The 1,153,433-nt window shown below is 32.7% G+C and overlaps 3 protein-coding genes, 1 non-coding gene and 1 pseudogene across 8 annotated transcripts; 3 read left to right on the top strand and 2 right to left on the bottom strand.

Moving 5' to 3' along the window:
- Window positions 1-43,357: 43,357 nt before the first annotated feature.
- Window positions 43,358-860,086, bottom strand: LOC118192447 (cell adhesion molecule Dscam1-like). Of its 4 annotated transcripts, XM_085823331.1 has the most exons (25): window positions 859,883-860,086; window positions 676,466-676,792; window positions 560,902-561,063; window positions 498,928-499,077; window positions 489,284-489,577; window positions 479,020-479,289; window positions 453,140-453,547; window positions 424,609-424,770; window positions 420,173-420,457; window positions 419,479-419,598; window positions 396,977-397,150; window positions 369,701-369,848; window positions 337,841-337,989; window positions 332,261-332,392; window positions 330,549-330,713; window positions 328,459-328,529; window positions 326,137-326,371; window positions 309,710-309,808; window positions 295,297-295,482; window positions 293,972-294,265; window positions 219,434-219,592; window positions 190,582-190,856; window positions 190,273-190,357; window positions 139,039-139,216; window positions 43,358-43,620 (listed from the first exon to the last, which is right to left on the bottom strand). In XM_085823331.1, the coding sequence occupies exons 1-25, from the start codon at window positions 859,956-859,958 to the stop codon at window positions 43,473-43,475; spliced, it is 4,752 nt and encodes a 1,583-aa protein (XP_085679457.1). In that variant the 5' UTR covers window positions 859,959-860,086; the 3' UTR covers window positions 43,358-43,472. The 4 variants fall into 4 exon arrangements, with proteins under 4 accessions (XP_085679457.1, XP_085679459.1, XP_085679458.1 ...); XM_085823333.1 differs by lacking the exon at window positions 453,140-453,547; XM_085823332.1 differs by lacking the exon at window positions 43,358-43,620 and having other exon boundaries at window positions 139,081-139,216; window positions 190,610-190,856.
- TRNAT-UGU (transfer RNA threonine (anticodon UGU)) lies at window positions 537,456-537,529 on the top strand. The gene has a single exon. It is a non-coding gene; the product is annotated as a tRNA-Thr (tRNA).
- A 179,330-nt stretch (window positions 860,087-1,039,416) lies between the features above and the next one.
- Window positions 1,039,417-1,043,154, top strand: LOC118202734 (uncharacterized; annotated as a pseudogene). Its single transcript, XR_015042954.1, has 8 exons — window positions 1,039,417-1,039,632; window positions 1,039,734-1,039,781; window positions 1,039,878-1,039,958; window positions 1,040,058-1,040,114; window positions 1,040,204-1,040,910; window positions 1,042,043-1,042,348; window positions 1,042,443-1,042,792; window positions 1,042,880-1,043,154. The product of XR_015042954.1 is annotated as an uncharacterized LOC118202734 (transcript).
- Window positions 1,043,155-1,043,617: 463 nt separating this feature from the next.
- On the top strand, window positions 1,043,618-1,045,933 carry LOC118202735 (uncharacterized). Its single transcript, XM_085823335.1, has 7 exons — window positions 1,043,618-1,043,749; window positions 1,043,857-1,044,183; window positions 1,044,288-1,044,584; window positions 1,044,677-1,044,921; window positions 1,045,001-1,045,088; window positions 1,045,193-1,045,388; window positions 1,045,487-1,045,933. Exons 2-7 carry the CDS (start codon window positions 1,043,926-1,043,928, stop codon window positions 1,045,774-1,045,776), a joined length of 1,374 nt encoding a protein of 457 aa, XP_085679461.1. The 5' UTR covers window positions 1,043,618-1,043,749; window positions 1,043,857-1,043,925; the 3' UTR covers window positions 1,045,777-1,045,933.
- Window positions 1,045,934-1,052,594: 6,661 nt separating this feature from the next.
- LOC146995325 (uncharacterized) lies at window positions 1,052,595-1,053,968 on the bottom strand. Its single transcript, XM_085824516.1, has 3 exons — window positions 1,053,896-1,053,968; window positions 1,053,585-1,053,728; window positions 1,052,595-1,053,489 (listed from the first exon to the last, which is right to left on the bottom strand). The coding sequence occupies exons 1-3, from the start codon at window positions 1,053,920-1,053,922 to the stop codon at window positions 1,052,962-1,052,964; spliced, it is 699 nt and encodes a 232-aa protein (XP_085680642.1). The 5' UTR covers window positions 1,053,923-1,053,968; the 3' UTR covers window positions 1,052,595-1,052,961.
- Between the last annotated feature and the right edge of the window lie 99,465 nt (window positions 1,053,969-1,153,433).

Genomic DNA, 1,153,433 nt, shown 5'->3' on the forward strand with positions numbered 1-1,153,433 from the left:
TTTCTTAAATAGTGCTGTCATGTATACTGTTTGTTAGGTTATTATTTCCTTTTAGATATGAATATGGGAAGGTTTGTTTTTTGGTTATTAGAATTAGGTATATTTTCGTATGAAATATTTTTTATCACATTTATTAACTACTTTAAACAGTTCTTTCATATGCATATCTTGGAGATATAGAAGTTAATGGTTATATTTTTTACTGTGAAACGCGAATAAATTCATACTTGACTTCAGGTAAAATATTCATTAGGTTATCTTAACCGCTACCTAATTTATCATGACAGGGGCAATTTTCAATATCTCGAAGATTTAACAGAAATAAATGTGTCAATGCTGTTATCAGAAACACTCTTTTTTTAATCCACGTATATATCTTTACTTTTATTCATGTCTTTTTTAGTTTTATTTACATAAAACCTACTATTAATGTTATATAATTACAATAATCACTTTCACAGTTACTCTCACTTAGGGATAAAAATGATTGAATCTTAAATAACCGTAACTTAGAAATTAAGTTATTTAAAAAGTATAGTTTAAAGTACTGAAAATAATTAAGACTATCATTAATTATGCATATTTAGTCTAAAGAGAAAAAAATGTATTATCTTCTGGTTTTCAGGAAATGAAACTTTAGAAAAATACAAGGAATACAAAATTTTAAAAAAGATAAAAAATAAATTAATTATTAAGCTTATTTTTCTGCATAAATCAATATGCAACACAAGGACATAATAACGACATTTTCAAAAGTGTGCCAAAAAGGTGGAATTTTGCGAACATTTAGGCGTCATTAAGACGTCGTGATACGATGCTATCACAACCAAAATATCACCTGTAAAGACGCAATAACGACGTCTAAGCGACAAAAGACCTCATCTGCAAAGGCGTAAAAGACGTCTTTGCAACGGTTGTAAAACAGTGGAGTTTCGTGGACATCTGAGCGTCTTAAAGAAGACATATTACAACGTTTTTGTAACCTGACTCGCGACCAGTTTGCAACGTCGTTGCGACGTTGCCGTGCCAGTTGGGTATATATAAATTATTTAAACATATAACTATGAGCATTAGTTTCATAATCTTTCCAGGAGTTAACTTTAAAAATTGAAGGCTCTTTCTTATTAATGAATAAAATAACATAATTTATGGATTATTTAAGACAGCGATACGGGAGTTGTTCAGAAAGATGGCACTTCGAAACTTAAGTATGGTTTTATTATAATGCCTTAAAAATACGTGCATTATAAGAAACATTTCTTATGAAACTGTTACTAATACATATACTAATGAGCAGAGTTTTAAGTGTTAGCTGGTCTATGGGATAATTAGCTCTTCCATTGATCACTTAGGTTTCTTATGTTTATCAGAGGTTAATTTAGTTCATTATGAGCTAAAACCTATTATTTCAAAAACAAAAATCATTTTAAGCAAAATGTAGCAAACTTGGAGCTTCGATTTTAACGTCGAGAATAATTACTGCATATTCGACAGCGGAAATGATTTCTTTGCTCCATCATAAAATTTCTTTGCTCCCGATTACATTATAAGTACATTGTAGCGTGCTTCGTCCCATCAGTGATATTTTTAGCTTCTGATATTTTTTACCGTTATACAGCGTGCCTTATTCTCATTATGCTCATTCTAATCCTCTGGTGAAGTTGCCTTCCTCTGTAGGCATCATGGACGAAAGATAATTCCAACCGGGAAGAATCCATTATATGAACATGCAGAGATTTATCTCACTTGCATCAAGAACCCAGCAGCAGCCAAGCGGATTAAATCACTAAATACTAGAAGATTGATTCACGAACGATTCAAACTTCAACGAACAATTTGCTGCACTGGCACTTTCGTTGTTTTTCTCATGTAAAATGCGAATAGATCCAGTTATCCTTAGATCTTTCTCCAAGAAAGTATCTCGCCTATCAGGCAGATAACCAAGTTTTGCCATTGACTAGTCCCACCCTGTACTTTTGTTTCAACTGTTAATGAATTAAACAATTGATTCTCTCTAATTCAGTATAACTGCTTTTATAATAACCCAGAAAAGTATTAAAAGAGGTTATAATCATGAACTGTAAGATGTTACTCCAGGGTTCAATACCATTTTATACCAAAGGGCACATTCTAGAATATCAGTGGGACGGCTGGCACAGTTATTCTTTCAAAGCAAATTTATAGGATCACATGCATAATAATATGCATAATATACATAAATATTATTTAAAAAATGTTATTTCTGTTATGAAAATTTTTGATTAAATTCTCATATAAAATAAATAATTACTAAATAGCACAAGCACAATTTTACAAATTCTCTGTTGGTATAAATTTTACATTTTGTTGGTATAAATTTTCTTCATAAAAATTTAATTCTTCAAGCCAGTGTGATATTTGGAATTGTATTTCATAGGCCATTACTTCATAACAGTGAAGGTTATAAGGTATTTTCTCCCTCCCTTCTGCATGCCTTCGTCGTGTAACGGTTAACACATTCGGCTCGTATTTGAGAAGTCCAGGTTCGAGTGATGCCGAGAGCATTGCTCTTTGTTCATGTCGTCTGCTTCAAAATAACCTAATGACTCTAGAAGGTTATTGATGTGTTTATAGTTAAATATTAAATTTTAAGATTTATTCATTTACTTATGATTTTCTGATTTGGGGATACTTATGAGTTTACGAAATGTTTTGTTGAAAACAGTGATAATTGACATTTTTTCATTTTTAACAAATAACCGAGTCAAAACGACAAATTGGCCAGGATGCAGGGAGCAAACCTTGAAATTGGGACAATCCCGAGAAAACCAGAGCGTCTGATAAGCTACTTTAATTTGATAAACACATAATTAAGCCTAATTCAGAAGTCAAACAACAAAAATCAGCGTTATACCTACAAAATTTTCACAGGACTAGTTTCGATGGTTTTACCGAACCATCATCTTCAGCTGCCAAACCGCAAATGAACAAGATAGGAAATAATGATTAGATAAGATAAGAAAGCCTGGACAAGAATAAGCAAGTGGCGCCATCTGTTGGCGAAACCAGAACTAAAACATAATTTCTCTAAAAGCCGATGGCAAATTTGGATTGGAATTAGGATCGTTAACTAGAACAGAAAGATTTTTATGAATGTGAAATGCCTCTAGAAAATCCAGTTCTCCAATGGAAGATGGTTTTTGAATAATTTTGGCAGCAGAAAAATTGAAAGTGTGATTTTCGGACCAACAATGTTGAGCAACAGAAGACCTCTGTGTTTCCTTTTTTCTAACATATGCCCCATGTTCTTTGACGCGAAATTTTAAGGCTCTCTTAGTTTGGCCAATGTAAATTAAACCACACTGGCAAGGAATCCTATAAATACCCCAGGAATTCATATCCGGAATGGGGTCCTTGAGTATAGAAGTTGGAATTTTATTGATGGGAGAAAAAACAACCCGAAAGTTAAATTTCTGCAAAATATGTACAACTTTATAGCTAATTGATGGAAAGAAGGGAATGACAACAGAATTTTTATAATCTCCTAAAATAAGAGTGTGGCTTTTAGTGTGTTGAGATGAGAATTTTTTAACTGCTTGATTAATAATGTTGGGTGAAAAGCCCCTGTCAATAGCTATTGCTTTTAAATAATTTAGTTCTTCATCAAGGGCTAGTTTGGAGGAGCAAACTTGAAGAGCACGGAAAACATAGGAATAAAATGAAGCTAACTTTTGTTTAGTCGGATGACATGATTTAAAGTGTGGTGGAAGGCAAACCGATGAAGGTTTACGGTAAACTGTAGTACTGAAGTTGGATGTGTTACGTGTGACCAGAATGTCGAGAAACGGAAGAGAATTGCAAGTCTCAAGTTCAAAAGTGAACTGAATAGCAGGATCAATACAATTCATTGTTGAAAGAACTTTATTTAAATCATCTTTATTACCTTCAAACAGGGTAAAAGTATCGTCTACGTAGCGGAACCATGTCGGGAAGTTTAAAGTTTCAAACAATTTTGATTCATAATAATGCATGTAGATATCAGCCAGGATGGGACTGAGGGGACTTCCCATGGCTAATCCCTCAGTTTGCTTGTAATATTTATTTTGGAAAACAAAATGTGTTTGTTTCAAACAGAGTTGAGTGAGAGAAATTAGCTCATCAATTTCGATGCAAGAGAAATGAAATTCGCGAAGTCTGGTTTCTAGACATCTTAATGCACCCTCCACTGGGACATTGGTGAATAAGGATTTTACATCAAAAGAAACCATGAGTAAATTACTAGGAGAAATGTTATTAACCTTTTTTACAAACTCTGTTGAATTTTTTATGGTGTAAATGTTATTGTCTAATAGAGTGGAAAATCTAGAAACTAAATATTTAGCTAAAGGATACGAGGCAGTACCTAAATTTGATACAATAGGGCGGAAAGGAATACCACTTTTATGAATTTTGGGAAGAGCATATAATCTGGCACAATTCGCAACAGATGGGATAAGCGAATGTTTTAAGTTGCTTGAAATGATTTGCGAAGATTTGATCGCAGTTTTTATTTTGGATAAGTCCGAAGGTGAAGGATCTTTAGGGATCGGATTATATGGTCCTTCGTTTAAGAGTTTAGTGACACCATCGATGTAAGTGTTCTTATCCATGACGACTATCTGGCCACCTTTGTCGGCCTTTGAAATGATAACATCCGGGTTAGAATGAATTTCGCGCATTGTAGCTCTTTCTCTGGCAGTTAGATTTGGTTTCAAAGGTTTATTATTGAATTTCACATTATGAGCGATAAGATGCCTAATCATTTCTTTCTGTGAAACTGAAATGTGAAAATTTTGTAGGTATAACGCTGATTTTTGTTGTTTGACTTCTGAATTAGTATTTATTCGGCGTGTTATTGTGTCTTAATTACATAATTAAGCCCTTGACTTCACAAATCGATTAGTTCCATAAAATGTTTTTTTAAGTTCCTTTTTGTAATATAAATTCAAGTAAATATTGCAGAATGCATAAATACAGATGCAGCTTTTATCTAAAGGTGGTATATAAAATTAATATAATCTTTTTATAAGAATGCAATATTATTGATGATGTTTTCAAAAGTCCTCTTTTCACGCAAAGAACTGGTAAATGATTGTAAATAAAAAAAATAAAAAAAAAAAGTCTGAAATGTTTCAGATTTTAAATTACGTCCAAAGAGGCGTTTTTTTAACTTTTTGTGGGTTACCTTTATTTATTAAATATCATGTTCTTTGCACTTAAACCATAAAATATAGTTAAAATAATTTTAAAATGAGCCTATCTTTAGAATTTCCGATACACAGTTTGACACGCTGGCGATAAAAAGCTTCCTTCCCCCCCCCATAGAGTGTTGCCATTGCTCGCTTTTAAATTGTTGAGTTTGTTACTCAAAAACTCGTTAAAGTTCCACAAAATATGACACTGATAATAAAACGAATTCCAGATTTCAAATTTGGGATTTCAGATGCCCATATTTGCAGTAGGATTACGTCATTCAAAATTGGATGGCTCTAGATACCGTTGTTTTATAACAATGAGAAAAATATACATACATTTATGCAGATTTTTCATTATTTAATTTCTTCAAATATAATGAAGGACTTTAACATTTTGTGGCAACAGTTTGAAAAGTGAACCGACATTTATAGGAGCCCGACGCAAAAAGCCAAAACGAAAGTAATAGTTCTTCGGGACTCAAATCCCTTTGGACTAAATATAAAATTAATACGATTGAATAGTCAAAAATAAAGCCAACAATTTTATATGACTGCGGGAGTTAATCGACTTTGCAAGTGAAAAAATTAACAAAGTTAGATTCAGGTTTCAAATTTTTACATCTTTTATTGGCAAAATTTAGTTATTACATATTTTTATTACAGATTTTTCATAAAAGTGAGTATTATCAGTTATGTTTTAATATATTATTCGTTTTCAGTGTGGTCCTCAGTGAACCTTACGTTCATATTATTTGATAGATGTTGGTAGATGATAGATAGATTCTTTGAGAGATAGATAAATATATAGAGATATAGATAGATATGGTGTTTAAAATTTAAAAAAAGCTGTCTACAGAGCTGCCTAAAACCGGAACCGTTCGTCAGAAAAGTGTAGAACTTTGTGCAGAGGTTAATAAAAATACAGGAAAGACATCTAGCAAAAAACAAAATTTTTACAACATATCGCCATCACTCATTACAAAAATGCTGTGAAACATCCATAGTTCACAAGAAAGTGTTTCCACTGCTACGCAGCGGCAGGTATGAAAGCTCAGAACATTCGCAGGGAATATATTTCTTATGTGGTGCCACTCGCAATATCTTGAAATTTGTAATATTGCATTTCGTTAGAGAAATTCTTTTATAAAATTGAAGATTCCGCACAAACTATTGTGAACTAACGGAGTTTCATTCTCCACTAAACGGCGATAATTATAGATAATTTAGTTTTCTACTTAATGTCTTTCCGATACTTTTATTGCCTCATACACAAAGTTTAAAAGTATTGTGATGAACCTTTCGGGATGTAGAAAGCTCTGAATAAATGAAATTTACTTATGGCTATCCTATACATAATTGATGATCTTTCGCAATCATTTAAAGCACTAAAATAACTAAAAGTATAGTTTTAAAACCACGTATTTATTTTCTGTTGCTGAATAATAATTTGGAATTAACTTTGTAGAGATGTTAGGTCATTTTTAGGAAGCAAGAGACTTGAAAAATTAGCAACGCCTTCGCCAGGAATCTAACCGCAGACCTCTGGAATAAGCGCCCGGCGTGCAGACCACCACAGCACGAAGGCATGCCAAGAAGGCGGGAGAAATACCTTATATACTCCCTCTTTTAAAGGACGATCCAGTCCCCAAATCCTGGGTGTGAAGAATCATTATCCACCACCCTTTTAGTTCGGGTGCTTATTTTTAGGAAGCAGGAGACTTGAAAAATTAGCAACGCTTCGCCGGAAATCAAACCGCGGACCTCTGTAATACGTACCCAGGGTGCAGACCACCACACCACGAAGGCATGCCAAGAAGGCGTTAGAAATACCTTATAACCTACTATATTTTTGCTCTATGCGAGCATTAGCTGAGTTCACATGAATCCACTTTAAAAACGTGCTATTCTTTAATTTATGACTTGAGTTATTTGCATTTATTTCTTTGAATGCGTTGCATATAATATTTTTCTTTTTGATATTTTAATACATTCTTTTGCTGTGATGTGAGTGAGTGAATACAAATGTTCGTCATTGGTTCTTGCGTAAATGTTCACTCAAATGCTAATTGAAGCCTCCATTAGGCTAATTGAAGCCTCGACAAACCATGACCCGTTAGTCACCCAATTTACAATTTCAGTTGACCCACCTAATTCCTAAAATAAAGTATAAAAAAAAACCTATAAAATACAAATATGAAACAAACACTTGAAGACTGAGCAGAAAAATTGACTGAGAAAGCATAGTAACAATAACATTTGTACTACGTTACAGTAATGAACATGCATTTTAGTTTTAAAATATAAAAACTGTATCTTAATTTCAAGGAACATACCTCATTTGATCCGTAATTCATAATTAAAAGGAAATTGGCTTTTGCATTTTGTCCGCATTCATTTCAATTTACAAATGAAAGCAAATATTTTCACGTATAAAATTTATTTTAAGTAAGAACAGGAGCAGCTTAACTACCGAAAATCACGTGATTGTATTCGTGTTAAAAATACTACAGTCTGGCTTAAGTCAAGAGACTATCAAGAGTATACGACGTATAGCTAGACTTATAGTCTGGCTTATAACACACTGATGTTAGAAGTTTGTAATCAGGAGAATCATTGACATCGAAGAGAAAAATTTTGTTCATTCAGTCATGTTGAATTTCATAATAATTTTAATTTCTATATTTAAATTTTAAAGCTCATTGTAATTATTTTATCAATATTTTTTTTTTTATTATTCACCAAAAAGACTGTTTTAAAATGAAAACACTCACCCGAAATATCATAATATACACGTTTTGGTTGATTTTGACCCGCAGGCCGAAACGACTGCCTACGCCTTCGCTAACTTAATGTTGGCCTGGTATACACACAGAGGTACTCTCCAACAGCAACGTCAATCACACGCGATCGAAATTACTTCTCAATAATTTTACCTGGAGCTTTATTACACGCCAAATGGCCTGCTGAATTATCATTTCGACACTTTATCGGTGATTTAACAGCTATCTAAACTGATGTAGAAAGAGCTCAACAAAAGCACTTTTTCTAAAATTAATGTTATTACTCTACGTTTCTGGATCTATTGTTTTCGGTATATGAATATTTATTTTTTAGATTTTATGTGTATATGAGCATTTGAACATTTTAACATGTATACCTTTCCTTCATATATTTTGTATACATATACTCTGCTTGCGAAACATATAAAAAAGAAACTCTTGTATCTGCTTTTATTCAATAAATTTCTACCTTGAAAACTTCAAGTTGTTTATTTAGTAGAAGTCTTATTGATCTTCGTATCGAAGACGATGCTCGGAGTTCTTCCATAAATCATTGTGCAGTTTTTACGATGTTCCTAGTTCAGGTTGTTTACAGGTTTAATAAATCAATGGCTGGCGTAGCACTTCATTTATCTTCCATCACGACTTTACTGTCTCAGAAAAGAGAGCTGCTAAACTTTTACTAGAGAATGTATCGCAGCTAGTGCCATCTATGGGCGTAATTTGTAGCTATTTCACGAACGTTGTTTCTCCATTATATCACTTTCTGTTATTAATCTTGAGAAACTTTTCTCGTGGAAATTCACCTTTTAAGAAAGAAACTTAACTCTAATAGATTTTGTTTTAAAGTACTCTGTATAGGACTTTAAACATTCCATTTTAGAAGGCTACAAACTTCTGCAATGAGACATGTTGTTTATTGCGTGTCTGGTGAAAGACTAATGGGTGATTGTTAGGTATATTGAAGACTTAAGGAGAATATTTGTACGCTCATAAACAACATAGCTTTATGAGTGTACAAAAATGTTTACTTCCCTAATTGATTATTTCCAATATATTTAAATTCGCAATTACGTTTCAATTGAGAGTAGATACTTTCGGAATTACAGAATAACCATAAAGGTTTCAATCTACACATGGTAATAATGATTTAAAGATATAGCATATTATTTCCAAGTGTCTCAGAAATTATTATTTGTAGCAAACGTATGTAAAATATTAACATTATAGTTTCCGTTGACAGATTACATAATTACATTTATGTTTTCAAATTGCCACAAACATATATATAAATACCGCTTTAAGTGGACCAGCAAATACGAGACTGCAAACGTCTCGTGGTTAAGGACTATGGTTGCTGGTCGTCATAATGACCCACAACGTTTACGGAAAACAACAACATTATACAGATCTGAAATTAAAAGGACGTTAAGTACTCTCATCTGTGGAGACGTTTTATTAGTATGTTCTCAAGGAATGGTTGATAAAACAAATTATTGTTACAAGCAAGCATCAACTGTATACGATAGTTCATTTTAAATTTGCAGTGAATTTGAATTAAATTAGCAGTACCATTTAGATTAGCAGTACCATTAGATCAAAAAAATTTACATATGCTCTTAGAATTTAAGTGATATTGTAAATTAATTCGCAGAAAAAATTAATTTAACTTTTTATTTTTGCAATTAAAATTTCTTAATTAAATTTTTAATTTATATTAGCTTTATGCGAATAGAGAATATTTGTTAAATATACACATATATAAATCAAAAGACTAGTTTTTAAAAAATTGAAAGAAAAAAGATTTTGTTATGCAGGAAAATATTTGAAATAAAGGAAAAAAAAAAAAAAAGAAAAGAAGCTACTATTAAATAATGAAATCAAAGTAAAATAAGTAAAAAATAAGTAAGAAATAAGATAGCCAAGTACAATAAAGAAAATAAAGTTAAATAAATAAAAAGTGACATACTATTAAATTTTGAAACGAAGGATAAAGCGCATTGGATTAGTAAAATTAAACTGGAAAAGCTTAAAATCTTCTTTAGAAAACTTTAAAACATTAAAAATTCAAATTAATTATTCAAATTTTAATGTTTCATATCAGCTTATCAAGGGGGAATAACTTAAAATATCAAAACCCGAACAATTACGGATTACAGAAAAAAAAATGTTTCGTTCTGTTGAATGTTTGAGCTTAAAATTGAAAATTATAAAAATAAAGCTAAAACTGAAACTCAAAATCCTATAGAAAAATATTTATCCTCTTAGTTATAATTTTAGTAAGTTATATTATAAGTAATAAAGTTAAATATTTATCCACAGCGCGACTTCAATTCTCAAAAACTTAAAATAAAATACAAAAGAAATTACAAAGTCATAAAATATTTTATAACAATTAAAAACAACAAATACTGTAAAAAATTAAAATCCTAGCTAAAACTCACGTCACTATACATTAAAAATACAAAGCCAATTAAATAGTAACAAAGTTTTTATGTAACATAGTTTGCCATTTTGGTTAAAAGTTCTTTAAAAACATTATTTTAGTTGCAAAATGTAGTATAAACCTTAGTTCGACACTGTTTAGGAATAAAACTTTGGTAAATTTACCAAAAAGTTTAAAATTAATTCAAAGAGAAATGCAATTTTCATGAAAAAAAATTATGTAAAATTCAGAACTCGTTCGAAATATGGCGCAGCTGTTTTAACTCTCAAATTCGAAGCGGGGGGGCCTAAGCAGCAAGGTTACCATTTCTGTTTTTTAATAGTTTCATTAGTAATTTCATTTAAGTGAAATCCCGCGAAAGGTACAGAAAAGCGTCCTTGACTTGCTCTTCTAAAAATCAAACTATGTCGAAAACTTGGTGTAGGCAAGAAACTAGGAAACAGAAAAACATTGATGAAAACTTATTTGCAAGACAAAAATTTAAAACAAAAATTCATGATATTATGAACAGCATATAATTTTAGTTTTACGTTATTTTATCCAATTATGAATAAAAAAATAGAAAAGAAACTGTATATATTACACTTCGGAAATAATATTTCTGATGTAGTGTGGCTTGAAATAACGGTTAACCAAAACTTTTCTTACTATTTCTGATGCAGTGAGATCAATCAAACACATAAAACAATGCATTTTTCTAGCAAGGAAAGATTTTACAACATATAAGAGTTTATTAATCTTCTTATGAAGAATAACATTTTTGAGTAATCTTATTGATAGTCTTTTGATTTTCAAATTTTAATTTTGCAATTACATTTCGAACTGAAAGTAGTTTCAGGCACATTTAGATTAATAAATATAAATGCTATTATTGTGAATAACACCTGAAACACAGTTTTAATAAATTAATAAACATTTCTGCTAAGTGATTACTTGTGGTATGGTAAGGTTGTAAGGATCCTAAGTTTTACTAACGTTTATTTTATTTTAAAACTGTACTATCACTTCTTATTTTCTACTTCCAGCCAGAATTAAATGCTTTAACTTGCTTATGCAGATTGTCCTGCCTAACGCCCAAGTATTTAAGTTGTGGCTTTTTGCCAAGAGAGAGGGAGAGAGAAGGAGTTTTAGGAAGCAAGCAGCTTGCCACTGCAGTTTTACGAGTTTTGACTCGATTGCTGGTTGCCTTTAAGGCCAGAGGTTTAGCCCTCTTGATATTTGCAAACGTATTGTAGTTTCAGCAGCTCGGCGTACTACATAAGTACCTTTTGAATAAAGGCCAGTCTTAGTGCTAGCCATTTGTATACTAATTCAAAGTTAGCTTTTAGTTAGAGTTTTAGTTAGTAGTTTTATATTCTTACGTTCAGACCACAAATGGTTGGTTTCTGTATTCAGAAGTTCGGAAGTGCCTGTAAAGTATTGAAAATAAAGGGTTCCGTATACCCTTCCTGCTTGTGTCGTCTTTTATACACAAATATTGAACATAGCTTGAGTAAGGTCCCTGTTCTTATTCAGGGCATTCCATGTTTCCAAAGCAAATCAAGAGAAACACAAGTCCTGACAAGGTTTATGACCTAAAGTTTGCCCTCAATATTTTATAGAAATAATGACAGGAAGTCTAACCTATGAAGCCTAATAATCTGCATAAAAAATCCAAAAATGAAAAGTTCATAAAAGTTCTTAAGTTTAGTAAATATTTGGTGTGTTATATTCATTAGTAAATAATGCTTATCAAAAGGTGTAACATAAAAATGTAATGCTTAACTTCAATGTTATCTTAATTAACGAAATATATTTGAAATATTAGAATGAATAAAACAAGACTAATTAAATTATTCATAACAATGTGCATAACAACGCTAAAAGTGCAGTATTTTCTGCAAATAACTCCAAAAATTATCATATGTTATAGTATTGATTTCATTAAAAATATTACTAAATAACAGCAAATAATTTAGGTTAATACTATTTATATGTTGATTTCATTAAGAAAATACAACAAAAATCGAATTTCCATCATTTTGTGCCCATTTTAAAGATTAAATTAAATTATAAGACAAAGACCGAAAGCTTTCAAATTTTATATTACTCCCGAAGGGGCGTTTTATAGCGTTTGTGGGCTATCTTATTAAATATCATGTTCTTCGCCTTTAAACCATAAAATTCAATTCAACAGTAATATCACAAAATATTTAAAAGAGCATATCTTTAGAATTTCTGATGTACGGTCTCGCAAGCTGGAGATAATTTTTTTTTATTTTCTTACAGCTTTGCCTTTGCTCGTTTTGAAATCGTTGAGTTTGTTAATCAAAAATTCCTTAATGTTTTAGAAAATCTGAAATAGACATTAAAACAAATTCCAAATTCCAAATTCGGGGTTCCAGATGCCCATATTTGAATGGGGGACTACGTTATTCAAAATTTGTTGTCTCTCAGTACCGAGAAACATACATACATTCATGCAAATTCTTCTTTATTTAATTTCTTTAAATAAAATACAGAGATCTGATATTTGGTGGCAACAATCTGATGGGTGAACGGATGCAAAATGCCAAAACGAATTTAATAGCTTTTCTGGGCAAATAGCTCTTTTGGGCTAAAAGTCTGAAATGTTTCAGATTTTAACAGTGGCATAAAAGCGATTGTCAAAGTACTTTACGCTTTAGGCTGAGCTCGCAGTCTACCAGTCGACAATTGCACTCAGTTCGGATAATTTTTTTTTGTTTTATTAGCTTTATTAATAACTATCGTTTTCTTTGCGCTTACGTCACAGGCATTTCAACAGCAAAATCACAATTTTTTTAAAAGCAGCACAGGAGCTTATATTCAGAATTCGCAATGAAGTGCTAAGTGTTGGAATATATTTTTACATTTTTGCAGTCTTTTCTTAGTTTATCATTTCAACGTTCAGTTTTCTTAGAGTGATGGCTTGCAAGACATATTTTTTCCTTTTTATTATTAACGCTCTGTGTGTAAATTTTATTTATATATTCTTCTTCGTTACGTCACATAAAATTCAATTCAATATCAAAATCACAAAATACTTAAAATCAGCGCATCTTTTGAATTTCTCATTGACAGATTCGTGCGCTTCCGTTAAAACTGTTTTATTCTATACAGTGTTGCCAATGCTCGATTTGAAGTCATTGAATTCTCTAATCAGAAATTCATTAAAAGTTTGCAAAATATAAAATAAATAATGAAAATAATTCTTTGAAAATACTCAATATTTTTAATTATGAATTAAAAAGATTTTTGTTATTTAAATCAATCCGATTCAAACATAAAAAACGAATATTCTTAAGAACTGCATCTGTTTCTTTCAAATGGCTTAGTTTGTTGCTAATAGCCATTTTGGGGCTAATAAAACCAAAACGTTTCGTTCTATCCAACTTAACAATTATTGATAGAAATAAATTATACTCAATCGATATAATTTTTTAATGGACAACTGTTTTATCATTATTCAAAAGTGTGAGATCTAATGTTTAGGAAACTATTTCCTAGAATTTGCTACAAAATTATTTGAGGTAGTGTTTCATAAATTTGAAAACGTTGAAAGAGAGCAGAAACTAGTAGTGTGGTATTAAAGAAATTTATGAAAGTGATTTTCATAAAAAGATAAATGAGAAAAACGAAACAAGAAGTAGAGTATAAAATTTAGCACGAAGTAAGCAAAAACATTAAAAATTATCATGGACAGTTCCGTTATGTTCAGCGTACTACTTGACAAAACAAATATCATGTATGCTACATGACACTTACACCAGCTTTCAATTATTTCAGTTAGTTTAGACAACTTTATGTTGCATTTCAAAGAACATCTCACACGTTATAAATTATTTCTCCCGCCTTCTTAGCATGTTTTCGTACTGTAGCGGTCAGCACGCTCGACGCGTATTCGAGAGGTCCGGCGAGGACATTGCTCATTTTTCACCTTTCCTGCTTTGAAAAAATACCTAATGTCTCTACAACGTTTCCTCAATTTTTTTTTTTTTTTTTATTTTGAATTTTATCATGTTTCGAATTATTTTGAATTCTATCATGTTTCGAATTATTTTGAATTATGGGGTGTTTTGAATTATTTTGAATTTTGTCATGATTTCAATTATTTCGAATTCAGTCATGTTTCGAATTATTTTGAATTTTATCATATTTCTGAATTACTTTGAGTTCTGTAATATTTTGAGTTTTGTCATGTTTTATTGCGTAAAAAAAACAAATAAGTCTTTTGAAGCAACAATTTAGGCAGTTTTTCTACTTAATTCGCTTTTTCAGTACTCAAAAAAACGTTACAAATGCAATACTGCATGTATGATAGATGATTTTATTTGTAGTTGAAGTTATGTTTCATGACCTTTGTGACATGATGCATTCTGAAATTAAAACATTAATTTTTGAAATAAATAATTTATTCTAGGAAAAGTATTTATTACAGTTTGAAGATTAATTAAACACTTTAAAAAACACATTTATATTTTTTGATGTATTTGAAGTTTTCCGTAATATACTAATTATCATTAATCAATAAAAAGTCACAAAAATGACGTTACTCTAAACGTTACATGTGGAATTTAAGGAAACTGAACCATAGTACACAACACATAGTAGGGTATGAAATTATGTCAAATGAAATTACCAAATAATTATGGTGTTATAGAAATTAGCATATGTATAAAATGAACAAATCGGATGTGTCCGATTTCGATGTGATCGGAAAGTACGATAGTTTGACGTAATAATTCATAAACATAAAAATGAAACAAAATTATCAAGTCAAGTCTAAAATCTTGATAAAGGAAAAATTCGAATTTTATTATATAGTAAACTATCCAATATCAGAAAAAATTCCAAAACTTTAGGAAAAAAAAAGATTAAACCTTTTTTTTTTTTTTATTCTTAGATTGGTAACAATTTACATAATTCTTAATTTATCACTTATATTAGTAAAATAAATACATCAAAATTGCGTTGTCATTAAAAATTTACAGTATTAATTTTATTTCACCATGCCTGGTATTTCTAAGCAACTCTTTCATATTAACTTCAACTACGATGTTTTGAAATTTTATTGCGGTTTGCTACCGCCATCCACAGCAGTTATTATCTATTACCCGAAACTTTCTGCGTATATCATGAAAATCCATCTGCACTGTGTTCGACATACGTGGAATCACCGCATCTGTGAAACGCCGCAATTCATATTATAATGATTAGCTGTGGGAGCTTTCCCAAGAGCACTCACCAACCTGTACCTTTAAACATAATTTGAGATTCTACATTCACATCAACCGTAATGAGTGAGTTCTTGTTACAGGCATGTGATTAACCTATTGCTTTAATTTAGCTGAAGTTCAGCGAAACGCAAAATTCCCTGAAATTTCACATTTTAGTGGCTTCGGGGTTGAATAAAAGGGAATTATTGCCCTAGAGCTTAGCAGGAAACAAGCAACATTAAATGTATACAGACATACGTACTTATATAATGAAATAATTTAGTACTATAGTACTATAATATACATTATTTCGCTAGAGGTTCACACGGATTAAAAATAGTAATAATAATAATAATAATAATAATAATAATAATAAAAACATTGTTCTTTTCACTATTTTGTTCTGCATATGCAACTTGTTATTTTTGTCAGATTTTAAAAACGCAGCAGCAGAATTAAGCTAATTAGGCTTAAAACAGAATTAAGCTAATTAGGCTTAAAACATTTGTTGATGGATAATGTTCCTCCATACGTAATCTAAAAAATATTTTTATACTACGTAAAGCATGATGCATTTGGTTAGCAATATTTTACTTACTTATTTTTTCCCAAAATATCGGATTTCTTTCCTCATCGAAAAGCTACTTGGGAATTAAGGCCAAACTTCTTAGTCATGCAACTGTGGCACTGATGTGTTGTTGTCGTTGTGACTTATCTCACTTGTCTGACAACACAGAAGAAGCCCACAAAATTCATCGTGGTAAGGAGTGGAAGATTGCGCCTGTCGTTGGCAAGAGCAATGAGCACCCTACAGAGTCAGAATCACATAGAACTATGCCGGTTGAGTTTCATGTTTTTGATGTTTACAGATCTGAAATCGATGTACGACTAAATACTTTCAATAAACCTCAGAAGTAGAAATAATAAATACTTTGTTTGTTTGCGGGTCCTCGTTTTCGTCATTTATGGGTGCACCACAACGGGTGTTACGTAAGGAAAAAAAATTTAAAATATTTTGAATATATTTAATTTCAAACTTACTGTTGAATAACTGTGAACAACTGAACAACTGGTGCCGGGAAAACAATATTAAAATAAAATTCACACAGTATATGAATCTAGAGGCTTGTGATTGATGCTAAACTAAATCACATAAGTTAATATCATTCTAAAATAAATTGTATTACGTCAAAGGCCAAACAAATCACATCAATGGAATACTAGCTAACAACTAATCACATCTATGCTCAAAACTAATAGCATCAATAATAGGTCAATATAGTATTTACTCTTCAATGAGAAAATATTCTCCCTTGCACTTTGATATAAAATCAAAAATGATTATTTTTCAATAAAACGCGAAAAATGCTATTAATTATCAAATTCTACAAATAACTATCTTTCGTAAAATCATGCTATCACCTCGACTTTCCTGATCACGTAAATCTGTACATTAATTTCTAAATTCTAGAGATAGCCACCAAACTCTTTTCATTTAAATACAAGTACTACATAACACCTCCAAACTTCAGGGAAGGATTAACCATACAAGTAACAATTCTGTCACATACAGTGTCATATAGTAACAGTTCAAAGAAAGTAATAAATCCGATCGTATAATTCAAATACACATAAATAAGTAATACCACTTGTACACCACGGCTACAAACCAAGTTCGAATTTTAAAAAAAATTGAAGGTTTATTTCAACGTAAAGCGGGAAACGCGAAGTGAGAGGGGATAAAATTATGTTTGCAGTGAAACTACTGAAACCATATTCGCAAAGGAAGAGAAAGGTAATACGCAGAGCAGCTAAATCTTACATTGGAACTTTAAATTTAACTTCGTATAGGTAGTACACTTTCGTGAACTAATTTATCACCATGGGATATGTTGCATAAAATAACCTCCCTTCTCTATTATGATAAGGTAAAAGTACTCTGCCCCCCCCCGAAAAAAAAACATTGGGCAGTTCGATATCTCCCGTTCTACTGGACCGATTGATGGAATTTTCATTCCTTGAAAGCGCGACTTTTTGTTGTTTTATTGCCCACATTACCTGGAACAATAGTTGTCAGAGCCTACTCCGAAGAGAGGTTGGACTTCTTTTTTCCACCTCCAGTTTTGAGGCAGAGCATTCCGGGAAGATCCAGAAGTCTCTCACTCCACTTCCCTTCCACCAATTCACACAAGAGGACAAAAGTGCGACTTAGGATATATATTAGATTTGTATATAGCATTGTTCTAATATAGGTATTCTGAAACAAAATCAAACTTTCTTCTGAAATGTCATCATGCCAATGTTTTTCCATATTTCGATTCTTCGACTCAACTTATGCCTAAGCATTAAATTTTGTAAAATTTGGTGAGAAATTTAAAATTTTATCTGTCAGTGTTTTTCAGTTTGCTCCAAGAATAACTTACTTGGTGAACTTGTTAATTAATAGAAACCTATTTTCTTTTCCTTTGTTCATTGTACAAGAGTGGAAAAAAGGTCATCGTTCAAATTTTCAGATAATTTTAACAAAGTGCGTAAAGCACATTTCGAGTTACTATCACTTATAACAAACATGCCAAATTTCAAAACGCATCAATAAGTAAATTCACGCATATCTTAGAAAGTTTTGAATAAAAAAACTCTAATGTTTTGCACATGTGCCCAGAAATACATCTACTTTAAAACGATGTTAAAATTTTTATAGGTTATAATACAAAAGTATTTTCGAAAAATTTATATAAAATGTTTGGAAGTACAAATTAAAAAAATAAATCATAAAAAATGTGCGAATTATATTTGGATTAAGCTTCGTATTCTAGAACAAGGAATCAAGTAATAAAAAAACAGACATTAATAAAAGTATATTTGGCAAATTCAATAAACACTGAAGTGCTGAAATTTTGAGAGTTAATTTGTTTAAGAACTACTCTAACCATTTTTTTTAAAACTTGGCAGTTTGGCATAATTTGAGTCGTAGAATCGAAATATGGAAAAGAATTGGCATGCCATTTCGGAAAACACTTTAGAGTTGTTTCCTTTGCTTAAACATATCTTTTTACATTTATATTTTATCCATATTCTTAAGGTGGAAACGCTGTATACCAGAAATATTCTCTCTGATTCGCTTCAAATGAAGCTTTAACTATGTTAATACATATTTATTGGCTGGGAGATAATTTAATTTTTACAGTAAATAAAAGATGTATGATGACCTCATATCTGTAAATATTTTAAAAAGGAGTTATTATAGAGACACTATCTGGTGAGTCTGGTGAGTAAGATTCTGGTATAAAAGAAAAACAGCAGAGTGTGTTTGGTGTGCGCAAAAGTAATGAAATCAAATATCAAATGTTATCTTTCTGGTCGATACTGACTTTCTGGTCTGTGACATTTATCACCTATCCTATATGCTATTTAATGTGGTTAATTAATTTTCCTGAAACCATATGATATTAGATTATGAGGAAATGCATTAGGACGATCATGCGTTATAGATATAATTACAATGGCCAAGTAACTGGAGCTTACAAAGTGCTAAATATTTTTTTTTCATTAATAAAGGGCTCTCTGAGCAGGCATCTTCTTCTGTTATGAGCAGCTTTTTGTTTTACTCTTTTACGTATACGTTTCTAGTCTTAATCTTATTTACGTCAACTTACAAAGTGCTTACAAGAGCTTACAAAGTGCTAAATATTTTTTTCATTAATAAAGGGATCTCTGAGCAGGCATCTTCTTCTGTTATGAGCAGCTTTTTGTTTTACTCTTTTACGTATAAGTTTCTAGTCTTAATCTTATTTACGTCAACTTCTGTTGAGTGGTTTTGGATTTCAGCTCACAAATGAAATAAGACCTTAGATCAATATTTCCGATCTTCACCTGACGGCAAAATATGATGTAGCAAAGGGACCTATTGCAAAACAACGTTAGCTCGGCTGTCAGTCACGAAATGAAGCTAACTGGGTCAATGATTAGGATCATGTTACTTCGAACAAAATGAGATGTTCAGTGGCCAAAATGCAGTTCCAGTTGCAGACAGGAATGGATTAATTTTTGCTTCGACCAACTGCAGTATAATAATAATTATACAGTTTATGAAAACTGATTCATTAGTACTTGGGTTTTCATGTTTGCAGAATGTATTTTCATTATTTTCTCTATTTACCATCAATATGCCCATAAAAGGGTTATTAAAGGGAGATATATTTCCATGGCAAATTAATTAAATATTATTTTTAATTAAATCATGCTCTCCTTTGTTCATTTCCGTTTGACGTATATCTCTGTGACATACACACGCATGATATTTCAAATGAATTTTATCATAGAGCGTACTGGTTGTGAGGTTGAGTGGTAAAATGTTAGTGGAAGTTATCGGTTTCCTCATACACGCTTTGTTTCCCAACGTAGGAAATGAAGTGATAATGTCGACCTTCTTTTCATTACTAAAGTGATTCATTTATTTTTCCTAATCACCGTGCATGAACCTTGAACGTTGAATTTATTCAATATCACATTCAACGCGACTTGTCCGGCTGAGTGAAAATCAGGTCATTATTAACATACAATTTACCGGTTTGGCAAGAAAGTAATTTCGGTTTAGTTAGCGTAAACTAAAGCTTCATTTCTTCCATACAAAAAGTGAAGTGAATTTTAATACGTTGCAGAGAGGTTATGTTTCTTTGAAGCAGGAAACACGACGAATGAGCAATGCAACTCAAACCTGGGCCTCTCGAATACGCGTCAAGTGTGCTACTGTTACACCAGAAACGCGGGAGGAAAAACCTTATATACTCCCCTTTCTAAAGAGCAACTTGGGATCAGGTAAACATTCGTTTTATCTTGGGGTTGAAGAATTATCATCTACCAGCTTTTTCCATTCGAGCGCCATTGTAGAGAATTTAGGAAGTTTTGGAAGCAGGAAGCGTGAAAAATTGGCAAAGCCCTCTTCGGGCTTCGACCCTGTACCTCTTAAGTACATGCCGAGTGTGCTACCTTTACAGCACGAAGGCATGCTGCAAGGAGGGAGAATATACCTTGTAATGATATCTCCCGTGGAGATATGGCAAAATGGCAAATGCCATATCTCCATGCCTTGTTGTAAGGCCTTTCAATGTCAGAGAACTAGTACTGAACAGAGAATGGAAACTAAATTGTTTCTTTTCAGAAAAGTTTTACGGATAGAGGTTTCTAAAAGTAACATATTGTCATCAGGTATCCTACCTCTACGGAAACCAGACCCATATGGTGACATATCGTTATTCTATTCTAGGTAATAGACTAGACGGCTGCTTATAATTTTTTCAAATAGCTTGCAAAGACAACTGGTAAGACAATGGGCCGATAGTTAGAGGGATTCTTCGGGTCTTTCCCTGGCTTAGCTATGGGAATGACTACAGTGTTCTTCCATGCAATGGTAAAACTATGCTCCTTCCACACTCTATTTTAAAGAATGAGGAGGGCAGTCAATGATATACTGGGCAGATGTTGTAGAAGAATATACTTGGAGGAGAATATACATTAGGTATTTTTTGGAAGTAGGAAAGATGAAAATTATGCAACGCCGTCTCCGGGAATCGAACCACGGCTCTCTGTAATACGCGCCCATCGTGCTGGCCACTACACTACGAAGGCATGCTAAGAATTCGGGAGAAATACCTTGTATACTACCCTTTTAAAAGGCGACTGTGGTGTAAGGGACCCAATAACAAAATTTTGGGTATAGAGAATCATCATCCACCACCACGTTTTAGTTCGGTCGCCACTGCAGCGACATTTAGTTATTTCGAAGCAGGAGAGATGAAAAATGAGCAACGCCCTCGCCGGGAATCGAACCACAGACCTCTGGAATACGCGCTCAGCGTGCTGACCACCACACTACGAAGGCATGCTAAGAAGGCGAGAGAAATACCTTATAACCTTATAACGATAAACATTTTCCATTCTGTCCGACCATCTGTTGCCATCTTTCTCGTAACTTTCAAATTCCGCTCTCATACAACTTCTGGTTATTATCAGCAAAACGCTCAACAAAGTGCGATTTGAAGGCTTCATTTTAGCTGAAGTTTTTGCCATTTAAGAAGTTTTGTAAACTTCGAAATGAAGAATAATCCTATGGTACAAGTCAGTGCTATACGGGGATACGGAAACTTTGCAACCAAGCTCCTAGAATTCCGTCAGTGTTGCTAAAGATGCGTTAAGCCTCGTACTGTCGTGGTGAACACAATTCCTTAGCGGTTTGCCAATTCTAAACTTTCTTCTTTCTTTGCTTCTTTCAAGTTCATATTCTGTTGGCAGTAAACATCTGAACTGATCGTTTGGTTGCTTGGAAGCAGCTCGAAGTACACTACATCCTTGTAATTGCGCCAAATTGACAACATGATCTTTTTTGGTGCAATTTAGTTTCCGATACGATTTGTGTTGTTTAAGCATTGCTTAGACCATGAGCCTTTTCCGTTAATGTTATTGTAGATCATCCTTTTTCCACCACGAATGATAATTATTTTCAAGAAAGGATTGATTGCTTTACGTTTCAAATGCATATTGCAGGTATTGATTCGTTGTGTTCAGTGAATTTCTTTCAGTTCATGCAGAATCGAAATATCGAGCTTCTTAACGAATTCAAAAGAGCTTGTTTGAATTTGATTTGTTACATGTGATATATTTAAGCTGTTAGTAATGTCTCTCACAGTTATATGACAATTCAATTCAATTGTGGCTTTAAATGTTTCATTAAATTTGAAAATGCTGGACAGAACATTGGTCACCTTCAAATGAAAAATTTCCAGAATGAAATTTTTTAAACCAGCTCTGCCACATGCTCACTGCAGAGCAATCAACGTCATTAAACTACACTTATCTCTTTATCGGTTTTGGTGGCAACCTAAATGTGTCATAGGTATATTATGATGAAATAACATTGGAGAGACAACTGCTCACGCCTCATCTGGAGTTATGGTTCTGAACTGGGAATTTAAAGAATGCCCCAAGACATATCCGAAAAGCCTAATGGTGAACAGGATGTAGTTTTATTAAAACAGAAGACCGTACGGATCCATTGACACCTGAAAAGTAGTCCGATCTAGAGCGGAGAAGTGCTTGGTAGATAAAGAGCACAGAGTCAGGCTCCGCGCCCCAGGAGGTGTTAACCAGGACTTGTAAAATATTTTTAATCTTCAAAGACTTCTTCCTCAAATATTTCCCATGTGGAAAGAAGGTCACCTTTCGATCGAAAATCACCCCTAAAAATTTAATTTAGATACAACTGGAATCAATGACTCTTGAAGGTAAAGCTCAAGATGTACACTTCGCTTTTTTGCAGTTAACTACATGCAAACAGTCTTCTGTTTTGAGAACACAAAACATTTCCTATTTGCCCATTCTTGAATCCTGTATAGAGCGATCTGCAATTGCCTCTCCAAACATCTCACATCTGCGCCTTGACAACTGATCTGAAGGTGATTAACGTAAAATGATCCCGAAACCGTAGGAGGAAGTTCCTTTAAAACAGTTTATTTTAGAGTGAATAAGATAACACTTAAAGCACAACCTTGAGGTACACCCTCCTCTTGCCGAAAGCTTTCTGACAACACATAGACAAACCTCACTTGAAAAGATATTGTCTTCAGAAAATTCTAGATGAAAATCGGTAGTTTGCCGCGCAACCAGTAGCGTGAAGATCTCACAAAATGCCATATCTCCATGCCTTGTTGTAAGGCCTTTCAATGTCAGAGAACTAGTACTGAACAGAGAATGGAAACTAAATTGTTTCTGTTCAGAAAAGTTTTACGGATAGAGGTTTCTAAAAGTAACATATTGTCATCAGGTATCCTACCTCTACGGAAACCAGATTCATATGGTGACATATCGTTATTCTATTCTAGGTAATAGACTAGACGGCTGTTTATAATTTTTTCAAATAGCTTGCAAAGACAACTGGTAAGACAATGGGCCGATAGTTAGAGGGATTCTTCGGGTCTTTCCCTGGCTTAGCTATGGGAATGACTACAGTGTTCTTCCATGCAATGGTAAAACTATGCTCCTTCCACACTCTATTTTAAAGAGTGAGGAGGGCAGTCAATGATATACTGGGCAGATGTTTTTATAGCTAACACTATCTGGTTTCCGGGTAGACCTACGTGTTTGAAATAAAGATGTCTTCCAGCTCAAGCATGTTAAAATCAGCAGTATAATGCTGAGAGCTGAAAGAGCTGAAAGTAATGGGAATTTTCTCAGAGCATAGCTTGTAAGGAAACTCTTCTGATGGATAACTGCTGCTACTACAGAATTAAGGAAAAGTCTCTTTACAATATCGTTCGTGGTGCTAAAAACTCGGTCATCTCTTTCCAGAAAGGAAATGGCGTGGTCTTTTGCGAACTCTCTCCTATACTCCTTTACTTGGCGTAGAGGAAGTAATTGAAGACACATAGGAAATCCATGAATCCCTCTGGCTCTGACGTTTTACTCTTTACATGGCATTGGTTCCTTTGAAGGCGATGAAATTTGATAAAGTGGAGCACTTACGGAAACGTCCCCATGCTTTTGTTTGTTCTTTTAAAGCATTTTCTCATTCATGGTTCCAACATGGTTAGAGCAGGTATGGGGAAACGTTTTCGGCTGCGGGCCAAAAATATAAAAAAATGGCAGGCCAAGATAAACTTTTCGAAAATTTTAAAAACAATATACAAGTATTACAATTTCAATATGTTAGTGAGATGAATGAAATTGCGATTTCATTTTTAAAAGTTCCTTATATTGAGGTTCGAAGTGAGATGTATTGATTCTAAGGAACGAGGCTAAATGCTCATCTCTCAATCTACTTCTGAAATAATTCTTTCTAAGGTTCATAGTTGAAAGCACTTTAGCACTGATTTTCTGACCGTAGGATATTAAATTTGTGAAATTTACTTTCCATAACGATTTGTAAAACTCTAACTTTGGCAAATTTAGAAACAACTGATTCTATTTGAATGTAAATCAGAGTTCGAACTCAAAATGCAGTTTTTTCAAACCATCTTCATAATTCTTAAGATTCACATATAATACTTCGAAATATATCATATCCCGTTGTAGTTCCCTTTAAAGAACTCATGCACGCCAGTTTCTCGGTAATTTCAAAGATGTCATCAACATCTCTTTTATAAATAACACTAATTGAGTATTATCATTTATATCAGTGCTTTCATTCATAGCTATGGAGCAAAATTTAACCTGGCCAATCTTTCAGTCTAATTGTGATGTCAAATTTTTACCGATGTATTCGATTCTAGAAGTCACCGTTTTTCGAAATTAACTTACAGTTTCAAAATTATTTTTCTTGTCTGGACATAAAACATCACAAACTTGGAGCATACATTGTTTAACGAACTTCCCATGACTGAGAGCTTAATTTTTGTTAAAAATATTGTATGCTACAAATAACTTGCATGTGTAGCTGCTTCTTAGATACTGTTTACCTTCTTGAAAAAATTTTGTCTGCCTGGTAATTTTTTACAAAGACTTTCTGCATTTTGTTTTCTTTCACATTCGACATTGCTTCGTAATTGGAATTCTTATGATTAGATGTGAAATGACGGGAAATCTTTTACAACTGTACAAAATATTTCCAGGTCCATTTATCATTAAATTACGCACTTTGAATCAACGTTTTTAGTACCCATTTCGGGGTTGAAATATTTTACGAATAGCCCAAACATGCACTAGCTAGGCTATACTTTTAATTAATATTACCACTATTCACAATGATGCTATATGTCCGCAAACTTTCCCTACGCAATCAATAATATTAGAAATTGCGAAAAAAGAAAAAGCCACTGGCTGGATCTTAAAATGCGCAGTCTGCCATATGTGAGGTCTAATATACCTATATTGGATTCCCATATCTCTGTTCCCCGAGAAAGAAATAACGCTTTTTATCGCCAAACTGCAGCTATAACTAACAAAGGACTTCCCCTTTTAACACTTTACCAATTGAAAGCTGTCTGTGCTTGCTATTTCCGTTGATTTATATTTTGTAGAACAAAAATAGAGCAAGTAAAAAGATCATCAGTCCTTTGAAAAAATATTAAAAAAAAGTAGAAAAGGAGATGTATATATAATATAGGGATATATATTTCATTTAATTTTCCTCGGACCGGCAAATTAAAATTCTATCCACAGGTCGGATAGAACCTTCCGCCTGGCCGTAGTTTACCCATCCTTGGTTTAGAGCATTTATCACGAATTACCGAGTTTCGAGGTATACAGATTGCAGCTGCCAGCATGATAGTGTCTCCGACGGCATTCATTGCTTCGTCGATATGCACATTGCTGATCATTTCCTCATTAATCTCTTCTAGGGCTGGAAAGAGATCCCAACTGCTCTATCAAAAATAAAATGTACAGGTCTTTCAACAGCATGATTTGAAGTTCCTCGAAAAGAGATAAAGACCGAAAAAATGGTCGCTGCCAAAGAGGTCATTTCCAACATTAAATAAACAAAGCGGCAGCAGTGATGGCGAACAAATGGTAAGGTGGATTATGCGAAAAGTCAAACTATTCCTATTTGCCCACTCCATTGTATTGTAAGTTGATGGAAGTAAGTATCCTGACTATCTTTCAATAAGCATAACGAGTGATCTTCAATTACTTTCTCAATCTGACTTCCTCGAGAGTTCAGACCTTTTTCCCCCAGAGAGGACTATGGCAATTAAAGTCTTCCAGCAAGATGAAAGGTTCAGGCAACTGCTCTATAAGATCATTCAAATATGTCTGATCAATGTGATCATTAGATGGTAAGCATATAAGGTATTTCTCCTGTCTTCTTGGCATGCCTTCGTGGTGTGGTAGTCTGCATGCTGGGCGCATATTCCAGAGGTCCGCAGTTCGATTTCTGGAGAAGTCGTTGCTAATTTTTCATCTTGCCTGCTTCCAGAAATAGCTAATGTGTCTACACTGGCGCTCGAACTAAAAGGGTGGTGGATGATGATTCTCCCCACCCGGGATTTGGCGACTGGGTCCCCTGAAAACCTCACTCGAACTTTAAAAGGGGAAGTGTATAAAGTTTTTCTCCTGCATTCTTGGTATGCCTTCGTGGTGTAATGGACTGCATACTGGACGCGTATTCCAGAGGTTCGAGGTTCGATTCCCGGCAAAGGCGCTGCTAATTTTTCATTTTGGCTGCTTCCAAAAATACCTAAAGTCTCTACAAGAACACACAACAAACTGACACCACATTATGAAAACTTATTTGCAAAGCTACAACTTAGATGCATGTCGTTAAATGAAAGACATTAAATGTAAGATTGAATGAAACGAGGAGGCCTACCCCTCCAGAAATTCGCTTGCAGATGTTGTTATCTTTGCTTGCGAAAGAATACCTCCGAAGCTTTGCACGCTGCTCTTGCTTCAGCATTTTTTTCTTAAACAGCCTAATGAACAGGATGATAAACGTAGAGCATGTGGTTTACGTTATCAAGATTTTGGTGGAACTCACGACAATTTCAAGAGATTAAGGTGGCCATTATGCATGATGTTTATTCTTTCTGTGTTACTGTTTGGTTTTGCGTGGAAGAAGGATGTCTAGGAATTTCTAATCCGTCTTCCACTTCCCTATTGTCTAAGTCTATTGACTCTGAAATTAGGTCATCTCTTGAGCTTATGCCTTTATTCTTGGTTAGTTTTGGGGTTGTAGTTTTTTTGTTTGTTTTGAACTAGTTTTGGTTTTTTGTATTGTATGTATTGGCTTTTTTTTTCGTTGCTTTCATTATTTTCTGCAGGCTGTTGAGTGATTGATGGTTGAACTTTAGGTATACTGAGAGATGTTTGAGTAGCAATGACATTACAGGAGCAGCAAAAGATTTATTTAATCGTGGTTGGGAATTTTGAACTGGGGCTTGAGCATAAGATACGTACCTTTAGTTGCCAGAACTGCTTTTTCAGATTTCCACTTTAGCATGAGTGAAAAAATGGTGGAAAAAATGATGGGTTGAAAAATGATGCAGCAGTGGTGCAGTTTTAACTGTTGTGACTAGCATTCGAGCAATGAGCACACGCCAGGTTGGCATGACAGGAAATCTTCGAATGGCCGAAATGCTGGCACTGAAAACATCGTATAGGGTTAAGAATATAGGGTTTTACGGGACAGTTAAGATACCCAGTCTTAGTATTCTTTGGCAGATCAGGCGAATTGAAGGCGAGTATCACTTGTTTAGTGTTAATGGACTGGCCTTTCTTTCGCATCTTAATCCGCCTAGCACTACAGATATTTTGATCTGCAAGCTCAGAAATGAACTCTTCTGAAACAAACAGAAGGTCATTTTCCGAGATCACACTACTACAGAAATTAAAGTGTTTTGGGAGCTGACACAATTTTAGATACTTGTCCAAGTTTGGTTTGTCGTAAAAGGGAAGCTCATTGTGTGACCGAAACAGCATCAATAAGCAGATCTTCAGAACAGGAACACTTTTTGTTCCTTGGTATACCTACGCAGGAATGGATATATTTACGTACTAGGAAAGGTTACATCTTTTGCAGTTCACCGAAGGAACTCGAGAACAGGTAAATGCGGATAATCAGTAGCTCCTTTGGCACTTGCGTCGGTACGTATTTTCTTACTAGCAGATTTATCAATAATCTCAATACTTCGGTTAATTCCATTTGACTCAGATGTTTTGATGATAAACATAAAAGCCACGAGTGAAAGATAAAAGATTCGGGTTCGACCGCCCGACCCCGGAGCCCAATAAGGAACACATAATCATATTTTAGGGCTAGCCTAAAACAGGATTCTGTACAGGATCTTAGTAAGAAGGATTAAGAAGACCTATATGCAAATTGAACCCCCACATTCGTATTTGCCGAAAGCAGGTGCTGACGAGAGCTTATACCCATACCACTGACACAAGGACTAGTGACCAGTAGATTGACACCTGTGTGGACGACAAGGTGCATCCCGTTCAGCTGATGCAGAGTGTTGGGGTAGTACCTCGTGCCTCAACTACCAGAACCCTCTTTTCCAGCGACACAGGTCTCCACGCATGGCAAGCAAGTGGACAGTTTTCTCGCCACTCGAAAACTAAAGACAAGGGCTGTTCCATTTTCTCATGGCGAGCCCCAACCTCCGAAGAGGAAAACCACAAGGGAGAAGGTACAGAAAAAAGTTTCTGCTCAGAAGCGAAGAGACGGAAGAGAGGATAAATCACTGGGGCTCCAGGATCGTGACTCCCGTCTCACCAAGTAGATGATCCTCTGAAGGGATTGGCACACCCGTACTCGTAAGTGAGCGCTTGAGGGGTAATAAAATAAAAAGAGGAAAAGAGAATAAAAAAATAAGACTTTGATTCATACTATTACGGAATAAGCAGTATTCCGCACTACAGGAAATTAACAGGAGAAAGAAGAAAAGAAAGAAGATCTGCAAGGGTATGTATCAAGTAAAACTGCATTACAATTAAGTAAACCGCAGTCCATATACAAAGTCCATAAACATCTGACTGCAAAACTAGCAGTCGTCTAAAAAGCTAATTTCAAATATACAGTGAACCTAAAAGCAGAGCATATTTTAGTCAGAAGAAGAACTGGAGACAAAAGCCTCTTCCGAGCTCAAAACAGCATGCATCATGCATTGCTGAGTGAAAACGAAAAATAGTAAAAAAAACTCGTGGTACGTCTTGGTTCAAATTTGTGCGGAGGTAAGGGAAGAACTATAAATCAAGCTGAAAAATTTGTATGAAAATTTGAGACAATTTCAACGCTGCAAGACATTTTTTAAGTTTAAAAAAAATGAAAATTGCTCTTTCGATCATTCGAAGAATACCATAATATTCATCAGTATCTGTAAATGTTTAGAGGAATGGCTTTTGGAATTATTTTGTCAAATGAATCTTACCTGTGATGTAACACTTGATGCACAAGCTTTGGAAACGGACTTATAATTACAATCATTTTAAGACCTTGCCATTTTTGCCTCTTTGATAATTTTATCTATGATAATTTACTATCATCAAAATAAATTACTATTATAATGCTAAAATGCTATTATAATATATATCATCAAATATAACTCTGTTGTAATTATATGCAAAATAAATTCCTAAATCAAAATAAAAGGCATAAATCTATGCTATTTTATTATCAGCAATTTAAATTATCATCAAAAATGCGTTCCTTTAAATCTTAACTTGCTTTTAATTTTTTTTAAAAATTTTTTTATCTAAAAGCAATTCTTTAAGTCTTTATTTAAGAATTAATGAAAATGATTAGCATAATGATAGGCGTCTGACGATCAAGCAATATTTTACAAATTTTAGTAAACCAGATAATTTATATTTCTCATAAAAATGAAATAGCATTTTTGCCTTGAACAGACACTGCATTGGCAGCCACAGGCTGTCCTTTTACTCTCAAAAAAGACAGTTACCCCTAATCACAGCATTTATCATCACAATAAAGATGCACCCAAAACAAACATTCAGTACTCTGCCGATATTTTAAACTTCGTAAAAATGAGATATTGCTACATGTCAGTAATTATTTTTTAATTAAAAATACCAGAATACTGTAGTTTCCTACATAGTATTTTCACTTGCAGTTCCTATTCTGTTTCATTTTATCAGGGTGTACGTATATTAAATTCTATTTTTAGCAAAGAAAAAATTTATTAGCTCCTTTTTTAAAACGAAGCAAAATCAAGAAGGATAAAATGTCTCAGAGGATATTTTAATTAAAAACACCCCATTAAGAAATATCAGAAGTTTTCACATTTAGAAAAGCGCTTCGTTTTCTAAAGTACATTTTAGAGATAAAAATCCTAGGTGATTTAAAGTGTGAAGTAAAATTTTCGGAACTTAATCTCTTTTTCGTTAAATTAATTATTAAGAAACGCTGTTTTCTCCTTCGTATTCTTAAATTTTGCAAGTAATTAATTCCTCCGAAAGAATTTATGATTAATTTTCATTGGATTATAAAAATATGCATTTTTTAAACTTGAATAGCAGTAAACTATCTAGCAAATAATATTAACATCAGAATACTTTATCAGAAGAAATTTAAAAAATCAGTCTTTATAATAATGATTTATGATTTCAGGTAGATCAAAAGATAAAGCTTGTTCAAAGTTAACATAATGATAATAGAGCACGTTTCTAAAACATCAAGATGCAAATAATCATTCTAAGATTCTTAGATAATTTAAACGTAAATCCGATATTTAATATTTGGTGTTTTATGAATACGAAATCAAAGACTACTAAAGTTTATAGTAGCACTCTGACTTTCAGTGAATTCTAACCCAGAATTTAATGGCCGGTAATATTTAAAAACTACAATTAAAGATTATTTAAGTCTGCAACGGCACCCTAAACATCGATGATGTTCTAAATAAAAAAATCAAAAATTAATAATTGGTATTTTATGAACAAGAATTTAAAGCCTCTTTAGAATAGTATTTTATAAACAAGAATTTAAAGCCTCTTTAGAAATTTAGTCGTTGTGCATTTTGTCTAGAACGGCGCCTGATAGCTTAGCAAATCTAAAACCAGAAATCAATCTATTTTATTAATACAAAATCAGACATAGTAAAAGTTTAGCAGTTTTGTGGCATTCGAGAATTTAAATCAGAAATCAACGGATAGCATTTTATGAATAGAAAATCGATGTCTTATTAAAATATAAAGATTTTAAATCAGAAACTGGTGTTTAACGAGTACACAATGAAAGATCGTTAAGTCTACATGAGCATCACAATGCGATTAAAAATTGAGCTGCAAGTTGCTACGCTCATATGTAAAATTAAGATAATTTGAACATTTAGTTCAATTTCTGAAAACGTAATGGATAGATTTTAATAAAATTTGTTATGGATATGCATTAATAATAAAGAAAAAGATATACATGAAAATGCTTCTAATATGGGATGTGGTCCTCTCGCAGTCAGACAGGTCCGGTAATGTGACGCCATGCTGAACAGGAGGCAGATGAGGAGTTGCTGTCTGCAACAAGGCAGTTTTTACTTTGAGGTAGTTCTCCGAGAGGAATGGCGAGATGAAATTGCTCTCCTAAGAGCGTCCCAGGTATGCGAATAGGATTAAGGTCAGGAGATCTTGCTGACCAGTCCATGCGGCGAATATCCTGACTTTCCAGTAATCGTCGACCAGCTCAGCGCTTCGTGAATGAGCGTTGTTGACCATTAAAAAAGAACCCAAGATTAACTGCGCTTCTAAAAATTTGAACATAGGCCTCTAGGATGTTTCTGCATTTCACAGCGGTCAGAGAACCTCTGTAAAAATCATACAGGGGTATGCGGTCGTCCAACATCATGACTCCCAAACGTTCCAAACGGCAATGGACATTTTCTTTGATGAGGGAGGGATACCGTAGTGCTCCAGGCACTCTTGAGATAAGGATACACTGAAAATCAGTGTCCAGGCTGAGTATTGACATATCTGTAAAACGTACTGCACTTCACTGAAGTTTGATCCAAGATGCATGTTGTCTAGACCATGTTAAATGTACTTTTTTATGTGCTGCAGTAAGCGGAATGCAAGCAGCGGATTTTCTGGCATATAGCCCTATCTCATAAAGCCTTCGTGAAACTAGAATTACAATGGCAGACATACTGCTCACGTGAAAACTGTGAAACTGTAGTAGTCCTTTGTCGACGAGGAGAAGGTGCCAAATAAAGATCTTCATTCGTCGTTGTGCATCTTGGTCTATCTTGTCCAGGTTTTCTCGATATAATACCAAAGTATTGAAACTGTTTCCAGAAATTGTAGACGAGGCTGGGTGTCACGCGGAGCTCTGAAGTCACCTTGTAATTAATTCTACTGTTATAATACATGAAGAAACTTTAATAACTTCAGTTTATTCTTTTGATGTTAAAAAGAACAGTTTTCGAGGCATATTTTAAACTGATTTGCAAAATATGCCAGAAGTTTAAAAAAGACATCTTTTGATCAGACAGAGATTCAACATCAGGAATACACCAGTTTTGGATATTCTGAAAAAGACCTGTCCAACAACTCATACATCAATGTAACTAATTGTCTGGTTACTACAAAAAGTGGGTCCACAATCTTCATTAACTCACCCCCTCCGAAAAAAAAAAAAAAAAGAGATGCTATGTTTTCACTGAATCCGAAACTCGCAAAACTTTAATCTCTTGAGTCAGTGAATGGTTAAACCAAGTATCTGATTTACTATTTGAATCAATACTCCAGATCAAGTGTTGCGTATTTTTCTTCGAAAAGCATCGAGTGAATTTTTTAAAATCAGCGTCAATGTTAGTAGAGGCTTCGAAATAATAGGAAAACAAGACAAAATCAAATTTGAAATTGAAATATCAACAACAATCATGTTATGATAAACAATTTCTATCTTGAGGCAGTGAATATAGAACATGAACTAATAATAAGAGTACCCCGTGAGAATAGCCTACGACTAAACAGTTCCGACAAAATAGTAGCTCAAGAGTAAATAGCTTAAGATTAATTAGCCTCAAACTAAATGACCCCGACAAGATAATCTCGACAAAATAGCCCCGAGGTAATAGCTAAGTCTATAAGGTATTTCTCCCACCTTCTTCGCGTGCCTTAGTGGTGTAATGGTTTGCACACTGGCCCGGTATTCGAGAGGACAGTAGTTCGATTTCCGGCGAAGTCGGTTGCTAATTTTTCATCTCTTCTTCTTCCAAAAACTATCAGATGTCTTTACAGTGGCGCCCGAAGTAAAAGTGTCTTGGATGATGATTTCTCCCCATCCTAACATTTGGCGATTGGGTTCCCTAAAAATCCCAGTCGCCCTTTAAAAGGGGGAGTATATAAGATATTTCTCCCACCTTCTTGGCGTGTCTTCGTGATGTAGTGGTTTGCACACTGGGCCGGTATTCCAGAGGTCTTTGGTTCAATTCCCGGCGAAGTCAATTGCTTCCAAAAATTACCTAATGTCTCTACAAGTCTAGTTATTTAATTACATAAAAATTAATTATATTAAAATATATTAGTATATTAATTTAGAAGTCAAACAACAAAAATCAGCGTTTTATTTTCAAATTTCACAGGACTAGTTTCAATGGTTTTACTGAAACATCATCGTCAGCTGCAAAAGCGGAAATGCTGTTTTTTTTTTTTTCAATTTGCGCTTTTGCAGCTTAGGATGATGGTTCGGTGAAACCATTGAAATTAGTCCTGTGAAATTTGAAAATATAACGCTGATTTTTGTTGTTTGACTTCTAAATTAATATTTGTTCGGCGTGTTATCGTATCTTAATTACGTTAGTATATATTAGTAAAAAATAAATTTTGGCAATTCAAAATATTTATTAAAAAGGATATTTTATATATTTATTAAAAAGCATATTTTTATATGGACATATTAATAGAAAATTCTAAATGCGATTTGGTTACTCTTAACAAGCCTTAATGTTTCTGTTCCTTACCACATTCCTTACAAAAATTATATTCTAAGGTTATTTGGAATACTAAGAAGAAAATCCATATGTTCCACAAAACAAAAAACCTGAATGCAGATAAATAATTAAAACAAGAGCCAGAAATGCAGCGCATTTACAGCTGCGACTCAGCATCATCTTTCCTCAGAAGACACCTTTATATTCCATTTTCTCACGGGTTACGCTTTTGGTAAAAAAGCTTTCGCTCTGCTTGAGAATGAAATCTTTAATGCTTTCGATAATGAAATCTTATTGATATTTTTGCTCCGGATAAAATAGAAAGCTTTAGTAACCATTCTTAGAATCTTGTTTCAAGAGGTTGAATCTTAATTTACATTCTTAGAATCTTGTTTCAAGAGGTGGAATCTTAATTTAAATTATTATGAGTGATGGACTTCCAAGCCAGAGAGGCGTAGGAACAGGTAGGATGGATGAAAGCTTTGCGGATATAGATATTTCTTGAAAGGAAGGACGGAAATACTGTTGAGGAGAGGTTTGAGGAAGTGTAAAACACTGAGGAGTTATTAAGGACTTTAGTTGGCTGTTAATGAGTTTGTTATTAATGATGATGACCAGCTATTTTGCTTTACTAACTATTAGAAGAGCTGTCTCCAATGTACATCCCATTTTAAAACATGAAGAGCCACATTCCAGATAATGCGATAAAACAGGGGGCATCCGCAACGAGAACAATATAAAAATTTCCACATTTTCCAACATTCAGGTCAACCTTTTTTAAATGGATATGCCAAACAAGCTGAAAACAAAGCAACCCTTTTCGTCCTCTTTCCAACCTTGCAGAAACAGGAAGTAGATAAAACCGCCCAAGTGGGTGTGCTTGCGTGAAACGGCGTTAAAAATTTATTTAATACACTTTTGAAAGCCAGAAAATTTCTAGCTGTTTCTAATGAAAATATATACATATTAGTAAATAATTTCTTAATTAATTAATTTATGTTGATAAATATAAATTCACTAAAAAGGCAAACTTTTATTGTACACTGTTTTCTCTGTTCCCCGATTTAGGCTAAAATTGAAATAAAAATGTCTGACTTTTAAAAAATAAAGGAAACTAAGCTTAAGAAACTTAATTATTAACACTCCTAAATAAAGCTTACGTAGTAAATTAAACTCTGCAGCGGAATTTGGAATATGATTTTAATGAATTAAATTAATTTGACTGCAACAAAGCCATCGGAAAGAAATGTCACCAGAGCAGAGGTTTCTGAAGAAATGTACTTTCTCGAGAAACAGCCATTTGCTAAAGATGATGAATCAAATGCTCACTCCACATAAACAACTCCTGTAACAACCTCTGCAACTACTGAAACTACTGAAGGAAACTAATGAAAATGTAGATCTGTAGAGACCACTGAAGAAGAGGAGAAATGGGAAAAGCAGAAGTCCGCTGAAATAGACGACAACAATGCTGGAAATGCCAAGATGAAATGGGGCAAAAGAAACTGCAGAAGAGGAGAGAAAGAGATGCAAAAGCAGATTCAGAAGATCCACGAAGGAAATGATAAGATTTTTATAGTGAACACTAATTACGATAATTCTGTATTTAGTCTTCTTCCGGCTTGACAAATTTCTCTTAATCTGACCAATTGACTAGTGTTTAGAATACGTAGATAAAAATATGAATTATTTTCAAGAAGGAAGAATACTTGAAAAGGAAATGTGTTAAAGAAGACTGCCGAATGAAGACGATGTTTAAGAAGACGCATTTATCAAGCCGTATTCAGACGTTAATGAAACCATGTTTACAAAGATTGGTCAGATAGACAGCTAAAGACGAATGAATACTAAAATAATATTCTTAAGAAAATAAGATGGCAACTGAAGATAGCTGAGTGAATAATCTAAAACTATGGTTTCCCACAATGCAAACTAAAATTGTATTTTTCTCCTGTTTTTCATATTCCCCGATGATGACGATCCCTTTTTAAGCATCCAGGGATACTTGTTATCAGGATGGGAGAGGATATAGGATGGTATCTTCGGCGACACTTAGGCGGCGCCTCGAACATTTGAAACTATTCGGAAAAGAAAAGACGAAGCCGGTGACAGACGATAACTCCTGAGTAAGACGGTGTATAAGAATGAGAAGACGACGAACATTAACCCATTAGCCGCTGGTGTTGCGTTGACGCAACGGTCAAAATAAATGCATATATAAATATAACTACCTAAGATATTTTATACCAGCAGATAATTTTGTGTAGGGAATATTATGAAGATTATTTCTGTAAAAAATATTTGCCTTCAACAATCATTTTGTTTATAATAATTAATTTCATACTTTAAGCAAAATTTAAGCACAGTTTTCGACCGGGTATTTTTGCTGAAAATATTTAACGAAAGAATCGCCGTCTTTATGAGTGATCTATTTTTAGTCAAGGTCATCGTTTATCAGAATATTACATCAGTCAGATGTTTATATTTGTGTTAGGAAGAAAGGGAAAACAGGTGTTGCGTTGACGCAACGTCAGCAGGAAACGGGTAGTCAATCTTTTTTTTCACTCAGAATTTCGATGTTCTGGTTCGTGTCCTGGTTGTTTAAAAATGTCTAGAAAGAGGTATCTTACATTAGAAGAAGCCCTTCAAAGATTTTTTGATGAAGAAACAGATGATGATAATGTTAATAATGCTTAGAATGAAACTGATGTTGTTGTTGTTCCCACACAAATTGCAGAGGCTATTGAAGAAGAAGAAAGGAATGGCATTGTTTTAAATAATGATAATGATACTTTACCAAATGATACTGCTGGGGAAATTGAAATTCACGTAAGAAGTAAGTTTCAACCTTCGAAAAGCAGTTATAGTCATACTAAAAAGTTTAAAAAGCAGAAGACTGAAATCTTGAATTGGATAAAAAATTAACTGTTAGTTATGTCTCAGGAAGAACATGAAGAAAGAGATAGAAGAGAAATTATAAAATTCAAAACACAAGGTAAAAGGAAGAACATGAAGAAAGAGATAGAAGAGAAATTATAAAATTCAAAACACAAGGTAAAAGGAAGAACATGAAGAAAGAGATAGAAGAGAAATTATAAAATTCAAAACACAAGGTAAAACTAGTGCACAGATTTCCGATTTTCTTTTTTGGTTTAGACATTTACTCTCTTCTCGTTGAACAAACAAATATGTACGCTCAGAAAAAAAAAATAAAATAAATAAATAAATAAATAATAAAAAAAAGAAGCCCAGAATTTATTGCATCTGAAACCTATATGAGAGGATTTATTGGAATATTATTGCTTAATACATCAAAAAATGTATTGTTCTTTTGATAAGGACATTTCTGTTCCTGTTGTACGAGAATTGATATCACGTTTGCAGTACAGGAATATGAAGCAGAATTTGCATTTGGCAATAGTCAAAATGACAATACTGATAAATTATATGAGGTGAGACCGTATCTAAACTTACTAATTATCACCACTTTTTACTACTGGAAATATAGTCTCTTTTAGATTTCAGACGCGATAATGCATTCTTTTGCAAACTCCTATTGAGAGTGTAGAATTAGCCAGAAATAGATCAGCAACAGGAAGACCTAGTAAATTCAGCATTCAAAAACCATCGCATGGAGATAGTAGACATTTAATCCTAAAGTCCGTTGATAACAAATTACTTTGTTGCAAAGAGTACCATAGCCAGACTGTCTATAGATGCAAAGTAGGTAATGTACTTGTAGCTTTACATCATGATCGTAATCAAGCTTTTCATGCTTGAATCTTTCAAATGAAATAATCTGTATTTGTAAAAGAAATACAATGTATATTTTAATATTAAATTAATTACGAGTAAAGTGATTTGTAGATTTATAAAACGTTATACAGCTAAAAAGTAATTCTGCGCTCCACTCAAAAGAAACATCACACGAGTACAACCCTACTCACTAAACATCCGTAGACGTTGCGCGAACGCAACACTCGCGTTTTCCACAGGTAAGAGCATTTTTTTTTTATTTTCAATGTAAATTTATGTTATAAAAGCTTAATTTATTAATTGCTATTATTTTCATGAGAAAAGAAACATTCCTTGTAGTTTTGCGGTTAATGAGTTAATTTAATACTTATCATCTTGTTTCTCGAGTTTATAACTTTTAAGACATTCGTTATACATTTAAGTCAAACACTTAATTTGGTTTAAAGTGTGTTTACATCACCTTCTGGAAATTACCGACAGTTAAGCCTTACCTGGTAAGAGAATTCTATGAAGAGGGATTCTGTCCACTGTCTCTCCATCTCTCTATCATACGCAGACACATATACAGATATATGTATATAAAGTAATAAGGATACAGTTTTAAATATCTGCAGTTGTAAAAATTTCGGTATTTCCTGTTGACAATTTAATCAAAGCTCATAGTACCAGACACTTCTAAACTATCATAAAGTGTTACATTTAATCTATAATATACTTAATTAATGTGCATTGCTCAAAACAGTTGAATCATATTATAAATTTAGTTATAAATTGCGAATGAGGAAATATTTGGTGACTGAATATAATGTATAGGTGATGCATGGTGCGAGAAAATAAAAAGATGCAACGAAAGAGGAATTAATATTTTTCTCTTTACGATGTATGTCGGCAAACGAAAAATGCACATTTTGTCTGTATTATACACACGAACAAAAAAAACTAGTATTGCTTCAGCTACAGCGGATTGGGTTTGACACGCCACTAAACGATTGATGACCCTCAAGGCTACCGGTTCAACAAACTCATCCTGCTGAAATGTCACATTCAGTGCTACAAAATATTCAACACGTCGCAATGATTTTTGGCTCCTTCCACAGAAGGAATGCTGCAGGTTGCGTTTCTTTCCTCATGTAAAACCAGCAGTTTCCGATGTCACAGACAAAATTTTCATATGCCAAACCTTATCAACTTTATAATTTTAATTCTTAACCTCTTCTAACACAAGGTACCCCATATTTGTTTTGAGTAGAGTGTAATAATGTTAACATAAACTTAATGTTTTCGGTGTTGGAATGACTAAATGTATATAGAGTTATCGTTCTTATGTTAAATTTTCTATCTGCATTCTCATTTATACATTATTAAATGCATGAAACTAGTCATTAAGACTCAATATCGAAGATTAGCAATTTTATAAAAAAAACTGAATTAAAGATTGTGACCAAATTAAGATTTCAAAATTTGAAGTAGTATAAATTTTTAAGCTTAATTTTGAAAATATATGATAATATATATGTTATATTATTATAATTTATTGGAGTTAGGTTTTAAATTTCTCTAGTTGTTGATTGTGAAAGCAGGAGCGTTTAACGTTCTTGATATAAAAGATTCAGTTCGTAATAAACAAATTCTAGGGCATTCAAATATATAATATGAACTGTGAGATTTCTTGTGGCGATGCTTCTTGGGGTAATATAAGTTGCTCTCACAAGCGCAACATGTGACGATTAGTAGGTTCTCAATGCATTTAGACGGGATATGATTAGCGGAACATCCAGAGCAATTTTATATGCTTCAAGAAATATTAGAGGAAAAATCTAATAGTTCAACCTTTAAATAATGTGTTAAATGGGAGTTGTCATACATTTAAAATTATTCTAGTTTCTAACATATACAAGTACATTTCCGTCTCTTAGTTGTGAAAATGCAGCGCTTTTGAAATGCACTATTCTCGATTCGGTCTACATCTTTTAATATTTTTCTCTTGAATTTACCACTATTAGTTTCGATATATGCACAATCTCCGCACGCGTGTGCGTGCGACAGAAACTTTTCTTCCCTACTATTTGGAATGAAAGGAAAACGAAATCGATTCTGTTTTTTGCTTTCTGATATGTGGAACAAATCCTCCCTGTAATTTCACTTCAAAAACCAATCCTTTCAAGCATCGCTGCTCATTTATATTTCAATCAACTCTGAGAACATTTTTTATTGTAATGAGATGTATGCACGAAATCATTACACGACACGAAACAAGAGTAAATCCGCGACCTCAGACTGAAACAGCTAGAGTTGTGAGAACATCCCCATTTTCCGATGATACATCCTTAACCTTGTTGGATGGGGTAAGCCCCTAGAGGGCTTGTCAAACTCGTAACTCAAGATCATCAATCAGACAGCGTCTTCTTTTCTTTCTCTATTTCATTCGAGTTCTTTTCCTTCTTGACATTTGTTCGCTTAGTATTTCCTTTCCTATACAAGTGTTAGATAATAGATGCTCTCCATGAATAGAGATTATATTCTTTTTGCTGTTATTGTTTGAACCACATGGAATGGCAGTTTATATTAAGTAATCGCACATTTTTGTATGCAGCGGCATCGATTAATAGGATTCAGGTCATTACTTTACCCACAAAGCAGATATTAATATATGATATAGTAAAAGCTGTTAATTGAATTAAAAGTACTCCTAATTTTAATTTCTACGGATAGATAAAATAAATCCTGACAGATTTAATCTTAGGATGTAATTAAATAAAATTTTATTTTTCATCTTTTTTAAATCAGCTTGAATACGTAATTTTAGTAGCTGTATGGAGTAATGCACACGGAAACATCATATGATGTATTTCGAAATTTTACATTACTAAGTGTCTCTTGAAAATCTGACCGTATACCCGTGTTTAAGAAATGACTCAAACAGAGAAAGGACTTCATTATGTGATCCCTTTGGCCACGTAGCACATTTTAGGAGAAATATGCGAAATTAATATTTTAATTCTGACACTCTATGTGTAACGTGTACACGAGTCAGCTTCCCTTAAAAAGTCCTCCACGAAGGCATCCCTCCCCTTAGATAACTTTAGTGTGCTTTGCCGTAATTAAATAAACCAAACCAAACCATTCTGACACTCTGCGAAGAAAGTTCTGGTTGATAAGATAAAATTATGTCTGTGGCGCTGAAGAAATCTTCAGATGAATATTTGTGGTGTAAGTCTGTTGGCCGTTTAAGGGCAGAGTTTCAAATATTAAGATCATAAAGTGCTTCGAACGTTTTGAATAGAATGTAATACATTACCCAAATGTAATATATTACCCAAAAGCATGTAGAGATATTAGGATTTTTGGAAGCCGGAGAGATGAAAATTAGTAATCGCCTTCGCCGGAAATCGTACCACGCACCTCTGAAATACCAGATCAGTGTGCTGACCACTACACCACGAAGCCACGCTAGGAAGGCGGCAGAAATACCTTAAAAATATTTAAAGATAGTTTGGAAGACATTAACAAATGAAGAAATAGTTAATAAGATTGTATCTATTGCTCAAAAATGGTGTTCAGGAGGAAAGAAACTGAAGAAAGGCGAGAAATAGGACAACAGAGAAATTTCTTTTGACGATCAATATTTTCTAGAATGAGATCGTAATGAGAAGCTGCCACTAGAAAAGACAAATTGCACCAACGAAATTTATGTTTAAGCGATTACTTGAGTTCAAGGCTTAGTGCAAGAAATCCTTTGATTCCTGATATTTTAGTTCCACGTACACAAAACACCTTTGTAGAGATTGCACCAAAAAGTTTATGTTTAAACGATATCTTGAGTGCAAGGCTTAGTGCAAGAAATCCTTTGATTCCTGATATTTTAGTTCCAAGTACACAAAACACCTTTGTAGAGATTGCACCAAAAAGTTTATGTTTAAACGATTACTTGAGTTCAAGGCTTAGTGCAAGATATCCTTTGATTCCTGATATTTTAGTTCCACGTACACAAAACACCTTTGTAGAGATTGCACCAAAAAAGTTTGGATTTCACCAAAAAAGAGATTGCACCAAAAACGTTTATGTTTAAACGATATCTTGAGTGCAAGAAATCTTTTGATTCCTGATATTTTAGTACCACGTACACAAAACACCTTTGTAGAGATTATTTAAAGGAGTTTTAAAAGGTGTTGTGTAGCTTTTAACCGTAGCTCGCGATTCAATTGAATCTGATGCGAACCAAGAAATGTAATTCATCTTGTTACTATGAGGGAATAATAACATTTCAGCCCCAAAACGTGTGTGACATGGATTAGCCTCACGTTTAGTAAATGCATATCTTATCTATGTTCATAGAAAAAGCATATTAAACGCTAAGCGATGTCTTGATGAATACTCGGAATTCTACGTACGTCACTTTAATGTCACAGCTCTTCCAGAAACCTTTATTTATGGAAAGCAAACCTTTTGACTGAAAAACGACAGACATCTGAGCTGAAGTAATAAGGGTATTGCAAAATGTCAGCCTTAAATAGAAAGCTTAAGAACTTGAAAGAAAACTAAGTGAAGGAGCAGAACTTAATGATATTTTAATCAATATTTTAATATTTTGTAAGCAATAACTTCATGACATCTGCTACAAACGGGATAACATATCCCGTAAAATTAAAGAAATAGTAATTTAAGATTCTTGCTTGCGGGGGCATCATCCTTTCCTCGCATTTTCCAGCGTTGTGTGATTAGATTTATATTTAAAATTAAATGAATTGATTTTAAAATTCCATATTGAAGAGCTGTTTGCCAACTACACAATTTTGATTTAGTTTCATCAAATGTTTGAAAAAGTGCTTAAATTGGATTAATGGCTACTTATTAGTAGAATTTGAAATAACGTTGCCCTTTACGTGTGTGACATGGATTAGCCTCACGTTTAGTAAATGCATATCTTATCTATGTTCATAGAAAAAGCATATTAAACGCTAAGCGATGTCTTGATGAATACTCGGAATTCTACGTACGTCACTTTAATGTCACAGCTCTTCCAGAAACCTTTATTTATGGAAAGCAAACCTTTTGACTGAAAAACGACAGACATCTGAGCTGAAGTAATAAGGGTATTGCAAAATGTCAGCCTTAAATAGAAAGCTTAAGAACTTGAAAGAAAACTAAGTGAAGGAGCAGAACTTAATGATATTTTAATCAATATTTTAATATTTTGTAAGCAATAACTTCATGACATCTGCTACAAACGGGATAACATATCCCGTAAAATTAAAGAAATAGTAATTTAAGATTCTTGCTTGCGGGGGCATCATCCTTTCCTCGCATTTTCCAGCGTTGTGTGATTAGATTTATATTTAAAATTAAATGAATTGATTTTAAAATTCCATATTGAAGAGCTGTTTGCCAACTACACAATTTTGATTTAGTTTCATCAAATGTTTGAAAAAGTGCTTAAATTGGATTAATGGCTACTTATTAGTAGAATTTGAAGTAACGTTGCCCTTTACGTAATTTAATATTTGTTTCAATGCATCTCCATTCAGTTTTGAAATATCTGATAATCAACAAAAACAAATGAAGACAACAGTTCAAAAAATAATTAGACTTTTATTAATGAATCCAGATAATTAACTGTGCAGATGATACTTGAGCTCTTTTTTTGGGGTCCCTTGTAGTTAGGAACCGGTCTGTCGGATCGAATGTCAAACAGGTCGTTCCTCCATCGCCAAACGGAGGTGCATGTCGCATTCTGCTTCAGAAAACTCGAAAGAATCTCCAGGACTTGGAGATGTCTCGGCATCGCTGATGTAATATACTGTCTCTTCAGTCTCACTTTGCATTTCACTCCGCCTGCAGAAAGAAAAAATAAATTATCGGTAATCAGCCTGCATCAGACAGGACGCTCCCGTTTTCTACATACTGTTACGATATGGATATGAAAAACAGTAGCTGCTACGAATGCAGGGAAATGTGCGATACATGCCATTATATTTACAAGTGTCTATTAACGAAAGAAGATTGCACCAAACGCCTTTCTGCAGATAGTAATTTTAGTAGCAAACAGGGTAGTAAAAGTTAATACAAATTGTGTCGAAAATGTTGGTTTAGAAATGTGTCGTCTCTGACATCAAGAATATCCCACAATTAAAAGTATATTCATCCTACTTAATTAAATATCCCATATTAAAAATACTGCTATTGTACTCGTAGTGTCGGTATCCTTGCATGTAACAGCAACTTTGCGGTGATCAGCATTTTCTCATTAGTCTCAACAGACCCAACAGGAACTTTCTCCGAAATCCCCAGCATGCACATTCTTTCCATGTTCTGGTCCTTCTTTCAGAGTTCCTCACTTTACGTAGTCAGTTCATAAAGTACATAGTACTCTAAGCTCCAGATATAGTTTTAGCCCAAAAGGTTTATTAGTCTTGAAAGGGCCTCTTGCTGCAGTTCTTTAAAAATGTCCGATTCACTTTTCCAATTCTTACCACCGAATATTATCGAACTGCATTATATATAAAGAAATTAAATAATGAAGAATCTACATGGATGTATGCATGTTTCTCGCATTGTAAAAAATAACGGTGCCTAGAGTCACAAAAATTTGAATAATACAGTCATCTACACGAAGAAGGGCACCTGGAAGCCCTTATTTGGAGTTTATTTTATTACCTATTTCATATTTTGTAAAACGTTAACGAATTTTTGAATAAAATCTCAACAATTCCAAAGCAAACAGTGGCAACTTTGCAGAGGATAAATCATTTATATCTCCAGGGCGTAAGACTGTCTATCAGAAACCCTAAAGATATACCGTTTTTAAATATTTTGAACCCAAATGTTCAGAAACCATTTGGGCTAACCGTGGTGTTAGTCCAAATGTATTGAAAATGTGCATATGTCTGTAAATGAAAATAACATCCGTTTGGGCGTAATATAAAATTTGAAACCTTTCAGATTTCCTTTAAAAAAAAAAGAAATTCCATCGATGGGACCCAACAGGCTGAAGAGCACCTAACGCAGTGGACCATCTGTTTTGCGGATGGAAAAAAGGAAAAGAAACCCAATGTTAAAAAATGTTCTTATATGTAAAACACAATGTGTATGAACATGATTGGTGTTATCCTCGTATATTGCTCATTGCTTGACAAATACTGCATTTGCTAGACCATTTCTCCCTCTCACGCAATTCCTCCCCCCTCCACTAGAGTTTTCAGCATATGATTTTGAAACTTCTTATTCACGGTAAAATTGTAAAATGTAGGTCTAAATAGGAAATTATTTTATGTAAGTTGAAAAATATATTATTGAAATGGTTAAGCTCTTTAAAGTACGTAGTATAATAATCGCCTTTATATACTTTTAGTTATAAGTGCTTATCGTTTAAGCTATCTCTTTATAAATATTAATATGTTCGACCTAAAACTCCCCACCCCCAAGATTTCAAGCTATACAATTAGTAGACAAAGAGGGTGCAATGTGTCAATAAATACGATTGTATACTAATGGGATTTAATTTATTTACGCTACTTAGATATATCAGTATCTGATCAGCTGTTTCCCATTCCATGAAAGCAAATATTACAAGATGCATTTAAATTTAGCATACTTTTGCAGCAGAGTGCGTCAAACGTGACACCGGATTACTCAAAATTCCGTGTAACACGACGATCTGGTTTTTTAAAAAGCTAAAAAATTTCTTTTGTCAAGATCTGAGACAGAATGTGGTTGTTTCCTAATAGCTAGTGTGAAATAATTTGTGACATCGCCTATACGAGTCAAACAGCATAAAGCATTTTATTTACTGTGTTATTGTATAAACAGTGCGTATTTAAACGTACAAACGTGCACACGTTTTTCCAGTCTTTCAAAGATTTATTATGGTACTCTAATATTGAATTTTTTGTCTATTTCACATTGCAACCCACTTTCTAGGAACATGTATAAAGAATTTGGTAAAGAGCTTCGTTAATTCCGTGGAAATTCCAGTCTATTCCATTCTTTCTCTCAGCAATAAAGTGCCTGAAGAAAGTCAAGTAACCGCTATCGGTTAGTATTCACATTTCTTTCTTCTGCTAGCTGTTCGCTGTCTTGTTTCAATGTTTACTGCTGTACCGTATTGCAACCTGAACTTTCGATTCATTCCGAGTAAAATGCTCTTTATATTCAGGCTTACAATTATTGTATTGTCTGTGTAAGTGAAAACGCCGAAAGAGAAGGAATGAAAAACAATAAACATGACAATGCAAATGAAATTGGAGATTCGGCAAAAGAGAAAGTATTTATAGGTTTGCCATGGATTTAGGTTCTGGTCTAAATTGTGAATTGTAAATAGCCGATTATTTATTTGTATAAAACTCGGCATTTACCGTAATTCATCACCTTCTAAGTCCGCATTAAGTCCAGCGTTTCGGGACTCTACTGTACTTCATTTTCTATTTCCTTCATTTATCGATCTTTTCCTTTATTTTACCTGTTTTCGCATGTAATGAAAAATATATTTAATATTTTCTTACTGCGAGATATCACTTTAAATTGCATTATGTATTATTATAAATCATGTTACCAGAATACAGTTTGGATTCTACGATTAATAAGGTGTAGATCCCAGGCTTTGATAATTTTGAGTATTTTATTATGACCAAATAAATAAAAATGTTTCTTAGTTCATAATATATTTTACAAATTGCTAATAAAATCATCATTTACACAATTTTACCAATACCAAAGCGAGTAATAAATATCAAAGAACTTATTCCCTGCCAGGTACATAAAAATTTATTGGTGTAGTGCAAACAAAATGAGGTGATTATCATAATTTTGCCAAAAATATTTGCTAGTGCTCAGAAGAAAATTTTAGTACCGAATTTGGTGAAATATATTTTAATGAAAACTGTTCTTCATTTGTATAATTCTGACTTAAATATTATGAAAAAACTATATATTAAATGAATGCTTTTTCAACGAATTTAACCTTCTTCAAATGAAATTCTTCAGGCTTACCATTTCTATCTTTTGTCTTTGTTCGCTGAAAGCTAAGACTTGGAAATAATATAAAAAGAGTCAGAGTTATTATGAGTGTTTTGTATTATTACAGTCTAATGTGAGCTTAAATTTCTCCAAAATGTGTCCAGTTATTTTTCTTTTTAGTTTATTGGACATTGAATTTATATACGTATATGTTTTTGTATACTTTAATTTCATTTTTGGAATTCCTCTGCGTAAAGGACGCGTTTAGCATTTTCGGATGAAGTGTTATAAATAAATAATTTATAATGATTCATCAAGGAATTTTGAATGAACAAAAACGCAGTGATTTTTCTTGAGGGAAGGAGTTCAACCTGATCTGCCTCCTACTGATAACATTAAATCAGATTTTAATTGCATTTTCCTTCCTATATCTCTTTTGCAATTTTGTATTTCACATCTGTAGTTGACAGTATTCTTCTTGTTTGGGGAGAATTGGTTGAGATTTCTAATATATTTATAGGGAGTTTGGGGTTTTACTAGTTTGAATTTCATTTCTTTAATGTCTTTGTGAAACGTGAACTTGATTCTGAATTTCTTACTTTCTCTCTCTCTCTCTATTTATATATTACACCGTGCCCACAAATGTCCTTTACCGGGCATTTATTTTAGCAGCCGTTGATCGTAGACATATACTTCCACTTACAGAAAGATTTTAAATTACGCAATGAATCATATTTTGGCATTACTAAATTCAAAGATTTAAGTTTTGTATATATTACTAAATGTAACTTTTTATACGTTGCCCCAGTTCAAGGAAGATTTTGTACTTGTTAAAAAAGTGTTTCAATTTTGACTCCGTAAGATAAAATCTGCCAGAAATATGTAACTTCAAAATTTGCGAAATCGTAGACATATACTTCCACTTATAGAAATCTTGCGAAATCTGATGTTTTTTCTAAATTGCCCTGGGAGGTATAATAACCAAATTACAATGATTTGAGGTTGATTTACCCCCTTAAATGTCATTCATTGATATCATATTACTAGTATTCGTAATTTATAATTTTGTTACATTACTGAAAGAATTTTTACCCAAGTAGTTCCTAAGGTTTCGATATCTAAAAATTGCGATACTGTTATTCTCATAAAGTTTTATTTCTTTAGATTCATAAAAGAGGAAAAAATATAAAAATTATCCAGTTACAAATATTTTTCACTTTTAAATAATTCAAATTGGACAAAATTCAAATAAATAATTATATGAATCTTGTGTCTCTATTTGACTTTATTTTCTTATATGTTTTCTGTTACAGTTGTTTCAGGGAGAGATTAAGAGTAGAGTAAGTTTTAGGGACAGAACTGAACAATAAAATCTGACAGAAATAAGAGTCAAATAATGAATTTGTTTCGTACCTGTTTTAAAATAAACGCATTGTGTTATGAGACGGCTACCGTGCCAACATTGAAGCCTGCCATTGTTTTCTAAAATGCTAATTCCGAAAGATTCTGTGAATAAGATCTCCATTTTGAATATACCTTTTCTTCAAGCGGCTAAAGTGTGTGTCGTCGATAGTTTATTGTTGCCACTCGGAAAAATGAGCGTGGAAATTAACGTTTCCGCAGTTTTTAATAAATATCTCGGCCGATTAAAGTCGTAAGAAGATGAGAACGGTATCGATGGATTCGGAGAAGTTTTTGGAATTCGAGGATAAGCGTCTCGAAATTCAATTCGGTGCCGTTCCGTAGATATTCGAGAAAAAAGAATTTGACACGTAGCCAAATCCTTCTAAGAGGGAAAACCCAAGAAAGAAAGTTGAGAATGTAGGGAAAACGTAGGGGAATATTAGTTTTTAATTAATATATCGGCTAATAAAAGTCCCAAGAAGACGCGAATGGTCAAAAAGGCGTGCCACGGACCTGTGGAATCCAACGGTGTGCTTCGCTAAGCATGAGAGCCAGCCGTTTCGGAGGAGATGATGTTACTTCACCCCATATGCATATATATGCGGCTTAAGTGTCTGTTTGTCTTCGATAGTTTATTGGTTGCTTGTGTAGTTGTACTAGCCAATGGGGTGAAGTTGCCACGGCAAAGGGTTGCCGTTTCAGTTGAGACGTATACAATTTCCCGTAAAACTTGCCTTTGTTATGAACATCCATAGGTCTCAGGGCCAAACGCTTAAGCGTGTTGGCGTTTTTTACCTGAGCCTGCATTTGTACACGGTCAACTTTATGTTGCCTATTCAAGAGTTCGTGAAAGAACGGACGTAAAATTAAAAATAATGGATGGTTCTCTGCAAGGCGAGCTTAAAAATGATGGCAAGATCTACACAAGAAATGCTGTGTACAAAGAGATCTTTGACATGTGAATTAACATTTCATTATTTAAATCACCTTCATTGATTGAGCTAGCAGTGGCTCTTAAGAAATGTACTGCCAGTGGTTTCCTTCATTGCACTCTACTTTAAGCAATTAAGCAAGTAGAAGGGAAATCCTCGTGGCGCAGTATGCATCCTCGCCTCCTGCCCTGGGTAATTCAGTTTAAATTAGCAGACAATTTTGCACAAATCATTTTAATTACAACTTATAATATCTAAAACAGCGGTCATTTCGTATGACAGCCGGACGTTCTAGTACACATATATGTGTGTATATTGATTAACAGTTTTCATAATAATCTGTATAGACATGCTCAGCACTTAATGCGTTACTATCAGAAACGTTTTTTTTTCTAAAGTTATATTTATGTTTAGGATTTCGGTTTAAGGCTTCGCTGTTTAGTTTGCTCTCGAATTTGATGCCCGAATTTAATATCTAACATTACGATCAATTTTTGTCATATGGCAACCAACGCTTTTGCGTCTCGTTTTTTATAAACTGCACAATAGACTTCTGTATAAACGGACCGATGGAAATTATGAAAAGTTAGATTATCATGTTTTATAAAACAACGAAATCTTGGAAATTTAGAAGTGCAAAACCAGGAATATTTGTTTTAGTTTGAACATTTTAAAACAGGAGTATATGTCTGCAACTAGTGGTTGCGAAAATAAAATTTGGATAATGATTTCTGTAGACAAGTATGTATATATATATCACTACCGCATGGCGGAGAGTAAACTGTGGGAAGAAGCAGGCTATTGAAAGGTGAATTGGAATCAGATAACAATGCAGGGTTGAGAGCTATGTCAGCGAGAAAAGAGCCCTATTTTTTCTTCAAAATATAATAATCCTGATATAAGAGAGTTTCCAGCTAGTGTTTGACTTTTGGGTCACAAGCTGCAACACTACCCTCAGATATACACCGCATAAAATTACGGGCGTTTTGAAATATTCCTTGCATCTATCAAATGGCTATGTCACCTGCGCAAATGTGCGCAACAAGATCCTTCTAACAGTCCACGGGTATATCTTACACCAGAACTTTCATGTAACATCAGAAAAGAACATCCAGGGAGAATAAATCCAAAGATCATGAAGTCAAATCGGCGAATGAAGCTCCGCCACATATTTCTGCAGACAGTACTGAGCAAAATTAAGTCTTAGGGTGCCATCATCAGTCTGCCAGTAGCTGGATACGTTGTACATTATATGAATGTTCAAGTTCAAGATTCTCCAATTGTTTGGGGAAGGTCGAAGTGAGTATTGATTGCTCGTGTACTTGAAACGTGGAATATCTTCTGCCCAATGAAGCATCATTTCTTAAATTTCCCATTTTTCACCATTCATAACAAAATTTTGAAGAATCATTATTACATAATCTTTGATGAAGATTTGCAGACTGATTATGTAATATGATTTGCAAACAGATAGATGCAGATTTGCAAACTGATTTTGATTCGAAATATGAATTATCAAATAGCGTCCCAAAAGCGTTGACTGCTGTTTCATCAATAAGAAAATAAAGAAAAGAACATGTTTTCAGAGGGAAAAAGATGCAAATATTAAGTTTTGCTACAAAGTAAAGCATGTTTAATACACATCTTAACATGAATAATATCAAAACACACGCATTTAAGTCAGAGATTCATAAAAATACTTATCTCTACATTTGAGAACATAAAATAGTACAATTAAATAAATAAGTAAAATATTAAATTCATTTTTTCAAATTATCAGTTAAATAATGAGAAAATACATTTATTCTTGTCTGCCATTTTTATAAAATCAAAGAACAATTCCCAAATTTAATTCTGGGCTTGCTTTGGCGTAAAGAAAGGATATTGTTTCGGAGGAATATGAAGATTATTTATAAAAATGAAAATGCAGTAAGTGAAAGGTAGCAATTATCCTAATGAAATGCAAACGAAAAATAATGTTTATGCGTTATCTGTCTCCAGATGACAATTTCTTACTAGGAAGATAAATGTTTTACTTATTGCCCTGCATAAGAAAACGCATTTCTCCCTAGCACATTAACAAAAACAGTAGGAAACAATTACCACCAAATTTTAATCAAAGGTCCTGAAAGGCAGACCTTAAACCATTACCAATCCTCTCACTGAATTGCTGTCTACTGTTGTATTAAAAGAAGAGAAAATACTTAATTATGTTGGATCGCGGCACATGTGAAAGAACTTTGTTATAGATCTTGTTGATTTAATTAGAGCATTATGCAAAAAACATGCCTAAGAACCACAGGATTAATTAAATAAATTCCCAAGCGAATTTCCATTTGTGTTTTTCCACATCTAATCGTTCTCATGAACATAATACCGCATTTGCTTGCAAGCAAATAAACATTTAGGAGATGATATAAAGAAAATAATCCAATTTCATGAGATATACGGTTATTTATGTACTTCATTAAAATAATAGCAAGATGCACTTCATTTTTATTATTTTAATTTATCTCATATGCTACGTTATTTTTATTTTGGATTCAGCATATTTGCTAAGCTATCTACTTTTCGCTTTTCTTTCAAAAGTGCCACATGCTGCGAAAAACAGTTTAAGAAATCATCAAGAAAGAAGAACATAAAAATATATATTTCGATGTTCTAAACTAAAGCTGGGTTTGTTGCTAATAAAAAGATTCTAATCTGCATATTCATTTTCTTATCAGTTTAAAATAACTTTAAATAATAGGTAAACTTCTTTAAATAATAATTAAAAATTTGGAGTATGTTGTATATTTATTTAGATGAAACAAAACTGTTAATGGCACATAATGGCTTATTACAAGAGAAATAAAAGTACACTGCGAAGAAAAAAGGGAGGAACAGTTATAAATCTTCCATTCTACTGCGCCGATTGACGAAATTCAAATTGCTTTTCTCATGTCTCGAAAGCGCAACTTAGGGATATATTTTAGAGTTATATATGGCATTGATCTAACATAGGTATTTTAACACAAAATCAGACTTTTTCTGAAATAACATAGCCATTTCTTTTCCATATTTCGTTTCTACTACTCAAAGTACGCCAGACTGCCAAGTTTTGTAAAACCTGCACGAGTAGTTTTTGAGAAATTGAGCTCTCAAAATTTTAGCTCCTCAGAGACAATTGAAATTGATATATATTTATTACTATCTCTTTTTAATTATTAATTTGCCATTGTGAAACTTAATAAATATCAAAAATTTTTTATGATTTATTTTTAAAATTTATATTTTAAGTAATTTTTATAAATGTTTCGAAAAAACATTTTGAAATATAACCTATAAAATTTTACTATTATCTTAATGTAGCTGTATTTCTAAGAATACCTGCAAAAACATTAGAGTTTTTTATTCAAAATTCCTAAGACATGCGTGAATTTACATATTGGAGCATTCTGAAATTTGGCATATTTATTATAAGAAATAATAATGCCAAATGTGCTTTAGTTTTGTTAAAATTATTTGAAAGTATGATCGATGAATTTTTTTCCGCTCCTGTACAATGAGAGAAAGGAAAAGGAATGTAGGTTGTTATAGATTAAAAAGTTCTCCCGGTGAATTATTCTTGGCACAAACTGAAAAAAAAAAAAAAAAAAAAAAAAAAAAAAAAAAACCTAGATAAATTTCTGAATTTCTCCGTAAATTTCACACCAAATTTTACAAAATTTAATATTTGGGTATAATTTGACTCATTGAATCGAAATATGGAAAACATGAAATATGCGATTTGAGTTTCGTCAATCGCCCCAGTAGAACGGGAGATATAGAACTGTCTCATTTTTTTCCGCAGGGTACCTTTTGTATTCGAAGCATAAAAAATTTTGAATTTTGAAGCCATTTATAAGATAAAATTTCTGGCAAACTTACAGATTTATATTTATGAAAAGAAATTGTAAATTCAGCTGTAATAAATGTGTTCAAGAAACTTACAATAAACGCATTACTTATTAATCACAAAGTACGAAGTTGATTGAAAACTATACATATTACGTTAACAGTTGAATATTAAATGACACAGCTGGCGAAAAACTTACAGCACATTTTAACGTCAACTGTATCATAGATCTATTATGGACTTTAAATTCCTTGACATTTTAATATTGCATTTTTTATTTTTAATTGCAGTATCATATAACACATTTATTTCTATCTATTTCCTTCTGTCATTTAGGACATTTCTGTTTCTGCATAAGGAACGTGACTTTGTACTATAAGCTAACGAATAGTAAATTTGTTTTCTTATTAATTTTAAGGGAGTCACAAATTATTTTAAACCAGGTTATGGGGTTAGGTTAAATTCAAAATAATTTAAACTACACTAACTTCAAGAATAAAAGACGAATTTTCACTCTAGTTCCTATAGTCTCAGATTACTGAACTGGCATGCTAGCAGAATAAAAGAAACATTTTTTTTTTTTTTTTTTTTTTTTACTTTGACTCGAAGTACAGAAACAAACTTAACACAAATTTACTTCCACTTCTTGCTAAAATAAGAAATATCAACATACGTTCATATTATGTACAACTCACAAGTTAATTAGTGTCCTAACACATGGATCGGCAAATTTTATGAACTTAGTGAACGGAGAGAGTAATTCACCACCTTGGGAGAAATTGTTCATGTTGTGGTGAATTTACTTAATTTACTTAAGAGTTAATTTATGTTTAAGCAACATTTCTTATCGGTCTTGCTTTCAACTCACTTTCTTGCGAGAATGCAAAATGTCTAGCGCTTGTGTATTCAAATGAGATAGAAAAAAGTTAGTATTTAGGAGAAGGTAATGGAAGATGAAATAAGAGCGTGTTCTGCCTGCCTGAAGCCCACGTTGCTATCATTGAATTTTTCAGCGATTAGATTTCTGTGGCGTTGAGATTTCTTATCATTAGGCTTTTTTACGCCAACCCGTGAAATCAGAGGCTGGTTACCAGATATTTATCCTGTGAAGCCGTTGTGCTATCGTAACTTCATTTGATTTTAAGTTATTCATTTGATTTTAAGCTTTTGATTTAAGTCAAAAGTGTTGGCTTTGTAAGCATGAGCTGGTGCCGTCTGTAAACTTTATTTGAGAATTTTACATTTATTTGAGAATTTTTTTACTTTATTTGAGAGTTTTGAGAGTACCAGTTTTCGTAGTACTTCAAGACTTAAGAGATTAGTCTCTAAAGCACGTAGGAGTCACCTCTAGATCCGCTGGCAACTCTAGATTCGTAAGCCAGTCCTTAATATCTTAATCTAGGTCCTTTTCCTATATAAAATACCACTTACTTACGTATTTTAGTTACGCAGATGAAACAGTAAGAATACAGAGCAAATTTTAATACTGTTACGGATTTCGTATTTAAATAGCTAATGTTAGTTGAATTGTAAATTAAATTGTTTTATTCCCGTGCAGTGCAGCGCATGACGAATATTAAAGGAAAGCTAAGCCGGAAAATTAAAAATACAAGAGCACGTGCATTTAACATTTAATAAATAAATATCTCTTTTTGATTTGAAAAAAGGGCTAGAAAATTCTAGCGCATTTAGAAAGCTTATATAAGCGGCATGAAAACCTCTCAGTTCGTTATTGTAGTTAGTTAGTTTGTTGTTGCTTTAAGAGTTTGTTTAGAAAACTGCTCTTGTTGATTGTAGCGAATTCGCGGATTAGATTTCTTTAGCTGTTTTGAATTAAGTTCTGTTGAACGTTTGAGTAGTTAAAAGATAACTACTGTGAGATACTGTAATACTGTACGAATATCGGAGAAAATTGAAGTACTGTTTTTCATTTATTTGTGATAATAATAAATATTACTAATTTTTCATCGGACTGGGCATTCAACTCCCAACGAACCCGTACGCAAGTAACAATATAAACAAAAGTATTTTAATTATACGGTATAATATTACTATGCATTTAAATCAGGACCTTTTTCTTGAGTTGCACTTATGGGTATAGCAGTTAGCAATTTCATTTTAATATAAATCATTGATATGATTTTTAAACGGTTATATAAAGCTTTACTAAACACACAGTTGCTAAATGACACATTTACCATGCTATAAATTTTTTATAAATATTGAAAGCAGGTTAGCAATTTAGTACTTTAAAATTATGAATAATGCAAATTCTACTGAGCGTTATAATAATAATTTTGAAACAAAAAGAAAAGACAACTTTCTTTGGAAATACTTAAAATCAGATATTGTGAATGAAATAATAAGCACAGAAAAATGAAGATAATGAATTAGTATATTAGTTCAATAAAAATTAAAAATTACGGAAACTCAAGTTAAAATTTTATGTATATAGGTATATCTCGCTTAGTAGTATGAATTGGTGATTCTAAAGTACCCTACTAACTGAAACCTCACTGAATGGAACATCATTTCTGCAGGAAAATCAAAAATGCATTCCTATTAAATTTTGTTAAAACAACACTGATGCGATGATCAATTCAAGATCCATCCTCTTTAAACATCAAAATCGCAACTGCTGGAGTTTTAAAGGCTGTTCTTATGAAACATTTTAATGAGGATCAAGTAACGTCATCTCATTTAAAAGCGTTTTGAAATTAGAATCCCTAGGTATCCATAATGACGCCTAAGAGTGTCCACAGCTGATGTATAAGCTCTTCAAAGATACCAATCAAGTTTAATCTTTAAAGAAGGCCGTTATGAAGTGCAACCTCCTTTGAAACATAAATATGTTAATCTTGAAGATAATTACAATAATTCTAGGGAAAGAGTTGTTTCGTAGGATCGAAGATTTTATAAAATCCATCCTTGGATGCGAACTATAAATCTGTGATAGAAGCGTACTGTAAACTAGGGATCGTAGATTCAGTAACTTAACAAAATGATGCAGGTCAGAATCCGGGATATTTTACCGCATCTCTCTGTAATTCGAAAGGATAGGAATATAAAGCGAGTAAGGATTCTTTTCATGCCTCTTTGCATCCTCCACATGCTCCATCTCTACACGAATAACTGCATCCTGGAGCAAATTTAAACCCAGATCTCTTAAATTTTACACTTTAATTTCGAATCAAGCAAATCATATTTATTGATGATTTTGACAATAGTTTATTCAAATTAGTCTAAAGACTGGTGCTCCGAATGAAGAAGCAACTTTCAGAAGATCCAAAGAAGTAGACTACATAATCTGAGCAGCAAGAATGAAACTTTGAAATAAAGATAATAATCCTGCAGAACGTGAAAACACGAAGGCTGATTCTCAATTTGAAATAAATACATGAGATAATACACATGTTTCATCAAAAGTGTTGAGAATGTTATGGGATACTCGAAAAAACTTATTTAAATTTTATGTAAAAGTTCTATTAAACTGTGTTTTGAATTCTGATTATACTAAACGTAAAATAATAAGAACTGCGGGAAGAATATTTGACCCAGTGGGTTTTATTTATCCTTTTATTATCAGGTTGAAACTAATCTTCAAGGAATTGTGGGAATGAGGAATACATTATGATGAAGAATTATAAAGGAAATTGGAAAATTGGAAGAGCTCGTAAACCACAATAGAACTTCTAAGGGAGTTTTCAGTTACAAGAAAATACTTTCCGATGAATGTGGTGATGATTGGAGATACACTGCGGTTAAAAATATTTTTCGTGGACGATTTCCTTTTTTCGTGTCTAGAATTTACGGTGCAGTAGAGTATCTCAGATTTTAAGAAGGGAAAAACATCAGCGTTAGTTTTGTGATGTCTAAAACCGGGGTTTCGCTTCTGAAAAACTGACACTACCAAGATTAGAATAAATGTGTGCAGGAACTGAAACCAGAATTGCTGATTACCAAAAAGATATATTCAGAGTAAGAAATAAATTTCTTTTGGTCGGACTCTTGTATTACATTGCTCTGGAAAAACGAACGACGAGAGATTATAAACCATTTGTTCTCAACAGAGTAATAAAATGAAGAACTAGACAGATCCTCAAAGCTAGAATCATTGCAAGAGGATGGACAGCCTAGCAAATATACTCACGGGAAAAGGAAAAGTTTTCAAAATTAATAAAAGATGTTAAGTAACGGCAACGATCCTCCATGGCTAATGAAAGCAGACTGTTTATGGACTCCAATCAATGTGAGAAGCTAATTCAGTAGACGTGAAAATTGATAATAAATCTACGTCCATAACGCTGAGAGGTTTAAAATACCTATTTAAACCGATGGCGCATATAGAATAAAACATTTATTAGCAGTTTTGGTATTACAGATTACAGATCATGACTTCAGCATCTTACCTAGTTGCTCATATAAAAATTACCATATATAGAAGGAGTAGAAGTCGTTCTTCTTTCTTAAGTAAGGTTTGATTAATATAATTTACTTAAACCAGCATTTATACAGTTCTCAATATTAGGAATAAGTCAAAATAAATGTACCGCTTTTATTTTGAGAATAAATGTAAAAGTTATCTATGCTAAGGAATATAAATTGATTTTAAGTTTGCTAATATGATCTTTGGTAATTTATTTCATAGAACGGAGAAAATTCTTTTTCAGAACGAACGTAGAGCATTATATTCGTATATCATTATACAAGCAGTAATTAAAATTTCTCTTCTTTTCTTCTCTGTTGAATAATTTAAATTAAAATTCGCTACTTTTAGTAATTAAATCGAAACTTGGTTTCCAAACTGCTGAAACTGTACATTAAGAGAAGGATTAGAATAGCAGTGCTATGCATCGCGAAATTCCCTTAATTCTGAATTACGTTGTTGCCGAGTACAATTTGAGCGTATTTAGAAGAAAATAAAAAGATAAGTAAAATAGCAAATTGAGAACCTAATTAGAGACACTCTAGTAATAAAACAATGAGATGAAATGACTGGGGTTTAATGAAATTTACAGTTCGAGAGAAACTGTTTATGTGAGTAGCATAAATTGGGATGATATGGCAAATAGAAAAGCTTTTATTACGGAGAGTTTTGATTAATTACAGGGAGCTAATTAAGTTCATGCTATTAAGTAAGATCATAGAAGAAGAATATTTAAAACTTAATCCTAATAATTATGCTATCTAAGGTGCAGAAAAGTCAAAAATTCAGATAGAGAATGTAGCTTAGGTATAGAGGATTAATCTACCAATAGAATTACTAATATACAAACTGTCATGAAACGGAATTTTGCATAATGTCTGTTATCTTGCCTTATAAAAGCACAAAAATAATATAATGCACAAGAGCTTGAATTGTAATAATGTAATAAAATGGAAGTAATACAAAAAAGAATAGTGTTGCTTTCGGTAATAATATTTATAGTCATGCAGTATGAGCGTGAAAGAACCTTTTCGAAACCAAAATTTCTCAGTTAGTAAAGGAAACTAAATTTTAGTTTTGATCAATACATTCAACGAAAACCTCTCCCGATATATTCAATGGTTTAAGTTCTCGGATTTCTTGCCCTGTCAAAATATTAGGCTGCTGGTAAGGTAATGTAAGATTGGCCTCTACAACGTCCAATGGAAAGTAAAATATTTGTGCATAAATTGAATTATTATTATAATATACATTATGTTTTTATGAATTCAGCTTCTCATCTTTCAAGCAACTTTCTAGCACTCTTTTTTAAAGAATGCGTTTGCTACGTGGGCAAAATATTAATTATTATCTTATCGTATTCCTGTTTAATGTTAACAAAGTACGTGCTGCACTACTAGCAAGAAACGCTGCAGTCAACCAAGCAAGGCTGCAATCTGGTCAACAAGAAATGTTTCAGTGACTTATATAAGTAAAATACTGAAGGAAACAAATCTGAATTTTGAAGTTGATGAGTAAGTATTTCTCATTATTAAACATTTGTCGAGTCATTTTTGAAGTAGGAGGTTCAGCATTAAACTACTGATGAATCATACCAGGTTTGTAATTAATGCTGGTTCTTTGGTAGTTTAAAATGAATTCAAACTATCTAAGAAAGCAATAGATGTTTGCATTAATATTCTGAATATTTTATAACAGTTCAATATAAACCAAGCCTTTCATACCTCACCGCATACAAAACAACATCTGCTTTTAATGCAAGCATTGTTTATCTATGAAACATGGTGTCTTTTTTTTTAAGCTTAGTCTTTGCCTTTTCCAAGTAGCTTTAGACCAGGAATCTTCTCTTTTATTCCGGCCACAAACACCTTGAAAATGCTACACTCATTTCTTGTGAGCAGAGATATCCAAACATGGAGGTAAGAAAAGAAGGACGGGACAGTTCGGCACTAAGAGTGAAGCACTGCTCCGAAGCTTCGGTCTCCAGATGGGGTGTTTTTTGTTTACATTCAGAAGGTCTCTTGAAAGCGCTTCGATAGTATTTCGACACACGACAGTTCCATACAAATAAAAAACGGGACATTTCCGCATAAAAGAAACGTTCGTTGTGTGATATATAATAGCTATTTGTATAGTTTAGTGACATTTACGCAAAAATCACATCTTGGTTATTTTTCGATAACTAATGACAGCGATTTTGATTATGAATTTGTTTTATAAAATCCTAAACTGTTGAACTACAAAAACACAGATTTTAGCAAAATTGTTATGCTTAAAGAACCAAAAATACCTTACGGTACCTTCGAAATTGTATTAGACGTATATATATATAACTTAAAAATAATCACTTTGGGTTTTCACTTTTTACTTATTTGAATTAATTATAAACCACACATTTATGTAAAATTATGTGCAGTTTTACACAAATGTGTGGAACAGAAGACGGATACATTTGCGAATTCGGCGGAAATACCATATGCGGTTAGGATTATGTGATCATGTGAACGTGCCACATCATCAAGACAGCTTACTAAGAATCGAAATAGGGTAATCGACGGAGGTAAAAATATTTGTGTTTCCTGCTAAAGGAGGTTCGATCATAAATGGTCCTCTTATTAATTCCAGACTGTTAAATTTTTCCCACGCATTTTTTTTCCTCGGAAATTCAAGGTTCATGCTCACTTCTTAATGTACGCAGGTCTCATTACAATATTGCTCTCAGCATCGTAATTAAAAAGTGGTGAAATTTTCGATTTAGTTGTATACCAAACTTATCTTACTTCATGGTCAGTGATTGTTATTCATGATTAATATTGTAATGAAACAAATAAAGTTCTGTCTCTCTTTTTTTAAATTTTATTTAGCAACATATTTAATGTTGACTAAATGTAATACAAAATTATGAATAAAAAATCTTTGTTATTTAATACATGTACTTGAGCGGTGGTGCGCTATTTTTGAAAGTTTCAAGACATGAAAAAGTGTTATTAATCGTATATCAATATACTTATTATTTATACTTATTATTATCAATATACTTATCAATATACTTATTATTACTATTATTATTACCTTCTGGATTACCTCATAGTATGAAAATTTCGGGTAAGTGAATTTAAATCAAATAGTTGTTTTAACTGTTTTAAAAAAGGAAGCTATTATGCAGAGTAAGGCAATCAAGACTGCTATCTGAAGACAATGCAGTTAGTGTTTAAATGTGAATTGAATAGTTATTGTTTATGTGAAAGTTACTGTGAAGAAATCTAATTATTAAATGCATTTTTTATATATAATGATTATAAATATTATATAAATATATAATAACCTTAACATTGAATTGCGAACATAAATTGAAATCATGTTAACGAATACGTTATAAAACTATTTAACCAATTGTTCATACTGGAAAGCAATCTGTTATAAGGTATTGTAAAGCAATTTCTATGAGATGCGTACTTAAATAAATCATAAAGAAGAGTTTTAGGATATGTATTATTTAACTTAAGGGTAATAAAATCTGATAAGTTTAATTAAAATAATTATTCCCATAAATTTTATTTTAACTCAGTTGCAAGTTTTAAATAATATTTAAAAAAATCCTTTTTTATTCCCTTTCAGAAATATTCAGAGAAAGTCAAGTACTATTGACATATTTAACTATCAAAAACAAAGGTGCTCTAGTTTAAAATGAACCAAATGGAGCATTAATTACAAACTGACTTCAATGTTTTCATTAAAAAGATTCTTAAGAAGTTAAAACTTCATGTCATATTTGAGAAAGTATTTTAGGAAGAAGCTCTATAAATAGAAAAGAAATAATGCATAATTTTAATTATAATAAACTTTGATCTTAAATCTTGTAATCCTTAAGCGAATAATATCGATTTACCTTAAAATTGTTCTAGTGTAATTAACGAAAACTTGTGAAAATATTTTATTTCAAGTAAACCATTCTGAGCAAATTGTTTTGTGAAAAGTATAGCATTTCATTCCCTTCAGAATGAAGTGTTGTTTAAAAATATTCTTTTTATAAACTTAGGATTCTGAAATATTATAGAAAAAGAAAAAATATACATTTATAGCGTATGCAATGTATATTTACGGCGTAATTACAAAATATTTACATCCAATCTTGTCAAAACCCATTGGTCTTAATGGTAAATAACTCAATGTTTTTGTCACCACGAAGGAATCGCCAGTGCTTCAAAGCAGGTTTTTGTATGGGCGAAACCGGTTAAGGTCTTTCCATGTTACTTCCTACCTCCATGAATCCAAATCAATATTTCTTGTTGATGGTCAGCAACGAAACCAGCAGTATGACAAAACACTTCTATTCACTTCAACTGTTTGTCGCTGCATTGTACAATGGAGTAATTAGGTTATTTCGAAGCAGGAGATGTGGAAATTGCGCAATGCTCTTGCCGGGACTCGAGCGTAGTCGTCTAAAATGCGCGCCAAGCGTGCTACCGTTACACCACGAAGGCATGCTTGGAGGAGATAGAAAATACCATATAATAAAAATCTCTAAAAAATTTCGATTGCCGGATCCTTTAAATATACTTCTATATACCTGAATTTTGGCAAGCCAAAAATGCTGCCTTAGTTTCCAATCAACCTAATGGAAAGCACAGCCACTAAATGGAAGAAGCTTCTTACATAAGTGGTTCTTAGGCGCATAGCTACATTTTGAAAAACTTAACCTTTTTTTGGATAATTAAATATATAAATCTAAAAAAATTGGGCATTAATTTATGATGAAAAAATAATCAACAATTTCATTTACTTCTACATACTGAATTTCGGCAAGCCAAAAATGCTGCGTTAGTTTCTAATCAACCTAATGGAATGCACAGCCACCAGAAGGAAGAAGCTTCTTACATAAGTGGCTCTCAGGTGAACAGCTATGTTTGAATAATTGAATCATTTTTTTTTTCAATAAATAAATCTATAAATCTAAATGGGGCATTTATTTATGATGAAACAGTACAAAATAAATGTTTCTTCTACAATTTGGATTTGGCATATTGAGCGGCTTATATTAGCAATAAAATTTTGTTGTATACAACTTATATTATTTAGTTATTGAAGGACTCACGTTTTAACCGCTAGGCATATTGTAATTACGTCACACAAAATTACTTCAGATGTTAAATTGAAATTTTCATACCACTATTAGGCGAAATATTTTGTCATTAGCATATAGTTTTGCTTTTCCCTACCATATTTGACTGATTAAAATATAAATGATACACTCATCCATAAATTAAATTTTAGCCTGATGTTTTCAAGTTGAAGTGTTTATCTATAAAGGTGGACATGGATAAATATAATAATAAATCTATAAAGGTGGACAAGGTGGACATGGATATTATCGATATTAAGCATAACTGTTAAAGATTTAAGCATATACATAAATTCAGCCATATTTTTTCGTTCTCTATATAGAGAGGAAATACATATTATAGCTAACGTAACAATAGCACTCGTTTTTCATACACAAATAACTGCAAATTCAGGGGGGGACGACAATACGCTATATTAGAAATTCTGTACCTTTTGATCAATAAAAATGTATAAGGTTATTTTCTTCCTCCTTCCAGCATGCTTTCGTGTCGTAAAGATAGCACATTCTGCACGTATTCGAGAGGTCCAGGTTCAAGTCCTGGCGAAGGCACTGCACATTTTTCACATCTCCTGTTTCAAAATAAACTAATATCTCTATTAAGGTTTGAAATTATTGGTGCATTGACAATGATATTCAAAGACTATTGATTTCATATAAATTTCGAATTCTTCGGGAAAGAAAAATATTTACTCTGTATGTAATCTATAGATATTTGGTTTATAAGGAATTCATAGAATTTAAATTAGGGATCGACAGTTGCAAAATTAGGTCGATATTTCGTAGCGTTTTCTGATAATATATGCATTTATCTTTAATCTTTATATAACAGCTGTTTCTGTAGCACAGATTTCGATATTTTTAAATATTCACTGTACACTAAGTTCGACAGAAATCTCGTCAAATAATCATTACCGAAGAGCATGTAATTTCAGAACGGCAGCTGTAATTTACAACTACACTTCTTTAGTTTGAAGATGTACATGTCTACTTCTAAATTTTTAAAGCGAATTTTCTTGTGAGGTATTTGGGCTCTCATTACACAACGCACATTGAATCAGCATTCATTAATGAGATTTCAGCAATATGAGAGAGCGTTGATGAGTGTTGAAGCGGCTAAAATAATGGCATATATAATCGGAATCAAATTCCTGTAAACAGCTGTTTGCATGAACGTTTTCATAAGTTTTCCTTAATTTAACTGAAATATAAACCTGTTTCCTTCAAAAAGTCACCCTGTTAAGCAAATAGTTCTTGTAACCTGTACTATGTTCATGTAAATAAACGAGCCATGACTCAAAACACGGTATAAAGCGTATGTAACCAGGAAAAAATGACTTAAATCTAAAATTTATTTTGTACTTTAGTACGCATATTGTCTTTCTTGTTTAATCGGCTATGGAGAAACAATGTGAGGGCTGTTTGGCAAATGGATGCCTTCATAAAGGAATATCTATGGGAACTGGCTCATTTATATGGTAAAAATAGAACAAAAACCTATATGCAGTTATGTCGGAAATACGGATCCGGATTATCATGCTTGACGGTTATAATTGACTCCGCAAACAATGGAAACTTTTAAATTTTTAATGTGACACTTTAAGTAAATTTTATCAAAATACATAACAGATATTAGAGATTTTTATGACATTTTTCTACGTTTTCTTACCGTAAACGTCTGTATTATTGATCTGTCAATAAACGTCTGTATTATGTATCTTTGATTTTAAGAAATGTAAAATTCGTGGACATATTTCCTCCTGACTACTTTATCTGACCTTTGTCATGATTATTGCTTTTCCCTCGTATAGTAAATTTCTAATTTAAATATGATCTCAATTGATGATTTTTTAAAGATGCAAAAGAGAGAGAGAGAGAAAAAAACACTAAATTATCTAATGTATAAAGGAAGGAACTTTTAATCTCTGCTTCGGCTGTTGTGATAGTGATATAATCGATAGATAGAGAGAAAAGATAGATAGATAGAAATTTCTACACAGAAAATGTCTATACCAAAAACACCAATATGTTCTCAACATAAATTAAAATTTATAATATGTTTTAAATTTAAAATTTATAATATATTTTCAAATTTTCAAATGTGAAAATTTGAAAATATAAGGCTGATTTTTGTTGTTTGAATTCTAAATTAATATTTGTCCGGCCTGTTACTGTTACTTTATCTTAATTAAAGAAGATGTGTCTAATTTTTTTGCACAATCAGAATGCTTAATCTTTCACTCATCATCATATTACGTGAAAGGTTAAGCATTGACTAAAATAATGACCTCTGGTGTAATTATGCATATAGGTTTATCAGGTTCAATGTTCCTTCTAACCTTCTTCGGGAACATACAAGGACCTGACTCGGAACAGAGAGCTTACTAAAGCTATGTTCACTAATTGTGGTAAGTAGACAGGATACAGACGAAGGGTATACAAAACCCTTTATTTTTCTCTATATACAATAACTTCCGTACTTCGGAATACACTGACCCTCCACTCGGGGTCTAACGTAAAAAAGTATAAAAATAAAACTAAACTCTAATTTAACTTTAGAATAATACACGTGGAAGATTGGCCTTATAATAACAGGAAGCGTATGTAGCACAGAGACGGTGAACACTACAATACGTTTAATTTATCAAGAGGATTAAAACCTCTGGCCTGGAAGGCGAACAGCAACTGCGTAACTTCTAAGGTAAGCGGCCTGCGTTGACTTACTACTTCCTCTCTATCTTGCTTGGCAAAAAGCCACAACTTAAGTACTTGGCGTTCGCCAGACAAACTTTGCATAAAATCCTTCACGCTTATAATTCTGGCCGGAAGTAGAAAATAAGAAGTGATAGTAAAGATTTAAAATAAAATAAACGTTAGTAAAACTTAAGAACAGGTTTAATGATAAGTATTTATCATTATTGTAAAGTAATGCTTTGACTGAAAATTTTGAGAGAAATCAAAGTGAAAAGAACTCAAAACTAAATATTAAGAACAAATGTGCTTTCACTTAGATGAGAAAAAAGCAAGAAAAATTTACGACATGAAGGTTTTCTTTTAAATGCTGGCGTATTTTTAAAAGAACTCATTTACATTCGAATACTTTGGACACTTTAAATTTTAAAGAAGAAAGTTCTAATTTTTCATTTCAAATTTTTAAAGCGTTAAATCTTTTAATGACAAATAGCTATAGATCTCCTAAAATTATGAACTGCATGCGTATATCATTATTCGAATCAATATTAAATGGTTGACTGGCAGTATACAGATTAAGAAATGCAGAAAAGGATCCTAGCTCAAGACCACCAGTCAGTTGTCTTTAAAGAATTTTTTTTCCGATAAAGAAAGTAGGAATTACATTATGAGTCTACTTCTCTCGCCTTCTAAGCGTGCCTTCGTGGTGTAGTGGTTCTGTACCCTGGGCCGGTGTTCCAGAGATCCGTGATTCGATTCCCGGCGAAGGCATTTGCTAATTTTTCAATTCCCCTGCTTAAAAAAATACGTAATGTCTCTACAACATTACGAAAGCGGAGATAATATGCTGAATACTTCACGCATGTGCAGTAAACACTTTTCTTAATCATTTATGTAAAAGGTTCCTTACTCTTAATTTCAGTTCCGCACTAAATAAACACTTCCATGTTCAAGAAACGCAATCATTTACTAGATTAAATCTATATGATCACGAACTTGCTGGCTCCATAGCTGTCTTTCTGTTTAGAATATATCTCAAACCGAAACGCTGTACCAAAACCCATCGGCGATTTTACAACTACTGAATAACTTATACATCTGACACCAACATGGAAATAATTTTTTTTAGCGAAAAGGGATGTTAGCCCAGGAGTGCTATTAGTTTCAAAACGACATTTTGCATCGGTTAAATTCAAATGTCCATTTCACGTTTCATATTGTTATGGATTTGGTATTTAAATAGCTAATGTTATTTGAATTATAAATTAAATTGTTTTATTCCCCGTGCAGTGCAGCGCGTGACGAATATTAAAGGAAAGCTAAGCCGAAAAATTAAAAATACAATAGCACGTGCATCTAACAATAAATAAATAAATATATCTTTTTGCTTCCGAGAAAATGCCACAAATTTCTCGCGCGCGATTTAAAATCATATAAAAAGGAGGAAAACCTCTCAATTCGATTATTAGTTAGTTTGCTTACAAAACTGCTCTTGTTGACTGTAGCGAATTCGCGGATTAGATTTCTGATTGACTGTAGCGAATTTGCGGATTAGCTGTTTTGAATTAAGTTCTCTTGAACGTTTGAGTAGTTAAAAAATACCTACTGTGAGATATTTTAATACTGCACGAATATCTGAGAAAATTTAAGCATTTTTGTTGATGATTTGGTTTTTTGTTGATTTAAGCATTTTTGATTTTAATAATGAATTTTGTTCAATTTCCATCGGACTTGTGCATTCATTTCATAACGAACCCGTACGCACGCAACAATATTGTTGCCACTAAATATTATCTGCCTATATTAAATTTAAACAAATTCAATAATGAAGAATCTGCATGAATGTATGTATATTTCTAGCATTATGGTAAAACAACGGTACCTATAGCCGTCCAGTTTTGAATAACCTAGCGTTCCACCTGAGTATGGTCACTTGGAAGACCCAATACGGAATTTGTTTTATTGGCCTACTTCATAGTTTGTAAAACTTACACGATTTTTTGATTGAAATACTCAACGATTTCAAAGCCAGTAATGGCAACACTGTACGAAAAAAAAAATTATCTGCAACGTGCAAGACTGTCTATCGTAAAATTCTAAAGATATGTTGTTTCTGAATACTTTTAGACCAAAGGGACTAACTGCTTTTGAACCGTTTAGGTGTGTGTAAGTAAAAAGAGTAACGCCCCTTTAGGCGTAATTTAAAATCTGAAAATTCTCAGAAATTGTTTTCTTGTATTTTATTTTTGTTTTTTCATCACCAAGTTATTTATCAGGTCACGGCAGCAGCGATATTTAACGCATTAACTTTTAATATTAAGAATAAAATACTACACAGAATGGTAATGTTCTGTCTATTTTACTTGTTACCCCTCCTGCCAAAAAACACTATAAATGATATTCGTAGGTGAAAGGCTTACATTTATTGCTGTTGGACTTAAGAATAGCTGTTTTGTTTTTCATATAAGCCTTCAATACATGTGGGAATTCATTTATTCGGAACACAAGCGTTAAAAGTATGCAGAAAATAATCGTAATTATAATGAATATCTAAAGTAATATAATTCCGGCTTAACATCTCCAGCGCGCTATAGAGACATGTCAAATTCAGACGGAACAGCCTGCCTTCCATCGCTTATCTTCTAATGCATCAGCAATGGTGTATAGCACAAGCTAGCTAAGCATTAAAATATGCTAAAACGAGACAATGCTCGAAATTTCTAGAAATCATTCTTAAAATATCGCTACGGAAAGAAATCCAAAGAGATCTCTAAAATCAAAAAACTTTTGATTGAAAGAAACTTTAATGGGAATTCTCGACACGTGAATCTCAGGACATGAAAAATGGAAGTTTTTCAAGTAACTTAAACAATTTTTTATCGTAAAATATTTAATAAAGCAAATAAATATGTACTAAGTGTTAATTATAAATTTTGGTTGGCAACATAAATGTTTCATTGTTTCGTAAACAACTGTTTCATCTTACTTAGACGGGCCACCAGCGGCCGAGCGGTAAAGACGCTGAACACTGGTAGTTCGGTCCGAGGTTCGAATCCCGCAAACGGGCTTGCTGCATGGGCGTTTTCGTGGTTTTCCCCATGCGTAACGTGTATAAGAGCCAGTTTCCTTAGAAAGTCGTCCACGAAGGCATCCCTCCCTTTAGGCAAATAGCCCTCATGTGCTTTGCCATAATTAAATAATCCTATCTTATTAGATTTAGACCTATGATCTAAAACGTCATCTTACTGTATTTACATCTATGTTCTAAAACCCGGAAAATTTCGAAATCCAGAATAGCTATAGCTAAGTCCCGTCAGATCCGTATCTTGGATTTTGTACTTGCATAACATTCTATTAGTGTATTATCGGGTTTATTCTTTTGTAATTTTACAGATAAATTATAACAGAAGGTGAAAGGTTTTATCTACTGTGAAAAATCGCATTTAAAGCTTGTTTTATAATAATAATAATTCTAAAAGCGTTCAATTTACGCCCAAAGGGGACTTCTTTTAGCGTTTTGTGTGTTACCATTATTTATTAAATATCATGTTCTACGCACTTAAACTATAAAATTGAATTCGACAACAATATCACAAAATAATTTAAAAAGAGCATATCTGGAAATAAAAATGTTTTGTTTTTAAAAATGTCAGTGTTGCCATTGCTCGCTTTGAAATCGGGAAGTTTTTTTAATCAAAAATTCATTAAGGGTTTGCAAAATATGAAATAGAACACATTCCAAATTTTGGTTTCCAGGTGCCCATATTGTGTGGAGACTTCCGTTATTCAAAATTTGATGGCTGTAGGCTCATTGTTCTTCACAGTGCGGGAAACATATATACATTGATGCAGATTCTTCATTATATAATTTCTTTAAATATAATGTAGGGCTCTAATATTGGGTGGCAATAATTTGAAAAGTGAAGCGCCGTTTATAGTGAACCAACTCAAAATGTCCAAACAAAATTAATTGCCTTCTGGGCAACTTCCCATTTGGGGTAGTAATAATAATAATAATCTTGTAAAAAATTAAACTGAAAAATGATTAAAACGATTCAGTTTATTTAAGATTGTTAAAAAATTATAACTTTTATGTCTAATATTTATGTCTCATGATTCAGATTCATTTACTTATGTACATATTTATGTTCTTTTCAATTTCGATTTGAAGTAGCGGCAAAAAGTAATTAATATTACATTTAGAACTGAATTTTTTATTGTATTTAAATAATTTAAAGCTTTTCCGTGCATTCATAATATGTAACAATTGCAGTCTAGTACAGTGTATTTAGCTTATGAATAACTTAACTTTACGAAAACAACTTGATTATTTTCATTATTTTATTAGGCGTTCCAACTTCAATGTTTCATTTCTTATATATATTTATTAATAATACATTAGATCTAACAATATAAAAACTGTTCAGTATTTTCCGCAATTGACTTAAATCGTTACTAGTTACGTACAAAGGTGCCCTTTGTGAATAACTTAGGATTTGGATAATTTTTTACATATTTAATTTATCTCTTTAACATGAACGAAAATTTGACTGTAGTGTATAAAAGTTTCATGGAGCATTTAATCCTCCCGCTCTCAAAATCCAATCTGTACATCCGGGACACCCAAGGTTCTGCAAAAAGTAATGAAAAAACGTCATATGCAATAAACCCTATCATCAATCATATTCAACACAAAAGATAGCTACCATGATAAAATTATAAAAACTGCATATCTATCATTTTTGATTAATTGATGAGTATCGGGAATTATTTGAAAACTTCCTGTCTCAGAATTAAAACGAATAGTATAATAAATTTCTAAAGTATGGATACGAACTGATGATTTTTAAAGCATAGAAGAGTGAGAGGAAAAAAAAAAGCACTAATCGCTCTTTAGATGAAATGAATGTATTTTGTCTTTGCTAAAATCGTAAAGAGTAGATATTTAAAAAATTTTAGATGTTTTAATGATGCTAATTATAATTATAGGAAATCGTAATTTGAAAATTTAAGAGCAGAAAAAAGGAATACGTCAGTTTAATGCAAAACATCATTGTAATAACGTATCAGTTTATTAGCCCAAAGGGCGTTCACTTTTCAAATTTCTGCCGCCAAATATTAGAGCCCTACATTAAAGAAATTAAATAATGAAGAATCTACATGAATGTATGTATGTTTCTCTCATTATGAAACCATAACGGTACCGTTCTGAATAACGTAGTCCTCCCTTGAAATATGGGCATCTGAAAGCCCAAATTTTGAATTTGTTTTCTTACCTATTTCATATTTTGTAAGGCATTAAATAATTTTTCACAAACTCAACGATTTCAAAGCGAGCAACAGCAACACTGTACGAAAACAACATTTTTATCTCCAGCGCGCGAGGCTGTGTATCGGAAATTCTAAAGATACGCTCTTTTGAAATTATTTTGTGATATTTCTGTTGAATTGAGTTTTGTGGTTTAAGTTCGAAGAACATGATATTTAATAAATAAAGGTTACACATCGAACGTTATAAAAACGCCCCTTTGGGCGTAATATAAAATTTGAAAGCATTCGATTTGTTTCGTTGTTTTCCCCCTTTGTATATTCGCATTACAACATTTTAATAAATTCATATTTTATTATCTTTGTATATTCGTATGAACTTCGTTGCATAACCGCATCATTACATATTGTATGCAGGAGAATATTTTATAAAACGATGCGTACGTTACTGGGAATGTATGAAACGCCAGCATTCTACAGAACACTTAGCCCTTTTATAGAATGACTCACATTTTTAGCGAAAGTATGAAATGTGAGAATTAGTTTATGCTTTACCTAGGAATTGTATGTAACACGTAAGCATTTTATAGAATGATAAATGCGATTTTGGCAAAGTATTTAAAAGACGCTCATCCCTAAAAACGACAAATGCAATTTTGAAAAAATAATCAAAGATTACCATTTAAAAAATTTTATTTTAAATACATAAAAAACTAAAAAAAATAGTGACATTATCTTCGTATACCATAACAAATGTATATTGCCTACCTGATTCCAAATTAAAAGTCTACCTGACAAAGGGAATTAAATTCAGAAAAATCATAGGTTTCACAAAATAATGCCCCTTTTAATATATTTTTGTTTTTTCTAGCAGGGCTCACAAAGGTGGATGTACAGTTTATAGCATTCCGTGATATTTGGTTTAAATTTTCTTCAACATTATGTCACGTCTTCCGTGCCAAACAGCCAAACAAATTTCATGAAGTACGTGAAATAAGTGACGCCTTTTTTAATGGATAAATGAGTTTACTTTTGTTTCCCACAGACATCATATCATAGCAATTCAGCAACCAATCAACACGATTCCTTCTTAGCAGTCATTTTAGCTTTTTTATATCATTTATTAACTTCTGGTTAGTAGTTTCGGTTATTCGAAAAGAATCGTAGATGTATTTAGTACTTTGCCGATTTGTCATTTGGCATTCTATAAAATGCCTAGGCAAAGTATTTAATCGTTTATATAATACAATATTATAATAAAATATGTTTAATCGTTTCATACATTAACCGGCCAGTTTTTGGAATGTCGGGTATTACTTTGCCAGTAAAATATACAATGACTGCATCTGAAGAATTATTATAACCTATCAGAAATATCTTTCTTAAACATACAAATTTGAATAGAAAGTTATTCTATGGAGAAAGATAACATTATACGAAATTTAATAAAGGATGTTCAATATTTGATAAATGAGAAATTTTCGAATTGGGCTCCAATGATATTAAACTCCGATGAAGAATCAAAAAATGAAATTTTGTTTCATGGGTTGTACTTCATAGATGCAGGTTGCAAAATGCAATTATATTTTCATTTGGTAGGATTTGTAATAGAAAAAATATTTCTGCTTTCCAATCATAAAAGTAGATTAAAAACGAAGAATAAAATGTAGCTAAATTTCCTTTCACTTGAGTAGTCTGGGGTTACAATCCGAGAAATAATCTGCCACAATTTATATTTTTATAAATATTAATATGTGGAAGATTTGAAAAGGTGTATGATACATAATCTATACTACAAATTATATTCAAATATGGGTTACTAAAGAAAAAAGAAAAAGGAAAGAAATGGAATGATAAATCTATATGAAGAAAAAGAATTCTCTTTCTAAGTACATACATTAGTAAAATATTCTTTCCCCTCGATTAGAAAGTACATTCATCATAAATTAAACGTTTCGTCCGAATCAGCTGTGTCTGAGCTTTATATTAATAAAGGATTAAAGGGAACTAAACTTTGGTTTATAATTTTCAGCGGTTTCTTTCTACTGCAGTGTTCCATCTACCTTACATTTTCAAGTTAGTTTTGTCAAATTTTGCAAGTTATTTCTCAGTTACCACCTAAAACTAATTCCAATTACAAATCTAAAACATCTGAAATATTTTTATATTTTTCAACACTATTACAAAATTGTGACCAACATTCATCAATTTTATTTGATGCGCTACGAAAACTTCTAATATTAAAAAGCTATAACTTCGTTTATGTATTCATATATGTATATAAAGAAAGAAATTTAGAACCTATTTCTCATAAAGACCAAACATTGAAATTCAAATAAACAAACTTTAAAAAATCCTATAAATGTAGAATTAGAAACATGAAGACTTCCTTTTCTAATATTTGTCCTTTACTTTCTTTTATTGCTAAACTTTGTATTTTTCTAAGATGAAATTTGCAATAAAAAGAAAATTCCTAAATTCATCATTAGAAAAACACTAGACACCTTACAAATAAGTTTTTATATTAAATAGCTGGAATTTTATAGATTAATTTTAAAGTTTTCGCTTTTTTCCTGCTTTTCATTATTATGTTTCTTCATTTTAATTGCAATTCTGTTTTTAAATTAAATTAAGGTTTTATTTTAGAAGTGTTTGATATTTTACAATTAAGAATAATTCTTTGTCTTTTGTTCAGTTGGCATTTCAAAGGGTCAGTATGTTTTTGCTTGAAATTCAAAATTCTTTACTTTGAAGCATTAAATTCAAAATTCTTTACTTTAAAGCATTAAATTCACCTTTTGGGGAGATGGCTTTCTCAACTGCGGTTTTCCAGTTTCGCCAAAGAGGCCAAACTGGCAAGCCTAGAGGTCTCAGATACTAACGGTTATTTTCATTGTTTCGAATTGGTGTGGTTCTCACAAAGTTATGGGCAAAAATATCTTGTTCCTGCATTGTTGATTATTTTTAATGTTAAGGATTTTTTATCACTGAAAGTACTTGGATTTTCTTACGCATTATAGGTAAGTTTTCAATTTCAAGAAGAGTTCATTTTAAATAATAAAATCATCATTAACGATTTTACTTTGCATTTTTTCCGTTTTATCATGCTTTGAGGAGGACCAGAGTTTTCAGGTGAACTGTTATGACTGAAAAATAGTATATTGGAAAGGTTCATCACCTTATTCTGGACTCAGAAAAGCAAGGCGTTTCTTATGGAAGAGGAATTGTAATTGAGTTCAATGTACCCTCCTGAAAACATTATATCGAAGTTAATTGGATTCCTCTTCTTTACTGTTATTTTTTATTTTATTTATTTATTTTTGTTTTTTCTTGTGATTGTTTATTTTATTTTATTTTATTTTAACATTTACAGAATTCTAACTCTACAGGATTTTTTTTAATTTATTTATTTTTGGTCTTTGTGAAAAACTGGTTTTAAATTTCTTCCTTTATGTATGTATGTACTGATGAATTTTCAGCTGCATAAATATATATACGAGTATATATATATATATAGAGAGAGAGAGTATATATATGTATGTGTGTATTTATATTTATATAAAGCAGTACATAGACCAAATCAATAATTTATTCACGCGTATCATATGTTCAGATCATGAAATATATGGTATCTAGACTATAAAAAGAAGCTTTACTTTTCTAGGAAGACGATGCAAAATCATGAGATATCTCTTAAAATGAAATTCTGAAACGTCAGCCATGCCCATGAGAGAAATTAAACCTAAAACGTTTAACATTTAGATGAGTGTGCTTACCACCGTACCGCGGAGAAAATCTTTATCCTTACATCGCAATACTACACTTAACTAACGTACGAGGCGAATTGTTAATTTATGATGCATACAATAAAACTGTACAATTACGTTTTTTTAAATAATGTGGAATGTGAAACAGCTGGAAAATCGATTCTTACTATTAGATACAACTCTAATGATAAACCTATAGTTCAAAACTGAAGCAGTATGGAAACATGGTCGTTAAATTAGTGACCTTAACTTGATAGCGTGAAAGCATTGTGGATTTGGATTAAATGATAATTTGAGATGATTGAGCAATGGAAATTTGAGATTTACCGTCTTTCAAAGATGAAATTTTAAACATTTTTATAACAAGGGAAGAGAATTCTCCCATTTTACTGAGCAAATAAACGTTAAATTTTTCATTGACAGATTTCAGTTGCAGTGCAAGAATTACCTCGCTTATTTTGCCATAATTCTTGAAGAACTGAGTTCCAAATATTGGAGCGAGAAGCTAATTGAAATGTCAAAGAACATCACAGAAGTTTTAAATGTTTTGTCACTAAAAACAAAGGAGAACAAATCTGATATCCCAGCTTGATAACTGAAGTTGTTGAAAGCTATTTTAGTTGTTAAATTATAAGAGTGAAGAAAAAAATTTTTCTTCTTCAGCAATGGATATTTTCTGGTATGCGATTCTGCAAAGATTGGCACTGACAAAGATATTTTTCTTCAAAAACCTAAATAGTTAACGTCAATAATCAAAGGAAGTAAAAGTGATATAAAGGAAGACTCTAGATTTAGATTCTTAAAAAGCACATTATCTAACAGAAATAGAAACTCCTAGATTTGAGCAGTCGATCATAAATGTATCAAATTCGATCATAAATACACATATAAGTTCAAAAACCATCCCACACACTCAAAGATTAAATGATCGTAAGGAAGTGCAAAATGGCGAAATAAATAACACCGTTGCTGTAGTTTATCACAAAATGAAATTTTTAGTGTAATTCGTTAGAACTGTAGTAATTGTTTATATAGCTTTTCTTTATTTGCTGTATTTGTCAAGAAATACAGTTATTAATGCTAATCAGTTGTTGCCTGATTAGGTTTACGTATAAAATTTTAGATTTCATAACTGATGAAGGGGAAAGAAAGGTTACAAAATTCATCCCACAAAATCGTTAAAAAAGTAAAAAGAAGAAATGCTTTTAACAGCTTTAGCAGACAAAATAATAAACCTCAAAATCAAATTAGATTTGGAAATATTAATACCGATGAAGAAAAACTGGCGTTATTTTTTGGAAAAGGTATTTAACATTTTATTCTTATAAAATTTCAGCAAGATATTTAAGCGAAATTGATTAAAACGTTGGAGTAATCCTTAAGATAATCAGAAAAGAAATAGGATTCTTCATATATTTTCCCTAACCGACGTATTTAAATAATTCAAATGTCACAAACAGAACATGCGAAATTACGAATACAAAAATAGCTCGGAATTTAAATATGTCTCTCGTTAATGAGTTTTTTCTTTCATCTATTCTTGGTTATAATGGCGATATTCATGGTTGGCACAGCTGGAGAACAGTATTTAAAAACATCCCTTTATTAAAAAGACTTTATTCCTATATATTCAAAACTTTCATTCATGTAATATAAAAAAAAACATATTAAAAGAGATAGCTGAGATATTCCTCAGAAATAATTTTCCCTTCAAAATAAGAACCAGAAATTATGCAAAATCAGTCAGTAAATAAACGATAGAACTTAGTAAATACGAAGTATTAAAGTATGCGTCATTCATGAAGTTTAATCTAGGGTATTGGTTGGATGTTTTACTACAGAAAAATTGTACATGAAATATGTAATTCAGATAAAAGACTGGGGTTACTCTGTACTATTTAAAACTAACAATGATCGATTTTATCAAATTGTGCAAATTTTAAATCAATATTAGGCGAATAAATATAGAAGACTAATATCATCACTGCATTTTTAAAAGATGCCTATTACCTGACCAAACAGGAGCTGTTTAATGTAGTGTTTTACATCATATTAACGAAACACTATTCTAAAGGCAGAATAGCAGGCCTTCATACGGGTCATTATGCATTAAGAATTTTCCGATCTCAATATTATTCGACAACACTCATATCCAGATTTCTTCCTCTGTCATTACTTTCTTTACCTAAAGCAAAAACTGACAGTCTCAGCTGATTTTGTTTTCCTGACACTGAAGAAATCCAATTAAATATAAGTATCTGCTTTTATAGTGATACAAAATGTAGACTAGTACAAATCTTAATTTTTATTATCTGATCATGCCAATGCTTATATTAACGCTCGAGGACCATATTCGAGTAATATACATCAGTTTTAGTTCTGAGGACTTCACAACATCGGAAATAAATACAAATTTATAAAAGCAGTCTAATAAAGTAGGGTCGAGTTTCAAAGTAACTGCACTTAACGAAATCGTATTGTTCATTTGTGCGTATTTTTATTTTTAACCCCTTTATTTGTTTAGTATTAAACTGAAGAAGGTTATTTTCCTGCAGTATTTTATCAAAGGACACTCTGAAGGATAGGTATCAAAATGGTCAATGTATGCTTTTAAAAATAAAAGTTTACTAAAAGTAACAATGTGATGTATCCTGTAAATGTAAAGTTTAAAGCTCAGTTTGCTGCATTCACTAACTTGCGTCTAAAATGTAAAACATTGAATATATGTAAAAATATTTCAAGTAATTTATATCATTGTTATTTACTTTTAGTGCTTGAATAAATTAGTTATAATATCTTATGTGTACACCACATGACTTCCTTGCACGAAATATTAAACTACACGCTGTTTTCCTGCGTTTCACTTAAACATATTGAATTAACAGTTAACGTATTTTGAATTAAATGTACTTTGTGGATAGTGCATAAACCACAATAGAATAAATGCTTTCTTTAAAGTTCACCATATTTATTTACCATAGCGACAATTCGGCGCTAGATTCATCTTAACAGCATTACATCTCATTCGTTTTATAACTTAGAGTGCACAAAAATTATATCATCTGAAGAATTACCGCAATACTATAATAAATCTAAAACTGTATACAAAAGAAATGAACCAAATAAAAACGAAACAGTTTTTCGCAGACGATTCAGCGCCGCTTACTTAATGCGCATGCGCTAATAATTAATTCCGTTCTCACTTCGCGGCAAGGCAAAAATACATCAAAATTCAAAATATTTTCATTAAAATTTGAAAGATAAAAAAAAAAAAAAAAAAAACATAAAACATCAAGTACAGTTAAAACAATTAAAACACAATTTTTACAATTAAAATTAAAATTACATTTTAAACACAAAAACAAGCTAATAACTTAAATGATAATTCCAGAATGAATTAAGCATAATTTAATTCGCAATAATAAAAGAAGACCTTATTTTATTGTTGCGAAGCTTAGTGTTTTTAGATTGTCAACAAATCCAAAATTCTGCTAAGTTTCAAATGTAAACACACATGGCGGCCATGGTATTTAAAAATTAGGCTTAGCCGCACTTAAAAAAAACTCTTAAATTGTTGATAATTTCGCAATTATTGCTTGAATGTTAACTAAAGGCATAAAAATCTTAGTCAGAACAACATAATTCAATCATTTTTAAACCACAAAATGCACAATTTACAAATATATAAGAATACAGAAATTGAGATCACTGAGCCGAGTGATAGAATAGATATATATATATAAATATATTTATACACTTTTGGTGCGGTCGATTGCAACCGAAATGCGACATGCACATTTGCATGTTATAGCAGTCCTATATACAAAATTTCAACGTTCTGAGGCTACTCTTTTTTGAGTTATACGTACGTACGTATCTCGCATAACTCAGAAATGTTTCGTGGCGTCTGTGCGTACGTTCGTAAGTACGCCACGAAAAATTCCTTCAGAATTCATTTTAAATCAGTTTTATAATTTTTTTTTTTTTTGTGGGGGAAAGAATCCTTTAGTCTGTCCTGACGTACGTATATCACGCAAAAACATCGTTAAATTGCATTTGATAGCGGTCAAAATGGACATTTTCGTTGAAATATGATGCCTGATGTTTTTCGATATTACAATACTTCCTTTTTTACTTCGTACAAGGAAGTAAAAATGATAGAAATAGTTTTTCTGTAAACAGTCCTAAAGGGATTAAACAAACCTTAAAAAACGATGTACCCTTTGAAAGGTACCTTCGATTAGTTGTGGAGGGATGACGTGTTGATATGTCTTCAAAACATAAATTTCTGGAAGATTCTGCATGTCCTGATTTAATTAATTAAATAATTGCCAGTCATAAGCCATAACGAGCGAAGTTTATATTCAAAGCGAGATAATACTCTATTTCACAATGACGACAATTATGAGATAGTCTCTTTTAATGATGACTTCTCGTTAGTGGACAGAAGAAACGTCCGCAACTCTTACTAGAGCGGAGAAAATCAGTCCTTTTTTAGGATTTCTAATTGGGACATTAAAAACTGATCATTTCACACGCTAAAACAAAACGCATGAACGAACCCTTTGTATCGATCTAAAATGCAAGAACATACAAGTAGTCAGGCATCTTAGATATCTGTGAGTTATCGTAGATGGTAAGTGTTCATGGATTCCCGGCATAAGGTAAACTATAATTTACCTTATGCCGAGAATAATATATATACTCTACATGTAATTGGACAGTATCGTCGCGGATTTTGAAAGTAAGATAGGTCACAGTAATGGAGCGTATTGCACTCCAATGAATCATTCGATGAGAGGTATAAACATAACCACAAAATGAGGAAGTTACTAGACCATCAATTAATAATTTGCTCTTTAATTTTTATTACTCAGAATTAAAGACCATTCCTTCTATAGGTCTGCCAGAAATATCGAACATGCTAACAACCTCTTGTATCCGTTGTACTTGCAGGAGTTCCATAACGACATCTAAGAGTACATTACGATAGTACTATAGTCTGCGTATAAAAGTAAAGGAAGAGGTGACAGTCTCATTTGCTTGAATGGTGCCAAATTTAACAAAATGTCATCTGTAGCCCTCTAACCTCACTGGAGACTACAGCTTCCTATACTGAAGGATCTAAAGAGGAAGAGTAGTGACCACTATATTATGAATGGTGATACAATGTCCATGTCCTAGGCAAGGAGTCTCAAAAACAGGAATTCAATCTTTCAGTCTGAAATTTTAGCCTCAACGTCGCGTTGTATTTCTCATCAATTAATTTCCGCTACTGCACCATTTGCACAGACCTTTTTCTAGTTTGTAAGACGAGCCACAGAAGCAGAAATATGCTCATAAGAAAGATACAAAAGCAGTTCATTGTCATGGAATTTAGCTTCTGCCTAAACTCCAGTGGGTTCCAGCTCATACAGTAATCACTGGAAATGAAAACCCAGGTACGAAAACCAGATGCCTAAAAAAGCAGCAACCGAGCGTCATGCAAAAGCACTAGATGGTCTACTTCCAGGCTTGGACCTATTCATACTGATTGAAGAACTGGTAAAGCAGTGGAACTGTCTTAGGATACGGAAACAATAGAAAACTGGTATATAAATTTCCTCCCTAAAATTGGGCAGTAACTAATCTATTTCGTACTCCTAGGCTTTTTGTATTTAACATAGTATCAAACCAGTCATAACTGATTTATGAAGTACTTGCAGCTGCTCAGGGTTCGTTACAATGACTATTGTAGTTTGTGGAATAATCGAAAATTCATACCACTATCTCTCGAGTTACTCGGAAAGTTGCGGATGCAAATGTAACAGCATGGGCATACCACACATTTAAATATACTCTTGATTTCAATTACATGCAAGAATTTATAAGCATAGCTAGTTCTGTTTAAAGTATTCTGAATGAAATGACTCCGCGCAAACAATCATTTTAGTTAATCATTTATACCAACCTCATATTCTTTCCCACAGGGTTAATTTGTTTTAAACATATCCATTTCATAAGTATTTAATCATTTACTGTGTAATACCCATGTGGAAAAATCCCCCAAATGGTTTATGTATTGCCGTTAGAGGGCGCTTCGCTTCTAAAAAAGAATGTTAGTTTTTAGTTTGTGACGTAGTTAGTTAGCAGTGAACTTTCGATGCAATCCAGGTTGCTTTGTAAATAAAATGATTATTTTTGTAGATTGTTGAAGTATTTGACTTCATTTAGAATTAGATCAACCTTTCGCAATATGGCGCATCGGTGCCGGGAACCTTTGGCCAATTTAGAAGTTTGTGTTTTTTAATTTTGGATATCATTTTATGCGAAGACAGCCAAGGTAAGCCTGTATTTTCTATTTTTATATAATATGGAAGATCTTATTGCTAAACTGAAATCGAAACGAAAGGTATTGAGGACCGGAGTGTCCAAGATATTAAAGAAAATTGAAACCGAACTGAATAAAGATGATAGTAGTATAAATGTAAATGTATCAGAAGAAATTTTAGACCAGTTAAACGAAAAATCAAAATCCTTGAGCAATTTAGACGCTGAAATAGAACGAGAATTAAAAGTCGAAGAAGACGAATTTGAACTTGAAATCTCATCCGCTTCGGAATATGAAGAGAAAATTCAAGTGTGGCAGTTTAGAGGAAAGAAAAAGTTGAAAGAGTTGAATAAGTTGGAAAATTCGGACAATGCAAATAGAGACATTTCTAATGAAACCGTTACAGAATCCCAAAACGAAAGTAACAAATTCACTCGTCTTCCAAAATTAACGATCTCTAAATTTTATGGTGATTCTTCGGACTGGTTAGAATTCATAGGTCAGTTCGAAAATGCGATTGATAAAAATCCGAATTTATCAAAAATAGAAAAATTAATTTACTTAAAAAGCTTTCTTGGTGGCTCAGCCGCCAAAGCTATTTCTGGTTTCGCTCTCATCGAAAATAATTACGAAGCTGCTCTTGAACTGTTACGTTCCAGATTTGGTCAAAAGAACATCTTAATTAATTCGCATTTAGGACAACTCTTAAGTACTTCACCTGTTAGAAATCCTAATGATATAAACGGATTAAGAAAACTTCTAGATCACGCCGAAGTACAGATAAGAAATCTTGAAGCATTAAAAATAGACTCTGATACCTACGGAAATTTCTTAACGCCTTTAATTTTGAAATTAATTCCTAATGAATTCGTTCTTGATTATAGCCGAAAAATTAAAGACGAAAATTGGGATTTAAAAGGTTTGTTAACCTTTTTGAGGAACAGTAGAGAACGCGCGGCTTCTGTTAATTATAATTCTAGAGAAAAATATTCGCGATTGGAAAAGCATTTGCCCTTCAAACATAAGCATTCTCCAGCCATAACGAGCAAGCCGTTACAGTTGAGTTATTAGCGGCGTCATCCGAATCGCAGTGTCTGTTCTGCGGGAACACAAATCATAAATCTGCGGATTGCGAAATTTTAAGTGTAGAAAAGAAAAAAAGAGATCTTAAAACGTGAATCGCGGTTTTTTTTTATGTTTGAGTCGGTTTCACCGGATTCAAAATTGTAAACAAAAAATAAACTGTGCCTTCTGCTTTAATAAACACATCGAAAGCCATTTGTTATTCATTCCATCAGAAAAAAGATAATGAAAAACCTGAAAAGAAAACGTCGGATTCGAGCGTTATTTCCGCTGTTTCGTCATATAATTCCGATGAAAATAGATCTAATAAAATATTATTACAAACGGCTTCTGCATTGATCCGAAATAATGATAAATCTGAAAATGCCAGAATTCTTTTTGATAATAGCTCAATGAGATCTTTCATAACTAAAGATGTATCTACTAAAATGGAACTTCCGGTTTTTAGAAAAGAATCACTTTCTGTTTATTCCTTTGGTGATAAAACTGCGTTAGAAAAAAACCTTTAATGTTGTTAGAGCAAAACTAGAAAATGTAAACGATCCTAATCTTAATATATATATTGAGCTTCTTGAAACCGAAAATATATCCAATACTGTTATCTCTCCTCCAGATTTGAACTTTGCTAAGAAAAATAAAATTTTACAAAATTTACAATTAGCAGATTGTTGTAGAAAAAGTGACAAAATTGATATTCTCATAGGGGTAGATTTCTACTATTCTATAATTACTGGTAAAATTAAAAGAATTTCAAGAAATGTAGTAGCCACAGAATCTTTATTTGGGTGGTGTTTGCAGGGTAAAGTAAATAATGATCATAGTGAATTATTAACTATGAAAGTAATTGTAAATGAAAACTTGATATCAGATCAGTTACAACAGTTTTGGAAGCTAGAAAACTTGGGTTTGGAAAGTGATACTGAAAACGACAAAACTGTTGATTTAGAAATTATGAAATCTTTCGAATCTGATATCAGGTATAAGAACTGCAGATACCAAGTAAAATTACCTTGGAAACCGAATTCAAAACATTTAATGGAAGATAATAGGGATATAGCACTTGAAAGATTTAAGAAATTTAGTAACAAATTTAAAATTGATAACTCTTTGTTTGTTCAATACACAGAGGTTTTAAAGGATTACGAGTTAAAACATATTAGTATTGAACCAGTTCAAGAAGACAATCAAAATGATAAAACCCTATTTTATTTACCTCATAGAGCAGTCATTAGAAATGATAGAGCAACAAGCAAACTAAGAACAGTTTATGATGCTTCAGCCCATAAACCTAGAGCAACAATCAAACTAAGAATAGTTTATGATGCTTCAGCCCATAAACCAAAAACACTCTCTCTAAATGACTGTTTATACACTGGTCCGAACCTATATCCTGATATTTTTGATTTATTGATCACATTTAGACAAAATTCGATAGCCTTTACAGCGGACATTACACAAGCATTCTTACAGATAGAGTTAAATGAAGAAGACAGGGACGTTACACGATTCTTTTGGAAAGGTGATCCTAATGATAACAATGAGAGTTTGAAAACCTTTAGATTTACAAGAGTTTTGTTTGGAGTAAAATCTAGTCCCTTTCTCCTAGCTGCTACTATTAAGCATCACCTTAAAAAATATTCAGAAATATATCCTGAAACAGTAGAACTCTTAAACAACTACATGTATGTTGATGACATTATTGGTGGTCACCAAAATTTAGAACAAGCCCTGAAAACAAGTTTAGAAATTGTGAACATTTTTAATGAAGCTAGCATGTCACTACATAAGTGGCATACTAATTCCAAAGAACTCAAAGATATTTGGCATCGCAAAGAATTTTCGATGCAAGAATCTCCTGAATTTGTCCCGATCAAAGTGTTAGGAATTAACTGGGATACGGATAATGATAATTTTTATTTTGACACTCAGCACTTGACAAATTTCATTTCCTCGTCAATCAACTCAAAACGTTTTCTATTGCAAACCGCAGGCCGCATTTTTGATCCCGTCGGATTTTATGGCCCTTTCACTATAAGAATAAAGTGTCTGATTCAGGAAATCTGGTGCCAAAATTGATTGGGACGATGAATTGCCACCTGATCGTAGTTATAAATGGAAAGCCTGGTACGAAGAAATTGAAGAACTGAACCACCTCAGAATTCCCCGCTACTATTTAGAAGGAATATTAGATGCAGATGTGAAACAAATAGAACTCCATAGCTTTCCTGATGCTAGTTTGAAAGCTTATGGATGCGTGGTATATCTGAGAATAGTTTTGAACAATGGAACTTTTCAAACAGTTTTGTTGCTTCCAAGAGTAGAGTTGCACCTCTGAAATCCCTTACACTTCCTAGATTGGAGCTTTTGGGTGCGCTTTTATCCGCTAGATTGAGTGATAAAATAGCAAAATCTTTAAAATACGAAGTAATCCCCTTCCACTAGACTGATTCTCAAATAACGTATTTTTGGATTCAGGGATCTCCCGAAAAATTTAAATCTTTCATCAAAAACAGAGTTTATGAAATTCAGAAACTAACTGAAAGCAATAATTGGCATTATTGCCGTGGGAAAGATAACCCCTCCGACCTCATATCACGAGGAACTACTGTTGCTAATTTAAGAAATTGTTCACTTTGGTGGTTTGGACCAGAATGGTTGCAAAACAAACATATAGACTGGCCACTTCAACCGAAGTTTGACGTGGGAAACGATAAGCAACTAGAACTCTGTAGTAAGATATCTGTCTATGACGTTGTTGTGAAAAGAGATGATCAACTATTGGTTATAACAAAATTCAGTAATGTGCTGAAATATCTCAGAATTATGGCATGGGTTAGACGTTTCGTTGCTAAGACAAGAAAACTGCCTGCTAATAGTGGAGCATTAAGTGCTTTTGAAATTCAGGACACTGAATTTTGTTGTGTTCGTAAATCCCAGATGGATTTCTTCACACCTGAAATTAAGGCTCTTCAATCTAACAAGTCAATTTCTCCAAGCTCTGATATATTCAGCTTGGCACCGTTTCTTGATGAAAATAAAATTCTTCGAATTAAGGGAAGATTAGAAGAAACCGAATATACAGTTGACGAGAAGCATCCAGTCCTTCTACCTAAAGATTCCAAATTTACTGAATTAATTGTAAAAAGGGAACATAATAACGTTCTGCATGCGGGAGTTGGAGCAACTTTAGCCAAACTAAGACAGAAATTTTGGATTCCTAAAGGCCGTCAGTTGGTAAAGAAAGTCTTAGGGAACTGTTTAATTTGTCGGAAATACGCAGTAAAACCAGCGAAACAAATGACAGCTCAGTTACCAAAAAATCGAATTGTTGAAACTCCACCTTTTTATGCTACAGGCGTGGATTTCACAGGTCCAGTTTACATCAGGTCTGGAAACGACATTCAGAAATCATACATCGTATTGTTTACGTGCGCTGTTACACGAGCGTTACGTCTAGAACTCATTTCCAATATGTCTGCAAACAAATTCATTTTGGCTCTCAGATGTTTCATTTCGAGAAAAGGAAACTGTCGCACCTTTTATTCAGATAACGCGAAAACTTTCAAATATGCTGCCAAAGATTTACAGTATTTTTACAGCATAATTAAAGGTACATACTTTCAAACTTTTCTAGCAAATGAAGGCTTGACTTGGAAATTTATCGTCGAGCTTGCTCCATGGTGGGGAGCTTTTTATGAACGCCTTATGAAAACCATAAAGGAATCGTTGAAGACGATATTAACAGAGCTCAACTGAATTTTGAAGAATTTATGACTGTGTTGACAGAGGTCGAAAATATTGTGAATAGACGTCTTTTGACCTACGTTTACAACGATTTACATGAACCTGAACCGTTTGCACCAGCTGATTTTCTATTGATCGGACATAAGGATGAATATCCATACAACTTTGTTGAGATCCTGAATAACTCTCCAACAAGAAAGAGTCTAATAAAACGAAAAGAATATCAGACAACACTTATAAAACAGTTCTGGAAAAAATGGAAAAATCAGTATCTTCTTGAATTAAGAAATGCTCACTTCTTCGGTACACCAGAAGCCAGGAAAAATCTTAAAATTGGTGATATAGTTTTACTTGAAGGAACAACTAAATCTAAGTTCCTCTGGGATTTAGGTCGAGTAATTCAAGTCTTCAAAGGACGTGATGGTCTTGTACGATCATGTGTGGTAAAAACTAAAAAAGGGGACCTTAAGAGACCTGTGCAATTGATATACCCCCTTGAACTATCAGACTGAAAAATGAACTAATTTGTAACCTTTTAATTTTACTTCTTATATTTCATATTCACTAACATTAATTTTAGATAATTAGTTTAGTTGTTACTAATAATTTACTATTTGTAATTTGAATTAATATTTACGTATTGAGTAACATTTGAATTGATGCAGTTAACTATATTTGTTTATTTTATAGAATTTCCTTTTGCAGTTTATATTTACATCAGTTGAATGTATTTGATATGTAAGTTGCTTTCTTATATTTTATTATTTGTATGCTGAAATAGTGATAATTTGTGCAAAAATTATCAGGTGGGGAGTGTGGAAAAATCCCCCAAATGATTTATGTATCGCCGTTAGAGGGCGCTTCGCTTCTAAAAAAGAATGTTAGTTTTTAGTTTGAGACGTAGTTAGTTAGCAGTGAACTTTCGATGCAATCCAGGTTGCTTTGTAAATAAAATGATTATTTTTGTAGATTGTTGAAGTATTTGACTTCATTTAGAATTAGATCAACCTTTCGCAATAACCCATAAGCTAATTCTACAGTAGTTTTGTTCTGCATTAATTAATGTGACTGTCTTTGCAATTCATGTTTTAAATGGTTTATTTATTTCTATATTTGTTTGCTATCTTATTAGCATAATGTCATTTATTGTACATAATCTGTAAATTTTCTATTACTGCGTTTTTTACTTTTCCATTTTTGTCATCTTTTTCTGTTGTGCAATCGAATTTTGTTACATACACTCATTCCTGAATTCACCCCTTATTATAATTCAGTTAAGTTCTTATTTAATTCCCTATGCGTATCTTTGTAAATATTGTGTCTTCGCTGTGTATTATTTTACCAAGTTTATAATAAATTCAGTGCCTCTTTTATTAACTGTATTTCTCAGCTTTGAAACTGCATCTTGTTTAATTGCTAACATCATACCCAACCTCGCCGCAATATTTTTATGTAACAGTATGCTGTACGTTCACATTAATTCATTTTATATAATTGATTGATTGATTTATCTTTTATATTATTTACATTGTCATTTATCCATGTATTTATTTGTAATCATTACTTTGCGTTATTTACTGACTTCCTTTGTTTCAAAATCATATCCTGTTTATTATAGATAATATGACTCCACCAATTACTGGAAATATGACTGACTTATTACTGGGAATATAACTGACTGCGACTTCACCAGTGTGTATTTAAGTAATTGCATTGCTGTTGATGCACATTAATTCCTTTTGCCAACGACCGAGCAGAGTCGTTGATGCCAGTAATTCGCTTTTATATCAATTGTAAAATTAATTGTTGGAAATTAACTGTCTGAAATTTCTCACAATCTTATTCAGTCACCTATTCTACCTCCGACAGTACTGGGCAAGGTCTCTGTTCTATGCCCTAGTGGATCAGCTGCCCTTCAAAAAAATAGAAGAAAAAGTACCCTTTGAGAGAGAGCATATTTTCCCTCTGGAATGGTAAGTTCAGCTTTGGAGTATAATAATGGTAAGAATAAGATTCAAAGAAGAAAGAAGAGGAAATGGGAACACCTTAAGGAAGAAGGTATATTGCTCTTAATATGGTTAGGTCCCCGCATTTGGCATGTGAAACCTCTCGAATTCTCCTTGGAGCAAATAAACATAAATCTTGGATGCTGACTAAGTGTATATTACATCATTCTCCCGGAAAAAAATGTGTTGTGGTCTTCACGCCATCTCTACACACTTCCAGGTTTATGAGAGCTAAGAAAAATTAAAAAAAAAAAAAACTATAGCGTTTTCATCCTTAAAGATGCAATCCAATGAATGCACATGTTCATTCAAGAATTTATATAATGAATGAACATGATCATTCAAGAAGTTATATAACCACAGCTAATTTCTTCTTTTCAAACGTTTAACGACGCCATCTCCTGTGGTTTCTACCCTTTACTTCACATTTTCTTTTACAAGTTTTAAATCTTTATGAAGCGAATGAAAGAGAGAGGAGCAGATTATATGTTCACGGAAGAAGGTAAGCTTATAAAAGAAAAGTTCAGTTTGAAATTACGTACCCGAATTCAGGAATCTTAATTTTCTGAACAGAGTGTTTTATCATAGAACTATAATATTTGTTGGTATTAATATCAGCCTTTATGGGACTGTACAGAGCTGTTCCGTCGCTTATACTAATACAAGCCTTTGAATATGTTTTTCATGAAGAAAGGACTATTTATACAGAAATTAAATCTATTTTCATCAGTTTCAGCACTTTTTCAAAAAGACTGTCAGTTCATGATTGCATGATAAATTTTTGTGGATATAAACAAGGAATAGTTGTGATAAGATTAAATCTTCGTTATAGCGAGAAATTTCTAGGTCATAATGAAATTAAAGGTCTAAAATTCTATTATGATCTTAATAACTTTAATTATACATATTTTTTACGTTACGCGTGTAGAGGATTTTCTCAAATAGGTACCAAATTTCCTAAAACGGATATCACAAAAACGATTCGTAAAGAAAAATGCATTCTGTGGAATAAAATTAAAATTTTTCCCAATAATGGCCCTGCACAATTCAGTATTGTGAATATTATTGATATTCAATAAATTTAAATAGCAGCATTCTCGAAATATTAACTATTGACAAAAATCCCATGTCACTGACAAATACTGATATTAGAAGCCACATCTTCAGTGTGCCTACTGCAATGGCTATGGATGTATTAACAATTCATAATTCAGTATTCTTACTGCTGAGGGCACTGTCTCAGATTTTGCCGTACCCATGAAATTTGTTATAAATAATTAAAACAATTCCTGTTTCAGTTTTATTAATACATAAAAATATGCATTATAAATTATTGTTTAGATATTACTGAGAAATCTGTGATATCCAGTAAAGCATAGCCTACATATATGCGCATATATTATTTGTCAACATTTATAATGAATAGATGAAATGTTGGTAAATATAAACAGTAGCAGAGATTCATGTGCATACGTTTTTAATACTGCAAATAAGATTGGAAAATAGTTAAATATTAAAGATATTTGAGCTAAAATTGTTGAGCTGAATTTAAGTCTGAAAATAAATCGAAAAATTCGCTTTGAGTTAAACGTAATTTTTAAAGGACACATGCACACGAAACGTAAACGTTTGCTTATTTTCTGGTGTTGCAGATACTTATTTATTATTTCAAAGCATAAGAATAATATCTAAAAAAGAAAAAAGTCTTATTTTGCGAATACTGGAAAATAAGTTAGTAGACGTCAGGTACGCTTAAATTTATTAGCCCCGCTGAAAAGAGGAAACATTAACAAAACGAAAATAGCACTTTGGAAGAGTTTGTTTAATGATTTAGCACTCATCAAAGAAATCCTACATACTCTTACGTTATTTTCTTTCTTCCTCCACGTTCGTACGTTTAAGCGGTTCGTGAGGATTTGGACTGAATAACGACGACACTTGATGAACTATCGAAACACACTTTATTGGCCAATATTATTCAAGACAGCTCCAAAATCACGTTTACAGTAGTCGATATCACGTTTACACAGTCGTGAAGATCTGCTATAAACACGCTAAAACTCAGCGACACAGCCTGCACACGATCAGGCAATAACGGTAAAGACAGCTTCCCTGCAAAGCACCAGAGTACAACTCCCGACTCTGCTAGGTCATTCTCAGATCTCCACGTACTCTCGAGACTCTCCACGCTACAATTTGCGACGCATTTGACGATACCCTAGAGTACGGCTCCTGACTCTTCAGTTCAGTCGTTCCCGGAGCTCAACACACCCTCTCGACGATGCATTAACCGCGATAAACTAAGAGACTCTTTCGGTTCACTCGACAACCAACACGTCACTCGCTGACTGATTATTAAGTCGATGGACTCCGCACGGACTAACTAACTCGATAATAATGTACCAGCAGGGTTTATGTAGCTTTTGACTTGTGTTCGAGAACATTCTGGGCTAAACCGGTAAGAATTCGTTCCAGAACTTTCTCCATCCGTCCATGTAACATCGCCAATTTTGGAGCCAAATTTCGCCAAATGGGCGATTTCTAGCCAAATGTGACAACCTTTGCCCTGCCTTCCCTTGCCATTTTATGGCAACCGTAAACCTATTTTACAGGGAATAAATCGAAAAACTCGCGCCAGGACATTTCGTAACAATACTAACACAAATTTGTCATAATGAAAAATCATCGAAACAAATAGTCATTTCTAGGGAAAGGAACAAATGTATAGCTCCTGATTGCAAGAAAAAAAATAGATCACCAGCTTATAATGGATAAAAGATAAAAGTCAGTAAAACAATTTAATGTTCATTGTTTATTTTCGAACAATTTAAGTTTCATTTGAGAATTCAGGGGTGAACATAAAGCCCAAACTGATAGACAGCAAAAGCAATTATATTATAGAAACAAAATTTAAAAGAGTATTTTTAAGTCTTTAAATTTTAATATTAATAAACATAAATTCCAATCGGATATGGTATTTTTATGATTAGAAATTATATAAAAAATAATATATATAAATATATATTATTTTTATGATTAGAAATTATATAAAAATATATATTATATTTATAATATTATATATATTTTTATGATTAGAAATATATAATATATAATATATTATATATATTATTACACTTAAGCGCAAAAAATAGCATTTACAATAAAGAAAGGAATACTAAATGAAACAAAAGAATAGATTGGAAGTTTATACTGAATATTAAATAATACTGAATAATAATATTAATTATATTGATTAGTAATAATCTTATCAATAGTTACAAACTGTTACAAGAAATTGATCATCTAAAACCTGAAATAGATTCCCTTAGATGACTTGTGTATGTAAGTTAGTAATTTTAATCATTTAAAAGTCATTAGCTCCATGTTTGAAAAAAGGAAGAAAAGTGAGGAGAAAGAAGAAAATGGAGAGGAGGAAGAAAAGAATCCCAGATTCTAATATAAACAATTATTACAGTACCTATAATTATGAATACATCTCCTAGAGCTAATTTCCGAAATTAATATTTATCATAACAGTAATGTATTACAAAATAAAATAAAATCTGGAATCTTTTAGATTTTAAATTACGCACAAAGAATGGTTCTTTAATGATTTTTGTGTTACTTTTATTTTCTTAAATATCATGTTCTTCACACTTAAACCATAAAATTCAATGCAACAGCAATATTACAAAATATTAAAAAAGAAAACATCTTTAGAATTTTCTATACACAGTCTTCTGCGCTGAAGATAAAAATGTTTGGTGTTGCCATCGCACGCTTTGAAACCATTGAGTTTGTGAATAAAAAATTCTTTTAAGTTTTACAAAATATGAAATAGATAATAAAACAAACACCAAATTCCAAATTTGGGCTTCCAGGTGCCCATATTCGAGTTGACGACTACGTTCTTCAAAATTTGATGTTTCTAGGTCCCGTTGTTTTTTCACACTGCGAGAAACAAGCATACATTCATGCAGATTCTTCATTATTTAATTTCTTTAAATATAATGTAGGGCTCTAATATTTAGTGGCAACAATTTGAAAAGTGATACGCCGTTTTGAAATGGACAATGTAAATTGCCAAAATGAAATTAATAACCCTTTTACGCGAATTTCTCATTGGGGATAATAATTTGTGGAATTAATTAACTGAAAAATATTTGCAATTTTTTTCAGCTTTGTAGATATAATTGCTCAGTGTAACTCATGACTAAATGTTAAAAACATCAAAATGGTTTTTTAACGTCAGAGTAAATTAACTAGCTAATGCATTTAATTTTTCAACCCATCAGAATGTAAATGGCGTTGCATAGAAAGTCGACCTGATAGGCTAATGGATCTAATGACTGTGTAATGGATCCGAAAACAGTCCTTGAAGGAAAATAAAACAGTATCTTTTCCTTCAGTCTAACGCTCTCCCAACTGCTTTTCTGTTTTTAATTATATTTAATATTATGATTAATTCAGAACTCATTTAATGTATTCCACAATTTGTAATGTATTTGGTCATCTTTACATCTGTACCTGATTTTATAGCACATCCTTAATATAACTGTATGCCTAATATGTATGATAATAGTGAAAAGTGTTCCCTTAGTCTCAGCAGTCCCCACCCACCATGCACCATCTTTCCATGTTCTGGTCCTTACTTCAATGTTCCTCGTTTCATGGCCAATACTCGGTGGACACAGTACTAAGTTCTTTGTTTATGTTTATTCATGTATTTATTTTTATCCATCAGGGATCCAACAGGCTGAAAAGCACCTAACCCAGTGGGTCAGCTGTTCCGTCGATGGTGAAAAGAAAAAAAAGTACCTTTTCCTAATTTCACATAATTCCAAAGCCGGAAACAGTTTTCAATTTTATAGTTTAATTTGTTTGATTCAAAGATATCTAAGACAGTGCCCTGAATGCGTCCAATATAATTTCGAGTGTTATAAAGCTTAAAGAACAAGACAGATTTATATTTAAAATCCTCTCCTTTCAAAATTCATTAGTAAGTTGTATTTACAGCAATAATAGACCAATAAGTACAGCTGTTTACAATTTAACATGATTTTTTTCTGAGTTTATATATATTATTATGAATCTTCCATAGTTACAAATGTAAAACTGTTTTTATTTAGTGCGTATTTGTATAGACTCGCAGGTAGAAACAAACAAGCAACCTTTTTTCCAAAATTAAAAACGAATGCCCTGCTAGATTAATTTCCACTAGTTGTAAAAGAGCTGTAATATTGCATAAAATTTTTCTAAAATAACCATGAGATGGCGTAAAATAAATGTAGAAAAATTTTAAATTGTACAAAAGTACAGAAACAACTGAATGTAAATGCAAACATACTTGAAAAGTCTACATTTTAAAAATATTGCAGATTCGCGGTAATTTCTCTATTTGGTAATATGAAAAAAATTATATCAATGGATTAATTTCTGAGAGTTTAAAAGAACTGTAATATTGCATCAAACTTCGACAATATAACCATACGAATAGAAAAATAAATGCAGACTAAATTTAAAATTCTAGAAAAACACATTTGAAAACATATTGCAAACATATCTGAAAAGGCTACTTTTCAATAGTATAAATTCTCAGTATTTTCCTTTTTGTGGTGCGAAAAATATTTGTCGATAGATTAATTTCTTAAAAGGGTTGTAATATTGCATCAGACTTTTAAAATAATCATGAGACTGGAAAAATACAAGTTTAAAAGGCCTATAATATTGCATCAAAATTTGCTAAAATAACTATGAGATTAGAAAAGCAAATATAGACAAAATTTAAAATTCCTGAAAAGTACAGGAAAAACTGAATATAAATGCAAACTCATTTGAAAATTCTACATTTCACAAATAAAATAGGTTCACACTATTTTCTTGTTTTTTTTTCGTATTACGAAACCAAATATAAATTGATTATTTTATGATAGTTTAAAAGAACTGTAATGTCGCACAAACGTTGATAAAAGAGTAATGACATTGGAAAAATAAATATAGAAAAAAAAATAAGCGTTAGAAAAATAACAGGGAAAAACGAATGTTAATGTAAACACATTTTAAAGGTTTACATTTTGCAAATAGCAAAGATTCTCAACAGTTTCGCTTTTTTGACATTTTGTAGTTGATTTGAGCCTTACGAATTTAAAATATTCCCATTTAATATTCTATTGAAATATAGCTTCCGAATTTCCAATTAAAGACTTTTTGTTTTACTTCTTTCGCTAGATACTGCTGCGCTTAAAATTTAAACTATTATTTTCTGATGATATATAAAATATTTTATAGGAGGATATTGAAAATACGTAATCAGGAGAGTTTGACTTCAGTGCATCTAAATTTCATACTTAAGTAGCTATTTTCTAAGTTATATATCTTTTGAATACAAAACATCAATATTTATAATTTTTGCAATTAGCTGTTCCAATAAATTAGCTTAAATGTCACAAATTTATCCGAATAAAATTAGCAACTTGCAAAATTCAAAATTTTGAAGCAAGAATAACATGAAAAAATTAAAAACTGGGTTTCAAATGGCCGGATATTTGCAGTTTAATGCACTAATCAGAAATGGACAATAGCCATATATGTATACATTACATATATATATATATATATATATATATGTATATGTATATATTACATATATATATATATATATATATATATATATATATATATATATATATTGTAAATATTCTGGAAAAAGACACGATCGGAGTGTCAAGTGAATTGTGGCCACCAATGTGAATTTAAATAAATAGGGCATTTAATCCGGCTGGACTGTTTCTTCTTCAGAATGGATGGGCGCTCTAAGCATCAAATATATACGCCATCAGTTTTTCTACGTATCGACATCGCAGTGTTCTTAAATCAGTGCTTCTAAATGTAAAGTCAAATAAGTGTCTAGAAATTATTAGTTATCATTGCTGTGGGAGGTAGAGCAGATCATAAGGATTAAGAATTGCATATGATCTCATGGCCAGAAACTCACTATACGCCGCTAAGGGGTGCTGTGCAGGAGAATGTTAGTGAAAAGTGAGGATTGAATCATTCGAGCGGTAGTATAATCATACGAAGAGCAGGGAACGCTATACGAACCGGGAGCTTGCAGATATGCACTTAGTGCATGGAAAAGCTGAGGGTAATGGATGTTCGTAGCCATTTGAGCAGATTATTTCCGCATCGATGGATTGGGATTGGTGGATAGTTTAATGGCCTCCACGCTCACCGGATTTATCGAACCTTGATTTCTTTTTGTGGAAATCCATCAAAAGTGTTGTGTATCACGATCCTGTGTCTGAAAGGGATATCGTGGCAAGACTTGCCTACGCAGCTGCTGCAATCAAATAAATTCCCTGTGTGTTTGAACATGTCCAGCAATAAATGGTCGGTCGGTGTCCGGCATTTTTGGCGTCTGAGTCTGATGGTGCAAACTTCGAGCATCTGTTGTAACATTAAGTTGTCTTACACCATTTGTATTTATGTCCGATAAATGTTTCAAATTAATCTTTCTTTTTTCTTTTAACAAATCTTCTACCTTTGCTACCACTTACCCTGACATTTCGGGCATGGGTTCCTATGCAAATCGTAATCCTTACGATGTGCCCTACCTCCCCCAGAAGCTTGTCGCAACATTTACGGGACACACTGTACACCTATATACAGAGCATTTCAGCAATTCGGTTACAAACTTAATCACCTAGTAATGCATGCTCGATCAGCAATTGCCATCAAATAAAGAATTAAATTTTACGACAGCAAAATTACGACGACCGTAATGTAGACTTTATATCTCCGATGCACGGAAGATCGGATGCTTTGGAATATACCTGCGGTGTACTGGACTTACCCAGCAGCTTCCACGATACGTGCAAAATGTTCCTGAGCCCAATTAACTCGGTCTTGTACACCAGTGTCTTAACGTACTCACAAAGAATGTAGTCAGTGCAAGTGAGGTGTAGCGATCTTGCTGCTCAATGCACCGGACCACTCCTGTCAATCCAATGTTAAGAATACAATGCATTCAGTTGGAGAAGCCCATCAAGGTTATTAATGTATGCAAACATTTAACTTTACCAACATTTTAACTGCACTGAGCCTATTAAACATGTTTTCTCATCCCTTTCGTTTCCATTCTTTCTTGTGTTTTGTATCGTTACCACAGCGTCAGGAAAGCGTTTCCGTCCATGCACTGCTTTGCAATTTTCTATCGTCTAGGTGTACTCTAATTTTCCTAAAAGTTTCCAACCGAATTGCTGAAACTCTCTCTATATATCTATATCTATATCTATATCTATATCTATATATATATATATATATGTGTGTGTGCATTACAAGTGGCAGAACGTAGTCTCTCTCTCTAAATATATATCATCCATCTTGGCTGCGTTCTGCCTCATGGAATACATTCATCTATCGGAAATTAACATTTACTGATTTTAACAACTATTGGCGTTGGATTTTATAAATGCAGAAATGAGGAACTCTTCTCTAATTCTTAATAAAATTCTTTCCTTCTAAGTATATACATATATAATCAGTTATAAAAGAAGGAATTTGGAGATACCAGCCATCTAATAATACATATAATGAAGAAAGCTGAAAATCGGTATTCATAATATGATCATCTACGTTACTTACAAATCCGTTTTCCCGTTTAATAATCTATAGGAGCAGTGTAAATTATTTAAGAGGGTTTAATTGAAGTAAATGGTATTAAAGCGTCTACTGTGTTTAACTGCATATGAATTTAAAGCAAGTGATAATATATTTTGTTAATGACCAACTTTTGTCATACGAAATTTTCATAAAATCCATGAAAAATATAAAATTTTAAAAATTCATTTTAAATGCAATGACCAGTTAAACACACTTTTCAAATGCAAACATAACCATGACTCGAGAAGTTTTGACTTAACAGTCTGTAACTCTATAAAGCATCTACAGCTATAAAAAACTTGTATAACCTTAAACTTTCTATACTAATTACACATAAAATATTTTCATTACATGAAGGTTATAAGTTTATTCATGTATATGTTTATTACTGAAGATACGATACTAGTAAAACTATATAAACCTTTATTTTTCCTGAGTTTCGTAAAAAAAAGAAAGATTTTTTTTAAAGTTTTAATACTCAGGATAACATTTACAAAATAAAACATTTACAAAATGCGCACCGAACTATTTTCAATAAACCTTATGAGAATATATTTTTGGATAAACTATTTTGACCGAATCATAAAAAGGGGGGAAGAATAAAAGAAACGTAAGTTTCAGTTTCTGCATCTGTCTTTCCAAATATTTTTTAGGAAAGTAAAGGAAAGTGAAAAGCAAGGAAAAAAGAGTATGTAAGGTTATAGAGCCGTTACAGGAAAGGAAAAAATATTATTAGGTTTGCCAAGGATAAGTATAAAAAATCGATTTTTTCGAACCCTACTTACATGGTCTGGAAATACGAAAATTGAAATGGTGAATAGATCAAAACGAAGAAGAGGATGAAGAAAAATTTGTGGAATATAGCATTTTTGAGGCAATTTGGGTAGCAATACAGTACTTATAAAAAAATGAATCACAGCTTAGGAAACAAAGAGAAGGAAGCGCGTGATTGAAGCTGCGATAAAAATATAAGAACTGAGCTTGCTGGACAAAATTCAATTACAGATAGCAGGTCATTCAACGTTTTTTGGTTAAGTAAAATAATTGGCTTTTTTGGCAGCTAACCAATTGGTAGCAACTAAAAAAAAAACTGAATGTCGGTTATTTCTGAAAATAGTACTTTTACTTTCTTATTTTATATTACGCCCAAAAGGACTTTTTTACGTTTATTGCGTTACCTTATTTATTAAATATCATGATCTTCGCACTTAAAATACATTAAAACTCAGTTCAACAGCAATATCACAAAATATTTAAAAAGAGCATACCTTTAGAATTTCAGATACCCAGTTTGGAAATAAAAATGTCTTTTTCCACACAATGTTGCCATTGCTCGCTGTGAAATCGTTGAGTTTGTAATTAAAATTTCGTTAAAGGTTTACAGAATTTTAAATAGATAATAAAATAAATCTGAAATTCCAAAATTAGGACGTCCAAGTACCCAGATTTGGTTGGATAGTAACATTATTCAAAATTTGATGGCTATAGGTACCGCTGCTTCTTCACAATGCGAAAAACATTCATGCAGATTCTTTATTACTTACTTTCTTTACATATAATGCAAGGCGATAATATTTGGTGGGAACCTTTTCAAAAGGGAATCGAGGCAAAATACTCTTGCGGATGTTTCTTCTGGCCACTAATTAAAAGAGACTATCTCATAATTGTCGTTATTGTCAAATAGTCAGAGTATTATTTTGCTTTAAATATAAACTTCGCCCGTTATGGCTTATGACTGTCGATTGTTTAATTAACTATATCAGGACATGCAGAATCTTCCAGCAATTTATGTTTTGAAGATATATCAACACGTGATCCCTCCACAACTAATCGAAGGTACTTTTCAAAGGGTACATCGTTTTCTAAGGTTTGTTTAATCCCTTTAGGACTGTTTAGAGAAAAACTATTTCTATCCTTTTTACTTCCTTGAAGTAAAAAAGGAAGTATTGTAATCTCGAAAAACTTCAGGCATCATATTTCAAATAAAAGTCCATTTTGGCCGCTATTGAATGCAATTTAACGATGTTTTTGCGTGACATGCGTACGTAAGGACAGACTAAAGGAGTCGTTTCCCCCCAAAAAATTATAAAACTGATTTAAAATGAATTCTGAAAGGAATTTTGCCACGAAACATTTCTGAGTTATGGGAGATACGTACGTACGTATAACTCAAAAAAGTCTAGCCTCAGAACGTTGAAATTTTGTATATAGCACTGCTATAGCATGTAAATGTGAACGTCGCATTTTGGTTACAATCGGTCGCACCAAAAGTGTATAAATATATTTATATATATATACATCTATTCTGTCACTCAGCTCAGTGATCTCAGTTTCTTTATTCTTATATGTTTGTAAATTGTGCATTTTCTAAATTGCTCTCTCTTTCACTCTTTCATAAAGATTTAAAACTTGTAAGTAAAGGAAAATGTGAAGTAAAGGGTGTTTGTCATGCCTTATACGCCCATTATTACAGGGCATACAGTAAATGACCCCGTATTCAGTATTCCGCAGTTTACGTACCCTCAGCTCAGAGAGTCAGATGAAGAAAGGCTCAAAGCCACAGTAGAAACCACAGGAGATAGCGTCGCTAAACGTTTGAAAAGAAGAAATTAGCTGTGGTTATATAACTTCTTGAATGATCATGTTCATTCATTATATAACTTTTTGAATGATAATGTGCATTCATTGGATTGCATCTTTAAGGATGTAAACGTAATAGTTTTTTTTTTTTTTTTTTTTTTTTAAATTTTTTTCTTAGCTCTCATAAACCTGGAAGTGTCTAGGGATGGCGTGAAGTCCACAACACTTTTTGTCCGGGAGAATGATGTAATATACATTTAGTCAGCATCCAAGAATTCGACATTAATATGGACCTAACCATATTAAGAACAATATACCTTCTTCCTTAAGGTGTTCCCATTTCCTCTTCTTTCTCCTTTGAATCTTATTCTTACCATTATTATACTCCAAAGCTGAACATACCATTCCAGAGGAAAAATATGCTCTCTCTCAAAGGATATTTTTTCTTCTTTTTTTTAAGGGCAGCTGATCCACTAGGACATAGAACAGATACCTTCCCGAGTACTTCCAGAGGTAGAATAGGTGACTGAATAAGATTGTGAGAAATTTCAGACAGTTAATTTCCTTCTTGGTCTAATGGTTAGCACACTCGGCGCGTATTCCAGAATACAAAGTTCGAGTTCCGGGGAGGGCATTGCACATTTCTCATATCTCCTGCTTCAAAATAACCTGATGTCTCTACAAACTTTTAATAACTAGATATAAATTACCCTAGATATGAAGCACACTTAATAACTATACATGACGTACATAAGTGTTATTTCACTGTCTTTCATTAAAGTGTTCCTATCGAGGTTTTATACTTATTAACTTTGAAAATAAACTTTACAATACCAGAAATATCAAAGCATGAAGTAAATCAAAGTAAATCAATGTTTGTTTGCTTCTTATCGTAGTTTACTACACTTAAGAGTGCACAAACTATACTGCAGACATGCAGGTTTTGTATTCTAAAGAGGCACCTAACAGTGTTTCCTTTACTAATACAGTGTAAGTAAAGGGAATTAAAACTATATTCTCTAGCTTTTACCTAATTCATAATTTTTAAGCAAATTCTAATTTCTAGATGGAACTGAATATTCTACAAATCGAAGGGATTTATAGCGTATCAAAATGAAAATACTAATTATTAATTATTTAAATAATAATTATTGCTAATTATAGAAAATATTTATTGTTAATTATTACGATTAATGAAAATATTAATGGTTTATTATTGTAATTAACAAAAATAATAATTATTAAATATCATAATTAATGAAAATATTAAATTTTAATTATTACAATTAATGAAAATATTAATTGTCAATTAAAAGTAAAGAACATATTACAACTATGCAATTTAATTATATCAGATTAAAATTTTGGCATTTAAACAAATTAAATTTAAACAAACAAATAATTTGTTGTCTATTGGGTGTAAAAGTTAAATGAATAAAGATAATTTTAACCCATATTTTAAATACTCAGTATATTATACTCAAACCTACAAACTCGTACTGAATATATTATGTTTATTTTATTTAGGAATTAATTGGGAAAAGAAATGCTTTTTAAAAGAAAGTTACGAACACTGAATATGCAAAATATATCGTGACTTGTTTTAAATTAAAATTAAAAATAAAAATGTGATTTATACTTTGAATTTTATCAGAAATATCATGTCTAAATGAACTTAATTTTTTTAATAATTACGCTAAAAATACAGAATTTAAATAAAAATGAATAAAAAATACTTATTTCTCAAAGTATGAAATGGGATTCAGATAAAAGTGGAGTATTACTGCAAATACTAAAGAGCAAATTAATTGGAGCCAAGCAATGTTTTGATAATTTATGTACATATCTACACATGCAGAGATAATAATAAAATTAATAGGAAATATGCCCTTCTTTAATAAAAATTACCTCTAGAATGCGCTTAGGCATTAACTATCTTAGTCTTGTGCATGCAGTTTTTACTTTTTTTACTTTTACGTGAGACATATTTTTAATACGGTCTCTAATCATATGCTCTTCTGTTACACAATCCATTTTGCTAAGATGCTGTTTGAGAACGTGCCGCAACTTTTCAATTGGATTTCAATCGGATCTAGAAATCCGAAGTTTAGTCTAGTATAATAATTTTATTTTCCAACACGAATCTTCTGATGGATTTAAAATTGTGGCATCGAGCCAAGACATCGTCAAATGTCCCTCAAAAGTTTTCAAAAAAGGCACAATTGCACATTTTAAAATTTCTTTATATTTCGATGAATTCATCGTTCCTTCATAGGAACCAGATTTCCAGTAACATTTGCGGTGAAATAACCCCAAAACATTTGCTTTTGAGGGTATTTTACGGTTGGTTGGACATTTCGAGGTCTTATTGATTCACCCTTGCTTCGTCTAACAACGTTCTGTGTGTAGCCATAAACAAATAAATGAGTCTTCTTGCCGAAAACGATCTTTTGACAGCCATTTGTTGTCCAAGATTTGCATTTTTTGGCACACAATAATTGTTTGTGCTTCATTTGGCACGCAAAAAGTTCTTTCTTAACCCGCGAAGACGCGGGCTACTTTTAGCTACGGGAGGGTGCGCGTCGGGCTCCGTAGGACCGAAGCGTTTTTCTTAAAAAAACAAAAATAAAATTGCTTGTGTTAATTGAAAAAAAAAAAAAAACATTTAAGTAATAAAAACAGAGAGTATAAAATTTAAAAATATATTTTTAATTTATTAAGTCTAATAAAATTGTATTTTAAAACAATATTAAGACTGAAATTATTTATCACTAACAACAAAAATTAAACTGATTTCTTTTTGAGCGCAAATGAAATTTAGTACTAATTTATGCAATATTAATTTTTTACAGCAATAATTTCAAAATAAAACTTACATTTCACATTTTTTTGCAAATAATCGTGCTGTGTTTACCAGAATCATTTTTCTCGCACATAGCGCAGCAAATTTGTGATTTTCGGTCCGTTACGCTAAGACTGCAAACATTTTTGCAATTTTCAACGAAATTTTCAAAGGCATATCTTATCGCAGCAAGTTTCTTTATTTTCCTTCTAGAAGAGCGATCTCTTATGTAATCAAATCTCAAACATCTCATTAGAAATGAAAAGAAAAAAAAAATTGTTAGACATTGTTCGATGAAAAATGTCAAGCACTGTTCCGTCAGTCACCCAAAGGTCGAGAACATTTACGTGAGAAGCCTTGTGGAGTCGTTCAAAATAAAGAAGACCGAGATAAATGCTATGATTTCTGTAATATTAGTGGATCGAGCATCTCTCTATCTTCCAAATTTGACGGCAATGAATTCGATATACATGTTTGCACAATCTACTAGAATTTTTACTATTATTTTATCCATAAGCAGTTGCCAAGAATTCATAGTGGACGACACAAACATTTCAAGTCTCTGTTCATTTTTATTACATTTTGTCACATTATATTTGCCAAGATAACAATTCGCTGACAGACACAAAATTACTTAATTCATTACTACATTCATCGCTTGAGTCTAATAGCTCTTCAGAACTCGACTGGTGATCACTAAACTGTTCTTCACCAACTATTTCTTTGTCCTATTCATTAATTGTATCTTCATCAATCGACACTTCGGCTAATAGTTTCTGCAGTCCTTTCATTTCATCGTCATAATTCAAATAGCAAGACCTTTTTACAACTGCCTGATCTCTATGCGAGCGCGGGCCTCGGGCCTGGGAAGCCCGGTTACTCAATTTCTGAGAAACGATGAAGGGTTAATTTCCCGAAATGCTTGTGAATGATACGTACATGACCTTAAACGCAGCTACTGAGAAGGTCGAAAAATTTCACCAAAGGGAGAAATTTTTGTATTACGTTTTTGTAGCGACCGGGCCATTCTCGTGGGTTCATTGGACTTATCGCCTTCCAATCAGAAGTAATAGTGTACATCATTTGAAGGGCGAATATTAATACTAATAGATAAAAGAGCTCTTATAAGGACTTTGCTAGTTTTTTATTAGACTAATAATACTATTCACAATAGGACGCACTCAGAGCTTAGAATTTTCCCTTCCCATCGTCATTTGATTTTTCTTTCTGGAGAAAATGATCCAGTTTCACTGTGTCTCCTCGCTCGAATTTCTAGAAAACTCTCGAATTTCCAGCACCATCCACGAGAGCGATATTTCTTACAGTGTGATTGCTATCGCAAGAATCCCTGCTCAATTTCTAGGCCTTATTTTTAAAGTATATAGAAGTAACTTCCTCTTCCCACAGAAAAAAAATAACACTTGAAAATAGTGCAGTAATTTACATTTACTATCTAAGTAGTTGAAATCCGGCATCCAAACTACAGTAAGGCAGACAAAATTGCTTTGAGGGACTTGCTGCTTCCAGCTAGCAACCAACTTAAAATTCCTTGAAAACTTCACTTTGTCACAGTTAAGTTGCACACTATAGTACTATAGTATGTTTATCACATAGTGCTATATTATTGTTTAGTTTTATAGTTTTAGAGACGATTAGGATTTGCACAGAAAGAAACTTGAGATACCAACTTTCACCACCGGTGTTAGAGCCGCATACTTGTAGAGACATAAGGTTATTTTTGAAACAGAAAGATGTGAAAATGAGCAACGCCCTCGCCGGGAATCGAACCACGGACTTCTGGATACGCTCCCAGCGTGAAAACCACTACACTACGAAGGCATGCTAAGAAGGCGGAAGAAATACCTTATATACTATCCAAATCATCAGCTTGATGTGATACCCACTTACATTATGGGAACTGGCAGAAGAAAAATGATAACCCTATATATTCTTCCTAACTTTAAGTGTGATTGGTGTGAGACACAAGATGTAGACGCTAAATTCGATATTGTGATGAGTGAAAGTCCACTAGATTTTAAAGTGGGTTTCACTATATAGATGATTAGGTTTCTTGAAGCAGGTATCTTGAAAAATCAAGGAGATTCTCTGCAGGATTCGAAACATGCAGTTTATGTTTGCAAGTTGAGCATACTTACCAGTTATATCTCGAGAGTAGGGAAGGAGAAGCGCGATAATTTCTTACCATCTAATCAGAGACATAATGAAATTTCTCAAAGTTATTCTTGCATTACTTTTATAAAATAATTAATATATTTAAAACTTTTTGCTAATAAAAGAAAATTCTCAGGATTACAGTTTTCTTCTTTTCTATACATATTCTTCAAAATCATACAATATGATACATTGTGAAGATTCCCTTCGATAATACGCAGAAAGAAATGAGAAATGTTATGCTACAAAAGTATATCTTAAGGGGGCAATAAACATAATACAGGTTTATACTTTTTCTGAGAATAGTATAAAATCAAAATAAAGGCACGCTCTGTAGGAAAACAGCGGATATGTAACTTTCACTAAATTATTTTCTTGATACTCCTTTACCCACAAGAGAGCGGTTATGTGATGGTTCCATTTCCATAAAAATTCATGAATTTTTTTAAGGTATTGTTCTACACACAAGTCTATAAACTGAATCGTATTCAAAATAATGCATCTGATTAGATTCAGGCACAGATACAACTTTGTTTGGAATTGCAAAATATGTTTACATTTACATATTTCATCTTTTAGGATTTACCAAACTGAGAGGGAAACTGTAAACCACTTTTCCAATATCCAATTTTAGAACTTAGAAAGAACATAAATTTAATTTTTTAAGTAGACCTTAAAATAATTATGTTGTTATAGAGAATGCGTTTAAACTATTAATGTATAAAGATTTTCTACTGTATACTTCTAAGTTACAGTTGAATGGGAAGAATCTCCGTCTTGGAGTTTAACAATAAAGCCGACACTCGGGCTTCAACTTAAGAAACTAAGAAATAAATTAAACTAATCTTAACTAAAGAGATAAAGCTGAAGCTATCAAGATTCTAATGGAATTGGCCCCTTAAAGCTAATTGATTGCGAAGTTATTAAGGGCCTAAAGTACGCCGAGCGTAATAATAGCTTAAGAGAGAGTAGCCTAAAAAGGCGGACGTGTGCTAGCCAGAATCTCTGGTTCTCTCTGACTAAGACAGTAGAACCTTTACTACCTATGTACTATGGTACTAAACTAATGAGTGGACTGTATAGCAAAAGAACTAATTAATTTATTGACAGTAATTAACTACATTCAGATCTAATACATGCTCTGGCATGTTCCTTAGCCGAATCCAGATGGCCAAGTGAGCGTTTCTCCCCATATCAATAGGTGCGCTGTATTCAACCTCTTTTCCTCGATTTGCATCCAAAAGTGATTCTAAAACTATGTTCTGCCCGGAAGTGATAAATTGAAATTAAGAAGCGATGGGAAAAGAATTTTAACTCAAAATTTAACTGTTAATAAAATTAACATAATCCTTACATATATTTAAATTATTTTTTTATATATGGTTATAGTTAACTATGAAGAAAGGATAAAAATTTGTATATATATATTGGATGTAACCTAGCGACTTCGAAAAATATGAACTAATGTATTTAAAATGCCCATCTGAATTTCAAATAAATTATTAAATAAAGCAGAATAATATTGTTTATTAAATTTATGCAAAAGTATTTTTCAATTTGTTCAAAATTTACTAATGATGTACAAACATAAACGACTGAACGTTCTTAACATTTAATTGCACAACTGAAGCTCTAATGAAATAAATAAAATAGGAATTAATAATCTATTGCATAAAACTTTCCTTCTTTGAAATAGAGAATTAAATAACGGAGAATATTTTTAAAATGACTTTATATAACTTAATAGTATGTTTCGTAAGTAGCATCATAACAATATTAGAACATATAATTATAATAGTCATAACTCAGTAACGCGAGTAAAAGTCTAGTAGGTCAAGTTAATACCATTTACCTCCTTTAACCTTAATAACAGTTCAAAACTTGTCCAAGTTAATTACATGACTTTCTTCCATAGAAACATACCGTACAGATATAATATCTTTTCGATAGATCGATGGTAGGGAAAGAGGTGTTGAGGGCTGACGAGCCTGTCTACCAGGAGTGCTCTCCTTCAAAATCGGGACCGAACTGAGCAGTCATACTGTCAGCTGTATGGTGCCAACGACAAGCACAATCTTGATTCCTTGCTACGAAGAATTCCATGGACTTGCTCTTACTCAGACGAAGTAGATTAGACTACTGTTTGTGCTGCTATCAACATAAACAGATATAATCTTTACATTTATAATCAGATTCCATATTGGCCATCCAAAATGCAACTTATGAAGCAGCATTAAATAGGCTTGAAATCTGCACCATACTTAGATTTTGGTACAAGGTGACAATTATTGAATTAGATAAAATAAAACGTATATTATTTAAAAAACTACTGAGTGCACAAACTTTAATCAACGTGCAAACGTCACTACAGATATTCGGATTTAGGTTATGACATGTCCAATATGCCTGCCATCTTCGGCTATGACATGACGCAGACGAATAACAAAATTCTGCATGATCAACTGAAGTGTCGAAACATGGATGCTGTCGATGACCTCCTGAATAGCAGTTTTCAGCTCAGAAATGGATTTGGGAGGGGGGTTATTTCGGAACACATTGTCTTTAATACAGCCGCACAAACATGAGTCACACGTGTTCAGATCCGGAGAATATGACGGCCAAGCTAGTTCCATTTTAGTGGCTTCTGAGTACTCCGGAGCCAGAATGAGGTCCGCAGAGTGCTCCTCCACGACGTCAAACACTTTCTTGGTCCGAAAAGGTCGAGCTCCATTTTGCATGGCCCCCATCTTTATGAAATCAGGGCATTTTGGATTGTGGTGATGAAATCATTTTGCAAAACTTTTCACGTATCGTTCAGTAGGCATCGTGCCAATAACGCACCGATTATTCCGTGACTGGACATTGCAGACCACACAGTCACCGTTGAGGGTGGAAGGACTTCTCGATCGCGAAATGCGGATTCTCAGTCCTCCAAATGTGCCAATTTTGCTTACTGACGAACCCATTCAAGTGAAACTGGAATTCGTCGCTAAACCAAACCATATTCACAACAAATTCCTATTCGTCAATTCTGTCGACAGTAGTGTTGGCGAAACATAACCGATATTCCATGGGCATGGGACTTAATGGCTGATGGGTTTGAATTTTGTATGGGAAGAGATGCAGTTATTCAACAACAATTTTCCGCAGGGTCTCCCAGTTGATTCCCACCTCGTCTGATGCATTTCTCTGGTTGGTTTCAACACAGCTCGTGTCTTCTCGATGTTTTCAGACATTTTCTCACTTGTTTGTCAACTGACATTGCCAACATAGTAATCACAGCCACTATTAGTTCTCTCAGACTTGCTAATCAAATTCTTGATTGTTAGCACACTTCGAATGATTGTCTTCAGCTTGTACTCGGTCGCAAACTTTCTTTGAGCTGCAGTCGGGCTGTAATTGCTCGCATAATAGGCCTTCACAAGCCCTAAACCGTGACATTTTCACTTAAAAATTGCCGACAGTAACAAATTGCATGTTCATGTGCACATACTAGTTCCCATCACGCCCTGCGGCCGACCATGAAGTTTGAACTTCATCACACAAACCCTTCGGAAGTTATGACTGTTTTATTTCATATAGTTCAGTAATTGTAACCATGTAGAACATGAAAAGTGCAGCGAGTTCGTTATCATATATACCAGTAAAGTTGCCTAGAAACAGCATAAAAATTAAGACCTATTATCTAACTGTAGGCTATTTTAAGCAACTAATTGTGTATTTTGCCTCTGTTCCTCTGCATCAAAAATTTTTTTAATAAGGTTTGGAGGTTGAAAAAATTACAATCATTCGGGCAAGTCTATAAGTTAAACAGACGATGCTCATAATTAATGCGGGCTACCCTTCTCAGAATTGCATGGTTATGCTAATATGTTTATGCCACATTTGTGTAAATGCGGAATCAGAGAGTACAGGAAGGACGGGAACGATAGTAGCAATCTCGTCTTACCGGACAAGAGTAAAGGATCTGTTTATTGCAATAATGTATTACACAAAAATATTAGAGCCTTTTCCACGATAAACGTTTGCTGGTACCTAATCAAAATGTTCGTTAAAAAGAAGTATAATTTTGGAAACTTTAGTACATCTTCATGAACATAAGCGTTGGTGAGAGTCCTAATTTTTATTTTCTGTGGTGAGAATTTAGCTTTTCGCATGTTGCGTTTATCTACGTATACTCATAAAACACATTTCTTTTGATTAACAAACAAACAAACAAAAAAAAAAAAAAATAAGGAAACCTGAAATGGTATTTAAGAAACTGAGCTCAAATATATTTGTGAAATTATATTAAGAGATTTAATTATATATTTTGTTTATGAAATATCCTTTATGCATTTAACCGTAATAAAGAAAGTTACATATTAACAAACTGTATTTTTATTCTCTTTTTTTTTTATTATCAAACGTGGTTTCAAAACTTTTTTTCTCCTGCGCATTTTTCATATGAAAGATTCAATAATCTTGGGATTGGGATTCTACACAATTTACTCTTGCTCATCTCTATTTAAAACATAAGCAGTAAGAAAATATTTTTCGAAATAAGCCATAAACATCGATGCACAAGTCATTAAATATTTCCTGTGTAGTTTACATTTTAATCGTCATGTTTCTTAAGTCTTCTCAGGCAGCTCTAGTCTTTTTTTCTTTAAGACTGCAAAACATACTAGGGTCATTTGATTTTAAAAAGATAACTTCGAAGAGGATTTTTGATTGGCAATTATTATGTATTTCTTTTACACACAAAAAAAAAATAAAAATAAATAAATAAATAAAATAAAATACCCCTATGCAACCAAAATGTTCATTTTCGTCTTCTCAGAAATGAAACATTAAGGTGCTTATCTTTTCGGCTATTTGAAATCTTGCTAGTTAGCGGTGGATTATATTTTTTATCTTTACTTGAAGTTGAAGTGGAATATGAAAGTTTTCAGTTTTGGAACAATACGTAAAAGATTCATTAAGCATTGTAAAGGTACTTTTTAACAGACTCGTGCATCAAAAGCGGTTGTAAAGTCTCGATATTTAGAAGTTCATTGCAGACTTTAGGCGGCACGACGTTATGAGTCACGTTATCAGAGGATCCTCTTAGTAATAAGGTTTAGTTTAATGCAGTCTGATTAAGCAATATACCACTAGTTTAAACACTACATGATTAAAGTAGTAGCATGATAAAAGTAGTAGTATGATAAAAGTAAAACAACAGTGTAGTATCAAGCATACTATCTTCAAGCAGCCAAAAGGTGAACAAAACCAAAATTCCTTATATATCCTAAAAGTGAATAAAGCAGTAATGAATTAAAGAAAATTATCAAAGACAGCACCACTGCATGATATAGAAGCAAACGCGTACACAGGGAATCCTATACGGAATGGCGGTTTAGCAACAGAATGCAACACAAAAGAGGACTTTAAAATTGTCAATCAGGACAAGGCATCCCAAGAAACGTCTTCCAAAATGCGCAATTTATGAAGTTCCATTAATATCGCTGCTGTCCGACATAGAAAATACCTTAGCATCAGAGTGTAATATATGGGAAACAGAATATAAATTTTCATTCGTTCTAAAAGAAAAGCAAGTTGGGTGGATCATAGCATGACATCCAAACGCATTCTTAACTCCAGTCCAGAAAACTCTGGTCGAGAAATGTTTATTGTGTGGCAGCCAGATGAAACTACAGTGGACTACAGCGTCATACGACGTTATCGGTGCCAACAACTGGGACATTTTCAAGGAGAGTTCAGCAACAAATAATATTGCTCATATTGTACTGATTCCCACATCATACATAAATGCCAAGTGCAGTGTTCCTGCTGTATCGACTGCTCAAGAATAGTTTACAATACAATCCTCTAAATTGCTACATTTCATTGAGCCTTCTCAACTACTTATGCAACAAATAGAAGATATGTCGAACGAATACAAAGAATCATAAAGTACTCTTAGTAATCCTCAGTATTTCCCAAATGATTCATATTCAGGACCATACTAGAAACTCAGAAAACTGAACTCAGAAAAAGGTCTTCAAATTAACCTTCAATATGCCTCTATTCCTACTTACTACCTGCTCTCGACTCAAGAAAAGAGTAAATTCGGTTCCAATTTTGACAAAAGCACCATACTGCAAAGTTCATATAAGTGATACACTAAACAATTGGAATGTAGTTCAAGTCCAGACAGCATTACACAGAATCAATGCACAAGTAGAGATAATCTGGGCAACCAACAAATGGAAACTTAACAATAGTATTTACACACAGAGATTTGGTTGCAATACATAGAGGCCATGATCAACAAGAACACTGAAGTTATAATATCCTCAGCATATGTATCTCAAATGAAGAAATAATATAAATAACAGAAAATACGTTGATTTCAGTCCTCACTGCCCATCATATTCTTCCTAGGAATTTTACTGAAGGAATGTTATCTGAGGCTATCCATAAGGTAGAAACTACTAGCTCGAACCAGTTTGGCTTTCGCCCAAGATCATCTATACGGAGGACATTTATGCTTTCAAAGATACTGTTACACAAGACAAAGATAAACTTCACTCCTCAGTTCTCTGCTTAGACCTGCAAAATGCATTCGATTCGCTATGGTAACCTTGTGTTCGATAAGCATTCCGAGAAGTCAACTACTCATCCAACTTGTTCCACCTAATTAACGATTATCTCAAAATTAGAGCTTACTTCCTTCATCAAAATAACACCTTTATTAAAAGGCAACAAAAAATTGAATTCCCTCAAGGCTCATGCATTCTGCAATAGTAATAGTAATAGTAAAAAACTCTAAATATCTTCAGCAACCTTTGCAAAAAATAAAAATTAATCATTTCGGAAGAAAATTCTCAAGCAATTATATTCCAGAAATGTGGAGATCGATCACTCTGTATCCCAATATTTACGTTAAACGGTAAAAATATCAAATTTCGTAATCAAATTAAATTTAGTTTGTAATAATTGACAACAAGTTTTCATGGGTTTCCAATCTTAATTAGCTTATTAAAAAATTATCTCATCGCCACAAGATTCCGTAGAATTTAGGGCTTATACTGAGTTTAAAACTAGCAGTAAAAAACTGTGTAGCAGCGTAATAGAACGAAAAATATCACATTTGTAGCATAAGTTTAGCCGATTCATATCACAGGAAAAAGAAACGACCTTTTATTCTCAGTGTATCAATAACGTATAGAGCTTTAAGTGGCTACTATGTAGAGCTATTTCTACCTTCGCATTGCAAACTGACACAGGAATAATACCTCTGCATATCAAAGCAGAAGTCGAAGTTGCTTAAGCCCAAGTTCTACAACTTAATAGTCCCATTAGTGGCTTTGGCAACAGATTCAGCCCCGCCAACTACAAGTCCAAAAATTTTTATCAAGATTGCCACTCATCTCAAAAAGAATTACAGCAGCACATCACCAGCAAAACATATAGGCTGTACAGAAGAAACACGTAGAAGGAAATATTGGCTTTAAAATACATTTGAAACATGTAACAGATACCTAGTGAGTGAAAACGGTATATTCCAAGAATATTTAACAGTAATACAGAACTTACCAGAATATGCAAATAGAACCAACTTCAACAAATTGCATATCGAATCATACTGCCAGTCAGCATTACACGCTGTTAGAAACGCACAACACAGTTGCCCGATAGCGAGCAAAATTTAACAATTATTAAGATGTGAGTAATAGCACATTATTATTTCATGTATCAAATGATACGAAGGAAATGATGGAAACGAACTGGTAGATAAGCTTACGAAAGAAACTGCACTAGACACAGCAACAATAAACAATGGCACAACTTATCTAGACCAAGAATTCATATCATTTCCAATCTGCAACAAACAACAATGGCAGCATGGCAACAGAATGGAATATCATACATACAAAAGGGAAGGACGACTTCCATTAGATCTCCAAATTGTGATACAGCTACTCCACACTTAAACTGGATTTTGATCATGGTCCATTCCCTACTTGTACTCTAGAAACATTTCATCAACAGATACCTATATCTGCGATAAATCCAAATTATCGTTTCAAATGGCCAAAAGCAAAAAGGTACAGCCTTTCTTATGAAAAAAAAATTAAAATAATGAGCTTGATAGCAAATATAGGCATAGATTTATGTCATTCCTGATGGACAATTTTTTCTTCAGAAGAAAACCTCTATGTCGTCGTCAACTTTTCCACTTTCAGGTCTTTTGTCCGCATAAAACGCACATTAAGTCATTAGCTTTCAATTACAAGATCTCTTATAAGCTATATTCCATACAAGTTTCGCATCCTTATAAATGAAAAAAGTCCCACGTGTACTATGAATTCGGACTAGAAATCTGTATCAAACGTTAGCTCTGGAGAAATACTTAACCTTGAAAATAAACGGCTAACTTACAGAAAGCTACAGTCGAAAGGGCCGCATCTGTTGATCCCACGTTGCTATCAGATGTGTTAAATTTTCGCTGTATTTCTATGTTGCGTCATCTCTATTAGAAATGTAAACTAAGTAATTTTAAGTACGAAGTGATAATGTTAAGTTAATTAGGGAGTATTGCCAAGTTAAACGGGAAGCGCTATATCTGTTTCTACCCGCCGCAGCTGTGAACATGAAAGCTGATTCATTCAATGAATAGTAATGTAAATAGGCAAGCTAGATTAAAAGCCAGGTTCTTACTCTTTAATTTAATTTCTGCTTTGTTATTAATTGGACTTTCTTGTACACTTTCAGGCCCGGATAAGTCATTAAGTTTTGTTACTTTTTATTTTTTGTGCCTAAAAGCCGAAGTATAAATTAACGTTTATGTTTTCCTTATTTTTGTTAAAATTATTTTGTGCTATTGGATTCTAAGTTATAGACGGAGCGAAAGTTTGTATGGCAGTTTAAGAATACTATGCTTAGATTATCATACTTGATGGGATGTACGCGAGTTTTGTAATATTATTTATAACTGTAAACAATCTTCTCAACTAAAAAACGCTTCAATAGTAAAACATTCTCGGGGTTAGCAACGAACAACTTGTTAAGTTACAATAATTAGGTTACATCAATTAATTATGATTAATTGAACAACAAGTATGTTTTAAATAATAACTTTGCAAAAGGTAGTAAAGCATTACAGTAAATTCATCAGTTCGAGAATATTTTGCAAAACTCATATTTAACAATGAAAACAATATTGGTTTTTCACCCTTTTTACTGTTTCAGAAATACAATTTTTTCCACCAAAGTAAACTAAGATTTATATTAATATGCTCAATCATTTAATACATTATTTGCTACGCATTTATATGTCTCTAGTTTCTGAACTTTACCCTTGTCCTTTAAGTTAAAATTCAAGATATTAATACTTTTTATAGCTATAAAACTGACGTAAACTAGACTGATGAGAACAGAGTTAACTTTCGCATGTTATCAAACTGCTTTTTCTGAATAAATGATGTGCTGGAAAAGTCTTCAAGCTGAAAACTGCGTTATGAATAAATACATCATCTCTTAAGCGAAACATTACCGTTTTTCATCGACCACAGTCTTGCTGGATAATCCCATTTTCCACATGTGCGTCCACAGTACTCTCCTCGTCATAAATGACTTGTATCCGATCTACTGAATAACATGCTTTAAATCGGCCAAAATTTGCATGATGTCGAAGTTGCAACGTCGGCCTGCATTAATGTGTTCACCGGTGGTAGGAAAGCATCGAATCGATAATCCATCAGGAAAGGGGGCATCAAGCGACGTTTTAATAAACTATAAAATTCACTCCTTTGCCAGCCACAAATCTGAAATCGATATTATTCAACACGAAGTAACATTTCGTGAGCGCTCGTACGGTCGCATATCTAAAGTTGTGCAGAGCGCGGAATATTCTCTTTCACAGCCACCCTTCTTTATCCACCCCCACTTAAATTCAGAGAGGAACTTTCATTGTTCCAGCTGCTAGAAAGAAAATGTTGCGTGTTTTGGAGGAATTTGTGGAAATAAATGACCAAGTTTTGATGATAGTTTATGTAATAAACTAGATAAGCACTCTCAATCAACTCGCATACCTGGCTAGATGATAAGTAATCTAAACAGAAATGTTCCATTAATGTGAAATACGTAACGTAAGTATGTAGTTATCAATACAGTTTTGTTGTTGGATCGCACGGATGTCAAAATACATTATCGAAAACTGCTAATTGGTGCCGATTTAATACCCTTCGTACATATTAAGAATCAATGAAGCTGTTGATCAGAAGTCTACACGAAACAAACAACCTGCTTTAGAAAAAGGTGGTACTAACAGTTATTAGAAATATTAAAACTCATACTCTAGATCAAAACCCGACTGGTAAAGATTCAGCAGGAAATGGAAATAAAAACAGAAGCTTTAATATTTTTACTGGCATAAATTTGAAAATTTTAATAATAAAAATAGGAACGAAAACGAATAAAAGGAGTAACGCTTTAACTGAAGTATTAAAAAATAAATATAGAACACAACGACGAATTTTGCAGGATTGATTATAATTAAATATCCATGTCGACGAGTTTTTAACTTTCATTTTCAAACCATTAGAAGGAAAAATATCAAATATCAATAATAAATCTTTGCAACTCAATTTGTTTTCATATTTATACAAATGTTTACACCATTTAATACACCAGTTTAGAAATCAAATTATAAATGTAATTAACAATATTACTAAACAGACTTTAGGAAATCTATTAAATAATACTGAAGATATCTTCGCAAAGAATTTAAGGCGTTAAAAAGCATTCCTCATACCTTCTACGTTTTATTTTATTAAAATGTTTCAAAATGCCGAGCAGATCTTGAAATATTTTACTTCGTCCTTCGAAAGATTCGGCAAAGGAAATCGTAAAATAGTAGAATATGTTTACATAAGCGAAGATGACAAATTACTATCACATCGTTCTTTAAAATAAATCAATAAATAGCTTATCACACATGCAGTGTTTGGTGATAAAATAACCGTTTAGAAAAACCTGCCAGCTGTATTTATGTTTACGAAAAGACGTGCATCTTTTTTATGTATTTGAATTTCAAAAAATGTAGCTTATATATATTTAACTTTTACATACGATTCAAATCTTTTGTTTTATGAATGCTCGGACTTGCCAAGGAACTGTTTTGAAAATCCATATTAGTGTTTCTTATTTCAAGAAACTAAATACTTGATATATTTTTAATACAGTATCACCGTAGTCAATGTGCTATGCATTTTCTCCTTTTGTCAAGATCTGGTTATGTACAGCAAGGCTGAAAATGCAAGTATAAGCAGAAGCGCAAACACAAAGAAATTTCCAATTTTAAACTTTGAAAGAGCACGTAATATAAGCTCTCGCCATGCACGTTGACATTGTCTGTTACATAAACACTCTGTTGCACCTCCGACTGGAAAGGAAAAACTGAAGGTTGCATATTTTTCAGCTAGTCAAGCAAAATTATAGACACATTTATTCTCTGAAGTTCGTGTGCAATACAAATTTTCTTTACAGCTGTCATCAGCGAATACTTGCTTCGCATCATGCCGAAAGGTTTAAAAATTTCCACCAAAGCAGTGACGTTTTAAGTTACTTTACATTAATCTAACAATGATTATGATTTAAACTTTACCATAACTTCCCCTTTTAGCTAGTTCTTACCAGAACCCACATTTAATGGAACACGACGCTATTAAGGTGCCAGAAAAGTTTCCAGTTCGCACAAGTAGAACAATTTGTGTAATCTCCGACTATGCTTTTGAATTGAAATTTCAACTTTCTTATTTTAAACATCCGAAAGTAGTGGAGATTGTTGTACGCACAAATTACAGCTTTCTGTTCCTTTCAAGTTTAAATAAAAAGCTTTATTAAAACTTCTCAAGATATAATTTGTCATATTTCAGACTAAGAGGTAATTCACTTCTCAGTCTTTGAGTATCTGAAGGTTATTTCAATTATTATTGCACAAACGGATCCTATTTATTTTTAAGTATATCAAGCCTGAAAGAAATGAGGTTTCCTAACTATGAATCACAGTATAACCAATAGAAGCATCAGTACTTCTTTCAGTCAGAAAACTCACTCACTTTTAGTTAGGTGACACTTTAGGAGATTGATTAATACTTTAACAAACACAAATCTTTGATTAAAGCAATTTCTGTGATAGTATACTACAAACTGTAAAGAATTAAGTATGAACAAAAAGAAAATACAATACAAATTGAAAAGAATGAAATACAATACAAAATTGTTATGGATGAAATATAATAATATGCGAAACTGAAATTTTGATAAAAGGGAAAATACTTTGGGAACAAATGCAGATTTATGACAGTACTAGAAATTGTGAAATACTCTAACTTATACACATGTTATAATGCGATTTCATGCTCTTGTCCACTGCTGTACCGTTACTGTCTTCACAGCACTGGGGTCTTTAAACGGAAAATATTGCCATGCATGCGATAGCTCTTCCTTACTTATGTATCATATTTAAATCAAGTTTTTAGGCAATTTATTCGCTCTATACTTTCGAGTTCAAAAAATTTATCAATCATGTTTAGGAGTTCTAAAATACCTGATACAGTTAGCAGTCCTTTCGTAATTGTTAAATGGTTTACAAATGGATAGCATTTTAAAGTATTCATACACTTAACAATAGTTGATACATTTAACAATTATTTCATAACAAATAGAAAAAAGAGTCCCATTAGTAATCGAGCAGTTAAATATCGCTGGATTCTAGTAGTTCAGTTCAGGTTTGAACTTAAGCAAATGAACTAACCGCATGTTTGACTATGGTATATTTTTTCTCTTAAAAACGTAAATATGAGCTAGTTTTCTTAAAAGTCATCTGCAAAAGCATTTCTCCCATTGGTAAAACAACCCTTCTGTGCTTAGCCGTTCTTAAATAACCAGACGCAAATCAATCTTAAAAGGTAACAAAATAAATAAAAAAAATTACGTATTCATTATATTCTCCCATTTGAAAAATAAGGTATTAAGTAATGACCATTCTTTATTTTATGTCTTCTCTAAAAGACATTCCTGTAGAAACTAATCGGAATTTTATCTGTGGAGGAGTAAATGGGGAGAAAAGGGTAAGTCCTGCATAGTATTGGATAGTATAGAGAATTCACTCACAGTTGTTTCTTAGTAGCAGATAACACTGTTTTTTCGAGCGGCTATAAAAAGACTCAAATGCAGTTAAGGCAAAAATGTTTTACTTGCTTTTTGTGCCTGATGAGTCAACAATTTGCTGTCAGAAGGTGTAACACGTGGGAAAAATGGTCAGTAAAACAGCTGGTCCATGATTCACTGGCCATGGATATTTGCTTTGGAACAGATTCTAGAGACTACAAGTGGCACTGCGTTTAACATTCCCCTTCTTTCTATTTCATTTTGTGAGAAAATGTCTAGCGTACGATAGCAGTCATATTAATAAAATAGCTGAATAATTTCTTTGCGATGCAATTAGAAATAACGTTGAAACAAATTTCCAAGATTCGCGAATACTTCTGTAATAGAAACATATTTAATAAATTCAATATCTATTCTATTCCTGTAGAATAACAATACTTATATTCAGTTTATTTTAGTTAATATTTGTCATCTGTGCTTTTGCTTTAGTTCCGTTCAGACCGAAAATAATTCGCTTTTTAACATGCAATAATTCGCTTTTTAACATGCAGATTGCAGTTTACATAATCTCAATATCTACATCTGAGTGAATTTTATCTGCACTAAAATCAAGAATTGACAATAAGGCAATAATAATGATTTTTTTTCTTTTATCACTCGTTAGCAGGTAAAATCAGAAAAGCTTTATTTCATATTGGCAACACGGTCAAAAGTTAAATTTTGAACAGTTACTAATATGCCATATTTTGTAAAACATTTTTTTTTTTTTTATCAGCAAGTGACATTTTCTTGCAAAACGAAATCCTATTTATGTAATTTTAAATACTTTTCGTCACTCATCTGTACATATTTTTCAAATCTAATAAAAATCTCATTTCTAAAAGAATTTTATTTCTTATCACCAAATTTTACACACCTGTTTACCCGTATTACACACATTTTATTTTTTCTTCAACAATCTTTCTTAAAACTCACTAAACTGCAAAAGCTATCAGTTAAATAGATATATACAAATAAAGCAATATATGATACTGAAAGTTTTAATACTTAGTAAACAATATATTACAATACAGTAATAAATAAATAATTACTGAAATGCGGTTCTACGTAAGATTGCAAGAAATTTAATTTTAAGAAAAAAATATAAATATAACACTTTGCATTCTATAGTTTAACGTACAAACGACAAACTTTATTAAAGCTGTCTACATTTACAATCTAATGAAAAATACGATTCGTTAGCCAAGGTGATTTTTCTGAAAAATAATAGTTTTAATTCCTAAAATTAAAATTTTAGATGAAACTTACTTATTTTGCAACTGAAATTAACATATGTTTTTATTAACAGATTGATTCTACTGCGAATTTTAGTTACAATTAGCAACCACTCAAACAATTAAAAATTTAAATAAATAAATTTCCATTTTGTGCTGAAATATAATCAGTGATTATTACATATTCTTTAACAATTCATTAGAAATTCCAAAAGAAAGGAACAGGTTCAGTTCTTTTTCTCAATGCAAAAGAGGTTATGAATAAAACTTCACATATAGGATATATATATATATATATATTTTTCCAATGACAGATTGTGAACAATTACAAATGTAACCCGGTCCATTAATCTCTACAAAGCTGGATATTGTGGTCTCTTTATTATGGAGGCACCTAATAAGTGGGCCATATCGCCTTTCCGGTGAAGGGATGGACAGTTACAACATTGCCTTCTTCGGGATTCGAACCTAGGCCCTTCGGCATCGCAGTCAGCTTGCCTGACCACCATTCCGACTGAGCGGTTATATATATATATATATATATATATATAATGTAAATGAAAACATCGTGATAATAGATTTTCTGGACTGCGTCATTTATAGATAAAACAATCTTGCATGGCTTGCATAACGCCAAGGACATAGCTAACTCGGAACTTGAACTAAAGATTTCGAGAACTAAAACCTTTCTAATCTAAATCCAAACCTTCTTTTCATTAGGCTCCATTTTTGTGCAAACACGTTTTTAACTTCAGCTCTTCTGCACTCACTATACAACTTCGCTCCGTTTGCTTTGCTGTGCCGCTAACTATGCCATTATCTAAAATGTAATACTTTATATAAAACTGCGGGGTGTGTATTGCACCCCTGATCATTTGTGGTAAAAGATATATTTTGATAATTAGATCATATCAACCAATAAAAGTTATGTTCAATTCGGCCACGTCTGTTAACAAGTTTCTCCTTCGACTGTAATCTTTCTAACTAAGCAGTAAAATCTCTCCAGGATATAACGCAAAGAACCGACACCAATATATAAGATATGTAAACATGAAATATACTTTATCTTTCAACAATTCATTTTGTGGAAAATCCCATGTATGGAAAACAATAAGTAAATAAAAATAACTTCAATCAGGCCTTTTAAAGACGATTAAAATTGCGCAGAAATTTCCAAACATAGAAATAACGTACATCGATCTCTATCAAAAATGCAGTAGAAAATATTTCGCGAAGAAAAGATACACGTATTTGAAACGTGATTGAAGACGTTTTTCCAGAGAAATGTTTTCTCTGCTTGAAATTCTGAAGTGTATTATTAACGTCCGTGGACCAACAAGATAATTCAAGCACCTACGTGTGGACTGGAACAAATATGTCTGGCGTTCAAAAGCACTTGAGCGGCTATGTATAGTCACAGTGTGGGAGTGTATGTAGGGAAACACATCCGTTTTGAGAAAAAAAAATCAGAAAAAGCGAAAAACGGAGAAAAGAATTGATTTCAGTTTGTCGGTAAGCACCGGAACGATGTCTTTCCTAAACATAAACCTCTGCATTTTTTATTTTCCTCAGGGGATTGTGTAAAAATCTGCTTACCGTTACATATGCTGTACTCCATTGATCACATAGTTCTTAAATATAAAAAATAAAAATAATTCATTATTTTTATTTATTATTAGTATATTTAGAATATTCAAGTATAATAACACATTTTTTTTTAAATTTTGCATATGACATTTGTTACAAATAATTTATTCCTCACATGTAGTACATAACGTTTAATTCAACAATTATGTAATTTCAGAAAAGTAACGGATGTAATTGCTGAGAACTTCGGCAGCATTCTAATCATTCATAACTTTTCCCTCTTAGCTAAGAATGCTAAAAGCTCTTTTGTGCAATGAGAAAAGCGCATGAATGACTATGTAGTGTAAAAAGCTGAAACACTGAAGTTTGTTTTGTTACATTTTGCTATAGCTATGCATTTATGTAATGAATGGGATGAATGTAACAAATGTTAAAGAGTGTGATTTTGAATTTACTTTTTTTGAAATACTTTGAATTTATATTTTGAATAAAGTAAGCCTATCTCTCTCTATCTATCTATCCTTCCCTCTCTCTCTCTATATATATACTCTGTATATATGCTCTCTATATATCCATCTCTCTCTCTCTCTCTGTAAATATATATGTCATAATAAAAGCAAAGGAAAAGACGGAACACTGCAGATGCGTGATTAGATCCATATTGAAGAAGATTTTGATTGCGTAGTAAGCTAGTAACGCTAACTTGGTAAAATCTAAAGATCTTGGCAGTCGAGGCAGTTTTAATTCCATTTTTATTTGCAACTAATATTTGTCGCCACAATCACTTGGCACTCTAGTCGTGCCTTTCCACAGAAGATTTACATTTTTGATAGTGTTAAGATAGAAAGCAAGCCAGCGAAATTATATCTTAGCACAGTACAGAGCAGAAGCTGAAGTGCGTAGTTATGAAGGATGGAAGCACGCGAAGAGAAAAGTTTTGGTTTACAATTATTACGTCATCAGAGCTGCGCGGGCCATAGAGTGATCTAGAAATGACGCGATGCAGAGAAGTTATTACGATTTTAGAATAAAGAGGAAGAATTAATGTTTTACCGTTAGTTTAAACTATAATTTTGATTCATATATTTTTTATCTTATATATATATATGAAGATTGATTTAATTAATTGAAACTCATTAAAATCAAAATAAATTTTCTAATACTTGCGCAATAGCTGCAAAGAAAGGTAATAATAATTTATTTACTAAAGTAATATTGATTATATTATCTCCTAAAATAAAGTTAGTAGAATGAAGTAACCCAGAAGAAGTGAAATTTAATCCAAGTTTGGCTTTAATTCATATTGCCAGTTTGGCATCATACTTCTTACTTGAGTAACAGACGAAACACCTTCGCATTTATCAATTATTGTTAACTGAACGGGGGTTGGTTTATTCTCCTTGAAAGGTCAACCAATTTCCGATCAATGATGATAATTACTTGGTTTATTAATTTTCATTTTAAATGTTTCCATTTCTTCTTCATGATTTAAATTCAAGTTCATTTAAAAATATTATTTTAGGGATTAAATTTCAATGCTTCTGAGTTACTTCATTCAGATACGTTCTACTAAACGTATTTTAGAATATAACATAATAAGTATATAGCAAATAAATTATATATGTATTATATATTGAGAGAGAGGGACAGAGAAAGATAACCTCTTTATTTATTTAATTTGGGGACGTTCCCTCTCTGTTAAAAATAGCTCTATAAATCTAAACTGCGTCATTCAAATTAATCATGCGATCCTATGTAACGCTTAATGCAGATACTTCTTGACCAATGACTAAGTTGTAAACCAAGACTTTTAACTCGGAACTGAAACGTTTTGACTCGGAATTGTAACACTTCTTCCTCTGAATCGCTATGTGCTTTTCGCTTACGCTTTCCTCCTGGCAAAACGCTCCTCATCCACGCTCCTGCTTAATTGCCTGGGATGACATCGAACTTTAAAACCCGTGTACATGGAAATTATTGCATTCAACTATGATGGAAACATATCTTATCTACTAGAAAAATGATCTGATGTAAGTTATCCGGGAATAAAATTATATTTCGACACGGCCTATATCAGGAAGTTTTTGGATTATGCATACATCCTTCTAACTACGCAATCAAGTTTTCTTCAATTTGTGATGCAGAGAACCACTGCCAATGCGTTACAACTTACTTCTACCAACTCATCTCATTATAATAATAACGCAGTCTTATCACAAAAATGCAGCAGTTTTATTACATATATATATACTTCTGCACATTCTACGTTTCACATTGGATTTCATAGGGGATAATATCCTTTAATTTTCTCCATTATTGTATGTATCTATATTCATTGGCACGTATGTTTTCATTTCTGATTATTGTCTCTTTCATTGTTGCAGCTTACAGTTATATCATTCTTTCAGTCACTGCTACGATATTAACAAGTTTTTGGATTATTAGCCTAACCGCAAAGAAATAATAGTTATATATGCATATATATATATATATATATATAGCTATACACTGTATATATGTATTTGTACACATATAGGGAAAGAGACAAAGATTTGGGGAAATATTCACACGATGTTGTAGCTATTAAGTAAGTATTCAGCTTATAAGTAAAAGGATGATGAAGACTAAGTGGTGCTACAGTTCCAGACATTAGCCAAAATGTGTAAATCATTACATACCCAAACAAAAGAAGAATTAAGAAAAGAACCTGAAGTAATGCAAAATAAAATAATAACATTCCAATATCAAACTGCGAATAAAACGCTCCAAATACTTATTAAATGAACAAGCATTAAATAATTTTCACCCATACAGTTCAATCTGTGAAAACAGTCGAACAATATCATGTAAATGGGAAAGGGAAGAATGTATAAAATGTGTAAAATGGCATCAGTATGAAACTTTCTTACATCGATTTTACCTCTCAAGATATTAATAATAACAACATCTCAGATCGAGGCCGTCTATCAAAAATAGCGATGTATTTAGACGAGTAAAATTCATTAATATTATGTTTTAAAATAGTGATTACGAGTGTCATTTATTACGTGTCATACGTAGTTCCTCATAACTAGCTATAAATCAAATAATTACCTCCTTAAATTAAACAGTTTCCTTAGATTCTGAAGTATTAAATCAGTACTTTCATTTATTTATTACATATATTCTACAAGTTACTCGCAAAATGTTTACAGGAAAAACATTATGAATTATGTGTACTCTAAAATATTAAATCCATCTAATTAAATTATTTCTTCCAACTAGAAAATGCTTTCATGGAGGCGATATTAAAAGTAAGCTATGTGAAAGGATTAAAACAAAATTTTTTAATTCAAATTAAAATAAAAAATTAAAAAAAAAAAAAAAAAAAAAAAAGAACTTTTTTTTCCCTATATGAAGTGTCATCTTGTATGAAGGAATAAAAAAATCTATGTGCCTTTTGAGACGAAAATGTATATATAAAGAAGTAGCAAGTAAGGCTTAATTGTTTTTCAGCAAAATAAAGAATTAAAACGAATTGAATATTGCGAAATATTACAGAATGTATTTTGATGAACAGATGAATCAAGAATTTTTGTTAGGAATAAGAAACCTAAATTATGTAACAGGCTTTTAAATGAGTATTTCCTTCGCTATTGATTTTTTATTCCTCCATTCACCAAATATCATAATATTCATATTTTCGTGTGTTACATTATTTCATGAATAATTTTTTCATTCGGAGTTATTGTAGCAAGAGTTGTTACATTTCCTCAAGTTTTAGTGAATAGAATTTTTTTTTAAACACAGATTTTTGCTGTTCTTTATTATTTAGTTCGAGGGATTTTTGTGTATTGTTATTATGTGGCATGGATATATTCAGTTCAGTAGTATGTCAATAATTTCAGAGGTATACTATGCCATTCGTTTTATTAGAAGTATAATGTTTCTCAGTATGAGTCCGAATAAGAGTATCAGTAATTAAAGTAATGGGATGAGTCTTAATCTACCTTGTTTAAGACTGATCATGTACTTAGAAGAGTTTAAAAAGTTTTTTTTTTTTTTTTTTTTTTTTTTTTACTTCTTAGCGTTAAAATCAATACGAAGCACGAAAGAAAGAACGAAAAGCACGAAAAGCAATTTTCTTCAAAGAAACGATATAAGGTTTTTAACAATGTTATTCAAAAATTTTGAAACTGAAACCTCATAAGGTGAGAAAATTAAATTGAATTTGCACATTTCTGCAGTTAAAAAAATGCTGTCTGTAACATTTAAAAAAAAGATATTTGATATTCCTAACAAAGGCTTATCTAATAAATTTTGGTAAATCATTAATAAGACATTTGTTTAAAATTCGTGTTATAAATTCACACATTTTATACTAATTACAATCCTTGCTTAAATTATTTCTAGATTTTTTAAATAATTATAAACATCTATCTTAATTTCATAATGATAGAATTGATATGTTCCTGTATCACGAGGGATAAGTTTTTGTTTCATTTTATACTATTGTACATATTTCCTCCTGTTGTTACGATGGTAGGTAAACAGGCTACCATAGCCCTTCATCCGGGTTCGAGTTATCGACAAGATATAGATATAGAAATATATCGGCGTGCCCTACTATGCGTGACCCTAAGTGGTCCGCACTACAGGTCCCCCCACTCCTCAGAACTTGGCGCAGAGGTTCAACCTCCGATCTGGCCCTTGGAGAGAGAGGCACACCGCCTGGGACCAATTTCCCAGACGGCACTGGTCATTAATTTGCTACCTAGCTCGGGCTGCCCGACGCGGCGGGACATTACCCAGCGTACCCGAGGACGCTACCACCCCCCGGGCTACTAGAACCACACAGCGCTAGGACATGCAGACCTCCGGGCCAACCAATAAGTGAACTTTCTCGGGTCTCCAGAACCACAAGATTTATACATTTTATACCCCCGTGGCCGAGACTGTCTAGGAACAGATCCTTAGCCAGTAGCTTCGCAGATTTCTCTACGTTAACCTCCGGGAGAGAGGCATAGATACAGTGTCTTTGGAGCATGTGAAAACTTAAAACATTGTCAAGATGAAAGTTTTTTGAGAAGTTTATTTAGAAAACGAGAGGTAGAAGACCTCGAATCAATCTCCCAGGTTCTCTGTCAAAATTTTGACATAGATTTTCCTTTTTTTTTGCTGGAGTAATTGTTTCTTTCTCTGTGGTACACACTGAGCAATGGTTTCAACGATGAGGCAGCTAAATAAGTGAAGAATCTGGATATTTCTGACTGATTATTAAATAGGAACGTAGTATCCGGCCATTGGAGAAAGGGTAGGATTGAAAAATAGTACTATACTCACAAATCTTAAATTCTTCCACATAGAATTTAATTGTAGCTTTTTTTTATCACTGTACTAATTGAAAATCTTTTCTACTATTTCCTACAGCTTAAAATGCTAAATATTACTCATTAGTTTATTTTTTCAAGCAAGAACACATTTTGCAGGAAATAATAAACTAACTGACAGAAAGCAACATTAGTAGGGTGCATGGATATATTCAGTTTGTATCAAAGAATTGTATCTTGTTTTCTTATCAGTTTGAGTTTGAATAAAATTGTATCAGTTTCTGAAATGATCAGTCTCATTTTCAGTTTTTGATCTATTTGTTTTCGGCTGAAGAAGATGGAACTGTGTCTGATCGTCATCGAAATCAATATCTGTGTCAAACTAAGTTTGTTTTCCCCCAATGTTATGTTTAGCATTTATTTCAATTTAATAACTTAACTGGTTTTTAATTTAATGATTAAATTTAACAAGTTCTTCTTTGAACTTATTAATTCAACTGGAAAAATTCTGCGTCAGAAAAAGAGGCTGGGATGGATTGAGTTAAATTTCAGGAGCAAAAAATCCAGATATATTCGACTAAATCTGCTTATTGCTAAACCTCAGCTCACAAAGCAGCAATCTGAAAATACCTAAATAGTTCAGTAGTTACTTAAGCTAATGGCTGGGAAAAATAATATTTATTTCTAATGTTAATTTTAACCTTTTTGGAATTTATTAATAACACGTTATAGGGAGAAAAACGAAACATAATATGGTTAAAACAGAATAATGGAAATTAAAATAAAAGCTGACAACAAATTTGTGAATAAGATAGACTTATTTTCTCCTTAAAGATTTTGACATGTTTTGTGTTTTACTTTCTCTATAGTTAGAATTGAGACTCGTCTCTTGCGAGGTAGATTATTAAAAAGCGAAGATAGCAATCAAAAAATGTCCAACTACTAAGCAAAAAGTGAAGAACAGATAAAAAATATAGAAGTTCATTTAATTAATATTACTTACATTGCAGAAGAAAGAAAGATAAATTGGTATACTGGTGCTCAAGTATTTTATTATTTAAAGCAATAGTACATTTGGATCAAAATGGATAAGCAGTAATTAACATAAACAAAACAAGGGAAAAGTAGAAAGGGGTAAATTATACCTAAAATATACCTTAAATTTGTAAAAGTTAACTAAAATAACCCATATGAAAGATAACCTTCAAATAGGTGCTTTTACTAGCGATAATTTTTTGTTGTAAAATGTCTTAAATATAAAAATCTCAGGACGGTTACTATTCTGGAAACTTCAAAGGACAACGAATAACATTGATTACTACAAAAGTAGTTATAACCGTTTTATAAAATGTGGTGAAATGTAGATCTTACGCAAGAGGTATTAGATCGAAAGACCACATACTGAAAAAGAACGCAACCCCAGAATGCGGTATCCAGGCAACCATTGTTTAAAAGGACTGAGAAAGGGTTCGCTAAATAAAAGAGTAACGAGGTTTATTATTGAAGAAAACAGGATGTACTCTGGCATCAAGTATGAGGCAGTCGGCTAGCTAAGGGTTTAGCGTGTCGATTGTTGAACTACGCCATTGGATTTTGGTCTGTCTCAGCTTAACTGTTTTGTATCACAAGGCGCCAAAATCTGTTCACTCAAACATCTAAAACGCTTATATATGCGTATTTTTTTGGAATGAGTTTCTTCCCTTATGACCAGTAGAATGCTACAACATTAACAATAACCTACTCAAGTAAAGCGAAAACGTCTTGCTTGGGAGCTTCATGCTCTTTCACTATTGTGTGCTGCTTTCCCTTAGGACAGGATTGCAACTTCGAACATCAATAGCTAAACATTGACGCTACACAAAGGAGAAGGAAGATGCACTCAAATAATAGAACTACTTTTAGTCCCTTCAAAAGAATGATTGAAAAAGCAATAAGCCATGCACTAACGTGATGGGGGAAGCACCAGGTAGAAAATAATTCAAGCGTTTGTGTAACCTGCCGAAATTTGAATGGTTGGGCGTTTTGGGCAATTTCATTGCGAAAGAGTTAATGAAGAACATTCCGGGTAGGGATCCGAAGGCCTTTGAAATCTTCTCTTATCAACAAACTCCCCTTCTTAGTTTTGGTATGTAACGATTGCTTCGATGATGGGTGCAACGTTTTAACTAGCTAACAGGATTTGATGTCTGCTGAATTAAGCATCAGGTATGCATGTTTACTTATTATCTTCCAGTTATAAATACTTCTCAGGCAATCAGACTACAGTAAAATCAAAGCTGTTAACAGTGCACAAAAACGTGCAGTAAGAAAACAAAACAGCAGGCTCTGGCAGAAAGTCGATGGATGTCCCACAGAGTCTGCAGTTTGTTTTCCTATCTACTGCCTTTTATGATTAATTAACGTTTTTCTGTTTGAATTTTTTAAAAGAAGCTCCCTTTAAGTTTAAAGTAAGTAGCAATAAATAATTCGTTTCAGTTCAAAAGTATGAAATGCAAATTTTAAAGAATTCTCAAAAATATCGAATTTTTTATATTATGCTTGGAAATTATTGAGTGAAGCAAAATCGATAAGCTGCATATATCCACGATATTTCATTAAAGCAAATAGCATTCCCGTGATCTTATTATCAGGTAACAAAAAATTACTCTCATTGAATGAAATATTATTTGATTACACAAAACAAAAGCAGCGCATTTCATTTAATTCATAAATTTATACAAACTTAATTACAGTTATTCAGATTGATTAACAATTAAGCCACGCCAGCGAGCAATATTTAATTAAGATAGCGATTTCATTAGAAGCAATCCGATGCAAGCAGAAAAATATCACAGACAGATAACACACAGAAGAAAAATACAGATATTGGTGATGTTAATCGCAGAAAAAAGGTATGGGAAGTTCGCTTCCTTTAATTGGTGGGAACCGAAGCTTCCAATTCTGAAGCTGACAGTTACAAAGCAAAAAAGAGTTTCCTTTCGAATATGATAATTCAATGATGTAAATAATAAATGTTTCAAGCTCGTGACAGAGATAATTCAATTTTAATTGTTTCGAAGAGGAAGTGGAATGATTCACTTTGGCTCTTTTGGTCTGTTATTGGGTCGAACTAATTATGTGTTGTGGGTCGATTTTAAATCTTTATTGGCATTATCATGCTGCAGCGAAGCTATTTATCGCAAGATTTTAAAAGTATGATTTATGAGCTCCGATATGAACGCATGATTAATGGATCTGAAACGCTCGGAAAGATGTAAACTACATTAACAGCCTTTATTAAAGTTTACGTGCACTTACATTAATACGCTCTCTGTGGAGAAGAACGAAAAGCATCTATTTGTATTAATGGTTTAGAATATGAGACTCACTTCAATTAATAGGAAACTCAGTTTTTATATTGTAAAGAAGGTGAAGAACCTGAGAAGTCGTGTTTTTTCCAAAAATATGTAATTTCACATTCAGATTGAGGTGATTAATATCAAGAAAGAATCTTTAAAGGAGTTTATAAGTTTGTAGACGTTACAATCAAAGCCAAAATATCTTGCTGTAATTGTCGCAAAAATGAGTTAAAACTGGATAGTACTGCATTAGATGCTAAGAATTTTAAGAACCTTTTACTAAGTTCAAAAATTAAACAGATAAATATCACCATTGAACAGAACAATGAACGCTTTTTTTCCGCTCAAGACGTTAATAATTTTTTTTAATAATTCCAGAGTTAATGGAAATTCTGTTGTTTAGAAATACGTATATTTTAGGATGCTATTATTTGTGAACTAATCTGTCTTATTTTCTTCAGTGCAATGCAATTAGGAATATATGCAGTCAGAAATGTACAATATCATTCATCACCTTAACAAAATGAATACATAATGATAGCGTATCACAGTTATAAAGCAGTAATAAAGGGGTGAGATGATAAAAACAGCAACAGTATAATGCGCAAAAATTCATAAATATATTTGCTTTATTTGAATTTAATAAATGTTTAGAAACGATAAAATTTGTTAATGTATTGCGACAGAAGTGGAGGTAAACATCTTATGAATTGCTTCGCATAGGAAAAATAGACGAGAAACACTATTTTGTACTTAGTAGTGCTAACATACGAAGCTCTGAGGCTAAATCTGTTTCATGAAGTGTTATACAAAACTTCCAGCACAATAACGTAATGGAATATAAAACGTATAATAATAATATAAAACGTAATGGAAGGAATTAGAAGATAGAGGAGAAGAGTATATGAAAGAAAATTAATAACTTTAATTTAGCACTAGTCCACTCGTATTAAAATGAGGCAATGCCTCTTTTTAATTTGGCTAAGTAATAAAGGGACACAAGACTGTCCTAAAAGTAGCCTTTCTTTAAAACATTGTTTATAATAACGTTATGGACTTTGTCTTTCAAAATCAATCTGTTTCATGCTCGCTTATATGACTGTCCTGCAATGCGGTAGCTTTTATAAAGCACAGATTAAAATTTAATCAAAAAGTCAATCTATAAATATCGCTATTACTAAATGCGCAGACCTTTTCCCCACTTCTCTTATTGCTGCCGACATGCATCGGTTGCTTCAAGCTGTACAGAATTCTGCGGTGCATATCCTGCCCATAATGATGATATGTGAACGTATTTCTGATTATCAAGGCTTGCTTTATTACAAAACAGAACTATATTGAATCTACGGCCACGTTTGAAAGTTGTTCTCTTTCGCTATGCTATCTTATATGCATGCGTAGCTATCTAAGGACGCGAATGTAGTGCCCGACGTGTTTGTGCGCATGCACAAGCGCTCGTATATGACGCCGGAGTGAAGCAGGCAGTTGTGTGTTCCGTCCAATTGATGCGACAGTGCGTGTGGCGACATCTTGACTTCACATTGTAAAACGCGAAGACTCTGGCCCAACGAAATGTTACCAGAGTTAAACCGGCCGATATTTATTGCCGGATGGTGGCCCTGCATGGTGCAGATTATGTATCCAAAAGGTCAGAGAGAAAGTGAAGTGGCAGCTTTCGTGAAAGCTTGGAGTTTTTGAGTGAAGACCCGAGACTAGGCCACGTAAAAACGGTTATCACGGCTGAACGTATCGACAAAATGAATGATTTGGTGAGAACTGACATCTTAAAGGGAAGCGCTTCAAGACGGACGACGAGCTGAAGGACACAGTGGATGACTGTCTTCTGTCATAGCTACAGGAATTCTGGGAAGAGAGAGAATACTTCGCTTGTGACATAGTTGGATAGTTGTGCTCAAGCTTTTGGTGATTACTTGGGAATAAAGATTGCAGTATATCTAGAGTGTCTTTCGTACATTTTCACTTGAACACCCCTAATATATATCTGTAATGAAAAATATAACTAAAAAAATATTAAATTTAATTAGATCTGTTAACTCCTCTTTCTGATTAACTCTTTTTAATTTGATAACTTCCTCCTAACTTAAAAATAGTAACATATTTATAAAAAAATCACTCTAAATTTAATATTATTGGGACTGATCCTTTTTGCGTAATTCTTAAGAAGGCACTAAAACACTTCAACTAATGTTAAAATTTGCGAATTAAGGTCTGGCAATAAAGAATATATATGTTGTTGCTACCTCTTTTGCTTCAAGTACATAGGACGTTGAAAACATAAATTGTAATAAATAAAAATGTTGAAAAGAATCAAGCAATACAGAATGGACGTGTATTGCATCTGCTTTTGTTTGCATCGAACACAAATGGTCTCTTACATGAAGGAAAGAAAGGGAAAGTAATATGTAAGTAGTCTAGATTAAGCTGTAGCAAAGGAAATGAATTTATCAAATGTCTGAGGTAATCAGTGCTGATCAGAAATACAGTTGTGATGTGTTGTAACTTATCTCACCTGTCTGACAGTGACATCCGAACAACCCCACAAAATACATCGTGGCAAGGAGAGCAACATTGATCTTGTCATTGTCAAGAGCCTTGAGCACAATACAGATGAGAGTACGACTTCGCTCAACTCCGCTCCAATTTTGATGAATTACTAATTATAGGCTTAATTACGCCTGATAGCTTTTTATTAAATCAGATACAACGAAATTCTATTCTTCAACTAAAAATGTTACAAAATATTAGTTCGATATGGTTTCCACGGTTGGGTCACCGGCCCATTCATAGTAACGCAAGGCTGTCTCATTGAATGCGACTAGTAGTTGGTGTTTAATAAGTTCATGAATTCGGCTATAACAAATTAAACAACCATTGTTAATGCAGCAAAAAAACGTTGATGGGGAGTCAGAATTTTCTGTACTGACAATGTTTACTTGACCATTTTTTATGTAATTTTTCTCAAAATCTCCTGCAGATACACGTTTGAAATTTTTTGTGTAATTAAAGTCAGCCTATCTGATTATACTACAATGAGCTTTTGAAACATTTTGAGTTTTAGAAAACTTTAGCACTTTTCTCACAAAAAAAGTTGTGAATTCTTTTGTTCTTATTTTGTCATAAAAAGCTCATTTTGGTAAATATTAGAAAACATAATAAATAAGTCATAAAAAATTTACATACCTGTGAGCTGTAGTTCCTGAAAAAAGGTACAACGAGTATAAAAAATTCACATTTCGAGAGAGAGAAAGACATTTTTATGTAAAAATCCTCATTTATTATTACATTCGATGATAAATTAAAACTAGATTTTTTATAGCTCTTCTGTTCTTAGAGATTAAGTGTGATATTTTTAGAAAGTTTTTTATTGTAGAGAATTCGAAAATGCAAAAATCCCAAGTCACCATAGTTATGTATTGATTGTTTATTAATTTCAAGCTTTAAGTTGTTTCCTTCTTAATTCAGTTTGGTCAGTAATTATATAATAATAATTACTGATCAAACTGATAAGTTATTAATTTGTTTGTAAACTAATAAGTTATTAATTTGTTTTTAGTTTGGTAATGGTTGTAAGTTTTAAACTGTAACTTTTGTTAAACTTAAATTTAAGTTTTGAATTTTAAAAGTTTTTCATTTTTTTGAAGTGAAGTTGGTTAACTTTAATTGAGTTTAGGAACTTAAAATTTTACTTTAGGTTTTGTACTTGTTTGTTTCTGACCCTTAAGATTATTTATCTTTTAACGTTATTATTTTTTTTTAAGTTTTGTTGCTGCAATTTTGGTGTATTAATTTTAACTTTAAGGTACCTTAACCTTTAACCCCTCTTTCTATTAAAGGTTTCTTGAATTTCTATTTTCTAACTGGTGGTTAGGTCAATCTTGAAATTGTTAGGTTGAAGAAACTCAATCTTGAAAATGATTACTCATCCCTGTTTCTTCCGAAGAAACAATTTTATTATATGTGTATTTAATTGAACTTAGTTGTCAAATAATAGTTACAGTACGAAATTTTGTGTAATTGTGATAAAAACAAAATCATATTTTCTGACTGGTGGTAAGGTCCATTAATTTTAGAAGAAACTCAATCTTGAAAATGATTTCTCATCCGTATTTCGTCTGAAGAAACAATTTTATTACGTGTATATTAAATTGAACTTAAATTGTCAAATAATGGTTTAATTTCTCAGTACTAAATTTTTTAATTGTGATGAAAACTCTATTTTACTAGTTCAGTAAATTTCCCGACCAAAAATTGTCCGCTTGGAATTCTGGTTCTCAGAATTTCCTTTTCGTCTGCTGCGCCCCGAATTCATTTACCAAACACCATATGTGCGGATTAGCATATTCTACACCCCTTTGCTCAGGAATCTCCAGCAGAGAAATATTCTGCTGGAGATTACCTACCGGAGTGAAAATTTTGGCGGTTAGGTTTTTCATCTGTCAGATCAGGACCCCGAAGCGAGGGTAGTGTTTTATATCATGCTTTTTGTGAAGGGGTACTTAACCCCTCGCAGTAGCCTTGGAGGATTTTAGAACAGGGAAGGCAGCTAACTTCTTGTAGCCGGAAAAGACTTTCCCCTGAAGAAAATCACCGTTTATTTACTCTTTTTGGTCTGCCGTACTTGGCGATCCCATTATCAACGTCCTTCGCCAAAAGTGACATTTCCCGCCAAGTAGATAAGTAGTTGCTGCGTAGTTGAGGCAAAGAATATGTATTGTTAAGGAAAGCTTCGCAGGAGCAGGAATGCCTCTCTTCGAACGAAAAGGGAAACAGCTGCGCATGCGTAAAATATCTGTCGCCAAAAAGCGCCAAAGCTCGAAGCTGATGTCGAAGTTCGAACAGGTTCGACAGTCACGTTTATCAAAAGTTTAAAGTTGTGTGACTCCATTTTTTCCCTCCATATTAACGGATATAAAATCAGACATCAAAATGCGATATTGATAGTGCAAGTTAAACAGCCAGTGAAAGTGAAACTTCACCTAATTTTCTTATTCATCTTAATCTGTGTTCCTCAATTTCCTGTACACCGGGGTCTTGCAACAAACTGACCACATGTCCAGGACATATGCTCATGCACACCGGAGCCCACCGTCAAGAAAGCAGATATAAGGGCACTGTAAACCTTGGTCCACTAGGGCTGTTACGCCACTGAGTTTGGTTTTTTTTTTTTTTTTTTTAATTTCCTGTACACGTGACGGAGGGGGAAAATCTCGGCCAGGTCCAGTACATCACAGAGGGGGAAATTCTCGTCGACAGGAAATTCGCCAAGGGATCGAAAATCCCTTGGCGAATTTTCCCTCTTCTATCTAGCGGCGTAGAAGACAAACTAGTTTACATTACGTCTATGGAGTCCTTCCTTCTTTGCATAGACGTTCTTTGGTTGGGGGAGGAGAGAGCAGAGTTTTGAGGCCATTTAGAGTCAGAAAAACTTACCACACCGAGTAAATTCCTGAGAGGTGAGATGGCATGGACGTCCAGAGCTAGAAGATAGCGGAGGAGCTCCAGCCGGTGAAAATAAATTTCTGATTCTAATTACTGCGTATATTTTGAAATAAAAATGGCCTGCGGTATTGAGAAGAGTGGGGACCTGTCGGCAGAAAGGAGGAGAGCCTGGCCTCCGAAACACTTGCCTGGGACCAATTTTATCTTATGCTTTCTTTTCTTCTTATAGATATACTATTTCCTGACGAGTTTAAATTGCACCCTGTTACCTGGTAGCTCCTGCCCTGATTGCAAACCAATATCCAGATATTCAAATTTTGTATGAGGGGCCCCCATCCGTGAATTGTGAAATTTTATATAAAGATATGCTTTGCTATTTTTTTTTGTTGTTTCTCCAGATATGTTCGATGACCAGCCATCAATTTAACTTGTATTCTTAAACATGTCACTAACAATAAACGTTAGATATTTTTCCTTACTTATGCTCGTTTGTTTTAATTTTAAATCAATTTAAGACACTGTACCTTTCTAACTTATTAACTGGGTTTAGATTGCTTTCTCACAACGCAAATAATTATGATGGAATTACTCTTTATTTGTATACACCTTGATCTATGCATATTTGTTCACTCATGTTGCCAAATAGCCAATGTTCAAAATTTGTTACATTACTTGGGCACATATTTCTTACATATTACACTATCATGAAACACTCCCTGAACAAAGTTATAATGTATATTGTACTAAATACACTAATTGTTCTTGAATATTATGTACACAGTGATGTTGACATATTGCACAAATATTAAATGAATATTATTAAATACTTAATATAGAACACCAATTTTTTGAAGTACTTTGGGTTCCAACACCCTTTAACACGTTTTAAATATTATCAGTAACAATTAAAACGCTATTAAGATCTCACTGATATCCCTATTTTGCTTACATTGATAAATTATGAAATAAGTACAGAAATCTTACATTCTTGTAAAGTAACCTTGTTTGAGCTTGAATCAACTCACAGTCAAGAGTCAAGATAGCGGTTTTCAAGCTTCGTGTAGCAAACTAGTAAACACACAGCGCTGTATGTCAATAACTGCAAACTAATTGAGGAAGCTCAACGAAGGAACGAGCGCATCGATAACAACCTTACCCTACACTTTTTAAAAATGTAATAAAGTTTGCTTTCATTACTAACGTTATTCTGCATAAAACTTCTGATTTTCAATCGTCTAAAAATACATATAACATTTTGAATGTTTCATAATTTCGGAATATGTTGAATTTTTAATGCAAAAATGAATGATAAATAAATTATTTAAAAATTTCTAATACCAAAAGATAATAGGCATTATTTTAAAGCACAATAATGTAAATTTTGGTACAAGTAGATTTCGATAGGAAAGAATAATTCTAAACTTTATTTTTCTGTATGATTACAAGCCTAGTTCCTCCAATTTTACAGTTATTAAAGACTATAAGAAAGTCTCTTTCATTACTAAAGTTATTTTGTATAAAACTTGTGATCTTCAAATGTCCAAAATAACATTCGAATGTTTCATAATTTCTGAATATACTGACTTTCTGATGCAGAAATTAAAGATACATAAATGATTCAGAAATTGATAATAACAATAGATAATAGACATTCATTGAAAAAATAGACGTTCTTTTAAAGCCCAATAATGTAAATTATGTCACAACTAGTAAGTTGTTGGCAGGAAAGTGTAACTGTAAATTAATTTTTTCTGTGTAAATTACACGCCTAATTCCCCCCCAGTATTACAATAATTAAAGACTAAAAAATTTGCTTTCATTACCTATGTTATTCTCTGTCAGATTTCTGATTTTTAATCGTATAAAAGTGCATATAACATTCTAAATCTTTCATAATTTCTGAATAACCTGATTTTCTGATACAAAAAATAATGATACATAATTACAAAAATTAATGATTTAAAAATTGCTAATAACAGGAGATAATAGACATTGATTGATAAACAGATATTATTTGAAAGCACAATAATGTAAATTATGGCACAAGTAGATTTCGATAGGAAAGTGTAATTCAGATGAATGTTTTGGGAGTACATTTTGCATTGAACTTAGATATTAAATATGCAAAAACGACAGTGATCATTGTATTTCAATTTCTTTATAAACATTACTTACAGCATTTGCTAAACTACTATTCGCAATCTGTAACAACAGTTAAAGGGATATATTTATGTACGTTAAAATGTCGAAGAACTTAGAGAACTAAGTAGTGAATTCAAGTATGTACGACAAGGTCTCGAAAGGGTTGAAACACTCTTTTATCTACTCAAAGAAATAATAACTGATGGCCCCTTCTTGGGCTTACAGGAAAGCCTGCACTCGGGCTTTTAAAACATGATAATAAACTAATATAATGCTAAGCAAATTTAGCCGAAGCTAGACACAAATACTTAACGTAGTTGGCCCTTAATCTAATTTAGTCGGTGATTATCCACAGGCACGTACAATACGGCCGAGCGTAGTAGATTCAAGAACGAAGTAGCCAGAAGACACAAAGGCATCCCTAAGGACTCCTAAGCACTCTCTCTCGCAGTAATTTGAACTTAATGTCCAGGTCTAATGTCGGACTTAATATTCCTCATCATGCTTAAAAACTCCTTCTAACTCATGCATAAAATGAAATACTAAAAACTCATTTTTGTAGAGAACTGTAGATAGAAAACGAGAATGGACAGTAAAGCATGTTTAAACTTAAAATAACTGTTAGAGAATTAAAGTTACTTCTACAAAGTAAGAGAGGAAAAATTTTAATAAAACAATAAATTTTTTGGAAAATTTTTTAAATAGTGTTAGACAAAGTTTACTTTTACTGGCTTGATCAAACATTTTATGCATGGAATTAAACTTTTAGGAGTGTGGACTATTTATTACACATCTCGTAAACAGTTACTTGCTTTCTAAATATTATATTTGTTCGAGCTTCCGAATATGCAATTTTTAGACAGTCCCGAATTTTCCATTCGATTCTAAGACCCAAACATCTACTTTTTGTTGGACGTCGAAACATCAAAGCATGCTATGTGCTTTTACAAAAGATATGCTATGTACTCTAGTCTATGACCGAAGATAACAGTCACGTGCTTGCACGAATGATTGAGCTGTTTTATTCTCTAGGAATTTGCAGTGTTTGGAGGCGGCTCTTTTCAGGGCCTTTATGAGGACAGTCCAGTTGTGGACATATGTCAAAATAATGTCACGATGGGCTTTCTATTGCTGTTAGCCTCTTTTGCCACTTGAAGTTAGAGCTGGGAGAAAAGGGGGAATTTTTCTTTTTTCCTATGTGCTAAGGAAAGTGTGTTTTTGAAAAGTTAGATGTTCTATCGATTTCGCATTTGGGATTCCACTAGAAAGGAAGCAGTTAAGTACTCAGGATATGTCTCGCTTTGAAAATGTTCTTTTTATTGACAGCCCCTATGCTGTATTAAGCCTTATACAGCTCACTGTGTTACGCCTTTTAAGATAATACAGTAAAAAACATCATTTATAAAGCTGATATTGTTTATTTATCTAAACAACTCTTTTGACGGTTTAGAAATCTACTTAAAATTTGTATTTTGCATGCACATTTTAATCTATTTTAATTGGATTTATCAGATTTTTAAGATAATTCACAACGATATTGTTATTGTTAGTTTATATTTAATTTAAAATTTTTTTATTGTTAATTTTTGAAATTAAAATTTTTAGTTAAAAAAACAACTTTTGAATTGGCATCAAATTTTGGATACGTATAGAAAGTATACAGTTTTAAACTTCTCAGCGCCTGCAAGGACTTCCTGAAACTTGAAAACAAGATGAGTGAAAAACAAAAACAAAAGTTAGACAACAATTATGAAAAATAAAAAGTTGTGAATTTGAAATTTTGGACACTATAATATTAATAAATAAACAAAATGCTGATACTCGTCCTAAATTAATGGTTACCGATATTCCTAAAATTTGTACTGATTTTAAGCGTATTAAAAATTATTTTGGCTTAACAAAATTCTTTTTCCGTAACCTATAAGTTGGCATTGCTTTGTTTGTATTACTAATTATAATTTATGTAATTAAAAGAACTTTTTTATTTCTTTCAAAAGGTTCAAACAAACGAATACACTTTTGTTAAAAATTAAGAATTTGGTGTTTCTGTACGTTTTGCCACCTTATGACGTTAAATGCTACTTCTTTAATTATTTTTTTTTTTCTGCTTGGATGAAGGGGGGTCTTTTTTCATTCTGGATTTAGAAAATATTTTCTTTTTGAAAGCGTTGGTGTAGAATGTTCTTTCTGGAATGAATTTTCCTTTTCCTTTTTGGACTTAAAATATTGTGAAATATGAGTCTGTTTTTGTTTTAAGTACTTCAATAAACAAATTTATGAAAACTCTTGGTGAAGGAAAACTGTGGCTCTGACAGAGAGTTATAATTTTTCTTGATATTTCCACTTTTTGCATTATTGTAATTCCATTTTTTTACTTATTTTTATTTCGTTTTTTGCCTTCTAAACATGCAAATGCTGCAGCATAATTTTTTTCTGACACGTTACGTACTCTCTCTCTGTATATATGTAATGATATTTTTAAATCAATTGATTAACTTAAATTCTAATAATATTGCTTAATAATGTGTTGGCGATCCTCTACCTAAATTGCATTCCTGTTCCTAAATTTTGCGAAATCCTTTCTTTAGTATAAAATATATTAACCTGTTGGCGCCCGCCAAATCGCCAAACTCATAAATCTGTCATATTACATAAGTCCTTAAGAACACTCCTGATGAGAAGATAGCGTCACCTCGTGATTTCAATTAATATCGCTGATTGGATGAGCCTCGTGACGCACACATATGTATAAATAGGCCTTCTGCTCAAGGTACAAAAAGAACGCTTGTGAGATGGATGCTAAAATAAACCTAGCACTTTATATTCCAAAATTTGTCTCATTCCTGTTGCCCCGGCTGCACAAAACAAATAATGTATGAGAAATTACATTTTATATATATACATACTATGTATAAAAGGAGGAACACACACATACATATCTATATCTATCTATCTATCTATCTATATATATATATAATTATTATATATATATTATAACAATCTCTAACATTAACATACGTGCTATATATAGAGAGAGGAATGAATATATACATATATATTATAACAATCTCGTAGAGAATTAGAATGCATGCATTCGTTAAAGTTCTCATTTTTAGAATACATTTAAATAATTCAAAATGAGAAGAATATGTTTCATTACCTTATAACATTTCTTCTAATTCTCCTCGACCGATGGCGATGTTTGTTCGACCTGCTGGAATTCGTCCTTCTGGAGGGTTTCGTGTAAAGATAGGACTGGACTTTCGCTTCGGCAATTTCCCGAATAAGGGCTAAGTCATGGGTCTGCAAAGTTCCATCTGGTGGAAGCTCTACAACAGCTGTAAAAATTAATAAACTGATAGCATACATTCAATTGAAACTAAAAGAATTATGTTCTCAATAGGTATCTTAACTTGTTTGCTATTGTATTATGATGGTAAATCTAGGAATCTATTACAAAAATTAAAATTGATCTGTTTAAACTCAACACTTCAAATATAATAAGCTGTTTAATTTTATTTTTTCATATGCTTAATGCATATATATTCACCTATATACAAATATCATTTCGTCTTATAAGGTATTTTCTCCCTCCTTTCAGCAAACCTTCGGAGCATATTCGAGAGGTCGAGGTTCGAGTCCCGGCGAAGGCACTGCATGCACATTTTGCTTCCTATCAAAAAAAAAAAAAAAAAAAAAAGGGAAAAGAATGTTTCTAGAATGACGCCCGAAATAGGTGGCGGATGATAATTCGTCTCTACCAGGATTTGGAGAGTGAACCCTCTAATCCTCAGTCGCCCTTAAAAGGGTTCCTCCCACCTTTAGACCTGACTTCGTCGTGCGCTCAAGCGCCTGTTTTAGAGAAATCAATGTTGGAGTCCCCGTGAGGGCATTACAAATTTTTCAAGTCTCTTGCTTCAAAATAACCTAATGACTCTACAGTCGCTCATCAGATATTTAAAAGTAGGAATACAATTTGAAAGTAACAGGACGTAAAGTTTTATAACTGGTTAGATTTTGTCTTATTTCTCGCGTATGATAAATTTCAGACAAAATTTCGTCATGAGAAAGTGAAGAAGTTACTCATGTTTATTAAGTATATACGGGATGTATTAAAGATATAATGTCACATGTTTGGGCTGAAATATATTTAAAACAACACTTACCTTGTAATACTTGAAATAAATTTTACAGACAGTTTGAAGTAATATTTAAGAGTCCAGAAATATATATTGGTGACTGAGGCAGAAGCAACTAAAAATTTTAGTAATACTTTTTGAAATTACTAATTTATTCTTTGCATGGTATATTTCTAGTGACATTATTTTAATACTTTATTATTATTTTTTATCATTTATTTATATTGACAGCAATCGTCTAGAACGCACATTGTCCATAAATCTAACAGCAATGAAATGTGGAACTTTGATAAACATTTCGAAATCTAATTTTGAGCATACTTACTTAATTCACATATTTATGTACCTCTCAAAATTGATTCTCAAAAATAATTCACTATGAATTTTCCTTAAATTTTAAAATTAAGAAATAACTTTAAATTTTTCTAAATAAATTTTTAATTTTTGTATGTACAATTATGTTTTCCTGATAAATGTTTATATTTTATAAAGTTCGTCAGAACACATTTTTTTAAATCATAAAATATAACAGCATTTATATGAGGCTATTAGTCCTATAAGCTGCCTCTCGGGAAAATAAATCAAAGGACTAATTAAAATATTTGATGAGAAAACGAATCAGTATCACTTTAAAAGTTTATCAGAAGTAGTTCTGGTTTTTAAAATTCATTACGATCAGGAACTCAGGTTGAGAAAAGATATTAAAAATATACACATGCAAGACTTTGCAATAAAATATTTGCTAGAGATTATTCGAATATTTAAATGCAAGACTTTTACTCTTTTCTCTGCTAATTTTCACGATATTGTGAGAAACATAAAAATGTACTTATATTGTACTTATATATATACAACTGAACTAGAATAATAAAGTTAATGCACCTCAAGTCATTGCGGTGAGGAGTATAACTTTTAATCAAAAGTGACAGTTAAACTGCTTCAATGCAAATTCATTGAAATCTAATCAATGACTAGTTTTGATTTACATAACAGTTTTAATCTCATTTTCAATTATAGATATGCCATTATTCTAAAAATTATATTAGAAACAGTTTGCATAAGTGTTAACGTAAACTCAAGAAGAAAAGAAATCACGAACGTTTAGCAAAATCTCAAAATCATTTTCTGAAAATTTATCCCGAAAAGCACTTTTTTAAAAAAACAACTCATTTCGAAATAACTACTACTTGAAAATCACCAGTTATTTATAATTTCAGCCTTTACTGTAATTTCTACTTTCAATTTCTTCTCCAGAATGCAAGTCAGTTAGATAGTATTTAAACTGATGTTTTAGGATTGTAAAACAGAGCGTGTTTCTATCGAACACTTTACGTTACTTAGTTCCACCAGTTCTGATAAGTTTGTAATTATTCGGCTTTGCGTCAGGGCTGCCGAATTGAGAATTATTACACCGGTTAAAATTTTGGGAGAGCTTTTATGGTTAAATTTTTAATTGTGTGATCTTTTGACTACTAGTCTATGCTTTAATTTGAATTGACCTTTATTTTAGTTATTTCTTCACAAGTGGCGTATGATGTTGTAAGAACAAGAAGTGAATTTCAGTTGAAAATTTGTTTTTAGATAAAAGGGTTACTTCAAGAATTCTCACAAAGTACTTCATAAATAAAACATTTGCATAAAAGGGTTACTTCAAAACCCCAAAAATTGGTAGTTAGTTTCAGACACAAAGATAGTTCTCTACGTGTCTGTTACGGTTTGAATTAGTTTATGCTCTCAAAGCAAGCAAACTCTACAGCTCCACATAGTGAATGAAAACCATACGTATTATGATATAAGATTTTTAAAAATACTTTTTGGAATAAAAATCTATAGTCATCTGAATGGTAAGTCAGAATATTTTATTCATATAATATTATTTTCGGACCTCATAAAGATTATTTCCTTTAATGTCATAGCATCATAAATATTACGCCATGCAAATCACTTTAACTATTTTACAACATCAAAAACGCAATATCGCTCAATATGATGCGAACAATCAAGTAGCAAATATACCAATTCAGTATATTAATTAACAAAAACAAAATGTTTAAATTTAAAAGGACTAGTAGTAAAATTGTTCTGCTAGTACACAAATACAATTAACTAATATAATTTAAATATTTTGTATGGATTGAGGTATTATAAGGTGTTTTCTCTCTCCTTTCCGCATGCCTTCGTGGTGTAATTACAAGCATACTCGACGCGTAGTCCAGCGTTCAAGTATCGACGACGGCACTGCATATTTTTCACGTCCCCTACTTGAAAATAAGTAAATGACTCTCCAGTACAATAAAAAAATTAGTTTTATTGAAATATGGCAAAGGTATCTAAGGGCAGGAAATTCTCTCGTATACACGTTACACATGATGAAAATCACGAAAGTTCCCATACAGCTAGCCTGCTGGCATAGAATAGAGCCTAGATTGAACTACCAATGTTCAGCGACTTTACCGCTTGGCTACTGGTGGACCTTGTATACTAGAAGTCAAGATTATTCGCATTATACAAGAAAAGACTTAATTTTAACTCAAACTATAACTTTCAATAAACACTAAAAGAAGATTATTGTATTACATCCTCCATAGAAACTGCAACCGGAATGTAAGAACTAACTACCTTCTCAAACTAGGCATCAGATTGCAGAAGGAAGTATTTATTTCGACTATATAAATATTCTGTGCTTGTGCTTTACTTTAACGTAACGACATATTATATGGTTTGGAACCATCTCGATTCTTTGACAGGTAAAGGTTTCTACATGGCTTCTCCACTGATGGTTATTGTCGGCAAAACTCGAAAGGTATTGTTTCGGAAGTTTATGGACCATGCAACAGCAGCAATATTTCTATCCAGTTCAAAAGTATTTATGGCGTTCATAAAAGAGTACTTTGTGAGTATATTTCAGATAAAGTTTCTTTCTCGTAATGTATGACATTTTATATTTTTACTTTCCAAGCACAAGAAAATATTATTAAAAGCATAGTTTTTAAATAAATAAAGGAATTGATTTTTGTTGCTTGTGTTTTCTATGCTTAGTACTGTAGAACGTACTGAAGTTCCATAATTATATATTCTAACACTTCTTATGTTGGTTTTCGTGGCATTCTTTTAATAAATTATTGCGTTTAGGTAACATATTTTTCTTTTGTAATTCTACATCGCTATTTTTAATTAAGAAGAATTACTACGTATGAGTTGTCATACACAGTTTTGGGACAGAAAGGATATATAATAATCATAATGGATAATGAAAATTGTGTGCAAAATGGATTTTGAAATTTATTTGCATAGTTAGAATTATAAAAGCTCAGCTTGAAATTTATGCCTATTATTAAGTGAATCGAGAATTGCAACATTTGTCGCCATTTGTAGCTATACCGAAAAATGCATTTAACGTGCAGCCCAGAAGGGAAAATAGATAGCAACTCTGACTGTCGTATAGAATGGCCCAGGTTCGAATCTCGGAGAAAACAAGGATGTTTGCAAATGTATATATTATACAAAGAAGCTCTATAAGTTAGGGAAAGCGGGGCGGGAGACCCTCACATCAGCTCACCGAGATGCGCTGTCCCAAACATGGGGGGGGGGGTGGGGGACTGAGAATAATGTCGAACTGTCACCTGTATGGTTCTCAAGACTCTGGTCAATGACAGACGCATTCTTGTAGACCTTGATAAGTCATGTTCTAATTACATCAGACAAGTGGTAGTAACAGCAACAGAAAACATGGCATGTTTACGTGCCTCTTCTTCATTGTTCACAGCTTTTAAAGGTATAGTTCATATTGAGAGCTTAAATCAATTCAGCGTCGTTCACATTGAGAAACACCATATTTTATATACACTACACTACGTCAAAAAACATTATACTTATGTGCCCTAGATTTATCGCCATTTAAGCTTCAATTTAAAATTTTCAGACCTTACATCAGGCAAAAACCCCTTCACATCGAAGTGCAAACAATCACTTTGTCCTTAATTTGCAACATAACCATCGCAGATCCCCAACTGGATTCAGCAAAAATCCTTCTTCACAAAGAGACTCACTGAACATAACGTTACGTCAACCATATTCTTAAAAGTGTTGTCCGCGTTCGCATATTTGGGACAACAAAATCGCAGAGTTTATTAGTTTCTTCTTTTGTTCCGGAGAGAGAATTGCGAAGAGAACAGTTTAGAGTCGACTCGGAACGCGGATCATCCAATGCTTGATGTGTTGCCAGTCAATCAGGAGCATATGCACGAGGAAATGCAGTAATTCTGTATATTCTTTCTCATTTAAACGGCGATTGGGAGGAGATGAGACCCAGCGGACATAATTCATATGGTGCCGAATTATCAATTATCACTAGTTAAGACGAGAATTATGTAGCTATTTATAATATTTTGCAGGGTGGATCCTGAGAAATCATCAAAGCATGTATAGATATTCGAGCTACGGGTCTAGTCAAACGTGCTACCAGATGTACCATTAGATGGCGCCTAAAGAGAATGCGATAATTCCTTACAAACTCCTTATAAGAACGTTTTCATTCGAATTACCAGGGAAGTATTTTCCCCCTTTCGCAAAAAGTGTCAAATTAGTATTAATGCAGCCAATCAGCTTACGATTTGAAAATCTCATCTTTGCATTTTACAAGACGTAGTTACTACTTTCACATTTGTTGTCCGTCGTAGTTGGCGGGTTTATTTTATCATGAATGGAAAACTACACAGTAATAGTAGTTCGTTCCAAATCATTTTTATTCGTAACAATAGGCTAATAATAAATGTATAATAAAAAATACTATAGGAACGATTTTTGCACAAGAGAAAGTTTAGAATGTGCATCAAGCTAAAATTTCGTTTTACATTTGTAACATTAAATTTAAGGAAATGCAACATGTTTTTTAAACCATCTATAGGTTAACCATCTATCTTTCACCTAACCATCTATAAGGTGGTCAGGTTTTGTTTAAATGTTAAAAAATAGCCAGTTTTCTTATTCTACCTAGCTGAGACAAAGATGAATAAATATAAAAATATTTTTTATACTTTCGAGACATCTATATATTTTAATTGCAACTGAAACAATTCTTTTCATCTGCTTTCTAGCTTCTTTTGCGAAGAGGGAATAAAAATAAAATTTCAGCAATTGTGATACAACGTAAAATTGTGGTTTATTAAAAAGGTATTATTAAAACTTCTTTTGCAATTTTTAAAGTTTGCAAGCAAAGTAAGAATATATAGCATATCATTTATATTCTTCCTGTTCTTCTTTTAGAGAATAAAATGCATTTCTGGATTTAAGAAAGTTTTGCGTTTCCAAATGAACTGAGCATATATATATTCAAATATGCATTTATTTAATAATATTTTGCTTACATAAATTCTGTACAGAAATATTCAATATGGGAAAACAGTAACTTTTTTTACGAAATTCTAAAATTTTATATTTGATTCTTACTGTTAAAGACAGGAAAATAAAAGATTTCGTCTCGTCATCAGCAATATTATGCTAGTTGGTATATAACATATATATTCGAAAACACAAATAAAAAATTAAATTCCATAAAAGTTATGAATTTTTGTGAATATTAAATAAATTTTTTATGATTCAATATAAATTTTCATTTTGTCCAAATAGTACTTTATGGAAGATAATGAGAAAACGCAAACTGCATTTGATGAATTTATGTAAATGGAATAGCATAATAAGGGGTTCTTATTTCTAGCAAATTGCACCTTGAGATGCACGTAAAATAATAGGACTAAATTTATTATTTCTAAAATAATTCAGCTTTGTTTTCTTATAAAAACAGCATAAAATTTCAATTTGAATGTGTAATTCAAATGTGCTTCTATAAACTATTGGAAATTGTATCTATATAATTTATATAATTGCAAGTGTACAGTAAAAAGTATTAACTTCTTATTTCTAGTAAATCAACACAGACACAACTAGCAACATGAATTTAATGTAAAATCATAGAAGCAAATGCGTTACTTTTGAAGATAACTTCAGCACTGTATTCATCTTAACAATGTAAACTTTAGTGAAACTGAAAACACATAGTTCAAAATTAATTTCTTATAATAGTTTAGATCACTGGACAATTAACAGTGTTTTTCAAGGCATACAGGTAAAAATTGAAGAAGAGGCATCAGTCGAGAAGAATATATTGTGCACTGAAAATTACAGTTGTAATGACATAAGATAATATATACCACAATTATAATGAAATATTTCGGACATTTCAAGAACTAAGATGTAACACAGAATTTCACGCAGGAGAGATCATTCACAGATTGAAGAAATATGAAGAAATATGCAGTTTCCTGTATTGTTGTTATTAGATGAATATCGAAACCCATCTAAATCCCTACTGACCATCTGAAAGTGAAGTCATTGTGTAATACAAACCTGGATTTTCATTTTGTTCAGTCCACCAAGGGATTATTTGAATGAGAAGAGCACTTGAGAAATAACCGAGAAAAAAATTATCGCAAATTTAAGAGCCCCTGTTTCTTTGTTCAATTGATCCGAAGAAACGACGATGCTGATAATACGAATACAAACAGCTTTAATCTATTGAATGTCTAAGTCATAGGTTTTAAATAACAGTTCGGGATAATTTTCTGGAAGTATGGACAAAATTGCATGTTCCATTAGCATTATTACCTTAAATGGCTATCCTAAATCAAATTCTGTACTCAGATATCTTATCACCTCAATGCGATTGGAAGCTGAGCGTCCCTTACCTTTTGGGTGTACCAGTTCCTTAATCTCTCAGGCAAACAACTACAGTCTACCAACAAAATATATTTTAAATACAGTGATCGTCATTTAGTGGCATTTCCTACGTAGGTCCTCTACCAAACAACACTATTCAATGAATCAAAATAAAACTCTAGACACTCGATTGCCTATATTTGGCATGATAGTTATGTAAATAAGGAAACTCGACTTCTCTCGGGTATTATGAGAACTAACGAATTTTGAAATTCTATGTAGCAACATGCAGTTCTTTTACTTGTAATGTGATCAGAACTATGAAAAACTATATGCTGTTATAACTAAGTGCATTACAAAACACAACAGCATATACGGGAAATAAAAGGGAGTGGGAACAATGGCACAAAGCAGAAGGGAAACAACAGGAAAGCATATTTTTGGCCTTAAATAACAAATGATTTATGCAGTTGATTGTTAAAGACATCGATATATTATACGCGACAGAAGATAAGCATAGTTGAGTCATGTAACACGATACAGGAAATTTCAGAACAACTCACTTTTCCAAGTCAGAAGTTTCTCCGGTACACCATTTACACCATAAGTTTTATTTAGTTTTTATTTATAGCCAAAAATTCCTTGGTGAGGAGTACCATGATCATGGTTTTCTCCGATTCATAAAAGTAACGGGAGATAATTTTGTCACAAAGAATACATCTAGTATACATTTTATATTACATGCAGTGTGAATATTATCTTCATTTACACTACGTCAGCATTTTACAGCTGGAGCTCTGGAACTGACAAAAGTCGTGATAACTGCTGCATAGGAAGCATTCATAACAATATTGTTGCGTGCGTATGGGTTCGTAATAGATTGAATGCACAAATCCAATAATAGGTTAATAAAATTAATTTTTTGTCAAAAGAATAATTTCAGAATTCTGGAATTTTCCACAGAAATATTCGTACAAGTGTTCACAGTATAACCAATAGTTACAGTTCAAACTACTAAGAACGTTAAGCACAACGCAGTGCAAAGCGCATCTAAAGAAAAAGGTAACTCTGATTTTTCTGAATTCAAGAGGAACTTCAACTCGCAACAACAATAACTAAGCAAATGAGAGCAGATGCTATCTCTCTCTTTGGCTTTAAATACTTTTCAACCGGCCGCCGAGATATTTCTAATACTTTCTGCTTCTCGAAATTCCAGTAAAGAAATACGAGGGTGGAATTACGGTTACAGCTAACACGTTAGACAATTACCAACTCGTATTCGGTTACGATGATACATTGTTACTTATTACGGTGATACATTGTCCGGGCCAAAATTTCGCTAAATGGCGATTTCTCGCCAAAACCGTAGTCAATTTGGCGTTATCTTGCCAAATTACCGAGATACCTAATTACTCGATGTTAAATGCACTTGCCACTGTATTCCCACTTTTTCGGTAACTCTTTCTTTTAAAATTTGTCTCGCGCTACATTCCACAGAAAAATACAACTATTTTACTTATAATTCTACTAAAATTACCTACCTAAGCACAAAATTCGTAACAATATATTTACACACATTTTACAGAATCATGCATTAAAGATACATGTTAAGAACGAATTTGCTTGCAATTCCGCCCCAAATAGCTGCTTTGACATTCATCGGCAGAGCGAAATAAAGAAAAGGTACCACATCATAATGATTTCGTTTCTGCCAATGCATATAAAACTTTCACTTCTGGGACCATGCTCAAATATTTCACTGCTATGATTGATATAAATTACGTGATTTGCACAAAATTACGGAATATAAATTACGTGCTTTGCGTGTAATCTACGTGTAATTACGTACTTTGCGTGCAAGACTTTAGAATCGGCATTTTTTGGGATTCATGTGTTCTTTCAATGCCATTTTGTTTAATATATCGATCACATTGTAAGGCGAAAAAGGTGCGTGTTCTAATGAAATTTTCAGAAATTATTTGCTTTAACCGATATTATTTGTTTTTATTGAACGCATAGTTTCAGAGCATAAACTCATGCTTCAGTGCTTGAGCGCATTGTTTCAGTGCTTAAATATCCAGTTTTATTCCGATTCGTTGAAATACAGACTGGTAGAAATTGATATATACAAGTTTGCATTTTGCGAAACGTAATATTTTCTATAAGCATACAAAGTTCATAAACATAAAAATTTCCAAAAGTGTCCACAATTTTGGCCACCACTGTACTTCTGAAAAATATTATTAAGGCTTTTGACGATTTGTACAAGTTCCATACGTTAATAATTGTGTTTTCCTTAAATATACGCTTAATTCTCTGCATCATACCTTAACCGGCTAAATAATCTCATTACTTTAAGCTACACACAGTAGCCAATGAATTAGAAGCCCAAGATCAATATTTTATTGGACCACCTTTTGCACAGATAACTGCTCTGATTCGTTTGGGCATGCTTCTGGACTGCAGTTACCCAGAGAATGCAGTTACCATGCATTGGCTATGTAGCAGTTTAGACCTAGTAACCTAGGCGTAAGAAGAGAGTGCTCGGATGGGTCTTTACACCATATTCTCACCCATTTTCTATGGGGTTAGGATCAGAGCAATACAGTGGCCAAGGAAGGTGTTAAAAGTTGACTGATTTTCAGCAAACCAATTTTGAACACTTCTGGCACGATGTACAGTTGCAAGTGTGAAGTCACCATCAGGGTAAAATTTCAACACTGTAGGGTGCACTTGATCTGCCAATATATCTAAGTATCTCGTGGCTGTTTGTTTACTCTCGAGCAACACCAAGACGCCACTTCCATGCCAGCAGAACATGCCCCCATATCATGATACTCCCACCAGACCCTTGCATGCGAGTACGGCAAGATAGACTTATGGCTTCATGGGTCTCTTGCTAAATTCGACGTCTTCCATCAGCGCTAAATAAGGTGTAGCGTGACTCATCCGACCATATTACTCGTTTCCAATCCTCAGATGTCCAGTGTCTCCTTTCCCGACAAAAAAGCAAACGAATTCTTTCATGTCGGGTAGAAATGAGTAGTTTTCTCACAAGCATCCGACTATGCATTCCTATGTTCTGTAATTCTCTGGGCATGGTTTGAGCTGAAATCTGTTGCGAAGAGCCTTAGTTGACGACCTGTGCCAGTTGAAGCACAGTAGAGTCCCTATTCTGCCTTAGAATTCGTCGGAGACGGCACCGATCACTCTCTTGGAAAACTGTGCTAGGACATCTGCGCAGTAACTTCCGTTCCGGGTTTTAAAAAGCTTCATGTAGCATTCTAAGTCTTTTATCTGTTATATACGTGGGTGACTGTCTCGCTGTGGCTAACTATGATAAGAAGATAAGCTATTCTAGTGCTTACATCATACCTGAATTATGAGTCGCATATGCATCTTTTAATTTTGATTAAATCATTTCATCATCATCAAATCTACATTTTTAAGATCTATGTGCACCTGAAAAGAAAATGTATCGAAAAAATGACTATAAACGAAATCAGTCCACTCTTTCCACGCAACAACTAACTCGTATTTTTTTTTTTTTTTTCCCTCCAAACCAGGAAAGAAAACTTTTCAAGCTTCATGTATGCGTATGACGTCATGATTTAATTTTAATGTAACACAACAACTTTTTCTCAAGTTTAATAAAAGAATTAAAATGGCGGTAGATTATCGTGCCAGTTATCCTAATCAGAAACAAAAACGATTGACAACAGCAGCTATTTATTTAAAATGCTGACATTAACGAAACATTTTCGACATATAATGAAGTCACATGCAGTCGCGTGCTCTATTGAACGTCATAATATTATGTTATTTAATAATAATATATTTAATGTTTTTCATATTTTTTTTTTAAACTTACAAACAATTTATTAACAAACTGCACGATCTCAAAGCAAGCAGTGGCAACAATTTTTCCCCCCAGTCTCCAGCGTACGATACTGTTGCCACTTAACAAATTATTATAAAAAATAGAGTTTCCAGCTGATTAAAGTCGTATAAAGATAAGAATAGCTGAAATGGCTTCCCACGAATTTTTTTAATCTCGTGAAAACTCTCTTGAAACTCAACCCTCCGCTGTTCAGGACGAGATGATACTATACAGACAGATGTGTACAGATTTGAATAGTATAGATTATCGAAGCAAAGTTTTTTACATGCTGCCCAGTCGATATAGTGGTTAGTGAACCTGACTTCCGTAGCGATGGGCCCGGTTTCGAATCCTGGAAAAGGCATGGTTGTAACTGCTCGTCTCATCACAGGAAGCAACGGTGGTCACCTATTAGGTGCTTCCATAATGACATAAGCATCACTTCCGTTTCCTTTTATTAGCCCAAGGCTAATAGCTATTGAATGAAGCGCCAGGCCATTGAAAAAAAGCTTTTTCCTACGGGACCTTGTAGTAATCACGTGAGGGGACAGACCTCACTATCTTCGAGTGAGTAGTTGCTTGCTCGTCGCCATCTATTTGCGGCAATAGGAGTGCAGCACCGCAAGACTTTCGCATGCCCTTTGAAGATGGTAATGATATTGGGATTCAATCATGAGTCTGTTTAATACGATCGAATTCTCTACCACTAGCGTAAAAGAGATTCCGTAAGTTGAGCTCAAGAATTCCATTAACCTGTGTCCTACACAATCGTGGCATTGCTTTTTTAACTTCCGCCAGTGCATTATTCGGTAGGAGACCTGGTATAACTGCACATAAAGTGACATCTAATATTAAAAATTCAGTATAAAATATATTAATGCAAATGCGTATTTCATTAAAGAAAATGCTTTAGAATAATGTAATATGTTTCCCGATTAATAAAATAAATTAAAATAACGTTACAAATTTCATTATCTCTAATATTTATTGAATATTTTTTGTGAGTGTTGATTTAAAAAAATTCTACAGCTAAAAAAAGGCTATTTGGAAATTGCAATATGCTTACATTATGCAAGTATTTGTGTTTATTCGTTAGAGAACTGAGAAACGTAATTTTTCAGCAAAGAATTCGATTTCCTATAGAAGAATGTGATGAATGGCTCAGCACATATTCCACTTATTTGCATCCTTATACATTTTAGTCAATTTTGAATTCCAGGGACATAAATTATTCGTGTACACTAACTCAACTTATCCAATATTTATAAGGGAAAAAAATTTCACAGCATGAATATCGATCAAATGTGTCAGTGAGAATTCTTTCCAATATTACCCAGACAAGCTAATTGTCGTCTGAGGTGATTTTTTTTTTCTTTAACATTTCACTTTTTATCGCAGGAAATAAACTAAAGCGAATTACAATACTCCAATCTCCGTGGCGGTTTCCTGGCAAGATTGCTGGTAATGAGAGTACTTCGTGAAACTGTTATACTCAGAGGAAAAAAAAAAAAAATATTCATTTAAGCACCTTCATAATTTTATGTAAAGTGGAGTAATTACAATATAAATTAATTCTTTTTTTTTAGTTGAATATATTAATTCAACAAGGAAAAAAAATTTGAAGCATTAAGTTGTAGAAAAGAAGACATAATTCGTTCCATTTGAAAGTAATAGTAGAAAATATACAATAGTGGAAAAGTACACATTGATAAAATTATTTCAAACTATTATTACGAATTTTGGACATAAATAGACGATTTTAATGCAGTTATACGTAGAATTGTTGTATTGTTCTGAGTAATGTAAAGCGAAACAAATTTTAAACGAAATCTATGCCCTAAAAGTAAGAATACAGGGAAAAGTGCATTTAACATTGAGTAAATGTTAATTTGGCAAGATATCGCCAAGCTGAAAACGGTTTTGTGACTTATTTTGTTGCCAACTTTGGCGCGAAATTACCAAAAGTCGCCATATTTGGCGACATTTTGGTCCAGTCCCTGCATTACCGTAATATGCTTTGAAATTGAATAAACATTATGCCATCTGTAGCCGTCATTCAACCCTCATATTGCTTTCCCGTAATTTCGAGAAATAGAAAGGACTAGAAATATCTCGGCGGACGGTTGGAAACTATTTAAGGCCGAAGAGCCAGTTGTCTGCTGTCAGTTGCTCAGTTACTGTTGTTGCGAGCGTTAGTTCCGCGTGAATTAATGATCCGAATTAGCTTTCTCTTTAGATGTTTTTAGATTTTGCATTCCGTTGTGCTTAACGTTCTTACTAGTTTGAAGTGTAACTACTGATTATACTATGCGATACTGTGAACACTTGTACGAATATTTATCTGGAAAAGACCAGAGTTCTGAATTATTCCTTTGGATAAAAATATATTTTATTAACTTATTATCGGACTTGTGCATTTAATCTATTATGAACCCGTATGCACGCAACAGAGTATATATTAATAGAATATATCATTATTTTAATATATACTAATCATCCTCATATCATTACAATTGACTAATTTATTAAGCGTCCTATCAGCGGAAATAAATTCTATGTTCCAAAATAAGAAAATCTATTATTATAAAAATACTAATTTATGTATTCTTGGAAAAAAATTGGATTTTTGTAAGCTGTTTCTAAGCAACTGCGTAGGTGTTAGTTTAGAAACATTTTTCGTTTTTATGTTAATTAATGTAACGAACTGTTTTCAATAGTCTTAACGGAATTCAATTGCTTTTCATTTTAAAGCATAAAGCATTTCAAAACATAAAGTCACATTTCTTAATTAATTCTTTTTGAAATATACTTAGCATATAAACATATTCCTGCTTAAAAATAATAGGTTCCATGAAAATTTTCTAACAGTATCTGAAAGAAAATACTCCAATCCCTAAATTAAAAGTAAGTTTATCTGTAAATATTCAAAAGATCATTTTTACTAAATAAGATACAACGTAGAATGTAATGGTGCAAAACTGTGTGCTCTGAGACATGTGAAAATGTTGATATTTTACCACCTGCAATACATAGATTACTTCCAGAACTTTCTGCCGATCAGAAATGTCTGCTCAAAAGATCAGAAGATGGAGCTAAATGTAAAACACATTATGCTCGTTATTATAAGGTATTTTCTCCCTCCTTTCTGCTGCCTTCGTGGTGTAACGATAACACACTCGACGCGTTTTCAAGAGGTCGAGATTCGAGCTCCGGTGAGGACATTGTTCAGTTTTCATGTTTTCTGCTTCAAAAATACCTAATGACTCAACAGCGGCGCCCGAACTAAATGGTGGTGAATGACGATTTTTCACGACCATGATTTGCGATTGAGTCCTCTCATCCGCAATCGCCTTTTAAAAGGTTATAAAGTTATTCCTCCCTCCTTTCTGCATGCCTTCAAGGTGAAACGGTAGCACACTCCGCGAGTATGCTAGCGGTCCAAAATCGAGCCCCGACAAGGGCATTGGTCATTTCTCCTGTATCCTGTTTCAAAAAAAGCCTAGTGGCTCTACAAAGTTATCTTGAAAACGAAAATCTAAAATTTACATTTCTTGAACTTCGAATTTCTTTGAGTACTTATTTAGGTTATATATTAAATAAATTAACTTTCAGAAATGATATTATTGATTTCATATTTAGTCAAATGCCTAAATCGTATTTAATTTAGATAACTATAAAGAACTTTTCACAGTCAATATCGTCATCGTATTCTTATAGGACTTCAACAGTATTTAAGCAGATATAAATATTCTGAAGTTAAAATTTCCGACTTAAAAATTAAAATTAAAAAAAAAAAAAAAGTATTAAATTGGAACAGTTTTTTTTTTAAATTTTGTAGAAGGATATTTCACAATATAAAGATAACACAGAGTATTTGGAATATAGCAAATGAGATGAAAGTTCTCCTATGAATCGCCATGTTATAGCTGAACGATAAAAAGCATATCGAACCTCTATGAATTGAGTTTCGGATGATGGTTCATCCATTTTGGCTTCAGAATTGGTTTCGGGAAACTGGCGATAAAACTAGAAGGCTAGTACGGAATCTTCTTTATGTGATGATAAGAAATATAAAAGATCACCAAAATGATGATTGTTGCTAACAAAATGGAATACTTTTTGTCGTAAATCGACGATAAAACTTGAAATTCTGGGCACGCTTTTGATATTTTTCAAACTAAGATAAAGTATTGTAAACATAAGAAACATAAATCGTAAAATAAAATTCTTCAGTGTAATCAATTTGTGGTATCAAATTTCTAAAATTAGCATCAGAAACATTTAAACGCAATATGGAAAGTTAAAATTATAACTGATCAAAATATGGTAGCATTTAAGTGTTTGTAAGAGTGTACAAATCGATAATAAAGGTTTTTTTAATAAACTTTTGCTAATAAAATAGAGCTAGTTGAAATACAGATTTTGAGTTTACGCGTCAGCGGACAGAAAAAATGAACTATTTTATTACGTGAAAGATAGATTCTAAATGCTGAGCGCTGTTGTAAATTCGAAACTACCAATTTTTAACAAACACACAAGCGTTAACAAAGCGTATTTTTAAATTTTTGATAAACAACAGACTAGTAAATTTCAATTATTACATTGTTTCAAAACCTAAATATACCTATTTTCATGTTAAAAAGCATATATGTTAATTATGTATTCACATGTACATATTAGAGGCTCTGTATTTCTTAAAAATTGCTTGGTCATTCTACTTCTCAACGCGCGAAAATGTGTATCGGAAATTCTAAACATAGACTCATTTTAAAATTATTTTGCGACATTGCTATTGAACTGAATTTTTAGTTTAGGTGCAAAGAACATGATATTTAATAAATAAAGGTAACACACAAAACGTTAAAAAAAAACGCCCCTTTGAACGTAATTTAAAATCTGAAAACTTTCAGACTTTTTTTGTTTAGTATTTTGGTATTTAAAAAATTTGTTCATGCATTTAATTTTATATTTTTGTTAGTAGCGTATGCTCAGATGTTTTTTAATAATTATGAAATGAGTAATTTATTCAGTATAGTGAAGTTAAAATGTTTTTTTCTAGTCATGAAGTAAAAATATTGCTATTCATTATTATTCTTTTAAATTTTGAGTATGTAACGCCGCTTTTAAGAAAGTATCAATTTTAAGTTTTATGGTACTAGAAATTTATATGTAAATATTTACTCTGAATAAATTCAATCACGTATTTGAAAAAATTTCAAACATATCAATTAAGGATGGTCTATAAAGTTTCATTTATAGTCATAATTCTCACTTAATATTACTGTGCTGAATTATTTCGAAAGTATGACATTCAACAAAAAATTAAATAAACTTGAATATTGGTATAGAAATTAATATAAAAATAGTGTTTTTGAGCATATAAAAATATGATAAATTTATGAGAATTATATTTTATGCTATTGAATATTATTATAAGGAACATAAAAATATTAAATCATTTAAGGAACTGAATATTTATAGTGACATTCATTATGGAGTATGTATCTTGGAAGCGAAATCAGTAAAAATCATGATTTAAATTTCAGCTAATGAATTATTGACGCTTAAAGTTTATTAGGGTAAATTATTAGGATGAACTTATATATTAGGAGAAAAATCTGCTACCTTGATAATCAAGGCAGCAGTTTTTTCCCCTTTGCCATCTTCTATTCTGTTCTCCGGAAATTACTGTACTCGTTCTACTTCAAGCGCTCTTCTGTGGGATAGAAATTTCTGTTAACGGCAATTGCACAGCATTAACTTTTCATGCTAGTCTCAGCATGCAAGGGATGTTGGATTTAGTTGATAATATTTCAGCCCTTGATTAGATAAATTAACTTGTTGCAACCGTTTGCGAAGTTGACACCTTGCCAGCCAAACATGCGCATTTGAGTATTTGCCATCGAAATCTGAGCTCGAATTAACACTCGAACGCCAAATTTTCGGTTTTATCCGTTTTGTGTACTCTCTTGTGAGTTTTTCACTAAAGTGATATTTTAACTTTTGGTCTCGTTCATTCACTGTTGTAACTTCAGGTTGGAATTCTAATATTCCTCTTTTCTGCCTGTCAGAGTGGAATGCGAACCTATGTTCCATGGTCATTAATTGCTCATCTGGATGAGTACAATCACCCCTCTTATTTTGTAAAAACAATTTAGAATCACCCTGTATATATATGTATGTTATATATATATATATATGCATGTATATGTATATATATATATATAGATGTAAAATATAAAAAGTACTATGGCTTTGCTCTATGCGAACAAACAACCTCTAATTAACTTTTAACCTCTAATTAACTGCAATTTGAGGATCTTCCCCCTAGACCAAAACTTTCGAGAAAATTCGAGCATATTACGTAACCGCTTCCATAAATGAAGATTCCGCGCCATTTTGCGTCAGAGACTGCTTTTCTCCTCTGCTGCCGCTCTTTCCATCTGCCTCCTTTTGTTCGAATACTATCACACAGTGAATTTAAAGTTAATTTTATTTCGTAAAGAATAATTATCTGCCTTTTGAATTGAATAAAGATATGTAGCCATAAATTTAAATCCTTCTGTGTCGTCATTGAATGCCGCCTTACACTCAGCCACAATGTCCAGAATTCTCATGTGACCAGATTGCCAAGCTTCACTCAAGTGCCCGAATGCCAAAATTTAGATTGAAAGTGTTAATGTCTTATTGTATTATATTACTATTTATATGGAATTGTTTTCTTAAGGCATCATAATGTCTGTATTGAATTTTTTAGTCCAAAGGAGCTTTGTCCCTGAAGCAGTATTATTTTCGTTTTGCGATTTTGCATTGAATCCTATAAATATCTGTTTCACTTTTCAAACTGTTGCCACCAAATGTTTAAGTCCTGCATTATACACTCTTAGACCAAAAAACGACGCACTATGAAGGAGTTATCTGAATGGGACGAAAATCGGTAGAAGTGATGTACATGTACACAAAAACTGATGACTACAGTTTAACCCATCAACGAGCCCGCCTCTCGGAACGAAATGCTTCGAAAACGGTCGCGTTGTCAGACAACAAACCCCTCCAAAAAAAATCGCTTTCGTTTTCTGAAATCTCTCTAAGATGGCCCAGCCTAAGGCAGTATGTTTGCTTCCCCTTAGTGTGATGGATAAGCCATAAAATTGCCTCCCCGCTATTGAATGCCAAGAAGAAGTTGTTCCGTTTAGTTTCGTCTCCCTCCTCTTTCTTTGTACTAGTAGCCTGTAGACTTGTTTCTTTTAACATGTGACTGCCGAATTTTCCGAAATCTTTTTAGAATTTTAGCTTCCAAGCTTGTGAACATTCAATTATTCGACATGTTTTATTGGGCAGTATTTTAAGAAAGATCATTATTTATTTTGTTACACAATTTTTTTACTATTTACTTATCTATTTTATTTAGTTTTAGTAAACCAATTTATTTTGGGAAATTAAATTTTAATCCATTTTTTTACCGACTCAGTTTTCATCACATTATAAGTCCATACATATTTACGATGAGAGTACAATATTTATCAGAAATTTTTGGAAAATTTCGCATATGCATTTATATTTTAGCGTTGAATTTTTTCCACAAGTTGTTCGTTTACTGTCGAGCTCATCTTCGTCTTTTCAGCGTGGAATTGGCAAGCATAATCTTCCTAATATTTTTCGGGATTTTATAGCAATTTCTAGAATTTTGGCGGTTTTCTACAAATATTTTGGTAAGTTTAGCTATAATACAGTTGCTACTAATGTAGAATTTAAAGCCAAAAATGTATTCCTTCGTTGATTTGAGAGATCGCATTTCGAATTTAAACGGAAGTTTAAATGAATTTGAAACAATCTTACCACAGACTAGAAAGAATTATTTCTCTGTGTTGGATGGATTTTTCTCACTTTTCTGCATTTGATACATTAAATGCATAAAGAAGACACTCACAAATAGAATTTAAATAAATTTATTTAAATAAATTTCTATTTTCATTTAAAATTTGTCATTATTAGCACCTCCCGCAGTTTTATGCAATCATAGGATTTTCCGAATTCTATTAGGTCGTTAACATAATTTCAAGGCCTAATAGAAAAGTGATAATATGGAAAGACTATGTCTTGAGTACCAATAGCCAAGTATTTGTAATTAAATAAAATAATATTGAATACCAGCCGCTTTTTTATTTATTTTTAGTCATATAACAAAAGATAAACAAGAATACTATTACATCTAAGAATTATTTAGTAAATTATTTTGCTAATGTTTTATGAATGAGGAAACACGGTAAAAATGTTTTAATGATTGAATTCACCTTTAAAAATCAAACAAACCCCAAAATTCCTTTTTCCCATAACTTCGTAAAATGTTTTGATTAAATATGATTTGAATGAGTTTTCCAATTCTGTTTTGAGTGATATAAATATTATTAAATTAGGATATAAATATTAGGATATAAATTATTATTAGTAATAATTTTTGTATTATAACTTAGCAGAATATCGTTTATCGTTAAAAATTATATCTAAAAGAATTAAATTTTGAAAAAGAATAAAAAATATAATTAACTTTTCCATTTTCTCCTCTATGCATCTATTTATATAAAAAAGGAATCTGGCTAGGGAATTTACGACTTGTATATGAACTAAAAATTGGTATCTTGACAAAACTTGTCAGAGCATAAAAAGCTTACATTCTGTGATATTAGTGTATTAATCCTACTTCTGTATCCGTAAATGCAGTTTATAATTACCAGATAAGTATCATAATGGATTTTATTAAAACGACGAAAACTGAATGCATGATCCTAGCATTATCAAAGTACGGCTTTTTATCCCGTTAAGAATTGCTTGGTTTGTAACCAACACGAGTTTTATTTTTGAAATGTTATTCCAAATAAAACAGGAAGCGTTAAACTATATGCATTTTAAACAGTTTTACTTTTTTTTGGAAGGGAACCTGACCTCCGCAGGCTAACTGACACTAAGGTTTCGAAAGACTATTTCTAGTCAATAGAGTTTTTTCATTCTAGAAATACTCATTATCTAGAGCTATCTTTTTTTCTAGCCATTATAAACTACAGATATAGTGGGAAAAAATTCTCATTTTACATAATTTTCGGATAATTAAATTTTACGTTAAATAATTTTAGATTTTGATTAACGCAATCGATGAATATGGCAGAATAATAGTTTGTTGTAAACAATGTAAATTTCAACGTTTTTTAAGTAAAGTTTTCAAGTAAACCAAACCAAAGATTATTAAATTAGTCTTATAATGTTTACTGTTTGGTTTTCAGTGTTCTGAATTTGCATTTTAAAAAACATAATTTAAATAATCATTCTTTACGCTAGTCGCTTTTAAAATGTTTACCTATGTAAACACTTACTAATGTTTAATGTAGCAACTTTGTATGTACTTAACGAAAGACTTAGAGGAATTTATAAAGAAAACTAGTTCACATGGAAAAAATCACGAAATCTTCCCTACAGCCAACGTATTGACCAGAAACCAAAACCAGGTCAAAATACTTATGATCATCTCTTTTATCCACATAGCCATTGGTAAACTTTTCAAGCTTATACTTGTTCTTATTGCAGTTATAAACAGAAATGTGAACACTCAGATACTGCCGCTTGTTAAAGTTAGTACAGTCTGCGGCTGATTCTGTATCTGCCGAGGCGTTTTCGAAAAAAACTTGAAAGATAATAAATTATGTTACCTGCTGAGTCATCGAAATATTATATATTTGTTTATTGAAACTGAAAATTTTATAATTTTCTATAAAACTGCAATGGAATTATTGCATTGAGTAATCTTCAGTGTGATGTAATTAGTGTCCTAAATATAAAAGTATGCAAAAATCAAATTGGAAATTACAGCAAATCAGTCCCTAGAAATATGCTATGCCTGTATTAATCTAGTAGCAATCAATTATTCATGAACATTATAGTATGCATGCCATATAACAATTTGTCAGCAGTACAGGAAACAATTTCGATATGCGTGCCTTTTCTTTTAACATAGTTTTTCTCTCGTTACTTTTAAGATAAACATATAACTTGAAATAGTTTTTCTTCCTCCAGCTTTCACTTATTTATTTCTTAAAATATCTCCACTAAAATCAGAGTGATATTATTAACGATTTTTCTTTATTATATAAATATAAAATTTATCCTTTATTATATAAATAATTGAAATTCTTAAATTTGACATTCTAATAAATATTTTATAGTAACTCTCTGAAAAATTTAACTTCTTTTAAAATGTATGAAAATGAATTAAATCGTGTATTTTTTCCAGTCTTAATGATAATAGAATTTTAGAATCATCAGTTATATATCCGTATTGATTATGAGAAATTATCTCATTCTTCTTTGAGCTGGAAATTGCTCAATGGAGCTTCTTCCAGCTAGAATTTGAACTCGGGGTGTAAGTGATAGTAGATCGGACTATCAGTCGGAATGCCTGTGGTTCGTATTCCGCTGATAGGATAACGGATTTTTCGTGTTTTTTTTTTTTTTTCTCATAAAAACGCTATGTCTCTTCAATGGCACCCCAACGAAAACATGTAAGACGATAATTCGTTAACACATGAATTATTCCGACAGTGCCTCGTGCTTCTTCTCTCTCGCCCTTTAAATGAAAACAAATAATAAGGAATTATGCCATTCTCACTATCTTGTTATAAATGGAAGTCCTTCCAGCTAGAATTTGGAAGACCTCCTTATTAGAAGCACAAAGAGGGCACTGCTGAATTTTCGGATTTCTTGCTTCGAAAAAATCCAATGTATCTGCATGGTATCTTTCTATTTGTGCAGCATTCGAAATTATTCCGCTTTCGCATATTTTTCAAATTTACTTTTTCTTGTATCGTTATTCCATTTGTCGTATATTGATAGGTGAAACAATGCAGATTTCTGTCTATTTTCTTAAGTTTTCGTATCGGCAGGAAAATATACTGTCACACTTAAAATTGGTTTTAATGCTGAAAATGATTTGATTGTTTGGTTCTATTTTTCCTTTTTCTTCCTTTAAAGATTTATTTTTCTTCCATATACTTATTTATTTATTACATTTTAATCTAATAGTCTCCCAAAAACTAAAGCGATAAAAAAGTTCTTTGATTCCAAGATAAAAGAAACTTTCATTATGCTTTGAATTTCTTCAGCAATCTTTCACCAGTAGGATTTATTTTCTTCTTTCACCTACTGATACTATGTGATTCTATATATGTAATATATCTGATTATGTATGTGTGTGAGTGTGTCTAAAGGTTTAATTGATATATATATATGTCATCAATGATATATATATATATATATATATATATATATATATATATAATCAATGATATATATATATATATGCATTCATATTTTAGCATATGTATATATTATAATGCATATATATATATATTGCATTTTATAATTTCATTACACAAAAATTTTATACCTTAGGGAGTATATCTTTTATAGTAGATTTTGGGAATGCTTGAATTTTGAGTGAAAAGGAAAGTCAAGATTTCTACTACTTTACCCCGTTCAGTGCTCTCTCTTTTACTGAGGAATTAACATCATAGGAGGGCTGTTTTTGCCCAAATGTTCGGCCTTTGTGAGAACGGTTAGGGAAAACCGGAAAAGCAAGAAATAATTTTTCATTCATGAATTTACATCTTCAAGAAGCATTGACTCTCAGTGAGTAAAAGACAAACATCTGGAAAGATGTATTTATGCATAAAATGGTTTTCGATTCCAAATAACATTAATTTAGAGAAATTTTTGTGGATGCAATATATAATATTGAGATAAAAGTATAAAAGTAAGTAAAAGAGGGCGATGTAGGGTGATTTCATTGTTCGACTGTTCGATACACTATTCGACTATGTTAGAGAAAAGCCTCAAACATAGTACTGTCGGCCCTGTGTTTAGATTTGCTAAATTTACTAAAGCACACGATATCTATCTACCAAGATAAAGGTATTCTACTTCCGACGAGCTTTCTAAGAAACACTTACACGCATTTAGTTTACATGTTGAGAAAAATCATAAAAATTCCATGCAGTTGATCTATTTCGTCGCTGAAAGTAGAAGCCAAGAAGAATCGATAGTGTTCTCTGGCTTCAGGCACCTAGATTTCTCACTTTGAATTTGGAACTAGAAATATAATTACAAATGTCTCTACTAAGGAAGACCAAAATTCATTATTTTTTCACACATGTAAAATCTGGATAAATACGTTTTCTCGTTTATAAATTACAGAAGATTTTTCAATAATTCCTGATATTTTAAAGGAAACTTTTGATGTATTTGTTTCCTGTAACAGGTGTAAATAATCATTCATTAAAGCCACACTAATTTTAACGATCTGAAAATTAACAAATGAGTTGAACTCTTTCATAATTATAATAAAAAACTTAATTTGGGTTTAAGATTACCTCAGAAGTGATTTTTTTTTTATTTCTTAATTTAGATGCCTTACAATCCAACAGTTATTTCCCCTATTCAACTACGGCCATATTAGTGGCCGGTAAATACTGGTAGTTCGATTTACACCCTGACGAACGAATACTATGGCTGAATGGTATTTTTCCATGTTTTTCCCTATATATAACATGAATATGAGACTTTTCTCGTTAAAAAGTCCTCTACGAAGGCATCTCTTTCCTTAAAAGCAGATAATCCTCGTGTGTTTTGCTGTATTCAAGTAATCCTTACCTTCAAACTACGGCACCTGTCACACTAAATCAAGATTAAAGGTTTCTAAACAAGATTTTTAATCGGCCTGCGGTGGCCAAGCGCTAAAACCGCTGAGTACTGGTAATCCTACATAAGTTCAAATCCTGGTGAACACGCTTGTTCGGTGAAAGTTTTCTACGTTCAATGTGAAGGAAATCTAGTTTTCCTTAGAAAGTCCTCCCTGATAGTTTCCGTCCTCTTGCGCAGATGCCAATTCCATTAAATTTTCTGCATTAAACACAATTGTAATTCTTTCTTTTTAAAGAAATCTCAGGGGAAATAATTGTAAACATCAGATTCAGTGCGATTATGAATTATTATTTTAAAGTAGTTAAAATTTTGAGTGGGAAAAGCATTTTTAATACGCTCATAAACAACCCCTCCTCTAAACTGGCATCAAACTGTGTCGATTTCTAAAACAATCTATATAAATACGTTTCCAAAAAATTCTGCTAAAATATTAAAAGTTGTATTTGGAGAGCATTTATTAGTTAGATTTGTGACTACCTACTGAACTTTTGGTTTTCGTAACCTATAAGGTATTTTCTCCCGCCTTCTTAGCATACCTTCGTGGTGTAATGGTCAGCACGCACGGCGTGTATTCGAGAGGTTGGTGGTTCGAGTGCCGGCGAAGGCATTGCTCCTATTTCACATGTCCTGCTTCGAAATAACCTAATGTTTCTATAGTGGCACCCAAACCAAAAAAAGGTGGTGGATGATGATTCTCCGCCGCAAGGATTTGGCGATTCGGTCCCCTAATCCCCAGTCGCCCTTTAAAAGGAGGAGTATATACGGTATTTTCTCCCGCCCTTTTAGCATGCATTCGTGGTCTCAGTACGCTCGGCGCGCATTCGAGAAGTCCGTGGTTCGCGTCCCGGGTAAGGCATTGCTCATTTTTCATGTCTCTTGCTGTTAAAAAAAAATGTAATGTCTCTAAAAACCTTCCATTCATCAGAATAGTAATAAAGTCATGAAGCATAGGGGGTAAGGGGGAAAAAGGAATTTTAAAGAAAAGATTATTTTTACAAAATGACTCAAAATTTCTTGAGACAGTATAAGTAGTTATATAACTCAAATAATTAAATATTTGACCTCTTAATTTTACCAGTATTTCTGTATAGAAATAAAACATCATTAAATATCTTTAATGAGTATCATAGATAGTGGAGCACATCGAGTGAGCTTCACAATATTTTCAAAAGCAGCCACTTTGACAAATGAACAGAACTGTCGGGAATCGCTTATGAATGTCACTTACACGTTTCATAATGCCAAGAATGTTATAAAAATAACGGTTATGCTATATCAACAACTTACCGATCTTTCCAAAGTGCTTAAAAATAGAGCTGTTCCAAAAATTGTATTCAGTTCATTCACGGTGTTTAATCAAAAGCTCGTCGTCGATTTTTGAACTGCTTATCGATAAGCTATTGAATTCAGATTTTGTACAATTACGTTAACGGATGATAATAATTCGATTTAGAGTTTTTAAAATTTAATGTCGAAGAAATTTTTTGCGCATATTTCCATTTATGAATAAACTAAAAATTTTAAATTTTTAAGTTTGCATCATTTTACAGAGCGTAAAATAGCTTTTGAAATAAAATTTGCATGAAATTTGTAACTTAATTTCTGATTTGGGGGCGAATTTTGTTTTAAATTTATATATGTTTTCGATTATTTGAGGTAAAAGGATACTTGGAAGTAAAAGACTGAACCAAAAGTAATAATAATAATAATAATAATTTATCGCATAGATTAATGGTAATAAGAGATTACTTAATAGTTTCTTTGCTAAATTCCTGTACAGTTTTATAAGAAGAATCATAGGCTTTTAAATTACGAAATCAAATAATTGAATCGCATTGTCAGACGTATAATATTTATAAATTTATCAAGACAGCTTCACGTTTTTATTATTCGTGATATAAATTTGTAGAAGAATTTTTTAAAGAGAATTATTTAATCTCGTATTCCCATTAAATTACACGATACATTATTTTTAAAACAAAGGGCGTTAGCCGAGAAGGTCTATTAACTTCATTTTTTCATTTTCCGTTGTAAACTATGTCAGTTCACTTTTCATATTGTTGCTACCACATATTACAGCCCTGTATTATATTTAAAGAAATTAAATAATGGTTTTGGTTTATTAGATTACGGCAGAGCACTCGAGGGCTATCTGCTTTGAAATTAAATAATGAATAATCTGCATAAATATATGTATGTTTCTCGCATTGTGATAAAACAACGGCACCTAGACCCATCCAATTTTGAATAACGTACATTTCCACCCGAATATGGGCATCTCGAAGCCGAGATTTGGAATTTGTTTTATTATATGTTTCCTATTTCGTAAAACTTCAATCAATTTTTTATTAAGAAACTCAACGATTTTAAAGCGAGCAAAGACAACACTGTATGAAAATAATAATATAAAAAATTATCTTCAACGGGCGAGACTGTGTATCGGAAATTCTAAAGATATGCTCATTTAAAATTTATTTTGCGGTATTGATGTTTAACTGAAGTTTTATGGTTTAAGTGCGAAGAACATGATATTTAAAAATAAAGGTAACCCACAAACCGTTAAAAAAACGCCCTTTGGGCGTAATGTAAAATCTGAAATATTTGCATTCTCAGATTTTTATGTTTGTATTTATTACTTTTATTTTTCTCGTTTTAATTCATTAATGCTCTTATAGGTAAACGTTCATTTTGTAAAAAAATCTATTTTTTATTCAATAACTGCTCTAAAACGGAAATTCTTAAATCCCTTTATATATGCATCCACTTTGTAACTGGTAATAAATTTGTTTCTTTAGAGTCAGTGTAAGGCCTTTATCCCAAAACATCAAGGAGATTTCTCCCCACGCTAATGCCAGCCATTACCCATTGTCGTCAGGATTGCATGGACCCTTGTCCCCTTAGGCATTGGGGGTTGGAAGACAAACAAAAATACGGGCTAGTCCTTTTTGGCGTGTTTTTTCGATAATACAAAAACACGGGACTGTCCGTTTTCGAGGGTACATTTAAACTAACAATAATCCGTAACGAACCGTTAAGAGACCTGCATAAAAGAACGAGAAAATCCGGGTGAAACCGTTAATGGGTTAAGAAAAACTAAGACGATTTATTGAAGTGATAGAGTTTCACAAAGTGAAACATTCAGTAACGCGTTTGTCCACCTCTGGCCTTTATGCAAGCCGTTATTCGGCTTGGCACCGATTGATAGAGGTTGAGGATGTTCTCCTGAGGGATATCCTGCCAAATTCTGTCCAACTGGCACGTTAGATCGTCAACATCCCTAGCTAGTTGGAGGGCCCTGCCCATAATGCTCCAAACGTGCTCAATAAGCATCCGGCGACCTTGCTCTCCAAGGTAATGCTCGACAAGCACTAAGGCGAGCAGTAGAAACATCTGCAGTGTGGGGGCGGGCATTATCTTGCTGAAATATAAGCTTAGGGTGACGTGACATGAATGACAACACAACTGGCCTTAGAACTTCGTCGACGTACCGCAGTGCTGTAAGGTTGCGACGGATGACAATCAAAGGGGTCGTACTATGAAATGATGGCACCCCAGATTATCACTCCTGGTTGTCGGCCTGTCTGCTGGAAGACAGTCAGGTTGGTATCACACCGCTGCTGGGACGTCTCCAGACTTACCTACGCTGGTCATCGGGGCTCAGTTAAAAGCGAGTTTCGTCACTGAAGTCTATTCTACTCCAGCCAGTCATTCCAGTGCGCATGAGCTCGACACCACTGCAAACTGGCTTGGCGGTGTACAGAGGTCAATGGTAGTCGGCGCGATGGGCGCCGTGACCTTAGCCCCCTTTCTGTGAGCCGTCTATGAATGGTCCTTGCGGTCACTGAAGCACTAATTGCACGTACAATCGATGATAATGATGCATCAGGGGCTGTGAGTGCCGCTCTGACGATTGCTCGGTCTTCACGTTCTGTTGTTTCTCTAGGCCTATCGCTTCCTTTTTGATGCTGTGTGTGTCCATTGTTCACCCATTTTTGCCAACATCGTCTAATAGTGGCATCGCTCCTGCTCAAATGTCGAGCTATTCGCAGATAAGACCAACCGGCTTCTTTGAACTCAACTGCACGACCTCTCTCACATCCTGACATCTGCCCATATTGTTCGCGCACCTGTATGCGAGGCATAGTTACTGTCTACCAGAGTACACGGAATGAAATTCGTGAAGAATTTATAACCTGAAATCGTAATTTTTCCTCTTTAATATCCTGCCAATTGCTCAAATGAGATGCGCTGTAGCGACAACTGTTTATTCATTGGCAGCCAAAATGTAAGATTTTACATTTTCCGTCGAAACTATGCATATCAATTTGTGTCCAGTTTGCTTTATATCTTCTCGGTGCTTCGTGGTGCGTGGCCTTTTTTTTTTTTTTTTGATCTAAGAGTGGTTGTTGAGTGGTGTTTTGGTTAAATTGTAGTTAGCTCGCCAAAAGGTTACCAGGAGCTGTGGCTCCAAGAAAAAGTTCAACACAGTTAAAAAAAAAATAACATTGAAGGGGGAAAAATTAGGCTACTCACGAAATGAAATGTAAATTATAAAACACGGTAAAATACAATCGTTGGATAGAAGTTAAAGGCAAAAATACAGTAAAATACCAATCGATGTGACAAGTTAAAACATATAAAAAACCAATCGATGGAACAAGTTAAAACAAATAAAACAAATAAAAACATATAAAATTATAAAGTGGGAAATATTAAATTAGCTCAATTCGAGGTCCAACCTGGCTTTTCAAGGGAAATTTCTGGTTAAACGTTGAATCAAGCTAACTCCATTACGCTTTCGCCGAAACAGACAACTGAAACCTTTGCGTTACGAAATTTTTTAATTAATTATATAAATTGTCCTAAAAAAAAATTTACTCTCAATTTTCTGTTTCAATTTCCCGACGCGTCCGCACAAAATGACACATTAAGGTGTAAAAAATGTAAATGCAACTCCGATGTACAGCAATAATAAAAATAACAATAAATAGCGGTCTGCTATTAGTCAAAATATACAATAACGTAAGGGCTGGACCTGCAAGCTTAAAGAATTAAACCTTCATAAATTTTAGAAATCTGAAATTAATTTAAATGAAATCTAACTGTGTGGGTCTTGCTAAGACCAACAAAAAATTTTATGTAAAGAAACATAAAAAACAGACCTGTGGCTATGCAGTCTTCTCTATCGTGAAGCATAAACTGAAAGGGGTTGTAATTGCCCTCTGTGTTTTTCAAGTCTCTCCTACTCGTCGTGTGACGTAAGAAGGGGGAAACGAAGTCACTGGGCAACTGCCAATGTGATAAGACTGTCCGTTGGCCGGAACCCGCCCCTAAAACTAAAGGGGGGGGTCGATAGACTGGGAAAGACGTGGATAAAGTTCAAAATAGCGTCAGTCAAGTTGTTTTACGAATAAGAACTGCTTCAAAAAGTAAAAATGGCTAATTCAGCTAAAACTACTTAACATGGCCACAAAAGTAAGAGTAAAATGGAAAAAACAGTCATTTGTTACTAAAAGTCGTAATTCTTCAAGCTAGAGGGCGATCAAGCTTCAATGAAAAACGAAAAGGCCCGTTTGTCAATAACAGGAGTAGAATTGGCCATCAAAGTGATTTAAAACTATTTAAACAATAGTATTAAAAGTATTGTGCCAAAATTTTTTTGGAGGAAAGAAAACGTAGTGACAAGAATTATCTGTACATTTTTTACATTAGATTCTCAGAATCAGCCATCCACTTTATACCGTCCCATTGGGCTTTAAGTATAAAATATCACTATCTAACTCAAAAAATCTAAAAATTGGTAAGGCTAATGCCAGCTTTTTTTAAGGTATTTTTAATTATTTTTTGAGGAATTAGGTAATTTTTCAAAATTGTCACAAAGTATTTCTTCTTGAAGGTGTTTTGTTGTATTGCAGATTCTTTTTATTCTAAGTAGCTGTGAATAGATTGTGTTTAGGATGACTCTTTTGGATATATATATGAAATGTAATTTCTCATACATTATTTGTTTTGTGCAGCCGGGGCAACAGGAATGAGACAAATTTTGGAATATAAAGTGGTAGGTTTATTTTTGCATCCATCTCACAAGCGTTCCCTTCGTACCTTGAGCAGAAGCCCTACTTATACATATGTGTACGTCACGAGGCTCCTCCAATCAGCGATATTAATTGAAATCACGAGGTGACGCTATCTTCTCATCAGGAGTGTTCTTAAGTACTTTATGTAATATGACAGATTTATGAGTTTGGCGATTTGGCGGGCGCCAACAGGTTAATATATTTTATACTAAAGAAAGGATTTCGCCAAAATTTAGGAACAGGGATGCAATTTAGGTAGAGAATCGCCAATACATTATTAAGCAATATTATTAGAATTTAATTTAATCAATGGATTTAAAAATATCATTACAGATTATCCCCCCATCTGAAAAGGCTTGCAGTCGCGGCCGTCGACCCAAGACAGTCCAGATAGTGAGAGCAGAAAATTTAGTTATTAGGAAATTAAGTGAGTAGGAAAACTGATTGGATTTACCTCAAGGCACACAAAATGTTTACATAAAATATGACATAAAATATTTGAATATAATTAATACAGTATATAAAATATAATAAATGATTAATGAAATTATAATATAGTAACTAAGTGCAGAACAAATAAAGCACTAATAACATACTGCTGGTTAGCTACGCGGCAATAGGAAATATAGGAAATAACTGAATTTGTAAGTTTATATCTTAGGGCATGCCATTCACAGTTTGTGTATGAGTCCGTACAATCATTAGAGTTGTCATTCAGGCTCATCTTCAGTCTTTTACTGGTCTTTGGAGATCTCCGGATCATTTAATTAGCGCTAGAATTATGGATCAGCATTGTCACTGAAAACATCTGAGTTTTTATGTCACGATACTAGAGCTCTTATACTCTTGTTGAAAATACACATTTTGCTAGGTTTTTAACATATTTTGTCACTCTATTTTTCTCTTAATAATGATAACAAAACAAAATTTAACTTCCAACATCCATACCAGTTTTTTGTACACGATGCTGCAGAAACATAAAAGGAAATTCAGAAGTTTCAACAACTGAAATTTAACTTTTTCAACTGTTGTTACAATTTATAACACAAACATAGGAAAACATGAGCTCAAGGAAATGTGAGGGTATAGTACTCTACTTGTAGTATAGCCTCAATTGAGTGTTTCCCACACGGAAAGTGCATTGAACCTGAAACTCAAGTTTGAAGGAGCCCAGTAAAAGAAAAGGGCAGACAAAACTTTCAGACACTGAGATATAAATCAACTATTAAGGGGGACAATAGGATGAAAACTAAAAGAAGGGTTATGGATAGTTTATTGATTTATAAATTTTGATTTATTCATGATGTAATTTAAAGTTCTCGGGTGGATAATAGAACCTTAATTTTGACGCACGTACAATCTCAGTTGGTTTCTTCGTGTGAAAATTTTCCCTGTCGATTTCATAATTAACTTCAGATAATTTATTCATAATCTGATAAGGGCCTGAATAGGGTGAAGTCAATTTTCTAGTATTTGGGTATTCAAATTCCTCGTAAAGGACAAAATCTCCAGGCTGAAATTTAGATTCTACAAATCTGATGTCATATCTAGTTTTATTCTTTCGGTGGTATTCGATAGTTCTTTTCTTTGCTAAAGCCCTTGCTTCATTTAAGGAAGGGTATTTATTTTGATCAATTGGAGATTCAAAAGGGAGGTTACCAAATAGTAAGTATGCTGGGGTGAACTTAGTTACCGTATGAGCGGAGTTGTTATATTCGATAACAACTTGCTCTAGCACTTTAGTCCATGGTACGTTTTTAGAAGAAGAATTTACTTTACATTTTAGTCGACTTACTATTGATTGATTTACTCTTTCTACTTTACCGTTTGTCTGGGGATGGTGAGATGAAGTTAAAAGTTGTTTAACATTATGCTTTTTAAGAAATTTTTTGAATCTAGAGGAAGTGAAGGCTGCATTCCTGTCACTCAGAATTTTTTCGGGGACCTGTATTTGAAATATTTGTTTTAGACAATTGGCATAGGTTTCTGAAGTTACACTTTTAGAGGGAGAAGCCCAGACATATCTTGTTGCATGGTCAATAACTATATGTAAATATTTTTTGTAGAATTATAATAATTAAATCCTCCCACAGTGTCAATAGAGAGACATTCGAAAGGTTTGTCGGTTGGGGGTACGTCTTGCATAAGACCAATTTTTTTCTGTTTTTTCTTTTTACTAAGTTGACAAGTATGACAATGTTTAACAAAATTTCCGATATCTTCGCTAATATGGGGCCAATAATATTGAGGGGTGATTAAGTTAAGCATAATTTGAACTCCCGGGTGACCAAAATTTTCATGGGTTTTATTCAACAATTTTAATCTTAAAGATTTAGGTACTACAATTTTATAAAAATTCTTTTTCTTAATTACCATCATATCATTTATCTCTTGGTAATTTTTTCCGCAGACATTATCAGTTTTTTGTTGTTGGATTATTTCATTTCTATCAAGTAAATGTACATAATGTTGGAGGTGCTGTGAAACAGGATGTCTAGAAAGCATGTCAGCTTCAATATTGGTAGAGCCCTTCTGATACTTTACTTCATAATTGAACATACTTAGTTTGAGTGACCAACGAAAGAGTCTACCTTTTAAATTTTTAACATTTTTGAGCCAAACGAGGGCCGCATGGTCCGTATGTATAACAAATTTTTGTCCATGCAGATAGTAATAGAATTTGTCTAGGGCATCTACTATGGCCAAACATTCTAACTCAGTAATCGTATAATTTTTCTCATAATTTCTTAAAGTTCGGGAATGATATGATACAGGGTGAAGGACATCATTTTCATCTGGTTGTTTCAAAACGGCTCCAACAGCAGTTTGAGAAGCGTCAACAAAAATATGACATGGCCTACTGGAATCATACAATTGTAAAACAGGTTTGGAAATCAGTATTCTTTTCATTTCGTCGAAAGCTTTTTGACATTGGTCATCCCATTCCCACTTGACATCTTTTTTCAAGAGTCTGTTTAATGGAGCTCTAATAGTTGCATAATTCGGAATGAATCTATGATACACATTCACACTTCCCAAAACTCTTTGTAACTCTTTGGTGTTACTGGGGTTTTTAAGTTTCTTAATAACTTCTATATTATGGTTATCGGGAATTATTCTACCATTTTTTATTTCATAGCCAAGAAATGTGATCTGATCTCGGGCGAACACACATTTGTTTCGATTCAATTTAATATGCTCCTCTTTAAACACCTCAAATAAAATTTTTAAATGTTCTAAATGGTCCTTCTCAGAGGAAGAGTAAACGATTATATCATCAAAGTAACTGCAAGCGAAATTAATTTTATTTTTTGTTAATATTCGTCTAATTGTTCTGTTAAAAATTGCAGGAGCATTTTTGAAACCAAAAGGGAGTCTTAACCATTCGAATAATCCAAAATTCGTGCAAAAAGCTAATTTCTCAGTATCTGCAGGGTGAATCGGGATATGCCAGAAACCAGATCTCAAATCAATTGTAGAAAATACTTTTGCTTTACTTAATTTGTCTAACAAAGTGTCAATGCGAGGAAGAGGGTTTGCATCTGTTTTAGCCAGGGAATTCAATTTTCGATAATCTATACACAATCTAGTTTTTTTTCCTTCCTCACGTTTAAGTACTAAAGTCACGGGGGACGAATATGGGCTACAACTTTCTTTAATTATACCTGCTTGTAATAATTGATCAATTTGGGTATTAATTTCCTCTTCTTCCATAGGGGATGTTCTATAAGGTCTTAATGATACAGGTAAATCAGAATTTAAATTAATTCGTTGAGGTTCAATATTAATTTTTCCTACATCATACTTATTTTTAGAAAACACAGATGAATAATCATTTAACAATATTTCCAAGTTATACTCTTTGTTATCGACAGTATTAGAAACAGCATTTTTCACATAAATGTTAGACTGAGAAACTAATTCCTTTGGATTTGTAGTCCGAAATTTACAGTTTGGAAAATTTCTTACATCATCATCATTATTATTAACACATGGATAAACATTTGTTGTACCACCTTGAAGTTGGAGGTGTAGAGATATGGGTCGGCTGTCAAAATGGCAGTCATCATTAAGTACAATAGCTCTCTGTTTAATTTTTAAATTAGTACAATCAATACTCAACTCAAATAATTTGCATTCATAAAGTCCTAAAATTACATAATTCAAATTATTATCAAGAACAAACAAGGTAATTTGTTTACTAATCCGTCCAATTTTCATTTGTATACAACATATTTTGTTGAAGATTATTTTTCCTTTAGTTTGGGTTACTGAAAATGATCTAACTCTTTGTACTTTTAGACGTAATTGTCTAGCTGTTTTGGAAGAAATTATTGATATGGTGGCACCACTGTCTACAACACACTCTAGACGTTTCTTATTGGGCAAATATCCCGACACCTTTAATAGTCAACTACTGTGAGGGGTTTCTGGGGTTGATTCTATTGCAAGGGGCGTAACATTAGGTGTATCAGATCTCTCCCTTCTGAAAGGACAAACCTGAAACCAGTGAAAAGCATTTGGGACTCCGTTCCGGGTGCAAAGTCTACAGGGACTAGGTAGCAATGGCAATCTATTTTGAGAATTATAATTATGATGGCTTGTAAATCCTGGACCACTGAACCGATTATAAAAATTACTTGGTCTCTGAAAACGTTGGAAATTGTTGGGTCTAGGAGAATCTTGTCTCACAGTAGCTGAAATTCTACTTCTATTAAATCGATTGTAATCTTGGGGACTGTTCTCAATCGGAGTAACAAATCTGGGAGGTGCACTTTTGATTTGTTGATTTTCTCTAATCTTAATAAGCTTATGGACATGAGTAAGCCAAGAGATGGGGTCAGAGGGTGTGTTGATCGTCATTAAGGATTTTAATTCTGTAGGAAGGCCATCCGTCAGACCCTCCAAGATCATTTCATGAGTTAGATTTAATTTTTTACCAATATCTAATTTTTTGCGAAAATATTGCGTTATGTCCTCTTTATGATTGTACTTGTAATTGGCAAAATCACCAAACGTAGTTAAAATGGGGTCGAAAAAATTTTCCTTTAAAATTTGGACTAATTCCACATATTTAGTAATTTTATGGCAGTTTTTGACATATACGCTAAGTGCATTACCTTTTAGATATCGAGCTACATTATTAAGCTTCCACGTTTCATCTTTATCTAAATGAGTTTTGTTAAAGTACACAAGCCATGAATTTATATCCATATCATTCTGCGCGTCAAAGGGAATTATACTTGTTTCAGGTTCAGCGCTAGCTGCCCTTAATGAATCATCAGGATCAGAGATGTTTTCATTAGCCATTATTCTTTTAATAATACTTTCATAAATAAAACCATTATTCTTTTAATAATACATTCATAAATAAAACTAATAATACATTCATAAATAAAACTAACTCAAAAATAATACTCTTTAAATTTTCCCAAAACGATATTAAAACCAAAATACATCCTTTAAATACCAAAAATACCAAATTTAAAATACATTTATACCAAAATAATACTTTTTAAAATTTTCAAAATAAAAATACTATTATTAAATCAGCAATTATAATTCAATAGTAATAATATCATTTGCATCACCAATCTTTTTACTAATTGCTTCTGTTTGACTTATTGTGACGAGAATACGAGTGATGAAATCGACACGAAAATACACATTTTTGTGCACTCTTGTTTAGATTTTCGCAAAACACGATCAATCACCACACAAGCACAAAGCTCTCGAGAGCAACACAGAACGGCGTAGACGTAGGGAAAGATTTCCATCCTCAAAAGTAGGTCAACGGTAAGAGCACATTTGATGAACGACGAACTTACGATGGAAACACAGATCACACATCACAGGGGGCAGAAGGATGCTTCTCTGGACGTAAAATAATCTGCAGAATACCAGAATACAGGTAACAAAAGGATGATTCTCTTGAAGCAAGAACGCCTAGCGAAAAATGTAGAAACATAGAAGTCGCACAGCGGCAAATTCATCTAAAGTGCGTAACATTTTATCCGTATAATCCTTGGGGTATTTTCTTTTTTAGATAATCCCTTTGAAGGTGGTATCCTACCGGCTTTCTGAAATGTAATTTCTCATACATTATTTGTTTTGTGCAGCCGGGGCAACAGGAATGAGACAAATTTTGGAATATAAAGTGGTAGGTTTATTTTAGCATCCATCTCACAAGCGTTCTCTTCGTACCTTGAGCAGAAGCCCTACTTATACATATGTGTACGTCACGAGGCTCCTCCAATCAGCGATATTAATTGAAATCACGAGGTGACGCTATCTTTTCATCAGGAGTGTTCTTAAGTACTTTATGTAATATGACAGATTTATGAGTTTGGCGATTTGGCGGGCGCCAACAGGTTAATATATTTTATACTAAAGAAAGGATTTCGCCAAAATTTAGGAACAGGGATGCAATTTAGGTAAAGAATCGCCAACACATTATTAAGAAATATTATTAGAATTTAATTTAATTAATGGATTTAAAAATATCATTACATATATATATAACTTAATTACTTTTAAAAGGAACATGAAAACTCCTATGAAGGAAAAAAAATTAATTTAATTTAGAATATATAAATGAAAATTATCTCGCATGAAATGTGAAGTGAAATTTAGATAGCAAACTTGTACTAATGTGGAAATTATTAATTGGAATTTGTAAGTAGTTAACCTAGAAATGCTTATTAAAATGCAAAATTATAGAATAAATCAAAAGAATTACTTCTGATTCCCCAGGAAGATCCCGACCTACGACTTATCAAAAGGAATTAGAATTTCTCCGTATAAATCATCAACAATTCATGAGAAGCACGTTTCATCATTTCCCATATCTGAACAAAATCCCTATTCCAATTTAAATATCTACATAGTTTTTTAAATTTGGTAAGTATTAACTATACTTTTCATTTGTCATGTGGGATTCATCAATATGATAACAACTGGATTATTCACATTTTTTTTAGTTCCTTTCGGTAATAATACTCAACTACATCTGAGTGGTGAAAGTCGTTAAATGATAAGCAACTATACTTTTTATTTCATTCCTCAGCCAATAAATATTTAATTTAATAAATAATTAAATACGAAAAATAAATGAAAGTACGTTTCTTGCATGTTACTATTGAACCTTTTTTTTTTCTTTTTTAATAAAATAATAAATTATTCCGTTCGTAAAATCCAACAGAATACATTTCTTGGGAAATTATTAAATTAAATGTTAATAATTAATTTTAAGATATGAATTTCATGAGTACCTGATTTATGCTATATATTCAGGTATTAGAAATTCTTAAAAATACTTTTCTAACTTAAATTTCGTCTCAAGGCATAAATAATTCAACTCATACGAAATAAATAATTTTATTTCACATTATGTGTAGGTTATCATTTATGTATTCAGCGAAGGATTTGAACTTCGATTTATTTCTAAAAATAGAAAGAATGAAACACATCTGCTTAAATAATTAAATGCAATCTTGAAAAAAATATGCGAATTAATTAAATTGAAAACGTTACAGGAGAATTATATTGAAATCATCAGTTTAATCTTTTATTTATAATTTAGGAAATTTCCCCTTAGCACCAATGTACATTTTAATTATGCTTCGATATTTTCCGCTTTTCTTTTTAAGTAAGATGGGTTGTCTGTAACAACGTAATTTTCCAGAAACAATGGTTTTAAATTTACTTAACTAATTATTTAGTACCATTTTTCATACTGTCAATTAAAATTAATTTCATGCAGATATTTGAAAGGCTGTATTTTTATTCTGCTTGTAATACTTAACACAAAAATCTGACAAAAATTAAGGGATATTTCTTGACACAATATAATATGTTATATAGCTTACATATTTATGTTTTAGTTTTGATAAATGTGCTAAATTAAAATAAAATCTGAAAGCTTTCAGATTTTATAAAAGGGGCGTTTTTCTAACGTTTTGTGTGTTACCTTTATTTATTAAATCTCAATTCAACAACAATAATGCAAAATAATTTATTTATAAAGAGCTTATCTTTAGCATTTCCAATACAGAATCTCGCGCGCTGGAGATAAAAATGTTTATTTTTTTTATACAGTGCTGCCACTACTCGCTTTGAAATCGTTCAGTTTCTTAATCAAATACTTGTAAATGCTTCACAAAATATCGAATCCTTACTGATATTATAAATGCGAATGTGAGTTTGTTTGCGTGTTGGTTTGTTTGTTACGCTTTCACGCCTTAATTACTTAACCGATCATCATGAAATTTTCAAGAAATGTTTTTGATATATTAGAAAAGGTTATAGGCTATAAAATGACTTCGTACTACATTAATTAGCCGAGATATTAATTAAAAACTATTTTTCTCCTACATTTTTGACTTACTTTGTTGGGTTTTACCCTATTAAAGGGATTTGGCTACGCGCCAATTTATATATTCACACATGTCTATAGAACAGCGGTTAGTTGAGTTTCGAGACACATATCCGCTGATTCCAAAAATTCGTCGGAATTCATCGATACTATTCTCATTTTCATACGACTTTTATCAGCTGAGATATTAATTAAAAACTCTGAAAACGCTAATTTAAATGCGACTCAATAGCGACATTAGGGATTTTTCCTTAGGTCTTCCCGTGTGGGTCCAATAAATTGATGATAAAAATTATAACTTTTGATCTAATTATCCAAATATCCCGAAATTTAGAAACTTGTATCGCTCTCTGAATGCTAGGAACAATTGGGGGTGTAAGTGTTTTTGTGGCTTAATTATTCCCACCTTAATCACAGATGAAACAATACTCCGATTTCTACTGTTAACTCTTTGTTGACAGCCTGCGATTCGAAAGCGACGGAGGGGGGAGCTGGTATCCGGTCGACCGTTGGGTTGACGGGGAAAGTTCACGGATTTACACGTCGAAAATCATTTTAAAATTAGCAATTTCTAATTAACTTACCGACATGAACCTGTCATCAACATTTCGAATTTTCTAATATATTTAATGTTTCGTGATATTTCTTTCGTGATTTTTTAAAGATCTATTCATTCATGTTATATATTTTTGTTATTGTTGCTTGCAAAATTGCATTTACATTTTACTGTATGAGATAAAAATTTTGTTTTATCATTTTAAGGCGTTCGAATGTTCTTTATTTTGAAAATTTAAGTGAAGTGTATTTTTAAAATTCACGCGGAGTTGAAATGTTGAAATGATGTTTTTAAACGAAATAATAGAAAATGGATGTTGCATTTAATACGAAACAAAAATAAGCTCCTATAAAATGATAACAGTATTTCAATTATTCTTTTACAGTTGATCGATTTATAACAGTTCTACACTTTATGTGCCACCATTTCTGGCCTCATATTGCCCTATTTTCAATTAGAATAATATTTTATGTTGATTTGTTATCTCTGACTGCAGATATTTTGTCTTCTTGTTACTTTGGTGAGAATATCGTCGTTTGTTTTTGATGAACTTGTAATTTCTTGACCATTTAAATTTTTTCGAAAAAGTAACAAAACAAACCTATATTTTCAAAATGGAAAAATAGTTAGGATTGACTGAGTAAAAAGTGATGATTCATACGTGCAGGATCTAGGACAATCTACTAGCATTAAGAATACTGAAAAGAGAAAAAAATTGTACATAGAAAATGTAATGAAAGCTATTTTTCATTTCAGTTTGCTTGGAGTGGAGACAAAATGGACTCTCAACCTCAATGTGTTGTTTGTGGTAAACTATTATCCAATCAAAGTATGAAACCTTCATCTCTTAAAAGACATCTAAGCATACCAATTTAAAGGATAAATCTTTAAAATATTTTAAAAGGAAATTATCGGAGTTCAAAAATACTAGACAAGTAATGAAATCCTTTGTTACTTCAATTAAAAAAGCTTTGGAAGCTAGTTACCTAGTAAGCCTAAGAATTTTAAAGTATAGGCAGGGTCACAATATTGGAGAAACCCTTGTACCAGCACACCTAAAGATATCGCTTTAAAATCTTTCAACGGAAAATCAGCTAATTAACTTAATAACATTCCGTTATCAAATTAGATAGTAATTTGACGAATTCTTGAAATGGCAAGTTTAATAAAAGGAAAACTTATTCAAAAAACAAAACACAGTGAGTATCTAGCATTGCAGTTGGATGAAAGTACTGATAGAACGAACTTTTCAATTATTAGTTTACGTAATTTCCAAAGATGGTAAACGAATTGCCAAAAAGTATTTATTTTGTGAATCTCTTCATGATAGAGACCCCGCAAATGAAATTTCGAAGTAATTCACAATTTTGGGCCCCAGAATGATATTCATTGCAATAAATGCATTGGTGTATGCAATGACGGAATTTGGGGTTTTAATAGGAAAATATTCCGTTGTTGTTACTTAGATAAAGAAAGTCGCACCTGAAACTAAATTTACTCACTGCTCCATTTATCGTGAAGCTATAGTAGCCAAATTAATACCCGAAAAGTGAAAATCGTTTTGAATGAAGTTGTCAAAATAGTTAATTTTATGAAAAGTCGAGCTTGAAATTCAAGATTACTTACGATTTTATGCCAAGAGATGGGCAATGAACATGAAACGCTTTTGTTATATTCTCAAGTAAGGTGGTTATCCAAAAGGAAAGATTGAAATCATCATTTTTATCTTCGACAAGAAAATCCAATTTTCCTCTGTGGTTTAAAATTGGAATTGCAAAAATATTTATTTAGTATGGCGCGTTTGGCATATTTAGCTAATATGTTTGGGAAGTTAAACGAATTAAATTTAGGATTACAAGGTTAAATGTTAATTTGTTTACCATTAGAGCCAAAACAAATGCAATGATAAAAAATATCCAGCTAATAATCGAAGTATTGGATGAAACTATTTAAAGCTTTTTACTACTTTTACAAAATTTTATAACCGAAAATAATTTGAAAATAAAAGAAGAATTAACATCCGACATTAAATATCATTTTTCCATTTATTTTTATCGTGAAAGAAGAGAACAGTTGATAGAAGCTATAACTCAAGATTTCAAAAATAACACACGTATTAACTTTTGGCTGAACTTAAAAAAAGAATTCAAAGGCATTTCAAATAAAGTTATTTAAATTTCCATCCCTTTCTGCAAAAATTATTTGTGTGAACAAGGAATTTTCTTCCATATTATATGTGAAAAATAAATACAGAATATGATTTAGGGTTAAAAATAAGTGGAATAAGACAAGACATAAAGCTTTATCTTAAAACAAAAATTCACACTTAAGTTTAGAACTAAAATATTATAACTGAAATTTTTATAATTAAAATGGTAACCAATTTTTAATTAATATTTTGTATGTGTGCTTATTAAATACAAATAGCCAATAGTTTGTGCAAATGGCAAATATATATTGTTTTTAATATTTCTATTCAGAAATTGAAAAATCATCATTGTAAAATGTAGTAGTGTTCTAATGTTTTTCAATTTTTGTTTAGATGGTACGCGTTAGTCAAAAGATTGAAAATCGCTGCTATAGAGACAATTTTGTGGAACGCATCCTATTTCAGAACAACCTGCGCCAAGTATTTCTTCTTCTGATTCGAATCTATAATGAGTGTGAAATTTGAATTTATTAGATGTAATGATACAAACATTGAGAATCATAGGACATATGTTGGAGATATGAGAAATTCAAAATGGAACAAATTTTTGGTACTTCTGGCTGGTGCTCCTATTACCCAATGTAGCGCATCTTTTTGATACATTAAGAGCTACATTACCGGAGCTAATCAAGTCTAAATTTCGAGAAAAGCAAACGACTTGGTCTAAACGGCGTCACTAAGTTAACAAGGTGTTATTTAAAAAGAGTGTTAGAATATAATGATGAATCATAGTAATACATATAAAATAGCTATTATTCAAATTATGCAAACTCTTAACCTTTTGAAACCGGGTCTTTGGTAGCAGTAAAACCTACCAAAGGACGGGGAATCTTGAACTGAATGCTTTCCCCCCTTTAAGAAATCACCTCCTATTTGCAACAAAGATTCTTGTGTGTAGTTTAATGGATTCTCATAGGGGTGCATCTATGTCGCAAAAGGAAGACCTTTGAAAGAGATATGTGGTTAAAACCCTAGAAAAGTAAAATTTGACATTTCACCCCACTTTTCAGCCTCGAAAATGGGGGAAAAAGACATGCCTACTGAAGTGGACAACCCCGTCTTTTCAAAGAGAGGACTCTATGGAAACTGTAATAGCCATCCCGTTTTCAAAAGGTTAACAATTTTCATAAATTCATTCAATTCTGTTAGGCCTATCAAGAATTTCACAAGAATATTATTCACTGTCATTTAGTTTTGTTAAAGTTCTGACATCTGTACACCGATTCAGTCGTTTCAGAAGTTCAAACCTTTGGTAAAGCATAATCCACAATAGACAGGTTGTTGCCGAATTTGACTGACAACTTCAGAGGGATGATAGTAGGCATCAAGAGACTGAAAAATTGCCCAAGACATGTGGTCGTCGCAAACCATTTTTACTGGAAAAAATCGCAAGATTGCTAATGAAGGATATGATTGTCGAAAGCAACAAAAGAGACCAATAATAAATAGAAAAGTATTTACTTGACGTCAAACAGGATTGAAGTTCATCACAGTTCAACGTCAAGAAGTAGATGATGAGACAATTTTTATGAAATAATTAAAATTGCAGCCGCCTAGATTATTGCATAACCAACATGGAGAAGGGTTGACGAACGCATTCAGTAGTACTCTGTGTTCTGGCTATGTCTGCTGAAGCGACGAAGTGATGTCAGATCCTCTAGATGTCTGAAAAACAACCGATTTCAGGTGGTCCCAGAACAAATCCAAAGAATTTAGGTCCCAGAAACAGGGAGGCTAAACAGCAAGTCCGCTGCTTCCAATCCACCTCCCAGAGTATGTAGCATCGTGGTAATGCACCGCAATCGCAAAATGTGCCATTGCACTAACATCCATTAACCACACGTTCTGGCACCATTAGGCGGTGTATCCTGCTTCAAATTCGGGAGGACGTGCTGTAGGAAATAAAGCTAATATGCGCCATTAAAGGCGTTCGAGCAGAAGGTACGATGCCAACACATGCGTATTGTACGAGTTCGCCATGCCTTCTCTTGTAAAGCAGGCTTCATCTAAGAGCAAAACAAAGGTCGAAAACTGTGAATCATTCTATATCCCTTAAGCATCCAGCGTACGAAGTCTACCCGAAGGGGGAGGAGGTGAGCGGTATCGCATTGTAATTGTGCCTTCTGCATGTAGGAGGAGTACATGTTTTCTGCACATAAGAACATTCCACACCATTTTGTGCTAAATATCCAAGTCATCTGCTACTGATCAAGTACTGTTCTACGAGGAAACAGCAAACCGTTTCAATACTGAACTTTCTTTTGTTTCAGATGTGCGTATACGCGTTCTTGATCAGGATTACGAATGTTATATTTACGACTGTTATCGAGCGATGTTCGTGAATGTATATGGTGCGGACAACGCCTTCTAGGATATTGCTTATGGCACATCCTTTGTGCTAGGTGTCCATTGCCACCTGAGCAGTCGTAAATCAGATGTTTACGCGCATATTCCCAGTTCTTGCAATCTGACATGTTTTTCCAAATGACGTTTAATGCCCTTGTATACTGTAAATCCCCACTAATGAAAACTACTTGCTCGCTGGTTTTATTTCAAACACACGCATGGGCAATTTGAATCCGAGAAGGTTTCATCTTCTCGAACGCATTTTATTTTTCCCATACGCATTGGAGATTTGCATACATATTTCTCGACCGCAGTGCTCCTAATTCTCGTATTTGTTTGGCCACTCTCTTCTCAATGTCTATTTTTCAAATTTCCATCGCGGTCATGGCAATTCTTTATCCTCTTCATGCCTACATTCACCCTTCTAAATTTGGCGGTCGAATTTGGCAACATCCTAGAAACTCTTCACTGATGACCATACCTTCATATATTCAATTGCAAAACACAGTTTTGCGGACACACACGTGGTGGCATAATGAATTGTTCTAAGAATATGTGCAGTTGTTTATACTTAAAAATAAATAGTTGTTAATAAATTTTAATACATAGCTGTAAATTATTATCTGTATATTCTAAAGTATCAGATATCTACAACCTTTTATATTATGTAGCCTGTAAACCTTAGATATTTGAATGAAAATTCAGTCAGCTGAATAGAAAAATTTCACCATCCTACATTTTGCAAAACATGGATATGAGGGTGAAATTCTTTCACATCGTGAAGAATTCCTGATGACTATAACATTGGGTCTGTTTGGATTTTGGTAGGGAAGAAGTTGAAAAATATTTTTGTCCTCTTTCATCCCAGACTGAACCGCTTTGCAAGGGAAATGGCTAAAATGCCTTCAGTTATTAAACAACTATCGCACTGAAAGCTTCCAAGAAGAATCAATGCCATCAAGAAGACAGCCAAGATCATGTTATATCTTATATAATCTGCTTATAGATAAAGTATAATTATCCATTAAGCAGAGTTTTCAGTTTTTTATCCATTCACTGAAACCTGATTCTAAAATTCTGAACTTGCATTTTATTAATCATGCAAATCTTCTAATAAGGAATGGGGAAAAATTATTCATTTTATAAAACCTATTCAAGAATTCATTTTCGTTACCATACAAAATTATTTTGCATTACAACTGTGTATGCTATATGTAAAAAATGTGAGAATTATTCTTTTAATTCCCATGAATACTAAATATTCAAAAAACGCTTTTCTGTGATTTATGCAAAGATGAAAATTGATTAGAGTTTCACCATTTTTTAGCAATAAAAATTGCAAGCGTAATATTTCCTTAGAGCAGTAACTGAATGAACGTATCCACAAACTGAATATTTCCAACATAGATTATCAACAAAATAAATATAAAGTCTGTAATTTATCGTTAATTTAAAAGCAAACATGGACGGCGTTCATTCATTTTCATTCTTTATTTTGTTATGTTTGTTAATATTAAGCTTCATTATAGCAGAAAATATATCAAACGAAGGCTTACTTTTCCAGCACGAATTTATTTCCATGTTTTAAATGAATTTCATTCAGTTTTAATACTTTTTTTATTTTTACAACTAACTAGAAAAAACAATGTCCAGAGTATTTAATTTAATACTATATAAGTAACATCTAGAGCTTCAGGAAAAATGTCACTTTTAAGACTATAAGGATAAATAAAATAACACCAGAAATGATACAAGCAATTAACGAGTTTAGAAACAAAATGTAAACTTCCAAAGAAGTAAATGGTAATCAAAGAATATTGGCAAATAACAAAATAACTACATAGCATAAAATACCTTCACGTGTATAGCAAGTAGCTAAGATTACTTTCACAAAAAAACCAGACGTTTTCGTCTGATTGATTTCTTTCCTTCATGCCGATTGGGATTTCTTTTCTTTTTTCTCTACGTATACAGTCTTTCAAACCAATCACGAATAGCATAGACATATTTCTTCATTAACTTCCAAGATCAGTAACGATATCTTCTGTCTAAGAACAACAGTCAACAAAACTTTTCTTTAGTTGACTAATGTTGTATCTTGCATCATTTTCTGTATTTCGGAAAAGTGTGTTTTCTTAAAAGTTTATTATTGTGTAAATGACAAGTATGGGCTCACTATAGATTATCACTGTTATATTGCGCTGCAGTAATTGCCTGAATTCTAGAACAATTTATTTGGCTTAACAATATTGTTTACTTCCATGCCTCTTGAATTAATTTACAAGTTTTCGTTGCTCTGCATTGGCAACACGCTTTGGATTTGTCGTCTATAGAATTCGGTCACTAGAATGAAGCTAACCTGTAATTATTCTAATACAGTAGTACCTTGATATATGAGTGCCCTAATGTAAGAGTGTCTTGAGATACGAGCCGCCGAGTGAGCGATATTTTGCTTTGAGATAAGAGCAAATTTTGAGATACGAGGAAACGCACACTACATCCCTGCACATGACCGCAACATACGCGCGCATGTTGGTGTCGTGTGCAGCGTCTAACAGTTTCTCCCACCTCAGACTAGACCTCAGTCTGTTTTGCTTGTTTCCCTTGTTTTCGAAGTATTTCTGATAAGTTCGGTTTGCGTTTTTTGCTTTCACGTTTATTTTTATAAATATGGGTCCGAAGAAGAAGATAATGTCTATTGAATTAAAGCGCGAAATCATGGAAAAACATGAGCAAGGGGTGCGAGTAAATGACTTGGCGAGGATGTACGGCCGTAGAATATCAATGATATGCACTGAGCTTAAACAGAAGGAGTTGATAAAGTGTATAACTCCAGCTAAGGGCTTTACAATAATTTCTAAGCTCCGGACCTCTCTCCATGAAAAGACGGAGAAACTACTGATGGTGTGGGTGACAGAGAAGCAGCTTCAAGGAGGAATCTTAACACAAAGCATCATATGTGAGAAGGCACGAGCGATTTACAGCAATTTGCTGAATCAGACCAAACACACTTCCACAAACGGGGAATCGGAAGACTCTTTTAAAGCTAGTCGGGTCTGGTTTGACAAATTGAGAAAAAACGGCATTCACTCCGTCGTCAGGCATGGTGAGGCAGCAAGTTGGGATGTGAAAACAGCTCAGGTTTACATCAAAACGTTTTCGGAGCTGATAGAAGCCAAAGGATACATCTCCCAGCAAGTCTTCAACTGTGATGAGACAGGGCTTTTCTGGAAAAGGATGCCGAATAGGACTTACGTAACGGCAGAAGAGAAGACGATGCCAGACCACAAACCCATGAAAGATAGATTAACTCTAGCACTTTGCGCCAATGCGAGTGGCGACTGCAAAATCAAGCCTCTGCTAGATTTTACTGGAAAATCCCAGAGCCTTTAAGTCACATAAGATTTTAAAAAGAAAAATTGCCAGTTATGTGGAGGGCAAATCCGAAGGCGTGGGTCACCAAAAAATTCTTTGTGGAGTGGATAAACCTGGTGTTTGGCCTTTCTGTTAAAAATATCTACAGGAAAACAACCTACCCATGCAGGCCCTTCTCGTCCTCGACAATTGCCCTGCTCACCTACCAAACCTCGAAGATGCTTTACTCGAAGAGTTCAAGTTTCTAATGGTTCTCTACCTACCATCCAACACCACTCTTATCCTGCAACCCATGGATCAGCAGGTGATTTCTAATTTTAAGAAGTACACCAAGCACATTTTTCGGCCCTGCTTTTGAGGTGACAGAGTACACAAACCTTAACCTTCGAGAGTTCTGGAAGGACTACTTTAACATCGTGATATGCCTAAGAATTATTGATCAGGTCTGGCTGGGTGTTACAACGAGGACCTTAACCTCTCCATAGAAAAAGCTGTGGCCTGAGGCTGTAGCTGAAAGGGCCTTCGAAGGATTGGAACCCGAAGTGTCAGTGGTAGGAGGAGATTGTTTCGATGGAAAAATCCATGTGTCTGAAGGGGAATGAGAGAGATGTAAACGAACTCGTCAAGGAGCATTCTGACAACCGAGGAGTTGCACGATCTACATTCGCAGCACCATACGGTGGTTCAAAGAAAAAATAGTTTTGAAGAGGGGCCAGAGATGGAGGAGGTTATCTCTGCAAGAGATATAAAGGAGACCTTGGGAATGTGGGAGAAAGTTGTAGTTCTTTGATAAAAATCACCCCGAAAATTTTGCAACTGGTCGTGCATCGGACACTTCACTTTTTCTTTTAATTATGTTTCCATAGAATATGTATTTGTTATTTATAAATAAATTTTTCTTCTTGTAAATACATTTTTTTATTCAAAAACACTTAACAAAAACAACTAAGGTGGTGTTTTGGGAGCTGGAAGGGATAAATGGCATTTCAATTAATTTCAATGGGCGAAATTGCTTTGAGATACGAGCAATTTGACACACGAACAAGGTTACGGAACGAATTAAACTCGTATGTTGATGTACCACTGTACTTATTTTAAAACTTAACTATGTGATTGGATTATTACTGGATGTTTACGTATAGATACTTTATTATTAGGTGTTTAGAATTTGCTTTGCATTAACTGAGAGAAGTTAAATTTATTAAAGTTATTTCAAAGCTAAACTACTCTTTCGATTTCGGCTCCATTTGAATATAGGAGCGTAAACAAATGTACTTAAAATATCTTTGAGTACGATTTTGCTTTCTGTTCCTCGTTTACTATTTATTTATTTTTTAACTTAAAGAAGTTTTTCCTCTATTTTTCTCTATTCTTAACTTGACGTAACACAGTTAAGAGAAGATTTTGTTGTTTGTGAAACGGTTGAACGTAAAGCTTATTTTTATCCCCCATTGCTTGTCTTAAACATCACATTCTTATAAATCATCACCAACAGGAATTGAAATGAAGAAGTTTGACATCTAAATTTATAAGAATGTGTCCCAATTTTGAAATCTCAATTTTTCTCAAAAGAATAGACATATTTAAACAGAAATATAATAACCGCTAATATTCCATAAACAAAAACAAACCGAATAAACAAAGAAGGCTCTGGAAGTGTGATGATCGAGTGAAGAGGTTAAAAATAAGAAAGCCTTTTAAGGGAAAAGTGCTCGTATTCCCCTTACACAGGACAGAATATGTAGCTACTATGTCACAGGGATTTGGGCTCTTTATAAAGCCACCGAAGTTTAGCAACTTTATTCTTCAACCGCTGGTTGTCATCGTTTTTTAAACATTTAAATTTCATTCAGTTTCCTAATTGTATTTGAGCCCACCAGCGGCCGAGCGGTAAAGTCGTTGAACACTGGTAGTTCGGTCCGAGGTTCGAATCCCGCGAACGGGCTGGTTGCATGGGTGTTTTCGTGGTTTTCCCCATGTCTAACGTGTATACGAGCCAGTTTCCCTTAGAAAGTCCTCCACGAAGGCATCCCTCCCCTTAGGCAGATAGCCCTAGTGTGCTTTGCCATAATTAAATACACCACACTATACACCTAATTATATTTGTTGTAAAGCACATTATTGTTTTTATCTTTTATTTATTTAATTTAACTATAATTATTTAATTAACTATAATTGAATTCATAGATAGCGTATTTATTATTTCGTAAAGCGTGTACGATTTTTATCACGCTAAAATGATCAAAGTATGAGACAAGTCTTTCTGATAAGATGGTTTTCAGAATTTCTTATATGTTAGACTACTTTTCCGGAAATTAAATTCTATTCAGTTCTATTTAATTTTTCATTGTAAGTTACGGTATATATATGTATACTATGCACGTAGGTTACTATGAAAAATATGTAACTTCCGCTTTTCATCTCTAATTTATTATTTTATCTTATCATTGAGGAATCGATTTGATTGGCGACTTTCCAGATTTTCAAAACTGCATTTTGAAAATTTAGAATGTGGCCAAATAAAACTGTATGGTCAAATCTCGTTATTTTGTACACAAGTTTAATTGCGCATGTATAGTATATAAGCAGCCATATATTTTACTGTTATATTTTTTCCTAGATGAGAAGATTCATATATTTTTTATCCAGAAAACTTACAAGTTCAAGGTTGGAAGACATTTCTTGTCATTTCATTTAGTTTTAATGGTTGGATATTTAGCTGATTCTACATATCATGTGATTGCTTTCATATTAATTAACAATTAATTGTCTAGTGTTAGTTTATCTAAGAAGGAAAAACTACCTGTAACATTTGTTACAGGCATGGGTGTTAAACTCCTGCATTGCCATGTAAGGTAACAGAACGGAATTATCGTCCAGTATTCTTCAGAAGATTTTTAAGGAATTATACAACAATTAGGGAAAGAAACTCATTAATGAAGGGATATTAATAAGATTCATGTGGCGTTTAACAAGTAAAAACAGTAAACGCATTTAAATGAGGAATCTATAGTCTTCTTAGAGTTAATTAAACTGTCTTATCTGCAATTTGCCTACGTGGTAAATCATTATGAACTTTACTCTTTGTGTCAATAAAATGAAATTATCATGCACTTTCATTATGCGGAATGGTTACATTCAAAACGCTGTTGAATCAAATATTAATCAATTTTTGTTGTAATTTTTGTTGTAACATTAATTTTGGATTCTCTTGTAAGTAAAACATCTAATATTTGAGAAAGTGTTTCATAAAACTTCGTACTGTGAACATATTATGCTGGGTTTGCTATTTTTTATTTTCACACTTATGCATATGCACTACAGTATGAGAAGTTACTATTTTTATAAAGAAATTATTTTAATTAGCAGAATATCTGTTTGAAATTAACCACACATTGCATTATCTCATATAGATGATAAGACAATTTAAAAACGTATAAGTTTAAATATATTAACATCAACCTGATTTCCAACTCACAGCTATTCAAACAAGCTTCTGTAAAGTAACATATGATTCCATATACTGAATGACTAAATTCATTGCCCATAAATAAACTAATGAAGAGTCAAAATGTATTGCCATTGGATGGAATATTTTTTCCACTCACATTTAATTTTCAGTTTCAGTCTTAATGTAATATTCCTTTCTAGGTGCAAAACACGAGAACGAAACATCGTACCGAAAATAATCTAATCTTTCACTGAATAAAAGTGTTAAACGCTTTACATGGACAGACTTTTTATTTTATTTTATTCATTTATTGTGTCTTAACGTGTTTTTACATGTTAACACAGAGGCATTTTGTTTCTATTTTGCAATGAATAGTTGAGTAGATTTAGAAGCTGGTAGAACAGGTTATAGCTTTTAATCAATAAAGCGAAGTAACTGAACATTCATCTCAATGAAAAATAGTAAATTACTAAATTTCCTACGTAATTCGAAATGTTTTAATTATAAAAATTAATTTAGATCTTACCTGGATTTAGGTATAGATGCCTTCCTATCTGGTATCCAATTTCTCTTCCTTCCTGTCTGCCGTCCGCTTCGTCGACGATGATATTCTGCAATGAGACAAGGAACGTGTTCCGCCAAACTGGATGATCAAATTTCAAAAATATAAATATAAACACACACTAATATCCTTCTTATAATGTTGTTGTTTTTAAAAATGTTAAATTCTGGTGGTCCCATGTGTTTATTATGTTTGTTTTAATTTGTTTTTAAGGAGATGTAGGTTATAGAAACTGTGTAGTGTCACCAGACCCTGGGCTTAGATTCGGGTCACCTGTCTGTGCATGAAGGGAACGTCATACGTGTGCTCCCGCTCTTCCGGTCTCCATGTGTGCGTCGTCCCATGGTGATGCTGCTGTTGCTGATGGTGGGCTGCCTCCGGATCTCCGTCTGCTGAGTACATGGAAATGCGAGATGTGGCGTAAGGAGCAGGGAAGTACAGCTGTTCTCTGCTATGCGATAATCTCGTATCGCCTCTTCCGGCTTTCTCCCACACAGTCATAGGTACGGTATCCACAGGCTTCGAGACTTCCCGCTCCTGTTGAGTTTCTAAAAAGGAAACAAGATTCCTCTTTCAGCAACATCAACAATAGCAATATTTTTCTAGTAACAAAACATATTAAGTAAACGTCGTGGGTTATAGTCTATAGAACAGAAAACAAGAAATTAAATGTAATAAAATTTTCTTCATACTTGTTCAAAATTTGTGGCATGCCCGAAATTGAAATTTAAATTACATATAATTTTGATGAGTTGGGTAGATCCAGAAAGCGTGTCGCAGAATCATTCAATCTATTAGAAGCTGAGGCGAGAAAATTAGGTTTAACCATAAATGAAGATAAAACAAAATTTTCAAAATTGGCCCACAAATCAACTAATCCGTTGCCACTGACTGCGAACGACTACACTTTTGAAAACGTGGCACAATTCAAATGTATTGGAACTATTGTCACTAATAATAATGATTTATATATGGAATTTAAGAACAGGCTCCTCATTGCAAATAGATAGTACCATGGTCTTAAAAAATCAGTTCAAATTTCGACTTATCTGCCGTAATACTAAAATTATTATATATAAAAACGTGTTACGTCCCATCACACTATATGGCTGCGAGCGTTCGGCAAATAAAAGTAAATTACTGATATTTGAACGTAGAATATTAAGAAAACTATTTGGGGCTGTTTGTGAATATGGTGTTTGGAGATTATGTATAATCATGAAATCTACCAAAAATTTAGAGCAGCTTGATACTGTCAAGGTCATAAAAAGCCAAAGGATTCGATGCTTGGGTCATTTATATACAGAAGTGAAGGCATAAATCTAGTAAAACAACCCACATTTACCAAACCTACGGGGAGCTAGAAAGCAAGGAAGGCCACAAATTTGGTGGTTTGACGCTGTTGAGGAGGATATTAATACCATACATAGGGGAGACTAGGATGAATATTACATCAATAAGCCCAGATGGGGTAGACTGATTGAGACAGCCTTGGCCAGCAGTAAGCTGCAGTGCCTTAAAAGAACAACAAGTTTTTATAAGTTAAAAAATAAAATAATAATAATAATAATAATAATAATAATAATAATAAATCTGAAAGGTTTCAGATTTGAAATTACGTCCAAAGGAGCGTTTTTTTAACACTTTGTGTCTTACCTTTATTTATAACTAGCTGTACCCGCCCGGCGTTGCCCGTGCATTTAGAAAATGCAGATTAGTGAATAGCGCAGGAATAGTAGTGTAGGACATGTAGACTGTCTCTCTCTCTTCCCCCCCCCCACAAGCTACAAAAAAGAAATGAATTGTAATTAATCGATTTAATGTATCGTCAAAACAGCAAACTAACGCTAGAATAAAGAAATCAATTGTTACAATCGAACGTTATTTGAAAACAAATAATAATATCAGTGAGTCAAAAAAACCGTCATTAATCAATTATAAATAATTTTTTTAAAATTTTTCTAATTCAAAAATCGAAAATCGGGCTTCGAGGTCTGGTGGCCAGCCCCTTTGTGCTTCCGTATAAAAAATTCCAGGTCCCTGCGTGCGATAGATTTGGCTGGAGAGCTCGGTCAGACAGACAGACAGACACATTACACTTGCTTTTATTATTATAAAGATATATGCTGCTCTTCGCACTTAAACCATAAAATTCAGTTCAAGAGAAATATCGCAAAATAATTTTAAATTGAATATATCTTTAGAATTTCCGATACACAGTCCCACGCGATGGAGATAAACATGATTTTCCTGTACAACGTTGCCATTGCTCGCTTTGAAATCCTTGAGTTTGTTAATCAAAAATTCGTCAAAGGTTTAAAAAATATGAAATCGGTAATAAGTCAAATTCCAAATTTCAAATTTGGGCTTCCAAAGGCGCATATTCGCAGCAGGTTGGGCGATAGCATATGGTGGCAACAGTCTGAAAAGTGAAACGGGCATTCAGAGTGATTCGATGCAAAATCGCAAAACGGAAACAATAGTCCCTCAGGGACAATACCCCTTTGAACTAAAAACAATAATTGGTTGGTAAGCTTTGCCTGGGAAGATATTGAAACAACTCGGTATGTCATTCGATTGTTTATCAGTGATAATAAATTTCCGATTTTCTGCAACAGAGTTCCTAGTAGGTCTATTAAATACTGCTGAGGAAAAATTTATTTTAATTATTAGGTTTAAATGTATAATAAGACGTAATATCTGAAAAGCCTACGACATGATAGAAAATCATTCGATATTACGCTAATGTTAGTTATTCTTCCAGGCCCACCAGCAGCCGAGCGGCAAAGTTGCTAAACACTAGTAATTCGGCCAGGGGCCTGGATCCCGGCAAATGGACTGACTGCACTGACGTTTTCGTGGAGTTCCCATGCGTTATGTATGTACGAGCCAGTTTCGCTTAGAAAGTCTTCCCCGAAGGTATCTTCCCATTAGGCAGATTTCCTACGAGTGCTTTGCCATAATCAAATAAAACACACCATAATTATTATTTTTTTTTCTTTTCTTCTCTTTTTCAGCCATTATATCCGTAGAATATTTATGAATTTCGTTATTTATTAGAAGTATAATTAATAATATGATGTCATGTAAAATTAAATTCGGAATTGCTATTTCCATTAACAGATAAAATTTAATTTTTTAACAAAAATTTGAGAGTCAAAGAAAATAAGTCCTTATGTCAAAAGAAAACAAAACCAAACAAAAACAACCTCCCCCCCCCGAAAAAAAACAGAAACTCTATAGCTTAAATTTTTGCTAAACTTGCATTATTAATTTCTATGAAATTCTCTAATAAATAAGATAATTCAATAGCAAATAGTTTTAATAAAATAAATTGGATTATCTTTGATAAAAATGATACCTAAGCAAAGAAACCTTCTCTTACAAGCTCGACTGTAAAAGACTAAATGTTCTAAACCAGTCATTAATGCTCCTAGATTAAAAATTTAATTAAAACTAAGTCTTAATTAACGGCAACTGAAGAACCGAGAATACGTTGCCGGGTATTAAACTTTCTTCCTAAAGCGCATATGATTATACACATAATTTGAAAGACCATAAGTTGACTAAATTTTTGCAAGTTACTAAATGTATGACTGTCTTAATATCTTAAAATTCATAAAAGGTAATAACAGTGTTGCGTGCGTACGGGTTCGTAATAGATTGAATGCACGCAGGTTCGATGATAGGTTAATAAAATTTATTTAATAAAAAGAGACACTTCAAAATTCTGGAATTTACCACAGAAATTCTCTACAAGTGTTTGCAGAATTACAGAATACGATCAGTAGTTACATTTTAAACTACTAAGAACGTTACACACAACAGAATGCAAATCGCTTTTAAAGAGCGCATTTAAAACTAACCCGGATATCTCAGTTATTGCGGAACTAACAGCTCGCAACAACAATAACTAAACAACTGACAGCAGATCTGTCTCTTCCTTTCTTACATAGTTTTGAAGCTGTCGCCGAGATATTTCTAGTACTTAGATTCTCGAAATTACGGAAAAGCAATATGAGGGTCGAATCACGGTTACAGCTAACATAGTGGACAATTACATTTATTTAATTTCAATACATATTACGGTGATATAGGAACCGAACCAAAATGTCGCCAAACTTGCCGACATAATAAATCGCCAAAACCGTTGTCAGCGATATCTCGCCAAATTACCGAGATACACATTTACTCAATGTTGAATAATGTTAAATGCCTTTGCCCCCGTATTCGCACTTTTCCGACATAGCTTCTCTTTAGATTTTTTTACGTTACAAAAGAATTACAATAATTTTACTTATAGTTTAATAATTTTACTTATAGTTTAATAATAATTACTAATAGTTTTACTATCTAAGTACAAAATTCGTAACTATAGCTAAAACGTAACCAAATTTCATAGCTAATATTAATGTAACGTATGTAAAAGTAAACCTCATAATTTTCATTCTATATTTCGCTAATTGCTTATCATATAGTAGTTTATTATTATTGGTACATTAATTAGGGCAAAGCACTCGAGGGAGACTGGCTCGTACATATTTTGCACATGGGGAAAACCACGGAAAAGTACATGCAGCCAGCCCCGAACTGAACATTCAGCGATTTTACTGCTCGGGTCGTTATCATATAATGCGGTTTTACTAATGTCAAAGCACGTATAAGCACATTATATGTAATAATCCAAGCACATTATATGTAAGGTAGAAAATGAAAATCAAAATGGTTTGAGTTCCTTAGTTTGAAATCCTACAAACTTCATGAAAATTATTTGTGGGCATATTTTCATCCTTGTAGCTGATTCATTTTCAGACTGCTATAACGCTGTTAAATATAATACATTATTGCTAAGCAAATGCATCTATCAAAAATCTATCTCAAATAATGTTAACTCAGAATTAATGATGTTCCTTTTCCGGTCAGTCCTTGCGAATATCTCACTTAATGTAATTTTTACTGTATCTGACGAATAATCTAAGTTATGATATTAATATATTCATTTAATTAACGGCTTTTCACGTCTTAATTAAATTTGCTGATCAAAGATGGATTCTCATTCAAGGTATTTCCTGCCTCTTGACATTTCCATTTTGCGTGATAATAGGATGAGTTCTGCGTCCCAAGAAATGCGTTATATTACAAATACATTATAGTTATCGTAGTAAAGTGTTGTGACAGAATACTTGTATCATAATAACTTCGAGAGATATCAGGTTTGCGATGAAATTGCTTCTAGAAGCCTTGACGAATCCTTGCAAGAAGCAGAATCAGGAAGAATCTTCTTAAGGCGTAAACACACATCCGGCTTCCTAACGGTTGCAATGACAAATACTACGTTTATTTTATAATATGCATACCAATGCAGTTCGTTACAATAGCAATTTAAACTAAGAATTTTTCCCACAGATCTATATTATATTTATTTAAAATATGACTGTATTTCTCTAAAATAAAAAAATCCAATGCCGACAAACATGGCTTCTTTGTATGGCCTATTAAATTATGCACATTGTTTTGCTCCATTTAATTTTATTTCCTAGAATTGCTTTAGAGATATATTTCTCATTCAATTAATACCGTTCGCACTTCGCGGCAAAGCTAAAGTATATAAAAAAAAAGTATTTGTAAAGTACAGAAAACGAAAAACACCAAGTAATATTATAACCGTTGAAAATAACATTTTTTACAAATAAAATTAGAATTTCTGCGCAAAAACAAGCAATCATGGCAAAGGGAAAGAAGGCAGACTTTTCGGTGCACAAAACTGAACGTTTACGTTTGTTCCCACTTGGCAAAAAGACGTTGAAGGTACAGAAACTGACTTAATTCACTATACTGAGATTCACATGTAAACAAATGGCAGTTCGTTAGGCTTAACTAGCCACTTAAATTTTTATATTGTTGATAAATCTGTTACTATTGCATTCAGATTAACTAAAGGAATAGAAATTTTAACCGGATCGTAAAAACCGCATAATTCTAGCAGTTTAAAAAAAAAAAAGGCACAATTTACCAACATATAAGTATGAAAAAAAACTGAGCTCACTGAAGCTGTAGAGAGAGTGGAAATATATATACGATTGTTGCAGACGATTGCAAGAAAAAAAAGGCGGTGCACAAATGTTTCAGCAGTCCCTTCTACAAAATTTCAACGCTCTACGGCTATTTATTCTTGACTTATGCGAGATACATACGTACGTAGGTACGTACAGATGTCGAGGAAGAAATCTCTTCTGAATCAACCTTAATTCTATTTTACAGTACTTTTTGGCAGAAACTGTCCTTTATTTTGTCCGTATGTACAGATGTTACCCAAAAAGCATTCTTGAAATGGTTTCGAGAGTAGTTGAAATGGATATGTTCGTTCTAATATGAAGCACGAAATTTTTCGAAGCACTGTTTGAAGCATGATATATGCTTATAAGAAACAATAATTGCTTACAAATGTGAAGTTCTTATATATATTTTATTTCATCATACAGTTTTATACATTTTTTATTTCACAGACTCATAAGTCATTTATACTGTTTTGTATAATATGTAACTTTTTCTTTTCGAGCTAGGCGGCTAGATCATATGCCAACATAAATCTATGAACAGGAGTTTTAGATAAAATTACTTTACTCAAAACGTAATTTCATCTACTTTACTCGAAACATAGTTTCATGAATAACGCATGAGATTTGTAATTTGCTATCATGCGATAAACAATATGTAAACCTTGTAAATGTGTTTCATAACATGTTACTTACATCAAGTGCTAATCTAATTCGATTCATTAGAAAATTCACAGAATTGCTGATTAATTGATTTCAAAACAAATATTTAGTGCCGTAGAATTAGAAATCTTTAAAGAATTTTTCATGTTTCAAAAATTATAATCACGTGTTTATGATAATTATAGTCCTGAAATTGTTTGGAATTATAAGCTGTGGTATTTATAATATTGCTGTAATGTTTGGAATGTAAATGTTTAAGATTGAGAAATAATTTCTTAAAGTGTTATAATGTCTTAGCTTTTGATACTAAAGCATGTGAGACCTTTTAAATGTTTTAACAAACAGTAAGTTATACTGATTGTACTTGTACTGGAAAATCATTCATTTTAATTTCTCGATTTTTTTTTTTTTTTTAAGTCTAAAGGGGCTGAAGGACTATTATTTTCGTTTTGAGATTTTGCGTTGAAAACTTTAAAAGGCTGTATCACTTTTCAAATCGTTGCCACCAAATACTATCGCCCTGTATTATATTTGTAGAAATTAAATAATGAAGAATATGCATAAATGTATACATGTTTCTCGCATTGTGATAAAACAACGGTACCTAGAGCCATCCAATTTTGAAAGACTTAATCCTACTGCCAATAAGGGCATCTGAAAGCCAAAAATTTAAGTTTGGTTTGGTTTATTAGATTACTGCAAAGCACTCGAGGGCTATCTGCCTTAAGGGAGGGATGCCTTCAGGGAGGACGTTTTAAGGGAAACTGGCTCGTATACATGTTACACATGGGGAAAAACACGAAAACACCCATGCAGCCAACCCGCTCGCAAGATTGGAACCTCAGACCAAACTTACAGTGTTCAGCGACGTTACCGCTTGGTCGCTGGTGGGCGATTTGAAATTTGGAATTTGTTTCATTATCAGTTTCGCATTTTGTAAGATTTTAACGAATTTTTGATAAACAAACTTAATGATTTAAAAGCGAGCGATTGCAACACTCTACGGGAAAAAAAAAAATATCTCCAGCGCGCGGAACTGCGCATCGGAATTCTAACGATATGCTCATTTTAAAATTATTTTGCGACATTGCTGTTCAGCTGAATTTTAAGCTTTCACTGCAAAGAACATGATATTAATTAAATAAAGGTAACACACAAAATGTTATAAAAACGCCTCTTTGGGCGTAATTTAAAATCTGAAACTCTTCAGATTTTTAGTTTTTTAGGGTATGTATGTTCATTTTTTGTATTAACATGGCTTTCTTAAACGCAAATAGAGATTATCTGTGGTTGCTGCTTATGCTCACTTGACTGCCGTAGCCAACCCAAGCCCACGTGATTCCTCGAGGTAAGGAGCGCTAGATTGCGTTTGTAGTCGGCAACAGCCTTTAGCACCTAACAGATGATAGTGTGATTTGGCTCACTTCCGCCCCAAAATTTGATAGAGATCATCCCGGGGGAGGACGGGTCAAGCATTTTACACCCCTCTTCCCTTCCACCAAACCACACGAGAGGACGTTCGGCTCGCTGCATATTTAAAGTGCGACCATGCCTCAACTACACTATACATTTACAAACATCTGTGCCTTCTCCGGGTCTCGAACCCTGGCCCTTCGGTACTGCAGTTAGCGACGCTAACCACTATACCGGTTATATTTAAGTAATATGAGTTTTATAAAATAAATTTAAATCACCACAGATTAACATCACCCATCCAAAAAAATATATACTTGTAAAGAAAATTATGAAGTAGGGGAGCGTATGTTTCTTAGCGAAGAAATTTATATTTTTACGGCATCATTACTTGATTAAAATGATATATATTATGAAACTTACTTAAATTATAATCTGAGAATTTTTCCTCTCAAATATTTTATAATAATCCCCTCAAATTTCATATATACCTTTTCTGTTTACTTAACGCTAAATTTTATTCATATCCTTAACAAAATGAATCAATGGAATATTTCAATTTGAGTCATTCTGTCTGAAGTTGCATATAAAATAACCTGAAGTTTCCTATCAGTTATTTATTTGAAGGATTTTATTTGAGAATTTGCACAGGACTGTACCTTTTCAACCAAAAATTTCCCAATTTTTTCTGTTTTGTAGATTTATTTCAATTGTGAATAATATCTAAAGCAAAGAGAGAGAGAGAGAGAGAGAGAGAGTGATGGCTTTTTAATTACATATACTTATTTTTACTTTTCAAGGCTATTAAAGCATATATAAATAAATAGCTTCATAGATATATAACCCCCACAAATTTAAGTAAGGAAAGTGCACTGCTATTAAAAGCTTCGAATTGATCTTAGAACCTCTGTAACATCAGCAATGCATTTACGTTATACTTGGCAATAGAGCCGTGCCTTTTTCGTGTCCTGCTGAAGAAGAACAAACAGCAAATGAATCAAATAAACACTACCAATTAGTCGTGTATTTCTTGCACATATAACTTTTATGCATACTGCTTCTTAAAGAAAATGTAGATTCCTTGCTGAAATCAGATTTATTCATACTACATAAAAGCGTTAGACGAAAGTCAAGAGCTTTCTTTGAAAGGAAACTTTGATTAAGAATCTTTGAAACTAAACATTGGCTAACTTATTGTTTTTAAATGTTTCAAGGTGAATACTAAATTAAATTATGGTTTGCATTAGCAAACTGAATGCACATTTCAATGATAAAATTTTGAATAGATTCACTGGTATGGCTGATTAGAATTTATTAATTTCGATTCGCAGTAAGACCTGCAGACACCCACCTCCCTACAGAATTCTAGACAAGATGATTAATGAAGTGTTAATAATTTTATTTAATTTTTTTCGTTTTCTTTGAATTCTTTTGAATGTTGTATAAATGTTGCAATCTAAATAAAATAAAAATAGTGAATTTCTTGGTTATCTTTCTGAAGAACATTTTTAGCGAATATTTATTGTGTACATTAACACAATACCATTTTTTAATTTCTTTAATGAATGCTTTGAAACAAACTTCTTAAAATGAAAGAAAAAAATCACGAATAAAATATAATGAATATTTATTTAACTTCAAATGTTTGAATATCTAACTGTTATGAGTATTGCTTAATATTAAATAAAAATTGAAAGGATTCAGTTTTAATAAAAGTTATGATAAAACTTTTTGTTTGTTGATAAGTAGTAACATTGAACAAATTATTATATGTGATTAATAAATTATCTGACACAAGTTGGATTTAAAACGTTTTTTTTAATATATATAAAGTATGTAATATATATAAAAGATATGATAAATTTTAAGTTTAATTTTCTGTCAACATTTTAAACCATAACTCTGAGAGTAACAGTGTTTACAGTTATAAATGTTGTTTAGCAGTGATATAAACATTTCATTTAAAATAATAGTTATTATTATTAATTTGAAAATAGTGCACGTGTAAATTTAATGCGAATAAAATCGAAAGAAGAACGCCAGAAAATTCAGCTTCATAGGTTTCTATCCCCCTGACGCCGCGTTTAATTATGGATTACCTTGCCAAAAGAGCGAAACGAAGATTTAAATCTTTAGCTACAAAATTGGATTTAGAAGTAAATGATACCAGGCCAGTGATAGACCTAAATATCGTATCGTCAAATCTGACACTTATGTTAAAACCTTTAGCAAGAATCTTATAGAAACTCTAATCGAACTAGAGAAAAAAAATTAAGTGAAAACAGAGATCTATAAAAACGCTAAAGAAAAGAACAATACATGCCATTAGAGCTCGTTAAAAGTTAAGTAATCCAGCCGCTGCCAGGTTTAATTTTAACGTGATTCTAGATAAAATTAAACATGGCAGCTGCTGGCCCAAATTCTGATTACAGTGCCTTTGAATCAAATGCAGCTAAGACAATAAATATTCAATTCCTAATGCCTTAGTTTACAGAAACTTCAGACATTAAAGATTGCGTCAAACTTTGAGAGACAATCTGGAAAAGCTGATGTAAAAGAAACAGATTACGTCACTCACCTCCTACTCCTTCTGTTTATAGATATTTCACGAATTATTTTACTGGCCAATTAGAAGATTATTCTTTCGTAAAGAAGATTCTGCTCCAGAAATTCAAATTAAGTACTGATTCATTTTGAATCAAACTTTCCATATACCAGAGACAGCCTGGGACCTTCTGGAAAGACCTTGCTTACAAATTAAGTAATTATCTGGAAGACTGACTGCATAGCCTCAGTATCACAAATTGAATTCCTCAAAGAATTGGTACTTATAAGAAGACTCAGTAATGATGTTAAGTAACATTTTGCTGACTCTTGGGGGGAAAAAACGAATTGATCTGAATCAGTGCAGAAATTGGATGATTACGGAGATTTACGTGTTGAAAATATGAATTATAAAAAACAGCTCCCTTTAAGGCGGAACTCTTCTTTCAAATCGACTAATCTATCCCAAAACCAAGGTTAAAAAATCGAAGAAATTATGTACAGAGAACAAGTAAATACTTCATGGTGAGCAGCAAAGCCACGAAAACCGGTCACTATAATCATATTAACAGCAATAGGTAAACAACTGAATTGAGATGTTTTCTTCCCGCTTTTTTAACTTTTTTAATCAGCAGCAGACTATTCTGTTATATTCTCGATTTTTCCGAAAAGCAAAAGCATACAATTACGAGATATCTATTGATTAATTTCGCGTGCTCCTGTATTTTAATTTTTTCTGTGTAGCTTTCTCTTCAAATACGTCTCGTGCTGCATTGCACGGTAACATAAAACAATTTTAAGTAATTATATTTCAACATAGCTGATTCAATACAAAAACCGTATCAATATATTAATTTGCTTTTGATTTCCTGGATAGCTTCAAGATTTAAGGAAGCATATTCCAGTTTAACCTTTTTTTTAAAACTTAATTGTTTTGTTATCTGAGTTTATGCTTTATTTTCTTCCCTCCTTTTCGTAAAATTTACGAATCATTGGTTTGATGGTATATTTGATTTCTAAGATATTCTATAACTTTGGTTAAAAGTCATATCAACAGAAAGTGTTAGAGGATTAGTGTTAGAAATAAAATAATTATAAAATAATTGTAAGTTTTAAATGGTAAGCGTCTGAGTCAAGTCATCAGTGACATCTTCATCTCATTGCATTTTGCCCAGAAATGCCTTATCTGTTTTCGGTTGCCTCAAAAGGGGGTTCGAAAAAGGGGGGTTGCTATTCTTAAGTTCACATGCCATCAAAAGGAGCGTCTCGGGATTTTGGAACCCTGAAATGAGGCTAAAAATCTGTATACATTTACCCTGGAGAACTGTCTGAAAAGGGAGCGACATTTGGAGAATCCAGCTGAAACCCATGTAAAGAGGAACCTGTGATAGAGGCTAGAAAGTGGTTGCATCAGAACATCCAGCCAAGATGGTACGTGATTGCCTAGGGGATTGACCTCCACCAGTGTCATTGCTTCAAAACGGATATTTTCTGCCAAACTTGGTAGACCCTTGATAGAAAGTTGGAGTCAGCTCAAACGGATTTCCAAGGTGAATGGCGACATTTTGGAGTTTTCGTGAGGGCGTGATATACTGTGACTCGCCAGAAGAGAAATATTTCCTTGTAAAGTACTGATGAGAGGAAGAATTTGAGGAAGGATCCTCGTCGAGAAAATTGGTAGCCGTTGCCCGTTAAGAAGAATCGTGGCGGACACAAAGAAATCCCTAAGGAAACGAGTCCTTCCACCCCACTCTCTTAAATCCCTAGCGAGGTGAAAAAAGACTGAAATTCTTTTCAATTTTTTTCCACATGCCTTTAAATTGAATTTGCTTCCATTTTTATCAGTCTTCTTCCTGAAATGCAATGAAGTGAACGAAGGTGACATACTGGTATATGTTTCTAATTCGGTTAGTTCCTGATTTCTCGCCAGGACTTCAACCATGTTAGAGGGGAAGGCTTTAACAGAACTGTCTGTATGCAACCGAACTATTTTATCGAACGTCATCTAGTGGCAACGAGAACGATTTACAGGAATCGACCTCCAGCAGCGATGCAGATAGGTTCTAGAATTTTATGTCTCCGTGACTCGAATGTTAATTCTAAATGGAAGGTGTTCCGTCTGTTTTGATGGATGTTTTCTTTGTAACTTTTCCTGTGCTCTGTTAATGAATACTTGTAGAGCTAGCCGAAGTTTGCGTTTACAGAAGAACAATTACAAAATATATTTTCTCGCATATATAACTGGGCATACTTTATGTAATTTCTAATGATTATGTACATTTGAAATATCTGTATTGTATTACTAAATTGTAAAATAATTATATGAATTTGGGTAGAGGATGCATTAGATTCATGAGAAAACGTAATACAGAAAAAATAATTTTTCAACACTAGGTGAAATTGAAATTAAAATTGTCATACTCAGCTTTAGATATGTTATAAACACCTACGACGTTTTCGCAAAAGCTCTGTTTATTTCAATGGAGCTTTTGAAAAAACGGGGATTCATTTCGAACCATTTAAGGGGTCACACGACCCTTGAATGAGTCGAAAGATGAATTTTTTTACCTTTTTTCAATCTTGTGCAACTTTTTTAATTCTTATCAAAAATACTCAATATTTTGTTCATTATTAATTTAATGTCTATTCTTTAATTAGATGTACTTGAAATTTGAAAATTATAATAAAAATTGTAAAAACAAATGTTAAATTATAAGACATTTTTCACATCTAATTAATCTGTACGCACACTGCGCGCACATGTACAAGAAATGTTTTGTACCAAAATGTTTAATTTTTCTTTTTTTATGCAGAAGAATGTTTGAGAATATAACTGAACTAAAAATATTACACAATTCATGCATTTTTAATTTTTTTATGATATATATATTAAATATAATTTTTTGCTATATTTTGATTTTTACATACCTTATAAAATTGAAACATTTCATTAAAATACCAAAATTTTAGTTTAATTAATTTAGTGTAACATGATAATACTATGGTACAAATTTCAGAAAGATATATTAAAAAGTTTTTGAAATATCATGCGCGACACATTAAAAAAATACGTTTTGAGATAAAGACCTATAAAGTTTGCATCGCTATAAAAATGAGTAACATTGTGACTTAATGAGTCTTAACTCGTACTATTTGGTACCTAATTTGTATTTTATGCTTTTTTTTTGTTTTTTGAATAAAATTAATGACAGAATATATATTTATAATAAGGAAACTGCATCTGAAAAACAATTAACAATGCATTGTTTAATGAAAGTGATGACACAGTCAGCCGTTATCAAGGATACATTATTGCAGATAAAGATATATTTTTCATATACATGAAAGAAAATGCAATGTGTAAACTGTGTTATAAACCTATAAATATTTCTGAGAATAAAAATATATTAATAATCAGTTTCTTTAACAAGATGTTTAAATTTTTGTCGACACACATAACTTATCACAAAATACTATTACTATTCATAATATTTATATACACAAATTAAAAACCTCCAGGTTCATACAGTATTCCTTCTTGATCAATTTGCTGATGTTCTAAACTTGTTTTGGATCTTTTCCTTGCTTTTCGTGCTTCTATAGTGTTTTGCATTGCTCTCTTCTTAGCAGTATTTACACGTTTCATATCACTGCGAAGTTGAGATTTTATTGCATTTATACCTGGATGGATACCCATTTGCCTCATGACAGATAGCCTACCCTTTTTGCCCATGTTAAATAAAATTGCTGCTTCATATACAGCAATTTCTGCAATTCGTTTCCCAGATCCAGAAGTTTTCGGACACATCTGCCATATGAGGGAATTAAAAGATTCATTCGGATTCTGAGTGAAGCTACCAAGGCATCGTTTCAAAAGATCTGGACTTGATAAAGCTTTAAAAACAGGTTTTATAACATCCATGACTGAAGATGGCAAAGTCACTTTATGATGAAATTTACCCACTGAGCCATTTGAAACTGCTTGTTGATATTTACACCATGAGTCTGCACCAGCAGGACAAAATGTATGTAACGGTTCAGCATCAGTTGATCTCGTATGAAAATAAACTGCCCAAATACCCTTACGCATTTCATCAACTGACAAAGCATTTGAGCGAATTGCATTTCCATAATACTGAGTCAGCCTATTTATCATGGTGTCTGTCAGTCGTCCTTTGCCTGATAAAGGTTTACCGTCCTCCAGCTTTTTACATCTATAGTCTTGTTTTAGCTTTCTCAGTCGAGTTCCCATTCTTTTTTGTATGTGACCAACACATTCAAGTTTTGAAACAGTTTCATCATCATATGGTTTGCTGTCACGTATAGCAGGGAATGTTCTAGAATCACCATCACCAATATAATTAATATATTTGAGACCTCTTTCAGCTTCTGATCTGTGAAAAATTTTTATCATACCATCGACTTCCATTTTTCCTGAAGAACCGATATGATTTTTCTGACAATTTGGCAAATGATTCATTTGCCACTCTTCGAAAGCTTTCCCAGATTTTTTTGCTTTCCATAGATCACATCCTTTACAAGTGGACGAGAGAACTTCAACATCTAAAACCTTCCCTGTTTCAGCACCTATTACAGAACATACTCCAATATGTGAAGTATGTCCTCTCGTTTTCCATGTTCCATCACCACTTACGGTGACAGAATTTGATGCAGTTTTGCATGCTTCTTCTTCTGCAGCAATTTTCATACTTTGAATGGCGACATTTTTTGAAGCTGCATTTATATGTTTGCAGATTTTGTCATAAGCATTCTGTGTCACAGGTTTACCCAGATCCATTACACCACAAAATGTTTCCAGAGGTTCCAGACCTTGACCAATGCATCGCATAGCATAAACAATTCGTCTGTTTAATTCAGGAACATTTTTGTGTTCACCAATCAACTTTGAATTATTGAATTCTGTTTTAAAACTACACTTTTCACATTTCACAGTAATTGTTGAAAATAATCCAAAGGGTTTTCTCTCAGAAATATTGACAGAATTACAGCACAATTTGCACATTACATTCTCTTTCAAAAATGTAAACAATATGTCTTTATCCATAATTATATAGCCACGAAAACGATTCATAATGTCAGTATCACTTTCATTAAATAATGCATTGTTAAGCTTTTTCTCGGATGCACTTTCTACATGTTCAATTTGAGTATTATGGTCATCACCTGATAAAACCAAGCTTTTATCAGAAAGTTCAGATCTGATATTCGTGTAGCGGTTGCCGTGGAAGCGACGTTTTTTAGCTCGCTTCCCAGAAGCTCTTTTATTATTTGCCATCACAAATATAATATATAAATATACTTATTATTGCAGCAAAAAGACTAACGCATCAGAAATTCAATATACACCAAATAAATGCTGCAAACGTCAATACAACTTTGCAGAATCAAACAACGTAGTAATAGCTTACGGAAACACGATGTAAACATTCAGAATAAGTATTAAGTTGAGTAGAATCATTGCTACTGATTGCTGACGAAATAAAAATAAGACTTGTAGGCTAGAATGTAGCAACACTCAGTTATATAACGGCTATGACAGCTGTGAGCAAATGACGTGTCCCTTTAAATGTTTATTTACATACGCGATGAAGGATTCTCGTGTCAGTGACCTTTACGTTTTTAATGATATCTCCTAAACTACACGGAATATTTTAACACGGTTTTTTTTAAAGTGCGCAGAAATGTTCAAACTAAAATATGTATGTTTTTCAAAAAATCGATATTTTTGAAGATTTAAAGGTCGTGAGACCCCTTAAGGGATACGAGGAATATTTTTCTTTCCACATGCAGTTATACTTTAAATGATAAAGTGAGACCTTTCATCCTTTTCCATTTCATGTAAGGATCTATTAAAAGTAGCTCATAGTGTACTAAATTTTTAAAGTTAGTTCGTTTACAGCTGTAACAAGTTTTTTTTTTTTTTTCTGTCTAATGCTTATTATCGGGTGACATCTAAGAGAATACCTTGAACAAAAATTGGTAGTCGTGATAGCCTTTATGTTTATAGTGTAGAGACCCATCTAATTTCGTATGTGGATGTATATCTATATACATTTATGTAAAATTTGAAAAGCAACAAAGGAGAAACAAATCACTGTATAATGTTGCATATAATTCGCTGCATTTTCCTCGCCTATTAAAGACGAAGAAAATACGGTGAATATATACGATGCCAAACTGCGAAATTTGTTCCTTAAGTACTATGAAGCTATCTATTGTAAATTATATATTTTCATAAACATCATTATAAAGTACATATCACAAAGCATATATTAGAGTATTAATCCTGAAAGTGCATGCTAAGTAATCAGATACAACTACATAATTGAAACTAAAACAGAAGCAGAATAACACTGGTAATTCTAATAGTTTATTTTTTATTTCAAGATACTATTCTTTAAGCTGCTCCTTGAAAATGATCACAACAAATATCTCTTTGCTTTTATTTTGCTTTAACTATGGAAGAATTCTCTCTGAATAATTCTTTTTAAATTAATCTACTAATGTTTACATTCGCTTCCGTGATTAATATCATATTATGTGCTTTATGATATATGCTTTCTAATGTATGATTCATAGAAATATTTATATTAGAAATTACATATATATATATATATAATACTAACTATATAATCACGTTTCATTAGCAGGTCACCCAGATTTTAAGTCACACTGATCGTAAAGTCATATGTATCTGGTTCCAAAGAATTTCCCTCAAATGTATATTAGTGATTAAATCTTTTGTGATGTTGATTTCGGCTGTCAAGTCATATTCGAACTCAAGGTTTTATTAAAAAAAATATTTTACCAGAAGGAAAACAGATTTCTTATCTATATTTTTCTTTTTCTGAATTTAAATATAACACTATCTTATTTCGAAATCTATCCAATCAATAAGTATCTGCCAATGATGTAGACAAATACAGATGAACTTCTAAGTTCCCAACCTCAGTATAAGTGTTTCCGAAATTCTATGCAGTTAGAACTGGAAGCTCATTGTTCATGCAGTGAAGCACGCATTACGCTTAAGCAATGATTGTTTATTGTTTCAGGAATCTGTTCTAGTGTGGTTAGTACGAGAGTTCTTTGTTTCTAAAAGAATGGTCTTGAAATCTTGTGCAAAAGTTCTTTCAGATAAATCTTGTGGAGGAAGAAGATGAGTATTATTCGTTCCTTCATGAGAAATGTGGTAAAAACGTATTAATGGATATTTAATTAATTGAAGAAGAAGCAAATCGTGGAACATTCAAATTAGTATTCGCCAAAATGGACAAACTCCCAAGAATTTATTTGAACAATATTTTAGCTTCAAAAGATTAGAGTTTAACCATTGGTTGTGGGTAACATCCATAGATACGATAAAAACGTTTCGGTAGGCCGAACTTCCATTCAGTTTAAACTGAGCTTTTGAAATTTCTCAGTATTGATAAAAAGAGAAATACTGTCTTAACGGAAATCGATTTAAAGCAAAAGGCATTTGAAATAGCAAAAGCATTTTGTAACTAAATATTTGATGACAGAATTAGTGTATATTGGTTTGTCTTCGCATAACTGCGTCGGAGCAAGTGCATTCCTGGTAATTATAAATCTTTGTATACTAAAAATTTTTGGCTTAATTTTTACTCTAAGATTTTTCTTTCAAAATGCTTCATAAAGTCAGAAATCCGTAGATTAAGATATAAACTAGTTTCTGCCTGGCAACCAACAACAGATATACCGTTATCAACCTTTTTCTTCCTTCCTTCAGAAATCTGAAAAACATTTCATAAATGTCAACTTGGTTGTATTCTTTTAAATTATGCAAATCTAATGTATATGCATCGTCCAGTCAAAGAGTTTAATACCTTTCGAGTTATTGTTTTCATTAAGTTAGTTGATTTAAATTATCAGTTGTTATTTTCAAAGCGCAGGTTTTATGAGAGAAAGTATTTACAAAAATTATTGCAAAATTTACAAAAAAAAAAAAAAAAAAAAAAAAAATAAAAAAAAAAAAAAAAATAAAAAAAATTCTTATACAGTGCAAATTTCTTGTAAGATTTATATAAAATGTGTTACAAACATTTATTTTTAAACATTAAGTAATAAATACAATTACATTAAATCATGGTTAGTTATTTGATAAATTAGATATATCACGTGCGATTAAGGTGTGTTGGAAGCCAAAAACCTTCAAAAATGAATAATTTGGGATTTTTATATTTTCAAATTCTCTACACTTTTAGCTTTCTAAAAACACGGTGGCTTATTTATTATGTTCCCTAATATTTTCCTAATATTCCTCTATATAATATATTGAAATGATCTTTTTTGTGATAAACTAAGAAAAATTTTTTTTTAAAAATTTGTATGAGAAAAGTGCTCAATTTTACTCTGCCTAAAAAAATATTCTGTGAATTACTCTAAAATTCAAAATTTTTCAAAGCTCATTTCAGTTCAAAGCATCATCTACATCTTGAGAAAAAGTACATGGAAAAGGGCCATAGAGGTTTTCAACACCCCTTAATCAATTAATTAATAAATGCATGCAATTAAACAATTAGATATATTTCTTTGATCCTTAAAATTTGTATTGATATTTGAAAACATATTTGAAAATATATTTGAAAGCTTCTTAAGTAGAAATGTATTTTAAATTCACATATTATGAGATTTAATCAATTCTTTAAACTTTACATTTAGATAATTATAAGATTTTTAGGAAAAATTATAATTTATGTTGACAGGTGTTGGTAATTAGAAAATGTAGTAGAAAGTTTGAGTAAATAGAATTTAATTACAAAATTTTGCAGAAGAAAAAGGGATATTCTATTACAGATTCTATAAAATTAAAAGAAAATATTTTTTAAAAACACAAAGAAGCAAACATATATTATTATTTCATATATATGCATAAATATATTTTCATACATTCTAGCTTACACAATTTTACAATACGTAAGCTTGAGGTAACACATATAAATGAATAAATTCTTTGTATTATGGACAGAAAAAGATTGTCTCATTTTTTTTAACAAATACGCCTGATATTTCCTTATTATGAGATCATAAGCTCTATCATATGAATTACTATAAATTGTCCACATTGCAACACAGGTAAACCCATTAAATCATCAGCAACGACGCTAAGCACTGCAGTAGTTGTGAATTCTGTTTAATATTACTTAGGGGGAGGCCCCTTATGTCACACGGTAACGATTTTTTGCTCGTAGATGCGGATTTAAATTCTATTTTCTTGTGAACGTAAGAATTCGTAACGTGTGAAATGACCTGTCAGTTGTTGTCGCACTTGCTGTTTGTGGGAAAGAATAAGACTTAATTATCCATACATTTTTTGTGCGAATTGCGAAAGAGCTTTTCCTTTTTTTTTCAGATGGGAGCTGTAATTCAAGAAATGACTAGGAGGAAGAAGAAAATTGGACTACATTTTTTTTTCCATTTTAGATTGATTGCTCGCAAAAGTGCGAAACTTAATGAGACTGATTTATATGAAAATGCGCAATTTAAGCTTTGTGCATTAAGGCAGATTAATCAATTTTCATTTGAGTATATGCAACATAACAAAAGAACATTTTGCTAACGAAACACATGTTTTTTGATGTCAGAGTTGATTTATGCAAAAATTAATTAATGTTTTCAGGCTCACAGATAACGATTAATTAATTATCATGGTGATGCTTCCTCGAAAAAGATTATTAACAGCATAAAAGACAAAACTCCAATCATTACAAAATCTTCTACACAGCCTTACAAGATATTTAAGGAAAGTATTTCAAACCAGGATAATGTGTTCTTAGAATTAATTGAGTATGTATTAATATTTACTTTAATAAATTTCATCAACCGAAACTGAATCACATAAATGCCCCTTAAATTAAGGACACTGATTATTAATCTCCCATTTCAAGTAAACGGTTAGATGGTAATGTGTTGTGTAGATTCTCTCTTAACAAATTTCGTAATATGTGTTTTATGAATTTGTCAAATGTGAAAAAGTGTGCTTTTTATCGAATGTATTTAATGTATACTTCTTTTGAGTATTATGAAAAATTTATACAGTCTGCAAAATCTCAGACATCGTTTCTTATGACAAAATTGGGAAAATGCTTTGTGTAATAATTATGTAATTTAGTAATACAGTAATGTGTCTTTATGTCAGTGAGGAGGTTCACAGATGGAGAATATTTTTATTGTGTTTTTAAATAATACATTAATGTATCATTATCTCAGTGAAGAGGGTCACAGATCGATAAAATTTTTTTTTGTATTTTTTAGTAATACCCTAATGTGTCATTATGTCAGTGAGAAGCTTCACAGAGGCACAAACACTCCTGCAACCGTTTGCTACGATTTTATACAATTAGAAGGCAAAAGGAAACATTATACCTGGAAAATTATCTTAAAGAACAGAATAATGTTTTTCAAATTGAAGCATTAGCTCTTACGAAAGCCATCCAACATATAAATAAAATAGCATCAGGAAATACAGTTATCTACACCGATGGTCTTATTCGCTAAATTGAATCTTGTGATTCAATCCCCTTACCCTTAATTTCAAATATCTAACATCTTTTACAACATAATAATCAAGTCTATATGCAAGTTATAAAGCCCATGCAGATCTTATAGGTAATGAATCAGCAGACACACTTACTAATGAAGCAAACAGTAATTATGAAGAAGAAGAGGTAAATATCCCAGGAACTTACTCCTACCTAAGAAGAATTCTTCATGAAAACACAGTTGGCCCTCATGTGTTCTATTCTGTAATGTTTCAGAGATACATTTAAGTGTAATGTGCCGAAGAGTTTAAAGTGCCCAAGAGTTTAAAAGTGACCAAGAGTTTAAAAATTAGCCTTACACTAATAAAGCAGTTTTTAGTTCTTTGATGTTACAGAAAAAGGGTACATACAATCAGAGGCAGCATACTTATTCATGTCAAAACATTTTGCTGAGACGCAATGGAGTAGTCAATCCATGACAGTAGTATCTTCATTCTTCTGCTACTAACTCATCACATTAGGTTTATATAGATGGACAGTATCCTCCACAAGAATAAATATAAGGCCATTTGATGAGCGACCACTTTGAGCCATCTCAATTCTTCCTGTAAACATATTCATTTCAGTGCGATAGCTCAGAATAAATCCAACCCATATCATTACATTGACAGCATTGAAAAATGTTATGTGCGGGCCTTAAAATTAGTCCATACTTTTCCCTCACTCCAGGTTCTCACACGTGTTATTTGGCACTCCAGAGCAAGTTTGGATACATCCGCGAACACTGTATTCCATCACTCAGTTGTAGGCAGATAGCCCTCGAGGCTTTGCCATAATCACACACACACATCACTCAGTTGATTCGCAATTCGCAAGTTGATGAATCCTCTCAACTGTACTCCTCTCGCTTTCACTTTTGATACACAGTATACTTGTAGTTCTTTCACATGTATGCCTTCGCCACACAACTGTATCGGATATTTGAGCCATCCAATGTTGTAGTAAACATTCGTAGTGCTGAAGCAATCGCTTGTCGATTGAATACAGTTAAATAAATCCATATACTTATCATCTGAGGGTAACTTTTGGAAGACCAGAAACTGTTTTCCAGACAATTGGATCACTAGCTCAGTATTAGTTCTAAATGTTACAAATTACACAATGGTCATTAAATAATGCCATACTCAATAGATTTTTTTAATTATCTCGTCATCTTCGAGCTACACGTGGCTTTATATACTTTAATTATAATCAGAATCGTCTTTTAAAAATTTTCTATCAATAATCATTTTGTTCAAAGGCTTCAGATTAGCAACGTTTAACATCTTTGCCTAATTTTCATATTTTTGTAGAATGAATCCTTGGTAGTTGTGATATTAGCGTAATCTCCTTTACGGCTACAATGTGAATAAATTTGAGGCTCGCATTTCAAAGACTTGGCATCGCGTGATTTATCTTTTGGCAAGCAGAGTATGACGAAAACATTATAAAAGTACATTTTTAAATGTGATGAATAAGTGGCTAGTAACTTCTCTTAAACATAACCTACATTTTTAGATATAGTATTTCAATTTTATGTGATTTCCAAATAGTGCATAAATTTACGATGGGATAAATTCTTAAAAGTAAAATTACCTGGGCCTCGTAGATCATGGCATGTAACATAACAGCAAAAAACTAATAAATGGTGTTGAATTTAAATGTGTGTCTAAGTGAATAGCTTTCTAATAGCAGATGAAAACATTATGGTCGTTAGAAGCTGCAGAGAAACAATCGATGATGGAGTAAACTTATTTTTTGCATAAATAATACACTGACATCTATTTTCAATGTTTTAGAGAGTCAGCAAAGCATTTCCAGTCATTGAATGTAGAATTTCTGGCAAGTACCGGTGCAATTCTAGGACAATATACAAACAAGATATATTTCTATGTATATTCCTAATGAACGCTTATGGAAATAAAGAATTCATTTAAGATTTTTATTTTTGTTTTTCATCCGAAGCGGAGGTAAGCTACTTCTCACATGTTCCTTCCTCTACCATGTATTTTAATCAATATCGTCATTGAACACCGGGGGTATTGTTAAAGTTAAATAGATTAATTGTATAAGCATTTTCAAAGTGAAGTTTACTAACGTAACGTTTAATGAGTTCTTAATCATCTAGAAAAAAATCCCAAGTATTCATTTCATTCTCCTCTTACCTATAAAATCTAATATGTATAGTGAGCGTAATGTAATTTCACATTCTAGATATTATGTGTTGTATTATTCTTAAGTGATATTAATAAATGGTGGAAAATGCATTTAAAATTTTCTACTGCTTTTCGTATTTAAAGTGTCTTTTTTATCGCTATATATATATATCATCTCAATTTTAGTCACTGTTACCTTTGTGGTAATTTTTAATTCAAACTCATACATATAAACTTATTTTTAAGAAGTATAAAGAGATTTATACTTTTCCTTTTACTTACCGTATTTGCTGGCGTATAAGACGCAATTTGGTTTTGAAAATAGATCCAAATAACGGGATGCGTCTTATACGTCGATACTGCGTCTTATACGTCGGAAGAGGAGGAAGAGGCAAGCACTAAGAATAGTTTCGCAAATTTATGAATGGGTCAAAGCTTCATGAGATGCTGTGAAAATACAGACAGTGAAGTGAAATGAAATGTTGTGAAAATAGAGACATTTAAGAAGTGTGGCATTAGTAATGCTGTGGATGGTACAGAGGGCAATTTGCTCTATGAGGACTTAGATGCTGATTTAGAAGAGGTTTCAAGTGACTCTTCATTTAGCTCTGGAGATGAGTGTCTGGGTTTTCACGAAGAAGATTAAAAGGCATTCTTTCCCAGATAGAATGGGTATTCGCAGAAATTATTACTTTGCATTTGTATTACTTTTATATCTCAAAAACTGTGACTTCATTATAATGATCAATAATAAAGTCTTATCCTTCAAAAATGTGTATAAAAAAGAAGTGTGTCTTGTAGGCCGGTGCGTCTTATACGCCGGCAAATATGGTACTTCAAAAGTACAAATATGTCCCTTTTACTTAAATTAATTTTTTAATTGCAACCTAATTCTTTTAGTCAGAAAACATTTGTCTTAAATAATTAAATGAGAGCTCTATCTGGGAACAGAGCTGCAACATAAATTTTACGATTTACGTTCATGCCTATCTGAATAGATTTAATTAAATATATTTCAAACAGAATTTACATGCAAGATGTTTCGTATTTTTGTCTTTATTTCAGGTACAAAAAACCTTACACATCGCATCTTAGAAAGTCAGAAAAACTAAAAATAATAAGACTAAAGAATAAAACCAAAAATCAAAATTACAAAAAACGTGTTCCGAAGTATTTTAGCCCACTTCTCTCTCTCTCTCTCAGAAAAAAAACAGATTCTTCAATATTATAAAAATTCTTCAGAAAACTCTTTCAAAACAGATTTATGGAATTCAGAATCATTCTCTCTGAAAGAGATAAGTATTTTATTAAAAGCCTTGTAATTACACTAAGAAGGGGTTTAAAAGATTAAGGAGTCACAGAGTTTTTCGCATAAGATGAAAAAAAAAGAAAGAATAAATATGAAGGTTAAAGTTAAAACAACGATAGAAATTAAAATCTAAATTTATGAATAAAACGTCGAAATGAAATCAAATATCCGTTTTTTCTAATATACGAATCATAACATTAATTTATTGCACATAATTCTACGCTGGGAAAATAAAAAACTATTAAGTAGAATGTATTAATTTAATTAAAAATTATCAAGTTCTATAGCAGACTTCATGATTTATATTATTTCACAATTAGAAAAACAAAAGTAAGAAAATAATTATTATTTAAAGTGCTATAAATATTACTAGATAAGCACTTCGCTCTTTGTCTCTCTCTTTCTCTCTATATATATACATTTTATGTTTAAGCAGAACAACTGAATAGATTAAAGTATGAACTGTAGACAAAATAAACAATGCTATAAAACTAAAGCATCATTTTACTTACTTAGGGTATAAAAGCATAAAATTTCTTTTCTTTGGGCATAAAATTCAAGCATTATTATTTCACGCGTAAAATATGCTTGTAAACTCTGCACAAAAAGAAAATGGAACATTTTTACATCTCCCGTTTCACGTGGAAGATTGACAAAATTTAATTTGAGTTTTTCGTGTCTCGGAAGCTCGACTTACGATATACATTAGATTTATATATAACATTGCTCTAACACAGGTATTGTGACACAAAATAAGACTTTTTCTGAAAGCATATATGGATTTTGTTTTATCTTTCGATTGTATGACTCAAACAATGCCAAAATATTAAATTTTGTGAAATTTAGTGAGAAAATTAACGTGAAATTTAAATATCTATCTTGGCGCACTTTTTTCATTTCAGCTAAGAATAGTTCAATTAACGAAGTTCTTAATTTTTATTAACTTATTTTTCTTTCGCTTTTATTGTGAAAGAGAGGAAAAAGGTGCATAATTCATTCAAAATGTATGTAAACCACGTCTTTATTATCGCTTATAACAAATATACCAACTTTCAAAACACGCCTTTACATAAATTCACGTATGTCCTGACAAATTTTGAATAAAATCTCTAAATTTTTGTACGTATACCTAGAAATGCAAAGACTTTAAGGTGATGCTAAAAATGTTACAGGCTATAATCCAAAAATCTTTTGGAAAAATTTATAAAAAAATTCTCAAAAAACACAAATTATAAAACTAAATCATAAAAATTCTGAAACTTTTATTTGGACTGATCGTGAATTTTAAAATATAAAAGAATTTGAATTTTTAATATAAAATTATTTAATTTGAAATGTGAAATTTGAATCGGATTTTGAAATTTGATAAGATTACACAAAGTTAAAAAATATTAATAAATATATACCAAATTTAATTAACAGTGATGATTGAAATTTTTGAGACCTAAGTTTTTAGAAACTACCCAGGCGATTTAAAGGAAACTTTGAATTTTGGGGTAATCGGAGGCATACGATCGTAATACGAAAAGAAATAGGTATGCCATCTAAGGAAATGTCCGATTTTGTGTGAAAATAAGTATGTTTGAATAAACCTGTATATAAATTTTATACAGGGTGAATTAGTACAGCGGCGACAAGCTGTCAAGTGAGCTATAGTACACCTAGACTATAGGAAATCACATAGGAATGCATGGTAGGAAACACATTTCTAGCACATTAGTGACGACACAAATGTCAAGACAGAAAGGAGACGAACGGGGTGAGAAAACATTATTCGGAGTATAGTTAAAAAAAAAACATAAAGACACAACGATCATCATCAAAAACGGTGTTGAAGGGACCATGCGTTATGTATTTTCCATTTGATGTTCCTTTCGTGATGCAGACCTTCCATGCGCCAGAGAAGTGAGGCCTGCATCACGGTCCGAGGTCATAATTTCGATAACCTTCTTTAATGACGATCGTTGTTTGTTTTTCTTCTTATTTGTAGGTTCTGCTGTACTAAACGTAACATTGTCTGTGTCCTTCCTTTTTTGTTTTTTCCGACCATGCATTGCTATGTGATTTCCCATTGTTTAGATGTATTCTATGTCTCCTGAAAGTTTGTCACCACTGTACTGATACACCCAGTATATATATATATATATATATATATTTGTGCAGAGGGGACAATGCTGAAACTTCTTATTATAAGGTTAGTTATTATAACAAATGCAAAACATTTTATTTATTGGCTTTAACTATATTTTCATGCATACATACACATTTAAAGCATCAAAAAATGTTACATTAAACCCTCAATGATAATTAACGTACATGATGGGAAACAATTTGAAAATTAAATTCCCTTGCAGCAAGTAATAGATAGAGCCTCATCGTTAAGAAGCAATGATTTCAATATTAAATTACGCGATTATATTAGTAATAAATAAATTAAGATACTGGGATTTGACCTTTCAATGACTCACTCATACTTAATACTGAATATTGAGTACCACATCCTTAAATGTAAATTATTCCACATTAATAAGAAAATAAAATAATAAAGCGTCTTTAAACATATTATTTCACACTTTCAGATAAATATTTTTCTACTAGAAAATACAATTATTATATTATTTTAAAGCCAACGCATTCTAGAGAATCTCGTTCTAAATGAAGTTTTTACTAATTCATCTCTATATGATAAGGTTGCGTTTAAAACTCTACATCAGATTATATCTAATTATTATTTAAGTTGTTATTCTAGTACTCGACAGGTTACAGCTCGATATTTTCGAGTTCAACAACGTGACCGAGTGACTTTAGTGCTTCTAGATACGTGATCTGACAAGTTAAGCTAATACTTTTCTTTTAAAGTTTTCTTTAGTTGGGATTATATTATATTTAATACCATTTTACCCTTTTAAATATTCCAACAGGATTCATGCTGGTATTTCGAAACATTCTTTATATCATACTGCAAAGAATTTATACTTTATATATATTCATAATCCAAAAAACTTCATCAAACACTATTTTGAATGTGTTCAGTCTCAAAACAGAAGTCAGAAAGCAGATATTAAGAACTTTAGCAACTAGCTAAGAGTGGCAGAAGTATCTCTATGATAGCTTTCGTATTCATAATTTTTGCAGAAGGTATTCCTTTTATTGTGGTGCTCCAAACTAAATTTCAAGTAGAATGTATGAACTTGATTAAAAGATCTTAAATTATGCGGTACATGATTTATATTATTTCACAATTTAAAAAGCAAATGTAATAAAATAATAATTATTTATTTATAATATTATTATAATTATATATATAGATATGTTTTACGTTTATGCACAAAAACTGAAGAGCTTGAAGTATGAACTGTAGTCAAAGTTATCATCAAAGCTGTAAAGGTCACACGTCATTTTGCTTTCTTAGGAAGTAAATGTAATGCAAACACTGCACAAAAAGAAAATGGGACAGTTCGTCACTTCATTGGGCAGATTGACGAAATTTATATTGCGTTTATCATGCCTCGAAAGCGCGACTTAGTATATGTGAAATTTACATAGAGCAACTGATCTATCATAGGTACTTTTACACAAAATAGGACTTTTTCTGAAATCATATACAAATTTTTTGCATATTTCAATTCTACGACTCAAGTTATGCCTAAATATTAAATTTCATAAAATTTGGTGAGAAACGTAATGCGAGATTTAAAAAAAAATATCTTGGCGCACTTTTTTCAGTTTGCGCCAAGAATAATTCACTTGGAGAAATTCGTAATTTTTGGCAACCTGTTTCTCTTTTGCTTTTGAAAGAGCGAAAAAATTCGCATCGCTCACTGTGACGAAGCGGTACAAAAACTGAACGAGTTTGAGATCAATAGCAGTATGTGGCAAACTGTTGATTCACTTTAAAATTTGCTTTATTTTTCAATCTTTTCTTCTTTTTTCGCAGAAAGCTTCTTTAAGAACAAGTTTTGTTATTCATATAGAGTGATGAATGCATTCAAATCATAAAACAAATAACCGGTGTTGAGTGTAGTTTTAGTTAGAAAAGATTAACTGTAACCGATGGAGAACTTGAAGTACTTCCCTTAACATTTGTTATTATTTTATGATTCGCATTTGATTATACAGCTATAGATATAGTTCAGCTATAATTATAAATTCGTTATGATAATGAAATTAAAACAGTGTATTTATAGTTAAATTTTGTTATATTATTACTTATGATTACATTTTTCGATTTTCATTATCAGATTGTCATTTGTGAAAGATGGTTGTGTTAGAGAACCTGAATAAACTATTTGGATATATTTTTTAAATTACCTAAATTTAAATTACCTTAAATTACCTACAGGTATTCAGAAATAAATACATTTGCAGGAGAGTAGTTAATAATTACCATATATCATTTAGAAATAAAAATTAAGCGTTTCTTACCTTCCGTTGGGGTTTGACGACGCCGAATTAGAACAACACAAGCTACTGTAACAATCAGTACTAATACCACTGTCGTGCAGGCTATGGGTATAATAATCTTAAGTTGCTGGAAGAGCTCTCTTTCACTGTCCATTATTGAAGTTAATGGAGGGACGGTAGCTAGAAATTCAGAAGAAAATAAAAAAATATTTTAAAAGAATTCTTATATTTTAAGCTTAGAATTATTACAGTAAAATTATATTATGCTCTTATATTAATTATTATTATCATAGATCTCTACTCTTTAAAAAATCTAAACAACCGTGAATACCTAAACGACTTTGTATACCAATTTTTGTCTCATTAATAAAGGTATATTGCACTATTCAATAAGTAAATCAATTTAATGTGCTTTATAAGCACATGCAAACAAAGAAACGCAGTTTTCAATAAAAACAATTCTGATAAGGGTGAGAACAAATGAAGCTACCAAATACATTAAACCTGATCGTAAATCGATAATTTGGAAATACTGTTTTATTATAAGTAGGAATTTTAAGAATTAATAAATATATTTGAATATATATTAATTAATTGTATTTTAATTTTATTCAGAACTTTTATCTCACTGTCATACTTTACATCGAATTCAAAAATGTTCTAACAGATTGCAACACTTTTTTAAACATTTGTTTTCAATATTATTTCTATTTAATCGTTTTATTGAAACTGCAATGCTGAAATAGCATTATTATTATTTCAGACATTATCAAGCTATATTTCGACTCTTTCTCAATTTAAACATGAGTGGACGCACATATTCTCTAATTATAATTTTAATAAGTCAGATCAAAAGTAGCTTGTCATAAAATACCTACTTTCTCGAATTAATAAATTGTAAAGTGTAGTTCTGAGCTGTAATTTAAAATGAATACCGCTTTAATGTACTTCACTTTCAGCAAATATTAAGTTGGAAGATATAGAGAATCATTTTAAATCCATATTACATGTTAAGTTATTGAAAAATCGAAGGGAATGAACGTACGTTTTCATAATGAATTTGTATTTGAAAAATGACATGTTGATGGATTATTTTAGCATTGGTGAGGTAGATACAGACAGATTATGGATTTCATATTTGAAATAAAATTTCAATACTAAATTTGAATCCTTTGATAAATATTTGGAGAATTACAGAGCAATGATTCACTGGAAATTACAATGAAATTCGAATGGAAAAAAATAAAAAAATAATAAACGTAAAATATTTCAATGTAACTTCTTGGAATTCTAAAATGCATTCTAAAAGTCATTTCTAATTTAAACAGGGCAAGAAAATCATTGAGAAAAGTAGCTCAAAATTTTACTGAAGAGTAATATTTTAAATAATATTAACATAAAACTGCAGTTATAAAAATAGGACTGTTTTCCTTAGCTTCTTAACTATTATGCTACATGAATTTATGTTTATGAAAGTACTTAAAGCTTGCAAATCAAATTGTTTTTAAAGATCTTAAAAGTTCAAAGCATTAAATCATTTTACGCTTTCAAGGAAATGATGCATAATTTTCCCATTCCATTTTTTGTAAGCAAGTATAAACATAAAAATATAAGAAATGGAGTAATATACTCATATAATAATTCATGTTTGTTTCAGATATTAATATTAAAATAAATTACTCTTTTAACTTGGAGATAAGTATACTAAATGTTTCCCATGCTTTATAAATGTTTGTTCATACTGTAATAACATAAATCTGCGTTTTTTCGTATAGTTCCTGCAAGAATATATATTTCCTTTATTCAGTAAAATCGCATGGCGAATCTTACTGTAAGTGTTATTACTGTTATGACATTTATTAAATAATTTAAAACATTTTAATCTGCAGTATAAATAGTAGGGTTTAGGACATTTACGCCGTCGGGACATTTCGCCGTCGGGATATTTCGCGGTCGGGATATTTCGCGGTCGGGATATTTCGCCGTCAGGATGTTTCGCCGTCAAGACATATTTTCTTTACATGACTGACTGTATTATATCTTTCAGTGTTACGTTCGTATTAAATTTATTTAGTTTAATAATTTTGTTTACCTTTTCTATACTTCGTAAAAGTTGTGTGTAAAAAATGTGGAAATTATCGACGACCGATGTTGACTTAGCGAATACCTAGCCATGGACCTTATTAAGAGATAGACTAACTCAGTGGGCGGCGCGCGTGTCACCAACATGTCGGCAAGAAAGAGTAGGGACGAGCTGGTTTACTTTAACACTGAAACCTATGGCATTTGTATCACATAACTCTTTTTACTTATTAAACGTGATACATTGTATAGTGATGAGATTATGAAAGCCACAGTTTTTTCCAAATAGGATTTAATATATCTCATTAAAGCACTTTTTACTGCATTTCGCGCATTTACTTCACGCGTAATTCTTGTACAAACATCTTCACTTTGGTAAAACGGTAAAAACTCATTAAACGGTATAAACGGTTCATAATTTTAAGCACAAAATTTATGAATTTAATTTTGCGTAAAAATAAAGTAAAATTAAATAAGATTGATAGTACGTGATGCTTTGAAATAAATAAAAGAAAATTAAACAAGATTTGATTTTTTTTTTTTTTTTTAAATTTAATGAACATTTTCAGGCAGTGATTTTTCCAAAGTATAATAACATTACAAAACGATCCTATTTATTTGATTATATGATCATTAAGTTATTAACATTAAAGTGGATTAGTTATTTTAATAATTCATAAAATTCGGAGCATAAAATTTTCTGAGCATAATGAAGGGGAAAAAATATAAAATAAAATCTAGAATCACTCAGATTTTATATTACGTGCAAAAGGAACCTTTTTTTTTTTAAGTTTTGTGTGTTACCTATATTTATTGAATATCATGTTCTTCGCCCGTAAACCACATACATTTGAAAACAGCATATCTTTAGAATTTCCGCACTGGAGATAAAACTGTAATTTTCCGTACAGTGCTAGCTCTAAACTCGTTGAATTTTTAATGAACAATTCGTTAAAGTTTTACAAAATATGAAATAGATTAAAACAAATTCGAAATTCGGCCGGTGCCTATGTTCGGGTGGAGGATTACATTATTCAAAATTTGATGGCTCTAGATACTGTCGTTTTGTCACAGTGCAAGAAACATACATGTATTCATGTAGATTCTTCATTATTTAATTTCCTTACATATAATACAAGGCGATAATATTTGGTAACAACAATTTGCAAGGAGACAGGGACACTTATAGTAAAACAGCGCAAAATGCCGCTTCGAAACTAACAGCCTTTCTAGGCTATTGCCGCCTATAATTAAATTAACAGTAAGTAAAAAAAAATCTTATGCAGAACTAAAAATAAATTTAAAAAATAATAACTGCAAAATTAATTATAACGGTTAAATACAATTTTAATATTAGAATTAAATGTATAAACATTTTTAAGGAGTCAAAAGTGTTTATCACGATGTATTATGAAATATAATTGAAATAAAATTCCTTTATAGAAATTGTGCTATAATACTCATCATTTTAAAAAAAGCAGCAGAATTTATAATTTTAAACTAAACCTTAAAAAATTCCTTATTTTAGTACTTTTTACTTATTTACACACCAATAAAAAGCATAAAAATTGTAAGAGAAAATTGCTTGTTTGAAATTTTCTATTAGTTCAGATTTAAGATATTATTTTCTAAAAGAAGTGGTTACAAATTTCCTTACAGCATAGGAAAAGCTAAAATTATATCCATGCCTGAAACCATGTAATAGCTTTATAATTATTTGTAACGTTAATTATGCTTGATAAATATGCTAAATTTTTAAAAATCTATCTCAATTTCAAAAATAAAAATATGTAGAAATTCTAATTTGTGAAAAGAGGCGTTACAACCAGCTTTTTCTTGACAATTATACACGCTGCAATAGGAAACCAATGTTAAATTTCTGCAAGTCGTCCCTACTCCTCCGGATGGGATCAAGGTGACAGCCGGCAACGCCTCAGATGAGGGAGAAAACCCGTTGGGGGTAGTCTATTTCTTATAAGGTCCATGTACCTGGCGAGGTGACGTCATCATAGCTTAGCACAGTGAGGAGCAGTGGAGACAACGCCAGTTAGCGTCCAGACGTGGGGAGGAGCGGAGGCAAGCAGACGGCTTGTAAATCCTCCAAGAGTTGGTGGAAACAGATGGTTTCTTTCGATGTTTAAGTTCCTTGTAGCCAAGCTGATCATATTATCTAAATCTAGCTGTGGAACTGATAGTGTGTGAGAAATATTCATCATTACATGAATCCTGTGTAGACTGAGTATAACTATCACGACATGACCTGCAATATTAATTTTTACTTAACTTACCTTTTATTACTTTTATTTATTTCTTATTATCAAAATAAAACATTTAATAATGCAATAGACGTGGTCTCCGTGTGTGTTTTGAAAGTAAATACTAATTATATATAGTTGTTTAGGAGATATAAAGAAATTATACATAGTTAGTTGGAAAATTATGTCAGTATCAAAGAGATCTGGGACTAAAACTCTGATATAACAGAAGTTGTATTATCGATTTTAAAATTCTACGGGTGCAATATTTACATGAGTCGTATGTCTTCAAATGTTACTCGGCTCGTTCAAAGAAATCACTCATACAAGCAGGAAATTCACATTTTTGTGAAATGCGAATGAGAAAAGGAACTACTTTGGAGTCTTGTCAGCACATTACACTCTTAGAAATAATATGTCATGTCTAACTATGTATTTGTATAAAATTTTACACGAAAACATCTTATGCATTATTTTATATAAAATGTTTATTAAATTAAATTATTAAACTAAACATTAAACTAAATCAAATTAATATAATACGGAAAGATATAATACGGTCATTTAAAGAAAAAATATGTCTTGAGGGCGAAACGTCCTAGCGGTGAAACAGCCCAACAGCGAAACGGCCACGGCGAAAAGTCCCATTTTCTAAATAGTATAGCTAAACGTTATGCCGTTTCTAACTCTTTTTTAATAAATAAGCTGAATAATAATAATAATTTTATTACTTTTATTTTGATTTAAATTTGGATTTGATGAAAATATAAAGCATTACAACAGCTGATTTCCTGTTTATTGTCATGCTGATGTCCTGTTGTGACGGTTAACCAAAAAAAAAAAAAAAAAAAAAAAAAAAAAAAGAGAAATTATTGTTATCTCGGGTCGTGGTAGTAGACAAGCATTCAGCCACTCTGGGATTTGACCTGTCTTTACATTTGCTCCTAGATAAGTGGGGGTGTATTAGGAATAAAAGTTGAGATGAGCTGAAATAGGGCTAACTCGAGCTGGAATGTAGCTAATTTGATGGAATGGAGCTGGTTCGAGCTGGTGTGTAACTTAGAAGGTGCAGGTATAAAATAAGAGAAGTCGCATTTCTGTGGAGGCAACTAGAGACATTCAGGGATGAACTATTGACGTAAAGCCACCCAGACGGCATAGCGGTTAGGGGAGCCAACTGCGATACCAAAGGGACCGGTTCGAAACCCGGAGGAGGCAGGACTGTAATATTAACATAGGATACGAAAGTAGCCTACCTATTAATTGCCTCTATGATAAAGTGACCACCACTTCTGGCCTTAGTAGTGGCGAAGCTGAAGTCGGCTGAGGGCCGGCCATATTGGGTGGTTGGAAAGACTATTGACGTGAAAGTTACAGCTTAGGGACGGTCGAGGATATATATTATGCAAATGCAAATAAACTGATTGATAAAATATGCAGCTTGAAGATGCAGAAAGCATGAAAGCAATAAAAATAAACATATTTATAGAATATATACAAAATGGTTGTATATGCGAAGTCCTTTTGCTGCTTCGCTGGGATTTATTAAGCGTTTAACTTCATCATTGAAAAATCTGGATCAATGGATTCATACATCCATTTATCAATTCTCATGAAGCATATACCATGCCCACGAATGCCCTTATGCCATCTTTAATTTCGTAACCATTGGTAATAGATATGTACTTCCCCTTGCTTTCTGTGATGCAAATACTCATGTTTAGTTCTTTTAAAAGTAAAAACAAAAATTGTAAAAATCATAAATCAAACTTTTATACGGTCTTATGATTTCTAGAATTACGAAGTTTTTTTCTACCCCATATGCAAAAATAAAATACAAAATGTTTGATTCCCATATTACAAAAGCCTACTCAGGTATTTAATTTCAAAATTTTGGGTATTTGACGGAATTTTCGGTTGTTTTAACAGCTTCAGTTAAAAACAAAATATAATAATTTGAGAATGATGCTTTCCTTTAAATATCTTTAAATAGTTGTTTTTGTGTTTATTAGTGTATAACTTTAATTTGTAACTTTGTTACAAATTGTATGACTAAAATATTTTTACATATAATTTACAAGTTTTCAAACGTTATAAGGTATTTCTCCCGCCTTCTTAGCATGTCTTTGTGGTGTACTGGTCAGCAAGCTCGACGCGAATTCAAAAGGTCCGTGGTTCGAGTCCCGGCGAAGTGTTGCTTTTTTTTCATCTCTTCTGCCTTGAAATAACCTAATGTCTCTACAACGTTAAATACGTTATTAATTAATAGTCTCATGTCATATGAGGGGATGATAACTCTTTGGCAATGGGACATAGATTACAGAATACGTTCGTCCATTTCTTACAGATTTATTTCCGGATTACATGGGCTATTATATTTATAATTTTCTGTAGCTCGTCATGAATACTCTTCTTTTGTTGCCTTTTGTCGTCGTTTTATTGATGGGTACGTATTGTAATTTTTGCATGTCTTTTTTCAACATCTAATTTTCATAATTGCTTTCTCCTACATTAATTAAGAGTCACACACAACTGGTAAGTGGTAGATCAGCTGTGGTATATCTGCTCATATTAAATATTTGTTCTAGTTTACATTTCATGCACTAATATATAAGCAGTCAATAAATACTTTTCCTCCTGAAATGCTGTTTCACATTCATAAGCTTGTTTGCATATTGACATCATGCAAAGAATATCTGAGGTTAATTTATAATAGCTGTAAGTGACTTTGATGTCACACTATGTTGTCTCTAATAATGCTTATAATAGCAATTTTATTACTAATATGAAACTAATTTAAAACTGTGAACTGAAAATTCTACATTAACAAATAAAATTATTACATACTGGCTTAAAAACTGCCGTGCTATTTTGAAGTTGTTGAATTTTCATGCAAATCATAAGAACGCGCGTCTAGCCTAACGTAATAAAACAAACTGTACTGTCAAACTTCGCAAACCGGTAAAACTGGAACACAAACAAAGAAGATAAAGAAAACTCAAGGAAAATTTAAAACACTGGGCAGCTTCGAGGAAGATTCTCTGGCCTCGCCAGCAGTATCAACTTGACTTTTGTTGTGAATAATAACAAAAGATTTACATCAAAAATTTCTACGAATGGAGATTTTTATATACACTCATGTCCATAAATTAAGGATAATTTGGAGTCACGCGGAAAACGAACTCTAAAATAAATATATCACCTGTAAAAGCACTACACACATCTTCAAGAACCATATGCAAATTTCAGGAAGTAACCAGATGACACCGATGGTACGTCACAAAGACGAGAGTGTAAGAGAGTGATATATAAGGACTACAGACAAAGAAGTAAAATTGTTCGCAGGCGCTTTATAAGCATTTCAGCGCAATAACCGAATAGTTACGACACAAAAGACGCATTTGGATGATTTTTACGTGGTAGAATTATCGTCCGTCTGGAATGTGGGCGTACTAAACTGGAAGTATCAGACGAACTTGGAATTGCCCAGAGTGTCATCTCCAGGCTTTGGCAACGATTCCAAGATGATGATAATGTGAGTAGACGTTACAGCACAGGTCGCCCCAGAGTTACAACGCCGAATGAAGACCGGAATTTGGCAGTTACTGCCAAAAGAAACAGGCGGAGCACAGCCTCAGACCTGTTTCGTCAGCTCTCTTCAGCCACTGGTACGACAATTTCAAGGCAGACCTTGTACAGATGCTTAGGGCAGATTGGTCTATATGCTCGTAGACCTGTCAGATGCGTTCCACTTACTGCAACTCACTATCGCCTGTGGTTAGCCTGGAGTAGAGAGCATGCATTGTGGACACCGCAACAGTGGGCTTGTGTGATGTTTTCTGACGAGTCCAGGTTTAGCTTGCAGTCTAATTCTCGCCGGACGTTCATATGGAGAGCTTCAGGTACCCGTTACCACCAAGAGAACATAATTGAACGACACCGTTACGGTGATGCAGGAGTGCTCGTTTGGGTTGGAATTATTCTGGGTTCCAGAACTGACCTGCATGTTCGAATTGGAACCATTTAGCCAAATCTATCGGGACGTCATTCTGGAACGACATGTACGTTTGTTTCGGGGCGCCATGGGCGCACAATTTGTGTTTATGGATGACGACGCCCGTCTTCACCGTGCAAACATCGTAAGCGAATGCCTTCAATCCGAGGACATCACCCGTATGGACTGGCCAGCATTCTCACCGGACTTGAATCCAGTAGAGCACGTGTGGACATACTTGGCCGACGAGTTGCAGCCCGACAACCTTCTCCTACATGTCTACCGGAAGTTCGGAGAGCATTGCTTTTTGAGTGGTGTAATATCCCCCAAGATTAGATCGATAATTTGCTACTCAGCATGCCTAGGCGTTGTATGGACTGTATTGCATCGTCTGGGAGACATACAATGTATTAACAATCATACAATGTAATATTATTTTTTTGTAATTTGCTCCAGGAAGAAAAAATCGCTAATTTTTTTAATAATGTCAAACATATAGCATCGTTTTTTGGTCTTTACCTTTTGTTTAATAAATAAGCTTTACAAATAAGTCAAATTTGTTTTGCTTCTTATAAACTCATAATTGTAGTGAAACATATGAATACGTATAAAATTATAGATATTGAATGAGATGATCTAAAATTTTATCAGAAAAACATTATTCGATTCAGTTTTATCGTTTCAGTCGAAGATGAACTGGCTAGTTTTCACCTGTTTTGATTATGTTGTGATGTTGTCATTTAACAGCAGCATTTCATTAAGAAAAATAACTTCCACATGCTTTTTGCAAGTGAAAATAGCTTGTATTCATAACTTTTAACCCACATTTATAAAAGTATTCGTGGAATGCATGAGCAAACTCTAAGTAAAATATATCGAATTAATAATAAATTTTAATTATAGAGCAAAATTCAATAAGCTGAGGAGATGCTTCGTAAAAAAATCATTGCGAAACATAAGGAAGAAAGCCAACAAGCCTCCAGCTTAATGCCAAAGTGGTTGATGAGCTGTCAGGATCAAAATTCTTTTATCTTGATCACGTGCACAGACGGTATAGTGGTTATGAGAGTCTACTACTGTACTGCAGGACACGGGTTCGAGACCCTGAGAAGGCATGGATATTTGTAAATGCATAGCGTCCGTGAGGCATAAGGGCACTCTAAATATGCGGCGAGCTAAAAGCCTTTTCAAGAGGTTGGCGGTAGGGGAAGAGGGGTGGGAGACCCTCGGACCTGTTCCCCCGGGTGCTGTCCATCGAAAATAGGCGGGAGTACAGTGAAGTCGTACTGTCACCTTTACGGTGCTCAAGGTTCTTGCCAACGAAGGCGCAATCTTGCTCTTTTTGCCACTAGGAATTTCGCGGCTTTCTTCTGATATGCCAGACAAGTGAGGTAAGTCACAACAACAACACACAACAACATTTGTCACCCATATGGTTTAGAATGTTTTAATTTCACGAGATCGTGAATAATTACAGAACGTAAACTCATCTGAAATAATTCGATTAGTACAAAAATTAAATATTATTGCTATCATTCCAAAATATAATGTTATAAAATTTCAAAATTCTTTATGACACTTAAAACTGGACCAACCTCATTTGAGAAAAGATATTTTTATCACTTATTTATTTATAATGAAATCTATCAAAATAAAAAGAAACGATTTTCTATAGATTAGTTACCACGTGACCATCTTTAATGCATCATTCCTGACCAATTTTCAGTTTCAGTAAAGCTGGCTAGATACCAATTATGACAATTCGCTTTCACATTAAAAAAGTATTTTTTCTTACGAATTAGGCTTTTTCTGTAAACTCACGTCACATTAGGGTCACAAGTGCAACCTCAAGATTAATTATTTATAAATATTCAATTAGACTAGACTTTAAGTAATAAAATATTTTAATTTAATATTTATTTTAATATTTATAAATATTCAATTAGACTAGTATGCTGCTTAAAATGAGTAACTAGAATATTTAATTCTAATGTTTTAATATGTCTACTTGTAATGAACAATATATAAAACAAAATGAACATATATTTCTTTTACTTATATGTAAATTAAATATTTTGAATGCTGTTTTTCTTTTTATTGTATTTCTGTTTAAAAGCCAAAAATGGTGTCTGATAAATTTACATTATTTTAGGTATTAGATTTATTATATTTCATTACTATAGATTATTTAATTGACCTTATAATACAATGTGTGTGCAAACAATATGAAAATTCTGTTTACAGATTTGTTTCACGTAAGAAGTAACCACTTTTTATAGATCTAAAACCATTGAAAGCTCATGTGTATATTGGCTTGTTAAAATGGTGCTGAAATTTCAACAGCGAATTACCATTCCACCAAAACATTGTACAGTCCAGCATCAAAACTCAATGCATATTTTTTACCTCAAACTATATTTGCAAATTGATATTGCTGAAGGCACTGGCACTCGAAGTAATGAACCTTGCAACTTCCAGGGAGCAAAACGAAGAGACGAAGAGGAAATAGAAAGGCTCTCCAACAACAACTACGAAGCTAAAAAAAAAAAAAAAAAAAAAATTTCGGAACATGTCACAAATGTCCTGGCGAATGAAAATTTTATTTCACGCAAGTACCTCACCGCTAGAAGCGAAACTCATCATCAGAAGGAAGGGTTGCAGCGGAAGTGATAATCGAATCACTAGATTGTGTGCAGAACTCTGCGGGTAAAAACTCAACAGTATTTGAATTATTCTTGTCAAATTCGTAAAACTCGATAAAAAGGGAAAATTTATGAAACGTATTTTAAATTATTGCTATTTATTGCACCAAATATTTAAAAAAAGCATATTTAATTTTCCTTATCATATCAAATGTGACAAAAATACGCTTAGTATATCATACATTAATAAAATAAATATAGCTTTTAAAGTTTCTATAACATTGGGTTTGCTTATTTAGTTATGGCAAAGCACCCAAGGGCTATATGCTTTAGACAAGCGATATCTTTGAAGAAATCTTTCTAAGGAAAATTCACTAGTATCCACGTCGCCAAGAAACTCCCACACACACAACCCGTTCGCTGGGATTCTACCTCCGGTCGAATTATCTGTGTTTAGAGATTTTACCGTTCGCATATTGGTGGGTCGTTGCTGTGATACTGAAAGTGATATTTCTTAAACGTAAGTGAAGAACAAAATGCAAATTCTACATTTCCTTACACATTACTTGGTAAGCTGAGATGTATTAATATTAATCAAATTTTTATGTATATTATTGCGTAAATATATGATGGTTGTGTAGTTACATTTTAAGGTATTTCTCCCGGCTTCTTAGCATGCCTTCGTGGTGCGAAGGGTAGCATACTAGGCGCATTCGAAAGGTCCGTGGTTCGAGTCCCGTCCAGGGCATTCCTAATTTCTTATCTCTTCTTCAAAAAAATTCCCTAATGACTCGACAAAATTATATTTAAATGCCAGTGTTTTTAGAACTGATGATGGCTAATATAGTTCGACCGTCTCAAACGCAACCCTGGTTGGCACTCCGGCAAAACACATAGATTCGTCCAATAGGGACGGTATTACTTACTGCGACGTGAAAGGTCTTCTCTTCTCTGGAAACAGCTATGCTGGAGGGAAAGAAAATCCCCATTCTATACCGCTATTTTGAGAATAATTTGATCCTAATGGCGCATGTGTGTTTGCGCTCATGATGGGGGATGAGGCGGTCAAACTATAATAGAATTTCAATAATTGTCTATATTTTCTCATATACCAAATTAGGTTAGTCTTCCGTAATGATTTTATATAAAAATAAAGTTCATTATGAGTATTTATCTTAAGGAAAAAATAGTTAACAGTACATCATTTTTTTTATCATGAAACTATTTTGCAGTATCATAGTATAAGATGCCCATAAAAATTATTACTGAAATGTATGGATATTGCAAAACTTATGTAGTGCTTATTGCAAAACTTATTTAGGCTAATTACAGATCAACTATTTTTTTTCTATTGTATGTGTGATAGTATAAGCTGGCCTCAAAAAATAAAAATTCAGTTTAAAAAATAATAACAAAATAAAATTCTTGTAAAACTTTCATCCTAATGTAACCCCCAAAGACACATTTTTGCGAGATTTTCACATGACATCCTATTTTTACGTGATTAAAAATCATGATTTTTTTTATTTTAATAAAATAAAAATAAATCAACTCAGTTATTTCAGGTTACATGTTGAAAATTATTATTCATGAAACTCTAGGATGCGTTTACAAAGGAAAATCTATTTTCATAACAAAAGCTTGAGAGGTTAAATATTAGTAGGTTGATAATTTACCTGCCATAAGCAGTCTCTTAAGAAAATATGTATATATAACCAAAATATATTAAACATTTATGAACTAAATTATAAGTATAATATATAAAACAGAAAGTAAACAAGGAAAGATAAAACCAAATAGGATATATTGAGAAACGTTTCTGAATAAGTACCGCCGCAGAAGGAAAACTCAAGGAAAATAATTGAAACAAAAATAAAGTTATCCAAGTTTTAAAGTATAATGCATATATATATATATATATATATATATATATATATATATTCAGTTTGTAAGAAAATATTATTTTTACAGAAATTGGCATGCTTTCTATTTGATTAATAGAGAACTGAAAAATGATGGAAAAACTAAGATAGAAATAAAATACTTAAATATTACTGAAAAATTATTAAAATCAGTTTCCATAAAAATGTTCCTTTTACATGACTTTTCATACTTGCTATTGATTAATCTCGAAATGTTGAATTTAAATTTACGGGAATATGAAAAATGATAGAAAAACTGCCTTCCTTCCTTTCAAAGAAACGTTTCTTTAATATCATGCCTGACCACCTCTGATATAAATGGAAATGTCACCTCTTGATTTCACATAATTTACTAAACTCTTCATAAAATTGTCTAGTCGTAGTAGTAACGGAGGACGTGGGCACCAACCCTCTACCATTACGGTTAAGCGGTTCTGCCCACGTCCGCCCTTATCTAGTATTTTTTAATAATTCAAAAGTTCTTACATTGCCATATAGTGTGGCTGATTAACAAATAAATTCTATACAAAGCATACTTTTAACACATGGGATTTTTTACATTGCCATAAGATGGCTATTTTTAACATATTCTTTACAGAATCCAAATTTTTCATCACTTTCAAATTATACATTAATATCAAAGTTCTATCTATGTTTAACATAAACTTGAATATACAATTTTCAACATATAAAAGAGATACTAATAATCATAATGGATGAATACATAATAAATGAAACAATAATAGATATATACATAGTAAAGGTGTAAATCCTAATACTTTTAATAACACAAATTTTGATCAAAACTTATAATGGCAATAAAAATAGTAAGTGTGAAATAAATACATTTCTTAAAGTCTATAAACATATCTTTCATAACATACTTCCTAAGTTTACAGAAGTCCTAATTTATTCTTGAATATAGTACCAGAAATTAGCTGTTATATTAGGTATGTAACTGTTGTTAATGTCTTTCTTAAAAAATTTGGAAAACTATAATTAAAAAACAATTCTTAATATACTATAGTCCTTCATGAAGTGTATCTTTGTAAGTAATTCCTTATAAAATGTCTAAATTTGTCCTTAGTTAAAATACGTTTGAAACTTATTCCCTCATTCTTCTTCAAGAAGTTCTCCTTTTCTTCGTTCTTCTCTTTCCTTTAATATTCCTTTCATTTAATCTTCATTTAAATATTCCTTTCTTCTAACTTAATTTCTTTCCTCCATTTTTCATGTGTTTTCTTCCTATATATCATCCATCTTTTTACTTAATATAGCGAATAAGAAATCCATCTTTATGGATACAGTTTTGTAGAATGAATTGTACAACACTCTAAGAAATTGCACTTTCACATCCTGGATAATTCGCGATGGCTTTAATGCACTGAAATGAAACTTTAATGGCACTTTAATGGCCTAAGGCATCGCACAGATGCTCAATCGAATTCAAGTCTAATGCTGAAGCTAGGCAATCCATTTGACTCATTTCAACTGTCTCCAAGTACTTTGGTACCAGAGATGTTCAGTGCGGACGAGCAGAAGATTAGAATTTTTCGGGAGGCCGGAGAGATGAAAAATTAGCAACGCCTTAACCGGGAATCGAACTAAGGACCTCTGGAATACCGGCCAAGCGTGCAGAATCACTACAGCAGGAAGGCACTCTTGGAAAGTGGGAGAAATACCTTATACATTCATTAACAAACATTCTGAGACAACAGCCTCTCTAAACAATCTTATGCGGAGTTCCAAGACGCATTCTAAATATTTAAGTCTGATTGCAGAATCGCCATCAAAAATGTGTAGCTCGGTGCGAGTATTTTTAACGAATCTACCTCTAATCATGAAACCGATTCCGTGGAAACGAAGTCTTAAAGGAACAAAGAATGTTTTGTTGCGTTTTTCTAACTCTTCCTTCAGATAAAAAATAGTCTAACATCACAGTTTAGAAACTAAATCTGGAGTCGGAAATAAATGGTACACTGTGCCATTCCTCTTGCTTTTATTTAAAATGGGGACATCACTTACCCTTTGGGGCACGGTGTGCACGGTCTGGGTACACCTAAAAATTTCCCTCTATATACACAGAAAGATTGCAGGAAAAATGATTTATAGTTACCATAGGCTACTCTGAACCTTCTTTATTTATACTAGATGGCAACACAACACAAACCAGTCCATATATTTTAGTTATGCTTAGTTTTTTTAAAGACCCTAATTTTTCAAAGAAATTTTCCAGATTTTTTTTGGATATAAAAGCAATAAATTGCTTGAAAAGAAATTTACATGTGATTTTGTTAGCTGTATGCTTATCTCATTATTCTATATTAGTTGTAAATTTTTATCTTGAAATCTTACCTAAAATCTAACGACGAACATCAGGTGCGCCCAGAGTGGGATCATTGAAACACTAGGGCCAGACCAACAACTGTATCTTTATTTCACGGCAGGTCTCCGGTGAATTCATACACAATAGAAAGGTGGGTCAACATCTGTGTTTCATTTTGTTTAATGTGAGTTTTGATTATAAACTAAGAAATTGTTGATGATTTTCTGAAAGTCAGGGGTAATTTTAGCAGTTAGCTGTTTGATTATTCACTAGAAAAGTTGCGAGTGCTTGTTTCCTGAATTGGTTTGAGGTAGTACTGTTGTGTGAGAAATGTCTTCTAGTCAGCAAATCACAGCTTTTCCATTTATATTATTTACATCAAAATGTATTGCCTTTTATTTGCTCTATGAGAAAATATTTTTCAGAATTGATCCTGTGTTTTACCACATAAAACTTCAATTTCTTCAGATTTTGAGAATATGCATTGATCAAGATAACGCTTCAAGAAAGCTTTAAATTGACTATCATGCTTGGAAACAGCCTTCACCTTTTTTATTTCTTATTTTAATCGACAGTGACGTAGTAGTTTAATGGTAGAATATGCTTATTTTTGAATGATTCTGATCATTGTTTCCAGAATTTTATATTGCCATTTAAAACAAATATAACTAATAGCATTAAAAATCAGTATCTCAAAAGAAAAAAAAATATTACGTTACAATTAATACTATGTTCAGTAATCGAAATTGCAGTTTGCTGATGAAAACGTTCCATCGAAAACTGCTTTGGTTTAACCTAATCACAACTCAATTGCTGCTTTTAATATCACGTGGATATAATACTGGAGCTGAAATACCACTGTTATTGGCAATAAAAGTAACTAAACTGTTCTCATGTTGCAGTTAAACTACATTATTGTCAATAACATTTAGAAAGGTTTGCAATTATGGAACATTTGACAAGGATCTTGATTTGCGAAAGCACCTCTTTCATGGAAACGTCTTAAAGTCACTGTTTAGAGTTTACTTCACATGTAGAATTTATGAAAATTCTCTCCGAAAAATCTTCTATCAAATTATTAACATTTTATTTGTTTTAAACTCCATACAGTGAAGATTCTGTAGATTCTATAATATTCTGGTAAATTCGGCCATATAATATGTTTGATGCCGAACATTCGGAACAATCTCAAATCGAAAGATTAAGTCAATAAATGAATAAATAAAAATAAAATTAAAATTAAAATGTATAGGCAATTATACAGTCTTGCCTTACAAAACTTGCAAGACTTAAAAATAATTAGTTTGCATAATTTGCATTTCAAATTAAAATAAAAGAAATAGAATTATACATTCAAATTGTAAAGAAATATTTCAAATTTTCCTGATAATGTCTTTTTCCTATTTAGTTCAATTATTTTATCATTTCTTTATTGATACCGGAAAGAAACTCATACTTTTGTTGTAGGATGCTACCAGAATTATGATTTTGCTGCAAAGTAAGTATCTCGTACAAGAGATGCTTATGAAATAAATTGTTTACAATTTGTACTACAGACGCCCAACAGGTATGGTAGTTGGCGTCGCTGACTTCCATTGCCGAAGGTCCCCGGTTCTAGGGTCTAGGACTTTCTGCTGTCGACAATTCATCGTGGCCGTTTCGTCGTCGGGATGTTTCGCCGTTGGGGATGTTTCGCCGTCAAAAAATATTTTTCTTTGCATGACTGCATTATACTCGTATTAAATTTATTTAGTTTAATAATTCTCTTTAATTTTGTATACTTTTTATAAGTTTGCTTGTAATATATACAGTTATTTACAAGTTATAAAGAAATTACTCATAGTATGATTATGTCAGTGTCAAAGAGAACTGGGGCTAAACTTCTAATGTAACAGAAGTCATATTATCGATTCTAAAATTATGCGTGTGCAATACTTACATAATTCGCCAAATTTCTTGAAATTTTAATCGGTTAGTTCAGAGAAATCCTTTATATAAGCAGGAAATTCACATTTTTATGAAATTTAAATGGAAAACGGATTAACTTTGGAATCTTGTCAGCACTTAACTCTCTTAAATTTAATATGTCATGTGTAATGGTGTATTTGTATAAAACTGTACACAAAAGTATTATATATATAATTTAATATAAAACGTATATTAAATTAAATTAAATTGTTAAACTAAACAGAGTTAATCTCGGAGAAGACATGGATGTTTGTAAATGTATAGTGTCAGTGCGGCAATCTAAATATGCGGAAAGCCGAAAGTCTTCCCGTGTTGTTTGGTGGAAGGGGAGAGGGGTGGGAGACCATCGGAACCGTCCCCCTCTCCATCAAAATTGGGGGGGGGCGGAACTGAGCCAAATCGCACTGTCACCTGTTAGGTGCTCAAGGCTGTCTCCAACGATAGGCGTAATCTCGCGCTCCTTGCCACGAGGAATTTCGTGGGCTTCGGCTGACTACGTTTGGCAAGTGAGCATGAGCAACAACAACTACAGAAAGTGAAAAATAGTGTTCAGTAAGATCAAAAAATCATACTAAGTGTCGCCCAGACGGTATAGTGTTTAGAGGAGCCTACTATGGAAACGAATGGCCCGGGTTCAAATCCCGGAGGAGACATGGACGTTTGTAAATGTATAATGTCGGTGCGGCATGGTGGCACTCTAAATATGTGGAGAGCCGAAAGTTTTCTCGTGTCGATTTGTGGAAGGGGAGACCCCCGAATATCCCTCAGAGTTGGAGGTGGGAAATAGAAGTCTAATGTCTCTTCGGACTAGGCTCTGGCAAACATTGTTCCATGTGTATAGACAAGGCAACAACAATCAACTTAAGTTTTATATAAATAATAAAATTGTTTAAGCATCTTCACGCATAAGTCTAGAAAGGATGTTAATGTAAAGAAAAGTATAAATTTATTTTAACTACTACTATTGTGCTATTCACATCTCAGGAGAAAAGGAGCATAAATCTCTGAGAAGAATCAGACCTGGCCGAGCTCACCATATAATTTTTCGTGATAAATTTTCCATTAAGGAGAATTATTAAACTAAGGGAAAAAATAAATCTTTTTCAAATCAAAAGCTAGTAAGTTAAAGAGAAGAGTTTCATTTTACTTCTTTTTTATAGCCTCCCGCTCATTTGCAGTTTTCCATTTTTAACAAAAAATGAAAAAAATGAATAAAAATGAAGACGGAGTTAACTCCTTTTTATGCTTCTGTTTGTTACTAGGTTTTCCTATTTTAAATTCTTCACTGCTTTTAATTTTACCCTTCTTTTGATCTAAGGTACACACGAAGATAGGAAAAAAATTAACATTCTACACGAATTTTCTAATTATAAAGCTTTTTTTAGCAGTTTTCAACTTTCAGTTTTGTTTTGTTTATTTTTTTCTGAACTTCTAATTTATGCTTTTAAACGCGAGAGCTTAAAATGTGTTTCAAGTTTATCTAAATGTTACATCAGTATTAATTCTTAGACTGAGATTTATGTTAGTCGAGAAATCAACGTTACATAAATATGCACTTATGTTTAAAAATTATTTTGTTGATCCTATAGAATTTTCGGTGAAAAGGATAAAAAATATGAATTGTTTAACCGTCACTGAAACTGAAATGTACATATAAAATTAATAAAAACTTTAAACTGGATATTTTACATAGTTTCAGTAAATTTCCTAAATTAAATTGTAAGTCTTCTTATATTTAGTCTGTAGCGCTCTTTTATACCCCCTTTTCTTTCTTGCACCTGGTGCAACATACCGAAATAGTATGCTGTTTTAAATTCTGTGTGCATTTTCGTTTCTCATTTTATTATGAAAAGAAAGAAATAATGTCTTCGCTATTTTTTAAAATTCTTAAAGAAAACTTTCAGAATTTAAAAGAAAACAAATTTATTTTTATATCAATATCCTAGAAATTCGAAACTTTTCACATTTTGTAAGGACTTTAACTTTAATGGCATTTGTATTAGCGGTCTTCTATAGTTCAACTGTCTCAAACGCTAACTTGGTTGGCATTCTGCCAAAACACATAGACTTGTCCAGAAGGGGCGTTATCACTGGCATTACATGAAAGGTCACGTGGAAACCTCCGTAAGAAGAGAATTTATAAGCTTAAGGGAAAGAAAGTCGACATTCTTCCAACTTATTTTGAGAATAATTCAGTCTGAATGAAACATGCGTGTTTGTGCTCATGGTTGTGGATGAGGCGGTCGAACTATTATATTACGGACAGAATGTAAGATTATAGTTGTTGTTATGACTGTTATTTGTCTTGGAACGTTAGACTTTGTCTTGGGTGGTTGGTTAGTACATCTTTTAACTAAGCAAAATACTATATAGAGCTACAACTGTCCGTCCCATGGTGATATATTTATCCCAACGTTATGGAAATTCCAAGCGTATTACATTGAGTCTGAATTACGTGTATCAGTTACCGACTCCTGCTTCCGTTTATTTTGTTTCTGAACACAAGCAAAATATAATCTCTTAACCAATTTCTACAGACATTAAGTTCATTGGGAGCAGGATAGATGAAAAATGAGCGACTGCCTCACCGGGAATCGAACCACGGACCTCTAGAATACGCGACCAGCATGCTAATCAGTACACTACGAATGTAAGGTATGCTAATAAGACGAGAGAAATACCTTATAAATACTCGCTAAAAATTTAACAAGTTATATTATGCGTTGCTGTTGGAAAATTATTGGTATATTTGGTTTTGGGCTTATTTATAACCTTGATCAGTTTATATTTTTATGATTTTCTCTTACAATAAATCGAGTAATATAACAGTATGGTGTCTATTAATATTTATCTTAGTAAATAAAATGGTATAAATTAACACTTACTTTTACATTCGAACTAGAAACGTATTTTGTAGATTTTATTTAATTATAAGTTTTTTTATTAAAAATTTTGTTTTTATTTTATCAGCATTTTTCAATTACGTTTTTACTTAATCTTTGCAAGTATTTAAGAATATCTTACAAAACCGGTTGTTCATAACAATATAAAATCAAAATATATAACAATCTATTTCCTTCATTTTTTTTCCTACTTATTAAAACTACTAAGGTAGCCCTACGACAGCTAACATTTATATCAGTATTTGATCTCAGTTTGTAAAAAAATAAATATTATAAAACTGAAATTTTAAGAAAAACAAAACAGTACGTATTTTAAATTTACATTATTTTTTCCTCCATTTATTTAATTCACATTTTAAGATATTTCTTCAGATGATAGTATACTTCTTTAGATAGACTAAATATTAAAGTTCTTCTTTATTTTGTTTCCACATTTTGATGAAAAGCTTTTAAACCACCATTTAAAACTTTAATGCAATGTAAAAAACGTTTTGTGATATTTACTTCGCATAAAGTTAACGTTACCTGCTTTTTGACAATTAAAAAACTTTGCACTATAAAATATTTAAAAATAAACATTACACCACGTACTGTATATAACCTACAAATTGAGTAATTTTTACAGGTAGAAATATAATCAGTCAAGGCATATACTAAAAGAGATAATTGTCTTGGGCACATCCATCTATTTAGTCAAGATTTGCCAAAAGTTTAACATACATTTGATGCCAAAAGTATCTGGATGCAACGAAAGCCTTCCGCAAAAAAATTCTTAATAAATTTAGCATAAACTTGGTTGCTGCGAGCCCCAAAACACATCAGCCTCCTATCGGACGTCCAGCGTAGAATGGCAGATAGCACCGGCAAGATGTAGTTTAGATGTAAAAAAGAGGCGATGTCGGGGCTATATGGGGGTTGTGGCAAAAGATCCCATTCAAGTTCGTACAGAGTCCAGCCGGTGAATGCAGACACATGTTGTCTTACATTATCTTCATGAAACATTACTTTTTTCGCGAAATTTAGTTCAACGTTTTTCCTTGATAGCAGCGCCAGCATGGACTAACATCTCGCTGTACACCTTACTGTCGAGAATTTTACCTTTTCCTAGATACTCTTTGTGGATAATAACCATGGCAATCCGAAGCGTGATCTTTTTCTTAGTCAGGCCCACCAGCGGCCGAGCGGTAAAGTCGCTGAACACTGGTAGTTCGGTCCGAGGTTCGAATCCCGCGAACGGGCTGGCTGCATGGGCGTTTTCGTGGTTTTCCCCGTGTGTAACGTGTATACGAGCCAGTTTCCCTTAGAAAGTCCTCCACGAAGGCATCCCTCCTCTTAGGCAGATAGCCCTCGAGGCTTTGCCATATTCACACACACACACACACACTTTTTCCTAGTCAAATTGCGCTTTACGAAGCTGCCGGTGGGCTCTCAGGGAGCAGATAAACTCCCTCTTCAGCCTGTGTTTATGACGTAAATCCAATTTTCGTAATAAGTGATGATCTAGTCCAGAAATTCGTTCTTGCTTTGATATTCGAGTAGATTAGTGCAGGCCTGAACACGCCTGTCCTTATCTGCTTGAGTCAGCTCATGTGTCACACAGCGATTGAAATTGCACTTCAAGTTTATGGGATGCATAGCGCGACAAATGGACAAGGCACTAACGACTAACTCCTTAGCAAGCTCTAGAGTGGTTGCATAGTTATCTTCCATAAACTTTCACAGGCGGGCTTCATCAACATCAATAGGCCGGCCTGAGCGCTCTGGTTCTGGAATGTCATCGTCCTTGTTTTTGAACTTTCGGTACTAAACCTTCACAGTGTCATATGATATAATAACATTAGTACCTAAAGCTATATAAATGATTTGATGGAATTCTGTAGCTGACATTTTGCAACAGAACTGGAAGTAAATGATCATTCTGATCTGGTAACGTGAGAATTTCATTTCAGACACTTTGCACTTAAACTTCGAGCACGCACGTATGCGCAAAATTTACGACAAATTTAGTTTTGAATGCACATTTTTTGCATATCGAAGCTGAAATGTCTCAAAGTCATTTCTATTCCTCTACCCTTCCCCACATCATGGAATGTGCCAACAGGACTTCATTTGATTTTTTTTAACTGGACTTTTGTGCTACGTGGCAGCTTGTCATACAAGTTACGACACGCGCGTGGTCGTGTTTTAAAATTCTGAAAATACTTTTTTTCTCAAATATTTTGTAATTTTGTGTTATTAATTGCCGTGTGTTATTTTAATTTAAATACATTTGGCTCTGTAAATTTTATATCGGTTTTCATGGCAAAAACATATGTGAAACCAGCCGATTTTGCTCGGATTCTTCAAGAATTATCTGATGAAGAAAAGGAAGACAAGGAAATTTTTGGATGGGAGAACAATAGCGATTTCCATTCCTTATTTTCTTTTTTTTATATTTTTTAGAAATAAATAAAAACATCAAAGTTAGTTTAAAGTGCGTTTTTGTAACCAGTAAGAAATAAATTTCCTTGCAGTAAGTAATGCTACACATACTTTTTTTCCTACCAAGGTGTTTTCGTTTTTTTATTGTCTATATTTGTCTTCGATGAATATTAAAATTAGCTTCAATTTTAAAATATAATTAATAATTAATAAATTTAAAATTTTCTGTAATGAAATACATTATTGCATTTCCATCTCACTAACATAAGAACTTAAATATAAATTACTTATATTTGAATGGGATTTCTTTTGTATTTTGCACTAAAAAGATTAACATTATATTTCTTAACAAATTTATTATCAATGTTCACTCATTTCTGTCGTTTTTTGTGCCCAAAACAGTAAAATAAAGGATGTCGTAAAAAGTGCGATCCGCGCGTGCTGGTTAATGAAATTTTTCTTTAGAAATTTCGCAACACAGTGTTCTAAAGCAATTCTCTTTCTTTCAAATGCCAAAAATCGTTTGACAAAATATGATTAAACACGCCAACGCGAACTGTTGGTGCAGACAATATTTGTGGTGGCTGGAAACGTTCGTTAAAACACGAAAAATACTTCCGAATTTAGTTAAAAATCTCTTTGTGATAGTCCAAAATACTATTGAAGATACACATCCGTTAATGGATATATTTTTGGAATACATTAAAGCACATTTATATCTTTTGTTAATACATGTTTTATGTGCGAGTACGGGAATGCGCGTTTTCATTTGGAAAAGCTTGTTAAAAATGTACTTGTAAAAAGTATAAAATTAATTTACACAGTAGAGTGTCAGAAATTTGAAAGTATAGCATTAAACTCAAAATGAGCTATAAATGTTAGCTAAATAATTACACAAATTTATAAACTAATTAATTTGTGTAGATAACGCAATTCTACTTCCAATATGAGATACATTTTATTTTATTTTTATCTCAAAGACCAGAACAGCTATTAATTTCCTTTTGGCCTTTTGTGGCGTTTCACTATAAATGGAACTATCAAATTTTAAATAACATACGTCTCCACCCGACTATGGGCATCTGGGGGCCAGAATTTGTTTTATTATCTATTTCATAATTTGTAAAGCATTTATGAGTTTCTAATTAAGAAACTGAACGATTTCAGAGCGAGCATTTTCAACACTGAACGGGAAAAAAACTAAGCGCGAGACACTGTACCGGGAATTATAAAGATATGCTAGTTCTAAATTATTCTGTGATATTCCTGGCGAATAGAATTTTATGCTTTAAGTGGGAAGAACATGGTATTTAAAAAATAAAGGCAAGACACAGAACGTTACAAAAAACAAATTTGGGAGTAATATAAAACTTTCAGAATCATAAAATAAATAATAATAAATATCTGAAAACTTTCAGAAATATCAGAAATATCTGAATAAATATCTGAAAAGCCCAAAAGGGACATTAGTACCGAATGGGATGTTAGTCTCGAAACGAAATTTTGCTTTGAATCAGTATAAACCGCCTATCAATTTTCAAACTGTTGCCTCGAAATATTATCTCTTTGTATCATATTTAAAGAATTAAACAATGAAGAATCTGAAAAGATACCTAGAGCCATCAATTTATTAATAACGTAGTCCTCCAGCCAAACATGTAACACAACACCCCGAATTTTGAATTTAGAATTTGTTTTATTATTTACTTAATATTTGTAAAACTTTAATGAATTTTTGATTAGTAAACTCAGTGATTTCAAAGCTAACAGTGGCAACACTGTACGGAATAAAAATTTTTACCTCCAGCGGAAATTCTTAAGATATACTGTTTTTAATATTTTGTGATTTTGCTTTGCTTTGTGACGTTACGTAAATACCAAGAATGGGATATTTAATAAATAAAATATATGAAACGTTAATAATAAAAATACTAAAAAGTTTGGTGAAACCATCTTAGTAAAATCTGAAACAATGTTACGTTGAACTGATAAAAGACCAAAAAAAAAAAAAATATGTGTCTACTTAACACTTTATCGGGAATTCTAAAAACATACCACTTTTAAAGATTTGTACTTTTGCTGTGAATTCTATATGGTGGAAGTGCGAAGAAAATGATGATTAATAATAAAGCCAAAAATACCTGCAAAAAATTTAAATTTTTTATTCAAGATTTCCGAAGATATACGTGAATTTACATATCGGTGCGTTTTAAAATTGGCATAGTTGTTAAAAGCGATAATAACTTCAAACGTGTTTTAGGCACTTTATTCAAATTATTTGAGAGGAGAACAATGTGCCTTTTTTTCCGCTAATACACAATGTAAAAATGTAGGAAGGATGTGACTTTTTTTCTTCCGGTCTTTCGCAATTGAAGGGAAGGAAAAATGGGTTACCATATATTAAGATGCTCGCCAAGTGCAAAATCTTGGTGCAAAACTGAAAAAAAAAAAGACCACAACATAAATTTGAGAATTTTTCCGTAAATTTCCCACCGGATTTTTCAAAATTTAATATTTAGGCATAATTTGAATCGTAGAATGGGAATATGGAAAAAAAATATTATGTTATTACAGAAAAATTCCCATTTCGAATCAAAATACTATTTTAAAACAATGCTATATATAAATATAATATATACCCTTAGTCGAGCTTTTGAAACAGGAAAAACGCAATTTGAGTTTCGTCAATTGTCGCAGTAGAACGGGAGATATAGGACTATCCTCCCCCCCCCTTTTTTTTTTTTTTTCTTTTTGAGCACTGTGCATCACGTAAAAGTCTGAACATTTGAAAATCGTTTCGGATATGATTTTAAGTGGTTAAGCGGGCTACGTGCACGGGGTCTTTCCTATTGTAAATTGAATATGATCATTATTTCCTATAGAAAGTCTTCCGCTACAAGAGACCTTGGTTATCGCTTAGCCTATATGAGCGTGTTTAGGACTTCAAGCTTTAGGGGCTTTCAATATTTTTCAACAGTTAATCATTATCCTGGTATTTTACTATAAAAGAGAGAAGAGAGAGTCTTCAAAGCCGCTAGAAAAGCTCTGTGCCAGCTTAATCGGAGGCTGCAATAAATAATTATTCTAAAGCAGATATATGTAGATTTTTTTCTGGTATATTCATATATTGCCCAACAGAATTTCAGTTACAGCTTAAAAAAAGTCGTAATATAAATAAAACCTGCTCATTATGTATGACTTAATGTAATGTCTGAGTTGCGATCGTTAAAACAAATCATGTTTCAACTTAATGTTACTTCAAATTACTTATATAATTTATTAATATTTCTGGGTGTTTAAAGTAATTTTATTATATACTGCATTTAGAAACCTAAATACTCGTATTAAATGTAAAATCTACTTTGAAGATTAGTTTTATTTTCGCTTGTGTATCCCAAGGGCAATTAAACGTGTGGTAACGCCAAGACAGATTTCAGAAAATGAGAAATGGCAACAGTAAGAAAAAACTTTAAAAAAAAGATTCTAATGAAGACAGAAACTGACAAAATACATAAGGATAAACAACGTTTTGAAAGATGTTGAAGAGGACAGGCAGTGAATCATAAGTGTCAGAGGTGGCCTAGGAATTCTGTGGACGTTTTACTACTGGCTTTAAGCTTTTATATGACTGGTAGTTCTTCTTTTCATTATGTGCAAAATAAAATATGAATGCATTTTATCAACAAAGTTTCCTAATATAATACCAACATACATACCTGAAGTGTAATGTTAGTTTTAAAGGAGAAGAATAATATGTTTAAGAATCTAACATTTAGATATGTGGCATTTTGATTATAATTGTAGGAAGTAAAAACACTAGCTAAGATATGCAACCGTGATAAATTAAAATTTACCTTCGTCTCTAAAGATATTAAAAGAGATTGATTATCATAATTTGCACTCCTTATAAATGATTTCTACAAATTCTACCCATTGATTAGATTAGCATAAATTGAACTCTTAAATTAACTAAGCACATTAAAAGGCATACGTATAAATTGCTTTACTTTAAAGGTAATCAAACTCAATTGATTTGTTTTACCCCAAATTCCAATAAAAACTCGTTTCTTACAATTGTAATAGAGTTCTTGCAAATCACTAGAAGTAATTCCCACAGATTCGGCATTAAACCTTTTCTTAATGACATCACATACGTATTTTCATTTGCGGAAGGGGGGCATTTGAAAAGAAGTAATTTGACATCACGTTATAGGTAACAACCTCATCAACGAGTGTTAAGTTCGATCTTTTGAAGAGGAAAAAATTGCCTTCTGCTTGACTGGAAAGAAGCTGGAACAAAAATATTAAAAGGTTTTTGAAGTGCAATGCTATGTCGTAATGGAATATTTCTTATACTGACTTTAATTCATTTTTCTTAAGTAACGGTACTTATGGTTCTTTTTTAAATAAATGAATGCATAAAACTGATGATGTAATTTCATCCACAAGCTGTCCATATTTATTTAGGCTTAATGGCTAATTAGTAAATCAGTAAAAGTTAAAAATTACAATTTCCAATGAATTGAGAATAGTATAAAATATTTTTAACTAAAGTCGGTTTTGACAGCACAGAGAGACAGATATAGAAAAATGAACTTCATTTCACTTTGTAGGGTTCCCCTTAGTTCATTTACCAGTTATTTTAATTCTAGTATCTTTTCTGAATTCTCTTATTTTCCGCTCGCATTTGCTCGCCAGGATGCAAATTAAATAGACGAATGTCAGTGTTTAAACGTGTGAAACGAGAAAGTTAGCCAGAGCATGATTTCGCCAGTGTAGAGAACGTTTACCATTTTGTCCTCTATCTGTTAATTTTAATAGCGACTACGCATTCTGGCCGTTTAGTTAGTCTATCGCCGGTGTAAGTTGCTAAGTCAGCTTGTTAGATTAGATTAAATTGTGTAGCCTAGCACTACTTCTTACCTTTTGAATTACTAACGAGACATATATGTGCCATTAAATGTTTCAAAATTACTGCTGGGTTTTAGAAAGTACTTAGAGTCTCCTGAATGCTGGGGATTATCTTCCAATAGTTGGAAAAGCAAGAAGCCGCTGTGTTCGTTGTACACAAATGAAATAGAGAAATGAACAAATATGAGTTGCCCAATGTGTAATGTTGGGTTATGCAAAGAATGATTTAGCCTGTACCATAAGATGCAAAATCTATTTCATGTAATAAAGTTTTTCAGAAAAATAAGTGTGCTTAAAGTAAGTCGATCGCTACGTGTGGGACATTTGTATTCCAGTATTAATTACGGCTGGGACACGTTTGGAAAAAAAATCTCAAATGCTAAATTTACCTTAATTTTGACATATTTTGTTCACTTGGATAGAAATAGAAAACGACGTAATATTTTTAATTCTTAGCCAAAGGGTTAAATTATCTTAAAATTCTCACCTCAAGTAGTCGGTGCTGTTACTGAATGCAAGACCTTGTTTTCCTGTTAATGGGTTGTGCTTAATTAATAAAAGCGGCTTTGTACACCCTTTCCCTGTTGCTTTCATTTTCACACCTGTGCGAGAAGTCGCCAAGCTGAACATTGAGATCTAATCACACTGAATGATAACTAAAAAGGTCAGATTGTGCAACTGTTAAAGATTACACGAAACCTTGTTAGCAACTTTGCACTTTTCTTTATGCAGCTAAATCCCAACAAAATTAATCTAACTCTCATGAAAATGAATATATTGTGGACTGATCCAATGATAATATGGTGGCCTGATGCAACAATAATGTAGTACTCGTACCGGGTAACTCGCATTTAAAGCATGTAAATAAGGTAAATTCACATGATTCTATAATCTGAGATGAAATATTTTGTACACGGTACATTAAACACATTGCACAGTGTCCAAAATATTTAAATAATTTTAAAATGATACATCAAAAGCAGTATAAACACATTCATTAACCTCCTAGTTGAGTAACATTCAGAAACTAAGCAAATTCATCATTTGGTAATATTTAGAAAAAGTGTAAACTCATCATTCAGAAACAAAGTAACCTTATCATTCGAAACAGCTTACTTAATTTTTTTTTGTTTATTTTATTACGGCAAAGCCTCGAAGGCTATCTGACTAAGGGGAAGGATGACTACGAGGAGGGCTTTCTAACGAACAGTGGCTCGTATGCGCGTTACATATTGGGAAAAAACGCCCATGCAGCCAGCCGGTTCGCAGATTAAAACCTTAAAACGAACTACCAGTATGCAGGAACTTTACCGCTCGGCCCCTGTTGAGCCTTTAACGAAACATAAAACTAATTAATCTAGTGCAATAATAACTCACACACGAGATAATAACGTGCTATAATAACCCACACAGGTGCACCGGAAATTCTGTAAATTTCTTCACACGCTATGAATGTTTTATGTACGTGCCGTTGTTAAACATACAGCATACTTCCAAGCTGTAGTCGAAATCAGTCGACACTTTTATTAGGATTTCCCTGTTAATCTCCGTTACAGAAGAACTGAATCTTTAATGCGTTCTACCGCTGTTGTTGCCAGGGCGGCATGCTAAAATAATACCAGGCCTTAACATCTCAGTTCAGGATAAGATGTCACATGGTGCTATATCGCACAACATTTGGAATCATGCTTCAGGCATATATTGACACTTTGACCACTTTTAAACATGTGAGTAACTATTGGTCATTTTTCGGTTTTTTATTTATTTATTTATTTATTTATTTATTTTATTTTATTTTATTTTATTTATTTATTTTTTTGTATGTTACTTATTCCTGCACATGAAAGGATTTGGAAATAAGCTGTTCTGAAACTAAATTCAGATGCGTTATTTATAATAGATTGTAATGCAATCAATATTAATTGTAATGAACGCAATGAATATTTCATGTAATTGTAATGAATAAGTTAGGTATTTTTGTTTAAATTACTATTGTATTATTTAACACACCAAATAGTAATAGATCATGACTATACGTTCACTAAATTTCATTAAAATATTGCAGACTATTTGTAGAATAGTTCTTTATGTTACTGTTCTGTTGTTGGTGCTGTTATCTTGTCCATGTAATTCATGGAAGAATGGTTGTGAGAGCCTCAAGTAAATTGGACTTCTACTTTCACCCCAATTTTGAGAGACAGTACCCCGGAGGTGGATCCAAACCTCTCCAGAAGACTTTTGCTCGCCACATATTTAGAAATAGATGTAGCCCAGACATTATACATTTACAAACATCCATGCCTTCTCCAGACTTTGAAGACGAGCCGTCTGGTACGACAGTCAGACTCGCTAACCACTATACCGGCTGGGCGACTTTCTTTCGCATACATGAATTAGCCTTAATCGGGAACCCAGTGAGGACAGGCATTTGGGGCAGGGCTTCACAAGCAGGGAGAATTCCCCCTGTGGGAAATTTCATGGTTTCAAAGGAAGTATGGTTATCTTGACTCCACCTGTTTCCTGCTGCTGTGCCATTAAAAATAATCTAAATCAATATATATCGTTGCGTTTGTACGAGTTCGCGGATTCAGAGTGATTGACGGCAAACTTTTTGAAGAATCAAAACACATTTTATTTCGCCAGTATTACTCCAAAACCACGTTTACAGTCGTCGAAAAACCACTATAACATAAACACGCTGAAACATCCAGCAACACAGATTTCAAGCTATCAGGCTGTAACAGTGAAGACAGCTTCATAGCAGAGCACTACAGTACAGTTCCCGACTCTGTTCGGTCGTTCTCGGGGGTCAACGTACTCTCGAGACTCTTCAAGTTACAACTCGCTCACTCGATGATGAACTCGGTAGCCTCAGCGATACACAATTTCGATTTACCAAATCGCGATAAAATCGACGACCACTAGACGGCTACTCTGCATACAGACAAGGCTTATATTGCTTTTGGCGTGACTTTGAGAACATTCTGCGCCATACCGGTAAGAATATTCTGTATCTGTATATCAACATTTTTATCGCCAAATATCGCCAAATGGGAGATTTCGTGCCAAATTTGGCAACTCTGCCTTTTCTTGCCATTTTCTGTCAACCTTAAATCTGCCTTGCTGGGAAGATTTATTACCGCAGTTGGGCATTTCGTAACAATATGTATCTTTCGAGTTTTGGAAAGAGAGGGTGACCTTCCAGGAATAGTGAAAGGTGTGCATGGGGCAAATCAGTTTAAGAACCACTCATCTAGATGTATAAGCATAAGCTCAACTTGACATGCAGAGGGTATTTGAACCTTAAGTTAGGCAATTTAAATTGTATATATTATGCCATTACTTCTACGAGAGTGCACAGCTTCATTGAAGTTAGTGAAGAGTATTTGGAAAATCACCAATCAAATCTTTTAGAGAAAGAAGAATTTGCCCTTTGTTTAAAGTAAACAGTAAAATGCGCTATTATACCTACAGAAAGTAAAATCGTATGGCATAGCCTACTCTGAGAATTTTATGAAACTGTTTCAAACAGAGGTTTAAGTGAATCATTTTAAAATATCTGTTAAAGGTTTTCTGTCTGGGCTAAAGTGGTCGCCTGAAATAGATAAACCTAATTCAGGCGACAGTTTAATTATCATTTGTCATTTAGCTTCTAAACATAACATTTTAGGCCTACCGTTTTGTGACATCCGATATTTTGCAGTGTTCCTATTCCCATACTGAAATTTAGTGAGTACTATAAGTAAGCCCTAGACATCCAAACTATGACCTCAGCTAAGAGAGGAAACTGTGATAGTAATAAATTTAAGGGCAAATAAATTTAAGAGCATATCACCTATTCCAAGGTGAAATTCACAGCGAGATCCATCGCTTTCTCGAATTGGAGAAATAGTATACAAAACGTTTGTAACAAGAAACCATATGTCGTAAATTAAAAATAGAACAAATCGAAGTGAAAAATATTAAAACGTAAGATTACCTGATATGGAACTAAGAATACAAAGAATAAAATCTACAAGACTATGGAGAGTACAAGGAGAAATTAGTTTCCTTTATAGAAAAAATTTTAATTTGGTATTTGAATGTAGAAGTAGTAACATTTTCCTCACTACATGCTTTTTATTAAAATACGCCTGTGTCCCTATATATTAAAAATACTTAGATAGTGCAAATTTGGCAAATTTCCCTTATGTACGAGGCTATCATTTATTATTTTTGATATGCATCTCAGGAAAAACTTAATATTTTTATTATCTGTAAATCATTTAATTTTAGGGCCATCGTAATGGATATCTAATACAATTCTAATGCAAAAATTATACATTAATTCCCATGGACGCACTCAAAAGCAATTATCCTATTTTAATTGTGCATTACGGCAAAAAACCCTGTTGCAAAGGAGTATAATTTATGTACGACCCCTATGCAAATATTTGGATGAGAAAAAATTCAACCGCCGTTCGGTGCTGTAATTGAAGATGAACATATCCACGAAAAAAAAAAAAAAATAAAACATCCTAATCCTATAAAAGTGACATCAGATCATGGGACATAAGCAATGCTGTCTGTAATTTTGCAGCACGGATTTTATTTTAACGTAAAAGGAGGCCTTAAAGAGAAAAGAAACGAAAAAACTTGGAATGAATTCCATTTCAATTCCACACGACGAAGTAGGAGAAATTTTCTCCGCTCGAGATGGCATGCAATTAGCTCGACGGATTGTAATTTAGTTATCTCATTTTCGATCTCGAATTTCATTAAATTGAAATTGTTCTCGCACTTCAAAGTGAGAGAAAGTGAACTTCCCAAGTGACAAACGAATAGGTGGTTAATTACAATCCATCTCTCTATATATACCGAAATACTCATTAAACATTCTCTTATAGTTAGGAATTATGCCATTACCACTAAAGTTTTCAAGGCGAGCCCCAAACCATGATGTTTTAATCTGTGATTAAAGATAATAAGTAAGCACTGCGAAACGTGAGACGTCCAAGTTTGAGATATAATATTCTATCGCGAGATAAATTAAAAAGAAAAGATTTTTAAGTACATTTCACAGCGACATGGGAAATAATTAACTCAGCATTACAGTTCGAAACTTGACAATAATTCTTAGGACATGAAGATGTAGTCAAGACAGATTTCATTTTTAATTTCTCAAGAATAGATATTTAAATTATTTTGCACTTTATGTGATTTACTGCTGCCATTTTAAGGTGTGTTCAAGAAAAATCAACTAATACAACTTTATTAGGAGAAAAATTTCTTTTGATTTATAGCACTAATACTAGATCAGCTACTTTAATTAACTTATTAGGTTTTTACACTTGCCTTCATCATGCCTTGCTAGTGCAACGTTTAGCACACTCGGCGTGTATTCGAGAGGTCCAGGTTCGAGTCCCGGAGAGGGCACTGCTCATTTTGCATGTCTCCTGCTTCAAATAACCTAATGTCTCTGTAGTGGCGCCCGAACGAAAAGCTGGTGAATAATGATTCTTCACCATAAGGATTTGGCAACTGGGACCCCTAATTCCCAGTCGCTTTCTCTCCCATTTCAGCATGCCTTCGTGGTGTAACGGTTAGCATACTCGGCGTGTATTCTAGAGGCCCAAGCCCGAGTCCCGGAGAAGGCGTTGCTCATTTTTCATACCTCTTGCTTCAGAAAAAAATCTAATGACTCTACAAACTTAGTGTCAACAGCATTAGAAAATGAAAACAGATAGACATGAATATATTTCCCTCGGACATGTATATTTGTATTATAATTCAGGATTTTTCTTCAGGATTTTTGAAGTTCGACCTTTATATCAAAAGCATTTCTTATCAGTCTAATAATACTGACATAAATTGTACGACCATTTAAAAATTAGTTACAGATTCTCAATAAAACGAAGTTTAGAAGAAATGTTGAAGTTACTGTATAACTTCAAATAATATTCATTCTTCAGCAAAGATTATCTTACGATACTCTGTGAGGGGGAAAAATTTGAAACTTACTTTGAAGCAACACAGATGTTGCAATTCTTCTCTCTTTTTTGAGATTTCGAATAATAAAGATATAAATACACGGGATAAAACAGCAGATATCTTGCCGAACAGCGAAACTATTATATTGTTTTTATCAGTGTTTGGATGACATTGATCAATACTTATCTAGTTCTTCATAACTATTGGATGAAAAGGTATATAATCACTTTCAATATTTATTTTAAGATGCTGTACGTTTTTTTAAAGTTTTGGTATTGTTATTACTTTCAGCATTTGATTTTCGAATTTACACTGGTATGAGAAAACACAGTAAGGTTATGCATGTATGCTTATCTATAAGCATATGTTATATAATAAACAGTCGATAAAGCTTCGAACTGTAGTTGAATTATTCACATTGCAGACACATAACATTCTCCTTTTTATGTAGAAAAATTTCAGAATACACCAGAAAATGATTTGATAAAAATATATTATTAAGTTTATTATTTATAGTACAATACCATATAGTTTTATACTTGTACAGGCTTCATATTTTTGCTTCGTTCTAGCTTAAAAATGTGTAAACAGCTCTCGAGTGCACAAAAGAAAAATATAAGGAAACAAAATCTAAAAGAATGCAAGTCAGAGTTGCACCAATTTGTTAAATGGCTAATACCAGAGAACGGAGAAAGTGCGAAAGATATCAAATGTACTATTGCTTCATAGCTGATGATACAATACTACATTGACATCTATGTCTTGTGTGAACAACAGTACTTTGAGAAACAAAACCAAGGAGCCACTTCTAGAAGAAAAATATTTTGCCCCAGAAGTATTTTGCTACAGTTGTTCTATGGCAATTCAGAAGAGAATGAGCCTGCTCCAAGTGCTGTCTCACAAATTACTAATACCGTAAAAAATATGTGTCCCGTTGTTTCAGAAGAAATACTTCTGAATTAGAACAATCCCTATTCTAGGCCTATTATTACAACTATATATTTATATATTTCTTTTTCACACATGGATCCAAATCAAGACGACAGCATTAACACGTTGAAAGCAGATGATTCAAGACGATAATTTGTAAAAGACTGGTTTCATATTTATCAAATTATTTGCATTCCTTGAATACTTTACTTGTTTTGCATTCCTTGCATGCGTTCGGAATACAAGTTGCATGATCTTTCAGCTATACAAGCAAAATCTCATGATTGGAGTCATCTCTACCATTTCCTAAGACGAAAATGGTTTGGAGCACCGAAATTCGTATATGAAAATTAAATTTGTTAAATTGGATATTCAAACTAGAGATGACAAGAATTTGACATCGGTGCAAATTTGGCTGTCAAATAAAGTGCACCTATTTTGCAAATTAATAATTTCGCAATATTTGTACCCTTAGCAGTTGATAATCTAAACGCTGCTCACGTTGCATCTACAACGAAAGACACTATTATGTTTTTTGGCTTTGTGCAGACATTATTTAATTTTTCTGGTCCTCAACAACATTTTGAGACATTTTAATTAGTGCCTAAATTTATCACTTAAATTGTTTTTTTATATGAGGTGGTAATCAAAAAGCAGACCAATAAATGCACTGCATTTAAAAGTACATGAAGTAATGAAAGGCCTGCAAGCAAGGTTTTAAAACCGGAAGCACTATACAAGGCAAAAACTTTGATATTTCAAATTAATTAAAGATTTATCTGTACTCGTTATATGTGGAATAAATTTCTACATCATATTGATCTATCAGATAAAGCATCATATCGTAGCAGGAAAGATGTCAATAGATTGTGAAACCAAAAAAAAAGTTGCAGGATTACGTAGTACATTACAGGGCCTTCAAGATACAGGTTTTAAACAAAATTTCTAGAAAGTACAAAATTTGTCTGAAGAAATTTGTATGGCGAAGTATTTCTTAATAAACAAATGAGAAGGCTTAAGATAATTTAAACAGATGAAACACCAGATTTAGGAGGTAACTCGACTAAAATTAAAATTTACAGTGTTCTCGGTGCTCTTTTGTCTGAAGTAGTTTGGCGTTATCATAAAATTAAAACTATCTGTGAAGATTTTTGTTTTCTCTATGGCTCGTTTTTAAGATATTTTAGACTGCTGATCTTACTTTAAATATAGCAAAAACTAAAAAGGTACGAATTTGCATTCGAATTTGCATTTTATTTTGAAGTAATGACTCTTACAGAAAATACAGAAATTGTATTTACTCGTAATATTCTAAAGACTGTTTGTAATTTTGGTTTAATGGAGTGTAATCTATATATAAGTATCGTTCTTCGAATTGAACGTTTTCTTCTACGTCGTGAAAAAGAAATTTTAGCAAGTTGAAATTAATGAAAAATTTTTTGGGGTCAACTATCAGACAAGAGCGATTATCATATCTTTCTTTTTAACGATTTATCCAATCTTCAATAGAATATAATATCGTTAAAAACATTAATTATGTTGACGTCATTAATCTATTTGGTCAAAGCCATAAAAATGAAATTAAAGTAACTATTAAAATAATAAATGATCTTCCTTACCTATTGGCTGGAGGGAGGTAAAATGGCCTTTTAAATTATAAAATACTGAATCTGGACAGAACGTGCTGGTACGTGAGACTTAATGTAATGAGAGTAATATTTATTCATATAAACTTCATATTAAATACGATCTTATTAAACTGTGTGCTGCATAAGATGGATATGAATTGTTAATAAATATTTGGCAGAATTTTTCCTTGAATAAATACATATAAGAATAAGTTTTCTTAGAACCACTAATTAGACAACATTTTAAAAGTTTAGCATCGGAACTTATATGAAACCTCAGGAAGTACTATTTATAATAACCGAAGAAAAGGGCTTGGAAAACAATAAAAAAATTTGCTGAAGTTATACTGGAAACCCGAAACTCTAAAATTGTGAGACTCGCATAAATACTGCTTTCATCCAACAAAGACATAATTGCTGTATGTGATTAAAGTTGCATGCTCTTCGTTTTCGTTTGGAAAATGTTCCTGAAAATTTAGTACTTCTTTTAGGCTGACCAAAGATAATTAAATTTATTTATTAAAATATTAATTCTAATGTGATAATTTTATTTATTGAAATATTAATTCTAATATGATAATTGTATTTATTGAAAATTCTTTCATAGAATTTACTAATTGGCTTTATCATAAATTAATCTTATTCATATCATTAGATTTGCTACTAAAATAAAATGAAAATTTAAATTGTTAAAAACTGTGTTCATTATTCTCTAGTCGCTGAAATTGTAAAACATTTAAGATTGATTAAATTGGAAAGATAAATTTTTTTTTTAGTCCAAAGGGATTTGAATCCCGAAGGACTATTAGTTTCGTTTTGGCATTTTGCGTCGGACGGATAAATGTCGGTTCACTTTTCAAACTGTTGCCATAAAATATTAGAGTCCTGCATTATATTTGAAGAAATTAAATAATCAAAATCTGCGTAAATGTATGTATATTTCTCACATTGTCATAAAATAACGGTACATAGAGTCATCGAATTTTGAATAACGTAATCCTCCAACGAATATGAGCATGTGGAAGACCAAATTTGAAATTTGAAATTTGTTTTATGATCGATTTCCTATTTTTTAAAACTTTGACGAATTTTTGATTAACAAACTCAAGGATTTCAAAGCGAGCAATGGCAACGTTGTGCAGAAAAAAAAATTATCTCCAGCGCGTGAGTCTCTGTATCGGAAATTCTAAAGATATGCTCGTTTTAAAACTATTTTGCGATATTGCTGTTGCACTGGATCTTATGGTTTAAGTGCGAGGAACATGATATTTAATAAAGAAAGGTAACACAGAAAATGTTAAAAAACGCCCCTTTGGACGTAATTTAAAATCTGAAACATTTCAGATTTTTATTTATTTATTTATTTATTTATTTATTTTATTTTATTTTATTTTTTTTCCCTAATAGCAGAAGAATTTGCTGAGGCCACGTGGAAAATCGATTCAAGCTATTATTTTCGCTCGATGATAATACTTGCAATTCGCGTAAATGGTAATATAGCTGTGAAACTAAACGTAAAGGTCCAAACAGTTTTGAAGATCCTCATTGTCATTTTCTTTGCTCCATTTGCATTTCTATTTTATAGCATGGGTTTTAGATTGAGTGTTGGGAAAGGTTTCAGAAAGCTTTTGCGAACATGAAAAGGAGACTCATTTAAAAATGGAGACCAAGTATAGTGCTTACAACTGGATTTTAAATGTAAGGCACCTTACTTGGTGCTGATAAGAGAAAAATTTTAAAAAAACAATTGGTAATAAAAATTAAGGTACTATTTTTGATTTGGGACTGTTTTATGTCACGCGGAATGACAACAATTTTGATCAATTAAAATCCCAGTCTTGAAATGCTAATAACACCAGACTCTTATAAAGCAATAACGTATTTAAGTTTATGTGTTTATTTGTTTTCCTATACTTTGGTGATTCATAGTGGAAAATAAACTAAATATTTGCATTAAGCAGAGTAAAATTCAAAATGATATGGATAGAAATGAGGAATGATCTGCAGGACTTAGTCCAACAGAGTAATCACAAAAAGATTGTAAAGACCCCTTTATTCAATCTACTATAATTGCACAGATGAACCCTTGGGCTAACATAAAGCCAACACTTCTGGCTTAACCCAAACAGCTAAATTTGAAATTAAAATAAAATGTATTAAATCTACACAAACGGTTTACAGGATAATTTAACGCGCAGGAAGGCTCTGACTCGTAGAAGCTGGGGAAAAAAGCTTAATGGCTAGAAACATTCAACACCACAGAATCAAATCGCTAGTAATTTAAAATAACACACGTGGCTTTTCGAGCAGGCATAACACGCTCTAAAATTACCTTCTAAGATTTTAAATACTGTTTCATTATACCCTATTTAAATACACGCGCGGTAGTTTATTAACATTCTTGCAAGAAAGCTTGGTTGAATATGAGAATCAAAGAAAAGTTGCTTTAACTAAAAATGAACTGTTAGATAAATTAAATAAATCCCCACACATTAATATGAACTAAATTGATTTCTTTGCGGACTTAATTATTTTATAATTATATTATACCTTTTCTCTGGTTGCTGAATATGTTCACAAGATTATCATAAAATTATTTTGAGAAATAAAAGACTGGTAAGCAGCTAAATTCGGTACGTAAATAATTATCGAGCAATTTTGTAAATTAATTAGTGTTAAAAAACTGTTTTGAAAGTATGAGAATGTCCTATCAAAATATCATTAAATAAATAATTTGAAAAATTTAAGTAAAAAAAAATTAGCAATTCAAATGGAACTGTTAAATGCAAGTTAATCATTTCATGCGCTAAAATTCTCAAAATTATTTTCATCTGAGCAAGACTCCTTACTAATATATTTGATTACACCGAAAATTCCATGGTATTAACAATATTCGTAATTAATATGAGTCAGAGAAAGATCTGGGGATCAGGAAAAAGTTCCTAAGTTTTCTCGCTAGAAGGCTTAAAATTTTCTTTCAGAATAGCCGTCAGTGTATACTTCGAGATTTAATTAGTTTCAAAATACGCAATAATAATCTTTGTTGGCGTTACCTTAAAACTTAAAAATTCCTATCGACTGTATTAAATACATATGTTGCTGATTACTAAATGCCCAAATAATGTACCGCATAATCCATTTGAATTGAAATCACAATGGTTGTTTACTTTTAGAAATAACTCTTCAATTACCTCTGCAGCACATAAATATTTTCTTACCTTATAATTCAAATATCATCCAATCGTACTGTGACTGAAACAAAGAAGAATTTGATAGACTCCACTGTCCTCAGGCATACTATCCGAATTAGTGAAAACTTTTGTGAGAGTATTTATGCTTAATAATTAACGTGCAATCTTAATTTTATTATCGCATCCATCGGCAAACTGCATCGCCTCTTTATGAAAGGCAATTGAATGGGATGGAGCAGAGTCTTTATGTCAAAGGGAGTTCTAAATTGGATTATCGTTAACTCGCTTTATCGTTGATTTACGGATAACCGGGTTCTTTTTGGCACTAACTTAGTTAGTTGCTGGTATAATATTGAGGTACAATCTTCCTCGGGGCAGTGAATATAATGAAGTTTTGTCTCTCCCGATGCTAATATTGTTTGGGACGGAAATTTGCAATGATGTCATAGCTTAAACGAGTGCATTACCTTTCATGCGTTTCTAACGTTAGAGATAACCTACAAAGGTAGAAGGTTTGAGGATATAAAAGTCACCCCGGGGTGGTATGGTGATGAAACGAAATAATTCTGTTAAGATGAATAGTGAAATTTTAGTTCTGATTATTTGCCTATCTATTTGAGAAATAAATTCACAAATTATGAAAATTTAGAATTTAAACTTTGAAAGAAAAATACTATTGGAACTGTACTAAAACTGATCCTTTCACGATGTTTTAAATATAAATTATTATAACTATATTCGTATCGCAATTAGTAATACATATACAGTTTACGCATATGGAGGCTGTTTTTGTAAGTGCGCATCTGAACGCAATAACTTCAATGTATGAATGTATGAAGTGTTGAATCTGCATGAATCTGTAATGTAACGGTAGCACACTCGGTGAGTATTCGAGAGGTCCAGGTTCGAGTCCCGGCGTTTTAATCTCTTCTGATTCAAAAATACTTAATAAATTTACAGTGGCACCCGAACTAAAAGATGGTGGATGATTATTCTTCATCACCAGAATTTGACGATTGTATCCCCTAATATCCAGTCTCCCTTTAAAATTGGATGTATATAAGATATTTTCTTCCTCTGTTCTGTATGCCTGTGAACTTTAGTAACTAACACTTTAGGGCATACGACCAAGTTAGGCAGTTAAAGCGGAACCTGCTAAAGGCTCCCGTATCTTTCAAGGTTAACAATCTCAACCGAGTTGTTCAGTTAGTTGCTTAGCTATTGTATTGCGACTTGTAGTTCCGCGTGAAATGAGATAAATCGGATTAGCTTTCACTTTGCATTGCGTTGTATTTAAATGTTTTAGTAGTTTCAAGTATAATTACTGAATATATTGCGTGATATTGTGAGCATTTATACAAATACCTCTAAGGAAAATTTATTAGCCTTTTATCGGACTTGTGCACTGAACCTATACAAACCCGTACGCGCGCAAAAATACTTACATTCGAAACCAGAAAATAAATAACTGACTGTGTTTGCATTTTGATTTCTTTTTTACCCCAAAGCAGCGTTAGCTCAGAAAGGCTATTAGCCTCGAAACGGGATTTTGCGTTGAATCACTGTAAGAGAATAATCACGTTTCAATCTGTTGCCACCAAATACTATCACCCTGCATTATTTTAAAAGAAATTAAATAAAGGAGGATGTTTATGAATATAGGTATGTTTCTCGCATTGTGAAAAAACGACGGTACCTGCAGCCATGAAATTTTAAATAACGTAATTCTCCGCTTGGAAGCCCAAATTTTTAATTATCTATTTTTCAGATATTTTTTATTATTTATTTCATATTTTGTGAAACTTTAACGAATTTCTGCTTAACAAACTCATCGATTTCAAAGCAATCAATGGCAACACTGTGCAGGGAAAAAATTATATTTTTATCTCCAGAGCCCCTAAATGTCGGAAATTTTAAGGATATGTAGTTTTCAAATATTTTGTGATATTGCTGTTGAATTGAATTTTATGTGATTTAAGTGCGAAGAGCATGATATTTAATAAATAAAGTAATGCAAAAAAAAGTTTAAAAAAGGCCCTTCTGCGCTTAAGATTAAATCTGAAAGCTTTTAGATTTTTCATTGTTATTTTTTATTTATTTATTTTTTAATTTTATTTCTTTATTTCTTTATTATTTTTTATTTTTGGAAAATAAATTATCCATATATACAACTTGCAATTTCAAATTAGTCAATTTTATTATCTACGGAATTTTTTAAATAATTAACAAAAACACACCACCCTTAAATAAACCGTTAAAACACCAAGATAAAAAATGGATATTTTGTTTTAATTTGTTTAATATAATATAACATAATAAAATCGGTTTTTGAACATCATTAAAATTTCTTATTTCAGTCATTAGACTTCTTTTACCTGTGCCTAATGCCAGTACGTTTGCCATTACCAAATTTAGGTAAGGACTCAATTTCCATGGGAAAATACATTTTATTTCTGATTAATACCAAATTCATTGTAATAAATAAGCTGTTTTAGCTTCTCTTAATTATATCCAAAGAAATATACTTCATTGTTCATTGCTTTGTAAAAACACACATATTTTTAGAATGAAAAGCAGTCATCTTCTTAAACAGCAGAATATCTTTTAAAACTTTAAATACAATTTCTTTATAATATATTACACGTCATTGGCATGAGAGTTAACATTAAAAGGATATCAATCTTAAAATGTCTGATTTCATAATTTAACCACCTCGCCGTTCATCGCAAAACAGATTAGTCGATTCGAAAATTGTGTACAGCCATCAATAAGGGCGCACTCTCGTTGGAGTTAAGTGTGTCTTAGACCTTCAACCCCGAAAGACACTCTTCACTTCGTATTCGCCAACCCCCAAAACATAGTGGAAATGAAAACCGATGGCTTATTTTGTCACTCTGTCTGCACAATGGGATTGTATCAGGATCACGCGAAACAAAATTCATTTAAAAAAGCGTGAACTAGCAATGCTCTTGCGGCCTTGTTTCTGCTGGCATTGCAGTGGAACTACCGCTGATTTAAAGCGTACCTAAAGAGGATCATCTTTGTTAATTTCAAGACCAGAGATAAGGGAACAGAAAAGAATTTTTTTTGTTACTTGGAGACAATAATCGACATTCTTAAGTCTAACATGTAGGCTTTTTTCTAAACAGGTCGTGATAGCTGGAGAAAGGGGTAAAGAAATATTTCTAAGACGAGTTATGGACGCAAAGTGTTTATCTTTGAAGGGGAGAAGAAGCAAATATTTTAGTTTTGTAGGATGGTGACGTGGTTAATGCCCACCTGATCACGAAACACCTATGATCATTCAAACAATATGCAGTGTTTATTGTACATTCGAAATTAATTATCATTCTTTATCGTTTGGAACAAAACAATATCTTTAGTATGATAAATGTACACTTTGTGGTTCTACTGTTCACAAATAAATCATTAAAAATACGTCAGAAAATATTGATACCAAATTTAAGAAATAGATAAATTTCAAAGAAACATGTATGAATGACACGATGAAAAACAACAGGCTGGAAAATAGCATCTTTATAATCCTTTAAAATATTTAATAGAAGGTATGTTTACCTCTATCCCAGCGCAAAGGCATTTAATCTCCCCAGTTGTTTGCTTTTTGGAAATATATTATTTGCTTTCACTTCTTTTTTAAGTAAAATATTTTATTTTTTTGTTTCTTAAATCATTATTCCAGTTTTCCATCAGAGACTAAAAATTGAAACAAAATAGTTATTTTTACCCCATTTCAAATGAAAAGACAATATTTTATTAAATTTTATTTTATCCCCTGTAAATCGCTTAGTAAAGACAAACATTAAACTAGTTATTTTTCCACCTTTTATTTAAGGGGAAAAATCTTTACCATTTTCAGAAACCACATTGGTATGTTCAGCAGTTTTGGTTAGTTTTTATTTCAAACGTTCTTGGTATTTTACACAGAGCAATGGCACAACTTGTTTACACGTGCTACATAATTTAATTTTATTTTATCGACAACAGGTGCGAAGTTCTTCAATTCTACCACATACACAGATAAAATTATTGTTAGAGATAATAAAAGAAATATTATTAGAAAAAAAATAGGAAAGTTAAATCTGAAAGAATTCGGATTTGGACAACGCTCAGAAGGATTTGTTAAGATTTTTCTATGCTTCCGCTGATTATCGGCAGATTATTAATCCTCTCTTGGACTGACTCCTGATAAATCTAAAAAGCTCCTATTAAAACTGTCCTGTATTCACTCGTAATAAATCTCAAAGGACAATTTTTCTTTTCTCTTTTTAGCTTTATAAGTAAACATCGCATTCGTCGTATTTATACCGCATACAATTCAATAGCAAAATCACAAAATGTTTACAAGCAGCATAACTGTATGTTTTTAAAATCCCCTACACAGGTATACATTGTGTGTGGCGTTGGCAGACATTTTCTATTTCTTTCAATCTTTTCTGAGTTCCATATATCAACGTTCAGATTTCTTAGTAAGATGACTTTTGAAATTTTTTGTCTTTTCATTATTAATATTCCGTGTGTTTATTTTTATTTATTAAGTATCAGATTCTTTGCACTTAAGCCACGATAATTTCAATAACAGAAATACTAAATATTTAATAACATTAAATCTTTAGAATTCTCAACAAACTGCAGGGAGATTAGGTATTTTTCAAAAGCAAGAGAGATGGAAAATGAGCAATGCCTTCGCCGGTACTCGAACCACGAATCACTCGAATACATACCGAGCGTGCTGACCACTACACCACGAAGGCATTCTAAGAAGTCGGGGGAAATACCGTATTGCGATATAGTTTTATTTTCTATACAATTTCTTTACAAACTATCATCTTGCACGGCCAGCTGCCTGAAATAGTTATCATAAAATATAAAAGATGTAAATGATGATTTTAAGGACATTACTACTGTTATTTCAAAAAACTATTTAATATTTATGACTAGATAACTCCCGATTTTAATGCATTTTTATTTAAGCCAATCGTATTATTACTTAAGTTTGTTTCATAAAAATATTTAATATTTCTGATTAGATATCTCACAATTTTAAAGCTTTTAAATTTAAATCTATCATACTAAAATGTGGAAAACCTGCTTTTAAGAACTGTGTTTATTGCTTTTAGATTTAAGCTTTTGTTAGTTACTAAATGAACTTTCAGATTAAATATCTTAGGTTTTACTAAACAGCATGCTGGGGCGTGGAAAATAAAAATATTTTATTTCCGGTACTTGCAACATATTGCTTTCAAACAGCCGAGCTTGCTGATTAAAGCTGAAACATAAATACTCTATCACATTTTGTCGTATGGCAAAAGTCTAGCACGCCGGAGATAGAAATGTTTTATTTGGAACAATTTTGTCACTTCTTTATTTCAAATTGCTGTGTTCGTTAATGAACAATTTATTAAACTTGCATAAAATATGTAAGAAACGGAAAAACAAATTCCAAATTTAAAATTCAGGCTTCGAGGTGCACATGTTGGAGTAGCTGAAAACTATGGGTATAAAACATTGGGGGCTTTAGGTGTGGTCTTTTTCCACACTGAGAGGAACATATGTACCTCCTTTCTCAGTTTACGATATCAGTTTTCAAATTTTTGATTTGTCATTTTATCTTTATTTATTAGACATCACTTTCTTAGTTCGCACCTAGGCCACATAAAAATTCAACGAATAAAGTCACATTAAAATCAGCATACGTTTAGAATACACAATAGAATGTTAATTGCTGCCTTACAATTTTTTATGCGCTCACTATATTATTTTTATTTGTTATATTATGTTTTTAAAATATTTGGTGGCAACATACTTTTATTGGATTTTACACAAAAATGAAACTAAAACACAATTGAGGATTGAGGAATACATTTAATTGATTAATATCAGAGCTCCTGTTCATACTGGACTTATTGGCGATGCATTTAGCTTAATTACAAGAATACATTTGATGCTTATGCATGTAATATATTGCTCTCAAACCTACGCGTATTTTAGATACCAAATTTGACAAATTTTGGATTAGTTTACAACATATACGTTTTTAGGAAAGACTCTTCAGAGCTTCAAGTAAAGTACAGTGAGACCTCGCTTAACGCTGTTTCGTTTAGCGCTGTTTCGGTTTAGCGCTCTTTTATTTCAACCCGGGGGTTCTCCGAAATTGTGCGCAGCGCTAGGTTTCCAAATAACATATCCGAAACAGTGTAGTTGTGTTTCTTGCTTTGTGGACGCATTTTTATCATTTGAAACATTTGTTGACATTATTGTAAGTTTAAATTTGTATAATACTATAACGATTAATACAGTGACAAATATTATGATCTTTAGTTTTTATCATGGGTGATAATAAAAAACAAGAAAAGAAAGCAACCAGAAAAAGCATTTCACTGGAAACTCAAATGCAAGTGATTAGAAGATTAGATTCTGGTGAACGTCAATCTCAAATTAGTGCTGCATTGATTTTGGCAACTTCAACAATAAGGACAATTCTTAAGAATAAAGAAAAAATACTGTCATCGTCAACTGCAACTACGTCAAGCTCTGCAACTAGAATTACCCGTTCTAGAAATAACATTATAGAGGAAATGGGAAAACGACTGTCTATATGGATTGACAACGAAATCGAACGCAATATGCCATTAAGCCAATCTATCATAATGCCTTCTTGACAAAAAGGCAGAAAATTGGAAACCCAGAATAGACTGAATGATCTGACTGAGAATTTTATTTGTTTTTAAAAGTATATGCGTTTATATTGTTTTTATTTTTGTAAGAAATAAATGTTTGATTTTATTTTTATTAAAAAAACATTATTAAATTTAATGCCTAACCATTTTTTATCCGTCTTCCCCTAACCCCATTATTTACATGTTAAGATAGCCTCGCTTAGCGCTGTTTCGCATTACGCTCTACTTCGATGGAACGTATCCCCCGCGTTAAGCGGTGTCTTACTGTATCACATTTGGTTTACCGACTTTGGCCAATATTTAATATGATAAAAAAGTCTTAAATACAAGAACTGAAAAGTTTTGGATAATATTTCAATATGGAGTTTTATTAAAACCTGTTATGCGCTTTTATTAAATTTATTATGGGTTATTGTGGACGAAATCACACGCATACAAACACACAGATGGATATCATTCTAAGAATTGTAAAAACATACTGTGGGAACATCGTTCTTATTCACTGAAAACTTACTGTCGAATTTTAAGACTAAAAACATTACCTGCCTTACTTATGTATATAAGTCAGCGGGAGGTAATAAAAATCATACGGAAAATGGAAATTTCTGGAAGTTTTATAAGAGTTTAAATATAAAAGTTTAAGAGCGTATAAGAGTTATCGTGAACAATTCAACGTCACATTCGTACAGACACATAAAGAGACAGGCTCGTGCCTATTCCCTCGCATTTTTTGAGGTCGTGTACCGAAAACATTGGCTCTCTTACCTCTCCGTCTAATGAGACATCTTTTCTATAATGATAAACTGAAAGCAGTGAATTAAAAATTAATTCAGGAGAGTAACTATAATAACAAGAAATTAATGATGTGGACCAATTATATTTATTTAATGTATAAAGTAAAAAAAACCTACAAGTTAATTAGACATTAATATGAGGATAATAGACTCACGTTTTACAGAATTAACGCTTTAGCACTCTTTACGGTTGCATATTAAACGAATTCGTGCAATACTCCCTGAAACAAAAACTCAAGATTTGGATTTAATATGTTTATTAACAAAAGTGGAACTACACTTTGGGATTTAATGACAGTAACAGAGTATTTATTATATTGAACACATTTTAGCCAAACAATTTCTAATCACACTTCAAAAAATTATATCGGAATTATATTCCACAGTAGGACTTTTATTAGTACAAAGGGGCTTTGTCCCTGAAGGACTATTGGTTTCGTTTTGCGATTTTGCGTTGAATCACTATAAATATCCATTTCACTTTTCAAACTGTTGCCACCAAATGCTAGAGTCCTGCATTATATTTGAAGAAATGAAATAATGAAAAATCTGCATAAATGTATGTCTATTTCTCGCATTGTGATAAAACAGCGGTACATAGTCATGGAATTTTGAATGGCGTAATCCTCCTACGAATATGGGCATGTGGAAGACCAAATTTGAAATTTGGAATTTGTTTTATTATCGATTTCATATTTTGTAAAACTTTAACGAATTTTTGATTACAAACTTGAGGATTTCAAACCGAGCAATAGCATCACGCTAAGGGAGAGAAAAAACCTTTTTGTCTCCAGCACGCGAAACTGTATATCTAAAATTCTAAAGATATGCTCATTTTTAAAATTATTTTGCGACATTGCTATTGAACTGAATTTTATAGTTTAAGTGCAAAGAACATGATATTTAATAAATAAAGGTAGCACACAAAACGCCCCCTTGGACGTAATTTAAAATCTTTAAAATCTTTCAGATTTTTTTCTTTGTTTATTGTATGAATATTTGTTATCTGCATTTAATAATTCCTACAACATCAATTTCTTTCTATAACGTTTCCTGCAATATATTTTCCCCTTTCTATCATTTCCGTTGATCACATAGTTCAGGGATGGGAAACCTACGGCCCGCGGGCCAACTCCTGGGCGCCGGAAGTTTCTATCCGGCCCGCGGATATAATTTTTTTTTGCTGGTCCGAAGCAAATTAAAAGAAGTATATGTTTGTATATTACATATCCATCTCATTTTCTACTTTGTTTAAATATTATTTTTTCTTTCTTTTTTCCAAAGGATTGAAGATATTTTTACTCAATTTTTGTTCTACAAAATATAAATCGACGGAAATAGCAAGCAGAGACAGCTTCCAATCGATAAAGTATTAAAAGAAGCGGGAGTTCTTTGTTAGTTATAGCTGTATATTGGCGCCAATAAGCGTTATCTCTTTCTCGAGCAGACATATGGCTATCCAATATAGGTGAATTAGACCTCTTAACTTAACTTAAAATTTAATAAAACTTAATCTGTTTGCTGGGTAGCTAGCTAAGTACGACTTGTCTCATTTCCCCATGGAAAAATTCGATACCCTCAATAAATGAAGAGAAGCTTAAGAATTATGAAGATGGCTTGAAAAAACTGTATTTTGAGTTTGAACGCAGATTTAAGTGTCATTCAAACAGAACTAGCTATTTTTACCATAACTTTCAACGTAAATTGTGAAGCAGTGAGGTCATATTTGAAACTTGAATTAATTGAGTTGCAATTTAACAATCATAGCAAGCAGTTCTTTCTATATATACCTAAGTTACAGTTTTAAAAATCATTATTGAAAGTAAGTTTCCCAAATTTAATATCTCACGCCCAGAAAATCAGTGCTATGTTTGCTTCATCTTATATATGTGAACAAGTGTTTTCAACTATAAACCTTAGAAAGAATTATTTCAGAAGTAGACTGGCAGATGAGCATTTAGCCTCGTTCCATAGAATCAGTACATCTCACTTCGAACCTCAACATAAGGAACTTTTAGAAATGAAATAGCAGTTTCATTCATCTCATTAACATATTTAATTTTTAATACTTGTATATTGCTTTTAAAAAGTTTTGAAAAATTTATCTTGGTCCTCCAAATTTTTTTCTTTCGATTTTTGGTCCGCGACCGAAAACGTTTGCCCATCCCTGACGTAGTCGTTCTTGTAAACAATGCATATAGCTTGGAAAGAATGTTAAAAATTGCAATAAAACAAAACTTTTTATAATATTTTTTTTTAATTTATGTGATAGGGAAACGAATTGCTTCGTTTTTACTTCCTTGTACACGTAAAGGAAATATTGTAATCACGAAAAATTCCAGGTACCATATTTCAACGGAAATATCCATTTTGACCGTTATCGAATGTAATTTAACGATGATTTTACGTGACATTTGATAGAATAAAGGACTCTTTTTCCGGAAGCGAATTATGAAACTGATTTAAAATGGATTCAGAAGAGAATTTTTTTGAGGAACGAATGTATGTATCTCGCATAACTCGAAAGCGACTAGCCTCAGAACGTTAACATCTTGTGCGTAGAATTGCTATAGCATTAGTTGTGCACCTCCTCTTTTGGATTGCAATCGGCGGCACCAAAAGTACATATATACGTATATATATAAATTAAAAGAGAGAGAGATTGATAGATATCCACTTTGTTACTCGGCTCAGTGGGGTCAATTGTTTTTATTCTTGTATGTTCGCAAATAGTATATTTTTTAATTTAAAAATGATTGATATATGTTGTTCTTACCTTTCGGCTAAGGATTTTATGCCTTTAGTTAATTTGCATGCAATAGTTGTTGAATTATCAACAGTTTAAAAACTAAGGGCAGTTAAGGCTATTTTTTACCCATAGCAGCCAAATTTGTTTACATTTGAAACTATTAGTAGAATAGTGAATTAAGTCACTCTGCACCTCCAGTGCCATTTTGCTGAGTGGGACCAAGAACAAAATTTTAATTTTGTGCGCCGAAAAATCTGCCTTCTTGGCTGCTGGCAGAATCGCTTGATTTTGCGTAGAGACTGTAACTTTAATTGAAAAAAATTGCGTTTTTAGTTGTTTTAACTGTATTTGGTGTTTTATGTTTTTCTATATCTTTCATTTTAAAACGAAAATATTTTCTTGTGTATTTTTGTCTCGCCACGAAGTGAGATCTGAATTAATTGAATGAGAAATATATCTCTGATGAAATTCGAGGAAATCGGTTTAAATGAAAGGCCGGAAAAAGTGCGTATAATTTAACATTCCGTATAAGGAAGTCATGTGGCTCAGCTCAGTCATGTGGGCACTTGACATGTTAGACAGGTGGCATCAGCTTTTTTAGATATAAAAGTTTAAAATAAATATTGTTAATATTTAAAAATCTATGCGGTGAATTAAAGATAATTTGCATTTTTGAGTTAAAAAGCAATACAATTTCCTTTACATCAGTGTGGAATATTTCTACTACAAACACCCAATTATCAGGTATTATATTATGTGTGAACGCAAGCTTGATATTTGATTTATCCAAGAGACTGAATATAAACATATAGTACAGAAATACCTCTTTAGCTGTATTGCAAATACACATTTTACTTTCATCTCTAGTGTTAAGAACATGTAGCTGGCAAGTAATACATTTCTACGGCTGCAAGAATGTAACTATTGTGCAGCCTTTCTTACTAAATCAAAAGTATATCTTTACGTGAAAAGCAATAGAATTCCCCACTACGATATATTATCCCTGCACCATACATATGAAGCTCTCTTTTTCCACCACTCTTTCATCTCGTGTACGTTTCAGTACCTTTGATAAATAACACCAAGGAACGAACCATATATCATGCTTTGTATATCATCTATATTTCTAGAGTTAGAGCCATTATCATTACTCGTCGATCGTAACTCTAAGCCTACTGTTGAAAATTGCTGACAAAGGCTGCCGAATTAATCTCATTAGAACTGCCTGCTCGTTAATCTTATTCATTGTTGGGTGTAATCCCACAGATTATCATACATCGGAAAGCGATAAGAATTACCTTTTATTTTTCCATTTTTACTGCATTTTTACTCGTGTAAGATTCATTGCAAAACTCCGCCACGGAGCATAAAAATTAAAGTATGTCGAAAGGAGTAATTTGTGGGTGTTTCCCTAAGATGAAATGAGATCATCGCTGCATAAATTTTGGTTTTATTGTTAGGAGGTTTATTTTATTTATGGCATAAAGTAATTTGGGGTTTAGGGAAGATACCTAGGTCGTGTTTACATACTTTATGTTTGTTCTTTAAGCCTTGCTCCATGAATATTCAAAAGCTCCTTCCTGTTTTGCAATATTTTCTTTTAAGTTAGCATAAATGTTTTCACACAGATTTACCTGTAGATGTACATTAATACATTGATATGTTGTTATATATACTTGAGGTAAACAAAATTTTAGCTAGTTGTTTGAATACTTTATAGAATATAAATGCAAAAAGAAAATACAGTTATAATTCCGTATATTTTTTTTATTTCAAGGCATTTATAAAGCACTATATTCATTCATAAAAATTAAACAAATATAGCTTGTCTGCATATATTAATAAAGAAAAGCAACTTCGTAATAGCTGTAATTTTAGAAATAGGACACAATGTTTACTTTAACTACGTATCTAGTAGTCGTAGCCTATTATTATTTATGCAATTAAAATTTTAATCTAAATAAGTTAATCAATTATTTTAGAAACAATGAAAACGTGATGTAATTATATCAAATGTTTCCTGTGCTAATCATAGGTGGAAATTTAATCACAGTTTTGACTTTGGCTCTGCAAAAGCTATCCAAAAGCCTCTTCAGTCAATGATTTGGATTTCCTTGAAGTTTTCCACATTGGCAAAGGCTTATCTTTTTTAATGAATCATTTGAATTCCAATCCACCTCTTCCTAACACTTTTGGAATGCTACGAATTAACTTAGTTTTGTTTGTTTTGTTACTATTTCTGCGAACATTTTTTTAAATTTCATTACTATATCTCTGGACAGAAAGGGCTGCTTCCCTGTTCGTTTATTGTTTGAATTTTTGTATAAATACAGACCCTTTCTTTGCAGAATTTCTTTTTCTCTTGATGATGAGGAACCTGAAGCTATTTTCTTAGAAATCGATAGGGTCTTGGTTAAAATATGCTCTAAAGATATTATTTTTTTTTCCTGATTTATGTGGTTAACTTTGGCTATTTGACTTCTCTTTTTCTGAAGCTTTTAATTTTATTTCCTGATTTACATTTTGGTGATTGCTTAATCACGTTTTGGTAATTACGTAATTATATTATTCAACTTTCGCATGTGCTGAAATTTAAGAATGATTTTGTTTTACGTAATGAAGTTTACTGCGGCTTTGTTTTCTAACGGCTAAAATGTTTAACTTACTTCTTGTTTATTTTTTTACTTGAAATTACTGCTTCAAATTATAATTATGTACATTTGCAAGAATACCAAAAAGAATGGAAATGGAAATTTTGTTAAAACATTGTCATTGTCATTACCTACAGAAATCGAAGCTTAGATGTTCCAGTTCCCGGCACACGCCCTAAATAGGACTTTGTTTGTGACTGTTATAGTATAGTACAGGGTTGGCCAAACTTCATGTCAATAAGAGCCACACGTTTGAATTCAGGAATGTTCGAGAGCCGCATCTAGATTTTCTAAAAGCCACAAGTTCATATTTACATCATTATAGAAGTAGTGGAGGAGGTTTTAAATAGAAAGAAATCCCTGATAACTTTGTAAAAAGACTCTAAACTAATTAATTACTTCTTTTTGGACAATGAATATCTTTAGTTTACCATATATCATACATATATTTTATATGCACGAGCCGCACAAATTGCCTGCGAGAGCCATATCTGGCTCGCGAGCCGCACTTTGGCCACCCCTGGTATAGTAGCTTGAGGACGAATCCCTCTCGGGTTTATCGAAGTATGATGTTGGCACGATGTCCCAACTAAGACGTTTGGCAGTAAAGTCAATGGGCAGGCTCAGGATCTGATCCTCAGTCTTTCAGAATCGCTTGTTGGGTAATTTATCTAGATAGGCAGAAAAAGTACAGTTGTTGAACATAGAACGAAACATTATTCTCATTTCTGCTATTTGTTGGGCAATTCAACTTTAATGCCAGGATTCTTAGATAGTGAAAATCTATACCAGCCATCCTGTAAGTATTTAAAAGGGAAATAACCTTATTTCTGGTTAAGATGCATACTTTCACAAAGCTGAGTTTGTGCTGTTTGTCACTGTTGGTCCTTTTTCAAACCCAGGGGTGGGGGAAGATTACAATTTATCAAACACAGAGATAGCTATAGCGATAGGTGAATTTCGTTAATTTTGATTTAGCTACAATTTACGTGATGCTGTCCTGCAGTTTATACCTGCAGTAAGTACTATGTACGTGTTCCGCTATCTCAATTTCAAGCACTGCGCAGACTGGGCCCTATTGAGAAGCATCCGCTTGAGCTGGAGTCTTGTCGTCAAAGTTCTCTTCGAGAGCTAGGACGTACTATCTCTCGAAAGGAACTTCTTGAAGGAATCATGCTACCGGCCCCGGAGCTCCCAATCCCGAGATGGTATACAGAAAGAAACGCTATCACGCCAAGTGCTACATTGGACAACCGTGTCACCACTATTGGCATTAAGAGACCACAGAGGTGGAAATAAAGGAAACCTGGGGATTTGACTGGTAGTCAAGATGCTTCCCTTACTGGTGGGAGCATTTTGACGCGGGTTATGTCCGCGGTATTACGCGGGTTTTGACACATCCCTTGTAGGCCAACCACATCAAAAATAGTACAGATTTATTATATGTCTCCTCACAGGTTCATGTCTTCACCAATCTCCCCTTAGTACAGCCGTATGAAATGATCTTCCCTTGGGGTTGTGGAACTGCCAGGCTCGTGCTTTTGTTCTTTCAAAGTGCCACTTTCATAGTAAGATACTAAATCAGCAGGTGCATATAACTTTGGAATTTCATAGGGTTATGTATAGGGAATTTTCTTAATAAAAATGTCTGCTAAAATTAAAGCAAATTTTCAGTTTGCATTTAATTTTGTTGCACAAATCGAGTATAAATCAATTCTAAGTTTTCTGTTTTATGCTATTTTGTACGTACTATAAAGTTCAAGTTTTGTTTGTTCAGTTTGAACAGTCCGAAGCTCAAACAGAGAAATACGAGGAAAGGTTGCCAAGAAAGCCATTTATAAGCTATACATGAAACCTATATATTTCTGTTTATAGAAATTCGAAGTCTTTATGTTTTAAGAATAATCCTTTCTTCTTAGAGACAATATCCGTCAAGTTTTGAATAATTTTATGATTGGCTGAATTCTTAGAAATCTACTTTCAATTAATGTGACATGAGAAAGCAATGTTTATATTCAATGCATCAAAAACGGTAAAAATATTTTTGAATTATTTGTTTGCAAAATTATGCATATTATTTCATTACACTGAGATTGCTGTGTCATTAAAGTATAATCATTTATACACTTTTTTGATGGGTTTCTTAAAAGATGTATGAATTTTTATAATACAATCTATTGAAAGAAAAATTATAATTAATTTACATTTAAAAAATTATCTTTGCACTCCTTCCGCTAGCTGAAGATTCATTTTTAATTTCTTCATTTAGGATAACTATATATTAGTATTATTGAAAATTTTTTCACACATTAAATATTCTATTAACTGTAGTTTTTAAGCAAGCATCACATAGAAATTCATTTGGTGAACCCCCACTTCAATAACAAACAGGTCTAGTGCACTTTTTTTTGTACTTTTTTAATCGTGTTCATTGTTCCTTACTTGCACTGGGAAAAGAAGCCTTATCAGTAAATCTAGTTGTTTATTCCGCATAGATAGGCTCTTGTAATAAAAGGGAAAAAGAATTAAAGAAAATCTTCATTATATTAAAAAACAGCTAAAGCAATGAAAAAAATATGCTTCTGGTTAATTAAGCGCCTGTCCAAAATGCATGATTTATTATTACTTTATTTCTAAACTACTTTTCTGTCTTTTTTTTTTTTCCATTTTTCATGCAGTGTTTACTTTGCTTCTGAAAAATATTTTATCCATCTGCATTTATGGTACGAAAAGAAATTAAATCGCTTGCAGCAACAAAGGGCAGCTCTAATAAATAATGTTGTTCTTTGTGTTATGACCAAATGGCGAGCTCAGAAAAGAGGATTCTCAACGAGAGAAATCCAGACAAAGTATATTACAACAGTTCTTCACATTGAAACTAAACTAAAAGACAAAACAATTATTTTTTCTCCTACTTATCTCTCTTTACTATATTCTTCAGTGCCTGAGTACGTCTTAACATCTGCTTTTCTAGCTTAATTAGGTAAACAGAAGTAATTAATGCTCTACGTTTAAAAATGAATCAAACCGTGATGCGGCACTTCTTTTATTTCTTTAGAGTCACGTATAATACCTTAATGAAGAAAATTTATTCAAAGATGAAAGAATGAGGATAATTCTTGTACTCTCATACTGCCGTGTAACCAATCAATATTTTATCACAAATTTTATCTAATTTATTTTTTCTGTATGCTATGATTTATACATATTCCTTTGTTCACACTAGTAGGAAAATAGGACATGGTCCAACTATGGAAAATACGATTATCATGTAACACCCTGCTGAACACTTAGACTACTTCGCTACATGTTGTAGATCAAGGAAATCTTCCAAAAATTGTTTTAATTTAGATTCATTATTTTCGAATTTTTAAAACATCTTCTATATTTTTTCAATTAAGTAATATAAAGACTCACATAAGAGCATAAAAAAATCTGTTGCAAGCACTAACCCCCAGTTTGTAATTTTTTGTGAATATTTCAAGTCTTATCTGTTCATGATCCAGATATCTGTGGGAAGATGGGATTTTTAATATATTATAATGCAATGTTTGTGTTATAAGCATAAAAAAATCAGTTTCATATATTATAAAAAAGCAACACAAATTTATTTGTAAACGCAAAATGTTATGAGGAAGAAATGAATAGGGACCACCTGCTCCGATGTCGGGCTTTTCGTTATCTTACAGAAGAGTCGCGAAGGTGGGAGTCAAGAACGCTGTTTAGTAATGACTTCGGTCTTTTTATTCTTAGTTCTAGTGTTTGTAACCTCAGTTCATACGATTTTAGCTCTTTGTAACTTTTTGCCTAACCACTGGAAACGAAAACGTATATTTAAAAAATTTGCATGAGCTATGGAAGGGTTGTCAATGAGGCTTTGAAAGACAAACAATTTTAAAGTGTTCTTAAGTTACTCATAAATTTACATTTCATTTTCCTGAAAAGCATTCCTTGGCATAATGTTTTCCCTTCGGTGTTTATTCCTTGGAATATGTGTTTATTCACTAGATATTCATATATTCCTAGATATTCATATATCTAATGAATGTGTTTATTCATTAGATATGTGTGATAATATGTGTTCATTCCTTGGAATATGTTTTTTATGCAAATGATTACCAATTTAAATCGAATTTGGTTTTAGACAGTTGACAACACGAGGTTTTCATAATTTTCTTAGTATGTAATAAAAATAACTTTTCTTGGATAAGGTATATGATGAACATCATCTTTCATTTGGAAAGTTAGCTCTTACACTATTTTCCATCATTAATTAATCAACAAAATTAATATAAAACGTTAAATTTCGCTTCTTGGAATAAGTAAGATTGTTTTTAGCAGATAGTCTGCATACATGAATTTTTTTGTAAATTAGGATAATTTGTTAATTATTTTCCTTACTTATAAATTTATTTTATGTCTCACAAAAAGCATCAAGTAAAACTATGAAGAATATAATGAATGGGTGATGTTCTTTCTTCAGAGTTGGAAAATGAAGACTGGGTAATATGATTTTGAAACTTTGTAGACGTTTCTGTTATCAGTTACAAATTGCTGTCTCACCAAGTTAATATGAAGAAAATTGGCATGCTTCCAAGTGGACCAGATTTAGCTCATTAGTACTCCAACAGCTTATGTGCAGATTTCTTCAAGCAAATATTTTGTGATATGTCGGTTACGTAATTCACCTTTTAACTCTCATTTCGAACGAAAGTCAGCAATTTCACGAGCAAACTGAATATTAACTCTCAGTTTGTTGCAGTGACTGCCAATAGCTACTGATCTGTTTCCAAAAATGATGAAGTGTTTGACTTAACCTTTTATTATTAATCATTAAAGAATTTTGTGTTTATTCGTCGGTATAATTTACTTCAAATGCTGCTTTAAATTTTTGTCCACTTACATTAAATAATACTTTTTAATTCACTGGAATAAATATACATTATTCTCACATTTATATATATTGTTGCTTGGATACAGAATAGTATTAGACTGAATACAGACAGAATTGATGATAGCTTGATAAAATTTATTTTACTGAAGGTAACACTTCAGAGTTCTTAAATGTTCCAGAAAAAAAGTTGCACAACTCTTCATAGTATTACAGAGTACAATCAGTATTTTCACTTCAAACTACTAAGAACGTGAAACACAATACAATGCAAAATTCATCTAGAGCGAAGCGAACCCAGAGGTATCTCAGTACTCCAACTAACGCTGAACTAACAACTACTGAAAGCAGATGCTCTACAGTTTTCGTCCTGCCGCCGAGATATTTCTAGGACTTCCTGCTTCTCGAAATTACTAGAAGGCATATGAGGGCCGAATACAGTTAGAGTTGCATATCAAAATCAAGTACAGTTATTACAATACTTGTTACTCTACCTGTTACTGTAATATAAGGACCAGATCAAACTGCCGTAAAATGGACACTAAGTTTGGCGACTCTTGGCGTTTCCTCGCCAAATTTGGCGACAGCAATCAATTGCTAGAATCGTTGACAGCTTAACGATATCTCACCATATTAATGAAACAGCTATTAACTCAATGTTAAACAGATTTGTTTTTCTGACAGAGCAACGTTTGTCTACATTTTCATGTTAGACTACACAGAAAAATACAATTCCACATATAATTCCACCAAAATCATCTATCTAAGTACGTAATCCGTAACAATATTTTTATATTTGACAATTAAGCATAACTTCTCAAACAATGATCTCTACCCCCAGCTTCACTTTATATAAAAGTTATCATAATTGTCTGAATTAAGAAGGGCATTTTATTTTGACATATGCTAGAACAGACAGCAATTCAAAATTTAGACAAGTTATAATGAGCTGCTCTCTAGCTGTGTGAGTGTACGTGTAATGAAAAAAAAAATTAGAAGTACTTATGTAAGGGCAATGAGACCTAGAAACGCAGATATACTGATGGCGTAGCATGTAGATAGCATAGAATTTAGAACCATATTGAATAGAACTTAGAACCATATAGAACTTAGAAAATATTGAAGAGGAAAAATTCTGATTGCTTAGAATGTTAAAATATTTAATCCACAAATACTAGGAAACATTAAAGCCGAGTAAGACTAAATATTCGCTTTTATTTCAACTGACATTTGTGGCCAGAATTCACTTGGCACTATAATCCTGCCTATTTCCAGAATATTTAAGTTTTTGATACTATTGCTATAACAAGAGAGCGGAATGAAATAGTGTCCAAACGGGACGGATGTAGAAGCGAATGGGCGCAATTATCCAGTATGAGAGCTCACCAAGAAAAGGTTTTGGCTTAGGTTGCAAATGTTCCAGTTCACAAAATCTTGCGTTCAAGTTCCGAATTAGCTACGTAATTAGCGTTAATAAAGCCACGTGACATAAACTGATCTAGAAATGACGGTGTCGAGAAAATTTATTACTAAATTTATAACATAGGAATTACCCAAATTCAAAATGAGGGATTAAGAGGTTATTAGTAAATTAAATTATAAAGATGATTTACAAATTTTTGTATTAAATATACATATACATTTTCTTATATATATATATATATATATATATATATATGTAAGATAAAAATATGAAAGCAAACTTCTAATTTTTATTGACTATAATCTCTTTTTAGCCCAGAAGGACTTAGCCTAGGAGGCTATTAATTGCGTTTTGGCATTTTGCGTTGGTCCACTATAAATGTCTGTTCATTTTTCAAATTGTTGCTACCAAATATTAGAGCCATGCATTACATTTAAAGAAATCAAATAATGAAAAATCAGCATGAATGATGCATAAATCTCACGTTGCGAAACAACAACGGTACCTAGAGACATCAAATTTTCAGTAAGTTGTCCTCCACTAGAATATGGATATCTGGAAGTCCCAACTTGGAATTCGGAATTTGTTTTATTATCTATTTCATATTTTGCAAATGTTAGCGAATTTTTTATTAACCTCAAAGATTTCAAAGCGAGAAATGGCAACAATGTACCAAAAAAAAAACATTTTATCTGCAGCGAGCGAGACTGTGTGTAGGAAATTCTATAGATATGCTCATTTTAAAATTATTTTACAATATTGCGAATATTGAATTTTATGGTTTAAGTGTGAAGCACATGATACTTAATAAATAAAAGCAACACGCAAAACGTCAATAAAACGGCCCTCTGGGCGTAATATAAAATCTGAAAGTATTTAGATTTTCATTTATTTTTAAATTATTTTTATTTTTTGCGTCATCCAGATTAATCATGCAATCCTAAGTAACGGTTGTCAGGACTTGTGTTTCTCTTGATTTGCTTTCGAAACATGATGTGTCCTGAATCGGAACAGGGAGCTTACTCAAGTTTTGTTCAAGATTTGTCTGTACTAGACGACACAAGTAGGAAAGGTATACGAAACCCTTTATTTTCTATACTTTTACAAGTACTCCCGAACTTCGGGATACAGAGACCAACCACTTGTGGTCTGAACGTAAGAATATAAAACTGCTAACTAAAACTCTAAAAGCTAACTTTGAATTAGTATACAAATGCCTAGAACTAAGACTGGCCTTTATTTAAAAGGGTACGTATGTAGTACGCCGAGCTGCTGAAACTACAATACGTTTTCAAATATCAAGAGGGCTTAACCTCTGGGCCTTAAAGGCAACCAGTAACTGAGTGAAAACTCGTAGAACTGCAGCGGCAAGCGGCTTGCTTCCTAAATATCCTTCTCTCTCCCACTCTTGGCAAAAAGCCACAACTTAGGCGTTAGCAAGACAATTTGCATAAACAAGTTAAAGCGTTTAATTCTGGCGGGAAGTAGAAAACAAGAAGTGATAGTACAGTTTTAAAATAAAATAAACGTTATCAAAACTTAGAATCCTTACAACGCTTAATGCAGATTGCTTACTACAGATGATCAATGCTTGACCAATCACCAAATTGTAAACAAAACATTTTGAATTCGAACTGGCACTTTTGGCTCCCTCCGTTCTCCTCCTGAATTGCTGAGACACTTTTTGCTTAAGTTTTTCTCCTAGCCAGCCACTTTGCAGCTAGTTTCTTTGTTCAAGGAATATGTGTTGTAGGGCAAAAATGTAGGGCGCATAACACTTCCGTCTGTATGTGAGCCAAATATTGAGAATCCCAAATTGCTTTTCTCAATAATAAATTTGTCATGAATTCGTCATGTCTACCTTGCCATCATTACGCATCTACTACTCCCCCACCAAGTTCCAAATCATTCACATCATGAAATCATATATGACTGCATATATGACTGCAAGTACATTCGATTATATTTCATCATTTATCTTCAAATTGCTACAATTTTCATTTCACAATCTCCAAACTATTACACACACAGAGACAATATAGATATACACACACACATATATGTATTTGTTTATTTATATTTTTTCTGTACATCGGAATTGCCTTTCCATTTTTTACTCCTTAATGTGTCAATATATGCGGACGCGTCGGGAAATTGGAACAGAGAATTGAGACTAAAGTTTTTTGACATAGTTTATTTAATTCAGCAGATCCGAGCCGATTTGTCGCGTAAAGTTTCAATTGTCTGTTTCGGAGAAACGCGTAATGGAGTTAACTTGGTTCGAAATTCATTTTAAAAGATTTTCCTTGAAAAGCCAAAATGAACTTCAAACTGGGCTAATTAACCATTTTTCGCTTCTTAATTTTAATATCTTTTTTTTTATATTTTACCTTGATCAATTTATTAGTATTTTACTGTGTTCTCTAATCTACTTTGTTCGTTTAGTATATAGCCTACTATCTTTATTTTACCTCGTTCAATTGATTTGGTTTTTACTGTGTTAAAAATTACCTAATTTGTTTAACATATAGCTTTTTTATTAATTTAACTTGTAAATATTCAAATATTTTTTCTCCTCTTTCACACATTTCATAGCAATAGCAACCAACTATGCTTATGTTGGAGGTTTCACGGAACCACAGTTTTTGGTAAATTTTTGGCGTGCGTACTAAAATTTATCTTCTAATTTCCTTAATTTTGCAGCACAATGCGCAAAATTTTGACCAAAATTGGTCTTTTTTGTTTGTTCTTACAACCTTACTTATAATTATATATATATATGAAATATAAAACATAGGACGGCTTTGCTCTCTGCGAAACAGCAACCTTTAATTAATTTTCGGCAATTCAGGATCTTCCCCCTAGACCACTACTTTCCAGAACATTCGAGCCTATTACGTAACCGCTTCTATAAATAACGAATTGGTGCCAATTTGAGTCAGAAGCTCCTCTCTCCCTCTTGCTAATAAGATCTATGCTACTGCGCTTCTAATCTTTCTTCCCTTTGTTAGAATAGTTATGTCGTCAAAAGCCTAGATTTTATCGTATTTAGTTTGGAACACTTTTTGAACCTTTGAGTTTTATGGATGCCTGGGAAGAATGATGACAAAAATTGAGTTCGGTCGAGTACTATTGGTTAAAAAAATCATGCAATCTATTAGTCATTTAAGCCGGAGCAGAACACAAATTCTGATTTTTGATATTTGATTCAATTTGATCCAATTTATTAGAGATAATATGAAAGGAGCTAGTACTCTCTTAATACATATCTGCATTATCATTACCTCAAATTTCTTCATTAAACTCTCTGTTTTCCAGTTTGAAACGTGAAGTTGCATATATATTATTTATTGCTTTACTCTTGTTTCCTTTAATATTTTATAATTCATACAATATTTGGGATTATTTGAAAATTTGACCTCTATCGGAGCTATTTGAATATTGTAAAACTGCTTTTCGTATAATTTGGTGTAAGCGGTTAATATTGTTACGAATTTGGTATTTAAAAAGCTAATGTTAGTTCAATTATAAATTAAATGGTTTTATTTCTCGCGCAGAGCAGCGCGTGACAAATATTAAAAGAAAGCTAAGCCGGAAAAATTAAAAATACAAGAGCGCGTGCGTTAAATAAATAAATATCTCTTTTTGATTTCGAGAAAATACTGGAAAATTCTAGCGCGTGATTTTAAAATCTTATAAAAGGAGGAAAACATCTCAGTTTGTAGTAGTTGCTTAGTTTGTTGTTGTTTAGAAAACTGCTGTTGTTGATTATAGCGAATTCGCGGATTAGCGTTCTTTAGCTGTTATGAATTACGTTCTATTGTACATTTGAGTAGTTAAAAGATAACTACTGTGAGATATTGTAATACTGCATGATAATTTGAGAAAATTTAAGCATTTTTGTTGTGATAATAATAAATTTTTGTTCATTTTTCATCGGATTTGTGCATTCATTTCATAACGAACCCGTACGTACGCAACAATTTTTGGTGTCAGAAGTGGGATTTGAATACCAATAACAAGAGCGATGAAAGAGCAATTAAGGCATTTAATATCAGCCTTTGCCTCATTTAAAGAAGAAATGAAATTGGGCCAGGAATCCGTTAAGGACGAAATGAAAGCCGTTCAAGCTGGTCAAGAAGAAATGAAAAGAGTAACATCCAAGAATCCGTGTCTTCAGAAAGCATTACATCAGAGTTACTTCAGAATGCGCAATTAAACGATGAAGAGAAGAATGCTGCCGATCGCGTTATTAAAGATCTTCAAGTTGTTTTTCCCGCTCGTCTTCTGACGTGGGTCGAACTAGTTTGACACAACATAGAATAGACACCGGCGATCATCCCCCGATCAAGCAACATCCAAGGCGTCTGCCGTTTGCTAAACAGGAAGAGGTGCGAACACTGTTAAAAGATATGGAAGAAGGCGATGTCATCGAGCCTTCAACAAGTCCATGGGCATCTCCCATCGTTCTCGTCAGAAAGAAACAGGCTCAACAAGATTTCGCGTTGACTATCGCCGGTTGAATGAGGTTACGAAGAAAGACAGTTACCCTCTTCCTAGAATTGATAACATTCTAGACACTCTTTCTGGAAGCAAGTGGTTCTCAACGCTTGATTTAAAGAGTGGGTATTGGCAGGTAGAAATACACCCTCATGACCGAGAAAAGACGGCATTTACTACGGGACAAGGGCTTTGGCAATTCAAGGTGATGCCGTTTGGACTGTGTAATGCGCCGGCAACATTCGAACGCCTCATGGAGACTGTTTTGAAAGGACTTTCCTATGAAGCCTGTCTGATATACCTGGACGATATCATCATCGTCGGAAAGAGTTTTGAAAAGCATCTAGAAAATCTTAGAAAGGTGCTTCAGAAACTGAAAGAAGGCAATCTAAAGCTGAGTCCCGCTAAATGCAAATTGTTCCGAAAGGAAGTGACTTACCTGGGACATGTCATCTCTGCAGAAGGTGTGCGCACGGATCCTGAAAAGGTATCAGCGGTTAAATCCTGGAAACGTCCCGAAAATGTCCATCAGCTGAGAAGCTTCCTAGGGCTTTGCACCTACTATAGGAGATTCGTGAAGGACTTTTCTTCCATCGCAAGACCCCTTCACAAACTGACAGAGAGCAACCAAAAGTTCTTGTGGACAAAAGAATGCGACGATGCATTTAACAACTTAAAGGAGGCTTTAACATCTGCTCCAATCCTGACGTATCCTCAGCACGACCGACCATTTATTCTCGACACTGACGCGAGCAATGAAAGTGTCGGTGCTGTTTTGTCCCAAGAAATAGACGGCCAAGAACGTGTAGTGGCGTACTAGAGCAAGTGCCTGTCTAAACCGGAGAGGAATTATTGTGTCACCAGGAAAGAGTTGCTCGCCATAGTCAAAGCTGTAGAACAGTTCCATCACTATCTATACGGCAGAAAATTCCTGCTCCGCACCGATCATGCATCATTGACCTGGCTTTTAAATTTCAAGAATCCTGAGGGTCAAATTGCCAGGTGGATACAGAGACTCCAAGAATATGACATCACTATCCGTCATCGTAAGGGATCATCACACGGAAACGCCGACGCCCTGTCTAGAACACCTTGCCAAGAAAACTGTCGATATTGTTCCAGGGTGGAAGCGAAATACGAGCTGCTGACTCCGGTCGCAAGACAAATTACAACATCAACATCGGCTGATCGAGAACCGTGGAGTGATGATGAAGTCAGGAAAGACCAGCTGGAAGACTGCGACATTAAACCCATAATTGATCTAATGGAGTCGTCAAACAGAAAACCTACCTGGCAGGACATTTCTATCTGTAGTCCTACAACCAAACAATATTGGGCACTCTGGGATTCACTTCACATTCGAAACGGCGTCTTATACCGGAAATTCGAATCGGATGATGGGAAGACGTTCCGATGGCAGCTGATACTTCCAAGATCCCGCATTCCTGATGTCCTTAAAGAACTACATAACAGCCCTACGGGAGGTCACTTTGGAATAATGAAGACCTTACAGAGAGTTCGTGAGCGCTTTTACTGGAATAATGCAAAGGATGACGTGCAAAAGTGGTGCCGATCTTGCGATGCCTGTGCAGGTCGGAAAGGACCTAAGAGACGCAGCCGAGGCAAGCTGCAACGTTACAACGTAGGGGCGCCTTTTGAACGAATCGCCTTTGACATCCTGGGACCTCTGCCACGAACTGCTGATGGCAACAAATACATACTCGTTGTCATTGATTACTTCACCAAGTGGCCTGAAGCTTATCCTATTCCTGATCAAGAGGCTGTCACAGTAGCTGAGGTAATGATACAGCACTGGATTTCCAGGTTCGGAGTGCCTCTTCAGTTACATTCCGATCAGGGAAGGAATTTTACCTCGGTAGTAATCAAAGAACTATGCAAACTACTCGGCATTGACAAGACCCAAACGACGCCATTACATCCCCAGTCGGACGGCATGGTAGAGAGGTTCAATCGAACCATCCTTAATAACCTCTCATTAGTGGTTTCCAGAAACCAGCAGGACTGGGACAAGAAATTACCACTCTTTTTACTGGCTTACCGCAGTGCTGTCCACGAGACTACCGGCTATTCTCCATCACAGATGCTCTTCGGTCGTGACCTTCGTCTGCCTTGTGATTTATTGTTTGGCCGCCCTCCGGATGCTCCTTCATCGTCTGAGGAATATATTCAAGATCTCCAGGCCCGGTTTAAAGTGATGCACAACTTTGCACGAGAGCGAGTCAACTTGGCGACGGAGAAGATGAAGACCCGCTACGACACAAGAGCTACTGAACATCAGTTCCACGAAGGAGACAAGGTGTGGTTGTGGAATCCGACTCGACGGAAAGGACTTTGTCCGAAATTACAGTCACCTTGGGATGGCCCGTATACAGTCCTAAAAAGGCTGAATGACGTCGTGGTTCGGATTCGTAAGTCTTCGAACTCTAAACCTAAAGTCGTTCATTACGACAGGTTAGCTCATTACTATGGCCATAGTACGTAATGTAAATAATTGTAAATAGTATCAGACCATGGTCCTTTTTGTTTATAAATGTGTATTTAGTATCTGATTTGCATTTGGTATTTGATTTGTATTTAGTATTTGTTTTGTATTTAGTATTTGATAGCATTTGATTTGTTTAAGTTAGTTATTGCATTTATTGTTTATATTGTTTGATATTGTAATGTAATGTTTATGCCTCAGTTGCATTTATGCCAAAGTTGTAAGTTTAGCTTCCTGTCCAGGGATTGTACTGCCCGGGACGTGCAGTCCTTGGGAAGGGGGCAGTGTTACGAATTTGGTATTTAAAAAGCTAATGTTAGTTCAATTATAAATTAAATGGTTTTATTTCTCGCGCAGTGCAGCGCGTGACGAATATTAAAAGAAAGCTAAGCCGGAAAAATTAAAAATACAAGAGCGCGTGCGTTAAATAAATAAATATCTCTTTTTGATTTCGAGAAAGTACTGGAAAATTCTAGCGCGTGATTTTAAAATCTTATAAAAGGAGGAAAACATCTCAGTTTGTAGTAGTTGCTTAGTTTGTTGTTGTTTAGAAAACTGCTGTTGTTGATTATAGCGAATTCGCGGATTAGCGTTCTTTAGCTGTTATGAATTACGTTCTATTGTACATTTGAGTAGTTAAAAGATAACTACTGTGAGATATTGTAATACTGCATGATAATTTGAGAAAATTTAAGCATTTTTGTTGTGATAATAATAAATTTTTGTTCATTTTTCATCGGATTTGTGCATTCATTTCATAACGAACCCGTACGTACGCAACAATATTATTTGGGTTTACATATGCTACTGAGAATACTGTGCTCTGCAAAGAGGGAACTAGGTACAGCTAAAATAGGTGGAGAGCATCTTTTCGTTTTTGATATTTATTCATTGGCTTAATTTATATGTTATGACTGCTCATGTTATTTTCTAAAAGCAAAAACATTTAGGACCTCTGGGATGTAACCATGAAGAGTTCTCTAAGCCAGATGGAAATTCATATTTATTTAAACATACTAGATATGATAATTCCATAAAATAGTATTTTATGGAATTATCTTTATCTAAGCTTTACGCATATATTGACAAACATTAAAGCATCAGAACTCATGAAAGTAGGTCAGCACAATAAGCATAAATTGTATTAGTTTCAAAGTAAATTTATATTGGAATATTATTTATATATATAAGTAATAGGCTCTGATTCTACATATATTTCTATTGCATTCTAGTTTCAAAAGTGAGTATAAGCATCTACAGTTGTGAAAGCAGAGCAAAAGAGAAGTATGTCTGGAATTAATCCTATTGTTTATTTAAAGTTACTGAACAGTTTATGTAAAGTCTGCAGAATTAATTTTAAAGTCTTGCATAGAATTTTATTCGAGTTATTTACTAGTCTACAGAAAATCCTTTGCAAAACTGAAATAAAATGATGCACTTTGTAAATTAAGAAATATATATTGATCAAAGTTGGCTGTTTGCAAATAATTCATTCTTAATACCCTCTACCATAAATATTCATCAGAATTTAAAATACTGCTTAGTTATGTGACCAAGGATTAGCTGGATTAGAGAGAAAATAGTAGTCCTAATGATGAACGAAAGCTGATCATTTAACCAATAAATCTTACCGATATATATATATACTTTAGACCTGGGAAAGACAGAGCTAAGAACTTTGCTGTACCACTGGCTGTTCCCCAAATCCGGATTAATCCACTGTCAGCAGGCAACCATCCCCTGGTAAACTTTTAGATAATTGGCACACTAAAACTATCCAGAAGAAAACGTAATAGGAACAGTGGGGAAGATTTTATCGCTTAAGATTCTTCTAAGGGAAGCCTGAGATATATTACTGTAGATTCTACTGAACAATTTAGAGACAATTTTTAGGTTTGTGTTCAGTATTGGAGTATAATTTATATCTGTATGATATCTACATCTCGGGAATTTCCGATGCAGTCGCAAAGTTTTCGTATAACTTCTTGATTATTTTCAGATTAAACTGTAGGGTGTAGACTTTATCAAATAGTTATTTTAGTTAAATTAAGCAATGCATTTCACATTTCTACAGGGTTCCATTAAGCAAAAGAATGAATACACAAAACTTTAATTTCTTTTAATCAAATTATTATTTTTATTCAATTTTGAGGGTTTTATTTCAATGAAAGAGCAAACATTAAACGTATAATAATAGCTTCTTTCTCTGAAACCTGTTTTCCATCAAATACATTTTATAAATCCGTTTACTCAAATTTTGTGTTTGCGTTTTAAATAAGATTTAAAAAAATGCGCATTGATATCTAATACATAAATTTCGATATGAACTTCGCAAAGATATCAGTAGCTGTCGAATATACTTCTTTCTAACAAAAATGCTTTTCTCTGTATGTACAATAAATTCGAAGCACTTCGTTTCGAATGTCCTGCACAAGTACCTATCTCCGCCTAAGCATATTGACCTCTAAGAGTTTTTAATATTCAATCGGTGAATCAATTAAGCAATCGATTCCTGATTTTAGAATCACGAGAAAACTTGAAGCAAAGAAAGAAAATTAGAACTACAGATTAAGCTAAATTTTTCAGAAATTCTGAAACCAAAAAATAAATCGACAAACATTAAATTTTCGTCTTTTCATAAAAATACCATCTGGATAATTTTACAGCAGACGAATAATGCAAAAGTTCAAAAAAGTTCTTAAAATAACCAAAGTTGCAATGCAGCGTTGAATCACGCAAATTTCTAGTTCTGCGAAGAGCATGAGCAAATGTCACTATTTGAGAGAGGACGTATAATTGGACCAAAACGAAAGCAGGGTGATTAAACCGTAGATTCGCTAAAAATCTGGATCGGGACGACCCCACCATTTGACGACGTTGGAAGAAATTGATGAACCGTCGTGAAGATATAGTGTGGACAGATAGGGCTTGCGTTTAGCGAAATGAAATGTACAATAGGCAGAACACCTATTCACCTATTACCGGGCACAGGGAAAATCCGTTATATACTTCCGACATTCGACATCAAATACGGGTTTCGATTAATGTTTGGTAATAACAGGCTGATTGGCCCAATACTTTACCAATTTATGTTAACGGCTGCACGATATTTATAACTTCTGTAACACGTAATATGTGATTTTGTAGAGAACCTGCCGTTGCTTCAACTCCGGAGTGGATGGTTCCAACTGCGCACAAGATGTCAGCAGTACCTGAGGGAGGAATTCGGAGAACGAATGATCGGGTATGGTGGTTCCGAAAAGTGGCCTCCAAGTTCACCAGACCTGACTCCAATGGACTTTCTCCTGTGGGGATACCTCAAACAGCAGGTATATGCCACAGCTCCACAAACATTTCAGGACCGTCAATGACGTATTACAGATGCTTCTGCAAAAGTGTCATTTACTATGCTACAACTCTTGCAACATGAAATCCTAACAAGTGCCCAGATGTGCATTTCAACTTATGGAGAGAAGTTTGAACATCGAAAATAAAGTCAGCTTATGATAACTAGTTGCTTTTCTCTTTCTAATATCGTTTCGTCAAGTCACAGTGTAGAGCATCCATAACAAACAAATCCGTGTTTAAAACGTTCTATTCTTAACATTCATGTTCACGAGGTGTCTTTACGTACTAAATCTACGATACTCTACAACGTTATAATTTAATCCTATCTCGTATCGTTTTCGAAATAGGTGGCGCTGTAAGCTATCTCATCTAGTAGCGCATAGCCACTTTACTATACTTAAGCACCACTTTTGTGACTATAGCTGCAGTCGTTCGGTAGTTAAAAGAGTGGTATCTGACTTTCGTGGGCACCCTGTATAATTTCTATACTTAATGACTAAATGAATATATTTCCGAAAAGTTACAGCTGGCTCCTCTTCGGAAAGATGTCAGTGCCAGAGAGGCAGATTGTAACGAATCACAAAGAATATATAACATTTTCAGCTCATTTTAGGGAAACTTTGCTCTGTTCTTCTTGAGTTTTGAACTTGGATATTGTACTTTTTGAGGCTTTACAGAAACATAAGTAAAACCTAAATGATTCTGGAACCATTATGGCATAAGGATATGTAATTCATTCTCATCTGTAATCATAATATTTTGAAATTATTTTATGCTATTTTTTTTAAAGTAAATACGTTAAAAGTAAATGTCAAGTCATTACTGTAGAAGGAAATCCTCTTCTACGTTACGGAAGTAAAAACGTAAAGTATATATGCTATGATTTATATCTGTTTCCGACTCAGATATAGTTTTTAAAGAAAGCATATTTAAATTGAGAAATTTTTTAATGCTATAGAAATATACCCCAAATAGAACGAGTAATACATAAAAATGGAAATACTTTGCTTAAGAGTGCAAAACAAGATTTAAATTTGCAGTATTGAATTATTTCAAAGAAAGTTTAAAGAAATCCAATTTTAATAAAAAATTTTTATTCTGCTCCGAAAGATTTCTATAATGCTAAATAGGATTTATCAGCCAATTTGTCCGAATAAAGAATGAAACTTCCTCGTAAGAAAAAAATAGGTTTTGTAGTTTCCTTGATACAAGCGTAACATTGCTCTGCTACATGCATATCTTATTATTATTGCAGACAATTCATGTTTCTGAAGAATTTTTTCATGTATTCCACCTTTCTAAGTTTCTAAAAATAAAGTAATATGTCTGGAATTCTGCTGCGTGTATAGTCAAATATAAAGTGACATGGCTTATAATAGAGAGAGAAAGTTAAAAAAACTGGTTAACAAAAAGCTGAATATATAATCCTTAACTGTTATTAAATTGATTGTAAATATATAGCATCTTGCAGTGCATAAATTTCTACTTAGCTTAGTTTAGCCAGATACAAACACTTAATCCTTATGCCTTCTCTCATAGCTCTGCCTTTTTTTTTTATATTATTAATTTGTTTCTCTATAAATATATTTCATTCCCAACATATAAAAATTTTAACTTCTTAATTTTTTTCTACTTTAGGTAATAATTCTACATCTAATTAAATTTGGGTTTACGTTAACTCTTGTTCCAAACATATCTTGACTTAAAATGCAAAGAATTCATAAGACTAACTGCTTGAATTATCTTTTTACTCATTTTCATTACGGCCCACCAGCGGCCGAGCGGTAAAGATGCTGAACACTGGTGGTTCGGTCCGAGGTTCGAATGGGTTCGGTCCGAGGTTCTGGCTGCATGGCCGTTTTCGTGATTTCCCCATGTATAACGTGTATACGAGCCAGTTTCCTTTAGAAAGTCCTCTACGAAGGCATCCCTCCCTTTAGGGGGATAGCCCTCGTGTGCTTTGTCATTATTGGATAATCCTATCCATTCCCATTGCTTCCCCATTAATGTGATATAGATCGATATCCCGAGATGCATAATTAAAGAGAACATATAATTTACTTCCTTTTTTTCTTTTTTCTTATTTGATTATAGCAATGCACTCGAGAGCTATCTAAGGGGGATGGCTTCGTGGAGAACTTTCAAAGGAAAACTGGCTCGTATATATGTTGGGGACAAACCACAAAAACGCCATTCAGCCAGCCCGTTTGCTGGGATTCTAACTGAGAAACGAATGCATATTTTCTATTCAAAATTCTCATTTCTTCATACATAGTATGTGCTAACATTTCATAAAAGTAATTTGTTCAGAAATGAATAACGTCAGGAAAGTAAACGTACTTCTTAGTACTTGTAAGAAAACAATTTCAGATTTCAACTATTTATTTATAAAAAATCATTAAGCTTTTGCTTACGATTTACTAATCTGAACCATACAAAGTAAATTCATTTGCATCATTGCATTTTTATGAATTTCCAATAATCCGGTGGATTTAAAGTGTCTGCTCCGAACGTTTATTAAATGATAATGAAATATGAATTAATGTCAAAGTTTTAAGGAAGTAAATACTAAATTTTTATTTAGAGTTTTTCTACACTTACCTAACGAAGGTGAAACTACATTCCTGTTCAAGCGTATCTCCCGTCCCCCCCCAATGGCATGCATTAGACATTATAGACGTTGGCAACTACTGAAGCCTCTGATTGTGCTCATTTTATTATGTAGGAAACTTATAGGTGGGCCACCACCACTGATCCCTATGAAGAGCGAGACAATTTACATCCATGTCTTCTCCTGGATTCGAACTCGGCCGCTTCGGTACGGCAGTCCGAGTCACTAACCGCTTTCAGTCTGAGCGGCCCTGCTAAATTTAAGCATGAGAGAAAAACTAAATAATTTACATTTTTAATTATAGGGAATATATCATTGTTTATATCTTTATTCGGGTGGAACAGCTAAAATGTTCGTGTTTTAAGAAGATAGCACTAATATACACCGCATTCAACTATCTGAAATATCCCTACCTCATATGTAACCATTAACCGCTCGAACGTCGAAATAAATTCGATTGACTCATGTGGGATGCACCAATATTAACAGTATTTCCACTGCTAACGTTGTAATCACTTTTCGCAATCACCCATCCTCAGAAAGGAAGTTAAATTCTTTGGGGGGAAAACATGCAGTTACACAATTTTAAATTAGTTTAGTCATTATTAAAATTACTCCATAATTATCATGGATCATTGTTATGACGCTTGCCTTGCTTATATGAGAGAATCATATTGTAAAGTCAATTTATTTTACCCCATTAACCGCCAAAACTGCAAGGAATGATTGTTTTCTCGTTAAAATAATAACAAATATTAAATTAAGCATTTATAACATAAATTTACATTGAAAATAAAAAGAATGCTCTTATCTGTGGAAAAAGCGAGTGTTGCGTTCGCGCAACGTCAGCGGAATAAGACTACGGATGTTTAGTGAGTAGGATTGTACTCGTGTGATATTTCTTTTGAGTGGAGCGCAGGATTACTTTTTAGCTGTTTAACGTTTTATAAATCTACAAATCACTTTACTTGTAATTAATTTAATATTAAAATATACATTGTATTTCTTTTACAAATACAGATTATTTCATTTGAAAGATTCAAGCATGAAAAGCTTGATTACAATCATGATGTAAAGCTACATTACATACTTTGCATCTATAAACAGTCTGGCTATGATACTCTTTACAACTCTTTTTTTGATACTCTTTACAAGTCTTTTGTTATCAACGGACTTTACGACTATTGTCAGATGCAAATTCTGCTTCATATTCCTGTACTGCAAACGTGATATCAATTCTCGTACAACAGGAACATGAACAAATGTCCTTATCAAAAGACCAATATATTTTTTCTTGAGGTAAAGAAGGATATCCTGCAAGCAATAATTTTCCAATAAATCTTCTCATATAGGTTCAGATGCAATAAATTCTTATTTATTTATTTATTTATTTATTTTGCTGAGCGTATATATTTGTCTGTTCAACGAGAATAGAGTAAATGTCTCAACGAAAAAGAAAATCGAAAATCTGGGCACTAGTTTTACCTTGTGTTTTGTCTTTTATAATTTCTCTTCTATCTCTTTCTTCATGTTCTTCCTGAGACATAACTAACAATTCTTTTTTTATCCACTTCACGATTTCAGTCTTCAGCTTTTTAAACTTTTTAGTATGACTATAACTGCTTTTAGAAGGCTGAAACTTACTTCTTACGTGAATTTCAACTTCCTCAGCAGTATCATTTGGTAAAATATCATTATTTAAAACATTGCAATTCCTTTCTTCTTCGTCACTAGCCTCTGCAATTTCTGGGGGAACAACAACAGTTTCAGTTTCATTCTGGTCATTATTAACATTATCATCATCTGTTTCTTCATCACATAATCTTTGAAGGGCTTCTTCTAATGTAAGATACTTCGTTCTAGGCATTTTTAAACAACCAGAACATGAACCAGAACAAAAGGAAGGAGTGAAAAAGGAGATTGACTACCCGTTTCCTGCTGACGTTACGGCAACGCAACACCTGTTTTCCCTTCCTTCCCAACACAAATATAAACATCTGACTGATGTAATGTTCTGATAAACGGTGACCTTGACTGAAAATAGATCACTCATAAAGACGGCGATTCTTTCGTTAAATATTTTCAGCAAAAATACCCGGTCGAAAATTTTGCTTAAATTTTGCTTAAAGTATGAGATTGATTATTATAAACAAAATGATTGTTGAAGGCAAATATTTTTTTACAGAAACAATCTTCATATTATTTCCTACACAAAATCATCTGCTGGTATAAAGTATGTTAGGTAGTTATATTTATATACACATTTATTTTGACCGTTGCGTCAACGCAACACCAGCGGCTAATGGGTTAAATCACGACTAAATAAATCGGCACACTGAATTTTTTAAGAGGTTCAAAAATTATCACGACGCTAAAAATATTTAACTAACAGTATAGAACTTACACTTGTTTCCATCTAATAGAATCAAAATATTTTATTCGCTTAGTTGTTTCCGTGTTTCCTTAAAATTAAAGAATTTAATTCTTTTAAAGCTTGTATCTTGGACACATAATTCTGGATATAAACCGTAATGATTTTCTTTTGCAGTTTTTTCAAATGATTTCAGGTATTGCTGTGGTATTTTAGCTTATTTCAGCAATCATATATTGGTACTTCCTATACTTTTGTATTTGCAGTTTATTGCATTTGCAAGATTTATAAATATTTTAGTTACATTACAGCAAATGAAGTAGAAGTACTACTATAAGGGTAAACTGAAATTGCTGTGGTATTTTAGCTTATTTCAGCAATCATATATTGGTACTTCCTATACTTTTGTATTTGCAGTTTATTGCATTTTCAAGATTTATAAATATTTTAGTTACATTACAGCAAATGAAGTAGAAGTACTACTATAAGGGTAAACTGAAAATAAAATTTCTAATTATGGATAATGAAAATCCCTTTCTAATTTTAAATGTAAAATTTCGTTGTTCATAAAAAATTAAAACAATTTACAGATGAATTCCATGATAAAATCCAAAACGATAAAATGTAAAACGTTATGGGGTGTTCTTGTTTTATTCCGGGAAATTATTTTACCGTTTGTAAGCCGTATCATTAGCCAACTGCTTTAATAAACTTATTTTCATAGTATTTTCTTTAAATGATAGAGTATGCCCATCAGTTGTCTTGAAATATTAACTAATAATATGCGGTTGCATTAATGACACCTATTAGCAATTTCTGATTGATATCCAGTTGTAAATAATGGAAGTTCCCGAAGAGCTAGAGATTAATGCCTTACCTCCCGAGAGTGTCAAAGTGGCAAATTGGTACTCAGCTTCCGTCGTTCCAGCGTCATTATGGGCCGTCATCAGGAGCATGTAGTGACTGGCTGGGGTCAAGTCGGTCACCGTTACCGTTCTCTGCTCTGGAAGGACATTGGTGGACAGCAAAATCCACTCTTGTTGGTTAAGAGGCTTGTACTGAACGACAAAGAAATTGATTGAACATCCACCACTTTTCCAGCTAGTCAAATGAATGATGATAAATGTAGAATTGATGGTGAGCAAGGATTCTCTCACGGGTGCTACCGGAACTAAAATGGATAAGAATAATTGGTAAGAGAGTTAAAAGTTTTTCCTCAGACTTTTTAATAGAATAAAAAGCTATCCTTATAATATAAACCTAAAATATTATAAACAGTATCTTCTGAGATATGTATGTATATATATATATATATAAATTATATTTCATTCATATGCTAATGCATTTAAAATGCTTAATAAAAGAGCAAACAAGCATCGTAGACACAATGTTGCCGATATATTAGTAATTAAAATATTACGAAAAGGGGTTTAATAGGAAACATTTTTTTTCTGCTTAAACGTATAAATAATTGAGTTAGAAAAGAAATTTCCTTTGAAATTTAGCAAACCAGGTACTCGTTTAAATTCTCAAGGGTTGTAAGCTCAAATTTCATTATTACAGTTCTCATTAACATGAAATTCTTGCATACCCCAGCAAATAACCTTGAGGCAATTTACACTGTCCAGACTTCGAATATTAATGTTTGACAACTAAAATGTTTATCTTCGCAGTACGAAACTCAGATTAATAGAACATAGATTTCAGTCAAGCTGAGGCATTTATTGAAAGGAATAGAATATTAAGTTTCTTAAATTGTAAATGAACGTTAAGCCTGCAGTTCACAGTTCGTGGACTTTAGATTTTCAAAAAAAAATTCTTTTAGATTGGAATTTCAGTATTAATAATCTCTCGGTAAACAATTTGTGTTCTTTGTAGGGTTAACGGTATATTCATCAGAGAGGAGTATTAATCTCATTGATTTATAAAAATGAATTCTACATTATTGGACAGAAGACTGATACTTTAATTTTTACCGCTGCATGCCACCATGTCTTCTTAGTAGCATATAGCAATTACAAATTCAGGAACGACACATTTCAAAATAATTAGTTATGAATTTTAAATTTATTATCACATTACTTTATTTTAAACTTAATAACGTTTTTATTCTATCTTTCTAAATCATTCAATGTTTCAATTTAGCATAAGAAATCATTCGAAGTGATGTAAAAATATGAGTACAGTATAAAATTAATTTACCTGTTCCTTCTGTTCTTGCAGAAATTACATCACTGGGTTGACCTCTTCCAGCAACATTAAATGCCACTAAATAAAACTGATACCTCATGCCACATTGAAGACCATGAAAAACGTAACTATTCCGTTCTTCCGATAACTGTACTTCTTCCCATTCTGGAGCTTCGGATTTTTGAAACAGAATATATCCTAGAAAATATTAAAATCTTGTTGTTTGCTTAATCATATGACATTATTTACAATATGAATATTTTTCTGACACAAGAAAATAATAATTTTGCTGATTCACAAAATCAAGAACGCAATCCAAGTGCTTAGCTCATAGTATGTAATCCAAGCATATAGCTTATAGGATATTTTCTTCCGCCTTCCTGCATGGCTTCATCGTCTAACGGTAGCAAACTCGGCGCGTATTCAAGAGGTCCAGGCTCGAATCCTGGCCAGAGCATTGCTAAATTTTCATATCTCCAGCATGAAAAAAGCCTAATAATTTTACAAGCGATTTCTTTAACTGACATTCGCATAAAAATGCATCATCTAAAACAGGAGGCCATCTTATATTTCACATAAAACAATAATAATAAATAAATAAATATTGAGCATACTTAGAGAAAAATTAAATCACAATTTGAGTGTAATATTAAAATGGTTGCATGTTAATATTTTATCACATTGCTTTTCCTGATATTCTGATTTGAGATACTATTTGTATTAGAGAGATTGTACAGCTTTTTAATAAATGAACCCAAAAAAGTGTCTTTCTGAGAATATATAGCAGTTAAATATAGTAGTATAATAAATAATGATAATTTATAATTGTGGCCTACCAGTGTTTGAATATTTTAAAAAGGCTAAATACTGGTTAATGGTGGATTGCCGATGCATAGGAGTTTTCGTGAGTTTCAAATGCCTAATGCAAATATAATAAATAAAATTTCTTTTAGAAAGTTTTCTGCAAGCTCCATCTCATGAGACGAATAGTTTTCGTGTGCTGCGTTTTATTAATAGAAACGAACATTAAAAATGGAAACTACCTATTTTTCTTCATACACAATTATAATTGATGACAGATCGAGGACGTAGCCAGGGAAAAATAGATTAATAAAAATTATTCAAACTCAAAAGAAATTCAAAAGGAAACTCAAAACGTAATTCTTGCTAATAAAAAAATTTGAAAAAAAGATTCGAAAAGTACCGAAAATTAAGGGAATTTCTCTCTGATTTACATCAAAGCCGATGTTAGTGACAGAAAACGTATCCTATTTACTTTTGTTGTGTATAACCATCACATATAGAATGTTATAACATTTTGTGCAATTTCCGAAAAAGCTTTCCTCTATCATGTTCTTTGACTTTACATATAAAAATTCAGAAAAACAAAATAAATTATAGTATCAGCTTACATTCCATGCATTTTACGATAACGGATAAGCAGAAGAGGTAAATTCACGGAAGTAAACGTGAAGCATGAAATATTAACTTTCATTTTTTTTTCCATAAATAGAAACAGCGCATATTTGTTTAAAATTCGCACCTTTTTGGTATTGTAACTTGCTTATCAGAAGCATATTTACTTTGTTCATACTTCCCTATCTCTAGACATGGATGTCATTTTAAAAGCAGGAAAGCATTATTTGTTTCAATTATATTGAGAAATGGGAACTCCGTAAGACGAACGTTCTTGAAGACGGTGCATTCTTTCTAATTCACAAGGGGAAGGAGTTTATCGCATCGAAGAAAAATTACATTCCTGCTGTTCTACGAGAAGCCATTAATAGTTTCAGTGCATTGCTGTCAAACAAATAAATCTAAAGACTAACTGTTCAAAAGAAGTATCTTAACAGTCAACTACGAAACAGAAAATTCTGAGAATGCTCACAAGTTTTACTTTGAAAGAAACACTGCAAATAACAGATAATGTGGTACACTGAAAATATAATAGAACTATACGAAATATACAAAAGTTTGGTTAAAATATTGCTTTGAATTCGCTGTTCGTACTATTAACAGCAACTAAGACAGAAACCCCATCTGGTTCGGATATTGAATCCTGTTTTACCTTTCAATCAGTTTAATGTACAAAGAATTGAGTATGTGCTAATATTGAACAATCTTTTTCTGTGCACGTCTGTCTGTTTGTTTGTGGCATCGTCTCCTCCGGAACGGCGTGAAAATTAATTTCGAGAAAAGTATCGCGGATTCCAAAAATTTGTCGGAATCCATTTCGATCATTCTCATCTTCGTACGACTTTAATTTTTAAGAATTTTAAAGAATTTAAAGAATTTTAAAGAATTAAAATTTAATTTTAAAAAATAATTTATGTAAATTTAAAAATCATTTTTTCTGGGTGCTAATAGCAGTGACGATTAATATTTGGCTCGGTTTAGTTGATTAGGGCAAACCACACTAAGGCTATCTGCCTAAGGAAAAGGGTGCCTTCGTAGAAGGCTTTCTAAGGGAAACTGGCTCCTTAACACGTTACACATGGGGGAAACTACGAAAATGATGTAGCACACAATCGGTTTGCTTCGAATCGAACGCATGTTTAGACTACCAGTGCTCAGCGACTTTACTGTCGGCCGCTCATGAGCTCAATAAATGTATAATATACATATTTTTAACATTAGAAGAAAATTATAATGCATCCTGCGGGAAAAAAAAGAGGTTAGATTTATATTTCCCGTTTTACTGGACCAATTGACGAAATTCGAATTGTGTTTTTCATGTCTCCAAAGCATAACTTAGAATATTAGATTTATATATAGCATTGTTTATACATAGGTATTTTGACACAAAATCGGACTTTTTCTGAAATGGCATGCCAATATTTTTCCATATTTCGATTCTACGACTCAAATCATGTCAAAGTATTAAATTTTGTAAAATCTGGTGCCTAATTTACGGGGAAATTTAAAATTTAACTTGGCGTATTTTATTTTCAGTTTGCGCCAAGAATAATTCACTTGGCGAACTTCTTAATTTATAGGAACCTATGTTCCTCTCCTTTTTTTTCATTGCAGACGGGTGGTAAAATTGTCATCGTTCATACTTTCAAATAATTTCAACACAGTGCGTGAAGCACATTTGGCGTTATTGTCGCTTATAACAAATATGCCAAATTTCGAAATGCGCCAATATATATATCATAGAAAATATTGACTAAAAACTCTAATTTTTTGCAGATTTGCCTAGAAATACATCTACTTTAACATGATTTTAAAATTTTTATAGCTTATAATTGAAAATGTTTTCGAAAACTTTGCAAAATTTATTTAAAAATCAAATTTTAAGTGTAAATAATAAAAAAGCGCGAATTTTATTTTGAATTAACCTAAATTTCGAAATGTGAAAGGAAGAATCAAATAAGAATAATTTAAAAAAAGAAATGCTAATAAATATATACCAGATTGAATTAACATAGAGGGGCTAAAACTTTGAGAGCTAAGTTAGGTATTTTTTGAAGCAGGAAAGATGAAAAATTAGCAAACGCCTTCGCCGGGAATCGAACCACGGAGTTTTCGAATATCGGCCCAGTTTGCTGACTACTACACCGCGAAGGCACGCTAGGGAAGCGGGAGAAATACCTTATAGGTTTTTAAAAACTATTCCTGCGACTTTTACAAAACTTAGCAGTTTGGCATAATTTGAGTAGTAGAATCGAAATATGGAAACACAATTTACATATCATTTCATAAAAGTCCGATTTTGTGTCAAAATACCTATGTTAGAACAGTGTCATATATAAACCTAATACATATCCTAAGTCGCGCTTTCGAGACATGAACAACGCAATTTAAATTTCGCCAATCGGTCCAGTAGAACGGGAGATACAAGAACTGTTTTTTTTTTTTTTTTTTTTTTTGAGCAAGGTACATTATTATTCAACAAAATAATGAAAAAATATTTTTACTGTAAATCAGCAGAGCCAGCAGCGCTGAAGAATTAAATTACGTTCATGTAAAATATTATAACTATATTTAATCCCGGCATTTGAGACGTAACAGATAAGGATTATAAATAAAAAAACAAATTTAATTCGACACAACTTCCTGAAAATAAATATTGAAAAAAAAAAGAGAAAGAAAAATATAAGGTTGCTTTAGATAGTCCCGCGTATAGTACAGGCAATGCTTTTTATCCCAGGAATAACTAAGTAATCAATTTTAAAAACTTTCATAGTGATATGATTTGATGGACCATTTAATATCTCAAATGGAAATAAATTTCCAATGCAGCATGCTCAACGTTCTGAAATACCTTTAAATTCATGCTTAATGCTGTGTGAATATCTGTATATCTTTAAGAGATTGCGAATGACATGTTTCTCTTTAAACAGACTCCATTACGGTAGAAATGTTATGAAGGGAATGAATGATACATTAGTTTAAATCGAACTTCTAAACTGCGTATATAAAAAATGAGAAAGCAATTACAAAGCGAATCAGATTTCAAAAAATATTCGGTGCAATGTATGCTTTGACTAGTTCTATCAATCTCGCTCTTCCAAAATCTTCTTAAAGCGTTTAGAAGTTCAGTTTACTTCAAATGCCTCATTTTTTGTTAAGTTTCGAAAAACGGAGTAACTTCGAAATCCTTTAATAGTTTGAGCTTCTTACTTTTTTTTTTCCCTTTCCCTTCATTGAAACTTCCTTTTTACAACGTTAAAACGAAATAGGATGTGCGGAATCTTGCATATTCGCCACTTGCGTTATCCCCGCTTGCAAGGAAGCAGTAAATTGGATTTTCCCTCTCGCTTAAGTGACTTCAGTTCCAGATCTCGCATTATTTATATTTTTTCGTGTTTCTTTCCTTCTTTTTTTACTTATTTCAGCCCCGCCAAACTCAAGTTTATGTTTTCAGCCGCTAAAACAGACGGTTGTAGATGTATATAACTCTTTTCTCGGTTGTTTGAATAAATTGTTTGCGTCGTTTAACCACTAGATAAAGAACGAACTTCCCATTTAAAAAGAATGGAAAGAAACTTCGAATTAAATGGAAGAGCTGGATTTGGGTGATGTGCTATTTCTCTCTTTACCAACTCAATACCTTTAACCAAAATTCGAAAATAATGTTAAATTATTTACAGTAAAGGTCTGAACTTTTAAACACAATCCGAGAATATATAAGTTTGGAGAGCCAGAACGTAACCTAATAAAAATGTATAACTAGGATTTGAACGATCAAATTAAATGAATATGTACAATATAGGATATACGAATGTATGGCTTTACTCCCATATATATGTATATATATATATAAAATGGTTCGTGGTTTTCCCCATGTGTAACGTGTATACGAGCCAGTTTCCCTTAGAGAGTCCTCAACGAAGACATCCCTCCCTTCAGGCATATAGCCCTCGTGTGCTTTGCTGTAATTGAATAATCCAATCCAATCCATAATTTTCACTATACTAGTATCAGATTAACAAAAGAGAAGAAAATAATATTATAATTAATTTAGCAATTTTTTATAGATAAGTGCATGTAGTTACTTATCCTTCTTCTTCTAATCCTTTTTATTTACACTTTTCATGAAAAATTATCAGTAAAACTTTGTAAAAAAGTAATTTATAATTGACCTTTGCTACTTAATTATGCCAGTTTAAAATTCTATTAAGTACTCTAAGTTGCATTAATTTTATATGCTTAAGTTTCCATTTTACATTTTCCGAAAATATTTCTCAGTTAATAAAAAATATGAAAGTAAAAATTATCCTTCTTTCCATTTTGCGCTCACAAATTATTATGCGAGTGTATTTTCACAATTATTTAAAAGCACGTCTAAAAAACTCATGTCTGCGATGTTCGTCATGCGATGATTTGTCGATACTTTATTTTTTACCACGATATTTTCGAAGACGATTCTTTTATTCCGCGAAGTTTTTGAACCGCCTTATTTTCGACGATGATATTTGATACTACAATATTTTAGAATCGCAATGTTGACATTTCCATCTGCGAATTTTTGGCCGGGATGTTTGCCAACATTTAATTATGCATATGTAGCCGACACCAATTAAATTATTCACATTTTGCCAAAAAGTTAAGAACTTCGATTTGAAGTAAATAGTTAAATCAGATATACAATGAAATTTATGCAGCAATTGGAATAAATGTCAATATAGGAAAATTTAATAGAATTTTGAATTATTGATAATTAGAAAAATTAAATTAATTAAACTTAAATAGCACGCTTCATTTCTGCTCTTCTGGCGTAGCTGGGATGCTGTTTACTGTTTCTTTTCTTACCGCAATGATGCAAAGAGGCGTGATTTAGAGTGCCAATACTTGTGGCCACAAAATCAATTAAAATAAAAACGAATTTTTAAATCTAGCATATCTGCGCGCTTATTCAAGGAGGCCGATTTATCTGCCCTAGCAGATCTACATTATAACATACATATATTTGAATAATTCATAACTGTCTCTTTTAATATTTTGCTATCAGTTACCTAACCCTTTCAATCCCAGCAATAGTAACTGCTTATAATAAATCGGTACGAACCCCATCGTTTCTAAATTAGATTCATACATAACAATAATGATGTAATAACTACCATAAAGGTTTTATCCAATAATAATTTTAGAAAATAAAGCAATCACAATACAGCTAAACCAAAAGTAAATCCTTTTGAAAGGTAATTTCATCTTGGATACATTTGCACTCTTTTATATACAGTGGATGGACAAAAATATGGGAACACCTTGTGAAATGCATGTTTGAAAAGAAAGATTGATTTTAATGAAATATGTATGTGGCGCTGGCGTTTTTGACTACTGACGCCACCTATACAACTTCGTAAATGTACTAAACAGTTCAGTTGTTATCGGAGTACTGTTACGTGAGGTTGTCATTGCATTATGTCAGAGTTAACAGACTTCGAACGTGGGCAAATTGTTGGAGTACGTATGATAGGTGCTTCCGTAAGCAAGGTAGCCGAGTTGTTTAGTGTTTCAAGAGGTACTGTATCGAAGATTTATTCCGCATATTTGAAAAGCGGAAAAACATCATCTGCTAAATCACAGCGCGGACGAAAGTGTGTCCTGAGTGATCGTGACAGACGATCATTAAGGGCAATTTTGACGAAAAATAAGAAGACCATAGCTGCAGAAGTTACTGCTGAAATGAATGTTGTGTTACCGAACCCTGTGAGTACCAAAACAATTAGAAGGGAGCTTCATAAACAGGGAATTGCTGGCCGTGCTGCAATTGAAAAGCCACTCATCAGTGATGCTAATGCCCATAACAGGAAAAGGTGGTGTTTAAGTCATAAACCTGGACTATAGAGCAGTGGTAGCGAGTAATATGGTCTGACGAGTCTTCTTTCACATTGTTTCCCACTTCTGGCCGAGTTTACGTCTGGAGAACGCCATCTCAAGCCTATAATACAGACTGCTTGTTGCCAAGAGTGAAACATGGCGGGGGTTCTGTTATGGTTTGGGCAGGCATATCGGGGTTCTCTGCTAGCCCCATGATAACTGTGTCAGGGCACATGACTGCCAAGACTTATGTGAACATTTTGGCCGATCAAGTTCATCCCATGGTAGAAACTTCGTTCTCCGATGGTGATGGTGTCTTCCAAGACGACAAAGCCTCTTTTCACACAGCTCACATTGTCCAGGACTGGTTTTCTGAGAAGGAGGAGGAGTTGTCCCATCTCTCCTGGCCACCACAGTCACCAGATTTGAATATTATCGAACCTTTGTAGTCTACATTGGAACGGAAAGTGCGTTCTCGTTATCCACTGCCAACATCGTTATCTGAACTTGCCACCGTTTTGCAGGAAGAATGGTATAATATTCCCTTGGCAAACATACAGGAACTGTATTTATCCATTCCGAGAAGACTGCAAGCTGTTTTGGATGCCAACGGGTTTCCTACACCATATTATGCAAAGAAACATGTTTTTTTAAAGGTGTTTCCATACTTTTGTCCAACCCTTGTATATTCGCTTTCATTGTAGAGTCCTTCATACTGAGTAATCCATTTTATAAAATTTACGAAGGATTCACAAAAATACAACTGGCTGTTTTCTCGCGTAGATTCTTACTGTTGTTCATAACTGGTTAGTATGTAATTTGTCGATGCCTTGCCTGTCACCAACTTCGAAATATCTGCAACATTGAAATACTGAAGCATGGTTGCGTGCTTCGCTATCATAAGTATATACGTGCGATTCTGTTTGTCATTATCACATTCCCCAAAATTTAAATGCTTTTGTGCTTCATTTCCACAGGGACATGTTTCCCATTTGCAATGGCAAAACGCACAAGATTGTTCTATCGCTGTTACCGCATATATTTGATGTTCAAGCACATTGATAAATCACTTTGTCAAATCCATGGTAAACTGCAGGTGTCTAATATTAGGAGAAAACTAATAGAGGTTGTTTTAAAATCTTTCAGACATCTTTCATAAATATGAGTGAGCATTATCACATTTGTTTTTTTTTCTGTCTCAATTAAAACTTCAATTTATGAAAACAACTTTTTTGTAACGCTTTTCGCGTATGTAAAGTATTTCGATAGAAGTCAGCTTCAATTGTTATTATTATTAATTTTTTTTCTATTTTTGATTTACTCCTATTTTCCTTAAACGGACCCCATATAAAAAAAGCACAAAATTGGTGCATATTAATCATTTTATTTAACTTATATAACTCACAATGTAAAGTGTTTAAACAACATTTATATTATTTTGAAGATATAAATGCGTCATGTCATCTGTTCTACAACACTAATCTTTATCTAGACACCTTTGGAAACAGAAAGCAGTTACGTATTTCAAGACCTTAATCGAATTTTAATGAAATAAACCAAATATATAGCACCAAAAAATGACTTATTCCTTAATTAATAGCCACGACAATATATGTACCATTTTTGTATCACGTCTATTGAAGAGATGAAAAAAACGACAACACAACAACAAACAAAAATTGTTACATTTCCTCAGGACAGTTATTTATCTTGAGAAGAATTACACTAGATACATTATATTTTTTATACGACATTTAAAATATTTGTTGTTCAGAGATTTTTAATTCAATACCTACGGAGAAAAATTGGAAAACAGCAGTTTGTTCATACATACTTCCATGATATTGTTCTTTTGAAAACAGATGGACGATAATGTTTAAGATTCTTTGAGTTGCTTAAGAAGATCTTTTGAAAATATCTCTTATTCGCGGAAAGAGTTCAAATAAGTATCCATTTTAAGAACTTCCGACAGAGAACACAGAGAAGCACATCCTGAGTTAATCTTTCTCAGCTAGTGGCGACTCGCATTTTTACGATATTCTTAAAAGGTTTCTAAAAGAGTCAGTGAAGCCTCCAGGCAAGTATTTCTATTTAAGTGCGTTTAATTTCTTAAAAGCTTTTAAAATATCTCCAAGTGTATGGAATACGAAACTTCGCAAAAATATACAATTTCTCTACTGAAGTGTGCTCAAATTACTGTAATTACCATTCCTGTTATTCTAAAGAACTTCGAGGAATAATAATTAGAAGTAAAAAATTGTTGAGATTTGCAAGCTATTATTTAGGTAGTAATCGCGAATTTTTCTTTGGCAACGCACAAAATGAAAGATCGATATATTTCTTTCGATATGCGTGTGTGTAGGTATTGATAATTTATAAGACGAAAGTGTTAAAAATAAATGTTTTCACATTTTTTTTTGTACAAAGTGCAAAACTATTATTTAAAGATATTGTCGTCATTAACAATCCCTCAGCATGCATTGAAAATTTTTTGAATGGACTAAAATTCTGATCAACAATTAAATTTTGATGTTAATTTGGTAAAAATACTTAAATTTCCACTAAATTATTGAGCTAGTATATAAACTTATTTTTAAAAATATACTGTTTATTGAGTTATTTACATGCGCTGGCTGTTTGATAGAGCAACATAATATATTCAAATCATATCCTGATAAATGACAGAAGGTATCCAAATTAATCAAAATGTTTCAGGAAGAAAATAGAAGAGGAAATTTAATTTTTTGCAGCAAATATTCAGTTTTCCAAAACTAAATACTATCATTTTAGAAATTTACTTTCAAAGATGTTTACTAAAATAGTGTTTTCTTAACATTTATTTCTTAGTAATACTTTACAAAATTGTACAAATTAAAATTTCTCTAAAATTGGAAGAGAAACTGGCAAATGCAAAGTTCAAAATTAGGCAAAACGCAGCCTTAGGATGACGAATATTTTGAATAAAATAGCATCGATTTTGACCGGAGCAGACGTTTTCATTTTTTATGAGTGAGAAATGTTTGCAGAGTAGGAGGAGTGAAATTTGTTTTATATGGAAAGCAATGGAAGAAGCAAAGTGACAAGGAACGTAGAATTGAACGTATCTGTTGAAACGGCTAGCACTGAATTTGAGAAAAAGATATTAGAATTTTGAAAGGATTAGGAAAAATCGCGTTAAAATATCATTAACATAAAATTGAAGTTTTTCAAAATGGAAAGCTTCTAGGAGACCAATTCCCTCCCCAACTCAAAGAGGTTAATTGATGATTGTCGCAAATTTCAAGACAAAATTATGATTAAGTGTACAAATATGATCAAAAATTTGCTTAGTCGTCCCTTCTGAACATGCGAGTTGTATGCCTTGACGCGAAATTTTAATGTTCTTTTAGAATGGCCAACATACGTCAGATCAGATTGACAAGATATGCTGTATATTTCCCAAGAATGAAAATTTGAAAATAAATGCTCATGAATCAAATAATGATTTTTTCCGGCAAGAATTAAAGTGACCTGGAAGTTGAAATCGTCGAAGATTCGACCAATTTTGTTACTAATAGATAATGAAAGGAAAAGAAAATGATATAACAAATATGTTATCATATCATAATCATCTTATCTTCTAGGCAATAAACTGTCAAATTTGCACGTGGCAACGGTTTATTACACACTAAATATTTTCGATTTTCTTCTCAAAGAATGTCCACTTTTCGTTATCTTAATATTATGTACTCACAGGGGTTTACATAGTAATAAGCTTATTACAACTTCCAGGTGTAAACAGATATTAGCGTATGCATCAAAATATACAGCCTGCCTCATCTGAGATGCAGTATATTAGGTTAATCAGCATAATGACTTGTAATCAAATCTGGATTTAGTATCTTCTTCAGCAAACACAAAAAGGTGTACATATGTGAGATGTGTTCAATCTCTGCCAACAGATAACGTAAGAGTCAATGCTTCGCATCCTACGACCACATCCGTCAAAGACAGTATGTCACCTCCTGTGCAGTGTGAAGCAAAGCATCGGTAGCGGAAAGACTTAGGGAGGAGGCAAGATGCTCTTTTAGAAATGTGTGTCTAGATACCCTCAGTAGCCCTGTAGGTAACATTAAAACGTAGTGATACTCTATACGCTTCGAAAAGATGGTATAGAGAATGTGACTATAATCGTGTGCGGGCGAGAAATCGCCCATTTGGCGACAAAATTGGCGATATGCCATGAACGGATGGAGAACCTTCTGGAACGAATTCTTACGGTTTAAGCCAGAATATTCTGTAACACAAGCCCAAAACTATATAAACCCTGCTGGTGCGTAGAGAGTCAGTGTGTGCGAGTTAGTCAGTTAGTAGCGGAGTCGATCTCGTGGACAGCCGGGTAGCGAGTGCCGAGTGGGTCGTCGAGTGCAACGAAAGAGATTCTTACTGTATCGCGGTTAGTGCATCGACGAGAGAGTGCGTTAATCTCCGGAAAAGACTGAACCGAAGAGTCGGGAGCCGTGCTCTGCGTATCGTCGAGTGCATAGCGAGTTGTAGCGTGGAGAGTCTCGAAAGTACGTGGAGTTCCGAGAACGACCCAGCAGAGTCTGGTGCTTGGCAGCGAAGCTGTCTCGACCGTTATAGCCTGATAACCTGACGACTGTGTCGCTGATTGTTCCAGCGAATATATAGTAGAGCTTGGACGACTGTAAAACGCGACTTTGGAGCTGTCCTGATTAATATTGGCTAAATAAAATGTGTTTAGATACTTCATCAAGAAGTGTGGTCATTATTCACTCCAAATCCACACGAACGTGAAGGACTAAAATAACGTAACAACTGGTGTCAGAAAAAAACGCAACAATATATACATATATATATGCAACATTTCTAGAACGGTGCATACATATGACTAAATAACGTTGATGAGGTAACTAATGCGAACCTAAATCGAAACTCTGAAGTAAGTAATTCGGAACAAAATTTCGAGAACTGAGAACTTTATCTTGGTCAGCTAACATGTTGGATAACTACGCGCTTTAGCTTCTACTTCACCTGTCTTTAAGACCTTACTTTGCTTGCTGACGTGACGCTTAGCCTCTGCTAATTATTGTCCAGTGTTCTAAAAATATAATTTGTGTAAAACTCACTCACAATGATGATATCAAATGATAAATAGTATGTGTGCTAAGAATTATCAAGGAATAATTATCAATGAATAACATTATACGTAGAATTTATGGCTACGTCTGTCTTCGAAGGTCATCTTTATAACAACATAGTAAAATCTGTCCAAGTTATTGCAACGGAGAGCCATATCCAGTTCTTCGCAGCATTCTTCGAGCTATCCTATTAAATGTACATATACATGTGTAAATGAAAAAAATACAATTAAAAGAAATGATAAACCTAATCCAGCTATGTACTAGAATGAATGTGCAACATTACACATTCAACCTGGATCAAGTAATTATTAAAAATAAAAATTGTTTGCATAAGCATTGTGGAAAAATAAATTAAAACAACATTGCGATAATTAGTGAAAAATGGGTAAATAGTGCTGTAGAGACATTAGGTATTTTTTTGGCAGCAAGCAAGATGAAAATAAGCAAACGCCTAAAATCGAACCACGGACCTCTGGAATAACGGCCCAGCGAGCAGAATCACTACACCACGAAGGCACACCAAGAAGGTGGGAGACATACCTTATATACTCCCCCTTTTAAAGGGCGACTGGGGTTTTTAGGAGACAAAATCGCCAAACCCTGGGCGTGGAGAGTCATCATCCACAACCCTTTTAGTTCTGGCACCACTCTAGAGACATTAGGTAATTTTTTGGAAGCAGGCAAGATAAAAAATAAGTAATCGCCTTCGCCGGGAATCGAACCACGGACCTCTGGAATACCCGCCCAGCGTGCAGAACCACTACACCACGAAAGCACGCCAAGAAGGTGGGAGACATACCTTATAGTGCAAATAATAAAAGCAAAAAAAGTGCAGGCCAAAAACGTAGTTAAAATAAATAATCCAAATGTAAAGAATTTACATCACTCGGAATGTCATTGTTAATGCAAGGGTGTAAGGATTTATTTTTCCAGTTAATATTATATGCATATTTAATAATCGACACAATAGTTCTTACTCAATTTAACTAGATTATTTTAGTTAAATTGAGTAAGCTCGTTTATTATGCTCGTTTCTGTGTTTAATGTTTCATGTGTTAGGAGGTTATTTGTCGTTGCTTTTTTCTTTTACTTGGTTATTTCGATGACATGAGTTGGTTGCTGTTTTTTACAATATTGGGTTTCGGGGGACTCATGGATGAGTGGATACTTATGAACGTCTTATTCCAGCTTATAGAGGCACAAACCGATTTGACGCAAAACAGTTTGTAGTTTATGGAAGACTGAATTTAATTTTAAAATTTTTGTTACTCTCAGTTCTCAGGCTGTTTCATTTACTTTTCTCTTTAAATCAACCTTCGGACGACGGTGTGCCGAGAGATGTATACGCTTTAATTTTAAATTTTCACTACTGTTTTTGATTTGCGCTATTGTTGCTTTCATTATTTACATTATTTGCGCATTTATTCACCATTGATATCATTTTTATTTTCGGATTGCTTTTTTTGCTTGTGCACAAAATTCTTAAATTCTTTTTTTTTTTTTTTTTTTTTTTTTACAATTGCTTGATCGAGGTTGAACATGTAATAGATTTAAATGATTTGTTTTTTTTTTTTACTTTCTCTCTCTCTCTCTCTCTCTCTATATATATATATATATATACTCGTAACTTGCACATTTCGCATGCAGTCAAAACTGGAATTAAATTTTAAGATCTCGATATTCAGTAGAAATTATTTAAAGTAATTTAATACACCAAATGTTAAGAATGTAAGAAAGAATACACTGGAGATTAAGAATAATCTTTCATTACTTAAATGAACTTATGCATTTTATTCGTTAATTATACTCCATTTTATCATTAACAAATTCTGAACACTTATGCAGTCTAAACATTTGATAATTAATTTTTATTTATTTTAACATGATGATCAGAGTCATTAAGACGTCGAATACCAGAAACATTTTATTAATATACCGCCCTGTTTCACTGATCATAATACCCTAATCCTCTTATGTTTAAAAAATTAAAATTTAAAAAATACTGTACTCACCTGCTACAGGATTAGAATTTTCTTCGTTAAGTTCCCAGGCTAAATGAATTGAAGAGGCAGTAGCTGTGATTAAGCGGAGAACTGGAGCATTCGGAGGATCTGCAAATAATTACAATAATTTAATTTTTAATAGAGGGAATAAAGATTAGTCTTGTATGTATGACTGCACCAGGAATTGGATGCATATTTTAGTAAGTTAATGATTATTTATTTGTGACTTATACTAGCATAATAATAATTAACAGAGTCAACCATAGTTATTTTTACAGCATTAAATTACGCAAAATTTAAATATTACAGAAAAACCAAAATAAATTTGTGGAGTGCAAAAATTAACCTAAATATTATGTTGTAAAGGCGATCAATTACCCACACTCGTAATTAAATAATAATATTTGTAATTATGCATTTGCAGAAACACCTGATCTGAATCGTTAATCGTGTGACTGAACCAGCAATATGAATTTTAAATTTTGTAGAGTCACTAAGGTGTTTTGAAGCAGGAGGGGAGAAAAATGTGCAATACTCTCGCTGGGACTCGAAAACTGGACTTCTCGAATACACTTGCAATTACATCACGAAGGCCTGCAGAAAAGAGGGAGAAAATCATTTTATGCTTCCCCTTTTAAAGGGCGACGGGGAATGAAGAGGCCAAATCATCCAATTCTGGTGGTGACGAATTATCGTCCACCACCTTATAGTTCCGGCGCCAGTCATTATAGTTTTTGAAGCAGGAGACGAGAAAAATGTGCAGTGCTCTCTCCGGGGCTCGAACCCTGGACTTCTCGGATACGTGTCGATTACACTTCCAGTTACACCACGAATAGGGCCCACAAGCGGCCAAGCGGTAAAGTCGCTGAACACTGGTAGTTCGGTCCGAGGTTCGAATCATGAGAACGGGCTGGCTGCATGGGCGTTTTCGTGGTTTTCTCCATGTGTAACATGTATACGAGCCAGTTTCCGTTAGAAAGTCCTCCAAGAAGGCATCCCTCCCCTTAGGCAGATAGCCCTAGTGTGCTTTGCCATAATTAAATACACCACGTATATAAGCGGAAAAGTGGGAGAAAATACCTTATAACTTCTCTAATCCTCTATATTAACAATTTTCATTTACGATGTTAATTAATTTAAAGTACTTCAAAACTGAGTTTTAACAAAAACATTACGATGAAATTCGTATCACATGATAACAGATAAGTTTCAATAAGCAACATCAAAGAAAATTAAAATTAAAAAAAGCATGTTTATTAATTATTAATTACAAGAAAAGAAATAACGTAAAACTTGATATGAGTGGCATACTTAAATTAAAAAATACTATGAAAGAAGAACAATGAAAATAAGGAATGCTAAAGAAACGCTTTCACAAATTAAGAACATATTCACAGAAGTTCTATTTTAAAATCAAGATAGTGAATTATTTATTGAAACGAAAATAAGTAGATAATTATAACAGCGACAGAATAAAAAGTGACAAAGAAGATTTTTTTTTTTCGTTGCCACTTGAATATTGGAAAAGATTGAAAAAAATTTTTATCTAGTTTAGAAATCTTTGTTTCCTCATAAGAAAAGATGAAGCATTTCTAGTTACGTTTGTAGAGACATTAGGTTATTTTTTGGAAGCAGAAATGATAAAAAATTAGCAACGCCTTCGCCGGGAATCTAACCACGGAACTCTGGAATACCGGCTCAACATGCAGAACCAGTACACCACGAAGGCACGCTAGGAAGGCGAGAGAAATACCTTATACGTTTTTCCTGCTTCGTAGATTTCTTCTTAGTTTTGAAAGTATAATACAGAAATTTTACTCAAATTACAGGGACATGCTGCATTACTTTAAAAAGTACTGTTACTCTGTTTACTAATTTTAGTTTCTTTATTTCTGTTTACAAATTTAGGATATTCATATAATACACTACAGTTATGTTTCCTTACTAAAATTATATTTGTATAAATAATCATGACACTGCTTTATATAATTATGCTGTGCACTCATAAACTAAATCAAAATTTGCAGTAAAAATCATAAATGAAAAATTTTGTTTTTAATCAAACAAGCAAACTCAATTGAGTATGAATTCTATTATCAGATTTGGATATTAGTACCAAGTGAATGCGAATGTAAATTGAAAACCAAGAAGATACATGTATTAATGTATGTTTTGCACTGTCATTTAAATGAAAAATACGTTTCATTCTGAGGCTGTAAAAGTTAAAATGAATTATAATTTTCTAAAAATTTATGTAAGTTAAATAAATAAAGAAGAATGTGAATAAGAATTTTATACTTTAGAATGTTTACGTTTGTCCTCCATAAATTGTTCATTTTATGGAAAATTATTCCGATGAAGGCATAGCTGTTTGTAAATGTATAGTGTCTGTGCGGCATGGAGGCACTTTAAATATCTGGCGAACTTTAAGTCTTCTTCAGAGATTGGTTGTAGTGGAAGAAGGGTAGCCGGCCATCGAGCCTGTCTCTCAGGGGTGCTCTCATTCAAAATTGGGGGGGGGGCGAAACTGAGCAAAGTCGTACTGTCACCTATTTAGTGCGCAAGGCTCCTGCCAATGACAAGCGCATTCTTGACTTCTTGCCACGATTTTGAGGGCTTGCCTGTAATTTCAGACCAGACAGATTAATAACAACAACAACAATAAAATAAATTATTTCCATTTTCTTTAGGTATAATTTCCCCCATTCAACTTATTATGCAATGAAATTTTAAAAGGGCTTTAGAAAAGGTTTTGTTTAACGCATTATTATAGTTCAACCGTCTCAAACGCAACCCTGTCTGGCATTCTGCCAAAACACTTAGACTCGTCCAAAAGGGGCGTTATTATTTGCTGTGACGTTGAAAGGTCACGTAAAAGTCTTCCGTTCTCCGGAAAGAGATATGCTGGAGGGAAAGAAAGTCCCCATCCTTCCGCCCTATTTTGAGAATAATTCGGTCCGAATGGCGCATGCGTGTTTGCGCTCATGGTCGCGGATGAGGAAGTCGAACTATACTTAGCCTTCTGGCTTTAAGTCGTTCTTCTAAAGAATGATAATACTGGCGGCTTCCATTTATAATACCTGGCATGATTTTGTGTACTATAATCTAGAGCTTTTAGATGCACTGTGTTTTTCTGGAATTTCAGTCAAAATAGCTCGTTGCATTAATTACGAATATCGCTGTTATTCCATCGATTTTGCTCTTATCTTCCCTTTTTGTTTAGAACCTAGTCTCTTGACAACTGATTTCGCTTTGGATCTTGAGCCTACTTAGCGATAATCATCTGAATGCATATGAGAAAATGATCTGTGCTTAAAAGTGTTTAGGCTTAGAAAGTGTTCAGACCCTTTGCGATAACTTTGCAGGATACGTATATTTAATCTTAATCTCATCTACAAAGGCTGAGATCACGGTTTGAATTAAAGTAAGGTTTAATGTGGTTATCTTAAATCAGTTTTGAAATAGTCGTGTGAACAAAATATAACAGTCTGAATGAAAATATAATAAAACGAAACAAAGCTTACTTAAGCAACAATCTCAATTGACGTAAAAGGAAATTAAGGGTATGTAGTAATGACGATAGGAATTACGATCACATACGGGGTGGGGTCGGAGCTGGCTTGAAGCGCTTATTTTGAGGTGGCAGCTTATAGTGAATCGGACAATTATCCTATTTGCATAGACAATCCCCATGCGTTTTATTTAGCTGTAGAATCGACAAGAATTCCGATGTGAAGTATTAAAAAAAAAAACATTTTTTGCAAATATTAGAGATCTGCTATTTCAGTAAAGATGGACACGTTGAGTGTTTGAAAATTATGCGAAAAGAATTTCATACTGATTTTACATTTATTTCAATTTTAAAATTCGGGTATCGTAATTTTATTTATTAGGATGTAATTTTATTTATTAGGAATTTAAATATTATTGGAGTATAATATTGTTTTTGCAAAGATTTACTATAAACATATAATTTTGTATTTGTAACATACCACTTAAAAATTTTAAATTTTCTTTTTTCGAAAATGTTTTCTTTCATAAAATTTCCTGTAATCGGTATGCATGCATATAATGAATATTATATTCTGTATTATAATCATGAAATGAAAACTTTATATTTTTATTGATATTTTAATGTAATTTAAATTGTTTCCACCAAAGCGCATTAGCCAGTTTTTTAAAAAGGGATTGAAGCAAGTTCATTTTAAAGCAGAAAATTATAATTAAATACATACATCTTAAAATGAATAGATAACAAATAACACACTTTACAATACTCAAGTAATTCAACAATATTTGTAATAAATAAGAATATTTAAACCTTGAATTTTTTTTTTGGTGTTAGAGACAAACCTATTATTTAACTAAGGAATTTTAGAATATATCCCAAGGTTTATGTTCAAATCAATTTTATCTATCTTATCGAGATTTAAAACTGTTTTTCTTTTAACATTTTAAGATACCCTTGTCCTTCAAATTATTAAACAGGCAAAAATAGCCATCTATATCTATTTTGTACCTTTGTACTTTCTTTCTTGACTAGCAAAATTTTCTACAAAACATGCTTCCAAAGTACGAAATAAAATTCTGAAATCCACTGCCTGAAGCAGAAGTTCTCACAGATGAATTGTTTACAATTTAACATTTGTATCAAACAAAGTCATCTTCTGAAGTTAAGAAATTCGTGGTATCAGACAAAAAATAAGCATTATTATTGAAGGTTCAACTATAATGAGCAATGACAGTTTGTCATGAACTGCCAAGAGAGCAACAAATAATTTTTAACTTTATTGCAAGTAGTTGAAATAAGCTCCTTATATGTGAGGGTGAACATAATCATCTAATTCAGAATGTTTTCTTACGTCAGAGTAGGACGATATGCTACTGACTGTATTGAAATTCAACAAACTATAATCGTAAAATTATAGGTAAGATACCTACATTAATTTAATTTATAATCATATATTACTGTATTTACTAAATTATTAAACTGAATCTCGCATATAATTAGTAAATGCAACAACCTTCTTTTGGCTCACATTGTAACCAACACTCTATCGATATGGAGGGCGAAAAGGTGCGTAACCATCATCTTCAAGGAACATGAAATTCTGCAACGAAGGGAGCTGTATTTGTAGCAAAAGCAAGAGAGTTAAGAGAACGAGAAAGATACGCATTCTAATTAACAAAAATAGTCTCTATCCGACAGAATTTTAAAAGCTTAAGAAGAGCTAGATTGGAGTTAAAGTCATTAATTAAACAATATAACTGAAGTCATTTCCTCACATATCAATAAAATCCCTTACTTATTTCTTAGAGATTCTCTTTCTAGCTTTAATTCTTGGGGAATTTATAGCATATCTTACCAATGTCGTTTTGAGGTACATCCATATAACTAAAAGAGCGTTAAGATTTCGTACTAAAAACCACAAATTTTATTTCCGGAAAGAAAAAATAACAAATCTTCGATAGCTAATCAAAGTTGGAAATTTAATCATAGTTTTGATTCTAGGTCCACAAAATCTTCTCCCTCAAATTTTCTCCAATAAGTAATTTGCATTTTATTGAAGTTGTCACATTCACAAGGATTTATCCTGATTAGTTAATATGACTTTAATTCTGATACAGCTATTCCTAACGGTTTTAAAAGGCTATAAAGCTTTTTTTTTTTTTACGTTTCTTTACTATTTCTGCGGAAAGATGGCGCGATAATCTCCTTCAATTTACGGGTTTCCTTTATGGTATAAATACACTTCTCTTCTTTGCAGAATTTCTCCTAATTATGAGGCTTAGGAAACTTTTTGAACAAATCATCTTGTGTAGAAAGGTGTTCTGCACCTGAAGACTTTGGCTTCCGACAAAATCTTTCTTCTATTAATAAATTAGTAAGACCTGTTGAAAATGCTGCCACGGCTTTTCATAACTATCAAAATGTTCCTTTATTCATGCTGGACGTGGCGAAAGTATTCGACTGCGCCTGGCATGAGGGGCCTAATTTACAAATTGACAAACCGCAATTTTAATAGAGAAATCATACTTGTAATTACGTCCTTCCTTACAAGGTGGGACATTTACAGTTATTATAGATAAAGCACATTCCGATTTAAAATAAATCAGACCTGGCATTCCCACAGGGCTCTATTCTAGGACCTATACTCTACCTCTTCTCTTCTACTTGATAAGCTTTCCCGAACCAGTAAATTATTTGTATTTTATGGGTTGTTATGCTGCCTTTTTCCAATTATTGGCAGCTATTACGATTTAGCATTAAGAAAGAGACATATCATTTATAACTCAATTGTGCCTCCAGTTCTTATCTATATCTCACTGACTTCGTCTACGTTAACCAGAAATGATGTGATCAAACTCCCAAAAAGTGCAATATAAATATGTACACATGATTACCAACGTCCATTCCCCGTGCACAATCAAAGATTGTACGGGGATCTCGCTATTGAAACTATTGATAAGTTTCTCAACAAAATCAACAGAAATTTCTACAAAAGGGCTACCACTTGCAATCATCTCATAAATTTAACTTGTTTTAATAGGAAATCCTCCAAGAGGATAAGCATTACGTTCTTATGCTGCACATATCCTAACAGATATAAATTTACCAACGTAGACTCTACACATGTATGTCTGTATTTGTATACACTGTGTAGAGTTATCTTCCTGTCTCTATCTGAATTCATTGTTTGTATTTATTTTGAGCACTGCTATGAGATTAAATACATATTCTGATTCATTAGGACTCTAGATTTATCTTTCAAACCTAGGAGAAAATGTTACTGATACACTACAATTTCTTATGTTCAAAGAACGGTATTTCCTGGATATAAACATAAACGCAGAGAAACACATATTTAAGAATTTATAAAAAAATATTTATTTCTTCAATGCTTGGTGTGATAAGGGTTAAGGTGTTAAAACAAAATGCCAGACATTTTTTTCATAGGCCCCATTTTATTGTCCACAAAAAGTACTTTCTTGGAATTAGACATAACGGAAGTGATTTCGCGAATGAAAAAAAAAAAAAAAAATGTTTTTTAAACATATCGGAGGGAGAATTAAAGAATATTACTCTTTGTACTTATATATCACTCAAGAGCACAGAAAATAAAGGGATGAAGCCTTTTAAAACTAATAGACCCTATTAAATACAAAAGCTTACTTAAATGTGCATTAGTGAAAGCACCTTTCTGGCCAAAATACCTCTGTGAAAGACTTGTTCGCAATTTAAAATAATTTATATTTAAAATATATATATATATATATATATATTTAATTACATATATAAATGTATATGTAATTAAAAGCAGTTATAGAAATATGTTGTCTCCAGAGCATGTGTATTAGAATATACGCCAAATTTAATAAGGTTTCAGAGAATATTAATAGTCAAACATCTTGTTAATAGGAAGTTAATGATTTAAATATATTACCGAAATATTTTACAATTTAACAACTGCTTTTTTTGTTTTAGCTCTCAATTTATTAGTATTTGATTTATTTATTTTCTAATTTGAAATCAATTATTTTGAAGCTACGCTATATTTGCATTTTATTAGGGAATTTTCTTCAGTTTTTGCAGACTGCATTAATTTTCCTTATTATGCGGAAGCACAAAATCACTCATTAAAATCACATATTCTCAAGAAATTGTCATTTCCCAAGCATATATTAAGTATCTTCTCTGGAGTCCGATAGGCAGGGCCAAAATTTAAAAGAAGGCCTTAAAGCAAAACCGGCTGTGCACCACTAATCTAACTTCAAAATTAAAAATCTAGGATAAAAAATATCTGTAGAGAAATATGACAAGAAGCATATTTATTTTGAAAGCTGAAAGATAGTTGCATAGAAGTTACGAAATAATAGTTACAAAACCTACCAATGGATGGCGCTGTACGCTGTCGTCTGGCAACCTTTGGATTTTGGTACTTACGTGCTATCCCGTCGACCGTGAAAACTGTCTCTACGGAGTGCGATTTGCGACAATTATGAATAAATGTGACGTAAGACTACGCTCGTCATATCTATGGTTTTGTTTGATATAAGCTAGGTTGATTCCCGATCTTTTTAATTTTATAAACAAGTATATAAATTAACTGTTCTTCCTGTGTTTCTTCCTTGTAAAAAAAAAGATTAAAATTTTGGGCCTGTCTTCTACAGAGAGGAAAACAGTGGTGTGTTTTCAAAGTTATGAGATCCTATCATTAAAAAAAAATGTGTGTGTTTATGGACACGATATTGTCGTTGAATATGGAAAACAAAACAATAACAGATTTGAAATATTGCCAGCGAAGTTTGTGCTCAGCACGTTCTAAACAGAACTCCCAGTAAAATTGGAGTACCTAATAAAATAGCAGAAACGGACAAAAACACTTTTACATAAAACAAACACGAAGCGGAGGAAATACTCATTAATCATTAAATAAAAAGACGTCTAGATCTTTTGAATTTGGCATGAACGTTTGACGCAACTTTGACAAGATCGCCGTTCTCAAGGCGCTGTTGTAGCCAACTTTGCCTCTCGACTATGGAAGAAACTTTTCGGCAGGCGCTAAATGTCGCTACTTGGCCGGTCGACGGGATAATACGTAAGTACCTGGATTTTGAATGTAAATATGTCTAGTCTGTTTCCCAGTAGTTTCGGTGTACTGGAACTCTTCAAACCCGTCTCTGCTGCAATTCTTCAAAGCAGATCAGATTTCGTTGGATTTCGCTAAATAATTCCAGTTGCAGCATTTTCAGAAGTAAATTCAGTTTGCCTGCGATCAAAACTCCCAGCCAGATTATCTGCCACGCTGCCTGCCCGTTGGTCATTTAGCGAAGAGCCTGTGAGTGGCTTTCACATGGGGAACTTGTGAAATATTCAATCGCGTTTGGAAACTATGCCTTGTCGTAAACTGTGATGTAACCTCTGGTATTTCAGTACCAGAAACACATGTTTTCAATGAAATACCATGATTGTAACCACTTCCTTCCGTACGCTTCCTCTCACTTTTCAAGGGTGCAACGTATATGGGTATCGGTATCGGTAATACTATTTCGCCATATTGCGAATTTCGCAATGTGTCCGGCTCAACAAAAATATTGCGTGAATGTACTGAGTGTTTTAAGTTCTTAAGTTCTTATTTCAAGTTTCAAGTGCGTTTATTCGAGACTGAATTACGAAGAAGAAAATATAATATTATTATATGTTCAACATTCACCATTAATACATGGTGAATGTCGACATTTACCGGTGCAAATCAGAAATAAGAGTATTTGGAAAATATTTCGGACAAGACCAAGCGATTATGTGAAAGTTGACATTCTCCAGATTTCGATGTTTCACTGTAACATATACAAATACAGCAGAGTATGTATAGAGTTTATGCTGGAAAATTTTAGTAGTAGCTTCTTTGTAGAACTTTCTATTAATTTTGTTGAAAAACTTATCAGTAGTTTTAGTATTGATGTTTTCGTGCAATCTTTCATTGCGCACAGGTAAGTATGTGTGTGTAAACAATGCTCAGATATTTACTTTGCTCTTGTTGTAGTTTGAACAAGTCATTTTTGGTAAGCGTAGTCCAAGCTGGTGAAGCATAGGTCAAGGACGCGTCTTGTGGAATGCTAATTTGTACGCACTACATTTTTCGATTACAGCGCCATACCGTTGTCGTAACTATTATTTAGAAACTTCTGTTAACAGTCTTACAACTTTCGCAATAGATATACCGCTTGTCGTATTCCTCTACCGATCTTTGTGATTTTGAAATCAGAAACTCCTTTGCTGAACACACTGCATATGTATATATATATATATTTAAAATATAACAAAATAAGATGACTGCATTAAGAATAATTGGCGACCTTAAAATTAACTATTGTATATTTGACGCTCTCCCCCTAAACTCATGTGTGCTCCCAAATTCGATATCTCTCCATGTTATATATCATTACTTGAAAACGGCAACTAAGACTAAAATTAACTATTCGTAGCTTGTCTCTACAATTGCATCTACTTCGGTATAAATACCGCTGTCAAGTTAATTACGTCATTCCTTTCCCTAGCTTTCACCCTGAAAAGAACTCTGCGCCATTTGTGCTGTCCTGTCCAAAATGCTTACATTATCACCTATATATATATATATATATATATATATATATATGAAATGTAAAATGAAAATTCTGACTTTAATTTTCGGTAGCTTTTGATATTTATTACTTAATTTGGTTACATCTTCTTTCCGGAAATAATTATATTTTTATAATAAATTTCTCTAAACTGCGTGATTTTAGAATTAGTCTTTGTCACATAACATTAAGTTATGACTCAAGTACGTGCGTAGCGCTTCAATAAATAATAATGCTTCAATAACGCACAAATTGAAATCTGAATTATCCATTGGGAATATAGTTAACCAAAATTAAGTCATTTTTATATAACGTATCTTATTTTAATGTGCGCATTTTTCTTCAATTCTCTCTTTTAGTGTTTTGCAGCATACTGATCTCTTCCTTTCTTCAAATATATTATAAAAGTATAAGAAGTACCAATGTAACTAATTATTCAAGAAAGTCAGTTAAGCTGCATATTTTATATTTGTCATAAATATTTTATCAGAAATAAAAAGGTGTCAATGGCAATATTCTCTTTTCTAATCAGCTTTATCTTTAACATTTATGACACCATCAGATATTATTTCGTTATTTATGCACATAACTATTATAATAATAATGTTCATGTAACATACATAATATACTTTAAAAGTTTCATAAAAAGAAGAGAACTTGATAAGTATTGATAAAGATTTATTTTGAAGGAAGATTTTACCCTTACATACTAAATTTCATATATTACTTTTATTCTATTATACATCGATCTTACGGGTAAATTAAAAACTGTAACACGAAATACTTTATATATACAGGTTTGAGACTGTGATATGAAACTGACACGACACAATTATTTAAAGTTGTTTGCAAAATTAAATATGAGACCCCAACATGTGCATTAAATATTTTACATACTCTCCATTTTATTATTTATGAGTCATATACACATTTGCTCAACTCCAATTTATAAGATATGATTTTTTTATTTATTATAATTACATTATTTTAATTAAAGGTGCATAATACTAATTGACTCCTGAATTAAGCCTCATTGTAAATGGACAAAAGATTCCCCTTGTGTGTATTAAATAATATACGCTAAATATTATTCAATACACACAAGGGGAATCTTTTGTCCATTTTCGCTAATGTAGAAGCACTTTCAAATGGCTACGAAGGGTTGGCTGTCGAGCCTATCAAGCTGTCCTTCATCAAAAATGACATATCGAAAAAAAAAAAAAAAAAAAAAAAAAAATGGAGGAAAGAGGGAACGAGGTATGAGAAAGGACAGAAAGATGAGATCCTGAAAATCTGACATCAACAATATGATAAGGAATTTACAGCTAGGAGAACAGATTGGAGATGACACGCAGGAAAAGTAACCGAACAAAATATGTATCTTCTCATAAAACATCAAATGCAAATAAATTTGCTGCGCTGTAGGTTTACAATATTTCTGGCATTTGGAAATACTTAGGATAGAAATTTAAGAATTTTACATAACTACAGAACACTGGAAATAAAAGCATATAACTAATGGTATAAATAAATATTCTTATGCGTGATATCATGTTTGTTTGTACTTATTCAATATAACCTACGTACGGACAAATGCTGAGATCAAAAATGAGGACATACCGACAGTTTTTGAAAGCTTTTTACCTACTCAAGAGGTATGAGTACCGAAGTACCGTACATAAGTAAGATCTAATACACCATACTTCTGTACGTTGTATTAGAAAGTGTACTTATGCATTATTTTGGGAGCGCTTTTTAGTTGTTGAACAAAGGGATACGGGAGTCTGGACCTAAAATAACGTGAAAAGGTACCTATACTAAAATACAAACAAGATTAGAGAATTTGGGTATTTTCGTTTGCTAAATGATCTACAGAAGCAAAATTAAACATTTTGTACTAGAAATAAGACATTGTTATTTAGAATAGTATCATTCTGATCATGTAATCGAAAAAAAAAACTGCTTCTATATGACTGCGTAATTTATCTTTATTTTGTTGAATATCGCAGTTAATCTATAACAGTGTTTCTTTTTTTAGATATATAGGAGTAGTAAAGGACATTATATTTTCAAAGCCTTATAAAACTTATAAGTATAGTGTGCCTCATCATTCTTATTGCTAACAATATATTCTTTATGCTTGTAATATAATACATTCTTTTTGCTTGTAATATAATGCATAAAGAACATATTTGAAATCCCTTGAAGTCAGTTTCAGTTCATTTAGTTTCTGTATATGATACAAAATCATAAATTCATACTATCGTCTTAACCCAATGCATGACTTAATCACTTATATTAGCTACTTCTGATTGATTCAAATCGTAATGTAGTTTTCATTCTTTATGTCAAGTCTTTGAAATTACTTTAAGACTTCTCGCAGTGGTTCATAATCCTCTTAGAGTATAATATCACAGATCAACTATATGACATTAAAAATTCCAAAGCCACTTTGTAAATGAAAAAAGAGTTAAGGATTATTATTTTTAAACTTAAGTATGACCCAGTAAAATGATGAGGGTATTAAGAGAACAAAAGTGTGAGTTCGTCAAAATACTAATCAGATTACGTTAAATATTTTTAATTCGTTCTAGAATGCAGGATAATGGAAAAGTAAGTCAAGGAGTTCTAAATATGTCATCTCATGAAAAAAAGATAAGAATATCGTATCTAGAAACTCAGAAGACGATCAAGACATGCCATCAGTATATTTAAATAACGACATACTGAATCTTTACTGGATGTTTTTGTTTCAACTTGCAACTTAATGCATTTGTCGAGACTGACCAGTACTCATCGGTGATTTAGTGGCCTAGCCACCAAGAGCGTTACCTAAGCTGCACTATAGGAGCTGACATATTTTATTCCCTATAAAACGAGACATTTCCATCTACTTCTGATGCGTAAATATGGATTTCTCCAGAAAACTGATGGATTCCCGCACAGGAAACAATATACTACAAATATGTCTTACCCTACAACCAACCACAGGAGAGATCATTCGGCTTGTCAAAATTTCAAATGTCCTCATGCTTCCCGGACACTAGGCACTTACGAACATTCAAGCCTTCTCTGGCATTCGAACCAAGATCGACAGTTACAACAATCAACAGCGGTAATCTATCATGGCGCCATATACTGGATGGGAATCATAAACGAATCAGTTTACGAAAGGTAACTTTAAAAACCAATATTATTACGCTAAAACTGACTAGTTTAAACAAGTTATATGAACGTGAATTTAAAGAACATTTGAAGACATATATAAGTTTTAAGAAAGCTAAAAAATGGTGTACCAAAATAAATTATACAATAGTAATAGGATAACAAAAATGTCACGAATTGTTTTAAAGTTATGTTTCCTGGGACCGCAAAGAAAGTATTTTAAACGTAGGTTGTAAGATCCAGGATTTGCTGATAAAGTAATACTTCAACTCATGTACATAAAGTTGCTGATTTGAATGTTATACGGTTTTCTAATGATAATATTTATCTCCAAACGAGAAGATTTAAAAACTCATGTATGTAACTCATATAACTTTATGTATATTGACTTATCTATTAAAGTAATATGTTTATATTATTCTCAAAAGTTTTTATAACAGTTGTATTTCAAGATAAAAATTTTAAATCAAATGAACTAAGGTTTAATATTTAAGCTAAGGTTAAATATCTTTCTTCAGAAGATGAAATTTTGTCGTCATGAATCATTTTAAAGAGACGGATGCAGGAAAAAGGATTTTATATGGACATTTTAATGCAATAATAACTCATTCAAAAAGATACTTATGAGGTTAGTGAGACAAGATTATTGTATTATGTTAGCATATTTTCATCTTCATAGCAGTTGTATATTACATTCTCGTGCTGGAATTTGGAAGACATAATATAAGGCAAATCGAATTTTGGTTTATTAAAATTTTAATTTAAATTTTCGATGCAGTGGCAGCAAGAAGATTCTCAATAGTTTTGATTTGTGCGTTTTGGCCGGAAACCTAATTGTTTTGTTTGATATCGTAAATTTTAGGGCTTTGACTGCGACTTGAACTCAGGACCACCTAGTAGATGTTGCTGTTTTCGGGTACATATTCCATGAAAGAATGATTCTCAGAGCCATAAAGAAGTTGAGCCATCCATCCCTCTCCTCTGCCACAAGAGGACTCTTACCAGAGAGGTAGTCTTCCGAACGAATATACATCTTACACTAGAGGACTTCAGCTCACCAAGTATTTAGGGTGCTCCCATGCCGCTAAAACACTATACATTTACAAACCATGCTTTCTTCGGGATTTGAACCTGAGCCCTTCAGTACAGCAGTTATTAAACATTAAGGTAAATGGACAGTGTCCACGTCCTCCGTCACTTGTCACTTGTCGATACAACAGTCAGAGGCCCGTCTGGGCGGCAGGACCACCTAGTTGAAGGCAGATAAACTATTCTTCTGCTATGGGAAGACATTACTAGTTGACCCATGGTATATCGCTGGTATCCTCCATACTTTTACGTGTACCTGTAATAGAATGCAACAACCAGCTTTTGTATAAATTTTAACTTCGTCAATAACGTTGAACACTATTTGACCAAGATAACGTCACATATTCCCCATGTCTTATGCTTTTAGTTGCTGAAAAATTTCGTATATGTAACATAGAAGCGATTTCCCTTTTCTGGTCTTGTATAATCTACTCACGTTTTGTTACAATAGCTTTGAAAGCTATATTTCAGAGAAATTATTTTCTTTGACGCTAACAAGTATAAAAGAAGTTTAATTCCATAATTACACAATGACATTTAAGAATAAAAAATTTTCAACATTTTTTTTTAGTCCAGCCTAAATATGAGAACTCATCAAATCAGCATAGGTTTATTTCAGTATTTCATAATGCGATACTTACTAGCAAGTATTTTAATCCTTAGGCGAAGGACTATCAATATGAGACTTATAATGGATGAATAATTTATGAATTAAGATACTTCTTTCAATTTTATGGAAAATATGCGTTTCGAATTTCTATAATGTATATACTATTCAATATGGAATCTGTTATATATTGAATTTGAGATGAGCATGAGTTTAACCTAAACTAGTTGAACTGTCCTAAGATTAATTTAAATGTGGAATTATTTATACATGAGTTATTGTATGTCACGCTAGGAAATGCTTGAAAGTTTCGCAAAAGAAGGTACAGTCACAGATGTATTATCTGATCGATAAATTGAAAACTCGCCCAAAGGCAAGACAATCGGTCAGTCTCTGGTAGTAGTCGCACTGTTTGGAGAGAACGACAATGAGATAGATGCCTTCGAGACAGAGTTTCTTTTGTCCCATTATATTACGTGTATTGCATTAGGTAGATGATGAGGAACAAATTCAAAACTTTATTATCACTACTATAATTGTAACTACTTGCATTTTAGAAATATTTTTTAGGTACTTTCTACTGACAGTTCGGTAATGCGAAGCGAAATGGAGGATACGAAATCAATTCAGTTGAAAGGAAAAAATAGTACGTTAAAGTGCAATGCTACAGTGTAATTACTTGGAATAACAGTAACTCTTTTGTTGAAAAGTGTTTTGGTACAAATGACAGATGAAAGATTTTTAATAAAACGCAAACCATCTTTGGAATATGGAAACATTAAAAAAAATAAAAATCAGTGAAAGGCGGAGCAATAAAAAATCTTTATACACACATTTAATTTAAATGTGGAATCATTAAAGTTTATAAGGTATTCCTCCCGCTTGTCTAGCGTGCCTTCGTGGTGTAGTGGTTCTGCATGCTGGGCCGGTATTCCAGAAGTCCGTGGTTCGATTCCCGGCGAAGGCAATTGCTCATTATCCATCTTGTCTGCTTCTAAAAATATCCTAATGTCTCTAGAGTGGCGCCCGAACTAAAAGTGTGTTGGGTGAGGATTCTCCACACCCAGGATTTGGCGAATGGGTCCCCTAAAAACGTCAGTCGTCCCTTAAAAAGGGGAGTATATAAGGTATTTCTTCCATTTTCCCAGCGTGCCTTCGTGGTGTAGTGGTGTTGCACGCTGGGCCGGTTGTCAGAGGTCCGTGGTTCGATTCCCGGCGAAGGTGTTGCTAATTTTCAATTCTGCTACTTCCAAAAATTTACCTAATGTCTGTCAAGTTAATGTCACCTTCCTCGATCAAATTCTGGTAATTTTCATTTAAAGCACATAAATTTAGTATTTTAATAAAAACAAACATGCAAGATAATTTAATTCGCATAAATAATGTTTTATAAAATATGAACATTGCTTTACATTATGATATATAGCATACGAAACAAAATATCATACCGTACCAAACTCTAACGTTTGCACTTGCGTTTCTTCTGATGGAGGACCAGCCCCTTTACTGTTGAAAGCTTGAACAATAACTCTGTACTTGGTATTTTTGCTTAAATCAGTAATTTCACATTCTAGAAGTCCTCCATGAGACGTTTCTAGAGTTTTGTAAGCAAATTGATCCCCTAATCTGCTTTTGTATCCAACGTAGTAACCATCAATTGGTGACAGGATATCCTCCTTCGATGGAGGCTGTCAACAATAAAAGTAATAAATTTTCTTGTAATACAAAATGTACGTGAGTGGAAATATACTTGGTTTGAGAAGCAATTTCACAGCACAAGATGGTGGAAATTATATGCTTTAAATTCCTAAAATAAATGCTTGATTTTCCGCATATGCATGCAGCAATTATTAATCAAAATCAAAATATTTTGCACATTTTGTTTTAGTTTTTGAATTACTCATTAATTAACTTGCAAACAAATATTATGAAAGATATTCAAAATAGTTAATGAAATAATATTAGCTGTAAACATGTTTTATTGGATGCAAAAAATGTCAGTTTGGGAATAATTAAATAGTAAAAAAATACATTTAAAATGGAGGAAGGAATTGAGATCAGTTATTTCTCAGTCTATGTCCATTCTCTATGAAGTTCTGTTCAGAAAATGATTATACTCATTCTAAAAATGAAACGCTAAAAATCACATACGACAAATTGGAAGGAAAATTCAAAACTTGAGATCGTGTTTCAATAAAATTTAGCGGCCGTACACTAATTGGAGACTGAAATATTAAATCTATATGCAACTGAAATTGACAGATTTCTTTACGAAAGGATTTCTCATATCAGTAGAGTCATAGAAAAAGTATTGAAATGCAGACTTTTCGGAAACATTTTGATCAATTCATTTTTTTTTTCAAAAAGAAGGTCTGAGCCAATACTATGAGGCCTTCTTATAACATTCGGTATTCTAGTAAATAATGGCAGGCTTATAGTATTGGCATATGGCCAACTTGTAATATTCCTTGTATGAATTAAAATATATGAATGGTTCAATGGATTCTCAGAGATTACGTTTAATATCAGAGTTAACTGATTTGAAATACAACCTTCTTTTGAGGAAGACGAGCAAATCAGTAATGACTGTTACTGTACGTTTGTTAGTAAACACTACTACACGCCGCGGCATTGAGAGTGCCTTTGCATGTGCTATTGGGGAATGACCAGTCCATGCTGCGAAGGTTCATCTGGTGTACCCGCGGTTGCGGCATCTCGGGGTAAGCGTTCTCTGTCTGACTCTCTCTTCGCTTGCAGCAGGGCGACGAGACAGTTGCAATTACTCCTGTCCGTCAGTCGTTCCCTCCTGCATCCACCGGTTCCATATTCGCATGCGTGCCGCTTGGTTACGTCTTGCACGATGACAGATTTCTCGGAAGTATAATCCGCAATTTTTGCAGGCAATGATTCTGCCCCTGTCGAACTCAGAAATGAGGCATACTCAAACTACACTAACAAAAAGGATCTCATGAGAGATCAATTCAACGTTGTTAAACACAAATTTCTTTCCTCTCTTTATATACGTATTGTAAGGAACAATGAAGTCGCCCAATGATGTGCACGTGCTCTAAAATCATAATCATTTGCATATACCATTTCGGTATACACACGATGCAAGTTTCATGCTGTCTGAGTGCTTCCTTCATGGTTTTGTATTTTGGATGCCCAACAGTGTTTAAATTAAATTTCTAAAAATGCTCTTAGTATATGAAACGTAAGAGTATTATAAATTAAAAAGTGTTATGCATTCATGTATCACAAAAGAAAAATGCTGAACGACATTAAATTATCTCCTCTGCCCCAAATTATATCAAGCTTAAATTATGCTTTTTTTTAAAAAAAAACAAGATAGCGATAAGTTTGGTTTCTAGCACTGAAAAATCTTTACCTGCAGTTTAAAATTTAATACCTCAATCTATGAGAACCAAATGTTCTGTATTTAAATTTTTTTAGAACAAATATAAGCGTTTAGCAACTATAATTACAGGGTCTTAAACAAGATGTATTTCTTAATTATATATATTAATTTTAAAATGACAAACTGGAGTATTTTCCTTATTTATAGCATTTTTGTGGATACATATTTGCATATGTCTGTTACTATTGGGTGCTAAATTATAGGCCGCATGAAAATGCTTATAGACTATGTCTACATGCTTTCCGAAATACAAAAAGAATGATGTATTTTGGGATGGACAAATATAGCGTAAATGCTTTACTTCTCATGATTAAAAAAATAGCGTCCATAATAATATAATATTATTGTCACTCATACCTTCCATGTGACTTGTATACTTCTAGAACTGGTTGCTTTAGCTCTTACATCTTTTGGTGGTCCGTTTGGCGCTAAAGAACAAAAACAACAGGCAGTTAAATTTCTTTACAGTTGTACAATATAAAAGGATGTAGGGATTTATATTTATTTTAATAACCAATTTTGTTTAATTTGCTATTCTTTCCTATGAGCCTTAATTTCTCTAATTGTCAGTGCCAGAATATTTAAATTTTGTGGCGCGCGTGAATGAATGAAAAAAAAAACGAGTTTCAGTAGGAAAGATGAAGAATTAGGCTACAGCCACCACCTCTGCTGTTTAAGCGTTTGCTCCCAGAGTTACTGCTGGTTCGCGCGGTAATGCATTTACTTGCTGCCACTAGTTTCGATGGAGGTTTAAGAAAACGGTATCTAGCTGAGCCCTGTAGTTTAGTTCAACACCTTATACATATCTTAAATCTTTAGTTACTTTTGTTATCTGAATTACAGTTACCCCCAAGTAGAGGCATAGTTTATATTAGCGTTGAGTTGACGCATTGTAAATTTTAAAGAGTTAAGGGTACTTTTAGCCCTTCTCCTGTGCAGTTACTAGTATTCAAGTTTTCACAAGTGAATCTGAAGAACTGTACAAGGAAATGATTCGGTAAGCTGTTTTAAAGGTTTGCATGTAAAATTACAATTTTTATATTCATTAGAATGTACTACCGTATTAATGAAATAACTGTAAGCAAGCAAGAGAAGCTAAACAGCAGGATATAAAAAAGTTTTTTAATATTCAGGAATTAAAATTCTTGTTTCTTAAGAGATATTTTCTTAAGCTTTTAACGGTTGTTGCGATTGTACCGATAAATATTTTCTTTAACAAAATAAAATGATGAGGCTTCTCCTGCAAAACGATTTTTAATTTAAAATTTAGCACTGGAGATAAATACGAAAAAATACTTTTTCCGCTATGCTGTTTACATAAAGCCAAGTGATAGAGTAATTAATTAGATATCTTGGAAATGTCTTAATAGTCAGGGGGAATTTTTCAAAAATGATCCTCAGGCTATTTTCTTCTCTCAGGAACTTTTACGTAATGATGATTTGCATTCCGTGTGGTTATCTAATTTGGAATACTTTTAAACAAACAGCGATATTTTGTTATTTTTTTTTCTTAAACTGCCAACTCATAAGTAACGATAACTCAGTATTTATACTAGAAATTGGAGAATAAACAGAAATCAGTCGACATAATGCTTAAGAAAACACAGTTAAGTTAAGGAAACACTTGCCTAAGTTTCAAAGCCAGAGCAGGTAAATGAAGAAAGTTGTGCTAAAAAGCGTATTTCATTGATTCATGTACAGAAAATTGCTTCACGTGTAAACTACCTCGTTTAAAAATGATCTTAAGTTTCATCTGTGACAAATGATAATCACAATAAGAATAATAATAATCATAAAACAAAAACAACAACAATAATATTAACAACAGTAATAATAGTAATAATAACAGCAACAGTAATAATAACAACAACTGTAAAAAATAACAATAATAATGATGATGATGACGATGTTGATGATAAGGGCTATAAAAATAAAATCAGTAATGATAATGATAATAATAATAGCAACAAATATAATAACAGCAGCAATAATAATAATAATAATAATAATAATAATAATAATAATAATAATAATAATAATGACAATAAAAATAAAATAATAATGACGATGATGATAGTAATAACATCAACAACAACAACAACAACAACAACAACAACAACAATAATAATAATAATAATAATAATAATAATAATAATAATAATAATAATAATAATAATAATAATAATAACATTTAGCTAATGCTTTATTGTTTAAGATCGTTACACAGTTTAAAAATTGCTTTATTATTATGTCTGACATTTTACGAAGTAATAAAATTCCATTATACAAAAATTAAATTTTATTGTAATATGCAGTTTATTAGTATTCTGATTGCTTTACTCTGGATTTCGGATACTGCATGCAAAATAATCTAACAACTGCAACCCGTTCCTTTCGCAAAAAGTTATAGAATAAATTATAAAGATTAAATACATAAAACAACGCACCTTCACCTTCTGTTACTATTGTGATAGGCTCACTAAAATCTCCACTTCCAATTGCATTTTCGGCTTTTACACGTACATGATATGTAGTATGGGGCAGAAGTCCTTGTATTGTGTAAACGGTATCAGTAGTATCAACATTTGTGATTTTAGCCAAAGACCACGGTTCTGAAAAATAAATAAACACATAAAAAATATAAATAATTCTATAGCATTTCTTGTTTATTTAACATAAGTACTTTTAAAAGTGAACTCATTTTAGGGGCAAATATTTTTAAATGCAAGTAAGTAGTTTTTTACAGTCTATACCGAACAAGGCGCGCAACCGGGCTACCGGTTAGTTATGCTGACTGCTGTAGCGAAAAGCCTGTTTTCGAATCACGGAGAAGCCACGGATGTTTGGACATGTATAGTGCCAGTGCGGCATGGGGGCACTCTAAATATGCCGCTGGCCGAAAGTTTTTTTTGAGAGGTTGGTGGTAGGGGAAGAGGGGTGGGAGACCCTCGGACACCTTATCAATGGGTGCTTTCCATCAAAATTGGGGCGGAACAGAGGAACGTCGTACTATTACATGTATGCTGCTCAAGGTCTGGCCGGTCTGGTGCAGTCTTGCTCTCCTTGTTACGATGTATTTCGTGGCCTTGTTCTGATGTTATTGTTAGACAAATGAAACAAGTCACAACAACACGAACACTAATAAAATTTTGACGTCGTAGTAATTTAATCCACTAAGAAATTGTCAAATCTGCACTGAAACATACGGATATATCGTTTCAGTTTTTTAGCGTTCGAATGCTCAAGGCACACCTGATATATTGTACTCTGACTTCGGATCAAATCCAACAAATGGGTTGGCAGTATGAGTGCTTTCGTGTGGAAATAAGAGAAAGTTTCGCTTCGTCCTTTACGAAGGATTTCTTCATTCAGTCATATAGCCCTTTTTTGTTTTGCCATGTTTAAATAACCTAAAACATCACTTCTAAGAAGTAAAAAAGTCTTAGCAAACATGCTGTAACTATTATCGACATATACTATTCATTTTGTAATATTTTCAAAGAATGTGCTTAAGACTGGGTTTTATAATCTGACAGTAAATTATATTTTAGCTTTGTAAATGTCATTTATAACTTAATAAATGTCAATTTGTTGATCATTTTTTTAGCTTGATAGGTAACATTAATTTTAGCTCTGTAATGTCACTGTTTTGAAGACTTTCAAACGTCCCTTTAAATTAGTCAAATGCGGATATTCATGCTTATTGAAAGTAACCTTCCAAATTATTACAAAATAATTGTCTATTTTTAGTCAAATTTGTTTAATTATTATAAGATGTCTATTCATAAATATTTATATATTAAAATTGTTAAAAAATATGCTAAATATATCAAAAAATAAATCTCTCAAAATGAATGTAACCTGACTGATACAACGCAACCCACAGTGTAATAATTTACATCAATACTTCAGGAAGTATTAAGCAATTAATTGTGATCACAGATTGCAGCAGAAGAGTGAACCTAATCCACTTATTTCAGACTTTAAGGAATATGATGAGAACTTTGTTTTTGTACAAGATATTTTTTGATACTATCACGTAATTATGAATTTGTATGCTGTGATAGTTTTGCTTCTGGAAGTTTAGATACTTAAATGTATTATAGTTTATTTCCAATAAGTATCTTTATATTAATTATTAAAAAACTATAGTTCTTACCTTTTACAGTCTTATGCTCAATTATGTATTTCGTAATTAGGCTGTTGCCGCTATAAGGTGCTGCCCATGTAATAGTCAAAGAACGACTGCCTTTATTGGTAACATCAACTGTGGGTGGCCTATCCGGCGGCTCTTTGAAAAAAATAAATTGTTAATTCACTTTAAAATGATTTTAACAGTTAAAAAGTCAGATATATCAAATATATTATTTCGAAACAAAATACTATGCATTTAAAAAAATACATGCTCAAAGTCTTTTCCTGGGAAGACACTTCTGCATTTTGATAAGATACACATTGTAGTGGAATTCATAGAAACAAATGTGCTAGCTTTACAGTGATAGAGTATTAGATTAGGTTTAATATAATACGAGTAAATTCGCATTACTAGTTTCGAAGTTCTGAATGCGGCGTTTCAAAGTTTACTGAATTTAACTTTTTTTTCTTTGCCTGAAATTTTACTTTGTAATTTTTTAAATAATTGATGTATTTTTATATTATATATTACATACAAATAAAAGAATAGGATATTTAAATATCTATTTCAGCAATTATTAGACTCAGGTAATTCAGAAATATAAGTCTACACATAATAATCTGATTGATAATAATATAGGTAATATCTAATCTATAATATATATAGATAACAGCTAACCTATCTAATAATTGCTGAAATCTATAGATAGCAACATTAGTCTCAACTATTTCCCGGAGAAAATATCCGCATTTTTAAGCAGCCTCTTGGTATAGTTCAAAATTAAAAAGAAAATTACTTCGCTTTTGTAAAATACCTTCTGGAAGAGGGCATGTGCTTTCCCTACACAGGAAAGTGCTTTTCTCAAGGCGTAAAAATTTTAGAAGTTACGTCAGTAAATAAATATTCTTATCAAAGTAAATAAATTTTACTCAAAAGTAAAGGAGAGCAAATTTCTTAATGAAACGCTTTGTAATGAGCGTAACTTTTGTATTAGTGAAGGTTTTGAAAGTGTTCGTGTTAATAAATATGTAGAGTCATTAGCAGTGTTAAAGTAAGAAATACGAAAACAGAGCAATGCCCTCTGTGGCACTCGAACTTGTTCCTCTCAAATATACGGCGAGTGAGCTACCGTTACACCACGAAAGCATGCAGAAAGGAGGGAGAAAATACCTTATATACTCCCCCTTTTAAAGTGCAACTGAGGATTAGGGAACCAAATCTCCAAATCCTGCTGATGAAGAATTATCATCCCCCACCTTTCAGCTCGGGCGCCACTGTAGAGTTATTAGGTTTTTCTATACGGGAAACGTGAAAAGTGAGCAATGCTCTCGCTGGAACTCGAAACGCGTCCTCGAATACGGGCCGAGTGTTCTACCGTTACATCACGAAGGCATGCAGAAAGGAGGGTGAAAATACCTTATAAATGTTTTAAAAAAAACAGTTTATTTTATTTTTCTAACAATCAACTTACCCTGTTTTCATTAACAGAACATGAACATCTAATAATTGTCTTTTAAACTTTCCATGAATGATTTATATTAATTGTCCTATGTGTTGATTTTTAGTTCAAACATTAATTTGAAAAACCTAGAAAACATGCATTCTGTTTTCATTTCACTGCAAGCTTTTAATATGATCTATTACATCGAAATAAGAATGAAAGAAAAAATTTAAAAACTTAATTTAAGTTTTTTGAAAATATTTTATCTTCATTCATTACATAATATAACATTTCATTAAATGTTGCTACGTTACATTTGTTCAACATGGATACGGCATGTACTATATATGAAGAAGAGTGGTATAATTTTTTATTAAAAATATTATCTAGACAACGTTACAAAAACCAGGAAGCAGTATTCAAAAATTGTAAAAATGGACGTAAATTTTAAAAGGTTGGCTGTGAAAAATGGCTGCAAAACTGAAACAAATTCTACGTGACACTTCTGAAAATATATGACATGCGAAGGAAAAAGTACCTAAATGACTTACGGATATGTCAACTGAGAAACTCGGGGGAGACATGTATAAGGCGAAAGGTAGGTATATCGAAACTGTAAGGAACTTTGAAGGCCAGAGAAATAAATAACGTCTCAAGCCATATATTAAAATAGACGTCACGTAGCTTATAAATCTCTGTCCAGTCAGACATAAAAATGATAGCAAGTGTAATATAACCAGAATTTATTTGTGCTTCGTCAAATTTCGTGTTTCATAAACTAAACAATCCCTAATAAGAAAAGAATAATAAACTTTGAAACAATTATTAGCAGCAGTATTTGAAAAGGAAGCTAATTGTTATTGGTTAAGTAATATCGAATGATATATGTGTTTTAAAATAGCTTAATAGAATGAACATGCTTCAGCAAATCAAATTCCAAAATAATAATTAAATGAGTCATCAAGCTATCTTAAAATATGCATAATCACAAGCGAGTTAAAAATAAAAGAAAAAGTGCTATAAACAGCTTTCGTATATCATAAATGAGGTATGTTGTGATAAAATATTCAATAAGAATAATTTGTAATAAAGCTTCAAGTTTTTAGAAGACTAATTTTTAAAAAATATAATAGTGCGATGTACAGTGGTACCTCGATATACATCCGCTTTGAAATACTTCTAATATCTTATATGTTCTGTTCAGATGCGAAATGTTTTTTCGGTATACGACATATGTTTGAAATAGCTTTGAGTTCGATTAGTCACTATGCTTGTTCACGCTATACTTGTTTACCTTTTTCAGGTACCACGTTTACCTATGAGCATCAATACATTTGTTGTTACTACTCAATAAACAACCCGTGTTATATCTCTTAATTTTTAAATGATTTTGAGTTTTTTTCGAGGAATTGTTTGATATGCATTAAGAAAGAGTTTTAAGAAAATTAATAAGAAGAGTAAAGCAACGAAGAAAATTGTTAGGATCACCAAGAAGGTGAAAAAATATATTGTTTATGTGCTTGAAGATGATATGGGTATCCGGAACTTGGCTACAGCATAAAGGATACCGAGTACAACAACTGCGAAAAACAAAGACGTTATTAAATAGGATAACGTTACGCAGAGTGAAATCGATTGCCAAAAAAAAAAAAAAAAAAAAAAAAAAAAAAAAAAAAAAAAAAAACAATCCGTTATATTATAAGGTATTTCTTACCACCATGCCATCATGATGTATGGTGCGTAATATCTCAGCGCGTAATCGAGAGGTCCAGGTTTCGAATTCCAGGAAAGCGCACTGCACAAATTTCACTTCTCCAACTTCAAAATCCTAACGACACTTCAAGTTGCGCCCGAACTAAAAGGCTGTGGATAATAATGCGTCACCACCAGGATTTGGTGGTTGGGTCCTCTAATCTTAATTCGCCAATTAAAGAAGGGGTATACGGTAGTACACTCAGCGCGTATTCGAGAGGTTCAGGTTCGAGGCAAGGGCATTGCACATTTTTCACATCACGTGGTTCAAAATAACCGTAATGACTCTACAACAGCGTGTTGACAAATTGGCTTTGATATAGACAGCATAAATGCATTTATGTAGAGTAACATGTGCAGTGCTTCATTTATGTACAGTATGTACATTACATCTGTATTTAAGTGTTGATAACAGTATATTAAAAATAATATAATTTTTTTATAAGAACATATTAATTATTATGTAATTATGCTTCGTTTATTCCCTATTCGCCATGTTCATTTTGTCTATGTGCAGTCTGGTATAGGTCCAAGTTATCTGGAACTGATTAATGACGTATAGTTAGGTACACTGTAAACCAAAAAAGACAACACAGTTAACAAATTTTTCATTTCCAAGCCACTTCAAAATTCCAGCAAAATTAGTGAAAAATAACCAAAAGTTTTTAGTTTAGTTTGATATTTCCTTTGTACTGGTGAATTCTATATTTATTATATACCGTATTTGCCGGCGTAGTAGACGCAATTTTTTTCTTTGAAAATAAGTCTGAAAATAGGTCTTATACGCCGATACTGCGTCTTATACGTCAATACCTATTGCGTCGATACGTCGTTTGTCATTCGGTCAAAGATTCATGGGATGCTGTGAAAACAGAGACAGTGGTTAAATCATTTAAGAAGTGTGGCATTAGTAGTGCACTGGATGGTACATAGGACAATTTGCTCTATGAGGACTCAGATGCTGATTTAGAAGAGGTTTCAAGTGACTTTTCATTTAATTCTGGAGTTGAGTGTCTGAGTTTTGACGAAGAAGATTAGATGGTGTTCTTTCACAGATAGATTAGGTATTTGCTGCAAGTATTACTTTGTATTTGTATTTTTTATATTTAAAATACTGTAAATTCATTGTAATGATCAGTGATAAAGTTTTATCCTTCAAAAATGTGTCCAAAAAAGGGCGTATTATAGGCCGGTGCGTCTTATACACCGGAAAATACGGTAATTATTATTTTTATTATTGCTATATAGCGATCTTAATTCTCTTTGTAGTTATTTGATTATTTAATCGTTAAACTGGTACTATTAGCCATTTTAAAACAAAATATTTAATCCAGGTTTTATGTTATTTGCTTCTGATTCGGAAACTTCTCCCGATATAAGGCACGCGAGCCTTTACACATCTGCAGGATTAACCTTTTCGTTTACTCATAATAAGAGTTTGTAATTACTACAATTTTAATAAGATAATTAATATTTAAAATTAACGCCGGTTTTAAGATCAATTAGATTAAATTAAATATATGTGATTATTGAAAATTCTTATATATAAGAAATAACTTGAATGTTGATAATATGTCAGTGCATAAAGCACTGCCAGTCATAGCAAATTTAAGATTTCTATGTTATTGAGAATCATATCCTAAGTTTTTAATTACACAATAGACGCGTCCGTTTTTCATCATATCTGTGATTTTTCTACAACTAAAGTTAATGGAAGCGTAATCTCTGTTATTTGCTTGTTTCATTTATGGATAATGGAATAACACAGCTGCAAATAACCTATTTTTTCTTGAATTTCCGAAATGAATGGTATTTTTTTTTGTTGTTTTTTTGTATTCTAGACTAAACTAAATTCAATGGCGTAGCAGCCTTAGTGGGCCACGGCCTGAACTGCCACGAAATCTTCTTTCTTGACCTGGGCTTCAGACTGCATCAGCATATGTCATGGGCAAGTGGCCAGCGTGTCGCCGGCGAACTTGGTACTCATTTTATTTACCCATTCAAGGGATGAAATGCTGGGTCAACCTTGCCCAGCTCGGGAATTCAACCAAGCGAGCTTGGTACTCATTTTATCGACCTACTCAAGGGATGAAAGGCTGAGTCAACCTTGAGCAGCCCGGGGATTTCCCAAGCGAACTTGGTACTCATTTTATCGACCCATTCAAGCGATGAAAGACTGAGTCAACCTTACCCAGCCAGGTGATCCAGCCCGTACCTGTGGTACAGTTTGGCAACGCGCTACCCACTTCGGTACTGGGCGGTCTCTTCTGAGTTCTACAGTTTAAAAGTTATGTAAAATAGGTTTGGAATAAACTCAAGATCACCGTTATCGAACAAACACTTAACACTTCCAGTAACTCAAACTGCCCGAAAAAAATATTTTTATATTGTTATATTGATATATGTCTTACCTTGAACAACTATTTGATAGTTAGTATCGTCTCTATCGTATGCATTGTGAGCCACGCAAGTGAACAGGGACGAGTCTTTGCGATTTACGGAAGATATCTTAATGGTAGCCTCCATGCCTTCTGAGAAAATTCTCTCTTCAAAAACATATCTGCAATAAATTGAATAAATAAGATTTCTTCATGAATGAAATTGAACGCATTGAGAACTGTAAAAATAAAAATTTATTTATCATCAAAAAGCTTTTTATTATTTATCACCAACTTATGGTTTAAACATTAAAAATCGTCTCTGGTATTATAAAACAAAGAATCTTCGAAAGAGTGTCTGGTTCATCGAACTAAGTGATGATGGTCATCTTCTGTCATAACATTTGAAACACATAAAGTCCTGCATCTTATCATGCACATATTTTGCAATTTCGGATGTTTATTTTTTTTATTTTTTTAATTGAATTTGTTGGAAAAATTTCGATAGTTTTCCAATCCCAGAGATAGTATTTTGCCACTACAGTACCTTAAACGTTATACCTTCATGGAAAACTGGAATTCCTGTGTTAAAGTAACGTGTGTTTAAACTACGACTGTCTTCAAGTGTATTTTTTATGAGAAAGGTTACAAAATGTGGAAAAATTACAAATTTTATGTTTTATATTGCCAGTAAAAATAATGATAGCATATGGAACTATCCATACATATACATATATCTGTACCTCTCTCTCTATGTATATATAACTAAACCAGACTAAAATTAAAGTAAACGTAAATCTCATATTTTTTTGGGCAAAATAGAAAATATGTGTTGGTAAAAATATAAATTAATACGTATATATAGTATGTACAGTCTATGTGAACGGTAGAATTTAAATCTATAAAGCTTCTTGATTTACAAAGGCATTTTAATGGACCAGAACGCACACAAATGCGTACGGCACACAAATTATAAAATGCAAAATACTACTAGAAAATTGTTGACTTCTTACATCTAGATTTGAGTTTTAATTCTTGTTGCCAACTCTGAGTGGTATTCCTTTTGACTCCAAATATGATCAAAATATTTAGTACTCTGATTTATTACTCAGCCAATTACTTAACTTTTTGTCAATTCCTACATATAAATATATATTTTTTTTAAATTTATCAAACATATTATCTTTAATATGGTGTGCCTATATATATATATATACATATATATCCGATTCCGATATTTTCACCATTTTGCAATGCCGCACGGTTTGCAAACGCAAGCTCTTTTTGTTCCTTTTTAGCCCAAAGGGCTAAAATGAAATCTGAAAGCTTTCAGATTTCATTTTTGTTTTACCTATTAATTTTTAAAAATTTTTCTTTTATAATTTTGATTTTATTAGACTGCAATGATACAAGCATAATTAGTTTTTAATGTCTGGCAGCTACACATAATTGAGCTTCATTTTTATATATGCTAGTGTTTATAAGACTCATTCGTGAGGTTTTCTTAAATTATTAAAAAAATAACGTTTTCAATCTTTTATATACAGTTTTGAAAGTTTTCAATCTTTACATAAATTCTGCTTTCATACCATTCTGCGTTTAATTTAGTCTTATTATGAGTTTAAATTTTAATTTATTTTGATTATAGGTTTACAGGTTGCTGTTTGTTTTAATATAACAGAGTCACAGCGCACATCAGGGTTGTTCGTATCAATACGAGATTTTAGAAAATTAAAATTTGCAATTAATTGGCAGTGGTTAATTAATAAACGAGACAAACTTAAATTCGAATAACTTTGTCGGAATATGCAGCCATGGTGCTTGTTCAATATCTGGAAGATCCCAAAGTATGAAAAAACTTGTGAAACAAGTTTCCACAGTGTGTCTGGACACATTGCATGATCAACATGGAAGCTCTGGCTTCCAAAGAAATGAATCCTGGTCTGAAAATTGTTCGAATGGAACTTTTAACCACGATAAATTATATAAAAATGAGACTCCTAACATCTGGAATCTATTCTTCAGGTCGTAAAGACATGGGTTCATTCAGAGTTTCTATTTTATTACGCAGCAAGTACTTATGACGTGGAAACTTTTTGCAATGCGTTTAAGAATTAAGAGATGAAATCGCTATTTTTCAAGATAAGAAGCCGAGAAGCGACAAGAAGCCGAGAAATTTCCAAATGTGAAAGTTGAGTGACCAGAAAAATGCTCACAGGAAAAAAGCCCACAGGAAAAATGTTCACAGAATAATGCTGATAGGTAAAAATGCTCAGAGGAAAAAAGCCCACGCATAAATATGCCCACATAGAAAAAAGCTCACATGGAAAAATGCTCACTTAGAAATATCCTCACACGAAAAAAAGCTCACATAGATATATGTTCATATGGAAAAAAGCTCACTGATAAATAAAATACGTAGAAATATCCTTACATTAATCAATCAAAAATTAATCGATTTGAACATCGTACACCTACTTGAATTTTTCAAAGAAATATTATTTAAATTACCAAAATATCTATGGTGTATATAGTATATATATATATCAAAAATTGTATAACTTATGCGCAGATTTAGTTGCTATATACGATCAATAAATGGGCCGTTTTGAATTGGGAAAAAGAGAGTAGAAAGGAAGAAATGCGAAACAGAATATACAACGAAAAATTATTACAATTTTAATTGTTAAAAAATAAAATAATAGTAAGCATAAGTTACACATTTTCTAATAGAAACATTTAGAAGAATAAGCAAATAGAAATGATTATTTTATTTAAATTACGTAAAATACCTTGTTATATATAAATCATGTATATTTCACACAAACGTATAAGGTATTTCTCCCGCCTTCTTAGCATACCTTCGTGGTATGGAGGTCTGCACGCTGGACGCGTATTCCAGAGGTGCGTGGTTCGATTCTTGACGAAGGCTTTGCTCATCTTTCACATCTCCTGCTTCCAAAATACCTAACGTCTCTACAAACTTATTGAATATTAGCTTATATATGTAAATATCTAATTTTATCATCGATTTCATCATAGTTTCTTACATGATTCGCGATTACTAAATGTAAGTTTTCATATTTTTTTTTCCTTCAGTAAGCTTTGTATTTACAACAGCTAGTAATAAACGTTGACAGGCTAAATCTTTTTTCAGTCCGTCAAACAAAAACCACATACTAGGATGACTACAATTAAATAATGAATTTAGAACCTTATGAAAGCTTTCTTAATAATTTGTTGTTTTAGGAGGATTCCACACTTCGATTGGAAACTGTGGTCTTCTAGAACCTTTTTTGACTCCAAGCTTAAATAACTACTACATCTAAAAATCGTCGTGTTTGTCATTAAAGTAATATGACACATTAATATGACATACTGACATTAAAGTAATATGACAAATTATGCCATTTCAGCTGAAATTCCCCAGATTTCATTTACAGCTTAACAATGCAAATAAACCTAGTTTTAATTTATATTACTATTAAACACAAATAAGAATGAAGTAAAAATGACATTAGTCATTTAGACTTTTTGATGGAGTCGTTTACTTCTTTGTGGCATGATATTACGAAAGAGATATAACTTTTGATTTTATGTTGCCAAAAGTCCAAAACTGAATTTCAAGGGGAAAAATACAATTCATAAACTCTTACATGCTTTCATATTATATATATAATATCAAATGTTGCATGATCTTAAATTCACTTAGTTCGAAAACAAGAGGTATATATATATATATGCTTATGAATAGATGAATCTCTTTTCGCATAGGACATTTTATCTTTCGCATAGAAAATTTTATCATTATATTTTATCTATCTGATATCTATTAATATTTTGCAAGCATTTGTTAAAATATGTGAAACGGAAGTAATTAACTTTAGGATAATGGCCCCTGAAAGAGATTTTTAGGGAGATTTGTCATTAAGAAAATGCATTATTTTAATCGAATGGACTCTCACATTTTCTAGTCCAATTCACAACCTATTAAGTATCAAATATTTATCTCCTTATTAATAAGTATCACCTATTTTTATCCTAAATATTATGAACAAATGCGGTATTGGAAAGGAAAGAACTCATTGGTAAACTCTCGTCAAAATTTCCGGCTAAATTACATTGCAGTCAGTAAAATTAAACGGATGACGTTGTAAAATGAAACACGAATTACTTTCCAATTTCAATCAAATTAATTAAACGTGAATATATTTTCAAATATTTCTTTTTATATGCTTTGGTTGAAAAGCATCTTTGAAGTATGGAATGATTCTAAACGAAAAGAAAAAAAAATGGCAGCATTTTAATTAATATTGTAAAACTAATTTTTAATTAAGTTCTTCAGCTGCTATTCAAAATTTGAAAAGCGCTCTGAATTACGTTTCCTAAAATATTTCAAAGTAAATTGATCCATTAAATTCTATACCTGACACTTTCACAGATCAGAAGTATAATTGTATAGTACAGGTATGTAAACTGTAGAACTTATGATTTATTCTAATTCAGCAAATTAAAAAATATTCTGATTTCGGAAAATATACTAGAATGTAGAAAATGTAGAAAAATACTAGAATGTATACCGCCATTCTGAGCAGAATGAAAGAATTTAGCTACGAAGAAAAATTTTAGCAATAATTTTAAATATTACATAAAGATGTAAATGCATTAGCCATAGAAAATTTATGGAGTATAACAGGCTAGTAATTGACCTATGCCGCCCAATGGGATAATGGTTTATGAATCTGACTGCCGTGTAAAAGGACTCGGGTTCGAATACTTGAGAAGGCATGGATGTTTGTAAATGTATGGTTTCATTACGTCATGGGTACACTCTAACTTTGCGGAGAGCCGAAAGTCCTCTCGAGAGGTTGGTACAGGGAAAGAAGGGTGGGAGACCTTCGGACTCGTCCCCCCGGAGATCTCTTCATCAAAATTAGGGGCAGAGGAACTAAGCAAAGCCATACTATCACCTGTATGGTGCTCAAGGCTTTTGCCAACGCAATCTTGCACTTTTTGCCACGTGAATTTTGTCGGCTTGTTCTGATGTTGTTATCAGAAAAATGAGATCAGTCAAAGCAAAAGGAATATATTTGATCTATTTCGGTATATCCATTAAAAGAATCAAAATCGTAAAAACAACCTTGCATTTAGCGTAAGTATATTGAAAGACTCAATCGATTTCTAGGGCAGCTAGAGGTCCCTCCTCATCAGAAGAAAGAAATACCTAGAAAGAAGAAAAATAAAGGGGAAGGAGTCTTAGGAACGCGTGGTCCTTATCAGCACTGCACGTGGTTGTAAACGGATTTTTAATCAGAGTTGCACTGGCCGCCTACTTTTACTGAGCCAGGCTATCTGATCAAACATGTAACACAAAGAACAAGAAAAATGGCGAAGTTAAAAATAGGGAGCGAGGGACAAATGCACCTTCACGCTCAAAATCTGAAGTTCGAATAATGGAAAGCAGTTCAGTTCAGTTCAGTTATCTGATTTAGACAGCATTTAGCAGCCCACTGCTTTAACTGCCTGTCATGGTATTGCCCTAAGGCTTGGAAAAATGAGAATAAGGCGGTAACCGCTGCGCCTCTATGGGCAGAGCTAGAATAGTACATGAGTACACAATGAAATTTAAAAGTGCATCTGGGAAAACTGTTAGAGATGGCAACAAAATATGAAAATATATTAAGTTATGTAGTAAACTAGTGATGAACAATCATAATTAAATCACTAATACATTGAATTTCATAATTTAAATCAAATGGCACTTGCCAGGCTGAATTGCAATGAGTTCTACCCAGTGGGTGTGGCTTGAAACGTCGCAGGTCAGCTGCAGTTACGAGAGGAGTCAACCTCCCGTAAACTGACTTCGGCCAATGCTTCTTGAAAGTTCATACACCGGTGGAAAAAGAAACAGTACTTGCAGATAAGCACAGTCAAATAATAAATTGAAAATGAAGAATTCACACTTGAAAACACACAATACTTGTAAAGCGTTGTAAATTAAATATATACACAGTGAAATAGCAATATAACACTTGATGAACCAACAACAAAGAGGTTTTTAGTCTTGTACTCTGTAGCTGTTATTCTCAAAACGCGAAGTGGTGAATTTCTCTACATACACAATATGTACACAAAAGCAAATACCTATGAGCTAAGCCATTACCCATTTGGGTGTCGCAAAGTCAATCATAAGTAGTAGAAAACAAATTGAACATGAAAAATATAAAAAGCTACCAAAGAGCAATACCATTATCCATTAGGATGTCGCAATGTCCATCTGAGGTAGTTGAAAATACGAAGAATAATGGAAAGCTGACTGACTGACTGATAACTTATAGCCAGAATACCACTGAGATCAGTAGTTTATCTGGCTCAATCAAATTTATGCCAGATGGGTACGATAACATAGAACTATCTTCACATAATGTCCGCAGTAAGGAGGAGCAAAGACGGATAAAGAATAGGAAGACCAGCAACGCAAGAGCTCACTAGCAAGTAACCGGCCCGGTAAAGGCGTGACTAAGTGGGAGTCATAAAATGAGTGTAGAATGTGAATAAAACTAATGAATTTAAGAAATACACAGTACAATAAATGAGTAAGATACAAAATTAAGAATGCTAATAAACACATTGGGTACATTATTTACAGGTGGGCACTAGGTGGGAAAGTTCGGGTCCCTGATAAGGTGTGCCGCAAGTGGGCGTCCTCATTCAATATTTCGTAGGTAAAGATATCAAAATTTCTCATATGGTCACAGTTCAGAGCTTTCGTGAAGAATTTCCTGTTGATCTTATTCAGGTGCTCTTCTAGAGTGTCCAGTTTTAAGTCACAGTGCAGTGTAGCATTGCTCACAAAAAAGTGAGCATGGGTGATAAACCAACCACTGAAAGGATTTTTATACCCTCTGGTAGTACCAAACGCGAGGAGGTAACGCCATCTATCGGCAAAAATTACTGAATTAAGATAGTAGAATTTTAAAGGCATTAGGAAGAACTGGATTCGACTTAAAATCATTAACTAAACATGCTAAATCTTTGTGAATATGAAAAGCCTCAAGAAAATCCAATTCACCTATGGAAGAAGCCTTTTGGATAATTTTTGCAGACTCAAAGTCAAAATTATGGTTAAATGTCCAACTATGATACGCTATTGAAGACTTGTTAATTTCGCCTTTTCTGACATAAGATTCATGTTCCCTGATACGAAACTTGAACTCTCTTTTTGTTTGGCCAATATATCTTAAACCACACTGACACGATATACTATAAATTCCCCAAGAATTGAAGACAGAAACGCAATCTTTTAGAATCGAAGGGTGAATTTTATTAATAGGGGAGAAACCGACTTGAAAATTGAATTTCTGGAGAATCCGTGCAATTTTATAGCTAATAGAGTTTGAAATATTCCTTGGCTAATCTTTGACGTCATGAGGATAGAAATTACAGCAGTTTTTGCTTTTCTGATGAGATTAATTACTCATTATTTTTCCATTACCGTTTTGTGTCTTATATATTGAGTACATTAATACAGTTTGCTAGATTTCTTTAAAAAAAATCTGTGATTCACAAGTCTTTCGGCCATTTCCGCTTCTACTGCTTACTTCTTATTTGGTGCTGCAGCAGCAAACATTTTCTTTTGCATTATGGTACCGATGCTTTTTGATTTATGACTATTGACTGAATATTTGGGATTTTATGATTCGAATTAGTAATCGCTTTATTTTTATATACAGGCAGCAACTGGCTATGTACATTTGTAAATCTTACCCATATCAGACCGATAATACAGTTGCAAGTTAACCCTTCCTTTCCTTCTCTGCAATATATCCAAAATTAAGAGATTTTGTAATGGAGTAAGAGATTTTGCTTGCTTGCTGAATTGCACTTCAAGATATCTCTCCCGCCTTCCTATCATGCCTTCGTAGTGTAGTGGTCAGCACACTCGGCGCGTATTCGAGAGGTCCGTGGTTCAAGTCCCGGCGAGGGCATTGCTCACTGTTTCATCTCCCCTGCTTTAAGAAAATACCTAATGTCTCTACAACCTATTCGGGATAACTACTAACCGATATATGAGTGTTCTGCTGGAACTGTCATTGGGTATGCGAATTTCGATCATATGCATCACTAAACGAAATTTAAGCTAGCTGACATGCAATGTACTTATCAAGCTGACAACGGAAATGAAACAAGAGTGCTGAATGGAGTGGTTGGTATGCTTGGTCGAATGCAGTGCAGTATGAATTGGTAAATATCACTTTAACAAAATCTACACTTCCATTTAAAAGAAAAATAGTCTTTGAATGAAATTACAGAAAGTACACAAATAGAAAATTGAAATTTTTATTCCAATAAATATTCCTTCATTCCAAATTTTGTAATCCTTACAGAGATAGTCAGAATAAATATGTTTGGTAGAAAGTCATTAAAAAGCATTTAAGTATTAGCTGCTCTTCTAAGCAGATAATATCACGCATTTAATGGAAGACTACAGGTTACCATATATTCTTAAATATAGGATACAGATAGATATTTTTATCTATCTATCTGTATGTTCTCTGTATCTTTTTTGAGTGACTGCTCCTTCAGCCGCAGTAACGTACGTAAAATGCATGTTCGTGAGATCCACGTTCATGCAGCGATGCATACTGTTTGAAATTCGCACGAGAAATGATGATTTACGTCAGCAGAATGCTTTTACCTAAATCTCAACAGCATCCTGTACTACCTCAAAGCTCCATTTCTACACACATAAAATCTACTTATTTCATTTTTTTTTCTTTACCTTTTCTTTTTACCAGATATTTTTATCTATCTATCTGTATGTTCCTGTATCTCTCGAATATATATATACATGTTATCGTGAAAGGTCGAAGTCTAGAGAATGTCACAATTCTCCAGTGAATGTCAACATTCACATAGTCGCTTGGTGAATGACCGAAATATTATTTGCTAAACATCCTTATTTCTCACTACACCGGCAAATGTTGACATTAAGCATGCATTGATGGTGAATGTTGAAAAAAAATTATTAATTCACACTTTATTTATTAAATCATACTAGGATATACGTTAAAATAGGATAAACGTAACATCATATGTAAATAAACAGTTGGATTAAAACCTACAGTGCATTCTAAATAAGAAAAGAAAATAATACCACTAATAAGTTTACTTAATTATGTTTTTGATCGTATTTATTTCAACAACTTAAACTGTTTTGACAACTGCACAAGAATCCCTTAATTTTACAAAACATCTTTTTCTGTCTTCTCGGCTGATGATGATCAGAATGTACAAAAATATAACCAAATATTCGCTATTTCACACATGTATTTGGCATGTGTTGACATTCACCGGAAAATGTCGACATTCTCCAGTTTAACTCTTTCCCGTTAACATATAAATTTTAAATAAAAATGCAATATTTACAAATGTCATGCTGTCTAGTGATATTTAATATTTTACTGATTCTCAGCATCTGAGTATGATAATACATAGCATAATATACATTGTTTTGATTAAAATAATCTTTATACTTAAAGTTCGAACCAAATGAAGTTTTAAATATTTTTTTAAGCATAGAAGATATTCTGCCTATTTTTTGTTTCTGCCCTATTGTACATCATGCCCTATTTTATCGCTGATATACCAGTTAAATAAACAAATTAAATGTAAAAATATTTTAAAAAAATACCATTTAAAATTCTATACTAGGCTCTCAAAACGTTTTGCATCGTTAAATAAACTAGTAACACATCATATTACGAACAGATAAAATGACATCTTTACAGCTAAATAAAATTAAAACTCACTTAAAGAAAATGAGTTTCAGTCTTGGAAGTTTCCTTATTTCTTTCTGCAATTTGTTTCGAATGCAGTGCAGTATGAATTGGTAAATATCACTTTAACAAAATCTACACTTCCATTTAAAAGAAAAATAGTCTTTGAATGAAATTACAGAAAGTACACAAATAGAAAATTGAAATTTTTATTCCAATAAATATTCCTTCATTCCAAATTTTGTAATCCTTATAGAGATAGTCAGAATAAATATGTTTGGTAGAAAGTCATTAAAAAGCATTTAAGTATTAGCTGCTCTTCTAAGCAGATAATATCACGCATTTAATGGAAGACTACAGGTTACCATATATTCTTAAACTGGTATAAAAATAAACACATTAATCCAGATCTTCATCTGAAGTACATGGAATGAACTAGATATCAAGAATTTAGACATGCATTTCTGAGAACTTTAAAACCTATATCTATGGATTATGTAAAACATTAAACCATGCGAAAATTTAAAAGAGCTCTGTCGTTTAAGAAGAGGTAATCCCGAGTTCAGTTTAAAACTCAAATTGGCTTATTACAGACATATTAGCATATAACAGAGACTTTTTTGTTTATTGTTGTTGATATCAGTTGTGCGCTTTATTTGCTTATTTCTGGATTAGAGAAATTCTATGAGGTTTCAAATAATTGTTCTGAACCCAAAAATTGTGTATGGAAAATTAAGACGGATATCAGCTGAACTATTTTCTCAGAGTCAAGAATTAAAAGGAACGATAAATGGAAGTTGTTTTATTTCATAATTCCCAAAACGTTAATCCCCATTTCAGTAATGCTTTTTTAATCTAATAGATGTTTTCGATAGATATGTTATTATGTAACGATATAGCATATCCTGGTATAAAGGAGATTGAGAATTATTAAAAAAGTAAAAACAAAAATAAATAACAAAATCTGAAGTAGTATTTAGAATCTGAAGTAGTATTTAGTAGTGAAAAGTATTTAAAAACAGCATATCTTTAGAATTTCCGTTAGTTTGGTACACTAGAGGTAATTTTTTTCCCCCGTACAGTGTTGCCATTGCTCGTCATTGAGATTTTTAATCAAAAATTCGTTACAGTTCTACAGAATAGGAAACAGATTATAAAACAATTTTGAAATTCAAAAGTCGGGTTTCCAGGGGCCATGTTGGAGTTGAGGATTACGTTATTCAAAATTTGATCGCTCTAGGTACCATTATTTTTTTCACATAAATACATTCATGCATATATTCATGCAGACTCTTCATTATTTAATTTCTTTAAATGTAATGCATGCTATAATGTTTGGTGGCAAAAATTTAAAAAGTGATTCGCCATTTATACTGAAACATCATAAAACTCGGTTTTGAGACTAATACCCCTTCTGGGCTGCCGCCGATTTTGGGCATATAATTAGTAGAAAAGCTAAAGGAATGAATAACATCAACAATGTAAAATTCGTTATACATAGAGGAATAATTTTTCTTTCTATATACATATTCATATGGAGCTTTTTATTGACATATGAGCAATATTTTATTCAAGAGTATTTCAGTCTCGTTATTTTTAAAATAATAGACGAAAATGCAATATTTACAATTTTTATTTATAATAATACATTTTTCAGTACATAATTCAGTTGTTTAATAATATCATTTAACATTTTATATCTTTTTTATTATCATAAATAAAATTCCCACAGAAATGAATATATATTTTGGTTAATTGGTTTATATGCTATTGGTTATAAATGAATGTTAAAGTAAAATTAAAACTTTTGATTTCTTAAAACTATTTCTCAATAAAAAGTGCTAGAATAAAAATTTTAAATGCCATTTTAATATTTGGATGGAGCTTAGAAAATCTGTATGGATTATACAGGGTGAATCAGAAATATGAACACACGTTTGAAACTAATGCAGTTTATCACTGCACATTACGAGCGAAAATGGCGAATGGAAATAATATTATGGAAGAAAATACTCCTTGTTCAAATTTCTTTGGAAATCTAGCAAAATTCGGCGTTTGATTATAAGAATGATTACGAGGCTGTGAGACTGGTACAATGTGTTGTAATGTAACATTTCTGCCGTTAACAGGAAGAAAGTGAAGAAACCAACTGCTTAATATATGAGACATGAGACTTTCTGGAAGGACCCCTATAGCACCAATTCAGCAACGTCGGTAAATTTTAAAGAAACATTTTTTGATAACCCACAGTATAGTGAGTTTTGTTGTGTTATTGTTTATCAGTTTAATTTAGTGCCTATAAATTTCTACGATTATAAAGATATATAAAGTGACTACCGAAATGAATTTTTAGACGATGTTATTCGCAGATAGCAGCAAAATGAACAAAAAGGTTGGCCTTGCATTTGTTCTTTTTTGAAGACGAAACTGAAGTTTGTTACTTTAAACACTATATACGGAACAAATGCACAGTGTTTCAAGCAGACGTTCTATATATTTACCTTGACGTCAACATGCTCAAGGGTAATGGAACAACATCCTCAAGGTACTTTATTTGTTCTGATTATCTTTTTACTCTTCACCTTTTGAACAGTATTTAGCAGCAGAGACAATTTAGTTATCGCACCTCTTTTAATTGTCAGTTTGATCAGAAATAGAGGAATTGATATCCGTTTTGATTATGTGCGTGCTCATCATGGATTCTATGTTCCAGATGATTCTATGTGAGATGAAAAGCTGATGTTTTAGCTAATGTTGCCTTAAATTGACCCATGTATAGCATTCCAAAGAGCTATTGGAAGTCCTTTCATTAAGAAGCTGTATTAAGGAACATTCATTTAAAAAGCTCTTAGCTAAGTGAAGCTAATGAGATGTTGGTGTATTTAATAATGGCAAAGAACACAAGGGCTATCTGCCTAAGGGAAGGGATGCCTTTGTGGAGGACTTTCTAAGGAAGCTAATGAGGAATACATATCATATTTTAATACTGAGGGCACCAAAACGTTCTATTTACCATAGACTGCATTCCGAGTCTTCCTTCTCTATTAACCTTAAAATATCTTAGTTTTTATCTGGTTACGGTAAATTTGCAAGTTACCTATTTCGTTTCAATCTAAGATCACATATTTTATGTGAATGTTAAAAAGAAGCACCTCAATATGTGGAACATTTGATTTTTTTTTCATGCCCTCCTTTTTACGGCCCTAGTTTACGTTTGCAGAACGATTTGAAAATGTTCTGTGTGACTTGCCAGTGAATATACCTGTTTTCGTGAAGTCCAGGCTGCTGTTCTCTGTTTTTGTTCGTTTCACTTATGCATGTAACATTTAACGTTTCGGTTAACTTACTTTAATAAGCCCTGTGTTGTACATCTGTTATGCACGGGGAGATTGTATGTGTTCAAAATTAAACAAAAAGAGAAAAAAGGAAATTGGAAAAAAAAGGGGTCGTTGCAATAACATCCAGTAGCTATGATGTTGTCATTACAAGAAGGGATTAAACGTATAGCCCCCCTCCATATTTCTGACTAACTGATATTAGGTTATCTCACAACACCCTTGCTATATTATATTAGGTTTTCTCATAGCACACTTGCTTGCGCAATTAAGCATTAGTGATTTAAGTTCGGAGAAACCGCTATTAAACCCACGCATGCTATTTTATCACATTGTCACAAGCATCGGGTCAATTACACTCTAATTTTTACACTAGCTTCTCAGTACATCATAGGCAATTTAAACAAAACATTTATACTTGAATAAATTACTTGCATACTTTCTTAAGCATCAGTATATATTATTTGTTTTATTTAAGTCAATTTTGAAAGCGGAGAAAACTAATTATATTTGATTTATTTCATTTATATTTGATTTCGTACTACCTTTTCAACATTCATTCATTTTCTTTATTTTGAAACATGTAAGAACTTAAAATACATACCACTAACGATGTTTTTCTTGCGGGAAAGTGTTAAAATAGCATTAAAATGAATATTTTGAATCATGTTTATACTGAAAACGTTTTAGTAAAAAATGCTTAATTTTTCAGTTTTTAGGCATTCATATTCAGTTGATAGATTTATTTAATTTTTTGGTAATGGTAAAAATATGTTTTATATACTAACATAATTTTTATCACTTTTCTTTTATAAAACTATTCCGGTATGTAGTGAATGCACGGGTTTTGCTTAATGATTTATTACATTCTTCACAAACAGGGTAAGTCTTTGGATCAGATTTCTTTGGACAATCTTCATATTCAACGACGAGCTGAAAATTTTTTCAGAAGCTTCGCTGGACTCTCATCCGGAGGATGTTCCTTTACTAAGTCAACAACAAAATAATTTAGTCACGAAAATAATTAGCTTCATTCTTGAATTTAGGGATAAGTATTACACAGTGCAAAAATTTTATACCACATTTCGATGGTTTTCTCTTGATGTATTGACGAAATTGGCGAAACGCATATTCCACAAAGTGGTTTTAATTTATCATCAATAGAATAATACTCAGAAATAAAATACACTTTTTGAAAATAAGTAACCATTTTTCAAAAACGTTTCTTACTGGGGCTAATCTATCAAATTCCTTTCTCACTTGATCACTATGTATGTCATCGACTGAGTTTGTTATCAATTTCCCTGTCTGTCGAGGTATTTGTGAGATCTCACAACCTCCGTTGATTCCGTTCATACCGTGTCCTTCAGGAATTCTTTTCCTGTTGACCACACATTCATAATGTAAAATGAATTGCGGAGCGTTAACATACATAGTGGGTATAATTGATCCAGACTCACTATCCCATACAGCGAAACACTTGTTTTTAAAGTTTCTGTTCCTAGGAATTATTCTTACTAGATTAAGTAATAAGGTTCCAGAAGTCACAGGTGCAACTTTTGCGAAAGTTCTAAAATATCTACGAACAATAGGAAACATCGGATCAAAAATGCCTGGTCTGCGTGTCCACATGTTAGAGAAAGAAGTTAAGCCACTATTTAAATTAGCCTTGAATTCGGCTCCTGAGAACACACTAATTTATCATTACAGACGTCAATATCTTACTTAAATTACTAGTCCTTGAAACCTATGATACTTAGGAACTGTGCAGTAAATTATCACAGAGTTCTTGTACGTAAATGACAAGTCCAAACATGGGTTAAATTTACCCTTTACTCGATATCAAAATGATTAAATATGACCCTTTCTCGGGCTTACAGTAAGCCTCCACTTAGGCTTTTAATCCTCATTGAAAACAAGAAATTAATCTAATACTAAAACCAGCCGAAGCTGCACAGAAATAGCTAATAAAGTTGGCTCTTATTAAAGATCACGGGTGAGCACCTGCAGCCACGTAACAATAGGACTGAAGCGTAGTGAGATTAGATTTTTAGCAACAACGTATCCGAACAATAGAAACTCTACTAGGCTTTTCTAAGCTCTTCTAGTAAAGTGACCGGGACTTCAACATAAATACTGGTTTTTATCTCATTTGCATCAATTGCGATCTTGAAAACTCATTCTGGCAAGGAACCATAGGTGGGAAACAAGAAAGTAAAGGAAAGGCTTGTTTCAAAATAAAACTAACTATTATAAAATTAAAATAAATCCCTACAACACTATGCAAGCAATGATTTATTGCGTTGGAAGATTATTGGATTTAAATAGGCACGAAAAGAAAGAAAAAGATGAGAATAAATTGATAGAGAGCCGATAAAACTTCCTAATAATTGAAAGGAAATCTTTATCAATTATTTTTATCTCGCTATATGAAAAATGAATCTTCTTCACGTCAGATAAATTTTAAATCATACTTACTTTTAAGTCGTGCAATAGAAACTGCAAAGTATAAAAATGTGGAATATTACCTGTAATAAATAGCTTTTATTTGAATAAAATTGCTACGGGAGTGCTGAAATTATCGTAACAATATTGTGATGCTTCATTCTAAGTTATGCATGATATATTTGCTAGTTTTGGGCTCTAATAATACTTTTATGATGAACAAACGTTTATTTTTTGAGTCAGAAACCTGAATATGTAGAATTGGAAAACCTGAATACGTAGAATATATGTAGAATTGGATATTTATTAATATGTATAATAGAAATTCTACATAATGAAAAATAAATTTTTCAATATGTAGAATTTCTATTATACATATAATGAAATTTAAGGGAATTCATTTTCTTCAAACTTCTCTTTAGGAATTGTATCTGGGAAAGAAAGCATTGCCCTAAATCTATTGGTACAAGGTTATTACTCACTGATGTGCTTATTATATCAGATTCCGTAAGGATTCTGAATCTAATACTTATGTATCAATGTAATTTATACTGTTAATGAAAGAAAGTGGACTTCATCCTCGTTTAATCTGTACCATCCATGCAGAAATACGAAATTCTTAATAAGCTTATAACGAGGTAGAATTTCTATATGACAATGAGCTTCTACATGATTTAAGCATCTATCCTATTAAATCTGTGTTGGTCTGTCTGTTTGTTTGGGGCCTATCTCCTCCGGAACGGTGGGGAGTTGAGTTTCGAGATAGGTCCCGGATTCCAAAATTCCCCCGGATTCCAAAAATTCGTCGGAAACCCTTGAACTATTTCTCATCTTTGTATAGATTTTAATTACCCGAGATAATTAAAAATTCTGAAAAAGCTCATTTTATCCCTCATATTCCCGAGAGGCCACAGTCTCGCACGCTGAAGATAAAAATCTGCGTTATTTCGAAATGTGATGCCACTGCTCACAATCAGATCGTACAGTTTGCTAATTAAAAATTTTTTTAAGTTTTACAAAATATGAAATAAAAATGGCATTGACAAACATTAAATAGATTACTCCAATTTAAAAAAATTCGTTGGAAGCAATTTCGACAATTTTCACCTTCTTACGACTTTTATAAGAGTTGATATTAATTAAAAACTCTGAAAACCTTGGTTTTCACATTCATTTTTCCGAGTGGCAACGGTCTCGCTCGCTGGTGTTAAAAGTCTGCTTTATTTCGAAAAGTTTTGCCACTGCTCGCTTTCGAATCGTATATTTTTTTAAGTATAGTTTCTTAACATTTTGTGAGTTACCTTTATTTATTAAATATCATGTTATTCGCACTTAAACCATAAAATTCAGTTCCACAGCAATATCATGAAGTAATCAGTTCATCAATCGATTTCAGTTTGTTGTTAGCAAACGTGTTGCTTTCTGTTCATAATTAAGATGTCAATTACTATTAAACAAAATGTGTGATGCTTCAAACGAACTAGAATTATATGTGCTGCAAGAATGTTCACGAATATATATTACACTGCATTTTTTTCGTTAAAGCTGTTTCTGTTGTTTCTTTTTGTGAATCTAAGCATTGGGGGGTGGGTCTGTCTAAGCAACTGTGACGCAGATAAGCATTTCATAATTTAACGGGTGTCTTCTAGATCTACGCTTCGATGTTCTAATTTATCCCGTTTCCATCTCAGAGTAGTAGTTTCAATAAAATCCGTCCAGATAGTTCCAGTTCCGGCTACTCTCTGTATATTCTAAATTTTAAACTCTCGAGATGGCTTTCACATCCTGTCAGAACTCGAACTTTATTACCCATTAAGTGAAATTCATTTTAGACACATAAGCATTATCCAAATCATTTCTCATATTAGTCCCAAATTTCATCTCTATATCCCTGAACATTTAATTAATGAAAACACCTTTGCACAGCCAAATTAACATTAATTCATCCCAAATAAATTTTCGACTAAAATTAATGTTTTTGTAGGATACTACTAGAAGACTGTTTTGTGTTAAGGGGATTCATACACCTTAAACCCCTCATGATCTTCGAATATGTGACTATTGCAAGAATTGGGATATTTTATTTATTTTAAAAGCAATCACTTCCAACATTTTACAGCTGACTACATGATATAGCTGCTTTGGAAACTAGTAACCAGAAAGTTTGTGTTGCCACAAATATTTTTGTAATTTAACCCTTTTTGTGACGAAATATTTCGCCATGTTTCCACCTTGCGCGCATGATATTTTAAAAATGGCTAATGGTACATACTTGAAATTGGATGGAATTCTTTATATGGGCACTATTTTCTAACTGAAGCAACAATCTGATGAATATTTTAGTACTGAAAAATTTTATGGACGAAAACATTACAAATTTTTTTAATAAAATACATTTTATAAACTCAACTCAAAATAAAATAAAAATTTAACATGAAATTTTTATAATTTTAGGTTCACAGTAGTTTCCAGATGTTATAAAAGCTATATATTAAATATGGAATTAAATTATGAAGTAGAATATTTTAAACTGTGCGCGCAAGTTGGAAACATGACGAAAAATGTTGTCACAAAGCGGAATAAATTATAAAAATATTTGTGGCAACACAAACTTTCTGATTACTATTTCAGAAAGCAGCTTTATTATGTAGTCAGCTGCAAAAGGTTGGTAGTAATTGCTTTTAAAATAAATAAGTTATCCCAATTCTTGCAACAGTCACCTATTCGAACATCTTATGGGTTTTAAGGTGTATGAGTTCCCTTAAAGGTTATATATATATATGTATATGGGGTATGGAAGTAAGTATCAAAGTAAGAGTAAAGTGCTTTATATATATATATATATATATATATATATATATATATATATATTCAGTTATATGTTATTGTAAATCTGAACGCGGACTCTATACCTGTAAAATTTGCATTATCAAAAAATATATGGAAATGTATAGCATCAGAAACATCCATAGTCAAAGAGAACGTTATAGTTTGTTAACATTACTATTGACGTATAATTAGTTGGTTGTCACTATTATATGTGATCAAATGTGCATCAAAATGTTTGCACTGCTTATTCAAAAAATAATAAACAAAATAGTACGGTCTTTATATTCTCAGGTTCTTAATTAATTTCAAGTACTGTTAAACTGTTATATAAATGTTCATGGAAAATCAATATATAGTGGCATTTGCATAAGATAATGTCATGGTTTGAAATTTTATCTGTATTTCCCAAAAGAAGCTTTTTACGAAGTTAGAGTTTATTTTCCCACACCAATAGCTGCCTTCTACATTTCTCCCCATTTTACATTATAGTGTTCCTTTCAACAAGAGTATTACGAAGAATTTAAATTCAGTTGCTTGAAAATCCTTAAAGAAAATGATAAATGGCTTGGATAGATATAGCAAAAAGTAACTTATTGGTTTATGTCATATAGACGCATAAAAGAGAGATTTTTCTTGACGCTGAATATTTCACTTTAAAGGAAATATAGACTACAGCCATAGACTTCATATATTGCTTATCTGTTATAAATTTTACTACATTTATCTTAAAACATTACACCTTGTATAATTTAGATATATACCAGGGCAAGAGGCTACACTGTATTTTAAATGCCACTATGCTTAGCGTGCATTTTCCACCACTAGATAGAAATATTTATAAAGAATATGCTTTCAACTAATAATGGAACTTCATTAATTCAGGAAAGCGACGATACATTAATTATTTTCATAAAATTACGCTTCATAACTAATTTAAATAAGGGTTAGCATCTTTTAAGAGGTAAACTGCTTTTGGAAGCCTACAATCTTAACGGTATATTTTCAAAAAGTCTACTATTCAGAGTAATGAAGTGTTTTAATTTACTGAAGATTCTTCTAAATCTTTTATTTCTATATTATTTCCGTAATGCCATATTATTTGCGTAGCATAATTTCCATATTATTTCCACTCCATAATATTTACGTGCATGTGAAAAATTATTGCTAATTTTAAATAAAAAAATCTGATGAGTACATCCCATTACTTCTTTGTACGGAATATTAAATTATACTCATTTTTTCTTGAATTTCATTTAAACTTATTGGATTGAATTAAAACTACTTCGCGGACAGCACATAAACCACAATAGAATAAATGCTTTCTTTAAAATTCACTTTGTTTACCATAGCGACACTCTAGCCCTAGGTTTACTTAACAGTGTTATATTTCATTAATATTATAATTCAGAATGCACAAAATGTATATCATTTAAAGAATTATCTAATCGTTGCCACATGTTCTATTCAAATACTAAAGCTAGAATGATATATAAAAGAAATTAAGCAAACAAAACAAAAAAGAAACAGTTTTTCACAGACGATGGAGTATTTCTCATACAATTAATTCAGTTCTCACTTCGCGAGAAGGCAAAAATACATAAAACCTCAAAATATCTATATTAAAAATTACGAAGTAAATCATAAACACTTATTTCCTCGAAACAATTCCAGAAAGGATTAAGCATGATTTAATTCGCAATAACAAATGAAGGCGTTATCTTTGTTGTTGCGAAGCTAAGTTTCTCTAGATTGGCAACAAATCCACTAGTCTGCTGTTTCAAATGTAAACAGTCAATGGCCGCCATAAAAAAAAGGCTCAGCGGCACTTAAACAACTTTAAAATTGCTGATAATTCTAAAACTATTGCACACAGATTTACTAAAGGCATAAAAACCTTAACCGGAAGATAAAAACAACATAATTAAATCATTTTTAAAGCAAAAAATGTACAATTTAAAAACATATAAGAGTAAAGAAACTGAGATCACTGAGCCGGGTAACAGAGTGGATATATATATATATATAAATTTATATACGTTTGTTGCGGCCGATTGCAACCAAAATACGAGGTGCACATCTACACGTTATAGCAGTCCTATATACAAAATTTCAACGTCTGAGGCTACTCGTTTTTGAGTTATGCGAGATACGTACGTACGTACATACGTTCGTACAGACGCCACGAAAAATTCTCTTCAGAATTCATTTTAAAGCAGTTTTATAATTTTTTTGGATGAGTCTTTTATTCTGTCCTTACGTACAGATATTACGCAAAAACATCGTTAAATTTCATTCGATAGCGGTCAAAATGGATATTTTCGTTGAAATATGCTGCCTGAAACTTTTCGCGATTACAATACTTCCTTTTCTAAAAAATTTACAATACTTCCTTGTCTTCCTTTCCTAAAAAGTTTTTAGTCCCTTTTTATTTCTAAATTCGCAAATTAAGAATTCATTTTCGAATTTTTATCGACATTTGCTTTCTTGATCAACAATTAAACCAAAATAGTGAAATAATATAAATTGCAAAAAGTCAAGGAGATGATTATGTAAATGATGCAAACGGTTTTGATCTAAACTGAAGTCAGGATCTTGTATACACCATTTAATGAATACAATAATATTTGCAGTTAAAGTACTGTCTGAAGACATTTCTGACATGCATTTCCGTCTTCAGATAGAAGATATTAAATTTTAAACTGAATGTTTTATTTGTATAAAACTATATTTAGCAGATATAATGCATTGAAACTCTGATTGTTTTCAGGACATAAAAATAATCTCATCTCTTTTGTGAGACTCAATATTTATTCATAAGTTCCATTTTTACATTTTATATTATGCGTAAAGGTACCCTATTTAAGTCCCGTAAAACATGATAACAATTCACATGTATGTTGTATTTGTTACTGTACTATGGTATAAAATACATATTTTAATAATGAAGATCCTTTTTATGCGGATATTTTACAGCACAAAATAGCTGAAGTTTAGAAAGTGTTAAGTTACAAATTATCAACAAATGCTTCGGAATATAAAAACCACATTTTTCCTTGAAATGTTAGTGTAAGATATATTATTAGGTATTTCTCCTACCTTCTTCGCATGCATTCGTGGTGTGGTGGTCTGCACGCTGGGCACGTGTTCCAGAGGTCCGCAGTTCGATTCACGGCGTAGGCGGTTTCTCATTTTTCATCTTTTCTGCTTCCAAATTACCTAATGTCTCTACAGTGGCACTCGAACTGAAAAGGGTTGTGGAAGATGATACTCCTCACCCAAAATTTGTCAATTGGTTCCTCTAAAAACCCTAATTGCCCTTTAAAAGAGGGAGTATATAAGATAATTTTCCCGCTTTCTTGGCATGCCTTCATGGTGTGGTGTTCCGCACGCTTGGTGCGCATTCCTCGGTTTGATTCCCGTTGAAGGCGTTTGCTCATTTTTCATCTTGTCTGCTTCCAAAAGTCCTAATGTCCCTATAATAGCTACAAAAAACTGTTCAACACATACAAGACAGTTGCAAGTGTTGAAACACAAGCCACTAGATGATTTAACAAAAAAAGAATATTTTTCGCTGGAATGAAGAGCATTGTGGATGTTCACAAGTTCTTTTCGACTAGTGTCATTCACGTGGTTCACAAAATTCAGGTTACCCTCTTCAAGCTTAGACGCGGTGCTCTCTGTGATCGCTATTTTCATAAAAGGCTATTAGAGAAGAAAATTTAATACCTTCGTAACATGTGCTGGTGATTTTGAACATTATGCCTAAATTTGGCAGGGTGTGTTAAACTGTAGAAAATAAAGTCCCTCAAAGCAGACTATTTTATAAAATTATCTAAGTTAACCGTTATTACTTAATCATGCGTTCAACTGAAAGTGCAGTATTGCTATTTTAAAACAAATGCCAAATCAGGAGACAGTGGAACTACAGAGTAGAAATGGGAAGGGGAAATAGAGACGTATGTGCATTGAAAACAAGAGGCAAGTAAGCAAATTTAAATATCAGCGAAACAAAATGTATACAGCATATAATATCATTATATGAAGAAAAAATTATGCTAAGTAACAAAGTTTTGTACGCGAAGGTTATGCATTGCGTTAAGGAAGAATGAAGCCTCCCAAACGGGAAAATGTCTTGTGACATTTACTACCGCACCGAAGTGCCTGGGAGAATATCCCGGAAAAGGCATGGATGTAACTTGTATGTCCCTTCATAGGAGGCAACGGTAGCCCACCTGTTAGGTGCCTCCATAGTAAAATGGCCGACGCTTCAGTCCTACTTGTGGCCAACGCTTATAACGGCTAGTACCCGGCATTGGAAATAAAAAAAAGGGTGTCTTAACTATTTGTGGTATTTGGGGATTTGTGAGATATGAGTAGTACAACTGAAAAGAGGCGTTTTGTAGAATTTATTGTTTACTCGTTCAATAAATGCAATGATTCTGTGAATTTAAGGTATTTGCTTGCGTATTAATTCGAATAAAATAAGTTTTGACTATTCTTGTTAACAGTAGCTGTGCATGCTAAGGATGCACAGCAGTGGATTGGACATAGTATATTTTAAAATTTTTACTTAGAGAAAGATTTGCGACTTACCGGATTGGAGGAAGAAGTTGCTGATAATTATCTTTGCTTTTCTACAATCATGGTTTTAGTGATTACGTGCGAGTCTTTGATTAGTGATAACTTTCATGTGGTTGGCACTTCGATGCTACTGAAATTTGAGAACCAAGTATTATCAAAGGAGACGAAGTTTTTGTAGTATTTTTCCTTTTGATAAGGAGGAACTGAAATTTGGTAGCATTAGTAGACAGAAGTTCTGTACTTCCAGTGTCTAGCTCCATAAGAAATAACATATTCCTTCAAGTTATTTTGCAAGCCTAAAGGTTCTCCATAATGCTAATCTGATGCATTTTCTCGAGCTCGCAAGCAAGAATTCCATATGGAAGGAGCTATTTTTGCTTAGTGGTATTTGTATGAAAATCTCTTCTTTATAAGAGTTAAAATGCATTTTAGCAGGTTTTGTCTGAAAAAGATTATTTTGTAGAGACATTAGGTTTTTTTGACGGCAGGGGAGATGAAAAATGAGCAGTGCCCTATGGGGACCTATAGGGACCCAAACGCCAAATCCTGGTAGTGGCGAATCATCATCCACCACCTTTTGTAGTTTAGAAGCCTTTGTAGAGATAGTAGGTATTTTTTGAAAGCAAGAGACAGGAAAAAATGAGCAGTACCCTCACCGAACTCGAACCACGGACCTCTTGAATACGCTCCGAGTATGCTGATTACTACACCTAATATGTATAATTAAATGATATTTGATAAAGGAAGAAGAAAACTCAAAACATGGTCCCTCTCCCAAAACGAAGAAAACATTTGCTCGGAAGCTTCATACCGTAGAGCAGTGATGTCCACTGCTCTATGGTATGAAGACTCTGCTCTTTGGAAGTATGAAGCCCACTGCTCTTTGGTCTCTCGCGAGCACATTTCCAAAACATCAACATTTTTGTTAAACATAGTTGAAGTATTATGTGATACATCTAAAATATTAATTTCGGCAAGTGGTTCTGAGATTAATAATAACATCGGTTAAATTTACGGAAATCAGAGAAACGGAGTTCAAAATTATTTTTCAGTGCATTTATGTTTTCCGAGTATTACTCTATTTCAATTGCCTTGTGGTTATTAATATGGCTTGATAAATTCTGAAAAATGGGTGAAATGTTTTTCTTTCATCTGATTTATCCACAATAATTATAACTTTACCTGAAAAGCAGTTACAGTCCCAATCAATTGTAAAAGGGTTCTTTCTTTTCCCTGGAGATTTTCGTTCAGTTTGTTCAATTTAGCTGTTATATCCGTGAGAAAATACAGACCGGATAACCAATTATTATCGTCCAATTCTTTATAACTTTCGTTTCAAGATTCCAAAAACTGCTTTATTGGCGAAAGAAATTCTACAAACCGTTGAAGTACTTTTCCCCTGCTGAGCCATCTAAACATCGGAATGGAGTAATAAGATTCCATGTTCGCTATCTATCAAGTTCAGCAGTCAGCAATCAATTATTTTATAACGTCTTGCAAGATATATCTTATGACTGTAAATGCTTACCATATTTTAGCAATATAAATGAATGGATATTTTTATAATATTTTTTGTTCGTAGTACCTAATCGGGCTAGCGAGCACATACAAAGCGACCGGCTAGCACACTTCTGCTCGCGAGCACAAAGTTGGACACCGCTGACAATAGAGAAAGCATGCGTATAAAGACCACTCGGAATTCAAACAGGCAATTATCAAATGAATTTTGGTATATTCATCCACTCGGTCTCATGATAACATCAAGCAATTCAAAATTTAAATCATTAGCTTAGGTGGAGTAAGAATAGCGAAATAGTGATCTTGGGTAAAATTCAAATATTTCGTAAACATCAAGGTATTTCTGATACTTGTCGCGTGATTGCGCATATGCAGGAAAATTCTAGTGTACTATTATGAAATATTTTTAAATGCCATGTTAGTTTATCCCACTGTACCATTTGGGAAACATTTCTTTTTGATATATGATAATGACACGCGTCAATGAAACAAAACACTGATTAATCTCCTGAAGATTGAGGATATCCTTCGAATTATCAGCCTACACGCTTCTCAGAATCCAGACACATTCAGCGTGTTTAGGAAACCATGGGGAGAGAAACTGTACATCAAAATCCTTTCACTGAAAGTAAGAAAAACCTGATTCGCATTCTAAATAATAAATGAAACAATGTGGCCCAGAAATTCCCGAATAACATTTTGATATGTGGTACTGAGCTCGACGCACTACAATATGAGGTGGAAGTAGTCATTATTGAGAGCTCTAAACTCTTTCAACAATGCTAAGTTGTTTTCACCCATACTTTATTTATGTAGTATACGTACCGCTCTGTGTAATGTTTCCGTTAAACACTTACTAGCATTGCTTTGATTCTTCGTGATTTTATCTTCTGCTACATTTGTGGAAATAAATATTGCCTGTAACGTTTATGTCCATTTATGTACAGTTTTACTCGTTGAAGCAAAAGCGTCTTAAGTTTAGACATAGATGACATAACTCCCTAAGTTATTAAGAAAAATAATAATAATTTTGCTTAATTATTTCCATTACATTTCGTACCCTTCAGGTTTGAATCTGAATAAACATACTGGAATTTATAAAGCATTAAAATATATAAATAATAATTAGGTAGCTAAAATATTGATAAATACTTCAAAGAAATTGCGTTCATATTTAAAGTAATTTCAATTTGTATTTAAAAGCATGTGGTTGTAACGAATACTTTCCACAAAAAGTTCTAAATAAAGCCAGAAAGAAAACATGAAAGCAGTAACGAACTAGCATCTAGCTGTAAACCCTACTGTCGAGGGATTTACATTTATCGAGATATTCTTTATGGATGAAACCACAGCAATCCCACCAGATACAAACCATGATCTTTCTGTTAGTGAAACTGCGTTTCGCAACGTTATCGATGGGCTCACCGGGAGCAGAACAACCCCCTTTACGGAGTGTGTTGTTGAAGTAAATTCACCTTTCATCACATGTGACGAATCCGGTACGGAATTTTATCCTTGCGTTAATATTCTAGCAAATTAGCGTAGGCCCGAACGCGTTTGTCTGCTTGAGTCATGCGACACACAGCGATTGAACTTGTGACTTGTGCGTCACGTTTGTGCTATGCATAGTGCGAGTAATGGACATGGCACTAACGTTTAACTCTTTAGCAAGCTCTGGAGTGGTTGCATACTTATCTCCTTCCACAAGTTCTTGACGGCGGGCCTGAACAACTTATATTGGCCGGTCAGAGCACTCTGCTTCTTGAATGCAATAGTCCTTGTTTTTTGAACTTTCGGTACCAAACGTTCACAGTGTCATAGGATTCAACATTACTACCTAAAGCTGTACACATGGTTTGGTGATATTCTATAGCTGATGTTTTGACACAGAACTGGAATAAAATAATCGCTCTAATCTGGTGGTGTGATAATCTCATTTCAGACACCTTGTACTTAATTATTACTATATTTGTTTACAAATTTCACAGCACTGTGTTCTAAAACAAGTCTATTTCTACCAAACGCCAAAAATAATTTGACAAAATATGATTAAACTCGCCAACACGAACTGTTTGCGCAGATCATATTTTCAGTGGCGGGAAACTTTCGTTAAACCCCGATATAATTACTGTCAATTACTGTCAAAATTCCTGAAAATATTATAATTTTATATATTTTGTAAAATGTGAAATATAAAATTATTATTTTGTACCATAACAGCATGTTTTCCTAAAACTGTTGACTGAGATATTATTCCAGAAACGTATTAACGTTTATCAATAGTAGACACATTACCTGTTTCATTGAAACACTTCTTTAATCCAAAGAAACAATGTTAGGAAACGATGGCGAAATTTGATGTAATTTTTCTAATCTATCCAATGGGACTTTACATTTGAAACAGAAAGTATCCTAGATGCACAGTTATAAACAATGCATATTTTATGGATGTAGATGTTTATGGGTTTTCTTTTCCATTTTCATGTATGAAATATATAATTATAAATTATATCAAAAATGCGTCTTTTTAGGTTTTAAGTACAGTGTTATTTACTTAAGGTTAATTTTGTGATTTGTTGTTAGTGCAGAACACACTTTTTTATTTTTATAAAATTAGGATGATAAAATGATACATTAATATAGTGATTTATACAGCTTAAATTGTGAATTACACAAACTTATTTATTTTAATTCGTATATTTCATTATTGTCTCCTTTATCCCAAACAAAGGAAAATCAGTTTATATGCTCTTATGTGTATATTTCCATGCGTACTCAGCTTGTGTGTTTATATCGTTCTCTATGTTTCTACTCGAAATTTACAGGAATTAAAAATTGTAGGCGAAGTAGTACATTATCCAATATTTTTTTTTTTTTTTTTTTTGCATTTCAGAGAAGCTCGCAGTATGTTTATTTCCCAAAATAATCTCTATACTAAGTTGATTAAAACATTTCTGATTTTTCAGTTTGATGAATCTTGAAATAAACATTTAATTGTATTTACGAATGTGAACTCGATAATCCCTTTAATCTCATCTAGATATTTGTTAAAAGTATTTAGAAGATTTTTAAAACTTTGCTTTGTGATATCAATATATATACATTCTATCGCGCTTATTTTGTGATGTTCAGTTTTATTTCTGAGTTTTAGTCAGGAATATACAATTAAAAATTGTAGCTACATACGTAAGTTAAATAGATACGAGAATATTTTGCGCTTTAAAAATTAGCGAAAACGGAAGACAAAGGAAAAATTAGTACAGTGAAGGAAAGTTCATTATGGTATCTAAGAAATGCATTCAGGTTTATCAAAGAATCTTAACTGTTATATTTTATTATTTTTGGATAAAAGTATTATCTGCTATTTTTCATTTTACAAATTCTATCAGAAATATACCCTCGAAAAGAGCGTTGTTTTCTTGATGCTTTTGTTCAATAATTTGGAATATTGGTGAAGTCTTCTGTTTTGTTTTCAGAAACCAAAGTTGAATGTTTCCAGAAAGGCTGCTGAAGTCAGATTGCTGTATTGAGGATTGTAAGGTAACCTAATTTATATACACCTAACAGAGTATTTCCGTTTATGATTGTATTTTCTAACTTTTCGTAAATATCCAGAAGTCTAATACCATGCTAGTAGACTTCTGGATACTATTGTATTAGATATCTGAATACGACTGTATTAGACTTCTGGATAGGATTGTATCAGACTTAGGATAGATTTTTTAGCGACAGATAATTTTTATGAAAATTTTGCTATTGAAATTAGTTTTCTAATATTTGAATTAAACATGTGCCATCTTGCAATTTTCAAAATTGACCCCACTATTTTATTAGACTAATACGATTGTATTAGACGTATGCTAAATGTTTTAACGACGGATATTTTTTATAAAAAATTTGGTATTGAAATTAGTTTTCTAATTTTTGCATTAAACATGTCCATGTTCTTATTTAACTCAACACTAAACCTCACGATGTCGAAAAGACTTTACTGATATATTTTAATACATATATTCTTTACATTTAATAAAAACTTATTAGTTTTTTTAAAATTGTTTCGTCGAGCCTAATTAAAAGCACAAGAGAAATTAAATATTATTCGCAAGTTATTACTATGTATGCATCGCAGATCAAGGGTGCGAAATATCGTTTTGGTTTCAGGATAAATTTTTCTGTATCAGTGTTAAACAGAAATTACGCTATTGCAAATAGATAAGCGTATTTTCCATAATATCTATATCTGATTTTAAACGGTGCGCTAGAGTTTAAATTTTATTTATTATTTTTTTTTATATTATGCACTGTGTAAAGGTAACGAATTTTGTCTATACATAAGACAAACTTCCATGGGGAAGGATTTGCTTTAATTTTCAGGCTGTGTTTTAAATTAATTCGTTCAATATTCTGTCATAAAATGTGTCTTATTCCTTATTCTGTTCCTTGATGTGTTATTCTCGTGAAAATAACATGTCCGTACTGGACGCATGCTTTCAGCAACACGGCATGGTCAATGGCCAAGCTATGCTATTAGAATCTATGGGCGTCTGCCTGATTGCTTGTTTGTTTATGACGTCATCTTCTCCGGAAGCGTAATGGCAAACCGGACATTGAGTTGATCAATGATAACGAATTTCGCTTACTGTGCATGCTCAATGGCGACTATATATAGGTAACATTACACAAGCCGGGTAGCCATGTTAGTTTTACTGTTTACATTTGCAGTATTACGGAAATTTGCTGTGCGCTTATTGCGTGTGCTTCTGTTTCATTTCCTTTTGGTTTATTTTGTTCATAAACATTACATTTAATGTCAGTTTTTTGGCTTTAATTCAGTAATTTAAACTGGACTTATTCCTTAATTTGTTAAAGTATATACGAATAGAGAGTATGGTAAGTATCCAACTGCTGTTATTCCTCAGAATTAAAATCCATAAGCATTCAGCTAACATATATTGTAATGTTTCCTGTTTTGTAATCCTTCTTAAACGAAAATTTGCGTAGTTTACAATCGATAGTTACACTATAAATAATGAAGCAATTTTAAACCTAAAAATTCTTAAAACACCGAACTGTTTACGCCCAGATAACACAATATCAACCATACACCGTATTTAGCTTATTTTAAAATTGTGCCAAAGTTGTAATTGCTCTAAATTCTACTCTGGGCATGCGCAGTAAGCTAAATTCGTTTAACATTGTTGAACTCCATGTGCGGTTTGCCACTACGCTCTCCGGGAACGGCGAGGAGTTGAGTTTCAAGAGAGAAACCCCCAGATTCCAAAAATTCGTGAGAAAGCCATTTCTGCCATTCTCGTCTTCGTGCGACCCTAAGCAGTCTAGATACTAATTAAGAACTCTCAAAATGCAAATTTCACATTTGTTTCGAAAAGTGGCAAAAGTCTGGCTCGTTGGGGATAAAAATATTATTTATTTCGGAAAATATTGTCACTATTCTCTTTCAAATAGTGGAGTTTGTTAATAATTTAAAAAAAAAATTACAAAGTATGAAACGAAGATAGCATTGTCAAACATTAAAGATATTAAAGATTATTATTGTTGTAATTGCTCTAAATTCTAGTCTGGGCACGCGCAGTAAACTAAATTCGTTTAGATAGATATTAAAGATTATTATTGTTATATAACGTCCTATTTTGACTTTGAATAACTCACGCGATTGCATGTGACGTCACTGTATGTCAAAAATGTTCCCTTAAATTCAAGATTTTAAATAATTAACTGCTGTTGGATTTTTTTTTCAGGCTAGGAAAATTGACAAGATGTATTACTGCTACATTAAGTATTTTATTGATACTGAGAAAAAAATGGTTATAATACATTAAATTTAAATCATGACGCCATACGTATACGTACTTTGAAGTGGCAAACGTTTGCATTTCCTGGCTTTTCAGGAAATAAATTATTTAGGAATTTGTTGTTCCTTAGAAACAATGAACTAATTTTATTCATACTGAAATGTTTTTGTATATTTTTAGAGGTACATAGAACTTACTAATTTCGCTTTGGCTCCAGCCCGCTCATCTGCTAGTTATAGTATACAATTATTGTTGCAGATCCTGTTCATTCTTTGTATTTAGGATAATGTATTAAATGCTCTGAGTTCACAGAGTACAAAAATTAAAACCAAGAAAATTAAAATATAAGTATAAGATTAAAAAACGAAAAGATCATATCTTACTGACAGGAAGATACAAGTTAAAAAAGTCAAAAATATAGTTAAAAAATTAGAAAACAATTTTTACAATTAAAATTGGAGTTTCTACGCAAAAACAAGCAATCCGGCCTGCAGGCAAGAAGGCAGATGTTTCGGTACATAAAACTAAATTTTCGTTTTAGACCCACTCGGAAAAAGGACACTTTGAACGTTCAGAATGACTTAACTCACTATTCTGCTAAATTTCAAATATAAACAAATATAGCTGCTATGGTAAAAAATTATTCTCAGCCGCACTCAAACAACTTTTAAATTGTTGAAAGTTCTACAAATATTGCATGCAGATTAACTAAGGGCATAAAAGCCTTAACCGGATAACCAGAACAACACAATTCAATAATTTTTAAAGCCAAAATTGCACAATTTACCAAAATATAAGACTAAAACACTGAGCCGACTCATTGAGAATAAGTATATATATATATATATATATATATATATATATATATATATATATATATATATATATATATAATATATAAGTATATACTTTTGCAACGAAAAAGCCAGGTGCACAACTATATATTATAGCAGTCTTATGTACAACATTTCAACGTTCTGAGAGTTCTCGGTTTTGAGTTATGCGAGATACTTACGTACGTACGTACGTACGGACGCTACAAAAAAAAAAAAAAAAAAAAATCCCTTTTGCATTAATTTCAATTAGTTTCATAATTCATTTGGGGGGAAAGAGTCTTTAATTATGCCTGTCGTTATGTACAAATGTCACGCAAGAACATCCTTAAATTGTATTTGATAGCGGTCAATATAGATATTTTTATTGAAATATGGTAGCCAGAATTTATCGAGATTACAATACTTCCGTTGCTTCATGCAAGGCAGTAGAAATACAGATCTCTATGTGATAAATGCGCTACTTCGCACCTTCAAAAAGTGTTATTATGCAGTATGCTATTATAGCAATTAGTAAGCAACTATATATTATAGCAGTCTTATATACAACATTTCAACGTTCTGAGAGTTCTCGGTTTTGAGTTATGCGAGATACTTACGTACGTACGTACGGACGCTACGAAAAAAAATCCGTTTTGCATTAATTTCAATTAGTTTCATAATTCATTTGGGGGGAAAGAGTCTTTAATTATGTCTGTCGTTATGTACAAATGGCACTTAGTAAGCAATGGGTTTTAATAGTCAAGAGAACGCTTCATACCGTGGTTCAAAAGACGGATTAAAAGGGTGTCTGTCCTTACTCCAAGATATAGTTAATGGTTTCTCTCCAATTGCTTTGCATGTCAGCGTTGCACTTTGACCTCTTGTAAGAGTCAGAGCTTTGAACTTCTCTGCAAAATGGGCTCCAACTGAAAAGAGAAAAATACGCCAGTTCAAGCAACTGGAAAACTAGTCAATCATTTTAGATAAATTCTTAACATAATAAATAATGTGATAATATATTAAAATGTGGAAGCATATTCAAGTAGGTACATATTTAGATATGTTTCTAAAATTAACAAAAACTAAACACATATAGTAGAATAGCATAGAATATGGTTAAGTTAGCGCATCCGTTATTGCACTGTTAAGTTAATGTTTCATTCATTTTGCAGTGTAAACTACATATTGCTTTGTGGAATACATACCGCTAACGATATGGCCGTTACCAGGGGGAAATTGTTATTTTGCTTTGGAAAAATAAGCACATGCCAATATCACCATATGTGAAAAATAATTAACCGTTTCTCCTTGGTGCTTATAATTTTAAAATTAAGGGGCTACAGCATTTTAGTAAAATGCAAATACTAATAAAATTACACAATTAGTATTTTCTTCTGATTTTCCATTTAAAAATTCAGTCTAAGTTGCATTTTATGCATGTTATACACATATACAAAAATTAAAAAAAAAAAAAAAAAAAAAAAAAAAAAAAAAAACCTGAAATGTTTCAGATTTTAACGGTTGCGCAATACTCCTGCTAACCATTTCTTTTGTCTTTTGATTATTAACTTTGAGTTTGAGTTTTCTTAGTAAGACTACGTGTTAACTTTATTTATTAAATATCATGGACTCTGAAGTTTCGTAATATAAAATTCAATTCATCAGCAAAATCCAAAAATATTAAAAAATAGCATATCTTTAGAGTTTTCGATTGTCTTGCGCTGTGGAGTTAGAAATGCTTTTTATCGTGACATAATGCCACTGCTTGCTAAGAAATAGTCTGGTTTGTTAATCAAAAATTCATTAAAGTTTAGCAACGCATGAAATAAATAATAACAGAGTATATAACGCCACTTTATGAAAATACTAAATAAATTTATTAGACAGACCATGGATTGTATGAATTGTGATCATCTAAATCAATCCGATTCAAGAGTAAGAAATGAATATTCTTAAGAACTGCATCTATTGCTTTCAAATAATATCAGGTGTTTAATTCCCAGGACAGTTATATACCTCTATGAATGACATTGCTCTCTGAAAATAATAAATACCCAACGACCATATGTGATATGTACATATTTTTTTCGCTCCTTCTGTAACAAAAAATAAATACGTGTATTTGCAACAAACCTTTAATTCTCAATTTTAATTTAAATATTTCCTATTCTCAACGTAAAAATGGTAAGTGCTTAAAATAAATTGCCCTGAACTGCGTCATTTCGAGTTTAATTCATATTATATAACCCTTGCATAATGCTCATGATGTACATATTTCCATAACATTTCAAGCAATAACGATTCTAAATTTCGAAACCGAAACTTAATTTTAACAAGCAGGGAATAAACTGAGCTAAAACTGACTCCTTCTGAAGAAAATGTTCATCTTAGAGCACGTTGTATTTCTGCTCTGCCTTGATGCTCTGTGAACCCATCGCCGTTTCCTTTTTTTCATTAATTGCATCGTCTTGATTGTGTGAAAGCGACGAAAATGTGATCAAAAGGAGGACCCAGTAGTTAATGTATTTCTCACGAAATAATGGGTTCAGTTGTCCTCAAGGACTGCTGTTATCTCGATGTAGTAACGTTGCTGTATGTATATTTTATAAAGTATTTATCCCTCTATCTTAGTATGCCTTCGTAGTGTAATGGTCTGCACACTGGGCGTGTATTACAGAGGTCCGCGGTTCGATTTCCGGTGAGGGCGTTGCTCATTTTTCATCACTCCTGCATTAAAAATAACGTAATGTCTCTACAATGTCATTAACTTGTATCTGGTTGTCTGGAAGTCATACGAAATGTTCTTCAAACGTCCTTTCTATATATATTAAGAACAGTGAGCAGTTAATAGTTTATTACCCATTTTGTTCGATAAATGTTTGCTTTCTCAATGCACAGTACTTAGCTTTATCGTGGAAGTTGAACAAGGTGCTGACTTATGGCCTCATTTGAAGTGAATGGTATAATATGAAAGAACTTTTGAAGAGAGCGAAACATGTGAAACTCTGGGGGCACAAGTTCAGGCGATTGTCGTGCCAACACTTTTTATATAAACTACAATAAGTTTTGTCAGGTGATCAAACTTGTGTGTGGTCTTATGTTATCGGGTTGGAAGGCAGTTCCTATACGATTAAAGAGCTCTTGAATTTTCTTGAAAATGGATTCGTTGAAACTACCACAGCACACATTCGAACTGATTTGTTGGTTTTCTGGTAGGAGCTTGGAAACAATACCACAGACATGTTTGACCACCTGACAAAAATTATTGGAGTTTGGATGAAACGTATTGACACCCGTATCATATTTGCCTGATCTTATGCCCTCAGATTTTCGATTTTTTTTTCTCTCTTCAAAATTTTTCACACGATTTAACATTCAATTCAGATGGAGCCGTAAATATATAAATGTTATTATATATATGTTATTTATATAAATACATGAACTTCAAAAACATAGAATAAAAGTGTCATGACATTTTCAAACCACCTAATAAATCATCATTACACACATGGGCACACACACACACTCACACACTGTATACATATATATGTGTATAATTATCCAGTGATTGGCAGTAGCCATTACAGACGTTGGTCATTGCTAAAGCTTGAAGCGGTGGTGACGTTATTATGGAGACAGCTAACAGGTGACCGATCGTTACCGCCTGCAAAAGAAAGAAACTTTAAGTCCATGCTTTCTCCGAGATTCAAACCCGGGCGCTTTAGCAATCAGAGTGACTAACCACTTGCATGTATTAATATATATACTATACTATATATGTATATATGTATGTGTGTTTGAGTGTGTGAATACACGTGTATTTGTATATATCTGAATGTTGCAAACAGAGACTAAGGTATATATATATATGTATACTATAGAAGTATATATATATATATATATATATATATATATATATATGAGTAACCAGTAGCAACTAAATATTAACAGTAGTAACTAAACTAGATATACAAAATATTTTCATTTAAAAAATATTGCACATTTTCCCTTAACCTCAAAAGTGCTCTTTTTAATAGGAAACATTCTAACACCTTTAAAAGAAAACAGCTATTTCCTTTTCCTTCTGGATAAACCATAGAAACGAAAGCTTCTTTTTTTCTTAACAATGCTTCTGCGTTTTGTCGGCTTACGCGGGGAGCAATATCTCGTTCAACACATATGGTGGCATCCAACGGAAATCGATACAAGAATTGTATAAAAATAATTTCCTAGTTGCATGAAATGGAGCCGGGGCAGTTTGGAAAAACTTTTTACCATCGGTGGTGTGGTTATCGGATACTTTCTCAGGCTTTTACACGTTTTAACAGTAACTATAGCAAATTCTTTTACTCAAAATCGCCTGCTTCACTTACTTATTTTCTTTTGTGTTTTGCATAGGCTCAACTTCAGGAAAGAATAATGAATTACGACCTTTTTTTGTCAACTAAATTTAACCTGTTGCTTTTTGCAAAGAAATGTAAGTTCTACAAAATATTTTATTTCAGGATGTGATAATTAATACCATTTTAAACACATTATATTTATGTTAATTATTATGTTGCTAAAATTTCTTTTCTTATATAATTTTATATAATGGTTAAGGGGGTTGTATACCTTCGAACGTTTTTTTAATTTTGTACATTTACTTTGGCTTTAAGAAGATTAATGATGAAAAAAATGAAGAAGCTGAGTTATTTAATGACCATTAATTTTGCATTTTTGGAGTAAAGTAATAAAACAAGCAAAACAACAGCAATATTTACAATACATTAGAAACACTGTATTAAAAAAATATAATATATTTTCATATTTTGTAAAATGCAAATCCATCATAATGATATTCTCAAGGAGACAGACTATTATTTTAAAGCTAGGAAGTTATTCAATTTTTTTTTAAGCTAAAATGTGTAATATAACAAAGAAAAGCACATTTTCTCATTAAAATTCTTGTTTAACCCATAATAACTCTATAAAAATGCATTTGCCAATTAGTAAATATTCTGTCTCCTTACATGAAGTATTCTAAACATTTATACCAGACTGCATAAGATTTCAATCATAATTTTTAAAGATATTGTGTTTCATCTTAGCATTAAAACACGAAAAATGGAAAAAAAAAAACTCATTTAAAGAATTCAAACGCTCGATTACATACTTTTACTCAGTTTGTAAACTTAAAATTCCCTTAATTTATGTCTAATTTCTTCTTGTTTTTCAGAATGACCTTTTTTTTTTTTTTTTTTTTTTTTGGAGCTTTTAAAATTTTTCTCTGTTTTTTAAAGCCAAATCAGAGAATATCGTTTTGCATTGTCGATATGGTTAACATCAAACATTTCGTACTCGTTTGCAGTGTAGTAACCAATATCTATCTATATCCTATAAAAGGTAATGAATATTACTCACTAATAGATAAAAATACGCTTCTCAGCAATGTAAACACAGAATCAAAACACCAGCGAAAATGCGTTAGTGAATTCATAACACACAGCTTGAAAATATGCTAAAATTTTGTTTCGTTGCTATCTTAAAAATACTTTTTGGTCTTTAAAATGCAATAAAATAATGTTTTAACGCCCGAAAATAAAAGTGAACAACTTTGACACACCCACTTCGGCTTTTTAAATATTTTCCACTTGTGTACTTCCGGTATGTTTTTCGATGACAAGGTGTATCATAACTCCTGTTTAAATGAACGCAGGAACAAAATTCAAACAGTTTTGGAAACGTAAGAAATCAGACTTTCATTGAGCGCAAGGGCAAAAAAAGATATTTTTGGCAAAATATCGCTTTCTAAGGTATACAGTCCCCAAGTGCTACAGAGTTATTTAATGAGCATACATGTATGTACTGATTAATTTAATAACAATTTATTATTATCAATTTTTATATGACGACCAAAGTGACCCTTTTTAACGTTTTGTGAGTTACCTTTATGTATTAAATATGATTTTCATCGCATTTAAATCATAAAATTCAATTCAACAGAAATATCACGAAATATTTAAAAAGAGCACATGTTTAGAATTTCCGATACACAGTTTCGCGGGCCAGAGATATTTTTTCCTGTACAGGAGGACTACATTATTCAAAATTTGGTGTCCCTATGTACCGTCGATTTTTTCCAGTGCGAGAAGTATGCATACATTCATGCAGATTCTTTCTTATTTTCTTTCCATAACGCAGGGCACTAATATTTGACCACAAAATTTTGAAGAACAAAACGCCGTTTTGTTGTGAAAGGCGCAAAATTTCAAAAAGAAATTAATATATTTTAGTAAATTATCCCTTTGAAATTATATTAAATCCAATACATATTCCCAGTTAGCCCTGGGATAGGGTGATATTTATGACGATGTTAGTGATTCCAGAAGAATTACCTTGAGAAAATTGAAAGCAAGCATACTTGAGAAATGGGCTTGGGAATGGAATGGTTCAAATAAAAATAAGGGTTACTTGAAAATTTTGATCATAAAAAGAAAAATGGATCTATTTAATAATATAGATACTATTTAAGTTATCTCGGATCATGGTAGAATCCCGGCCTATTTAAAACGCTAGAATCTCTAGGGCAATGATCAATGCTTGGCTTGTGGGAAGTACGGAAATGCAGCTCATTTTATGGAAGAATATAAACTAGCCGAGAGTGTGAGGACAAGATTTGGAAAAATAAATGAACATAATGTAATTGAAAAAAGAAAATTCTTGAATAGCTCTGCAACAGAAATTGTGAAGATTGTGAATGAAACCAAACTATCATAGGAATAGCACATTACATATTTTAGTTTTTCTTTTGTTTACGAGTTTATGTGTAGGGTGAGCGAATTATGTGTCGTCTTACTATTTTTTGTTTTCTAGCCGATTATGCTTATGTTTTTTCTTATTTTGTATTGTGTGAGTGTATTTTTAACACTATAAGCGCAGAGCTTTCTCCCTACCTAGAAGGGCTAACGGCAGTCAAATTGACTGCTAAGAGAATTAAATGTATATATCAAAATGCAAATGCTTTATAATGGTTTTAAGAATATTAATTATAGTTATTTAAGAACTTCTTTAAATAACAACAGATTATTTTTATAAAAATAGATATTTTATAATAAATTTCAACTTACCCTTAATAAAACTCATATTGTAGCTTTTCACAATTATTACTTAATAAACTTTTTCAATACTGAAAGTGCATTTTCCACACACATAATATGAAAATTTTTACACACATCACTGGTTTTGTTTTGTTGTTACAATGTCCAATGTGGCACTGACATCTTTTCCTTGAGAGTCTATTGCTAGAGATGGAAATTTCCTGGGGCAATTTTGTGCTTTATCTTCTGCTCTCTTAACTTCTCTGCTGATTGAAATAGGAAGCTGTGCCTTGTAATATTTTTATCACTAAATTTATGGTAGATATCGTAGGCATTCTTTCCTGCTAAATCCAGCATAGTATGAAAGACATGCACAAGCCATCTACGTGAGGCTGCCCGAAGAGAATATTTACGCGTAATCTGATCAAGGATATCAACTCCACATTTGGTTTTGTTCTAGAACTCTACTGTTTCAGGAACTTTCTTTTTATTTTGTGAGTCTACATTTACACTTTGAATGTAAGGTACTTAATAGTAGGACATTTATATTCATTTTCCCTGATAGATCTTCAGTGTAGGTTTACCATTCTTTAGCAAAACTATTTCAAATAGCCGCGATTTGATCTTCTTACTTTATGCGGAATTTATTTTAGATGCCTTCTCACTTTGCTCACAAAACTTCTGTTTTCCATTTTAAATCGTTTAGCTAATGATAGTGAGGAACATAATTGTCCGCAGTCAAATTTCTAACCCCTGAAATCAGATAACGGCTTAGAAGACGTATTACTACATTTTCGGGATGACTTTCAGTTTCGTTTCTCGATATATCTTTTCCAAGTTATGGAAAAGCATGCACATAAACTTGGAGCATACATCGACTAGCATCCAAAATTTGATACCCAGTTTGTTTGACTTATTTTGTATATATCATATAAACTTACTTTTGCCTTTGGATGGAAATGCTCATCCACAATTAGATTTTTACCTGGCTTATGGGAAATTTCGCAGTTCTGTATAAAGTTTTTCCAAATATCTGAAAACAGTGCAAACTTATCACTTTCTAAATGCTGAATCCTAGTTGATTTCAAGTCAAACCTTAGATATTTCATAATATCTTGTTAACGATTGCAAAACATTGTTTCTCAAAAAAAAGGAGGATCTAATGTAATGTTTCACAAAAAATCATTATCCATATCATTGCAACCATGTGCTTCTCTTGCATAAATAATAGCAATAAAAGTGTGAAGCTTTTCTAAAGATATTGTCAAAATTTCTTCATTGTTCAAAACTGTTTCTGCTTCCGTGCACTTTTTAATATGGCGTAACATCGATTCACCCCCAATCAAGATCCACACATTCGGCATATTGTCTCCGAAATTTCTTTATACATACAATTTTGGACCCGGCAACTCTTAGCACATTTTGAGTTCCATATTTACCCAGCTCTAGTTTTTAAAGTAGATGTCACAGTCCACGACGAAAGGTTGGAAATAATCTGAGCGGAAGGGACGTATATCCTGTTGTAAATAATCAATGAATGAAAGGAATTCGTCTGCCAGACATTTTTCATAGAAAGAGTGCTTTCTAAGAGAGATAACAAGATAAATCTACCCAGTATTACTAGCAGTCAATATGACTGTTCGTTGCACGTTTAGGTATAACGAATAATATTTTCGTTAATTTTAATTTTATTCGATTCATATTTGGTACCGATAATTTTCAAGGTTTTTAAGGAAAATCAGAAAATTTGTAACTTCTTAAGTTAAAGCGTTTTTTAGGAATCCAAGGTGTAATCGTGAAAACAGTCAAAATGACTGCTCTGGCGCTTCTAGTGTTAAAGATACAGAATCTGCGTTAATCTGTTTAATCTGTATTTTAATCTTCTTTTGTTTTTATCTCTTAAGTGTATTTTTGTTTGTTTGCGTCGGGTGTGCTGCGTTAACCATGAGGTCGATTATTATCAGGCAGGAGGGTTTCAGCATACTCGTAAACTAAACTAAACATGTTTCACTTAGAGTAAAGGTATCAAAAAGTGCAAAAATCCACTATGGAAAACGTAAACGTATGAAACAAATTTGACCAACATTTTTAATCATCAATTAGTTGAATCATATTGAAAAAAGTGCAAACAAATATATACAGAAGTCCTTAATGTAGTATAAAAGATATAGAGTAATTATAAGTCTCGGTACATCCCCTTCAGAGGTATTGATTTAATGAGACATGGAAATGGAACAGCCTGTTTCTGAGTTGATAATGCTCCGAATTTACTAAACTTTTAATTTTCAACAAACATCCAAAACTTCAAAACAAATATACATACAAATGCAATTCCTTAAACAAATGTACGCATCAAACTAGTAAACACCAACGATGCAGGAAAAAATATTCTGATACAATTAAGTTATTCATATTATACAATTGCTCATCCTAGTAAATTAAAGTTAAATATGGAGTATAAAGCTTGTTTAAAAAATTAACAATTAAATTTTATAAAATTCGATAAATATTTTTAAAAAATCTGAAAGGTGTCAGATTTTAACGATCTTTCAAAAGTGTTTGTTAAAGTTTTCTTTGCTTTCGCTGAATACGCGGTCTACCAGTCTGCTGTTACTTTCACTCCTGATAACTCATATTTTTTTGTCTTTTTAACTTTAGTATTAAGCATCATTTTCTATGAATTTATTCAACAGCAAAATTACAATAATTCTGATAGCAGTACACAGCAGTATACATTTAGAATTCCCGATGCAAACTTAAGTGTTGCCATAGCATATTTCTATTTTTTTACAATCATTTCTCAATTTATCATATGAGTTTCATCTTTCTTACTAATATCGCTTTAAAAACATCTTTTTGTCTTTTCATTTGTGTGATTATTAATTAAATGTCACGTTCTTGGGGCTTATGCCACATAAAATTGAAGTTTTACAAAATATGAAATAGATAATAAAACAAATTTAAAATTCAAATTTCGAGCTTCCAGGTACCCATGCTCCGGTGGAGGACAACGGTTCCATTACGGACTACGAATTTGATGGCTCTAGGTACCGTTGTTTTTCTGACAAAGCGAGAAACATACATACATTAAGTCAGGTTCTTGATTACCTAATTTCTTTAAATACCTTACAGGGTGATAATAATTTGTGGCAACAATTTCAAAAGTGATAAAATGCATTTAAATGTTTCGGCTCAAAATGCTATTTCGAGACTAATACACATTTTGGGACACATCCCTATTCGACTAATAATAATTAAATTAGAAAAAATTCAGTAATGTAATTTTTGAAGTTTGGTTACAGCCGAAAATATCGCGGCAGAAATATGGCGGACGGAAACGTCGTGGAGAAAACAACGCAAGTCGAAAACGCCCTGGTACAAAACATGGCGGAAGAAAAGAAAGCAACGAGAAAAACATCGCAGCTCTGAAACATCGTGCTTGGTACGAAATATCATCGTCGAAAATAAAGCTGTTCAAAAACTTCGCAGTTTAAGAACATCGTCGTCGAAAATATAGTGGTAAAAAATAAAGCACTTATAAATCATCGCATGACGGTAACATCTCACACATGCGTTTTTCAGATTTTAAAAATTATAAATTCATATTCGCATAGAGATTTGTAAGTGGAAGAAATGTTAACGATGCTTTAGGAATAAAAGGAAACAGATATAATTTTCATAAAAAAATATCATATTAACAATCGTGAAATCTTCCTTTTTCTAAACATTTTAGCTGTATTTTTCATGAAAAATTATGAGTAAAACTTTATAAAAATGATTAATTTATAAATGACCTTTGTTAATTAATAATTTTAAATTTTGCAAATTTAAAATTATGTTAAGCACATATATATATATATACTATATGAGTATATATAAAATCATTTATGACCTTAAGGGTAAATAAAACCATAAAAATAAAAAATGGGCATAAAAGTATATGATAATATCAGTTGCAAGATAAAGGTGCAAAATAAATCCTGTTTATCCTATCTAAGGAAAAGTATAGTGAAGAAATTATAGTAAATCTATACTACAGTACAGTAATCGTACGTGAAAATGAACCGAAATAACTGAAAAGTAGTAAAATATTCCTAAAAACAGGATTTTAGGAACAGGACCTTTAGCGCAGGATTGTTGAATTTAAATTTTTTAATTCTTTAAGTTTATCCAACCAACTCCTATTTTTAATGAGTATATAGGTATATATATATATATTTAGCATTAGCTTTTAATCATTCCTCTTAATTATAATATATATATACATATATATAATTACAAAACAGTTTTTTAAGACAAAACATAAAGATTCCTATTGAATTGGGGTAGTGATTATTTAAAAGTTTTGGCTTTTACATTTATTAAATTCTTTGTTGGATTTATTAGATTAATTGAAATTTATTAACAATGAATTTCAAAAAGTTTTCATCTTTGTGAAACATTAGTTTTAAATTTTTTACTTTATGCCTTACATATATATAGAGAGAAATTTCTGAGCTAATTTAACACTCCGAATAACGATTAATTGGAGGTACAAAGGGAATTCATAAATTTCCAGGACTAATTTTTTCCAAGTTTTAAACACAGAACTTTATTCTTCAGCTGCAGGAGCGCAAATGGCGTCTTATATATAGCTTGAGTTATATAGCTTGAGTACAGGATTCTCTTCCGTCAGAGCATGGATCAGAAAATAGTGTGAAACATAGATATGTAATTCTTTTAAATTTATGTACATACAGTGATAAGTAGAATATGAATGGAGATATTAAATCTGAAGAATTATTCTTAAAAAATTACATGCTCTATGTATCATGCTTTGAAGTAAACTAATTTGACCGAGAGACAAAATGTTGAGATAGCAAAATGGCATCATAGCTCTTTCTTTTTTTCATAGTCTCAAGCATTCAGCTTTCGGTAAGGGCACTTACTTATTCATGAAAGGATGATTTCGTGGAATTATGCAAGTTTCGGTTGTGCCTGATAGACTTCAACTGCAAAATGTAGGTATTTCTCTAACGGAGTGTAATCGATAATCAAGAAATGTACGTTTTATTTTATACGTTAAATTCCCGAAAGGAATCATAGTTCATTATGGATGAAATAACCTAAAATTTGTAGATTCCTTGGAATCCAAGTTGCATCTGGCAAACAAATCACAAAAATATTTCTAACGAGATGATCTTCGTTGAGAAATATATTGGTTCTTTGATTAGGTTGCAAGACATTTTTGAAAGAACTATATTAAATTTAGCATAACGTTTAAGATTTTAAAATAATTTTTGATTGATTTCTTACTATAGCAACTTTTGTATCACAATGTTACATTACAATGTTTTCTAATAACATTCTTGTTTTCATTTTCTTGTTTCTGACCGCTTTCATTTATTTTACAAATCGGTAAAAAAAATAGCATAAGTTCACTTTCCTCAATTAAAGATATCTCAGTTTCAAGGCAGAAGGATACGTTGTAATTGCATAAAAGTGACAAGACTCGCAAATTCAAGAATATCGATCAGATCAAATATATTCTTTTAACAGCTAAACTTGAAATTCCATTTTGATTGATTTCTTTGAAACAGCTTTATTCTGAACTAAAAATATTATGAAAGAAGTCTGTAATGAAAAAACGTTAGTTCAGTTTTCTTAGTATCTAAATAATTTTATTACATCGGAATGTAACATTCATAAGTAAAATTGCAAAAGAGAGATCTTTTTTGATTAAATTTGCAATACACACACGTCACGTTTCCAACTCTCGAGCTTACTCTAGCAATTTCTTATTTTGTTAATATGTGATACTTGATATCCTCTGAGCTGATAGCTCTATGCATGATTAATAAAGCTCTAAGCAAGGAGAAATAGGATTTCAATGTTTTATTCATTTTACACAAATGTTAGCAAAACGACGGGAGATAAAACAGTAATTCGATTTTTTAAACTCGCATTCTCAGTCTTCACGGAGTTTGCATACATCGAATAGTACTTATGTTTCCTTGCAAATTCAAATAAGAATAGAGTTCCAGTAAAACAACTTCACAAATAAAAATTTAAAAATGCATGAGTCTTTGACTGAACGAATGTTGCAGTATGATATAGCTTTATGAATTTCTAAAGCGTTATACATAGAAGCCTTTTATACTTTTCAAGATATTAAAGTTTTCATTTATCTTATGAAAAATATAATATATAATTTTACAGCAAACATGTTAAAAGCTTGGTTCAAATTTTGATGCAATGTTTTTATATTTTCGTAGATTATTTCTCGTATAAGATAGGAAAAAAATCAAATCTTTATATTTCCTCGACTGACATCAGATTAATGAATTACATATGAACTTTCCTGCTAATTTATTATTTTTTCAGATCATTATTTACAGAAAAATCCCTTAAACAAAATAAAAGTAGGAAAGCATTTATAACTAAAATAAATTAATATAGGAATACGAAGCTTTACGTAAAAAAATAAAATATATTTTAAAGAAGCCATTTTGCAGCGAGTCGAAAGTTCATCAGAGGTTTGGCGGTAGGGAAAAGGGCGAGACAGTCGAGTCCATATCTTAAGATGTTCTCCTTCGAAATTGAGACGGATCTTTTTCTTTCTTGTAGGTGTAAATTCAGACGCATCTTATGTACAGCTCGAGCAACGTTCTCAGTGAGTAGACGGCTAACAGTCTTACGGTTATTGTCCTTCCTCTACGAAAGCATTAAATTGATATGGGATATTTGAAACATCAATAACATAACATATAAGTACTTTAAATTAGCAAATATTATAAAATGTATAGTTTTAAATAAATCAATAATTAGCCCATACTTATAAAGAAACAAATAACTGAAACTTTTAAATTTATGTTTTATTATATTTCACTTTTGTGAACAGATTTGTTAGCGGTCAAAATGGATTTTTTCGTTGAAATGTGAAATCCGAAATTTTTCGCGATTTTCTTAAGCGATTAAAGAATATACATAATAATGACGGAGAACTAATTTTTCGCTTTGAATATACTCATTTCAGTGATCATTTTTCTTCTCCCGCAGCTCAATCCACTGGTGAGCAAGAGGAGAAACAAAACACCTAAACAAAGATCCGGCGTTGTAACGCAAATATGATTTAGTTTCCCTTGATGAGCCTTCCACGAATCGTCTCATCGATAAAGTAAATAACCCTCGCGTGCTTTCCCATAGGCGAAATAACACACTGAAACTTACAAAATCACATCGGTCACATTTTACATTTGATGAATAAAAAGAAAGAAAATTGTTAATAGAAAACTGAGATTATAAGAATATGTATGTTATATACAACAAATAACTGAACAGTATCTCACTCTGTAGAAAGCGTATGTAGTTGACAAATAATTTATCTCTTAATCAGTGTTTTCCATCAGGATTTGTTCACAGACATAATTGTCACCATCGATACAAACTATTTAAAGAGTTTTATTATTAGATATTTATATACTGAATTATACGCATTTTAGAAAGGAAACAAACGTTAAAATTTTAATAAAACACGAGATGTATTTCGGACGGTGATAGCAAAAGGATATTCTCCCTTTCCTAAAGAGATTGGTATATTGGTGTATTGTGAATACGGCAAAGCACACTAGGGCTATCTGCCTAAGGGAAGGGATTCCTTAGTGGAGGACTTTCTAAGGGAAACTGGCTCGTATACACGTTACACATGGGGAAAACCACGAAAACGTCCATGGAGCCAGCCCGTTTGCGGGATTCGAACCTCGGAACGAACTACCAGTGTTCAATGATTTTACCGCTCGACCGCTGTTGGGCCCCCTTTTCTAAAGAGAAATATGGGAAAAGAAAAATTCATTTGAATTATATGAAAAACTAGAGATTAATTTGACGTATAATTGAAACCGAAAGCTGGTTAAATGTCGTAAATATTACAAAACGAAAGTAAAGACATACTTCTACATAAAATTTACACTATCATAGCTTAAGAAATCTATTTTTAAAGAAACGAGTAACTATTATGTAATGTTATCATTCAATTTCTTCAACCATATTGCTGCTGCAAGATTATTATCATATATTACATTTACAACAATCTCAAAAATTACTTCTTTTCTTCATGTTGTTTACTAAACTCGAAATTTTAATTAGTTTCATTAAAATGCATGAGCTGAATATCTAAATACGTACAGAGACATAATGATAGCTTGTACAGATAACAACGTCAAATATTAAAAAGTTGTCTTCCGAATCGAAATATACCTAAAGCGTATATTTCAGTAATTTAAAGTCTCAATTAAAGCATAATCATAGGGTTTACAGCGGTAGAAAAACTAAAACTGAAGTCATTAATGCTAACATTCAATCCTTTCAGGTATTCCAGGTAACTATGGTAACAGAATCAGGCATCAGTAATCAATACTACTCATTGTAATCCATAAACATTGCTCCGAGGCACGATCTTGCAGATAGTTTCAGCGAAGTAAGCGATTCCAATGCAGTATTAACATAATTAGTTTAAACCCTAGGCTATATTAGAATACACTCCCTTATTAAATAGCGGTAGTTTTGAAATCTCTTAGCTATGTTTGCATGTTATTTTTATATTCAGGAAATTTAACAAGTAGGACTAATTTCTTTTTAAACACAAACTTATGCTGCCTGACATTGACAATATGGAGTCGCTTCTCAGAACTTTTAGCTTTTTACTAGTAAACGATTCATGATTTTCTCTAATTTAATCTCCGAAAGATTAGAACTTCTACTATTATATTAACCACTTCTGAGGCTCATGTCTGTTATATCGTACTTCATGAGGTAATGAAAGCACCCTAAAATTTTCGTACATTTTGTTTACTTGATGATGAATCTTAAATTTTTAATGGAAGAAGCATTAGTAGCAGTTTTACGCATTGAATTATAAAGCTTAAAATAAAAGTTAAATAAATAAATAATTAAAGTAATGAACAAAAGCTTGCATGTATTTTCTTTACATTAAATGCTAGTTACAATATTTGTAATCATAAAATGCATAGAGAAAGCAAGAGAAATAAAATCAATGCATGCTAAAACTTACACTCAATACTACTAAGCAGTTATTACAATACCTGCTCCTGTTATAACGTATGTCAGATAATATATATAGCTGTAATCGATATTGCGAACTGATTATACTTTACTGTCAATGTAACTGAAATGCAGGAAACTCCCAGAGACAACCTACACCGGATTTCCTAATAATCAGCCCACAATGCATTAAATTAATTTATATGTTGGAAAACGTCTGGGAGATGTTGGTAATTTACAAGATCGCCGTCGATCACTAAAAGGTATAATAGACTATTTATATCCCACAATGAAATTTATTGGGTATGGTTTTGCACATCTTCCCTCTAATACTAGTAAAATAAGTAGTAAATTAAGCCCACTAGTAAGGTAGCAAAATTCCTTTGTCATTGCCTGAAAATGAAGCACACTCCTATTCAAAAGACTGGTTCAAAAGTGTATCTCTGGAAGCAAAATAAAGTCTTACCTAATAACTATTTTTGGTGCTTGAAAATTCCATACTTTATATATCGCAATAAACATCAATGTGTCGATGTATAAATACGTGTTGAGATTTACAAAACGAACCACTAATTGATCCATTCACTTTTTAATGATACGTTAACTGGCACGAAATAAACAGTGTCTCAGAAATTGACTCAAATTACACCTACGAACTCGTAGCTATCAAGTATTTTTTGAGGATATTTTCATTCCAGTTCAGAATTCTGGTAGCAACATGATTTTCTCTAATTATAAATCTAGAAGGCAACTATCAACTTGCCCAGGACATTGTTGTGATCATAAACGCAATGATAGCTGCCCCAAAAGCCTACACCCTTCAGTGGACTCCAGTGGACGTCAATATTCCTGACCATTTGCAAGCCGTTTACCTTGCCAAAGAAACCCAAAATGGTAATCAACTTTCTAACAGATTAACCCTTGCCGATGCAGATGCAATAGCCAGCCGAAGCAAGTTAAGAAAATTTATATCACCGAGCTAAACTGCAAACGAATTATTTTATCTAACATAGACTTATTTTTTCTGAGAACAAAAGTATTTACAGGAATGAAAATATCTCTTGATAGTCAGCGAAGTTATAATTGCTGCCCTCACTGACCTGGTACACAATTTTCTCCAGTACACGTCTTCGACTGTTCTGCCATACCGGCCAGGCTCTTCAAAATCGATTTTGTTCCCCCCTTTAGAGTGAAAGTCTCGTACTATTCGAGGATCGTTGACGTCGCTAGTGCTGTTTTAGATACTTTTGGCCCTATTCGACCTTCCTGGATAGCTTTTGGACAAAATAACAACAAATGGACCACTGTCTGCCCTCTTAGGATCTCACTGACAGAATTTTCAACTAGTGCCAGTATGACACTTCTCTAGCTCATAACCTAGTACTGTAATGTAAGTTATTAAGTACATTTGGAACTACAGAAACTAAATAAAATTCACCATAGTTAACTATTCACTTCTGTTATCACGATAACAGTCGAGCATATTTTCATTAAAATACAATATACAAATTTATATCGGGATTAATTGTTTTAGCAGAACTGCCTTATTCAAGGCTTTCTGCTTTTAAGAATTCATGTTAAAATATACACATACTAAGAAACTGTGTGATTAACTAAGAAACTTAACGTTTTGCGGAAAACCTCATCTTCTCCTTAATTACCAGTAGCAGGTGTAAGCGAATTTATCTAAGTGTGGAATGGCAGTGTGGGCGAATTTATCCAAGTGTTAGTATAGGGGGAATGTTTATGCCGTTATGAAAAAGAAATTATAAACTGTGCGAAAAAGACTAAAGATGTATATTAAGTTGGAAATAATTTATTTTCTTACAGTGTAGAGACATTAGGATATTTGTGGAAGCAGGAAAGATGAAAAATGAGCAAACGTCTTCGCCGGGAATCGAACCACGGACTTCTGGAATACCGGCCCAGCGTGCAGAACCACTACACCACGAAGGCTCGCAAGGAAAGTGGAAGAAATACTTTATAACAGCAATGTCATATATTTATCAATTTACATCCATAGCATATATTTATCAGTCGGCAAGGTAATATTGTTAACAGTTTATTTAGAATGTTATCCTAAAACGATAGAAGGTCCTAATAGTTGCTGGAGTTTAGTTCATTAATAAAATACATTATTTCTAGTATAAAATGGGTATTTAGTAACTTTACATAGCACTCTATTTTCAAAATCCGAATGTTTCTTAAATGACTTATAAATGACACAAGAAGCGCAAGCTGTGTGAGATAATACAGGCTCGGTGTAAGGATTGAGTCTGAAGTATGATATATTTTCTCAGATATTGTTTTTATCTTTCCAAACATTTTGTTCTTCTACGTGTACAGTGTATAGTTGAAATTAAGAATAAAAATTTTTATTTGAATAGCATATTATTAAAATTTCAGAATAATATTATCAATATTTTTTCATTGTTCATTGTATCTATTTACATTCAAATTATTCATTCTCTTATTCTTTAAATTATATTTTATAATGCTTATTTTCTCCCTCTTTCCTTCCATATCTTCGTGGTGTAACAGTTGACGCATTCGACGAGTATTCAAGAAGTCCAGGTTCGAGTTTTGGACGGAACCCAAACGGAACACTTAAGATTTAGAATTAACGTTTAAGTTGTTCTCGACGTCACTAAATGGCGTTCAGTAAAGTAGTTTGGTTACATCCAAATAGTTCTGTTGCACTTATGTTTTAAAATACGAATTAAAGTTGAATTGTCATTAACTCCTAAAGCGTATGTATTTGATTTGTTGCTACTTTCTCTGATTTCTTTGTTCTGTTTGCTAATTTCTCTGATATTGATGTAATTTTGAAGTAAATCGCAAAATATGATTTAATTTTAGATTACACAAAATCTCTATTATTTCATTTCCTCCTAATTTTATCATCGTGTGCTTAAATTTTAATTGACTAACACTTTAATTTAAATTCAACATTTAAGGGGCACTATTTTTATGACTTGTATGACAGTAACATCAGCCCAAGCCCTCGAATTTCCTTGTGGGGGCGCTAGTTTACGCCCATCATTGGCAACAGCTTTGAGCATCTTACAGGGGATGCAATTAAGCTCAGTTTCCGGGGGTAGGGTCCGAGGGTCTCCCACCCTTCTACCCTAAAACCAAACCACACGAGAGGACTTTCGGCTCGCCGCATATTTAGTGTGCCGCCATGCTGCAACGACACAACACATTTACAAACATCCCTGCCTTCTCCGGGGACCCGGGACAATCGGCACTGCAGTCAGCGAAGCTAACCCCTACACCGGTTGGGCGGTGTTTTTATAACAATTTCCAGTAACACTGTCATAAATGAATTTCTGAGAAGCTAAAATGTTCTTTGAAACTGATAATTAAGGCATCACACATGAATTTAAACGAAATTAAAACTTTTGTAATGTAAAACAATATTCCCATGCACAGAATTATATTATTTCTTCATTTCTTCATATTTAAATAAAAGAAAAAAAAAACATGTTAATAAATTCATTTGAGAATCAATGTTTCATTAACAACAAATTAATACACATATTTTTAATAAAAATAATTACACGTCAGAAAAAATAATTAGTTTACTCATCAAATTATTCACATTCACCCCCCTCCATAATATGGTTAATCAGTTCGGAATAAAGATGTCATGTTTTTGACTGCACTTTAATTACTATTTGCGGCTGAATTAATTAAAGTAGATTACTGCATAATAATTTGGTAAAAATGCCATCTTCAAGGCACGAGGGAAATAAATAATTTCAACCGTGCTATTTACATTATATTTATTTACTTCTCTGAATAATTACTGAATTTTCAACAGATTCATAAAAAATGTTTCTCCCAGTGCGATAATTAAAGAATGTTTACATTTTCCGGAATTTATAAAATGTTGGATTGCTTTAAATAAGAGGAATGATTCGGAAACAATTTCTGCTTATCAAATTTTATATTAACTTTTATTTATGCTGCTGCTAACACTTCCGTATCTTTTTTCAGGCTGAGTAAACTTAATTTATACCAATTAAATGCAATCAGAATCACAAAACAAACGCAAGATATGGTGCTAAAATTTGATATAGCCTAATCTATACCAAATAGCAGTAAATATATAGTTTAATATCAAAGGCAAATATTTATTTTAAACCTTTCTGCGTGCATGACTACAATCTCCAAACAGAAAGTCATAAAAGTTAATATCATTAACCGGAATATTTGATAAATGAACTAATAACATTCTCGTATTAACTACAGAACTAATAACATTCTCGTATTAACTACAGAAGTAATAAAATCCTTTTTGCAGCAAAATTTTTTAAACCATTTCAGTGTGTATATTTGGGTGCGTGTGTGGTACGATTGTTTAATATATATATATGTAATGATTCCAAATGTGTAGAAGGAAAAGATTGGTATTTTTAACAGGTTTCGATCTTGCGTAGATGGCCGAAAGACCGTAGTGGTTTGAAGGGTGAAAGCATGATGACACATTTAGCAAAACTGAGCTTGACGAATCACAGTCTTTATTTTTTACGTATATCAAATGATCTTTTTGCAGAGAAGATATTTCTTAATTATAGAAGAATACAATAAGTTCCATTTTTAAAGTACGACGTCATCTTAGGCAAATAAGTAGCAGCATAGAAAAGTAACTTGTTACCGGCAGGAAAGTGTAAGCGAAAGAAAAAGCTGCAACTCAGAGGAAGAAAGGAGAGAGTCGATAGTTTCAGTTCGAGTAGAGAAAGTTTTGGTTTACGATTAATTTGATTGGACAAGAAGTATCTGCATTAAAACGTTACGTAACATAGAAAAATCTCGAATTTGGGAGAATAGATGAATTTAGCCGAGGTCACTAAATCTACAATGTTAATTTTAAGGTCGCCAATTATTTTTTAAAAGAGCTATCCTACTCTTTTTATACCTGATCTTTACATATATAAGCGGCTAAAGTGTGTGTCGCCGATAGTTTATTGCTGCCACTCGGAAAAATGAGCGCGGAAATTAACGTTTCCGCAGTTTTAATTAATATCTCTGCCGATTAAAGTCGTACGAAGATGAGAACGGTATCGACGGATTTGGAGAAATTTTTGGAATCCGAGTATACGCGTCTCGAATTTCAACTCGGCGCCGTTCCGTAGATATTCGAGAAAAAAGAATTTGGCACGTAGCCAAATCCCTCTAATAGAGAAAGCCCAAGAAAGAAAGTGGAAAATGTAGGGAAAACCTAAGCGAAAATTAGTTTTTAATTAATATTTCGGCTAATTAAAGTCCCATGAAGACTCGAATGGTCAAAATGGCATGCCAAGGACCTGCGGAATCCGATGGTGTGATTAGCTAAGCCCGGGAGCCAGCCGTTTCGGAGGAGGTAATGTTACTCCACCCCATATATATATATCTATATATATATATATCTATATAGAGAGAGATAGATAGCCTGCGTGTGTGTATTATGGCAAAGCCTCGAGGGCTATCTGCCTAAGAGGAGGGATGCCTTCGTGGAGGACTTTCTAAGGGAAACTGGCTCGTGTACACGTTACACATGGGGAAAACCACGAAAACACCCATGCAGCCAGCCCGTTTGCGGGATTCGAACCTCGGACCGAACTACCAGTGTTCAGCGACTTTACCGCTCGGCCGCTGGTGGGCCCGAGAGATAGATATATATATGTATATATATATCTATATATATGCGGCTTAAGTGTTTGTCTCCGATAGTTTATTGGTTGCTTGAGTAAATCTACTAGCCCATGGGGTGAAGTTGCCACGTCACAGGGTTGCCATTTCAATTCAGACGTAGACAATTTCCTGTAAAACTTGTCTTTGTTATGACCATCCATAAGTCTCAGGGCCAAACGTTTAAGCGTGTTGGCATTTTTTTTATTTGAGTCTGCATTTGGACACGGTCAAATTTATGTTATGTTGCCTCTTCAAGAGTTCTTGAAAGAACGGACGTAAAATTAAAAAGTAATGGATGGTCCTCTGCAAGGCGAGCTTAATGATGGAAAGATCTGAACAAGAAATGTTGTGTACAAAGAGATCTTCGACAAGTGAATTAACATTTTATTATTTAAATCACATTTATTGAGCTAGCGGTGGGCTCTTAAGAAATGTACCACCAGTGGTTTCCTTCATTGCACTCTACTTTAAGCAATTAATGATATAGAAGAGGCAAACCCCGTGGGGCAGTAAGCAAAGGGGTGTCCTCGCCACCTACCCTGGGTAATTCAGTTTGAATTAGCAGACACCTTTGCACAAATCATTTTAATTACAATTTATAATATCTAGAACAGCGGTCATTTTGTATGACCGCCGGGCTTTCTATTATATATATATATATATATATACCCTATATGTTCGCGCATTTCGCACATCTTTTATTATTTATGGCACGAAAATCGAGAGGGGGAAGATTATGCGATTAATTCGATTTCCGAACAAGCCAAAGATCTTGATGGATAAACAACCGGAAACTTTCACAATATGATTTATTTAAAATGCGCCTACATTCCAATAAGAATACATAGTGGTACTGACATTACACAATCTAATAAGGTATATTCATATCGACATCCCTGTATCCTGAAACTTTCACATCTTATTGCTCTCAACTTCTTCTCCCTAGTCCTCAAATCATTTAATGGTGCTAGAACTGCTGCTTTTATCATCTGCGACACTTTGCAAGACATCGCAGTCGTCACTTCCTATTTGTACCATTCAGTTTGTTTTGCCATGGTAATGATCTTCAGAACCATAAAGACTATTAGATGCTCCGTTTCCTTGAAGCCGTTTACTATTGCTACAAATTTCGCATATGTGCAAACAATTTTAGTGAAATCCCTGTATCCTTTGCATAATGTAGCATGAGAAGAAAAGCTTTGCCGGAAAGATAAGATTTTAAGGACAAGACTCTTTAACATTGAGGTAAATGACTACCTCGCTAAACTGTAGAGATATTGCCAAGTTAGTAATGGTTTTGACGTCTAAATTATGTCGAAGTTTGGCGAGAAATCGCCAAAGGTAGTCAAACTTGGCATCCATTTGTCGACATTTTGGTGCGGATCTTGTATAACTCTAATTGGTACTGTAACTGAATAACTATAATTGATGACTACATGTAAATATAACCGTAATCCAGCCCCAGGTTTAAACTATATGCTTTATAGTTATGCTTATAGCAATTTCGAGAAATGGAAGGTACTAGGGATTTCTCGGTGACCGGGAGAAACCTATATAAGAGTTGAGAGTAGTGCATCTGCTCTCAGCAGTTGATTTGAAGTTGAGTTCAGAGTGTTGAGAGATCTCTGTGCAACCTTCTAGTGGAAGTTCTTTTAGATGTGCTTTCATTGTGCTGTGTTTAAATTTCTTAGTAGTTTGAAGTGTAACTGTTGCGTTTACTCTCTGATACTGAAAAATGCTGTAAGAGTACTTTTGTGGAAAGTTACAGAACTGTAAAGGGTTCTTTTTGTGGAAATAAATTCTATCACGCTATCATCGGTTCTGTATGCATTCATTCCGTTACGAACACCTACGTACGAAACAGATTGATGTAAAAGAATCTGAGTACCATTATCTATCTACATTCTGAAATCGAATTTTGATAAAATCTGGGTTACATCCCCTCCAGAATACAGAAATACATCCTTGTAATGTGGAGACATTAGGATATTGGAAGTACGAAAGATGAAAAATAGGCAACGCCTTCGCCGGGAATCGAATCACGGACCTCTGGAATACGCGCCCAGCGTGCAGACCACCACTCCACGAAGGCAGGCCAAGAAGGCGGGAGAAATATCTTATAGTATAACTCATCCCAGTTATTCCACTCTTCACATATTTTCTGAAATCTATTCATTACATATGCCTAGCATTCTGTATGTCCTCGAATGAACCACAAGGAGAATCAATGCTAATCCTCTGAATTGAAGCAATAGTCTTCAGAGTAGAGAGCATCTAATTCTCGAAGAACGAAAATGTCGGAAAAAAGGTAGAAAGACATCAATAGCATTTTTGTACTGATATAATTCGGTGAAGTATATTTTGAACTCAGGACTTGCTTTTCAGAACATGCTCTAAATGATGTCGTTTATTGTGATGCCTTAAACTGTTCGAAAGAGCATGCTTTTTCACAAAACATCTGAGCAACCCAAAGATGAAATTTGATTGCTTCACTGTAACAACGCGCCAAATACCAACCATTTGAAACTTTAGAATATTTTTATAGATTTTAGGTGAAAATTGACAGTCAGAATTGAGTTTTATCTTTCGTAATTGCCAAATTTGGAGCTGTGTGAGGTAATGTTTCCGTTTCTTTAAGTTAAAAGTTAAATAAAAAAAAAATTCCCTCCTTTTATTCTGGCAAAAAAAAAAAAAAAAGAAAAAAAAAAAAAAAAGGAAAAGAAAAGAAAAAGCAAAATTCTAGGCAATTTTACAAATACGGAAAGAAAATGTTTTGAAGTACAGGTAAGTAAAAATAAATTCAGGTAAGTTATAAAAGTTTGTTTCAGTTTTTCAGTTTATCTTAATTTTAATCAAACTATTGCCGCTCATATATAATAACTTTAGCTAATAAAATATTGAAAGAATTAATGAATTTATTTTTTAGATATAACAGGTCACATCCATTCAAACAGCCTCTTTATTTTATACTTCATATACTCCATTCTTCCATTTACAATAACCAAGGATGCATATTGTAAGCATTGACACTATATGTAATGCTAATTATCACTGAAAATTTCTATTTTGGTCAAAAATTGAACCCATATAATTGAAACCGTCTGCTATGACTGCCGAATATTTCCAGATATCTTTCTCCTAGATATTTCTTTCCCATTCACAAAAGACAGTCTTTTAGGAAACGGAAAAATGTTGGCTCATATTTTTCTGCACATACCTTAAACTAACTTTTAAAAGGTTTCTCAAAGTATTTTATATAAATTCAACGTATAGAAATCCCTAGGTTAAAAATTAGTTTCATTACAGATCTAAATGAATAAAAAGCGCATTACTCATTAGAAACAAGAGCCTAAAATGTAAAATTCTTCCCATGATAAAGTTGTACGGAAATGTAAATATGATCTTGATTATTTTCATTCTTATATTTGTTTTTAGGTATTTCACTTTTATGTTATTTTATTTATTTATTTACTTATTCATGGTTTCATTAATTATATATTTTTTTTATTTTTAAAATTTTTAAAATTTTTTATTTTTATTTTATTTATTTATTTATTTATTTATTTTTATTTAATTAATTAATTTATTTATTTTTATCTTTATTTGATATCAATGACATGCAGTGTTTCGTTTTTTAGATAAACAACGGCAGAAAATTAATACATTGCTTTTAAAAAATCAAGGCTAGCACTACAAATAAAATTCGTATTTTTCTTTTATATAGAAGAATATATATTTATATAAAAACTCATAAGTACAACAATGTTTTACATCATCATTTCAAAATATCTGATGTGGACATCACATGACTTCCTTTTACGCCCTCTTACATTTTGCATATTTTACGCAGCATTTCATTTAAATTTTTTCCTGAATTTCATTAGAGATATATTTCTCATTCAATCAATTCAATACTCACTTCGCAGCGAAGCAAAATACGTAAAATCTCAAACCATCTTCATTAAATATTGAAAAGTGCAGATAAACCTAAAACAGCAAATACAGCTAAAAATAGTTCAAAAAACCATTTTTAGAAATGAAATTAAATTTTCTACACAAAAAGAAGCAATTTGGCCAGCGGGCAGGAAGACAGATTTCTTGATGTATAAAATTGAAAGTTTACTTTTGGCCCATCGGCAAAAAGGTATTGGAGGTGGTGCACAAACTGACTTAATTACCTACTCTACTAAGAGTTTCAAATGTAAACTACTGGCGGGCACTTTAGGCTTAGCACTGCTTAAACAACTTTTAAATTGTTGATAAGTCTACAATTATTGCACGCAGATTAACGGAAGGCATAAGAATCACATAGTTAAATCACCTTTAAAAATGTGCAATTTACCAATATATAAGAATAAAAACACTGAGCTGGGTAAAAGAGTGGGTACACATAAATAAAACAAATACACAAATAAAAAAGTAATTATTTCAAGAATTTTCGCTCAATATGCTGCAGAAAAGTGATCAGAAAAACAAAGAAATGAATTTAGAACTAATTTTTCACAAAGACCAAAAAATTACATTCAAATACATTTCCAAAGGTACTATAAATAAAGAATTAGAGTAATGCAGAGGTAAAAAAAAATAAATAAACCATAAGAAGAAAAGCAAAAACAAAGGAAATGAAAAATAGCATCATGAAAAAAGAAGAGGATTTCAATCAAACCCAGAATAACGTCACCAAAAGGAGGTACAATGAAATTAATCGCAACTCCTTTTCCATAAAACAATTCTTGCTTTTCTGTGCCCAGAATTAGCTGATAAACCATTTTATATATTTTAAAAATTTTAATAGTTTACCCCAAAATTCTGACCTTCCCCAAACCAAGAAAACTGGCAAAATGGAAAGTAAAATCATTAATGAAATTTGTTCCTAATTAATATGAATTTTCCAGAATGAAAACTTACCCAACATACGTAGAAGAAATATTTATACGAAAACTTTTTTTAAACTGAGAATAATGCACAATGAACCAAAAATGTTTCGACACAAAGCTGTGTGAGAAACTCCTTTCAAGCATTAGTTCTAAACAAAACAAAGCCGTTAGAATCTGAGACGCTCAATATTTACCAGTTTGGTGCAGCTGATTGCAACCCAAAAATATTTCCAGATATCTTTCTCCTAGATATTTCTTTCCCATTCACAAAAGACAGTCTTTTAGGAAACGGAAAAATGTTGGCTCATATTTTTCTGCACATACCTTAAACTAACTTTTAAAAGGTTTCTCAAAGTATTTTATATAAATTCAACGTATAGAAATCCCTAGGTTAAAAATTAGTTTCATTACAGATCTAAATGAATAAAAAGCGCATTACTCATTAGAAACAAGAGCCTAAAATGTAAAATTCTTCCCATGATAAAGTTGTACGGAAATGTAAATATGATCTTGATTATTTTCATTCTTATATTTGTTTTTAGGTATTTCACTTTTATGTTATTTTATTTATTTATTTACTTATTCATGGTTTCATTAATTATATATTTTTTTTATTTTTAAAATTTTTAAAATTTTTTATTTTTATTTTATTTATTTATTTATTTATTTATTTTTATTTAATTAATTAATTTATTTATTTTTATCTTTATTTGATATCAATGACATGCAGTGTTTCGTTTTTTAGATAAACAACGGCAGAAAATTAACTACGTATAACTATAATCGTTCTATATACAAATTTTCAACGTTCTGAGGCTACTCATTTTTGAGTTACGCGAGATATATACGTACCTACGTAAAGACGCCATATAAAACAAATAAAATGAAAAAAAAAAAAAAAAAACCTCTTCTGAATTTATTTTAAATCTGTCCGTTTTGAAAAAAGAGTATGTTATTCTGTCCGTATATGCAAATGTCACGCAAAAACAAGAGTGGTCAAAATAAACATTTTCGCTGAAATATGATACTCGAAATTGTTGGCGTTTACAATATTTTTTACTTTGCGCAAAGGAAGTAGAAAAAGGAACTTACGTAATCTTTTTATAACGATCTGTATTATTTTATTGCTACAATTTAAATTTGACAGATTTTACCAGGGCTTTTGTAGATTTAGTGTCTCTCCATGTTAAATAAGGACAATAAAAACATTTCCGTTATATTATATAAATATGGCTAGATTTAAATCTAATATATTCTACAATAAAGACATTCGTTTTAAACTGTATAAATTTGATTATGTTTAAATCTGAGCATTCGTTAAGTTTGCTTGATGTTATAAAAAGGGAATATGCAATTTAACAAAAGGTTTCAAGTACGTACCATGCACTTTAAGATGTACGACTTTGCTCAGTCCAGATCCGACATCATTAGTGGCTTGGCACATGTAATCCCCGTTGTCATCTTTAGAGGCCTCTTTGATGATCAAGGAACCATTTTCCAAGATTTGAACATTTTCGTTGCTAATGATCACTTGAAACTGACTCTTGGAGCCCTCTGCAAAGAGATGAGAAAAGAGGAAGACGTTTTATTCATCTTTTGAATGGAGCTTGATTTTTCATGATTTTGAATAATATTCTCAGCAAAAGGGAATTGCTCTCATAATATGAGCCATAACAATACGCTGAATGATATCTTAAAAAGAAATAATAATAATATTAAAAAACAAATATATATATTTTTGAAAAGGAGCTGTTAGTATTTGTATGGTAAATAAAAAAAAATAAAAAAAAAAATAAAAAAAAAAAAAAGATAAAATTAAATAAAAAATGCATTATGCAAAATCGAAATTGGACAAAGAATTCTGAATCTGAAATGTTATGAAAGGATGCGTCAAAACTCGCATTATTTATTTAAATACAATGCATCCTTTTCTAAATTATATCGGAAGATGTTTGAATGTTAAATTTGATGAAAATAAGGGAGACGGAAATAGTTAAAATCGAATTTACGTTAAGCGCTGAATTTGGTCCTGAAGTAGTATGAAAATGAATTTTCAAACGTTTAATCATTTCCGAAAAGGATTAACAAAAGAAAAGTAATCAAAATTTTAAAATGCAATACATAACTAAATTTTACCATTTATTGTTCATAGGAAATGTTCGCAGGTAAACATGTTAAAAAGGTTGTTATATTACATTAAATTTAAATCATAATGTCACACGCGGACCTGAAGTGTAAAGAGATTTTATTTCCTGTTTTGGCAACAAATTTATTTATGAATTGTTTGTTGCGTGGAAAGCATCAAATCATTGCATTCATATTGATATGTTTTAATCAATTTTGTTTTCAGGCGTACATAAAACTGATAAATCTCATCTACTCATCTGGCGATTTTGCCCGCTAGTAAATAATAATTTCTTTCTGTTTATTCTGTTTTGCTGTTTATTTTCTTTCTGTTATTGATTTTAAATTTAAATAATGACATCATAAGTATTAACCTGAAGTGTCAAATGGTTTTGTTCCCTGGTTTGGCAACAAACAAATTATTTACGAATTGGATGTTGCTTGGAAAGAAAAAAATCATTTCATTTATATTGAAATGTGTTTATACATTTTCTATTCAAGTGCACATAATACATAAAAGTTTTGTTTTGGACGCAGCCCCATCATCTGGTAGGCTTGTCTGCTAGTATTATGTAAAATTTGAGCTATTTTATCCAAAAATTGAAGTGTGCTCGGAATAAATTTTCTGACAGATGTGGAACCGAAGAAACACCATTTGCACGTTTGATTTGGAAATACATTTCAGAAGCTTCTAAAATATCTAAATTTGACGTTTAAAATTAAAGTTATGATTTTTTCCCAACAATAAAGTGTTAATATAGCGTTTCAAATTCCTTATTTTAAAAAATTCGGAACAAATGCATTTATCCTAAACATGAAAGACCTGCCTATCTGTCTTTATACGCAAAGCCACATTAATTAATAGCCATTTTACCCTGAGAACCTGAGTTACTGTCTTTATATGCGAAGCCACATGAAAAAATAGTCATATTAATATCCTCTACATCAAGATCGTTAATTTCGCCTTAGACACCTCGTTAAAAAGAAAGTCAAAGATCTTAGATTCCGTCAAGTTTTAAAAATAAATGATAAAAACATATACATTTTACACATGGCTTTCTTGTACGGAATATTTAATTATACACAATTTTTCCTGCATTTCATTTAACTTTATTTCCTCAATTTGAGTAGAGATATATTTCTTATTTAAGTAATTCAGTTCTCTCTTCGCGGAAAGGCAAAAATACAGGATGGTTATAATCAAAGTGACCTTATTCATACGCCTCTAGAACCTTTTTATTTATTGAATTTTGATGAAATTTGGTATATATGTTATATGGAATATGGAGAAACAATTTTTGAAAAAAAATAATTCATAATCATGTTCTTCAAAAAATTGTTCGACTTGGGCCGTTTTCACTATCCCTTTAAACGACGATATTCAGGCAACAAAGCTACTACTGTCGATCTGATAAAACAGTTTTACCAGTAAAGCTCAATCTCTCTCTTCTGTAAGGGCATGATTAACGATGACAAAGGCACACAGAATGATTTTCTGGCTCTGACTGCAAGGCTCTTTATAGGTCTGACAAATTTGCATAACTAATTTTTGAAAATTGCCCTCTGCTTTTCAAAATTTGAACTTTTGTTTTATTTCAGAAATCTTTAACCTATGTACCAAGTTTCATCAATAGCAAAACATAAAGCACCAAATACAGTTATTATTACTGGAATACAGTTATTATTACCAAAAACAATTATTTATTTATTTATTTATTTTACATTTAAAAATAGAGTTTCGATACAAAAAAGCAATTCGGTCAGCGGGAGAGAAAGCAGATTTTTTGGTGCACAAAATTAAAAGTTTCCTTTTGGACCCACTCAGCAAAAAGACATTGAAGGTGCAGAAAGACTTAATTCATTATTCTGCTAAGTTTGAAATGTAAACAGATATGGCTGCTACAGTAAGCTATGCTGCAAATTAGCAATGCTATAATGCAATGCATGCTATACCATGCTATACCATGCTATACCACGCTATACCATGCTATACCATGCTATACCATGCTATACTATGCTATGCTATGTAAGCTATTGCTATGCTGCAAATTAGGCTTAGCCGCATTTAAACAACTTTTAAATTGATGATAATTCTACAACTGCTGCATGCAGATTAACTAAAGGCATAAAACCTTAACCGGATGATAAGAACAACTTAATTCAAACATTTTTCAAGCAAAAATGCCCAATTTACCATAATATAAGAATAAAAATCACTGAGCTCACGAAACCGAGCAACAGAGTCGACATATTATATATATAATATACTGTTGGTGCTGCTGATTGCAGCCAAAAACGGAGGTGCACACTTGCATGTTATTCCAGTCTTATATATAAAATTTCAACGTTCTAAGGTTACTCGTTTTTGAGGTATCTCAGATACATACCTACATACGTACGTATGTAAGGACGCACGGAAAAATCTCCTCTGAATCCATTTGAAATCAATCTTACAATTCGTTTGGGTAGAAAAGAGTAATTTATTATGTCCCTACGTACAGATGTCGCACAAAAACATCTTTAAGTTGCATTAAATAGCGCTCAAAATGGATACATTCGGTGAAATGTGATACCTGGAATTTTTCGTGATTTACTTCGTACTTCCTTTACTTCGTACACGGGAGTAAAAAATCTGATGTGTACACCACATGACTTCCTTGTACGTAATATTAAATTATACGCATTTTTTCTTCCATTTCATTTAAACTTATTGGATTGAATTAAATCTACTTCGCCGACAGCGCATAAACCACAATAAAATAAATGCATTCTTTAAAATTCACTCTATTTGTTTACCATAGCGACACTCTGGCGCTAGATTCACTTAACAGTGTTATATTTCTTTCATATTATAACTCAGAATGCACAAAATTTATATCATTTAAAGAATTATCTAATCGTTGCCAGATGTTCTATTCAAATACTATAATAAAGCTAGAACTATGTATAAAAGAAATGAAGCAAACAAAACAAAAAAGAAACCGTTTTTCACAGACGATTGAGTACTTCTCATTCAATTAATTCAGTTCTTACTTCGCGACAAGGCAAAAATACATAAAAAGTCAAAATATCTGTATTAAAAATTTACGAAGTAAATCTTCAACACTTATTTCCTCGAAAACATTCCAGAAAGGATTAAGCATGATTTAATTGGCAATAATAAATGAAGGCTTTATCTTTGTTGTTGCGAAGCTAAGTTTCTCTAGATTGGCAACAAATCCACTAGTCTGCTGTTTCAAATGTAAACAAGCAATGGCCGCCATCAAAAACATTATTAGGCTTAGCGGAACTTTAAAATTGTTGCTAATTCTAAAAATATTGCATACAGATTTACTAAAGGCATAAAAACCTTAACCGGAAGATAAGAGCAACATAATTCAATCATTTTTAAAGCAAAAAATGTACAATTTACAAACATATAAGAGTAAAGAAACTGAGATCACTGAGCCGGGTAACAGAGTGGATTATATATATAAATATATTTATATACGTTTGGTACGGCCTATTGCAACCAAAATACGAGGTGCACATCTACATGTATTAGCAGTCCTATATACAAAATTTCAACGTTCTGAGGCTACTCGTTTTTGAGTTATGCGAGATAAGTACGTAGTACGTACGTACATACGTTCGTACAGACGCCCCGAAAATACTCTTCAGAATTTTTATTAAAGCAGTTTTATAATTTTTTTTCGAGGAAACGAGTCTTTTATTCTGTCCTTACGTACAGATATCACGCAAGAACATCGTTAAATTTCATTCGATAGCGGTCAAAATGGATATTTTCGTTGAAATATGCTGCCTGAAACTTTTCGCTATTACAATACTTCCTTTTTACTTCGTACAAGGATGTAAAAAGGCTTATAATCCCTAACATACCTCATTTTAAACATAGAAATATTAATTGATAAGTTCAAGTTTTGATAATTGGCGTAGCATGGGTAAGCGTAATAACGCCAGTGGAAATTATATTGCAGAAAAAAAAAAGTAGTTTTTTGGCGGTGGAGGAAGGGCTTCCGATTTATCGCTTACATCTTTAAAATATTAAATTCTAAAATAGATTTTTATGTTTATAAATATTATGAATCATACATTTCTTTCAGTCATTTTCTGCGATCTTGTTTTCGAAGAACTTTGATTTCCTATTTGTCATTTTTTTTGTCCTAATGAGGCTGGTATTTGAGCCTAAATGAAATTTTATTGTTTGTTGTTAGGTATAAAATAATGTCCAATGGAAATAAGTATTTCCTGTTCATAATTTAAACAATTTTTCATTTAACATTGCGTTACTCGTCAGGTAAGCAATTTTATATTATTATAAAGTCATAAGTAAAATGTTATAACAAATAATAATATGTAGACTGATAAATTTGTATTCAATTTGCTGTGCTCATTCATATCCGCAAAAATAAAATCTGGCTGCAATGATGAAATTTTGTAACGTATAAACTTTAAAACTCTATCCAAAACTTGTTGCCTATTTGTTTTCAAACGGTAATACTCTCTGATATTTTGTTTCCCTCTATATTACCAAGCTCAAAAAGAAATGCGGAAACAACTGCTACAGTATTTAAAATCAAAGTTCTTTTGAATTGAGTTCCATTTTAATTAAATAGTAATACAATTAATTTGAAAGATATTGCTGCGTTCTCCGGGTTCGTGGATTAATTTTTGTAATTTGGAGTAATTGATGATAACACCTGATGGGGAATTTAAACACAATTTATTCGCCAGTAAGTACTATCACACGGGACAGTTCCAAAGACACGTTTACAGTCAACGATAAACTACAATAAGCACGCTGAAACAACCAACAACATAGCCTTTAGGCTATAAAGGTGAAGACAACTTCACGGCAAAGCACGAAAGTACAGTTCCCGACACGGTCGATCCCTCTCAATTTGATCTCTGAACTCAAGACACTACTACTACATTATTACTGCAACTACTACTACTCTCTCAGTACAGGTAGAGTATATACACTGCTCGACATTGAAAATGCAACGCCAAGAAGGAGTGGTCAGAAAGTGATGAAACTGGAAAAACGAGAGAGACAGCAAGCAACAATAAGTGATCTTTATTTCAAAATGTTAGTCAGAATACAGAGCGAGAAAGGCGTCGGCTCATTAGGGTGTAGGACCAACGCGGACAGCGATGCACGTAGAAAGACGTCTAAGCATAGAGTCAAAAAGAGTACGGATGGTGTCCTGAGGGATGGCTCTCCATTCCTTTTCAAACATTTACCATAGTTCGTCTTCTGAACGAGGCAGGGGCAGAGTCTGCAAGCGGCGTCCAGTCACATCCTACACATGTTCGATTGGTGACAGGCCAGGAGAGTACGGTGGCCAGGGAAGCATCTGTATACCTTGCAGAGCATGTTGGCAGATGCGAGCACTGTGTGGTCGGGCGTTATCCTCCTGAAAAATTGCATTATGCAGCCCCTGAAGATAGGGGATTGCAACCGGCCGCAGCACATTATACAAGTATCGTTGGGCCGTCATAGTGCCCTGAATACGAACTAGAGGTGACCTGGAATCGTGGGCAATAACGCCCCAAACCATTATGCCACGTTGTCGCGCTGTGGGGCGTTCCACAGTTCTTTCCGGATTAGATCTGTCTCCATGTCGACGCCACACACGTATACGGCGACTGTCACTGGGTAAACAGAAGCGTGACTCATCTGGGAACACGACGTTTCGCCATTCTGTCTCTGGTCCGGCACCATTCTAAACGTTTCCGTCTATGCTGTGGGGTCAATGGTAGTCTTCGTAACGGATGCCGTGAGTGCACGACACGTTCAACAAATCGACGGGAAATGGTTTTGGTCTACACGGAAACATCCAGGGTATCTTGCAGAAGCTGCAGAATCGTCGTACAAATGGCTTCCGGGACCGCCACAGCTAGTCGGGGGATGCGTCGATCCACGCGTGCTGACGTTACTCTGGCTTCACCTGCACCCCTCCTTCTTCCCAAATTTCCTTGTTAAAACCATGTTCGCCATAGCCGATGCACCGTGCTCGCATCCATGTGGGTATCAGCTGCGATTTGACGTAAGGACCAACCCACCCTTCTCAGTCCGTTCACCATACCCGTCGTAAAATCGTCTATCTGCTGGTAGTGCCTTCGTTGACGGCGGCCTGGCATTCTCTCCTATTACACGTATCCTCCAGGACAAAAACCAACTTTTATTGATAATTCTTCTGGCAGAAATAACGACACGAATATTGCCCATTCAGCACGTTCCTTCCCTTATATCTTACTTCACGTGCGTCGGAGAGCTGCGCATTTCACATCATTCGCATAACTCAGTGACGTGCGTCTACTCTAAAATTTGCATAAATTTCTGACCACACCTTCTTGGTGTTGAATTTTCAATGTCGAGCAGTGTAAATAGGTTTAACTTACCTTCAAGAATGTTCCCAAGGAAACCGCTAAGAATACGTTCTGAAATGTTCTCGCTCCATCTATGGCATAGCGTCAGTTCTGTGGCCAAATATCACCAAATTGCCTCCCCTCAGACATATAGCCTTCTAGTGCTTTGTTTTAATCAAATAAAACAAACGGGAAACCGTAACAATACATAGTTAATTAAGATAAAGTCAGTTAAATTTAGTTATATTATTTATTTACGAAAGAGGCGAGAAATCAGAATGGTGATTTTTATACATTTGATTTTATAATAGCTATCATATGCACATTTTTAATCTAATATGAAACTTTTTATATTTCAAAACTGTGAAAATACTCTCTTTTTATTTTTGAAAATTTTTCAACATTGAAATTTTTCTTTCAATGTTTTTTAAAATTTTTCTATTATTAAAATGGTATTAAATCTGGTTTTAAACATTAGGTCATAAATGGCAATTCGTTCGCATTATGATATGCAATATTCGAACTTTTGCCTACTTCAAAAGTGGAATTCTTACATATTATGCTTTATAGCAGCCATATTCTCATTTCCATACTGAAAATAAAAGGAAAAGATGTTTGGAAAGAGCTGTTTTAAAAATAGGTTTTGTATTATTCTTCTATATTTTAAGAAATTTAAAAATCAAAACATCAGTGATTTCGGTAGCAAAATATTTACATAGGTACGTCTCTTGTTTAAGAGCTACTCTTTTTCAGGCGATGAGAAAGTTAAATAAATTATTTAAATAAACACTATATTCTACTTCATAATGTATTACAATCAATGAAACATTATTATAAAAGTTATGACCGTAGTTTTATAATGTAAGTCAACCAGTCATAAAAATTTAGCTGATAACTTCCACATGAATTGTATACTGATAATCTAATTAAGAGACAGATTAAAAAACAATTAAGATACATACATGTTGTAGATATACAATGCAAAACAGCGGGGTTAAAGAAATAAGACTAAAATCTGAAACATGTAAGATTCTAGCTAAATGTGTTATCTTTGGCAATTAAATTACTTGAGAATTTTGTAAAGACTAATCACTTACGTCTGACGCTGTATGAACAAGTCCAAAGAAAGGTTAAATTACCCTTTTATTTGACTCAAAAATATTTACAGGTGGCTCCTCTCGGACTTACAAGAAGCCTCCACTTGGGCTTTAACTTAAGATGCAAAATAAGAAACAAGTCTAATGCTAACTAAATAAAAACTAACCTAAGCTGCACATAAATAACTCACAGAGTTGACCGATATTTAAAGCTCACCGTCGAATGCTAGCAGGCATGCAATAGTATGGCCGAACATAGTAAGATTTGGCTTAAGCAACGACGTGGCCAGAAGGTAAAAACGCTCTACTAAGAACTTCTACGGAAAGTCACCGAGACTTCCCCTTAAATACTGGTTCTACCTCACTTACCTAAAAACATGAGGCTGAAACCTCATTCTTTCAGGGAATTGCAGGTGGGATACAAGAAAATAAGGAAAGCTGTTCAAAATTAAAAGTAACTATTAGGAAATTAAAATAACCCCTACAAACATCTCCAAGTAAATATTTGACTTTCATATTTGACTCCATAAACGGAGTACTTTTAGATGTCGATTTTTAATTCTTTAAATATGTGTTATATTTTTTTAAATAGTTCCTATATGGTTCTTAATTACATTCCAGCCTACGGCCATGTGAATTATTTTTTTTTATACCTCTGGTCCAGGAAGGTGACTGCAAACTTTATAAGAACAAAACTTTCTAAACTTACCAAACTTATTATAATTTCAACAGGTAGAAGTATTTTTCAAATTTATTTAATATAATTAAAAGTAATAGTTCATGTAGTTTTAATAATATGTCAACATGTTTAAGCAAACTATGGGCTGGTAGCAGTGCACGGAGTTGATTTTTCTCACATATTTGGAATTTTATCTGACAAAAACAATTTAAAATAAATTTTCAATTTTAATGGACTAATTATTACCTATCTAAAACTACTTAGTACAATTTGTTACATGGATATTGTGTTACTAGAGCAGTTAATATTGAGTTTCAAGAAAAGTGCCCGAACTGGGAAAATGACTCATATGCTTAAGTTTGCTTTTCATACACAAAAAATGTAAAACGTTCCGAATATTTTGAAAACACTAAATAAATAAAATTACTTCTTAATTTCATAGCTTCATTAGTGAAGCTAACATAAAATTTCGCATTTAATTACATTTTAATGTGGTGTATACCATAGTTACATCAAAAGTTCATTCTTTTCGATTCGCATTGTTTAAACAAAAGCAGAATGAAAATCGGTAACATTTTAAACACGCATTCTACAGTGAGTAAATCTTCTTTTGTTCTGAACAAATAATACCTCTGGCGCTTCATGTACTCACTTGTCAAATGAGACTCAAAAAAGAAGCTGTTAGAATCATTAACTTTTCATGTTGAAAACCAAAGCTCAAGGATCGTAAGTTAATCAATTTCTAGTTAACTTTACAGGCTGTAATCATACTAATGGACTGAGGACATTAAGCTGTCTGAAGAGCTGAAATTCTCTCCGTGACTTATGCTACTCTCGCGATATGTAGCGTCACTGTTTATCACGCAAGTTCATAATTAACTGCAGTACCTAATTGACGTGATGAGGGACTATTTGTTAGAATCGATAATTAAGGAAGAAATTCTTTCGGAATAATTTGCACTAACTTTCTGAATATTAAACTGTTGGTGACGTATGTATGTAACCTTAAGTCAGAACTTGCTGATGAAGAGAACTCTGGTTAGGAGGACTGATTGATTATGCGTTGACTTTGAAGATATCTTCCAGTGATAAATTATAAAATTTTAAAACTTCTACGAAAGTACTTTTTATTTCCTAGTACGAAGTGAAAGGGACATTGTAATAGAGAAAAATGTCGGGTGTATCAAAGAAAACATCCATTTCAACCGCTTTCGAAACCATTTGAACGTTGTTTTTGCGTGACATTTGTATGCACAAACAGAATAAAGAATAATTTTTGCCAAAACGGATTGTAAAATGGATTTAAAATAGATTAAGAAGAGATTTCTTTCATGACGTCTGTACGTACATATAGATCACTCATAACTCAAAAATGTCTAGCTTCAGAACGTTGAAATTTTGTATCTGAATTTTCTATAACATGTAGTTGTGCTCCTCCATATTTTGTTGCCTTTTTGGCACAACATACGTATATTATATATACCAACTCTGTTACCCGTTTCGGTGAGCTGAGTTTGTTATTCTTATATGCAGGTATATTGTGCATTTTTTTTTTTTTTTTTGCTTTAAAAAATAATTGAATTATGTTATTCTCATGTCTTGGCTAAGAGATTTATGCATTTAGTTAATCTGCATTCAATTGCATTATAATTATGAAAAATTTAAAGTTTTCGAAGAACTACTAAGCCTAACTCCATTTGTTTACATTGATTAGCAGAATATTAAATTAGGTCATTTTGTGCACCGTCTTTAATGTCTTTTTGCCGACGGGGACCAAAATTAAACTTTCAGTTTTGTACACCGAAAAAATCTGTCTTATTTGCCCGCTAGCCTAATTGCTTGTTTTTGCGTAAAAACTCTAATTTTAATTCTAGAAACTCTTTTAACTGCATTTGGTGTTTTATGTTTTTGTGTATTTTGCAATTTTTAATGAAGGTACTTTGAGGTTTTATGTATTTTTACCTTTCCGCGAAGTAAGAACTGAGTTAACTGGATGAGAAATACATCTGTAATGAAATTGCAAGAAATGAATGGAATGCACTAAAATATGTGTATTTTAATAGGCCGTAAAAGGAAGTCATGTGGTTTCCACATCAAATTTTCTTACCTATTCGACTGCTCCAATTTGTACAAATGTCGACGATTCACTATTAATGCAAATGGTTATTATCCATTAAGTGAAATTTATAGTATTCTAACTTAAAAACAAAGATACGTATAGAATCTGTTTGCTTAAAACTTCATTACAGGAAATATATGAGAATATTTTATAGGTATGGTGAATAACATAAAAGTAGTATAACTGCAATATACTTTGGGGACGAATATTCTTGAAAACTCAGACAAATACACTCAGAAAATTTTCTTTTAATTCAAAGTAGAACTTCAATATATTTTAAATCTTTAGGTATGCGCATTTAAAAGGCTAATTTATTAACCTTTTATTTATCAAATAGCATTCTGAGGAATGAAATTAGTTTCCTTTCTTCAGAAACAAATCTCAGCACTGACACAACCAGAATATTTGTCATGTCATCGCTATTTTCCAGTTTCTCATCTCCTGAGCATATTATGCTCATTTATCAACATGTATCTATTATCTCGTATCCACGGGGTCTGTGGTTTTAGACGAGTCAAGAGGTTCAAAACAAGGAAAGAGCTTTGCTACGAGATAAACAACAAAAACGGCATTCTCTCAATGCTTCCAGAAGTCAAAGTACTGCAAGCAAAAGAGTGTATTTTAACAGTTACTATTTCAATCGTTTGTACATTTGACGAATTGCACTAAGAGCAATTATCCCAATCATCGTAAACATTTTTGCTAACATACAACAACGAAGAATATAAAATGACGAAGTTTAAAAATAAGTTTTTACTCGTGTATTCTCAGATCCCAAAACTCGAGTGCAACGTTAAACAACATCAGAAGTTTTAAGCATTTTTGAAAGCAACATGCAAAAGCCATACAGAAAATTTCTGAAAGCATACTCAAATATAGGCAGTGAATTATAAAGAAAGAACTAGTTAGCAAAATTTATCACAAACGAAGTCAAAATTCCGGGGAAATTATCCCTAATGGACACAAAAGAAAAATTGAATCCCAAATCATTAAATAATTCCAGAATATTGAATGAATGCAGCTCGAAATGTGTACAAAAATGATGCAGAAAAACATAAAAAGAACATTTCAGAAGAAAGAAAGATCATTTGTGACGATGAAGTTCTATTTCTGTATGTCCCGAGACATCTCGAGACATGAATAATGAACTGTGTTCCGTTTGATTTATATATCTGCGATATTAAATACAAATCTCAGAACTCATTACTGGTGTGCGTTCGGATCATTTTGTTATTTCACATTGTGTCCACAAAACTCCTTAGACCATCATTAGTTTTCAAAAAGTTAGTTGTAGACATAAAATTCCAATTACAAAAATATTTTAAATGAAGGTAGATATTTACATTTTTAAATTTACAATCAGTTTTGCAAAAATTAGAAGATCCACCGGTTTATACGTTCCTGAGCTCTCTATACTTTCATTTAGAAAACTTATTTATTAATTAGTATGTAAGGATTATATTTATTTAGCTCACAGTTAAATTTTAAGTTAAAATTCCTTTCCTATCGCTTCTTAATTTCAACTTACAACTTCCGAACAGAACTTAGTTTTAGAATCACGTTTGAATGCAAATTGAGGAAGAACTGTATTTAAACGCGAAATTCTACTGTCTTAGAGAGAATCAGAGATTCTGGCTAGCACGCGTCCACCATTTTAGGCTACTTTCTCGTAAGCTATTATTACGCTATCTCTATAATAGCGTAATAATAGCTTACGAGCTGTTATTATACGCTATTAGCTATTATTATCTGGTAAGCTATTTATTTACATTTTTTAACTTTCTGTGTCTTACATTTCTTTATTAAATATTAAGTTATTTGCACGTAATCCATAAAATTCAATTCAACAGCAAAATTTTAAAATGAGAATATCTTTAGAATTTCCAATATGCGGTCTCTCCCGCTGGAGATTTTTTTCCCCGTACAGTATTGCCATTGCTCGCATGAAAATCGTTCAATTTCTTAATAAACAATTCGTTAAAGTGTTACAGAATATTAAATCGATTATTAAACAAATTCCAATTCTAAGTTAGGGCTTCCAAATGTCACTTTTCGAGGGAGAATTACTTTATTCAAAACGTGATGCCTCTAGGTAGCGTTCTTTTACCACAATTCGAGAAACATACATGCATTTATACTGATTCTTCTTTATTTAATTTCTTTAAATATAACACAGAGCGATAATATTTGGTGGCAATAATTTGAAAAGGGGAACGGACATTTAAAGCTTTCAACGCAAAATGCCAAAACGAAATTAATAGCCTTTCCTTCTTTACATAGACTTTCTTTGTCTCAGCCGACACACGTGTCGGCATCTGTGCTACTCTTTATAAACGTGTCGGTATCGGTGCTTAAAACTATTTATTTTAAAAAGTACCCTGGAAAATATGACTACAGGAAACAAGAGATTAAGCTATACAATTCAATATAAACTAGGAGTGTTAAACTACGCCAAAGTGCACGGAAACAGAACAGCAGCAAGGCATTTGGGTCCACCACCTACCGAAAAAAATTATACGTACTTGGCGACTGCAGGAAGATCAACTGAAGACTGCTAAAAAACAAAAAAATAATCTTCGATGCCCAGCTCCATCCTGGCCTGAAATTGAAAATGCCGTAAAAATGTGGGTGATGGATAAGAGGAAATCTGGGATAAGTGTTTCAGCTAAAATGATAATCAACGAGGCCAAAGATTTGCAGAAAAACATAGGAATCAGAACTTTTCAGGGTCTGAGGGCTGGTGCTACAGGTTCATGAAAAGGCAAGGCTTATCAGTGCGCACAAAAACAACTATTGCACAGAAAATGCAGCAGATTATACAGAAAAAATACTAGCATTTCATGGGTTTGTTATAAATGTAAACAAGAAAACTTCTTTTGAGCTCGGTCAAATAGAAAATATGGATGAAATTCCACTCACATTTGATGTTCCATCCAACAAGACTGTGATTGTTAAATGGTCTAAATGAATAACCATAAAAACCACAGGTCATGAAAAAACCCGATATACCTCACAAAACTACCTCCGTTTTTCATATTCAAAAGAAAAACTCATCCGAAAGAAAAACTTCCAACGGGTGTAATTGTTCATGTTCATCCGAAAAGCTAGATGGACGAAGCTGGAATGAAACTGTGGCTACAGAACGTATGGGCGAGGCGACCTGGTGGACTCTTAAGAAAACATTCTCTTTTGGTTTTGGATCAGTTTAGCGCCCATAGAACTGAAATCATAAAGAATAAAGCGAGAGAATTAAAAACCCAGATAGCTGTCATTCCTGGTGGCCAATTGCAGCCTTTAGATGTATCGGTGAATAACCCATTTAAGGAAAAAGTGCGAGGACGATGGAACAAGTGGATAGCAGAGCCACATCACGCACTCAAACCCTCAGGTAGAATGAAGCGGCTCTCTATTTCACAAGTGTGCGAGTGGGTAAAAAGATCTTGGGAGGACGTAAAGGCTGAAGTAATTGTTAAGTCATTTATGAAGTGCGGAATCAGTAATGCTCTTGACGGAACAGAAGACGATGAATTATTCGAAGAAGGTGATACTAGCGATGACGGGAACAGTAATGACGACGATATTCTCGTTTTCGATGATGATAATAGTGAAAAGGATTTTTATGGTTTTGAAAGTGATTAAAGTCTAATTTCATGATAGGCAACGTTTTCCTTGAATCTATGCTTTTTGTTTTTTCTGCTTTATTTTGTATTATGTTTGATTGCTTGCCGTTCATTCATTTATTCATTATTGAAATTTACATATCATGTTCCAAATAGCTTGCCGTTTGTTAATTTTCCTTAATAAAAATACGTTTGGTAATTGCATTCAATGATTGTTTATTTGGCTTTTACGAAACGTGAGAACTAAAAGAAACCATATTTTAAGTTATTGTGGTACAGTGCTGTCGCGCGGACTATTGAAACTTTTTTCCTTGTGTGTGGCCTTCTAAATAAGGGTGCGTCTTATATGCCAGTGATGTCATATTTGCCGTCAAATAAGGTATTTGTCATAACCAAAAGGCGAAAAATGCACTTCGGCAGCAAAATCCTCAATCCGCTATCTCTCACTAAAATAAAGCTAATTCAGATCTCCAACCTGAAAACACATAAATTTCATTACAAATATAGAGATAACCATAAAACACTTAACATTTAAATTACCCCTCATATCTCTTCGAAACACCAGGGAAAGGTACATCTCACACTTAAGAAGTCTAAACAAAAATAAATTAAGTAATTGATCGTATAGTCACAACTCTTAAAACTGATTTTTATACTAACGCAATATGGTTACCCAGGTTCGATAAAATAACCATATTTCCGTAAGGAACACATGGGTGACCTACAGTAGACCACAATTAAACTCAAAAGAAACATACAATAATTAAATATAATAAACACATTTATTAAATAATTCAAATCTTATAATTTAAGATAGCTGGCTCAAAATAAACATACACTAATAAAAATCATAAACACATTTATTGAATATTTCCACACATTATAATTTAAGATAGCTGGCCAGAGTACCTCTACAAAAATCTTTTAAAAGTTACTCATAGATTTTTTTTTATCAATCTCCTTTTAAACATTATTCGATTACTAAAAACCATACTGAAATACATCATATTAATCTTTTAAATAAGTACTCAATTTAAACTCATGACAATTAAACATTTAAAACTTAGCTAACACTTTCTCAACTATTAATTGATTAGTACTAGAATCCCAATTTTAATCTATATAAAAGGTCAGCTAAGGCGTTAGAATTTAATTCTTCCAAAATCCTAATAATTACTTATAAAAGAAAAGCAAAATTTAAAATAAAAATGTACACTCACGAGTTCAGCGTAACACAAGTGTGAGCGACTCGAGGAGCAGCGATCCAATCATAAAACTTCGAAACAATTACAACCAAAACTCCCTCGTTGTCAGGTAACCGATACTGTAGTCAGTTCAACGGGAAGCACAACGGAAAATTTTCTCCATTTCAAAACAGTTCAAATAGTTCCAGCACGAATCTGCCCGATAGCATTTTAACTCTAAAATTATCCTGTGAAATGTTCGTGCTGACGCTGTGGATAAAAACAGACAAACAGACAAGAGGAGATGACGACAGTCTATAATCTCTGGAATAACCTGCATCTTCAGCGTGAAACCTTCTGAAAAATACTTGAAAAGGAAGCCACTCCCTTTATTCAATATTATCATCACAAAATCTGTATCTTCGGCGCGAGCAATTCGGGATTAACGGGGAAAAAAGGACGATCCTTCACTCCATATTCCACTCCATTAGAAAATCTGTCTCTTTTTACTAAAAATATCAGCATGATGAAACTAATACCATTGTGCCGCAAGCCAGGAAAAACACTTCGCCGCCATCTAGCAGGATTCGCGCGGGTTCGGACAGGTCTCCGCAGTCAGAACCAAGCAGACGCGGTATATCCATTAACTGCAACACACGGTCGACCCCCGAAGGGTCGCCGCGTTTCTCTCTCTCTCTCTCTTTTTTTTTTTTTTTTTTTTCTTAAAATCTCTTTTTTCAGTCCAAAAATCTGCTCCTGCTTCTCGTGCAACGGCTTGGTTGACAATCACTAAGAAACGCCTCAAACTCACTATTGGCTTTTGAGCCAATAGTGAGTTGGTTAAATTTTTAATTTTAGTGGGGTTTGCCCCACTAAAATTAAAAATTTAACCAATCTTAAAGATACTTGGACTCCCTCTAGCCAACTAGAAAAGAGCTAATAAATAGCCTCTAGAATTCTCAGAAATTCAGAACTTTCTACAAGATGACAGACCCTTTCTTTCCCACGCAAAGAGAATGTTTCCAACCTATAACTCTGTCGAAAATTACCGACACTTAGAACTATTCGCCTCTGAATGAGCAAAACACGTGTGTTCAACCCCCGCGAAAAGGAAATTGGAATTTGTTATGGAAAATTGTTACGTATTATTATTTGTTGTGTACACTTATTATGTATTATTTTACTGTGCATAAGGTATTCTTAGTTATTATATTATTTTAATGTGTTTAATGAATTTGTATTGTTATTATTTTAGTATTAATGTTTAATATTTAAGATCGTTTAAACTTTGACTGAATTACGGCAAAGCTCCTTTAAGTTTGTCTGAAAAGTGTGATTCAGAAAAAAAGGGCGAGGTTTGTTACTTCCGTTTCCCACGAAGCGGTCGGTTGCGGCCAGCTACAATTTACTTAATTTGATTTCTAATTTTTATAATTTGAATTTTACTTGTCAAGAACTGAATTCGCATCGGAAGTGTCTTTATACTTTGAAAGAGGGTATAAAAGTACTTTTCTATAGACATTTTTTTCGCATTTAGAATTTATTTTTATATTAGTTTCTCAGAAAGAGGCAAGTGGAACGAGACATGGTGTGAATATTCCTTAATTGTTCAGGTTTAAAATTTTTAAATTACTATCCCTTGATTTGTCGATTTGAAATATTAAAATAAGAATAATTAATTTGCCTTTTCATATTTTAAATTTGTAAAATATTTCTAAAAATAAATTTTTAATCTTTCAATTTGTATATTATTTAATTCTAAAATTTAATAGTTTCTGTACTTTTTTAATTTAATATCTTTTCTCTTAGTAGTATACTCTTTTTCTTCTAATTTATAAATTTTAAGCTTTTGTTTCATTATATCCATACTAACTTTAATAGGGAATATAGTACTAATGACAAATTATCTCCTAGGAAATATGAAGAAAAATTTAGATAGTAAATGCGTAATATTCTGGAAATTAAAAATTGGAATTAGTGATTAATTAAATCAGAACTGTGATTAAAAATTTTAAACTAATAAAAAAGATAATTTAAGCTATAAGCGCAAGAAAATCATTGTTAATTTCACAAAAACATCCCAACACTTCAAGAAGAGTTGTAATCTCTTTATAAAGCATCAGCAACAATGCATCAGGATCGCGTTTCGTCTTTTTGTATTTCTGAACAAAATTCCTATCCCAATTTTAAATTTGCTAATCAATTAAGAAACTATCTGAATTTAAATATTGAATAATTTATTAAATGTGAAAAAGCTCCTTGGGGTGATGGTCGACAATAAATTTCAAAAATAAAAAAAAATAAATATATATAATACTCACACACTACATTTTAAGCAAAGTTGATTTTAAAATGTCTCCTTCATAGCAATATGCTTAAATCCCAATCCGAAAGAGTTAGCATGATTGGTGGTTGTATATGTAATATCTAAAGCAGCATAACGTAGATTCTCAATTTTCTAAGATCTTTCAGCTTTAGTTGCAATCAACTCCGGAAAAATATTGAGAGAGAAAACGACTGGAGATGCATCTAATCTTATACATACGCCATATGGCAGCTAAACAAGAAATGATTTAAATCATCTTTGTTAGTACACGTAAGGCATCTAGTGATAGAAGATACAATTATCATACCAGCAAGCCAAATAATAATATGATGTTTACTCGATGGGTGGAACTTCTCTGTTACCCTCAATTTTGAAAAATAAATTTAAGAACATAAACAACAAATTACTGAAATTCGAAGAGGTCTTCAGTCAACTCTGTATTGTTTAACTTATTGTAAACAAGCGAAAGTATAAGGAACTGTGACAAATTTGGAAGGAACATAGCTGGCAATGAATCTTCTCAAGTTTTCTATAATTATATTGAATCCCTAGAGCTCTAATAAAGAAATATTTATATATGACTTATATTCGAGATAATTCATAATAACACATTTATGTTCCAGAGATAAAAGCTCTCTATTTTGTTAGTTCAAACTTTGCTTTTAGGAAGTCACATTTTGTATTCAATGATTTTTTTTTACTTTACAGTTTGGCAACGCTGCACTTTCACGAAGACAATTTTGAATTCGAAGCATTCCATAGATGGAAAAAATAAAACGCAACATGATTAGTATAATTAGTATAATTAGGCTAATTTTTCTTGTCCTTTGTGTTATATGTTTGATCAGATAGCCTAGCTCAGTAAAAGTAGGCCGCCAGTGTAACTCTGATTAAAAATCCGTTTATAACCACGTGCAGTGCTGATAAGGACCACGTGTTTCTGAGACTCCTTCCCCTTTATTTTTCTTTCTTTCTCCAGATGAGGAGGGACCTTTAGCTGCCCTCGAAATCGATTGAGTGTTTCAATATTCTTACGCTAAATACAAGGTTGTTTTTACGATTTTGATTGTCACATTAGCGTGCTTCTCTTCTTGTGTACAAAGAGCTTTATTTGACATCATCTATAAATCCATGTTTCAAACTGATACATATTTTTCTTTGAATTCAGAACAGCTTATGCATAAAAAAAATCCCATAGAAATGGAAAATTATACACTATGCTTATAAAACAGCCATCTTATTTATTAAAAAAAAAGAAATCAAGTAAAACAATTTTGCCTTATGACAAAGTAAAAATATATCGTTCTTCAAAAACACCTCAGAGTGAATAAATCAATACACTTGAAAAAAAACTAAAGAGATTTGAAAAATTTTAAATCTTGCAGGCAATTATCAAATAATGAAATGTCTGGCAATAACAATATTTTTGAAACCATTTTCCTTGTTATGTGTATGAGATTTGTTTGTTATTTGTTTCTTATCCACCATTCGGCAGATGACATTCATTACAGATACTGTTTATGCTCATTTCGATTTGTACAATAATCGAATTAGCATCCAAGCGTTAAAAATGAAAACTCTCCAAAAACATGTTTTAATTTAACTAACTACCGTTCTCCTTCTCTTTAATTTCTTCTAGAAACGTGATCCGGAGAAGGAAATGCTAAAATTGCTTAATCATCTGAAATGCTCAGTATATCATTTGCATGCAGCACTATTATTTGGCACTTAGTTATGTACGCTGGGGCGGACACATTCAACTTCCATTTTGTTCCTTCCCTAATACGCATATCCTACATTATTGCTTTAGGAACATTTACCATCTGCTCTTCCATTAGTGTAACAAAGGGATATAATTGATCAGACGAGGAATTGTGATAAATTTGGAATTGATAATGCCACAATTCCAACAGCGCAGTAACAAAAAGATGTCTAATAGCACTGGCTTCTGCACAAAGGGAAACGTTAATTTACGTGTTTAATTTACGCGAAAATATAATTACTTAACAGCTACCGGGGATCGCATTAAACTGTGGTTTGCCCGAAAGTGAAAGCCATTCCATCAGCGAATGGCGGGGGACTATTAAATGGAAAATTTCCCCCCAGTGTGGAAGTTCTGAGCTCTCATAATTTTCTACCCAGAGGAAAAGATATATTTTTGGTTTACGTTGAGAGAGTGGCCAGTTAAGTGCAGTAGCTTTCGGAAATTTTAATGTTAATCGCTGCTTGGAAGCCAATTATGGATCTGGGCGGTGTAATTATTTTAAAATGCTTATTTGATTATCAGTCATTTGATGGATAATACGCAGATAAAAGGAAATATATGAACTTCAGTTTATTAAAAAAGTATTCATTTTGTTATGATTGCAACGAAAGCGCCTTTAACTGAACTCTGAAATTAAAAGTAATTAAAGAATATTTATTAAAAAAATGAAATCGAATCAAGACAGGAGAGCAACAGGCCAAAATAAAACGTTAAATTATCGAAACAACAACCTTTTGATTGGCGTAGATGTAAATGTCTACCAATTTCGAAAGCAAAGAGTTATAAGTCCCTTTTCATCGAGAAATCAAAGAAATCTGGTCAAGATTACAGATTTTGTTTCTCCTCATGAACACAAGTGACTTTTATGAAAGTGACACTGAGACAATATAACACGTGACATTAGAGAACCTCCTGGTCCAGTGAGAACAAACCACAGAATCCACGGTGGGCCAGTGAAAATGGTCAAGGAAGACTTTGTTAAGGACAACCCCCTTGGCGGTATATCCGTTACTGATCTAGTAAGAGAAAAAGAAACGTTGCTGTTGTCTGAGAAATACCGCGAGGTTAAGAGGCGTTCGAGCGTCGGTAATTTCGTCTTCAGAAATATTGCTGTTATGCTACTTCTTAATTAAAGAAGAAGGCTTAAGTTTTTTAATAAATCTAAAAAAGACATCTGGTCTTGGTTTTTCCATCATCGGAGACGTTAGAACACCAGACGTTGGAGAGGACACTGTTTGACCTCGAAATTGATAAAGTCTTGACGAAAATTTACGCCAAATAAAAATTGTTGCTTTGCTAATTTTATGAAATCAAATGCTTAAATAATAGTTCTTACTTTTTCGAATATTGCAGAAATGATTCCATCCGCAGAAAGACAACTTACTAATAGCACTGATTTGCACCAGTTTAAAAATAGTCTTAAATGGAGCAAAGATTTAATTTTTCTTATTTTGGAGATGTGTTATTTTTTGCAATTTACGAAGTTAATGAAAATTTAAATGCAAAGTTAAACATTATATTTCTCATATGTGTAACGTGAATACAAGTCAATTTCTATTATATTATCCATCACAAACCCATGAGATTACGTTACTTAACTACGGCAAACCACGGGGCATCTGTCTCTTCTATGAAAGCATATCTTCCGTAGTAAGATAATCCTGGAATTTTTTGCTATTTCTCGTCAAGTAAATAACATAATGTTAACATATTCAGAAGAGTATTAGTTTTTTTAATTGAGTAACTTTTAAAAGAACATCATGTTCAACGGCAAATACCTGTTTCCATTTACCTGTTTCCATTTGCTGCTCCAATAAATAATGACACACGTTTTTAAATTTTATATTTATAAAACATCGGAATTTAGACTTATAAACTGCAACTTGTTTAATAATAAATTTGCATGAAAATACTATGTAAAGATTTTAACATGAATTTCTATTTACACATTTCATGCTTTGTTATGCAAGATGACAAATATTATGAAAAACAAACTTCTTTTTTATTTAAATATGAGCGCAATATTCGAAAATTGATTTCTTTATGAACGTAAAGATTAATTTTCTTCGCAGGAAAAGAAAAAGGCCGAATGTATAAATGAAAAACTGTTTTCTCTTCCCTAGAGTAGAAATTTACTTTCGCTAATCAGTTTATGAAATGTTTATTCTCACTTCAACCTAATTTAGTATTAAACACATACGCTGGGTAGAGAGATATATAGAGTCCAGTACTAAATCTGTCTATATATTTACTCACTGATGAAAATCATCAAATTAACAGTTTTAGGAAGTTTACTTTAAATAGAATATATTTCTCAAAACCTCCATGCGATGATAATTTTAAATGTTTTCGAAAACACTATAGCAATTGACTTTCAGTATAGAACAGCTATATAGTATTTTGCTAGAGTGTATAAGAAATCTTTCTCGTGGATATCGACAGCGAAATATGTTAGCTAGTATTTTGCTTAAGGTAAAATTTTAAGTTATTGATTAAATGTAGGAAAAATTTACAGCATCTTTTTCTATCCTATTCCTTATCTTGTGATATTAAAATTATCACAATTCTATTTGTAAAACAAAATAATTTTATTTACCTGTAGACCTTTTCCACCTTATAACAGGATCTGGATAACCATTAGCTTGGCAGTCAAATACAACAGGCTGGCCCATAACAACAGATTTATCTGAAGGTTCTGTTCGCCATTTAGGAGGAACTGTAAAAGCATTTACGTTTACTGACCATTTCATTCACGAAATTAAAATATTAGCAAGATTTTAAATAGTTCAAAATTAAATGCTATTCATTAATATAAAATTCTTTGGGACAAGAACTTAAAAGCAGCTACTTTGAAAGTATTCATGATAAAAAAGTAAATTCTACAAATTATTGAAAGGCATTTTCAGCGAATTTACTTTGAATAAAATATGAAAATGAATTCTAAGAAAAAACTTACTCCATTAAAATACTAACTGCAATATTTACTGTAGCTACTCCTCTACGTGCATTTAATCTCTATCTCTACAAAATAAATTAAAGCAAGGAATAGGAAGTTCCTAATCTCTGTTGAATATATTTTAATAGAACAAGATGCTTTGCTTTAAAAAATTGATTTGACAGCCTCAAATAAAAGCATTCAGATGTTGAAATCCAAATATCTGATTGAAATTAAAAGTGCCAGCCAGACAATGACGGGTTTGATATGCGGTAAATTAGGCACATTTTCAGTATTAATAATTCTGCTAAAATGCATGCAAAGCAGAACTAAATAATAATTCATGTCACATTACCTCTGACAATCATGGTGGCAGTTTGGTTTCTTGATGCTACGGGATTAGTCGCTATACAAGTGTAATTTCCATTATGATTTTGAGACACACTACTGAAAGATAAAGTCGAAGTAAATTCGTTGACAGTACTAATAGAACCTCTAAGATCGTCTGGCAAAGGCTTTCCATCTTTCATCCAGGAAATTCGAATAGGCAGATCTCCAGAAGCAACAACACAAGTCACTGTAGCTCTTTTACCTTCTGATAAGCCAGATGCGAAAAAGAATGGTTCTACGACCGGAGGAGCTGAAAACAAGCAAATACCTTAGGCAATACCAAATCAAATATTAAATTATTTCAGATATTTATAAATATGAAATTATTACTACCTAAATAAAAAAGGGATTGCACTTTGGCTTCTGAAGAAATCAAATAGTTCAATTTTGAAAGTACTGCTTTTTAATATTTTTATTAAATATCCATTAAAAAAAGAAGCATTTCTTATTTAATTATGTATGATTTTATGCTGTAAATTGCAACAATTGTGAATAATTTATTGATTTTGAAATGAAAAACCTTAAAAATTGAAATACCTTAAAAAGTGAAATCAGATTTTTCAGAATAGGAAATCGGTCTTAAAGTTTCAGCTTTCATGACACTTCATAATTTATTGGCAGAATTGTTATACGTAGCATGTTGATAGTTCACGCTACATAAGTCCTTGAAATGACATTTCAAGTTAAAGAACGTTACTACTTTTTTCTTTTGTATTAATTCGGCGAACATTTAAAAATGTGCATTTTATTAATGCAGTTTGCTAAGTAGCTTTATTATTACACGAATTAATAACACAAAATCGAAATAATGTATTTTTTGTACATCATTTGAGGTAAGAGAAAGAATAAGTCGAAATATTTGTTACTGATGTGATGACAAAACTGTGGGGCACTTATTGCAGCATAATGATATGAGATGAGAACACATATCGCAAGAATTAAGTGTCCACTAATAAATTAGGTTTAACTCGTCTACTTCCGTCTGTGAATGTCTTCTTATTTATCTAGGCAGTTACCTTCTAAACATGAAGAGATTTACAGAAAATCTTAAATATATATAAAGAAAATATTCAAAAACAAAATGTATTATTTATACAGTATAATATAATTAAATGCAGTTATTTTTAATCATAGTGCTTTATAAATAATTTAAAGTTTTTTGTAAATATAATAGTACCGTATAAATGAAATCCTTAAATACTGCAAAATCTTTTTTGGAAAGCAAAATTCGTGTGGTCTGTTTGAATAACAGGTAATATCTGTGTGTCCGCATCATATAATGTAAAATCAAGAAAGGTAAGTATTTTTGGAAAATATGCTAAGGAACTCGGTTGTCAATAGTGTGGTTCGGTTGTTCATAATGAGGTACTGAGATCAATGTGAAATTAAAATGTGATTTTAACAATCATATTAATACATCTTAAATACGTAAGAGGAATATACAATACCAATTACATTCGGTTAATATATATGTAACAAGCTTTATTTTATAAAACGTGAGTAACAGAAAGATTCTTAAAAATTCTATCTCATTGATGTCATAATTTTTTAAAGTAAATCGCATTAGTAAAACGTCAAGAAGAACACACGATACCGCGCCTACTGATAGTACATTAATTAAGATGTCAGTAAATATGCTTCAGTCCCTAATATAAGGATACTGTTTGAGTGCAATTTTCAACTTTTGTATCTTTTATGTAAAAATTAATCTACTCGCGTATATGATTAAACAGTATTTCTGGCTTTTCAGATATTTTATTCCTCTGACCGTATATACAGGGCATATACGGTCAGAGGTCAGACCGTATATACAGGGCATATACGGTTGCTTTATCTATCCAAGCCGTATATATACGGCCTGGCTGATCAGGGGAATGACTTGGAGTATTGTATTATTACTAGTTTTAGCCCGAGAGAGTGTTTTTTCTACATCGTAATTTCGAAAGCAATACTGTCATTTTAGTATCGAAAGACGTACTTTAATCAATTTCTCTTGAACAGTTTTCCAAAGTTCAAGGAGGATTTAAGTGGACTTTTGGATTCAAAAGTATGATTTTATGCTTCAAAGTTCGATCAAATGATTTGCCTGATTCAAAAGTCGACATATAATCCTCCTAGAAGTCTAAAAGCGCAAAAATACGTAGATGATACACCTGGGGATTTAGTAGGGATATAAAGAGTATGGCCTTGATACCTATTTCTTGTTCCATATTTTCCAGGCAATTAATAGCGGATTTGACATATGGCTGTTTGCTTTGTCTTAATGCTATTTTGTATGTAAAAGTATTTTGCATGCATTAAGTTATTTTGTATGGAGAAGTAGGGTATATCATATGTTTCTAATGATATGGGGAGTTGGCCTTAACAGTGTCCTGCACTGTTAAGGCACAGTTAGTTTTTATCTGTCGTTACAAGAAAAACCATCACCAAGATAAATTGCTTTCAAAAACTTTCTTTAGATTATTTGAGCCAGGTTCTAAGATTTTTTTTTTCTTCTCATTGATGATAATAAATGGATCTTTTTCTATTGCGGTCATTTAAATAGTATATCCAAGATTCATCTATTCTGACAACATTTTTCAATTTTTGTTCGAATAATTGTTTCTCAAAGAGAATTCTGCAGCGCATTCTTCTTTGGGCAATGTGTCTTGGAGAAAGAGGATACACATTATGTTTCTTTCTATCTTTTAAGATTCAAATCATCATTAATCACCTTGTTTAGAGTTGATATTATGCATTTTAATGATTATGGAACTGATTGTGCTTAACCTTCCAGCACTCACGTATGCGCAAAATTTACGACAAATTCAGTTTGTAATGCACATTTTTCGCATATCGAAGCTGAAACGTATGAAGGTCATTTTTATTCTTCTTTTCTACCCTTTCGAACTGGGGTTTTGTGCTCGATGGCAGCTTTTTCGTAACAGTTACGACACGCGCGTGGTCGTGGGGGAAAATGGGAAAAATATTTTTCTTCTCAAATATTTTGTAATTTTGTGTTATTAATTGCAGTGTATTATATTAATTTGAATACATTTTTGTCTGTAAATTTTATATCGGTTTTCATAGCAAAAAATATGTGCAACCTGCTGATTTTGCTCGAATTCTTCAAGAATTATCTGGTGAAGAAAATGAAGACAAGGAAACCTTTGGATGGGAAAACAATAGAAATTTCCATTCCTTATTTTCTTTATTTCTATTTTTTAGAAATAAATAAAAACATTAAAGTTAGTTTAAAGTGCGTTTTTGTAACCAGTAAGAAATAAATTTCCTTGCAGAAGTAAGTAATACTAAAATTACTTTTTTCCTACCAAGGTGTTTTCCTTTTTTATTGTCTATACTTGTCTTTGATGAATATTTGAATGAGCTTCAATTTTAAAATATAATTTTTAAATAATAAATTTAAAATTTTCTAAAATGAAATACATCATTGCATTTCCATCTCACTAACATAAGAACTAAAAAATAATTTACTTATATTTGAATGTGATATCATTTGTATTTTGCAATAATAAGAGTAATATTTTATTTCTTAACAAATTTATTATCGAAATTCACTCATTTCTGTCGTTTTTCGTGCCAAAATCTGTAAAATAACGGATGTCGTAGAAAATATGACGCGTGCGTGCTCATGTAAAATTGCCAAGCGCCCGTGCTGGAAGGTTAACAGTAGAATTCTTAGGTTTGCAAGATGCGAAATATCCCTTTGTATCCTCCGATATGTAATTTAAAGAATTTTTCTTTAGGAGCCAAACTTTGATGCTTTCTATTTGATAATATTATCTATCGCTGCTTTAGATACCGAAATATCATGGTTTTCACAGCATTTTCAATAACTAAATACGGACAATTTTCTCCAGAAAGAGCACAAAAGTATCCTTGTGTCCATATTGCTTCTTTAAAACCGCCATTTTGCATGAAAGCCACATTGTCAAGTAGTAGACTATAGTTTACACTTTCAAAAATTTAACTGCGGAAAAAAAAATTTCCAATGTGATTTTATAGCAAAGTAAAGTCGTCTAAAAGTGTGCGAACAGCCTCTGTATATTTGTCGTATGTAGTTGTTTCTGTTAATAAAATTGGTAAATGATTGACCCTCGAAATCGTTGGTCTTTTATTACCATATTGAACACTGATTTTATAGAGTGGTATTTCAGTAGACTAAAGATGCATTTTATTTTTTATTTGCCTTCCTTTGAGTTTTCCCTCTTTTGTTGAAGCATAAGTCAATACATTTACATTACTCCAAATCTTAATGATTTAATTTTTAATAACATCTGTTCTTGAAAACAGGTTTAATTTTTGCCAAATGATCTTTTCAAACCGAATTTTATTCAAAGATGTTACAGATAATTCTTTACATATATATTTATGCAACATATATATCGAAAGTGAACCTACCCATAACATTAAGGGAGACATCTCTTCGAGCTGTTCGACTCTGGTTATTTTCAGCAATACAATGGTACTTTCCTCCATCACGTGATCTCTGTATATCTTCGATAATCAAAGTCCCATTTGGGAATGTCTTTTGCCTGTGATTGTGAGGTAGAGTTCTGCCTTCTGCAATCATAATAATCATTAATTGAATACAGAAATAAATTTAATTAAATGCATAATTAAATACATAAAATCAGTTTCTTCTAAAACACTGATTATGACTAAAACTTATTTCTTAGACATCCTATGCATATATTACTTAACTTACATTATAAAATATAAAGTAACTGCACATTTAACTTACATTATAAAATATAAAGTAACTGCACATTTAACTTTTAAAATTATTCTTTGAAATGCAGAAAAATAAGCATTACGAATTATATGACGAATTTCTATGTAGCGTATGTATGAATATTTCTGCTATAATACTGAATGCATTAAAAGATAAAATATTATACCATATTTAGTAATTTGGAAGTTATTTCCATTTAGTGAAAGAGTTTGCTTTCATTATTTTTAGAATATATTTATTTTAATGGAAGACGAGAAAATTTATTAAGAAGTTTCATTTCTTTACATTTGTATTCTAATTACTTTGAAGTGCGTAAGTATTTTTCTTTTAATACACTCATACATATTTTTTTACATTTACAAATTTATATAATTTTTTACAATTACAAATTTACATAATTTTTTACAATTACAAATTTACATAATTTTTTACAATTACAAATTTACATAATTTTTTACAATATTACAAAGTAGTCTATATAGTTTTATCATGCATATAAAATTGTATTCACAAACGTTTGAAGCTAAACTAACAAAATTTAATTTTGAATAGCATTTTAACTTTTTATTTAATTTTTTAAACTATTAAAGTAAACAAAGGAGAACTGTTAAAGCAAATAAATTTTCTACTATTAAAGTAAACACAAACTTTAAAACTATTTAAGTAAACAATTTTTTTAAAAATATACTTAATTTTTTTAATTGAAAATTTAAGTAATTAAAAAAAATGAGTGTATATTGAAAGAGGAAATGATTCAGTATTATAAACGTTGTATATGCGCGTTCGTAATGGGTATTCAGTTAAATATGAGAGGGGTCCATTACGCAAACTAATAATTAGAAATTTTGGTAAAAATATGTGATATAAACCTCATATATTGTTTTAGGTTTAACTCTTTCACAACGAAGTCGCCCATAACCCTGTGCATTCAAACATCAGCAGGCCGCCACGGAGAGCTTATGTTTATTTTCTACCTGATGTTTTCCCTGATCATGTTAGTGCATGGCTCGTTAGTTTCGTGAGTTGTTAAATGGCATACCAATCATTCTTTTGAAGATACTGAAGTAGTTCTCTTATTTGAATGCACCGTCGATCTCCTTCGTTTAGTGTCGGCATTTAACTATTGATGCTCGCAGTTGCAATCCTATCCTAAAAGAAAACTGCACACAGTTGTTGAAACCGTACAGAGATCCCCAAGAGAGAAGTAATCGCTTCAGCGAATTAGGTTACTGTTAACGCTGCAGCAGTTTACTAAGCAAGAGGAAAGAAATCCATTCCAACAGAAATTCGTATTTACGGGCGGGTCAGATGTTTGACAGGAACAGATTATGGCCTCTCACGATGCGAAGGAATTAAAGAAGAAACAGTCATTGATCCCAGTTTCTAAGAATAAAGTTCAATATTTGTACCATCTCACAGTGTTGCAGTCAAAGAGGACTGCCAGAGACTGCTTGTTGTTAATATGAACTTTTCATGCATATACATTTTCAGTGTTGAAAGTTTTTTATATTGCCCAAGTGGAAGTTTTAAGATTCGATTATTAACGCATTCATATATTTTTATTGTTCATTCCTGTACAGATGTTGTCTATTCCACATATTAAATATGCTTTTCTTTCGGAAAAATTATATTTATCGAAGACTCTTACTTCAGCTTTCTTTCTATTTATAATCAAAATCATCAATATCTCCTCCAATTTGTTATAATTTCATCAGCACTGATACTTGATTTCATACTGATGTTAGTAATTTCGGTATTTATTTACAAAAAGAAATTGAATCGAACTAAACATTATGATAAAAGATCATTTACTGTTCCGGTGCGCCGGAACAGAACAACTCAACCTGACTCTTTCGCTTCTGGAACTATGCCAAAGAACATAGAATTCAGTTGAACAGTCAGACTCAGACGAACGCATTCGCAAGGCAGCTGTAATGCTGTCTCTTTTTGTTCTGTTCTCGTACTTATAAGTGCTATATGTCATTTTATTGTTTATACTTGTATTGTGCAGTTATTTAATATAAGTTTGTGTTTAAAACGAAGACGTGTATCAAGTTCATTCGCATTACGTCGCAACATAATATTTTGGAGGCACCGAGGAGATAAAAGGATTTTTGATTTCGGTTTCGTCAGCACTGCAACGCTGCATTCGGTACAGTATTGGCTACTACTGGATACATTTAGAATCACTTCATTTAAAGACCAAGCAAGATAAGTATTTTTTTTCTTTTTTATAAGTTTGACTTTGGTTTTCCTCATTGCACCATTACGTCGTAATGGAAGACAAGGTTAAGATTGCAAAAAATAGTAGAGGTAGAGCGAAAGCTGCTATTACCAGAATTTCAAATTTCATTAATGATGATAAGCAGTTATTCGAAAAATACGATTTAATGAATAAACTTAAAAAAATTGAAAGCGTTTATTCTGATTTTGACAAGGCAGACGCAGAACTTCCGCCGGAAAGTTCTGAAATGGAAGAATTTGAGAAAAAATATTATGAAACTAAAGCCAAACTACAACAGGAACTTGAGAAACTAAATGTTATTGTTAATATGCAAGTTACTAATGTTAATGAATGTCAAATTCCAGTTTCTAGTACTACAAATACTGCTAATAATTTTAAATTACCGAGAATAAATATGCAATCCTTCAAAGGTAATTACAGAAACTGGATTCTTTCAAGGACTTATATGTATCATTAGTGCATAACAATGAAAATTTAAGCAACATTCAAAAATTTCAATCTCTAAAGGGTTTATTAACTGATGAATCGGCTTCTATTATTAAACATATTCCCATTTCAGAAAATAGTTATATGGAAGCCTGGGGAAAATTATTATCTAAGTATGATAAAAAAAACAAATTGTCACATCACTAATAAAAACTTTCATGGAACAATCTTGTGTAATTAATGCAAACTCAATTAATTTGCGAAAAATTGCCGATACTTCTGATGAGATTATCAGAGGTTTAAAATCTATTGATCTAAAAGCTAGTGAAAGGGATATTTGGCTAATTTATATTTTATTACAGAAGTTTGACAACGAAACATGTAAACAATGGTCTGAGTTTTCAGCAAAAATGGAATTTCCTACATTTGAAATGTTTATTCAATTTATAAATGATAGATGTTCCTCTTCAGAAATTTTCCACGAAAAAGAAAGGGAAAAAACTCAACCTAATGTTAAAAGATTTTCTGTGAACAAAAATATCAAATGTATTATGTGTAAATCAGATCATTTTCTTTTCAAATGCCCCAAATTTAAAGCACTAACTGTCAAAGAAAGAATTCAATTTGTTAGGAAAAATAATCTTTGTTTAAATTGTTTGCCTATTCAACACAAAAAAATCTGAATGTATGTCTCAACATCGTTGTCATTATTGCCAGTTATTGCATCATTGTACTCTGTGTGAAAATCAGTTAAAAAGTTATTCCACATCTGCGTCTCTTTCTGTGACTAGTTTTCAGTCAGAACAGCAAAGAAAGAATCCAACCGCGAATGAAATACCAAACATTGCATCTACGAATGAAAACAAAAACGGAACTGTAATTCAAAATAATAGCGTTCAAACAACTTTTGGCTTATTGCCAACTGCATATGTAAATTTAATTGATTCGATGGGTCAAAAACGTAATATTTGAATGTTTTGTGATAATGGTTCCGAATCAACATTATTATCTGAATCTTGTATTAATTTATTGGGATTTAAAAGACAAAATGCGCGTTTCCCTGTCAAGGGTTTAGCGGAGTCAGAAGTCGCAGTTACAAAAGGTTGCGTTGAAATCGAGTTGATGTCAATCCATGATACATCAATGAGAATGCTAATTAAGGCATTTGTATTAGATAAACTAACTTCTGCGCTTCCAAGCCAAAAAATAAATGAGAAAGACTTTTCGCATTTGAAAAATGTAAAGTTAGCTGATCCATATTTTCACATTCCGGATAAGATAGATATTATTCTAGGATCTGACTACTTGTTTTCTATTTTACTTCCTGGACAAATAACTTGTTCTCAAAGTGATTTAATTGCTCAAAACTCAATTTTTGGTTTTCTCATATCCGGAAAACTACCTGAATCTCAAACGAAATCAAATTTACTTTCAAACATGCATATTTATGAAATAAATATTGACAGCGAATTGAAAAAAAACCAAAAATTGAGTTAGAAGAAGTGTCAAATTCAACTGACACTGTATTCTCACCTGAAGAACAATTTGTTGAAACACATTTTCGGGAAAATTACTCAAATAATTCATATGGTCGTTTTGTGGTGAAGTTGCCATTTTTAAAATCTAAATCTGAATTAGATAATTCAAAACCAACTGCACTTTCTCGATTATATGCTATGGAACGTAAATTTAAGGAAATCTCAGAATTTGAAAACCAATACAAGGATTTTATGCATGAATATGAAATTTAGGTCATATGGAATTGGTCACACAAAACTGTTTAAATAGATTTCAGAATGAGCAATATTTCCTTCCCCATCATGCAGTGATCAAGCCGTCTAGTACAACTACCAAATTAAGAGTCGTTTTCGACGCTTCATGTAAAACTTCCAACGGTAAATCATTGAATTCAATCTTGGGTGTTGGTCCTAAATTGAAACGAGACACTTTCGAAATTTTACTTAATTTTCGATTTCCGGAAATAATCTTTTCAGCAGACATAGAGAAAATGTACCGTCAAGTTTTAGTGTCCGTTGAGGATCGGAATTACCAACAAATTCTTTGGAGGTTTAATCCTAACGAAGAAATACGCACATACAAGTTAAACACCGTAACATATGGTTTAGCTCCAGCTTCTTTCCTAGCCACTAGGTGCATTAAGCAAATTGCCCTAGATTATTCACAAAATATTGCTGTTTCTCATACTTTACTACACGATGTATACATGGATGATTTGCTATCGGGTTCAAGTACCGATAGTGATGAAATATCACTTTGTAAGGAAATTACCAATATTTTAAAAACGCACGGTTTCCACCTACGAAAGTGGAATTCTAATTCAAATGCATCTCTTGCAGAATTTCAAGAACATTGTTCAACGGACACTAATTTAGAAATAATTCCTAATGATAAGGAAAGCACGAAGTCTTAGGATTATTTTGGAACTCTTCAACAGACACATTCAATTTCAAACCCGCACTTGCACTCACCTCACCGCTGACAAAAAGACACATTTTGTACCAATCGGCACGCATTTTCAATCCATTGGGATTAATTTCACCATGTACTGTTGTATTGAACATTTTTTATCAAAAGCTCTGGCTTACAAAAGGGGACTGGGATTCTCCTATTCCACAAAGTCTTGCTGAGGATTTGTTTAAATTTCAGAAATCTTTCAATGCAGTTGAACATTTTACCGTTCCTAGAGGTATCACGCTTATTTCCTCCAACACATTTGAATTGCACGGCTTTTGCGATGCTTCAACACTTGCTTACGCTGCTGCAATATATTGCAAACAAAAACACGGAAATGAAATAAAGGTTTCTCTTTTAGTTTCTAAAACTAAAGTCGCACTTATCAAACAAGTATCTGTTCCTAAATTGGAATTATGCAGTGCTCATTTACTTCCAAAGTTATATCGTGCAGTCATGAACACTCTCAAAATATATAAGTTTGATGTTTACGCTTGGACTGACTCCAAAGTCGTACTTTCCTGGCTTTCGGCACATCCCCGTAAATGGAAGACTTTTGTTGCAAACCGGACGTCTCAAATAATCGAAGTACTTCCAACAAAATACTGGAGGCATGTCCCTTCCAAAGAGAACCCGGCAGATATCGCTCCGCGTGGTATTGATCCCAAATGTCTTCCTAATTGCAACTTGTGGTGGAATGGCCCAAGTTTTTTTTTTTTTTTTTTTTTTTTTTTTTTTTTTTTTTTTTTTTTTGGATTCATCTCATTGGTCGAAAGAGGAATCCGCTTCCAAAGAAATCAAGGATCTAACTAAAGCTGAACAAAGATCTGATCCTATATTTTCATTTCATAGTGCTATGTCAAGTGAATTATATAGTGATTTATTTGAAAAATATTCAGCATTCTCTAAGATTATATGCATTTTAGCTTACTGTTTAAGATTCATCAATAAGTGCAAAACCAATAACAAATGTCAAACACTTATAACTGATTCCTTTTCTCCACTCACTTACACGGAAACTAAAAATGCAGAAATAATCATAATTAAGTGGGTTCAGGAAGATTATTTTAATGAAGACCTAAAATGCGTTAAAAATCAAAGATCGTTGCCTAAGAAATGTCAGCTACACTCCCTCCATCCGTTTATAGATGAAAACAGTCTTTTACGGGTGGGAGGGCGTTTACAAAATTCAGAATTATCTTTTAATCAAAAGCACCCAGTGATTCTACCTGCTAAACACAAGATCTCATCGTAAAAGAAAAGCGTGTGAATTATTTACATGCTGGTGCTTCATTACTGTCCCACATTATCAAACAATTATATTGGATAATAGGTGGAAAAAAGCTCATTAATAAATGTGTTCACAAATGCATCAAATGCTTCAAATTTAAAGCATCCACCGCATCTGAGCTTATGGGTAATCTACCTAAGCATCGTGTAACACTCGAGAGGCCTTTCTTCAACTGCGGAGTGGACTATGCCGGTCCTATTTCAATCAAATTCAATAAGGGTCGTGAAGCAAAATCAACCAAGGGTTACATTGCTCTATTTATTTGTCTCGCTACTAAGGCACTACACATCGAGGCAGTGAGCGATTTTAGCTGCTATGCGTCGCTTCAGTACTAGACGAGGAGCTCCAAGTCACATTTACAGCGACAATGCAACAAACTTCGTTGGGGCTAATTGAAAGCTCAGCGAAATACAACGATTGTGGGCTTCACTTCCTAAGAACGAAGCCGTTGCTCATCATTTAACTCAAGCATCAATAGACTCGCACTTTATACCTCCAGCATCTCCTCGTTTCGGAGGAATTTGGGAGGCCGCAATTAAATCAACCAAATATCACTGTAAAAGAGTAATAGGTGAAACGCTACTTACTTTCGAAGAATTGAAAACTCTATTGGCTCAGATAGAAGCCATTTTAAATTCTCGTCCCTTATGTAGTGTAAACAATACTGACATTGATTGCATTAATATTCTCACTCCTTCACATTTTCTTACAGGAGACGTGATTATATCCCCTTCTGAACAACTACCTCTTACTAGTACTGCCAATATACGGAATAGGTGGGATCTCCTTCAAAAGATGAGGAAGGACTTCTGCAAATCATGGATCAAAGCATATCTATCTTCTCTTCAAACCAGAAAGAAATGGAAGGACACTCAGCCGAATATGAAAATTGGAGACATCGTTCTGTTTCTAGATGATGGTCATCTTCCAGGTTCTTGGCCACTAGGACAAGTGGTCGAACTTCACCATGGTGCTGACGGACTGGTTCGTGTGGCCACGGTTAAAACTAAAAACTCTATTTTCAAAAGAAACATTCATAAATTAGCTCATTTGCCCATATATCAGGACTAATGCCTGATAGGGTGGGAGTATGTTCCGGTGCGCCGGAACAGAACAACTCAACCTGACTCTTTCGCTTCTGGAACTATGCCAAAGAACATAGAATTCAGTTGAACAGTCAGACTCAGACGAACGCATTCGCAAGGCAACTGCAATGCTGTCTATTTTTCACTATTTTTGTTCTGTTCTCGTACTTATAAGTGTTATATGTCATTTTATTATTTATACTTGTATTGTGCAGTTATTTAATATAAGTTTGTGTTTAAAACGAAGACGTGTATCAAGTTCGTTCGCATTACGTCGCAACATTTACTTTTCTCTGATTATTTTTAAAATGTAAATTATACGTTAAATTTACATAATAAATATGATGAATAATAAATAGATTTCGTTCAATTCAATTCACAATAAACACTTACTTAGAAACTTTATTTACAAATTAAAATTTAAAAAAAATATAATAGAAAAATTGCTCGTTAATTTTGAATTGCTTTGAAACTGTGTAGTACATTGCACATATGCCTCTCAATTCCCCATGGTTTAATTAATTTCACCTTAGAACTGGTGATATATCTACAAATTTAACAATATATTTTAACATTTGTTAACAATTTTATTGCCGGTTCGTCGTGTCTGTTGTATCGTTTATTATTTTGGAGGAAAAATTAGACCCGAGATTTTGCTCGTTTCTGTTACTAACAAAACTAAAAACTGTAGTATAGCAAAGAAAATAAAATCTGATGTGTACACCACATGACTTCTTTGTACAGAATATTAAATTTTGCGCATTTTTTCCTGCATTTCTTTTAAGCATATCTTCTTGAATTTCATTAGAGATATATTTCTCATTCAATTAATTCAGTTCTCACTTCGCGACAAGACAAAAATACGTGAAACCTCAAAATATTTGTTAAAACTCGAAAAATATAGAAAAATATAAAACATGCATACAGTAAAAAGAATTTAAAGAACAATTTTTACAATTAAAAATAGAGTTTTTATTAAAAAAGAAGCAATTCGGAAGGCGGACAAGAAGACAGATTTTTAGGTGCAGAAAAAAGTTTACTTTTGGTCTCACTCGGCAAAAATACACTGAAGGCCTAGAAACAGATTTAACTTGTTGTAATTGCTATCCTGAGTCAATATATGGGATACTTTAGTAACTTAAATGATGATTCCAAAATGGATTAGGCATAATTTAATTCGCAATAATAAAAGAAGACCTTATCTGCTAAGCTTAGTTTCTCTAGATAGGCAACAAATCCACTATTCTGCTTAAGTTTCAAATGTAAACAAATATGGCTGTTATGGTATAAAAATTAGGCTTCGCCGCACTTAACAGATCTGAGATACATATATACATACGTACAGAGGGCATGAAAAAATCTCTTAGGGATCAATTTAAAATTAGTTTTATAATTCATTTTGGGAAAAAGATTCGTTTAGTCTGTCCTTACGTACACATGTCTCGCAAAAACACCATTAAATTGCGTTCGAGCGGTCAAAATGGATATTTTTGATGAAATATTGTACCCGGAATTTTTTGTAATTACAATACTTCCTTTACTTCGCACAAAGAATTAAAAATGATCAATAAAAATGAGGTACTAATTTTTTTTCATTTATGTAGCATTAAAATTCATGACATTTGAAAACGTTAAAATATTAAATAACGTTAAAATATAATAAACTTTAAAATATTAAAAACGAAGTTTTGTTGAGGTGTATTATCAGCGTATATTTTATTTGCGTAATATTTTAGACCTTTTAGAATAATTTTTGATTTTATTTGTGTTTCACATTTAATTTATATAAGTATTTAATTGCTTAAAATAGTGCATAACAAAACTGAGGCCTTAATGAATTGTACTTTACTAGTCTACGAAGATGTTGTAATCACTGCAACTTTTTAATCACAATAACCTCTTTTAAAGAGCTACTACATGATTTAATAACTGTCTTCGTTATTAGGATTATAATCAAACAAACGCACGAATATTAAAATTAATTGAAAATTAATCAGATTAAATGAATCGAATTTCTTAGTAAGGAGAAAATAGTAGATATTAAATCTTGGTTTTCAACAATCTAGAAACAAAACATATTATAGATCTCTGGAGGTTTTACTGTCTTTCAATCCTAAACGGAGCTCTATTAGTTACATCCTTATCTCTAGAGCTTTGTAAACTGGCTCGTATACACGTTACTCATGGGGAAAACCACAAAAACGCCCGTGCAGCCAGCCCGTTCGCGGGATTCGAACATCGGGCCGAACTACCAGTGTTTGGCGACTTTACCGCTCGGCCACTGGCTATTTAAGGCCAAAGAGAGAGTGAGTGAGTGAGTGAGTGCACCGCTATGATATCTTCCGACCACGGACATGAACCAAACGGAATTATATACCATCACGGCGGGAAAGACTCCAGAGTAACAAGGTTGAATATTATAAACTAATAATAGTTTTTACATATTGTTAACTGCAAGGCACTAAGCGTTATTCTGGTTATCTGCTTTAAGTTCTGAACTTTTGAAACATTATAATATTATCCACGGTTGTTTCTGCTTAGGCAGTGTTCTGAGATTTTCTCTATTTTATCAAGGGCTATTCTGTTTTTGAGTGTGTTAGTCGTCCACATTGCCCAGGCACAGTCCGCTGGTTTCTTCAAGTGCCAGGTTCTTGTATGTACTCAATGGAAGTAATAATGGTCCGTGTCGCCTTCCTCTCCGCATTCGCAGAAAGGAGTATCCCTAAGTCTGAATCTGTTCAGGTATACTGGGAATGGTCCATGACCTGTCAAGAACTGTGTTAGGCTAGCACAGTAGGTCTTTATTTCCATGTTAACTTTTGGCAGTAAGCGAAATGTCCTTCGTCCTACCTCTGCCTCTGTCCATCTACTTTGCCAATTTTGTAGAAGACTTGTCAAAGTTGTTCGCTTAATATGAGACCAAGGAAGTTTAGTTGGTCTTTCTAATATATCCGTACAGTTGGCTGCCTGCTTGGCCAGTAGGTCAGCGGCTTCATTGCCTTGAATCCCTGTGTGAGCGGGAACTCATTTTAAAGTGGGTCTTTGCGAAATAGGCATTGTCAGAAGCTGTTTCTGAATTCTGTATACCAATGGACTCCGGCTGTTTTGACTTGCGATAGCCGTCAGACTTGATGCCGAATCACTGAGTATGGAGAATTTCTCCTGTTGACATGTGTTCGCATATCTAATTGCAGCACTGATAGCTAGAAGCTCTGCTTGGTATGCCGAGTTATTCAAGCCTAATTTCCTTTTCCACTCGAATGTTACAACTCCATTTTCTAGTCTACAGAAGGCGCTGCCCGTGCCGTTCTCAGTTTTGGAGCCATCTGTGAAAAGGTTATTACTCTACCTCTGAATTGGTTGGTCGTTTATACTGATACCGTCAGAGAGATTAAAAGCTGCTGGATGAAAGTTATTGCAGTTGTTTTGCTCCTCGTAGTCCGAGTGGTGATAACTATGACCCCAGAGTTTTGAAGTTTGACCCAGCCTGGTAACCCTTACGATAGCTGCCTCCCTTTCTACTATCAAATCTAAGGGAGGAATTCCTGCTAGTTGTTGTAGGGCTAGTGTTGACGTGGTACGGTAGGCCCTGCATACTTGAAGTAGCTGCTGTCTCTGAATAGAGAGCAGGGATCTTTTCATATGAGAGGTAAGTTCACCACCCCAGATTGCTGCTCCATAAGTTATTACTCTTTCTGTAATGGTTCTATGCCAAATGTTTAGTAGCTTAGATGAGATACCCCATTTATGTGAAGTCATGCGTCTCATGTTGTTGCTTAGGATGCTAATTCGAGTCTTAAGATTCCTGACATGTGGCATCCAAAAAAGTCTGTTGTCGAGTAATAGCCCAAGATATTTCAATTGGGGGAAACATTTTACCGGTATCCCATGGAGTTTAATGCTTGGGTTGCGTCTTAGCTGCCTGCTGCGTCCTATGAGCAAAGCTTTAGTTTTCTCTGCCGAAATCTGAAGCTTATGTGCTCTGGCCCATTGGGAGAACAGATCAAGACAGTATTGAGATCTCATTTCGAGGTTACTCCTTCCTGCCACAACTAGCATAAAATCGTCCGCATAGGCTATGATTCGAGCGTATTCTACGCTCTCAAACTGACGAAATGCCGAGTTTGCTACTATATTCCACAGTGTTGGTCCAAGGCATGACCCCTGTGGGCATCCTCTAAAGACATTTTTGACATAAATGCCGCTGTCTGATGTTACTTGTACACTTCGATCTTGAAGGTACGAGCGAAGGATGGTAATAATGGCTGTTGGGCACGCCATGTTGTGCAGCAAATTTATTACGTCTGGCCACCAAAGGGAGTCAAAGGCTCCCCTGATGTCAATGGCTATTGCCAGTGAGTGCAAATTGTTATCCTTGTTCTGTTTGATAGTGGGCATTAAGTCTTTTATGGCATGTTCAGTTGAGTTGCCCATTCGGAATCCATATTGGTTGGGATGCAGGGCGTTGTTCCTTTGCAGGAAGAAGTCCAATCTGTAAAGAATTACTCTTTCCAATACCTTACCGAGCGCTGGCAGTAGACAGACTGGCCTGTAAGATGTAGGTTCTGCCGGAGTTTTGCCTGATTTTAGGAATAACGCCACTTCTGCCAACTTCATATTTTTAGGAAAGTACTGATGTTTCCAGCAAGCTGAAATGACCGCAAGGAATAGTTTTGGGAATTCCCGGTGTATCTCTCTAATGATGATATTATCAATTCCATCCGGACCTGGAGCTTTTTTGGGTGCCAGAGTACGTATGATGTTATCCACTTCCATTTGCGTAGGAGGGAGTTCGTCTCTTCTGGTAACTTGGCGAAATTTCATACTGTAGGTTTTTCTCGCTTCCTCTTGCTCCTCTAAGAAATCCTCTTCATCATCATCAGGAAAAACTGCATTTATGATCTCACTGATTACTTCGATGTTGGATGAGGCAGTGCTATTCACCATAGGCGAAAGGGTCGTAGGACGAAACACCTTGTTACATGTTATCTTTTGAGTAGGTCCAAAGGCTTTAGTGACATTACTACAGTAAGTTCTCCATGAGATTAACTTAGCCTCTTTAATTTTTCTTTTATATAAAGCTCTGGCTTTATTGTATGTTATCATTTTGAGTTGCCGTAGATATGGATCTACCGTGGATTGTGCTTTTCTGCGAAGTGCTCGAACTCTGCTCCTCTCTGTGTTAAGCTCTGGTGACCACCAGGATATCGAGTGTTTTGCCTTTACAGATTTCAAACGATATGCTTTGTGGGCGGCTTGCACTATTTTTGTAACTAGTAAGTCGTAGAGATTATCTAAGGAGTTTCTGTCCTGGCAGTTGTTGAAATCTTTGATTAATTTCTCTACGTGCGCTCGAGCATTCTGCCCTCAGCTGTTAACTTAGCTGCTGTTGTTGTTACTGCTGCGATTTCAGCGTGAGGTCGAATTAGTTTTTTTCTTTCGTTGCGCTTTGCATTGCATTTAACGCTCTTAGTAGTTTGAAGTGTAACTGCTAATTACACTGCGTGATACTGTAAACACTTGTACGGATATTTCTGTGGAACATTGCAGAGTACTGAAATATTTCTTTAGATAAAAATAAAATTTTATGAACTTATTATCGGATATTCAATCTGTTACGAACCCGCACGCACGCAACAGCACTCTTTAAAGAATGAAAGGTTTCGCAAATACCAAGTAAATACATTTGTAAAGATTATGCTAATTTTATTAACAGTTAAATTTTAAGTTCCTTTCCTGTTAAATTCTTAACTTCAACTTACTACTTCCGGCCAGGACATAGTTTTAGAACCACTCTAAATACATAATGAGGAAGAGCGGTTTTTTAACCGCGAAGTTCTGCTTGCTGAGTTAGAGAGAATCTGAGTTTCTGATTTGTGGGCGTCTGCCTTTTGGGCTACTTTCTCACAAAGCTGCTATTACGCTCGGCCGTACTCAGGCCCTTGATAGCTTCGCAGTCAATTAGCGTTAAGGGGCCAACTCGGTTAGAATCCTGATAGCTTCGGCTGTACTATCTCTTTAGTTTAGATTAGTTTTAGTTATTTTCTTAGCCTCTTAAATTCAAGCCCAAGTGTCGGCTTTTACTGTACACTCCAAGACGGAGTTCTGTTAAATCTTATTTCAATAATACAGGGTTAGTTACCCTTCCATCTTGTTTCTTGTCACACGAACTTAAGCGATTATTCGCTTAGCATTTCTTAAGATTCTTCACGTTCAACAGCAACTTAGCCTTTACAAAGTGAGGAACTCTGCAACCTGTTAGCCTGGACTGTTTGGCATTCTCCAATTTTCACAAAAGTCAGTGTCAGAAACGAAAGCTTATAAGGTATTTCTCCCGCCTTCTTCGCATGCCTCCCGCCTTCTCGGTGTGGTGGTTTTCTCGCTGGGTGCGTATTCCAGAGGTCCGTGGTTCGATTCCCGGCGAAGGCGTTGCATATTTTTCATCTTGCTTGATTCCAAAAAATACCTGATGTCACTACAGTCTACTAAAAGGGTCTTGGATGATGATTCTTCTCACCCAGGATTTGGCAATCGGGCCCCTTGAAATTTCCAGTCGCCCTTCAAAAAGGGGGAGTATATAAGGTATTTCTCCCGCCTTCTTGGCATGCCTTCGTGGTGTGGTGGTCTGCAAGCTGGGCGCTTATTCCAGAGATCCGTGGTTTCATTCCTGGCGAAGGCGATGCATATTTTTCATTTTGCTTGATTCCAAAAAATACCTGATGTCACTAAATGTTTTGCATCTAAAAGCCGACTCTGGATAGTCATTAAGAACGCAACGTTTGTATACCATAGCAGCATAGGATCTGACAAGAAATTATGCTATTGGATGTTTGAGGAAAATCTTGATTTAATATATGTGCGGAAATTCCTGTATAAATAGAGTGTATTTTTAACAGAAGTGTATTCTATCAAAATTTTTAATACATTACATAATTACAATTAAGAGTGCCAAAGTGCATTCCCGGCCAGAGTGCATTTATAGAATTGCGGGTAAATGCAAATGAAGGAAAAGAAGTACTTAAGTGGAAGTTTCACTGACTTCGTAAGAGAGACAGAGATTCTGACTAGCGCGCGTTCTTCTTTTGGCTACCCTCGCTCTAAGCTATTACTACGATCGGCCATATTTTAGGCACTTGATAGCTTCGCGTTTAGTTAACATTAAGGGCCAACTCCTGTAGAATTTTGGATACCTTCGGCTATATCGTTTTAGTTAAGTTTAATTTTCTTAGTACTCTTGAGTTGAAGCCCAAGTGGAGGCATATCTGCACGTCCTGAGAAAGGCCCATCTGTTAAACCCTATTTTGAGCAATAACGAGTATTTAAGCCTTCTTGAGTTTACGTTTCTGTTTCCTGAGCAAAAGCGGTTATTCGCTTATCAGTTCTCGAAGTTCCACGTACATAGCTATAGAGTCTAGGTTGGAACCTTATACCTTTCTTGTCTACAGTCTTACCTATCACAGCTTTAAATATCGGAAAACATTGGCTTTGATGGCGTTTTATAATAACTAGATACGCATAATTTTGTTCGGAAACAACACAAACATAGCCTTCCATCCACTGCTTCTTTAAAATCGCTACTTTGCATGTAAACAATGTTGCCAAATGGCAGATGATAAATAATGCTTTCAAAATTATAGCTGCAGGTAAAGAAGAAAATTCCAAGCTGACGACTGTTTTAGCAAAGCAAAAGCGTCTAAAAATGTGCAAATAGCCTCATTAATAATTTTCATTAAATAAAAAACTGTCACTAATATGATATACTTCCATTATGCGCAAGTGTATGCTTATTTAGAGTGTCTTTCGTAAACCATCTATTATAACCATAAATCTGTACTATAACTTATCCTTTCCGTATTCCTCACAAGAATGCAAATACGTTGTGAGTTTATAAGCTACGATTTTTGGATTTTATACAGACAGCGTTTTTGGCATCGCGTGCACGCTACGTGGTTAGTTTCTGCCAGCTTTAACAATTGCAATTATTGTGCTTTTCGGTCTCTCGCTACCGACACTTGAAATATGCCACATGGGTAACGCATTTGAGCCAGCTTCTAGTACATTATTTAATTGTGTAGTTCTATATTACTGTACAGTATTTAATTTAAATATATATGCTATGTTTATTTGCAGATACTACTATTTGTGATTATTGAAGCACAAGAGCGTGGCCTTATATTTTAAGTTCTGCTCAAAGAAAAAGATTATTATAACCTTCTTCCGGCTTTATCGTTTATCGCAGAGACTGCGATATTTCGCTTCACATTTCTTAGAAATATAGGATTTAAATAGCATTATCAGATCAAGTGCATGCCTATGCTTGCATAAAGGTATGTAGTGTAAGTTTCATTGACTTAAGAACATTTCGTTCTTAAAAGAAATCGTTTTTCATAACTTTGAAATATAATTTATAATATTTCATTTTCCAAAACTTAAAATGCTTTAATAATGCTGAAAATAAAAAGTAAACTTATTGTTGTTCCGTATAATCAGCCTGCTGAATTAAAGCATCGGTAATTCAGTTTAGTGCTTCTAAGAAGTTCAGTTTTTAGCCCAAAAAGGCAATGTGCCCAGAAGGGCTATTAAGTTTGTTTTGGCATTTTGTGTTGGTTCACTATAAATGGCTTTCAGCTTTTCAAATGGTTGCTACCAAATATTGGTCCCCTGCATTATATATAAAGAAATTAAATGATGAAGAATCTGCTTGAAATTATGTATGTTTCCCGCATTGCGCATAAAACAACAGTATTTAGAGACATCAGATTATGAATAATGCAGTCCTTCTCTCGAATATGGGTATCTAGGACAACAAATTTGGAATTAGGAATTTATTTTGTTATCTATTTCATATTCTGTAAAAATGTAGCAAATTTTTGATTAACAAACTTAACGATTTCAAAGCGAACAATGGCAACCCTGAACGGGGGGATAGCTCCAGTGAGCGAGACTGTGTGCCGAAAATTCTCAAGATATGCTCTTTTTAAATTATTTTGTGATATTGTTCTTGAATTGAATTTTATGGTTTAGTTTCAAAGGACGTGATATTAAATAATGTGTAGAGACATTAAGTATTTTTGGAAGCAGGCAAAATGAAAAATCAGCAACCACCGGAAATCGAACTATGGACCTCCGGAATATCGGCCTTGCGTGCAGAACAACTACACCACGAAGGCTCGCCAAGAATGTTTGAGAAATACCTTGTAAATGTAACACACAAAACGCCCCTTTTGGAAGTGATATAAAATCTGGAAGCTTTCAAATATCTTTTTAATTAATTACCTTAAACACTAATAATCAGGAATGGGCAAAATGACCCGCATGTGGTAAAATATTTCTAACTGTATGAAGACTATATAAAAAAGCGTGTTCTTTAATACATTTCCTATTTGGTTTCTAACAAAATTGTTCTGATTTTAGCTTTCGCTTTTTCTATATTGAAATTTCTTCAACATCGTCTCAGATATTCATATCCATCGCCAAATATTTAAACAGTGATATGAATTGCTACAAAATCAATCGTAAGAGATCAAAGGAAAAGAAGGAAAAAAGCAAAAAATAACCTCTACATGAAAGAATGAAGTCACGCATCGCCGTAATGACCTCCTCAGAACGGTCAAAGAGACCCTTGGAGTGGGATAAATCGATCATTCCCAGAGTTTCTATGATAACCCGCTGTGTATCGATAGCTCATCTCTACCACTATACCTCACTAAATGGGAGTATTTTCCTGCTCCGTGTTATACGAGTGACACGGTCAAGACATTGAGTTGGAATGTTATCAGGTTCTTTAACCAGTGTTTGATTTTGCTCGTGCGATATTGTCTTCGATTATCTGGTTCTGCAAAGCTTGAAAACAGAAGAAATTAAATTTCGCTTCTTAGGAAAGAATGTCCTTTTTTTCCAGAGACACAATATTGACTCGCTGAATCAAATATTGAAGGAGGTGGTAAAGAGTTTTCTGGTTTATTTTCATCTGTTATACATTGCCTTTTCATGTTAAGAAATAGGTTTGGTTACCACAAGCAAAAACTGTATAAAATTTATATGTTACGCCAATGGTAGAGAGTTCTGGAGTACAAGATTATGTTGCTTGAATTTGAAGTCTAATTCCTTAACGAAATGCAAAAATTTGCATTATAAATGTTAAAAATAGTGTTAATGCATTACAATACATCATTAGTTAAATAAACAAAACTTTTGTTTTGAAATTCTAATCAAATTCTTCTCCATTTTCAAAAAACTTTTCTGCAAACGCGGTGTCGAATTAGAAACTGCAACACTTTTTGTAACTAATGTTGGGAAAATATGCTTATTTAAGTCACTATGTCTTCGGATTTAAAAGACATTACTTGTAAATTTGTTGTGACTTATCTCACTTGACATCAGTGACATCAGAACAAGCCGATGAATTTCATCGTGGCAAAGAGAGAAAGACTGCGCCTGTCGCTGGCAAAGTCTTGAGCACCATACAGGTAACAGGATGACTTCGTTCATTTCCCCCCCAATTTTGAAGGATAGCGCCCCAGCAGAGGGGAACGGGTCCGAAGATCTCGCACACCTTTTCCCTGACATTACCCTTTCGAGAGGACGTTTGCTTACCCGCATATTTATAGTGCCCCCATGCCGCGCGGACACTACACATTTACAAAATGCTTTCCATGATTCAAACTCGGGCCCTTCGGTATAGCAGTAGGACCTCCTAACCACTATACAGTCTGGGCGGCTATTGTAAATTTAAATCGATCCTGACAATAAAAATTCTAAACTGCTAAATGCCTTTCTCTCGCATCTAATAAGACATATTTTATGTTTACTAATAATTTGCAATATTTTAAAAGACTTATACGAATATTTTCCAAACAGGAATATATTTAAATTTTTCCTATGTAGAGGTATCAGTGTTTTTTTTTTTTTTTTTTTTTTTTTTTTTTTTTTTTTAAAGCGAAACTGAGAATTTGCCTTGAAGGGCTAATAATTTCGTTTTGACATTTTGAGTCGGTTCACTTTTCAAATTGTTGCCACCAAATAATACAGCCCTGCATTAAATAATGAAATAACGAAGATTCTGCATGAATATGTGTATATTTCTCGCAATGTGAAAAAAGAACGGTACCTAGAGACATCGAATTTTGAATAACGTAGTCCTCCATTCGAATCTGGGAATCTGGAAATCCAAATTTGGAATGTGGAATTTGATTTGTTATCTCTTTCATGTTTTGTCAAGCATTAAAGAATTTTTGATTAAAAATCTCAGCGATTTCAAAGTGCGCAATGGGAACACTGTACGGACGGGGGAGAAAAACTGTGTATCGGCAATTCTAAAGGTATGTTCTTTTACTTTTTATTTTTTATTACGCCCCTGTGGGCGTAATATAAAATCTGAAATAATTCAAATTTTTTTTTCTTCTGACCCTTAACAGCCTATCGGACAACTTTTCGTCCATTCTGCTTTCTAACTAAAAGAATCAGAATAAAGAAAAGTTTCAAATAAACCAATGTATTAACATGTCAACGATTACACCAACTTCTGATAAGCGAAAACAGAATTCCGTTAGCTTACGGGTAGCCAAAACGTAAGTTTAAATCGAATAAAATTAAAAGTACAAAATTAATGCTCCTAATTAAAGCTTAACTCACTTCTAATAAAGTACTAGAATAACAAACACGGCTTAACAGAGATCTTCAGCGGAAAATTAAGTTGCGGTAGTAGAGAAGCTAAATCAGAGTGATGGACAGCCTGCTCCGCAAAGCTCCTTCTCGGAGAAGGGGAATCTCTTGAACATAGATGTTTATTCATACTTTAACCAATATCCATTCTCGTGGAAGTTGACAAGCGCAGAATTTAGAATAAAGTTAAAATAATGAAATAAGTAGTTGAATGAACGTGAAATCGTATACACCCACTATGCAAACACTGATATAGTATTCTGTGGTACTTTAAACAACAAGGAATTTTTTATAGATACCTATAGGAGATATTAACTCCAGTTTATGTGTAATATTAATTTAGGATATAACTTTCCCCTTATGCAAAGCCTCGACGGCTATCTGCCTCAGGTAAGGGATGTTTTCGCAGAGGATTTTCTAAGGGAAACCGGCTCGTATACACGTTACACATTGGGAAAACCACGAAAACGCCCATGCAGCCAGCCCGTTCGCGTGATTTCAGTCTCGGACCGAACTATCATTGTTCAGTGAACTGGCTCACTGCTCGACAGATATTAAAAGACAATACGCGCCGTGTCACAAAATTCCTTATCTGCCTCATTTTTGTAGCCGTTGTCGTAGTTACGATAATGTATTTTAAACGACGCTAAGATTCATATTTTGGCATTTTACATATAAATAAGTCAGTTTTGTGAAAGTTACAAAGTTTATGGTTTTACACGTTCCCTGGGTCCCTAAACTTATGTTTAGGAAAAATTTGTAATAAGTAATTAAAAATAAAACAGAAAATGTTTGACTCTCGCGTGGCAAAAATTGACCGGGATACTAATTTTAAATTTTGAGATATCTGACATAATTTCGAAATAGCATCGAGGGATCAGTTAATAAATAAATCAAGATAATTCGAGTTTGATATTTTGCCCTTAAACTATCATTCAATGATATTCATTACTAATTTATAATATTTTATTATTAATTTTGTTACATTTGGTACGCTGAAAGAGTTTCCAAAAATTGTATTATTCAATTTGTGTACGAGTATTAAATACCAAATACCTGGATCAATTTTTGTCTCACTGGAGTCAAATATTTTGTATTTAATTTTTTATAACGAGTACAAAATTTTTCTAAGTATAAATATAGGCACCAATTGAACAGATAAAATGTTAGATATCGTAAATTATGTATATATATATATATATATGTTTTTTTTCATTTAAAAACACAAAAACCTGAATCTCTGTATCAATTAAAATATTTTTGTACCTCGACGTATTTTTCTACGATTAACGATTGTGAAAATAAAGGCCAAAAATGGACGATGTGTTTAGTTTGGTTTATTTGATTATGGCAAAACACCCGAGGGTCTGAAGGAAGCGATGTCTTTGTGGAGGACTTTCTGAAGGAACCTAGCTAGCATACACGTTAAACATCGGAAAATCCACAAGACAACCCATGCAACCAGCCCGTTTACGGGATTTAAACCAAACTAACCAATGTTCAGTGACTTTACAGTTCGGCCGCTGTTGGGTCAGACATTTGTATTTGTTTGCAAGAGGTTTGACATATTATTACAGATTTTTCCCAAATTTCTTAATTTAGAAATTATCGTTAACATAGCACAATATCATAAAACATGTTTAATTAAAAAGATATTGCTTTTAATAAGGAAAAAATGAAATATTGGAAAGAAATCATGGAAAATGCAAACACAGAATATCGTATGCCTTATATTTCTTTTTAGCTTTAATCATTTAACTATATTGAAAACAATAACGATCTTCGTTTTAAATTTCAGACAGTTTTGATTCAAATAGCTCTAAATCCGCACTAGCAGGTTTTGTTATACTAAATGTGTGACATAATTGGTAAACAAACTTCAGAAATGGAAAAGATGATCTCGTTTTACGTTGACGTTACATTTATGCAAATATGCGCACTTTTCTTCCTTTTCAAATTCCAGAGTCCATACATAATGTATTTCTGCTTCAAAATCTTCCCTTAACATTCCTATCAAAATATTATCATCTACATCAACACTGGTCACGAAAAGTGACTGAAAACTACTGTAGCAGGATAAACACTGTAGCATCGAAAGCTGTAGGGTTTGGAAAAATAGGATATTTCATTCCACATTTCGATGCTAAACTTATAGATGTATAGTAGATTAGTTCTTATCCGTTCATTAATGATATTCCTTTAAAAAGTAATTCCTGATCATGTCGACTCACTTTCTCTCACTAATCTAAGAAAAATTCATCGATTCAGAATCACTAAGAATAAATATAATAATTTGCAGTTTCATTTTCATACATTGGTCAAGATTAATAAATGGATACGAAAATAAAAACTGTCGAATTAATTCATTTTAAAAAGAAATAGATTAATTCTATTGTTTATTTTAAAAAAATAAAGAAAAAAAAAACTTTCAAATTTTACATTACGTCCAAAAGGCCGTTTTGAAAGTGTTGTGTGTTACCTTTATTTTTAAATATCATGTTCTTTCAAATTAAACTATAAAAGTCAATTCAACAGCTTTATCGCAAAATAATTTTAAAATGAGCAAAGATTTAGAATTTCCGATACACCTTCTCGCGCGCAGGGGATAAAAAATGTTTTAATTTTCCGTACAGTGTCGCCATTGCTCGCTCTGAAGTCGTTGAGTTTGTTAATCAAAAATTCGTTAAAGTTTTATAAAATATTAAATAAATAATAAAGCAAACTCCAGATTAGAAATTTGGACTTTCAGATACCCATATTCGAAAGGAGGACAACGCTATTCAAAATTTGATATCACTACGTACCGTTGTTTTTTCACAGTGCCAGAAATATACATACAGTTAGGCAGATTCGTCTATGTTTAATTGCTTTAAATATCATGCAGGTTTCTACTTTTTGGTGGCAGCAATTTTAAAAGTTAAACGTCGTCTATAATGAACCACCGCAAAATGCCAAAGTGAAATTGATAGCAGACAGCGTGCGACACATGGTATCGAACGCTGGAGATAACAATGTTTTTTTTTTTTTTTTTTTTTGTATAGTGTTGTCATTACTCGCTTTGAAATCGTTGAGTTCCTTAATCAAAACTCACAAATGCTTTACAAACTGTGAAATAGATAATGAAACAAATTCCAGATTATAGATTTGGGTTTCGAGATGCCCATATTCGCTTGGAGACGTACATTATTCAAAATTTGACGCCTCTAGGTACCGTTGTTTGTCACAAAATGCATACATTTATGAAGATTCTTCATTACAGTAAAGGCTTTTATTTTCGCGGGCCATAATTTTCGCGAAAATGAATATATTTGTGATTTCGCGAATTTTATATGAACAGAACCGAAAGTCGAAAAATTTCAAAATTGCCTAAGTAAAGTTGAGAAAGTTGAAAAATTCCAAAAGTACATCTTTTGCATAGAAAAGGGAATATTATTCCAGTTTTTGTGCCCGCTTCCTGCACAGGAGAGGTCCAACCTTTGGACATAACTGTAAATGGCGAATTCAAGCGTTTGCTCAAGAGTGAGTTTATTGAGTGGTATTCTAATGAGCTTCAATATCTATAGGAAAAAGAATCCGTGGACTTGCAAATATCACGACTAAAACCGATTCAAGCTTCTTGGCTTGTGCGCGTATTTAGCGGTATTGAAGCCAAACATGAGATAATTTTCAAAGAAGCTGGTATAAATAGTATTCTAAGTGAATGAGCTGTTTTCTATTAATTTTATTGTTTTATATTCAAGAACTATAGTTGTATATTATTCAAAAATAGTTATAAGAAAGAAAGTTGTCGAGAAAAAGCTTGTAACTGTGGAATAAATCATTAAATTTTGGGTAAGTGAAAAATTTCTGATTTTTTATTTTTATTTGAGGCGTAAAAAGTATTTTGAGGGCTTAAATTTTCGCGATTACGACGGGCTTGCGAAAATCGCGAAAATTAAAGCCTGGCGAAAATAAGGACTTTTACAGTATTTAATTTCTTTAAATATAATACAGGTCGATAATATTTGGTGGCAACAATTTCAAAAGTGATTCGCTGTTTATAGTGAATGGACGCAAAATGACAAAACAAAAGTAACAGCCTTTCTGAACTAACGCAATAATAATCACTTATGGATTAATGGGTATGTTGTGGGTTTTCTCAGCATTATTCTCATATGAATAAACCCTGCTTTCCTCCTCCTAGATAGATGACGTAATGAGTTTTTTAAATACGGTCATTACTTTAAAAAAAAAAAAAAAAAAAAAAAAAAAAAAAAAAAAAAAACTTAAAGATTTAAAAATTAATGGAAGAGTATATCTCCGAAGTGTTTGCAGATTTTACTTATTAACTCAAAAGATGCGTTAGCCTGAAAGGTTATTAGTTTGTAATGGGAATGTGCGTTGAATCACTATAAACGACGTATCACTTTTCAAATTATTTTCACGTTATATTAGAGCTCTGCCTTACTTTTATGAAAATTAAGTTATGAAGAATTTGAATGAATGTATGAATGTTTTTCGCAATGTAAAAAACTCGACGGAGCCTAGAGTTATCAAATTTTCAATAACATATTCCTTCAATGTGCATATGGAAGCATGCATTTTGAATTTCTTTTATTAGCTATTTCTTACTTTTTTAAAATTTTGATGAATTTTTGATTGAAAATCTCAACGATTTGACAGCAAGTAATGATAATACTGTACAGAATAAAACATTTTTATCTCCAGTGTGGGAGTTTGTCTACCGAAAATTATAAAGATATATTGTCTTTAAATATCTGGTGACTTTACTGATTTTTTTTTTTTTCTTATTACGTGCTCCCCAGAAAGAGAGAGATGCCCCGGTGGAGGTCTTTTTAAGGGAAACTGGCTCGTATCCACGTTACACATGGGAAAAACCACGAAAATGTCCATGCAGCCAGTTCGTTCGCCGGGACTCGAACCCCGGACCGAACTACCAGTGTTCAGCGGCTTTCTCTCGGCTACCTCTCGGGGGCTGACTTTACTGTTAAATGGAATTTTATGTGCCCTAAGTGCAAAACTCGTGATATTTAATAAATAAAGTAAGCACACAAAGCATTAATAATAAAAAGACAAAAAGAACTTTTCAAAGCCATGAGTTAACTGAACACTGATACGATGAACTTAGAAACAGAGTAAAAAAAGTATAAAAAATTTAGGCCAACACTTAACTCTGCATTGGGAATTCTAAATTTCGTTTAATTAAATAAAAATTTTGTAATTTTCTGTTGAATTTTTTATGGCGTAAGTGTAATTTTTTTATGGCGTAATGTTTTTATGGCGTAAGTGTTTTATGGCGTAAGTAAGAAAATGATGTTTGATAATAAAGCTAAAAATGCAAAACAACTGAGTTAGCAGAAGTGAGTGCAATAGCAGGCTAAGTAGACTGCTAGTTCAACGGCATCGAAAAAAATCTTTAACAAACCCTTTTGGGCGATCGTTAAAATCTGAGACGTTTCAGATTTTTGTGCTATTATTATTGTTGTTGTTGCCGTATCCAGAGCAAGTGTTTTAAAGAGACAAAGAGAGAGAGAGAGGGGAACATAGAAAGCGTTCGGGGGAGCCTGTACCCATAGAGAGAGCGTCCACAGGTTAGGGATAGGGGGATGGCCCCATTGGATTCCAGTGAGAAGGGAAATAAAATACCTTCCGCGGAATACCAGGTAGAAACTCCAGAGGAAATGCCAACCCTATTCTATGGCAAGTACAGCGCACATTAAGATTTTTTAAAATACGTTGAGAGAATGCATTGGCATGAAATTAAAATTTACCAAGTATTGAAGTCTGTATGCATGCGGTACTTTGAAATCTTTTCTGTTTGTATGGGAGAAGTTGTTTTTCTTATAGAAGATCTTACTTTTTTAATGTGTTATGCTATTCATCTTTACAGTGAACTGAGGCTACTTTAATTGCGTATAATTTCATTACTTGCATGTTTTACTTTTTACGGAAGTACTGAAATTTTAATAGCCTTCAACTGTGAATTAAAAGTGTAAATAAATACGCGCCTAAATGAGCAGATAATAATATACATACATTTTTAATTTACTATCGTTCCTTGTGGTTTCTCGTTTGATATTTCTGAACGAAGTAAATGAATTATTGTAATCGTAAAACGTTTTGGGTATGATATTTCAACTAAAATATACATTTTGTTCGCTACCGAATCATTTGAACGATAAGTTTTTGTGACGTTTGTACGTGAGGAGAGAATAAAGTATATTATTTCAGAAAATCAGGAAACGAATTCTAAAATGGATTTAAAATTTATTCAGAAGAGATTTTTCTGTAACGTCTAAACGTACGTACTTACATATGTATTTATCTCGTATAACTCAAAAATGAGTAGCCTCAAAAAGTTGAAAGTTTGTATATGGGAACTGTTATAACATATATCTGTGCAATTCCCTTTTTTGTTGTAACTGGCCTCACCAAAAGTGCATATATAAGTGAAGTTTAATAAATACAAAAATACACTTTTAAAACTTAAAATAATTTCAAGCAATAGGTATCTGTAGTGAAAATTTTAGAATGCAAGTCGATAAAAGAGACAATTTTTTATTGGCTAATTGCAAGTAGTGTAGTTCAGAATAAATTTTAGGAAGAAGAGAAAATGGAGGTGACTACAGAATCTATCGCACTTTGAATTTCTATGATTTAAAAGCGGGATTAAAACACGAAGAATTCGTTCGAAGTCTCCAATTAACATTTGGAAATGAAGGCCCATCTCGTGCTAATGTATTCAAATGGTTTACGGAATTTCACACAGGGCATCTCTTCAAGATGAATAACACACAGAAAGGGCGCTGTCAGTAGCAATCCAGGATAATGTGTCTGCCATACGGAAAATGTTAATCGATGAAATTTGCTATACCTAGATACAGAAGGAACTTAACTCTGGATTCATAGCCCTGTATAAAATTATTTTTGAACAATTGCCCACGAAAAGAACTGTTTTGCCATTGGGTTCCCCATAATTTAACTGAGCACCAAAAAGAGAAGCGTGTCAGAATCAGTAAAAACACTCTTAAATTTTCTAAAGATGGTGGCTACCGCATTATTTCTAAAATCACAACAATAAAATTTATTTTATCAACAGAAACAAACTCGTGGATTTTTCCACACAAATACTCGTACAGGTGTTTACAATATCACAACGTAAATCAGTAGTTACGCTACAAACTACTAAGAACTTTAAACACAACGCAGTGCAAAGTGCATCTAAAGAGAAACCTAACCTAGTAATACCTTCACACAGCAATAGCAACAACATATGAGAGCAGATCTTATCTATTTAAACCGGTCGCCGAGGTATTTCTAGTACTTTCTGGTTCTCAAAGTTACTGGAAAGCAATATGAGGGTCGAATTACGGTTACAGCTAATATAGTGATCCATTACCTGTATTCAATTATAATACTTATTACGGTAGTACAAGGACAGACCAAATGCCGCCAAGCTTGGAGAATTTTAGTGATTTATCGCGAAATTTAGTCTCCAAATAAGTTGCCAAAACCTTTGTCAGCTTGGCGGTATCTCGCCATTTACACAATGTTAAATGGACTTCCCCTGTATTTTTACTTTTCCGGCACAGCTCTTCTCTTCAGATATTTTATTTTATGTTAAGCAGCAAAATATAACTATTTCATAAATGATTGCACTAAAATTATCTATGTATACACAAAATTCTTAACAATACGTTCTGTAAAATAACTCGCTTCCCAGCTTATTTTGTTTTGAAGTATCAGAAAAGGTTAACTTATTGACAATTGCCTGCAATTTTCAAGCTTGCGGATAATATTATAAGCAAAGAAATTAGTTAATTGAAGGTTGTATATTTTAAAAGACGAAAATTCCCGTCTGGCAAAATAGATAACTCATGTTTATTTCGTATAAAATGATTCATTATCTTTTAATAAATTCGGTAAGACAATTCTTCAAGCGTAAAAGTAACCACGAGTAACAAGCTTTCATACACTGTATCTGTTTACTCTACAGAAACTTCTAAGGTAAAAAATAGAATCACATTCATTGCAGATAAATTGATAGATGTTATATGCAATTAGTCTAACAGTTAGAAAAGAGATTTCTGCTTGCGCATTATGATGAAGCAACTTATCAAGGAAACAAAATAAATCAAGGTCGAAAAATGGTTTGATGCTTTATTCCAACTGTTGGTAAACTGGTAAAATACATTGCATACCTTACACAAGAACACAAGTAACGGGTTTTAATGTTTAGTTGGGCATATACTGTTACTGATTAGTCCTGAAGTTGTGAATAATTTAAAATTATAATACAACATGAATCCGATACAACATGAATTATGATTCGGATTTGCAAATCAAAATTAAAGAAACATATTTCGTAAGTTATGTAGTTTATGATTACCAGTGCAGCTGCTGTAGGTCGAGAGCGTTAAGTGGCACGTTTTAACAACCGCTTAAGTAGAAGGGTCGTTTATTTTGCATGTACAAGAATTTATGCATATCTTGCTAAATCAGAATTCATCTCAGAGATTAAAACAGTAAGAAATAAAAATATAAATAATTTTAAATGAGTTTAATTTTCTTATGTGTTTTCTTTATTTTTAAATTTGAAAGCTTTACTTTAATTTTCGTAAAATTTCTCATATGAAAGTTAGAAATGCAAAATATGTTTATTTTTAGTTTTTTTTATATGAAAGTAGCCAGTAATATACGTCGCGCATATTTAATGTTAAATAAATTTGAAAAGTATTGTTTGAGTAAGGGAGGAATACTTTTACAGCAAAAAATAACAATGCTTGTGAATTAAACGAAATTTAAAATTCTTAGTTCCTACGACATAACTAGCTGTAGATAAATTTTAGTTGTCTGGTGTATTTTAAGAAGCAAATTATTCAGTTTTTAGTGAAACTGTTTATTTCGGTTTCAGTTATTTTATGCAAATTTTAATTTATGGTAATAAGAAACTCATTCTCCTCTTTCTCTCTTCGTTCATTCTCTCATTCATACACTCTATAGTTTTCACCTACCTCTTTCCCAGTAAACTTTGCTAATTGGGTACCCGGATACTGGGCAATGAATTACGACGCTCTGTCCATCCAAAGCAGTGACGTTCCTCATGGGCCTGATGAACGGAGGTCCAAATACATTAAGTCGTCTGGAGTGGGCGAGGCCCCGAACTCCGTTCTGGGCAATGCACTGGTAAGTTCCACCATCCTCTACTGTGACGCTGGACACGTTAACATAACTATTGACTGTCCTTTCGTCGCTTACGTAGTCGCCAACTCTTATGTGGTATGCTTCGGGGACGGGATATCCATCCACTAACCATGTCACTTGGGGCAGAGGGTTTCCGGATGCAGAACATTTCAAAGACACGGAGATTCCAGGGTGTACAGCTTGCTCTGAAAAGGCGTAAGTGAAAACTGGTGCGTCCTCTGGAAGGTTTAATGTGCCATATCAGAGTGAGAAGAAAGTGCGGTGAGAGAGAAAGAGAGAGAGAGAAAGGGAAGAAAAAAATAAGCATTATCTTATATTTTTAAGAATATTATATTGAAGCAAACATAAAACCAATTTAGCTAATCCTAATTTTAAAAAAAATGTGTCCTTTTAGAATGGATTTATTTTTTATTCGATATGTGTCATACCAATAAAAGTGCCCCACACTCCTAAAACGAAATAATAGCTTCGCAATGAGTCTTGATTTTAAAAGAAAGTTACATGTATGTTAAATTATAAACAAGCTTGTATAATTTAAATTTTGAAAGTATAAATCTTTTCTACAGTAATACTTGGTTAGCATAAGAGGAATAGTCAAATAAATTGTATTAATCAAAAAGTGTTTTCTATCAGCTAGCATTTAATTCTGTCACATAAAGGGTATCTCTTGCATCAATTTACAAGGTATTTTCTCCCCTCTCTCAGCATGGTGTAACGATAACACACTCGGCGCATATTCGAGAAGTCCGTATTTGAGTCCCGGCGAGAACATTGCTCATTTATGATGTACTCCTGCTTCAAAATATCCTAATGACTCAACAACCTGTTTTCATGACATTAGCATCAAGTGAACGCCTTTGATTTCAGTTCAGAATTATGGATATTTATCACGTCGAAAAAGATTTTTGTGTTTTATAAAATTAGTTCTTTGACTGTTGCACAGACTTGTATTGGAATACGGTGCAGTAAATAGCCCTCCACAAGTTGATCCATTTACGACAGGAACAAGAAGTTTGAAAAAATATTTATCTATGCAAGGAAAAAATTAATGGAAAAGCCGCTTGTATAAGCTTAAACAGTCAGCTGTGTTCATGAAACGTGCATAGTTTTAAGAAGTCGGAATTACATCCAAATGAGTAGGTTGACCTAAACAAAACAGCATGTAGAATATTTCTCTTTTGAGGGATCAGAATACAGCTGTAGGATGTTGGTTAGCAAAATCTGCGGATTTAAAACCGTGTGACTAATTCTTTGATAACACATTAACCATCGTACTTTTGTTTTTCCCATTCCTACAAATTTGGAAAATGATTAAATCAACCTAACTAAAAGAGGTAGAGGTGATTTATTGATATCTGCCAGAAAGATAAAAAAAGTTTTAAAGATTTCATAGGACGATCATGATCACGAATAATATGTAAAGCCAACCTCCAATTTTAATTGGCGATAGTCCTTTAATATTCGAAATTAATTTGGATATTTTCTATTTCGATCTTTTACATGCGTCAAAATGAAAGAGTACTAACATATATCGAATTTTTAATAGCCAAAGAAAGGATTGCCAAAAATTGTTTTTTCAAATAAGCTTTCATCCTGGATTACATCAAATTTCATTTTTCACTTTGTATTTTGTATCTGCCAAAGTGCATCTGTCGATGTTTAAAAAATACATAATAAACTCTGGAACAGGCCCATTTATTTTAAACAATATATTTTGTGATAATTAAAACATTTTTGATCAACTAATATATATATATATGTGTGTGTCTCATTTTTATTTTTTTATGTATCCTTTCTTATCTTATCTTTTATATTTATCTTTTGAGAAAATTTCTTGGAATAAAACCTGTTTAAAATATTTAAACGTGTGTAATCCATTGACCAAGATATAACAAACACTAAATTAACAGAGGAAAGAGTATGATAAAATTACGCAGGTCACTTTATTCTACATAACTCCAAATTTTCATAACAATAAATCACATATATTACATTTAAAGCGATAAAAAGTACTTTGGGGAAAGTGAATAAATTTCGAATTTTTACGTTCAAAATAGCAAGATACCTATTTCCAATTAGCGACGAATTACGGATATTTCAGATACGATAACTCATTTTTTAACATTCCTTTGCCTATTTGAAACTGGTATAAAACTTTCAACAAATTTCAAACCTTAATGAATTTTGCAACGTTATAATTTTACTATCCGATCTGGAAGTAGAAGTTAATTTCATTAGCCGATAACATATATTTAAATATATTTTACTAAAACTGAATTCAGCATCATTTATTTCAGTTATTTTTTACAGTTAAAAGAAATTCTTGCTTCCAGCATTGGGAAATATTTGAATAAATATAAAACGAACTTTTTAAAACATATATTTTATTCGTCATATAGATTAGAAGACGCGGTAAAACTAATAACGAAGCGGCGTTGAAAGTATTTTAAAACTGAAAAAAAGAAATATATTTTTGAAAACGCATCACATATTAATTTAATAAATTTTTAGGCACACCTGTAACAAATACACTAGGGTTTCAGTACCATGCAAACTAGCGTATTCTGCTTAGTTCATGTATGTTTTAAATATGTGCCTAAACCACAATATCTCAAAATCGAGGACCCAAGACCTCTGCTTTGATTTCAGCTAAGAAAAACAGAAAGGAAACCAAAAGTGTATGTTTCAGCTGCTCATAAAAATTTATAAAATTTGGATGTGCACTAATATAAATAGATATAAATTGAGGATAATTTTACTAAAATATGAAATTAGGCATTTTCCTAAGGGACTCAAGGTATGAAGCAGCTAGACTTAGTCATAAACGAAGGAAAGGTAATCATTAAATCTTTTGTAATTTTGCAAGTTTAGCCAAATTTTATTTAATTTAGAGCTAAATAAATACGATTAAAGTATTATAAAGGATTATACTTGACGTTTAAATTAATTCTCATAAAATCTTATAAGTTACTTTGTTACTGATTTAGTGTAAATTAATAAAATGCTCTAAAATTTTCCTAATGGTTATTATAAATGTGATGCTTAGAATTTTGTTTGGCCTTATGTGATTACGGCAAAGCCTCGAGGGGTCTGCCTAAGGGAAGGGATTCCTGCGTGGAGGAGTTTCTAAGAAAACTGTCTCGTATAAACTTTACACATAGCGAAAATCAAGAAAACGCTCAGGCAGCCCATCTGTTCGCTGGATTCGAACCTTGGACCGAATTACCAGTGTTCAGGGACTTTACCGCTCGGCCACTGCGGGAGCCTGGATGGTCAGATAAAGGAGTGCTCTTATTTAAGACCAATTATATATAGGCAATGTATAGGGTGTCTTTAAATTTCTTTGTCTAGAAACGACAAAACACACTGTAGGTTTCCTTTTTATTAATCAGTTTTCTCAGCATTTTGCCATCACTGTCACTTCACTCATCGACTTCCACCAGGAAACAAATTAATTAACGCATTTGAACAGATAGTTCTTGAGTCCAAAGCCGAGCTTCTGAAACCACCGCTTAACCATCTCGTTACTATTTCTCCAAGGGTTTGAACTACACTATAGCTTTTCTTATAGCTTTTCGGCTGCCCTGCTCCGAGTAACTTAATCTTACTACAGGTCGACTCTGCCTTTGGGCACGTCGTGGAGGTTCAACCTCCACTATTACCCTCCAGCAGAGCCGCGCACCACCTGGATACGTCACCAGGCAGCACCGGTCGTCTAATGCTCCTGCCAGTCGCTCGGGCGAGCCCGTCGCAGCGGGACATTACCCAGCGACCCCGGGGGAAAACCCCCGGGTTACTAGCACCACGCCGCGCTAGGACGTGCCAGACTCCGAGGCCGGCCAATAAGTGACCTTTCCCGGAGCCTTCAGAACCACCAAGTTCATAAATTTTATACCCCCGTGGCCGAGACTGCCTAGGTACAGATCCTAGCCAGTAGCTTCGCAGAATTCTCTACGTCGACCCCCGGGGGGTGTTTGTAAGCATCCGGAATGTAAGCAATACTTACTAAAAGAGAAATCAGAGGGATAAAAAGAAGCTTTATTGAAAAAGTAGCATGGAGCGCAATGCGACTGAAGGCCGAAACATCCCTGTGATGGGTGTCCAGCAAGAAACATCCGGTCTTTAATAGGGGATATGATCTCCCCTGACTGCTAGGCAGGTTTCACAGCGTCTGCCCATGCTGAGAATGAGGGTGTCAATGAGTTGTTGAGGCATTGCTGGCATTCGTCTTGCAGCGCCATTCGAAGCTCCGGAATCGTTACTGGTGGTAAGGTACGAGCTGCCAAGAAAATCCCATACATGCTCGATGGAATTGAGATCCTGAGATCGTGCCGGCCAATCCATACGATCAATATCCTCACTCTCTAAGAGCTGTTCGGCAGCTACTGTGCGATGACATGGTGCATTATCGTCCATGAAAAGGAACTGCGGACCCATAGCGCCTCTAAAAAGACGCACATATGGAAGAAGAATCTCGTTACAATAACGGGTCCCGTTGACTGAACCTGCGTCGGAGATGTGAAGGTCTGTACGACTACCAAGCATGATGCCTCCCCAAACGAGAACACCGCCACCTCCATACCTGTCCCTTTCAATGCTGTTCGAGGGATGATTGCGGCTTCCCCGCTCTCCCCAGATGAGTATGCGATGAGAATCGCTACTCAGACTGAATCTGCTTTCATCTGTAAAGAGTACTCGTCCCCATTCATTGTCTCTCCAATTCCGGTGTTCCCGGCACCACAGAGACCGCCTTCTCAGATGGGCAGGCGTTAGAGTTACACACCGTACAGGGCGTCATGCAAACAGACCACCACCGTGCAGTCTTCTGGCCACGGTAAGACGCGATATCAGTCGTCCAGTCGCCTGTGTCGTGTGTCTAGCGATTTCTCCCGCTGTCTGCCGCCTGTTTCTTCTGGCCTGTAAGGCAATATACCGGTCATCTGCGGGTGTAGTTCCTCGTGGACGACCACTACTAAACCCCCGGAAAGCTGTTCCTGTAGTTTGAAATTGTCTCCAAAGTCGTGAAACGGTGCTGTGAGCAATTCCGAACTCTGCAGCCACACTTGTCACACTGCGGCCTTCCTCCAACTTCCCAATGATTCGACCTCGGGTAAAAGCATCCAGATGTCGTCTAACAGATTGATTATTCGCCATTTCTCGCCCGAGGCAGCAACTCGGTGTGATTTTAACTGCTATACGGCGTGCAATCTCTTTGCCAGAAATACTGATCTTACACCGACAACATGCTTTATACTACTCAGACACTCCCCCATTACGTTTACCTGCATATCTGCGCATGTGCTACCGTACATCACCTTACTTAATCTCCTGATTGGTATTTCTGTCCGCTCTGCCTCTTCGTTCAGCTGATATGCTAATTTTTAGACTTCGTCCTTTATTTTTGCACACCAGTGTATTTGAACTACCTTTCGCCTTGTTTGCTATGAGTTCGCGCGTTTATATTCAGGGTCTTTGCTAAAGTTTATAAGTATTCTTTTTCTTGTAAAACTCAGGCTTTTGTACATTAAATTTTATTTCAAAGTTTATTTCTGATATTCCCTCAAACTTCAGAATTTCGATTGTTACACACAATCTGTTAATGAGGCCGGTTCACTAATAAATAGATTTGCTTTTAATCTTCTCTTATGCTATAGATGCTTGAGTGTTAAGACGTGGATGCGTAATTATTAGGCTGACGACCAATAAAATAGTTTATGCTGAACCTTCATATCAGTTGAAAATACTTTACTGAGAGTTTAAGACAAGGCATGTCGCCGGACAGTTTTCGCGGTTGCAGATATCAACATTTCAGTTAGTAGGATCCGCACAACTTTTGCACGATGCATACGTTCGTGCAGAATACGTGTAAGAAAGGGCAATGTATCCCTGCAAGATAAGAAGATTGGTTTCGGATCTGAAGTATCACCAAGTACAATGATAAAAATTCTGAAAATATTGTTTTTAAGCAACTTTTAATTTTATATCAACATAACACATATATAGCGAAAATGCATTAAGTTAAATTTTCATTTAAATGAAAAGAAAAAAAAAATCTTCATGTGCAAAGGAAAAAAATCCCTTTGCATGCATACGCATAGCAAGTTTTATTCAATTTCACAGCAGTAATGAAAATAAGAGGCACATTCCGACTACATTATCTCTGCTACCGCTAGATACGTAGTTGACATCGTTACCTTTATTGTCACTATGTTCTGTGGGATTAGAAGTGTAAAGGACAATCTCTAACATTTCGTCTTCTTTTAGAACTTTATTGATCAACAATTATTCAATATTTTCGCACTACAGATTATTTTCAATATTCGCGTGTGTCATTATAATAATACTGCAAAATTCGGTCTTATTAGGTGTTTGGCTTGTTACACATTGTGGCCAAACCGTCTTCGCATGTGAATTTAAATTTTCTAGTTTTAATTCATTTAACGCTAATCCAACTTGACTTTTACAATTCATAGTTGAGAATTCCTTCCTCACATCAGTAAAACATTATTGAAATGCTCTTTTTACCTAATATGTAACGTGTGTGCTTTACTCTGACACAAATAAAAAACTTCATTTTTGGAATTTCGGGGAAAAAATTTTTAGACATGTTCATATTAAATCAAAATGATACTGATAAAAATGAATGAAATATTTTTTTCAGCTCAAGTTAAATCAAATCTGTGTAAAAAGGCTTGGGTACAATGAAAATTAGGTGCAATACGTTGATGCCAAAACTTGATAGATACGCGTGCTTGACAGCCCAAATCCTGAAAATAAAGCAAGTCATTTTAATCAGCGTTACGATAAATTACTTCTGCCGCCCAACTGGTACAGCGGTTAGCAACGGTGACTGTCATACCGAAGGGCCCGGGTTAGAATTCCGGAGAAGGCATGGACGTTTGTAAATGTATAGTGTCTGTGTGGCATGGAGGCACTTTAAATATGCGGCGAGGCGAAAGTCCTCTCAAGAGTTTGATGATAGGGTAAGAGCGGATAAGAGAACCTCGGACTTGTCCCCCTGACATGTTATGTGTCAAATTAGGGAGCTGAGCAAAGTTGCACTCTCACCTATATGGCGCTAGATGCTCTTGCCAACGATATCCGCAATCTTGATCCCTTGCCACGATGATATCCGTGGACTTGCTCTGATATCATAGACCTGATCTGATGTTACTGTCTGTCAGGTGGGATAAGCCATAATCAAACAAACGAAACATAAATAACTTCTAATATTTCATGTACTATTTATTTAACATATTTCTAAGAGTTTGAAGCGCATTTTTCAATGTAATCCTCTCTCACTGATCAACAGTATACGGCATATTTTACCTTACACATTCCCTGAAGAATAACACATAACTGATTGATTTAGTGAACGAAAAATCAAACAGGTCGCACATTTTTTGCTAAGATTTTGCCTCGAAGACACTTTCAGACACTGCCTTTCAGTTGAATAGTCCTTACGGGTTGTATTTTTGAATCAGCAATTGTATGTTTGTCTTAGAAAATCATTAAAAAAGGAAAGGTGTTTGATAAAAATGCCTCTTTGGTTTTAAAATAAATTAAATTTATGATCCTTTAAAAATTTCAGATTCAATCCATTCATAACAGACATAACATAAATTCTCAGTTTTGCTTAAATATTTTAAAATTACAATTTATTTGATGCCGGACTAATAGGACATCATCAGAATACCACTTCTATAACCTAACAATACAGAAAAATTATAAATTAAGATTCCGCAGCGAAGTAAAACATAAAGGAAGATACCTAAAGATATTTAACGCTGTTTTGTTTCACGGTCTGTCAAGCATATAATGCAGAATAATGAAGTAAGTAAAACAAACCGAGAAAGTTTCATAGAAAAACAAAACTGACATGGTATATAATAAGATGCATGAAGATGAAACGAACTATGCATTAAAATCGAATTATGTAAAACAAAGAATTATGTGGGATGCGATATTAGCAATCTCCAAAATATAATCAGAAAACTGTCGAAAGAAGGAAAATGTCATTTCACGCATGGTCAAAAAGTGTTCTGTCATGGCAAAAGAAGAATGAATACAAATTATGTCATTATATGTCTCAACATTTCGAGGTTAGGAGCTCAAGAAGGAATTATATCTGCTAAGGTTAGAAAAATATGTCATAAGCATCTAATAATAGCCTAAAAGAAAAATAATAACATTTATTAAAAAATTACAATTAAAGCAATATTAATTTAATTAAAGTCCTGATAGTACTTTTATCCTATTTTTAAGTCTGTTTTCGAGACTATAATCTCTATCGTTTATTTTTAATGCATTTAAAAATTTAAGACATACTTTACTCAAAAATCTTTTACGCAAATATGAGATTAAAAAACGATAAAACGTCTCTTACCTGACAGCAGTACTTTAACAACTCTTCTTTTAAGTCATCGCAAAACTTTGCAAGACTAATACTTTAAACCTCAAAGGGAATAATGAATTTCTGAGCTAGAATCGAAAAAACACTGCTTCACACTGTGAAAATGGAGTGAATATCGGAGCTTTGAAAGAATGATTTTGTTTACATCTTTATATATGCAATTAGTCAAGACGGATTTTCAAAATTTAATTATTATTTTAAGCTTAATTTGTGTAACATTGTTGCAGTTAGGAAGGTTTCCAGTTTCTTCGTTTTCTCCATATATCGATCCTTACGGAAAGTAACACTTTCAATTTAGAATAAGCGGTTCAAGAGTGGACAGATATTGTATGGCCGTATATTTGCATATACGCAAAAGCTTTATATATATATATATTGAATTTGTCGTTGAAACTCTTCTCTTACTAATCTACTAAAATATTTTATCTTTTCCAAAATTCTTTTAGCTTTCCAGATGTATTATATTTATAAAATATGCATAAACAAGCAGTAAATATGAAATACATCTATCTCTCAAACAACCTCTGATATCACATATGCACGCACACAGGTATACACGCAGTGACACATTTAGGCGTACTCCTAAAAATAGCTCATGGATGGCAGTCTTAGATTACATTATTAACCGTTAGATAACCGAAGCCTTAGCTAACCTGTATACTTAAAATACCGAAACGCTCATTCGCATCGATTACACGGGCCGTTCTTTCTCTCCCCTCTGATTCCATTAACGCATCAACAGGTGTGAAGATTTCAAATGGCATCCTTTCTAATTCCTAACAAAGAAGCTTCCATTAGCCTTTTACGACAAGCTGTTCACAATAAACTGATATAATGCATCTGGAGAAACTACGCTTGCTACTGCATATTTTAGGGGGAAGGAAGAAAACAATATTTCATTCTCGATCGTTTTGGGTAGTTCTGGTCATTTGAATGAAAGACCATCTTGGGCATTTTGGCCTTCAAAGAATTAAACAACGTCTTTGTGAACAGGTCACTTTACCATCTAGCCTCCCTCCTGCGGGTCGACGTAGAGAACTCTGGTAGGCTAATAACTAGAATGTGCAACTAGGCAGTCTCGGCCAAAAGGTATACAAATTACGAACCTACTGGTTCTAAAGCCCCCGGAAAGGTCAATTATAAGCCGGCCCGTGGCCTCGCACATCCTAGAGCAGATGGCTCTAGTACCCCGAGAGATAGCATCGAGGGGTTTGCTGGGTAATGTCCCTCTGTCATGGACAGCCCGAGCGACTGGCAGGTAGCAAATCATAGACAACGATCGGTGTCGCATAAGGGATGTGTCTCTCTCTCCAGAGTACCAGAGCTGGGATTGAACCCCTGTGTCTGGTTCTGCAAGTTGAGGGAACTCTTAGTGCCATGAGGCGGAAATAGGAATGCCCATAAATGCTAGGCTTATCCTCTAGCCAGGAGAGTGCATACAACATCACTGAATGTTGTGCGCCATCGCATTAATTACTTAAACTATAAGTAGTTATTTTCAGTATCAGACGACGGAGAAAATATGCTAAGGATCAAAATGTTTCTGGATTCATCTCAATTTCTCTCTGGATTTCTGGATTCATCAATTTTTCTGCATTAATCTAAACATTCAGACAGAAACTATTTGTTCGAAATTAATAATAAACCATAGAAGAAATTTAGGTATCATTGTAATTACACTGCTTAAAGGTAGTAAAATTCTGCTTACAATTGAAATTTTGTCATTGTATCTTATTAAGAATATTTAATGAAGAAAACTTGTAAGAGAAGTTACATAAATTATAGTAACAATTTAGCTTGTGTCAGAATATTTAGAAATTTATTCTATTTTAGTTTGTTGAATAAACAGATTAATAATAAAATAATAAAATATTTCTCCAATAGATTGTACCGTTATTAATTTAGAAGTCCAACAAAATGAGACAGAGATGACAACAGATGGTATTGTTTTATGTTACAATTAAAAATGGAAAGAAAAGTTTAAGTTTATACATCGTTTATTCTTTTGTATTTGTGAGGATATTTCAGTAATACCTATGCTATTTCAGTTCGCCATAAGCTCTTAGTTGAAAATCTTCTTTTATGGAGGCGTCAAGAAGACAAGTGTTTAAGGAAGTACAGGAAATGATTTTAAATCTAAATTATTGCCTGTTCTTCCTTACTAAAGTATTTGACATTCCTCTAGTCCCAAATTTCCTAATTTAAAAAATTCACCTCATAAACTAACTGTAATGTCCTTAAATGCTGCTGAATATGTTCCATAGAAACCATTAAACCGCAGAACCCAGTGGGCTCTTCATACAAACCACTGAACCAGTAGCTCCACTGAAACCCATGAACCAGTAACTCTATTAGTATCCTTAGAATCCCATTGGTTTCAACGGACTTTTACTGATTTCTATTGATCCGTCGTGGTTTTCATTACTGGTACCAACAGAATCCTATCGAACACTTCCTAGAACTCTTTCTTAAACAATGGGGACTAATGGAACAATTTGAGAACTACATTTTAATGCTGGTGTCGATAAGAAACATTTATTGTTATTAAAGTTGTCTACTGAGTTCTTTAATTTTTATTTATTTCATTTTTATAATTTTACTTACTGGAAACCTCACGTCAAGCTCACCTTTCTGAGACGACTCCTGCTGAAACTGTCTAGGTTTTCCAAGAGCATAAACATGCATTCAGCAGAATGACCTATCTTATCAAATATTTTGTAAGGCGAACCTCCATAGGAGATTATCTGGCACTATAGTGAGATGCTTTAGGAATACTGCTGATCAAAATCGTAAAAAACAACCTTATATTTAGCGTAGGTATAATGAAACACTCAATCGATTTCGAGGGCAGCTAAAGGTCCCTCCTCATCAGGAGAAAGAAATACATAGAAAGAAGAAAATAGGAATCACAGAAACACGTGGTGATTATCAGCACTGCACGTGGTTATAACTAGATTTTTAATCAGAGTTGCACTGGCCGCCTACTTTTACTGAGCCAGGCTGTCTGATAAAGCATAAAGAAATATTAGCGAAGTTAAAATAGGGAGCGAGGGGCAAATGCACATTACGCTCAAAATCTGAACTTCAAATAATGGAAAGCAACCACTGAACGGATTTTTATACCCTCTGGTAGTACCAAGTGCGAGGAGGTAACGCCATCTATCGGCAAAAATAGTTGAATTAAGATAGTAGAATTTTAAAGGCATTAGGAAGGACTGGATTGGACTTCAAATCATTAACTAAACTTTCTAAATCTTTGTGAATGTGAAAAGCCTCAAGAAAATCCAATTCGCCTATGGAAGAAGCCGTTTGGATGATTTTTGCAGACCCAAAATCAAAATTATGGTTAAAAGTCCAGCTATGATACGCTATTGAAGACTTGCTAATTTCCCCTTTTTTGACATAAGATTCATGTTCCTTGATACGAAACTTCAACGCTCTTTTTGTTTGGCCAATATATCTTAAACCACACTGACATGATATACTATAAATTCCCCAAGAATTCAAGACAGAAACGCAATCTTTTAGAATCGAAGGGTGAATTTTATTAATAGGGGAGAAACCGACTTGAAAATTGAATTTCTGGAGAATCCGTGCAATTTTATAGCTAACAGAAGGATAAAATGGAAGCACGACAAGGTCATTGATATTATTTCTAACAGTGGAATGTCTTCTTTGATGGGAATCTGAAAATGTTTTGACGGCTTTATCAATAATCACGGGAGAAAATCCACGGTCAATCGCAACTGCTCTCAAATAATTAAGTTCATTGGTAAGCAAAGATTCAGAGGAACAAACTTTTAGCGCGCGGAAAACATAATAGTAAAAAGAAGCCATTTTTTGCTTAACAGGGTGGCATGACTTGGCATGGGGTGGTAAACAAACTGCAAAGGGTTTACGGTACACAGTGGTGCTAAAATCGGTTTCATTGCGGATTATAAGAATATCGAGGAAGGGGAGGGAATTGTTGGATTCAATTTCAAGAGTGAATTGGATGGCTGGATCAATTGAATTCATAATAGATAGAATCTCGGATAAATCCTCTTTATAACCGTCAAAAAGTGCGAAAGTGTCGTCAACATACCGAATCCAAAGACGAAAATATAATTTATCAAATAATTTCATCTCAAAATAGTGCATATAAATGTCAGCAAGTACCGGACTGAGAGGATTACCCATAGCCAATCCTTCAACTTGACGAAAATATGCATTTTGGAAAACAAAGTGGGTTTGACTTAGAGAAACTTTTGTAAGCGAAACCAACTCATTAATTTCAGTATGTGTGAAGTGAAATTCCCGAAGCCTAGTTTCAAGACAATTTAGTGCTCCTTCGACCGGAACATTAGTAAACAATGATTTGACATCAAATGAAACCATAATGGAACGAAGTGGGGAAATATTTTTAAGTTTATCAATGACTTCAACAGAATGTTTTACAGTGTGAATATTGTTATCAAGTAGAGGACAAAATCTGGAAACTAAATATTTGGCCAAAGGATATGAAGCAGTACCTATGTTGGAAACAATTGGTCGAAAAGGAATACCGGTTTGTGGACTTTTGGAAGAGCATAAAGTCTAGCGCAATTAGTAATAGGCGGAATAAGTGATTTCTTCAACTGAGATGGCAGAATGTGGGAAGATTTAATAGCACTTTTTACTTTCATGAGGTCCGAAGTTGAAGGATCTTTAGGGATCGAGCAGTATGGGCCTTCATTTATCAATTTAGAGACTCCAGTAATATATGTGTGTTTGTCCATAACAACGATCTGGCCGCCCTTATCAGCTTTAGAGATAATGATAATAGTATCAGAATGAATTTCACGTAAGATCTCATTTTCCTTTTTGCTAAGATTAGAACCCAAAGATATATTGTTAAAATTAACGTTATGAGTAATTAGGTGGCGGATTGTATCCTTCTGCGTTTCCGAAATTTTGGAGAATTTAAAGGCTTTCTCTATAGGGGCGATGATTTGAGGAATTGTCAACTTTTCAAAGATGTCTTTGAAATGTTGAAATTATATTTTAATACTTTTAACTGATCCTCCGAAAGATTCCTATTGGAGATATTAACGATGGAGTTAACGTTTACAGTGGGAAGATCAGCTAGATTTCTCCAAAATTTCGGAAACGCAGAAGGATACAATCCGCCACCTAATTACTCATAACGTTAATTTTAACAATAAATCTTTGGGTTCTAATCTTAGCAAAAAGGAAAATGAGATCTTACGTGAAATTCATTCTGATACTAATATCATTATCTCTAAAGCTGATAAGGGCGGCCAGATCGTTGTTATGGACAAACACACATATATTACTGGAGTCTCTAAATTGATAAATGAAGGCCCATACTGCTCGATCCCTAAAGATCCTTCAACTTCGGACCTCATGAAAGTAAAAAGTGCTATTAAATCTTCCCACATTCTGCCATCTCAGTTGAAGAAATCACTTATTCCGCCTATTACTAATTGCGCTAGACTTTATGCTCTTCCAAAAGTCCACAAAACCGGTATTCCTTTTCGACCAATTGTTTCCAACATAGGTACTGCTTCATATCCTTTGGCCAAATATTTAGTTTCCAGATTTTCTCCTCTACTTGATAACAATATTCACACTGTAAAACATTCTGTTGAAGTCATTGATAAACTTAAAAATATTTCCCCACTTCGTTCCATTATGGTTTCATTTGATGTCAAATCATTGTTTACTAATGTTCCGGTCGAAGGAGCACTAAATTGTCTTGAAACTAGGCTTCGGGAATTTCACTTCACACATACTGAAATTAATGAGTTGGTTTCGCTTACAAAAGTTTCTCTAAGTCAAACTCACTTTGTTTTCCAAAATGCATATTTTCGTCAAGTTGAAGGATTGGCTATGGGTAATCCTCTCAGTCCGGTACTTGCTGACATTTATATGCACTATTTTGAGATGAAATTATTTGATAAATTATATTTTCGTCTTTGGATTCGGTATGTTGACGACACTTTCGCACTTTTTGACGGTTATAAAGAGGATTTATCCGAGATTCTATCTATTATGAATTCAATTGATCCAGCCATCCAATTCACTCTTGAAATTGAATCCAACAATTCCCTCCCCTTCCTCGATATTCTTATAATCCGCAATGAAACCGATTTTAGCACCACTGTGTACCGTAAACCCTTTGCAGTTTGTTTACCACCCCATGCCAAGTCATGCCACCCTGTTAAGCAAAAAATGGCTTCTTTTTACTATTATGTTTTCCGCGCGCTAAAAGTTTGTTCCTCTGAATCTTTGCTTACCAATGAACTTAATTATTTGAGAGCAGTTGCGATTGACCGTGGATTTTCTCCCGTGATTATTGATAAAGCCGTCAAAACATTTTCAGATTCCCATCAAAGAAGACATTCCACTGTTAGAAATAATATCAATGACCTTGTCGTGCTTCCATTTTATCCTTCTGTTAGCTATAAAATTGCACGGATTCTCCAGAAATTCAATTTTCAAGTCGGTTTCTCCCCTATTAATAAAATTCACCCTTCGATTCTAAAAGATTGCGTTTCTGTCTTGAATTCTTGGGGAATTTATAGTATATCATGTCAGTGTGGTTTAAGATATATTGGCCAAACAAAAAGAGCGTTGAAGTTTCGTATCAAGGAACATGAATCTTATGTCAAAAAAGGGGAAATTATCAAGTCTTCAATAGCGTATCATAGCTGGACTTTTAACCATAATTTTGATTTTGGGTCTGCAAAAATCATCCAAAAGGCTTCTTCCATAGGCGAATTGGATTTTCTTGAGGCTTTTCACATTCACAAAGATTTAGAAAGTTTAGTTAATGATTTGAAGTCCAATCCAGTCCTTCCTAATGCCTTTAAAATTCTACTATCTTAATTCAATTATTTTTGCCGATAGATGGCGTTACCTCCTCGCACTTGGTACTACCAGAGGGTATAAAAATCCGTTCAGTGGTTGCTTTCCATTATTTGAAGTTCAGATTTTGAGCGTAATGTGCATTTGCCCCTCGCTCCCTATTTTAACTTCGCTAATATTTCTTTATGCTTGATCAGACAGCCTGGCTCAGTAAAAGTAGGCGGCCAGTGCAACTCTGATTAAAAATCTAGTTATAACCACGTGCAGTGCTGATAATCACCACGTGTTTCTGTGATTCCTATTTTCTTCTTTCTATGTATTTCTTTCTCCTGATGAGGAGGGACCTTTAGCTGCCCTCGAAATCGATTGAGTGTTTCATTATACCTACGCTAAATATAAGGTTGTTTTTTACGATTTTGATTGTCACATTAGCGTGTTTCTCTTCTAGTCTAGAATACTGCTGAGTAAAATGTTCATCGAGTTGTAGTAATTTCTTGTATGTATGAATTTTGTAAAGGTTATTGAAATGTTTTGCGAGACAAAGCCATTTTCAGATGCTAAGTTTTATGAGAAGTATGATTTAAAGTGAATTTCAAGTAATATTTAAACATTACTTTCTTATGTTAATTGGAATATAGTACAGGAAATAGCAGTTGCAGTTTTATGTACTAAATTAATCTACTGTGTAGATTATTAGTAGTACAGTATTGCATGTAAACAAATGTTATTGTGCATGTAGGCACTAAATTGGATTGATTAAACTAATTTCAAAATTAACTGCAGAAGTTAAAATTATCGTTATCATGATAAATATAAAATAACCGTGTTCAAAATACGCTCAACCTGATTTGCATTTTGGTGAGAAAACGAAAAATGATAGTAACGCTGAAATTATAAAAAACTGGTTACTTAAAATAAGAGTAACTGATTATCTAAAATAAGAGTAACTGACTATCAAAAGATAAGAGTAAACAATATAAAAATCAAATGTACACAGCAGACTGAGGTTTTAATCTAAAGTCATCTCAGAAAGGAGCATGCCTTTTTGAAAGCGTTATATACTATATTATTTTAGATTTTTCATCAATAGAGTACACTATCCTTTCCTGCGAACTTTCCGAAACTTAAACTCTATAAAAGATGTAAATGATGGATAATAAAAGATTAAGTTTAAAAGTTGCTGATGAAACCCGAAAGTGACCTTCATTTTCTGTCCATTTCAAGTAATTTTCGCCTTCTTACAAGTAAAGTAATTTAAAAACAGTTTGATAGCTCTCTTTATCTCATTAATGCTATTATATATCGCTTATTGGTTTTTTGTAACATATGCCAAATTGAGAACATTAAATTTACTGCTTATATTTTAAAAGCACAAATTTTTAATGTTTAAAAGTATTTAAGAAAACGTTAATATAAAAACGATTAAACAAACATGAACAAATGCGTTACAAAAACGTTTGGTTGTTAAGAACTGTTTTGATAATAATAATTTATTTTCTTTCCTTTCTGTTGTTCCTTTGAGTCATTAATTTGAGTTTTGCCAATTCTTAAAAGAAATTCTTAGTATCAGTGTCACGAACTAAGTAATTAAAAAAGGTAAAGAAAAGTATATTTTCGTAACATAAAAATGCATTGCACCTCCAACTTTACACAGTTATCTATGTTTCCGGGATTTTGGACTGTGTCCAACTTTTTAATTAAGGACATTTTGCCTTATTCTCAGTCTTCCTACTAATTAGATTTTATTTATTTAACTCTTTTGAGAGGCCAAGATGTGGAGAGGGGGAAAAAACTAGAGAACACAAAGTGACCTACGAGTTTCCCTTTTCTTATGCTACCGACATTTAATTATTCTTCCCATTGTTCTAAGGATGCTTAATTAATTTTTTATACTTCTCAGGAAAACGGTGGCATTCCTTTGTTAATGCTCAACCATCCAAAGAACAGAAAATGAAGGTGCAACATTTGGAGATTTTTGCGTTAAATTTTCACGTTATAAGAGTAATTCTTGAAATATTGTTGAATAGAAAAGAACAGTTCTGAAAAAGACATCTTCGCAGCCTAAGTTGATGTATTTATGCACAAGTATAACACTTATAGCACTTTATTAAATCTAAGTTTACTAAGCAGATTGGAAATGTACATAAATTTCAGGAAGATTGTTTTCTTTCAGAGAAAAGGACTTGAATTTTTCATTTTGGTAATTTATTGAGAACAAGTAGGTTTAGGTATATATTTTGTTACTTAAATAAAGTATTATTATTATTATATTTGCAATTATGTGTCAAGTAATTCATGAATTTTTGAGTCGCTGAAATGTTAAAAATTTATAATCGCTCACTTTCACTTTCACTATACATTGCTCTTGTGTGCATCACAGAATAAATAGTCTTTAGACACTTATAGAAATGGGTCATTCACACTGTCGTCTCAAAGCGCCGTGTTCTTAAACGTGAATGACCTTATGAGAGGTAGTTACATTATAATGATTGTAAAGCCTTTTTTCCTCTTAATTCACGCCATTGTGTTGTCAGTGGAAAGCAAATCCGGCTAACATCGGAAGGTCAGGATTTGACGTTTCGAGAAGGGCATTGCATATTTTTCGTCCTATCTCCTTCGAAAAACTAATGACTCTACGATACGAACTCATGCCACCGATTCAGTTATATATATAATCGCCACAAGTTATCTATCTTATTCATAGATATGAGTATATGCATACATTCAAAATTTCTTTCTGTCTCAAAAAAAAAAAATTATAATATTTTAGAGATTCATTTAATTTACTTAACAGTTAATGCATGTAAATGAGTTAACCTGCTCGTGTTCAGATGAAGTAGAAAGAAGTTGGTACCTAAAGGAATGTTTTGGAAGATGAATTTAGAGCGTGTTTTGCCTGCCTGAAAGCCATGTTACTATCTTTGGTTTAGTAGAGGTTAGAGTTCCGTAGCGTTGAGGGCTTCTTGCCAATTCGGCTTGTTTATGCCGAATGTTAGGTGTCAGAGCTTGTTTTCGCTGTAAGTAACTCGTGAAAAGCCGTTAGTCTAACTTAATTCTACTTTATTTTAAGTTAGTCGTTACACTTTTGAGTTAAGTAAAAATTGTTGCCTTTCCTAAGCACGAGTCGTTGCCATCTGTGAATCACAACTGAGTTAATAAAGGGGGCCTTTATACCCTTTTTCGCACTATATCGTTCTAGGGGAGAATTAACTACACAGTCTGTTAACGTCTACTCAATTTATACTATCTAAGAATACGAGATTTTATATTATAAAATAAATTAACGCAACAATCACTGAAATAACTTAACCTATATATGTTAAAATAATCACTATCTAGCATATTGAAGTTCTCTACTGCAAAACAGGAACTAATTAATTTAAAACATACAGATTAATTCTCCGTTGTACCAAGAAAACTCGACACATCCCAAGTTACCATACATATAGGAAACGGAATTTGCAATGCAGTGATTTAGAAACTCGGTAAGAAAGGTTGATGCATGGCGATGTAGCATTCACAGCTGATTTTAATTTAAATAACTTCCAATTAATTAACATACGCATTATGACGCAGCTTGGCGGATTCGAAATTGTATGTCACGATAAGGTAGATTTACTGCTTCATTTTATTACTGATGAGTGATTATGATTTTATTTTGTAAATTTTAGTGTAATTATTAGCTGAAGCGTTACAGAAATGTTTCTGACACTGGCAATATTTTAAGGTCATATGTCAAAAATTAATTTTGAAGTAAAGCCAATTTAGAGAAATTTAATATAAGTGTATTATTAATAATTTTTAATTATTATAATTATTAGAACTGTTTTTAAGAAAAAAAGGAGACTTAACCAGTTACAAATAAAATTAAGGTTTATTTTTACATATTAATTTATCATAGGCACTATTTAAAGGTCATATATCAAAAACTAATTTTAAAGAAAGAAATTTAAGATACGCGTATTATTATTTTTAATTGTTATAATTATTATAACTATTTTTAAGAAAAAAGAGACTAAACGGGTTCTTACAAATGAAATTAAGATTTATTTTTACATATTTTTATTTTTTTTAATCTTGCACACATAGTAATTACTATGCATGTTTTATTAGATATTTATTTTTACTTTATAGTTTTCTACAATTATATATATATATATATACATATACACATGATTTTAACATGCAGCTACTAAAAGGAACTCAGATCAATCTTTCATTTAAAACTATTTTACGCTTTAAAATTGAGGGCTAATAATAAAAGGTGTTTAGGGATGGCCTTTCTTCTTGAGTTTATAATTTACTCTAATATATTGTAAAATTCTAAAATTTATTTTGAAGACGATATATCATAAATCAGTTTTTCTGAGCAACGAGTAATTGGCTTTAAGCTTTCCAAAACCAGTCGGTAACACGACGAGATGGTTGAATGTAAATCCTTGGGGATCGATATAATTTGGAATCTAGATCGACAGCTGTTATTAACTGTGTGAACAGTGTGTTGATTACCACTTCAGGTAGTTTTCTTAATTAACAGGTATTTGTCAGCTGACGATATGAGTGGAATATTTCTTGTGAGAAAGCTGCACTCTGAAGGAAAAAATATTGCTTTTCCCTTCAGATTACGGTACAAAACAAACGAATTACGCTTGCAGTAAAGAATGAATGGCTGTTGAAGTTCTTAATCTTTATACATGGTTCCTAGTATTAATGTTTAGAGTTATTCCAGCCAGTATCCAAAATCAAGTATCTCTTGCCATCTTGAAGCATTTTTTAGATCATTAGGAACGGAATTTAGGGTATGCATACGAAACTAATCGATGCGCTTGATTTAGAATATAGTTAGTCTGTGAACAAGGGTAAATCTTACTGTTCAGAAGCATGAAGAAGGAACTTTACATTCCCTTATACTCAGCTGCAGTTGAAAACATAAACAAGTGAAAATTCAGTAACTCTGCTCTAGTCCCAAGCATGAATTTGCAGGTTCTGTCTGCCAATCTAATTTCATTTGAGTACATGGGGGATACGATATAGAGATGCATGCTAATTTTAAATTCTAACATTAGATTAAAAGAGCATTTTAACAAATCGTTATTTAGAGCTCAAACTTTTGAACTGAAAATTGTTTTCATGGAGCAACTTTCTTCTACGTTCTCTAAAATATTTGACTTGTAGCATTAAAGTTTAGCAACAAACATCTCTTAAACAAAGTCTTTTGCTATCTTAAAAATGACTTTCTAATTTTGATTTTTATCAACTTTCCAACCAGAATTCACAATATCGTTGCTGTATATGATGACGCTTAGGACTTCCAATGATTTTTGGATATATGTTGTAGAGTCATTATGTTTTTTTTTATTATTATTTATTTATTTATTTATTTTAGGGGGGGAGCAGGAGATGTGAAAATGAGCAACGCCATCGCCGGGAATCGAACCACGGACCTCTCGAATACGCGTCGAACATACTGACCACTACACTACGAAGAAATGCTAAGAGGACGGGAGAAATTATAATGCCTGTTATTAATCTCCGCTTTTGTAATTGAAACACATAAAGTTTATCTTTAAATTTGCAAATAAATCAATAATTTATTTTATTATTGGGTATATTTAGTTAAATACATATAATCAAACACAAAATGAGTGCAAATTTGTTTTAAGAATGATATAACTTGAATTTTAAGCATCTTAAAATTAAATTCTAAATGTTGTTTATTTCTTAACGTATGCTTAGCTTTGATTCTTTCACAAATGTATGCCAGGAAATGTCAGTCAAAACCTATCTTATTTATTTTTATAAGTTTTTCTTTAACAATTTAATTTTCTCAACGAAAATTTTTAATTAATAATTTAATGATAAATGTATTCTAAAGCTTCTTTAGTGCTATGAAAATTTTTATAGAATTTGACAGTGTATGAAATAGCTTTTTTTTCTAAATCAAAGTCCTTATTAATATTCCAAGATTCGGTGCAGGGTGCAGCTATTCACAGATAAAGGTTGGAACTAAATACAAATGTTTTATGTCTCCAGCCTAAAGAAAAGGTTACCCCATGAGTAAAAATACATCTATTAACAGGCAGACATATGCTCCTACATTTACGCATGCGTGACGACGAAATATTATTTAATGACATTTATGTAGTTCGGAATATACCAATCCAGAGTAAAATATGCGAGTCCAGAACAGAAGTGAATGGCAGCGGAAAGTTCTACTTCCGTTTCGTGACACAAAGTGTATGATTACATAAAACGTTGCATCTAAGTGATTGCCCAAGTATAATGGAAATAGTGCGAGGTTTTAATTAAGGTTCAGGAATGTTTTTCGTCACGCAATATTCCGCCCACCATCTAATGTGGATTCAGCCTGCCCTTTCATAGTGACTATGAATAAATACGAATTCTATTTAGGTGGAATGAAAGAATGGGCTCATTAGGCGAAATAATGGGAACATGAAATAAGCTTACAAGACATGTTTAAAAAATATATATCATATATAAAATATCTATTTACCTGGTAAAATAACAAAAGAAACCAGTCTGAATTCTTTATAGTAATGGGTAATTCTTAAACTTTACCATATAGAAAAAAATAACTTATATATATATATATATATATATATATAATAATATATATATATATATATATATATAATATATATGGTATACATTACAAATGGAAATATGGTATAAATTACAAAGATGTGAACTAAATGAATATGAAAGAACAAATAAGATAATGTAATTGCTAAATTCAAAACAGGAAACAAGCAATTGCTTTATAAAAAAAAAGGAAATTATCTACTTTGTAAACGTCCCATTTACGTAAAATATACGTAAGTTTGCTCCCACAATTTTGAAAACTGAGAATATCGCAAACTAGCATATTGTTGAATTTCCCTCATTACAGCCTTATAAACAACGAAAGAACAGTTAGGTTTCATTTCATTGTACAGACATTAGGTTATTTTAAAGGAGATGTGAAAAATGAGCAATGCCCTCGCCGGAAGAAGAACCTCGGACCTTTTGAATGCGCTCCGAGCGTGCTGACTATTTCACCACGAAGGCATACTAAGAAGGCGGAAAAATACGTTATATACTTCCCCATTTAAAGGCCGACTTGGGATTAGGGGACCCAATCGCCAAATACTGGTGTTAAAGAATCGTCATCCACCACCCGTTTCTAGTTTGGGGACGCTACTATAGAGATATTAGGTGTTTTTGGAAAGCAGGAGACGTGAAAAATGAGAAATGTCCTCGCCGGGACTGGAACCTTGGGCATCTAGAATACGTGTCAAGCGTGCTGACCATTACACCACAAAGGCATGCTAAGAAGGTGGGAGAAATACCTTATATTATGATGTTTATAGTTTTGTGACTACTTTGACAGTATATGATATTTCGAGTTTCAGTGATATTTCGGGATCAAACCTCATGTATTCTGTAAACCCAAATATTTAATAAACAAACATTACTTTTTAAAGTCTAGAATGTTAAGTATAATAAGAAAACAGGAAGATATAAGTCAGTAAGAATTCTCTTCAATATTTACACTGCATCAATTGGAAAGATAATATAAAAGTAACATATAAATATAAATTTAATATGTCTTAATCATGTAAGTGTTTCGAAACAGCATTACATTTCAAAGCAAAAATACTTCAAAGCAAGAATAAACTGCGAAATACAAGATGATTCATAATAAAATGAAATATAATAAAATGGTAAGTTTCATTATGCTATTAGCATAAAAATGAGCCGAATTATATCGCACAACCATATCATTTACACCCGCCTACATCACTAATTGTAGTACCTAATAATTTCTTTATTACTATCTGATCATAAAAGAATATAATACTTAATAATTTCCTAATTTTATTATCACGGAATTGGGAAGAAGGGCAAAATTCTGAATCGAAATACGTCTTAAATAGTGTCACATAGTTTACTAAAATGAAAATATGCGTGATAAAATACACTTCTACTCAAGAAAACATCAACATTATAATGGATCGATGGTATCAGTTTAAAACACGTAGGATATATATGTCTCTCTCTCCATATATAGATATATATATATTGATGCTGAGAAGTGGGTATTGTACTATCCGATCCTGAATAAATAAGGCGGCTTGTGTGCCCTTTCGAAATCAGCGAAGAGTTGACATATATATGAAAGGTGTTTTTTTCATTAACTTTAGCATTTCTCGGAAAGAAGATGGCAAAATGCACCGAATGCTTTTAGTTTCAAATTGTAATCAAATATGAGAAACTAAGTTTTCCTACTTTGACATTTTTAACAACACGTCAGAGGTGGAAGTACAGTAATACGCACGTTGTATCTTCGATAATTGAGATGCAAGCACTGTAAAATCAAGGATAAAGTAGTGTAACAATGCAAGTAATATAATGACGTTGTTCTGACCAACCACATATAAAGTGTCTAAAGTGTTTCATAACAGTTATTCGAACTGTTACAGAACATTGTCTCAGGTCATTCGTTGTCCAGTAAGCACTGTTCAACAGCATTTTGATCCTTTTCCCATCTGTTGTAGCGAAATCATTTCAAAGTCTGCCCCAGATGTGTTAAGCTAGAATGAACTCTCGAAAGGAGAACGTGGCTTACTCAGTGGTAGAAAGTTAAGATTTTTTGCGAACTTCACTCTTAAAATTTACGTACCATGATTTTATATTGAGGTTTAAAGCCATGGCACACTAACTGGTAATTGTCAGTGTGTAGCTAATCACGCGGTGCCGGCTTAATAATGCGCCACGATTGGAGCAACACTCGTAGAACATCGAAGGCTTTCCCAACCTTCATGTTTCTTTAATGGTTTCCAAATTTTCCATAAATATTTTGCATTTGACCTCCGTTTGGGGACATTTTGTTACAAAACATAGAAATCTCAAACAACTTAAAATCTGAGAGACTTCTTTCATTTTTTCTCCTTCCTTCAGAAGGTGGAGGCCTTCCTTCCAAGCAATTAAAAGCTATATTTGGGCTGGATTTGCAAGTTTTAATTTTCAAGAAAACGCTTATGAATAACAGATAGGAACCTCTTCCATGGCATGTCCTTTCATTAGACGTCACTTAAGTAAATCTTATTTGGGACACGGTAATAAATGTTAGTTAATCAAAGAAGCGTCTTCACGGCCCACGTTAAAAAAAAAAAAAAAAAAAAAAATTAGGTTCACATTAAAATAGTCTCGCTTATTAGTTATCATTAGGTTAGCAAAAAATTTTCCCGATTCATACCAATCGCGAATTTTCCGATCATACCAATCAAAAATGTTACTGTTGAATGAAATAGTGTTTAATTTTTTAGAGGGGGGGAGAAGAGGGGACATAATATAAAAACCACCCTTTCATCTCTGTAAAAGAAATAAGTAAGACCACTGTTAAAGATTGTAATTTACATTTAGAAAGGTCTATAAACCACAAAAGTATCCTAAATGTTGGTTGTTCAGCAGTTACATATTCATAATTATGACTTGAACTTTGAAGTTTGAGGTCGAATGTTGTCGAATGTTCTTTGAAATTCGGGAGACAGTCAGTGGGCGGGAGACGAACATCCTAAGTCATTGGGGCAAATAAACTTTGCAATCATGACTTCATGATTTGTTACAAAATTTGAAAGAAAATATTTTTAATATAATATTACAATATTGGTTTATAATGGAATACTAAAAGTTAAGAAAACTTCTTGTCGTCGATTTTTATAATATGATGGCTTAAACTTCGCTAGTGTTACATATTTCAAAATGAATAAATGTATTTGAGCTAATTTTGCATGTACAATATTATTCTGTTTTATAGGAGGTTAAATTCGCTCATGTATTTCTAATCCGAATGAGATTTAAAAAGGGGCCCTACATTGTATAATTTTTCAGAAACAGCAAGTTAGTTTATTCCTTTATGATGTATGCTTTAAATTTAGAGTAAAGGTAATTGTTAACGTTATTTTGCTCACTTTCCATTTCTTTAAAGCAATGTTCGCTGCTTGTCTGCAAATAAAACTTCAAGAGCTCTGTAATGTTCTCTCCATTGAATTTATTGAATTAAAGAATTTCTAGGAACGATTATAACGAAAATTAGCTAATAATATACTATTAGGTAGACGCTTGCATTGTAGTAACTTAGTTTTCAAAACACTTGCACAAAAGTGGCCTTTTCAATACCCCGTAAATATTATAGTGATTTTATCAAGCGATTTTATCTTATTTATAGTAAAAGTATATTAAAGAACTATTCATAACTATTTAATTTTTTTGGATAAATCATCTTAAATGTAAGTGAATCTCTTCTATTACGTAGAATACACAAATAGTAATTTTACTGTTATAGTCAAGTTTAAAGGTGTATAATTATTCATAAAATGGTACATAAGCGTTAGAATTACTTATTTAATATCCAGAGAATCTCACCTGCAACGAATAGTTCAGCAGTACCCTGTACGATTTCCTGATCATTGCTAACGAAGCACTGGTACATAGCTGAATCCTCTCGACGCACAGGATTGATTTGCAGGATATCTCTCGAGACAAGGTTTACAGGTCCACTGGCTGCTAAAGGAAGACCATTCTTTAACCACACAACTGAATGGACAGGATGACCCATGACGCGACAACTTAGAGTAGCCATTTTGCCGACATCAACGATCTGCGATTCTGGATCGATTTTTGCTGAAAGCGGAGCTAAAAGATGAAATAAAAGAAAAATACTTTTGTAAAATTTTCAAGTATAAAATGGTAATAATTATAAACAAAGCTTCTGATTTTAAATCTCATGCTCTGTCATTCTGAAAACTGTGACAGACTCTTAGCGTCCGAAGTAGATTTTACATTGCATATAACTACTAGATATTTTTAAAATATTTATTAAGCAACATATTTACCTTACTTTCAAAAAGTATCACCTACATATCTATATATCTAGCTACATAAATTATAATTATTACAATATTTTTAATTAATGAGTTTTTGTTTATATTTTGAGGGTTTTGAAGATTTTACTGGTTTTACATGTCATGTCCTTGAGGATTTGATTCTAGATTTCTTACTATTTTGTCTATAATTTATAGAAAACTACTAACTTTGCAGAGACATTAGGTATTTTTTGGAAGCAGGGAAGATGAAAAATATGCAACGCTTTCGCCGGGAATCGAACCGCGGACCTCTGGAATACCGGCCCAGTTTGCAGAACCTCTACACCACGAAGGCACGCTAGGAAGTCGGGAGAAATACCTTATATACTCTCCCTTTTAAAGGGCGATTGGGGTTTTTAGGGGACCCAAAGCCCAAATACTGAGGGAGGAGAATCATCATCCAACACCCTTTTAGTTCGGACGCCACTGTAGAGACATTAGGTTAATTTGATAGCCGAAGAGATGAAAAATTAACAACGCCTTCGCCGGGAATCGAAGCACGAACCTCAAGAATACCAGCCCAGCGTGCATATCTACTACACCAAGAAGACACGCTAAAAAGTTAGGAGAAGTACCTTATAACTTTAATTTAGAAATAGTCCTTTACATTCTTGATTTTAATTTGGCGACATTCTGTTCCAGTTTTAAAAGTTCTAGTACATGAATGTAAAAAGCGTCATCTGAAAATTAGTCCTCATTATGCCATTATATAAGTGTAGCATTGCGGATATATTTATTCGATTACAACTCAAAATTTAATTGAAGACCCCGATTCTTTAAACATCGCTTTGCTAAAATGCGCACCTTACTTTTCCTGCCTTCCTTTAGCTTTGTCATGATGTGCTTTTGATAGCTCTGCTTTGCCTAACGTTTAAAGACTATATATATATAGCGATGGCTGGCCATTTTTAGGCTTTTGAAGGCTACTAAGGCCAAAGGTGGAGGTCATTTTATTATGGAGGCTCCTAATAGGTGGCTACCGTTAACTCCTATGAGAGAACACACAATTTCAATCCATACTTCTCCGAGATTCGAATCCGGGCCCTTCGATATCGCGATCGACTCCCCTAATCACTTTACCCGTCTGGGCAGCATAAGTTTAAAATATAAATAGCTATATAAAATTTTCATCTCATGCCGCATCCATAATGATGATGTGTAAAAATGTTTATGCTTATCAAGGCTTACATTATTACGAAATAAAACAGTATTTACAACGGCCAGGTCTGAGAGTCTTTTTTTTTCTCCGTTATATCATCTCAGGTACTAGTCTGCCTTTTAATCTCAAAATATCTACAGAATATGTTGCAATTTAATTATTCAGACAGAAATTTTAACCTGTCTTCACAATAATAGAAAAGTGTCTGCAAGTTCAAATCTAAAAATTAAAAGTAATTCTAAAGATTAAAAAGAGAATGTGAGATTACGACGCCACTAATTTGATGATCATAATAAAACCTCTCACACATGGCCGTTGATTCTACATTGCTTTATTTGGTAATAAAGAAAGATGCGCATGAAACATGTTCAGAGATCATCAGTGTGTATGTGTGTGTGCACTACGCGCCGTACTATTTTATATAGCTAATTACATCTTTAAACGATGGACAATACAGATTTATGAGGATCGCATGTTGGTACAGCATCAGCAAAGCAGCAATTGCAAAGTGCGCCATTTAGCAAAGTGATATTTATAGAGTCAAATTCTTCGCTTAAATTCTGAGCCGTGATTGGATAAATATCCGAAATGCTACACTGACATAATGGCATAATGCGGATTAGTTTTCAGATGACACACTTTTGATTCATATATTAGTAGTTTTAAGACTGCACGGAGAAATAGCCAAATAAAAAGGACTATTGCTAAATTAAAGCTACTAATTTTCTTTCATATTTCATAACTCACATGTGAACAAGTTAATATAATGCAGCAATTATTATTCAAATAAAGCCTGTTTTCTTAAATCCTGGGATTGAACTAAATCTATAAGAAAAATATATTTGATAATTTTTAGATATTTAAAGATAAACTACTATGCATAAAATTCTGAATATGATATTTAATCAGTAATGTATAGCCCTCAGGTGTCTATAAAAAATTTTCCTTGTTTAGTTTTTAATTAATATATATTATAATTTAATTTCATACAAATCTTTTGTAAACAGTTTTTTTTCCTCTTCGGTAAATGTTAAAGAGGATAAAATTATTCTGCAGGAAAATAATTAACTGGTACGTAAAAATAGTTTTACATGGATTGGTTACAGAGGGAACAAATTGGAGGAACATACTTTCTGAATTTATTTCAATATAGAAATATGAAAAATTCTTCAGGTTCAGATTTATAATGTTTTAAAAACGAATATTTATTTGCATTATATTTGCGAAATCCACGAAATTTAATTACGTTAGTTATTGAGCAGCATTTCTCTACAACAAGATGTCTAACATGAATGATTTAATTATTCAATTCATTTATCATTGTGTTTTATCTAAATTATAAGGGATAAGACTCTATATACATCAATTAGAATGAAAAGCCATAAATTAATAAAAATATATATGTGATTTATTGTTTCCTGGTAGAATTATGGAAAAAATAGCAAAGAAACAGCTTTGTATTAAATAAAAGATTACAGCGTAGATTTAGATAAAAATCTCAATCCATTTCGATGGCAAAAAGGTTCCTTTTCATTAGGAGCAAAGGAATTAAAAAATTTTATTATTTTAATTTTTCAGTTTTCGTTGCTAATTTGGGCGACAGATGGCGCTGTCTTCCTGTTTGCTTTACTGCAGTAAGGTGTAAATAGTACCGTTACGCCCTCTGCTTTCCAGTTTTGCAAATTGCTTTGCTCCTGATGAAGAGGGACCTGTTTGTTCTCGAAATTGATTAAGTTTGAAATCTAAATCTGCGCCAAATGCAAGGTTGTTTCTTTACAACTTAATTTTTTTTAATTGATTGTGAAATTTGAAAATAAGTGCGTTTAGGCGAATATGCTTAAGAGAAAGTTTGGAGAAGAATTTAAGGGGAATTTTCGAAAGTCTGCAGCGCAGGAATGGTCAATCGTTTTGGGAAGAGTGCCACTATCTGGGAAAAAATATTTTGGTCACTTCCACACTTTCCATTATATAAAAAATATAAAAAGATAAAAAAATGTTCTTTTACCAAGTTACCTATATTAGAATTAGTTCTTGAAGATGCTAACTTAATTAGGGGTTTTAGGTGCGTATCATTTAATCCTGACCGATATTTTGATTTCTTTATGTTCATAAAAAAAATTCATAACTAATATATGATCATCCAAATCTACATTAATATCTGACAGCCAAATCGTGTAAATTTAGGAAACTGCTTGGTAGAATTTTCCATAGTTCAATATAATTCGGATCACTTGCAACTGAAATAATTTCCTTATATTTGCTTTCACTGTAATATGGTGCTGTAGGACAATAATTTCGATTTGGATAACGGTTGGATAGCAACATCTTGCAGAGAAATAGAAGAAGGATTTCTGACAATAAATCAGCATTTATTTAATCATCTTTAAAATCACCATTCATTTATCATGAATCCTGCAAAATTAATGTTGGATTTTTAAATCTATCATATTTTGGACCATTATTCGTTTTAGTAATTAACTCCTGTGAAATGTGTTAAACTTTTTGCTCCAAAATCGAGACTAAAATGCAAAAGTATATTCAGAAGAGAAGATGTATGACAAATGAGAGTAGGAAAAATACAACATTTTTCTTGTAGTCCTAAATTGTTTACCCCATAATAAGAACGAAAAATCTGGATCGGAACGAAAACGTTGCACGTAAACTAAATCTAAAACTAGCCAAACGAAAAAACTAAATCCCATAGACAGCCAGCGATCAGAAAACGCAGATGGATGGTACATGAGATTATTTAGATCTAGAACCCCGAAGGAACACTCTAAGAAAGAGACTATCATGTCCAGAATATGCTGAACGTCAAAACAAATTCGACTAGGATCAAGGTCCAAACTAAGAAAAGGAAGATGATCGTAGGTTACCAGCCTGAAGACTAGCGCCGTAGACGAATCAGAGTTAATTGAAGCATGGCTTACCAATCATGGAGTTAATATGTGGCAAAAAAAATATTGGTCGACTAACAGCAGAAGAAACTGCAAGTGAAATTTTACTTTATTTCTTCAAGTAGAAGTTTGTTTTATGTGTGTTTAAGCATATGTACGAATTTGCTAACAGACTTTTGCCTTGCCTCAAGCGAGAATATTTAAATTGTTAAATGAGTTTTTTTTTTTTTTTCTTGATGTATTCATCTACATTTAAGAATATACATTTGTGTGCTAAACACACTTATGTTAGTTTGTTAGAAAAGATTGTAAATATTAGAAAACTGTTTACTAATTCAGGTCAAAATAATAGGAATTTGTATAGCGTTTCTGCTTTTTTATGCAAAGTAAAAATTAAGTAAATTTAATCATTTGATATTTAGTATTAAAACTACATTGTAAAGAAGCATTTACATTTAAACTAATACGTTTTTATTCAGTTATCTTTTTCTATTTTCCCAGATTTCCATTTCCTACTAAAATGATATTTCAGGTTCGAGTGTTATGCAAAGCTGGGTAGAAAGATACTACTTAGGCTGGTGTCTGAGTTGTCTTGCTATTTTACTATCATACATGTTAATTGCCGCCTTGTCGTTATCGGTGGTAGGGCTAACAGCCAACTCGTGTTAATTATGCCTGTGCAGCCGCAGCTGATTATTTAGCTCTGTTTTAATTTTATATTTCTATTTTGAGTTGCAAAAGAAAGTATTGGCTAAGTTTGTGAACACCAGGAGTGTCGTCTGTAAATTTCTTCTTGAGTTGAATAAAAGGGTTTTCTCACTCTCGTACGTCTTGCCATTAATACAGTTTGAAATTAGTGAATAGTCCCTTCACGGTTCAAGTAAAGATCTAGCCAGCAAATATAGCTAGAATCTTATAACATAGATAATATATGTATATAGATAACATAGATAATATATGTTAAGAAACAATGTAATGTAAAAGCAAAATATATGCTGACAGAGTGCATTGGAAGAGTCTGTATCACAAATAGACTTTATTTATATATTAGGCTCTCTAGTCATAACTTTTAAGTTCAAATGAAATTTAAGTCTTAAACATTTTTCTAGATTATTTACGGAGAGTAACTTGCGGCTTTAAGGTCACATGTGCCCTTTTTAAGTCTTTTGTGCGGCGTTATGTATTAGTTTACAACTTGCAAATTAAAAATCAAATACGCATACGACACTCTATCACAAGTTCGAAATTTAAAAAGCACACAATAACGGTCACACAAGTGTAATGAGGTTATCATACCTAGCGACATGGCGGAGCTAGAAAAAAAAATTTGACGAACAAATTTCTCGAAGACTAGTTAACCAAATGGTTTCTTTGGAAAATGAAGTTTTCTCGTAAGTCAGCCAATTCGATAACCTGAATGGTGAGCTCCCAAAAATATTTCTTTCGAAGCGATATTGAAGGTAGCAAGTAGATATAATACTGACTTCATGCACACTCGTGATCTGAGCCAAACTGGGTGTTTCGCGACGTTCTTTTCTGTTCTCGACTACTCGATTCTCACTCGGTGCAAATGCGAAGCATTACTATTTGAACGTAGCAGTACGTCATAAATACTTTCATTCAGCTGATCGCCTGTACTTACGTTTATTTGAACGTAAAATGTAATTATACGTTAATTGTCCATGATATCTGAAGACAAGAGAGATAAAAATACGCATATAGGAAAGAAACAAAACAAAGTTGGAAAAAAGAAAGCTGAGCGATTTCTGTAACCGTTATGTGTAACTTTAACCGTATATACCTTCCAGTAATTTCGAGAAGTGGAAGGTACTAGAAATTTCTCGACGACCTAAGAAAAACTGTATAAGACAGGAGACAGCATCAGTTTCTCAGTTGTTTAGTTCAGCTGGAGTTAGGAGTATTGAGAGATCTCCGAGGGAGCTTTGCCGTTTTAGATGCGCTTTACATTGCATAGCGTTTCACGTTCTTAGTAGCTTGATGTATGTCTACTTATTGTTCTCTATGACACTGAAAAGAGCTATAGGAGTATTTCTGTGGAATGTTGGAGAGCTGTAAATGGGTTCTTTTGGTAAAAATAAATTTTTTCACGCTATCAACGGTGTGTGCATTATATATTGTTACGAAATGTCCAGGTGCGGTAAGGCAGCTTCCTCGAAAAGCAGTTTTAGCATTGCCATAAAATGACAAGGGACGGCAGAGTTGCCACATTTGGCGAGAAATCGCTCATTTAGCGACAAAATTGGCGATATACCATGGCCGGATTCCTTCTGGAACGAATTCTTACCGGTTTAGCCCAGAATGTTCTCGAACACAATCCGGAAGCTATATAAACCCTGCTGGAGAGTGCGAGGTAGTTAGTCTCGAGTTAGTCAGTCCTGGCGGAGTCGATCGAGTTGACAACCGGCCAGCGAGTGCCGAGTGGGTCGTCGAGTGCATCGAAGAGTCTGTTAGTGTATCGCGGTTAGTACATCGTCGAGAGAGTTTGTTAAGCTCCGGGAACGACTAAACCGAAGAGTCGGGAGCTGTGCTCTGTATGTCGTCGAGTGCATTGCGAGTTCTGGCGTGGAGGGTCTAGAGATTACAACTAGCAAATTAATAATGGAATTCCGAGAACGACCAAGCAGAGTCGGGAGCTGTACTCTGGTGCTTTGCAGTGAAGCTATCTCCACCGTTATTGCCTGACAGTGTGAACGCTGTGTCGCTGGTTGTTCCAGGGTGTTTATAGTAGATCTTCTACGACTGTAAAAGTGTTTTGGAGCTGTTCTTATTGATATTGGTAAATAAAGTGTGCTTTGATACTTCATGAAGTTATTCACTCAAAATCCACACGAACCCCGTACGAATGTGAGCGGAGAAAATAACGTGACAGCTGGTGTCAGAAAATAACGTAACAATATACTAGGAACCCATAAACATGCAGCATTATATTACATAAGGAAAGATACCATGTTAATTTTCCCTATTATTGTAAATTTAGTTGATTATCAGGGTACGAATTCTCAATAAAGTTTTAACTTTAAGGAAAAAAAAATAACATTTCACAAGGATGGAAGAGAGGAAACATGGAATTGTTAGATATAAATAAATTTGAAAAACTTTTGAGTGTTTGTCAGATATGATGGCAAAACAAAATGATTTAATTAGTTTCCTGCAAGATAAAGCAAAACATATGTATTGGTAAGTAAGTCGTTTGAAAGAAGCTGACATCTTCAAAAACTGCAAGCTTTCGCTCTCAAATGTATTTAGACATTTTCAGCTCAAATCAAGAATATGAGCACGAAAACTTCGATAATTATGTAGTTGCCTTAAATTTCTTAATTACATAAAAAGATGTTTAGATTTTGAAGAGAATATGTCTTACAGTGCAAATCTGCAATTCACTTTTGAAACGCATCTGATCAATATCTCTAAAGCATCCACTTAACTATGCATGGAATAAAATACTATTATTAAATCTCCTTTCTTTTGGATACTGAAAGGAATTCTAGTGAATTATGAAAAAAGGCTGGTGAATACCGAAACCTACGTGAACATGCACACCGTTGTCTTTTCAGCTTTGGAAGTGCTCATGCAAATCAACATTTTCACATTCATGTATGAAAATTAAAAATCATTTACGGTCATATATAACTGATATCCGTTTCGAAGATCAGTTCAAACACTGGAACCGTATATTGGGCTACTTTAAACAACACACAAATGCAAACGTCGTATGAAATTACATAATGACCTTGTTAAAGTAAATTAAAACAATTACCAGATATTTTTGTATCGTTATGTGTAACTCAACCGTAAATTTCAGTTTTTGTACTTTTGTTTATATACAGCAAATCTGTTTAAAATAATTCAGTAATAATTGTAGAAAAATAACACAGTTTTTCAACTTTAGTGGACTTTTGCCCTGGAGATGAAACGTTAATACGGCCTATAAGAGTAAAAAGTCTCCTCATCCCTTCTATAGATTTGGCAAAAGGGTATGGTTAAGGTCTGATATGTTTGGGTGTTTTAATGCTGTAGGAATTTGATTAGCAGATAGAAGTCGTTTAAATAATTCAGTACTATTAGTTTCTTCACCCAGCACAAAGCTGAAGAACGAGATTAAAATGATGTTAATACGGAAGAAAGGGAATTGTACGTATATATTGTATATCTCAAGTATTTTCAGCTAAAGTATGTTTGCTTTCAGGATTGGGGAAGCAGATATGATCCAAAGAAAGTGTCAGAAAAATTGTTAGGTGAACATAGGTTCAGAATATTAAGTTAAATGAGATTTGCAAGAGTTGTATGGAGATTTAGGTTTCAGAATACTTACATTTTGGATTAGTTTGATTTTGATGGGAAGAGATGAAGAGTACTCTATATAAATTAAACAATTATTGAACTTTTACTATAACTTCTTTTCCGTGGTCCTCACCAGGATGCAAATTAAATACTATATTTAATTGAAAAGTTTTAATTTTTTAGTATCAGAGCTTTTGACAGCGCCAATTGCAGCTTACGTCATATTACCCAGCTTTGAAACTGAATATCCCGGCGTTAGCCACTTGGCTAGCCCACATAAAAGGACTCCATTAAATTATTGATTCAGCATGTGTAGACCGTTTTAATGCAGTCTTTCACTATATTGAAGTTTCAACTTACTTTATTTAAACTACCAGAAAGTATTAATTTAGCAGTCAAACAACAAAACATCAGCGTTATATTTTCAAATTTTCACAGGACTTTCACTAGTCTCGTTAAATTTTGAAAATATAACGATGATTTTTGTTGTTTGAGTTCTAAATGAATACTTGTTCGGCGTGTTATTGTATCATAATTACCAGAAAGTGGCTGAGTATCATAATTATCAGAAATATCATCATACCAGAATTATCATAATTATTGTATCATAATTACCAGAAAGTTGCTTTTACACACGCATTTTGCTTTCTGTTCAATTTAAAGAGATAACATTTTTTTAACACTCTTCGGTCTTTGTCCTGATATTTTTTACTGAGCAAAAACTCGCTATCAGATTAACAGGGACAGAAGAACACTGATTTAATTCCTAGCAATTAGGACCCTAGAAGGTAAGGTGACGGTCACATCAATGAACTAATAATTACGCAATTAAATTTTGAGTTAGTTTACATGTAATTACAGTCTTAAAATCCATAAATACTTATGCTACATGTTTATAAATAAGTTCATATTTTAGTCAGATATTATATCAGTGTAAAGCTTAAACATTTTCATACATTTTTATTTAGAAGCCGAATGACTTTGTTACAGCATATATCTTGAGGTTTAAATTACAGAGTTCATCATAATTACCGTTTAAATATTTATTAAATTTAAAGCCTTAATTTCAGCTTAAAGCCTTAAATTTGTTACACTAAACTATTTTGAAATTAAATTACATTTTATATATCTGATAACGTTTATGAATTAATAATATACAAGAACAACATTTCTGTATTTTAGAAGAAACATTTTACATTGTGTAATAAAAATAAATTACAAGATATAAATAAAAATAAATGTTCAAGACGGCTGCATGGTATATGTTCTGATTAACTTATTTTTAATACTTTGCCATCTCTAATTAAATTGTAGATTCCAAAAATATTTATGTTTATGGATAAATAGCCTAAAAAAATTTCCAAAATAAAAATACGACGCAATAGATTGAAACAAAGAATACGAACCTGAAACCAAGAGTTTCGTTTCGGATTTGTCTTGCCCCACTGAATTATTAAGCTCACAAACATAGATTCCTGTATCTTGAATAGCGGCATTCTGAATTATGAGGACACCATCTTTATGAAGGATCCTGTCCCCGAGATGAAATAAGTTAATACGATCCCCATCACGTCGTCCCCATCTGCAGGTAGGATATGGGAAGCCTTGTCCAACACACGGTAAAAATACTTTTTCTGACTCTCGAGCTCTGATAATTGGTCGGGATTCCGTTATAGTTGGCGGTAATGAAGCATGAGGCTCTGAAATATAATAATGTACATAGACAAATATAGGCTGAATAAGTAAAGAATATATACAAAAAAATAATAATAATAAAAATAAAAAGATCTGAAAGATTTCAGATTTTAAATTACGTCCAAAGGGGGATTATTAATGTTTTGTTTGTTACCTTTACTTATTAAATATCATGTTCTTCGCACTTGAACCATAAAATTCAGTTCAACAGCGATATCGCAAAATAATTTCAAATTGAGCATATTTTTAGTATTTCCGATACACAGCTCAGCGCGCTGGAGATAAAAAAGCGTTTTTCTGTCGCAGATTGTTGCCATTGCTCGCTTTTAAATAGTTGAGTTTGTTAATCAAAAATTCGCTAAAGTTTTAAAAAATATGAAATAGATAATAGAACAAATTCCAAATTTTCCAAATGCCCATATTCAGGTGGAAACGTACGCTATTTGAAATTGTATGGGTCTAAGTACCGTTGCTTTATCATAACGCGAGAAACATACATACATTTATGCAGATTCTTCATTATTTAATGTTTTTAAATATAATACAGGGCGATAATATTTGGTGGCAACAATTTGGAAAGTGAATCAGACGTTTATAGTTAACCAACGCAAAATACCAAAACGAAATTAATAGTCCTTCAGGGTAAATTGCCCCTTTGGACTAACAATTTAACATTCACTATGATATTACAATTATAAATGATGCATGAAAAAATCAGACAGAAAAATATAGCTTAATATTAACACTTGGATAAAATTCTATTAGAAGTTTATTCAGTCTTTTTCTTTCTCCTGATAATTTATGAATTTATACTTTGTAACTATGAATGCTTTGTTTGTGCTCATATAAATGGGATATTAAGGCTCTAATTTAGTTAGTTAATATTTTCCTTTCTGCTCGCACGTATATATGATAGCATGATATGCGCATGCATTGAAGAGACAGAGTCGTCAATTTCGCAGTGTCAGATATATTACAGTAGGCCATCTCAAAACGCATGTTTAATTTTCCTATATTGAAAATGAATGTTTTTAACAAATGGAATGGAAGAGCAATAAGATATATATAAAATCTCTTTCAAACGCATAAATACAAATCAACAATGAATACTACTTTTTTAAATACCGTAAAGCATATGAGAAAAAAATGAAAATAATGCAAAAATGAAGCCCTTGATGTCTACAGCTGACAGGCGCATCAAACACTTTATCATCAAGAATGGTATCGAATGTGAGGACAGAGAATAAGGAGAAAAAATTACGCTTCTTCATGCGAATTTCATAAAAATAGTAAAGGCAGAAAAACAAAATCGTATAATATGACGTTCGGTAAAACAGGGCAAAACACAGGTGAAGGGTTTATTTCAATAAAATTTTTTCTATTTCTTTATTATTTAATTTTCTCTTAATTATTTTATTTTTCCAAGGGAGACGTGACGCGTGAAAGGGCATAAAATTCCTGAACATAAGATGACATTTTTCACCATATTAAGGAGTTTTATTCTTGTCTCACTGTTTCCTTGTTTTTATATCTTTGATTAAAATATTAGACATAGTAAATAAAATTTTTCCAAGAGTTATGCACGCGACGGTTAGATTAAAAGAAATAGAAAGCAGAGCATTGTTCAACACCAGATAACACAGGAACATGAACACGTTTATCCATGAAGGAAAACAAGCATTACGCACAAATATGAGAACAATATTTAGTTTCTGTAATTTATATGGTGATGTCACGCTGGACAATGTTTAAAACTAAATACAAACAAGTAAAGCTGACATTAATAAGTTATGTAACAACTCTGGACCTTTATTCAGACTCTGAAGCAATTGCCAAAAATTTTGGTAAGGTAAACCGTTTTTGGCAATCTCATTAGGCAGTTTCTATCCACTTGAGAATGGTTGGAAAAGGTCCCGCTTATAGAGAAAGCGCGCCCATAGGCACTTCAAATATCTTCAGTGGGATTAAAAACTGTGCAATACGGCGGACATTCCGGAGAAAAAACGCTGTCTTTTTCCCCAAGTACTCGTTAACGACGAAGGTCTCCCTCACACACGTATTATTATCCATATGGAGGGAATCAGGACCAACTACTGACGCGTACAGTGTTGCAATAAAATGTAGGACTTCATCTCAATCAGTTGGATGAGAAACGCTATTGAAATTCCTCTTACACTATAATACTGCCACTTGTAAGCGTATTTATTTACTTATGGTTTAGTTAAACTGCCATTAAAAGGTTTTAGAAGTTGGAAATAACTTCTCGTTCGTTGCTAGTCCTATGGGTGCTTATTTTCTTGTATGGGTTTATTTCTCTCACTCTTCTGTAAAGTTGTGAAAGATTAGTTGGTAAATCCAACAATCATTGTATTTTTTTTGTAACCTCTTTGCCTTTGTAATCTACTCGTTTAAGGTTTTTTTTTTTTGTAATTTACTTGTCTCGTGATCGAGTAAATAAACGCCTTTTTTCTCCTACCCCGCATTTACTCGATTACAAGAAACTTGCACAATCAATAAAGGGTTATAACCAAGCTGTAACTTTTGTACATATTTACAATTTGGCATCTTGTTGCCTGCAAGATTCATTTACCAGGATGTCTCGTGATACTTTTTTTTTTATTAAACCCTTGTATTGTCACGGAAACTACTTGTTTCTCTCCTTTTTGGCAACAATACTTGTTTAGAAATGCTTTTAACATTATCGCTTGTAAGTGTTTTTTTAAATTACATTTTCGTAAGCTTCTTTTTCAGAAGGCGGTCTCTTACGGCTGAAGACACTGACATTACACGTACGCACGTAATGTCTTTGTAAAGAAAGCAGAAGTAGTAGGAAATAAAACATCTATGTCTGGTGAAGGTTTGGAGACAGAAATCCGTCTTTGATCGTCTTATTGTGACCTCTGAGAAGATGCTGTATGTGAAACGCACATTTGTTAAGTAATCCCAAAACTATTGGTAGAGAGTAATGGAAGCCTGGTGCAGAAGGTGTTTTGCTTCTAAATGTGAAATAGGGACCTCTGGGTCCATGCGAGAATTCCTTGAGGACTTCGGCTGTATCATTCCCTGATGATCTCTAACTCAGCTAAGCTAAACTGCCTTATGGAACGATCGAATGTTCTCTTAGAGATTTGATGTTAAGCGATGCAGTCCCTTTTTTTGCTAAGCTGTTGCAGAACGTTGAAAACAACGAAATTTAACTCCTTAGATCCGTCGCTGAAAATTTTTAATTATGTTTCCCTTTGGAAGATATTTATCACATTTTTGATACAATATTTGTGCAGGGTAGAAGATGGGGTTTTATCTTTGGTCTGTGGCGTGCCTGTAAATAATTATTCTTCCTTTTATTTTGACATGCTAACTATAATGGATACGTCTGTAAGCATCACTCAGATGTGCAGGAAGAACCCTCGCCTTATCGGGAAAGCTACTGTGGAAGTTACCGAGAAGATTTTCGTGATTTTGAGAAAAGCAATGCTTTGTATTGGCAGGAGCTTTGTATTGACTCGGACTGTGCCCATCATGCACATTGGACAGCTGTCTCTTACCATACGTGATATGGAATGCTGCAGTTCTCCTACGTGAGCCCAACATACCATATTTGAAAGAAGATACCATTATTTTCCCAAGATACCATATTCACCGAAACGTAACCTTACATATCAAGTTTTAAATGCACCTAAGATATTTCGGAATGCTGTGAAACGTTATGGAGGGGGATCACTTCAGTACTAGTCTTGTTCACATGAATATTACTTATTATGTTATTCCAAGAAAGTAAAACTCACGTTCAGAATTTAGAAACATTTCATGAGGTGTAATATGTTTAAAATTATGCACGTAAATATAGCAACAAAATATAATAGGCACTGATGTTTTATTTCTCACATTTTTTATTTCATGATTGTAGGAAAATATTCTATTTATGTAAATATAATCATTATTAGTGATAATGCGAGTAATTTGAATTTTTATGTAATAGCAAGCATTACAGATTTCGGTTTACATTATAAGTTACAACATTTAAGTAATATGGAAGCATACCAACATTTCAAAAAATGTAGATTTTGAAGGAATTAATTCTGCATGTTAGATTTAATTGCAAAATAGGCTCACTGATAATGTGCCCTCCATATTCGTTGGTGCTCGGGAAATTCATTTTCTATGTTGTACTTAATTGAAAAACACGCTCATTGATAATGTGCACTCCAAGGTTCACTGGTGTACGGGAATTTCATTTTCTCGACGTTGGGATTGAAGAGGTAAAGAGCCTGCGCTTAACATCCCAAATATGGCTCACCATCCTGTTGAAGTTGTTAATAATTTTATTGGTTTTAGTCCTAATTACCCCCTGATGTGAGAGAGAAGTAAGTTTATTATTCACCAGGAATCTCAAATATTTGAAAGCAACATACTTGATACTAACAACATACATTCAAAGGAAGGTTATTCCATTTTATCCTAAGAGTAGCCAGTTTGTACTCTTTTTTCAAAATTATAATTTTCTTACTTCAGTGCTCAAGTTTATTTTGATTATCTAACTCCATAGTGCGATGACTTCCAAAGGTTTTTAGGCGTTTCTGCAGACGCTTATTATAAACTTTTGAGTACTCTTGAATGTCTCCGATATCTATCAAGAATGCTATTGGCAATTTATGCGTCATAATATTTGTCCTAAGTTCGAACCCTGCGGTGCTCCTTTATTATAACTTTGAGTGACGTTAACTCCTAAAAGTGATACTTGTATATGATTTTTTTTTGTTGTCCAGGTCTTTTTTTATCAGCTTAAACAGATTTTGCGTTCACTTCATCCAATTACATCACACAGATGCGCATCCCCTTCTTTACTGCCATTGATTAATTTTTACAGATTGTCCAGTCTACCGTACTTTTCAACTTAATTGCTGGTGACCCATCTATTACTCAAAATCGAGTCTTGTTTTTCTTTATATTTGAAGAATAGCTCATCATATTAATCATAGATATTTTTGTTCAAAAGCTATCGTTTATTTTTTACATTTTTAATCTAACATTTAATGACATATTGTTTTCATTTTATTACAAAAAATCTCGGTTTCTTGCCTTTAAAAATTAATAATGTTTGAAAGTTTAAATTTACATGAATGAAAAACAGAATTACTTGTTAATGTTTATCAGAATTTTCCAGGTATAATATGTTACAAAAATTATTTTTTCTGTAGCATATTTTTCTTATAGAAGTAAATCTAAATACAACAATCGAACAAAATTTGTTTTGTGAATTAAAGGCTATCCCTGGTGGTTAACAAAACTTTCAGTCATCTGCGCGTCATCTCACAAATACATTCTCAGATTATTACTTGATGAAGATGTAAGTAAAGCGCCTGTACGTTTGATTAAGCTAGTCATTTATAGTGCAGGTCAAACTGCTAAGCTTAATGCAGTTTCTACTAAGCTTAGTGCTACTGAGTAGGACGAAAAGGAAAACTGTTATTCCATAAATTAGGACAACTTCGTCAATGAAGAAATAACATAATAGGCATCAAAGAAATCATAGAGAGAAGTTTATTTTAGAAATTAACTAAAATAAATAATGTGTATCTGCAAGTATATGGAAGGAGGTACTGGCAATGTATTAAGAAGCTTTTAGATCATATATGTTAATTAATGATAATCGTATTTAGTGATATCATCGATATGCCAGAGGTTATTACGTTAGTTGAACGAAGGCCAATTTGGCATTAAAAGGCCAAAAATATGATGAACTTCTACCATAAAAAATAAAAATATACTTACAGTTTTAATACTGTAATTCTATTTTAAGGGCAAAATTGTATGCAGGTCGTTCGAAGTCCATAAACGGATCAGTTTTTTGAAGAGTCCATACACTGATCATCCGCATTTTTTGATTATGTGTACACCTAAGTATCAGTTAGTACGCATGTTTAGAATTAGGGTGTGTTAAAATTAGAACATTGCATAAAATGGTAAAATAACCCCGAATTATAAAATCAAGAAGTTTTCGTTTTTTACTATAATATACATAAGTTAGTAATACTCAAATATGACTAAACTAAACTCAGTGGCGCTACAGCCCTGGCGGGCCATGGCCTACAGTTCCTCGATATTTGCTTTCCTAACCGTAGGCTTCGGGGTGCCTGAGCCCTGGACAAGTGCTCATCTTGTCGCAGGTTTCCCGGTGTTTAGCCCCCAAGCGAACTTGATGCTCATTTTCTCAACCCATCAAGGGATGAAAGACTGAGTCAACCGTACCCAGCTCGGGGATTGAACCCCAGACCTGTGGTGCTGCAGCGCAACGAGATAGCCACTGCATCACCGGGCCTTACTTAAATATGAGAGAGAGATGAAAGTTTAAGAGTCATAGCTTTAAAATATACCTTCTAAAAGTAGAATGCATCTCTGAAACCAAATCGATCAAATATTATCTTTTGAAACATGTATATGGTATATTACAACTGAAAGGAATGATAAACTATTATATATCAAGCATCTATGTTCAACCAAATTAATATTTGTATTAGTTTAGTTAAATATAATGAGGATTAGGTCTATAACTTTAAAAAGAAAAAAGCACATAAAGCATTTCTTCTAATATTGGGTACAAAATGCAAAAAGAAAACATTTTTCTGCTATGAAAAATTCAAGAAATTTGCGTGTAAAACTGCTATTAATCATTCTGAATAAATAGTAGCTTAATTTATTTGCTTTATTACATTCCGTGGAAAATGTTTCTTTATTCAGAAATTAAAATCAGCAGGAAAATGACATGGAAAAAAAAGTTTAGAATTTATGGATAAACGTTTTGCCATCTCCTATGAGGAACGTTAACGAAACTGATGACAACGATGGTTTTCCGATCGATTAAATACTGAAATTCTTAATAATTGATAGCTCTCTACGATTTCATCTTTATTATCTTTATTTCTGTAAACACATTTGTTTTGGTAAAGAAATTATGACCAAAAACTTAGTTTATGATTATTATTAAAAATCAGTCAGTATTAAAGTATAATTTACAATTTTAGAAAAGATTTTGATTACTATTAAACAGTTAAATGTGCATAAATGTATCTTTTCTTACAAGAACACTGTTAATTTCTTTAAAAGTAATATAATATGAATATTTCACAGGTTTTTCAAGTGTATATTTAATTTCGATATTCTCAATTACCAATTTACAAAAATTTTGAAATTTATTAATTAAAAAATTAGAAAAATTATTTAATTAAAAATTTAGAAAAAAATAAATGATTAATGATACTAGGAATAATGTCTTGAATACTTGAGTATATCTTAGATTGAAACAGCATAATTAAAACTAGCAAAATTAAAATCAAAATTATAAGACTCAAAACGGCATCTTGCGTTGAATGGCGTTTCGCTTTTCATATAGTTACAACCAGCTGTTATTGCCCTGCATTTTATTTAAAGAAATTAAGTAAGGAAGAATCCGCATGGATTTGTGTATATTTCTCGTACTCTGAAAATACAATGGTCAAATTTTTAATAATCGAAATTTTGAATTTGAGTCAAATAATCAAACTTTTGAGTCATAAAATTTTGAATAACGTATTCCTTCATCCAAATATGTCCACCAGGAAGCCCGAATTTTGAATTCCGAATTAGGTTTATTACCTGTTTCATATTTTGTGAAACTTTACCTAATTTCTGATTAACAAACTCATCATTTTCAGAGAGATCAGTGGCAACAGTGTACGAAAAAAAAAAAAGCATTTTTATCTCCAGAGCGAAAAAGTGTCTATCGGAAATTCTAAAGATATGCTGTTTTTAAATATTTTGTGATTTTGGTGTTGAGATGAATTTCATGTGTCGTAATCGCCAAGAACGTGATATTTAATGAATAAAGTAAACAAAAAGAACTTTAATAAAAAACTGATAAATGAACGTTGAGTAAAGTCACCTTAGTAGAAAAACTGAACATTGATATGATAAACAAAAAATTACTAAAAATAGGAAAATGTATTCCAACAATTAAACGCTGAATCGGGAAATCTAAACATAAACTGTGCATTTAATTTTTTTTTGTAATTTTGCTGTTTAATTGTATATGGTGCAAGTGCGAAGAAAATTATTCTTAGTAGTAAAGCTAAAAATACAAAAATGGGTTAGTGCGAGTGAGTGTAACAGAAGGCTGGTGAACTGCGAGCTCCGCGAGAGTATAGAAAATGTTAGCCAATCATTTTGAGTGACCGTTAAAATCTGTGACCTTTCAGATTTTTTTTTTTATTTTCTTTTTCTTTTATTATTTTTAAGAAGAAATATATATATATGAAAATATTTTTTATAAAGAACAAATCAAACAGAACTAATTATCTCTCTTTTTTTTTTTTTTTTTTTTTTTTTTTCAATGCTGATTTTATAGGATGTACGTTTTTTTTTTACTTTTAATCAGGATACAAATCAAAAATTCAAGTTCTTTCCCAACAACTCGGCAGCAGTCGCAGCGAGAGATAAATATTAACTCGATCTATGGTCTCAAATGGCAACAGTAACACTAGTACTACACTTAGGACACACAACAGTTCAAAAATATTACTGCGATTGAATGAAAAATATATTTTACTCTATATACTTCCTTTTCTTGAAAGGATTTAAAGGTAAAATGCTTCTTTATTTGACAGTTGCCAAATCGTAGAGCCCATCTTTGGCTCTCGTTAAAATCTCGCTCGAGAAATGCATCTGGGACAAAATATGTTAAAGTACAAATTTTAATGCAGTTCGCGGTGGAAGGTTGTTGCTATATTTTTCATATTTCCTTGAATTTAGGCTGATTTTACGTTAACGAAGACTACTCCAATTACAATTACAGTCTTGTTCGATTGAAACAATAAAAGTTTAATTCTTCAGGTCCAATAAAGGTTCGGCAACTTCTGGCCCAAAGAATGTATTTGCCAGAAGTTTTAAAAGTGATTTTTAATAAAAAATGAAAGCTTCCTGCAATCATAATGCAGATATTGCTGGCTAAAGATCCAGATATTGCTGGCTATGAGTCCAAATTCATGTGCATTTTAACGTTAATATCTGAAGGTGACGAGGATTATAAATCTGCGGATATTTGTGCATGTTCAAATGTATTAGGAACATAATTCAATTCTTAACGTGGCATATTAGTCTTATTTTAAGTTTTAATATGTTAATTTTATAATTAATTATCTTAGATCTATAATTCGAAAACAAATAACTATAAAGAACAAAATTCCTTGAAAATTATACTTTAAATTAATAATACTTAAATGCTGTATTTGGCAATAAATTCAATTCTGAAAATTAGCTTTATATATGCAATTATCTAAAAACTAAATCTGAGGTAAACTACATTCTGTCATCTTGTACTTACCTCTTATAATCAACTTCCCTGATGTAGCACTCAGTTTACTTTCTCCAATAAGTCGATGATGTACTTGGCATTGGTAACCGATTGCATCATCGTTGGGGATAACATTTTTAATTAACAATTCTCCCGTCGGTAGCACCGTGTATTTGTCCCCTGTCAAAGAAACAAATACATTAAAAATTCGGACAAGTTTAAAAAAGCGAATGTGAAATATCCCTTATACAAGCCCATTTAAATTTAATAAAGCTAATTAATAAGAATGTTATTCACTTAGTATTGTAAAAGGGGAATAATAATTTGCATTTGCACAGGCCCTTCAGAGAGGTACGTTCTTAAAAAAACTTCTAACAGGTATAGATTTTATGTAATATTTAATTAGAATCTTTACGTTATATCATCTTTATCAGCGAACAGAAGCATAATATCATATTTTGCTTTTAATATCGGCCCATCAATGAACAAGTGGTTAGACCGTTGGATACTGGTAGTTCGACTTGGTTTCAAGTTAGGCACAATAAGCTGGTTGCATATATTGGATGTACCCATGTGTAACGTGGTTACCCAAGGATTTACTCACATGTTTCCAGCAAAAGTCTCTCCACGAATGCATCATTCCTTTAGGTAGATAGCTTTTGTGTAAACTATACAAGTTATTTCCTATAATTAAGGGGTATCAGAAACCCCTATACCGACAATGTTAAATTGGCAATTTTTTATGTACCTTTTCTCAAAATCTGCTGTAGATACAAGCTTGAATTTTTTTCTGTAATTAAAGTATACCTATCTGATTATACTGAAATGAGCTTTTGAAACATTTTGAATTTTAGAGTAAATTACAGGATATTTTGTTAGGCATAGTAAAATTGAGCACTTTTCTCAGACAAAAAAATTAATTTTTTTGTTCTAAGTTTATTACAAAAAAGTCATTTCTGTAAATATTAGGTAATCTAATAAATAAGCCATAAAAAGTTTATATACCTGTGAGCAGTAGTTCCCGAGAAAAGGTACATCGAGTGTAAAAAAATCACGTTTGGAGAAAAACGCGTTTTTATGTAAAAATCCTCATTGATCAAAGCAGTAAATGACAAATTAAAACTAGATTTTTTTACAGTTCTAATTTTCATAGAGATTAAAGACTGGTATTTTTAGAAAGATAAAAGTGTAGAGAATTTGAATATGCGAAAATCCGAAATCAAAATTTTTTGAAGATTTTGGGGTTCTAACTCCGCTTAAACTCACTTATTCCATATTGTCTCTGAATAAAAGTAAATGTATAGAATAGTGTTACTTAAATTAAAATTATAAGACCTAAAAATATCAAAATCGCATTATTGATTCTTGTGTTCGGTGCTTGTTAAGTGCATGTTAAACCAGTGAAGTATTTTCTTCACCATTAACACACAAAACTTAGGGTAGCTATCTGTCTAGCAGCAAGGATGTGTTTTCGGAGTATTTTACTAAAAGAAACGCAGGCGTATAAAGGATGGATTGTGCGAAAACAGCTAAAATGCTCATGCATTCGCTAACCACTTTGTTTTTTAATACACTTCGAATCATTCCTTCGGTATTTTTACTGATATAACGAATACTTACCGCTCGCAGGAACTTAAGAGAACGCTTTGTTGTTTCAAAAACACTATTTTGAAATAAATTTTTAACGAACATGTAGAGTCATTAGGATTTTTTTGGAAGCAGAAAAGATGAAAAGTATGCAAACGCCTTCGCCGGGAATCGAAACACGGATCTCTGGAATACCGGCCCAGCGTGCTACCGTTACACCACGAAGGCACGCTAGAGAAGTGAGAGAAACTGAAGCTCATATTGGAATGGTACAAGAAGGGAAGTTTAGAAATTGTTTAAAATAATATAATTTTCTAAATGATTCATATTTAGCTAGCGTAAAGAATGATTAAACAATTTAAAAACGTGTGATCTTCCTTGTACGGAACATTAAATTATACCGATTTTTACTGTATTCCCTTTAAAGTTAATTCCTCGAATTTCATTAAAGATATTTCTCATTCAAATTATTAAGCTCTCACTTTGCTGCAAGGCAAAAATAGGGAAAACCTCAAAATATGTTTATTAAATATTGAAAAAATATAGAAAAAATTAAAACACCAACTACAGTTAAAACAATTACAAAATAATTTTGACAATTCAAATTAAAGTTTCTACACAAAAACAAGCAATTTGGCCATCGGGCGAGAAGGCAGTTTTTCCGGGCGCAAAACTTAAAGTTTACGTTTGGACTCACTCGGCAAAAAGACACTGAAGGTGCAGAACCTGACTTAATTCACTATGAGTTCCAAATGTAAACAACAAATACGGCTGCTATGACAAAAAAAAAAAAAAAAAAAAAAAAAGATTAGCCGCACTTAAACAAATATTAAATTGTTATAATTCTACAACTATTGCATGCAGATTAACTAAATTCATAAAATCTTTACCGGAAGATAAGAATATTATTCAGTCTTAAAGCAAAAAATTCACAATTTACCAATATATAAGAATAAGAAAACTGATTTCGCCGATCTGAGTAACAGAGTGGGTATACATACATAAGTGACACATACATACATAAGTGACACTTATATATGTGTATATATATTTATATACTTTTGTTGCGGCCGATTGCAACCAAAAATGGAGGTGCACAACTACATGTTATAGCAGTCCTACGCTTTGAGTTCAACGCTCTGAGACTAAACGGTTTTGAGGTATGTGAGATACATACATACGTACAGACGTCACGAAGAAATCTTTTCTGAATCCTCTTTAAATCAATTTTACGATCCGATTGGGGAAACAGAGTCCTTTAGTTTGACCTTACGTACAGGTGTCACACAAAAATATCGTTAAAGTGCATTTGGTTTCTGTCAAAATGGATATTTTCTTTGAAATATGATAGCCGGAATTCTTTGTGATTACAATACTTTCTTTGCTTCGTACAAGGTAGTAATAATACCATTATATTTTACTCTGTAATTCTACTACATTAAGACATATTTACATTCTTGAGTTAAATTAATGGTAACTTTGCGTTACACGTTTATACTGTGAAAAAATGTGTAAAATACCTTCTTACAGAGCAAAAATGAAGTATAAAAGCAAACACATTTATGGAGCAAACTAACCTTTATTACCGCAGAAATCTTAATATTCCGTTGGTAAATAATTATAGCAATGAGCGTTTCATCCTATGTAGCGTGTTTCTCTAATACAAAGAATCAATAACGACATTTTCTAATTTAGTTTACGCAAGACAATCCTCTTGCTTCCCTTCCGCTGCAATAACTGTGCCAGATTTAGCTTATCTGAATTATTGGAGAATTTTGGAAACAGATGTTAAAAGTAGTCATATGCAGTGGAGCAGATTAGTTACATTCCGACGTTTTAGTGTTGTCTAAGTTAGCAAATTAACGAAATGAGAAAAACTAATCATAACACTAACGAAATCATTTCGTTATTAAGTGCAGAAAAGTTCCAACTTTTTTAAGCAAATATGATTATTTTGAATTATTAGATGCATGGTTTTAAGTTTTTTTTTCGAATATGTGTATTGTCGTTCTGTTTTTCTCTAAATCATAATGTAGTACTTTCATTTCATTCTTGTTCTTATATGCTTGTTCTATATGCTTAGATAAAGTGTACCGGAATTGAGATATATAATGTGTTTGCAGGAAAGAATTTTAAAAGAAAGCTTATTGTTGTATTTGCGGCAAAAACTTTCTTTCTTAAAAATAGAAAAGAAAATTCTTAATGTTTAGACCAAAAGGAGCGTTAACCCAGAAGGTATGTTTGTCTCGAAGAGGCATTTTGAGTCGGTTTAGTATAGATGACGTATCACTTTTTAAATTGTTGTCACCAAATATTACCCCCTGTATTATATTAAAAAAATAAATAATGAAGAACCTACATGTATGTATGTTCTGTCATTGTGAAAAAACCCACGGTACCTAAATCCATCAACTTTTGACCCAGTAGCATCAATTTTGAGTAACGTAATCCTTCACCCGAACATGAGCACCTGGCAGCCCAAATTTAAAATTTCTTTATTATCGATTTCAAATTTTGTTAAACTTTAACGAATTTTTTATTAACAGACTCAAGAATTTCAAAGCGAGCTATGGCAACACTGTACGGAAAAAATATTTTTTGTCTCCAGCCCACTAGAATGTTCTTCGGAAGTCCTAAAGAGTTAAACATGTTGTGATATTGCTGTTGAATTGAATTTTATGTGGTTTACATGAGAAGAACATGATATTTAATAAATAAAGGTAAAACACAAAATGTTAAAGTAAACTTCCCTTTGTGTGTAATGTAAAAACTGAAAGCTTTCGGAATTTATTTATCAATATAGTCTACAGTTAATCGTTAAGTTATTTTTAATTATTAATATAAACCTTTTGCTGTGTATTATATTTTATCCTTATTCATTTTTTTAAACTACCTAAATGTGTTTCTAGCAAAATATTCTTAGCAATTTCCATGCAAACTTACTTATTTTTACCCGTTCCTTCGAAGTCATTATTACTTCAATAATTAAAATCATTAGTCATTATTTTTAAATTATTAAAATCATTAGTATTCGTATTTTAATTATTAAAATCATTAGTCATTATTTTTAGTTCCTTCGAAGTCATTATTACTTCAATAATTAAAATCAAAGTGGATAATTCTGAATTAATTTCATTTAGAGCTCACTTGTGTTAAATTACATTTTCTGTAGTCTTTGCTCTTATTATTGCATCATAAAAATGAATGATGATAATATCTTTGTCATGAAAATAAATGATCTAAAATAATATTTCGTTCTCATATTCCATTATATAGAAGTCTTAAAATGATTCATGTCAGCTTATTTGTTCGCAGCATACAACATTAAAAGTATAAGTTTTATGACACTGGTTGATTTAATTACATGTAGGGCAATTGCCTGTGTTTACGTTTTAGATGAACATGATACAACATCTATAATAATTCATTTATTGGTATCTGATACAATATTTAACTATTAATTCATATCAACATTCGCTCCTCATTCCCCTGCAAAAGAACCAAAATCTGAATGCAGAAATAAATACAGGACGTCACGCTTAAAACTATTAATATTATTTAAAAGACATCATGTACTATTTAGTGCTGTTTGGAAATGAGTTTACAGAGTTTGGTTTTATTTGGTATCATAAACTAAGTCCAATCTCCTAACAAACTTGAAGCGAGTTATCACTTCGTCTGAAAAGATCTACGAAGCCATTTTAGTAAATCAGAACTAGATCATAAATGCAAGTCTAGTGCTTGACAAATTCGCCATCTACTTGTGGCGATGAAATTTTATCTAACAGTCAAGGTAGTCAAATTCTTCCCCATCCCCCACTGGCGAGCACTGAGCACTTAAGTTAGGCTTGGCCACTACTAAGGCCGGTAGTGGTGACCACTTTATTATGGAAGCGCCGACCATGAAGTACATGAAGCGACGACTATGAAGCGACTTATACTATGAAGGGACGGACAATTACAGCCATACTTTCTCTGGGATTCGATCCGCGGGCCTTTCCAAAGGCTACACAGTTAAACGCGAAGTTGGCTCGAAACATCTTACAGATTTAACAATTTAAATCTCGGTAACTGTCATAGAGCCTAAGATTACAATTTTATCTGAGCTAGCGAAACCCAGGAAAGTGGCCTCGAGAGGCATAAATACGCTCTGACTTACAATCCAACAATGCACATAACCCGATTTGCATTCTAGCAGCGTAAAGGAAAGCGTAAGTGACAATAAAAATCTAAATCGTGATAACTTTTTAGATTAACATAATGTAACAGTACAGTTTAACCCGTCTTGAAGGGCTTTTAATTTTCACCCTTTATTGTTAAAGCTAAGAGGTATTCATGCTGCAAAAAAAAAAAAAAAAAAAAAAAAAAAAAAAAGATAGTACTTGTATCTCTTGCCATTAGTTTAGAAGGTACATTATAAGAATTATTTTTGAAGTAATAATGTTTCAAATCAAGTTTATTAAAGGCGAATGGATCTTAGCTACTAGACGGGTATCAATATGCACAGAGAAACACTAGATATTACCTAATATCAGTTAATGAAATTTCAATGCATGTTTATTTAATGCTTAGCCGATTAAATAATATGTTATGTATATTTGCTAACATATTATGCAATAAAGAGTAAAATAGTAGATTTTGCATATGGTTTTCTATTTATCTTTTTCCATTTTCAAAGGTTTATAATATTTTTATAAGTTTTTTCAATTCCGTAAATAATTTAATTATCGTACAATACTCATTTCTCATCCACAATCACAATTCGTTGCAAGAAACGTTCTCCTGCAGCTCTTCTTAGGAAAGAAGAATTTTTGATACTTTAGGTGAATCTGTCAGTTTGGGAGACAGGCCCATCAGCGGCGGAGCGGTAAAGACGCTGAACACTGGTAGTTCGGTTCGAGGTTCGAATCCCGCGAACGGGCTGGGTGCATGGGTTTTTTCGTTGTTTTCCCCATGTGTAACGTTTATACGAGCCAGTTTCCCCTAGAAAGTCCTCCACGAAGGTATCCCTCACTTTTAGGCAGATAGCCCTCGTGTGATTTGCCATAATTGAATAATCCTAATCCAATCCAGTTTGGGAGACATCACTGAATGAGATTTTTTAGTTTTCTTGCAACGCCATGAGATTGCTAATGGTTTTCCGAATATGGATTTGACCAAATAATTTCTTGCGAGGTAATGAACTAAGTGAAAACTTGCGTACCGCAGGAGAGTAGTTTTCTTATTAATTGTTCTGAAGAGACATTAAGATATTTTGGAAGTAGAAGACGTAAAAAATGAGCAATGCCCTTGCCGGGACTCGAACGACGGACCTCTCGATACACGCTGAGTGTGCTCACCATTACACCACGAAGGCATGCTGACAAAGCGTGGGCAATACCTTATATACACCCCCTTTTAAAGGGCGATTGGGGATTAAAGGAAACAGTCGCCAAATCCTGGTGGTGAAGAATCATTATCCACCAGCTATTTTAGTTCGGGCGCCATTATAGGAACTTAGGATATTTGGGAAGCAGAAGACGTGAAAAATGAGAAATGCTCTCTCCAGACCCAGGGTCCAGTATACCTCTCAGTACGCTTAGAGTGTGCTGACTAATATACCCCGAAGGCTTGCTAAGAAGGCGGAATGAATACCTTATAGTTCCTCGCCATTGTTGCTTTTCCTGAAGTTGCTGTTGAATTTCTCAAATTTAACTCATAAAGGTGTAGCAACATAAACTGACTGCGTTGCGTGACTGATTTGATGTATCTAATTTTTAGTGTTTAACATTCGTTGAAGAACACAAATACTACAGTTGCGTCACCAAAGAGTGAAGCAGACACCTGACCTTAAAAGGATGCATAAACATCATCTCTTCGTTTCTTTCCAGCTACTAGAAAAACAACATTCAATGAAAGTTTCATACGCAGAGACCTAATCTGTATAAGAATGGTTGTTTGTGTGTTTGTTGGCGATTAACTCAGTCACTATCTACTATAGCTATCGTCACAAAACTTTCTACCATTCTTTTCTAATCCTACAAAAGGTCGACAGCCGCTTTAAAAAAAAAAAAAAAAAAAAAAATCAGATATAATAATTAGAAAATTTAAAACGCTAATTTCTGCTCTGATGTTTCCAAGTGGCAACAGTCCCGTATGCTGGGGATAAAAATGTCCTTTATTTCTAGAGGTGTTGCCGCTGCAGGCTTTCAAATCGTAGAGTTTGTTATCAAAAAATTTCTAACAATTTTACAATGAAATAAAAACAATGTTACCAAACATTAAACACGTTATTCCCGATTCCAAAAAGTCGTTAAAGCCATCTCAACTGTTCCCACCCTGGTAACGACTTTAATCAGCCGAGATATTAATTAAAAACTGTGGAAACACTAATTTTCGCACTCGTTTTTTTCCGAGTGGCAACAGTCTCGCGCGTCGGAAATAAAAATGCTTTATTTTTCAAAAAGTTGTGCGACTGCTCGCTTTCAAATCGTATAGTCTGTTAATCAAAAATTTTTACGAAATATTAGATATATAAGGAAGAAGAACAAAATGAATGTTTTATGAAATATATATATATAAAGAATGTGTGATGTTTGGTTTCTCGCCTTTTTTATTTCTGATCAATTATGATAAATTTTTTGCAACATTTAATAGAATAAAATTGAATATAGGTGAAATATTGAAAAGAAGTACAGCTTTTACGGCCATTTGATTAGAAAGACTAAAATCATTAAAAACTGCGTGCCATTTTTGCTTATATAATGAGTGAGAATTAGTTTATTTTTCTATGGAAATTTTTTTATGTGGGTTACATATCGCATTACGATGAAAAATGTATGGCTACAAATCGTATTTTCTGCATTGTTATTAGAGAAGAATTACAGTGTTATCGTTCTCTCTGTTGTTAGATGCATTACTTTCAATCTAAATTAACATCGGGTATTTCCGCTAGTATTTGAAATATGGCGTAAAATTAAAGTGGTGTTGGAATGTATTATTTAATACGCAGCTAGAGTTTCAGCAAAATATTTTATAGGTATACAAATAAAATTTTCTGTAATCTGGTAACTAAATCACTTTGAAGGTAGTATACTTTCTTATTTAACTGCATTTCTCCTTAACTAACTTTTGTTTAAGATTTAAAAAAAAAAGCCGACTAATTTACTTAACAAAATAGAATCTACAGGAGACAAGTACTGAAAAATCTACAGTCACAGTTTGTCTTTTCATTGAAGGTGTACATTCGATCTTGCCACACAAATGTTCTGATTTTCATTATATTGCATATATATAGAACCAAATAGATATTTAGGTACTTAAATATGTAGATATTTTGATATTTTAAAGAAAAAATCTATGCCAAAGTATCTCATGACGCTTTCGATGTCAAACAAATATCATCATCAAATGTCGATATCAACATCAAAAACGCTGACAATGTCAAATGTACCGCAAAATCTCCAGTCCTTTTTTTGCTTTTCACCTAAGGTATACATTCGCACTTGCCAGACGACTGTTTTGATTTTCATTATACTGCATACATATAGAACAAAATAGATATCTAATTACTTAAATATACAGATATTGTGATATTTTAGAAAATAAATGTATGTCAAAGTATTTATTTTTAAGACAAAAATGATTCAGTTTATAAAATCGGTTTATGAACTGAATAACGTTTTGTATTGAACTTTTGCGCATCAAATTTTCAGATTTTGAAAAGCTATCCATCATAATTAAAATATTTCTGTTTAAAGACGCTTATAAGTTAATGTTTAACAACAAATTAGTTATTTTAAATTAGTAATTTTAATATACTCTTGTGTCCCAGATAAAAATCAGCTGTTTTTATATTAATCCATCAAGAAACAAAATTCAGGAGATATTCTGAACGTACGACGATAGATTCCTCCTGACAAAATGCGAGAGTACTTTCATCGACAGCGTCACGTGATTCCTGCTGCTTCGAAATGCATCTTGGGTATCCGAAGATGAAGCGAACTATAATCTGCTCTGCACGCTTGAGTGAAACATGTTAGCAGCTTTAATAGCAAGTTAATGATGCGTCCAAGTCAGCTTTTTAATAGCGCTTTTACAGCTTTATCTTAATTGCATGGAAAGGTCTATCTTATCGCTGAATGGGGGAGGGGTAATACGTGTGGCTGCGAAGTTTAATTTATCTTCAAGTTTTGGCTGTCACTTCAATAAGTAATTCATTCTGAGAAAGCTGAATCGCTTTAAAGGGGTCGATGAATTCTATGTGATTTTATTTTCGCACATCTCGATGCGTACTTGAATAATTAGATATTCATTCCATTAAACGGAATTTAAATTAACTACCTGTGGCCCTCAAGTAATCCACATGATTCTACATAAGTTATTAAATTTGATAATTGAAGTGTCTGGTGTGCAAATATAGAAAAATAACACTTCTCTGACTCCTATGGAACCAATATTTTATTCCATACGATGTTATAGATTCTTATTCATAAGATTTATTTACATTTTACATGCACGTAGCATCGCGTGACAAAAACTCGGAGCTTGTTTACTTCGTTCTTCGCGGAGACTAGAAGGTGTTGCCATTCCGCTTTAACTAAATTTAATTAGAAATGTAACGGAACTGAAGCGACACTACACACCCCCTTCCTAGTGACAGCGATTATGGAAAATAGTCTTTAAAGTGACTGGGGAACTTCACATGTCTGCCGGTTCTAGTAGTCTTAGTTTCATGATGATTTTCTGAAGTTCCTTCAGTGTTCTTGAGTGAAGGTGTTTCCCCAAGTTCCGCTTTCTTGGAATGGGAGTTTTGAAAAGGAATATCAGAATCTTGCACTAGGAAACATGGCTTTAGTCTGTCTATTGAAACTCTTTTAACTTTTCCTTGGATTTCAATATCGAAGTACTTATCCTTTCTTGCTCTTACAGGATACGGTCCAAGATAGACAGGCTGTAGCGACGAATTATTAATGTTGTTGTATAGGAATACGTGAGAACAGTTGGAAAGATGTTTAGAAACAAAGACTGTTCTATTTCCATGGGTGGTGGTAGAACTTGGCTTCATAGCTCTTATTATTTTCTGAAGGTTTTGAGAAAATTCAGACTGTTTCATATGAGGTACTGTTGAAAAGAATTCACCAGGTAATGCTAAAGGAGTTCCGTATACAAGTTCTGCGGATGAGCAACCTAAGTCTTCCTTGATGGCAGATCTTATGCCTAATAGAACGAAAGGCAATGCTTCCAGCCATGATTTTGATTCGAGTAGATGACATTTGAGACTTGCTTTTAAAGTTCGGTGTTGTCTTTCGATCAGGCCATTTGCCTGTGGATGGTACGTAGTTGTAGTGTTTGTATGGAAACCAAGATATTTTCCTAAAGCTTGAAAAAGTTGGCTATCAAATTGCCGACCTTGGTCAGATGTTATGCGATTCGGAATTCCAAAGCGTGAAAACCAAGTATAAATCAAAGCTTTAGCAATAGATTCTGCTGATTGATCTTCTAACGGTACCGCTTCGATCCATCGTGTATAACGATCGATGATGGTTAGAAGGTATTTGAATCCTTTGCAAGGAGGTAGCGGACCCACCAGATCTACGTTTAAATGCTGGAATCTGTGTGGAGGTACTTTGAATTCTCCCAAAGATGAATGTGTATGTCTGTGAACTTTAGATCTTTGGCAAGATAAACATGCTCTAGTCCATAGTTGGCAGTCTTTATTCATATTGGGCCATATGAAACGTCGTGTTATCAATTTTATCGTGGATCTTATTCCAGGATGAGATAAATTATGGATTGAAGAAAATATTTTCTGCCGAAACTTTGCAGGGATGTATGGTCGATTATAATTTGTAGAAGTATCACAGTAAATTTTCTTGTCGCTGTCCGGTATAGGAATCTGCAGGATTTTTAAGTTTGGGTTGTTTTTAAGTATCTCCAAGTCGTCATCTTCTTGACAGTCTACTATAGTTTGTAAGTCTATTGCAGATGGTACAGAAATGGTGTCTATGCGAGAGAGAGCGTCAGCGACGGTATTTTCATGCCCTTGTATGAATCGGATATCGGTTGAGAACTGGCCAATATATGACAGTTGTCGAGCTTGTCGAGGGGAAGCTTTTTCCAAATTTTGTTGGAAGGCAAATGTTAGTGGTTTGTGATCCGTGTATATTGCAAAAGTTCGCCCTTCTAAGATGTATTTGAAATGTTTTACTGCTGTATAGATGGCTAAGAGTTCTCTGTCGTAGGCACTATATTTTTGTTGTGATGATGTCAAATTTCGGGAAAAGAAACTTAAAGGGTTTTTTTCATTATTCACAATCTGATGTAAAACGGCTCCAATGGCAGTATCGGAAGCATCAGTTGTTAGCGATATTTCAGCCTTTTCGGATGGGTGAGTTAAGTTTGTGGCATGAATAAGTGCATCTTTTAAGATCTGGAAGGCGTTTCTTGTTTCTGCCGTCCAGGTTATTTCTTTTCTGCAGTTCTTTTTAATACCACTGAGCAATGTTGTTAAAGGTTGTTGCAGTTTTGCACAATTTGGTATGAATCTGTGATAAAAATTCACCATACCTAAAAATCGTCTTAAACTAGTAAATGACTTTGGTTCTGGGAAATTTTTGATGGCATCAACTTTCGTTGAAAGAGGTTTAAGTCCTTCAGCTGACACTTCGTATCCCAGGAATGCAAGTTTTGCTTGACCAAATTTACACTTTGCCGCATTAATACACAGGCCATATTCGTTTAGTCTCTCAAGGACTGCTCGTAGATGTTTTTGGTGAGTTTCTTCATCTGGGGAGGCTATTAGAATGTCATCCAAATAGCAAAACACGAATTCTAGTCCATTCAACACACTGTTCATGAAACGTTGGAACGTTTGGGCCGCATTTCGTAGGCCGAACGTCATGAATGGGAACTCGAATAAGCCAAAGGGAGTGAGAATGGCCGTTTTCGGTATATCTTCTTCGCGAACTGGAATTTGTTGGTACGCTCTAATGAGGTCTATGGATGAGAAAACTCTTTTTCCAGCTAAAATGGAACTGCAATCTGTTAAAAATGGTAGAGGGTATCTATCAGGAATCGTGACGTTGTTTAACGCTCGATAGTCTCCACAAGGTCTCCAATCACCTGATTTCTTCATAGCGAGATGTAGTGGGCTCGACCAGTTACTTTTGGATGGTCTGCATAAACCCATTTGGAGCATAAATTCAAACTCCTTTTTAGCCGCTTTAAGTTTCTCAGCTGATAGTCTCCTGGCTTTAGCGAAAACTGGTGGACCTCTGGTTTCGATATAATGTTCGATGTTATGATTTTTAACTTTATTATTAACTACATTGAGTTTTAACAAATCCGGAAAATCGTTAATGATACGTTTATATGGATCATTTACGGCATTTAAAATCGGAATATTATTATTGTTATTTTGAAAACAAGGAGTTCCATTGGTTGTTAAGAATGTAGTACCATCAATCAACTTGCGATTTTTAGAATCTACCAAAAGGTTAAAATTTGCAAGAAAATCCATGCCTATTATCGGTTTGTTTACGTCCGCAATTACAAAAGGCCATGTGAATGATCGTCTGAGTCCAAGATCAAGCTTGTGTAATTTTTGGCCATATGTTTTAATTTTCGTACCATTTGCAGCAAAGAGTTCTAATTTTGAGATGTTTTTCTTATCTGCAGGCAAGGGAGGAATGACAGAAATTTCTGCCCCAGTATCTATTAAAAATTGGGTAGCCGATTCTTTGTCGCTGATGAAAAGACGACTCAGCTGCACCCCTTGTCCCTCCGTCGTCAATGAGAGACGGGGAGCTGGTTTTCCGGACTATTTGTCTGTGATGTTGATGAGTAGTTGCAGGGTTGTTTACACTTAAATGACTTATCACCGAATTTTTTATGATAGTAACAAATATCACTAGATCTGTTACCACTGTAACTCCTATCTCTTGATTTGGATCGGTTACGACAATAGGGACGACTATGACGTTGCTTGCTTAAAGCAGAAACTTGTAAGCTAAGTTCACTAACCTGTTTTTGTAAACTTTCAATCACTTCCGTTTTTACCGTTATGGATGATGCAGCAGCTATTTGGGGAGTAACAGGGTTTAATTCCCAAATCTTATCGGCCATTGTAGCCACTTTTGACAAATTTTCACTACTAACAGATATAATGCTACGCATATTAACGGGTAAACGTTGTAGCCACAATGTTTTTTGGAAAGTATCTGTTACTTTATCGCCAGCTAAATTACGCATCTCACACAGTAATTGAGACGGCTTTTTGTCACCCAGTTCTAACTCACTCAGTAATTTTTGGGTTTTTTGAGTCTCTGAATCAGCATATAATGAAATTAGTCTATTTTTAATTGCCTCATATTTATTATCTTGTGGTGGACTTAGCAGAATATCAGATACCTGTGACAAAATATCAGGTTCAATGGAACTTATAACATAATCATATTTTGTTTGATCTGCACTAATTTTTGCATTTCTAAATTGTGCTTCTAGTTGAATAAACCATATTTTAGGATCTGGCTTCCAAAAAGGAGGAACTTTAACGCTTACCTTGGCGACAGATGCAGTTGTTGCTTTAATTTCGGTTTCGTCTTCGTCAGCCATTGTAGAATTCGATCACGCCGGGATACACCAGTGAAGTGTCTGGTGTGCAAATATAGAAAAATAACACTTCTCTGACTCCTATGGAACCAATATTTTATTCCATACGATGTTATAGATTCTTATTCATAAGATTTATTTACATTTTACATGCACGTAGCATCGCGTGACAAAAACTCGGAGCTTGTTTACTTCGTTCTTCGCGGAGACTAGAAGGTGTTGCCATTCCGCTTTAACTAAATTTAATTAGAAATGTAACGGAACTGAAGCGACACTACAATAATTAATGTGATTAAATTATTTCATTCACGCATTTTTCTATAGCTGAATACTTTGCTTACAGTCTGAAATGAATTATTTTATAAACGTTATTGAGTTTTCTGAGGATTTTTATGTTGGCTATTTTATTTGAAAGCACGCAAAGCTTTCATACAAAACATAAAAAAGGAAACCTGACTGTCCCTTGCAAATATTTTAATACTTTATTAATAAAAAAAAATCTGAAGGATTTCAGATTTTATATTACGGTCAAAAGGGCTTTTTTTTAACATTTTGCGTAACCTTTATTAAATATCACATTAGACATCACTTAAATATCATTTAAAACACGTAAAATTCAATTCAACAGCAATATCACAAAATATTTAAGCACAGCAAAACATCAAATCTTTAGAATTTCCGATACACAGTCACGTGAGCTGGAGATAAAAAGTTTTTTTTTTTTTTTTTTTTTTTTTTTTCCGTATAGTATTGCATTGCTCGCTTTGAAATCGTCGAGTTTATTAATCAAACATTCGTTAAAGTTTAGCAAAATTTTAAATATATAATGAAACAAATTCGAAATTCAAAATTCGGACTTCCAAGTGCCCATGTTCGGTTGGAGGACCATGTTATTCAAAATTTGATGGCTCTAAGTACTGTTGTTTCTTCACAATGAGAAAAATGTTAAGCATTCATGCATTCATGCAAATTCTACATCTTTTATTTTCATGCATTCATGCATTCATGCATGTTCTACATCTTTTATTTTCTTTAAACGTAATACATGGCGATAATATTTGGGGGCAATGGTTTTAAAAGTGAATCGACGCAAAATGCCGTTTTGAAATTAATAGCCCTTCTCGGCTAATGTCGTTTGTTCTAAAAACGTAGGCTTTGAAAGTAAATTTTAAATAACAGGTTGTTAAGCATGCTCGCATTAAATAAACATTCAGTGAAAAAATGTGTTTTGGGTGAGTACGCATTTTATATCTTTTGTTTTCTTCTAAATAATGTAAAAATAATGATGATTACTTCTGAAAACGAAATAACAGTAGAGAGTTTAAATACATTATGTGAGGAATTTGCATAATTCTGTTTGCTCTAATAGGCTCTACTTTAAGCAAGCAAGTAAATATTCGGAAGGAACTGCTCTTATTTCCTTACAAAATATTGCCAAAAGTAAAGGAAACGAAAAACGATTCACAAAATTCAATGCATGGAAGCAATTTTCTGCGTTAATTTAATCTGAACAAAACAATGGTTATCAGTTTATAGTAACTTTCTCGTTACTGAGAGTAAAATGTAAATGGTAGAAAGATGTTTTTCGAAGTCGAAATGCATATTTGCAGAAAATAGCCACAATCGCAGGTTCTTTGGCTAAAAACTAAGATATTCAAGATAAAATTAGACGATTTTTTTCCCTTGAAGAGTCTATGTTATTTATTTTAAAGTATAAGTAAAAGCAATTTTTCAGATGAATTGTAAACAACGAAATTCAGCACAAAGCGCGTAATGCCTTTACATTTTCTTTAAAGTCAAAATTAATGAGAAACCCAAATGATGAAAAAATAAAATCTACCTGAGTTTAATGAAAATTTTTGTTGTAATGAAAGTAAATATATGCTATGAATAGAATGCTTAAGATTAAAATAAGTTGTCTGTTCATTATAAAGTCTTAAATTACAATCAGTTAGTTTCGTTTCATTTGATTGGATAATTAATAATGCTGGAAAATTAGTATTGGTCCTTTGAGTTTTCGTTCCATTTACTTCGCCAACATTATTAGGCGAAGTCATATGATATGGATTAGTCTCAAAATGATACAATTCCGAAAATATTATTACTATTTTTAGAATAGAGAGAGAAATACTCAAATTAAAATAAGCATTAATTAAAGGAACTATTATTAATCTAAATTATAATTTATGTTTACAAACATATATATATATATATGTTGGTGTGTGTCTGTCTAAAGCTACAAAATGCAAGAATGTAAAATTATTCTTTCAAACCAAAGTTACAATAACCTTGCACTAACGAAGCGAAAAACTTCTGAGTGTTGTGATCGAATTCAAGAATTTAACAATAAATTTTCAGGAATTAAATCTCAGGTCCCTAAAAGAAAGTTACTGATCCTCACCATTTGATTGGTATTTCAAAAGTATTTCTTACAGCAAAATATCGATTAATTGTCTCTTGGATTATTGAATGAGAAAATTATATCCACTTTCAATTTCATAAGAGTATTTCATTTTTTAACGATTTCGGCGAGGAACAAAGACTTCAGATTTTACATGATTAGTTTCAAGGGTACTTTTCTCGCCTTCATAAATTACATAATATAGTTTCGTATATATCGGTCTATGTAATTTAAAAAGTAAACAAAATGAAAATAGCGAAATTTCTTGAAGCATTATACCAGTCCCTTTATGCAACCTAATCACATGGTTTATTGAATTTATATTATGAGCGCTCCTGTATCAGAGGGAATGAAGGAATTTGATTGAAATAATTTCTAAAATATGGATGATGTTATTAATATTATGAGAAACTGATTATGTTTCTTGGCATTAGCATATTCAGAAGGGAGATCTCTAATGAACAGAAAGAAAAAGTTTCTATGCTAATGTCTGCAGGCATTTAAACTCTACAATACGTTTGAGTATAGAGTAGATCATATATTATTCGAATAATAAATAGATGAAATATAGTACATTGTTGGAGTTAAACGGATATTTTAATATTAAGGAAAACAGATATTACAATTATAAAGAAGTTATGTTTGCGAAATGTTAACCCTTTGTTGCATACAAATAATCTATAGAAGTTAAACGAAAATGTTTGTACTTTTTCTACTTAAAATAATCTTAGATATAATAAAAAATAATTTTATTCAAATTTCGTTTTAAATAATTGCTACAGTTTGTTCACTATAGTGGACAGCATGCATATACGTACATGCATACAAATCTCTTCCCAACGATTTACTGTCATTGCATTTGAAATCATTTCCTGCCTTGTTTGCAGTGATCATTTCTATCTTCTAAATGGTAAATCTACAAGTGACATGTACATACAGATGCCCCCAAAATACCTTCGTTTCGTCAATTGTGATTGAATGCATTTTGTTACGATTTTGTAACCTGTACCTATTGGATTCAAATGTCAAATGTTCTAGAAATTCTTTGCCAAACATACACATTTCCAGTGGTGCTTTGGCTTGATAAGCAGTACATTTGGGTTTTAATTCACTCTTTTCGGTAGATCTTAATCTACCCATTTCACAATTTTCTCAAACTGACATTTAAAATAAAATGTCTAATTATGAATAAAAAATGGCAGTATAAGAAAATGTAAGCAATATTATAAAGGTTTACTACGAGAAATTGTACTAACTTGGAAACAGAAGTAGCAGTCATTTCCCAAATAGCAATGCTTTTTTTAGTGATGCTATACAGCTATCTATGCTCGACAGTTGAAAGTTCTAATAATATGGAATGATTAAACACAGGAATGGAATTTGTTAAGGCATTTACAGAAGAATAAACAAATTTAAATTTTTCTCTACTAGAGTGGACATGATGCAACAAAGTGTTAAGACTGTTTTCGATTTCCATAATTAAAGTTTAGTGCTTTTAGTTATTATTTTCAACAAGCTACATTGGAACATGCACATTAATTATGGAGGACATGGACATTAATCCTCACACGTATATTGCAGACTAAACAAACAAAAAAAATTAAGTATTTTGCTTCGTTTAATGCAGTATGATAAAGCAAGAACTGTAAGCCTTAGAAGATATCTTCTTTGGCGTCGTTTCATGCGAAACCAATTTCGTACTCATATTTCAAATGAAAGCAAACATCAAAAACAATCCTAGTGCTAGTCCGTTTGAAGGTATAGTCAACTCCCGATGTACCAGATACTATAGGGGAAGATACGCACGGTTAACTCCTGATCATGGTTAATTCAAAGCCAGCAAATAAAACGCTCAGGATAAATAACTATAACATATGAAAAGAAAAGAGAAATGCTAGAAGGCAATTTACCAGTACACTATTTTCAGGAACGGGTTGGAACGTAACAGGCCTTCTCGTGGTGTACCCTGGGTTATGCTTAATCCGCTAGATCTTTCGCCGAGCTCTCTTCCGAGTGTCAGACCTTGGAACTTGCTCTTTTCTAGACAACAACTTGTTCCTGACTCCTCTCTTTTCGGTTTTAACTTTTCGAATGTTAACTCGGCACTAGTGTCTCCGCGCTCATCTTTTTCGTTTTACCATTGTGGACTCTCCTACGTGTTCTACTTGTATGACTGAACCAGATACGACCGTTTTACATTTGGACGAATGGCCTGCATTATCTGCGTTTTCTCGTCGTGTGGCGAGATAGTGAAGAGCGCCTTGTCTAACGCCTTAGTGGCTAAACGACAGGCATTTGCTAAATAAAACTTTTCAGGTACTGTGATTTAATAAAGTTTCAAATCTATTTAATCAAAAAAAAAAAAAAAGTTCAGTAAAATATTCAAAAACGTTATCTCTTTTACAGTTCAAATTCGAGTAAAAAAAATCAGTCGAAAATTTTCTTCGCTGAGTTGTCTTTTTTTATAGACGATCTTATCTTGAGTAGTGTCATTTTGTCAATCAGCAGACTGACTTGACTTGCCCTTCCATGTAGTCCAGAAGACATTCAACGCTAAAACGTAAACGTACAGTAAAACTCCATGAGTGACCTCATCATCAGCAGGCTGCTTCTCACCTTCATCCCACTCCTTTTCATTGTCAATTAATACTACTCTCCCTCTTACACCACTAACACTTTGCTCATCTGCGTGGGTTTCGAATGAGAGCAACTTGCAATCACAATCCAACCGTTCAGAAATGTTTCTATTGTTTACATGTTCACTACCAAGCAAACTGTTTGCAATCTGAGGTAGATAAGCTAGTGAAGCCTCTGTTTCTGTATCAAAACCAAAAAAAAAAAAAAAAAAACTTTCATATTCTTCCAAGAGCGAATGTTTTCTCCAAGATCTGATTAACTTTGAGGATTTCACATTCTGCGACGCGGCAGCATCCTCGTAGATAGCATCCAGAATTGAAACATCTTTCAGAAAAGTATTCAGATCATGATTTTTTTCGAACAACTTACGTAACACGGCAAACGGTAGTTACGTTTGACCGACGCAATAACACCTAATGTGGGTCTGCTGATGATTCTTGCAAAAATATTTTTTTCACCAGCGGGCGTTTCTTTAATAGGGCATCGGTTAATCCACAACCCAGCTAGTTCCTCCCCCGATAAATTGTGAATTGTAGGTATTTCCAGTCTAGCCAAAAAAGAATAGATCAAACATCATTTTCGCTTGGCCGCACGTCTTTTAAAAGATACCTTAGAAAAACGACGGTGTAAATTTATATTTATAAACTTTCAAGGAAGGTTTACTGCAAAATATAATGAAACAAAATTCTAACTCCAAGTAAAGTTAACTCTAAGTAAGCGCACTAAGTTTTGATATTGTTTTATTTGGCAACAGTATCGTTAATCGTCAATGCTTTTGAAAAAAGTGTTTTTAATTACTTTCATACGTTTTCGGCTTCGATTATGACGTCATAATTTCTTCTTTGCATTCCACAATTTGCTAATACAACGCTGGATTCATGTACTGTTTTAGAGATCAGTTTGTTGGCTTCTCTCAATTCCGAAATATATCGTTTCCATTATTCTTTAAAGTATTTTAAAGCTAGAATCCGGTACAACAGTGACGATTACAATAGCGAAATTTTGGAGGAAAACGCAAAATCGTGTTTTATTCATCAAAATCAGAAACATTAATTTCAGAATTCACATTATCAAAAAGGATTATGTTATATAGTGTCAAAGAGGTGTTACTTGAGAACTAAAGTTCTGAAATATGAAGTGTTTTCATGTTCATAGATTTTTTATAAGCAAACGTAAAACAATCTTGCTTTAGAACGGAAAAAATTGCAATTACTCCACGCATGAATGAGTTATAGGCAAATATGTAGTCTTTCGCTCAGCAGGTCGCTTAATAATATATGAGAAATATCCATAGTATGTGATAAATAATATCTATGTGAATAAAATATATAATAAATAGCATGTATGTGAATAATATATGTTCAATAAATAGTATGTATGTGAATAATTATATATGCAATAAATAGTATGTATGTGAATAGTATATATAATAAATAATATGTATGGGAATAACATATTTACAATAAGTAGTATGTATGCGAGGATTTCCAAGTAATAGCTCTACTGATTGAGCTATCATACAACTTAGATGCAAAGAATATGTATGATAAAATAGCAGCTATTTTATACGAGATAAAATAGCAGTAACAGATTTAAAGATCACATTAAAAAGTCCTGACTTAAAGCAGAAAAATTAATTTTGGGAGATTCAGACAGCTTTTCTTGCTATTTTAGAGTGCATTATGCACTCTCAGGAACTGTACATGCCACAATTTCACATCGAAGTAGGCTTAGTGAAAATCATTTTGTAAGCAGAAATGGGAGGTTTTCATTACTGAAAACTAACTTCCTCAGCAAAAGTAAATTCAAACATAAAGAGGAATTCCTCTTTTTTTATCCTCAAATCAAGGAGCTAAGCAGTGAAGACGAATTAAAGTATTCTAAATAAGGCTCACGCGTGGCAGATGTTTAAAATTTTGTGATTTTTTGCAGAAACAGAAATTTTAGACAAGTAATAAATGAGTTTGGGAAAAACTATAAAGCAGTGGGGCGTAACATGTCATTTATTTCCTGGATTCCAAGCTTAATTTGTTTTTTTTTTTTCTGCAGAAAACATAGCAGCCGTAACTAAAGGACGGGGAATACTTTCTATTGAAACATGTGTGTATTGAAACATGTGTATAATGAATGGCTTTATAAAAAGATTAAAACACAAATGCTTATTGTATAATGTTTGATTTTAATGCTAAATATAGAAAAAATTTGGTAACTTAATTTATAATGACTGCAAAGACTTTCCATTTCTATAGTATTAAAGAACCGGATTACGTCAAAAGAAACATAGGCAGAATATAAATATTTTACAAAATATATCTGTTACAGACATATAAGCAGAACAGAACGATTAACAAAAACAGCAAACTTTAATATTGCATATAAATCCTTGAAATAGTTTGAGCATACTTTATTTATTTAGTGACTTTCTTTCATTCTTATTAGCACAAAAAGGGGCGTTAGTCGTGAATGGGATACTAGTCTCAAAGACGCATTTAGCGTCGGAACCCTTAAATGGATTACGTCACTTTACAGACTGTTGACACCAAATATTATCGACCTGTATTATATTTAAAGAAATAAAGTAAAGAGAATCTGTATGAATGTATGTATGTTTCTCGCACTTTGAGGATACCAACAGTACCTAGATCAATCAAATTATGTATAACGTAGTCCTCCACCCGAACATGGGCACCTGGAAGCCTGAATTTTAAATCTCGAATTTCCTTTATTATCTATTTCATATTTTGCAAAACTTTAGCAAAACTATGTGGAAAAAAAACTTTTTCATTTCAAGTGCGCAAGACTGTTTATTGGAAATTCTAAATGTATACTGTTTGTAAATAGTTGTAATTTTTCTCTTGAAGCTATCTATTATGTTTTTTTTTTTTTTTTTTTTTTTCTCTCTTTTTCCTGTTTGTGATTTTTCTGTTGATTATTTCTTGATTTTCTCTTCAATTGAATTTTATATGACGCAAGTGAGAAGAACGTGATATACAGTGGGCAAATGAAGCATTAATAATAAAAAGACAAGAAAAGTTCTGTAAGGCCATCTTAGTAGGAAACCTGAAAATGAATATGATGAATTGTGAGATGACTGAAAAAAAAATCTGATGTGTGCACCATATGACTTCCTTGTATTATACGCATTTTTTTCTTTCATTTTATTTAAACTTATTAGATTGAATTAAACCTACTTCGCCGACAGCGCATAAACCACAATAGAATAAATGCATTCTTTAAAATTCACTTTGTTTACCATAACTTTTCTGGCGCTAGGTTTACTTAACAGTATTATATTTCGTTCATATTATAACTCAGAATGCACAAAATTTATATCATTTAAAGAATTATCTAATCGTTGCCACATGTTCTATTCAAATACAATAATAAAGCCAGAACTATGTATAAAAGAAATTAAGCAAACAAAACAAAAAAGAAACAGTTTTCCACAGACGATTGAGTATTTCTCATTCAATTAATTCAGTTTTCACTTCGCGACAAGGCAAAAATACATAAAAACTCAAAATATGTGTATTAAAAATTACGAAATAAATCTTAAACGCTTATTCCCTCGAAAAAATTCCAGAAAGGATTAAGCATGATTTAAATAATAAATGAAGGCGTTATCTTTGTTGTTGCGAAGCTAAGTTCCTCTAGATTGGCAACAAATCCTCTACTCAGCTGTTTCAAATGTAAACAAGAGCAATGGCCGCCATCAAATTAGGCTTAGCGGCTCTTAAACAATTTTAAAATTGTTGATAATTCTAAAAATATTGCATACAGATTTACTAAAGGCATAAAACCCTTAACCGGAAGATTAAAACAACATAATTCAATCATTTTTAAAGCAAAAAATGTACAATTTACAAACATATAAGAGTAAAGAAACTGAGATCACTGAGCCGGGTTACAGAGTGGATATATTTATAAATATATTTATATACGTTTGTCGCGGCCGATTGAAACCAAAATACGAGGTGCACATCTGCATGTTATAGTAGTCTTATATACAAAATTTCAACGTTCTGATGAGGCTACTCGTTTTTGAGTTATGCGAGATACGTACGTACGTTCGTACAGACGCCACGAAAAATTCTCTTCAGAATTCATTTTAAAGCAGTTTTTTAGTTTTTTTGGAGGAAAAGAGTCTTTTAGTCTGTCCTTACGTACATATATCACGCAAAAACATCGTTAAATTGCATTCGAAAGCGGTCAAAGTGAAAATATTTTCTTTGAAATATGCTGCCTGAATCTTTTCGCGATTACAATACTTCCTTTTTACTTTGTACAAGGAAGTAAAAACATAAAAAAATATACCAACCCTTAATGCTACATATCGAATTCTAAACACGTCAACTCGTAAGTTGCTTATAAAATAATTGTAATTTTATTGTTGAAGTGTATATGGCGTAAGTGTAAAGAAAATTTCGCTTAATAATAAAGCTTAAAAGACAAAAAAAGGGTAAGTTAGGAGTGAGTGTAATATAGAACTTGTAGATTGCGAGCTCAAGGAGTTTGTATAAAACGTTAGGAAACCCTTTTGGGCGACCGGTTAAAATCTGAAAACTTTCACATGTTTTTCTTTCCTTTATTTTATATATTTATTTTTTGCATGCTTGGGAATTTTATTCAATTGCGAATGCCTGAAATGTAGTATATTTTCTGTTAAAAACAAGCAAACTTTGCAGAGGTTTATAATTTAAATAATCAACAAACTTAATTAGATGAACTCAGACATTTTACCGTTTGGAATGGCGTTAGAACAGGTTTGTGTTGCAAGATGTAAATTCTTTTGAATGCAATATTCAGAATTTTTCTAAAGTTATTTTTTAGTACTTATAATTGCTTTAATTGTTCCAGGAGCTATACATGGTATGTTTTAAATTCCATCGTAGACGCAAAATTTCCACACAAAATTTTGTGGTAATGCTACAAAATGCATGGAATAAGCTTGATTAACATCTGGACGTGGGTCGTGTCACCAAAGACGCACATAGTAGCGGGTATATAAACTTGGTGAGTTTGTGCTTCTTTTCATATATCTTTCATGTTCGTACATGAAATACTTTTGAAAATGTAACCTTTTCAAAATGAATGAATCGTTCATGCTAACCCTGTATAATATTTTATTTTGCTTATTTCAGTATGGCAAAGCAGAGCTAATGCCTAACGAAGGTATCCCTTCATGCATAATTTGCAAAAGGCAAATATCTCGTATTCTTCTTACGCATGCGAAAATCAATAAAAATGAATTTAAATGCATCGTAGTTAAACGTATCTTAAAAACTTTCTTTTCCGTAAGCAATTATTAGTATCAATTAGTTTCTTTGCCCTTTACTTCTATCGACTTTTCAATCGAATCCTTAAATACTTTGCAAGACACAATACGATAGTATTTTACTAGCAAAACGGAAAAATCTTCTGAAACATTTTTAAGAGGCCAATATGTTAATTGATTGTGGAATTATCGAGAAGTGACTTCATTCTCTACCCTTCTGTTATTTTAGGTCGTGGCGATTCGAAGAGTATAATCTTAAGCTCTCTCGGAAAACACAGTGATTCCTCTCCAGGGAAATTTTCTGTATTCTGAAGAAATAAAATCTTCGTCCCAAGTCAAACATCCTCAACTGGAAATGTGGCAGAAGGAATTACCTGCTGCATACACCTCACTAGATAAGAAAGGTCGAAGATCTTCTAAGAAAGGCCCATTCGCAAACACGAAAGCCTGCCCTGCAAACAAACCTCTTCGTTTCGCGAACACTAAAGAATAAAAGAAACAGCTAACACATGAATTTTTCAGACCCAATATTAATTAGTTTCATCGATTTAACGGCTTTTCGACACAACGGCAAACACGTTTTCGAAGTATTGTATCCATAATAATATTTAAAAGACGGAAACTCCATTATAGCAAAGTTATTTTTAGCTGTTAAGTTTAAAATAATTGATTGTTTTTTTCTTGAAATTGTAAAACATACAATCGTTAGAGATTTGTGTTGATTCTATAACACAAAAGTCAAAATAGTATACATGCTGCAAAACGTTCAAAAAAGAATTTGCTTGAAATACTGAACGATTTCTAAATCGATAGATTCAAAATGCTTCCTATAGGTTAGAAGCCATTTTCTCCTTTCTCTCAGCACCAGGATTTGGTTTTTGAGACCCCTCATCCCCAGTCGCGCGCTTTAAAATGCGGGGGTATATTATGTATTTCCTCCCTCCTTCCAGCATGCCTTCGTGGTGTAAAAGTAGCACACTCGGCGCGTATTCGAGAGATCAAGGTTGGAGTCTCGGCATGGGCATTGCTCATTTTTTCACGTATTCTACTTAAACAAAAACCTAATTGCTCTACAATTTATTTTTCATTCCTCTCTACGTGCATCCGCCTTATAACTGGTAGCATACTCGAGGTGTATTAGAGAGCTCCAAGTTTGAAGTCCCTGAGAGAAATTGCACATTTTTCAGGTCTAAAAAAACTTAATGACTCTACAAGGCAGTACAGAGTACAGCTGATTTGAGGGAAGATTATGTATATGCCGTAATAAAATGTTTGAGTAATCTGCATGTCAGGTGCAGATCATTAATGAAATCTTTATGATTGTAAATAGGATAGTATTATAGCTCCTAAGCAGACTTAAATCAAAAGTTATCTTCGTAATGTAAAAAATCTAAAATTCGAAAGTGAGTTGTAGTATTCGAACTTGATGCATCTCATCCGCACAGTCGAAATCAGATTCTATAAACGTTATATTTGACCTTGAAGCATCGGACCAGCGTTTCTTTTAAATACTCATTAAATTTCTCTGAGACTAATTTCTAAAGAAAGACTAAATTTCTGAAGCTTAGTTTGCTGCAGCAGAAACGCCATAGAATTTTTTTTCCTCTTTCCGTTTCTTGATATTGCCACTGAAGTGAGGATCAGATGAAAAGTTTGAAAATTCACGAATACTGAATTATCACATTGAAATGGAGTAGTAACAGATTTTTTTTATCCTAGAAGTTAATTTTTAAACACGAACGTTCATTCACCAGTTACAGCGGATATCCTGTCGACTAGCTGAAATAATCTGGAAGTTATGGACAAAAGCTAATGGCATTGAGAAGTAACTGCAGTCATGTGCGATTTTGAAATTCCTTTCATTCTCGTTAACACACATTTTTATGTCAGCGCAGATAAACAGTCTTAATAAATGCGTGTTTCAAAAAATTATGAAAGTAGCATCCACATTTTCCAAAATGTAGAAGAAGGTATCAAAGGCAGAAGTCTAAGTGAAAAAATAAGCAACATTACATGCTCAAAATAATTTAATTTGGGATTAACTTTATTCGATTGGCTAATTAATAATTTTCTATAACTGTTATTGGCTAAAAGCATTTATGAATTGTCTGAGTCATTAGCAGTATACAAGAATCTCGTGACAGCTATTAGTTTCGAAATAACTCAGTTTTGGGAGCCGTATTAGAAGCACTAACTATTTTTAAGACAGAGAAGACAAATTTCCAAATTAAAATGGAGCGTTAAAGGACTACAGCAAATTAGAATTTTCCTTTGCATATATATATATTTTATCTTACATATATGAGTTTTCCTCGAAACGTTTTTTTACTATATATGCACTATTTGTGACATTTTTTGCAACATTTCATCGTAGAAGTATAGTTCGAAACACAAAAATGTTTCAAATGATGAAAATATTCATGTCTTGCTATTTTTAAATTAAAAATAAAGAATTAATCTCTTAAAAGTTATTTTGGCATCCATCTGAAGAAACGCGACAGACATATTTAATTCAAAACTTGTATATCAAATTCAGAAGTTTTGCACAAATTGAAAAGTTAAATGTTTGCCACTGCAAGTAACTAAAAATGAAAACAAATTCTTGTATTAATACATTCGGTTAAGAATTATGTTATACAATACGTTGTCAACTTTCTTTATTTTTTTATGTAAACAGGAACAGGAGATCTATTTTACGGAATCTCATGAAATTCATGCTCTAAAAAATAATCCTATAATAATAGTAACAAATGAACATATAAACGAAAGTTACTCATGAATGCAGCTCAGGTTATGACATAGAGCAACATTGTGAACCTTGAATCAAATTGAACGTTTCAGGGCATTTGCCGTTTGTTTTGACACATAGTTTAATTTTTAAGTTTATGAATTATAACTATATTTTTTAATTTCATGCCCTGACTGAACTTAATTGTTTTATTTCCGTTGAACATGAACCCATTATAAACGTAGAATAGAAAAGAGAGTTTTCCATCAAATCTCGAGTTTCGATTGTCCAGTTCTGGATGCATCAAAAGAAAAACGAAAAAAAGCAAAAAGTTGAAATTAAGTTAGTTGCAAAGCATTTTAAGTGCAACGCAAATATATTATATCAAGAATTTGGAAATGCACTTGTGAAAATAACTGTTAAGGAGAATCTTATGGTAATATATATTGTTTGTAAATTGTTAAAATAACTGTTAAGGGGAAACTTATGGTAATATATATTGTTTGTAAATTGTGAAAATAACTGTTAAGGGGAATCTTATGGTAATATATATTGTTTGTAAAACAGATTTGTGTACGCAAATGCAAACATTATGATGCAAAACGTAAACATGGTTTTATGAGTGAAAAGGTACCACAAAAGCAGTCAACATGTCCTTTAATATTTCTCTTGAAATACTGGTTAATATATTTCTGTCACTTCAAGAAGTTATGCTGATACGCTCAACCGGAATAGTGGTTAATGGCGCTGATTGCCGTACCGAAGAGCCCGGGTTTGGATTTGAATCCCGAAGAAGACATGGATGTTTGTAAATGTAGAGTTTCTGTGCGACATACGGGCACTCTAAATATGCGGCGAGTCAAATTTCTTTTGGAGAGGTTGGTGGTTGTAGAAGAGGAGTTGGAGATCCTCATACCCATCCCCAGAGGTTTTCTCCATCAAAATTGGGGGCGGAACTAAGCAGAGTGGTACTGTGCTATTGCCAACGACAGGAGCAATCTTTATCTGCTTGCTACGATGAATTTCGTGGGCTTGTTCTGATGTTACTGTCAGACAAGAGAGATAAGTCACAACAAAAACAACAGTTATGCTAGAATCAATGAAGAACGATGGCTCCAATAATTTTAAGTTCACACACATAGCAAAAGCAAAGCTTCGCAGTTAAGACATCCTAAATAAAAGTCTAAAATGCAGCAACGAAATTAATGAATAATCCAGAAACTATCTGAACACCCAAAATAAAATTGACGAGTAATATTACTTAGTTATTGTTTACTTTAATTGTCGGATTTTACATTTACTATTTTCTTATGCAATTATTATGGGACAAAATAAATTCACCAACTGCTACCATTATTATCGAACAGAGGGAGTAACAGTTTTCAGTGCTGTTAGTTTCAGTACAGTTAATACAGTTTTCAGTACTGATAGTCAACTCATAACAGTATTTAAATATATTAAAAGGAGAAAATATACCTAGTTTAACGAATGTTTTTTGCATATTTAACGAATTTCATTGTTTGTTTGGGGGTTACAATTCTAATGTAATAAAAACTGCATGAGAGTTTCAGCATTTGAAAGCTCACATATTACTAGCATGAAACGTTTCCGGAGATAATATGAAATAAATTTATAAATGAAAGAATGTTATATAGTAACTACACAAAATATACCATATGTAAGTGAAACCTAGAATTATTTTGATGGTCTTTAAACGATATCAGCAAGTCGGGAATAACGTCAAATCATTCAAACTTTATAATTTAATATCTCGGCCAGTTTTTCTTGTTCGGGAGCCTAATATTTTGTGCTTAATTTTTTGACACTAAACATGCAGCATTTTGCGACGAAACACTTAAATGATTTGTATCACTTTTCATATATTTGAATAATATACAAAGCATAATAAACATGTTTCCTTGTGTTTTGTGTTGCCACTATCGCGCGAGAAAAGATTTCCTCCCCCAAGCATTCCTATGTAAGTTTCCATCGTCTAGGTGTACTCTAGCTATCCTGTAAGTTTGTAACAGATTTAAGGAAACACCCTGTACACAGATAAAGATATAACGAGGTTATTTGATAGATAAATAGAAACATATGTCGAAAAATACAAAAGTTGATAGATACACAAAGAAAGAAATAGGAGATCGAAAGTTAAAATTAATAATTTATTTCGTGAGTTTATGGAGCACTGTCGGTGTAGATGTCCAAGAACAAGTAGTAATACTGCAGAATTTATATATATTTTTTGTTTTATAAAGCAAGAGAAAACAGCTCTACAAATTATATGTAGAATAAAAGTATCACAGATTTTTTATGATTTTTGAACACTTTAAATGATTGCTAGAAATGAAAAAAATACGATTTTTGGAAAATGAAGATCCACAGAAAAACAAACTACGGATTTTAAAACTCACAGAGGAACCCTAAACTGGAAAGCGTTGTTTAATATAATTTTGATATATTTCATTTTTTAACTTTTCCCTTTCCAGTGTCAAATAGAATCTAGAAAAATAATTTTAATATCTCAAGGGAAATCATTTCTGAATCTTTTAAACAGCTTATATAGATGTGGTTAAATTTCACTGACGACACTCTGTATATATATTTGATTTGTAGACAAGAGGCTTAAAATGTCAGAAATAGAGCACTATTTAATCGGATTAAATTCTTGTCGAAAACGGAAGACAGTTTTAAAATCTATTCAGCTTAGTAAGAGTTTTCAAATAGCAAAACATAAAGGAATGCAATTTCAGAGAAAATCTATTTTTTTTTTTCAAGTTTTAGGCAGTAAATTTTACGTAAGAGGAATAGTATTGTAAGTCATTTGATGCCTATGTTCTCGTTGCTTTAATCTCGAATATCATGTGAGATGTGTGATATAGATTCAAAATTAAATTAATATTTTTACTTTTGAATACTGAATTTTAAACAGAATATGCTTGAGATATTTATTGTGCATGCTATGTTTTAGCCTTTCTCATATTACAAAACAAAGTGATCGAAGAACGGAACTTATGTATGAGAATGAATCACGCTCGAAAATTAGATTAGCCATACATATATATATGATATTTCTCTACTGAATACCAATTATACAATGTCAGACATTACCGAAACGGCAAAATGGTTATTAATCAGACATATTGTGTATACATGCACAAATGCTTCGAAATGTATGTTATTATGTAATTGTGTTTTTGTTTATAGTACTTAGGTTCAACAAAAAATATTCATAAATAATTAAACTAACGACAGAATTTACAAAGGACGCAATATTTACTATAAGTATAATACTCCTGGTAATTTAATGTTTAATTTTTGAAACTTAGCTTAATTTGCGTAAATTATAAAACAGATGAAAATGAAGTTTTGGTCATATAGATCATAAATATTATAAAGCTCATCAAACATTTGAAATTAAAAATAATATAATTAATAGCATATTTATGAACATTTAATGAGATTTCGGTGATGCGACGACTATTGCATGTTAAAGTAATTATTCGATTATTTTGCTGATGTTCTTGCAGGCTGCGTAGTATAACTTAAATAGATTCAGCAATTCAACAGCTGTCTACCTGCACTTATTAGAAAATTTTGAACAAAAGATATGGGCCGCCCAGACGGTATAGTGGTTAGCGGAGCCGACTGCGGTACCAAACGGCCCGGGCTCGAATCCCGGAGAAGGCATGCTTGTATTTGTCCTTCCCTTCATAGGTGGAAACTACACATATTAGGTAACTCTATAATAAAGTGACCACCGCTTCTGCCCTGATAATTTCATATATAAGATAAGCAGCCCGAAGATATATAATATGAAAATAAATAAGTCGTTATTCTCTTTAATGCATGGTGAATATCTCAGATTACAAAATCTCTTTTCAGAGCAAAGATTAAAACAGTTATAAAGTATTTCTCCCGCTTTCTTACGATGCCTTCGTGGTGCAGTGGTCAGAAGGTCCGTGTCTAGAGTCCCGGCGAGGGCATTGCTTATTTTTCAAGTCTTTTGCTCCCCCCGAAAGTCAACGTAGAGAACTCTGAAAAGCTACTGGCTCGGATGTGTACTTAGGCAGTCTCGGCTACTGGGGTATAAAGTTTATGAGCCTAGTGATTTTGGAAGCCCCGGAAAGATCACTCATTGGCCGGTCGGGTGGTTTGGTGAGTCCTAAAGCGATGTGGCTCTAGTAGCCAGGAGCGAAGCGCCCTCGGTTTTGCTGGGTAATGTCCCACTGCGACGGGCAGCCCAAGCGACTGGCAGGTAGCAAATCTGAAGACCAGTGTCGCTTAAGGTAATGCGTCCTTCTGTAGAAAATGGGAGGGCGGAGTTTGAACCTCTGTGCCTGGTTCTAAGGGGCAAAGGAACTGATAGTGTGGTTAAGTCCCGCGGCGTGAGGAATACCCATATCTTAACTATGTCTCCTGCTTCAGAATAACCTAATGTCTCTACAGTGGCGCACGAATTGAAAGGTGGTGAATGATAATTCTTCACCAGTAGAATTTGGCGGCTGGGTCCCCTAAAACCCCAGTCGCCATTTAAAAGGAGGAGTATATAAGGTATTTCTCCCGCCTGCCTAACATGCCTTCATAGTGTAGTGGTCAGCACCCTCGACGCGAATTCGAGAGGTCCGTGGTTCGAGTCCTGACGATGGCATTGTTCATTTTTCACATCTCCTGCTTTCAAAATAATCCTAATATTTCAACGCAGTAATCACTAAGCAGTAAATTTAGTAAGCCAACATTTTGCCGCAGACTGAAAGTCTCGAAGTATTTTCTGTCCTTTGCCAGCCTGTTATTGAAATAATTCTTAAAACGAGTGAAAATTTATAGAGGAATGGCATAGAAAACTTAACCCAAGGTTTCAAAATTGGATTTTCGCGATTTCCAGAATGTTAGCGGCTTATTGTTTAATCGCCAGAAGCGATCGACTTAACTATAAAATTTATTGCCAATGGCAATTAAAACTTCTTCCTATTTGTCTGATTTTTCTAGAGTTATGATCTCAATTCCAACATCAATTGCCTTAGAATTAAATCCTTATCAAATAGCATATATATAGACATATAAACAACAGTGGCTGAGAATTCAAAATTTAAAAAAAAAATCACATAAATCAACACAAAATAACTTTAGAAATAGCTGAATCAAAAACATACATATAGAAAAAAGTAAAACAATAAAAAAAAATATAAATATATTTATTTATTTACACAAATACCAGACATTTGGCCACTAAGCTAAATGACCTTGTTTTCCAATACTCAAGATAATAGGGCAGTGCATTCGTCAGTATGCTCCTTGTCCATGGACTGTCCACAGTTACAAACAGTAAAAAAATATTTTAAAAAATTATAACAATGTATATGCATTCATTTGTATATACACTGAAATCCATCCAAATACAGAGATTTGTCTTCTACATTCATAATACGAGTGAAATGTTTTGAGTATTGCATGGAAAAAATAGTGCTACAGAGTCACAATATACAGTTACTCACTCTCTTTGTCTAAAGTAAATGTCAAGGAACCTAGTGAACTGCTGAACGACTTATCGCTGAGTTCAAACAACGGAACCGTAGACTCGAGAAGGGTTAAAATACCCTTTATTTTGCTCAAAATACGATGAAGAGTAGGCCCCTTTCTCGGGTTTATAACAAAGCCTCCACTTTGGCTGAAACTCAGAATAAGAAATACTAACTAAATTATAGCAAACTAAGAGACTTAGCCGAAGCTTAGCCGTAACAATGTTATTTATACAAATCTGTGGTGAAAAAAAGTGAATTCATAAATGAAAATAATTATGTCACACTAGATATAGTATTTTGAGCCGTTAATAAAATATTTTGTTTCCCCGGCATATCTAATATTGAAAAAATGAGTCTGTGTTAGAAAATATTACGCAATAAATAACTCAGTTTTAAGGATTCTACAGCGCGCAGTTTTTTTAAAATATGGTTTTTCAGTTGTCAGTATATGTTGGAGCATTTCTTAACTATCATGTCTAATGAAGTAACTCAGGAAATTTAAGTATATATACATGTATAATTGGTATAAGCTAAGTAGAAAACTTATAGCACACGGAAAAGATAATCGAAATAACATTTGAGTCCCTAATACATAGATTATCAAAATCAAAAAAAGTGACATAAGTAATTTTTCATCCTTAAATTAAGGCCTGCGAAAGGCCGAGAGGTAAAGTCGCTGAACACTGGTAGTTCGGTTCGGGGTTTGAATCCCTTCGAACGGGCTGGCTGCAGAAGCGTTTTCGCGGTTTTCCCCATGTGCAACGTACTATATACGACCCAATTTCTCTTAGAAAGTTCTCCACGAAGGCATTTCTTCCCTTAGGCCCTCGAGTGCTATACCATAATTAAATAAACCAAACAAAATAATTATCTAAATTAAGAACATTTTAACACTAAATCAAAGGAACAGTTGCAGAGTCTTTGTTAATCGCTTTTGTGTTAATTAACGACAATATAGCAAGATATATTACAATACTATGTGACATAACAAAATTACTAACATAATGTAGCAAATACTATTAAGCATTTAACATTGCTAGATTGGTCACAGTTCAGGACTGTAATGTTATTCAAAAGCTATGTAATCCTCCAAATCACGCCAGTACATTCCATATCGTGTACTAATTACATGTAAAAATAACCAGATAAAATCCTAAACTTCATTCAGATCCTAGTAATATTTCGAAAATTACTCTTTTCTTTGATTTTGTTATTATCACAGTTAAAGTGCAGTCATTGTCTAATTGATTCATCAAGGGATAAAACCTTCATGATATACATTTACACTAGTTCACTGGCAAGGAAATATCAAATGTCAAGACATGATTTAAATTTGAAAAAAGAAATAAGCATGCATGTATATTTTTATTGATTTATCTTTAAGTAAAACAGTTATTTTAAATAATATTTTTGAAAAATAAGGAATTTTCAGAATTGAATCTTGTTTTTTCCCTCTTCAGCTCAGAATTTCAACTCTCATTCACTTTATTAAAAATTCCTTCTTTTTTATTCAAATAATTCAAAGGTTCTCAAATGTTTTACTTTACAGATGAGTAATGAAAACGTAAAAAGTGTTAAAGGGAAGGAAGGATATAGTAAAAATAAAAGAAAATCTGAAAGCTTTCAGATATTACATTATATCCAAAAGGGCCTTTGTGTGCTACCTTTACTTATTAAATATCATGTTCTTCGAACTTAAACTACGTAAAATTCAATTCAACAGCAATATCACAAGATATTTAGAAACAGCAAAATAGCATATTTTTAGAATTTCTGATACACAGTCTCGCTCGCTGGAGATAAAAATAGTTTTTTTTCCTTACAGTGTTGCCATTGCTCGCTTTTGAAATTGTTCAGTTTTTTAATCAAAAATTAGTTAAAATTTTACAAAATTTGAAATAGACAATAAAACAAATTCGAAATTCAAAATTTGGGTTTCCAAGTGCCCATGTCCAGTTGGAGGACTACGTTATTCAAATTTTGATGGCACTAGGTACCGTTGATTTTTCACAGTGCAAAAAAGATCCATGCATTCATGCAGATTCTTCATTATTTAGTTTCTTTAATACATGGCGATAATATTTGGTGGCAAATTTTTGAATAGTTCACTATTCAACCTTTTTGATTAGCTATTCAAAAAACTATTCAAACGTAATTTAAACTATTCAAAAAAACTATTCAAACGTAATTTAAACTATTCAAAAAAACTATTCGGTTTAATTTAAACTATTCAAAGACTATTCAGACTTAATTTAAACTATTCAAAAACTATTCAGACTTAATTTAAACTATTCAAAAACTATTGAAACTTAATTTAAACTATTAAACTATTCAAACATAATTTTAATGATTACTAACGCAGAACGTGAAACGAAGCAAAATGCCGTTTGAGACTTATAGCCCTTTGGGCTAATAATAAGGATATCAAGTAATATTTTCTAGTACTATCTTTAAACTGATATTATTTTGTAAATAAAATCTATTGTGTATCAAAATGTCATTTTACCCGTACCAAACTCATTTTTAATAAACAGTATTTATAGTTTTCATCATAAAGAAGAAGATTATAATTAAAATCATTTTTTTTCCCGTTCGTTATCTCGATAAAAACTCATAATGTAGTGTAAAATAGGAAGGGTTCGTACTTTAAGGCAAATATATGTGGCATATATTATTATTTTACAAAGGGCTATATTTCTAATTGCATTTGTTTTCGGTAATTGGAATAACTGAAATTCTGATGCTGTTTTAAATAAATAATTGTTTAAAAAATTCTTTAAATTCTATTCACGTTTTTACAATATTGATTTTACTGACTATTTAATCGTTAAAAGCGTACTTTCAGAATATTTTAAATTATATTCTGTTCTTTGCATGTTAAAAAGATGAATTATTTAATATATTACTGTTTCATTTAATTAAATTCAAAATGTATTAAGTTGCATTGCATTGAGTCGGTAATAATTCAATGGTTTTCACACGAGTCATCCTTTCAAAAATGTGTAAATTTGAAAATTTTCTTCTGCAGTCCAATTGTGGTTTACTTGGAGTATTTCTCGAAGGTTCCTAAACAGGTTTTTTTAAATTATCTTTAACACTTTATTTCATTCAGCATTTTTGGATACATTTAAGAATTTAGGGTATGCATTTAAAAGAAATGCAGGTACTATATGACTCGAATTTTTTTTTTTTTTTTTTTTAATAATACTACAATTAAGCTGTACAAGATCAGAAATTCTCTCCTTTCAATCAAAAAAAAAAAAAATGTGTATCAGAATGCTTAATGTCTTCCATATCTGAAAGCCATAATCTATTGCGAAATTCATTTCTTTAAAATTTATTGCTAGCGTAATATAGAACAACATTTACTATGTTCCTTTTCCTGTAAAAGAAATTATTTAATATCCGTAGGCAAGTTCTAAACAGAAAACAAAATTGTAATCAATGCAGCACGAAAAAACTAAATAAAATTTTTAATTTTCAAACATCGAAAAAGATAATTAAAAATAGATTTTTGAAGTTGAATATGTATCCGACGCAAAGTTTCATAAAATCAGTAGGCTGTGAAACACATAAACATAAACTAAATAAACATGTGATCTGAAAGACTTATAGTCTAATAACCTTGATTTTAGTTTAACATCAAATTTTAAGTGTTAAAAAACAGCAGTTCAAAAGGGTAAAATACATAAAAATCATAAAATTCAAAAGAATTTGTAATTCAAAAGGAACTGTAGTTTGATCGTATCATGCAGATTTCAAAATAAAGCTTGAAACAATTTGTTTTAATATAATATGTCTATATTATATTCAAAAATTAGTTTCATTAATGTTATAAAAATAAAACTGAATATTTTAAATGTAAACTCCATTTCTTAGAAGAATATTTTCTATATTATTAGTTGATGAGCTGCGCACTTTTTTGATGAAGAAAGAGCTTGATTATTCAAGACTTAACTAAGCCTATTTTTAAATAAAACACTTGCACGCGAAGCGTGTGAGAAATATTTACCGGAAGTGGCAGTATTTTCAGTTTTGCCAAAGTAAAACTTCGATGAGATATAAACGATAAATATCTAGAATATTTTTCGTTCGAGAAATGTAATAAAAATATATTATATTTTAAACCTAAAAATTCTTATATCGCTATCAGTAAGGGAAAAATCAGTAGTATATTATACGTTATTATATACCTTTCATAATAAAACTTGACCTTTTCCAGTTACGGAGGAAAAGGAAGGTTAACTTAAAATAAGAACGTTTGCTGTATTATGTATATTTTCTCTTTATACAGACTTTTTTTAAATTCAGAATTAGTATACAGATAGAAATTGTTATAATTAAAATAATTTTCTCTTGTCCATTGTTCCAAAGTAACAGAAAGCATCTAAAATCAATGGCTTTAAAGGAAATTATACAAACACACACACACACACACACACACACACACATATATATATATATATAAGTTAAAAGAAAATTCTTAGTGCTTTCGCTAAAAAGTAGCTTAGATACAGTGGTTCGTGACAATTTTAACTTAAGTAAAATAAAGTGCAATGAAACGTGTAAACATTAAATAAACAATATTAACACTAGAATATTTACAAATAAAATTCAAAACTAATTGTAAGTAATATGCTGAAGGTCTTTTTTAGTTTGCTCTCTTTTCTTTAATTATCTATATATATATCTATATCTATATATCTATACATATCTCTCTCTCTCTCTCTCTCTCTCTCTATATATATATATATATATATATATATATATATATACAGAGAGAGAGAGAGAGAAAGAGAGAGATGAAATATCTTCTATTTCCTCTCTCTCTCTCAACGCATACATTTATATATGTGTACGTTAATCTTATTGCGCAAAGATACTAGAATACTAAGCACATAATTAGCATTTTCGTACAAATCTGGAAAATGCTTCAAAAATTTCCGCTTGTAAAAATTTATGAATTAAATATTACTGTTACTTCTGTTTAGAATGCGTTTGCGAAACCCAAAATACGAAACAGGGTTTCCATGCAGATAATACAAATAAAATGTATCTGAGTACTCCAAAACATGTTTCTCTTCCTTAATTTTAAAATTAGTTTTTACTCGATCAGTATTTTAGAGAGTTCTGTTGTTCTAACAACGTGAATGCAGTTTCAAATAAAATCGGCAAAAACATTCTAAGGATATTTTTTATATATACACGATCTAAGAAACAACCTAAGAAAATGTTTTTTGTACTACATACAACGTAAAGTTTTAATTAAAATAATCATTGCAAAACATTTTCTAATGAGTAATTTCTAGTATTAATATCGGGTTTGGAAGTATTTATAGACGAAAATTATTGTTAAGCACCAAGAACACCGTGAATAACATTTGCAAGCATTTGCAGTTCCAACAAACATACCCGATATAAACATTATACATAATCTACTAACTTGTTTGAGTAATACGACTTAAAATCATTTCATGTGACTGGCAAATTTGGACAGTGGTAGCCAAGTGGCAAAGATGGATGAGCACTAGTTGTCTGATATGCATTTGAATCTTGTAAATGGACTAATTTCCTAACGTTTCTATAGTTCTTCATTATGTTCAAAGTGACTCACGAGCCAGTTTCCCTCAGAGTGTCTTAAAAAGGTAATCTTTGAATATATTGCCATAGCTGATAGAGTTACAGTAAGAGCAATAACAAATTAATATTTCAGTTTAATTTCTTTGCTTGAGAATGTAATAAAAATGTATTCCCTAAGATGGTTTCTGATAATATTACTTAGTTTATAAGGTATTTCTCCCACCTTCTTGGCATGCCTTCGTGGTGCAGTGGTTCTGCACGCTGGACCTGTATTCCAGAGGTCCGCGGGTCGATTCCCGGCGAAGGCGTTTGCTAATTTTCATCTTGCCTTCTTCCAAAAATTACCTAATGTATCTACAAGTTTGCGTTTCAAATAGTTTTGTTATTACTATTTTTATATTGAAGTAATCTAGTACCAAAAATAATAACATGTGAGGAATAGCACTTGAAGCTCAGTAGCTGAAGACTAACACCTTAGACCTAGCACCCAAAATCACAAAATAAAATTCAAAAATGCAATAAATATTTAAATATCAGTTTAAAATAAAAAATGTTGATTTAACTCAACATCAAAGCGAAGATTATCGGAAAAATTTTGCTTTCAAGTTCCCCATTAAGTATTTTATTGAAGATAGATTTTAATGCTGCATTATCATTCGCAAACTGGACGGTATAATTTCTATATGATATATTTATAAAAGATAATGATGATGACGGTGATGCAATTCACTGCTACAGAAAAGATGAGTTCTTTTAAAAGAGAAACAAGCCTATCTTTTTCTAATATACATAAAATAAAATAAAAGGAATGACCGTTAGAAATTGTTTCTCTAATCGAGTTTGCAAAATAAATTGGTTTGTAGATTTATGCATGCGTGTAAGCTCTTGAAAAAGAATAGAATTTATTAGAATATAATTTTTCGTAGAATTAAATTCGCTTCGAAGTTAAACATTACAAAATCATAGGTAAAATTTAATAAATATAAAAATCTTTTTTCACATATAAAACGACAATAAATTAGTTACCCAAAATAAAAGTGTCAGTTGTATTTTTTTAGGCTGTGTACTGAACATGCAAATTTATTAAAAATTACTTAAAGTGAAGAAAACATTTTAAAATAGATTAAGTTTTATTCTGAAATCAAAATAAAAATGGTCTTCTAGAGCAAATTACCTGCATTTTGCTTTAACCGACTTACTAGCATGATTGTATATATACGGCATATAATATGTTTTGTGTCGTCTATAAGAACGTATATGTGCGCGCATCTTGAAAACTACCGGAAAACGTAAGGCAATATAGTAAAAATTCGTTAATTTGGGTAGGAAGTACCACACGCATTTTTTAATTAAAATCAGGAAAATACCTCTTTTTCATAGCAGTTTTGGAAATTAAAGGTTTATTAGTCAAACCCCTTCAGTAACTGGCGCATCGCGCAGCAGCACCATAGGTCCGGGGTTCGATTCCCGGGCTAGGCAAGTTCGACTCAGCCTTTCATCCCTTGATTTCCATCACTTGAGTCGATAAATTGAGTACCAAGTTCACTTGGGGACTAAACACTGGGGCCCCTGCGACAAGCTGACCATTTGCTCAGGGCATATGCTTACGCACCCCAGGGGCCACGGTCACGAAAGCAGATTTCGCGCACTGCAGGTCTTAGCCCATTAGGGCTGTTACGCCACTGAGTTTTAGTCAAACCTCTTGCCAATTAGAGAGTTAAATATTTCTTAGAAAAGCATTTGTTTGCTATCTTTTTCCTGTTAGTTACTTACCTAACTGTGTTACTTACTGGGTAATTAATTAGAAGAAACATTTTTAATAGCAACAGTTTTTTCTGCCAGCAAAATTCAAAACACACGTAACGCAGAAATCAATTCCGGTATACCTGTTCTTCACCGCAAAGAATGACTTCGAATGAAACGGATAAAGTAGCTATTGGAAATTTCTTACAAATCGTCAAACTTAACAACGGCTACTTTACATTCCAAGACCGTTTCTCAAGTTGCTAAAAGCAAAATTCTTTAGCAAGCATTTGGGTATAAAGTTTCAAGACTTGGTACAAAAAATGTCACTTTAATTACTTAGATGCTCATTACCCACAAATAAAAATGTTGCTATCCAAAATAAATGGAGCAAAAAGTAGAAACCAATCAAATCCTGTAAAAAGAAGACGGCCATGCAAAAAACGCATTAAGGGAAAAATAAAGGAATTTTCTGATTTGCGTTACTTCCCTTTTCTTCTCAAACGCTTTCAGTTTTGTGACAGTTTGATAAGAAAACTATATTTTTTTACACAAACGAAATTTCTTTTTCTCACACGTTATCTGTTTATACCCTGAGGAAAAACAGAAGCTTGCTTTTGCGATTTCAACTTCTAAGAATTTAAATCCCACCAGACTATGCGTGGTGTTCTTATTTCCGTCATGTTTTGCCATGGTAAAATGTCCCGGGGTATCGACAGCCTGAATTTTAGAATACCTCTAAATATTTCTCGATGAAATAAAGAGAAACAATCTGAAGACAAAATGTTTTTGAAAAGTACTCTGGGATTCAGACACTTGCTTCGATTTTAACATACAAATTTTATGTTTGTTTTCCTTCCTACTTTGATGCTCGTTTCGCGTGAGCAAATAACATTTCCAGATGATGTAAACGAAAGAAGGGGCTATGAGTTTCAGAATATTCCAATTTACATGAGAATACTTAAATTGTTGTTTGAAAAAGAAAAGCTTTCTCAAAATTAGCCAAAAAGAAAAATCTTATTTGCAATGACAATTTTATTTTCAGAGTAAAAGAAATGATTTTGTTGCTATTTTCAAAGTATAAAATGTTACAAAAAGATGCACTTGTAAATTGTGTTGCAGCGCAAGTAGCGTATCATAATTTTAAGTAAGTATCATATTTTTTCTCCTTCTTTACTGCAAATATTACAACATAGTTGATTTTAGGAACTCTTTGTCCACCGAATGGAGCTCAGTTAAGAGCAAACATCTTCTGTGTTTTGCCGAAAAAACTTCTGATTATGAATAATTTCAATTATGATTTCAAATTCTTGATTCTTGTTCTTCATTCCTAAGGTTTTTCAAAGTAAAATTCATTTAATATGTGAAAATATTATTAATTACATAAAAATTTTGAAAATTTTACTTTAGATATACATTTCTGCGGACTATGAATAAGCTTTTATATTAATTTAAACATTTGAATGTCTGAATTCGGTTGTTATAGTTATATATTATCAGTTATAGTGATATTACATTTTTATAATAAGATTTTTGTATTTATAAGATTTTTGTAATTAGATTAAAGATAATTTTGTTACAGCGGTAATATATTTTATATGATTAGCAGTTTAATTGCCTTTTCCAAATTACAAACGCATAATTTATTTTTATATTCGACAATTCTACAAATTGTGAACAAACAATATTCCGGCTAAAGGTACATTACATTATTTTTTAAGCAATGGCTTTAAATCATTAGCTTGAATTTTACGTTTTCTGTTTGTTAGAAACTTTCCATATACTTCTGGTGGGCAGTTTCACGTAGAGCTATCTGCTTAGTTCAAAGCAACGGCACTTGAATTTATATCAGCTGTAAATAGGTGTGGTGTGGTGTATTTAATTATGGCAAAGCACACAAGTGCTATCTGCCTAAGAGGAGGGATGCCTTTCGTGGAGGACTTTCTAAGGGAAACTGGCTCGTATACACGTTACACATGGGGAAAACCACGAAAACACCCATGCAGCCAGCCCGTTCGCGGGATTCGAACCTCGGACCGAACTACCAGTGTTCAGCGACTTTACCGCTCGGCCGCTGGTGGGCCCAGCTGTAAATAGAATAAAGCTTTGAAGAAATAAATTAGTTTTGGATCTAGTTTTTAGTTTAATTTGATTAGATTGAATCTTAGTTCTATTTGATTAGATTGAATCTTAGTTTAAATTGATTAGATTGAATCTTAGTTTAAATTGATTAGATTGAATCTTAGTTTAAATTGATTAGATTGAATCTTAGTTTAAATTGATTAAATTGAATTTTACTAGATAATGAGATTAGTTTAGTTTTGAAAAGTCATATCTCTGAGCATAGTATAAAGACCAAGTACGAAAAAATCTTGTGTTGCTAGAGGGAGAGATAAAGATTAAAAGATTAAGACAAGATTACTTAATATTTTGGCTTAAAACCAGTTCGCCGTTAGGAAAATCGTAAACATTTCTTGCCATTTTTCGCATCCAAAGGTAAACTTTTTGGGTCTAAAACTGGGTTCAGAATATTTCTTTCCCCATTTCACCACCTGTGAAAGCCTATTTAGAAGTTCTGTTCAAATCAGATTGAACAGCGTACCTGTCACACTGAAGGATGGTGAATAACGACCCCCTAAGAAGCAACATAAAACACAAAGACTGGTGTAATCCTTAGAGCAGATATTTTTCCCTTTGCTCCCACCCCACTTCCATTTCCTGCACCTAACCCCAAATCTATTGCAATGTAAATGTAATTTTTAATTGTCAAGAAAAAGCTTTATATAACGTAAAAATAAGGGCATTAGCTAGTATTTGAAATATCCTTGAATTTTGTTTTATTGTTTTCTTGATGGCCTGTAACAAAAGAGAAGAATTGAATCGTTAAGAATTGAAAAGATAGCATTCAAATCCCTTTGTCCGTTAATAGAAAAGGAGAAAGCCGTTGTGGATCCCATAAGATATGTTGAGGGGGTAGCTTGTCGAAAAAAGTGTCCCCATCCTTTACTTTCCTGAAACAGCCCCTCTGTGATCCTAATGCAACACCGCTGAGAAGATAAGTAACCCATCAATCAGCCCTTTTGATTTTCGACTCATTCTGTGGGGGTTGGAAAAACGTCGCTGCGTCGTATGTGTCTCGGGGGTTACGGTTCAGACCAAATTTCACCCCGACGAGAGTCTGCCGACGCTAACGGATGACGATGCCTTTTCTGTGAACGTATTTCTCTCGGGGCAAACGGTGAACTGGTTAAAATCGACACATTTCAATCAGAAAATAGATTAAAATGCAGTTTGTACATCCTCAGTAAGTTCTCGAAAGGTGTCCTTATGATCTTTTGAAATATAGTAAATTCAATGGTTAAGGGAAAGAGAAAAGTGGTATTACATAAAAAGTAGTAAATAAAAACCTCTTAAATTAGTAAAGTAATGTATTTTATGAATCAATACGGCAAAACATACGAGGGCTGTCTATCTGCCTGAAGAGAAAGATACTTCTGTCAATAACTGTAACAGAAATCGGCCTATATTTCCACAAATGAGGGAAAACAAGTAAATTAGCGCGAAGCCAAATCATACGTCGGGAATCTAAAAAAAGTAAACTACTACTACTACTGAAAGTAAAACTAACCCCCCCCCCCACTCTTAATCCCTTTGACACTGGTAGACGCCGGCAAAATTAAGAAGATAATTCTAAGTTTGTGAATTTAGAGAAATAATGAGTGACACTTTATTCGCAGCTACAATGAATTAAGTAGAAAAATTCTTTGGATCAGTGATCTCAAAATAGTAGCCTCCGAGTCATATGCTGACACAGAGCAATTTAATGCGGTACACGAGTGCATTTCAATTACGTATGAGTTTCAAACAGTCTGCTGCAAAAATTTCAAGATTTTAATTATTTGAAGTGCTAGTTTACATTGTCATAAGCCATTTATGTTTAATTTAAATTAAAACTAACTATTAAATGATTAAACAAACATATTTGAGTTATTAGAAATAAGTGTTACATGCATGTTTGCATTATATTTGGCATTATAATCACATATCACATCAAGGTAGTTCAAAATTTAATCCCGGATTAAAATATATTGGCATTAGATCGAAAACCAGAATCTAAATGCTAATTCTGGTCCTCATTCTGGTTCTGTTCTGTTTCAAAATGATGTTTGATAGTTGAAATTTTGCAAACATAAATATGATTTTTGCCTGTACGATTGAAAAGCATGCAATTACTGAATCCTATATTGTCACAGTTTGACATGTTCACGAAATCCTGTAAATTTTGTAGAAATATTTTAATATAAGCCTAAGCTTCCCCCGAAATGCTAAACTATTGTTGCGTTCTACGGCTTCTTTTGTATAATTGATAATAACACTTCATGGAAAATCAAAACATAGTTTATTCGCCAGTAAGCACTATTACACAGGACAGTAGGGAAGACAAGCCAACACTCGTTGAAATAAACTACAAGAAACACGCTGAAATACTCAGCAACACAGCCTTGAGGCTATATTTTTAATGACAGCTTCACGGCAAAGCACTAAATTACAGCTCCTTACTCGGTCGATCGCTCTCAAGCTAATCTCTTAACTCAAGACTCTACTATTCTCCCAGCACAAGCAGGGTATATGTAGCTTTAACCTACCTTCGAGAATATTCTCAAGAAAAACCGCTAAAATGTGTTCTGGATTGTTCTCGCTCCGTCTATGCAATATCGACAATTTTATCGCCAAATATTGCCAAATGAATGATTTTGTGCCAAATATGGTAAATCTGTCTTTTTCTGACACTTTCCAATAATTCTATGCCCGCTTTGCGAGACGCTATCTCACCGTGTATCAGTTGGCCGTTTGGCAACAGTATAATAAAAAATAAAAAAAAAAAAAAAAAAAAACATTTTAATTCCATTTCGTTCATGATTTGTTTAACAGATGATACATGAATATTTATTTCTTTTGTTATTAATAATCTACGTAATTTCGCCTCTTTGAGTAACGAATTTCTTGAATAATGGAAAAAAATTAATTTTCCTAATTCCTTTCTCTGCCTCAACAGATATATACAAAGATTTTGTAAAATATCAGTGCTAATCTATCTATATAATTTGTTTTGGCTAGAAAATTTGAGGTAAAATGATGTCAATTCTCATCTACATTTTCATATATTAAATATGTTGTATGCTTTAGTACATTTTTGAAAATTATATGCATAACACTAATTAGGTTCCTTTGCTCGTAAAATACAAATTCAATTTAAAAATGTCCGGGTTTCTGTTTTTGAAACTTGAGATTTTCTAAGAGTTCTAATCATCGACTGTGAAATAAAAAGGACTGTATAGGTTTAAGGTAAGTTTAATAATGAAATTGTTTTTAATAGACTTGTATTAAATGGATCTTGGATGTTTAAGAAAGAAAAGAATATGCCAAATATCTCACATATGTGTTTATTCGAATAATCCGATTTCTTCTAAGTCAAATAAATGCTGGATCTATCCTCAAGTACAACGTTAGCACACTTCATAACATAAGAAATTTAATTTACTATATTAAATTCGATCAAACTATTACGAAATCCCTAAACTCTTATATAGCGATCGTTAAATATACGATATAACCATTCCTCTCTAATTTATTGCCCTAAACATTGAACTAAGATATCCTAGAAGGAAACTAAATGTATGTCTCCAAGGTTGACATAAACGTCAGAACTAACCGAAGAAATTTTCAACTGAAGTGACTTTATACGAAACTTTGAGATAAATGACTTACATGTCTACTATAAAAAGACACTAAAAAACTTTGATGCCGGTGACATTTCATGAAAGTTGAAGATCAAATACCTCCATAAACATAGCAATGTCCACATAAAACGAAACATTGCTGAATAAATATTGACAAGTGACAACCTGGTTCTCGAGGCACATTAGTCAATAGGGCTCCAGAAGTTTATAGAGGTATTACTTCAAGCAGAGAAATCGAATGAAATGAAAGTTGCTTCGGAGGAGAAATGGAAAATAATATAATGGGCTCCGTAATTTGTAACATTTGATCCAACTCTAAAAGATGAAGGCTCTGAAAAATGAATTTGAGTATTCTCTCTGTAAGACTGTAATTTAGGTCATAAACTTCAGTAAATTATTTTATATTTAAAATGATTAAAAGTCGGATTGAGTCTCTACATTAAATACCACCTTCTAAATAATTGTTATCTAAAGCTTTATTTTTACCTTGCATTTAAAATTCTTGCTCAATTTTTTGTTTTTACATAATGTAAATTTTTAATGAACTCTTTACCTTGAAAATACGTTTTCATATAAATTCTTTATTCTGGTTGTATTAAATATATTTTTTTTTTCATAGCGAAAGGGTATTTGATGTTCCAATTGGATATAAAATAGTTTAAAAATGACTGGATTGTTAAATGATGATTGTTACGTACTTTAAAAGCATAATGAAAATTACAGATGCCTTATGCCAAAAGCAAATATTTTTGTCAATGATTAATATTATTTTTATGCATAAAACAGATGCATGCTAACAGCATTTACATTTGTTTATCTCTCGGCATACTGATCATATCTTATGTCAAAACTGAAAGCATTACTAACCCTTTGATATATATATATGTGTGTGTAAAATTTAAAATAACTGTTAAATAATAAATTAATAATAGCCCTTTAGCTTCCGTTTTCATTTTAAAAAATGACCACAATAATTTTTCTAACTAAACTCCTTGCAGTTCTGATGCGCATTTATTGATGAAATCTCAATCCAACAAAGGGGCATAAATATGTCATGTGATCTGAAATGGTATAATAGGTAACTGCTTCGCAACTCCCTCTCTGTTCTCTTCTGTTTCATTTCGCTTCATGGCTTTGCCGCTAACCACGCAGAGTTTACTTTTCCAGTTTTCGTCCATTGTTTAAAAACTGTAAGCTGTATAAAACTGTGCGGTGTGTAGCGCACCCATTTTAGTGATATGTATTATCAAGGAATAAAATTATGTGCGAAATTTACCGTTACGTCTCCCTTCGAGTGCCATTTTTCCAACTACGCAGTAAAGTCTCTCCAACCCCAATCCGTTGCAACTTCCCACCAATTCCCACCAATCTTATTAGATATCCTCTTTTGCAAAAAAAAAAAAAAAAAAAATCGAAGCAACAAAACCCCAGCTTGCATTTCTATTACGCAATTACCAAAGTATAAAACCAGTAACAGAGGCGGAAAATTTATCGTTTTTTGTTGCCGCCATTGTAGTTTTGTAAAGAAGCAACTAAAGATGCCATTACGACGATATCGAAGACGAAACACACAATTAAACGACTTCGAACGTGGTCGCATTGTACGGTTGCGTGAAGCTGGGTGGTCATACCGAGCAACAGGCCGCCATTTGCAGCGTACAGACACTGCTGTGCGAAGATATTGGCAGCAATGTTTGCTACAAGGAAATTGCCGACGAAATGAAGCCTCTGGAAGGCCAAGAATCACAAATTCGAGGCAGGATATAATGATTGTTCGCCAGCCCCGAACCGCCCCAACGGTATTTTTATTATTATTAACTATTCATGAACTATTTCAACGCACTGCAGCCACGTCTGTACCTCCCGTGGTACCATTCACCATCTCACGGCGCTTGTCTGAGGCGGCGTAACGCTCACAGAGGCATTTAACCCATTAGCCGCTGGCGTTGCGTTGACGCAACGGTCAAAATAAATGCCTATATAAATATAACTACCTAAGATATTTTATACCAGCAGATGATTTTGTGTAGGGAATATTATGAAGATTATTTCTGTAAAAAATATTTGCCTTCAACAATCATTTTGTTTATAATAATTAATCTCATACTTTAAGCAAAATTTTCGACCGGGTATTTTTGCCGAAAATATTTAACGAAAGAATCGCCGTCCTTATGAGTGATCTATTTTTAGTCAAGGTCACTGTTTATCAGAACATTAAATCAGTCAGATGTTTATATTTGTGTTGGCAAGAAAGGGAAAACAGGTGTTGCGTTGATGCAAAGTCAGCAGGAAACGAGTAACCAACCTCCTTTTTCACTCATTCCTTTCGATGTTCTGGTTGTTTAAAAATGCCTAGAACGAGGTATCTTACATTAGAAGAAGCCCTTCAAAAATTTTTTGATAAAGAAACAGATGATGATAATGTTAATAATGACCAGAATGAAACTGATATTGTTGTTGTTCCGACAGAAATTGTAGAGGCTACTGACGAAGAAGAAAGGAATGGCAATGTTTTAAATAATGATAATGATATTTTACCAAATGATACTGCTGGGGAAGTTGAAATTCACGTAAAAAGTAAGTTTCAGCCTTCTAAAAGCAGTTATAGTCATACTAAAAAGTTTAAAAAGCAGAAGACTGAAATCTTGAAATGGATAAAAAAGGAACTGTTAGTTATGTCTCAGGAAGAACATGAAGAAAGAGATAGAAGAGAAATTATAAAAGACAAAACACAAGGTAAAACTAGTGCACATATTTTCGATTTTCTTTTTGGTTTAGACATTTACTTTCTTCTCGTTGAACAGACAAATATATACGCTCGGGAAAAAAATGCCCAGAATTTATTGCATCTGAAGCCTATATGAGAAAATTTATTGGAATATTATTGCTAACAGGAATCATCATTTACCTCAAGAAAAAATGTATTGGTCTTTTGATAAGGACATTTCTGTTCCTGTTGTATGAGAATTGATATCACGTTTGCAGTACAGGAATATGAAGCAGAATTTGCGTTTGACAATAGTCAAATTGACAATACTGATAAATTATATGAGGTGAGACCATATCTAAACTTACTAAATATCACCACAATTTACTACTGGAAATATAAAGTCTGTTTTAGATTTCAGACGCGAGAATGCACTATTTCTTTTGTAAACGCCTATTGAGAGTGTAGAATTAGTAAGAAATAGATCAGCAACAGGAAGACCTAGTCAATTCAGCATTCAAAAACCATTGCATGGACATGGTAGACATTTTATCGTAAAGTCCGTTGATAACTAAAGACTTTGTTGCAAAGAGTACCATAGCCAGACTGTTTATAGATGCAAAGTATGTAATGTAGCTTTACATCATGATTGTAATCAAGCTTTTCATGCTTGAATCTTTCAAATGATATAATCTGCATTTGTAAAAGAAATACAATGTATATTTAATATTAAATTAATTACAAGTAAAGTGATTTGTAGATTTATAAAACGTTATACAGCTAAAACGAAATCCTGCGCTCCAGTCAAAAGAAACGTCAAACGAGTACAATCCTACTCACTAAACATCCGTAGTCTTATTCCGCTGACGTTTCGCGAACGCAACACTCGCTTTTTCTACAGGTAAAAGTATTTTTTTTTATTTTCAATGTAAATTTATGTTATAAATGCTTAATTTAATATTTGTTATTATTTTCATGAGAAAAAAAAATTCCTTGTAACCTTGCGGTTAATGGGTTAAGACGTTTTACTTTGACCCCCCCCCCCAACATCAGTGGAGTCGTCTGGAGTGGTGTCGCAGCCGATTATCATGACTGCCATCAGTTTGACATCGTATAGTGTTCAGTGATAAATCCCGCTTCACTCTTGAACCAGATGAGTACCGTATTTGTGTCTGGAGAGGACGGGGCGAGCTGTCTGAATCAGTCTTTGTTTTACTAAGGCATACAACCATAACCCTTAGTGTGATGGTGTGGAGCGCTATTTCTTATGACAGCAGGTCATCTTTACCCTTCATTGCACGGTTGCATTACCCTTCATTTCATGCCCTCCTGGGGCCATTTTCTGACACGATAATTCCAGGCCAGATACCCGTCGCACATCCCTGGACTGACTCCGCGCGGTTGATACTCTTCCTTGGCCAGCAAGTGGTGTCGCAGCCGATTATCATGGCTGCTATCAGTTTGGCATCGTATAGTGTTCAGTGATGAATCCCGCTTCACTCTTGAAGCAGATGAGTACTATATTCGTGTCTGGAGAGGACGGGGCGAGCTGTCTGAATCAGTCTTTGTTTTACTAAGGCATACAACCATAATCCCTAGTGTGATGGTGTGGAGCGCTATTTCTTATGACAGCAGGTCATCTTTACCCTTCATTGCACGGTTGCATTACCTTTCATTGCATTACCGGTTGCATTACCCTTCATTGCATGCCCTCCTGGGGCCATTTTCTAACACGATAATGCCAGGCCAGATACCCCTCGCATGTCCCTGGACTGTCTCCGCGCGGTTGATACTCTTCTTTGGCCAGCAAGTGGTGTCGCAGCCGATTATCATGGCTGCTATCAGTTTGGCATCGTATAGTGTTCAGTGCTCTTGAAACAGATGAGAACCGTATTCGTGTCTGGAGAGGACGGGGTGAGCTGTCTGAATCAGTCTTTGTTTTACTAAGGCATACAACCATAACCCCTAGTGTGATGTGAGCGCTATTTCTGATGACAGCAGGTCATCTTTACCCTTAATTGCACGGTTGCATTACCCTTCATTGCATTACCGGCTGCATTACCCTTCATTGCACGCCATCCTGGGGCCATTTTCTAACAAGATAATGCCAAGCCAAATACCCCTCGCATGTCCCTGGACTGTCTCCGCGCGGCTGATACTCTTCCTTGGCGAGAAAGTTCACCAGACCTTTCACCAATAGAGCATGTCTGTGGCACAGTAGGCCGTCAGATTCAGGCACCACAAAATATCGCAGATCTGGAGCGACAACTGATAAATGCCTGGCAGAATGTGTCGCAGGATGACATTAGGATACTCTACCACTCCTTGCCTCGACGAATTCAAGCATGCATTGCCGCCAGGGGCCGGTTCGACCAACTACTAATTTGAACACTCAATGGGTGATTATGAGCCGTGAACACTAAAAAACTTTGATGCCGGTGACATTTCATGAAAGTTGAAGATCAAATACCTCCATAAACATAGCAATGTCCACAGGTACTATGACCTTGATTTTTTAATAATTTTATTAACTGTGTTTGAGCTATACGCATACTCAATTTCATCAAAAACAACCCCTTCCTTCATGGTGCTTCGATTTTTTTTTTTTTCAAACGAGTGTATGTCTAGTATAACAATTTTTTTTTATTTAAAAACATAATTACTACAAATATTTCCTCGCGATATGCTGCTGAAAATTGATCAGTATAGGCAAAAGTAAGAAATTTAGAACCAATTTTACACAAAGACCCAAAAGAATTTAAATTCATTACCAATAAATTTCAAAATACCCTATAAATGCAAAGTAAGAATTGAAATGTGAAACTAAAATCTAAAAATAAAAAAAAACAAGGAAAATACCGAAACACTAAAAATATATTCACATGTGAATTGCCATTCATAATACTACTCGTAATATAATGCTCAACTTCATAATACTCATGTTCAGCTTCATAATACTCATACTCAACTTCCTAATACTCATACTCAAATTAATAATACTGTAGGATTGGTTTTTACTGTCCAGGAGTATGATGAACGTGAACTTACTTCTTAGGTGGCTGTCTAGGGGCTAATAAACTTGTCAGATTTATGGAAAACTCGATAATTTAATGAAACATGAATAAATGCTACAAAGTACAAAATGATTACATATAGAAGGAAATAGATAAGATTATTTACATATGAAAGATAATCAGCAGTCTTTTGCATGCAACAATCTTTCAGTCGCATCATCGTTTTAATGGTGTAATCGTCTGAATTTTATCATAGGAAAAGTAAAAGATTTATTTTCACAGCTTGTCGCGTCATCCGATTATAATGGACAGCTGGTCATTTTTCGTCTTTTCCCAAATACGAAAATTAGTTCAGTAAATATTTTGACCGCACATCAGTAGCAAGGAAGGACTCGATTTGAGTTACGATGGAGCTTTGCACCAAGACGCATCGAACTTGATTGAACCGTATTTCAAAAATTGTGACAGTATGATAGTTACGCAGCGGAAGTTTCGACAGTAGTTAAGCATTGGGAGACATAGAACAGTACCAGATGTCACAATTCGGAGGTGAGCTGACCAGTTTTGTACCTGCCGCAAGTGCCAGGAATAAGAAATAGGATAGCCCAGGAGACACTGCGAACACTAGAGAACATTGAGAGGGTACGAAATGCTCCCAGGAGTTCTAGGCGTTCAGTAAACAAACATGTAGTTTTACACTTGTTGATGGAACTGTTCTCCACAGTGATTTTGCTTATCCGTTAAAAATGCAAATGACTAAGAAGTTATTCGAGCGCGAGTGCCTTTCGGAAGCAGTTCAATGCAGATTTCATTGACCTAGTGGATGGGAAGAGAAAGATTCTTTTTAACCTGATTATGTCGGATGAAGAACATGTTGAAAATAGAGGCCATGGGAACTTACAAAACAAGCAATACTGGAGTAATGTGTATCCAAACGAATTCCACGGAAATTATTATCATAGCCTAAAGCTTACAAATTGATACGGCGTTTCGACCTTCAAGATAACTGGACACTATGTTTTTGAAGAACATCAAGGAACAGCAGTCCCAGTCAAGGAAATGGCCTGCTGACGACTTACCTGATTTCGGAGTAATAAATGCAGGGCTATAATTTATCATCGGTTTCTTTTCCGCAAGATGGGGCAGTTGCGCATACTATTCGAGACACGATGACAACGTAACGCACAGTATTCGGGGGTAGAATCATATCATGTTCTGCGGACATATCTTGACCAGCTAGTTCCCTTGATGTGAGTGCTTGCGCTTTCTCAGTGTGGAGATACCTCAAGAGACGCGTGTTTGCATCACATGTCGACAAACTAGAGATTCTGAAGAGTGCCATCAGTCCAGAGGAAAAGGAATTACAGCTAAAATGTGGTCAATGTAAGGAAGACTTTCGTTCTTTGACTCCTAAAAGGCGGTCTGTCACAAAGTACGTTCACGGACTTACAGCGGACGGTGGTTATCCCACAAATGGGATTTTTAAAAAATAAACAAAACAAATTCGATATAAAATGGCATTATATTATTTATCAGTTATCTCTCTCACTCTTTTACATTTCTTGTGTAGTACTATTGTAGGATTTATAATAAAATGGCAGATTGTTTCTGCCTTCTGTATATGGCACGTTTATCTCCACTTATCAAAATTACACTCTACGAGTTGATAAGTGATGTAATATAGTAGAAAATGTTTATAACTGGAGAAACCTTGAATGATTTCACCATTAGTTTTGCTATTTCGCTAAAAATCTATAATACTTTAAGATAAAATAAACAAGACTTCCAGAAAATTTTAATAAAACTGAAGACTAAGAATTTAAAACAATGTAGTACTCCTCCAGCTGTATTGTAAAACAATATTCGCCCATAAATATCATTTCATAAGGTACCAGGAAAGACGTATGCTCTCAAATAAAATATTACTTAGTGTTAAGAGCCAGGCTGACCTACCAAATAAACGTATGTTCTCTTGCCGCAATAAAACCTTAAGCTAGTATAGGCAATAAGACGACGCGATTGAATAAACATTATATAAGCACAATTTAGAAACATTTAATAGCATTTCATATCAAGCGTAACAATTTCTTTCATCTAGGATATTTTGTAATAAATATTTATTTGGAAAGCAATATCTTATTTTTGATGTGTTATTAAATCAATAAGATTTCACTCATAATAATGTATAAAAGAAGCAAATAGTTAGAAATCCCAAGATTCTTTCCAAAGTTTAATATTACGATAATGGGGTAATGGATTTGTATTAAAAATATAAGACTAGAGTAACATAAAATGTTTTTCTGTGGACGTTATTAAATATTTTTAGAAATATTGCTGCTATATAAAAATATATAAAAGATATTTCAATTTCTGAATTTCATATCACATTTCAAACTGGAATTTTGGTTTCTTAAATTGAACTTCCCAACTGATATCTTAAATTTGCTTGTTAACATTAATTTGCAGAAATCTTTCCTGGATGGAACAATTGAAAGGAGAATTTATACTTTAGCTCACACTAAATAATTCTAATTAATCGGTTTTTAATTATAACAGAATAAAGCAGAGAAAAGTGGTTCTATAATTTTTTGGTATTTAGATAATTTTGTAATTTATTCAAATTAGCATATTTTTCAAACTGTTTTTTAAATTACAAACATGACATAAAATATAAATAATATGACATAAAACAGTTATTATATTCTTGGAATTAAAGCATTAATAATATTAACAAGGAAATAAATCAAAACGCTGTTTAAATAAATACATGTAACTATATTTATTTCAGTTTATAAACCATAAAAATTGTGTCTCGAAATAAAGAAAAAAATTGCACTTTCACTTTGAAGGTTTAACAGTTTTAATATACCTTTTTAAATTATTCTTAATTAAAACGGAATTAATATTGAAGGCAATTTAAAGAAGCTGTTGAATGCAATTTGCCTTTAATTAACTGCGATAACATTTTTAGTTGTAAGAATGAGAAATATGTTCTTACTTTACATTTTTAACAAAATGTAATCCGATTAAATATTAAAACCATTCGAATATATTCTCTCAAATACAAACTACGTCAATATTATTTTATTTCATACAGTATATATCTTACATAGCTTTCATTGTATCTCTCGTAGCATGATTTTAAGCCTAAGTTAGAAATATTTCCTCTGGTCTAAACCCACTTTATGCTTTTATTTCCATGCAAATACATATAAATGCTGACTATTATAACAAATCCATTTATATAAATGCTTCCGTGAGTAACTTCTGTTTCCATGAGTAAATTCTTGCGTCACAGTTTTCTTAAAAACATTAAATTTGTTACCAAAAACAGCAGTTACATTCAAAGATGTTTGTAGCTCCATAAATAAAATTCTCATATGGCTAGCATAATCTTCGTGGTAAACTCTGGTTTAATGCTACATTTATAGATTTTAGTGATATTCTTATAACGGACTGATCTAATGAAATGATCATTGTACTGTATCTTCTGCACCCCTATGAAAAACAGTATGTTTACTTTGCTTATTAGTTACCACAGTCTTAACGTACCCTTTCAAATAGTCACTCAGTACAAATTCTATCAAATTTTGTGTCTCTGAAATGTAAAAGAAAAATATTTCATAAGAAATTACTGTACCAGTGTAGTGTATTGTAGCAAATATGAGGGTACACCATTATTGGTTTTTGTTGTTCCAGAATGCTTACGTTTGTATGAATGATACTTATGGCTGAATTTGTGAAGCACATTAAGTATGTACTTTTCAATGATCCTTACGACTTGATCCTATATTCCACATTCTGCTCCTAATGTGTATGTGTATTATTTTGTATGGCATATTCTATGTATATATATATATATATATATATATATATATATCGCATTATTTATTTACTTATTTTTATTTATTTATTTATTTTTTAATTTATTTTTTTGAAGGTTTTTATGTATGAATGATATAATAATATTTAATCATATAATTAATTGATACTTAGTATTTTGCATTTTAACCTTTTGCATTTTAACTGTATACGCACCAGCATTATGTTTTAATAATCCTGTTTCATTATATACTGTATCATGCATATGTAGGATATTGTATTATTTTTTTTAATTTTATTTATTTATTTTTTATTTTATTTTTTAAGGTTTTTATGCATGAATAATATAGTATTATTTAGTCATATAACTTAAATCGATACTTAGTATTTTGCATCTTAATTTTTGCATTTTAGCTGTATACGCACCAGCATTATGCTTTAATAATCCTGTTTGATTATATACTGTATCATGCATTTGTAGGAAATTGTATGGTTTATTTATATTGTACGATATCGTAAGTACTGTAATGTATGACCTGTAGTCCCACTAGTCTCTAGATAAGGGTGGACGTGGTGCTATTACCAATTAACCATAACGGTAAAGGGATGGTGCCCACGTCCTCCGTCACTAAACTAAACTAAACTAAACTACGCTGACATATTAATAAACAAGATTATATTAAATATTGGTCATATTTGTTGTAATCTAAAGGTAAGACGAGGTTATAAGTCATCTGCTTGTGTTTAATGTTCAAACAACTGGCATTTAGTTTGGTGTGTAATTGTAAAACATTAGTGAAACTTAAACATAAAATGATGTAAAACGACAACCGTATGTTTAGCATATATTTTAGACAAGACGGTAAAATGTTGTCCAAGCCTAGTGAAAGTTGATTATTAGCGCATTTAAGCCTTAATGAAAATTTATCTATCATATATCACTTGAAACTCGTATCTACCACATAACCTTTCGAGGGGAAAACTCCTAAAGGAAATTGGTCAGCTACTGGGATAAAATATTACAATACTTGGGGAACGTGGTGCGAGATACTTCGCTGATGAATATATTATTTCTGAATTATCCGGAAATTCCTCATATTTTCCGGATTTAAAGAGTTGTTTTAGTCTCTCTAACTGAACATATCCCAGATATAATTTTAAGCAAGTTTTGACAAATCAAGTAACAAGGTATATATTAAGTTGCTCTTCGATTTGAAATGCTGCATAGCAGAAATATGTAAATGTAGTTACTATAATTATAATAAAGTTAATAAATAAATGCTCTTAGTTGCACTTTCTAATTTAATTAGTGCAGAATATTGTTATGACGTACGAACCAGTTATAGACAATGTGTGCAAATATGTGCAATTTAAAGTTCTGCATATTCTTTATAACTTAAGCCTTTGTGGCTTATCTTAATAAATTTCACAAAAATACTTAGTCCACAATATAGTCTCTTGCAAAATAATTTTGACTCGTATTTATGATGATGAAGACTTATGTTGTTTGCTGAACGCATTTTATACGTACTTTCAACGACAAAAGCTTGGTGTTATATCTGACATACTTTCTGTATTATTTTCGATTATGCTTTGCTTTTATGCATTACATTGGCTTTGAATTTATAAATTGAATTGAATTATTTAAAAATGTTCTTTATTTATCATTTATAAATTAAGTCCCACTCTCAAACAAGATGAGCTTTAGTCTTAGTAAAACTAGAGGTCCTTATTTATAATAAATCATTAATAATAATTTAAAAAAATAACGTTTATAATTGCGAAAAGCGGAACGAAATATAAGTTTTTTAAAGAATCAAAAGAATGTTTTTTCGATATTTATTTCGATTTTTTTCGTACATTTTTAGCACAAAACGCGTTAGCTAAGAAGGCCTAGTAATTTAATTTTGGCATTTTGCCTTGAAAGCTTTAAATCCCGATTCACTTTTCAATTTTTTACCACCAAATATTATCGCCCTGTGTTATATTTAAATAAATTAAATAATGAAGAATCCGCATAAATGTATATATATATTTCACGAATTGTGATAAAACAATGGTACGTAGAGCCATTAAATTTTAAAAGAACTTAATCTTACACCGAATATGGGCATATGGAAGCCTTACTTTGGAATTCGAAATTTGTTTTATTATCGATTTTATATTATGTAGTACTTCAAAGAATTTTTGATTAACAGCAACTTCAAAGAGAGCAATGGCAAAACTCTTCAGGAAAAAAAAATATCTCCAGCCCGCGACACTGCGTATCGATAATTCTAAAGTTATGCTCATTTTAAAATTATTTTGCGATATTGCGGTTAAATTTGAATTTTATGATTTAAGTACAAGAAATATGACATGTAATAAATAAAGGTAGCACACAAAAAGTTAAACAACGTGTCTTTGGGGCGTAATGTAAAATCTGAAATATTTCAGATTTAAAAAAAAAAAAAAAAAAAAAAAATATTTTTCCTCACTTTTATTTCAGCCCCCTGAAAATCAATAAGGATTAAGTCAGTTTTAAAGAATAAAATACATTATTCAATTTCTAGTCAGGTTGTTCTTACTACATTTGTACACATTAAAACAATTATCTGCTAAATTCGTAAAATTTAATTTATGTAAATTCTGTTTATATACTTATCAGTGACCGTTAGAAAGAAGTGCTCATATTTTCAAGGTTGTTTTCAAACAAGTAGGAGCACTAAACAGGTAGTACATATATCATAAACTATCTTAAAAATACAATTTGTTATAACACTGGCAATGTGCCACTCTTAATAATATGTATGTAGATTCGAGTATTAAATTTCACGCTCGGCGGAGATAAATGACATTGGTCAAACCAGACATTACATTCGAGAGTCAGGCCATTGTATACTGTTCTTATAGCCATGCATGAGCAACGGTGTTTGAGAATTTGGGCTAAATGTAAGTCCTGAATACAATAGCTTTCAAGGTTCTTGTTTGAAAACATTACGACAAATTTATGTCACAAATTTAAATAAACATTTAACCTAACTTATAACAAACACTCACACTCAACCACACATAACGAATTTTATACTGTTTAAGAGTTGCCAACATATGTCAAGAAAAAAATGGCGGATAAAATACAACAATAAAATAATACTACGTGATAGCCGCTGTGAGTAAAACCTCTCTTTCATATTGTAGCCGAACTTTTGTACTTTAATTAAAATGTAATATCGGTATTTTGGCGCTTTCAGATAACTTTATTTCAGTTCGCCTTTAAACTGCATTACTAAAACAGCTGAAAAAAATATTTTATTTTCTATCTTTGCGTCTAGTCTGCTGCACTTGGAAAACATCTTAAAAATGCCATATGAATTTTTTGTGCCGTATGAGTAAAATTAGAATTAAGGAAAAAAACTGCAGCGCAAATTTCTTACTGCTTGTAGACAGCCCCCCCCAAATTACCTATGTTTATCGAAATATTCTATCATCTTATTCTACTATAGCATCAGTTCAATTCGTTTCCTATCGTCTTTTTGAATAATCCGATAAAGATTTCTTAATTTCCTAGGTTTTTTTCTGCTTCCTAGGTTTTTTTTTCTAGTATGCATTGCTGTTATTGGTTGTCAGTGCGATGTGCATTGAGGTATTCATAGAAACTACGTATTAAGGCATTCAGCGAAGAGAAGTGATTAAAAGAGTCTCTCCAAAATTCGTGATGACCTGCGTATTGGTTTTGCTCCATTTTATTTTCTCTGCTGCGTTCAAAGTTGGGAAAACTTTTAATCTTAAAATCTTAATCTTGATAACAGAGAAAAAGGTTTGAAACATAGGAATTATTACGCAGTTTTCGTATCTTTCCATTCTTGTAATGTTATTTATGACAAGCGTTTGTCATATACACATAATTCGAGTTACAAAACTGTTTTAAATGATACAAATATTCATGCTTAGGCATTCTGAACTCGAAAAAAAAAACAGTTTTATATGACCTACGAAAATTAATTTTTATACTCGCTTCCAGTCTGTATATTTATGTTTGTTTTAGTTCGTTTTAGTTTAGTTTATTTGATTATGACAAAATACTACTCGCTATCAGCTATCTGCTTATGGGAAGGGTTTTATGAGAAAACGCTTTCATCCAAAAATTTTAAAAGCTTTCCAAACACAAAACAATAGGTTATTAATATTCTCATTAAGTTTTATTACTCTGGAATCATTGCCTATAATTATAATAAAAGTTCATATTCAACTCCAAAAAGATTAAAAGTTTAATTCATACAAATAATTCTATTAGTTTTCAAGCCTGCAGGTGTTTTTTAAAGCAGGGATTTTATAAGATTGTACAAATAAAACAGATTTTTCAAAACAGTTTCTACTAATCAGTATTAACATCAGTAAACTATCTTAAACTGATGTTTTATTTTCAGTTACACACAAATGCAAACACTGTGTTCTTATATTTATATGTGGGCCTTAATTGAATCTTCTTCTTTAAGACCAAAAATCTCTGTAAATTCTTGTCGTACTGTATTTACAGATTTTGGTTTTTATAATGGGAATAATGCTTTTCTGAAATAAAGTTAAGCATTGGGGTACTAAATGGAAAGTTATATTCCGTAATATTTACAAGATTATAAAAATAATGGTTTATATAAAATGTTATAAAATTTTAAAATGCAAAGATAGGAATGTTTTCGGATTTAGAAAATTTTATAATTAGGAGTATATATTTAGAACTAACGGCTTGGAAAATAAAAGTATCAGCTAATCTTTAGAATATGGTAACAGGTACTTTGGCGACATTTTGGTAAGGCGATAAAAGTTACTAGCTAGGATTTCAGCAATAATCTGAGAAGTACACACTTCGAATCACAGATTATTTTGTCTCAGATGTAATGTGACATTTTCCGGAAAATTCCGATCGTGAGTTTAGCTAATAAGCACTTAGAAACAATTTCGCTGCTAAAGTGCAGAATCGCCCAATTATTTGTTTGGCGGTCTTTACAAGAGTAAGAAGAATTGGATTTTTGTCAATTTTCTTTGACTTTTTAAGTGAAAATAGGTCGATGTGTACATAGATAAAGTCAAGAGTGTGCGCAATGCCATTTTTGTGCAATTCTGGGATTTTTTTTTTTTAAGTGAAAATAGGTTGACTTCTACATGGATACCGTGTATGTGCAATTCTTAAAAACCCGGCAAGCAGTTTGCGATTCTGCACTTTCTCTTAATTTCGCACCTAATCTTCGTCATGATTAAGCACTTTTGTTCCATAAAAGTTCTATAATAAGCGTAATTCGGCTAGCAGATTGTTGTAAAAAAATGTTGAGGGAAAAAAAAAAAAAAAAAAAAAAAAAGAAAAAAGAAAAAAGAAGAAACATAAAAACATGCCTTTACTTCGTGAAAAAAAAATGGCGTCCAAAAACAAAACTAGCAGGTTGCTGTAGCAGGGTTGGTCGCCAAATTTTCGGCAAAAAATCGTCAAGTTACCATGATCTAAAGATTCACCAAAGTATCTTTTAAGGGCACATTCTGTATATGAAAATCGTAGAGTAAATTTAGTATAAGTATTCCACAGAGTAAATTATCTGTTATTTTTACGTGAAGGTCGGATATAGGATTGTTTGACAATGAGTATGAGATTTTCAGAAGCAAAATTATAGACACTTTGCTTTCAAACAGTCGCCGGTACTGAGAATTATCAGTATGCTATCTGGCATTTAAGGCTTCAATTTAGAAGAAGGAATTTTATCCATAGATTTGTAGTAAGACGATTCAAAATATTAATCAACAAATTTTACTGTGTTGATGATGAAAAAATATTTTGGGAACAAATTATTTCTAAAAATTATGAACTTCAAGCCTTTTAACAAATCTCCAATCAGTTCTGTTTTTCAGGGGTGCGGGCGCATTAAACAAATTGTATTTATAGAAAATGTACAAACTTTCGAAAATTTCGAAACAAACGTCATTGCTGTCATCCATAATATACGTAACGAAAGGTTTTATAAAATTGCTAGAAACGCAGTGAAACTTAGGTAAAGTATGGTAGAAAAATTGGTTAGATATGCTATAGGTCGAGTATGGTAGAAAAATTGGGTATATATGCTATAAGTAGAGTATATAGTAGAAACCTTGTAGGTAAAGTAAAAGTAACTTTAGGTGAAATATGGTAGAAAAATTACAGGTAAAGTGTTGTAGAAAAAATACTGCTAACGTATGGTAGAAAAATTGGGTAGATATGCTGTAGGTAGAGCATGTCTCATGAAAATACACATTTTGTGTTTCTTTGAAGGCATCCTCTTTTAAACTAACCGCCTCATATAAACACTGCATTGTTCTGAAATAATAGAACAGCACAGCATTATGAACACATACACGGTAAGTTGTTAATGTCATTGAAAATTTAGATAATTGTAAGTGTTTATATGCATTTCATTTCAAGTAAAGTTAATCAGTTAGTTCACAAAAATTAAAGATGGATTTAACATTTACTAATTTGTTGATACTTACCATTGTATCTGAGAACAAAAGAAGGAAAATAACTAAATTTTCTCCAGGCTTTTAGTAGACTAAATTCAATTTTTTATCGAATATATAAATGCATTAACATATCATTAAATGGTAATATCTAATAGGAGCTCTTTTCAATTAATAAGAAAATATTATTTTCGTACCCATTGTTCCCGGTGACCCAATGTTTACGCCATCGTCACGTAACCAAAGCATGACTTTAATGTATGGCCTGACAGCTGGAGGACTGTGGCACTGTAATACAGCTGTATTGCCTCGTATGACAAAATGGTCAGAAACCTGGACTTCATACGGTTGTTGCAGAACTGTGAAAAGTAAGAAAACTATTAATTCAAATAATAATAATAATGTATGTAGCAAATTTAACATAACATAAAAAATATTGGTATTTACATACCAACTCATTGAGCAATCTGAAAATTTTTTACTGTTGAAAATTTAAAAGTTATTTATCAGTTGTGGTTGGTGGTTGTGCCGCCTTTTGGTTCAGAAAGATTCTCATACTATCGATTTTTATCGTAATCCGGTAAACATTATCAACATATGAAAAGAAAACCACTTTAACAATTTAAAATTAATTAATTTAATTATTAAATAAAGATTGTGTGACACATCAAAAAGTAAAGCACTCATATATTCTTCTTTAAACCTTTCTGTAATATTTTTGTGCTATTCGTCTCCCGAAGTACACAGCGATCCGTTTTTGCTTACAAATAGATAAGAGTATTGCTGAAACTTCCCGTCGTGTAATACTTGGCAACCGGATATCGAGAAAATAAATATCTCGTTATTTTCTTTCGAAAATTTTCTCAAAATTCTGTATTCTTGCAGAAATTTTACCTCAGAGTCTTCCATCAATTACAAGTTTCACAATCTCATATTTTAAAATAAGGTTTAAAGCAAAAAAAAATATCATGATTTGTTTAAAAAAAATGCGTGGAACTTGGAATACAACAAAAAAGAAAATACGAAAATGACAGTTTTGCTTGACTGAAGGTTTGTTATGTGAATGCTTGCCAAAAGAATTTTTATGCTGATAGTTCCAGAAGAATGATTATGCTCATGGTTGGCAGAAGAATGATTATGCGTATGATTGCCAGAGGTTGTAAGATTCTCAGAATTTGGTGACTTCTGTTAAGATGCGTGCTTTAATATGTAAGTGCCATATTACGTTTTACGTAATATAATTTTTGCATCTGGCAAATCTCTGCTTGATATCCGCCAACCGTAAAACTTTAAGCACTTAGGAAACTTTGAGTACTTTAAAAAATTCAAAACAGATTTTGATAAATTCATTACATTTGGTAATGTCGAGAGTAAAATAATTTAAAAACATGTTTCTGAAAGTAATGTGAATAAACGGTTTTTTTATCATATGCTAGTTACATCATAATATATTAAATTCTATTTGCATTAATTTTTTAAGCAGGAAAAGATATAAACACATAGCTCATAACTGTTTTAGTAAATGTGACTAAAGACATATACGTATAAACATAGACATATGAATAAATTTAAACTTAGGAAAATGAACTTTTATTAGTATTTTAATTAAGAAAAAGAGTATGTAAATAAGGTATAATCAGGGAAAATACTATTGACTACCGTTTCTAGAAAATGTATTTGATTAACTTTCTGAAAATTTTCATTTCACCGATAGTGTATTTATGAAGTAACGCGTGGCCATAATTAAACTGACAGTGCTCAGTGTTCTGTAGCGCGATCTATTTACGAGAATGACGCCGTATTTTGTAGAAAAAGATTAAACAAAACGGGGAACGAAGGATTCCGCGATCAAGATCAAGGGTAAGATCAGGCGACCGAGGTGGCCATGCAGTTGGAAAGTAGCGGCTAATGACTATCTCTGTTGTGAATTTCTGTCGTAGCATCTGTTGCACCCGTACTGCAACATGTGGAGGGGCTCCATCTTGCATGAAAATAATTTTCCCTAGGCATTGTCTTTGCTGAAGTGCCGGAATGACAAAGCTGTTCAGCATGTAGCGGTATTTCTCTCCAGTAACAGAACAGGTTTCCGGTCATGTCGGGGTAATGTTCTCATAGAAGAATGGACCTACGATAAATTCCGCTGTGAACCCACACCAAACAGTTACCTTTGGTGAATGTAAGGGAATTGCTGTGACTGCATGTATTGATTTGTCATCCCAAATTCGGCAGTTCTGGATATTCACAGTTCCATTCAGGTAAAAGTGGGCCTCGTCTCCCCATAAGATTTTCCACGCCAAGCATCATCCACCTCCATCCTGGCAAGAAAGGTGAGAGCAAATGTCAATCGCTTATTATGGTCGAGGTACAGTAACTCCTGTACACGGCTGATCTTGTACGGATAGAAGTTGATAATCTTTCGTAAGATTTTCTATACCGTACTGTAAGACATATCCATATTCCATAAGGCATATCCATAATAAAAGGTAATTTTATTCCGTATTAATTTGCATTTTTTAACACTCTATTTTCTATTACACAGCGCCAAATATTCCCCTAGAGGTGACTTTTGGAACTATTTTTTTTCGCGGAATCCTTCGTCCCCCGTCTTGTTTAATCTTCCTACAAAATGTGGCGTCATTCTCGCAAATAGATCGCGCTACAGAACACTGTGAGCACTTATAGTTTAATTATGGCCAGCGGGTACATAGCAATTTTTCAATTCTTCATTAAAATCAGAGTGATAATTAATAGCCATAAATTTGACTCCCTATTAAGAATGTAATCCTTATTTCAGATACTCATATAGTTATGATACTTAAAACCTTCTTTTTATTCATTGTCTTTGCATTATATTAAATTAAGCCATTAAATTAAGCTTCGTTAATTAGTTAAAACAAAACAAAAAAAAAACGCGATGATATCTGCTAATTGCAAGTTTTTTTTTTTTTTTTTTTTTTTCTTTCTCCTCATTTTAAAAATGAGTATATGTATCTGAATAAACTATGCAAATTGAGCTTTATTCAATTAAACGTTTTAATTATGAAGGAAATACGAGATAGTAATTATAAAGAATATCGTAATACGGTGAATATATACACAATAAATGCAAGTAATATGCTGAATGAATGAGGAATATAATAAGCATATTGTTGCGCTCTACGGGTTCGTAGATTTGGATTGATTGATGAAGACAATTGATGAAAAATCACAATACAATTTATTAGCCAGTATAATTTAGGACACATCCAAAAATACGTTAACAGTCGTCGAATAGACTACTTTAAACACGATGAAACAATCAGCAGCACAGTCGTCAGGATATCAGGCTATAACGGTGAATACAGCTTCACGCTTCACGGTAAAGCACTAAACTACAGCTCCTGATCGGCCGATCGCTCACGGAGCTCAAAACACTACTACTTAAAGTACTCTAGATACCCTCCCCGATTTTTTAAAACTCACGACTCGTTGCTACTCTGCGTACAGGCAGTGTTAATATAGCTTCTGACCTGCCTTCAAGAACATTCTTGGATAAACAGTTAATAATTCTTTCTAGAATGTTCTAGCTCCGTCTATGGCATATTGCCAATTTTGTGGTCAAACAGCCACAAATGGGCGGTTTAGTGTCAAATCTGGTAACTCTGCTTTTCCTTGTCATTTATTTCCTGGAAAGCACAAACTTGCTTTGCGAGGAAGCTACTGCGGCTGCGCGTCTCATAACAATATGTACTATAAATGCAAGAAGGGCAAAGAATGAAGTTACATAAATTTAAAAAAAAATATGATCGGCAAGAAATTAGAAACTCAATTTCAGCTTTAAAGCGTACTAGAACGAGAAAGAACACACCTGCATTCAAACATAAAATGTAATTTTTTAGTATTTTTGGTATGTAATGTTTGATTATCAAAATAGTTCAATTTTAGAGGGAAGCAACATAATGTTTCGAGTAAATAATACATACACAGACGACACGCAGGGTTTCGTAAAGCCGAAGTTTACGTTGAGTTGCTAACTTTCGACAGCTCATGCATGACAAAGCAGCTACATCTTAGGATTCTCGCCGTTTCTTTCTTAAATAATTTCCAAGAGATAGAAGATAGTTTTGGGTGTCTTTACATGGAAATGCGCGCAGAATTTACGATTTCAAATTCTCAAAAAACATGATGCGTTTATAAGAATTTGAGACATGCAATCGAAGTAAACAAATATCAGATCATACATCCAAATCATACAAACAAACAAATATCAGATCATCCAAATATGGTCTGAGATTCCTTTCAAAATTTAAAATATCGACTTACAGCGAAATATCGCATTCAGAATCTTGTGCAATCAAATTTTTGTATTTACTTACAAAGGGAATAAATGCTGTTTTACTTAGGCCTTAGCCAAATGTTACTGTGGTCCGTTTTCGTTTTGCAAATAAAAGAATTATTTTTAGTTTGTCTTACGTTCTTATGGGCCACAGAATTTTCAGAAGCATTATCTAGATATATTTCAAGATATGAATTATGAATTAAATTTATTTCGAAGTGATAGACTAGAAATTGAAATATTTAGATTGTTATCAAAGTGAAGTAAAATTTATGCGTAATATTGCATTGATTTCTTGGTTAAAAAGTTGAAATTTCTAAAATTGTTGAAAAGTGGAATCTAAATAAAAGCGTATGACGAGAAATTTGTCAAATGAGGGAAAAAAATAGTAGGTTGCAATAATTGCCTTGGTTCTGGCGCTCCAAAGTGAAAAAAAAAAAAAACAATCTGAATTTATTTAGCTTTAAAAACAGCAACTAAGCACATCGATTTTAATACTTTTAGTTAATTTTATTACACGAAATAATATATATATATGTGTGTGCGTGTATGTATGTATATATATAGAAAGAGAGTGATATGTAAAATGTAAGAAATTTAGAACCAAATCCACAAAGACCGAAAAGGAATTAAATTCAAAGCCAGTAAATTTTTAAATTCCAAAAGAATGTTTTAAATAAATCAACCAAAGGTGACAAAGAATTAATGAAATTCGAAAAACAAACCACAAAAAAATTTTTAAAAAATAAAAAATTAGGAAGAAGAATTCAATTAAATACTATTCAACGTTATCAAGAGAAGGTAGACCAAGTTCAATTAAATATATATATATAAATGTTAAATAAAATAGGTTTTAAAATAAAACACTTTTGATCTTATAAATATATACATTAATTACATGTTGTATATCATTATTATATATATGACATAATTTTTTTACATTTAGAGAACAATAAATCGCAATAAAAACTAGTGAAATTATAATTATTTTAAGTACTGCTATTTTATAAATGTAGACTGAATATATCTGAAGCCATTTTTATGTAAATAACACAAAGGACTACTGAATAATTAACAATTATTTTATTTATTGTAATCAAAGCTATTATTATATAAAGGAATTTACAAATTATATTTACACGAAAAGTAGTAATTAAAAATTAATTAAAAAAGGTTTAAGATAATAAATTATCATATTTAAGATGTTCGGATATATTTTCTAATAACTTAGTTACTGTAATAAAGATAATGAAATAATGCTAATGATATCAGTTCGTGTAAATGCAGAACCTCTGATATTTCGGAAATGCTTACAAGTTTATCTTTTTTTAATCTAATTAAAAGCATATGTATTTACAATTTACTAAATAAATAAATAATTAAATATATAGATAAAAATATAAAAATTATGATTGTTAATCATACCATCTTAATCAAAAGCACTTTTGTCATTGCATAATTATTTGACTATAATTTTTAGTGATTCTGTAGAATAAGAGGCAATATATATTTCCTTTAAGGAAGACTAGAGATTTTATTCTTGTTTAAATCATAGAACCTAGGAACACAATATGACCTTACAAAGTATCCACATCTGTCTCTGATAATAACAATAGTTCCATATCTGTCACAACATGAGCAAAGCAAGACCTTTCAGACGCAATGCGATGTCCTTTGGGAGAGTCAATGGACCAGAAGAGAGTATAAATAATTGATGGAAAGGGGAAAACATCCAAAAGTAGAAAAATAAGAAGAAAAAAAATAGAAGACGCAGAATGGTTCTGACCAAAAATGTGGGTTGTTAGGAATTTGATTTATATGGTAAATCTTTCAAGTCTTTTTGCCCCTCTGTCACTTTTATATCAAAAAGGAACCAGCTATAAAGATATCTAGGTACCTGATGTGTAATATTATTCTCTTCAGTTCCAGCACATGAAGAAGGCTTATCTATATGACATGAATACATATATGTGGGAAATGGTTGTGTGCTTGTAAATCTAACTGAACGATGTAATCATAATGCGACATCTAGATGAGCGCGCAGGCTAGCAATGGACGATGACGAACGAAGACAAAATATGATGTAACGAATGTTCATCTTTTATTCTCTTATCATTTTAAATTCATGTGAATAAATCTTAGTTTAGTAAGTAATACCTTGATAAGTATTAGTAATGTTTATCTATATTTTGTTGTCAATATTACAAAATTTTCTGCCCCATATGCCACGGTTTCGATTCCTCTGAGCTATCCTCAGTGTAGCGTTACTATTATAAAGGAATGATGATTATCAGTTTTACGAGGATTACTATGAGTAAACATTTGACTTTTATATCCTTCGCTTTGATGTTACATACTTAAAAGGATAAAACATGGTTTCTGAAAAAAATATTGAAATTAAAGTTGCAGACTTATTAGGAATTTTTTTTGAAGCAGAAGACATGAGAAAAAAACAATGCCCTCACCGGAAATCGAACCTGAGACTCTTGAATACCTTCCGAGTAAGCTATCCTTGCAATACGAATGCATGCGAAAAGGGGGGACAAAATGCCTTATATACTCCGCCTTTTAAAGCGCAAATGGAGATTAAAGGACCCTAGTCGTCAAATTCTAATAGTGAAAAATCATCTTCCACCAACGTTTAATTTGGGCGCCACTGTAGAATCGTTAAAAATTTTTTTTTGAAGCAGAAAGACGTGAAAATGGCCTCGAAACTGGACCTCTCGAATACGCGCCGAGTGTGCTACCGCTAGATCCCGAAGACATGCCGAAAGGAGGGAAAAAATAACTTATATACTCTCCCTTTTTTTAAAGGGCGACTGGGGATTAGGGGACATAATCGCCAAATGCTGTACTACTAAACTAATTTCAAGAATTTATGTTGCCTTAATAGATGAAAATGTTAATGCGGTATCTTAGAACAGGCGTCTACAACGTGTGGCCCGAGGGCCACGAGTGTCCCGCTGAAGTCATTATAAGGCCCCACATTTGAATTTCAAGAAAAACGGAAGAATTTCAGTAAATTTGATTTCAAGAAAAATTGCCTTGTGAGCTTTTTGTCGTAATTTTTTCATCATATTCTTGATATTTAAATTCTTGATATTATTTGAGATAACATTCTCCGAAAATGACAAATTTTTCAAAAATTTCATTTTATCTTATGTAATTTTAAAAATAAAAAAATTGACTACGCATAAAATCTCAAGTCCATAAAAACGGTAGTTTCTTATCTTTGGCACGTTTACAACAGATGTCAATCTTTCGTCAAAACTTCGCCAAAAGTGACGTTGAGCATGTTGCTTCTATAGACGGGAGGGGGAATAAATTAACAGAATTCTATTTCTTTTAAAGTTGCAATCAGCTATGAAAGGGAACGGTGATCGTAAACATGCTGTTTGATTTGGTGATAAACAGATTATCTACAATTGATTTTAAGGTAGGCTACTCACGCTCATTCCACATTCTAAAATTCAGAAGCGATTATGGTCTTTGAATGAGTACACAATCGCAAGCCGTGATAACAAAAAGCGAAAATTTGAAGAAAAAGTGCGATTTTGTTTTAAGAAAAGTGGTCAGATCTTTATTGTTTTGTTGTACATAAGGGTAGGGCAGTTTGTTTATTTGCATTGACAGTATAGCTGTGATAAAGGAATACAACATTAAAAGACATTATGATACTAAGCACAGTGAGAAATATTCTGCATTGGAAGGTCATTTTAGAAGGGATAAGATGAGTGAATTAAAATCAAAACTAAATGCTCAGCAGTCTTTCTTCACCACAGCGTATAAAGAATCTGAAAATAGTGTTCTTGTTAGTTACATGATAGCAGAAAAACATTACTAAGCGTGGAAAACCCTTCTCTGATGGAACATTTGTAAAAAAATGTCTTCAGAGTGCAGTTGATGTGTTTTGTCCATCAGAGGCTCAAGTCACAGCAAATATTAGCTTGTCCTGTGTGACAGTAACGAGACGCATAGAGGATCTCGCAACATATATATTCAGTAAATTAAAATCTAAATTCAAAAAATTTGAGTTTTATTCTGTAGAGAAGGATGAATCAACAACTGCAACGGATACTGCACAAGCAGCCATTTTTATTCGTGGGTTTGATAGAGACTTCAGAATTGTAGAGGAATTAGCTAGTGTGGTTGCACTGGTACAACACGAGGAACCGATTTGTACTCGAGTCTGACACAAACTTTCGATAAATGTGAGTTAAACTTCATTACTATGTCTGCTATAACCAGGCATGGTGCTAAAGCAACATTACTCAAATCTGATGTGAAGGGAAGTGGAAATAATACTATGATGACTTTCCACTGCATCATGCACCAAGAAAATTTGTGCAAAAAGCCCTTCTCAAACTTTGAAAATGTGATGAATGTTGTTGTAAAAGTTGTTAATTTCATTCAGTCTAAAGGACTTAATCACAGGCAATTTCAACAGTTCTTCTTGAGTGATTTTGAAGCTGAATATGGTGATGTTGTGTATTACGCGGAAGTACGTTAGTTGACACGAGGAAAGATGCTTCCGCGCCTGCGTTCTTTGAAGAACGAAGTTCAGTTATTCATGGAATTTTAAAGGGAAATCTATTCACGAATTGAGTGATGAGAAATGGTTGAGAGACTTTGCAGTTCTTGTTGATGTTACAGGTCATCTCAATGATTTGAACTACCACTTACTGGGAAAAGATCTACTTGTTCATAATCTTTATTACTTTGTGTAAGCTTTTGAGACAAAATTAATCCTGTGGGAAATAAGTTGCTGAATGAGAATTTCACTTGCTTTTCAAAAATTGATGGAGAGTGTGAGAAACTCTACACCACGGAATTCAAAAAATTATGTACAATGCATTTCAAATTTGAAAGCGGAATACAAAAGCAGATTTTCCGATTTTCGTGAAAATGGAATTTTATCAGAATGTTCTATTTTCAGTAGACGTTGGAAGTGTTCCACCTGAACTTCAATTAAAATTTATAGTGTGCCTCTGTAATAAAATGAAAGTTTCTTGAAAATCCTGCATTAATTGATTTTTATTCGAAGTACGTGACTGACCGAAGGCAAGTATCTAGGAATTCGTAAACATGCGCTCTTCATGTCTTCTATCTTTGGCAGTACCTACATGTGTGAACAGCCTTTTAGTAAAATGAAAATCCTAAAATAAAAAACACGGCTGAGAGACATACATTTAGAGGAACCTTTACGAATTGAACACAGATTAAACCGGATATCGAAGCATTAAGCAAGCAAAAACAATGTCACATTTCATATTAAAACTAAAGTAACTACATCTCCTTTCAGTATTATTAGGTTTTTTTTCTTTTTTTATTGTAAATGCGTTTTGTACAATCATCTTTATACTTTTTTTCCATAGTTAAGAAAAGTTGAAAAACATTTTAATTCGATTTTCATTTGACTTTTTGCACCAATTTATACAAATCTGTAACACTATCTCTTCGCTCAGAATCAATTGTAGTCTCCCAAAATAAACCTTTTTTATATAAATTTTCCGACTACACTATTTTATTTGACAAACATGTGGCCCGCGGATCTTTGTGAATTTATTGATGTGGCTCTAGGGGATGAAAGGTTGAGGACCCCTATCTTAGAAGAACATATAGAAGTTTTAATTAAAACAATTAATAAACTGAAATTCGTATATAGTCAAATTGAACATTTAATCGATATAAACTTAATTGAGGAGAAAATAAGACTAGTACTGTTTACCAAGAAAAATGTATCAGATATAGTAACAAATTTGAGCGTTTAATTGAAATGGCAAGAAAATTTTACAAACTAACTTTATCGACATCTTAAAAAATGTTATGCAGTTCGTGTGATAGCTTCCCTTTACCTTAAACGTTTTCAATTAAATTTCCTATTTAGATTTAAAAAATGCCATTGACAGTAATGATTCACTTTCGAAAATGGACAAATTTACCCGTTTAAAAGTATATTTAACTGCATAAGCATTAAATGTTCTATCTGGTTTTCCGTTAACTGCAAAAATTATAACAACTGCCTAAAGTTACTCTACCATGACTGATTCATTTATGAGAAAAATTTTAAACTTGCAAAGCGTTAAAATTTCTTCAATGTTCCAGCTTTGGAAACGTTATTTGGTGATATCGATATACCTGTACGAAACTCAAATTTTATGCAAAATGATCCAATATCCCATGATCCATATTTGGTTGCAATTCCCCTAAATTTATTGCCAGAAAATCTTGATTTAGATTTTAAGCGAAACACAAGTTTAAAATTTGTGATGTTAAAATTTCTATCCTTCTTTCTTTTTTAAAATCTGAGATTGAATGTCTAGATTCAACATTTTTAGCTTTACGTACAGAAAAGAATTCTGTACAGATTCTAATAATTACCAGATATCAAAATGTTATAAATATAATGGATTTGGTCGTTTACCTAAATTTTCGCTGGAGACTTTCCCAGACATACATCCTTAATGACTGTAAAGCTTTCAAAATGACTATAAACAAGTAAGTTTTAAATACCCGAATGACACGTTGAATGTTGATATTAGAATTTATCTACTACAGAATACAACACCGAACTGTGACACGAAGGATACATGTTGATCCATTTTAGTCATCACTCAGGACGGTCTGTAAATATGAAACTCGGTAAATACGAAATGCTCAAGAGTAGGATGATCACATTCGACCTATCAAAGAATTCTCAAAGTTGAACCTTATAATGACTATTATGCTGAAACCGATGTACTTTATAAATTCGTCGAGAGTAAAGAATTATTTGTTGTTTCAGAAATAATGCAAACTGATATAATTAAAAATGCACATCTTCATGGACATTTCGCTTATTATTGAAGAAATCAGCAAAGACGAAATTTTTATATCTAATTCTTTTAAAGACAATATTGATAACTATATCGCAAAGTGTTAGTTGCATTTTAATTAATAATAAACATGGAAAATAAGAAGGTGTGTTACATTTTATACTCAAGCAAGATGTACCACTTCATGCATATATCATTGACTATTTAGGTCCATTCAAAAGTACTCTTAAAAGTTATAAATACATATTTGCTGTTAGTGTCTCATTGACAACCCAGCAAAATGTTTGACAGCAAAGAAATAAAATCTAAGTTGGAAAATTAAAAAAAAATTGCCTTTGGAAATTCTTTACGTATAATTAATAATTCACCATTTACTTTTAAAGTTTTTTTTTTTTTTCAGATTATTGCTCAACCAACAATATCCAGCATATTCAAATTACTACTGTACTGTCCCATGCAAATGAACAAATTGAAATAGTGAATTCTGTCCTGATTTCCCTTCTTTTCTTCAAATTATCGAACAAGTGATTAATTCAACATACAAACGGAGTATCAATGAAGCTTCATTCGAACTCTTGTTTGGAATTAAAATGAAATATGCTAATCATGATAAAACTACACATCTATTAAAAGCAGAGATCTAGCTAGATTTCGTCAACTCTCTTAAAATCTGAAGGAAGCTAAAAAAACAGATTTCCGAAGTACATTCTAAAATTCACATAACTTAAAAACTTTTGACGTAAACCGTCTCGTAAGTTCCATCGTCGTGATGTAGTGGGAATTAAGCCTGGACCTAATCGAGTATGGACCTGGTTTTAAACTCTAACCCATGATTCTCGGGACGTACAAGATCAAGAAAAAAGACAGAATGAATGTGATGTTGAAAAATGGAGCTTCTTCGAGTGCCTATAAAAACAGGCACTTTTGCCTAGTTTATGAAACACTGGTCTGCTTAATTAGAATATACTATTACCTGAACTTAAGCACTTTATGGAAAATTTCTCATATGTACTGAACATTTGAACAACCTATCAAACCTTCCTTTGATAACCATTACTAACATTCATTCTTAGCCCAAAGGGAGTTAGTACAGAATGGGTATTAATTTCATTTTGGCATTTTGCGTGGATTCACCTTTTTGCGTTGATTCACTTTTCAAACTGTTGCCACCAAATATTACAGCCCTGTTTTATATTTAAAGAAATTAAATAATGAAGAATCAACATAAATGTACATATGTTTCGCACATATATGATAAAATAACGGTACCTAGTGCCATCAAATTTTGAATAACGTAATCCCCCAACGAAAAAGGACATCTTGAAGCCGTAATTTGGAATTTGGAATTTGTTTTATTATCTGTTTCTTTTTTTTTATCACACATTAGAAGAATTTTTGATTAGAAATCTTACTGATTTCAAAGTGAGAAATAGCAACACTGCGCGGGGGAAAAAAAAGAAAATATCTCCAACGCGCGAGACTGTGCATATGAAATTCTAAAGAAATGCTCATTTTAAAATTATTTTGCGATATTGCTGTTGAACTGAATTTTACCGTTTATGTACGAAGAACATGATATTTAATAAATAAAGATAACACACAAAACTTTAAATGCTTCTTTGAGCGTATTGTAAAATCTGAAAGGTTTCAGATTTCCCCCCCCCCTCCCCCTATTTTTTCAGGTGCTGTTAATTGAAGATCAGTATTCAATGCTATTTTCATTTTTCTGCATTTTTTATTATTTTAATTTGTCTTTTATCATTATTAGTATTTTAAATTTTAGTGCATTTTATATGTTGAACCCACAGGCGATTAATGGGCAAGGAAGAACGGAGACGTATGAGGATGTAATGATTGTCCTTCTTTCCTTTTCTTACAATTGTTAATTAATGTAACTATGACCCCCAATAGTTACATCACCTCATATGTACTGAACATTAAATGAATTTACATCAATGATATTTATATTATTTATAACAGTTATTGCTTATATATTCATGCATCTAACGTGTAACATCATCCAGGTCCCAGTTTTTAATGCGATTCACAGAGAAGCAAATGCATTCCCATGGTAGGCCTCCTGGGTCTCGGGAGCTGCCGGGTTAAGATAGTGAAGGGCGTGGAACACATACCTGCTTTACCTTTGCTAGGCAGCAGGTGTTTCCGTACTCCGTCACCTGTCACCTGTGGTGCACCTAACATAAATGTATAATATAACATTCTCAGTGATAATAATAACATTCTCAGTGATAGGACCACTAAATGATGATGTGTTCAACCATTATCTTAATGACAAAGTGAATTAGTGACATCAGTGAAATTAATGAGCTGTAATTTTAGCGAAAAAATTTATGTCTCTCAAATTAAGATTAAATATCAGTTATTCAAAAAAAAAGAAATTTCAAAATGGCTAAACGTCAGCTAAAATAAATTTATGTTCGAATTAAAATTCAGCTTAGCGAGCGTAAGTAAATTAGATTTAAAACATGCCAGCTATAATAAGATATGAAACTTTGGCAGAACATCGTCACAGATACGTCTTGGACACACGTGGGTTACTGCAAAGGTATTTTTTTCCAGTAATGTAAATTATGTTTTCAGAACTAAAACAGCGTAACATATCCACCTTAATAGTTTTCATCTTTTTTGTTTCACAATACGTTTGTTAGATTCAATTAAGTTGTAAGAAATTAAAGGTACTTAACTTTTATTTTCTCTTTTATAAAGCATGTGTATCTCCCAATAAAGCATATGAGATGATAATTTAAAATCATTTGCAGAACTTTAACTGACTTCAATTTAGCACTGGATCTGACTTTTCATGGGATCATTATTCATTTTTTCCGTCTTTAAGAATAAAATTGCTAAATCAGATATTAAAGTCTAGATTCTTTGATTGCTTTATTACACGATAAACTTTAAATATATGATGATCCGACTTTAATAAACATCCAAATCACAGTGAATATGCCGCTCCCGTTTGTATAGGCTGCTCCTTCCCGGTAGGAGCAAGATTTCTTTATGAAGATCTCCCTGATAGCGTCTCTAAATTTAGCTAGGCAGTCCATGTGGCTGCCCTTGTAATCAATTACCCAAGTGCCAAAAAATCAGGAAGTAGTTTCAAAATATGCTATTCAGTTAGTTTAAAGTACATAGTAACGCAAACAGTGACATCCATTAAATTAGTGAGAATAAGTTTATACAGTGATTAGGTTATTCTTTTGAAGCACGAGACGTGAAATTTGTGCAGTGCCCTCGCAGAGATTTGAACGTTGGACCTCTCGAATACGCATCGAGTATGCTTCACCAAGGCATGCAGAAAGGAAGGAGAAAGTACCTCACTAGGTATAAAACATTAATTGTACAGACGGTTAAATTACAAGTATTACATTAAATGGCACTAGGCTTTGGATACCAGACTGTTTGACTGTGTCATAGATTAGCATTATTCTGAACTGTTATGAACACCATTTTTTTTCTCAGCTGGAAAGAAACCAAGCTTTAGATTTTGTTCCATTCTTGCAAGATCGAGCAGTACCTCATAGTTCTCCTTCTGAACATTTTCTTCAAAATTATCAAAACTAAGCAGTGATAATTTACGCAGCATGAATTGTCATCCAAAGTTGCAACATCTGAAATTGCTAATTTACTTTTTGATTTACCTGAAATACATAGGCTGGTGTTTAAAAATGGATTAATAGCATAAGCAACTTTAAAAGACATTATCAATGTTCCCTATACAAATGCCTTTCCAATTCGTTCAGAGTTTAGCTTGTCTTCAAGTAGTAATGCAAAATAGGAGTACCATACATTACAGCAATTATTAAGAATGATTTTGTGTTTCATTTTATGTGAAATGATTTTATATGAAATAGTTGATGTGTTAAAATATAATGAGAAAAAATAATAAATAAAATACTCAGTCACCTTCTTCAGCAATTTTCCATGTTAATTGTATTACATTTCACTACATACTTCTTTTAAAAATTTCGATTTCTCAAAATTTTATCACTTTGTGCATTGATGAAGCTAAGAACCTTCCCTTGCGGCCATGCAAAAATTTTAATTTCTTCCTCCTTTTTTTTTTTTAACAGTATTCAAAATTATCTTCATTTGTTAAGTATCATTTTTTCTGGTCCATGCAATGTATCCCCATTCGCAAAAATCTCTCAGAATGTACTTAATGCTTTAAATTCTTTTATTCATTAATAAAATTTTCTGATTGCACAGGTATAAGGAAACTTTATTATTAATTATTTTAGCTAAAATAATTGTTTTCTGTTTCCTATTTTTCTCATTAGATATTAATTTAATTTCTTAATTTTTGTTAGGAAATGCCCAGTTGCGGTAAAAAAAACCTTCCTCGCAAAGCGGTTTTAGGGTTGCTAGATAAGGAAAAGGGATAGCAGGGTTGCCATATTTTGCGCGAAATTGTCCATTTGGCGACAATTTTCGACAAAATTTGCGATATACCATGAACAGATGGAGAACATTCTGGAACTAATTCTCACCGGTTTGACCCAGAATGTTCTCGAACGCAAGACAAATTCTATATAAACCATGCTAGTACGCGGAGAGTCAGTTAATTGTCAGTGCCTTGTCTAGCGAGTCGATTGCTAGTCTAACGTGTGTCTCGTCAGAGTCTCTTAGTTGATCGTCGATTCAGTCTATCGAGTTCATCGCGAGTTAGTGCTTAGTCGAGTTTTATTTTGAATCTGTTGAGCTCCAAGAACCACCGAACTGAGTCGGGAGCTGTACTCTAGTGTTTATCGTCAAGTGCATCACGAGTTGTAGCATGGAGAGTCTTGAGAGTATTTATGAGTTCCTAGAACGACTGAACCGAGTCGGGAGCTATACTCTGGTGCTTTGCCGTGAAGCTGTATTCGCCGTTATAACCTGATAGCCTGAAGACTGTCTCGCTGATAGTTTCAGTCTGCATGTCGTAGTTCTCGACGACTGTATACATGTTTTTGGAACTGTCCTGAATACTACTGGCTAATAAATTGTGTTTTTATTATTCATCAAGTGTTGTAGTCAATCATTCCTACTCCACGATCCTGTACAAAAAGAAACCGCAACACCATATTTCATACTTTGCTTTCGTTCATAATTTGCCTTTCTCTGTTTGTATATTTCCAGGGTCTTTTCGCGTCTGTTGCATTTAAGGATGAAACAACAGTTCAAAATTATTTATATTTGGAGTGGTAAGAACTCTGTTGTTCTCTGGACTCATAAATTATATTGCACTTTTTCAGGTGATATCAACAGCTAATTATGGTTGTATTTCAGTAATTATAAGTTTCCAACCAATTTAAGGTGACACAATGAAAAGAGAAAAATAATGAAATTTAAATTGTAGAAAATCCAAATTAAATTTTGAAAAAAAAATTTAAAATACCTCTATAGAACTATTATGTATACATTATTGCCTTTTCAAATTATTTATTACAAAGTATACATAAATTTATTTTACCGCAAAGTAGACATTAATTTAAATTTATCACACAGTATACATTAATTTATATTTATTACAAAGTGTACATTAATTTAAAATTATTACAAAGTACACATTAATTTAAATTCATTACAAATTATACATTAATTTATATTTATTACAAAGGTATACATTAATTTATATTTATTACAAAGTATACATTAAATTATATTTATTACAAAGTATACATTCCTTTCTTAACAAATTATGAGAGAACAAACTTTCCTGTTGAGTATATTTTACATCCAATAACAGGCATGCAAATACATATTTTTGTTTATATATATATATATCATTAATAAATTTGACATTTTCAATCATGATTCGGTTTATATTCTGGGAGATATAATATATATCAGAGTCTTTTAAAATTCTCTATTGTTCTTTCCGTGTAAATTTTTTACTCACTTTAGACAACCTATCTTGAATAATGTACTAAAGAATATTATTATTTGTCAACTGACAAATATATGCCAACTAAAAAATAATAATTCTTTAAAAACAAGAAAATTTCTTGAGTTCAATATTTACATTAAAAGTGTGTTCAATAAAAAGATAGCTTCGTAACAACGATTTATTCAAAAAATAAAATCAGCGAACTTCTTAACTATTTGCTTGATTAATTAAAGTAATTCTAATGGCATTAATATTCATGCTATACCACACAGTTCCCCGAATCGAATGTAACAGAGCTTTCGTAATGTAATCAGACACAGTAACCTCAGAACAAGTAAACTTTCAAAGCAAAAAATTCTTCTGGATAAAAGTGAATTTAATTATGAGAATGAGCACCTAAAGTTAATTTTTTTGGCTTTTGCTTAACTTCCGCAATGAGCAAATCCGTATTCTATCTACTCTTTAACTCTGTTAGCTAAAATAATTAACGTGTTTGCCTTTGACTCCACAAAAGCCCTCTTATAGCTGATGCAATTTCGTTTTTATACATTTCGCTGCCTAGTTACAGCATAGTCAAAAGTTTGCAAATAGCCTCCGGATGTTATTTGGCGTATTTATTCTTCGCTTTTATTTCAGCTTTAAGAGTTACGCTTAATTCTGTGTCCTCGCCTTCGGGTTTAGTACAATTTTTCAAAGATAACACAGCAAGCTTGACTTGGAAGAGGAAAGACGAACACAATCATTCCTGAACAGTGGAAAAAGGTTAAAAAGAAAATTAAAAGACAAATGATCTTTCCATCTATTCACTGCTCAGACGTAATTTAATGAGATAAAATATTTATTTAAGAGCGACCCTATATTATTTTTATTTCTGGAATTTTTCAGGGTTCTCGAATTACGATTTTCAGGTTTATAAGAGGAACTTAAATCAGCTAACGTTTTTTAAATTGAAACACCAAAGCAAGCGTTTTCAGATTTCTGTTTTCAGGAAAGCAATATGATTCCTTCATTATAACTACTTTGAAATAAGAGAACCTTGTGCGATATAATGACAATTTAAAAAAAATCAATAAACAGAAAATATGCAAGCTTTAAAATTTCACATTAGTCTTTATCATTTACAGACACAAACACTTTTCAATAGCATTTAGGCTAACGCCACATAGGGCTAAAAATATTTAAAAACAACACATCTTTAAAATTTCCGATAGAGAGTCTCGCGCATTCGAGATAATAATATTTTATTTCTTATAATGTTGCCACTGCTCGATTTGAAATTGTAGAGTTTTTTAATCGGAAATCCGTTAAAGATTTACAAAATATGTATAAGACAGAAAAACAATTTCCAATTTCGGGCTTTCAGGTGACCATGTTCGGGAGAATTCCTCTAGGCACAGTTGTTTTTTTCACAATGCGATAAACATAGATGTAGATTCTCTAAGGGCGATAATATCTGGTGCCAATAATTTGAAAAGTGATCCGGGCATTTAAAGCGAGTCGACGCAAAATGCTGTTTTGAGACTAATAGCCGTTCTGAACAAACTCCTATTTGAGGTAATAAAAAACTGGGACAGTTCATATTTTAATGGTCGCCCAAAAGGATTTGTTAATGTCATTTATGCTCTCGCTAAGCTTGCAGTCGTCCACTCTTCTGTTGATCCACTGTTGCTAGCTTTATTATTAAGCGCCGTTTTCTTCTTACGTAAGCATTATTTCTTTTTCAGTCTTTTCGCAGTTCATTATATCAATGTTCAGTTTTCTGAGTATGATGGCTTATAAAATAATTTTTGCGCATTTTTATTATTAACGGCTTAAGTTTGTTTATACGATTATCACGTTCTTCGCACTTGCGCTACATAAAATTCGATTCACAAAATACCTCAAAACAGCATATCTTTAAAATTTCCGATAGACAGTCTCGAGAGCTAAAGATACATATTTTTTCCATACATTGTTGTCTTTTTTTTAACTCGCTTTTAAATCGTTGAGTTTTTTAATTAAAAAGTCATTAAAGTTTAATAAAATATGTAATATAAAATTCGAAACTCAAAAATTCGGGTTTTCAGTTTCGTGTGGAGAACAACGCTATTGAAAATTAATACTTCTAGGTGCCCTTGTTTTTTCACAATACGACGAACATACATATAATACATGCAAACTTTTCTTTATGTAATTTATCTAAAGATAATACAGGTCGAGTTTAGTGGAGTTTAGTGGCAATAATTTGAAAACTGATTCGCTGTTTATAGTGAACGATGCGAATTCCCGTTTTCAGACTAAATTCTAGGCCCACCAGCGGCCGAGCGGTAAAGTCGCTGAACACTGGTAGTTCGGTCCGAGGTTCGAATCCCGCGAACGGGCTGGCTGCATGGGTGTTTTCGTGGTTTTCCCCATGTGTAACGTGTATACGAGCCAGTTTCCCTTAGAAAGTCCTCCACGAAAGGCATCCCTCCTCTTAGGCAGATAGCCCTAGTGTGCTTTGCCATAAATAAATACACCACACCACCAGACTAAATTCTCGTTTAGACTGGCAGAACATTGGGCTCAAGAAACGCAGCTGAACTTTACCTTTTCGCTAAAGGGAAAGAAAATGCATACAACTTTTTGAGAATAACTGGAGTACTTACGCATTTACTGCGTAAAACAATTGTACAGTTTCGGATATAATGTGATTTGAAATTTCAAGAGTAAAATATTTTGTCAGAATGTGAAATTATTTTGCATTGATTAGCCACTAGGTGAAGCCACAAATCATTGCATGCTACTAGGGTTCATAGCTCCAGTGTAAATAAACCTTGATAGGTCATTCGAGCTAATGCGTTTGAGATAATAAGTCGTAGTAAAAATATTTTTTAAATCCTTTATAAATGTAAATAATTTTTAAATTCTTTATAAATGTGAATAGGTATTTATATTTTCAGAGGCCTCAAGTAGGTTGGACTTCTACTTCCACACCAATTTTGAGCGAAAGCAGCCCGGAGGCGGTCTGATGGGGTCCAACATCTCTTCCCTTCCCCCAATCACACAAGAGGACGTTCGGCTCCCCATATATTTAGAGTACCCCCATGCCACAAATATATTTTATATTTACAAACATCCATGCCTTCTCCAAAATTCTAACCCAGGGTGTTCGGTGCGGCAGTAGTCTCCCCCAACTACTTAACCTGAACCACTAACCACTTAATGTCTGAACGGTATAAAAACGTTTTGTTCAGAAGAGTATATACCATGCAGTTTTAATATAGTTACGTACACCTCAAGAAAAAACATTATGTAAACATGGAAATGTCACTGGTTTACACATACACGAACTGGGCTATTTTATAAAAGTCTGTTAGGTTAGGTCATTGGAAAATCACAAAGCCATGAGGGCTGTTCGTGTAAAGAGAGAAGATGCCTTTGTTGAGGACTTTCTAGGGTTTCTAGGGAAACTGGCTCGTATTCAAGGAAGTAAAAAGAAAAGGCGTATATTCATGCGAAGAATGAATAGATCGCATATAGAGAAAATAACTGAAACACAATATTTCTCAACAGCGTTTCACCTGACATTTGTAGTTAGTAAAGGAAAATTTAAAGTTTATTTAAACCAACAGCGTTTTTCACATTTTTAAGAGAAAATTAATTTACTGAGCACCTATTACTAGTCATTACTATTACCTGAGTTAGTAGTCATTAAAAATCCATTTGATAACACATTAACAGGAGGGCATCTAGAGCATCATTGTCAAATAAGGTTAAGTTTTTAAATCTCGTCCTTTCGTAAATATATTTTAAATATTTTGCGTAAATATATTAAGCCTGCTTTAGATAATAAATGCATAATTATCTTAAAATTACACAAATATTTGGCTATGAAAATATAAGTAACATTTTTAATAGCCAAATGTTTCCAGAATGATGCAGCATTTATCAGAAACTAAATCGCAAAGTAGTCTCAATGTTTGCTTCAGATAACAATGCCTATTACAATACTTCTTAACCTGGAGGAATTTTATGATTCTAAATGGGAGATGAAAGTTATACTATGGTTCTTTTTCGAGAAATACACTGTCACATTCTTTAGCGGGGTTATGTAATCTTAACAATGGTAGACTGAGCAGTACAAGAAAAGTACAGAATAAATATCGAGCAGGTAAGAATACTTGCAATAAAATAGATTTTTCTGTAAAAAATTCTTCTTGCTTTACGAAGGCTATACCTCAGTAGACAGTTAAGCTAAAAGCGTAACGAATGTTTGCAGACGAAATAAATTACGCCATGAAAAGGAATGTAAGAAAACCTTGTAGCAAATATGTTGCAAACTAATAAACACAATTAATAAACAGTGACTTTTTTTCTTTTTTAAGAAAAAAATGATCGCAGTAATATCGCGATTCTTACTTTTCTGTAACATTTTAATTATCTAAATGTGGCATAACATTTTGTTAACTAGGAATTACAAGCTAATAAATTTTGGGTAACTATTCATAATATCATTCTGCTTTCCCTCCCCAAACAAAACTGTGCAATATATTAAAGATCATTTCCTAACTTCCCACTAATGAAGAGCTATTTCTAAGATCCTAACTAAAATCTAATGAAAGAAAATAAAGTACTCATATATATATATATATATATATATATATATATATGAGTTTTAAATTATTTTATGTGGCTAAATAAAATTTAAAATAATTAATTTAATAATCAATTAATAATAAATTTTACTAAATAGTTTCTTTACACTAACCACCATTAACGGAAGAATCTTAGGCTTTTTTGGAGTTCATGGTTATAAATAGTATTGGTTAGGAAGCAATCAAGAGTGTGTTTTCTGATGTAAACAGTCGGAATATTCTGTAGTATCATTTCATTCTAAACTACAATATTGCTGTGTTCTAACATATTTTTCTGAACTGAAATATTATTTCTTCATGAAATTATATACTTCAGTTAAAAACATTATGTCATATTGATATAATAGCCTCTAACGTCAGTTTGTGATAGTTTTAATACACATATGTATATATTAAATTAAAATAATAGTGAATATAGGTCAATATGATACGTCGCGGTATGCGAATTATTTACAGAGCTCTTGCTTTATTATAACCACGAAAGATTCCGGATATCATATTTCAACGAAAATATCCCTTTCGACCTCTATCGAATACAGTTTAAAGATTTTTTTGCATGACATCTATACCTAAGGACAGAATAAAGGACTGTATTTCCTCAGGCCAACCAGCGGCCGAGTGGTAAAGACGCTGAACACTGGTAGTTCGGTCCGAGGTTCGAATCCCCCGAACGGGCTGCTGAATGGGCGTTTTCGTAGTTTTCCCCATGTGTAACGTGTATACGAGCCACTTTCCCTTAGAAAGTCCTCCGCGAAGGCATCCCTCCTGTTAGGCAGATAGCTCTCGTGTGCTTTGCCATAATTAAATAATCCAATCCTTTTTTCCCCAAACGAATTATAAAACTGATTTAAAATGGATTCAGAAGAGATTTTTTCGTGGCTTACGTACGTCGAGCGTACGTAAGTATGCGAGATACATACATACATAAGTACGTATCTATGTATGTATCTCGCATAGTTCAAAAGCGAGTAGACTCAGAATGTTGAAATTTTGTTTATAGGACTGCTATAACATGTACTTCTGCACCTCCATTTTTAGTTCCAGTCGGCCGCTCCAAATACATATATATATATATATATATATGCCCACTCTTTCCTCAGTTTTTTATTCCTATATGTTGGTAAATTGCGCATTTTTTGCTTTAAAAATGATTGAATTATGTTGTATTTATGTTCGGGTTACGGTTTCCGTGCTTTAGTTAATGTGCATGCAATAGTTGTAGAATAATCAACAATATAAAAGTTGTTCAAGTGCGGCTAAACCTAATTTTTCTTACCACAGCAGTCATACTTGTTTGCATTTGAAACACAGCAGAATAGTGAATTCAGTATTTTTTCACCTTCAATGTCTTTTTGCTGAGTGAACCAAAAGGAAGCGTTCAGTTTGGTGCACCGAAAAGTTTGTTTTCTTGCCTACTGGCTGAATTGCTGGTTTTTGCGGAGAAACCCTAATTTTAATTGTAAAAATTGTTTTTTAATTGTTTTAACTGTATTTGTGGTTTTATATTTTTCTATATCTTTCAAATTGTAATGAAGATATTTTGATTTCTTATGTATTTTCGCCTCGCCGCGAAGTATGAACTAAATTAATTGAACGAGAAATATATCTATAATAAAATTTGAGGAAATGCGTATTTCGTATTAGCACCAAATATTGTCCCCAGTCTGTCTCGGACAGAGGAGAATGTTTACTAGTAGCGGAAATCGTCTGTCAAAACCTGTTTATTTTCATTGTTTAAGTTCTTTTGTACATCATTTTAGATTTATTACGGTATTTGAATAGAACATGTGATAACGATTAGATAATTCTCCAGATGATATGAGATGGAACGCTGTTCAATGAATTTAGTGCCAGAATGTCGCTATGGTAAATAAACATAGTGAATCTTATAGAGTGCATTTGGTGATTTATACGCTGTCGACGAATAAGATTAATTAAATTCTATAAGTTTAAATTAAATGAAGGAAAAAATGCGTATAATTTAATGTTCTGTACAAAGACATCATGTCTACAAATCAGATTTTTTGAAATAGGCAATTACTGATAAAAAGCAAACATGTTTTATTTAAAAATATATATTAATTTTCGAAATAATACTGAGCTTTTCAATGTATTTCCACCATTTTTCAAAGCATGAAAACAAGTTAAATTTGTCTTGTTAAAGTACACAAAAATATTCTTAAAAGTTCACTACAATTATCTCATTTTTCGATTTCAATAAAAATAATTAGCAACACAAATTTTATTACAGAGCACTTCATTTTCCTGCGTAATTTAAAATATAAGATAAGTTTCATACTTATTTAGTAGCAAAATGCCCTAATCAAATTACCTCTGATTTACATGCATTAGTAAATTTAGTACAGGTTGTATAAAGTATTTCCCTTTTTAAAAGACCTGTAATTAATATATGGCAGCATTTTTGTGTTTTTAAACTATTTCCAATAAAATTGTAAATAACAAAAATTTTGATTAGAAAGAAATAAATAGAATATCTGCCCTCATGTAGAAAATTCAAATCTTCTTATGATCATTTGTAATTGCGCTGTACTAGAAACAACTTTCACAAATTCATTTGAAAAATCAAAGAAAGAAAATATGCTTATGAATTAAGCTGAAATTTCGGTAAAAACTGTCAATTAAATAAATTGAATTAATACTAAATAAAAAGCAATTAAAAAGTATAACTCTTGGGTTCAGAACCTTATCATTTATCACTGTCAGAGCCTGGTCAGTGTTGAAGCAAGTGTAGATGCGTCACTGAAAAGGGCGCCAAATTGGCTATGCCAAATCCAAAATTACATTGACATTGCATATAAACTCCGAAGTTATTACTATTATAAAAAATAAACTTCAGGAAACTTAAATTAATGAAACAGTGTATATAGCTTCGCCTAGATTGAAACAAATTTTTAAAAACTGCATTTTCTATAGAACGAAACGAACGGAAACATTGAGAATTATTAAATACAACAAGCATTTTATTAAACAGTATAAATGAGAAGCGGTGAAATTAAAAATTGGAAGTTAAGTAGTGAGTAAAACATTGCGCAGGAAATCTACAAAGCGTTTTTGAGACAGAGATAAATCGCCATCAGTAATTTAGAATGACTATATTAAGTCAAGTCAATGTATTAAGTAAAAATGTGATTTTTGATTTTGCTTCGCTAAAGCAAGATAAATGAAATGAAAAAGCCTTAAAAATAATTAAACGCCTTTAATAGCAATTCCAAGTTACTTTCTATTTCTAAAAATAGGAGATTTTAGCATTTTCATTTGAAAATTTCAAATAATTAGCTGTATTTTTTTTTTCTCAGTTTCTGAAGTTACGGTTAAAACGTAGTTTAAGAATTATGATGTTTTGATTTAATATACTTTTATTTTATACTAATATAGCTAACTTGATCATACATAATATACTTTTATTCTATACTAATATATAGCTAACTTGATGATATATAGGCACACTCATATTTACCTTTCCCCGTCCAAATTAAAAAATATCTAGACATGGCTCTGTCTCTGTAACTGAAGAAAAAAACATTCCAAAAGGTTATGAATTAAGATTTACGACTTTTTATCTAATTAAAATATATTTATTTAATTACCTGTTCTAATGAATAAACTGAAGCTTTAAATTGTATTGTGATATTTAGCATTCGTTACATACTATCGCCTAATTACCATAAATTGTTAATATTAAAATGAAATACATGTAGTTAACAATACGTTTTTTTTATTAAAATATAGAAGCATTTTATTACTACTGATATTACAAAACTCCTGAAACCCTCAGAAATTATCCCAGTTCCTAACAGAATTTCCCTCTTAGTAGAGCTAAACCAAAGTAACTTATCTAATCTAAGCATTTATTTTCTAAAAAATGAGTAAATTCTTACAAATTAATAGTATTACTGTTATAAATAAGTAATGAATGAAATTGCTATGGCGACAAAATTGGATCTAAAGAAATATTTCTCTGAATAACATTTGCTTTAAGTCGGGGTTTCTTAAACTGTGGGGCGTGACTCCCATGGGGTTTCCGAGACCTGCAGCAAGGGGTCGCCAAACATTTTAGCAGTTTTTATATTTCTTTAACTTGTTATAATAATTTTACAATTACCAAATATTTTTACACAGTGTATCTGAAAACAGATAAAGATAAAACAATACAGACAAAGAAAGTTTCGACGCACTCTTTTTATAATATAAACTTCATTTTTCTTGCTTTGCAAATGACGCTGTCATATCTTCTGTTACTTATTTAAAATTTACACATTTTTCTATGTCTTAAAATTAGAAATTAAAGTTGATGACCTAAAATTGCAATAGTATATTACATTACAAGTGGAAACACTGACAGTTTCACTCACGCGCGTGTCGGATTTGACGAATACTTATAGGTTCCACACAATTGTTGTAAATATTATGGGGTCCTGGGGATTGCGAAAAATTCTCAGTGGTAAAAAGGGGTCGCGACTAAAAAAGTTAAAAAACCCAGCTCTAAGTTACAGAGTTCAAGTAAGGAGGATAAAGAATACACTTAATTCCTTCAGTCAATTAATTCAAGCATATTTTGTTAGAGTAGTAGATGCATCAGGAACACAATAGTTTCTTACATAATTGTGCCATTCGCAAAGGATTTTATCATATTTTCCTAGTCATCAATATTTACAGCCTATTACGTTATGCTCTGCAGCATCATAATATTCAGTCTCTTCAAAATAAAAGCAAAATTCTAAAAATATTGGAATTGCAAGAACGAAATCCCGGTTTCTATTTATCTCTAAATTCTAAAGAAATGAGAAAGCTTTCTTTGACTGATTTAAGTGTAGAATTATTAGAGAACACTGCCATCTAATCCCAAGAGAGTTGCTGTCAGGATCCTGTCGCAATCAACGTGCGTGCACCTTGAGGGCTAAATCATTGAAATATATAATAACTGTCCTGTTCGAGGTAGATAATAGCTCCATGCGTGGAGGTTGCACAAAGGAATCGATAACTATAACTCCCCGGATTCGCCGGTTCGCATCGTAATAACTTGGTATCTATGGTAAGGAACTACATCTTCGCTTCGTTCATGAAGAAATAAAAGTTACATACTCTTATCCGAAAGCTTGCTTCAGGAGATGGAAGGTCTAGATTAGTTGCGTGAGTTACAGTGATAGAGAAGACACTTCAAAATATTTTACGTAGCGAAAATATAGAGAATAAGCAGGGAAAATGCACAGATTGCATTTTCCTAGTTAGAAATGCAATTTCTCTTAGGGGATTGCTTCATGTAACGATTCAGATATTTGTGAGATGTTTACAAATTTAAGTGCTTCTACTGCACACGTTTGTTCAAATTAAATGGTTGATGGAATAAAATATATTAAACAATTGGATTTTGCCTCATCATTCAAAAGTATGTCATGAAAACTGAACAAATTAAATTTTAAGAACAGTCAGCTGGCTACAGTGATTCGAATTAGATTCCTTAAATATAGCCTTTTCCTCCAGATACATTTGTTGCGCTAATTGGGTGTTTTTCCATTTAGAATAACTTTTATTGAGAATAATAAGATCTTAGGAAACTGAATAGATATTCTGCTTTAGATTCCTTACTGATGAAACGGTGTTTATTGAATTTCATAAAGAATAAGGCTAACGCTAAGAACTTTAATTCTACAGAAGATTACATATTTTGAACTGAAATTTGGATTTATCATTAGCAAAGCCTAAAGCTACAATATAATGTGCAAATTTTAAAATACTTTGGAAACGATTACTTTTTTTCACATTACAGCTAATGTGCATTTATGCACCACAAATATATTCAAAATAGATTCTTCTTAGATGTCCATGAAATGCGCTTCAATTTATTAGCCATTAGTCGCATATGCATGATTAGCAAATGAAACATGTCTTATGTAGCAGAAGACTGGTTTATTTTATATTAAATAAATTTAGATAAATATATTTATCTTTTAGCTGCCTAGAATGTCTAGTGGTTAGTGACTCTGATTACGTACCATAGAGCCCAGATTTGAATCCCGAAGAAGGCATGATGTTATTTTACCGTCCCTTCATAGGAGGTAACGATGCCCTTCCTATTAGATACATCCATAATAAAGAGAACGCCTTAACAGTGGCGCCAATAAACGGCTAGAGTTCGAAAATGTGTTTTAATATTACCTTTCTCGCAATGAAAATGATACAGTATTGCTTCTAAGTGAATTAATTTGATAAAAAAAACCTGATTCATTGTTGGAAAAACGTTTTGTGCTTTTGGGCATTGAGTGAACATTTTGAGTTCGGAAGTCTGAAAGAAATACGAATCTAACATTACTCACTTAGGCTACCAAACTCTTGTATGCTACAAATGTACAGTGGTTTTTAACAACTTTTAATTCTAAAACACTTGTAAACGTCTAAGATTACTTTACCAGTTTTTCTACATAGTTCCTCTTGACATCGATATACTTAGCCACCGTGATCTGTTTAGTAAATCTTAAAATATACTTAACAGCTTTCAAACTACTGAGTGGCATGTTTCAAATAATTATCATTGCTGTAATGTGAAGGTTACGAATTTCCAAATTAAAACTATTCATATGGAACGGAAGTGATGAATACATTATAGTGCAAGAGTTTGAAATCTGAGACATATATTCTTGGACTGCTGTAATGAAAAAGAAACATTTTTTCTCTTCAGTTTGCTAAAATATTTTAGTTTTACTGCTTCCGAATTTAGATAGTAAGTTCAATAATAAATATCTATATAGTGATATTACGCAGCACATAATAAGTAGTGATTACTAGTTCATTAAACAATATGCTGCCTTAAATATTCCTGATTGTTCTCTGGACTTTGAGGTAGTGGGAATGAAAAACTCTCACTATTTCTTACCATACACTCTAGCTTCGTTTCTAAATCACGCAAGGGAAACCATGTTTCACGTCCCAAAAATTAAAAAAAAAAAAAATAATAGTCATTTATTACGAAGAACAGTTTTTGAGAACACTAGACTTGATGTTTATTTATTCCTGTATTCAATAATATAAGTATCCATCTGTCACTGGTATTTGATAAACCCCAGCTTTATCTTCCTAGACCTTTTTAGTAATGCAGCAGTGATTCTCAGTAAGTTGAGAAACTACCTTTATTATATTTTGCATGGCATATTATATGGCTTTGGAAAATCATTCGACTTTTCAGTGGTCGCATTTGTTCCTAAGACTCGGTTTGAGATCGTCTTCAAGTGGCTTTGACTATTATATAAATATGATAGTTCACGTTTTATATACCACGATGGTATAAGAAGATTCTGTACCATCTTGGACTACAAATTCATGAATATTGATCTGCGTTATCTGCCATCATAGAATAGCTTCCGGTTATTTGATATAATTATTTTTACTGTTTTATTATTTACATTTCGTACGCCCTAAATATTACTGGAAGAAAAAGTTCAGTAATTTCTTTGTTGTTTACGCACTTCTACATGTCTTAGTTAGTCATTTCTTTAAATTTACGAATATTCATTTATTGTGTGAAATAAAGTGCAAATGAGTTCTGTTGCATTATTGATCAAAAATGAAGGCACGCGAAACTATAATTAAAACAAACTCGCAGCTAAAACGCTCAAGCCAGGGCATGTTACTGGGAACAGAATTCCGATATCGAAAACTACTCCAAAATGCGAGTCACACCCTATTCCGTCTACAATATAGACTAAACTCTAAGATAACAGACTGCTGTCGATATCAGCGCAGATAAGATCTTAGTGATAAATGGGGACTTCAACGAGCAAGATCGTAGGTAGTGCTAAATAGCGTGTCCGTATATACATGTGTTCGTTGATAAATACCCAAAGTTCATCATACTTGCCATCCTAGTTATGGATGCATACAAATCACACGTAATGTGGGCTGTGATCGATAAACAGAATTATATGTTGCGAGAGAGTAAGCCCTGAACAACCTCTATTTACTCTATTTCTATCAAAACTAGTGAAGATGTAAATGTTGGACACTTTATTATGATTTATATATTCTGGATGAAAGAAATCGTAAAATACAATAATACGAATACAAATATCTCGCAATATTAATGTTTATAGAACTTATACGTTTAAATGCAAATTTATATTTCACGATTTCCTTCAATTCCTGAAATCCAGTACTTTTTTAATATGTGCCAACAATAGCTTTTTATATTTTTATTAGACCGTAAGATATTTCTCTCTCCTTCCAGCATAACTTCGTGGTGTAACGATAGCACACTTCGAGAGACCCAGGTTCGAGTCTCGGCGAGGTCATTGTTCATTTTTCACATCTCCTTTTTGTATATAATTTAATGGCATTACACTGGCGCTCGAGCTGAAAGATGGTGGACAATAACTCTTCACCACCAGGATTAGGCCTAATCCCTATTAGACATTTAAAAGGGAGTATACAAGTTATTGTCTCCCTCCTTCCAGCATGCATTCGTGGTGAAACGATAATACACTCGGCGTGTATTCGAAAGGTCAGTGGTTCGAGTCCCGGCGAGGGCATTGCTCATTTTCCCCATCTCTTGCTTCGCTATAACCTAATGTCTCTACAACTCAGTTAATAAAATTTTAAAGGAAAGCAAATATAATTTTATCTATCTGTACAATTTAAAAGAAAACCCAAGCATCCATGGCTAAGAATTTGCACGACTGTCTGACTATAAGACGCTGCTTATGGTAAGAAACTAATATACTTCTTGTCTCTATTTTAATCTAGTGATGTAGATATCTCACATTTGAAGAAAATGTTTGGAAATGGTAATTTTTTTTTTGCTTTACTTCCGAAGTACGATCAAAATGTGTTGCATTTTAAAAAATGACATTTGAAGTTATGTTACACATATTTTTGATAGTTAACCACATTTTCTTTTACTAAATGCAACTTAAGTTCACGAGTTTCCAATTGCACACAACTAATCTTCACTGGATTAAGATATGGTAATTTATCACCGTAAGATCATCAGGGACATACGGCTAATTACGCAAAGTTGATCCGTCTCCTATGTTGTGCCTAAAAGTTAAAAGTAGGGGTTGCTTAAATATATTTCTTGCTTCACTAAAATCTAAAGTAAAAATGAGACGGTGTTTAACAGGAAATTCTCCAAAAGGCAAAAATATATTTATATTCTGCGTCCTTATAGAATTAGACAAGTTAACAATTAAGTAAGAAATGCTGAATTCTCAAAACTACAGTTACTTTATGGGAATGGAGATAAAAATTTGGGGCCTCTAGTAAATTTCGAACAAAAAGGGACTTTTTTCTTTTAAAATGAAGTACTATTGCAATTTACAGGCTAATTATAAACAAGCGCTCATTTAAGTATTGGTAATTTTTTTTTTCTTAAAAACTTTATATATTAATTCACAATAATCATGTTTCCGTAAATTATTGTCTCGTTTTTTAATTTTTAAATGTTTTACTAATTTTAAATGTAAAGTTTACTTTGAAATAATTTTAAACGCATTTAATTTTCTTTATTTTTTATTAAATTTTCAACTGAATATGAGCTTTCGATGCAAATATGAATAACCATTTGAGAAGTCAATGATTTGGATTTTAATGGTTAATGCGTTGCATCGATTTATTTCGCCACTTAAGAATTGTTTAATGACATTAGCATCTGCGTAACAAATACGCTTAAAAAAGGTAACTGTTAAGTATAATAAAGCAAAAAGTTTTTTTTTCTCCAAATTAATAATTATTAAAAATTATGAAATTACTTTCAGCATCATTTAGCTTTAGCACAGTTAACTTTACTTCACCATGCTTAAATTAATGGCAAAACAGTATGATCGCGTTTTATACTTTTTTAATATATTATATTTTGCTTTTCTCTCAGTACTCGGTATTTTATATACCTGCATAGATTGAATATACCAGGAATATAAAAGAAGACTTTCTGTATTAGTCCCATTGAATCACGCAGGTATTATCTGCACAAAGTTTTATCAAAACCAGCAGGACCTATAATCTTAAATATTATTAACCTTTTCGCATCGGTAGAGGCCAGAATCTATTCCTCTCAAACTTCTGAACTGTCACTCTATACGAATTTTCGTTGGAATGGATTTCCTTCCCCCATGGCATACAGAAGACTACAGAGTTAACTATAACCCACTTAAGTGAAGCAATTATTTTCTTTTAGGCATCTTTTTGCGATTTCATCCAATGTGCGAAGTTTCTTCATGGGACAGGATTGCAACTACGAGTTTCAATAGCCAAACGTTGACACTAAACAAAGGGGAGAGAAAATGAATTCAAATAACAAAGCTATATTCAGTCGCTTCAAAAAATGAATGACATGTAATCTAACAACACCTGAAACGAATGAGCCATACGTGACGTGATGGCAGAAAGCACCAGATAGAAAATAGACATAGGCGTTAGAGTGACCTGATAATGTCTGTAATAATCGTGCATTTTGGGCGACCTCGCTATGAAAGAGTTAAGGTAAGTTATCTTGAATTTTCACAATTTTACTTTTACTTCTTTTGGAAAATATCACTTAGATCACGAGCATTTTGTTTCGTCTTGAAAATCGCAAACCTAAGAAAGTATTGAGAAAACTTGAAAATACAAGTCAAACCACAAGTCCCGTTTGAGCAATTCTATCGCACCAGACTTATCTCTCTATCTATCTATCTATCTATTTATCTATCTATCTATCTATCTATCTATCTATCTATCTATCTATCTATCTATCTATATATATATATGTATATTCCCACTGTGTTGGGCTCAGTTTTCTTATTCTTTTATGTTGATAAATCATTGCATGTTTTACTTTAAAATGATTGACACTGTTCTTATGCTCCGGTTAAGGTTTTTATGCCTTTTTTTAGTCTGCATGTTATAGTTGTAGACTTAACAGCATTTAAAATTTTAAATGACGCCTGTAAAGGCTGCCATTTATTTGCATTTGAGAAACTTAACAGAATAGTGAATTTATTCTGTTGGGCACGAACACCAGTCTCTTTTTGCTCAGTGGAAATAAAAGTTAACTTTTCAATTTTTTATACCGAAAATTTTGTCTTCTAACCCCCTGGACAAATAGCTTGTTTTTGCGCAGAAAAGAAACTATAATTGTTATGATACAAATTGTTTTATTAACTGTTTTATGTGTTTTAGGTATTTTTGTATTTGACAGTTTTCAATAAAGAGTTTTATGTAGTTTTGTTCTGTCGCGGAGTGAGAAGAGTTGATTGAATGCTAAGTGATTGAATGATGGAGTGAGAAGAGTTGATTGAAGGATAAATATATCTCTAATGAAATTCTAGGAAATAAACTTATATGAAGTGCAGGAGAAAATATATATAATTTAATAGACCGTATAAGGAAGTCAAGTGGTGTCAGCAGTAAGTAACATATAATTAAAGAAATTTTCCCTGCATTGAAGCTTGAAAGTAATACTACATTTTTGCATTTAGAACTGAAGTTACTTCGAAAGATCACATCCACTATATTTTCAAGTGGGAACTTTGTTTCAAAGTTTATATTTTTTAACCTTTTATTTTTAACATTAAAAGTTAGATACCAACACATTGTAAGTCAACTTTTTAAAATAACGTTTTTCGATATTTTTAATATTTTTGAAAGTGTTAACTAAAGTATTGAATTTCGTTGAAGGGGAATACAGCGCTGATTATAAATTTTTTCTTTCGATTAAATCGATAGGCTTCAAGCAAACATGGGAAGTAGTTTACAAGATAGATTGAAAATCTTCTAGCAAATAACTAAAAAATGTTCAATTTTAATGTAATAAATTTTGATATTACATCGACGGAAGTTGAATTTTCATAACAGTAGCTTGATTACACTGCTTGGCAATATAAAGTAAAATACGAGAATATTTTAAAAAAGCCTTTTGCTGTTTAGAAAAAAAATTAAGAATAAGATCGACTAATATTTTCTTGAATTTAATATTTGTATTTAAAGTTAAATAGGTAAATAACGGTAAAACGAAATTGCATTTAAAAAATTAAGAATTTATCTCTTCCAGCAAATGCAGTGATATTATACTGAGGTGAAAAAGCACGATTAAATATGAAAGATACTGAGATGTAGAGTCATTAAGTTATTTCTGAAGTAGGAAATATGAAAAATGTGCAATGCTTTAGCCGGGATTCGAACCTCGTCCTCTCGGAAACGCACCGAGTGTGCAACCATTACAACACGAGAGAATACAGAAAGGAGTGTAGAACTGCCTGATATACTCACCTTTTAAAGGCATATGGCGATTAAGGGACCCAATCGCCAAATCCTGATGAAGAAACATCATCCACCATTTTTTAGTTCGGGCGCCACTTTCATTAGTTTCAGTCATTAGTTTATTTCGAAACAGGAGACATGAAAACGAGCAATGCTGTCTCTGGTACTCGAACCTCGACCTCTCGAATACGCGTTCAGTGTGCTACATTACAAAATGAAGGCACACAGAAAAAAGGGAGAAAACGCCTTATAGAAATATAAAACTGACCAAGAACATGTATCAATAAATGTGGAAGATAAATGTTATTTTTCTTCAGTACCATACTAAAAACAGTGTATCATATTTTGCCATGAAGGAACATTCTAAGAAAGAAAATGCGAGATAAAAGTTTTACTATTTTCATAATAAATTAATAACCGGTATGAAATAATTTTATGTGTTTAAGTTTGCTTTCAGAAATAATGTGCAAGGTGAATGATCGAACTTAAGTGATTTTAATCAAAATTTTTTATTACTCCATGTGTTTTCATAAGTTTATTAAGTAAGTACTTATTAACTGCCGTTCCTTAATTCACTAGAAAATATTAATGTCTGAGAACCGATGAAACATCCTCTTCATCTATCATTATCAAGACATAATGAATTATTTTGAGACTGAAAAAACTGAAGATGGCAAAGATTTTCAGTTTTGATCTAATTATCTTAAAACAGAAAAGCATGAAGTTTTAAGACATCTTATTTTGAAAGAACACAATTTGTCTATACCGATTCTCATATGAAGCATAGGCATGCTTCCGAAAAATACAAAGGGTTGGCAGCGCTTTTGTCGACTAATTTTTGTCTCCAAACTTGGCGAGAAATCGCCAAAAGTTAACTTCGAGACGATTTGGCGGCATTTTGGTTCGGTTCCTCTATCACCGTAATAGGTACTGTAATTGAATAAATGTAATTGATCACTACATTTGAAACCGTAATTCGACCCTCATATTGCCTTTCAGTATTTTCAAGAAGCAGAAAGTACTAGAAATATCTCTGAGGCCAGGTGGAAAACTATATAAGACTAGTGTGTGAGCATCTGGGCTCTTAGTTGTTGGTTTGTTCTGTGTGAGCTAGAAGTACTGATATATCTCCGGGTTAGCTTTCTCTATATATTACCTTTACCTTGCGTTGTGTTTAACGATAATAATTCGTCACCACTAAATTTGGGCGATTAGGGGACCTAATCCCCAACCCCCTTTAAAAGTGGAAGTATATATGTTATTTTCTCCCTCCTTCCAGCATGTCTTCCTGCTAATACGGTAACATACTCGGCGCGTATTCGAGAGGTGCAGGTTCGAGTCCCGGCGAAGACACTTCACATTTTTCACATCTCCCTCTTTAAAATAACCTAATGACTCTACAATTTAGTAACAGGAACGGTAGCTGTCGGTATCATGCTCGTTCAAAAGTAAGAAATAAATTTCTGTTTTGAAGATTCTAAAAACGGTTTTTAATTTGCATATGCTAAGCCACATAGGTTTGAGATTAAGAAATTAATTTTTCTTTCCATGCATCACTCTGAAAGGCAAGAGGGAATTCGGATGAATTTAAGATCCTTTATTATGGCCTTTTTGGAAATTAATCTTAGAATTTCCTTCAATTTGTTCTGGGCCTCTATGGGTCTTATGAAATGTTTGGTGCAAAAGACTAATCTCAAGTATTGATGTCATCACTCATTTTTCGAGTTGATGCATAGATCGTTATAACCATTCCTCTACTTACTGACGCGAAGAGCATCGGGAAAAGTTTCTGCCTGTCACTGGCAGATGTTCGTTCTCAAGTACGAAGAAGACGTTTCGTTTGGAAAACCGAACTTGAAGCGTCTTGATTTTCCCAGAAAATGGGAAATACAGTATCATGTGTACAAAAGTAAGAATTCTGATCTATTGAGAAGTACAATGCAATATTATGGAAAGTAGCCAAAAATGAAAAAAATAAAACAAAAATTAGAATATTATTGTTCGTACATGTTCTTTTAAAATTGAAATCTGCATTAGCAGCATTTGGGTTTGCTATTTTACTTTGTATTTTAAGAAAAAAAAAATTCCGTTATTTTAACTAAATAAGTCAAATGAATTAAATCGAAAACGTAATAAAATTCAATAATTACATTTGATGTAAAACAGACAAATCGAGAACCTTGTATTGGCGTAGATTTTGTAAAATCCCAATCAATTTCGAGGGCAAAACGGGTCCTCCTTCATCAGGAGCAAAACCTTCTGCAAAAATGATTTGTACAGAATTTTTTACTCCTGTTGAAGGGGGCCCATTTAGCCCTCGAAATCCATTGGGATTTTACTAAATCTACTCCAAATACAAGGTTGTCGATTTGCCTTTTTTATTTTCAACGTCGGCGCGTTTCTCTTGCGTCGTACATTTGATGTAATTTAAGAAGGACGAATTTCTTATTTTTCGAAGTTGCTGTACGTTTTATTGGCACCAGAAGTCTGATTGGTCTCGGAACTCCCTTTTTGCCGTTATCATTTTTGCTTCCGATTCTCTTTTCAAACTGTTGCCACCAAATGTCATCGTGGCGCATTATTTAAAAAAAATAACTCAGGAAGAAATTTATATATGTGTATATGTTCTTTGCAGTTTGGAAAAACGAAGACACCTGGAACCAGCGACCTTTTTAATACTCATATTTCTTCATCAGAACATTAGTACCCCGAAGCAAGGATTTTTAACTTCCGATTCGTTTACTTGCACTTTTGTACAAATTTAACAAATTTTCGTATAATGAACTTAAAAGAGATTTGAAAGCGTGAAATGGCAATACCTTTCAAAAAAAAAAGATTTCATCTCCTCGTTCCAGGCTGCTAACATTAGGCAAAATGTGTTTATATTTCAATTTATTACACAAACTTGGCTATTTGAAAACAATATGTTGTCATTGTCTCAAATAAAATACTTCTATCGGGACCTATAAATCTGAAGGGATAAATAAAGGTTTGATTAATAAATCTGATAATAAAGATTTGATTTTTAAATTTAATCTTTCTATTACTGAATATCAAACCAAAGTGTCTGAAAAGCAATAAACGCTTTCATCGCTAATATCAAGCATGCTTTTTCTGCTTTCTAATGTGATTGATTTAAATAAAAATGCCTTTAAACCGTAAGATATCTACTTAAAAACTTTAAATGCATTTAGAAAAGGGCACTAATTGGACTTATTAAATAATAGTACACTTTTTCTTCCTTATGATAACTCTTTTAGGTGGCTGGTCGCTCGACAGATAGTTTTCAAAGAAATAACATAGTGACTATAAAAGAATATACGGCGACACTTATAACTGTATCGGGAAATCTGGAAGATATGCTGTTTTTAAATATTTTGTAATTTTGCAATTGAATATTTCGCATTTTTTACTAAAATTTAATTTCGCTTCAAAAATTCCTTTTTTGAAGCGAAACTTTCATCTGCAAGGCCCGGCTGAAAGCCAAAAATAAATATTTAACATGTTACTGCATTTGATAATAACACCCCAGACATTAATTTAAAAATATGAATCGCTTTTCTCCTAAAACTTCTGTACTTTAATATATATTTCAGCATTATATTTATTGCATGCTGAAATTATAATTTCCACTTTTGTTTACAACGCAATCATCATCAATGTTTACTGCGCACAATAAACTATTAGGAATATGCATACATATCTTAATAAGAAAATATTTATTTTTCAAAAATTTCTTTTTAGTAATAATTTTCTGAAAATTGAATTCTAATGTTTTAGAAGAGTGAAAATTATACACAGGATAAAATTTCATAACTTGAATAGAGATTACGCTATATTTGAATTAAGTATCCAGAGCCATTTGAGGTTAGACTTAATAAAATTTGGAATTTGTGAAATGTGACATAAGTTTCGATATAATATGTAATAAAATAGCTGTTTGATTTATTGTATTCATTTTTATTGTTCTCTAATTTTTATAACATCTGTATTTACTTAGGTATTGTTAATTATAGCAAAAGTATAGGTATAACGAATTGTGTTCAGAATTCTTCCTAACTGCAGGGGAATCAGATATATTAAAGTAATTATTCAGTAGGACAAATACGCCCTGCACAATGAAATTTCAGATATTCTAAACCACAACCCGTGCACATATTCAGAGTATCAGAAAAAAACAGATTACGCATTTTCTGTAAGAATACACTGTGGAGATATTTTCTTTTTCATTTCTTGTATGCAATAAAATAAGTACATAATACCGTTGAAAATATAAAACATCCATATACTCGCTTCTGAAGGTGAAACTGTATCTTCTGCTCCCAAGAAGGCAAAACTGAAAGCGAAAATACTCTTATTTCGATTAACCTACAAATTATTTTTCTTTAATTTACTAAAAGCATTTATTTTACTTTTTATCGTAAAATGGAAGAACAGTGTTCGATTTTATAATATTTGCTCAGAAGTCTTATAAGGTATTTTCTCCCACCATGCTTCCATGGTGTAACGGTAGCACACTCGGCGCGTATTCAAAAGGTTTAGGTTCGAGTTCCGGTGAGGGCATTGCACATTTCACATGAATTTCCTTCGAGAAAAAAAAAATATATATATATATATATATATATATATATATATATATTAATAAATACACATTGGCGCCGGAACTGGAAAAAACAAAAGTGGTGGACAATAATTCGTCACTACCCAGGATTTGGCGATTGAGTCCACTGATCCGCAGTCGCACACTAAAAGGAGCAGTATATAAAGTATTTTCTCCTTCCTTACACCATGCCTTCGTGGTGTAACGGTAACACACTCGACGTAAATTCGAGAGGTCCAAGCTGGAATCCAGGCAAAGACACTACGCATTTTTCAATTTTTCATGCACTGCTTCAAAAAAAAAACCTAATGAATCTGAAGTGGCGCCCATAATGTAAGGTGGTGAATAATAATTTGTCGCCACCAGGATTTGGCGAATGTGTCCCCTCATCCCTAGTCACCATTTAAAGGGAGGAATAAACGACTATAAGACATTATCCCCTTCCTTTCCAGCGTGGTTTCGTGGTGTAACGTTAGTACATTCAGCGCGCATTCTAGATTTTATAACTTATAAATTAAATAAAATAACTAAAAAAACTAAAATCAACAGAAAGTAATTTTATTTGAGGAATATATATAAAAGCTATTCAGCTTCCTTTCAATAAAAGTTAAATTAAAACGCCATTTCTTTCTTTTTCAAAAATAATAACTAATACGTAGATATCGTAAATGGGTGCAAAGTGATAACGCAATATACTTCAAATACTAAAATGTTTAAAAACATATAGGATAAAGAACTATAACGAATCTTTGAAAAACAACTAGTGGCAGTATTCACTAACCATCTGTTCCTGTTTTCTTTTTAAAATACCATATTGAAGAAATATTTTAATGGAATACCTTTTACTCGAATTTCCATTTATCGAGTCAATATACTATAATATTAGAGATACAAGTGTGAAAAAGTGACATAAAAAAAGATTTTATAGATTTGATAGACATTTATCCTAATGTTTTGGGAAACAGCAAGAATTCTGTTACATATGGACTTTTAAAGAAAGTCCCAAAAATTTGACTGAAACGGCTATTATTTACTCTGAACGGTTTAAACAAAAATTTGCAGTAAAGGAATTTGAAACTTTACTAGTAAATCAAAGGCAACAAACACACTAAGACTTGCATGGATAATAGAGAATTATTTTTTGAAGTAAGGAAATTAGAATTTCCAATTTAAGATAACGTTGGTAATCTTGTTAACAGGCAGATACTAGTTTTCATCTTAAATGCTTTTAAATGAAAATTATTTTCTCTTGTTAATTTACAAATGTAACAGATTGTTTGTTCTTCGCATTTTATAATTATCATCTAACTTTAGATCTAGTTTTTTTTTTTCTTTGTGCGTGTGTTTTAATTATCAACCCCTTATTTTCCCTATTTATTTCCTTGAGCATTTCTTTCTGCATCCTAAAGTGAAATGTAACGTTGGAAAAAACAAATTTTGAGAGCTTTTAAAAAATTACGTAGCAACGTAAGATGCGAATGAAGAAGTTTTTCAACTGTTCACGTTTTAAAAAGCTTCCATACATTTTAAAATACTTCAGAAAATATTTACAGCTTTGGAAGAAATACTGTTTTTGGTTTAAAAGTTCTGGAACCCATGTTAATATATAAAAATTAACTTGATTATCACCTATAGTGCCTAGATACTTTAGTGAGCAAATGTGTAAGTGATTGAAGCAGGTTTTGTTGTCATTTGAAAAGGCACATCGAGGCTTCGCAGTCACACATTTTTTAATCTTACGTACCTCAACAAATTAGTGACTTTTTGTACTGTATTTCACTTGCAAGAATAGGAAGTAGACTGGTAGGTCTAAATAATGAGGGTAGTCCTGTTCTTTGGTCTTCCGTTTGGTCAAAATCTGCACATCACATGAGCAGGAAAGCACATACTTGCGTTATCATGCAAGAGAGATCATGTATAAGATTTTCCTTTAAGCAACATAGTATTTTAGTTCCAAACTTGAGGTTTAACAGCAGGTACCCAGTCTGCCAAAAGCTACTACAGTATTTTTATTGACAACCTGACCTGAAGGTACGAAATAATACGGTGCATACGATGCATTAATTAGCTTTATTGGATGTTGATCAAATAAAGCTACTAACATCGTATATTCTTTCATCAGCTGATGGGCCGACTCATGAACCACCTATACTTTGTCTTTAGGTGGAAAACTGCAAATTCTCTTCAAAAGTACAAGAATGAGATATTTCAGTCCTTTAATTTTCTGTTTATTAGTATTACATAGGCTTTCATTTGCCGTTTTCGAAACCCTAAGACATAGATTTACTTACATTCTTTACTCGTTTGATGAATTCCTGACAGTGCTCAAGAAATCATACCTACACTCTACAAGACATTTTCTCCCTTCTTCAGGCATGCGGTTGTGGTATAATGGTAGCACACTGGGCACGTATTCAAATAACCTAGGTTCCAGCCCCAGCGAGGACATTGCTCATTTCTTCAGTTTCTGATATTGAAAAAAATTTAAATGACTCTGCAGCTGCGTCCGAACTAAAATGTAGTGATTATGATTCTTCACCGTCAGGAATTTTGCAACTGGGTGCCCTAATCCTCAGTCACCAATTAAAAGGGGGAGTACATAAGGCATTTTCTTCCTTCTTTCGCATGCCTTCGTGGTGCAACTTTAACACACTTCGCGCGCATTCGGGAGGTTCATGCCGAATCCCGGTGAGGGCATTGCTCATTGTACGCGTCTCCAGCATGAAGAAATATTAATGACTCTACAATCCTGCTTATCGGAACATGAAATAATGGGCTAGTTCTTTTTTTATTACATCGAGAAAACTAACATGCAATTGGCGCTATCTCTCCAAATTTTAGTATTTTTTAATAGCAGAATATTTTAGATATATGTGGAAGACTAATGCAATAACATAATACTTGTTTTTTACATATAAGTAGAAATTTCCATGATGATTGCTTATCGGTTACATATGTATCGAAATGATGTTGACCATGACTAAGTTATCAAGCAAGTGCAAAGTATCTACAAAAAAGGCAAATGCAGAAGCACCCTTTGCACTTGTATTACTTTGTTTTCCACTAGGTTTCTTTCATAACAGTTTTTAAAAATATTTAAAAAAACATTATTTCGGGTGTTTCAAAACATCTATACGCATGCAAAGCCAAAAGTTTCGATAAGTATGCGGGTTTTCATGTGAGACAAATATGGTTGTCTCTCTTTATCACTTAATTACAAACTTGTGCTCTTCTATACAAAACGAAACAGAATTGTCTGATGTCATTAATAAGTGAGATGCGATCGTCTAAGCATGACCGATGAAGTTAATTTTCGACGCAAATTTCTAAACGAATTTCAACAAGAAAGAAATGTTAAAGAGCTGTGTCGAAATTTCATGAAAGTTTTTGAAAGAGATGCCGTTTAGCGCAGAGAATATGCAGGGAATGATTCGAAAAAATGGTTTCGACCTTAGTCATAAGCCACGCTGTGGGCTCTTTAATTGATGACGATATTGTGAACACCATCATAGAACAACATCCTTTTTACACACCATCAGAGATTTTGGAAAAGCTTAATTCAATTCAAACCATTTCGGAACACATATAGAAACTGAGATTGCTCTTTAAATATTAGCGATAGATGCCTCATGAGTTAAGTGAGAAACCTTTGCATGATTGAGTCGTCTTGTGCGAGTGTCTACTTGCTCGGAAGAAAAACGTACCCGTTTTTTATCAGATGATAACTACGGATGTGAAGTGGATTAACTGTGGAAACATCATTTGGAAAGGAGCATACTAGGAGAGCAGACAACCTGTCTTTCTCCACCTGTAAAGTAAGTTTGAACCTCAATGTCAGAATTCTGCGTAATGGTGGAACATCCTAAGACCAACATATTACCAACTTTTGAAACCTAAGAAAATGGAGTAAATGCACTCACCAAATGAGTCAAAACTCACAATGCAGCCAAAAAACAAAAGTGGCGATGTTTAATTGGAAGAACATCATACTTCATCATGATAATACCAAACCACATGCTGCTTTGGCTACTGGTCAGAAAACCGAAAGTTAGATTGGGAAATTCTCCTGTATCCACCATATTCTCCAGACCTATCCCCCTTACATTATCACTTGTATTTATCTCTCTTATGTAAACTTTTGAGGAGGGGGGGAAATTCAAAACTGAAGCATATGTCAACTAAGCATTACCCGAGTTCTTCGAGTCTATGGGCAAAACATTTTCCAAAAATTGTATTTATAATTGACCTTCAAGCTGGCGAGAGGCCAATTACCATCACCCTGACAAGAGATCATCAGTAATAACGGAAGTTGTACGGTACCATATTATTAGAAGTATTAAAAATATATTATTTTCTTTCATTTCTCAAATGCACGTTATGTTTCGACAGACTTTACATACTTGTATAGTATAGTTTAAATTTAAATTTTGAGATGTTTTCAGTAGATTTTAAAAGTGAAATGTTCAAGAAATAATATTTCTAAGCTGTTATTTTCTTAAAATTATGATTTAATGATACAGTTTAGAGAGATAATTTTTTCTTTACTTTCTAGTGCATTTTTAATTTGACTACCATAAATTTTTATCTTTTTTATTTTTCTTAAGATAAAAGGTTTCTTTTTTTACACATTGTTTAATCTGCAATTCATTTAAAATATGATGATTATATGAATAAATTATTTTGAAGACTAAAACTCATAAAATCTTTGTCTTCTAAACTTTCTTAAACAAACTGTTACTTACAGGAGATTTATGATATAATAAATTATAATAAAGTTTTTAACAATTTTTAACGCGTCAGTGGAAAACTTGTAATATCTTTAGTTAGCGAATCTGGTTGGATTTACTCGGGAACAAACTGAAGAATCATTGAATTTAGACAGAACTTTATTCTTTTCGTTTTGTTTCGTCACCTTCTATTGTTTTTAAGTAACTGGAAATTTTTTTACCTTATTCTTTTCCAGGCATTTTGCTTCATTACATGGAAAAGCAAAAATATTTCAAAGCTTCTGATTTCAAGTAAGTAGAAGATTTTATGTGGATGTAACTGACATAGTATATAAATTTCAAAATCAGGCTGGGGGAAGCATCATTTGATTTGTAGCATGCGTCATTGCCTGACAATAAAGTTTATGCCTTCAAGTCAGGATAACTTAAAAATGATTTTCTGAAGGAAATATGACTGTCTTGAAAGATCATATTATATTTTCCTTGTGCGAAATATCTGGGAAATAATTGAAAAAGGTAATACAGTAATTATTACAAAATTTTAGCATTTGTGTATTTCATGGATATGATAATTGCTAGAAATATACGAGTGTTTATAATTAAAAATTATAATTAAAAATATTTTTCTTGAATCTTACGAAAGATTTATTTTAAACAGATTTCCGAAGAAGAATTGAAATGCTAGATGCAATATGTTTCTAAATTGTCTTTGAATAAGTTACTAAGCCAGGCTGAATATAAAACTCCTGGTTTTGAATGTCTGAAACGCCTCATCGTACTTAGAAGAATTTCTACACGTAATTCATATTGACTATTATACTTTTTGCTGTGATTCTATCTCCCAGAATAACAATGTAATGACTTCTTAATGGCAATCTTTATTTTTTTTTTAATTATTTTTTATTTTGATCAATTTTAGCTTGTTTTGCAAACCTCCTATGAAGGGATGGACTAATTTTCATCCATGCCTTCTCCAAGCTTTGAACTCAGGACCCTCAGTACTGCAAAGTTACTAACCACTGTTAGAGTCACTAACCACCTTTCTGTCTGGGCGGCATATAGTACGCAGCCAGCCCGTCTGCCAGCGATTGAACACTGATCGAACTCCCAGTATTCAGCGGTCTTAACCACTTGGCGACTGGTGAGACCATGTCGTACATGAAACTGTTAATTTTAATTTGAGAAGTAGAAATCAGTTGACAAATATTTGTTACATTTGGAATGGTAAATCCATTAGCAATTTCAGATTTCAATTTTTGGATCCCAGAATTTATTTTGCTTAACAGCACTGGAGACATGAAATAGCCGCTGTTGAAAAAGCATTATCAGCATGAACTGTTGCTTTTCAAAAACAAACATTTTAATAGATTTTTGTGAATATATTTGATAAACGACGAATGCATTCAAGTGCCCGCGTTCTCGATTTAGGAACACCTTCAGCTGAAACTTCAGCAAAATTTTTACATTTATCAAAGTTTTTGAAAACAAATTTTAAAAAAGCTGTCGTAGTAGATTGAGTGTACATAAATTGTATTATTACAGCATATGTGAAAAAGAAACTACATAATCAGAGTAAATGTTCAAGAGGCTATTATATTATATTCAAATATTCCGAGTTTATTTTATGGCTTCAAATAAAAATTGCATTTTAGATGAAAACTAGAATAGGCACAATTTTACCATTAGTAACAATAAGGTGACACTTTCTTTTCTCTAAACTAGATTACTCTGAGAATAATGATGTCATGCTAATGTAAAGAAATATATTTTAGGGATTCCTCAACGGATTTTTTCCCCACATAGATTATGGCATCTTGAACTTCACAGAATTTACACTTCCTTCTTCAGCTATGAAAAGACCGAAAATTTTTCAGTTTCTAATCAGCTGAAACAAACGTAAACTAAAATGTCATGCATTTTCGCCATGGACTTTTACTTTTATTACATTAGCTATTTTCTTAAAAATACTGTTATAATTTTCCACATAATTTTTTAAGAACAGAAGAAAATGTCCAAACTCGTTCAACAAATCAAAGTTATAGGAGTTTTATTAATTACTTTAAACGTATCCATTTGCGAAATTGCTGCTGCTTTAATTCGTAAATTAAGTCTTAAATTAAAAAATTTGCTGTTAAGAATTAAAATGTTTTTAATCGCAACATTAAATATTTTTGAGAAGATATAAATTTAAATGCTAATTTTTTTGCGAAAGGTTATAATTTATAAAACGCCATAAAATGAAGCTAAAATATTGAATAAAGGTCTGAAAAGCCTCTTACTGATATTTATTTGCTTCATATTGTCAGCCACATCTCCAAACCCACGCTTTTTTGTTTACTCTTGGCCTCTGTACTCTGCAAACTGACTAGAAATGCTATTATGAAACAGCAAGCGACTTTTATGCACCTCAGAAATGGCTTCCTGTAGAAAATGGGTATTTGTTTTCCTTTGTAGCTGGGAAAGCGCAAAAATGCCAATACTGCCAGGAACCAAACTTCAGATGGAATAACCAACGTAAACACAGTCATTGAAGTTTATGTAAGAGAGTGTATCTCCAATGAAAAATAACATTGAGTCTATTTATAAGCGTCGTAAGATTATAGGGTTCGTTTAAAAGTATAAAAATTTTATATTTCCAAACTTATTACAAAAAATTAATGTGAACACCACATGACTTGTATGCCCTATCAAAGTGTGCGCAATTTTTCCTGCACTTTATTTAAAACTTTTTTTTTCAAATCATTCTAACGTAATTAACCGATTCCTCAAGAAAAAGTTAAAAAGGACATAAAAAACTGCAAATTTTGAAATTAAATACCCCGGCGAATTTTTATCGCACGAGAATCAAACTGCTTATAATTTTAAATTTTCATAACCTGTATAAAACTTTCCGAAATATAAGTACAGAAACCGGAAGACAGCGTTAAAGGTTAGTCACATATGTCAAAAATTAATTTTTTGTTAAATTTGCAGAAACGTGAATAGTTTCGTAAGTTAAAATACTTCCGTAACTAGGAGTATATGACTACGACCAACGATTGCCAAAATAAAGGCCAAGTAAGGATTTTTAAGCCAGGTAAGGAGTATATATATATTATTTAAGAAAGAAATGTATTAGAGAAATTACTTATTATTAAGGAAATTACTAATTAAATTACTAAAGAAATTTATTTACTAAAGAAATTAGTAAACTTGTTTTCAATTTCAGTGAATTTTAGTTCATTCAATATACAAGCATATATAGAGTATCACAAATATTTTTAAAACAAATATATCCCTGTATTAACTTTTAGGAGCAATTAATTCACCATTCGGAAAAATTTAAAGTTTCCATCGGCCAACCAGTGGCTAAGTGATAAAGGCGTTCAAACCTGGTAGTTAGGTCCGAGGTTCGAATCTCACGAATGGGCTGGCTTCATGGGCGTTTTCGTGGTTTTTCATATGTGTGACGTATATGCGAGTCAATTTAAAGTCCTCCAAGAAAGCATACCTTCCCTTAGGCTTTTACCCTCGAGGCGTTGTCGTAATCAAACAAACCAAACCTATATTCCCATCGCCAATTTTTATCCCCAATAGCGTTGAACACGCAACCGTTTAGCCTCAGCATTTCTGCTCGTATTGTTGTCCTTTTTTGTTTTGTTCTTTCAATAGTAAGTTTAAAAAGTGTTTCCAGGAAGGCGACTGTGTAGAGAAGGCCTTCAGAATTTTCGAAAGTTAGTACGAGTACTATTTTAGTTAAATGATTTGAAATTGTTCTTCAGCTAATTTTGGATGAACAGAAACACAGTGGTTTTCCTGGGAGGAGAGGTTCAACTGAATCTGATGCACCTCCTCTTGATAACGTTGAATCAGATTTTGATTGCTTTTCTTTTCCTATTATATGAATTTTTATATATTTCTGTGATTTTTTGTAATTTTTTATGGTTTAGGAACACTGACTTAATTGATTATTTTTACATTTTGTGTTGGGAGATATAAGAATTTTACTGGTTTTAAGAATTTTACTAGTTTAGACTTCCTTTCCCGACTTTTATGGTTTTGGTCCAAAAGTTCTTATTAGTTTGTCTAACCATATATACATATTTGTTTGTATGTTCAAATTCGTTTCGGACTACTGATCGCAATAAAAATTAGAGGTATAAAATGAAATTTTACAACAGTCTCATAAAATGCCACCATTCTACGGCTAATTATTTTTGAGTAAAGGGGTATGTATACGTACGTGCATACGTGCGTACAGACGTCAGGAAGAAATTTATTTTGAATCCGTTTTAAATCCATCTTCCAATCTGTTTTGGACAAAAGAGTTCTTTACTCTGTCCATACGTAGAGATTTCACGCAAAAAAAAAATTCTCGGAACTAATTCGGGAGAGTCAAAAGGGATACTTTCGCATAAATATAACCGAAATTCTTCGCCATTATTACACTTCTTTTATTTCGGGCAAGAAAGTTAAAAACAAAAACTGTTTTAAAACTTCTTTCCTAAAACATGAGATTCCGAGCACATATAATTAAAATCCGCTTTTATGAAAAAGTATTTTCAAAATTCAATTGGTTGCAGTCTAGGAAGCGTTTTAATGTGCTCAGAAAATGGGAAACAGAGGAATTCTTATAAAATATTCAATAAAAATATAACATTAGAAAAAAGATCAACACATTGACACATTAACTATAACACACTCTAAGAATTATAAATAAAACTATAACATAAAACTATATGTAAAATAAAACTAAAACACGCTCTATGAATTATAAATAAAATTATAACATAAAACTATATGTAAAATAAAACTAAAACACATTCTATGAATTAAGCTGCGATATTGTACATTTTCATTCGTTTAAATAATTCTGTGAAGTAAAGCTAAATTTTAACATTTAAATATTTAGCGCAATATATCCATCAATAAACCACATTTAGCAGGCCTTAAAAAATATATGGCAGCTGCGAATTTTCACACTTGAAAAGACGTAAGCACTCGTGACTTATGCCTTCGAAACAACACAATATAAATCAGGGCGGAAATAATCCCGTAAACGTTCCAGGTCACGTTTCATACCTCCGTAAGGACGGCGTAAAAATATTTTCGAAGTGAAATATGCCCCTAGCCCCTAACAGATCGTTATAGCTCAGCATGCCTGCATTTTGCGCCTTCAGTCAGAATTCGAGCTAGAGAACTGTCCTCAATTAACTTAATGCACTGCTCGCCCAGAGTTGAGCAGGAACTGTTTGAAATGCAAGCTAAACAATAATTAGAACTTGGTTCAGAGAAGATCCGTTCGCAATTACTTTAAGCGCCAGGCGATTGTGTCATTCGATAACCGGTTTCGTATCACCAGAGAGTCGGCGGTCGCTTGAATTTCCTTTCGAATAAATTATTGATAATTATATTACAACCGCCCGGAACTTATCAGTTAATTTTAATTTAAAGCAGGTTTAACACTTTCTATTTAAGTTCCAAATTAGTTTCTTCTGTTCAGATTTTATCTCTAGCGCTTTATTTTAATTCCAAACAGGAAGAGAAATGGGCTATAATTTATGAAGTTTCAGGAAAAGTTTGGTAGTTGTAATTCCTTAACGTCTTTCAGAATACTAAATTGCAGATTTCTTTTCCTCCCACAGACAATTCAAATGTAGTGAATGTAAAATGCTTTTTGCGCTGTATGTAGTTAATTTTTTCCTTGCATAAAATAAGAGGAAAAGTAAAAATCGTCGCCTATACAGCAAAAAAATATTAATCTAAATAGTTACGTTTAATCCTTTTGTTTAATTTAGCAAATACAGTTTCGGAATAAGTCTACATAAATCTGAAATTAATATACTAATGTCATCTCAATTTGCACCTCTCTTGACAAAATAAATATCAAGCAACATAAAAATAGTAACTAATAAATTTAAAACTAGCGCAATAAATGACGAAAATTAACAAATTAATAAATAAATAAATAATTCCAAAAAAATGAAAGCTTTCAAATTTTACAAGTACGTCCAAAGGGGCGTGTTTTAATGTTTTGTGTGTTACTTCAGTTTACTGAATATCATGTTCTTTGCAATCCAACCATAAAATTCAGTTCAACAGCAATATCGCAAAATAATTTTAAAATGAGCCTATCTTCAGAATTTGCGATGCACAGTCTCGCGCGCTGGCGATATTTTTTTTTTTCCCCGTACAGTGTCGATATTGCTCGCTTTGAAATAGTTGAGTTTGTTATTAAAAAATTCCTTAAACTTTTACAAAACGTGAAATGGATAATAAAAGAAAAATCTAAATTTAAAATCTGCTCTTCCAGATGCCCATACTGGGGTGGAGACGTAAGTTATTCAAAATTTGATGTCTCTAGGTACCGTCCTTTTATCACAATGCGTGAAACGTACATACATTTATGCATATTCTTCATTAGTTAATATTTTTCAAATATAATACAGGGCGATAATATTTGTTGGCAACAGTTTGAAAAGTTACCTACATTTTAAAGTTTTAACGCAAAATGTCAAACGAAATTAATAGCCCTTCTGGGCTAACGGCCTTTGGCCTAATAAACAAATCACAGAAAGTTAAAATTTTAAACTTTTCTTTCAAAAATTGAGTTTTTATTCCTTGGAATATTAATTTTATAATACTTCCAAGCGAGTTGTATAGCTTTCATTACTCAAATTTTGGATCATTTCAAAATGAAACACATATGATTACCTGAAAGGAATTTAAATTAATGTTAGAACCTGAAAATTAACTAAAACGTTATAATATAATACTTACATTAAGTTGTGTTAAAACACTTGCTTTTGTGACTTACCTCGTTGTCTGACACCAACATCAGAACAAATACACGAAATTCATCGTGGCAAGAAATGCAAGATTTCTGTCGTTGACAAGAGCCATAAGCACCATACAAGTAGTACGACTTTGCTCAGTTTCACCAAAGATTTTGATGAAGAGCGCCCCCAGGTTAACGGGGCGGAGGGTCTCCCACTTCTCTTCCCCTACCACCAACCTCTCAAGAAGAATTTAGGCTCACCTCATATTAATAGACCCATTCCACACAGGTACTATACACTTTACAAACAACCATTCCAACTCGGGTACTTCGGTATGCTGTCAGCTTCGCTAACCACACTGACTAAAAATAAGTATTTGGACACCTGTGATAGAAAAGAAAAACTAACTTTATTCAAAATAAATAGCTAGTAGAGCCTCCACGAGAGGTAATTACAGCGTGGACACTCCGGACACACTTTCCATAAGTCTTTGTATGACTCCTAGTGGTATTTTCTTCTACTCGGCTTGGAGAAGACATAGAAGTTCCTTCACCGATTTTGCATGGGTAGTGCACCCCTGGATTCGGCGATGCAACTCATCCCAGAGGTTCTCGATAGGGTTCAGTTCTGGACTCTGGGCAGGCCAGTCCATTCAATGAACTCCATTGGCACCATACCAAGCTTTGGTTAACGTCGAAACATGACTACTGGCATTGTCGTCCTGAAAGTATCAGGGGTCCAACTCGTAAAACTGTCACAACGTAGGAAGCACATTGTCATCTAAACTAGTGCAGTAGGCATCGGAGTTGAGCTTACCATGAATGGGGACCAACGGTCCCAGCCCATACCAGGAGAAACACCCCCAGACCATAATTCCACCTCCGCCGAACTTGACTGTTGGCACAATACATTCTGGCAGGAGACGTTCTGGCAGGTAGACGCCAGACCCAGACCCTGCCATCCGAACGGTAAAGGGTGAACCTTGATTCGTCACTCCAAAGAACCCGTTTCCACTGATCTACGGTCCAATTTCGATGTGCTTTGCACCACATTAACCGAGCAGCGCGGTTGGACTTTGTGATCAAAGGCTTATGGGCAGCAGCACGACCATGAAAACCAAGCAGATGTGCTTCCTTACGGATGGTATTCATTGAAATAATACTCCCGGATGCCTGTTGAAACTCCTCGCGGATGAGAGTCATCGGTTGGGTGCGGTTCTTCCGAATTTCTGTGGACAGCACTCGTCGGTTTCCATCTCCCAGTTTCGTTGGTCTGCCGACTCGGGGCACATTCCGACAATCACCGCTCACCTTCCAGTTCTTAATCAAATAGGCCATTGTCGATTTTGGCAACTTCAGATCGCTAGATATGTCCCTTAAGGATCGGCCACATTTGTGATACCCGATAATTATACCTTTCTCGAAATCAGAGAGCTCCGAACTGCGAGTCATCTTGCATGCGACTAAAGCCGATGCTGTTTCCTACACGATATATACCGGCAGAGTCCGTGACGTACCTTAGGACCGCAGATATCGTCATTTGCATAGGTGTCCAAATACTTATTGGTAGTCAGTGCACTATCCCTGTTGTGTGGCATTAAAACACTTAATACTTTTCATTGTAGAGCTAGAAAATTACTCATCGAAATGCAATAGCCTCAAGTGTTAGTGAATGTCTAATAGAATCCATGAAGTTTCATCTTGGACCAACAAATAAAAAATTATCACAGATGCGTTCATAAACAATATTTCATTCTGAAGGGAAGGAAATTCTTTAAATAAAATACAGCGTTTGTGAAGAAATCAAATATTTCTTTTTGTTTACTATCTGCGTTTACAAGTTTACCAGTGATCGAATACAGATGGGAACGCTGAACATCAATAGATCAGCCCACTAGCGGCCGAGCGGTAAAGTCGTTGAACATTGGTAGTCCAGTCCGTGGATTGAATCCGTTGAACGGCAGGCTGCTTCGGTGTTTTCTGGGTTTTCCCCATGTTATGTGTATATGTGTCACTTTCCCTTATAAAATTCTCCCCGAAGACATCCTTCTCATTCGGTATATAGATTTCGAGTGCTTTGCCATAATAAAAGAAAGCAAATAAGGCCAAACCAGTAGATAGATCAGCTTTGGATCCTATTGCAAGGTTTAACTGTTTAGTCCTTTTCGTGATTTTTCCGTTGTGTAATCTAAAAACAAACTTTCTTCTCTCATAAATTCCTCCGTGAAACCCTCTTATCCAGCAGGAGATAGAAGTCGTGTGTTTTCCTGCACTCAGTTAATTTAATCTACATTTAAATTTGAGTTTGAAATCTAAATGCAATTCAAGCCAGCGTAAACATATTGATTTTTCTTACTACATTCGTATACTGAAATAATGCTGATCTAAGATGCAGTACTTTTCAAAATTTGTTTACAATGTTTATTTTTTAAAGAATAAATTAAAAATTTAATTATTAAAAACAGACGAAATGTTTAAATTCCTATTTACTTTAGAATTAAAAACAGACGAAATGTTTAAATTCATATTTACTTTAGAATTTCAACAAAGAATAAATTGCTTTACCACTTTCTATATATTTTTATTTAAGAAAAATTAACAGTTATAGTGATCATCCCCTAAGAATATCGTCGTTTGTATATGATTTTCTTCATGGCACTTGTCATCTACATCGAAAGTGACTTAAGGTGATTTCAATTACTCTTTTGAATAATGTTTTTATGCTAAGACAAGTGATATATAATGTAAAAAATTATTTTAATTTTTAAAATGCTAAGGAACGAATTTTCTAAGGAAAATCTATTTAAAAGTAATATGAGAAAGTGAACCCAAATGAAGAAAAATGAGGAAAAATATTATCTACATACTACATTATTTTATTACCTAGAAAACCGATTATTGCTATATTCATCAAATAACATATGACAAATTGATTTTATTTTGACTTTTCTGTATTTTTTAGTCCAAAGGGGCAATTTGCCCAGAAGGACTATTAATTTCGTTTTGGCGTTTTGCGTCGATTTACGATATGCTTTGTTTCACGTTTAAAATTCTTGCCACCAAATATTATCCCCCTGTATTTTATTTAAAGAAATTAAATAATGAAGAATTTTTAAAACCTACTCGTGCGATTTTTACAAAACTTGGCAGTTTGGCATAATTCCAGTCATATAAACGAAATATAGAAACAACGTGCAAACGTGGCAACGTACAAATTTCGCGCTCTCGAGGCATGTAAAACGCAAGTTGAATATCGTCAATCGGTCCAGTAGAATGGGAGATAATAGAACTCTTTTTTTGATTTTCGCAGTGTGTGTATTTTAAGAAACGCTTCTTATGAGTAATTAAGAGTAATCTTAATCTTCATTAAACAATCAGTGAAATTTTAACGTAAGATTAAATAGATTTATATAATATAATGTATATAATATAACCCATATAATTTATATAATGTAACGTATATAAATTGACTGTTCTATAGGAAGAGTATTCTCTAATTCTTTTAATATCCGGGAATAAATGCGTTTAGTTTTGTCAAACACATTTATTGTCATCTGTCTTAATTTCGGCCTGAAATATTTTTGTGTCATTAAAATTTGGCAATGAAACTCGAATAAGAAAACCATCATTTTTGAGAGAAGTTTTCTTATACCTATCTGAAACATTACATTTATCATCTGAGGGCAGAGCAATTTATCTTAAAGGGTCAGAATGATTCATCACACTTTTCTCTGTTTGAAATAATCTGTCCAATACCTGTCTGTGCAAACTGCTGTGGAAGATTGGTTACAACGATTACTTTCTTTCAGGAGCATTTAAAGCATTAAAAAATTGATATTCATCACCGCTCAGTGCCAGCTAAATTTGCAATGTAGCATAAAACTGAATTTTAAAATGTAGTTCATGAACGTGCTTTCAGAAAACGAAATAAATATCACAATTAAATAAAACAAACGACCAAAAAAAAAAAAAAAAAAAAAAAAAAGTTTCTTTGTGTCAATGATTTAGGAAAAACCAAAAATGCAAATAATAAACAAAAAGTCTTTTGTTTTAAAAACCTAGTGTCAATCTAAACCTCAAAGTTTAAGCTGAAAGTTGAATTTATTTATCAATTTCTGGATGACGATGAAACATGTTATAAATTCACGGTGAAACACGTTATAAATTTAAACAGGTTTAAACAAAGTTGTAATTCAGGCAAAATTAATTATGAATTTCAAGTGTTTTTACACACACATAAAAGTGCTCTCGTTCTTCTCACTTAGCTGGTAATAACATCAGTAAAAGTCCACGAAATTTTTCGTGGCAAGGATTGCAAGAATGCGCCTATCGTTCGCAAGGGCTTTGAGTGTCAAACAGGTGACAGTACGACTTCGCTCAATTCCGTCACCAATTATGATGGAGACACTGGGGTCCGAAGGTCCGAGGCAGACCTGGGTATCCGAGGTTCTCCCACCTCTCATCGCATACCACCAGCCTCTCTAGAAGATTTTCGTCTAGCCTCACATTTAGAGCGCACCCATACCGCAATGATACTATACATTTATAAACATCCGAGCCTTCTCCGGGACTCAAACCAAGGCCCTTCGGCACGTCACTCAGTATCGCTAACCACTACCCCGGTTTGGAGGCACAAAAGAAGTATTTAACCAAAGGGAAAATAGTGAGAGCTTTTAAAATTCCTGTAAAAAAGTTATATTGTATGATTTTCGAAGATATTACGTATAACATGTGTTTTCCGTATTTTGAAACATCATTTGCTTAGAGTATTTGAAAAAAAAATGAAACATTATAATAAGTTATTTTAAATTTTCTAAAATGTTGTTTATCATTATTTGCTCGTATTTATTTTGTAAATTTATTAGTAAAAGGTTAAGCATAAACCTATCTATGTCATTTCTATTCCGGCACTTTTAACAGTCTTCAATGCTTTTCGCAAAGCCAATCCATGTGTATAGCGATAATAGCCATCACCGACAGTCAAAGTTTCTTCAATGACCACCTTCAGAGAAGAATGAAATTCTACGGAACTAGAAGTCATCATAGAAAAGATTAACTATTGTATATACACACTTAGAAGTGTTACCGTTGTAGAGACATTAGGTATATATATATATATATATATATATATATATATATATATATATATATATATATTTGAAATAGAAGACTTGAAAAATGAGCAAACGCCGGGAACCGAACCGCTGACCTCTGGAATACGCACCCAGCGTACAGACTAGCACACCACGAAGTCATGCTAGGAAGGCGGTAGAAATACCTTATATACTCCCCCTTATAAAATGCGATTGGGTTTCTTAGAGTATCCAATATCCAAGTCCTGGGAAGGAGAATCATCATCCACCACCCTTTTAGTTCGGGCGCCACTGTAGAGACATTTGGTATTTTTCGTAGCAGAAGAGATGAAAACTAAGCAACGCATTCGCCGGTAATCTAACCACGGACCTCTGGAATACGCGCCCAGCATGCAGACCACCACACCAAAAGGCATGCCAAGAAGGCGGGAGAAATAACCTATATGCTCCGTCTTTTAAAGGGCTACTGGGGTTTTTAGGGGACCCAATTGCCAAATCCTGAGTGTGGCGAATCATTATCGACCAGCCTTTTAGATCGGGCGCCACTGTAGAGACATTAGGATTTCTTGGAAGCAGGCAAGATGTAAAAAAAGCAACGCCTTCGCCGGGAACTGAACGGCAGACCTCTGTAATACGCTCCTAACGTGCAAACCACCACATCACGCGGGCATGGTAGGATGGCGAAAGAAATGCTTTTTACCGTTATACATAAAATATATATTTATGCAGGAGCCGCTGAACTGCTTTAGTTATTCACATTGCAATTTATGATTTAAGAAAATATATGTAATTTTATGAAATATATACCTTGTCTTATAGATATATAAAATTATTTTAGTTAACTAATAATCATATTATTTGGATTCATACTATCACTTCTTCATTTCGTTAGCTCTCACCCGAATATAAATGAATTCTTGAAAATTATATATACAGCGTTCAGCAGCGAACGTTAGCCAGTCGCATCTTTCTTTTGACACGCTCTGCTAAGTTAGTTAGCCATTTCGGTAGCCAAAGTTAGATCGCGCGCTTGAAACTTGAGCCAATGTTTAGTTATGCGACTGCTACTGTAGTCTCCTGCTATGAGCATTTTAATTTGTGAATTTGACTTTATGTTAATCTAATACCCGTAAGAGGAAAAGTTTTAATTTTTATCTACAAGTTGTGCAGTAATTCAATTCCAGATTTTAATAAAAAGTTACTTAAAACCTTATTAAAACTTGCATGAACTTCCGGACGAAGAACTAACTCGCTTGCCAGTCTACGATTAAAAAACATTTTAGTAATATTACACCACTATAGAGGAGAACCCTACAGATATTGTATGCAAATGTTATATATGCGTAACTTGACCGTTACGACATGTAACTAAAAGCAGTTTAACAAATAGATAGTATTAGTTCCTATTAATTGTGTGATTACGCAAGCCTCAAGGGCTAACTGTCTAAAGGTAGGGATGCTTTGGTAGAAGACTTTCTAAGGGAAACTGGCTCATATACAAGTTACACACGGAAAAAAGCGCAGAAACGCCCATGAAGCCAGCCCGTTCGCGTGATTCGAACCTCGGACCGAATTATCGGTGTTTCCTGACTTAACTGGTAGGCCAGATAATATTAGAATTAAGAAAATGATTTTTCATTAGTCTCACTACATTCTTAATAATCAAGAGAAATACAATTTTAAGAGTTATTTCTTCAAAGTTTTTTTCCTTCATTATACATATATCGCAGCTTATGTGATTGCACACTTAGAATATTACCTATTGATTTCCAAAAATCTTTATGTCAATCAAATGCATTGTTTTTACTAAGACTAATTCATTACGAAAATCGGCAAATAGCGGCCTTTAATTTGGACTCCTGCCCTCTGTCAAAGAGGATGATTCCGCGAAATTTTATAATAGATTACATCGCGTACAAATAAACAGTGAGTTCTAAACAGTGAGTTTTAATTGCTACAGATTTTTAGATGTAATGAGAAACGTATTTGAAATTAAAATCAGATGTCTCGTTTCTAGAATGGCGCGGAGTTAAAAATCATTTGCGAAGCAGAGAAAGAGATAAATTCTGCAATTTTCCTTACCTTTGTTACATTTTCTAATTAACTGTAAGTGCATATAAAAAATATATCTTATTTCAGAAGGTTTAAAAAGTAATCCCTTCTATCTTTAATTATTTGAGGGAGCTCATGAAGATAAAATGTGAAATAATCCCCAAAACTTGTTTTAATGCAAAATAAGGAGTCATTCGTATTCTGAATGTGATTTACATCTTGAAAGTAAAGTATTAATTCTTTAATCACTCCTTTTAGAGAATTTCGAAGTTTAAGGAGCTTTAATTAAATTTCATAGGCATTTCAATGATGAAATGACGCTTCTGCTTTTGAATTAATTGATTAATATGTTTATCCGTCTAGCTGTACTAAAATGATTTATTATTTTAGTACAGCTAGACGCTAATCATATATTTCTTTTAAGTTATTTGTTCGAACCTATGCTCTTATCGTCATATTTAAACGAAAGGCATTATTAAATTTTTTAATGGATTTCAATGTTGCACTCCAATTTATTAAATTAATTGAAGCAAAAATTCAAGAAAATCCTTTTTAATTATTTTCAAAGAGGTTGAAATAAATGCTACGTATTGCTACCTTCCCATAACATAAGAAACATGCAAATTCCTAAGGTACTATTTTTCTCAAAAGCTAATTCACATAGCATGATTTCATTTAATTGATTCCCATTTTGCAAATTCAGGTAGTTTCATTATCATTTAACTGAACTTGAGCAAGTGAAAATTTCGAAACAAATCCAATATTAAAAAAAATATGAAAGGATTCAGATTGTAACAGTCGCCCAAGGGCATTTGTTAAGTCCCAGTCTGTTGTTACACTGATTCCTACTAACCCATTTTTTGTCGTTTTAGCTTAATTATTAACTTCACATTTTCTTCGCAGTTATACTATATACAATTCAACAGAGAAATTACAAAAATTTTAAAAGCAGCATAGAAGTATACATTTAAAATTGCCAACATTTAGAATACATTTAAAATTCATTAAGTGTTCCATACATTTTCATACTTATTTCAGTCAGTTTATCATATCGAAGTTCAGTTTTTGTACTGAAATAGATTTTTAAAACTTTTTTTTGTGTGTGTGTCTTTTATTTATGACCATTTTGTATGTTCACTTTATTTATTATATATCATATTCTTGGTACTTACACCACATAAAACTCGAGTCAACGGAAAATCGCAAAATATTTAAAACCAGCATATCTTTAGAATTCCCGACAGATATTCTTGCCCGTTAGAGATTTTTTTTCCCTATCCAGGGTTGCCACTGCTCGCTTTGAAATCGTCGAGTTTGTTAATCAAAAATTATTTAAAGTTTTAAAAAATATGAAATAGATAATAAAAGAAATTCTAAATTCGGCTTTCAAGGTGCCCATGATCGGGTGACGGACTATGTTATTCAGAAATGGAAGACCTTAGGTATCGTTGTTTTTTTACAGTGTGAGAAACATACACATATTCATGCAGATTTTTCTTTATTTAATTTCTTTAAATATAATACAGGTACTATACTATTTGGTAGCAACAATTTGAAAAGTTATACAACGTCGCAAAATGCCGTTTGGATTCTAATATTCTATTCGGGATTAACGCCTCTTTTGGGCTAAAAAAAATTAAAATTTGCTTTGTGTTAAAAATCGTAAATGCATGTCTTATTAAGTTTTATTCGTACTTTCGGAAACTAATATTTTGGTCTCAAAAATGTACTCTTATGTTTCCCCTAGTATCTCAAATATGTTAATAATGTTTACGTTACAAAACGTTAATCCCCCTTAACACTTTGAGGGGCAGAAAAAGGCAATTAACGCTTTCAGCAAAAATCTTCTTTTATTTAATATATCAGGTGTTACAATGAAATTATTTGCAACAATTATACATATTTTGTACAAGAAGCGTGAAAAAAACTGACCACTACTGGTGGTTAGTGTCAGTGCTGTCTTCGATGGCTGATGCTTATTTTCTTGAAAACGAATTGCTGCCTCAACTACTGGCTTATGTTTCTTGATTGCCATCTAGTGAGCTACAAGGAAACTTCAGAAACTGTCTGTCTTTGAAGACCTCTCACACGAGTGAGTAAAACGTTGAATAGAAAAGTTGGTTACTGTAAGTAACCACCGCCCTTCAAACAGTTAAAGGATTATAGATATATGTCTAGCCTATAACTCTATATTTACATACGTCTTCCTATTTCTTCAGTCTAGAATAATTATAAAGAAAGCAACGCATATTGGACATCAATTTAATGAATATAGTTTCATTATAAGATTTCTATCATTATATTAAAGCATGTTTCCTAGAAATATAATTCATTTTAGCTTCTTAGAATTAATTTAGTATTTCAATACGGCCTTTTATAAATTGTCTAACAGAAAACAATCTGTGCGCAAGGTATCACGATTTATCGGTCGAATTTTACTCATATTTAAAATAGTTAATCATGGCTTTACAGAATTTGGAGTTATCCTAGATGCGACTTAGTATAGAGTAATGAAATCTGTTTTCAAAACTCAGTATTTTAGAGCTTATTTTAAGAAGAAAAATATTATAGGGATTTTTATCTGTTTTTACTGTTGCCCATGCTCAGCAGCCTTGAGCACCTTACAGGCGACAGTGCAATTTAGCTGCTCACTTCTGATGGAGAGCACCGCGGGGAGACAGATCCGAGGGTCTTCCACACCTCTAATCCTACCACCAACCTCTCAAGAGGACATTCGGCTCGCCGCATATTTAGAGTGCCTCCATGCCACACGGACATTTACAAACATCCATGCTTTCTCCGGGGTTCGAACCCGTGCCTTTCGGCACCGCAGTCAGCGACACTAAACTCTATACCGGTTGGGAGGCGGATTTTATCGTTATCCTGTAAGAGATTATTATGGATGGGAAGAAGAAATGAAGCACATTAATATTTGGAAAATAATTTACTTATCCAACAAAATTTTGTATTACTTGCATCGATATTTTTGTCAATAGAATATTTCTAAAATTAAAATAATAATAGTATGTAATTTCTAAAATTAAAATAATAATAGTAACTTCAAATTTCTGAAACGTAGGATATACTTATACTTGCTTGGTAGAGTCTTTGTCTTTTTGGGCGTATTCACAGTAGACTCTACGTAGAAGAAGTACGTAGACTCTGAGTATCGAATTCTCGCTACGTCTTCGAAGAAGAAGGTTTTAAATAACCTTTTTAGTTGAAATAATTTTAACAAGATGCACTCACTCGGTGCTCAAAATTCCCCACCACTTGTGGCTAAACTAAATTGAACATAAAATAAAATGTAAAATCACAATAAATTATGTCACAATAAATTAGGATGACTAAACGACTAGTTCCTTAGTTATCCTAACCGATAAATGGGCTGCACACAGCAAAGTAGGGCCTAGCGTATCAATTTAATTCTGAAGTGTCTTAACACCAATTAAAGAGCTATATCAAACACGCAGCATGAACTCGTAACTAACTTCGCTACGACTCTTCACACACTCTTGAAACGCAGCTTAACTACTGCTTCTGAAGCCACTTAGATTTTGCATACTATATCATTAAATTTTACGTTCTGGCAAGAAACTGAAATCAGAAGGAAAAGTCAACTGAAAATAATTGGTTAGTATAAAATTAAGTTTTTACAGCTTCTCCTATATTTAAATGTTTCCCCTAATTAAAACTGCAAAATCAAATGAATCTGAAGATTGAAAAAGAGGCTGTTTGACAAAATTCAAATGTTACACGAGTCGCAAAAATTCTGACATCGATGTAAGAAGGCTCAATTCAATTTGACGTTTTTAGGTGTCTTCTGACTTTCTCGTGAGTAATGGAATAATTGGTGCTATAAAATTTGACTTTTGCCACAGAGCTCCGTTTTACATATTCCAATTGAAATGTTTGCATATGTAACTCTCTTGTATTTCAAGAATAAAGATTTTGCAAATCTTAACTACGCTTTAGCTGATACGTAATTTTTATGTCTATAAGAGTTAAAAATGCCATTCTATATAATTTTCATAATTTAATATTTTACTTTGGCTATTCAAATAACATTACATGTTTGGTATTTTGTTCAGCTTTATTTGCTGGTTTAGTTCAGTGCACAGTTTACTTTTTATTCAGATGTAGTTTAGCACAGTTATTTATGTATAGTTTAGTACAGTTATGAGGCATTTTCTTCCTCGCTTCTGCATGCCTTCGTAGTGTAATATTTAACAAACTCGGCGCGTATTCGGAAGGTACAGATTTGTTTTATCCGCGATGTTATCCGCCGATAGCATCGCGGCAAAAACATCGCGGAGGAAAACGTCGCGGAGAAAACAATGCAAGGCGAAAACGTAGTGCTAAAAATCATCGTGGGAGAAAACATCGCGGTTCTAAAACATCGTGGTACAAAACATCGACGTCGAAAATAAAGCGGTTCAAAAACTTCGCAGTTTAATAACATCGAAAATATCGTGGTGGAAAATAAAGTATCTACAAATCATCGCATGACGATAACATCGCAGACATGCTTTTTTTCAGGTTTTAATAATTGTAAATGGATATTCCTATAATGATTTGTGAGCGCAAGATGTAAAGAAGGATAATTTTTACTTTCACATATTTTTATTAACTAATAAATTTTTGCTGAAAAAGTAAGAAGGAAACTTAAGCATAGAAAATTAAGTGCAACTTATAAATTATACTTTTCGTGAAAAATTACCAGTAAAACTTTTATAAAAAGTGATTTATTAATGGTTTGTTAGTTAACTATGTTGGTTTAAAATTCTATTAAGTGTTATAAGTTGCATTAATTTTCTATGCTTAAGTTTCCTTCTTATTTTCTCCGCAAAAATTTATTAGTTAATAAAAAATTGAAAGTAAAAGTTATTCTTCTTTCCATCTTGCGCTCACAAATCATTATGGGAATATCCATTTACAGTTATTAAAGCCTGAAAAAAGCATGTCTGCGATGTTATCGTCATGTGATGATTTTGTAGATACTTTATTTTTACCGCGATATTTTCGAATACGATGTTTTTAAACTGCGAAGTTTTTGAACCGCTTTGTTTTCGACGACGATGTTTTGTACCACGATGTTTTTAAACTGCGAAGTTTTGAACCGCTTTATTTTCGACGACGATGTTTTGTACCACGATGTTTTAGAACTGAGATGATTTCTCTTTGCGATGTTTTCTCCCACAATGTTTCGTAGCACGACGTTTTCGCCTTGCGTTGTTTTCTCCGGCTACGTTTTCGTCCGCGATGTTTTCGGCTGTAACCACAGATTTGAGTCCCGGTGAGGGCATTCCTCATTCTTCAGTTTAGTGACATCGAAAAAATTCTAAATATATCTGTAGTGGTCCCCGAACTAAAACGTGGTGGATGATGATTCTTCACTACTAGAAATTGGTGACTGTGTCCGCTAATCCCCAGTCGCTCTTTAAAAGGGTGGAATATATAAGGTACTTTCTCCTTCCTTTCTGCATGCCTTTGTGGTGTAACTGTTGCAAAATCGGTGAGCATTCGAGAGCTCCAGATTCGAGTCTGGTATTGCTCATTTTTCGTGTTTTCTACTTCAAAATTCCTAATGAATCTACACAGTTATAGTTTTGTATACAACTTATTTTTTATTTATAGTTATAAATTATAATTTTGAAATTAATATTATATATTGTAAATATAGCGTTAGATTAATATTCATGCATTACAGTAACTATTATACTCACAGCACATTTAACTTCTTATAAAATATTTTAAGTAGTTAAACTGAAAAAAAAAGTTTCAATAATACTGAAAATAAAATTTGATGTCTGTTAAAGAACAGTTATTTTTTAAAGATATTTACGATTTATGATATGCAATGATTTTTATTGAATAAAATTAGCTAATTGCTTAACCAGTGATATATGTTTTGAGATTGAAATGTAGTTATCCAGCATAAATAAAATTTTACTGAAATTTAAGCTAGTGTGCGCTGTTAGGAGTCAAATGATTATCCCTAAAAAGACACGTAACGCACAGTTTCACCGCTGATAAAGAATCTATTTTATTAATACCAGTTGAAAGGTTTTCATAGGAGCTGGTTATTTTGCTTGGCTTGGGATAACTGTTTAAAGCAATAGTTTTCTTTATCTCTGAAAAATATTGTAGATGCTATCAGTTTTCTCGATTATATCCTCAAGCAATTATTTCTAAAATTATGATTCTCCGTTATTGATAATAAACGCCCACATGAAACTCCTTTGATGGATGGATGCTTGCAAAATTCAGTAATCAAACACATGAATTGGCCTTCTATATCACCTGATTTAAATCCAGTTGAAATTAAATCCAGTTGAATATTAATACCAGTTGAAAGGTTTTCATAGGAGCTGGTTATTTTGCTTGGCTTGGGATAACTGTTTAAAGCAATAGTTTTCTTTATCTCTGAAAAATATTGTAGATGCTATCAGTTTTCTCGATTATATCCTCAAGCAATTATTTCTAAAATTATGATTCTCCGTTATTGATAATAAACGCCCACATGAAACTCCTTTGATGGATGGATGCTTGCAAAATTCAGTAATCAAACACATGAATTGGCCTTCTATATCACCTGATTTAAATCCCATAAAGAGAGTTCAGAGAACACTTTAGGAAGATGGATGGCCTGTCTCGTGTGACTCTTCATACTTCGTAAAGCTAAATTATGCACTTTCAGGAGAATGAGATTAAGTTCTCAGAATCCTCCGTTGCCAACTTTATTTAGATCACAAATTCTTTTTGTAATGAGTATATGTTCTCTTGAATATGTTCAGTATTTTATTAAATACGCTTAACCAATACACATTCAAGAGGCATTGTTTAAAATTAATGCTATCCGTTGTACATGCTTCTAACAAAATTGATTCTCTCCAGAAAGTTTTTTGTTATGCTCTCGTGAACTTAATGTATTAATTTCATGTATCATTACTCAGTGTTTTAACGTATTTACTCGTATATTTTCCCCCTTAGCTGTTAAGTACATGGTTTCAGAATATTTTTAAGCATTCACGCAATTTCCTAATTTAACAAAGTGTTCAGAAAATGAGCTTCCATACATGTTAAAACCAATTTTTCCGTTTAGTCATTATTTCGTTTCATGAATCCATTTTTTCGGGGATTTTAGGTGCTTGAACTCTGTTTGATAAAGCAGTTACAGTAAATTACTTTAAAAATAGAGGGGAGGGTTATTGGTTTTGGCAGCCTGATGGCACAGAGGCTAGCGCGTAGCGTAGCAGCACCACAGGTCTGGGGTTCGATCCCCGGCCTGGGCAAGGTTGACTCAGCTTTTCTTCCCTTGAATAGGTCTATGAAATGAGTACGAAGTTCGCTTAGGTACTAAAGATCAGGAGTCATGCGACAAGCTGTCCATTTGTTCACGGCATATGCTCACGCACACAGAGGCCCACGGCCAGGAAAGTAGATATCAAGGTACTGCAGGCCATGGCCTACTAGGGCTCTTGCGCCACTGAGTTTAGTTTAGTAGTTAATGCTTTTGAATTCTGAAGATCATTGCATTTGACAAGACAGACCAAACGTGATGAAGACGACGACAGCGGTGACGCGAGCGTCGGGTTCTATATGTTGTAGCAGAAAACTCAGACAGCAGTTTTAGAAGCATTAAATATTTTGAGGATAGAAGTGGAAAACAATAAGAGTGGGACGAATTTGAGATAAAGACGTTTAAATGACGATATCTTTTAGATCTTGTTGTTGGGATTCTGTTTATTCTTCTTGGAATGACTGTTTCCTTTAAGTAAATGATATTGTGATAATTACCGGTAGTTTTACTAAGAATATTTTAAAATTGGTATTATGTTCTTATTGTAACATCATCCATTGGAAATTAAATCATTCGCATAATTTTCAATTGTCGATTTTCGCACGATAAAATTAGTAAAAAAAAGGGGGGAGATGTGAGTAAATATGGTAATTTCATTTTTGTATTACGCTTTTAGCCTGTTGTCACATTTGCACCTGATGTCATCTGAACTAGGTAGATAATCTGAGTTTAAAATTGCTACATTTATTAGAAGATCCTAAAAAATACAGAATTGAGTTAATGTTTATAAGAAAATATGGAACACTGTAAAATGAATTAATTTCGGAATAAACCTATGTTTATTGGAGTTGCGCCGTGTTGCTGCGGTTTTCATTGAAGAAACTTTCTCGCTGTCGTACGAATGACTGAATTAATAACGCAGTGCCTTGTTAAGTTGCTTTACGAATTCAACTATAGTTTCTTTAATCAGATGTTGTAGTTTCAAGATTCAAGTATTGTTGTGAATCAGTTTAAACTTATCAACCTTATTTTGCATTTGAAATCTATTTTACAATATCAATTCTAAAGATTGGTATCTACAAAAATATTCTGTTGATCACACTTCGTAATTCAAACTTATTAATAACTAAGCCGAAATTTTCTGAGTGACATTTATCAAATAATTCTAATATATCGAACTATCTACTACAGTACTTAACTAAAACTTAAACTGAAACGAAATAATGGAAAACTTTCTCAAGAAGACAAAACTTGGAAATAAATAACGGCAGTATATTTTCTTGCGAGTAGATAATGACACCCTATTTATTTAGTACATTTCTATAGGAAGCTTACAGAAATACTTTTATGCAAATAACGTCACCACCTAGATACGAAAGTGGTTCATGACTCTGACTAGCATACCGAAGGGCCCAGATTTGAAAACACAGATGTCTGTGTCTTCATAGGATATAACGATGACCTACCTATCAAGTTACTCTATAAGACAACCACTGATCAATGCATATAATGGCTGGGGAGGAAATCAACTAGGCAAATCGCTAGTTTATCTTACCAGATGTTGTAGGTGTTGAGATTAAAATTTTGCTGTTAATCAATTGAACTTTATCCAACCTGGAAAATCACCGCCTCATCTAGTGTTTTCTATCAAAAAAAGGACATCGTGTTAGTATATATTTTCATTTCAAATTTCAAACCCACTAGCATTAGGTAGTTTTTTTTTCCTGAAATCTGTTTAGTTTTAACAATCAAATAGTTGTACAGCTGTTAGGTTGTTAAGTTAATTGTCAGATTGGAACATCAGTGTTTAGTTTGTTTCAAGCCACAGAAATTACATATTAAATTAACTACAGAAATTATTAATTAAATTTAAAACCTGCGATATTAAACATGGATACAGATGTTGTATGACAATTATTGTTACTATCTAAAAACGATTAGTAAAATAATATTTTTATTTGAGAGAAACTGTCCTTTTTGTTCATGCGAGAATAAATGCACACAACAATGTTTTATTTCTAGTTTTGATAAACCTTAAAATGTACGTAAATTAGTTTTACTTTGTCACGATTAATTTATGTGTGCATGTCTTAGCTTGTTTTCAAGTCTGAAAAGAATTTCCTCAAATATAATTAAAAATATCCTCATATATTACTAAACAATATTGTTGTATTGCTTTGTATTGTATCAAGTCTTGTGTATTTGGTTCCTGCTATATTGTAAACCAGCAAAATTTTGATTTAAGTATTCAATTATTATATACTTGATTAAAAAAAAAATAGAACTAATTTTTCGAAAAGACCAAAAATTGAAATTCATAAGTAATAAATTCCAAATAATCCTATAAATGAAAAAAGAATTTTAAAAAGGCCTGATTATATACTGTATTTAAAAACTTGTTTTGTATATATATATTTAATTAAAAGAAAAAGTTGGAACAAAAAACACAAATTATGTATTTTTCTTTATGGAGATCCTAACCAATTCTTTCTTTATGAAAAACGAAAAAAAAATTTATAGAGGAAGAATTCGTCAGAGCCTTCATAAAAAAATAAATTATAATTTTTCATTTTAGTTCCGACTTTTAATTTTATTATTTTCGATCTAGCAGCATTCGTGGAGATTCGTCTCTTTGGTTTAAAAAAAAAAAAAAAAAAAAAAAAAAACTTAATTTTAAGAATTTTTAATGAATTCTAAAAATTAAGTTTTTCTTCTTTTCTTTTTTTAAAATTACTTTTCATATATATATATGAAATATTCTAATTTTATAACAGATATTTTTTTTAATTCTGAGACCCTTTCCTTTCAATTCTTGTTTCCCACTTACAACTCCCTACCAGAATGAGTTTTTAGAATCACATTGAATGCAAATGACTTAGAAGTAGTATTTAAAGAAGTTTAACGTACTTCGAAAGAGAGTGCTTATGAGTCCTTGGTGACGCGTGTTTGCATTTTGGCTACTTCGTTCTTGAATCTATTACGCTCGACCGTCTGCTGATATTCGCCGGTTAGTGTATAAGTCTATTTTAGCTAGTGTTAGATTAGTTTTTTACTTTCTTATCCTGATTTAAAAGCGCGATTGGAGGCTCTCCTGTAAGCCCGACAAGGAGCCATCTGTTATTATTTCTTTGACTGAATAAAAGGGTATTTAAACCCTTTTCGAGTCTACGTCGTAAGACTTGAATTCAGCGATAAATCGCTACTTAGTTCACTAAGTTCCTCAATATTTCATCACAGATAAGCTACCTCAGGAGATTACAGTGTATATATAGAAATATGTATGTGTGTGTAATTTCATGGTGTGTGTGTTCAATATTTCTATATGCATGAAATGTAATAACAGAAAAGGTAAGGAACATTTTCACTGTAGGAATTCTCCCTTACGTAGTTCATTATATTGACCTCTGACAAGCAGGCGGAGATATATTATGCTAATCATTTGGCCAATGAAGAACACTGATATTAAGATAATGCTGCGTATATTTATTTAATTTATTTAATGTTTAATCATAGATAAACTACTATTTCAAAATTTACTATTTTAAAAAGATCAAATAAAATTTACTTACAGCAGCTCTAACACTACGTTTAATAAGATTTTTAATTTTAAAAGTTTGTACACAAAATTACTCTTTTCATGTTTTTTCTCTATTGAATTATAGATTATATATTTGTGTATATACAGAAGAAATGAACTGATTTATTTTTATAATCTCTTTATGCCACACTCTGCAGATTTTCCTTCTTTTCCTGTACCTTTGAAGCCGCTCCTTCCATTACCAGGAACGTTGTGCAAGGTAAATCTAATTTTAGCTCCTACTGAGCAGTTTGGGATGCAATGCGTACTTCGAGATAGGTATATGTGTCGATTTCTTTGTATAAGTCTGATTTAAAGTCTCGCTGTCTGCGTTCCTTTTCACAGTGATTCTCTTTTATCCTATAGTCAATAGTTGAGTCCTAACTTTCTTTTGCTTTACTTTTGAGTTGCAAAGAGCTTTGTAACTGTAGAAACTGTATTGCTGTTAAGATGTAAAATTTCTGTGAATAAATGGAGGTAAGATAGGCTGTTAAAATAAAGAAAACTTTGCTTCGAAGAAGATTTTTGTTTTCCAAAATGTAAACGTAATTAATTATAAGTCATTTCTTATTTCATACATTTAGCTCCTTATCTTCCTGTAAGGAAAATGCATTTGCATGTTAAAAGTTTAAGTAGATAATAGTAATTATGATAGTTCTTATATTTTACTAATCAGTATATTTACTAGATTTACTTTCCTTTACTAATAAGTGCAATTTATTGACTTTTGTTTATAAATTTCCATCCAAATACTCAAATAATTATCTTTATCTTGTTAAATTTAACTCTTGTTGTTCTTATATAATTTCATATCTTTTATTTATGTTTCCAATATATCATGCTAAGAAAAAATTCTAGATTTTAATAGTTTGATAGTTTTGTAGGTATTGTGAAGGCCCACGAGCGGCCGAACGGTAAAGTCGCTGAGCACTGGTAGTTCAGTCCGAAGTTCGAATCTCGCGAATGGACTAGCTGCATGGGCATTTTCGTGGTTTCTTTAATACGAACCAGTTTTCCTTAGAATCCTCCATGAAAGCATCGCTTTCCTTAGGCAGATAGTCCTCGAGGCTTTGCCCTAATCACTCAAAACAAAACAAAGCAAAAAAATGCAGCTGTTGTGCCTGTAATTAAATGCAACCTTTAGCAAATCCTCGAATAGACGTTCAAGCGGCTTATCGCTACATCTAAAATGAAAAAGAACTGAAGAAGTGTGTAATAAAAGTCACTTTAAATTAAAACTAAGTAAGTTAAAGAGAAGCACACCTCATGCTTGCAAATATCAGCCAGCATTTATGCAGTGGACTCAAAAGTAGAACTTTGAAATAAAACTAAATCTAAGTATCCATTTTCCAAAGGCTACGCAGAAATATTTAAACGCGAAAGTTGGCTCTTAAATCTCCACCGTCGTGATAGCATTATCGGCAGGAATAAAGCAACGTCTTTGTCGTTTATCTTAGAACGTTTATCTTAGAATAAAAACCCGTAACGCGGCCTTCAGTAGGCAGAACACGTTCTCTCTGCACAATCTTAAACACTCTTTTAAGTATACGTGAGTTAATTTGCATTCTGACAGGAAACAGAAGGAGAGAAGTGAGAGTACAGATTCGAAACTCAAAATAAATGGTTAACTAGCGAGAAAGCCCGCTTTCGTTCGCCGGGACTCGAATGTTGAACCGAACTACCAGTGTTCAGCCATTTTACCGCTCAGCCGCTAAGGGGCCCTTGCCTGCCAGCTGAGCGGCTGGTAAATGGTTAATTAACATGTAAAATGCTTCAGTTTTATATAAGAGAACCGAATTTCACGAATTCAGCTTAAATGTATATTTACGTTCTGGACTTAAGTTGTATTTGTTAAAAACATAAAAGCACAATAATTAATTTTTGAATTTGTTCATTTATTTTGGGCTTTGAAACAATTAATGATGTAAAAAATGAAGGAGCTGAGTCAAAATAAAAAACAAACAAAAACACACCAATAATTTGCAATAAAAATGTGTGATATATTTTCACAGTTTGTAAACTGCAAACTCATCAGAATGATATTCTCAGGGAGATACACTATTATTTTAAATCTATGAAGTTATTTAAAACGTTTATAAACTATAACGTGTAACATAACAAAAAATATTTTTTCACTAAAATTCATATTTAACATATAATAACTTTATAAAAATATATTTATTAATTACGAAATGTCTATCTCCTTACATGAAGTATCCGAAATATGTATACCATAAAATAATATTCAGTTCAGAAGATTTCATTCCTAATGTCCAAGGATATTCTATTCTTTGTTAGCATTAAAACACGAACAATCAGGAAATGTCATTTTGCATTGTAGATATGATTAACATCAAACTTTTTATATTGGTATATAGTATAGTAACTAATATTTATATCTAAATTTCTAAAGATATTAAAGCAACCTCTAGAGCCATCTTTGAATTGTATGATGATATAATATACTCTAAATTTCATAGTTTTTCGCCTGCCGAATACTTCTTTTCGAACTCTTTGCCAAATGAGACAGATAAAGCTTTGCATTTGGTTTGTTGCCAAAATAACAGTAGAAGTCAGAGAATAAATATTACTTTATATTATGAAAATAGTTTTTCTTCTTTAAAATGCAATTAAATAAAATCTTAAGCCTCAAAATCAAAAGTAAGCGACTCACACTCACTTCGGACTTTTAAATTTCTTCGCCCGGCTAATTTTCAATATGCTTTTCGGGATAGATAGTGTGAAATAGATTATCATAACTCCGGTTTACATGAATGTAGAACCAAAATTCAAACAGTTTTGGAAACTTGAGAAAAAAGACTTTCATAGAAAGTACAGAAAAAAAAAAGGAATTTTTTCACCAAAATCTCGGTTACTGAAGTATACAATCCCATTAATAAACTCTTTTCCTTTAATTTTGTTCACAATCAACTTCGTTTTTTCCTCAATCAATTTGTTCAATACCACGCATAATTTATAGGTGTTTTTCTTTTGAACCATTTGTGCTGCTGTCTAGTCGCTGCAATGATATTTAATTTATTCATTAAGAATTGTTTGATTTAATTTGCTTTTTATCTAGTTAGCTAGTATGGTGAAAAGAATAGAAAAATATCTTTAGGTGAAATTTGTTTGCTTTTATTTCTTTAGCATTCTTATTCTTCATTTACCGTTGATTTCTCTTATTTTATATTGTGGAAGGGTGAGCCACTGAACTAAAACATTACATACTATGCTATGCATTTTATACATTGATTACATTTTTAAACATTTGCTTTCTATATCTTAAAACATATTAGTTTAAAGTCAAATTAATACTTGTTGTCTCATTCATTTTATTACGCACAAGAATCTTAGAAAAAAAATCTGATTTCATGCTCATTTTCTTAAAAATTGATTCGAGATGTGTGCTTCCATTTGTAAATTTATGAAAATAATCTCTGCATATAAAAAAGAAAGAGTCTGCCTGTGTATGTGTCTTTCGTTCGTGTTGTGCGTAAACAAATATACCCAGGGCTACGAAATTTGGTACATAGGTGCATCTAGACAAGAGCCAGTGCACCTCGAAGCCATGTTTTCAAAATTTGAATCAGATTTTTTATTTCACCTTTTTTGATCAAATCGCATCATTTTGAATAGTTTCATTCTTTTTGAAACCTGGTTTCGGCAACAGTTTTTCATTCAATGCTCTGTATACTGGGCTGCTGACAGTTGAAAATATGAGATGAAATACTTATTGCTTATTTCACTGTTTTTAAGATACTGAAACGTTTACCATGATTTTTGTTTTTGCAACGGGAAGTTGACTAATATATTTATTAGGATAATTAATATTTGTGTTAAGGGATATAGCTTTTTTCAGGCTGCTTATTATCTTTTGATTTCTAAACACGGAATACGCACATCGCAATCTTCTTATTCTGACGCGCATGTGTCTTGCGAGGCACAGCAGAAATAATTTCCTTTTTTTCATCTCTCTGTCTTTATTAGCTAATGGTAAAGAGGTTAGTATATTTTGAATTGTGTCATCCATAGAGCACAATTTTGATTGGTTATTGCTTTCCGATGATAGTTTCATTCATTTAGAAATGTGATTTTGGCAAACATTTTTTATTTATTGCTTTGGATACTGGACTGCTGACTGCTTTCTCTTGCGAATATGAAATTTATTGCTTATTTCATTATAATATTTTTATATTATGTTTTAATTATATATAATTTTAATTATGTAAAGATTTTTGCATGATTCTTTTAGGAAACAAAGTTCTTAACTTCTTTTATACCATTTAATTTCTTAAGATTTTGCAACGGGAAGTTGGTCAATTTATTTATTAGGGTAATTAATATTTGTATTAAGGGATATTGCTTATTTCATTGTAATTACTTTAATATGTGATACTTTTTAATTGAGGTTTTTTTTGCATAAATTTGTTCCGCAGAATAAAATCCTGTACAGGTTTTTAATTTAATGTTTGGCATTTTTACGGTACATTTAAAAGCCATATGACGGATGGTCGCGTAGCTTCTAGTGTAGAATATTTTATGAAAGGATTATGAATACCATGGACGGGAAGATTCTTTAGTCAGAAATTTTCAAAATTTCTTCGTGAAGGAAAAATTTCAGTTAGTGCAATATTCATCAGCAAATTAAACGAAAATATTTTTAGAATTTTACGTGGAAAAATCTCCAAGAAAATGCACAATTTATGTTGTCATAGCATCAGACAAAATTATTAATGAAATATGTTTTAGGAAAGATAAAACATTATTTTTGGAAGCTTATAACCTTTGTTTTGTAGTTTCTACTAGCGGGAAAAGTTTAAAATTCAGTGAATAATGAGTTCCGAAAAGAAGCGTCTGTTTAGAAATTCATCCTTGAACATTTTTCCTAATCTTTCACATTTTACTTCCTAATTGATATTTAAATGATTATCCTTTTATTTGCAAGCTCATATAATAAATGTGGATATCATCGACGACCGATGCTGAATTAGAATACCAGCAATGACGTCATAGCAGCATAGCTCAGTGCGGAGCAGACGAGACCAACAGGAGATAGCGTCCAGACGTGGACGAGAGTGGAGCATAGCTTATGGCTTACTCGTCTTCAAGAGTTAAAGAAGACAGACGGTCTTCTCTCGTGTTTAAGTGACTTTAGATTATCATACTATTTAAAGCTAGCGGTGTAAGTTAAAATACTAACGTATTCTATCAACGCCGGAGGAACTAATAGTGTCTGTGATTGTTCATCATTATATGAATCCTGTGGACTGATAATTCATTCCTGCAACATTAATTTTTGCTTAACCTTTATTACTTTTATCTATTTCTTATTATTAAAATCTTATTGCATTTATCTTACTGCATTTAACTTATTGCATTTAACAATGCAATGTTCTTGCTCTATCGTCTTGAAATTAAAACCTACATAAATCAGATGTGATATTTACAAAGCACTGTAATCCATTGTTAAAACAGTTTTCTAAGTTTCCTGAAATTACAGTCACCTTTACGAATAATGAGTTTATACCATTTGATGAGTTTAACCTGATATGATAATTCAACTTTCATCCATAAAGCCTAATACTAAGTAATCTGTGATAATAAAAAACAGTATCACTCAGCTTATTAAAATTTAAATTGTAAATTAAAAAGAAAAGGGTTCTTTAAAAGTCCAGCTTGAATACTTTATTTTCGAAACTTTGGGATAATTTTGATATTACATTTTACAGAAAACAAATATTATTAGATATATTTTGATTATGTAATACTATTATTTGAATTTTGCTCTTTATTGCAAGTAATTTATTACAGAATGCATCATTAAAACCATACTATTTGCAAGCCAGGCGTTCCGAAAAAAAAATAAGTAAAGATACACCGTACGACAGAGGAAAAGAAAAGTTTTGGTAAGCAAGTTGGCAACACAGGTGTTAACCCTTGAACCGTTAGCTTTCTCCTCGCGGTCGTTCGGCATTTCAACGTTGATTCTGGTTGGAGTAGGTCGTGTTTAAAATGGCTGCGCCGATTCAGAATACCGCCAAATGCAAAGTGCGCTCCGTCATACGTTTTCTTTATGCAAAAGGTCAGCGATCAGCGGATATTCACAAAGAATTTGTTTCTGTTTATGGGAACATTATGAATCGACAAAATGTAACGAAATGGTGTCGTCATTTCTCTGAAGGTAGGACCGATGTTCATGACGAACAAAGAACAGGTCGGCCATCTGTGATCTCTGAAGGCGTCTCAAATTGAAAGAATTGCATCAGATCAAACCGGAAGCGTCAATGACAACTCTTTATGGAATTGTGATTGTCAAGTTAGGGTACAGGAAATTGTGTACGCGCTGGGTTCCAACAGGCGGCAACGATCTATGACTGTAGGATACAAACGCTTGTGCTCCAACTTAACAAATGTTTGGATAACGGGGGTGATTATGTCGAAAAATAATAAATAATCCAGTTAATAAGATGTAACTGACGTTTTCTAAATAAATGTTTTTTTAAGGAATGCGAGCCATTGTATCTTTACTTTTCGAAATGCCCTCGTGTATTAAAAAGAAAAGGGTTCTTCTCATCAAAATGTTTAAGAAACGCTGATTTTTAATATTAAGTGACTATTTGTTTGGTACCGATTTTTAAGTTTTGTACATCATATAGCTCTGAAACGATTCCTTTTAACAATTGTGATTTTTGTTCTTTGAAAATATAGGTGCTTATAAATAAGAATCATAGATAGCTACAGTATTTGAAGTCAGGCTGCTTGTTGCAAGGGTACAGTGACACTATTTTAGGCAACATGTGATTAATTCAGCTTCCCGTTCCTAAAACTTAGTTCCTCATTCCCTTCTTCCCTTCAGAAGATATAAAATTTGCCATAGTCTTCGCAGAATTTGTCATGGAATGCCTTTTTTATCATTCCTAAAATTTGATTTTGTCATTCAGTGATAAAATTTCAATTAACATTTTCAATAAATTTCAATTTGAGTACCAGCCTCGATCATCACTTAATCCACTTTTACTCTAACACAACAGCTTCGGAAACTTCTACTGAAGTACTTATGCCAAAAATAAAATCATATAAAGTTATCTTCATTGTTCAATCATTATTCTTTTGAAAGTTTCTCATGTAAAAAAATGGTAAAACATTTTAACTTGAACCTTGGATTTCCATTTTAACCAACAACTCCCAATATATAAAAACTGCAGATAAGAATATTAATATTTCTCCCCTCATACGTATAACACGTCATAGAGGGGTAATTTTTTTTATATTCGATAAAATTGCATAGGAAGTAAATTATGGGTTTTACCAATAATTAGTGAATAAGACGTTTCCTTAATTTTCGATACTAACATGCAAGCTGAATACGACCTTAATAAGGTAATCATTAAAAATGCTATTTGTCCGAAATATATAACAACATTTCACAACTAATTACAAATACCACAAGCTCCTGCATACAACTGATGTCAGATATCTTGCATTCCATAAACTGAAAAATATCTTATTCTACGTCTTGAATACATTATCCTTTGCTTCAAATAGAATGATCTAGATGCAATTTTCAAATAAAAAAGAGATTAGAAGGTTTTTCTGTAGGCGTATATATGTTTGAATTTGAAACAACTGACGTTACTTTTGTCCACGGAGTGAAGTATTTTTAGTATTTTGCACATTAGAAATATTTTGTGCATTTTAGTCTATAAGAGGGTTAACCAGAGGCCGTGCGGTAACGTCCCTGAACACGGGTATTTTGCTCCAACGCCGAATTCCCCGAATGGTTTGGCTGCATGAGCCTTTTCGTGGTTTTCTCCGTGTGTAATGAATATACGAACAGGTTTGCTTTAGTCCACCACGAAGGCATCCCTCCCCTTAGGCAGATGGCCCTCGAGTGCTTTGCTATAATCAAAGAAACCAATCAAACAACCTATTCTAAAAGAACAGTCAGCAGTAAACTCTTTGATCTGTGTTATCTTTCAGTGCGCTTCCAATATGAGAACAATATAAAAAATTCTTATATAATAACAAATGCAGTTAAATTCAATTACGTTTTCTGCAGAAATATTTAGTCATTACCAAAAGAAAAAAATCTGACAGCAAATTTTTGTTTTAAAACCTCTTCACTTATCTAACGTATTTTTTTTTTGAAATTATGCAGCTTAATTGGTGCATATTTACATAACGCAAGCACATGCATATATATATACATATATTCAAGATACGGGAACTAAAATTAATATTACTTTTTTTTTCCTCATGCCTGCTCTTTATGATATTTTCGATGAGAAAAGAGTAGGAAAATTTCTGATCTAATTGGTAGTTGGAAAACCCTGCAGTGAAATATCATTACGCCTTTTTATTTGCTTCAAATATTTTTAAATTGCAGCAAACTATGAGACTGTTTTTATCGTTTAATATTTCATGACTTTCAAGCTACCTCTTTAAAAGAACGCTTTGAACTTCTTACGCAGTTTTATTCAGAGCATTGTGAAATTGTAACTTACATGCGACACAGAAAACTATTCGTATCGCTTGCCTTCCAGCATAAAATAGGATTTTAATACCACCTTTTGTTAGGTGGCATAACGTCAAATCGCACTAAAATGTGAGACCATAAAAAAACGGGAAAGGAATGAAGTCTCATAATTTGGAGGTTATAAAACTATGTATTGCTCGCTGCAGAAAAATGTGTTTCAGAGGCAAACTGGTATTTGCTCCAAAAATTCAATGAAATCTTTACATGAAGTTCGTCTTTAAAGATATCCCTTCGCTTTTAAAGAGACAAAGCTTCTAACGTTGGTGTACTTCTACTGCACACATTATTTCTTCTTTAAAAAACAAAATGTTTCTTAACGAATTCTGTTTATATAAGAGAAATTATATGGCATTAAATCATACGAATTTAATATTTACTGAACTAGTTATAGCTTCTAATTAAAATAAGTTTTTATTTTTAATTAGTACATCGATCATGATATTAATGCATAAAATGCTTATGTGATCTTCATGTTTTATATATGTATATAGGAAATATGGGAAGATGAAGGGGTCAGGTGCAGCCCATGGACCTTATAAGAGATAGACTAACCCAGTGGTCGAGGCGCGCGTCACCAACATGTCCGCAAGAAAGAGTAGGGACGATCTGGTTTACTTAACACTGAAACCTATGGCGTTTGTATCACATAACTGGTTTTAATTATTAATTGTGATACTTTGTATAGTGATGAGATTATGAAAGTCACAGTTTTTTTCAAATAGGATTTAATATATCTCATTAAAGCAGTTTTTACTGCATTTCGCGCATTTTTTTCCACGCGTAATTCTTGTATAAACATCTTTACTTTGGTAAAACGTTAAAAACTCTAAGCACAAAATTTGTGAAATTAATTTTGTGTAAAAATAAAATAAAATTAAATAAGATTGAGAGTACGTGATGCTTTGAAATAAATAAGGGAAAATTAAACAAGATGTGATAATTTTTTAAAAGAATTTAATGAACATTTTCAGGCAGTGATTTTCAAAAACTATAATAGCATTACAAAATGATAATTTATTTAACTATATCATCATTAAATTATTAACATTAAATTTATTTTAGTAATTTATAAAGTTCGGAGCATAAAATTTTCTGAGCGTAATGAAGGGTGGAAAAAAGATAAAATAAAATCTAGAAGCACTCAGATTTTATATTACGCTCAAAAGGAACCTTTTTTAACGTTTTGTGTGTTACCTATATTTATTGAATATCGTGTTCTTCGCCCGTAAAACACATACGTTTGAAAAAAGTATATCTTGAGAATTTTCGAACTGGAGATGTTATTTTCTGTACAGTGTTTCGATTGTTCGCTTTGAACTCGTTGAGTTTGTTTATCAAAAATTCGTTAAAGTTTTACAAAATATAAAATAGATTGAAATAAATTCGAAATTCGGTCGTCCAGATGCCCATGTTCGGGTGAGAGATTACATTATTCAAAATTTGATGGCTCTAGATACCGTCGATTTTGTCACTGTGCGAGAAACATACAGGTATTCACGCAGATTCTTCATTAGTTAATTTCTTTAAATAAAATACAGGACGATAATATTTGGTAACAATTTGCAAGGAGACACGGACATTTATAGTGAAACAGCGCAAAATGCCGCTTCCAGCTAATAAATTAAATTAACAGCAAATAAAAAAAATCTTATGCAGAACTAAAAATAAATTATAAAAATAATGACTAAAAAATACAAGCAAAATTAATTATTACGGTTAAATACAATTTTAATATTGGAATTAAATGTATAAAAATTAAGATGTCAAAAGTGTTTATGACTATGATGTATTATGAAATATAATTGAAATAAAATTTCGTCATAGAAATTGTGCTATAATACTCATCTATAATTTTAAAAAAGCAGCACAATTTAGAATTCTAAACAAAACTTTAAAAAATTCGTTTTTAAATATTTTAGTATTTTTGACTTATTTACACTAATAAGAAGCATAACAATTGCAAGAGAAAATTGCTTGTTTGAAATTTTCTATCAGTTCAGATTTAAAATATTTTCTAAAGGAAGTAGTTACAAATTTTCTTACAGCATAGGAAAAGCTAAAAAAATATCCAGCCCTGAAAGCATGCAATAGCTTTATAATTATTTGGAACGCTAATTAGGCTTGATAAATATGCTAAATTGTTAAAAATCAAGCTGTTTCAAAGATAAAATATGTAAAAATTCTGATTTGTGAAATGAGGCGATACAACCAGCTTTTTCTTGACAATTATATACGCTGCAATAGGCAACCACTGTTAAATTTCTGCAAGTCGTCCCTACTCCAACAGATGTGATCAAGGTGACAGCAGGGAACGCGTCAGACGAGGGAGAAAGCCCATTTGGGTTAGACTATTTCTTATAAGGTTCATGGTGCAGCCAGAGCAGCGTCAGCTCGCGTGGATCGACGTATCCGCCGACAAGCTGTGGTGGTCCCGCAAGTCACTTGTACCGCCATTCTGCAGCATTTGCAAGATACCCTGGATTCCCCGTGTCGACCAGAACCATTGGATTAACGTGGCTTGCACTCACGGCGTCCGTTAAGAAGTCTGCCATTGACACCACAGCATAGACGCTAACGTTTAGAATCGTGTTGGACTGGAGCGATGTGGATGACAGAATAGCGAAACGTCGTGTTCTCAGATGAGTCACGCTTTTGTTTATCCAGTGACAATCGCCACATACGTGTGTGGCGTCGACGTGGAGACAAACCTAATCCAGCAGTAACTGTGGAACGCTCCACCGCGCGACAACGTGGAATAATGGTTTGGCTACCGTACTCTCCTGATCTGTCACCAATTGAACATGTGTGGGATTTGATTGGATGCCGTTTGCAGACTCTGCTCCTGCCTCGTTCAGAAGAGGAACTGCGGAAAATGGTTGAAAAGGAATAGAAAGTCATCCCTCAGGACACCATCCGCACTCTTATTGACTCTAAGCCTAGACGTGTTTCTTCGTGCATCGCTGTCCACGGTGGTCTCTATAATTGTCCACAGGTTTTTAAAACACCACCTCAGTCGGCAGATTTAAATCCCATAGAACACATTTGGAAAGAACTGGAGTTTAAAGTACGAAAACACGACATCAAAACGAAAAGCGAACTCAAAACAGTCATGATGGAAGAATGGATGAACATTGATACGGAAATTACAAAAAGCCTAGTAAAATATATTCCTAGACGTTTAAAAGCTGTTGTGGATGCAAAAGGATAACCTACTAAATATTAATTTAACGAAAAAGGAAAATATTTACTAATATATCAAGATTTTTTTGAAGTGTACGAAGACTTTTGTTACGAATAGGTTATAGATCTTATTATTAAAATCTTATTATTAAATCTTAGATCTTATTATTAAAATCTCATTCAGAAAGTTTACTTTTAATTAATGGATAGAGCCCTATTTCTATGAAAATCATAAGTGTACGAACACTTTTGGGAGCCACTTGATATATACATGTGCACCTCGTATATTTGTTGAAATCAGCCGCACCATCCGGTTACTAGGCTCAGTGATTTCAGTTTCTTTATTCTTATATTTTTGTAGCGAAGGAAATTTTTAGTGCCATTTATGTGAGCTCCATTTGCACATGGGGCTATCTCTGAGCGATAATCTTTCTCACTTCATACGTTCGAAAGCATCTCTGGTGTGACCTATAGTCTGTGATAACGTTCCTTATATCCTTTCGCTCGGAATGTGTCTTGTCATCGCCGCAAAGAGGAAATTAAAGGATTTTAGAAAAATCGACATTTTTTTCCCTCGTCAGCAGGCATTGCCATGATCATGAATGATGGTTTGGTGAGGATAAAATGACTCTGCATGGCCTATTTTAACATAATAGGCTATAATCGTTCCATTTTCATAACTCTGGTATGCAAATGTAAAGAGACGAAATTCACCCATAGCCGATATTCCCGAGAACTAAATTTTTAGTCGTTCTTTCCAACAGTGTAAAATAAAATGTAATAAATGCATTAATTTCAGAATGTGATATTCGTTTTCATCACTTATTGCTGGTGATTCTATATATCAGGTAAAGAAAATCAGAGATATGTTATTCAATTCTTTGAAAGCTGGACCAGTGTTAAGGAAAAATTTGGTTACGGCATGTGTTTAATGAATTGCTTTTACTTACTAGTTGTTATTTATGTTGTTAGTTGTAAAAACTAAATAAAAGTGTTAAAATTACACGTGATAAAAGTCAATTAAATAATATAAATATTTAAATATAAAATGGAGTTAATAAAAATTAAGATAATTGAAAAAGTTCGAACTGTGAAACGTTTTATGTCTTGAAAAGCATCCTATGGAACCCAGTTTAAACATTACTGATATGCTTTGAACTAAAACTAATTGGAGTAAGTATAATGAACATATGATATACAACTACAGCTTCAACATATAATCATACATAAATAACGATGTGCTAAAGAACGTGCTTAATGTCGTGCTACTATTTTTATCATTTCAGAGTCCTGAAACACTTTAATATGCACTATGAATTCTATAATATATACAGCTCTGTAAGTTAGATGTATAGGCAACTTGAGTAACACAGATTATTGCTTCAAGGCCGAAAAATTAACCCAGCAAATCATTAACATCTTAACATTTAAAATATAATCCTGGAGAAAAATCTTAAAATATGTTATAATATTCTAAAAAGGTCTACTTTTTAATTGACTACTGCTACGTACGTTTTGAAATAAATAACCAAAAACTGCATAATTTTATTTATTTCAGCTTCTTTGAAGAGATATCGTTATGCCGTAACTCATTTTAAAAAGGTATATACGAAATTTTTTGGTTTTGAGGCGCATTAGAAATGAAGGTAGCTTGGAATCCATAGGCCATTGCGAAATTATTCAGAAGCAATTATTAAATTTAAATTGTAATATTATTATTTTTAACAGCTGAAGTGTTTGAACACTGCTAAATATATTTTATCTCTTTATTTAATTAATTTTTAACCTTTTTTTTACTAATCGGATGTATTAAACTTAAGATGAACATCTTATAATTGATGAGATACTAGAATAGATTACGTATATATATAGTTCTTCCAAACTGACATTAATTTTATAAAGTTCTGCACTATTCCAGAATTCTAATGCATATTTCGTTTATTTATTATACTTGTTATGAGATGGAATATTAATTTAATACAGCGTATGAAATGTACCTAAAGCAGCGAAATAACTATTTTAACTTTGGCAATAAACACCGAATGAAAGCAAATGCAGTTTTTAAGAAATTGTTCTAAATAAACAGCAGCAATTATGAATGGGATTTTAAAATGAACTAAATTTTAAAAAATGAGTTGAATAAACAGCAACATTTATAAATGAGGCTTTAAAATGAACTAGATTTTAAAAGGAAATGAGTTACATAAAACAATTTTAAATGGGATTTTAAAATGAACTAGATTTTAAAAGAAAATGAGTTAAATAAGCAAACAACGTTTGTGAATGGGATTTTAAAGTATGAGTTAGATAAATAGCAAAAATTATGAATGACGTTTTAAAATTAACTAGATTTGAAAAGAAAATGAGTTACATAAACAGAACAATTATGAAATGAATATAAAATGAACTAGATTTGAAAAGAAAATAAGTTAAATAAACAAGAAGAAATGTGAATGGGATTTTAAAACAAACTAGATTTTAAAATGTGAGTTAAATAAACAACAATAATTTAAATGGGATTTTAACATGAACTAGACTTTAAAAAATGAGTTAAATAAACAGCAGCAATTATGAATGGGTCTTTAAAATGAGCTAGATTTTATAACATACTGGAATTCATTTTTAATTCAAGAAATGACACTTATATCATTTTCTCTCGAACAATTTGACGCTGAGTAAACACATACCAGATTTAATAAAAGACTTAGAATGATATTCTAGCAATGTGCTAGGGTGCCTGAAAGAAAGGTACGAGTTTCTTATCATTGGAATTTCAAATGTCTCTAGCACTTTCTTCTAACTTTTATTCTTTTTTAACCAAAATGTGAATGTTTTGCTGATTGAATGTGCAATTCCGATCGCTTTTTTGTTTCGCGTTGCTTTATTTTGCATGGACTCTGCTGCCGCTGAAAATTTTATTTTTCGAAGTATATTTTTGAGGAAAACTTTGTTTTGAAATGCAATGGAGTAAAGGAAGAAGTTCAAGGCCTGAAATAAAACTGTAAAGAAATAAAAACTTAGGATTTAAAGGCCCAGTTAAACTACTAGTCTACATACGTATATCTACTTTAAGATTACATGAAACCCTGAGTTTGAAGAACCTTTATTTAAATATTTTCAGCTTTATACTTAAATCTTAATAATTTTGAATTTTATAAATCTACCATATAAAGATAGTTCTACCATAAAAACTAAGCTCCAATTTCGAAAACAGAGATTTTTTAGAAAATGAACTGAAAAAATTACACAACTATATTAACTGCAAAAACAATTTATGTGTTTTAGCGTGTTTAGGAGTATATGTCAATTATATGTCTGGAATATTTACATCCAAGCACATTTTTCCGTGAATAAATTAGAAGACTAATTAGAGTTAATTTGAAGTTTTAAAAAATTATTGTAAATCACTCCAAAAGCATTTCTCTAGGATTAACAGAATCTTAAATTTCATTATGTAGCAGAAAACATATGCCATGAAATACGACGGAAGAGAAAATGGCATTTTAACATATTCCTGAGTTAACTAATTTAAGATGTTTTTTTCCTTGCAGTTTGGGCTTTCAATTACCGAAGGAAGCGAGCTTGCCTTTGAATTGGAAAATAAGTAATAAAAAATGATTTTTCACAGAAAAGATTTAATTACATTCGGATTCTAATAATTTTTGAACAAAGCCTAATTAAGTGTATAAAAATATAATCCTTAGAATTACTAAATGCTAAAAAGAAAACGAAATATATACTTGTAACTAATGCTAATTTTTGTTTACTTAGAGAAAATTCGGAATACCATTTACATCCAGTTCTTCAAATATATAACATCATATCATCCAGATGCATCCATTTTAGGATTCTTGCACATAGAATATGCTTTTTGTAAGCCATCGCTAATAAATTTTGAGGTTTATCTATTTATTTTTAACTAATAGTTCATTTTAAATTAGCACTTTCCTGTTACTCTCTTTTCACCCATGTTTTCATGCCTGAATGAAAATGAGAGAGCGATCGTTTATTTAGATTAAGGTAGTGCTATTTAAGTAAGTGCTATTTAAACAAGAGTTTCAGAAGTTAATTTTAATGCATGCCTGCTTATTCCAGGCGACGTTGTGCCGTGATTATTAGTGATTTTATTTAGTTGCGTTGATTGCTTTTAGCCATCTAGCTTTGTTTCGCCGATTTTCTACAAACCAGAGCCTTGCCTGCGCTTTATATTACCCTGTGAGCTGTTATACTAATCTATCACATTTTAAATTTGTTCAACATTACGCATTTCTGTCAGACTAGAAATGCTTGGCTTGTATAAACCCAAGTTTGGTAACTGTTAAGTTTGTGTTCGAATAAAAGGATCTTATACATCTTTCTTCTGACTTTTTTTTTTGTTTCAAACGGCTAGAAGATAATTCTTAAATAGTCCTTTTAAAGTCTATAGTGTATGCTCCCTATGAGTACAAGTTTCTTGAATTTTCTAAGTTCTAACAAATTATAGCTTAGGTAAATGTACGAAGAAAAGCGAAATGCGGGGATAAGTTACACCTAACGTTAAAATAACACACAACATATATGTTATCTGTACAGAATTAGGATTGCGTATTTGCGTATAACCACGGATAAATTCTTATTGATATTCCTTTAATCTTGCAAATTTGTTACACTCAGGGTAAATTAAAAAAAAAATTCTGGAGATAATTATTTGGAAATTTTTAAGGCACACAGAAGATCTGGTTAAAATTGCAAGGTAGCAAAGGTTCCATCAGCAACAAAAGAGATTTTGGAACAAATTTGATGAGTTTTTAATTACTAGAATAGATTTTTATATCCGTTAGCAATTCAATACTTAAATAGATAACAAGAAACCATTATTAGCATCTATGGCATTAGGAAGATAACGTTGATAATGTCCCTGTAACTAAGGTTATTCGAGCTTTAATTGAGTAGTTATAATTTATAGATTTTTAAATATAAAATGTATAAACCGAATTTTTAAATCAATATCTTTAAGCAGAATTCCTTTGAAAAAAAAAAAAAATGTTAGGGAAGGGAGTTACCTTATTTTTTCCTCTTGTGAGGCGCTGACTTATGCAGTTTTATTTAAGTAAGGAATCAAATTTACAGTTTGCTTTAACATTTCCAGAAGGTGCTTAAAGGAGAGAAATTTTGAAAAAGCCAGTGTCTAACGCATTGGCATGAATGGCATCAAAAATAAAATTTAACAAATAATTGCATAAAAGGCTATAATGCATCATCCATTATGGGGTTTATTTATGTGATCGGGTAGTAAGCAGACATCCGTTTCCGTCCAAACTATTAGTATAGACTAAGCCGCCCAGACGGTAGAGTGGTTAGGGAAGCCTGACTGCGATACCAAAGGACCCGGTTTCGAATCTCGGAGAAGGCATGGATGTAAAATTGTCTGTCCCTTCATAGCAGGTAATATTTGCCGCCTATTAGGTGCCACTACAATAAAATGGTCACCGCTTCTGGCCTGAGTAGTGGCCAATGCCGTTATAGGCAAGTGTCCGTCAATTGTAAAAATAAATTTGAGACTAAAGTACAGTATTTACACCAGAGTATTCTCTCTCTAGCCTTTTAGCTTAAGGTTCTATTTTTTAAATATTCAAATAATTTGGTTTTTCCTCAAGATGTTCGCCCACGTTGTTGCTCTTGTTGTCTTATTAACTGATTTACTCATGAATTGTCGGTGCACGGGCTCTGACTGTTAAAGCATTTTGGCAAGCTTTTAGAAAACATGGATTTTTCCCCCAGTGGCAGATTGTGAACGAATACAAATGTAACCCAGTCCATTTATCTATACAAGGCCGGATGTGGTGATCTGTTTATTATGGAGGCACCTAATAGGTGGGCCACCATCACCTTGCCTGTGAAGGGACGGACAGTTACAAAATGCCTTCTCCGGGATTAGAACCCAGGCCCTTCGGCATCGCAGTCAGCTTCCCTGACCACTATACCGACTGGGCGGCAGAAAACATGGATATTTGATGCTATTTAATGGCTCTAAAAACCATTCCAGACAAGAAGACAAAATGAACAGTCTGTCTTCCTTCATGCAGGAAGGAGAAGACGAAGACAACGGAGGGTGATGACATGCAAGTTACAGTAAATCACACAATTTCGGAAGCAGATAATTATTTGAGGCATTTGGAATAACTGTGGGCAATAATAAGAGGGTGAGATTCAAGATACAGAGAAGCAGACATGAGCATATTTTAATAGATATTGTAATATTAATATTAATGCGCATTCTTAGTGGATTGTGAGTTCTTTTTCTTAAATAATAATTTGTTCTGTTTTATCCATGAATACTTTTCATTGAATGTATTCTTATTTTAATTTCATCCTTCAGGAATAAAATTATTTCCTTAATTTCCCCCTCTCGATTTTCGTATGGTATGGTAAAAGTAACACAAAATGGGACCACGTTCTCGAGTAAATACGATATTTAATAATAAAAAAGTATATCGTTAAGCATAGAAATGAGGTGAGTCTTTTTTTTATTGCAAATAGTTGTATATAGTATCATATTTTGTTACTAAATTGAAAAGCGTCATTTTCAGCTTCGAGAAAAAGCTCACAGATAATTAATTAATGTTAATTAACCAGTTATTTATAATATCAGGCTCAATTATAGCTTCTCTTTTTCTGTATTCCTCACAAGATTGCAAAGGACTAGTAAGCATTTAAACTGTGGGTTTTGGATTTTGAGACAAAGCGTGTTCCTGTTATCGCGAACCCCGTATGTTTGTAGTTTCTTGCTAGCTCTCGTAGTTGAAAATATTCGGCTCTACTTTGTAGCATTTGATTTTGTAGTCCTAAACTACTATTCAGCATTTGATGTAATTAGGACTATTCCATTTTCTGTATAACCAAAAGTGGAAATTGTAGCACAAGAAAGTGCTCTACTTTTATTTTCTAAAGTTGGTTTAAATAAAAAAAGGTTATTTTAAGTTTTATACTTCATAAGACCATCATTGTTCTCACACATAGCAATGATACGCTTCACGTATGTTAGTGTTATTAGATTAAAGTAGCATTATCAGATCAAGTATAACCCTACGAGCAATTTAAAATTTGTTTCCTTAATATTTTTTTTTGGCTAATGCATTATTGTTAAAACATTGTTGGAGTTAGTTGGCAGACATCTCCCAGTATGTTCCTGAATTTTCAATTTCAGAAAAATCTATTCAACTTTTGTCGAACAATTCCTGTATGTTATATTTACGATTGACGTTGATTGTCTGGATTCCATCTATTTTAAATTAATTAATACGGTTTATAAGAATTGCTCTTAACTTAATATTGTTTAGAAAGACTGTATTCATTTTAATTTAATTAAATTATTCAAATGAATGATCTAAGAATACTGAAATCTTTGTCTTTGAATGAAGACATACCAGAAATATACTGTATTCATTAATTTTACTTTTATCAACAACAATTTAATTACTTGGAGAAATACAGCGATATCCCGTTGAGATCTATTTAGTTTTACTAACAGTTAACCTTTTATTAAAGCAACGGCCCAACACCAGCCGAGCAATAAAGTCTCTGAACACTGCTAGTTCGGTCCGAGGTTCAAATGCCATGAACTTGCTGGCTGCATGGGTGTTTTCGTGATTTTCTCCATGTATAACATGTACACGAGCCAGTTTCCTTTAGAACTTTCTCCAGTTTCCTTTAGACATTTCTTCCATTATGCAGATAGCCCTAGTATGGTTTACCATAATCTCAATAAACCAAACCAAACTTAGTTAAGCGCCTTTCCTTGAAGTCTCGTTTTTGCCCACGATGTCCTGTCAGAAAGTTAATAGGCTTCTGCGCTTGCATTCAAATGATGAAGAAAGAAGCACTATTTAACGAAGGGCGGGAGAAATACCTTACATACTCCCCCTTTTTAAGGGTGACTGGAGTTTTTAGGAGACCCAATCGCCAAATCCTGGTTGAGGAGAATCATCATCCTACACCCTTTTAGTTCTGGCGCCAATGTAGAGACATTAAATTAATTGTAAAAGCCTTGGAGATGAAAAATGAGCAACCGCCTTCGCCGAGAATCGAACCACGGACCACTGTATACCAATCCAGCGTGCAGGACCGCTGGACCACGAAGACACGCTAGGAAGGCGGGAGAAATGCCTTTATTAGCATGATGCCCTTATGTTACAAATTCCTTCTTTCGTTGCTCATAAAACTAAAATCAGAATTACGTGATTTCGTTAGTATTTTAGGATTCAAAGAAAAGTATCTGTAGTGTTAAAAAGGAAAAACATTCAGAAGTAAGACTTAGATCTTTATTAATCATTTTTTGGATTTTTACTCAAGAAGCCGCTAATTCATGCACTTTCAAATATATGTCACAGTTTTCATCAGCAGTTTCATTGTCTAACTATTTTGCAATAGATTTAGAAATTATAGTCAAATTAATTTACTATGATTTAGTTCCCCTGTCGACAGGAGATGTCCACAAGAGGACTAAATGTCCACATCCTAAACCTTTTTAATCTTTTTTATCTTTTTAAATCATTATTTTAAAATCATTTTTATCTTTTTAAATCATCATTTTAAAATCATTTTTATCTTTTTAAATCGTCTTTTTCAACTTAATCATCATCTTTATTTTTTCATCATCTATAATGTGATGTCCTTAGCATAACGTTTTAAAGTGTAATAAATTTTATTACATCGCTTTGCACTTTAAAACTTCTATTTTAGCTCTGTTTATGAATAATGACTGATAGCATTGTTATTAAAACTCCGCGCTTAACCTTCACTTAAACATGCCCTCTAGTGTAATATTATTCACATTTGTCAATATGATAAAGACATTATGCCACTAATTGTGAAGAGTACAGGAAAGAAGATTATTTACTCAGTAATATTCCGTTTAAATAAAATTGGGCAAAAATCTATGTATATATTTGAAGCCATCGATATAAGGAAAATAATTAAAACTCATGTGACTGCCATCATTTTTCTGTAACTTAAATATAAATTTTCTGTTTAAAATCAAGGGCACCAATGTTGATGTAATTAAAAGATTCTTAGCATGACATTTAATCGAAATACTATTGAAACTTTTAAACCAAGCCCAAACACATGATTTAGTTCAAGAATGGGCCGTCCATGAAAGCAGCAACAACAAAAAATACAATACAAGTGATAAAAAAAGATGGAAAAACTCACGCAGCGTCAAAAATTGACGGAAGACCAAACCTTGCAGAAATGAAACATTTTCTTGATGCCCCCAAAGTCTTTTTTTTTCTTTCGCATCTATAGTTTAGGAAGCGAAACTTTGAAATTGAATCCATACTAGTTTCATCAAAGGTATGGTAGAAAAGATTCTTCTGAAAAACTTTAAACGAAAAATGATAGAGACCTTTATGTGTTTTCGAAGTCTGAATATCAATTAGGAATACCTGAAAGTACGTAAGATTTCGCGAGTTTAGATAAAAGTTAAAGAAAAGTTTTGCTAAAATTAAACATAAGTAGGAAAAGAAAATATTATTTTAGACAGTAATATTGAGTAAAATCTAGCTTAAATTACCTAAATGGTTAAATAAAATCTTTTCACGCTTCTTTTATTTTAAATTCACTCGCTAATTTAAAAGCGTCACAAAAGATTTCCATAGAATTGTGCAGCATTCCAGAAGACAGAACAAATTCAAATTCACCACATTTAAATTTCCAATTTTTAGAAATTAAGATTACTCTCTATATAAAAGAGTAGCAGAAACAGTTATGTTTAAATCCTTCTTGAAATTCTCTTTCCTAAAACCACAACGTGAAAGAAAATGTACTTACGGCATTTTGTTGCTCTCCGTAATTGATAGTACGCTTGTTACCTAACTTAGGACACTACCTCACATACTATACAAATAAATTCAAAGATAACTAATTTCCGGGTACGCTTGTTAAATTACCTTTGTCTGCTATGCATGAGATTCCTTTAATACTTTTTTCTCTTTTTAAATATAAAACAAATATTTCCTATTTTCATTCTGCTTTTAAGAACGCCACAAATGCATTTTTAGCTCTCATTTTAAATTATAACATTGATAGATAATTAATTTTTTCTGTATTTTGCTTAGGAAAGAAATTTAAAAAATATTATCACTTATTTATACGCCTGAGCGTTTTTCCTTTTTCTCTCTGTATTATAGGAAATACATACATGTTTGCGTGTTGTTTCTGTTTTACAAAAAGAAAATGCAAGAAATAATATCTTAATAATTTGCTTGAATATTATTAAATAAAGGTAACTATTTCAAGCAAATTCACTTATATTTTTTTAACTGCGTCAAAATTTGAATTTGTTTCAATTGCTTAAGACAAAATAACCGTTTTAGACAATGCATTTTAGATAAGACCATTTATCAATCCAAGGAAGAATACTAATGGCACATAAGGAAATAGAAATCTTTCTACTTCGATTGTTTTGTTTTAAAAAAGCCAAGTTATCATGCACATGAAGAAACCTTTTTTAAAAAATTATTGACACTGGCCTGATGAAAGAATACACTAGACTGCTGGTTTTCTTTTTGTTAAGATATAATTATTTTTCCTTTTAACAGTTTACTTAAGGATGTTTCAAGTCCGCAAGTCCGCGTTCTTTCCGAACGAAATTTTGTGTTATCAAACTAGGAAACAAAAACATATGACACTTCGGGTTAATATGTACGACGTCATGATTTAAATTTAGTGTAACATAAAAACGTTTTCTCAATATCAATAAGACAATTAACGTGGTGATAACATATCCCGACACAGAAATGTTGGCAACAGCTGCTTTTTATTTAAAATACTGACATTAACTTAGGTCTTAGGTCATCGCCTGTATAATAGGTCTACGACCCTGGAGTCTTTACCTATCTATATATGTCCTTAGTAGGTACCCTGAAAATGCAAAAATATATCCAAAAGTTGAAACTTTGGATGCATAAACCTGCGCACTTGATCGTGCTGCATGATATCCAATGTGGCAGTAAGTAACAGTGATATAACATAGGCAAACGACAATTTGCCATATCTGAAGCATAACTTTACACACCGAAAATAGCAATTTAGCATACATAAATCATAACTTTGGCATAACTTTAACGTTGCAGGAGTTACGACTGTAGCGACTTCCTTCCTCCATGTCTTGAAGCTAACAGAAAGTTGTGGGCGTAGTAGATGAGGCACATATCAGAAGTAGGCAGAGCATAGTTCCACTGACCAATCGTAGAATTTTTGAACAAAATACAAGTAAAAGTCCTGCCACTGGGGGCGCAAAGTCCATATCGCTTTGCCAGCAATAATTGCGTAAAGATGAATAAGAGTAAATAATTAAAAAGTAGGAAACATACTGTATACCAGGGGTGGCCAATTTGCGGTTCGCGAACCTGATGCGGCTCTCACAGGCAATTTGTGCGGCTCTTGCATATAAAATATGTGTATGAAATTAAGGTAAATAAAAACTATTCAGGATCCAAAATGAAGTAATTAATTAGTTTAGACTCATTTTACAAAGTCATCAGGGATTTCTTTCTATTTAAAACCTCCTCCACTACTTCTATAATGATGTAAATATGAACTTGTGGCTTTTAGAAAATCTAGATGCGGCTCTCGAACATTCCTGAATTCAAACGTGCGGCTTTTATTGACATGAAGTTTGGCCAACCCTGCTATATACACTATGTCTGACATAACTGAAATCGTTTCGACATACAGTGACGTCATATGCGATCGCGTGTTTTCTTCAACGTTGGAATGTGACCTTATATGATAATAATATATTTAACCCTTTGCGGCACAGTGTGTCCGGTCTGGACACACCTAAAAATTTCCTTCTGTCCGCACAAAAAAATTGAATGAAAAAGGATTCATAGGCTACTATAGGTTATTCTGAACCTTGTTCATTTATAGCAGATGCCAGCTCAACACAAAGCAGTCCATATATTTTAGCTATGTTTAGTTTTTTTAAGAATTATTTGAAAAAAATCTTTGAATTAGAAGATTTCTTTGAAAAATAAGACCCTTATTTTTCAAAGAAATCTTCCAGATTTTTTTTAGGGTATAAAAGGAATTGTTTGAAAAGAAATTTCTATGTTATTTTTTGGCTGCACGCTAATCTCTTTATTCAATATTAGTTTTAAATTTTTACCTTGAAATCTTGCCTAAAATCAAACGGCGAACCCTAGGTGTGCCCAGATCGGGCTCACCGATAATCTAGGACAACTGAGAGTCTGTATTCTTTGTTTCTCCACATCTCATCGGTCAGTTCATTGACAACAATGCTTGTTTCAGCACTCCTTTCGAAGCTCTATTCAACCAGTGTGCCACTTTGGACACATCCACATAATTTAAACGATAAGTGCTATCTTCACAAAATTTTACTTGTGTACTCCTCTAGGCCTAATTAGACTACCTGCCTTTTTTTTTTTTTTTTTTTTTTTTAATTCCAACTTTAAAAGATAGCATACCGGAAAACGTTAACGTTTGGCAATACTACTTTTATTTCATATTTTGTAAAACTTACAATTTTTTATTAACAAACTCTACTTTATGAAAGCGAGCAGTGGAAACACTTTCCGAAATAAAACAGACTTTTAACTCCATTGCGCGGGACTGATGTTTGGGAAAATGAGTGCGAAAATAAACGTTTTCAGAGTTTTTAATGAATATGTCGGTTCTTTAAAGTTGTACGAAGTTAATAATGATCTTATTGGTTTCCCATAAATTTTTGGAATCCGAGGTTACCTCTCTCGAAACTCAATCTCAAAACGTTCCGGAGGAAATGATGTCACAAACAGACAAAGGCGCACAGATTCAAATGGTGTATATATGTATAGAGAAAGACAGGAAGGGAAATGATATTGATATATAGCGAGATGGTATTAAATAAAAAAAAATAATAGTTTATAATATATATTTAAATACTTCATCAATTTCATTTTGGCTGTAAAAAAGAGTCATTGACTGCAATAAATCTTTCAGACATAGCCTCTTGTATTTAATGAATATCTAGTGAAGCATTTTTTTTTAAACTTCGATTGTGATCAGGTGTTCATTGTGCATTCAAGGTGATTAAGGTTGGCAATGTACACTCTTAGACAAAAAAAAAAAAAAAAAAAAAAAAAAAAAAAAAAAAGAAAAAAAAGAAAAACAAAAAGGATTCACCAAGAAGGAGTTGGGACGAAATGGACGAAATCGACATGGACGAATGGGACGAAAATTGGTAAACGTGTGCAGAAAAACAAATGATAACAGTTTGAGAAAAATTGGATGATTTATTGAAGTGATAAAGCTTCATAAAGTGAAAAAGTCAGTAACGCGTTTGTCCACATATGGTCCTTATGCAAGCAGTTATTCGGCTTGGCATGGATTGATAAAGGTTGTGGATGTCCTCCTGAGGGATATCGGGCCAAATTCTGTCCAACTGGCGCGTTAGATCGTCAACATCCCGAGCTGGTTGGAGGGTCCTTCCCATAATGCTCCAAACGTGCTCAATAGGAGAGAGATCCGGTGACCTTGCTGGCCAAGATAATGTTCGGCAAGCAATATGGCAAGCAGTAGAAACAGGTGCAGTGTGGGGGCGGGCATTATCTTGCTGAAATGTAACCCCAGGGTGGCGTGACATGAAGGACAACACAAAAGGCCTTAAACTTCATCGGCGTACCGCTGTGCTGTAAGGTTGCGACGGATGACAAGCAAAGGGATCCTACTATGAAATCAAATGGCACCACAGACCATCACTCCTGGTTGTCGGCCTGTCTGCCGGAAGACAGTCCGGTTGGTATCACACCGCTGTTTGAACATCTCCAGACTCGCTTTCGCTGGTCATCGGGGGCTCAGTTCAACGCGGGACTCATCACTGAAGACTTTTCTACTCCAGTCACTGACATTCCAGTGCGAATGAGCCCGAAACCACTGTAAACGGGCTTGACGTTGTACCGAGGTCAATGGTAGTCGGCGCAAAAGGCGTTGTGACCTCAGCCCCCTTTCTGTGAGCCGTCTATGAATATCAACAAATCTGTTTGTGACTTTGCAGTCACTGAAATCCTAGTTGCACGTACAATCGATGCTAATGATGCATCTGGGTTTGTGAGTGCCCCTCTGACGATTGCTCGGTCTTCACGTGCTGTCGTTTCTCTAAGCCTGCCGCTTCCTTCTTGACGCTGTGTGCGGCAATGGTTCACCCATTCCTGCCAACATCGTCTAATAGTGGCATCGCTCCTGCTCAGATGTCGAGCTATTCTCCGATAAGACCAACCGTCTTCTTTGCGCCCAACTATACGACCTCTTTCAAATTCTGACATCTGCGCATGTCGTTCGCGCACCTGTATGCGAGGCATAGTTACTGTCTACCAGAAAACACGGAATGAAATTCGTGAAGAATTTATGACCTGGAATCGTATATTCTCCTCTTAAACATCCTGCCAGTTGCGCAGATCAGATGCGCTGCAGCGACAGCCGTTCATTCATTGGCAACTAAAGTGTAAAATTTTGCATTATCCGCCGAAACCTGTATGCATATCAATTTGTGTCCATTTTGCTTTATATCTTTTCGGTGCGTCGTGTTGCGTCGTTTTTTTTTTTTTTTTTTTTTTTTTTTTTTTGTGTGTGTGTGTGTTAAACTGTATATTTAAAATTTTTATTTAAGGATGCAAAAGAGGATATCCTTCAGAGGTTGCCTATGAGATTACTGGAAGCATATAAAGTTACTGGATGTCCTGCTCATAAAAACGAATCAGTCTAATTCGCTTTAGCAAAATTTGCTGGAATAGTTTCGAAATTTAATCGAACATTATTTTTCAGCTGCAATAATGAAACGGACCCGCTCATTTTCACCCTGAAAATTTACGTATGCTGATTCCTATTACTTATGTGCCTTTAATCACGTTCTTTACTAATATATACCGATGTCTCAGATTTTGATGCACACTGTATTACTCTCGAATTTCGTAAACCATCGTGAGCACATGCAGGAATTTAATAGGTTGATATTTAGCTACATGTACGCTTTTTGCATACAAGAGCCCAAAAAATAAATGTTAGTAGAATTGTATACAATCCTCTAATTTTATTAAATTCTTTTCTTCAAACGATTGCGTAAAGACACACCGAATTAAATTCAATTATTTTATTTGTACAGTTGTAGACTAATAGTATAGCTAAGAATACTACAAAAATAAATTACGCAATACCGAAAGAAACCTAAATTCGTCAGTGATTCCAGGTACATACATTTCGTCGTCTTTAGTGTGTGCAGCGGTAGAAAATCACTACTTGTTTTGTAATCTGAGCCGTCCTAATCACACCATAAAGAAAAGAATACCCCTCGTAAAAAAGCACTCTATTGTCATTTGTCTCTGAAACATCACCAACGGGAAAACAAACTTGACGTTAAGTCACTGTGCCTGAAACAAATCGCAAAGCAGCGATAAAGAATTTAGGAAGCAGCCTTAGGGGATAGATGTGCGACAGAGGTTACCTTTCCTTAGGGACAGGTAAAAGTGTAAAGGGTCTCGAAGTTTTACTGAAATCCCCAATCCTCAGAGCAAAATGGCAGCGCTCTTACTTTTTACTTCATGTTGAGTTCTATTTTTTCGCTGCTTAGATAAGATGGGGAAAAAAAAAAAAAAAAAAAAAGAGAAAAAGTTACTTCAGAAGGGCAAATATCAAAATATGCTAAAAAAAAAAAGAGTCTACATTCGAGACAATTTCCACTCCTTTTGCGTTCTGTGTTTTTACCGGTATTAAAGGAAAACTGAATACGGATGCGAACTGTAAAAGAAAACAAATCCATATACCGTACAGAAATGAATGTTTGAATTCTGAAAGAATGTTGGTAAACAATCATATAAATATCATCTGAAAGACAAGCTACATATTTAAGGCATAAATAAGGAATAAATTCATTTAGGGCACATGTTCTAATGCATCCTGAATTTTAATCTCATTCCTAAAGAACGTTTTAGAAACTGAATGAGAAATGCCAAAAGAAACGACAATATAATTTATAAACAAAAATAGGTTTATGCAATATCATAAAATATATACAATTTAAATAATTTCACTGGTTAAACATTACTGGAATATGAAAAAAATATAAGACATAGAATCAAAAAGTAATATATAAATAATTTGAGATTTAAACAATATCCTAAAGGCAATAGCAAAAATTGTAAAGAATTAAAAATATATTTTGATTTGGTTTCTGCCACTTGACGTTCATTGAGACTAACATAACTGCCCGAATAAACAAAATTAATTATTTAAAAATACTAAATTAAAATTTGAAAGAAACATGCCGATTTAAAAATTTGGTAAAATGCAGAAATGCTAACTTCACTTTAAAATTCTTAGTACAACTTATGAGGAAAAGAGGGAGTATTTCACCCGCCCCAACAATTATAAATATTCCAAGGGAAGTTTGTTTTTATTTTATTAGTTTGAAATTATAAATACCGGGAAAGAAGAGCATTTGTATTTTGATAGCTTTTTATTATAAATGTTGCAACGTGTATTCACGATTTATTATTTTGTTAATATTTAAACTATTTCATTCCAGCAAAAGAAAGCATTCAAACAACTGTTCTTTCAAAGGTTTGTCAAATTTAAAGAGCTGGAAAACGATGCTTTAAATGTTTGCGAGCGTTTAATACTTTTGTTATCGAAGTTCGATAACAGTTGACGATTCAATGATTCTTCACATTAGAACAAAAATAGTATTCTCATGATTTGGATTGGAATCCAAATAATCCGTATCTATTAAGGCTTTACGCTGCTCAGAAAATCCTCTTTTTTCTCAAACAGAAACCATCATCAACTTTAACGTTATAATTCTGTTTAAATAACTCACTTCGTATTTAAATATCCATTACTTTTTTTTTTTTTTAAATTTTATCTTAATTAGTTTAATTTTTATTTTGTCTAGAATATCATTTTTTACATTTGTCCCCACTAATCGGGATGTAAGTTATTTATGCAAGCAAATCCGTATTTCATCTACGTTTAGGCAGAATGAAAAAGGTGAAGTCATGAAAGCTCAGTTTAAGACTCCAATGTAAATTTAAGAGACGCATTAGTGGAAGCTCACTCAGTGGCAATATGCATAGATCTAGATCAGAGAGGAGGTGTTTCATGGTGATTTTTAAGATAATGACTCATCAAGGCATCTAATTCCGAATTTATGGAGCGAGTATCGATTCCTCCGATTAGCGATACTATTTCGTTCTAATATAACTGTTCTTCGAATTTCGTCACGCGGCGTAGTAAAATTCTAGAGAGATCAGGTATTTTTTGAAAGCAGGAAAGATGAAAAATATGCTGCGCATTCGCCGGGAACCGAACCGCGGACCTTTGGAATACACGCCTAGCCTGCAGACCACTACACCACGAAGGCATGCCAAGAAGGCAGGGGAAATGCCTTATCTAATATCCGTTTTATAGGGCGACTGAGGTTTTTAGGGGATCGCCAAATCCCCGGCGTGGAGAATCATCACCCACCACACTTTTAGACCGGGCGCCACTGTAGAGACTGTAGGTAATTTTTCAATGCAGGAGAGATGAGAAATAGGCAACGCCTTCACCGGGAATCGAACCGCGGATCTCTCGAATACGCGCCCAGCGTGCAGACCACCAGACCATGGAGGCACGCGAAGAAGGCGGGAGAAATACCTTATAAAGTCAAGACGAAAAATATTATTTCCCGTTTTCTGAAATACACGAAAGAGCAGCTGGCCGTTTTCTTCATCACATATGCGCATCTTTGTGGCAAGGAACTTATTATCCTTCCTTTACTTTTGTGCGTAACTTGTTTCTTTTGTGTCCAGAGTGTTAAATAATTAATTCTTATGTTTTTCGTTATGCTGCGGGCTTCATAAGCACAACACACATTTGTCGATGCCATGTAAACCGTAATGAGAATGTCTAGCAGTTCCTCCAGTTAAAGGATTGTCTTCGTAGCCAACATTACCTCTCAGCTGCTTTGATCTGTAATGTTTTGCAACCAATTGCTTTGTAATCGCTGTTATGGGTGCATGAGTACATGCGGGGAATGTCAGATGCCTAAGTAAGTAATTCAATTGCTGTTATTTTTGCGCTTTGCATTACGCCCTGCATTAAGGCTCGTTTTTCCTAGGTGTATGGATATCTCTAGATTTTGATCTAGATCAGGCGTATGGATATCTCTACATTTTGTTTTACAGTAGACAGTCGTGCCAACATTGCTTGATTTCCATATTACTCGAAATATAGTATCAGGCTACAAACAAAATGGATCATCAGGATACTGCGGCGAAATCTGCAGTCTCTATAAATATTTCTCATTAATTCATATGTCCTCAAATGTGACAATGGCGCTTATTGACACTCCTTAGATTTTCCACGCAGCCACAATATCAGCAGTTTTGGTATTCGAAGTTTTCTTTGTGTTTTTGGAGCTCGTATTCTCTATATTAATATGGGAGGTGTAATATGGTATTTGGGTTATGAATTGTTATCATATTCATAATCGATTTTTATCATCTTCTTTCATGTCCGTATAGAATAATATCTTTTATATGTGTGAAAATGTTCTACCAAAGATTAAATTTAAACATACTGGAAATATGCACGGGATTTAGATTACACACTTTGAGCTTAGTAAACGATACGTGCATAAATTTATCTCAAAATGACCAGAAATGAGAAGCTATTTTTGACCACCATATAGAAACGAAATGGCATTTTATCGGTATTCAATAAATTAGACATATTGTTATGTTTTCCTTCTGGCATAAGTTGTAACGTTATTTTAATTCTTCACGTTCGTACGGGGTTCGTGAGGATTTGGAATGAATAATGACAATACTACTTAATGAAGTATCGAAACACACTTTTATTGGACAATATTGCCAGAACAGCTGCAAAACACGTTTTTACAGTCGTCGTTGAACTACTATAAACACGCTGACACGATCAGCGACACAGCCTACAGGTTATCAGGCTATCACGGTGGAGACAGCTTCACGGCAAAGCACTAGAGTACAGCTCCCGACTCTGCTTGGTCGTTCTCGGAACTCCACGTACTCTCGAGACTCTCCACGCTACAACTCGTGATGCACTCGACGACACACAGAGCACAGCTCCCGACTCTTCGGTTCAGTCGTTCCCGTAGCTTAACACATTCTCTCGACGATGCACTAACCGCGATACACTAGGAGACTTTTCGATGCTCTCGACGACCCACTTGGCACTCGCTGGCCGGCTGTCAACTCGATCGTCTCCTCACGGACTAACTAGATGAGAGGCACTAACTATCTCGCACTCTATGCGAGGTAATCTGACTCATCCTCTCGACGCGGCATACACTCTCACTGCGGACCAGCAGGGTTTATATAGCTTTAGGCTTGTGTTCGAGAATATGCTGGACTAAACCGGTAAGAACTCGTTACAGAAGGTTCTCCATCCGACCCTGATATATCGCCAATTTTGTCGCCAAATGGTCGATTTCTCGTCAAATGTGGCAACCATGCCTTCCTTGCTTTTATGGCAACCCTAAATCTGCTTTGCGGAGTAGCTATCTTAACGCTCCTATACATTTCGTATCAAGATTATTGTCTTACCCTTGAATTAAAAAAAAAAAAAAATATTAGCCCATAGGAAGTTAGCGCAGAAGGCCTATTTAGTCTCAAAATGGCACTTTTCAAATTGTTTTCACCAAATATTATCTCTCTCTATCACATTTGAAGAAATTCTATAATGAAGATTCTGCATGAACATATTTATGTTTATATGCTTAATAAGTTTGTTATATAAACGGATGCTTCTCGCACTGTGTAAAACAAAGGTCCCTAGAACCATCAAATTTTGACTAACATTGTCCTCCCCCAGAATATGGGCACCTGGAAGCCCGAACTTTTAATTTCGAATTTGTTTTATTTTCTATTTCATATCTGCATAACATTAATGAATTTTTGATTACAAACCTCAACGATTTTAAAGCAAGCAGTTTCAAACCTGTATAGAATGAAGCATTTCTATCTCCAGCGCGTAAGACTACCTATTTTAAATTCTAGAGATATGCTGCTTTTAAATATTTTCAATCTGTGTGGCTTTAGTATAAATGCTCTCAAAACATGTATATGTTCGTAAATGGAAAAAAAAAAAAAAAGAGAGAGAGAGGCGCCTGGCGCCTGTTTTGGCGTAATATAAAATTTGAAAGCTTTCAGAATGTTTTTATTGATTTTTTTGGTCGGGGGGTTATAATTATACATTCTCTTTTCGGATATCTAATAGCAATGAATTTATGCATATCGTGGTTTTTAATTAGCATGCTTAAAAACTAGACGTTGAAATTTGACATGTCACTAGAATGGATATACTTTGAAACTAGGAACAATTGAGAGAAATCTTTTTATGACTTTAAATAAAGGGATGCAGAAAGACAAACGATGTATTTAATATTAAAATGGTATTTAGAACATATCTCTTTTATAAGCAATTCAAGCAGTTATTTGTAGTTTAATTATATACGTACACTAAAAATCTGGAATTTGTCCTTAAGACTTCAAAATCCATTAGCTGCAAGAATAAACCAGATCTGCTTTTTTTTGTTAATTTAAATGCTATAACAGTGTTTTGGACGAGTTTCAGGGAGCAGAAACACACATTGTTTGCACCCATGTTTCTCTTTTTATTATGTTTCAGTGCTTTTACTCTTATAGTTTGCTTTTAAAAACTAAATTAATAATAAAAAAATGGCAGTTGTTTGTATTTGTATCACAATAAATATTGTTCAAGGGGTAAAATCCAATTTCCTTCTGCGATGTGGTATTTTTAATGTGAATGCAAAGCGAACGAAATTTAGATCGCCGGATATTAAAAAAAAAATTATCAGCAGCTGTGTGTGTTTCTTTATGGTAATGTTGAGTACACCAAAATGCTAGTCGTAGGATATATAATTTGAAAGCGAGCCTTAAAGCCAGACCTTTTCTATACCTTATGATATTTAAAAAATGCCGTTCACAGAATCAGTTAAAGTAAAAAAAAGCACCTTGATTGTTGTTAAATTGTTTTAATTCCCATTCAAATATCTGATTTATATTGATCAGCACAAAATTTAAATTGGTTATATTAGTATTAATTATTATAAATTAGCGAGCATATATATTGTTACGAATCTGGTATTTAAATAACTAATCTTAGTAGAATTATAATTAATATCGTTTTATTTCCCCGTGCCATGCAGCGCGTGAGGAGTTTTAAACGCCAAAACGGTAAAAATGCTGGAGTACGTACATTTAACATTTAATAAATAAGTATTAGTAAAAAAATTATATTTAATTCGAATAAATGTAATTGACTAGTGTGTTAGCTGTAATCGTAATTCTGCATTTTTTGCTTTTCAGAAATTGCTAGAACTGTCTCACGCGCTCAATTAAAAAAGCTATGAAAAACCAGAGAGAGAACATCTCAGTTGTTTACTTAGTTGTTGTTGTTGTTAATTTTAACGAATTCACGGAGATTTCGGATTAACTTGGATTGCGTTCTATTTAATGATTTAGAAGCTTAAAATATAGATACTGATTATATGGCGTGATTGCGGTACTGTACGAATATCTTTGAGGAAAAATCCAGTATTTTTAGTCCGAAGGGGCTTTATCCCTAAAGGACTATTGTTTTCGTTTTGCGATTTTCCGTTGAATCACTATAAATGTCCGTTTCACTTTTCAAACTGCTGCCACGAAATGTTAGAGTTCTGCATTATATTTGAAGAAACTAAATAATGAAAAATCTTTATTTGAAGAAATAAAGAATTAATATTTGAAGTTAATAATGAAATAAATAATGAAAAATCTGCATAAATGTATGCATATTTCTCGCATTGGGATAAAACAACGGTACATAGAGCCATTGAATTTTTGAATGACGTAATCCTCCTACGAATATGGGCATGTGGAAGACCAAATTTGAAATTTGGAATTTCTTTTATTACCGATTCATATTTTTTAAAACTTTAACGAATTTTTGATTAACAAACTCGAGGATTTCAAAGCGAGCAATGGCAACACTACGGCGGAGGAAAAAAAAATAACTTTTTTATCTTCAGCGCGCGGAACTGTGTATCGGAAATTCTAAAGATATGCTCATCTTAAAAATATTTTGCGACATTGCTCTTGAACTGAATTTTATGGTTTAAGTGCAAAGAACATGATATTTAATAAAAGAAGGTAACATACAAAACGTTAAAGAAACGTCCCTTTGGACGTAATTTAAAATCTGAAACCTTTCAGATTTTTTTTTTATTTCTTCTGATAAAAATAAATGCTATTAACTTTTTATCGGACTTGTACATTCAAATACTTATGAATCCGTACGCACGCAACAATATATGTATATCTATATATGCTCGCTAATTTCATTTTTTTCCTTCTATATTTAGACACAAAACATAAATATAAGTTTCATTGATAAATTCCAGAATATATTATGTATCTCAGCATTTTGCTTTGCATTTATTTGCAATTTTCATGTATCATTTTTCTGTGGGTAGTTTAGCCATTTTTGAATTTTTCGCATCATATACAAGTTATTTTTATACTTTTTGTGTAATTAGATTTTTTTTTTACTTTTCTTTGGGCAAAATTGTTATGTAAGAGAGGCGTTTATAATTTCCAATGAAAGACGTAATTTCAAGTAATTGATTTCAGTATCTCAGCTAATTTGAAACGGATAAAAATAAAACTAATTTTGCAGAAAAATGCGGTGGTATGGTTGATGGATCGTTCTTCCTCTTGAAAACGTTTCGAGCTTGCCAATGATAATTTGGCAGACCTTTTCTCTTTTTGTATTTATTAACATGCATTTTAATTTTTACAAATTACTTTTCAAACGCAGTAAAAGTTAATGTAATATATTCAACTATCCTTTAAAAAAGTAACATGTAAAGATAAAACACGACATTCTATAAAATACCTAGTCAACTTACAGAATGCAGCAAACTGGACGTCAAATTATGAAATACATCTCCGATCCGTTTCGAATATCCATATATTTATTACATTCCATATATTATATACATTAGTCCCATAATTCCATACGTTTAATACATTCATTGCATATATTTTCATACATTGTTTTCTTTAATAAAGGGGCATACATTTTGCATTTTTAAATTTGAAGGCAATAAATTTTGTCTTGTGTAACTTTCATTTTTCTTTACGTATTTTGAATAAATATTTTTGTATGGCCCTATTTTATTTTTTCTCAAAGTAGGATTTGTATTTTTGGGGACTGCACGTCTTTTAAATAATTGATTTTCATAACCTTTCTTCGTAAATTGCCTAAAATGCATTCATCATTCTATAGAATATCATGCCATCATAACCATACTCTGTGTCTCTACAAATATATCAAAAATGCAACTTATTAACGAATTGCTGATTGCAGCCTGTCTGAGGAGCAGCTTGAATGTATATGATACGAATGTTATACAGCAAAAGGTAGAGGTATTTTGTACCAATATTTAACTTTTTATTTATAACATATTTAAGTATTTAAAATGCAGAATTATAGAAGTTATTCTTTAGCATATACTTTGGCTAATACTGAAAGGCTTATTGTAATAATAGTTCGTATTTAAGCTTTCATATACGGAAGGTAATTTCAATGTAACAAAATTACTATTTTTTAAATAAAAACCTTATGCTTTTCCATATTTCTAAAAGCTACGATTTAATAATGAAACAGATGATAAAACCTCTATGCAAATGTTTAAATTAGGCAAACATGTGTCGTTGATTTGGAGTAGATTTTGAACAAAGCTGTACGAATTTCAAGGCGATCAAATAAAACTATTTTTTCCTTCAATTCCTTTTCATTCTTTTGCTCCTCATGAAGAGAAACTCGTGTCTGTTCGCCCTTGAAAATCGGTTAAGCTTTGTTCAAAATCCGTGCCAAACTAAGATTTTTTTATTTCCTAATTTTAATAATATTTAATACTTTTCTGTTAAATTTATTTAGAAAAATCATGCTCAAAATAATTAATAGATTGCTTAAAGTTTTTCTTTGATAAATTAAGAAATAAAATAGGGAATTTTTAAGATTTTAATCAGTTAGAAACTACCAGGCGTTCAAAAAATTGTCCCGAAATGTCACGAGTAAAGAAATACAGTGCTCTTGCGGCAATATCTTTTTCTCTTACGTCAAAAATAAATCCTCATGCAAATATAATCATGCAGAAAGTTTCCACCGAAACTTCTTTTTATATGACTTACTCCAGTTAGCTCATGAAAAAATGGCTGACAAGAGAATAATGTCTTTCATTTTATACCCGTCACCTGAGGCTGGAGGTAAATAATAGATGATACAGCAAATGTTAAACGTAACTTTGAGAGAAAGCCGTGCTTCTACAGGAAGAAAGATACGTTGTTGCTACTTTGGATATTTCAACATGGTGATAGCGTTGCATATAAAAAATGCAAAAAGTTAAAAAATTTCCTTAGTTAATATGTTCTTGTGAATTATATTCTTCATGATAGGAGTTTCTTGTGATCTATTATTCATATCTGCTCCATTAGAATATTATTCTTTGAAAACATAAAAAAAAATATAATGAAGCGGTAAATGACATAAAAAATATAATGAAGCAGTAAATGACATAGATAATAAGTAAAAAACTTACAAATATTCTTCAATAAAGCTTCAGTATTCCTTCAATAAAAACTGAAATTCACACGTATAGCTACCTGCTAGAAACGTAAATAGCTACGTGCAAAAATTTGCTCTTTAGAATTAAATTTCACATTACATTTCTGAAATTACTTGTAACTGCTCTGTGAATCGTTACTTGGACTTATTTGCTTTTATTTTTGGAATATATACAGCTTGTGCTACCGTACCGGAAAAAATTAATAACATTTTACATTTTACTATTAGTTATACTTTTTTAATATATGTAGTAGTACTGCATGAAATTTTTATTTAATATTTTACGTTTAACTATTAGTTATAAGTTTGGTTTAATTTTAAAGGAAATTTGCGTAGTTTTTTGCACTTGACGTTTCATTTTACTTTTAATATTTTTCATTGCTTCTTTGCATTAAGAAATGTTATTCAATTTCTGTTAATGATTTTAATTCCGCTTTTAGTTTATTTTTAAGTGCATTATCACAGAATTTTTTTCCCAAAAGGTTTCCTCAATTAATGGCAAAATATGCTCTTTAATATATATGGTATTGCTTGCACACAAATATTTTTCGACGGATATAAATGTAAACAATTTTCTTTTCATCTGCGTGAGCGCAAAAACTGTTTTACATTTCAGACTAAGGAAGCATGAAAAGTCAGCTAAGCTGGAATTCAAGGAATTTTCACATTTCTTCTTGCGTGGTCTTGTGTAGCCACTTCTACACAAGACCACGCAAGAAGAAATGTGAAACTTCTTTACATTCCCTCTAAGTTAAAAAGGCGACAGGAGAAAGATATTACATCCAGTCGACCAAATTCTGTCTTATTACACATTTTATATCACTGTAGAGACTATTACATATTTCGCATCAAGAGAAATGAAAAATAACCATGGAAACGAAACTGTACATAAAGATAGAGTTCGAGCCATGGAACACGGAATTAATAGCTGAACTTTCTAAAAACTTATACCGCAAGATTATGCGTTGTTGGATGTTATAATCCCTTACTCATTGAAACTTCTAATTTGGAATCAGCTTTTGCTTTGTATTAATTTCTTTTCGCTTAAAATGCCCTGCAATAATTAAATAAAAAGGATCTACAGCAAGCCAAATACTATGAAAACTACATGCATGAGACATTCTTTAATTCAATAAGATTTTAACTTATAGTTCCTTAAGAATAAAATTAATGAGTTTTTTAAGAGTTTTGTAATACAGATTTTTTTTTTAAATTTATGAATCATTTTGTCGTTAATGATGTAACTGGTTTTAGCCGTTTTATGAATACAGATAAAAAATGTGCTTCTTTGAAATTAGTGGCTGAACCATTAACATTTCGTCTCTCTAGTGTATCGCATCTCCATTTTATCCCTCTTAGAATATCTAACATCAGCACTTCATATTTTATCGTGATATTATAAAGGGAAATTTCCAGAACTGTGCACTTCATTTCATGCTTATAAATATTAACTTCGCTATAAACTTTATAGCGCACGTAAAACTTCATTTGCTGAATATTCTTTGGAAAATACAGGGTAAATCTCTCCCCATTTAATTTTCATTAATATGCCGCTTAATCGAAAATTTAAATTTCTTAGTTCTCAGTCTTTAATTACAAAGTGTCAATTTGAAATACTTGAGATTATTTTGAAGATTTCTTGAGTATAAAATTTTCCGCTTGGACTTTATACGTGAGTAATTAGCTTGAAATTTTATAATTCTGAAGTTACCGATATTATCGATCTTTGGCGAAATTGCCTCTGAGGCTGGGTTATTATGTACAGTTCGGCCCACCAGCGGCCGAGCGGTAAAGTCGCTGAACACTGGTAGTTCGGTCCGAGGTTCGAATCCCGCGAACGGGCTGGCTCCATGGGCGTTTTCGTGGTTTTCCCCATGTGTAACGTTTATACGAGCCAGTTTCCCTTAGAAAGTCCTCCACGAAGGCATCCCTCCCCTTAGGCAGATAGCCCTCGAGGCTTTGCCATAATCACACACACACACATTATTATGTACAGTTCAACAGAATATATTTAAGCAACACCTTTCCTACAAGCATATATATCGAGTAGATTCATGTATATATATGTATATATCATATATACAGATCCATGTATATATATATGATTGATGTATATATCATGTATATAGATTCATGTATTCATTTTCTACGTACATATGCATGTAAGACTCGATTAAAATAGTTTAAATAAGTAAGCTAGTGATCCGATATTTTTCATCACTATATACTTTTAGTAATTTAAAAATTTCGTGTTACTTTTACAGTAAAATAAATTTAAAGCAACTTTACTTAGTTCATTAACTGATATACAACTTGCACATAAAAGAGGGACAGTTCTGTACCTCCCGTTCTACTGGGCCTATTGACGAAATTTAACTTACGTTTTTCATGTCTTTAAAGCGTGACTTATGATATATATTTTGAACTTATATATAGTGTTGTTTTAAAATAGGTATTTTGACTCAAAATCGGGCTTTTTCTGAAATAACGTCCGTATTTTCTTCTATATTTCGATTTTGCGGCTCAAATTGTGCCAAAAAGCCAGGTTTTATGAAAACGACAAGTATAGTAGTATTTAAGAAGTTACATCTCAAGATTTTAGCTCCTCAATGGTCATTGAACTTGATATATATTTATTTATAACCCTTTTTTATTAAACTTAATTGATTTTATCTTTCACATTTCGAAATTTAAGTTTAATCCAAATAAAATTCTCAGATATTTTCTGAGTTGTTTCTAAAATTTATAGTTTTAGTAACTTTTATAAATTATTCCAAAAAACTTCTGAATTTTAACCTATAATGTTTACGCCATCACCTCCAAATAGATATATTTCTAAATACACCTGCAAAAAATATCAGATTATTTTACTCAAATTTTCCCAAGATATGCGTGAATTTATATATTGGTGAGTTTTGAAATTTGGCATATCTCTTATAAGCCAAAATAATGGCAATTGCGCCTTACGCACTTTCTTAAAATTATTTGCAAAATTGAACGATGTAACTTTTTTCTCATGCATAACGAAAAGCAAAGGGAAATAGGTTACCATAAATTAAGATTTTTGCCAAGATTCTTGGCGCAAACTGAAAAAAAATGGCGCCAGGATCATTTTTTAAATTTCACACCAAATTTTATAAAATTTTATATTCAGACATAATTTGTGTTGAAGAATTTTATGGAATAAAACAGTTAAGTCATTTCAAATAGGACCGATTTTGAGTCAAAATACCTTTGTCGGAACAATGCAGTATATAAATCTAATACACAGCCCAAGTCGCGGTTTGGAGACATAAGAAACGCAAGTTAAATTTCTTTAATCGTCCTCGCAGATATAGAAAAGTCCCCTTTTTTGTGCAAAATGTACCTATTATACATCTTGTTAAAATAGTATACGGTAATAATTTGCACGAAATAAACAAAACTTTTGTTTAGTGATAAATTACAAAATACATTTAATGCAAAATTTATTTTTTTGATAACTTCACTTATATTTTGGAGTAAGAAATGATAATGCTACTCTCATTTCGGAATCTATTTTTAAAAGTCTTTTTTTTTTTGTTTTTGTTATATCTTTCAATCTATATACGACGCGAAAAATTCGAATAACAAAAATAAAGCTTTCTATAATATTGTCTGATAATCGTATCTAAGATTGAATCAGAACGAATCAATAAATTATTTGTTCTGCGTTAAGAATGTTTCAGTCAGTTCATGCTATGAAGTTAGAATTCATTGAATTACTTGTCTGACCTTGCTTACATACGGATTTTCGTAACGGTGTCTCGTTGAGGTGCAGGAAAATAGTATAATCTTTGGAATATGGTAACAGGTAGTTTGGCGACATTTTGGTAAGGCGATAAAGGTTACTAGCTAGGACTTTAGCAGTGTACATGGATAAAGTGAAGAGTGTGAGCAATGCCATTTTTGTGCAATTATGGAATGTTTTTATTAGTGAAAATAGGGCGATGTGTGCATGGATACCGTGCATGTGCAATTCTTAAAAACGCGGCAAGCAGTGGGCGATTCTGCACTTTCTTCCAATTTCGCACCTAATCTTCGTTATGATTAAGCACTTTTGTTCCATGAAAGTTCTAGCATAAGCGTAATTCGGCTAGCAGATTGTTGGAAAAAAAATTTAGAGAAAAAAAAAAGTGCCTTTACTTCGTGAAAACAAAATGGCTTCTAAAAAAAACTAGCAGGTTGCTATAGCAGGGTTGGTCGCCAAATTTTCGCCAAAAAATCTGCAAATTACCATAATCCGAAGATTAACCGGAAAATCATACAAGCACCATATAGGAAAAAATATTACATGAACACTGTAATATATAAGTAACTATAAAATAAATTTTATTACCTGCATTCGTAAAATTTCGCAGCACACAAAAATCTCTCAGGAGAAAGAATTGCCGCGGCTCAGTTTTTGAGAATTACAGTCCTAGGGATTTGATTCTTTCTCGGGGGTATCTATTTATTGTTACTGTTCAGCTCCGAGTACCAGATATGTAAGGATTATTGCGATTTTTCTTCCTTAATTACATTTGCTTGCCTATCAGAGCTTCATATAATGCTCTTATATAAACGCATAATTTTGGCAGTCCGCAAATTTAAGCTCTGAATTTTAGTAGCTGAAATGTTTATTGCCCGTAGTGTGAATACTTACTTTTCTGTTCTCTTAATAAATGTTTTATTTATCCTCAGTGCATGGAGTTACTTTTAACACTGCTGCCCATTTCCTTACCTGAACGAAAGATGAAATAGGATATTGCAGTTTTATAAAAAATTGGGAATTCGATGATTTGGGTGCTACTAAAATAAGGGTTTTAGATCCAGGGCTTGTGTGCTTTGTCAGCTCTTCTTTCCTTCCTCCATATTACTAGATCTACAGTGTATCGTTACCAGCATGTAAATGTTGTGGTTTAAGTATTAAAATCAGCATTAAAAGCGCAATATAATAATTTAACTTTACATAAAATAACATATTGAAAAATTACACCAGAAAGTAAGTATTTAATTTTAATTAGAACATTATATCAAAATCATTGTGTAATAGAAACATATAAAATTAATTGAATTTATAGTTTAAATAAATCTTGTATTATATATTATATATATATATATATATATATATATATATGTAATAAGAAATTTAGAACTAACATTTAAAAAAAATTGTTTTGTAATTATGAAACACAATAAGCAACTATTAGCACATATACTATTTTCAAAGTTTTACAAATTTAGGGACTAGAGCTATTTGAAATTTATTAATTATGAATTTCAAAAGGTTCGTCTTTGTGAAACATTAGTTCTAAATTTCTTACTTTATGTCTTTAATGATAATTTTCTGCAGCTTAAAGCGCGAAATACTAGGCATATTTATATTTTGTTTTTAAAATTATTATGTAATTATATATATATATATATATATATATATATATACGTATACACATATGTGTGTATAATAAAAATAATGTTACATATGTATCCTAAACAGCAAGATAAGAAACAGTTGTCATTTTAATTCGTTCCGATGTGGACAGGTTTTTCTCTAAATTTTATGGCTGATAAATTTAGCACATAATCTCAATGCAAAATATTGTCTGTATTCTCTAACAATAGCATTTTTTCATGGGCTTCAGCTTTTTTAATAAAACTGAATAGGGAAATGCATTTAAATAAGAGTAGCTACAATTTTCATAATATTAATTGATTTTGTTATATTTATATATCTCTATTATTTATAAACATATCGAAGTGTAAATTAACGCATTTTCATAAAGATGTATTTTATTCGTTTTAGCTTTCGTTAATCGGAAATATAAAAGTATATGGTAATAAAATGTGTTTTGGGTTTATAGATTTACAGTACGACATTAGAGTTCTAGAAATATTTTAGGGGGGCAATAAAATCACTCACAATTTGACTATAGCATCAGGTTAAGCTAGACGTTTGAAGATATAATGAAGAACTACAAGTTACGAAGAGCTATCATAAGAAGATCTATCTGTTATCAATGATCTTATACAATGGTTTTTACTGTTGAAAATCAGTATATGAAAGACACAAATTTCTTACGTTTCGGCGTTTAGTTTGAACTATACCTGAGTTTTATTTGAAAATAAAAAATAATGTTTGTTTTAATTGAAATTTGCTATTTTAAGCTTTTACCATACAGCAATAACATATCAATATTAAATACTTAAAATTTAATAGCAGTATAGCATCTATATTTCAGCAATATACTATCTATATTTAAAATATTATAACTATATTTAAAATTTTTATTTTAATGTTCAGCTAACCCCTTATTTTAAAGCAGTGACGCGAAAATCCTCAACTTCCTCTCCTGAGTCCAGCGGAGCGGATCTTTGAAAAACTTTTCTTTCTCAAGTAACCGAAACGTAGCTTGAGCTACAACTTTTCACACTAAAGCACAAGTTTCAAAATCCTTCGGCTGCCCTTTTATCCCTCAAATTTTTACCACGGAACTGTGCAGAATACTTTCCCTTTTAAAGTAATCTAAAGTCTGATGGTGGAACGTTAAGTTTATACTCCATAGAGAGCTACTGTATCTTTTCTTGAAAACAAATTTTATCATTTCCAGTGTAGAAAATTACCACTCAGCATAGTGATTTTTGCCGATTTATGGAATAAAAGAAAATCGTTGTTCAATGTTGATAAGGAAACTTTGTGCCTAAGAGAAGTTTAAATATTCATTTTTATTCCTTTCGTATCTTGTGTATGCAATGCTGAAGCAAGAATCCATAGCATCTTCCAAACAAGACATATAAGATAAAGAAAATGGTAATGAGATAAACTTTTGATCAGGGAAATTATAAGACCATGATCGAGATTGAGAAATAGTATCAGGATATATTTAGAATATTCTAGCCAGTTTCCTGAACAAAATGTTAACCCACAACATCATTGATTTAACAAATCTGACAATTGTTAAGAAAAGGTATTAATGTCTGGTAAAATGCTGCCTGGAATACCACAGAGAGTAATAAATTTTGTTTATTGATTTATTAAGGCAGTATAACGACAAAGTAACGTTGGTGTAATAAATATAGATAATGCTTATGAATACACAATAAATCAGATTTAGCCCCCCCCCCGAAAACTGTTAAAGGATTTTAAGAAAATAAAACAAGTAATTTGATTGACTAGACTTAAATAAGTGAAAGTTTAATCTTTGTTTAAAATAAATTTGCATTATATTATTTATATACAGATTGGTTCAAATTTCTTTACAACTAACACAATTTGACAGCTAATCTATCATAATATTTAAAGCATATCATCATTCAAATGAATGGAGTTATAATGTTTTAATACTTAAAAATGGAAATTGTAAGAAATATTTCTTACGTAAGACACTTAGTTTCAAAACTGCTCGCAATTTATTTCAATATTAAGCAAAATATTTAAACGTGAATAAGTTTCCAGTTTATGTAGTTCAAATTTAACGATAAGAGTTATAAGAACTTTTCTCAAAAGTCTGAATCATGGTATAAGTCAATTAGTAACCTTAATTACTTGCAATTAAATAAATATATGCAAAGCAGAGTTATTTCAGATATGATAACCATTTATATAAAGAAACTTATGCGATGCCTATCATTTTCAAGTAGATAAATCTTACAAGGAATTTATATATTCTGAAAAGATATGCAAGATGATTTAAAAAATAACTTTATTGCTATGAAGTAAAGAGACAGAATCCAAAAAAAGTATTAGAATTTATACCACGTACAAGAATGACATTTAGGACGCTATGAATACTAGTGTTCTTAAATATAAAATATTTATTAAAATGAAAGAATACTCTCTCCTTAATTCCATTCTACGTTAACTTTTATTTTTGCATTACACTAATGTCCAGTTTGAATCAGAAATTTAAATTTTTGTGCGCTCTCTTTTGATTTAGAGACAAATATAACATGAACCAAACGTACGTTACTTGAAATAAAGTACATTTCTATTTCGTTGATGTACAGGAATACTCTGAAGCTACAGTCTGAAGGATTATAGAAAAATATTTATTTTTTACGATAACAAATATTTCTCTATAATTCTGCAGATATGGGAAGTAAAATCTTTCAATTATACCCTTATACTATTGCAAAATAAATGGAATTTATTTCAAACAAATTAATGTAGTTCACTTTTAGCTGTTAATGGAAAAAATGCGTTCCTTGTGAAATACTCCAAACGATTTAGGATCTGAATATGCTAACACACATAGATACAAGGTATACTAAACGCACTAGAGCAAAGATAAAAGAAAATTCTGTGAGTTCCATAACCTAATAGTAAAACACGGTATGGTTAATTAAGCTTAATTAGTAAGAATATTCGTTAATCACGAATCTCAGGTCAAATGTTCTGTAAAAAATGAAGTCTTTGGTAGCTTTTTAAAAAAATAAAGCAATCCATAATTTAGATTATATATGTTCTGTTTCTGGCATAATATATATTTAAGGAAATATATTCAGATGATATTTTTCCCGAGTATGTTAGATTTTTAAGTGTTGAATTCAGTCCTGCTATATATTTTCCATTCAGTCTATTAAGGGAACGGTGGACTTTAAAATAGCTAAAAATCAACCAAAATATTGAATTTGTTTGTGCTCTCATAATATTCCATATACAAAACTATATCGTATGCAAATTATTTGTATATTTGCCCAAAAGAAGTGTTTATTTCTAAACAAAGGGCTAGAAATGTCAGTATTGACAACTATTAATGAATTTAACATTGGTTAGGTGAATGCTATATGCGTAGAACAGGAAGAAACAAACTCGTTTTCCCTACTCGTTGCACAAAAGCGTGATCAACGGTGCTTGAACCAAAGCAAAAGGAGGAGTTTACCTGCTTGGAAAAAACAGAAATAGTAAAAAGTATTGTAAAGCATTAAAAGATAATGTAAATCTAACAAATGAAGGTAAATCATATGATGCGAGTGAATTTAAAAATTGCATTGGATATTATGCATAAATTGTTTCTACCTCCAACTTCGAATCACATACCAATTTGCGATATGTTTATTTTTCTCCTGTTTAATATTATGAGATTAAAAATGGTTAAATGATACGAAAATGTTATCTAGTGTCTTCATATTCATATTTAAAGTTAAAAGTTAATTTGCTGTTTTCATGACCATGTATTAAAAGTAAGTTTGAAGAAAATCTTTAATTTCGGTTTTCTCAAAACAAAATTTTTCGCAGTTCGTATCTCTTGAAAATGCTCCATGCGTCTCATTTTTAGTTAAAAATGAATGATATTTGGAAGACATTATCCTGTTATATGATATAGTAGATCTGTATATGCATTTTTGGATATGAGGTTATTAAGAAGTTTAAACTTGTGATAATGTTCAACAAAAGGTGACATTTTTCCGAAAACTGGGTTTAAGTTCACAAAAATCCTTTTTAAAAATTTTTGATCCATCATATTCAGTAACGGATACACAAAAACGTTTTTCAAGCCTTTATAACTAACTAAGAGGAAAAACTAGGGAAAATATTGAAAATTAGCGCGCAAGGACCATTCTAAATTTTAAATTAAAATAATTAATTATTTGTTTTAAAAAATTTTATTTAAAATAAATTGAAATTTTGATCATATATTTTATAAACGGATGCTATAATACGTATATGTATAAAATTTCCTGTTGAAAACACAAAAACTTAAAAAAACTAATTTTTAAAGTCCACCGTCCCCTTAAAAAATTGATAATTCATACTCTTAAATTCTTTTAAGTATATATAGCATCACAAAGGTAATAGCTTGCAAGTGCCTACACATTTTTATCTCCTGCCAACTTATATATATAAGTAAAGAAGGTAGTGTTTTTGTTCCTAAAATATGATCCTGAGTTTTCAGTGAATAAGCATAATTTGGAGAACTCAGAATCATGTCTTTTTGTCTGTGTGTCTGCTCATATGTGTGTGGAGACTTTTTCGCCTACGATAACCCTTATATGAAACCACCAAAAATTTAAATTTTACATATTTACATCTTTCTATAACATATAAAGAGGTGGTAAGATTTTGGGTAAAACTGGACAATCGGAAGGTTTACTTTACCTCCTGCCAACCTGTATAGATATATAGATTAATGGAGGTAATATATTTCGCCAAACATTCTATAGCGAGCTTCCAGTGAATAAGCACGCATCAAGATTTCCAAAACATGTTTCAATTATTTCTATAATTATGTTGTGTGTCTCTATGTGTGCGACGCTTCTTTCGTCTGCTTAAACTATTATATCAAATTTCCAAAAAGCTCCATTTTCTGTATTTATGTTTCCTATATTCATATAAAGAGTTGATATGATTTTTAATAAAACTATACAGAGAGAAGAAGTACTTTAAAGGAAGGGTGTAACAGTCATTAATGAAAAACCTATGTTAAAATATAACCGAAAACCTTTTAATTTTAGTATATGACATTTTTATATGAGTAGAAATGACATATTAGATTTTAGCTCAAATTGATGAACCAGAAGTGATATTTTTAAAGCTTTCAACACACTTTTGTAAAATTCTGTATCGTGAGATAATCATAAATATCTTAAATTTGGTATTTAAAATAGGTAGGTTATTAAAAATTATTACATTTATAAGCATTAAATGCATTCTTGGAATTTTGATAAACACAGCAAGATTAAGCTCAGTATGAAGAAAGTTGTTGCTGTGATATATATAGTCAAATGTATTAACCTCAATCCTCAATTCTGTGTTCGTTTCACATTTGTATCGAACCACATTTGAAGTAAAAAGATACTGCCACCAAATGTTATCGCCGGATTTTATTTTTAATGAAATAATACAGCAAATATAAATAACTGAAAAAAATGTAAAAAGAAATGTATGGTAACAAACACTCTATGAGGAATTCTAAAGACATGCTGCTTTTAAAAATTTAGGGACTGTTAAATGATTGATACATGAATCTGAACCAATATATGACCAGATGATCTACTACATACGATGAGATATTTTTAAATTAACCCATAAGACCTGATGTGTACATGAGTACCTATAGTTATCAATGTCCATTAAAAATAGATTAGACTTTAATATTGAGGCATAAAGTTTATCAACATATTACGTTTTATTTGCAAACGATGAATCGGAAAGAATTGTTTATTTAAAACTAGTTGCTTCCCAAATCCATGTTTTAACATGGAGTTGGCAGAAAGTGACATGCTGGCAACATCAAATGTTTTGTTTATGTATTAAGATTGCTAACTAATTCAGTGAAAGTCAAAATGCCATACGTATTTAAATTCAGTAAAAACATTATCTCTTTGGAGTAATGTTAGCAACAAAATCATTAAAATAAAACAGTTACTTACCTGTCCTAACCATAACGTCTCTGCTTCGAATTTTCCCAACTCTATTTGTTGCTGTACAGCGATACGTAGCAGCATGAACATCTTGTCGATATTTGCTGGTATCGATGGGAAAGAACACTAAAGAGTTATCAGGCCTCACTTGACGAATACCAGGAATTGTTGTGACCGTGCTTCCATCTTTCCTTTCCCAACGCATTGCTGGATCTGGCACACCTTGAGCAGTGCAGGTTATCACAGTGCCTGTCGAATTCGAAAACTCTACTATCTCTGGAGGTTCGTGCAAGAAGCGGGGACCACGGAACCTTCTAGTTGGTCTATCGCCATACACTGTGAAAAGAGAGTGATCGGAAATTAACTTCACAAAATATTATGTTACAATACATAATACGTTTTCACGACTGCTCTTAAATTCTTTTAAAATATCAAAAAATAGACGAGTTCCAAAGTAATATGACATTCTTAAACAATACTAATGTAAATAATAATCATCATAATGTTTGCCATTTGTTTGTACCTATTAGATTTAAAACTTTATACATTTTATCTAGAAACATACATTTTATCTGTGTCATCGAAACACATGTCAGATCATTTCAATACTCTAAGTATATATAAGATAAGAAATATGAAAGCAAACTTCTAAATTTAATCCACTATAACCTCTTTTATTTTCTATTTAATTTGGGAACTTCATCTATCTGTCCTAAAAATAGCGCTTAAGTCTAAACTGCGTCAGTCAAATTAATCATGCGATCTTACGTAACCCTTAATGCAGATGCCTCTTGGCCAATCACCAACTTACAAACCAAAACTTTTCTCTTCGCGTGCTTCCATCTTGCATAACTACGCACTTCAGCTTTGCTCTCTACTGTGCTAAGATGTAATTTCGCTGGCTTCCTTACTATCTCAACAATATAAAAAAATGTAAATCTTCTATGTAAAGGCACGACTAGAGTACGAAGTAATCGTGGCCACAAATATCAATTGCAAAGAAAAATGGAATTAAAACTGCCTCGACTGCCAAGTTCTTTAGATATTACCAAATTAACATTATTAGCATACTATGTATATAAGTAATTATAGCGACTTTTTTTGCTGTAAAGTTTTTCTAATTGTTTATGTATTAACACAATCACTTAATTTTAAGATGTTATGACGCAAATAAAATAGTCTTCATATTTGATAACTTTTCGTAAAACCGCAACAAAGTCGGGTTATTAAAATGACTGTCATATTTTTAGTTCGTTTTTAACTTCAAATACTGCAGCACTTACATAGTTGTGTTTAAAAGGGTGATAGGGTTAAAATTTACTCTGATTTTTAGTCTCAGGATTTGCTTTGAAAGTCATATTTCGGACTAATATTTCTATGTGAGTATTATATATATATAAATATTTTGGATGAAACAATTCAATCAGAAATATATATTATGGATGATAGGACAAAATCAATATCGTACTTAAACAGATATAAGCATCAAATGAGATGAAGAAAAAGATTGCAATAAGTTCAATGCACAAAGGAATTAATTTACAATATCATTGAGTTCATATCAGAGAATTTGCCTCAGTGGGGGGGGGGTGGATGGAAAGATGCAGACAGCAGAATGGTCAGCCCAATGTCAGTAGATTTCTTCCTTTGAAGCTGTTGTATAAATACTGTTGACATGTACGATATTTCACATTTCCACGTTTTGGAGCCATAAATCCAAAATATTCCAGTTTGAGTAAGCGCCTTTGCAGTCTACAAACATGCTTTGAAATTGTAGAATGAGTGATATTCTGAAATTTTTATATATGTATTTTTGAGGTATATAGATTTTGCTTTTAGCTATATCTTTCGTGTTTGGAGCCATATTCTCTTGACTATTATAGAAATACTTCTGAATTATATGATAATTTTAAATCATATATTTTATTAATATTTAAATAATGTACGAGTACTTTATTAACATATTTCATCTACATTTTATATGTAGAAATTTCATTACATTTATCACAATTTTGAAGAAATTTTCTAAAAATCTTCAAAAGCTATATCAAGAAAATGGTAATATATTTTTATCTCATTTTATTTTATGCTTTCTAAAAATGAATGCTTACATAAGTAAGTTCTCAATTTAAATCCAGATGTTGTTTGATGGAAATTAAATGTAATAATTTATTGACAAATTACGCAAATTTTTAATGGCAACTGATATAAAATTACTTGCTAATGTTTCTTTCAAATTTTAATATCTTATTACCCTAGATGTTATGAATATGCATCTATCTGCATTATCTATACAAATGGGAATCCGTAAATGCACTGCTGGCTATTAAACTTCCTGTGCTATGAAACCGGTATGTAACAAACATCAGATTTGCGCGAAAGGTATTATATGCTTGCAAATGAGTAGAATTGATGCGCATGCTCACAAAGCAGATATGAGTAACATCATGTGTATAATGTATACTAAATTGAAAGACTGCACATTTTATTTCGCATTTGCGAATCGCATTTCATTGTTCTTTATTCATGTAAAGGCAGTGTTTATGTTTGACAGGAGTCTTTTATTTGCAAATATCGACATTACACTGACTAACTGTATTGGGAACAATTAATTGCTTATGCCAATCATATAAGAAACTACGAGACCAGGTATGTCTAACTACAACTATCGGAGACAACACGAACCGACTTTCTGCCACAGTGGCGGGTCTAAGATGTGATTGGATGCTCTCCTGTCGCCCCTTGCATATAGACACACAGCTGTGTCACAGTAGTGTCAATGATCTCAAGCCTTGTACTTTACCCATCTTTCCCAAATAGCTGTCATGGACACAATGGATAACAGCCCGGTTCCTCATGGGCGGAGTCTGAAGCCCCTACTCAGGATCATGGCTTATCGGGACTCCAATTTAGCTTTCTGGAATACTGTTGCTCCTGTTAGTCGGGATTCTGTGACTGTCCAGCAATATAGAATCTATGAGTTCATAAGGTACGATGGGTTCTGCTTTGTGCAGCCCCATCAGGTGCAGTGATTCAGGAACTTGACTCGTATGCAGGACAGGCAGTGCGACGAATTCTGCAGCATCACGAACTGCCAGCACAGCAACCAGTATCGCTAGCTCACTTGACGCTACAGCAGAGACTGGTACGCCGACAATGGTGCAGAGTAAAACGGCATAGGATACATGAGTGGCACGTTTTCATGTTTTCAGACGAATATTGGTTGTGCTACTGCAACATGATGGATGTATCTATGTGCGTAGTCACAAAAGAGATCGAATGTTTGTAGTTTGTATCCATCATTGTCATATGTACTCAGACATTTGGCGTGCTGATATGTGGTGCCGTGAAGGACATATCCCGGTCACCTCTAATTAGCATAACAGATAACATAGACAGCCGCTGTTAAATTTCTGATGTGTTATGAATCGTGGCTGTATCCTATCTTCGAGACAAGCTTGACGCCATCTTTCAATAAGATAATGCATGATCGCAATTTAACCTTGCTGTTCTAAATTTTCTTGACAGAAAATGTATATTGTTGCCCTGTCCAACACGCTGCGTAACTCCCACTCACTGAGGAAATTTGGCCATGGATAGCCGACTGGCATGCCAGCCGTCGCCAGCCACTACAATTGATGAGCTTCGACATAAAGCCGCATGGAATGAAGTTTCGAAACCGTGTAGTTGAACTGTGTCTGGATGCCTTTCTAGCTTAGTTTGAATCGATGCGTAGCCGTATTGCAGCCGATGTTACTGCCAGAGGTGACAACTCTGTATATGTGTGTGTACAAGCTGGGTATTCCAATCTACAAATTTAATCAGATCTACCTCCCAATCTATTTGTTTTCCTTCCTGCTATAGCAATTTTAATGACCAGCGGCATATGAAAGTTCTAGAGATATATGAATTGGAAATTAGAAATTAAAAATTTAATTACAATTCATGTAATCAGAAAATTCTCTAAATTGTTAAATTTTTCTCATAGTTTCTTCAAGGATTCATTTTTTGTGGATTAAAAAAGAAAATTGATTTTTATTGAGATTTCAAAAATAAAATTATCGTTTCAAGAAAACGTTTTGAAGAAAACTTTCGAGCCATTTGGATACAATTTAATTATTTTATTTAAATATTAAAATCAAAGTGCCAAAAAGATCTAATTCTAAGCCAAAAGACATTAAAATGTGCATTTGAAGTAGGTCATTATTTTAATATAGATAAAAGTTATCGAAAAGTAAGGTCATAAGTGTGTTTGAATATAATACAGATACACAAATACAAGCTAAGTTTCTAATGAAACGAGTGCATTATTTTTTTCCAGTTTTGTCAAGATTGAGAGCAAAAGTTTGCATTTTTTTCCTAAATATGGATATAAATATGTTTAAATTTTAATTCAAGAAAAAATATTAAGCAATGTTTTCTATATTACATTAATTAACTACTAAGAATTTTTCGAAACAATAATGGGAACACGTAAATATTTTGTGAGACAGACTTTAGTAATGTGCACAAGAGTTGTCAACTTAGTCTCTCATTAAATTTAAGAAGCAGGAGAAAACTCTTAAAACTTTCGTGATAGGAATTTCCCAATTAAAAGACAAGACATTTGTGATGCATTGTACAGAAAGTATACGGACATTTATTCCAAGCAATTTATGTAATTTAATTTTGTTCTCAAAAATGAAGAATCTGATACTGGAACTGCTAGGATGTTTAAGATATAAATGACGGTATTTATGTGCTTTACGAATGGGAAATTTCCCAATTAGTTCCGCGTTGTCACGCGAGAGTAATTACAACTTAAATTTATATAGCTCGCAGCCAAAAACAGGGCATAAACGGATGTTAATGAACCTACAGTGTAATAAACGTAGAAGTTATAATGAATGTCGCGAATGGTGCTCGTTTTCGTCAGGACATTAAAAGTCGCCATTTATGGTTTATCGTAACTTTGTAAATATGTCTGGGAATTAAAACGTACGAATTTTTAAACTATATAGCACATTTTGCAGTTTCGAAATTTGTGCTTCCTGGTACTTCATAATTCTAAACTTATTTGATTTCAGAAAACTGTACTTCACTGTGTAATCAAATTCTAAACTGAAACTGGTATTAGCAATCACCTCTATGCCATTACTGAAATTCAGTAGAAAAGTCATGTAAATAAAAAATGTGTTATTTGTATATAACATTATTCAACACATAACTCAAATTTTCAAGAATACTTTTAGACGATTCAAAATAAGCGTATAAAATTGAAATAACGTTAAAAAAAAAAAAAATCTGCATTACAGAAATAAAACTATATGTTAACACGTTGACATTTTCAGTAAATTTAAGAAAACTCTAACCTCTTAAATTGCCAGAAAATGTGTTTATAGAAAACTGGACATCACGCCTGTTAAACACTTCAGATTATCTGGCACACAACGCTTAATAAAAGTGCACAAAGTGTTAGTACTTCTAAAAACAGTATGCCAATGAACAAGCACAAAATTATTAACAGCCAAGACTGGCGTATTTTACCTAATGCATGTAATACGATACCAATGCATGTATGCAAAACTCTGCTTGGCGTTCAATCCAAACGTTATTTAGTGAGAAAATCCTATGAGCATAAAGACCCGTCTACACGAAGCGATTTTCTCGGCCGACTTTCTCGTATAGAACAATTTTAAGGATCTGCGCAAGCGCCAAAAATTGGTCACGTTCTCTGCCGCGATTTCAGAACTCGTGTTCACTGCTTACTAGCGTACAATAAAATCGGAGTCTCTAGCCAATAAAATTGCTTTGAGTGATCACGTGCTTTTCTCCTCATTTGAAATAACAAACATGGCTGCATTTCGTTGGAGCGAAACTGACGTTTTTCAACTAATAGATTTCTATAGAGAAAATGTTGTATTGTGGGACACGAGTAATGTAAATTTTAAAAATAATAAAATTAAGGGATTCTCTTATTTTGGTAAGCTTTGTCTTCCCTATTACTTTATATATTCAAATATTTTCTATTCGGGGTAAAAATTATTTTAACTTCCCCAAGAAAAGTTACAAAAACTGTTAATGACGCCATGTCATGGGTACTAGACGAAAATATTCAGAAACTGTGGTCGCACTTATTGAAAAAATTCAGAAAGCAAAATCTCCAGTCAAGAAATTAGGGGCCGATTTAAAGCAGCGCAGAGACTCATTGACTTCCCCCAAAATAGAAGTTAATCAAGTGACGAAGAACATAGCTTTTCCGACATTTCCTACACGAGGGATCATATCCCATTGGTAAAGAGCAGAGCAAGTTTCTCCGCACGTTGAGATCGTGGGTTTGATCCCACACCGTAATTTTGGACTTTCTGCGCCTGCAAGAACTTCTTATTTCGTTAAATTCAGAAAGCAAAATCTCCAGTCAAGAAATTAGGGGCCGATTTAAAGCAGCGCAGAGACTCATTGACTTCCCCCAAAATAGAAGTTAATCAAGTGACGAAGTACATAGCTTTTCCGACATTTCCTACACGAGGGATCATATCCCATTGGTAAAGAGCAGAGCAAGTTTCTCCGCACGTTGAGATCGTGGGTTTGATCCCACACCGTAATTTTGGACTTTCTGCGCCTGCAAGAACTTCTTATTTCGTTAAATTCAGAAAGCAAAATCTCCAGTCAAGAAATTAGGGGCCGATTTAAAGCAGCGCAGAGACTCATTGACTTCCCCCAAAATAGAAGTTAATCAAGTGACGAAGTACATAGCTTTTCCGACATTTCCTACACGAGGGATCATATCCCATTGGTAAAGAGCAGAGCAAGTTTCTTCGCACGTTGAGATCGTTGGTTTGATCCCACACCTTAATTTTGGACTTTCTGCGCCTGCAAGAACTTCTTATTTCGTTAAATTCAGAAAGCAAAATCTCCAGTCAAGAAATTAGGGGCCGATTTAAAGCAGCGCAGAGACTCATTGACTTCCCCCAAAATAGAAGTTAATCAAGTGACGAAGTACATAGCTTTTCCGACATTTCCTACACGAGGGATCATATCCCATTGGTAAAGAGCAGAGCAAGTTTCTCCGCACGTTGAGATCGTGGGTTTGATCCCACACCTTAATTTTGGACTTTCTGCGCCTGCAAGAACTTCTTATTTCGTTAAATTCAGAAAGTAAAATCTCCAGTCAAGAAATTAGGGGCCGATTTAAAGCAGCGCAGAGACTCATTGACTTCCCCCAAAATAGAAGTTAATCAAGTGACGAAGTACATAGCTTTTCCGACATTTCCTACACGAGGGATCATATCCCATTGGTAAAGAGCAGAGCAAGTTTCTCCGCACGTTGAGATCGTGGGTTTGATCCCACACCTTAATTTTGGACTTTCTGCGCCTGCAAGAACTTCTTATTTCGTTAAATTCAGAAAGCAAAATCTCCAGTCAAGAAATTAGGGGCCGATTTAAAGCAGCGCAGAGACTCATTGACTTCCCCCAAAATAGAAGTTAATCAAGTGACGAAGTACATAGCTTTTCCGACATTTCCTACACGAGGGATCATATCCCATTGGTAAAGAGCAGAGCAAGTTTCTCCGCACGTTGAGATCGTGGGTTTGATCCCACACCTTAATTTTGGACTTTCTGCGCCTGCAAGAACTTCTTATTTCGTTAAATTCAGAAAGCAAAATCTCCAGTCAAGAAATTAGGGGCCGATTTAAAGCAGCGCAGAGACTCATTGACTTCCCCCAAAATAGAAGTTAATCAAGTGACGAAGTACATAGCTTTTCCGACATTTCCTACACGAGGGATCATATCCCATTGGTAAAGAGCAGAGCAAGTTTCTTCGCACGTTGAGATCGTGGGTTTGATCCCACACCTTAATTTTGGACTTTCTGCGCCTGCAAGAACTTCTTATTTCGTTAAATTCAGAAAGCAAAATCTCCAGTCAAGAAATTAGGGGCCGATTTAAAGCAGCGCAGAGACTCATTGACTTCCCCCAAAATAGAAGTTAATCAAGTGACGAAGTACATAGCTTTTCCGACATTTCCTACACGAGGGATCATATCCCATTGGTAAAGAGCAGAGCAAGTTTCTCCGCACGTTGAGATCGTGGGTTTGATCCCACACCTTAATTTTGGACTTTCTGCGCCTGCAAGAACTTCTTATTTCGTTAAATTCAGAAAGCAAAATCTCCAGTCAAGAAATTAGGGGCCGATTTAAAGCAGCGCAGAGACTCATTGACTTCCCCCAAAATAGAAGTTAATCAAGTGACGAAGTACATAGCTTTTCCGACATTTCCTACACGAGGGATCATATCCCATTGGTAAAGAGCAGAGCAAGTTTCTCCGCACGTTGAGATCGTGGGTTTGATCCCACACCTTAATTTTGGACTTTCTGCGCCTGCAAGAACTTCTTATTTCGTTAAATTCAGAAAGCAAAATCTCCAGTCAAGAAATTAGGGGCCGATTTAAAGCAGCGCAGAGACTCATTGACTTCCCCCAAAATAGAAGTTAATCAAGTGACGAAGTACATAGCTTTTCCGACATTTCCTACACGAGGGATCATATCCCATTGGTAAAGAGCAGAGCAAGTTTCTCCGCACGTTGAGATCGTGGGTTTGATCCCACACCTTAATTTTGGACTTTCTGCGCCTGCAAGAACTTCTTATTTCGTTAAATTCAGAAAGCAAAATCTCCAGTCAAGAAATTAGGGGCCGATTTAAAGCAGCGCAGAGACTCATTGACTTCCCCCAAAATAGAAGTTAATCAAGTGACGAAGTACATAGCTTTTCCGACATTTCCTACACGAGGGATCATATCCCATTGGTAAAGAGCAGAGCAAGTTTCTCCGCACGTTGAGATCGTGGGTTTGATCCCACACCTTAATTTTGGACTTTCTGCGCCTGCAAGAACTTCTTATTTCGTTTAATTGATGATAATTTCGTTTCTCCATCACTAAATTTGAACTGCATGAAAAATAAAAAGTGAACTGCATTCACTTTTTATTTTTTCTCCTACGGGTGTGGTGTTTATTGAATTTTAACGCCTTTCTTTTTATTTTTCGAATGGCCGTTAACACGTGTTTTAGATCTACTCGTCAAAAGAAAGTCACAAGTCACAAACTCACTTTTGTGTTAATTGAGTTTTGCGAAAACAAATTACAGCCTAATTTAATACAATATTGCTAAATTTTATTAGCTGATTAAACTGAAAGATTAATATGACCACAGTTTTCAGACTGTGTTATTTATTTAATTATACTAATATTAGTCTTTTAATGTTCAATAAATATACTACTTAAGACTTTGCACCTTTATGATATTTCTTATTTGAAATTTTTGCACTGAAATTACACTGTTGCTTTGCAATGTAGTAATCTTTATTCTTTATTACTACTTTTTATTCATACTGGTTTGATATTCATGACATTGTTGTCTATTTATTCATTAATAAAGGTTTTGATTTAATGCACAGTAGTTACTTATTTTTTCTGAAACATGGTTATTTTATTATTTCAAGATTTAAGTGCACAAATAGGAGTGTCAGGAAATAAAATTAAAAAATAAATAAATAAATAAAATAAAATAAAAAAGGAGTAATCTGTGTACTCAGTACACAAAGGAAAAGCAATTTTTTTTTTTTTTTTTAAAGTTTTGCTGCAAATTAAATTTAGCAAAAAATTAAAATCACGCGGCATCACCCGTAAATACTTTCCGAATTGTACCGTGTCTTACGCAACTCCAGGAGCAGGGTATTACGAAGGCACCATGAATGTCTCGTCGTTTGGCCCAATTTCTGGTCCAAACGCATTTTCTTTTTTTCCCCTTCTGTAGCAGTAGCTGAGTTTAATATTTTAGCTGTATTTATAGCAGCAATTTAAAATAGTCATCCATTATTTTGACTATTTGAAAACACTGTAAGCTTGGTTTACAAATCGTAGACAGTACTTCGGGAACACTTCCTTTCACAGTGATTGGCTGAGTGAATTCCTGTACTAACGAGAAAATCGTTCCGTGTTGGACAGGCGAGCTATCTCAGATATTGTCGGCCAGCTAAGTCGGCCGAGAAAACTGCACAACTAAGTTTATTGACGGCATTACGTAACAGTGATAAAGAATACAAGACAGTTAAAACCTGGTAATTTCTCCAAAGTACGATTATCAGAGAATCGGATGATTGCATTGGTGTTTCGTGATTTTCTGCAAGAATAAAGTGAATGTGATCATTTTCCCTTTATTATAAATGTAGTCCTCTTGAGGCAGATAACATAACCAAAATCAATGAAACAACCAACTAATGCTTCACGAGAAGGAAATACTGGTCCCAAAAAATGCGTGCTTTTACCAAAAGGCATCACATACGTATTCATGGAGCATTAAATAGATATTTTTATGTATGTAAAACACGTGAAGGCCAAAAGTGTCACTTGATATATTTTTTTGCGCACCTGTGTGAATCTTGAATAGTTTGTTTGCAAGTTCAAAGCTACATTTGACGCCAAATGAAAACGAAGCAGCAAAGGCAGGTATTTTCGGAGATTTTAGAGTTCGTTTTCAAAGTTTTGTGCTATTGTTTGGTACTTACGGAAGTTTACGGCCCCCGCGATAAACCGCCAGTGATAGTTGAAACTTGTGGCCAAATCATTAATTTCGAAGTGTTGCGGTTTCTTTGAGCCACGTATTATTTATCGTGAATTATGAATTGCTTATCGTATTATATTAATTAACATTTTCAATTCCAAAATTGTTTACTATTTTCATTTTACCGAGGCATGAAAAGGATTTTATAGTTTTTGTTTCAATATAAGGTATTTTGCCTCGTATTCGAACCTGTGAAAATGGTCACAAAATGAAGCTTTACATCAGTGCAAATACATGGCGGTGAAGCGTGAAGAATTGCAAATTTTTTTTTAAAAAAATCGATCTGATAATTGATTAATTGGATCGAGAATTCCATTTGTGACAGCGCTGAAATTTATTTACTGTTGGATCACTTTAATTAATTGATGCAAAAAGCAACTAAATGTCAACGATAAAACAACAATTGGCTGGAATATTTTCATGAAAAAAGCGTGCTGTTCGGATTTCCTCCGGAAGCCTAAAAAACTAATAGGCAGTTTTGAGAATACAGTTGAAAATTGATGAAAGCCTGTTCGTTCTACGGAAAAACAACGAAGGAGGGTTTCTAAACCCAGCATTGGATATTCGGCGGGGCATGCCGTGAAACTGGTGAATGAGTGTAGTTCAGGTAGTGAATAGAGAAGCAAGAATGCTGATGGCAAAGAAAGTCGAATACGTAGAGAAAGTAGTTGAATGCTTATTCATAAAATTCACACGAATTATTAATACACAAAAAAGTTAATTTAGTATCTGAAAAATGTCAACATGTTTAACCTAATTATTTAATATTTTGAAGCTGTGGATGCCGACAGTTCGTAAAATAATTAAGAATGAAATTCTAAATTTTAAAACTTTCTTTTTGTAAAAATAATAATAATAATAAGATTAAATGTTATTTTTACATATTAAAAATGTAAATTTTATGACTCAAATAATACAATCAATTGAATAATATAGGTCTTATCTTTATCAATTAAATTTTCTGATTTTGCATTCTTTGAAATGTTTTAATGTAAGTTTTAGGATATTCTGAGATGATTGATTTTTAAGGCATTAGTTTGTAGAGACATTAGATTTTTAAAGCAGGAGTGATGAAAAATGAACAAAGCCCTCGCCGGGAACCGAACCACGGACCTCTGGAATACGCGCCCAGCGTGCTGACCACTACACCACGAAGGCAAGCTAAGGAAGGCTGGAGGAATACCTTATACACTCCCCCTTTTAAAGGGCGGCTGGGTTTTTTTAGGGGGACCCAATCGCCAAATCCTGGGTGTGGAGAATTATCATCCCTTTTAGTTCGGGCGCCACTTTAGATACATTAGGTTGTTTTTAAAGCAAGAGTGATGAAAAATGAGCAACACCCTCGCCGGGAATCGAACTACGGACCTCTGGGATACGCAACCAGTGTGCTCACCACCACACCACAAAGGCATGCGAAGGAAGGCGGTAGAAATACCTTGTAAATTGTCTATTTTAGTAATTGTTTAAACAGCGAAGAATACAAAATGGCAAATTAAAAAGAAATATATGTGGCATCAAAGTATAGCCGTAGCTGGCTCCATTCAAAATAATAAGTACGCAACTTCTTATTTAATATAAAGGCACACTTGAAAGACAGAACTTCAATAGTACATTTTATGTTTTAATTTTAAATGTTTTGGTTCTTTTTCGTTCTAAACTACTGAAATGATTTTAACTTCGTCACAAACTGTAATTTAAAAAGAAAAAAAAAATTACAGGCTTTAAAAAAAAGATTATATTTAAATATATGACGCATATATTTAAATATAATCTTTTTTTAAGTAATAAAATTAAAATAAATTGACTTTTCGATTTTGAACTACTACAGGCATACTCAGTTGATCAATGCTTACGTTTATAAATAATGTATTCGAAAATGAGAGTAATCAAACATATTCTGAGAGCATTGAACAGCCAAAAATTTTAGTCCTCTCCATGCGCACGACAAGATAAAATCAATATTGAACAGTCAAAAGATTGTTCTTTCTCTACACTGGGCGAATTACCTCAATATTAAGGCATCAAAAATATTTTTGAGACGGATCAATGAGAATCGAGAACTCCTGCTAAGCTTCAAGCCCAAAATAGAACCAAAATATGTGAAATTCGCGTATTAATATCGACACGCAATGACGACAAAGAAGAAGTTATCGGTTGTGATTCACAACTTTATTCAATTCTCACCACAGATCATTTTTATTTTAGATTAAGCTCTCCAAAATTACATACTCCATAGCGATTTAAACTAAATAAGATTAACTTTAGATTTACTTCGTCATACTATTCCAACAAAGAGAGACAGATGGGAAGAGCGGCAGTGAAGTGTGGTAGTAGTAAGCGGAGAAAGAAAGTCTGACGAAAAAATGGCGCGTACTCTGTATTTATACCAGCAGTTACATAACATGCCAGAATGTTCTCGAAAGTACTGGTCTAGGGGGAAGATCCTGAAATTGAGGAAAGTTACTTAGAGGCTGCTTGTTAGCGTAAGGCAGAGCCATCGTATTTTTTGTATTCTACATATATATTTATATATATATTTTTGAACACAAAGGTAATTTTTAGTTTGTTCACTTTTCTTTAAATATGTATATATATATATATATGTAAAATATAAAAAATACCACGGCTTTGCTTTTCGCGAACACGCAACCTTTAATTAACTTTCTGCAATTCAGGATCTTCCCCCTAGACCAGTACCTTCTAGAATTTGCTAGCCTATTACATAACCACTACTATAAATACTGAGTACGCGTCATTTTGCATCAGAAGCTTTCCCCTCTCTGTTCCTTTAGGGTCTACGCTACTGTGCTTGCTCTCTTTGTTAGAACGTATTATGACGTATTAAAGTTTAAATACTTTAAATACTCTTATTTAGTAACGAATAAATGATCTACAGTGATAATTGAATAAAAGCTATGGAATAAAGATGTACCATTAAAAACTAAATCAACTTGCCTCTTCATTTGGATTAGCCTTACCACTCTGCAAAAACCATGCCTGAATGGTGCTGAAATATCACACACACACGTATATATATATATATATATATATATATATATGGTAAGTGTGTGTGTGTATACATACAAAAATTAAAATGTGCATACATACAATACATACATATACATATGCATATTATATATATATTCATATACATATAATCGAAACAGAAATTGTAAAGCCAACAAGTAATGAAACGTAAGACCTATTTGGTCTTAATTTTTTTTTTTTTTTTTTTTTTTCCCCATAATGCTGCAAAAATATATGAAATAATAGGTAGAAACATTGCAGCGATCTTGCTAAAAAGTTACCATGAGCTGTAGCTCCACGAAATAGTTCAACGCTGTATTACTAAAATATTAAAAAGAAGAAATTTTTTAAAAATAATATTAATCTGGAAAAAACTGGAAAAAAAACTGCTTATACGCGAAATAAAACTGTCAAAAAACAATGTCGGAAGACATGCGAATGCACGAAAAAACTAATCTGACCGTTGTGATATGTGAAAAGTTAATACACATAAAAATAGGTTGACGAAAAAAAATTAAAACATAAAATGCGAAAATTATAATGAAATATATATACATACTTATACATATAATATATATATGTATATATACATACATATACATATAATATATATATATGTACATATATATAGTATATTGCTGTTATGTTTTACACTTGCTTGTTTGGAATTTTATTTTTATGCATTTGTTTCTACCTTTTTATCTATTATTAAATCATTTCACATGACTATTTTATACGTCTTTATCGCGGATGTTAGATGTGTTGTTATTTGCTTTGTCTGTATATGTTCATTTCATGCATTTTAACATACAGCATATAAATTTGCTCCCATTGGCATTAAACTAAATCTTACGCAGAGCCGAAGAGAAAGTGAACCAAAGTATAATGCCAGATGTTGTCTCCAAACGAATCAGACGTTCTTGAAAATAAATCAGAACTACTCTCATATTCTAATAATATGCAAAGTATATGATTTCGGTGTTACTGTTTACCATACACGCTTTTCTGATTGCTTGATTTCCCAAGAGAAATCATCCCACTCTGCTAAACAAAAGTTTAGTTACTCGTAACTGATATTATGCTTTCATAGCTTACCCTCACAAATCGTGTATTTTTCAGGAACTTAATTATTTTAAATCAGTTGTCATGAACAATGCTATTCTCTCACATATTATACTAAATATAGTTATTCCCTTACTTTATGCCAAGACCAATTTTTCTGTTAAAAGTAACTACAATGACATTGTTGTCATCCCATTTTATTCTCCTGGGGAACTAGGATCTTCACAATTTCAGATTTCAGGGCACTTTGTTTGTTACCTAGCAGTAAGATCCAGTGTTCCATGATGGACTTGTGGAAGTTAAAAGAAAGAGTGAAAATTTTCCATCAAAATGCATAATCCTGGTTAGACATTTAAAGTATATTTAATCATGATTTAGCGAAAATTACCTGCAAAACGTCTTTATATAATAAACTGGATTTCACTGAAATATTTATCATTTGCAAGAGTCTATCTCGTCTGGTTTATGGATTTAATTCCAATCTGATTCTCTCAAATGCTTATAAAAGTCTAATATTTGAATACTTTTAAGCTTCCCTATTATTTGCTATAACATATGGACTTAAATTCGTTTTCTGTTTGTTTCGCTCACTCTTTTGTTTTAAATCTTCTTAATTCTTGATTATTTTTCCAACAGTCGCAATATTTTTTTTCTCCCGGAAAAGAGACAACCAAATCAGATCGCGACTGAATTAATTAAATTAAAAATTTAAGCTAATCTAACGTTGATTCTTGCCTAGCTTTTATTTTGCCCTGAAATGCTTATGTACCAATTTAATAAGATTTTTCAAATGATTTTCAAGTATCGCAACCCCTTTATATCCTCTAATGGAAGCGCAAAACAAGAATTTACTTCCATTGAATAGTAGTGAAATGCACTACATAGCCTAAAACTTGGAACATGGAACAATGTCTTGAATCCATCTTCGTATTAGTCTATCTGAAAGCTGAATATGGGTTATTGGCAATGTAGAAAGCTGATGTTGAAAGGATTTATCCTTTCACTGGAAATAGGCAGCCAGGAACATGCACTATACGTTTTAGTAAAAGCCTATCAAAGTGGAATTGCTATGCATTAAAAATCTTATTAATAAACTCTAAGTCTGTAGAAGTCTTCTCTCTTTACCTCTAAGGCTGTAAATTTCTGCTCTGCTTTAAAAAGAAATAATTTTGAGAGCCATATAGACAAATGGATAGAGCGACTATAGGATTACAATAAGGAAATTTGACATCTCAAAGAATTTTCTTGCGAAATTATGATAAACTTTGAAGATCTGCGGGAACTAGCGGATAGTTTTCGAAAGCCGAGGGAAATATGCTTTTGAAATGACAATAGTTAAAAATGTTAAATCATTCTATTAATTCATAAATACTTTTTTAAGAAAATTTATTTGAAAATTATTTCAGAAAGAATTAAGCAGAACAATTCTGGAATTCAAACCATTAATATAATTAAAGGAACCAGCGAAAGAAAGTCCTGTACTCAAAAAGGATATCATTTATTTCGACAATAAGGAGATACTGGGCTATAGGGAATTTCCTTCATCTGGAAGTCGGAATTATCTATGCTGATAGGAAGCTGGCGAAGGAAAGAGTTTAAGATAACTGATCCTACGATTAACGCAAGCACCTAGTATTCTGGAAGAACTTGACTGTAGTGCTAATGCAAGCCATTTTATTGTTGCAATTATATCTATTAAGCAGGTGAGATATTTTTCTGGAAGAAAGATAAAGCAGACGTAGAAAACTGATGCAAACCTCGTGATGCTCACTCAGCACAAAAAGGCATGCAAACTCATATTTAAAAGTGAAAAGTGTAGCCTTCAAATAATTACAATTAATTACAAATAATTACATTGTACAAATCGCTTACAGCTACCATATGAAAAAAAATTATACAGCCTCACATGATTACCTGAAATACCATCAAGTGCCAGCTTTTCGTAATGAACTAATTTAAATGAACCAAAGCTAATGCCTTTACAAACTAAGCTCAACCAAACATCAACCAGCTCAGAATTTCTAGTAGCTAAATATAACTCCCGATTTGAAGTGCATACTCATCTTCATTTTCACACAGACAAAGTTACTGATTATAATGATCTTCTAATTTATCCTACAAAAGACTTAATATTTTCCTCATAACCTAACTAATACAGAAGAGTTAAAAGTTAAGCCAAAATATCTTTATGATACGACCCGTAGATACAAATAAAAATATACAAATCAGACTGCAAATGATTTTCGATCTCTAGAGATCTTTAACTATAAAATATAGTTTGAATTTATCTAAAACTAAGAAAACAGAGTAAACAACTATGTTTCTTTCATTTCGGAGCATTTAATCAATGGCAACTTATAAAGTCTCTTTGGGAACATACAATACAGACTTTAATCAGACAGGATCATTTAAGAATTATCTTCTAGCCTATGAAACAAAGCATATAACAGAAGAAGGATATATAAGCCCCTTTTATCGAAACATAAAATTAACAAATGACCTAACTTGGATTACAATACAGCACTTTTGGCTTAACAGAAATGCGTAACAAATATTGATTGTAAGATGTGGTAGATTACCCTAACGGCTCACAGAATACTTTAACGCTCAGGAATTTCTCTGGTTAGTAGTAAACCGGCAAGACAAAGCCAAATTTGCAGAAGACTCAACGCCGCTAACATAAGTGGCTAATATTCACAGCACAACGTGGCCTGCGAATAGGCAGACACGGTATAAAACTAACTTCCACACTCTTGCTTCAAATAGCGCTTCTTTCTACCTTAATCTGAATAAACTCACGCTATCTCATTTACAATCTGGCATGAAAAACGTGGATGAAAACAGGGTACTATGAAAGTCTTTCAGCTTAAAATGAACTATTAGTTAAAATAAAAAAATAAACATCACCAACATCGTAACTACATAGTTTGTCATGCGAATATAAGTATAATGAAGCAAACAACTAATTCCAAAACAACTGGCCCACCAGCGGCCGAGAGGTAAAGTCGCTGAACACTGGTAGTTCGGTCCGAGGTTCGAATCCCGCGAACGGGCTGGCTGCATGGGCATTTTCGTGGTCTTCCCCATTTGTAACGTGTATACGAGCCAGTTTCCCTTAGAAAGTCCTCCACGAAGGCATCCCTTCCCTTAGGCAGATAGCCTTAATGTGCCTTACCTTAAGTAAATGTACCAAATATACGAATACTAAAACAATTGTTATAAAATAGTGATATAGCACAACTTCTTGTACCGGAAACGGTGTTAAATGATTAATATCAATTACGAAAATCAGACTTTAGACGTTCTCTTCAGTTTTTTTATTATTATTATTATTATTATTTTTAACTTGGCTTCAGGTTGCAAAAGCGCACAACAGTTATAAATAAAAATTTCACGATTTCTTCTTCTGTAGCCAGTATCTGCATTAATATTTCCTTATACTGAAGGATAAAATATGTAAATAAGCAGTATTTGTATTCATGTATCTTGCCTTTCCTATGCAACCATGCTGAGAAGCAGATAACTGAATTGCAAATTTTGAATTCATGAAATTACTATGCTTCCCTCTCCATCTCCATATTTTCCCATGTATTGAAAGACAAACCTTATTTGAAGCAGAAAATTCGCATCGTCGATCCGTCACTTGCTGCCTTTTTTTTCGGGGGGGGGGGAAGGATCAGCAAAACCAAAAATGCAGACTGCAAATAATGAGTGACATAATGGCCATCAATCTATATAACCTTTCAAGAACACTTTACCCTACATTTTATTAGCACTTTATACACTGGAAAGATTATTTCGGAGGAGAAAATCCACTTCTCCAAGGCTGCCTTCTTCAAACATTATTTTAATCTTTCTCTAGAAAAGTAAATTCTAAACTTGTTTTGAGAGGTATTAGGAAATTATAATTCTCGTTGACTTTAAAATAAGAAAAAAAAATGCGTTCTTAAGAATTATTCTCATGAATAATGTATAAAAATTGATGTTTCAAGGAAATAAATTTTCCTTCTTTTAAATAGATGCTCATATAGAGAACTTGAATTGGTAATTTTGAGTTTTGCAAATTTTAACCATATAACTTTAGTTCCGTTTCAATAAAAAAAAAAAAAAAAAAAAAAAATATTATAAAATATTTCAAGGAAATTCAGTAACTAAAATACGTGATTAAGTTGTAGAGACATTAGTTTATTTCGGACCAGGATAGATGAAACATGAGCAATGACCTCACCGGGACTCGAACCACGGACCGCTCGAATACGCGCCGAGTGTGCTGACCAGTACACCACGAAGGCATGCTAAGGAGGCGGGAGTTATACCTTGTGTACTACCCCTTTTAAAGGACGACTGGGGATTAGAGAACCCAATCGACAAATCCTCGTGTCGGACAATCATCATCTACAACCTTTTTTAGTTTGGGGGGGCGCCACTGTAGATACATTAGGTTATTTCGAAGCAGCGTAGGTGAAAAATTAGCAATGCCCTTACCAGGACTCGAACCACGAGCCTCTCGAATACGCGACAGCCTACTACACCACGAAATCATGCTAAGGAGATTGGAGAAATACCTTATAAAGTAAAAAAAAAATCTGGATTACTAAATTTATTATGATAAACTAATAATAAATTATTATTCCTTTTCATTACTGACCTTGTCTAATTTCAAATTTATTCAGGACTTTACCATTGTTCTTCTCGTAGACTCCTTTTTTTTTAAGAGTTTTTGCTTCAAGAAATACGAAAAATCCGGTAGGCGATCTCTGATTTTTAAATTGCTAACCTGACGTACTGCCAGCTACTTCTCAAGTGCACATAGTGGGATAGAGGAAAATTCCTTACATTCTTTTCCATTTATAGGCGTTTGAGAATAAGTCAATGAGAACAGTCTCCCAAATGCAGGTAGTGACAAATTATATTGTACCACGCTTAGTTGAGCACCACTTACGCTTAGTTGAGTAGGTATTTTAGGATTTTTCAAAAGCAGGAATATGAAAAGGCATCTATGCTCTCACTGGATATTCGAAACAGGAATCTTTTAACTGCTAGTCAGACGTGTACTAATAGCACTTCTAGAGCATACATTGAAAGCAGCTAAAATTTCTTTAAAATTAGCATTTTATTAATCAAATCTAACCCTTCAATTCTGCAAATGCAATAACATGTAAATCTGATAACTAAAACAATTTAGCCCTTCAAAGGAATATACAGTTTTTTTAACATATCCTTGTTGCATTAGTAAGTGGTTATAGAAGATAGTTCCTGTTGTATAGTAGAGCTGTTTTCGAATATTCAGTTTCACAAGTAGCATTAAAATTTACCGGTGATATAACATATGCAGCTTTAAAATCTCGATGACTCTAATCCAGTGAAATCCTTACCGATACCCAAAGGCTCTTACAGTAGCTGAGGGATTTTGTGGCAAATTAAATTAACTTGGGATGTGCGTGGGGAACGACGGGAAGTCTGCGAAATGTTTAAAAAAGTAAAATAATTATGACCTATTTTCAAATTTGCTTAAATTAAGCATTAGCAAAAATATAAACTGGTAGTGGTTTTCACGTTCTGAGTAAATATTAGTAAAGGACATAAGTGTAGTAATAATAATATGGATATAGACATAATATAGCAATAATTAGTAATATATATACAGTATAGTAATATATATACTATAATATAGTAATAATATAGTTACTCATATTTTGTCATTTACTATACCATAGAATTGTGAATTTGGAAAATTATATATATCTCACATTGCTTGTTGATATATCGGTCGTATATGCATTTCGAATGGAAAGAGCAGAAAAGTAAAATTTAAATATTTTGCATCTTAGTTTGGCTTTAATTTTGCCTTTTGCTGCGCATATAGTAGTTTGGATTTTGGTGTTAATAATGTTGTTGTTACATTTCTCTCGTTTATTTGAAATTAGAAAAAAAATCAGCTGCTTTTATACAGAAGATTCCACACATTTATTTACATACAAGTTTTTATATTCAGTTTTTGAACAACGTTGTTAACGTAACATAATAATGCTTATATAAAAAAGAAGATAACGCCGCGTGAACATGGTCTTTATCATGAATATAAGCTTATAAGTTTTAGTTGTGTACCTCAGTATATTTGGGCAATCAAAAACAAACAAATCCCAAACCCAAACAAAAGAAATAATTCACGAAATTATCAGCCCAAAGGGTAATTTGATCAGAAGAGCTATTAATTTCGTTTTGGCATTTTGCGTTGGTTCACTAGAAACAGCATTTCACTTTTGAGATTGTTGCTGCCAAATATTAGAGCCCTGCATTATATTTAAAGAAATAAATAATGAGGAATCTGCATGAATAGATGTATGTTTCTCGCATTGTGAAACAAGCACGGTACCTAGAACCATCAAATTTTGAATAACGCAGTCCTCCACTCGAATATGGGCATCTCGAATACCAAATTGGGAATTTAATATTTGTCTTATCATTTATTTTATATTTTGTAAACCTTTAACGAATTTTTGATTAACAAACTCAAGGATGTCAAAACAAGAAATGGTAACACCCTACCAAAAAAAAAAAAAAAAAAAAATCAGAAATTCTAAAGATAAGCGTTTTTAAAATTATTTTATGATATTGCTGTTGAATTGACTTTACAGATTGTGAAGAACATGATATGTAATAAATATATATAACACGCGAAACGCTAAAAAATATCCATTTGGGTATTTTAAAATTCCTATAAAATCTGAAATTTTTTAGATATTTTTTTTTATATATAAATTCAAATTTAAAGCAAAAATACTACTGTTTGATCACTTAAAGAAATTGTATAATAAAGACTACAGATTTCAAATATGTTTAACGTCCATTGATTTGAAGAAAAAATTAGCATTTCTAAACTAGAAATTTAAATTTTTATGCAGGAAGATGCTAATTAATAGTTTGTTTATACCTATCCAGTAGCACTTTTTGTATTTATTGGAAAGAAACTGCACACAAAAAGCAATATAATTTCAATATGTATTTTCTCTATTCTGAATGTAATAAAAGTTTTTGAATACGCCAAACGATAAAATGCATTTTATTCTGATGTTTATGTTATCAAAAGTATCCAGTTATATGACTGGGAAAGAGAAGAAAAATTTTCAAAATTGGGAAAAATATGCAACTATCTATGTTTTGTTTCAAATTTATAGATATAACGCAGTATAAGCCCACCAGCGGCCGAGCGGTAAAGTCGCTGAACACTGGTAGTTCGGTCCGAGGTTCGAATCCCGCGAACGGGCTGGCTGCACGGGCGTTTTCGTGGTTTTCCCCATGTGTAACGTGTATACGAGCCAGTTTCCCTTAGAAAGTCCTCCACGAAGGCATCCCTTCCCTTAGGCAGATAGCCACACACACACAGTATAACATTTTTGGAAGTATATTACTGTTTCTCTTCCAGTTTAAGTAACGTGTTCTTGTAGTTTACATATTTTTCACGTTTCTACATTTTTTCGCCTTACTTGATAGTCGAAATGGATGTCAGCAAAAACATCACATTTAGTACATTAAATTGTGTTACAAATTTCAAATAAATAAAGCTTTGAACAAACATATCAAATGACTGAGCAATGTTTTGGTGAAAACGCTTTTGGCTTGACGTTAAACTGGAAATGGTTTAGCAGGTTTATAAAAATCACCGAAAGAATAGTTTTACACAATTTAACTGGATTTGCTTATTTGGCATTCACCTGCATAGTAATAATCTACATTAACTTCAAGTTAATTACCAGATTTATCTTCTTTAGAAATATTTCTCCTCTTTATTATGAAAAGTAAAATTATGGAGAAAAATATAATATTCCATATAATGTCCAGCTAAAATTATACGCGTCGCTACTTGCCATTAAAAATTATTTTATCCAACGTTTCTACTTGTTTAAAATGTGGAAAAATTTGTATTTACAATTTAAGAAATTATACTTTCTTACTTTATACTTTAATATAAATTATACTTTATTACCCAAAGTGATGGTTTTCAAAATTATTCATTCTAGAGGAACTGAACCTTTTTAAATATCATGAAGATTTCGAGAGCTTATAATGAAGCAATAGCGAGAGGTAACAAATTAGTATTAAATAGGTAAGCGATCAAATTTAAAGATAGTTACAAGTATATGCAAGGTCATCTTTGTAAGCGTTGTATGAAGTGTCAACGTTGAAGCTGATGTTAAGGAGGTGAGGCGTTTTCTCATCGACATAGTAATGTAATGAACGGGTCAAAACAGGATAGGTGCTTATGAGGAAGACCGGAGTATCACTACATATAAATTCCTTTCACAAAAATTTTACATATCACAAAATAATAAAATTTGTTAATGACCTTAAGAAACTTGACTTGTTGAACACAGCATGTTAAAAATTAAGAAGAGAAAGAGCTTATTTTTAGCCCAAAGGAGCGTTAGCTCAGAACAGGTATTAATCTCGAAACGGGATTTTGCGTTGAATCGCTATAAAAGGATGAACCACTTTTCAAATTGTTGCCACCAGTTATTATCATTATTTTAAAAGAAATTAAATAAAGGAGAATGCGCATGAATGTAGGTATGTTTCTCGCATAGTGAAAAAAATAACGGTACATAAATATATCAAATTTTGAATAACGTAACCCTCCACCGAACTTGGGCCACTGAAAAGCCGAAATTTCAATTTCGAATTTCTTTTAATATCTTTTTCACATTTTTTAAATATTTAACGAATTTTTGTTTAATAAACTCAACGATCTCAAAGCAAGCAATGGCAAGAGAAACAAATATTTTTATCTCCATCCTCTTATATCCTGTCTATCGGAAATTCCCAAGATATGCTGCTTTTAAATCTTTTGTTGTAGTGCTGTTGAATTTAATTTTATGTGATTTAACTACAAATAACATGATTATTTAATAAATAAAGATATCACACAAAACGTTAAATAAACGCCCTTTTAGGCGCATTAAAAAATCTGAAACTTTCATATTTTTATTGTTTTAATTATTTTATAATTTACAAAATACATTTCTATAGACGAATTTTTAAAAACTCAAAATCAACCCTTAAAACTTATATGCTTTATTTAAGCATAATTTAGTATTATTTCTAATACAAAGGATTGCAAAGTTTAACACCAATTATTTAAACAAAGAAGTGCTTTCAAGTAAATTGAAGAAAGAAATGAGGAAATTGTTTATTAAAATCGAATTTAATAAATTCTTATCACAATAAAGAATGAAAGAAGATTAAAAGATTAACGAATGCAAAATATAATGAAAAATTGAAAAACTTATTTACAAAATGACTTTTAACTATGTATTAGGAAGAAGGAATGCGAAGTAAAATGAAGGGCAATAGAATACTATGTTTTGGATAATAAGAGCAAGACAAAAGCATTGCAGATTAGAATGAAAAGCTTTTTGTTTTTCTCGACTAAATGTATATTAAATAATTTTGCAAAAATGACTGTAAAATCGTTGTAGCGTTTTTTTATGGAAGTTAGTGATGCAGACTGCTGCATCGATAAATCTGGCTTTGAATCCGAGAAAAAGGTCTGAATGCTTGTGAAATGGTTAGCATCTTTGCAGAATCGACGTATTTGAAACAAAGAAATTCTTTGCTTAAAATATTATTCAGCCGAAAGTTTTCTCGAGGGGTTTGGTGGTAGGGGTTCATCAAAAAAAAAAAAAAAAAAAAAATAGACGCAATTCTGCGCTCATCATCACGATAGAATTCATGGGATTTTTTTTAATGTTGATACGAGCACTGGATAAATCACAAAATATGTGTAAATTCAACATTATAGCGAAGAAAATGTTTTGTATATTGAGAATTTCCCAAAAGTTACCCGTTTTCTAATATTTTAAGCTAAGAAGAATGGTTCCCAAATGTTTCTCGTCCTAGCCCAGAAGGTGAGGTACTACATGAACAACTAATAGTAATAGTGGTGGGAAATTCTTAATACCAATAATTTTAAAGAGCATGAAAATATACCTTAACGTGCAAAGCTACTCCTACATGCCTTGGATAATACGCCTTAAATATTTTAGCCCTTTATTTGTTGAAAGTATAAACAATTTTTTTCTACTTGAAGAAAATGCGTAAAGAGTTCGCAAACTAATAAACACAAATGCGAATTTACTTTTTTTTCCTTAAAAAATTATTGCTGAGTAGCCGTTTTATCGATTTTTTTACATAGGGTGTTGTTTCTCAGCCTCTTGTTTTTAAATTAACCGTCAACGGCCTGTTGGGTTGATTGAACTTAACTTTATCATCTGTAAATATTTATTACAGGTACTCCAGATATCACTGTAGTTATAACAGTAGGATTATTGAGTTTAAATTAAAGCTAACAGTGACTAACTGTTACTCGCTAACAGTTACTTAATTTCATAACTGTTAGCGATATATTAAGCCATTTTCCTTTCCTGTCATTTTTCATCCACTCATTGTAAATTACCATATTTTCTAAACACGTTCTTTAGACTTAAATGTCTGTAAAGACAGTGAAAAATTATGTAAGCTATGCATGTAAAATAATGTTTTGTGTACTTAACGCAAATGCGTATGCAATAAAATTACGTGCATTTTAGGGCTTCCATTTCTTTTAATTACATTTAAAGAATACCATATGATTCTATTTAAGCTAAAATGGGTTTGTCATTTTGAAAAAGATTTTTAATATGAGAAATACATTGCTTGCGTATTCTAATCGGTTCTTACTAGATTGAATGCACACAGGTCCATTATAGGTTAATAAAATTAATTTTATCAAAAGAAACACTTCAGAGATTTGGATCATTCCACAAAAATAGCCGTCTAATTCTTCGCAGTATCAGAGTTCAGACAGTAATTACATTTTATTAAGAACTTTTAACACAACACAATGAAAAGAACATATAAGAGAGAAGCTAACCCGGGCATATCTCAAGACTCCAAGCTTACGCTGAACTAAACAACTAACAACTCACAACTAAAAGCAGATGCTCTCTTTGGCCTTATACAGTTTTCATCCGACCGACGAGAAATGTTTAGTACTTCTCGAAGTTACTGGAAGGCCCATGAGGCCAGTTGCATATGAAATAAATCACAGTTATTAAAGTACAATATCTATTACGATGAAAAAGGAAGACATATGAGATGATTTCTCGTCAAATTTGGTGACAAAAATTAGTCGCCAAAACCGTTGCCAATTTGTCAATATCTAGCCAAATTAGCGAGATACCCATAATGGACTTGTCTCTGTATTTTTTCCCTTAGCAAGCTTCGTCTCTCCAGACTTTCATGCGACATAATTCAGAAAAATACACCAATTTCACATATAGGTGCTCTAAAATCGTCTATCAATATACAAAATTCGTAACAATATTATAATCTTTAAATATATCATGAGTCCAATGTTTTAAATCTATAAGTTGTTCAATTTCGTTTAAAATGATGTGCAGTAGTGAATCACTTTGCAAACAAAATTATTAAATTATTATTAACGGACAAAGCTAAATAATTGTTTATTTCAGATTATTTTCCTATTGTGTGCAGTAGTGTGTCATTTTCCAAATAAAATTATTATTCAGGCACAAAGGTAAATAAAGGTTACGAATATTTACGACAGAAATAAATTCATGAGACCATTTGAGGAACCTCCATTAGAGAGATAATACAAACAATACAACAACATGGCTTTCATGCAGCGCAGTTGCAGGTGATTTTTTTCATAATATTAAATCAGCCCATTATGTTGGATTTTTAATTCCTACACAATAGTGATTTAACTTAATTTAGCTGTGCATTTATGCGTTATCTTTCTGAAGAAACTCCTACCAGTATACGTATTAAAAGTATTTGCAAAGTCCTCACTCAGCGGTTTTTAAGCAACTAATGACAAGCTATCTCTTATTTAATACAAATGTTAAAACGCTGTTTAAAGAATTGTTATTCAGTAAACGAACTAGCATTCTGATGTCATTTCAGTCAGGACAGAGAGCGAAAAGTTTAACATTAAACACATAAGCACAACGTGGGCATCCGGAAACTAGGATGGAGATCACGATCGAGAAATTATCGTTATCACGTTTCCAAGAAGCAGTTTGAAGGCCCGCACTAGCATTCGTGGACTTTAAATGCTGAGTGACAAAAGCTTTAATGGTTCTTAGACAACAAGGGAGATTTCTCAATGGCTTCATATCCCAAAATAAAAAGAAAGGGACCATACTTAAATAAAGAACAACTAATACTAAGAATCTTATGATATCTTAAATACAAATAATCTCAAAAGAGTAGAGAAAGGTACATTAACACACAAACATATTAATATATGAATTCAATATTTCACGGCCTTAACAATTTCATTCTTTTTACATCCTTGTATGAAGTAAAGAAAATATTTTAGTCCCGAAAATTTTCGGGTATCATATTTCAAAGAAAATGTCGAATTTGACCGCTCTTTGAATTCGTTTCGACGATTTCTTTGCTTAACATTTACTAAAATGCATAGATTTAAACAGTAGCACGATACATGTATTGTTGCTTGCGTACGGGTTCAGAATAGATTGAATGCATGCAGGCCCGATGATAGGCTAATAAAAATACGTTTTATCAAAATAAACACTACAAAGTTCTGGAATTTTCTGCAGTAATATTCGTACGGAAGTTCACAGTATCACATAGTACAATCAGTATTAATGCTTCAAACTACTAAAACCGTTAAACGCAAGGCAATGCAAAGTTCATCTAAAGAGAAAGCTAATTCGAATATATCGTTTCACGCGGAATTAACAACTCGCAACAATAACTAAGTAACTGAGAGCAGATATTCTCTCTTTGGCTTTAAATACTTTCCAACCGGCCTACGAGATATTTCTAGTACTTAATGCTTCTCGAAATTACTGGAAAGCAATACGAGGGTGGAATTACTGTTACAGCTAACACAGTGGTCAATTACATCTATTCAATTTCTATCTATTCAAAGTGGTATAATGACCGGACTAAAATGTCGGCCAATCGTTCCCAAATTTTGCGACTTTTAGCGGTTTCTGTCCAATTTTGGCAACAAAATAAGGCGCTAAATCCGTTGTCAGCTTGGCGATATCTCGCCAAATTATCGTGATAAACATTTACTCAATGTACTTGCCCCTCTATTTTTACTTTTCTGGCATAGCTTCTCTTTAGATGTTTCATGTTACAGAAGAAATGTAACAATTTTACTTATAATTCTACTAAAATACCTACCTAATTACGAAATTCGTAAATAAATATATGTCATGGTATGTATATTATTTTTCGTATAAATATGCTTTTCTAACACTTCTCGTATTTAATAGTATGTTCTATGATTAAACAATAGTTGGATCTATGTGTATGGCTTGCATATGCCAGGTCATGTATATGATTTTTCCGTAGGCAACTGTTTTTCCAATATTTATGGTATTTAATACTATATCTATATTTAATAACATGATATATGTAAATAACATGGGCGTGCTATTACATGTATATGTTATGGTATGTATTATATATATATATATATATTTACATACATACACTTTTATATGTCTGGCCAGTTGTAGTGTGCTCTGTGGAAGGTAAAATCCAAACGTATATAGTATATAAATATATATATATATGTAATTATAGCACAATTTTGGAAGCACTAAGAGATAGAACACTGAGATGTAGAAGAGTAGCAATGTTGTTTAGGTTAGACTTGATACTTAAAGCGTGTGCCACTTTGAAGAAGTAACAGTTGAGTCGGATTAAATTCGATATTTATTAAAATTTTCGTTTGTAGCCACAATTCACTTGGCACTCCAATCGTGCCTATTTCCAGAAACATTTACAATTTTTATACTATAGCGACAGATGCGAGCATAACAGCACATAGACGACTGCAGAGAAGCTTCTGGCCACGAGGAAAACACAAGCGAAAAGAGAGTGTGTGTGTCGCAGTAGTAATGCAGAGGAAAAAGGGAAGGAGTCGAAAGGTTTTGGTTTGAAATTACATTGATTGGTCAAGAGATGTCAACATTTTTTATATAGAGAGAGATTTTGTAAAACTTAAAAGTGTTTGATTAACAAATCTACGATTTTAAAGCGAGCAGTAGCAACACATTTCCAAATAAAAGATTTTTATCTCCAACGCTCGGGACTGTTGCCACTCAGAAAAATGATTGTGATTGATTGATTAGTGTATTCAGAGTTATTAATTAATATATCGGCTGATTAAAGTCGTATGAAGATGGAAAAAGTCGAAATGGTTCCCCACGAATTTTAGGAATCGGGAATAATATACACTGGTTATCATAAATTTAGGATAAATCACAAAAATAGCGATAATTCCTTCAAAAATAAGCCAAACCGTGTAAAATATGAATATGTTGCCAAGTAAGAGTAGCTGAGTAAAACTGCATTATGCAAATTAGTGGCGCTGCACTCGGAATACGTCATCTGCGAGGAGAATAAAAGTCCATGTTTGAGAGCAAGCCCACATATTTCACTGTGATAGTTGCGAGATCAGAAATCTGAGATAGCCAATTCGTAACAATGACGTCCAGGCATCATTTGTCTGTAGAACTACGATGGAGAGCCATTGGGAGACTAGAGGCAGGATAAAGTCAAACAGAAGTGGCCAGATTACTAAATGTGTCCCTCTGTGGTTCACAGACTTTGCAGGCGATTTCAAACCACAGATCCGGCCTCTAGGAGGTTCAGCCAAGGACAACCAACTGCTACAACGAGCGCTGATAACCTATATTTGACATTATGTGCACGCAGGAATAGAACCGCTACTTCGAGTCGGCTTCACGAAGGTGGTCTGTATGCGAGATGACCAGCCATTTACGTGCCACTCGCGTCACGCCATAAGAGGGACCGTTTGCAGTGGGCACGATAACATGTCCACTGGACGCTTGATCATTTTAGGGCTTTTCTCTTTACGGATGAATCCAGGTTTAGTCTAGAAATCGATAGTAGGCGTTATTTGATATGGAGAGAACCTAGAACCCGTTATCATCCGTCAAACATCCGTTAAAGAGTTGCATACGGAAGAGGCAGTCCCTGTGTTTTGGGTGGCATCTCTTTGGGTGGACGCACAGACATCCATGTCTTTCCAACGGAAACCGTGAATGCTCCGGTTTAAAGATATGACATCCTTGTAGCTTATGTGGCCCATGTGCCGGGGCAATAAGTGATGCTTTCCTGTTACAGGACGATAACTCAAGACCATAGAGGTCTCGCATCGTAGATGATTATCTTCAACAGGAAACAATTATGCGCATGGAGTGGCCAGCTCGATCTCCGGACTTGATTCCTATCGAGCACGTTTGAGATGATTTAGAGAGACGTCTAGCTCCTCTGAGTCTGCTCCCTCAGACCGTTTCCGCGCTTGCAACAGCTTTGCAAGAGCAATGGCTCTCGCTTCCTATGGAACTGATAGACGGCATAATTGAAAGCATCACGCATCACTGTATATGCTGTATTGCTTCTATAGGCAACCATATTCCCTACTGAAGGTACCTTTCCTATAACAAACTGACACCTTCGATTTGTTCATTTTATACATGTGCTAATTTCTATACTACCATAATTCTCTGGTAATTTCTTTTTGTGTTATTTAATACCTTACTATGTGTTGTATATTGTGGGTAAGTTTCATAAAATTCTACTTGTAGTATTTTCAGTAATCGTGATTTTTGTGATTTTTCCTTAATTTATGATAACCAGTGTATTTAATGTTTGGCAATGTTATTTTTATTTCATTGTAAAACTTTTAATTTGTTTATTAACAAACCATTTGAGAGCGAGCAGTGGCAACACTTCTCAAAATAAAGCAGATTTTAATCTCCAGCGTGCGAGACTTTTGCCATCGGAAAAATGAGAGAAAAAATTAGCGTTTTCACAGTTTTTAACTATCTCTTATATTAGCCATATGTTTTTGGAGACAGGTGGACGTCGACCTTTTCCAGGAGCCATAAAACAATTGTAGAAAGTTTGGTGACGATAGCTGTAGTAGTGCGTGAGTATATCGCGAACAAATTCTTTTTTTTATATGTATAGATCTATGTGTATGTATGTACTTACTCTTTTACTCGGCTCGCTGAGATTCGCTTTTTTTTCTTACATGTTGATAAATTGTGCAATTTTTGCTTTAAAAGGGATTGAATTATGCTGTTCTCACGTTCCGATTCAGGGTTTTATGCCTTAAAGTAATCTCCATGAAATAGTTGTAGAATTACCACCAATTTAAAAGTAGCGCCGAATCGCTCGTTTTTGCTTAGAATTTCTAATTTTAATTGCAAATATTGCTTTTAACTGTTTTTAACCTGATCGGATGTTTTACTTTTTTTGTATTGGAGAATTTTTAATGAAGATGATTTGAATTTTAACTACTTTTAATATTCCGCGAAATGAGAATTAAATTGATTGATTGAGAAATATCTATAATGAAATTCGAAGAAATAAGTTTAAATGAAGTGCAGTAAAAATATTGTTTAATTGAATAGGCCGAGCAAGGAAGTCATGGTGATGTCCACATCACATTTTTTTTTTTATTATACAAAGAATAAATGATTTACTGATGCATGCGAAAAGAAAATACATCATCAGCTCGTAAATTAATATGCGCGTTTAAAGACTTCTATACTTAAAATGCGATTATTAGGTAACATGTTATCCAAATTTTACAAATTTCACAAGGTGATATTTGTCAGTCTCTTTGTTGAAATTAACGGTCAACGTGCGTTTTGTAGAGGAGAATTTAATTTTTTTTCTACATATAATAAAAGAAAGAGTGTGTCTGTGCATGTGTTGTGTGTGCATCTTTCGTTTGTGCTGCGCGTAAGCTAATAGACCCACGGCTATGAAATTTGGTACATAGGTACATCTAGACAAGAGCCAGTGCACCTCGAAGCGATTTTTTTTCGAAATTTGAATTCGATTTTTTTTTTATTTTAGATTTTGTGACGCGTCAAAAATCGCGTCATTTTGAGACATAATAGGCTATAGGAAAGCGAGATTTTACTCTACACACTCCATTTTCATATCGTCATGAGACGTAGGCACCTAGCTATTTTACAAACTTAAAATAAATTTCGTGTTTCAATAAATCGATTAAATACGAATTTATTTAACAAAGGGAGCTTAACACCTTTTCAACGGGATTTTTTCTAAAAAAGTTTATTTTTTAAAATGTACAGTTTATTTTCTTTGATTTTTGAACACGTTAAACTTTCATCCTTGCGACTGCTTTTTCAAAAAGAATTTTGGAAAAAATTATAATATTTTGTATTTTTAAAAGATTTTTTTAAATGAAGATTCCGAGTACACTTCTCATATCTCACATCTTTAAAAATGTGATTTTGGCAACACTTTTCCCGTCTTATAGTTGTTGATAAATTTTTGATGAAATCGCATCATTTTGAATAGTTTCATTTGACATATTTCATTCCCATTTTTTTTATGTATAATACATTTTTATTGATTTTTTTTGTTGTTGTTAAAGTTGTTGTGTAGATTAAAATTCTGCGCGGAATTTTATGTTCTTTGAGTTGCTTTCATGTTATTTTTTGCTTACTTCACTGTTTGTAAGATATTGAAAAGTTTTGCATGATTTTTTTCTTCAACGGAATGTTGGTTATTTTTTTATTAGGATAATTAATGTTTGTATTAAGGGATATAGCTTATTTCATTGTAACTTTTCTCTTGAAAATATAAGATAAAATATATTAATTATACTTTGCTTTTCAGAATTGTTTTGTATTTTGTATTCTTTTATGTTATTTATTGCTCATTTCACTGTGTTTAAGATACTGAAAAGTTTTGAGTGATTTTTTTAGGAAACAAAGTTCTTAACCTCCTTTATACCATTTGAGTTCTTAAGATTTTGCAAAGGGAAGTTGGTTTATTTATTTATTAGGATAATTAATTTTTGTATTAATTTTATTATACGTAATATACGTAATAACGATTTTGTTATACGTAATAACTTTTTATTTATGAAGGTGTTCTGCAGAGTAAAATTCTATGCAGTTTTTAAATTTAACGTTTGGTGTTCCCTTCAGCCATTTTTCCGGTACATTTAAAAGCCAGACGAAGGCTGGCAGCGAAGCTGTTAGTTATCAGTAACGCGTGATTGCAGGTATTTCAGATACCATTGCATTACAATAGTGAGATTATTGTATTTATATAAATTAGCAAATACTTTTAAGTGTGTAAATAATGTGTCAGTTAAGAAATATTTGTAACGTTTAACAAAATGCTAAGCTATTTTTCCTTTTGTGTCATTTTTTCTGCTCATTATAAATTGCAGTATTTTCCCTACATGCTCTTTAAACTGTGAAGCAGGTAGTGTCAATACAGTGAAAATTATATAAACTATATTTGTCAAATAATGATTTGTGCTTTTCACAAATACGCATAAAATAATATCATGTGCATTTAGGATTTCCATTCATTTTAATTAACTTTAAAAATTACCCTATGATTCTATTAATGTAAAATGGGCTTAATGGTTTTATGAAAATTTTTAATACAGAAGAGTTCATACATACCTAGGAAAAAAAGCTTAAATGTAGGCGGTGAAGGAAAGACTTTTTAGCATTCTGTAATGCAAGCAATATTCCGAAGGGATGACATGAAATTAAATGCAGTAGTGAAATCAAAACAAAATCAGCAGTAAAGCAATGAAAATCTTTCAAAAACAAAGCCATCGAATACTTACTTGTAAGATAAATGATTTGGTATCTGCAGTTAGATAATAACTCTTTTGAAGCATATTATTTATTTAAAAAACTATTAAATATATGATCTCTATGATCATCTTCTTAAAAGATCTAGCTGTAGAGTTATATGGCTTTTTTGAAGCAGGAGACCTGATAAATGAGCAACGCACTCTCCAGGACTAGTACCTGAACATCTATAATACATGCCGAGCGTGCTGCCGTTACACCACTAATGCATACAGAAAGGAGGAAGAAAATGCCCTTATGTACTCTCCCTATTAAAGGGCGACTATTAAACTGGACTGGGAACCCTATTAAAGGGATTAGGGAACTCAATCGCAAAATTCTGGTGGTGAAGAATCATCGTCCACCACGTTTTAGTTCGGACGCCACTGTAGAGTCATTAGTTTCTTTTCTTTATGCTGGATACTTGAACAATGAGCAATACCCTCGCCGGGACTCAAACTTGAACCTCTCGAATACGCGCCGCTAAGGAGTCCTAAGCATTATCATACGAAGTAAGATGAAGTTCCTTTTAATAGTACTTCTAATATGCAACCACCCGACTCAAAATCATTATTGACTGGTGGGCAGATAAATACTCTTAACATAGACAAGCAATCTTAGTATAATAAGTTCATTAAGGGAATACTGTAAATGAATAAAAAATAGCTCATTTATAATTGTACGAAGATTATAGAAAATTAGAATGCTCCATGTCTATGGCAGTAGATTTGTACTATGCTCTGGTACAACACTGCATAATGTATTTGAAATTGAACGTGCCTTGTAATATATCAGCAATTGTATTATATATGGGTAATTATATTTTGGAAATCGCACATTAGTATTGGCATTTGTAAGGTTCTTTTAACATTTTAGCTATTGTATAAGTAATTATTTAGTAGTTTTTTGCATTATTCCGAGGTTGCGTTATAAGGTACAATAATTGTTTAAGTATTAACAATTGTATAATTGCATAATGTACTTAATTTTGTAAGATGGAATATGTATTTGTGTTTCAGTTTATGCCCCCCAAAAAGTGGTAACTGAACAAAATATTAGTATGTAATCAGGATCGTATCTATTTAAGTTATATGCTGATGAAATATTGTGCATAGTAATTGTATAATGTAATAGCGATTATAATATATACTAGATATTGTAAGATGCATTTATCTAGTAACGTATGAGTATTTAATCAATAAGTGACTAATGAATATCATAACTGTATTTGTAATTAATGCACTTCTGTCACTTATCCGTAAATATGCCAGTTGTAATATACTTGCAATTGTATTAAATATTGGTAACTATGTAATGTACAGGTACAACGTATCTGTATAATGTACTGTATTATAGATGTACTTGGAAGTTAGTTTTTGTTTTTGCTTTGTATTATACGCAGTAATATTATAAAGTATAGGAGAGTGGATAAAGCACTATATACTGTAAGCTAAATTTGCATGTATGCAATGTATCAGTACTTGAAACAGGTTTTAGTATTTACCAAAGAATGCAAAAAAAAAAAAAAAATATATATATATACTCGTTAAGAAGTAGATTGATAAAGCCCTGTACTTTTACCTGCTGTATAATGCATTTCAATGCAAGAATACTTGTGAATAAGTTGATTTATAATACATTGTACTTCCACGTGCTTTATAATACACTTTTGTAATAATATGGTACAAGATATTATTAAGGTAATTTGTAATAATATGGTACAAGATATTATTAAGGTAATTTGTAATAATATGGTTTTGTAATAATATGATCAAGCAAATATTGGTAAATGTATAAGTGCAGGTGCAGGTATTGGAAGCATAACAGTAGTTTCATAAGATGTAATAAATTTTTGTATAATGCTTTTAACTCAGTAACGTTTTAGTGCTTATTTAAGAATGTATTAGCATTTATTCAAGAATGTGCTGCGTATTTGTATTATGCAATTGCTCCACATATATGGATCTATATATTTTATATATATATTATGTTATTAGTAATTATGCACGATGGATAAGAGATTAGGCACCGATGCTGTATGGATTATGTAATACTCCGGGACGGAAGCCAACTCAGCGGATTTCAGGATTTCAGTACTTCTAACTCATTTGCATTCAAAGCCATTCTAAAACCTCATTCTTGTAAGGAGTTGTAAGTGCCAAACAAGAACTGAAAGGAACGAGTTTCAAATTAAAAATATTTGTTAAAAAATTAACATACACTTTACATAGTTTTTACAGATGCGTTACAAAAGAAGAAAGCAATTGAAATATCTATTCAATCAAAAAAAAGTTTTTGAAAATGGAGAAAAATTATCTCTGAATTTACAAGAGCGTAATATTCGCATAAAGTACTTGTGAAATACTATACAAACCGTTAGCACATGTTGAAATTCTTTGTTTATACAATTAATGATAGTCATTAATGGTATTTACTTTCCAAATGCTAAAGCTGCCAGGTATAACGCAAGTCACTTGATTTTATTTATGAAAATAAGGAGATTCCAAGAAGCAGGTAACGGTAGAATCCCGCATATTAAACTCTTATGCTAATTATAAAACATAATTTAGATGCAGAACAGAACTTTCTGCAACTTTGATAGCTTACATTGAAATCTAAAACAAAGGAACAAATGGAAGTTTGCATTTAATGGCACCCAGCGGACACAGTAAAGGAAATTTATTATCGAGATTAGCGATAATGTGATAAAGATGCGGAAACATAGGAGCATTAAGGTATTAACAACGATTTGTGGATGCGTTAAAACATGTCTTCGTGGCCCTTCCGTAAATCATTAGTTGCCAAGAAGCATGTTTCGGCACATTTCAAATGCTGAAGTAAACGACACTGAGCGCATTTTACAGAGATGTAAAAATAAGCCTCCGGGAACTGTAATTGGTTTCCTTTAATTGAGGAACCTGCAAGCAAGATTGTTCTTTCCAAAGGACGTATCTCACTAGGCTTTAAAACGTGTGATTTAATTCTGCCTAAAAGCAGACGTGTTTGTTAATGCCCTGTTTAAAATTATTTAATTGCTGATTTGAGTTTGGAATAAATTTGAATGCATTCCCATGTTAAATGAGGAGAGTATTACCGCTAAATATCTTTAGTATACTTCTCAAAGTTATAATCTGTTCGTATGTTTAGGGTAAAAATGTTTTGCAGCAGAAAAGAGAAAAACTACTCGATAAGGTTGTAAGAACATTACAAATGTTTTGAAAGCAGGGGAGATGAAAAATGAGCAATGCCCTCTCCGGAACCCGAACCACGAAGCTCCCGAATACGCGATGAGCATGCTGACCGCTGCACCAAGAAGGCATGCTAAGAAAGCGGTAGAAATACCTTATATACTCCCCCTTTAAAGGGCGACTGGGTTTTAAGAGACCCAATCGCAAAATCCTGGTGATAAAGAATCATCATTCACCACCTTTTTAGTTCGTGCGCCACTATAGTGACATTAGCAATTTTTTTTAAAGCAGGAGAGATGAAAAATGAGCAATGCTCTCGCGGGAACTCGAACCACGGTTCTCTCGAATACGCGTAGAGCGTGCGGGAGAAATATCTTATTAGGTATCTGCAAAGGAATTAATTTTTCAACTCTCAATGCACTGTGGGAAAACTAAAAGACGATTGGAATAATCAGATATAAAATAATCAGTTCTATAAAGACGAGATTCTATAAAGCCGAGATATGTTCTATAAAGACGAGATTCTATAAAGCCGAGATATGTTCTATAAAGACGAGATTCTATAAAGCCGAGATATGTTCTATAAAGACGAGATTCTATAAAGCCGAGATATGTTCTATAAAGCCGAGATATGTTCTATAAAGACGAATACGATCACACTTTATGAAACTGTATCTAGTAGGCAGTAACTAAACATTAATCTTATAAAATATTGCAGAGAACAATGAAACATTTCTATAAAAAACGGTTTCCTTTGCTTTAAACTATCTTTAAATGTGATCACCACGATGATCATATTCCTGTGATCTTCATGTGCAATTATTTTAAAAAGAATCTAGTACTATTATTTAAAATATGTCTTGTGCTATTAATTGAGTAAAAGTACCCAAAAGGTACTAGTGAATTTCAGAAACTACATCTAACGAAAGAGGTTTTCATAACATGCTTTTTTTTAGAGGGGGGAGGGTATTTTGAGATTAAATCTGAGCTACTGAAATAATGTTGCACTGCTTATAAATATTCCATATCAAACGTTTTAGGAGAACGTCCTTCGAAGTAAAACAAAATAGAAGTATATTTGTGAAAGCAGTATTATGCACTGTTATTTACATATAATATTTAAATCTAATGCTTGCTATTATTTTCCCTTAACAGTAGCTGCATATTGTATGTGTATAAATCAAAAATTTAATATTTTATATTCGGTAATGCAAATGATTTTATTATTTGAAATGCAAATTCAAAATTCAAGACTCATGCTTCCAGGTGTTCATATTCGGGTGGAGGACAACACCATTCAAATTTTGATGGCTCTACATATCGTCTAATTAGGACAACGCGAGAAGCATACACATATTCATGCAACTTTTTCACTATTTAATTTCTTAAAATATTATACACGGCGATAGTATTTGAAGGCAACAATTTGAAAAGTGCTATAACCGTTTATAGGGGCTCGACGCAAAATTTAATTTCGAGAATAACAGCCTTCTGATCTAAGGTCTTTCGGGTTAAAAATAAATAAGTAAATTCCGGTAACTTGAAAGTTTGTTACAAACATAGCTTGTGTGTACAAAGACAAGTATCATTTTAAATTGGATCAAAACAAAATTTAATTATTTAAAATACATAAAAATTAAATGAATTTTAAATAATGTTTTGTAAAAATATATTTGTGGTAACCTGTGCTAAAATAACAGTTTTCGAAGGCGACAAGAATAAGGAGCTGCATAAAACATTCTAATTTATAACAGTCTTAGCCACTTGAAAAAGAGTTTTAGAAGCGCTGGCTTAGTTGATTATTGTGATAATAATAGAAGTGTTACTCGAACACGTTTAAATGAATTAAAAACTACTTGTTATTCCAAAAAGTATACTAAACTGAATACCTAAATTTTTTTCAAAGTTATTTTGTAATGCAAATGACTTAATGTCATTCATTATTAATTAATCTTCATCTGCTATATATTATTGCATTTTACATCCATTACAAATAAATGTAGTCAGGTTGATAACAGTTTTCAAATAAAACTTAATAGTTTTCTTATAAAAGTGTGTAATAAAATATATTTGCTTGCCATTAAAATGTTTGAAGTAATTTTGTATTTAACTAGTTCCTTAAATTTAAGCTCACGTATTGATATAATACACTAAGATGTATTTGTTATTATTAGTATATAAAGATTGGAAATTTTCTTCGCAATCGTAAACTGTAACTAAACTTTAGATAGACTGGCATCGAATTACAGTTAAGTCTGAAATAACAACGGAAACTTGAGAACGGTGCAAAAGACACTTTTATTCACAGCAGAAAATAACATAATATACGTCTGGAGCTTGCATATCAGCCAAGCACTTATGGCAAGATAACTTAAAATAACGCCAAGTCAAATGTAAAATTATATTAAAACAAGCTAGTAGCCAAAGGTTATACAGATAAATTCAACGCGAAGTTGGCTTGGACGCCGGCATGGAAATGCAATATCGGCAATTATAATGCAAGGCAGAAGACTGCAAATCTTATCTTATTTAGCAACCTAGCAAACGTGATCTCAAGAGGCAGAACACTCTCTGTCTTTCAATTTAAAATCCCCACCTTTTATACACGCAAATTACTTTGAATTCTCGCGGAAACCAGAAGGGAGAAGTGACAGTAAATAGCCATAAATAAAATAACTGGGTAATTAACATAAAGGAACGCACAGTCTCCTTTATTGGTTCGACGACTAATGTTTTGTTGGAATTTATAACAAGATTTTATGTAATGACCTGTAAGATAATCCCGATTTATTAAATATTAAAACTAGTAATTGAGAAAAATTATTTACAGTTTATACAGCTGTTTGAAAGAAATAGTACGAGTTACGACAGAACGGTACAAATAAAGATGATTTCCGATTTGATTATCCCTAGAATGAACTTATACTTTTGCACCATTATTGCATTCCTTCACGCGACACTATAAGTTTTTCTCAGACGTTTTGCAACTGTCTGAAGTTATGTAGAATTTTCATATAAAAGATACGTACTTTAATATCAATTTATATTCCCTTTAAATAAACTAGCCGTTATCTAACACAGAATTCCCCACCTTCTTAAATATAAGCAGACAGTAAATAATAGTGTATTGGCCATTTTAAAAATCTCACGGAAATGGTAGAAAATAAGATTACAAAGGAAAAATACCAAAATTTTTTCCGGCAGCATAACTGAAAATAATTTAAGGCGAAAAGGCAAACAGCATAATGATTAAGCGATCACAAAATAGTTTAAGATGCAAGTTTGAAGTTTTATTTGATCATTTTAATGAGGACTTTACTAAATATTAGCCAATGTTATATAAAGTAAATATAGATTTATTACCCCCTTAAGTTGACTTTTCTCCCATATATATTAAACGCATAAAGGTAAATATTTCTTCAATATTATTTTTTTCTTTTTTTTAATGCTTCTCTGCTGATTCATTGCTTTGAAGCCGGAGGCAAATTGTTTAAAAGATGGAGTTTACATAAACATTAACTCATTGGTATGCATGCCGAGACGAAAAAGAATTTACGACATCCTTACTCGAAATAGGTATATTAATCTCAAGGCGTGTTAGAATTTTCAAATTCCCAGAGGACAATAAAAAAAGTTTTATTAGTTGAAAAATAAAGTCTAAGACATTACAAAGATTAAATCTGGATGTTTTAATTTTAAATATACTCCTTGCTTATTACCATTTATTTAAAGCAAAATCAAAAATATCTTAATATATGTTTTAAAATGCTTTTAATATTACGCATTTTTTAACTGTTGTATGAATGTTTAAGCTATAGCTACGTGGATGCCGAATCCTTTAAAGGTTATTTCGTCTTAAGGTTATTTCGTCTTTTAAAGACTATATAAAAACAAAACCTGGGATTCTTACTCACGTATACCCCTCTAATATTTCCCCGGAGGGTAATTACCAGCATTCGATTAGAATTAAATTCTGACTCTAGTACTCGTAATATATTCTATAAACAAAACAGAAGACTGATCTATTTATTCAAGCACTTCATTCTTGCCTAAGTTGCTTTAGCAATACATTCTGGCCTAAGTTGCTTTAGAAATTCTTTCTTGCCTAAGTTAGTTGCTTTAGCAATACATTCTGGCCTAAGTTGCTTTACCAGCGAACTTTTGTTTTCATGTGGCGTACCGAAGCCGTCCACGGATATATTATGGTAACTATTACTAAGGCCGAAAGCTATGGTCACTTTATTATGGAAGCACGTAATAGGTATAGTGGTTAGGAGACCCTACTGCGGTTACTGAAGTTCCCGGTTTCGAATCTCGGAGCAGGCATGGATGTTTGTAAATGTATAGTGTCTTTGCAGAATGGGGCACTCTAAATACATAGCGAACCGAAAGTCCTCTTGTGTGGATTGTGGTAGGGAGAGGTGTGGGATACTTTCGGATACCCCGGAGGAGCTCTTCCTTAAAATTAGGGTGGAAATAGAAGTCTAATATCCTTAAGGCTCTGGCAACCATTCTTCCATTAAATTCATGGACAAGCCAACAACAATAGTTGGGTCACCGTTATCCATTACGAAGGGACGAACAAATACGCCTTCTCCGAGATTCGAATTCGGGCTCTTTAATATGGCATTCAGATAGTTTCAGTTAACGTTACGTAAGAGGTCATTCATTCTTGCACTAATAGACATTTGCATGAATGCAACTTGCTGATGTCACTTCTTTACCATGCTTAACGCGTCAGTTGCTGCACATCTAGTGCTATTCCATCTTTGAAGATCCATTTTTCTATCTTTCCGTCATCGACAGAACAGCTGGCCCACTGGGTTAAGTGCTCTTCGGCCTGTTGTATCCCGTCGATGAAGTAATAATAATAATAATAATTTAAAAAAAAAAATTAGATTTTGTATTACGCTTAAAGGGGCGTTTTTTAAACTTTTCTTTTTTTTTTTTAATATCATGTTCTTCGCACTTAAACCATAAAATTTAATTCAACAATTATCACAAAATATTTCAAAGAGCATATCTTTAGAATTTCCGATGCACAGTCACGCGCGCTAGAGATAAAAATGTTTTTCTTTCTTTTTCCCATCCAGTGTTGCCATTGATCGCTTTGAAATCGTTTTCTTAAGAAAAAGTTCATAATGCTTTAAAAATTATGTAGATAATAAGACAAATTCCAAATTCCAAAGTTGGGCTTCCAAATGACCCTAATCGGGAGGAGACATATGTTTTTCAAAATTTGATCGTAGTAGGTATCGTTGTTTTATCATAATGTGTACATTTATATATTTATGCAGATTCATACATACATTTATGCAGATTCTTCATTATTTAACTTCTTTAAATATAATACAGGTCTCGAAAATTTGGTGCCAACTATTCAAAAAGTGATTCGCCGTTTATAGTAAATCAAAGCAAAATGCCAAAACGAAATTAATAGCAAATCTGAGCAAATTGCCCCTTTGGTCTAAAAAAAGAACTTAATACTGTGTCCTCCGGGAATTTGTTACATTTAGAGCTTAGTGCTCTGTCCTCCGGGAATTAGCCACGCTAAATTAGGAACATTGAAAGAAGGACCACAACAAGGAAAGGAGGTGCATGGTGGGGACTGTTTAGACTAAAAGGGGAACATTTTTCACTATTATGGTATATGTTAGGCATGCAGATATATTAAAGACATGGTGTAGGCACAGGTTTTGCTAAAATTAGAAAATTAGAATTACAATAAATTATGTATGAACACCTGTTTATATTTTGAATCTGTAATACTTAGGGAAGTGTTTCTTAATTTATTTTTTTCCACAGAGAATTTGAAATGAAATTATACACTCTTTCTAAGTAAAATAATTTGCACTGTGGCTTAGAACAATTAACAAATAGAAATCTAAAATATGCTCGGGTATATTTAAAACCCAAGGATCGGAAATATGAAATAAATAAACTATAAAAAATTGAGTAAATAATATATTATTAAGTAAAATTTAAAAATAATTTTTATGGCGTAAAATTAAATGAAACAGTAAATTCATAAGTTGTATCGCAAAATTAGTATAAATAGGTGTTTCCCTCCAAAATTTGGAATTCTCTATCCAACTGACATGAACAATGAATTTCACATCCGGGAAAATTTCTAAAAGAGTCAATTTAATGGATTTTATGAAAATCTTCTTTTGATTAAATAGTATAATATTAGTATCACAGGAAATTTAATACAACGCATGGTTAAATTTTAATGCACGCTTAAAAATTAAGGGGGCACAGTACCTTTGCGTTAACCGAAATAACGTAAAACACGACTAAACGCTACCTTCTGATACACAAATAATATTATAATAATTTCTATTTTGCTTATAGATGTGAAACACACATTTTTTTCAACATTGTGCTCAAAAATAAAAACTTTCACTTCAATAATAATTTTCAAATTGTTGATTTAAAATACTCATGATTAACAGATAAATAAAAGTCAATAAGTACGGCGCGCATCATAAAATTTAAAAAATGGTATGCAGAAAAAAATTTTTGGTCAAAATCCTTTTAGAATATATCCAACTTTAATTTAAAATCAGAATATATTAAAAAATACTTAAATTTATAAAATGGTAAAACAATTTAAAAAAATTTAAAATTATCAAAATATTTCGATACTTTTTAATCAAAAATTTAAAATTTTTTATCAAAATATGATATTTTTTGGTTTTAACATGTAGATAATATAAAGATACACATATGATTCAATTTTCATGTATTTATCATATATAGTTTGAAAGCAATTATGCGCGCAATCTTAAAATTTAACATTTTGAGAAAACTCAATTGAAAGTTTTAATATTAATTTTTCATTATTTATATTTTAGTAACATTAATCAAAAGGCTCCAGGTGCATAAACAACTCCTTCTTTTAGCTTATTCATTTCATCTTGTTTCTTTTTCTACCTTCGCTTAGCTATGCGAGCCTCTAAACTGTTAATCAGCGCTCGTTACTTAGCAAGTTTTAAGCGAAGTTCATCTGCCTTTTTAGCAAATGTTTTGCTTTCAGCACCAGATGTCAATTGTAATTCACTCATCAAAGATAAAATTGCACATTTTCCATCATTGAAGCTTGCTACAGCTAAATTTACTGCAATTTCCACAATGTTTTTTGCAAAATTTGTTGTTTTGGGGCAAAATGTCCAAATCAATGAATTTAACGATTCATTCGCATTTTACGTTCGCCCGCCAATACACCTTTTTAACAAGTCTGGGTGAGACAAATCTTTAAAAATAGGCTTTATGGCATCCATAACAGCCACAGGTACAGATTTTTTGTGTTTAAAATTTTTTAGTGCACCAGTAAAAAAAGCTTTTTTGTATTGACACCAAGAATCTGCTCCATCTGGACAAAAATCGTGAATTGCTTCGTTATCATTCGAGCGTTTATGATATAATATAGCCCATATTGCTTTCTGCATATCACGATAGTTGTTACAATGTTTTCGTATTGCATTAACATAATACGTAGTAAGTTGGTCAATCAAGACATCGGTAAGACGACCTTTACCACAAAGTGGTTTTCCGTCACTTAGCTTTTTTCCACGAAATTCACTTTTTAATTTTCTTAAACGTGTACCCATTCTTTTTTGAACATGACCAACACATTCTATTTTAGAAATGGGATCACTATATGTGTTATTATTCGAAAAAGCTAAATAAGTTTTACAGTCACCATCACCAATATAGTTCACATAACGAAAACCATATTTTTCTTCTGATCGAGAAAACATTTCAACCATCCCGTTCACTTCCATCTTGGCAAATGATCCCGAAGGATTTTTTGCACACACTTTCGCGTGAAAACGTTTCCATTCTAAATAGTTTTCTGTTGAACGAAAATCTTTCGCAGTTTTACAACCTTCACAGTGCGCACTAGAAGTATGTCTGTCTATAACTTTGCCTGTCTCACTGTCAATTATAGACGTCACACCGAAACGTGACGAATGGCCCCCAGTTTTCCAGGTGCCAACGCCACTAACTGTCACATCCATGGAACCAGTCAACTAGACCTCTTCATCCGCTGCATTTTTCATACTTTTTTCTGCAACAGTATATGTAGCTGCATGTATATGACTTACAATCTTGTCATAAGGTTTTTGTGCGACAGGCGATGGTAAGTCCACAAAAGGTTTTACACTCTGCTAGTCCTTTGCTAATGCACCTCATGGCCAGAATAAATCGTCTATTAAAATCAGAAGCATTCTGTTTTTTTCCAACCATCTTAGATTTTTTGAAAGAGGAAATTATTCCACAGGAACTGTATGTAACATTGATTTTTATCGTCAGCCCATAATTTATTTCTGAATTTATATGTATTTTATTATGGTATATCGAACAACATAAACATTGTTCTAATGCTGAAAATAACAGTTTTTTAACAATAATAGCATAACCATCAAAATCATCATTCATGTTATCCACAAGTTCAGATGATGCAGATGAATCGTTACCGATCTTTCTTGCTGATGCAGAAATGTTTAGGTCTATGTCAACACACTCACGCTTTGTATGTTGATTTCCATAATACTGATGCCTCTTACGTCTTTTTAGTCTTTGACCAGATGCCCTTTTAGCATGAACAGCATTCATTTTGCTTTTAAAAAACATTTTTGTTTTGCGAAAACGGCAATTCAAACTTTCAAAATTGAAAGAAAACGATAATGCGTAATTCTAACACGAGGTAAACAAACAGCTAACGGAAACGAAGATATAAAGTTGAGTAGTTACCTTCCTGCTTCTCAAAAGAGGAGGGAAAATAAAAAATTGTGAGGCAGCAATCATAAAGAAAACATTCGAAAGGAAAGAAATATCGCAGCTGCAGAAATGTAAACAGTCACGTGGGCGTGTCCTCCCCTTTAAATGGCAATGGCTGCCCTTTTATCAGATTGTCTCTTGCATAAGGGTTTGCGTAAATGGTCATAACTAGAGAAATAATAGAAATTTTTCAATGCGGTTTTTTGCATAGTGCTCAGAAATGTTAATAGAATCAGAATAAAAAAAAATTTTAAAAAAAATTTAATGCTTAATGGTGCTGTGCCCCCTTAAAGGTAAATGTTAACGGTTTTTTAATGAAGTTTCTTTCATTTACATTTAATGTCTGATATAGACTTCACGCCTTATCGAGTAGATTATATTGTACAGTAATGAATAACACCTTCGTACTTCTCACTTCGTACATCTCTTAATTCATTTTAATTTATGTAACGAAGATGAATTTTGATTTATTAATATTTTATACGATTATTTTTATGAATTTGTTATTATATGATTGTATTTTGGTTTTCATCTATTCCTATAATTTTGTGCGTATTTTCTATTTGCTTCCCGTTGTACTTTTTGATACATTTTGCGTGTACTTTTGTTTACTAAGTGTTTGTGGAAAACCTATATGAACGGCTCCTTTCAGGCATGGGAATCAATAACTTCATTGCACAGTTCAAAGGGTTAACTAAAGGAATCATGAATTCAGAACTGTGCATTAGATGTTAAAAAATACTTATAAATTAGCCACACTAATCTGCGTATATGCAGGAAGTAACATACGTATATATGTGCATGAAAAGCAACAAAAAAGAATTCCTTGAAACATTGACAGCAAAAATTGATTAGAATTGGAATCATTAACTAGAACCGATATATTTTTACAAATATGGAATGCCTCCAGAAATTTAATTTGCTAACGGAAGATGTTTTTTGAATGCTTTTGACTTCAAATAGACAGAAAAGTTGGCCAACAATGATAGGCAAGAAAAGGTAAATATTATAATTGCGCTTCATTTACTCTGTGCGAAATATCGGTAATCCGCAGTACTTTTTATGAATTATTTTATGAATTATTTAAGTTATCTTTTTGTTTTTCTTGAGCTATTTGCAGCTTTAATTTTATTATGTGTTGTTACTTATAACAATACTTATATATATATATATTCTGTTCTCCTGATGCAGTTATTAAGGAGATCTTTACTAACACGTCTTTCGCGACAAGAGTATTTATTCACTTACATATGATTATTCCCAAAACAGTTTACTAAATTAAATTTATTCACTTGAAATTGGAATCTGAAAATAAATTTATACATTCTAAATGTCTTCAATTTGTTTTTCAGAGACTTGACATTTACATGTAATAGGGGCAAAAAATTCGTTACTTATTATTTGAATTAAATGTTTTTTACAACACTGGTAGCTTGACCCGGGTTCATATTCATGTGAGCAAGCTGACCGCATGGTGTTTTTCCCATATATGGTTAACACATGGCAGTTTCTCTTAAAAAGTACTCGAGGAATGCAACCCATATTTTAGGCAAATAGATCTCATGTGCTTTACCACAAAATAAATGGGACAAATCAAGCTGTCCTACATCTCGTTGAGCAAAGCGATGAATCTTGAAAAATTCATACATCACATAAACACGGTGGTATAACGAAATTATTCATCAGCTTTGCAAAGAAAATTGAAAAAAAAAATGCTATTTACTGTCTTAAAAAAAAACAAGCAGTAAGTAGCACCCTAAACGGGATGGTGGTTAACGACACCGACTGCAGTACCGAAAAGTCCCGGGTTCGAATACCGGAGGATTTATGGATGTTGTAATGTCTCTGCGGAATGCAGGCCTCTAAATATGCGGCTAGCCGAGAGGTTGGTGTTAGGGATAGAGGGGTGACTCTGACCCGTCCTCTCGGGATGCTCTTCATTAAAATTGGGAGCGGAATTGAGCAAAGTTTTACTGTATGAGTACTGTTACTGCATGAGTGACCTGTATGGTGCTCAAGGTTCTTGCCATTGGTAGGCGCAATCTTGCAGTTCTTGCCACGACGAATTCCGTGAGCTAGTTCTTGATGTTACTGTCAGACAAGTAAGATAAGTCACAACAACAACAACAACCAATAGTAAGTACAGTGTATTGCGCCTGCGCATGTGAGACACGCACACGGTACGTATGCTGGTATGTATGCATATGAGAAACGCTGTTCGATATTCTTACAAGCATTTATACTTACTTTGTAAGATAAACCAGCTATTGCGGTGTTTACAGAAATATTTTTGTATTGAACTGTCCTACATATAAAGCAGACGTAATCTCTAAGGAAACGAGTCGCATTATTTTATTTCAACTGTTTAGCATTGAAATCATATATCCGTAAGCAAATTTGTCTTAAGTAAAAAACGAACTCATGTCTTCAGGCCATTACTCTATCGATTTATCTCTCAGAAACATAGCTGCTCAGTAATTAATATTTTAATGTTTGCCTTGTTTTGACAAAGAAAAAAATTCTCCACATAATTCCTGAGGCAAAGTATAATCTATCACAGCAAACTTTCTATCCCTTGCATGATGGAAAAAAACAATCTACATAAAAAAGCAGTTACAAAAAACACGCCTCGTACTTATCTCGTCGCGAGTGCAAAGACACTCTATTACACTTTCACTTTTCTTTCCTGTATCTTTCCTTAAAGATAAACAAGTAAATGGATTTTCTTTGTGATTCGCCTCTTCAGTAAAGGTATTATCGGATCTTGCCCATCACTACTGCACAAAAGAGTTTTTATCTCCTGTCTTTCCTTTCTTTCTGCCAATCGTGAATGAAGTGCACAATTTTTCGCCTTAACCAATGAAGTGAGAAACACTGCTGGTAGTTTATATGAATTGTAGCTTCAATAGAGCTTTCAGTAAAACAGAAAGCAGAGAATATTGCTTTCATTTTGAGTAAATGTTGTATTTTTTTTGTTAAATGATTAAATTTGGAGGCCAGTACATTGAATACCTTATGTTTTATTACGTAAGACGTTTTTAAAAAAATTACGAAGATAACCATTTTATTATGCAGTATCAAAGTATGCTTAAAGCAGAACTTCATAAATTTATAAATTTTGGTCCAGTGTATAGTGATTCGCATTTAGATTGACGATTATAAGTTCTCAGTTATGAATTGTCAAACATTATTTTGCTCACATTTAAACTGACAATTATAAGTTGTCAATTATGAGTTGTCAGGTATTATTTTGCTCCCCTCTAGAGCTCTGAAATTTCAAAGACCCATGAACTTCGTATGTAAGCTGTTTACTTTTAATTGGAACTGTTTTATTTATTTTTTAATTCTAATTCACAATATCATTTTCAAGAAAGTGTACTTATCATTTTATTCATGTATAATGATCTCCTGGCATCTATTTCACATAAGCACACACAATTGTTGAATCAAATCAGCAGTTCATGTTTTCCGTTATTCATTTATTGACTGCAAGAAATGTTTCAACGGCAGAGAGACATCGGCCTCAGTGTGTGGTAGGTAATGGCAAAATTGATGCTTTGGAAATGGGACTGCTTTGAAAAGTACGGAAGAATGTGCGTGATGATTCACTTTCGAGACTGCTTGGTATAACCACAGTCAATTTTGTTCATGGGGTAGACAATTTCATAGTTAATACAGACACTTCACCCTTTCCTCGTCATAAGTGAATTTCTCAGGAGTTTCGTGGTAAGTACTTTAGAAAGGTCTTTTGAGAAAATTAACCTGCGAGAACTTGAATTCTGGAGATTATCTTATTCAGGAACCTTAAAAAATAATTAATATGTATAGAAACATAATAAAAGTACTTTCATTTTTCTCCAATACAAACTCAAAGAATTTAGAAGGTGGTGAATTGATCCTAATCTAAAACATACAGAGCTATCGAACCAAAATATCATAAGAGCTGAATTTCATGTATTAGATTTTTACCGCAGAGTTCTAGCAGTAGTCATTGGTATCCATATCTCTCCGATAAGAGTGAAAAGCAAACATATATTCTAAAACTCGCAATAATAAGTTACACAGGTCCTAGATCAGACGTTTTCTTTGTATTTGTGGATTTCAAGCCGCAAGTGGATAGTATAAACATTGCTGCATATCGTTTGAGGGAACATCCTTACACGATCTAGAATAAATATAATTTTCTCTCATGTTATCTGTCCAAGTTATGTCGATTCATTCCAAATACAACCTACTATACTTCTGTTTAAAACACATTCTGGCCGAATCTTCTGGTTGCCGTGGTTAGTTATTACTCTTATATAAGCTGCACAGAATTGCTGTTATATATTACCACGTTTCCCTACGTTTGAAACAATTCACAACATTCGTTCATTTGCTTCAAACCAATAAAAATTTTGAAAACAAATATTTAGGAATTGCTATCTTTCCAGACGGCTCTTTTTTGCGGCGGAAAAAATTTCATCATTCAAGATATCGGATATTAAAGTTATCCGATGTTCAGCGTGAGTACTTGACTCATAGCATCGCAAAGAATAAAATCTTTAAAAGGTATTTGCCTCCAAAACTGAGGTAAATGGATGTTTGGAGGATAATACGCAGAGGAGTAAGCACAGTACTACACATCACGTGAAGCATAATCTGCCAGTCAACAAAAGATTTGCTGAACAGTGCTCGACCTAGATCTTCGAGTCTAGTTCAGGCATATCGAGGGCATATTGGTCCGAGGGTCATCTAACCTCTGACCGGTCTTGCTGTCAGAGGGCATCTTGGTCTAAACGCCAGCCTACTCACACTGCTGTATGGGAAGCAGAACTGTTTTTGCATTCTAATTGTTTTGTAAAAACACGTTTTCTAGTTTACCCATGGAGCGTAAGACTAGCACAAGTGTCGTTTTTCAGAGATTATCACAGACTGTACGACTGGTGCAACGTTTTTGGAACATAATCTCTTAAAGCAGAAGAGTATAAACTTTGACCTACAGTTGACATAAAAAGGGAATGCAACGTATACTCGGACCAATGTTTAAGCTATCGTTCGATATACTACTCTGTGTTTCATGAGAAAGAGGCCCTGGGAAATGTGTGATATAATCTTATAATAAAAGGAAACGAAACCAAATTTTTTTCATGGCATACCTATATGTTTAAAAAATGTCTGGGCCTCACTCCTTGGATTTCACGACGGACTTTTGGATCTAAATCGTCGATATGCTTGTACGCTTTACCTTTAAGACGACCCCCACAGAAAAAGCTGAAGGAAGATCAAAGCTTCAAAAGTGGGAAAAGTCATTCCACCGGGTTTATATTCACTACAGATAGGTGGCATGTTGCACCACCTTGCTGATAAGCCAAGTGTCAGCTCCTCATCATCCAACTAGTTCACAAATTCATCAAAAATTGCTTAGTACAATTCACTGGTGACAATAACGTCAAAGAAATGGCCCGATGATGCGCCGCTGTGGTCATGCACAAAACACTCCCACCTTCTGTGAATGAAAGTATTATTCGACGGCTGCATGCTGGTGGTCAGTACTCCATAAACGCGTGTTTAGTTAGTTTACGCATTCTGAGAAGTGGAACCACGTTTCACCACTCTACCACGTGTAATCTAGGAGCAACATACACGAAAATGCATTACCGTGTTGCAGTGAGTACACAGGTGGGAGCAGGTCACTTCCACCACCTCTTCTAATTCACTTTCATTTCGCAAATATAAGAGCATGTTATGTAAAAATTGGTTTGATTTTCTTCTGTTTATTTTTATCACACTTTTCCCAAGCCCTCTTCCGAGTGGGATACCCTGTAGTTTTACGCAATATTGCATATGAGAGTTGGGAAAACGCGGCCAGAATTACTTGACGACGCAATATCATTGTAACCCCTACATTAGTGATAATATCTTTCAAGCCCCATCTAGTGAGGAATAATCACATGGCGCATCAAATCATTAAAGTAATTAGGATGCTGCAATCTAAGAAGAATTTCGCACCCAGATGTTAACTCTGGCATCTGTAATGAATCAAAAACCATAGCGCATTATCAAATGTTAAATGCATTCTACAGATCTTAGAGCTATAATCAGAATTTGTGTTTTACGGAGAACAATGCGAAAGAAACTCACTTTTAATGCATTATTGTTGTTCGCTGTCCTTACATCTACCTATTTAGACGCCCAGCCGGTATAGTGGTTAGCGTACATAACTGCCGTAACGAAGGGCCCGGGTTCGAATCACGGCATGGCGTAATTATTAATCATATCACTATATTTCTCTATTGTAACCGCAATACGTAAAAGAAATGTTTTATTAAGAACTACGTCGAGGTGGTGTGCAGTTTATGAAAATTTGATTTATTTTTTTTAATTACATTTTTAATATATATATTATTTTCCGGATGCCGACCAGACGGTAAAACGGTAAAGCGAGCAGACTGAGATACCGAATGCCCCGGGTTCGAATCACGGAGAAGGCATGGATGTCAATTGTCTGTCCCCTTATAACGATGGCCACCTGTAAGGTGCCTCCATAATAAAACTGCCTCCACTTCTGGCCTTATAGTGACGAAAGCTTAAACATTGCTAGTGACCGCCATTAAAAAAATTAGGGTTACATAAAATTCCATTAATTATTTTCAAAACTTGAATTAAAAATTAAATTTTTGCTGTTAGCCGATATAATTCGAAAATATGTCTTCTTTGGCAATTATCTTGAAGGTTTCTTGAAAAAGACCAAATGTATCATCAATTCAATGTAAATGCTTTGTTTACATTTTACATTGCCTTTGGTTTGAGAGTTAATTTATAAGTTTACTTAATGTAGTTTATTTTTTTAATGATAGTCAAGTTTCCTTTATGCTATTTTATGACTACTTCCAGATGAATATTTCAATAGTGTTTATGTTATGTGCTTACGATCATATCTGGTTATAAATGTATCTGAAGATGTGTAGTGGAGTGATAATTTTTATTTTATAATTTGTTGCTTCTTATGGCTTTATTCGGAAATCAATCCATTTACATCAGGCTACTCGGCGAAAGAACAAAGCACTAAATTCAAAATTACATTACCAAAATATTAAAAACACTTAAAAATTACAGCATTAAAAATGAAGTCTTTACAATGCGAATACATTAAGACAAAAGTGACCTTCAGTGATTGGAGGAGAAGCAACTGTGTGTTTAGGCCATAAGATCCCGGGCCGTCCGATATACTGGGAGAAAATCTCCCTCTTTACGCGGTCTGCGACTGAACTCATTCGAATCCTTCCTGATACTCTCCCAGAGTTTATCCTTCGATTTAATTGATAGTTCTATGTTTTAACCCGACATAAAATTCTCTCGAATACTTTTAAGAGGATCCAAAGTAATGGAACTCTTCAATAAATACCTCCGTATTCCTCTTTGCCAAGAGATTTGCTTTTACCTTACCATCAATATCTATATAGAATGGTAGTCACTGAAATTCTATAGTTTTACCGTTCCTATTTAGTTCCTGATATATAGTTTTATTTTTGACAATGGCTGACTTTTGACAATCGACAAAAATAACGGTTTTCTTAAAGAAATAAATTAAAGATTTTAAATTAGACACAACCAAATAGACAGCATGAAACTCTGCATCAAAATTTGAAAAATGTTGATCCACTGGGGCGTAACAGTTTAAAAGATATACCTGCATCAGCAGCATTATTCATTCTAGAGCCATCTGTAAATACACATATCCATTCTGGTTCAGGTTAGTTATTGTCCAAAAGTAACAAGCCATTTGCTATTAGAGTAATATCTAGAGCGTATTTCTACTTTCATCCAGTTTTATATAATGCGGTATTTCCAAACCCTTCAGCAGGTCTATAAGTATATTAGTAAATTTTGTAATATATCTCTAATAATATGGCAAATGCACTGATGTATATAGAATTTGTTTTCAGAAATTAAGGTAATTATCTCTATACATTTGTAGAGATTTATATTTATTTTAAATAACCAATTTTATTTTAAGTTCCTATTATTTCCTACAAGCCTTCATTCCCCTAATTGTCAATTCCAGAATATTTAAATTTGGTAGCGCACGTGAAGGAATGCAAATTCCACTTTGAAAAATAGTTTAAAAACCGAGTTTGAGTAGAAAAGAGAGAGAGAGAGTTAGGCTACAGCCACCACCTCTGCTGTTTAAACGTTTGCTTATTGCTGGTTCACGTGGCTTAATTGTATTTACTTCTTGCCACTAGTTTCGAAGGGGGTTTAAGAAACGGGATCTCGCTGAGCCGTGTAGTTTAGTTCTGTCACTTGTTAATATATTGAAACTTTTAGCTTCGTTATCTGATGGCCCAACAACGGCCGAGCGGTAAAGTCGCTGAACGCTGGTAGTTCGGTCCGAGGTTCGAATCTCATGAACGGGCTAGCTGCATAGGCGTTTTTGTGGTTTTCCCCATGTGTACATGTATACGAGCCAGTTTCCCTTAGAAAGTCCTCCACGAAGGCAACCCTCCCTTAGGCAGATAGCCCTCGAGGCTTTGCTGTAACCAAACCAAACCAAACCAAACCGTTATCTGATTTTCAGTTACCGCCCAAGCAGAGGCGTAGTTTGTTAGCGTCGAGTTGGCGCATTGTAAACTTTAAAGAGTTAATAAAGGGTACTTTTGAGCCTTCTCTTGTGCAGTTACCACTATCCCAGTTTTGCACACAGAAGTGAACCTGCTGAATTCTACACATTAATAAAAGTGGTTAAATTGATAAAATGTAACCAGTTTAGCTAGTTATTTGGGAAATAATAAGCACATGCCTTTATCAAAACTTTAAATAAAGATCTGCTTGATTTTGAAAGAATGCCATAAAACTACAACATTTGGATTCCCATTAAGTCTGAAGGAATGGCGAAGCCTCCGCTGAACTAAGCATTCAGTAGAAATGAATTAATCGACGATGTTGATTAAAGCAATACTGCATCGATTTTTCATGAACTGTCTGAATTTCTAACTGAAAAGATAGATTCTGCTATTGTAATCTACTGTTGCATTTTAGTATATTTAGCGTTATTAATAGTAAATAAGTAGCAAAATGATAGACCTTTTCTGCAATATTTTACACTTTCGATATTTTACATTATTGGCAAACAAATTCCAATCTATAATAAAATAAATGCAAGTAATTAAATTAGACCCTCAATGGAGAGCAAAATATGGATATGTTGGTGTGATCGTTCATGCAAGTCCAAGTTTATCTTATTTTTGCATTGATTAAACTGATTATAGGTACAATGTGTGTAGGTGGGGAGGAATTAAATGCGTTTTGGTACAGATACGGATCATTTAAGATTCCACACATTACCGTACAGCATTCTACATTAATTCTTTCTAAAGCGCAATTTAATACTTTCCTCTCGATAAATTTTGTTGCCTTTGTTTCATTTAAAATAGCCCCATATCGCCTTTTCCCGAAATTATCATTTTGAACAAGCAGAGCTATCACCTGTCATCGGTAAGCTATTAAAGAAAATAATACCCCTATTATTCTCGAATAAAACCAAGCATTTAATGATATTTCCCCTTTCCTAACAATATCGATTATTTGTTAGATGTCAAACTTGTTCCATTATAAATGATTCTTTAATATTTTCACACGTCGTCTTTCCTTCTTCTTGGTAAAAAAAAAAAAAAAAAATGTATTTTCTGAATTTAATGAAACAACTCAAGAGGAAAACTGCGATGAGTTTTTCTTTGTTAAAAATGTAGTCGAATAAGAAAATAGAATAAATTGATTGTAGACGAAGCAAGCTTAAAATTTGCAATAGCAATTATACGGATGCTTCTAAAATTTGGTAAAATGATTGTGCATACAGTTAACATCTTTCATCGAGGATTTTTCAGAACTTGCTTTTCAAAATACATTCATTAAGAAATTAATGTGATATAGTCTACAAAGAGTGTTGACGCATTTTTATAATGATTTAGAAAATGAATTTTTTTAAAAAAAGAATGCCTTTAAATAAAACAATTTATAAGGCATTTTTCCCTGCTTAATGCATGCCTTCGTAGTGTAATGGTTGCACACTCGAGGCGTATTCGAGAGGTAAAGGTGAAGGTAAAAGTATGGGGAAAAAAGGGGGGCGGGAATTGCAAGTTTTATAGGAATTTACATAGACTGAAGCTTTCCAAAAGGTCTAGAATTTGCCTATTATGGTACATCGTGCAATCCCACAGTACGCCCTGCATCAGGTATTTAATTAAAATAACGATGTAGGACATATGTAGATTACAAAATAGTCGGAATACAATTTATGATTCACAAGATAAAATTGAACATCTGATTTGGTGCGACAAAAATAGGAGATAAACATGATTAATAAATAGATAAACATAATGAGATAATTATAATTAGTACTGGCAACACAATGCTAAAATGAATTGTAATAATAATGCTAAAGAGGTGGGTGTCCATGGGTTATTTAGGATATATTGGTTTATTGCAGTTTCTGAAGTTCACGAGGGGAACCATTTTCGTCCCGACGAGGATATTGCTCATTTTTCATGCCTTGTGCTTCAAAATAACAACTTGATGACTCTATACAGTGGCGCATAACTAAAATATGGTTGATGATGAATCTTCGCTACCAGGATTTGGCAATTGAGTCCCCTAATCCCCAGCCGCCCTTTAAAAGGAGGAGTAGATAAGGTATTTTATCTCTCCTTACCGAATACCTTCATCGTGTAATGGTATCACACTCACTCGGCGCGTAAGCGAGAGTCCAGGTTCGAGTATCAGCGAGGGCATTGCTCATATTTTATCTCCCACCTTAAAAAAAAAAAAAAAAAAAAAAAAAAAAAAAAAAAAGCCCAACAAATTTTTTTTTTTTTTTTTTTTAATGAAAACTGTCGCATATAAACTAGCTGTGAACTGAAGGATATGTTTAAGCGATTGCCGAAGAGTAATATTCCTATCCTATAGTACAAAAAAGCTGTGAAATGCATGGTATTATTTGTAAAGTAAAAAACCATCAAAAATTATTTCTACATCAAAGGAGGACTCTGTTATGAAAACCCGGAAAAGATATGTACTGTTTCTAATGTTTCTAAAGTTAAATTGTTCGTAACAAGAGAGAATCTGCCGAAGCAGAAATCAATAGCAATATCTATAAATACATATGTAGAAGCAATAAATAAAATAATAAAGCAAGATTTACAGCATAAAAAACTAAAAATGTAATGTTCAGCGGCTTTTGCAGGCCATATGGCTCAACATTAAAAAACTACACTGGTGTGCAAAAATTAAGGACGAAGTCGAAACATTAGCATATCAGCTGAACGAAGAGGCAGAGCGGACAGAAAGACCAATCAGGAGATTAAGTAAGGTGATGTACGGTAGCACATGGGCAGATATGCAGGTAGACATAATGGGGAGTGTCTGAGTAGTATAAAGCATGTTGTCGGTGTAAGATCAGTATTTCTGGCAAAGAGATTGCACGCCGTACAGCAGTTAAAATCACACCGAGTTGCTGCCTCAGCGAGAAATGGCGAATAATCAATCTGTTAGACGACATCTGGATGCTTTTACCCGAGGTCGAATCATTGGGAAATTGGAGGAAGGCTGAAGTGTGACAACTGTGGCTGCAGAGTTCAGAATTGCTCACATCATCGTTTCACGACTTTGGAGACAATTTCAAACTACAGGAACAGCTATCCAAGAGTTTAGTAGTGGTCGTCCACGAGAAACCACACCCGCAGATGACCGGTATATTGCCTTACAGGCCAGAAGAAACAGACGGCAGACAGCGGGGAGAAATCGTTAGACACACGACACAGGCGACTGGACGACGGATATCGCGTTTTACTGTGACCAGAAGACTGCACGGTGGTGGTCTGTTTGCACGACGCCTTGTACGGTGTGTACCTCTAACGCCTGCCCATCGGAGAAGGCGTTCTCTGTGGTGCCGGGAACCCCGTAATTGGAGAGACAATGAATGGGGTTGAGTACTCTTTACAGATGAGAGCAGATTCAGTCTGAGAAGCGATTCTCATCGCGTACTCATCTGGAGAGAGCGGGGTAGCCGCAATCATCCCTCGAACAGCATTGAAAGGGACAGGTATGGAGGTGGCGGTGTTCTCGTTTGGGGAGGCATCATGCTTGGTAGTCGTACAGACCTTCACATCTTCGACGCAGGTTCAGTCAACGGGACCCGTTATTGTAACGAGATTCTTCTTCCATATGTGCGTCTTTTTAGAGGCGCTATGGGTCCGCAGTTCCTTTTCATAGACGACAATGTACCATGTCATCGCACAGTAGCTGCCGAACAGCTCTTAGAGAGTGAGGATATTGAACGTATGGATTGGCCGGCACAATCTCCGGATCTCAATTCCATCGAGCATGTATGGGATTTTCTAGGCAGACGCTTGGCAGCTCGTACCTTACCACCAGTAACGATTCTGGAGCTTCGATTGGCGCTGCAAGACGAATGGGCAGCAATGCCTGAACAACTCATTGACACCCTCATTCTCAGCATGGGCAGACGCTGTGAAACCTGCCTAGTAGTCAGGGAGATCATATCCTCTATAAAAGACTAGATGTTTCTTGCTGGACACCCATCACAGGGATGTTTCGGCCTTCAGTCGCATTGCGCTCCATGCTACATTTTCAATAAAGCTTGTTTTTATCCCTCTGATTTCTCTTTTAGTAAGTGTTGCTTACATTACTCATGTTCTTACGTATTGGGGATCTTACGGTATTAAATGTGTTGATTTAGAAAGCTTTTGTACAAAGTTACATTGAAAAAAACAACCGTCTCGTCTTTAATTTTTGCACACCAGTGTATAGAACTCTGTACATGAAAACTGTTTAGCAAGAGATAAATGAAAAAGCATTGTGAGCATTGAACAGGCGTGGATTTACCTACTTGACTGCCCTAATAAAAAGTTTATTTATTATCCAAAATGTAGAGCCAAAACGTGTACAAACCTAGTTCTTTTAATTCAAGCAAAGTTTCAATAAATGATTTCATGACTGTCTCAGGATTTTCTTACAATGGGAAATTAAAAATAAGAAGAGCGGGAAAGAGTTTTAAAATCAAGCCAGCATACTATCAATAGATAGATTTGTGCGATATTTACAGAAGAAATCCCATTTCTTTACTCCAGTTACTTTGAAAGAATGAAATTTCATCCAGAGAAAGAAACAAATATCACTTCCAAAAGTACCACTCTATTTCTTGAGAAACAGAGACTGATGCAGGTATTGCTTATATACATTTCAACGCATGCGAGAGCAAAAATGCAACATGGTGCTAAAATACGATTGCGTGGCTAGGTATAAGAATGAGCAGTCGATGCTCTTTTTCTTTCCTTCTTTCCACCGACAGCTAGGCAACCGATCCACTGGGGCAATTAGCATACCGGCCAGCTTGCCCCGCTGACGGTATTAACGTTTTTATAAACGTTTCTGGATTACAGGCTTCGCAGGCGATAGGAATAGATTCTGGATTACAGGCTATGGCGAACGTGGAAGTAAATTACTATTGAACGTGGAAGTAAACTACTATACGAACACGTGATGTGGCACAAGAACACGCAGCCAGATTTTGGCGAGATACCTAGGTTGACTAGCGATTCAATCTCGGAGAACGCTATAACAATGATGCACACTTTCTCTTCAAGCAAAGAGAGAAAGTCAGAGATCCATGGCAGCTAAATAATATTTCAAATATTATTGTTTTAATTTTGTGCCCTCCTATTTTTATAGGTAAGGTAAGTAATGTTTTCGATCCAAATATTCGATATTCAGTTTTCAGTGAAAGGGCATGAGCTCCCCAAAACACGTTTGCAAGTTTGCGCCTGTCATTGGCAAGAACTTCAAACACCACAGAGGTGACAGCACGATTTTTTGCTTCAGTTCCACCCTAATTTTGTTGGAGAGCACCACGGGGATGGAGAAGTCGGATGGTCTCCCACTCCTCTTTCTTCTATCACCATTCTCTAGAAATGACTTTCGGTTTGCGGCATAGTTAGAGTGTCCCCATGCCGCACGAACACTATACATTTACGAACATACATGATTTCTATTCGGCATCGCAGTAGGCTCTCCTAACCACTTTACCGTCTCGGCGATACTTTGTATAAAAGAAAAAAAAAATACTAGAGTTGGACTATTATTAATAAACTGTATGTGACAAATTACTGGAAGCTCTGGACTGACTTTCAGGAAAACTTATATTCTGATATAACTCAAAGCTTCTCAGTTTTATATTTGAAAGTCGTATATGTATATGCAGTACCCATGTAATCAGGATTGTAATCATTGTAATCAGGATTGGATAACATATTGAGAACAATATATTAGATTTTGTCTAAATGCGGTAAAGTGGAATCGGTACTTTACTGAGAGCTCTTAACATATATTTGTAGAAAAATATAGATTCACTGTATAAAAAGAGTTCCAATTTAAAATAATGCAATATCTTCTAAGACTATTTTTATTATACCTACACAGGATATAGCCGTAGAAGCCATTTATCAAGCCGTAGAAGAGAATGATTTTTATAACAGTGTTCATTGCAGATATTGAAAACTATTTCAATGCAAGCATGTTACGGAAAAAAAAAAGACCTCGTAATCACTATTCAGCTGTCATTCCAAAAAATAAAGAGCATTGTTTACTGATAGCTAAATATCGCGAGCTTATACGCGCAGATTAAAATAAATTTAGATTTGTTGATAACTGTACAAATAACATGGTGGAAAAATTAAATTTTGGTATTCATTTCAAAGATTTTGTTTTAAATTTATCACATACACTTAATGTTCTTTAATTATATATAAATGAAAATTTCTGTTATTCATCTGAAGAATGAAAATCAATTTTTGATCAAAAGAAATAAAGAGGCCAACATTAGATGGTATGGTCACTGTACGCATGATTAATTGTGCCTAATAAAACAGAACCAAAAATTCTGTTCTACAGTCCTTTCCATTAACTAGAAAAACAAATTATATGTTGTCTGAAATCATTCAACCAGAACTAGTACTCTCTTTAAAACTCACTCCTATTTAATATACAAAATTGGAGGAAGATAACATGCTGTCTACGCCAGATATTTAAAGTCGTTCTAATCGTGTTAGAATCCATCCTGGCAAACGGGCCAGCTGCATAGGATCTCTAGTGCCTCATTTGTAATATAATGTTTATCCAATATTCTTTGGAAATTTCACCAAGGACGAATCTATGCGCTAAATTGAAAGCCTTCGTGTATTTACGATATCCAATAACTATTAAAAAACGTAATGCCCTTATTGATTTGTGTCTGTTTCATATTCTTTCATGTAATGTAAAACAACGAAGGTTAGCTTCCGAATTTCAGTGCTATAATCATTCTTGAAGCCTAAATGGTGCACATCGTGAAGTTATAAAGCGATAAAAATGTCCATCACAACTAAATAATATAGTAGTTTTATTTTTGTTCGTATCTGCAAAACTCTGCGTTTTATTTTTATTATTTCTTCATTATTGGTCTACATTTTATTTTTATTATTTCTTCATTCATTATTGCTCTACGTTCATTTATTATTGCTCTACGGTTTATTTTTATAATTTCTTCATTTTATTTATTTGTTCTAACTGCGTTTGAATCCATCCTGGCGAACGGGCTGTGGCTGAATGACGTTATTGGTGGTTTAAATTATGGCAAAGCACAGTAATGCTATCTTCATTGAGGGAGGGACGACTTCAAGGAGGACGCTCTGAAGGAAAACGGCAGGTATGCATGTTTTACACGAGCGAAAACACGGAAAGGCTCATACACCCAGCCCGATTCGATTAAATCCACATTCGAACACAGGTCGGAACTACCAGTGTCTTTATCGCTCGGCTGCTGGTGGGCAGACGTGAATATGAATTAGAAATTCCTCTATTAAGGCATCTATACTCTACGCTGAACACCCTCACGGGTTTACGATATTCGATATTTAATCAAACAGCACAATACAAAGCATATGTGCATCTGTCTTTTTAAAAATTAAGCTGCAGTGCAAGGTTACTATTTAAAATCATCAGTTTTTATAATTTCGGTCTTTACTATAAATTCTCCTTTCCGTATTCCTCCTCAGAATGTAATGAAGTACCCAGTAATTAAACTGAGGTTTCTAAATTTTAAGACAGATCATGTTTCTGGCTTCGCGTGCACGATGCGTATTTCTCCTGCAAGCTACATGTTAGTTTCCTGCCAGCTCTGATAGTTGTAATTTTTCGGTTTTATGTTTTATCACTGCTGACACTTTCATTTTGATGCTACAGTAGAAATATTAAGCCAACTTATAATAATACAGTCTTTGACTACTGTTCCACGTTTGGCTTAAATTTGAGTATTCTATCTAGTTGCATCATGAAGAAATGTGGCTAATGCTGTTGCTCAGAGAGTGCTTTTAGATCTAAATTCTGTTTATTATAAAAAATTTTCTTTGAAATTTTCTACAACTTTATAGTTACTTTAAACAAAGCAATAATTCACTTTACGTCTGTTAGGATTATTTGACTAAATAACATACCAGATGAAGTCGAAATCGACAGCCACAAATCAAAGAATAATTGTTGGATATTTTGAGAGAATGCCTCTCGAAATTTATAAATCATTTAGAGTACATTTTAATGTTTTCAAGCTGCCGTTATCGAAGTGCATTAACTCAATTTCTTCAGTTTTATGAAACCTGTAAATGCATTCTCGCAGTTTTAGTATTATCGTAGCCATAAATGGAATTTGTCTCTTTTATTGCTAAACAAATTGCTAAAATGTACTTACATAACTCTTCTTGACATAAAAACCTCCCAATCTTTAATTAAAACGATACTTACAAATTTAACTACATAGAAAATCCCTTCAGAAACATAAATTCTGAGTGAGCTACTTCTATCTCCAATGTAAGGAAAAACGAATGTTCTCAGCTCATTAAATATCTTATTTCTTTAACCATATTTCCGACAATTCCTCTTCTAGGTAAAGCCCATCAAGTTTTATGTGGTCTATATCTTAAATGCTCAGTGAACTCATACCTTCGTTTTATTATAATTTGTTTTCTGAATCTTTTTTTCACAAATCATGCCCAGTTCGTCCTTTGCTTAAAGACCCCACCTCACACGTCTTTATCGTCTTATCGTTAATCTGAAAAATAAATAACCTTTATGATATCCTTGGGGGACCGTTAAAAGCCCAGTTTCGTTTTCCATTCGTTACTTTATGATCGTTCGATGGCTTAGATTTGAGTTCTTTGGAAGCAGCTGTTATTTTCTGATAGAAACATCGAATTACAGCTGGGAGACGTTATGCGCAATATCCCATCTAACTGCTTAAAATGGGAAATGTTGAAAAACCTCGTAAATACTTTTATAGGATTTAGAGAAGAAAATGCATTTGGCTGTATTTGATTGCAATTAATGTTGAAATCTCCTTCAGTTACAGTTTTTGTTTATTTATTTGTAATTTGAATAGGTTTCTATGCGCATGAGTGGCAATAAATTTCTTTGCAAAAAATTAAAAATGGCGAAATTAAAAATTTTATCGTTCGTTTTCTTCATTTTATTACTAAAAATACTTCCATTTATTACATAACACACAACCATTAATGTAATATTAAAAATACGAGAAGGAATGTGTCTTTAAACCGAAACTGAATTTTTTGGTTAATCTGTTTTTCTTTAAAATTTCGTAGCTATAAATATTATTCAATGTTAAATGCTATACAATTAAAATTAATGTGACAAATTAAAGTATTTACCTGAAGGAGAAACATGCCAATGTAAAATATAACTTTAGGAAAAAGTATGATTAATGAAGATTTTAATGTTTGATTTGCGTAGGTTTTTAAATAAAAATTTGTTAAATTTCGAGAGTTATCTGACATTGTCCCTTTATCAGTAGCTTTCTTTTCTTAACCAAAGAAATAGAGTACCACACTCAAACTCAACCAAGTGTTATTTAAAATTTACGCCTACGCAAAATTGCTTTTAGCCTACATTTGAGCAGTAGCATTTCGTTCTCTGTTATTAGTCCTTAGGAATTACTTAGTCAAAATAAGAAACTATCCTTATGAATTTAGTTAAATTGGTAGTGAAAAAGCTTAACATAAAATTCTAAATATCATTAAGGGATTAATGTGACTATTACAAGAATTTTTAACCCAACATTATTCTGATAATTATAATAAGAAACATTTACATGCTTTTAAAGTAAACATTGTCATTCTAATCCTGTTATAATTTTTAATGATTTTCTTATTTTTAGCACAAAGGAGGTATTAATTTGTTTTGACAATTTGCGTCGTCCACTATAAAAAGACTTTTCACTTTTCAAATTGTAGCCACCAAATATTAGAGCCTGCATTATATTTAAAAAATTAAATAATGAAAAATCTGAACATACGTATGTATGTTTCTTGCATTGTGATGAAACAACGGTACCTAAAAAAAAAAAATTATCTCCAGCGCGCTAAACTGTGTATTGGAAATTCTTTGCTTATTTTAAAATTATTTTGCGATACTGGTGTTGAACTGAATTTTATGGTTTAAGCGTGAAGAACATGATATTTAATTAATAAGGATGACACACAAAACGTTAAGAAACGCCCCTTTGAGCGTAATGTAAAATCTGAATGCTTTGAGATTTTTCTTTTAAATTTTATATTTTAAATTTTTTTTTAGGTTTTTAATCTCACTTATTTATATAAGAAGAAATTTAATACATGATTTATATAATTAAGAAGTTTTACAAGTATATGAATTTTTTTTTTATTTTCTTTGTAATTCATAAAATATCTTTCTATCGTCAGCGGTACCATACCCAGTTGATGCAGAATATCTTTTTTTTTTTTTTTTATTTATTTATTTTTTTAATTTTATGGTCTTTTACATTTTGTTAAGGTAGAACTGCATAAATGTATGCATGTTTCTCGCATTGTGAAGAAAGAACGGGACCTAGAGGTATCAAAATTTGAGTAGCGCAATCCTTCACAAAAATACGGGCACCTGGAAGCCGGATTTGGAATTTGTTTTATTAACATTTTCATATTTTGTAAACCTTCAACGAATTTTTAATAACAAACTCAGTGCCTTCAAAGCGAGCAATAGCAACACTGTATGGAAAAAATAATCTACAGCGTGGGAGACTGTGTATGGGAAACTATAAAGATATGCTCCTTTTAAATATTTTGCGATGATGCTGTTGAATTGAATTTTATGGTTTAAGTGAGAAAAACGTATATCTAATAAATTAAGGTAACGCACAAAGCATTAAAGAAACCCTTTGGAAGTATTATAAAATCTGAAAGCTTTTAGATTTTTTATTTTTCTCTTTAATTTATTTATTTATTCACTTTTAATGAACTGCACTTCCATTTAGTTTTATAAACTTTAATATGTATTACGAGTGAATATTTTCTTTAATAAAGTGGTGCAGTTTATTATTTCATTGAATTCTAATCACGCCAGATCAAAAGCTGTCCAGTTCTGCCGTTGTGTTTTCAGAAGCGTTCCCTAGGTATTTTAGTCATTTAAATTCAGATTAAAATATATTTGAGTGGTAAATATTAGAAAATCGTGACAATGACCTACGAAATAAATAAATGCATGCATTATATATTTTTTTCCCTAAAGAAGTGAGCAAGCTAATTTTTATTAGAGTTTCTTTGTCAACTTAAATAAATAAAAATAGCAAAAAATGACAATTCAGTATGTCTGTATTGTGCATCAGACCATTCTAGGCTGAGAAAAGATTTAGATTTTATTCGTTTTCTGATTTTCAAGACAGTCCAAGTCACGTTCCTCTTTGATGCAACTAACTACGAAAAGTAAGAAATGTCACAATATGAACTTATTTTTTGTGCCTTATTACATGATGTTATATTTTGAATCTAGAAAACGTTTGATGTTTGTTTTCATGCATGATCAGAAATTAAAAAATACCATTGTTCTAAGACTGTGATTCAGCTTCAATGCATTAAGCAGTTTCACAAAAAAGTGTTATTTTTACCGCGTATTTAAACATGTTCTATGCATGATTACGTTATATTAGTTGAAGGCATATGCAATATATGGATTTAAAATAAAATGTGTTTCTTGGTGCGAATCTATAGAATATCTTCTTCATCGTTGTTTTTAGATGGAAAGTATTTTCATGGTCAAAACAAAACACTTGTTGACATTCGAGCACATTTTTGTTCCAAAAGGAGTCGCAGGAATAAAAAGCTTTTAAGATGTGAAGGAATTTCTTAGTAAATTTTATAGAAAAACAAGAAGATTCAAAGATATCCCCTGAAACAGATATATAACAAATCAATTCAAGAGCGGATACATAGTCCCTTAATGAAAATACGCGTATTTTGTCAAAACTTCAGTAGTACATTTGTTTATGAATTTGGAGATACAAGCAAACATTTGAACATATTTTTGTTTTCAGATGCAAAAAAAAAAAAAAAAAAAAAAAAAAGTGTTATGAGCCCAAACAAGAGGTTCCCTACAAAAATTATGATAGACCTGCTATTAAAATACAAGAAACCTTACCCAAGCAAGAATTAATTTCATTCTAATTTAGCATAATTTGCAGTTGAGAAAGATTACATTTAATCTGAATTTCTCATACCTTAAAATTGCCTAAAGTGTCTAAACTGGTTCAATTATTTTGAAGGAAATTTTCAAGAAGTGTCATAGTATAAATTTTAAAGTGTTTCCGTTTGTAAATAACGTCATTGGTACAAAACAGACTGAAATTTTCTCTACATTTTCTCTAAATATTTACAGAATCTCTCTTATTTATTCCCTTATTGAACAATATTTATTATTCGTGAAATTCTAATATGAATTTTGTTAATATTATTAGAAAATACATTTTTATTAATAAATACCAAATATATATGTATATCTGGTAAAAATACCGAAAACCTAATGAATGATGAGTGCAAATTGTGAATTTGTTTCATATGGACACAATGGAAAATGATATATTACGAGGCAAACGGATATTTTTGAGAATCTGTCGTTTTTATGTGTAGGTTAATAGTCATGGTCAGATAATAATGGTTCAGATAATTATTGTCGAATAAATCTAAGTTACAGAAAGATAAATAGAACTATAGACACAAATATATTAATAATAATATATATTCCTTATATGATATCGCCATCAAAATAAAATACTTATCTATATATATTCTGCAGAGAAAACAACAGTAATGTTCTGCTACTTTTGAAAGCAGAGAATGGAACTGGGAAAACATTTAATCCCTACACTCATTAATGGTTATAGAAAAATAAATAGAGGTCGCTGCGCAGCCCGTATGTGTGGCTAATTAAAAGTTTTCACTAGAGAGAGTTGAGAGTTTGATGAGAGTGGTTGAGAGTGGTATAAACTAGATATCTTGTAATATGTATATAATACTTATACATAGTCTCCTCTTGATTAAATAGATTTAATTAAAGGAAAGTGTCTTTATTTGGGCAAATAGAAACAAGAACCACCGATAATGGAATATTAAGCAAGTTATTACAATAGTATTCAGAAACGAGTAAAGTATCGGTTTATCACGCTTCCTGGAACAGAAAATCTAGGACTCTGTACAGCATAAATCGGATTATATTGCTTTTAATTTTTTACAAGTCTTCTAAATATTAAGTAAAATCATCACAAGCTGACGATTTCACTTCAAAATTATTAATAGTATATGATCCAACTACAAAAGAGAGTTTTATTCTTCATTTGCGATAATTATATACGTACATTTGTAACTAAAATAATTATATTCAAAACTTTCAATTACTTATGGAATTAAATACATTACTTTCTCACATTTCGCTTACATGTTGATCATTAATGTATGTAAAGTCATTAGGTTATTTTGAAGCGAGAGACTTGAAAAAAGTGCTATGCCGTCGCCGCGACAGAAACCTAGACTTCTCGAATACGCACCATGTGTACGCGCGACAGGAACCTAGACCTCTCGAATACGCGCCCTTACACCACGAAGGCATGATGAAAAGTGAGAGAAAACACCTTATATACTCCCTCTTATAACTGCGAATAAGGGTGACTGCAAATAAGGGAACTCAGTAGCCAAATCCTGGTGGTGACGAATTAATATCTACCACCTTTTAGTTCGGGCGTCATTGTAGGGTCATTAGGATTATAGATGCAGGAAACATGAAAAATGTACAGTGCTCTCACGGGGACTCGAACCATGGATCTCTAGAATACGTGCCGAGTGTGCTACCGTTATACCACGAAGGTCTGCTGAAAGGCGGGAGAAAATATCTTATAAGTATACTGTAAAATTAGATTCGTAATACAATTTAAATGTCACAAATTAGATCTTTGATAAAAGCAAAAATACGACTTATCATTTAAAATTTTATTAAAATCTTCACATGAATTCCCAAGAAATTTAAATTTTTGCAAGAAATTCTTAAATCAATACGCCTTAGAAATATTAACAAATTGAAAAGGAAATTATTCGCTTTACACAGCTATATATTACGAAAGCAAATTATAAGATAAATAAATTTGTAAATATTATATCGTGTAGTGCATAAAAAATGTCAAATATGATAGTTGACAATTCACGTAAGTTTTTCTTTTTTATCGTTTACTGATTTGAAATATGGGGGGGAGTTCAAATTACACTTTTAACTAAAATATCCCCTAAAGTGCTACTGTAAGTTTGAAAATGCAACTTAATTTGAATGACAGTTTAAAAGAGAGATTCAAACAGTTCCACCTTTGCGAATTTTTATCACTAGGATTAGAGATATGTTTGAAATAACTGTTCTATTTAGTATCGCCGCAGGAGTATTCTAGAAGATGTCTGATATCAAGATGCTCGTTCACCCCCCCCCATATGGTAAGAAAATGTGATGGAAAAATACCGCGAGAACTGACGAAAATATGTAAGGCCAGTGGATCGTGAAATGAGAATTTCAAAACCCCATGTCCAAAGAACTTTGAAGAGCTGTCATTGTATAAATTATATCCCAAGAATAACCCGTGTTTTCAGTGAAGGTAATATCGACCAACGTTGATTTACCAGTGTTTGCAAGAGACTCTTTGCTTAAGCTGTGAAGATATTGTACGATTGACAAGAAAATTATATTTAGAACATTGAAATACATTTAAATATAGGCATTGACTAAATCATTATGCATTACTGTCGATTCTTTTAAATTTGGAATAATACATGTATGTTTGTAAACACTAATGTTAAAGTGATCATTAAAAACGTATATAGACTTTTGTAACACCTTGTATTTGTAAAGTATATTAAAGTATATTATTTATTATGCAATTAAATATTTTGTGGAGATTTATTTAACTTACTTAACTGCTAATTTTATTTTGAAGCAATCTTCCCTATTGCTCTTGCTTTCAACACACGCTTTCCTGCCAGAATCATATTGCAGTTTTCGATGCTATGCAAAGTAGGGTAGAAAGATACTCATTAAGTTGATGTCTGAGTTACTTCAGACATAGCGCATTATTCCTTTCGGTCTCGTTGTTTCGCTAATAGTTAAGCTTGTTATTTTGTGGCAGTGCATATTGATTTCCGGCTTTTCTATGTCTGTGACAGCGCTAAGAGCCATCTCGTATTACCTCTGAGTAGGTTTGGCTGATTATCTAACTCTTAATTTTGTATTTCCATTTTGAGTTATAGTATTGGCTTATTTTTGTAAGTACTGGCTTAGTTTTGCAAGCACCAGGAGTGCCGACTGTAAATCCATTCTTGAGTTGAATAACAGTGTGTTTAACACTTCGCATGACTAGTCATTGATGAAAACGAACTTAGAAAATACTCGCTTCACAGTTGAAGTTAAAATTTAGCTAGCAAAAGTAAAGTTAATTTTGTTAGAATCTTACCATGTGTTAATAATGAATTTTATGAAAGCGTTTAAGATTCAATTTTAGAGAAAAAAAATCAGTATTTTCCAAAAATTACTTTGGAAGTTCTGCATTTATTTACAAACATTTTAGTGATCTATGTTTCGTGGTTTTACTCTCATGGGTATATATTCATCCGTTTAGTCGTAATCCAAACTGCTATTCATAAAATGCTTCCCCAAGGAAATGTTGAAACACATAGAACTGATAAGAGTTGAAAAAGTAACTTTTTTCTGACATGAAAGCAAATAATGGACAAAACCGAAATGTTCAATTTTTCAGTCCAAACGTAAAATCGAGCAATAATAACAGCAAAGAAATGTAGTAGTGAAGATTTTGTGCCTCGAACATAAACATTCACATTCGATATAAATATTCCAAACCCAGAGCATATTCCTAAAATATCTCAGTCAGCGCAAAAGTTGCAGCCAGCATAAATTATTGATAATACAGAGACATACCATAAATTCTACCGCAAATCTAAACCTTTAGAAACAAAACTTTCAAGGCAGAGTGGGTTAAGTATTCAGAAACGTGGTTCTTAAGAACAAATGCTAGGATGTAGCAAACAATTGTTTAGGCATAGAACGTCCAAGATGCAATAAAACAGAACATATAGTCGGTAAATCAGTAAAAGGAGCACCTAACAGCAAACCCGAATTTAGCTCGTTGTAACAAAGACTTAGTTTGTTAACAGTAAGGAAAAAAAAAACTATTTCCAAAATGTGAATAACTATACTGATTTTCTTCCATTTAATTTTTTATTAATGTATGCATTGTTCTCAAAAAGATCATCCAACATAATATCTGTTGAAGTTTCGTTCTAGAGCAATGTGCTAATTTAAAAAAAAAAAAAAATGGAGCCTTGGTTGACATTATTAGATGTTTACGTAACTAAATCGAAAATATGTTTCAGTTTAAAAATTTAATTAAATAAACTCTCAAAATGGTTTTTAGTTACGTGTTATTGTGACTGACGAAACATTTCAGTGACTGTTTATAAATTAAGTAACTTTTTAACTGAGCTTTAAAGAAACGAAAACAAAATGTTTCCATAGGTCTGACAGTTAGAAATAAGGATATTCATAATTCTGCGAAGCATCAATAATTCATAACGAATAAATTACGCTACAAATTCTATATTTTGTTCAACTGAAGTAAAGGTAAGCAGGATATTTCTTTTTATTTATTTCATGAACATTCAATCTGCTCCAGGTTGCTCGTCATGTATGGAAGGATTTATTTGTTGTCTTGTCCATGAATTTCATGGAAGAATGGTTGTCAGAGCCTCACGAGATTTGATTACTGTTTCCATCCCAATTTTGTGGTAGAGCACCACGGAAGGGGGTGCGAGGGTCTCACACCCTCTCTTCCCTGTCACTAATCCACAGGAGAGGACTTTCGGCTCGCCATATATTTAGAGTACACCCATGCAGCAATGACACTATACATTTACAGATACCTATGCCCTCTCCTGGATATGAACGTGGGCCCTTTGGTACCGCAGTAGGATTCTCTAATCACTGTAATATCGAGACGTAATTCAGATGGTATATTTGAATTCAAATGAAAATTTTCATTAATTTAAGTTCAAGCTTATATAAGGATGGAAATACATACCAAAATTTATTTGTCTTCAGTTAATTAAGATCATCCAATCGGGATGATGGTTAGCGTTCTGGCATGAATATTTGTAAATATATAGTGTCTTTGCGGCATGAGTGCACTCTAAATATATGTCGAACCGAAGGTCTTTTCGAGAGGTTGGTGGTAGGCAGGGAAAGAAGGGGAAAAAGACCCTCAGATCCGTTTCCCCTGGGTACTCTCCTTGAAAACTGGGGCCGGAACTGAGCGAAGCTGTACTACCACCTGTATGGTAGTCAAAGCTCTTGCAACGATACTGGAGAACTGTCTGATGCACATTGATATTAATTTAATGATAATTACAACTTTCAGGGAAGCAATTGTACCCAATTTGCAAGATCATATCAACTGGAATATGCCACTAAGAAAAACAGAAGAGGAGACGAGGTTTTAATGCAATTTCTTTAACCTGGGTTCGATTCCAGATGAACGGATTACTTATATGGGCGTCTTCGTAGTTTTCCTATGTTTAACTTCGATAGGAGCCAGATTCCTTTATAAAATCTTCCACGAAGTAATCCCATTCCTTAGGTAGATAGCCCTATCGTGTTATGCTGTAATCAAAATAAATAAAAAGTGTAAAGTAAATGCGAATTTTTAAAGGTCTTCCCCCGAAGATATGAATTAATCGAGTCTAACGAAGCATTGCAACTAATAATACTAATAGTTTGAGATGAATTATTATGTGTCTTCCAGAAATTCACTTTAGAAAGCCTTATTGCTTTCTTAAACTTTACTTTGAAATAAATTTTCAATTAAATAATTTAGAATAAAATCATAGGAACATGTAGGCACTCCTAAGACTCAACTCAAATAACTCAGAAACTTTAAAACACACTAAAAGAAGGGGGAAAAACTCATTTTCGGTTAATATTTTGAGTGTTATATTATTTCTCTTGGCACAGACTAAAAAATTGAGAACGAGTTAAAATTAGTTAAATCACCTATTCTTATAAATAGTAATAAATTTATATTTGCAGTCGGAGTACTCTTTCTCTTCAAATTTTCAGTATATGTTATTTAAGTAGAAACACACACTTCTGCAACTTGGATAGTATGATTACTTTCGTTGTCCACGCTACTGGTTTCACACGCATGCTGTGAAATTCAGCGTGATCTAATGCGCACTGAAAATTAACTTTAAGGAAGCGGGAGTTCCAAGGTAAAAGTAAATGTAAAAGTCCACTCTCACTGGAGAGTGGACTTTTACATGCATTTATTAAATATAATATATATATATATATGTATATGTGTGTGTGTGTAAAAGAAATATATGAAAAATGAAATATATTAAAATATCATATATTTCTTTTTTTATATATTAATAAATGCAGTTTTCTCTTCCTTAAAATTTGAGTGCAGTTGAGCAATAAGCCATTTAATTTAGAAATGAAGGTGTCTTTATTAATTTTAAAATACTCATAATATTTTATAAAACACAAGACGTTTCTATCTGGAAAAAGTTTTTTTCCAGATAGTTTCTTTTTTCCAGAAAACTTTTCAACGTAAAAGTGAGAAAACGTGTTTGCATGTATTCGTAATTAATGTAACAACTAACATTTCAATAAACATAAACATAAGGGAAGAGTAAGCAAACTTTTTGTTCTTTTAATCTAACAAATTATATTTTTAAATTTCCTTTGGCAACTGAATTTGTAGTTTAACTGTGTTTGAATAAAATCTAAAAATTAATTTTTTTAACGTCATACATGCATGTGCATCGTATATATCATAGTAAAATGTATGTAGATCGCAATATGAATTTGATTTAAATCAAAGTTTAATGTATTATAAAGTATGGTCTTCTTAGGGAGCATACACTAGGCCAAACCTTTGAAAGAGAAATGGAAAATTATGGCTATATCTTGTAAGTGCCACGGAGAGAGGGAAAGGGTGTAAAGGATACTCTTATTTATCTAGATAAAGTTTAACTGACGGTAACAACTCGTGCTCACAGAAGCCAACACGTTTGGCTTAAATCAAAGTTAATTGGCGACTCTAAAACTGATGAAATTTCAGTATAGCCTAATGTCTTCATAGTTCAGTTCGACTGAAGTCGGCGTAAACAAGCTTAATGGCCAGAAAAACTAACTCAAAGTCGCAGAGTTCTAAGCACTAGAAGATCAAAGTTAGCAACGTGATCTTCAAGCAGGCAGAACACGCTCTTATTTCTCCCTTTGAAACCTTCGTTTAACTCTCTCACATCTAAGTCGCCCAAAATCCCCGAGCAGTCAGACATAGGTAAGTCGTTTGAACGCCTGAATTATTTTCTGCTTGATGCTGCTTTCCCCCATCACGTTAGTGCATGCTTGTTTGCTTTTGGGTTTTGTTAAACGACATGCCATTCATTCTTTTGAAGCTACTTAAAGCAGTCCTGTTATTTGAATGCTCATACTTTCTCTTTTGTTTAGCATCAATTTTTAGCTATCGACCCTCGAAGTTGAGATCCTGTCCTAAGAGGAAACGGCACAAAGTCGTGAAACGTATGAAGATCCCAAGAGAGAAGTTGTCGCTTTACTTAAGTAAACTATTGTTAGAGCTGTAGCGTTCTACTTGGCATGGAAGAGGAAACCCATTCCAATAAAATATTAATCCTTGTAAGTATGGAATGGAGGAAATCCATTCCATACATATAAGGGCGTGTCAAACGTTTGAGTGAAATAGATTTTGGCTTCTACCGATGCAAAATGTTAAATACTTCATTCTTTCTATATAAGCTGAATATCGCGAGCGATGGAAGTTTGCATTCTGGCAGTAAAATGAAACGAGGCTTAGTAGGAAAGGAAATTAACATAAAATAACGGGTTATAAAATTAAAATGATCGTTACAGTATTAAATTACAGTTTTTGCAAATGTAAATACATAAGTACTAACATAAGATAATACTGATCCTTAAATGTGCATGCTGATAAAAGAAAAAAAATCGCTCTGTATTTTCTCACTACTGGGAACGCTTAGCTATACAAATATACAGCCAACAGTAGGTACAAGAATTAAGCTAATGAAGTTTCCCCTCGTGAACGACAATACTGAAATCTGATAAGTGATGTTGAATCTGTAATTGCTTTTATGAAAGAGCGTTAAACACACTAGCATCCATAATCTAGAAGGTGAGCGTTTTCTAATTATACTTTGAGTCTCAAGTTGTAGCGCCTGATGTCTCATTTATCATACTGACAACTGTCAAGAGAGGGTCCGCAAAGCTATATATCATCCAGAATGCTGTCGTCCAAACATTGATGCTATCCTTTCGACACAATTTGAATGGATAGTTTCAACAGGTTACTTGGTAAAAACTGCACTCTTTTGATATGCCGTTATTAATTTTTGTTGTTACTATGTAGATACAAATTGATTGCAATATAAATTAATTAACATATGACTAAGTACACTTTCCTTATGCTTTGAATTGCGGAAAATAGAGAAATATATCCTTAATTTTGAATAAAGCTTTTGACTTTCATATCAAATCTCAAATCGTTCCGAAAAAAAAAAAAAAAAAAAAAAAAAAAAAAAAAAAATGAAAATTTACCTTTCTTTCGCTCCAAAATCTCCTCGGAGTAGACACTGTATCTAAAACAGTTTTCTCAACAGTTTCCAAAACAGTAAACTTTCAATTACAAAACAATTTTAAATGATGAAAATACTATTTTTAATTAAAAATATCAATTTCCTAAAAACTTCGGTATTGAATTGTTTATCGGTTTTGATACAGTAGAATCCCGCAAACTCCACATAATGTGGAATGAGAGACTATGAAGTTTCCGAAAAGTCGAGTTTTACGGAAAAAGGGGTCGGGATTTCAGAACTCTTAATATTTAACCCTTTGATGAGTACGGTATTATTTTTGTAATGTTTTAACTAAACAGAAACTCAAGAAATCGAATATTATTATCCTAGAGACAAATAATATATGGATCTAAAATAATCTTCTCTTGCCCATTGATTTGTGGGGGGGGGTGCTGCTTTTTCCGCCTGTCGAGCCAGCCAGGACTAGCGGTAAATCCATATTTCCTTCTTGAAATTCATCATAAAAGTTTAGAGCTTTCTATTGTAATGTCGGACCTGAAATGTGTGTTCCCTTTTCCCTTTGCTGCCTAAATCACTAATAAAGCGCCTCGCTCACTATTCCTTATTCACCACTTTCCCTACGTTTTTTTTTCCCTTTAACACTTTCGAGACTAACGGGACAATACGTCCTAAGGCAGGATTCACTTTTAGTCTTGAAAGGGTTAAACTGTTAAACTATCAGCGCATGCTCTTGTCGCCCACCAAGACTTGATTTCGGACCTCTTCTTTTTCCGCCCTTTAAAGGTTGTCCGTCCAACACCTAAATCCAAGTTAATTTTATATGCATTTTCTCTTTTGTTCAGTCTCTTTAAGGCATAGTTTCATTTCCATTGTCACGTTAGTTTTTTTCGTTTCTTTTCGAATGACATTTTCACTTCATAGAATATCGAAAGTTCCCAAAAATATGTAACACATATTCGCCTGGATGTGAACTTAAGAACGATACCTGAAATAAACTCGTATAAGTTTAATTGATGATAATGCTGCCACAAAACTTCAAACAAGTCTCCTAAGTTTTGCAGCAATATATAAGAATGTGAGCTAGCGGCCAGAAGCTATATGACTTTCTTCGTATAGTCGAAAGACCCAAACAGCGTTGGCAAGTATCAAAACATATCTAAAAATTTGCAGGAAATTCCAAGAATTAACAGCACAATGCTAAAACGGCAAAAATTATGAAAAAAATAGAACACTCAAATCTTTGAATAGAACAGGAGAGATATACGCATAAATAATAATATGTACTGTATGTAACATCTGCTGTCTTCGGCCTAGAGATAACTTAAATACGTTGTCGAGTTGTAAAGTTCCCCACTTTATAAATGTTAAGTTACAGTTGAACGTGAAGAATCTTAAGAACTGATAAGCGAATAATCGCTTGAGTTCGTGTGGCAAGAAACATTTTGATGGAAGGGTAAATAACCCTTTATTATTCAAATAAGATTTAACAGAACTCCGTCTTGGAGTGTGCAATAAAAGCCGATACTTGTTCTTGAACTTAAGAGGCTAAAACTTAAACTAAAGTTAATCTAAACTAAAGATATATAGCCGCAGCTATCAAGATTCTAACCGAGTTGGCCTCTTAAAGCTAACTGACTGCGAAGCTGTCAAGGGCCTAAAGTAGGCCGAACGTAATAATAGCTTACGAGAGAGTAGCTTAAAAAGGCGGACGCATGCAGACAGAATACCCGGTAACTCTCTCACTAAAACCGAAGAACTTCGCAGTTAAATACCGCTCTTTCTCATTATGTATTCAGAGGTGATTCTAAAATTACGTTCCGGCCGGAAGTAGTAAGTTGAACTTAAGAAACGACAGGAAAGGAACTTAAAATTTACCCGCTAATAAAATTAACAGAATCCTTGCAGAGTTATATGGAATGTCGAGATATCTGGAATCGAGTTTGCGAGACTCTAATTTAGTATGTTTACATGTGTTCTTACTCAATCTAGAAAATAAGAACAAGACGCATCATCCCAAAGATGTTAATATTTACCGATATATTAATTTTTATAGGCCATGTCCAGTTGTTGTACACAAGTTGAAGAGCAAAATATGTAAATTTTTACTTAACTTAAAACTCAAATATTAGTTTAGAAAGAGGCTTCTTATGTCAACAATTCACAGATTCTTGTGAAAAGTTTTAGTCAATATGCATCTATATAATTAAAATGAGATCTTATTACTAGTAATTTCCTGAATTTGTATTCTACAAAACAAACTGAGGGTTTCAGTATTGGATCATAGGCAACAAATATTCATAAAGGAAAAGAGCAAAATGTCTCCAGCTTAATGAACTTTTGTACGATTATTTTATTTAAGTTATTGGGTTATAAAACTGCAGAAGAATATTTATTAGGCAGTTTTAATATTTAAACATTATAACGGTACTGTTCTGTTATCGAAATTGCATTCAGATATCACAAAAAGCTGACGATCTGGCAAAAGATTTTAATCATGCAAATAATCGCAAAATATTTATGATACGATTACGTTCATAAAATGTATAAAAAATGTAGTATACTTTAGTAGAATTAAAAATTTTTAATGTGAATTAAGCAACTTGCTAAAGAAATAAGGTAAACATTTCGGTTAACGAAATAAGATTAACGTGGAGGCATGAAACAGCGGATCTTAATTAAAATGTCATGCCCGCCAGCGGTAAAGTTGCGGAATACTGGCAGTTCACCCCGCGGCTCCAATCTCAACGAACGCACATGCTGCATGGGCGTTTTTCCCATATGTGATGTGTATACGAGCCAATTTCCCTTAGAAAGTACTCCGCGAACGCATCTCTCTCCCAGATAGTACTGGTAAGCTTTACCGTAATCAAATAAACTAAACTAAGACATTTAAAATATCTGAAAAGATTCGGTTTTAGGGCACTGTTGTACCCAGAGAAACTCAATTGAATAAAAATCTAATTAGTTACTATCAGTGGCAGCTTTGAAATTTATTTCGTCATTTTGCAATGCTCCATAACCTTCTAGAATTTGCGTATGACAACCAGGATTTTACGTATGGAATCGATAAAATTATACAAATTCTGGAGTTTGAAGTGAAAAAGTAGTTGCATGAGATTTCTTGGTGTACTTGTTGAAGTCTTCAAAGTAGAGTTACGTATTTTACCATCTCGTCCTACGTGTATTTCTACAATCCTTCGGAATATCATGTCATCTTGCTTAAAGCTTGAAAATTAATAGTACCAAGTTAACCGTTAAAATGGACATCTATATATGAAGAGGGTAAACATCTCCAGTAAAGCCGAAAAGGTTAAATCTTTAATAATTTTTAATTTTGTAAAATCAGGAATAGAAATATTTCTTTGAAATGTTAAACTATAATGCAAAGATTACATATTTCTGTTTTCGTTTTCAGCCCAGAAGGACTATTAACCTCAAAATAGCATTTTCTGCCGTTTCACTATAAACGGTGAATCACGTTTTAAATTGTTGCTACCAAGTATTATCGTCCTGTATTATATTTAAAGAAATTAAATAAGAAGGAATCTGCCCGAATGTTGTATTTTTCTCGCCCTGTGAGAAAATGACGGTACCTAAAGTTATCAAATTTTGAATAACATAACCCTCCACCCGTACATGGGCAATGGACACCCGAATATCAACTTGTTTTATTGTCTATTTCATAAACTTTAACGAAAGTTTTATTACGAAACTCAACAATTTCAAAGCGAGCAGTGGCAACACTCCATGTGGAATAAAATATTTTTCTAACCAGTGTGCGCTACTGTCTGTCGAAAATTCTAAAGATATGCTGCTTTTTACTGTTTTTAGGGCAAAGGGACATTAGCTTCAATGCTCTCAAAACATGTATGTATGTGTAAATGAAAAAAAAATGCCCCTTTAGACGCAATATAATAATATAATATCTAAAACTTTTTTTTTTTTTTTTTTTTTTTGATGAGGAAAGAACTTTAAAGCTGATAGCTTCTAATATTTTATCATATCAGATAAAATGTCTTTATGTATTAAAATCAAAATTTGGGTTTAATTTTAAAGTGACTTTTTATGCATTGTTATATAGTTTCTCCACTTCTGCTCTCCATTTTTCTCTTCTTTTTAATAACAAGGGTTTAATTATACACTTCAGTTTACTTTTAAGATTTTGGTTTAATAATTTTTTAACTATTGAATAACAGCTCTAATCCCAAAATTCCTTTATTATTATTATTATTTTTTTTTTTTGCAATTTTCACGTACGCTGCACTTTAAGGTTTCACACATTAAGATAATAATTCAGAAATTATAATAAAAATGCATTTGAATACTTCTAAAATTTAGTTAGTATTTTGGCACTCTCCTTATGTTATAAATTAAATTAGCAATGCGTTTGAAAAGATTTATTACATGTAAGATATATATTTTTTCCTTGACAATGGACAGTATTTTTAATTCTAAAGAATATGTTGTTAAATAACAAATTAATCATTCTGCAACAAAAAACCCTGGAAACATTCTGTCCATTGAAGTGAATATGCATTTAGAATTCCCGAATTCCCACTTAATGCAAGAATAATGTGCTAGATGTTTGACAAATGAGTTTTCTAATTAGGGTCCTATAAAAAACCTAAATGAGAAATGGCTGATCAGCAGAAAGTGCGTTTAGAAATACAAGTCAGCTAAAAGTTGGCAAAAGTTCCAAATACTGAAGAAGTGTATTTAAGCATAGTTGGTACAGTATTTATGATTTTTTTTCGTGTATGTGTGTGTGTTTAAGAAGCGTGACTAAAACTAAGCTGATGCGTCAGAAATTTAGTTTTCGCGTGAAAACATTTTATAACATGACATGACATATATGCAATTTAAACATCAACATAGTAATTTTATTACCTAAATTCTACTATTTTACTTAGATAGATACCTAGATACCTTATTTACTCTATATTCATATAAAAGCGTCAATTGAACAACATTCGGAAAAAGTTTATTAAACACTATTAAAAATAACTACTAAAATATTATTATTTCATAACATAATATTACTAAAATTTAATATTAAATTAAGTTCGTTATTGTCAATTGTTTTGTTCACGAAGAAAATAGTAAATTTCAGAAAAAAGTATATATATATTTTTTATTATTATTAAATCTCGTTTAATACAGAGAAACAAGCAAAATTATGAAATGATGACAAAAAGTTTACATTTGAATTTAAAACACTGATATAATTCCAAACGGTTAAAATTTTTACGCTTTAGCCCCCTTCTCCTTCCTTTCACTTGTAATCATATAAAGCAGTTTTGACACATCTACATATTACTGTACAAAAAATTATTTTTTAAATTTTGGCGTAACGAAATATCATAAAATATGTGGGCAGGGATTTTATTTCATTGTCATAAAATATGAATAGTGTGCATGGTTTTTATTTTAATTTTTGAATAAGCGTTTCCTATACATTCTTAATTTCCCACCTAGGTTTTCCGAGTAGCACAATTTTTCTGTATTATGGTTTATGTAAATAAGTTAAAAACTAGTATTTAAGCTGAGGTCTGGGTTACTTCCGTAGGACAGCGTGTTCTGCTTTCCGGCCATTGTTGTTGCTATCTGTTAAAGCTTGCTATTCTACGGTCGTACTTAATACGTGCGTACTATTAAACGCCGGTGATTCTTAATTAAGGGTGAACTACGGGAGTTTCATTCGTTGCCGCTTCGGCTAATTAAAATTATCTAGCATTAGTTTATTTTTATATTTGATATTTTGAGTTGAAGCCCAAATGGAGGCTTCCTGTACGCCCAAGTGGAGCTATTTGTAAAGTAATTTATTTATTTATTTGAATTAGAATAAAATGGTAATTTAACGCTTCTCCGGAGCTGTTACTTACTCAAACAAACCAGCGAATAGTCGCTACTTAGTTCTTCAATATTCTAGCTTTCAAGGAATGCAGTTTTAGCTAGGATATTACATGTGGATTACATTTCATCTGCAACGATAAGTAGTTGCGACTAAGGAAGCATTAGATAGGGACAGAATTTACTTGCCTTATAATAAGAAATCTGAAACTTTAATACCGCGCAACGATTGATATCTGTCTCTTATCGTCCACCCACATATATGCCAAAACATCTAACTCTGTATCAAGTGCTTTACCGAAATTTTTCTCCTTTTGCACCATTTCCTGTAATTTATTTGCAGCTCGCTCTGCCTTACACTGTACAATCGAGCTTACGATTCATACAACATTTGCCACACACGGCCAGATATAAGACACTTATGTGGACGGTCTTACTTACTACCTTATATGAGTGGGTTAGAGCATAGATCAGCACTGGCTGTACTTGTAATCCTGCAAGTGGTCGATCTACTTGAACAAAGAAACCAAGTAATGATCTCCTATTCTATAAATCGGCAACGACATTGGTAATATTAGAGATCAATTATGGAAATGTAATATATATTGTTTCTCTTCTTTCGGGACCATGTTCCTATAATAAGAGAACCCTTTCCAATTACTCCTGGTTGGAAACTATTAATATTTAGACCATATCCAGTTCACAAAATTAATTTAAATGTCACTTCATATTTTTCGATGAAGTATGCCACACCGTTTCCAAATTCGAACTATCATTCATCTGCCACAGTTTTGCAGTAAATTTCGTTAAATGATGCGATCTGGGAAGAAATTAGGGGCGTATTTATGCATACCCGGTGATCAGATGCGGAGGTTTCTGCATTTCAAGGTTTTGCTTAAGGATTGATTAATATACAGCATCATGTTATACTAAATCCGGGGTATTTTCCAGGGATTCTAAAATTTACAGATTTCAGTGATGATGAAGGAGTCGACTTATTTAATGTATTATAAAAAACAAAAATACTCTTTAAAAATATATTAATTCTTTATGCAAACGGTACATAGCAGAAAAATAAAACATACGAACAAGAAAACACAATAAAAAAATACCAAGAATGTAAAATTTCCTCAGAATATCTATTGTTACATACTAGCCGCTTGCAAAATTAAAAGGAATTTAATATTCGCTTTCAAGACATTGAAAATTTGAATTGTTCATAGAGCCGCTGATTTACAAATTATTTGATCTTGATATTATGATATACAATTAGTTTATTGCAGTGATTTTTCACCACAAGTCTTATTCCAATCATGATTTGGAATATAAAATATATTAAAATAAAATGTGTTAGCGATTAGAATCTTAACAAGTAAAAGGATTCGATCCTTTCTTTTCCCGCAGGAATCGTTCCCATGGGTTGGACGGAAGGATGGCCTTCAAGAGCCTATTCTAAAGCAACGGACTGTAGTTGAGTCAAGAATTAAATAAAAATTTTAACGGAATTGTTGAAGATTTAATTTACACAATTTCACGTCAAATATTATCATAGTTTCGTCAGTTTCTTAACCCATTTATGCTCAAGTGTTTTTTTGGCAATTTTATTCAATTTTATTAAAGAAATTATATCGCTTAATATGAAAGATATAAATACACTTTAGAAGTCAAAGTGATCACAATTGCCATATTTGCTGAGTTAATTAATGTCCTGTTTATGAGACACTGGGCATACGTGTAAGCAAAATACACCTGTACTCGGATTTGAAACTTTCAGTGTTGCAAATCATTAATAATAAATAAAGGTTAATATAAATAAATTTTAAGAACATTTGATCATTTTCATATTATAAACAATGGACATGTAAAAAAAATTAATTAAAAGCTTTTATTTTTCATGAAATTGTTGAAAGAGTTTATCATGCAGTCCAATGTCATATTTTTCACATTTTCGTGTGGTCGTACCTGAGCACTGAGCACATTGCAGTTGTGTTTTACTTACGTAGTTGTGTTTACAATTTTGCGGCCAATTTGGTTAAATAAAATTTCATTGTCACACGCTTACTCATCTTTGTTGAAGTGATTGTTCTTCCAGGTTTGGGAAGCACTCCAAATTGTTTGAGATAGTTCTGTAAAATGCTGCCGCGAAATTATAGTTGATCCATTGTGACTTGTTTCTTGCAAAACACGCAATGGATGAGCCATGAATTTTGAATTGAATACACCTGTATTCAAAACTTTTACATCGATATGAAACACGGCATTAAACATGGTATTAAACAAAATCATCATGGCAATTAAAAAGCATTACAAATGGAAACCACCACTTCTGCCCACTGAATCCAATGCGATTAATTTGAAATATTATCATCTATTCAATCGATTTCTCCCATAAACAGGTTGTATGTAATAATTACCATCTTCTGTTTCTCAGAAGTTGACCAGCGTTTGGGTTCCGGATAGTTTGCAATCCTGTTTTCTCTGGGTGTACCTACAATTGCAAATCCAGAAATTGACAACTTCTCAATGAGCTTTTCGGACGAAACGTAATTGTATATTGCTATCGTAAATGGGTATTTCCTTCATTTAAGGTTAAGTATCTGAAATAATTGATCGAATTTCCCAGTAAATAACAATTAGAATTTTTTTGTATGCACAAAATAATAAAAATCACATTTTCCTTTCAATAATATGCGTAATCTGAAAATAAAATGTTTCAAGAACAAATTAAAAATTGATTTTTTTCACAATTTTAAGAATATATTTTCCGTACAAACAAATATATTTTAGCAAATATTATAGAATTTAAGTTATTTGTATACAATACTAGTAGTAAGAGAGTAGATTTTGAAATTTTATCGCATAAAACATGCTGATTTCCAATAAAAATGCATTTAGGTTATTGATAAGTCAGTAAAATCTTTTAGGCATAATGCACTCACAAATGCCCAGTGTACCATAAACAGGACGCCAAAGATTAAACGTAATTATACAAAAATGATATTGTTATTTTTGCAAAATAACTCTGCAGAAGTTTTTTGTGATCTATTTTAAGGAAGTTATTTTAATGTTTTTTAGTTTTAGGAAAAAAAAAAATTGCAAAAAATACTTACTTTGTCTGGCTACCCATCATTTGTCTACACTCGAATGTTTCCTATAAAAATAACTTGTAAAATAATTTTAATGTCCATCTAGTAGTTCTACCTTTTGCTAACAGCAAGGGTAATTCTCAGGCGCATGAAAAATTGCTTTGGTTAAAGTATATGCACTGCAATGTTTCCTACACAGTCATTTCTAAGCGTCCCATATTTTAGCCACTGGGCATAAATGGGTTAAGTGAAGCCATGTGTACCTAGAATCGGTAATATTTTAAAAACGTGCTTATAATTATAAAATTATGAAAATAGTAATGATACAGAAAATAATAAAAATATATCTAATATTCCGCTTTTTATTTTCAAACCGTGTTCATAGTTTTAGTGTAATTGTTATATTTACGTTATTTATGTGTTTTTATTCGTATTATTTATGCTATATGCTGTATAAGAAAAGTGTATGACGTCGATAAAGTTGTTACTTTAAAAGGGGTCGAGGAACAAAAGGGTTGGAAATCCCTGATTTCCATGCCTGCTATTGTCAGTTTTTCATTATCTCTCTTAGCTTATAGGAAATATATAGGAGCCTAAATAAGTTCCAAAATATATATCGATATGTTTCAAAATTCGCTTTGGGATGCTGCTAACAGGCACGTATGATACATCAAAGTCAATGTACGTAGACATACTTTCCATTATAGATAGACACAGCTTCCATGATAGGTAGATACAACTTTATAATAGATAGGCACAGCCTCTATTTTATTCCCTTTATCTATGTTATTATATGCCGCCGAGACGGTATAGTGGCTAGGGAAGCCTACTACGATACCGAAGGCCCCCATGCTCCAAACCCAGAGAAGGCAAGGCTGTTTATAAATGTATAGTGTTTTGTGGCATGGGGTCACTCTAAATATGCGGCAAGCCAAAAGTTTTCTAGAGAAGCTAGGGGTACGAGAAGAGGGCTGGGAGACCCTAGGACCTGCCCCCCCGGGTGATCTCCTTTAAAATTCGAGAGGGGAAATAAGCAAGTCGTACTGTCGTACCTGTATGGGGCTCAAGGCTTTGCCAACGACATGCGCGATCTTGCTTTCCTTACCACGATAAATTTCGCGGGCTATTTCCGATGTCACTCTCAGGCAAGTGCGAAACGTCACAACAGACAACAACATTTAATTATATTCTATTGCATTCTTCTATTCTATTTTTCTGTATTCTATTTAGTTTTCTGCATTTTGGTGATGCACTCGGTACATCTAACAAATAAATGCATTTTTCCTTTGTATTTCAACGTCAGATCATAATTACAGTTTATTATTATTCTAAACAATTGGATAAATATGCACATTAGAGCTAATAATTGTCCAAGTAATACCGAAGTGAAAATTGGCCGATACATTTCAGGATAAAAATTTTCATTAATAAGTCAAGTTTATATAAATTTGGATATAAATTAGTTTAAAACATGTTAAAGTTGCTAAGCCATATTCGAGGAATTTCGTAACCGAATGCTGTATTCAAGTCTTTTAATTTCTACAGTTTCTACAGTTTATAATTTAAAAATATAACTGTATTTCCAAATCCTTAAGTTGCAAGTTGTATATCTGAAATAGATTTAATCAACAAATGTTTAAAATATAACATTATAACGGATGCCTGCAGGCTGAAGCAATTCGTATAAAAATAAACCCCGATTCATGGATTACATCTCAAATAATCTCAGTTACCTTGCAAAGATAAAAATATGACATAATAAATAAAATTCTTCCAAAGATAAAAAAGGAAAAGATAAATTTACCTTCAATATTATAAAATCATACCGATTTAAAAATCTTAAAAATTAAGTCTTAAAATTTGAAAGACTTTTTTCGTATTTTGCATTAAAAATATTTACAACTGAAACGATTTTAGTTTTCTTGACTAAAACGTGAAACACTTTTACAGATAAACATTAAATAAAAGTTATCTTTTCCGCATTACATGCATGTTACGTTTTTATTTTATCTGATGATATAAAAACATTTCTGAAACATATGAGTTTTAGAAGTTTGGGGACAACAGAAGTCAGTCGTTGTGAAATGAAAAGAAAAAACTTGATTGATGACAAAACGCGATTATTTTTCCAACATCAATGTACCCGAAAACATTTATCATAGATCTCGTTGATGCATTTTGCCGCAAACGTGACAGGGACACGGAAATCAAGCTTTTTGCGCTTTATCACTTAGTCACGAAAGCTTTTGTAAAAGTCGACAGTAGGCTTTGCTGAAGGCTTAAGAAGAGGATTATGTTGGCAAGAAAAGTGAAAAATAGCCTTTCTGTATGTTGTCATAGCGCTCCTGTGTTATCTTCTCATGGGTACTGCGAAATAGCGATTCTAAATGAAATACCTACGCACGTCTCCTTAAATAAAAACATTCTTTAGACGTGTACTTTCGCTAATTTAATTTGTTCTCTCAACCTGTCTTCAAAGAACGCTATTGAAAGCAAATGCAGATAAAAAATGAACGCCACATGTTGAAGTTACAGGTATTTAAATAAGAGTTGAAATTAATGGTTCTGAATAATTAAGAATTAGAAAGGATTTGATATGAATGCATTTATGTTTCATATCTGCAACTGATGTTTCCAAAGAGCATTCCGAATTATATTCTTTTTTCCTTGTTATTTTAAATAAACATCTAGATTTATCTCCTATTTAAATATTTCATTTAATTCTGTTTGTGAAAAATTGCACCCCATTGAATAATTTATTTGAGTGTAATTAAATCTTTCGACTGTTATTAGTAAATTAAAATTGCTATCATTAATCATCACAAACTATTTTTTCAGGCTGGACGAAAAAATACTGCTTTTATATTTTTCACCGTTGTTAACATTTAGTGGTTAGGGGAGCCTACTGCGATATCGAAGGTCCCGGTTTCGAATCCTGGAGAAGACATGATTGTAACTGTCACTCATCATAGGAGGCAAAGGGAGCCACCAATAGTGCCCATATCCTACCTTAAAAAGAGTCCGACACTGCCTGCAAACGCGAAATGGAAAGAAGAGTGGGATACTAGCGACACAAAGGACGCAGGACCTACTACTACATTACTTACGTAGACGAAGCCCGCCTTATTACCAATTCACATTTGATACGTTACATCACAGATCATGCCTCATTCCCTGTGTATTTCAAAAAGCACGCCCCTACAGACTCAGATATGTGCACCTTTGGGAAGGTGGGCACCCTCGAGCACTATATAACAACATGTCAGCTCACCAATGGATTACATATACCTATACCTTCCATAAACAGACAAGCCCTCAGTAAATTTTTAATAAAACAAACACATCTAGTAAGAAAGATTACCAAAATCAAGGGAAAACTGTTTGATCTGGGAACTTGATCTATGACAAATAACCTAGTCACACCAAATTATTAAATACATATCCATAAAGTGATACCACTTTAACAGTATACTTACCTCTGAAATGCAACTGAATCTAAACAGTGTCACTACGAAATTTATGATCTCTATAAAGTCTATCAAGAATCTTGAACTTTATATATTCTACCATGAAGTATATAAAGCCCTACTCATCAGTACGAACTATAGATTTACTCATCGTTATGAACTTTATGAATACGAACTTCAACCAAAATGAACTTTCGTGTGATCGTCATAAGGAGTTTCATTTACTATATGAATTTATGAAATATCTGACCTCATACTCATGAAACTTACTTTTAAAATTATAGTCATGTACTATGAACTTAGGAATTCATGAATTTTACGAACTTTATAAACTATATTTAAAATATATTTAAAAATTAGGAAAAATGTCAAAATTAATGTGTTAAAATTAAATTATGTATACATATATACCTCATATGTTTATTATATTTATGTTATATTATTATACTATATGTTTATTATTTTACTATAAGGTGCATCCTTTATAGATGTATTGAAACCAGGAAAAGTTTTGTCAATATTCTCTTGTAAATTTAAACACAACGTACTATTGTATATATGTATATGTCTTTCATTGTTTTATAGGTGTAAGACTGTATGTATTCCATTGTATAAGTATATGTATCTCACTGTATGATGATATCAAAATTTTCAATAAATTACCACTAGGGACAGCTGGCTGTAGGCCCCATGCATTAGATGCTGGGTCTCTACATAACTACATATCGCATGTAATGAATAACTACATATCGGTCAGTATTTAGAAGCCCATCAAAAATAAAGTTTTTGATCTTTCAACTTCTTTTGGCATGTGCAATTAAATGCTTGTTTGTGAATAATTACCTAATGCAGTGAATGTAGTCCAACAAATGTGGATAAATATCGAAAAAATATTTCGAACATAAATGAAAAGAAGAAAATAATAACAAATAAGGAGAAATAATTGAAACGTAAGGTTTGAGACAGGAAAATAAATTTGAAATAATGATGGCTCTTGTGTTTCAGACCTAAGCCTTCAAAATATGGTTAATTGAGGATCCATGTTTATAAGGGTTGAAGTACAGTCATATAATCAAAAGAGAAGTTCAAAAGGCAATGATGATTTGAGAAATCAAGTAGCAACCACAATGAAACACGCTGTTCTCTTTTGTATACTATGAAACACCATTTGTTTAACCTTTATTCTTGAAAAAAATGTAGTCAAAGTGTTTTAGAATCAAAAACAGTTTTCTTAAAACTGAACTCCCATGCAATAAAATAATTTATTAAAAATGATGATCAGTAATTCATATAATAATTCGGACTCTCGAAAGATTTGCTGAGATTTTTTTGGCAGACGATATTTCTTGTCATTGTTTGTTTATATGGAATTTATTACAAAATTATAGTCTGTATTTAAAAATTATCATTTGTTTAGCAAAATATACTAACTGTTCCATATCTGAAGACATTACAAATTAACATTGTAAAACGTTACAAATTAACAGGAAAGTCTGTTTGAACTTTAATTATTCATCATTCTAAAACGGCAAAAGTGTTCGGACAATTGAAATAAAAATCGGTGTAAAGTGTTCAAGTATCTCTAGTGTGTTAAAATGGCAGAAATTGTGTGAAACTTCTGAAACTGCACTGAAGCCTGTATCATACTCAAAGTTAAAGAATCGAGATTTAGTCTAATCTAAATAAAATACTATCTTAACCTTAGTATTGTAAAACTTCCATCGGATTTAGAAGAATAGTTTGCAATAAATGTTAAGCCTAAAACTGTTAGAAGAATTATTAGGGCTTTTGGATACAATGGAATCGATACAACTGGCTTATGGATGGATACAATGGATCAGCAAGAATGAAATTCTTTTGTCAATTGGAAAACAAGGAAAATAAGCTTGACGTTCGCAAAATCCATAGTGTGCAAAGAGTAATTATATTTCAATAACATTATATTTGCAGACGAGTCAAAATGTAATGTATTTGTGCCCAAAGGACAAATTACTTTGTGATGAATGCCGCATGGAAAATTGAAGTCCTATTGTCTGCTTTTAAGCACGGGAGTGTAGACATAATGGTTTGGAAATATTTCACTGGCTCTTGGTTGAAAATTTTGTTTTTATAGAAGATAATTTGGATCAGTATAAGTATCTCAGGAATGGAAAATACATTCAAGTTATATCAGCATAATGGTCTTAAATATATGGACATAAATGTCTAGCTGTGATTATTATACAACTTATATGTTTAGAAGGTATCAAAACACCTCCATGTTCACCCATGTTAAATCATATCGAATATATGTACACTGATTTGGAGAAAATAATAAAGAAACCTAATTATGATAAATAACACAGAACAAGTAGTAATTTAGAACTCAAACAACAAAGATCAGTGCTGTATTTGCAAATTTGCACAGGAATAGTTTAGATGGTTTTACCGAACCATCATCCTTAGTTGCTAAAACGCAAATGAAGGAGATAAGATATTGTGATTAGATAAGACTGGCTGAACAGTTAAGCTACTGGCGCCATCTATTGAAGAAAAGAGTCCATATCTGCCTTCATCAGTAGCATCTTTGCCTTCATTCCATATATATTCATCAGCAGAATTTTCTATAAAAACCATTTAGTTGGTATTTTTATTTCGTTGGAAATTCCAGCTAAAATTACACATCTCATTCGCTCTGGCATGGAATTGGTCCGTTTTTTCCATTCCTCCATAAAAAAATCGTTTTTTAGAGCTTTCGAAAAAATATCTTGTTTCATTATTCTTCTCTATATGTTCGTTTGCGTCCGAAAAATTTGAATGAATTTGGGTAACGTCAAGACAGTTGTATAATAACCATGATCAAACATTTAGAGTTGTACGTTTAGGCTCCTTATGATCAGAGAAATCGAATTTATTTTTCATCGCATATATATATATATATGTGGGAGTTATCAACATCCAATGCCGAATTAGAATACCAGATGACGTCATTAGTACAGCCCAGCGCAGTAAGAATCATCCCAGACAGCGCTGAGACCTGATCGAGAGCGGAGGGCAGACGTGAGCAGACGGCTCACGCGTCTTCAAGAGTTTATGAATTTAGATTGTACTTTTGATTTTACGCCTTTAGCTGTGATGACTAGATGATTATACTATTTGAAGCTACGCACGAATGTTTGTGTAAAAGGACTGTTGGTGCATCATTATGTTAATCCTGCATACCGTTAACTTCATCTTTATTTACTTTTTCTTATTTACTTTTATTTCTTTCTATTAAATAAACCATTTAAATATTACTTCGTGATCTCATGCTGTGAATTAAGTCAAATTCTACAAAAAATATGGCGCCCAACGTGGGGCTCGAATTCCAAAATGTGCGAGTAGTAGAACTGTGCTTTGAACTGTGAACTGAATGAACTGTTCTCACAAGTTATTCGATTTATTGGATTACTCGTATAAAGTGTGGATTACCCAATTGACGACGATCATCTGTCGGGTGAGTACAAAACTTTCTTTCCAATATGAAGTTAGTAGAAATTCCAGAATTGGAAGCAGCTTTAAAGAACAGTAAAAGTTCTGAAATCAAAAGTTTGCATAAGCTTATTTTTAATACTGATGGAGATCGAAATAACCGGAAAAGATTACGTGAATTTTCTGGCTTTATATTTAAACCAGATTCTGAAGAATTTAATAAGAAAATAGATACAATGCAGAATAGTTTTACTTTGAATGAGTTAATTGAAGTTTGCAATGTATTGTGCATAAATTCAGAAGCTTTAAAAACGGAAGTCGTAACCCGAATTCTCTCTTTCCTATGTGATTTATCTGTATTATTTGAAAATATTTTGCATGAAGAAACTAGTGATATTGAAGATGAAACTATTAATAAAATTTCTGAAGTAATGTTTGATGATAATCAAAGAGACAATCCTGGTTTTAATGAGTCTCAAGTAAACAACAGTATGCAGCTTCCAATTCAAGATTATTTTAAACCTCATCTTAGTTTTTCTGATATTGAAAGTATTGTTAAATCTTTTTCTGGTAATGCATATGAAAATGTTGATAAATGGATTGATGAATTTGAAAATGTTATAAACTCTTTAAAATTGAGTGATTTGCATAAATTAGATTTTGCTAAAAGATCATTAAAAGGTAAAGCGAAACTATTTATTCAGAGTGAACCTAAAGTTAATGATTGGTGTAAGTTAAAAAATCTTTTGAAATCTGAATATGGTAAAGCTTTTAATTCTGCTGAGTTGCATGAAATGTTATGTAAGCGTAAATTAATGCCTAATGAATCTTTAGATGAGTATTTTTTGAAAATGAAAGAAATGTGTTCGCGAGGTAACATTGAAGATGCTTCATTAATTAAATATGTTATTGATGGTATTCCCGATTCTGTAATGAGGAAAACTATACTATATGGTTGCGAAACACTAACTGAATTTAAACAAAGGCTTAAAATTTATGATAAGATGAGATCGGACAATGATATGTTTAAAAATCCGAAACCGAAAGTAGACACTCAAGTTAAAGATAGAAGTAAGCTTTCGTCATCAAACCGAAATCAATCTAACGTTAATAAGGTCAAATGTTTTAATTGCCAGGAATTTGAGCATTATTCAAAACATTGTGTAAACAAATCAAAGGGTGTAAAATGTATTAAATGTAAGAAGTTCGGGCATTATTCAACGGACTGTCCAGAGCGGAACCCCGAGACACAACAAGCAGCTTTATTACAACGAATTTCCGACAAGCATAGAATTATGAAGACTGTAGAAATAAATAATCATTTAGTTGATAGTTTAGTTGACACTGGTTCAGATGTAACGATATGCAGCGTAGAGTTACACAAGCAGATTGGTTCTTCTAATTTAAATTGTAGCGATATCACATTAAACGGAACTGAATCAAAGCAAACGTACCCCATCGGTTTTTTCATTTCTGATATTTCAATTGATGGTTTTTTACTTCGTACGAAAATTTATGTTGTTAAGTCATTATGTAATCAAATTGTATTAGGTTTGGATGTATTGAGTCAGTTTAACTTCTCTTTTACCGAGAATGGCCTTCAAATAATTTCTCATCGGAATAAAAGTAATGCAAACTTGATAACTGCTGAGTCATCTCGAAATTCTAACGTTCGTTGCGTTATGGGAAATTTGAATATTGCTGTGTCATTGAAGAAAGTTTATGATCTTTCTCAGTCGTCTGACTTCTCCGTTAATGTAAACAAAAGTCCCGAAAGCGGAAGTAGCTCGACGTTTAATTACCTTTCACATCTGGTGAATGTTATTTCTGTCAACGAGATTGATTTATCGCATATTTCGAATGTAGAACATAAAGAAAGACTGTGTAATTTAATTAATTCGTACCAGCCTCGGAAAAATAGACAATCTGACTTCAAGATGCAAATAAATTTATGCGATGATATTCCTGTCTGTCAAAATGGAAGATACATGTCTTTCGCGGAACAAAAATTTGTTGACGATCAAATTAAGGAATGGTTAAAAGAGGGCATAATAAAGCCTAGCAATTCTAATTATTCGGCGCCTATTGTTTTGTGTAACAAGCGTGATAATTCGAAACGTTCATGCGTGGACTATCGGAAATTGAATAAGAAGATTATTAAAGACAAATTTCCACTGCCTTTAATTCCGGAAGTACTTGATCGCCTAGAACAGTCAAAAGTTTTCACGACACTAGATTTGAAAAATGGCTTTTTCCATGTAGACATAGATGAAAATTGCACCAAATATACCGCTTTTGTAACACATAATGGTATTTACGAATTTCTTAAAGCTCGTTTTGGTTTATGTATTAGTCCAAATGTTTTTCAAAGGTATATTTATTCAGTATTTCGTGACTTGTTAAATGAAGCTGTAGTAATTATTTATATGGATGATATAGCCATACCGGCTAATGATGAAGCTGAATGTTTAGACAAATTAGAAAGAGTATTCAAAACTGCTTCAGAATATGGATTACAAATAAATTTCAAAAAGTGCCAATTCTTAAAACGTAAAATTGAATTTTTGGGACATATAATTGAAAACGGAACTATTCGACCATCGCCTTCCAAAACTGTTGCCGTTCGAAACTTTCCACAACCGCGTAACTGTAAACAACTACAAAGCTTTTTAGGACTAACAGGTTATTTTCGTAAATTCATTCCTCAGTAGGCTAAAATAGCTAAACCTCTTAGTGACTTACTTAGAAAAGGTATTGGTTTTAAGTTCGATTCCGAACAACAGGAAGCTTTTTGCAAGTTAAAAGAAATTCTCTCTCAGGCACCTGTTCTACATATATTTAGGCAAGGATATCCATTAGAACTCCATACTGATGCTAGTAGTCAAGGGTTTGGTGCGGTATTACTCCAATTGTCTGATGATGGTAATTATCACCCAATCCAGTATATGAGTAAGAAGACTTCACCGCAGCAAGAGAAACTCTGTAGTTACGAATTAGAAGCCCTTGCAGTAATAGAAGCTCTGAAGAAATTTCGAAACTATATTTGTTAGGGACTAAATTCAAAATTGTAACTGATTGTAGTGCTTTTCAGAAAACTTTAGATAAGAAAGATTTAACTCCTAAAATTGCAAGATGGGCAATGTTTATTGAAGAATTCGATTACGAAATTGTACATCGTTAAGGAAGCCAAATGAAACATGCTGATGCTTTAAGTAGAAATGCTTTAATTTTAACATCATACACATCCGATGTAACTGAGAAGATTCGGTTAGCACAACAACAGAATGAAGATGAACATGTGAAATTGATAAAGAATTTAGTTGAGAAGGGAGAAGAAAATGGATTCTTCGTGAGAAATGATATTTTGTACAAATTTGAAATTGGTAAAGATCTTCTAGTAGTGCCAGAATCCTTACAGAACGAAATCATACAGAAGGTACATAAAAAAGGTCACTTTGCTGTAGATAAAACTGTGAATGCCGTAGAGCAAGAATTCTATATTCCCAGAGTGAAATGTAATATTGAGAAAGTAATTGCTAACTGTATAGAATGTATACTGTACAACAAGAAGCGAGGAAAAGGAGAAGGATTTCTTCAACCTGTACCGAAAGAAAACGTTCCTTTGAGTACGTATCATATCGACTTTATTGGACCTCTTCCATCGACGAACAAGAGATACCAACACATTCTAACTGTTGTCGACGCTTTTACGAAATTTACTTGGTTCTATCCAGTGAAATCACCAACTACGCAAGAAGTTATTTCAAAATTGAAGCAACAACAGACTGTATTTGGAAATCCAGCCAGAATCGTTTCAGATCGAGGTAGTGCCTTTACATCGAAAGAATTTTCAGCTTATTGTACTGAAGAAGGAATAGAACATGTCAAAATTACTACCGGTATTCCAAGAGGTAACGGACAAATTGAGCGAATCCATAGAATTTTGATTCCTGTTTTGTCAAAATTATCACATGAAGATTCAACGAAATGGTTTAATTATGTTCCAGATGTTCAGAGCATAATCAACAGTACAACTACGAGAAGTACGAAATATTCACCGTTTGAGCTTCTGATAGGCACAAAAATGAAGAATACAGAAGATCTGAGAATTAGTGAAATATTGAATGAAGAATATCTAAAACAATTGATGCAAGAACGTGATGAAATGAGAGAAGATGCGAAAAACAACATTTTGAAGATACAAGAAGAGAATCGAAAACAATTCAACAAGAAACGTAAGAAACCGAAACTATACAAGATTGGCGACTTGGTAGCCATTCAGAGAACTCAATATGGGACTGGTTTGAAACTACGACCTAAGTTTCATGGACCGTATAAAATCATAGCTGTAAGACCAAATGACAGATATGAAGTCGAGAAAGTAGGAAGGACCAAATTTGACATCTACTGCGGCTGACCATATGAAGCCATGGTCAAATTGATTTGATGTTTGTATCAGCTCAAAGCCTAAGGACCTGATACTTTTTTTTTTCTTTCTTTGCAGGTACATGATAGTGATGTCCATTCAACAGGCATCGAGGACGATGCCTCTTCAGGCTGGCCGAAGCTGTGGGAGTTATCAACATCCAATGCCGAATTAGAATACCAGATGACGTCATTAGTACAGCCCAGCGCAGTAAGAATCATCCCAGACAGCGCTGAGACCTGGTCGAGAGCGGAGGGCAGACGTGAGCAGACGGCTCACGCGTCTTCAAGAGTTTATGAATTTAGATTGTGCTTTTGATTTTACGCCTTTAGCTGTGATGACTAGATGATTATACTATTTGAAGCTACGCACGAATGTTTGTGTAAAAGGACTGTTGGTGCATCATTATGTTAATCCTGCATATCGTTAACTTCATCTTTATTTACTTTTTCTTATTTACTTTTATTTCTTTCTATTAAATAAACCATTTAAATATTACTTCGTGCTCTCATGCTGTGAATTAAATCAAATTCTACATATATTCATCAACGGTATGTTTTATAAAAGCCATATTTTTCATCCCAAAGGTATCGAAACATGTCTAAACTGCTGTGCCTTTCCCTGTGCAGTAAGCAGTAGCATTTTCGGATGCAATTTTCCATTCGCCTTACAGCAATTCTTCCATTGGTCTCAAATAAGCTAACTTCTCTGCAAATGTAATATTTTTTCAGTATGATACATCTCTGTTTACTATGAACCTTCGCAAACTTCAGCCATATTTTTCTTATTCATTTGTTGACAAAAAAATTCCTTCGTCTTAAAATTCCATGTGACCTATTGTAGCCTTGTACTCCAAAGACTCTTCTGACGGTTCCGCAACTACTGTTTATTCCAAACCGTTTTTAATCCAAAGGAAGTTTCACAATACTAATGTTTGGATTTGGTTATATTTTTCATAAGAAGGATCTCCAATTCCTTAGTTTTAGCTTGGAAACTTTTAGAATCATTAGGTTTTTTTGAAGCAGGAGACGTAAAAAAATATACAGTGCTCTCGTCGGGAAGCGAAACCTGGACCTCACAAATATGCTTCCAATTAGACCACGAACGCTTGCGCAAAGGAGGGAGAAAATACCTTATATATCCCCAAAAAGTGCCTGGGGATGATGAGAGACAATCGCTAATCTAAATTCTGGTGGTTATAAGGTATTTATTCCGCCTTCTAAGCATGCCTTCGCAGTGTAGTGGTCAGCACGCTCGGCGCTTATTCGAGAAACCCGTGGTTCGAGTTCCGGCAAAGGCGATGCTCATTTTTCCTCTTTCATGCTTCGAAATTACCTTAATGTCTCTATAATGGCTCCCGAACTTAAATAAAGTTGGTAGGTGATGATTCTCCACTACGAGGATTTGGCGATTAGGTCCTCTAATCTCCAGTCGCCCTTTAAAACTCGGAATATATAAGGTATTTCACTCGCTTTCTTGGCATGCCTTCATAGTGTAGTGGTCAACACGCTCGACGCGTATTCGAGAGGCCCGTGATTCGAGTCCCGGTAAAGGCGTTGCCCATTTTTTTTATCTTTTCTACTCCGAAATAACCTAATATCTCTACATAATTAAGAAATATCCATTACCACCTAATTTTATAGTTTGTCACCGCGTGAAACACACGTGAGACATTAAAAATGCACAGCGTCTTTACCGAGGCTTGAACACTGGATTTCTAGAATACGCGTCGAGTTTGCTTCCAATTACACCACGGAAGAAAGGAGAAAATATCTTATAGTGTAAAGGAGACTTCAACTGATTTTGAACAATTCTATGCATTTCCTGTCTTAATACATCAATTTAGCGACTTTTTGAATATTTTGCAAATTTTAATCACATTTAAAGTGGAAAATATTTGAGTTTCTAATAGAACTTGTTGGTAAATTTTAGAATCTTGCCATGCACCACTTCAAATATGCTAATATATTTTACTGAACTAGTAATAACTTCCAAAGGCAGGCGAAACTTCTTGTGAGATTTTTGTCAGATAAAACAAAAAATTATGGGAAGAAATATCATTTGCTCAAACATTCCAGTGTCCAAATTATTATGTGAATTGTGGATTAAGGCTTTTTACATACTTTTTATTACTAGAAATAATTTGATGATACTTATATTAATGAGAGAGGCTTAAAAGAGAGAAACAATATTATATTAAGAAGCGAATTGGAGTCTGTGTTTCATTATTTAGTACAAAATCTATGCAAGTAAATTTCAAACATACAAGTATCCAGAAAAGCAAATGTGCGACACTGCAATATTTAATTTATAGATTATTTTTTTTTATAAAAGTTGTAGAGTTTTTTCTTAATCACCGAGCGCCGTCAATTGATCCGCCCTTAATTTGGGGAAATTTCTACGCAACGTAAGCAGCATGCTTCCTTCCTTTTTGTAATTTCCAAAATTCATTTTTAATGTAATACGAATCTGATTTTTAACAATCATGATAAATATGATAATTTTTATTCATTAGCCAAAAGAGAAATAAATATTTACAATAATTGTAAATTATTCTTGGATTAAACAGAAATTAAACGTTTCATTATTAGCTAAAATTTCATCATCTGTATTACACGCATCCTTTGCAATATAATAACTGCTGTACAGCGGAATTGTTACTTGAGCATTTGTAGGCTTTAAGAGGATCAGCTATGAAATTATCATCTGTCAGAATTTCAGCCGAATCTGAACAGCTGAAGGATAATCAGGGTTTATATTGGAAGTTGAACACACAGATCTATTCTCTGTAATGATATCCCGAAGGATTTATTGCATCACGTTCCAGTTCAGTAGGATAAACATGCAAGGCAAATTATTACGTGCATTTAGACTTATGTATACATAGAATATATTGGGTAAATATCCGAGTGTTTAAATTTGGACTCTGCTTTGGTTTCAATAAGCTATTTTATGTTTATACTCCATGTGTAAATTACATGCAGTATTGCAAAAAAGAACTAAACTAATAGAACTGATTCCATTAACAAATTCAATCAATCATAAACAAAATACTTAAATTAATTAATATGGACTATACAAATTTGTATTCATTTCTGTGTATTTTGAGCAATCACATCCTTAATGAAATTATTATCGAATATCAGAAGAAGTGGTATTTAATTGAATTCATTAATTTTAAATTATAGTGTTTGAAAATGTAAAAGTTTAACTTAGAGCTTAATTTAAAAAGATTTTGTAAATATTCGCTAAAGAGGTCTGAAACTATATGGTGTATCAATTCATTAAAAGCATATAAATATTTCAGAAGTAACACATTCTTTGATATATCACAACTAATAAATTATTATTATTATTTATGATTTTGTGAAAAGAAGAGCATTATTTAATAATTCTTTAATTTGGTTTAAGAGAATGATATGACAACAGTTACATATTTTTAGCAACAACCTGAAAATGTAGTCAGCATTCAAGCATTTTTTTTAATACAGAAGAATTCTACTGAATTTCGTTTAACAGAAACCCAACTTACTCAATAGGAATGAAGAAAGAATCATTTACTTAGGGTGCCTGGAAAATAGCATTCTTCTTTATATTTTATATTTATTTTAACTATTTCACAGAGAAGTCACCCTTAATGCCCGTGCATTCAGATGTCGTCAGGTGGTCCGAAAACCTACGCCAATTTTCCACCTGGCGCTTTCCCTCATCCAGTTTGTGCATGGCTCATTGGTTTCCGGAGTTGTTAAATTAGGTGCCAATTATTATTTTAAAACCACTAAAGTAGCTTTGTTATTTTAATGCATCTTCCTTCTTCGTTTAGCGTGAACGTTGATTCTCGCAGTTGCAAACTTGTACTAGATGTAAACTGCATACACTAAATGAACATTTTTAAGGAGGAAGTAATCACTTTACTTAAATAGGCTATTAACGCTGTAGCAGTCTACTGGGCAGGGGAGGAACAAAAACCACTCCAACAAAAATGCGTGTACATTGGCGCTTCATACATTTGAGGGGAACAAATTTCGACCTCTCTGGAAACGAAGTTATATAGTCTTTTCACTGAGATGTGCATAAATATATTCAAATATCGAAGAATCTCTAAGTATGTAATGTGTCTAGGTATGTTCCTCGTATTGCACATAAAGGCTGCACCTACAGACACTAAATGTCGAGTACGCGTGTTCTTCCACTGAAACATGTGTATCTCGAAGCCCGAAATTTAAATTCTAAATACCTTTTTTATTTATTTTATATTTTGAACGAATTTAATGAGTGATTAACTATGCCGATAATTTAAAAGCAATATGTTGCCTCTCGGCAAAGTATAAAATAGCTATTTATTTGTTTTCAATTTAATCAGGAAAATTTAGCAATTTGAAAGAAAAGCGTCTTCACTTGGCAAAACATAAGATATCTGCATCTCGAATTTAATAAAAGAAATCAGCTATTTAAAAGAAATGTGTTGCCTGTGCACGATATAAAGTACTTTTAGTTTTCACGCACCAAAGTGTTGCCATTCGAGAAAAGCTTAAAATATTTGGTTTTCCTCTTCATTTTATCATACTCATTAACAAACTAAGCGGCTTTAAAGCAATAAGCGCTGTTCTTCAACTCTATTATTATTAATTACTAGCTGGGTCCTTGAAATTACACTAACTGAACTCATTAAAAGCATTACATATTGTCCCTTTTGCAGGATAACTATTTTAAGCTGCTGGACGCTCATTCGGCGGATATATATAAATAAAAACGTGTGGTGTCAGTAACGTAGAGAAATTGTACTTTTTTATTTACAGATGGATTTTTCATCAATTAAAATTTGCTTGTACTCCCTAAAACTGAATATAGCAATAAAAGTAGGAGCATCAGAGGTTTCATTACACGATAACTAAACATTACTTTTCTCATATTCATAGCAATATTTATGAGTAATTAGTGCATTTCTCCATGATGTTTCTTGTTTCCTGTAAAAAGAAGTTAAAATGTATGTGATGAGTGCTTCCAGTTACTAGTTAGAAGGTTCAAGTTTCGAATCACTAAGGGGTCAGGTGATTGCTCAACGGTCCTTTTGATATATGCCTAATAGATCTCTACACATTCTGTGTAACATAATTAACCACTAAGAAACCGAAACACGATAAAAAAAAAAAAACTGTGAGAGGGAACATATTGTGAGTCGGTTTTGATTTGTGACGCCATCTTAAGTAAGTGTCTGCCGCTTTAGGAAAACATTTGCTCCTGGTTTATTTCTGAAGTTTAAATATCCCTTTGAGATGATAAAAGTGCAATATTCATGAGCAAAAGTAGTAGAACCATTCAAAAAATAATTCCATTTGTATTTCTCTATAATGCGGGACGAATGTTTTTTACTGTAAGTTTGTTAACTGAAACACTGGTTTGAAACCGTTGCCAAGTTTCTCACTCGGTTTCTTATTACACTAGGTCAGAAATTAAACATATTTATTCAAAGCAATTGAAAAATAAGCATTATTAAACTTTTAAAACATCCCTCAAAATTACAAAAAGACAGTTTCGTAGTGGAACATGATTTAATGTTTCTATATGATTATTAAGACTTCCTAAGCGGCGACATGATGTAATGTTTCTAATAGTTATTACGATTCGCTTTGTGGCAACAACTAGTCGAGTTAAAATCGTTGTTACTTGGAGTGTTCCTTGATGAGCGTTGCGTGAGCTTTATTTCTTAAACGTTTGTTATATTTTTATGTAAAAATAAGTAACATTTTTTCAAACAAGGATGGAAATTGTAAAAATAAATATACTGTTTCTTTTAAGACCAAAATAAGCATTTATTCCACTTATAAAATGCTCTGGCTGATCAGTTTCGATTTCGCTTATTCATCAAATCCACAGTTTCATAAATTCGAAAAAATGGCGTCAATGACATCGATGAGAATAAATAACGTAAAAGGAGTTATTATTTCGGAACTACATTCTTACACCTCTTGTTTGGTTATAAGAGGAAGGAAATGACTGAAGACGTCAGGCACAAAGTCGTTCAGGCTGACATCTCAAATGGGGACTCTTAGCTCTCAATAATATCCATTCGAAGCAGGTGTCAAAATTTACCAAACTTCAATGACAATTTTCAATGGAAATCAGAGAACTAATATTACGGAAACAGCTTGCAGGTGCCTTCATGCATGAAAATTGTACTCACATAGGTCAACTTTTGACGTTGCACAGATATTCTACCAACGTAGGTTTCACACGAATTGGAAAGACAACATGCCCAGTGTTTTGTAATCTGTTAAGTGGAGAGAATTTTTTTTTTCTTCGAAGAATCCAGATTTAAGAGCTGAATAATCGACAACTTCTTACTTGGAGATAAGTGAACCATATTAAAGGAAGATCACGTTTAGCCGGAGACCGACCGATTATGAGGGCAGTGATAAGCTTAGATGAACTTGCTTACTTATGCCACATTCGAAATGGATTTTTAGCTGCTTAAACGTTCAAGAAGGGAATTCTTAGACCTGGGTTCTAACCCTTTTTTATTTCTCCACCCATTTCATTTAGGAAATCATGCCCCCTTCCTCCAGAACTTGTAAAGTACATAAACATTTATTCAAATTTAGATTACTTTTTAATTAGTTTTATAAAAAAAACTGTAATGCAGTATAAAAAATATTAATAAATACCAAAAATCGAATGAAAGTAGTTTTTATGCACATAAATTAAAACTAAATACGTAACTGGTTAGTAAAATGCTCACCGCATTCCCTCCCCCCATGAAACTATGAAATTTTCCCATAAGGAGGGATTTTCGCTTGGTCAAGAACCCATGTCTTAAATCTTTGGGCATTTTTATTCATAATAACACACAACCACATTTAGCGCGAATTGTGAGCCACACGCTTGGCAAGAATTAATAGCGCGCATAGAGTGGCCAACATGTTCTCTGATTTTGAAACTTATAGAAGATGCTTGGAGGATATTAGGAATACTCTTTACCAAAACATATCAACATCTGTTGTCACACCTTCAGCTACAAAATGCTTTTCTTGTAGAGTGAGAGAAAATTCCTTTACACTTCAGCAAACATCTTATTAGTTTAATGTTTCGGTGATATAAGCGTGTCTGGTATGTTCGAGGAGGTCACAATCCTTATAATTCACCAAGTTCATTAACGAGACTTATTTTTACTACTTTAAAAAATATGGCAGTAACGTTGCTTTTATTTCCGCAAAAGGATTTCTTGTGAAAAATTTTCAGTCACATTAAAACATATTTTCATGCCTATTCAATTCTATTTTCTTGTCATTTTTATATATAGTTAAATGGTTCCTCATGCTTACCAAAAGTCGTCTGACCTTTTTAAATCGCATGCTCCCTTAATTTTGTTGAGCAATGTACTTTGGATGCGCATCATTTTCGCGATCCAAATAAAATTAAAAAGTGGTAATATAATTTTATAACTGCACGCATGATGCAAATATTTCTTCCAGCATATTTGTTTTTATAATTTGATTCTAACTGTAATATATGTTTTTAATACTCTGGCACTTTTCAATTTGTACAATTCTGAGCCAAAGATGGAAAAAAAAAAAAAAATATGTAGAAATGGCAACACTGGAACGCACTTAAAACTAAAATTCATTTTGATCACTCTTTTAATTTTAGATGGATTTGATACTGTTTTGTTAACAAGATATTTGTTATTAAACGTGATAGATATTTAAAGAAGTATATGAAGTATTTGTATTATGTTTTGAATTTTAAAGCGTTTTAATTTTGCTAGACTGCAATCTGAAGTTGCCACATCATAAATTTGTTTTTACTTCCTTGTACGAAGTAAAACGGAAGTATTGTAATCGCGAAATGTTTCAGGCAGCATATTTCAACGAAAATATCCATTTTGACCGCTTTCGAATGCAATTTAACGATGTTTTTGCGTGATATATATATATATATATATATATACGTAAGGACATAATAAAATACTTTTTTCTTCCAAAAGATTATAAAACTGCTTTAAAATGAATTCTCAAGAGAATTTTCCGTGGCGTCTGTACGTACGAACTTATCTCGCATAACTCAAAAACGATTAGCTCCAGAACGTTGAAATTTTGCATATAGGACTGACATAACATGTAGATGTGCACCTCGTATTTTGGTTGCAATGGGCCGCACCAAACGTATATAAATATATTTATATATATAACCACTCTGTTACCCGGCTCAGTGATCTCAGTTTCTTTCCTCTTATATGTTTGTAAATTGTACATTTGTTGCTTTAAAAATGATTGAATTATGTTGTTCTTATCTTCCGGTTAAGAGTTTTATGCCTTTAGTAAATCTGTATGCAATATTTTTAGAATTATCAACAGTTTTAAAGTTGTTTAAGTGCCGCTAAGCCTAATAATTTTTTTGATGGTGGCCATTGCTTGTTTACATTTGAAACAGCAGGATAGTGGGTTTGTTGCCAATCTAGAGAAAATAAGCTTCGCAACAACAAAGATAACGCCTTCATTTATTATTGCGAATTAAATCATGCTTAATCCTTTCTGGAATTATTTCGAGGAAATAATTAAGATTTACTTCGTAAATTTTAATACAGATATTTTGAGTTTTTATGTATTTTTGCCTTGTCGAGAAGTGAGAACTGAATTAATTGAATGAGAAATACTCAATCGTCTGTGAGAAACTGTTTCTTTTTTGTTTTGTTTGCTTAATTTCTTTTATACATCGTTCTAGCTTTATTATAGTATTTGAATAGAGCATGTGGCAACGATTAGATAATTCTTTAAATGATATAAATTTTGTGCATTCTGAGTTATATAATTCAACAATATCACAATTACTAATATCTCCATCCCAAATGAAAAATGTGTTAAATATTTAGGCGTTTATTTCGATCAAAAACTAACCTTCAAAAAACCATACCGAAAATATCTGTGAAAAAGCCAACCAAACAATAGGCAGTATTTATGCACTCATAAGGAGAAACTCTAATTTTAGTCTCGCTACAAAAAGAGTTATATATCTACAAGCTATCCGCCCTATTTTACTGTATGCTTCCCCAGCGTGCGCTGCAACTGCAAAAATTCATCGCGAAACAATACAAAGAATTGAAAACAAGGCCATCCGAATAATTGCAAATGCGCCTTGGTTCGTACGAAACAATGCTCTTCGCAATGACTTGAAAATTAAACCAACGGGTTCTGAAATTCTAAAAGCTTCTCATAACTTTTTTATGGAATGTGACAGTCATCCTAAGAATATCCTCAAAAAACTAGGGAGTTATGATTTAACAATTGAACAACGCCACTAGAGGCCTCGTACTATTCACCATGATAGTCGGTGGTGATGTGTATATTTTCGTTTTCTTCTTATTTAGCCAAGATTTTACTTCATTTTCTTTATTTATAGATTATCAAATTACAAAGCGCTATGGACTTTGTTCCTGCCAAAGCAGGTAGACTTTGTGTGTAAATAGTTTTTACTCTTGTGAAACGTTTCAATGTACTGCAAATTGTGTTTTTATGTACTGCAAATTGTGTTTTTCTTCATTTTACTTACCAATTATTGCTTATCAGAAGAATAATTTTTATGAAATTTTAAAAATGCCTTACAATACATCTTGCAAGAGATGGCGCAACCAGAGCTCCAGTCAACTAAAATGCTTTTGATTCCTACTAATATATGGCATCGCACGAGCACCTCATTTGTTCAAAGTTTACTTATTCTACGGACGGCGTCACAGACGCCTCCGTCACTAGTAATCTCTGAGTTCTAGCACAGCATGTGTACAAGTACTTCCATATTATTGGATACAACTTACTCGATTCTTCAAGCATTTAAGCGTTAAGTATATTGGTAAAGGCCGTTAATGGTCTATTGCCTCTTACTAAGCGATAAGACTCAGAGATAGACATACTAGTTATATAATATGAACGAAATATACTGTTAAGTGAACCTAGGCCCAGAGTGTCGCTATGGTAAACAAATAAAGTGAATTTTATAGAATGCATTTATTCTATTGTGGTTTATGCGCTGTCGGCGAAGTAAATTTAATTCAATCCAATAAGTTTAAATGAAATTCAAGAAAAAAGACGTATAATTTAATATTCCGTACAAGGAAGTCATGTGCTGTACACATCAGACTTTTTATTAGTTAGTTTCAAATAATGATGCATATAAAAAGATGAAATTTGATTTCACGTCGCGTTCATGGACACTTGACTATACCATTTCAGAATGATAATAAAGATTTAATAGTTTTCTTGTAATTATAGATGAATGTAATTTTCTATATAGATAAATATTGTCTCTTTGTCTGTAATGTAACAAAATGATTAAAAGACAAATACTGAAGTTTATATTATGCAAAATGAAATAAAAAATGAAAATATTTTTTAAAACTATATGCATGTTATTGCCTTGGTTTCATTTTGCGTAAAGAATATGTCTCACGACGAGTAATATCTGAAGTAGCTTGGTAATTGTGCGGTTAAGTTATAGGATTTTCAGTGAAAATGTTCTCAATATGTTTTTCAGCTAAGGTCTATGTTCAAATCAAGTTGGAATTCTTTAGCTTCTTAAAACTTCATGTATCTTGTTTTCTAAACAGACGTATAAATCTTAAAATCGTTGTCCAAAGCTTTTTAAAGTGAGCGGCTTTAAATTGTAACTGATTAGTGAATTTTATTTTTGCATTAGTTTATATTTCTTGTTTATAGTATTTGGAACGAAACTGAGAGAAGTTCGTGCTTTATGAACAAAGATATACTAGATGGTTTTAGCAATCAGCGTGTTTTTGACACTCAGCGTGTCTGGAAATACTACAGTAATCCAGTACAGTTTGGAAGTATAAACGTAACTTCTACAAATAATAGGAATTCTTGTTTTTAGGAATAATCCTAAAAACAAGAAATCATCAGTAGCAAGTGTAAGAATCCATATTCTGAAATAACGCAAAATTTCATGAAGTCTTCATGGATATATTACATGCTCATATTATGAGCAAGCAAAAGGATTCAAAACGTGATTTACTTCGCCAATGAAATTTTCTAATAAATGATATATACGTACTAAATTTTTACTAATGATATTTATCGAGGTAGAATCGATTGCTAGAACTATTGTTGAGTATATACACTCATGCGTGTTACTGAAGCAATTTTATGTGAAATAAGTGACACATTTACTCTTGTTTTCTATTTCTGTTAAATTAACGCGTAGAAAAATATACAAGACATTGGTTTATAATTAATATCTTGTAGAGATTGTTTTAATTTTCTAATAGATATTTTTTAAATTTTGAAACCCTTTCTTTCAGATTCTTGTTTTCCACCTACAATTCCCTTCCACAATGAGTTTTCAGTATCGCGTTTTATGTAAGTGAAGTAAAACCAGTATATAATGAGAGGTTCAGTTATTTCAGTAGAAGAGCTCAGAAATTCTTAGCAGAACGGATTCTGCCTTCGAGCCACGTAGTTACTGTTAGTATTCGCCGGTGAGGTTTAATTACGGGTCAACTCGATTAGCCCTCTTTGGACTTATAGTTGTAGAAAGACCAGAGAATAGTCGCTAGATACTTGCCTAAAAGTTATAGTAGCCAAGGACACATAAATTAACTAGAATTTTATAACTGTATATAGAAGATATGCCTTTAAAAACGTCGCTCTTTGTTTTGAAGTGATTTCCTGACTCAAAATTATAAAATTTCCAAAATATAATTGGATAATTAATTTTAATTAAGATATACGAATTGAAATAAATTGAGTACCTTTTCGTAAATTTTTTAAAATGCAATTAAAAATATATAACCAACATAGGAAGTATGGAATACATTTTCTTTTGTGGAAAGTTCTCTCATGATTTAAAGAACAATGTTAAAATACTTATCTAAAGTTAACATGTAATATAGTGCATAATAATGCTGCAAACTAGTTTAAAATACACTAAAGGATAGAATTAATGCCTTTTGGAGACTGTAAAATTACGGACACTGAAAACTTGTTTTGTAAAGTCATATTCTTCGTCCCCGAAATAAAGATGTAGGCATTATGTGCAGTGTTGGTGAAACAGGAAAGGAAGCGGGATTCTTTCCTGATCGAAGGAAATGCTGGTCAGCACAAAAGGATACCGGAAATAAAAAGGACCACGAGGATTAAAAGAAAAAGAATAAAGAGACTGTGTTAAACCTGAAAAGAAAATTTAAAAAAATAGGCGAAGACCTAGCTATATCAAAAGTATAACTTCAAAACGTTTTCTTTACGGTAAACAGAATGGATGAAAGTAAGTAATAAACATAAATATTTCTTATCGCATATACATGTTTTCGTAATTTAGATGTTATTGTAATTATTAAAATAAACAAAGTTCAGAACAAGGTGCCTTTTCTAATAATACTTTCACCTGCTAAAGAAAGATTATTAATAAAAACTATGCAAAATATTATTAGGATAGCAAAATTTTATGCCTTTAAGCCTTTTGGTTTTGTTATCTGGTACATATTTAGACGATCTCATCTTGCCATTTAATTAATAGTGCAGTCGCAGTATAATCAACGTTATAGCTCAAAAACCAGGAAAATCTTATATTTGTCTTAACTACTAAGGGGTATGTTTAAGGTATTTTTTCCCTCTTTCCAGCATGCGTTCGCGGTGTAACAGACTCAGTAAAGGCATTGCTCAATTTTCTCGTCTCCCAGAAATAAGCAAATGACTCAACAGTGGCGCCCGACCTAAAAAGTGATGTGCAATAACTCGTCAACGCCAGGATTTGGCGACTGGGTCTCCTCCTACCAAGCTACCCTTTAAAACGGGGAGTTTATAAAGTATTTTCTTCCTCCTTCCAGCATGCTTTCGTGTGTAACGGTAGCAAACTTCGTGTGTACCGTTCGTGTGTAACAGTAGCAAAACAAACAGCGTAGATTGCGCATTCGAAAGGTTCAAGATCGAGTCCCGCGAGGGCATTGCTCCTTTTCATGTCTCTCGCATAAAAAAAAAAAAAAAAAAAGTCTTCAAAATGAGTGACAATGTTTCCATGATGAAACGCGGATACTTGAAAAAATGGAGGAAAGCATCTAAAACCTATATTGTCAAGATAGCAATCTAGTATAATTTCATTTTCATGTGAATGCTCGAAGACTATGTCAACAATGGAAACTTCTTTCGGGGTTTTGAATATTTTTGTATTTGTATACCTTCATAAATATTTCGTCCTTCATTGCAACATTGTGTACCGTTTTAAGCTATGTCATGTAAGCACTTTTTTATTTGTAAAACGTTAGTGAAATACGCATACAATTCATTGCAGATTTGTCGTAACACATTTTAAGGTATTTTCTCCTTCCTTTCTGCACGCCTTCGTGGTGTAACCGTAGCACACTCGGCGCGCGATTCCAGGTTCGTGTCCCGGCGAGGGCATTGTACATTTTTCACATCTCCTGCTTCAAAATAACCTAATGTCTCTACAAAGTATTCAATAAAAGATGTTTCGTTAATGAATATGATTTTCAAAAATCAAATTTCTAATCCTTACTTCTCGTAAAAATCATAAAAGGTTAGTGATTTGTAAACGCATGTTTGCTTTTAAACAAACTTATGCATTACTTTAAAGAAACTACAATACATACGCGAAGAAACTGAAAAGAGTTTCATCCTCAACTTCAAAAAGTTAAATATACAGGATAATAGCAAAAATCCTATGAATTATGCAAAAACGAATAAACAAACAGACGTTTAGATACTGTAAGAGAATAAAATTAATTTTACTAGAAGAATTATTAACATTTTAATGTCAATAATAAATACTACACGACCTAAGTAATTTTATCTTTCAAATCATTTTATTCTGCAATCATTTTCACCAAGTTTTGACAAGTACGTTTTTATATGACGAATATTTATAGGAGGTGAACTATTATTAAGTCTGTCTGAATAATCCAGTGTTGACTTTATGACTTTACTTATAATAACAACTCAGGTTAAGACAGAAGAAAACACTGTAAGTAAAAAGTTAGAAACCCATCTAAGATAAGCGTATCTCGCTTCTCTCCAAAAAAGAAGTTTTTTATCAAGTCTGTCATAGCGCGTTCAATACCTATACAGAACTAATGCCTTAGATTGAGCGTTGACGAAATGAAAAAAACATGATGTGGGCATCACAGGACATTCTTGTATAGCATATTAATTCATACACATTTTTGCTGCATTTCATTTAAACTTATTTCCTGGAATTTCATTAGAGATACATTTCTCCATCAATCGAGTTCTCACTTCGCAAAGAAACAAAAATACGTAAAATCTCCAAACGTCTATATTAGAAATTGCAAAACGCAGAAAATAAAAAAATAAATAAATTAATTAATTAAAAATAAAAGTTAAATTAATTAAAAAATAAAACACCAAAATGTAGTTAAAAACTGTTAAAAGAAACATATTTTACAAACAAAATTTGACTTTCTACGTAAAACTAAATAATTCGGCCGGCGGGCAGGAAGACATACTTTGGTGCACAAAACTGAAAGTTTATACTTTTGGTCCCACTCGGCAAAAGGAGACTAGAGTAGGTGCAGAAACTAACTTAATTCATTATTCTACTAAGAGTTGCAAAAGTAAACAAATTGCGGCTTCGTTAGGCTTAGTAGCACCTTAACAAATTTTAAGTTGCTGATAATTCCACATCTATTGAATGCATATTACCTAAAGGTATAAAAACCTTAACAGGGATAATTCAATCACTTTTAAAGCTAAAAATGCACAGTGTACTATTATATAAGAAAAAAGTGAGCTTACCGAGCTGAGTAACCGAGCAAAAGTATATATATATATATATATATATATATATATGTGTGTGTTTGTGTGTGTGTGTGTGTGTGCACTTTTGGGGCAGCCGATTGCAATCAAAAACTAAATGTTGCACAACTAAATGTTATAGCAGTCCAGTATACACAAATTTAACTTTGTGAGGCTGCTCGTTTTATATAAATCGTACGTACGTAAATACAAATGTACCAAATTTCTCCTGAAACCATTTTAAATCCATTTTTTATCCGTACGTAGAGATGTAAGCAAAAGCATTGTTTAAATGGTTTCGAGGGCGGTCAAAATGTATATTTTTGTTGAAATATGATACCTGAAATTTTTCGCTATCACAATATATCTTTTACTTCGTACAAGGCAGTGAAATAAACGATTGTCCCCAAAGTTGCCACTTGTAAGTGCATTTTACTTTTTTTTTTACCTTATCACCAGTCATAGAAGAACTTTTTAACAGAATTTAATATCCTTCATACAATGTGAACACAATGATAATGCACACCCAAGTATTAGATATTTACTTTAGCTACCAAAGAAAACAAATGCAAAGGTTGTAATAACAGCTTCTATTTAATAATATGTTATTGTAGCTGAATGTACTAATGAAAATAATTCTTGATCTAGGAATTAGGATATTGTGTAAGCATAATATCTAGAAAAATATAAATAAGATTGCAGAAAACTGAAATTATGAAAGACGATGTGTTGTACATTGATTCCATTATTATACGTTTATGTTAAAGCTTTATATTGAAGGATGAAAAATCACACTGGTCTGTGAATTAAATTGCTGTATTTTGGTTCAAGTTTCCAAATCGGCTTCCAAAACTTAAAATTTTCGGTACAAGAAAGAAATGCTCCAGTCAGCAGATAAGGAAAAAAAAATATTTCCTTTATCGCCTTAGAGAGAAACTTAGAGAGAAAAAAGGAGCACTGTATCCTTCAATCCGTATTGAAATAGTTTATTAAAATCAAAATCGATTTTTCTTGCTGTATCATAAGGCGTTGCAAACATATTTTTCGTGTATTTTTCGATGCATCCCCTTCATTCACAAAGAATAGAAGATAGGATCAATTTCAGAGTCTACATCAATTCAGCTCTGAAAATAATTCAATTATCTTCGAGCTTCCCAAAAAATTGAAATTGCGCCTGGAATCTTCAAAAATGGAAACCCGAGTAATTCTTCTTTGGAAGTTCAGAATAACAGGATTATTGTTATTGCTGCAAACGATACTGTCGTTACACGTCTTTCGCTTTACCTTTCAATGAAGTAAAGTTAAAAATTAGTTTCTGAAATGTCGAGGTAATGAAATTTATATCCAGACGTTCTTAAAGCTGGCGCTACTGTTAGAAATGTGATAGCTCTCAAACTGGAAATGACATAAAATATTAAATTATGGTAATGTACGAAGTAAACGACAGATGCTTCATGCTCTATATACTTCTTATTTATGAATACATACGTAGATTAAAGATAAAAGCACTGCATTTTGACTGTATTTTGATCCTGGAGGCAAAACTTTGTACTGATTGCTATTAAAATATATATATCAGGCGCACATTGAGGTGAAAACATACTGACATCCATCACTTTTAAGAAAAATGAGTTTAAATTTACTGCAACAGCATTGAAAAACACATTAAACTTAGATTAATAGGTAATGAAGTTATTTTTCTAATGACACATTTTCATCTGAATTAGATTTAATTGCAATTGAACAGAAATTAATGACATGAATGTAAATGTAAAATTAGGTCATAAATTTTCGGTTTGTAATCAATTCGAAAGAATAGAACCAATATTAGAACTGGAAATTCAAGTTATATATTTAAAATAATATTTTCCGTCTTCTAATCAACATAAGAAGATAAAATTTCCAGAAATTGTTATGGGATAAGCGTAGGAATTATTTTTCATTCAGCGTTTGCAGTGTAAGACGGGGGTTTCCATTGCGGACGAAAACGTCGTGGAGAAAAATCAGACAAGGTATAAACGTCGTCGTAAAAAAATATCGTGAGAGAAAACAAAGCAAGGAGAAAACATTGCAGTTCAAAAATATAGCAGTACAAAAAAGTCGTCAAAATAAAGCTATTAAAAAATTTGCAGTTTAAAAACATCGCAGTCGAAAACATCGTGGTAAAAATTAAAGCACCTATAAATTGTCGCATGATCAGAGACACGCATATCTGAGATATGCATATCTGAGATATAATATCAGAGATATGCGTTTCCCACGCTTTAAAAGTTGTAAATTATTATTGCATTAATATTTGCATAGTGATTTGTAGGAGCAAGAAGGAATGAGAGATATTTTGGTTTCTGTAGTTGTTAATTAATTAATAAATTTTTGCTGACAATTTAAAAAAAGACTTTTAAGCGTTCAGAAACTTATAATGATTAGAAAACTAATGCTGCCTATTACAACTGAGAGAATTTTACAATTTTATAATTACTTTAGCAAATTTATTAGAGGTAACCATGTGTAGCTTTATTAGCCCAATGGGCGTTAGGCCAGAAGGAATTTTAATTTCGTTTTGGCATTTTGCATTGAATGCTTTAATTATCGGTTCACTTTTCAAATTGTTGCCACCAAATATTAGAGCTGTGCATAATATTAAAAAAAATAGCAATTAAGCATCTGCATAAATGCATGTATGTTTCTTGCATTTTGATAAAACAAAGATACCAAGAGCCATCAAATTTTGAATAATGTTATCTTCCACCGAATATAGGTATCTGAAAGCCCTAACGTGGAATTTGAAATTTTTATTATTATCGATTTCATATTTTGTAACATTTTAACGAATTTTTGATTAACAAATCAGACGATTACAAAGTGAGCCAGGGAGCAACTGTGCAGGAAAATATAAATATCCCCAGTGTCGCGAGACTGTGTATCGGAAATTCTAAACATATGCTCATTTTAAAATTATTTTGCGAGATTGCTGTTGAATTGAATTTTATGGTTTAAGTGCGAAGAACATGATATTTAATAAAAACGTGACACACAAAACGTTAAAAAAGTTCGTTTGGGCGGGATGTGAAATCCGAAAGCTTTCAGATTTTATTATATATTTTTCGTTTTTTTTAAACCTTTTTTAGACTATACTTTGCATTACTTTAACATTTACCAATAAAAGTTTATAAAAAGATTAATTAATTAGTGATCTTTATTAGTAAACTGTTTAAGTTTAACATTCTATTAACTGCTATGCTTAGCATTATTTTTCTACACTTTCTCAGATTTTGAATTGATATCTTATTTTTTCAGCAAAAATTTAAGTTACCTTAAAAACATAAAATATGAAAGTAAAAATATTCCTTATTCCTTCTTGAGCTTATAAATCATAATGCGATTATGCGTTTACAGCATTTAAAGCCTGAAAATTGCATGTTTGCGATGTTATTGTGGTGCGATGATTTGTAGGTGCTTTACTTTCTTCCACGTTATTTTCGACGATGACGTTTTTAAACTGCGAAATTTTTGAACCACTTTATTCTCGATGACGATGTTTTGTGCCACGATATTTTATGACTGTGATGTTTCCTCTTTACTCTGCTTTCTCACACGATGTTTCGTACGACGACGACGTATTCGCCTTGTGCTGTTTCCTGCGCGATGTCTTTGGCGAACTCCGACAGGATTTCGCAGTGTGTCTATAAAAGCTTCACCAAAATCCTATAACTTTAGGGGTTGATAAGAATTATCGAATTTTAGTGAACAATTTAAGTTTGAGTGAATTAAATATATGTACCTTAATTATATTTGATATTGTTTTATTTATTTTTAGGTTATTCTAAATTAAACGTACTTTGTAAGGAATCGTGCAATTGTAGATATTTCGGAGAGTGAAGAGTATTTTTGAGTGTGTCTATTTCAGGTTCAGCCATCTAAAGATTTATTACGAAAATCTAGAGCAGGTCAAATATAGCACTCAAACGTAGCTTTTCAAATACTTTTGACCAATATACATCTTATATCATCTAATAAACGGAGTTCAGAATTTTCACTAAAAGAAAACTTTTACTACTGATTTGTTTCCTTGATTTTGCATTTGCTTGTTTACCTTCAGATTTCTTAGAATATTATTGACAGACATACACTTCTAGTTAAGATTAAGCCTTAAATTTGTATTTGAAATAAATAACTATCACTAAGCAAAATTCAAAATGAGATATAAAACCATAAAGTTTAAAATAACTAAATTTAAAACATGAATAACTGAAAATATAAAATTAAGTCTATTTTAAGTACAGTAGCAAAAAGAGATAATTCAAGTAATTCAACGACAGAAATATGATCTGCTTTTCAAATGGTTTAAATTTAAGACTGATTAAAACAAAACAAGTTATATATAATTAATTACACTGAGGATATTTTATCAGATTAAGGGGAAAAACGGGTTTTAAAATTAAAGCTTGAGAATATGTCTTGACTTGAAATCATCTCTACCGAAATAAATTATGAAACCAGACCTGATTTTTAGAGAAGATATGGAAACATCCATGCTGTAAAATAATAAAGCAAGTAGAGCAAAAATATATCGCATTTCAGCAAAAAAGAAAAATTTATTTCAAGTTGAATAAATGAAATTAAATATGCAAAAATTCGGTATGTAGTCGACCAGATGGTATAGGTGTTAAGGGAACCGACTTAAGAGCCCGAGATCGAAACCCGGAGAAGACATGGTTGTAACTGTCCGTCCCTTCATAGAAAGCATAAGAGGTGGCCCCACCTATTAGGTGCCTCCATAATAAAGTGACCACCACTTCTGGCCTTAGTAGTGGCCAAGCCGAATCAGCTGAGGGCTCGCTATTAGAGAAAAAAATCGCTATAATTGAGAAAGAAATACGCTATAGTTTTTGATATACTTGAATAAAAAAATTAATATTTAATAGAAAAAAAAACTAATGTTAATACAGATTGTATACTAATAATAAAATAACTATTATTAAATATAATAACTAGTAATAATATATATAGATATTCTTTGTTGTTTTACGTTCATTGATATTTTGCCTATGTATATTATTTTGAGAATATTTTTATTACAGAATTTTGTGCTGTTTAGATCATTGAATACTTTGTAATTGTATTTATTTTATTACTTGAGCAGAACGGATATATTTTAATGTGTTTGAAAATTCGAAATTCTCTTTCAACACATCTCTTAGGAACTCAAATATGTTTGATGATTAATGTTTTACTTGATTCATTTTAATTGTGATTAAATCTCCTCGTACTTAGGTACACCAAAAAGTAAACTTTACTCTCTTTGTTTCTCGAAATTTGACTCGTTTCCTTCCATTATGGCTATTTTAAATTTACTTCAATCCCAGAACGTTAACTACTCAATTGCTAGTTTCGTAAATTTTAATTGAACTTTTGAATCTTTTGTCATTTTGTGCATTTTTTTTCAGCTTCCTTCTTTTGCCTCTTTTTGCTTCAGTTCTGCTACTGGTAGTTCGGTCTGAGTATCGAATCCCGCGAACGGGCTGGCTGCATGGGCGTTTTCGTGGTTTTCCCCATGTGTAACGTGTATACGAGCCAGTTTCCCTTAGAAAGTCCTCCACGAAAGGCATTCCTCTCTTTAGGCAGATAGCCCTCGTGTGCTTTGCCATAATTAAATACACACACACGCTTCAGTTCTGCCTTTAAGGAATGCATATTAAATTGGCTCTTTCAGAAGTTATTTTTGACATTTTAAATTATCTTTTTATCTTACATTTTATTTTTGGCTGCTCTATAATAGTCCTCTCAAAAATAGTATGCTAGTTTCATAATCCTTAACTTAAGGCATAAACTTTCATCCATCTCATAGATTATATTTTGAATTTTCAGTTATATGTGTTTTAATTTTGTCCATGCATTGGTTTAACTTAAGAATTAAAAGTAAATTCATTTCAACACGTTAATATATTTTGATTATTTCAGTTAATATCTGACACATAAAGTTTTAAAAATGTTGTGAGAAACCACATAATGTAACATTTACAGCATAAATATGTTATTCTAAATTAAAGATTTTTATTAAGCTCATGAATATAACTTTTAAATTGCATTTCATCAAATTATATAAATGCTGAATATTTGAAATCGCATTTAGGAATAATCCTTCATTTGGTATCTGTATGAAGTTATATTTTAAAATAGTTTTTGAAAATTAAAGTAAAAGTTTACCATTTATTATACGTTATTATTACAAACGTAAAACGTCTTAAAAGATAATATTTTTGATGTTAATAAAGAAAATTTCCTTGTGATTCATTTAAACGTAAAAATTGATCCAGTATATTACTTAAGACCAATATGTAACTAAGACAATATGTAACTCAAAAATGTAAATTTATTTACTATGAATTAATTTAATTTAGATATGAACCAACCCACATTTCTATATCTGAGTTCAAAATGCAATGTCATATATATTATTTATTCCATAAAACACTTAACACTTCCTATCGCTTAATAATTAACTCCATAATTTCCTGTGAAACAGAAGGAATTTATTTATTTTGAAGTGGTAACAATATTCCTAGTATGAGGTGACTAAACATGGACAATACTTAGCATTATAATATCGTCCTTTACTAATCTAATAAATCTGAATATAGCCATTCTTAACATCGGGTGACTAATAATGATCTGTATTATAATGATCTGTATTATAACATCATCGTTTACAAATCTGCATGTATCCATTCTTAGTTTCAGGTGACTAAACATGGATAATACTTTGTATTATAACATGGTCCTTTACAAATCTCACAAATCTGCATGTAGCCATTCTTAGTATCAAGTAATTAACATGTATAATGCTCTGTATCATAACATCGTCCTTTACAAAACTGCATGTTGCCATTCTTATAATCATGTGACTAAATATGGACAGTACTCTGTACTATAACATCGTCTTTTAAAAATCTGCCAAATTTCGCGACAGAAATTAGTCTCCAAAACCCTTGCCAGCTTGGCAATCACTAGGCCAATTTAGCAAGATAGCTATTTACTAAGTGTTAAATAGATTCGGCTCTGTATTCTTATTTTTCGGGCAAAGTATGATTTCTCTCAGTTTTTCATGTTCGATTATACAAAAGACTATAACTGTTTCACATATAAATTTACTAAAATTGCTCATCTGTGTACAGAATTAGTAACAATATCAAGCCAAACAGAAATTTAAAGGACAGAAAAGCAACTAAGAAAAAAAAAAAAAAAAAAAAAAAAAAAGACGCACCAAGAAGGAATTATCCGAATATGGCGAAATTCGGTAGAAGTGATTTACATGTACAGAAAAACAAATGATTACAGTTTGAGAAAAATTGGAAGATTTATTGAAGTGATAGAGATTAACAAAGTGAAAAGGTCAGCAATGCGTTTGTCCACCTCTGGCAATTATGCAAGCAGTTATTCGGCTTGGCATTGATTGATAGAGGTTGTGGATATCCTCCTGAGGGATATCGTGCCAAATTCTGTCCAACTGGCTCGTTAGATCGTCAACATCCCGAGCTGGTTGGAGGGTCCTGCCCATAATGCTCCAAACGTGTTCAATATGAGAGAGATCCGGAGACTTTGCTTTCCAAGGTAATGTTCGGCAAACACTAAGGCAAGCAGTAGAAACATGTGCAGTGTGGGGGCGGGCATTATATTGCTGAAATGTAAGCCCAGGGCAGCGTGACATGAAGGGCAACACAAGCAAAGGGGTCCTAGTATGAAATGAAATGGCACGCTAGACCATCCCTCCTGGTTTTCTGCCGGAAGACAGTCAGATTGGTATCACACCGCTGTTTGGGGCGTCCCCAGACTCGCGTTCGCTTGTCATCGGGATCAGTTCAAAGCGGGACTCATCACTGAAGACTATTCTATTCCAGTCAGTGACATTCCAGTCCGAATGAGCCCGGCACCACGGGGTTTCAGGGGCATCAAGCCCCTGAAAACGGGCTTGACGTTGTACAGATGTCAATTGTAGTCGGTGCAAGGGGCGCTGTAACCTCAACCCCCTTTCCGTGAGCCGTTGAGGTAACTGAATCCCTAGTTGCACGCACAATCGATTATAATGATGCATCTGTGTCTGTGAGTGCCACTCGGACGATTGCTCGGTCTTCACGTTCTGTCGTTTCTCTAGGCCTACCGCTTCCTTCTTGACGCTGCGGGCGGCCATGGTTCATCCATTTCTGCCAACATCGTCTAATAGTGGCATCACTCTTGCTCAAATGTTGAGCTATTGACCGATAATACCAACCGGCTTCTTTGAGCCTACTACACGACCTCTCTCAAATTGTGACATATGCGCATATCGTTCGCGTACATGTATGCGAGGCATAATTACAGTCAACCAGAGTACACGGAATGAAAGTCGAAGAATTTATGACCTGGAATTGTAATTTCTCCTCTTAAATATCTTGCCAATTGCGCAGATCAGATGCGCTGTAGCGAAAACTGTTCATTTACTGGTAGCCAAAATGTAAAATTTTGCATTTTCCGTCGAAACCTGTTTGCATATCTATTTGTGTCCAATTTGCTTTATATCTTCTCGGTGCGTCATGGTACGTCGTTTTTTTTTTTTTTTTTTTTTTTTTTTTTTTTTTTCTAAGATTGTAGATTATGCAAGAAATGGACTGGAATTAACATCACTGATGAATGACAGGCTTTTCCAAATATGAATATCTTCAAAGAATGTCACCCAAGTTGTTTGTATAAATAATTTTAGCATTCCTAGTAATTTAATCTATGTTTTGATTCTACAAATTACGTTCCTGAAAATGTGTGTTGCAAGATCCATGTTATTCAAACCTCAGATACCATTCATTTAGCAATGAAATTCTTATTTCTTAGTATGAGCGTCATTAAGTCCTTTTACTGCAACAGTCACATCCACAATTCCAACACTTCATCATTTTTCTTCTCTCCAGAATTAGTTTTGCTTTGAATCAAAAATACATTATTGCCAAAGCTATGCATATATGAAGTAAGCAACCGTTTACTGTTCATTCTGTTCAGATATTACAGATAACTCTTACACTGAGAAATAAATGAAAACGTATCATCAGAACATCATCCGTGAAAAGTACTTAAGATTCAAACAAAATTATGTTCAAAGAAAAATGACATATTAACTTCATCTTCATTTATTTAAAAAATTCTAATCTCTAAGCTTACGGAAACTTGGTTATTGTTAAAAGGTAATAAAATTATTCCAACACCAGGGAATTTCTAGCATGGTATCATTTTATTCTCATTTATCATTTATCATTATCATTATCATTTATCATTATCATTTATTTATATTTAACTTTCTCATAATTATGTCAAATAGAAAAAGAAAATTTAATGACACCCGGCTCACATTTCCTGATCCCACTGTTTTAGAGAAGCATGCATTATGCAAGGTATTTAGAGAATGTGACATGTAAATATGTGTTGAGTGTTGGTTCCCAGGTAAGCTGATTCTTTCCAGTCAATAACTAAATAAATAAATAATGTGGAACTTATTTCGAAAAGTTTTCAGAAGATATTTTCAGTAAAGTTATTAGGACTTAATTCTTCATGTATAAAATATGAAAGAGAAAATAGTGTTTTAATCCGACTTCGTTGAATTAGACTTATAGGAAAATATATTCATTTTCCTACAGTATGAACTACCTAAATAATCCTTATATGACGCTTTTTTGTGAAATTGATATAAGTATCGTTGCAGATGTCAGTGCGTATAAGCTTTTAAAAGCAAAGTTTTCAAAAACAGATTGCGTTAGAAATATATATGTTCAAAAGAAAGACTTTAGATTCCATTAACGGTAATCTTAAATTCGTATTTTTTATTTGAATAAATTCATTTATGTATGATTCTTAATATTAGTTCTTAGCTTACAATTCATCGGGGTAAATCATATAAGTTTGGTAACATTTAGTTAAATATAGGTTTTAATTAAACTGTATCTTTAAACTATAAATTTTGTATTCAGAACCTCTTTCTGGTTTAAATCATCTAATGATCTAATTTTAAATGTAGCAAAAATGATTTTTTCTTGAATCCCGTTCTCTAATATAAATAATTTATACTTTGAATATATGAATGAATAATATACCACGTAATACACTATTTGTAATTTATGAATTTTACAAGCTTTATCTAGAAACAAACTAAATGCTTTGCAGTAAAACATAAATTATTATATAAAGTATTATTTTTAATTTTCTTTACACAGAATCGTGTATAAATTAAAATTTCTTATGTACTGTATTTACCCTCAGATGTTTCACTCTTTTTTAGTAATTTTATGGTACAAAAATCAAGAAGGGAAAACAATGTGAATAATTTAATTTCGAAGGACAGGGTTACAGTAAGAAAATAAAGAGTTAAATGTAATTAAGACACAATAACACGCCTAAAAAATACTAATTCAAAAGTCAAAACAACAAAAATCAGCGTTATATTTTCACATTTTCACAGGACTGGTTTCGATGGTTTTGATGATCGGATAAGATAAGAAAGCCAGGACATAAAATAAACTAGCAGCGCCATCTGTTGATGAAACCAGAACTAAAACATAAATTCTTTAAAGGATGAAGGCAAAGATGAATTGGAATTAGGATCGTTAACTAGAATAGAAAGATTGAGTGTGAAATGCCTCTAGAAAATCCAATTCTCCAATCGAAGAAGTTTTTTTGAATAATTTTGGCAGCAGAAAAATTGAAAGCGTGATCTTCGGGCCAACAATATTGGGCAACAGAAGACTTCTGTGTTTCCTTTTTTTTTTTCTAACATATGCCTCATGTTCCTTGACGCTAAATTTTAAGGCTCTCTTAGTTTGGCCAATGTAAATGAAACCCCAACTTTCAGTCTTGGTCTAAATTCAGTCTTTTTAAAGTAATAGTTTGCGCATTTTAAGATATATAGATAATGGATCCCGCGTCTTCAAGGAATGAAAATGGGTTGATTAAAACTGATAATGCAGTTTAAAGAAGAAAAGTTGAAACAGCGGAAATGTTGAAATCTTTCTGAAACATTTTGTATTGTAAAATGAGTGAGACTTGCCTCAATCTTTCTGTCTCGAAATACGTATTGTTGATAACCAGCATCTATACATTACTTTTCTTGCTAACACAGAAAACAGAACTAGGATCTACATGTCTACCATCCAGTATACTGTTCTTACCAACACAGTGTTTAGAACTGGAGTCTACCATGTCTACCGTCCAATATACTTTCCTTACTAACATAGAGAACAGGACTGGGATCTCCCATGTCTACCATCCAGTATACTTTTCTTACTGACGTAGCGAACAGAACTGGGATCTACCATCCAGTACACTTTTCTTTCTAGCATAGAGAAAAGAACTGAGATCTGCTATAACTACCATCCAGTATCCTACAGTAATTACAATTTTAAAGCACCGCTTAAGGTATCAGACAATACTCGACACCCATATTTTGGAAAACAGTGCAAATAAATCTATTACTGACGTTATTTAGCAGAATTCTACTTGATATAAGAGAAATTAGTGACAAAAATATTATTAATGTGTAATGTTTAATATTATTAATGTGTAATGTTTAATATTATTAATGTGTAATTGCAGTGTAATTCGTTTCGTTTTTCCCATTTTGGGTTAAAATTGTACAAATATTTCAGGATTACTAGATATATCCCCACAAAAATATTTATCAATATTTTACTTATGTTTTTCTACTTACATTTATTACGATATACGGAGGCATATGGACTAAAATCTAAGTGATAAAGTAAAACGACAAATGAATTTACTTGTTTGAGTACATGCACTAGTTATTTTTCCAGAAGTATTACTCTTTTCATTTACCAAATTGTTTGCAAAACCTTTAAATATGTATAGAAACCTAAGCTTTTGTTCAGTTTAGTTCACAATATTTCGTAGAATATTCTTGGAAAGTTTCATAAAATTACTACAGTAACATTTTAAGTTAAAGGTTTTTTTCGTAAAAGGAAAGTTTGAAAAAATCAAATTTTTCAAAAAGTAGGTTTAATAAAATATAAACACTAACAGAATAAAAAGCAAATACTGCCAAATATAAAAATAAAACTGTAGAACTACTTTTGCTTCCGAACACTTAATAAAAAATAGAAAGTTTTAAAATCATCCCTTGAATTTCACTTAAAGAGTTCAGATGAAAGGTTCTCAGTTTAAAATTATTTAGAATAGTGTGTGCTTCTTTAGACATAAACTTTGGGGTTCTTAAACAGAAACTTCCAATTCACGGCGTTAAGTAATTACAGCTTAAGTCTGCTTCTAGCAGCCGTAGAGACAAAATAAAAGTAGTTTTGAGAAGCTAAAATGTATCAGCTTTAAAATAAAGTTAAAACATTAAAACATTTCATCGAAATGGCTTGTTAGAACATAGTAGGCTACTTTAAAACTCTTAAAGAATTAACATGGATATTATTAAATAACACATCGGTTTAGTAAATGATCATTTTATCGAGGTCCTTTGAATAACCTTTCTCAATGAATGTGCAGCCCTTAACAGCCATCGTAAAATGATGGTTATGAGTACTGAATTTCCTAAATCTCATATATCGAAGCTAAATGTAGAAGATTTATCAGCTCTTTATCAATTTGAGGCTTTTACTCGAATCTTCAATATCCAAGATTCAATCTATTTTACATAATTAATATAATGCTCATAGGTATTGAAAGACTGGACTTGGAAGCTCTGAACAATACGTAAAATAGGTAGGTATCCGTGGCATTATCCATATCCAGAACTACAATATGTGACGCTTACAATTTTTAACGATATTGAGGATTAAATCTTAATTTACCGATACCTGCTCATTTACAAGATTAATGGTTCTATTGCCTAACACACAGTGCAATGTCGTATCAATTATGATATCGATATTTGCCAGATTGTGAGTATATCGTTTATGTCAGTGATAAAGTATTGCTTATTGGCATCAAATTTTAAAATCAATTACTTTAAAGTGAAACTAATGGGTAATGGGAAATTAATTGAGCCATGGTGTTACTTATCCCATAGAGTTTAACGTAATGTTTGTATTGATTTTCTGTTTGAGATAAACTTAATTTTATGGTATGTATATCTGCATTTAGATTGTGAACCTCTTAATGGGAGTCATTATATAAAATCATATCGTATGTTTAATAGATCTTGCTGTGAACAAAAGTCAATAACATGAAGGAAGGCAATGATGGAACTATGAAGTTACTTGCGTACATATTCGTAATGGATTGAATGCACTTTGGAAATGATGACTGTTGATAAATTTCACTCTCCCAGAAGGATCACCTTATAGTTTTAAAACATTTTACAAAATTATTCGAGCACCTGCAGGTCTTCTTAATATGACAGATCGCAGTTAGTAGTTAGCACTTCAAAACGACTAAGCCAAATAAAGCGCAATGCAAAGCAGATATAAAGAGCGAAACTCGCACGGATATTTCTCATAAAATCAACTCTGAATTAAAAACTTAGAACTGATGCTTTCCCCGGCCTTATATAGTTCCCTCCCCCCAATCGTCGAGAAATTTCAAGTACCTTCGATTTTTCGAAATCTTTTTAAGGTATATATCGTTAAAGTTACATTTAATGGCCAGATGAGGTAACAGTCACAGATACCGATCAATTACAGTTGTTGAATTACGGTGCCAGTTACAGTTATACAGGCTCCAGACGAAAATATCGCCAAAAGATCACGAATTTTAGCGATATTTGGCGTTTTCTCGCCACATTTGGTGGCAGAAATTAGTTACCAAAACCATCACCAGCTCATTAGCTCACTAATTTGGCTTGAAAGTTATTTACCTCATTGAGAAATAGACTCATGTAGCCTTATTTTTTGAAAACGCTTTAACCCTGAGATCTTTCATGTTGAATAATACATCAGATACTTTAGGTTTTAAGCATAATGTCATTAAAATTATTTATATATACAAACTATTCGTAATGATACTCATTTTCCTTGGGCATGATTATTGAAGTTATCGATGATACTACCACAGAATAGCATATACACTGATTACTTCAATATCTAGCAGTTATATTTTATTCACATGAAATATATGAAACACAAATGCCCTTAACAAAACAGTAGGCAGTTTGCATTCGAACAGCCCGTCTATTAAGCTATAGTAAATTAAATTAAGGTATTGCAAAGCATACTTTAGTATTCAGTATTTAACATCACTAAAATTTCTAAAAGTATTTAACATCACTAAAATTTCTAAAAGTATTTAACATCACTAAAATTTCTAAAAGTATTTAACATCACTAAACATTCAGTATTTAACATCACTAAAATTTCCTAAAGGAGTTTATTGGTGTATGATATCATACATGCATCACTACTTTTATAATCATTGTTCCTATTCTGTTTTTAATTTAATATATAATAAAAAAAATAATATAAGAATAAGAATTATAATGAAACAATAAAATAAATTTGTTGTTGTTAAAAAAAGGTTATTTTTTTTTAATTGAAGACTGGTGTTTCTGGCTTATTCAATAACCGTGATATTGTGTAAAGGAATTTCTTTTAAAAAGTTTAATTTTGTTCCATTTATCGAACGACAAGGTGTCTAGCGCGTCGCGCAGCTGCACCATAGGTCCGGGTTTCGATCCCCGGGTTGGGCAAGGTCGATTCAGCCTTTCATCCCTTAAGTGGGTCGATAAAATGAGTACTAAATGAGTACTAAATAATCGCTTAGGGATAAACACCGGGGGTCCTGCGACAAGTTGACCACTTGTCCAGGGCATATGCTAATGCACTCCAGGGCCCAAGCTCAAGAAAGCAGATTTCGGGGCACTGCAGGCCGTAGCCCACTAAGGCTGTTGAACCACTGAGTTTAGTTTATCAAAAGATAATCGATGTATGAAACATATTTTTTTAAAAACAATTTCTTAGGAAAGAAATTTAAAAAAAATCAGTATCGGAAAGATTAAAAATGGAAAGAAAGAGAAATAAATAAAGACTAAAAGCTTGATTATTTAAATATAAAAAGAAAAGGAAAAATAGAAATTAAAAAAGAAAATCAGTTGGACTAGAGATGGCAAATGTGTTTATTGCTGCGATAAACGTCTATCATACTACCTAAATTTAACTTGTTGAAACCCCCTAAGTTATCTAGGCTGGTAGAAGTGGAACATACCGAAGGAAGCATAATTGTTTTTCTTAATTTTAAAATGCGTTTGTATTGTAAGGGATATGACGAGAATGAGAACCTATACGATATTGTGTTATTTGACAGCCATCTTTAAATTAGAGTTAGCTGACATTTGAAGCTCTGTTCAAGCTCAAATAATCCTTACTTGCAGTGACTATTTATTTTACGGATAAAGTAATTCGTTGATTAATCGTTTATAGTAAATCATATAGATCTACCTACGTTAGAAATGATGCTTTCGAGGAATATATTCCAAATAAATTGTCTCATATTTAAGTTACAGATGGAAAAAGTACGAAAACAATACGCAACCACCCCTTTGACCATAAATCATAACAAAACAAGCTATATATGTTATTCACTCAGTCACTTGTGGGCACAAATATCAAAGGGGAAACTAGGAGTATATAATGTATATGTAACAATTACTAAGAAGTTTCGCTATGAGGAACATATTTCAAAATAAATGTTACGTGTTTAAGTTAGCCTAATGAAAGGTATTATTTGTTCATAATATATATAAATATATATTGCATATATTTGTTCCTATATATGTTTATATATTCATATTTCATTTATATATTGTTATATATTATTTTAGGGGAGAATAGGAAAGTACAGAGACTGTAAAATTCATTACGCTTAACAGACCTCGAATCAGAGATGGAAACATTTCATGTTTGGTTTGCTTTGGTTTATTTGATTATGGCAAAGAGCTCAAGGACTATCTGCCTAAGAGGAAGGACACATTCGTAGAGAACTTCCTAAGGGAAACTTTCTCATACACATGTTACACATACAGAAAACCCGAAAACGCCCACGCATCCAGCACTTTCACCAAGATTCGAACCCCGGACCGAACTACCAGTGTTCAGCGACTTACAGCTACACCGCTGGAGGGCCCTGAAACATTTTAGGATACTTTTAGGGTAGGTCAAACAATTTTAGTGTGAAAATCAAGCTGAGTTTACTTCCGTGTTATGATATGCATAGGATTTTTATTGTAGAACCTAAAGTCTAGAGTTGCTCTAAACTTTCGGGCATTAATAAATTAACTGCCTCAGCAAGTTATTGTAAACTTTACATAACCATGAAACAGCTGGTAATAAAGTAAGAGACGTTTTTCTTTATAAGATAACACGCTCTAAGTAATATTTTTACAAAAAGATGAATGTAAGAGTTTTGTGTACTAGCCACTGCTAAAGTCAAGGCTTATGTGTTGCATTAGTTTTGGATAAAGTAAACATTGTCGATAGAAGTTTTTAATATTGCGAGATATTCTTTCATTCTTTGTTCATTTAAATACCTAATCCTATTTTTCTTTCGTTTACTGCATTTTTTTTTTGTTTACTCAAGTTTTACCTTTATCAGCTTATGGGAAAAAATAGAGAATTCTTTGAAAGATTTTATAATTTAGAAACTGATGGCCTGTACATTCAAAACGTTCAGAGCCAAGTTTGTTATTATGGAGCCAGTGTGTTTGAACCTTACAAAGCTTTCGAAATAATAAATAGACAAAGGTATGAGTAACCTAAACACAGTTCACCTTTTTCTTTAAACTGAGTAAGCAAAATTATTGCTTCTAATAAATACGCTAATGTTTTTTTCAATTGTATAGAATTTATAATATTTCTGTATCTTCTTCAAGTAAGTGACATTAATCTATACCCATTAAGAATAGTAAAATAATCACACCAGCATATGATGGACATCAAGAGAAAAGGCTGATCAGAATTTTATACAAATAAATAAATTAGAAACTAAACTTAAAAAAAAAAAAAAGTAGCGCAACAGCCCTAGTGGACCACGGCCTGCAGTCCCCCAAAATCTGCTATTTTTCACCTTGTGGCCCAGAGTCCATCAGAATATGACCTGGGCAAGTGGTCAGCTTGTCACAGCCGCCCCCCCCCATGTTTACTCCGCAAACGAACTTGGTACTCATTATATCGATTCAAGCAAGGGATGAAAGGCTGAGTCAACCTTGCCCTGCCCGGGGATCGAGCCCCGGAACTGTGATGCAGCTGCTCGACCCGCTCACTTCGTCACCGGGCGGTCTAAATAAACTACATCGGTTGTTACAAAATATGACATCAAGTAATAAATAATCTGAAAGGTAAAAAATAATAGCATTTCAAAGTAAACGTTTTATTCAACAGTTCTCATATATGTTACCTGTATGGAATTTAAAACACCAAGGTATAAAATTGGATACGCAGCCTTGCAATCAGAAATTATTGCTGCCCGAGAAGAAGCAACTTAAAAGTGGTATTATGGTTTTCTTTATAGGAAATGAGAGAAAATATTTCTAAAAGTCTAAAAGTATTCTTATACTTGATTAATGTGAATTGTTAGCTTTACAAATAAGTACATTAATATGGTTTAAATAGAACTGAAAAGGAAAAATGTATTGTTGCAAATTCATTGATAAGAAAACTAAATTTTCAGGATATTATTTTTTTACACAAAAAAGGTAAAGAAATGTTACATATTTTAATATCACGATTGAAATGATGTTGCAAAGGTTATAAATTCTGCATAAGTTAAATCAAAAATATATACCATGAAAAAAAAAACCCGCTATATTTTAATAATTTTAGGTAATTAACCCGTATAGGCGTGTCACTTTCAAAGAAAGTTCATTACTATAGTTTAATTTAATCGTATCTAAATTTGGAAATAGCGTTAAAGTATTTTTGAATTTGCCAGTTACTTCTGCTTATGGCGAAAGAGGCTTTACCAAATTAAAAAAAAAGTATGATGTTTAGACCACATGACTTCCTTTTACGGAATAGTACATTATACGCTTTTTCCTGCATTTCATTTAAATTTATTTCCTCCAATTTCATTAGAGAAATATTTCTCATTCAATTAATGCAGCTCTCAATTGGCGACAAAGCCAAAAATACACATACCCAAAATACCTAATTAATAAAAATACCTAATTAATACCTAATTACATAAACTCAAAAAACCTAATTAAAAATTGAAAGATATAGAAAAGCATAAAAACCCAAATACAGTAAAAACAATTAACATATTTTTTTACAATTACAATTACAGAATTTAAGCAAAAACGAGGAATTCGAACAGCGGGTAAAAAGTTAGATTTTTCGGTGCACCAAACTGAAAGTTTACTTTTGGTCTCACTCGGCAAAAAGGCATTTAAGGCGCAGAAACTGACTTAATTTTTTGTGGACGCTACGCCGAGTCAATATATGTGATAATTTAATAACGTAAATAATAATATGATTTAATTCGCAATAATAAGGAAAGACGTTACTTTGTTATTGCGAAGATTATTTTCTCTAGACTGGCAAAAAAATCCACTATAAAATGCAGGTTAACTAAAGGCGTAACGACCTAACGGGAAGGTAAGAACAACCTAATTCAATAATTTTAAAGGCTGAAAATGCACAATTTACAGACATTAAAGAATAAAGAAAGTGAGCTCACTGACCGAGTAATAGAGTGGATATATATATATATATATATATATACTTTTGGTGCGGCCGATGGCAACCAAAAAGGGAGGTGCAGATCTACTTATTATAGCAGTCCCACATACAGTATTTCAACGTTGTGAGGCTGTTCGTTTTGAGATATGAGAGATACATGCATATGTACATACGTACGTACAAAAAAGACTCCACGAAACGTTTGGTGAGAAAGAGATCTTTATTCTATTCTTACGTACAGATATCACGCATTTCTTTGAAATATAGTACCTGAAATTTTTCATGTTTGTACAAGGAAGTAATAATACAAAAATGATAGAAGAAAATTCATTTCATCCGGAAAAACTTTTATACGCGACCCATTTTTACTTCCTTGTACCAAATAAAAAGGAAGCATTGTAATCGCAAAAAGTTTCAGGCAGCATATTTCAACGAAAGTATCCCATTTTGACCTCTTTCAAATGCAATTTAACGATGTATTTCAGTGATATATGTACGTTATGTACGTAAGGACAGAATAAAACACTCTTTTCCTCCCAAAAAATTATAAAACTGCTTTAAAATGAATTCTGAAGAGAATTTTTCGAGGGTCTGTACGAACGTATGTACGTACGTACGTACGTAAGTATCTTGCATAACTCAAAAAACGAGTAGCTTCAGAACGTTGAAATTTTGTATATAGGACAGCTATAACATGTAGATGTGCACCTCGTATTTTGGTTGCAATCGGCCGCACCAAAAGTATATAAATATATTTATATATATATCCACTCTGTTACCCGGCTCAGTGATATCTCAGTTTCTTTACTCATATATGTTTGTAAATTGTACATTTTTTTGCTTTAAAAATGATTGAATTATGTTGTTCCTATCCTCCGGTTAAGGTTTTTATGCCTTTAGTAAATCTGTATGCAATATTTTTAGAATTATCAACAATTTTAAAATTGTTTAAGTGCCGCTAAGCCTAATAATGTTTTTGATGGCAGCCATTGCTCTTGTTTACATTTGAAACAGCAGGATAGTTGATTTGTTGCCAATCTAGAGAAACTTAGCTTCGCAACAACAAAGATAACGCCTTCATTTATTACTTAAATCATGCTTAATCCTTTCTGGAAATTTTTCGAGGAAATAAGCGTTTAAGATTTATTTCGTAATTTTTAATACAGATATTTTGAGTTTTTATGTATTTTTGCCTTGTCGCGAAGTGAAAACTGAATTAATTGAATGAGAAATACTCAATCGTCTGTGAGAAACTGTTTCTTTTTTGTTTTGTTTGCTTAATTTCTTTTATACATCGTTCTAGCTTTATGATAGTATTTGAATAGAACATGTGGCAACAATTAGATAATTCTTTAAATGATATCAATTTTGTGCATTCTGAGTTATAATATGAACGAAATATAATAATACTGTTAAGTGAACCTAGCGCCAGAGTGTCGCTATGGTAAACAAAGCGAATTTTAAGGAATGCATTTATTCTATTGTGGTTTATGCGGTGTCAGCGAAGTGGGTTCAATTCAATCTAATAAGTTTAAATGAAATGCAAGAAAAAATGCGTATAATTTAATATTTCATACAAGGAAGTCAAGTGGTGTACACATCAGATTTTTTATATAAGGCATCTAGAACATGAATTAAACTTTTAAATAAATTTCCGAAGGGGGATAAAATTCACTATTTACGATTTTGTTTCATTAAAAGCAACAATTAAATTTTAGAAAAATGCTTGAAGATCACTGCAGTGAGAATATTAATTATATTGTAATTGGTATTATTTCAATAAATTTGCTCTTTATTGAAAAAGGAAATTTTTATCGTTTTCATTTAAGAACCATAAATTATTAATATGTGCCATTTTTCTGAGTATATAAAACTATGATTAAAGGTAGTACTGTTGTTTGAAATAATTATTTTTTATGAATGCGAAAGTATACATATAGTATAATTAACTGATAGTATTAAAGCATATATATACAGAGAGAGAGAGAGAATGCAAATTAATTTGTATATATATGTTGCAAATATATATGTATATCTATGCTTAAGTATGTTTTATTTTATGTTTCTCTTTTCTCCACTTCCAATCTTCATTGTGTATAGAGGCTATAGTTTACTTCTTCCACCAAGGTGAATATTGTGCAGTTGTGGCTCTGAGCAGAATCAAGGCTTATTAGGGAAAAAAAAAAAAGCCAAACCGTGTAAAATTTGAATATGTTGCCAAGTAAGAGTAGCTCAGTAAAACTGCAATATGTAAATTAGTGGCGCTGCACTCGGAATACGTCATCTGCGAGGAGAATAAAAGTGCATGCTTGAGATCAAGCCCACATATTTTACTGTGATAGTGACATCAGAAATGAGATAGCCAATTCGTAATAATGACCTCCAGGCATCATTTGCCTGCAGAACTACGATGGAGAGTCATTGCGAGACTAGAGGCAGGATAAAGTCAAACAGAAGTGGCCAGATGGCTAAATGTGAGTCATTCTGCGGTTCATAGACTTTGCAGGCGATATCAAACCACAGATTTGGTCTCTAAGGACGGCCAACTGCTACAACGAGCGCTGATGACCGATATTTGACATTATGTGCACGCAGGAATTGAACCGCTACTCCGACTATTCTTAGATCCTCCCTTGTTGCAGCCACCGCAAAGTTAGTGTCAACGTCAACGGTGCGTAGAAGGCTTCACTAAGGTAGTCTGTATACAAGACGACTAGCCATTTACGTGCCGCTCACGTCACGCCATAGGAGGGACCGTTTTTAGTGGGCACGACATGTCCATTGGACGCCTGATCAATGGAGGACGGTTCTCTTTACGGATGGCTCCAGGTTTTGTCTAGAAAGCGATAGTAGTCGTTATTTGATATGGAGAGAACCTAGAACCAGTCATCATCCGTCAAACGTCCGTGAAAGAGAGGCATAAGGAAGGGGTAGTGTCTGTCTTTGGGGTGGCATTTCTTTGGGTGGACGCACAGATCTCCATGTCTTTCCAAGGGGAACCGTGAATGCTCAGATATATAGAGATGACATCCTTGATGTTTATGTGCGACCATATGCCGGGGCAATATGTGATGCTTCCATGTTACAGGAAGACAACGCAAGACCACACAGGGCTCGCATCGTAGATGATTATCTTCAACAGAAAACAATTATGCGCATGGAGTGGCCATCTAGATCCCCGGACTTGAATCCTGTATTGCTTCTAGAGGCGATCATATTCCATATTAAAGGTGCTTTTCCCATAGCCAACTGACACCTTCGATTTGTTCATTTTATACATGTGCTAATTTCTATACTACCATATTTGTCTGGTAATTTCGTTTTATGTTATTTGATACCTTGCTATGTGTTGTATATTGTGTTTAAGTTTCATTAAATTCTACATGTAACTTTTTCAGTAATCGTGATTTTTGTGATTTTTCCTTAATTTATATCGGCTATATGTGAAGGTTCAATAATTTGGCAAAGCTCTGTGATATCTAAATCAGTAAATGAGATACCAGAAGACGAATAATATTTAAAATTACATATTATAACACTTCATTCTATTTGTACAAATAATACAATAGCGTATGCATATCACTACAAAATATTTTATATTGATTTTATTTATATACTAAATTTCAGGAGAAAACCAATAAAGTATTTATATTATTTTTGACTTTACAAACTCTACTTAAGGATTCCAAGTCTATAAATTAATCTAAATATTTTCCAATGCACTTAATTTTTGTATTGTCCATATAAGAGCAATTAGGAACAAGATTTATAAGGTGTTATCAGTAGCACTTATTTTAAAAGTTTTAAAGCAGGATTCTAACTTAGACTTATATCAGACTAAAAAATTAAAAAATAACTAAACAGTTTTCTTAAGTTTTTCCATCAATTGTATTTCGTATATTTGCTTTCAAACTTAACCAGACGACGCAAATTAAACAGCTACTTAGCAAAACGTCTGGAACAGCAAAATGGAGACGAAAAATAAAAGTTTAGATTTAATAAAATAATCTTCAAACGCATTAGCTCTAACGACTATTGCCGTCTTTTCTGCTTTTCGCACTGCAAAAGGTGCATTTTAAATAGCTTTGGTATTTTTGCAAGCTAAATTTAATCTACTATTGCTATGAAAACATGAATTTATTCATAGGTTTATGTTCACTTGAGTTAATTTATTTAATTAAAGTTTTCCTTTTGCTTGCGTAAAACAATATTGAAGCTTTCTGTAAATAGATCTTAGCATTCGACGAACACTGAATTTGCCTTTTTTAGACTGTAATTTTACAGGTTGCAAAACAAATTAAAGACTTGTAATTTACTTTTAAACTTTTGTATTTAATTTTTCTTTTCTTGGTAATTTTTTTTTCTGCAAGAAAAAAATTCTCGAGGTGATAATAGTTTGAATTTGGCTTGATTTACGTGATTACGGCAAAGCTCGTTAGGGTTATCCCTCTAAAAATCGAGTTGCTTAGATAAATCTAGTTTGCAGATGGAGACTTTTATAAGGGAAAATGACTCGTAACTTTACACTTCGAACATCCACGAAACGGGGGGCATCCATTTGGAAAAGCCGTTAAGAGAAATCCTACAGCTAGTTCATGAACACAAGTCGAGATACCAGTATTAAGCGATTTTACCTCTCGGCCGCTGGTAGATCCCAATTAAAAAAGAAGAGTTTAGTCGAAAGCAAAAACTCACAGTTTAGGTATTTAACATTTTGGTAAAGTTTTGCACTTTGATAATAAATCCATAGTAGAAATTTTTCATTACTTACCAAGAGTTTTTTTGTTAAAATTTGAGCGATCCGAAAATGTACGTTTAGGACTTAGAAACAGCATTAAATCCAAAATGAGAAACATATATAATTGAACAGGCAAAGCTGTGTCTAAATCTAATAAGAATATGTCTTGGCTAATAAACATTATTTTCAGAAATTTCTCAAATATTCGTCATAATAACGTGCTTGGTTTGAAACTCGATAATTACCTAGGCAACAACTCAGAACTTTCTGAAGCAAATATTCAAATCTCTAACAGAGTCTCCTCTCTTATTAGAAAGAGGTTTTAAAATATTCAGACTGCTCGAGTTCCACTTGATCTTCTGAGATCCTTATAAATCCAGAGTAGTAGCCTAGCTACATTATTAGGAATAATTAGTTCGTTAGGCACTTCAGAGAAATGTGTGCAAATCTAGGGCTTCATGAATCATGAATTATACGTTAACAATAACCCCCGTCGCACACAAAATGTGCAGTCTCACAATAAATAGGTATTTTTAAGAAGAATATAGATTTAACAGTTTAAAATTCTTCTGATACATATACAAATCTGTATATATATTAGAATATGTATATATAAAGAAAAAAGTCTGTGTTTGTTCGCTAATTATTAAGTCACAACTATAGCTATCGTCACCAAACGATTTACAATTCCTTTCTGGGTCTTGGAAAAGATCGACGTCCACATTTTTTCCAAAACAAAAATAGCTAAAATCACAGATATTAATTAAAAACTTATAAAACACTAATTATGGTCTTATTTTTGTGAGTGGCAACAGTGCTTATATCAGCAACAATGACTGTCTGCCATTGTTGTTGATATAATGAGAAAGAATTAGTTTATTGTTCTATCGAAATGTTTATGTGGGTTCTATAACGCTCAAAATAATTCATTTTGATCAAAATAATGATGTAGTTGTTTTTATTTTTGCTGACCAAAATGGCAATTCCATATCCCATATGGGTATATATACCATATGATTCTAAGATTAAGTAGTCAGTTGTGGTATATGTATTGAATATTACTTTGTTTCATATTCCTTACGGAATGCCATATATATATATATATATATATATACTAGCGGAAGTACCCGATGCCAATTAAAGTAGATTACACTCAATCTAACTTAACTGGTATCGAATACTTCCGCTAGTATATATAAGAAAATATGTACATATATAAGTATATGTATACATACTCTCATATATATAAAAGAGTGAATAATAACGATAAAATTTCATCAATTTTATTCTTATTATTATATATAAAAATAATAATAAAATTCATGAAATATATATCAACCAGTAGTATCGGTCTATCTAACGCGAATATGCATTGAAAGCTTCTGCAAAACATCCGCATATTTACAAGTATGCAAAAAGAGTATACGAAAAGTGTTTTTACACACACAAGAATTTCTTATGCATTGCTTTCCATCAGCTGATTATTAGACACCATGTGTTTTCGTTTTTGCTTAACATCAAGACATTCTTTCATCGTGGTATGATAAGTATTAAATGTAGACTTTTTATGAGATCTCCTAAAAACCAAATTACGCGAAGCCATTGTGTGTGTGGGGTACATATTTTTCAAGTAATAGTGGTTTTCTTCCAGGACAATGTCCAGTTGTCAATTGCTGTTGTGATAATAGCAGCACTGTCATTCACTTAATACCATGTTATTTAAGTCAACTCTTAATCCTAGATTACTCTGAATTAGATGCGTGGGTGACAGTTGTCCTTCTTTGATAGTTTTTGACAGTTTTCGAACACTATGTGTTGATTTTCAAGGTCATGCCTTTCAAAAATGAATGTTAGTTGTTGGTGCTATTTATGGCAGCAGTAAAACAAAATGTTATTTTGAATTGATTTTCCTTATTTTAGACACATTTCAATAGCAGAGCTACACTTGTGACCCACACGTCTAATTGTTCAACAGCAGCGTCCCATCCTAAAGCAGAGTTAACACTTAAAAAACGAATACACTGAACAAGCTGAAAAAGAGAAAACGACTAATGCCGTCTTTATGAATGGGGTCTTCCAAAAATATTTAGATTATAGTTTATTCCCAGCACCCCATAAAACGGCAATTCAATATGAATGATTTTACTTTGAAAGAGATAAAAGTATTGAGTTCCTCAGAGAAGATATTCTAAATAAAAGAATCGCTTTTAAAATTTTTCTATGAGCCAGCATATAAAAGTAATCTGTTGTATTGTTCATGACTAAATTAAGTATGGAAGGTGTTTATACACTTTTACAACAATTCTATAAAGAACTTTTAAAAAATGCAATGTTCTGGAATAGAACTTTGTTGAAAGAACTTGTTATTGAAATAATAAATTTCATTTGCTCCTTTTAAATTAATATTCTTTCAAAATATCGCATGTAAACAAGCTGAGGATATTAACAGATATATTTTCGCACTTTCCGAAGAGTAATATTTCTACTCCTTTTTTTCAAAAATGCAGTGAAGTGCAAAATAAGCAACACTTTTAATCGGAAAGGGAAAAACCATCACTCATTGTTTCTAAATGAAATAAGTCTCCGAAAGAATACCCGAAAAAAGGTGCGTATTTTTCTACTTTTTCTATAGTTAATTGTTAGTGACAACAGAGAATCTGCCGACGCAGAAATCACTTGCAAAGTCCTTAAATACATCTTTAGTAACAGTAGATAAAATAGTAAACCACAGTTTATATCATAAAAATGCTAAAAAAAGGTAATGTTTCCCAGCTTTTGCCGATTCATATGGCTCAAGCCAGAATAATTTGTGTTGTTGTTATTGGTATACCTCCGGATTCTGACGAATTCAGACAAGGTCCAAAAGCTCGTTAACTCTAAGAAAGTCGAGCACAAGGAGGAGACTGGAGTAAATATCCTCCATAGAGAGGCCCAAGTATGTATTTCCATGGTCCTACAAATTGTTCTTATATTAAGACACAATAACACGCCGAATAAATACTGATTCAGAAGTCAAACAACAAAAATCAGCGTTAATTCACAAAATTTTCACAGGACTAGTTTCGATGGTTTTACCGAACCATCATCTTCAGCTGCAAAACCGCAAATGAACAAGATAGGAAATAATGTTTAGATAAGATAAGAAAGCCTGGACAAGAATAAGCAAGTGGCGCCATCTGTTGGCGAAACCAGAACTAAAACATAATTTCTCTAAAAGCCGAAGGCAAATTTGGATTGGAATTAGGATCGTTAACTAGAACAGAAAGATTTTTATGAATGTGAAATGCCTCTAGAAAATCCAGTTCTCCAATGGAAGATGTTTTTTGAATAATTTTGGCAGCAGAAAAATTGAAAGTGTGATTTTCGGACCAACAATGTTGAGCAACAGAAGACTTCTGTGTTTCCTTTTTTCTAACATATGCCTCATGTTCTTTGACGCGAAATTTTAAGGCTCTCTTAGTTTGGCCAATGTAAATTAAACCGCACTGGCAAGGAATCCTATAAATACCCCAGGAATTCATATCCGGAATGGGGTCCTTGAGTATAGAAGTTGGAATTTTACTGATGGGAGAGTAAACAACCCGAAAGTTAAATTTCTGCAAAATATGTGCAACTTTATAGCTAATTGATGGAAAGAAGGGAATGACAACAGAATTTTTATAATCTCCTAAAATAAGAGTGTGGCTTTTAGTGTGTTGAGATGAGAATTTTTTAACTGCTTGATTAATAATGTTGGGTGAAAAGCCCCTGTCAATAGCTATTGCTTTTAAATAATTTAGTTCTTCATCAAGGGCTAGTTTGGAGGAGCAAACTTGAAGAGCACGGAAAACAAAGGAATAAAATGAAGCTAACTTTTGTTTAGTCGGATGACATGATTTAAAGTGTGGTGGAAGGCAAACCGATGAAGGTTTACGGTAAACTGTAGTACTGAAGTTGGATGTGTTACGTGTGACCAGAATGTCGAGAAACGGAAGAGAATTGCAAGTCTCAAGTTCAAAAGTGAACTGAATAGCAGGATCAATAGAATTCATTGTATTGATCCTGCTATTCAGTTCACTTTTGAACAAATTCAGCATTCCTGATTATCATCAATCTTACTTATGAGGCAACGTTTTCAAAGCAGGATTATTTCCGAAGACGGGAGGTAGAAAGACTGAAAGAAAACTTAGATTGGAATAGGATTAATCCTGTCTAGCCAATATATAGTTTGGCGTACATTCGGAAAAAAAAATACTAAACTAGTTTAACAGGAATTATGATTTCTTGAAGAATTTTATAGTTAATGTAAAACTAAAAGAAAGATGAAGCAGGAATCAATCATCTTGTAGAGGTTATTTTAATTTTCTAATAGTTATTTTTATTTTTGTACATGATTTTTGTTTCTTCCTTATTTCCCATTTACGATTCCATACCAGAATGAGTTTTTAGGATCGCGTTTTATGTAAATGAAGTATATAAATATTTAAGTTCAAGTCTCGGTCACTTCAGTAGAAGGGCTTAGAAATTCTCAGTAGATCGTTACGAAAGTGTGTTGTGCTTTTTGGAAATCTCCTCGACAAAATAGCATGGCAATAAGTTTTGTAAAATGGAGCTATATATTGGCAAAGTAAAACAGACTGAAATAACACTCTGAAAGAACCAATTTTTATATTTGTCCACTGCCAAAATATAATGACTTGCGCTTAGCTGCTGAAATTTGTATTTCAGCAGAGTTAAATTTTAGAAATGTGAAACATAACATTAACGCTGTTTAACGAGTACAAACCTGATACTCCAAATAACTTCTGAGCCTAACGTGATGTGATAAAATATTTGACAGCTATCGATCTCAAATAATGAAACATAATCTTAACCTTGACACTTTTCTCCTAAACCGTGGTAAATTATGAAACAGGTCAATTGTTGGGATATAATATAATACCAGTTTCTCTATTATAAGAGAAACAAGCTTTACAACATGGGGTGTTGAGTATAACTTCTGCATAACTCTAATAAAAAGAATCTGATGTCGACACCACATGAACTCATTGTATGGCCTATTAAATTATACACATTTTTACTTCACTTCATTAATATTTATTGCCTTGAATTTCATTGAAGATTTACTTCTCAGTCAATTAATTCAGTTCTCACTTCGCTGCAAAGCAAAATACATAAAAACTCATTAAAACTTGTAAATTACAGAAAAATGTAAAACACCAGATATAGTTAAAACAGTTAAAAGTACTTTATTAATCAAACAATTGTTTGAAGACTACCCCTTTGTTTTCATTGTTTTGTACAATCAATGTTTACGCCATGCCTTTATACCAGAATCGCGGAAAATCTCAAGGATTGTTTTCATTCCAAACGTAAATGGATATCTGAGACCCATATGCTTCCTGAAGATTTTGGGGAAGATCTATGATAAACTAATAGCAATAAGACTAATGTTTTGTAAACAAATGACTGGAATGTACCTGATAGTCAATATGGATTTACGAGGGGTAGATCAACGGATCAGTCGTTGTATAAGGTTATAAGTGAAGTTCGGCTAAAACGTAAAGAATATCATGTGGCCCTGGTCTTGTTTGATGTGCGGGGTGCCTTTGATTCAGTTAAATGGAGCTCCTTTCTTGGGGCATTAGAAGATTTGAAAATATCTAATGATCTAATTGGGGTAATAAGAAAGGATTTTAAAAATAGATGGATCCTAGTTACCGATAAAAATGAACAAGTACTGACTGAACGTCAGTTGTTCAAGGCATGCCCATAGTGTTCATGTTCTGCAATCCTATTCTGCGACCTCATCACCAAAAGGTTAATATACAATATTGATTAAGGAGACTCAGACACCTTAAACCCCTTATGATCTTCGAATATGTGACTGTTGCAAGAATTGGGATATTTTATTTATTTTAAAAGCAATTACTTCCAAATTTTTACAGCTGACTAAATAATATAGCTGCTTTGGAAAATAGTAACCAGAAAGTTTGTGTTGCCACAAATATGTTTGTAACATAATCCTCTTTGTGACAAAATATTTCGCCATGTTTCCACCTTGCGCGCATGATATTTTAAAAATGGCTAATGGTACATACTTGAAATTTGATGGAATTCTTTATATGGGCACTACTTTCTAACTGAACCAACAATGAATATTTTAATATTGAAAAATTTTATGGACGAAAACATTAAAAATTTTGTTAATAAAATACATTTTATAAACTTAACTCAAAATAAAATAAAAATTTAACATGAAATTTTAGAATTTTAGGTTCACAGTAGTTTTTAAATGTTATAAAAGTTATATATTAAATATGGAATTAAATTATGAAACATAATGTTTTAAACTGTGCGCGCAAGTTGGAAACATGACGAAAAATGTTGTCACAAAGCGGATTAAATTATAAAAATATTTGCTCAACACAAACTTTCTGATTACTATTTCAGAAAGCAGCTATATTATGTAGTCAGCTGTAAAAAGTTGGTAGTAATTGCTTTTAAATGAAATAAGTTATCCCAATTCTTGCAACAGTCACCTATTCGAACATCTTATGGGTTTTAAGGTGTATGATTCCCCTTAAGATAATTAAGATAATTGATCCAGCCACTTTTATCTTATCTTATCACTATATCTTATCTCGTTCATTTGCGCTTTGGCAGGTGAGGATGATGGTCCGGTAAAACTGAATCTGGTCCTGTGAAAATTTGCAAATATAACGCTGATTTTTGTAGTTTAACTTCTAAATTAATACAATATTCACATGAAAAAAATATAGATTTTGTTTATTATTCCAAAGACATTTTATTTCTATTACATGAAAAATCTTTGAGAAATTGGAGAATTTATTTAGTGACTTGTTGGAGCTATTGGAAAATTGGAGCTCGCAAGGAGAATTTAATTTATTATTTCGCAAGAAGAATTTTTAATTTAGAAAAGACCTATGCAATGTTTTATCTGCAAAGCGTGGTAGAGTTACTCACCCTCTCAGGTTGAAATATAATGCTAAACATTTAAAGTTCGTGTAAAAGATGAAATACCTCGGTGTTATTATCGATACGAAATTAAATTTTTTGTATCATTTTTAAGGATGTACAAAAAGGAACTGAGAGTATTTTGAAATATTTTCGCAATATTTTTACTGCGGAAACTCTTGCAAAGAAGAGCTTGTTGTTTATTTTTTTTACATGTAGTAATTCCAGTTGGTTTGCACGGCATTGGCGCATGGGGGTTCAGGGCGGGGAACTTGTGAGAATTAGGTACAATATAAGAGAGGCTGGATGCTGGCAGCTATGCGTGCTTTGCAGACAGTTTCAACGGAGGTGGATTTTGTGCTTGCCGGTGTGCCCCTCTCTCATATCAATAAGGCTTTTCCAATAAAAAATTTTTAATGAAAAACAAATATATTGCATCATTGGAAATCTGAAATATAGAATTAAAAAATATTGCTTTGAAGAATGTCTTGAATTGTTTCACCAAATTTGGACTAAATTATGATCGATTATTGTGTACTGTAAATTAATATGATAAGTATACTGATGGTTCTTCCCTAGAAGGAAGTATTGGTAGCGCATTTGTAGTGTATTATTACGGAACTGAGATTGACCATAAAAAAGTCTTTTTAAATTTCACGAATATAGTGTACCAGGCTGAATTATATGTAATACTAGAGGCTTTGACCTGGATCGAAAATAAATTATTTGGTGGTCAATGTGTCCACATACTTTTTGACGAACTATCCGCCTTGTAATCACTTCCTGGACTTGCTTTTGAAAATAAACTTGTGAATGTGAATATTAAAATGAAATACAGAAATCTACGTACAAAATATAATATTAAAATGCATTGTATTAAGACATAAGTAGGTTTCCATGGTAATGAGAGGACTGACGCTTTGGAGAAAGAAGGCATACTTGGCAACTGTAAAGAAATGAAAGGGCTCTAGAAGAAAGGCTATTGGAATTTCATACAATAGTACATATGAAAAACGGAAAACAATTGGGATTCCTCGGAGAAAAAGAAAAGCTATATGTGTAACTATACTGATTTATAAAGGAAAAAAGTGCTATAATGATATAGATCTGAATCGGGGTTTGACGGGACAGAAGATTTCCATGTACTTGAATAGATTTGTCTTGCAGGAAAACAATCTTCGTAGGCTATGTAGAGTAATGGGTGATAATGTTCACTTCGTTGAAACGTGTGGCCTGACTGTTAGTATTAGAGATAAAATGAAAATCAAATTTCCAATTATCAACGCACAGAGATACTTCGCTTGAGTAGATGTGTGAATGATGTTTATCTGTTTTCTTTTCTTTATATATCGTTTTATTACATGTTCAACTATTTATTCTTTTTTTTTTTTTTTTTTCCAATTCGTTTCTGCTTTGTCGGGCTCGCCTCTAAACGCTTTGTGGCTGAATCAACAGCCGGAGGAGCTGGAGGCTTCGCCATTGTAATAACATAGTAACAGTTAAAAATGCTTTTAACTGTTAAAATTAAAGTTTCTGCGAAAAAACTAGCAATCCAACGGGCAGAAAGCAGATTTTTCTTTGCCTAAAATTTAAAGTTTTCTTTTGTTCTTACTTCCAAAAGGACATTAGGACACTGAAGATGCAGAAACTGCCTTAATTCATAAAAACTGGCTTAAAAACCTTAACTAGAATATAAAAACCACATAATTAAGTCACTTTTAAAGCAAAAATTGCGAAATTTACGAAAATATAAGAATAAACACACTGAGTTCCCCAAGCCAGATAAAAGAATTGAAATATATATATATATATTCCAATATATATATATATATATATATATATATATACGTACATATGTACATATGTTACTCAGAAACATCTTTCAAATGGTTTCGAGAGCGGTTGAAGTGGATATTTTATTTCAAATATGATAATGAATATAATATGATAATTTATCGCGATTATAATATTTCTTTGACATCGTACAAGTAAGTAAAAAAGAATGACTGCACAGTCGAATGCTTGGTGTTATAATCATGCCTAATGTGGGAGGAAGAATTTTATCTGACAACGAATATTTCAGTCCAGTAAAATATCACCGTCAGATATCACCTCTAACAACTGGTTGAACTGATACATAATTTTTTGATATGAAGAGGTCCAATAGCAGATAGTTTTTGCAGTATCCGCAGTAAGCTGAAATACATTATCTATCGTAATATGGTAACTCTCAATTTATTTGACAGGTAGTAAAATATTACCACCAAATATATATAATTTATTTCGCACTGATTGATTCAGCTTTTAATTCATTTTTATGATTAATATATAATAATAATTCTTTACATTAAAAATACTCCTTAGACTTTTCAATTGAAATTTATTTCACTTTTAGTCTGTTTGTAACGGAAAATCTATATAATTCAGAAAAGCCTTCATATATCATGAAAAAAGCGCTCATGCAGGCGTTTAGGAATGATATAGTGCTTCAAATTAGATATATTCAAAATTAAACACTAAAACATCCATTTCACTAAGGCTTACGATTCAAATTTAAAAAACAAATATGGCAGGCACTAGCTATTTTATGTCTTGGCCACAACTAAACCCAAAAGTGGTGTTTAATTTATTAAGGAGGAACCTAATATGTGGCCACTATTGCTTCTAATGAAGAGACAGACTATTTTAATCAATGTTCATGACATCTCCGGAATTCGTAACAAGACGCTGTGGTACGGTAATCCGAGTCACTAACCATTTTTTTGTCTGGGGAGCAGCGATTCAAAATCTAGCAAGATAAAGGGATGAAACGGTTTAAATTCATTTGCAAATCCAAGGATGCTTAACGTCAGATGTCTAAATCTTCTCAACGTAAACTAATATAATGTAAGGAAAGCATATTGTTAGGTCATGTACTTGTCATAAGGCTCAGTTTGCATGAATTTTCATACGTCCAAAGAAAAACCTGTTCAGAGATTGAAAGCATTCACAAATGGTTTTGCTGTTAAGTGAGATATGTATATTTCTGTGCTGGGAATACTAATTTGTTATTTGTAACATTCTAAGAAACATTAAGTGTTTCATATTCTAATTATCAAATATGCAAAATCTGCTTTACTGAGAAAAATATGCCTTATATTAAAATTAAACATTAATGCATGTATGTTTTTCCATAACTTTATTATAAATTTTGATGATATTTTAAATATTCCAATTTACACGGCAGGACTAAAATATATGGAATTCAATAAAATAAACATAAGTTTAGATTAGCTGGAAAATTAACTGTACTGTGATATTAAATTATTTCCTAGTTTTATGCCGAAATGGGTCTCAAAATCTTTAGAAAGGGATTCATTTCCTAAATAAATGATACAATTAGCTAGCAAATAGGCGCAAAATGCATAAATAAATAATAATAGGCACAATCAATCACGTTATTTTAGACGTCAATATTGCCAATCTGCTGATTATCTGCTACGTACCATCACTGCTCAGTCTACTGTCCGTATAGAAAGAAAAGGCTAAAATTTATTATTCTATTAACCATGTTGAAATGTGAAAATTTTCAACAGAAATCTCTGTAGATTCTTCCGGTGCCACAATGCATGTATACACTCAAAACGTTTTATCAAATCTGCTTTACCAAAATCAAACTCTTTCCTAAATTAAATCTATAAATTATTTATTAAATCCTGCACTGCAAAAACTTTAAGCTTTTCTAATATGTTTTTAGCATCGATTAGCTAACGTGTGTTAAAATGTTTTCAAAGAAGATTAAATTTTATGCCTGTTTCCCAGTTTGCTCTTAAACGGATTTTCTTTCCGTAAACCCTCTTCGCAAATAAACAGAGCATATTTTTTATGTCAGACATCTGTAATATATTCTGAACAACGGTTTATTCATATTTAATACCGTAAGTAGAATGCCGCTACGTAAATTAATGATGTGCTCACTACATTTTATTAACCATTTGTTATTCTAGAGACTTTCATATTTATGTAATCAATTTGAAATAATTATATTAAGTATTATGTTGATAAATGTATAACTTCGCGGAGTAATATTGGTATCTGTGGGTTATTATTTTTTAAAGCCTCCAAAACAAGTTATTCAGAATTAAATGTTAATTAAAAGGTAAGGTAAGAGAAAAACATTTAGAAAATGGGATTCCATTCATCAAGCGCACCTCTTGGCACTTTAAATGGAAGTTTATTAAAATTAATGATAGGAAATGAATTCTTCTTAATTCTTCAAGAAGTTGTATTGGATATTAGTTACACAATTTATTCAAGGAAAAGAAAATATTTATGAGATAAATTGATCATTTTATGTTTTCCAAAAAAGTTTCTCTCTGCCGTTTTCAAATGTCGGTAAATGATCTTAATATAAAATTTCCTAAAGAGGAATAAAAGTGAGGAATGCACATATTCATAAAAAAACATTTTATTTATTTTATAAGGGGAATTAAATAGGAATAAAAAGATGCATTATGCTGCATTTTTAGAATAACATTTTGCGATCGGTTGAGGTTATACTTTAGATTATTTGAATATGTCAAAAGTGTGTGGTGTGGTGTATATAATTATGGCAAAGCACACCAGGGCTATCTGCCTAAGGGGAGGGATGCCTTTCGTGGAGGACTTTCTAAGGGAAACTGGCTCGTATACACGTTACACATGGGGAAAACCACGTAAACACCCATGCAGCCAGCCCCTTCGCGGATTCGAACCTCGGACCGAACTACCAGTGTTCAGCGACTTTACCGCTCCGCCGCTGGTGGGCTGAATATGTCAAAGCTGTCTACCTAGGGAAAGAGATGCCTTCGTGTATGGCTTTCTAAGGAAAGGTGGGTCATATTCTAAAAAATGAATAATTCATATTCATGGTCATATTCTAAAAATGAATAATTCATATTCATGGTCATATTTGAACAATAAACAGTCGTGCAAAAAGTCTTCTTGCCTCAAATAGAACCCTGATCGAACTGCCAGTGTGCAATGGTCTGTTAGATCAGTCGACAACAGATGTATGTGTATATCATTGACTGAGGGCTTATGAATAATGAACTCTAAACTGTTAATGGTTTTATGTGTAGATAACTGTATAAATTAGCTATGAATATGGATGGATACGTTTATTTTATGTGCCCTCAGGTCGGTATTAGGTTTATTTCTTTGTTAGAACTAAACGCTATAATCATTATACTGTGAATGCAGTTTATATGCAACAAGAATCTGTACTATTAAAAATCTGTGCACAACTGTTTGTTTGTTTGTTTGTTTGTCTGTCTGTGGCATTATCCTCTCTAGTAATGCGGTGAGTTGAGAGAGGTGCAAGAGGATTTAGAAAATTCGCAGGAAGCCATTTTGAACTTTCTTTCATTTTCGTGCGATATTATTAATCAGCTGAAATATTAATTAAAAACTATTAAATCGCTAATTTGTGCCCTACTGTTTCTGAGTGGGAAACGTATCGCACGCTGTAGATAAAAAATCTACTTTATTTGGAAAGGTTTCGCTGCTGCTCGTTTTCAAATCGTAGAGTTTGATAGTAAAAATTTGTAATTTTTACAAAATACGAATCTAAAATTGCATTGCTAAACAAAAGTATATTATTATTATACAAGGTAATGTTCTGACGTTGAAAAAAGCACGGGGTTTTATGTGACGTCATTGCACTTTTTGTTAATGGCAGCATTTTAAATAAATAGCTGCTTTTCGCAACTTATTTGTTTCATATTAATGTAATTAATTCATACGGTATGTTATTACTACATTAATTCTTTTATTGATCTTGAGAAAAAGTTGTTTTTAGGTCATTAATTTTGTTCAAGTGAAACCTGAATTTATCTTTAATTAAACTACTTTTTTAAATACTTATGTTAACATGAATTCACATTGCGGATGTATAAAAAATTCATGTTCAGTAAAACTCTAACTATATAGACTCCAGACATTGACAACTTCATCAGAACAAATCATTCAATTTGTTAAATATGTATTTATGTTTTTAATTGAGTAAATGTTGTTACATTTAATTATAAGATTAAACACAACAGATTTAAAATTTTAATTCACTGGAAATACGTTAATAAATATTTTTGTTATTTTTCTGTACATAAAGAGCTATCTTTTGCTGAATTTTATATCATAAAAACATAAATAAGACTGCATTTTACTTTTCGATACATTCGAGTATTTTTATTCTCAAGACTCATGCAAATAAATTTTTTGTTTGTTTTCCTTCCGTAAAAAAGAATATGTCATTGATGCTTAGCTAAATAAACGGTATTTCTTTAATTATTTTTGTTGAAGCAGCGAACTTCAGATTCTATTTTCATACAAAAAGATTAGTTTTCATATAGACGATTATTTATTGAATGGGTGGGAAATATAAAGCAGGCGCTGTTTGTATAAAACGCAGTAAACATAAAGTGAAATTCTCTCTTAAAACATGTTGAACCCATGTTTAAAATATATATAACCAATAAAAAAACTAAAAATTTGAAAATTTTCGATTAAATAATTAACCCCTCGATTAAATAAATATATATAAATCATAAAAATATCATAAATAATTGACTGATCATAAAAATATCATAAATAATTGACTGATTTGAATAAATTACGTGTCTGGCTAAATTTTAAATTTTTAAAGTCTTTTAAGCTTCCGAACTTGAAGTAGATTTATTGTCTCAAACAAAATTCATAATTTTTGATCTAAGACGATTTTATTTTAAATTAACGTAATGTGAAAAATATATATAAAGTAGTAGCAGATTTAAAGTATTCTATATTAATTCTACTTATGACATGTACGATGCGTGTTATTGTTTTGCCTATATTTTTAATATATCATTGTAAATATTTATAACGGAAATATAAAACTGAATGGCAGAAATCTCCATTACAGTGAGTGGCAATATTCACTGTAAAGCACTAATGACTATAAAGAAAAAACACACGGTCCTTTTTTCTTCTCATGTAAATTTTAGCAAGAGTGCAAGGAAATGACAGTCTTTGTATTCCTTCTCTAAAACGAGAAATGTTAAATCGCTTGCTGGCCAAGGTGGCTCTCATCTCATTGCCAAAATTAAAATATTTAATTGATACTGTGGTAGATGTGTCGGTATAAATAAAAACTTATGCTCAGCGTTCTAGGCTTTCTCAGAATTTCGTCTTGTTCTCTTCGAATGGAACTAAAATTTCCACATCTAGCTCTAAACGTCTTCCTTTGGATTTAAATTCACGTCGCACCTTTACTGTTACTTGTCGTTGTGGATATAAGACAGCCAAATATGGATGCTGATTTCCTTAAGAAATATGGATTACTTTTTGAACTGGTTAATAATAACTTTATCGTTTTCAGGGCTGATTTTGTTATCGCAAGGCAAATTGCTTAAATGTTCGTTTTATTTAGGTATGTCTGTACTTCTTGGTGATAAATTGCTAGCTAGGTGAAAAATTGCTAGCCTGAGCTTAGCAACAGTAATCAAACTTCAACAGTTTTCATTACACTGAGGCTAAAGGTCCCACTGTGCTTTCTAACCTCGTCGTTTGTTGCCGGATTCATTCGGTGGTAAAACAGAAGTTTGAGTACCTCATGTCACAGGAAATCATTCAGCCATCCAAGAGTGTTTGGCCCAGCTTTCTTCACCTGGCCGTAAGTCTAATGGTTACTAGTGCTCTTTCGTTGACTATCGTTCTTGAATTCTGTGACTATACTGACAATGCGGTACGGGATACCGTAGGATTGTGCACAGATTTTGTTTTGGAAAAAAATATATTTTCAACACTCGATTGGGTTAGGGCGTATCATCAAATCCCTATAACACAGAGGATATGCCTAAAACAGCTCTGACTACACTACGTGGATTACCTGAATTCCTTAAAACGCCGTTTTGTTTGTGAAATGCAGGCCAAGCATTTCAAAGATTTATCTGTGCTTCCTGCTTTAGGCTTTTGTGTTCTTTACATTGATGACTTCTTTGCGACTTCAGCAAATGAAGACGAGCACAAGAGGCAACTCCGTTTGATCGTTGATTAATTTCTAAAATACGGTTTAAAAATGAATCATTCTTAATATATTCTAGGAAAGTCATCAGTATCGTTTCTTGACTGCTTAATGCCATTTCCGGTGTACGGCTTTTTCCTGAAACAAAACTGCAGTTATTTCTAAATTCGCTAAACCTGTTTTAATTAAAGAAGTTTTTGTCAATGTTGAATTTATATGGACGATTTTTGCCTAAGGAAGCTACTACACAAGCTTCACTTCATTATCTTTTAAAAGACTTTTACGAAAAATGATAAACGTCATTTTCCTTGCGCAGCGGAAACAACTGCAGCCTTTGAAAAATGTAAAATGTTTCTAACAAATTCAGTGACATTTGTTTACCATGCCTTAGGTCAGCAGCTGGCATCGATGGTCGATGCCTTAGATGTGGTTACTGAAGCCGTTTTTCACTCGCGACGAGATGATGAACTTCAGCCGTTCGCTTTTTTCTCCCGAAAACTGACCCCAGCTGAAACTAAGTACGGCACATACGATAAAGAATTACTCGCTATCTATTGCGCTATAAGGCATTTTCAACATAATCTTGAAGGACAAGTTTTTACATTAAATAAATTCATCGCCCTCCAATATTTTTGTTCAGAAAAAAAATTAAATTATGCATCAGTTACGTAGATTAGGCATATGAACTATATCGCCTTTTCAGTACCAACATACAACACGCTTCTGGACCAGAAAATAATATGGCAGATACATTGTAGCAAATTAATGATATTAATAATCTGTACAAAACAAATTTTGCACAGACTGCTGAATTTGAACACAATGATCCCGAACGGAAACATGTGCTGTTCTCTGAGTGTAGATCGTTAAAACAACAAACATTGAATGTGCACTGGATTAAATACATATTTTGACGTAAGTTGTGACAAAATAAGTCTTTTGGTTCCCAAGTTATATGCCAGTATTTGATTCTGTCCATGGGCTTTTGCATCCAAGTATACGAGCAACTAAAAGACTGAGACTTTATGTTTTTGTTTGGGCCTTCTGTGTCAAAGGAATGCATTGCCTATATTCATGCTTGCATCTACAACCAGAAGTTCAAATTTATACCTCATAATCATATTCTATTGCAGTACTTTGCTGTATCCAGTCAGCGTTTAGATCATGTCCAGTTGGATATAGTACGGTCCCTGTCACTCTCGGAATCCTTATCGAATTTTGATTCTTATCGAACTATTTTCCGGAAAGCGGGAAGCAATACCAGGTGTTGCTCAAACGTTTCTCACCCGTTGGATTTCTAGGTTTGGAGTTCCCGTCACCGTAAGTACCGATTGATTCGTGCATATTTTCTATTCTTAATAAACTTCCTGGTATTCACCGAACTCCGAATACCGCATACAACACTACAGCGAATGGAAAACTTGAGAGAATTCACTGAGCACTAAAAGAGGCGTTCATTTGTCATAATAAAGTCCAGTAGACGGTAAGCCTTTCATTTGTGTTTCTCGGTCTTCGATGAACATGCAAGTCCGATCTGGGTTGAACGCGCTCGTAGATGATCTGCGGAACTACTATTCTATGTCTATCAGAGTTTTTGCAATCTATCCATGTTTCTAATTCTGTTGACCAGATTTCATTTATAAAGAAATTATGTGAGGCAATAAGAGAGATGTCACTAACACCCACGTCAGCGGATGTTAACTTTAAATATTTCGTGCATCCAGCTTTAGAGTCATGCTCTCAAGTATTTGTGAGACAAACTCTTCCGTAAGATAGCTCGTTTAAGGTAATAAAAAACGGTTTATTAAAGGTTTTACATTTCTCACCAAGGAAAAGGAGTCGGTGATAGCCATTGATCGTCTGAAAGCATCATATTTCATTTCAGACCCTGCAGTATCAGTTTCCCTTCCCGAACAGACTTACAGTAAATTCCTCGGGTATCACTGTAAATACATATGCCGGCCAACCAAACACTTCCAGTGTATACTACTCGTCCTGACAGAAGGGTAAAGTTTAACCGAAGGTATCTCCGACCTCTTGGTGTCTCCGGTATGTGGAGAGGAAGGAGTAATACGGCGGATATACTTATTGCAGTGAGTCCAACATTCCTCTTTGCTGTGTGATATGCATAAGTGGTCGCCATAGCGAGAACGTAGACACGTGAACGTTTTTGCCGAGAATGACTTGCCGAGAGTAACTTACTTCTCACATTTTTGTGCGTGTTCGGGAACAATATCTGGCATCGGCTAGATTTTGTGTGTTAACGTTTAAATATTTATCCTCATGCGTGATGCGCTTTTCTATATGCAAATGCTAAATAAATTTGGTTCTAACTGTTAAGGGAAGATGTAATTCTTAGGCCTTTTTAATGACTTTCTAATGTAGTCTAATGCAGTCTAATATAAAACTGTCGTATCTCCAGAACTTATTAACCCTTAACTTCCCACTGTTGCATTTCTGCAATATATGATTTATTTTAGTTTAACAGAATATTTTTTTAATTACCTACAAATAACTTATCTAAGAAAAAAAGATTACTGCAACAAAATGCATGCTAATTTTGTCACTGGATAGCAGCACATTTTTTTCAGAAATCACAGCAATTGTAAAAATCTTTGTTGCCGTAAGAACTGTGTTTTTGGTCTGCAACATTGGTCTTTGGTTACCATTTTGACATGGCCAAAACGCGTATACTAACCCAAGATGAAATTGCTAGATATATGGATAATTTGGACAAATTAAGTGATTTAAGTGAGGATGGTCTTGAAATTTTTTACCTGGTTGTGTGTCATCTAATGATGATTCGGATAGCGACTGTGCAAATAGCGTTGTTTCACAAAATACAATTCAAAATATAAAAAAATGCCATTATGATAATAAATTTGATAGAAATATTTCAATCAGTGTGCGTGTGCGATTATGGCAAAGCCTCGAGAGCTATCTGCCTACGGGGAGGGATGTCTTCGTGAAGGATTCTCTAAGGGAAAGTGGCTTGTATACAAGTTACACACGGGGAAGACGACCATGCAGCCAGCCCCGTTCGCGGGATTCGAACCTCGGACCGAACTACCAGTGTTCAGTGACTTTACCGCTCGGCCGCTGGTATATTTCAGTCAGAGAACCTTTTTTAAATTTAACTGTTAAGAATAATAAAACATTGTCAAAGAATATTTTATGGAAAAATCAAAACATGTCATTGATTGAAGAAGTAATAAAATTCCATAGAGATGACACGCTCCCAAGAGAAATTACGGATTTAGACACTACGTACCAATTTTTTAAATATTTATGGACGGAAGAGATCATAAGTAACATTTATGAAGACAGCAAACGATATGCTATTCAAAAGAATTCAAGTAAGCCTTTGACTATATCAGAGAATGAAATAAATCAATATTTGGGTATTTGCATTTATGCATCTCTAGTTCACCTGCCAAACTATAGTGCATATTGGTCAGAAGAGCTTGGATTTGATCGAATTAAAGTAACAATGAAGAAATCGGGAAATAAAAAAAAATCTAATGAATTTACAAAAATTCAAATCTGAAGTTGCATCATGTTTATGCAAAATGGGGTGCGATCGAAATGCTAAAAGAGGAAGCCCTAGTAATACTTCAATAGAACAAATGTCTCAGCCTAAAAGATGCAAAGGGACTGCCCAATCCGTTCCATGTAAGGACATTTGTAAAGATGGTATAAATCATTGGCCAATATGATCAGAAAAGAATACGGTGCAAGTTTCCAAACTGCAAGAGCTACACTCAAACTGATTGCGAAAAGTGTAAAGTAGGGGACGTTTTACAACAAAGTCAATAACTGCTTTAAAAATTTTTAGTGCATGTAAGGCTAAAGCAATTTATAACAATGAATAATAAAAAAAGTTTTGTAATTTTACAGCACTACTGCGCAATGTTGCACTTCTGCAACAAACAAAAAAAATGACTGAAATTCAATTTAAAACTGCTTAATATTTTTAAAAAATATTTTCTCCTTTTATTATTACTTAAGAAGTAGCTGATATAATTTGTTCATAGAAATTTAAACAATTGGGAAGTTAAGGGTTAAATTAATATTATAATACTTAATTAATAAATCATCTAAAATATAATCATTTATTATATCATGTATTTTCACCAAATGTCGAAATCTATTCTTCTGCGGAAAGCAAATATATAATACAGGTACAGCCCAAGTGTAAAACGTAAACTGCATGCAGGTCTTTGGCCTCTTAGTACTCTGAATGCTCAATTTTTTAACAAAATCCTTTCAAATACTGCTTCTTTTTTATTCCACATTTTAAATCTAGATATCAGTTTGCAATTTATACGCAAATATATGACATTTAAATGAATAATCAATCCCACATGTTGAACAAAACATCATTTAAAATATAAATACTCCACAAAGTTCATAACTGACTCAAACAGCTTAATAGGCTTTCAAACCTGTTAACAAACGCAGACCAGATATCATGGGAAGAGTAAATTTTGATACGTTTATGTTGCCCGTGGAAATTGTGGGAAAAGCACACAGTGATTAATTTATAGAATATTTCTACCGAGTTCTTAGCATGTCTTCGTGGTGTATCGCTCTGCACGCTAGATGCGTGTCCAGAGGTCTGTGGTTTGATTCTCGGCGAGGGTGTTCCTCATTTTTCATCTTTTCTGCCAAAAAAAACACATACTGTCTCTACAGTGGTGTCCGAAATAAAAGGAGGGTGGATGACGTTTCTTCACACCCAGGATTTAGCGACTGGGTCCTCTAAGAAAACCCCAGTCGCCCTTTAAAAGCGAGAGTATATGGGAAATTTCTCACGGCTTCTTAGAGTGGTGGTCTGCACACTGGGCGCGTGTCTAGAGGTCCGTGGTTCGATTCCCGGCGAGAGCGTTGCCCATTTTTCATCTTTACATTTTTAAAAATACCAAATGTATCCACAAAGTGATGTTCTGGAACGGCATGTAAGTAAATAATTGATTAAATATTTATGCATTATTTATTGTTAGTCCAAAGAGCTACTTTGCCCAGAAAGACTATTTTATTTTGTTTTGACATTTTTCGTTGGTGCACGATAAATGAGAAATTGAATGATGAAGAATCTGCATAAATGTACACTGGTGCGCAAAACTTAAGCAACAGCAGGGTTTTTCGCCATAACTCCACGAGAAATCAACTGAGAGACATGAAATGCAGAAATAAAGGAGAGTATTATGTACGTAAAGGATGACGAAAGCATCGGAGCTGAAAAAGGAAAACAATGCATACGGTATGGAATCAAACAAAAATAAGCTTTATTGAACGCATAGTATCGTGATTCATGATTGTCTATCGAAGGGCAAGAACAAAAAGCAGATGTTCCTTAATATAGGATATGCCCTCCTCTCACTGCGATAATTGCTTTGCACCGCCTCCGCATACTCAGAACCAGCTCGTGCCACATTTCTTGCGGTAGGAGTGCCCATTCTTCATTCAGCATTTATTTGAGTTGTTGGGTGATTTCCGGAGGATATAAGTGTGCTGCAATTACGTCTCCCCAAAGCATCCACACATGTTCGATGGCATTTAAATCTGGGGAGTACGCTGGCCAATCCATTCGAGTGATAGCTTCACTTTCCAGTCGCTCCTCAACAGCAAGAGTCCGATGTGGCCGTGCATTGCCATTCATAAAAATTAAGTCTGGGCCAATGACACATCGGAAAAGACCCACATGAGGAAGGAGTACCTCCTCACAATAGCGATCCCCGGTTACAGACCCTCTGTCGAAAACGTGTGGCTCAGTTCGCCCGTTCAGCATAATGCCTCCCCAGACAAGAACTCTAGGACCACCGTTACGGTGTCTTTCCTTGATGTTACTGGGATAAAACAAGGTCCCGACCTCTCTCCAAATCAAAACGCCTTGAGAATCGCTTCTGGTACTGATTCAACTCTCATCCGTAAAGAGGACACGACTCCATTGATCAGTTGTCCAGTTTTTGCGCTCTCTGCACCACTGTAAACGGTGGCGACGGGGGCCATTTTTCAACGGGAGACAGCGTTCAGGACGGCGGGCAAATAGGCCCCCTTTGCGAAGGCGTCTGGCCACAGTAAACCGCGATACTTGTCGCCCCGTTGCTGTACAGAGTTGCTGAGCAATGGCGCTTGCCGACTGCTGTTGGCCTCTTTTAGCCTGCAAGATGATATAGCGTTCATCCCCTGCAGTTGTCGTTATCGGCGGCCACCATCAACCTTTCTAACAGCTGTACCTATGGTTTGTAACGCTTCCCAAGCGCGCGAAACGACACTTTTGTTGATTCCGAACTCTGCAGCTACTCTGGTTACAGTACGTCCCTCCTCCAGCTTTCCGATCACTCTTCCACGTGTGAAGTCGTGCAGGTGATTTCTTCTTGCCATATTTCACGAAATGACTCACTGGCACTTATATGTTGAATTGCGTCTCCGTTCTTCCTCTTATTCTACTATTTATAGAGTTGCGCGCGCGAAATCACGCGTTTTGTGTACGCTAACGTCGCCTTTGACGTTTCGTTCCTGATATTTGCATACGCATGACGTTTCTACTTACGTGTTCATTCCCTTAGGGGAAGTTATTGGCTATTATTGTGATTGAAATTGATTATTAAAGCGAATATTAGAATATTATAATACTATATTTATAAATTTAAGCCAATAATGAAACTTCCCAGGAGTCTGGTACCTTGACGTGGTCTGAGGGCTCCTCCTCCGAAGGGGGGAGGTCAAAACCCAGGCTCCAAGTTCGATTGGGGAAACCCCAGGTTCCCAATTGAATTAGAATGACAATGGATCAAACTATTCAAACTGAGATAGTGCCTCAAAATGAACTGATTGAGGAGGCAAGACTTTTGATAAGTGATATAGAGACGAGTTTGGAGGAAGCTTCAAGAGTTACTATTCCTTTAAGGAAAAATATTTTTAAAGCGCAAAAAGCTTTGTTTAATTTTATTGTTTTACAAGCTCTGGAGATAGAAAATATGAAAGGTAAATTTGAGAGTATTCAAAAAACACCTACTGAAAAAAATATTTTCAGAAATAGTAAAAGAACAAAAAATGGAAAAACGTTCAACTCTAAAGAAAGATAAAACGAAAGAGAATGAACATGTAGCATTAATATTTCCAAAAGTTAAAGGAATTTCCTCAGAAGAAGTTAAAATGAAAATAGTGGAAACCATTGATCCTGTAAAACAAAAAAATTGGAATTAGAAATGTAAGAAAAATTCATCATGGAGGTATAGCGGTAGAATGTTTAAATAATGACGAAATTAATAAATTAGAAGAAGAGATTAAAACAAATACATTATTAAAGGAAGATACGGAAATGACAGCTCCTATAAAGAAAAATCCAAAGATTATTTTGTATAATATTAACTCTGAAGTTAAGAAGGATGAATTGCAGGATGTAATTTTAAAACAAAATTTAATTTTTTAAGAAGGAGGATTTAATCCCCTATTTCAGATTAGAAGTAGAAACAACAAAGTTCACTGGGTGGCTGAAATTCACCCCCAGAATTTCAAGATAATAATGAATCAAGGAAAATTGAACTTTAAGTGGATTAGTATAGCAATTAAAGAATACCTAAATATAGTAAGATGCTATAAGTGCTAAGAATTTGGACATTTTTATAAAAAATGCACAAAGGAAATGATATGCGCAAAATGTGCTCAAACTGGTCATAACCACTGGAATTGTAATAATAATCCAACTTGTGTTAATTGTTCTATAGCCAATAATAAATATAAATTGGACATTTATTAATTCAATTACAGCAACGTTATTATGAACAAAACTATTCCTTTGCGCTCATACAAGAGCCTTATTATGTTTATAATAAAATAAAAGGATTCTCATCACTTCACAGAGTGTATTATTCTGATAAAGAAGTTCCTTTGCCAGAAATTGTCATTTGTGATAATGCAATTTCGGTGGTAGAAGTTTTTACTTCAAATTGTATGGTCATACTGAAAGTGAACTTTGGTAATAATGACTTATTGTTAATCTCTGCCTATTGTTCCCCAAAGGCAGTCTTGGCCAAATTTCTATGATATTAGAACTTTCTATGATATTAGATAAAAATATGAGTAATGATATTTTAATTGGAGCAGATTTTAATGCAAAGAGTGATGTTTGCGGTACCCAGGAAGAAGCTTCTCTAGGCAAACTGATTTTAGAATTTGTTAATACATATGGATTACATATATTGAATAGTTTTGATTTAATTCCCACCTTTAAGGGAAGTAGAGACTCTTCTTGGATAGATTTGAAATTGACTAACTATGCATTTAATATCGATTGGAAAGTCGTTTTTGACATATCTTGTAGTGATCATAACTACGTTGAAATAGATATTAATGAGACAGGAATTTCTTCAAGTATTAAGAAGAGATATAATCTTAATAAATTAAATTGGATTGATTTTAAGAAGGATCTGACTTTTTTACTGTAATAGTTTAATACTAAAGAAGTGAATGAAGAGAGTCTTGAAGAAATAATTTAAAGTTTTACAAAAGAAATTACTCTTTTATGTGAAAAGAACTTGTTAAAAAAGAGTTGGTACTCTGTAAAGAAAAGGTTATATGGTGGACAAAAAATTTGCATCTTTTGAGATCTAAATTACGTCTTGCTAGAAGAAAATTTCTTCGTGCTTCCAATGTTGATGATAAGAACTTCTAGAAAATAATTTTAAACGGCTAAGAGGCAGTTATAAAAAAGAAATTAACTTAGCTAAGAATCGTTCATGGGATGATGTGTGTTCCCAAACAAATTTAAATCAACCATTTGTTATTCCCTATAAAGTCACTACTGATAAATATAAGTATGCCTTAATATTGAGCCAACTTAAGAAAGATGATGGCTCGTTTACTAATTCTATTCAAGAGACTTTGAATTTTCTGGTTAAATACCATTTCCCAGAAGATCTGGATGTAGATGAATCTGGATGTAGTAGAATTCCAGAAAGAAATAAGACAAAGCTCTTTAAATTATGAAAATAATTTTAATGATTTAAGTTTTTCATGGGATGAAATTCAAGATGTAGTGGATTCAATGGACAAAAGTCGTGCTCCAGGATTGGGTGGTATCTGTTTAGACATTATAGAGAAAATTTTAAGAATCGATTCTACCTTTATGTGTAGAATATATAACGTATGTTTACACCACGGAATTTTTCCGAAGGTTTGGAAAATTGCCTCTTTGATACTTTTTAATAAAGAGGGTAAAGAGAGGAGTGATACTTTCTCCTATAGGCCTATTTGTCTTTTGTCTGTTTTTGGAAAGATCTTGGGCAAACGTAAAGATCTTGGAATAAAAGGCTTTGGTTCCATTTAAATTTTAGTCATGCTTTGAATCCTTCTCAATATGGCTTTATGGAAGGTAGAAGTACTACACTTCCTATTCATGATCTTTTCCTAAAGTAAAAGAAAATAAAAAGAAAAATTTGCATACTGCATTGGTTTCTCTTGATGTTAGGAGTGCCTTTAATAATGTATGGTGGCCGCATGTACTTCATCAATTAAAAAGATTTAAATGCCCAATGAATTTATTTAAATTATTTTCAAATTATCTAAGTGATCGATTAGTAATCTTTCAAGAAGGAACTATTCGTATTTCAAGAAAGTATAGCAAAAGTTGTTCTCAAGGATCAAACCCAGGTCCTTTGTTATGGAATCTACTTTGTGATTCTTTATTCGAATTACATTTTAAATATAATGTTGTGATTCAAGCTTATGCAGATGACATAATTGTGATAGTTTCTGCTAGTGATCGTCATACAATCGACCAAGACATTGACCATACTTTGGACTTAATTAATGAATGGTCCAAAAAAGTTAACTTGGAATTTGATCATAGAAAATATGCAATAATGGGTATTGCAAAGAAAGGTAAAATGATTACATTACCTAGAGAAAGACTTAATGGGCATTCGCTAAAGTGTGTTAGGCAAATTAAATATCTTGGAGTATTGATCGATGATCTACTTTCTTTCTTGCCTCATTTAAAGATGATTAAACTACAATGTGCTGCAATTTTGAAAAAACTTTATGCTATTAAATGACTTAGTAGTGATATTAAGAAGAATTTCTACAAAAGAGGAATTGAGAGAAAGATTTTGTATGCCTGTCCTGCTTGGTACAGAAATAATGTGAGAATTAACAATTTGATGTTTCAGATTCAAAGCATTGCTATGCTTAGCATTACAAAATGTTTTAGAACTGTTTCCAGTGCTTGTTTATTTACATTAAGTGGCTGTGAGCCCATTTATTTGATAGCACAAAGGGAATGTGTTATATTTAATTTAAAGAATGGTAAAAGTTTTGAAATTGAAACTGATTTTGATTTTCCTGAAGACATAAATAATGTTGAAATTTTAAGTTTAAAGAATATTAAGCATCCTACATTATATTCAAATTTGGAATGGGATAAGAAAGTTCCTTCAGGTTAATGCCTTGAAATCTTCACTGATGGTTCAAAGATTGCTGGAAAAATTGGATGCTCTTTTGTTGCATTCTCAAGTGGAGAAAAATTTCGTTTAAGTAATAATTCTTCAGAATTTCAAGCGGAAGTTTACGCTATTTTAAAGTCCTTGTAATGGATCTTGGGAAAGAATTCTCAAGAAGAAATTAATATTTATTCAGATAGCGATTTCAACGCGAGCAATCGACACACTATACGGTAAAGAAAACATTTTAATATCTAGCCCGCGAGACTGTGGATCGGAAATTTTAAAGGATATGCTCAGATTTTCACGCGAGCAATTTCGCGCGAGCAATAGCGATTTCAACGCGAGCAATCGACACACTATACGGTAAAGAAAACATTTTAATATTTAGCCCGCGAGACTGTGGATCGGAAATTTTAAAGGATATGCTCAGATTTTAAAGGATATGCTCAGATAGCCAAAGTGCAATTCAAGCTATTGTTGCCTCTAAGATTTATACGGATTTGGTTTTTAAAACATATAACTTATTTTTGGAAGTTTCTAAGAAAAGAAATATTTATTTTCCTTGGATCCGTGGATATATTGGTCATTCAGGGAATGAATTAGCAGATTTTCATGTAAAGCAGGCTTCTAAAAAAGAGGTTATAGATGATATTCTTCCAACTTCGTTTGTTTCGTTTAAGAATTCTTTAAAGTCTTACAAGCTTGGCAGTCATTATGGGATAAAGAATTAAATGGCAGATTTACTTATAAGTTTATAAAAGAAATTAAAACAAAATGATGTTTTGGAAGTAGTTATATGAATCAATTGTTTACAAATCATGCTCATGTTTCGTTTTATTACAATAGATTTAATATGAAATCTATTATGTGCCAATGTGGATCTAAAGAAGCAGATGTTGAACATGTACTTAATTTTGCTCTATTAAAGGAAAGATGGTTTAGTTTTGTACCAAAATTGAGATCCGAATCGGATGTAGTTAAAATCTACATGGATGAAAAATCAAGGAAAAAAATGAAAAATATTATGAAAGTTATTACAGAAACAGAAGATTTGTTCTTAAGTTCTCAGTAAAGTTAATGAATTGAAAAGACTTTATTTGTAAAATAGATTGAAAATTGTTATACAATCTTCTTAAAATATTATGTAAAATATTATGTAAAAAAAATTGTAAATAATATATAATTACAACAAAGATTTGTAACTAAGTTTTTTGTATTATTATTCTAGTTTGATTGATTCTTGTATTATTAAAGATAATCGAGATGATTGTAAAATTTTGTTTATGTAACTAAATTTGTATTTAAGTTTATGTATTATTATCCTAGTTATATTGTCTTTGTATTGTTAAAGATAATCGAGAAGATTGTAATATTTTGTTTATGTATTATTGTTTGCCAATAAAGATATTTGCTGGCGAGGCCGGCAAATTTTATTTAGGGACGGGTACAATATGGTGGTTGAATTAATAAATGAGTAGTTCCACTAATTCTCTGCATATACCGCAAGGTTCGCAGGAGTTATTTTTATATTTAATTTAAAGATCAGTACAATGAACACGTAAGAAAGCCAGTCTTACGTGTTCATTGTACTGATCTCCAGACCTCCTTTTCTGCAATTTTATGGCTATCTGCTAAAATTTTGCATTGTTGCTTACGTTTTGCACACCACTTTATGTAACTTTCTCTACTTGTGATAAAACAACTCTACTTAGAGCCATCAAATGTTGAATAACGTACGCTTCCACCGGAATATGGGCATGTGAAAGCCCAAACTCGGAATCTGGAAATCGTTTTATTGTCTTTTTCATATTTTGTAAAACATTTATAAGTTTCTGATTAAGAAACTCAACGATTTCAACGCGAGCAATCGACACACTATACGGTAAAGAAAACATTTTAATATTTAGCCCGCGAGACTGTGGATCGGAAATTTTAAAGGATATGCTCAGATTAAGATTATTTCGCGATATTTCTGTTGAACTTAATTTTATGGGTTAGGGGCGAAGAACATCATATTTAATAAATAAAGTTAAAACTTTAAAAAAGCCACTTTGGGCGTAATATAAAATCTGACTTTTTTAAATCAGATTTTATATTAATCGCCATTTTCATGCACCACATAGTCATCGTTTAAATTATGCAAGGGGGGATATTTTTCACTTAAGAATCCAAGACTAATAGCTGATTTTAAGTAAATTTAACTTTCTCGAATATCAGTTTCATACCAGCGTTGTCCTGTGTCATGTATTTTACTCTTTTCAGAGAAATGTGTGTGATTTGAAGAAACATCACCGGATCTGGTTTTTCAATTAGTTTCTTCGCTTTACTTAAATGGAAAGTTTGTTACAGTATTGAACTCATAAAAATAATTACGTGCTTTTATGTATCTGTTTGCATTTTCTAAATTCCTCAAAAATTTTTAAAAAGGAGGATGAGCAATAAGAAGAAAATATTCCTGTTTCTACGCCAAGAAAGAATGTTCACTCGAATATTATACTTTCATATGTGTGTATCATAAGAATGTATTTTATTGAATATAAAGTAGAAGAAATAAAAATTATGTTTTAATTTTTATAAATAAAATCTTTAATTGCATAAAATTTGTGAAATTATCATTAAATTACTTGAAATATTTCTTTCCAACACATGTTTCATTATATTTTAAAAGATGTAAATACGGATTTGCGTCTTTTGTAAAATCTAGTTGCGGCTCCGGAACTTTCTTGAATTTTAGCGTGACGCTTCTACTTATAGGAAGATTTTCCGCTCTGATTTGTTAAAAGAGAACTTAACAAAATTAGTTACTTAGATAAGAATTAAAATTCCTCATGAAGTTTTGCCAGAAAATGTACGAATTGTTTTAATAATAATGAAGGGAATTTTGTAAAGCAATATACCTTTCAAGCATTGTAATAAATAAAACATTGATATAACAACTGCTTATTTCTTCACGAAATATCTAGGAGCAGTAGTTAACATTGTATAAAATTCATTCAATGGAAACGAAAAGCAGAAAACACTCAGTTTTAAAGTACCATTGGAAAATTTATGAAACGGAAATAAAGCAAATAATGGAAGCTTAGTGTATTACTATTCCATCCTAAATTAATGCCAAATGACGATTTTTGCACGTATTTAATAAATAAAGATTGAGTTATTCAAGAGATATAGACATGCGTTTGTTTTATTTAGTTATTTGTGCATGAGATTTCACACAAATTCCTTCGACAATTAAATTGATTTTAAGGTTGGTACAGCAGAAAATTTGGGTAGTAAAAAAATTAATGCTTTTTACATATATTTTACATCCAATTATTTAAAAACATTATCCGTAAATTTCAAAATCATGATGATTTGCGATTGCAATTAATATGATGTCTGAAGTCCTACTTTATTGCGCTGTATTATAGTTCATGATTGACAAGTAAGACTTTTTTTTTGTTCATGATTAATAAGTGAGATGATACACACTTGTTTCTGAGAATATCGAGCTCCTCCCTATGCGTATTAAACTCTTGACTGTATTTTTCAGAGAGTTTATTGAATTTTAACAAATTTATCATTTGGAATTATTTAAGTAATTTTTTCAGTTAATTCTTTCTGGGGTATAGTAGTTAGAAAACTGATAATATTAATGATTAATGATTATGCTTATTAATGATTTGTTACATGATTATGCTGATGGTAGTACATAACATAGTTTTATCGCTACGATGAAGAAAACATTTATTTTTAGTTTATTTATTTTTTTTAATAAATTAGACACAAATTAAATAATTAAACGCATTATCAAGACTATCGAAATGAATACAAAAATGTCATGATCTAAACAAGTTGTGAATTATATCTATGTTGTGAAGATATTGAGCTTTAACATATGCTACATTTTTAAAACATTTGGAATTTTAAAGTTACCTAACACCTTATATATCTTCACATAAAACAAGAGAGCGAAAATGAGAGAGGAATTGTACACATAATGAAGTGATATTACAGAAGACTAGAGCTTGTTATGAAGTTCTAAGAAGCCGGAACTTATTACGATATTCTACGAATATGACTCTCAGCGGCGTTTAATAAAGGTATGATTTTATTCGAAGCATTAGTCACAATTGTCATGTTAGCGGATAAGATAGTCTATTTAAAATGTTTTTGAACAATTTTGCCTGCTAGTCAGCTTTGCATATGCTGTTTTCTTTCCAAAACATTCCCTGCTTTTCCATTTATTAAAGTATATTTTATGCATATTTAGAATGTTTTAGAGCTTTAAAAAATCCTTTATCTATTCTTGTTCTGTTGCCCGATTCCTCATGAAATATGCGAATCACAGACTAAGTATAAAGTCATTCCGATCAAACATAGTTGATTGATTGGAGCAAAAACGCTCATTAACACCTTCAGATTTATATCTACAGTGAAAGGGACTTTTATTATAACAGCCAGTTGTATTAAGTCTGCATATCATTCCTCTTCTAGGTTATCCAGTTGTCACAAAATTAAATGCAATTGGATGCATTAAGCATATAAGATACCAATTAGATTAAATTAACTGATACTACATATTTCTAAGGCATATTGCTTGCACACATCCATTTTAATATTATTCAATCCCTAGGGAAGACAAAAATGATCATTTTGTTAAATGATCATGTTAACAAAATGATCATTTTGTAAGAAGGGAAATACTGAGCAAAGGGGTCAAAATAACATGTTACCTAACTGATATTAATATGACTAGTTTTTATGTGAAAGAAAGCTAATTTTCTCATTTAGGTTATTTATTATATTCATATGAAATGAATGTACGCAGACCAGGTTATTAAATTTAATCAAAAATGATTTATTTTCCGTGGGACAAAATAGCTGGTGCACAAATCCTTTATCACAATTTTTCTACTAGCGAATAATAAAGAAATAAGTGGAAATTTCCCCATGGAGATGTCAAGTAAATGAAAATAATTGAAAGACCAAGAATTAAAGAACTGCTAATCTCAAAAGAATATGAAAATAAAGCTTATGATTTGAATTGTTAAAACGATCTGTTTCATTGTTTGTTCATTGTTTAATTGTATCGGAAAAAATGCTGTGAATGAATTGTTTTAGGGTTTAGTAAACAAATTATCATAAAGGTAGTAATCTCTGCACTGATCACATACACGTTGATAAAAATTTAAACTGTTTATCCGGATAATATTTTCTAAATCTGTAATAAAGAAAGCTTTATAAATACGAAGCGTCCACAATTAAAATAAGATCCTTGGAGATTAGAATACACTTTTAGATTCGCAGCATGAATTTCGATGTAAGTGAAAGATTTCGATTTTTTGTTTTTTCCAAATCAGTTATTTTGTAATTCAGAGAAGCACCATTCTATATTTTATATTTCTGAGAAATACAAAGAAGTTATTGTACAATTAGCGTTTTGACACATCAAAAGGGGAACTGCCACGATTGGTATAAACAACCAATATGAAACTCATTGCGGAATTAAATTCCTGCATATGACATGGATTTACGATAACAACAGATACAAGTATTAGTAATTTCCGATAAAGGAATTAATAAACAAAGTCTAATGTTAGATACTAAAAAAAAATTAAAAAAACCTTCCACATCTCATCAGGGTATACTATAGGATGCTCAATGTACCATAATAGGCAAAATCCAGATCCCTTGGAAAGCTGCAGTTGCTCGTTGTTTCAACCTTGTTTTGTAAATTCTTATAAAACTTGTATTTTTTTTTAATATTTTTAACCTTAGTTAGTATGAGAAGGCCTTTAATCCAATTAATCCATGGTGGATAGCTGGCGTCTCCCGTACTTTTGTTGTCGTGCATTAATTCAAGGGACATTATGCATTTATGGATTTAATATTTGTGTACTAATTATTAATGTGCTAATATGTTATCGTTTAAACACAAGTTTCTTTCTGAAAAAGCTAGCAAAATGGATTGTACAGCTGAAATGCAGGGAGTTTTCGTTCTCAAACTACTACCCTCTTCTTCGGGTCATAGGTCAGCCGACAGCTGCTGCTCTCACCCTCTAACTTTCAAAACGGTACACGTGTTTCGCTTGGGGATGGTGAGATAATTTTAGCTTCGTCTGAAGTGGAAATATTTTGATTTTCGTTATTGCGGCTATCGTTACAGCTCTAAGATTGAAAACTTTCCTTGAAGTTCTGCGTGAGAACAAGGTATGTTAGAACAGGGTATGTGAGAACAGGGTATGCGTGAGAACACAGTACATTTAAAACGGAGTTAGCATTTTCTTGGAAACCTGGTGGCAAATTATTACTCTTTTCATGTTGTTTGGAGAGAATTTTAGAAAACTATTTGAATGGGTAGATACTAATTTATAGCTAATTTGAGTCAATAGTGAAACTAGAGGCTGCCCTTTTTTTTAGAGGAGCCGAGTTTCTAAAAGTTTTTGCACGAGAAGATAGAGAAGAATTTGTTTCACAGTATAAAATTTTAAGAAAAAAGAAAAGGTACAGCCTCCCGTGGTTTGCGCCCTGCAGGACGCTGACCAAGTTCAGTATGGATTCTCTTCTTTCCCTAACGACAGACATTTTGTTGGCGTTTGGATAATGCCGGAGTTTTCTAGACGAGCTTTCCCTCGGAAAAAATAGCGTAGTCTTAGTCGCTGCTCTTTTGAAAATTAATACAGCTTATGCCTCGTCGCAGGTCTTCGAAAAAATATTCAGCGCAAATATCTGAGACATATTTAAGATGCTGCTTGCAGTTGTCTCCGATGCCCATTGGGAGCATCTAATCAGCTGTCTTGTGTGCTTGAACACTCTCGATTGCTGTCTCTTTCCAAGTTCGATGTTCTTCCCACATCGTTGGTTTAGTCACTAAATTTATAAATTTCTAAGGTTTCATAAAAAGTTGAACTTCCCTAGTAAGCAATGGTAGGCGGAGGTAATATCTTCGAAAACTGCAACTCAGCTAATTACTGTGCACGATTGATGAACAACAAATAAAGCTAATTTTTCGAAGCCAGTCATCAGCCTCAATGTTTGAAGACATGAAGTATTCGGCCGCATCTACGATTTGTGTAAAAAATTACCAACCATCTCCACGATTCACACTGAATATGTTCATCGCCAACCGTGAGTGTATTTTAAGGTTTGTTGCTTGGTAGTTAATTGCATTACTTAAAGCTTTAAAAATACATTTATATCTTATTTCATAATTAGCAATATTTATGGGTAACTATTTTTAAAATAATATAATAATTTTAAGCTTCTTTTGTTATAAATTTGGTAAAATTTGAAAAAAGAAATATTTAAAATGCGAAATTTCAGTAACTAAATAAGTTTTAGTGTTTAGGATAATGAATTCATTATTCAGATTGTAAAATGTGAAATTGTGAGTACTTTAAAATAACGTTCATGTAGGCACCTGTATCCAGTGATCCCAGCTATCTAAGACTATGTTAAGGAAGGATTAATAAATGTATTTTAATTGTAAATGTTTACTTATGTTTATTTTAGTACTTTATTATGTCCTCCATAAAATCGTCAAGGAAAATATGGATTTTCTGAAACAAACCTGGGTAACGTATTGCAGTGAAATTAAGGAATTAATTATTTATGCGTATTTGAATTACACGATCGGATTTATTATTTTATTTGAACATGAATTCAAATTCTTAACCTTGAGTGAATTATCCCTCCTTAGTGTTTTGACGTGTTATGTATTTGTATTTCAATGAAAGGAGTTTGTGGCTATCTCTAGCCCCTTAATTGGTCAATGTTATACCTGCAACTGTCTTCCCCAAAATTTTTTCTTTGAAAAGTTCCTTGTAACACTCGATTTGAAGCACTGTTGGCACATTTATTTGTCTCCTCCACAATTTTGCTCATTAGGGAAATTGTCAATAAATGTTTTATAAAATTGAAGAACCTCAGAAATGTCACGAACTTTCATGAGCACAGAAAGAATACCATTAAAATTAAACATATAATTTTTCCCATAAACCTAGTTAAAAATTGTGACAGACCTCAAATCTTCATCTGAACTACGTTCATTGCACAAGTAATCTGAAGATTAATCCCAGATAATCGAAAGACAGTTCTGAATCGGTATCATAATTCAGTTCATCATCTAACAAGAAGACATTTTCATCGCTTAGTTGATCCATAATTAAAAAAACGACTATACATTGAGTTCACAAGCGTTCCACTCAGAAAATCAGAAATTTCATTAAAAAGAATGTATGCATTCCCGCTTCCCGCTTTGATAAAGAAAAGCCCGGATAAAAAGCATTTCATTTACATGGATAAGCTACGTCACCTGTTGAAACGTATGGATACTACATAGTTTTCCTAAGGGGTTATCACATCAGATGACTGTTCCTGTTAGACGGGACTTTCCTGAGAAGCGAGTTTTTGGTAGCACTAGTTTAAACGAGAGGATTCTTGGAACAAACAGCTCCGCTGGAAGCGAAGTCCTAACGAGGTATCGCCTACGCGGAGTTTTTTGAAACATCGGTGAAAATGTTTCTGCTGCAGGTGTGTCCGATAAGAGATCAGCCAATCAGACGAAAGTTCTGTTTCTAGAGGATCACAGGATTCCAGTCTACGCTGTAATCGAGTACTGTTTGGCGTTCAAGTTTTTGTAGTAAGTGAAAATAATAACCTAGCTAAGTACATTTCATGGAAATGTGCGGGCTCTGAGAAGTGTCCCTTTCAGTCCTTCGTAGCGGAAACATACGTGATCGGGACATTAGAATTATTAACAGGAAAGTAAAGAAAGGGTTTCGATGACAACAGTGTGTAAAAACCTGTTGGGTCCAACTTAGGGTAGCCCGTATGGTGTGCAGACAAACCGGTTAAGGGACTAGAGTAAGGAATTATTGTGTTGATTAATACATATTTTCAGAAAAGGCAGGGGATAAAGCATTACGTTTAAGGCTGATAGTACTTGTAGAATTGGAAAATGAATCGCAGCTTCTTTTCTTATTGAAAATTGATATTGTTATCTTACCAAATCACCAGACAGGATATTATGTCTTCATTGTTGACTTTTAAAGAGTTTGAGCTTTGATGTAATATAAATTTTACAAAGATAATAATTTGTACAACTTGCTTAACATCAATCACCAGTCTTTAGATTTGGGATCTTAAGCGAGTTTATATTCTATTATAGTATATGACCGGCGCCAGCTGTTCAGAGTTATTCAACAAGAAGATTCAAGTTATTAACTTAAAAAGATTTAAAATTTCTCAATTTTTTCCCTACGTAAAATTTTTCTCGCCTCCCACAAGGGAAACACGTGCCCCGTTTTGAAATTTAAGGGCGCGGGAGCAGCAGCTGTCTGCCCATTTATGTCCCGAAGAGGGTAACAGCCCGGGAAGAAATCCCCCCGCTGTTTAGCTTTACAATCCTTTTCGCTAACTGTTTAAGAAATGTAGTTCATACAATAGAAAAATATGTTTATGTGAGAATATATTAAAATGCATTACGAATTAGTACACAAATATTGATTTATAAATGCATTACGCACTGTGAATTAATTCACAACACCTGTACCTGTACCGCCACATCTCATCAGAAATGATAAGTCCATTAAACCACTTAAAACACAGTTTATTTATATCTCAATGCATTCCTTGTTCAGGATTCAGGATATATGTTTCCATACATTATTAAGGATTACACTTTTGGTGTAGTAGCATTAGAGTGCGAGGGTTTGTAACATCATAGTCCACAATTTTGTTTCAAGCCTCGTATAAAGACCGAAATTGCAAATATGAACAAAGGTACACTTGAGTCTGCGTTATGGTAATGAACATCTAATGGACTACAATAAGATAGAAAAAGATCGACTAGTAGTATCTGTTAAATACTTAATTATTAAAAAAAAATTTTACATTTACTAATATAAATTACTTTTCCTCACATTCTGCCACAGAAATTCCTGGGAATAGATGTTCCAAATTTTTCAAAATTTAGTAGTTCAGTGAATTTGCAATACATGGGAAAAGCACTTATTCTGGACTGCTGAAAACTGTCAGATTATTTTAAAAGAACTTTATTATGTAAAAATTTATTAAAGATTATATGCAATAATTGATGTGTACATTGAAATACTAAATATACAGCTGTAAGGGGTGTAAGGGGCTCGAAATATCTGATGTCTTAGTGTGGAACTGCATAAAATAAGGAATGGAGAAATTAAGCAACAGTTGACAGTAATAAAATACATATGCAAAAGCATATGGAAAGGTCCTTGAAAGTATCTTTTCCATTGTTCGTATTGTTGTCTGTCGTCTTCTTCTAGGAATGGATAATAATGTCTACATTAGGCAACATTTATTAGTGATATAAGTCATATATTGCTCACGAAACGCCATCGGAAGTGCATAACTCTATAAACTGTTTACTCCCTCCTTCCCGTATGCTTTTGAAGTGTAACTGGAAGCATACTCGACGCGTATTCGAGAGGTCTAGGGTCGGAACTCTCGCGACGACACTGCATATTTTTCACGTGGCCTGCTTGAAAAAACGTGATGATTCAACGACTGCAATTAAAAAAAAAAAAAAAAAAAAAAAAAAAAAAAACTTCTTCTCGTAATGAGTGTAGCCTTGTCAACCGATTGCTGTTCTGTAAGCCATAAATTTACCAAAATGTAATAATTATTAAGTATGTTTAACATTTAATTTTAAGTATTAATTTTAAGTATGTTTAACATTCCTATCATAATTATATATATTTGCTTTACACACCTCAAAAGTAACAATGATATTTTATGCTTATTTAAAAGTCATACTGAAGTACTAGTATCTTCTTCAGACAATCTATACAGGGTAAATTATAAAACATTGAATTACCTAATTTAATAAAATAATTGTATATACAAGGGCATGAAATTTTTGAGTACATTAGAAGTTCGCTTACTTTTAACTGGAAAACTTTAGCTGTAAAAACCGCATTATTAAATAAATACAATATTAATTTTTACAATATTAATTTAAGTACAATATTAGTAATTTTTACTCATTAAATACAACTATGAGAGCAATTAAGGAATTTCAAATGAATATTTTTAAAAATACTATTATGTTTCATAAGATATGAACTGAAGCTGTAGATTCATTAGCTTACTTCGAAGCAGGAGACATGAAAAATGAGCAAAGTCCTCGAGGTACTCGAACCTCGGAACTCTCGAATAAGCACTGAGTGTGCTGACCATAACACCACGAAGGCATAAGAAGGAGACATACCTTATACACTTCCCCTTTTAAAGGGGGATTGGGGATTATTGAACCCAATCACCAAATGCTGGTGACTGGTGATGAAGAATCATCGTCAACCACATTTTTTAGCTCTGGCGTCACTGTAAATTTATAGGGTTTTATTTATTTATTTATTTTTTTAAGCACCAGACATGAAATATGGGCAATGCCCATGGAAGAAGTCAAACCTGGACCTCTCGAATAGGCGCCGATTGTGGGCATCCAGAAAAGGGGGAGAAAATACCTTATATATGCTCCCTTTTAAAGGGTGACTGGGGATTAGGGGACCCAGTCACCAAATCCCGGTTGTGGAGAATTATCATCTACCACCTTTTATTTCGGTGGCCACTGTAGAGTCATTAGGTTATTTTTTAGGAGGAAAAATTCGAAAGAAACCATTGGCATTGTGCGATTCGTGTATTTGTATAGCTGTGTGGTGAATTGTGTACTGGCGTAGCCCGTATATGGTCATAGGGCAAACTTTGTTTTGCAAGGTGAACCGGGCTACGCCCTAACAACACAAAACATGAAAAATTAGCAATACCCTAGCCTGGACTGAAATCTCGGGCCCCTCGAATACGCGTCGAGTGAGCTGGCCAGCCCCTCGAATGCATGTTAGAAGGTGGGAGATATACCTCATGAAATATCCTAAATAAGTAAATACTTTTATGCCATTTATCTGGAATATTGTGGTAGAAATTCCTCTTCTTTTTAAGGAAAAATCTTAGGAAGCCTTTAAGCAAACAAAATACGCAAAATAACTAGAAGTAATTTCCTCATAAATGTGGATTAAAAAAAATGATGACTTAATCGACAAAATAATGCGATTTTTTTAAATTCTAACTTTAAAATAAAGTTAAAAAAAGGAATTCTGGGAGAGACTTCACAATTCCCCCAGAATGTTGAAAATTTGTAAAGGAAGTTAGGTAGCACCCAAAAAAATCTCTTTTAATGGCTTGTGAGAAAGATAGGGTTTAATGCCTTTCTTAATAATGATGTCACACGGGAGCTCATTATTTATAACTAGCATGTAAGGTTCTAAACCATCATCTGATAAAAATCTCACTTTTTTATTGGAAATTGGTGCTAAATCTTTTATAATTAGGATGTGTAGAAAACCTGAAACTACAAATTGCTTTTGGCATAAAGTACATCGTTAAAAATAATGTTAGAATTAAACTGCCAAACACGATTATTTGGAATCAAGACAATAAATATATTTATTGTTTATTTAGTAAATGTTGAGGTAAATCTAATTGAATAAATACAAATTAAATATACGGGAAATTGTAAATAACGAAAACGTTTCTTTTTTTTTCTAATAATTGTAAAGAGAGAAATTAAATCATATTAAAACAATTTTCAAGCACAGAGAATTAAAAAGCATTAGGGAATACAAAATGCTTCTTGAGTGGTGAAAAAAATTATAGTTAATAGAAGAGAGATATTAAGAAATTAAAGTAATTTATCATATAATGTATGGCCGATTTTTTTTTGTCTAAAACTTTTACTTATATTTTCCATAAAACGTTATATCATCATAGTTTAAGTTTCATAAATGTGATGAACATGAGATTTGTGCAATAATTTTATATACAAAAGTGGAATAGCCTGAAGTATATTCGAAACATACTCTGTCTTTAAATTAGAATGTTATCAAATTGATGATTGCTGTGGTCCTAAAATGCAAAATATTATTTATCGATTTACTTTTTTAAACCTTAATCTTAAATGCTCAGTTGGTCTAGAAAACTTGCATAAATAATTATATTCAAATTTTAATCGTCTATCCACCCTTGATGTTTAACAAATTTTTTAAATAAAATAATCTTCTAACTGCAGTGATTTGGATTACAAAATGTATGTTAAGAAAAAATACAATGCCTTAATTTTTACATGGTACACTCTCCTTTTGCTACTGCAGATTAAAAACTGTCCCTGAAATTTCTATGAAAAAATATGACTCAATTCATATTCCTAAAAACAAAAACGATGAAAAAGATAATAAAAGGCTTCGAACAAATACGAAATTAACTTAATAATCAACTATAATACCTACACAGTTTATTGCGCGTCAAAGCAAAGCAAACGTTTGTCAAAACAAATTGTATAGTAATTTGTAAATATATCTTGAATCTTCGCTGTTACATTATTCTTAATCTCATGAACCTCAGAAAATTTTGGAAGCATTAACAACTGAAATACGGCTGGGCATTGATTTGAATGAATCCTGAAATATACGTACGGATACTTCATTTCATGCGATTTCAACTCTATGGTAGAGTTCTTCAATCGTAGAGGCTGGCGAAAGTAAGATTAGTGGTCTGAGGACATTGAGATCCTGCATGGCATTCAGCATGATCCATCTATACCATATTCACCTAATAACCATGAGATTCCAACCAACGGGGCCAGCAATATCGCAGAACGATAAATCTTAGTTTTGAAAGGCCAAGGTAAATCTGCTGTCAATTTCTGTCACATACTGTAGGACCTTTCTCTTTCTTATACGATGTATAACACAAACTTTACACAAGCAACCTATTTTCTAATCCCGAACAAGATATGTGATCTTCTCATTTATCTATAAGATAGATCACGCAACTCATAGCTGCCTTTTATGCTTGGAATCGAATGCTAATTATTTGCATAACTAATTATTTGCATCATAATCACCTGTAGAGTTTAATGGCATCCAGTTAATATTCATCTTTTTTACGCCGCTTCCTTATTACATGAAAATTTTGATTTGCGTCATGGAAAGCTGCAAAATATACAGATTCGTAACAATGTAATCCTATTATTGTACTTTCTATGCATCTTTTCAGTGTTATACGTCATTCGAATTCTTTGTAGTATAGCGTTAATGTGTTTAGGTACAGGTTCTGTATAACTGACGTAAATATATTAATCTTATTCAACAGATGTTTAAAGTGTATTATTTTGATGATTATGAAGTTCTAAATCATATACGTACTTTCTTCAACAAAATTATCTGTTCTCATTATGCATTCTTCATTATTTATTATTCTTCATTATAGAATAGTCATTATTTTTTATTTATCATATGGAACTTGTGAGGATTTATATAATTATTTATTTTGACTCATAGTTAATTTTGAGTTAAATCAACTTTCCTGTCGCTCTCCTTTTCATCCACACTTTTCATGCCAGAATGTAAATGAGGAAGCGCGAGTTTATCAGATTAAGGTAGAAAGAATTATAATATAAGCGAGAGTTCGTATGTGATTTTAGAGAATGTTTTGTCTGTTTTTGTTACCTTGATTTATTAGCGATTTGATGTTGTGGCGTTGAGTGCTTCTAGCCATTAAGCTTGTCTCGCCGGCTCATATGAGCTAGACTCTTCCTGCGAGGTTACTTTATCTTGTGAGCTGTTTGTCTAATCTAATTGCATTTCACTTTAAGTTCAACATTACTTATTGAAATTAAGCCAGAATAGTTGGCTTGTGTAAACCCAAGTGGGGTCATCTGTTAATTCTTTATGATTGAATAAAAGGACTATTTACAGTCGTCTTCTGACTGTGCCTGCCTACTGGTTAAAGCCACAAGGATAATTCATCTACAGTCTTTCTAGACCTCTTAAGTTTATGCTATCCAAGCACACGAGATATATAAGCTATTTATTATTTATGATTCAGAAAAGGGAACTTTACTTAGGCTAAATATCTTTTATATTAAGATCTGTTCGCTATTAATAACTACGTAGACAGTTTTAAGCTGAACTCTTTCCCCATTCGAACTTGCAGGAAAGGAATTTCACAGGCATTCAATAGTATTTTTTATTTTTATTCCTTGAAACTAAGCAACATCATTAAAATACTACTTATTTCGTGGAAATCAGCCGTATAATGTCGCGAAGCTAAATTAGAGTATTATCAGAAAAGTTGCTTATAAACATAATAATTATACCAAGCTGGATGAAATAAAGAACGTGCTTTGAAACATATACAACTTTCTGTTAAATTTAGGTTAAATAAGCACATTCTTCCTTTAAAAACAAAGGACCGCGTGGAAGTTTTAATTTTTTCCCCATGTGTAACGTGGATATGTGCAAATTTCACTTCTAAATCCTTCAGAAAGGCATCTGCCTTCTTGTTGTTTTGTCCATGAATTTCAGAACGATTACCAGAGCCTGAAGGTGGCTGGAATTATATTTTCACCTCTGTTCTGAGGAGGATCGTCCCGGTGGTTGTAGTATGTGGCTCTCACACCACTCTCTCATACCTATCTATAAGAAAGGACTTTCGGCTCGCCATATATTTAAAGTACTCCCATGCCGCAATTACAATTACAATTACAAACAATTTACAATTACAAACATCCATGCTTTTTCCGAGATTCGAAACCGAGCATTTTGGTACCCACAGTAGGTTCCCCTAGCCACTATACCGTCTAGGCGGCATTTTTCTTCTTAGGCAGATATATCTTGAGTTCCTTTGCCTTAACAAATAAATTTTACCTAAAAAACCAAACAATGTGTTCCATTAGCAATATAAGCAGTTTCCCTTTCAAAAATGGCAAACATGTCGTTTTGTTTCGCAAAGCAGATTTGCCATGCTTTCAGGAATGTGTTGTTTTACTACTCATTTTCATGTAAGTTGTGTCCTAAAACCGCAAAACATAACTCAATCTCTTTTTAGAATAATAGTTCAGGTACTCGTTACTTGCCTTCCTATAAAAGCATTAGGATAATTATGATATCCACTAGCAATGAACAAAAGCCAACACGGTGTCCATCATTAATGATTCTGTAATGGACATTAAAATAAATGTTAGAGAGTTTTATTAATGTTAGAGCATTTTATGTTGTTGGACGGTACTTTTCTTTTATATTGATAAGTTCGACTCTTAAAAATGAATTATTGTAACTCTTTACTTTTGTAAATTATTTAAACTATAATTTATCATGATTATTATAAGCGTACTAAAATAACAATGAGTTATATTAACAAATACATAGCATTTCTTGCTAATAACATAAATGTTTCGCTTTCAAATTTTCACAAAATTCTTGACAAGCGTTTCAATAACTTGAATAATCGCCTAACCAGAATAGTGGTCAGCCACTAGGATTGCCGTGCGGAAGAACCCTGGCTCGAATATTGAAAAGGCATGGATATTTATAAATGTATAAATGAGGTGACCCGAAAGTCCCCTTAGGAAGTTGGTAGTAGGGGAACCCTCTGAACGGTCACACAGAGGTGTTGTCTTTCGAAATTGGGGGCGGAATTCAGAAACGACGTATTGTCATCTATCTGTATGGTGCCGAAGTCTCTTAAAGAACAACCGCAATCTTGCCCCCTGGCCCCTATTGGTTTTGTGGGTCATTATGAATTTCGTGGGAGAGAAATTATTCACAACAACAATTTGGATATTAACTCCAAGATTTTTTTTAACTCAGTACCTGATTCCAAAGCGTCATTTGTTCATCCTATAACATAACCATTATTTCTATTGGGGAATTGAAATTCAATGGCTGGAATTCAAATTGAACTTCAGTTTCCAATTTCATAGTTGAGTACATTTTCTTTTGATTCCAAAATTGAAATTCGTACCTAAGAATTATTTTTATTCTTAAAAAGCTTAAAAAGTAATTTAATTACAAATTAAGGCATGAAATTTCATAAATAGGAAACTCCGTTAAACTGTTCATTAGATTTCACATGATTCTCCAGCAGCAGGTCATGGCCAGTAAAGTGACGAATTGAATGCTTCATTTCTTACAAACAAATAGACCCTCAAATATTGCTAACAACGTGCTGTCATATTTCTGAATTTTCAGTGTATTCACGAAGGGATTTCAAAACATTTTCAAGGAAACAGGAATTAATTGCGTAGATTTTTTATCGCAGCACGTCACAAGGAACTTTGAATCTAATCAATCAAACGTTTTAGCTTTGTATTATGTTCCATCGATACCCATAATTTTTATTGCAGTTTCATGTGGCCGCCAAAGAGCCTTCTTATTTATCCCTGCGATTCTTTAAGATTAAAATGAACAAAGCAAGCAGAGATACAAACAAATGCAGTCGGTACCTATAACATTCTTTCAATTATAATAAATGTTTATGCCATAAAAACCATTTCAAACTTGAAGTCATGCCTGCTTTAAAGAAATTAAACGCATCTGTGTAGATGTATTGAACAATTTCTTCTCAGTGAATAATCCTGTGCTTTCAAATTAGTACTTTAACTTTTATATAATATCCTATGTGTAGCAATTATATTTATCCTATAAATTCTTTTGTATATTCTATATCAGGTGCCAATCTTATAAATGTCTTGAGCCATTTGTTAAGGAAATTGAATTTTATACAGAATTGGTTATCATAACTCTTATCATTTCTTTCTAATTAAATAGCTGCGAAAACTTTCAGCTAGTCCCTGCTCTAAGTAAGGGGAAGTTCTCAGATCGTTTCATAATATATAACTTTTTACAGTCTTAATGAGTATAACTATATCAGCTGGCGGGCAGGTTCATTAATGTAGAAGAATATGTATGTCTTGAAACTCCCTGGAATTTCGAATAATTGCATTAAAGAAAAATTCCTTACAAGTAATTAAATTGCTATCGTTGCTTCCTTTTCTGAATGAACTGAACGTCTAATACATACATATATATATATATATATATATGGGCCGGGGTTGAACGCATATTGACGATGATAACAAAACTGGATTTCGACAAATCACCGATCTTTATTTTCAATAATATCAAATCATTTTCTTAGTGGATGAAATATTTCTAGATTATAAGCAATTACAATGATTTCTTGTAAATACAGGTTAACGAGGGTGACATCACTTTAAACTGACTAGCAAAGCACCAAGTATATGTTAGCAGGGGCGAAACCAGGAAAAGAATGGCGTAATTTCTTGCGAGCGGTGTTTTATACCGAAGTAGATGCCATTGTAGAGACAAGCTATGATTGCTTAATTTTAGGTTGTTATATAACATAGAATGATTTCGAATTTGGGAGAACAGATGAATGTAGAGGAAGAGCACCAAATCTAGAATAGTTAATTTTTAGGTCACCAATTATTCTTAAAGCAGCTATCATATTTTATTATATCTTATATATATGCATACATATATATAATATACACTTAGCTGAATACAAATGCTAATAATTTCAGAATGGATAGCTGTATAATTCTAAAAATATTGCATAAATCATTGAAATGTGTTGAAAACTATGTAATGCACATTCCAAGATATTATTAGATGTGAATGAATATAGACCACTTGGTATAAATCTTGAGGACTAAAAAAAGGTTACAGTTCATTACGATTTTTTTTAAATGCAGCGCTTCTGAATCTATAATTGGATAAAATAAATAATTTGATCATATTTGTTTCTTAAATTTCTACTATGTTTTTCTTTACGGATACATACATGTATGCATACAAACACTTCTATATATAGAATATTTCAATCCATATATGTGTATATGTATATATGTATACATATATGCAAGTATATATATCTACATATATGTATTGAAAAGTTTGATATATATGCCACTGAGTTTGACGTATTTAGTTCATAAATAGGTAATTTCGTTTTTTTTTTTTTTTTTTTTTTACTCTTGGGAAACATATATTTCGAAGTAGATGTGTACATAGCTAATCCGGCAAAAGATAATTCCGATCATTAGCAACTACATCTGATTTTTAACAATTTTATAATAATAGAGTAAGAAAAAGAAACAGAGGAAAAGAAGCTTAAACGAAAGCTTGCAGACCGAAGAATCTAAGAAGAAACTGAATATTACAATATTGTTACGAAATGTACAGGCACTCTAAGATGGCTTCCCCGCAAAGCAGTGTTAGGGTGGTCATAAAATGGCAAGGGAAGGCATAATTGCCACATTTGGCGAGAAATCGCTCATTTGGCGACAAAAATGACGATATACCATGGACGGATGGAAAACCTTCTGGAACGAATTCTTACCGGTTTAGCCCAGAATGTTCTCGAACACAAGCCGAAAGCTATATAAACCCTTCTGGTCCACAGTCAGTTAGAGTGTGCATCGTCGAGAGGGCGAGAGTGTGTGTTTCGCATAGAGTGCGAGATAGTTAGTATTGAGTTAGTGTCTCGTCTAGCGAATCAGTCCATGCGGAGTCGATTAAGTTGACAGCCGGGCAGCGAGTGCCGAGTGGGTCGTCGAGTGCACCGAAGGAGTCTCTTAGTGTATCGCAGTTGGTGCATCATCGAGAGAGCGTGTTGAGCTCCGGGAACGACTGAACCGAAGAATCGGGAGCTGTGCTCGTGTGTCGTCGAGTGCATCGCGAGTTGTAGCGTGCAGAGTCTCAAAAGTACGTGGAGTTCCGAGAACGACCAAGCAGAATCTGGAGATGTACTCTGGTGCTTTGCAGGAAGCTGTATCCACCGTTATTGCCTAACAGTGTGAAGGCTGTGTCGCTGAGTGTTCCAGAGTGTTTATAATAGATCTTCGACGACTGTAAAAAGTGTTATTGAAGCTGTCCTGATTAACATTGGCTAAATAAAGTGCGTTTCGATACTTCATCAAGTGTCGTCGTTATTCACTGCAAATCTACAAACCCCGTACGAACGTGAAGGAAGAAAATAATGTAACAACTGGTGTCAGAAAAAGAAAAAACGCAACAATATGTAGTTTAGGTTAAGTACAATACAGTTATGTTTTTCACTTTATTCCAGTTGGGTAATTAAAGCTCTGGTTTGCAAACATTTCAAATTATTATCGACTAAAAGCGCTTTTCGTCGTATGCATACACTTTGCACTATAGGATAAAAAGGAATGGGACGGAAATCTTCCGTTCTACTGGACTAATTGACGAAATTAAAATTGAATTTTTTTCTCAAAAGCGCGACTTAGGATACACACACACACATATATTGTATATATATATATATATATATATATATATATATCACACATATATTGTATATATATATAGCATTGTTCTATCATAGGTGATAGACACAAAATCAAAATTCTTCTAAAATTATATGTATATATTATACATATTTCGAATGTACATTTCCAATTATGCTAACCTGACAAGTTTTGGAAAAATCGCACTAGTAGTTTTTAAAAAAATTAGCTCTCAAAATTTTAGCTTCCCAGTGTTAATTGAATTTTGTATATATTTATTAACGTCTCTTTTTTTATTAAACTTATTTGATATCTTTTCTGTTATAATTTGAAATTTACGCTGAATCAAAGTTAAATTCGCAGGTATTTTCTGACTTGTTTTTAAAATTTGTATTTTTAGCATTTTTTATAAATTTTGTAAAAGATTTTTGAATTACAAACTATCAAATTTTTACTATCATCTTAAAGTAGATGTATTTATATGGACACCTGCAAAAAAATAGAGTTACTTTTGAAGACATACGTAAATTTATATATTGGAGCATTTTGAAATTTGGCATATTTTTATAAAAGATAAAGCGCCAAATGTGTTTTACTCACTTTGTTAAATTTATTTGGAGCTATGAATGATGCACCATTTTTTCCCCTCATGCACAATGAAAAAAGGCAAAGAAAAATAGGTTGCCATAAATTAAGAATTTCAGCATCTAAATTATTCTTGTCGAGGTTAAAAAAGTGCGCCAGGATAATGTTTTCCTTAAAGTTTCTCACCAAAGTTTACAAAATTTAATATTTGGGCATAATTTGAGTCCTAGAATCGAAGTATGGATAACTCAGCATGCTGTATGGATAGCATCGAAGTATTGATAACTCAGAAAAGTCCGATCGAATTTTTCTCAAGATATCAATGTTACATTAATGCAATATATAAATATGATACATATTTTAAGTTGTGAGCTTTGGGTGCATGAAAATGCAAGTTAAATTTCGTCAATCGCCGCAATAAAACGGGAAATATAAAACTGTCTAATTTTTTTCTGCAAGATACACATCCATCATGAACATCATAAACTACTTCTATAAGAGTAATATGATAAGAACTAATCTTAAAATGACCCAGTTTGAGGTAAGCACGTTAAAAATTTTAGAAAAAAAAAAAGAAAAAGCCAAATTAAACATTAAACTTAAGGCGCTAGTATGAATTAAATTTAGGATTTTGCCTTACATGTATATAGTACTCCGTTTTCGTGCAAAAATGGAGCGATAGTTTTCTGAACCCTATAATTTAGAAAGATTTAAAAGGACAAGCAATTTTATAGACACAGAGATTTATGAAAAACCACCGTAAATGTAATAAAACAATAAAAAATTGTTTTCTTATTTAATAAAAAAGTTCGTCTACGAAATCCCTTAGAATAACTTTTTTGTTATAGTTAAAATAAAATGAACACTTGCTAATTAAATGTAAAATGTAATGTGTCGCCACATGTACAAGACAGGCTGAATTGATGCGCAAAGTATTGTAAATGTTTAAAAACAATTTTCAGACCATTTGTTTATAATAATTTATGTTTAATACATTCTAAGGCAATAAAAAGATGCACCACGTAGCAGTTACCCGAATAGGATGAAAATCAGGAGATGCGATGTACAAATACACAAAAACAATGATTACAACTTCAGAAAACTTAAATTATTTATTCAGGAGAAAGCGCTTCGCAAATTGAGCAAGTCAATAACGTGCTGGTCAACCTCTGGCCCTTATGCAAGCAGTTAGTCGGCTTGGAATTGATTGACAGGTTTGGCGAATGTTCTCCTGAGGGTTAGTATGGCAGATTCTGTCCAATTGGAACGTTAGATAAACAACATACAGAGCTGGTTGGAGAGCCCTGCCAAAAATGCTCTGAACATTGTCAATGGGGAAGAGATCTGGCGAACTTGCTGGCCAAGGTAGTGTTGAGAAAGCACGAAGGCAAGCAATAGAAACTATCGCCGTGTGCAAGCGGATATTATCCTGCTGAAATGTATACCCAGCAGGGAGTGATATAAAGGGCAACACAACGGGGGTTAGAATATCGTTGTCATACCGCTGTACTGTAAGTGTGCCGCGGACGACAACCAAAGGAGCGTAGTATTAAATGAAATGGCACTTTAGACCATCACTCCTGGTTATCGAGTGATATGGCAGGCGAGAGTCAAGATGGTAAGATGGAATCCCACCGTTGTCTCCAGTTCGAAGCGGGGTTCATTATTGAAAAGAAAACTCTACTCCACTAAGTGACATTCCAGGTCGAATGTGGCCGACACCAATGCAAACGGGCTTTTCGTTGTTCAGAGATTAATCGCAGTCGGCGCAAAGGGCCTTGAGACCTTAGCCCCCTTTCTCTGAGCTGTCTATTAATGGTACTTGCGATCATTGAAGAATTATCTGCAAACAGAACCGATGATAATCATGAATCTGCGGCTCTTTGTGCCGGTCTCAGAAATAATCTGTCCTCACGTACTGTCATCTATCTAGGTCGACCGCTACCTTCTTGACGTTGTAGTCGGCCATGGTTCACCCATTCCTGGCAACATCGTCTAATAGTGGCATCTTTCATATTAAAATGTCCAGCGATTCGGCAATTCGAAGAACCTTGAACCCAAATACACGTCTAATCTCAAACGCGGAAATCTGCGCTTTTTATTTGCGTACCTAGATGCGAGTCTTAGTTACTGTCTACCTGAGTACAGAGTGAAATTCGTAAAGAATATATGACTTGGAATCGAAATTTCTGCTCTTCGTTGTCCTGCCAGTTGCGCATTTAAGATGCGCTGCAGCACTACATATTAATTCATTGGCTGAGGAACTTTAAAATTTTCCATTTTTTTTTAAACCTGTATGCATATCAGTTTATATATAATTTGCTTTATTCTTTCTTTGTGCGTCTTTTCTTTTGGTCTTAGAGTGTACAAGTACGTAGTAACATTTATTTTCAGCATTATCTATTACATAAATATAATTTTAAGACTTATTTGATTATTAAAATGTCATTTCTAGTAAGTCAGTTTCAGTATATGTTTCAAAAGATTTGACCTCTTTCATTCAACAATGATTATTTCGTTAATAAAGATGTTAGTTTGCAGATTTTTCAGAAAGTAACGACCCAGCAGTTTTACAATAGATCGTTAGATCATTCTTACAAAACAGGTAAAAATATTAACGCACTCTCAACTCATGTCCAGAAAACAAGAGAACAAAATGAATATTTAAAATTAAAAAGTGTGTTTTTACCCGGGAGCGAAACACATGATTTTCGTTACTTACATTTATAATGAGAAATACTTGTACACGTAAATATATTTATTCAACAGCGAAAATAGCAACAGTTCCAAACGGATAACGGTTACTTATTCCTGCCATATTTCAGGCAACATGAGTCTTAGGTTTCGGACATCTTATTGTTTTATTCGAAGCAATAACTGTTCAATATGCATCAATGAAATTTCATGATACTACACAGACATATAGATGCAGAGTTAAGCAGATATATGGATTGGTATTCATTTGATCCTAGTATTTGCATTGAATCAGAGTCTGATGCGAACCAATTAATAAAGCCTTATAAGAAAAGTTTCTTATATTATGGGAATCAAATGCTAAATCCTCTGTTACGCCTAATGATAAAAACAATCAACTAAAATATTTTTTATTGAATACATAAAACCTGGAAGCTTTTTAAGTTAATAATTTTCTTTTTAAAGGCTAAACCGAGTATTCCTTTGAATAATCTCAAATATCTAAGATTTTACTTTTAATTTTTGGCGTACCAAACAATAAAAAGACTATACTGAAAAGCGTGAAATCTAAAAATATTTTAAACCAAGATTATAAAATTTCGATTTAAACTTTTTCCATGCTCAAACACTTTATACTTTTCATTATATGCATTATAAAATAAGTATGCTATAGAATACAGATTATATTTAAGAAAGTTTTTATAATTGCTTTCCTGCGTTAGATTTCGCCGTTGTAATTAATTTAACATAGATATTTATAAATCATTCTGGTAAAGCCTGTAAATTACTTTTGTAAGGATAAGCTAAAAATTATCATTAAACTCAGATTAATTAAGAAGATAATGATGCCAATATGAAATTTAAAATTACGCAGAATGTAACCTTAAGTGATAGCTGATGTTAAAGAAAAAAATTATCTGTATAGATATTGAATATTAATAATACATCAGATAGAAAATATCATATTGAAAGATCTAATAATATTATAATTACTGATTATATCAAGAATTCGAGTATATTATTAGATTTTGTATTTTTTTCCTATTTCCGGCGGAGTATTTTTGTTTCATGAGGAAACGCAACAAGCTCATGTTTTCGAAATATTTAGGTATTTTCATTACAACCAAAATCATTCTTAAGTTTTAAAATTGTTTAACTATCACTTGTTCTTTATTATGAGCTATCACAGTTTTCTAATATATTTAGAATACTATATATATATATATATATATTTAAATATATAGAAAATGTATAAATACATTTTATACGAAACTTTACTAACTGAATTATAATTTTCAATTGCATTTTTCTCATGTAGTTTTAACCTTCAATACGGATAATGGTTTTCTCCAAAACCAAAAATTTCCCAAAACTTCCATAAAAACATGCTATTACTTTGTTTATAATATCAGATTGGCCCTTGGAATAGCTGCACTTTTTCTAGTGAATTTACTGCCTTTATTTATTGGAGACGTTTTAAGATGTAGGCATATAAATACTCTAGAAAATATGGGTTAAGCCCTAAATGTATATGGCTTTCCGATTGACTGTTTTAATGTAACTTTCCGTTTCATCGTTTATCTTATTATAAAAAATTCTTCAGATGGTATTTGATTTCGTCAATGAATTTCCGATTTCATTCATTAAAAGGTATAAATTCTGTAAAATCAAAACATGAATTCTTTTATTTGTTTGCACGTGTATCTAAATTAACGTGGAAATACTTACCTTGTACAATACTAATCATAAAAATGAACATCCAAATCATAGACATCCCATTCCAATATCTTCCTTTGTTTAGCATCACTATTACGTTTCACTTCAAGAAAGAACTAACTCATGAACTGCATGAATACCATTCGAAGCGCTGAAAAAGCAGGCGGTTCAGCAAAAGTCTTTTCACGGTTATCCTTGGACTACGTGCTATCGCTTCGCCGCTCAGCGCGCGTGTGCTGCCGGAAAAGCAGTCTCCCTGTGGTTCACCAGAGTTCGGTGGCGAAGAGCATGCGCAATGGCATGCCACGTGGTTTCGTACTTGACAGGAGAGGTTTTGCTTATTTTCTTTACCTTCGAGTTTCTGTAATTTCTCGTTGTGTTTCGCGATAAGACTTGATCAGTCTTTAGTTATTTTGTGGTTTGCTTCCAGCTGATTATCATTGCGTACCTTTTACTTTTAAACAAAATTTGAAACAATAGTTCATTTAATTATATATTATTAACAGAAGATTTTAAATCAAAGATCAAATGCTTCGTTTATGTCTTAAAAGTCTTTAGCGTATGAGGATATTATACAAAGTACGAGACATTGAGAAGCAAAAGTAGGTAAGATGCAGAGAACTAAACGTAATTGTTTGAAAATTTGTCTTATTTGTTCTCACAAAATTTGAAAAAGGAGGAAATATTTAATTAAATATCAAAGCTCCCTACAGAGTATATGTTTCGTCAAGTATTCATAATTCTAATATCATAATAGTAAAAATAAAGCTAGTATAATAAAAATAAAGCAAAATAAATAAAAATAATAATAAAATAAATAATAATAAATAAATAATAATAAAATAAAGCATAGTAGCTCTCGTTATGGAAACCACATTTCTAGTTGCACCCACACAAGTTGTTACCATTCATACACAACTTCGTTATTGAGGAAAATAAAATTTATAGTTTTAACTAAACAAAAAGCAGTTCAACTTAAAATTTAGCACAAATAATGATGAAAATATAGGTAACTGCAGTTTCTGTGTAGCTAATCAAGCACTGTGAGCGTTCATGTAATGATACGCACAGTAGAAGTTACAATGCTTCACATCTTAATTAAAGTGTAAGCTCAAAGAGAAAAAAAGTAAGCATCGTAACAGGTTGACGGTGAATTTGGCTTTCTATTTAGACTTCGTAAAAGTTTCCAGTTTTTCTGCACAACAATACTTAATTATTTCTGTTCCCATCCTAGGCTAGGATAAACTTATTCCGACATCCACCTTACTTCTCTCGATCCCACATTCCAGCTTGCATGTAAAGCAATGTAAATTTTCTCTGTTTATCGTAGGATGACAATATTTCATGAGGACGGGTAACACCAAGTGAACAACGTCTGCTGATATGACATTCAGAGCAAAAGAAATAATGTTTTTAATAATTTCCAAAGAAAATGCTCCAATAGTAGATGAGATTTCAGAAGCAAAATTCAAAATAATCTACTAAAGAAGGCCCTTAATACTCTCAGAACTTTTCAACAGAATGTTTTAGTATGAAATTTCCAACGATATCTTAAAAATTAGCCAAGATGCTTTATTCCTCAAGTACAAAATACCCACATATTATAATTAAAGTCTTCCCTCCTACCACCCCATCCGCCTTTTATTCACTCTCGAAAACTTACAAAAAAATTCTCTGCAGCTATACGAATTTCAAAATCCTCAGACGCCCTCATGTATATGAAAGATAGTATTTTGACAAAAAATTAAAAGTATATCACTTGAAAACCTAAGAGCGCATTCGATACCCTCTAGAAGCCTGCAAATTTTAGTTCCGTGCGAGAAACAAAATTCCCCTTCAGCATCTACTTCATTTTAGTAAATTACATCAACAAGACAATTCTTAATAACTCATAACACTTGGTCCATCAATTAAGATAGAGGTTACCCACAAGGTTCGTGTACTGGAACTACTTTGTACAACTTAATTATTAGCAGCATCATCATTGCAGAAAGATCTCAATTGTTATTGTCTACTATTAATATTGTACTACTATAACTATTATATTAATTATAATAGTTAATTATATTATAATTAATAATACCTAGTATAACTACAAGTATTATATTATTAACCTCAAGATTATTGTTCAAAGGTGCGCAGATGTATTGCTTACTATAACACAGCAGTTAATCAGACAGAGTACAAGAAACGGACAGGAGCGAAAAAAGTATTAAACAAGTAAGCTCTTCTATGTTCTCTATATTCGATATGCGTTTTCAAATCAGCAACTCCTAAACCCTGAAATAAAACAAAACTTAGAAGTAAGACATATTAGAATAAAGGTGCATAGAATGAAATCACCGAGATACTGAGATGCCTCAAGCTGATATGGGCCCCAGGTGAAGAACATAATAATACCAATAACACACCCCAAGTGTCACGCTAAACTGACTTCAGAAATTTCAAAGTAAGGCATTAATTCACAGCTACTAAAAATCACCTACTCAACAGTCGCCGAAAATAATTCGAACTTAGGCAGCTGCAGTCTCATGATTATCAATGCAGAGTAAACAATTAGAGCAGCAATAAAGCATCAAAAGACCCTTTGTCATAAATATGGAATTAACAATTGCATTACAATCTATACTAACTTCTACTTACACAACTAGCAATTTACAGAGCTCGTAGATCCACTCAGAGCAGAAATGTATACATCTGTAGTAACAGTTCGACAGATCCATTACGAAGTACCATTATTACACAAATGAATCAAATTAATATAATGAAATTCTCTGCGCCTTTATTCAGTACACTAATGAACAAAAATATTGCACATGGGTAACAAAACTAACATACAAAATAGCATCTTCCAAGAAGAAGCGTTGTTGTCATAGCCCTGTATTCACCTGTCACCTGTTGTCATACCTAGTAAAGCACTAGCTATGGCAATAATTCAAGCAGTAATTTAGTGACACTAAAACGCCAGTATCTACAACGGCAAAATCTCAGTGCCATCCTACATTCACTCCACTATTCTTATAGCTTCAAAAATATTCAAAAGGATATATGACGTTTCAAAAGCTTTAATTTATATCTACACCGGAAAGTGGCACATACCAGAAATCAAGGAATGCAGCGAGAAGTTTTATCTGGAGGAATTTGTAAATCCCTTGGTTCTAATGAAATATAATAGCTTACAGTTCTAAAGCGGTACTATGGCAGACAGATAAACAGAATAAGCCTATGCAGGTAGCCCCATCAAAATGCACTAATTCTGCAAACCAGATACCTGTTTTAGAATATATAACAAGTGCCCAAAGATCCTTACTTGCACGACCCCATAATTTCGAGCTAAATGAGAAAGAAAAGTGGGACACCGGTGAAAAATTAAAAATCTTTGTTTTAAACGTGAACATCAGTATTTGCATATGTTTACATAAGAACATGTTCAAAATGTCAATCACGCACATCGAGACATGCATGCGAGCGTCTTGGAATCGCTGATTGCACACGTTGCAGAAGCGTGGCATCTACCAAAATACATGCAACATGTAGACAAGCAACAAAGGCACTTTCTGTAGTAAGTAGTCTTAATATACTATGGGGATTTATTTAGTTTCATTAACAGTTAAATTTTAGTTGTAGCAACTTTTCTTTCAGTCTCGTTTTCACGCGCGCTTTTTTGCTAGAATGCTAACAAGCTAGCACGCCTGTATTCAAATAAGATAGAAAGAAGTGCTCTCTCTGAGCATTACGGGTTTAGCCCTGAAATTTCAAAGTTCCTCAAAATGTCATGAATAAGTGATATTTTCTTTATTTTCATTAAAAAATGACTCTCTCATTTTGTACCTTGATTCCTTTTCTTCTAATGTACATCCAAACTGAAATCAGATACATTTAAAAGCTAGCAAAAATTTTCATGTACTATATTGAATATAGAAGACAGATTTCTGTGTGGAATTTTCCGGCCATAACGCTGAGAGGGTTTTAAGGGAAGGTTTTGAAAGGCCACGTTGCAATTTTGATTCTGTGGCGTTGAATGCTTCCAGCAATTAGGCTTGTTTCTGCCGACTTCTACGAATCAGAACTTTCATGGGTGTTAAATTGTCCTGTGAACTGTTAGAGGAAATTTAATACATTTTATTTTAAGTTCAACGTTATCTCTTTGATATAAGCCAGTAGTGTTGGTTTTGTGTAAGCTCAAGTGAGCCATCTGTGCAACTATATTTCATTGAATAAAGAGTTCTTTACACCCTCCTTCTGACTTTCTGTAATCATTTAGACCTAGGAATAATTCTTTATACATTCTTTTAGAGCTTATTAGTTTATGTTACCAAAAGGAACGAAACACTTTAAGACGAATTCCTGCCGATAGACTCGAAGGAAAAAATCCAAATGTGAAAGATGTGAAGATCGCAGCTGATATAAAACTGAATCCCCACATCCAATCTAGCAGTCTGGATATTCCATATTTAGCCAGTTACGTTCAAAAGTGTTGAATTGCGCTGAAGCTCAATCACGCTGTGGCATGCTGGCGATGTGACAGATATGGCAGTAATACTTTTCTTTCGCATTTATATAAAAAATTATGGGTCATGCAGATACAGATATTTGGTCATTTCTTGTGCATTCCAATCGAATAAGCTAGCTGTGCAGAATTGAAGGGACAAACAAATTTAATGTGTTTGTTTATATTTTGTATTAAACAAAGGCATATATACATGCGCGTGTGTCTATATATAGATATAGATATAGATAGATATATAGATAGATAGATAATTTATTTACTAAAGAAATTTTGATTATATTATCTCCTAATATAAATTTAGTAGAATGTATCAAAAAGAGGGAACCGATATGTAGATAGATAGATATGTGTGTGTGTGAGCATAGTGTTGCTGAGTTCGTGTATGTGCATATCTATAGTTATCTGTATATATGGACAACACGTATAAATATGGTTTAAAATCTTATTATTAGCACAGAAAAAAGTTTCCCCCGAATGATTCTTTAAATTGTATTATGAGTGCTTTGAACATAGAATGGATTAAGAATTTACTTCTCAAGCAATCACCTCATTTAGTAATTTCTTAATTATATCTTATATTCAATTATATTTCTTCAGTTTCCTTCCATTAATAAAAGGATTAAACAAGCATCTACATTTACCCATATATCTCATTCCACTGCATAAATTTCCATGAGCTTTTAATTATCTTGGTTGATGTAGCGTGATAGCGTTTTATTATATGTGATTACCGGCATTAATTAAAGCAGAAACAATAGTAATCTTAATACTTTCTTCTCTTGCTCATTAATGATTCCATGCTCTTTAGTGGAAATGGTGCAACAAATAATTAATTATCCCTGGATAGAAATGCAATTTGTGAATAATTAATTTTAAATGAGTAATTGCAGCAATTATAAAACTGTTGATTCATACTGAAAAGGAAATATTTCTAGTATGGTAGGCAGTGATCATGTAAATGCAGTTCAAAATCTCTGTGTGAAAGTTTGGAAGATTCATCTAGAATACTTAAGCAAAACTGAATAGAAATGCATTTTATTATTTTTGTCTGAATTTTCTTTTGTGAATTTCCATAAAATGCTTCATTATAACTGCTGGAAAAATCTTCGTGGAAGTTTTAAGTGAGGACTTTTCTTTCATTGAAATGTTCGATCACTGAGAAATAATTTTATAAAAAAACTGTATTTTTGTTGATTCCCACCAAGATAGACCATTAAAAGTATTAACAATTATCATTAACCCTTCTGTTTTAGGTTTATATTCTGGCATTTCCTTTCTATTGTAAACCGTAGCAAATAATATAAATAATATCAATAATATTTTAGTATAGGTAATAATAGTAATAATTAGATGTGTTATTTTATCATTAACAACAGATGAAAATGCACCAATTTATTTACGACTCAGAAGTGCTAGTATTTCCCATATTAACCTTCTTAACAAGCATTCGTGGTGTAGTGGTCTGCACGATCAGCGTGTAATTGAGAGGTCCGCGGCTGGATTCCCGTGAAGGCGTTGCTAAATTTTTATCTTGTTTGCTTCCAAAAATCATAATGCCTAACACAATGATACTTTCGCTGTTTCTAATTATATATTTTATTACTTTCATTATAAATATTTATATCATAAGCATGCCTCATGCTTCACATCCATTAGAAAGTGGATACTAAATTGTAATCATGATACAAATTTTCGTTCCGAATACAAATCAATTAAATTTAAGAGAGAATTTTCTCATAATTGAACACTAGTTATGCTAATTTGAAATTATAACTGACATTTAAAAAAGTACATAAATATTTGTGTTACTCCTAGACAGAAGTTTCTTTTGACTGTTTGCAGAAGACAGAACAATTTGCTGTCTTCATATGGCTACCTGTGAGGTTATTGATGTGGCTGTAGCCGTGGTACTCTCGATCGTAATTCCGTGCTTTGATGCTCTTACGTTGTCATGGAATGTAGCTGTCGAAGACAGGAACGAGAGTAGGAGTCCAGCGGAGTGGGATATTCAAGTCCGTGACATTATCTACTACGAAGAAATGCAGAGAATCATAGGAAATACCTCACGACGGATATAATGGCAATGTAGATAATAAATATAATAAAGAATGTATCACGTTATGACCTGCTAATCTCATCCTGACGTTTTTCGCGTCTTAGGTTGACATACCCTGACAATCTCTTCTGTTACGTTTATAGAAACTTCGGATTAAAATATTTAATTCACTTACATCGATATTCTCCTCTGATCGACTTCCACATATACTACTTCATTATAACTCTCAACACCCCCAACAAATAGTAATAATATATATATATATATATATATATATATATATATATATGTAATTTATTATTAAAAATATTTTGTAATATATCATCTCCAAAGAACAGAAATTTTATTAAAGCGATGAATTATTGGAATAAATTTTAGTCAGTATTTTTAAAAACTGCAAAGAAATAATATATATATATATATATATATATATATTATTACTCGTAAATTTATTTCATGTAACTGTTGACTGACGTACTGGAATAAGTGAATTACGTTTACGAATCTTTTCTAAATCTTATGTACACTTCTACATTTTTTTCACTTAGTTGTAATTTCTACATTATTTTTTATTTCGATTTTTCTATATGTCCCTATGTATTTGATCTTTTTCTGTGTGTTCGAAGAATGAGTACGAATGGCATGTAGAGCACCTCGGGACCATATTTGAGACTCTCTGTGTTCTTATGTTCAAAAAATGGAAATCTATTTAAAACTGTACAATGTTTCAAATTGTCCAGAGGAAACAGCCGCGTTATTCGTAATTCATTAATTTCCGTTGAGATGTTCTGTATGTAAGAGTAAACAGAGGATATTAATATTTAAATTTTTAACTTTTTTATATTTCTATTTAAAATGCATCTCCTGCTTTTCCCTCGTACTGTTATGGTTAGTTTTGATTTTAATTTTAAAGATTACACTATTGTTCTAACATGTTTCAAATTCTCGTACAAAAATCTTTTCTTGGAATTTTGTCAACTTAAAAATTGTATATATTTTTACCCTACACCTTTTACTCAAATAGGATAATCAGGATATCACTTTATAATATATACGTGTATATAAATCAAGTCCTTAAAAATTTTAATTTATTTCTTCTTTTTTGATGATAACTCGATATTAATTGCTTTACGTCTTGACGCATCAAGTTAGCGAAATTGTTTTATAAGTATTTTAAGATAGTACATTAGCAGTTAAGATCTGCTAACGTGCACAGTTATTTTTTGCTGTGAAGGGATTTTCATTTTTTCACTAATATATAATTTCTATAATCTTGCTAGATATTGCTGTTATGGATTTTGCATAACAAAATCACTCGTAAATAGCTTAAAATATATTTGCGCTTTCTACAGCATGAAGCTCAGTAATATGCGTATTTATATTCTGAAGAGCTTTATAATACTTCATGTAAATATGTTCCTTAAAAACTTCGAAATTATTTTAATAAATAGCAGACAATCATTTTCCATATACGATTGACATTTCGCAATTTTACCCAGTTTGAATTATAGTTCAGAAAATTGGATCATAAACATTTTTATCCAATTTACAAAGAAAATTATGTATGCATTAAGTCACAAAAATAAAAAAAAAAAAATAAATAAATAAATAAAAAATTAGAACACAGCTGAGAGATATGTGCGAATACAATATCTGAATTAATATATTAAATATTCTGTACCTTATTAAAAGCGCAGCTGCTGATAAATGAATAAATCATACATAAAATGTGTGAAATGAAAACAAGTGTGCACATTTTTTGCTTACCTTTATAAGCCGATAGTGTAGAATTGCTTAAAAAATATTTTAAAAAATGCATTACTTTACTAAAAATGTATTTTTTAAGATAAATTTTGTTTATCTGTTTTTGGAATTGCTTCCAAAACATAAAAAAACATACACTATACTAAAACCTTATTTCGTTAAGATAAGTTTTGGTTATCTTATCCTTTCATAAGCTGAATCGTTTTTCCTTTACTTAAATAGATCTTGACTAGAAAACATTCAGATGCTGACACTATTACTACGTAGAGTAGAAAATATATCATAATTCTCCCTCAGTTGTGCTTCCCACTCCACTTAGGTCTTTTCTTTTCTGATATTTAAAGCAAGTTCGTCGTATCGTAACAGATTTTCCTCAGCATAAAAGCGCATTACGACTGGAATTACGAGAAAGCAAGCAAAACGTCAGTGGAGCATGCAGTTTTACGGTTTCTTCTAAGATGCATTTACGGTTCAAACGCCTCATTGGCTATGTACCTCCATCGAAGTTTCACAACCACCAGCTAGTAATGGATACATCAATAGCAGCACTCGATAGTCAAGGACTACATCTCGGGAGAATATTTTATGAAGTGACGTTGTTTTCCATGATCTTTCTTTCTTTCTCTCTCTCTCTTTTTTTTTTTTTTTTTTTTTTTTTTGCTTGCTCAGTGATCATTTATGTAATGAGGTTTTCGAAAATTCATCATTACTCTTCCCTTCACTTTTAAAAATGCATCCGACTTCCTATTTTACTTTTTTGTTAGAATTTATGAAACTAGAAGTGATACAAGATTTTATTGAACATGAATTTCGTGAGCCATTTTTTAGCGAAGGAAACTTTTGAAATTGCTTAATTATGTAAAGGTGTAAAAGGAAACAACTATAAGCTTTCTCAAAATGTCCATACCTCTATAATTATCATAGAATTGAATGATATGATAATTATAGATACTGTAATTACACCATCTATAATTATCATATATGATATATATCATATATAATTATCATAGAATTGAATGATATGGTGATTATAGAGCATCGATAATTCTAGGTACTTTAATTATATCATATATATTATATCATCTATAATTATCATGTATATTATATTATATATATTATATCATCTATAATCATCATATATATTATACGATATATATTATATTATATATAATTATCATATTTATTATATGATGCATATTGTATCACCTATAATCATTATATATATATTATGTGATACATATTATAACATCTATAACTATCATATGCATTATATAATAGATATAATAATGATATGAAAATTATCGATGGATTATGGAGAATTTTAAATGTGATTTTAACGTGACTTGTTAAAATGCTATGAATGTATGCTTAATATGCCTGATAAATGTCTCGTTTCATTCCAAAATGCATAAAACGTAACTTATGGAAAATGGAAATGCAATTACATTTCAAATGAAATCTTAAGTTAGAGTAAATTTTCTCTAATATGTCGCCCTGCGTACTTATCACCTCGCTGTTTACTGCGATGATTAGCAGTGCAGACTGACATATGATTGTGTGTGGATTCGAATTATGTAGGTCATGGATATTTGTAAATGCATAATGTGTTTGAGATTTGAGTCAGTTAAACTGATGTCTGGTCGACTGTTTTATCAAAAGGTTTGAGGTAGGGTATCAAAACGTATGTGATAGATGTTTAGATCCGTGTTCCAAGAAGTTCATCGAAATTAGGATAAAGCTTTGAAATATCATAACTCTTATCTTTAAGTTATCAAAGGAATTGGCCAGCTACAAAAGCAACTTTTTCTATCTTCTATCAACACACGTTTCTTCTATTTTTTCTATCTAAGCGATGAATTCCTGGACCATTTACAGGAGAGTTTTCAACAGAAGGATTTGTCAAAAGAGGTTTCAACAGAGTTGGAACAAGGGTAAGTTACGTAGACACTTGTCTTAGATGAGTAATTGGAAACGATTTAAAATTAGTTATGAAAGGTCAGATATTACTCATTAAGAAACTTTGATTTTTAACATCAACTTCGAAACGTTTTAAGATATAATAAATATTTATTTATAATAAGATTTTATTAACACTATTTGCAATACTTTATAAGCATTAAATTTATAGTGCTGTTTATATTCTTTATGCTACATGGCCGACTGTTTGAGGTTTCCTTAATCTTCCTTTCGTATATCTCTTTTCGGTCGAAATGGCGCCTCTCAGTTTGCGTTTGACGATTACTTAGAAAGCACCCTCCTGCCAAAATTAGTAATTCCCCATCCTTATAAATTAGAAGAGATTTAGATATATATCTTCTTATATATTAGAATGAGATTAGATATTATATATTCTTATTTATCTCTACTTATATATTCTACTTACATATTAGAAGAGATAGGATAGGTAGATATTCCTCTCTCTTCCTTAGATTTGACCTTATAGCAAGCTTACATTTTACCATCTGACTATGGCCGTTGACGCAGTTGTCTACAAATTATTGCATCAGATCTAATCCATAAAAGCGCAGAGGTATGTCATTAGAAAAATAAACAAATATTACTATTTTAATGTTATACACGATTTATGAGAAATGCATTATTTTAAGCCTTTTATTTTAAAACTCTAAATCATTATGTGTTATTTCCCTCAATATATCAAAACGGTATGATTAAATATTATTAAAGTTTTCAGTGTTATGATTTGAAATTTAACAATCAATTACATATGCATACAAAAATGTTAAAATGTATTGTATGTACGTAAATGTGAGTACAGAGTACATATGTTACCTCGATCCGATAACTTGGTTATTACTAAGTCATCAATCACTTTGACTCTAAAAATCTTTTTAACGCTTGGGCACATAATACTAAAGCACGCTTTTATTCCTTTCATCCATCAGTTTATAAGGCATTTCTCCCGCCTCAATAGCATGCCTTCGTGATGAAATGGCCAGCGCACTCGGCGCGTATTCAAGAGGTTCGTGGTTCGAGTCCCGACGAAGCCATTGCTCAATTTTTCGTTCTCCTGCCTCAAAAATATCTAATGTCTCTGCAGTGGCGCCCGAACTAAAAAACCGATAATAAAATAAATTGCAGATTCCAAATTCAGGCCTCCAGATGCCCATATTCCGCTGGAGACGTATGTTATTCAAAATTTGATGGCTCTAGGTACCGTTGTTTTATCAAAATGAGAGAAACATACATGCTTGTATGCAGATCCATCATTATTTAATGTCTTTAAATATAATATAGGGCTCTACTATTTGGTGGTAACAATTTAAAAAGTGACTCGCCGTTTATAGTGAATCAACGCAAAATGCCGAAACGAAGTTAAGAACCATTCTGGGCAAATGGTCCCATTGAGCTAATAAATAATTTATCAAACCCAAAAGCCACAAAATTAAATAAACATAATAAAATAATCAAAAAAATCTGAAAGGTTTCAGATCTTAAATTATGTCCAAAGCGTTTTTTAACGTTTTGTGTGTTATCTATATTTATTAAATATCATGTTCTATGTACTCAAAACCATAAAATTCAGTTCAACAGGAATATCGCAAAATAATTTTAAAATGAGCATATATTTAGATTTTCCGATAGTCTTGCGCGCTGGAGGTATTTTTTTTTTCATAAACTGTTACCATGGCCCGCTTTCAAATCGTTTAGTTTGTTAATCAGAAATTCGTTTAAGTGTTACAAAATATTAAATCGGTAATAATACAAATTTCAAATTCAAATTAGGGCTTCCGCATGACCATATTCTATGGAAGATTGCGTTATTCAAATTTTGATGGCTCTAGGAAACGTTGTTTGTTCACAATGCGAGAAACATACATACATTCATGCAAAGTCTTCATTATTTAATTTCTTTAAATATAATACTGGACGATGTTATTTGGTAACAACAATTTGAAAAGTGATTCTCCGCTTATAGTTTTCAACGCAAAATGCCAAAACGAAATTAATAGTCCTTCAGGGCAAATTGCTACTTTGGACTAATAACCTTTCATATCACGAATTCAATAAATGTCATTAACACATTTATAAAAGATTATATCTTCAGAAAATTTTCCTCACATAACATGCAATTGCATAATATGCTTCTGATGGACAAACCACCACGTAAAAATTAGATTTTAGTTTTTAATTAATGTATTTGAGTTCTCAAAGATGATAAAATAAATTGAATTTCTTATTCGTCACGTTCTTTTGAAATTAAGAAAAGGGATGGAAATTTGAAATTTTGAAAGCGAAGTGCCTGGGATTAAGCTTTCAATCACTCCTCCTCTGAATCAAATAGTCATAAAATACTTTTCCTTTTGCTTTTGAGAACAACTTCTATTTAAGCAGCTCTTGATATTTGACTCACTACTTCTTCTTAACAACCATATTCTCAGAGTTATCGCAAGATGTTTTAGATATGTTTGTCTTGTACTCATCTCTGTATTTTTCGTTTGAGCGAAAGTCTGTGTTTAATGCATGTGATGTAAAATGGCTGCAATAACTCAAGAGTTAAAGAGTAATTAATCACTGCCTTTTTCTTGCCTGACTTAACAATGATTATTAACAAAGGAAAGCAAAAGCAAAAGAGGGAATCTTATTTCTTAGAATATGGTATTTTAATTGCTTAAAATGTTATTACAGGTTTATTCCTATTTAATAACAGTAGTAATTATTGAACAAAAAAAAAATCTCAGAATCTGTGCTTCTAATCATTAAGATTTTATTTTTAGCAATAATGATAATTGAATTTTTATATTAACCATTCATATTAATTGAAAGTTTTGAGAACTTTAAATTTTTCATAATTATTTCCAATCATTTCAAAATAATTTATTAAAATTAATTACGTGCAATTCAGATAATTACTTCCATGCTAATGCACTCTGCACATTGACGCTCAATGCATTTAAGACTATTCAAATGAAATTTTGTAAGGCCTCTAAGAATTAAAACAGAGCATTGCAGATTATTAAGTTTTTCTTCGATTTCATACTTAGAAATTAAAAATCAAAGGCTTCTTAAAATGTCCTGTAATAACTCATACCCCATAACTATTAACATGGGAAAGTACACTATGTTTACCAACGAATTTCTAGTTCATTTTGCCATAAGCAAATGTAAACGTGCAATCTTTCTCCGATGCTAATTTTTTTTTTTTTTTCGTTTAAAGTATTATGTGCAAAGAAAATATTTAAATAATCGAAACAAAGGCACGAAATAAAATATTAAACTATCCTTAGCGAATATTTTTAGTTAGTAACTTTCACTTAAAATTAGTAAAAGTGTTTTTAGTTTTAGCAAGGGTAGGTTTATATAAATGAATTATTCACACGAAAGCCTCTGAACGAGACACGCGGGGAATAAAACGTGACAAAGGTGTCAACCATATGACGATATGCGGGTGTTGCGTGAACAAAGTTTACACCCTCACCATCTCCGGACGGGTGCAGGCCTTAAAATGAAATGGATATTTCACAACGTCTAACATTTCCATGTTGGTTCCAGCAACAGAGCATACTGTACCTACTGCCAGTAGCATGTGTGCTGTTCATCTATATTTCCATTATGTTCTTCTATCTTCCATTTATTTCCAATTATGTCCTATTCATCTGCATTTCCCTTATTAGTCCAAAGGGGACATATAATCCCTGAAGGACTATTGTTTTCGTTTTGCGATTTTGCTTTGAATCACTAAAAATGTCCGTTTCACTTTTCAAATTGTTGCCACCAAATGTTAGAGTCCTGCATTATACTTGAAGGAATTAAATAATGAAAAATCTGCATTAATATATATATGTATATTTCTCTCATTGTAAGAGAACAACGGTATACAGAGCCATCGAATTTTGAATGACGTAATTCTACTGCGAATGTGAGCATGTGGAAGCCCAAATTTGAAATTTGGAATTTACTTTATTATCGATTTCATATTTTGTAACATTTAACGAATTTCTGAGTAACAAACTCAAGGATTTCAAAGCGAGCAAAGGCAACACCACATACGGGGGGAAAACCCTTTTTATCTCCAGCGAGCGAAACTGTGTATCAGAAATTCTAAGTTAAAAAAACGTCCCTTTGGACGTAATTTAAAATCTGAGAACTTTAAGATTTTTTTTTATTTTTCATATGCTGACAAGACTGATGTTAGTTAAATATAGGTATATTTTTTTCTAATCCAATGATAATAGTTGTGTAGAATTAGCCAGGACCGTCTTAATGTATGAACCTACTGGACATGTGTCTGTGGGCTCCATGTCCCTTTATTTACATTTCATTTCTGTGAGTGCTTGTCGCTGGGGCTCAAGCAAATACATTTTCTGGAAACTAAAATGGTGTTATGGCAGGACTGGAAGTCATTATTTCTATTTTTTACATAGAATGTTTCCTTTTTTCTGTCAATTTATCAAATGAACCCCAGAGAAACCACTTAAGAAAAGACAAGGAAAGCAGTTTAAGCCTAATATAAACATATAGGATATACTGAAAGTCTAAAAATAATGGATACTGAAAGCTTTTTCAGTAGATAATTAGCACGGGAGCATTTAGGATAGACAAACTGCATCTTAAGTCCGCTATTGCAATATAAAACATCCAAAAAAGTTCTACCTTAACAAATTGTAAAAGATCATAAAATTAAATAAAAATAATAAAAAAAAAGATATTCTGCATCAACTGGGTATGGTACCGCTGACGACAGAAAATATTTTATGAATTACAAAGAAAATGAAAAAAAAAATCATATACTTTTAAAACTTCTTAATTATATAAATCATGTATTAAATGTAATCTTATATAAATAAGTGAGATTAAAAACCTGAATAAAAAATTAAAAAAATAAAATTTAAAAGAAAAATCTCAAAGCATTCAGATTTTACATTACGCTCAAAGGGACGTTTCTTAACGTTTTGTGTGTCATCCTTATTAATTAAATATCATATTCTTCGCATTTAAACCATAAAATTCAGTTCAACACCAGTATCGCAAAGTAATTTTGAAATAAGCAAAGAATTTCCAATATACAGTTTAGCGCGCTAGAAATTTTTTTTTTTTTTTTTTTTTTTTTTTTTTTTTTTTTTTTTAACTGCTCGCTTTGGCGAATTACGCTATTCAAAATTTGATGGCTCTAGGTGCCGTTGTTTCATCACAATGCAAGAAACATACATACGTATGTTCAGATTTTTCATTATTTAATTTCTTTAAATATAATACAGGGCTCTAATAATTGGTGGCTACTATTTGAAAAGTGAACCGACATTTATAGTGAATCAACGCAAATTTCCAAAACAAAATTAATAGTCTTTTTTTGGTAAATTGTCACTTTGGACAAAAAAAAAGCCATTTTAAGAATTGCGTTTAATGTTAATAGCTTTAAGTAACAGACAAATAATATTTGAAAGCTAAATTAAATATCTTATGCTTTGCCGATTACGCCGTGGAAGGAAAAAATATATTGTTTATCAGACTCGCAAAACATTTTTAATCGCTGAATTTGTTAAGCGAAAATTCATTACTTCTGCATATAATGTAAAATAAAATAATGCAAATTCGAAATTCACCATCCTGGCTTATAGGGCTGTTCAAAAACTGATATATATGTGTTTTAAACCGATGGCCGGAGGTGCCATTAACTTTCCGTAGTGCGACGAACACACTTACACATTCTACGTTTTTTAAAAATGATGCAGATACAAGATATATATAACATAAGATATAAAGTATGAAAAAAACTGCTAATTAATTTAGAGATAGTCTTTTCAATTCCTCATTTTATTTCGGCTAAGTTCCCTTCCTGTCTCCGAAGTACTAATATAGGAATCAAAAGGGCGTCATGTGGAAAGTAATTATGTCATTATGTAAGAGCAGCATTGCGGATATTTGGTTTAGTAATCGCAGTTCAACATTTAGAAAAATTAAACCATGTGTATATATACCGATATCACTATTGCAGAACCTTTCGGCAACTTGCTGTAGAACTTAAACACTATAAATTCAAGGCTAAAGAGTAATGCTGGACTAGCACTTTAAGACTAACTAGGCTGACTCGACAAACTACCTGACGTGATAATTATTTAAATGGCCAAAAAGGAGTATCAGAAACTCCGCGTAACAGCAAGGACAGACTCGTAACGTGCGCTGGCTAGCAAAACCATGCTCTAAATAAACCCCAGATTTACCTAATAAAATATGCATTTGACTAATGACTTCATTTGACGCTAAATTAGCATTCTAGCAAGGGAATGCGAGGGGAGGTTTAGAAAAGAAAACAAAAAATTGAATAATTGTGTAACTGAACTAAGGGAAACCCTACAAGTTCGTAAATCGTCTTCAAATGAGTTTCATTACTTAGAGCCCTGCGATGTAAAAAATAGGTGAATCGTATTAAATCGTAAGTGTATAAATCACAGTGGTTTCTCAATTTATATTTCATCAACCATAAGATCGCTTCCCTCTCAAAGCGTATATATATCTTGTAACAATTGGAAGCAACCAAATTAAATTCAATGACTGCTATTAATTAAAAAAATGGAAGAAGAAATGCCTTTAAATGAAATGCGTGTCTCGAGGTTTATAGTGCATTTAATTTACAACAAATACCTTCACTCATACAGCGAATAACATATACCTAAAATTACTAAATGATTTGTAAATTTGGTACTGACAACTTAACATGTTTGATATTGCAAATGTTTTTGTTACAAATTAAGAATTAAAAATAATTTACATTAAAGCCGCTTAATATAGATACCTTTTTTTTCAAATTTCGGTAACGTGGTTTTATTTAAATGCGCAATCTTTAAATTGTTTCATATTTCGGCTACTAATTTACTCGTTTCATCTTCATAAAGTGATCTTTGTCGATTAGGGATTACGAAACAAAATGGAATTGGAACATAGAGTAATTCTCTTGTTCTCTTTTATGATAAATATAGCAGAACTCCTGGAATACATTTCCTTTTAACCCTAAAAGCAATGGCCATTGAAGTTTTCCTGTTAGTTTTTTCCTACACTTTTCTCGATTTTTTGGTTACTTTAAGTGTTTCTTGGTGAAGTCTTTTCTTTTTGGTTGGTTCTTTGCCAAAAAGGTGACCTTATCCTTTTCAAATGTGGCCCACATGAAACAAACATTTGTAGACATATTTTTTCTGTATTGATGGAGCATAAATAACAGCTTTATTACTTTAGGCTTGTATATTTTCAAAAGAGTTTTTTAAGACACCATCAGTATTTCCAAGAAAAATTTCAATCACTGGCATTAATAATTGATAACTGAGAATAACGTCAGTGAAGTTTATTGTATACAATAAACCATATAACTTTCTGGGCTGCATGCGTTTGTACTTACAAGCAGAAAAAAGTGCGACTTTGAGAATGCTCCTTTTTTATAAAAAACATTAAATAATATGTATGAAAGCATCATTTAAACCGTCACATAGAAAAAAAAGTTCTATGTTATAATATACATTCAAACAGATTTCTATGTTATAATATACATGAAATTTGGGATATTAATTCGAAACATTACATTTTAATGCACGTCTTACTTGTAATTTTCGCATACCTTCAACAACATCTTACGTATATTTACTGCATTTATGCAAATCCCTCCTACTTATTACATTCCATATACATATACTTTTGGAAGACATTTACCTGACAAACATTTTTATTTAATTTCACATATGCATATATAAATTGTGGTCTAACTTCCTATTTAATGCGTACTTCCTACTTCCTTACATAAATCATCCTTTCATTTTTTGTGCTCTTCATAACATTTCAGAAAATTTCCTTCTGATATCCTAAATATACATACTTGCGTTTGGTACATATTTATTTTGTAACTCTGCGCAGGAAATATATGCATATTACTATCAAAATGCAAACACTTCTTTTCAAACGCTTAAATTATTTTCATATTCCCAAGTTTTACATAACAATTAAATTAAACGCACTTCTGTGTTAGTAGTATTTTATCAAATATCTTAGCTCTCATACTATAAAATACTTCCAAATCATGCAACACAGCTTAACAAGATCGATAAGTATGATAAAATTAACTACTTTAAAATTCGCAAAAGCTTTACATTTTATTCACATATGAATACACTGAATGTATTAACGAAATTAGTATTTTCTTAATTTACGTAAAACCTAGCATAATTTAAATAGCATTAAATTCAATAATTTGGTATGATTATAAAAAAAATAAATGAACGTTTATACATTTTAGAGACTATTTCGAGCCGTAGAGATGAAAAATAAGCAACGGCTTTGCCGGGAATCAAACCACGGACCTCTGGAATACGCGCCCACCGTCCAGACCACCACACCACGAAAAAACTCTAAGAAGGAGGAAGAAATAACTTATACATTATTAAACAATTCAATAAAAAATTAACCAGTTACCTAACGTTACTCTTTAAAGAGAAATTCGAGATGTTCCGAAATTATTTTACATCTCAAATTTCAAATAATTAAAAATGCCAAACACTTATGAACTTTTTTAAGCTACCCACTAGTAAAGGTTTATATATAGGGTGTTTCACATTGAAAAAGCACAAAAAAAGTAGTATAGTATAAACTCTGTAACTGATTTATTAAGCAGAAACAAACAAATTCTGAAACTTCAATTATGTAAGTTTTATCTGGCAACAGTAAAAATTCTTCCGGTTATGAAATCGTCGCTAGAGGCACTATTAATCAAAACGGCGTCATCAATGCAGGAGAAAGCGTACTCTGTTTTGGAGTACGGCAAAACAGCATCGTTTACTGTCGTTCAAAGAATGTTTACCGTAATCAGGTCCCCTGTGGAAGAGGCGGCACGCTAGAGGGTAGTGCATGGGGGATATACCCTTTTTGTCAATGGCGATGGCGTGGTGCCCCCTGTACTTGTTCCTGTCCTGTCGTTCAAAGAAATTTTCTCAAGGAATTTGGTTAACAACAACATATCGTTACAATACCGAACGGTTGGTGAAGCTGTTTCAGGACACCGGCTGCTTGTGGAAGAAAACCAACCCAGGACGAACAGCAGCCAAAAGCGAAGCGAAAAATCGTGAAACATTTTTACGAAGTATAAAAAATTAACGAGCCTTGCGAGTTCTGAGCTAGATGTGCCTCATGTAACGGTGCTGCGGTAACGTCTACAATTCCGATCACACCTTCCATGCATGATAACTTCTTACAAGCCGTTGCATAAACCTTTCTGGGATAATTTGCAAGACAAAAAAAGATGCTTTCGTGAAAAAGCTTGTGTTTACGGATAAAGCCACTTTTCACGTTTTCGGCAAAGTAAACCGAAAATGCTATAATGGAACATGTGCATGATTCTCCAAAGGGGAACATTTTCTGCGCCATTTCGAACAGTTGTGGTTTTGGTTTTCTTTTCTTGTCGTGCAAAAATATATTAATGGGTGCATTTACCAGGGTATGCTATTAGAGTGGATGTTCCCTCAAATGGAGAAAGCGGTACCAGCTTCATTCTGTAGCAAGACGCGGCTCCACAACATTGGTATAAAACCGCATACCAGTACCTGGACGATAGTGTATTCCATCGCTGGAGTAGCCGTGCTGGGTCAAATGATATGCCACTGCTTTGTTGGCCACAATGATCCGCAGATGTAAAACACTATGTTTTTCCTATTTTTTTAATATAAAGTTCCCGTGCCTCCATTTCCCAAGTCTTACAACAACTGATGCAACGTTAGCTGAAATGCTCCAATCATTAACAAAGCATATTATATTACCAGTGTGGCAAAAATTGCAGTACCGCGTAGATATCTGCCTTGTCTCTGGATGGGAACATACGGAACAACTATGGAAAGTTGGATCACTATAGTTTCACTGTAAATTTGATTGACCAAAATTATATAGTTACAGCGTTCACAGGTATGCTTTCTTTTCGTCCCATTCAATATGAAACAAACATATATAATATGTTTGTTTACAAAAGGCATATAATATTTTATGACTCTAATAGCATATATATATATATATGCGGCCAAACCCCGAAGTCGGCCAGTTTCCGAATTGGCCGTCCAAATCGCGAAACAGCCAATATCGCCTCACAATGACCGGCCAATCTTTTCTTGATTTCGGGGTTTGGTCAGCCAGTTCGCGAAATACATGGTACGATCGGCCAAAGTCTGAAGAAAAAGGTCATGAGCAAATTTCGGGTGTAAGCAACTTCTTCTGCTCTTTTGCTTTTCAGAGCTCGCAATAATATAAACTTTGTTAAATGATCCTGGTAATAAAGTATAAAGTTGAATTCGCGGTCGGGTTACTTCGCATGTCCATAAGATCTACCAGGCTTCTTGAGTTAAATATCAAAGGTTTAGAAACTAGACCTTTCTTAGGATTAGATAATTTGGTCTGACACGGTTTGCATAAGCGGAGATACAATGTAATGATTTCCTTGGTGAGATTTTTGTACTTAGTTTGAAGCTCGTTCTCCATCCGTGTGCGAACTCCATGTCCAATTTTCAAGTGAGTATCATGTAGCAAGTCGAATAACTCTTCTGTGTGTACATAACGCTACTGTCTTTTATTACTGGCACAAAAAGTTTCTTTTTCCGTCAACCTCGATAACATCATATTTTCTTAGTCGACGATAGTCAACACTTTCTTTTTTCTGCTTTGCTTTAGCCTTTCTAACGTCCTCTATTAAAGTACAGTATTTGTCTCTGCTGAGGATCCAGCTATTATTTGCTTTTTCTTGCAGCAATATATTCAATTTACTTAAGAACACAATGACTGCAAATTTCATTTGTTCGTTTGTTCAAACGACATTCTCAGTTCATTTAGAAAGGATGTATATGCTTTTGCTGAGAAAAGTAATATTTTTTCCATTATGCTATTCGTTGTAATTCGATGCATTCATAGTTCAATATCATTATTAATTACAGTATTTCTTTCTATTAGGACAAAGGGGCTATTAATTTTGTTTCAGTATTTTGAGTTTTTCACTATAAAAGACGCTTCACTTTTCAGATAGTTGCCACCAAATATCAGAGCTCTGCATTATATGTAAAGAAATATGTAACCTTTGAATTTTTTGAAGAAGGATCTTACTGTTTAAATTATCCAATAACCGTTATTCAAAGTGATATTTTAACCAGTTATACATATGTTTTATATGTTGTTTTGAATCCTTACTATCATTTCTCTCGGTCAGGTTTCCCTCCATAATGTAAATTAGATCGTGCGTATTTAAATAAGGTTTTGAGTTTTTTTTAAAACAGTGCTGGTTCTGTTGCTTGAAGGTTTGGTTACTAGGTTTGCTGTTTTATGATGACATGAATTCTTACTTAGAATAGTCATGGCTGACTGAATTCCTGACTTATAATAGTTTTGGCTTTTCTAAGTCTTCCTGACTTCGGGTTTGCGTCATACTTGCCGATAGCTAATGGTGACGTCCGAGCCAGCTTCGCGATAAATTACTATCTGTAGCCTTGGTTAGTGGTTATTTCAAATTCGATTTACATTTACATTTCTACTTTGAGTTCTGGCCATAAATGCTGGCGAATTTTTAAGGTGCGCCTTCTGTTCATCTATTTTATATAAAATAAAAGTTATTTTACAACCTTTCAACTTCTCTGTTGTAATTTTCAGACGTCGCTCTCGAACTGCAAAGGTGACAGCTTATAGTAGAGAAAGCCTTCAAAATTTACATCATTATTTAAAAAACTATTTCGAATAGCACTTACGCTCTAGAAGCAAATGTTTTTGAATGAGTACACATTCTTTGATTTTCTATATTATTAGTTAATCTCCCATTACTCCCAAAGAAGTGCAAGTATATAAACAAATGGCGCATAGATCCTTTATTACTTCTTCAAAACATTTGAATTGTTAAAATTTAGATAATTATAAAAGAGGAAGTTAGTTTGCAGGTTTCAAGTTGAAGTCATTTTGACGATTAGTGAAAGACCATTCAGTTACATTTAAACAGTCAAATTCCTTTGAATAATAATATACTTATATACCGTCTAACTTGAACGTCTATGCAATTAAATGCTGTTAAATAAATAATTCCTAAATTATACGTTGGCTTTATTTTACGTCATCATAAAAACACTTTAATAAGCTCTCAATAGCGTTGTCTGAGGCATTATTTTAATATAAACGAGATTTACCAACTATAGTAAAATTTTAGATAAAAGTCTGTTTGACTTTGGATATCATTAAAGTATGTATAGCTAAATTTTAAATAAAAGTTGGCATTATTTTGGATATTTTAAAATATGAATAAGGAAGGAGGAAAACATATAACCATTCTTTGTAAATTGATACGGGCAGTTATTTCCTTTACATTTATTCGCTAGAATAATTTGAATCTTTTTAAACATAGGAAATCTCACATTTATTCCATTAACTTAGTGTTATATTTTGTTATCAAAAATATGCTGGTTATAATTTCCTAGGAACTAAAAAAAAAATTAACATAATTTGTATGCTCTTATTTTGATTTTTTCTCCTTTCCGAATGTCAGATCAAAACCATGAACTATGTCATGGCTAAGTAGAAAGGTTGCACTTGTCGATGGCGTGAGCTCTGGGCGCCTCAGAGGTGGCAGAACAAATTTGGCTATTACTGCCCAAGATTTGAGTGAGAGTTTTGCGGGATAAGAATGCAAGAATCTCCCATCGCCTTCATCAACTTTTATCCAGCACATCTAGCTGGGCACAATACTTTAAGTGTCCTTATGCAGCAAAGACATTATACATTTACCAATATCTATGCTTTCCCCAAGATTCAAACCCGCGTTATAGGAACTACAATTTACTGTCTTCATTAAGTTCTATTAAATCTGAAGCTTCTGTAATGCTTCGCATCAAGTTCTAGACCTATTACTAAATGTTCATTAACTTTCATCAATCAGATTTTTGAAAAAACCCTTTTACTGCTTATGATTAGGAATGCTAGGTATTATGATAATAAATATTACGTAAATAAATTCAATTTTATCAAACCAATTATAGCCACATTAAAGTATAAGCTTCACATTCCGTTCTAAATTCAATTTTAACAAGCCAATTAAAGTTATATTAATGTAGAGGCTTCACAATCCATTTCAAAGATATGAAATGGACTTTTAAATATATATGAATTGAGTACATAAACTTTGACTCTAATTAATTATTTTTTTCTATTGTCTTTTAATTGTTGTTATAACTGAGATAATGTCAAAGTATTTAGGGCATTTTTGTACTATCCTTTTTAAATTGCAAAGACAAAATTATCGGACAGTTTCAAATTATATTAATATTTATTAATTAATAAACTATGAAATGCAGTAGTGTTATTAGTCTAGTTAGAGCAATGCAATTTTTATAGGAGTTTTCTCTATGCATAATTTTTCTCTATACGAAGTTAGCTGATGTCCACACTACACTGTGTGCGAAGAGGACAATGAAAATGGGCAAGCAGAAAGCTCCATTAGCGATGTTCGATAAACGCGCAATTCACAGCAATATAAAGATAAATTAATGTTTACATCTTAAGGAAGATAACATTATTATTTCGAACTAGCAAATCGTTTTGATGATTTTAAATACTTTGATAATTCTGTAGCAAAACTCTATTTATTTTACTCTATCTTGTAGCCACTAATTTCATTCAGTTTTTATTAATCATTCCTATAAAAAACGCTTATTATATTTAAAAGTCTCAAACGCTACAATGCTGATATATACATTAATCATAGAGATGGTACTTGCACAAAATATTATAACGTAGCAAAGTATCAAACCCTAATATATTAAGTCCTAAAATGTTCAAATTAATTTTCATTAAGTTTCCTAAACATTCACAAATACCACATAAGGTGGCATGTTCACATGCTTAATACTAATTTTAATTAAAATAAGTAAGTTATTTATAGCAAACAAGGCACATGCACATATTGTAATCACTAATTTTCCCCTGTTTCTATTAAAGAAATGCCATTTCTTCCTGAAGTAGACCATCTTATTTTGTTTACTTAATTCTAAGGCTGGAAAGCATTTTCATTAGACCAATTATGCTGCGTTTAATGACTCCACTAAACTCAGTAAATGGTTTTGACACAACAGTAACACTCCGACAACTGTGAGAAACAGCTTCAGCTATGTGTATTAATTAGGTTAAACATTAAATTAAAACTTAAGATACTATGCTATTAATCTTAAACGGAATTTTATATGCACATTCTGTGCATAGCGGAAATGGGAATAACGAATATGCATTTTACAACTGATAAGTTCTAAACATATTTCGAAAAGAATGCCCCTGGGGTAACTGGTCTCTGGAATAAATAGTTTTGGAAATATTTAATGCTTTCTGAGTCTTTACTCTGCCAGAGTATAGTAACATAAAATTTAAATTCTTCTAATAAATTTGTTTCAGAATTCTTTAAAAATTTATAACGTATTTTCTCCGTCTTTTCAGCATAGTTTCGTGGTGTAACGGTAGCACACTCGGAGAATATTTGAGATGTCTTGTTTCGAATTCCAGCAAGTAGCATTGCAGAATGTTCATGTACACCAGCTTTAAAAAGTAACTTAATGGCACTAGTGTGGTGCTCAAACTAAAATATGGCGGGCGACAGTTCGTCACCACTAGGATTTGGTGACTGGATCCTCTTAGCCCCCGTTTAAATGGGGAGGATAGAAGATTTTCTCCTCTTTCCTACCACCTGCTTACGTGGTGTACCTGTAGCATTTTCGGCGCGTATTCGGGAGGTCCAGGTTCGAGTACCGGCGAACTCATTGACATTTTTCATATATTCTTGCTTAAAAAAAAAAAAAAAAAAAAAAAAAAAAAAAAAAAAAAACACCTTATAACTCAAAAGGTCTAAGCATGCAGAATGCTAAATGTATGCAATATATAATATATTTTTTCTTTAATATTTTTTATAGTTTTATGTGTAAATTTTGATAAATAATTCCGGCTGCAAAATACAGAATTTTTTGGATAGCAAGCACAAATTTATTCATATCCTTATATTGGCTAGACATAAAATATCGTTTCTGTAGACATTTTGGTGTGGAATTATAATTCAAATTATCTCTTATTTTCAATGTTTTCCTTGGAATGTCAGCATGAAGATAGTATGGATTAGTTGCTCATAGAGTTGCCATTCTGGGAACAAAAAGAAAAACATATACCATCCAGTATCATATAAATTAATCGATAAAATATTAAGGTCTCAACTCCATGCAAGAAACAAATTAGTTTCATCTGTTAGATTTCGTAAATTAAAATATACGTCATTTATACTTATTATTTGGTATCATCGAAAGGAATAATACGGGTTTGGTGTGTTAGAACTTAATCTACATGGCGGTCATAAGTCAGATATAAAAATATAGGAAAGCGTGTCTTTGCTTGCGTTTAATATATTTTCACTAGTTGAATGTAATATAAAATAATGGCAAAACATTAGCGACGATTCATGAATTATGTCGTGGCCAAGAGACAAGTAGTAGTAATAACGGAGGACGTGGGCACCATCCCTCTACCATTACGGTTAATAGGTTCTGCCCACATCCGCCCATATCTAGTATTTATTAATAATACAAAAATTTTTACATTGCCATAGTGTGGTTGATTTACAAATATAGTCTATACAAAGCATACTTTTAACATATAAGATTTTTTACTTTGCCATAAGACGGCACATTTTAATATATTAATTACATAATTCAAATTTTACATGTTTCAAAATATACATTAATACTAAATTTCTTTCTATGTTTAACATAAACTTGAATATAGAATTTTCAACCTATAAAAATGTTGTTTGTCTCTTTTATATGAAATGCTGATATAAGATTTATATGCTGATATACGATCAACAAAATATCAATTAAAACTGAAACCATCAACAAATGCTTGTAACACTTACACTATTAAAAGATAATATACAAACTTTACATTTCTTACATTTACGCCACGCTGTAAGTTTAAGATTTTCTGTAGTCAATTTTTCTGCACATCAAGCAAATTCTAATTCATTTTACTCAAAATCTATTCAAACAATAGCTCTTTCAGGATTTTTTGAATTTCTTCTTCAATTAAAACCCTGATATTTTAATATTTTAAACTACGCAATCTGGTGTTTCATCTCGCTCAGAGTTAAATTCTGTCTAACATCTCAAAAACGTAATCCAATTTCGGAGATTATGTAAGACACTATTTCGGTAAAAAATAGCTTACTTTAATCCGATAGCCAATCTTTCGTCACAGAGTAAGAGCTTTGTACTAAACTGCGTTCTTAAAACTCATCTATCATCATTAGCTAAGCTCAAACAAGCCCCACTTATCAATAAGAGTAGATTGACCTGCTATTTTTTATTGTACCATTTCCTAACAGAGATGTTATATGTAAGAAAAAAGCTCTATGTAAATTTACCTAAAACAGCTAATGTCGCATGAATCGAGAAAAAATTCTTAAAAGATCTTCATCAATCAAATTGCCGTCAGCGTGCTAAAGGGAGTAAAAGTCTATTGAGTAGGACACGACGTTGCATTACAAAGCTAAACTTGTGTATGTCTGATTCAATGAGAAAGGTCAGAATTATCAGTTTGACACAAAATAAAACTGTGTTTATTAACTTAACAGCTTTTATCCTGATTATGGGAAAATGTGATGAATGGATAATTCTGGAAGAAAATTCCGAAATTTACATGTTTGTACAGAATAAGAAATCTTTTAGGAAAAAATACTTTGATTGGGAAGAAGAAAATTACACCTGTATACATAAAAAAAAAACTTTTCTCAAACAACGTTTTCACTGAATTAATTTATTATTAGAATTTCTATCCAAATGCATGTCAGCTTTACTGATATTGAGGTAATATAAAATTAATTTTCAAATCTATTTGTTGAAAATAGCAATAGCAAATAGGCACATTTACATGAATTGCTCCACTGTACTCAAAATACACTGTAATGCTTCACTGTACTCAAAATACACTGTATTGCTTCACTGTACTCAAAGTACACTGTATTGCTTCACTGTACTCAAAGTACACTGTAACTGAATCATAATGTGAATAACAGTAAGGATACAAAACAGTAAGAATGTACATGTTCGCAAGTCACGTTGTAAATCTAAACGCATACATATATGTACATTATATATATGTGTTGAATTAGTCTGAATAAAAGGCGACGGTTTTCCATTTTCTTACAGCTCAGGTGCGAATGCCAGTCTTAAATGCAAAGCCTAACATGTAAAAACATATTAAGGTAAGTTTATAACGTATTTTCTCCCTCCTTCCTACGTGCCTTCTTGGTGAAACGGTAGCATACTCGGCGCATATTCGAGAGGGGCAGGTTCGAGTCCCGGCAAGGACATCGCACATTTTTCACATCTCCTTCAAGAACATTTATAACACTACAGTGGTGTTCCAAGTAAAAAAGGTGGTGGACAATAGTTAATCACTACCAGGGTTTGGCGACTGAGTCTATTAAACCCCAGTCGCCCTTTAAAAGGAGTTAGTACATAAGGTATTTTCTCCCTCCTCTTGCATGGCTTTTTAGCTTAATAGTAGGCCACTCGACGCATATTCCAGAGCCCCAGACTTTAGTCCTGGCGAGGGTATTGCTTGTTTTCCTAGTAAAAAAAAAGAAAATAATGTTTCTACGTGTTGCTCCTTAATTAATCATTAACTTTGAAATTAAATAAAATCATAGTTAATTAATTTTACTCCTCATCCTTCTCATGGAATACATTTAGTAATATATCATGCAGAACAAATTTGATATATCGAATTCATATACGTGTGGGTATCCTATATATAGTCCATTGGTATACATGTAAAACAGTCTTAAAAATGAAAGTTTCCTGGAGTGTTTACAGGATTCCTTGCCAAGTATTTTAATTTACATTTTTCAAACTAAGACAGCCTTAAAATTTCGCGTTAAGGAACATGAGGTGTAAATTAGGGCAAAGGAAACACAGAAATCCCCTGTTGTCCAGCACTGTTGGCCAGAATACCACACTTTCCATTTTTCTGAAGCCAAAGTTATTTCAAAAATGTTTTCATTCATGAGTTAGATTTTAAACAAAATCGTTTGACTTTAAACAAAACTTTCTATTCTAATTAACGGCCCTAATTCCAATCCATGTTTACCTTCAGCCTTTAAGGAAATCCTGGTTTAGTTTTCTTGCTTCGTCAGTAGATGACTCAAGTGGCTTTACTTCTTTCCAGCCATTCTTATCTTATCTTATCACTATATCTTATCTTTCCAGCCATTCTTATCTTATCCTATAACTATATTTTACAGTTCGGTGGTAGTTAAACCATCGCAACTAGTCCTGCAAAATTTACAAATATTATGCTTTTTTTTTTTTTTTTTTTTTCTCATTTTTACAATTCAAATGTATTTAAAAAGCTACTTTTTTAAGAATTAAAGTGATCTATACAATGAAATACATAAACTAAAAATCAAAGTTACTTTCTAACCTTTAAGCAATTTAAAAAGTTTTACTTCGTATATTCTCTAAAAAATGCATGCAATTTTTAGTTTTGATTTTTGTTTTATCTTAACCTGATTCTTAGTTAGATAATCGTAGATTATGATGTACTTTTATTCTAACAATGTAACCTCTTTATATGTCTAACTTTTTAATTAAACAGCTGGTGTATAATGGCTAAGCTTTAGATATTAACTTACTTTTAGGCGTGTTTTCGTCTTTTTTGTGTCGTTTTTGTGAAAATGAAGTACAGCTCAAAAAGTAAAATTTTACATGAAACATAATTCCTCTCAAGTTGCAAGATTGCAAGCACGTAAGTAATACAAAACAGTTACTTGTTGACAGTCTTCTTGTTGACAGTTACTCGCTGGACCTTTACAGTATTTTAGCTAGATTACGTTTTCAACAAATCTACGCAAGGCTACGGCTTGTATCGATCAGCGAGGTAATCATAAGTGGCAATGTCAGACATTTCCTTAATGCCTTGATGAGCAGCTGTGTACTCATTAGGTCTGATCCACCAGTTTTTGCAGTTTTCAAACCTAAGGTCTTTTCATCTTTCCAAATCCTTTCAGCAAAATCTGCGCAGAGAGGAAGCCTTTTTGTAGCATTTATGTCTAGTGAACATCTCTTTGTTTCATTAAACATACTTCATCCATAAAAACATAATTGCGTGCAGTTAACGTTGAAATTTCTTTCGGTCGTTATGCTTGTGTGGAAGAAAACGATGTGTATGTGTTATGATACCGCATATCACGACAAACCTATTCAGTATTCTATTAAACATCAGTAATAAAGCAACTGATCTCGAGTATATTTCATATTTTCATCTAACCTAATTTCAGAGAGCTCGGCGATACCCAATTACAAATATTATCAATAGAATCTATTTTTTTTTCTTTTTGGCATACTTTGATTTATAGATTCCCATTACTTTTAACACTTATTTTTCATACAGCTTTCCAGAATTACAGGTGATCTATAATAATAAAAGTTTACAATTAATCTCCGAATTTACATTTATTGAGCTTGTTTAGAAGTCATTTATTTCTTAATGATGACTAATTTAGAATTCAATTTTAGAATTAGTATTAAGAACCCAAAGTTGATTTAGCTTTTAGCTTATTATCTGCCTTTCTTCTTCATAGGATTCTTTTATTCTCCTTCGACACGAATTCTGAAACACTTTTGGCTTTCGAAATCCCTGAGAAAATTCACTTATCTTCGACGTTACGTCAGCTCCATTTGTTACCGTTCCACCTTCCTCTTCTGAAATCGTAACTGTCCCCGATGTTTTTTCTTTTTTTCTTTCTTTTCTTTTTTTCTTTCTTTTCTTTTTTTTTTTTTTTTTAGTTTGAGATCCTTCACATCGTCATTCGTTCTTCATATTGTCTTCTTTCATTGCCTTCCGCTGAGCTTCTGTGGTTCTTTCCTAGTTCCTTGCTGTATTACTGCCAAGCGTGTGCTTCTTCTGTGCATCATAAGAAAAATTTCATTTCTTTAATCAATTCAATTTCTCTGCTGTGAGCTGAGCTCACCAACCTTGAACTTTGCGATTATTTATTTCCTCCATTTGTGAATATCTCTCTGTACACCAACCTTTACTACTTATCATTTTTCTCATACTAATAGGACTACATATTTCCTATAGATTCCTTAGCAGATGCCATGCTAATTCTGCCATCATACTCATCAAGATCAGTGAACAAATGAGCTAAAGCTCATCCCAATTTTGACGTCACTTATTTACTGAAGTTAAAAAAAGGAAAATATAGAAGAAGTAAGGAGGATGTTACTTATGAGCAGCTTAGGAATCAGTGACTTCATACAAGAGCAAACCTCCATGTATAGTAGTAACCTTGGGACTTACCTATGGAAGCTCTTAAGCGTCAGGCGCAATTTCTGCACGAATTTATTTTCCTTCAACAAACATAACTTCTACATACAATCATACAGGGACAGAGTGGTAAATAGCCTCTGTCATGCAATCATTTCGTCTGGTCCACCATCTGCGGAAACTGTGTACACTACCTTACTCTGAAGTACCCCCACATGTCCCTGAGAATTCACCAATAGCTCTTCAAACTTTATTTCGTTAAATATACTTATTTCCAGCTAATCCAGCGCTGAATGTATATGTCTTAAATTTAATACCTCATCCTCAATTCTCAAATTGATATTGATATCTCTATATTTTTATCGTACTAGTTTCGACATTTTCCTGACCCAGGCCAGGCAATTTGTGTCCATCAATTAACTTCTGGGCACCATTTTATTTAAGTTCTAACTTCTGTTCTCAGCATGAAATAATTTAGCTGGTGACCCCAAGATTTCTGTTCTAATAATAATTCTGCTACTATTTTAACTGTAGTCTTATGTTTAGCTGACAGCAACGCATACGTCAGTTTCTCAATACGTATGCCTATCCCAGCTGTCATGAAGTTTTGTGACATAGAAATGAAGTACATGTACTCTATATCTATTTGTGTGCTCAGTAAAATTGGAATGATGTCTGTACCGAGTCATTTTAATTGTTTCATTGCCAGTCTGCGCACAACTTCACTAAAATGTTTAATAAAAAGTGCAGTCAGATATTAGATATGATATTCTGTGAGGCTGCAAATTTAAAACGTATGAAATGAAGGAACTGAAAGTACAAAATTCCGAGTAACTAATTTTGTCTGTGTGTGGAAGAGGTATACATAAAAAAATAAAGTTTGATTGTTAGGGGCTTTCGCTTTGATACAATCTAATAGAAATCGAATTATTTTCATTTTTAAACTCTTCTGTAAACTAAGCCATTATTTATCTAATTGTAGTTGTAGTTTCTTTTAATTATACCAGCTTTCAAAAAAAGCATATTTTTGATAAGCTTATTGATATACTTTCTGACATAATTTCCAGTTTATAAACTATGACGAAAACAATAATATTGTTACGAATTTGGTATTTAAAAAGCTAATGTTAGTTCAATTATAAATTAAATGGTTTTATTTCTCGCGCAGTGCAGCGCGTGACGAATATTAAAAGAAAGCTAAGCCGGAAAATTGAAAATACAAGAGCGCGTGCATTAAATAAATAAATATCTCTTTTTGATTTCGAGAAAGTACTGGAAAATTCTAGCGCGTGATTTTAAAATCTTATAAAAGGAGGAAAACATTTCAGTTTGTAGTTAGTTTCTTGCTTAGTTTGTTGTTGTTTAGAAAACTGCTTTTGTTGATTGTAGCGAATTCGCGGATTAGCGTTCTTTAGCTGTTTTGAATTACGTTCTATTGTACATTTGAGTAGTTAAAAGATAACTACTGTGAGATATTGTAATACTGCATGATAATTTGAGAAAATTTAAGCATTTTTGTCGTGATATTAATAAATTTTTGTTTATTTTTCATCGGACTTGTGCATTCATTTCATAACGAACCCGTACGCACGCAACAATTTTTGGTGTCAGAAGTGGGATTTGAATGCCAATAACAAGAGCGATGGAAGAACAATTGAGACAGCTCATTAGTGCTTTTGCTGCGTTCCAAGTAAAGATGGAAGCTGGCCAAGCATCATTTAAAGAAGAGATGAAAGACTCTGTTAAAGCAGAGATTAGATCCGTTAAAGCAGAAATGAAATCGGGACAGGAATCCGTTCACGAAAAGTTGGAAGCTGGTCAAGTAACTTTTAAAGAAGACATAAAAGCTGTACAAAAAAAGATTGAAGCAGGTCAAGACGAAATTAAAAGAGAAATTGCCTGCATAATAGAAACTAAATTCGAGGCTATGGAAGGCAGAATAGACACAGTTGAAGGCAAAGTTGGAAAAATTCAGGAAAGAGTTTCTGCAGTGGAGCAGCAAATTGAAGAAAGAGTTTCTACTGTCCAAGAGCAAATCGAACAACAGATTGATGAGAGAGTTTCTGCAGTTGCCAAAGAAATGGATACTTTAAAGAAATTCGTAGCGACGGCAGGGAGCAGGAGTGATGATTTTAAATTCTTACCGATGCCTGCTCGTCCATCTCTAAAGCTATCCACATATGATGGGAAGACATCCTGGAAAGTGTATGAGACCCAATTTTCTATAGTTGCGGATGCGAATGGATGGGATTCTCAAGCTAAGGCCTGTCATCTTGCCGCTTCTTTGAGAGCAGACGCAGCGGATATCCTGCAGACTCTTCCCGAAAACCAGAGACTAGACTTTGAAGCTCTATCCGGCGCATTGGAGCTGCGCTTTGGAGAAAAGTGTTTAAAAGACTACAGCAGGCTTCAACTAAAATCCCGTCAGCAGAAGCCCACCGAAACACTTCAGGAGCTCGCCACCTATGTTGAAAGGCTGTCCCACCTCGCCTTTACGGAGTGCCCGAGAGAAACGAGGGAAATACTGTCGTTGCAATATTTCATCGATGGCATTCGGGACCCTGAAATACAGAAAGCACTGCGAAAGGCGGATGTTAAAGATTTGAAAAGCGCTTTAGTGTACGCCATGAAATTCGAGGCAGCCCAGCAAGTCACTCGTCGAGACCGCCACCCAGTCATAGCTGCTCATGTCCAGGAGCCAGGGGATCAAGTCACCGCTCGTCTAGACGATTTAACTAGACAACTGAACCCCTTGAGACGGAATATTGGTGAAAAAAAACAACCGTTAAGTGCTGGAACTGCGGCGCTGAAGGAAACATACGACGAAACTGCAGAACACCCCAGGGTACGGACGTTAAGACCGCTCCTAACAAACAGCAGTAAAACTAATTAGTGGCCATCTCGCGGGGCGGAGGTTGCCAGATAATGAAAAGCCCCAGTTTAAAGCGTTTCAGATTTCTGCAGTGAGAGGCGGCAGTAATGGGCTTTTTATAATAGTACATATTAATGGAGTTCCCTGCAATATGACGATAGATACATGAGCCAACGTTACCATCATCCGAAAAGATTTGGCTCAACAACTGGGAAACAAACTTATCTGGACGCCGCCCTGCGTTACCCTCCAGACTGTGTCCGGTGAGAAGATCGACATCGATAGAAAAATAAACGTTAACATCACATTTGGAAGTGCCGCTTACCATCACACGTCATATGTAGCAGAGATCACTGATTCTTGCATACTCGGATTGGACTTTCTAAGGAAATACAATTTTTCCTTGGAATTTAAAAATACGAATTGCGTTCTACATCTGAGGACATAGCCCTCTTCGGAATTAATGATGGAGTGCAATCTATCCACAAAATTATAGCTAAAGATGATATCACAATACCCGCGAGAACCGAGATTTTACTTCCTGGATCCATAGCCGAAAATAGAAATTTCCGCTACGGTATCATAGAATATCCCGATAACTGTAATAGCCCAAAAGGAGTACTGATAGCCTCAACACTCGTCGACCTATCCAGAACGGTTTTCCCGGTGAGAGTCGCCAAGGTAACTGAGAAGGCGAGAGTTATTAAGAAAGGTGAAGTGGTTGCAACATGTACTCCAGTAACCACCGTTGAAAGAAAGAGTAACATCCAAGAATCCGTGTCTTCAGAAAGCATTACATCAGAGTTACTTCAGGATGCGCAATTAAACGATGAAGAGAAGAATGCTGACGATCGCGTCGTTAAAGATCTTCAAGTTGTTTTCTCCCGCTCGTCTTCTTACGTGGGTCGAACTAGTTTGATACAACATAGAATAGATACCGGTGATCATCCCCCGATCAAGCAACATCCAAGACGTCTACCGTTTGCTAACCAGGAAGAGGTGCGAACACTGTTAAAAGATATGGAAGAAGGCGATGTCATCGAGCCTTCAGTAAGTCCATGGGCATATCCCATCGTCCTAGTCAGAAAGAAAGACGGCTCAACAAGATTTTGCGTCGACTATCGCCGGTTGAATGAGGTTACGAAGAAAGACAGTTACCCTCTTCCTAGAATTGACGACATTCTAGACACTCTTTCTGGAAGCAAGTGGTTCTCAACACTTGATTTAAAGAGTGGATACTGGCAGGTAGAAATACACCCTGAAGACCGAGAAAAGACGGTATTTACTACGGGACAAGGGCTTTGGCAATTCAAGGTGATGCCGTTTGGACTGTGTAATGCGCCGGCAACTTTCGAACGTCTTATGGAAACAGTTTTAAAAGGCCTTTCCTACGAAGCCTGCCTGATATACCTGGACGACATCATCGTCGTCGGAAAGAGTTTTGAAGAACATTTAGAAAATCTTAGGAAGGTGCTTCAGAAACTGAAAGAAGCCAGTCTGAATCTGAGTCCCGCTAAATGCAAATTGTTCCGAAAGGAAGTGACTTACCTGGGACATGTCATCTCTGCAGAAGGTGTGCGCACGGATCCTGAAAGGTATCAGCGGTTAAATCCTGGAAACGTCCCGAAAATGTCCATCAGCTGAGAAGCTTCCTAGGGCTTTGCACCCACTATAGGAGATTCGTGAAGGACTTTTCTTCCATCGCAAGACCCCTTCACAAGCTGACAGAGAGCAACCAAAGTTCTTGTGGACAAAAGAATGGGAGGATGCATTTAACAACTTAAAGGAGGCTTTAACATCTGCTCCAATCCTGTCGTAACCTTAGCTCGACCGACCATTTATTCTCGACACCGACGCGAGCAATGAAAGTGTTGGTGCTGTTTTGTCCCAAGAAATAGACGGCCAAGAACGTGTAGTGGCGTACTGGAGCAAGTGCCTGTCTAAACCGGAGAGGAATTATTGTGTCACCAGGAAAGTGTTGCTCGCCATAGTTAAAGCTGTAGAACAGTTCCATCACTATCTATACGGCAGAAAATTCCTGCTCCGCACCGATCATGCATCATTGACCTGGCTTTTAAATTTCAAGAATCCTGAGGGTCAAATTGCCAGGTGGATACAGAGACTCCAAGAATATGACATCACTATCCGTCATCGTAAGGAATCATCACACGGAAACGCCGACGCCCTGTCTAGAACACCTTGCCAAGAAAACTGTCGATATTGTTCCAGGGTGGAAGCGAAATACGAGCAGCTGACTCCGGTCGCAAGACAAATTACAACATCAACATCGGCTGATCGAGAACCGTGGAGTGATGATGAAGTCAGGAAAGACCAGCTGAAAGACCGCGACATTAAACCCATAATTGATTTAATGGAGTCATCAAACAGAAAACCTACTTGGCAGGACATTTCTATCTGTAGTCCTACAACAAAACAATACTGGGCACTCTGGGATTCACTTCACATTCGAAACGGCGTCTTATACCGGAAATTTGAATCGAATGATGGGAAGACGTTCCGATGGCAACTTATACTTCCAAGATCCCGCATTCCTAATGTCCTTAAAGAATTACATAGCAGCCCTACAGGAGGTCACTTTGGAATAATGAAGACCTTGCAGAGAGTTCGTGAGCGCTTTTACTGGAATAATGCAAAGGATGACGTGCAAAAGTGGTGCCGATCTTGCGATGCCTGTGTAGGTAGGAAAGGACCGAGGAGACGCAGCCGAGGCAAGCTGCAACGTTAAAACGTAGGGGCGCCTTTTGAACGTATCGCCTTTGACATCCTGGGACCTCTGCCACGAACTGCTGATGGCAACAAATACATATTCGTTGTCATTGATTACTTCACCAAGTGGCCCTGAAGCTTATCCTATTCCTGATCAGGAGGCTGTCACAGTAGCTGAGGTAATGATACAGCACTGAATTTCCAGGTTTGGGGTGCCTCTTCAGTTACATTCCGATCAGGGAAGGAATTTTGCCTCAGCAGTAATCAAAGAACTATGCAAACTACTCGGCATTGACAAAACTCAAACGACGCCATTGTATCCCCAGTCGGACGGCATGGTAGAGAGGTTCAATCGAACCATCCTTAATAACCTCTCATTAGTGGTTTCCAGAAACCAACAGGACTGGGACAAGAAATTACCACTCTTTTTACTGGCTTACCCCAGTGCTGTTCACGAGACTATCGGCTATTCTCCATCACAGATGCTCTTCGGTCGTGATCTTCGTCTGCCTTGTGATCTACTGTTTGGCCGTCCTCCGGATGCTCCTTCTTCGTCTAAGGAATATATTCAAGATCTCCAGGCCCGGTTGGAAGTGATGCACAACTTTGCACGAGAGCGAGTCAACTTGGCGACGGAGAAGATGAAGACCCGATACGACACAAGAGCTACTGAGCATCAATTCCACGAAGGAGACAAGGTGTGGTTGTGGAATCCGACTCGACGGAAAGGACTTTGTCCGAAATTACAGTCACCTTGGGATGGCCCGTACACAGTCCTAAATAGGCAGAATGACGTCGTGGTTCGGATTCGTAAGTCTTCGAACTCTAAACCTAAAGTCGTTCATTACGACAGGTTAGCTCATTACTATGGCCATAGTACATAATGTAAATGATTGTAAATAGTATAAGACCATGGTCCATTTTGTTTTTAAATGTGTATTTGATTTGATTTGTATTTAGTATTTGATTTGCATTTAGTATTTGATTTGCATTTAGTATTTGATTTGTATTTGATAGCATTTGATTTGTTTAATTTATTGCATTTATTGTTCATGTTGTCTATTATTGTAATGTAATGCTTATTAATGCATTTATGCCACAGTTGTAAGTTTAGCTACCTGTCCAGGGATTGTACTGCCCGGGACGTGCAGTCCTTGGAAAGGGGGCAGTGTTACGAATTTGGTATTTAAAAAGCTAATGTTAGTTCAATTATAAATTCAATGGTTTTATTTCTCGCGCAGTGCAGCGCGTGACGAATATTAAAAGAAAGCTAAGCCGGAAAATTGAAAATACAAGAGCGCGTGCATTAAATAAATAAATATCTCTTTTTCATTTCGAGAAAGTACTGGAAAATTCTAGCGCGTGATTTTAAAATCTTATAAAAGGAGGAAAACATCTCAGTTTGTAGTTAGTTGCTTGCTTATTTGTTGTTGTTTAGAAAACTGCTCTTGTTGATTGTAGCGAATTCGCGGATTAGCGTTCTTTAGCTGTTTTGAATTACGTTATATTGTACATTTGAGTAGTTAAAAGATAACTACTGTGAGATATTGTAATACTGCATGATAATTTGAGAAAATTTAAGCATTTTTGTTGTGATATTAATAAATTTTTGTTTATTTTTCATCGGACTTGTGCATTCATTTCATAACGAACCCGTACGCACGCAACAATATTATTCCTTTCAAATATAGAAATGATGTCGAAGAAAGAATGTATTAATGCCACGAATGTAGAAACGTCACAATTAACTATACCATTTGGACGGCCTAATCTGGACCTTAACATATAAGGTCCAGATTAGGCCGCTCAAATGGTATAGTGGTGAGGGGGCCGAGTACGATACCGAAGCCTGGTTGTAACTGTCCGTCTCTTCATAGGAGGTAAAGGTGGTCGCGTTTTAGGTGCTTGCCCAATAAAATAGCTATCACACGTTTGGCCTTAGGACTGGCCAGTGCCGAACCAAGACAAAGTAGTGCCCGCCGTTCAGGGGAAAGGTTTATTAATTGGAAACGTTCCAAATGAAGGTTTGCCTGTATGGTTGTTTTCCCCACGGGTAACGTTAGTATGAGAAAACTTCCATATTTCCTCCACGAAGCAACCATCCTTTTAGAGTGGTCCTAGTGAGCCTGCCATTTTCATTAATTGAAAAATCTATTCAGGAATCTGATTATCACTTCAGAACATATCTCAGCAGGCATCAATTCAAGAAGATTCATGTTATGCGAAGTTTGAATTATATGTATATTATATTAAAAAAATCTATTTCTCTTCAAAATATATGTAAACAATCAAACCTTAATGTTTCTTCAACTCATCAGAATTACGTTTATCAATATATATATATATATATTGATAAACGTAATTCTATATATATATATACATATAGTCTTCCTAATTTAGAAAAATGACATTTTATGTGAGAAATAGATGCATCTATTGTCACTCTTCTATATGTTTGTGTTTCAATAACTCCAGTATCAATGTGTATTTATTTCTAGTCAGCTATGCATTTCCCATTGAAATCTCAACAAAGAAAATTATTAATTCATAATCCCATCAAAGGATTCATTAGCCTTGCAAAGATAATTTATTAATACTTATATTTATGTTAGAAATGAAATTCTGGAAGCATTCCCTTTAAACTTCCTCTCTAAAGAGAGGAAGTTTAAAGCAACTTCACAAATTCGTTCAGCGGGAAAGAGGATAATTTGCAGTGCTTCAGCGGATAGACGAAGATATATAGTATATATTCCATAGTAGTTGATGAGTGATAAAATTCATTGTTATACAGTGTTATACATTCGCATTCTATACTGTTTTAGACTTATTCGCGAGTTGCTTAATAGTGAATTGAAACAATGAATTTTGTAGCGTTGAGAGAATTTGAAAACAATATGCATTTAAAGTTGAAAAACTCATTGAGGGTTATATTTTCTAATGTTAGTTTATATTTAATCGAAAATATTTTATAATATAAATTATAAAAATTTTTATAATAGTACAATAGTTTATAATAGTTTCATAATATATATATATATATATTGTTTCCCCCTTCTTACGTCACACGACAAGTTGGAGAGCGTTGAAAAGCACGGAAGGGAATTACAACCCCTTTTTGTTTTTGCTCAACGACAGAATAGACGGCATAGCCACAGGCCTGTTTTTTTATGTTTCTTTTACAAGTTTTTTTCTTGGTCTTAGCAAGACCAACGCTGTTAGTTTTCCTTTAAATTTAATTTCGGATTCATTTCTAAAGTATTAATTCTTTAAGCTTGCAGGTCCAGCCCGTACGTTATTGTATATTTTGAGTAATAGCAAACCGCTATTTATTTTTATTTTTATTTTTTTATTATTGCTGTACATCGGAGTTGCATTTACATTTTTTACACCTTAATGTATCAAATTGTGCGGACGCGTCGGGAAATTGAACAGAGAATTGAGACTAAAAAAAAAAAGAAAAAAAAAATATGACAGTTTATGTAATTATTTAAAACATTTCATAACGCATAGTTTCAATTGTCTGTTTCGGCGAAACGCGTATTGGAGTTAGCTTGGTTCGACGTTCAACCAGAAATTTCCCTTGAAAAGCCAGGTTGGACCTCGAATTGAGCTAATTTACCATTTTCCGCTTTTTAATTTTTATATGTTTTAACTTTTTTATATGTTTTAACTTGTTCCATCGATTGGTTTTTTACTATGTTTTATTTTTTGCTTTTCACATGTTTCCAACGTTTAGTATTTTACTGTGTTTTATAATTTACAATTTATTACGCATGTAGCCTAATATTTCACCTCATTCAATGTCATTGTTTTTTTTTTTTAAATTGTTGAACTTTTTCTTGGAGCGACAGCTCCTGTTAACTTTTTGGCGAGCTAACTACAATTTCTCATCTAATTTCCTTAATTTTGCAGCATATTGCGCAAAAGATTTTGACCGAAATTGACCTAGCTTATAATATATATATATATATATATACATATATATAAACATATGTTACGGTGAAAGACCGAAATCTGGAGAATGTCGAGTTTCACCGGTGAATGTTAACATTCACATAGTCTCTTGGTGTATGTCCGAAACATTTCCCAAATACTCTTATTTCTGACTTACACCGGTCAATGTCGACATTCACCATGTACTAATGGTGAATGTTGAACATATAACAATGTTATATTTTTTTCTTCGTAATTCAGTCGCGAATAAACGCACTTGAAACTTGAAATAAGAACTTAAAACACACAATACATTCAAAATGAGAAAGGAAAATCATAGAAGTTAAAAACATACTTAATTATACAGTACGTTCTAAATAAGAAAATAAAATAACAGTAATAAAAAACTTACTAAATTATGTGATCCAAATCTTATTTATTGCGACAACTTGAACTATTATGGCACTTTATGACCTCTCTTTTATGACCTCGACTTACACCAGAGCATATCTGAGATTGTCGACATATATCGGTGAGGGTCCGAATATACAAGAATGTAGTGCATATCTGCGATTGTCGACATATACCGGTGAGGGTCCGAATATACAAGAATGTAGTGCAATATTCACCAACGTATTTGGTGAATGTTAACATTCTCCGGTGAAAGTCGACATTCTAAATTTCGGTCTTTCACGGTAAAATATATATATATATATATTATAATAGTTTAGTTTAGTTTAGTACTTTAATATTTTAATAGTTTCATAATATAAATCATAAAGATTTTTAATCTGGCATTCGATTAGTTTTGAACTCATAAGAAGAATATAAAGGAACAATATTAAAGCTGTGAAATATGCTGTATTTCAACGCTTATGACACACACTTTATTTTACTTTAGTTTGGTAAAAATTTCAACTTTAAAGAATTCAAATTTCAAACTTTAAAGAATTTAATATTCGCAAAATAACTCACAAACTTATTAAGTTACAGAAATAATTTAAGACGTGTAAGTCTACCTCATTAAATGCACTAAAATATTATGCTGATTAAAAATGCATCCATGATACAATGTTGTTGTGTTTCAAGTATTATATGTATTAAAGTATTTTATCCCATGAGCACCAGAAATAGGAGAGTTTAAACGAAATACATCAGTTTTTTACTTGAAAATATAGCGAGATTTTGTTTAATATGAATGGAGCAATAACAAATTTGTGGGAAAAGCAGAAACTACGTCTTTTTATTGAGCATTAAAAAGCTTATGTCTAAAGCGCTCGTGCGTTATTATATAACAATTGCTATTTCAAGCTATAAATATGTGTTTTTCCTGGAAATTAAACCTATTTATCCATGCAACAGGTCTCTGTTTAACTAAAATGCAATATAAAATTAGATGCTTCTGTATATATATATATATATATATATACAGATATATATATAATTTTATCTAGAAAGAGATCTTTATATATCGTTTTTACAACTTTCTTGCTTATCACACGGAGTATTCATAACTTAAGTTCTGCCTGTAGAATAATTTAACTTTACTAAAGAGAAATGTTTATTTATTTCAGGAAATAACATTTATTTAATAACATTTATTTCAGGAAATCCAAATGATTTCCCTCCATAACAAACAGCGTAATAACACTCCGAGAAATTTTCATATGCTAGGTATTAAATGCAGAATTGCTTAAGATGGTATTTTGAAGCGAGATGGAGAAACTAAATTAGGAAAATGCAAAAATAAATGAATCGAGTTTTGAAAATCAAGGTACTTCTGACTAATGACGTTCTGATATTGACTCAATAATACGTGATATGTCATTTTATGATAATTTCTCTGTCTTGGATATATTTATTTAAAGTCTTCAAAACTTTAAAATTGTTCGAAAATATGTATGAAAATAATTATAATTTTCATGCTTTTGTTTTTCTGATGCATTCATTCTTTACGAAATCAAATTGTAACGATATTTTCCTTCTGACTAACAAATTTCATTAAATATTTGTGAGATCCACTTGATTAACTTCTAAGTGACAACCGTACGTGTAGTAAATAGGTGTAGGAGCTATACAGGAGAAGGGTTAAATGTGCCCTTAACTAAACTCTTTAAAATTTACAAGGCGTCGACTTGATGCTAACACTCTACTAACTTACAAAAATAACTTAAAAAAATGCGCTGATTCTGAAAAGATGCGAATGATTGCTTTCGCTACATGATATATATGGTTGTCGCCTTCGATGTATATCAAAGCCTTTACATCAGACTTAATTTTTTCGTTTACATATATGCATAAGATTGCCAAGCCTTTCATGTAAAATATCTCATTTTCATTCCAAAATTTTAACTCTTCTTAGTTCATGCTATCATTAAACTAAAAATTTAAAAGGTTTTAGAAAAATGATGAAGCGCTAACAACTATATATTTGTCTAATTGAGTACATAAAAGTTTTATTCGTAAATTAGGTGACTTTTTTTCTTTTGTGCATGTTCCATTCTAGTAACATTTAGTTAGTCGAAAAATATAACAACTGGAAGAAAAACAACTAGCATAACTCCTTTTAGTAGGTTTTATTAAAATCTGTTTTACTTTCTTTTCTTTCTTCTAGAGCTGAACACTTACTAAAAATATGATCTACCAAATATTCATTTTAAATGAGCTTTATAGCTTGTTACTGGTCTATATATTTTTTGGAATTTAATTCACTTGCTGTTTGCAAAGATTTAAATTGAAATGGAAAAGGAGTATTCGATTTCGTTAAAACATTGCACTCAAATATTTACTACCTTTCAGGGAAACGTATTTATAGCGCTTTTTCGTCTTTAACTGATTTGAAAGCAAACATAGGCAAAAGATGGGTATTGGAAGAGCTTCTGATATTACCCTAGCAAGGTAAAGGCAAATATTGATAAACTGCAGTTGTGTAAGCAATGATAACTTCCTCACTGATTAGCCAGTAAGGCTTTTTTTTATTTTGTTAAATATGTTTATTTTTAAATTATTTTTCTTTGTTTTAACTTTAAATGTAATTCGTGAATGCAAAATATAATGCGTTCGTTCTATATCTCATATTATCCCGTTGTTATATTTTATCTACGTGTGCAAAATGCACTAGTTACATTCCAGAGCCTTCATGAAAACATAAAGGTTGCATGAATCATAAATCTATAAAAAATATAGTCAAATAATTAACATTGTTTTCTATTTGTAAAATATTTAAGCAGTTATTATTATCTGCATACGAAAATTTTTAATGAAACTAGAAGGGAGCAAAAAAAGATTATTTAAAATATATATATTAATCAATAATATATTATTCAATATTTAAAGCACAAACTATTGAATTTTTTTTCAGTGGCGATCACTAATCGGTATATAGGCGTTCGCCACTACTAATGTCAGAAGCAGTCACTACTTTATTATGGATGCCCCTAATAATAGGTAGGCACCTAATAATAGTTGGGCCCCTAATAATAAGAGGACCACCGTCGCCTCTTTAATGGATAATTACGTTGCCTCTTTCGAAGAGATAATACTGCACCTATTCATGCCCTCTCCGCGATTCGAACTGGAATCCTACGGTACGGCAGTCAGAGTCATTAACCATTATTAACAGTTGTCCATTGTTTGGACAGCTGTTTCACATTTAATGGGGGATAGAACGAATAAAATGTTTTTCTTTGATTTTGGGGCTAATCATGCTCAGCAGACTACTTTAACCAGACTCTACCTTGACACCTGAAATGCCTCAAATCTGACGGTAGAAATAAGATCTTCCCAATGTATAGAGGTCATTCACTTCTGGACATCTTTTTAACTGTTTGGGACTTGAAAAAGTGGATGTTATTTCACATATCGAAGAACGATGCTGTGTCTTTTAACAGTCAAATTCGAGACCTAAACATTTTCTTGCATACTGCATGACTTCTCCTGAACTATTTAAACAGATATTTTACATATATGTGAAACTTACAAAACTTAAAAACAAAAAGAAACTTAAAAACGAAACTTACAAAAACAAGAAAACTTGTTTTTCTATTAAAATGCACTAGTATTGATTTATATGATTTAAAAACTATTCATCGTTTTCATTTTGACATTTGAGGCAAAATGTTCATACTGCTATTGCTTTAAGGTACGGTTGAAAGACAAGTAATACAGCGTACATGTTAAGAAAATATTTCATCTGCAATGTAAAAGGAGACCATCGTTACTATGGTTTCACTGTGTAATCTACTGACGAAGTAAAAGTATTGTTATCATGTACATTTATTGATAGGATGTTGAGTTTGGGTACGAAACAGGTCAAAACGTGTATTATGTTCTTATTACAATTTTCAGCCTTTTTAATATTTTGCAAAAGACTAAAAACAGCCATAGAAAAATCTGTAAAACTTAGTGGAGGAAAAAAAATTATCTGGAAATAAATCTAAATTAATAAAAAAAGTGTTCATCCGTGAAAATATACGAACACAGTCATCAATCACATTTGACAGTGTTTCCGTAATTAATGGTGTCATCCGTCACTAGTTTAGAGGGAAAAGAAGAGATTACTATCTATGAATAACACTTTTTTTAAATCTAGACGTGAGGAAGTCCTAGGAAGTTTCTGGCAGCGATTTGGTCTGTTTATTTTTTTACCTTAAACATTTTCCCCTTAAACTTTAAATAATGGCTTTATATAATAAAGATAGAAGAATAAACTGAAGATTCACAATAAACAGGAACGAATTTTGTTACTTTAAAATATCGAAATGGAACATTCATCATTTGATAAATGCCGAACTTTCCCAACTGTCACTATCGAGATAAATTAAAGAAAAAAAATGCATAATTTCATTTTAATTCTGGTCGTTCTTTTGCATTGAAATCAGTGTCTTTGTATCCGATCATAATCTTACAAAATTTGGACGCCGAAATGCAGAAACATTTTTTTCAGCTTTAATATTTCCTGTACATCGTAAAACATCGACTAGCCTGGTCACTCGTATATAGAAATCAATTACAAAGAAAACTTCAACTTTCATACTTTATTGCTCCATACGTAATAAATACTCTAAAGCTAAGAATAAATTTCCGTTGTTAACGAGAATAATTTCATAAGATAAAATGAGATTTTTTTTATATGCAAGTAGCAGATTCACAAAACCAATAAAATTATTCTTTTAAGTTTAAAATAGTTTGCCCTAAATTTAATTATAATATGATAACTGTAATTATTCCCAACCTTTTTTTATTCTTACTTAATATCTAAAAGCAGAAGATATTATTCTTTATTATTGCTTTTAAGTACTTCCCTTTTAACTTAAATAATTATTGAAGGATTACAGAGAGACAAAGGAAACTTACGTCTTCTTTTGCGCACTTTAAGTCCTTCTGCTAGCAAAACGGGAAATTATGCTTACAGGAAAAGAAAAGAATATAGAAAAGTGATAGTTTTATTTCTAAGCAAAATTATTCCCTTGGATTTGATATGAAAATGAAAAGCCAGATTTAAAAAAAGTTTAAAATGGGGGAGAAATATCACTGTTATATAAAAATTATTACGAGACTGATTGTCATAGATGGAGAAAAGCAAAGCAAAGTACCAGTCAATATCCCTTGAATGATTGGTCACACACTGCTAATCCATATCTACGTAACTTTAGGTCGGTAGCGGAGTGAATTTTATTAGCTATAACCTCGTATAATTTATAGTAAAGCACAGCTAAAACTAAGAAAATACTCTGTTATAAATATTTTCATTGCAGCTACAGTGGTGGTGGCATCTATTTATAGATAACAAGAAGAGCTATAATCTCCATTTGTTAGTATCAAACCTCAGACTCTTGGAGGAAGGTTAATATTCAATTACATTAGCAAATGACTTAAAAGAACATCCAGAATCCCGGCTATCTGCTAAATGCTATGACTTTTTAGCAAGCCAAACCTCTACAAAATTATTGAATAAGTTCGAGGTTTCACATCTAGACTCTTTGAACATTTTTCTCTCATGGCACCTTTTAAATGAATTCAGTTAGTGTATTTTTAAAAGAAAACTTTGTTATATTTTATGAAAAATTGTTTGCGATTTAAATATTTTCAATTATATAACGTAAGCTATCCCATAAGGTATTTTCTCCCTCCATTCTGTAGTATGTCTTCATGGTGTAACGGTAGCACATTCGGCGCGTATTTGAGAAGTCCAGATTCAAGTCCCGTCGAAGGTATTCTTCATTTTTCACGTATCCACTTTCAGGAAACCTAATTACTCTACAGTGGTTCCCGAACTAAAAGGTGGCGGATGATGCGTCTTCACCACCAGATTTGGCAATTGGGTTCCTTAATCTCCATTCGCCCTTTAAAAGGGATAAGGTATTTCCTACCTCCTTCTGCATGCCTTCGTGGTGTAATGATAGAACACTCGACGTGTATTCGAGAGGTCTAGGTTCGAGTCCCGACGAATGCATTGCTGATTTTTCACATCTAGAGATTCAGAAAAACCCAATGACACTGCAATACTTGATAAAAATTTAAAAAAAAATGAAAATCATCGATTCTAGAGGCTAATAATGTTTTTTAATTAGTAACATTTGAATTATTTTTCTAGTTTTGCCATAATTTTATATCGTACTTTTAAACTTATAAAGGATTCCAGCTACGTCTGTATATATCCTTAAAATTTTCACAATGAATTGTCCTAAATCATATTTGCTATGCTTATCTTTAACACTTAAGACAGAGTAGAGCTTAAAATAAAAAATACTGTAGCTCTGAGTTACAGAGCTTAAAATAAAATCTACCCCAGCCCTGAGTTACGGAAGTTTAAGGAAATTGTTACATTTAACTCTGCAGCGAAAGGAGATAAAAGAAATCAGTCAAATATAACTTTGTAAAGGACCAGCTAATTAACATAAAACGAGATCCAGAAATTCATTAAAGTGCAGCAATTAACTATTACTATTTATAAATCAGCTACAAAGCGTAATTCTTTGAAGCAATTACAATCACAGGAGTTCTGTGATTTTTTGTGGTATGCCCAAATTTTGCCGTAACTGCTGGGATTTTTTCGCGATCACATTCTCATAGTATTTGTATTATAGTACAGTTTCATAGTACTTCTCATAGTACTTGTACTATATACTATGCTACTCATTTAAATAAAACTTCTATTGGCTTCTAATCTTCTGCACTGCGAGCGCACTTGTAAGCAAGTATCAGAGGCATATTTTGTGCGCCTACCACTTTCCGTCTGACCATGTTCACTGTTAAAACTTTCTCCATTAGAGTTCGGCTCCAAAGAAACTCCTAACCTCTTGGTTAGAAACCTCTCAATTTAGTGGATTTTGATTTTCGGTTTCGCGTTTCTCCAGAATCTATATCTCGATTAGGTTTGTGTCGTTCTGAATCAAAGCAGGGCTGCAATAAGGCAGACATATTTCAAACCCAAAGGTGAAATTTAGCCATGATGATTCTTCATTAAGTATAATGAATATATAAATAAACCTATAAAATTATTAACTAATTATTTTCTTTTAATGTATTTCTTTGCGAAATTAGCTTTGATAATTCCACTGATTTTTTTTTTTTTTTTTTTTTTTTTGCTACAGTGTTAGAAACTGCTTTCATTTAATTCTAATTATCCACTCTACCTAAAGATAGAACTAAAATGTAAGTGCAAATTTTTTAGTTCTGAAAAAATATGTACTATATGATTGAATTTAGGCCCTATATATTGATCTTTGTTTAACGCGTAAGCTATTTTTCATTAATCTCCAGAAAATTACGTGGTGCGCATTTTTAAGCGGATGCAATGATTTATAGTGGAAGTTGCAGTTGAATGATATTTTAATAAGAAATTATAAAATGAATTTAAAAAAGTTAATTAATTTTTTTAAAGTTCTTGAATTATTTGGAAAAAAACAAATCCTTTTTAAAAAGCTTCTGCCATATTTTTAAAGATAAATATTTATTTCTTTTGACGTTTTGTGCATGAAATAACGATGTTTCTAATTTTAGGTTTAATAAAAAGTATTGCTGCAACGTCTAATGAAAAAAATAGAAAATCTACACATGTTTTAATTTAAATATTTTTAAAACATAAATTTGAATATTAATGCTAACTTCATAAGGTGTTCTATTAAAAGTGTGATATTCATTATGAGTACACAAAAAATTAGTTTTGACTTTTAAAAATTAGCGAAGCAAAACCAATCTGTATTTCCTTTTTTTCAAGCTTCATTGCTCTTTATCTTTCTTTTAGACAGACTCAAATGAAATAATTGGTATTCCATTGGGACATAAAACTAGCAAATAGCAGTCATTTAAAAGAATGTATCTTTAAGCCTCTACCATTGAATATAAAATGTTTAATACATTTTACATATATTGAACGTGCTCCTTTTATATTTCACCTATATGTTTAGAAAGATTGCAATTCGTATTTAACTCAATAACAAAGTTCGATAACTTGACGACTTTTTGGTTCTGAGTCCCCCTTATAGATGCATTTTTATGTGTAGGATGTAAGTCATGTCTGAGTAAAATTTGACATAAAAAGACCTATTTTCGGATCGGTCTTTAGGAATATGAGTATACACAAAATGTTTACATTTTTATATGTCGGGCAAATTTGATTGCATTAAATAAAATATTTTTCTCTACGAAAACTGTCTTTCATGCTGGAACTATTTTATTTAGTAATTATTATTCCTTTCTCCGGGGGGTAATAAATTACTTTGAATTATACCATATTTGGTTTATTTTTCACCTTTTATCCATAGACTTACAACTAAATATTTAGGGGATATTTATTTGTGCAATGCTGTTGAAACTTCACATATAACACAGTTATAAAATTGTCCTACTACAGCTCTCATATTCCTCTCATGAAAGCTTTAAGTTTCCGCTTATTTTTATCCGTTTATTGTTTTGGTACATGAGCATGTACAAAAATATAGTAAGTGGTCCAGGTACGCAATCAGAGTCCTTTTCTCGAGAAATTAAATCCAGCACGAAGCCAAATAATATTTAGATGCTATATTCAGCAAAACACTCATGAAGTTTTATTGAATGAATTTATGGTTCATATAAGAGTTTTTTATGTTGCATTACATTTTAAGTGAAAACAAAGCACTCGAAAATTCTTATTCGCTATAAGCCGTTCATTCTGAATTAAACAGTAGAAAAAATGTTACTATTAATTTCACACATGTGACAGATGAAATGGGCAGCATGCGAAACTCACGAACAGCAATTGTTACCACGAAGGCAAGCTGGAAGGAAGGAAAAAATTCCTTATATACGCCACCTTTTAAAGGGCGACTGGAGTTTGGGGGATCCAGACACTAAGTTTCGGTGGTGACGTCTACCATCCTTTAGTTCGGGCGCCGCTGTAACGATATTAGGTAGTTTTGAAGTAGTATACATAAAAAATGGGCAATGCCCTAGACGGGATTTGAACCTAGACCTTTCGAATACGCATTGACTATGCTACCGTTACAGCACATAGACATGCTGGAAGTAGGAAGAAAAAAAAAAAAAAACCTTTTGTCTTAAAGAGATTTTTCCATTTCTTTAAAGCTCACGTGCTCAGCAAACTCTTGAACATTCCTTTATGAGGGAATATTGAGAAAGACAAAGAGGTATTGCCTATAAGACATCTCGACGATACAGTGACGGAGCGATGATATCGTAAACGATAATTTGGCTATCCTGGATTTAATTACGTTTTGCTAAATATGTATATTAGAGAAAGTTTCGAGATGAAGAATTTTAGGCTAAAGTGCAGAATCGCCCACTTATTAGATTGGTGTTTGTTTGGCCCTTTTTACAAGAGTAAGGAGAATTGGATTTTTGTCAATATTCTTTCACTTTTTAAGTAAAAATAGGTCGATGTGTACATGGATAAAGTCAAGGGAGTGCGCAATGCCATTTTTGTGCAATTCTGGGATGTTTTTTAAGTGAAAATAAGTCGATGTTTACACGGATACCGAGTATGTGCAATTCTTAAAAACGCGCCAGGCAGTGGGCGATTCTGCACTTTCCCTGAATTTTATTCGATCAGCTAAATACTTTATATTTAAATAAATTTAGTTGATAACGACATAATGTTATTAAAGCCACCTATTGAAAAATAGACTTTTAGTCCAATAAGTATTTAAAATTTCTTCAAATATTTCGTTATATTAACAATATAATGTTTACCATGTGCTTCGGAATTTTTTTCGTTGCGTTCATCATCGCAAACGATACTTGAACGATATCATGAATTTAGATAATTTTTATTAATTTTGTGCTTTCCTGAACATTTAGTGCAAATAAAAGTTTGTTTTATAAAATCTGAAAACTAACACTGTTTACAAATTATAACTGTGTTATTGACTATATAATGTATCATTTATAACAATGGTTTACATATTATAACAATGTTATCATGGTTATAAGTGTTACAAAATATAACAATAGCAGCACTCTGTTATTTTACTTTTGTTTCAATCACACATATTCAGAAATGAGTCGCAATAATTTTGTGAATTCTATTTGGAGAACGCAATCCAAAAGAATAATAGACTTGGACAAAAAAATATGAGAGCTAATTAGTTAAGAAAGGACAAAGAAAGACAAAAAGAAACTTCTCGAACTTAATCTGAATTACAGATTTTATTTCCAACAATACGTGAATTTAATTGTATGGTTTATATAATGAATATGATAATAAATGTACATTAAATTATCTGTTAGAGTCAGTGTTCTTAATAGACATAATTCGCAAGATGCCAAGATTAATGCACGACTGGTTTGCGAACCTAACAACAATAATTATTAGTCTATCTATTATCAACATAATTTCCAGCTTATAAAATTTGAAATTTTTTTAAGAACTTAAAAGCTAAAAATCTGAATATTATAAAAAATATTTAAAAAATGATACAAAAACATAAAAAAAGTCTTAGAAGAATATTTTGTTTGCTTAAAAATAGTATCTACTACTACCAATTGATGAAGTAAGCTCTTAGAATTAAACATATATTGAAATTATAACTTATTGTATGTTATATAACTGCCAAATTTAGTACTTAAATGTATTTTTGAGTGAAAGGTTGTATAAATAGCAAATTTTAATGGAACTGTAAAGTGTGTTATAATTTGAATAAACTTAAAAAAAAAAAAATACTCCACATAAGCAAGGGTAATCTGCACATGTTATTAGTGCAAATTATTATTAGCAACATCAGATTCTAGTTTTGATAACGACGATAGAGGCACAAAAGCAGCTGAGTTAAAAATTTTGCAACCGACATATTATATATGTTCTTAAATAGAATTTTAATTCTTATATTAACTGTAAAAGCATAACTTGTTGATAAATATTTTAAGAAAATGACACTTCTCTACACTTTGTTATGTCGATGAGAACCGGTTTCTGTAATATGCATGACAAATGAGCTAGTTATAGCTTATATATTGGCATAATCTTCCTGTTGTATTTTAAAGAAATTTGATATGAGAGTGCGTAATTTAGTAGAAAAATAATAAGCCAAATTAAAGGAAAGAAATTATTATTTACTCATGGTCATGTTCCATACGTATGAAACAGCTGAATTTAGAATGCGATGTCAGAATCAGCGCAGCTTCAGAATGGTTAGAAAAGAGTGTGGTCCCCTATTATTAAAATTTATCAGTCAATAATTGCAAACAATATGCAGAGTTTAAGTTAATTGAACAATGATATTATTATTTGGATCTTTACCATATCGTTTTATTTTCAGTCGCTCTCACCAGGATTCAAATGAATTAAGACTATTTAATACTTATTTCTTGAAATTTTTAACTGTTCAGCTTTGGCAGCGACGCACGGAAGTTGTACTATCTCTGTCCAATTATTATAAGTTAGTATTCTAGCATTAACCACTTCACTAGCCGAAGTTAGATCGAGCAATTTCAATTTTATGCCTACACTTAGCTATTCCATTTGTATTGCAACCTCTGTTTACGGAACCACTTTAATTTGTGAATTTGACTTTCTGTATCAAATACCAGCAGATAACCGCATTTTACGTATTTAAAGTTCAGATTTAATAAAAATAAAATATTTAAAACATTCTCAGGACTCTGTTATAGTTTGATAGACAGAACGGCAGCTCACTTATCCGCCTAAGCATGGTTTAAAGAGTTCAGTTTACGAAGGAATGAACCCTACAAATGGTATTCGAGAAATGTTTAAAATTCTCCGTAATTTATCCACCAATGAAGTATTTAACTCCTTAAGACTTCAAAAATGATGGAGAATTTTAACGATAGTTCTTTCTAAAACATCCTCCTAAATTACTCTAGTAAGATTTAGGAATTATAAATTATTGTATAATCTGTGTCCTTCCGATTCATATACATTGAATATATTACTATACTACTAGACCAATCTACTCTTATGCAGAAGCGATGCATCAGCCACGATGGTTATCTATGATGAGAAAGTTCGTCGAAACAGCTATTATCATGATTACAAAATCTCATAACCCAGTTTATAGTAATGCAGAAACCTTGAAAATGAGTGGAGTATATTAGTTCTATGAACCTCGATCACGTACTCTGTTACTAGTCCATGTTCACATAAATAATCAATTTCTCCTATGTTATAGAAAAGTCCTTGGCCCTCTGTCCGTGTAAATATTTACAAAATAAGACGTTCATTCAAATTTGGTTTAACTTTGTTGGAATGTATAAACATATACTATTTCTTAAATTCTAGCCTGAGATTGCGTACTCAGGTGTATATGTCTGTGAGAAGGATGAGCTAAATGTAGATCGCTAGTTTTTAAAAGACGATTCCTATGTAAGCCCCTAAAAGCGTATGTAAACCGTTTGACTAGATATGAATATTTTTCAAATCAATGAAAAAATTATAAAAGAAATCGTATGATTTTTATTTTATATGAAAATGTGCAATACAAACCAAATAAGACTATTCAGATATTTTATGGTCTGTGGGTTACGACTGTATTTTTCTCAATATATTTACCTAGAACAGAGACAGAAAACTTAACAAAAGTAAGCCAGATGTCTTCTTAGTTTAGTATTATTTTTCATTCAGTGGCTAAAGAATCCCTTGAACAATTTATATTGCATTTGGTATAGTTTCTTCTTCCAGTTTATCTAATTTAACCTGGGAATACGCGCTTCTAGATATCGAACATAAACTTAAGCATGAAAATAAGTCACGTCTGAACATTACTTTTTGCATGTGGTTTAAAAACATTTATAGCTAGTTTTCTAACACATAATAAAAAGAAAATATTTATAAAACATTTTTTAGAAAAGAGTTCTGTTTCTACGTCCCTTTGTAGAATTAAATCATTCGTAAAGCATGATTTGTGAAGTCCACGCAAATTTAGGAAGCATTTAATTCTTATTCATTTTGTGTATATTTCGTATGTGGATGTACTGCTGCCGTAGAAGTTTTTGCTTACTTGCATTTAATATAAATTTCATATATTGCAATAATGCTACTTACGTTATGCGTTCAACTTAAGTGATCCGTGCATCGTTTATATTTATTTCTTATTTTACATCGTTTAAATATCTGAGGGCTGATTGCTGTATAAGGCGAAAAGCAATAAATAGTGTAGTATTTTTTTTATCAAAATGCTTTTTTTCTGACGATAATCTGCTTCTATTTCATAAATTTTGTTCTTTTTTCCTATACAAAATGCCTTACATTCACAACGGTGAGTGAGCGATCATACTCAGATATCCTATCATTCTTAAAAACTAGCTAATGTTCACGTTTATAATCCGCTAAAAGTCTCATTTATAGAGGCATTAAGTTCTTACTTATGATTTTAAAGTTATGCAAGTTAAATGTGTACACATCTCGTAAGACATTTTTCTCCTACATCTTATTACCTCTAATGAAATAAAAATGTATGGTATGAACGAGCAAGGAATGCATGGTACACCAAGACTTTTTTTTTTTTTTTTTTCATAAAAAAAAAAAAAAAAAAATTAAAGGATGCTTCTCTGAGAGTACATTGCCTCTTTTCAATCGCATAAGTTAATAATATTTGGAACATTTATTACCAAAGAATGAAAAAGTCGTTTACACAAAAAGTCTTCCAGTGATTTATGGGAATAGCTTCAAGTACTTATCTTTGTTATAAAGGAATATATATATCAAACTATATTCCATATTCGTAATATTTGCTCATTATACAGCTGAATAATATACATGAATTTGCATGCTTCGGTAAGCATATTGTTATGTTTTTTTCTGACACCAGTTGTTGCGTTATTTTCTTCCTTCACGTTCGTACGGGGTTTGTAGATTTTGAGTGAATAACGACGACACTTGATGAAGTATCGGAACACACTTTATTTACCAATATTAATCAGGACAGCTCCAAAACACTTTTACAGATCTATTATAAACACGCTGGCACGATCAGCGACACAACCTTTAAGTTATCAGGCTATAACGATGGAGACAGCTTCACTGCAAAGCACCAGAATACAGCTCACGACTCTGCTTGGTCGTTCTCGGAACTCCACGTACTCTCGAGACTCTCCACACTGCAACTCGCGATGCACTCGACGATACACAAGAGTATAGCTCTCGACTCAGCACAGTCTAAGACAAAATTCGACGATGCACTAATTCGCGATACACTAAAAGACTCTCTCGATGCACTCGACGACCAACTCGGCGCTAGACTTCGAGACACTCGCTCAATGACTGACTATCAGCTCGCTAGACGAGGCACACACTTACTGACTGCGGACCAGCAGCGTTTATGCAGCTTTCGGCTTGTGTTCGAGAACATTCTGGGCTAACCAGTAAGAATTCGTTTCAGAAATTTCTCCATCCGTCCATGGCACATCGCCAATTTTGTCGCCAAATGGGCGATTTCTTGCCAAATGTGGTAACCCGGCCTTTCTTTGTCATTTTATGGCAACCCTAAAACTGCTTTGCCGGGAAGCTATCTCACTACGTCTGTACATTTCGTAACAATATTAACAAATATTATTTAATATTTAAAGGCCCAACAGCGGCCAATCATTAAAGTCCCTGAACACTAGTAGTTCGTACCGAGGCTCGACTACCGTGAATGGGCTGGCTCCATGTTCGTTTTCGGGCTTTTTCTTATGTGTAACATGAATACGAGACAGTTCCCTTATAAAGTCCTCCAGGAAGTCACCCCTCCCCGTTCGCAGATAGCATTTGTGGCTTTGTCGTAATCATGTGAACCAAACCGTTTAATATTTGAGATAAAATTTATTTAATATTTATTATTAATACAATCCACGTTCCTCTTACCTCCTAAAAATGCTTAGGCTGGGTTTTATCTACTTTAAGAAAGTCGATATTCAGTCGATATTTTGGTATTTTCAGAGTTTACATGAATACGAATAATTTTCTGTCACAAAGATAGCGTGGAAGGTTATGCTTCCCCTGAAGACTAGAGAAGACTAGTTGAGCTAGAACGCTTTGCCGTAGCTACATAATCCTTGATCTAGATGATGTTAATCATTAAATCTAGATTTATCTTTGAACACAAGTTTATATATACTAGATGTCGATTTCAGGTAGCTAAAAGAAATACGGAAATAGGAAATTTCCCTTTTTTGCTATAGTAGTTCAAATTACAAGAACTGGCTCTTTTATTCTAATGAGCAAGCTTGTTCTCAAGCTTCAAGTCTTTATAAGCTATAGAACTTCTCATTTAGACTAAACCCTTTGAACAAAAATAGTTAATCTTTACACCAGTTATAGAGATAGTCAGTTTCATATAGACAAAATATTACACGATATTATTACCTTTTTAGGTATTAATAGCAAATTCATTTATATTCTAATCTTTTATTTTTGTATGTTTGTACAGCAGTATAACCTGAAATAACTATATTATTTCTGACTTTTTTAATAATTAGTATGATATGAGGGAAGTGGTGTGTAAGACACATGGCATAGCTATGTTAATAATTTCTATTTTGAATTGTTATGGTCAAATATAACTGATATAAAAATGAATCTAAAGATGTTAAATCTTAGAAAATTTCTAAGAATTTAAATTATGTATCAAGCAAAATTAAAATTAAAACTTTGTAACAAATTTTTGCAAAACGTTTCCACAAAAAAAGTTTTCTTTCTTCCCTTCTCCCTTCTTTGCGCGCAAAAAGTAAAATAATCCTAATCTAAAAGCTTTAAGAAGAATAAGTGAAGATAGCTTTTACATTACCAAATAATTTAAACTGGATATTTTAAGTTCTTCCATTTAAGTAATTAATTTAAGATATTTATTTAGCATTCTTACATGTTAATTTTTACAAGAACACTGAAATAATATTTAGTTCAATCATGTATTTGACATTACATATTCTCATGACTGATAGATTTCACTTATTCTCGTACTTTTTGAATCAATTAAGGTAACATAAATCGTTTCAACCCCACATTATTTTGTTTTATTTGAAAAAATTATTTAAGAAGCTAAATTATTTTCAATTATTTTACAATTATATTTAAATACATTTAAGAGTAATTTAATGTTTTTCTGTAGATTACCCTTGTACTCAAAATATCAGCTAATAAATTGAGTAAATTAAATGAAATTAAAATTTAAATAAAAACATATGACTTAATTGATACCATTTAGTGAATATAATTATGCATGGCGCACATGTCTTTAGAGTTTAACTGAATATTTATTTTAATTTAGAATCGTAAACTTTCGATTAAATATATTTCAGCTTAATTAGAAACGTTAATTTCAGATAATCTACTTAGATAAATCACGGTCCTTTTGTGCTCAATTTTGCATGGATTTATTTAGAAAGTCATTTATCTGAGAGAGATCTATGAGTAATTTCGCAGAACTTTCTCCACTTGGATAAATATCTGAATATTGAAGATTCCTTTGAATTTTGAAAATAATAGTTGGAAATCTAACATCTTTTGTGAGATGAAAATCTGACTTCATCATTATCTTTACAAAATGTTAAATGTGTTAAAGATGAGGTGGTTTGGATAGTTAAGACTTCATTGTGTTTTATTGTGCATTGTGCTATATTTAATAATACTATATTATATAAAATCTTGATGCACACTATGCACACAAAAAAGGGAGAGATAATTCTACATCTCCTCTACTGAGCCGATTGACGAAATTCAACTTGTATTTTACATGTCTCGAAAGCCTAACTTAGGACGCATATTAGAGTTATATACAGTATTGTGTTGATATAGATATTTTGGCAAAAAGTCTGATTTTCTCTACCTTTTTTTACAATACAATACCTTTTTTTTCCGTGTTTTAAATCTACTACTCAAGCTACGCCAAATTGTGAGTTTTGTAAAAATCTCTCAAAATTTTAGGTTCTCAATATACATTGAATTTGGAATATATATAGTAATATCAATTTTTTTGTTAAATTTTCTTGATTCCTTCTTTACAATTCGAAATTTAATTTCAATCCAAATAAAATTCACAGATATTTTCTGATTTATTTTTAAAATTTGTATTTTTAGTAATTTTTGTAAGTAAGCCATAAACACTTTACCGTCAACTTAAAATTACATTTATTATAGGCATACGTGCAAAGAATTGTATTTTTTATTCAACATTTCCCAAGATGTACATGAATATATATAGGCGAGTTTTGAAATTTGGCATGTTTCTTATAAGCGATAATAATGCAAATGCGGTTTACACTTCGTTAGAATTATTTGAAAAAGAAGATGCATAATTATTCTGCTCTTGCACAACGAAACGGAAAGTAAAAATAGTTACCATAAATTAAGAATTTCACCAAATGAATTAGTCTTGACGCAAACTCAAAAATGTGCACCAATATAAATTTTCAAATTTATCGGTATGTTTCTCACCCAGTTTTACAAAATGTGATATTTAGGCATATTTTAAGTCGTAGACTCGAGAAATGGAAAATAAATGGAATGTCATTTCAGAAAACGTCATCGTGTCAAACCTCCTGTGTTAGAACAATGCTTTATATAAATGCAATGAATTGTAAGCAATACACTTAAAAATAATATTATTTAGTTTTCATAGAATATGCTGTTTCCTTACTTTTAATATAGTATTTAAAGCATATCAAAGATATTCCTTTTCCGCAAATTGTCTATCTGTGTAGTAGAATAAAATAAGATTTAACAGCTGAAAATGTCCCGAATTTGCACTATTTCTCCTGAAACATTTATGATTTTAGAGATTCATCAAATATTCATCATATATATTGGTGAAAAATCTGGTACTCTGAAAAATTAAATTTAACACGTTACTCGAATTATATGAAATGTGTCTCATTTATAAAGGAGACTTGCGAAGACATTATAAATTCTACGACATTATTTTCTAAAATTCAATTACCAAAAATTATAAAAATTTTAAGCACTATTTTAAAAATTTCATTTGCTGCTATATGCCGCTTAGAAGATCTTTAAAATTACCTATCTTTCATATAACTGGCATAAAACTTTAAATTAAAAAAATTATTTTGAGTATATTTACATTCATTGAAACCTTACAAGCATATTCAAAAGCAGGTTAGTTTCATAAAGCTTACGTATAGTGCATATAGTAAACTGAGTACATTGTATATTTAATGAACTCAGTTTATAATTGCCATATATAACATGCACAAACATTCTATTTTTTGTATCTGTCATTAAGATCTAATGTATTCTGAATGCCTTTGTAAAATTCAGCTCTTACAGAACCTTTTATTATGTCGTTACGCTCTTAATTTTCTGATTTATTGATAAAATAATAGTACATTAGATGAAAATTTGTTTCGGGGAACGCAACTAGTTCGCGGATGTCGAGTCTGGCGAGTGAGATAATGAAGAAATACATCTAAACAGTCGTTGCAACAAACTGATAGAAACATATTAAAGTACAATAAAAGAGGTTTTTTGCTTTTCAATCTGAAAATCCATGACTACTGCATAAAAGCAATATAACATTGCATTTGAATATCTTTCCGTAAGTAGTCGGTTATTTTAGAAAGTAAATTTAGATGTACTAGTCATCACTGTACTGTATACGTTTGGTAGCTGAACTGGAACTAGTAAAAAAAATAGCATTCATATTTAGTCGGTGTACTTCGTATTCGAACAAACATATGATTACATATTTTTTATAAAGCAACCTATACAATACAAAGAGCAACATAAAAGTTGCTCCTTATATTCTTGTTAATACAATGAATTATTTCTATTATATAAGATATTAGATGCCATTTTTCATTGCGAAACGAAGACAATTCTTACATTTTAGAAGATGTCTGAAATAATTAATCTTCTTGCAGGGAAAGTGAACAATATACACGTTAAATATTTTTAAAGTTTGGGAAAAACTGCATTTGCAAGCTAATATCCTAATTTCGTCTGATTTTTAAGTAATAAATTATTTAAAACAGGTACGTTTGTCAAAGAAATTATTTTACTGATTTTCTCTTTGGTCAGGATGATATATATCTTTAGACTATTGCTTATGAACGTCAGTAAATTAGTATGTTTTCAATTCGTTACAGTTTTAAATTCCTTTTTTTTAATCAGTTTACTATTTCTATACTTATATGAGGACTAGTTTGTTAAGAAGGTGATCTTAAGAAGGTGTCACAAACACAAGCTGGCTAAATAATGTAATGAACTTTGGTAATCATTGTTACATTTTTAAATTGGAAGATATAAGGCTGTACGGAAAAAACAACTCCTCCAGATCTTTCATAGTTTACATTAGTTGAACGTCTTACAAAGTCATTTTCAGGCCTTGGCCGGGAATCGAACCACGGACCTCTGGAATACCGGCCCAGCATGCAGAACCACTACACCACAAAGGCACGCTAGGAAGGTGGGAGAAATACCTTATAAAGTAGTACGAAGGAATGCAATGCTTTATTTCGAATGTGATGTATAAAATGGATTAGGAGATCTTAGATTAAGGGAAAAAGATCTTAGATTTGTCCTAGAAACAAATCCGTCTTAAGCAATTTTCAGTTATATTTAAAACTAATGATCATGCATATATATCAAGGCTTTTTATACCTTTTCATGCATCCGCTCTTTTTTTACATTTTCAAGAGGGTTTCCACCATATAATCAATGAAATTAAAACTGTATATTATTTGTAGTCTAATATTATCTTTGTAAACCATCACATTGTTAGTCCAAAGGGGCGGCAGTACAGAAGGGCTATTAGTCTCAAAACTGCATTTTATGGCGTTTCATAATAAACGGCGAATCACTTTTTAACTTGTTGCCACGAAGTATTATCGCCTTGTATTACATTTAAAGAAATTAGATAATGATGAATCTGCAAGAATGTATATATGTTTCTCGCATTGCGAAAAAACGTTGGTACCTAGAGCCAACAAATTTTGAATAACGTAATCCTCCACATGAACATGGGCACCTTGACGTCCGAATTTTGAATTTCGAATTTGTCTTACTACCTATTTCAAATTTTGTAAATTATTAACGAGTTTTTGACTAACAAACTAAAAGATTTCAAAGCGAGCAATGGCAACACTGTACGAAAAAAACATTTTTATTCTCAGCGCGTGATACTGTCTATCGGAAATTTTAAAGATAGGTTGGTTTTAAACATTTTTAGCTGAAAGAACATTAGCCCAAATGCTCTCGAAATGTGTATGCAAATAAAAAAAACACCCCTTTGTGCAAATCTGAAAGCTTTCAGATTCTATAATTTCTATAAAATTTCTATAAAATCTATAAAATCTATAAAATCTCTATTTTTCTATAAAATCTGAAAGCTTTCAGATTTTTATTTATTGATTGATTCTATCGCATTTACGTGATATTGCTTCAGTCTATCACATTTAATTTACATAGATAAATCTTTGTATATTTCATAGCTTCCTTCCATTACAATAACATTTCACATGATATATTAAGGCAAAATCACCAGAAATTATCTAGCTAATTCAGAACAGTGTTACAGCACTAGTAATAAGATATTAGATAATCAATGAAATCTTTATGATGAGTAAGCAAATCTAGAAACATCTAATGTGGTCTGCCCATGATTCTCCATCAATTTCATATTTTAAATAGAAACGAGCTTTAAGTAAAGTATTACTTCCTGTTAATCGTTTCCAAATAAAATCTAATTTATTGTTTCAATAAACAGAAAGATTTGTAAAGCGAAATTTTAAATTATGTTTTATTAGTTATATTTGGCAATGTGTCAAAGTTGATGTTTGTAAATTTATATCAACATAATCAATGTTTGCATCTTTATTTCTATTTTTTTTTATTTTTAATTAAAATTTTAACTGTTTATGGTATGTTTAAAATGAATAATTTGAAACGAATGCCATAATTTAATTTTCTCCTGTACTATTTCAATAGTATCAACAAATCTAAATACATTTTTATCCGAGCATATATCTTCACGAAAATAAGGTACCAATATAAAATTCACATTAGATTTTGGAATTACAATTGAGTAGCGACTACTAGGTCTTCTGCGATCAGTAAGAAGCAAAATAAGAAATGTTTCGAGTTTAGTACATCAATAGTTCAAGAGAATAGAAAGTCAATTTATTGGTTATATCCCAGCATTGCTAGAGTTTTGAAGTTCTGAAATTGAAATGTTGTTATAAATGTCATTCTTTTTTACAGCTTGATGTAAATAAACATCACGTATAGATATAATATAAATAATCTTGGGTTGTCTTATTTTGGATCGAACTTTTAGTACAGTGGCATATTAAAACTGTACGAGCTTCAAGTAAAATGCAATTTCCGGTTTTTCAATTTCACACAAAATATAATCAACACTTTATATGAATACAGATTGCTGAAATGAAAAAAATTAGAAAGTTTTGGACATGAAAAAATCGTCACACACATACAGGCAGACAAAAAGACAGGCATCATTTTGAAAATATTAAAACTATATTGTAGAGACCTTAATCAATGCTTATTTACTAAAAACTGACTATTTTGACCTTTTGAATCAATTACTTCCTTACCTATGTATATAGGCTGGAGTTCGGTAAAATTAGCATGTCGTACGCGAGCTTTTAAAACTGTGGAACTTTATTTTTCATTATATGTCTTTATTACTTTGTACGGATATTAATGTCCTCGAATTATTACAAGTCGTCATTAGAGACAGAAAACTTCAAATTGATTATTATAACAACATTTCAAGTAATTTAGCACTTAAGTGTTTTTATCGTTTAGCATTCAGGAAGTTATTTCTCATCATTTCCTAGATGAAGAGAAATTTTTGTCTTAATTCCAAAAGCGAAATATATATTCCTTACGTATTTTATAACTTATCATACTTAATTTCTTGTTCGTTGTTTACAAGTCGTCATTAGAGATAGAAAACTTCAAATTGATTATCATAACTGTTTTTAGGGAACACGGAATTAATCTGTTTACAAAATAATTTAGCACTTAAGTGTTTTTATCGTTTAGCATTCAGCAAGTTACTTCTCATGATTTTCTAGATGAAGGGGAATTTTTAATTTGTCTTAATTCCAAAAGCGAAAATATATTCCTTACGTATTTTATGACTTATTGTACTTAATTTCTTGTTAATTGCTTAATCAATGAGAAGTTTAAAAAATATCGCTTGCACGAATCTTAAATATGGGACTTTAAAAGATAATATTCAATTATTTTAATTGCTTACGTGATGAGGAATATGATCAGATCGCGTAATTTCGATATATTTCTTATTGTATCGATATCTGGTATTCGAATCTTTGTGTTTACCATCAGTAATTTGAGATACTAATATTTTACAATAAATGGTAAAACACTATTTTTTCTTTTGATAAAACTAATAAATGCGAATTATTTTCTTTGTAATTTTCTGCGTTGTATTTGGATGGCTGAAAAGAATTTAACTATAACTATTATTATTATTATTATTAACTTCTAATAATAATAATAATAATAATAATAATAATAATAATAATAATAATAATAATAATAATAATAGTAATAATAGTAATAATAATAATAATAATAGTAATAATAATAATAATAATAGTAATAATAATAATAATAGTAATAATAATAATAATAGTAATAATAATAATAATACTTTTAGTACTATTATTATTAGTTAACTAAGTTATAATAGAGCAAATTGTTGTTGTGCCCATTCTTATTAATCCTATAATTATGATAAATTACGGATCTTAAATGCCTTCGTACACTATTTTTCTCAAAGGGTATTTATTGTAAATTCTCTTTTGTCATAACTAACATTGGAATAACAACCAAACATACTAACTGCCAATTTCCTTCAGATATTCAGAAATTTCAGCTAATTATAATATATATATATAAACAAATACAAATTTATACAATAAAAATCGGGAAAAATTTTTCTTTAGCAATATTATACAATAAAGTAAGAAATATTTTATTTATATAAAAAAATACGCTGAACACATTCTTCAATCAAGGTAAAATGCCGATAGTAATTTTTATTTCATAAATTAGAATTTACTCAGATCCATCTTATTGTTGCTTAAAGTTGGGTAAAAAAGGGATTTTATTACAATCTCTAACATCTGTTCTTAGCATACCAATTTCAACACATAAACTTGATCTTGTTGCTGATTTCATAGGAAAATGAAATTCATGGAGTAGGTTTCAGACTGACTAATTTCGTGATATTTATTAAATAATATATAATATGCAGAATTTAGTAAATTACAACAAAAATTAAGATTGTTTAAGATGTAGCAAACTCTGCCATCATTTCTAAATATACCCAATATTTCTGAATTAATATCTTTTATTTGCTTCTTATTTGCAGCCACGGATAACTTTAATATGTTTATCCGCTTCTGCTAACAACAAATATGTAGGTTGTTTTTCTTTTCAGTCTTAGGATCCTTTTAAATTAAGTACATAATCCGATGTAGAAAGATGCGGTTGAAATAAATTTCGAGCAAAATAACATTAGATAAGTAATTGGAAAAAAGATAAGAAGAAAGAGGAAAATAATCAAATCTTAAGATGAAAGAGGGAATAGATAAATAGATCTGAAAGCAATCAAATGTCACTACTTAACAAACTAAAGGAAAGTAATTCTTATCTTTCAACAGTTCACGCAAGATATTTGCTGGATAGAGGGCTCAAGGGAAATCCAGAAAATGTAACTTCGAAAAGCTTCAAGATAATAATGTAAAAGAATGAGTTCCAGCCCAACAATTAATTATATTAATTCATGAAAATATACTTCTATCGCATTGTTCTGTTTCACGTTTCTGATGAATATATTTTCGTAATTTAGTAGATTATGTCAACTTATGTGTGATACGAAAAGTTTTCGATAGGGCGTAATAAAAGGAAGAAAACCATTACTTAAACATTTGATGTGGGCAACAGATGACTCCTATTGTATAGTCTATTAAAATATATACATTTTTTGCTGCATTTTCGTTAAACATATTTCCTCGGATTTCATTATTTCTCATTCAATTAATTCAGGTCTCACATCACGGCAAAAAGACGTAAAACCTCAAAACGCATTCACAATTGTAAAATACCATAAAAAAACAAAAACAACGAAAAAACTAGTTTTACATTTAAAATTAGAGCTTATACGCAAATGAAAGTTTACTTGTGATCCCACTCGGCAAAATGACATTGAAGGTGCAGAAACTGACTAAATTCTTTTTTCTACTGAGTTTCAAATATAAAGAAATGGTGGTTCGTTAACTTAACGCCACTTAAACATTTAAATTGTTGCTAATTCTAAAATTATTGCAACCAAATTAACTAAAGGAATAAAACCCTTAACCGGAACATATAAACCACGTAATTCAATCACTTTTACAGCAAAAAATGCACACCTTACCAACATACATCAATAAAAATATTAAGCTTACCGAGCCAGGTAAGAGAGTGGGAATATAAATATTTATATACAATTGGCGCAGCCGATTGCAGCGAAAAAGAGAGGTGCACAATTACGTATTATGGCAGTCGCATATATAATATTTCAACGCTCTACAGCTCCTCGTCATTGAATTATGCGAGATATACATACATACGTACGCACGCATATGTGTTTGTATGCATGTGAGGATTATGTACGTACGTACGTACTTACCGATGTCAAGTACAAAATATCTTCTGAATCCATTTAAAATCCAATTTACAATCATTTTGGGGAAAACCCCGTCCTTTATTTTGTCCGCACGTACAAATGTCATATAAAAATATCGTTTAAATTGTTCCCCCAATAGCACGGCACGTCGCTGCAACATTGCAAACGCGTCGCATTGTGACGATCTCAATGTTGCAGTAACGTTGTAGGAATGGCTTAATGTCCGCTTTTTGCGACGTTGATGTGAAGTCAGATTGGGACTTTGATGTGAAGTCACATTGTGACATTGCTGTGAAGTTACTCTACGACTTTGTTGTGAAGTTACACTGTAATATTGTCGTGAAGTCACACTGCGACATCCATGTAACTACTCACTTCGACTTAATATAAAGCCATAGAATGACATGAATGCAGCATAATAAAGTGCCATGAATATAATGTCACTATAGATGTAAATGGATGTCGCGCCACACTGGATTACTTTCTAAATGGTTAGAGCGATAAACTCCTATTTTAGAGAACGGGTAACTGCAACAATGTTTTAATGATCCAGTAAGGTATTATACTTTTCAAGGTATTAAAATACTTCCGTAATATTCGAAATTTTTAAATAATTGAAATTATCCAATATAATCATTTGAAACTGCCTCATCTTACTGAGATTGTATCTTACCCTATTAAGGTTACGTAACTGTAATCCATTTATGTTTATTACATATCTGTGCAAACTACAGTGTACAGAAAATGCAGAACATATTACAATATATATGATGCAAAAGTGATCTATGGTCATTTTCTAGCGTATTAATTTGCTAATATTTTTGAGTATATGCTGACCAGAAGCTACATAATTTTGCTTTCATTTTTTAGAATTTAATAAAAAAAACTGAGTTCTTATCATAACTTATTAAAAATTTAATTTAATTTCTTAATTTAACATCTTCTTTTCCCCCTCTTTTAAAGTAGAAATATTTCAAAAAATATTCTTTGGCTTGCAATATTTATAATAACTATATTTCTTAATATCTTTTTCCCCCTCATTCTAAACCGAAATATTGTCAAAAAATTCTGTTTGGCTTGGAATATTTTTTAACAGTTTAGCTTTTAATACTGTTTTCTATTCTCCATTTCGTTTTTCCTTAATTGCTTTTCTTCCAGAAAAAAAGCTAAATTCTTTTGATAACTGGGTGAAAGAAAAACCTTTTTAGTGCTATATTTTACAGGACATTTACCTATTTTATTTTCTTGTTATATAACGAAATGTTTTGAATTAAAAGCTTTCATAAATCAACACAATCATAGACTCCAAATTTGTTAATTGCAATCTTCCTTTCCGAATTAGCAATTTGTTGCCTAATCTATAAAACTGAACAAATAGTTATGGGTACAAAAGTCAGTAGCTGGGAAACGTCGTTATGGAAACTAAATTACAGGAAATAAATATTTATACTTAGTTATATTAGTTATACAAAACAGAAATTCTCTTTCACCGTTACTACTCCATTGACAAATTAAAATTTTATGAGAATTTTAAGCTAAAATATAAAATAGCTCTCTTACACTGCACAGTTTCAATATATTTAACTAATTATATTACCGTAAAATATCGTATAATTTGTTTCATTTGATGATTAATGGGAATCATTTGTTTAAATATTGCAGCATTTCCTAAATGCATTTTTCTGTTCTCTAAACAAATAGAGTATTATGCAAAAGCATAACAAATTTGCTTGAATTAATTATTCCAGTTCATAAAACAATTATTGTTACCAAAGCGGACTTACGGAAAATCTGTATTACTCACTTCTGAGAATATACACTATACTATGATCTTAACAGCAATGCTTAAATACTATTCGTGGCTCATAAGGTAAACTGAATGAGACTCGGCTGTTTATGCTCCTTTATTTAATCAACACATATAGGGAGTAAACACTTATTGTATACTGACTTAATTGAAAGCAGTACTAATTAATATGTAATATTTCAAAATAAATTTTAAAATTATTATTTAGAATGAAGCGATTATCGACGAGAAAAATACCAGAGATGCATGAACTTTATGGAAACGCAGGAAAAATAAATGAAGATTTTTTGCTATCCACAAATTTCTACAGACAATGAAATCAGGGCATTTGGCATTATTTTAATATGATTTTTCAGAGCAAAGATAAGGATTCGTAAAATGTGTTTTGATGTAAATATGAGGTAACATGAAATATCGGGAGTCTTGCTATCCTTCTCCTTTAATATAAACACGATTCAGTTTTTTATTTAATTTATAGAATATGAAGATATCATGTTTTACAAGGCATATTTTCAAAAAAGTTATTAATTTAATCTAAATGAATCTGTACAACACAGAGCCGTATCGTTTTTGGGTGAATCAGGCATTTGAAAATAAAGGGGCACATATACTTAATGTATAAGAATTTGGAACGTAATAAAAATGTTTAGGAGAGAGAGTTATGAGATTAGTTTCAGATATTAAAATCTGATGTTAAAGCCTTGATGCTTTACTTTCTTTAACGTACTTCATTTTTCTTTAAACTGGGCTTTCTTTAAAGTTCTCATTTGATTTTTTTATTGAAATCAAAAATGATTTCAAACCTGTTAAAATGTCAAAAAGGCATCAATACATGATATAGCAATGATGTTATATATATATATATATATATATATATATTCTTTTTTACTAGACGGGAATTAAAGAAACAGTCTTCATAATATACTTTTAACTGAAGAGAAATAGATTATTTTATTTCTTTAATATAAAAAATGAAAACACGGTGTGATATGAAATATGAAAACACGTTTATGCCTTTCATTTTAGAAACTACGCTATTAAAACTGAATTTCAGTTATTTACCTAAGTTCAAATTGAAATTGGCTGTATTTATGAAAAAAAAGTAATTCCACTACTTAATTTTGTAGGAATAATTTTAGAACTTTTGTTAAAATTAAAAAATAACGAAAATATAAAACTTCCCCTCTTACATTACAGGAGTTTTCAGAACCTTCGACTGACTCTCCTCTAATCGCCTTTCTGTTACAAAATTTCCAAACAAATTTATTTGCTTATTTAAATGCGGCAAAGAACTGAGATCAGTCCCAATAAAAAGAATTCCATGAAATTATATTTGACCTTAAAGTCAGTTTTTCTTCCCCTGTTTGGCAAAGACTTTAATTCATCAGTGTTTTATAATATGCGAATTTCCAAGTTATCACAATGAAATTTTTAAATTCCTTTGCGAAAGATTCCTTTCTTAATTTTTCTAAGTTTTTTAAATACGATTGCAGAAATTAGTATCTTTTTAATGTGTGTTTCTGCAAATGATACATTAAAGCCATATATTTACTTATAGAAGTAACTTCATACTTATAGAAGTGATAAGCTTAGATAATTAAATTAGACCTAATTAGGGATGTAGATGAAATTTTTAAGTTTATAATAACAAAATCAAATATCTTGTTTGCAGAAGTGAAATATATTAATTTAAAATAAAATTATTGTTTCGAATAAAGTTTATCGGTGAAGCTTAAATATACATTTCGATTTATAGTAATTTTCATTACATTTATAAAATTGTCTACAATAGGTTAAATTTTCTTAAAATACAATTTGAAATTCGGTTTCTTTATAACATGAAGTAACTTGTACGTTTAGAGAGAAATTATTATTAATTTATACTCTTTTGTCACAAGTGAAATTTTAACTTCCTTCAGATGTAAGTAACGATGAAATATAATTTCCTTATTTTTATATTGTTATCATTTAAATAATTTATGCATGTATTTAAAAATTAATACCTTAAATATATTCTTTTAATATCTCTCGTAACAAATACTTTTGCACAGGTTTTCATGTTTCTCTTAATATATAAAGTGAATACGAGTTAGTTTCCGTAGAAAGTCATTCACAAAGGCATCCCCGTCTTAAGTAGGCAGCCCTCGTATGTTTTGCTGTATTCAAATAATTTGACCTAAACTAGAAAATATTTTTCTCTAACTAAATCTTTTAATAATGAATTTGGGTTACTTTAACAACACAAATATGTTATACGTAAAAGTGTGACATAATTTGCGAAAAGAAAAGATCTGATATAATAAATTTTAAAACTAATCTCAGAAATTTACATATAGGAAACATGTAGAAAAATTTAGTATTTTAAAGTAATACACCGTTTGTAAAGTTATAATAATTACAAAACGTATTCTCTATAACTATGTGTGATTATGGCATAGCCTCGCGGGCTATCTTCCTAAGGGTAGGAATGCCTTCGTGAAAGACTTTCTGAGGGAAATTGGCTCGTATACACGTTACACATGAGGAAAACCACGAAAACTCCCATGCAGCCAGCCCGTTCGCTGGATCCGAACCTCGGACCGAATTATTAGTGTTCAACGACTTTACCGCTCCGCTGGTGTGCCGCTATTCTATATAACTAAAACGTGGTTATGGAAATATTACTTCATCTATAATATGGCCCTAAGTACCTCGCATGGAAGTAAGTAACAATTTTGTGAATAATTTTGAAAAATAGCTGAACACGATTGAAGTACTGCAGTAAAATGCATAAAATCAATCCTTTTTTCAAATTATCATTTAATATTAAAAACAACAAAAAGTGAATTATATCTAATAAATAAACCTGACTCCGTAATTTAAGATTTCTAAGCAGTGAGACAAAAATAAGATGACTTTTGATAATGGCCCTTGCTTCCGCACTCTTTGTAATACAAATAAAAGTTAATCTCCTGCCAGTATTTCTTTTCGTTCATAGCATTTAAATTACGCTTTTATTATTAGATATTAATTATTACTGATATCATTCACTTCAATGTATAATAAACAGTGCTTACCTGAAAATGTAGCACAGACAAAGTGTTCAGTGAACATTACTAAAAAAATGGTCTCGAAAATCCTTAAGAGGAACAAACGCTATGCAGACAACAAACTCTTTCGTCAGTCTTTCTTGATAACATTGCAGACTCTTGATAATGTGAATCCATTCACCGAGAATATAGTTCAATGATTTCGAAGTACCACATCAATAAAAACTGTTAATATTTCTAATAAAAACGAAATAACTAAAATTGCAAGTTGTTAGTATAAAAGAATCATTTATTTAGAAAGGTTTACACATCACAATGCGTCATTTCTGCGACGTTGTACCGTGGTCACAAATGTAATGTGAAGAAAATGCAAAATTGAGAGGTCACTGCAATGTCATAGCAACTACGTGTGCTGTATGGGTCGAGACCGGTTAAAATGGATATTTTTTTAAAAATGATATACGAAATATTTACAATTACAAAACTTCTTTACCTTACACATCGTAATAGAAATTCAAGTCTATAAATCAAGCATGAAATACGTGATAATAAAAAAATTATTCAGTCACTTGTGGGAAAGACACTTCCCAGTATAATGCGCTGTCGCAACAGTCGCGCGACAGTCGGCCACACCTATATAAAACAACAAGTTGTTAGATCCGTTTATGCTGCTACAATGGCAGGTTATAAAGATTTAAGTGAGTTCGAACGTGGCATTATTGTCAGCGCACGAGAGATGGGATATAGCCTCTCCGAGGTAGCAATAAAATTTGGATTTTAGCGAAGGGCCATTTCATCAGTGTAGAGTGAACTTTGGGAATGCTGTAAAACATCAAATCTCAGACATCACTGTGCCCAGAAAAATCTCGTGAAGGAACTGCATCAACGACGACTGACGAGAGTCATTAAACGTGACAGACATGCAATCCTTCTTCAAATTACTGCACAAAAGCCAGCGTGCGAACTATTCAACAGACTATCACTGGTAATGGCTTTTTGAAGAGAAGCCCACTTCTGTACCGTTGTTGACTGCACGACACAAATCATAATGTCTCACCTGTGCCAGCTAGCATCGACATTGGATTCTTAATGATTGCAAACACGTTGCTTTGTTTGACAAGACCTGTTTCCAATTGCATCCAGCGGATATCTGCGAACGGGCTTGGGAACAACCTAACGACCTACATGTCAACAAGGTACTACTGCATTTGTTGAAGATTCTGTCATGGTATGACGTATGTGCGATTCGTGTGATATGGGATCCTCGATACGTCTAGATAAGACTCTGTCAGGTGACGGATACGTAAGAATAGTGTCCTATCATCTGCACCCATTCATGTCCGTTGCTATTGAACCTATCTGGAGTGCCTTGCAATGTGCTGTTCAGAAGAGATAGTGCCGAAGGGAAATTAAGAATCGGGAATCCACATATGTTTTATTTATGGGGGTAAATATTAAATACGCATGTGCAAAGCATTGAAAAAAAAGTTCTTTCTGGTTTTGAGGTCCGGATTTTACATCATTCCGGATATTGGACGTCCAGATTTCGGACTTTGTACTGTAGTAAACGTAGGTGCATCTGAGTCTGAAATTTGATGTATCCTATGATTCGAGCTTACCTTTCAGAAGATAGGTGCCATTGTTGAGGGTTTGCTAGAGAAATATTAAAAGTTTAACACAGGAAAAAATACTTTTAGAAGCGCAGAAGCAATAAATTTAACGAGTTCACCGAGATTTATCATAAATTTCATTCAAAAGCAAGCATAAAATATAATTCAGATGTCCATGCTATCTAGTACATTGAGGTGTTTTAAATTTTAAGTGCAAATGTTTTAAAAATGAGTAGAGGCAAAAATACTATTGTCAAGATAATAAAAAGGAAACAAACGTGTAAGTTAAGGTATGTTGTTAGGGCTTCATTGAAAATTATTCTAAACCATCTTTCTTCAATTTCTTTAATTTTGCTGTTTCAGAGCATGAATATAAAAGGGGCGATAAGTGTCGAAGCATCCTTAACAATTATTTGGGTATTGACAACTCGACCAAATATGTGTAACTATTTCTTATGCAGTATTTGCTTTAATGGATAAAATTCAGCGAGTGAGGGGACAAAGTGAAAAGAGCAGTTGTGAGAATGATTATCATTCCGGAGAATAGATAAAGACAGAAATTATGATGAAGATAATAATCAATACCTAAATCGGAGGAAAATACTTAAGTAGACATACCCAAATAGTAGACGACACTGTTATGGAAATCATATGAAACTGAATTAAGCGAAATATCCTTCCACAAATGAGAGGTGAATGTATCATTTTTTATCTAATATGTTTCTATTACACTTATAGCAAAGATACGACTTTCGAGATGGATCAAAATTCCTGTTCTTGTCGTCTAAAAAAGATATCCTGCATGAGAAAAAGCATAGTCTCCCGAAGCCAAACCAGTTAACATTATTGTGTAGTAGATCAGTGAAACTCCCAATCACTCAAACTCTGCAAACAGCAAAAATTTTCAGCACTAAGCTTCTTTGACAAGAGTAGCAATTCTTTGCTTCTTTTTTATTTTCCTAGTATATTTTTATAGTGCTGAAGAGAAAAGAGCTTTTGGACTGTAGGTGTAAAATCTCTAGGAGAGCAGATTTCTCTGCGACGCTGACATTCTGAATTTTTAACATCTTTGACATTGTTAATAAGATAATCATGTACACATATTTTCTATCATTACAATGTTTTCTAATTTACTGACCAACAAGCATAATTCTTAAAGTGCAATAATTACTTCCTATAGCAATTATAAGGGAATGACATAATTTCTTTCTCGTTTATATAGATTACATGTATTCGTAGGATTAGCAACTGTGATGGAAGCATTAAATATTAAAGATATGTTAAAGAATGCTAGAGATATCAATGCTCATTCATATTCTTTGAAAATCCTTCCAGAAATTTCCTAAACGTAAATTTTAGAATTCCTGTTGGATTCTGAGTATTTATAGTAGTTTATAAAATGCAGAAAATACATAATCAAAATAATAAACGTTTTTACTTTGTTGAAACTCAAATTTCGAATCTCCTGCCTGCGGCTAATTTGTTAGATATGCTATGAAATAAATACAATCGATGAAATCGCTCTGTCACTTGTAGAGAAATTTTTAAAGTATTTAAAGAGCACAACAGATAAATTCTTAAATAAATATATGTAGAGTATTTTAAGTCTTTGAATCAATTTTCCTGGGGGTATTTATTTTATAAGCACTCCAAATTAATACGTATAACGAAGAATATTGTAGAATAAATTATCCTTTATCAGTTTTAAACACAAAATTTAAGACCTATTTTTCGCCTTTTTATACAAATGTAACATGATGATAGGTTATATTAAAAGTGTTCTTCAAAGCAGGAATACGTTTAAGTAATTATCTTCAATAAGACGAAATTCGATCTATGAATCACTTAAGAAAATCATGACTCCAAAAAGCAAATCGATGTTTGCAATCAGTATAATTTTTAAGTACTTGTTTTGAATCCTTATGAATTGGATACTATTTTTCATTTCTTTAAAAAATGGGAAGCCTTTTACTTCAACAGAAACGCCTCTTTCTGGTTATGGCAAAGAAAGAAGGCAATATTATCTCCCTGAGGAATACAAAAAAGCATTTAATCCCCAGAGAAAATCGAAAATGCCCTAGAAATGTTTTATTTGACAGATATAGAAGTTTTTCATTTCTCATCACTGTAAGTAAGAGCAGCAATTTCAGTAAAATACACTCATGGGTCAAAAAATGGAAACGATAGCGGAGAAGACTCAAACAAGATATAATAAATGCGCAACATAATATTTCGTACGATCATGTGGTATGAGTATAAAACATCTTGATATATAAATTTCATTAATCTTCTCTCTCTCCCCTTCCTCTTGCTCTTACAGCGTACATATACAGGGTTATACTTGTGAACGGAGTTTATACAAAATTAAAGGTGACCACAGCTTTAGAAAGCTTAGCATTCCACAGATATGGAAAAAATCAGAAAAACCTGTAAATATCGTAGAATATTATTGTCCGATTCACGCTACAGGAGGCAATAAACCAGATAACACTCGAAAAATTTCGATAGCTACGCAGACGATAAGTGGCAAAAAGGAATTAAAGGATGATGATCCACCACCACCAGGATTTGGCGATTGGATTCTCTAATCCCCAGTCGTCTTTTAAAAGGGGTAGTATATAAGGCATATCTCCCGTCTTAGCATGCCTTCGTGGTGTAATGGTCAGCACACTCCGCGCGGATTCAAGTGTTCTGAGGTTAGATTCGCAGCGAGGGCATTGCTCATTTTTCATCTCTCCTGATTTCAAAAAATACCTTATGTCTCTACACGGTTAGATGTAAAAATATGAATTATTTTAGCTTAGCAGTCGAATTTTAGCTAGCCAATTGCAAGCATTTTAGCTTAGAATAATTTTTAGGCACAGGTAAAAATTGAATTGACGCGAAAACATTATCCCTCTAGATTTTCTATAATTTTAAAGTCAGATTAAATCAAAAAATGAAATTAACGTCTACAATTAGCATTTGCCAATGAACATCAATCTCGTACTGTTGTATTGAAATGGTTTATAGAATTTCTCTAAGTTCGCAACTCTCTTCAGAATGAAGAACACACGGGAAGGCCGTTATCAACAGTAATTCCGGATAATGTCATGCCGAAACTCTTAACCGATGAAAATCACTTCACCTACCAAATGATACAGAAGAAACTTAAACATTAGATCCGTCGATAGAATTATTCCTGGAGAACTGGATACGAGAAACTAGTTTACCATTGGGTTACCTATAATTAAATTGAGCACCAAAAAGTGGAGCTTGACAGAATCAGTAAAAAAAATCTTATATTACATATAGATGATGGCCACCGCATTATTTCTTAGTTACTAGTAATCAAACATACATACACATTTTGGTAAGTTCCAATACGTCCAGAAAGTAAAGCATGTGTCGTTGAAGATGATCCCACGCCCACAATGGTGAAAAGACAACGTGCCATGGGAAAGGTAATGTAAATCGTTTCCTTCAGAAAAACAGGACTGGTCAAAGTCACCAAGCTGGATGGGCAGAAGACTCACAGCTAGCTAATACACCACTAAGAGCCTTCCTTAAATTCTTCAAGGAATGGATGTTAGAGGGCACATCCTCCACGATGACTATGCATCTTCTCATCCATCAAGACCGACAGCTGAGTTTTTTGAGAAAAAAAATCAGAGTGATACAATAACCACCCTGATCTAGCTATGTGCCACTTGAAGCTATTTGAAGCTTTGGTCTAAATCCGAACTTACGTGGATGTCGTTTTCATTTTGAAGACGAGCTTGATAAGGCTATAAATGCGTTTTATTTCATCGACCCAAGAAATGATTGGCTGTAAGTATTTAATCTTTGTAAACTTTGCCTACAGAAGTGCATTGAAGGCCATGAAGACTACTTTGAACACACCTAAAGTTTCGTAAGTATAATCTTATAAACCATGCTTATCTAAAACGTTTCTGAGTGAACTCGTATTTATAGTATTATTAACTTGAATTTTGACACACGAAATTCAGCTTTCTTAACGATACATCTAGAAATTAATCTAATATTTGGGCTTTACAGTTAAATAATATTTCACATTTTAGTGCTATATCTGAAGAGTTACTTACGGGATAAAACTCAACACTTTGAATGTCCTTAACCTATCAAAGACCAAACTGTTCGCAATTTATATACAAACGTTTAAGAGAATATATGCTACAAGAAGTTTAAGATGTTTACTAATAAGTTCATCTTTCTTCTGAAAAGCATTTAAAATTACGTTCTCATATAATTGGATACTTTTCGATAGAATCGAGTTCTCGTAACTAGAAGAAATTATTTTTCATTTGAAGTGCAATAAAACATTCCAAGACGGTTTACCTGCATAACATTTTACGTATTGTGTTATAATAAATTTTCCAGAAGTTTCCTTATAATTTTCTGCACGAAGCAAATTCTTCCCGTAGATATCTCTCATTTATTTTTGACTTATTCCGTTAATCAATCAGCTAGGATTTATTTCTGCTTTTTAGCGATAATCACACGTTCATCTAACGAACCGGTCTTGGTTACATACTAGAGTCTTAGAGCAGGAGACGTGAAAAATCTGCAATGCCTTCGCGAGAACCCCAACTCTAGACTTTTCGAATACACATCGAACATACTTCCAATTACACTACGAAGGTGTAGTGAAAATATTTGTATGTAGTTAAAATACTTATATATTTTAATTTCTTATGTAATGAAAATGTGTTAATTTCTGTAGGCTATGAGAAATATTTAATATAATTACTCAGGTGTATAAGTGATAACCAAATTTTGAATATCAATTCCATCAGCGAAGTAATTATAACAGTGATTAAGAGTAGATCACGTTGTTTCCGCAATAACCCGATTGATAGGGATAAAATATGTGACCTACAGAGGATAGCAAAATAAAGTACTTACCCCAGACGTTGTGATAGTTGAAGAAGAAAATACAAGTTATTCGTCTACAATTTACTCTATTTATCTTTCCTATCTAAAATTTTATTGCTGAGCTCACACAAATAAACAAGAAAATTAAATAATCAGATCATAACTATAGTCCTACTGTAAATACAGAGCGTCCACTCGTTCATCGATACACTACAGAGCACAATCCATTTGCATCACTTTCTATAAATCACGAAAAACTTGGAATCGAAGATATATGTAGACCAGGAATATACTTATCTTGAAATTTCTTTTGATTTTGAACCTTCTACCAGTGAATTAATTTGGAGCAGTGCACCACGTGGCGATAGACAATGGATGAGTCTTAAATTGCACAATGAGATCGTTCATGATTCTGGCTTAAAAAACATCATTCCACCCAGAATGAATTTTCAGCAACTGCATATAGAATGAATATATTCAATAAAAAACTACAGTTGGCTTTCCATAAATCAGAATCCATATGATCGGACTTTTCAGGAAAGTTAAACGTGCATCATGAAACGAGGTCGTAGGTGAAGAGACAGGCCGAAGCCCGTCCTTCACCCTTGAACTCCCAGCAGCGAAGAGAAAGAAACCGGTCCAACAACTGCCACCAAGGGCTTGGACGAAACGATGACGATTCTTGAAGCGATAGTTTGATGATAGATGCCGGCTTGCTAGCACAGAAGGTATGCGAAAAGGAAGGAGAAAATATCTTATATACGCCCTATTTATAAAGGGCGACCAGAGATTAGGGCACCCAGGCCCAAATCTTGATTTTGAGGAATTTTCATCCACGTCCTTTAAGTTCAGTCACAAATTCACAGTTATTAAGTTTTTTGGAAGCATGATGTATTATCTATAGCACCCCCAAAATGTTTCACATATTCAAGAAACTCATTTCTGTAAATTTCAATATTCTTAGTAGCACTGGTAGCACTGGTAAACGTGTGTGCGTTAGTGTGGCTATTCAAATCGATGCATACCTACACCATTATTGAACCCATGTTTACGTATATTTTCGGATTCCAATTCTTCCTGAGTATGTTTTCCTGATTTCTGATTGTAACATATTCTCCAAACAAAAATAGACTCTTCAATAACCAAAACGCGTCTCCAGATCATAACACTCTAACCACGTTGATCGTTTCAAGAATGCAATTAGGCGCATTTGCAGCCAACGACAGCGGGACACAAATCACGGTTTTCCTTGCATACAACAAGCATCACAAGCTTTTCTTTATGTAGCATGTCACTTGTAGTAGATCTAAATCTTCGAGTTCTTGTTGTTTCAGCAAACTTCCATGAAATCTGGGCTGTCAAAGAAATCAAATGTGTATTTTTCTTCCTTGAAATCAAGTGTCTATTTCTTCTAGCAATCGTTTCCAAGTTACCATAAATATGTAGAGTCTGCTGTGGCAAGGTTTCGACTTCGAGCTGGTCGTCTGTATACCAGTGTTTTTAAACTGTTTCCATATTCTTTTCGCTACGCTTCTATTTACATTTAGATTTTATATACCTATACCAGTGACCCGCTTTTAATTTTCTACTTTCTTCCTTTTCTCACAATCCATCGAATGATTTTGCAAGACATGTTCGAACGGTTTACCAACATTTTATCCACTTACTAGTACAATACTTATCTAAAACGAATTATTAGAATTTGGATCTCCCTCTTGTACTCAATTTCATATGTGCCGAAAGAACAGGCATAAATATTTCGATATTCTTACGTAGCAAAGATGTATACCATTAGATTAAGTGATAACCTTTGATGTTGAGCTGCCAATCAAATACTTTCTATTGGGCTTCGCTTAATAGAAATAATATAAACTGCCATTTTTTTAGTTTTTCTTAAATTTATTCTTAATTCTCACCAGCCTAGATTTCGGAATAAAAGTAGTTTCTAAAACTTTAGTGCACTTGAAAGTACGTTTGGTTTAATTTATCTCCTATCATTTGCTACCTTATGAAGGTAGCAAATGATAGGAGATAAAACTTTCTCATAGAAAGAAATACCTATTTTCACGTGAGTTGTATCGTTTTTCTTAATAAATTTACTTTTAAAATTCATAAATACTAGTTATACAATTAGTAATAAATTGGAGATTAGGAAATAAGGAAAATTAGGAATATTTTATTCCTATCTGACCACTCTTCTCTGACATATTCTCTAAAACTGGCTAGACATATTAAGTCGATATATCCAATATTTTCCATATGGCTTCAAGTCAAACAAGGTATATCTACTTTAAGCTGTAATTTAATTTATCATTATTTAATTAAGAACATTATTACATTATCGTTATTATATGCATTATTAGATTTATCAATATTTATTTAATGTATTTCCTACCATTTGCTACCTTATGAGGGAAGAAATACCTATTTCCACATGATATGTATTGCTTTTCATAAAAAGTTTAACTTTTATGATTTAGGTCATTAGGTGTTTTTTGAAGTAGGAAATAGGAAAAATTAGCAACGCCTTCGCCGGGAATCGAACCGCGGACATCTGGAATACGCGCCCAGCGTGCATACCACCACACCACGAAGGAATGCAAAGAAAGGAGGGAGAAATACCTTATACACTTCCCTTATAAAGGGGGGGCTAGGGTTTTTAGGGGACCCAATCATTAAATCATGGGTGGGGAGAATCATAATCCACCATCCGTTTTAATTCGGGCGCAATTGTAGAGTAATTATGTATTTTTTTAAGCAGGAAAGATGAAAAATTTGGAACGCCTTTGCCGGGAATCGAGCCGCGGACCTCTGGAATACGCGCCCAGCGTGCAGACCACCACACCCCGAAGACATGCGAAGAAAGACGAGAGAAATACCGTATAGATTATTAAATAGTAGTGACACAATTAACAATAAGTTGGAGATTAAAGTAGAAAACTTTTTGTTCCTTTCCGAACACTCTGTGATGTATTCTCCAAAACTGGTTAGATATGTTAAGTCGATATATGTATTAACCCCCATATGGCTTTAAATCATACAAATTATACTGACTTTAAGCTGTAATGAAATATTTTAAGACTAATATGCGCTCTACATACATAACTATATGCTACTGAAATGCATGTCAATTAATATATGCATTATTAAATTTATAAACATTTAATTTATTATTTAATTAAGAGCTTAATCAGTAATGGTATTCTTAATCAGTAATGGTATTCTTAATCAGTAAGGGAGCTTAATCAGAATGCAAAAGGCACAATTGTCAGATACTGTTTATTGGGATATGTTACTGCACAGTTCTCTTATTTCGTAACTTCCAAAAATATCCATTTCTGGCATGTAAAATATCCAGTGTTTCCAGAATTCATAATGAGAGTCTGAAATTACTTTTACAACAGTGAAATCTTTTATTTCAAACAGCGACACTTTTTATGGAAAAACTTCAAGGAAAATTAAGATTTTGTTTTTTGTCTAATTTACACTAAAGAGTCTCTGTCTAGTTTACACCAAAGTCTCAGTCAAGTTTACACATTTACTTCGCTTCTGAACGACGTAAATGCTGCTCTTTGCTTACCTTCTAAGGAAAAGTAAATTGACAAAGAGATTCTCTTTCAACTCACAAGATAAACATGCATTTGCTTTTGAAAAATATTTGCTCTCATAACTCTCAATGTAAACATTCCCAGGTAAGGAAAAACTGCATTTTTAACATACAACATAAGCATTTGTATGTACACAAATGTAATTCCTATTTCATTAACTCGTGACTATTAATTTAACAGTTTAATTCGATTCAGAAGTAAATCTGCGATAAGATAGTAAAATGATTTGGTATTTGCATAGGAACAAAAAGTTAAACATCATTAATATTTAATGAGAGTACATATCAAGGAAAACATTAGTGTTCTATTCCTGTTAGAAATGGATAAGGCTGTCTGGCAGTTAACGTTTCCTTTATTCCTGATAGAAACATATATGCCTTTAAAGTATTTAACAAAACATAAGATTGAGCAAAATATTTCCAAGACAAATAACTCTAAAATGGAGAAAAGGGAAGAAATATCCTAATCTCTTTCCTTCCGTTACAACGTAATCTTAGAGAAAATATAAAAACGTAAAACAGGTGTTAAAATTATCGTTTCGCCAAATACATGCCTTATATTTTGTTTAAATAAATTATTTTAAAATTTCAAGCTTATTACTTCACAGGATAATCTTTATTATATTTTTCTTTCTTTCAAACTATTTATCCTTTAAAAAATACTTTGATTAATTTCCTAGAGTGAAAATTTATAATGCAGTAAGTAATGAAATTTTTAGATAATATAATAATTTAAAGCAACTTGGTAAAATATTTGGTTAATAAGCATTTTTGTAACGTAATCAGTATCGAACTGTTCGCGAATTAATTTAGAGATAACGATAATTTTTCTTTTTTTTTTTTTTTTTTGATAAATGTAACTCAATTAAGAGAATTCAGAATTAAATCGACACTATTTGATTTATTATTCCATGACATTGTATGAAATTTTGAACATCGCAACGTTCTTTTAAAGTATCTCATGTTTTCTCATGTTTGTTAAAAATCAAAAGAAATAATTGGAGTTTAACGAAATTGTAAAATTAATGCAAGAAGTGAACACACACTCACATACAAAAATTCTAGGTATAGAGTAAGAAAAACAGGAAACATCTGCTTGAGAAATATTAAAACTTGTATTTTTAAATTTTCATTTCAGAGGAGAAACTAAACCAGCTCCTCAGTCTGTCATTATGAATACTCAATAATGATGATGACTCACTATGCATAATTACTCTTTTTCAATTGAGTTTTGCTTAGAAAGTAAGGTACACACGCTCTTATTTGTCTTATACGTAACAGAAAACAACAACTTTATAAAACCTGACAAGAAATGAATGCGTTTCTAGTTGCAGTGAAAAATCACGAATTTATGTGTCAATAAAGCACTCTTAACATAAAGGTTTTATTAAGAAATTCCTTATAAGACTTCTCTGGAAATTCAGAGTACCAAACTAGCTAACTGCAGACAAATACTTGCTAATGATTTCTGCAGGTAAATGTTAAAACTTGGAGAGTATATTTTCAAGACGTCAAATATAATTAAGCGATGCAGTATGGTAAGATTTATTAGAAGCACCAATGAGTACACTAGGAATAGTTCAACTTTTTTTTTTTTCTCACGCTTTGAAGATCCTTCACAACTCAAGTAGCACACGACAACCCAAGTAGCAAAGGCGCTGCAAACTGGTCCGAGAGGTTGAAAAGTGGTCGTGGTAACTTTTACGACTTCTTTAGAACCCTGAGAAGATGCAAAATATTTGCCGTTACAAATTGGCAATTTGTCGACGTCGCTGAAACGTAATGATATGACCACTTTTAGACGTGGTTCTCTTAGCATCTTTTTAATAGTTCATCAGCGTTACTTTTTGAATGAAAAGAGAATAAACCTGCCCTTTCAAGAATATGAAGTCCGCATAAGATTTACTTTGCACTGTTTCATAACTTTATTTCATCTAAATAATTAATCTAAGGTTGATTCATCTAGTGAGATATAAATTTATTACAAATACTTTTGAATTATCAAATTTAATTAGTACTAACATACGTGCTAAAATATTGTTTAAAATTTTGTTAAAATAGTTAATGCTTAAAATACATTTTTTAAAAATATTATAGCAAAATATTTAAAAATGAAACTAATCTCTAAAGTAAGCTAATAAGTTATGAATTTTACATATTTTAAAAAATCATATTTCCGAAATCAATGCAAATCACATGTTAGCAATTATTTCGCTACTGAAACATGACATTATTTATTATTTTTGAACTAAGGACGAATTTATTTGAATTAATATGGTGACATAATATGAAATATTTTACCGCATACAGTGCAAAAAGTACAATTTTGACGAAGATTTGAATGTGCGTGAAAATGTATTCACAGATAAAAATCGGGCGATTTTAAGAATTCCGAGAAAACGTCTAATGTTAAAATCCATGCATATTTAACGCATTTCCATGCATATTTATCGGTTGTCCAATATATATATAACGGAAAACTCACCGACAGTCAGGAGAAGCAGAACGGAAAAATTAATGAAAAAAGAGATAAAAATATTAACACTTTTCATGGAAAACGACAAAAATTAATGGATTTGACAAATTAATAATAAATGTTGACATAAAAATTAGAGAAACTGTGAACAAAAACACGGAATTTATTAACTATAAAAATTCTGATGAAATGTTTGTTATGTTTTTACCTTTCTGTCCATCTCCATGCATTCAAAAATGCTTGGTTTAATCCTGTACGGTACACTCGGGATTTGATGAAATAGACATTACAAATGTTTTAGCGATCCCGATAAATATTTTTTTTTGTAAATATAATCTTGTGAACATTGTTCGTAACTCTATTCAGTTGAAATAATTCTTTTATGCCATTTAAAGAAAATTATATTAAATTATCAGAAGATATTACGAAAAGTTTAATGCAATTATATAAATCTCTGAAAATTTCACTGCATTTCTCTTAAAACCGATGACATTTCATGTACTACATTATTTACTGGATAAACGAATAAACATCTCGAACATCTCTCTTTATATAAACAAACATCTCGAGGTTTTGCGCGCTTTGGCTAGCTGCCAAATTCGAACAAGTTGTTAACTGCGCTATTATTTAAGAGTCCAGCAATTCTTTCAAGTAATTTGGTAAAGATGCCATTTGTAAAGCATTTGAAAAGACTGACTTCATGTTTGAAATTAAATTAAGCAATGACTGATATAAATTGTATTGCTTATATTAAAAGTAAATGCAATGAACTGTCAATCAAAGAACGCACTGTGAATCTTATCATTGTTCGGTCCCTATCTACTTACTTAAACTGCCTTCAGATAGTAAAAACGCATTGCTGTGAGCTCCTGTTTGGAAGCCTCTGTATTGAGGAGAAATCATTGTGGGAATGACGGATTTGTGCTTAATTTGTTTGTGAATATCTATTCTACAAGAAGAAACCAAAATTTGGAGTACATCGTTTACAAAACATCGGATGCAGCGTGCTACAATGCCAATGGTGAATATAATGTTCGTGAAATAGTGTTCTGTTTTGGTGTTTTATGTGTTTCTGGTGATTGCAAAGTTGAATTATGGAGTTCTCAAATCTTCAGTGGTTTCAGCGGTGCGATATTTGGATACACTGATTAGCGTTATGCTTCGATTATAACTTCCTAAGTGATATGTCGTATATCATTCATATTAATCGATTAGTGTGTTCATATTTAAAGGTTAGTTCTCAGAATTAATTCATATAAAACCAAAAATAACATACAACGGTAAGGCACATTCTGGTTTTGCTGAAAATGCAATCAATGGATAAGCAGCAGCAATTCAGAAATGCATAAATAGTATGCAGAAAAGGTTAATGATTTTAAAGTGTATGAAATGATTATGGTAATCTGCCATTATCCTAAAATGCAGAAATTAAAATTGTGTATATACATCCGCATATGTTCGAAAAAATAGTGTTAAGGAAACATTAGCATTACTATAAAATATTGTAATCTATAATTATGTGATATTTAATTATGTAACATTGGAAATCACTAAATATTTTTATTGATTTCAAATTGCAGTTTTATTACTTTTCGTTTGGTATCTAATCTTCCAAACACTGTGTAATTCGCGTTTTTTTAAAAAATTGCCGTTATGTATGTTTATTACATTATCTCAATAAATGAATGTTGGAAATTAGGTTTTATTTTTTATTAAATTTAAGTATATTATATTTTATTGCTTACTTTTTATGTGCTTGTGATAACAAAGAAATTCATAATAAATAGTAACAAAAAGTTTCATCGTGTGCTATTTAATGAAGAGCTTACTTTAACGTACTTAATTTACTATTGTACAATATATTATTTCAATTATTTCTGTACAGGAACAAAAGGAAAGTTATTGATTATAAAAAATGCATGAAATAAGCATTGTAATCTACTACTATTCTAAAATGTAGAAACTAAAAATAAGTAAATACATTAACATATGATCTAAAGAAATGGTCTTAAGAAACATCAGCATTGCTAGTAAATACTACAATCCATAATTATTGCACTTTTAATTGCTTACTATTTAAAAAACACAAATAATTCTTTATTAATTGGAATTTTTAGTTCTGTTACCTTCCTTCTGCTGTTTATACTTTCAAACACTGCTAGTTCATGTTTTTTTCTTGAATAGTGCTGTCATGTATGTTCTTTGTTAGGTTATTATTTCATTTTAGATATGAATATAGGAAGTTTTTCTTTTGTTACTAGATTTAGGTATATTTTTGTATGAAATATTTTTATCACATTTATTCTACTTTATACAATCTTTCATTTGCACATCTTGGAAATATGCAAGTTAATGGTTATATTTAATACTGTGAAACGCGAATAAATTTATACTTGAGTTCAGGCAAAATACTGATTATGTTACCTTAAGAATTTCTTCCTAATCTATCATGACAGGGGCAATTTTCAATGTCTCTGAGATTTAACAGAAAGAAATGTGATAATGCTGTTATAATCAGAATTTTTCTTTTTTTTTTTTTACTCACATATATAGCTTTAATTTATTTATGTCTGACTGAGTTTTATTTACTTAAAAACTACTATTATTGTTATATATTTATAATAACTGCTTTCATAATTACTCTCATTTACATACTAAAGGATTAAGAAAAAATAATGAAATATTAAATAATCGTAACTTAGAATTTGAAGTTATTTAAAAAATATATTTTAAAGTACTGAAATTAATTAAAGATATTATTAATTATGCATATTTCGTCTAAAGAGAAAAAATGTACTATTATTTTCTGGCTTTCAGGAAATGATAAAATATTTAAACTTTAGAAAAATACAAGGAATACAAAATTTTTCAAAAGAAGAAAAATGTATTAGTTATTAAGCTTATTTTTCTGCATAAAACAATATGTAACACTAGAGCATAATAACGACGTTTTCACAACTGTTGCAAAAAGGTGGAATTTCGCGAACATTTAGGCGTCGTTAAAACGTCATGATACGATGCTTTAACAACCAAAATTTAACCTACAAAAGACGCAATAACGACGTCTATGCCACAAAAAAGAAACTTCACCTGCAAAGACCTAATAAAGACTTCTTTGCAACAGTTGAAAAACGGTGGAGTTTCGCAGGTATCTGGGCGCCTTAAAGACGACATATTGCAACGTTTCTGCAACATTATGTTACCTTAAGAATGCAACGTTTCTGCAACATTATGTTACCTTAAGAATGCAACGTTTCTGCAACATGATCGGCGACGAGTTTGCGACGTCGTGCCGTGCAACTTAAGAAAAGTTTTAACATCATTGTATTGTTATCATTGCAAAACACCCTTCTCCAACCGCTGCTCCTTTCTAATCAGAATGCAAGCGAAACACTATAGCTACAATATATTGCTTCAGTAGAAAAAGAAAATGAGTACACGTGGAACATTTGTTGTGGACATTAAAAACTGACTCCATGTGACTTTACAGAAATCTCCAATTTTTGGATGATTACAACTCTAAACGAATTGGGTTTTATTTTCACAAAAGCCATAATTTGGTGTAGTTTACCAAGGCATTAATCGTTAGACTTCTTTCTTTCAAAGGACGTTATCTATATCAATAGCCAGTGATGACCATGTTGTTTCCAAAATTAAAATCGTATCGTTTTACCAGAGTGGTTGAGGGTATAAGAAAACTTTCCAGCATAACGACTCTATATCATACACTCATACACTATTAATGAGTTTTCTTAGCTTTCATATCAGAAACCAAAGAATAATTAGTCATTATTCTTCAAGCAAGTTCACAGCTTTCTTACCGGATATGAAATCTTGAACAATCAGCTTCAGAAACAGCTACATAATACCTCCTTCAACGGGCACATTGCAAATTTTCTGGATCGCGAAGAAAGCATTATGAAGCACTAGCTGCATCTCGAATTGAGCGCTTGCAAGCATTGGATTTTAGTAGAAAATCAATTATTGAATTATAACAGTAAAATGACAAGGCTTCAGTCTGTTGGATTGCCCTTCACAAACATAATTTATTCCTCTAGAGTCTAGAGACGATTGTTTTGGAATTATTTTCCATCGAAAATTCCTTTGCCTCAAACATATTCATACACAATTTTTAAGACATTATGACTAATTGTTACACTACAAATTCTCCTGAAATATAAACTTTACATTTTTGAAAACCCAATACATTCTGAATTCATAAGGAAATACCTATTTAAAGCACTTTTGTTGTCATAAGCAATCATGAAAGTTATAATAACCCTCCTTAATAATGTTACTCATAAACACAGTAGTAGAAGAGCAATCTACTTAAATTAAGCTATGTCTTTAATTTAATTATTCCAAATATTATTACATCCTCAAAGATTTTATATCTCAAATCTGTAATTAATTTATTTGAAAGAGTAGTGCGGAGGAAGAACTTAAGTTATCCAGTAAGATTCATGCTCCTGTACACTTAAGTTATGAGATCTGATCTTTTGAGTGATTTAAATTACCTTCCAGGGCTCTTATATCACGTTTCGATTAGTAATTTCCAAAAGCAGCACTCTTTTACATTTTCTACTCTACCCTTTTCTTCACCAGAAAATTCCCCTTGATTTCTTAAAAAACCCTGCGTTTAAAAACAGAAATGCAGTTAAGTATATTTATGTAATTTAATTGTTTTATGTTACGTAATACATGTTAAGTATGTTATGTTACTTAACTAGTTATTATGATTTAAAGCTTAACTACAAATTCGCATTTCCATATTCTCACCAGAGCTCAAATTAGTTGCTTTTGTGGATTTAATTTGAGGGTCCAAAGTGTTTAGTTTAGAGCTTCTGACAACCAAGTATCGTTGTACACTTGAGCCAGCTTAATTTAGTCTATTTTATGCGTAGCTTCCATTATGCTACTTGGATTGAATTTTAACTTTCTGCTATGTTTATTTAATTTTGCGCAAGGAGTGAAAGCTTGTTGTAACACAAGCTGTGCCTTTTTATTGAAGTGAGACTTAAGAATTTAAAGTAATTTTAATCTTCTTCAGTCTTTGCTATGTGTTCCAGAATAAACGATAACTTATTATCCGTCTAGCAGTATCCGCTGGGCTTTCACATAAACTTCTAAATACAGCAGATTTCTACATAGGAAACTATCGTGATAGACATAATAAATTAAGACACACCTTACGCCAAGAGTTGTAACAATGCAGGTAGCATATTACTGCAAAGTGTAATACCACATTACACCACATGTTGCGATAGCATAAGGTTACTTAACAGTATAAGTTATGGTACCACATCATATCTTAATTTCTGTTAATTGCGAATCACATAGTAAGCATAGACTAATTAGAATGATGCCAATCATAATAACAAGAACAATATTGCAAGACATAAGTATCTTCTTAAGGTAATTGTATTCTCAGTTTTAGTGTTTTAATTTTTCAATATTACAATTCGACTTGCCCAAGGTCCTGCAATATTATTGATTGTGTAGCTTTTGAAACTATTAACTTCTTTGAACTGGCAGGTATTTCTGACAACAAGTAGATTACGCTTATGGGCAAGAAATCTTACTTAATTTATCTGAAATTATTTTTAAAAATGAGAATTGTATATAGTATTCATTTGTATTGACTTTTAAATGTTTTCGTGTATTAGTGCCACTCATGTTAATTTGTTATTCATTTTTATTGCTTTATAACTGTCAATTTCCAAATACCTGTCGTTTCTCGTATTTTTAAATATTGTTTCGAGATTTGTTTATATATATATATATATATAACTTTGCTGAAAATAAATGTAAGCACTAGTATCTCTTGCCTAATGTAAATGAAAGTACTCAGGACGGGAATCATAGCCGAACAAATCAGGTTACAGTGGTAAGTCCATTTAACACTGAATTAAGTGTTAAATGGACTTACCACTGTCATATCACCAATTCGGCAAGATAGCTCCAAGTTGGATATGGTTTTGGTAACTGACTTTTTTCATCAACTTTTGCGAAAAATCGCCAAAATTCGCTAAATATGGCGACATTTTGATCAGATCCCTCTGTAATTGTAACTATATCTGGTGTCTGGTGTTATGCATATGTAATTGCGTATGTCTTCAAGCGATTTCGAGAAATCGGTGGTACTGTAAATTTCTCAGATAATTAGGGGAAATTTGCAGTATAACACTGCAGTGAGCATCAGTTTTCAGTTTAGATCAGATTTTTTTTTTCTTTTTTCCAGATTATTCAGAGTTTACGCATTTGTCTCTAAATGCATATCCGTGTGTTTAACTTTCTTAGAAGTCTGAAGTAGTAACTATTGATTTTGCTGTGTTATACTACGAGCGCTTTTGTGAAAAGTTACAGAACTCCAAATTATTCCTTTTGGGAAGATGAATTTACCAAGCTATCATCGGTTCTTGTAAGCATTCAATCCATGATGAACCCCTAAGAATGTAACAATATCCATGCATCTATCAACTTTCTTCAGAGACGATATGCTGAATAATCTATTCTGCATATTTAGATATTACTGATAAAAAACAAAAGTTACAGAATGAAAATTAGCGATTGTGTAATATAACTGAAGTGATAATAGGAACGTAATTTAAAAAATGTATCGAAGGTAGTGGAAGAAACGCAAGATTACCCTTATAAAGAATGCTATTTATTCAACATTGTATGCAGAATTTATTGAAAATATCATAAACGAAGATGATGCATTTAAAAATATTACATGCCACGAAAAGGACATAACAAGATAGAAGATATAAGAATTAAGCAGAATATGCTAACCTCAAAAGATGCCCAAACCTTTATACATATTTTGCAAGTCCTTAGAATAAAACTCATTAGGAAGATAATTGGGAAAAGTAATTTTTCTGTCATTGTTAAATCCATATATCCAATTGTACGTTTTGACGCAGCCACTGTAGTTTTAAATCTGTTCTGTTGTTAAGCTGATTTGAAGGATTAAGAAAAAAAATCTGATATTATGAATTACATTTAATTACAGCTCTCTTCTGCTTCATCTAAATTGTAATTTCTTCGACTACTAGAAAATAAAGGAATTTCTCATAATTTACAGGAAAATAATCAACTAGTGTAGAAGGGAGTAAATTTTAGAATTTTCTGAATAACAAGTTCTGAAGTGAAGGAAAACGCAATTTACTAGTTTACCTATTCAGAAGAAATAAATGGATGCAGATTTCAAAACAAATCAAGTGTTTGAAAATTACAGATTCGGATTTAACAGACAGAAAGCAACAGGCGATTTTTCTTGAGGGAGAAAAAATTTCATTTCTTCTTTAAATTTATGAATCACATTTGGATTTATTAATTCCTAACAAGGCTATGAATCCTGTAGAGACATTAGGTATTTTTGGAAGCAGGCAAGAGAGACTGAAAAATTAGCAACGTCTTTGCCAAGAATCGAAGCACGGACCTCTGGAATACGCGCCCAGCGTGCAGACTACCACACCACGAAGGCATGCCAAGAAGGCGAGATAAATACCTTATAATCCTATCAAATGTTCTACAATGCCATATATAAAATCAAGTAAAAATTCTGAACTTTATGAGCAATATAAAATTGTGCATCGAAAGTTAAATTTAGTTTGAAAGAAAATCACGCATAACTCACGCTAGGGATTGTTACTAAACGTTTATAATTATTTTCATCAATTGCACATTTCTCTTATTACAAGCTCAATTCCTTTAAACTTCCTGACCCCTAATATAAAACAAATTGCAGTGTCATTTGAATCACTGAGTTCTTAAACAAACCGACAGAACTTAAATATTTAAGTTCAAAAAATGCAAATTGCACTTTCTTGAAGGCTGTCATTTACATGACGGTATTTTTGGTCAAAGATTTAAATTTCATTACGTATTTTTATCCTCCGTGCAAACCTTTTAATACTTAATTTACTTGGATTTGTGATATCTCATTTATGGAATTTTGTATTTGAGTCTTTCATTACATAAGATTGTTTTATATTTAGTTTTGGAACTTTTTTCTTTTTTCGTTTAAATTTCTGCAACACATAGACACGCGGCTTTTTTTATTTAACAGTTAGGGAAATGCACATAATTAAACGCTTGAAAAATGAGTTCCTTGCAAATTTATGTTCTAAAGCCAATATGTTTCTTTTTTTTTTTATTTATTTATATTTTTGTGTGCGTGTGCTTCTACTTTTAGCCATTTTCTTTTTTTTGTATGCAATAAAATACCAAAAAAGTAAAAATAAATTATTATATTTTTTCATATTGCTATTGTATTTATAACAGTAGCAATAGGAAACTGTATTTATAAATTTCTAATTACGTTGATTAATTTCTTTTTCATCTCTAAATCGTAATATTCGACTAGTTAGTAATATTCCACTAGTTAGTAATATTCGACTGCTCCGCTCGTTTTGTGAATGATACCATCTGGTTTTCAATAATAACTTTGTGTAAAATCATTACAATGCTCGGTGCGAAAAAAGATGTCCCTTAAATTCTGTTTTGAAGTTCAAGTACCTCAGTAACATATATGAATCATTTAAAATCTGTTTTCTTCGAACCATTTTACATGAACTCATATATAAATGTACATATTTTAAAGAAACAATAATTAAAATTTCAGGCTGTGGAGTCATTAGGTTATTTTGAAGCAGGAGACATGAGAAATGAGCGAAGACCTCGCCGGAATTCGAACCTGAACCCCTCAAATACGCTCCCAGTGTGCTAACCGTTATACCACGAAGGTATGTTGTAAGAAGAGAGAAAATACCTTCTAAATGGCGACTGGGGATTACGGGACGAAATCGCAAAATTATGGTGGTGGAGGATAATAATCCTCCACCTATTAGTCCCGGTCTCACTGTAGAGTCATTAGGTTATTTTGAAGCTGGAGAGAAAAATAAAAATGTGCAATGCCCTCGCCGGGACTCGAACCTGGACCTCTCGAGTTGCTAACCGTTACACACTGAGTGTGCTAACCGTTACACCACGAAGACATGCTCTAAGAAGGCAGCCTATTATGACCATAAGACCAACTTGTTTGGCTAGGCGGGAGTGGCTGCCCCCGCTTCTGGCACTTTATAAGATGTATAGTTTATAAATGCATTTTTTAGCTCAAAACATGAAACGTCAACTATTTCCTCATTGAGATTCCGACACCGACTGGTATTCGGGCATGCTTACTAATTGCACTAGAAGGTCAAAAGGCAGAAAATACTTTTATTTCTTCTCTACTTTAAGGGGACTTCGGAGAGACGGGGTTTCAGTCGCCAAATCAGAATTATTGTTCACCACGTTTTGGTCCAGGCGAAATATGCAGATTTCATTAGGCACTTTTATCGAATTAGGAAACCGGGAGAAACGGAATTTTCCACTGCAGTATATGAAACCCGGACCTTTCGATTGCTAGTCGGATTTTTCATCACACCACGAAAGCATGTTGTAGAAAAGGATAAAATATAACAAAATGTATAATATATATACATTTATATATATTCTCAATAAAGTTAGAATAAAACATGAAAGAAGTTTCATTATTACGGGTAGTAAGTAATCACTACCCAAATATATTATTTCCAATAAAAGTGTTGGTACGTTTTCAAAGCTTGCGACCCAAAAACTTGCCTACGCGAGTCGATAAACATACTAACCTAATTTAGGAAGTCTTGTGCAGATTGGAATATAACCATAGCAAGATGTAGATGCAGAAAAAGGTAGAAGTCGAAAGGAGCGATGTTGAAGTTATTTGACGGTTGTAGCAAAAGATCCCATTAGAGTCCGTACAGAGTCTAGCCGGTGAATGCAGACACATGTGGTCTTGCATTATATTGATTGAACATTGCCTTTTTTGGGCCGAAAGTTAGTTCGACGTCTTTCCTTGATAGCATCGTCAACGAGGACTAGCATCTCGCTGTACACCTTTCTACCGGGGGGGGGGGGTTCCTTTTTCTAGCTACTATTTGTGGATAATACCATGGCAATCTCACAAGATACAAAGCGTAATCATTTTGTTAGTCAAATTGCGTTCAGCGACGCTGCTGACGGGCTCACCTAAGTCCAGACCAACCCTATTTGTGGCCTATGTTGTTACGTTAAAGCTACTTTTCATCACAAGTGAGTATCCGGTGCAGGATTTTGTCCTCGCGTTGATATTCGAGAAAAATAATGCAGTCCCGAACACGTCTGTCCTTATCTGCTCGAGTCAGCTCTTGCAGCATCCAGCGATTGAACTTGTACGTCAAGTTTTTGCGATGCATAGAGTGACTAATGGACATGGATGGTGGACATGGTAACGTATAACGTAACTTAGCAAGCTCTCGAGTGGTTTCGTACTGATTTTTTTCGCAGGAAGGTCTCATCAGAGCGCTCTGTATCTTGAATGCTACAGTCGTTGTTTTTGAACTTTCGGCACCATACCTTCACAATGTCACATGATACAACATTAGTACTTAAAACTGTACACATGATTTGGTGACATTCTGCAGCTGTTTTTTGCAACAGAACATAAAGTAAGTGATGGTTCTAATCCAGTAGCTTGATAGTTCCGTTTCAGAGACCATAAAGATATTTTTTTTTTACAAATTTTACAAAATTTAGTTACAAGACTAAAGTCTTTCTTTAAAACGCCAAACATCATTTCGCAAAACATAATTAAACATGCCAACGGAACTGTTTTCATAAACGGTATTTGTTGTGGTGGGAATCTTTTGTTAAAACCATATATTTAAAAAGACATTAAAAATATAAATTGTAAATTTCTCATTCTGACGAAAAACCCACCTTTTATTGTTAAAACAGCTCGCTACACATGAGATACGGGCAAAAATGGTTTTGATGGTATCTGGCTACAACTTCTATTGCAATGGTGGCGAAATCTGGCAATTTTTGTACGTTTCCTGAAAACTCATTTCCGTAGGTGAAACTATTTTCCCTTAGAGTTTCCAAAAGCACGTGTGATACCTAATAAATACCACTAGCCATGATGAACAGTTACTTATCAGATCAGATTCATTTTCGATTGCTTCAGAGAGCTTTCAGTGCAAATGCCAACTGAATTAATTGAGTTTTAGGGTGTGCATTGTGTGTCGATATCAATAATGTATAATGCTTCTTGTATGGTAAGGAGAATTTACCTGATATCAGCACTCTTGTTGAGCTGTTTATCGCAATTTAGTTTTTTTTGTGCCGTCATTAATTCTAGCGATGGTCAATTTCTTCCTGCTGTTGTACAATGATTATTTAAAAAGAACGCCTACCTCACAACTTTGTATTTGTATCGCATTTGCCCTTTGCGAATTTGCTTTCTATTTATAGATATCAACAATCCGAACTGAGGCAGACTTCAGATCTACAACCTATCAATTACAGAGATAGTATATCATATCAACGTTTATAAATATTTTACAATATTGTACACTTACCGAAAGAATTTGCTAGTTCCATATTTGTTCATGGGTTCAAAATTATCTTGACTTACAAATAGTTTATGTGAACTGTAAGAAGTAATGATTCTTCATTTATTTTCGCTTAATAATTGCATGCCTTATTGTTTTGCATTTTTGCATTAGATTGAGAACCATTTAAAATTCAGTTATTTTATTTTTACACAAATCGAGAAAAGTAAGCAAATAACCAAGAATGATGAAATATAAACGTCTTTGATATTCCCTTTATATACACTTACAGGAAAACTTATTCGGTTTGTGCAAGATATATACTTATTTTCATCTATGAGACCCTGAATGACAGTCTGTTGAAGCCATCTTATGGCTTAGTAGGTCTTTGGTCGAATCCTCGATAATCCTTCACGATTGCAATCGTCACAATAACAGATATTAGAGAAAAGACTGCTTGATACTTCAAGAGAAACATATGAAGAACACTCCCACTGCGCTTCTGTGTTATCGACAGAAAAAAGAAAAGGGACTCATCGCTTAGAGAAAGAAGAAAGACACAAATAATAAGAATGAGTTCTACTTAAAAGACCTTCTGAACTTAATATATTTAGCTAGCTTAATATATTTTTCTTTTTGGTATTTTTTATAGTCAGCCACGTTGCGGGCAGAAATGGATCTTCAGTTTTGATGATCCTCATTGCTAGAAGTAGAGTCTTTATGACTATAACATCAGGATTTTTGTTTTCCTTCTCCCGAAAATGTCTAGTATAAATAAGAAGTATGGATGTAAGTATCAGCATCCAGAAATATAATGTATAACTTACAAAATGCAATTCTTTCAGCCGAAATTATTATAAATTTAACTGTGCTTTAACTATATTTATATCATTAATTTACTAATATTATAAATTCAAAAATCCATTATTCTTTAGTTTTATGAAACATTTACAATTCCTCACACATTTTTATTATATATTAGGTATATTCTCCTTACACAGTACCATCAAAGACAATATTGAATTATATAAAATTCATATAGTATTGTTGTGTGACTACGTTTTCGTAATAGATTGAATACACAGTTATTAGATAGTAGATTAATGAAAATATTTTGTTTTCAAAATAAACACTTCAAAGCTATGGTATTTTAGGCAAAAATACTCGTACAGGAATTCACAGTATCACAGGGTACAATCAGTAGTTACTTATCAGACGTTAAACACAACGCAATGAAAACCGCATTTATTGAGAAAGCTAAATTGCATATAAGTCATCACGGGAACTAACAATTCGCGACAGCAATAAGTAAGCAACTGAGAACAGATGCTCACAAGCACAATCACAACATTAAAACACAATTAACGCATACCAAGTAAAACGAAACAAAGACATGTAGAGTTAAGAAATCACAAGACATAAAATCATTAATATCTCTTTAAGTCAACATGAATAAAATTGCAAGTAAAAACTCCAAATAAGTACTGCTATAAGTTATTTTCTCCCTCCTTTCTGCATGCCTTCGTGATCTAACAGTAGCACACTCGCCGCGCATTCGAGAGATCCTGGTTCGAGTCTCGATGAGAGCATTGCACATTTTTCATGTCACCTGTTTCAAAATAGCCCAATGACTGTACAGTGGAGCCCGAATTATAAGGTGGTATATAAGGTATTTTCTCCCAATTTTCTGAATGCCTTCGTAGTGTAACGGTAGCACACTCGTCGCGTATTCATGAGGTACAGGTTCGATTCCGAGGGAGGGGCATTGCTCATTTTTTGCGTTTCCTACTTCAAAAATCCAAATGACTCTACAATGTCAATGCAAATACCAAAAAATTAATTAAATAAATCGATAAATAAAAATAAAAGTGGCTGCGCCTAATATAGAGCTACTAGTATGACGATCGATATTTCAATATATTTTTAAACCAGAAATCATATAATGCTTGCACTGCTTATTGCACCATTCATTAATGTAATCCCTAAAACTGTTAACTGTAAGCTATGTAGAATACCTCTGTTTGAAATATTAAACTGCGCTTTCACCTATAGCGCTATCCATCAGAAAGTGATGCAGATGGCCCTCATCACCGATAATCGTGCTCCTACTTTGAACTCTAAACATTAATAATGGTGTTCCTCTTCGTTGTGTTCAGAGTTAAATTTCAGCATTTATAGATTATCTTTACAGTCGTGAATCTTTAATTAGGTATACAATAGCATTTCAATTATTTTCAATCGTTTGAAAATGTATACATTACATAAATTGATAACAATAGTGTGATATGTTACCGAAATTATGTTAACTGTTACTCAGTTCTGTTTGATAAACATCGATTTCGATATTACTGATTTAATATCTATGTTACTGAAACTGCATAACTTAAACATTTAAAGCTAATGTAGCTACTGCCTTTGATTTTATTATGAAGAGAGTCGCTCGTTTTATTAAACAAACTAATATTACACTTGGAGTTAATCGCGGACGTGTTGTCTGGGATTAAAGTAATGCTATTTGATCGCAAGCTTTGAATCTTAGTACATAAATTAATTAACTAACAAAAGAGAAACATGCAACGAAGCATCAAAGGAAGTTTCTCTATTCAAGTCACGCCTAGTCTCTTCGAAACTGGCTTTGTGTCAAATAGTTGCTGGAGAGGATTAGTGAAAGCGGGCTTTAAACATAGATGGTGTTTATCGGTATAAGGAATGCGAGGGAACAATATACCCACTTCTCACCACTCCAACAGAAGCAACGATTTAGATGCTTCTCCTTTAATCTAGTATTTATGAAAAGGAATATTTTCACTTAATACGGAAGATTTGTTTTATGTCTTTTCAATTTGAAATTGATCATTTTGATCTAAGTCTTTTATAGTTCAAAGAGCAATGAAATTTTATATAATCTAAGTTCATCTATTCTTATAAATTTCCTTACACAGGGAAAGGTAAATTATAAGAATTCTGATAATAATGAAAAAAAAAAAAAAGCTTTTCGTTATAAAGTACAATTTACTGTTATATAGTAAAAGCAGTGAACATAATAACTTTTACTATTAAGGAAAATTACTGATAGTTTTACTAATAAGTGATAATTACAAATGAGTTGTACTAATAATTGATAATTACTAATGAATTTTACTAATAAGTGATTAATATTTACTAATAGAGCGGCAAATGAAGAGGTTTTTGCTCAGTTCGAATCTAAGGATTGAGCAAACTTGCAGTGAGCTAATACAAAAACTGGTTTTATTATTTACGGGTAATTTATTTTGTAACATGATTTTTCAAAACATGTTTTTACTTAAAAATATGACATAATAGTTTGCAGAAAGGAATATGCTTTTAATTTATTTCATCTTTTATAGCCTAGTCAACACTTACGTTGCTAATGATGTGGAACTCGATGCTGAGGAATTTTCTTGACATATTTAAATGGTTTGCGAACCTAATGCGCTTGTTAACTATAAATTTATCTCTGGATACTCATTGGATAAAGAGTTATATTAGAGCATATATAGACAAACAATGATAATTGTTGTTAAAATCGTTAAAATTAAAACTATTTGATCGTGTGGTTTTAAATATTCTTATTAACAGTTAATTTTATTTTGGACTATGCCTTTATTATACCTCTTATTTTCAATCTACACTTTCTTGCGAGAATGAGATTTCAGTTTCGTGCATTACGCAAAGAAGAGTAACTTCAGACAGCCCTTTTGAGATCGTGTGCTGCTTTCGGCTACGTTGTTTTTCTGGTAGTTAAGCTTGCTATTTTAAGACCGTGCATATTAATTAAAGGTTAGTTTACGTTGGTGCTAAAGCCAAAAGTCGGCAAGGCCCTGTAGGCACCAGGAAGGCTAACTGTACATATTGTTTTTAGTTGAATAAAAGGGTCTCTTCACTTTACTTGTGAGTTGTAACTGGTACAAGTTGAATTTAGGGAATATTCGCTTCCCAGTTCAAATAAAGATCTAGTTTTCAAAAGTAAAATTAAATTAACTGGAATCTTACAAGATCTTCATGAATGAATGAAGAATTTTGATGGATTCGATTCCTATTTTAGAAAGATGTTTTAAATAATGTAGCAGTACATTTTGTAGTACATTTAATGTAGCAGCTCTTGCAGGAGTACATTTCTTATGAAAAATTCCAACATCATCACAGTAAAATAAGTCACAGTATTCATATACAGCGACATCTATTTCTTCCCTAGTACAGTTCAAAACCACTATAGTTCGTCATTATTTGTAACGCACAATGCCTTTAACCCTTTCGCCGTCCCCTCCTGTCCCCGAATATTTCCCTCCAGCGGCTTTAAACGCTTGAGACGCGTGTTTTTCGTAGCGTGTAATGTTGCTTTCTCTGTACATCATAACTTCCCCTACATGTAACTTTCGTAGTGGATGAATGTAAATGAATATTAAGCAAAATTCTAAGGAAATAAAGCATAATGGAAAAATAATAATATCTCTGCTTATTTCTAACAGCAGGATAATTTGATAACATCTGATCCAGGAGGTACACTCCTCCCAATTTGTTGTTGTAATCGTTTACAATTATTGGTTTTTTATAGTTCTTTTCCGTGTTCCAACATCAATCATCGAGTTATTATGGACTGTACTCATCAAATGCATATCCTTTTTGTCTTTCCAATTCACAACCTCATTTTTTCTCTTTTTCTGCTGATTAGACGTTGAAGCCATCTCTCATTGTCTTGTATCTTATGTAAAATGGCGCGAATATTCATAAAACCCGGGGCAAATTCAATTAGAAATAGGATTCCTGATTAGTGCTAAACTCTAGGAGGTATAATGTAGAAGAACGCTTGAGACGCGCGTTACGGCTGCCCTGCGGAAATTCCTCTTGAACGCGCTAGATGCGCTACGGACGACGAAGAGGTCAAAGTCTTATTAGCAGTTTTATGTGATTTATCAATGGAAAAAAAATTGTAGGTACTGCTATTTGTGGCAAATGTATTTGACTTTCAGTGAAGTGTTATTAGGATGCTTATAGAAGAAAATATTTCAGAAAAAACATCGTGGACTAAAACATCGCGGAGAAAACAGCGCAAGCCGAAAACGTCATCGCGCAAAACACCCTGGGAGAAAACAAAGCAAGGAGAAAACATCACAGTTCTTAAAAACAGTTGTACAAAACGTCGTCAAAAATAAATCTATTAGAAATCTTCGCAATTTAAAATCATCGTTGTCGAAAATACCGTGGTAAAGAATCGCATGACAATTGCATTGTAGACCTGCGTTTTTCAAGCTTTAAATGCTATAAATTCGTATTTAACATAATACGTTGTGATCGTAAGAAGGAATGATGATTATTTTCGTTATTATATTTTTGAACTAAATAATACATTTTTCTGAAACATTAAGAAGGAAACTGTAGATGAGTAGAAAATAATGCACTTACAGCATTTGACAGAATTTGATAAATGGATAATTAGGTAATCACATGCAGTTGTTCATCTACATTTCTCTAATCTTTTTAGATTATATTTTGCATGAAACTCTAACAACAGTTTTAATAAAAGAGATTAATTAATTAATTACCTTTAATTGTTAGCTATTTTAGCTTTAAATTCTATTCACATCTATACATCGCATTATTTCTTGATTCATTTTTAATTTTTGAATATCCTTCTTACTTTTCAGCAAAATTTTAGTAGTTAACTCAAAAATATGAAACATAAATGTAGAAATATTTTACATTCCTTCTTCATCTCACAAATCGTTATGCGAACATGCATTTACAACTTTTGAGTCTTTAAAAACGCATGCCTGTGACGTTATCTTCATGCGATAATTTGTAGGTGCTTTATTTTTTACCAACGATATTTTAAAACTATTTTTTTTTAAATTTCTGAACCACTTTATTTACGATGACGATGTTTTGTACCAAGATATTTTAGAACTGAGGTGCTTTTTCCTTGCTTCGCTTTTTCCCACAGATACTTTGTACGGCGACGCTTTCGCCTTGCGTTGTTTTCTCCGAGATTTTCATTCACGACGTACTATTTGCCGCGATGTTTTTCGCAGATCCTTATAGGACGTAATACCAATTGTGGGAAATTAGATGAAATCGAAATCAATGTGAGCAGAGAGGTATTATAAATGTATAAGAATCTGGAAAAAATATCCTGAATACATAAAAAACCAGGATGCAAGATATTCCAATCTTGCTGTAGAGAGTGTCAAGAAACGTGAGACAATATATTGATTGAAAAATTCTGCCGTCATTCGAAACATCTTTAATAATAGGTTAATTTTGTTCATTATTTTGTAATTTAGTAATCCTAGTAAATAATAACGTACAACATTAAATTAAGTAGCCGTAAAACAAAGATGCCACTTTTTACTTTCCTTGTACGAACTAAAAAGGAAGTATTGTAATCGCGAAACGTTTCAGGCAGCATATTTCAACGAAAATATCCATTTTGACCGTTATCGAATGCAATTTAACGATGTTTTTGCGTGATATCTGTACGTAAAGATAGAATAAAAGACTCGTTTCCTCCAAAAAAATTATAAAACTGCTATAAAATGAATTCTGAAGAGAATTTTTCGTGGCGTCTGTACCAACGTATGTACGTACGTGCGTACGTATCTCGCATAACTCAAAAACGAATAGCATCATAACGTTGAAATTTTGTATATAGGACTGTTATAACATGTAGATGTACTCCTCGTATTTTGGTTGTAATCGGTCGCACCAAACGTATACAAATATATACAGTGGTGGCCAAAATTGTGGACACTTTTGGAAATTTTTATGTTTTTGAAATTTGTAAGCTTATAGAAAATGTTACGTTTCGCAAAATGCAAACTTGTATATATCATTTTAAAGAGAATTTATTACTGAATTCAATACAAAACACAAAATTCAATTATTTTCAATACAAAAAAAAAGTTATGTGTACTTTAATATAAATAAAAAACACAATTATGAAGTGGTTTGTATTGTCTAGCTTTCCTGGCCAATCACTGTTCTTGTTCTGAGAACCAATCAAATGTTAGTAACTGCCAGTAGACGCTGACATCATGTTTACACTTGAAACAATTCATTATTTTGCTATGTTCTGTAGAAGAAGGACCTGTTTCTTATACACTGCAATTACAAGTAGGAATTTTTGTAAAAAAATTTAATATATAGTAATGAAGCAATGAAATCAAATAAAAGAGTAGATTGGACATCTAGAAAGAGATGTAATATTATTGTGTTCCGAGAAAGTGGTCTTTCCTATGCTGAAATTTCAAGACAGGTGGGTGGTTCAGTGACTACATCTGGAATCCGAAAGTTTTGTTTACGATATGAGGAGACAAATTCAATAAAAACCAAAGAAGGAAAAGGCCGAAAAAAGTGCACCACATCTATTGATTACAGAAGAATAAAAAGACTATGTCTCCAAGATAGAAAAATGTCATCAGCGGCCATCAGACTTGATCTGATTGATACTGGTGTTCCTGTCAGTTCAAGAACAATCAGGAGAAGATTAACTGATGTTGGGCTGAGAGGTAGAATTCCATGAAAAAAGCCTTATCTTAATTTTCAGCATTGAAAAAAAAGACTACATTGGGCAAAGGAACACATTAATTGGACAGATGATCAGTGGTCACAAATTATATGGAGTGATGAAACTAAGATATCGTTATTCGGTAGTGATGGGCGAAAATATGTAAAACGTAGAATAGGAGAAGAGCTACATCCTGACTGCATTCAAGCAACCATGAAGAACCCAGTTATTGTTACGATTTGGTCATGCATGTGAGCAGATGGTATTGGTCGCCTTCATGTCATTGATGGGACACTGAAGGCCAGAAAATACATTGACAATATTCTAGAACCCAAACTTCTATCTTCCATCAGAGATCTCTTTCGCAGCAATGCTTCGTTTATTTTTCAGCAGGATACATCTCCTTGCCACACGGCCAAAATTTCGAAAGAGTGGTTTCGTACAAAGAGCATTAAATTGTTGTTATGGCCAGGAAACAGTCCTGAGCTCAATCCTATCGAAAATTTGTGGCACCGTTTGATAACTCTTGTCCGAATGAGGCGCCCATCAAATAAAAGGGAACTAACTGAAGCTATAATTGTTTCCTGGCATCATGTAATAACGAAAGAAGAGCTTAAAACTCTTGTCAGCTCAATGAAACGTCGATGTGAAGCTATAATCAAAAATAAAGGGTACTCTACTAAGTAATGATAACGCACTGCAATCATCGCTATCTAATGTATATCGATAACTATTATCGTTCGACTTTTTTTGTATTGCAAATAATTGAATTTTGTGTTTTGTATTGAATTCAGTAATAAATTCTCTTTAAAATGATGTATACAAGTTTGCATTTTGTGAAACGTAACGTTGTCTATAAGCATACAAAGTTCAAAAACATAAAAATTTCCAAAATTGTCCACAATTTTGGCCACCACTGTATATCCACTCTGTTAGCAGGCTCAGTGATCTAAATTTTTTTACTCCTATATGTTTTTAAATTGTACATTTTTGCTTTAAAAATGATTGATTTAAGTTTTTTTTTCTTCCGGTTAAGGTTTATACGCCTTTAGTAAATCTGCATGCAATATTTTTAGAATTATCAATAATTTTAAAGTTGTTTAAGTGCCGCTAATTCTTTGTTTTGATGGCGGCTATTGATTGCTTACATTTGAAACAGCAGACTAGTGGATTTGTTGCAAATCTAGAGAGACTTAGTTCGCAACAACAAAGATAACGCCTTCATTTATTATTGCCAATTAAATCATGCTTAATAATTTCTGGAATTTTTTCGAGGAAACAAGTGTTTAAGATTTACTTCGTAATTTTTAATAGTAATTTTAGATATTTTCAGTTTTTATATATTTTCGCCTTCTCGCAAAGTGAGAACTGAATTAATTGAAAAAGAAGTACTCAATCGTCTGTGAAAAACAGTTTCTTTTTTGTTTTGTTTGCTTAATTTTTTTTATACATCATTCTAGCTTTGTTATAGTATTTGAATAGAACATGTGGCAACGATTAGATAATTCTATTCTTTAAATGATATACATTTTGTGAATTATGAGTTATAATATGAACGAAATATAATGCTCTTAAGTGAATCTAGCGCCAGAGTGTCGCTATGGTAAACAAATACTAGAGTGAATTTTAAAGAATGCATTTATTCTATTGTGGTTTATGCGCTGTCGGCGAAGTAGATTTAATTCAATCCAATAAGACTAAATGAAATGCAAGAAAAAATGCGTAAGAAAAAAAAAGTGGTAGTAAAGTATGTTTAATGTTGAAAAAATAATCAAGCAATCCGTTTCTTTTCAAAAGCAATATACCTACTACTCAACGTAAGGCTGAACTGCGAACTTAATTAATTATTATTTAAAAGAAAATAAGGAAATTAGATTTGCATTTACTTTTCAAACCACAATTAAAATTGACTATCAAAATAACCCTACTTCAGTGCTAACATTTATTTATTTATTTACTGCGTAGAAATTATAATTATATTACTTTAACAAAAAGGGTGTCACCTTTTCCAAATTTTACCATTCTATGTAGATAAAGTGACCGAAATGACTTTATTAATGATTTAAATTTGAGTAAAACTGAAAAAGTTGAAAGAACTAAAGCGATGGTTACCTTCTGGAATGGAAGTGAAACTTTCAGTTTTTAATTAATATAGAACAGTAATATGAAATTTACCGCTTATAATAAGCATCATATATTTCAAAATGTTTTTCTTTAATTACCCGTATATTTATTGTATTTTGGAATAAATTGGTTTACCAATATTATTACCATTTTCCTTTTGCTATTTATTATTCGAGAAATTATTTTTAGGAAACTAAATGGAGATATAGTATTTGTTTATTACTTAGAAATGTGTTGCTAACAATACATTATTAAAGAATTTGACCAATAACTGTATACACCGTAATATACAGACTAATTATACACATATCGAGAACTTATATTTATTTCTAAACTTTTCACTTAAACGAAATAGTTAATGAATGTTTGCTCTTGACATGAAGTGTGAATGCGGTTTTTAATTCTTTTCATTTTCTTAAATACAAATATATATTTAAATGCATATTTTCCGATGTAAAACTGACCAAGAGGAGAGAGAATGTTTGCAAAATTTCCAGCCGACCCCTAAAATAATATGTATTGAGTGAAAGCAGAAAGGGAGGGTGACACATTAGGCGCAGGTTAGGTGGTTGAAGATACCCCAAAGTAGGATTCTACATGATTTTGCTCCCACGTAATTAAGGTGATGATTCAGTTGAGTGTACATATAATTATCTTGCCACACACTCCTATTCAACTCCTAGCTCCTCTTTTGATGTTTGAAGTCATTTGACTAGAAGGTTTAAATACAGTGTTTGTGCTACACAACAAATGGTTTAACTAATTTAATTCTCATTCATAGATGAAAGATTCTTTCAAAACACAAATATGGTCTTTTTTTCCGAAATTTATAATTCTAAATTTATACTGAATGCATTGCTTCATCATTATATGAGATATTTTACCAAATTAACATACATAAATATCATGTTTATGTTTGTTTTATTCTATCTCTTGTGTTTCTGCTTCATTCTAGTTTAATGCGAAGTGTAATTAGCAGAAATAATATGATTACATCAAAGAAAATTTGCAGAAATCATGCACTTGTTCTCTTACTTGTTTAGGCGTTTTACAAATATATACTTTGTGTGTGTATGTATATATATATTCATATTTATAAATTAAAACAAAAAAGTGTTAAACTTCAATAAAATCTGAAGTTGAATTTGGAACCTGAAATTTATATGATTTCCGAATTTGAATTTTCCAAATATACTTCACAAACTTTTAAGTGCTGAACTATTTGAAAGAAAATTGTTGAATCAAAATAATCTCTTTCACACGTTGTTATTTTTATCTGCAATTATTTATTGATTTCAGTAATAACATATGCATTCAAACATACATTTACTTAAGGTATTTTCAAAAAGTTTTCATTCATTTCATTCATATATAAACAGTAGATTTGAACTTATTACTATTTATATAAATATACCTTGTTAAGAACATACGAAATTTTACTTTCTTAGAAGTAGGTGTAAATACTCCCGCTGCATATGAGTACAAGTACAGCTTTACATGCTTTTTCCCAGTTATCGTAACTATCCAAATTCATAGCTTTCCAATAAATTTTTCAAACACATAATTCACAGATTTCATACCCATAAATCACAAGTTTTGCCTTTTACTTAATGCTCATGACTTGAGATTTCAATTTAAAAGTTTTATAATTTTCTTAGAATGAAGCACTTTTTTAAAATTCACTAACTTAAGAATTTATATTTGTCAAAAACCTCTGCGTGTAAAATTACTTAGTACGATGTTACTCAGTAACGGTTACTACAGTACGATTTTGCATACTAAATAAATTCATATATGTGATCCTATGGAAAAGAAATACAAATATCTATAGCAATATGTTTTAGACTATCTAATTAAAATAACTATTAAAAGCGTCAACTATTTAAAAGAATACTTCATAAAATTATACTGTTACAGTTAAATGCATTCACCATGTTAAGTTCTGATAATTATAAACGCGAACGCACACAATGAAATTATTTCGCCTTATATCAGAATGTTACTACGTTTGGCCTAATATCTCTCGTAATGTTTTATCTGTTGCAATAAAGATTTAATATCGGGAAAGATGGCGGCAATCTCTTCACCAGCTGGAAAAGAGTTCCCGCAGTGAGATGAATCATAAGACCGTAAGGAAGTAGTGTAATAAGATCATCTATCATATATTTTCTCATCTTGACATACATGGTGGAGACGTTTGATGAAATCTTGAAACATCTGGACTAATTATCTTGGATTGACTCACAAATGTTAAAATCAAATAAACCAAAGGTTTAATTTTTGTGACATTAAGTCTGGTTGAGTTACTGATATTACACTGGTAACGAAAATTATCTATAAAGTGATTTATGAAAAGTGCCTATTTTAAACTTTTACTATTTATTGATTACTGCATAGAACTTCGAGTTTGAACATGGAAATCATTTCTAATAGGTTGGTTTGGTTTATTTAATTATGGCCAAGCACACTAGTGCTATCTGCCTAAGAGGAGGGATGTCTTCGTGTAGGACTTTCTAAGGGAAACTGACTCGTATACACGTTACACATGGGGAAAACCACGAAAACGCCCATGCAACCAGCCCGTTCGCGTAATTCGAACCTCGGACTGAACTGCCAGTGTTCAGCGACTTTACCGCTCGGCCGCTGGTGGGCCTCATTTCTAATAGGAACAATCCAAATATTTACACACATAAAATTCGTGCCAGCCAAGAGTATTATTTTGTATGAAAAAATAAATTGTGAATGGTAGTACGCTAACAGGCTAAACACCTATTCTTTTGAGAGCCCACCAGCGGCCGAGCGGTAAAATCGTTGAACACTGGTAGTTCGGTTCGAGGTCCGAATCCCGCGAACGGGCTGGCTGCATGGGCGTTTTCGTGGTTTTCCCATGCGTAACGTGCATACGAGCCAGTTTCCCTTAGAAAGTCCTCCACGAAGGCATCCCTCCTCTTAGGCAGATAGCCCTCGAGGCTTTGCCATAATCACACACACGCACCCTATTCTTTTGTAATATTAATAATTAACTACTGAATAACTTTCCACTAAAAGTCAGTGAAACCAGCGTTGCATAGAACCATTACTTTGGGATTATTTTAAAAGTAAACGCGTCTTTACAATGAAAAAATATAAATTAAGATTGGTAGTATGTTAACAGGCTAGAGTGGTAATATGTTTTAAAAGCTTAGTCACCTATTTTAAAATAAACCTAAACTTTACAATCTTATCCTCTATTTCTCTATATTCGGATTTTATTTCTTTTCCGTGTATTATATTGCTTTATAAGAGATATTAGGTTATTTTAAAAGCAAGATGAAGGAAAAATGCACAGTTTCCTCGCCGGAACTCGAACCTGCATCTTTCGAATACGCACCGAGTGTGCTACCATTGCACCACGAAGACATGCAGAAACAAGGAAGTAAATACCTTATGTACTTCCCCTTTTAAACGGCAATTGGTGATTAGGGGACCCAACAGCCAAATCCTGGTGGTGAAGAATCTTCACATGGCGTAAATTAAAGCGAATTAAAGCGTGTTCATCCATCACGCTTTAATTCGGGCTCCTCTGTAGAGTCATTAGTATACATTTTATGCTGGAGACATGGAAAATGTGCCGGGACTCGAACCTGGACCTCTCTAATTCGCGCCGAGTGTGTTACCTTTACACCACGAAGGCATGCAGAAAGGAGGGAGAAAATACCTTACAAAGATATATTAATTAATCTCTTTAATTATGATAAATAAGAAAAATGCCAAATAAGCTTAAATGTCACTAATTTGCGTTTTTTTTAGGGTATAAGGCATCTCCCCCTCTTTTCCGCATGTCTTAGTGGTGTAGCTAAAAGCACACTTGACGCGTATTCGGGAGGGCCGGAGTTCGAATCCTAGCGAGGACACTGTACATTTTTTACGTCTCCAGCATCAACAAATCCTAATGATTTTATAAGGTATAAAATAAGTGAGCTAAACGTTTTTCTAATGTAATCAAATTATCTGAAGATAATCTGCTTGAAATTCATTTTACTCTTGAATGGCATGCTCAGATAATGTTATTTCTTACTAAGGTTCTCCTCATCGATCTGCGCTTAGAAGGAAATAGACAATTCGCGAAAATCGTGAGAAGCATTTTCTGAATTGGTTACACCAACTTCGAGTTTTTTTTTTGGCTGCCAAAGTATCTCTTATATCTAACACAAAAACATACAGTGCATTAGGCCAATTGAACACGCTGCTAGCAAATGTCGCCGTAACATTAACTCTTAGTACCTTCGCCATCAATATATCATTACGCGGAGCAAGAAACCAGAGAAAGTTCTCCAACGAAAATATAGCCTCTGATTTATTCTCGCAGTGGGCCTGTAACGCTGCACTTAGAAGCAGGGTTGTGGTTTATGGGGTGGTATAATACCGCAGGGCATAGCTGAAATCGAAATTTCTATCATAAAAGTTTTGGCTTAGTAGGATAGGAAAGAAAATGATGCGTTTGGAGTTTAACGATGAAGCGCTTTGATCCCAGAATTTTTGCACCTCTTAAGAGGTAAACAATAAAAAAGTCAGCTATGATTCTTTCAAATAAAAAGTCTGTTATTCAGAAACATTTAATCTTCCATTATTCTAACAAAAGTGACTAATGTGAAGAGAAAAGGAGATGAAAATAAATTCGCAATGATCAAATCACTAGTACAGTTCACAGTAAAATTCAGTAGTTTCAATGGACAGTTCACAGTGAAAATTATCAAGAAACAAAAATTATGTTTGATGATGAATACTTTACCCCAAATTAAAAGGGAACGTATGGTTAGCAATGATCTTCACCGAATGATGTTTCTTATTCACATTATGATTGTGTGGTTACATATTAAATGTATAAACGTGTGGTAGAGAATATAGAAAGCTGAAATTTACACTAATTAGCTTTATTTATCTTTATATCAAATAACTGATGTTATATTTTGGCATCTTACTGAAAGTGGTTCATATTTTAACTGCAACAGGTATTGAAGTTCTGATATTTCTGAATATATCCATATTATTCTAAAGTTACTGGAAAGTGTACGTACAGGTCTGAAAATTATTCCGTAAATTTTTCATTTATGTTTCATATTTTCTGTTTCAGAAAACTTCAATAAATATTTCTACTTCTCATTTTCCCTCTAAAGCTGATATTTACTTAGTTTAAATTATTAGAATCTGAGATTTGAATTTCATCATAAATCTTTATGCGAAGAAATGCTGAATTGCTAACATTCAAAATTTAGGCAAAAGAAGTAGCGATCTCAAGTAGCAATTTTCAAGTAATTTTAGTTTGTATATAAATACAGTACACTCCCGATTATCCGCGGAATTGGGTGGCGCGGCCGCCTGGGATAACAAAATTCGCGGATAATCCGAAAAAAGCTCGCGGATAATAAAAAAAAATAGAAACGGGTATAGCAAAAGAGAAAACAGTCATTCCAACTTTGAAGAATCGTTTTATGTACAATAAAACGTAAAATAAACAGCAGGAAATGTTTAATAGTTAGTATATGAGTCAAAACTAACCTAAAATGCATTTTGTTAATGAAAACAGAAAAGTGATTTGTATACTTACGAGAGGCTTCAAAGACACACAGAAAAAATAATACGTACTGTTTTAATACTGTAATGTATTAATACTGTAAATAATTACAAAAGCATAACTGTAAAACTACACCTTTTTGAATAAATCAGTCATTTGTGTTTGCTTCTTGCTTTGGAAGCATTTTCTCTTGATCCGAGAGTGCATTTTTCGTAGCATAAGTTTCTCGGCCAACTCCGCCTCGTCGTGTTCTTCCAAATAGCTCAGTAGTCCGTCGACTTGTTGCACAGCCCCTTCGTGAGTCTTCCGCATCTGCACAGTGGGCTCTTCTTCGCCTTCATTTCGCTGTCCTTCATTCTCGGTCTCTCCCCCCTTGCTTTCTTCACAATTTCGTCATCTGGCAAGCGTTCGACGCCAGGTTCGTTGACATAACACTTTAACCACTTGTTAATGTTTTCAGTATCGACGTTCTCACCACCCGGAACTGTTTTCATTATATCGGCAAGAGTTGCCGTGGACGTGTCTACATCTTCATTCTCTTCTTCACAACTCAAAGGGGTTAGGTTGTTGTTGGCTTCAACATTAGGCATGAGTTTTCTCCATGATTTTATGATGGTTGACGGTTTTACTGAGTCCCATGCAGATGCAATGTCGTAGATGCTGTCCAGATTGTGTAGTGTTTCCAAAACTCTTTCGGATCATAACCTTCTTCAATTTTGGTCATCAGCAGCTTTGTTGGGTATGTTCTCTTCATTGTTGCAATTACTCCTTGGTCCATGGGTTGGATTAGCGCAGTAACGTTTGGAGGGAGAAACTTTGCAAAGATTTGTCCATCACAAAACTTTAGCACGCTTGTTGCTGGGTGAGAAGATACGTTTTCAATCAATAGCACAGCTTTTTCAAGCAGGTTTTTCGATTTAAGATGTTTATGCACTTGAAGAGCAAAGATTGTTTCGAACCATTCTTGAAAAATGTTTCGGTTCATCCATCCTTTTTTTTTTTTTTTTTTTTAGTTAAAATAATTAACGGGCACATTTTCTATCCTTGTGCCCTTGAAAGATCTTTTTTTTTTTTTTTTTTTTTTTTTTTTACTTACCAATTACAACAAGTCTATGTCCACCGGTAGCGTTACTGCAAGACATAATAGTGATCCGTTCCTTGCTGCTTTTATGACCCGCCGCTTTACTTTCACTTTCAAATGCTAAAGTGTGAGTGGGAAGACATTTCCATAAAAGTCCCGATTCGTCGGCATTGTAAATTTGTTCAAAAGATAGCTCTTCTTTTAAAACGAATTCTTCAAATTCATGGTGGAAATCGTCGGCTGCTTGTTGGTCACCACTAAGTTTCTCTCCATGAAGTTCAATTTCTCGAATTCCATGTCGCTACTTAAAACGAGTCAACCAGCCAGAAGACGCATCAAAATTTCCTTTCAGACCTAAAAACTCAAAAAAGGTTTTTGTCTTCACAATGATAGGACCATTTACAGGTACCCTCTCTTCGAACTTGTCTAGCTCATCAAAGGTAGAACCACGGAACCCTTCATAGTTTTTCGCGTTTTCATTGCGAAAGCACTGTCCGAAATTGATGCAAAGTTCACCAGTTTGTCTTTTTGCTTTAGAATGTCACGCACTGTTGTTTCCGATATTCCGTATCCCGGCCATGAGACAACGACTCATGATCTTTTTACTTTCTCTGTTTTTGTTCTACAAAATATAAATAGACAGAATAGCAAGTAGAGATAACTTTCAATCCGTAAAGTGTTAAAAGCGGAAGTATTTTGTTAGTTCTAGTTGTAGACCTGCGCTACAAGCGTTATCTCTTTCTCGGGGTTCAGACATATGAGAATCTAGTTTAGGTGAACTGCGCATTTTTAAGCTCCAGCCAGCGGCTCTTTCTTTTGGCTCGAGTTCTGATATTTTGGAAGTAGACTGACAGATGATTATTTAGCATTCTTCCTTAGAATCAGTACATCTCACTTCGAACCTCAATATAAGGAACTTGTAAAAATGAAATCGCAATTTCATTCATTTCATTAACATATTTAAATTGTAATGCTTATATATTGTATTAAAATTTTAGAAAAATTTATCTTGGTCCTCCAAACTTTTTTTTTAAATTTTTGACTTGCTACAGAAAGCGTTTGCCCATCCCTCTTCTAGAAAATACTATTTTTCTACCAAATTATAATAACTCAAAGTATAATTCTAAAAACGTGTTTGATTTGCTTGGCCTTGACGTTTTTGGAATACTTCCATTCAAAAAGGTCCCAGGACCCATACAAAAACATCCCAGGACCAAATAAGTTGGATTATCTTGTCAAAAATTGCCTATAAAGCAGATCCACGATATTTTTTTTTAATTGATTTAATTCTCCAAAGCATTCAAGACCAGAAAAATTGTTTTTTTTTCCTTAGAAAGCAAATGGATTCTTAGGATCTACGCTGTCTTGGTCGTTTTAATCTCCTCTCGGTACTGAGCAAAATCTATGAAAAGCTCCTAATCAACCGACTGAAATCAATTTAGTAATAATAATCTCAGTCCAAAACAACATATATTTAAAGCTGGATTATCAGCTTAACATGCCTTGGAGGAAATATGCCAACAAATTCAACTTAAAGACGTTATAAAATGCACACAGCATTCATTTTCGTAGATTGGACAATTACATTTGATACCACCTGGTGGGCTACTATTGCGTAGGCCCTCAAAGAAACTCAATGTCTAATTAATTTGCGCAATATGTTAGACCCATATCACACCAAGCATTGAAAAAAATTACTATTTTTTTATAAATTCTTAAACAGGTGTTTTTCTAAGCCTATGCTCACATATAAAAACAAAACATTTACCAAATTTTTATTAATGTGATCAATACAGCCTATCCTAAAATAGAACAATGGCATAATCCACTGCTTTACAATTCTTACGTAGGTGGAATTGGAGAACGTATCTTCAGCATAGTCGAAAGTTACATTTTTTACAGATAACTACTAGATAGATCTTCGCAGATCTTTAGCTGGCCTCTTCTTTGCCTATTTTGTGAGATTTTCACAATAACATGTTCATCTTCAAGCTTTAGAAAATTTTCAATAACTTGTTGAACACCCAGTTTTCTACAAGATGCTATTCTCGAAATAGGAAGTCCCAAATATGCAACCGGTATGCGTTTTCGAAAATCAAGCAGGCTGATACTATCATTACTAAATACGTGTTTGAGCTTCCATGAAGCAAACAATGCTGTATGATGAGGAAAAGCCTTCGGAATATGTTCGAACTTGGGTTCATATTTTACCCATTTTGTATTTACATCATGTTCTTCATTGTTATTTGAAACTAAAATGTCAGTAGTGCCCGCAAACTCTGTAGAACTTACTTCATCACATATTATTTCTTCCATCTTTCTTGTAACAGATGAATCATCAATCCCTTCTGTATCACTCAGTGCGTCGGAATCCCGAGGAAAAATCAGTATTCAATTGCAGTATTCCATTCCAATGACTAAATCACTGTCATCTTAAGTCCACAAAAAATCCAAGGCTTACTGGCCAGTTAAAAACTCACGCGACATAATAATAACTTAAAGCTAATTTTCAAAAAGAAAACACAAAATTCAAGCATGTAAAAACGAGAGAAATTTAATCTATTTCGATGAACTTCAGAATACAAACTGACTTCATGAGACAGTGTTTGAAACTCAACCCCCTCCCCCACACTTCATGTACATGTCTGTCAATTGACGTGCACCTGCCAGCTATACTGAAGTGCCTGACATAGCTGTAGAACAGCAATATTAGAAATGTAACAGAGACAAAAAGGATTCTCTCCATTATAAACTGGTGGGAATTATGTGGTAAAGGATTTTACTGTCGTCCTATTTTTGGGACAGCTAAAAATGCAAGGGAAATTTATCTTTTAGGTTAAATGTTTTGACAATGCTTTTTTACTAGTACAAAAGTACAGAATTTTACCTCAATAAATTTATATGTACTTTTTCCTTAGAATTCAAAACTTTAAAAATGTTGAGATCATCAACAAGGAAATCTGCAAAAATCCCTATTTAAAAAAATTATGAAAATTATATAAATTAATTCTAACTTGCGATAAAGACAAATGTATAGTTAAATCATTTTGAATTTGAATTAAATTATTTCTAAGATTTTATACAAAGACCATTTATGTATGCTGTCCTATTTTCAGAACAATGAGGAAATATGGGTTAAACTTCAATGAGAAATACTAAAAAAATCCGTACTTTAAAATAACTCGGTATCAGGTTTAAACGAACTTTTCTAATAATCTAAAATGGTATAATAATATTCCACACATTCAGGAACTACGAATCAAGTACAATAGAGGAAATAACTTACTTCAAATTCCAGACTTACGAATGATTTTATACTTATAGTACTTGAAAGGTAATATTGCATTCTGCAGTCATTTAGGCGCAAGGAGTGGGGGGGGATTAAACAGATACTTATACTAATTATTTATGCTTCAACGATAGTTCGCCTAACCAGTGCAGTGCCTTTATAAAACCACAGTAACGAAAGTTGTTGTTCTCTATCCACATTCATGCAGAACAAGGGCCTGTTTACACCAAAGTTATTAAATGATGGAGGACGCTTTGAAGACATTGTGCACAGTCAAATTGTATATAATTGTCAAGGAACCGTCCCATCCAGGGTTCAAAGATAGATTTGCACGTCAAGACTGATAAGGGACGGAGTCACTTCATATCGCAAGTAGAATATCCTCTTATTTATATGGTCGATGCAATAGAAAGTAAGAGTATCAGTCTCAAGAATGTATTTATGGAGTTAATAGACGAGAGGTAAATACATAACTGCAAACTACATTTGGTATATTACAATAACGTTTTCTAATAAACATAATTCATCTATTTACGTCCATCAGAGTCCGAGCGGTAAAATCGCTGAACATCAGATGTCCCAAGCCTCATAGTTTTCACCTCTCCCCAGTCACCTATAGTCGCGGAGAAACATAACCTGTATGACGTGATTGCGACAGCTTTAAATGAAATCTTGCCTTTGTTTTCATTGTACAGATTGATAAGTTTAGAGTGGATGACTGGTTCTTTATGTAGATAAAGTAGCAAAATAAATCGGAATTATTATTTACTTAATGAAAACGCAATGCTTTACATGTGTAAAAGATATTTTAGTACTTAGCTATTAATGATAAAAAAAAATATTAATCGAATATGAAATGGCAAAAAAAAGTTAAATTAACCATCAGATTAAATAATAAAAAAGCAGAAAAATTCCAGACTTCTGGTGACGCTACTCCACTCTTTCGTTTACTAGAAAATCATGTAATTTAATATTTAAGTTTTCCGCATCTTGTTATATTACGCTGCCATGCAGTAGCGTGCTACTGATTTAGGTCTAAGCTTGGCAGTACTATTACTTGGTAGTTTACATCAGAGCTGTTCAGTTTTATGTTCTAAAACTAAAGTATGATTTTTTTAAACTGTAGTTTGATGGTCTATATATTCATTTAGATGAATATCAACTTACGTATTAACTCAGCATAAGACGTTCTCCATTTCTGTTTATATCATTTTAACCTTGATCCTCAAGTTCTAAAATTACAAAATTGCGAATAAGAACTATTATTAAATCATATCAGATACTGAATAAATGACACCGCAATTCAAATTTAATATTCACTGTACACAAATTGTTTACACTCCGTGTTCCTTACGCATAATTTTACACTGTTAACAATGGTTATTCAGATTCAAAATGCAGCTTCGTTCACATCTTTCCCGTAAAACTGTAAATGGGCCTAAATCACTTGGTTTAGTTAAGAAACTATTTAACTTTTTAAAATTGGAGTACACATTTGCAATTATCATGATTAAAAATATGTAACTGTGTACGAGTTCACTTGCTAAACTACTTTAGCTTATTAAGTCGGATACACTAGAACATGTTAAAACAAATCTGTAATAAATTAACTTCAAGTTTTAATTCGCTGTGCAAATCCTTTCATAAAATTTTCTAGGTTCGAATTCATTTTTTTGGGTGATACCTCTATAGCCATCACAATATAATGCTGCCTTTTTACTAAAAATATTGTATTTAAACCATTGGTTTCGTAATAAGCAAAATGAATTCTGTTTATAAATCCTCTTTTCAGAGTTCTCCAGCTTGCTGTTATTCACTAAGTTTTCTATTAGCTAAGTCTCTTGGGAAACTTTTCTCCTCTTTTCGGAAACTCTTTTGAAAGCTCTTTTATCTTCTTGATTTTTTAAAAGAATTCTTTTTTTTTTCTGTCACAGTTTGATAAATAAATCTATCCTTCATCTAGCGTAGCAATATTTTTCTTTCTTTCAGCAGACAAAATGTGACATATATGATTTTTCTATCATTCTGCCTTTCAAGGCTTTGTTTCATTGCAGTCGATGATACAACGGATGACAGAGGCGTTCGTCATATATTGGTATTTACCTATAGTGATCATTTAAAGAAAGTTTTTCGTATTGACTTGATTATTCCCTTTAACCTTATGATGTAAATTATCATGCAATTCATACATAGTTGGTAAAATCACTTCCACTTGAAGTCTGACACCTGGTCAGAACTGGCACTACCTAGGACCGAAGATGGTATAGATCGATATTGCGTAGAATCGACACCGTAACGCCATCATATGCATTTGATAGAGAAGGGAGTAGGACAGACAATGTGTCTAGTCAGTGCCAGCATGGATTTGACGTACTGTACAATTGAAACCTACACAGAATTAACACTGCGTAAAATGGGTAGCGGCAAAAGCCAGACATTGTTAGAACGAAGAAAAGATAGACATTAGTGCAGCGTAGAATAAATCCAGGTTGGAAAGATTTAACTAAATTTTTATTTTTAAGACATCGGCATAGGATCGACAAAACTGTTATGAATAACAATGGTTATGGATTTCTCTTCATTGCCCTTTTTTATTTTCTCAAGGTGTGCGAATCTTTCTTCATAATTAATGTAAGAATAAATATATTTTTCAATTTATGAAAAAAAACACACCTACAGATATTAAAAGTTTTATTTTAAACAAAATGTTAAAATTTGGCATCTCAGTCTTTGTTTAACATATATAGTTATATCGTTAAATTATTTAATATGATTATTTTAATTATAATAATTAAAATATTTATTTCTCTGGTATAAGTTAGCGAATATAGTGAAATAAATCAGTTATTGTATAATATTTTTTTATGCAAATGGAAAAGGAGAATATAAAAGTAAAGTATTTTACATTCGTGTGTTTAGGCGTACTTCTTGTGTATGCACAACATCCAAAAAAATGCGCGCTATTTTTTATTTCTAATTGTATACTCCCAGAGTGTGTACATTAGTTCAAACATGGCTTTTCTTTCAATTCAAAACTGGGTATCTTATTGCGGGAGTAAGAAAATTTAATTTTAGTTGTGTTGTGATTATATGATCACATTGATTAACTAATATAACTGAAGTGGTGTTTTGAATTCTTACTTGTGAGATTTACTTTTTCCGTGGTGTTTCGAAGTGTTCTGTGTTATATTTAAATGAAATGTGTCTGTGGCTATCTTTAGAGATGTATTGGAATTTATGTGTTTTCAGAAAGGAGAGCTGATAAAGTTTTATATTAGAGATATATGGCGTGTTGATGAATTTGTTACGGAAATGTATTTCACATTTTTCTTTGATAAATGATATTGTGATTTTACCAAGACACCAGAGAGGATGTTATCCTTTCTTTGTTGACTTAAAGGGTATGAGCGTTGATCTGTTAAACTTTATTTTACAGTGTTGATGATTTATGTAGTTTAGTCTAACTTAAAAACTTACTAGTTTTGCAATCACCAGATACTAAAGAGTTCAGATAATAGATATATTTGTTATGAGAGTAGTGCTGTTTTTTGCTTTGTCGCGACACCAAGAGAAGTTAAGAACTGAGTACTTAAAAAAATTATATTAACATTTTATTAAATTTAAAAGTAACAGAAATTTTGACGGGTCAAAAGACCGAATTGATGGACTGGACCATCCGCCGTATAGCCCTGATTTGGCACACAATGACATTTTTTATTCCCATACATCAAAATCAAATTACGTGGTCAACGATCTGCGACAGCTAAAGAAGCGTTTGATGCATTCAAAACTAATGTTTTGGAGTTGCCTGAAACGGGGTGGAAAGGTGCTTCAAAAATTGCTTTAAACGCATGCAAAAATGTATTGATCATAATTATTTTAAAAGCAACAAAACCACTTTCGATCATAAACATTTGGTTTTTCATTATTTGGCCAGAAATATAAATAGCAATCCTAGAATCTTCACCTTTAAATGCAAATGACATTTTCTTGAGCGCAAATGAGTTACATCCTGCCAGTCATCAGAGCAAAGAAATCTAAGTGTGTGCTTTACTCACTAATTAACTTGTAGGCAATCATCAGTTTTTGAAATGCAACCCAGAAGTTCAAAAACCAAAATACGATTCTTTCAAATGAGCCATCAGAAGGAAGAAAACCGACATCTAATCTCTTCCGCCTGGTAGAATTTTCTGCAGACATTGAGAGAATATATCTGAAACACATCAATTTATTTTCTTTGAAAGAATTGTACATAAGTAATTAATTTAAATACGTTCTTCGATTCTTTCAGGTGTATGAAGTATGCTATAAATGAACCTCATGATAGATTGCAATTGTTCGCCAATGTTACAAAAATGTAGCAGCGTACGCTTTCTAGATATATCTCTAGAAAGTTGAGAGTTTTCCTTTTTGTTACCCCATGAAGGGGGTGGAGGTTATTCGGTGGAACAACTTAGAAGAAAAATAAAACTATTTCTGCGTTTCGTTTTCTGTGTTTCTACTTTTACTATCCTGTTTCTTAAGAAACCATTAATTTGACTTTTTTCAGCGAGTTGGGGTGGGAAGTGATTGTTTTGTTCTTTCTTTATTTTGCCGATCGCTTGTCCTGTGTGGTGCATAAAAAAAAGATAAGACAAATAGTCTCTTCCCGTTAGAAAAATAGCGAAATAGTCTTGTTTCTTCGTAACTTTGATTACCCGGGGGAAAATTTTTTTGTTACTTTGACGCTTCTTTTGAAACAATCAAATGTGTTACACGAGAAGGGGAAAAGGAACAAAAGTCTCATTAATCCGTTTTGAGGAAAACGGAATTAGAAAAATGAGAGAAATTCTGTGTTGAACAAGCACTGAAAGAGAAATGTTTTAAAATGTAACTATCTTGGATGCATTTAAAACAACCAGACTTTTTATATTTTCCATGCTAAATGACCTCACAGGATTTTCCTTGTAATGTGATATGAGTAAAGTGGAACAAATTACGAGGTTCGTTTCAGAGCTTTAAATTTCAGACAGACAAAATGCTGATTTCTCTTTTTGCTAGTCGAGTCGCTCGTTACAAACTCGTTTCTCTGAAGCAAAGGCAATGTTTTCGTAACATCTCTATAGTAGTAAAGTTTTATTTTGCTTCAGGCTTAGGATAATTTAAATAAATATACTGATTTTCGTTTCAGTGAGCACTTTTAAAGCAAAACCTTGTGAAATCGTTTCAGTCCAAGGGAGATATTAGTTTTATTTATTTATTTATTTTTTTTTTTTTTTTTTTTTTTTTTTTGTCTAGAGCGAAACAAATTAGTATAATAATTTGTTTCTATGTTGAAATGGAACGAAATTGAATAAAAATATACTTGAAAGCCTTAGTTGTGTTTAGTTCAACATTGTTGCAGATAACATCACACATGTATTTGCCGGACGTCAGTATTAATTACTGTTTATATTCAAGAGAAGGGTAAAAGCAACGAATTATATTCCTAATCTAATAAATATTTTATACCATGTTTTGCTTATTTGAAAGCTTAAATAATTAAGGCAAATGGAAATGGATGATTGAAATTTCACGATCTTCAAGACGTATTTTGAATGAATACTCTTAATATCATGTCTTCAGAATTAACAAATGAATATTCAAAGTTTTATTTTCTAAGTACAACCGAAGTCGGCAAATGATGTTTATCGGGGATGTTTAAGACATAAGTAATGAGAGATAGTAATCATTACAATAAACAGTTTATATCATAAGTAAAATAAATAAATTTAGCAATTATATATTCTGAAGTACAAAAAACTTGCTGTTGCTAATTAATTTTCATTAATTCCTTGTACACCACATCAATTCCTTGTACAGAATGCTAAATTGTACGCATTTTTTCTGCATTTCATTTATATTTATATCCTTGGATTTCATTGAAGATATACTTCTCATTCAATTAATTCAGTTCTCACTTCGCCACAAGGTAAAAATATGTAATACATCGAAAGAACTTTATTAAAAATTGAGAAATATAGAAAATATAAAGCACCAAGTACAGTTAAACAATTAAAAAACAATTTTTACAATTAGAGTTTTTATTCAAAACAAGCAGTTCGGCCAGCGAGCACGATGGCAGATTTTTCGGTTCACAAAACGGGGAGTTTGCTTTTGGTCCCAGACTCGGCAAAAAGACACTGAAGCCGCAACATCTGAATTCACTATTCTGCTTAGTTCCAAATGTAAACAAATATGACTGCTATGGTAAACAAAAATTAGGCTTAGCCGCACTTATACACGTTTTAAATCGTTGATAATTCAAAAACAACTCTGTGCAGATTTACTAAATGCATAAGAATCTTAACCAGTAATTAAGAATAACGTAATTCAATCACTCTTAAAGCAAAAAATGCCTAATTTAGTAACATATACGAATGAAACAACTGATCTCACCGAACCGAGAAACAGAGTACTCGGCTCGTTGAGCACATATATTTATATACGAGGTAAAATATACTTTTGGTACTTTTGGTACGGCCGATTTCAACCAAAACATGAGATGCACCAATGCATGTTATAGTAGTCCTATATACAAAATTTGAACTTTCTGTAGGTACTTCTTTTTGAGTTATGCGAGATACATACATACATATGTACGTATGTACGTATTTGCGCGAAACAAATACATATATATGTACGTACTTACAAACGTACAGACGTCACAAAAAATCTCTCCTGAACCCATTTTAAATGAATTTTATAATCCGTTTAATAAGAAAGTGTCTTATTCTGTTCTTACCTTCAGATGTCTCGCAAAAACATCGTAAAATTGCATTCGAGATCTGTCAAAATGGATATTTTCGTTGAAATATGACACCTGGATTTTTTTTTTTGATTACAATACTTTACATTGCACAAGAAAGCAAAAGCTACGTAGTTTTGAATTTACAGCTGTCAGTTGAGCTAAGACTTTAACATACAGATAATATATATCACAGAAAATGCTTTGCAAGGATTCATATCTAAAGTGCAAAAAACATTAAGTTAAAAATTATTCTATTATTTGTATGTCAGGTAATGAGAAAAATAAGTAACTTACTTTATAGTGTCTTTGGTAAAAGTGGTAAAGCAAGTGCACAAGAACTGTTAACACTAAAACCGAATTACGGCTCTCTCTTGTAACTACACACAAACAGGGAAAAGGTGTAAAGGACCCATTTATTGGACTAAAAACAAAACGTTTTAAAGCTGGCACCACTCATTACAGAAGAGATGAATGGCTTAAATCAAAGGTAATGTCTTAAATAAAGCTAAGAAAAGTAAGTTAGCCTAATGGCTGCAGAATCTGAACTGTGCGCAAGATGGCTCTGACCTGATATTGGAGTAAAAAGCTTATGGCGAGAATAATGCAGCGCTGCAGAATACTACTCAAAAGCGAATCAAATTGTCAACGTGGATCTCAGTAAACAGAATATGCTCTGATTCTAAGCTTTAAAACCTTCCTATGAATACTTTTTTGTTTCTACCTCATTTGAATATCACACGAGATAGAAATTTACATTCAGTCAGGAAAATAGGAATGAGAAAGATAGCAAAATAGTTTAACAGAAAATGATTAATTAAAAACTAAACGTAAACTTTGCAACTGAACTACAATTGCTTTAATGGATAGTTATGCCATAACTGTCACTTACACATCTGAACAGCTTGAAATCTATATGAGAAGTTTTTCTGAAACACATATCTTTGATATTTATGAGCAGCTACTTAATAACGACGAGGTTTTCAATGCCGCTAAAACACTGCAGAACTTCTGTGAAATCACGCAGATTTATTTTTTATCACCAGCCACTTCAGAATGCTAATCTTTTTTGTTTACTTCTTTACATATCTTCAGTGGTTTTCTTTTCGATGTAAAAGTATCATTAAAGGACAATTTTTCTCCCTAGACACTGAATTAATTTATCATCGTCTTCTTTTCCCTGCTAAAGATGCCCCATAGAAACCAGTAGAACGTTTTATGGGTAATCATAAGATTTTATGGGTTTCTATTGACTTTTACTGGTTTCTTTTGGTCTCTGTGGGTTTTTCTTACTGGTTTCAAAATGACCCATAGAAATCAGTAAAACTTTCTACTGGTACCTATAGAATTTTTAATGGTCTCTACTGACTTTTACTAGTTTCTATTGATCTCTGTGGGTTTTCTTACTGGTATCAATTGACACCCACCCATACAACCAACATCAGTGTCAGAACTTTCTACTGGTTTGTATTGGTCTATATTGACTTTTACTGGTTTTCTTACTGGTATCAATATAGTAATAAATCTTCTGTTGGTTTATGCGGGTTTATACTATTTTTCTGTTTGACGTTAATAGACTTCTTGTAAACAATAAAATTAACAGAATGAAAATATGATCTCTTTAAGACCATCAGAGTAACCTGGAAACGCGGGTGTTTATTTTAGAGAGGGTTTTTACTAAATATGCTTATTTATATGATTTAATTTTTTTTTCGGAAACAATAACAGTAATCATATACACCACACACAACGAGGTCTCTCTAAGGCGACCAACTGCAAATAAAAATTTATCTTTGCAAGTGGTCGCCTTAGAGAGGTGATGCTCAATACCAATATATACTCATGTTCTCAGAAATACATTTATCTTTTAGAGATGGTCGTCTTAGGGAGATTGCATCTACGAAATGAATCTCTCTAAGTTGACCAGACACACTTGCACAATTTTATTTGTAAATGGTCGCCTTACAGAGGGAATGTTCAATACAAAATATACTCAATATCCAAATAATAATAAGTTTAACACTATGATATACATATATATGTAATAGATATACATATATATATATATATATATGTAATAGATAGTGTAGTCGAATACAAGCAGCTGAATCCATAATGAACCGCAAGAATTTTGATGGCTTAGAGATGTTGAAACTCCAATCCACAATGAATAAGAAATGTGGCAGTCGAGGTAGATTTAATTCAACTTTTCTTTCAGCAAATATGTTGCAACCACAAACACGTTGGCACATTATTTATGCCTATTCCAAAAATTTACATTTTTGATAAATTTGTAGTAAGAAACAAGGAGCTGTCAGACTATTTAGAGAGCTACAGAGATTTGGCCTACTCGTATCCGTACAGTCGTACGGGTTTCTGTTTACAGGTTTTTTACGGGTATTTGGCCTACGGATACTTGTACAGCTGTAAAGGTTTCTTTCTATGTGTTTTTACGGGAATTTGTTTTAGTCTGTGGGTTTTTACGGGGATTTGGCCTACGGGTACCCGCAGAGCTGTATGGGTACCCGTAGGCCAATTCCCCGTAAAAAATTGTATGGGTTTCTACGGGGCATTTTTAGCAGGGTTGCCATTGGCAGTTCATCAACTTGAGTGACAGAAGCTGCAGTAAACAAGTTTAGACTGCTATACAATACTGGTGTGCTTGCATTGTTTCCATTGCATGCAACTCAAAAGGTCTTGCATCTTAATATTATCAAGGGCTACGATAGTATTTCTACTGCAAAACCTCTTAAAGAGTTTAAATAAGAACCTTTAACCTTATCGCTTATGCAATTGTATCGCAAAAATTCAAATCCATTATTTTATATTTATTTAAGTTATAGCAAGGTCGTATCAAACATTCATTTCCTACTCTAAGTTATGTTAAAGTCGCCCTATGTTATATTAAGGCCTTATCACATATTCAAAACATTTCGGAAGAACCTTTTTACAACATTTCCTTCTGTTTTCTCACATGATGTAAAGCAACCAATCACCACGGATTACAATCGGGTTACTTGTAAAAGAGAAACTAGTTCTTCAGTGCAAAGGGTGATGAGAGATTCTGTGCTATTAATAATGGCCAACTCCTATAAACGGATAGAGTTTGCCATTGGAAAAAAAAGGGTGGAAGATTTACTTCTCTTTCGTTATGATCTTGCCCATCAAAATGCAGTAGTATGAAATTAATAATTACACTATAAGAACACGAAATTACTAATTACTAATCAGACTACAAGAGTATGAAATTACTAAGACTTATCTTTTTGTTTTCATTTTAAAGGTTTTAAAAACTATCATGTATATGCTGTTCAAGTCGTGAAGTGCAGTGTGGTCTGTTATAACAAAGCAAACAAATTAAGTTCTGATAAACATAGGTCTCTTACTGTTCGTTAGCTTTTCTAATGCTAATTTAATTCTTTTCTTAACACCTCTTTTTTTAATTTGTACGATTCTCTATTCGTGACATGACTTCCAGTGTGGTTCTCTGCTATTTTGTTTTTAAAGTTCTTGCACAAGCCACAGCTAATTAAGGAACTAATATGTAGTTTGCTTTCTTAACGCTTGTAGAATCTTACTACGGATTTCAAGAAGTTTTCCCACTTTTTTTTTCTTTTTAAGTAAAGGTTCCAGTTACAAAAATTCCATTAATCTAAGTAACAAAAATTTTACCTTTTTAATTAAATTGCTTTGCAGTAGCTTTCACTTTTATTTTTTCCCTTTGAAAGGAATTTGTAATTGAAACAAATAAGTAATTCTTTACAACGATAAAGTATTTGTTTTCAGATTGCATCATGTTATCACAAATTTGCATATTATAGCAAATTAACATTGCGTTTTTACTAAACATTAGATTTAACAGTACATGCCTACTATATTAAACGTAACCAGATAACGATAAATGATAACTGTGTTTATTATTTTTTTCAGATACTTTGATGTACATTTTTAGTTAACATATTGTAAACAAATCATTATTGGCGCAGCAATTATATTAACGGGTGTTCATATGGTGGCATTATATGCAAGCTAATGTTAAAATATTTGAATGTTTCTTTACTTCTAGAGAAAGTATGCAAATTGTCAAACTTTAAAGTGTATTCTTTTGTGTCTTCTAGATGAAATATAACACAAAATATTGGTGTGAATGGTATCTAATAAAACAATTTTCCTTATTTGAGTTATAAATTATTATGACAAAATGTGATTAAGAATGCCTAATTTCTACAAATTCAGCTTCATATTTGATTTTAACGTATTCTTCATGACTTCTCATATGACAATCCCTAAGTACCCTAATTATATAGAGGACCCACTTAGTTATCTTTCCTTATCAGTATGAGTGCCAATCTCCAGCGATCTTTGCGGTTTATTTTCTTCTTACCTTCTATGCTCTTTCTCACTCTCATATGATTTCCTCATGAAACCAGCTTTTGAAAAACATTATCCTGTTAGTTAAGGCAACACCCTCTAATAAACTCCCTCTTCTATTAGAAGGTGTTGGACGTCGGTTCAGGAAAGACCTATATGATACAAAATGAGGGACGAGGTGCTTTCCACAATGCAATGCATGGCTCCTTCTCAGCTACATGGGATGAATTCAGTCCATGGTGGGTGCTTTCCCTGGAAAATACTTCATATTAACTGAAGCAAGAACATTGTACTAAATCCGAAATAATAATAATAATAATAACAATAAATTACGATTTTTTTTCTTTTCATTCATTTAGAACATTTTACAATATTCTTGATATATTATCAAAGATGAACTGATAGGAAATTGTTAAGTTAACATGTATGTGTCAAATATGAAAAGGAAAAAAAATCATAATTCATCTCATCGAAATCATCTGTGAAGCTTACGTTTTCAGTTATCTATTTTTCCTCTTCACATAAAGACATTTTATTTATTTAAAATGCACTTGAGTTTTCAGTATGAGAAATCTGTAAGACAGTTTATAGGTAAAACCTTATTTTATTCTTATTCTTTGACATTGCATTTATTTTAAAAGTGAAGTTTTGACTTAGTTTGCAAAATATGAAGCTATTTATCTCCTAAAAGTTATTTCATTTAATTTGTTTTTCACTGAAACATAAATTATTACTTTTTTTCAGGAATTATATATCGCTGAACACAAGTCTATCAATATTTTCAAAACTATTTTCTTTAAGAAGATATAGGAAATCCAAAGTAAATAATATTCAAAATAGAATAAGGTATGCTATGTTAAAATATTCATTTCATGAGTCATCAAACACACTACTAGCTCATGTCTCATATTCCTTACACTGTGGTGAGACTCATAATACGCAACGCATGATAGATTATGGAAAAGCATGCACTTCTAGATGCATAGATCAAAGCATTCTCCATTCCCATCTTAAACCTGGAAAAGATGCAAAGAGGCCTTAGAGCTGCTGTCCTTTCTACACTAATGATTAATCTCAGCAAAATTCTTGAGAAGGTATAAATTCTCGTCTTGCCTACTATTTAGGAAAGCAGAAATTTCTGACGTCATATGAAAGCGGTTTCTGAAACGGAAGATTCGCTACTGTCAATATTTTACTTTTGGGAAGTATAAATTCGAACTGCATTCAGAAAGAGGAATTACTTGTAATTTGAAACGTCTTCTAATATATGCAGATTTCTTCCAGCTTTCATATTATTTTTATTTCAAAGCTAAAACTTTACAAATCAAAAGTAGGATGTTATGGTCTTATGTCTTTTGTCAAGACGAAAGTGAACCAGAAAGTAGTGCACTATTCTTTGTACTTTTCAGTTTAAAAATGAGCAGCCTTCTAAAAGAATTCTCCTCCATTCTAAATATCAGTGCCTATGTAAATGTTCTTCATATTAATTGCAAATAAGCAGGTAATGAAATACAAATAGAGGATTTGCGAAGAACTTTTAACAAGATCATAAAATGGCCGAACAGAAATAAATTTAAGTTATATAACCAGCAAACAGTCTGTGCCATTACTTGGGAAAAGAGATTTACATCAGAATCCAAAGCTTTGTTTAGATGACTGTTTGACTTAGGATAAATGACAAAGGCAAAATGTTTAGGAATGATATTTGATACTATAGTTTCATTTGCCGAGCACTAAATTTAACGATAAAATGGTTAAAATACATATATAAAATGCTTAAACTAAGTGCACTTCAGTCATATCAAATACCTCATAGATGTTTACGACTGGTCATAGTTTTATATACATAATTTAGTATTAGAAAACGTTTTTTAAAACGTCTCCAAGGCAAAGAAATCCATTTAAAACCATGAATTATTATAAGAAAAACAGTTTAGTCTGCTCTTTAATTAGTATTTTAAATTAGCATTATCTACACCTCTATTGCAGTTAAAATCATTAAAAATCTCTAAAGAAAAATCCTGAATTGGAAAATACCAAAAACGTATACATATATATAAAACTAGTTAGATTAAACTTAATTTTAATTACAAAATTAATAAATCTGCTCATTTGTTAATTCTCAAAAAAATCGATTCCATTTAGCCTCAAATTTTAGAACTCTGTTCTATGACATTTAGGGAACTAACAATAAACAAAACAATAAATAAACAATAACAATAAATAAAAGATCTCGTACAACACCTACAGGTTTTGTTCTTCATCCTTTTTACTTTTGTGACGAGAACAGTTGTTATTGAAATGTTATTTCCATATTATACCAATTCATATATTAGATACTTCAAATTCATATGCTAACAGAAAAGATTACTTTTATACAATATGCTGATTATCTTATGACTTAATGTGACTATCGAAAGGGTACTAAAGTCGCTGCATACGGTTTGAAAATGTCTTGCAATACAACAAAAATATTTGCTCTCCTACTGATATGATGCACATCGTGTAATTTTAAATATCTTCCAAAAATTTTATAAATGTAAAACGAATGAAATTATCTTTAAATAAAATTGTGGTATGCATCATTCATAAATCAAGTATTTTACTCTCATATAAACTGATGGGTCTAAAACTTATGAATGGTAAACAAAATTAGTATGTAACAATGTAACTAAAGGTTTAAAGCTGCATAAAATCCTAACACCTTCTAAGGACTTATATTTAGTTTTACTAATAATTTAAATTTTACTTAAGACTTTCCTATAAGCCTTCATTCCCCTAAGTGTCAGTGCCAGAATAGTTAAATTTGGTAGCGCGCGTGACGAGAATGCAAATTCTACCTTGGGGAGAAAAGTTTAAATACTGAGGTTTTAGAAGGGAAGTGAGAGAGTTGGGCTTGAGCAGCCGTCTCTGCCGTAGGTACAATCACTGGTTGCTGGTTTAAGTGGCTAAAATGAATTTATCTGGTGCCACTAGTTGTAGAGGAGGTCAAAGGTCGGTATCTCGCTGAGCCCTGTAAATTAGTTTAGCACTTATTAAACATTTCAACTTTTGATTTTTAAATTATCTGCTCTTCAGTTACCGCCCAAGTGGAGACGATGTTTGTTAGCGTCGAGTGGACGCAATGTAAATTTTAAAGAGTTAATAAAGGGTTTTAACCGTTTCTTCTGTGTAGTTTCCTGTTGTTCCTGTATCCAGCTAGAGGTTAAACCGCCTGGACACTGCAACCTTCACAACGGAAATATTTCCAGCTATTAAATATGGACTTATATGTCGTTGATTCCATGAAAAGTTTCTAATATATGCTCTTATTCGTTGATCGTCCTCATTAAAAACATTTTAACTGTATACCTTTAGCAATTGTAACAGTAGCAAGTTTAAATGAAATAATAAATAAAAGATCAGGGCTATAAAATTCTATACTGCTGGATTCTTGATCATGAAATGAAATGTGAATTGCTAATGTTGCGGTACAATCAACAAATAAATGCTTATCTACTCAAAGATAGAAAAATTTTAATTTAAAAAATTAAAAACAAAAAATTCAAAATTTTTGCTTAGTTAAATATTTTTAGTGTCGTCATTTTCTTTTAATTATATGCAGAAATGCTTGAAAAAATTATCTCTTTAGATGTTAGTATAAATGGAAAATACTCCAGAATAAAATGTTGAGGCTTCTGAAGCGCAGGATATAAAATTGGAAATTTGAAAGGAATCGGATGGAGGACTTACCAAGTGTTCACAAACATGGCGTTCTAAGCTTACTCAATTCTTAGAAAACCCACGTAGATAGGTTACTATTTTCACTTACTACAAAGCCTTGAGTAATCGATTATCGCTCAGATTGGAATCACGTGACTTTCGTCTAATTGGTAGATCTCTACCCGGGACAGAGCTCCAGCCGAGACATTTTCGGTAAGGTTTGAAAAAATCCTGCGTAGCCCCTACATAGTTTCCGTAGCTAGGCGGGACTTCGCTTCCAGCGGGGTTCTTTTTTCTAGAAATCCTCCCGTTTCAACCAGTGCTACCAGAAGCTCGTTTCTCAGAAAAGTCATGTCTAGCAAGGACTGTTGCGATATTTGTCGCACCTTGGAGAGAAGGACGCATTGCTTTTGCGAAACCGGTCATTGACTACGATTTGCTACTTGCCAGTCGTTCAGGCTGCCCGTCGCAAAGCGACATTACCCAGTGTCCGCGGGACGCCAACCAGGGTTACCCCGGGTTACACCCGGGTCTGCTCTAGGACATGCTAGACTTCGGATCGGCCAATGAGTGGCCTTTCCGGAGCCTCTAGAACCAGTAGGTTCATGATTAGTGGCCGAGACTGTCTAGGTACAGATCCTATGTCGAGGCCCGGGGCGGGGTATTTTGTTATAAATAATATATTCGATTTTTAACCTATGTTTTCCATATTTATACTCATGACCAAATATTTTTAGATTTTAAATATTTATCTGTCCATGCATTATGTATTTGAAGGATTTTGTTCCTCCCTAATAATTTCATGTGCACGTATCTCATGAACGATCCATTCTCATGAAAAATGCAATGTATCAATTTACACCTTCGTTTTGAATACAGACCATATGCTAGATGCATTATGACTGTTAAAGTGATCCATCAATTGTCACTACTCCTCATCAATAAACACAAGTCAAATATTTTTCGTTTTACGATTTATGAAAGATAAAAAACTTCAAAGTTAAGCTGAATAGATTTACAGACAGCAACAGATTTATATTTATCATTATTTTAATTTAAGAAATATGTAAAACTAAACTGAAGAATCAAATTGTTAATTCGTTTTCTAATGTCAGTAAATGTATTATAAAGCAATGTTACAGTTAACTTATAGTGAGGATGGGTTCTTTTAACACAGCACGTTACTTCTTGAAAACAATTAGTGTTAGTCATAGCGGATAATATTACTACATGGGTATAAACACTGGGATTTCAAAAAAATCAAGTAGCAGGATTGGTTCGATTTATTTGATTGAAAACGGCCATATAGCCAGCACTTTTCCCGGGATTTGAACCTCGAATCAAACAATCAGTGTTCAGCAACGTAACCACTCGGACGCAGGGGGAAGACTCAGCAGTAAGAAGAAGAAAATGTTCTTTGGGATGAATCTTAGAAGCATTATTTTTAAAATAAGCATTATCTTCTTAGAATCAAGCATTATTTTCAAAAGTTAAAAACGTGTGTATAATGAAAGCATAAAATTCAGATATGTTAATTCTGAACAAATATTTTTAATTTAAATGTGAAGCAAATTACTTAAGTGTACAGTAGGATTTATTCGTGTTACCAAGATTCCTTATTATTTACGACTTTCAGAGCAAAATTGCAAGCAACATGAGAAATTTATACATTGAATAATTTAGACAGGGGATAATAAGGAATACTAGAAATGCTAATCAGAGTGACTTGATAATTTTAAGCAGCATTTAAAATTATCTGATCATTATCATGTCAAACACATTTCAGATATGTAATATTAATAATATGATTAACTATGGATTTTTCTTTAAAATTGATTGAACTACACTCAAACCTTGAGATACAAGTTTAATTCGTTGGAACATTGAGATCCTATAGCGATTTTCTCGTATATAGAAACACACTTTCCCGTTGAAAATAATGGAAATCCAGTTAATCCGTTTCGCAGCTCCAAAATTATTAACATACAAATAAATGTTTCTAATAAATAACACTGGTAAATAATATAACCATAGTTTACCTTTATGAAAGCTTCCGACACCAAATCGCCTTTTAACTGCTTCTCGTTAATTCACACCAACAACTGCTTCTCAACATCTTCTAGGAGTTTTAGACGGTGCTTGGAAGTAACGGTAAATCCTTGGGCCACATCACGGTTATCACGTTACCTCATTTCTTCGTACTTCTTCAGAATAGTGTAGATTGTAGATGTCGAAAGGTCGTAAGCCTTCGCCAATTCCGTCACTCTTATACCATGCTTATATTCATCTGTGAATACTTTCTTAATTTCAACGGTCATGGCTTCCTTAGGTTTTTTTTTTGTCGCACTATCTGAGGCAACAACGTTCTTGGGAGGCATCATGACACAAATATTTTCACGTTAAATGTAATAAGAAATTGACAAGCAAGCGCACAAAAACATAGATCAAAGAACACAATCTAATGTATATCGATACCTATTATCGTTTAACTTTTTTGTATTGCAAATAATTGAATTTTGTGTTTTGTATTGAATTCAGTAATAAATTCTCTTTAAAATGATGTATACATATACAATGATCTGACGAGAGGATTTCTCGAGTCGAGCCGAATCGGGAAATAGTATACCAACAGTCTGGCTCGCTCCTCGTTACTCGAGTCAATGCTCGTATTTAGAGACAACTTTTTTCGCTCATACTTTCCTCGTATCTCGAATTTCTCATATACAGTGGTGGCCAAAATTGTGGACAATTTTGGAAATTTTTATGTTTGTATTTTTATGTTTGAACTTTGTATGCTTATAGAAAACGTTACGTTTCACAAAATGCAAACTTGTATACATCATTTTAAAGAGAATTTATTACTGAATTCAATACAAAACACAAAATTCAATTATTTGCAATACAAAAAAGTTAAACGATAATAGCTATCGATATACATTAGATAGTGATGATTGCAGTGAGTTATCAGTACTTAATAGGGTACCCTTTATTTTTGATTACAGCTCCACATCGAAGTTTCTTTGAGATGACAAGAGTTTTAAGCTCTTCTTTCGTTATTACATGATGCCAGGAAACAATTATAGCCTCAATTAGTTCCAATTTATTTGATGGGCGCCTCATTGGGACAAGAGTTTTCAAACGGTGCCACAAATTTTCGATAGGATTGAGGTCAGGACTGTTTCCTGGCCATGACAACAATTTAATGCTCTTTGTACGAAACCACTCTTTCGATATTTTGGCCGTGTAGCAAGGAACAGAATCCTGCTGAAAAATTAACGAAGCATTGTTGGGAAAGAGATCTCTGATGCAAATAGAAGTTTTGGTTCTAGAATAGTGTCAATGTTTTTTCTGGTATTCAGTGTCCCATCGATGACATAAAGGTGACCAATACCATCTGCTGACATGCATGACGAAATCATAACACTAAGTGGGTTCTTCACAGTTGCTTGAATGCAGTCAGGATGTAGCTCTTCTCCTGTTCTACGCCTTACATATTTTCTCCCATCACTACAAACACCAGCATCATTCAGATCACTTCTGATTAAAAACGTTCTGATAGAAAAATGTCATCAGCGGCCATCAGATCACTTCTGATGGCCGCTGATGACATTTTGCTATCTTGGAGACATAGTTTTTTTATTCTTCTGTCATCAATAGATGTGGTGCACCTTTTTCGGCTTTTTCCTTCTTTGTTTTTTATTGAATTTGTCTCCTGATATCGTAAAGAAAACTTTCGGACTCCAGATGTAGTCACTGAACCACCCACCTGTCTTGCAATTTCAGCATAGGAAAGACCCCTTTCTCGTAACACAATAATATTACATCTCTTTCTAGGTGTCCAATCTACTCTTTTATTTGATGTCATTGCTTCTTGACTAAATATTAAAAATGTTTACAAAAATTTCTTTTTGTAATTGCAGTGTATAAGAAACAGGTTCTCCTTCTACAGAACAGAGCCAAATAATGAATTGTTTCAAGTGTAAACATGATGTCAGCTTCTACTGGCAGTTACTAACATTTGATTGGTTCTCAGAACAAGAACAGTGATTGGCCAGGAAAGCTAGACATTTAAAACCACTTCAAAACTGTGTTTTTTATTTATATTAAGGTACATATAACCTTTTTTTGTATTGCAAATAATTGAATTTTGTGTTTTGTATTGAATTCAGTAATAAATTCTCTTTAAAATGATATATACAAGTTTGCATTTTGCGAAACGTAACATTTTCTATAAACATACAAATTTCAAAAACATGAAAATTTCCAAAAGTGTCCACAATTTTGGCCAGCACTGTATAGAGGTGCTCGCATCTCGAGGTTCCACTGTATGTTGTTCTAATGTTCCAATTAAGGTTTTTATGCCTTTAGTTAATCTGCATGCAATCGTTACAATATTACCAGCAATTTAAAACTTGTAGAAATACTACTAAACCTAAGGAAGCCGCGGTTTGTTTACAAATAAAACTCTTAGTAGAATAGTGAATTACGTCAGTTTGTGCACCAACTTCAATGACTTTTTGCCAAGTGGAACCAAAAGTTAATTTTCAGTTTTGTGAACCGAAAGATTTATCTTGCTACCCGCTGGCCGAATTGGTTGTTTTTGCATAGGAACTGTGATTTTAATAACTGCTTTTAACTAACTGTATTTGGTGTTTTATTATTTACTGTATTTTACAGTTTTTCTGAGTTTTTATGTACTCGTATTATTGCCTTGCTTTGAAGTGAAAAGTGAATTAATTGATGAGAAATATATTTTTAATGAAATTCAAGTAAATATCTTTAAATTAACTGCAGCAAAAATGTGTATTATTTAATAAGCCATACAAGGATATCAAGTGGTGCCTAGATCAGATATTTTAGTTTTGTTCACACCAAATGGTTTTGCATTATACATTATATTAAAAACATTTTTCCAGATGTTTTAAGTATTCAATGAATTTCATCAATATTTTATTTAAACCGGTGTCTACAGCATATTATATTTCTTAACCATTTGTTATCGTGCCTACTGTAAGCTTACACTTTTCCTATATCTTGTTCAAATTTTCAATCGTTAGTAAAATACTTTTTATTCATCCACTCAAATTCAAATACAGTTTTTTAAATTTGTAGTGGATGACATATGATGTTAATACAGTTTTTTCACATATTAAAGTCAATTCCTACTTATTTATTCTTCGTTGATCTAACTAGGAATTGTTTTATTTTTTATAGTACTTGTTTTTACTTCACATATTAAACATATTGCTGAAATTACTTTATAATAGTGTTTTTATATACTATTAAAACATTTCTATGCAGTACTTTTCATCTATGAGAATATCAAAGCATTCTAATGAAACTGCTTCATTGAAAACCTTTTGTTATTTGAATTACATTAGAACGACAGTAACAATAATATAACAGCTTTACCCTGAGAAGAAGCAAATTGTGAATTTTGAGGGTATGGATGTGATATTACTTAAATCATTTTTTTCAAAATTCTCTCCGCTTAAATTATAAATGCTTTAAATGATAAAATTAAAGATTTTATATCGTGAACTGTCTTTCTTATTCTAATATACTAACAGACATTTGGGGATTTCAAATAGGTATTGAAACATTAATTCTTAACTTTGCTTGAGAAATATTTAACAACAAACAAGTTTTCTTTCGATGCATAGTTTTGCTCCAATCATTAGCAACAATTTTCAGAAATATTTTCTGCTTGAAAGCTTTGGAAAATGACTGTTGAAATTTAAACGTTTGTGAATATAAACTTTCTCCAGCAATATATCATTAATTTTCCTCGATGCAAATAAGGCTTATAAAACAGAATTCAAGGAAAGGACAATTAAAATTTGCGTAACCATCTAATTCTATTCTAACAAAATAAGTTAAACGTGAATATTTTTAGGAAGAGAGGAAAGTGTAAAAGACATTTGCTTAATTTCACATAAAAATGAGACAGTAATATTCTCTAAATTACGCATCACCTTCATATAATGAGAGAACGTTAGTTCTAGCTAAATATTTATAGAAAACCTTTACATAGAAAGAGTACGTGAAACAGACATTAAATTATGAATATATTTATTTCCTTTTTCAGGGTGAAAAGTAAAAGTAAAAGGATGGTTTCTTTAAAAATGTGGAAGCAAATATTTTCCCTTTTAAATTTCGGTTGTTAGCTGAAATTCGTTTCGCGTTTGCAATTAAAACTGACTTTTGAAGAAGGAAGAACCGAAAGCAAAAACAAATATAAAACACGGGGAATTTTACTCTTAGAGCAATTAAATATTTCTTTGAGGTTCACTTCGTCCGATTTTGAGAAAGTTCAGTGTAATTTATTTTAACGAGATTTCAAATGGAAACTAAAAATTTATCGTTACATTTATCGAGTGAAGGCATGCGGAAAAGAAGGAGAAAATATCTTATAATTTAGCCCAAATGAGCGTTAGCCGCTATTAGTCTCAAAATGGCCCTTAATTCCTTTTTCAAATGTTGCCACCAAATATTATCGACATGTATTAGATTTAAATAAAACTAAATAATGAAGAATGTGCATGAATGCATGAATGTGTTGAATGCATGAATGAGAAAACAACGGTACCTAAATTCATCAAATTTTAATAACGTAGGCCTCCAACCGAACATGGGCACTTGGAAGCCCGAATTTTGAATTTCGAATTTGCTTTATTGTCTATTTCAAATTTTGTAAAATTTTAACAAATTTCTGATTAACAAACTCAACATTTTCAAAGCAAGTAATGGCAACACTGTACTGAAAAAAACATTTTTTTCTCCTTCGCACCATACTGTGTAGCGGAAATTCTGAAGATAAGCTCTTTTAAATATTTTGTGATATCGCTGTTTGATATTTTGGTTATACGCTTTGGATATTCGCCGACAGAGGCAATAGTTTAAATTTCTCAACTACGGTTACTTTTGCTACGGATACTTTAACATATGACAAAGTACAAAAATATTATTTTGTCAGATTGTTTCTGAAAAAGAGATTGCGAACAAGTATTAACTACTTGCATTTCATAATCTTATCGAATCGAATTGCTGGTAGATGGTCTTTAATCAGATGAGTCTTCTTTCTATTCATAGTCATCCTTCTTGTTTTATATGTATATTAAAACTTTCAGGATGATTTTTTATCATGAACTAATCTTTAATTAATCGCAACAGAAATTTCAACAACTGGCTGTCGCCTTGAATAATAAGAAGCATTATTTATTTACAAGCAGTATTCACTTAGATCTGTGCTTCTCAAGTTCCAGTGGACTTTTAACACATATATTGTTGTTTAACAAACGCTTCTCGAGATGACTGTACAAGATAGAAAAACATGTTTTTACCCATATGAGGTAATTCCGCTTAACTCCAATTTACTATATTAATTATGCCTTAAATCTTTATTAAATACAGCACATTTTTTTGTGTAAAATTTTAAATAAAGGTATGAATGGATTATTTGTTTAACTGAACATTTCAAAGGAAACGACGGCTATCTGACCGAGCACAGGATTGTCTTCGTTGAGGAATTTCTAAACTTAAACTTCTTAAACTGGTTCTTAATCATATTAAAAATGGGCGAAAATTATGAGATTAGAAAACGCCCTCTTTGTTTGGAACCCGAATCGATTCCCCGATGTTCAGCAGTCTTATCCCTTTGAATATAAATGACCTAAATTTAAACTACAATTGTAAACTTTCCGTAACTGTAATAACTAAAATCAAAATTGCACTGTAAATGTAACTGTAATTCCGTTAATGCTTGTTGCAATTGCGAACTAATTACTATGACAGAATTATAGCAATGAAATTGCAATTTCACAGGAACCGAATTATATCTTGGATGCTATTACATCACACCCTGGACTACAGTTGTAAGGATTTTAAGTTTTACTAACGTTAATTTTATTTTAAAACTGCACTATCATTTCTTATTTTCCACTTCCAGTCATAATTGAATGTTTTAACTTGTTTATGCAAATTGTACTTGCTAATGCCCAAGTATTTAAGTTGCGGCTTTTACCAAGAGTTAAAGAGAGAGGAAAAGTCAGTCGCCTTGCCACTGCATTCTGTACGGATTTTCAATCAGTTGCTGCTTGCCTTTGAGGCCAGAGGTTTAGTCCATTTGATATTTAAAACCTATTGTAGTTTCGGCAGTTTGCGTACAGCATACGTAGCCTTTTACAAAGACCAGTCTTTGTGTTAGGCATTTGTAAACTAATTCAAAGTTAGTTCTTAGTTAGAATTTTATTTAGTAGTTTTATATTTTTATGTTCAGACCACAAATGGTTGGTCTCTGTAATCCGAAGTACGGGAGCACCTGTAATTTTATAGAGTATAAAGGTTTCAGTGCACACTTACTGCTGGTGTTGTCCATTCCATAGCATCCAAGCATTTGGACATAGCTTGAGTAAGCTTCCTGTTCCTATTCAGGACAAGTAATATTTCCAAAGCAGATCAAAACACATACAAGTCTTGGCACAGTTACGTCTTGGAACTACTTATAAACTAGTTCCTGACTTTTCATGTGTTCAGAAAGGTACAGGAAATTTCGCATGTGTAGATAACCACATGAACAAATGCTTAAATCAAAAAGCGCATTATTAGAGAAATTAACCAAAACGAATCAGCGAAATGTTTGTAAATTTTGTAGGACAAGTTTCGATGGTTGACCGCATCACATTTTCAGCTGTCTAAGTGCAAATGGGTTTGCTCTTAGGCAGCTGGAGTAAATGGTTCTTTATTAAAACCATCGAAACTAGCCCTGTAAAATTTGCAATCATTACGATCATTCATGTTGTTTAACTTCTCCAATAACTGTTATTCGGCGAGATTATTTTAACCTAAAAAGGCGCATATAAACAAAAAATAAAACCGAGAATAATTCACGTTACATTTGTTAACCCTGTTTTTAAAATGATTAAAGTTAATGTGTTTTAAATGTCATTACATTATAAAGTAAAATATCCCTCACTTTCTACCCCCAATGACATTTAAAGAAACATATATTTAACAGGAACCGCGAAATTAGGATAAGAAATATTGATAAGATATAGTAGTTAAGTTATAAGCATATGCTAATTTATACTTTGGTCCCTACAATTAATTCAGTGTTTCGACATCGTACGCGTCCATTATTAAACGATAATAATTTCATTAGATATGCAGCACAAAATATGCAAGATAGGGAAATTTGCATATATATTGAATAAAAGTTTCGTGTAGATTAATTGTGTATATAAATTATAATGCAACAAAACATTTTGCTATTACTTCGTTTAGTTCAATAGACAATAAAACCAAGCTGGGACGAAGGAGAAGAACGTTTTAACCGTTATACTGAAGTGAGAGTTTAAAATAGGATTTCTGTTCCTGACAAGCAATTTCCGCTTCTGCCTTGAGCTATGAGTAATGGCTGGAAAACTTTTTACGCTGCATTACACGGAAGCTTTACGAAGTTGAAAAATTTAGCGTAATAGGAGAAAGGATGTTATTTTCTTCGCTTTTAGTTTCCTTATTTTCTCTTGAAAGTTTTAATAACGCCTCTCACGCTATTGGAACGTTATATGAAAAAAACGGGCAGGTATTAACTGCCACTAGCTTGTTTCAAATTTTGGAATCAAAATGCCTTTTAAAGAATTAGGTGCAAGGGTTTTTGTGAATGATAAGAAAACGCGGAGCTGTTAATTTGCATATATTCAATAATAGCTTAGCATAACAGGAATGCTTTTTATGAAAAAAATGAAACATTTCCATAATTTTCAAACAGACATGTTATGTAGTGTCACGTGTACCGTTATGTACTCTATTGCTATGTGAGCAAAGTTTTGCCACTTTGCAACCAAAGGATCTTTCTGTTTTTGTGTTCTTGTGACTTATCTCACTTATCTGATAGCAGCATCAGCATAAGCCCACGAAATTCAGTGTGGTAAAGAGGGCAAGATTGAGCCTGTCGTTGGCAAGTGCCTTGAGGGACCATACATAAGACAGTACGAATTTGCTTATTTCCGCTCCAATTTTAATGGAGAACACCTCGAAAAACGGGTCCAAGGGCCTCCAACCCCTATTCCTCTACCACTGACCTCTCGAGAGAACTTTCGGCTCACCGCATATTCGAAGTGCTCCCCATGCCGCACAGACAATATACATTTACAAAAACATGCATACCTTCTCCGGGAGGCCACTTTGGGACGGCAGTCAGAATCATTAACCACTATCCTGGTTGAGCAAGGATCATTATACGAGGGTCTAGTTATTGCTTGCAAGTAATATTTGTCCTACAGTATTTGGTGCTAACGTAAGATGTAGTTTTATCTAGTGTTCTGCATTATTGCACTATACTTTGTAGGGTTTATATTTATTTTAACTAACATTTATTTTAAGTTTAAACTATCTTTCCTGTCAAGCCTTACTTTCCCCTGGAACTGCCAATACCAGAGTATGTAAATTTTAGTAGAACGCGCAAGGATTCAAATTATCAGCGGAAGTATTCTGAGTTAAATAGAATGGAAACGAGTTCGAGGTGTGCTGTTCGTACTTTACGAGCGCGGAGGTAGTTAGCCAGAAATTGAAGAACCCCGCGTTTCGGCCTGTGTGCTTGCCTCGGAGAATTATTAATCGTTCAACGTGATATTCAAAGTTTGCTGAATTAGCAGCGGTATTGTAAAACGCGGTGAGATTAGTTACTTTTAGAGAGCCTCGTAGTTAGAGTCTTGTTATTATTTCTTTTCAGGTTCTTATTTTTATTTTACCGCCGGGTCGGCGTAGTTTGTGAGCGTCAAGAGCACGCAATTGTAATTTCTTAAGTTGAATAAAAAGGGACTTAAACCCTTAGCAAGACTCTGTCTATTTTCCAGTTTCAACAGTCACCTCTTGGTTGCGTGCAGGTTGGAGGCGCGCAACTCTACAACCTCATCAGAGTTGTTCAACGAAAAAGAGACCAAAACCTCTGAACTCTAAATAATTTTTTTTCCGTATTCGATTCCGGTGTGTTACTGGGCTAATTTCAGTTGTGGGCGAAGTAGTATCAATTAAATTTTAATTTGCATAATGGTATGTGAATAGAAGTGATAAAGGAGGAAAAAGTAAATTCAAAAGAATCTGTCATTTTAAATGAATTAACTGATTATTTAAAAACGTGAAATTTATAATGTCACGTAAACATATATAGAAATAAAGAAAAACAAAATCCGGAAAAAATATAATTTTTTAAATGCAATATTATATTTATCGCATTTAAAAATATTTCATGTGTTTGCAAATCGATTAAAAGCAAGTAATATTTGGTATTTTTCATTTTAAATGATGAATTACTTAATTAATTCATTCTTTCTATTAGTTATAAGTTTGACGCAGCTCAATTGTATGCCATAACGCGCCTTTAAAAATATAAGTATTTTACGATTGCCTCCGTGGTCAACGAAAATGATCCTTAAAATGCATGTATAAAAAATGTTATTTGTAAAGTTCTGTTTAATTTAATTATTAGATCGATTTCATTGGGAAATAGAAAGGAAAACATGTAAAGAAAATAGCTTTATAAAGCTATGCCTTTTAAGGGTATGCTACCTGAAACATTCTTACTAGTTTATTATGGAAATTTGAAGACTGATGTTTCATTCACCATAATGCTTACTAATGATAAACTTTGAACAAATTAAAATTATGTTTCCACAATTTAAATATATATTAATTCAAATTCTTCTAAAAAATTTAAAGCTCGCAGCAAATTTCAACTTTCTTAAAATCTTAAATTTATATTTATGTTCAGTCAATTTATGTGTTATTGTATCCTTCATCTATTTTTTCAGAGTTGATGTAACAATAGTAATAATAACTACTGTTATTTTTGACATCTAACATCTATTTCCGTTATGTTCGAATAAATAAAACATAGGTGAATTGAGGATACACCTTCCTCAATAAGGATTTAAACAACAAGATACAATAGTCTGCTAAAATAAAGTCAATCATTAAAACTACTTACTATCTTTAAACAGATATCAAAACTAGTTGTTTCTCTTAAAATATAACAAAGCATCACACAAAATATGAGTATATTGTATTGATTTCTAATGTTTAGCCTCAAGCATGAACTTCTATCTCGATAGTTTTGGACTGCATATTTACAAGCATCTGACAAATAACCATTTCTGATTCATATTTGATATTTTTAGTATTGAGGTAAAGTAGAAGATTAGATAAGCACATCATTATAACTTCTAATTAAAAAAGTTTTTAAACTGAAAAAAATAAATACAATCTGAATATTTTCAGATTTTATATTGCGTCCAAAAAGGCGTTTCTTTAACGTGTTGTCTGTTACCTTTATTTATTAAATGTCATATTCTTCGCATTTAAACCACGTAAAATTCAATTTAACAGCAATATTACAAAATATTTAAAAACAACATATCGTTAGAATTTGCGATACACAGCCTCGCGCCCTGGAGTGTTTTTTCAGTACAGTGTTGCCATTATTCGCTTTGAGATTGTTGAGTTTGTTAATCAAAATTTTGCTAAATGTTTAGAAAATCTGAAATAATTAACAAAACAAATTCGAAAGTGGAAGAATACGTAGTAGTGTATATATGACGGAGCTGGCGCAGAGCCATTTACCCTCCCATTAAAACCGCACCCACTTTTAGAAAACAATGGCTCTCAAAGCCCCCATTAAAACCGCACCCACTTTTAGAAAACAATGGCTCTCCAACCCTCCATTAAAATCGAACCCACTTTTAGAAAACAATGGCTCTCCAACCCTCCATTAAAAATTCCACCCACTTTTCCAAAACGCCGCTTTTACAAACGCCACTTTTCCTCTTCATCGCATGCTTCTTTTGCAAGGGGGCATTCGTCCCCCACATAATCCACTGGCATGGTATATTTAGTGAGGGTATTAATTTATACCATCAGTGCACCATTATGTATGGCTTCTAGAGCGTCAAAGGAGAGACAATGGGTAATTGATTAATAATACCTAGTGAATAATAAAAGCATTTAAAGAGAAGGTTTGCAGTATATAGAAAGACAAAATGGATTTTCAATCAAAAACAGTTCGACAGTTACAAGATTACTGTCGAGAAAATGATATTCGAGGATACTCGAAACTTAAAAAGGTGGAACTGATCGCCCTCATTCAATACCACAACGGCTTTTCCAGGTTCCACAATCACTTGTTTATCAAGCGAAAGAAGAAGAGGGAGCTAAAAATCAGGTGTTGCGGAAAGTTAATAAAGGAATCTAGCATAAATAAGCACTTACAAACTAAAGCTCATCAAAACTATAAGCCTAAGAAGGCCAGCCAGGAGGTTCACAGAGATGATTTTGACAATATGCAGGGGCTGCATCATATGACCATTAACCAACTACGTGAATTTTGTCGAACGCATGGTATTGCGGGCTATTCCAAGCTAGGAAGGAAGGCGGACATCATAGCATACATAGAAAGCGTATTGTTTAACCGTCACTTCGCATTTGACTCCGACCTGTTTTCAGATTCACGAGAGAGAAGGCTATATACCCCCCATGAAGTTGAGACAGCCTATGAATCTCGTTTGAAGACGTATGATATCCAAAACGAACACAATCTGATGCTTCCCAAAGACTTTCTGAACGATGTTTCATCACAGGTCCGGGGTCTGATCGCTAAACATCTGAAAAGACTGCATGGTCTCAAGGTTAATTTCCAGTTCCTCTGCGACTATCAAAAAGGGGAAGATGGAATGAGGGAAGAAATGGAGATGAACTTTAAAACAACAAATGAAGTCATCTTAGAGTCAACTGATTTGGTAGCTTATTACAGATCGGTTATCCAAAAGTTATTGACAGAAATGGAGGAGTTTGTTGCAAGGGGTTCAGGCTGGACGCTTGCCAGAATTAAAAGCCTTGAGGTGAGGATCAATAAATACAACCCACTGAGAGGCTCATCCTACATTGATTTACCGAAAAGAATTAAAGCTAAAAAAGCCGTCATAAACGTACAAAATGAGGATAATAAGTGTTTCATGTGGGCAATACTCTCTGCACTGCACCCTATGGAAAAAGATGCCCAAAGAGTCACCAAATATAAACCGTATGAGAATGAGCTAAAGTTCGAAGGCATTGAGTTCCCAGTGCAGATGGAAGACAGAGTATTTAACAGGTTCGAGAAGTTGAATGACATATCGGTGAGCATATACTCATACGAAGGTAATGACATTTACCCATTGAGAATCACTAAAAATAAGGAAGACAAACACGTCAATTTGCTGTACACAAGGAATAAAGAAGGAAACAGTCATTACTGTTGGATAAAAGACATGTCGAAATTAATAAGTGCTCAATTAACTAAACATGAGAAAAGAGTATATCCCTGTGAAAGGTGCCTGTTATTTTATCACTCTGAGGAGGACCTTCAAGTTCATGAGACGGATTGTAGGAAGAACACGCCAGTAAAGATTGTAATGCCTAAGGAAGACGAATCTCTGAGGTTCAAAAACTACCAAAGGTCATTGCGAGTACCCTTTGTGATGTATGGAGACTTCGAGTGCTTGACAAACAAGATAAACAGCTGTCATCCCAATGAAGACGCATCCTTCTTGCATAAGTATCAAAAGCACGAGCCTATGAGCTTCACTGTCTACATCAAGTATAAACATGCAGACTACAAGGCACCAATCACGTACAGAGGACCCAATGCCACCAAACTGTTCTTTGATACAGTGAAGGCTGAGGCGCTAGCGATAAAGAACATTTATGATAAGAAGCAACCCATTAAAATGACCACCGAAAATGAAGAGCACTTCCAAAGGACCCATGTTTGCCATATCTGTGGCGGAGACATCAGGAAGAAACCCTCCCCCTATTCACCCAAGGATGAACCAGACTTCCGAAAGGTCATAGATCATGACCATCTTCTTGATCCGGCGAAATGTGAATCGAACTACAGAGGGCCTGCTCACAACCTTTGCAACCTAAAGTACCAAGAGCCTTCGTTCATTCCGGTGTTTATCCACAACCTCTCTGGCTACGACGCCCATCTCTTCATAAAGGAGCTCGGTGGGGAGAAAGGAGACATTGATGTCATTCCGAACAACGAGGAGAGGTACATTTCATTCAGCAAGGAGGTCGGGGCAAAGATGTTAGATGTAGGCGATGGGAAGAAAGTAAAGTTGCCTGGCATAAAGTTGAGGTTTGTCGACTCGTTCAAGTTCATGGCTGCTAGCCTAGACAGTCTTGCGAAGAACGTTTAGGAGTTCAGGGAGACAGCCAAGTACTTCCCCAAGGACAAGCTAGACCTCGTCACCCGAAAAGACGTCTATCCATACGATTACATGGACTCGTGGGACAAATGCGAAGAGACCAAGCTGCCCCCACAAGAAGACTTTTACAACCAATTGAATGAGTCTCACATAAAGGATGAGGACTACGAGCACGCCAAAAGGGTATGGAGGGCCTTCAACATTAGGACATTGGGTGGATATTCCGATTTGTATGTGAAGACTGATGTACTCATCCTTGCCGACATCATGGAGCACTTTCGAGATGTCTGTCTAAAGACCTATAAGTTGGATCCTGCATGGTACTTCACCGCACCTGGACTCTCCTGGGATGCCATGCTCAAAACCACAGAGGTCGAGTTAGAGCTGTTGACAGACTATGACATGATACTCATGCTAGAAAAGGGGACCAGAGGAGGTGTCTCTCAGTGTTGTAACCGATATGGGAGGGTGAACAACAAGTACATGAAGGACTATGACGAGAACAAGAAGTCCAATTACCTGATGTACCTTGACGCCAACAACCTTTACGGGTGGGCCATGAGTCAATACCTACCGCATGGTGGCTTCAAGTGGAGCACTGTGTCAGATGTGACACAAGTAGCGGATGACTCAGACACAGGATACATCGTCGATTGCGACCTACAGTACCCAGCCCATCTGCACAACCTCCATTCAGACCTACCTCTAGCACCTGAGAGCAGGATGCCCGATGGCTCAAAACAACCAAAACTACTGACGACCCTCTATGACAAAGAACATTATGTGGTTCATTACAGGGTTTTGAAGCAACTGTTGCAGTTGGGGATGAAGCTCAAAAAGGTGCACAAAGTGTTGGAGTTTCAGCAGTCTCCCTGGTTGAAGAGATACATAGACCTGAACACTGAAATGAGGACCAAGGCAACCAATAACTTTGAGAAAGACTTCTTCAAACTCATGAACAACTCGGTCTTTGGCAAGACGATGGAAAATATCAGGAAGCGACTCGATATCAGACTAGTATGTGATCCCAAGAAAGCGGAGAAGCTCATTGCTAAGCCCAACTTCAAGGGGAGGACCATTTTCGACGAAAGGTTAGCCGCCGTGCATATGAACAAGACGAAAGTGATCTTTAATAAGCCAATATACGTCGGCATGAGTATATTAGATCTATCGAAGCATCTGATGTACGACTTCCATTATAATCTTATGAAGCCTAAATACGGGGACGATATCAAGCTATTGTACATGGACACTGACAGTTACATCTATGACATACAGACCGAGGACTTTTATGAGGATATGAAAGGAAAGATTGACTACTTTGATACATCTGACTATGCAGAAGGTAACAGGTATGGAATACCGCGAGTCAATAAAAAGGTATTGGGGAAGATGAAGGATGAAAATGCAGGGAAGATCTTGGAAGAGTTCGTTGGCTTAAGATCTAAGATGTATGCTTGTAAAACTGAAAAAGAGCTAATTAAAAAGTCTAAGGGTGTTAAGAAATGTGTAGTGAAAAATAGGATATCTTTCGGGGACTATAAAAGCTGTTTGTTCTCACAGGAAGTACAGTACAGGACCATGAATCTCATCAGGAGCACAAAGCATGAGATTCATTCCATACAAGTAAATAAGATTGCCCTTTCAGGAGATGATGACAAGCGGCACATATTACCAGATGGTATCCATACCTTGGCTCACGGTCACTATGCGATAAAGAGCAACCTCAAAAGTCACCTGTACAGACGCCAGGCGAAGGATCAGCATTTTGGTAAGGCCCCCAAGAAACCTCTCCTCTATAATAGCTCGGCTACGTACTGAACATTTCAAGGGTATCACCAACTGGTCCTATCCCAACTGCTGTCCTGAATCCCTCATGCCTCTTCGAACTCCGCCAATAGAGATCCGCCCAAGAAACCTCTCCTCTATAATAGCTCGGCTACGTACTGAACATTTCAAGGGTATCACCAACTGGTCCTATCCCAACTGCTGTCCTGAATCCCTCATGCCTCTTCGAACTCCGCCAATAGAGATCCGCCCAAGAAACCTCTCCTCTATAATAGCTCGGCTACGTACTGAACATTTCAAGGGTATCACCAACTGGTCCTATCCCAACTGCTGTCCTGAATCCCTCATGCCTCTTCGAACTCCGCCAATAGAGATCCGCCCAAGAAACCTCTCCTCTATAATAGCTCGGCTACGTACTGAACATTTCAAGGGTATCACCAACTGGTCCTATCCCAACTGCTGTCCTGAATCCCTCATGCCTCTTCGAACTCCGCCAATAGAGATCCGCCTCCAGAACTGGCAGCACCAAGACTTTTTGATTTTTGCACCTCATGCACTTATGTATAGACATGACAACAACATTATCAATCAATTTAAAAGGGGTTAAAAGGAAGACTTATTAAAATAAATATGGACATGACGGAAGAAATGGAGGAAATAATGAGATTGTTTAGTCCAGACACAGAAGTTTCTTCAGACTTGAAAACTAAAGAGTGTGAACACAAATATGTAATTGGTGATGACTGGTACAATTGCCAAGCATGTGGTGAAGAACTGAGATATAATCCAAATAAACCCCCTATCAAATTAGAAGATTTATATTTCGAAAAGGCGCAGACAGCTAGAATGAAAAGCAGAATGACAAATCTTTATAAATGGATAAGTAAGTATAACTTTCCTTTCGAAGAAGAGCTTATGATTGATTTGTCATCTTTTATCTCTAAATACATAGAGTTGTATCCGAAGCGTAAGAACTTAATTAGCAAAGACTATATTTTATACCAAATGTTACGGAAAAGAGGTGGTTATGAGGTCCCACTTAAGCTACCTAAACTGATGACAACGCTAGCTCAGAATGAAGAAATCTGCAGAACCATCTTCGATGCATTAAATTGGAGCACAAATATGGGTGCGATGACCCCAATGAGTGAATTATAATTTTTAATAGCTTTCGTCGGCTATTAAAAATAAACTAAATCCTTCTTATCAATCCAGCTAGTCTCAGGATAGCCTAACCATTTTACTAGATATTTGTCCCCTTTCTTTTTGATGACTTTTTCAATCTTATATACGTTGTCTTTCTTATCATACTTTACCAATTCATTTTCATAAAAAGTACCTTTAACCTCTTCATTATTTAAATCCTGAACTCTATAAGTGATTGGATCAGTTTCTAATACTTCAGAAATGACAAATATTTCTTCTGTAAAAGTTGCTTGATAACCTCTTCTGAAGGCAGACTTATATATTGATATTCTTACTTTATCTCCTACTTGGTATTTAGGTTTATGTATGACCTTTTCTTTAAACAAATTGTGATACACATCACCACTGTTTTCTTTTAGACTTGCTTCAACAGGTGTCATTTTGATACTTCTGTGGTAGGAATTGTTATAATTTTTTACTAACTGACTCAATACATCTATGTATCTTTTTGTATTGTTTGCTGCTAAATATTTTCTAATTTTACCGTTTAAAGTTCTGTTGAACCTTTCCACTATGGAGCACTTGATTTCGACATTTTCAGTAGTAAACCAGTGAATATTATTCTCTTTAAACAGTTGTTGCGTCTCTTTGTTAATGAACTCGGTCCCCTTGTCTGTCTGAATTTTTTGAGGAATTCTTTCCTTAAAGATCTTTTTAAACGCTATAGTAACTTCTTCTCCCGTTTTTCTGCGAACTGGTATAGCCCAAGCATATTTGCTAAAAATGTCTATGACTGTTAGTAAGTAGTTGTAACCATCATTAGAACTTGATAATGGTTTTAAAAATAGCAAGTCTGCTTGCCATTGGTCGTCAACGTGTGATACGTAAGTTCTCCTTCTTTTGAATTTACGGATAAGTGGTTTGTGTTTGGTATAAACATCTTGCTGGTGTAAGAACTCTTCGATATCCTTTCTAGGAACATGCACCTTCCTCTGAAGCTCCTTGATGCCGCAATATCCAGTTTCAGGATCATAGTATACATCTCTCAGTCTAGGGGTGTTCTGAGTTACCCCGTCAACTTTAAAAAAGAACTTTTCCTTGATCCACACTTTTCACACTTTCCTTTCATAATAGGCCTTCCGTTGCTTGTTACCGAATTTTCAACATTTAGTGTACCTGTCTTCTTTTTACAAATCAAGCAATATGTCACAATAGCACCTAGTCCAAAAACTCTTTTGGTTTTTATGATAGGTCGGATGATAGCCCTAGCTTGTTTTTCTCCGAGTGGATAAAATCCGCTGTTTGGGTTTTCAATGGCATCTAAATCCTTTAAAAGCTCTTCATCTGCAACATGTCTCTGTCTAGTGTCTTTTGTTTGACTGTATGCTATGTCATGCTTCTTACATGCTTTATCTACTCTGTTAACTCCTGGATCCCCTCTAGTCAATCTTTTAGAAAGCTTTGTAAAAGGTCCACAGTACTGATAACCAGGAAGATGCATTTCTGGTGGATTGAGCTTATCTTGCATCCAACCGACTAAATCTCCACCTTTAATCTTTCTATCTTGTTTGCTCATTTATTAAGAATAGAAAATTATTTTTCGTACCCGTTCAAACCTTTCTCCTTTAAATATTTTTCCATGGGGAAGTACTTCAAGTCCTTAATAAATTCTTGCTCTTTAATCAAAGCTTCCTCCTCCGAAATAGTCTTTGCTCTCAAGCAATTTAGTAAAGACTTATAAAACTTGTAGGCAAACTTGTATTCTTCTTTCCTTTCTGCGACATGCAAGGATTTATCAATAATCTCTATGACACTGGCCACGATGCTCAAGGATGCTAAGGGAAGCAGAGCGAAAGCTGTCAAACTCGAAGTACCAAACAAGAACTTCGCAATTGTCAGAGACAGACTAACATCACTGTAGAATTTGTAGCTTTTTCTGTATGCGTACAAGCATGACTCTAATTTTTGTTCCATGTTTTATTTAAAGAAGAAAAACATTTCCTATACCTCATTTCAGGGTTAACTAAATCAAGCATGAAAAAATCATGAGGTTTCGTGACACACTTTTTGTACATACTATCGAACTCCTCGCTGGTGAGACTACCATCGATTTCCCTCAGGATTTGTTTAACCTCTCTTGGTTGGAGTCTAAAGAAGATAAAGTAGTTACAGTTCTTGCGTATGTTGATGGGTGTTGAGTAATATGATTGAGATATATAGATGATGGACGCATTTTTCTTCCTACCTCTTATGAATAGGTCCTCTATGACTTTTTGCTTCTTTTCTGTCACGCAGTCATCGAATACAACTAGATTCTTAACGTTAGGATCAAGTTCATCTACTGTTATAAAATCGCCCAACTCTGACGTGAATAATGTTTCCTTCTTGAATTTGTGAAACATTTCTAAAACTTTTTCTTTATCAACCTTCTTAACTTTTTTAAGGTTATGAATATCATCTTCCTCTATATCATTAAACTGCGTGTATGTTTCTTGTAGAGATGAATACTTGGGCTCAAAGATGTCTTTAGCACATACGTAGAGATTGTCAAACTTCAACCAATCGTAGATGAAGTTAAGAAGCAAGTTCGTCTTACCACACCCTGAAGGTCCGGTGATTAAAAGTCTGAAGGGATGTTTGGGTAGCAAAGGATGCTGATCAGCATATGCAAACTCTTCAGGTTGCGTGTAATTCTTTATTCGAATCATATCTTTATTTAAGGTGAAAATATTTGCTTTAAGGCAAAAAATATTTACTTTAAGGCAAAAACATTTACTTTAAGGCAAAACTTTATTTGCTAAGTAATAAAGATGAATCAATTAGAAAAGGAACGCATTGAAAAGATAAAGGGGCAGATACTAGCCCAAAAAAGATTGGGTGAGTTACAAAAAGATCTTAGAAGAAAAAACGAGCAGCAGCTTCAAGAAAAATTAGGTGTTCGAGAAATGTTAACAGAGTTTCATAAGCCTGTGACAGAAGAGATGACTAAGCAGGAAGTATCTAGAAACAAACACCTTAAAGCTGTTCAGGATGCAATACAGGAAATATCCTCTCCATCGTTAGAGTCCACAACAATTCCAGAATTGGATTATGGAATAAAAGATTTGGAGCGCAGGATTTATAATTTAAACTTAAATAAGGATATCGACGAGTCTTTCATTCGGGAAGAGGGTTTTGAACTACCATCGGAATTAGTGAACAAAAGTGAGGGCGAGCTGAATGAAATCATAAAACGCGCCAACGACAGAAATAAAGAATTCGGAACTAGAAAAGGGCCTATGAAAAAAGAATGGAAGAACAGTGCAGAAGATAATGAAGATAGGAAAAACTATTTAAGAAAAGAGTTGGACAAGTTCGACTACAAAATTCAAATGATGAGGAACTATACAAAAGCACTCAAAACACTCAGGGATGGAAATTATTATTCAGGCGAGGGTATCGATAGGGTGGAGCTGCTTTCGCGACTGACGGATAAAAGATGTGGAGGGAATAAAAGTAAAACGCTCTACAATAAAATCGTTACTCTGTTGGATGCGCTTTTGAAAAAGGGTGAGCTAACTAATGATTTTGTAAAAAGCTACTACGCAAAGTTTTTGAGCTAACTAAAATTTTCTCTACATATAATAAATGAGTAACTACATTAAAACAAAAGTGCATCTGACTGATCATCAGATCAACAAGTTAAAGACTGCACACAAGAAAAAAGAGGAGGTCACTCTACAGATCAATACCTCCAAGGCGCCAAATCATGATCTATATCTTACACAAACACAGATCGAGCAACTAAAGAAGGGCAAACGCATAAAGATCAGCAAAACACAACTGGAGACAAATGGTGGATTCTTGCCTTTTCTTCTTCCCATTCTTACTACTTTAGCTACCGGTGCTCTTTCGGGGGCAGCTGGATGGGGAGCCAAAAAGATTATGGATAAAGTAAGCGGATCCGGTTGCGGGGGAAAGAAAAAAAAGGGGAAAGGCGTTCTACAAAACTAGGAATCTCGAACAAAATGATTGAGGAATGCATGAATGGTGAGAGAGGATTTCGTGGCGTCTTCACATCAGACTTGCTACCCAAAAAGATGAGAAAGTTTGAAAGTGGAATTATTAATTTAGACTTGTCGACAGGGCCTGGAACACATTGGGTGGCTTACTACAACGATCCAAAAAATAATTTTGTAGAATATTTTGATTCATTCGGAGACTACAAATATAAAGGTACTACTTTAAAGGATGACACTATCCCGGCAAACATATTTCATTACCTGAGAACATCAAACAAAGAAGTTCGGTACAATTCAAGCTTCCTGCAGAAACCCACATCTGAGCGTTGTGGCTACTTCAGTATGACATACATAAAAAAGAGAAATAGAGGACACCCTCCTTGGGACATCTTATACTCCCTAACTCAAGAACCAAGTGATCATAATGAGAAGAAAGTGCTACTTTAATGAAACATGTGTGTTATTTTAATAGGTAAAAGCCCATTAAAATAAAAAAAAAATAAAATGCTTATAATAAAATGACTCTGCTTATATTAAACTCAAAAGACTACCCGAAGTCAGAAGACTTTACTGTCGAATACGCTACGCCTCTGAGAATCAAGAGGGTTGCTTTGCAATCATTTTCCTTATGGGTTTCATGGTACAACATTTGCAAGGCCTATGAGAACAACATGCTTTCATTCTATGATGGAAGCCTTTGGTATGATCTAACTATTCCGGATGGAAATTATACTCTGGGGGAGCTAAACGATTACATGATGCAGTACTTCAAGGACGAAAGTCCTCCCATACAGTTTGGCGTGATATTCGCTCGACAGAGATTTGTGATAAAACTGAAAGAACACTACAAGCTTGATTTATCAAAGAGTAAGCTTCATGAGATTTTAGGATTTGAACCAAAGATTTACGAAGAAGTGAAACAAGAAGACTAGTATGTGGCTAATATTTCTCGAAGCATCGATGATATTCATATCCATTGTGATATAATAGAGGGAGCTTATTTGAACCAATTTGCATCAGAAGTTATCCATTCTTTCACACCGGCTCAAGAGCCAGGCAGTTTGCTCTCTAAAGATTTTGACAGACCTATCTTTTTTAAGACAAAGAGTAACCACATATATAGGATCAGGATGCGTCTGACCAATCAGGATGGTGAACCTATTGAGCTCAATAATCAAAGGGTACTTTACAGGTTGCTGGTGGAGTGAAGAAAATTTTTGTACTTACAATAAATGAACAGACATAGACTTTACGGAGCAAGCAAGAGGATACAAGGGCGAGGTTTCTTTGGGAGAAAGCTTTTGAACCTAGCTAAGAAAGAGGTTGAACAAGAGGTGCAGCAAGCAGTGAATAGTAAATTGGAGTCAATCCTTAATAAAACGATTAAAAGAGGCACAGGTTTAAAAGTAGTGAACGAAGCTAAATTAGAAGCTATCCTTGGAAAGAATATGAAGCGAAAATAATTTTACTGCATATAATAAAGATGAACAATATTTGGGAGTTGAAACAAACGTCAGAAGACGTCATCAGAGATATAGAAAGTTTTGAGTATAGAGAAATCAAAGAAACGCACAACACTCAAGATACGAGTGAAGATGCCACGTATAACTTTCACATACTCGATACAAACGCTAAAATTCTCTACTCCAAAGGATATATTCACCAAGAACTCAGAGTCCTAAAAGCAAATGGAGATTCTGTAGGGGTAACAGGTAAGAGAACGTGACATTGGTGAATGGTGGAGGTTTACTCAGGAGAAGTATCATGACCATCGGTGCCTATGAGATAGATTCAGATGTGCATGACACATCCTTGATGTTACAGGTTATGGGTTTAATTAACTTCACACCTGATTATGCAACTTCGGAAGCGACCAATATGTTTTACTATATAGATACCTCCGATTCTACCGAGAGAGGATCGTTCAAGTTTAACGGTGCCCTTACCGACGCTACAACAATGACAAATTTTTTCACTAACTTAAGAGTGAATGATGACCATAACGAAGGTTTTACCAAAAGATGGATGTATACCCGAGATAGTCAGTCTGTGCACATATTTATACCGCTCAAATACATTTTCGGCTTCCTCAATGATTATGAAAAAGTCATTACAGGCTTTGATGTAAAATTTCAGTTTCAAAGAAACAGTCATAGGAACATGTTGTATACAAATGTACCTAATCCTAAATATAAAGTACAAGTCAAGAAACTTTCGCTTTGGCTACCTTATGTTAAATTCAATTCTTCTGTTGATGGTCAGTTTACAAAACTGATTCTGTCGGACCAATCCATCGACATTAACTGGAGGCAACCTAGAGTAGTCAAGTCCAACATTTTAGAAAATAGCAGCGGATCATGCAACATACCCGCCACTACTGATGAAGTGATGAGCCTTTACGTTGTGCCCCAATATGATAAAAGAAACGAAAACTTTTCTCAAAACAACATGCTGTTCGATAACTTAAACATGATTGATTGCTGGCTTATGGTCAATAACGTGAGGGTGCCAAACATCAATTATACTATGGACTTTGAGAAAAAAGATTATTCGAGACTCTACGCCGCTCTCTTAGATGCAGGGCTTAACAATATCACTTCCGAAGCCGGATGTCTGATCAACTATGAAACCTTTAGAAGTCTCTATCCAATCATATGCTTCAACTTATCTTTTCACGAGCCGTACGTAAATGTTAGCAACCTGATGATTGAATTTCACTGGAGACTGAAGAGCAGCCCTGATGATAAGTATGTATTTTACTTTGTTTTGAATGAGAGAAAGAGATGCAAACTCAATATGGCAGAAAAGAAGATCATAGTGTTGAATACTTTAAGGATGTAATATTTAGAGATTATTTTTAGATTTTAATAGATTGTAATCTATTAAAAACTTATTTATATAATAATAAAGATGGCTTGGTATCCTTTTGGAATATACTATCCCAGAAAAGCGGTGGGTCTTCGCGGTCCACCTGGAATAGGGTTTAAACTCACAAACGATGGGAATTATGATATGGAATACAAGGTGCTGAAAAACTGTAAAGATCCAGTAGACGCCAACGATGTCACCACGAAGTCCTTCGTTTCCGGAGAATTGGAGGATTTAAAGCTGGAAATTAGGACACTTTATGATGTTATGACCAACAGAATAGAGGAATTAAAGCTGGAAGCTAGGAGAAGTAATGATGCTATGGTAAACAGCTTTAAAAATTATTCGTCAGAGACTTCGAAGAAGCTTAAAAGCTTGGAAATAGGATTCAAGCATACTGAAGAAAAATTACAGGAATATACTCAAAGTGTTTATATATGCGCAGATCCTCCTGAAAGCGGGTACAGCAGCTCAAAATTTCAGAAGGTGACATTTACTTCGTTCAGTAATAATTTACTGAATGGAGCACTCATGACATTGAATGAAAGTGTAAAGGCTAAAATAACCTTCTTCGCACTCATAGATAATAATGGTACTTATCTTGAAAGTGTGGTTGAAGCTCAAATTTTTAACGGTAATAAGATGCTGCGGGAGTTCAATTATAACACCGAACAGGTATCATTTATAAACTATATTAAGAAAGATAAAGAGATACAAGTATTCGTTAAGACTAAGGACCTAAAAACTTATGTATACTTGAAAGTAGAAATTCTTTTGTGTTTATAATAAATGGCTGACGTAAATTGGAACGATATTTCGAAGACCGGTTTGTTGGAAGGACAAATCAGGGCATTACAACAGAATATAAGTTGGTCGCTCGTGAGTCGATACTCGACTCTTTCGGAGGAGTTCATCGAAGAATTCTCAAATCAGGTGAACTGGAAGGTCATTTGTCAGTATCAGACGTTATCAGAACCATTTATAGAAAAACATGAAGGTTTAGTTGAATGGTATGAAATCTCCAAATACCAGAAATTGTCGGAACCCTTCATGGACAAATATGCCTATAGTTTAGACTGGGAACAAGCTTGCAGGTACCAAAAGATGACAGAACCTTTCCTCGATAAACATATAACAAAAGTGCATTGGATAACAGTTTCCCACTACCAAGTACTGAGCATAGACTTCATGCGGAAGCACAAAGACTATATCGATATGGTTCTTATCTCTTCCCAACAAACACTCACTGAAGATTTCATGAGGGAATTCGCAGAACAGCTGGAATGGGAACGAATTGTCAGATATCAAACCTTTAGCGAAGAGTTTATCTTAGAACACCAGGATAAGATAGACTTTTGTCATCTGATGACTTATAAACACCATTTACTATCGAATGCCTTTTACGAGATGCACTATAAAAAACTAATTTGCATCCTTCTAACTAACATATGCAACAGAAATTTATATAGATATAGCAGCGAAAATGAACCTTAAACCTAGTAATTTTTTAATGCTGTGTAGCATTAAAAATAAAATAACTACCCGCAATTTGTTATGATCGTGTTTTCCGTTTTCAACGTCCCGCGTGGGGAAAAAAAAAATCGAAGCGAACGCTGATGAAATGACCTTGGAGTGAAACGTGTTCCTAGCTTGAGGAAATGATAAGTGCTTTTTTTTTATTCTATCGTATACGTCACGACCTTGACTGCGTCTAAATGCGTAGTATTAGAAAGTGACAACAGATGGCAGCACCTCACAAAACATGTTTGATATGTTACATTTATAAGACAGTTAGCAATTATTGAATACGGGTACCCTGGCTGAACGGTTAGCGCGCAGGACTACTAACATCAAAGTCCCAAGTTCAAACCCCGACCTCTCCCGGATTGATGTCATTCAATCCGGATTGATGGTCTTAACCTAGCCAAAAAGACATGTCAGCTTACTCTCGCCGTTGAACCAATAGAGTAGCATTCACCGTTATTCCAGCTTACTCTCGCCGTTGAACCAATAGAGTAGCATTCACCGTTATTCATAAGTGGGATCCCCGACGCTAAAGCGTCAGAGTCTTACAGTGTATGTCCTCTATGTTGTCCTATATATCAAATATATGTTGTATATATGTCCTATATATGTTGTATATATGTATGTCCTATATATGTTGTGCGAGAGGTGGCCTGTGAGCCCTGTGAGTCCAGTCAGACCACAACTCCAGGTGACTGAGAAAAAGTTGGAGGGCGCTGCGCCCTCCAACCTCTACATTGGGAAAAAGTATGATAGCTTATCTTATCATGATGGTAAGGCCGTCTATATTTACTGTGTATGTGCGTGTTGTAATGGCTGTTCGCTCAAAGTTTAGTCCAATGGGGGAGAGTGCCCGCGGGGTCCTTCGGTCATGCTTGCGGGGCCTTCCTGGCTTTCTTCTAGGTACCTCGGCGAGCGAGTCCTTGGTATCGTTGGTGAGTGTCATCATAGTTAATTACTACAGCTTATGAATATACTGATCTCAGAGTCATTTCAAACGAAGGTTTCGTAAAATTTCGAGGGGTCTGATGAAACCTAGTGAATATTAAAAGCATTTAAAGAGATGCATTCTATATGTAAAGATGGCAAATATTTATGACTTATTCGGTGATATTAGAGCTTTATATAGCTCAGGTAATAACAGCAGAATGTGCGGCCTTGCTAGAATGTGTCAGCATTTACTGACTGCTGTTGAAGAAGAAACAGATATGAATAATAATTATCCTGAAATTCATTCGCTAATTTTAAAATATATTATTCAAATGTATCAAATACTACACGAAGAAAAGAATAGTAAGGTACAGAATATGGGTTATGACACTCTATCAAAAATGACCAGATTTCTTTTGTGTAACTAAGCCTACTTTATTTTTTAATGACTCTAAAACCATTAAAAAAAAAGTTATTGCTCAAATTTAAACATGTTTCCAGGTTGGGCTTTCCCGACATCTTTACTTCCTAAATAAACAAAATAAAGAGGTTTAATGCCATTGAGCTTTAAATAATCAGATGCTTTGTTATCACATCGCTTCGGTAAAGATACAACACACTCAGGTAAATGGACTATTATTTTTTTACCATACTTTGTGTTTATTTCTCTAATTTCTGTAACCGGATACTTTTCATTGATATTAAGTTCGCTCATTTTCTTGAACTCATTGAGAGAACTAAATGTGTTTAATTCTTGTAACAATTCCATCTTTACATATAGAATCCATCTCTTTAAATGCTTTTATTATTCACTAGGTATTATTAATCAATTACCCATTGTCTCTCCTTTGACGCTCTAGAAGCCATACATAATGGTGCACTGATGGGGGTAATCTACTGTGCATAGCCAAAGAGTAAAGGCCGGGCTCATAGATCATCACCTGTTTACCATCGTGGTAAGATAGAGGTTCAGAGCAAAAGTTGGACATCAATTCAGTGTCCAACTTTTTGCTCTATTATTTGAGCCAGAGTTGTTTTATGTTTCGGTTTTACATGTTGTTGTAGTGCGTGTCCTCTGCCAGACAGTGAAGGCAGATATGATGACAGTGATCGTCCCCGATAAATATGAAACATACGTGAAGACTGCAGAGGACGAATGCCAGTGGATTATGTGGGGGACGAATGCCCCCTTGCAAAAGAAGCATGCGATGAAGAGGAAAAGTGGCGTTTGTAAAAGCGGCGTTTTGGAAAAGTGGGTGGAATTTTTAATGGAGGGTTGGAGAGCCATCACATTCTAAAAGTGGGTGCGGTTTTAATGGGGGCTTTGAGAGCCATTGTTTTCTAAAAGTGGGTGCGGTTTTAATGGGGGCTTTGAGAGCCATTGTTTTCTAAAAGTGGGTGCGGTTTTAATGGGGGCTTTGAGAGCCATTGTTTTCTAAAAGTGGGTGCGGTTTTAATGGGGGCTTTGAGAGCCATTGTTTTCTAAAAGTGGGTGCGGTTTTAATGGGGGCTTTGAGAGACATTGTTTTCTAAAAGTGGGTGCGGTTTTAATGGGAGGGTAAATGGCTCTGCGCCAGCTCCGGCATATATACACTACTATACGTTATTCAAAATTTGATGGCTCTCAAAATTTGACCGTCGTTTTTTCACAACGAGAGAAACGTGCATACATTCATGCAGATTCTATATTATTTCATTTCTTTAAATATAATACAAGGTGATATCATTTGGTGGCAGCAACTTGAAACATGAAACGGACATTTACATTGAAACCATGCAAAATGCCGTTTCGAAACTAATATCCCTTCTGGGCCAACAATACTCCGAGTAAAATGCGATTTTATGCGATCTTTTATATAATTACTGGATTTTGTAAATCTGCTGTAAGTTTAGCATTCATTATTTGCGATAACTGACTTAAAGCAACAAAGGGCAGTTAAAGTCGTAAACATTGAAAGCAATTTGCAAGTTTCAAAATGGCGAATATTTTTCTAAAATCACATGATGATTTCATTATAATACTTGTCGCAAAAGAAAAAGTAATTTCGGAATTGTTCCAGCATTCTCAAGAATTTTGCTCTAAAGATTTGTTTTTCATCTCGCAGTAAATCAGTTATAAAGGCTATGCATATAAAACATACTTTGTAAAATGTCTCGATGGGCTAATTTACTAAAATGACAAAATTTAATAATTTTAGCAAATGTTTTTAGCTTCCCTTTCTTTTGTCATAAAAGCTGCATCTGTTGCTCTCTTTTTATGCTCTACTTCCGGAACTTTACGATGTTGCATCTAGCTATAATCCCTCATCAATCTAATGTTCTACGAGCTTGGATATCGCTTTACCATCTTCTTAATGTCTCAACGGAAACATTCCCCCTTTTCCTCACTTAATGCTGTTTTCTGGCAAAAAGTCCAAATGGGATTCCAAAAGCTGAATTTGAGTATTTGATCGTCTTACAGTTTTGCATTTTTCTGGATAATTTTTTAAAAATAAGACAAGGCTTCAATTATTTAATATTTCCAGTGTACTTAATTTCGAAAATAACTCTCTGAAACCCTCGAAGGGGAATTTGAAACAGTTAGACCTTTTTAACACCTAATTACACTGCTTCATAAGATCCAGCTAAGAGTAAAAACAAGAGTAAAAATTCGGAAGAAGCAAGTTTGTTTTACTTGAATAAGAAATTTCTTACCTCCAGGTTTCAAAGATCATCTTCTAAACCATTTCTTAAGTTTTCAGAATTGATACTTGTTAAATGTTACAAATGATATAGTTCGACGGCCTCATCTGCGACCATGAGCTCAAACACGCATGCGCGCCATCCGGACCGAATTATTCTTAAAATAAGATGGAAGGATGGGGACTTTCTTTACCTCCATCGTAGCTCTTTCCGGAGAAGAGAAGACCTTTCACTTCGCAGCAGGTAATACGCCCCTTTTGGACGAGTCTATGTGTTTTGGCAGAATGCCAACCAGGGTTGCGCTTGATATGGTCGAACTATACCAAGCAATACTTTATTTACTCGTATAACATATCTTACTAGCACCAGAGAAGCTATTAGTCTGGAAACAAATTTTTCTACCGTATCACTTTTGTGTCCGAATCACTTTTCAAATTGTTGCCACAAAGTTTTATCGCAACATATTATTGAAAAAAATAATGAATAATTTATACATATATATATATATATATATATATGTATATTATTCGCGTTGTGGAGAAACGACGTCGATAAATTTTGGATACGCAAATTGTCCTTCAAACGAACATGGATACCTCAAAGCCTGAATTTTCGCCTTCTAATTTATTTTTTTTATTTATTTCTTATTTTGTACAATAAATGAAATCTCATTAACAATATCAGTGATTTGAAAGCTAAAAATAGTAGCGCTGCTCGAAATAAAACAATTTTATCACCAGCGCGGCAATGTCTTCTCATTTGGCAAAAATTAATCTATTTATATGTCAGTTTTGATCAACAGACTCTGGTATTTTAAAATGTTGTTGCCATCTCTGGCAGTAAAATACTCTTGTTTTCTAGTCCCTCTCTTGTTGCCATTCACTAAAACCTAAGACATTTAATTTTCGATTTTATTCTGAAAGATTATTGAGTAATAAACTCAGCGATTAATATCACACACAGTCCAAACAGTAAACACAGTCCTTAAGAATATATTTTCTGCTTTTTAATACCACTGATTTAAATAAAAATGTACAAATATACTAAAATTATGAGCTATTTAATCTGAAGCATTAAATATTTTTTTGAAACTACGTTACCTTGTTTTCTTCAAATCATTATATGTTCTTTTCTTGTTTGCGGTAAACATATTAGGCGTCTGGCCGAAACAGCGGCATGTTGCTAACGAAATAATATTGCGAATTAAAAATTTATGGCAAACTTTAACACTCAATTGGGAATTCTAAAGGTATGCTGTTTTTAAATATGTAACATTTGTTGCTGAATAGGATGTTGCTTAAGTACGAAGAATATGATATTTAATAAATAAAGTTAAATAGGCAAAACATAATCAAAAGATAAAAAATAATAATTTTGAAGTTATTTTATTAAGAAACTGATCGATATGATACACTGAGAAAAAGTCTGAAAAAATAGAAAATTGTGTTCCAACACTTACCACTATATAGGGAATTCTAAAACTGTATGTTGATTTTTTAAAAAAAAGTATGACATGGCTATTGAACTGTATGACGGTAAGTGCAAAGTGTGTTAGCAACAGTGAGTCCAAGGACGGATTGTAATCTGAGATACTCAGAGAGAGCATAAAAAGCTTTAATAAACCCTCATTTGAGACGTTAAAATCTGAATCTTTTCTAATTCTCTTCTCGTCTTTATTTCCTGATTTCTTTGCGGGGAAATATTACAGTCATCCATTTTAGAACAGAGACAACAGGAAATTTGTTGCGTATTTCGGCATATGGGAAGAAACATGAATATCGAATATCCGCTTTTGCAATAGTTGACTAGGGTTGACTGCACGTGCTGGGAAGTTGATGGACGCTGCTGTGACACAGTTGGTTGTCTTCATCAGAGGCAGTAGAGCAGCCAGTATTACGCGGATGACCTGTGGTGCTGTGGTGGTTGGATGAATCCTGGTTTATCTTGTGGCTCATATCTTGTGGCATATAGAAACAACTGCTGTTCGTGAATACTGTTTGTAGTTGTCAATTGCAATGTTTGCCGATTGATGGAAACAATAATATTCTAGGTTCATTGCTATTGCGCTACTGTTAAATCTGGTTGTGGATAGTTTTGGACCTTAGTCATGTCACCTCAAAGATCAAACTAAAGGGGAAATTTTAACTTCAAGAACTGAGGTAATGTCTGATTTTTGACCATCTCTACTGTTTTCGGAATTTTTTTAAGAGTTAATATGGGAACGGACTACCAATTGACCCATGGTACATCGCTGGTGCCTCCCCACATACTTTTACCTGAACCTGTACCTATTTTTAGTATTTCAACATTAAATGCTCAATCCGATGGCTTTGAGCAGGGCGTTCAAAAGTAAGTGCTGAGAGGTTTACTTAAAGAAGCACTGGGATAGAAATTGCAAAGTATCTTTACTTACATGCGTTAAATATTTCCTACTTAATCATAAATTTCAAAAGTTTAATTTTCTGCACATTTCTAATGGACGATGAGAAAAAACAACTTTAAATATCTCATTTCTTTTGTCAAAGAAAATTTAGTTAAATTTAAGAAGACTGGGAAATTGCAAATAAATAGCACTGTCTGCGTTTTTTAGAGATCCAGTAATTACAAATTCCGATAGTGAATATAGCAATGTATCCAGTTTTCGAGTTTTGCATCATATTTTACTGTTTAATGCATTTATTTGTTACATTGATTATTTTTGGTGGTCATACAAAAAATATATATAAACGTATTTTATTTAATAGCCATAGGAAGGTATTTTAATTCTGTACCTAAAATATTTTAATATTAGGTGATAATACAGAAAATTTAAAGGCAATTTTATGATAATGGTTTATTTAATAGTTAATTTCTCATTATGTTTAAAAATTCTTTTTTAGAACTAATTTTTCTGCTACAACAAAGAAGAGTATTACATAAATTTCTTCTTATCTCTTAATACATCTGAGTGAATATATGCATTTTAATGCTACAGTGTTAAAAAGATAAAAAATTTCTTTACAGAGTAATATAAAGCTATCGTTTTCTGAAGTTACTTATTAAATAAATATCACTAAATCTGTTGAAGGCATACCCTGAAGAGAAATGCCTTAAATAACATAGATACAACATAGACCTTCATATGTTCATATATAGCTTAATGAAAATTATTTTCATAAATTAAGCCGTAAAAAAATATTTTCCCTAAATAAAGGTTTATGGAAATTACTCTTTTTGCATCTTGTGGTCTGAATATTAAATTCGCTATCAATGAAATTCAAAGACATCAGGCTTAATTCTTATTGAAAATGTTAAAAAAAAAATTTAATTTTGATTCTGAATTCAGAAAAAGGACCTGAATTTTAACGATAATCCTTATGAATGGTTCTTGATAGCATGTAACTACTAATAACACTAAAAGTACTTTAAAAAATCATAGAACATACTTTACTGTTTACACTGTTAATTAATTAATTGAAATTTCTGTTAAGATTTGCTAGATAACGAACAAGCCTTGGAGAAAGGAAAATGCTATGAAAATAAGTGAGAACTTCATTTTCGATGTGAATTAATTAAATTTTTTTAGACACCATTTCTAGAAGCTGAGTTTCATTAAACTGAAATATAGCGTCATTTCTGGAGAATGGTACTTTTGTACAAAATAATTACTCTTCTTCTAAGAAAATTAATTTATTTCTTAATTAAATTTCCTCAACTTCAAGTTATATTAAAAAGCATATATAGTTATGGCATATAATTTATCTCTAAACTGTATTCAGCAGTTTTATTAATCTTTTTAATACAACATTTAAGAACGTCTTTTGAATTTACAATACATAATGTTAAGAGGTTTGATATTATAGTTTCTAAGAAGCTACCTGCTTTATAACTATGCCAAATAAACCAATGATCTTGACACATTTTGAGGAAAAGTCATGTTGGGTGAGCAAAACTAGTAGTATGCGAGTTTGGCACTGGCGGAACTTACCGTTCTCTCTAGTGAAAACAATATGTGACGTGATATTACGTAGAACAGTTAAATTCCTGTTTCCAAGTAAAGAGAGTGAAATGGTTTTTTGTCGATTTGGAACACTGCTGTATTTTCAATTAAACGCATTTAAAGAAAGAACTTTTTTTTAAATGAGAATCTGTTTCCCATCAAACCACAATCACTTTCTTTATTTTGTAGATTTTCGTCACCCTCTAAACACACTATTCGCTTCTAGCAACATTTATCAGCTTGGTTTTTGCGATCATCATTTTCAGAGAATTAAAGTTATTTAAAAATGATGAAATGACAGTTTATGAAATATACCAATACAGTCCTTCTCCTGGAGATGCTTTCCATAATCATAGTAGAGCTGTGAATGTATTTCGATTTATATGCGTGTATTTAAGTTCGAAAGCGATTAGATAAAATTTTTAATTTCAAATAAAACAATCTCGCAAGCAATTTGCTCCAACATTTTGAACATAGAAACATACGTTTTAAACTAAGCATATAAATAAATATCTCTATTGACAGAAAATCTCGTATGCCTTTTCCTCGCAAATTACTGCATTTAGGAGTGATGCTATAACTGGAACTCAACGTCTAAATTCCTCTTCACCGCCCACAAGTTTTCTACTTAATTATTTTATCTAGAAGCACAGGAAACTACTAAAGTTACATTTAAAATTTCTCTTTAAATATTTTCACGAAGATTTTTTTTCTGAGAATCAATGTTTTCTACCTCTACCAGAAAATTATTTTCAAAATCCAAATTTACAAAACGAAGTTTAATGTACTTGAAGTTTTTAAACTAACGCTTTCCGATATTCTCAATATTTTGAACTATTAATTAAACTATTGGATTTCAATAAAGACTTGAAGTACTCAAATTACAAAATTTTCCACGAAATCAATAAATTTGAGACAAATTAAATATTAAATGTTAAATTTCAGAATTAATAACACATGAGTTAAATACTTTCAGTTATTTTCTGCGGCATGATTCAGTGCCATTTTATTAAATATAATTTTAATGAGCTACTGTATTATAAGCTGTAAAAAAAGTCACAGATAGAACATTTTTTAAAAATATGGATCATTTTTCAAGCTTTTTAAAAATAGAGTAATAAATGTTGCCTTTAATCTTTGGTGCGGTTAACCATGGTTTAGAGATTACATATAATCTCCAATTTCATTACACATATATTTTCAAAGCATATGATTTAGCAGCAAACTTAGTACTCATTTTATCAACTCACTCATATGAAAGCAAATGATGGCTGAGTCATGAAGAAGAAAGACTAAACAGCCTTTCCCAGGCCGGGGATCGAACCCCGGACCTGTGGTGCTGTTGATCGACGCGATAGCCACCGCACAACGGTGGCGGCAGTGGTAGCGCAATGAACAGAAAAAAATTCCAATGAAAAACTATGCGATATATAATCAATCTATCTAATACTGGATCTGAGAGAAGATAATTAAGCATTTATTTACATTCCTATTTGTTAATCTTTGAAGTTATTTGACTTTCTTACATATTCCATTTTTGGATATTAGAAATGTTTAAATACTTATTTTATTTTCCATTTATTTCTCTAACGGATATACTTTGAAATGCATTTGATTAATAATTGCTAATACTGAGCAGTTGCAGCATAAGCAATAAGAAAAATTTCTAGCTTCCTTATATTAATATCGTTACGAAATGTACAGGCGCGATAAGAAGATAGCTTCTCCGCAAAGCAGTTTTAGGGTTGCCATAAAATGGCAAAGGGACTCATGGTTGCCACATTTGGCGAGAAATCGCCCATTTCAACATTTGGCGACAAAATTGGCGATACGCCATGGACGGATGGAGAACTTCTGGAACGAATTCTTACTGGTTTAGACCAGAATGTTCTCGAAAACAAGTCAAAAGCTATATAAACCCTGCTGGTACGCGGATTTTGAGATAGTTAGTATCGGTGCATCGTCGAAAGAGTGTGTTGAGCTCCAGGAACGTCTGAACCAAAGAGTCGGGAGCTGTGCTCTGTGTGGACTCGAGTGCATCACGAGCTGTAGAGTGGGGTTCCGAGAACGTTCTCGAGAGTATGTGGAGTTCCGAGAACGACTAAACAGAGTCGGGAGCTGTACTCTTTGCAGTGAAGCTGTCTCCACCGGTATAGCCTGATAACCTGAAGGCTGTGTCGTTGATTGTTCCAGCGAGTTTATAGTATAGTAGATCTTCGACGACTGTAAAACGTGACATTGGAGCTGTCCTGATTAATATTGGCTAAATAAAGTGTGTTTCGATACTTCATCATGTGCCATCGTTATTCCCTTCAAATCTGCGAAACCCGTAGGAACGTGAAGGAAGAAAAAATGTAACAGTATCTTAGGATTTTTAATTTCCTTTTCATACATTGCTTCTAAAAATTGTATCATATTTTGTTTTTATTGTGTATATTGTTGCATTGTATTTATGCAATTTATAGTTGAGTCATAACCTTTAAAAACTTTGCCATCATACTCGTGTATCTTCGTGCAGATTAATCTTTAGTGTGTACCTTATTTTCCTGTCTAGGTTTAGTTTTTACGAATGAAATTATTTGTGAAGATAGATGATAGCTAAGTTACTCTAATAATCTCTAAATTTTCTCGTTTATAATAAAAATGTATGTGATTTATTGCATAAGCTAATTAAAATTTTTATTGAAATATTTTAGCAGGACTTTTCTTTCTAATGGCGGGACTTTGCAGTCAGTGCTTAGCAGCACTGGCCACTTCTAAGCCAGAAGTGGTGGCCATTTTATTGTAGAAGCACCTAATATATTGCCATCGTTGCCTCCTATGAAAGGATAGACAAGAGACAAGCGACTGAGGACGTGAGCACCATCCCTCTACCAATATGGATAATTGGTATGAGCACAACGTCCACCCTTATCTAGAGTTTGGCCAGAGAGACCACGTGCGACGCTCGTACAGGGTGCCCAGACCCAACGCCTGGACCATCCCATTAGCAGTCATGCTGAGCAAATGCCAACGGGGAGGACTCCGCTCCAAAAGTCCAGGCCCAGCGTTTATTGATCTTAAATAAAACGTTACATGGCCAAACAGAAGCATATAAAAACATTTAATGAAAGGATGGACAGTTAAACCATGGATTTTCCGAGATTGGAACCCGAGCACATCGATACTTCAGCAGGCTCCTCTAACTTCTATATTGCTACAGATATGCTACAGATTTAAACTCTGATGATTTAGATTACATTTTTCTTCTTCTTTGATATTTTTATGATGTAGTAATTCATAATAGCACAGACATAAATGGAACTCATTAACCAAGCATGAAATTTTCAGCACATCCTTTCGTTTATCATAATCATACCTTCTGTTTTTAAATACACTGTTCAGCACATAGAATATTATTAGTCTAATTTCAGTTTTTTTCCATTCACCAGCGAACAAGTGGTGCAGCGTGCAAGTCACTAAAGTCTGGTAATTATACAGGTTTCAAATGCGGTAAACGGAACAGCTGCATAAGAGTTTTCGGGGTTTTTCTCCTTATGTAATGCGAATACGAGCCAATGTCTTCAGTAAGAGACTGCCCTTAGCAGTGACCGAATTTAAGACCGCTAAATGCTAGGTTTCGGTTTGGGTTCACTCCCAGGCGAACGAGTTCGCTGCGTTTTTCCCTTTATCAAAATATATCTCTCTCCACAGATTTCTTCGGTTTCTTTGCTAGAAACCAAACCCATTAAAAGCTGTTCCTTTATCTGCTTATATATAATATGTTTATTATGCATGATAAAAATTCAGTTTATGGAGAATAATACATATATATATATTTTTTTTTTTCAAATTCATTCTTTTAAAACTCTGAAAAGTTTTATTCATGGGTAATTTGCATCTTATTCAATATCTTGCAATATCTTTAAAAACAAACTAATATCGTAGCAGTTAACACAGCTCAATAAATTAGTAAACTTAGAAATTATCTCAACATGTTTAATAATAAAATAATAAGCATAGAAGTTAACTCCATTTTTGTAAAGACATAACAAAGGGTGCGTCAATTGCGTTTTCCGAAAAACGTAGACTTAATTATAACTATATCGTTAAAATACTGATTAATTCCATCTAATTTTCTTAATTAGTTAATTCCGAAATTTTATTTTCATGCTGAAAGTCTTTAACTCTAGGAGCTCCTCTATGCATTATACGGTTTGAACTTCAGAGGCTAATATTAAGAAGATATATCAGAAATAAATTCCTATGCTTATTATAAATAAATTCTTATGCTATCTATATACAATAACTGAATTTATAATATTTTTATAATACTATATGATGTGGTATTGTAATTAATGAGAGATCTTTCTAATGCCAGTATTATTTTTATAAGTAACTTTAATTTTCTGTGCTAGTTCTTGCATTTAGTTTTGTTATTCAAACCTGCTTATTAGATGTTCTTTACTCGTGTTTGGTAATTCTTTTTATGCGTCTTTCTTTTCCTATTTTACGCACTGTGGCTACTGTTTAGTTTTAAAAAAGGGACATTTAGTAGCAAACCAGTAGCTTTTTTAAAGCGGGGGGAGGGGGGGAATTGTTTGATGTCTTCTCTAAAATGTGTGAATTTCCTCTACGGTGTCTAAGGTTAGAGAAGAAGACTTTTTTATTGCAAATCCCTTTACAAGTTCATAAAGTCTGGTCGCAGATGGGTCATTTTGCCCCTTTCTTGCGTAGTCAACCTATACCAGACACAGCAGTGGTTCTCAACCATTTCTGCCCTATGCACTCCTTTCACCATTATTAAACGATCATCTTCCTTCCTTCCCAAAATTCTAAAAATAAATATCATTTAATTTTAATGTGTTTTATAAATTAAATAACAAGAAGTATAGGAAATAAAATTAAATAAAAAAAAATCTGAATTGTTTCAGATTTTAAATTACGTCCAAAAAGGCGTTTTTTAACATTTTGTGTGTTACCTTTCTTTATTAAATATCATGTTCCTCGCACTTAAACCATAAGATCCAGTGCAGCAGCAATATCGCAAAATAGTTTTAAAACGAGCATATCTTTAGAATTTCCGATACAGAGACTCACGCGCTGGAGATAAAAATGTTTTTTCTGCACAACGTTGCCATTGCTCGCTTTGAAATCCTTGAGTTTGTTAATCAAAAATTCGTCAAAGTTTTAAAAAATAGGAAATCGATCATAAAACAAATTTCAAATTTCAAATTTGGTCTTCCACATGCTCATATTCGTTGGAGGATTACGTTATTCGATGACTCTATGTACCGTTATTTTATGACAATGTGAGAAATATACATACATTTACGCAGATTTTCATTATTTTAATTTCTTCAAATATAATGCAGGACTCTAACATTTTATGGCAACAGTTTGAAAAGTGAACCGACATTTATCCGTCCGACGCAAAATGCCAAAACGAAAGTAATAGTCCTTCGGTACTCAAGTCCCTTTGGACTAATAATAAAACTGAATAAAAGTATATAAGTATAGTTTAATATGCATCTGAGAAACTAATATTCTAACAAATAACACATTTTCAGAAATAATGAGTAGAACACTCAAATTTAAAAAAAAACACCGTACACAGGAACATCAATTATTTGGTATTTTTGTTAAATAAATATTGGCAATGGAGTTTTAAATATTTTGAATGACACGCAAAATTGATTTCCTGAATTTAAACTTAATTACTTAGCCACAGTGCGTAAAATAGGAAATGAAAGACGCATAAAAAGAATTACCAAACACGAGTAAAGAACATCTAATAAGCAGGCTTGAATAACAAAACTAAATGCAAGAACTAGCACAGAAATTAATTTGACTCGCAGTCTCAAATATTCTACAGCATCAAAAATATTTGACACATATTTGAGAAATAAACTTATCAGAATCTTAAACTTATCTGCATGATCTGCATGAAATAAACTTATCTGCTTGATCTTTCTAGATTGATATTCGATTGTTCCAGAAATGGAGCACCACTGGTTAAATAAGTAACACTAGGCAAAAAGTATTAGTTTATTGAATAATAATGCAAAGATATTTTATCACGTAAAATATTGAAACAGTATTCTTTTCACTTAGCTTCCTTAGAGTCTATACTGGAAGAATATCTTTTCGTCTTTCGTCTTGTCATTTACACTGACATAGTGTTCTAAGCAATTGAAAGCTTTCATTAACTTCTTCCTTTGTTTTAAAACAGTAAATTCTATTTTATTTCATGATAAAAGTTATTTTATCTTATAAATAAAAAATACACAGGATTCCTTTTTTCCCGTTTCTATTTTTACTTTCATGTATTTCATTTACATTAATATGATAAACGGTGATGTTACAACTTTAGCCTGTATTCATATGCATACTTGTGAAAATTATTAGCCTTTAATTAAATTCTCATGGCACGATTGAAAGAATTCGATGAATGCCTATGCAAAACTGCTGTAACCTCTCAGAAATGTACAGTTGTGGCATTCAGATAAGCAACGTGAGTTTGAAATAAAACAAACGCAAAGACTCCCGAAAAGAATTTATTAATAATACGTGACATTTCCTAAAAGTGACGTAAAAGATGACGCTGTCATCGAATCTCAGTTTGAATCATTAAATAAGGCGACAACAAAACTGTCAAAACTGTTCGTGTTCATGACATGAGTTCGTAGTTTAAAAAGGTAAAGAAATGCATAAACATGTAACGCGGTCGATAGTGTCCTTTTCTCTTGTCGTTACCAATTTGCATAAAATGATTTAAAGGGAATTCCGAGACGTACGTTTCTTGGGCAATATTATTTAATAACCTTTTTCATAATTAAGCAGAAAAACAATTAGTTTTTAATTTTTTGCTTACTTCCAATAAAGTATTACATGATTTTAAATTTATGAATGATAAAAATGTATTACGACACTACATTACAATTTTCAACTAGCTTTAAGACGTTATAAAGCGGTTTAAAAATAAACATAACTTTAAAAAAATCTGTAAGGTTTCAGATTTTATATTCTCCCCAAAGAGGCTTGTTTTTAACGTTTTTTGTCACTTTTAATTTATTAAATATCATATTCTTCACATTTAAACCATAAAATTCAATTCAACAGAAATAACGCAAAATAATTTAAAAAGAGCATAACATTAGAATTTCCGATACACAGTCTCGCGCGCTGGAGATACCCCCCCCCCCGTAGAGTGCTGCTATTACTAGCTTTTGAAATCGTTGAGGTTCTTATTCAAAAAACTCATAAATGTTTTACATAATGTAAAACAGATAATAAAACGAATTCCAAATTCCAAATTTGGGTTCCCAGATGCCCATATGTGGGTAGCGACGAACATTATTCAAAATTTGTTGTCTCTAGGTACCGTTGTTTTATCAAAATGCGAGAAACATGCATACACTTGTGCAGATTTTTCATTATTTAGTTTCTTTAAATATAATACAGGGTGATAATATTTAGTGGCAGCAATTAGAAAAGTAAAACGTCACAAAATGCCAAAACGAAATTAATTGCCTTTCTGAGTTAATGCCGTTTGGAATAATTATGTTAATTCTAAGTTTCTTTCGTAATTAAAATTTTTATCATATAATGAATTTCACATCCTGAACTATTCATTAATAATAATTACTTGATAGCAATAATTATCAAATTCATACTACGTAATTTCTTGTTTTTTATATACTTTCATATATTTTATTTAATAATAATAATCGTATGATAAACTGAGAGTTTCTTAAATTCCAGATTTTTAAGCCGTGTTTCAGCTGAAATATATAAAAAATAGTAAATTATAATGTTAACTCAAGGAAAAAATGATCAAAAATCAAAATAGTAAACTAAATTCAGATTCTCACGAAATATGTAGAATCCTCAAAAATGACTCTTGTGACTCACACTGATTTAATTTGAATTTTTGAGTAGTTTAAACTTGACAGATTTTGCTTGATTTATTTCACAAATGCAATTTTCAAATTACCAATATATGCTGAATTCCTTTTTTGACATTTTTGGCAATTCGTATAAAATATATCTCATAAGTCGAAAAAATATTGTTTTTCACAAACTCTACATGAGATAGATACATACAATGAACGAATGTTTTTCTTTTTAAAGAAAATTTTTTTTCAAATATTTTTCCGTTATCGATTGCGCTCATCTTTCTCATCAGCTACCAAAACTCATTTAAGCATCTTTTATTGAATGCAAAAATCTGTATCGTATAAATATCTTTTAAGTAGTCATTAATTTACTTAGTTCTCAATTAACGTCACATATGAGTCGGCTGAATTGGGCATTCGTGTAAAATGGGTTACGTCCATTGAAACTCTCTACGTTCCCAAATGAGGTCCGTTATTGAGTGCAAAGCTTTATTACGCGTTACTTAGTTTAGCTAGAATCAAACACCTGATATCATTTCAGTAGCATACATCAATGAGATCATTAGATGTAGTTTACATATGCATTTTGGGAGAGAAGCCTAATCTAGAAGCACAAACTTTCAACTTCCTTGTGCAGATAAATGGAAACCCTCATGAAATTGAAGATATGATATTTTAGGCATTTCTGAAAACTTATACACAGTTTGAACAGGGACAAAATCAAAAGTGCAAAATAACATAACTCTCTTCCGAAGTAAAATCATAATTATAAGAGGAGGATATCATGTTCCTGGATTGGCCAGCTTAATTTCCAGAATTAAATACAAATGAAAATCAGTCAGACGCTTAATCAAGATATTTTGCCACACTAATTAGATAAATTATCAATGAGATACTAAAGTTACTAAATACTAAAGTTTCATAATAAAGTTAAAGAAAATTACTTTGTTTACCCGGTATTGCTGTAAGACGAAACCACACTCCATAATAAAGCAATCTTATGGTTGAACTGCAATGCTAATTCTTTAGCATTTCATTTTTCAGTAAAAGATAATTTTTATATGAGATAGATTTGTGGATTTTTAAAATTCACAATGTAATATATATTTATTTGAATTTCAAAAAACGTTCTCGTGTAATTTTTCGCTCCCCTTGATTTTTCCAAAACTTCCGTAATTTAAGGAAATAATGGTATATGAATATTAATTTAGAAGTCAAATAACAAAAATCAGCTTATATTTTCAAATTTTCACAGGACTAGTTTCGATGGTATTACCGAAACATCATCCTCAGCTGCCAAAGCGTAAATAAACGAAGTAAGATGTAGTGATTAGATAAGAATGACTAAACAGAAGTTAAGCTAATGGTGCCATCTGTTGATGAAACGAGAGCTAAAACATAATTCCTTTAAATGCCGAAGGCAAAGACGGATTGGAATTAGGATCGTTAACTAGAACAGAAAGATTTTTTAAATGTGAAATGCCTCTAGAAAATACAGATCTCCAATGGAAGATGTTTTTTTGAATAATTTTGGCAGCAGAAAAATTCAAAGTGTGATTTTCGGAACAACAACGTTGGGCAACAGAAAACTTCTGTGTTTCCTTTTTTCTAACATATATCTCATGTTCCTTGACGCGAAATTTTAAGGTTCTCTTAGTTTGGCCAATGTAAATTAAACCACACTGGCGAGGAATCCTATAAATGCCCCAGGAATTCATATCCGGAATGGGGTTTTTGAGTATGGAACTCGGAATTTTATTGATGGGAGAATAAAAGACCCGGAAGTTAAATTTCTGCAAAATATGTGCAACTTTATAGCTAATTGATGGAAAGAAGAGAATGACAACAGAATTTTTATAATCTCCTAAAACAGGAGTGTGCTTTTTAAGCACACTCTTGTTTTACACACAAGGCAATCGTCAACTGCAAAAGCGAAAATGAACGAGGTAGGATATTATGATCAGAAAAGATAAGAAAGTCTGGACAGAAAAAAAGCTAGTGGCGTCATCTGTTGATGAAACCAGAACTAAAACATGATTTCTTTAAAGGCGGGGAAAAAATGGATTGGAATTAGGGTCGTTAACTAGAGCAGAAAGATTTTTTTGAATGTGAAATGCCTCTAGAATATCTAATTCAGCAGTGGAAGATATTTACGAATAATTTTGGCTGCAGAAAAAATTAAAGTGTAACTTCTGTTTCCTTTTTTCTTACATATGCTTCATGTTCCTTAACGCGAAATTTTAAGGCTCTCTTAGTTTGACCAATGTAAATTAAACTCCAAGGCAAGGAATCCTGTAAATACCCCAAGGATTTACATCCGGGATGGGGTCTTGGAGTATGGAACTCGGAAATTTATTGAGAGGAGAATAAACGACCATAAAGTTAAATTTCTGTAAAATACGTGAAATTGATGGAAAGAAGGGATGGTCAACAGAATTCTTATAATCTCTTGAAACAAGAGTGTCCCCTTTGGTATGCTGAGATGAGAATTTTTTAACTGCCTCAGTAATAATGTTGGGTGTTGTCCTGCCATTCGTATCTAATAACTACATCTTATCTGGTTCATTTACGCTTTAGCATCTGAGAATGATGGTTTGGTAAAACCATCGAAACTAGTCTTGTGAAAATTTGTAAATATAAAGCTGTTTTTTGTAGCTTGACTTCTAAATTAATACTTGTTTGGCATGATATTGTATTTTAATTAGCTATCTCAATATATTTATACATTTTGTTATGAGGTCCATCACTATCGAGCGGTAAAGTAGCTGAACATTGGTAGTTCGGTCCTAGTTTCGAATTCCGCAAACGGGCTGGCTGCATTGGAATTTTCATCACTTTCTCCATGTGTGATATGTATAAGAGTCAGTTTCTCTTAGAAAGTCCTCCATTAAATAATCCCTACGCTTAGGAAGACAGCTCTCGAGGTTTGGCCGTAATTAATTCTTTCGAGGTTTTGCCATATTCTTAATTAATTAATAAATTAAATATTAATAAAACATTAAAATAATTATTGTTAATAAAAATGTTTTTATTAATATAAATTATTCCTGCCACGCATACCTTCATTGTGTAATTACTTGAAAGCATAATCGAGAGGTCCAAGGTCCGAGTCCCGGTGAGAGCATTACTAATATTCTATGCACCCTCGCTTAAAAAAATTCCTTATAACTCTACATTGAGACCTGAACTAATAGGTGGTGGATGATAATTCTTGACATCAGTATTTGGCGATTGAGTCCCCTAATCTCCAGTCGCCATTTAAAAGGAGGAAAATATAAGGCATGTTCTTTCTCCTTTCCACATGCCTTCGTGGTGTAATCGGAAGCATAATGTAGACGTGCACTCGAGAGTTCGGGAGTTCGAATCCCAGAGAGGACATTGAACATGTTTCACGTCTCCAGCATCAAAAATTATAATGACTCTACAACTGGGTGCTGAACTGAAGTGGTGAACGATAATACGTCACCACCAGGAATTTGCGATTGGGTCCCTTCATCCTAAGTCGTAAAAATATTACTTTATCCCCTTCATAAAAAGATTTTGTCTTTAATTGTGCTTTATATATACCTTAAAATATACAGAGTGTTATAAGAAATTCTTTCCCTCCTTCCTGCATGCATTCGTGGCATTTGCAAGATTATTTTTTTGATAAGAAAATTAGCTGATAGAAGTAATTTCGTAATGAGATCTCATTCTCGAAAATCAAGCTATTCATGAAACTTCCCTATTTCCAAACCTGAAATATTAGGTCTATGACAGTAATTCATTTTGCGATATCGTTTGCAATCAGAGCGAAGGGATGTAGTAGACATTTGATGTTTATAAATTTGACGGTAGACCATTAGAAAAAGAATATACTATTTCTCCATTTCTATTTCCTTCCAGTTTCCTTCCCTTTACAAATCAACTTAGCAGGAACAAAGAAACAGATATGCTCTCTTCTTACGCGATTCTATCATAAGTAAGTAAACAAAATGAAATAAAGAGAAGAAGGAAAAACGGGAAAAGGGAAACTGCAATCAACCACTCAGAGAGTTCAACTGAGCGCGATGAAACTGGGAAATTGGTTTTACCCTCCAGAGAAATTACAACTAAACGTTTTCTTTATATATTTCTGTTTTACCCTTTCAAGAAAGGAATACTTCAGTTTAAAGGAATGCGGAACAAAATGATAAATCTTCCTACTCCCATAAGAAATTTTTGGAACTTTTTCCTTAGCTCTAAGTTGTGTCTTCAATTTTGTGTCATTTTAGTGCCTGTGATTTTGTAATTTTTGAAATATACATTATGCTTTACATCTCCCTAGCCATCCATCTTAGGTCGCAATCACAGGTTAGAAAGAGATAAGTCTTTAATCTTTGACTTCAGTCTAGGAAATGGAATTCGTTAAATTTCAGTACGTTAGTTTCCTAAATAATCTCCGTATTAGACAGTCTTTTCACATGGTTCAAGCCAATAAAAGGGAGAAAAACGGAATTCGTTGAAGCTTCATACTTTCATTATTCACTTTTGCAGATGAATTAAATTTTGGATCGACTGATGTTTTACATTTTCTTATTATGTATTTAATATTCTCAGAGGTATTGAAAAGTGTTTTTAGCCCAATCTTTCAAAATTTAATAAAAATTATATTATTTCGAGCGTTAAATTTATAATAAAAGTAAAGTTTTCCCTTTCATTAAAGCTATTACTAAATAATGGTTCTCTCCCTGGAAGCTAATTTAAACTTGGAAATTTTTCTTTTCCCAAAGTGGCATACAATAAAAGATCAAATGTGGACGCCACATTACTTCCTTATACGGCATATTAAATTGCCCTCATTATTTGCTACATTTCGTTTAAACGTATTTCCTCGAATTTTATTAGAGATATACGTATTTCTCATTCAATTAATTCAGTTCTCACTTAGTGGCAAGGCAAAAAAAACATAAAATCTCAAAACAACTTCATTAGAAATGTAGAATATAATAAAACTTAAAACACCAAATACAGTTGTAAACAATTAAGAAACAGTTTTTTTCAATAAAACTTAGTTTCAACGCAAAAACATGTATTTCCGCTAGCGGGAAGGAAGATAGATTTTTCTGTTCACAAACCTGAAAATTTATTTTTCTGCCCGTTCTTAAAAAAAAAAAAAAAAAAAAAAAAAAAAAAAAAAAAAAAAACACTGAAGTTGGTGCACAAACTGGCTTAATTCACTATTCTGCTAGGAGTTTCAAATGTTAACAAATGGCGGCTTCTATAGGTTAAGTACCACATACACAAAAAATGCTGATAATTTTACAACTATTGCATGCACATTAAGTAAAGACATAAAAAGTTTATCCGGAAAATAATAACGACATAACTCAAACACTTTAATGCAAAAAATGCACAGTTTGCCAACATATAACATTAAAAACAGAGCTCATGGAGCCGAGTAACAGAGTGGGTATATGTATATATATATATTCTTACACTTGTATACATTTGGTGTGGCCGATAACAACAAAAATGGGAGGTTTACAACTGCATAGGTGAACAACTACATATTATAGCAGTCCCATACGCAAAATTTCAGAGTTCTGAGGATATTCGTTTTTGAGTTATGAGAGCTACATATATACGTACATACAGATGTCACTGAAAGAAACTCTTCGAAATCCATTTTAAATTTGGTTTATGACCCGTCTTCGAAAAAAGAGTCCTTTTTCCTGTCCGTACGTACAGATGTCACGCAAAAAGATCTTTTAAATGGATTCGAGAGCAGTCAAAATTAATAGTTTCGTTGAAACTATCCATTTTGTTAGTCCGCCAATGATGATTCTTCACCACCAGGATTTGGCGATTGGGTCCCCTAATCCTCAGTCTCCCTTTAAAAGGAAGAGTATATAAGGTGTTTTTTCCTCCTTTACTGCGTGCCTTCGTGGCCTAACGGCAGAATATTCAGTGCATATTTGAGAGATCCAGGCTCGAGTCCGGAAGAGAGCATTGTACATTTTCCAAACTTCAAATTCCTACTTCAGAAATTCTAATGACTTTACAATATTACATATCTCTGAACATAAATTCTAAACGCACTTAAATATGAAAACACTAGAATGTATTCTAACACTACTAGAAATAAAACTATTCTCTCTTCGAAGAGTTTATAGCCATTGAATCATTACTTACAAACAAAATATGTCGTTGACGTAAAAGTATGTAAATAGTCTTATACATGATACATTATTTCGATATATCAAATGACATTTTTATCGCATTATATCAATGTGTCTATTATTTTAATTGCTCTCATGAACAGACAATAAAAAATTATTACAAACTACACCACAACTGTGTAATAAGTGTTATCTCAGAGCAGTTCGGAATGTTGATTAGAATGCATGTAGAAAGAAAGAAATCAGTTGATTTCAGGAAATGGCATTATTCCATGTCTTTTCGAAAATACTTCGAATATGCGTTTGGAAACTTAATACCTCTTGTCCCCCAAAAATTATCGAAATTATTTATACTGCTGAGTTTTTTAGAATTGCATAACAACAATATAATTTATATTAATGATTAATGAGACATTTTTTTGGAAGAAGTGAGAATATGTCCTGAAGCCCGACAGTCACGTGATATAAAAGTAATGAAAGGAATGTGGCTGTATTCGTTAGACTCTCATATCAAGTAAGAAAGGAGCTTCGAATTGCAACCTGTTTAAACTACCAAAGTTTGTTTTTGAGGGAATTGAGTCATAATGGAAGCTTAACATAAACGTGCTTGTGTATTATAGGATGAGAAATTTGGCCCTCTGGAAAAACAAATATGTATTTGTAGCACATGCAAATTTGATTTTATTTTCCTCTGAAATGTGTGCAATTTAATTGCTGGAAAATGATAGAGATATCCACCCAGTGACCATGTAGCCTCTACACACTCACTTGTTAATCATTATTTGTGAGCCATTTTGGGGAAGCCATATTCGTCACTGAAGCCTACACTGAACATTCATCATTCAAAGTAAAATTTCCACCGCGAAACCAAAGATAGAATTTACGAAGATGACTTACTCTTCATCGAAAATTTTATAATTATGTACCAGATTCGACCCAGAAAATTTCATAAATTATTAATAAAAGTGGACCCTCAAATAACATTAAATTTTTTCTGTAGTAAGAATTTTGTGGGGAAAAAGACCCGCAAAATTAGTTTTTAATTATGAATTTAAACTGATTTAAAGCTAATACCAAAACTTTAACTGACTCCTTTGGGAAAATGGGCAGTAGTAGTACGAACGCATGAATTAACGTACAAACGCATAACTTATAAAAAAAAAAAATATTTATCTTTATTTTAATATTTTGGAGCAATGCTTGTAATTAGCCAGTTTCTCATGAAGTATATTTTCATTAATCCCTTATTTTTGTTTTAAGTTTCCACGTTATTAAAGTATGCTAAAAGAATAAGCTAAGGAATATGCTTCTCACACATATATATATATATATATATATACAGACGGAATAAAAAAAGCTTTTCAAGGTTTATACTGGCAAAATGCAGCACGCAGCTGTAGATCGGGATTAAGGGATTAGGAGTTCCCTCACCTTCCAAGAAAGTGATCATTACCAAAGCTATTACGGCATTTTTTTCGTTGAAGAACTTAAGAAAATGCCTAGAAGTTTCGAAAAGTACTAGTAAATTCATTTACTGAAAGAAGAAATGAAACTATTAATGCTATCGAGTGAATTCTCTGGAAAGAATATATAGTATACAAGAATACTAAAAGCAAGTAGGAGTACTATAATAAAGAAGGCTGGATATTTCAGATATGTATTATTTCTTGATGAAGTCAGTCTTATACTCTATGATGCATATATAACTAAAATGCACATTAATGCTACAATTATATGCGACATGAAAACTGCGTTTAAAAACAAAAAAAAAATGTTTTGTGTTAACGAGTATAAAATTAAAAATTATTTAAAAAATGCTGAGAAAATGAAGCGAAGTTCCGTCTGTCGTTTGTAGAGAAATAACTAACGAGAAATTTGTGGTCTCAGTTTTAATTACCAATTTTTTAATTTCCAATTAAGATGATAAAATAAAATTATATACCTTATGTGTTTGTAATGAATAGGGAGTTAAACTTTTAATTTTATTTACAAATTTGTAAATAGAAAATTTTACAAAATGAACGATAATTCAGTTTGTTTGTTAAGAGTTAATTCTGGAAATTCTTCCTTTTACATTTAATTTTGTGAAGTTTTATAAAGAACCGGAAATATGTAAGCAATTTATTTAAATTTCATGGGAACACTATCGGCTGGCCAATGGTAAAGTTGCAAGGCATTTTCTCCCTCTTTCCGCAGGAGTAGTAACCGGAGGTAACCGTGCTACGGAAGTGACGTCACAGAAAAGGGGCGTGGTCGCCGCCATCTTGAATCACGTGACAACCGGAAATGACGTAGATGGAAGGAATGACGTAGAGGGAATGACATCCTCAAAGTTTCGTTTTGATTCTGTGGCAACGATTTTATGTCTCAAAGTTTTTATTTTTTGTGGCATCGACACTATTTTTTAGGTTTTGTGGCAACGAACTTCAAGAGTGTGTGGAATGACATCACTTTTAATTAATTATTTTTAATTATTTGACATGTGATTAATATTATTTTGTTATTTGATTAATTTTTAATACGTCATTAATTTTAACTTTTTAATTATTAACTATTATTTTTAACTATTTAGTACATCATTATTTTACTTATTACCTTTAATGAATTTTTGTGGAAATTAATATTATTTTCCCTGAATTTTAAAAGTAACTCCGCGGCTGAGATTCGAACTCGCTATCTCTGGGATGGGAGTCTAGCGCTTTACCGCTCGGCTAAGCCCTTCATGTTATCAAACCTGTTATTTTTCCGTTTGGAGCAAAAATCACCATGACGTCATAGGCTGGGGGGGAACAGGTAAACGTCATCTCTTTCACGTTGCAGTCTGTCGAAACCGCTTCACGCTTTCTGCATCCGCCGTGGCGAACGTATACAATCTTAACAACCAATCAGCATTCCGCTAACAATATCTATCTTATTTCAGCCAAGCAGCGTGTTTGTTTCTTATATATCGCCTATAAATTCGCTAGCTTTCACGATTTCATCATTTCTACTCTGATTCTTGCTGAGTGAACGTCATTTTGATTCTGTCATTTTCCTGCGCCATTTCGTTTTCTTGTACACGATGTCTGCTAAACGAACTTATTCTGCATCTAATGTAAGTATTTTTTCGCTTGTACTTAATGTCTAGATTACTATTTTAAACACGAATTTTATTTCTTTTTGAATCTTTTATTTATTTAAATTTTTAATTGCCAGGTCCTGTTTGAAGATCCTGACTTTCCTTTTCGGGACTCAGATGACGATGTAAGTTTTTACACGTATTTTTAACGCACTTTTTTATTTAACGTATTTTATTACTATTTGAATGTATTTTAAACGTATTTTATTTTATTTTGATAGTTAATCGATGAAGTGGATCAGATTTTTCTGGAAAATCCTATGGATCTACCCTTGTATTATCAAGTGGGCTCCGGATTTGAGGTAAATATTTAAGTATATCTTTATTTAAGTATTTCAGCATTTTTAGATTTTATTAGAATATTTTTTCTCAGTATTAAAAATGCATTTATTTATTTTTAGACTTCTCCGTCATCAGCTCGTGGGTCTGTTTTTATGGCTGGTTCCGATGAACGTTCGGTGTGTATTTTTCTTTTTTGCATGATTTATTAAAATAATGTCTTTTTGAAAATGTTTCATTATTACTGAAACTTATTTTTATTTTTCAGATCGATGAGGCGATTGTGCTCGAAGAAAAGTCTCGTCGCCGAAACCATAAATATCAGGCCGAGGAGATTACCTTCCGAGCTAGTATAGATATGGAACGGCTGCCTCAGAACGTACAACGCATCCCGATGGTCCGAATTCCGGACACCGTCCGGGAACTGTTTGAGCAGCTCATTCGCCGAACGACAACTAATCTGGGTCCCTCGGACCTCATCCGATTTTGTATCCAAGCAGAAGGGCTGGATAAACCGATAAGTACTTCCTCATGACAGTTTCGACTTTAACAGTGGAAAAGATTCTGGCTGCCGTGATGAAAGTTATGCAGTCGAAAGACAAAATTGAGCTAGATTCAGGATTCGCGGTGGATGTCATCACCATCAGACGACCTGTGGGTGCCGGAGGAAATCGGAGAGTCATCAATATCTCCATAGACAGATTGAGAAAACAGTCTATTTTGTCTATTCTGTACGATGAGGAAGGACTGTGCTGTGCCAAAGCCATTGTGTATGCCCTCGCACATTTGAAAAAAGATACGAGTGCCATCAATGCCATGAGAAATCGCAGTCGGCCAGCTCTTGTGAACAGGGCCAAGGAACTCCATGTGGCCGCAAATGTGCCTCTAGGTCCCTGCACATTTACCGAAATTGCCAGATTTGAAGAGCACCTGGATACTCAAATTGCAGTCTTCTCATCGGAAAATTTGAATCAGGTAAGTCAGTTTTTCTCAAGATATTTCTGCTTATAAATATTAGCCTTAAATTACCTAAACTTTTTCTACATATTTATTTTAAAATCGTAATTTGATTTCACTTCTTTTTTATGTGACAAACTGTAAAATTTATTTTGGTAATGAATAGTTTTAAAATTTGAGATGCGCACATTATAGTTTATACATGTAGGCAATTTGTTTCCATGTTAAAAATATAATTTGACAAAATGCACAGTGAACTTTAAATTTTAAGATTAACTTTTATGCATACATATCATTCGTATACATGTTAAAAAATATAGCAGTTAAAAACTGATTTCTAAAATGTCCGATTTTTGAATGATTTTTAGAGAAAAATTTCTGCATGATGCATTTTTCATTTCCATGTTAAAAAATATAATTTGTCAAAATTGAACGCATGGTGAATTTTTGACTTGCTCTAAATTTTAAGATTATATTTTATGCATATTCACGCATAGAATCCATGAATGTATGCAGTTCGCTTCGATGTTAAAAAATATACCTTGTAAAAATTAAATGCATAGTGAGATTTTAGTTTACATAAAATTGTTAGATTAATTTCTTATTTTATGTATGCAATTCGTTAAAACTTTCACTTTTAAAAATTTTTAATTTTAGAATACTTTAATTTTTTAGATTTTATTTACATGTATGTACAAAGGCAATTTGTTTCTGTGTTAAAAATGTAGCAAAAAGTGAACATTTAGGCATATATTTCTGATCATTTAAATGTTAAAACTTTAACTTGTAAAACTGAATGCATGGCGAATTTTTTAGATTGCGTTAAATTTTATGCATGAATGCGGTTCTCTTCGATGTTAAAAATATGACTTGTAAAAAAAAAAAATGCATGAAGAATTTTTTATTTTTAGATTCATTTTATGCATGCACACAATTCATTAAGATGTTAAAACTTTAAACTATAAAAAATGAATTCACGATGAATTTTTTTTTTGTTTTACTTTAACATATATGCATGTAATTACTTTCGATGTTAAATGCATTAGGAATTTTTAGATCGCTTTATGTATGCAATTAAATGTTAAAAACTGGTTTTACTTTGATTTTTTGGAATTCAAGAGAATTTTGTTTTTGTCTTGCTGTATCTTAGGTGGTGTACAAAGGAAGAGAGAGGGCACAACGGATCAATTTGTGGCTTCACGATAAACATTATGATGTCATTAAGTCCCTGAAAGGGTTTTTTGGTAGCAACCATTATTGCACAGCATGTGAAAAGCCCTACCAAATGCCTGAAAGTCATACATGTGCCAATGCGTGCCCTATATGCCTAAGGACTGATTGCTTTCCAGGCCAGCCCCAACGATGCCCAGACTGTGACCGTCTCTGCCGATCCGATGCCTGTTATGCAGCACACAAAGCCCTCACTGGAAACCAAGAGTTTTCACTTTGCGATAAGGTAAGTGTTTTGAAAATATATCTTAATGATCAAAGTTATTTATCATATAATTTTCTCAAAATTGTTATGTTAAAAAAAATTATTGTCGTTACAGGTATACCAGTGCAGGGACTGCTGCCAAGTGATTGAACGCCGTAAGTGCCCTAAAGATCTGCATAAGTGCGGTACCACCAAATGTCCGTCTTGCGGCCAGTTTGTCGTGGCTGCTGAGCACCGTTGTTATTTGCGACGTGTTGCTCCGAAGAAGTCTGATGACAAGTTCATCTTTTTTGACTTTGAAACGGACCAGTCTTCGGGGGAGCATCTCGTAAATTTCGCGGTGGCTCAGTATGCCGAAGGCACAGAGAGAGTGTTTTCGGGTTACGAAGCATGCCAAGATTTCTGCGCCTGGCTGTTCACCCCACAACACAAGGGCTTCACCGCCGTGGCACACAACATGAAAGGGTAAGTTAAAAATACCATAGTTTGCATGCTTTAGTTTTCATGGCTTTTTTTTTTCAATAGTATTCATGTTTTTTTTTTTACTTACAGGTTTGACGGACAGTTCGTGATGGCCTGGCTCCTGGAGCAAGGCACAGCGCCGGAGGTGATCCCTAACGGGTCTATGATCATGAGTGTAAGACACCCTAGTCTGAACATTCGGGTCATAGACTCGTTAAACGTTTTACCGATGGCGTTGGCCAAACTACCGGGGTGCTTCGGTCTCAGCGAGCTGAAAAAGGGATACTTTCCCCATCTTTTCAACTCGAGGGAAAACCAAAATTATGACGGACCGCTGCCTGAGCCCCGGTAATACAGCCCGGATACCATGAGAACTTCAGCACGACAAGCATTTCTGTCCTGGCATGAGAAAAGGGGGATGTGTTTAACTTTCAAGATGCGATGCTGGCCTATTGCAAGTATATTTTTTTTTCCTTCTTGTTTTGTTTTTATTTTATTTTATTTTTTTTTTATATTTCGTATTTTTAACATTTTTTCTTTTAATAGATCGGACGTGGACATTCTTCGCCGTTGCTGCCTGGAGTTTCGAGCCCAGTTTTTGGATGTGGCGAATGTGGATAGTAAGTCATTTTCTCATTTTCTTATACAATAATAATCATATTTACAGTTCATTAAATCGTTTTTATTTTTGTCTTTTCAGATACGTGACCATTGCGTCAGCCTGTATGGCAACGTATCGGAGTGGCCACATTCAACCCGACACGATTGCCATGGTGCCTACACACGGCTACATCAACTCAACGAATTACAGCCCTGATTCGATCCGATGGTTGGACTTTGTTGCTGCTTCGGAAGGCCTACAGATTCAACAATGCGTTGAACGGTTCCGGAGAGCACAGAGTCGCCGGAATCTCGGTAGACGGATTCTGCCAAGAAACACAAACCGTCTATCAGTTTCAGGTGTGTAAAAAGTAAATTATATTTCTATATGATTCTTTTTAATGATTTTACACTTTTAATGTTTAATTTACATGTGGAACACTATTAATATATTTGTATTATTTTAGGGCTGTTTCTTCCACGGGTGTAGTTCGTGTTACGATGGTGATATCATACATCCACTGAAAGGGGTTTCCATGGCAACGTTAAGAGAAAAGACAGAAGAGACGACAAGAAAGCTTCGCACCCAGGGTTTCCACGTCATCGAAATGTGGGAGCACGAGTTTCAAAGAGAGAAGGAGGAAAATCCAGATCTCCAAGCTTTCCTGGAGCAACACCATCTGAGGGATCGACTCAATCCTCGCGAGTCGTTTTTTGGAGGAAGGACCAATGCCCTCAAATTGTTCCACGAGGGAGACGCAAAATATGTGGCTTTTACCTCACTCTATCCATGGGTTCGTACTTTTTATTATTTCAAAAATGTTTACTTAAACTTCTCTAAATTTTCTGTATATTTTTATGATGTGTTTTTTCTGACTTTTTTTGTTTTCATTCACAGGTGAACAAGTATTGCGTCTACCCTGTGGGACATCCAACAATCATCACGGAAAGCTTTAGAGATGTGGAAGATTATTTTGGAATTATCCAATGCCGAGTGATTCCTCCACGGAATCTGTATCTTCCGGTACTGCCCTATCGGTGCCGGAAGAAGCTGATGTTCCCCCTGTGTCGGATTTGCGCCCTTCTTCAACTGCAGACTCCGTGTACCCATGCAGACGACGAGCGAGCTCTTGTCGGAACGTGGGTAACGGAGGAAGTCAAACTGGCGAAAAAGAAAGGTTACCGCGTCACACATGTAAGTACTCAAAGATTATTTTAATCTTTATTTAGTTTCAGAGGTTACTTTTAAAAATTTTTTATAACTGACATTTATTTTTTATTTTCTAGATTTACGAAGTGTACCATTTCCAGGCATCGTCTACTTCTCTGTTCAGATCATACATTGATCTGTTTCTGAAGATCAAGCAGGAAAGTAGCGGATGGCCTTCGGAGTGTGTGACAGAAGAAGCCAGACTGAAGTACATTCGCCAGTATGAAGAAAGAGAGGGCGTCAAGTTGGACGCTGGAAAGATTTCCAAGAACCCTGGGCGTCGACAAGTCGCCAAGTTGGCCCTGAACAGTTTCTGGGGCAGGTAAAATGATTTCTTTTGTACTTAATTTTTATAAATATTTTTAATTCGTTGTGATTTATGATAGCTTTTTTTCACTCAGATGGGGTATGAACGTGAACAAAGCCCAACTGACCTATGTCCACACGCTGCCAGACTTCAATAAGATGTTGGCGGATTCTACTAAAAAAGTAAGTTTCCTTACCGATTTTATTCATCTGTAAACTCAAAGAGTTTCAAACTGTTAACTTATGACTATTTTGAACTGTTATCTCATGACTCTTCTATTTTTCAGATCAAAGATGTCTTTCTTCCCACGCCTGAGGTGGCTGCCATTTCCTGGGAATCTGCGAAGGAGTTTGTGTCACAGGATGCCTCTACCAACATTTTCCTAGCGACCTCGAATGGCCGCAATGATCCACCCTTGGGCAACTTCCTGGGTGAATTTACGGATGAACTGGAGGGTGATGTCATCAAAACCTTTGTCTCTGGTAAGGACCTTTAAAAAATTTCTTTATTTAACATGTACCAAAAATATTGAAAGTTTTTCTATTATCTCTTTTTTTCTCATGATGTTTTATTTTTTCAGGAGGACCGAAAAACTACGCATACCAGTCGGCCACTGGGAAAACCTGCTGCAAAGTCCGAGGATTTTCACTGAATTTCCGGAATTCTCAGTTGCTGAATTTTGAAGCCATTAAAAGTCTGGTGTGCAGCCTCGACCGAAGTGAGATCATCTCTCTCCACAACCCCTCCAAAATCACCCGAGAAGCGAAGAGAAGAAAGGTGATGAATAAACCCGAGACAAAACTGTACAGAATTGTGTTGGATAAACGGGTAATTCAAAAAGACTTGAGCACATTGCCGTATGGTCATTAGTATATTGAAGAAGAACTTTTTATGTTTATGTTAGAACCTTATCTGAAAATGAAATTTTGTATGTAAATATATATATATATATATATATATATATGTGCAGAATCATGCATTTGTATGTGTATAAAAGAAAACTTATTTAGAAAAAAAAATAAACAGAAGTTTGAATGATAAAATTGTGTTTTTCTTATTTGAAAGTATTTCATGAAAGGTAAGTTTTTCCTAGAAAATAATTGTCATATTTTATTTTCAAAAATTATGTTAACTTAATTAGAAAGAAATACAACACCAATGATCAGCCATTACATTTATTCACGTATCATTACAATTTCAGCCATAGTTTGGAAGATGCGTTTCTTTTAGGTCTAGCATACATAGTTTTTACATTCATTAAATGTTTGTTTTTGACAAAGTCTTGAGGAAAGTTGTTAACATTCAGTACATTTTTAAACTGTTCAAAGGCAAAAGGTTTTTGAGTTCTATTTCTCAACAGAAAGTTTATCAACTGAACAATGTCAGAGCCAGAAAACACATGATCATCTAGAATGAGTTCTTTATTCTGTGTCCAGGAAATCTGATGCTCTTTTAGAAAATCTATTATTTTCTGTGCCGTTCTTTTCTGCTTCACAGGAACTGTTTGCATAATTTCTTTTTCTATATCTTTCTCAGAACTTTGTTCAAGCGGTTGTTCTTCGGAAGTGTTCACATGAGGAAATGTAACATACTTTTGCAGAACCTGGATGTACAATTTAGACTTTTCTTCATCATCCATTTTCTTTTTTAAAATGTTTTGAATTTGGGTATCTAAATCACTCAAATGTTCATCTTCAAATTGCTGCATACGATCCAGGGGTACCAGCGCAAATTTCTTACTGTGTTCCATGGATAAGGAGGATAAGACACTGACTGCTGCAGGAATCAGGAAAGATAGGAAACCGTCACCTTTTTGAACCAAAAGACGTCTTTTCTTAAAAAGAGGTACTTTTTTGTCCGCTAATTTTCTTAAAGTTCTTTTAAAAGGGGCGAGTCGATTTTTGACCCGTTTGGTGATGGGTACGTTTCCTTTTAGAAGATTTAAAACACACTCACAAACTGATTTTATGAGATGATTCGGACACTTTTTCAGTACAGCTGCTTTTATTCGACTTTTTCCTAATAGTTTTAGATAATCCACATCCTTCAGATGAGACATGCTGATGACAAATGAACTCTTCTTCCTGCACACTTTCTTTTATATAGGTAGCAAATGCAGCCGCTTTGGTTAAAGCACAGCAATTAAATCCTTTTGCATGAATCGAACATGTTAAAGAACTTTTCTTTTTTAAATTCTCTATCTTAGGACAGTCTAGATTTATGATGTCTCTACCTAATAAATTTTCTAAAAATAATTTCTTTTCTAATCCTTTCACGTATATGACAGAATAAATAGATGACAAATATTGCAAAATAATACGAAGATGAGTATAAGGTAATACACCCTCACTCCAATTCATGTGATGACGATTTCTTGTGACCCAAGCAAAACACTTTTGCTGAGATCGTGATAATGTTTTCCAAGGTTGAGGAGGTAAAAATGACCAGCAACTGTGATATCCTTCATGCACAGAATACAAGGCTAATTCTTTAACAACGTAGCAATGAGGCATCCATTGAAAACCTTCGAAATCGATCACGATGGGAGAAGACATGTTAGCCATTCGACGTCTCAAACTGAAATGAACTATTGGGGCTGGTAGACATAGTATTTATCCCCAGGAAAGATGCCTGTACGAAGGCGAAGCGTTTCACTTGTTTCAGGTCGTAAATCAATCAACAAGTAGCTAAATGGAGTTGAAGTAGCATCCTGAAAAATTTCTTGAAAGGCCTTTACTTTTCCGGGGAACATTTGTCTAGCTAAATGCATAATTTGACTTTTATCTCTAGGATTTTTGTATAGGACAAGGTAATGGGAATTTAAATGAATATTTCTCATCTCGTTGCCTTGGTGAAAAAGATTTTGTGTTATAAAAACGACTGAAAGGTTTCGGTGATGACTTCCTTTTGTAAAAAGTTTGCTTAAGCGAGTATCACTTGCTAATTCAGACATTAAATCGTCTATGATAATTAAAGCATTTTGAAGAGTCTGCAGGTTAGATGGTAATCCTTCTTCAAAATTTACGTTTTTCATGGAATTAAAAAGAGGTTGATAACTTCCGTAGCAATAAATAATATTGGTCGGCATGGGATGGAACATTTTATGATCTATCAATTTCTTCACAAAAAATGTTTTTCCCGAAACGGTAGGTCCGCTCAGAAGACAAGTAGAAGGATGTACGAACATGGGCAGTTCCATTTTTGGAAATGACAGCATGTTAAGAAAACACTCACTTTTATACTTAATCGAAAATCCTTTTGCATAAGACATTTATTCATTTTGTTTAAATAAGTGTAGAAACAAGAGACATTTTTACAAATTAAAACAACTTTATTTTTTAAAAATCATGTTTACACCATATCTTTTTTTAACAAATTGAAATATTTGGAAATCATTATTCTTCCCATCTAAGGGTGATACAATGAGTTCCATACAGAGTCCTTGACAGCGTTTAATAATGAAATAAATACAATAATGTCCACATACATTAGAAGTTAAACTCTGAAGCGAAATCATGTTCCAGCAAACATGACGATATTTCTTGACAAAGGATGTGATATCTTTTCCATATACTTCAGGCGGGAGTCCATAAGAGTCGAAAAATTCCAGAGTCTGTTGATCTGCAAGGTAGACAGCTAGCCAATGAGTTCCTTTTTCATCATGTTTGTCCGTATTGAGCACCAATGCACAGGGAAAACTTTGAATCGCAGGTATTTTATCACAAGGAAAAACACCCGCATAATATCTCGAAGAAATAGGATCTCGAGATAAGATTTGATGAATCTGTGATGAATTTATCAGTTTCCAAAATCGTACAGAATATTTCGAGCTTTATTGATTTCTATCAAATTTTCAAATTCAGCGTACACTAATAACGAAACAGTTTGTTGTAATGGAGTCCCAAATTTTGTTTCTAATCTTAAGTTGCTGTGTCGAACTAGATTTAAATGAGAGCCATCACAAAGGTCAGGTGACAGGTCGAAGCGAAATAAGGAATATCCTTTTGAAAATTCTGATCTTGAAAGGTAAAGTCCTCTGTCGTCTGCATTAATAAATAAATTCTGATAAGCTCGTATGAAATGATTTTTGTCAAAATTAGGCTGAAGAGGATTATGAGGTACCGGTTGACCGTCCACATAAACACCGATAAAGTTCATATTATAATGCTTGAATTCGAAAGGAGACTTTTTATAGTTTCCGTTAAAGGCATCATTGTCGACGCATGCCACCACAATACGATTAGGCATTTGACCTATGAAAATATTGTCTTGAATAAAACTCATATTTCCAGTGGGAATGGAATAGGCTTTGCAGAGCACTCTATTAATGGGATATTTGGCTGTTGATTTTTCTAGGCTTTTGGCATGTCCTAGCACAACACCAGGGCTAACTCTCACTTTTCTTACAAACAATGAAGCTTGTTCGAGTAAAACTTTAAATTCACCTTCGCCCAATAAACAAAATTCTGGTTTGCTGCGTATGAGTTTAATTTTCATATCCACCATATTCAGCAAAAGTCTTTCCTGATGAAACATATCCAAGTGCAATCGGCCAATCATATCGACCGAAGCACTCAGTTTAAACAATTCTGCTCGTTGGTTGAATCCTTCATTCGGCTGAGTGTCTTGAATATCAAAAACGTTCAGACGTCCTGCTGTATCTTTGAGAAACAATTCTGATGACAGTTGAGACGTTTTCGTATCAAAACCATGATTCAATAATTTTTCTATCATGGCTCTGTAAGGATACGTGTTATTACTGGTGGAAACGAGTCTTTCATTTAAGCTAATATCCACTTGAGAAAACATAGAATGTAAAAAGAGATTGACAGGTCCCACTTTACTTTCAGCCGTGATTGGCTTGCCATCATTTTTTAAAATTTTCACTTTGACGTAGAGTTGTGTCTGTGATAAGTCTAAGTAGTCGTCTCCGCTTCCAGAAACATTGAATTCAACAGGACTTCCTTCCGACACATTGGCTAATGGATGAAATTCAACCCACTGACCTTTTTCTATCACTGTTTGAGTGGGAGGTAACGAAAATAAATCCAGTTCGGATTTTGCGCATTCCGGAGAATCTTTTAACAGAAAAGCCATTACGAGTCAAAAATATCACGTCGTTGCACCTTCCTGGCTTTAGACGAAATGAAGTGTTTGGGGGTTTTGCGCTTCCTTTTAAACCTTCCGTGACCAATCATCTCGTCTGCTTTCTGAACTGCTTTCCTCGCTAATTTTTTGCCAGCTTCTTTAGATCTGGTTTTGAGGGAGACTTTAAAATTTTCTCCCGACAATACGTCGTTTGCAATTTGTGTTCCAGTCCGCAAAGCTTCTTTTCCGACTGTTTTGGCTCCACTCATCAAAAACGGCATAGCACTGCGAAACAGCTTTGCAAAAAATACACCAATACCATAACCTTTCTGTAAAATGGTTCCTTGATAGTAAGGTAATCCATTTCCAGTTTGAGCTAAATAATAATCTTCAAATTTTTTCGTGCAACACGTATAAGGCACTCGCATATTTGATGCTTCTAATCTTGCATACACAATCCAAATGAAATCAATTTGCAGATGAAGGCTTCTTTTATAGAATTTGTCTCAGACGAAAATGCAACACAAGAAATACTTTGCCTCTTTCGAATGGTACTAAATCTCCAGAGTGAAGTCTTATGTCAATATGTATAGTCTGAAAATGTTGACGGATAACTGGCAAGTAAAAGGGCCGGGGGTAATGAGCGTTTATGATGTCTTCGTCATTTCCTTCTACGGTGACAATTTTTAACAACGGGGCTTGTACATCTCCCACAATTTGAGGTTCTACGAGATCGCAATACACATACATGACAGGAAAAGATACTTTGGGATCGGCTACAAAAGGACTTTGTTCCAATCCTTTGTAAACACCCGGCTCGAACCCTAGAAGCTCCGCTAATCCTTCGTGAAGAATGACTTTGCAGTTTTCGTCGGTCTTAATGGTCACTTTTTTCGTAACAGGATGGTAACTGAATTCAATCTTATTTTTATGAGAAGGTATTTTCATGGCTTTTAATAAATCTGGTATCGTTTCATAGCATCCTGGAGGCACTCTTCGACCTTCCAATTTTCAATCACCCAAATCAAATCCAAATAAATTATTTTCTTTTCGGACGTTATACCATGTGTGAGGGTAAATAAAGTCCACAAGAGATAACTCCCACTGACTATTTAAATCCATCGGAGTAGGAAGCTGAGTGGTAAATTGTGATATTTTGTTGTCTGGAAAAAAACGCATGGAGCTGTCGCTGATCAGTGTGATAAAGAAAGACATGTTTCGTTCAAATGACAGATAAGCAGAATTTACGGGCCTTTTATACTCTTCTCACATCATCCACCCAAGCATTGAAGCTTTCGGGGTACCCCTGAAATTTCACAAAATATTCTGTTTTCCCGCGACGTTTCCTCTTTTTTAAAACTTTTTTACGGGATAATAACCAGAGTCCGAAACCTTTTGAAGTTCTTGTTTGTAAAAAGTTCCTTGTATAACTTCTCCTGCTAGATCTTTCAGTTTATAGACAACAGGAATCCGTCGAATAATTTTATAGATTGTAAAAATTTCTCGTGTCCAGTTTTGTTCGTATCCTTTCTCAAAGAGCATTTTTTCTCGGCTGATGCGTACCGTGTCTCCAATCTTTAAATCTGAAGAAATAGGGTTTTGTACTGGTTGCTGACTATACAGCGTTTTCAAAATTTTTTCTTGATTTTGTAATGTAACGGATACAGGTTCTGTCTTAATACTGCGATGCCATGTATGGTTATAACTGGATATCAATTTATCAATCACATCAATGTACTTTCGTGTATTCATTTCGGTAAAGTATTTCCACATTTTTGTTTTTAGAGTTCGATTAAATCGTTCTACGACAGAAGCTTTGGTTGTATTATGTGTCGTGAAAAAGCGAACGTTTCTCTTTTTCAAAAAATTTTGAACTTGTTTATTGGTAAACTCTTTCCCTGCATCTGTTTGTAATGATTCGGGTGTACGTTCCGAAAATATCTTTCCGAAAGCGGATTGGATGGATACGGATGTTTTATCTTTGAGAGGGATAGCCCAAGCGTATTTAGAAAGGATGTCTATACAGGTCAGCAAATATTTATATCCATCATTAAAAGAGGCCAGGGATTGCATATCCACTAAATCAGATTGAAATTGCTCGTTTAAGCCTCCTACGATGACTCTGTTCCTGGGAAACTTGTGCCTCAAAGGCTTGTGCAAAGTATAAGAATCCTTGGTTTGCAACCATTTCTGGATGTCTTTTGTTTTTACGCGACCTTTTAAAGCACGATGCAAAGCAGCAACACCCCCGAAACTTGCGGGGACCTGTGGATCCCGATAGGTCTGAGACAGAGCTGCGTTCATTGCAACAGTTGTTATGATCTAAACGTACACTGATATTCATTTATATATATTTAACTAGAACAGATAAAAAATACCCTAGTTTCACCTATATAAAGATTTTAGAAAATAGGCCTAAAAAACAAGAGAGAGAAAATGAATGCTACTTAACATCTCAAAGGTTGAACAAGTAATGATATATATGTTTAAGAATAACCATATTTATATTCTATAAAAATCAATAGGTTTGTATTCAATAGGTATTTTTAAAATTTATGTAAGTAATCATTACAGATTAATTCTTTTAAATAAGGTCTGAACCTGGAGACAGTCATGACATCGTTGTAAAATAAAATAACATTTATTGAGCATCCTAATTATTTTACAAATATTCATAGTATTCAATACCTAAGACACCATTGATAGTACAAAATGTGTTTCTTACTTTATCGAGTACATGGTTTAAACACACGGATTTTAAAAAGTCCTTGGTAATGTATTGAGCAGGTTTCACTAACATTAAATAGGGTTCTTCACCCCAAATGTTTCCATAAAATTGCCTGGCGATGTCAACAGCATCGAATCTCAGAGCAATGGCATTCACAGTTTCTGTTTTATGAACGAGTTCTTCACAGTCTTTCAGCTGGGGATATTTCAGTTCGTCTTGTTGATTAAGAAGTTCTTCAATCAAGTTAGAATGGTTTGAAGTCGCGCTCTTCCCATAGAAATGTCAAAGGATTGGGGTAGATTTTCCTCTCTGACAGGTTCGTCGGATACGCTTTCGTAGGCTTCACAAAAGTTCATGTTTTGATAAACGAGGTTGGTGACAATATCGCTGATACGGCTAAAGTTGGACATCAGTTCTTCCCACTGCGTCGTTGTAATGCTGAGGCTACTTTTTTCATCTCCTGTCGAAGAGAGTTGCTTCAAAGTGAAGTGGGAATCTTTATACGTGACCACAAAATTCTTGGGCAATTCCAGATTCAGTGACAGCAGGTCTGGTTCCTCCACTGTCATGTTGGTTGCGAGAACATTCAAACACCATGGCTCAAAATTTACTCCTCGTCTTGTCGGATAGTAAGCTTTACCATATTTGGCATACTCTCGGATGTGCACAGTCACTTTTCCCTTGTAAATGCTGGGTCCCACAAAGACATTGTCTCCCATGTGAGTGAGCTCCTCTGGAATAGCGTCTTCGGTGAAGAGTCCTTTGCGCTGAAAAAAAAATTAAAACAGTTAGTATATAATACATAAAAATGGGGTCACATACAATATCAACTTTAATATATAAGATTTTCGCAAATACGTACTTTTTTCTCGAAATGGGATGTTTCTTCTGCTTTTCTTTTGATACAAGAGCTAACTGATTCATTGGGAACATCTTGGGTGCGGTTTTCATCGCTCAACACTTTATCGTTCAAAGGCATAGGTTCATTCTCAAATAGGTTTTCCATCTGAAAAAAAGTAAAGACAAATTATGCACATATTGCAAATTCAACTCTTTTTTAAGTATAAAAGTATTTAAGTATAAAAATATTTTAAGTATAAAGTATTTTAAGTATAAAGTAAGTATTTAAAGATTAAAAATCTAAAAACAGTAACTTTTCAAAACGTTACTTACTTCTTTGTTGTTTCGTGCCTGATCCATTCGAAGCAGTGAAGAAAGATTTTTGAAGCAAAAGCAGGTACGTACACTCAGGGCGACAGGCAGGAAAGAAATGCGGAACGTTGCTCGGGATAAACTTATCGGGTAGGAACTCTTTATTTCATCTCAACGGTGATTGGTTAAGAGACGGTGAGGTCATATTTCAAAGAATCTGATTGGTTCACAGAAAAGTATCCATACACCTTAGCGGAGGCATACAAAGGTGTGATACGGCAGACGCCATTTTGTAAAACAACATGCCCCAACAAGAAATGGATGATGTCATTCCAAACACGTGGTTCAAGAGTTCGTTGCCACAAAACCTAAAAATATATATTCAATGCCACAAAAAATAAAAACTTTGAGACATAAAATCGTTGCCACAGAATCAAAACGAAACTTTGAGGATGTCATTCCGTCTACGTCATTCCTTCCATCTACGTCATTTCCGGTTGTCACGTGAATCAAGATGGAGGCGACCACGCCCCTTTTCTGTGACGTCACGTCCGTAGCACGGTTACCTCCGGTTACTACTCGCAGGTTTTCGAGGCATAATCGGAGGCACACTCGAAGCGTATTTGAGAGGTTCAGATTGAGAGTTCGATTTCGGGGGAAGGGATTGCACATTTTTCCCCTCTGCTGCTTCAAAACACCTAATAACTACAAAGTAAATAACATTTGTAAAAATATTGTTACGAATTTTGTACATAGATAGATGATTTCAGTGCAGTTATATGTGAAAATAGTGTATTTTTCTGTGTAATGTAACGCGAAAAATGTAAAGAGAGATGATATGCCATAAAAGTAAGAATACATGGGAAAGAGTAAATGGGTAAACATTGAGTAAATGGGCATTTCGGTAATTTGGCGAGATATCGCCAAGCTGATAAAGGTTTTGACGGCAAACTTGGCGACCATTTTACGAAATTTTGGTCTCGTCTCTGTATTACCATAATAGGCATTGTGATTGAATAAATGAAATTGATTCCTATATTAGCTGTAACCGTAATTCGACCGTCATATTGCTTTCCAGTAATTTCGGGAAGCAGAAGGTATACTAGAAATATCTCGGCCGCCGGTTGAAAACTATATAAGGCCGGAGAGGACGTCTGATCTCAGTTATTGTTAATGTGAGTCGTTAGTTCAGCGTGAACTAAGATATCTCCGTAATAACTGTCCCTTTAGGTGCACTTTACATTGAGTTGTGTTTAACGTTCTTAGTAGTATTAAATGAAACTACTGATTATACTCTGTGATTATGTGAACACCTGTAGAGCATTCTGGTGGAAAATTTCGAAACATTCAAGCGTTTATTTTGATAAAATAAATTTTATTAAACTCTCATCGACATGTGTGCATTCAATCTACTACGAACCCGTACGCACACAACAATATGTAGTTCGACAAGGCTTGAATTCTGGCGAAGGCGTAAATTGCAAAGCTAGTATATTGCTAATTTACCTCAAGTATAACAGAAGTATAAGTCAATTTTCCTTAGGAAGGCTTCCACGAAGGCAATCATTTTCTAAGACAAATAACCCTTGTTTAATTCATCGTATTTAAGGATTAAGGAACTAAGCATATAAATTTCTATTGAAAAAACATAATGAACAATTTTCAGTGTAAACATTAAACAGGCTAAATAAGGTCATTTCACCTTTTCATGTCGGCCACATGTTTCGTTTTAGTATTTAATGTAGCTGGACATTTTTATTTATGTTTGTTTCATCGTACTAGCAAAAGTTTATTCCGCTTGGTGTATTGTCAGGTCAATGCAGAACTAGCGTATATCACCAGTCCACTGCCTTGATAATCGTCCAGATGAATGTCAGAAGCTAGCGCACTAATCGAATTCCACGCCAGAAACTTGAGCTACAAAATACATTCTTGCCAAGCCTTAGCCTCTGCAAACATGATAAATGACCGCATCAGGAGTATTCGACTTCCTGGATAACATATTTAGCATTGCAAAGTCTCTGTTGGAGTTCGGTTCATTAACAGAGTGTAATCTCAGAGACATTTTGAGATAGCGTCATTCACAAAGTATTCTCGGAACTAGGAATATTCTATTTCAAAGTAAAAAAAAAATTATATATGCAATCGCTCTTTCAAGTTTTTTTTTTTTTTTTTTTTTTTTTTTTCGGATTGCTTTATTTTCTTTCACTCTCTCCATTTCCGGAATTAAATGCGCGGAACGTAGTTGTTGAAAATTTAAGCGTTTAGATCATTTTTTTAAAATTATTTTTCTAAATGCAAGCACATAGTGCAATGAAAAATATTTGGCTACGTCTACTTGCATTGGAAAGGTTTTTTAACATTAGATGTATTAAAATAAATTTGTAAAATAAAGCACATTCTGTTTACTGTCGCATCCGAGATAAGGTTTCCTAGTACGAGATAAATGACCTATTTTCTAAGAACATTTGAGTACCCTGTTTACCATAAATAAGAGCAACTTTAAGTACCAACTTCTACTCAAAAGAAATTTCTAGCGCACAATACTGTATTGAATATTGCGTAATTCCAAAACCCTTTAAATTAAATAAATATCTGTAGAACAAGTGTTTAATAAAATTTCGATCAAACGTATTTAGAAATTAAGAAACAATTTACTTAAAAATAGAAGGTACATATTCTCCCTCGTCTCCGCATGCCTTCGTGGTGTAATTGGGAGCATACTGAACGCGTAATCAAGAAATCTAAAAAGTGTGAAATCTAGAAAGTGTCCTTGCCGGGTTCCAGTCCCGGCAAGGACACTGCATACTTCCCACGTGTCTTGCTTCAAAATAACCTAATGACTCTGCAAGTGACGTTAGAGTTAAAACTTGGTGGTCTAATTGGTAGCTGGCAGGATTTAGAGAGTAAGCACGCGATACGTTCTCAGGCGATCTTTGGAAAATATAAGGCATTTTCTCCCTCATTTCCGCATGCTTTCGTGGTGTAACAGTAGCACACTTGGCGCATTTTCGAAAAGTCCAGATTCAAGTCCCGGAGAGAGAGAACTGCGCGTTTTTCACCTTTCAAGCATAAAAAAAAAACCTAATGACTCTACAAGTAAAATTGAAATGATGAACCCATTTGTAAGTCCTTTTTTTAACATTTCTGTATATACTTTGTGTAACCTAAGTATTTTATTTTATGTTTATAATAGACCTTCATTCATAAAAAATTCGATATTATTTCATAAATAGAATAACCAAATAACTTCAACCTTAGAACTGAAAAGAAAATTTTTAGGCCACATGGAATTTGTAAATTTTACATTTTAATTCTGTAGTTATAAAACATTAATGATAATTGAAGAGTGATCCAAAGAATTTTTCTTCATTATGTTAGTATAAAAATTATGATACCATAAGAACTAAGTTGTGGAATGTTTAAAGAAACTGAGTACTCCTCTAAGAAGTAATTTAAGAGAGAAGCTAATAAATTAAAATAGTTTTCAAAATACACGAAGTACGTAATCTAAAATAAACTGCAATTTTAATCATTCAATCAAACATGATTGGAGCTTGTTTTGGTAGAAGAAGAAGTTACAATAATGTTATCTGAAGATAATAACTGATTAAAATTTTGATTGAAAATACGAGAGAAGAACAGTATTTGGCGAGGACATTAACAATTTGAGGCTGATACGAATTCCGGGATTTAAGGGTATTTTTAAGGCATACTTCCAAAATGAAAATTTAAAAAGCCTGAAATTTAATTTAAAAAGTACAGTTTTGATGCATAGGAGTTAATCGGTTTCTAGGTTTAATTGCAAACATTTCGTAGCAATCTAATTGAAGATAAAAACAAAATTATTATTCCAATTCACCGCTGAGGAAGCGCATTCAAAATATACCATAAATCCTTTCCTTTGAGCTTAGATATATCCTCAAATAATTTAATGTCTTCTGCAAAGTTCTGCAAAGTCCCACTTCCGCAGAGTTAGACGTGTACGTGTGAGAATTGCTGAGATGAATTTTGAATAATTCATTGAACCCAAGCAAGGTCACACGAATCGCCAAATATACGATAACCGTTAGACTATCTCTCAGCTCGCGAAGCACTAGGTATAACTTTTAGTAAGTATGCTCTTATTTGAATCCTGTTTGCCTGAGAATGTTAGAATATGAGAAATAGCGCAGGTTTAATTGTCACTAATAAAACATTCAATAAACTAATGAAGATTCTGTTGAATTTCTTTAAATCCGAAATAAAAGATTATGGAAGAATATAAAGAATAGAATACAAATTTTGTTTAAAATCAAGTCAAAAATGAAGAAGCCATGCTCTTTTTTCGTCCGTGTACGCAGTAAAAGAAGTTTTGTAACCTCCAAAAATTCCGGGTATCATATTTTACCGAAAATATCCATTTTTACAGCTATCGAATGCAATATAAAGATTTTTTTGCCTGACATCTGTACGTAAGGACAGAATAAAGGCTCATTTTCTCCAACCAAATTATAAAACTGATTAAAAATGCATTCAGAAGAGATTATTTTTCTTGACGTCTGTACGTACTTACGTAGTATGTTTATATGTGTCTCGCATAACTCAAAAATGAGTAGCCTCAGAACGTTGAAATTTTGTACATAGGACTGCTGTAACATATAGTTGTGAACCTTCCCTTTTGGTTGCAATCGGCCGCACCAAAGTATATACATATATAATTAGTGCGACCGAGTATAATCAGCCGAGTGTGTATATATATATATATATATATATATATACATACAAATATACCCACTCTGTTACTCGTCTCCATGGGCTCAGTTTTTTTATTCTTATATGTTGATAAATTGCTCAATTTTTGCTTGATTGAATTACACTTTCTTATCTTCCGGTTAATGTTGTTATGCATTTAGTTAATCAACATGCAACAGTTATAGAATTATCAGCAATTTAAAAGTCGCTTAAGTGCGTCTAAGCTAAATTTTTCTTCCCATAGCAGTCATATTTGCTTACATTTGAGCAGAATAGTGAATTAAATCTTTCTACACCTTCAGTGTCTTTTTTGCAGTGCAGAAATAAAATTTCAGTATTGTGCACCTAAAAATCTGCCGTCTTGCCTGCTGGCCGAATTGCTTGTTTTTGCGAAGAAACTCTAATTTTAGTTGTAAAAATTATTTTCTCAATTATTTTAACTGTATTTGGCGTTTTATGTTTTTCTGTATCTTTCAATTTTTAATGAAGATATTTCGAGTTTTATGCACTTTTGCCTTGTCGCAAAGTGAGAACTGAATTAATTAGATGAGAAATATATCTCTAATGAAATTCGGAGAAATACGTTTAAATGAAATACATAAAAAATGTGGATAATTTAATATTTCGTACAATGAATTCTTGTGATGGACACGTCAAATTTTTACATTTTAAAATCGGGCAGAAGTATCAAAACGCAAATTTAAAATTACTTTCAATAACTTCCGAACAGTTGTTGATGTGTTATGTGCAACGAAGTAAAATAAAAGGAACGCCAAAACGAAAATTAAAACACTTCAGAGCTGAATCAAAATATGAATGGTTATGCCAAGTTAAATAATCGAACTTGCTTGCATAAAATCCTCTAAACAAATTATACATAAGGATAATCGGACAGAAATGGAGTTTAATAAGTCATGCAATTATCAAGTCAATTCATAAGGATATTATTCAAGGAAACGTCTATAAAAGGAAATGAAATACGAAAACCTAAGAAGAAATGTATTATGTGTAATGTACTTGGTCATGAAAACAAATATTGCATTCAAGGAGTCTAAATGGACATTATTTGAAATTTGAAGGTATGTTCCAAGGAGGAAATTGATTCGTTATTTCCATTCAAATACTGTAATCATATAATAAAGACAATAATATTACTATGACAGATAAATTAATCATTATAATGAATCAGTCGTTACAAAACAGTCTATTAATACAGGCTAATGCAGTGATCAATGCTTTAATGGTAAAACTGTATATCTCTTTTGCGGAATTGTGGCTGTGGAGACCTAATTAATGTGGACTTAATGAAGAAATACAATTTATCAAGATGCTGAAAATCAAATTGCGATTATTACGTTTCTTAATGATGTTCCTATCAAAAACATCGGGCACTTCATCTTAAAAGACAGAAAAGAAATGAAATTTACAAGTAAAAGAGGTATTTTAGGATTTTGTTTCCCTGCAGAGTAAAGGGCATTATGAATTTGCTCTTTCCTATGTTAAAGATTATCTTCCATTGCCCGATAAAAATCATTTATCGTAAAAACGTTCAAATCTAAAGCACACAAATATTTTTCTAATGTTTTTCTCATACACTGCATTTCAGCAATTAATGTAATCTGAATACAATCGAAAATGTTAAATACGGAAGTAAGCCCACCAATAGTCGAGAGTAAAGACCCTGAACACTGGTAGTTCGGTCCAAGTTTAAAATACCGCGAACGGGCTGGCTGCATGGGCGTTTTCGTGGTTTTTCCCCATGTATAACGAACGCATTAATACCAGCCAGTTCCCTTAAAACGTCCTCCACGAAGGCATCCTCTCTTCCGTGTAGTGACTTAGGGAGGAACTCGTAAATAACAATAACAATTAATAATAAATACTGAAGTACGACTTGTAAGGAGCACTACCAAACAGAGAGTAATTTTGTTGGCCCTTGCCCTTTTTAATTAGTCACGCAATTACCTCTCAATAAGGGACAAAACATCTGGTCCGGTGGCGTTTCCTTATCGGAAGGAACTTATATAGAAGACAGCTATTAGTTACAGTCACTATTTGAAGCATAAAACGATGATAAAATAATGCAACTCAATGAAACTTTGACCAGTATTTGATGCTTCTCTGCGAGCAAATTTTTTTTTCTAAATCAGTGCTTAGAATTTAGTCCAAAGTTCGTAGAATAATTCTTCTCTTCAGTTGAGACTCTGGGAAGGTAAATATGCTACATTACAAGACACTGAGAAGGCCGCTTACAAATCAATGTAAAATCTGAAAAGAGAGTTTATTGATTCTTTTGGTGGAAGGGAAAACAATGAAAATTTTTCATCACACTGAAATAAAATTTGGAGAATCTTTCTTTTGGTGGCTATCATAGCATTTCAATTACAAAAGTGAGTGGAAGATTACCAGCATAATAGGAAGATACCAGTTGAAATCTGATATCGAAATGATTAATTTCATCGGAATATCTGGAGAAATTATGTTTGAAAGAAAGTTTAATCTTAAAGACTGATTAAATACGAGAGGTAACATACAAGAAGAAATAATTTTAGATGTATTAGAATGTTACAGAGCTGCTAGAAAGATTCTTTTACGGAATACTTTTGAATCGGAATTGGCTGACGACATCGAAATGGATGGAATGACGAAGAGAAGACTTTTGGATATAATACACAAGGTAGTTGACTCTATTAGATTTGTGAGTCTTATTCTCTTAAACCTAAGATATCGTGGTGCAGTGTATGGTAGAAAGATATATGTCCATTAGTGTCGATGAAATTACGATATAACATTTTCTGAAACGGAATAGATTTATTTTCGGCTTAAAATGAAATTTTTATCTTAGGATGGATACACCCTAGTAAGAATAAAAGGAAGCTTTGAATCATTTAAACCTTTTGAGTAATGTAATATATTTGACATAGCGTTTTTGAGAATTGGGACTATTTCTGGAACTGAATTGCACATCTTGTTCATTAAAATACAGAAAAGTTCCTGCGAAGTCTATTATGATTCCATGCTTGAAATTAATAGCAGTTGCAATAGAAGCAAGGTTTTGTACACCCGTTTCAGACTGTCTGAGGCAGCAAAATACAGAACATCATCTTTGGTGGATTTCACAACTGTTTTATTATGGATTCAGAAGAACAATATCTAAACAGTCTTTGAGGGAAGCAGATTAAAGCAAATTTCAAAGCTGGTGCATCCAAATGCGTGGAATCGTGTATGTGAAATGTTCTATCCAGCTGAACTTCTGTTAAAAAACTGCGCAGGCAACCAAAGTTCGACATCTAATTTGTGTGAGGACCCGGACTGGTTGGATAAAAATAAACAACGACTAAAATCAATAATGATCTCCAGTCATAAGATAGTTCTGCGAAAAAAATTTCGAAAATACATTTAAAAATTGAAAATGACGAAATGTTTCTAAGAATTTTATGCCATGGAAAATTAAATAGTATTTTATGTAAAACTCATTAAAATGGTTGCTTGAATATTTACATTTTGCCTCCAATCCGAAATCTAAAATGCCGTTGTATGATGTGTTTGCAAGACATTTTCGCCTTCGTGATGTTATTGGAAGCATGTCAGCTAGCTCGGAACGTCCGGCGTTCGAATCTCGGCAAAGGTGATTTTTGATTTAGTTTCCTGGCTTCTAAAAATGATATTCGACTTAACTTGATAAGTCGAATTGAAACATAGTGGGTGATAATTCGCCATCAGCTGATTTGGCAACAGGGCCCTTTCTTCCAAAGCTGCTGTATAAGTGTGGGAGAATGTAAGGTATTTTCTGCTAGTGTAATTGAAAAGCACATCCGTATAGCAATCAAAAGATACGAAGTCTAAATTCCGGGAAAGGCACTACATATTCTTTGGGTGTGCTGTCTTAATTCTAATGGCTTTATAAGTTAACCTTCATTTGAAGAGATAAACAAAGTCAAACTTACAGCTTCAAACTGTTCCATAGTCAATAGTTTTAAATGACTTCAAAATGTTCAATACGGAAAGTTTCCTAATGGAGTAAGCAGTCAGGAAACTTAACATCTTTTTCAAGTATTTCAAGAAACTTGATTGTTAAAAGTACAAGCCCAGATCTTCAAAGGAAGGAATGAAAGAAAATTTCAATTCTCTATAATTTTGGTATAAAAACATATAATTGCGGATATGGTCATCGCATATTAATATAAAGCATTTGAGCATCCGAAGATTTAGTTATGGATCTCTGAAAAAAAATACTGGAGGTTTTAAAATCTCGAAAAAGTTCGATATGTTATCTTTCAGTTTATCTGATGAGAATGATTCATGAAAAGTCTAGAAACAAAGGTGTTTTCCTTTCCTGAATACAGAATGAAAAATGCTACTTCATTCGAAGTCTATGTTGTTGATAATCGACATTCACTACTCCAGGATAACTTGATAAAAAGAAAGAATTGAACAAATTTTTGTTCATAATTATGAAATGAAATTGTATAATAATGCATGTTAATTTAAAATAATTAAAAATAAAATAAACAAAGATATGTAGCAAATGTACACTGCGGGGAAAAAATGGCACAGTTCTATACCTCCCGTTCTACTGGGCCGAATGGTGAAATTCAACTGGCATTTTTCGTTTCTCGAAAGTGCAACTTAGGATATATATTAGATTTTAAATATAGCTTTGTTCTAATACATGTATTTTGACAAAAAAATTAGACTTTTTATGAAATGACATGCCATTTTTTTCATGTTTCAATTCTACGACGTTTCAATTCTACTATCTATATCTTTTTTTATTAAACTTATTTGATTCTTCCTTTCACATTTCGAAATTAAGGTAAATTCTAAATAAATTTCACCCATTTTTTATGATTTTTTTTAAATTTGCATATTTAATTACTTTTTTTTAATTTTTAAAAATTATTTTGATTTATAATCTATAAAACCTTTACCATCATCTTAAAGTAGACGTATTTCTAAGCATACCTGCATAAAATTACAGTTTTTTACTCGAAATTTCCGAAGATATACGTGAATTTACATACTGGCGTGTTTTGAAATTTGGCATATTTGTTGAAAGCGATAAAACATCAAATGTGGCTTAGTCACTTTGCTAAAATTACCTGAAAGTAGGAATGATGTGACATTTTTTTCCGCTCATGCAACTATGTAAGAAGGACACTCCGACATAGTGGAAAGGAAACGAAAATATGATGCTATATATTAAGAAGTTTTCCAATTCTTGGCGCAAACTAAAAAAAAATTCGCCAAGATAATTTTGTGAATTTCTCTATAATTTTCTCACCAAAATGTACAAAATTTAATATCTAGGCATAATTTGAGTCGTAGACTCGAAATATTGAAAAACATTGGTATGTTATTTCAGAAATTGTCCGATTTTGTGTCAAAATTCTTATTTTAGAACAATGCTACATATAAATCTAATATATATCCTAAGTCGCGCTTTAGAGACATAAAAACGCAATTTGAACGGGAGATATAGAACTGCCCCCTTTTTTTTTCGAAGTGTACATGATATAAAAGAAGCGACATACGTGTTATTAAATTTTATTTATAAAAGTTTCTTTTAAATTTAGTTAATTTTATTTCGTTATTCCCTTTATTTCTCACTGTCTCTCTCTCTCTATATATATATTCATAAAATACAACGACATTTTAAATTTCAAAATGTGACAATATTTATATTGCTATTGGTTACTGCAGCTTGCAGCGCATAACTGTGTTTTGGCTAAAAATATTTTCCAGTGCTTAAATTACATTATTTTACATTAAAAGATAAACAATGGAGCAAGATAGCTAACAAAATTTTTGCACTTAATTGGAAACGATTGGCAATCGACACATGAATTCATAATTTTTAATTTAATTCATCCTGTCTTTAAGGATACATTTTAGATCATTTTGCGTCACTCTACAGCATGTTACTTTATGCTTTCCCTGCAGTAGCCGCAATACGAAATCTGTTGCCCAGTCGTTCCTCAGGATTAAAACTAAGATATTCCGAGGTTATAAATACGACTGTAGTTCGTGAGCATCATTTCTGTCGCCTGCTTTCTCTGCCGAGGAAAGTCAAGGCTGTTTGCTAAGCTTCTTCCTCTATTATCTAAACCGTAAGTTGCTTTATGTGAATTGTGAGACGAATTTAACACCCCTACTGTTCTACCAATTTAAGCAAAAACCTATTTCTGAATAATTGTGCCTCTTCCAATAAAACAAGCCAGTTGTGATTTTCGCTTCAGTCAGATTAACGCAGCAGTTTTCTTGGCCATGGCTAAAATGTAAATTGGTTTCTTCTTCAAAACTCAGATAAATATCTGCTAAATTCTATACATGTACCACGACTGCGACCCTCTGATATATATGTGTGTTGTGTATATATATATATATATATGCATATATATATATTAATTTAAATTGAAAAAATATGCAAGTAGGATTTACAAACCAATATCCTGCCCAGCTGCTGCTAAGGTTACGTAAAATAATTGTTTACTATTTTAAATTAAAACAAAGCAATACTTTGGATGTATGCATCCACAGATGTTTATGTGAGTCGAAAACTAATTAAATTCCAAGTATACAAATTCATCTGTATCCTTGCATTTGAGACCTCAATGCTTCGGAAAACAGTACACGCAGGATTCCTTTCAGTTATTCCCTCTTTATCCACATGATAAGCAGGAATTAACACTGGAATTCTAAATAAAGTTTGGAAGACACTGAAATCGAATAATGCATGAAATCACTCCACAATGAAACTGCGAGCAGTTCTAAATTACTCCTCCCAGCCCTTTTGAACCATGTGATAAATGATCGAAGTTGACATCTTTGATCCCGCACCACCTCCCACATAATGTCTTTAGCCTTTCCCATGCTCTGCAGGAGAATAATTAACAATGCGTGACCTTAACAAAAGCGGCCTGTTTCAGGAGGATATGTTGGGAAAGGATTAAGTGTAGAAAGCTCTTCAGGATGTGTCTCACGCGACGCATCCTTTGCTAGACTAAAGTGATGATGAAAGCAGTTTGTTAGAATCTCGGCATTGTTATCAGATTTCCGGAAAAAAATCAGTAATTCCGCATTCATGATTTATTGGTATGTTAGTAATTTACGAATGTGCAATTCTATTAGAATTTACAATAATATTTCCGAAACCTGTAGTGCTGTAGTTTCTTTCTAATCACATGCATTCTGCTGGTGTCTCTAATGCGAATGCATTTTTATGTGCAGCATTTGTGTTGTAATAAATTCTGTAGATTTCCCTTGGTATTTTAAGTACTATTAGAATAACAATGAAAAATTATTAGAATAAGAAATATGTAAGTTAACGTTAAAGATAAATTCAAATTTTAAGTGCAAGCAATCCATTGGTACTTCATTGGAAATCTGTTCTCATTGGGTGAAACATCTTCTTGGATGTCATATTTGGAATGGCGAGTTATCGCCTTGTAGATACGGTAATTAACCTCAAACAAACCTTGTGGCTTTCAGTAAAGGGACGAGAAACAGCGTTTATTTAATTCGACAATTTTTTATTTTATGAATGAAAGCTAAAGGGAATTGTGTGAAATATATTTTAAATAACCTACGGATGATCTTATTAATAGTTTATTTGTGTCTAATTAAGTAATGAATTTAAACTGTTAAAAGTATGATAATTGGTTTGCAAGAACAGGTGTGTACATGGAAATGGAATATGCACTTTCTCTCAGGCGTTCATTGTGTAAATTTCCACAGCGCATTAATTTATACACATAAAGGAATATTAAACAACAAAACCAAATGAAAACATTCAATAAACATTTCAGGGCTTCGACTACCTATTCCATTTACTTAAATTATGAGTAAGTATAACTAAAATTACATATCTAGAATTATAAACTTGCTACTGGTATCTACTGGAGAGTGGAAACCACTAGTTAAGCCAGCTGTACCGCCGTTACTACTTTTCAGCTTTATTGCTTAACTGATGGAACCATCTACCATCCGCTACATTTATTAATGAATTTTGAAAAATATGCATGAATGATAAGTACATAAAGTTGTAACCTCCTGATATCTACTACAAAGAGTACAAATCAGTAAATAAAATTTAAAAAAAAAATAGCATTAACAAAAAATAGGGAAAATAAAGGTGTTAAATTTTTAACACCGCACCCGAAGGCGAAAAGACCAATAATGACAAAGTCATTCAATAAAGTGAGGACAAAAATAAGTCCGTGCCGGGAAGAGTTTGTAAAAGACACGAGCGGGGATTGAACCCACGACCTACAAGTCCGATATCTGATTTTTCCAGGCACGCATTGTAATAAAAGTGAATATCAATCATATTTAAGATTTCAGGAGCTTGTGAGCTGCTGTCAACATTTAAATTTCTGTTGCGTCTATGAAACAATAAGAAATGAAAAATATGGAAAAAAGTATGTAATAAGAAGGGAAAAATATGGGAAGGGAAAATATGGGAAAGTATGGGAAAAAGAATGGAAAAATAGCGATAAGGGGAGAAGACTCTTCCAACTCATACCTCATATCAATACGGACAGACTCAGTACTAATCATCTAATTAATTGGTTTACGACAGGACATGGCTCCTTCCCCAAGTATTTTTACGAACGAAACATAGCTCCTTCTGAGTAATGTATATGTGGGGAAAGGGGCAACTCCAACCATTACATCTTCAAATGTCCATTAACAAAAAATTATCACTTAATACTTCCTGAGACTAACATATACCAGTTCTTGCAAATAGCTTTTAAAATAAAGCAACTAAGAAGAAAAATAGAACTCTCAGTATATTCCTCGCTAGTAGAGGAGAAGAATTGTGCAATACAAGATAAGCAAAAATAACACACCGAAACGTTCAAAAAATTTTAATTAGAACTGACAAAACTACCTACTTGACAAAATAGTGAAGGACAAAATTGACAAAAGTACAGACTAGAATTAACATAAAGACTAGAGGACGATAAAACATCTCTATGCATCCAATAAAATAAAAAAAAGTCAAAAATATTCTGAAAAAAAAATTCATATACAAAATAATTTCTGCCTGACTCAGTATATACTCTCTTAGATATACAGGCAAAAAAGTCCTCTTTGTATTTATGTATATAATAGTGCTATATATATGTTCCTAAATGTATTGTTATATGTATGTCATTATGTCCCAAAATGTTATATAATTACCTTTATGTTATATATTTGTCTTTATGTTCTGTACTTGTCATTATGTTCTATATTTAGCGTTATGTATTCGAGTATGAAAGGCACCATGTGTCACAACTATATTGAAATCATATGAAAAAATGTAAATATGTCAAAATTCTTTCAAAAAATTTATAATGTTCAAATAAAAAGATAGTGCAGTTGGACAATACCCATATTACCTATGATTAAACATGGGGTGTCCGCTGCACTACAACCTGAACCTGAAGCAATAAGAAGACAATATGAAACAATAAAGATGAACAATAAGAAGTGTGTTGTGTTCTAACACTACAACAGTCTTCTTATTGTTTCATATTTTCTTCAAGAAAGTACTGTCTAATAATGAATGCTAATAAACATATATATATATCAAATTATATCAGATATTGATGAATGTGTTAGAGTGAAAATAAATATTTTCTGACTAATTTGAACATTTAACTGTAGTCTAGCTTCCCATCTGCTGTCTCCCATTTTTATTCCCATTTTTTCTGTAATTCCTTGTATGAAAGCCCTGAAATGTTGAAAAAGTAAAACGCAATGGCGCATGTGAATTAAAATACGAAATAAAACATTTGTTTTGATAATTTTAAACTTTTAATATATTGTTAAAGATAAAGAAAATTTTAGGCCTCTACTAATTGAATATTACAATGAAATAGAGTGCTGAAGTTAGAATCAAATGTATAAATGGCTGTTTTAATTGGTATTTTCAAATGCTCATTCATAGAATAGACCTTAAGGTCCTTAAATTAGTTTGACCTTCAAACAGAATAGCACATTAATTAACTTATAGACTCCATGAAAAAAATCTCAAATATTAAATACTTTACATATAATTAGCTCATATAAATTTCAGAACTAATTTCAGTGCATCGCTGAAGATTTGAATCTTAAGACAATCCTACCATATAGGCTGAATGTGGCTCCCTCTTTAAAATTAATCTGAGAAAATAGATTTTAATTGAAATGGGGGGAAAAGCATACTTAAATGTTTTTCAGTGCTTAACAGCATGGTATATAGCTTATGTTTGATATATATGTGTGTCTTGATTTGCCAGAAAGTAATTTCTGTTCTTTAGTGTGAAATAAAACTTGGTTTTTCTCCAAAAAAACACAACCAAGTGAAATTTGAGTTAATCTTTACTACTGTAATTTTTGCCACTTAAGACGTTTGTAAATATGGAAATAAATGATAATCCAATGGTGCACATTCGGGGCTATACTGACGATGGGAAATCACTTCCAAGCTTAAAGCAACTCAAAATACACAACACCTCAGTAATCCAAAAGATAGCACGGACTTTCTCTGATGTAATTCAGCTTTCGATGTGATTTGTACTGATTCATCATGGTATCATGGTATTTTCGATTAATATATTGCATACCATCAGTGTTTCATCACCAGTGATAATTCATTTAAAAAAAAAATTGTTGATTGCATTAGGTTTCAAATGCATATCGCAAGTATTGTTTCGTTGTGGTAAAGTGATTTTTTTTTCCAATTCATGCGGAACCCAAATATCGATATTCTTAACAGGTCTGAAACATCGTATGTGATTTTTAAGTGTTATGTGTGCTACGTTTAAGCTTTCTGCAATATCTCGCATACTTATATGACGAGTTGATTCAATTACGGATTTAAATTTTTCATGATCAACCTCAAAAGATTGGCCAGAACTTTGGTCACATTCAAGTGAAAAATCAAAATAAAGAAATTTTAAACCGGTTATAAGGTATTTCTCCGCTTTCTTAGCATGCGTTCGTGGTGTAGTGGTCCGCACACTCGTCGCGTATTCAGTTCGAGTCCGTGGTTCGAGTCCTGGAGAGGGTATTTCTTATTTTTCATGTCTCCTGCTTCGAAATAACGTAATGTCTCCACAAGGTTCTGACACATGTATTCTGTTAAGCAAGCAACACCAGAAACGTCACATATCTCTTTGTGACACTCAACCGCCTTCTTGTCTTTATGAAAAAAATACGATATGTCAAAAATGGTTAGTTTTGCACCCGATATTAAAAGTAATCGCAATTTAACAGCTGTAAACGAAAATATACTGAATTCGCTTCCATAGCAACCTAAAAGTTGCAAATGCCAAATCACGAAAGGAAAAAAAAAAGGATTGACAGAGGAATAACAAAATGAACAAAGCGCTAATCATTATTGTAAAACCGAAATTACTTGACAAAGGAATAAAAATGACAGAGGATTGACAGAGGAATAACAAAATGAGCATAGCGCTAATTATTATTGTAAAACCGAAATACTTTCTTACTAACTTAATATCTATTTATGTATATATGTATACATATCCAGTACAGGTATTATTGCCAACGAAATCTTAGCAGTTCACCCTCAAAACATGCATATAAATCGAAATAAAGCAGTGTATTTAGGCTGTGCAATTTTTACGGTAAAAAAAAAAAAAATATCCTTATTTAAGTAGACGAATTTATAACTATATTTTTACATTTCACGCGTTTGCTTTATAATATTTCACAGATATATGTTTCATTCGAGGAATGAAAAATGCAAATTATGGTGTTTTTGCCTATAATAAAAGGAAAATCGGCACATGAAATCAATGTCTACACAGCTATTCGAAGATGGCCTTTATTTTCTACACTGTTATCTTTAAAATAACAGTTGGGATAGTTATATTAGCTTTTTTTAATTAGCGACAGTATTTATAAATTTGTTTTAGCTTAAAATAACTGAATCATAATGCTTTATATATGAATATATATGTAGAAAATGTTTTTTTTTCTTTAGCATATCAGTTGCAGCGAGCAGAGATTCTAATGAAGGTATCACACCTTTAAAAAGTGTCAGGAGTTTTATGAGATATAAAGCGATAAGCGTAAAATACATGAAACCTTTTCTGTGCTAACAAATCGTCCTCAGGTGAAACGCTTTTCAACAAATAAAAGTGTTTCTAACCTCCGGTCTTTCGCTTAAATATCTTATTTGCACAAATTCACTTTCTTCGCTCTCTCTCTTTCTCTCTTTTACTTGATACACTATCGCTGAAAAACTGCTGTTGGAAATTCCCTCTATATTACATGTGATAGGGCATACTGCAGATATTCATTTTGCCTTCGTTCGAGGCCACAGTGGTATTCTTGGTAATGAGAGGGCTAACCATTTAGCTAAGCAGGCGACTTATCGTGATATTGATTTAATGCTTTCTGTTCCCATTTCTTATTGGAAGCATGTGGCTTGGGAGAAAACTGTAGTTGATTGGAATGCTGAATATCTTCTTTCTTTGAAAACCTAGTGGAGAGAGATGTTTTACGACTGTTTTTCAAGGATTTAACGGTAGAATTTTAAACCGTATTATAAACTTACCGACCAGTCATGGGAAATTTGGAATTTACATATTAAGTTGGTTTATTTTCTTTTATAGGAGTACTAACATATTTTATTATTTTTATTATAATAATTTTGTATTTTATATTTTTTCTTTGCTTTCTCTAGATTATTATGTTTTATTGTTGAATTGTATCTCCTTCTACTATTAATTATTTACTTACGTCTGTAAGCATCGTGGAATACTTAGTGGAGCACAAGGAGTTTTGCATTTGTTTTTTTAATTAAAAAAAATCCTATCGTTTTAGCGTCTGATTTTCTATTTGTACGCTCAGTGACGGATATGAGAGACTTACTGATATGAATCACAACATTTCTTAAAACATCTAAATGTAATGTAGTAACAATATTCAGGCTAAAGATTAAATAGCTCCGTTCAACCTCTTTGGAACCCAAATTCTGAATTTATGCATACAAGAGCCGAAAACATACTCAAATGTAAATTAGCTTTGATCCATTTCCAAGAGCATTGTGGCTGGATATCGATTTTAATAAGTTTCAGCGGTTGAAGAGAATGCTTACACAGGTTTCAAGAATTCCTTGTGACACGGAGGGAAACTTCTTTAAATTGTATGTAAACAATGTTTATAAAAATTAATTAGGTCTTCATTAATTAAACTACCATTATTGCCACAATATTGCCACAAAAAGGTGTCCGTCACAATGTAAGGTTTGTTTCCATCAACCTGCTACCTTTTGATTCGGACTATTCTACATCCTATTTCTTAACAACTTCCACTAGAACGAAATATAAATAAAAATTATGTTTTCAGATAACGGTTGGCAGCTCATAATTCTAAGGGTTTTCAACTAATAAATTATTTTATGATTTGGTCTATACCATCACTACTACGTTTCGTTACTACTCACCAGGATGTAACTGAAATGTAACATAAGATGTAACTGAAATGTAACACCAGGATGTAACATAAGAACACAGTTCTTGAAAGTCAGACAAGGATCTTTGATGGCGATATTGTCTTTTGTACTGTTTACGTGCCCAGCTGTGAGAACTGCGTAATGCAGTGTTAGTTGTACTCCAGCGAGTTACTTTGCAATTGTTTTTTATAATTAAGTAAACACACGTTTGGTTATTGTGTTTTTAATAACGAAACGGCGTTTTGCGTTTAATTACCATAAACGACGTATCCTTTTTTAAATTATATCCAACAAAAATGCCTTGTATTAAAAACATTAAATAGTAAAGAATCTGCATGAATGTATGTATGCCTCTTGCATTATTATTGTTATTCTTCCCTAGAGCAAACAAATTTTACATAACGTACTCCTCCACCTGAACATGAGCACCTGGAAGCCCGGATTTTGTATTTCGAATTTGTTTTATTGTCTGTTTCATATTTTGTGAAAGTTTAACGGAGTTTTCATTAGCAAACTCAAGAATATCAACACAAGCAGTGGCAACCTTGTACGAAATAAAACGCTTTCATCTTCAGCGTGAGAGACTACCTATCGAAAATTGTAAAGATATGCTCTTTTTAAATATTTCGTGATTTTGCTGTTGAATCGAATTCCATATGCCGGAAGTGCCAAGAACATGATAAAGACACAAAAAACGTCAATAATGAAAAGACAAAAGAAACGTTTTGTAAAGTCATCTTAGTAAAAAATGGAACATTGATGAACTAAGGAGAAAACTGAAAAATGTATGCGAAGATTACGTTGAATTGTTCATTCTAAAAGAATATTGCAATGCTGCTTTTAAAATATTTGCAATTTTGCTGTTGAATTCTAGATGGCGTAACTGCAAAGAAAATTATGCTTTAATAATAAAGCTACACAGACAAAAAACATCGGTTAGTAGTAGTGTGTAGCTGTAGACTTGTAAACTGCGAGGGCAGCGAGAGTGTTAAAATCCTTAACAAACCCTTTAGGAACGACCGTTAAAGTCTTGAAACCATTCAGGTTTTGTTTTTCTTTAAATTTTAATTATATTTTATGTTAGTTATATTCCGCAGTATAGGGAGTTAAGTTCTGTAAGTTTAAGTTCTTTAAATTTTAATTACATTTTATGTTAGCTATATTCCGCAGTATAGGGAGATAAGTTCTGTAAGTTTAAGATGTGCAATATTAAGATGGAGTTTAAAAGTTCTTCTTACTGTTTATTTACACGGTGAAATAAGTCACCTGACAGTCCTAGTGGGGATCATAGTTCAAGTTAAGGAATGACAATCTACATACTGACTCTTACTTTATCCTGGTATTTCATCTTTTTTATGCTAACTTGCCGTATTTGCTTATTGTGGTTCTGTACGTATGATTAGTCCAGTAGACCAGCTTCCTCATATTGTGCATTACGTTCTATTTTCTTCGAATATGAAGTGAATCTCTGTTATTTTGCAAACAAATTAGAGCAGATTTTCTATGAAACTTAAAAATTATCATCTAAATGCTTCAATGGGTGCTTTCTTTTGCAAATAACTCATAATTTAGGAGCATAAAAACTCTATCCCACGTTGCATACAGGACAAATTGCCAACATTTAAAAAAAAAATTAAAGTTTTCACATTTTTATATCACGCTTTTTTTAACGTTTCTTGTGTTATTTTCATTTATACCATAAAACCATAAAAGTCAATTCAACAGCAGTATCACAAAATAATTTTAAAAGCGCATATCTTTAGAACGTCCGATACACAGTCTCGTGACCGGGAGATAATTACTTTTTTTTCGTAAAGTGCTTGCTTTGAAATCGTTGAGTTTGTTAATCAAAAATTCGTTAAAATATTGCAAAATATGAAATAGTTGATAAAACAAATTTCAAATTCCAAATTTGGGCTTCAAAGTAGTAGCCATACTCGGGTGGCGATGTACGTTATTCAAAATTTGATGGCTCTAGATGCCGTTATTTTATCACAATACGAGAAATATACATGCATTTGTGCAGATTACACGTTATTTAATTTCTCTAAATATAATATAGGACGATAATATTTGTTGGCAACAATTTGAAAAGTAAAACGCCATTTATAGTGAAACGCCAGAAAATGTCAAATCGAAATTAATAGCCCTTCTGGGCTAATACCCTTTGTGTTAAAATTTTTTGCCGTTTAGAAAACTCATATCATTGATAGCTATCCTTTGATTTTTACACGCATTAATTATTTTTAGAAATTATACAGGATTATAATTAGCTCTGGTGAGAGAGTGTTACTTCACTTTACTATTTTAGCTTATATAACTCTCCTTGGATTCATGGAAATACAAAATATGCTTATAGAGAAGGTTGGGAAACGAAATACATATTGTCTGATGATTTGAAGGCCCACCAGAGGACCAACGGTAAAATCGCTGAACACTGGTACTTCGGTCATGGATTTGAATCCCGCGAACGGGCTGTCTGCATGTACGTTTTCGTCGTTTTCCCCATGTATAACGTGTATGCGAGGCAATTACCCTTAGAAAGTTCTCCACGAAAGCATCCCTTTCCTTAGGCAGATAGCTTGAGGTTTTGCCATAATCACATAAACCAAATCTGATGAATCAGATGTCGGTATCTCAAATGGATCGAACAAATTTCCTTAATATGATATGCTCAGTTTCAATACCCGAAACAGAAAATCGATTTGAAATAAATGATCTAGACTTACTAAAATAATCAGTTTTCGATTACATTAAAAAATATTGAATAAACAAATTGCATAAAAGAACAAATATTACATCATTATCAAGATAAGAGATAATATAATATTTTAGTCCATTAAATAAATTTAGTGTTAAAAATCTATTAATTAAAATCCATAAATTTCGAAGAAAATCTTGTAAGGTTTTACTAGCTCTTTGTTTTGTATCTCTCCTTTAATAAAATAAAGTTATGAATATTTTGATCTTATTCAATTTTAAATTGTCTTAGTCTTATCAAGTCACATTGTTATATTTTCATCCTCGTAATAATAATAACAATAATTTACTTTAAATTTTGGAAGGGATTTCAATTAAAAATTTAATTCACTTTATTCATGAAACATTCCTGAAAGATGTCTAGTAATTTATTCATCATCTATAAAGAAACTTATTGAGACCATCTGGACCACAGGTCATATGAATTTCATTTTTTAAAATTTGTATAATTATTTAATCTCTCGTTTCTATCGACATACATATTTTCAAAATTTTAACTCAAATCATCTGTAGTTTATTTCTCAACTCCTTAAATATTTGTTACCTCTGATGTTTATAAAATCCAATAATGTCACTCAAAGCGAAGCAAAAAGTAAAAATGCTTTAAAAAATATTCTCCTAATGAGTGCGCATTAATTAATTATTCTTAGAAAACGGAAAAAAGTTTTAATGAATGAGATATTTTGTTCTTTGGCACACCTTTTTTTTCATTCATGTCAATGAAGATGAGGGCTACATGGAAGTAGAACGTTAACAAATGCATTTTGCTGTTCAAAAGTTTTTTCCTTTTTTTTAAAGGAACTGGATTTCTTTCCAACTAATATTAATTATATCATTCACTAAACATAAAAATTCGCAGAGACTGCTTTAAGAGATTTGAAAACAGGCGACTTCTATTCAAAAATTGAATTAAAATGCATAGCGCCTTACAAAGCTTAATGAATAAGAGTAGATGCATAAATGTTATTAATATTCATACGCTGAAGTCATGCAGATTCCTTATTTCAGCTCTAAATAAAATAGTTATCTTTGGAAGGATACTCTATTTTTTATGTATATATACCGTCTCATTTATTTCCAAGCAAATTCTGCACATATTTCGTATTTTTATTTATTTTTTTCTATATTTACATTATTTTTTATAAAAAGATCTCGCTCCAAATATATTTAAGAAGATAGGTTAATTAGAGCTGTAAATGCAGAAAAAAAATTGAGAGTCATATGTTGACCAGATTATTATTAACCCAGCGTTTCATGTTAATTAAGTGTAAAAGTAAACATAAAAGAAATGAAACTAACCTTTACGAAAATTGGAGTTATTCGCTTTATCTATTTATGGTTTAAAATCTATTTCCAGGTATTTCAGTTTGAAATACTTACTTTTGCTCCATTGAAATATGGTTTATGGACCTTAAAACTAATAAAAGCTTTGAATCACTACCAGCAGACATTTAATCCGTACATGTAATAAAACAGATGAAAATGATTATTTTTGGAATGAAAGAAGGCTGTGAAAGTCAGATTTCTAATGAAGTAGTTAGTTTTATAAAGATGAGAGTTTCTAGAAAGATTGTAATACGACTAATGAAAGTTTCCATCTCCAAGACGTTAGGAATGCTTCCCTAAAAAGAATTTGATTAAAATTACATCTTATTCTATAGACTTTCTATATTTTTAATCAAATATAGTTAGAATAAAAAAAAATCACTAAGATTGTCAACCAGTAGTTTCAGTTTGAAACTTAATGTATTTCTAATGGGTATATTAGTAGGTACGTGCGGTTGATCTCTGAAGTACGAATTACATAAATGCTTTTAAATAAATATATTGAAAGGAATTTAAAGTAATGAGCAGAGTAATCAAGTACCTCAAACACATAAAAAAGGAAAAGGTTAAACACGTCATGAAAGTGAAGCTACTAGTCATATTTATTTACCAGCATCAAATAAACACGTTTGTTCAAATGGAAGAGACGTTAATGTTCAAGACTACATTTTTACTTCAGAGAATATGGCGCTACGTCCATACTCGTTTTACTCCGCGCTTTGCTTACAGAATAAGAAATATCGTCGTTCCTCCCATTTTTAAATATGCTTTTGTTCTTGAAGGAGAGGGTCTGTATCTGATCGCCCTCGAAATTAATAGAGTTTTATTCTAAATATAAGCCAATATATGTTTGCTCCTTTGATAAAGAGCAGATTTTCGTTTTTAGATGATATAACTTCAAATTATCTTTGTCTTTTAAATAATATTTCCGATAAGCGCTTAATATAATGCAGCCTAATGCGAATTTTAGTTACTTTCTCTCTAGCACAAAATCTGAGAAAGAGTGCGTAGCCATACAGTTTTCGGTAACATCATTTTGTATTTATTAAAAACATTCTAGGAGCATATCTGGTGATATATGGACATAATAATGCATAGTATTACAAATATTTACGCTACCATATCAAGCAAAATCGTTCCATAGTTTTAATCATAGTTTGTCCTCTTCCATTCTCAACAGCTTCATCTCCAGGACACGACGAACTTCAAAAGTGACTAGTATTTCTGAGTTCTTAAACAAGCATCGACACTGGTAATGATGATATTTTTCTCTAAGTTGATCAGTTTATCTCTAAGTTGATCCAACCAAAAGCGTCAAATCTGTGATAAAGGGAGCATCAAAACATAAATTTCGTTATTAATATAAAATCAAAATTGCAACTCTAAGAAAGGATTTTCCAATTTTTTGCTCGAGTACGTAAATATTAAATAACGTAACAAACGTTTCGGCAGAAATAAGTAAACTTACTATATAGAAAAGTAAATTTTTCCTTCGCCGTACTAGTATAAGAAAGCTCCACATTCCTAATATAAGGAAGCGTACTAATATAAGGAAGCTCCACGTAACAAGATAAGGAAGCCACATTTATTCGTTATGACAAAAACAACTTTGAAAACAAAATAGGGTACTTAAAATTCGTTTCTTCAAAAGCACTGCAAAATTTTTTATACTTTGTGAAGGTTATTATAAAGCCAGGAGTTCATGTCAGATTAAAATTCTAAATTTTCTAATGGCTCTAAAGTGGGTTTATACCCACTTCTTCGAGGAGTGTTTAAAGCCAGTTTACGGAATAATTTTAAATGTCTGGAAATTCTATTTTTCAACAGAAATCTGCACTCTGCCATTCACAGTAACTACAATCTAACTTATTTATGCAGGAATTTTGTATCAATTACAGGTTTCAATGTCCACAACACAACAGGTATTATATAACTAATTTTCGACTTTTAGGAGCAGGCCTATCTAACAGAATCTGCTATTAAACTTTTTTACTGGATCTAATATTAATGCTTTTTAGTCTGGGATAAGTCCTAATCTGAATCCAGTTGAAACTTGTTGGTATGTAATAAGCACTAAAATTGCTGCTGAAAATATGTTATTAAGATTAAACTGTGGGAAAGCATTATTAAGCTTAGTTACATGAAACTGCCCAGGAATGCATTCACAAGTTGGTATTTCCCATGCAGACTTCTGCAAGGTTATCATCGTTTAGGAAGATATAAATATTAATGAGATCCGTATGCGTGCATACATATCTAAGCACATGTAATATGACTGCAGTTATGTAGATTTCACAATAGGTCCAAAATCTGTATGTCAATTACTTTGTTCCAGGTTTTAGTTAGTCCATTTTTCTGAATAATTAGTGATAAATAATGTATTAGTGCTTGGGAAGCTTTATTAAGATTAATACTACAAAATTATTTTACTGTAACAGTATGATCTTTACATAAAACATGCGCATGAAACACATTATTTGTATAATTTACCACATTTTCGAAGATAATGAAGTTTTTTCCCGCCAGTATATGAACCACGAACTATGAAAGGACCATTAATTGCCAATGAACTATATAATTGCATTGAACTTATAATGCGCAATTATATGAATACTTTACTAACTACTAATTAAAAAATGAGCTGTTAATTCTTAACAATATACTATTAAAAGAATCTATGAACTATTAACAAGACATTTTAACATGACCCTAGCTCAAAACATAATAATTAATTAACAATAAGTTCATAATGCTAAATGTGCATAAAAATTATAATTGGAAATTACTATAAATACGAAATTAAAATTAAAAGTATACTAATGATGTAATATGTATGTTAATGTATGTTATATCTAATACTAATATTACGGATAGCAAAATTATTGCAATGAAAAATACCAAGACAAATTCCATACACTCAGGGAATGTTACTATAGTTCTCAACTCGACAATGCTTAGCAACTCACAACAGCCATGCTCTTAGTGAAGCATATAAACTAAATTATTGTGCACCAGATAAATGTAGCAAATACCTGAGTAGCGCAGCAACGTCGTAAAGACGTTGCAAACTGGTCGCGAGACGTGTTGCAAAAACGTTGCAATATGCCGTCTTTAAGACGTCGAGATGTCGGCGAAACTCGACTGTTTTGCAACCGTTGCAAAGACGTCTTACGTCTTTGCAGATGAGTTTTTGCAACAGCTGTAAAAATGTCGTCATCACGTTCTTGTGTCACATATTGATTTATGCAGAAAAATAAGCTTAATAATTAATATATTTTTCCTTCTCTTTAACATTTTGTATTCCTTGTATTTTTCTAAAGTTTAAATATTTTATATTTCCTGAAACCAGAAGATAATACAATGTTTTCTCTTTAGACTAAATATGCATAATTAATAATAGCCTTAATTATTTTCAATACTTTAAACTATATTTTATCACTTAAATTATAGGTTAAGATTATTTAAGATTTCATCATTTTTTCCTTTACGTGACAGTAATTATGAAAGTGGTTATTATAAATATATAACAACAACAGTAGGTTTAAGTAAATAAAACTCAATCAGACATAAATAAAAGTAAAGAAATTTATGTGGGTAAAAAAGAGCGTTTCTGATAACAGCATTATCACATTTGTTTCTGTTAAATCTCAGAGACACTGAATCAGAAAAATAAGCTTAATATTTAATATATTTTTCTTCTCTTTAAAATTTTGTATTGTATTTTTCGAAAGTTTAAATATTTTATCATTTCCTGAAATCAGAAGATAATACAATACTTCCTCTTTAGACTAAATATGCATAATTAATAATAGCCTTAATTATTTTCAATATTTTAAACTACATTTTTTAAATAACTTAAATTTTAAGTTACGATTATTTAAGATTTCATCATTTTCCTTTACGTGAGAGTAATTGTGAATGTGGTTATTATAAATATATAACACCAATATTAGGTTTAAGTAAATAAAACTCAATCAGACATAAATAAAAGAAAAAATATATATGTGAGTAAAAACGAGCGTTTCTGATAACAGCATTATCACATTAGTTTCTGTTAAATCTCAGAGACACTGAAAATTGCCCTTGTCATGATAAATTAGGAGGCGGTTCTTAAGGTAACATAATCAGTATTTTACTTGAATTCAAGTACAAATTTACTGGCGTTTCATATCAAAAAAAAAATAATAATAAATAACCATTAGCTTCTATATCTCCAAGATATGCAAATGAAAAACTATAAAAAGCAGTTAATAAATGTGATCAAAAATATTTCATACAAAAAAATATCTAAATCTAATAACCAAAAAAAACTTCCAATATTTATATCTAAAATGAAATAATAACCTAATAAACAACATACATGACAACACTATTTAAGAAAAAACAGGAATTAGTAGTGTTTAAAGAATAAATAGCAGAAGGAGGGTAACATAACTAAAATTTGCAAGTAATAAAAGATTATTTGTGTTTTTTAAATAGTAAGTAATTAAAAGTGCAATAATTATGAATTGCAGTATTTAATTGTAATACTGATGTTTCTTAACACCATTTTTTTCGATCATATGTTAATGTATTTACTTATTTTTAGTTTCTACATTTTAGAGTAGTGGTAAATTACAATGATTATTCCATGCACTTTTAATAATCAATAACTTTCCTTTTGTTACTGCACATAAATAATTTAAATAATATAATATACGATAGTAAGATAGCGCACGATGAAATTTTTTGTTACTAGATATCAGGAATTTTTTCGTTATCACAAGCACATAAAAAGTAAGCGAAGAAAATAGAATATACTTAAATTTAATAAAAAAATAAAACCTAATCTCCGACATCCATTTAGTGAGATAAACTAATATACATACATAACGGTAATAGAGTATACTTAAATTTTATAAAAAATAAAGTTTAATTTCCAACATTGATTTATTGAGATAATCATAAACATACAATAACGACAATTATAAAAACACGAATCACACAGTATTTGGAAGAATAGATACCAAACGAAAAGTAATAGAGCTGCAATTTGCAATCAATAAAAAAAGTATGTTGTGTAGTCCAAGTAATAGGACTACACATGATTTCCAGTCTCTGGGATACAACCTATTATCGTACAGATTATGAAACGCACAGAATTTTCACACTGCCTCATCCAACATAATGTAATCTTAAGTTGTAGACATTAGTTTAATTGGAAATGCCGGAGAAAGGAAAAATGAGCAAACGCCTTCGCCAGGAATAGAACCACGGATCTCTGGAATACCAGGCCAGCGTGCAGAAACACTACGCCACGAAAGCACGCTAGGAAGGCGAGAGAAATACCTTATGTACTTCCCCTTTTAAAGGGAAACTGGTGTTTTTTAGGGGGCCAAATCTCTAAATCCTGTGTGTGGAGAATCCTCATTCAACACCCGTTTTAGTTCGGGCGTCACTGTAGAGATATTAGGTTAATTGAAATGCCGGAGATTTGAAAAATGAGCAATTGTCTTCACCGGGAATCGAACCACAGTCCTCTGCAATATTGGCCCAACGTGCAGAACCATTACACCACGAAGGCACGCTAGGAAGGCGGGAGAAATATTTTATAATCCATTTCGTTCCACAAGTCAAGTTTCAATGTACATTCAAGTACATTTTTCATGGCCTACACTTAAATAGCAGTGGTTTCTGTCACTCCGTTATTCTGGAAAATCAGACTTGTTTGATTCAGTTGAGTTTTCAAGCAGAGAGTATAGCTTTAAGGTCCGTCCTCAGATATGCTCAGAATTTCTCGCAGAGAGCAGTGTTGCCATTCACACAAACTCTGCATCCAGCCTAGCGGTAATCTCTGGTGCACGCAGTTGTAATCCCCAGCACAGGGTATACGACAAATACTGGCTCCTATCGTGGTATACCTAGTATACCACTCCTATCGAGAACCGATCTACCCTGGGCTGCGCTCCAATCTATACCGTTACTGAGAATAAAAAGAAAGCAGATTTACTTGCAAAAGAAGCTTCAAACAAGGTCCCTCTCATTGAGCACACAAGTTAGTTACTTATCTCTAATCTAAACGATACACTTTACAAGCGCTATTTTTCAAATGGGAAGAACACTGGGATAGTATTACCACAGGTCAATGCGCTCATCTACAGTTATCAAATATCAACTCAATACATTGGAATAGCATTATATCACCGAATTCTTGTGGAGTCACTGTTTGTTCTTTTCATAGTTAGTTTAGTTTGGAATTATGGACACAGAAGCATGGTGTATAGTCAACGCGACGTACACGAACCTCTTCATCTTTGGTTGTTCTAACAAAAAGCAGCATCATTTGCGGAAACCAGCTGCTAAACAATGGCTTGCAAAAACAAATAATAGAGTCAGAAATGCAAGTAACGGGACAAATATTGCTCTATATAATAATTTATGTGTTGTCCATTCTATTTATTTTACGATAAATTCCCCAATAAGTTATATAGCAGAATAAAGAATATTTATCTTTAACCTATATATATATTTAATATATGTTTAGTAAAATATTCTAATTTTGAGTTAGTAAACTTCAACTAGTTAATTATAGGTTATTAAACTTCAAAAATTTTATATGTATATATATATATATTGTTCTATAATAAATCAAGAGTTAATGGGTAATTAAATGTGAGTACGAAATCTGATGAATTCAATTGGATAAAAAAACAAGTATGGTTGTATATACCTTGTAGTACATAAATATTAAAATATTCTGCTCTGAATACTGGAACATTTATTTTAAATGCATATCTATTAAACTCTACTCTAAGTTTAATAGATATGCATTTAAAATAAATGTTCCGTTGCAGTTTATATATACACAATACATCATAGATTTACATGCCTTTATTTTAGGGTTTTATAAGTACTTTTTGGGACAGAAAACATTAAGTCATAACTTTGGGTTTCTCTCAAGATCTTATTAATATATTCCAAGGTTTTATTTATAAAAATATGTGATATATATATCTGCTAATATTTACTCTATTATCTTACTCATATAATAAAAGGAATATCTAACTCCATCATCTACGGCTTATTAAGGAGCCGTCCGTATCGTTAAATAAAAAAATGAAATATTATTAAGGTGCATTCTCTCCTTCGCGTCAAAGGATCGTTTAGTTAATTATTCCCAACTTCTGGGTGTGTTTCCGGATCAAAAATGTCAGCCAAGTTCATTTATCATGCTTAGAACTGTCTGGGGAACATGAGTAAAGAGGTAGTAATACTGATAGCTGGGCAAAGTTTTCGGACATGAATTATCGGTCAGAAGTACAAATTAGAGGTTAAGTGATCATGCTAGAGTAATGATGGAGGGAAGGCACAACTTAAAGGATGCTCTGCGCAGGGCTTAGAAGGGCGTCAAGTATCTGATAAGATTCATTGTTGAGAAGGTATGGGAAATGTATGGGCACTAAAATAATCTAGAATTGAATTTTTATTAAATTCTGCAATGTAACAGGTTTATGGTGATAAACGCAAGCATGAAAGTTAATAATTGACGTCAAATACGGTGTATCTCATGTCTCTTACATCAAAACCTGTCAGTTATTGACATCAGATGCGGTGTTCTGGATTGAATAATGCGTATTAATATATGTTTATAAAACTTAAATATTCTATTATGATGAAAAATTTCTTGTATATAATTTAAATATTTTCTATTCGATAAATTACGGCATGCTTCTTAAAATTGTTTACTGTATGCATAATATAGGTATTATTATGTTGATATCAATAAATACTTCTGCAGAGTATATAAAAAAGAAAAGAAAAGAGAGGAATATATGCAAAAGAAACTATAAAGAATTTCTAAATTTTGAATGCATTAAAGAATTTTCTGCAGCACATTTCTGACTCGGAAAATTATTTCCACATCATTATGGACTTAACAAATGAAATAATACTATTGAGAACACTTAAATTTGTATATTTAATTCTTTAAAGCAAGAATACTGGTAACTGTGTTTCTGGAAGTTTGTTGCACTACTGCGTAATTATGTTCCGTCTAAGACTATTTGGATGACAATGTGTGGCAACACTTCAGACATGTACCTTTATCGAGTGACTTGCCAGCTTCCCCGAGGCAAGTTTAGTTTTTCTGATAATCAGTCGCAAACATGTCTCAACAGCTGCAAACAGCGTCCAAATTGGAAATGTGTAGAGTGATTCCTTTTTGAGGGACAAAAAGGTGCAACTGCAGTGAAATTTATGGACAGTTGCATGAAGTGTATGGTGAAAAGGCAATATCACGTTAAGCTATCGCGAAATGGTGTAACATGTTTGAGAATGGACGTACAGATTTTGACGATGCTGAGCGCGGAAATAACCATCAACTGCAATAAATTCCGAAATCGCTGCTCGCGTGAATTATAAATCAAGAGTTAATGGGTAATTAAATGTGAGTACGAAATCTGATGAATTCAATTGGATAAAAAAACAAGTATGGTTGTATATACCTTGTAGTACATAAATATTAAAATATTCTGCTCTGAATACTGGAACATTTATTTTAAATGCATATCTATTAAACTCTACTCTAAGTTTAATAGATATGCATTTAAAATAAATGTTCCGTTGCAGTTTATATATACACAATACATCATAGATTTACATGCCTTTATTTTAGGGTTTTATAAGTACTTTTTGGGACAGAAAACATTAAGTCATAACTTTGGGTTTCTCTCAAGATCTTATTAATATATTCCAAGGTTTTATTTATAAAAATATGTGATATATATATCTGCTAATATTTACTCTATTATCTTACTCATATAATAAAAGGAATATCTAACTCCATCATCTACGGCTTATTAAGGAGCCGTCCGTATCGTTAAATAAAAAAATGAAATATTATTAAGGTGCATTCTCTCCTTCGCGTCAAAGGATCGTTTAGTTAATTATTCCCAACTTCTGGGTGTGTTTCCGGATCAAAAATGTCAGCCAAGTTCATTTATCATGCTTAGAACTGTCTGGGGAACATGAGTAAAGAGGTAGTAATACTGATAGCTGGGCAAAGTTTTCGGACATGAATTATCGGTCAGAAGTACAAATTAGAGGTTAAGTGATCATGCTAGAGTAATGATGGAGGGAAGGCACAACTTAAAGGATGCTCTGCGCAGGGCTTAGAAGGGCGTCAAGTATCTGATAAGATTCATTGTTGAGAAGGTATGGGAAATGTATGGGCACTAAAATAATCTAGAATTGAATTTTTATTAAATTCTGCAATGTAACAGGTTTATGGTGATAAACGCAAGCATGAAAGTTAATAATTGACGTCAAATACGGTGTATCTCATGTCTCTTACATCAAAACCTGTCAGTTATTGACATCAGATGCGGTGTTCTGGATTGAATAATGCGTATTAATATATGTTTATAAAACTTAAATATTCTATTATGATGAAAAATTTCTTGTATATAATTTAAATATTTTCTATTCGATAAATTACGGCATGCTTCTTAAAATTGTTTACTGTATGCATAATATAGGTATTATTATGTTGATATCAATAAATATCAATAAATGCATTCTTGCAAACAGACGCATAACGATAGACGAAATCTCAAATAAACTGGATATTTCTCATGGAAGTGTGAATAAAATCATTGCGGATCACCTTAAATTTCATAAAGTTTGTGCTCTATGGGTGCCACGTGTATTGACGGAGGAACTTAGTAAAGGAAAGGGCTTTGAAAGTTCATTTGCATTTCTGCAGCGTTACCAAACGGAAGGAAATGAGTTTTTGGACAAAATTGTGTCTAGAGATGAAACTTGGATTCACCACTTCTCACCTGAAACGAAATGCAGCTTGCTCGAGTGAAAACATTGCAGTTCCCCTACACGAACAAAGTGTCGAACTGTTCCATCTGCAGGAAAGGTGATGATGACGCCGTTTTTCGACAGAGGAAGCGTGGTGCATACAGTGTTCATGCCGAAGGGTGCCACAATTAATGCATCTTCTTATTGTGAAACACTAAAACGATAACGACAATCACTTAAAAATCGACGGCCAGGTAAACTGTCGAACGGCATTGTGCTCCTGGATGACAATGCAAGACCTTGTGCAGCAAAACAAACGTGTGACCTTCTGAAAACGTTTAGGTGGGAAGTGTGGAATCACCCTCCTTAGAGTCCAGACCTTTCACCTCCTGACTTCCATATGTTTGGTCCCATGAAACAAGAACTTTCAAAACGATGGTACCATTCGAATGCCGAAGTGAAAGCTGCAGCCCAACAATGGTTATCGGACATTGGACGGGATTTCTTTGCAGAAGGCATTGAAAAACGTGTACCACGCCTCGACAAATGCTTAAATATCGGAGGTAAATACGTTTAAAAGTAGATTTTTAATGGAACTGTAAGATATCAATAAAGTTATTGTAAAATGTTGCTCCTGTTTCTTTTTTCTTCTTAGGCCGTGCAACTAATGTTTTGACTGACCCTCGTAGCAGTGAAACTATCAAGGAAATGCTATAATCATGTTTTCTAAAATTCAAATATTTATTATCACATTAAATTATGTAACGCCTTCCGCGAAGATTATTTTCTAATATATCTATAATATGTCATGTGCAACTAAAATGTGTAAATGACGCCATATATTCTTCTGAAGTACTTAAAGCTTAATCCAAAAAAATACTGGAATATCTCTTATATATCTCTGAAAAGTTTCGAATTTTTATAGTTATCACTTTTAATAAGTTTTCTGCAAATGTTTCCTTCCATAGGGTATGCCTTTAGCATGTATCATAATATTATGTTCAAAGACAAAAAGATGTTAAGCATTTTAATTTTTATTTCCTATATTTAACTTACTTTGTTGTTGTAACTTACTTCACTTGTTTGACAGTAACATCACAACAAGTCGATGAAATTAATCATGGCATGAAGTTCAAGATTGTGCCTGTCGTTGGCAAGTGAAAGTAAGACTTCTGTCATTTCGTCCCCCAAATTTTGTACTGAGCACTTTCGGGTGGGGACAGGTCCGAGGGTATCCAACCCTTTTTTACCTAACACCAAGCTTTTGAGAAGACTTTCGGCTTGCCGCATATTTAGAGTGCTCTCATACCGCGCAGACAATATACATTTACAAGCATCTATGCTTTCTCCGGGATTCGAACCATGTTCTTCGGTATGGCACTGAGAGTCTCTAACCACTATCCCGGTTGAGCAATTTACGTACTTTAAAAGAATTATAAGCTTTTTCACAAGGTGCGTTAAATATATTGCTGACATTAATCCTGGAAATAAGGATATTGGAAATAAGAATATTGCGTTGTCACATTTCATGTTAACTATAAAGGATCCTTCAAACTAAAATGATTATATATACAATATATAGCAATACTGTATAATACCCAAAATAAACATAAGCATTACACATGACTTTTTATGTCACATTTAACGTGTAAGTTAGTTTTTTTTTTTTTTTTTTGTTTTTTTTTTGTTTTTTTTTGTTTAGTGAAGTGAATGTGACACATCTAGGAAAGAATTTTAGAGCTATTTCTTCAAAAAATCAGGCAAGTTTTGAAATTTAACTTTATCATGAGTGTGGTAGAAGAAATAGCTGAAAATAAATTAGGAAGGACACTAGGTACTTATCAGAGCAGGAAAGGGAACGAATCAGTTTGGTTAAATATTACTTCTAATTGCTCCTTAAAGGCAGGCGGTGAAGATGGAGAAAATTCCTTACATTCAGCTCTACTTAAAAGGAGACTAGGGATGAGAGTTACCCAGTTACCTAATGCAGGTTTTGGCCAATTATCGTCAGCAACAGTTTAGTCAGACGCGTCCGTGGAAACGTTTCTTAAGTCAGGGAACATAAAGAATCAGCTATGCCCTCACGTAAGCCTCGGAGGACGTAGTGAAGAATTAGAAAAGTATCCTTCTTAAACGCTTTATCATCAATGCTTTACAATTTTCTTATCGTCTACTATCAATTACTATGAATTGTGATCCATAAATCTTCAAATGTCCGTCGATTACTGGTTTCAAATAATCGAATGTATAATCGCCTGTAGCACACATTGCTTTGCAGCAAACCCACTTGTAACAGGAGTTTTAACATATGTGATGATAATTCTCCTTTACATAAAGAATATCCTCTTTATTTATAATTGCTTCTACCCGATGAGGTGGCTTTCCTTGATCATCGCCACCCTTTCCAGGATTGGAATAACGAAAAATGATTTCATTTCACAGGACATGGAACTCATCAGAGACCAATTCGCAAAACAGGAGACCAACGGTAAAAAATTAATACGAAGACCGCTATCGCTACATTTTTTTCAGTGCAATAGGTGGGTATTTTTGATATACGTAAATTATATTTTAGATTAAGAAAATAGTTCAATATATTTTAATACAACAACTTAAATAAAAAATATACTTTGCCTTCTTATGTGCTTTGATTTTATAAATTCACTTGTAATGTGAACTATATCTGTCTATATGTTAGACTGTAACCTTTATGTAATTCCAGCAGGAACTGTAAAGCAAAGAGAAGAGCGTAAGCAATTCTTACTGATTATAAGCATTAGTTAATTAATTTAGATTAGACTAAATTAGGAATACAGTTAATGTGTTTATCAATTCAATAACCAAAAAAAAAAAAACGAATGAAATGTTGAATTAAAAAACAGATTTTCTTTTCGACATTGGAAAAGGCATTTCTGCTGCCATTTAAACAATTTGCTCTTCTTATTTTAAGAAAGAAAAAAAAAAATACTAACTTTACTTTAAAACGTGCTGAAAAATGCGGTATGATTCTATAATTTCACTCTATATAAAAAATACGTGTTTTAAAACTGTGTTCGTTAATCCGATTTTCCACACTTAAATCCTGTAACTGAAATAATACATAAACTTTGATGAATTTTAAATATTCTAAAGAATTATTCTCTCTCCCGTGTGTACCGTCGTATTGTAACTGGTGGTACTTTCACCTGGAATTCGAAAGATACGTGGTTTCAATCCGAGTGAGAGTAAAGTTGATTTTATGTGATCCCTTGCTCCAAATATTTGATAAAACTATAGCTGAGTCCGAATAAAATATGGAAGATAATTCATTACCGCTTGACATGGTCGACTGGATGTCCTTCTTCTCTTCATACCATTCTTCATACCACAAATCAGAAAGCACCATATTTTCCATTAGACAGACCTAGATTTTCGGGTATTTGAGAGACTCCAGAAATTATGTCTTAGGACAGGCTTTCACCTCGGCAAGTTAAGCTTGAAGGCAATGATAGAGATACGTGAAATGACACCCCAACGTGTATAAGAAATTTTAAAAACAGACACATGCAGAGTATGCCTAGAAATGCCCCAAGAATGTTTTACTCAAATCACAAATACGTAGTTTCACATTTAACGGATTAATAAAGGGGACTATGGCCTCGCTTTTGATTTATATGCTAAGTTAGAAAAGCTAGAAAAGATGATGAGGACAGAACTGGAAATGTTCTACTTCAAGGAATCATAAGAATAATAAGAGTAATAGCAATAAAAATTATCAGCTATTTGAAATGGTTGGTGATAAGGTTTTCGTCTGAAATGTTCAATATTTCTATTTTCACTAATCAAAAGTTTAATGTAGGATTCTGAAAACATATTTATGTATAATGTTTATTCCTTATACCTTAACTAATAAACAAAAATCAGTATGTCTTACCTTCCCAAAGGATTTATTAAATAAAAAAAATAATACGAGTACTATTTCACGCCGTAATATCAGCTGATAGAAGCTGGTGGCTGCAATATGAACCTAAAACAAAGAAATATAGCGCTGTTTGAGGAGAATACTTTTGTTTCCTGCAACGATGAAAGCACAAATAAATCCTTCTAAGTTTAAATGAAAGTTAATCTCTGTTAACGACTTTTGTCACAAAGGAATTTCCATAAAGCATATAAACATTTATTAATGAAATACTTTATTTAGAAGAAATGAATATTTCAGCGAAATTGTTGAGAACAGAGATTTATGAGAATTAAAAACAAACAACAGCTACTCATGGGGAGTTTTCAAATACATATCTCCTGAAAGAGATTATTTCTGTATCCGTTTATTCTATTGAGAAAATGCTAGAATGATAAAATTCGAATTTGTGCAAAGATCATTTTTATGCAAAACCTAAAGTAAGTATATTTTATTTATGAAATTGATTTAAATCACGCAGTTTTGTCAAATAATTTAGGCCTAGAATGCTATGGACTTAAATATAATGCTGAAACTAAATACTTTCTCTAGATGATTCTTTCCCTAAAATAGAATAAAGAACATACAGCCAACTAGTTTAAGAGATATTTTACCACATAGTTAATTTTAGCACACCATTTTTAGTTTAGATACACTGTTTATAAGCAAACTTTTCAAATAGTCTGACTAATACTCAAGCTTTAGGCAGTGTTTACTCCAGTACTCAAAAATTCGGTAGTACACATTTTTAAGAAATAAGCTATTATTATTCAAAACAGCATTTACAAACAGATAAATACAACAAATGCTAAAAGTATTACGAGTAACATACTGACAGGATTTGTATGAAACAAAATAAAAATAGTTTGATGTGGGCACCACGTGACTTCCTTGTACGGTTTATTTAATTATACACACGTTTCTTAATATATTTTCTCTTATTTCATTACAGATATATTTTTCATTCAATCAATTCAGTTCTCACTTCGTGGCAAAGCAAAAATACCTAAAATCTCAAATCATCTTTATTATGAATTGTAAAACAAAGAAAACAGAAAACACCAAATACGGTCATAAACAGTTAAAACGTTACAATTAAAATTTGAATTTATACATAAAAACCATCAATTCGTGTAGCGGGTAAGAAGACAATATTTTCTGTGCACGTTGAAAATTAATCTTTGGTGCCAGTTTAAGACACCGAATTTGATGCGTCAACTGTCTTAATTCACTACTTTTCTAAGGGCTTCAAATGTACAAAAACGGCAGCCTTGTTAGGTCTAGCGTAACTCTTAATTTTTTAATTATACAACTTGTAGAGACATTATATACTTTTTGAGAGCAGAAAAGATGAAAAATCTGCAATGCCCCCGCCGGGATTCGAAACATGGGCCTCTCGAATACGTGCCGAGTGTACTTACACGAAGGCATGCTAAGAAGACGGGAGAAATACCTTATAAACTACTGCGTACAGAATAATTAAAGCCATAAAAACCTTATCCGGAACAATATATATCTGTTAATTTAAAAGCAAAATATGCATATTTTACCAACATATCAGAAAAAAAATCGGAGGTTACCGAGACGGATAACTGAGTGGGAATTATATGTATTTGATGGTGCCACTTGCTACGAGAAAGGTGGGCCGCACAAACTACACGTTATAGCAGTCCCATAAACAAAATAAAATTTCAAATTTCTTTTTGAAATTTTTGAACTTGGGAAATACATATATAGATTGATAGATCGATAGATGTATACGTATGTGTACGTTCGTACAGACGTCACGAAAAACTCTCTTCTAAATCCATTTTACAATCCGTTTTGGGAAAAAGGAGTCCTTTACTCTGTTCGTACGTACAGATGTCACGCAAAAACATCGTTCAAATGGTTTCGAGAAAGGTTCAAATAAATATTTTCATTGATGATTACAATTCCACGATTAAAATTCTTTCTCTACTTTGTACAAGGAAGAAAAAATTTATTAAAATGACAAATTAGGGATTACCTACAGAGCTGTCATGCAAAACTGCACATTTTATTTTTACTTTTAATCCTAAAAATCTTACCGGACTCGTAAAATAATGTTACAAAATAAAACAGTACTATGCAGAACTATGTGGCTTAAAAGAGGAATCTCTGCTTTGGCAGAACAACAAAAAGGCTTTGCCATGTATTATTGCTCTATTGTGACTGATGTTTCTTAACAAGAGGCCACTACTGAGTCAAAAAATGTAACTTCTGCGTAGAAATGTTGTCCTGATGAGATAGAACAACACATGAAGTATTAGTGGAACTCATCTTCATAGAAAACTGATAATATTAAATGGCCTGATACACTTTGATAAAGAAGATAAACGAAATATCCTACTGAAGACGAAAAAAAAAAAAAACTAGCTCGAACTTTACAAAATTTGTAACAGCTCTTCAAGTAATCAGAAATCTTCAAACTATGCGGATTACGCAAAGGAATTGATTTCGCTTTGTAAAGCCTTGGGTTCCAACAAGTCACTTTTGTTGTATTTTCTTCACCCTACATTTTTTCCCTGAAACTTTTAAAGCTGTTTCAGATGCGTTTGGGGGAAGATTTTAACACGGTATTGCTCACTTGGGAAAAATACAAGTGGAAAATTGAATCACATATAGGATGGCTATTGTTTTTAAACGAGAACCCGAATCCTTGATTATGCAAGAAAAGACATCGAAATAAAAGCATTGTCTTTTAAATTTAAGTTTATAAATGTAGTATTTACGTTTAGAAAAATTAAATATTGAAAGTGAACAAACACTAATTTTAAGTAATGCCGAGATCCGTAACATTCCTTGGTTTCTCAATTTAGCAGTGGGAAATCTACATTGAACACCCAGAATGCTTACAGAAATGGAAAAAAAAATCACATCGAAAATTTTCATCGAAAACGTTTATCTAAAGAGCAAGTTACTCTAAGTTCTTGCTATTTGACAAAAGTGTAATTTTCTTCTTGAACGTATTTTATTTTTTAAGCCTACACTACTGGACAGCAAACATATCAATGTATAAAAGTCAGAATCTATAATCACAATTTTCTACTTTCTGAGCCAGTAACTTTAGGTGGAAGGAAGAGTATTTGCAAATATGAGATATTTTCAAGATAGAAACATGGGACGGAAGTGATTTCTTTTTTCCAAATGACCATATTTTATAAATTTCCTACTGACAATTAATAAAGTGTTTCGGTTAAAATGAGATCTTATTCGTTGAAACTTTTATGTTAGAACATGCATCATAGATATTATATAAGGAACATATAACATGGATTAATATGGAAACGACACAATTTAAAGATTTATTTTGAAGAATTACTGGTTATAGGTAAAAAAGGAAAAACTGCCAAATTATAATGCAGATTTAAGGGCTTATTACAAATTAAAGTTGAATAAAGTTAAATAAAGTTATAAAATAAAGTTTCCTTTATGTATTCTGGTGCTTCCTTATTATTACTTTATCCCATTTTTAAACGCTAAATTGGTGCCAAGATTAGTTTTTATGTTCATTTTTCAAATAATCTTTGTGGTTGCGATTTTTTAACAATTACTTTAGCAGAGCACCACGGCTTTTCAATACCTTGTGTGTGAGCAGCTATTTTTGGATCAATAAAATAAAAATTATATATACCAAAGCAATCTTGTATAATTCCTCTTCTGATAGTGGTACTCTTCAATGTAGCTTCGAAACAAATTAATTTAAATAACAGATTTCGTGAGCCGCTTCGGAAATTTATCTTCTAATTTTAAAGAAAATCATTATCCTGAGAATCTGGTTTTTACACACTCGAAGAGAGATATTCAGATAAAAAAAGGACAGATGTATTTCACTGAAAGTTTTCTATAGAGAGAAAATCCAGTGACAATTAATTAAAAGGATCTTTTACAAGTAAAACTTCATAATAACTTTCGGATTCTTTATAACGTTCCTCAATACTTAGTCTAGATATAATTTCGAGGAACCTAGTGTACTAAGTAGTGAATTATCGCTGAGTTCATTCAATTCCTACAGGATTCAATTGCTAAAATACCCTTTTAACCCTTCTTAAAATTATATTCATTTATTCACTCAAAGAAATAATAATAGATGGCCCCTTTTTGGGCTTATAGGAAAGCCTCAACTTGGTCTTTTCAAATCAAGATAAGAAAATGGGAAACTAATCTAATACTAAACTAAATAGACTTAGTCGAAGCTATACAAATACCTAACGTAATTGGCCCTTAAATTAACCTAGCCTGATTTTCAGTAGGCACGTACAGTACTGCCGAACGTAGTAGATTTAACAACGAAGTAGCCAAAAGGCAACACGCACCACTAAAGGACTCCAGATCACTCTTTCTAGAAGTTAGTTGAACTTCTTTCAAATACCTCTTCTAACTCATTTACATTCAACGCAATTCTAAAAACTTATTCTGGTAGGAAGTTTTAAGTAAGAAACAGGAACTGAAAGGAAAGGGTTTCAAAAATAAAATAAATGTTATAAAATTAAAGTACACCTTACATCTTAATAAAAAGTTAATGGCACAATCTTGACTTCGAATTTTCCACGAAAGAGAGGAATTCTCAGTGTCTCAAAATCACTTGGTAGTTTGAAATTCTTAAGTACATTTTTTTTTAATGAAGAATGTGGTTTTCTGCATAAAAATAATTTTGAAAGTTCTCATTATCGTTATCACATTAATAATACACATCAAATTTTAATGTTTATGCAGGATAGTGTACAATTTAGAATTTTGATATTTTTTTAAATATCTGAATTTTTTATATCTGATAATCCATTCTCCATTCAAAAATTATCAAAGTTCTGATATTTTTGCTTAGATCCCTCTTGCAGTTAGAACAAATATTGTGATTATACTTATTTTCGAAGTTTACGTTCTTTTCTGCAAGTTTTTGTTTTATATATTATAAATAATTTTTTACATTCCAAATGACAATTCTCAAGCGGGATTCAAACATTGCAGTACCGGATGTTAGACAACCCTTTAATAGAAGAATTCCGTAGATTCTTAGTTTTTGAAGGCTTTTAGTTCTAATGACAATCTCTTCTATTTGCTTGACATAAATGTTCATCTTCAACCAACATTCATGAGATATTATGCCATAGGTTCTTTCTGCCATCTAAGGATGTAACTTTGCACTCGCAACAATGGTGCTATAATCACACATAACTAAAATTATAAAAATAACAAGACATTTGTCAAAGCAAAATTTTAATTGATATAGGCGAGTTTAGGCATTGTGTCAGGCCATTGAATTCAGCGATATGATAAACGTAATACTGTTACGAATTTTGCATCTAAGTAAATAATTTTAGTGAAATTACATGCGAAATTGTAGTAGTTTTTCTTTAAATAGAATGTAACATGAAAATCTAAAGAGGCGATATCTTGCCGGAAAAGTAAGAATGCAGGGACAAAGCTTCCTAATATTGAACAAATGGCTAACTCGTTAGTTTGGTGAGATTTTTGGCGATAAGCTGGTGACAGTTTTGACAACTAATTTGTATTGCCAAATTTGATGAGAAATTATGCTGGCTACCATTTGGCGACGTTTCGGTCCGGTTTCTGTATCATCGTAGCGCGCATTATAACCGAGTAACTGTAATTTATTCCATTTGTACCTGTAACCGACTCCAGCCCTTATATGCCTTCCAGTAATTTAGAGAAGTACTAGAGACTTATCGGCTCTGGGTGAAAACTACATAAGACAGGAAAGAACATCTACTCTCAGTCGTTAGTTCAGAGCGACTTCGAAATACTGAGACAATCGTGAGAGATTCGCCTTTTAGATGAGCTATCTGCCCGCGCTGTGTTTAACGTTCTTAGCAGTTTGAAGTGTTGTTACTGATTCTGCTCTGTGGTACTGACAAGAGTTGTATGAGTATTTTTCTGGGAAGTTCCAGACAAGTGAAATGTTTCTTTTGGTAAATCAAATTTTGTTAAGCTGTCATCAATTCTGCATGCATTCAATCTATTACGAACGCAATAATACTTTAATAGTTTTAATATCTCCTATATTTGCTAATAAATTCTTGGGCAACGATAACTCAGTGTATGGAATTAATGTATATTTTGTTTAAATATGATATAAGGTATTTCTCCCGCCTTCTTAACATGCATTCTTGGTATGGTGGTCTGCACGCTGGTCGCGCATTCCAGAGGTTCGTATTTCGATTCCCGGCTAGGGCGTTTCTCATTAGCATGCCTTCGTGGTGTGGTGGTCTGCACGCTGGTCGCGCATTCCAGAGGTTCGTAGTTCGATTCTCGGCTAGGGCGTTTCTCATTAGCATGCCTTCGTGGTGTGGTGGGCGCGTATTCCAGAGTTCCGTGGTTCGATTCTCGGCGAAGGCGTTGTTCATTTACCATCTTTCCCGCTTCCAAAAAATACCTAATATCTCTACAATGATACTGTTTTTTTATATGTATAAATCAGTAATAATTGCCTTGAGAGTTCTTAAAGATGTTGTAAATACTCTTCACTTCTTTTCTTGAGATTTATTCATTATTTTCGAAATTTAATTTTACCTGATAACATTAATAAAGATTTAATCAAGAGTGTTTGATGATTTTCTGAAAGTATTAAAGGATTATGATTTTTAGCAAATTCTTCAATGATTTCAGATGTTTTACAATCTACATTTTCATTGGAATAAGTGCAGATTGAAAAAGGGTAAAAATTAACTAAGCCGCTTATAATAACCATAACATAATCTTAACATTACAGACAATACTTTTCCCGTACAATTCGACAATTTCTTAAGAATTGCTAAGGGAAAAAATTCTTATCTTGAAAATTTAAGGAAAAGGCTAAGAAAGAATATGTTCCCTTAATCCTAAGAATGCTTTTGTTTGAAAGACTACAGCTATCTCTCCTTCGTCCGAACTATCAAACATTTCCTGTGAGAAAGTAAAAAAAAAGTAAAAAAATAAATAAATAGATCAACGTCCATGGAGACACCACGGGATGGATGCGGTGATGGATGAGACCAGGAGCTGAGCTGAAGATAGCCATGGTAAGGAAATTGAAGACATATAATGACAGTGCTTTACATCTCGGTCTGCGACTGATTCCCGTTTCGATTTCTCATGAACAGTGCTTACAAACAACTATTTGTTATACGAGAGGAAAATTATTCTGAGTTTGAAAAATTGGAGATTTTTCTGACATTTGAAATATACGGCAGCAGCCGCAGTTCGCTGAATTTAAACTGTAGGCTTTATTGAGTGTGTGAAGTTACGAAAAGGATATGTGCCATAAAAGTGCAGAATTCTCAAAATAGGATGTTTTAAGCTAGCTAAGACAGTTTAAAATAGTTTAATATGTAGGAAATTCAAGCCGGTAAGAAGGATTTGTAAAAGATTTCATGTATTTTTCCGTACTTCTTAAGCACATTATTTAAAATAAATAATACCCTAGCATAAATTAATATATATGTATTCCAAAAATGGAAACTATTTAAGTTATTATGAAAGGATGAGCTATTTTTAAACATTTCACTTTAGTTTACATATAGTAATATTCAAGTAGTATGAAATCAATAGTATTATATTTCAGAACGTTAATGTTTACAGGACAAAGTAAGCTGAAATTTAAGATATTTCAAATTCACTTATCTAATGGTATTTGTTAGTTATTTTGAAAATCATTGCAGTTTTATATTATCAAACTTAATTAGTGTAATTATGTAATTACAGTAAACAAAAACAATTTTCTTCATTTTTGAGATAATTTAAAAAGTAACATAAACTTTAATTAAGCAATAATTATTAAGTAATGAATCTGAAACTTTAATTAAGTAAAGTAAATTTAAGATCCTACTAATCAATTATTTTTAAGCTAATTCTGCTGTAATTAAGACACAATAACAAGCCGAACAAATACTAATTCAGAAGTCTAACAACAAAAATCAGCGTTATATTTTCAAATTTTCACAGGCGCAAATGAATGGCGCAATGGCGCAAATGAATGGAATGGCTCCATTTATTTGCCCTTTTGCAGCTGAGGATGGTGGTTCGGTAAAACCATCGAAATTAGTCCTGTGAAAATTTGAAAATATAACGCTTATTTTTGTTGTTTGACTTCTGAATTAGTAATTCTGCTGTATTCTACTAATCTTCTGTCAACTTTTATGATAATGGAAGTTGAGATGCAAAAACACAAGCATATATTATTTAAGGGGTGCTTTAGGCCAAAAATCTTCAAAAAATGATAATTTGGGTTTTTGCATTTCCCAGTTCTCCGCACTTTTATCTTTATAAAAGTGCCATGCTTTAATCTCTATGAAAATTAGAAATGTAAAAAATCCAGTTTTAATATATAATCGAATGTTTTGATAAATGAGCATTTTTACATAAAAATACGCTTTTCACCAAATGTAATTTTTTTATACTGGAAGGACCTTTTTCCAGGAGCTACTACTCACAGGTGTATGATTTTTTTTTTTTTTTTTTTTTTTTTTGGCGGCTTGTTTATTATGTTTCCTAATGTTTACTAAAATGAGATTTTTGTGAAAAACTAAGAAAAACAAATTTACGTTTTTTTGTGGAAAGAAAGTGCTAAATTTTACTAAGCCTAATACACTATTCTATAAATTACTCTAAAGCAAAAATATTTTTCAAAAGCTCATTATAAGCAAAAAGCCGTACTTTAATAACACAAAACATTTCAAATGTGTACCTGCAATAGATTTTGAGAAAATGTACATCGAAATGTCCAGTTGAACATGGTCGGTATAAGGAGTTACGACGCCTCTTAAATTTTTTTGGCAAAGCTATCAGTAGCTTGGCAGTGCTTAACAAGTTGCATACGTAGCCGGAATCAAGAACAGGTTTTTTTTTTTTTTTTTTTTTTTTTTTTTTTTTTTTTTTAAGTTTGCTTTTTATATGATTACGGCAAATCCTCGAGGACTATCTGTCTAAGGGAAGCAATGGCTTCGTGGAGGACTTTGTAATGGAAACTGTCTCGTTACGCGTTCGTTACACATGGGTAAAACCACGAAAACGCCCATACAGCCAGGATCCGAATCTCGGACCGAACTACCAGTTTTTAGCGACTTTAACGCATGGCCGCTGGCGAGCCGGAATCAAGGAGAGGAATGAGTTCGAAATAAATTAAACGATTAGGTGTTTAGTAACACTTACTGTAATTTCTGAGAGTTTGATGAAAGTTACTGTAATTTCTGAGAGTTTGTTTAAAGTTAAGTTTGAATAAGTTCAACTGAATGCAAATTTCAGCTGTTCAGTTTACTCTGATTCAATTGCCGCAAGTAGTTTCCACTAACGCTCGAGCAAAAGTCGCCAAAACTGGTAACTTCGGTCGGTTTTTCGAATCCGGCAAACGAACTAGCTGCATTGACGTTATCATATTTTCCCCAAATGTAACGTGTATACGAGCAGGTTACCTTAGAATGTCCTCCGCGAAGGCATCCCTCTTCTTAGGTAGATAACACTCGTGCACTTTCTATAATCAAATAAACCAAATCGAACCTAACTAAGCTGGGGAGCAACACAAAAGAAGTACTTTTAAATTTTACTTTTGTGACGTTCTACAAATTGTAGAATAAATTTGCATGTTTCACCTTACATTTTAATATTATCTAGTAACAGCGCAAGCACTTTACTTGTAAAGCGATATATTTCCTGAGAGAGATATTTTTAGCCTTAATTCTTTGAGTAAGTGCGCCTTATTCATTAATTTCCTTCTGAGGAACATTATGTCTTATTTGAATTCTATACTTTCTAGCAAAAGAATCTGCTTTGATTTTTTTTTTCATGTATTATATACATATATGAGAGATTTTCTGAGGAATCGTCTAGTGTTAACTTCAAGAAGGAAATGCGGCGAAACTTAGTAAAAAATTACTAATAAGCGTTGTTCAGAACTTGTACGGAATTACTGCAATAATTCAAAAATATGACTTATTTTAATAAATACATAATTTCAGTTAATAGAATTACAATTGTTTAAAGTAAAACTGGCTTTAAATCAAGACACATATGCCAGTTTGCAACGTAAACAGCAACATAAACTTTGAAAAATATCTCCCGAAAAGCGTTTCGGAAAAGAATTTACAAAAAAAAAAAAAAAAAAAAAAAATATAACAAGTTTAGAAGAATAATTTCTCTAACACACAAAACTTAAATCAAAATTATTACATTTAAAATGTTAAATAAAGCAACAAAATGAATTTAATCGTTATATAGTACAGTATTTCAAAATGTCGTCTTTCACTAGAAATCAAAATTATACAGTACAACTCGCTTACAGCGAGCCCTGATTTAACGAGAACCGGAATTAAAGAGGAAATCAGAAATACTTGGTTAGTATAAGTTAAGTCTATGGCAGCATAACTCGCTTTTAAAGATCAAACCCCGGTTATACCGAGAAATAGTTTTTGTGATTTGGAAAATTTCTATTGACTTTCACCTCTCCGGCTCAGCTAATCCTTTCTTGGAAAAATTCTTTTATCATTTCGAAATCAACCGGAAGTTAGAGATGAAACATAAATCCTGCGAATACGTGATGGAGGCCTTTTTTATCTTGGTGAAATGCAAGTGCAAGGACACGATGTACCCCGCCCCAAATTCATAAGTTAAAAAAGCGGAGGAGGCCAGCTCTGAGAATATATTGACAGCTTGAATATGTTCTGATATGTCTGGCACTATTAAGGAGAAACTGTTGATTAATGTTATGTCCAAATACAGTAGGTATTTTAAGCACGTAAAAAAGCTTCTTGTTGATTATGACCACAATAAGAAAGCCTGGATTACTTTGTACATTTTCATGTAATTAATCTAAGATTAGGACAGGCAACTTCGGAAAGAAAATCATAAAATTCTCCTTTTGATTGTTAAGCGCATCTAGAAATCCGTGGACTTACGAATATCAGGACTGAAATTTTACCGCCAAGTGTTATCTAGTCTATGGACCAAGGGGTCATCAGAAGTTTTATATTAAACTGGCTAACGAACATTTGAGATAATAACACATACATTTTGAATACTATTTACTCTAAAGGTACTCACTTAAACGAATACTTAAAACATGCTTAAGTTCTAACAAAAGAACTGCAAAAGTACATTTATCTACTCTTTTTATTTATTTATTTTTATTGAGTTTTAGATCTTTAAACTAAATGAGGTTTAAATTCTTTCGTCAAGTAACTAATTGCAAAATTAAGTGGAAAATCAATGCAGGAGTTGATCAAAGCAACTTGCTCGATTTTAATCAGGACAATACACTTAATTAAACAACTTGTTCGGTGAAATTATGCTCCTGCTGTCATCAGAATTCCTTTTACTTATTGATTACTCGTATATTTCTTAAACAAAAGAGTAAAATTCAGCATACAAATCGTGGTAAACAAAATTAGCAATGTGACTAATTAATTAAATAACAGTATATGAATGGGTTTTAGTAAGTCGATACATTTTAATCAGAACGTTTTTTGCTTACATCTAAATTAAGAAGTAAGTTCCTAAACAGGAAAGAAATAAAACTATTAAAACCAAAGAAATGCATACCTTAAGCATCTTATAGAGTTTAGCAATATATGAAAATTTTGTAACGTAATAAAAATAATTGTCATTTTCTCTTTTAATTGTTTTACTTGCATGGGAATTTTTAGTGAGGAAGTAGCTTTGTTAAAAATGAGTATTGCGCTTAAAATTAAATTTCAGTATAACTACATCGATCTAATAGTTTATATTCTAAGCAGATCTGCTGCAAAGCTATACTAAAAAATTAATTATCATTGAAATTTTCCCCTTTTTCGGAGAAATACAAAATTCTCGAATAATGGCTTATATACTGAGAGTCGTGCCAGCTGGCGTTACAGATCAATAAACTATTTTTTGAAAAAGATCTATCTTTTGCTATTTCCATTAAAGTGAAATGGGTTCTAAAACTACTGCTCTCTTTTTACCAAAGTAGAAAATGGAAGAATAAACGCAAAGTTCCTTAAGCAGAAGAAAATGTTCTATTGGAGATATCTAGTGGTGAAGTGATATGCTCCGTCTTAAATCTATCTTTCGGGCTTACAAAAGAAACAAGTGATTTTGTCTATAAGAGCAATTGCAGCGAATGATATGAGGCTTAGAACAGGAAAATGATAAATGAGTTTGAGGGTACTTTTGCTGTTAAGAAACCTGTGATGTATAGTCTTTTCTATGTTCAGTTCATTTTATCAGATGATTCTCCTTAAGAGGGATACTTCATTCAAAAGCGCCGTTATATCAACGAAAAACAAAACTAACCCAACATTAAATGCTTTTTGTGCTACTTTTCTGCTTTATTACTTTCTGAAACTTGAGGTATTTAGTAATAAAAAGCAGAATAATCATGAAGCATTTCCATGATTTATTCCGGAATAGACTGAAACATGAAAATAAACAAAATACAAATTTAAATTTCCGGATGTGCTCAAAATAATCAATGAAAGTTCCAATCTAATGAATATCTGTTGTCATTTTTGTACAGATAACCTTAATTTTATGTAAGTTCAACTGGGAGTAGCATTTTACTCAAAGACTAAATTGGTGAAACAGGAATTTGGATGTAGCATTTCAGCCAGATGCTCAAGTGGTGAAACTAATATTCAAGTTTTTATTTTTTGAGATGCTATTCATAATCATCCATTTACAGAAGTAAGCCTTACGCAAATTAAACTTAAAATAAATCAATAAATATTAAAAGCAGATTGAGAGCGGACAGAAAATATACTACATATGAAATATTTATAAACGCAGGCTTTAAAATAGTTCAAAAACGTACAAAATACAATTTGTACACACATATCAATAAGACACAAGTTAATGCAAAGAAATATTCACTTTATAAACCATGCCACAGTATTATTTATAAAGCTTACATATGATACTTTAAAAAGCAATATTAATATAATGCAGTAAATAATACTATATAGTGCATGCATTGATGCTCTGAGGATACCTAAAGTAATACATTAAATAATATTATATACAATTCAATATATTTTCTGAAACCTTTAAATAATTATACAAATGTTGTGTGGAGATTAGCGAAATAGGGCTTAAAGCAATGGTCTGTATGCTAGGATATTTTGTGACAACAGTCTGCTGGAGATATTTGAAAATATGCTAATATATTTGCATATGAGTACATAAAGATTCGTGTATGAATCTTCTGATCATGTGTTAATATGATCTACAGAAGGGTTGTGAAGACAGCATTCCGATACCTCCTTGACAATCAATATCGTAATCTTCTGGAATACCGTTTACTTCACACTGATCTTTTTTACGTAGTCTAAATTGATGGAAAGAGCTTATAAAATAATAATGCCTGTCAAATATTGAGTAAAATAAATTGAGTTACGTTCTTAAAAAAAAGATGTCACTTTGGTAGTTCGATTCTGAATCCAGTAGCTATGTCTTCTTTGCAGTAGGTTCGCCATTCTGTTCATAAACTCATCATCAATACAATTTTTAAATACGATCTCATGAGTAGCATATCTAGTGGGTGTACATGGAACTCCTTGGCTATTCTCGTGTCCTATGCGTTAGTGGTATTATTATTGAGTTTTCCAATGAAACATGATGGTTTACTGTAAAACATATCGTTAACATAATGACAGTGTACTGTGGTGAAGATTAATGCTGCTTTCAGAGCAACTAACACGTCTTGGAAGATTAAGTTATTCTGGTTTATTTCCTTTCGCAAGCTATATTTACATTAGTTACTCAGTATATATTTGCCCAAAACTTCAATCCTATAGTAGCATTTAGAACACCCGTATTCAACTTTCTCTACCCACAGCAAATGCTTAAAAGAAACGGTATTTTAAAAAGATTTCGCATACTTTTGTGATAGTAGAGCATTATTATAAAGGTCCTATGTAGTACAATACGTTCTGCAACATCTTCGAATCTAGTCACAAGTACCCTGAGAATAACTCTCCTACTTAAAGCTGCAGCGTGTAGCACTAAGTTAGATAACTTGAGAAAATGAGTTTTGAGCTTCTTTAAAACAAATGTGACATTAAATATACGAACACTACGAATCTAGACAATTATCTAAGTTTCGAAGACAAGAATGTCCATGACTTTATCATATTTGATTTTTTAAACGCTAAATAAAAGAAAATAAAAGGAAATAAATAAAAAAAGAAAATCTAGACAATTATCTAAGTTTCGAATACAAGAATGTCCATGACTTTATCATATTTGATTTTTTAAACGCTAAATATTAAAAGAAAAAAAAAGGAAATAAATAAAAAAAGAAAACTTAAATAATAAAAAAAGAAGAAAATAAATAAAAACCTTTTTTAAAAAAATTAATTAAAATTAACATTTTTAATTCAAAACCTTGTAAAGATTATTGTTATTGTTTTAAAGGGAGGAAGTGATTTTTGGAATGGGTAGCACCATCAAAATTTATTTTGACGGTGTCGAACTGTATAACCAAATCAACTCTTTGCGACACTTGATCACCGTGCTGTTTCCATATGCCAACCAGGTTCTTTAGGTTGTTCCATAATTAATCAGTGTGGATTGATTAATTAGTGTGATCTCTTTCATTTTCTTAATTAGCACTGTTGCGTTCGTAAAAATCCGTTCCTTCATTAAAATGAAACCTTTAGTTTGATTAAATAATTTTTTAAATATCTGAAAGGTTTCAGATTTTAAATTACGTACAAAGGAGCATTTTTTTAACGTTTTGTGTGTTACCTTTATTTATTAAATATCATGTTCTTTGCAATTAAACCATAAATTTTAGTTCAGTAACAATGTCACAAAATAATTTTAAAATGAGCTTGTCTTTAGAATTTCCGATACACAGTTCCGCGCCAGCTGGAGACAAAAAGCCCCCCCCCCGTAGAGTGTTGCCATTGCTCGCTTTAAATCATTGACTTTGTTACTCAAAAATTTGTTAAAGTTTTAAAAAATATGAAACCGATAATAAACCAAATTCTAAATTTCAAATTTGGTCTACATGCCCATATTCGTAAGAGGATTACGTCATTACAAAATTCGATGGCTCTATGTACCGTTGTTTTATCACAATGCGAGAAATATACGTACATTTATGCAGATTTTTCATTATTTAATTTCTTCAAATATAATGAAAGATTCGAACATTTGGTGACAACAGTTTGAAAAGTGAAACGGACATTTATAGTAATTTCAACGCAAAATCACAAAACGAAAACAATAGTCCTTCAGGGACAAAGCCCCTTTCGACTTATAATAATAAAAGGTGCATTTCTCCTGTTACTATTTTCATGAAGAATTTAAAGATTTGATAAATTTTGAGGATTTAGATTTGAAAAAATGTAGTATTAATCCAATTTTAATATTGTGGTGAAATGCCCAGCTCCTACGCATTAAGATAGCTTCCCTGCAAAGCGGGTCGTAAACGAAATTCCTGCAGCGAAGAGCAGAAGAGGCATTAGTCAACAGCAGATTTAGGTTTGCTAGAACGTGGCAGGGAAAAACACTGTTGCCAGATTTGGCGCGAAATCTCCCATTTCGCGAAAGACTTCTCGATATGTCATAGGCGAAGCGAGAACATTCTAGATCGCATTTTTAGCAGTTTTTTCGGGAATATTCCCGAATGTAGGTTACTGTATGCCTGTAGGGAAGAAAGTAGAGTCTTGAGTTCAGACATTAGCTTTAGAGCGATCGACAGAGTCGGGAGCTGTACTTTTGCGTTTTGCCGTGAAACTCTCTTCACCGGTATAACCTGAAGGCTGTGTTGCTGATTGTTTCAGCAGGTTTGTCATAGTTTTTTGACGAGTATAAACGTGTCTTTGGATTTGTCCTGTGTAATAGTGCTTACTAAAGAATAAATTATGTTTTAATTCTTCATTAATTTCTCCAAATCCACAACTCCTAAACACAACAATATGCATCTTGGAAACAGCTATAATAACACATCAAAGTTTAATAGTATAAATGCGCATTCAGTCGTATTATTGATAAACGCTACGAAATTGCACTCCTCAGACTACAATACAACATGAAACATTATTGTACTAATAGTAGGATCACATATCACACCTTTTACATGGCTATATATAAATATATATATATATATATATATATATTGTGCTATCTTTATATATACAGCAATACGCTGATTCCAGAGCCTTAAGGAATTGCTGTGAATTTGATAAGTTTAATCGCACTTTTTCGCATTAACGCTTCTTTTTTTTTTTTTTTTTTTTTTTTTTTTTTTTTTAATTTTAAGTAAATTAAGCAGAAAATAATCACAGTTAACAAAACTTTATGCTTCTGAAATTGCATTAAAATCTCATGTATTGCCATTGATTTTATGTTATTTTTAAAGGTTGCTGAGGGTATAATTAAGAAAAATGACAGTTTAGAACTTAAATACACTCAAGCGCAATAACTTTTTTTAAGATTTTTCAGGATAAAAAAAAAAAGAGAACTGAAAAATGCCTGCACAGAAGCTTTAAAAGCTAGTAGGAGAATACCTCCGAATAAATCCTTGATGCTACTTTATTCTGTGAGATAATAGAAGAAGCGTGCAAAAATTGTGCACTTCAGCTGTAGGGGACAAACTTTTTAGGGCACATTTTTTTTTCAACAAAACTGAAGTATCTATTGTCTTCTTTAATGGATGATGTGCCATTCTCACGTTAGGTGATAGCACAAGTTTCTTAATTAATAAAAGTTTTTTTTGGGCAAACGTGCTGAAATAGAGTTAAGCATTGTTAAGATACTGAGATATGGTATATTATGCGATATATCGATAAGATAAATCACGTTGTGCTTTTAAAGCTCTGATTTTTCTCATTATAAGAATGTCAAGGAAACATTTCGAATGCTATATAGTTCCTTAATGTCACGCATTATGTTTATTAAGTGATTTAATTTTGTTTATTTTTATAACAGTGTGCTTATTTAAAGTTTGCGAATGTTTCTTCTTTAAAGTATGAAAAAAAAATATTAACAATTTAACAAAAATCCTTATTATCATACCAGCAAAATTTAAACAGTTATTAATGTTCTTAGGGTTAACTCTAGGACTAAATGAAGTAACTTATTTTTTTTTATATTGCTTAACACAAAATTAACAGCTGTCTCTTACATAAATTCTGCCATTAGGACGTTTAATTTCAGGCAGGGTGATTACAAATCTATCATTTGAGCTTAAATTGTGTTAAAAATCTGTAATGAGTGTGTGAGGATTTATTTATTTAGCTTGACATACAGATAATTTATAGTTAAAGCAACTTTAATTTTCATTCACCTTTTCACCAACGCTTTCTTGCCAGAAGTTAATCAATCAGCGCGCGTTCATTCAAATTAAAGGAGACAGAAGTGCTACTTAAGCGAAGTTGATTTAAAGCTTGTTATTCCTGCTTGAAGACCACTTTGTTACTTTGAATTAATTAGCAACTTGATTCTGTGGCTCTGAGTGCTTCAATCCATTCGATTTGTTCCGCCAGCTTCTACGAGTCAGAGACTACCTGCGCGATTAAATTACCTACGAACCGTTAGGCTAGTTCAGTTACCTTTTTATTTTAAGTTCAATATTACTTGTTTAAGTTATGCCAGATGTGTTGGCTTATGTAAGCCCAAATGGGGCCGTCTGTGAAACACATTGTCATTGAATAAAGGGTCATTTACACCCTTCTCCCGACTTTGTCTGACTGGTGAAGATCTGAGGATAATTCATCTACTGGCCTTTTCAGAGCAGCTTAGTTCATGTTGCCAACATACGAGACTCTATAAGTGTTACACAGAGAAATCTTGAAACCAGTGGCTACCTTTTTAAGCAATTACTATTTATTTGCAAAAGTAAATATTATAATATATTCCTATATATATATATATATATATATATATATTTACTATTGGGTCCTTAGGCGAAATTTTGGATGCAATCCTGGCTTTCCTCAGCTTCACATAGCACATAATTCTTTTAACATTTGTTCAGAGATTTCAAATTACCTGCACGAAATTATAACATAAAAATATTTATCACTTTATTGATAGCTGAGCAATATTAGCCACATTGTAACTAATTATTAAATTGTAACTAATTATTAATTGTAACTAAATTTTTCATGTCTCGGCTAAGCTATAGAACAGTGTGAGGCCATTAGTAACAGAATTATATTCATAAAAGGAAAGCGATTTTTTTAATTGGTCAAAATAATATGACAATATTATTTGTTTTATTATTAATATTATATATTATAATATTAAAAAATGCTCATTACAAAATACCTCGTTTGTAAACTTTTCGTAAGATATCAGCCCTATACTATGACTCAGATCGCATCGCTATTGTTATCATTTTATGAACTTGACCCTTTATCAAACATGCTTTTACAATTGTAGAATAAACACGGGGAAAATTTTTAAATTCCATTCTTTTAAAAGAAATATATATATTGATTTTCTGCCAGTAAATCGAAACAATTGGTGGAAATTATTAGTCATATTTTCAAATACTATGATTTGATCATATTTTGAAATACTATGATTCATTGAAAAAAGTGCGAAGTGAATTAAAAAAAAAAAAAAAAAAAAAAAAAACTACAAATTACTTGTAGATAAAAATTAATAAAAATGACTTAAACTTTAGACGTAGTTTAGTCTTAACAGCATTCATTTTACTGCCATTTGAATATTAAATATTACCAGGCTTTATTAAATTTTATTAATGTGTGGAACTTGTGACCCCAAAAGTCACAAATGAAATTTGTCCTTCCATTTTAAACAAGAAAGATAAGGAAAGTAATGAAAGTAATCTGTTTTCTTTTTATTTGAAATAAAGGGAAAAGCGGAAATGAACGTGTTATCTGGTATCGCTTCCAGCTTCCATTATGTATGAAAAGCGTATTTAATAAATACACTATGTATTGTCTTAAGACACGATTATTAAAAAACGTTGAAGTATTTCCATGTATGGAATTAATATTAATATTAAACATACACAATTAAAATTATGCATTTTTCTCTAACATCCATTATACATTATTATGGAGTAATTAATGCAATGTGTTTTGTTGTCATGAGTGTATTTTTATGATGAAGTGTATTTTTATGATATGATGATTTAAGTAGAGTGTTGGAGTACGTATTTTTCTCATTTTTTGTCATGTCACAATTTAAGAAATTGTTTTATCCGAACTCTTTCCCCCATTACTTTTTATTAATCCTACAAATTTAATCTATTCTCGGATTGAATGCCTGCAATACTACGACTACTAAGACGCAGACTTTGTATATGTGAATAACATTATTAAACGTAAAAAAGAACAGAAGTTAAAATTTTAAATATCCAAATTGTCAAACAGCATGGGAAATCTAGATCAATAGTGCAATTCATTTATTCTCCCATTTACTACTAAATTTGCCATTTTTTCATCTATAAGACGGGCCAGACCTATAATATTATACCCTTAACCTTTTACATGACCTAATCTATTCTACAAAATACATATGAAAAAGATATTACAATATAAGCTAGTCTCAACATAAACCAATGCGTATGATACTATCTAACCGTACCAAGAATGAGTAATCTATTAAGACACCTTGACTATATAACTCCCTGAAGACCAAAGAATCAGCATGACACGGATTCTGAAAAAGCACTTTTTTCCCCTATACGCCCTCCCCCATGATATCATTTCCTTCTCCAGGGATAATGTGACGTTAAAGGATAAGCAAAAATCCTGCACTGATCCCCAGTAGGTTTATGCCTGGAACTATACATTTTGTTTTTTTGCTTTGTCCCGCTTTCTTTTTACATCACTGACAGCTGTGACGTTATATTGTATTATACCCTCTACCGCTAGCCACATCAAATCTCACTGGGATCTCCTGAAAAAGGGAAAAAAACAACTAACACTCTGAAGGAAAGTCTAGAAGAAACGAACAATGAAAAGGGAACCTGGTTAAGAAAACAGAAAGAAAAAAAATAGAAAGATCGATATAGTGAGAAAAATGTCGGTAGACGTGTGTGTGTGTCTGTGTTATATATATATATATATATATATATATATATATAAACAGATACTTCACTAAAATCTCCTCCGCGTCGTGAACTGTCATAAAAATGTCTTGAGGTACCTTATACAGGTATAGCACCTTTTACTCTTCATTCGACTTTCATGAGAAGTTTCTGCTTCAAGCTTATTTATTCTACAAAGTTTGAATTTCTTCTGCGAAAATTCATCCTAAATATGACACGTTTTGTAGGACATTCTTATATTTAGACACAATTACCTCTTCCATCATTGTTTTATATGCTTCGAGAAACATTCTGTAAACTATCTTCTGCACTTTATCAATTTAACAAAATTTTAAACAGAATGCATTAAACCTGGAAATGGAAAATTAAAACGGTTACACTTGAAAAATATATATTTTTTTTAATACAGCATTAATAAAAGTCTTAATTGTTACAAATCTTTCCAAATTTGCATGGCTAATAATAAATATAATTACGTTGCAAAATTGTAGAACAATTTAATATAAATATACTAGTACAGCTATAAGGTATTTCTCCCGCCTTCCTGGTATAGTGGTTCTGCACCTTGGGTCGGTATTCCAGAGGTCCGTGGTTCAATTCCCGGTGACGGTATTGCTAATTTTTCATTAGAGCGATGTAAAGTCTGCCAGGAGGGTCGGGCTGCTTCCCTCATATCATATCATATCATATCTCTTATGTTTCCAAAAATACCTAATGTTTCTACAGTGGCGTCCGAACTAAAAGGGTTGTAGGATGATGATTCTCTGCACACAGATTTGGCAATTTGGTCCCCTAGAAACCCCAGTCGTCCTTTAAAAAGGTGGAGTATATAAGGTAGTTCTCCCGCCTTTCTGCCGTGCCTACGTGGTGTAGTGGTTCTGCACGCTGAGCCGGTATTCCAGAGGTCCGTGGTTCGGTTCCCGGCGAAGGTGTTGCTAAATTTTTATCTATTCTGTTTCCAAAAGTACCTAATATCTCTACACAGCTGATGAACGCATTTAATTTTGTTGGGAGGGAGGGGAAAGAAGTTTCAGTGTAAATCAAGTGAATCCAGAAACACAGTAAATTTCTTTTTCTATTTAGTAGATTAAAAATGCAACCTAAATGTACATTATTAAATCCTATAAATTGCATCCTTTCCTTTGAATGTGTGTATTTAATGTGTGTATTTAATTATGGCAAAGCTCGCTAGGGCTATCTGCCTAAAGGGAGGGATGCCTTCGTGGAGGACTTTCTAAGGGTAATTGGCTCGTATACACGTTACACATGGGGAAAACCACGAAAACACCCATGCAGCCAGCCCGTTCGCGGGATTCGAACCTCGGACCGAACTACCAGCGTTCAGCGACTTTACCGCTCGGCCGCTGGTGGGCTGCTTCCTGTGAATGAAAAACACACTTGCAATACTGCTGTAGAGGCCTTTTTATCACTCTAGATCAGTCATTCTCAACCCGTGGTACGAGTACCACTGGTGGTACGCAACGTAGGTGGTACGCGAACAAAAAAAAAACAAAGTTTAAACTATTAAATTCAAAAATCTTGTGAAGAAAAAAAAACAATTGATAGAATTTCCTGTGATCGAACTCTAACTGGAGATTTCAAAAATAAAAATTTTTAAATTTTGGCTGAACCGAAACAATTTTTAAATTTTGGCTGAACCGAAAAGGAGAATTTAAAGACACTTCAAATAAAGCTATTAAATTTGTATCCTTTTTTTCACAACCTGTTTGTGTGAACAAGGATTTTCTACCATGTTATGTTTGAAAATTAATATAGAACAAATTTAAAGGTGGATCCTAATTTACGGTTAAAGCTAAGTAAAATACGACCAGACATAGTGAAATTTATCTCTCTTAAATAGGCCCACATTACGTACTAAATTTTAGAATTAATGGCCCACATTTCATACTAAATTTTAGAATTAAAGTATTTTAACTTGAATTTTCATAATCAAAATGGTAACTAATTTTTATCTAGTATTTTTGATATGCGAATATTTAATATAAATATCCAATAGGTTGTGCAAATGGCAAAATATATTTTTTTTTAATATTTCTATTAAGAAATTGAAAAATGATAAACTTACTAACTGGTGGTACTAAAATTTTTCAGTTTTTGTTTGGATGGTACGTGTTAGTCAAAATGTTGAAAACCCTTGTTCTAGATGAATATTCTGAAACGTAATGAATTATTTTATGTGTTTTTAAAACTTACGATAACAATCTTTTGAATATGATTGGCAAAATCCTAAGTAATTATTAAGATTTTTATAAGTAAGTATTGAAGTACGTAATTAATCCTTAAAATCTACAATATATATATAGTATTAGATAACTGTCGAAAAGCTTTGTGAGTTTTATATTGCTTAAGTAATGCTTTTCCTTTTACCATCAAATGCATATTGTAAACAAAGTAGGCCCTTAGGTTACTGCGAAAAATTGAAAATTTAAAAGGAAATCTAGGATTGGAGAATTTTGGGGGCTAACTCTATAGGGAAATGTGAAACCAGAAAACGAAAAATTAAAATAATAGAAAAATTGGAAAGAAGAGGAAATATAGCCTTACATTATTAACAAAAAATTTATTTGTGTATTCTCTTCAATATCCTTATTCCTGTATTTTTATTTGTTCTGTTATAAGTGTTCCAAAATAAATGGAACAGTGATTATTATTTACGAAAGTAAGGCAGAAATTTTTATTTTATTTCCTAATTCTTTAATAAGCTCTTGTTGTCTGCAGAATTCGGGATAAAATGAGGAATTTTACTATAATGTGTTTATTAAAAATAAATTAATTAAAAATGTATATTTATGATAAACTTTGTTCTTAGCCCCACATCATTGATTCACCAAAAGCGGGTTTCAGTGTCTGCAGTTTTAAGCAACTAAAAACAAGTAAAGAAACTAATAATCAATAAAACGTTGGATATTATCAGCTGCTTCCCATGTCACGTGACAATGGCAGATATTGGAAAGTATCACCTTCGTTTACGAGAGTGCTGTTGGATTTGTGATTACGAAATGCGTCAGTTATTTCACACAAAGCATCGGAATAAATTTTCAACATAAAAATTAGATATTTAGTAATAATAAACTGCATCATTTCAAGTATTTTCAAAATTCCATACAGTAAGAAATGTGTGATTAATATTTGAGTTCATCATAAAGCAAATAATTGTCACCAATCTACATTTGTGATGATACTGACGAAGTTCATTTTGGAGTAATTTAATTCAATTATTTAGGTAATAGAATTGTACATCATTTTGAAGGTTTAACTATCTTGAGCTTTAGGAAAAGTTCATGAAGAAAGGTCTTATTTTTAATAAATATATTATAGTAAAATTCCGCATTTTATCGCGAATTCTGAAGACAATAAGAGCTTATTAAAGAATTAGGAAATAAGATAAAAATTTCTGCATTACTTTCGTAAATAATAATCACTGTTCCATTTATTTTGAAACACTTATAACAAAATAAATAAAAAAAACAGGAATAAGGATATTGAAGAGAATACAAAAATAGCTTATTAAAATGACTGTCATTCCAACTACTGGGTTTTAATTAATCACAATATAAATTTAGCAACTTAGTTTTATCGGCGCATCTATGAATTATATATATAATATAAAAGTACTAAAATGTATCAAAATGTACAGTTCACAAACTGCATTCAACTTCTAACTACAAGAAGAGTATTAACTGGGCTTTAAATTAACCAGACCTTGTCTAAATAGAGCTTACTTGTGTTTGTTATTATGGAGCGATGGATAAACTATTATCACAGACTATTAAAATAAAACAAAATGTCTGCGAAAAATATTAGAAGAAGGAGAAAATGCGTGGGATAACACCGGCGACTGCAGATTGAAGTAATTTTGCAGCTATTAATTTTGCTATATAGTTATTGTCGAAATACAGGAGGAATATATATAAATTCATTATCATTCTTGTTTGAAGTGCTTTTCTTGTTTTGAATTCTTATACAATTTACGTAACTAGTTGAAATTTTTGAGAAAAGTTTGTAGGGTTTATATTTATTTTAACTAACATTTATTTTAAGTTTAAACTATCTTTCCTGTCAAGCCTTCCTTTCCCCTGTAATTGCCAATGCCAGAGTATGTAAATTTTAGTAGAACGCGCAAAGTATTCAAAATAGTCAGCGGAAGTATTCTGAGTTAAATAGAAGGGAAACGAGTTCGAAAGTGTGCTTTCTTGCTTCACGAGCGTGGAGGTGGCTAGTTAGAAATTGAAGAACCCCGCGTTTCGGCCTGTGTGCTTGCCTCGGTAGATAGTTAAATCTTTCAACGTAATATTCAGAAGTTTGCTGAATTGTCAGCGGTATCTTAGAACGCGGTTAGGTTAGTTACGTTTAGAGAGCCTCGTAGTTAGTCACGTGTTATTATTCTTTTTTTAGTTTCTTATTTTCATTTTACCGCCGGGTCGGCGTAGTTTGTGAGCATCAAGAGCACGCATCTGTAATTTCTAAAGTTGAATAAAAAGGAATTTAAACCCTTCTCAAGACTTTGGTCTCCTTTCCAGTTCTCAGCAGTCACCACTATTGTTGCGTGCAGGTTGGAAGCGCGCAACATTACAAGTTAAACGACGTTAAAATACACAGGAATTGTTAATAATTTTTTTTGTTTATTATAAAATTAGAATTTCATCTTCTCTACCCCCCCCCAGAGGAGGGTTAGCCCAAAACAGGTAATAGTCTCAAAACGGGATTTTGCGTTGAATCACTATAAAAGTCTGAATCACTTTTCAAATTGTTTCCAGCAAATATTATCGTCCCGCATTAATGGGTGCATGATTTTTGCATTGTGGAAAAACAACGGTACCTAGAGCCATGCGATTTTGAATAACGTAGTCCTCCACACGACTGCGGAGACCTGGAATCCCAAATTTCGAAGTTAGAATATTTTTTTGGACATTTCATATTTCGTCAAATTTTAGCGAATTATTGACTAACAAACAACGATTTCAGACCGAGAAATGGCAACACTGTACGGGAAAAAAAGCATTTTTATTTCCAACGCGCGAGACTATGTATCGAAATTTCTAAAGATATGCTCATTTTGAATATGTTGTGATATTACTGTTGAATTTTATGTGGTATAAGAGCGGAGAACATGATATTTAATAAATAATGGTAACACGCAAAACGTTAAAAAAACGCCCCTTTGGTCGTAATATAATATCTGAAAGCAAAATTTTTGTTGATAAAGCTGTTAAAATGTTATTATTGTTATTAAAACTGCACTTATTTTCATTGCCAGAATAGCAAATTTATCTAAGTGATTCCTATTTATATCTAGAATATGATTTCTGCTGTGTGAAATAGCAATTATAGGAAAATTGATATTTAGATTGGATGAGAGTAAAAATACTTTTCTGGCATATAAAGTTAATTCAATTTCACACATTTTTCCTATGCAAATTACACTACTTTTCAGTCATTATATTTCTGCTCTTTTACAAGTAGTACATTAGAGTTTTCAAAACCTTATTTAGGTTTAAATTACCTGTGCCTATCCTTGTGGAAATAAGCCTATGCCAATAGCGCCCGTTGCGAAAAATCCACCTACAGAGTGCAAATCGAGCAAAGAAATCGCTAGAATGCAGTTCAGGTCCTTTGAGATTGAAATTCAACACAAAGGAGAAAAAGTTGAATGTTAAAAAGAGAAAAAGAGGAAAAGAATAGACTTTTTCTTACACTAGAGAAATCGGCAGCCGTATTTAAATTGCTCGCACGTATATGGGACGAGTGAGTCTCCCTTTCTTTCAACCTAAATATTCCTTTGTACTTTAACAAAATATTGGATTTCCCGGGCAAGTCTTCTTTGTTTATGTATCACATCAAGACGAGTGGCTTATACGAAGAGCAAGGATTTGTTTATATCAGTAATTTATGGGAAATGATACCGAGTGCTCAAAAGAAGAACGCTTGAGAATTTAAATGCATTATTTTGGACTGGAAGGATGCTATAGATTTTTCTAAATGTATGTTGTAAATACATAAAACCAAAAATTGAGCTATAAAATACGTATTTTGAAATATTATCGTTTTTGTTTAACGAAAGTGGGTAGCAGATGTCTAAATCAGAAATATTTTCATAACAGCAGTAGAAATGCTTCTTTCTAAGTATCTGCTGCAAATCAAACACTTCAACGAAAAGATGAAATCAAATTTCAGAATTTAAGGTAACCGACTTCATTCAAAAGGGCGATTTCGGTTAAAATCTTATTTCTACTTCCTTGTACGTAGTAAAAAGTGTATTGTAATTGCGAAAGATTTCGGGTGTCATATTTCTGAAAAAATATCCATTTCAACCGCTCTCGAAACCATTTGAAGGATGTTTTCTGTGACATCTGTATTTACTGACAGAATAAAGGATTGTAACATAAATTTAATGGATTCAGAAGAGACATTTCTTGACGGCTGTACATACGTACGTAGGTGTGTATCTCGTATAACTCGAGTAGTTATAAGGTATTTCTCCCGCCGAAAGAACGAGTAGCCGTAAAATGTGGAAATTTTGTATATCCGACAGCTATAACATGTAGTTGTGCACTTCCCTTTTTTCGTTGCAATCGGCTTCACCAATCGTATTTATAGTATATACATTCTCAGTCTGTTGCCTGGCTCGCTTAGCTTAGTGCTTTTATTCTTACGTTGGTAAATTAAGCATTTAAAAGTTATTTAATTATGTTGATTTTATGTTCTGATTGAAGTTTTTACGCCTTAGTAAATCTGCAGGCAACTGTTTTAGAAATTTAAGCGTCTAGTTTAAGAATCATCAACAATATAAAATTTAAGCGCCTAGTTTAGCCTAACGATCCACTGTTTGTTTACATTTGAAACTCAGTACAATAGTGAAATAAGTCACTTTCTGCACCTTCAGTGTCTTTTTGCCGAGTGGGACCAGATGTAAACCTTCAGTTTTGGACACCAAAAAACTGCCTTCTTGATTTCTCGCCGAATTGCCTGTTTTTGCGTATAAACAATTTTTAATTATAATTTTTTTTCTAACTGTATTTGGTGTTTTATGTTTTTCTATATTTTACAATTTTTAACGGAGATGTCTTGAGTTTTTATATATTTTTGTTTTGCCCGAAGTCAGAACCGAATTAATTAAATTAGAAATATAAATATTCATTCAAGAAAATAAGTTTAAATGAAATTCAGCGAAAAATTTGTATAATTTAAGCAGACCATACATAGAAGTCATATGGTGTCCACATCAGATGTTCTTTTTCTATTTAACATTTTTAAAGGCCGTATTCTTTGCTATCAAAAACAGCTTTCCTTTTCGTGATATGTTGATTAGAAGTAGAGATATACTAATTTTTCTGGCAGACGAAAAATCGAAGCTATTGTCTTCCGCAGCGAGTTCGCTTGAGAACGTGAATGTTTGTGTAAGTCAAAGTTTAAAATGGAAATGAAAGATCCATGTTTCACCCTGTTTTAAATGCCTTTTCAATTAAATAATTTTAAGGATTTTATATGTCTGTAGAAATATGCAAAGTAATTTTTATTATGTGTAAGATATTTTATCTCTCCTTGGTACAATTGGCACGAATTGGAGAAGTGCAGGTTCGAGTCCGGCGAGACCTTTGCTCATTTATTTAGTTTCGTGACATCGAAAAGAGATTCTAAATGACTGTACAGTGACGCCTGAACTAAAAGGTGGTTGAGGATGATTTTTTACCACCAGGATTTGGCGTCTGGGTCCTCTAATCCCCAGTCGTACTTTAAAAGGGGGAATATATAAGGTGTTTTCTCTCTACTTCCAGCATGCCTTCGTGGCGTAACTATTAGCACACTCGGCGCGTTTGCCGGCGAGGGTAGTGCACATTTTTCAAGTCTTCCAATTAAAAATATCTTAATGTCACTACATGTGTATTTTCGCCATTTCGCTTAAGAACCTGAATGTTTGTGTATATATATCATGTAACATTAATCTGAAAACTTAATATGCTATTTTTGATTAACTGCTTTTTTTAATTCCGTGCACAAAGTAAAGTAATTAAGTCTTGTAATCAGGAAAAACCTCAAAGAATTATATTTCAATGAAAATTCCATTTTTACTGTTTTCGAAACCATTCGAAGAATTTTTGTTTCGAGGGAGCTGTACGTATGGACAGAGTAAAGGACTCTTTCTTCCCAAACAAACTGTAAAATGAATTTAAAATGAATTCATAAGAGACTTTTTTCTTGACATCTGTACGTACGTACGTATGTATGTATCTCGCATAACTCAAAAAGCACTTTCCTTTTTGGTCACAAGCGGCAGCACCAAAATATATAAATGCATGTGTATACATACCCACTCTGTTGCCCGACCCGGTGATCTCAGTTTTTATTCATATATTTGGGGAAACTGTGCATTTTTTTGCTTTGAAAGTGATTTATTTATGTGGTTTTTATGTTCCGGTTAAGGTTTTTATACCGTTTTTAATCTGCATGCAATATTTATAGACTTATCAATAATTTGAAATTTTGAATTAATACTGCGCATTAAAACAGGTCACACAAGGAAGTCAGTTGGTTTTCACTTAGGATATTTTTATGATTTATGTTCATATAACTATGATAGCGCCAAACGTTCTTTATTCACACTTCACATTTTGCACACAGATTGGAGATTATTGTGCATAATAAAGAGTAAAAGGTAAGTCTCTACAGTATGTATGTATGTTATTGTATAGACTCGTATACACTCTATAACAAAAAAAAAAATCCAAAAACCAAGAAAGAATCATCGGATTGCTTTGAAATTTCGTATCCATAAAGGTATTGACCAAATATGCAAATGGTTAAACATTGGTATCTAATGAATGAATAGTGCGATCTCCAGCGCATCGGAACTGTGCATCCAGCAGATGTATATAAGGAGTTGTTATTGAACTGTTGTTAGAAATTATTCTTATTATTCAGGAAAATCGACTACATCCAAAGATATGCCTGTAAATGCTTTAGATGACCCGGCGCTTCAAAGTATAATTGCCACTCTAATTTCTACTAAGAAAAGTAAATCGCAGAAAAAAGAAAAGAAAACTGCAGGACGTTCTAAGAAAATAGCCGATAATACTAAGAAATTCAAACCTCCTGTTCAAATTTTGCAGTAGCAGTTAACAAACACAGAAAAGTTTTTCCTAATTTAACAGAAGCTATCTCGCAAGAATATCTTAATACTCAGCTTCCGACTAATCCAAAAGATCTCGCACTCAAATTAGAAAACAAAATCGCCGATAAATTAAACTGTATTGAGTCTATGAAGACATTTACCTCCCCACCAGCGATAGAAAAACGTTCAAAGTTAGAAGAAGAAATTCAAAAAGATCAGTTAATTTTAGCAAGCATTCAGAACACCCCGAAGCTATCAAATTCTAAAACAGACGATAAAACAATAAATAGAACGATTGGCAAACAAAGAAAAGAGCGAAAAATACCGCGTCTATCCCACCACCAGATATTCCTCAAAATAACAGATTTGAAACTCTTAACGAAAATGACGAAGCTATGGAAGTTACAGATGAAATGCAGACGACTACAACACAGAATAACTCAGAAAATAACATAGGCATATACTGTTGTTGGAAATTTCTGTTTCATTGCGATTTAGGATACCTCTCAACGACTGAAAAAATGCCTCGCTGCAAGATTGGATCAAATCTTTGATTGGAGCTTCTTACGAGCAACTCGCAAAGTTTGAAAAAGGTCGTATCATTGGATTAAAAGAGGCAGGTTAATCAAATCGGATAATTGCTCGCCATATGAGCCGAAACGATGCGGCTTTTAGAAGATGCTGGCAAGAATGGGTGAACAATGTCAGATTTAAGCGTCATGATGGTAGCGGTCGACCTAGGGCTGCAACAGATCGGGAGGACAGAGTGATTGTCAGATCAGCTGTCACAGCGTCTCATACATCGTTATCAACATCAGACGTGCAACCCGAAAACGAGTGTCTACCAAGATGAATAATAGACGGCTGATAGAGCAAAATCTATGCTAGTACCGACCGTTACGCCACCTTCCTCTCACGCTTGCACACTGTCGAGCCAGATTACAGTGGTATTTGGCTCAATGAGGTTGGTATGATGCTGATTAGGGACGTATAGGTTGCCAATATTCATGACTTGGTAATTATAAATTAGAAAAATTAATTTTGTATCAAACAGGAAATCTAAGTTCCTATGCATTCCACTGGTATCTGTACATACATTCTTGATTTTTTTTTTGTTGTTGTTGTTATTATAAAAAATAAAACGGAAAAGCTTTATATACGACAAAAATTAACAGAGATATTTAGTTTCGAAATTTGCAATATTTGACGTTGTTCTAATTTTGCAGGGAGGGTCGGTTAATAAATGAATCAGAATAATATGTTGATTTGTTTTCCTCTTAAATGTCACCGAATGATATTTTTTTGTGGTTTATGGTAGCTTTGTAGAGTCATTAGGTTAATTGGAAGCAGAAAAGATGAAAAATATGCAACCGCCTTCGCCGGGAATCGAACCACGGACCTCTGGAATACCGCCCCAGCGTGCTACCGTTGCACCACGAAGGCACGCTAGGGAAGTGGGAGAAATACCTTATATACTTCCCTTTTTAAAGAGCGACTAGGGTTTTAGAGGACCTAGTCGCCAAATCTTGGGTGCGGAGAATCACCATCCACAACCCTTTTAGTTCGGGCGCCACTTGTAGAGTCATTAGGTTAATTGGAAGCAGAAAAGATGAAAAATATGCAACGGCCTTCGCCGGGAATCGAACCGCGGACCTCTGGAATACCGCCCCAGCGGGCTACCGTTACACCACGAAGTCACGCTAGAGAAGTGGGAGAAATTGCTTATAGCTTTACTTCTAATTTTGTCACATTTAATCTATCGAAAGGATATTCATGCAAGTAATTTAACTTTTTCACAGACTAAAGCTACATTAATAATATTCTCATGAAATTTCATTATTTTAGAATCGTAATCTGTAATCTTAAGCAATTGATTAAAATTAATAAAGTAAAGTAGTAATCACTTAAATTTAAATTAACTAAAAATTAGCTAAATTTAATTTAAGTACAAATTTAATACTGTTATCACTAAAATGTATATTTAATAAAATTATCTATTAAATGTTTTATTAATTTTAAATGTTTTTATTATTTGATTCATTTAATTTCATTTAATTAAAAATTAAGTATTTTAAATTTTTATTTAATGCAAGCAATACCAGGAATTGGCTACAGAAGAATATCTGAACATACCCCAGAAAAAAGCCTTTTTGAAAATGGTATTTGTAGTTACGTGCAATAAAACAATTTCGCTTTTCAACTTGTGTACGTACCCTGAATATGATTCTCGACTTTATACTAAATTTCATAATACAGGCTCAAACTTTGTGCATTTGATCTTTTATAAAGAGAGCAACAATATCCTGAATAAAAGTATAGGGTCCGAAGAACCTGTACAAAATCAGATTTCGTATTTTATATAAAACTATTTTTTTTAATTTATAAAAGAAATAAAATAACTTGAATCTTTGCATGATTTAAAACCTTTCTGTGACTGGAAATATATGTCTACGACCAACAGTCGGAAAATAAAGAGAGAGTAAGGATTTTAGTGGAATTTATATATTATATTATATATAAGGAATTTATATATAATATATATACATCATGTCCAATAAAGTCCAATAAATATATTGCTTATTTTCTCTCCCAATGTAAGAGATCTACCTTTTCTTCTGTGTAATGCATGTCATATGATATCAGATTTTGCATTCTGATTTATATTTGAATAATGAAATTGCCAATGATTTTGGTAAATAAGGACTACCTTGGGTTTAATACCCCTTATGAAAAAAAAAAAAAATTTTGTTTCTAAATTTATCTGCGAAAAAATATTGCCAGAGCTTAGAAATTGTTTGAAAAATTCTTCCTGAATTTACAAAGGATTCGGAGAAATTTCTTTCTAAAATCTAGCAAACTATTCGGATATAAGCATCTTAATATCGGAAGCATTTTCGCAGGAATAACCTTTCAGAAAAGCTGAAATCGCTGTTCCACTTAAAAACAAAAGAAAAGTGCTTAGCTCACTTGGGAATCTCAGATATTTTTTGTATAAAATTGTAAGCCAAGGTATATTATTTTTTATTTTATTTATTTACATTTCTTATTTATTTTTTTCGAAAGTACTTCAGCGCTTGCAAGAAGTCAAGAACAGAGCTATAGTAAATAAAAATATAAATCACGTTGAACCAATGGCAGAACAACATATTTGATCATTGTAAGAAATGTTTCCCACACATGTATCAGTTCTTGGTTTTCGATTTGCAATCGTTTTCTTGGATTTTTCTCCTTTTCTCCGTTCTCTTGTCCTAATGTTTTTCTATCGCCGATTTCATTGTACTTTGTTCTTTGTGTTCTTTCGTTAAGTTCTTTTGTGTTTTGGTCGCTTTTCTTAGGAGGTCTTCTGTGAAGTCAGACCAATTCTTTTCTCTTAGTTCAATTCGACTGAATCAAAAAAGAGGAACATTAAGAGACAGAATGAAAAATAAAGCGATTGAGGGTAAAAAAATCCTGTCTAATGCTATCGGAGTCCTCCATTGCATTATTTGCCACAAATTGATCAAAGGTTAGACGGATTAATCCTATTTGACCAAATACATTTACCATTTGAATTATTAATTAAAATAAAACTAGTCATCTTATTAGCAATTATGATTCATTAAATTAATTCAATCCACTAGTCATTCTGAATAAGGAATTAATTAGGATAGGCAAGAAGCATGCATTTACTAACTAAATTTTTGTTACATTAATGCTCTTCACTCAAAAGAGTGTATTACTTCGTCCTGTAATATGTACTCTGTATATAATTAGTTGAACAGGATTCATTCATATCTGTTTATGTAAAATGGAAGAGTTGATACTTGCAGCTAGTTGATTTAGGAGTGTTACGTCGTATTTACATATCAACAAAGTAGTTTTATAAGAACAACGCATTAAGACACGTTTATATTATTAACTATGTTTCTGCTGCTGAAACTAAGCAGTACTCGTTAAAGAGAGTTAACTGTGGCTAATTACTTAAAGCCACTACCACGTTAATAAAAACTACTATAACATTTTCAAGTTACTTCTAATGTAAATCTCTGTTTCCTCAGGTGTGATATTGCTATAGTCTCAGCTCAGTGGAGCGTGGTGCGGTTTTAAAACTAATGAGAAAACGTTTCTTTCAAAGAGGTGAGCAAAGTGCTCCCAAAGCTTTAAGATCTGAATGTAACTTTTCTGATCAAATTCATGTCTTTCATTCTCTTGACAGTAACTGTAAATTTGGTTTACCTATTTCTACAAATTTGTTGTGACTTCAGTTCTGAGTTTCTAATCAGTTAGCCCATCAGCTGCTAGTAATATCGCTGAACACTGAAGTTCAGTTAAGATCCACATCTTGGAGAACGAGCTAGCTGCATGGCCGGTTTACTTGCCTTTTTCCATGTATAGCATGAACATCGACTAGATTCCTTTAAAATGTTCTCCACAAAAGAATCTGTTCTCCTTGGACAGGCAGTTCTTGTGTGCTTTGAGATAATCCAAACAACCTAAATTTCTAACCAGTAATATTGCTTACACTCTGCTGTGTTCCTCTATGCAAGAGGTTAGGTTAGGTTATTTAATTACGGCACAGCCTTGAGGGCTATCTGCCTAAGGGAAGGAATGCCTTCGTGGAGGACTTTCTAAGGGAAACTGGCTCGTATACGCGTTACGCATGAGGAAAACCATGAAAACACCCATGCAGCCAGCCTATTCGCGGGATTTGAACCTCGGACCGAACTACCAGTGTTCAGCGACTTTACCGCTCGGCTGCTGGTGGGCATATGCAAGAGGAGGAGATAAAGAATTAAGGTAAGATGAGATCTCTTCATACGATGCTGAAAAAGTAAAGATGAGTATAAATATATTCGTATTAACTGTAGTCCTAGTTAGATTTATGGTTAGCTTGAACAAATCTGAATATAGATGAAATTGTAAATAGCTAATTTATGAAGATCTGATAAATTGGTTATATTCGTAGGAATATTCAATCCAAAAATAAATATTTTATTAGAAATATGTAAAATAAGATTCCTAATGTAATTTTATTACATTCCACACAAATTACAAATTTTATAAGGCATACTGATGTCATTCTCGGAATTCTGTTCTTATTTTAAGTAGAGTTTAAAATAAATTGTTCATGTGATGATAGCGTGGAATGTTTCAAACAAAAAGGTAGTAAAATACGGGGAAATGAATTTCATTTACAACTGATGGAATTTTAATTTCTAAATGTCACTAATAAGGAGCTTATAAATAATAGCTTGAGTTTATTTTTAACTCGAATGCAACAAAAATGCCCAATTTAAACAAATAAAACGTAATAGAATGGTGTTAAATAAATTCAGTACTTTCTGATTCAGCTTCTTTTCTCTGATGAAATTTTGGTTTGCAGATTATAGGATATTTTCTTCCCCATTTCTGCATGATTTCGCGGTGTAACAGTAGCACACTCGGCGCGTATTCGAGAGGTCCAGATTGGAGTCCTAAACCTCTCGAATACTTGGAGTGAAAAAGGTGCAATGTTCAGAGGACATTGCACCTTTTTCACATATCCTGCTTCGAAATTAACCAAATGACTCTACAGTGGCGCCCGAACTAAACAGGTGGTGGATGATCATTCTTCACCACCAGGATTTGTAGATTGGATCCCCTAATCTCCAATCGGCAGTATATAAGGTATTTGCTCACTGATTTCGTCGTGGTGTAACGGCAGCACACTCGGCCCGTATTCGAGAGGTCCAGGTTCTAGTCCAGCGAGAGCATTGTACATTTTCAACATATCCTGCTTCGAAAATAACCTAACTACTCTACAAGATGTAATCAGGGCGTTATTAATATTTAGTACCCTGAGTTTACTGAAACTGAGCTACAATAAATGTCCAATTCATATCATCCACATTTATTTCGTATCTGAGAATGGAATAAACTATTATTAACATCATTCGGCTTTAAAAGTTTATTTGAGCTATATTCAGTTGAATTTATACCTCTCTTTTTTACCCTCTGTGAACCATATGTCCCAACAAATATGCCTTCAGGAGTATACGTAATCCAGTTTATTAATTACAGAATCAAGATTTTAATAATCTGAGAAAAATATCCGCATTTTATCATGATCATTTTCCTTAATAAATGATCATTATACCATATAGCTCTATAGCTTTCAAAAAGGGGTTTTAAAATATAAGATAAAAAGAGTCTTTGAATAAACTCTTAGAAAGAAAAGCAAGATTATAAAAACATGATATGTTTTCTGCTTACAAAATCACGAGGTTATTAATGTTTACGCTATGTTCACGAAAATATAGTTAGATGTAGAATTTTCTAGAATAGTTTTGTACGATACAAGTTGCTTTCTGGATCTGAGATTTAGACTAATGTAAACATAGTTTTAGTTTGCGAATTTCTTCTGACGAAAATAGGTTTAAACTGCATAACGTTTTTATTGAATGATAGCATGTCTGTATAGTAGCTCACGCTTTTGTCAACTATTGCTTCATGGATAGAAAGTACTTATGGGTATCTTGGAATAGAGAATAAAGTTTTGAAACATAACTAGATGAAAGCGCTTTAATTCATGTAAATACAAATTGGTATTAGAGTGCTGGCTGAACTATGTGCTAATACAGATAGCACGGCACCGACTGCAGTATCACAGAGAGGCAACTACTTTCATTCAAATCATTTATAACTTTAATATGTTGTTTAAATACGTTGTTAAATAAATTTTAATACTTTCTTGGCTTTTAATACGTTGGTATTAATGAAGGTTTTTAATTATTTTATTAATTATTTTCAAAATTTGTAATTAAAGAGATTATATTTCAATACCTTTGTTTTCTAACCGAAATAATTTGTCGTAACAAATTATTTAATATTTTGAAAATGTTATAGAAAACACAATTTTAAAGAGGACCGTTCATTACACTCTGAATTTCTTTATACCATCTCTATATGCATGATATTGTTCATGAAAGGTTAAGACATACATGTAATTTACTTCTTTACAATCACATCAAATTTACAGAAGGACACAACAAAATTAATTTGTGGCGACCATTTTATAGTCTATTACTCAGAATTATACCTCTTTATATTATTCATCTTATACTAGATTTATCTATAAAACTATTCTACGCAAAATCTTAATTTGTTTGCCTTTGACAGTATTTAGAACAATCGAGAAGTATTTTTGTTAGCTTCATTCATTGTCATGTTTAAAATTGCTAAAACGAGTTTTCTCGTATCTCATCCTAAGAAAATATCGGTCTTCAAGGTAATTTCTAATAAAAGAATTAATTTTACCCTTAGATATTTAAAACAGTTACCATATTTAGCTATCACTTTGAGAAACTATTTCGTAAGACCTAGTTTTATGAGAACAGTGGCTAAAAATGTTCCCTTTACTAACAATGTTTTTAAGTAAAATCGTTCATTATCCGATTGAAAAAAGAGGATAGTTTTTTTTTTTTGTATAAGAAACCTACAACATAAGATGTAAGCTCATTATTAAAGTGTCTCTACAAATCCTCATCCATAAATATTGTGCTTTATAAAATGAAGTTTAATTTAAAATTTTCTTAATTATCTTTCAAATGTGTAAAACGGATAAGAGGTAGAGTGTGTATTTTGAATACGGCAAAGCACACTAGGGCTATCTATAAGAGGTAGAGAATTACCCTCATTATGCAAAAGAAACTCCTTGAGACTACTTTTCCAAGTCATAAAAATGAGTTAAAAATAAAAAGTTTGAAATGTCTTTAAAACGACAAATTTAAGTCAGTAAACATAAAATAAAGTTATGAATTGGTAAGTTATTTAAGAATGTTAGTAATAAGTTATTAATCCATTGCACGTTCATCAGTTGTGCTCATCTAATTTCCCTTACACTGAATTGAATTTTTGTAGTATAAGCGTAGTTTATAAATATTAGGACATTTAATATGTAATAAATGATTGGGTTTGTTAAAAAGCACTTTTTAGTACATTTTGTGAATTTATCAAATGAACGGTATTAAACGAAACTAATGATAACTAAACTCTTCAAACCTCTCTTTCACCATGGTATTTCTCTGTCATCAATTACAATTTAAAAGCTTGGAAAAAAGTAGATGGTTGCATCAATACCTCCCTGTAAACATTTTAAAGATATACTCAAAGATATGTATTCCACTTTAAATCGATTTGTTAATTCATACTCTGCAATAATAGCAAAATAAGACTTTTGCATTCTGCTAAAATGCTGTAAAAGCTCTAAGGCACTGAAATAAAACTGGAATCTGCACGAATAGCAGAAAAACTCTTTCGAGAGATCCAGCACTTTTAAGAGAACACTTGAGATCAAAGACGAAGAACTGCAGATCTTCCGCAATTAGAGTGGAAAAAATGAACGAAATAAAAATAAAACACTTCTATTACTCTCAGAAGCCCCTAGGGTAGCTATAACTACGTGAACTGGGAGCGCTTCAAGCAAATTCCTTTCTGTAAGGGTCGGTTAATAGTACACAAAAAGAGATTCCGAGTGATGCAGTCCGCGGTAGTAATTTCTTTAATTGGTTAGCCGCTTTGCACTTTGTGGGAGTTTTCTCAATTACCAGAAGAATATTTCGATGTTATAATTTTTTATTTTAAATCTGCATTGCAAAATATTATGATGCTCACCGCTTTTCTTCTTTGCATTATGCATCTAGACTGAAAATAAAAATTACGAAATCTGCCTGCTTAAGTAAGTGGTTTAGAAATTATAATAGCATACTCTTTCTCTGGCACAGAAGAATTATCTTGCATATTCAGCTGTTTAGCATTTATTATTTTTATACTGAAACCATTAATTAAAAAATATAACTAAATGGCGCTTGGTTTAATTTTACTAAAAAATGTAACCTGTAGTACTCTTGCTTATCAAGTCAAATTTAGTCGTAAAAAGGCCCTTTTTAGATACAGGATTAACGAATTAATAAAATAAAACTAATTGAAATTATATTTCCACATTGGAAACAAAATTAAAAAAAAAAAAAATTCCTCACTCAGGACAAATTTACAGCATATCAGGCTCATCCGTCTCTGAGAATACAGGTGAGAGCAGGTCCGGACACCAGCACGGCTTACATAGACTAGTCGGGTATCGTCCGAATCCCGCAACTATCTGAAGCTACACTCCGAAAACAATACAAGGGCAAAGTACATGGCCATACAAGAGCAAAATATAGATTTTTCTGCGTGCGAAATTAAACATTTTCCTGGCTACATCGCATGCTAACACACTGCTACACATACTCGCTACAATATACATTTCATAATATGCATTGCGTTGATCATTGCACTGTACTTAAGGCACATTTACAACTCAATGCTACACTTAATACACTATATATTCTTTGCAACATATTACGCTGAACATTATTCTTGACAATTCAACATAGATTCTGAACAATGTAATTGTTTAAAACTGACGTAACTGGATCTCTGAGAATACAGGTGACAGGTGAGAGCAGGTCCGGACACCCGGACGGCTTACATAGACTAGTCGGGTATCGCCCGGATCCCGCAACTATCTGAAGCTACTCTGAAACTCCGAAAACAATACAAGGGCAAAATATAGATTTTTCTGCGTGCAAAATTAAACATTTCCTGTCTACATCGCATGCTAACACATTGCTACATATACTTGCTACAATATACATCTACAATATATATATCTCTGAGAATACAGTCACATGCTGATTACCATTGTGCTAGAACTATTGTGCCAGAAACATGGGGAGGGAATCTAGCGAAAAAAAAACAAGGGAAAACACCGGCGTATAATAATTGTGGGAGAAAGGAAACAATCATGCCAACTCTGTAGCATTAGGGTGTAGAACGTTAGAATAAAATAAAGCGAAACAGAAAGCAGTAGAAAATAAAGCGATTCCAAATATTTCCAGTTTTAAAACATCGCTGTACAAAATATCGTGGTTAAAAAGAAAGCACCTATAAATCATCGCATGGTGATAATATCGCAGAACTGCTTTTTTTCAGGATTTAAAAGCTGGAAATGCGTATTAGAATAATGATTTGTAATCAAATAGAGCTTGAGAAATGATTTCACCTCTTTAATTTGTATTTTCATTTAACTAATAAATTTTTACTGAATAATCAAGATGGAAACTTAAGCATTCAAAATCTAAAAATGAATAGAAAATAATGCCACACAAGTATATAGTATTAATTATAATTACTTTTACAATTTGTTATTAATAATCTATTTTAAGATAGGTAACTTCTTGCGATTACACATTTAATTTTTTTAATAGTATACGTTTCCTTGAAAAATTGCTAGTACATTTTCAGAAAGTTAATGAAATAATGTCCTTTAATTACATATATTTAAAATTATGTTAACTGTTATACATAGAGTTGCATTCTGTTCTTTCTGAATAAATTTAGCACTTAATTTAAACTGTAAAGCACAAAAATCAAAACTTTCCTCACTTCTCCTTGCGCACATGAATCATTGCACAATCATTATGAATGATGAATTTAAAACTTTAAAGCTTTAAAACATATGCCTGTGATGTTTTCATAATGCGATACTTTGTAGGCGCTTTATTATTTACGGAGATATTTTAAATATGGATGTTTTGAACGGCTTTGTTTTCTAATCGACATTTTGTATAATAGTAAGATATGTTAGGACTGCGAAATTTTCTTTTTCCTTTTCTTATCTCTCCCAATGATTTGAATAACGATATTTTTGTGACGTTTCTCTCGCGATGTTCTCTTTCGCGATATTTTTGTCGCTGTAATTTCGGTGAACACTCATAGGCGGATGATATATTGAACTTATTTAAATGAATTAATGCATTATCTTTTCCTCTGAAAACCAGAGTTAGGGAACAGATTTCCCTCATATATTAGTAATATTTTTATTTAATATAAAAGTATTGCTTTTCTTTTAAATTTAGACTACACTAATGTCGTCTATGACTGAATACAAATATCTAAAACACTTTATTTTTTTTTTTCATAAAATCATATTGCAGTTCACAAACTTATGCAAGTTACATCTGTTTAAGGCATTACAGTATTCATAAGCGACGGAGTATTTCTATCCATCTGACGGAAATTAGTCGACATTTTTTGCTGATTATATGGCCAAATAACAGACTTTAATGGGCAAATGTTTACCAAAAGTAAGACGAAGACGGAAAAAGTATCATAATGCGTACACTGCCGGGGAAAAAAAAAAAAAAAAAAAAAAAAAAAAAAAAAACCTCTTTAAAGTTTTACAAAATATGAAATCGATAATAAAACAAATTCCAAACTTCCAATTTCAATAGGATTACGTCATTCAAAATTCGATGGCTCTAGATTCCGTTGTTTTATCACAACGCTAGAAATATACATACATTTATGCAGATTTTTAGTCCAAAGGGGCTTTGTCCCTGAAGGACTACTATTGTTTTCGTTTTGCGATTTTGCGTTGAATTACTATAAATGTCCGTTTCACTTTTCAAACTGTTGCCACTAAATGTTAGAGTCCTGCATTATATTTGAAGAAATTAAAAAATGAAAAATCTACATATATGTATATTTCCCGCATTGTGATAAAGCAACGGTACATAGAGCCATCGAATTTTGAATGAAGTAATCCTACTGCGAATATGGACATGTGGAAGCCCAAATTTAAAATTTGTTTTATTATCGATTTCATATTTTGTAAATATTAAAGATTTTATAGCTTTTAGTAATAGCTTTTAGTCTCATATATTCTTGTCACAACAACAACAATATATGCGATTAAAAGCTTCATATGTACTCCGTGTCCTTTGCTTGGTAATTTCGTAACCGTTGGTAGTACACTTCTCTTTAGAAAACATTGTTTAAATGAAGCAAATATTTATGCTTTTGCATTTTCAAGTGTCTCTTTCATAAGTCTCTTTAAAGTTATGCTATCTAACATTTTCCACTTTTGTCCCGTACCTATACTTATGTGGAGAAATGTTATACTCTTGATTTAAAAAAAAAGTTTGACACCGTTTAACAAAAACTGATAGAATTATTTAAAGTTTCAAATAAATTTTCTCAGACAAAATTCAGGGATCTTATAGAAGTTGCATAAGGAAATAATTAAATATGCATTTTTTTTGGTTGTTGTTGTTAATAATCAGTAATCAAAACGTTGTATTTTAGAAACGAATGGAAAAACGTAATTTAAACTGTGTAAGTTATGATATTAAAAAGAAATCAAGCCCTATCTTTGATAGTGTACAATTAAACGGAATAGAAAAAATATTCATGAAAGTGAAATACATTTTTATGCTAATATTAAGACAAAAAAGATATTTATACGACATTTTTTCCAAATTTCTGCCCTCAGCTGTTAGGCATAACTGTACCATATACTTTGCTTTTACAAAATCCCCCCCAAAAACATATCACGGCAAGTTAATATACCAGCTACGTATCTAGTTGGTTTCACTCAAATAGTCGCCATTGCACTGATACCCCATATCCAATAAAATAGTTCCATATGTACTTCTAAAAAACTTGCGTGGCCTTAAAAATTTTTATGTTGGATTACCGTCATGCTTAAACCACACACCTGAAAACTCTTTCAGCTAGACATTATGTTCTAAGATCTCAGGCAATGGTCAATTTAATATTTTAAATTTAATTTATTTGTACATCTAGCCAGTGAAATTACATAAAAAAATGTATGGCTCAAGCAGCCTTCGTTCCTAAACCCAAATCAAATTATTATTAAACCCCATCATATTATATGAAATAATAAACCACTTCTTCCTGAGTCACTTCAAAAGTATATTGAGAAATTAATGGATACTCTTAAATTTGACCAGGCAGCATAACCAAAGGACAAATCCTGGGTTAACATTCAAGACACATGGAAAACGCTTTGTCAAAAACCCTGTAAAGAGGCTGTGGGCAAACTTCAGACTCCAAACAGGCCCTGATTGCATGGCCCATCATCTTAATAAAACTGACATACTACCATCTAGTATATGCCAAATTTGAAATTCGGACATCATGAATGCAGAGCACCTTCTTATATGTCCAGAACTAGATAAAGAGTTTCAGAAACGTGGTGCGATAAGAACTGATAAGTAAACTATGCTGGAATGTCAGAGTTTTCATGAACTCATTGTAAAGACTATAACTTTTATGTCCCGTTCCCTGTTATTTGATTTTTTAACTTTTTACTTTTATTCCCATGATCACTTATTCTGATTCTTATTTTAAATGTTTGTTCCTTTTTTTATTATATATAATTGTTCTTGTGTTATACTTGAGCTGTTTTATATGTTTGGATTGATCTTTCCAGTAAAGCCATATGTTAACAACATATACCACGTCAATAAATATTATAGGAAAATAATTAAATGAACTTAAAGAGAAATAAAACAACCTCGGTTATCAGAAGAATATTTAAATGACTGTTCAAGAACAGCAACAAATTTAATTTTCACTCCCTGCAAATCCTTATAAATCTCAAATTTTAAAATTATATATCTTTATATCTTATCTATATAAAATTTTATATTTTTGTCTTACTGAAGTCAAGGATTTAGTATTTTATGTCTTATAATGAGTATAAAATTTTCCTAAATGTTAGACTAGAGACTGGAAAAAAGTGCAAATACTTAATTTCAGAGTTTTTAAATTTTAAATTTTAAAATACTGAATACAAATATTTGTATGGCTGTATTTATATGTCTGTATTTTTATGGATATGCCAACTGGTGAGAAATAAAGGTCAGGTAACGAATTTTGAGGACACACTGTATAGCTTGTAATTCATTACTCTCCTTTTTATATAATTAAATGAATAATTTATGCATATCCTGCATAATTTCTATCTATCTCAGTTGTGATCATAGATTTGTAGCTCCATCAATGCATAGAAACGTGGATAATATTATATCTTATATTAGGTACTGTGGTAGTATATTTATTTAATATCAATAACTTTTTGTCACTATGAAATACAGTGATCAGTAATGAAATTTATATTATGCTCTCCACCCAAAATGATTGAAATGATTTCAAGTGCGTAAATGTAAGTTCTGTTTCCTTTAGATTCGATTAAAAAGATCGATGTTTGGCATCAAAAAGATCATATTATCCATCACAAAATGAATAAATAAACCAGCAGATCAGATAAAATTTGAAAGCTTCAGTCATAAAGCAGTCATGATAAATTTATCTTCTTATCATTTTCGAATAAAGCTTTTTAAAAAAGGGGGAAATGTCTCTGCCTCGTCATTAAACGGTCATAACTCATTTCCTAGCTCTTGTATTTTTTAGCAGCCGATGCCTCAAATCATAAAATCACCCTGATGCAATGAAGCAAGTAAATAATGGCTTCGTACTTGAAATATACCATGAATCTAAATTTCATTTTTTCAAAGTTGAAAAAAAAATATTTATAATAAACTGTATGAAAGAAGATCTTTCACAGATGTTACTCATAGTAAACTGGTTTATTTTAGAAATCCGTTGAAATATCTGCATATGTTAACGTATGTCATAATCATAATTAAACATCATAAAGCGAAGTAAATTCATTTGGAACTGCAGTAATGATTTTATGAAATTTTATTCGTTTAACTATTTTGGAAAGAATGCATAAACGATTTATGTGGTATCCGTATGAAATTACAGATTCCCAGTTATTCGCTGTTCCTTTCGTTGATCCATTACTTCGCGTAATTAAAACTATATATTCGATTCATAATTAAATTTTTCAACCTAATTCTTTATGTTATGTTAGTAAATTTAAAAGTAAGATTAAGTCCATATTGCTGTACATAAAACTACACCTTTTAACTTTCGCTAATTTCACTCCTGATATAGTGTTAACCATATTCTATTTCCTTGTATGAAACAAAGGAAAAATTGTAATCGCGAGAAATTTTGGATATCATATTTCAACTAAAATATCCATTTTTACCTCTCGCGAATCTATTTGAACGATTATTTCCCGTGACAGAATAAAGGACTGTTTTTCCCGAAAAAATTTGGATTGTAAAATGAATTTAAAATGCATTCAAATGAGATTTTTTTCGTTGCATCTGTACGTACGACAAGGATTCGTCCTCTAAGTAAGTTTTTATACTGAGTTTATTTTTTATTTCGGTTTCAAATTCAGTGAAAATGGTCTAATTTTATTATTTTACTTGATTTGACATTGAAGTTACATTGTGTGAAGTAGGTCAAAATTTTCGTATGAACTGTTATTAATTAAGAAACTTTAGAATATTTCATCAGCTAATGTTGAATACAGAAATGCAAGCGTTTTTCTGTGGAAGGGTGATTATAAATGAGTCTGATGTATCCTCCTCTTAATAACATTACATCGTTTTTGCCCGAGTCCCTCTTCTTTTGATATATATTTTCAGGTTTTTTGTAATTTTTTTAGGTTTTAATTTCCCATTTCATTAACTCTTATTTTGTGTATTTATTTATAGGATATTTTGAAATTTATTGGTATTGAATTTCCCTTTTATGTGACCTTAGTGTAAAATAGGTTCTAATCTTTTTTAATTTTTATCTTTATATATCTATATCTAAATCTATCTCTCTCTCTATATATATATATGTTTATACCCACTCTGTTAATAGGTTCGGTGAGCTCACTTTATTTAGTCTTATATGTTAGTAAATTGTGCATTTTGCGCTTTAAAATTAATTGAATTTTATTGTTCTTTTGTTCTCGTTAAGGTTTTAAATCTTTAATTAATCTTCATGCAATAGCAGAGTAATGCTTCATGAAATATATGAGTAAAAACAAACAAAACCGTAATGAGTAATTGAAAGTCATAGCGTTTGGCCGCTTTCAGTATTGCTATAAAAGTTGTTAGCTTTCTAGCAGCAAGCTCATTATCTTAATTCTTTACATTTATTTTGACTGTTGTAAATCATTACTTTTTATGCAACTGCATATACCTAGAGCAACAGGTAAATTCTATTTTGACTAGTCTTCTTCCCCGTTTAGAATAAGGCTAAACCTGCTTGGTGTAGAAGCGTTTTCAGGTTTCCTTTTTATTCCCATGCCAGATGTTATTCGAAAGCTGGTTGGAATAGAAATGAAGCTTTCCGCCCAAACTGGTAATGCCTCAAAAGGGCTTCATGGTTCTTAGTTTAGTGTTTTAGTAAAATCTACGCTTTGTTCTGAGTAATACAGTGTTCTTCATGTTGCTTGCAATTCGAGTAACTGGTTGAATTTGGTTCATTTTCTTGCAATTCGAAGGCGAAAAATCCCAATGCATGGGATAAGCCATAATCCAATAAGAAAACGAAGAAAAATTAGGGGTTTGGGAAATGAAAATAAAATGAAAGACAAAGAAATACCTAATGATGATATAGAGTGGAAAAAATAAACTATTTCAGCAAATTTATTTGGAAGATATCCTCTTCAAAATACTACGACTAAAACGGAATAGCTACTCAGCTACTCAAAGCAAGCACAAAGATAGATTCCTAAGTGTCTCCTCTGAGCAAGTGTTTCCTTTTCGTCTACAGCTATGTAATACAAGATAATCCTCGAAATTTTGTCCATTTGATTTTGTGTACGCATAGTCCCATTTGTACTGTGGCCATTAAATTCCGTTTTATTAGACATATTTGAAAGACACAATATTTATAGTCTATATTAGATAGGCATTTGTGATGGTTATACTTCTTGTTGGAGGAGAATATACTGAAGCAATTTTAAAGACAAATATCTTTTATCTTGAATTGCATGTAACATATTGACGTTTTTGTGTACACAGTTAATAAATTTCTACGTGTGATACTTTCGCTGCCTGAACGACATCCAGACGACATTTATGTGTTGCCCGAATGACATCCATGTGTTGGTCAACATTCCTGAGGTATGGATAATATGACTTCAGTAATTCTGTGCCGTAATGCTGCGATGTCGTTCACTGGTGTTTGGCAAACCTAGTCCGTTACATAACCCTAAAAGAAGAAATTCAATGGAGTTCTGCCCGGTGATCGCAGAGGCTAGTTTATGGGACCATCACCCTGATCCATCTTCCGGAAATATTGTATCCAAATAAGCACGGACACCTAACCCCACCCACCCCCGATGGAATGGCGCACCATCTTGGTGGAAAATTAGATCTGGACTGTCCTGGTTCTGTGGCCCAACAAATCGCTGCAATACATCAAGATAGGTATTGGCTGTGATCGTTTTTTTATTGATTAAAAATGCCCATTGATGGATTCTATTGTGTGCTTTTTGATCATTGTTGACACCCTTTAAAATTTCATCAATCTTCATCAAATTTTCACCATTTCCCCCTTGTGAGCCCGTGGTTTAGATCTTAAGATTAAATGAGCCCTGCAGATCTAAAATATGAATTTCAGTTTTCCCTATTTGTTTTAGTTGCTTTGGTGTACATCCATTTTTCAGTCATTAAACAATAATGATTCTGCTTAACCGTAACATCACATGCGTGGTATATCTACATAAGGTCATAGTTAATGCATCATAAAAATAAAAGAAAAAACATGCAATAGAACCTTTATTTAACGGACCAACTCTGTCAACTGAGATCTCTGTTATTGAGCCAGAAAGCAGTTTGATGAAATAATTATATATTGATGAATAATTATATTTGATGAAATAATTATATTTGATGAAATAATTCTTCCATGGGTTAAGAATTCATCAAATATTCTTAAGGTCATGCAGTGACTAAAAGAACTGTAAAAGAGTCATAGAAAAGGGTCACAGACTAAAAAAAAAAAAAAAAAAAAAAAAAAAAAAAAAAAAAACTGGTAAGAGTTTGATTAAACTTCCAAGTTTGAGTGAATTTTGATAGAATTTCTTTATTCCCTCAGATTTTAATATTTTTCTATTTGCTTATCTTTCCAGGGCGTGCTTTGTGACGAAATAATACCTTGTGAGGATTATTTGCTCACGTGAAGGAAATAATTTAATCTAGGAAACAAAATATTTGTTAAAATGTTATGATTGATATTTCTGCAACGATGTTTTGAAGTTCAAAGTAAAAATTTAAATGAAAAACTGACATGAATTAAAATTTAGTCTCTCTTAACCGAATCTCTATTATCCGAGAATGTCCACATTTTTATAGAGATCTTCAGGTTTAATTACAGTCAAGGTTACCTTTTATAATCGAGATTCGATTGTACTTATTATTCCTTTTTTTAATTCATTCAATGTAAACATATATAACATATTACTAAGGGTGCATTATGATAAAAAAAAGTTAAATATGTAATATGTAGTTACTTGTTCTTCTAAACCCGTGTAGAATGAATTTTTTAAATACTTACTTTTGTAAAAATTAATTATGCTGGAACTAATGAAAATTATTTTGAAAAAAATAAAAGCAACATTTTTTAATGGAAAACGTAAATATACATATATACGTTTAAAAATGATCGTGATATTCGTTTCTTTTTCTGTGTTCTCTAATTTCTGGTCAACAAAGAAAAGCAGAAACAAACTGGGCTTTAAAACTTGAATACTTCTTTACTTGCGATGATTAAATTTTACCTAACAATGAAGATTCGGTTTCATGAAGGGGTAACAAAAACTGGCTTTTTTATTTAAGATTAAAAGCTAAATACATTTTCTTTTTTTCAATTTTTTAGTTATTTAGATCTTTTTAAATTTTTAATGGTAATCTCAAAATTGATTAAATGAAAGTGTAGTCTGGAATTTTAAAATTTCTAGCATTTTGCTGTGTTTTTTAAATCAAATTCGTCCTCATATGAAATTCGTGTAGCTTTTCTCATTAAATGTATGCATAATGCATTGTTATACCGTATCGTCAATGCTTCGCAATATAAAATTAAATAAATGAATAAAAAAAATCTGAAATCTTTCAGATTTTATATTACGCCCACAGCGGCGTTTTTTAACGTTTTGTGTGTTTATCTTTATTTATTAAATATGATATTCTTCGCTCTTAAACCATATAATTCAATTCAACAATTATATAACAAAACATTTAAAAAGAGCATATCTTTAGTATTTCCGATACACACTGGCGCGCGTTGGAGATGTTTTTTACCGTATAGTGCTGTCATTGCTGTTTTGAAATCGTTGAGCTTGTTAATCAAAGATTCGTTAAAGCTTTACAAATTATGTAATAGATGATAAAACTAATTCCAAACCCCAAATTTGGGCTTCCGAATGTCCATATTCGAGTGGAGCACTACGTTATTCAAAATTTGATAGCTCTAACGTACTGCTGTTTTTTCACAGTGCGATAAGCATACATACATCCATGCAGATTCTTCATTATTTAATTTATTTAAACATAATGCAGTGTTGTAACATTTGGTGACAACAATTTGTAAAGTTAAACGCCGTTTTATAGTGAACAACGCAAAATGGCAAAACGAAATTAAGACCCCTTCTGGGCGAATTGCTACATTGGCTTGGAAAAAAAAATATTAAAACATTTATAATGCCTATATATTAAGTTATTCATATCCATAAGAATGTTATTAACATGAAGCAAGAAACTTGCATATGTAAAAATATTCAATATGAAGTGTTGTTCTCGCGTGCTGGAGATAAAAATATTTTTTTTCCGTACAGTGTTGCCACTGCTCGCTTTGAAATCGTTGAATTTGTTAATGGAAAATTCGTTAAAGTTTTACAAAATTTGAATTAGATAATAAAAAAAATCGAAATTTACTAATCAGGCAAGTGTCCATATTCAATGGAGTTCTACCTTATTCAAAATTTGATGGCTCTAGGTACCGCTGTGTTTTCACAATGCAAGAAAAAGAGATTATGTATTATTTACTTTCTTTAAATATAATAAATGGCGACAATATTTGGTGGCAAGAGAATGAAAAGTGAACAGACACAGAAAGTGATACGACATAAGGTGCACGTACAGCTCTACAAGTTAATAAATAAATATTAATGCAAAATTCTATCGCTCTTTATTAAGTTACATGCATTAATATAAATATATCCCAAGCTTTTCATATGCATCTAATCATTAATCTTCAGATTTATCTATCAGCTTTTTCACCGCCAAGCAAATTAGAATTATTGAAAATAAGGATATATTTAAACATTTTGAAAACAATTATTTTATAAAAAAAAGCGTGTGTAATAAATATATTCAGAGTTTGTGTGCCTAATAAATGAATAATATGAAAAATACCTTTTAATTTCTCAAGAATTTCAACATGCGCCACTTTTCTTAAAAAACCTCTATCGATAGAAGAGAAATAAATGTATATATGTATCTCTTTTCACTTTCTTAGTTGGCGAAGTTCCCAGAGCGGCGGTAGCTTCCGAATTTCATGAAAGCAAATACCGAACCAAGAAAATAATCTGTAGTGAAAGGAATTTCTGACAAATGAAGGAATGTTGTAAAAGAGACCCCAAGAATCTACTTCAAACCACAGCATGTGAGCTAGAGAGAAGAAATGAAGTAAGAGCAAAACTGGTATAGAAATTTGAATAATATTGGACTACTGAAAAAGTAATAAAATTCGCTTTCTAACTTCTTATGACAGCAAATGGTTATACTACTTTCAGATTTGTTTAGTCTTAGATGCTTATATACGCACAGTCTGCTTTTAAGCAGTTATCTTAGTTTATTATCACATGATGAATTTCCAGCCTCTAAAATAACTCATATTTCATATATATAGATATTATTTATATATCTAAAATAGGTACTATAAATATAAGTTACAGCAGTTATTATATACTGTCGCTAAATTTTTCATTTTTATTTGGGGTTATAGCGTATATTATTGGGGGTTATAGCGTATATTAGTTTATAAATTTTGCCCTGCTGTTTTATAAACCGGATTTAATATTTGGCTTATTGATAGACAGATAGTCGAATGAAACAAACCAATTACTTTACTTGTGTCTTGATCTTATGGCCCTGTTCTATCATTTATCCAACTTCAGATTAATTGCTAAATTAAGTATTCTAAATTTTTACTCATAGCATTAACTGTTGTATAATTATCATTTAGTCAATAAGGTACATTTCCCAGTTTCTTAGTATGTCTTTGTGGTATAATGGTCAGCACACTCGGCGCGTATTCGAGAGGTCCGAGTTTCGAGTTCCGGCGAGAGCAATGCACTGTTCTGCATGGTTTGCACTGTTTGTGACACCGACACTTCATTTTATGACACTTCATTTAACCGCCTAACCGGTTTAGTTGTTAGCGTCGCTGACTGCCTTGCCGAAGTGCACAGGCTCGAATCCCGGAGAAGACATGGATGGAATATGTACAGGGTCGGCGCGGCATGGCGGCACTCTAAATATACATAGAGCCAAAAGTCCTCTCGTGTGGTTTGATGGAAGGGGAGAGGGGTGGGAGTCTCTTCAGCATGTGATCCCCCCGAGATGATCTTCATCAAAACTGGGAGCGGAACTGAGCCAAATGGCACTGTCATCTGTTAGGTGCTCAAGGCTGTTGCCAACGATAGGCGTACTCTCGCGCTTCTTTCGAGGAATTTCGTCGGCTTGCGGTGTCAGACAAGTGAGCATTAGCAACAATAACAATTTCATTTGATTTTAGTTCAATTGTACTTGCTTAAGCCAGAAGTGTTGGATTGTGTAAACTCAAGTTCGGTTATACTATCAGGTTCTGTGTTCCTCCTTACTTGCTTTGGGAACATTAACTGTCCTGACTCGGAACAGGGAGCTTACTAAAGCTATGTTCAATAAATTTGGGAAGTAGACAATACACACAGGAAGGGTATACGAAACCCTTTATTTTTCTCTCTTTACAATGATTTCCGGAACTTCGGAATACAGAGACCAACCACTTGTGGTCTGAACGTAAGAATATAAAAAATATTAACTAAAAATCTAACTAAACTAACTTTGGATTAATAAACAAGTGCCTAACTCCAAGATTGGCCGTATATTAACAAAAAGCCGTATGTAGTACAGAGAACTGCTAACACTACGATACGTTTAAAGTTATCACGAGGATTAAACGTCTGGCCTTGAAGGCAACCAGCAACCGAGTAAAACTACTATGGCAAGCGGCCTGCTTCTAATAGCTCCTTCCTCTCTCTTGCTTGGCAAAAAGCCACAACTTAAGTACTTGGCGTTAGCAAGACAAATTTACATAAATAAGTTAAAGCTTTTAATTCTGGCCGGAAGTAGAAAATAAGAAGTGATAGCAAAGATTTAAAATAAAATAAACGTTAGTAAAACTTAGGATCCTTACAATACTTACTTCATTGCGATAAAATAAAATGGTTATTTACACCCTTCTTCTGACTTTGTGTTTCTACAGTTAAGACAAAATGATTATTCCCTTATAGTTTTGTAGAATTCATAAGTTTATTATACCAAAGAAAATAATACTCTATAACCTAATGAATCTCAGTTTCAAATACCTCTGTAGAAAGATGACCACAATCAGCACACCACGTAAACAAGATACCTGTAAAAATCAGAAATAAAATAGAAGGGAATAAAGGAAAAAATACGAGACAATAAATAGCGATGAAATGATGTGCTGGTTTCAGCCAGGGGAGATTTCTTGTTCCTTCTAGAACAGTGGAAGAAAGTGGAAAATATTGTGGGAAAAAAAAGGAAGAAAGTAGAAGAAATGAGCAATGCTAAACTATTATTATTGATATTTCTAATAACAATTTAGCTTATTTAAAAATTCATGTCTTTTTATTTCTACAATTAAGGGAAAAAATTAAGTAAAATTAATAAATTTATTTAAAATTATAATTGCGATATAATTTAACAATGAATTCAATTTTCGTTTCTGTTCTTTCTGAATATGTTAGTTTTCCATTTTCAATGCTGTTTCAGGAATTTGCAGAAAAATGTTTTGCTAACTTTAATTTCAGTATTATATTAAACTTACAGATGTGAAGCAAACCTCTTAGAAAATACTTAAAAAAAAAAAAAAAGAAAAAAAGAAAACAAAACAAAAAAAGTATGATTTTACTATATAATAAATAGAAAATCTTTTAAATTAAGTTGTAGAGATATTAGGTAATTTTTGAAAGCAAAAGATGTGAAAAATGAGCAACGCCCTCGCCGGGAATCGAACCACAGATCTCTGAAATACGCGATTAGCGTGCAGACCGCTACGCTACGAAGGCATGCTAAGAAAACGGGAGAAATACCTCATAAAGTAATTAAAATTAGAACGGGATGTTTTTAAGCGTTCGATAATGAATAGCTAATGCGTAAACTAAACCGATTAGAATGTAAACAAAGCCATGCCAAACCTGCCAATCGATTATGTCACCGACCATGATAGGTCGTGACGTTGCATGCCTTTATTTTCATTGCACGAGACGTACGCGAAAACCTTACTCTATCTATTCCAACCTCCTTGGAGCAAAAACGTTATTGAAGCATTATTGCAACCTGTTTTATATTTTCAAAATATTATTGCAATCTGTTGCCATTTGAAATACATTACATCTTGGGTAGTGAAAAGAAATGTGTGATTTCTGAAGCTTCCTATGAGTTGCGTATTATAGTTAAGATTAAATTTTAAAAACTTAAGAACAAGAAGAAGTTTAGAGGAGAATTTTCCCCTTTTTTTATCCATTTAAATGTATAGAAACGGCTATTATTTACAAGAGCAACACATTGTTTTTTACACTATTCTTAGGGCAATCTAAATTCAATTTTATAATTGAATTTTCTTCTCCGTTTAAGTTTTGTTTTCTTTTATTTTTAAATAATTGCCCCATTTTGCTGTTTTTATTACTGATATGAATTGAAATCCAGTTTCAGAAGCTTTGTAAATTCACAGAAGCTAATTCCCAAAAGAATTGAACAGAAGTATGTACATATACAAATATATTAGTAAAAAAGGCTTAAAAACATAATAGTGCTAGGTTATGAAGAAATATAAATATAATAATATAATAAATGCAATTAAGTTTAAAGTAAAGTATTGTAATAGCCAAAACGTTCGAGTTTCAGATTTCAACGGAAACAAACATTTTGGCCTTTCCCGAATGCATTTTGACTCTTCCTTGCATGATGTCTCTACATACGGACAGAATAAAGGACTCCTTATTCCAATATTAATTGCAAAATGGATTTTTTCGTGACGCCTGTGCTTACGTGTCTACATTTCTATTTCGCATAACTGAAAAACGATTGGCTGCAGAAAATTGAAATTTTGTATATGGGACTGCTATAACATCTCTTTGTGACCTTTCTTTTTTTCTTGAAATCATCAGTACCTTCAAACCAGGAAAGAAAGCTAGGGGGCTGAGTGTATATATATATATGTAAAGTACACACACATGTATTTTACATATATATATACACTCAGCCCCCTAGCTTTCTTTCCTGGTTTGAAAATCCCTGCCTGGCCTTTATTTCCAAACTCGTTAGTCGTAGCCATATACTTCCAGTTAAAGAAGTATTTAATGACGAAAATATTCATGGTTTGCCAATTTCAAATTTTAAAACATTTTTTTAGAAATAACGAAATCTAACTTTTAATAAAATCTATTTTTTCCTACAACTATATAAACGTTTTATAATTGTTATGAAAAACTAAAAATGTAATAATTTGACCTCCGTACTGCAAAATTAACCGCCATACTTAATTTCAAAATTTGCAACATTTTATTTCATTTCCAACTTGCTGTGAGGGCTCGGTTAATTAAGTTAAAATAATTCAAGGAAATAAGTTTAACCTTTTGAAAACCAAAGCTTTCGCTAACCAGCATGCTTAATACCGAAATGTAAGTCCCCGTCTATTACCCGTTCCGTTCGTTTCCACCCTTTCCCGTCCATTAACGCACAAAGAGGTGTGAAGATTTCAAATGATATCCTTTCTACATCCTAACAAAGAGGTTTCCCTTAGCCTCTTAGGACTGGCTGTTTGCCATAAATTAATACAATGCATTTCGAGAAACTGTAATGCTACTGTAGGCTCAGGGGGGAGGGAAGAAACCAACATCGGCCGTTTCGAGCGGTTATGGTCGTTTGAATGAAAGGTTGTCTCGGGTGTTTTGGCCCTCAAAGAATTAATAACGAGTAATACAACATATTTCATGACTATGGTTATTGTAAACGAGAAGAGGTCGAAGAAAATGTCTATTCAAAGCATTCGAAGGGTGGTGAAATTTGTGATTATTGCAATAATAAATCAAATCAGTTATGAACATGAAATAGCATATCAAATTTAGCAAACTTCTGTAATCACATTGTTTTTATTCTTGCAATAGATTAATGCTGTAATTGTATGGTTCAATTAAAAGCACAAATATGTGAATCGAAATTGTTCCGGATATTCAAAAGATGAGGATTGAGCTAGCTTATTTCAATAGGTCGAATATATTGTACTGCAAGATTAGGTTTTAGATTTTTTTCTTTCTCGCCGTATTTTATTTCGTAGGTGTTTGCACAGTTAGGAGATACACAGTACAAAACTACTTTTTTATGAATATTTGGCTTCTGTATATTTTCCGAATACTGGAGATCAATCTTCTTGTTGAGCAATTTAAATTAATTTAATTCTGTCTTTAAATGTTTTAGAAGTTGCTGATTAAATTAATTTGCTGAGCATTGGTGTTTCAAGCCGCGGCTAAAGAACTGACTTCAGTGTGTTTTTGTAGCCAAGAGTCATCTGGGATTTTTTTGAAGCAGGAGGCTTGAAAAATGTGCGACGCCAATGTGGAGGAAAATATTCCATTCCGAAGTAAATGATAAGCAGTTTCATTTAGAAAGTGCCCCATTTGAGTTCTGCACATTCCAGAATATCGAAGATAAATTTACTTCTTGAAGAATTTAAATTAACTTAAATACCTCTTAATGTTTCGCAAGTCGCTGATTGGATGAGATGTAGCTGAACACTGGGGGGGCTCGAGCCGTGGTTAATGGACTGGCTTCAAGGTGTGTTTGTGGTTTATATTCCAGTCTAAAGCAAATACTACAGGGTGCTTCATAAACTATCTTAATTCTCAAGCAGCAAGCCCATACTATACTGTATTCAACTGAACGAATAAAAAATGATCTTCTTTCGCTCTTTTAAAATTATCCTTGTGTTTTCAACTAAATTAAAACACATAACAATGAGCTTAATAGAACTAAGTCTAAAAGAAATACGAAATACATATATTTAGACTTTCAAATATGTGGTGTTCGGATAATTGAACTTCCAAATGTGTAGATTCCGAATAACTTAAGTTCAAAATGTTTTAGATTTCTGCTATAAGGAAGTTTTACTCTACTGGCTACGTTAGGAATGCGAATTGTATACCTGTTAGTAAATACTCTACAATTAAAAAATAATGCCTTTGATTAAACTATCAAAATATTAAATAATTTGTTTACAATAGTGCAATTACTTAAAATTTGCTTCGTATTTGATACAGATATTAGTAGTTCTACAATTCAGTTTAATATTTTATTGTAAATATTATTAATTAAACAGCCATCGTTAAGAATCTGCAACAAATCATTGAAACGCGTATGGCTATTTAAGAGCATTAAAGTATTAAAGTACACGAGGAACTGAATACTCAGCGCTATACTAAATACAATTACATTATTATGAATTATGATTTACCTTAATTATATATTTCCCAATAATGTAAAGATAACTAAACGCATCGTCTGCGTTATTAATTCAGGAACTGAATTTATATCCTTTTATACCATAACTGAGAGTGAAATTATGCAAATCACACCTTTATTAACTATTCCTAACTAACCCTCTCTTTGGAAACCTTAATACGCTTATCAAAACGCAGACGCAGCTAAGACATCTTAAGACACAGCCACAAGACGCCGGCGAGGACAGCGGGATTCCGAAACAGGATATAGCAGATGCATCTGACAGCTCTCCTCTACACGTTAATATCAAAGACCTCTGGAAGCTTCTCTTTCCAACTGGGTTCGCTTTAAACAGAATACATTACGTGGAGATCTTTTGTTCCCCCTTAGAAAGGGATGAGCTGATCTGTTGCCTCTGGCAACATTTTGAGACTAGCGCCAGCGGCGAAGCAGAAAATGGAGTTTGAGATAATGTTACTGTATAAAAGGATAAGCGAGTATTCTATTACCAAGAATGCTCTGGCGCTCATCAGAGGGAGGAAGAAGGAGGATTTTTCGCGAAATCCAATGAATGTTCTTGAATAGCAAATAAATAATAAGTTACTTCATCTCGTATTTCTTCCAGCTCAGTTGGTTCACAATTTTACAGCATTTTATACACAGATAAGTGCAGAATGGCTTTCGTGTCCTTTTCAGCAAGTAATATTATAACAAAGAAAATAATGCTCTCTGTTATTCGCGAAAATACAATGCTTAGAAATTGCAAACTGATGCTGCATGAAAAATCTGAGATCCGATATTACCAATTCAATTTCATGCTTCGGTATATTCAATAATATATTGGCTGTTCAGAGATAAAACATTTAAAACATAAAATAGAGAACTGAATTTGATACACTTAGAAAAGATATATTTATAGAGAATTTGATGAACTAAGAAATAGAATGCATATTTTACATTCTAACGAGCATCTGTATCAAAATCAGTAATAGGAAACTTATTCGTTTGTCATGATTTGGTTCGATGACTGAAATAAACATTTTTGGAAGAACACTTTCTTTTATTTTTGAGGGATACTTAATTAAATAACACAATAATGAACAAATTACTTTTTCATTTTCATTTGGAAGTTAGGTAACAAATCAGCTGCTGTGCAGAGTGTTTATAAAGTCGCGGACCCATTTTGATGTTTAATAACTTAGAAAATAATAAAGATAGATTAAAATTAATAACATAAATGGTTCGATAGACTCAAAAATTTCATGACCCTTGTCAATGAACTTCCACGTGTGCCCCCTTCGCCGCACGGAGAATATCAATTCGATATTCAATTTCACGCCAGGTACCAGCAAGCCTGTCGGCATCCACAGATGCTATTGCGGTTGTAATTCTGGCTTTTAGGTCATCCATGTTCGCCACTCTCCTCCTGTAAACGTTGTCCTTTACAAATCCCCAGAGGAAAAAGTCCAGGGGCGTTATATCAGGTGATCTGGGTGGCCAAGGAATTGGACCTCCTCGCCCAATCCATTTTCCTGTAAAATGGTCATTCAAAAAACTACGAACGATGGTATCCCAATGAGGTGGTGCACCATCTTGTTTTATAAAGGTAACATAACATAAAGTAAACATAACACTGCAATAGTTGCCAAAAACAAGAGAGAAAATGCAATTAATATGCAGACGATATTTAGAAAAGTACAGATATTTAGACTGGAAAATGAAATTATCTGAAATTAACCACACACGCAGACGATATTTACAAAAGTAAAGATATTCAAACCATACAAAAAAATATATACAGTGTCTCACAAAAGTGATGGGACACTTGTGCTTTACAAAAGGAAAATTTAGTAAAATGAATTTAAAAAACATGTAAAATTTTTTGTGGGTGTGTTTTGTACTTAAATTTAGTAACAATTATTACATAACATACATTTTCTCAAAATATTAAAATATTAATTTAATAAAAGTACAATTGTTTAGAACGGAGCAAAAAATGGCTCACATAAGTGATGGAACACTTATTTTTCCATCAAATATTTATCCAAAAATATTACTTTTTAAAAGGTTTTAATATTTTGTTGGATTTCCTTTTACTTTTAAAACATGATTTAATCTTCTTGGGATGGATTCGACTAATTTTTTTGTGATTTCTAGAGTGATTTTACCCTATTTTTCTTGAAGCACCGATTTTAATTGTTGTTTCGAAGAAATGGTGTGTTTGCGAATTCTTGATTCCAATTCTTGCCAAATATTCTGCATGGGATTTAAGTCTGGAGATTGTGGTGGTGTTTTTATTATTTCAGGATAGTTATACAGCAGCCAGAGTCTAACGTTCAAAGCAGTGTGCTTGGAGTCATTGTCTTGGTAGAATTAAAATCGTTATGAAGGTTCAATTATCGTGCTGAAGATTTCAAATTTTGATTTAAAAATGTCAATATACTTGTACTGATCCATTATACTGTCAATAAAAACAAGATTACCAACTCCAGTGGACGACATACACCCCCATACCATAACTCCTCCTCCACCATGTTTTACTGTTGGCACCAATTTCTGTTTGCGAAATTCTTCCCTGCGTTTTTCTCCACACCAAGATTCTACCGTCAGAACCAAATATATTAAATTTACTCTCATCAGCAAATATAACTTCATTCCAGTAATCAGAATTCTTATTTATGTTAGATTTTGCGAAAGCCAGTCTGAGTTTTCTATTCTTTTCACTTAAGAATTTTTTTCTGGCTGCTCTACCGTGATATCCAGCAGATCGAATTACTCTTCTAATAGTCTCGGATTAACAATTACTCCATATAATGCTTGTAAATCAGCAGCAACTTTAGGAGCACTCACTCTTGGATTTATTTTAATATTTCGAACGATAATTTGCTTTACTCCATTGGATAGCTTTGATTGTCGGCCAGGTCTTCTTTTATCCTGAATCATATGATTCTTTTTATATCGTTTAATGATATTGAAAACTGTTGAATGACTCAAATTAACAGTTTCAGCAGTTTCTCTAATAGATTTTCCGCGTTCAATATTCAAAGTAATAACTAATTTTCGAATTTCAGGCAAAGTTTCTTTTCGTTTAGCATTCATGGCTGCACAGAGCTAAAAAACATAAAAATTCCAAAACAAACTGGTGAGAAATACTGCAGACGATTTTATAAATTATTGTCAATTGCTTCTGAGTAAAAATAAAAACCCCAAAAAATATTTTTATTGTAGTGCGTAGTAGTATCTAATGGTGTCCCATCATTTATGTGAGCCATTTTTTGTTCCGCTCTAAACAATTGTATTTTTATTAAATTAATATTTTAATATATTGAGAAAATGCATGTTATGTAATAATTGTTACTAAATTTAAGTATGAAACACGCCCACAAAAATTTTTACATGTTTTTTTAATTTATTTTATTACAGTTTCCTTTTGTAAAGCACAAGTGTCCCATCACTTTTGTGAGACACTGTAAGTTATTCCATCAATAAATGCCATAAGTTTGTTTATATCTTCATTATTTTATGAGTTATTAAACATCAAAAGGGGTCCGGGGCTTTATACACGCCCTGTATAATAAGATTTATAACTTTCCATGTTATTAACTGTTCTTCAATTATAAAACTAAATTAATGAAAAGGAAAAAAAAGTTTGTTTCTTTAAAATCCATAACATTCACATCATAAAGAAATGCCTTAAAATCTAAATACACCGCCCCTGTGTTCATTTTATTTCCTATGAATATATTGAAAATGATTTCACTTGTGAACTTAAAAAACTGCAATAACATGCTCCGGCATATTATGTAAATTATCTTTCTCAAATCTCTGTTGATATCTTGTCAAAATTATTTTCTATATCCTTAATTTTTGCTTTTTAAATCTCTGATCTCCCAAATCTTCTCTTATTCACGGTAATTTCTGATTTTATTCTCAAATGATGTGACTCCATTGATACTTCTTTAGTATTATTAAAACAGTTCATTACAACAGTGTATTTTCAGTACTTATTTTATTTATCTCATTATGTTTACCTGTTACTATGTTCACCTGTTGCTTTTTTTTTCCTTCAATACATATGTTTTCAATTTAATTTGTGAACTCCAAGAACTTCAAATTATATTGAAACTATATTGTAATCGAGTTTTATGTCCTAAATAATTATTTTTAATAAATGTTGAATGCGGGGTGCATGGTGAACCATGACAGGCTAACTCTAGATTGGAACGTTGGAAGAAGCTTTAAAACATTGTAAAGCTTCATTTGTTCACCTTCTCAAACTTTGTAAATCCTTATAAAGCTTTAATTTTTTAAGGATTAGTTAGTACAAGAAAGTATTAACTGGTGACCTGGTATCCGCTGTACTTTTACCCGTACCTTGAGATCAAAATATATGAGTTATATAATAAAAAAAGTGAAGCAACAACTTGTTCCAGTCGTAGATTTGTAGCATATGAACGTGGGCGAAAAAATCCTCTTCATCCGAAGCAATGAAATCTGCAACTGAAAAACTAAGTTATGAACATATTTGTACCCTAAGGAAGTCGAGAGAGTAGCGCCATCTGTTAGTAAAAATAATGAAAATTGATAAATTAGGATAATCGATATAGACTTCGATTAGAATCATTAACTAAACGCGGTAAATTTCTTTGAATATGGAAAGCTTTAAGAAAATCTAATTCTCCAGGAGGAGAAGCTTTCTTGGATAATTTTTGCAGACGCAAAGTGGAAATTGCGATTACATTTCCAATTATGACTAATAATCGAAGACTTGTAAATTTTATATTTTCGGGCATAAGATTCATGTTCCTTAATGCAAAACCTTAATGCTCTTTTGGTTTGATCGATATATCTCACTGTGACCCACTGTGACAAGATACGCTAAAAATTCGCCAAGAATTATGCTTAAGAACAAGCCATGGATTTTATTGATAGGCGAGAAAATGACTTGTAAATTGAACTTCTGAAGAATTCTTGCAATTTTGTAAGTGACAGAAGGATGAAAGAATGGCAACTGCTCTCAAATAATTGTGTCCATTATCAAGTAGAGATTCAGAGAAACATACTTTGAGAGCTCGAAAAGCGTAAGAGTAAAATGAAGCCATTTTTTGTTCATTCGGGTGACATGACTTATCATGGAGAGGCAAACAAACATAAAAGAGTTTACGGTAAACGGCAGTGTTGAAATCAGATGGATTTCGGATTATAAGAATTTCAAGGAAGGGAACACTGTTGTCAGATATAATAGTATAACTTTACTTTTGTTTCCTTGTGAAGAAGTTCCGTATTGTTTAGTTAACTGATTGATGTAAAATATGCGAATTTTGCTTCATAAGAAGAAACTTTCGCGTCGAAAACTTTGAGACACATATTTAAAATATATTGTTTTCCAGTAGAATCTCTATTAGCCGGAGCTCACGGATTCCGGATGACAGATTTTTGCAGATAATTGAATATATATTTCTAAAACACACTTGTTCATGTTCTGCAATGATACCTGCAGAAATTTCAACAATGGCCGTTGGGCGCATTCTCAATTTTATCAGCCCCTGTTAAAAAAATAGATTACTGATTATAAAAATTAAAGCATTAGTAAAGTCAGCAGTTTACTTTTCCCCCAAGCAAGAAACATGAAAAATGTGCAATGCCCTCACCGACGCTCGAACCCTGGACGCGTAGAGTATGCTTCTAGTTACTCCATGAAGGCATGCGGAAATACCTTAGAGGGATAAAATAATTTATCGGCCGAGGAGTAAAGTCACTGAACATTGGTACTTCGGTTCATGTTTCGAATCCCGGCGAACATTCAGGCTGGGTATGCGTTTTAGTGGATTTTCTCATATGTAACGTATATGCTAGTCAATTTCATTTAAAATGTCCTCCATGAAGGCATCCCTTTTCCTCTGTCGGTAGCCCTCTAATGCTTTGTCCTAGTCATATAAACCAAATCAAACCGAGAAATAATTTTGAATATATTTCTGCTTATGAGATTCTAGCTGGAATTTTGAAAATTATTTCTGTACGCAGTAAAGGTCCATAATGTCATGTACTGGTGTAGATGAACACTTCCATGCAAATCTTCTGAAAATGTTTAATTCTTTTTTAGCTTCCTTCTATGTGTCATCCTTATTTTGTGTGTCGTTTTCGTATTCATCTTCCCCTCTTCCTCATCACCACCTTCTTTCCCAGTGCATGTTCTATTATTTGGCCGCCATTTTCAGCGAACGTTACGGGAGCGGAATTTGCTTACATCCATCCAAGCTTGTACCTCTTCTTCCCTTGCACTTCTTTGTGAATGCAAGTAAATCCAAGATGGCGTGCACAGGCGCCTGACATGTTTTAAAACTAAAAGAATCTTTGTCACTCGGACCTTTCTCTGCGAAGATGATCATAGGCCACAAATTATATCAACAGCCATGTAAAGTAATAATTTTATACCTTCCCAGGCAAGAGCCAAAGAAAATATGATGTCTTTCAATGTGAACTCTTTCTGAACGTCATAGTCTCTATCCTCAAAGTTCACACATCGACACATAAAACGAGATGTGTAGTTCCTCATTAAAATTTCGATAATTTATTCTTGGACACACTTGTTAACATTAGACGCCAGAAATATAATACAAATCCTTTCTTCATTTATGGCTTCAGATGGATAGCCCATTCTTATTTTTATTTCATTGTGCGAAGCAACAAATGAGTTATTGTAATCGCTAAAAATTTCAGATGTCATATTTCAACAGAAAAATATATTTTGAACAGTTCCCGCACCAATTTGGAAGATTTTTCTTTCTTAACAGCTTGAATATTGAAGGAATAAAGGATCCTTTTCTTTGAAAATAGATCGTAAACTTTCTTTAACATGGATTCATGTGATATTCTTCTTGACGTCTGTACGTACGTATGTACATATGTATGCATCTCGCATCCCCATTAATCGTAGAAAGTTGAAATTTTGTATATGGAACCGTTACAATAAATAGTTATGCTACTCTTTTTTATTACAATTCGTAGTATTGTAAGGATCCTAAGTTTTACTAACGTTTATTTTATTTTAAATCTTTACTATCACTTCTTATTTTCTACTTCCGGCTAGAATTAAAAGCTTTAACTTATTTATGCAAATTTGTCTTGCTAACGCCAAGTACTTAAGTTGTGGTTTTCTGCCAAGCAAGAGAGAGGAAGGAGTTATTGGAAGCAAGCCGCTTGCCATAGTAGTTTTACGAGTTTTCGATCAGTTGCTGGTTGCCTTCAAGGCCAGAGGTTTAGTCCTCTTGATAATTTCAAACGTATCGTAGTTTTAACAGCTCGACCTACTACATACGGACTTTTGTTAAATAACGGCCAATCTTAATGCTAGGCACTTGTATACTAATTCAAAGTTAGTTTTAGTTAGAGTTTTAGTTAGTAGTTTTATATTCTTACGTTCAGACCACAAGTGTTTGGTCTCTGTATTCCGAAGTTCCGGAAAGATCTGTAAAGATAGAAAAATAAAGGGTTTCGTATACCCTTCCTGTGTGTATTGTCTACTTCACAATTTATTGAACATAGCTTGAGTAAGCTCCCTGTTCCGAATCAGGACAGTTCATGTTTCCAAGGCAAGTCAAGAGGAACACAAGTTCTGATAGTATATATATATATATATATATGTACCCTATAACGTGTATATATATATTTATACCAAGCCCTTTAAACCCTCTTAAATGTCCTTACAAGGCTTTTATTTTCTCAATTGTTGGTTGTAGTCATGAAGTCCCAGTTACAGAAGTCCTTAAGTCCCTAAAATATTTATGATCTGCTACGTCATATTAAAAAAAAAATATACAAATAACGAAATCTACGTTTTTATGCGATCTCCCGGTTCCTGTAATTACATTTGGGAAAGATTTATACTCGTTATGAAAAT

Source organism: Stegodyphus dumicola, chromosome 9 (genome assembly GCF_044657685.1).
Source record: "Stegodyphus dumicola isolate Sdum_Otavi_A_Nest chromosome 9, ASM4465768v1".
In the NCBI taxonomy this organism is placed as follows: domain Eukaryota; kingdom Metazoa; phylum Arthropoda; class Arachnida; order Araneae; family Eresidae; genus Stegodyphus; species Stegodyphus dumicola.

Bases quoted from the DNA above. Each gene is read 5' to 3' on its own strand.
- LOC118202735 (XM_085823335.1), top strand. From the start codon at position 1,043,926: ATGGCAACGTTAAGAGAAAAGACAGAAGAGACGACAAGAAAGCTTCGC. The intron at 1,044,184-1,044,287 runs GTTCGTACTTTT...TTTCATTCACAG, and splicing joins TTACCTCACTCTATCCATGG to GTGAACAAGTATTGCGTCTA. The intron at 1,044,585-1,044,676 runs GTAAGTACTCAA...TTTATTTTCTAG, and splicing joins AAGGTTACCGCGTCACACAT to ATTTACGAAGTGTACCATTT.
- LOC118192447 (XM_085823331.1), bottom strand. From the start codon at position 859,958: ATGCTAAACAAAGGAAGATATTGGAATGGGATGTCTATGATTTGGATG. The intron at 332,393-337,840 runs GTAAGACATATA...TTTTTTTCAAAG, and splicing joins CTATCAAATAGTTGTTCAAG to AGCCGCCGGATAGGCCACCC. The intron at 328,530-330,548 runs GTGCGTTGTTTT...TTTGTTCTTTAG, and splicing joins AATAGTAACAGAAGGTGAAG to CGCCAAACGGACCACCAAAA.
- LOC146995325 (XM_085824516.1), bottom strand. From the start codon at position 1,053,922: ATGGATCAGGCACGAAACAACAAAGAA. The intron at 1,053,729-1,053,895 runs GTAAGTAACGTT...ACTTTTTTTCAG, and splicing joins AGGCACGAAACAACAAAGAA to ATGGAAAACCTATTTGAGAA. The intron at 1,053,490-1,053,584 runs GTACGTATTTGC...TTTTTTTTTCAG, and splicing joins CATCCCATTTCGAGAAAAAA to CGCAAAGGACTCTTCACCGA.